General features: G+C 38.9%; 13 protein-coding genes and 5 long non-coding RNA genes across 32 annotated transcripts; 13 read left to right on the plus strand and 5 right to left on the minus strand.

Moving 5' to 3' along the window:
- The first annotated feature begins 3,655 nt into the window (after positions 1–3,655).
- Positions 3,656–6,764, plus strand: LOC121942902 (uncharacterized). The gene is made up of 3 exons (XR_006105833.2): positions 3,656–4,105; positions 4,213–4,262; positions 6,638–6,764. It is a non-coding gene; the product is annotated as an uncharacterized LOC121942902 (long non-coding RNA).
- Positions 6,765–16,241: 9,477 nt separating this feature from the next.
- On the plus strand, positions 16,242–20,608 carry LOC121943650 (uncharacterized). 4 transcript variants are annotated; one of them, XR_006105859.2, is made up of 5 exons: positions 16,242–16,556; positions 16,827–16,911; positions 17,197–17,298; positions 17,564–17,756; positions 19,465–20,608. It is a non-coding gene; the product is annotated as an uncharacterized LOC121943650 (long non-coding RNA). The 4 variants fall into 4 exon arrangements; XR_015776793.1 differs by having other exon boundaries at positions 16,242–16,551; XR_006105860.2 differs by lacking the exon at positions 16,827–16,911.
- Positions 20,609–21,773: 1,165 nt separating this feature from the next.
- Positions 21,774–25,671, plus strand: LOC121943538 (GTPase IMAP family member 9-like). Its single transcript, XM_042487078.2, has 2 exons — positions 21,774–21,933; positions 22,678–25,671. The coding sequence occupies exons 1-2, from the start codon at positions 21,855–21,857 to the stop codon at positions 23,646–23,648; spliced, it is 1,050 nt and encodes a 349-aa protein (XP_042343012.2). The 5' UTR covers positions 21,774–21,854; the 3' UTR covers positions 23,649–25,671.
- Positions 25,672–26,132: 461 nt separating this feature from the next.
- Positions 26,133–53,068, plus strand: LOC148189347 (uncharacterized protein C14orf132). Of its 2 annotated transcripts, XM_088078879.1 has the most exons (3): positions 26,133–26,281; positions 45,676–50,350; positions 51,816–53,068. In XM_088078879.1, the coding sequence occupies exons 1-2, from the start codon at positions 26,255–26,257 to the stop codon at positions 45,892–45,894; spliced, it is 246 nt and encodes an 81-aa protein (XP_087935005.1). In that variant the 5' UTR covers positions 26,133–26,254; the 3' UTR covers positions 45,895–50,350; positions 51,816–53,068. The 2 variants fall into 2 exon arrangements, 1 of the variants encoding a protein (XP_087935005.1); XR_015776794.1 differs by lacking the exon at positions 26,133–26,281 and having other exon boundaries at positions 45,897–50,343.
- A 6,097-nt stretch (positions 53,069–59,165) lies between these two features.
- LOC121943206 (HHIP-like protein 1) lies at positions 59,166–80,642 on the plus strand. Of its 2 annotated transcripts, XM_088078880.1 has the most exons (15): positions 59,166–59,581; positions 59,729–60,602; positions 67,235–67,499; positions 68,934–69,213; positions 69,324–69,449; positions 69,586–69,729; positions 72,135–72,247; positions 72,569–72,709; positions 73,127–73,201; positions 73,917–74,043; positions 74,443–74,588; positions 75,283–75,364; positions 75,670–75,752; positions 76,300–76,656; positions 78,931–80,642. In XM_088078880.1, exons 2-15 carry the CDS (start codon positions 60,309–60,311, stop codon positions 79,650–79,652), a joined length of 2,955 nt encoding a protein of 984 aa, XP_087935006.1. In that variant the 5' UTR covers positions 59,166–59,581; positions 59,729–60,308; the 3' UTR covers positions 79,653–80,642. The 2 variants fall into 2 exon arrangements, with proteins under 2 accessions (XP_087935006.1, XP_042342606.1); XM_042486672.2 differs by lacking the exon at positions 59,166–59,581 and having other exon boundaries at positions 59,591–60,602.
- Positions 80,643–88,613: 7,971 nt separating this feature from the next.
- LOC148189348 (uncharacterized) lies at positions 88,614–109,642 on the plus strand. Its single transcript, XR_015776795.1, has 3 exons — positions 88,614–88,752; positions 89,256–91,576; positions 102,134–109,642. It is a non-coding gene; the product is annotated as an uncharacterized LOC148189348 (long non-coding RNA).
- A 2,795-nt stretch (positions 109,643–112,437) lies between these two features.
- Positions 112,438–116,190, plus strand: LOC121943455 (uncharacterized). Of its 4 annotated transcripts, XR_015776797.1 has the most exons (4): positions 112,499–112,560; positions 112,639–112,702; positions 113,953–114,193; positions 115,297–116,190. It is a non-coding gene; the product is annotated as an uncharacterized LOC121943455 (long non-coding RNA). The 4 variants fall into 4 exon arrangements; XR_015776798.1 differs by lacking the exon at positions 112,639–112,702 and having other exon boundaries at positions 112,438–112,567; XR_006105852.2 differs by lacking the exon at positions 112,639–112,702 and having other exon boundaries at positions 112,438–112,560.
- Positions 116,007–118,787, minus strand: bloc1s3 (biogenesis of lysosomal organelles complex 1 subunit 3). Its single transcript, XM_042486974.2, has 5 exons — positions 118,690–118,787; positions 118,377–118,492; positions 118,080–118,263; positions 117,115–117,215; positions 116,007–116,706 (listed from the first exon to the last, which is right to left on the minus strand). Exons 2-5 carry the CDS (start codon positions 118,488–118,490, stop codon positions 116,521–116,523), a joined length of 585 nt encoding a protein of 194 aa, XP_042342908.2. The 5' UTR covers positions 118,491–118,492; positions 118,690–118,787; the 3' UTR covers positions 116,007–116,520.
- Positions 118,788–118,935: 148 nt separating this feature from the next.
- trappc6bl (trafficking protein particle complex subunit 6B, like) lies at positions 118,936–123,634 on the plus strand. The gene is made up of 7 exons (XM_042486597.2): positions 118,936–119,125; positions 119,431–119,528; positions 119,801–119,868; positions 119,968–120,085; positions 120,419–120,502; positions 120,649–120,742; positions 121,369–123,634. Exons 2-7 carry the CDS (start codon positions 119,433–119,435, stop codon positions 121,398–121,400), a joined length of 492 nt encoding a protein of 163 aa, XP_042342531.1. The 5' UTR covers positions 118,936–119,125; positions 119,431–119,432; the 3' UTR covers positions 121,401–123,634.
- Positions 123,635–131,373: 7,739 nt separating this feature from the next.
- LOC121943730 (mRNA decay activator protein ZFP36) lies at positions 131,374–136,855 on the minus strand. The gene is made up of 2 exons (XM_042487332.2): positions 136,668–136,855; positions 131,374–134,607 (listed from the first exon to the last, which is right to left on the minus strand). Exons 1-2 carry the CDS (start codon positions 136,719–136,721, stop codon positions 133,357–133,359), a joined length of 1,305 nt encoding a protein of 434 aa, XP_042343266.1. The 5' UTR covers positions 136,722–136,855; the 3' UTR covers positions 131,374–133,356.
- Positions 136,856–145,624: 8,769 nt separating this feature from the next.
- On the plus strand, positions 145,625–265,422 carry LOC148189349 (uncharacterized). Its single transcript, XR_015776718.1, has 3 exons — positions 145,625–145,910; positions 222,912–223,036; positions 265,102–265,422. It is a non-coding gene; the product is annotated as an uncharacterized LOC148189349 (long non-coding RNA).
- On the minus strand, positions 167,278–170,468 carry LOC121943152 (uncharacterized). Its single transcript, XM_088078881.1, has 2 exons — positions 170,315–170,468; positions 167,278–169,663 (listed from the first exon to the last, which is right to left on the minus strand). The coding sequence occupies exons 1-2, from the start codon at positions 170,345–170,347 to the stop codon at positions 168,434–168,436; spliced, it is 1,263 nt and encodes a 420-aa protein (XP_087935007.1). The 5' UTR covers positions 170,348–170,468; the 3' UTR covers positions 167,278–168,433.
- A 96,214-nt stretch (positions 265,423–361,636) lies between the features above and the next one.
- Positions 361,637–579,775, minus strand: LOC121943434 (leucine-rich repeat and fibronectin type III domain-containing protein 1-like protein). Of its 4 annotated transcripts, none has more exons than XM_088078885.1 (12): positions 578,490–579,775; positions 492,869–492,976; positions 461,510–461,726; positions 460,288–460,439; positions 459,791–460,044; positions 459,393–459,636; positions 459,113–459,270; positions 457,076–457,456; positions 388,416–389,065; positions 381,293–381,390; positions 377,762–378,866; positions 361,637–362,548 (listed from the first exon to the last, which is right to left on the minus strand). In XM_088078885.1, exons 3-10 carry the CDS (start codon positions 461,700–461,702, stop codon positions 381,341–381,343), a joined length of 2,082 nt encoding a protein of 693 aa, XP_087935011.1. In that variant the 5' UTR covers positions 461,703–461,726; positions 492,869–492,976; positions 578,490–579,775; the 3' UTR covers positions 361,637–362,548; positions 377,762–378,866; positions 381,293–381,340. The 4 variants fall into 4 exon arrangements, with proteins under 4 accessions (XP_087935011.1, XP_087935010.1, XP_042342890.1 ...); XM_088078884.1 differs by having other exon boundaries at positions 381,293–381,393; positions 578,490–579,774; XM_042486956.2 differs by lacking the exon at positions 381,293–381,390 and having other exon boundaries at positions 578,490–579,774.
- On the plus strand, positions 463,902–821,618 carry vps53 (VPS53 subunit of GARP complex). Of its 3 annotated transcripts, none has more exons than XM_088078882.1 (24): positions 463,902–463,917; positions 783,437–783,567; positions 789,207–789,380; positions 789,835–789,915; positions 790,892–790,941; positions 791,039–791,105; positions 798,344–798,430; positions 798,869–798,984; positions 799,619–799,738; positions 803,002–803,080; positions 803,190–803,333; positions 803,450–803,592; positions 804,163–804,304; positions 805,003–805,101; positions 806,745–806,839; positions 807,921–808,163; positions 811,151–811,298; positions 811,669–811,751; positions 811,863–811,941; positions 812,344–812,492; positions 812,579–812,648; positions 812,798–812,935; positions 818,814–818,918; positions 820,316–821,618. In XM_088078882.1, exons 3-24 carry the CDS (start codon positions 789,222–789,224, stop codon positions 820,481–820,483), a joined length of 2,565 nt encoding a protein of 854 aa, XP_087935008.1. In that variant the 5' UTR covers positions 463,902–463,917; positions 783,437–783,567; positions 789,207–789,221; the 3' UTR covers positions 820,484–821,618. The 3 variants fall into 3 exon arrangements, with proteins under 3 accessions (XP_087935008.1, XP_087935009.1, XP_042342593.2); XM_088078883.1 differs by lacking the exon at positions 463,902–463,917 and adding an exon at positions 627,155–627,706 and having other exon boundaries at positions 805,006–805,101; XM_042486659.2 differs by lacking the exon at positions 463,902–463,917 and adding an exon at positions 627,156–627,706.
- A 173-nt stretch (positions 821,619–821,791) lies between these two features.
- rflnb (refilin B) lies at positions 821,792–825,364 on the plus strand. Its single transcript, XM_042486660.2, has 3 exons — positions 821,792–822,432; positions 822,894–822,988; positions 823,975–825,364. Exons 1-3 carry the CDS (start codon positions 822,235–822,237, stop codon positions 824,291–824,293), a joined length of 612 nt encoding a protein of 203 aa, XP_042342594.1. The 5' UTR covers positions 821,792–822,234; the 3' UTR covers positions 824,294–825,364.
- Positions 825,365–825,712: 348 nt separating this feature from the next.
- dus4l (dihydrouridine synthase 4-like (S. cerevisiae)) lies at positions 825,713–830,448 on the plus strand. The gene is made up of 6 exons (XM_088078886.1): positions 825,713–827,689; positions 828,437–828,558; positions 828,779–828,896; positions 829,203–829,325; positions 829,747–829,973; positions 830,089–830,448. Exons 1-6 carry the CDS (start codon positions 827,598–827,600, stop codon positions 830,367–830,369), a joined length of 963 nt encoding a protein of 320 aa, XP_087935012.1. The 5' UTR covers positions 825,713–827,597; the 3' UTR covers positions 830,370–830,448.
- Positions 830,449–830,960: 512 nt separating this feature from the next.
- bcap29 (B cell receptor associated protein 29) lies at positions 830,961–837,484 on the plus strand. 2 transcript variants are annotated; one of them, XM_088078888.1, is made up of 8 exons: positions 830,961–831,102; positions 831,696–831,820; positions 833,010–833,110; positions 833,646–833,793; positions 833,876–834,011; positions 834,693–834,795; positions 835,850–835,950; positions 836,306–837,484. In XM_088078888.1, the coding sequence occupies exons 2-8, from the start codon at positions 831,729–831,731 to the stop codon at positions 836,339–836,341; spliced, it is 717 nt and encodes a 238-aa protein (XP_087935014.1). In that variant the 5' UTR covers positions 830,961–831,102; positions 831,696–831,728; the 3' UTR covers positions 836,342–837,484. The 2 variants fall into 2 exon arrangements, with proteins under 2 accessions (XP_087935014.1, XP_087935015.1); XM_088078889.1 differs by having other exon boundaries at positions 830,964–831,102; positions 831,703–831,820.
- Positions 837,485–837,524: 40 nt separating this feature from the next.
- LOC121943423 (solute carrier organic anion transporter family member 1C1-like) lies at positions 837,525–906,981 on the minus strand. Its single transcript, XM_088078887.1, has 15 exons — positions 906,534–906,981; positions 898,721–898,894; positions 889,595–889,736; positions 884,545–884,677; positions 883,724–883,845; positions 883,506–883,652; positions 882,138–882,236; positions 880,823–881,071; positions 879,806–879,970; positions 878,077–878,272; positions 876,445–876,610; positions 875,717–875,889; positions 873,361–873,425; positions 872,960–873,077; positions 837,525–839,680 (listed from the first exon to the last, which is right to left on the minus strand). The coding sequence occupies exons 2-15, from the start codon at positions 898,886–898,888 to the stop codon at positions 839,443–839,445; spliced, it is 2,181 nt and encodes a 726-aa protein (XP_087935013.1). The 5' UTR covers positions 898,889–898,894; positions 906,534–906,981; the 3' UTR covers positions 837,525–839,442.
- Positions 906,982–910,191: the final 3,210 nt, after the last annotated feature.

Below are 910,191 nucleotides of genomic sequence, written 5' to 3' on the forward strand. Positions count from 1 at the left end.
TTTCCTTTTAGCTGCCAGTCAGTCAATGAATAGACTGATCTATTACGTTTTTCCCTGATGGCATTTCTTATTGATACCTGTAATGCAAGACAAACATATGGCTGTAAACATTCCTTTTTTATAAAAATGAAAACATAAAAAATTCCTTGGTTGCACACCAGTTATATTTCCTTCTGAACAACTGGCCATGGCACCTGGAAAAAAAAATCATGCCATGCTTTGGCTGATATATTTCAGCACTCTTACCTGTTTTATCCACTTGTGTTTTAATGACTCTCATTGCTCTCCAACTATAGAGAGATATCTGCTTGCATAAAGTCCCCAGAGATCAGAATCACTATTCTTAAAAGCAGCACCTGGTTTCTCTATCTGTCTATATCTGCCATGCAGCCTCCAGCTAATTAGAATACAAAGATGCCAGCAACAGGAGTTTGGCCTCTGGCAGCTGGCGCTACATATCAAAGGGGGATGGCATGCCTCAGGGTACACAAGTGGATCCACTCTCGCTCTCACAATTACGGTGCTTTTTCAGAGGTTGGCTGATGTGTGAGGTGAAGCTGTCCTTGAGCACTGGCAAGGGAAATATACTCCTAATCTTCTGTTCATAAGCTGAAAGTGATATTTCCACTTGGCAGAACCTTGACTACCACTGTTCACAAGTTCATGAATGGCTAAACAAATGTATTGTTAAAATTAGACCTTTAGGATGAGATCCAAAGTTTGTCTGGAAACAAAAAATGTCACTACGAAGTTCAGCTTTTGATCATGTTGCATGGTCTTCATTAGCAGATGCATCAATAATCAGCTACTAAGTGACCTTTATGGTGAGATTGTTTTCTCAACTGCTGTTTCCAAGGTCAAAATTTTATGCTGAACCGCAGCTTCTAAGCCAGCCTGCATGGGAAGTCCTTAAAATGAAAAAAAAAAAAAAGAAATTTCAAAGCAACTTGCTCCATGTGCTAAAAAAGATCATGTGATATGTTTGAAAGCTCCAGAGCAGCTACTAAGTTGAGCTATGATTAGAAATCTACGAAATTTAAGACGACAGATTGACCCAGGGTCATGGACTAAAACAAAAGTGTCCCTGAGACAAAGACAAAAAAATAGGTTAAATGGAAGGAGAATTGATTCCTTCCTCTTAAATTAACCCATCTTTTCCCTGTTTTAGTATTATTGTTCACACCAGATAAAAATGTTTGTGTTGTGATTGAGCTTCATCTGTTGCTGGTACTGACCCTGATTAATTCCCAAACAAATATACTGATGCCTCTGAGTATAACCTAACCACTTATAAAAGAATAAAAAAGTCTATTTTTATTTTTTTATTTAACAGATTGCTCTGAAAAACAAGATGGAGCAGAGTGTTGTCATGATTTCAGAGGGGACAGCCATGGTCTCCTGTCTGACCAGCTGTTGTTTTGTAGACTAAACTGAGCGTGTTGTTAAGACAACGAAGGGTTCCCACTGGCCAACAGCTCAGCCTTGCACTGCAATTACTGAGATGGCTGCAGACAGGTGAGGGCCTCATTACACAATACGCTTGTGTAAAATCAAGCACACTGACGCACAAACATTTCATGCTCACACACAAAGACCACATCCAGTCCATGCATGCCGGAACATACATTCACATCCAAAGCGGCTTGTAGAGTCATTAAAGTGGCTGTAGAGGAATTCGTACACAGGATCTGAGCTAATTGGCTCTTATGAGGGAGGGTGCAGACAGAGCAGCAACACAGGGCAGAAAAAAGACAGAGTACAACACGTACAATTTAGCAACATGCCTGAATGTGATTGTATCGGATCAACATCTGCCCTGATGTGTAGAGTATGTTTTATTAAAAGGGGTGTGTAAGAAGTTAGCCAGTCAGCTCAGTGTGATAATACTCCTCAGTTCTTGGGTTAAACAACATTATCCTCACTTGCCAGAATTTGAGTGCAGTCTGATGATGGATGAATGAAATGGATGAACATGGAAACATGACAAACAGCCTCCTCAGGTCAGCCTGTATACTTAGATTTTTATCCCCTACAGTATCAAGTTAGCAGGGCCTATAGACTGATCCCTGGAGCATTTTTGTCTGTCTTTTGTTGGGCGATTAAGAAGGCATGCAGCATGGATTTGCCATTAGGGGTATAGGTCCTATATAATGGAGCCGCAGGGCAAAACAATGAATGTAACTGAGGCTTGAATGCCAAGTAAGAGATGGATAGCTGACAGGAGAAATGAGAGGGCCCACTTAGGCAAAAAGAGCAAGAGTAATCCTATCATTAGCTTGATACTAAAGATATATGCCACTACACTAACAAAATGTCGCTGCTGGGATGTTATACACCAGGAAAGAAATAGCAGTATAACCGATGGGGAGTACAAACACCTAACAGTATTTCAATCTCACTAGAGACATGTTCAGAGTATGCCAATGCCACTCTGTAAAGCTGTAAAGGCGGACTACTGGGTTTAATGAGTTTCGGTGTCCGGTGTGATACCGTCTAACGACAAACACCGTAGTCCCATTTAGCCACTTGTTAGCAACTGCCTTTTTAAATACGAGTAAAACCTTAAAAGTTCAAAAATTGGGTTAAAGCAGATGTATTTTATGTTGCAGAACAAAGCGTTTCAATATTTGTAGCCTGTGTTAACCACAGACCTTATTTAAGGCATTTTACCGAAAACCTATTCAAAAAACCCATAGACTCTAAGAGGAGGTAACCGGAAGTGCTAAAAGGCTAACGGACTTCCGTGTTTTAGGACTTCACCACTCTATGATCCGTCTGCATCATTCCTGTTCAGAAGTGTGACTCTGCAGAGTTAGATTATTTTCTCAAAGAAGTGGACTGGAGAAAGAGTTTATTACAGTGTGGAGTGGCGTTACAGTGACAAAGGTAAAGAAATTAACTGAGAACAATTGATTTCTTGCTAGTTAACTTTAGATATAAGCCACGAAACTTCACGTTAGCTACAGTGCTGCAGGTTAACTTTAGGTTATCTGACTGCACCCCCTTTCAGAAATCTGATAACTGCCGAGTTACATCTCCAGGAAAAGTGAAATTAATTAAAATAATGTTAAATACATCTATTGTGGTAGAAAGTACAATATTTCACACTGAAATGTAATGTAATGTAATGTAGTCCAATGGAATTACCCAAGTAAGGGTACATCAAATTGTAACTAACAAGCTACATTTCCTGAGTAAATATCTACCAGCATCATTCATTTCTGTGGGAGCGACACTCATCTTTGTGCTCTGAGTAACTCCTCATACATGCAGCACATTCAACTCTAAATATAATTTCTCTTCTAGCTGCAACTGAACATATTAAACAAATGTATGCTTGGTGACACGCTGATGTTGTAGCCTTTTTGAGCTGATTCAGAAAGAGGTCTCGAAATCCGGGCTGAAAATTTAAACATTTGATCTGGTCTGATCAAATTGGTTGGTGGGGGCGGGGCCTCGTTCATTTCTATGAGAGCTGCTCAGTGGCGCATGGTCTATGTAGTTACTATATGAATCTCGCAAGTTAACCTGAAGTCCTCCTTGTTAAAAAAAAAAAAGCTGCCAAAAACTACACGCTGCTATGATTGGTTGGCTCCGCTGTGAGAATTTGATGAAGTACAACGGAGATCCCGCCCACTTCCTTCCGGACGATCCATTATGGCGTCAACCGTGAACCCTGCAGCGGCCTCCTGCTCTCGTGCGCTGTCCGGGCGAGGCGCAGTTCAGCCCGAAAAAACCTAATATTTCAAATGCGCAACGACACAATCAAATTAAGTTTGCTTAACTATTGAATCATTTAATGTTCAACGCGCCCTGTACTCTAATGACCAAAATCAAACACATCTGCGACGTTGCGTGACGCAGGTGCATGTGTAACAGGCTAATGTCCACATGCGACCGTCAGAGCTTTGACTAGGGGGATTTTACTTTCAACGGAGTGTATACTGTTTTTGCCCAAAAAACCCGTAATGTGACCGCATTCAGCTCAACATTTCGGAAAACGTTGAGGAGCGCAGTGGCACGAAAAGGACGAGTGGACTGAAGACGAAGAGCAGACTAAACGAGGGACTTCGCTTGGACACAGCTCACAAAGTGACTCATACAGGTAAGTGCAACAACTTGAGACGATATTACCAACAGCTCCTACAGGCAGTATTGTTTACAGTCCCTTATTTTGCTAACATTTAAAGTAATGTTTTTTTCTCGCTGCAGTGAAAATGGAGGACTTCGCGTGGTCAAAGCTCACATTGTGACTCTTACAGGTGAGTGCAGCAATAACAGATGATATTGTCAACAACAAGAGGCATCATCATGCAGACTACAGTCCCTCCTTTTGCTCCTCTTTGCTGTAATGTGTTTGTGTTGCTGCAGTGCAGTTTAAAGTTTAAACAGCTCCGTGTTGTCTGTCTTGGTGATGATTATATTCTGCTGTAGATGCTACAACATGTGTCAGGTTGGCTTATTTAGCTCAATGTTAGGCTACTGTTTGCACCCACCACTGGTGTCCATAGAGTTTTTACTCTTAAGTATCTCAAGTAGGTAACTTTATGTCAAATAAAATTATTAGTATTATTATTATTAGCATATCTAATTCACAGCAGAAGTTCAAATCAGAGTCCTACAGTCAGCAGAGGTTTGCCTATTATCATCACAATGTACTTAAATTTATTTATTTAATTTGTTGAAAATAGAGCCTATAATTCTTATATAAAGCTGAATAGTTTGATAAATAATAACGCATCATATGTTTATTACAGTGCAGCATACTGCGGCCAAATGGAACTGTTGATGTCCTCCTTTTTTTATTTCTTAGATAATAACATTGGATAATTTAATGATATATATTTGAAATTTTACCGGTTTTCATTTCTGAAATCTGGTCACCTTATACTTAAATACAGTACTTGACTAAATATAGCCTTACTTGCATCCCACCACTGTTAAACAATACACATTTAACTGTTTAAAACTTCAACTTAATACTAATACTAATTACTGCCAACATTTTTCACGTCAGAAATATTCAATAAATAACCATAAGTAGTTCATCTATGTGTATTGCATTCAATTAAAGTAAAATCGCAAAGATAAGATATGCACTCTTTCATTAGAAAAAATATCCCAGCTTCAATGGTTGAGCATATTTACAGTTTAAACCACATCAGTGAACTATGAGGGCAAAAAGCAAACAAAATAAAACAAAACAAAAAAAAAACGTAAATTGAAATCAAGGTAAAACGTTTAGTTAATCGTGATATTGATTGGGGCACCTGGTGGCTCAGTGGATAGAGCGCTGCCCCATGTGCAGAAGCTGTGTCCTCACCGCAGCCGCCGCGGGTTTGAATCTAGCCTCAGCCCTTTGCTGCATCTCTTCCACTTAAACGCTCACACTGTCCTGTCAATTAAAGGCAATAAAAGCCCAGAAAATTATTTAAAAAAAAAAATAAATAAATAAATTGTGATATTGATTTGAGGTAATATAGCCCAGCAGTCAGAAATCATCTTTGGGAAAAGTTCATCTGGTGTGAACTTTGAGTTTTTAGTTTGGCCTATGTCCCATTCACTGAGATGGAGGGGTGGGTTTTATGATCTATATTGCGGCAGACACCAGGGGGCGATCTAGATTGAGAAGCTACACTTTGGAGGGAACTGTCATGTTGTCTATTTGTTTTCATTTTTTTAATGCCTTTTTAATTGATAGGATAGACAAAGTGTGAAAAGGGGAGAAAGAGAGGGGGGAGAGAAACATGCAGCAAAGGGCTGCGACTGCTGCAGCGAGGACACAGCCTCTGTGCATGGGACAGATGCTCTGTCCACTGAAACACTGGGCGCCATGTTGTCCATCTTTATATACAGTTTGTGTCAGATGATCACAACAGGACTGCCTCATAATACTGTACTGTAGATGTATTTTTCTCTGTCTTTATTGTCAGTGTAGCACAACATGGCACTGTTAATAAAGGAATGTATAAATTTAAGTCTGTTATGTTGTTGGGATATGTGCAATGCTTTTGTAATGACAGTGGAGTGATTTTATTTCGGCATTTCCTTGCCTCACATTAACCAGGCATAAATATGGCATATTTTTTTTATTATTCACACTAAATTATTGTAGTCAGTAACTGTCATGTGGCATAAGCCATTTGGCACCAGCAGGCATAATTTAGGAATGATAAATGTTGAGATATTTTCTCTGTATTATCTATTGGAAATGACTATGTATTGATTACACCTAAAATAGTTGTACTGTAAATTCCGCCTGGTTAATGTGCTGTGACTGGACGGTTTATCATTAAACATGCCATAGTAACACAATTATCATTATTATTTGGCTATAACTTTCTGTTATCGATTAGTCAGACTGGCTACAGGCTTAGTAGTCTCAGGGTAAATCATAGGGCTGTGCATCCTTATTAATCTCTAGATTTGATTTGATTACGATTATCATGTCAAGGACTGGATTCAAGTCTACCATGCATCAAGACACATTGCATCCTCAATTTTCTATATTAAGGCACATGGCTACTTTTTCATCAATAAATACAAGCAGTCAGATAAATATGAACTTGTCTGCAGGTTGATGATGGGGAACTTTTTACATCTAAGGTCTTCTCTTCTTTCTCCCTCTGCTTTGTAGAGTTCATTGATGCCTGACACAGTCCAGTGGTTAAGGACACCGACCGCCAACATAGAGAGGTAGCTTCAATGCAGGCTCAAACCCTGCCTGAGGTATGTCACACGGGACTGCTTGAGATGAGTGAATGTGGGAGTCAAATTTCAAGCTTTGCGTTGGTTTCACGCCGATTTTTACGAATTTCAACTTGTAATTTCAAGAATTTCAACTTTTGATTTTACGAATTTCAAGAATTTCAAGAATTTCAACTTGTGATTTTACGAATTTCAAGAATTTCAAGAATTTCAACTTGTGATTTTACGAATTTCAAGAATTTCAACTTGTGATTTTACGAATTTCAAGAATTTCAACTTGTGATTTTACGAATTTCATCTTGCGAATTTCAAGAATTTCAACTTGTGATTTTACGAATTTCATCTTGCGAATTTCAAGAATTTCAACTTGTGATTTTACGAATTTCATCTTGCGAATTTCAACTTGTGATTTTACGAATTTCACCTTGCGAATTTCCCAATTTCTACTTGAGAATTTCCCAATTTCAACGTGCGAATTTACCGATTTCAACGTCCAAATTTACCAATTTCAACATGCAAATTTACCAATTTCAACATGTGAATTTACCAATTTCCACTGTGGACCACAGAGGAAGGAATAGAGTGAACGTGAGTATATGAAAGCCCAGGGGGTTGAGCTGGCTTAATTAGCTAGCTCGACTGGTAAGTGTTTTTATTTTTAAGATAAACTTGTAAAATGGTCCAGATAACATTAGAAGCAACGTTTAATCTGTGCCTTAAAGGACCGACAGTTTTAGTTCAGATGAAGATTTGATTGAATCAAGGGCTTGTTGTATAGAGTTGAGTTCTTATTGGCTCATATCTACAGTTTTGTCCTCATCGAGCCTCATTGGATTAGTAGATTGTGCTGCTTGCCTTATCGTGTACAAGTAAAACTAGATCTCAGTGTCCTCCTGACCCAGATGGTTTGGTGGTCAGGAGTCCTGGTTTATACCTAGAGTGTTAACCAAGAGTCCATCTAAGACAACAGGGCATGTAGGACGCTGCAATGCTATTAGTTAAAGTAGGTATTGGTGCCTACAGCATGCTCGTACTAACTGCCACCCCTGCATAGGTCCGTGCCCCACTTGTGCCACCTCAGTAAAAAATAAAAATCTGGACAAGACCACCACAGAGGCAGGAACAAAATCAAAGAAGAAACGAGGAGGAGGTAGATGAGCAGATCACAACAGAGGAAGGAATGACAGTAAACAGGATGGAGGACAACGAGGAGGAGGAGAAGACTACAGAGTGATTGACGACAACAAATAGGAGGGTAAAGGAGGTGGAGGAGAAGAAATAAAACAAATTGAGAAAGGAACAACAGCAAAGAGGAGGGAGTTGGATTGGAAGGAGGAGAAGATGAAAACCACCATGTGGGAAGGTAGGACGATGAAGGGAGGAGATGGGGAAAAGGATGAGACAACCACCACAGGAGAAATGAACGACAAGAGGGAAATGGAGTATAGAACAAGACCACATCAGAGGAGGTATTGACACCAAAGAGGAGGGAAAAAGAGAAAGCAGGAGGAAGAGCATCACAGAGGAAGAACCAACAACAAAGAGGGGGGAGGAGGAGATGAAGACCACCACATAGGATGGAATGACATCAAAATATGAGGAGGTGGTTCAGAAGGAGAAGATAAAAAAAACACCAAGTTGGACAGAACAACAAAGAGGAGAAAGGAGGAAAGGGAGATGACCCCCACAAAAGAAATGAACGACAACCACTAGGAATATTGAGGAGTAGAGGGAGACCACATCAGAGGAGGTATTGACACCAATGAGGGTGGAAGACAAGAGGAAGACCATCACAGAGGAAGAACCAACAGCAAAGAGGAGGAAGGAGGAAATTAGGGCCACCACATAGGGTGGATCAACAACAATGAAGAGGGAAGATGAGGAAAAGAAAAAGACCACCACAATGAAGGAATGACAAAGGAGGAGCAGGAGAGGACTACCATAAAGGAAGGAATGACATCAAAATAGGAGGACGATTAGGAGAAGAACATGAAAACCACAACGTTGGAAAAATGACAGCGAATCATCGACCATCACAAAAGAAATTAAGGACAACCAAGAGGAAAATCGAGGAGTAGAAGAACACCACATCAGAGGAGGGATTGACACCAAAGAGGAGGGAGAAAGAGGGAGGAGGACAAGAGGAAGACCATCACAGAGGAAGAACCAACAACAAAGGGGAGGAAGGAGGAGATGAAGGCCACCACATGGAATGGAACAACAACAAATGAGAAAAAGAAAAATAGACCATCACAGAGGAAGCAATGACAAAGAGGACAGAGAGGTACGTGACTACCACAAAGGAGGGAATGACATCAAAGAGGAGGAGGAGGAGAAGATTAAAGTAATAGAATGAATCACAACACAGAGAGGGGGAAGTAGAAGATGACCACTACAGAGGATTTGATGACAACAAAGGAGGGAGGAGGAGGAGAAGACCATCACAAAGGAAAGAATGATGATAAAGGAGAGGAAGGAGGAGAATGAGAACAAGAAGACTACCACTGATGAAGGAATGTAAAAAAAGAGGAGGAGTAGGAGACCAAGGCATCATTGAAGGTGAATGTCAACAAAAAGGAAGGAGGAGAGGAAGACCACCATGGAGGAATAGACAATAACAAAGAGGAGAGAGGAGGAGGAGGAGGAAAACAAATACCACCACAGAGGAAGGAATGAAAAAGAGGACGAAGGATGAAAAAGGTGAAGAAGACCCTCAGAAAGGAAGCAACAACAACAAAAAGAAGGATAGAGGAGGTGGTGGAGGAGAGGAAAAGATCACCACGGACATGGAGCGTAAACAGAGGAGGGAGAATGAGGAGAAGATGCCCACTACAAAAGAAATGATCAATAACAGAGAAAGGCAGGACAACAAAAGGGAGGAACGAGGGAGATGAGGATGAGAAGAAGACAAACACCTAGAAAGGATTGACAAGAGGAGGAAAAGAAGATCACAATAGAGGAAGGAACGACAACAAAGGGGAAAGGGGGTAGAGAAGACCACCACAGAGGCAAGAATGAGAACAACTAAGAGGTAGAAGGAGAATAAAATGAAGACTACCACACCAGAAGGAATGACAGCAGACGGGAAGAAGGAGGAGGAGAACAAGATCACCACATAGGAATGACGACAAAGGGGGGGAAGAAGGAGAACGAGGAGAAGACCACCACAGTAGAGGGTAATGACAAAAAAACGAGGGAGGATGATGGGAAGCAGAACATCTCAGTTGGAAGGAATGAAATAAAGAGGAGGGAAGAGACACAGACTATAACAGAGAAAACATAAAGCCACAAAAACGAGGGACGAGGAGGAGGAGATGAAGACCACCATGGAGGAATGGAGGACAACAAAGAGGAGGGAGGAGGAATTGGAGCAGAAGGAGGCAAAAAAGACCACAACGGAGTAAGAAACGGCAACAAAGACTAGGGAGAAGGAGAGCAAGGACCATCACAGAAAAAATTAACAACAACCAAAAGGAGGATGAATTGAGGATAAGAAGACCACATCAGAGGACATATTAACACCATAGAGGAGAGAGAAAGAGGGAGGAGAGGAAGATTACCCTGATGTCAAAGAGGAGGAGAAGACTACAACAAAAGAATTAACAAGAAAGAGGAGAGCGAAAGAGCAGAAGGAGATGATGAAGACCATCAAAAGAAAAGTCAATAAGGAGGAAGATGGGGGAAGAGTAGAAGACCACCACATATGAAGGGACTACAACAAAGACAAGGGAGGAGAGGAAGAGAGGAAGGTGACCACCCACAGAGGAATGAATGATAACAAAGAAGATGGAGGAGGAAGAGAAGACCACCACATTGGAAGGAACGAGAAAGGAGAGGGAGGAGGAGGAGAAAATGAAGACCACCATAGAGGAAGGAACGACAAAGAGGAGGAGGAGAAGACTATCACAAAGGAAGGAATGATATCAAAGAGGATGAGGAGACCACGAGGAAAGAAGAAACAACAACAAACAGATGGGAGAAAGAGCAGAAGGAGATGGTGAAGACCACAAAATAGGAAGAAACAAAGAGACGATAAGGCAGAAGATTGGGGAGGAGTAGAAGACCACCACAGAGGAAGGACGACATCAAAGACAAGGGAGGAGGAGAGGAAGATGACCCCCACATAGGAATGAATGGTAACAAAAAGGATGGATGAGAAGACAACCAACACATCAGAAGGAACATCAAAAGAGAAGAGAGGAGGAGTAGGAGGCAGATGAGATAAAGATCACTACAGAGGAAGGAATGACAACAAACAAGATGAAGGAGGAGGAGGAGAAGACTGCAAGAGAGGAATTGACAGCAACAAGGGGGAGGGAGGAGGATTGGAAGGAAGGGAAGATAAAAACCACATGCAGGAAGGAAGCATGATAAAGAGGAGATGGAAGGAGAAGGAGGGAGGAGGAGACAGTCATCTCAGGAGAAATCAACAACAACCAGAGGAGGATGAAGGAGGATTAGAAGACCACATCAGAGGACATATTGACACCAAAGAGGAGAGAGAAAGAGGGAGGAGAATGAGAGGAAGACCATCACAGAGGAAGAACCAACAACAGAGGGAGGAAGGAGGAGATGAAGGCTACACACATAGGATAGATGAACAAGGAGGAGGGAAGATGACGAAAAGAAGACCAGATAGGATAGATTATAAAATAGGGAGCAGAAGGGGGAGATGAAGACCACAGTGGAGGAATGGACAACAATAAAGAGGAGTTAAGAGTCGGATCAGGAGAAGAGTAGGAAGACCAAAATGGATTAAGGAGCAATAAAAAAAGAGGAGGGAAGAGGGGACCAAAAAGACCACCACATAGGATGGAACGACAGCAAAGGGGAAGAGGAGGAAAAGATCACCAAAGAGGAAGAAAGTACAAGAAAGGAGATGGAGGAGAAAAAGACATTAATTGAGGAATGGAATGCAACAAAGAGGAGAGAAGAGGAGTTGACGCAGGAGGAAAAGAATAAAACCAAAATGAAGGAATGAACATCAACAAAGAGGAGGTAGGAGAAGGAGAAAAACATCACCACAGAGGAAGGGACTACAATTAAGTGGAAAGAGGAGGAGGAGGAGGTGGTGAAGAAAACCTTCAGAGAGAAAGCGACAACAACAAAGAGGAGGATAGAGGAGGTGTTGGAGGTGAAGAATTGATCACCACAGAGGAGGAGATGTACAACAAAGATGAGGAGGGAGGAGGAACTGGCAGCAACCACAAAAGAAATGAATGAGTAGGATGAAGGAGGAGAATAAGAAGAAAACGGGACAGAAGGACAACAGGAGGAAGGAGGGGGAGGATGAGGACAAGAAGGAGATGAGCATATTGGAAGGAATGAGAAAAAGAGAGGAAGAGGGGAAATGGAGGAAAAGAAGATGACCACAGAGAAAGGAATGACAATAAAGTGGAAGGAGGAGCTGAAGACAACCCCCAAAAGAAAGAAACAACATCAAAGAAGAGGATACATAGGTGTAGGAGGTGGAGAAAAGACCATCACAGAGGAAGGAAGGGCAACAAAGGGGAGGACAGTTAAGAAGGATGAGAAGAAAACCACCACAGTGGACAGGTGCGGGGCAATTAATGAAGATACAGCAAAGAGAAGGGAGGAGGAATTGGAGCAGAGGGAGACAAAAAAGACCACAACGGAGTAAGAAACGGCAACAAAGACTAGGGAGAAGGAGAGCAAGGACCATCACAGAAGAAATTAACAGCAACCAAGAGGAGGCTGAATTGAGGATAAGAAGAAGACCACATCAGAGGACATATTAACACCATAGAGGAGAGAGAAAGAGGGAGGAGAGGAAGATTACCCTGATGTCAAAGAGGAGGAGAAGACCACAACAAAAGAATTAACAAGAAAGAGGAGAGCGAAAGAGCAGAAGGAGATGATGAAGACCACCAAAAGAAAAGTCAATAAGGAGGAAGATGGGGGAGGAGTAGAAGACCACCACATATGAAGGGACTACAACATAGACAAGGGAGGAGAGGAAGAGAGGAAGGTGACCACCCACAGAGGAATGAATGATAACAAAGAAGATGGAGGAGGAAGAGAAGACCACCACATTGGAAGGAATGAGAAAGGAGAGGGAGGAGGAGGAGGAGGAGAAAATGAAGACCACCATAGAGGAAGGAACGACAAAGAGGAGGAGGAGAAGACTATCACAAAGGAAGGAATGATATCAAAGAGGATGAGGAGACCACGAGGAAAGAAGAAACAACAACAAACAGATGGGAGGAAGAGCAGAAGGAGATGGTGAAGACCACAAAATAGGAAGAAACAAAGAGACGATAAGGCAGAAGATTGGGGAGGAGTAGAAGACCACCACAGAGGAAGGACGACATCAAAGACAAGGGAGGAGGAGAGAAAGATGACCCCCACATAGGAATGAATGATAACAAAAAGGATGGACGAGAAGACAACCAACACATCAGAAGGAACATCAAAAGAGAAGAGAGGAGAAGTAGGAGGCAGATGAGATAAAGATCACTACAGAGGAAGGAATGACAACAAACAAGATGAAGGAGGAGAAGGAGAAGACTGCAAGAGAGGAATTGACAGCAACAAGGGGGAAGGAGGAGGATTGGAAGGAAGGGAAGATAAAAACCACATGCAGGAAGGAAGCATGATAAAGAGGAGATGGAAGGAGGAGGGAGGAGGAGACAGTCATCTCAGGAGAAATCAACAACAACCAGAGGAGGGTGAAGGAGGATTAGAAGACCACATCAGAGGACATATTAACACCATAGAGGAGAGAGAAAGAGGGAGGAGAATGAGAGGAAGACCATCACAGAGGAAGAACCAACAACAGAGGGAGGAAGGAGGAGATGAAGGCTACACACATAGGATAGATGAACAAGGAGGAGGGAAGATGACGAAAAGAAGACCAGATAGGATAGATCATAAAATAGGGAGCAGAAGGGGGAGATGAAGACCACAGCGGAGGAATGGACAACAAGAAAGAGGAGTTTAGAGTTGGATCAGGAGAAGAGTAGGAAGACCAAAATGGATTAAGGAGCAATAAAAAAAGAGGAGGGAAGAGGGGACCAAAAAGACCACCACATAGGATGGAACGACAGCAAAGGGGAAGAGGAGGAAAAGATCACCAAAGAGGAAGAAAGTACAAGAAAGGAGATGGAGGAGAAAAAGACATTCATTGAGGAATGGAATGCAACAAAGAGGAGAGAAGAGGAGTTGACGCAGGAGGAAAAGAATAAAACCAAAATGAAGGAATGAACATCAACAAAGAGGAGGTAGGAGAAGGAGAAAAACATCACCACAGAGGAAGGAACTACAATTAAGTGGAAAGAGGAGGAGGAGGAGGTGGTGAAGAAAACCTTCCGAGAGAAAGTGACAACAACAAAGAGGAGGATAGAGGAGGTGTTGGAGGTGAATAATTGATCACCACAGAGGAGGAGATGTACAACAAAGATGAGGAGGGAGGAGGAACTGGCAGCAACCACAAAAGAAATGAACGAGTAGGATGAAGGAGGAGAATAAGAAGAAAACAGGACAGAAGGACAACAGGAGGAAGGAGGGGGAGGATGAGGACAAGAAGGAGATGAGCATATTGGAAGGAATGAGAAAAAGAGAGGAAGAGGGGAAATGGAGGAAAAGAAGATGACCACAGAGAAAGGAATGACAATAAAGTGGAAGGAGGAGCTGAAGACAACCCCCAAAAGAAAGAAACAACATCAAAGAAGAGGATACATAGGTGTAGGAGGTGGAGAAAAGATCATCACAGAGGAAGGAAGGGCAACAAAGGGGAGGACAGTTAAGAAGGATGAGAAGAAAACCACCACAGTGGACGGAAGACAACAAATAGGAGGAAGGGGATGACCACCAGAGAGGAAAAAACAACAAAAAGTAGAGGGGAGGATGAGAGGAAAAGAAGATGACAGTCACAAAGGAAAGAAAAACAAAAAAGGGCAGGAAGGAGGAGGAGGACTAGAGGACTAAATGACAAAAAAAAGAGGAGGAGACAAAGACCAACAAAAAGGAGGGAGAAGAGGGAGACATCCATAGAGGAATGGACTAAAAACAAAGAGGGGAGAAGAGGAACAGAAGACCAAAATAGAGGAATGAACAATAGCGGAATAGAACAAAAGGTGAGAAGGTGGCAAAAAAACACCACAGAGCAAGGGAAGACAGCAAAGGGGGGAGGGAGGAGGAGGAAGAGGAGAAGACCACCACAGAGGAATGAAAAATAACAAAGCTGAAGCCAGAGTGGGACAAGAAGAAGACCTCCACAGTGGGTGGAATGACTATAAAGAGGAGGGAGGTGGAGGTGGAGATAAAGACCACCATGAGGGATTGGAAAACAACAAATTGGAGGAAGAAAGGAGTTAGAGGGAGGGAGGATGGAGGAATAGACCAAAAAGACCACCACAGAGGAAGGAATGGCAATAAAGAAGGGGGAAGAGGAGGTGCAGGGCAATTAATGAAGATACAGCAAAGAGAAGGGAGGAGGAATTGGAGCAGAGGGAGACAAAAAATGACCACAACGGAGTAAGAAACGGCAACAAAGACTAGGGAGAAGGAGAGCAAAAACACCACTACAGAAAAAAGGAACAACAGTAAAGAAGGACGGAGGAGAGGGAGGAAAGGATTTCCACAAAAAATGGACAAAAACAAAAGGGAGGAAGGAGATCACTAAAGAGAAAGCAACTACAACGAATGGGACGGAGGAGGACGACTAGAGCTTCATATAGGAGGGAAAGACAAAGAGGGGGGAAAGGACAGAAAGACCACCACAGAGGAAAGAACAACAAGGAGGAGGGGAGGAGCAGGAGGTGAAGATGAAGGCCACAACAAACAAGATAAAGGAGTAGGAGAAGACTGCAAGAGTGGAATCGACAACAAGGAGAAGGGTAGAGAAGGTAGAGCAGGAGGAGAAGAAATAAAACAAAATGGAGGGATGAACAACAACAAAGAGGAGGGGGGAGGATTAGAATTAGGGGAAAATGAAAACCACCATGCAGGAAGGAAGCATGATAAAGAGAAGATGGAAAGTGAAGGAGGGAGGAGGAGGACCATCACAAACAAAATGAACGACAACAAGATAAGGAGGAGTATAAAACCACATCAGAGGAAAGATTGAAACCGAAGAGGATGAGTGGAAGACCATCACCGAGAAAGAACCAACAACAAAGAGGAGGGAAGAATAGCAGGAGGAGGAGAAGATGACCCACCTCCGCAGAGGAATGGACGACAACAAATGGGAAAGGGGAGGAGAAAAAAAAAGTCCACCACAGTGGACGGAATGACAAAAAAGAGGATAAAGGAGGAGCAGAAGGACAATACCACCATAAAGGGAAAACACCACAAGATAGGAAGGAGACCATCACAGCAGAAGAGATTTTTAAAAAAAGAGGAGACGAAGAGAAAGGAAAGACAACAAAAAGAAGGGAGGAGAGGAAGACCATCATGATGGAATGGGGGGGTAAAGAAGATTTTGATTCTTTCTCTCTCTCTCTCTCTCATTTTTCTTTAAGTATTGTCTGCTAAGTAACTGACAGACAAAACATTTTTTCCCCTCCGAGAACCGCCACCTTAACGTGGTGGAGGGGTTTGCGTGTCCCTGTGATCCTGGGAGCTGTGTTGTCCGGGGCTTAATAGCCCCTGGTAGGGTCTCCCAAGGCAAGTGGTCCCAGGGGAGGGGCCAGACCAAGAGCGGTTCAGAAAAGACCATGACTGAATGCTATCTTAGGGACACGAGTACCTCGCCTGGTATGGTCAGTCTGCAGGTGCCGGTGAGCGTCTGGTGGCTGGGCCCTCTGCCCAAGAGCTCAGCCTGAAAAGACGACATGGAGCCGCCACCCTGAGGGCCCACCACCTGCAGGGACAGGAGTTAAGGTCAGGTGTGTTTTGTGCTTTGTTTGAAACTTGTCAATTTACTAAGCAGTACATCTTAATGCTATAGACAAAGTGTTTTCTTGCAAATGCCATTAGAAGCCCTAGGAGGAGCAACAGGAACAAGAGATTTTCCTCAGATTATCTGTCTCATGTACTGCTGGAAAGATGTAGTGATAAATTCAGCATATATGACAAAAAGTTACTAAACCTGAAATACAAGTATATCTCAAAGTTCATTAATCAATTATCTTTCAAATGTCTTTTTCTATCCAAAGTGGCATCCTGGTTCCTGTCGCCTGTGCTGTCCGATATCATGTCAGGAATTCTTGTCTATTTTGTTTGCAAATTCATTCTGAAAAGGTAAATCTGACCCTAACACAAAAGAGTACATGTTTGATATATAAGTGTAATTTCAAGTCATCAGTGGTGACAGCAATGTTAAGTTTCTTTTCTAAAGTTAAGTACAAAATATATAAGTACACTATTACCAGTCGAAGTCCAGCATTCAAAATTACCTTTACCAACCTAAGGGTTGAGCTCCTCCAAAAGGTTCACAAGATAAATCCATGGGGTCATTAGTCCTTATCTCAGACAGACTTCTCTCTGATGTTCCTGACTCGTGTGCATGGTGTTGGGTTTTGACAGTGTGCCGTGATGGGGTATGCTGTGGATTGCTGGGATGTGCCTTTGTCACAGCGTTGGTTGTTTGGTTCGCTGTCTGTCCATACCTCAAGAAGAAAATCAAGCGTGAGTAAATCCTACACTTTTGGACTTCCACTCACAAATGCATTTCAAATGAAAACAAATTTTAGGCCTGTTGCTCTTTATTAAAATATAATTATTTTGTCTGGATTTGTATAATCCTTGCATAGACAAGAAAAATAATGAAAAAATAGTGTTTTAAAAATAATTTTCTAAAGTGGAAAGAATGTTTTAGAGTAAATAAGCTTTTATAAGTCTTGCCTAAAATATGACACACTTGATCTCAGTTAAACACTTTAATGTACTTCAGGAGAAACAGCCCCGGCTCCCTGTGAACCTCCACCAATGGAGAAGAAGTCCAGCAAACCTGCTCCAGTAGAGCCGCCTTCAACCCCAGACTCCTCCAGCAGACAGTCAGAGGGTGGCTTTCAAACTTGGAGGTTCAGAGAAAGCTGACTTGGACAACAGCAACATGGAAACTTATGATTTGGATATCGTCAGTGGTGAGAAATGAATAGTTTTTTTTGTTTTTTTTATTATGTTATTATTATGTTTCTTTATTGTGCGGTGATAACAGAACAAGTGAAGGCAAGTGCAGGGACATAAACAGGAAAAAAAACAGATTTATAAAGTGACACAAAGGCATAAAATAAAAGTACTGATAGAGTAGAACATAAAGAAAACAGAATTAAACAAAGACAGTTAAAAAGGGGATAAAACCAGCGTTCAGTTTAATGGGAATGCAGGACAAGGCAGCAAAACAAGAAATTAAAAGCAGACTTAAAACACAATAAATCCCAAATAAAACTGGTAAAATAGAATATACCCCTCCTCCATGTTTCTGCTCCAACAGAGCCGTTTAGCAATCAAACAGAATCAACCACACAAAAAATACTAGTACATATAAACAAATTCAATGTTACAAAAATTGTAGGTGAGATTAAATAAAAAGTGCAATAGATGATAAAAAAACAACAAAGATATTAAGAATATTTTTAATAGCAATAATAATAATGTTTGTTTTTTTTAATTGAAAACTTGCTGTGCCCCCATCCCAAGTTAAATTTAATAGAATTCTGTCATTTATTTATTTAATTACTCCACCTACCTGCCCAGGGACTATGGATGGAAAATAGCAGTTTTGCTAGAAGCTGGTACAAAAAAAGGTTTAATACTGTTCTCATTTTTTCATCTGATATATCTATCTTTACACTTACACTAAAAACTGGTATAGGCTTGATATTTTTTAACTTACCCTTAAAGTTCAGTTGTAGTTCATTGTGAAACGGATTCTACACGTTTCATACTACAGTACAAAAACTGAGATCTTTTTCTAACAATAAATGCAGCGACCCCTGCTAATGTAGTACATTAAAATATCCACTAGATGGTAATGTTCCTGTAGCAGCCACCACAGTTAAGGATTAGTTTTACCCATAGACTGCACATAAAGGTTGGTTGTATGTGTTTGATATGTCTAAAATCTTACACATTACATTTGGAAAATAGTCTATCATTCTTTTCAGATGAGTAATGTAAAAATAAAGGTATTATCTGCTATTATCCTTATGAGCCTGTATTATATTACCTGCTCTGTGCCCAATATTATAACCACTCATCCTTTTTACCTCCTTTTACCTGTTGAAATACCTTTGAAGAGCCAATACAACACATAATAAATTGCCAAAAAGTGATCTATCTTGTCACTAAAAGGCTGTTTCTGCCTCAAAATGACTTGATTTCCTTTAAAGTGGCTGTATTTGACAGATTATAGCTCAGCGTCCCTTTTTATCAGTGTAAATACCTTTTAAAGGGCCAATGCAACAAATAAAATGCAATTTTCAACTTGACAAGAAGTGACTGCAGCTGCTATCTTGTTATTAAAATGTCCAGTCTATTTCTCCTAAACATAAGAGAGTTCAATATAACATCAACACAAAATTATCTCAATTCAGCCCCTGAAAAATAGCCTTCCGCTTGCCTCACCCTGTTCTTAATTCAAGAATTCAATACTAAATACTCTCCTCTTCTGTTGTTGTAGTGATCTACATTTATCTGAAATAATCAGCTCTTGAGATGACTGATTAGATGAAGATCCAAAAGAAAACTTGATTGGCCTGTAAAATTAGCCTGCGCAATTTAATTTAATTTCATATTTTGAGCAGCACAATTTCTAGCCTTTTTCCTTAAGGGATACCTTTTCTCTTGCAGGAAGGACTACAAACCATCATGGCATCCAGTAAAAGACTACAAGACCCACACTAAGCAAGTAGGGCAGTCAGGACACTGATTACTGCCCAGCTGAAACAAATCAGCTGATTGAATCGGTGCATGCAGACGAGAAGACAATGACTGAGACAACCAGAGAAGAGCAGAGCTTTTTAGTTATGTTACCTAGAAGACCGTAAACTACAATATTGATTTACTTTTTGTTTTCTTCAACTTCTGTCTACAAGAAATAAGTTTAAAATGCTGTTAAAGAAGACTAAATTCACCTGAATTTGAGTTGGAAAGCAACATTTGAATGCACTCATTTCCTGCACCCACACTTCTGAAGTTCCAAGAGAAAAGCTCCCAACCTCTCACGACATCACAACATTAAAACAAGTGAATGGATAACAAAGATCCAATAATATAATACCATAATAACAACATGGGCCATTCTCCGTAATAGGCATGTTTACTTTCAATACATTAGATTCATGTTGTTGTTTAGTCACAGGCCTATTTCATGGACGGCATTTTGACATGTCACAGTAGGAACAACACAGGTGAAAACAATACAGTCAATGACTGAATTACATTTAGCTGCTTTGATTTCAGGATCTTTTTATCCTGCATGCTTGCTTACCGTCAGTCTCACTGAAACACTTGAGTAAAACAGCCATCATTAGTGTTATCAGTAACACCTGTGCTTTTCCTACTCTGACAAGTCAAACTGCTGTGGGAAAGGCCTGTTGAGATGGCTCTGCCACCTGCATTTTACTTGCATGTGCTTGACTGTATCAGAGGAAGCAGTAGCCAGACAGATTTTGTGTCTGCATACTTTTGCTTTTGTTGACTTCTGTTTTGCTTTCACTTTACAACACCTTACATTTCATGTCCTCTCACCTTTTAACATCACTGATTTTACTGATTGACACCCTCCAAATTTGCAGTTTTTCAGTTATTTTCTTTGTTACAATAAATATATTTTATTTACTGCCAACCACTATGACCATTACAATATTTGTCATGGCCTGTGAGCCAGTACATGGTGTACATTCTTCTCCGTAACTATTAAAAGCACTACTTATCCTTGTAATTTACCATTTTCATTGTTACCTCTACTAAAATAAATCTGATCTAAAACTTCTTCACTGTGTTTCATCTTTCTTGCACGTGCTGTATGTTCAAGTTTTACTGATTTTGCCTCAGTTCTATTGAAAACATTTTCTGAATGATCTATGTTATCATTCTTTAATTCTCCTTTCGGACTTGGAAAATGTTATGAACCGCGACTGATAGACCATCTGTCACCACAGCAGATAATGATAGTGACGGTAACAATGGCAGATGTTTACAGTGGGGAATGACTGTGGGGATTTCCGCAAACAGAGATGTTAACATCCTTCTTTGAAACAGGAGCTGCTACATTCCTGTAGTAACTTTTACAGAAAATGTGTCTGTGCTGATGGGAAGTTGTTTCCGTATTAAATGTTCAATAGCCAGCAGACCATGTTTAATTTTTGGAGGGTAAAATCTGAATGATTTGAAACAGTGGCAGTCTGCAGTCACACCCAGTGGTTCTGTGAGGCTGTATTTAGGCGCGCTGGAGCTTCGAACTACACTAAATGCCAATGCAGCATTTTTAAATTGTGGTTCTTGTTAACACAAAGATGCAGGAATCCAGGTGACTTATCAACATGACACCACTGACAAACCAACAGAAAACTAAAAGATCAATAAAATCATCATAAAAAGCACTGTTTTGAAACAGTGTGATTTGAAGTGGTTGTGAAGCTGCTTAGTTGTACAGTTGTAGTAAAGAATTATGATGTACCTCATGAAATACAGAGAAAGCTGTTTCCAATAGGAAACAAGACAACAAAAAAGAGTTTAGAGTAATGCTGACTTTTAACTGCTGACTGTAGTAATTTTACACTGTAATGTTTTCCTAAAACACTTGACTCCAGCACAAAATTATTAGACTTAAATATAAGTATTGAATGTATTGCCATGGATATTTTGTTTACACATTCATGGTTCTCAGAGGATGAATCCCAATTAATCCCACCATCACTCTATAGAGGATGAAAACATTTTAATATCTGTTTTTTTTTTAATACTGAGTCCCCAGAAACATTGTCATACCAATCATTCTCTTCTAGGTGGTGCAAAAGCATTTCCTGTACCATGTATTTCCTGGTACGTTGTTTCTTTGCAATGTGATCAAACTGGAGTGCTGACTTTTAAAAAGGTTGATGGCAAGCTGCCAAAAACGGGGAGGAAAAGGTATAAATACACCGACATCCAAAAAAGCACCAGTTCTCAGTGAGTCGGAGAAGACAGAACTGTTTCAGTGATTCAAACATTTGTGTGAACTCCAAATCTGTCGAACCATGGCCTTCAGTGCTCTAAGGCTAAGTCAGAGGGATGGCAGAGGCAGACGAGGACAGACTGCAGGGACTCAGAACACAGGTAATCCTGCCCTTTTTTGCCTCTTTTAGACTAATGTTTATCAGCTGTACTTATATATATTTTAAAATCTGTGAAATACTTTCTTGATATTCTGCATTCTTGCTCACAGCTTAAAAGTGCTTGAGATTCATCACGGGTAATGTAGATGGTAGAAGTGCAATGCTAAATCAGTGGCATACTCTTTTAATGCAAGGACATCTGAGTGGTATCAATCTTTTCATCTAACTGTAAGAAAGAAAGCAAATAAACAGAGTATTTTCCAAAGAGTCAATCTACTGGCTGCCATGGCAAATATATACCAAAAATCTAACTGAAAATTGAATACTGTTTTTGAGTCGTTAAGATTAGAACATAAGATACAGATGACTGATTAGTTATTTTTGGGGGGTTCTTAAATGGCTTTCGATTGATAGGACAGTAGTAGAGATGACAGGAAATGGGGATGAGAGAGAATTGAGATGACATAGAGCAAAGGGCTGCTGGTCGTACTCGAGTCCATGGCCACAGTGATGAGGACACCTTTAATGATATTGTCGTATCTTCGTATCAGATTTTTCCCAAGAACAAAATGCACGGTAACTTATGACATTGGCTTCAACTTTTGCTTGTAAACAATAGCATATTATTGACAGTGATATGCAATACATTTTACAGCATTTCTATTGATTAATTTTCTTACAGTAGAAGCACACTAAAGAACCCATCGCACCTAGCCAGCCCCTAATCTCTCACACTGTTTTGTAGATTTTGATCCCGATGAAGAAATTCGAATCATACTGATTGGAAAGACAGGAAATGGGAAGAGTGCATCGGGAAACACCATCCTCAATAGAAAAGCCTTTACATCAGTCCTCTCTGCGGAGTCTGTCACATCAGAGTGTGAAAAGGCTAAAGGAACGGTGGATGGACGCAGGGTCGCGGTCATTGACACACCAGGAATTTACGATACAAAATACAAAGAAGCCGACGTAATCAGAAAACTGAAAGAGTGCATCTCTCTCTCCTCGCCTGGCCCTCACGCGTTCCTGGTTGTGGTCAAATTGGGCAGATTCACAGAAGAAGAACAGAAAACTATTGATCTTCTGCAGCAGGTGTTTGGTGACAAAGCTGCAGATTTCTCTATGGTTCTCTTCACTCATGGTGACCAGCTCGGAAGCACAAGAATTGAGGACTTTTTTAGAAAAAGTAAACAACTTAGCCATTTGATTGTAAGATGTCACTTTCGATATCATGTTTTCAATAACACAGATACCAATAACAGTCAGGGGCCTCAGCTGCTTGCTAAGATAGAAAGTATGATCAGTGATAATGGAGGAACATTTTACACAAATGAAATGTTCCAGGAGGCTGAGAGAGCGATCTGCGAACAGCAAGAGAAGATTCTGAGGGATAGTGCTGAGCAAAAACTCAGAGAAGAACAACAACTGATGGCAATGTTTGAGGGAGAACAACTGAAGAAACAATTAAAGTATCTCGATGAAGAGTATATAAGAAAATCAAGAGAAAAGGCAGAAAAGAAAAACAAATTCATTAAAAGTGGTGTGATTGTAGCAGCTGCTGAGGTGGGTGTTGCAATCGGTGCTGCGGCAGCAGCTGCTGGAGGCCCTCTTTGTATTGCCATTGGAGCAACAGCTGGTGGAGCTGTTGGGGCTGTAGTGGGATTATTAGCACCAGCAGCAATAATAGCTCTGAAAAATAAATGTGCTGTACAATAAAAGATACACAGCATTTACATGGCCAGAGTCCTAAAAAAATAGAAAGGCACTGACCAAAGAACCGTCTCACCTACCTCTGTCAACTCTGGGAAACGCTGAGGTCTGATATACAAAAGTGAAGCTTCAGTCAGTCTTTCAGTTAACTTTTTTTACAGTCCATAACATTACATTTTGGTTAACTGTTTTCAGTAACTTTGTTCAGGTAAATACCCTGTACCTGCACAAAATGAGATTTGAGCTGTGGAAGACCTAGGTTTTTCTTTCAGGAGTTGGTTGAGACCAAAACCAAAGCTAAATACAAAGTGAATATTGGACATACATTTGTTAGACAATGCCAAATAAATGTAAATAGGAAACCAATTAATAAACGTCTAACACATTAATTCAGCAATATATTACAGTCTGAATAATGTCATTGGTATCGTAATTTTAGGGCCTAAATACATTGTTTATGGACATTGTGCGATATGAATATGCCCTTGGTCACATAGCATGCACTGTGCGGCTTAATGCAATTTTTACACGGCTGATCTTGTGTGTAAAAATGAGAACAATCTGTTAAAAAATTATTAAAACAAATACCTAGTTGTACCAGAGGCAGTGTGAAGCAGCAGAGCAACCTTGTGTTTTTGCATTTCACATTAAATAAATCAATTTAAATCGATGCATTCTGTACTTAATGATCCAGTTAGTTAATTTTGTTATGTGTGTGTTCCCGTAACAGAAAACCACTTCTGTGCACATTGAAGGTAGAGAAAGAGCAGCTTTTGAAAGTCAGTAATCCATTTGTATGTGTATGCATCTGTCTGGTAAAGCCTTTGGGGGCAAGTGCTAGCTAGTATTTCTTAATTGTCTTTGGCCATGAAGTGGCTGCAATGACAAAGTGTTTCTCTGTATGTCAAAAAGCTGTCTCAGTCAGATGGAAAGTGGATGTGTAAAGAATTGTACAAAATGAGCCGAAACACTGCCGGCAAGCTAATGTCAGACTCCTGTGTAATACACACATAATACACACTAATGTATAAACACGAGTGGGCTGGTATGTGTAAAAAAATCAACTAAAACTCCAGCACTGTCAATTCAACCCATCTCTTCAATTTTTAGGTCAATTACCTCTTCATCTTTTCACATTTCTCCTCATTGTGTCTCTTTTGTTAAAAACATCCTCTGCTGACAGCTGGACACATCGACCCTCAGGGATAATGACCATCTCTCCACAAATGGACTATACTGTGCATAAAGGAGCTTCACATTGCTTTGAAGCAGCTTTGCCTCACATGCATATGCCTCCACACTCACACAGGGCACCTAAATGTACAGTCATTTTCTCGCTCTCACTTGTAACACACACAAAGGCCACAACAGCGACTATTTTAAGGGGTTTTCTCATGCGGTAGTAATTGTTCCAAAGGCCACAGAGTACAATAGAGGTCTACAGTTAACAGCTTGGTGTGCTGTGACATTAGAGACACGTAAGTGGCTTGGGGTGAATCTGTCTTTGGAAATTAAATTCAAAAACTCAGACAAGCTCATTTCAAGCACAGACAAGCAATAAAAAAGACTGCATGTGTGCTTGGCTTTACTACAGTGTATGAATGTAAGAATGTCATATCATTCTTTCAAATCCTCTGAAGCTATTTAAACCAACAAGAAAATGCACTTCATACACTGCACAGGGTCCCAGACACTGAACTGATATAGTCACAGTTTGGTTTTGTATATTTTGAGACTTGCAGTACCTTTTCATCAACACGTTTTAATCAGTTACTATTTGTGCATAATGTACTGTATCAAGCATTTAATTATTATTATTTAATGTTTATCTTTTTCTTTACTACTTTGTGACTAAGCATCCTTTACAAAATGTTCTTTATGGCTTATTAAAAGTCAATAAAGTTTTAACCAGTGCTTTGTATACTGTATCAGTTATAAGACATTAAAGAGAACAAATGTAACAACTTGCTAGAGTATGTGAAGTCTCTCTGTCTGGTGTTCATTAATAAAGGGTTGACTTTTCTCATGACTCTGCTACTGTTTCTCTGTGATAAGCTCTCAAGTCTGTAGTTATAAATAAAACATATAATACATTAGAAAATGATTTATTAATCATAATGAAGCCATTAGTTTCAACTTCTAAACCCTTAACAAGCCTGAGACGGATGGAACAATACACAAAGATAATTTTAATGTAAATTTTCAGATGTAGATGAATAATTCAGGCATTACAAAGTTCATCTAAAAGAAAGTGGATATGCACGGGGTAGCAGTCAAAAGAGCTCACATGCAAAAGCTGCACCAGCATCAATAATTCTGCAGGGTTTTCCTAGCATGCTTCGAGCACAAGTTTACCCCTGCCCCCCAACATACACAACCATACAGCAAGAGAGAGAGAAAGTGCTGGGTGAATAAACTCTTCCATGAAGCATGAAAAGCATTCATTGTGTCATTATGTAGCACATCCACAAGCACACTCATCTAGCGAAGCACAGCGGTGCAGTTGCAGAGACCGTCTTCATACTCTTTCTTCTTTCTTCTCCTTTTAATTTTTTTTCTGTCAACAGTTTTACTTTTACACATTCAAGCTGGCAACCATCGATCCAGGGATAATGGAGTTATCGCTGATGGCAGCACAGGTAAGAAAGAGGAAATATATTTATTTATTTATGTTCTTTCCCCAAGACTTCCTAAGAAGGATTATAGCACTATTTACAGTTTTTAGAGGGCAGTGTTACATTATTGCTTTATTGTAAGTTCACCTTTTACCCAAGCTCATCAAAGGAAAGTGGAGTTAATATGTTGCTGAGGTCTTAGCTTTATATATTTATTTGTATGTAATGCTCTGCATTATTTTAACAGTTGTGACAATATCGGATGTTTTTGTTGTCTGCTGTCAAAGTATTTATGACCCACAATCTCACATTAATCATGAAAGAAGTCATGTCAGATATTACACTTTGCAGTGGTTGAAGTTGAAGAGTAGCCACAATTCAGATGCTCTAGGGTCTATTTTTCACAGCCACAGAATGCAACGACTTGGGAGTTCAACGTAGCTGCACGCATTGAGTCACAGGAATGTGACAAAAGTTTTTGTGTATTCTTAAAGTACATATTAGTATGGGAGATTTACAGTTTTAGACAGTGCACACATACAGAGATGACAGACTGCAAACTTGCTTCTCTGAAACAAGACACGCAACAAGGACTCACACATTATTCGGACAACTGAGTCACTATGAAGCTGCTGTTCTGCAGTCCTGTCATTTTAAGAACTTTTTGACTGAGTGTAGTAAAGCATGAGCCATAAACACACAAAGTGCACCCTGAAAAACATTTTAAAGTTCAACAAATATATCAAGAGACTACCATTTGCCTGACTTTAACCGAACACTCTCGCCCCTTTATTTCCCACAGCATATATTTAGTATGATTTGTCTGCCAGTGTGAAAATAGTTTAAATTTAAAGAAGTGACCAATTAAAGGGGCTTTCAGTTTTTAAAAGCATGCATCGTACACATTTATCAATGTTGAGTGTAAGTGTTTACCTAGAATTCTTGATAACAATTAGGAAAATAATCTAAGAAATTGCAATTTCACCTATTGCATTTGCTGCAACACTCTTATCCTCTCTGTTGCTCTGTGTCGTAGCAAAACATTCGTGTCCCATTTTCTGCCTGTTTTTCTCTCTCTCTCTGTCTTCTCTGACCTATGATGAGCTTCAACAAGCCTGAGGGCTCAGCTTTATGTTATATCTGAGGTCCCTTTGTGGGTTATAGAGCTCTGCAGCCTATGGACAGGTTTAAAAGTAATTACTGTACTGTAGCTTTCAAGTGCACAAGCACAGTGGAAGTCCTACTTTTACTTCATTGAATCACTCTTACTTTAAGAATGTTTTTTCCTGTCAGAAGATAGTGATGGTTTGGTGAGGAGAATAGTTCATTACAGCTACGTTTTTAATTGAAAGTATTAAATGTCTAACATGAAGAAAATAACATGCTCCTTGCACTTTGCACCTTACAGGAGCAAAGAATTTGGATAATTTCGAGACTTTCAACTTCAGTCATAATTTTCAAGCCCATGTCAAATTCTTTAATCATATCATTTTAATAGCACACTTACCTTAAGAGTTGTCACAGAGACACCTAATGGAAATTAAATATTTCTTGTGAGTGTGTGTGTATCGTGATCCAAATCAATTGAGATGGATTTTGTGTTCCAGTCAAACACTAGATGGGGTTTTTGAGACTGAGCTTGTACTGAACCACTACTTCTGCACAATTTTATTTTAAAAATCCTTGTAATTCTAAACATGTGAGGTATGTTTATCATATGACGGTATTCTACTGTAGATTGTTAGATTGCTGATAACACAGCTCAGATTTACAACATCTGAATCTTTGACGTCAGTCAGTTAGCCAATGTCTGCTTACCCGTGAAATCACACCATCTGTTGGTTGCGTATGAGAAAATATTTTTTTATTCCCATTTTTTACAGCCTCAGCTTGAGCTTGATAATTCTATGATAGTAATATGCATACAGAGTGATGGTTAATAATAAATTGGAATCTTGAAGATGTCTTATAGCATGACACATGCTGCAGTCCTGGTGTGCAGGTGCAACCCATTCTCATCCCAGGTCATCAAACACGGATGAATTGTCACACACATTGGCTTCTCATAGCAATGCACACAGCACACATCGGAAACACATCGTAACACGTGATTAATGTTTTGGTCACGTTAGGATTTAGGCAACAAAACAACTTGGTTAGTGTTAGAAAAAAAGGATCATGCTTAGGGTTCAAGCATGTTTTTTACTTCACGTAATATGATCTAAATACGTAACGTGAATGATGTCATTGTGCAACAACCGTGTGTTAACTGCGTAACTTCATGGGGTTAGGTTTAGTAACAGTTATATTTATTCTCAACCAAACCAAAATGTTTTGTCTAAACCTAACCACATGCTCTTACTGCCTAAACTTAAGGAAGTAAACATATATTAAAGTGTTTTAGCTATGTTGTAAGTATATTTTGGGGCATGACAAAGTGTTTGACGCCCTGGGAATGAGAGCGGGAATGAGAACGGGCTGGCAGAAATGATGCCTATTGCAGTGCAGTGTTGAACACTGCAGTGTTCCCTGTCCAGCTGAGCAGATGTGTTGGGAAATCTCTTATGATAACCATCTGCTCAAAAGTACTAAATCAGGAAACCCTCTGTGCAATGACACCTTTAAGTTACGGCAAGAAGTCTTGCAGTTCTTAAAGCTTTTCTGCATTTGACAACTAAACTAAACTAAACTCTATTTCAGTATTCCTGCTCAAAAATCAGCTCCAGTTACACTTTTCATAGATTTAGAGGTATTCCCCTTTAATTCTCTGAATGATGTCACTGAGCCTGTCTTCTCCAGACGTGAACCCTGTCCAGCTGAATGAGTTTGATGGAAAGCCTCATCTGATAGCCATCTGTTCTCAGATAGTTAATCAGGTGTGCTCAATGTGTGGTCTTTAATCACCCAACGCTAACTGTCTCTGCACACTCTGCAGTCAACACCTCAATGCTTTTCCTAAAAAAAAAAAAACATGCGCCTCCAAAACTTTGTTTTCCAAGAAAATGAAAAAATGTGGCATTTTTTTTGCAGCTGAAAGCCTCAAGGGTCGCTGAAATGCATTGTGGAACCATATAATTACAATATGTTTTCATGCTGCAGCAGTACAAAGTCAGCATATTGGTAATAAACTGCATATTAAAGCCCACTACTTCTAAAAGCATATTTTTAAGACCTGGAGATGAATATCAATATACATCAGGGTGCTCTATGAAATAATTTTGTATTGTACTGATGAAATAAGCAAGAAACTAAGTTCATACAGGGACCAGTGTCTGACCTTGCCTCAGTGACTGGGTTCACTCTCTTTCTATTCCAAGCCTCCTTTTTTTCTAAGACTGAACGTTAGATTGGTCTTAATTAAGTCATGTCTATCAAAGTGTTCGTGATGGAGAGTTAGGTCAGATTACCATCTGATAAAGAGTTTATCAGGTAGTTCTGGAGGGCATCTCTGTGACACAGATGACAAACCTGATCCATCATTAGCAGCTCTTCCTTGCGGTGCTTCCAAAAGGGTGTTTGTATTAGAACATTGCACAAATTGTACTTATTTTTTAAGAATTAAAAGAAAAAAACACTTTAGCCATAACATGGAGCTGAAGTAAATGCACAGGCAGATTATGGGACAAAGGGCCCCTTGGAAAAATATGCAAAGGGTCGCACCACCTCTCCTACATAGACGCAAGACACACAGACTGTGTGGTGGTTTTGTGTCCCTTTGTTTATGCATCTTCTTCTGGTTTTGTGTTTCTTTCTTTTTGTAGTCGTTTATGTTGCTTCGTGGTAATTTTATGTCGCTACACAATTCCTTTGCATCTCTTTGTATATTTTTGCGTCTCTTACTGATCGATATAGTATGTTAATTTGAGTGACATCTTGCAGGTGAGTTCTGGGGGCCTCCTGACACTTTTGGCCCCTGGACCTGCGCACAGTAGACCAGTTCAGCAATCTATCCATGAGTACAGTATAGGGCATAACCATGTGCTTCATGTGAAACTTTTTTCTTCATTTTGTTAACAACTGTAATTTTTTTCTTACTTTCGTCTTATGTGCACAGTATATCTAAACATCTGTTACAATTGAAATCTGTTTCAACATTCATTGTTAAGTACATTTTGTGACAATATGGCATCATTTGAATAAGAAGATTCACTTCGCTTTACTTTCTGAAACACCTGAGAGCTCATTTTTGCTAATATATTGGTATCAAGAAGCAATACAATTGCTAAAGATAATCCCACAGAAATGGAGTATATGTACACTACAAAATCAGGCCATCTTGCTTGAATATGCTTTCTTGTAACACACAGTGCTAATATCAGCAAAATGATGCTGAAGTCAGGAAGTCTGAAGTTCAGGCCCATTAAAAACAACTGCAGTCCAGAAGCAGCTGGAAGATCTGGCTATGCAGACTTTTGATAAATCAGATCATGAGGCACTGATTTACAATGGGAATACCTGTGATCATACCATGTTTTATATCTGTTTACATCTCATGTTAGTCTGGATGTTTGCTTCACTCCCACTGAATGTTGTCCCACATTCTTGTCCCACAATGTTGTTCCCGTACTGCACTGTAATGTGTATAGACAGACAACCATCAAGTTTTCTTTTATATATATATATAACACAACATTTGATTTTAGTTTTCTGAACGTCTTTAACCGCTTATTGTCCCCCTGTGTCTGCTCCTCTTTCATTGCAGGGCTGCTAAATTGTTTTAATATTAATAATGCCGACACAGTACATTAAATAGATATTAATTTGCCTTGACAAAATGTCTTGTCCACCTTAAAGATGAACTGTTGGGTTTTTTTCTATACTATACTATACAGTATGAATAGAGGAGTCATCTGAGGTGGAAGGATGTTCAAATAGGGTTTAACTACGCATTAGGTGTTTTTATGGTGCATTTATTTGTTATTTTAACTTAGAGAGTTGAGATAACCTGCATGATAAGCAGAAGCTGTGACTGCTGAACACACTGAGCACTCAGGCAGATGAGTCACTCATGGCACGCATAGAATAATCTGTAATAATGCTTTATTCATTCAGCATGGATGGCATGATGGATTAGACGCAAACTCACACGTCAGACATGTATGTGTTTGGACACAAATGTAGTTTTGTTACATAAATGAGTCAGCTGTCCACCCACACTTCACCTCAGAGATTTTTATGTTCCTTTGATGAGATTATTCAGATGTTGTTCAGTGTTTTATTATAGCCAAATACATTCATATTTAGATGGGTCTTTGTTTGTTTTTTTAATTTACATTTCATTATAATAAATTATATTATATTTCAGTTTCAGGTATGATTTCATTAACTAATTTGTTCAGAAAGAAACTGAAAAATCTGACTTAAATTTAATTTTCTTGGCCAGCTTCAGTCAAAATGTCAGATGAGAAAGTTAAAAATTAAATTCCCTCACAGTAGGATCTCAGGACTGCTGTATTTTTCTGTCCCACAAGTCTATCCAACATGTAAACGCATTACACAAAAGTGTATTATATAAGTAAAAGTTTATTTCTATAGTACATTTAGTCACAATGCCTAAGCTTTAAATATCAAATGCAGCAGCCAGGCATTGTCAGATATTTTTATTTTGCTTTTTATTAGAGGATTCGCATAATCTCTCTCTTTCACACTACATTTATCACTTATATTGTATTAAAATACAATTCGGCATGACAAAAACCTGGAGACAGCCTTGATAAACCAGTCCATACACCTAAAATATTACATAATACAGAATGTGGGGATTTGCAGTAATCTCTAGTGCTTTATTTGAAATATCATACAAAACAACATGTAATGTGTAATGTGAAAATCAGTGACCTGCACTATACACCTCATGAATTAAGGTTTTGTTGTTGTTTATATCATGTTTTATTCTGAAAGTCAAGCTCCTAATGTATCATGTCTTGTTTTACCTCCTGCCTATTCAAGCTGTGTCTTGTTCTTGTTATTAGTTCCCTGCATGTATACATGCCTGTGTCTTTTCCTTTGTTCGTTGTCGTTGTCTATGTTCATGGTGTCTTTCACGGCTCTATTTTTCCTGTTGGTATTGCTCTCTTGTGTTTAGTTTTGGTTCTTCTTTCTTTTGTACTTTGAGTTACGTCTGCCTGCATCCTCAGTTTTGTTGCCTGCCTGTTTGGAGGATTTTTATCACATTAAAGCTCACCTCTTTTTACCACCTGCCTGCCTACTGCTCTGCATTTAAGTCCTCATTTGAACTGAAACATAACAGTCTTATTCAGATTCAGTTTATAGGAGCAACACTGACATGGGGACCAAAATAACCTCTTATATTAACTAATATTACCTCATAATATCACCCATATGTTAAATGAGAGCTATGTTAAATACATGGCTCCAATTACATGTAGACAGTAGCAGATGAACTTCTGCTCTTACAGAAGTTGTGTTATTAATCAGTCTTGACCAGCGACCCCTCCTGTGTCAAGATCTGTCAACCCTGTCTACCTCATGTAACAGCACAAAAGGCTTCTGCCCAGGCTTTAAAATATGAGTAAAGGTGAGATCACATTGTGCCTTCACAAGAAACAAACAAGGACACACACACACACACACACACACACACACACACACACACATATATATATGTATGTATTTAAGTTAAAAATAGCCATTTTGGGGCGCCTTGTGGCTCAGTGGAGAGAGCGGGCACCCCACGTATAGAGGCTGTGTCCTCACTGCAGTGGCCGCGGGTTCAATTCCAGCCTCAGCCCTTTGCTGCATGTCACCCCACCTCTCTCTCCCCCTTTGCACTTGTGCTATCAATTAAAGGCAAAAACGCCTAAAAAATATCTTTTAAAAAAAATAGCCATTTTTCTATGATTGGGGAATCTCCGTTACAAGGTTATGATAAAAAATAAATGAACACAGATTAAAGTTCAGGGACGATCATGGTCATGCTGACATTTTGCTTTTAAATACCTACATCTGACTTCCTCCTTTGCCTGTATTCTCATAGTCACCAGACGACTTTGTCACTTGGACGTAAACAGTGTCAGTAAAAGTTTTCAGCTAGAAATGAACATTGAACTTTTCTTAAGATATCCAAGAAAATGCATTCTCAACGGTTTATTTTAAATCCTATAAATTAGAGCCCCATGAATGATGTTATACGTCCTTATCGTACAGTTACATAATCAACGAAAATGTACTCAGATTAGGCTTAGGCAAGTAAAATTACTACAGTTAGGCTCAGAACACACATCTCCAGGGGAAAGTCTGGATTTTTGTGATCCATCCACCCCAAAACATACAGTTTGTAAGAACAGCCTGAAATGAACCAGGGACATTATAATTACAAGGCACTCCATTAGACGACTAGTGCACAAGCTGACACGAGTTTCAGGTCCTATTTTCCAAAACAATCATATGGGCATCTGTATGTGAACATCTGTGTGTGTACATTTGCACCTTCAATAAGTGCAACGTGTGCTTGTGTGTGTTTTTGTGTGTTTGAAGCGTGAAGGGTCTTATGAAAGCTGGATGTGGCCACTTAGTGATGTCAGTGAATGCTGTTCTCTGCTCGTCTGTCAGGCTCTGAAGCCTCCAGCAAAACTAAGCAAAGATTCATCCACCCATGAGAACAAGCCTCTCTCTCGCTCTTTCTCTCTCCAACTCTCTGTGTCTCTCTCTTTAGTGTACTCACCATAACCTACAGACCGGACACCTCTGCCTTCTCACGCTCATCTCCTTGCATGTTGTTCTCTCTGTCCTCCTTTCTTTATTATTCTTGCTCCCTCTATTCTTGTCATGAATTCAGTGAGCTCAGGCCCCCCCTGGACATATTCTAGCAGCAGTATTTTCTTTTCATCTCACGGCTCAATAACTTGGAAATGATGGAAATTATTTTCAGCTGCTTCTACTTTTGTGATTTGCTTGGTGTCCATTTTTTCAGGGCAAAATCAACGTCTCATGAGAGTCTTCTAAAATGAACTCAATCAAATGAGCTTTTATTCAAAACCAAGACCCACTGCCAGCAGGAGAGATTATCTGCAGGTCTTTCAAAAGTCTTAATAAAATAAAATAATTTAAATGTATTACCTTATTTAAATACTTTAAAATCCTTTTTCGGAGTTTCTTTCAGTGCACTGATGGATTCTTTTTAAACTTTCATTTTGATGCAAATCTTTGAGTAGAGGCACTGACTGAGATTTAAATTCAGTGATTAAAACTTAGTAAGTTATATGTTTGTTATACATGATGGTTCAGTTTATTCATCCAGTGTAGAAAAACAGATGCTGATCCCATCTAAACTCAACAGAAAATGGCTCATTTTGAATGTTAAATTGCATGCCTTTCTGTCACATTGGTATTTTTCCAAATGACCCAGCAGATTTGTCCAGAGCTGGGGGCTTTGTCCCTGTGTCATCAAAAATACTGAAAATCCCATGATCTGTTTGACAAGATCTTATTGTGGACTTGGGTGAGGTTTTAACCATACTAGCAGTGTTTGCCTGTCTAATCCTAAACCCAAATCCTCCAAACCTAACCCTAAACTCTCATTCTCAGTCTGATGAAGAGATAACAGATCTTTAACAATCACTGAGCACTTTGAGAGTTTCTTCCATTGTAATTAAATATTTTTAGTTATATAATTCATTAAAAAAAAAATTTCATTTAATATTATTTCTGTACTTTTCACTTAATGTAAAGATAAAACTCATTCATGAGTTTTGCTCATGATGAGAATTGCACTCAAAACCAATCCACCGGGTAAGAGAAAGAGAACACTTACAGGGGGAAGGACCGTGCACCTCCCAGGTCCCATTTAGTCTGGGGTCGGGTTCAGTTTCTGAATCCCAATCCCAGTCCCAATCCCAACCCCCAACCCCCAAACCCCAACCCTAACTCCCCACTGAATTCCCTCAGCAACTACTGGATGGATTGCAATATTTTACCCACCATGAGGTTCAAATATGTGGCTTTGAATGAAATGTTTTAATTTCTCCATTTCTACAACTATTGGATGGATTGCCTCAAATTTTGTAGGGACACTCACGTCTCCCTTTGGATGAAGTGTAATACCTTTGGCGATCCTTTAAGTCAAATTTAAATTTGTCCAACACCTTGGTTTATAACTAAATATCTGCAAAACTGATGGCATTCCCATCAATGTCAGCTGTGCTTTGTGTTTACAGCTAATATGTCTTTACATATTATTTGTCATACAGTGTCATACAGACTCATACAGTGTTATCTCTATCTTTACCCTTACTCGCCATTTTCTTTGTTTCTCTTCATCATTTCCCTTCACAACTCCACTGTCTCTCTGTCTCTTTCAGTGTTTTTCTTCTATGACAGATGTTTCAGAAAGAAAAGGAACATCTGGCTGCTGTAGAGCTGCTTATTCACCCTGTCATTTCTTTTCTTTTCTGTCCTTTCCCTCTTTCCTTTCATCCTTGTTTTTCTGTTAAAGCAGACACAGATGGAGACCCAAATTTCCCGCCTGGGAAATAATTTTTTTAATAAATATTTGAGACAATATGCACAAGGATGAAATGATACCCTCACCCAAGAGCAAAAGTCCACGTCACCGGCTACATTAATAGCTTTTGGGACAAAAGCCTCATAAATGATGAAGTAAGTTCTGGCCCCTTTTGCTCCGCCCACTCCTATCTTTAGCTAATTATGGGAGAGCTCTTTTTTCTTCGCCCAAAATCCCCTTATTCCGCTCAAACTCTCTTAATTTTAGATCCCCCCCAGCCTCCAGTGTGTGTGTGTGCGCTTGCTCTTCCAGTGATTGATGAAAGTGTGTTTCAGCTGCATATGTCTGAGCATTCCTTTTTGCCCATGTGTCTGCAAGTGCATGTGCGTGTGTGTGTGAGTGATCACCGGAGGCAGTATCTGGATCTCCTCTTAGGAGAATATTATATAACTTTGTAAACTGTCACTTTCTTGGACACACACTCACAGATATTCAAAGACTACACACATGCCCTTCCTCCATCTGAACCCCCACAGGACTCACTTACGGATATGCACAGGACGCAGGCTGTTATGCCCACTTATTATACACAGAAGTTATGTTGTGCACTGGATACGTCATGCACATCTCTTTTTCAGAGATTTGGAGGATTGAAGCTGTGTATGTTGTCTCTAATCCCACGGGCCCTGCAGCACTGCACACTATATCACGATGTCCTGTCTGTCTGTGCCCTGGATCAGGATGATTCCCAGGATGGATGCATGAGGGAACAGGGAGGGGTGGGAGAATCTGTGGAGGGAGAGGAGAAAATGGACGATGACTGTTAGCAGAGGTGAGAAAAGAAAGAGAATAAGTGCAATTGGAGAGGAGCAGGACATGGGAGAAGACATACAAGTTTGAGGTAATAGAGAGATGCAGAGGGAGGTAAACAGAAGTAAGTAGTAGGTTTTATGTCATGGACAAAGGACAGGTGGTAGAGTTTGAGTTAAAACAGTGTCAGGGTGGCAAATAGAAAGGTGAGAGACAGAACAGAAGGCTAGATTAACAATAAACAGCTACGAAGGAGAAAAATTAAGAATTTAGAGACAGGCAAGGAAAAGGAAAGATCATGATAAGAAAGAAAAAATAGTAAATGTGAGGAAAGATGATGAGGGCAAGAGAACACATCATGGAGTCACGTTTATCCACTGATTAACCTTATCTTTCTCTTTCTCTCTGTGTATTCTTTCCCTTCCCCTCTTTACTCCAACTGGATATTATGTTTTGTTTGGGAGTAGAAAGTGAAAAGCAAGTTGTGGCAGTAGACACCCTGATTTGATTTAGTGATTTAGAGTGTTGGTTACTTGATTATTTGTTTATAGTCCTTGTTGTAACAGAAAATAGTCATGAAACCAGCCTTTGGTACAAATCATATGTAAAGACAGATGTTTTCTGCACTGATTTACATAGAATATGGCACACAGAGTCAGTGAGACACATGTTCTCTAACCTGTGCATATGCATTCACCCATGCATACACATGCATGCTATTAATATTTGTACAATAAGCACATCCACATATGTGCGCGACCCACCCACGCGCACACACACACACACACACACACACACACACACACACACACACACACACACACACACAAACACATATGCACATGTATGCATACAGAAAAAAAAGCACACAGAAATCCTCCTTGATTGAGTTACTTGTCACACAGTCCCTGATGTAGATGCAGGAAAGCTGATCGTCCTGGTGACTCAGCAGGCTGAGTCGTTCGCCATGTGATTACAATGCTATTAGTACATATTTGATTTAGGATTTCTGCCATGTCATATACCCAGTTACCCCATTGTTCCAGTTGTTTGTCGTTGTATTGTTTCTAGTGAAGAAGAAGTGTAAGAAAAACATTGTTTTAAGTAGACAGTACAAGAGAGACCTTCACTGGGACATCAGCATGAAGGCTTTTGACAAACAACTGGACAAAAGCAGCAATTAATGGGCTGTAACTGAGCTTTTGACACAATTGATCTGGGAAAAACATACTTGATATTTATTATCAGATTTCTAAATTAGTCTGAGGTGTGGTTGTTAGCAGTCTTTGAGCATCAACTTTCAGTTTTTAAACACATCATCTTTGGATGTTTTTGGTTGTTTCCTCTCAAAATGGGCTCAAATGTGTAATGAAATACTCAGCTACTGAACTGTGTCTGTAGTCATGTGAACATCCAGCTCAGCTGTTTGAAAGATGAAAGTGTCACCTGGTTAAACTTTCTACTGTCACCCACGTGGACACATTTTACTTTTTCATACACCTACCCGTGTCTATGGTGTGATCTGTCTCTCTCTGTCTCTCTCTCTCTCACACACACACACACACACACACACACACACACACATACATACACAGCTACAGCAGGATGTCTAAATCTGTCCATCTCTGTCTAGAAATTATGTTTACGCTCTCAGTGTGCTCTAAACTCTCACTTTCACTGGGAGGGATCTCTCTCTCTCTCTCTCTCTCTCTCTCTCTCTATCCTACATGAAGTCCAGTCTCTCACTTTCACGAAGCCATGAAGCATCGCTTCCTCCCTCCCTTTTAGAAGCACTCAGCCTCATTCAGAGTGTAGGACAGGATAGACAGGAACACCAGAACTGATCTCTTTCTTCACAGACAGCCGGCAGTAGGTACAACTCTCTTTCTTGCTCTACTTTTCTTTTCTTGTTCCATATTTCTCTGTCTTATATATATGTATATATATGTTTCCAAAATAAGTAACTGAGTTTGAATAATGAAAGTACTTCACTGTTTGCAACTTTGAATCACTTGAATAACTGAAGTACTGTTTGGTGTTGCAAACGATTCATTCATCAAACGATTGATGTGATACCCTGCTGCTGCTGCTGCAAATGCAAGGCTAATTCTAACATTTGAGTACATATTTCAGCTGTTGTTCACACATTACAGTCCAAACTGGCTGCAGTGTATGAATTTTTGCTCTACCTGCAGAGACTCTACTGTATAATACATTAGGATGCAGTCTTGTATGGACTTGAAATGTTGATGTGATACCAGCCATCTAGCACTTACTCGTGTAATGTTGTGATGCCTGAGTTTGTTTCATAATGAACTACAGCAAAAATATCTTTAGTTTAGCCTTTTTTTTTATTTTTAATCTATTTTTTTCTTTTGTAATCATAATTTATATTTGGTCTTCTTTGTTTTCTTTCTCTTTTGTGTGGACTGTTTGTGTCTCACTAACTTTATAAAGTCACAGTTTCACCATCTGTGTCCTGAACTGACTGGCTGTATGTGGGCTATTACTGTTGTGGCTGGTGTCAGTTTTATGTTACATAGTAGGGTATGTTGTCAAAATAGCACCCATCCATTATGTGAGATGTCACCTTCGTATTTTGATCTTACCAATCGTGTCTTGATTTTCCTTTTCTTTTTAAAGTTTTTTTTTCCTTTGCCATGCATGTCTGAGTCTGTGTATATAGTTTACATTTAATATTAGTGACTATTGTAGTGTAAAACAAATGAAATTCTTTAAAAAAAAATCCATATTCCGATGTACACAATTTATTAGGGTTTTGGTGTGTGTGTCTGTGTGTGTGTGTGTGTGTGTGTGTGTGTGTGTGTGTGTGTGTGTTTGTGTGTCTTGTTCTGTTCTTGTTTTTGTGAATTGTTCTAAAACGATGACAATATTACTTCTCAAAAATATAATATAAAAAACTAACATGAATAATAGATGGGGTGAAAGTGTAAAGATAGAGAGGTCAGCTCCTTATGTAACTGTAACTTCAGTCTGAATGAACAGATTGCTGCCTTTCTACACAGCTAGTGTTAATGCTTAGTGCAGCGTGTGTGTGTGTGTGTGTGTGTGTGTGTCACTCACTAGTAGCTAATTAATTTCTTGCAGCTGGTTTTAGATCGTGAGTCTGGCTGGGTCCTTTACAATCCATTAATACCATGCAGGGCTCTTAAGCGTATATGTAAGAACAATATATGAAAAGCTTGTTTAAAACTTAGATAACAATAACAACAAAGTGGATACTGTGGTGGGCAATATGAGTTACCTTTAATACAGCAGTACCAAAGCTGCTAGTCTTGAAAATTGGTAACAATGTTATATTTTCTGACCTGAACTGAAAAGTTCAAGCTGTTTTTGCAGCTCATTTCCCACTGGACAAACCCCCACTAACACCCTCAAACATCTGGCATTTGTCTTTAGTGAAAAAGTTTACAATCTGCATTAATTCCTGGAACATGGGTATTTATTGGTTCCAGCTCTGAGATTGCCAGTGACATGCTAAGGTGCAATGCGTTATCTCTGTCAGTAAGTTTTGCAACTTTTTTTTGTTTCAGTCAAAATTTGCATCCCTCTCCGTCCAAGCAGTGCTCAAGTATTGTTCCAAATTAGTCAGCATTAAGTGTGAAAGAAAGACTAAATAATTAACAGATATAAGAAGTAACCACTTTAAGATTTTTACTGGCATCCATCCTGCTTTCTACCGTGAATGTACAACAATAACTGGACACAATGTTCAAGGGCCCCATTCCCTCCTATGAAAGTTGCTCAGTGACAAAGTTTGACTTCCTATTAATAAAATTAACCGTATCTTTCTCATGGAGCATGTGCAAAGCAGTGCTGCTAACTTCTGATTTAGCCCTCCGTCAATTTGTTCCAAGTTTCCAAATGTTTTCGCACCGAATAGATCAAACCCAGAAAGTTAAACAAGTCATGTTGTGAGTGTCTTGATACTAAAAAAAACATATCCACTTATTTACAGATGCACGCATTTTTAAATCTATGCGAAAAAGTCTATTTTGATCCCATGGCATCATATGACAGACCACATAGTTTGGCCACAATTTCAAAGTACACCTGCATGGGCCCTGCTTTTTACTGTTTACTAACCGTGTATTTCCGTGTGTTTAAAAACAGTAAGGCATACTCATCTGCTTGCAGAGGGGAAGGAGTCTATTGTCTATTTTTATCAGGTTTTGATACACTTGAAAAAAAACTGCGTACATGTGCTATTTTTGAGCAATTAAGTTAACCATCACATGTTTTGTTCTCATTGGAAAATACATTCCTGTTTTAGGATGAAATATTTTTACAGTTCCCACTAAGTTCATTAAATGTGTACTTGCAGCTTTTTAAGGAACACCAAAATTGGTACTGGAATAGCTTTCTAGAAAGCAGAAACATTTTAAATCTTTATGTCAGTTATTGGTTTTAATTTCTAAATAATAATGAATAATAATAACAATAATTTTAAATTCTAAATAATACAATTAATCTCTTCTTTGGATGGGAAGCCCACCATTTTCATTCAGTTTGTTGCAAGATCATCAATTCGGCGGAATGAGAAAAACAATATCTGATGGGTAAATACTTGAACACCTCCATTATTTAACAGTACAGTCTGCAAGATCACGATATTGACATGCTGTCTGTTCTCTGTTACTCTCTGTTGTCACCAGTGATTCACATAGACATGAATTGTTAGGCAACCCGTTGAATCATTTATTTTTTCACTCAGTTGTAACATTTGTTTCCCTTCCAAAAATCTCCTATTCAGAAGAAGTCCAATTTTCAATTCTCAGCTAATGTAAAAGTTGTGTAACATTAGACAAACAATTTTTAAAGGTTCTGCTTCCTTATGACAAATGTTATTTTCATGTCATTTGAGCAGAATAGACAGATTTAAAGCTGGAAAATGTGTCTTCAACTTCAAATGTGTATACAACCAATTATACCCAATTTTCACTTAAATGGAAAAGTTACATGTTCATGATCAAGCATCCACTTAAATTGCCTCTTTCAGTTGACCATGTAGAGTTGCAGCGTGCAGGAGGGACTACGTTTTTTGATTAAGGCTATGTGGTTCAAAAAACAAGCTCATTATGTATTTGGGTAGTTTGTCTTTGAGGTGTGTGGTGTAATAAGTCTTGCACATGCTTGTGCTCACTGCTGTTTTTGTTGATGACCTTTACGTGCTGTTTTACTCACACACTCAGACACTGCTTCAAGGCAGGGGGTGTTTTTTAATGAGGAGGTGAACCAGTTCAGTGCTCCCTTTACTATTTGTCCTGCGGTTGTGATTGTGTTTATATGACTGTATAGTCAGTTGCATGTTTTAAGTTCTTTCAAGCCAGCATGAGAACAGAGGAATTTACTCCCGTACCTTGCCTTCACTCATGAAAAACCCTGAGAGGCAGTTAATTAAATATACATATTAAGTGGCTGATCTGAGAGCTCTTAAAGTTTTCTCATAAATTATGCTGCCATATATTAACTGTTGCAGCATTTTAGACTTAAGACTTTTTTTTACACCTCTGAGAAGGACTGAACACACACGCACAGACACAAAGAAAGGTGGTCTGTTGAATGGGATGAGATAAGACAGTTGTGCATGCTTTAAGGAGCTTAAAGAGAAATCATTTGGGATTTAATACATACCATTGTAAGGCGTGGGATCCATACTAATGGTTGGGACATATAAGCAATTTATATCTATCTATATCTGCAAATTAATGTTTGATATTAATATTAATTGTTGGGATCAGTCAAGGGACTTTTGATCCTCATTCGTCTTTTTTTTATCTCAGTCTTTATTTATTAAATTGTGCACAAACTACAGTAAATCATGTGCACCTTAGTTGCCCGAAAAGACAAATTTAAGATTTTACCAAGATATTGCCAAAATCAGTCGACATTTGAATCATCAGAGGCCTGATCCCAGTAAATTCAGAGTATTTTTGTGTTTCACATGCAGCAGATATGTTGAACTTTACATTTCAATTTTCAGTGAATTTAGACCTCCTCTTTTCCCTTCAGATGAGAACTCATATCAGATAAATATAACTTGAACTACGTCATACATATGAAACTATAGCATATGATTTACAGAAATGCACAATGGTAGCATTTTATCCCGACGACTGGGCTGATGGCCCACATCTCCTCTCAGACACATGGTGTCGGATAACCTCATATCATGCCTCCAGTGACTCCTTATTGAACCCTCTTTCAAAACGGGCCTCAGCTTAAGTACTTTTATCCCTGTGAAGACATCAGAATCAAATGACATAGTACTACCTGAGCTTCACCACTGTGTGTTATAATGGGTTTCTCTTGTAATATCAAGTGATAACAAAAGTGAAACTCCTTTACTCCTCCTTGTATTAAGAGGTTTCCTCACTGAGAGTTTCTCCTGGAGTCATGTCTGTTGGGTGTCGAGATATGGTGGATGAGGACACAAGAGAAGCCTGAGAATAACTTAGGGTCAAACTGAACCTGATGCTTAAAGCATCCCAGAGCCACACCAGGAGAAAAAACAAGTCTATTTACAATCACAAGGGTTTGACCTTCGACTGCAGACACACTGACACAGAAAGTGAGCTCATCGGCTTAATTAACGTCCATATTCTTTAAAACATTTTCTGCATTTTCTTTGTATATTCAGGTGTCCTCTGCCATATGTTTGTAACTGTTTTTAGGAGTCAATCCTTTCTCTAAATCTATAAAAGAAGATATACACATGTATTTTTATTTATTTAATTTTGAATCTGTGCAGAGAAACTTCCCAGAAAACACACTAGGGGGGCAAAAGTAAAGCAGAATTTTAGCTATTTATTTATTCATTTTAAATATATTTTGGTGAACTGAGCCTTTAATGAACGACTTAAAACCAATAATTAAATCCACCTCTACAATAAATTAGCACTTTAAAAATGCCATATAGTTTGGTTGGAGTGCATCCTATTTCGCCCTTATGTTTTAATTATCAAACAAATTACCTTTTTAAAACTGTCTGCACGTCAGGTCATGTAAGGATGTTTCCAAGCAATATCACACTTTTCTTCTATTCTGTCTAAGTGATGCTCTTCAGCCACCACAGAATAATGCTTTTACATGCTAAAACACCCGCAAGTTAAAGGGTCAGACTCAATTGAACCTTTCAGCTGTCAGAGAAAAAGCTGGAATTATTAATGGTCACTGAGCTGTCTGTTTGTATCAGGCTGTTCAGTCTATGTTTTGTATGTAAGAGTATGAGAAAGCCTGTGTGATCTGCTTTTTTGCAGTGTGTCATTCACTTATGTAAAAAGTTACTGCACATAAAGTTCACACACCTGAGTTTACGAACTGCATGTCTGTGTGTCTGTGACGCAGGTTCACACCTCTAGAATAAAAAGCAAACAGCTTCATTAGCAACTAAAACTAGGTAGAAGGTAGCGAGGTAGCTTTTGTGAATAAATGTGCGCCCGCTAACACCCGCTAACATCTGGCTTTTTAATGCAATGGGAATGCAAAATCAGCATACACACCCGGGTCAAATGACTCTGCAGTAGACACTGGTTTTTATTGCCTCCAGCTCCAGTCTGCATTGACGGGAATACAACACACGGGTGAATGCAAGAATTTCAGCTCCTTAGCTGGCGAAATGCAATGACGCTCCGTCACTAATTATTATCTGTCTCCTTCTGAGCAGCACTAAAACATTGATTCAGATACATCTGCACCGAGTTTTAAGGGGGACTTGTAAGTAAGAGAAATACTGAGAAGAAACCATTAAAAAGTTTTCAGTTTGTTCCTGCTGCTGTTTACCTGTTCTCCTGCCTGTCCGTGACATCGCAGGGACACACCAACAAGACAACACGCACACGCACACGCACACGCACACGCACACGTGCACATACACGCACACACTCACACACACACACACGCACACAGAGGCCTGCTGACATAAAGGCCGACTTGCTCTTCAGTGGTAAGTTCAGTGGCAGTGGGAAGGCAGCCATTTAGCGGGTTTACCATTATTTTAAAAGAAAAAACTGCGTGCACCCACTAATTGCAGTGGGAATAAGTTATAAAAGAGAAAGATATTAGGACAAGAATTGTGCTTGTTTCTTTGTCATGGATATTTTAGGTTAATAATTACCAGAGATGTAATCTCATCAAGTCTCTTTGCTGTCTGGGTGACTGGGTGCTATGGAAGCCCTCCAGGGACAAACACATCCAGCTGAGATAAAATTGGGATTCATTATCTGCCTGGCTTGTTTTTTCCTTTCTTTTTTTACTCTCTCTTCTATCCTCTCTGTGTGTCTCTTTCAGTATATGTGAAGCATGTGTCAGACTCGGTTAATCCATCTGAGAATTAATCCCCTTGAGATGCTGATTCCCCTTCACTGTACAATACAGCTGTCCTGATACCAGGACAGCACAGCTGTGGGCTTAACCCCCTGAACAGAACATGTTATTGTTCAGCCATGCTGTCCTTCTCATTGTAAGATTCATTTAAGGTTTAATGCATCTTATTTTTAATCTTTGAGACAAATAATATCCTAAGTATTAATAAGCATTAAAGTATCAGTGCAGTCAGCATGAGGAGGAAATCAGAACTGATCATCCAATCAGATTGATCACTTCCCTATACTGAACAATTTTCTTCCAATCCCTAATGACAGAGTTGTATCACTCTACTCCCTGCACCAAAAGAACATTTAAAAATATGACTTTTAAAAGCTAGCCTATAATAATTATTTTTCTCCTATTTCTCTTGTGGAGTGGATTAGTGAAAACCTAAACACAGACACTAATTAATCCAGCAAATGACATAACAAAATGATCCCAGTTTTGTTTAAATCAGTAAGTAATTTGTAAAACATAATTTTCATAAAAAAAATAACGTGTTAAAGAAAATTTCAGCCAGTCGAGGTACTTGTGACGAAGTTCAGCCAGGACTAAAGGTTTCCAAGCAGGACACTGCATTGTGATCAATGTTATTCACTTCACCTGTCAGTGGTTTTATGTTGTGGCTGATCAGTGCATTTCAGTAACTTCACTTTTTTGTATGTTTCTGCTCTTTGAGTTGAATCTTCACACACTTTTATCTGAATTCCTTCCTTGGTCTCATCCTCGGTCTGTTCCTCCCCTCTCTCACTGACAGCATTTCCCGGCTGTGAGCGGGGCCTTCATGGATTCTCCATACAATGGCAACACGTCCTTGCAGACGTCCACCTCCAACCTTAACACCGCCTACTCTCGACCCTCAGAAGCAGAGGATGATGGGAAAGTGTCCAGTGACACCATTTGGCTTTGGATCGCTGTGCTGGCAACCATCGGCAACATCGTGGTGGTGGCCGTGGTTTGCGCCTGTGCCTTCTGACGAGATGGAAGAGTGGAGCAAAACACTGCTGCTGTTGTGTGATGGGGAATCTTGTATATCCTGGAAATATATTTTTCTTCAGAAATGATGTAAGATAGCCTTACTTTTAGATTAGATTTTTGAAGCGTTTTAACTGAAAATATTTATGTATTTATTTAAGGCTAATACCAGACTGAATAATAATCTGGCAGAGACACAATTAACTTTTTTTGTTCAAATCTGCAGTGAAACAAATGGGAAAAGCCCCAAATTTAAGGTTGATCATAGCATGGAGTCTTAATAAGGGAATTTGAGATGGCTGCTGAGGCAGATGTTTCTTAAAATACTGGATACCAACCAAACAAGACCACAAACAGACAAATATCTTGCATGTATATACTTATGCACATTTTAACTAACTAACTAACTAACTAACCAGCAAGATGGCTTCCCAGAACACATTTGGATAAACCAAGCCTACAGATCACTTATAAAACAAACTATGCTACTGTTCTATTACCCAGATAAAAGTTTAAAGAGTCATATACCAGCACTTGACCGTCCTGGTATATGACCTGCAAAAAGCAACAATCAAATACATAATAACATCCGACAACATGAGTGCTTTAATCACTGGCATAATAAATTGTTCCTTAAACAGACCAGAGAAGCTAAAATCAGATGGACCTGTCCTAAGGTTTGCCCTTTATGGTTTGAGGAGCTAAATGGGTCACAGAGATGTTTATTTTAGTCTCCACATGAACGCAAAATTAACATTTTTTTAATGAGGAGCTGCCCCGAAGCAAATATTAAATTCATTCATTCTGGATTCTAGGCTGAAAAAAGCAGTGGCCTTCAAATAATAGTACTATACTTGCCAATGGTCAGCTGGTTATGCAAGCCAAGCCAGTGTTACATAAACTTGTCGATCCTGGTTACACCACAAGCTCAGCAGAGGTCAGGAGGATTAGACAAGATCATAACTTGATCTCTTAGTGGGATCAGAAGCCAGAAAGATATCCACTGTTGAAGCTGGTCATTGACATTACGTCTGCGTGGTAGTGGGATTTAATAGAGTCCTGAGATTTTGGCCCTATAGCATCCTAATGATGCTCGAACAAAGCACTGAACTCCAACCTGTGTTGTCTATACTGTTCTTTTCTATTTTATTGTTTTTACTCTTACATTTTCAACAACCAGTTTATTTAGTTGACTAAATCTGAAAACTTAGAAATAGGCCGTTTATCAGCCATGCCCCCCATACTTATTGGTCCTTTCTATCAAGCTTTCTGATATAGCTCTCAATAGGTGTATTTCCATCCACCTTTATTTATTTAAAAAATAGTGAAAATGTCAGAAATTTGTAAAAAAAAAAAAATAATAAAATAAATAGATAAATAAATAAAAATAAAAAATTGAAATATTGAAAGAAAACATTTTTACACTTAAGAAATGGAAACAGATTCAGGCGAAAAACGATGACGTACCATCGTTACATCGGCCACTAAAATCTCTCTCGTCTCTGGATGGCTTTTAAGATGCTTATATAAGCACCTGGCTGTTACCTTACCAGAACTCTTTCAGAAGCACAATTTTCCAATTTAGTGTTTTTAAACTCTCTATCCCCACTATTTGTGCTACATTTACTTGGAATCCAGACTACTGATAACAATGGTAGATTTACCTCTGTGTTTTAAAACAAGTCCTTGATTTAAGCCTAATGTAGACACAAGCAAGCTACTCATTTCTAGCTGATGACCGACTGTTGATTTTGCAGGTTGAAATGACAACTGTCACCCACAAACATTTCTTGTTGCTAGTTGGCGAAATTTTTAAGCTCATTTCAAAAAGAGAAGTCTGCAAAAGGGGCTTCAGATATGAACTTGATGGCTATGATGTTGCACTAAAGGACATAGGCTAAAGCTGTACATCCCCAAAAGTCAGATACAGAACTTGAAAACAGAGAAAGTAAATAGTCAATTACAACAATGTCATGTCCACAAATGTCAACTCTAGCTAATTTAAAAACTTTAGTTCATCTGACACGCATGTCTTGCATTTGAAGAAACTGTAGCATCCTAAAAAAGCCCAAAGGAACAAGGCTCAGCTGTGATTGAGCAGTGATTTGTTGAATTTTAACAAGCAAGGAAGGTTACGCAGGGGCATCTCTTTCTGTCAGGACTACTCTTTCCCCATTATAGGGATAAATGCATCATTAAAGGGGGCATTCGCTTTCAACTCTCTTCAAATCAATCTGAGATTGTTAGTTGGGAGATGGAATCTCATAAAGCTGGTAGGGAGGAGGCAAGGGTTTGAGAAGAGAGGGAAGAGAGAGGAGAAGGAGTGCAGAATGAGAAGGATAAGGTGGATCAGGTCAGAAAAAGAAACTTGATGAAACTGGAATGTAGCAGAAGAATCAAACCAAACCTTTTGTTAATCGGCGTGGTGTGATCCTTGTCTGCAGTCTGGTGCTCAGCAGGTAAGCGCACAGTGGGTTTTTGCCTGAAAACAGCTGCCTGCTGTGAGCAAAAATGATGCTGATGAAAACGGAAAGAATGAAATCAAACAGTAAACTTGTAGTCCAGAAACCTGAGCAACAAGCTGAAAGTCACCACAAAACTGATGACTGGCGTACATATATGTATGTTATGCATATACAAAATAGCCAATATTGTCACTTTATTGAAGAAATAATTTAATAATATTTTCCTATCCCTATAACCAAGGCATTTTATTGCATTAACTGAACCAAAACTTGTGAGTAGGGACACGCCCCCACACATTCAGAGTATGTGCATTTTCTCCCCTCAATAAAAACATAGAAGTAGGAGAGGATTGTATTTTGACAAAGAAAATGATTACCTTTAATTAATGAAAAAAGGCACACATTGGTGCATAAAAAACACAAGAATGATGAAAATTAAGTGTTTAATGCTCAAAAATGTTAATTCAGAGGAGAAAATGCAATATTACACAATAAAACAAATATTTTTCTATGTGCAGGACATCATTAGGTCATCAAGTGCTTTTTGTAAAAATTGACAGACAGTAGTGGTACTTCCGTATGTGATATTTACTATGCTGTCTGAGATGAAAAAATATCAACACAATGTGCTTTTAACCCAGTCTAGTCAGAATAAATCATGCAGTCAGTGTGTTCCACTACATGCATGTTTACACACATACATGTGTTTGCACATGTATTTCACTATCTCAGCCTGTGTGAGCAGTCAGTGCTCTGCAAAGTAATGAGCTGGAATAAGCCTTTTGAGCTTCCTGCCCCCCATGGATCTCAACCCCCCCCCCCACGCTCGATATCCCAGAGGGAAGTGTCCTCAGCGGCGATTAGAGTAGTCAGAGCAGATCGTATCTCTGTAGTTGACTTTATTAGAAGATGATTTTACAGACCGAATAGAGTCCACTCCAGCCATCAGACGCGAGGATAGAGTTTAAAGGAGCGGAGGGACAAAGAGTTTGTAACATTAGTCATCTGAGATAAATAGTGGCAATGAGGGACACATGAAGTGAATAGGGAAGATGTGAGGAAAGATAATGAGGCAGGAAATGCCCGTTTTCATTTCCGCAAGTAGTACATTCACTTATGAGAACTGACAGGGAAATGGACATTTGAGTGGGAGTGAGGAAATGAGTGGAAAGGAGACATGATGTGTTTAAGGGGACAAAGCAAGAATGGAGAGGACAGGGGTGGTTTAAGGAGGGTGATGTTTGACAGAAAGAATGGCATTAATAGAAGAGAAGGGGAGTGCATTAATAATGTAGGCACGCATGAGTATTTGACAAAATGCAAGAAAAGTAAAGGGCACAGGTGTAAAGGAAAGTAAAGGAGTCTGAACAGAATTAATGACAAGTTTTTTCTTCCCAGTGAAGAGGTATTCAGTTGTTGTTTTTTGAGTGTATAGGGTACAGGTTACAGGGTACAGGTTAAAACTACCAAAACCTTAAGTTTCAACTTTAAATTACATTTTATATGGCTGTATTTCTAAACTGACAAACAACCACGAACCAACCACATAGTACATAGTCACAATATTTATGCTGCAGACAGTGTGTGTTTGTGGTCCTTGTATGGTGGGTCAAGGTTCAGGTGTCCACCAATCACCAACAAATATATATATTTTACCTCAATCAACTCCCTAACTGTCCAATCAGCAGCCAGTTTCTGATGAAGCACTGGACCTACAGTATCACCCAATTCAGTTCCATCAGTGTGATTTTATGTGGTGACACGAAGCTTTTTAACTCAGTGGATCTTACAGAGAAGAAAGCATGCAAACATGAGCATCTGCTATTGCGGACAAGAGGATCTACAACAACCTCCAACCATATAGCAAACGTTTTTTGATTCCATCTTACTGCTCACAAGACCTGCCTGTGCATTCAAGGATAAAATCTCCATCCTGCTGTTTAACTCCAGATGCCTGTGACCCCAAACCACCCAGGCACCCAGAGGTGAGAGGTAAATTACTGTAGTTATGAATGTTGTGCTGTGCTTTTATCTTCCAAGCAGTCTTACTGTAGCATCACTCATTGAAAGTGATAAGCCAGCCGGTCTGCAGCAAACATTAGTCACGAAGTGCCCAACTGCTTAAAATCAGAGTATCAACTCATCTAAGAGATCATCCTACCCTCAGGGAAGACTTTTTTGTTCTTGCATTGAATGCATGATTCATTCTGAATGTAAATAAAGGAGACAGTCACTCCCACGTGCATAGAAAGTATTTTGTGTAAACTGAGTGGTATGAATTGCACAATGATTTTTTTTAAACAACAAATAGTTTTTTGAAGTGAATCTTTTTACTTAATTTCTTATGAAAGATAAGGTATCTTGCTAAATAACAACACTGCACTGACAGGTCCCCATGCAATATGTTCAAGGAGTGTAAGCACAAAAAAAAATCCTTCCTTTTGGATATGAACCCAAGGTGGCAGTATAATAACCTGAATGAGCAAAGCAGCAAACTGAGCTGACAGATCTGATCAGCAGGGAGGGCTTCTCTCACAGTCTAACCCTCAATACGTCAATGCATCTAAATTTTTCTAACAGATACATCCTCCATCAGCGTGTTGGGTTAAGTTTTTCACTGTAAACCCAGTTTATCATTGCCACAGGTACACAACAGAGCAAATGTGAATTTAATACAGTTCACTTCTTTTGTTTCAACATGAGCTCCTTATCGGGTGTACAATTAAGCATATTATTAGCATGTTTAATAGTTTTATTATTCTCTGTTTTTAAAAGCAGTGTTCACTGTGGTCTCTCTTTTGTTACATTGTACGCTCTGTTGTCGTCTTTCACTGTTTCCTCTGTTGTCTCCCACATCTCTTCTTTCATGTATGCGAGGCACCAGACAATGAAGTGCACATTGTGAAAACCTTCCTTTGTATACACACACACACACACACGTTTTTCTCCTTTGAGGGGACTATTTAGTTTTTACCAAGTTGTGGGGTCTGCACAAGTACATGCACACACTCACATACACAGGCACTCACACACACACACACACACACACACACACACACACACTGCCCTCACCAGACCTCTGACTTGTCTTTCTATCTTGTGTCTTCCTTTTACCACTTTTTCCTCTTCCTTTTTTGAACATTTAGTTAACTCATTGTTTACTAATACTGAAATATTGTGGTGGGTCAGAACAGTAAGTGGGGTTGACTAATATCAAGATATGGTTGAAGTTGATTTTCAAATATGGTATATTGATATTTTTTAATAATTCTGATACAAAAGTGGATTTTGAGTTTTCAAGCCTTTTCAACAGAAAACAAAAAGCATAGACAATTTTCACAAGAAAGGCTTGATTAAAAAAAACATGATGGCAAATGTGCCTTTTTACTCTTAACTTTGTTTTCACTCTACAAGAAAATAATGAAACTTTTTTTCTGCACACTTTCTGCCTCTGTAGAAATCCCCATCACTGATCTTGGAAGAAGAGGTGGCAACTGGATAGGTCCATTTTCCACACTGCAAACTGAGAAATTGGAATATAAGCAACAAAACAAAATGCAGGTGTGTTACGATGACCATGTTCTATATCATCATTCAGAACTGGATTTGCATGAAGAAGAATCCTATCCCCTGGAGGATGTTTAAAAACTGTGGTGTGGAGACACAAGGATCTTTTCTGGATGAGAAGACATATAAATAAGAAAAAGTATCAACAGCCTATTATGGTAATTGTCTTATAAAGGTTATTTTGCTTATGGGTCTAAACTGTTCAACAGCCCCATTAATTAGCAACTGCTTAAAGATTCCTTCCCTCCAATGTAACCAATCCCAGGGTGGTAATGAGTTACATATTTGCTTAGATGTTCTGAACTCAGTTATGAGAATATTTGGGGAATGTAGTGGTAGAGGTAAAGATGTTTCACCATTCAAATTACACAATTCACTGTGGAGGAGACAATAAAAGTCAAGGGTTTAAATGGCTATATTGGTGATTGCAGTTTTCTTATGAAAACATTATGGGATTAAAATATTTCTGAGGACTTTCTGGATGATTTATTTGTACTTAAGGCAAGCTTTATTGTGACAAATAAAGCCAACATGTTCAAAGTGGAAAAGACATCAAATGCTGTAGGTGTTATATCTTACAGATATTTATAAGATTTTTTTTAAGTGTTATAAAGCGAATACAATCAACATCAGACTAACAGAGATGATATAACAGTGGCAGGCATGAAATAGATACCAGTGCAAATGTGAAGTGGGAACAGTATGACTGTATACATCTGCAGCAGCACTGTATGGTTAGCAGAAGAACTATAGAAACTGACTTAGTGTGAACATGCTACCATTGGAGCATATGGTGTATCACACTTAAGATGCATAATTATCGCCAGATTTCTCTCTTTTCCATTGCTATTCTTCTTGATGGAGTTAAGTGTTTGCCTCTTCACGAATACCTGACAATCATTTGCACACAAACATAGTTTATGATTATGCATACGAGTTTGGCTATACATTTGATTCTAGATATCCATTATATGATTTTTCTATATCTCAGTTTTAAGTTTTATTTGAGGATTTCCTCTCATTTTACATTTTCAATAATGCCATGAATCAAACTTCCTCATCTTCAAAGGATGTTTTGTAAAGATGGACCTTTCTACTGTATGACTTCTGTAATATAACTTCATTAAATTATTAAGAATGTGAGATGTTTGTCTGTCCCATCAGGTTTCTTTATGAATGCTTGTCACATCCAACTTATAGCTTTGATACTGTAGTTAGCCAATACTCGTATTACTTATGCTACATCTATATTAAAACAAGTTAATGCTCTCACAAGCACACAAAGTTATGATCTATGTGCGGACCAAATATTAGACATGTACATGCTATATGACATGTACTACAGATCACCAGCTTTCTTAATTTCATGCATTAAATTGATGCTGATATCAAGTGAATATCTAAAAACAGCACCTGCAGCTCCATAATTAAAGCAGCCAAAAGTCAAAAAGGTAACTGAAAGGCAACATCTATTTTAAGTGGACCCAGCATTGAAATGTACTGAACTGCACTGCTCTTCCTAATAAGCCATGAGGAATGCCATTACAATTTAGAAGCCAGAACGTTGAATAATTATTGCTAATAGTTGTCACGTGATTAGGGATAGTTTTTCCTCTCATTTCTATAAATGAAATGATTAATTCAGAGTGGTTAGTCTTGATATTGACCAGTGAATGTGAAATGACTGGACTTCATTCTGAGACTGTCTTAATGTGAAGTAATGATGTGGCTTAATCTTGATTCAACTTCTTCTAACACAATGATGATCACTGGCTTCCCTGGTTTGAAATAATAATGACTGCAGCTCCTTTATACAGACGTTAGGAGAATCCTAGACTATTATGACACCATCTTATTTAGACATGAAAAATACAGTTTAGACCTTATAATACTTAAACATTCCATCTTCTTTTGCAAGTAGAATTCATGCGGTGCAATTATCCGCCTTTTACATAGAAATTCTGTGACTCAAACTGTACAATAGAAATTTTGGTAAACATGTCTGGATGTTGTCAGTGATATTGGAAATTAAGTTATGATATACTTATATATACTGTGTGTATATATATCTATATAGATATATATACTTATAATAATGACATTTATATCATTTATAATATTCGAATTGCATTATTTCAGCATTGTTAAAAATGCTGGAAAGTGCCTTTAACTTATTACTGGAATGTTCATCACTGTAAATTTAATTTATGATTTCAGGCGAGTGACATTCAGTAAAATTACATTGAATATATGATATGGCGATATATGATGGAATAGTTTGATATTCACATGTGAATCATAACATTGTAATTTTATTTTGATGGACTTCTGCCTCTCCTTAAACTCTCTCGATATATTATTTTAATGGAGCTGTCACGTCACCACAGTTGCAGAAATGCTGATGCACTGATGGAATTCATTAGCTGTACTCTGATAGACTTTTGATATTGAGTATTAAAGACAGAATCTATAGCACAATAGCGGTCGGTCTTTGTTTGTTTCTTTCTTTCTTTTCAAAGCCCAAGCGTAAAGTGTATTACATTCTCTGTGTGTTTCGGATGTAACACAAACTTCATACTGTCCTGGGCACGCCATCTATAGAGCCGCCAGACACGGCTATCTTTGCGGAGATGAGGTCCTTAAACACACACAGATGAATGAACATATGCAAACACATGGAAACATGGAGTCAAAACTGTCCTGTACACACACACAAGGAATCTCCTGTATTATTTAAGGTAACAAAAAAATTCTTTTCTTTCTGTTTTTATTTAAAATCCAGGGAACAGTGCTTCCAAAACAAACACCTTTTGTTCTATTTTCATCTTTTAGTTTGTTTTTATTCGATCATCACATCAATTAAGGTATCAAAATTATAAGAATTTACAAAGACTTGTATTTATTTGTTTACTTTTCACTTTTTTCCTGAAATGCTACAGCTATTTTTCAGCAAGGTGGATGACATGGATGGATATGGCTGTTTGGAGATATGACGCAAATGAAAAGTGAGTTAAGCGGTTACTGTGTCACTGTTAACCTTGAGGAGAGAATCACATTTTGTTCAGAATCTAATCTTCCCCAGTGAACAAATATAGCAGGTCATCACTGGAAAACACTGAAGATATAGCTTGCCAATAAAGTAAAGAATGTGTTTGCCTATTTTCAAGGCTGCTAAAGTACAAATCTTGAAGACAAGCCAAGGCATTTCATCTGCTGGAATGCAAAAAAAAACAAAAACCTTTTGGCTGCACATTGACAAAATCAGTGATCACCCGCGTCTTTGGCAGTACATTTAATCTACCACTGTGCTATGCCAAGAAAGGAGGAAGGGATTAATGAATGATAAACAAAGACAATGATGGATAAAAAAACAGTTGAGCCAGACTTTTGTGATAAAATTATTTGATATGAATAACTTCTGACGCCTGAGAGCAGGGCTGCCTGACCGGACAGACTTCTTTGTGAGACAAACAAAAAGTTATCAAGAAATGCTTTGTGTACTTTGAATCCAAACGATAAGCAGATATTAATACTAATATAAAAGTAGACTATGTGGAATTGCTTAAGTAAAGAAGTCAATATATTTATAAAATGCACTTTTAAATAGTGCAATAAACTAAAGTATGATCATTTTTAGATGTTGAAACACCTGTTACAAGAGATTTGATATCTTTGTATTTCTTTCTGAGTGTTTCTTATACACACACACACACACACACTCGCACAGCAGTGTTTTTATTGAGTAGCTGTAGCATTCAGGCACAAAGATGTCTATATATGGTTTGAGAAGGGCAGAGGAAAATAATGATGTAAACTTGGCTTTCTTACTCAGTTTTTCTTGGCTACTTTAGTTTTAATATTGCAGGTCCCTGTCACCTTACCAGTCAGATTGGCTGAGAGTCAAGTAAAGTCTAAACACCACGGTGAACTGTCAGATCTACTGACCTCATATTATATTTACATTCACAATGTATTGTTATCTGTTTGTACTGCCAAATTCAACAGCACATTGCGGCAATAAAGCTTGTGTTGTCATCCTCTGACCATTGAAGGAATTCATTCGTATCGGACAATTCTGCAGCACACAATGTACATTGATGTGCAGTCGAAATGCAGAACGTAAATGTATATCTTTTAAGTACCAGGCTTAAAAAACAAGATGGAGGTAGGATGGTAAACAATTCCATCTATCTCCTGCATTACACCAATGGGCTAATCCGAAAGAAGGCAGATTGCACACAGTAGATTTGTCAGGTAATTATTGATTTTCCTGATCGTGGTAGAAAATTGCTGGACTTAAAGAAATGTATGATTTGTACATCTGATATTTTCAGAGACCTCTGAGTCCTTCACTCTCGGCATGCTTTATTTGTGGAGGCTGTGGATGTCTGGAGGTTAAGATAAAGATGAGGACCTTGTAAATATTCTAGACTCTCAAAGTAAATAGTCTATAAAAAATGGTTACCCAACAGTGTTTTGTCTTTGCTTTGGTGGCGTGATTACACGTGATTCTGTATGATTGGGGTCATAATGTATAAAGCTGAGTGAATGTAATGCTAGTTTAAGTTTTTGGTATATCTGTGTCCAGGTGTCCATGCAGTACCAAGATCTATCTTATCTAAAGTCTTATTTTTGTAATAATAAACTTGTAAATTCTCTCTCTATATATATATTCTAGAAAAGACAACTGAGGCATATTGTTTTATTGTTTTATTCATCTAAATGAAGACTGGCCTGAAGTACGTTTTCCACATTAGTGGGATATCCTATATTAATTGAGAGTTGTTATGACATAATACAACTAGATTATACAGTACGTACTATGACTATGAAAGCGTTTGTGTGTGTGTGTGTGCGTGTGTGTGTGTGTGTTTGTGTGTTTGTGTGTGTGTGTCTAACTGTCCTTGGATGAACTCGTTGCTAGAGAATGACCTCAAGTTTTACAGCAGCAACTGCTCACTTGCAGAGTGTGTGTGTGTGTGTGTAAGAGAATAAAACAAAGATAGAGACAGTCAGTGAGTCAGTGTGCGTGTTGCCTTGACAGTGCAGTTGTGTGTGTGTGTTTGTGCATGTGCGTGTGTGTGTGTGTGTGTGTGTGTGTGTATGAGAGTGTGTGTGTGGGGGGTTTCCTGTAAAGACTGACTCACTGTCGTTCTCAAGATTAGTATTTTTTACAAGCATAAACACTACAGAAAATGTTTGTTGGCTGCTACGGGGCACAATTCTGATCATGTCTTAACAGATCTGATCTTCACATTGCTACATAACTTTGTACACTTTCGGTTTTGGATGTAAACAGCTGAAAAAAGCGCCGAAAAGGTTTAGATACTTGTCTCACTACGTCACAACAAAGTTTGTGGCTAAGTATTGATATACATGTAAAGGAATTTTTGATCATAAATGCTTGATTCAAAATCTCATAAAAATGTTTAATTTGTGCATTGAAGTGCAGTTGACCTTCAAAGTATCAGTGCCCACACATACCTGTTTGCTTTGGTGTTTCTATTGGTGCTGCATTGACTTTAAAATTGCATATTGCAGTCGTTATTTGTGTATTGAACCATTAAAAGCTCTCTATTGAGGTTTGTTTAAAAAAGGGTAACTGTTGTGTGTAGAGGGATTCATTTATATTCCATATTAAAAAGTACAGATTTACCAACATTTTGTTGTGTAAATCTATTAGAGCTGTGATGTACCGTTAAGTTACATAACATAAAGTGCTCATCGGTCTGTTTTATCCAGGGAACGTCAGGCTGTAGATTATATTTGTATCTGTGAGTGCAGAGTGATTAAGTATCTGACAGGCAGCCAGATGGGAGACACTCTCTGATCTGAAAGGTGGCTGGGCAATAATGAGACACAGATGGTTGCGGTATGTCTATACACACAAACACAAGCGCTACACAAACCACACACACACACAGCTCATCTTTTAGTCTACAACATGATTGATAAACAGTAACATTTCAATCACATTTTGAGAAAAAGGTTACTGTTCTGTTAAGAATCTGTTTTTAAGATATTCTGAAAGAAATATTTGATTTCCATTCAGATTTGTGTATTTTCCAAGAACCTGCCTTTGCAGTCAAAATAAAACATAACATTGAATGAATTGGAGAAGTAAATAGCCATTTGATTACCTACACATGTTGAAGGTAGCAGAAGGTAGAAGGTAGATTTATTCGTAATTGTTTAAACAAAGTTTAAAAAACAAAATTACATTTATTCCCGATCCTGCTACATCTTAGGGGTTAAAGGATTTGCATCAGAGTCTTGTTTCCTTATGGCTCCCAACAAGGTCCACCCATCCGGTGCGACAGCCTGATCTGGGATGTTAGGGGTTAACCATATCTCTCTGAAGATGTCTCTGATCTCTGATTTTCCATTGCTAAGAGAGCCTCAATCGCATCTCATCCACTTTATTCTCCCGTGACTGGACATTGGACAGAAAAAGGTTTGGTAGAGGAACAGCTCTCCATCCAATGCGGGTCAGCCTCGCCCTGATGCAGGCTCTCCTACCTATTTTGATCCGGCGCTTTCGGTTTCGGTTTCGTTTCTTTCCTCTGGTCTGACAGGCTGGTTGAGTTATGCCATTGATGGGGACCCTCTCGAGGTCTGCTTGATTCCAATGTTGATAAGTGCTTCTCTATCATAGAAAATTCATGCTTCAGCAAAAGGGGGTGTGGTGTTGAAAAAAATTGAAAAACATAGCAAAAAAATAGCAAGGATTTTAGGAGCTACTGGCTGCTGCACCTTCATGCTCTGATGTTGTCACAGCACTATTTGTTACAGTAATAATACAGTAATATTGGCCTTTACTTTTTAATACCAGCAGCAAAAAGTTTTTTGACCAGTTGGCAAAAATGAGATGAAACACACAAGTGTCATGTGTCACACAATTTTTATTGCATATATTATTTTTGTACATTATTGGTAGTGTTGATTTAAAAAATAAAACATATTGACAAAAGTCAATTGTTAACCATATTTTAAGCCATTTGTTGGATTGTTTCTGTGGTTCAACTGGAAGATAATGCAGCTATAAAAACTTGAGCAATGTAATTAGATACAAATGTTGGTCGGCTGTGCACTTTAACATAAGATTTGGATCTATGCCTGGAGAATCCATTGGTCTCTACTTCCAGCGCACGTCCAGACTCATCTGACCACACAAGCACAGAGAAACAGACACACACACACACTAGTGTGAGTGGGTCTGTCTGGAAACGGTAGAGACAGAGAGGTGGTCTGGGAATGCTGACGGGGGGAGAGCCGCGAGGGAGGAGAGGTGGAAAGTTGCAACTCCTGGGCAATATAGACCACATGCTATGGGAAGGAATGCATGTGTCTTTGTAGAGGCATGAAAGAGCAAATGAAAAGAAGAGAGGAGGCAAGAGGAGGAGGAGGAAAGAAGCAAGGAGGGAGGGATCTGAGCTCTGCAGCGTGGCTCTGTCTGAATGAAAGGACCTCTCTCTCCCACTTTCTCCTGCTGTCTGTATGTATGGCACACGTCCGCTGCAGCAAGTGAGCACGTGTCCAGAAAAAAAACAGTGAAACTCTCCAAGTGACTTCAAGCTGGAAGTAAATATTTTGCAGAAACTTCGGCTGAGGGTGCACCTTTAAATTTCTGTCCCTGCTGGATTACTACTTTGCAAAGTGAGTGGTTTTTTTTTTGTTTTGGATTTCTGAGCATCCAGAAAATAATGTATTTTTGAGAAATTGTCATGTTATGGACATTCATTTTCAGTAACTGGAAGATTTGGACACTTTCTTTCATTCATGAGTTTGGGTTGTGATCCGCAGGTGTGTTTGAAGACTATAAATGTTTGAAGATACTGTACTACTGTAGTGACAAGGACTAAATCTCTCTGCATCAGCATAACTTTTGGACATTGGGTCTGCCAGCCTCGACACACCACCTACACAGCTGCACTGCAGATCTCCCCACCATCAAAAGAATTCACTGGACCGGAATCAACTTGACCTTACTCAACCATATTTACACACACCAAGAGGGCAGCTTGCCATATAAACATGATGTCTGTGTTTTGAGAGCATTTCAGGTCTCTGGCCAACTTGCAGGCAAGTGTGATGCCAAGTGTTTGATACACACTTTCAAACTACTACACATATGGTTGCTTGAAATTGCAGAGACCAGTACATCAAATGAGGACATCCAATACTCCAAACTCTGATAGAAAAGCTAACTTTGACTCTCAAACCTGTGCTCAACAGATGCTGGTGGAAATGTAACATGACTATTGTCTTACAACAAGGCTTCAATCTTTTCACACATTATAGTGAAACATCATATCCAAGCCACTCTGTTTTACACAAAATTGGGTCAAGAGCCAAACTATCCTGAACTAAAAGACTTGACACCATGACCTCACACACCGGTAATATACAGCATGGCCTCGTCCCTCATCTCCTTCCCCTCATCCTTCTGTTGCTCCTCCAGGCCTGGGGAGGGTGCTGTCACCCCCAGTGTTTGGACTACAAGCCTCCATTTGAGCCCAGGCAGCCACTGCTCTTCTGTAAGGAGTATACTAAGTTTGGATGCTGTGATCTGGAAAAAGATAAGGAGATATCAGTCAGGTTTTACTCCATCATGGACAATTTTGACCACTCAGGTTATGTGACATGTGCCAAGTACATACGCAGCATCCTCTGCCAGGTAAGCAAAACATTTAGTTATCCTTATAATTACTATGTTTGATTGTGTGTCCATGCGCTCCTTACACAGGCATCTGGATGCTATGATATTATCATTTCCATTTGATTATGTGACATTCTGGGATAATGTGAAATGATAGCATTGCAGTGGAAACATGCATCTGCCACTTGCTAAAGTAAAGATGTGAGAGAAATACAGTCATTTTTATAGTGTAATCCACATGCGTGTTTTCCCCACTATGTGTATGTGTAACTATAAAGTCCCAGATTTTGTAAACCTAAGTAGTAATAATGTCATTTATATTTCAGTGGTCACAAAAACACACAAAAACATCTCAAAATCCAAGTTTCTGTTTAGTTCCAAAGCTAACACCAGTTTGTTTCTTCAGACCTGATTCCAACAAAGTACAGTAACCAACAAAGCATGTGGTTTAACGGCTACATGAGGTTGACATCTGTTAGTCAGCACTTACTCATGCTTGGAGAGCCAAACCGCAGACTTAACTAGTGGTCATGTGTTTTGTATCAATCTAAACTAGTCAAACAATGCTGTGCATCAAACTTTTCAACTTTGTTTGAAATGTAGAACAAAAGCTAGCCTTTTGATTGGAAAAGTAAAACTAAATCCAGAGGAAATCCTTTAATGCAACTCACTTTCTTACTTTTTCTCATGTGTGCAACATATGTAGTAAATCCACAGTGATGCAGCTATGCTTCATTCCTTCCAGATTCCCCAAAAAACCTTGTTTAGTATTTTCTCTCACATGAGAGACAGACATAGGCATGAGTAAGCTGGACTCCAGACCCTGAGGCACAATGACTGTCCTGCAAATGATTGCAGCACAATTTAACAAACACATTTACAGTACCGTTCTTTCTAGTAACCCAACAAAATGCACTCAACTTAGAAGAGCTGGAATAATGTTTAGACCTTAGTTATGAATAATATTTGCTTCTCCCTGTTCCCCCCTATGTTGTGGATGGGAAAACGGAATTACCCTTAATTCTAGAGAAACCTTATTGATGTGTGTAAAACAAATCCTGTGCAAGGAATCCACTCTCAATTAGTTTAAAAAATAACTTTTTCTCATAAAAAAAAACACTGCATATGATCAAATGTCTTCACATTTCTCTTTCTTAAGTCAAATGTTACTAAGGTCATTATATCAACACTGTAGTAGAATCACAAATACTACAACTTCCTCGGAGCAGGACTGTTTGTTAAGGTTGGGGAATGTTATTTAATATAATGAGTATTTCTATTTTAGTTTCACGACATTTTTGTTTCTTTCCTCAGCTTGCTAATCTTAGATACCAGCTCTGAACTCCTTCTCTGGAAGAATGAGCCATGAAGCCAGTCCCACATAATGATTGCATAATTAGGTGCTGACTGTGCGCCTCAGACACTAACTTTGTGCAGATGGTGAGCACAAAATGAATGATAGATGCAGTGTAAATTTGCCCTTGCCCATATACCTTGGATAAAATCTTAATTTGGAGCTGTGGTCTGTCCTGTAATTTAGACTTCTTTGATATCAATGTCAAAACAATGGGAAAAACACATTGCACATCTTCCTGGCAGTTTATTACATCATATGCTATGTTAAGGCGGTGACAAATCGTCTGACTTCTAAAATATAGGTTTCTATCGTTATGGTAATTATAGCCCTCATGGTTCTATCCAGGCACTAAAGACTGTGCGTAATGTGTGCTGCAGTGCACGTACGATTTAAAGCAGTTAGTGCAGTTTGGGTAAAATATAGTCAAGTTTAGTATGTGGATATGCAAAGCCTAGAGAGGGGTTTCTTTGTTTAACATGTAGACCTACTTTTAGTAAAGAAGTTTCTAAAGTACCATTTCACAGGCAAACAATTTGTTCATTACTTAAATAAGTGCAATTAGGCTATCTTAAAAGTAAACAAAGTATTTTGGTTTCAGACTTTTTCCATTTTTTAAAAATTATTTCAGTCTTTTGACTAAAGAGGCTATGTGGCTGCTCTTTCTTTAAGTTATGAGTATTTATATATCTTATAAACTGTTTATGTAGATTTTCCAAAAAAATATTTTCTTAATCTTCTTTGGAGCCCCACTGAGACCCACTCTGTGGTTTTCAGCTCCCAGGTCGACGGTCTGGGTTAAAAGATGGCCTGGAAGTGGTCAAATTACCCCACTGCCAAGGTACTTATCCTGGGTAAAGCCAACACACTGAGGCCTCTGTTCCGACTGCACTGCAGGAGCTTCCTGGCACTGATATCAATGAGACAGTGAAGATGGACAGACAGATAGATGGAGAGCGAGACAGATGGGAGGGAAAATTAGTTAGTGTTTGTGTGTGTGTGTGTGTGTGTGTGTGTGTGTGTGTGTGTGTGTGTGTGTGTGTGTGTGTGTGTGTGTGTGTGTGTCTGGGAGACAAGAGGGAGATTGTCATCATCCTTGAGCTTGACTGACCAAACAAACAGTCATTTCCTCCACTGGCCAGGGGTCCAGGATACATCAAATTCCTGGAAGAGAGGGGCAGAGAAAGAGACAGATAAATGCAGTGAAAAGAGAAAAAGTGTTCGGCATAGATGAAACAGAGAAACAGGCAGAGACACCTAAAAATGAAGATCAATAAACCCCATAAAAACAGGTGGACAGAAGTTGAAAGGTTGTCTAGTGCGGCTGTTTTACAATAATTGATTATAGTTTTTCATAAGACCACATTCAATGATTAAAAACAACAAAACCCACCTGAGGCCACTTGAAAACATTCAGAGAGCAATTAACAACGCAGAATTAATTATTTGTTGCATTTTTAATTGATACCTAACAGTGTTTCTGCATGTTCTCGGTGCACGGTAGTTTTTTCTGCAGCAGTAGAAAGTTGCAGCTCATATTCAAGTTTCCAAACAGCACGTGATGGCAAAATACCACACCAAATCTCAAAGTCATTTGAAAGTCTATAGCTTGTTTTCCCTCTCTGACCACAGTCACAGCTAACTTAGCATCATGCAGCAAATGACATTTACTCTAGTTGGATCAGTCTATATAAAAAACTTGAAGCATGGTTATTTCCATTTTACTCTTCATCTCACTTTTTTCTCTCTCTCTCTCTCTCTCTGGGCATTGATTCCAGCTCCTGGTTTTCTGTTTGTAATGACTACTCTCTCTCTTAAATGTAATAAAATGTCGCTTTGTTGACTTTTCAGTGCAGTGTGGGGAGTCAGGAGGGTTATATCCTGCTCAAGTTTGAGCTTTAAGTTTATTCTCAACTGTAAACACCAAATTATAGTAGTTTGAAGTGGCTGTATTGTTAGGGAACAGCTGTTTGCACTTACATGAATTTATCCTACCCTATGATAGTATGAGCCAAAATAAGACTGTCTCAGAACAATGGCTGGTTTTTCAACAACAGGAGAAGTAAAGACACCGTGCACTGACGCAGCCATAGACCAGTAACTCAACACTCTGTAATGTACCTTTTACCGTTTATGTTTTCCATTTTCCTGACTAAAACACTTACAGAAAGCTTTATGTGAAGCATATGCATGACTCCTGCGTCTTCACTGCATGATAAAGAAATCAAACTGTCGGAAGCATTATGACTTCAGTCTATTGAGCTTTTGGCTGCTTCAAATCCCAGAAACTGTTTTGATGAGCAGAACCAGCAGCTCAGACTGAACACAGCTTTTGTTTTGCCCCGCAAAGCTGTTTCCGAGTGAGGCTTTGATCTCAGCCCAGCAATGTACTTTCATGTAATGTACCAAAGACTCTCTCTTAGTTTGCTTCTTCTCATTTTTTTTGCATTAACAATGATTTATTTATTATTTTTGGCTTTGGTTAATTTTAGGGGTTCAATTAAGCTGAAACGGCATGCTGAAGTTGCATGAGTACAAAAATCAAACAAAGCCAGAAACATAAATGCCTAACCTCAGGGATTAACCAGTGCCACAACAAAAATATATTAAATTGATTATTTCAAGGAACTCCACTACGATGGCTTAAAAAGCACAGTCTAATGGCTCCTGCAGGCTTGAGTGGACAGGAATTGGGTGTGGTATTCTTTCAAGTTTCTGTTCTTGTGTTTATGTCCACTTCCTGTTTTATTTTGAAATGTGTTCTTATTATGTGTAGTGCTACTTTTACTTTACGAGTTTTCCCGCCTTTTGTGATTGCCTCATGGGTTTCACCTGTGTCTTGTTTCACCCACATGTGTGCAGTTAGTTATAGGCCCTTGTGTATTTAAAGGCCAATGTTTCCTCCATTCAGTTGCCAGATTGTCATTGTTGCCTGAGTGTGCTCATGTTCTCATTTTGCTTGGATTAATGGACTTTGTTTGTTGTGTAATTTTCCCTGAATGGATCTTTCTTTCTAATGATTTAGATTTGATAAACTGTTCTGTTCAAAGTATGAAATATTTCTCTTTGGCAGTAAAAAAGGAAGGCTATAGCGCTTAAGTTTACCTTGGACTTAAAACTAACACCTATGTTAAATCTTTGGTGTAATCATTGATGAAGATTTCAATTTCAGTGGCCACATTAAAGCAGTAACACAACCATCATTCTAGCATCTCGAAAAAACTTAGCTAAATGAGACACTTTGTGTCCAAGCAAGACTAAGAAAAGCTCCTTCGTGTTTTTATTTCTTGAAAGATAGGTTTCTGCAATGGACTCTTTATTGCCGTCCCAATTAAGGCCAAGACAGTTACCCCTCATCCAAATTGCAGCTCCAAGAAAACTGGCAAACACCAGGAAGAAACCCTTTTGCCAATTCTTAGATCCTTGCACTAACTTGCAGTTAACTAGAAAACTTATTTCAAGGTCCTACTTATGGTCTATAATTCACTCAATGGTCTGGGCCCAAAATATATTGCAGACATGTTTGCAAAGTACAGGCTGGGTCAGTCTCTCAGTTCTGCGGGGACTGATCAGTTAGTGTTTCCCAAAGTTAAATCCAATTGTGATAAATAGCTTTAGCCATCATGCTGGCCACTGCTGGAATCAGCTCTCCTTGGACCTAAGATATGCCCCAACTGAAGCAATTTTTAAAACTAAGCTTAAGACTGCTCTCTTTTTCACGATGCTATTAAATCAGCTTTTTATTATTTTTATTTGATTAATTTGGTTTGAAAATTAATCTTCACTTTTATTAAACTTGCCTGTGCCTTTATTGATCCTGTTTTCTTCTCTTAATTCTTCTTTTTAAATTTTTTTATTTTAAATTATCTGTCAGTGAAGCACTTTGATTAACATTTGTGTATGATAAGGTGCTATTGAAATAAACTAGCCCTGCCTATCATCATGTGGAAATTATATAAAAATTCTATAAGCCAGTAGATTTTTATTAACTATTACCTGCGCAATGAATATTTAGGTAAAGTAGGCATGAAAACAGGCATATTTTGCAATTTGCAACTTAATCAGCACAGGTGATGAAATACACCACTTGTAAAACTAATGAAATGACTGAATGATATAAGTATTGAGAAATAACAGACATTTATCACAAACTTGGAGGCATATACACACTCAGGCACATGACTTTGTTCCTTTTCCGTCTCTCTATTATATTCATAATTAATAATGCGTCATAGTTAATGGGGAGTTTTGAGCTTGACGCATAGAGGTAAAAGTTGAAATTATTTATAAGCAGCAGATTCAGGTACAAACACACACACATGCAGTGTTATACACAAAGTTTATGTGTGTAGTTGCACAAATAAAGTTCTAGTTTCTTGTGTGTTTGTGCATGGTTGCACTTTCTGTTGTTTACTCTTTGTGTTTATGTTCACCAGATTGTTTAATCGAAATTAAAACTTTGTTATTGTTACAGCAGATTATTAACATGTGGTTGCAATTAGAAAAGTTCAAACAACAGTAGTAATCTTCATTTTTCAAAAGTAACAGTTAAGTGCAAAACTCTGAAACAAAACAATACAAACTTTACATATTTATCTGTCTGCCTGGGAAACAGACAACAACACATTTGCTTTCAAGGTGCACAAGTGCTCTGTAAATAAGAGCCAGCCAAAGTTCTTCTGATGTGTGCTAAATTATTTAAACTTTTTGGCTCCAGTTGTTTTTTTCTTAAATGCTAAAAGCATTTTTGGGGAAAAGTGAACTCATCTCTCAAATAAAATACATACTGCACTTAATCAGAAGCCTTGGATCTAGTTGGTAAGTTGTTTATATTTGTGTCCTGCCAAGCATTTCACAAGTGATGTTGTCTTTTTTGGGCTTTTGGGCTCAGTTTCCTGGTCATGATCGGTTAAGCTGATCCGGCACTGAGTTAAAGAGCACCAGTAGACCACATGACGGTTTGGGTGTCGTGACTCCCTGTGCCTGCAGCTCACCATTCTGGGTGTGGACAGTGTGGTTGTGACTTAATAACTGACTGGACTTTCCTGGGATCCATTTATACCAGGCTGCACTCAGACAGCCTGTGCATAACCCAGCTGGCCTGACCAGTCAATTTGAGGCGGTGAGGAGCTGCGGTGCACAAATCCTATATTTATGTGATCCATGCATGTCCTTAACTTTACATGTGAAATAAACACATTGGCTTAAAGTAGCTAATAAGTGTAAACACTGGTGAAAATCTATGTAGATGAAGTCAGAAATATCCATCTAAATCACATTTTCTTTCCTTTCACAGGAGTGTTCTCCATACTCCGCCCACCTGTATGATGCTGAAGATGCAAACACGCCAATGAGGATGCTGCCTGGACTGTGCGGTGATTATTGCTCTGAATACTGGCATCAGTGCCGCTACACGCTCAGCCTCCTCTTGGAGGACTTGGGAAGCCCGCAGCAGTTTGCAAACCTGACTGCAACATTAGAAGAAGATCGCAGAAGGTTCTGCGACTTTCTGGAGCTGAAGGACAAACAGTACTGCTATCCTAATGTATTGACAAATACAGGTATGGTGTATACATGTGAGACAGATGTTTGTTTTCAGCAGCAGGCACACACACACACACACACACACACACACACACACCAACTAAGCCAGCTAACTGTGAGGGGAAAAAAGCATTGGAGGATACATTTAATTCATTACCTTTACTTACGTAAATTTACTTATGCCAACAAGAACAAACAGGTTGTCATAGACTAAAAAAAATGCCTAAATTATTCTTGACAAGAGCCTGAACTAAGTGCCAACAAGACAGTATAATTATAATTTATGAAAAGACATGACCACTCCTTGCTAGTCTGCACAAAAGGTTGTCTGTTCGGAAAAAGCATGATTAAGACATAAATTATGTCACAGAACAGAAGCATGGTTAGAAAATTGTGGAGGAGCGATTGGACAACTGATTTGCAGCAGTTTGTGAATGTATAAGAGTCAGTGCCTCCAAGTCTGAGGGTATGGTTTTCTTCTCCCAAAAAAAAAGGAGACCTCCCCCACCTCTGGTTGACAATGAGTTGCTGCCCTAAGCAAGCGAGCTAAGTATCTTGGGGTCTTTCTCATAAGTGAGGGAAAAAATGGAAGTGGTTTGGTGCAGAATTACAGCAATGCAGCCATTGTGCCAGACTGTTGTGGTGAATAGGGAGCTGAGCTGAAAGGAAAAGCTCTTGATTTACTGGTCTATCTATGTTCTGATCCTAACCTATGGTCATGAGCTTTGTGACCGAAAGAATGAGAACCAAATTAAATTTCCTCCGTACGCTGGCTGGGCTCAGCCTTAGAACACAGCGGGCAGAGCTCAGACAACCAGACGAAGCTTCAGTAGAGCTGCTGCTCCTTTGCTTCGACAAGGGCCAGTAAACAGTTCAGGCATCTGATCAGGATGCCTCCTGGGCGTCTTCTGTTTTTTGGGCATGTCAAAGTGGTCAGAAGCCCTGGGGTAGACCCAGAACATGCTAAAAGGATTATATGCCTCTTCTGTCCTGGGAATGCCCCAGGATCCCCCAGGAAGACCTTGAAAACATTACTAGGGAGAGGGATGTCTGAATTACCTTGCTCAGCCTGCTGCCCTGGCCCCAAATAAGTAGATGAAAATGGATGACCTGGACAGATACCATTTTTCCTTACCGATACCTGAATTTTCATATGGTCCAATAGTGAGTACCAATTCAATACCATTGTGTTGTGAAAAAAAAATTAAAAGTTGTATACCACTAAACGCATATGTTTGTGAAATTATTGCTATAATTATTATAAGGCATGGCTCAAGTTAAACCCTTTGTAAAAAAAATAAACAAATACATGGAGAATGTATGCCCTAAAAATTCCCAAATTGCTAACAGTCAGTGGCTGTACACTTCTCTGTTTTTGTACACTGATACATTAATTGCATTTTTGTACTCCTTGGTTCCTGTCTCATCTCCTGCATTCTCTTTGTTCCCAGAACTGAATGCTAACCTGGGCTTGGTACGTGAGGATCCCAAAGGATGTCTGGAGCTGTGCTTACAGGAGGTTGCGAACGGGCTTCGCAACCCAGTGGCCATGATCCACGCAGATGATGGAACTCATCGATTCTTTGTGGCGGAGCAGCTGGGTTTTGTGTGGGTGTATCTGGCCAATGGCTCCAGGATCGACCGTCCTTTCCTCAACCTCACACGTGCTGTCCTCACATCGCGGTGGGCTGGAGATGAGAGAGGATTCCTCTGTATAGCCTTACATCCAAGGTTCATACTTTTAAAACAGTTTGTGAGAGTTATGTAGAAACATTAACAGCAATGGAAAGGTTAAATGTGCCCATTTGTGAAGTCTGACTTTAGTTTTTTGCTGGGCATAGGATCACCACAGTCAGGAAAGCCTATGTGTACTACTCTGTGTCTGTCAAGAAGGAGGAGAGGATCCGTATCAGTGAGTTCACACTGCTACCACATGATGACAACCAGCTAGACCACTCCTCTGAGAGGTAAGAACAGAAGTACAAAGTCAACAAAATGCAAATAGAGACATTATTGAGATGTTTATGTTGATAGACTTTTAGTCGTATATTGGCAGACTACTGGAATATGTGTAAGTTCTGGTACTTGTACTTCTTGGTTTAGAACCATTCTTGAGGTGGTGGAGCCGGCATCGAATCACAATGGAGGGCAGCTTCTATTTGGCCATGACGGATACCTGTACATCTTCATCGGTGATGGTGGCCGAGGTGGCGACCCATTTGGAAAGTTTGGCAATGCACAGAACAAGTAAGTACAATTTCAGACATGAAGGTGCATGCCATAGGATTGTGATTATACTCCCTTCAGATTGTCACAACTCTCAACAAAGTCCACAAGTTATATGCTGTTGTTATTTAAAAAAAACAGTTTACATGCTGCAACAGCAAACCTTAAAATGAGCTATACATGTATGACGTGAGCCCAGGAAAGGTTTCACCTGTAATTGTTTGGAAAATCATTTTCCCTGTAAAGCTTCAGCCTTCTATGTTATTTTGAATAAGATAAACACATCTTTTGATTGCTCTAGAAGGTTGTTAAAATTTTAAATGATAAAGGTTCTCATCATGTAAAATTTTGCCAGACACTGTGACGTTGTTGACTACATAATGATGCATTAAAAAATACCAAAGTCTGGTTAGAACCAGCAAGTTCTGCCAAATAAGACTTGCCGTAAATTAAATGCCAGTTAAATTAAGTCTAATGAAAAGGATCAAAATTATGAAGAAGATAAACTTCATAGCTCTGCAGACTGTGAAGTTGCTCAACCATAATGATAGCTTTTTGAAGACCGGTTATCTTCCACTTATGAAAATTCCCATAAAATGAGGATCTTTCTGGGCTGGGAATCTGCTCATATACTGCAAATTATTACTTTGGGATCGTTTGTGTACATAAATTATCATATTAATGCATCCTTGATACCTGCCAGGCTTAGAGGATTGCTTTCCTTTTAAAATTAGGATTGCAATAATTAACTTACTGTATATTTTCTAGGATTTGTGACGATCTTATGTCAACTTTGAAATTAGAAATGTTGAACACTTCTGGAAAAGACTATAATTGCATTAACAGGGATAAATGTAAGCACGTCACTTAAGATCATTGCAGACGCAGTGTGAATGAACTATCCACTGAGTAACAGAGACAGATATTTCTGTTAATACACTGCATATTTTTGGTAATGGTGGTGGACTTGTTCTCATTTTTTAGACTTTGCCAATGAAAAATAAAACAATGAACCACATTAGTATCTGGTGGCAGTCCACAGATCCCAACGGGAGACATAACATAGTTTAAAAGTCAAGGAGAGGCTGTGTTTATGCCAATAGGAAAGCACATAGAGTTTATAAAAGGAGCTTTTATTAAAGGGACTGTGGGGCATTATTTGTTTTTCGTTAACTACATGACCTTTACAGTGTGTTTACCATGATTCATTCAATAGATAGGTCAGCTGTATCTTCAGGCGATGTTTATATGTTTACATATGTGCTCAAGCATTCGTGGATGCTATTATGTGTGGATTTTCCCCACTGTAATAAAGGTTTGACCTTCATTCAGCTAGATGCTACAACTGTTCTTCATTAAATGTATTAGCTCTCAGTGGCTTCAATGTTAATCACAGCCAAAGGTCAAAAAGGTCAGGTGCATATGTTACTGCTCATTTTCAGTATTCATATTGCACAATACTCTAAGAATGTCATGCATATTAGCTGCGAATTGTGAGGATGACAAATACGTAATTTAAAATTAAAACAGTGAAATTAATTCCCCAGCTTCATGCCAAAAATAGAATATTTTAAGTTCATAGACAGGATAAACTTGAATATTAATGATGTTTGTCTTCAAAAACTATCTCAAAATCTGAGCTGTGGCTGGGGAAACCCTCTGATGAAAACATGAATCTGATCAGCGGCAGGTTGATAGCACAGTTTACAAAACATTTAGGCAGGTTTACATGAGATGCTGACACCTTCTCTCCAGACGGTTATAGTATAGCCATTTAGCTGTTTCTGAGGGGTTTTGTTGACAGGCCATATTAGCTGTTCTGGGAATGAGGGAGGCAACAGCCTGCCAAGTCTAATATTGACACTACACATTGCGGACTGCCACACACTGGTATGTGGAGAGTAGAGGGAGAGAGAGAGAGGAAAAGAGGGACAGGGAAGAGTGTGAAAGGGGTACATAGAGGGAGCAACCGAGGCAAAGGGAGGAGAGAGCTGCAGAGTGAATGAAAGTAGAGAGCAAGACGGAGGAACAGATCAGAAAAGGAAAGACGAAAAGGGCAAATTTAGACATTTAGCTCAGATGGACGGAGAGAGAAAAAGGTGAAGGACAGTAACCAAAGACAAGATGTTGGATGAAGACAAAGTAAAAGTTAGAGAAGAATGTAGACGAGAAAGCAAAACAAGAGAGCAGAATAGAAAGCAGGACAGGTCAATACAGGGGAAGATTCGATTTTTTGCAACAAGTAGAAAAGGTATGATGGGCATAAGGTCAAAAGTGAAACAAACCTTGGAAAGAAAAATTCATAAAAGATTCAGGTCAATAATTGTTTTGTGTCAGCCTAAAAAGAGCCCTCACTCTGCCACTCAGTCAGTTAGCACAGTCTTGATGCCTCTCTCACTCTCTTATCTTCTCTCCGCGTTGGGCAGGTCAACACTCCTCGGCAAGGTGCTGCGCGTTGACATCGAGAACAACGATGATGGTGCCCCATACAGCATCCCCTCGGACAACCCATTCTTGGGGGAAAGGCAAACACGACCCGGTAAATCCCTTAAAGTGTTCTACATCTGAATAATATCTGAATATGAATTTAAATGAATTATGTAATTGTATCTGGTCCCTTTCAAGATGAACTGAGTATTTACGTTGAATGTTACAATTGTAAATTGTCTCTTCGTGCTTAGCAAAACATGACTCAGTAAATGACAGTCTGACTAAACACTGCCATGTACAATACAAAACAATGTCTTGTAGCTAAGATGGATGCAAATCACTATTCAGTTTAGAAATATATGCCTTTAGTTTGAGAACACAGCTTCACATGATGTATGTATTTGTGTCTTTCTTTCTTCTTTCTTTGCAGAAATTTATGCCTATGGAGTTCGAAACATGTGGCGTTGCTCCATTGACCGCGGTGACCCGTTTACAGGTCGAGGTGCAGGCAGGATATTTTGTGGAGATGTAGGACAGAACAAATACGAAGAGGTGGACATTATTGTTAAAGGTACAGTGATTTTAGTTTGAAGCAATATTTCAATTTAGGGGGAGATTTTACTTTTTATTATTACGCTAAGAGCGTTCAAAATTCTTTTCAAAGCTCTAAGTGAGATGGTTCACTCTTACAGGAACTGTCATTATCTACTCATCATCATATAATGTAAAACTGTTCTCTGATAGACCACTTAGTCAGTGAGTCAGACAGTTTAATCGCAGTACTCTTTCCTTCAATTTAGGTGAATGGGATCTGGTTAAAGGGCATGAAATAAACATCTAATTACAGTCAAACAATAGATCTGTGAATCCAGAAGTTGTTTCACCGTATATTTACTGAATTTTGAAGCAATTCAGTTTAGAAAAAAAAAAAGGTACGATAGGTCTTTACCTGAGAAGTTTCAAAAACTTTGTTAATCCTTATTTTCAGGAGGAAACTATGGATGGAGAGCCAAAGAAGGCTTCAGCTGCTACGATCGCAAACTCTGTCAAAACTCCTCTCTAGGTGAGGCCTCTTTCTGGACTGTTGCCGTTCACTTCTTTTCACTTTTACTGTTAACAATTAAAACTACTGAGAAAGATTGCTTTTTTTTACTGTCCTTGTCATTGTACTGCATTTTTAGCTAACTATAAGCAATCTTATACTTAGCTAACTATTGTATAAGACATTTATTAAAAGGGTAAACTCTCATTTAATTTAAAACAGTCTAATCAGTATACCAGAGTATTGGTGTTGGGTGTCTGTGCCATGGATGTAAATCTGTGCTGACTTGCACATGCTTTCAGTGATGCATTTTATATTTAAACTGTATAAAATAATGCGGGTAGCTACTGTGACTAGTGGTTTGTGGACTCCCATTTTGAAGCCTCTAGCGTGGCATGTCTTGGTATTTTGGAGCCAGATGTGGCCATGTTTGGATGAGAGGAAGGATTTAAGTAAAAAGAAAATGTGTGCTCTGGGTGCACAAAAGGTGTGGCAAGCTCACCGACAGCCACGTGTTTAAGTAAAAATGTTTATCTAATTACTCTCACTGCCAGAGGGGGGAGACAAAAGTTCTGCAGCCCAGCTTTAAGTTTGTAGACTCAAATGACTCTCCGTGAGCCTCTAAATAAGATGAATCTTCCTCATTCTTCATCTTCCCTGTGCAGTATACAGCATTGTCCTCTTGTTACGATGATAAACAAAGTAAACTGATTTGCTTTTCTATGTCTGTGTTAAGATGACATCTTGCCTATCTTTGCATACCCTCACAAGTTGGGCAAATCAGTAACCGGAGGATACATCTACAGAGGCTGCCAAATGCCCAACCTTAATGGGCTCTACATCTTTGGGGATTTCATGAGTGGGTTAGTGTTTCCACATTTTTCCACAACTTGAGACATCTTCTACAGACATATCCTTGCCCATCACTGCAGAGATCCAGTGTCCAATTTGTGGTTGCAGTGATTGCAGCATCATCACAACACACAGCCTTATTACAAAATACACGGATCTGTCTTTGTCCTTTGATTGTGGACTTTGGCCAAACCTTTTCTACAGTTTCTTAATTTACCGCCTGCAACAAATATTGCAGTATGTGTGGCTGGAGAAACACAAACATTTTAAATAAGGAGTGTAAGACACTGCACTTATATTGAAGTATTGTTCACAGGCTGGGTTTATGTTTACGGTAAAATGTGTGCATGTCAAAGTATTTACTGTATGCATATAGATGATGTTGATTTGTGGTACTTGTTGCTGTTTAGGCGTCTGATGTCCCTGAAGGAGAACGTCACTTCAGGTGAATGGCACTACAATGAGATCTGCATGGGCAGAGACCAGACCTGCAAGTTCCCCAAACTCATCAACAGTTACTATAAACACATCATCTCTTTCGCTGAAGATGAAGCAGGTAACAACTATTGAACTTCTCATTTACCCACCAAGCATCACATTGCTTATTGTGCATATGATTCAGGGAAGATATGATCTCACAACATGCAAAGAAACAGCCATTGTAACTTACAATATTTTGCAAAATTACAAGGAAAAATTAATAAGGTCATTATAACGTGTGACAGTATATTTTTGCTTAATTTAGGATTATGTAAGTTTGAGTGATATGGTTAAAGGGTTTGTGTTCTTAAAGACTAAATTTTAACTTGTCAAATTGTTGATAATATTAAATTACTACCTAAAGGACCCAGTAGAGAGTTAGACTTTAACTCTGGCTTGCATTCAAGAGACTGCTGATTAACTGTGTAGTTCACATGCTGCTGGTTTTAAATAATCTCTTCCTCCCCTCTGAAAGTGCCTCAGAGGAGATTTAAGCTGAAAAGTTCAAGCAAAGTCCAAGTCCCCTTTTCTCTAAGACTTTCCCACATTTTTACCAGAACACATTTTGTTAACTGAACTTTCTCTTCCTTCCCTTGCTTTTCTCCATCCTGCATTTTTTTCTCCTTCTCTCCTTCACTTTCTGTCCCTTTCTTCTCTTTTCTCCCATCCATGCTCATTGTAAACATCCCCATCCCTTTTTCTTTCCTTCAACTCTCCACTCATCTCTGTCTGCCTCCCTCTCTCTCCCTTTCCTCTGTCCATCTTTCTAGGTGAACTGTATTTCTTAGCCACTGGAGCCCCGAGTGCCATGGCCAGAGCAGGACTCATCTATAAGATAGTGGACCCTTCCAGGTAGTTCACCATTACAACACATTATTTCAGTACACTTTCATCATACCTACAGGAGTGTGTGTTATAGAGTATTGTCTAGTGTTGTCAAGAGACCAATTGTGAGTGTGTAAACTTCACAAAAAAGAAAGCAATCAGATGAACTGTTTGGGGAAAGTGCTATGTGAATGATGCAGATCTGGACTAAGTGAAATATTACTTACTCATCACTCAAGTAGAAGTAGTCTTACTTGTGGTAAAAAAAGTCCCCTTCAAGCCGGTCTAATACTATTCCATCCATGATAATAACGAGTGAGCTTTCCACACAGGCGAGCGGCGCCGGGAAAATGCAGCGTTAAGCCTTTACCTGTCAAGATAAAGGGAAAACTGATTCACTTCTACCCCAAAGAAGGTAAGGAAATCTTCAAATAATGTGTTTTGTCATCTGCTTCCATGTAAGCTTTTGTTTCACTCCTGGTTTCTCAATGTGGTTTTTTTTCTTTTCTTGTTGTTCTTTAGATATAAATAATAGACTCTGAATTTAGATTGTGATGTTCGATTACCAAAATCCAATTACCAAAAGTCAGGACATCTGATGCAAACAACAGTTTGACGTAGAATACTGACAACAAATGACATTGAAAAGATGTAGCAGGATTTAGGGTCAACTTTAATTGCACTTTTTCTTAAACTACGTTTAAGAAAAATGAAAATAAACCACAATTTTATGTCTGCCTGATGTTAGAGTCCATTGTCTTTCTAGTTCTAGCTGCATACCATATGCACACTACCAAAACCTCATTGGATATTTATCTGTTGAAAGCTCAGAAAATAATATTGTCAGTTATTTTTATATTTTTTTGCAATGTGTTGGTTTGTGTTGGTGTTGTGTTGGTATCAAAGTTTGGATGTGTTTTTTTTTTTTGATGATGATGTACAAATATCTTTCTTGTTTGCAGAGTTTGTAATCAACAAGAAACCAACCACCACGCCTGTTCCTACGACAACTACAAGAAGAACTACAACAACAACAAAAACACCAACAGGAAGAAAACCACCCATAATAATAATAAAACCACCAATGCCAACAAGAAAAACAATAAGAAAACCTCCTCAACCACCGCCAACAACAGCAGCAACAACAACAGCAGCAAGGCCAACAGCATTACAGACCACAAGAAAATCAACAAGAAAAATTCCGACACCGACACCAACTGCGAAAGCAACAACAATAAAACCCACCACAGCAACAACAATAAAACCAACAACCATCCAGATGACCATGGCAACAACCCCCGCCCCAACCACACCTACTGGTAGGCCTACTGGTACACCTGTTTACCACGGCAGCTCCACTGCTTACCCAGCCACTAAATCCATTTTTTACACAACCACTGAGTCAACTGGCACAACTAACCTTAAACCCACCAGTAAACCAGTGCACACCATAGTGCAGGGAAAAGCCACCAGTGTCAGACCAGGTTGTTTCTTCCTCTGTGCTCTATTTTTGCATTACATTTCAATATGTTAACTGCTAAAAATAATTACACTATTTGCAATTTGCTTTCCTTTAAAGATAAAACAATCCCTCTTTGATAAAATCACATCATTTTTAAACTGGAAAACTATAAATTACAGTTGCAGAGTTGTTGCAGAGTTCTTAGTTGCTACAAATATCATGTTTAATAACTCAGCTTTATAAAAACAAAAATGATAATAATAATAAAAATAGTTGTGCAGATATGCTGAAGAAGATTTACTGTAAATATAGACAGTTTTTTTCTCACTTTTGATCAGTTTTTGGTTTCTGCATTAGCTAGCTCAAAATATTGCAGGGTAGAAATGGACTTAATTGTAGCTCACTTGTGGCAATTATAGCATAATTTATTCGAAGCTCAAAAATGATTTTTATTACATAAGCAAGAACATGAATATTGAAAACCTGAAAAAACTTGAGAACAATTGTTAATTATATAGTTAGCGCATTTTGTTATATGCTTCATATCAGTCTTTGCACTTTGCACTGAAAAAGTAGGGAAAAAAGAAATCACATGAAATGTTTTAGATTTAGATTTAGACTTTTAGATTTCCTAAAAGGGAAAAACCAATAAATCTGCGTTATTAAATGCCAGTATAATTGCAGTCATGTTATTAGAAACTTAGTATAAAGTACAGTAGTGTTTTAGTGTATCAGCTTTCGCTTACGTTCTGCTTACTGACCAATAACAAGTTTGCGTTTGCAGATGTAGACAGTCTCTCACACAAGCTTGTGTCAAACTCAGGTAGGCTAGGTGAGTTAGCTAAAGTTGCAACTTTACATCCTGCAAGCACTATATTCTTTGGCTGGTACAAGGGTCTTAAGCAGGAAAAATTGTGCTTATTTATGTGTTGGGTATTTGCACTACTTTAATTTAAATCAGGTACTTTGGCATTATTTATTTTTAAATAAATGATTCTGCATCAGCTCAGTTTGGACATTCATCTTTGTGTGTCTGTGTTTATGTCTTTTCTTTATCTTCAAGGATAACATTCCTTTAAATGGCTTTAGTGAAATCTGAAGTTTTCAAATAACCACTTTGGTGTAGGCTATGGGTTAAAGATGTGTTTGACATTTTTGGGAAATATGCTTATTTGCTTTGTTGTTGAGATGTAGACGAAAAGATTGTATCTGTGTGGTAAATTTGAATAAAGACTCAAAATGGCTAGCCTGGCTTAGTCCAAAGGCAACAAAATCCATCTACCAGGGCCTTTGAAGCTCACTCATTATCATGTTATATCTTGTTTGTACAAAAATTGTAAGTATAAAAAGTATTTCTTGGCCGAATGGAGTGACTTAATGGACGCTTTTGTACTTTGTTTCAAATCAAAGCAGATAATATCTTAATTAGCAAGCTGTTTAGTTAGATTGACTTTGCTTTGGACGGATCCAGGCTAGCTTTTTCCCAATTTCCAGTATTTAAGCTAACCAGCTGCAGAAAGCATCTTCATATTTACTATATAGATATAATAGTGGTGTCAATCTTCTCGCTTTCTTCAAATGGAACTTGTTGGTTCGTGAATGCAACATAGAAAGTCTTGTACACAATGCTGGCGTTTCAGTGTTTAAGTTGTAAGAATTTCACTGCCAGGCAATGGCATCTAGAAGTCACAGAGGCTAGCAATTTAGTAAGTTAGTGAGCGGGTCACGAAATGCAAAAGCTGTTTGGCTGTTGGCAATATGAACAGACATCTCAGACATTTTTAAATTACAAAGAAAAACTCTTCATGACTAAATTTACAACATATTAACTGACCATTTGCCAAAAAAAAAAAAAAACCTCTCATGGCCGCCGCCATTTCTGAAAACGTCAGCAAACACGTCATGAATCGTGACCTTGGAGCTTTCCAAAAATTTACTTGCAATATCATTTGCTACCAAATGGGGGCATCTTCTCTGTAAACTCAATCCTAAGTGAATGTAACAACTCCCTGCAGGAAAGTGAATAAGTATATTTCCCAAATTCTCAAATTGTTACTTCAAAAAAAAAACATTAACACTTTGTTAAACTTCATATATTCAAATAAAGAGGGTGATTCTGTCTCTCCATCAGGTTATCGCACAACCATCATGACTGCAGCCCTCTCTAGGATTGCTCAAACCCCAATCATCACCACACCTCCATCCAAGAGACATGGGAGACCTCTTCAGAATACCCCTCTTACCACCTCCCGACCTTTAACCTCACCACAACCTCCTTCTTCTCCATCCTCTGCACGATACCACCAGCATCTTGGAGTGTTGACAACGCCACGGTTGTCATTTTGGAGCCAGAAACCCACAACATCAAGCTACAAGCCCCAGAGACCATCAATCAATTCAACATTGCCTAAATCACAGGAAGAGAGGCTGTGGCTTGGAGAGAAGTTGGAACGAGCTGGGGAGGGTAACCAAGTATTTAAGAGGCCAAGAGGAAGAGGTTACAAGAGAGGAAGAGGAAGAAGGTTGAGAGTAGGGTCAGTACGACTGGTGAGCGCTGATGGTTTATCAGATCGAGGTAGGGTGGAGATATTTATCCGTGGTGAGTGGGGGACAGTGTGCGATGACCTTTTCACCAGCAAAGCAGGCACTGTGGTGTGTCGACAGCTCGGCTTCACGACAGTGTTGGCAGTGATGAAGAGGGCGGCGCTGGGGGAGGCAGCCCACAATGTAAGGATCTTTTTGGATGATGTAGAGTGTGAGGGCGGGGAGGGATCACTGCTGGAGTGCAAGAGATCAAGGGTTGGGAAACACAACTGCTCACATGGGGAAGATGTAGGGGTAATCTGCGGTTAGCACAGAAGAGTGAATATAAAAGAATAGGAAAGAAAGGTGGAGATAGTGGAGTGATATATGGATGTATGGTTTGTACAGGGTGAGACAGAAGAAAATAAGATAGGATTTGAAAAAGTTTTTATAGGTTATTACGGACTGCTCATTTGAACCCATTAGCCAAAATAAATGTTGGCACTGTACGCTTCTGCAAACCGTGGATATGTTTCATTTGTATGTTGTTATGCAGCAGATATGTTGAAACTTTAGGTTTTTCAACTCTGTTGTTAACATGTGGTTATGCTCAGGCACAAAAAAAGGTCATGTTTTGGCTGAAAATACACGCTTTCGGTGGGACAATCGCAGCTGGAAATGCTGCATTGTCTTGCTAAAAAGTGGTCTGCAGCTTGGCAGTTGCTCGCCGAGGTGTCACACCATCTACCATCCCAACCACCTCCAGACAAAGCCAGCTCATTTCTATCTCACTACATTTATCTATCACTCTGGAATATTGATATATGTATGACACATACAAACGTAAATTATCCATGATTTGTAGAAATGTCAATGCCAAGATTTTCTTCTGGGGACTGGGCTGCTTATTCATAACCATTAATGGTGGTGATGTCACTTTTTTAATGTTTTCCAGTTTTGCATATTGATGTTCAAAGTGGACTGAGTGAGTCTTGGATAAACTTTAATCATATTCTGGTCGTGTGCTCTGTTTACGTACTCTCTAGACATTCATGAGTCAGTCAGACAATATATCTTATTCCAAGAGGATATTTGTATTTTTGTACCATGTAACTTCAGCAGGTCTATTTTTAAAGTAGCTTTTTATAATTTGTATTTTGATACCATTTTGAATGTAGTTTTAAAATGAAAAGATTTTTTAACAAGGAAATGCTGGGCATTCTGTTTGATGAATGTAATAAAACAATTTCCACTTCTACATAGGAAGGTTTGAGGGCACAGAGTGCCTGGGATATCAATAAAGATTTACTGCAAAATAACTTTCTTGTTATTCTCTATAATTCTCTGACAATCTACTCTAAAGTGCTGACGAACAATGGAGCTCATTGATTCACATTGATTTTTCTCCAGCGCACACAATGTCACTGCAAAAAATATTCGTCCTATTATGTGGCTTTGTGAATGGTCTCCTCTTCCCACAATACAGTAGTATATATATATATATTCTAGTACAGTACAGTTTCTAATATGATCCACTGTGTTTCCAACAGATCTTTGGAAAACCTTTGGAGGACTACAGATAGATTAATGTCCCGATTTTTCTCACTTTGTTAGAGTACAATGAGAATGGCCGACAGCATTGACAAATTGCCAGTCATCAGTGACCATGTGGGAGCCAGACAAGTGACAAAGACTTTACCCTAACCCCCTCAAGTATTCAGGCATTTAAAGCATTCAACAACATCTTTCAATAGGAAACCAAATTGATCGCTAGTGTGTTACACTGTGAAAGACAGGTCAGGCAAAAGGCAGGATGCAGTTCCTTTTTTTCTCAATAGCTTTTATAGAATTTGAAAATAAAACTGTTCTTGAATGACTGTGGAGGTATCAGTTTGGCTAATTCCTGAATTTTTTTTCCCTCTAGCATTTTGTGTAATATTTACCCATGAAAGTCAGTTCCTTTATCATGAATTTTAAAACAGGCTACACAGTGTTAAAACATATTTGTTGTAGAATATAATCTGTGCAATGGCATGGAACAATATACTGTCAAAGCCATAAGGATTTCTGGAGCATAGAGGTAATTTAAACAAATTAAAACACCAAAGTATAAAAATAATGTATGAACAGATGGCTGAATAGACAGATCGAGGCTTGCTGCTTGGACAAATGAAAGACTTAATTATTCCAAAACATGGAAAAAAAGATGATGAAACCCCTCAGCATGCCCAAAAATCTGTTTCCCCAACTGTTAACATCTACATTATATGAAGACCAACATTGCAACATTGTCACACCCATCTTTAAAGAGTGAAAAGCAAAACAAATATGTACCGAGCTGTCATTGAGTATTGCTAATAGATAACACAGCTTAAGCCAAAAAGACTACAAATACTGTATGAGCAATAAATGCATAAATCAGACTAGCTGTCTGACAAACACGTGTCTGTTTATCCCGTGTACTGTAATGCTTTACAGTTCATTACACATCAGTAAACTATAAGGTACGGCTCATTGCTCAGTCAGAGAGGTTGGCATGAATGAATGAATGAATGAATGAATGAATGAGTGAATGAAGAGGCCCCATGTGTGTGTACCTCACATGTGTGTCAGTCTGTGTACAGTATGTTTCTATCAATGACTTTTTGTGTGTGTGTGCATGCTGTTATATACAGTAAGTGTGGAGTGCATGTCGACATGAAGTCCTGCTGTGAAGTCTAACTTGCAGCACATTTGACCTGAACTGACTGAAGTCTTATTTTAGTGCAGAAGAGTCTCCAGGCAGTCAGGCAGGTAAGGAGGCACTGGAGCAAATGAACAGGGACAGATGATAGCAGTCTACTTTAGCTCTCAAAGTTTCCAGTGACTAATCAAAATTACAAAGAGAGCAGCAGGTTTGGACTAATGTGAACCTTATCTGACAGTGGATGGGAAGAGATGTGCCTCTGTCTCAAATTCTGTACTTCAAGATTAGACAGTTTTATTTTTAAATTTTGCACAATTTCTACCCTTCTGATATAATGGTGTCAAGATTTAATGACTTGGCTGAAAAATGTACACTTATGCAATAATGAACCTGAAATGCTGACACATTTGTTTTACCATTGTTCATATTCTATTACATTGGCCAGATAAGGAAATATATATGTTTTAAGGAACACTGGTCACTCTATTAAAATGAGTCTCAAAGATATTATTGTTTATTCTAAAAGGGAATTTGGGGTTGGCCTTTACTTTCATTTTTGCTGTGGAGCTTTTTACAAATATTAACCAACAATCAAAAACCGACAATCTTTCAACCAAAACACAAGAATCAAAAAACAATATCTTCTTACAAAATAAACAAAATATCTACTGTAGAAAGCCCAATCAGCCCCATACAATATATTTTTATTGATTGTACCAATAACCTGTTTAAGCAGTCACTCTACATATTGTACTGTCAGCCAAATTCTCTCAAAGTCTGCTATAGGCACAGCTGTTCACAATGGTCGATACTGAGATATTTTAAGTCTCAGGGGAGACTTTGTTTCAGGATCCTTATTGTTAAACCCAATATGGTGACTAAAAAACAATTCAACAACAGCTATGGCCTAGGGAAGGGAGTTATAGATGCAAAGGCAAAAAGCTCTCTAGTTTTCAATTTCTCAATTTTCCATTTTTCTGTCGAACATCTCACAAATAGAAAATTACAAAAACATTTTCTTTTTTTCTTTTTTTCTGCATGCAAAATTGAACTGATAAGCATTACACAGACCAAAGAGAGTTGCATTTATATATGCACCTGAGCAGCTTCACTCAAGCAGAAGATCAGGCCTCAAGTGTGCACTGTTGGTAAAAGAGCAAGACAAACTGGTTAGCGTCTCAAATAAAAAATTGATAAATAAATAATTTTAAATTTCTGTCCAAAACGTGAAAAGGTTTGTTAAAGTTTCAGATATTAGCCAGTTATTATTATTATTATTATTATTATTATTATTATTATTATAAGGTCCTGGTTGTAGTTATTTTTGGTCAACTACAGATCAGTCTGTTTCGCACGGATAAACTAAGAGGCCAAAAAGTGCAAATATACCATTACACTGAGAATCAGAATCAATGAAATATATTTTATATATGCAAAATACACTGGATTACAGACAATCCTGCAGTCTCAAACAGCACCACAAGAGAGAGCCATAACCCTGTGCATTTTATTACAGCTGCATATTTACACAGTCTAGCGGTCTGCTGTTGACCAAGATCATTAGTGAAAAAAGAACATGTTAACAGTGAAGAACATGTGTACATGCATTTTTATATTTTTGGACATGTACACCATGTTTTTCTTGTAATGATGATTCTGCTTTTACATTTACAGATTACCTGCAAATTAGCTTAATACATTGTGAATGTGTGCATGTATATATGTGCATGGGATCCTCTCTTTACAGCTTTGGCTTAGGCTTGAGTTACAGCATTTCTGTCACAATTGCTATATTGTTTATTAAGAAGACAAATAAAGAAACTTATTGATAGGGGAGGGAGAGGGGGTCATTATTAAAACTAGGTATGAGAGTAACAATAATCTTTACTAGCAGGGGATCAAACTGACATTAATTACATCTAATAGATCTACCAGTAGTCTGATTAAGATGATGAATATCAAGATCTGAGTCGAAAGGAATGGACGGGATGTCCTACTGATGTACAGCAAAACACTTCTTTAACAAAGAACAAAGAGGATACTCTGAATATCGCTGCTGGTTAATAAAAATAAAAAATAAAAAAAAAGCTTATTGCTAAATTCTAGACTAGGAAAGGAAGTAAAGTGTTTCATTAATGTGCTTACCTGATCCGTAAATGTTTAATTTTACAATTATACTAAAACAAAACAAGATGGAAGTAAGATCGAGACAAGAGGGAGGGATTGAACCGGAAAAACTGAATTAAGTAGCCTGCGGTTTCACAAGGGTTTTGTTAAGATCCACACATACACACAAACATGCAAGCATGCACATGCATGAGCACACACACACATGCACAGATTCCTCCCCCCAGTGTCTTGTCTTTTGTTCCTAATTTAGCTCTCCCTCTCTCACACTGGCTCTTTATTTCTGTCTTAATTATTCTCCATCTCTCCTCTCCTCCTCAGCTCTGTTTTTTTTTTAAAGTTGTACATTTTACCAAAGCAGGTTTGGTTTGTGAAAAGAGGAAGGGCGGAGAGAAGGAAAATACAAAAGACAGATGAAGAAAAGGAGAGCAGCTAAGGTCTTATCAGGGTAATGACACAGCAAACTTTAGAATGAGCAAAAAGATGAAGGTCCCTGCTGCTTCCCTGCATCTGTGTGTGAATGTGTCTGCTGCCAGATATGCATGTGTCAGTATTTTCATCATTATGTATCTGCATGCTCAGTCTGTTTCTTCCAACTAAAGCATGAAATTCACATCACATAAAATAGACTCCAGAGTTGCCACATCTCTAAAGTATTTAGTAGGATTAACCACTGCATCAATTCTGCTTGCCTGTACCTTATCCAATATGTACAGTGCATTCATATATGCATGAGGTCTCCTATCACTGCCTGATGTGTAGGAACATTTATGCTAATAAACGTTGCCTAAAATCTGGGTGTAACATCCTCTTGACATCATGATATAATGTCATCTGCAGATTTTACAACTATTGCCTTCTCTGGAACATCTCCTCTTACAAAAATGGAAATGATATGTATAATTTTACCTTAGTCATTACATTACATTTTCTTTTTTATTTTATTTTCTGGCATGAAAGTCAGCACCATGAGGCCCTAATGCCAGACAAAAACATGGATACTGGATGTTTCTGCATAGTAGATTTAAAAAAAAAAAAAGGTGTATTCAATAACAGTAGTGTCATTCCACTTACTTACTGAGACACTTGATGGAATTAAGCCATTGTTAATGTTATCATTACATCTGTGCTTTTCCTACTATGATGAGTCAGTATGTCTCCTGTGAAAGGTCTGTTTTGGAGGCCATCCAGGACAACTTCTGCAGTCATTTGGTTGACAGCTGAGGGCTGTCAGCTGATGAGGATCACCTGGGCTCTTAGGCTATAAAAGCTGGGTCATGTGTTTGCTGTGTTTGTCCCTTCTCAGAGCTGACATTCACCCTACAGCTCTTGCACCAGTTATGGGAGTTTAGAAACTGCCATGTACCAATGAACTAGTTTTGCCATGAGATTAATGACTTGCCCATTCACATACTTTTCTTTTGCTCGCAGTTTTCTTACCCTTAAACTGCTCCTCAGAATCCAGTGTTGCTAGGATTGGAGCTGGTGTGATAGATGGTAACAAAGGCCTGGGTTTTGTTTCAATGGAGAAGACACATGCAACAGGGGTTTGGTGGTCCTGCATTCTGGTGAATTTTCATACACCAATTTGTGACAGGCTATAAGTTTAGAACTGATTTAACTGCTGATCTACCCTCTCATTGTTGGTTTGGTGTTAATCTTGGTTTAATAATTTATGTTAAGTAAATCCCTTGCAGGAATTCCCTTTCACATTACCTGAGCAAGCGATAACATTGTTTTCCTGTCCAGTGCAAGCATTATTAAAAAATCCTTAATTTCTATAATAACTGATAAATGAAAGAGGTCATGGCAAACAATTCAGTTTAGGGTAGGCAATTAGTGTTCTATTTGGAACATATTGTGGTTGTAGGGTCACTTATGATCAGACTGAAAAGGAGGTTTTCTCTGCCCTCTCTGTTTGAAAGTTTCAAACAGATGTATTCCTCTCTGGCATTAGGAAGAGCCTTTTAAATGAAAAGTACAGCCATGTTGACTTGATGTGACATATTCGGCACAAAAATTGCATTCAGCCTCTAAATGGATGAATATTGCAACAGAGACCAGAGAGACAGCGGTTTTACTGTAAGGGACCTGAGATGGAGATTGAGTGGACATTGCTATGACAGTTTATTTATCTGTGAAGAGTTATCTTCTTGACAGCCAACGTACATATACGGACTCAACAGTGGCCTATCAAAAAGTGTTAGCAGTGGTACAGTGCTGACACCTCTGTCACTCTTCTCTATTCAGAGGGTGTTTTTGTGTAAAAGATGTACTCTGTTGCTGCAGGCAACAATTCCAGTTGCAAAGCAAAATGAGGACTTGTCTAACTGCAGAGTTTGTTTGAATAACTGGAGAAAGCATTGCTGTGATATGGCCCACTTCCTGTTTATGTCTTCATTGCCAACTCTGTCACAGTCAAATGATCAGCAACCCATGAAATAAATGTTCCTGACAGGTCTGTAAGATTGTTGAATCAATATATAAAAGCATAAAATGCCTATTCAGCTGTGGAGTTTTATAGCTGTAACTTGTCTGATGATATTAAACAATGACATGTATTTCAGATATTTATTAGACTTATCAACCCAAAACTGAAACAGTATCATCTAACTGGAGTCAGTTTCACCTAGCTGAAACTAAAAACTGGACCATGAAAACCTCTGGGAGAGTTAAAGACATTTTTTTTGCACATGCACTAAAGACTTGATCAGTTGCAATAGAGACAGCTCAGTTCCAGTCGCTCTGTCTTAGTTGCCAAATTCACTTGCTTGTCAGGAGCAAACACTCAGGAGTTTCAATATCCTGCTGGCATCCAAAAGATGTTCGTATTGCATATGTTGGAGAGATTCACATTTATACCTTTTTGGTTTGTTAGAATGAAGTTTGTCGTTATTGCCAAGTGCCTTCTTATGGGCAAATTGTTGGGTCTCTGTAATGCGTGGTCAAGGTCTGCTCAGTGTGAAAAGTGTCCTGAGATTATGTTTGCTGTGATCTTTCATTACATAAATAACAAATGACTTGCTTTCAGGCAGTCGAAAGACCTAAAAAAAGACAAAGAAAAAAATGAAGAAATAAAGACTTTATAAACAGTGTCAGTGCTGATTGGCCATTGGCCTCCTAAATAAAATGAGCACATTTGTGCGCTTGCTCCTTTGCCGTAAATCTGTGTAGTTTAACATTAGCAGTTAGGTTAACAGACTAATGACATGTGAAAGCCAAAAGGCAAAATGGAAATGGAAAATAACATTTTTAAGAATTATGACTCACTAAACACTGAGGCCTACCCTGTAACCTGGATGGGTCATTATACAGTAGACATTCAAACATAAAAGACAAAAGAAATGCATCAGTATAATTTCTTCAAAATGATAACCATAACCAATGATGATCTTTATCAGTTCTTCTGAATAAATACTACTACAATCTGTCTCTCTCTCTCTTTCTCATGCACACTCAAACACACACCCCTCCCATCTGGCTAGAAGGACAGATGGTGGCACTGGGTGATGCTAGAGGCCAAAAGGACAGCTCTAACCAGCTACAAACACACACACACACACGCACACACACACACACACACACACACACACACACACACACACACACACACACAGACACAGCCGCACTTACATACTGTAGTATAACACATACTGACAAACACACACAGTGAAACACACTCTCTCTTCCTCTCCCTGGTCACACAGTAGGGCTGATGTTTCATTTATTTGTTCAATGGGTTGTTGTTTGTCAAACAGAATTTCCATTTCAAATGAAAGCATTCTTTACCCAGTGTGTGCACTGTGTTTGTGTACATGTGCACATGTACAACATATATTCTGTGGTCAATCTTTCATTGATTTACAGCTGTTATCTCACACTGCAGAAAAACAGCTTTTATCATCGATTTCTTCAGTGTGTGTGTGTGTGTGTGTGTGTGTGTGTGTGTGTGTGTGTGTGTGTGTTTGTGTGTGTGCTGTGAGTGTTGCTCAGGTATGCATGCATTATAAAAACCTGTCTGTATGTTTATTTTTCAACGAGAGATGTTGTTTTGTCAGCCAGATGGAGAGAAAGTCAGCGTATATGTGTGTGTGTGTGTGTGTGTGTGTATTTTCCACATGTTCATGCATTATGAGAAAATGTGAATGTATCGTGTGTGTATTATTCATGTGGCATGGTTATGAATGGTGTTCACATGTCCTGAGAGCTTTCCACTCCCGGAGCCCGGCCACTCTGTTCTCGAAGCTTCTCTCAGCGCGGGAGGGGAGTGAAAAAAGCAAGAGAGTGAGGTGGTGGAGTTGGTGATAGAATATGGGGGAGCAGAGACAGAGGGTGGGGTGAAGAAGAAGGAGGAGGAGGAGGAGAGGAGATGGAAGAAGAGAGTGGGAAACAAGAGGCAAAGGCGGAGAAGGACAAATATAGAGAGCAGAGGGGGGTTGAGGGAAAGAGGGAGGGAAATGAGGGAAACAGACAGAGAGAGGAGGAGGAGGGAAGAGGGATGCTGCATTTTAGTGATAGCACAGACTGAGACTGCAGGAGCAGACAGAGGCATGAAGAGAATCGATGAGAGAGGTAGAGGAGCATTGTCTGAGAGAGCACGGCAGGATTCCCATACAGGTAAAATATCAAATAGCTCCAACTAATTATATTTTGAATAGTTTTAACTTATTACAGACTGAGAGAGGCCCTTTTCTTCCATGACAGCTGCATCAAAGGTTTCCTGGATGTCATAGAAGAGCACTCAATCTGTCAAAGCATCCATCCATAAATCCATGTCCATCTTTCTCCCCCTCTATCCCCCCATTCATCCATGTGCTCCCATCCCTCCATCTTCCAAGCTCCTCCTCTCACTTCACTCCATATCCATCTTACAATCATCTCTCCATTCCACCCACACAAGCTTTCCTCCACACCAACCCCCCGTCTTCATCTCCCTCCTCCTTCCGTATCTCCTCTGCTGTCACTTCCACAGATCCTGAGGGCATCTCTTTTTTTCAATTCATCTCCACATATCCTTCTTCTCCCATCCCCTTCTGTCCCTCTCACAGGGTTTCTCTGCTGTGTGTGTTTTCAGGCAACATTTACCCCTGCTTTAGCTTTTATTTTTATTTTTCTTCCAGACTGTGACTGTGTAGAAGCAGCAAAAGGGGGTAAAGAGAAGAAGCAAGGAAGCAAACTTGCATCAGCAAGTGAAAAGACACTTTTCCTGTAAGAAGAGGCTAGAAGAACCCACCTGTAATCAAACTACGAGACAACTGGCAGGTTTAAGAACACAGGGAGAGAAATGGACAAAAGGCAGATCCTGCCTCTGTGGGGAAAAAGTCTGTCACTCTCTTGCAATTCCCTCTTTCTGCTTCACTGTCTGTCCACAGGCTGTCTTTCCATCTGTCTTAACAGGATGCAGAGGTGTCATTTTGGTGCCCAGGACAAAATGAAAAGCTGAACTGATCCTGACGTGGTGTAAGTGGGGGGCGAAAAACCGAGGAACATTTGCAAGCTTCTGGAAGGAAAAGGGAGGAGAGAGCAGTATGAGTCAGAGCACAGCAGCTAGAATACTGTGTATTCTGCATGCAAGAGGAGAGGTGCAGGGAGATGGAGGAACAATGAGAAAGATATAGGGGAAAAACTAAGAGGACTTGACCAGAATTGAGCAGTCATTAGACAGAAGAAGAACAAGATGAGACAGAATCATCCATACTGGCAAGCAGTGAGTGAGATCCAGGCCAAGTGAATCAGCTTGCTAGAGGGAGAGAAGAGGGTTCAGAAAGTGGATGGTTTGGTATGACTGTAGAGGGTTAAGGGAAGGTTGAGTGAAGGTTTGCTGCAGGGTGGACAGTGGAAAACAGCAAAGGACAGAAGGACAGGCTTAATGTAAAACTATGTGAGCAGCTCCAGGGGAGAAAGTCCCAAGTGACTGTGTCTTGCTACAGTTAGGGAACATTACTGAGGTCTGCATATGGCAGCGCAAGCTTCAAGAAGGTTGACCATAAAAAAAGAAAGAAAATGATAGATGCTAGAGGGTTAAAAAAGAGCGGACCAAAAACATAGAGGGACCAGATAAGAGAAAGATCTTCATCCAAGCAGAGAGTTAAAAAGGAGCACACTGCAGACCAGAGAACATGTCATCCAACGCACAACGAAGGGGACGTGGAAACTTTAACTGTGACAGCAACACAGCAAGAGGTTCCTGTTAAATATTGATGCTGACAGGCCACTCTGGAAGGAGCTCACTCCTTGCACCACAGAGGGAGAAACAGAAGGAAGCAACACAGCTGCTTTTTTATTCTAAGGGATTTTTACATCAGAAAAGACAAGCTGTTAAGTGTGTCACATGGCAGCCAAGCGGGGTTAAGTTCAAATGTTGCTTCAAATTAAGACAAGACGTTTGAATTAGGAGACAGTTGGCTTCCTGGAGGTTTTTTGTTTTTGGCCAGCTGTGCAAGTTCTTTAGGAGGAGAGTGGAGTTACTACAAAGACTAGGACTTTTGTGGGAACAACAAGGAAGAAGGAAACATTTGAGAGATCACAGAGACCACGTCTTGACTAGAGTTTCTTCTTTTCTGCAAGAACAAGAACCCCTTGATGAATACAGATTCATACTTTGGATTGGCATACTACACCTGCTTTGACAGGCACTCTGAGGATTCATCATTGCCAGATGAGGGAAGCCAAACACTGCTGATGCATTTATAAATGTCTCCTGTTTCTAATTTGTCCTGGACTGATAGGACCTGCTCCAGCTATCTTTGAAAATGGCCTCATCACAGAGATTGGGCAGTGGAGGATCGCTGTCATGGCTTGAGGAAATATAAGTGTGGAAATGCTTTGATGTGCGTAAACACGCAGGATCTTTTAATTTGAAGGAAAATGTATACTTGATTTTGTCTCCATAACCCACATAAAGTTGATTCACCAGCCAAAGCCTTCAAGAAACTGATATAGAGACATCTTTCAGTCCGACCTGAATCACCGATTCCTCAAAACATCACAACACTAATGCAGGAAGACACAATGCCACAGACTCCATTCAGCTGCGGATAGACCAGCTGCGTGTTTATGTGTGTGGCTGCGTAGGGGTATAAGGACTGTCGAGGAGCTCAGCTGTGTTTGTGCGTATGCTTGTGTGGGTGTGAGTGTAGAGGTGTGTGTGTGAGCCCAGCTGTGTCTGAGTACATTTTCAAAGCATCGCCTGGAGCTGTGTGAGCGCGTGTTTGTGTTTGTGTGTGTGTGTGTGTGTGTGTGTGTCGCCTGGATTCTCCCCACCAGCGACAGAGCTGGACCTGAACAGCAGTGGTGAGAGGGGGGACCGGGAGGGGGAGGAGGAGGAGAAGAGGGAGGTGAGAGAAACCAGCAGGACAGAGGAGAAGAAAAAACTGACAACATGCTCGGATAAAGAGAAGAAAGACGGGAGTTTTTGGCTGCCCCCCTGGTGCAATGTGTGGTGAGTACATAATCCTACATGTATGGTTCACCGCCATGGCTGCCATGTGTGTCAGAGTCTGTGCATGTGTGAGTGCGTGAACACTGTTTATCCACCAATGAGCATCACATTCCCTCAGGAGGTTGGCCAAGGTCAAAGGTGAAAGGTCAGTTAGAGGACTCAGAGTTCAGGACTGTTAAGATGGTTACATTTGATTAGATGCAGGCCATGTGATCTGAAAGTGTCCAAATTATATTTACACATTACTGACACAACACATAGGTTTATATGTTTCTATCCACTGATTCACTCAATGGAATGTAGGTCACATGATGCAGTACTCAGTGGGTCACATGACATCCAGCCTGGCACCTGCATGGAAACTAAGCAAATCCCATAATCAAAGGTGTGTTTAACTGTACAGGATAAGCATTATTGTCAGCAGATGTTTCATCAACATATCCACTCATTTTTTATAGTAAAATGCACCCTGTTCTCGTTCCCATTCCCAGGTCGTCAAAGACAGATGCTTTGTCACGACCCTTGGTGTCTTATGCCGAAGGCACCCTTTGGCGTCTCTATGAGAAGCACCAGACTTTCAACTTACTCCAACACATCCATGACAATATTTAACGCTCAGGGCAACTGTCATTGTGCAAAGAGCTGGAAAGTCTGCGTAGGGTGCTGTTTTAACAGATTTTAATGGACTCATAACTTGACCACATCTTAAATGTTTCACCAAGAGGACAGTTGTGGGTCACATACAGATGGTAATGAGTGCGTCTCGCAGAGATACCAAAGGGTGCCTATATATTAGAGCATATCTGGGGTTGGCTGAGCTCGTGGCTAGCAGCCTGAGGTGCTTATTCCATAAACAGCGCTAAAAACGGCATACAAAAGTCTGTCAAGTTGCAACAATTTACCCACTGACTCGTATCAAAATAATACAAGTTATGTATGTACATGATAAATAAAGTTATTGTTGTCATTAAAACACATTTAACTTGTCACCTAATACCCCTGCAGTTACTGTGAAATTTGTTTGGTCCAGTGACAACTGCAGAACGTTGGTGGTGGTAGAGTGGCTGTGGATAAGGGGCCTCTTTTGGAACATTTCATCTTTCCTAATGATGCCCTGTTCTCCAAACACCAAAAACTAGAAAATGATTCCATGATATGTGAAGTCCGAAGTGGAAATCAGAGATAATATATGGGTGCCCATGTCACTCATTACTACCTTTGTGCGATAGGGAGGAAGGCTTTTACTTGTTGTGAATTTAGTGTCAACCAAAATGTGCTCTGTGCTTGTGGTTGTGTGAAAAATGTAGTTGATACCATAGCAGTGAATGCATCACACGCACTCGGACAGGGCCCTGACTTTCTTGTTGTTTTGCAAGAGTTTTACAGCTCAGAACCCCTTAAAGCTTCATGGATTGATCTAGTTTATTGAGCGAGTATCAAAAAAAGCATTTAGTGTTACAAATATAATTTTATATTATGCTGATGATCTTATCAAAAACATGCATTTCTTCATTAGCAAGCAACAGCCAAGCAAACAGAACCACACATGCATACTTCCTTTCGCACTTTCTCCTTCACACTGACACATTATCACTCTTCCCGTGCTGTCATGAATACAGCACATATATGGAGTCACACGGTCTTACAGTAAGCCCACTCATCTCTTATTTCCCCCTCTAGTTCTTCCTTACACACAAGCACACACTATAACAATACACATGCACAAATGCGGAGAAAGCTGGGCCGTGGCTGAGGAGAAGTGACAGTCGCTTCATGGCCGCTGGCCTCGGATTCTGGCAGCGCTGGCCAGCCAAGCTCGTAATGAGGCTGTGGAACGCTCTAGTGTCATACGGATCTGGTTCCCACACCATCACTCTGTGCATCAGCTCAGTGTGCGTGCGTGTGTGTGTGTGTGTGTGTGTGTGTGTGTGTGTGTGAAAGATATATTTAGAGAGAGATTTTGATCATGTAAAGCATTTAATTTGTAACATGTAGGCTTTATAAAGGTTGTCGTATTGCTCCCCAATCAATATAATATATTTTGGCAACAAACAGCTGGTCTTTACAGCTCAGTTATGTACCAAACAAGCTGTGTGTCATTCATCTCTAAAAAAAACTAAACAGTGTCTTTATTGTAACAAAGAAAAAAACAACAAAAAAACAGCTGTAAGGTCATTGATTGAGACTTTGTGTGGAAATCAACAAGACTACCAATCAATGAGTTAAATCAATACCTGCAGTCCTTTCTTTGTCCAATCACTGCTGGATGTGAAACTGATAGATAAGGTAGGGTGCACCACAAAGAACTCAGTTTGTTTACATTTTATTTAACATTATTTTTATTTTTTGCTTGCCAAAAGTCAAATACTGAGAGGTTACAAAAGGTCAAATTTCTTCATCATGAGCTGTCAATGTCAAGATGATATGAAGTAAAAATCTCTTAAACATCCAAGTTACGCACAATGCTCCTGACAGCAGACTCTCAAAACATTCACACACTCACAAAGTCCAGGATTTAGCTACAGTGCATAGACATAGTCCTGAGTAATCTGAGTAAATTAGTGAACTGAAAGAAAATGAAGGGGAAGAAAGACAGGGTATGGCATCCAACACATATCTCAAGCTGAACTCGAAGCTGGAATATTGTGATTACTTGATCAGCACATTAAACTCCTAGTTCCCCCCCAGGACACCCAGAGACAGATTAACAAATGACAGATCATGAAGGTAAGAGCTTGGCAGAAAAGCTGCTGAGTTTGGAGGAAACTGTATGACAAAGGTTGAAGACGGAGGGGTCAGAACACAAGGTTGATGTTCTGAGAGACCATGACGACAAACAGGCTGTCCACACATTAAAGTGTCCTCGGTCAAAACACTAGGGACTATAAGCAGTGACACTGGATGGACAGCTGCAGCGTCCGCAAAACATTTCAATGGGTTGCTGTAGTAGACTGAATATCTCTTAGCAACATTATGGCTGCAGTGGTCCATGATCAATTTAATTTAGGATGAGAAATTTGCAGTACTCTACAAATTCAGATTTGCCATACAGACAATTAATTAGACCTTTTAATATGCTGACAGCTGTGAACAAACAGCAAAATTGGTCAGATTCATGAATTTCTTAAACAGATATACATAATCCATAAATCTACCTACAGATTATACAAACACTATGACTTGGTTAATTACATAAAACAAAGCAATCAAACAAACAAACATATAAAAATGTGCTAAGACGTTCACATATTGCTGGATATGGCTAACCAGTTGTTCTTTCAAAGGAGACAGATACAACCTCAGGAAGTGTCGAGGTACAGTCGCCCATACGATCAGTACAAAGTGGAACACTTTTTTCTCAAATGCTGTAGCTGTCATGAGTCTAGGTTTTGTTATACCATTGGTTTTCTTTTGGGGTTATTTATGTTTTGAAGTTATTCATGTGCTGTTTCCTGTTTTATTTTATATTATCAATCCTCATGTCTGGTTTTACTTCCTGTCTTTGTGTGTTTTCCCTCCCTAGAGTTTCCCTGATTAGTTCCACCTGTCTTTTTTCAGTCTGGTTTGTCCTTTCTTGTTAGTCCTTCCTGCATACCTACTCTGTTTTAGTCTCGTCTGCACCACCCTTGTGTTGCCTGCCACACCTTCATTTGTTCGCCTATCCCTCTGATTCCCTCTTTTTCCCTGTGTCCACCAACCTCAGCTGTGTGTCGTTGTCCTTATTAGTTCCCTGTGTATACCTGTGTGTTACTCCTTGGTTCCTTGTTAGTTGGTCTGTTATCCTCCTTGTGTTGTTTGCTCCTGGCTTCACCCAAATTCGTCCCTGTTATCCTGGTAGGTTTTCAGATTAGTTTTTTCATTCGTGCTTCATATATATTTTGTGTTTTGGATGCCTGCTAGTTTTTTGGACAATTTCTCAGCATTTAAGCTCACTTTTTGTTTGTACACATGGCTGCTCGTTTCTGTTCTGCATTTGGGTCCTCATCCAGCCTAACCTGTGACAGTAGCAATCCTTTCAACTGTCACTGTCAATATTTTCTGTGTTTTCAACTAAGATTAATCTGATGGGTGATCAGGGACAAAGTGGGAATGTTTGATAGTTGACTTCTCAAATAGGATATCCCGATGACAACAAATGAGTTCTGTTTTGTTTTGTTTTTGATAACAACCTATAACTGTATTTACATGAACACACAAGTGACGGAGTAAAATTAGTGTAATTAGTGCATAAGTTCAGATGCTGTAAATTTTGGGAGATTCTAGAATATCACATTTCTAAAAGGACATGTTAGTAAGAGGTTGAGCAATGAAACATTCATTCAGTCGTTCTCTTTTTGCTGGCTCAGTGGTGGCTAACAGCTGCCAGCCATGTGGCACAGGTGACTTGCTGGTGATTGTTGGAAACAAAATTCAATTTGTTGTTATCAAAACTACCATAAACCCTGCTATGATTATGACTATGACACATAAGCAGTGAGTTGATCCGAGGTGACTCAATCTTTTCACATGCAAAATCATTCCACAATAATTAAAGATTACATTCATCCAGCTATGGTTTTGATACCAAACTTGGAAACACACATTATCTATTACTACCCTAAAAACATTACAGGCCAATGTAAATAAATGACAGTGAAGTAGACAAAACTCTTAATGCATGGTCAGTTGCTCATTAATAGCATTGGAGTCAGTGCCAATCAGTTCTAGCAAAAACTTTAAGGACATTCAGTACTCAATCTACTCTGCTCACACAGTAGTGATGGATAAACTGGGTTCACACAAGTGTATATGTAAAGTTTTTATTGTGTGCAAAAGTGTGAGGATGTAGAGAAGAATGTGATCAGAGCAAGTGCATGATGACTGTAAATATGGTACAATGTAAGTATGTATGTGTGTGTGTTTTTTTGCGGGGTTAATACCGTTGAATTTGCCCACCCCAGTCCGAGTTGACTAATTCAGCATATGACTGAGAAAGAGAAGTTAATGTTTGAAAGAGAAGTTAATGTTTGAAAAGCCAGTTGATCCAGTCCGCACCACATGGGAACTAATGATCAGCCAATCAGCGCCACAGGCGAGACTAATGCTGTTTTGCAAGCAGTCTGCCAGAACCAATGAGAAGAAATTAAAACAATGGTGACCACTTCAGACAGGAAAGCAAATTGCTAAATGCTAACATAAGGATCAGGCAAAAATTGTGCAGATTTACCTTTAATTAGGTTTGCACATTTGTTTGACTGCCTATTTCTTGGTTGGTCTGATCTGTTTCTTTTGTAGCCAGTGTTTGTCAGCCTGCTCATCTTCTAACGTTCTTATTAGATATTTGAGCTCATCTATCTTTCTATTTATCTATCTACACACAGAGCTGGCTGCTGGGGTCATACGCAAAAATTTGGAGGCTCATGGAAACACGTTTCCAACTGAAGTGGCAATTAAGTGACATAAAATGTCTTATCATGGCTACAGTCAAAAATACAATCTATTATTAGCTCTTCCACAAATCTATAATCATTATCCTTATTTAACCACTTCCCTTATCATTTTTTAAAGATTGCATTTCCTCCTGGAATAGTGTAATTCAAACCCCTAGTGATGAGCCTCCGTCACATAATCAAACCTCATCCTCAACAGATATTCTTCACCCTGAGGTGGGCTTACTCCCAGAAGTTGCATGGCCCACCGAAAAGCTTCTTCGATTATTATCTTGCCAAGAAAATCTTCAAACTAAACATTTTGACTATGAAGCTTATTAAGCATCAGAGGAAACATTTTTACGAAGGGCAAAATAGTCCTTCAACAACATTAAACCTCATGCCTGCACTGATTAGTGGTTTCAGTTATTTCAGGAACAAACAACTGCCCATTTACCACAATTAAACTTTCAGAAACAACTTTTTTAAAGACAATATTTTACTTATAGTGACTTTTCCCAGTAAGTCTTTTCTTTTCCTCCAGTGTAATTTAAAATATGCATCTCACAGCCTCTTATTTCCGTTCTAGATATTTCCATGAGATTACCCTGGTAGTGAATGTGACCTCTCAGACTTGCAGAGTAATGCGCACTGCACTGCAGATGGACCATCCGTAGGGAATTCATATCGCACCCTATATAAATTAATTTGACAGCGAAATAAGCAGAGCAGCTATCTGCACCAATTATGATGAATATTATGCATGAGTTTCATGGGGTAGACTGCCTTGCATTGCTCATTCAGTGGGGAAGCCGTTGGTGAATTCCCCAGTGCGACTTTGTATTTCTACTGCATGGCACAGTATCCTCATGGTCTGGTTCAAAACAAATTTAGAAGAACATTTGGCATGTGCAGCTTTAATTACACATTTCCCTAAAACAATGCCTTGTTTGCATGGAAACAAACTCATTAGGGAAGTCAGAGTTAGGAGCACATCTTTATTTTTGTAGTTTGTTATTTATAGTCAGTCTGATTTCTGAATAAAAGCTTCTTGGTACTGCAGTGAGAACATTTTAACTAACCCCGCGGATTGAAATGAGCAAACTGAATACAATAAGAGTTCATTAAACAACAATGGAACTGGAATTCATGGAAAATAAACCTTTATAGTGAAGACATACTGAGATAAATTGAATGTTTCACATGATTAAAAATCATATAGGTTATTACAAGACAATCTCATCTGATTCCTCCTTCTCTTTTGTGACAGTAATGTGGTGGGATACTGGAGGTTTGAATGGCTGAAATAGAATAGATGTGTTCAAATATTAATTTGAATGACTAAATGCTTGAGCTGCTGCGGTTCATTAAGATATGTGTTCTTGAGGGGAGGAGGGGAAAGAAAGAGTTCTTGGAATAGCTGTACATTGGGAGTAACACAGACTGATGTGTGAGCTTGTGACTGGATGTTATGCTGCAGTTATGCACCATGATACTGTGCATTTGTAAATATAAAGTACATGTGTTAAGAATCATACTTGTTTTTTATCTGTAGAAGGAGCTGCAAACATAACACTGACTCACTCGTACTTTTTTTCAAGCCTATATATGTATTCACATTCATGCTCATGTTGGCTGATACAAGTTGGCTGTCTTCTGAGATTGATGTCTAATGTCAATGCCCTTAGAAATTCAGTGAAGAGATAAGATATTTGAAAACCAAATGTCAGTACAAGAGCACAACATATAGTCTGATATCTGACAAATACAAAATCTTATGGGTTGTAATTTGCTTATGGTTAATTTAAGGCCTTATAAAAAGAAAAGAAAACATACTTAAGCTCTTGACACACCAGGAATGTGACAAATAAATGACATAAAAATTTGAAATACAGCAAAATACAACTATGTAAATTTGCAACAATTGCAACAGGTCCACCATTATCGTGACATCGAGATGTGACATGCATTGTGCACAATGCAATCGTTTGGTTCCTTTATTTACAGTCCAAAAGCTAAAAAAAAAAAAGAATTCGCTTGTTCGCCCCAGAAAATTAAGTCACTTTTTGCCTCATGATCTTCACATTATGTGTGACAGTACTTATAATGATAACAACAGTTTAAAAAATTAATTGCACGAAAAACGCATCTGGTGTGAGAAGGCCTTTAGAGTAAAGCTTGTATAGACTTACCTGCAAAAACTGTTTCATGAGTTGGTAATCCCCTGAAAATAAGAATCAAGGTGTTTTTGTTACCTTAGAATATACTGTATAACTACATAATGAGCAGGTCTTCTACCCACCACCAAGTTTGCCATGTTGTTTCTACTGTTGCCTTTAACAGACAAACCAAACACTGGCGCTACATAGAACCATTTTGGTCTTTGCATCAGCCTCGATTGATCTCACCTGGCACAGGAGAGAAGTTTTAGTTGGTCGCACACTTCCTTTCAAGGTATATTATGCAGAAATTGTCAGTTTCTGTTGTAAACAATATCATCAGGGAAACTGAAAGTGAAAGTGAAGGCCAACTCCAGATTCATTCCCATGTGCTTTATTTGTGTTTTTGCAGTCCATGATTTTCTTTGCTCCATCTTAAGTATAAACTGCTTATGATATGACACCTGGTCGATCCTTTTTATAAAGTGCCTGTGCCCATAAATGTGTCAAACATGGCAAAATAAGAGGAACATTAGAAAAGAATCACTGCCACACACTTCTAGAGAGTCACAAGTAATGATTGAGAGGTATGAGTCTATACATTGTTTTTTTTTTTGTTTTGTTTTGTTTTTTAGGAAATCCTGCATAGTATACCTTTAATGCTGTAATAATTATACCTTCTTTACAACAACAGTGCCTTTATAGTCAACACTTGGGCAGGTAAATAATAAAATAAATATGTGTGGTTGCGTTCTCTTTTCTTTTATTTACTTCTCTTTTCTTTTCTTTCTTCTTGTTTTTTTCTTTTTTTTCCTCTCTTCTATGCTTTATTGCCCTGAGTTTTGAGGTGTGCCATGCATTCCCTCTAATTGGGTTGGAAATAATCACGTTACACTGTTGAATGGCTAAGCTGCATCAAAAGATAGTGTTATGTCCCTGTCCTTACACTACCCCCCATCCCCATCCACACATACACACAGACACACACACATACACACACACCCCTGAGCTGCAAGAACAGCTGCTGGATGTTGAAATGTTTGCCCAGTGCACCAACAAAATGAAAACTTTGAACAACAAGTGGAGAGCAGAGTAAAGCAAACATATAAGAAAGGGAGGCAGGAGAAGAAACACTTTTGAGAATTCATCTTTTTTGTGTGTTTACATCCCCACTACATGCATAACAAAAGGTTTTCCAAGAAGAGGTTGACATTGTAACCACATCAATATTATTTCAATGATCTCTATTTTTGTGTTTTTATTGAAAGGATGTGAAGTATAAACAAAATGAGCTGAGGTAACTGGTGGACCTAATTGTGACAAGTTCAGCGTATGGTCTCACATCCTGTGTAAAGCCCAGGAGTCATTCTCATTTTAGCACACACAGAGAGAGATATAAATACACACACTCACACTGTCCTCATCCTAACCGCTCTCTCTCCCTGCGCTCCGAAACTGTCTCAGAGGACTGCAGATAATGCTCTCGTCAGCATCAAACCTTATTCATATTTAACAGACACCATTGATTCCACATCAACACTTAGTGACAGAGGACCTTAATGAATTTTAACCAGGTGTCAACATTTAAATGTCAAAAACTGCAGTTCTTTGAATGTCCACTTGAGGCTGCTTCCAGAGGCTAGAGACCCTCATGTTTAAATGTCCAACTTTACAGCAGAAGTAAACATGATTACAGCATGGTACAATTGACGGTTTTGGTCTCTACAGCTAATTTCCCTGTTCATGACAACTGTAGGGGGTGAATTTTTTTTTTATAACTCACCTGTTTACATTTTATCAAGGCTGTCTGTGGATAGGGTGCTGAATTGAGTTTTATCAGAGTTCTTTAGTTAAGATGGTGGGGAAGAATTTAGAAGAGGAGAAGGTGATTGAAGACAGCCCTGACTCCTAGAAATTATGTTCTTATAAAACTAATTTGAAACAGCAAATACATTGACATGGAAATGTTGTCAATAAATATGACTGGCAAGTCACAAAAATGTTGATACTGAACACATTGGCAATATTGCAATACAGTATTCACTGGTAGTGACTACAGCATTATTTTTTTAAAGATATTATTACTTTTTTTATTTTAATTTAACTAAAATTACAATCTTTCCCTAACCTTGACCACAGTGCCTTTGTTGCCTAAACCCAAAACAAGAGTCTTACATTTTTCATTCAAATGTAACTAAAATCACGATCTGTCCCTAACCTTAAAAAAAGTACTTTTGTTGCCTCAATCTAAGATAGGAGACTGGATGCAAACCCAAAGTTCTGGTGTCAAGATGCTGCACTTTGTATTCAAACCATCCTTCCCAACCATCTTGTTCTTAAACCTACGCAGTACATGAATGTGGTGCTTCGTTATCGGAAAGACACATTTTCGCATTGTCTCTGAACATACTCCAGGAAGCGAATATGTCACCACATTAACAGAATTAAGATAGCAGTTAGTAACATACAAAAACAACTTCCAGAAGACAGGTTTGCTTAAGAAGGAGGGTAGAGTAAATGTCTTGCAGTCAATGGGAACCAAAAAGTTTAGAAAAAGATGAGGAAAGGAACAGGAACAGGTAGTGAGGAGAGGTGAGAACAATGGCAGCAGAAGTGAAAGTAGGAAAAGAAAACAAGATGTACGCCCAAGAACAAAAAGAACCAGAAGAAAGAGGAAAATGGAAGACACGCTTCTACTATTGGTGCAGATATGGGTCAGACAGCGAACAAAGTCAAAATCTCATTTCATTCTTCACTGACTTTTAACGTTTCATTTATTAATATTCAATGCCCAAATGCATGCAAAAGTTTGTGACTAAAGAGATGTGTGTGCCTGTGTTTGGGAAAGAGAGAGACCCTTTTCAGCTACTCTGTGTCAGAAATAATTAACTTGTTTCTTTCTCTTCTGCCTCCTATTTCCATTTGCCTCTCTCCTCCTTTAATTTCAACCTCCCGCTCACCTCTGCCCCCATCACTGTGTCCATATACAGGCGTCGTGCCCTGTGGGGGTGGGGTTCTGTGATGGTAACCATGGTCCCCGGCAGCCGCTATGTCTGCAGCGCTCATGCCAGAGAGGAAGACGCCGGGAACGACCGTGAGGAGAGAATTTTAGCCGTGCTGGGCATCATTGGAACCATCCTCAATCTCTTAGTGGTCATATTTGTCTACATCTACACCTCCGTCACCTAAGGTTCTCTGCAAGACAAGAGATGTTGGCATTGTCCCCAACTTTTCTCCATGCTACCACCCTCCTCTTTAAGTATTAAGAGGGTTCAGTTGTTTAGAGTGAGCAGCAGGCTGTGAGGATCGTTGGCAGTGTTCAGCTGGATATTTATCTACACCTGCGTCACTGCTTATCCCTTAAGACAGCTAAAGACTGCTGCCAGTCACAGAGAAGGAGCCGCAAGTGGAGTCATCACCACTGCCCTTCAATTCTTTAACTACATAAATGACTGTTGACAGTGTGTCCAATTTGCCAATGGTTATATGTCTCTGTACTCATATGACTGGGGCATAGCACCTCTGTGACTGCTTAAATGAGTCCCTTTGATCTGATGGTTGCCATATTTGACTGTGTTGCATCTTTGTGCTATAACATGTAAAAGTGTTTGAACGATCAAGCTCCTTTGTAAGTTTTATTATTGTTATTATCATTATATATTATCACTGCCAGTTAAATCTAAATGGTTTGACAAACAAGGCACCTTTGAGTGACCAAATTACAGAGAGAGACTATTCGAGAGGACCAAAATTCTACTCCTGAGCACCCTTAAATCTACTTGAATGGAACATTTTTACAAATATAAGGATAATCATTCACGCCTATTGCTAAACACCAGTTTCTGTAGTTTGTAGTGTGACTGAGAGAGTTTTCATGGACCTGACGTGTCCACACCTTAGCACACCAGAGGAGAGATTCCTGGCTGTGCTGGGAGTCATCGGCATTGTACTCAACCTCCTGCTACTTGTCTTCGTCTATATATACACCTCCGCCTGATATATGTGCCTGAACACAGTGTCAGCTATGAGATAATCTTGCCACACCTTACAGCACCTGTACCTTAGAGTCTGTTATTCAAACACCTGTATATATTGTACCTAAGCGCACCCTGAGTCATAGCCGATTTGTGGATTATATGGTATTCTAGGCAGGTTTCTGTGCTGAATAAGAAAATGATATTTGTTCACAGACTAATATAGATTTAATACACTTAGAGGATTACGTTTTTTGCATAATTTGTGTCTTACAATTGATGTTTTTGTAGATGGAGTGCTCTTTCACATACGTGCATGATAAGATGTTTACTTACTATAACCTTTATCACGCTTTGACCAAAATATTTGATGTAAAGACTGCCATTTCTTACAATAATTCTGTTCGTTTTACATGCCTATCGATGTTGAAAACACCCAAACATGAAACTGGATGGTGTTGATGTTTCAGCCAGTGCAACAGCTTTGTGCACCACCAAAGATCCCTTTCTGGACTGTTGGTACCGTGGGATAATGGTCTATTTTCTGGTGTCATGTTTTTCTGATTGGATCTGTAGTCCAGGCGTGGAGCAGCATCAGCGAGGGCAAAGCGTGGGACTAAGACAATGTAGCACAAATCAAGACAGCGGCCTGTTGCAGTGTGGATTGTCTGAAAAGAGAGGACATAAAACCTCTGTACAAGGCCTCGCCATCTGTCTTGAAACTCAAAAATGCACAAAAAACTCCCAGGGATTGGGCTACAGCATTTCCACTAGAGCTGCATGTCACTGTGGATATGATTTTAGGTTTCAGCACTGTGCCTCTAATGGAGGAGCAAACCTAAACGCAGCTGACGCACGTGCAGATCGGACTGGCCTGAATCTACACTTGATCCTCATCATTCTCTTCTCAACAAACAAGCTGACACCAGAGAAGACATAGTACTGAGAGGACCCACACAAGTCCCTGATGTCGTTTCACATAGCACAATACTTTTATATTTACGCACATGCTAAGGGATTACACGAGATGAAGACAAAACCAGGATGCCCCCACGACTATCAATGCTAACTGGTCACTTTAACATGTTGGCTTGTGAGAATTTTGATATTCATTGTATTTAAGATTCCTTCTTCCATAGTGAATTTATGTTTTTTTTGTGTTAGCAGTTAGTTTATCATTGAGTTTTGTTTGGACAGGTTTGCAAGCAAATCAAAAAGTCACAATCACTTCATTGGAAAATGTTTAAAACTCAAGTCAGTACCTAGGTTCTGATTGCCACAGTCTATTTTTATAAAGAGTAGAATAGTACAGATAAGCATTTCCATGGCCATGTCTACAGAGTGCTGGATGAACAAGTGACCGCAGTCTGCTTGCAGGTATTATTACGAATTATTAGTTGCTTTGTTAAATTCCAAAACAGCAAAAAGGCTGAATTAAAACAAAAAAATATTTCAGTTAGATCTAAATCATATTCAGACTCTCTCTTTCTCACACATCTGTACTTTTTTACTTGACAACATCATTTGACAAATTGGATTTGCCACTAACCAATCTAAACACTACAAAGAAAATTGGCACTGTATGTTTCATTTGCACATTATTGTGTAACGATTAGGTAAAAACTGTTCATTTTAACAACACTGTAGTTACCTATGTGGTTAGGTGTAGGCACAAAACCACTTATGGTTTGTAGGTTGTTGGTTTATGGTTAGGGAAAGCTCACTTAAGTCAAAGCTCAGCTTTTGACTTAACAAGGCCTGTTTAGGGATCACAATCCCGGCAGAAAAGGAAACGCTGCTCTGTAAAAAACAACCACGTTTTAAGCTTAAAAAGCCATTGGAGGAACTACTGGTTGCTAAAGAAATGCTGTAAAAACAATGACGAGTTGCCACATAACACCCACATCTGGTGCTTAAAATGCTACCGGAAACAGCAATGACTTGCTCACACAACCTATTTTTTTTTGTTTGTTGGTCTCGAACAGTAGTATTCAGTGTAGCACCCACCTCACCTCAGTGTCACTCCATCCACCATCTGCTCCAAATCCAGATGACAAATTCAGCTTATATATTATGTCACTTTTGAAACACTGAAATAATATGATGAAATGTACAAATATAACCTATCGGTGGTTTGCAGAAACATATAATGCCAATATTTTCTAAAAGCAAATGTGTTGCCCTAACACAATATGCTCAATCCCAAAACCTTAAATACCATTAACCTGATCCTATCTGTGGAAATCTTAAAGCAAAGCAAAGTTAGGTTTATTTTCCTCATCAATTCTCTTGATTATGTTAACGCTGTACTTACCAAAGTATTTTTTTAGGGGACACAATTGCAAAAATATATATTCAAAACAGCAAAATACACTAGGTATTTATTTTTTCTCCAAATTAAGTTAATCTGACAAAAGCATAGACTTGCTTACAGTCTGTATGATCACCTGGCTGCTAGTTTCCTTTTCCTTGGACTTATTTTTTTCATTGTCATATTTTGAGATCAGAGTGATTCAACTACAAAAATAAAATCCAAATTCTAAAAAAACATCATTTTTTACAACCCCAACACAAAGTTTTAAGTCTTAGTCTTTTAAAATGTGAAAACCATAGCCAAATTATCCCCAAAACCACTCTCACTCTAAATACCTAAAGCTCAAACTGGTCCACACAAAGATAGAGAGACAAGCCCCCCCCCACACACACACACACACGCATGACTTTAATTTTACACCATCTTTCAGCACACATCAGGAGATTCGACTGTAAGTGTGCTGAGATCGATGTGACTTGCACATTTACTTTCTGTCACATCTAATATCTGTACAGAGGAGTTTGTTGAGCTAAATTCATTTTAAGAGTGCACCAAAGCACAGTGTGAGCCACCTTTGGTTTGCCAGACATCTGCTGTCAGAGTGTGACAGTCGAAGCCACAGCTGTGCAGAAACGCATTCAAATAGACTTTGAAATAACTAAAAGTAGGCTACTGGAGATATTTTTGGTTCTCTTCGTGCTGCCTCTTAAGGGTCACTTGATGTTGGCAAACAAACAAAATGAACAAGCAACTGTTTATCTCAGGTTTATTCAGATACTGGTAAAGGTTTTAGAATACCACTCTCCAAATAAAGCCCCTTTATAAAGGGTTTATAGGCTGTAACCAATGGCTTTGTTAATGGTTAATAAATAATTCACTTATGCTTTATAGATGAATTTGACGCAACTAATAGGATCAGCTGTTGGGTTACTCTTTGGCTGGTGTTCATACACTTTGTGAAAAAGCATACTTTCGTAAATGACTAAATGAAATGCTGTAGGTTGAGTTTATATTAATGGTTAATAAATGATTCACAAATGCTTAACTGATTTGAAGCCATTGCAAATAATTTATTAACCATTGCTAACAAAATTGGTTTTTACTAATAAACCCCCTTTAAACAACCCAGTCTCACTACCAACCTCTCAATGTCATTTGTCGTTCTTTTGTTTCTTACTCACATTTGTTTATTTTGGAAAGAGACCTGTGAAAACAGAAGTTTAGTTTAAAAAGACATGGTTCATGTAAGAACAGACTCTGAGTGTCCAGAACTGATACTTGTGCGGTCGTATTTGCATCATATTTTGACGTACATTTCCTGTGAAAAGAGGCGATTATTTTGAAAAGACATAATGCATGTAACAACCATGCCTGAGAAATGAAAACTGCTGTTCAAACGGTACCTAGAATATCATATTTTGATGTGCATTCCTTTAAATGTTACAAAAGTTTATTTTTGAAAATACACATGTCCCTTAGCACCCAAAACTGATGCTCGGGGGATACCTAGAGCATCATAGTTTGACTAGTAGCACCACTGACCAAGCGTTAGTATTTGAGGAGTTTGGAGTGAGAATGTGTTTTTTTAAAGGGTGCCTCACCTGAAACCAGTACTAGTATTAGCAAAGCTGCTTTTCAAAGGGCAGTGTTAAAACTGTCTAAAGTAATTTTAAACTGAAACAAATAAAAGACATTTACCCTGTGCTAATATTTAATATTTTTAACTTGAAAATTTTCATGGCAATACATGAAAATGTTAATATATACTAAAAACCCTGTGACTGACCCATCTTATACAACTAATGGTATTATCGTATACCAGGCCTTTAGTACATTTAGTAAATAACAATTGCAAAAACATAAAATAAAAATTATTGCAGATTTATAGTGTTTATTATAGTTTCCTGTAGCCTTGGTCGGGAAGGACCCTGCATCATGTCAGTAGTCAACCCTACTGACTGATAGCAGATAAAAGTTTAGTTTTCATCGACAGCAGCTTATGATAAGCTGACTGTGCTCAATGGTGACAGTACCTCGGATACATGTTATTTGTGCTCTGCATGCAGTTCAAGCTTTTGGTTTAGACCTGTTTTAATATGACACACTCACTGCCAATAAGAGGAGAGAGCCTAGAGGGCGAGTTCTGACCATCTGCTCTCCCAATAGACATTCAGCCACCTCCTCAAAGTATACACACACACACACACACACACACACACACACACACACACACACACACACACACACACACACACACACAAATAAACAGAGCATGGACTTTTTTTTAACAATGCAACCCAAATGTCTCATTCACGCATCAAAATACAAACCTTTTAATATAGTTTAATGCATTATTTCATGCCAGTTTATGGTATTGTATCATTTTACAAGGTAAATAGGCAAACGTGTGCACACACGTCATGAAAGTCTTGAATGCCAGAGGAAAAACAGGTGCATCAAAGTACACCTGGGACTCCTAACCACTGCCCCAGGCACGAAGTGTTAACACAAAACATGGAAAACAAGAAAACAATGTTCAAAGACTGGCAAATGCTCATTCTGGAGTCTGTATTCAAAAATGTTCTTTCTCTGAGTCTGAGCCAGCCAGTGACTGTGTTATGTTCAGCCAAAGCAAAGACGGATTCTCATGTTTTTTCATGATGCATGAGCTGAATTGATTTTTAGCCTGAGAGGGCACATTGGATGCAGACTGTCTGAGTGTAGACAAGAGAAGATAATGCGAACAAGAGGATCCCTAAGATATGTTAATGTTATTTCAGAGCAACAAAGCCGAAGAAAATTTTGTTATCTCATATTCTGACCAAAAAAAGATGAGTCTCTAAAAAATAGTAGTGAAACACAGATTTGCCTGGGAAGACTGAATTGTTACTACCCTGTTTTGTACAAATCCAGGCATAACAGATTCCATTTTTACAGTGTTTTCTGCATTAGCTGCAGTACAAGGTTAAGGAAAGTACCTGGCATGCATTGAAAAAAAGTGTTTGTTTCACATTTCACTTTAGTTTTAAATGCAATTTAGTCCATGAGCAGACAGGAGCAGTGATTCGGGCACCAAAAGTCTGAGAAATGATCCTTCAACCCAAGTTTTGTGTGATGCGCCAAATTACTGATTAACATTCCAGGACAGTAGCTGCTACAGCACTAAACAAGCAAACATAGATCTGAAACGGGAGACAATGTTTGCTTCTACCAGCAAGTGACAATGTTATTTTTTAAAAAAAAAAACACATGCTGCATCCTCTAGAATTGTGAAACAAAATTATGACCCTGGTTTAAAGCTATTAACATGCATCTTGGGTGATCCAGTCACAAGTGCGAAGTGCTAAATAGTGCAACCAACCACTAAGATCGAGTGTGATCTAGTCACTTAAACCACTTACCAAGCTGGTCAGGGACGCATTTCACCTCATATCTTTTGTAGTGTACATAGTAATGCATCCCAAACAAGGACTACTTCATCAGTGCAAGACAAGGTGGTTGTTTTGGTGACAGCATACTTACCTGGCCATTTAACAACAAACTGGAGCAAGTGATGTATCTCAGCAGTCCACTTTTGTTTGGATGACCGAAAGACATGTTAACACCGGCTACAAACAGGCTCTACGACAATTTCTGATGACGTTGATAATGAAACAGTTTGTTACAATCCTTGAGGGTTCCCTTTGAACTTATGCTGTGAGATCTGGTGTACTTTCATGTAATGTTTATATATATAATGTATAGTTATAGTAATGCCAATAAAAGTGAAAAACACCACTTTCAAAGAGTTTCACTGTTCTTTAATTGAAATGGTGAAATTTTAAGCCTATAAAATCCCCTGTAGCCTGTATTATAATCACAAGCTCTTAAAAAGCCAAGAAAGTCATTTCAGTTATTTTATCTCTATAAAGATAACGGGTTGATGGTCTCATTGCCATGAGATAACAAAGCTTAAGATTTTTTTACTCAGTATAACAACATAATTAACTTATGATCTTGGTATGAAAATAAACAAAAAAGGTAATTTGAGGGACAGTTGTTCTCTGCTTCCATACTAGCTCCATGTAAGTCATTTATTACATGTGTTAACTTACTAAACATTTATTGTCATTCACAATTCATCAGGTTTTGAACTGGAAGGGGAAAAAAGGTTTTGACCGCTGTAGTGTGAAAGATTTGTTTGACACACTGAAGACTGTTTGTTGGGGTTTTGGATTAAAATATGGAAATGGACATTTATTCTACCTTATGCATGCTGGAATGAATAAATATGATGTCTGTTCTGCAACAGATCATTTTCTTAACTCAACACACATCATAACAAAGGGAAGCGTGTGTCCTTGAACCAAAGTAATGAATTTAGCTTCTACACTCATGTAGCCTTTTGATAGATATGGACCTCTGGCATTGGGAAATGTAGCTCAACTGTTGGGAAAGACTGCAACACATTTCCAATGCCCTGGAAATGCGAGATAGAAGTCAAACAAGCATGACTTGATCTTTTCTGTTGGTTGTAATCTGATCATACGGGGATGTGTTGCGGAAAATATGATTACGATCCCAACAAAATCTGACTTTGTATCTGTATCACTGGGGACTTTATCCTTCTGCTCCCATGATATTTGCCTTAAAATATATCCAGGAGCCTAAAAGTACAAAGTAAAACCTTTCAGCTGACAAGATAACCAAGCTGAGTGGCCTAACTTCTCCAAATTCTGTTTTCTTATTTAGCCTAGTTCACATTTTCCCTTTTTTTATCACCCAGATTCAACTTGAGTGCTTGTTGCTGTTGTTCACTTTAGCTCCTCTGAGGATTTTTACTCTTGTTTATTCTTCCGGCTTGTCAGTGGGATGCATCCTAATTTTGTGTTGTCTTGAATGCACTATGTGAAAACAAGGTCATTACCCACAGAGCAGAGTTCTTTTAAAGTAGTATAGCTGCTTTGGCAGACCTGTGCTATTGTGTGCAGCCATGTTCAGTCAGCCAGATAAACTAACAGTGTGTCCTCAGGCGCCCCATGAGACAGCCACTGACCTGGCTAATGTGGGTGGCTGCCCTCTGTGCACACACGCACACAAACACAAATGCATTTCTAAAAGACTCACCAGCCTATCTTCTGCAGCATGGATCTGACAACAGCTCAAAAGTATAATCTAGTGTGATTTAATAATCTAGCATCTCTTCCTGTTCTCCCTTACCCTCCGCACTGCCTGTACCACAAACATTTATGATCTCTTGCAGCGCCCTGGTCCATTGTTTGCCGTGTTCCTATTTTAGTCTTTAGTTAGTTTGCCAGCTCAAGCATGAACCCCATCCCTGGCTCTGAGCCTTAAGCCACTGTCAGTGGAACAAGGAAAGATGTTTTATGTAAACAGTAATATAATGTCCTATTTGCCTGTTGAGTGTGACAAGTCCCTCAGAAGTTCACCCAACCTTGAAGGAAAATACCCACTGAGTCACAGAGTTTTTTTGTTTCTAGCCTCCTTCAGATGCACCTGGTCTCTGTTTAAGACACAAGCTACAGTGTGTCTGGAAGGATCAAATTTTTTCAAATCATTTACATTTCACTTTCAAACTGAGTCACAATCCCACCAGGAGAATCCAGGAAACATATCAGTTCAGTTTACCAGCGTTGCCCCAAATTGTATCTCTAACCTTTAAAGACAAAAACTGAATACAAAAATAGAAGGCAAGTAAGTTACATTATTTTTGACAGATTTTTTTAAAATTATAAATATCAAACAAAATCTTGAAATTATATTTTGTATATATGTGCCTTTGCAAGAAAAAAACATATAATGAGCTGACAGCTCATTGCATGACATCAACATTTATACTGCTTTTTGACAGTCAATATGGTTTCCCTCAGCCAGTGGCAAATATAGAAGTACCATTGTTTCTCTGTAAGGAAAAATACATATATTTTAGAACTTTAACAACTTTAGTGCAATTTCTTTATCATAAGTAGTTATAGGTAGAATAGAAGGGTGTGACAAACATTATCACCATCATCATATTTATTGTTATTCTTTTTGGGATGATGTTGTCTTTCTTTTTCATTGATATGTAATATTGTCTCATCCAAATTACTTACCACTCACACATCCTTCAAAACCTGGAGCTCAATCAGGACAACCAGGACTGAGGAATATATTGACACACACACGTACATACTGGAAAGAGAGATAACAGATATTCTGAGGATGCAAAAAATGTTTTTTGGGTTGTTTTTTCTTAGATGGTTCCTGTAATGAAGATCTCAGATTCCAGTGTCCCCAGGGACTCATTATATTCATATTATCTGCATCCCATGAGAGTCCATGATCAATTGATTAATCATTTCTTTCACACCCACCGTGGTCTGCTGCCTCCGTTCTAGTGACGGAAGAAGCAGCAAGACCAGAGTGAGCCCTGAACATGCAGTTTTATCTCCACCTCGTTCTCTTCTCCAGTCAAATGCCAGTCAGGATGTGCCTTCGTATATAAGGTGTGTGACGCCATCAGCCATCCTTTTCTCATTTGCAATGGCGTTTGCCCTCTGACCCTTAGCTAGTCAGGATCAGTGTATCTGTGTTGATGTTATGGCGCAGCAGGGCAGTCATTCATTGGGCTCCACCTCCTGTACACTGACAGACGTGAAGAAGGCGGTACCTAGGTGAGTTGAACGAAGATTACGATATTGTAATCCTAGCAAGGGGCTTTATTGCTCCAATGCTGCTCGCTGAAAAGGGTATAGGTTAGGAGACAGCTTCAAATGCCTTCTTCTGGGCACAGCATGTATGCAGGTAGGCATGTCCTTATTGGCTGGCAACATTTATGCAGATTTGAGTGGGCAAGTAGAGGGTGGAGCCTGTGCTCATAGAAATGGGGTTACACTATTGTAACCTATATTTTTCCATGATTAACATTTTATCGAAACTGTGAAAACATTCGAAGGAGAGACCATAAGCTGACAAGCAAGAATCAATATTGTTACATATATGTAGCCGGTAGTTTGCATCTCTCTGAGCCACTTTAGGGAGAAAGTGAGTCCAGCCTTTCCTACTTCCTGGTTTTCAGCACAGGTGTTATAATCAGGCTGCATCACATCTGCTGTCTGTCTCTCATGCTGCTTAGGCCTGCATACTGGTGGGTGGTGAGTTTTTCTATCCCAGAGTCAAAAACTTGCTGCTGTGCTACCCGCTCCTGTTTTTTTTATGTTTTTAGGTTCCTGTTGGAGAGAGAGAGCCTGAGCTCACCAACCATGAGAGCAACAGAAAGCACATAGAAGGTTAAACTGAGGCAGTTTTGTTTTGGTTTTCTTACCACATTTTAGTTCGCATTTAGGCCCACTAACATGCTTCTTGTTTGTTTTACAGACACAGTTGCCACTGCTGTTTTGCCTGGTTTTTGGTTCGATTGAGTCATTTGTTTTGTTCCTTATTGCAGTTGGGCCATGTGCTTTTGTGTGACCTTTTTTTAGTTTTTGGGGTTAATTTGGACTTATTTGTGTAAACAGTGTTTATTTGGTTATTTGTCACCTCACTGTTTAAAAATTTCTTCCAATAGTTGTTTTTTAGCTTTGTAATTGTTTCTTATTGTATATTTTAACCAGTGGTCTCTGTGTGTGCTAAAGGGTTGGTGTTGAGCGTGGCCGCTGATGCTATTAATTTTTCTTATTTGGATCAGTTTTTCCTTAGACGATGCGAGGGTCTAAGGGCAGAGGGATGTCTTATGCTGTAAGGTCCTCTGAGGCAAACTGTTTTGTGATAATGGGCTTTATAAATAAAATTGAATTGAATTTAGCCAATTCTCTACAGTTTCTGCACAGAATTGTCATCATTTGGTAAACTCCCTTTACAGCACATGCAAAAGATATGAATCTAACATATGCACTTCCAAATATTGACCAATACATATGATTTAACTGTCTTTTTTCAATTTATGGCAGCAAAAATAAGACATCTAACAATTTTGAATGACTGTCATTTGAATGGACTAAATTTGTGTTGTTAAATGACAGGTAGCTCGAGGGAGCTTCAGCACAACCCTAACTAACAGCTCACCTCTGCTGTGCTCCCCAGCTTCTCCTGTAATGAAGCCTCAGTGGATTTCTATAAAGGTTCTCCAGTGGCAAACTCTCTGCTGTCTGTTTTAAGCATGATGGATGTGAATCAGCACCACACTGTATGTGTGTGTTTATCTTAATCATTTTAAACTGAACAATAAACTATGTAAAAGGGAAACTCCCTAAAGGAAAAATGGGCTAAAATTTCTATCTCATCCATCACACTTAAAGACACAGCAATAATTAGGATGCGCACACATACACACAAAAAAAGAGCACACTAGTGACGTCAAAAGAAAGTATTTGAGGCCTCCCCACTCCCTAAGTAATACACTGGAGACACAGAAACACACAGACAGGGGCAGCTACAAGCCAACTAACACAGAGCAGCTTCTTGGCCTTTTGTGACAGTCTGTGCTGTTAGCCACACAGCGCAACAAAACAGCATCCCTTTATTCTCTCTTTTCTTACAGAGCTATGGGTCTCTGGAGCCCTGGGAGAGGAGGATAAAGAAGACTTGAACTTAAAGAGCTGCTGGTGGTGCACAGTCGTCTAGTCATTATCCCTGTGAATATTTGGATCTATTTGTTTTGGGACCAAACAGGATTAAGGTGGAAATAGATTTGACTCTTCTGAGAGTTTGGAGGGTGAAAAATGGAGCCCACCTTGCCAACGGAGCTGAGGAATGACAGAAAAATGAGAAACAGCAGAGAGGTAGGACCAGAGTTTGAAATTACGTTTACTCAATTACTGGACTTAAGTACAATTTTGATGTACTTTTACATGAGTATTAACATTTTCAGCTACTTTATACCTCTACTTCACTACAATTCAAAGGGAAATATTTCACTCCACTACATGTATCTGATGTCAAGGGTTACTGCAGATTCAGGTTAACAATACTTACAATAAAAATAAACAAATAAATGATGATTTTAATTTTTAATTAATATTTTAAATTTGATTATCTTTATAAGCTGCAGTGTTATAGTGGTGTATACTGTATATTAATGCAATAGTAATAGTAATGCAGTAAAATGGGCTCTTCTGCATAATGAGGACTATTACTTTTGGTACTTTTAGCATATATAGATGTTAACACGTTTGCATTTTATAATTTTGAATGCATTGCTTAAAATTTGTAATAGTGTTTTTACTTTTCATAGTATTTTTTTTAGTATTTTTGATATTTTCTTCTTTTCAATATTAATATTTTATTTTTTCAATACTTGCTTTTAGGCAAGGCAAAGTTTATAGAACCCATTTCATACCCAAAAGCAATCCAAAGCGTGTTACAGATTAGTCAAGCCAAAGTTTATTTATTGTAGGCCAATCACAGAACATGCCCCAAAAGGCTGTGCAATTAGTAATTTCAATTCAATTTCACTTTCAATTTTTGAATGCATGGATTTTATTTTCAACAGTGTTTCGTTTTCTCTTAGTATGCACAAATACACCAAACCAAGTACCTCGTGCATGAAAACCTTATAGACAACAGACTGGACTTGCTTCTAATACACATTGGTATTATACTTACCTGTAAGTAAAAGATCTGAGTTCTCCTCCCAGCACTGCATTAGACATAATGTGGATATCCCTCCTATTCAGATGGCAGATATTATGGGATATTATGGACTTAAGAAGAGGGCCAACAAGTTTTGTATTGTTCTGAGTGATTTTGTGTCTGCATCAATGGCGCCATCAGCTGGTGGAAATATGTCAACACACTAAAAGAGAATTCAATAACTCCTGCCTTGAGTGTGTATGAATTGTACACAAAGAGCTACACACTGCTCATGTCTCTCTGTCTCTTTCAGGTGGACGGTCCTGTTAGTGTGCCTTCTGAGGCTACCAGGTGTAAAGTGGACCTTGAACATATGCTCGGCATTGCGGGCATTGTGGGTGCTGTTCTCAACCTGCTGGTCGTGGTGTTTGTGTACATCTACACACCTGTCTGACATGCCTTCACCCAGTTCATATGGGTCTATTTATTGTGAAACTGTTGGATGGGATGGGCAGGTGTATGAATGGGACATCACCTAATCGATGGATGGATGGATGGACTGAAGGACAACCAAAGGAAAAAGACAGGATGCTTGAACTCAGGAATGTGTTTTAGTACTAAGAAAAGGCCTATCATATCAATAGCATTCTTTAATATTGTTAGTGTTGAGTATATGAAAGACATTTGTGTTTGTAACTGTGATTAGATAACTTCAAAGTCCTTTTCTCTGACGGAAGATGTTTGACCAACACTGGGTAAATCATATTTTTTCACTACACATTTTTGTGAATTATGTTTTTGATACATACGTGGTTTGATTTATGTATTTTTCTGTTTGTTCAATGTTATTGTTTTTAAAATAAATTTATAACTTATACATCTGAAGCAAAGAGATGATTCCGAATTGTTTCCATCAGTGCAGCAGCTGTGGACACTTGCTACAAAGACCTACATCTCTGTAGACAATTTGTGTTTTCTTATGCCAGCCAACACATTTCAACAGCAATCACACTTTGGCAAAAATTAATTTACATCGAGTTATTTATTTTTAACACAAAACAGAGGAAATGAAATAATTATAGCATGATAAACTTGTACAAGTCTATAAAAGAGGACTCCCCCAAAAAGCAAAGATATTACAGGATATGCCTTAAAGAAAAACTCTTACAATGAGGGATTATGTTTAATTACACTGATATCTACAAAGTGGATACTGTTCATAAATTCATGTAAATTTGTAGACCAAAGTGTAAGAACAAAGCACACGAGATGACAGAACATGTTATTTCCTTAACTCCTACTATTTAAAGAAACATAACCACAGCCCCAGACACAGGGACAGAGAATCCTGAAAGATAAACAGTGTGTGACTTTAAAATACATATTTGTTCATATGCATAGGCGTTGCTTGTAAACACTGAAGTAAAGCTAATATGCTTTTTTCTCCCAGCTGAATCTGACTCTTTGATATTCAATGAAAATATACAAATAAATATAATGACACGTGCATTTCAAACATACATATTGCTTTGATTCTTTAAGGCACAGGGGCAGTACAAGTATTTTGATTATTGATGTTAATATCAGGCAGTATTTGACAGCTGGTGATGATGTCAATCTTCTCGGACACAGCCTTTAGGTCATCCAGGATTAATCGGATGCTGTGGGAGGCATTAATGATGGCGCTCTGCGACGCATTCAGCTGAGCTGTTGCACTTTGCACCTTTCAAAAGAACAATCAAGAGTCAAATGAAGGCATTCCAACCACAACCAATTAGCTGTGACAAGATGTTTATTATAGGAATTTTGATAATGATGAAAAGGTGACGGTGTTGCTACTTTACATGTACTTCTTTGTGACGGGCATATGATTCCTCTTACTTTGTCATAGCCACTAAATGCTCAAGTTACGACAAGATTGCATTGCGGTGTCTTTATCTGTACTATGCAGCGCTATTCTGATAACTTTTCTTGTGCATAGCAATATGTTTAGTGCTAAAATATTGTTATTCTGTTCCACAACACTGGAGAATAAGTGCAATGATGAGTATTGACTATAAAAGGTATTTAGAAGAACTTTGTATGCTTAATATGTGATAATAAATGTCCTGAGTTAAATACATCTATGTACCTCTCGACTGGCACTGCCATAAACCTGCCGTAGTGTCTGTCCCACGTCAGAATACAGCCGGCTGTTAGATTCCTGCAGCTTCTGTTGTAAAAGAGTTTCACCTGGAAACAGAATAACATACTGATATAACTGAGAACTAAATAACCAACCATTTCATTTGTCACTTATCCATCACTTAATAATGATGCAATGAAACAAAACCAAAAAAGGTGAACACTAAAAACCACTGTTAAAAAATTTTAATTTATCATTGCACTCTACAACAACCACATAACAATATATGATCTCAAAAAGAGATACCCATTTTGTTGATTACTTGCTATTTTTAAAAATTATATTTACAGTTTGAACAAGTAGCCTCTTTTTGTTCTTTTGGGGCAAGATACTCTAAACTAAGAGGTCCACTTACTTTTTTAAAATTTTTTTTAAGCTTTCAACCATATTTCAAATACATCAGTTTTAATGAGAAAATACAGCTGGATCCACTAATGCATACACTTATTCATACAGCCAAATGATCCACTCACTGATGAAGGTCATGAAAAATCAGTAAATGGCACGGCATCGTATTACAATATTTTTGCCTGGCAAAATCATATTGATAAACAGACTGCAAGTATTGTTTTTTTTTAAAGATATAATTTATTAGTGTTATGAATACAGACTAAGCTGTAGGTATCCAATTTCCTTTTTAATTACTAGATACAATTTGCCGCAAAAAAAAAAAATTGAGATAAATAGACTGAAAACTTTACATTATTAGTTAAAATCAATGGTGGCAACGTTTTCCTTTGACAACATAATTTGAAATTTAAAAATGGTAAAAAAAAAAAAATTGCAATATTACACAATTTTCAGCCTATTGCAACATGTTTAAAATCGCAATAATATTGTATTGTGGCTTTAGTATTGTGATAATATCGTATTGTGTATTTATCATAACATTGCTTTGTGGCACTTCTCACCTTGTGGCCTGTGTGTGGGACTTGGCCTGTCCTCCACAATCGACTGTATATCAGGATGGTCTCTAACTACGATAAGAGGAGGCAAGTCTCTCCTGAGTATCTGAGCGCTCTCCTGGCTCACTGAGGAGGCTCGGTCAGCCTCCTCCTCATCATCACTGTCCGTCTCAGACGCCTCCCCGGGAACCTGACAGCATCCAAGATCACAGACAAAGCGGACTGTGAATTAAGGAGATAGCGGTTGATGCTTTTGAACATCCATTTTTATCTCTCTCAAATACACACAGCATGCAACACAACCTTGGCTCCGACGGTGGCAGTTTGGGGAGCAGACATGGACGTGATGTAGACTTCATCATCAGAGTCTGTCTCAGAGGCCTCGCCCTGCACTACAATCGGGTACCTGCTGGACATGACTGCACACAAAACACGGAACTTTCTCAGCAACAAACTGTAATCACTGCAGCTAAACAGTAATAACGGTAATACAGTAGTCCCGAAATATCAGCCACACTTCGCTCAGTACAAATTAACTTAACGAGTATCTATAATACAATGTAAGAGATAGCTGTTCAAAAATAGGGAACGAAAAAGTACACATAAACTGTCGAACCTCTTTTGGGATCTCAAAATCACATGAGCAGTAGATGGTTTCCTTGGGAGCATTAAGGAAGTGACTTGTTTTCCAAGATTCAATCGGATCTGCAGTTTCGCCCCACGTGATAAGTGACGTTATAGACGTGCCAGATTCGTCATTAAGGGTCAGTTTGTAATGTAATCGGCGTACTCCGAAATGTCATTTTCTAGTCTCTAACGAATTTTGTAACGCCTCCCACCCGTGAACAGTGTGATTTATCGCTGGATGTGAGATACTGTTGGTTGTTGGGACATGTAATCCACTGCGAACGACTGCTTTTAATGTCGCTCTGGATATTAACTCCCACTAACTCCGCCTTCGTGAATCTCGAGGAGTACTCTGGTGATAATACCGAGCGCAACCCGGGAAGCAGGCTTGTATTTACTTCGTGTAGCCTACAGCCAGTTAGCAGGTATAGTACATTTCACCGTCTACTATGTTGAATTTATTAAAAATTAACTGCAAGCTATGTCATAAACACATGCCTTGCTTCGTTATCTTTCATATACCGAGATAGGAAAAAGTAGACTTTGATAATATTACCAGTAAATATCACTCGCTTGCCATCTGAAGCTAACCATCAAGCTAACGCTAACGTGAAGGGTTTTCACATTTAGCAGCAAAGTTGATTTTGTCTTTTAAGGTACAGTTAACCAGGTTAACTGTTTTCCCTTAAATGTTTATTTGGTTGTATAATCTCTTTTATGCGTTTTGCAGGAATGGCAGACGAGTCTTTGTTTGACTTTCTCCACATGGAGATTGTGTCACACATTTATAAGGAGCAGCAATCCAGTAAAGGAGAGATGGACAACAAGGTGAGTTCAGGAATGAATTAATGAACTGACAGAGAATATGAGGCATAACCTTAGCCTTGAGTAAGACTGTGGTCTGGAAGCACCTTGCACAACACTATCACGATCAAACAATAACATTATAATCTCTCTGACCATGTGTTTTCCTCTCTCGGGCTCTATGATACGCCTCACCTTCACATTATAATATTGTAGCCTCAAAAGCACACGCAACACTAAGACATGTATGTGCTTGTCCACTGAGCAAGTAAACAGCTTGCATGTCTTCTTTTCAGGACAGAGCTGTCTGTGTTTCTGTCCTTGAAGGCATGGGCTTCAGGGTGGGACAAGGACTCATTGAAAGGTAGACGAGCACACACATACTGAATGTGTAACAATAAATGCTGTGAGTCACGCATCATCATTTATGATAAGGGCTCGTGTTGATGTTTGCTCTATCTAGGTTGACCAGGGACTCTCCCAGCTTCAAGGATGAGTTGGATGTAATGAAATTCATCTGTAAAGACTTCTGGACGAAGGTCTTCAGGAGGCAGGTTGACAACCTCAGAACAAACCATCAGGTAAAAAAAAACTTTAGAGTAATCCTTTCACTGACAGGAATAAGGGTCTCTTTTGTGAAATTGTGACTTAGTTTGTGATAAATACCACAGATAATTATGGCTAGGAAGGTCTTGGAGTGTGTTAATCTTAACTAAGGTCATGTTTTACTTAATAGCATTTGAATTACATGAAGCCTTGCTGGTAAATAAATTAAGAAATGAATATATATATATATATATATATATATATATATATATATATATATATATACACACAAAAGCATTTTTTAGTGTTGGTTAATTTTTTTGTATGTTTCTTGGGGTGTTAATGCATGCATTTATTTTCTGCTATAGGGTACCTATGTCCTGCAGGACAACAAGTTTTCTCTGCTCACTCAGCTGTCCAGTGGAAAACAGTACCTGGATCAGGCTCCAAAGGTCAGTATTCTCCATACTGCTATTTCATGGGGATCCACTCAAAGTGGGCACTTGAGACTTCGTTTGTTGATGTACAGCCAAAGAAACCAGAATCCATCTCATAATGGCTAATGTTAATTTTTTTATTTATGTATGTCTTTTTTCAGTACCTCGCTTTTTCATGTGGTGTGGTGAGAGGAGCTCTGTCTAACCTTGGTCTGGACAGCGTTGTGACAGCTGAGGTCTCTGTTATGCCGTCCTGTAAGCACTTCAGAATACATATTCATGATTCTCTTTATTGTGGGAAAGAGCAAGATAACGTAACGTGCTGTTAAGAACTGTTGTAACCCATACAATGTGTCAGAATGGTTGTGTGGTCAGTCAGGTCAGGACATTTTGGTGAGATTCAAGAGGTATAATTAAGTAGCATACTGAATTTTGGACTCGTCTTATGAATATATATGATTCAGGATTTTCCATAAAAAAGTATAGACTTAAACAGAAGTTAACCCTCTTTATCATCACTTGACCCACAAGACGTATATGGCAGTGTATCTTTCTGCAGAGACTTTGTCATCAGCCTGCATTTTCCTTTTTACACCTTATTTTCTGTGTTTCAGGATGTTGTGTGTAAACCCAAAGTGCTCTGTTGAATTTAGGGATTTTTAGAAAGGGTAGTAACGAGGTTTCAGACAACAAGCTGCAGGCATCCAAGAGACACAGCGCCAAAAAAATAAAATAAAATAAAAATACAAATACAGAAAGGGGAAATGGCAAATGAGTGAATCCTGGGGTGCTTTTACTGTCTTTTTTTGCTGGCAAGCATGCATATTATACCTTTAAGGTCCAAACAAGTGGTTTACCTCTTCTTTATTTTGTCTTGCCAGGTAAGTTTCAAGTGGTGATCCAAAAGTTGTGACCTGATCCTATCTGCTACCCTGGGATTGATGAACAGCGCCCTGTGGGTTTCTGTTGATCCTGAGGAGAGGATGGCCGTTCCTGTCCAACCAAAGAGGGAACCAAGTGTCACCATGATTTTCACATCTGTGTCAAAGAGGACAAGCCATGTTCTGCTGACAACCAGGTACCCATGACAGAGCAAAAAGGGTTAACCAGGGCTTTCCATTTATTTGTGATACTCTGATACAGAAGGTTTGGTTTATCCCTTTTTGCATTTTATAGTTTATTATCAATTTAAGTGAAATAATGGATGTTTTCAACTTAGGTTTTCACTAAATAAGTTGAGCTTCGCCCTGACTGAGCCTTTTCGGTCGAGCTTTGAAAAGAAATATTGACTGTCAGTGATGTGAATACAATAATGTGAATGTGTAGTAAATCACAAGATAGTTTAATGTTCTTTGTAATGTGTTGCAATGTTTGATGCCCAAACTGAGAGAAGGGACAAAGAAATTCTAAGAAATAAATGAAAGTTAAAATTAATTTAGGATAAGAATTTACTGCCGTACCATCTCTTCGAGCATCCATCCTAATAATAGCTAGAACTCTTGAAAATCTTTGCACCTGGCCCATCCGATTCATTATTCAACATTTGTTTCTCTGCAGAATCTGTAACTAGCTCCTGGTGCTTTGCTCTGCCTTGTGGCGGATTGCCTTTAGGAGCTGGGTGTTTCATGCACACTGGTGGTCATTTAAATTTCAGTTAATTTTAAGGCAAAATGCAAATCTAGAATGAGTCATTGGTGCAGGACTCTTAGTTTAATTATGTTCTGTCATTAGATTTGGGGGCAGTCACTCTAATCTTTTGTAGGGATATCACATTATGGAGTTGACCGCTTACATATTATTTTTGGCACCAAAATGTACATTTGATGTTCCTTTTGCACAGCATTAATATGTGTAGTATGTAGTGTTGATATTTTCCTTGTATACAGTCAGTTGCAAATGGGTTTTGATCTTGTTGTATGGCTCCGAAGTAATTTCACATGAATTTCTGGGTTACATTTGTTAAATAACACATTGCTTTGTATAAAAATCTCATCAAACATGAATCCTAAAACAACTTACAACTTCACAAGTATGTGCTGTTTCTTAATTATTTTGTTTTCTCAACTTAACATTCCTCTTAATTGTATAATAATGTTGTGAAAAAATGCCACCAAACAAAGCCTGCTGAATAAGAAAAGACTATTCAATGATTTAGTGATAAATCACCTCTTGGGTAGATGCTGTTGCCTCTCTGAGCCACTAGATGGAGACAGAAAGCTTGCATTACTTCCATGTCGGTCGCTTTACCATTTTTTCAAATTCTGTCCAGGATCCTCTTCCCTTTTCTACCTTGTTCTCTCAAATTTCTAGTTTGTCTGTCTGATGCACTCTGAGCTGAGCAAACATGGCTGTACAGTGCCATGTAAAACAACCCATGTGAATTTACTTGTACAATATTTATTAGGACAAATTAATCTCTAACAATTATGTGATTTTAAAAAGTCTGTTAGAATAACCACAGTGTCTCCCATTAATTATTTCAATATTTGTTATTCATAATAATAATAATAATAATTGGTGATCAAATAAGGTGTGATACCTTTTGCATATCCTATTTTCCATGTATGGTATTTTAATTCATAGAAATTATCCAAAAAATGTTTTCACATTGACTTAAAAAATAACATACCAATTCAAAACTTGTTCTCACTTTTTATGGCACTGTAAAGAATAAAATACACATTGAATTGAACTGTTTAGTTATAATAATCTATGCATCACCTTTTCTCTTTTTTATTACTTCTCTGCATAACAACATGTTTCGCTGTGTGAACTAGCAACCACAGGTCCATTCCCCACCATCCCTGCTTAAGTTATTAATATTTCCTTGATGCTGTTGATCCATATCATGAGCTTGGTATTAAGACGTTCTACTGTATGTGAGTGAGACTTTTGAGATATTCCCAGCAGGCTACACTGTTACTCCCGTTATCAAGAACATAAGGGTCAACATGAGTTCTTAGTCAGTGTAAACAATAACCCTCATACTGCTGCTGTTAAATCCATCATCAGATATGGTACAATATTTAATGTTTGGATTTTCATTGTAGTTACATTTTAGTATGGCTCTAGTTGAAGGATTATGGTGCTCAATCTGTTTTTACTTTTGTCTCTGCTCTAATAAAGTATCCTGACTGTGTTCCAATATTCCACTGCTATCAGTGTTATAGTTTTACACAATAAAGGTCTTTATATGTAATGTTATCCTTTCAGTGTGTCTCTCGCTGAGGCTTGGGCTGGATAAACTACCATGTATGTTACTTTCCATATTTTCTCTTACTGCTTTGGCAACACTAATTGCTGGCTATAATAGGCACAACATGAAAATAGTAGGTACAAGGTAGATTTATTAGTCATTTTTTAATGTAAAATCTGTCCTTAAATCTTGCTCCATCTTCAGGATTCTCAGTCTGGGGAAAGAAGCTGCTCTGTAGTCTGGTGGTTCAGCAGCAGATATTTCTGTATCTTTTCCCAGATGTCAGCAGGGTGAACAGACTGTGGCTGGGGTGGCTTCTGTCTCTCAGTATCCTTTGGGCTCTGTGCAGACATCCCACTTCACTGAGGTCACTGATGCTCTGTAGATGGGAACCAGTGATGTTCTGGGCAGTTTTAATCACCTGCTGTAGAGCCTTCCTGTCCTGGGCCGTGCACGAACTATGTCAGTTTGTGATGTTTCCAGGCAGTGTGCTTTCAATTACTCCTCTGTGGCAGTTAGCCAGGATCTTGCTCTAGAATGTAGCCTTCCTAAGTTTCTGTAGGAAGTAGAGCCTTTTCTGTGCTTTTTTAAACTGGGTGGTGATGTGTGATGACCAAGATAGGTTCTCAGTGATGGTAAGTCCAAGGAACCTACAGCTGTTCAGTTTCCTCATAAAGGTAGAAACACCTCAATATTTCATTGACATAATGGCTAAAGATGGATCATGGTTTTTAGGCCAATGTGGAAGTTGGCGTCACCCTGGTTCCCTGGTTGAAATCAATAGGATTTTCCCACTGGATTTTTGATTACTGTAGAAAATAAGTTAAAAAAAAGTTTTCGATGCTTGCGCATTTTGTTCAGCAAGATAATCTTAAAATATTAACACAACTTCAAGGAGTTTTTAAGCCTAAATGCAATTGCTACTAGTAAAAAGCTGACTTTAAACAAACTACACCATGGTCGCTTGACTTTGTTCAGCATGATGACATTCTGTAGCCTCATTTAGCCACTTGTTAGCAACTGCCACCTAAAAGCGTCAAACTTCACTATTGGGGGATTTACTGTCATATTTTATGTAGTAGAATAAAAAACTGAAAGTCACTTGATCTTGTGTTTACCACAGACCTTATTTCAGACATCCAGCCAAAAACCCAATGACTTATAGACGAGGGAACCAGAACTGCGAAAATACCAACTAATTTCCATGTTTTAGGGCTCATTCCTGAACCTCTCTTTAATCATGAATGTCAACATCAGAGTGGAATTTGTATATAACAGGGCAGTTGATAGCAAATGGAAAAGTTGTTCTCATTATGTGGACAACCTCTGATGCATTTATATGGACATTAAAGTTGTGCACTAAATCTAGACGTCCTTCCTAGTTAGAACCCTCCAGGTGATATACTGGCAGATATCCTGGAATGCATTGCCAAAGTTTGACTGAAATAATAGCAATGCTCAATATTTGAAAAGTGGCATTTTATAATTTACTAGTTTTTCACTCCTGCAACATTACCACATCAGTTGCTTCTGCACTGAAACAATAGCCCCTCAGCTCAACTTGTGCACAAACCCCACCATTAAGCATAAATGGTTGCCATGAAAAAGTGGGAGGAGAATGAGAGAATGACTTGGACTGCATCTCAAAGAAGCACTCCACCAATTTCCAATCGGCCTTTGAAAACAGTTGTAAAATGGCTTCTGTGGCTCTCGAGGGAGCATTTTATGGTCTGAAGCCCCTTTCCCACTGCACAAAAACCCCACTAATGCCCGCCAACATCTGGCTTTTTTAATTAATGGGAAAGTACAATCGGCATTCACTCTCCGGGTCAAATGACTCTGCAGTAGTCATGGGTATTTATCGTCTCCAGCTCTGACTGGCTTTCATCATCAGTGATGGAAATTCAACACCCAGTTAGACACGCTAATTTTAGCTCCTTAATTTGCCAGTACGATGCAATATTGAGCCGGCTGAAAATACCAGATGTCTCCGCCCAAGCAGCACTTGAACAAAACTTTTGTTAGCATTGTGTTTGAAAGAGAGACCGAATAATTTAGAGTTATTAAAAATAACCACTATAACATTTTACTGGCTTTAATGCTGCTCTCTTCTATTTACCATGTGTTTTCCAGCCCATCCGTGACAAACCAGAAAAAAAAACAAAAAAACACACACACAGAAAGGTATACATGTCAGCTCTGTTCTAATGGTAATGGGAAAGGAGTGTATTGTCTATTGTTTTGTAGGTTTTCGTGTGTTTTATAAATCCTGGGTGCACGTGCTAATTTTGGGGGGAAAGGGTACAAGAAAAGAACCCTGACTATGATATCAGGGTTATTCGGACAAAGGGTCTGCATTATAAATAGGCAGTATAGACTTAGAGAGGAAGGAATAGTCTAATTTCAGATTTGCTGTATGTTGCGTAATGAGAAGTGAACGATCCAGTGTTTTCTGGAGCTTGATCAGTGCTAGTAGGGATTACTAGTCTAGACACCTCGGCTTCAGCTGCGTCGATTTTGATCCTTCTTTATTAAAAAATCTTATTGCTTGCAGGTCCCCCAACTTCATGGAAGTGCAATACTACATTCCCTTAATATAATCTTAACACCTTTGTCTAAAACGTAGCACTCAAACTAGATTGTGTCCTAACTTCAGTTTGTAAGCACTCAAGACAAGAGTTCTTGAATGAGCTTAAGAGTTCAAAAAAAGTTAAATAAGATCTGTGGTTATAAGTACAACCACTCTGCCCCTGCTGATCTGCATAGTGCATTGTAGGTGAAAGCAAGATGTGTGGTTTTGGAACTCCTATTCAACTGTAGGAATGTTGTGAAAGAAGAAAACAGTCAGGAAAATTGAGTTAGGCGTCTGCATAAATGTGCAGCAGCTGACTGTAGCACACTCTTTTTGCCCATTTGTTGCAATCCATTAAACACTTTGACCAAATCCTCTCTGGAGAGAAGAAAAAAAGTAACAGAAAGGGGGATTAGAGAGAAAGCCTGGGCGGGGGATGAATTGTAGAAAGTGGGTGGAGGAGGAGAGGGTGAGATTGAGAGAGTGGGCGAGAGGAAAATCAAATGGAGAGAATTAAGGGCCTCAACAGGAGGCTGGAGAGAGGGAAGGTAGAAAAGAGAAGTTTATTAGAGGTGGAGGTCAGAGAAAGATGAGGAGGGTGTGATAGGAGAGGAAAGAGCAAAGATGTGAGACATTTCTTGTACCTAAATGTCTCACAAACAGAATTGAGACCAGAGATTGGCTTGCTGGAATTGAGGAATGATGGTGAGATTTCAGCAACAGTTGTTTTGTGCTGGTCAACACGGCATCGCTCCCCTTCCTCCTGCTCTAGCCTGCATCACAATATCACCTCACAAAGGAGGGGCGGTGAATGGAGGGAGGAGAGCAAAGGAGGAGGAGGAGGCGGGGGGGTGTTCAGGGACTAAGAAAGAAAGGAGGAGTTGTGGGGTGGGGGGTGGGGGACAAGTAAAACCAGCATTCTCTTAAATTGATGACTTGCTAAAATTCAGCAACACTGTCCACATGGACTGACTGAAGTCTTTTGTTGTGTGAGAAGTTGGCAGAGACAATTGATCTGGGTTAGGTTTCCTGAAGGTTCACTTCAGTTTGTAGGCAGAAACTAACTAAAATCACCAAATGTGAGTCATCGTTGAACTCTGACAGTTTGGTATATATATAAATATATACTATATTTGCGGTCCAAAACAGTATTTGTTGTCGTAAACACATGCAGCTGTACAACATCAGCGTGTCCAAATAGAGCATATATAACATCAGTTAAGTGTGCTGTAGCTATTAAATTGTTTATTTCAAAGTTAAACATGTTTATTTTTGGTAGTATTATAGCTTACAGTTGGCTAGGTAAACTAGCAGCAGCGTAGTAATCATTAACCTGAGTTAGTATCATTCGTAAATTTTATTGTCTCTGTTGACTTTGACTAAAGGGTTTTTTACGCTGGTGAAATGAGTTTTTATTTCAGTGGAGTCTGGTAGCTTTGGCCATAGCACCTTGACACATCAACGCAACAGTTGGCTGTTGGTCATTGCAGGCTCACGGTGAACTCCTGTCGTCCCAGATTTTCGTCCCGCATCATTGGAAAGAGTTGGCCTTTGTTGCCTGTTTTTAGCCATGTTGAAATGGTGTTGGAGCCAGAAGGGCTTGTGGGTGATGAAATCCCACTGATTGACCGTTCAGCTTAGAGGACAAAAAGAGAAACTGAACTGAGGAAAGTAAACAAACAGCTTAAATCAAGAGAGTGTGAGATCAAAACAGCCATTTAGCTCTTAAGTCAAAATGTTTTTTACTTGTTTGAGTTATTGTTTGCAAGTGCACGGTAAATATGCTTAATTCTTTCAACATCGAGTTGATTTGTTAATGTTCCAGTTAGGCGAACATCCATTTCTAATTCTTCCTGTCAGTCTTCCAGTTTCCCTTGTTGGATGATGAATAGAGACTATCGCCATCTGGAGGTATGCAGAGTTTTATCCTCTTATACAGACGCAAAAGTAGTTGTTTCTGTTAGTCACTGAGACATAAAAACATGGGAAAATAGAGTCCATGTTAAAAATTACTAAAGAGGCTCTTAAAGTCTCGCTGAGCATTCTGAACAAATCTGCAGACAACCAAGTGTGCTTTATTTAACAACCTGTATGATCTCACAGGATGTTTCCCACTTTCATCCTCTCAAATTGTCCCATTACTTCTTTATCATGCAACTTCTTTTTCACAGTTTTTTTCCCTGCCTGCACTATTACCTTTCTCCCCCCTTCCTACTCATTCAACTTCCTCCACTCATGCATAGTAAGAGGGAGATCCTTGGTCTCTCAAACACAAACTTTGTCTCTCGGGGCCATATGTTGACCCGTGGTGGACTTGAATACAGCCATCTGCCTGCCTTTACTCTGTCCCACAGGGCAAGAGTGTGGGAGAATGTCCATCAGATACAATGCAGCACACACACACACACACACACACACACACACACACACACACACACACACATGCACACGCCTTTAACCCCTTCACAGCCACTAATCACTTCCAGACAGCCAGCCCATCTCATGTTAACAGTGGCAAGATAATAGCTCTTGTGTGTGTGTGCATGAAAGAGAGATTCCTAAAGGGTCAACCATGCATATGCAACTTTAACAATTTTTGTTGTTGTTGTTGTTGTTCATGGTGGGAATTTGAGGTTTTTTTTAAGTGAAGATAATGAAATCCTGTATTAATTCTTAAATTTAACCATACCCGTTTTATCATATTTTCACATAGTTTCATTCAATAAGTACCAGTTATATTGTGTAGTGTTGTCTATGAACAAAGATCCTGTCTCTCTAAAACACTGATAGTCGACTTTTGGCCAGCAAGCCTAGTCTAGCCCCCAATGGGGTGTCAATTTGCCCCCCAACCGTTTTCTAATTCAAAACAAAAATAAAGTGATTCACACTGGGAATTGATTTTGTACTTTTAGTCCAGGTAAGGCATAAAATAGCATCAAAATAGAGTTGTGTATTATTTAAAAAAGTGTCAGTGAAGGATTCCCTGCAACCCCTGACAGAGGTCCTACCTTAAAGGCCCCAAATCCTAGGAGCATCCTAAAATCCAAGAAATGTCCTAAAATCCTAGGAACTTTCTAAAATCCTATAAATGTCCTTAAATTCTAGAAATGTCCTGAAATCCTTGGAATGTGCTAAAATCCTTGAAATGTCCTTAAATCCTAGAAATGTCCTAAAATCCCAAAAATGCCCTAAAGTCCTAGAAACATGCATGGGGCTAGTGCGACCGGCTCCTGGCCTCCTGTCACTTTGCAAAAGTGGCCTCCAAGCAAAGCAAGTTGAGTGCTGCTGTTTTACAAACTTGTGTGGCTCACCATACTGTAGTTACAGAATTGAAACTAGTACGTTGATGCTGAGCTGAGTGTAATAAGTGGAGTGGTGAGGAGATGTAATTGAAGGAAACGAGAGGAACAAAGTGAGGGAGGAAAGATAGAATCAATGGAGGCAGTGAGGGAGAAGGTACATCGGAGCCCAGGATTTCCCAGATTAAACCCCAAACCAAAGACTTCTTAACTCCACATGAAATCTCAATGGCATGACTTCACACACACACACACGCACACACATGCACACACGCACAAGAGTGTCTTGCTAGTGGTTGAGGCAGAAATGATTTTTGAATAACAATGATACAATACTAAGTAATGACTAACCTTAACCCTTTAACACCTCGATCGACCTCTTTTCTTGTGCTGCATTCAGATGCATTACACAAGCATTTAAACCTCTGAAACATTAGAAATTTTGTTTGATTGGTCAAATTTAAACATGGACAAAAAAGGCACTGAGCAGCCTGGCAAGAAATGTATATTTGTAATTTTTCTAATTATATATTTAAATGTATTTTTTTTTCTAAGTTGCTTACTGCTTCTTTCCTGTTTTTGAAAGAATACAAACCAATTTACTCAGGTTCCACAGGGTTAAACAATTTTTTTGCTAACATAAAATGTGTATGTTGGTATTTTTTGCAGTTATGTCTTTTCCACCATATGAGGCCAAGCTGAACATCTTAGCCCTAATCTTAGCGACTTCAGAAGACAGTTTGCATCAATATATACATTTATGAGTAGCAGTGGGATTCACTAAGACTAAGGATTAATTTCTCACTTCGTTGCAAGATTTCACCTGTAAACACAGAAAACTATGACGTAACGTGATAAAAATCAAATTTTCTAGTCTCAGATTACCCATGCTGGTCATTTTGGTCAATATGTGCTGTTGTAGTTTTTTCTGAGCAAATTGGCTTGATTTCTTCTGAAAACATAGAAAAAAAATGTTCCACAAACTGCAAGAAAGTTTTAGGTTTGGAAAAATTATTTTTAAACATGCTTTGGAAAAAAGTCATCATTATATATGTAAAAGAGTTAATTGTTATTATTATTATAATTTTAAGCACTTTTTAGGGTCACTTGTTTTGTTTTTTTTAATCCTCCTGCTTTGTTTTTGTTTTTTCAACTTAAAGGTAATTTTCTTGTATTTTTGGCTGATTTTTGGGTCTCTTCCTCTAAAGCTGCCTATTGCCTTTTACTCATCTTTTTGAAAGACAGAGACAATTTGCTCAGGTTTCAAAGGGTTAACTTAATAATCTATTTTTTATGGATTAAGAAAGTTCACTTATGTTCTAGCCTAATAAGAAACAAACAACTAAAACCCTCTATAAAATATTTAGTGTTGTCCAGGTGTTGTGTTGCTGTCCAGGAAAACATCACTGTTTTATCCCTCAGTCTAATCTGAGATATTCAGAGTGAAGTGAATCTTTTCACGTTCCGCCTGTATAGAGTTAACCTCAACAGTGAAGGGCCTCTGGGGGAATGTGATCTACAATGAAAATCATAAATGTCTGTTCTCTGGTTTCCTGCTTCCTTCCTTCCTGCTCGTTGCATCTAAAACGTCACAAATGTGTGAACACTTGCTCATATGCTGAAACCAGTGTTAAACATACAGTTAGACAGGATGTTGAAGAAAACACGCATAAGTCTAAGTCCGAATTGTTGCATCAGCACCTCAACACAAAGTTTCTGAGCTGATGTGCCAAACATGGATGTAATATATTTTACTTGTAGATGATTAAGTGTAACCCCGAGACACTAAGAGATACAAACAAACCAGTTTAAAAAAAAATCAAAAACAAAAAAACCTTTATTTTCAGTACAAAAAGCAAAACAAAAAAGAAATATATTAAACTTGATACAAGCATTACCAACTCAAAGTCCTCTATAAATACGTTAAAATAAATTAAAGAAATTTACTAAAGATTATCACCTTTAACACTAAACAGGCCTCAAACATGTTGATGAAAAGGCAATTTTAAATAGACCGGTAACAGCACAGTGTCTGTTCTTCTAACCAACTACGTCATAAACACACAAAACAGCCAAGTAACATTTCTATAACAATTAGCAGACATACCCTAAACCCTACAGACTGCTGGATCTAGCTCAGTGAGGCAACAGACCTGGGCGCACAGTTCACATACATGTGACCAGGAACACTACACATTCATAACAGTACAAAGCCGAATCAAGAAGAATTAATACTGACGGAGAGATGAAATATGGTGGTGTGAGTCACAAACACATGAATATTTATTATCAAAAATGTGACACCAGTGCTGCCTGTGGACAAGGGAGAAGAAAAATACTACTCCTGGAAATGTTTGTGTTTAAGATTATCTGAAATACATATTGGCACCAGAAACTATTCAGAAAAACGCCAGAGGTAAAACAGGATTTGCATAAAACATTCAAATTACTTGATTAAACTTTAATTCTATGCCAAGTGCCTTTAACTCAGGCTATGTTCAGATCAGTTCACCTAAAATAAGATGCAGAAAGATGTTATGGTATCTCATTTGAGTTTTTTTTGGTCCATTCTGACTCTCAATATTGATGGATTTTCTCTAATACCTGCCATTTGTGCTGACTCACTTTGCATATCAAAGAATATTCAATTTCTATGACCTGCTTTTCGAGTTGGCAAGTCATCCAGTTGATATGTCATGAACATGTGATTTGATAAGGTGTTGATCAAATCCACTTGGCTTTTTTGCTAAACTCAAACTGATCCCCCTTTACTCCTCCCAGGTTAAATTTGGTCATTTGGCATTTTACTGGTGGCAGTTTGTCAATAACACCAGGACAGAGGAACACTTGTAGTCACCTTAACAATGGGAGACCTGAACTCACACAAGCTTAAGTTGACTAAATAAGAAGACTCACACCCGTCCATTCATCACTCCTAACAAACCAGCTAATCTTGTTTCAACATATGACCTGGCTGATAACGCGACAGGCACTTCAGTTTAAAAACATAACATTCACGTTCAAGGTCAGTGATCTACCTCAGACTGTAGAGTTATGAGGAAAAAACACTTTCACCAGCTTATAAACACAATACTGTGTACAGTTAGTGGAAAATCAACAGTTGTGTGTTTGCATCACCATAATCAAAACATTTGTGCTACAAAAGATGTCTTTGGCTTTGTTCTGTAGATCACTCAGATGTAATGGAAATGGTGTGGTTGGACTCAACAACAGGCCACACTGAGGCCAATCACACTGATTACACTATAGCTCTGACAATTTGACATCTCAATATACTATTCTGGTAAAGCCTTGATCGCTTCCAGCACTATTTTACTTCTGTCTTGATATGTACCGTTTTGGTGGCAACACGAATTTCAGTTTCAGCATCACTGTGGCTTCCCTTACGTATTTGATAGCGACATTTCAACCACATAAATATTACATGCAAATCTCTCTGTATGTTCGAATCAGTCTTTGTTTCCTTAGATGTCACTCAGGTGCAAGGAACATCCGAGGTGTCAGTACAGGGGCTGTGTGTGTGTGTGTGTGTGTGTGTGTGTGTGTGTGTGTGTGTGTGTGTGTGTGTGTGTGTGTGTGTGTGTGTGTGTGCGTGCGTGCGTGTATGTGTGTGTGAGGGCACGTGTGCATTTATAGGGTTCCAGTGTGTGAGCATTGCGTGAGCTTGAGGGTGGATATGCATGAATGTATATGTTTATGGTGTGTCAGAGTTTCGTAGGCCTGCATGTTTGAGTCTGAATGTATGCAAATGTGTATGTTTGTGTTCAAAGCACACTGCGGCCTAAAGGCAGAACCCAGTAGCATCCTCGGGAACAGAGAGTTGGCTGAATACCGCCAGACGTCTGCCATTGACTTCGGTAATGCCCCCACAAGATTCAGAGCCACTGAGTGAGCTAGCAGAGCTGCTTCCATCCTGGTCCTGGTCTGACAAAGAGGTATAGGACAGGGATCTGGCACCCAGTGGCCCTGAAAAGACCCCAGTGGCACTGGGACTCTGCCTCAGGGAAGGGGAGGTAGTAGGAGACAGCCCACATGGAGAACAGCCAGAGTCTGGGGAGGGCAAGAATGGAGATCTGGGATCTGCTGCAGTGGCCTGGCCCATGGTGGGCTGGTACTGGTGGGCAGGGGAGGCCTCAAAGGCAGAGTCCATCTCCAGGAAGGCATGAGAAAGGAGGTCAGTAATGTCAGCACAGGCAGGAGGGGAGGCTGATGGAGCTCGTGTGAAAGACGCAGTGGCAGGAGGAGGGTGAGCATTAAGGGCAGGCTGAAGGGTTTGCTGGGGAGCAGAGGGAAATCCAGCGAAGCTGAAGCTCTGTCTGATGAGGGGAGGTCTGTGCGAGCGGAGGGAGGAGGGTGGCTGCTGGGTAATGCTTGAAGAGGTGGAGGAGGATGAGGAGGAACGAGAGATGCCGTGTTTCATTTCCTCCTCGTTGTTGTGGACAAAGTGGCAGCGGATCCCATAGGGGCAGAAGCCGATGGTGTGAAACGTACGGCATGGCTCTGTTTTGTATTTTGGATGTCTGTTAAGATCCCGCAGCTCATCTGGCCCGTGGGCAAACTGGCACTTCCCGCCATACTTGCACAAGCCACTTTCTGTAAAAGATCGACACAGTTCAGTCTTATAGCGTGATGAGGAGGAGGAAACGGATGAGGTGGAAGAGGAAGAGCCAGTGTTCAGTGCGGTGGGGCTGATGTCACTTTGGGAGTGCAGTGCGTCAGTCCCGGGCCAGCCAAGACGTGCTGCTGTGTTGCTGCTGGTTTCTACCATGCTGATGGAGCGCTGAGCAAGGAAGCCTGATTTTCCCCACTGGGTAGAATGAGTGAGCTGGGAGGGCAGAGGGCTTTCTGATTGCTGCCCCCATTGGCTGGAGGTCAGAAATGCACTGTCTGGATCGGTCGGCAGGCAGGAGAGAGACGTGAGGGAAGACGACATGTTGCTTCGTGGCTGACCAATACAACCTGGTGTTCTCATTGCCAGACTGAGCGGTGGTAGTGGTCTGCTCTGCTCCCTCAAGTCGAGGTTTAGTAACTGCTGTAAAAAGAACAGAAAACAACACAACATTAGTTTATTTTATAATTAATACCGTGATTAGTTTAAAAGAATCACTGTTGTATGTTTCTTTGTCTGTCGATAACCGTAACTTCCTATACACTGATATTTCCCTTACAAATTACAGAACAAAAGGCACATTAATGCTGTTTATTAACTGTTACAAGGATGTAACTGTTTGAATTTTCCTAACTGAACATTACAGAAGTTACATTTGGCAAAACTTTTTTTTTTCACCCAAATTTACTTAATTATCCCACATATTTACAGATGCATTAAGTTCATGTATTTTCCGGCTGTCAACTGTACAGCAAGTACAACCAATCTAGTGGCAATTAGCTTTTTTAAAATTCTCTCCCGGTAGAAGTTTGTTAGCAGGATTTCCATGTTACGGGAAAAATAATTTTTGTGTGTCTGACTCTGGCAGAGTAAGCAAATGTATGATGAACTTCATTCATGGGTGATTGGTACTAAATACTAGCATACAAGTACACATAAAAGAAGTTTAACATTAACTTTTTCAATATGCACTTTAGTCAACCCTGACTTTTTTGTAATGCAATTCAGATACCACAAGTTATCTGCATGAACTTTAGTAAGAAATATGTCTAATGGACTCACACTCTAATATTTGTATTTTGGTCGGTCTATCTTAAGGGAATATTTCACCCTCAAAATGACCATTTGTACATCAGTTACTCAGGCAATGTTACGTTGAATTTGTAAATTTAACCTTTGTTTTTCTTGCATACCTCCATGGAAAATAGCAAATGTGTTTTATCAGGGACCATGTTTAATACAGCAAAATTGTATGAAAGCATTCATTTACAAACACGTAAGCTCAGTAATTTCCAAACACATGCATTTTCACTAAAAAACCTAAATACTGAAGTCTGGCTTTGAAGTAAGCATATATTAGTTTCATTTTCAGTTCAGTTTTAAATAGTAATGTTTCCTGTAAATGCATGTGTCTGGGAAGTATAGAGCATATAACTGAAAAAATAAGACTTGTGTTATAGTGCATGAGTTGTGGGAGAGTTTGTAAACAGATGTTTAGATATAGTTTTGCTCTTGTTAAACAATACGTTCACAGTTTTCTGTGGAGGCATGCAAAGAAACAGACATTTTTCTTCACAAGTTAATAAAGGTAAAACAGCATGACTAATACACAAATTATCACTTTGAGAGGTAAGTATTCCTTTAACTTTGATACAAATTAGTGTAGAGGACTACTTGCCCACAACAATGTGCCACATTGAAAAAATATTATTAAGCAGTGGATGGAGGTAGTTCTTTTCAAACATGCTAAATGAGTTTGCAAAGTAACAGCTGACCACGTTTCACACATAAACAGTATCGAAAACAGCAAGTATCTTTCTTGCCTTTTAAATCCTCAATTTAAGACCACAAAGGTTTAACCTGGCATCCTCCACAAACCTGCATCTCCCTCATAAATACAGCATATTGCCACGCAGCGGATGACATACACTAAAACCTTCGTATTTCTAAAAAGTTGTGTTAGTTTACTTTAAAATTTAAACACGTTTCCATGCTATCAACGCAGCTTGGCAACTTTAATTGTCATCTTTTTGTTGTTTTTACCATAAAAACTTCGGTTATTTTCGCTATAGCTTTTGTTTAGTCTTGTTGTCGTTGTTTATCATTTTTAAACCATCGAGTTTACATGCTGGTGCTAACGTTAGCTACCGTTAACTCAAACCGAATCGCTACGTTAGCTAACGTTAATTAATAAGATTGTTTAATGGGCCCATTTTTTACGATGAATCGTAACTTCAACAGCGTTCCTACTTTGTGACAAGTTAGAATTAAGTTCAAGAAAGCTTTCACATCCCACAAAACTACCGCAAGCTAGATAAAACTTAAACGACAGCACCACAGCATCTGCTAACAAAACTTTGAAAGGTTTAAAGAGCAAAGAGCGTAAAGTTAGCAGTGAAGCTAGCTAGCTAACGTTAACCCCCCCATGACCTAACGTTAGCCAACTTTTGCTCCGCTCAACTTTCTTTGCGCTTTTCGTTTACCTTGCACATCATCTCTTCCAGGTCAGCAAACTGGTAGAGAGGGAAAGATGGCATTTTGCTGAGCTATCGAAAGTTTCGTCCTATCCCGTCTGCCCCCGCAGTGATAGACGTGGGCCACTCGCTGGCATGAGTTGGTCAGAAGTTTCTAGCTGTGACTGCGATGCTAAACAAGCCCAAGACCCGGACCACGTGTGGATTTAAAACCTAACACTGCTGTTAGCCACTCCCACGCCTCTGTGAGTCAGCCCAGAGATGTTTTCACCACACACAGCAGTCCCTGAACTGCATGAGGGTACACAGGGTACCCAGCTCTATGAAAATGCTATCTAACCTTTTTTAATTCCTAAAAAAATATTTTTTAAAAAGACGCTGGTTTCATTGAATGAATCATATTTTGGTAGCTCTTTAGAGTGAAGTTATAGAATTAGCTTCATTAATCAAATGGGAGAGCAACACATATCAACTTATAATAGGCTACTTGTACAAACTTGAAATTTTGACTGTACATTCTCCAGTCAGTCAGTCCAGTCATCATCGTGTTTGAAATACTGTATTAATCAGTACAAATCAGTACAAGTCAACAGCTAAACACACAACTTTTGTCAAACATGTCAGTGAGGGTCAGCCGAGGTTGGTTTTTCAGGGCCAATGCCAATACTGATTATTAGTAATTAATGAGACTGATAACCGATATTTGGAACCAACATGCGTTTGCAACAAAAATGAAAATCTTTCTGTCAATATTCAGAATTTGGGATAATAACAATCTCTAACACAAAACTTTGTTTAAATGCCTTTAGCAAATGTTTAATCAAACCTCAACCCATCATATACAAGCAAGTTCGTAGCAACTTTTTTTTGTTTTTACAAAGTCGAGTGAAAACTTTAATAAAAAATAGCTGCCTGAGGTTTTACATATTAAAACTTCTTCCCATGCTGATGCTTTCCTTGCACTCTTTAATTAATTATTTTCATTGGGGATCATTAAAAAAACAAATTATAATATTATATAATATTAAAAAAATAAATAAAATAGGCTTATGAACATAAAGCCTGTGAAATTAATGAGTGCCTATAGATTAACATGAATTTTATACAGGCTACATGTCAACCAGTTTCTATTTTGCACTTTGCTGAGAAGTGCAGTTAGGCTACTCGCTCATTACACCACTAAAGGAAATTGCTACTAAAGGAATACTTCACCCAAAAAAGACCATTTTTAGGCCAATATCAATTAGTCTTTGTTACCTTGAATTTGTGAACAAAACTGTTTTTTTTTGTTGCATGCTTCCACAGATAATGCCCAACACATTCATTTATTAATTGATTGTGTGCCACATTTAACAGCAGGGAAACTGTTCCAAAATACCTGTTATTAATCTCTTAAACAAGTCATTCAGTAGTCTAGCCTATAATCCAAGCCAGATTTATCCAGTTGTATGCTCAGTGCTTCCAAAACACATACTATTTGAAACATAACCAAAAATTATCTATGCCGTCTTCAACATCAAACCTCAATACTAAGGGGTGTTTTTAGAAAAATAAAAAAACAAATGTTTGGGAAGTACTGATGAAACAACTGCATACATGAGATATGAACCATACAGCATGAGTTGTGTGAGAGTTTGTAAACTGATGTTTTGATACATTTCTACTGATGTAAAAACTCCCAGTCTTTAAAATGAATTAATATGTCGACCATTTTCCATGGAGGCATGCGAGAAAAGCAGTTTTTTCCACAAATTCACAATAACACAGCACGACTAAAAGATCTACACATGATCATTTTGTGGGCAAAGTATTCATCTAAAATAGTTGGCCCTAATGCAATGTGCACTTTTAGCCATAATCCTGATAATTTATGATAATGTCTGCTGGCTGTTGGCAGATGTTAATAAAACTCCTTTACGGGTTAAAGCATAAATTTGCTTTAAGCCAGATATTGACTTGTTAAGTTTATGTAAAGGTATGGTTTTTAAGGGGGGGGGGCATAGGACAAGAATAGAAAGCAGATGACACTAGCACAAAAGGCAACCACAAGGACAAAACAGAGAACAGGAGGACTGAACACATGGGTAGAAAAGACAGTACAGAGACAACCTAGCCCTATGAGACAGACAAGGAGGAGTCAGGTCTTTGATTTCAAAGGTAAATGTGTGAAAAATTCCAGAGCCATGATAATATCCAACCGTCCTACTCACACACACACACAAACACAGCCTTGTTCCTTTATCTTTGCAGCAAAGCTGTCAAAGCAACCTTTAATTTCCCTAAACTTCAACCTTAAACTAAACACAACCCAACTTAAAACCGTAAACTCTAGCCTGGAATAAAGCAAAAAAGTGGGCACTAAAATAAAAATAAAGCCTGATTTCCCTATCATAACTGTTAAGACATTTGGTCCTCACAAAGACAGAATTTCAAGAACACACACCCACACAGGTCTGCCAGGAGTGAAGTTGTCACACCTCTGGGATTGTAAAAAGGATTGCAACAGCATGCCTAGTAGCCTGACAAGTTGGCAAACAGTTGGCTGCAACAGGGGAGAGGAACAGTTTTCGGTTTGTTTTGCACAGTTCAGCGCTTCCAGTGGCCGGATATAAGAGTTTGATTCCCACTGGAGCCCTGCTTAAAGTGAGAGTGTGAGCATGTATGGCAAAAATAAAAATACCAAGTAGCTTAATATAAAAATGACTATGTTCACTTTTGAAAAGAGGAGGGAAACAGTCTCATATTAGTTGTTTTAAAAGGTGTATAGTCCTCACAAAAACTCTTTCAAAGAAAAAAACGTTGCACACGTAAAAGTTTTTGAAATGTTAGGCCCTCACTCTGAGAAAATAGTATGAGCGTTCTTTAAAGCAACACACACCTCTGAGCCCTTTAAGAAAGATGAGCTCAGCTGAGAACAAAGCCTGCCGAAAAGCTTTGTTTTGGTCCAGCCAAGTGGTCACCATTAAGTGTGTGTTTGTGTGTGTGTATACATGCTTGTGTGTGTTGGACCCCACCCCACCCTCATTCCTCCAGTATTGTGATGATGTAATGGTATATAGGTGTGCTCTTCTAGCCTGATGGTTGTCTTAGCCACATTGTTTTGACTTGTGTGTGATTTGGTGTCCTTCCTCACATATCTGTGGTAAAAGTGGACTAAGGTATCTTGGTGTCCAGCGGACATATGTAAACACAACATCCCAGATTTGAATCTTGCAGCAGATAATCACTGCTCAACAGTCCTCTTTTCCCTTCTGTCCTGTCACTCTCCGCCATGACTGTATTGCCACAAAGCAATCTTTGTATTCATTTCATGTGTCTGCCTATGAAAACCAGCACCTCAGTTATGTGGTGTAAGTTTTTATGCAGTATCGTCCAGATCAGCAGATTGTGGCGAGATCCAATTAAGATGGACTGCAGTTCTTATCTGGAATTCATCCCAAATGCCTCCTGAGTGTCATTTGAGTGACCTTTTGATTTCATATTTTGCTTCCCATTTCACCTTTCATTTTATCATTCGGAAACCACTTCTGAAGAGAAAAAATACACATTTTTATACATTATGGGCAATAAAAAGTGGGCTATGCTGTGTAGACCCAAGCTGCCTTTTAGATCAATTTTTAAAGTATTTTGCCTTAAAAAGTGGATGTGGGAGAGTTGCTGAGAAATTAGGGTAGACAGTGAAGGAATGCAATGTGATTTCATCCCTACTTGACATATGTTGCCACTCAGGCAGAAGCCCCAGTGTAACTAAAATGATGCTAGGGGCAGCCTTTTGCATTGTTTTTTGCAGAAGGGGGCAATCGTAAAAAGTGGTTGGAGTAAGGTTTAAGTGACAAAACATTTTAGATTTGGTTAAGAAAAGATTGTGGATGTCATTAAAAAAACACCCAGCTTTGGGGGGCATGAACACAGCAATAAGAAGGGGTCATCTGTTATGTTTGGGCAACAAAAACGACCTGGTTATGGTTCGGAAAAGATAACGGATGTCACCACAGAAACTCCCTGCTTTGAGTTGCACACAGTTGTAAAAAGGGTTTCGTGGTTTGTAGTCACATTTACCAGGCCTGGAAAAGGCATGGAATTAGTTTAAAAAAAAATGTTAAGGTTTTGGAAAATTCGTGGAATTTTGTTGTGTCAGATAAAATTCGGACAGTAATCATCTGTTGAAAACATTCCATGAAATGCACCATAAAAACAAATTTAATTTCTGTAGCTGTTGATGTAATGTAGCTCTAATGTAGTTTGTTAACCATCACATACATTCCTTTGGTCCCTCAGCCTGTCCCGTCTCTCCCTATATGTATGTCAGCAAGCTGAAATTATGTCTGAATAGAGATGATATGTTTATGAATATGATATGTTTTAAAAACACAGGGCAAGTGGGAAATGAAAAAAAAATAACTGTATTATGGGTCCTTGAGAAGTAATGGAAAAGTTTGGAAATTTTAAATATGAAAATGTGAACTCTGACTATGTGGACACATTTTCCAGATCCCACTGTGTATTTTGGCTGTTCCATCTTGTATTTAAAGCTGCTGGCGTTTATCCAAAGTGCTTTAAATGCCAAGTGTGAACAAATCCTAATTATATTGTGACTGACCTTTGGGTACTAACCCAGACATGAGACATTGTGCTAATTAGTTCATTGTCTTAAGAAGTTGGCTCTGTGTGTTTGTTTTTTACCCTAAATTAAAGACCACCACTGTGAACAACAAGCCATTAGCAAGATGTCAACAACAGCAGTGCCTTGAGGTGAGCGGGCCCTTCTGTCAATTTGGCTAAGTAAACAAGTGTTATCTATAAACAGGCTATTTGATTGGCTAGTGGAGGTTTTTTTTTTTCTATAAACAAATCCCTTTTGGGTGAGTTGGGGATTACTGGGGGCAGAGAGAGAAAGGGGGGAGTTTTCTGGGGGTAAGGGGGAGGGGAGAAGGGAGGAGAAAGGAGGAGAGGGATTTGAAAGAGAGTTCTTGCTACTTGTTGAGTCCAGCTGGGCTCGAGGGCCTACCGAGCACAATGAGCTCAATGAGCTGCAGAACCAACTAACAAACTAATGGCCCGCCCTCTGCGACTGCCACGGTACACACACACATACACACACACACACACACACACACACACACACACACAGTGGAAATAACAGGGGGCAGTGAATGGGTGGGACAGAAGGGCTTGTTAGGAGAAAAGAGATGGGGGGTGAGGAGATGGATGAAGGGGGCAAGATTGGGGGCTATTTAGAAGAAACGGGAAATGAGAGGAAGGCATTAGGAAGGTATTGGAGGAAGGAGATGGTTTTTAAGACTGGATCTGCAACATGGTTCATCTACAGGTTTGGGATTCGTCAACCTGATGCATAAAGATGTATCACGGGATATGTTTCCTTCCTGCAGTGAAATAATTAGCAGAGTCATTAGGAAAGCATTTGTTGATTTAACATCTGTATGATATTAGAGATTTACAGAGGTAGCATTGCACTGTGGGAGTGCCATAAGATCACTGACTGCAGGGTGCAGATGTTGTACATCTAAGATGTGATGAAATAATGAATTTTAATAGAAATATTTGGCAGAACCCTCAATGAACCTGCACTGCAGTATATATACATTAAAGTGGAAAGTGATAAGTTGTCAACTTTCAATTCTACCCTCCCGTAGCATGTCCAAGTGAAATTATTGTTGACACCACTGCCATGAAGACGAGCAGGATCACTCATCGTTTTCCTCAGAGCATAGCAATTATCCAAATATGAGTGATCAACACTAAACAACATTGTAAAATTACTCCTTTGCTGCAGATAGCTAGCACTGCACCTGGGAAAACAAACAGCACCGTTCTCATCCTGCTTTTATTGTGCAATGGTTTACTCTCCTCCTTTTGTGCCATAAATCAATGCTTCATTTTTCCCCGGGAGATTGTACATGCAGGCAGGCAGAATTGCATAAAGCTAGGCTAATAGCAAACTAATGTTAGCACAGGTTTTTTCATTGCTCTGTAGTCATTACATTGTGCTATTAACATTAAATTCAGAATTAAATGTTTAATCAAAAAACTTATCTCTGGATTCTTTGACAGGAAGGGTGGAATGTTGGAGAGTTAGTTTTGGGGTTTCAGAAAAAGATATAGGTATGTATAGCTATAGCTGTTTTTGTAAATCTGTAGATAATTTACAGAGTGAAACAATTAACTCCGTATTTGTGTGTGTGTTACAGAAAGACACACGAACACTTGCATTCTTGCACACTCAGCCTATTGAAACTCTTTTGATTAAGTGAAGTCATTCCTCTACATCTTCCTCAGATAAGAGACAACTGTTGCCATTGAAATATTAAGGAGGGGGGAGGAGGGGTCTGTGGACCTGATGAACATCTGCTCCTCCTTTTCTCCCCTTTCTTCAACACCCCCTCCTCACCACCTTCCTTCTTTCACAATGTACCCCCTGCCCCATTCGCTTGTGTGTGTGTGTGTGTGTGTGTGTGTGTGTGTGTGTGTGCATTTGTGTGTGTTTGTGCTTACAGAGAGCTATTAGGATTCACAGAGAGAGTTTGGGATTTGGGAAGAGATTTTCCCCAACAGAGAAATTTTACCGAATTCATGGTTGGTACCTTCAGTGTGAGTATTATATAACATAATCAACAGAAAACTAGCACCACTTTTTCATCTGATATTAGCATCTATTTTGTGATTCTTTTTGTTATTGACAAGAAAGAAGACAGTACCTTCCTTGAAATCTGTTACCATTTTTTAAACTTAAAACTTACCAACAAAGACAAGATAACATAGACCATATACACCTCTCAAGTGTAGTAAAGCGCATTATATAAAACTATTAGCATAAAGGCATAACAGCCACCTCATGAATAGACATGATAACCAGAGTGACTGTGCTGGAATGTTTAGTTATGCATAAATACATAACAACTATGACTGTGTTTAACGCACACACGCACACAAACATCCAAAAACAGCGCACAGTCGGCTTCTACGCACAGGCCAGAGGTCACAACCCAACCTTTGACCTCTGACATCACCTCCTCCCTCTCCTGCCCGCTGGAATTCACTCCTGTGGATTCAATTAGAAAGCCAGAGAGAAGGAGAGCGAGAGCGGTGGACGTAGGAGGTTTGAAAACAAGATAACAGTGACAAATGTCTGCAGAAAGTGTAGCCAGGAAAAAGGAGACAATGAGTTCAGAGTGTGAGAGAGTGGCTGGGGGAAAGTCAAGAAATCAGTTCTTTTAACTCATTTGTTTTGGAGGAATATGGCAAAAAAAGGATTCACTGCACTGTAGCTGCGCTATAATTTTTATTCTGCTGTTAAATTTCTCTTATTTTGCTTTAGTTTATCCCCATCTTCCTTCATTCTTTTTAAATCCCTTTTATGTGTCTTTTTATGTTGCCCCTTTTATATCTGTCATATGTCTTGATGCCTTTTGTGTCTCATGTGTTTGTATTGCTGTGTTGTTGAAAGGTGCTTCATCATATGAATATGCCTTACCTTAATATTTTAGACAATATTGAGGCAAGGGTTTGGGAAAAGCCCTTTCTGTTTCAACATGACAGTGTTCCCAAGCACAAAGCAAGGTGCATAAAGAGATTTTTTTCTGAGTTAACGTGTGGAGGAACTCCTGACCTCATGCCCATTTGACATCTTTGGGTTGAATTGGAAAACCGTCTTTAATCCAGAATTTATCATCTAACATTAGTCATAAATGCTGTAAAATCTGAATGTCCATTGTTTGAGAATGAGATACCTTTCAGTGTTCTGGGTGAGACGAAAGAGGAACACAATCTTTTCAGCCAGTGTGATCACTGTGGAGTCTGCTCCACTCTGCTGCCCTCTGCTGGATCAAAGTGTGATCACAAGTCAGCATTAAGCCCAGTAATTGACCATATTGACCCAGATGTGTCACAGGATTGTTTTTGATGGATTGTAATCATAAAATGCCTGCTGCTGTGCTCTAATGAGCCTGAATCTGAGGTAGTGTTGACTCTGTAGGCTCCAATAAGAATGGAAGTAATAATTGTATTTATTCACGTTACTGTATTAAAGGCATTTCTATGTATGCTACTTGTAGACTTACTTTTTGAAGTGAAAAAAAAATCAGTAATCTTATTTGTACTGTGTAAAAAACAAAGTCACATGAAATAGCCCTGTCAACACTAACAACACTAAAATTCATTTTAAATAATGTGAAAAAACATTGTAATAGCATAGTTTTATGAGGTATCAACAGTGTTCATAATTATGGCAATGAAGTATATAACACTTAATATTGTGGAAAAGAATTGCTGGACCAATGTAATTTTTACTTTTAATCAACTTAAAAATGTGTGTTCATAATTATGATAACAGTACATAACACTTTTCCCAAATAATGTGAAAAACACATTTTTTTTTTTTTGAGGAATCAACTTTAAAATTTGTGTTCATAAATATTCTAATTAAATACCTCATTACCATAATTATGAGCACATGTTTTTAAATTAATAACCATACAAGTTGATTTTTTCCCCACTAATTTTCTAAGTGTTATGCTAATATTAATAAACACACATTTGAAGTACATTACTCATAAAAATAAAGTTGTTCCAACATTTGTTTTCACATTAGTTAAAAGGTTTTTAACATTTTAAAATGTGAGAGAGGACCATGGATGTATTAGGACCAGTAGAGAAAAGGCAGAGTAGCTCCAGTTAGTGGCACTTTGGAAATCATGTTCAATATAAAGCCCATTTGTTTACTGGCTGACCACAGGAGGTGTTGGGGTTGCAGTCTGACCACCACAAAAATGCACAATCATGCATTAAACTTATGGATGGATATATTTATGGGTTATGGCGAGCACTAATATAGGCCTACCTCGGCACAGTTAAAAAATAAAAAAAAGTCGTGGCATCTTATTGGTAACTAATCACCGATGTAATGCACCAATTAGAAGCATCAAAAGTGGTAGCCTGATGGATCAAACTCACGTGACTAACAGGTGTTTGCTTCCGGTTCATTCTCCAGCTTGATTTCAATAATTGCTACCGTCTTTATGAGCACAAACCTTCAGTGAAGTGTGTGGCAGTAATCCCTGGTGTGACTGCAGAGCGTCTTTCAGCTCTAATTGTTTGGACACTTTGAGGTCGCAGTGGGACCGAGAGGCCGAGCGGACTGTTTATATCATTTTTGACAAAAGTCAAGCAAAGAAGTTGGACCTGTTTTTGGAGCAGGCAGAGGAGAAGTTCTCCAGGTCCTCCAGGTGCAGACAGGTGAGTGAGCTACAATAACACAGTGATTTATGGATGTGACACACTCTTCAGAGAGGGAGGTCAACAATTAGCCTACTGCTAGCTAGCAAGCTAACGGTGTGTTGCGCAATGTGCGATACAAACTGTGCGTCCCTCTCTTTGCTGTAAAAGCGTTATGAAGGCTAACCTTTGGTTGTGGCTGCAGTTGATGTGGACTTGATATTATTCATACAGCTCCTTTTGGTTTGCTATATTGATGCCCATAGCTCGTTTCATATATTGTTGGTCCTCTTGTTTAACCTAATTGTGAGTTTTGTCTCTGTTGTGGTTCATTTTAGCGAGGCTTAACTGACAGAGGCATGGTTTTAAGTTGTGTGCGGGCTGCAAAGTGCTGTCTATAGAAAAGTAAAAGTAATATTAGCCATTTGTGATTAGGACATAAGGGCTTGATGTTGTTTCATTCACTGGTGTTGTTGCATTGACCTGTGATACCATTGATTTTATAGCCTGTATTATATAGATATTATCGCACTTCTACTGTAATAACATTTTTTAAAGGTCTACTGTGTAGGATTTAGTGGCATCTAGTGGTGAGGTTGCAGAACTGAGACTTCTTTTGTGTGCCAAACATGCAGGAGAACTATGCTGGCCAAAACTATAATGTAAATTGTCCTATCTAGAGCCTGAGTTTGATTTGTCCCTCCTGGGCTACTGTATAACTATGGACTCTGTAGAAGAGTCCCCTCTCTGATTGTAGCGTATATAGAAACAACAAAGAAACCAACAAGAATTCATATTATCAGGAGATTATACAGTTATGAAAACATAGTTATATATATTATGTGCAATTTCTGTCCATAGATTCCCCTAAATCCTGCACACTGGACCTTTAAAGTAGGCTAATAGTAATGTAACACGAAAAGGCAGTACTCTAGTACTGCTCTTTTCATCTCTGTTGCACACACTACTATTTTTGATTTTTGTTGTGAAGTGCTGCATCTCCACTTTGAGATTCATTGCTGCTAATTCAAAGGACATAAATACATGTGCTTTACCATCAGATTGGGACAGGCTGTTATAAGGTATCCCAGCATGACATCCACCTTTTTAAAATCATAGATGATTTAACTGTCACACAAAAAAAAAAGTTGCTGTGTTGAACATTTCATACCAGGATAGTGAATTTGGATTATGCAAATCAGGATGGATTTCTTGATGAACATTTACAATTTACAATGCTGTGATTCACCAGTGAGGGGAGCTGTTGCACCATATTCATTGATTAATGTGGCCACTTCAGTTTTTGTAAAAAGAAATGAGAGACACCATATGCATCTGTTACTTTAGGCTCTATGTGAGTTTGTTATTTAATGTCTGTGCATATGACTATACACATAAAACAAGTGCATTTTATGAGACACAAACATATAGAGAATAAGGCCAAGGCAAGGAGCCAGAGCTGCTGAGTGAACACAGCCTGGAACGCAAGGGAACTTACACAACCCCCGTCCCTGGAATTGAGCCACAAAACTGTGTGTGTGTGTGTGTGTGTGTGTGTGTGTGTGTGTGTGTGTGTGTGTGTGTGTGTGTGTGTGTGTTAAGCAACAGTTCCTGGAGATCCTCCTGAACCCAAAACAAAACAAACAGCCAAGTCTTTGTTGCAATAACACAGATATGGTTTATCACTTTATGTTTGCCTCATGTGTGTTCAGAAGGAACAGCAGAGCCTTAAATATATATGCTTGTTTGCTCAAAAAACAGGAAAAAGAAACAAGGAATGTGCTCAGAGATTTCCCCTGAAATGTAATTCATCTCAAGCTGCAGATGTACTGTGATCAGATCTGAGCAGAAGCTGCGATTCATGAGAAATTTATTTTGATTAGAGGGAAAATAATGTCTTGATGTTTTAGACGGATAGCCAGACAGAGAGGATAAAGATAAGAGACGAAAGCAAGAAAACTAGGGAGAGCTGCAAAAAGTGTTTTGATAGATGATAATTAAAGAAGGCCAAACAAACAGTAAATGTGTCTGTGCCCAAAGGTACAGAGTGCAAGTGTGCGAGTGGGCTGTCTGCATTTCAAATAATCTACCTTAAAATAAATGTGAAAGAGCAAAAAATGGCATTTGGACAGTTTGTCCTGCATTCTAACACTGGATTTCAGAAAAATAAGTTCTGAGACGTAACTGAGATGTCAAAAATAATTGGAACTAATTAGGACAAATGTACTAAAGTCAATTCCCAGAAAGGGATTTTTTTGTGATTGCCTCAGACTCGGAGAGGAACAAGATCATTAATGTAAAAAGACAGAGTGCACTGTGATGTCAGGTGTTTGGATACTGAAGTGCAGCCAAATGCAGAACGCGCGTCATCAGGAGAGTGTTGCCACATATTTATTTATTTAAGCTGCTCAAAGGGGAACACAGACAGAAGACCATATCTCTCTGCACTGTCAGACTTTTTTTTTAAATGTAAAAGTCCCAAAGATATGTTGCCAACGGTTTATTGGTTTTGTGTCTGCGTTGCTGAAAATGAGGAAAACCTGTGACATCATTAAATGCTGTAGTTTCGTGACCGCTGAAAGAGAACAGGAATGTTTAATCCAGTTAGATCTCAGGCAAAGCCTTTGGTCATTTTGGTGAGGTGAAACTGTGATGATGGGTGCTTATGGTCAGATTACGTGTAATGACAGATGTGTTTATGAATGACTCACAGTCTTTAAACCTGTAGTTCAGGGATGTGTGCCGAATCCCAAAAGCCAACCATTTTTCAACTTACAAAAAAAAATAATAAAAAAAAATATATTAAAACTCAAAGTAAACAGAATCAAGTGTATAAAAGAAAAACAGGGGGGCAAATGTTTCCTTTTGGCAGTGTTGTGTGACACATACTGGATATTTCTGCTGCACAGAGATATTTGTGCACAGATAATGAGGTCCCCTGTGCAGTCCAAACAATGCTTCTTTAAACTGCTTTTCTGCTTCTGTAAAAGGCTCTTTGTAGTAAATGGACACATAACACGAAAAGATAATATTCAGTGTGAATTTGCTGTAATTGATGGGCGTTCATCTTACAGCCTTGTTGTGAAGCAAGGAACACATTTGCATCATAATTTGTAAGAGCGGTCTTACTGACTGTATATATGTTAGTTTCTGCTATCTAAAGGATAATATACTTAAAAACGGTTATATTTAAGCTTTTATATGGTGGAATGGCTCATGCAGTAAGGCTGCCATCAGGCTAACTAGCTTGTGTGTATGCTATCAGTGCATTTGTGTGTGCATAGTTGTATGCACGTGTACTGTAGTGTTTGACCCCAGTGTTGTACTTGAGATCGAGTTTTTAAAGGTCTGTCTCATCTCGGACTAAACCTTATTTTTACCAATTCTTGTCTTGGTCTCACACTAAGATGACATCAAATTAGCCTCTGTAATGTCTTTTGATTTTATTTTAGGGCTGTGCTATTAATCAAAAATATTATTTAAATGGAAATACCCAAATCTTAGGAACAGCAACTTTTTGATGAAGGTAAGATGTGTCACAAACTACCACTATAAATGAAGCATTATGGCACTGTAGTGAGGCCTCAGCCTAGGAAACGTATTCGAAATGTAAGAAAACATGCTTGTTTGGTACAGACCCCAGCAAAAATAAAATTCTCATATTTCCTAAATTATTTTTTAAGTGAAAATGAAATGCAAAAAATACCATTTCCACTAAAATCACAACTCATATTGAAATAATAATAATTAAAAAATAATCCAAATGATCTTTTTTTGCATAATGTGCAGCTCTTATTATAACATCAAGACATTTCTCATGGTGCACTTACACATACACATATATACAAGTATGATGATAAAAAGACGTGACTGAAGAGGCATCTTCATTTGTTTTCCGTGGGCGTTTTTATGGGAGTGTGGATGTTTCAGATCAATTTGAGGAGTGCATGTTCCACATTTAATCATAGTTGTGTCATACAGTGTGGGACTCACGCTGGTTTTGACTTTTTCTTAAGCCCCCAGAATCTTGTTCTTGTCTTTGATACACTCAGCAAGGTCATGACCTGGTCTGAGTTTTGGTGGTGGTGATTGTTTAAGCTCCTCCTTTAGTGGGGGAGCAGGTGGCAGTTCATTTTCTGTTGGAAAGTATGTCTACAATTCTTAAGAATGTTTGTTTTTTCTCTCCTATAACATTGCAGCCTCCAGATATGTCTTCTTTCAGCCTTCATGTTAAACTATGAGAGTGCTTTGTGTACACACTTTTTCGGACAAGATATTCTTAATACATAATGGCCATGCAGGGAACGTGTTTGTGTAAAAAAAAAAAAAAAAAAAAACCTAAAAAGAACCTTTTTATCCGTTAACCCCAAGTCGAACAGTAACGCTAGAATAGTAGCCAGCGTGTTAGCGCCAGGGTGTGCGTGTGTCTCCATACCACTGAATGTGTGCCAAAGGATGATTCCCGGTCTGTATATTCTCGCCCCGTGCTCATCCAACTGTATCCAGGCAACAGGTCATAATATTGATCAGTGTGTTTGATCAGAGGGATATTGATGATTCTGGAGCCTTATATCAAATAACCTCTTCCTCTTTATTTTATTTATGCATTCTGGTATCCAGGAAACTTGTTATAAAAACAGTTTGTTGTGTGCACATGCTCGTATGTGTGCGTTTTTGTGCATTTTTCCACCACTTCCTTTTCTTTCTGTTTGTTACTTACTGGTATAAGAGTTGTGTCTGCGTCTTTGTGTGTGTTGGTGTCATTATATTTTACGTGTTTCTGCATGTGATGGGAAGTGTCTGTGCCACACTGTTTCCTGTGACAACTTCCCCGAGTAGTTTCCATGTTTTGTACAAGCCTACATGTCTGTGAAGTGTCTGTTAATCATGGAAATGATGTTGACGATTGTTTCATGATGTTAGCGTCCTTATGAAAGCCCTTATGTTGTCCTGGAGTTCAATGTGTTGCCCAGATTTCCAGGTGCACGACTCACATGTGGTTGCTGTGAAGTTTAAAATTTGATGACCAAAGTTTGGCCCAGCAGGATGATGCAAATATTTATTATGATTATAGATCACATATTTTCATATAGTTTTAAGTTAGTGCTTATGATAACTTCATCATCTCAAAGACACTCATAATGGGTTACACCAGAGGGATGTTTTTCATTTCCTTCCATTAGCATTAGAGATCGCACACTCAATATAGTTTTCCCATTGACAACTGCTCCACAACAACTCCAGTCATTTTTTTGTAGAGGAGTTTACCTGCAGCCATTTCTATGTGACGCTATGCTATGCTTGGAAAAATAACACTTTAAGGTACATTTAGAGTAGATAAAAAATGTGCGATTAATTTGTGATTAATCCCGAGTTATATATATATATAAAACAGCACTCAGTTATCTCCAGGTCTATTCTCTCTCCCATTTTCTTTTGACACAGACTGTTGAATGGTTTTTTAAGTTTTACGTGCAGTTGTTTACTTGGTGATATCGGGGCTTTGTTGTCTTTTATATTGTAAAGACTTCAATTTAAGATTTTAATTGTGCGACAATGCTTCAATGTAATTTTACAGTAAAGACTTTAATAAGATGTTGCCCTGTGGAAATGAACAGATGTTCATGTCAACCATTGTTCCAGCCTCATAAAAACAAGACTATTGTAGATACACGTCCAGAATCAGCTGGATCGGCTGCACAGCGGTGAAGGTTGCTCATTAGACCTCTTTGTAACGATGGCAGACTTGGTTAAGACACATTTCTCACATTCTGAAGACTTTCACAACTAGAGGGTCAGTCGGAGAGGGTCGACCTCCGCCAAGGCCAATTGTCCCATCTTGCAATGTTCACAGAAGTTAAAAATAATTTGTGTATCCACCTTGTGAGTCAGCTTGCTCCAAAATTTAATGGGTTCTTCCTTGGCACCAGCTACACCCTTAAACCAAGTTTCATGAAAATGGTAAATATGCACTTCTTAAAAAACGTTTTATTTTTTCAACATATAACAAAAAATCTCAACAAAGAGATGTTCACAATAATACTCACATACCTGTCAATACTTTACATATTTTCTTTTCTGTATTAAACAATAATATATACATATTTAATGATGATAATACTCTCCAAAATACACCCAATACCACACCTAACCATTCATAATCCAGTGAAAAGACCACAAGAAATCTGCATATGTTTACAGTAATAACAACACCTGAATATGAACATACATTAACTTGTTTTAAAATGTCTGAAGATGATGACAGATATCACCACACATCCTTTTTCAGTTTATATTTCCTAATAGAAGCGTTTCCAGGTGATGTGACTCTGTCTCCTAAGGAGCGTTCTAATGTAAACATTATGTCATGGTGAATGGTATGTTTGAGTGTGTCTGTGTGTGTTTGTGTGTGTGTGTGTGTGTGTGTGTGTGTGTGTGTGTGTGTGTGTGTGTGTGTGTGTGTGCCTGTGTGACGCGGCTACATTATCTTGGGAAGAAATACAAGAGGAGCGCCTCAGGGAATAGTCATCATGAAAATCCCCAATCAGTTTTTTTCCCATTGTTAACCACTGTTCATTAGCACTTTGTCTGGCGTCTAGCCAAAAACTGCACCCAGCGTCATCAGAATCTCTGCTTCCTCTTTTTCACAGCCGTCAGTACCGCTAAACCCCCTCTCACAACAAGTCACTTCCCAAAAGCTCAGCCCGTCTGTATGTACGCATGCACAGATGTATGCTTGCAACTGTAACTTCCCAGTATGAGCTTGATCAGTTGTGGTTGACGGCTGGATGGTGTGTGTTGTGTCTGTGTTTCTGTGATAGTGTTTAAAAATACCAGTTAGATTCAGGGTGTTTATGGGAGGGGGGATACAGTCAGTACGGGCACATCTCCTCCATTTCAATACAAAACACCTAAAGGTGTATTAGTTACAAAGAAGTTCTCTCCCAGTCTAAAAGGTAAAGCCTATGTGGAGGTGCCTAAAACCTGCATGGTTTCTAACAGCTAGCGCAGGTTAATGTCACTGGTTGCAAAAAGAAGTCCGATTGCACACAAGTCTATGAGAAAATGACCCTATTTCTCACCATTTTTCTTAAGTTTATGGTCTCAGTCACTAGTTTTAGGTCTTTTTCAGACAATACAGCAGGCTATGCTCATAGGCAAGGCTTGCTTTTGATTGACAAGTCGTTACCATGCCGTTGACCTCCAGTTCTCAGTCATATCCCGTGCTTTCTCTTCAACAGCTCCATCCCGTCATTCAAATCAGCCTCCCAGGAAAGCAACTCAGCTTCGCTTCCAATTTTTCCATGTAGCCACTTGGTATTTCGTTGGAAAAAAAATCCCAGGCGGCCTAAAAAGACTACCAATATAAAAGTGACATATGTAAAACTGTTAACAGGACACCTTAAACTGCAAACAAGATCAGTTATTATTCTTTCTATTATAAATGTTTGATCCATGGAGGTTTTATTTTTGTGAAGTCGAGAAGAGTAATTTAAACATCTGTAATGCCATCAATCTGTAAAGTCCGTGAGTCGAGTGGGAACTTGCAGCCGGGGCCAGTGGCAGAAACACTGCTGCGCATAATCAGTGGGGCCCATTCTGTGGAAGTAAACCTGGAAGCCAGAAACCTTTTTGCCGTATGCTCCAGGTGAGCAATTCCGTTGGACTGAATAGGTGCCATCTTTGAGTCCCATGGTCTAAATGTGGTCACATCTGGCTCCAAAAAACAAGATGAAGAAAAAGGCCAAAATGCCAAAGCCAAGTCTTTAAAACAGTAGTCTACAAACCAATGGGTGACGTCATGGTGGCTACGTCCGCTTCTTTTATACAGTCTGTGGTTGAAACAGAGAGGCGTTGATTAAACTCTATATGGTCTATAAACCCATCGTTTATCTGTATCAGGATAGAATAAAAAGTTTTTTATTGTAGTAGAACATGGAAATTCATTCTTGACCATTAGATCAGTGTGTGTATATACAATAATCTTAATTCAAGGTGTACTTACCAGTTTTGTGTCTGAACTTTCAACCACATATCATGGTCTTTAGCAGCAGATCAGTGGTCGAAAAAGGAAGATCCCTACAAACCTCTCTCATAGACAGCCACTTGTTATCATGTGACTGATGTTAGAGACTTGGGTAACATGACCACACTTGAGGGAGTTCCATTTGCCAACGAACACCATGAAAAGTGGTCCTAAGCATAGCAAAAGCTGGTAAGAGGGCCTTGATTTGAGAGGTACACTATACTGCATAGGTGCTCATGGTATTGTAGCCATTTATGCCTTATTTTGTTCCTTCTCTCTTAGTCTTCATCCTCTCGTTTCCTTTCCTCCTCTCATTTCCTCTCCTCTCCTCTCCGTTTCCATGATGCTTATTTTCATAAGAAGGAATTTTGCTGCTCTCTGCACTGCCAGTGTCACTGTGGTATGTATTCCTGGGAGGGAAGCCAAGACTAAACACACGTACGGCATATCCATTCCTTTCCTTTCAATAACCAAACTCACCGCACACACACGCACACAAACACACACACCTCACAAACCACTTCATTTTCTGCCCACCTGTATAAACATAGCAGTGTGTGTGTATATGTGCAGATGTGTGTGAGCGCTTCCTCACAGAGAGGCCTATTGTCCTCCTGGCTAAGATGTTTGTGCTGTGTCATGAATTGGCTCGGTGGCCGCAAGCCCACTGCTGATTTTAGCTTAAAACTAAAACACTGGACCTAAAATAACACGTACACTGACAAGAAGCAGCTGAGCTTTAATACTGCTCCCTCAGCATCGAGGCTTTGGTGTTACTGAGAATAAGGATGCAAATCACAATCTCCTGAAAGGCAACAAGGCAACTCAACTAACTCAAGGCAACAAGTTCATTTTTAATGTTCTCTGAAGCTGTAAAATGCTCGTGTACATCACTAACGTTGGCGTAAATTGGGCGTAGTTTTTCGGTGATTTCATATATAAAACAAAGAAATTATTAGAGGATTTGTTCAATTATTCCAACTTAGCCAGTGTCAATCAAGCTCATAAATGCCTTTTTATCTATAACTATAACTATATATCTATAACTATTTAGCAAACATTTTATTTTTGGGTGCCTTTTAGGACACTTAAGGTCACCTGACAGATACAGCATTATTAAAGCAACAAGATATCAGAGCATAGTTAAAACAATGTGCAATAAAAATCTAAAACTAAATACAAGGTCAACAGCAGTGGTCACCCAGAATAGGCAAGTCTAAAAAGGTGAATTTTAAGGCGGGATTTGAAAGTGGGGAGAGAGTCAATATCATGGATGGTTTGTGGCAGAGAGTTCCCGAGATGAAGGTCTGCACAGCTAAAAGTTCTGGACCTTTTAGAAGTAAGACTGGCAGGAGGTGTCATGAGTGGACTCACGACTGTTGACTGTCATGATAGAAGAATTTCACACAAGACACAAACACGGGTCTTCTGGGACAAAGGCCTGTGCTTTTTGGACCCATCCACCTCCCTTCCAATGCAGCCTAAGCTGACTTTTTCCACTCTTAAATTTCCATCTGTTGCCCTAAACGACGTCTAATGATGCTGCTGATGGGTTTACATTAGAGGTGGTTTAAAGCCTGTTGCATCTCATGCAAATGCTAAAGGGTGAACTGTGCGTCCACATCTCTTTTTTTTTGATTCCCTGGGAGTTAGACCAGGCTGAATTTAGCACGGTGTGTTGGCTTTCACATTGACTAAGACTGTGTGAGCTAGGCCAGGCTGTTCAGCATAACGTCAAACCTGCAACATGGCAGTAATGATGATTCTTTGGGCATTTGAGAGCAGCAGGAACTGGATTTAAACAGTATATATATATATATATATATATATATATATATATATATATATATATATATATATATACATATTTTTTTTTTTTTTTTTTTTACATATTTTCACAGTATAAACTGACATGGTGAATATTTGTACACACTTATTGATGCATACAGCAGATACTTGGCAACATCGGTATGCTTTTGGCCACCTTATTAAGTTTTAGTCTCATATTTACCCTCCTTCTAGCTGTTCTTTTCTCTGCCAACTCCTGAGTAAAATATCTAGATGTGGAACTGAATTATGAGGCATAAGTAAGGATCAGTGATGTTCTACTTTACCTATGAGTAAATACAACTATTGGTTCCAGGTGAAAAATACTTTAGACTAAATATAGTCAATGATGCTAAATGCAGCCTTTTGAACACATTTGTATGTGACATAAATATGAATTGTGTAGTTTCAAACTGTTCAAATGGGCCTCTCATCAGCTATTTAATCTTTAACACAGAAAGCTGTTTTGCTCTCTCTCAGGTCAGACATCTGTTGTTAATAATCACACTGACGCAGTACTAATTTGTTTCTTACCATATTAAGAAATGGATATAAAAACAGGAAGTGTGAAGTCTAAAAGGAGAAGCATGTACTGAGTGTGAGCATGAACAGGAAGCGTGCATTGAACATGTATGGGCCAACCAGTTGTGAAAGATGTACTTTAATAACACAAACAGATGTGAAACTGTCTAAAGGGACTTTCTTCTCCTGCCCAACACCTTGATGCAACTGATCAGACTATACAAGGTTATTAAAGTCTTCTGGCAGTCACACACAAACCTGAATTAGATCTATTATACTTCCTCACATGTGTGTCATAATGCAGGCCTCCAAATAGTTCTCAGACCCGAGGGTTAATTTTTTTCAACCCTGGGACGGGAGGAGAAGCAATAGAGGGGTGACACGCAAGGCCGGGAGGGAAATGTGCTGGAGATCTAAAGTTGAATGAATCTTAATCATGTAGGAACAATAAACAGGCAAGAGCTCTTTCATTCCACAGAGTTTATCAAGATTTGGGTAAGCAAAAATGTATTCAAAGCACATGATGGACTTATGATCGACAGGAAAGAGAAGAAGAAAAAAAAACAAGTGATGCTCATAAAGCAAACACATCACTTAAATTCAGAGCCAAAGAATACAAACGAGAGTTAGCTTGCTCTCAGGTCAACGGTCTGTAGCAGTGAAGGCATTTTTGATTCAAATCTAAAGCAACTTTAGCAAAATTTAACTCACATTCACTCAAAAAACCTCATGTAAAGGTGAACAGAAACATGCTCATGTTCTTTGTGATGTTATTTATATAAAATACAATCAGTTTGGCTTGAATTCTTGCTGTTTTTTTATTCAGTATCATTAAACTGTTAATAAAAATAAACTGGTTTGCTGTGGGGCAGGATTACTTTCTGCTTCTAAAATGTAAGTACATGCCCTGGGGAATGTAACATCATCTAAAGAATGACTTGTATCATTGACTGTTGATAGATTTATGTAAATACTGTATATTGGTGCACCTTTTGTCTTGATAAAGCAGTTTAAACTCCTGTATGGTCGTAGCTTTACAGAAGGCTGCAGTCCAAGTTTTACATATTTTGTTTTTTTACTGGGCTATTGTCTGCGCAATAGCCCATGGGTTGTGTTTCTGCATTTCATATCAGTTTGTACAAACTCATCTAGATTCACTTCTTGTTTTAGTATAAAAAAGGAAGAACGCAGCAATTAGATTATAATATATGCAATAGCTGTCCTTGTGGAGGAGCACATATGATGGTCACGTTGGCAGTCATGTCCCCTCACTTTTATGTGTAATGTTTTGTCAACCTCAAGTCAACTATTTTGTATTAAAACGGGACAAGCTCCACCGAGGCTTCTCTGGCGGGGTTTTCAAGACACATTTTAATGAAAGGTGTTCCTGTTCATCAGAAATAGACCACTTTGTCAGGAATCCCTCCAGGTTTACCGCGTGTGCCAAATCGCACCAGCCAGTGAAAGTAAAAGTTGAGAGAGGAAGAGTCAGTGAAAGGAAATGAGAAGTGGTTAGGACGGTTAAGAGGGGGGAGTTTAGGGAATTTTTCTGCCTTCTCCCTCACAGAGTTTACCAACTCCCCTCCCCTACTTCCCTCTCCTCCCCCTGTTCCCTGTGTTTGCGTCACACCACTTGGGGCTGGCGCAGGAGTGAAGTCGGAGGAAAAGAGGGCAGGAGGAGGAGTTGATTGAGTTCTGTAGCTGAGGAATGTGGCAGAGAGAGAGAACATGGCTATAAAAGGATTGCACTTCCACTCCGTTGCTGTGATGTCACTACTCAAATATTTCCTCCTTCCTTCCCTGCCAAGACTGACTTACTGACGTTGCTATTTCTCCTTAATTTCTCGGGGTCTCTCCTCCTCCTGTTCTTGCTAAATACGTAGTTAAATAGGTTAGCAGTGGGAGTTAGGTTTGTTTTGGCGTACAGATGGTTGGCAATTAATCTACTGATATGCACAGCAGGCCATGGGCCATGTATTATGTCTACAGTGTTTTACATATCAACCTTTTATGAACTATAGGCCTACTAAATTGTGCTTAGTCCCTAAAGAGCACTTTAAACTGCCCATCTCACTTAAAATACATAGAAGCAGATAAGAAGCTTAGTCATCTCTCATATCCAACAAGATCATATTCAGCTTAGTCATGTCATACTTGTGTTACAGATTTGGTGGTCTGTATTGATAAAACATGGTTAGATGAATAGATTCTGTCAAGAGCTTTCAGGTCTTAAGTTAGAAATTCGATTAAAAAAAATGAATCATGAGTCATTTACAAACAAATCTTGTGCAATCAGTGTAAAAAATAACTCAATGTCATTTTTGCTGAGACTGTCACTATTTGTCATAATGTACCAAGGCACACCAAACGCAACCAACTACAGCTGAGGAGTCTTTATAGCAGATATTAATTAAATCAGTCACGGCTCATGAGCTGCGGTAAAACGGTCAAACTAAGCAGCACTGATCAAATATGAATCAAGATTCTGTTACTGCATTGCCTGTTTCACACTTCAAATGTTTTTGGAAACTTTAGTGTACTGTTTAGTCGAAGTGTAAGGGGCCATATCTTAGAAAACACAAGGTCGGGGGCTGGGTGCTACTATTATGTCCACTCTGTGCAAAGTCTCAGGCAGGGTGCATCTGAGGTTGCTAAGCAGCCATAACCAGCAGCAAATCAAAGCCTTTTTACCAGAAATCCCGAGTGCAGAGCTGATCTTCTTTCAGGTGTTTCTTTAAGTGTGTATTGGGCCTGAAATAGAGGCTGTGGGAGAGATGTGAAGCTCAGGTTATTCCTTTAACCAATATGACTGGAAGAAAGGAGAGATATCTGCAAGCTCTGCTGGGGGTTGTTTTTTGCCCATATACTTCACTGACACAGTTTCATTTGACCATGGCGTGTTGGAGTGTAATAAACATATAATGCATTATTTTTTTTATCAAACTATGCAGCATGATATAAAAATTAAAAGCTCCATCTTAAACAAACTTAAGGTAAATTTTAGCACATTGTGCTGATAATAGGCCAACCTCTCCTGACTGCAGTACTCTGATTTGAACTTCTGCTCTGTGCTACTAATTGTTTTACTTGGGGGCAAAAAGCTTTGAGTAGGCCTACTTCTTCTATAGTTGCCAAAAGCCTGCTAACATTTTCAGTAAGGAAAAGGTTGAAAATAAGGTAATAAAGTGCCTGTGGCCCCGGGCCCCCAAATCATTCCATCTGCCCCTGGTAATAATAATGAGAGCTCAGTGCCAGTGGCTGGATAAGACACGGAGCAATGCGTTCTGGTGTTGATAATCCCGTCCAAAGTCTGTCTAAACCTGAAGCTAAAACACAGTAGTGTGTAGAAGTCTAAAAAAGGCTCTTTCTCTTTGTTCATTCAGACACTTTGCTGCTGTGAGGAGAAGCTCTGCTCTGTCGGTCTGTCTCTCTCACTGAGCTGCTGTCGAACCATCAGCTGTTTGATTTGCGATAATGAAACTCTGCGTGGTTGTCAAATACTCAGCTGTATTCTACAATCAAAGTTGTTCATTGATGAAGTCGTTCATCAGTATGATTGTTCAACTCTTCTGCTGTCGCAATATTTTGGTGTGAGATTTTGCTTGGTGTCCTTTAAGACAGAGCCCGAAAGCGTTAGACTAACGTCAGATGCGTGAGAGTTGGCAATCCCAGTGGGGAAAGGATTAACTGAATTTTTAAATGACCAAAATAACCGACATGGGCAAAATAATGTTGGTTAGAGGTTCTGAATGTCGGTTGCGATTTATTTTCCGATTAATTGCCCAGCCCTATGTGACACCACTGTATCATATGGAAACGAACCATTCATTTTATGAGCCTTTATACCCCCACTGTTTACCTGTAAAATGAAAATGTTTGCGACGCGGCTGTCATGTGGGAAACATTCGACTAAGGTACCAAGTACCGCCCACTGGCCTGACCAGCTGTCTCATTTTAGAGCTAAACAATACACTGAGAAATGTTTCGGAAAACATTTGATGTGAAAAATTGATCGCTGTGTTAAAGACTCCTCGGCTGTGATTGGTTGTCTTCATTCATTTGTGGTAATACCGTTACAATACAAGGACGCAGATGAATAAAAAAAAAAGAGCTTTAATGCAGTAAGTGAAATAAATTTGTTTTTGCTTTCAAAATAATTAGAAAAAAAACTTAACCATTCTGTAAAAAAATATATACTTGAAAGTGACTCTCTCAAATTCTTACTTTTCTGTCGTTCAAAAGTAGTTTTATCCACAACTACAACACCACCGTTATGCACCGCCCGATTGCACGTGAATGTGAATCATAAGTGACTCAAGAAAACTTCATTCTGTGGATGTTAGTCATCAGTGCCGTGCTAAGCATTAAGAACAACATCTACAACAGTGGAGGGCAGTTATGCAACATTAAAGCGGACATGAACTGCCGTGAAAGGACACTAGCATAAAAATAAGAATGTCTGACCCTTCAGAGCTTGTTGCTTGTCTTTAGAGATTGTTTCAATGCTGCCATATTTCTGTCCATTCCTGACTTTGCATTGCATTTCGTAGAAAAGGTTACCACTCTTTTTTGAGGTCACTCTAAACTGCAGGAAACTGGATAATGAGAAGATATTGAGGGGGGTTCGGGGGGAGTATTGGGACAAAGCTCAAATGACCAGTTTCTAAGTATTTAAAGGTGCATTTACCTCTCAGCTTTTTATCCTTTCCAAGAAAAAAAGGTAGTGCTCTCCAGTGACCCAAATAGCAAAGAGAAGTTACATAATGTACTCCGTCACTCTATGAATGGTTGACGAAGGTTTGGTTTGAAGGTTTGAAAGATTACTCAACCGTAATGCTTAATCCGCAGGTTATGACAGAAAGGGAGGGAGAGGGAGTTTTTTGGGAGCTGCGAGAACGTAAGGCTGAAACCTGACTGTGCTTGAATGTACACATGGCAGAATGCACGCACACATATTTTGCAGATAGGAATGTGACTGTACATGCTGTTTCTGCATAATTTATCCGATCTTGTCTGCTGATTACTTCAGCTTGAAAAGTTCCAACTGAACTGGTCTGACCAGCAGCAACATTGATAAAAGATTGCAGACAGAAACTCCTGCTTTTACCTTGTTGATAGGAGCAAATTCTCATTCTTTTCTGTTTTTTACCTGCTCAGCCCACAGCCAATTGAAGTTAAAAAACGGTTAACTCATTTCCACAGCCACTTTGCTCAAATTTGTCCCTCCAGAACACACTCTCTGCTGCTCTGTATTAGTAATAATGGCCTGCATGAATGCCTGTTTTGTCCTTTTGCAACTGTTGCTTAAACTGTTAGGGATAAGAGTATCTCTCAGTCTCTTTCTCACCTTTAGACTACATAATATGTAATTGCTTTAATAGATCTCCACCCAGGTATGAACTTTACCTCTAAGGGGTGTGTGTGTGTGTGTGTGTGTGTGTGTGCGTGTGTGTGTTGTGTTGTGTTGTGTTGTGTGCACAGTGCACAGGATCGGTTGACTTGGGTAAAGAGAGTTTTGACAGCAGCAGCTTTGTGGTTGATTATTAACAGTTTCACAGAAGATGGTGGTAATGTTAGGCCTGTGTTAGCAGAATGACCTGTTGCAGTGGTTGGATCATAGGGTTGTTGAGGTGATGTGAAACAGAAATGAAAAACACATAGCTAGTAGTTAAATAATTACTTCAGAAAACTTTGCAGAAAATCAAAGCCTAAACTGCAATTTGAATTTCATTCAATGCTCTGAAAGAGTTTTTCATGTTTTCACAAAGTGTCATGAATCCAATCATAGCTTTGCAGTATTTTAGTCATCAAAGAGCTGTACAGTTTGGTGAACTTTAAGTTTATGTTTGTGAACACACAGACACACAGAGGTCCCTTCTTTTTGTCTTTGCTATTTACACTTTTGTTGGTCATTGTCCATCGCCATAGGAACACATCCTGCCATTGGCCCAAATGGGGACAAGATACAATGCGCAGTGGTTGCAATAGCTGACAACCATATCTTTACTGAGTATTTGATGACAATGTTGATTTTTGCAGTGGCTATTGTGTGTTTTTGCTTTTAATGTGCACTTTAGTATTGCCTACATCTCTTATGTTTTGTCTGTGTATACTGTAGGGTTCTATTGTTGTATTTATATTATTATATATATATATATATGTATTGCATTTATTGTTATTATTTATATCATTATAAAAATAAATGTTTTGGGTTAGGGATAGTTGGAATAAAACTGTCGTAAACAATGATGGACATGTGGAGAAAGAGGACAGAAACGCATATGCCGCAGTATGAAAAGAGATTGGGTGGGGACAGTAAGCTATGGGTGGGTGTAAAGGGTGCTCTTTCAGTTGACATGCACAATATGTATTCTAGTGCATGTGTGTCTGCATTTACTGCTTTTTCTTGCATTACCCTTACACAAGGTTTGAGTGTGCTATCGTATACATGTGTAGTATGTATTATGGTTATAAGTAATAGATAATTGAACATGACAGGGCTTCCCCCTGAAGGTAAAAGATTTGAATCGTGAGTTAGATATCCCTCAGTTGACTAAGATTCTTCAATCTGAAAGTTGTTTTTTTTTTTTTCTTTTTTCCTCTTTCTTTTAATGTTTTATTCTGGGGATGTTTTGGTCCCTAGAGTGAACACTCCTCGCTTTCATGCTGCTCTCCAGTACAGGCAGCTGAAGTCACTATTACCGTAAACATGCTGCCAAAACCTGTTCAAACTCTCCAATGCTAAAAAGGAACCAAAACTCTTTTGTAATAAAGCAGAAAAAGTTGCTGTGAAATGGAACAAAAACAATAAAAAACATGATCACACTTTTACTTTTACTCACTTTTTATTAAGTAACTACCAAAAAGTAAAATACCAGCATAACATATCTTTCATTGAATATATCATTTCCTGAATATTTTTGGAAAATCCCTGCACTCACATCATGACATGCTTGCATGTTACCATGGTTACCAAATAATCTTAGATAATTGCACAACGTTTGGGAATTTGACTGCATACAAATCGTGGACATTTGCTTATTTTAGCTTTTCAGTTTATACAAGTGTCAGATATCCACCATCATACAATCTTGTGGTTGGGCCACCATATGTTCTCACCACAAACGAACCACACCAGAGTTTGTGTGGACATGGATTGAGGCCAATGACAGGCCAGTGTTAAAACCAGCCCAAATGAACCAGACCTAACAGGCAAAAATGCAAGCGTTTTACTGAACTAAACCAAACAACTGAGACATAAAACTAGAATTTCATAATATATTTGTAGAATCAGAGTGTGATGGCGCTGTATAGAAACTTCCCATGTCCTTTTCTTGACTTTGAAGGTCTTTTAAAAAAAAAAGAAGAAAAGAAATCTGCCCCCAGATTGATCTGATTCAAAGGAACCACTAAAAAAACCCGGTATGTTTACATGCACAGTTTAATCGAGGTACGGTTGTATTTCGATGAGGCCATTAGATTGGACTACTGCTCTTGTCCCAGTATACATGAACTGGGGGAGAATCGATTTATTGATGGAAATATGCTTGACTCCGCCACGGCAGGTGGAGATATGCCCCCTTTAGCTAGTTGCAGTAAACCCATATTATTTATACAGTCTATGATATAGACCACATCACAATCACAACTCTTTATTTCCAGTAACTTTGGGATAGAAAACCGCCACGTCACGTACATATAATCAAACAACGCTAAGAAAACTCTTCTGCCTTCATTAATAAGTTTTAACCAACCTAAAAAAATCAATATCATTTTAAGTGTAGCCTATGCTATATTTAGTATATTTTCACTGCTTAACCTTACTGTAAAACAGCCCTTACTGACGAAGTTTTGAAGCCGTATACCAAAAACAGCAGACTCCATGAAGAAAAAGTCATTTTACTCCACTAAACGGCAGAGTTGTTGGTTTACCGCCACCTCCATCAGCTGTTGTGTAAGGTATAGAGGAGCAAATATTCAATTATAGTGTCCAAATCAATTGAAATTGATTAATTTAGGTAGCAAAAGTAGCCTATGTTTTGCTGTGGGCCCATCCACAGCTTTACATTGCTTAGCTTCCATGCTGGTGTTGTGGGGATGTACTTTATTTAACAGAGGATGGGGGTGGCTGGGGTGTGACTTTTTTATTGTTTAAAATAAATATAAAATACTACCTTTTCAATTTGTATTTCCCTTACCAAAGCCCAAATTAAAAACACAAGTCCCTCCTCAGTCATCACATTTTTTTAATGCCTGACCCTTTTTAAAATACCCCTTTCCCCCTCATAAGTAATGAAACAGTCCCTATTCCTAACCACAGAGAGAGGCCGGTGCAGCGACGAGGACCAAGTGCAGAGCGCCTAGTCCAGTCAAAGTTCGACTAAGGTGTTTACATGATGGAATAGCTCAACCTCCAATCGCATTACCTGGATGTGTTAATCCAACTTTTAGAAATTTTATTTAGTCTGATGTCATACAGACTAAATGTTTACATGTATTTTGGACTAACACAATAATTCGACTTTTTCTAACATATTGCAAACATACTGCAAACATACTGACAGACTTCCAGACTTCAACAAAATGCACCATCCAGACAAGGTCACTTTGAATGTCAGTTGCAAGTCTTCATCTGCCTAAAATCACAATCACACACCTCATTTTTTCTAAAGAATCTTTTGTTTGCGTCTGTTTCTTGGATAGTTTGAGCCAATGTTGTGTTTTCTTCTTTTTCCATTATTCTTGCCACACAGAGTCCAGTGCTTTGACAGTGTGTGTGGGGTGCTGGCTGTGGTGGCGCATTGCTCAAAACAAGATCGCACTGGTAGTGTAAACTGGAAATTGCAACAGTGGTGTTTCATGAAATTCTGCTTAACTTGTAAATATGCCTTACGCAATCCCACATCCAGCTGGGCTCTGAACAATTAGATTTGATTGAAGGCTGGGGATGACGGCAGCTGGAGATTTCCAGTGAAGAGAGAGCATTATTTGTAACCCCATAACTGGCTCTATGGGTTAGCTGCTGACTGGTTATATGTATTTGTACACAATGTCAGAAATAACAAAGAAACATGTTATAAGTAATTTATTTAAAATTGAAAACCTAAATGCAGCCAATGTTTTGTGGAAGCCTTTTTAGCACTGATCATCTGTAAGTCATTGATACATAAATGTAAAAAATCTTGAAATGGGTATTTTCCCTCACCCACTATTTGGGATGAGTTAGACAAGGAGAGGCTGTCCATGACTTAAGTCAGTTTGTGGCTAGGTTGGGTATTTTTAGCGGTGAACCACCTGTGAGTTGCATGTAGGTAGGGCTGTTTTTTTTTTTGTTGTTTTTTTTTGAATCGGGGATGCAGGGATGCTGTTACAACAGTGATGATGATCAGTGATGATGTTAGGCAATGGCCCAAAATAATTTCCCCCTGCTACCAGAGCTTCTGGTGTATATTTTATCCAGAACTGGCTTGCTTTTGGTCTCTCTGACTTTTCGTTAGGCCTGTACCTGACTCAGAATTATGTCAGTCAAATCCAATTTGGCTGTTAAATAATAATATTTGCTCCTTTGTTTGCTATAGAGTTTGAGAGTTTAAACAGGTTTTGGCAAGATGTTCAGAGTAGGGATGTAATGATGCATTGTGAGGCAGTGAAAAATCAATAAAAAAGTATGTGAGATTCAAATCGTTGAAATGAAAAATGAACCGCAATACACTTTTGATCATGTAATTTAGAAGGCAAACCAAGTTAGCCCCCAGAGCTAATGCATGCCAACTACACTAATTACTGATCAGATATTTGCAATTTTTGAAGTTTTTTGCAAACAGTAGACATCAAACAAAAGCCTGAGACCGTATCGTATTAAGTTGCTTTGAGCTGTAAATCGACCGCTTCTAAGCAGAAAGCAGAAGATAACGTTACCTTAGAGGCTGACTGGGCAAAGCCTCTTTCCTCTGTTCACCTGGCTCTGCCCGTCTTAAACTCCCCCATGGTGCTTGGTCTGCAGCTGCCTGTATACTGTAGAACAGCCTGAAAGCAAAGAGCGCTCATTCTAAAGCAAAAAAAAGGGAGATGGCTTAACTACAAGGAACCTTAGTCAAATGAGGGGTCTCTGACTGATAATTTTAAATCTTTGATTTTTCAGGGAGTCATCCTACATTTTGCTCAAAGTTGTTCTGCATTAGTGATTCTGCAATGAAGTGTTGTAATTCTGTCCTCTGGGTACTGGTTGCGTCCATGTCTTCAGTCCATCTTGCCAAACCACAGAGTGTGATCAGAAAGATCAAGATGGAAGATCTCTGGAATTCCCATAATAATCTGGATTTCTCAATCACAGACTTGCTTGTGAACGCCCTGCGCTGGTATTGACCCATCGTTGTTTTGGACCTGAAATTTATAATGTGAATTTTGGGACCTTATTCAAATATAATTATGTTTTGTTTTCAGTCCTGTACAGTGCCTTTTCTCAATATTTATAATTCTATTTGTAGAGATTTAGAGGTATATTGTGTTACCAGTTTCGAGTATCATGGTAAAGAGCACACTTACCTGTTTTCAAAGCATTGCAGCTTCTTGGACTAGAAAGCTGTGTGATAATGTGTATACGTGCCACAGTGAGGTGATCTAAATGCTGTCATCTGTACTGTATACACAACAAAGACACTGTATGCTACAAAACACAGAGAAACAGAGGCTCAGGGGTCCACATGCAAAAGGCTATTTTTTAATATTTCTCAGTGAATTTAACATGCAGTAGAACTAAAGAAGCATATAATATCCAGCCTTATATTTAAAATTGCAGAAATTTTGTGAAACTCAGCCTTATGGGTATACTCTGAGTATAAGGCTTAATAATAAGTGACCCTCCCTGATATATTTATCTATATTTATATATATTTATATATATCCATATATATATATATATTTTTTTTTTTTTCATAGGGGTGGCCAGATGTGGCCACTAAAAAACTTTGGGTGGCATGTGATTCTCACTGAAAGACACAATGGAGACAAAAAGACCATCATACATTCATTTCTTTATTCAGAAATTTATTTTGTCCCTTTCCAGACAATTAAAAATATAAGATTCTCTTTTACTGCTTTTTCTCACATTGGTATTTCACAGACGTTGAAATATTTCTCCATAAATAAAGTACAAAATACATTTTTTTCTTTAAACACAAATAAATATCATAATAAATATATTAGTTTAAGTTAGACACAAGGCAACCAATAACCAAAAGGAATACTGTGGTGTTAAAGTCCCTGAACCAGGTTGTCAAACAAACAGGGGACAATAAAAATGGGGTGCAATCCACAAACTAGCCAAGATAACAGAATGTTTTAAAGAAATAAATCTGTGTCTGCATAGAGATATTAATATCTAAACTCACGGACAGACATTTCTTATGTTATCACACTTTGATCTTTCAGTATTCTGCAACTTAAGATGCTTGCACCCCAGGTCTCAGGAGAATGACGGTTACACACATACACCCATACACGCACATGTACAGACACACACACACACACACACACACACACACACACACACACACACACACACACACACAGAGAGAGAGCAAGTGAAGTATGAAGCTTTGGTTGAATGCTACTGGGAGATGTGACAGTTTCTCCCATTTGGATTAGCTGTAAAGTGCATATCACAGATAAAATGGCATCAATGACACATGTCAGGTCTCACTGATTAAGGCTACTGAATCAAGCATACTGTTTATGGCACCAAGATTAAATAGCCTTATGAGGCAGGGATATTCTTTAAGGCGCAGGAATTTATGATTATCACTAAAGATAAGCCATTTTGATCACTACAAATTTATGGTAAGTACAAACCAGACTATTTGCTGGTACCATCAAGACCTGCAGAGGAGTTAATTTTTACGGAAGACCACATACAAAGGTCTTATAGGCTACACATTATTTTTAAGTATAAAAATAGAGTCTGATAACATTTGGGTACTAAAATCATCTCAGTATTTGTAGATTTTCCAAGACGAGTTCCACTTTACAAACATAAATTAAGAACTTTAAGTGTTATTGTGTCAAAAGGTGACTTGTCCTGATCAGTTCTGGTTCTGAGGAAAGTTCAGATAAATGCAGGTGCACTTAACAAGGTGTCAGTTCTTTTCCTTTTCCCTCTCTTTGGATCTGTTTAGTCGGACAGGGACAGGCGTTCAAACACAGTAAGCCTCTTGGTGGCTGCGTCGAATGTTGGAGACTCGGTTCCACTGGAACCTCCACTGCTGCTGCTGTAGCTGTCCTCCAGGGAGTCCTCAGAGGAGAAACGCTGGAGTCCAGCAGGCTTCATGAATCCTCCGTGGCCTCCAGGACCAGGAAACGGCATGCTGCCATCATGGTGGTGCCCGTCCTCCACGCTAGCGAAGACTCTGCTGTTGTTGCTGTTAAAGTTATTTCCATGGCCACACACACAGCGTGAGGCTTTTGGCTCCATGATGAGAGGAATGTTGTGGATGTCTCCAGCGCTGGCACGGGTCTGAAGGTTGCCAAACTGGAATGCTGCTGTCTCCCGCTGCAGGGAGTCACCAAACACTGGGGAGAGGAGATCAGCAGGAGGTGGGGAGACAGAAGGAGCACGGCTGAACCCCAGGTTAGGATCATTAAAGGATGAAGGGAATGATGGAGGAGGTGAGCTGCGTGTAGATCCCATGAACCCAGCAAAGCTGACACTTTGGCGCAGCTGGTGGCGTGGATTCTGACCACTGTGAGTTGGTTGCTGCTGATTCTGGAATTTGGCACTTGGTAACGGACCTCCGCTGATTTTGTCCTCATGGATGAAGTGGCAGCGTGAGCCATAAGGGCAGTAGCCAAAGTTGTAGAAGGTTCTGCAGGGCTCTGTCTTGTACTTGGGGTGGCGGAACAGTCCACGCAGCTCTGCCTCACCGTGGGCAAACTGGCACTTACTGCCATACTTGCAGCTGCCCGTCTCTTGGAAGCCACGGCACAGCTCTGTCTTGTAACGATTAGGGGCCACCACTTGTGGGATCTGGGCTGGGAGAGTAGACGAGGGAGGGAAGCCAGGCGGTGGAGCCACAGTTGCAGCAGAGGGATAAGCATCCAGGTTCTTCAGCTGTCCAAAGGAGGAGAGCAGATGACTGCTGGACTCGGTCAGGCTCATTGAGCGGTCAGGCCTGAACGGGAGCTGTTTGGGTTTGGAGACAGGGCCCTGGCTCCAGATGTTAGATGGCCAGAAAGGGCCGTCATTATTGTTAACATGCTCGGTGCTCAAGCTGTGGCTGGAGGAGGCAGGAGGAGAGGGGGGAGAGAAGAAGGAGCCTGACCGGTTCAGTCGACTTTCCCCCGGGGCTTTGAGTTGAGACTGTTTCGGAAGCAAGGCATCATCCAGGGCCAGGTTCATAAAGTTCTGTTACAGAGAGTTGACATAGTCACGATTTAGACCTTGAATTTCACATAGGCTCTCTCTCTCTCTCTCTCTCTCTCTATATATATATATATATATATATATACATAATCATTTCCTCTTTCAACATACTTTCTACAACAAATCTATTTCAACAGTCTTTTAATCAGCAAAAGTTATTCTGAAACAGGTTCATATATAAGATAATTTATTTCTTAAAGACAAAACTGAGACACAAATGCCAAAACAAAGTCACTAAGAAGGCAGTCGCAAACAAAAAAAAAACAACTTTTCACTACTAAACCTTTATCTGTCATTTACATGCAGTCACAAAATACAAATTAAATGCAAATAATTGCAGTTTATGACTCTTTCCTGTTTCTCATGAATATTCTGATAGCAGAAGATTGGAACTGAAAAAACAAACAACCCAGCGCTGACTGCCTCCCTTATCTCATTATCTCTTTAAACTGGAGAAATCCTCTGTGACCAAACTCAGTTCAGAAGGAATTCACTGTCAAATCCGTGTTTCACAGAGGAATAAAATGAGCAAAAATAAACAAATAAGCAAACACTTGGTAGAGGAGTTACAGGGCTGACCAACTTTTTGGAGCCCTTTTTTTCCCAAAACAAAATTCCTAAACTTCGACTCACCTTTGCGAAGATGTCGTCAAGCATTTCGGACATGCTGTACCCCTTTGGCCAAAAGAAGAAGTTTCAGCTCTGATCCACGGTTAACTGTTAGTTACCTGTGTCCAGACAAGTCAAGTTAGATCTGTGGTCTGTGTCCTCGGCTTTTTATAGGCCTTTACCCCTCCCTCAGGGTTTGGGAGGAGTTTCCACTTGCTATGTTCCCGGATGACCCCTCCCTCCCTCCGCCTCAAGTTTCATAGTGAGCTCAGAAGGGCGGGTAGTAAAACAACAACACACACACAAAAAAAAGAAAGAAAACTGTGTATTTTTAGCGAGCTGTGTGAAATGCTTCAGTTTTGTAGGCAAGAGAAAGCAAAGTGGCTTATTTACATAGCTCTCATGCATGCTCTCCATGTACACTTGTTGTGTTTATTCTTATTTTGTACATGTTTACTCAGGGGTTTCTGCACAGTGAGGAATCAGTCCAGCTCTGAAAATTCAGGATCTTAAGCAGCCAGATGTAAAGTGGCAAATACAGCTGTTTGTTTAGACCTGAACGCAGATCCCTTTATCCCACATTACAAAGCAGAGGTTTTTCTGTAGCAGACACTGAAACACGTAGATATACGTTTACAGTATATACATTCCTATGACTAATGTTAGGTTTTCAGGAAGTGTAATAAATCATCTTGTCCCTGATCACATACTGTTTTTACCCACAGAGAGGAAAGAATATATTACCGAATCTCTTTGTTTACCAGAATACATACAGCAACATTTCCCCTGGTTGACTTTAGTTTCTGTTGTGGGGATCCAATATTCCACCAAAGCAGTGAAAGAGTCCAAAGAGTTATCAGAGCAAGACCAATAGCAGTATTGATTAGCAGAAGGCAGAAACCACTGTGCTGAAAACAAGATAGAAGTGAGTTTAAGTAACACCAGGGTTAAATAATCTAAACAGAATTAAACTGGACACTGGACTTTCATCTGCTCTATGTAGATTAGAAAATACATACTTTTATTTTGTGTTCAGCACTGTGTTAGTTTAGCACTGTAGTGTCATTTTAATATTTAGATTTTTATTTAACCGCACCAAGCACATTTTTGGTGTTTTTTATTCCGGAAAGTTCACATTCTAACTGTAAGTTTCTCACCGGAAATCATTCTAAATCTTTTCAAATAAACTTCACAAAAACAACAGAAGACGTAATTGCCAGAAGATTATTGTTAGTGGCTTCTCCCCTTCTGGTTTGGTGAGCGTTGCAGCAGACTTTTTGTTTTCCTTCTCAAAGGGATTCAGGGGAGCGTGGCAGCTGTTTCCCCCCACAAGAACGTATTACAGTAATATGCTGTGTAAGTGTGTGTTATGTGATCTTGTGTTATTTTGTAGGCCGCTACTACAGTATACACACTTGCTCAGGGTTATTTCCTTGACTCATACACTACAAGGGCTATATTCACAGTGTCACCTGACTTTCAGGTCTATGATTATGTCACACACTCTTGTCTTGTCATCTATAACACATTTAATCAATTATACACCTTATAATAGCTTGATTATCCGAGTAGAGCTGTCTTACTAACTAATAGCTAATAAATATAGCTGTAAGATATGTGGAAAAATGTGGGCAAGAGTGAAGCAGCAAAACTAAAAGACACATTATTCTGACCTGGTGAAACTCCAGTAAATAAATACATTATCTGATACATCTTAGAATATCTATCAGCTTCCATTTTCTTTCTAGAAATATTTTATGCTGATATCAGCTAAAGGGTAGAGTACATTATTTTCTGCACTGCTACCGCTGCATGTGTCACCCACTCACATGAGTCATATTAACTCCTGGCAATGACAGTGCAAACGTCCTAATAAATGTTGTGCAAGTGTGAAAAAAAAAAAAAAAAAGTCACTGCAATATTATTTGCTAAGCGCTCACGTGTAATGGCGGTAAACAGAAGAAGGGTGCCACCAAAAAAAAAAAAAAAGCCAGACTCAGCCCAAGGCTAAAACGCAAAATACACAAGAATTCTTAAGCATGTGCACATGAGAGCTCATGAATACTATTATATGATGATTAAAAGTTAAACAGAATGTTATTTGTCTTGATGAAATAGGTTAAATAAATAGATATAGGTAAAAGGATATTACATTAGGTCCTGTTAATGCCATGCAGATATTGTGACCTGTACTATGATCTGTTTCTAAGGAAAGAATAATCTAGTGTACAATGCACTCTGAGAAACAAAAACAAAACACTTTGTGCCATATTGTTGGAGCCATGACACCAGAGGGAAGTGGCTACTAATTTTAAGCTGATAGAAGTTCAAAAAGTATTTGGATACATTCAGTAAAAGTAACAACTACTCTGCTTTTTCATACCTTCATACCTAAATTTCACTGGGGTATATAATGATATTTGTGTGCTGTAACAGCCCACCCCATATGAGGTTAATAGAAAGATGAATAACTTTATTTTTGACACTATTGACAATCACAGTCAGGAGCTCTAAATACCCTGGTTTACTGTGCCCAAGCTGACAACTCAACAAAAACTTAATCCTTCACTTGATTAAAGTAAATATTTGGAGTAAATTTTCTTAAATATCAGAGGTAGTTGTAGCCGTTCTCTTAGTGTTGGGACAGTCTACCTACGTCATATACTTCATTTATAAGTTACACTTTCATTGATTTTTTTTCTTTATTTTTAAAGGTAAATAACACATAGATATCGCACAATTCCAACAGACTAAAAGTAAGTCTCACAAAATGGAAGTAAACAAGTGAAGAAGGAGAATAAATTGTGTAAAACACCTAATTAAATATTGTACATGCACTAAGTAACTTCCCGCTTCAAGAAACAGTGACACAACCGTAGTTTCAGTATAATTTACCGCCAGAGCACTTCCATGTTCTCCCTGTTCTGTCCTCACTGCACTTTTCTTTTACCCACGTGTGTATCCGTGTCGGTTTTCATACATTTAAACACCCATTTCTTTCTGCATTAATGTTTGTCACAGTTGTGTTTGTTAATTAACTAATTGATTAATTAATTAATTCATTACCTATACTTTTTGAAGGGTTTTTAAATAACTTTGTTATAATGTAGCATTGTCTCTTTAAATGATGCCACTGAAGTATGATTGTGAAGATTCTCTTAAATGTCAGGAGCTTCCGGTGAGAATTACACCCCCCCATCATCACAACTCGCAGCTCCTCTTACGCAGACAGATGGACAGACTGACAGACCGACTGAGGCCAAACAGGCCTCTCATGTTCAGCTATTAATATCTGTAGCTAGATATAAATAACTTGCCCAACTATAAATCTAACAGCATACATACTTTGGAAAATGTATCATGAGGCTGGGTAAATAGTGTGGAAAAATTCTCCCCATCTTTTAAATTGGTTCTGTACTTTTTTCAGACTTTTTTTCTCGCCCAAATGCCAGTAAATTGGCAGAGAGGGAAGGGGATCGAATGGCTGCAGTGACATGCATGTTTATAGTGTGTGTTTCTGTATTTGTGAGCTTGTGTGTGTTGTGGTTACCTCACTCTACTTGTTTCTGTTCTGTCTCTTTCCTCAGTTGCATGGAAAGTCACTCTAACAGGGCGGGGCACACACACACACACACACACACACACACACACACACACACATGCTCACACAAACACAGGCTTAAAGCAGCATTCCTGCTGACGATAGCTTCCAGGTTGTTGTTTTTTTTTTTCCTTGGTGACTAAGTGCTCAATGCCAGGTTTTCCACTGGGGTTTTTCTTCAGTGACATGCCAGCGTACATGCAGCTTTCTAACATGTTAGGACTTGATCGCTCAACGCTGCGTCAGGCGTGTTGTAGAACAAAACGTAAGTAAGTGATTAGACTGTGGGAAAATGTTAAAGATGAGAAATGGAGCCAGGTCAGAAAGCTATGACTGATCCATAAAAAGAGGAGATCTAACCTAACAACTGCAGGTGTTTAAAATCTTAAACATTTCTCATTATGAAAATCTCCATTACAATTTGAATAGTGTGTCATGTAAATATTTGGGGACCACATAGTATAGAGGGACTATTCCTCAGGTGTAAAGCCCTGACCTCAGGGCCCTAAATAGCAACTATTCATTGTATATAATTTCATTTTCTTACGTTCATTCACCCGAAACACATGAGCCTTAATGTGACAATCTTGTTATTCCATAAAATAAATAGACATATTTGTTTTGCTTTGACGTCTTCTGGAAGAATGAAATGAATGCTTTCTGTAATTTTGGGTAATGAGGCCTGATAAAAACTTTTAGATTATAGATAAAAGCTGAAAGTTTTCTTGTTTTGCTACAAAGTAGCATGCATAAAAATGGATATGATATTCTGTCTTAACTATAAAACTTTAGATAAAGAGAAGAACGTCATACAGAGTATACCAACATCCACATTTTGCCTGCATGACGCCTGTGTACTGTGACTGTGTAATGTTACTAAGCTGTATAGATGGATCATTAACCAGCAATGGCCTGTGTTTACACTTATCTACCATGCAGCATCTGCTTTTACATGTAACTCAATCATCAGACTAGATCAGTGGCTGAAGATGTATAGAAAAACATTACTTCTCTATTTTTAGCAAGCGTTTGTATGTTACATTTTGAGTTAAAAAAAAATACACTGTAAACTTGGCTTACCAATGGTTTAAGAAAATCAAAATTGGCTAAAAGTAGTTAACAGTAATGCAAATAATACAAATGTGACCATACAGACCTTTATTTCCTTAAATCAAACATGACACAAAACCTGTTTCCTGGTAACTTTGCACGTTTATCTCATTTAGTTTCTGTTCTTTCCTGGTTTTTTTTCTTCTTTTTTTTTCTCAAGGTTTCCTCTTGTTGCACTGCAAAATCATTTATTTTACTTTAATTTTTTTTAGGAAACTGTTTGCCGTAAAAAATGTGAGTAAATATAGCCATAAGTCTTAATTTATGTTTATTTTATATGTAATTGTTACGTTTATTTAAAATGTAGGTATATTTACTTGTTTTTTTGTTTTTTTTTTTAGTTTAAAAAATACACTGTAAACTTGGCTTACCAATGGTTTAAGAAAATCAAAATTGGCTAAAAGTAGTAAACAGTAATGCAAATAATACAAATGTTACAAGCGGTATGTAGTCCAAATCTTAGTTAATACATATTATACATACATATTCACATACTTTATGTGGCAAATTGTATGTGTCATATTGTATAGAAAAAATAATATCAGCGTGAGTGTATGCTATATTTAGAATATTTTCAATGATTTACCTTGCCGTCAGACAGTTCTTTCTGACAGGGAACTGGAGTCGTTATCTCAGAACCAGACTACATCTAAACTGATATTGATTTTTTTTAGGCGGTTAAAATACATTTTAGAGCACCCTCTATTTTAACTTATGAAACCAAAGATTGGGTTTATCAAAGACACTAGAAAAACAAGACAATGCATAAAATACCACAGCAGAAATGTTAATTAGGTCGGGCCACCTTGTTCAACTATATATTTTTTAATGTTGCAGTTACAGCTGAAAATGACAATAGAAAAAACAAGCATGTTTACACATATCTGTGCAAGTCAAAATAATTGCCAGTTGTCTGCCAGGAAGTGTTAGTCATTGAGATTTTGTCTATACTCTAGCTGACTAATAAATGCAGTAGAGTAAAAAGTACAATATTTCTCTCTGTATTGTAGCAGAGTGGACTCTGGAGTAATGCGAAATGAAAATCTTTAAGTAAAGCAGCTCAAAATTGTACAGTGCTTCAGTAAGTGTAACACATTCACCACTGAATCTGATGATGTTGTATAAGTCGGCACTCATCTGCCTGCTGAATACTCAGAATAGATTTAAAATGTATGAAATTGAATGTAATGAATTGTAAAAGGCAGTTTTAACTGTGTTGCGGTGCTACTGTTCAGAACAGCTCATAGCTGAACTGCAGTTGCCATTATGAATATACAATTTCTACAATAACGCTGAGGAGGAATTACATTGACTGTGCTGTTATATTTATATTATATTTTCACCCCTCAAAGATTCCTTTCTAAAGACACATAGGAAGGAAACAGAAGGGGACTTTCTAGGAGTCTGACTCACTCTGGATGGCTTTAAACTGCCAACTCATGGTCATATGGCTCATGGTGACAGCCAGGTGGGGTCAGCTTATAAAGCAGATGCCCAGAGCGCTGCTGAGGTTTCCATTATGCTGAAATAAAATTGATGCCGATCACAATGCTGATGGTGATAAATAGTATATTGACGATATTGTGTTCTTAAATCTTTTTTTTTTTTTTTTTTTTAACCATCCTTGAATTGAATATATTGATTGTAACCTTCTGAGATTTTACTTTTGATTGTTTTATTTGCCGGCTTCAGGATATAGGACATTGCACCCCTCATCCCTCCCTCCTTTCTCCCTCTATCCCTGGCCCAGTTCCAACTAAAGCCCCTGTCAGATACAGTTTGACCAGCCTCTGCCTCTAATAAGTGATACTTCGCAAATATTTAACCCTGCCCTCCACAGCATTGCTATGGTGACATGCCAAACATTGCACACATAAGCAGGCATGGGTTCAACAGTCACTTAGCAACAGCCGTGGAGCAGGTTTGCGGTGTTAACATGGCTGACACAGAAATGTGATGAGGCTGAGCTGCTCATGCCGCTGAATTTATCAGGTGATTCATCAGGAGGAGAGAGCGAGAGAGAGACAGGGAGAGAAAGACGGGAGCACGAGGAGGGAGGAGAGAAAGTGAGTCAGTGGTTTAAGTTGGCCGTGAGCCTGTGTTGACATTATGGCCGGGGAAAGTACCTGCCTTTCCAAAGTCATCCAGTATATTTAGAGAGACAGGTACACAGTCTCCATCTTTATCTTATATATGTCATGTAGCAGATAAGGGTGTTTCTGTGTAGGATCAAAGGGACTGTGGACTTTGGAAATCATGCACTGAGCACACACTACACAATGCACTGCGGACGTGCAAACGTAACACGTTACTATGAGTGTCATTTGGTTTAATGGAACCAGTCTTCAATCAAAGGAGATCATTTTAAAGTCGCACTCTTGTTTCCCTTTGGCAGCTTATTATAGCAGGCTGTTGGATACTTCTAGAAATCCCCGCATGTTGTAACAGTTGCCTGTCTCGATGTGTCCATCAGTCGATACGCAAAATCAATTTCAGCGTCATTACCAGTAATCACGTGGGTCAAAATAGATAATGACTACTCCGAATTTTTTGTGTATGTGTCAGCATTATCAAACAACAAAGAAAACATGGAGCAGTCATTTGGCAATCCTAATGCGGTGTTTTCCTTTCTCAAGCTTCATACTGACCTTTATTTCCTTAAATCAAACATTACACAAAACCTGTTTCCTGGTAGCTTTGCACGTTTATCTCATTTAGTTTCTGTTCTTTCCTAGTTTTTTTTTTCTTTTTTTTTCTCAAGATTTCCTCTTGTTGCACCGCAAAATCATTTATTTTACTTTAATTTTTTTTAGGAAACTGTTTGCCGTAAAAAATGTGAGTAAATATAGCCATAAGTCTTAATTTATGTTTATTTTATATGTAATTGTTACGTTTATTTAAAATGTAGGTATATTTACTTGTTTTTTTGTCTTTTAAGTTGTTGCAACTTAAAAATGACAAGTGTTTCAAATCAGTCTTTTTGATTTATAGCAACTATGGTAAACTATGTTAAGTGTGCTATTTATCTGTATTCTGCTTGCATATTTTTATTTTCTTACGCATGTCAACAAAACAAAACTTGCAGCTCTCCCAATGTCATCACTGGCAATATCCTCTTTGTGACGATCAAGTTCAGTCAGACTTACTTGGTTTACCAAAGTTTCTAGCACTTATAAAAGAACAAGGTAATTTTTAAGTTGCAGCAACTTCACAAAATTAAGTAAATGCAGCTAAATTTTGTCTAAACTTCTAAATTAGGTATAAAGTAAATATAAATTAAGAATTACAGTTACATTTTCTAACCATTTTATATTTTTAGTTTCCAAATTTTTACTTGTCAGATTTTACAGGTTAATCATCACTAGTTGTGATATTATTTTAAAATTATGGTAATATATGAAACTACAAGTGGCATCATTATTGGACTAAATGACACAGAAGCCATTTGTAAACACATCAAACTGTAGGGCCGTTGCGACGTCCCTTCTGTGAGCCGCCTTGGCATTATTACACATCCAAAAAACGGTGGCATTAAGCCACCCACGTGTGTGATTTTAGACAGCATGCTGGCATCGCAGAGGCAAAAAAGGACATGACAAGTGCATGATGTTTAACACAACAGCGTCTGCCTCTAGTGATGCACATGCACGTTGTTATCACTTGATAAAGAATAACAATGGCGGGGCACCTGGTGGCTCAGTGGATAGAGCATGCACCCCATGTATAGAGGCTGTGTCCTCACTGCAGTGGCCGCAAGTTCAACTCCAGCCTCGGCCCTTTGCTGCATGTCATTCCCTCTCTCTCTCCCCATTTCACACTTGCGCTGTCCAAAACCGCCCAACAAAAATAAAAAACAATAACAATGGCATATTATGGTAATATAATCACTTACCGTCCCTGTTATATGGTGACTGATTTTACCCCCAACGTCATTGTTTCCCCGATTTTCTGACACTTTTCTTCTTCCTTGAGTTGGCAGGTTGCCCACATAACATGTCGTCACAACATCACTCCTGTCCTGTCTGTGGTGCCGTTCTGCTGGCAGCCCCCTTTACGCAAACGTTGATTTGACGTTGTTACTACCTCCGCTGTCGGCTTAAAGGTCAACTCTGTCCCCCCATTCCATGATTGTACCCTTTATACAGAGCAGCAAGGCAGGATAACAGTGTACTATTCCTGCCTTGAACAGGCGGCGTAAAAGGGGCTTAATTGTGATAAGAAGATTAGTGTATGACTTTTATTTTCTTAAATGAGTTGTATTCGTGCTGTGCGATATGGAGAAAATCAAATATCCCAACATTTTTTACAAAATACCTCAATATTGTTGTTTCAGCAATATTGTATGGTTGACGATTGGTGCTTTCACAAAATATTTACACAGAGATTTTTTACAATCATCAGAAGTGTGGATATAATGACTCAGTGGGTGAAGACAAATAATAGAACAGCTAGAACAGTCTGGTTAGAAAATGTCAGTGTATTGGACTGCAGCCTTTAAAACCAGGGAAAGACAACGTTTATGATCTTACAACATTAAAAATGTAAGATAATATCTAGTCTGGTATTATATTAATATAATATAGACATGTTGCGGGGCAATAGGTTGTGTTTTCTCCTATATTTCAGTGTATTCTTTCATCCTGTTTCTGTACCTTTTCCTCGTTTCACTGAGAAAAGTGAGTCAGTCCCTCGGGGGTCAGGGCTGTTATAACCTCTACATGAATAAAACATTGCAGAATGTTGAAGCATGAGCTCTTGTCGACCCATTGTCAGAGGTCACCTTTAGTTTCAGCCTAGATTTTTCCACACTGAGGACGACCATGTGAAGATGTCAGACTGTGAACTCAGAGGGTTAAAGATTTACACAGGACAAAGGTATAGCCTGTGGCACACATCAGCATGACTGGTTGGACTTGTTTCTTCAGGGTTTTGTCTCAAGGCGGGATCAGGCCTGATACGGCTAAACACTCAAAAGCAAAAGCAAAAAAAAAAAAAAGGGGCCAGTTTGCAAAACAAATACAGACACACAAACCCATTGTCCAGAAAGAGAGGGCTAGGCGTTCACAGATAAACCTCTTACAAAAACCAAGTTGGGCTTGAAATTTATATTTTTTTTACTGTAATGTATGTTTTGAGCAAAGTAATCAACAGTGTTGCAATTCCTTGGCCAGAAGGAATTGCAACACAAGGACAAAATGTACGAATGTAATGTATCAGACTAGTAAATTTTATGCTGTATATATTTTGTTTGCAAAGCTTATTGGTAATGAGGAAATAGCTGTCCTGCTTCCCCTGTCATTATGGAAGTGTGAGTAGTTTTGGAGGAATTTCTGCTGTGGGCCAAACGCTGTCAAAAGACAGATGTTCAAATAGAAACAGCAATAATTCAAATGATGTGCAGAATTTTTACCCATGACAGCTGCAACAGCAATTTAGAGGATAATGCCACAATTAATGCTTGTGTTTTCCAGAGTTGTTATTTTGCCTCAGGGGAGTGGTGGATTCTTGTAAGAGAGTGAAATCTTGACTGTGTATGTGTGTGTGTGCGTGTGTGTGTGTGTTTCTATTCCAAAGGGGTGTTTTCTCCACTGAGTTATACATTTCTCATTCACATCCCAAACAAATTTCTCGGTGTGAAGTTTTTCCCCCTCAGGAACAAACAGGCACTTTATTTAAAAAAAAAAAAAATCTCACATCAGTTTAATGGCATCATCCTTCACACTCATTGTGAAGGACTTTGGCACAAAACAAATCTAAATCTGTCATGAGATTGATTTTAACTTCTGATCTAGAGACAAATCCAAACTTTTTACTCCGTGGTCAGTCAGAAAAATACAACAGAAAGTAAAAAAAAATCTCTTCTTAGGCAGCTTAACAGGCCCCGTCTTGTGGATGCAGCAGCCATGTGGCAATAAATCCTGACTATAGTACTTTACTTGTTAAGTTGGACAGAGAGATCAAAACAGAAAGTAAGTGAGGACTGGCTGATTATATTCAACTTCTTGTGCAACTGAACATTATCCATCGTGTTGCAAGATGGAGCTAGTTTTGCGACAGCTACAAGTCATAATTAAAGCATTTAAAATGGTCTTTCTTTGCACAACATGTACTACTTTGTGTACTGTTCTGTTTGCTTTGTGTAATGTTCTAATATAGTCACCTGAGATTATTTGGCTTCAATTTAATGCCCCAAAGATAACATTTTTCTGTCGGCCAGCCCAGAAGTTAATGTTGCCCTGAATCCCTCGTCAAAAATCCTATGGGATTTTTTAATTGGATTTTGGATTAGTACAGAAAATATTGTCTGTCCTAAACGGACATTTATTACACTTACACATTTTGTTTAGCAAGATAATCTTCACAAATGAACACCACTTCCAGGATTTTTAAGCATTAATTCAATTGCCAGAAGTAAAAACAAAACTACACTCCAATAGTGTCGCCACCACTACGAGGCCGTAAAGCCGTGTTCGGCTCGGTTTTGGTTGATGATGTTCACACTTCGGCAACCGTACTTTTTTATGAAAGTCTCTTAAACTTGTGTTAATCACAGACCTTATTTCTACCGAAAAACCCATTAAAAAAAAAATTGAGACGAGGTAACTGGAGATGCTGAAACGCTAACAGATAAGGACCGGGTTTTATGCCGGGTTTTAGGACTCATTTATTGTGTTCTCTATTGTGGTTTAACATTTGTTCTAGGGAGAAGTCCTTACGAGAAGTTGGATACGTGTATATAAAGCTCATATAGTCATCATAATTCTGCACACAAATTATGAATTCTGTTCCTTACGTTTGTAAGGCGTTGCTTCCTGAAAGTCCTAATCCTAACCTCAACCTTTCCTGCAAATACAACAATAATCTAGTTAATCTGGTTGTTTCCATCCCTCCGAGTGCTTACATTCATAAAAAAAACATCAGCCAGCCTGACTTTCTCTGAGCAAGTATGTTTCAAATTCTGAGCTACTCTTTAAAAACCTCAGCATGTTGGCATAGTTAATGCTTCATCAGCGAGTTGGTGACCCACCCCTGTGTGTGTGTGTGTGTTTGTTGCAGGTTTAGTTCAAGGTCGCCACAGTGTGTTAGGAGATATCTGCGTCCGCCGCTGCTTTCTGACTCACTCGGTGTGGAGGTGTTTTCCCGCTGTGTTTGCCCCTGTGGCTGATCACTGTGATTCTCTACCACAAATAAAGCAGGCTGGCTCTGTGGCTGTTTTCCAGGTTTCATCCTGTGTCCACTGGGCACCACGTTAAGCTGCAAGAACTCAGCAGATGTTTTTGGGGGGGTTTTATGTTTGGGACTATTTAATCATGGTGTTCTTTTGCCAAAACTTGAAGGACATGGCTAGATTTCAGTGCTGTGCTGAGAAAAATAACAAATCTCAGCCACTGGGGCGGGGGTAAAAACAAAAAGTAGCAAAAGTGACATTGAGAGTTTCACATATAGTGCAGTAACAAGGATTTGAATTACAGTCCAATAAAAAGTCATTCATTACATTTTTTTGAGAGGGGCTCCTGGTGGCTCAGTGGATAGAGCGGACGCCCCATGAACAGAGGCTGTGACCTCAGGTTTGATTCTGGCCTCGGCCCTTTGCCGCATGTCATCCCCTCTCTCTCCCCCTTTCACGTTTACTCTGTCCTCTCAATTAAAGGCATAACAAGAACATAAAAAATAAAGAGAATAAAAACTAAACTGTGCTTGAGGCCATGTTGACAGAGTAAGCAGAACTGACTCCACAAAGAGCTACGAGAAACTAAAGCACCAGGAAGTATTGATTATAACTGATCGGAAAATTACTCTCTCTCTCACACATCGTCTGTTTTTGAGCCCAGAAACAGGAGAGCATATCGGATGTAGAAGTTGTAAGCTTTCCTTTTCTGTGTTGAGCCAGGAAAGACATTGTCCCGGTTATAGGAAATCACTGGCCTCATGTGTATTGCGAGAGTTTTCAAAACTCCAACCTTTCATCCCTCTTATCAGAAACCCTTTAGTATTGAGCAATGCTGCTGTTATAGAATATGAAGCAGTAAAACAGACTTTGCACGTTGGTTTATTTTACTTTTAACTTTCTGTATTCTACAACTGTTTATTTTGTTAGCCCTTCAGTATATGTGTCACCTCCCACTGAGACTCTTAATAAATTCTCTGAAATTCTTTTATTTCTCAAAACTTGGGACTTTTCCCCCTCCTCCAGAGCACCAGCAGCAGAGGGAAGAATGAGGGGGCAGGGATAGACGGGAAGCCACAGTCGGAAAATGAAACAAATGAAACAAAATGTTCTGAACTGCAGGCTGCTGTAATTGCCAGAAAATGAGCTCCGGCTCGGGGGCGAAACTGCCCTTACACTTTATAAACTGCCTTTAAATTAGATGATAGGTGAAAAACATCCCTTAAAAAGCAAAAGAATATTAAAATTATACATCAGCAGTGCTATAATTGTCACGTTGTAGAGGGAGATTGTTAAGTTTCAGAAACCTATTTTTATGAAATTTCCTTATAAATGCTTAAATTTGATACTCTGTGCAGCCTAAAAAAAAGACCCCTGGGATTAAGATTTTTTTGCCTGTGAGTTGGAGGAGACAAAGAGAGCTGAGGAAAAAGAGATTAATATTCTTAAATGTTTTCTGACAGCTTTCCAGTAAAACTTTGATTATCTTCCTGATATGCAGACTGTGGGAGGGCGATTTCAAAATGAATCATTTTAAGGCTGCAATAACAGGAATATGAGTTTATTCAAATCATTTGCCACCCCCCACCCCCGCCCAACTGACATTTAAATTAACGTCAGTAAGAAATGCTTCATATTTAAAACCATCTACAGTAGCATTTTAACATTTTTTCAAGGATCTAATTGTTTTTCCTCCAGACGAAAAAAACATTTTTTGTTTACTTGTAATAATTAAAAAAAAAACAGAAAACACGAGTCCATTTTCTTAGTGAATGTTAAAAACATATTTAAAAAATAAACAAATAATTTCCCCAGAAATTCCTGTCTTTCCTTTCCGCCCTAAAGACGTGTTCACTCAAACGCTCGTAAAATTGCTCTTGTGGTGCTGCCAGGAGAATGTATGACTTTCATACAAAAATGTTTCATTGCTTCATGTTTCTTCTTTATTTTTAAATTAATAATTAATGAAAAAAAATCTTACTATATTTAGTAATTGCTTGTTTGATCGTAAATATAATGTTAAGAAAGTGTCTTTGAATTGGATTGCTTAGTAAAATTTTAGTCCACTTAACTGGTTTCGGGGTATTTCACCTTCATTTATCATCCTTTGACCCTGTCAGAAGAGGACGCTTGCTGCTGCATAGCTGAAGAAAAATATTACCATGTTTTAGGTTTGCCCTGTTGCTCTGGTTTTAGAGTGGTGAATGGAAATAGCAAAGTCTTACAGATGACTTACAGGTTGAAGACTCACGGCACCTTTAAGAGCAAAGATAATACTTTGGGAAACCATCCAGGAGCCTTGAGTAAGATAAGACCTTTACTGAATTTCTTTTAAAAGGCACAATAAAAAAAGCTGAGTAAAGGTGGACTTTCCTGGTGTAATGTCCCTCTGTGTGTGAAGAGGAAACTCCATAAAAAGTGCAGTCGAGCACCTTAATGTGTAACAGGAGTCTTCACACCAAAGCACGACGCAGGAAAGTAGGACACAACATATTGTTTACTGTCATCTATGCATGGTGGTGACACAGCGCATATAATTACTGTAACCTACATAACTAGAAGGTTATGTAAGCAAAATGTTTGAGTGTGACCTCGGGATTCTTGTCATATTGTTTTATTAACAGCAGTGTGAATATTTGGAGTTCAATGATCATCACCGTGTACGTCATCATGCAAGACTGCCTCTTTGATGTTGTGCCACTATCTTCTCTTATCCTCCTGTTTGACTGCAGGCCAGACTAAGCTGATAACAACGCTGTGTCTCCAACCCGTATTCACTCGCATTGGCCCCTACCTTTACATCTGTATGCCATGGAAGTACTCTGCCTTGCGCTTTCTCTTAAACTCTGACTGTTTCTTTAAAAGGAAAAGTATGTTCCTGGCTGCACTGCAGGAACAACACACACACATATACACACAATGAGGGAGAGATCAGAATGAGGGAGTTTCACAGATGTGTCTTGGCTACAGTTGTAATCACACGCATTTAACTGACACAGAGAGTTTGCATTTTTGTCCATTTGGGCCCCTCAGAGTTTCTATTTCAGTGCTCACACATGCGCTACAGCTGGTTGACAGACCAGTGGTTGTATATCCATTTTGATTTTTTAAAAATTTTTTTTTCATTTTATTTGTCCCTTTTCCACCCTAAACTGTGTCGACTGAGCTCAACCTTGTCGTCTTGATAGTCAATTATTAACAGTATGTCTGGATTAGTTTTAAACTGATTATGATCAGTTTTAAAGTTTCTAAACTCTGAAAATCAGGAGCAGCCAGCAAGACAATAAGGATTAATAATTTAAGTTGTGAAATGTTTTTTATTATTATTATTCCAAGTCTTTACTGATTTTTTTCAGCGTCATTCAACAGTCAGTACATTGCAATCAGTATGAGAAGAAACAAAGCATATCCAAATCTTCATTCCCTTATTCCCTAATGTCACCCTGTTTATAGGTCATGAAGCATATAAAGACAAACTAGAAAAATTAAATGTAATAAATAATTAAATTAATAAAAAAAGAGTAAAATAGAAAAAAAAACAAAACAGAAAATAGATTATTGAAATAAAAAGGTATATAACAATAAAGATGTAGAATTAAATATAGATAATAATCTAATTCATGAATTAAATTGCTAAAATAGAATAAAATAAATTAAAAACTGCTAAGTAATTATAAAAAAAAATACTTATAATCAAATAATAATAAAAATATAAATTCAAAAACAACAGGAACAAGATGGGGCCTGGGTAGTGACACAGAGGGCAGCATCAGGTAGTGTGCCAAAGATGTTTTTTTTTAAGACCAGATAATTTGGCATCAACCATGACACTGGCTTATATTTTAAATTTATGACTTTAGAAATCCAGCTGGGTTTATAGCAAGAGGATGGGCTTGACTGTGACCTCAAATGCTGAACTGGCCGAGGACACCGGCGTTGATAGCGAGTGGAAGGAATGCTGGAAAAGTCTCTGATATTATAATCAAATCAAATCAAATCAAACTTTATTTATAAAGCGCTTTTCATACAAAAAAAGTAACACAAAGTGCTTTACAGATTAAAATCATTCCCATCCTTCCCCACTCCCCGCACAAAATCACATTATAGAGAAAATCTAAAGTATACATTAGGTATGTGACAGATATATTCTGATTGTTTTGGCTGTGACTGTGTTGGAAGACAGAGGATGAAGACATAAAGCAAACATGTACAGCTAATGTAAAAGATTACATAAATTATTATTGTTGTATTATACATACCATACATACAAACCAAACCAAATACAAATATTAATGTATTATTGGTTCCCTTTTGATATACACTTTACATATTTGTATCGGCACAAAATCAAATGTGAATAGGACATATAAATAAATGAATCACTAACATTAGGCTACATTGGAAAGAGAGTGCTGAAAGACATTGAAACTTCTCTGTCCAGTCCTTCAGCTGTCTTCTTCTCTCTCACTTACACTTTGTATTTCCCACTGCACCACTATTGACACGCACACACAGAGGTATACACACACTCAAACACAGAGCAGTAACTGACACACAATCTCTCTCACATACACATACTGGCTACTCTCTCCTCACATTTGAAAGGCTCTCTTGTAAAATGTGTGAAACAGTATGATGGTGTAAAGATGTAATGGGAAAGTGTGTGTGTGTGTGTGTGTGTGTGTGTGTGTGTGTGTGTGTGTGTGTGTGTGTGTGTGTGTGTGTGTGTGTGTGTTTTCACATAGATTTTAAAAACACAATATCATGTTCATATGTCACATTCCAGATCCTCTTTTCAAATCAAAATGGAAGGAAATACACATTTAGGGGTAGTTACTGTTCACTAAAGTCATTTATTTCTAAGAGCTCATGTTCAACAGAGTCCACGTGCAGAAAAACTTTGGCACACAGGATAATATATGAGCAGAGGTTGGCTTGAAATATGCAGATGCCTTAATGACATGGCAATGGCAAATGATGAATAAATATAGCCCACAGATAAATGACATTATGTGGTATTTGTGTGGTTTTACAGAGCTTAACTTTAATTACAAAACCCATTATAGTTCTTTGTAGCCCAACATAATTATCTATGCTGGTGTTATTCAACTGGCTCCTTCTTATTAAGATAATACCAGTCATCATGTGTCAACGCTGAGCTAATGCTAGTTTGTTTCTGTTACATCAGTATCAGGCAGGGTTAAAGTTTCAGGCAGGAAGTTATTTTAGGCTGTAATAGAAATCAAAATGTATAATGACTCAAAAGCAAACAGACTCTCTCCACATCTTTGTCATTTAATGCACCGCTGAATTCAAACAAAAGACGATTTGCATATTTCAAGAAAAGATGATCAGGTTTTTCAAGTTTTACCTCTCAGGTGACAGTGACAGTGCAGTTTAACTTCATCATTTCAAATTGATAAATGCACAGATGCTTTGTCATCTTTTCCTTGTTGTTTGATCATGTGGAAAGTTACAGATTTCAGACTTTCAGTGTGAACTTGTACTTTACTTGAGAAAATCCATTTTATGCATCTTTACACTATTATTCCACTACATCTCGAAGGGAGATATTTTACTTTTCACTTTGCTGCATTTTTTTTAAAATCTTCACTTACTTTTCAGATAATAATTTTTCATCCCCTTCCTGTTCAGTGAAAAACATTTATCTCAAGATGTTTCTCATGAACTCGAGGATGAAGTGTTCTTTATATGTTGAGAAAAATCTCCTACTGCTGAGGTTAAATAAACTTTGAAATCCACGTAGATCAGCTGGAAAATTCACCCGCTCAAAGATGAAAACTGGGCTGTATTTCCTGCCACCATGAGAAGTAGACTTTTTACAGATATGTGACTCTCACAGGACAGCCACACTACAAACATATGATGATCTTATAGATTATGATGTAGTGCTGTAAATTAAACAACCTAACAGCATATAAAGGATTTAAAATTAGCATAACCTTTAACATCTACAGTTACGAAATGCAACATAGGCATTAATATTAGTAATAACAGCAGTGATATTACTCAAGAAACATCAGATATAATAGTGAAACACTAACAGGGAATATTTTACTGCAAGAGCAGCTTTACTTTTATACTTTTAGTATATAAAACTAATAATATTTGCACGCTTTAAATAGTAAGGTTAATACATGAGTTAAGTAGTGTGTATTTTCACAGTGTGGTGTTTGTACTTTTATTTAAGTGAATGATCTGAATACTTCTTCCACCAATGGTTTCTAGTGTGCATACTGCAAATGCATTTTTTTTTTAGCATAAGAGCATGACTGTCAACTGCTGAATTCTCCATCTGGTCTTGTGGCTTTGTCATGGATCTCGAATAACTGTGCCACAAACTGCATTTGGGAGTAAAACTTGGCTGACAACCTAGCCCGGCAAAATTATTATTTTTTTTTTAAAGTCCGGGACCTTCCTTTTCTATGGGCTGTCTTCAGTCTGTCATCAAGGCATTAAAAGTGCCAACACCTTCTTTGTGGTGCTAACTGGGTCAAAATGCTGAGATTTCAACACCTACGTGCATGTTGTCATTTACACAAAAAGGTCTACTTACGCACACACACTGTAATACAAAAGACAACCTGAAATTCATCATTGTTGTTATGTGTTACAAGATAAGCTACCTAGGACAGTTGCATAATGAGCGACATGCAGAATTCAAACGAAATAACATAACACACGCACTGAAGTGCTTATAGTTGGCAGAGAAAATGTCAGTGATCAAAGCATCTCCTGACATTTAAAACCAACCTCTGACATTACATTAATATACATTTCTTAGCGCGCGTGTGTGTGTGTGTGTGTGTGTGTGTGTGTGTGTGTGTGTGTGTGTATGAGAAGCCTGGAGACATGTTCTTGGGTGTGGCCTGGCATTGCTTAAGTTTGAGAAAGGCGAGGTCTGATGACATCAGCAGGTGAAACCTGTTTTCAGTTTGTGGCAGGAAATGATGCATTGGTCTGTGTTTGTGTGTGTGTGTGTATGTGTGTGTGTGTGTGTGTTTGTGTGTGTGTGTGTGTGTGTGGACATATTGAGAAAACAAACCTTTTATCTCCATGGTGGCTTGTGTGTTAAAACAATGAAGCCAGCATGATTACATTTTGCGTTTAAAGGTATACACAACATGAAAAAGACACGTTTCTTGATTCAGTATGAACCTCAGCCATTGATGAGGGTCCTCTTGACAGAAACAGGGTGGACTGAATGTTTTGACTGACGGTTTAAAGTAGTGGTTGAGCAGACCGTATTATATAATGGACTCTGAGTCACTGACTTGTTTATATTACATACAACTCACACACAGGCCTCTGCTGTGTGAGTGAGTGAGGGAAGAGGTCTAGACTCAAAGAGGTAGAGAGATGAAAACACACACACACACAAGTTTGGTGAGTCAGTGAGGAATGTGTGCTATGCGGGTTTGAGCAGAGCTGAGTGCACAGCGGGAGGACAGCAGCTGGGACCCTTCATGCTGGTGCTTGACAGGCTTAAAGGAATGCACTATTTCTCAGAGCTGTCAGCGTAAGGTCAATCTGGAATTTATTTGATTCTGTGAAGCCCGAAAATCATTCAAATGCACCAGATACTGCTGAGAAATGGTGAAAAAAAGCACGTCTTAAACACCGTTGCACATCTGTGGCAAGATAAATACAAACTCTAGCACTAACAGATAAGTATTTATTAAGTGTACTTACTTATCTGTGAGCGCTAGTATTCTGTTTCCTTAACAGCTGAGAAATAGTCATTTGTCAAGTGATAAAGTGAAGGGGTAAGTTTTTGCAGTTCAGTTCAAAGGTGAATTGTCTGTAGTGGAACTAATTAACTGACTAAGATATGACAAAGATCCCTAACTAGTATACATTTTCTTTTTTTAATTTTCGAAACATAATGAGTTCTTGATAACATGCACTTTAGCATTCCATATACCACGATATCTGAGAGAATACTGGCCGTGTTTTATTTTGTAAAACTGAAAGTGAAGCTGATTGACCTGTTGAGTATTATATGAATGAATTTGTAAATTATATTTAAAGAAATAGACAAATAACACCTGCACACTTACCAACATAAGTTTAACGAAGGCAATGTCAAAATGCTGTAAAAGATTAAACCAGGTGGGTTTTTATCTTTTTTAACATTTTGATCTGATGAAGATCCAAATAGTATTGAGATGTTGTCTTCATTAAACTTTTGTGGCATGGATTAAGTGTGCAGGCCTTACTTTTTTCTGCAAGGGTCCCCAACTAGACATGGCTTTTTATACCAGGAGTCATAAGCCAAAATGTTTGGTTTAATCTCAAACAATGCATACTATTTATGAGCTGGTCGCAGGTATAATATTGTAAAATCTTATTCTGTAAATTACTACCAACTTCTGCTAGCTGTCAGATAAATGTTGTGGAGAGAGGTGTAATGTAACATAACATGGAAATCTAAATTGACTGAGAATTTTCAGTTTATTCCCTCTGAGAGGTTTTTATTATCACTGCCAGCTCTTGTGTCCTTGACAGTTTATTTCAGTGTTTGTTTCCGCTCTATTCTCCTTTTTCAGTTGGTCAGCTCTTACAGATCTTACAAATCACTACAACATTCAACAATCAACAGATGGATAGGTTGATTTTACTCTCCCCAAGAGGAAAATTTGTTTCTGTAGAGTGTGCATTATGCGTGCCTCCAGAAAAAAGATGGAATTAAAATGCAACATACAAAATAAATCTATCACAACAGTTTTGTTTTTGCCCATCGGGCTGCCAACTGTGTAACCAAGCAGATCAGTGTATTTTCATCATTATTTTCTTAATTGCAGCTGGCACTATTTCCACTCACTAAAAATATCATGATCATAGTGGATGGAGGCCAGTGTATTTGGCAATGTAAATAATCTAAAATATTTGCAGTCAAATGGAAAGATTCAATTGTCAAATGGAAAAGTTTTCATAATATGAGGATTAGGGAGGACACTTGGTACTCATACTAGTATTACGCTCATCTATGATGTGGAAAAAAAGAGGTATTGTGACCACAAGGTCGCTCCCAAAAGTGCAATGAAGGGAATAAAGGCTTTCTCATGATGTCATGAGCACACAAATCCTGGATGATTCACAGGAATAAAGTGGTGATGTGGGCGAGAAGGCCCGGATGACTGTTGACCTGCTTACCCAATATAACCCCATGTTCTTGTTGAGCAGAGAAAATGTTACAGTACGTGACTAAAATCACTCCTTGTGATTATTTGTGTTTCCATACTGTAAAGGTTGAATATGATGTGATGATAAATGTGCTAGAGAGTAAGTTCATGGATACTGTCGGACTCAGTTTACAGAAACAGAGCTGAAACATTTTTAATTAATAATCGATCATTTAATCATTATCCCTAACTGCTTATCCTCTTCAGGGTCACAGCTGGAGCCTTTCTGAGCTAACACCTGGACAGGGCTGACGCATAGATCCAGACAATCATTCACGTCTACATTCACACCTTCGGGCTATTTTACAGTCCCCAGTTAATCCAACCTGTATGTCTCTGCACTGTAGGAACCAGACAGAGAACCTGAAAACCCACGGTGCCAGGGGGAGAACACAACTCCACACAGAACCTATGAAGTGACAGTGTTAACCACTGCACCACCGTGCAGAACCAACTATCAAACATAGCCTTTATTTGTATTAAATTAACCTTAATACGCTTGTATTTAGGATTTAAATTAAGCTTTAGTGGTAAAAGTACTGCAAGTATTAACTGCCTAAACTGCACTGTACTGTACTGTTAAGTGCTACACTTCACTACACTTGACTGTAACGTTTTGTACTATAATATAAACAAAAATATATAATATATACTATATATAGTATATATATAAACATATAAACACACACACACACACACACACACACACACACACACATACATACACACACACACACATATATATATATATATATATATATATATATATATATATAAACATACTATATACTACTTCTCTAACCTATAGTTTTTTCTAGCAGTTTGTGTGTTAAAAATGGTCAAAAAATTCCATAGTGCAGCTTTATTTGCAACATGAAGACATACAAATTTCAATATGTGTGGATTTTTCCCTTCAAAGCCAGTGCAATATACTGTAAGAGCAAAAAGTACAGACTCCAAACAAGCAAGGGTAGGTTTGCCAAGGAGTGCTACTTCACATAATTACGTATCAAAAACAGGCTAAACAAGGCACACTTGTATGAAAAAAGTTAAAAAGCCTTTAATAAATGGGCAAGAGCACAGCAGAAACATCAGGTTGGACCACCATGTTTAACTGTATACGTTTAAAAATTACAGTTATGACTGAGCATGACGACAGAAATTTACAAATTTGCTGATTTCTCATATGTCACAGAATCAACTGCCAGTTGTAGCAGGAAGTGAGTGTTGTTGATAGCAAGATGTTGCAGTCTAAATGGTTTTTTTTTTCTTTCAGAACTGAGAATACTTTATAAAGCTCATTTGGGCTTAAAAAAGAAAAACAAAACAAAACAAAACATCCTGTGGATCCACAAATCAGGCTCCCATGTATTGTCTATTGAGCAGCTCCAAACTTTGTACTTGAAGACATCACAAGTTTGGTTGGTTTGGTTTCTGGCATTCAGAGGGAACAGCTCATGTTAAGAAATATTGATTTAACTTTCCTGGGCCTCAAAATATAAAACTGAATGCATGTACATGTCTGTCTATAGACCGGAAATGTGTGTGGCCTAGTAGATGTTTGATGACTTGTACATGTCAGCTGCTTGTGACTGCTTATGCGCTGTGATTATGACATCATGAGCTGAGATTTCAACTTTTTTTAAAAATCTGAACAGCAGTGTACCATCTTAGAATAGATGTATATTGTTAGCCACTTTATTTCAGTTTGAAGTCTGTACAAGAAACCAGGAAATTACAGAGAAGTTTCCAGCCCTGATAATACACTTTGTTTCCCACCACTTCACAGTTCATTTCCCCCCCTTGTTTGTGATGCTGCAGCGAGCCAGCGTGCATGTTCTTCAGTGTCAAACCACAGTAACACAGACTCACATGATGAGGAAAGGTACCATCAAAGAACTAACGACAGTGACTCACGACCACAATCTCTTGATTTGAGTCTGCATCACATGAGAGCGTATAGCTTCTCACGTAGTGTACTAGTTACTGTATATAACTTTCATGAAATTACAGTATGTTTGTCATAACCACTCAGTGTCATATTTCTACATTTACCATCCCCCCTAAATTAAACTAAAGGGAAAAAAACATTTAGAGATGCAATGAAACTTTATCTAACCTCATCTCTGTGAATGGAAATTTAAGTTACATTGTGTTTCAAGGGAACACAATCTAGATAGGTGGCTAAGTGGCTAAATAGCTATATATGTATATATATATATAGATATATATAGATATAGATATAGATAATTTAGAAACATTAAAATTCTATGTAGCATGTATAATATGTCCAATAGATTTCATTCATTATCATACAGGCAAAGTGGCCTCACAGTACAGATATGTAATTTTTGAAGCAGGAAGTAACTTTTTTTTTTACAAATGAAAACTGAATAATGACAAATAGAAGATGCTTTTGCTTAATTCAGTGCATCAGATGTTTTTCTCATCAGCCTATTTGGTCTTGTATGATCAGTAGTTTAGAATTACTACTGTAAGCAAACTTTAATTAGATATTAGTCAGTTTGCTGACGTATGACGCTCCTATACTTCTGCTACACTCACACTATGATTTTCCATTGATCATCATCGTCACTTCCCTGCTGGCATTGATGCGCATCAGCACCGACGTGATTGCAACATCAGAAAGACGTTTGACTCTCATATCAGACTGATGTAAAATTAGGGTTGGAATGAAAATTGTATTGATGATATTTTAAATGTCTAAGGATGTTAGAATTTCATGTTGTGCAGATTTCAACTTTATCTTTTGCAGATATTTTGTTGTCCATATCTTATGATTAACATTAGATTTTGGTTACTTAACACCTGTTAAACAAACAAAATATCAGCATCATCTGTGGTCAGTATTCCGCCTCAAACTGATGCCAGCATTTGACGTTGGAATATCAGAACCTAAATTCAACCAAATATCAACATCTAGCAACCTTAGTGGCCACCTTGGTTGTGGCCAAAGTTATTGAAGTCAGCAAAATAGTCTAGATTTATATTGTTATTAGTTAGTCATAAAACAGACATAAAGATGGGCTGAATGTGTTTCAGATAGCAGGTAATTGAGACTTTGGTCGATGTTTGTAGCATGTTGTGCCGTGGACAGTATTGCTACATGTCCTCAATTTGATCTTGACCTCATAAAGGAAACATTCAGGTACGTGGGACATAGAAATACAGAACTCCATGTGCCACGAGAGGAAGCTGACAGAGCAGCTGTTATATGGAGTGCATGCACACATATAAATGAAACACAAACTGCAGATACAAGCTTGTTGTATTTATTGGGTTAGATGAGATCTCAAACTTGGTTTAAAAGACACAAAATGTAGAAATATCACCTCTTGAGCAAAACACCCAACTTCAAAACTCTTAATTGGACCACACTTCTCCTGTATGTATGCAGCCCTCCACCAATCAGATTCATGTGAAAACTACTCACCTCAAACTTGTTTTAGTGAGCATTTTTAGCATTTCAAAGGCTGCTATTCAGCTTGGCCTGTAGCAAAGCAACAGCAGTAACTCAGGTGGTTCAAAATCTATCCCGTCCCTCTTCAAGAGGAGATAAACTGTATGATGCATGCTCTTCTTACTCAGACAAAATGAAATTTATGTTTGACAAGTGTTTGCTCAGAAGTATATATACTGAGTCTTTTCTTTTAGTTTTTTGAGGCAAAGACGCCTTCACCAGAAAGAGAGGAGAAGAAGGTAAGATCTTTTAAATGCTGTAAATTTACCCCTGAGGGTTCGCTCTGCACGTCATACATGTGTCCCACAATCAGACCAGCAGAGCTGATGCTCACCTGACAGGGCAGGCTTTGCTTTCGTTAATACACACCTTACTGGGGGTGTGTGTGTCAGCGAAGCCATCTGGCAGATGGGCAGAGAGGAAGAAAACTCACTTGGCCCAGAATCCAAACACCATAATGGGTCGCAAGCGGAAATAAAGTAGTCGGTGTGTTGTTTGTGTACATGCATGTAAGGTGAGTCACTGCTCTGAGATTTCTACAACACTGATGACATCACCTGTCTCACATGACTGGACAGAGATGGAAAAGCTGACGGGACAGCTTCATTACATGAAGCACAACAGATTGAGAGCAATGCCAAGTCATAATGATCCTGTGTGAGCTTGAATAATCTGGGCAAGATGACTGATTTTCCATGTTGGAAAAAGTAAATGGGCCATTCAACTCCTGACTCTTACATACTGACCTAGTTGTCTATTTGACATCATGACTGATGATATCTGATGATGTTATAGGTTTTTGGTAATATTCCGTCATATTTCTTTTCTGGAAGTGTATATTTAGAATAATTTGCTTATAAGAGTGATTATGTTCAGCACAGTTTGGTGATTCATAGTCACTGAGTATGCACTTTGTTCCCTTTATTCTAAGCTAGGTAAACATATCCCTGTTCAAATTTGCTTCTCTTTAGTGAGTGCGGTTACATGTGCATGAATAACCTCTTGATGAGGCTTATCCCAGTTATGATCATATTCTGGATGTGGTGTTTAAATAAGCACAGAGAAAATGGGTTATTCATGTTCCCAGTATAAATCCCAGTTTCTTGTAGATACTGCAGTCAGGTTTCTCAAACAATATATGATGTGTACATGCTCAGACACATGAACGTGCTACTCCAAAAACCCAACCATAATGGTTTATCCATGTCCTTTTAAACGCACTCAGTAAGTGAACGCATCACGTTCAGTGCTGATTCTGATTTAGTTCAGTGGTACGTTCAGTCTGTTGTTGGTCCAAACTGTTATGTTCAGTTCACTATAAAACTAACCTTTACAAGTACTGTTTGCAAGGTTCACAAGTCAGCAACCATATATTTGCGACGGTTATAACTGTATCTGATGCTTTTTTATAAGCTTTCATTGACAACAATCATTTGTCATAGTTAATTCACACTGAAGATTGAGTGTTAGAGATGTGTTTGCAGAAAAGACATTGTGTTGATGGTTTCAGTATGAGTGGTATATGGTCTAGAGCAGGCATGTCAAACTGGTCCACAGGGGGGCCGGTGTGGCTGCAGGTTTTTGTGCCAACCAACCAAGAGCACACAGTTTGACCAATCAACTGTCTGAAGACGGAGATCAGTTGATTAAATGAGTCAAGTCTGGTGTGCTGCTACTTGGTTGGAAACAAAACCTGCAGCCACACCGGCCCCCCTGTGGACCGGTTTGACATGCCTGGTCTAGAGTAATATATGGCATCACACTATAGAGCAGCGATAAAGTCCCTTTTTAACGCCGTCTTTGCATTCTCACACAGAACCAAACACTGGCAACATCACGCCACTCCAGTGTGTGATTTTAGGCAGCATGCCAGCATCATGGAAGCATAAGTACCATGAGGTTTAACACAACAGTGTTTGCATTTAGTGTGACATATAACAAACACATTGGTAGTGCTTTCAAAACAATAACAATGGCACAATATGTCAAATACTATCATTTATTGTCTTTGTTACATGGCAGCTGATCCGCCCTCTGCTTCAAAAGCTTCTGGAACTCAAATTTTAAATACTGTTCCTTTCCTTTGCGTTAGCTGCTAACTACTGCTGGCTAATTTCTCATCTCCCAGCAGTGGGTCGCACAAATAATATGCCATCAAAACGTCCCATCCATCCTACCCACAGTCCTTCTCGCTGTCCCTTTTACACAGACCTCTATCTAGCCGTTTTGCTACCTCTGATGCCCGCTTAAAGGCGAAACAACTTTGTCCCCCCCATTCCCTGATCATACCATTTCTATAGAATCACAAGGTGGCATAACAGTGCAACATTCCTGCCCTAAACAGGAAGTAAAAAAGTGTTGAGTTGTTTTTTTTAAGCATGATCATGATCATTACCAAACCGTAATCTCATATTTGTTATTATCACTATCACAAAGAGGCTTCTCTAACCCGAACAAAGTACTTATTTGAAACCAAATCACATTGTTTCCTTCAAACTAACCAAGTCATTTTTGTGCCTAAACTTAATGTTAAAGCAGTGCTGTCACATCATGAAGCGGGTTTAAAACAAAGGATGGTATTTTGCCGATAGTGGCGTCAAATAAGAAAATGCTTCATTGTCATTCCAGAGGGTATAGAAGAACAACTCAAAAACCTCTCATACTATATTCTGGACATGAGTATCACCACTGGTAATGTTAAGAAATATTTATTATGAAGTTCCAGAGATAATCTGTGGTGAAATGCAATGATGAAAGCTCTAACATTTGTACTGTATGGAGTTTGATGATACTTTATTCCCAGTCATGGTGATCTGTTGTACTGCATATCAAATTTTTATTTTATGTGACACACACACTCAGTGAGTTTAAGCCAATAATGAGGAACTCCTGGGTATTAAAGTTCTTTCACTGCCTCACAAGTTTAGCCACGTGCCTCCCAGGCGCCACAGATGGCGCGCAGACTTTGGCCTGTCAGAGCTGTGTTCAGGAAACAATAACTGCTTATGGAAAGTTTGTCAAGCAGGAGCTTCCTCGTGTCATTTATTTCATATGTAGATATAAACAACTCGGTTCAGGAAAAGTATGTGTAAGTTTGTGTACTGTTTCTACAAAGCCCCGTCTTCTAATCGAATTGAATAACTGTTGTATCGGAAGCTTTGTTAAAGGTTAACTTCCTCTTAGTTATGTCCATTTTTAGTGGCTGGTCAGGGTCACGCTGTGTGTGTGAGTGTGTGTGTTTGTGTGTTGTGTGTAGGGGGAAACTGTAGGAAAATGCACACAAAGACTCACATGGGATTACATGTATGGAGCAAACTGGGAGAAAGGGACAATGAGATTAACTCTTGCAGTCGTGTGTGTGTGTGTGTGTGTGTGTGTGTGTGTGTGTGTGTGTGTGTGTGTGTGTTTTGATTTAACAATAGTAAAGCAGGGTGTGTATCTGCTTTGTCACAGAGAGAACCTTATCTTGGAAACATTAAACATTATCCTGGCCAATCAGAGCCAGGGCCTGTTTGTTGATGTCACATTTGTTTTATATCTTTGTGTATTGATTTGTCCTTTTTCCAAAAGCCCGAGAAATATATCCTCCAGTCAACAAATAAAGCACTGAAGGCTATATCATATCCCTGTTACCATTCTGACACATTGAGGTTAATGATTTGTTTAAAAAACGGAGTCTGGCCAAAAACTGAATCACCGGAAACTGCTGCTGCACTTATCTGTAGAGGGGAAATTATCGAGCACGTAGCACTTTTGGCTACATCCCAGTGAGAGATAAAACAGTCCCGGTGCTGTGGGACAGGACTAACATCCATCATGACCTGTCAACAAGATGTGAAAATAATGAAGTAAGATTAAAGATAATGAGAAGGGATTTTTAGAAAAGTTGGATCAATTTGTAGACCAAAATGGAGTTAAAACAACAATGACTTCACAAACATTATTGCAGTTACAGGTACATAAATATTTTCTTAGAGGAAAGGGCGGCTTCCTAAAGTTAAGGGACACACTGGACAGGCTGAGTGAGTGGATTAGCTTGTTGACAACAGTGTATAGGAGAGAGAGTGTGTGTGTGTGTGTGTGTGTGTGTGTGTGTGTGTGCGTGCGCATGTGTTTATATAGTTTTTATTGTGCAAATCATGCTGATTATTTATCGCTTATATTATGACCTTTACTTTCCCATTTTTTCTGTTAAGATCTTAAGTCAGATGCAGCCATTTCAAGTATGATTATAATTCAATAAAAATGTAGCGATTTAGGTTAGATGGTGGTGCTCGGCCCCAGGTACTAAATATAAAGAGACAAATTAGCACTTTTAACATGTTTCCTCCTCATGACCCTGCTGACACAGTCACACTTTATTTTTAAGTCTGGCTGTTTATGCGGCCATGCGGTTACATGTGGTTGTGTGTTTTATTATGCCAGCTGATTCACCATACATGTCACTGAGTGTGCACACATTAGTGTGTTTGATTTGTTTAGCCACTTGACCAAATTTTAGTGCATTTTATTTCCCTGAATGATCCTGTTTATCTGTCGAGAAAACTACTTGGTTTTACGTGTGTATAATATGCCTGTTCTTGTGAGCGTATGTGTGTTTTATTACACAGGGTGAGTGTGTGCAGTAAATTTAAGATGACGTCGGAGTGTCTCTGCTGGCTCTGTGTGTGTGTGTGTGTGTGTGTGTGAGCATACTCAGGCTCTTGGGCGGGTGAAGTTCACAGATTTATTGTTTTATTCCATCCAATACAAAGTGCTTTATGTTCCCAAAAGTCAGACAGATGTCTGACAATGTCTGAATCACCTCAATTCATGATAATTAGTCTGGAGAGTCGACCGCAATGCTGTTTAGAGTTGTTTTTTTTACCGCTTGTGTAATTCTGTACACTATTCAGTCAAAAGAAATATAACAAAAATGTAAAATCAAAAGTGTACTTTATATCATTGGTTTTAAATAATCCCACTGTGTGTTGCAACAAATGTATTTATTCATTTAATGTTTGTTTAAAAGGGACCTAGTATAATAATGAACATCAGTATAAATACATATAAATATGCCAGAGTTAACAGGACTACTAATTTACATCCATAGTCCCTCAGCAGGTAACAGATAACAGAAATAAGGAAAGAAAGAAAGAGAAAAATAAAACGTAACGATACAACAAATGGGAAAAGAACAGTAGTATGAGGATGGGTGTACATTTTTTAAGTACCAGGTGATTGATAGTGTCTCTAAGGACATATTCATATTAGGTATTATTGTAACATGGCTGACTACAGTTGCCCCCAACCCCATTCCCCTGATGCATAGCTTTGGCATTAGTATTGTTGTTTCATACTCGAGTCCATCATCTGAGTCATCATCTAAATGTGTCATTTGTTGACGTTGTTGCTACATTGTAGAAAAGAGCACTAATCATAAGATTCCAAGTCCAGAAAACATTCACATTATGCCAGCATAATGTCAAGAATGACCCTCTCGCTTGCCTTCCTACTTTATCACCCTATGTGATTCAGAGGATAGGATCTGCATGTGCATTGCGCGTATGCAGATTTTGGAGGAGACCAGTGGCATTGAGAAATGCCTTTGCAATGCCGAAGGCTACTTGTGATAAATGGCAGTGCACTTTTGTGTTTTGGAACAGCTGGTTTTCACATCTGATGTGAATCGTACACGAGTATACATGAACCAAACTCAAGACCACGTTTTCAAGTGTTGATCTTTGCACAATCACATAAACTGGACTTTGAGGTCAAGTGTACTTTGATCCAGTCCTGGGTCCCTGATATGGAAACCTCTTAGAGCTTGTTGCACAGCAGGGAAAGGCCTTCATTAAGGGACAGTTTATACTTTAGCCTGGATGAATGACCAATAGGCCATTGGATAGAAAAACTGAGAGACTTATTTTAGACACAAAATAATTAATTGTAAAGTTCAAGTCTTGTCAAGACTTCATAGATGTCTGATAGCTCTTCGTACACGTGGCATAAGTTGTTACACTGAAAGCATACAGTCATATATGTAGTGCAAATTTTAACAGCGTGCAGGCACAGTGTGACTCTGTTGTTTCGCTTTGAATAATCTGTCTTATATTCACAACCATCTGTTGGCTGCACGTTTCATTGCATGTGTAATGACTGGCTGAAGCAGTGCCTGTACAGGAAATCATTGTGTGAATGACAGCAGTTGCTGTGTATTCTGTTCTTAACTGTTAAAAAGACATTTATTTCGCTTGTTTTAGCATATGATTTATGTTTTTTAACCTGCAGCAAACATACCACAGCAACATCTGTTTTTCATTTATTCAGTGGAGCTTCTTCCCACAAATCTCCAGCTGTTTAAAGAGAAGTGCAATATTGAGAAAGCTTGGATATTTTTTAGAGATTAATCAATAACTGGTGTTTTTTTTCTTTTTCGACCAAATATTATTTTCACCATGGTAATAGAGCAGATGATACATTACATCATGGCAATAAACTGTTCCAGAGAGAAAACATTGTGTAAAAACAGGTTCTCAATCTATTCAGTGGAACATCAGCAAACACATGATAGGTAAGAAAAAATGTTATAACTACAATTTGGGAAAATAAGAATTATAAGATCCCTGACACTTAACAAAACCTGAATTCAAACCTCATCTGTCTCTTGTCTCTCTTTTAGTTATATATATTGTACTAATACTGTGTAATTGACTGTTTGCTAAGCCCCATCCCTAAAACAGCCACTGTCTAAATCCTATCTTACTTTATCAGGACAGCTGATAGCTGATATATCTTCAAAGTTTTTTTGGGGGGGGGGGTTATCATATTTTTCACTTTTCCAATGCCAAATTTGCAAGAGATGTGAGATATGGATTTAAGAGTGTGAAAGACCTTACTCACCACTCAATCCATCAAATGTCAACAAAAACTCTCCCATCTATTCCATGGTAAGAGACTAACTAGCACATTAGCAAACAAAAAAGGTGTTATATTAATTGTAAATTAACCTACTTATGTTTCAACTTTAGTTCTAAATTTTTTGAAGCTGTTTGTGAACAAATAGCAATGTTTGGTAGTTTAGTTTTGTGTACAACAGAGTGTCCCATGTCGTTTTTCTGTAGGCCAACCTGGAAACATTGCCTCGGTTCCCCCGTCAAAAAGCACATGGGATTTTCCATTAGATTTTGTATCACTACAGAAAAAAGGCACTGTAGTGAACAAACTTTTATGATACACGTTTTGTTTAGCAAGATAATCTTCCCAAATGAACACCACTTTCAGGATTTTGAAGCCTAAATGGAATTGCCAAAAGTAAAAAGCTATTGCTAGGCTAAAACAAAGTACACAACCATCGCACCGCCACCACTGCACGACTATGAAGCAGTGATCGGCACGGTTTGGCATGATGACGTTCTGTGATCTCATTTAGTCATTTCTTAGTATCCATCTTTATTAAGAAACATAAAATCGTCAAAGTTCCTGAGTGGGGTATTTACTGATGTGATTTACGTCGAAGAACAAAATGCGAAAATCTCTTTAGCTTGTAATCACAGACCTTGAGGCTTCATACAAAAATCGATTAAAAAAACCCATTGGATTTGAAACGAGTCGAACTGGAGATGCTGAAATGCTAATTCATTTACGGGTTTTAGGACTCATTACTGGAGTTCTTCAAGGGATAAAATATATATTATACAGTGACAGTTATAGGGAGTCATAACTTACTTTAAGCTTAAAATAAAACAATATGATTTACCCTGCTGTGCAAGAACATTTTTGTTCCAGTATTTTTCGTGGGGTGCTTGACACTTTCATTAGGACCAGTCGGCTTTTCCCTCCTTTTTTAGCGTCCTCTATTCGCAGCACTCCCATCAACAAATTACATTGTGGATGTAGCTGTCATTGGCATATCACAGTTTTTTCTGTCTACTTTTCTTTGATATTTCAGAACTGTTATTTGAGACATTTACCATTATTTACGTTGGAATATCTCCCACTGATATTGTTGAAACCACTTCTGACATGCTTGGGTGTGAAAGCTTGACAGGCTTGGCAACAATAACCAAGGGGGGCACAACTTAGTGATGGGTCAGCGTTTTCTTAGTTTATGCTCATTTACTCAGGGTAAACCCCCTAAAAAAACATTAGTTAGAAAATATAACAGGCCATAATAAGAAACCCTGTGGCTTGACCACGTGTGACTGAAGAGTTGTGTCAGGGAGTTGTAGGTGGTTTTCCACGACTTCAACACATGCTAGACCAGAAACAAAAATAAAGACCCTGACCCTGCGGAAGAAGTGGGCCCTTACTTTCCATTACTTATTTCCACTCTGACTCTACATGTAAGCTGTATAACAAAAGAAGCTTAAAGTGTGATCTCACAGACAGAGGTGTGATAGCAGTGGGAGGGCGCATTTGAGCATTGCTGAAAGTGAAGAGCTGTTGGACCACAAGACACGGTATCAAAACGTTTGCACTCTGACCATAGCAGGAAACTGAGATGCAGTACCTCTCCTGTTCATGTTAAACAAATGAGGGTGAATGTTGTGAGAAAGCAGCATTGGACTGTTAAGGACTGGAAAGGTTAAAAAAGTAAAAAAGAAAAAGGGTTTAGAAAAAAGAAAAAAGTTTGTCTAGTCTGATGAATCCTGGTTGCATCAGTACAAATTTAAGATGTGACATAAACAGCATAAGGTGGTGAAACCCTCAGGCATGGTTACAACTGTAGACGCCCGTTCTTACCTGTAGACTGATTCCTTATTGCAAGAGCAGACCTTAAAGAAAAGGTTTGACATTTTGGGAAATATTAATATTTGCTCCTTGCCCAGAGTTTGATGAGAAAATCGATACCCCTCTCAAACGTGAGATTGACATACATATTCTTATCTAGCTTGCAACAAAAAAGAAAATAAGGAAACATACATTTTTTTGCTCATTAGATGCATACAGTGTTTTTTTTAATACATTTACAACATAGGTGAAACACTACATTTTAAGGCAATTTGATTGTGCAAGAATGAAGGACGATGTTAAGTTTAGCAAAAAAACATCATGGTCCACATGGAAGCGAATAACAGGCTCCTGGGTGAAAGTTTAGGGTTTGCAGGACCAATCCACCTCCCCTCTCACCCACCCTACAGGGTCTTTTTAGCTCTTTATATTATGGTAGTTGCAGAAAATACAACAAACTTGCCGCCTGGTGCATATCATACTGCTGGGACAGGAGCCTATTTGTGTTGGTGTGTAACGCTGAATTCACTGACAAAGCAGTGGTATTTGTATTTGTAGCATCCACCCTTTAACTGTGTAAAGCACAAATGTCTGTACGGTCTAAGACCTGGATTTGATCCATGTAGAGTCACTGTGACAGCATGCAGGAGCTAAATCAGGGCCAAAGGGGCAGCAGTAAGGTGTTCAACAGGAGGAGCTATTTCTTTGCTCATTGGTACAGAAAGAATGAGAGAAGAGGGCGTGTGAGCTGAAATGTGATTATGTACAGTACATTATGTACCATGCAGGCTTTTGATATGATTTGAATAGCATTCTTCCCCCCACTGGAACCTTCCTCTCCTACGTACCAAGGGGCCTCACTTCCGACGTACCAAGGGGCCTCACTTCCTCTTCTTAAAGCCTTTCCATTTCCTGTCTGTCTGAGGTGCAGCTCTGCTTCAAAAGCAAAACTACAGACTCTGCTCTACCCAGAATATTTTTTATGCAATGAAAACAGATTTCTGCTTGTGTTTTGAAGCCAGCAGACAGTCAGTTGTAACTAAACCCATAAGCTGTTTCTGGCATCCTTTATATACAGCATATTGTGACTGGCTGAAAACAGACAGTGCACTGAGGAATTGTTTTTGCCTGTGTTCAGTGAAGACAACAGCCAGGCTTCTTCTCACTGTCATAGCACCATGTGAACAAAGTATTCAAAAACATATCAGCATAGCTTAAAGCTGCCAACAGAAGTGGTTATTGACCTTTTGAGGCAGGCACGCCTTGTTATTAATAGACTGAAAATGTCACTGGGACTGTGAACTCTCAGTAAGGCCAACAGACACAATAAGCTCCCAGACTTCACACAAACTGAATTGAAGGAAAATAAAAAAGATGTTTTGCATTACATTTTTATCGATATAACCATTTAAAAAGGCTTAGCAGTTTATTTCATGTCACTGCTTGAACTATGGTGACCCCCCAGCCACACAGATTCGACTGTGCAGCGTTGGCGCTCTGTGTGAGAGGAAGGCCTGGTCATGTGAACAAAAGCAGAAAAATGGAACAAAAACAATCTCACTAAACATGGTAAAAATGGCAGGGAGAAATAACACATTGGTGGCTGAGTGGATCTCTAAAGCAGAAGTACAGAAACATTTTTTGCCATGCAATAATGTTTTCCTATGTGTCTGCTGCTTATCATGTCTGTCTGCTTTCCATCAGATCTGTAATCATTTAGAAAAAGAAAAAAAGTGTATGGTTGAATTTGCTGAACTGTTTAAACATATTGTTCCATTTTTATTTACTATTCATACATCACCTGTCCAGGACATATTTAGGTCAACTTTGTTTGTTTTTCATGTTGTTGGGAAATCCTATATACTGCAGAACAATACAAAATCTGCTCTCTTCGATCATAATTACCAATGTTGCTGCTTTGCACAATATGGAAAGAATAGAAATCAGTCTGGAAAATAAAAGCACTGCTGGAAAAAAATACACATTAATCAAAACCCACACATTTCCTGAGATACACTTGTTAGTTTCAACACCGTTTTTTTTCTCACTGTTGCCAGTAATTTAGTGCATTGTGAGCTTTCACACTTAACCCACATAAATAGCTTCTGAATTTTGGAAAGGTGTGTTTCAGTTTGTAGCTTCTATTCTTTCAATTAATGTCTGCTTTACTAATGTGGTGCTGCCACCTGCTGCTCAGCGTCAGAACAGACTCAAGAGTCATTATTAGAGGCAAATTTACTGGCAGATAGTACAGTTTGTACATTGAGTCACACTTGCTGTATTGCTCATGTAGGTCACATTGCACACATCACACTGACATAAAAGCCGTATTTAAAACAGAAATGAGTAGAAATTTCACAAATACTTACTTAAAAACTTTTAAAGTAATGCTTATTGTTTCTGTGAGGACCTTAACTGATCAAATTAAAATAAACTAAAATCAGAACACAGAAATGAACATAGCTGGAGAAAAGACTGCATGGTTTATGGAAATTTTTCAAGATTGTATTGTAAATTTTTAGGAATAAACTTTTTTTTCTGTTGAAGTGCACTTTAGATTGTAGTATGTGTTTTAGTTGCAGTTAAAGGTCACTCTGTCTGATCTTGTGTTTGTTTGGGTTCTGACTTTCCTGAACTTTAAATAAACATGTACAACCAGACTGTGAACGTCATGTTCCATACTCCATACGTAAATAAAAAACAAAATTGAGCTGGTATCACCGGCATTTAGATTAATTTGCATCTGTCCCGAGTTTATATGCAGGTGAAACAGATCTGAAAATGAAATGGGCCACGCTTTTCTCTATTTTGTTTTCTGCAGCTCAGACATATTTGATATCAGTATATACAGATGACTTGTACTGACACCTTGATATAAAATCATATAACAACTAGACTGGAAGGATTAGACCTCATGTGTAGCACTTCATGATTAGACACAAAACTGAGTAGTTATTTAATGTAATAAGCCTCAGTACTTTGTACTTTGCTCAGTGATCATCCCACAGTATGTCCTCATTACTTGACTCATATATGTCATTATGTCCTGCTCTATTCTCTGCTTAAGATTGCTTAATAAGTCAGTGGACAAAGGTATCAATATTACTCAGGGACATTTTGGGAAATCGAGCCCTGTTATTTCCTCTGTAACAGAGCCTTTTTCACCAGCAAGGTATCAGTTCACACACACACACACACACACACACACACACACACACACACACATGATCAAAGACTTTTACAAGATATGTTGTACAGTATGCTGACGCCCTCTGATATTTGCCAATATCCAGGAATACTTACGCACTGTGAAACCCACACCAATTTACTGTAAACTGATTGTAGTGTTCAGGTCAGTTGAATCAAAAACATGCATGCGTGTGCACGCACACACACACACACACACACACAAACAATAATCAGGTATGTATGAAAAACACAGTAAGGAAGCCACACGAGTGGTTCATTTCTGCAGGTCCTTCTATGTACCGGTGCCATACAAGTACAGAGGCAGAGTTTACTGTAATATATTTTTTAATTTGTTTGGCTGTAAGTCATGAGATCATTCACTCGCATATATTTTTAGAGATGTCAGGAAACACTTGTAATTCAGTTGGGAAAACCCATCACTGTAAACAAAAGCTGCCAGATGTGATTAACAAAGATTGAGTCCTGACACAGTACTGAAACAAGGGATCTTTTTCCCACACCCGCTTTTCTTTTTTCTTGTGATAACATAACATATCAACCAACAACTGACATTATCTGCTGTCATTAGAACCTGTTTGTCACAACATATTCAAACCAAAAGACAAAAAAATGAACGATTTACTCGTCAAATTGAGTCCATAAAACAAAATAAAAAAATTGTGCATAATAATAGCATTTCACTCCTAGGAAATTGGAAAGGTTGTTCTGTTAATGTGCGAAAGTGAAACAAAAGTATGTGAAGCTCAACAGTGTTTTGAGCTAAATATTAAATGGATACTTGGAAACAGTGTGGATAGTGTGTATCGATGAACTGTGATAAACTTTTCTCCATCTAACCAGTGCGTAGGTATCCTAAATGACATAGTTTAAATAATTTGGGCTGTTGTTCTGAATACTGGATGTACTTACGCATTTTCATATTGCCCGCCAACCGCCACCAAACCTGCTGCCGCCAACATACTCAAAGAATATACCGCTGATCAAGAGACACCCAAAATCCAGTCAAACGGTGAAACTAGGCAGTGCTGATCAAATACAAATCAAGATTATGTTACTGCACTGCCTATTTCTCACCTAAAATGTTTACAGAGATGTTTTTAGAAACACGTTTTAGTTTACCGTTTAGCTCTAATATGAAATCTGGACAACCACCATTGTTTCACAAGGAACAGTCCACATTATAACAGGCACATATCATCCTGGTAGTTTAGGTTTTCCACCTCTTGAGCAAAAGCAACCCTTTTTTCTCGTCATGTAGCACCAATTTCAAAAGTTTTTGTGTCTTTTTTCTGCAAAGATGGCCTAGTTTTTAACTGAAATGCCCACAATGACCATGCCAACATGCTGATGTTTAGCAGGTGTCATTTTGGCCGTCTTAGTTTAGTGTGTTAGAATTAGCTCATTAGCACCATCAAAAAGTATGTCACTGGCAGACCCAAACGAAATCCGCACCCACAGAATTTTACTACACCTCGCCTGATTTACCGCAGGTTTTTAAAAAAATGTTTTTCTTTCTTTAATCACATTACATTACTAGCAAAGTAATATTCCACTAAATTTCACTAACAATAAAAGACATACAACCTGATGATGGTGCCAGAGAAAAGGTCAAATGCCCACCAAAGTTCTGACAGTTCATCTCAGGGGCATGAAAGTCTGAACTAAATTTCAAGGCAATCCATCCAATACTTAAATAAGAATCAACTTGATTGATCAATTGACTGACTGACAGACATTTCCTAAGAGCCATTTTGCTAGTGTTGCTACAAAAATTTGCAATATTTTGTTACAAAGACCTTTTACCAGATTATGTAGAAAGATGGACGGGCCGGCTCGACTCACTTGATGCTGGGTCAGCCCATCTGATTAGCAATAACACGGCCCCAAAACTGCCAATAGCCTATTGATAGCTGCATAGCTTCATAGCTGCGTCATGCATTGTTAAACCTGTGTTGATGACATACAGCTGAATTTCCTCTACTTGTTGTAACTTCTAGTCGTATAAATCCTGTTGAGATGCAGGTGAATGTGTGTCTTGGTTGATATTGTAGCGACGCCCACATTCCCATCATGCCCAGTCGTAGACTGGTAACTCTGGAGTTTGCGGTTAAGTTTGCTGTTCTATGACAAAAATGTCACTTTTTATTTAAAGATTAGTTTTTCTGGCTTTTTTTTTTTTTTACCTTTATTAGATAGGTTAGACAATAGCTGTGAAAGGGGGAAAGAGAGAGGGGATGAGATGCGGCAAAGACGTAGCCTCTGTACGTAGGGTGACCGCTCTGCCAGGTGAGCTCATGGCCTTCCAAAAAAAAGGCCACCTCTTGCCAGTGTTTAGGATGTGTCTGGTCATTTTTAGGTAATTTTCCTTCTTTTATTTAGCTTTCTTTTTCCTTTTTTTCTCACTGATTATGACTTGGTAATTTTCTTGTTTGTTTGTTTTTTGTTGTTGTTGTTTTTTATTTTACTTTTCATTTTGCCACTAATTTACAGGTAATTTTCTTATACTTTTTTTATGAGTGTCTTGCTTTTTTGGGGTAATTTCTTCTTTTGTTGCTCGTTGTCTTCTTTCCATGTTTTAGAAATAAATTTTTGCCCAAGTTTTAAAGGGTTAAAGTGGCCCATTTTATAACAGGAGCGAAAACATTACCTCAATAGCAAAAGTACAGTGGGGGCTGAGGGAAAATAGTCATGCCCACAGACAATGAAATTAACAAAAGCTCTGAAACTCAAAAAAACTTTGGAATACCCCTTTCATCCAGCGAGGCAAATTGGTTACAGGAATCACAACGCTAATCACCACCCACAGAATAATCTCTTTTACTCTAATTTTCAGTTTAGTTCTCAATTAAGGTTAACGTGGGTAGTGATCTGACTCCTCTTCACTTTTATCCAGTCAAGAGAAGTAGGAGTTTAGATGTGTATTTAGAAAAGGAAAAACACGGAAGAACAAATAATTGCCTGAACTAACAGGACTGGGCATGAGGGCAGCCTGAGAGTTCATGTTTGGATTTGCAATTAGCTCCCTCCACATGCAGGTTTGAAAAGGCAAATGTGTTTCCTCACATTGGGGAACTGAATCATTGCCACAACACGCACGTCTGTGTTCTGACCTTCTTAGTGAAACTGAAATTGTTGAGGCAGTTCTGCAGGTGTTTATGTGCATGCGTCTCTGTGGGTGTGCAGTGTGCACTTTTCAATCTTATATTCTACCCACTCGCTTGGCCTTGCTAGTGTCTCTCCAAGACTTTGAATGTTGGTGGTGTGTGTTTATACGCTGTGGGGCAGAGAAAGGTGTCTCAACTCCAGCGTTTTCAGAGTACCACCCCTTCCCGAACAAACACACAAACACACTCTTACAGATCTGAGAATGCATGAATCAGACGTGAGAGATGCACTTACATAACCTTCTCACCACACATTCACATTTGAACCATTACACAATATCACAAGTGTCCTCTGTAAACATGCAGGAGCCTACTGGAAAAATCCCAGCTGTTTTTTATCGGACAGCCAGGCAGCAGAGGGCGAGTACGCACGAATGTAGGTGGGAACGCATGAAGGAATGACTGGTGTCAAGGGTTGTGAACTGGTTTCACCACACACACATGACCACATAGCATGGGTGTTAACCTGATGAATGACTGAGATGTACCAGATGGTCTCACAGCAGTGGGTGGATTCTGAAGTTCCCATTTGCCATAATGCCTTTCCGCACAATGAAATATGAAGCAACTTACTAAATATTACTATAAAAGAGAGCACTTAAATTTAAACATGAGCTGAATTGATCTTAATACTCATGTTTTAGGCGAAACCACTTCTAGCCTGAAGCGAATGATGTATTATTTAGAAGAAGAAGCTGTGGCAGCATAAAATCTGTCAGAGCTATTCTTCTATAACACATGAATGTGATCATTTTAAACTTCCTACAATGATACTTTTGAGCTAGACTGTGCTGTGAAAGTACAAACCCAGACTTTGATGTTACACAAACATCATCAACAAGTTCCACTTAATTGCAACCCAAATTTAACATTTGGTCCCAAAGAAAACGCTGAAAAATAATCACAAGTCCAATCAATGCAATGTGATCAAAGAGCTAGTATGCTCAAAGTATCACAGCTCTCTGATCGCAACTACCCAACATACTCTTGACAACAAATGAACACATTTGCTTTGCCAGCGATCACTTTGTTCGTCAAGGCATATTTATCGCGTTGTTTAGCAGACGCTTTGTTCCAGATGCATCCGCGACTAAATGAGTTACTCTATTCAACAAAAGAGATCCCAGGAGAATTTGGACTTTATGTAACATCCACCCAATCATAAATAAATAAATTCATCAGGAGAAGCCAGACTCTTTACTGGTTCGGCTGCACAGCAGGAAACCGTGGAATAGAGGGCAACGATTGAGTGTGGGGAGTAGTTCAGCTGATCACAAGACACACTTGTACTTAATTAGCCTCGGCCTCTACATCTGTATGTTAAAGTAGATACTGACAAAAGAGGCAGTGTACTGTACAACAAAAGAACAAGTGCTTACACTGAAAAAGGAGAGCAGACCTGATTTTTTACTGATGAGCAGTAAATGCCTTTTGAGTATACATTTCTATCTAAACAAGAGATTACTGAAGTCTTTCTCTCTCTTTCTTGCCATGTCATTTATGATATTTTCACTTTTACTGTCCATTGCACCAAAGGCAAATATTTAAAAGAGAGATGTGCAGTCTGTGCGTGCAGGTTGAACTTGTGTATTTTTGAAGGGAAGTTGCTGCCACCTTGGCAATTCCACCTCAGATTTCTTTTTTCATTATTGCTACTGAGCGCTAGTTTCTTCCTATTGGGGCAATAACAACAAAATTCAATTTGTGTATATATATGTGTGTGTGTGTGTGTGTGTGTGTGTGTGTGTGTGTGTGTGTGTGTGTGTGTGTATAAACAAGCCCCATAGTTTTTCTTCTTTTAAATATAGGCCTCAACCAAACGATCAAGATTTCTCTCCATGCTAGTGGTAAAATAAAAAGAAAAAAGAAAAATCACAAACCATGTACTGTTAAAATGCTTGTGTTATGTTAGTATGCCAACATATATCAGTTTGTTACCATGGTATTTGTTGTATTACCAGTACTAGTATTTTTTACACATATTTAGTCGTAATATTTATTATTATAGAACTTTAAAAACATCTCACAAATGGGGGAGAATCATATTGATATATTTTTTTATTAAATGTATAAAGGAAAACATTTAATAAATTGTATAAGTGAACATTCATCCTTTTTTATCACATAAAAACTGTAAATTTACTACCTTAGCATCACTACTTTTACCATAAAAATTAAAATCAAACATATGGTAGAGCTTTTTTTTTTAAAAAAAAAAAAAAAAAAAATAGGCCTGTATTTGATTTTAGATTTTTGTATAATGTTACATAAATCTTTTCAGCAAGACCTCTGAAATTGTAACATGTAAAAAAAAAAAAGTGTCTACATTTGAACCATATACACAAAGCCCTTACATCTGATTAGACCTTTTTTTTATTACTAACTTCCCTTTACGAGGCAAACTGAGAAGGCAGACTATGTAAAGGAATGGCGACATCTAGTGGATTTTTTGAGCATAACATACCCAAACAAAATGGGAGGTTAATAGTAAATAGCTTTACCACACTAAATTAAGTTTAACACATTTTTATTATGATATAGTGACAGACAATGTGCTCCACCAAACAGCTGAGCAGGATGTTAAGGAACGTTTCCTTTCTTAGAGGGAATTAAGGGTTCCCCAGTTGGTTCTGATACACTTGCATTTCAGTGGAGGTTTTTTTAAGCCAACTCTTTGTGGCCATTACAGGAAAATTATCTTTTGGCACCTCAGAACTAAAACCCACCGCACAGAGAGAAATTATGCAGGGATTTTTTTTTTTTTGGAGGGCAAGTTCATGCCAATCATTTGCATTTTGCATGGGTGTCAGTCTGCACAGCAGCAATCCCAACTCATGCCTCAGGAAACTGTCTAGGGCTTTGTTTACCGCTATCCACCCTCAACCTTAAAACTTTGCAGCAGCACCAGCCTCACATCTCCATCTGCTCTCCCTACTAAAATGATGCCAGCATAAACCCTGGAAATTATTCCTTCAGGCCTTTTCCTGATCTATGCTGGTTGTGTGGGAGGCCCGAGGGAAAATGGGCCATAAATGTACTTCCCCTACATGTTGAAAGAGTGCAACTGGTAGCTCACAATACAGCAGAATCAGCACAAAGCACCATCATCACACAACATCCACCAAGAATATTCTTTAAAGCCATATGAAAACTCACAATTGTAAATCTGTAGCCACACAGGTGGCCGTTAACTCCTACATTCCATTTTGCTTTCAGTTTTTCATGTTTATTTTCTGGTTCTAACACTTGATGCTGCATAACGGTTTGATGTTTACTGTCACAGACTGAGGACGTTTACAGAAATGGATACTGAGCCTCCTGGGTGTCACCTTTGAAGTGTGACTGATAAATTCAATCCATGTTTGTGGTCAACACACATTACCTGAATTTTTTCTGCGACCGTTCCCCCAGGGCTTACACGGCTTGACTTTAGAATGAACATGTGTCGTATGATAACTGTGAGATTAACGAACAGATAAAGGAATATTAGTTTTAGGCCTGTCAAACATAAATTCTCGTCTTCTCAGATTTAGAGACATTTGAACATTGTTGTAAGTTGTTGGTTTTAGAATCAACTTCTCGAAGGGAGACCAAACACAGAAAACTAAAATTAAACCAGTTCATCAGCACTGTTTGTCATCTTTTATCTTCAGGGTAAACATTGCAGCAATTACTTTTAATGAACTGAAAGTAGACACCTCTTATCAGCAAATATAATTATGTTAGGTCTTGTAAAGGGCTTTTGTTTGGAAATGGAGCATATGGACCTGGAGCTGCGCACTCTTGCTTAAAAAGCAACAATTAAGCATTAACCTGACAGTCGTCTCGTATAAATGGGTCAAATACAGGTTGTATGCGGCTTCATTATTCTGTGTTATGAAAGAAAGTGGTTAAAATGATCCATAGGCTCTGATAAAAGCTCAAAGGGAGGTTTCTAAACATTGGAATTTAAGAAGCAGAGCATGCTGGTCTATTGTCAGTGGAGTTGCTGTGCAGCAAGTAAGACAGTTTAAAAGTTTTACTTTAAGGATGCTCACACCAAACCTGTACCTTACATGTCATTATCCACTCTACTAACATATATTTATATGTTTAGGGAACTGGTGGATTTTCCAAAGTTATCTTCAGCTTCATCTGCCAGAATCTCAATGTATGTTTATCTTATCCAAGCTCCGGTCTTTGTGTTTGTGTTGTGTGTTTGCAGTTCTGCTCCCACCTGTGAGCAAATCAGACTGTACACAGTTCATCTCTATGTGTGCACAAATGTGCGTGTCCGCTCACCACTACTCTGAGAGGTGTGTGTTTTAAGGTTGTTTAGATCTGTGTTAGTGCAAGCATCCTTATGTTGCTGATGGTACATGTGTGGGCTGCTGTGTGTATCTCCATGGAAAGCAGGGTATCTCTATTTCAGGTTATCATGTTGACAAAAAAGTAGGGTGCTGAAAGAGTATGCTACCAGCTCAGTTGAGCTGGTTTATGTACATGCATGGCTGCAGATGTGTGTGGACGTGAAAAATTAAGTGCATGTTAGAGGAGACACTCTGAGATTTTAATAGAATAAAAATGGACATTAGCTCAAATGAGCGATGCTAATGCAGAGAAATAAAAAAGTGTTGGTGTGGAAAATAGCACACTACGGTGTAAAATGCTCACTTGTTCTATCAATCTAGCGAACAATCTACAGACAGAAATGCAATCAGTGCTCCGGATTGTCCCAGCAGTGCATCTCATACCTCAACTGCGAGATTGAGATTTGTATCCTTCCAGGACTTTGGTGATATGAGGAAGGAATTCTAAAGGCCATTATGTGATGTTAACTCTGTGTTGTTGCATGGTTGTGCAGAACATAACACCTATAAACCATAGAACTACTCATTTGAGAAAAGGGGAAATGCAATTCAATATTAAAGGATAAATCATTCTTTTTCTTATTGTCGAGAGTTCTTATGAAAAGAACAAATACAGTGAATTGATCCGTGTAACGAGCATTGTCTGTGTGCCCAAAGCCTCACATATCTTACTCCACTGAGCCTTTTTTGCTTCTGCATTGTTGCTCAAAAACACTTGGAACTAGGGCTGTAACAGGTCGTGTATTTGGATTGAACCGTTACGGTACAGGGTCACACTCCAGTGCAGGTGCAGAATACATGGTATGTAGAGTGATGCGCTTGTGAAGTTTGGTTACACATTATACAAGTTCCTTTTAGCCATTAATATATACTGAGTTTAGCAGAACAAACTGACTGGCTTGCAAGTGCAAATGAAACCCTGGAGCTGGAGAACCCGTCTGTGGGTTCCTTGTTATCTACATGTGCTGTTTTACGAAATTATTTATGTTTTTTTAATAACTATTTTTAAAGGCAATTTAAATGACGTATACATTTTTTAAAAAAATGAATTTGCTCGAGGCTGAGTGGCACAAACTGGGTAGGAATGTGGGAAATATTAAGAGACGTAAAAACACATTATTGGTTTTGGTCTTTTCATATATGTTGACAATGACAAAAATACAAATATTGCCTTCATTTAAGAGCAGATCCCCGTAATACCGACTGTAATGGATAAAATGGCTAGGTATTTCACACCTCATCGAGTTTCTGCACTGTAAGCCTAAATTAGTATACACGATGAGCCTGCACAAACTGACAAGGCCTCGCTCTCTGAAATGGCTTGATCCAACCAACATCAAACCAGACATCCAGAGGTGGGCACCATGTGCTCTGAATGCTTTTAGTTTTCTTGCTTTTATGCATGGTGGTGACCAGTTTAAAAAGACCACCTCTCTAAAATTATTCACCCCCCTTGTTGATTCGTTTTTGTGAAAAAGAATTGTATATATAATTTTAGAGCCAGCAGTGCTTCTACCTGTGGTGCAATGCAGCAACTGCATGGCTCAATACTATTATATGCTAATGAATTAGGTCAATTCAACAGCTGAGCCAGCACACTTGCAGATGGAGCACCGAATAAACCCAGTAAACTCATAATTTGTACTGTGTCTTTTGACCAATAACTGGCAATGACTGTACAATCAAAACAGCAAGTTCAACCCAAAAGACACATTGGTGAAGCAAACTACATTTAACAGGGAACCCATAAAGAAACTGTGCTCAACTGTGACTCTGCTGTGCCTGTTGTTATTCAGTGAAGACAGAATAGACAAATTGACAATGTGTGAATCATTTGTAGAGGCAAATGATTTCCAGCTAATTTGTTGGCTTTGGTAGATAACAGCTGTCTCTGTCCTGAAGGCTCATTTTGTGTTTATATACATGTTTTTCACCTCACTTTGGACTGTATGGAAATAATATAAAAGACTGATTGTCATGGTTATGGAGCAAACTACGTTTCTGCTGTGACTGACTAAAATTTAGTGTCATTCCTTATCTGACCTGATCAAGGTACCACCAGACCCCAGAAGTATACTTTTCTATCTTTCCAATATTCATGACTTTGTCGATCAAATTGTTTCTAACTTAATATCATTATCTCTGTCAGGTCAAGGCTAGAGAGGATGATGTGATTCATTTTGTAACTGTGTGTATCTGTTCGTCCGCCTCTAATCTCAAATACTACAATCTCAAATCGGCCTAATATTTAGTGTGTACATTTCTGACTGTCTGCTTAAGGACCACTTGTGGATGTGGCTGTTCACAAATGTTGAAACATTTGTTTCATTGACCGTTTTACTCCATCATTTTAACTTCTCACTCCTCTTAATTGGACGGTAGGGGACGCAGTTTTCCAGAAATAGTCTCAGCTTTAAACAACAACCATTACCATCTGTTGTAGGCCATATTTAGCCTCTGTCATGGCTCAAAAACATTCATAGAAAAGCTTAGTCTCATTATGAACCACATGAACTAAAGTGAGGCACAATATGAGATGAATATGTTTAGTAATTATAATATTTGCTGCCATTGTGACTGTAAGAGAAAAGCCAGCTGCAGCTGCTGCAGCTCCGTTTTGTTCCATCTTCTGCACGGCGTCATAGCACACCAAGAGTGTTTCGAAAGCGGAGCATTTTGTCTGCCCAATTTTGTAGACTTGCATGTTTTATTGATCTGGTCATTTTTCCTTCATATTTAGTGAAGCTAAGTAGTTAGATGGTTTCTTTTTGGGTCTTTTTAAATTGAGAAATAAAGCATCACTTTTAGTGATTAGAACAATTTTATTATAAGACCAACATGTTTCTGCTTGTGGCCTTCATCAGGCTCATCATGAAACACATTACAAACAGAATTTAAATAAGTTAAGTATAAAAAGAAAACGATAAATAAATTAATAAAATAACCAGCCATATACATTCTTACACATATCAGCCAATGCTGTATCTGCAATGGGGGCGCTGGTCATGTCCCAGTTATTGTCCCAGACTGGCACAGAGACAAAGGGAGTGTCCAATGAGAGACCAGAGTGACACAATTTTACTTCACAAACTGGAGAAAAACAGGTCAAAGGGTGGCATGACAGTGTCAAAAATGACTAATTCCTAAAAAAGAACACTTTAATTTCAAAACAGAAAACACTTTAATTAAAAAAAAACCCTGCTTCAATTAAAATAAAAAAACACTTTAATAGAGACATTAATGTCAGAAAGACTTTTTTATAAAATCATAAATGAGAAATTGTGTTTGTTGTTATTTTTTACTTCGTTGTGCTGTAGCCTACAGACAAAATTAATACCATTAAAGGTCCAGTTCTGAGCAACATGGATCAAAGATCTGTGGCCATATTTTAGCTATTTAAAAACATTTGCCCACGTATCTCTTTTCCACATACAGCGCCTGTTAGCAAGAGAACTCCATCTGCTCTGTGCAAAATGTCACACAGCTTAATTACATGAATCATAATGTTTTGAGAAGATGGGGGAATATTCCTGGGGGTCCCCAGTTGGTTGTCCTCGTATGTTAAATATGTTTGCAGGATGAGCGTTAGAAGTCATGCTGTTACATCCACCACCTGATCCTGCAGGTTTACACTTTCCAACATCTATCAGACTAGATGAATCCTCTGCAGGTACTCTGCAGGGCTCACAGTATCCCTACTTCAATTTCCTTGTAGTCTGGCTCATGAAAAACTTCCAACTCATCCCAAACTGCAGCCTGTTTTGTCCCCAAACCCTCCTTCATGTTAGCTCTGTCCTACACTCCCTCCTCTGGCTCCCTGTGGCTGCTCATACTTCTTAAAAATCCCTGGCGTTTGGCACGCATGGCTGTGAAGGGATCTACGGTCTGTACCTCCGGGCCATGGTTAGACACACGAGTCCGTGCTCTGCTTTCCATGCCGCTTGGCTCCAATTTCACTGCACCAGGCTGGTCATCACCACACCCTGCCCCAAATCCTGTGGTCGAATAATCTCACTGCTCAAGTCAGATTAACAGAGTCACTCCATATATTCTGTCACCCTCCAATGAATATACACTGATTTGTCAAGCAAAAAAAGTCCTTTTGTTTCATTAGCTACAACTATATTCCCTGTTCCTAATACACAGTCTTTGAAACTGACATTCCTAATTTTTGTTTTTTTTGTAATTTTAGTTATTTAGTCAGGAGGGAATTAGTGAACTGAAACTTGAGCTGATGCATAGTGTAATCGCTCACTTAAATGAATAGTTCACCCAACAAAAGTAGCATTAACCTTCACTTACCTGACAGAAAGACAGCTGGGCCTGCTGTTCACACAATGAGATCTGTCTTATAACTCACAGAAAGCCATTTCAGCCGACTGTTGCTAGGGCAGCCTGTGGAGTAGGCGTTCAGAGACGCAATGCCTTGTATTTGTATTCATTAAAATAATAACTGTAATCACTGGCATCATTGCTTTAAGACTATCAAAGTACAACATTTTCATAATAATCTTTACCTCATGGTGATCTCTTTTCATTGAGAGATGCCAAATCACTTTTAGTTGAAGAAAATCTCAGTGGTTATAGCTCTACGATTCAAACAAGACCAGGCAAGCAAAACATATCTGAACACACTTTGTCAAAACCTGAAACCTTTTACCCAGATTTTCTGTCCATGTTGTTTCCGCAAATTTGTCTTCCTGTCAGTAGGATATTGGGAAACCATTTCAGGATATTGGGCAATAACCTCCACCCAAAAAACTTTGATGTGTCACAAAATGTACAGCTGTTGGCCAGCATCCAATGTACACTTACATTCCTCATCAATGTCATCATGAGATGCCTGAGGCAGATAACAGAGGAGGATGATTCTGAGCTACGGCTGCAAAATGCATCATGTAGTTACACCCAGTTTCACCCATTTCAGACAAAGTGTTGATGAAGTGTTACTTAGATACATGGTAGACATCTAATATTCAAAGAAAATATCATGGTTATGGAAATTTTACAGGTTTCCGCCACTTAAACTCTGCATATGCACTTATGTATGCAGAATCTGTAGGCATCGGGACAAGATCTTGGTATCATAAGCATTCTTGTTTATGTTTGTAGTCTGTTGGACTACAAGTCATATCATGTTTTAGCGGGATTTGGTTGCCTGCAAGTAAACTATCCTTGTGAATAGGTAGAACACATCTGCCAGAATGCAATCTTTGAACTCATCAGCTTTCATCTGATAACAATTTAGCTTTTTATTCTTTTTTTCCCCTATTTTACCTGCAATCATATGTAACTATTTGTTATCATCTGCCTCAGGATGCTAATCAAAGTGCAAACAATGGTCAGTGCACGGAAGACGAAGTGTTGGCCAGGAGATCTGCTGGCTATACTGGAAACCCTAAAATATTTGCCACTGTCCTCAGAGGCTTTTTGTTGTTTGATGATAGCTGACAGGTTCCAAAGTTATTTATTTATTTATCTATTTATTTGACATCTTTTAAATGCCTGCGTATTCCTTTATATCATATCTCTCCAAACACATATTTAGGGGCGCGTATGCAGCACACAGCAGGCGGAGCTCTTTCTTTTTCCCTTGTAGCAGTTTGTCACTGGCGTGTGGATCATTGATCTGTCGATCTGTTCAAAGCTCATCAGATCATATCGATGGATGAGAGGAGCAGTTTGTAAGTGAAAGTAAACTTTAAGACCCAGCAGAATGAATGATTAAGTTTCACTTTCAGTGCATCTGACGTTCTGCTACGCTGTCTCTACCCCAACTGTGCGATAAATGACACAACAGTGTATGTATTTCCAAAAGTGCTCCAAATCACTAGTCCAGCCCCAAAAATCTATTTGTGGTGCTGAATGATTTAGTTGTGGCGGCCTATCACAAATAAATGATTGTGTATGAAACCCTGCAGGAATTTAATTGTACAGACTTGAACCTGTGAAGATCACTTTCTATCACACTGTGTAGCTATCCTCAATATAGTTATTAAATGGTTTTGATGGTTATCCAATGGGTCTACAGAAGGACATATAGGTTTGTTAATCTACAGTTTTAGAGTAAATGGCTGCAAATAGTGTAGTCGATCCTCACGGGTACAATTTGCAATAAAAAGTGAGAATTATCTTCAAGAACTTGTTTTGCTGCACAGCAGTATTTATGTGAGATTTAAAGCACAGGCGGTGTTCACATCATAACTATTGCTCAGGGAGTCACCATTTCTTTTTAAACTGAAGATAACTAGAGCGAGACTTGCATATTATGGAGGTTAGTTTGAGCAGGTAAATAAGTCATTAAGCTTTTTGGACATACAGTACTGAATGTTATCTTCATATGCAGCAGCGAAGAAAAAAACCTTGTAATGTCATAATAAAAGAATATTTACTCTTGTTGTTGATGTTAATTGTTTCAGGTTTTTTTCAAGAGAGGAGAGAAGAAGAGCAGGCTTGCCATTGATCAAAGACATCTTTGCTGTGGTTCATTTTTTAAACACTAGATGACAGTAATACATTTTCGAGAGGAAAGAAAAGGAAGGAGAAGCAGCAAGCAGGAAAGAGGGGTATGAGAGGGGGAGCAAGGAAGGAATGGAAGGGATAAAGGTACCAGAGGCAGAAGGGAAAAGGTACACGGGGGAACTAAAGATGGATGGGAGGGGGATGGGAGGAATGAGAGGACTGAGGAAGGACTGGAGAAGCTGAAAATAAAAGGAGACATAAAAGAGATGGATTCAAAGATGAGGAGAGGCGGGGAAGTGTGTTAAAAGCAAAGAAATGGAAGACAGAAAAAGTATGACAGAGATAGAAACAGGGTAAGAGACGACTATCTGTGTGGGTTGTAAGGAAAAGACGATGAAGTGTTTTGGGGAAAAAAGAGACTTTAGTAGACAAGGAAACAGATTGGGAGATAAATGGATGCCGACAGAGACAAGAGCGGATCTGTATTGTGAGGGCAGAGATAGAAGCGGTATCAGATTTGCTAATGTTTTAAGTCAGATTCTGGGTGTCCTGCTGTCATCAAAGAAACAAATTAACTTCAATTCTCCACTGTCTGTTTTATCTGATCTCTTACTCACTGTCTCTTCCTGCTCATCTCTCTACCACTCCCACCCTCTATCTCTCGCCATTTCTTTCCCCCTCTGCCGGCCCTTGTCTTCCCCTCCCACAACAAGGTTTTTAGGAATCCACGCTCATACTTTAAGAAGTTGATTATAAATCTAAGTTACATTTACAGGCTTTAAAAGGATAAAACAAGTACAAGTTTACAGTGTGTTGTAAAGTATAAACCCTCCGCAGGACATTACCAGCCTATAATGCCACGCTGTAACACCAACGCTCCGAAGTGGCAAAAACTGAAGCTGACACTTGGACACTTTGTCAGTTCTTTAACATAGTGTGACGTGTAATGCCATGCCGGGGGTTGTGTCCGGTTGCAGCTGGTTGAGCCTTGATGCAATAAAACTGGACAACAGCTAGAAGATGTGCAGGATGCAATGACATGAATCAAATTTGTATTGTTTGAAGAGTCTGCTGGCAATATGCACTCTGTTAAACTTTATTAAGGGGAATGGAGCCACTAAACAAATCTGACACACAATTGCTTTCCTCTCTGCTGATCACATTTTACAGAGGCAGATATTTTTTATGCGCTGAATCCACTGAAATGATAGGTTGACATTTTGGGAAATTAGAGATCGAGAGCACCTACCTGATTCTGACCCTCACTGGTTAACATGTATCATGTTTCTTTAATTTCTACGAAAAACATAAATAAATAAAAAGAAAATGAGGGCATAGTTCCACAACAGAGTCCCTACTGGTGAATTAAGATTAAAAAAAAAAAAAAAACAGTGTTTTACATGCCTTGAAAATTCTTGTTGCTCCATACCCATAAACATACCTTCATTCCTAAAACGGCAGCTGATCTGATTTCAGCATCATTTAATTAAGTCTTTCAGGTAATATACCAGTTAGTCATTAATGTGAAAGGTTTGAAGCGCTGCTTCTATATAACAATGTAATGTTGTTTAGTTCTCTCTGCTCTGGTTTCATTGGCAGGATTCATTTCATGGATAAAAACTTGGTTTCTGCCATTGGGCTGTGTGCGGTGCGAGCTCAAACAAAAAAGCAACCATCTCTCTTGCGATTAGCTTCAGATCTTGTCAGGAAGCTTCACTGCATGGAGGGTTTAAATACTGTGGGGGGTCTCCTGTTCGTGCCACATGTGACATGTGAGTCTCTCATGGCTCAGGATGAAACAGTCTGTTAAATGACAGAACAAAAATGCTCGACTGGAAATCACCACTGGATTCTGTGCAAATTGTCAGTTGTGGCATGGAACTCACACAGGGGCTGGGCGGCTCATTGTGGAGATATTCAAGCATCCACCCATGTAATAGTACAGGTAGGAAATGGATAATAACCTGTTAGGGGTTGTTTTCTTCGATATGTAGCAATTTAGGGTCAGAGTTTTCAATTTACAGCCGTGGAAAAGAGGTAGGGGCGCTGTAAGACACCTCTGTGTGTGTCTGTTTTCTGGAGATACATTATCAGGGTCATAAAGGTGGTATCACCCATCACATCTGTTTTGTAAAATCATGTTGATATGCTTCTACAGGCAGCTTCAAATGAAATCCCAGCATCATGATACCTACTGCAATCGACTCTGCTGTCAGTGCTCATCAGACCTGCGTCCAGTCAACGATGTGCTGCTCCTCTGCTTAACCTCCAGCATCAAAACAGGTAATTTTAAACCCTGCTGATCATTCACCTCAATAGCAAAGGGCTGATGGGATGATGGACCCTGCTGATAGTCGTCTGACACTTGGGTGGCACAAGTAAGGCACAGGCTTACGCAGGGGTGGCATGATGTATGTGCATGTGCATATACGTTAAAATAGCATCAATTTATCATTTCTTTTATCCATTACTCATACCTACTTTAATTACCAGCATTACAGCATTAAACAGTTACCTTCTTGTGCTTAAAATTGTACTACGTTCATTTCCTCATAAAGAGATATCAGCTGTTTTATTGTGCCCCTCCTGCCACTCCTCATAAAGTTGCTCCCAAGCATTAACCAAGCCCTCCATTACTTGCAATACTTCACAATATTTCCACGAAACATGGTCAGTGGTCCAATCAAAATAAAGCACAATTCACAAGAAAGAAATAGTTATGGTTAGCTTTAATTCATACAATATATAAAGTATTCAAATACAGATTTAAATGTCCCTTGAAACCTCCTAAACCCTTCTTCATAATCTTAGTTTTACCAAAAGTAGTTTAGTTTAGTTTTTTAATATAACATCAAAACTTGCTGCACATTGCTGGATACATTAAACTTGGTGGCAGTATCAGAAATGTACGACTACTATCAGCGTCTGTATGGGTAATGATATCTAGATACCAACGTATTACTTTAAGGTTGTCAAAAATATTGATATTTTGATAGTTTTCAATACAGCATGTTTAAAACAATAGATCTCCGTTAATTATACATTTGATAGTATCGAAAGTCCTGCCATGCTCAAGTTGGTGTGTGTGTGCTCAGGTGATGTAATGGTGGTCCGAGTTCAAAAACAATGGCAGCAGAGGTAGGGGGTCGTGATCAGAGGGCGGAATGATGGGATGGGCTCTACCAACAAGGCCCTCAATGGGTGGGGAAGGTGAACAGCATGAAAGTGAATGTAATATTGAGACAGGTCAGTCTGCTCCAGGGACCAGCTTGTTTTTTGTGTGTAACCTTTGAAGACACAGTAAACCTATTTCACTTTGAACTCTGGTAGACTCCATTGTCTTTATTGGAGTAACCATTGTGGGTAGAGATCTAATGCAACTTGCTTGCTTGAAGAAAGATTTGTATCACACAGTACCGAAGCTATTAAAAAAGAAAAAAAAGATCTACAATCACAGTTTCAATGCAAGGCTGCCCAGATGAAACAACGGGGAAGAAAATCACCTGTGGCTGTAACGGCATGCTCTCCAGCAATGACCCACCCCATATGACCGCAGGCGTGTGTTCACTGTCTTTTTCTCTACCAGCACTGTGTCCAGGTTGTTAATTTAAAAAAAAAATCCTGTCCATGTGCCTTCTTCACTTCTTACTACTTTTTTCCCCCTGGTATCAACGTTTAAAATTCTGGTATCTTGAAAAGGGAATGATTTCTCGACGCAAGTGTTTAGTATGCTTCAAACCAACTAGGATCCATCTGCTGGTATCTCTTTTTGGTTGTTTACCCCATTTTTGTAGTTGTTTTGTGTCTTTTTGAGTACATTTTGTAGTTTTTTTTATAGGCAATTTTGTATTTTTTGGTAGTTTTATGTCTCTGTAGTCATATTGTGTTTCTTTGAGTAAATGTTTGTAGGTAATTGTGTCTCTTTCGGTTGTTTTGTGTCTTTGTATTTATATTGTGTCTCTTTTTGTTTGTTTTGCCCATTTTAATGGTAACGTTATGCCTCTTTTAGGTCTTTTTTTCATTGTTTTGTGTCTCTTTGTATTTGTTTTGCCCCTTTTCTAGTTATTTTGTGACTCTTTGCAGTTCTTTGCATATATTTGTTGTCTTTTTGTGTCTTTTCCAAGTTAGTATTAATTTAAGCGACATTTTGCAGATGAAGGCCAAGGGTCCTTGACACTTTGGACCCCTGGACTTGAGCCCAAAAGACCTATTCAGTAATCCATCCATGATTCTGTGTGTCTTTGTCTTGACACAACATATTAAGTAATGGGGAAAACAGCCCACACTTTCAGGCAGACTTTCTTTAAAGGTATTTATGTTGTTGCACATGGTTGTGCGGGAGTAACAAAAACAAGCTTAGTTACCTAATAATCCAACCCACCTGGCCAATGGCCTCGTGAAGCTGGCATGTTGGATTGCATGTTTTGCAGAATTTTCAGGTAGTCTCTGCTGGATGATCTGACAAGCACTTTGTTTGAAGCATTAAACCTTAACTGTAGACTTGTGTATCATGACATGTGGAGTGTCAGACTGGAGCAACATTTTGACTAAGTGTGATAACACCTCCAACACAGTAATATAAAATAAGGTGCTGTATGCTCTGTCATGGTTAGTCTGCACTTCCCACGCAACAACATCAGTTTCCTCCCGGGAGAAACCTTTGTGGCAGATCCACTTCATGCAGCTATTTTTCATCAGAAGAGTGTGCTGCTTTTTAAAATGATTTTATTGGTCATGACTGAAACCGGTTTTCATCACTTCTGATAATGTATTCCTCCTAATCCCACCTGGTAACATACAGCTGTGCGATGTGCTGCTGGCTGCAGAATTACCAAAAGTCAGCCGAGGACATGGAGCTGCGTGCAAGTGCATTAATAATCTGTCCGTCTACAGTATGTCAGGCATATGGCTCTAAGTGTGTCTGTGTTGTCAGTGTGTGTGGGTGTGTGCTTGTGTGATTGTGAAAGTGAGAGAGAGACTTTCTTCAAATTATGAATTACTATGCATAATACATACATTTAAATTACAGCGGTAAAAGTATTTGTTAAAAGCTTTTTTTTTTCTATAATATAAATCTGGAAATACTTTTATGTATATTTATGCAGCCTCTGGTGGCTTTCTTTTAAAGCTGTGATTATGGAACTTACTCATCAAAAGAAAAAAAGAAAAGGTTAAAGTAAAGGTTAAATTATGGAGTTGCACGGTTTTTCCCACGACAGCAACAATTTATCCAACTCTGTGACTTTCAACCTCTCTGACAGCTTCCATCTATTTCCATTTCAATCATTCTGATGCACTGGCAGAGCCATTACGCCTATCAAGTCATCTAGTAATAGCTTGCACGCACACACGCACACACGCACGCACGCACACACACCAACTTCTGTATTAGATGCACATTTCTCCCCGAAATGAGGATGTATGCTGTGCCATGAAAGTTGTAGTAAACCTCCCCGACCATTTTCAGCTACAACATCCTGAATATCCTTCAGAGATGTTAATGTTTAAAACTGTTGCTTACCTTGATGATATGTTGGTGGTTTGAGTTCGCGCAGGTGCCTTTTACCTTCAGCTCTTATCTGTGGCTGCTGGTTTTTCCATTTCTTCTTTGCAACTTCAATGCTTGCAAAACTTAACCACAAAGTTTTGATCAAGTTTGACCGACCACCCAGATGTATGCTTATATACACTCACTAGAAAGAAAAAAGAAAATGCTGTTGGCGCAGCCTATTTTAATTTTGTAGTTAAAGTGTAAACTGTAGATTTCCTGTGAAAACAAAAGTTTATTTTGAAAAGACATAATTCATGTTATAAGCGCAAATGGACATGCCTTCCCTAAACATCCAAAATCAATTCTGGAGGGGTACCTAGAGCATCATAGTTTGACGTTAAGGCCCTCTGACCAAGCACCAGTATTAGATGAGTTTGGAGCGACAATGCTTTTGGCCCTTCAGGCTTAGCATTGTCTTGACTTGTGTGCACTGTTATTTTGGTTCATGTAGATTAAGCAGAGCAAAAGGGCTGGGTGAAGCGGACTATAGATCAGAGGGTGTGGTGATTATTGAATTTGCTTTCAGCCAGTAGCAAAGCAGTCTGTATGATTGCATCAATTTGTCATAACTCTACTGTATTTCATGTTGTAAATGGTTGCATCCTATTCTAAAATGTGATACAGCAGTGTTTGCCTCGAATGCATTTCAGGAGGAAAAAAATGCAAAAAAAAAGGCTGTGACGTACAGGATTAATGAGCCCAGTAATCCCCCGCCCCGCTGCAGGGATTTAATGAGTTGAAGGAAAAGCTTTTCACTCAGTATAAATAAAGCTGTGGACAACAGATACTGAAATAATCACTCATATTAATTTATTGATATGCTGTCTGATCTACAGACATTCCTGCTTTATCCACATTCAAAGTTGTTTTGCGATGCTCGATTTAAACAGCACTTTTGGGCCACCATGAAGTTAAAATTTGTGGTTTTGAATGAAATGTCTCAACTGTTATAGGATGGATTTGTTTAAACCCCCTCCAAAAGAATTATAATCACTCTGGTGGTCCATTAACATTTTTATCGTGCTCTATCATCTAGTCAAAGGTTAATATTTTGAGTTACGACCAAAGTAGAATTATATCCTACATGTATTCTGTGACTGGACAGGGATTTCTCTGAATGTGTGATGTGAATGTGTCTCTCACATAACCGTGTTTGTCGGAGGGCCATTAGTTGTTCATTGTATAGTCTTTTGGATGACTGCTGGAGGGCAACCTTACAGATGGGTTTTTTTTAATGTGTTTTTTTATTATCTTTTATGCTGTTCTGTCAGTTGTTGGGAGCTTGTGGATGCAAGACAAATTTCCATGGAAACGGACAAGAAAGTCTTGTCTTGTCTTGTCTTGTCTTGTCTTGTCTTGTCTTGTTGTTTATTTTTTGTTTGTTTTATTGTGTTTAGTGTTCATAATTAAGGGTTAGCATGCTAACATGCTGATCTAAGATCGTGAAAAAGCATTGTACCTGGGTATTATCAGCAAAAATGTCATTGTGAGCATTTTGTCCGTGTGGACATTATTGCTATTTTCCCTTTTTTTATTTTATTTTTTTTTAATTTTTGACATAGGTGTGGATGTTCCCAGTCACCTTTCTGTCAGCTTCACCAAATCTCGATTTTTTTGTTAGAGGTTTTTTGCCAGTCAGTGTGCTGTGAAGTGTGCTTCTGGGGATGTTTTGGTAAACAGACTTTGCTACAAAGTGAGTGCTCTTGACTGTCACACTACTTAGTAAAGTACAACTTAGTACGATGCAGTCTCTTACTTTTGTTTGCTATCTGGTGTCAGCAGAAGATGTTGTTGCGCATTTGTGATCTGTTAGCACCGCTAGCTTGTTGACTATACCACATGAATGCTACTGTCACACTGAATCTCCCTCTATTTAAACTTTAAAACTTTATATGGAAAAAAACAAACTAGAAATCGCTGAATAGTCATATTAAATGGTTGAATCTGATTTAACTGATAAATTCTGAGGTTGGAACAGCCCCAGTAAAAAGAAACAAAAAATGACTAACTTACAATGCACAAGCTGAAGGAGCTGATGAGATGGCATTGTACTGGCGTCCTACCTGGTATGATTCCATTGACAAAAAAATGATTGACTCATTGATTGACAGGTTTAGCATAAAGCACAGCTGTGTCTCACAACAGCCTCTAGCTGCTGGCACGGCTGTTGACTCCTGTTACTTTTTAACAAGTAGCACTACTGAGATTCTGTGAATGTGTAAATTAAAAGCTCCTCTCTCTGAGTCATGCATATCACTCTTTCTGCAACCACATGGACACTGCGGTGACATCTGTGGTTTAACATGGTTAAATAGTCTTTGCCAAGGTTTCTTTGAAAGTAGAAATTTTGCACTCGCTGGGTGAAAAAAATAAATAATGAACACATCTCCCAGTGTTTGAATTGTTTTCTCTCCATTTAGATGCTTGTCTGAATTTCATTGGTGGTAGTTATGCTTGTACCTCACCCTATCTGTGGGTGGTTGGCACTATAAGACACAGAGAAAAATAGCTATCCACAGAATGTGCTGTACATGAGTAATCTGCTTTGACGACTGTCCTGGTGTGGGCTTTTCATAGAAATAAAATGAATGGATCTGTGCAGCAGGACAAAAGCCACGTTGAGGGATAGAGGGACAGAGAGAGCCAAAGAAAAGCCCTTTTTAGAAGAGAAAGTGCTTGTTTCGGGAGAAAATCCAACAGAGAATAAAAGACGAGATAAAGCAGAGGGGAGAGCGAGGCAATCTGAGAGAGAAATGGAGAGGGTTGAGTTAATGAAAGCACAGGGGGAAAGACAAAAAAAGAAGAAAAGAAATGAATGACAAAGAAAGAAAGTACATGTGTTTGTGTGGGAGCTTCTCCAGCAACACGTGTCCGTTTATGTAATACAGGATGTGCCGTAAGAACTCCTCCACTTCTTTCACTGTGTTCACTCTGACTCTTTACCCTCAACTGCATTTCTTTCCTTTCACTCACCCAAACTTCAAAATGCAGGTAGAAAACACAGGAGCAAGACACAGTTTAAGATTTTACTGTGCATGTCTCTTCCTCTTTCTATCCTTTTCTTCTCACTTACACCCAACATAATGAATGCTTTGGTTCTGCTTTTCTCAACCTTTATCATCCTTTCCACTCCAGCTTCTTTTGCTTTTTTCCTCTGTTTAACCCTTTACAACTTGAGCAAATTAGCTTGACGTCAATTTCATTAAAAAAATGGAAAGAAGGAAATGAGCAATTTAACAGGAAATGGCCCAAAAACTAGCAAGAAATCAGTAAGAAGTAAAGTTAAGCAACAAAAAAAGCAAAGTGAAAAAAAACCACACACACAAAACAACTACCTCAAGAAATTGCTAAATATAAATAAATAAATTTTTCCCTGTTACATAAGTTTAAAGAAAATAAAAATACACTTTTCTAGTTTTCTAGATTTTTTTTCCTTTTTTTGGATAATATCAAAAAGTCATCAAGATCATTTTCTTGGCACCTTTTCTCAGCTCCCAGAGGTCTGAATGCTTGTGAAAAGGGACTGAACACAACAAAGCTGATCTGGATCCAGGCTCTAAAGGGTTATTATCATATTTATATTCACACCCTCCTCAATTCTCCAGAAAACTTCCTGCAGTTTTTTCCCTCCTTCCTTTATGTCCCTCTTCTCTTTATCCTTTGTTTCTTCCTTTTCCTCTGTCATCTCCTCCTCATTTCTACCCCGTGTCACTCCTCTCATATCCCCCTCAGAAGTCCTCCTGCCACCTTCTTTCTTTCCTGACTCCCTCTCTGCCCTGATCTGCTCCTTCTGCCAGCTCCCTTCAGGCACTTCTGTCTCCCCCTGACCTTGGACACGCTGCGCAGTCCGCTGACACACTACACTCCCTCTTGTCTCTCTAAGTGAGGCCTCTCCCATTCTGCGTGCAGTCTCTTCTCTCCCTCCTCCTTTTTCTTGAACATGTCTTTTAGGTCATTATTTAGAAATTACATGCATCACCAGCTACTATGAATTCTTTATAAGTGTACCCAAGTTGTTCAAGTGGACACCGGCACTGTGATTACAAGTAATTTCTCTCTTTTATCGTCTCTCTCTCCCTCCCACTTCTGCTCTCCAGAATCTCCTTTCCAGTAACACATGCATTAATAAATCTCATTTAAGCTAGTCATTATCCTCATCCTTGTCCATATTTCTACACCACAACAGAAATCTACATCACACACATACACACACAGCTTTGAATTATTGATGACTGCATCAATAAATTCAAAGACATACAATTAAACTGCATCAGCTCTATAATTTATGACCTCCCCATCGTAAGGTTTTCACCTGTCAACCCGATTTGCCAAAGAAAAACATCTTTCACCGCATCACATGTCACGCTGCCATGCATGAACAAAGACACACTGCAACAAAGACAGAGCGTTTCCTGCAGCCTGCCTCGTGAGCTGTTTGTGTGATGCCCCCAAACTGCTGCCAAGGAGCTTGTTTGTTTGCTTCAGTGATTGCGAGTGGAGCAGCCACACCCATTGTAGCAATCAAATGACAGTAACAAATGGCATTGGTTTGGAAATCAAGAGCAAGCTATATTAGTTGTTGCTGCGACCAAATACATTTAAAAAGGTTTAGGCTACAGCAGAAATAAGTCTTGATCATTATTACAGTATAGTCTGGAAATTGTGAGATTTAAGGACACAACAAAAACAGCAACACCCTCTAGAAGTCTATAATAATTTATTTTCGAGGAATATTCTGAAATTTGAATCGCATGAGTTACCATTTTTTTATGTCATTAATGGAGCCACAGAAGCCTGGTGTGATTGATAACATTATGTTTAATGAATGACCAGAAGTGAGACCAAGTTATTTGTTTTGCAAGTCCAATGTAAGTCTCAAGTATTTGCACTCGAGTCCCAAGTTAAAACAGGCAAGTCCTCAGTCAAGTCCCAAGTCCTGAACTCTGAGTCTCGATTCCTAATCAAGTCATAATCTGCAAATATATATAAATAAATAATATGCAAATTTTACAACAGATTTATACAAAAATATTAAGATGAAAACTGTACATATTTCATAAATCATATTTGTTGTAAGTTGTTGAGTCTCCATTTTTAATTTTTGCACGTTTTGCGTTTGGCAATTTGTTTTTTGTTGATCACCGCCTAGTTTTTAAACGTGAATGAAATTAAATTCAGATCTGTGTTTTGTTTTTTCCCAAACTGGTGCTCAATAATATTGGTTCTTCATGGTTTTCTCCTCATGGTTTAGACAAAATGGTTCGACTTGGGAATGAATAGTGCTAACATGAGATGATTCAGGAAATAACGGTAAATGAACTGATTTGTGGCGCGCTTTTAAAATGACATTCTTTTTCACCTTTGGGCTTGGGGGAAAGGTATTAAGTATTTTCAAGTTAAAAGGCTCTAGTCCAAGTGAAGTCATGAGTTGTTCGTGTTAAAATCAAACTTAGGTTGCAAGTCTTTTTTTGGATTTACTCAAATTGAGTAAAAAATAATCAAATTTGTAATTTAAGTCTGAGGCCCTGTTTACCTGACCTGGTATTAGCGTGCTTTTTGGTGATCTGAATGCACGTGATCAGCTAAGACACGTCGCGGTTCATACCTGTGCCTCTCATGCATCACCAGCTGGCAACTTGTGTTCAGAGTTTATTACTGCCCCACGCACAGTTATTACATCCACACTCTCGCTAGCTGCTCTGTAGCATGCTTGCAGTTGTGTCAGTACAGCAGGAGATATCAGCAGAGATCAACATGTCTCCTTCTGTAGGGCTAAACGAGGCATCGTCACGCAACACTTTGTCCAACTCAGCATAAAATGGGTAAGTTACAGAGCATTAGTGTCCTGTCACCAAACTAACCACCACGTACTGCACTGATGATGTTGTCAATGTCAGAGACGCATCAGGATGGTGTTAGCTTTTATACTACAAATCATATGGGGTCAAAATGTGTCCTAGAGCACCTCAGCAATTGGTTTGAGTGATGGGATTGGAAATGTTCCTTGGTGGCCATTCATACCAGTTTTTAGTGCTATCCAGTTGTGATCACATCACCCAAGGTGCACGTTGATGCCAGGTCTTGACAGGGTTCAAGTCATGTGGCTCAAGTCAATACCTCTGCTGATGGCAGAACTTTGTGCTTCTGCTTGAAAAGTGCTCAACAAACAAAGTTTATTATTATTATTTTGATGAATGACTACAGCTTTGATAGGACAGATAAAATATGACATGGGTGCACAGGGGATGTCTGGGCCAAAATTCTCACTCACGACCACACTCACTGCCTCTGGCTTGGTGGGTGTTCAGACAGAACACAGCCCTTAATGTCGGGGTTGCAGTGGTAGGTGCCTGTTGTCTAAGGTCCAGGTGAGACAATGAAATATGATCTGGAAAGTCCAGGTTGAGTATTAGATCCAGGAGGCTTGTCAGATGCAAACAGCACATTAAAACAAAACATGAGGCAGAATTGTATGACTCTGGTGAACGTTTAGTCCATTATTACAGATAAAAATAGTCAGGAACTGCTGTTATATCCCAAATACAGCAAATAAACTTTATGCCTAAAAAGAGTGGTGCGTGAGGGTGATGGTAATGAGTGTTACTGTCCTGACAGATTTACACAGTTTAAATATTTTTATAAAATAATAATGACAAACACTTCAGGGGACCCCCCCCCCTCTTTTCTGTTTTCTCAAAGCATGTTGGTTCATGTCAGAGCCATGCTACAGGGAAATATCAACCATTGAGGACCTCACAAGTCTTTGCAGTGTATCTCAGAACTGTTCTTGTTTATTCTTGACCGGAATTACATTTGGTCAATAGTACATTTTTCTTAAAAGTGAAGTGTCAGCTAGCTGGTCATGTTGGTTTTCATTTCAGATCCAGCCTGTGACCCAGGATTAATGGATATAAACAACTCCTTTTCAAAGAAACCACAGGACCAGGACTCTATTCTCTGATGTTATTAAAATGTGCAACCTGGGTCTCCTCTATTACCAAACTTATTACAAGACTGAAAAATGGATAAGAGCGTTCACACTCAAATGAGACTTTTTCCAAATTACTTCTCAGTGGAGTTGTACAGTGCATCAGTGTGGCCTGACAGGATAATGTTCTTTCTTATTTCTTGCTATAGGAGATATTATTCGTTATGACAAACTATTTTGCCCCGGGCCAGATGAATTCATTTTTGAACCGGATTTTGTGGTATTTGCCTTTAACTGAAGCTACTTAAGCTTCCGTTTGCTATTTATCTTCATTGGGCTCGTTCAGCCTCTCCCCTGGGCGCTCTGTGGCTGCTGTCAGGTTATACAGTAAATCGTGACTGTGGTTTTAAATCCTCGCAATTGTCCCTGCAGCAAACAGCGGAGTGAAACAAGCAGACCGCCGTCTTTTTAGAATCCATATCAGCTCCCCACAAAACACTGCTTGATGGAACCATAATACGGTCATAAAACAGCAACAGCTTTCAAATACTATTTAAGGCAATTCTATTTTTCGCATTTTGTTCTGACACTCCAAACAGTCTAAACAGCAGTGATCTTCTGCACAGCAGCAAAATCAACAAAAGCAATCCCCACTGGATCGAGCCAAATGTCTGTGCAAGTCAATGCAGAAATACATCTTTAAGGCTAGTTGTGTGTTGTGTCCACAAGCTAAAATTGAGTGTATTATCAGCTCATTTCAGCTTAACATTACCCTTTCTACAGACTGTATGGTTATTTATTTGCGCTGTTTCTGAATCTTAAGAATACCCAAACATTAACTGGTGCGTATTTATATTATATCATATATATTATATATATATATGAGGCATGTATGTATCATACTCAACCTCATCGTTGGCGTTGAATGCGTCAGAAAAACACTGATACATTGCATTTCGGGCATAAAACCATTCGGTTATTATTAGGAAAAGATCATGTTTTGGCTTAAACTATCCTGTTTTGGAACCGGGTCAGAAAAGCATATCTCAGTGAAAAAAAACTGCTTTTCGTACCAAAATAAACTGGAAAAACTGCAACTGATCGCTTAAAAACACCCAGGGTTAGTGCCTAAAAAAGCCTCTGGGAACGCATTAATGACTCACTAAATCAATACTTTTGGGGGTTTTTATGCCTTTTTCATGCTGGTGATAGCAGTGGCCAGAGGCATTATGTTTTCAGGTTGTCCGTCCGTCCATCTTTGCAGCGGGGGATGCAGAATTAATGACACTAAGCTTGGGTGCCCACTTTGAAAGTATGCTGATTGTATAGATCTTCTGTGCTGCCGGGGGAAGATGTGTGTGAAGTATCAATGTTTTCACAGCCAGGAATGGAAACTGCAAGTGTAACTTGACTGGTATGAAGAGGCATACAACTGCGAGGCAGTAATTATAGTTTTTTTGGTGGTCCTGAATAGTGGTTTGCTGCATGACACGCCTTCTACAGTGCCCTTCATCTCCCAAGTTAGTCTAATTGAGCAAATTCAGCTTATATATTACAGCACCATAGAAGCACTGGTATGATATATATGAAACATGGAAATTTAATGTATTTGTGGTTTGCAGAAGTATACAAAGCCAGTATTGTCTTCTGCTGACGGGTCTGTCATCCTTTCTACCGGTAAATGAAATAGTCCTCTGAATCAAAAGAGCACAAAAGGGCCCAGTGAATTATATGCTTTGGCTTCGTTTGTGGTTATGTTTGTTTTCTGAGTTAAATTCATCACATTCCACATCAACTTTATGACACCCCCCCTAAGTCATTAATATTTATAATGCTCCAAATATATTGAGACCCAACATAAAATCTGCCATATCTGGCAAACCCTCACAAATAATAGGCCAACAGCTGCCTCCCCGTTAAATCATCATTCTCTTCACGTCATTCTCTGCAGCACCTGAGGCTGCAAAGTACAACTTTGGTCTGACAAAGGCAAAATTTATTCTAAAAGTGTATGGTTTTAAACATTTTACTATCACCTCATGCTGAACACCTAACGCTGACAATAAGTTTTGAAACTGGGGGTATTATATTCCTTTCAGTCAGCCACTGATATCTGCTCTGCATGTGTTTTTTAAAGTGACATTATTGCTGCATTGTCATCAAACTGAGAGCAGGAAGTGTTTTGACAACTCCTCCCCGGTGCTTTGTTTAAGTTAGTGTAGAAAAGAAAACAGATTCTTTAATCTAAAAATCTCCCTTTACTTTACTCTATTATTATCTTCTCTTTTTTACTACTAATTTCAGATTCTCTGGACATAGTAGAAGGAACACATGTGACTTTTAAGTAGAGTTGCTCCAATACCATTTTTACCGACCTGAACTTGCATATAGGCTAATACCAAGTACCCATCCAATACTGTTGCATATAAAAATAAAAAAAAAAAATGAATAGCCGCATACTACTAACCCTGAAAGTCTGCATACTGTACATTTTACCAGTGGATATTGCTAACATTTTGTTAATGGTTACCTTAACACTATTTACCATTTAACTATTCACCAGTTCTTTTATTCGCTCTAATACAGTATTGCCAGTCGCTGCACAGGGCAACCTGTTTTGTAGTCTACATTTTTTACATAGAAGACTTGATTATCCATGTGTGATGCTACGTTTACATGTATTTATAAATGAAACTGCATCAGCTCATAGAGTAGTGTACTTGATAATATCCAGTCCAACATTTTAGGAATCATTAGACATTTCCAACACTGGTATCATTCTCAGAACAACTCTACTTTAAAGTTAGTCCATAATCGTAATTTAAATGGCTTCACTAATAACTATATTTAATGCACAAAACAACCTTAGTCATTGAACAAAACATGTTTGTACTTTCTTTACAAGATGTGACTACTTTTCAAATGACTAAATTTATCATTTCAGTGATGCTATATGGACCTCACCTTTTACAGTGCAAAGTTTTAATTATAGATAGAACTGGGTCAGCTCCGTAGTCACTCTCCTTTAGGACAACCAACACTCTCACCTTGCTGCTGACATTGGTATTGCTCAATTAAATATTACACTATGTTTATTTATTTTCAATACCACACATGGTCTTGTCCTTGGGCAACATATATAATCCTCTAGTCATTACTGTATAATGTGTGAGGGAGCTTTTAATGTTAGTGAAGACATCAGGACCATGGACAGCTTTTACCTGCACCCGTCAATAGCAAGTGCTCCAATCATTAATGCAGCCCAATATAATGAAATACAGGCACCTGAGGGCACCTTTTTGTTTGTTTCCTTCTAGATGCTAAGCATGACGTGTTGTGTGCCTCTCTTTCTCTCTCTTTTCTGCCCCTTGGCTTGCCCACCAGCTGTAAAACCTCAGTCTGCAGCCCAAACATACACTATTTTGTTTCTTTTGTTTACTTCTTCTTTGTCTGTTATAAACGCTTGAGCACTCATGTGACAAGGCGTTGGCCTTTTGCTGTCCTGCCCCATGCCACAACTTAACAGCCACATTAAACTGTTCATATTAATGGTATTGCGGTCCTAGTAACATGCACTATGACATGCATTATCATAATAAAATTATTGTTCACACAAGGTGATTCTGTTACTGTGCCAGGCAACCTCAGAGTCTATTTCTGCATCCTAATTCAAGAGGCTTAATTCTTTGAAGAATGAATACCTCATAAAGGCTTGACAACCCTGTCCCACTCCAAATGCTCTTTCAGTTGTAGCAGAAAAAAAATAACACCTTTTGGCTGAATTCAGGGGATGAAACGGGTGGATCCTTTCAGTATGCAACAAATGGTTTAGTGAAAAAATCCTTGTTGTTTTTTGTCTGGGGAATATCTGACCATGACATACCATATTTACCAGGTATTTACCCTTAAGTACTAAATACCTCGCATAAAACCTGATCAATGCCATAAACTTCACTGTTGTTTTCGTCAGCTGCCTGATTACACAAATACACAGATTGGTTGCCAGAGGAAAATGTTGTTGGCACCATATGTTTAGCAATGTATATTTCTGAAAACTACATAATTTTATTCAGTTTAAACGTGTCATATCATGGTTTCTAAAGTGACGAAGTTTTAATTACATGAGCTGACTTTCTCATCCAGAGGTGTTGGGGGTGGTGGATGGAGAGACACTGAAGTGAGATGGATGCCAAGCTGCAGACTACAGACCACTATTCAGTACCTTCAAACCACAAAGACATCACTGTGTTTCCAGCAGGGATTGTGCTGCCAAAATCGGGGGTCAGATGGTGGAAAGATGCGTATACACAAAAAACATGCATGTGTTTTTTTTCACTTAAAAAACTGTATTTGATGCAGCACCAATCACAGTTTGGTATAGTTTGCTTTGCTTTGACAAAGCTTTAAATATACTGGTCCATCTGCTCTGACCCTCACCTATGGTAATGAGCTTTGGGTAGTAACTGAAAGTATGAAGTAGCAGATGAGTTTTCTCTGTATGGTGGCTTGGCTCAACCTTAGTTATCAGACATCTGAAGAGAGCTCAGAGTAAAGCCACTGCTCCTTTGTGTCGAAAGGGACCAGTTGAGGTCTGATCAGGATGCCTCCTGGGCGCTTCCCATTAGAAATTTTCTGGGCACCTCTAACTGGTAGGAGGCTCTGTAGCAGACCCAGAATAAGCTAGAGGGATTACGTATCTCATTTGACTTGGGAACTTCATCGAGATCCCAAGTTTTGCGGGGGAGAGGGATGTCTGGATTACTTTGCTCAGCCTGCTGCCCCCAGGACCCGCCTCCAAATAAGTGAATGAAAATGTTTGGATAGTCAAACTTTCTATATAAAGACAGAGGGTGTGAGAATGTATAGACCTCATACATACAGTATGTCAAACCAGGCATACAGACAGTTATAGCTGAGATCACTGCGGGTCAAATGATAAGAACAAGATTTAATATAAGTTGAGAGACAGATAGCATTGTTTTTAGGTTGTTTGCCATTTTTTCTGATTGTGTTATTTATTTTGGCAGGCTTCATGGAGTTCTGGAAAATGTCAACCAGAGGGACATTTATAAAGTAAATCTCAAATTATTCACGAGTGATTAATTACCTCATTTTTAAAATTTACATTAATCTCCCTGTTAGCGATCATTAAATATTATCCTGTGAAGCACTTTATCAAGTCAGTTCAATGAATCATTGATTATCACTCTGACATTTAATAATAATGATGATAGAGTTTTTTGATGATGGTTTAGAAATGTGACAAATTAGTGATACAAATTGCCACAGCTATAAAGATGGCTGCTGTAGTCCTGATGGAGAACCTCACTGATGCAGTAAAGTTGGTGAAATTGCGCTTTTTTTGAGTATTTCACATTGACAGGTCCAATGAGTGTTCAAGAGGCACAAGTAATGATATGCAATCAATCCATTTACAGAATCACATACAGAATCATGCATACACACAGCTTTACAACTCTGACAAAAATAATGCATCTTTCTGCCTTTGTGCACACACATACACACAGTTTTATGCATCTGGCCCTGGATATTTTTCTTGTGATGATTGTGCCATCAAAATTGGGTATTTTAAGCCAAAACATGAGCTTTTCCTAACCATAACAAAGTGTTTTTTGAAAATGCATTAACCAAACCTTTGTTGGAACATCAAGTTTTAACATGTCGGCTACACAATAACATGTTACATCTCTAAGGTTACCAGAAACATATGATACAAAAATTTAATCTTGCAATTTGGTTAAAATAAACTATTCCTGTAATTAGGGGGCATTAAAGATTTAAGTAAATGACATGGTTGTATTTTGCATTAACTTACATGGTTTGTTAGTTGTCTTACGTGTGTCGTAAAACTCTTACTACGCTCTACAATAATTTTGAGCTCTTAGGTTTTGCACTAGAGTTTCTAACTTTGTCTGCAGTTTGAAGGTAACTCAGAAAGTTATGTTGGGTGTGTCCTTCAAAGAATGCATTCCCTGAATTGGGATGTAGCTTAAGTAAAGCTGTAAATGTACAGCAGTCCTATACTGTTCATTCCTAGGTTTCAATGTCAAGACTCCCACAAACATACAAAACAAAACATCCACATATTCCAGTGTGTGTGTGTGTATAATATTGATGTGTACAGCTTTTGAAAGTGGCTGTCCTTTAGAGAGCTGTGCAGCAGCCATCTAACACAGCACTGGACAGTACAACTGGCATTTGATAAACACTCATCCACACAGCATTCTTATTTAAACAGACATGTGGGCAAGAGGAGGCATCCTGCATTTCAATTTCCTCCCTAGAGGGACAAACTTGCAACCTCTGGAGTAATAACACAAACAGCCACACATGCAGCTTGGCACACATGGATGCAGGCAGAGAGACGTACGAATGCCCATACACTCAAACTCCCAAACACACATTGGCATATAATCTAGATAGCACATGCTGCTAAAGCAGAACATATGGAACATGGACCACAGACCTCCAGGGAAACCATAGCAACCACTGATTAAAGAATCGGAGTGCTTAATTGAGCAGCTGTTTTCCCACAATTTTATGCCCTGTCAAATACTGAATATGATAAACCAGCACAAATATAGTGACTAGCCAGCCCAAAAATATAATAAAGCAGTAAAACCATTTTTTTTGCTTGTTTTTTTTTTAAGTGCTCTGCTGTGTATAGGCAAGGGCAGATCTTCAAACTGTCTGCACAGCCAAGTTGTTGTGATGCTAGATTAGTTCTGCTGCAGTGTTAAATTTATGATCAGATGGGAAGTCAAGTTCCGTCCCCAGAAAACGCATACGTATAAATTACCTTTGACACAGAGCTTGGTTGATATAAATCATCGTCAATGCAGCAGCACAAACAAAACTAAGCACAGGTGGCAGGGCTATGGAAATGTGTCCTAATTGATTTAACCAGTGTGGCAGCCATCCAGCTAGGAGTACCCAATCATACAAACAGGATGCCCTCCACCTTTTTCATGCAGATGACTGCATGTGCAAGCTTAAAACCACAGGTCCAGCAGCATATTTCATGAATTGAACTTTTAAAAAGATGCTTTACAAAGGGCCAGAGCTTCTTCCCGGCAGTGGGTGCAGGGGCAACAGTCCCTGTCTGTACCTGCATAAGCTGCTGGAAGAATCGCATCATCACACAGTCCTCCACCTGGCAGTCGATGAGAGTGCTGCCCTTACGGCATAAAACGCAAGAGGTGCTGACCCGAGTCTTATCCTCTTTTACACTTGTGCTGTGTTGCCATCCTGAATACTGACACTGCTGTTCTGTAGCATTATCCTTCACACAGGTATCGACTTTTTGCTTGCTGTTCTCATGCACCATTGGTATGTTTACCTACGAAAAATAATGCACCACAATTTGTATATGAGCCACATAATCATGGCTTAGTGATTTGTGTATATCCCTCGTCAGCCGATCTCATTCTAAACATGTCAAAACCACTGCTTCATAAGTGAATTCAGCATCAAACTCGGACATCGAAACCCACCTTTTGCAGCAGAATGATGCGCCGGCAGATGGCCTCAGTGTAAAACCCCGGCCTGCAGGGGCAGTATGATACCCCGACAGTCAGCCAGACAGCAATTGTTGCTGCATTATGATACGCCGGCGGGCAGTTTCAATGTATAATGCAGCCAGACAGCACCTGTTGGGACAGTGATACATTGCTGGATGGCATCAGTTTGAAACACTGCCGATAATAACATAATATAAGCTGGATAGTCCTTCTAGGGTGATTGGAAGGGGTAGTGGATGGGTCCAATAAACCCCATACATTCATCTGGGAAACCTAACCACATGCTTCTTTTGCACAAGAAAATAAACATAAAAACGAGGTATTTTACTGACATACCTTTATTTTGTAAAAGACTGTGCATCGTATGAGCAGAAACTGTACATGTTCCTGTAAAAACAGAATTGTGTTTTAAAAAGACAGAATGCATTTAACAGGCATAAATTGTCATGCCATCCTGAAATTTCAACCAGCAAATGCAAGAGGCATCTGGTGTATCAAATGTAGATGTGAATGGCACTGACCAAGCTGCAGTCTTTAACACTTCGGTATAAGAATGTGTTGCCTGTGAATCGGTAAGACTACAATCTTACTTTAAAACAAAAGGTGATTGTACATTCGCTGGTTTGGCCCCTACCCTCTGGAACAATCTACCCCACTACATTAGATCTGCCAAATCCCTGGACTGCTTTAAACATCTACTAAAACCTTACCTTTATAGGCAAGTTTCCATAGCAACTCCATGTGTGATGTTTTTCTTTGTTTGTTTTGGTCTTGTCTGTCCCTCATTATACTGTTCTCCAAATTATAATTCACTGAAACTCAATTAATTAATTGTGAAACGCTTTGTAACTGTATTTTTTAAAAAGTGCTATTTGAAAAAGCTTTACTTACTTACTTACTTTTGTGCTTTCTGCTGTCTTTGTCTTTCTGTATTTTCCGATTGTCTTATTGACAATGGATTATGGCCTACTTTCTCATTCTTTGCATATTAATGGGTTTCTATGCTAGCTTGACAGAGATGTGCTGCTGGTCTTTTTAATTGTTTTGCAATGCATGTGAACTGAAAATCAGTGCAAACTATGTAAGAAAATAAAATGCAAGGTACTGTAGGTCCATAAAGGCAATATAAAATCTATAAGACTACTTTTAAAGAGTAATTTGTAAGATAATTCTGACTTAGCCTTGATGGCAAAGACCCATTGCCTGTAGATTTTAGATGGGGAACAGCCAATAGAAATCATGCCAAGAACTGCAGGCTATGATTTGGCACATCTGCAGGGTGGTGCATTTTTATATTTTTACACTTCCAAGACTCTACTTAGATATAAAAATGACATTCAGTATTACAGTACTATGCAGGGTCACTGGATAATTTATAGAGATTTGTGCTTGTGTTAGTGCAGTTTAATATGCTTTTAATTTGCTGAGAAAGCAAGAAAGTTTGGTTCCGCTTCTTGTCTAAATGGTTGGTGAAGGTTTTGTGGTGAAAACAGCTCTAAAGCACAGTGGCAAATCTTCCTATAGGCGACATAGTTTTGTTTGACAGGGGAAGCTTGCCTAGGGCACCAAGTGTGCTGGGTTCAGTACTGCTAAAACTCTCTCCTGGTTATTCTGACTGCAATAGCTTGAAGACAGAAACAATAAACAGTGTCCTTAAGATGCTTTATTCTGTGCTTTAAGATAAGTTTATGAGGACATGGCACCAAGTAACCGTTTGCAGGAAGCAAAAAAAAAAAAAAAAGAAAGTTTCTTTCTTGTCCTTTAAAGACCTCAAGAACTAATGTTGGTACATATATTTAAAAATTGCTGATTCATAATCATGAATATTCATTCATTCTTATTGCAGATGTTCATATGCATTGGTTAAAACTGTCTGTTCAGAATGTATAAGATGCATGCATTATAGGCCATGGCCATAGGCCATAAAGTTCCTGAACCAGTGACTTTCACCATCTATAATTCACTACAATAATCTATCATTTATTTATAACTCATAATTATAACTCATAATTATAATTAAGCCATCCGTCATACATTGCATACGTGTAGGTGATATTGTTAAAATCATCTGAAACCAACTTCTCTGCTAAATTTTGCTCTTGTTCCATTTTATTTTAAAGTATTTTATACTAAACTATTTTTATTTGTTAGTTGGTTTATTGAGATAGGCTGAAAATAATTTCACCAAATACTGGACTGTTTATGATGTCAAATAAATGTGATTTATTATAATTATTGTTTTTTTTTATATACAGTGTAAAAAATGTGAGTATTCATTACTAAAGAAAAGAAACTATAATTGATATAATGTTTTTGTATTAACAGATGCAGTAACAGTTTAAAAAAAGGCATATTGGAGCAGCAACTTACAGTGATGACAACAGTAAAATATTGTTACATTTTTAGGTGGCCAAAAGAAAAAAAAAGAAAAGAGAACATTGGAGAGATTACATGAGTCACAGTGACCAGACAATACTACTGTGACCTTTAATGTGGTAGCAGAAATACTATAAAATAGCCTCCACTACAAAATGGCTGAATAGTGAGGTAGAGGGGATATTTTTTGTTCAGATAAAATCATTGTAGGAGCAGGGTTACGATTCAGAGGGGAGTTGAGGTTTGCTGTAGCTCTGAGATGAGTTTTCAAGCTCCAACTAAAGACAGAGAGCTGCTGTCCTGACTACCGAGCGAAAACAATTGAATTCTTCAGTCAGAATTGCTGGGAAAAAAAATTGTTCTTGGCGAGACAGAAAGACCTTGCAGGGTGCTTTTATACCATGACATCTTGTAGTAAATTAAAAGAACATTCAAAAAATACAAAGGTTTTATTTAATTCTCCAAAAGCTATACCATACACTGGGATAAGATAAACACAAACCATTTACAAACACCAAATATTATGCAAATGTTGACATACACTTGTCGACCCTGTGTTTACACACGAGAATGTTGTTTCTGAAGCCTGGGACCAAATGCAACAATATTTCACACATCAGAATCTGAAATATGCTTTGAATCGACATGAAAGGTTTTTTTTCCAGCAAGAAAAAAAAAAAGGTAGAATAATTACACTTCGAATGGGTTGGCTACCTAATGTTAAGTCTGACAACTTGTTAGGGGGAACAATAGATGGAAAGTTTTTTGGGTTGGGTGCTAATTAGGTGTTCATTAGGCTATTACTATGTGTGTGGATGTGATGCTCTGGACACACAAAGGTTTTTTTGTGTGTGTGTTGCATCTAATTAGGTGAAGCAGGTAATTTATTTGTAAGACTGGTCGCACTGGGAACAAATGTGCAGTTGCAGAAGGCAACCTGTTGCCCTGATTCTGTCTCCCACCTCCGCAGTTGTACATTTAAATACATGTTGACAGAGCAACCACAGAATGACATGCTAACATATACACCGGGGGCTATGAGCTATACAAGCGTGCAGTTGTTAAACCAACCATGTTGTGAGGTTTGGGAAATAAGGTAGCGTGATGTTGTGATTCTCACTCAGTCCCATTGGTGAATTCAGATTAGTTCTGACATAGTGTAGTGTACTTCTTAATGTAAATTATCACTACATCTTGGCCATCTGTTGCCAGAGAAAGCTAGCTTTTCATTGGTTTATAATCACCTGAAAATAATGGATGGATGGATGGATGGATGGATGGATGGATGGATGGATGGATGGATGGATGGCTGGATAGATACTTCATTAATCCCAAAAGAGAAATTCATATTTCCAACAACAGCTCAGGTAAAAAGTCCTGATGAATCTGTTTTGTTTTCATTACCTTAGAATAAGCTGTTTATATCTACACAGGCAGCAGTTCCTCTTCAACTGAGTTTTGTGTTACAGTAGTCCAAAACAGACAAACCAAACACCGCCTTTAGACAGGGTTATTCACATTGTTGTCAAAGCACAATAACAGATTATTAAATTATTACATACATTACAGAAATATATTTTAGACACATATTATATACATTCTGTTTTAGTTGCATAGAAACATTTAGTGTAGAGCTTGTTTCTCTTCATTTATGACAATATTAAACATATCATGTAGCTAAAACTGCACACTGACTTCTCTCCCCTCACATATAAGGCAGTTTTTAAATATTTGGTAAATGGATAAACCCAGGGTATATGTCATTCATTTTTTCGAAGAAATGTTCCCTTAAATTGTTGTATTCGTCACAGTACAGCAGGAGGTGAGATTCAGTCTCGATTTCTCTTTAATGACAGAGTGAACACAGTCTGGCCTCCCTGAGTCTATTCTGTATGTGGTGGCATGTTTCTGTGGCCAGGCTGTGTCCACTCATTCTGTACATTGTCAACGTTTTTCTTTGTTTTATATCTGTCATGGTGGTCAGGTATTCTGCCAGCACGTATTCTCTGTTTAGGGTCAAATAAAATTGTAATTTACTTTGTGATTTAGTGATTTCATGCCAATATCTGATATAATTTTCTTTTTGTTTTGAGATGATTTTGTTGGGCGGGAGTGTTAAGTGTCTGTCTTGAAGCTTTGGTGTGTTTGGGCAGAGTTTCAGGATCAGCTGGTAGAGGGACTCTTGTCTTTGTTCAGCTCCTGGCACTGAAGGGCCTTGTGATGTTAAGAGTGGGGGTCACTAGATAGCAGATGATCGTAAAATTTGATTATTCGCTTTTGAATTTTAATTATAAGAGGGAACTGACCAAGTTCTGCTCTGCATGCATTATTGGTTGTGTGTCTGTGAACTCCGAATATGTTTTTACATAATTCTGCATGCAGGGCTTCTAGTGGGTGTTTTTCCATTTTGGGAGTTCGTGGCTGGTAAGTGGACCCCGCACTTCACTGCTGTATGATATTATTGGGTCTATTACTGTATTAAGGATTTTGAGACAGGTCTTAATGGGGATGTCAAAAGGAATTTTTGTTTTGATGGCGTAGAAAGCTCTTCTTCCCTTCTCTTTCAGCTTACTCATATCCACAATGACATGATTGGCTTACTAACGATAAATAGAGAGAGAGACAGAGACTAACATGAAAAAGACTGAAAAAGTAATCTTTGAAAACCGACCCAACTCTCTGAAAACAAATTCACATTAGGAAATAATGAAAATTAACATACAAAATAATATACATATTTAGGTTTGATTAGTGGATCAAACCTAAATTTATTGCTGCACCAGTACATACCCTAAAATTATCAAAACACTGCTTTACCTGACTAATGCTAATAAATAACCTCTCTAATTAATCTAGGTCACTGTACTTGGACAGCAGCTAGCAATTACAACTTAATACCATAAAACAAATTACAATGCAAGCAACAGGTCTCTGAATATTTTAGGCCAACTTGGCAACTCTTAAACCAAAAACGATTCAGAGACTTTCAGAGTTGTTGTTCCAACTCTGTAGGGTAAAATACGGTAAGGTATACTTTATTGTCTCACAGAGAAATTTGTTTTGAACTCAAAACTGCTGCATCATACAACATAGACACATAGATCAGGGAAGTTAAAACGAATAAAACCAAACATATTCCACATAGAATTGATCTGTTTCAAACAGTAAATTGTCAGTTTGCAGCGTTCTGGTGTCTGAGTTATTGTTAAAAAAAATCAGGGTTCAGGATGTGTGTTGAGTTGTTCAGTATCTTCTGTGCTGGAAGTGTTGCACTGATTGGAAAAATCGTGGGTTTGGAACTGTGATCTTTGCTTGGCTGTGTCAAGCGTGTGTACCAAAGTTTTTCAGAGTTTATATTGGTAAACTGTTGTTCAGTGATGTCCCTTTGTTGAGTCCTGACCTTGAGGATGTCTTCCCTTGTTGGGGGCTGAGCTACGTTGTTGGTAATGTCTCTGGTTATCTGTTTTGATACCTTTTTCCTGTTCATCGTGACTCTGACAAAGTTGTACTAGTTTGACGCTAAACTGGTGAACGGCTCTTTTAAACCTTTCCTTTTCATGTTGTGTTCAATTCTTTGGTGGCATTGCTATCTCTCATAACATGATGCAGAAAAGATGTCTTAAATAAACATAAGCATGCTGTTGTGAATCTTGGGTACACATTTGGAGCACACAGTAAAAACGTGGTTGAATTCATATTCTGTCACTGATTATTACTGAGATTATTAAAAAGAAGGTGTTTTGCTTCCACAGTGACAATATAGATGTTTGAATTTGGAGGATATCTGTGCATATTTCTATAAAAAAAAACCTCAAACAAACAGCAAGTTTCCTCATGTAACAAGGTCACAGGCAAAGCAGCAAAGGACACTAATGATATCTTAGAAAACAATGTCACTGCAACAATGTCACTGCAATGGAAAACTAGAATTTGAACAAAGAATCTCACAAAATATGCAGTGGATTTGCAACTAATATCAAACATTTCAGTAAACTAGGCCATGAGTAATTGTGAGGTTATGTAAACGTGGTGCTTGGACGTTCAACATGACTAAGAAACAAAATCTGTAACAATCTTTGATGATCAATATGCTGCACAGCACAAGAAAAAAATAAAATAGCAAAATAGCAACAGGAAAGTGTGCTTCTGTTACCAAGACTCAGACAATTCCCAAAAGAAAAGTGATGGTGGTGCAAAAAACTGCTGTCCCAATATTAGGACGTGGTAAGACACTTGTCATAGAAACTACAGTGTATCTCATCAGTGTGAGATAAAAAAACTATTTATGCAAACGAATCACCATCGTTTTCGAGGAGTAGTGTGCAATGCCATTTTTCCCCAGTTGACTGGTAAGATTAAGGAAGGCTTTTTTATGTACTGAAAGATGTTTATAACCAGTGCAGTTACCATGGTGATGTACCTCCTTAAAAAAGAGCTGGCATCAGAAGGCTGTCGATGCTGGGCTTAAGCCTAAAGTTAGCTCACTAACTCATTTATCTCGCTTCACGAGACTCCTGGTGGTTATTTTGTTTTACAAATCTTTCCTCTGAGGTCGTACGGTTAAAAGAAAAAGAAAGAAAACTTGAAATTATTCCATGCTATGTTAAAAAGGAATTTCTTTTTCTTTTAAGCAAGATTTGTTAATCAATATCTGGTCCAATCGAACTTAAAACTCAACCAGGACACTTTCATCCAGGACACTGCTGATTATGACCCATGTGACACCAAAAGTTAAGTTATGTAACAAACTTACCTTTTCTAATCCAAACCGCAGTGTTTTCTCTAAAGCTAACAATTAATTTTGTTGCCTAAACTTTTTTTTGTTAAATGTAACATCCTATAAACACAGAAGTTTTATTTTGAAAAGACATTGTAGCATGTTACATTAGAGGTCATCATGGGTCCAAAATTATGGACCTGAACCCAAATTAATTAAGAAATGTATTCCTGATTCTGACACAAACCGGATCCAATTTACCTTATTAAGACATGGACTCAAACCTGTGTGGGTCTGGAGATGGATTTTCGATGCTAGTCAAGCCAAGAAAGGAAAAACTCCCCCGAAAACCCTTTATCATGGGAAAAATGGTAGAAACCTCAGGAAAAGCAGCAAAGTAGGGATTCCTCTTCCAGGACAGTCAGACATGGAATACAATGTTGTAAATAACAAGAGAAGCTAAGGTCTGGATAGACCGGTGAGGACTAACTGACACATAAAAACTGATACTAGAAGGGTACCTAGAGCGCCATGGTCTATGGGTGGTTTAACAATAGGGACCTGGGCCTGGATCTGAGTACACTTGACACCAAAGTCCAGTTCATTTAATTAGTGCAAACACAAGTGTACCCCACTCAAACAGATCATGCTCGAGTCAGCTTGACATTGTGATCTTGGACACGATTCGTGTGTGCTCGCGTATGTTCCGCAGGAGGTGAGAAAGCAAACTTTCTCTTTTGTGTGTGTGCCGCTGTCACTGCCGTTTTAATAACATAACTTCTGTCACTAGTGTGCTTGTCCACCCTTTTTTTGTTTTTTAAATCCACTGTGGAAATCCAAAGAGATTATTCTAGTCAATAACTGGTCTGTTTCTCACAACCACAAGTTGTAGTCACCAAGTAGAGTTGTAAAGGCATCCTCAACACCTCCTGTTGCTTCCAAAACCTTCGTATCCGCGCAGCATGGGTTTATTTTATCCCCCGAGCTGCATGGTAGATTGTGAAGCAGGACTCCATTGTCTGTTTGCTACACTTGATCATACGCAAGTGTACTCACAGAATGATGTGAAAACTGACTGGTGGGGTAGAGGGGAGGGGAGAGCAATTGTGCTCAAGCACGGTACGAAACAATCATGACAAATGTAAATAACACCCTAAGTTTAGGGCCACTGACCAAGCTGCCATATCTGACGAGTTGGGAATGAGAACGTGTTTTCCCATTCATCATCCTAGTTTTATTTTAACACTGCATGAGACACCACACTTTAATTCAGAAGATTTTCCAGTTTTAGATGTAATTATTAGATGTAAATAATAAAAAAAAGACTGCTGTGTTTCCACTTTGCTTCATGTCTCAATATTTCTGCTGCAGTATTCATCAGAGACAGCAGTTCTTTATTCCTCATCACTGATGATGACAACAGCGATGCTCCATCAAAATCAACCTCCCAGTCAAACATTTTTTGTTTTGCTGATGAAGTCACTGGTCAGATAATTAGATGTTCCTGCTTGGGATTCATCACACTGAACACTTATTTTACACTCAGCTTCGAAGATAACAATGTTCCCTCAAGTGACAAACTAACAGATTTTTAATCTGATGAGGCTGACAACACATTTTACCTCAGTATGTTTTCCTCTCCTCTCTGGCTCTGAATAGTTCTGTCTCTGTAAGTTTTTGTCTCTGTCTTTGCAATGTGATTGGTAACAAACATACACGTGAGAGTGAATGCCACGCACATACGTATCCTCCAAATCCTCTCAGGGTTGGTAATGAACAATCTGTTTGTATATATTTTCTTGTTTAGGTGTTTGTTCGCCGGCTGTTCTTCTGTTTGTCTGCGAAGTGGTTGGTGTTCAGTGGAGAATACTGAGAGAGAAGTAAGATGTGCGTCAGTCTTGCTGCAGATCAGCACACTCATCTGTCACTGCTAATGTTTTGACGTGTCGCTGCAGATGTTCAGGGGAGCACAGGATATTAATGGAGTGTTGTCTCTCCACCTCATTTCATCTGATGAATATCAACAGAGATTATAGACAACATGGAGAGGAGAGTAGGTATATGAAAAGAGAGAGGAGCAAGGGGCACATGAGATAGCAAGGGTAAAGAAGAAGTAAGAAAGGAATTTTGTTGGTGTAATATGACTATTTTTCAAAAACAAGTAATTTGATCTCTAAAAGATGTGACCCCCCACCCCACCCCCCCCGTAAGAACAGAAAGAAATATTATACTCTCAGTAAAATGTCAGTGATAGTGATGTCGATAATTAGGAGTTTTAAGGAACTAGAATTACCACCTTGCGATTATATGTCCCTGCAAACAGTACAGTATAAGGTGATCACCCAGTATTTGTATCTATTAGTACTCCTCTGTTCCTGAGTTATGACATTAACTTATAGCCAGAAAAATAGGGTTTTTGCAGAACATTATGATTTCACAGTGAAGTTGCCCTTTGACCATTTAGATATAAAATGTCATCACCTCATTATTCTGTGCTATTATATATTCGTGTGAAATGTTGTCATAATTAGTGAATGGATTTTGGAGTTAAAGCCAAAAAACATGTTTTGTGAGGTCTGCCTTGACCATTCACCTATCACCACCAAAATCTAACCATTTCCATATCAAGTCCATGTGGACGTTTGTGCCAAATCTTAAGAAATTCCCTATAGGCATTCTGAGATACTGTGTTCATATGAATGGGGCATTTGGGTGGACAAATGGAGGGACAACCTGAAACATAATGCCTTCAGCCACGGCTATCTTTTTGTTTCCTCAATGGCAAAGGCTTTAAAGGTCTTGGAGAAACAGCTTCACTGAATCCTGAAATGTTAGAGTTGCGTGTTCCCTGAATCACGCTATGATCCATCAGTTATGAAGAATGCATGACAGAGTTTCAAATTAAACATTTTATTATTGCCTGACTACCTGAGGAAGGGAAGCTTTATTTAACCACAGTGTAGGCATGTATTGCTACACAGGGTATTTCCCTCAATGTCAATGTGCTGCTATTAAACTTGAGGCTCTGGCATGGATTCTTCATTATATTATAAAACTCCTGATGCATCAATATTTAAACTCTTTTTCCCACCCAGGAGCCAGTTAAGCAGACAAACAGACAAAAGAAGACAGCCATATAGGCTTAAACAAAACAGACAGACATGCAGCTTTGATGCACTGTTTGCTGCGAGGCCCATCGACAGAACACACTTTTATGTATTTCCGCCAAGCCGTGGCTCTCTGAAACAAGTGATGCTCTTGAAGGTGTGCACAGACTGTGTATTCTCATTCATCCTGCAGGAACCTTTATATACTGTCTTTGAATGAGCAGTTTGTGCGATTAGTTTTGCCTCCATGCAACAAGCTTGATAAGAAATCGATCTTGATAAATGATGAGTTGTGAGGTCATCAGTTTATGACATTAGTCTGCAGGGCTGCCGGGTATAATTGCAGCACCTGGGAAAAAATCCCTTTGAGCTCTGCCACAGTTAGATTAACCCTAACCACATATAAGTCCATATCTCTACTGGCAATTCACTTGACAGTCATAATGATCTAATTTATGCAGCACAAACATTTATCAGTTAGTGGATTGATTAGTGACTGTCTCTACGGCTTAGTCACAGTTACGGCACCGTCACATTTCTAGGCCAACATTCTCTCCTTTACTGCTAAAACACGAACTATATCACACTACATAATAATGTACAGAGAGCTGCACACCCTGAAAATAGTCATGAATTTCCAAAAGTGTTGTGCACCTCCAAATGCTGGACTTTTCTTGAGGCAAAGGGAGTATGACATGGGTTCAGTTTTGCAACTCCATCATCGCAGCGTTCCTGTCGTTGTCTCTGTAATACTGAGCTGTTACATCTTTTTTTCCTGTCAGTTTAGTTTCTCACATATACTTACTAAACTAGAGTTCCTCACTGCAAATTGACTGTTGGAGTAGCCAAACGCAGCAGGAAGAGTGTGTGCATTAATAGGCACACAAGGCTCCCAGCAAATGTTGACTTGGCTGTCAATGCTTGGTTTTCATACAACATGGTATATATCAAAAGTATTTGCATAATATGTGTTAGCATGTGATATCTACATAATTGAATGAAATACATTCCCTTTTAGCATAAATATTTTCAAATTGTTTTTTTATTTTCTCACTCATCTGAAACAGCTGGTGGGACGTATTGTGGTTTTTGAAAGCAAAAAAAAACTGCGATAATCAAACTTTTATAGTAGCAATAGAAATAAATGACTATTTCTGATATGGAAGGGGTCACTCATTTTAAGGATCCCACAGACTATAAGGCACTAAGAGAGTGCAAATCTTAGGCCAAATGCCTTATCTCACAATGTCAGAGGTGCCGTATATTTCCAAAACATCAATACATAAGCAAGTTTGCCATGTAAAGAAGTAGTGGAACAATGGCATCCAGAGTAAAACGAGTAACTCTCTCCCTGTGTGTGTTGTAATCATAGCCCTTAAATATTTAAGTGGGGCACTCTAACATGAGGGGTCTATGGGGATTGGGTCTGTTTTGGAGTCAGCCTCAAGAGGCCATTCAGTGAACTACAGCTTTTGACACTTTTGCACTGGTTTCATTTTTCAGCTTTGGAGTTTGCCGTGTGTTTGTAATCTGAGCTTCTTTGTTTTGGTAGACAGGCGTGGTGTAAATAGTAAAGTATTTAAACAAAAACAGCTAAATATTGCCCTCAAGAGTTGGTGGCAACCAAAACAGAGCTAAAATGAGAGTGAAATATTGTACTTATCTTTGTCATAGGGACAAGAATATGGCTCCAAGTAAATGCTAATGTTGTTCTTATCTTGCAAAATGCATCATAGCATTTTTTGTTTTACTTATTCCTTCACCACCATCTTACATATAAATTTTATTAAGATGTCTGAAAATGTCACTTTGTGTCCATGTTGTGCTCCTCTGTTTCCTCCTCTTTTCTTGCCCTTTTGCTGAACTTGGATAGTAGTTTTGCTTACGGTTATGTTCTGCCCGTCCTCTGGAAAGTGTGCCGCCCTGCCAACACATTCCCAACACACAGTCCCTCTGGTGTCTCACACATACACATCAATATGCCTCTGTCTGCTCGCTCTCTCTGTTGTCTCTCTTTCCTCCTCACCCAGCCACCCCTCTGGCGGCAGCTCGATTTTTGTTCAGCAGTAGTGCGCTTCTGGCCGTTGTTTTGTCAAAATGTTGCCAACTGTCTCCTCTCTCTCCCCCTGTCTCTGTGTCTCTGTGTCTCTCTCTCTCTACGCCCCTGGCTATCTATTCCCCATGTCCACCCCCAGTGTCCCTCTTGCTCTTGTTGTCTTTCTCTCTGTCTTTTGATCCTTTTCTGTCTTCACCACTCTTCTTTCTTCTTGCTTTCTCTACTTCTGTCATTTCATGTCCTCTACTGTACTTGGCTTTTTCAAGTACTCTTCTGTCCTTCATTCATTCATCTCATCTTCTCTTCTTTCCTCCTGTCTGCTTCCTTTTTCTTTTGTCTGCCTCATAGGACTAGATCTATAGCTTGAGCATAAATGCAGTGTAATATTCAAGGACTGCTGGCTATAAATTGTATGGCGTGCACATAGAGGTGTAGGTGTCAGTTGGTGTCTGTTTTAAGTTATTTATTGTTTTTATTTGTGGTAAAGACGTGTGGAAATAACACTTGACAGATGTAAAGATCACAGCCCATCACCATGAGAGAGACATTTAATAAGACATAAATAGACATTTAAGGAGGCAAAAAATAAACATGATTTATTCAATTGCATTGCTGCTATGTCACTGTGACACTGACAAGGACTGTTTGTTCAAAAGAAAAAGACCATTACCGTATAAGGATTAGGTGTGTTAGGTGCTCCCACTTAAAAAATAAATCTGAGGGCTGCCTCAGCCTATAGACCTTCACACCTGACGTCACCGATGCGAGCATATTGTGTCAGACTTGCTGCCGACTTATCACCCATCTATCTCAGTCTTAAAGATGGCAGATTTTAAGATTGTCAAGCTGTATAGGCTGTTTGGCAGTGAGGAAAGGTCAGTGCATGTGGAAAAATTCAGTAACGTCAAAAATGTTGATGCATATTGTCACACTTCACAATTCAGTGATCTGAAAGCTGATTCCCATAAAAAGATTATGGACTATAACCATAAAAGCATGTCAAATATAACTGGCACGTGTGGGCCTCTAGTTTTCCACATGACTCCACAAGTATATCAGTTTGGTGGACACAAAAAAAATATGTATTCAGTTGATCCCTGAGAAATGAAAAGATCAATAACAAATATAATTCACGTCATACAAAGACATGAACAAACAAAACTGGTTGTCTTATAGAACCTCAAAACCTCATTTTGCTCCATTCTTTGCAGTGTCATTCTTGGCACAGTATTACTGTCATCACACTTGTATCCTCCGCCTGTTAGTCAATAATCCCCTCCTTTCTTCCTTCACAGTCTTTTAGTTGTGAAAGTCTGAGTCAATTCAGCGGAAATCAACAATTCCATGAGCTGACATGAACCCTAAACTCTAAAATAGCTGTAATTTTGGGTGACAACCTCCACTGATTCAGGATTCCTGCCTTTCTGTGGCGCTCTCTCACTGTTTGCACCGACTGTTTCAGCCAGTGGGACTGATTGTATCGCCTGAGCTCCGCTGCACCCCACTGCACTGTTAAGACTCCATTTTAGCTGTAGGGCCTACTGTACTTGAATTGGGAGCCTTTGTCACATAAAATAATACTTGTATTGATCGCTGGGGGAGGGAATTCAAGTGTTACAGCAGCCCAGAGTCTTATCCATGGGTTGTGTGTGGATAAGACTCTCTTAGACGCTCTAGAGCTGGTCGTCCACTTATCAGAAGATCGGTGGCTCGATCCCTAGCTCTTTCATCAGCAAGATACTGAATCTCAAATGTGAGTACGTGTAAACCACTTAAACTGAGTAGCAAGTGACACATTGTATGGTAGCCACGGCCAGCAGTGTGTGTGTGTGTGTGTGTGTGTGCGCGTGTGTGTGTGTGTGTCTGTGTGTGTGTAAGTGAATGTGACATGTAATATAAACGGTCTAGTGTGTAGGATTTAATGGCATCTAGTGGTGAGGCTGCTGTATGCCAAGCACGCAGGAGAACTATGATGGCCAACGCAAAAATGCAAAACCATTCTGAAACCAAATCATGGCAGACTCCTGAGGACCTGCTCCATATGACGATATAATAGGCTCATTAAGGTAGTGAAAACACCATTATTATTCTTTTCAGGTAATTATAACCTAAAACAAAGGCCTAGTTATGAAAATCATATTCCATTTATGCCAATAGATGCCCCTGAATTCTTCACACTGGATCTTTTAAGTGGTTTCTGTGGTTGGAGGACTAGGGAGGAGCTACATTAAGTCAGGCTGGAACGAATGTGAGACCACCTTGAAGATCATGATTTATAGTTAGAGGATTTATTAGGAGTGTTGTTAATGCTAGTACAGTATGAAAAATAAGATAAAAATTGAACTATAAAGTATTAATATTTTATGAATTCTTAAAATCATGGATGACTATAATTTTCTCAATAATGCATTGTAATTAAATTACATCTGGCTGTTATGAAATGATAATTTATTATGTGGATAATTAACACTCATTTACCCATGCATGTCCACTTTATATAATTAAGTCACAGCCACAGGCAGAATTACAGTTAGAATATCCCTAAACCAAAACCTAAATCATAAAAACAAAATATATAAAACCTACAAAATTGATTTTCAGCCCCTTTTGCACAATCCTTAAATATTCATATTATTTGGGCCAAATTAATGTGTGATGAGGACTTTTAACTGGTCTAATCTGTAAAGATACTGGAGCTTTGATATTTTTGTACCTTTAGTATTACAGTGTGATATTATTACTCCATTCTAATAAAGAAGACATCACATAGATTTATCTTGATAAATTCTTCTTACATCATTTTAATAAAGGAAGTCATGAACACCTAAGTTGCCACAGTAATGCTTGCTGGAGGAAGGTTTAAGACTGCAAGTATTGAGTCTTTACTCTGTCATTACTGTGGTACCTTCACGGAAGAACTGCATGTTACTTAACAATAAAAAAAATCTCCTAACCTCTAAAGGTATACTGTGCTATAATATTGTTGGTTAGTGTTGTGTAGTGTAGTGAAAGTAAAAGCCAACCCCATCTCATTTGGTAGTGTGTTTGGATATTTGTATATTTAAGAGATCACACTATATGGCTGCTGCAACGTCCTTCTTGATGCTACTTTTACATTTTTACACAGAGCAGCATTTCTCCACTCCAGTGTGTGAATGTATATAGCATGCTGGCATTGCAAAGGCAAAAGAGGCATAGCATTTAACAGAATACCATCTTCTTTCAGTGTGACATAACATACGCATCGGCAGTGCTTTTTTAAACAATAACATTGGCATAACATGGGAAAAACAGTCATTTATCGTCTGTTATATGGCAGCTGATCTCACCATCTGCTCAGTGGGTAAGGAGCTCATTTTAGACATTTTAGGACACTGTTCTTCTTCTTTTAGTTAGCTGCTGACTGCCACTGGCTGCTTTTTAAAACTCCCGTGGTGGGCCGCACACATAACTCATGATCAGAACATCACATCTGTCCTGTGTTGTTCCCATCCTTTCTTTTTGCTGTCTTTTTTAGACAGACACAGTTTCAGTGCTGTTGCTTCCTCACTTGTCAGCTTAAAAGGATGCTTCACAGATTTTCAACCAGCTTTGTGTCAAAACAATGTGTGTAGTACGTGTAGATGAACTGCGGCAAACTTTTTTTGTTCAATTTACACAATTTATATCATTTGGCGGAGATTTGTTGGCTGTTGGGGCTGTTGCTCAAAATACAGGCTGTACTTTTGCGTTTTCGTATTGCCTATCGCCAACCCTGCCACTGCCACCACATACTCAAAGAGTATACAGCCAATCAAGAGACAGACCCACTTTTCTTGGTCTCTCAAACTCAGACTTAATCTGATCAAATGGTAAAAGTAGACTGCTGATCGAATAAAAAAACAAGATTGTGTTAGTGAGCTGCATATTTCTCACCTCAAATGTTTTCAGAAAAATGTTTTCACTTACAATTTAACTGTAATACGAGATCCGACAGGCTGCCATTGTTTCACAAGGACCATTCCACATTACATCAGGTGTGTGGCATTCTGGTAGTTGTAGGTTTTCTACCTCTTGAGCAAAAGCACCCTTTTTCTCTGTATTCTCTGGTCATGTAGAATCAATTTTAAAAGTACAAGGCTCTCCATTGCATCAGCAGCCTAGTTTTATATTAGGGCCCGCTTTATATTAGCAATATACTTCTTTAAAGACAAGACTTTGTCCCACCATGCAGCGATTGTACCTTTGATACAGAATGGCAAGGTGGCATAATAACATTCCCACCTTGAACAGGCAGTGTGAAAGGGGCTAAGGGGCTATAGACATCTGCTGCTTATAGTTGCTACCTTTTCATATAGCCCGAACTTCATTTGAGTGGTGTGGTGTGATACCCCCATAAATGTCCAAAACACACAAAAAAAAAAGAAAAGAAAAAATACAGGCGGAGAGCAGTCTGCAGAATAATATACCATTACACACTTCCAGAGGGTCATAAGTGATGACAGTGAGAGCTTACTTCTGATGAGTCTATACATTTTTTCTATACATTTTTTTTTTTAGGAAAATCCTGCATAGTTTATCTTAAAAAAAAAAACTGTTGCAAGCAGAATGCAGTGCAGACAAGAGTATCAATAGTTCAAACTGTGTTCTTTGTGGAGTTGCAACATATGTCATGATTAGCCTAATAATTTCATTATAAACATTTTTAAGAGTATGTGACATTGATATTGCTTAGTGTGAGAGAACTTTCAGCTCAAGCAAAACTGAATTGACTCAAGCTATTTAAACCTAATTTTGCAGTGTAACATTAATCTAATGTTAAATTAACTCCAAGGACAATAAAAAAATCTGCTTTGCTTCATTTAAATTCAAACCTGTGAACCTCCCAAAAATATCATCCAGAATTTGAACTTATACTGATGCCAGCACTCAAATAAATGAACACTTTTTTTTGTCAATCTAGGTTAGTTTCTATTTCTGAAAATATATTTATCTCTATATTATCAAGAACCTCTCCTGTTGTAAATAAAGTAAGCAAATATTTGCATTTGACACACTACACCTCCTATTCTGCAGCAAACATTTGACAACACTGGAAAGTTCACTGGAAGTTTATCTCAAAAGTAATTAGCTATACTTTCAGTTTCAGCAATTTATGCCAGAAGCTGAATTATTAAGGTCTCTCATCGCCTTTCCACTTCCTATCCCCTCCTCTCCTCTGCCTCTTGTTCTTGCCAACCATTATTCTCTGTTGAGCAACCTAACAAACCACTGCAGCCTTCAAACATATACTGTACACACTGATGGAGGAAAGTGGCTCACCCAGATTCTCTGTTTGAATGAACCACACTGGGAAATACAAATATCTGCAAGGCACATCAGAAGAAAGAGAGAAATGGGAAAGTGTGTGGTGATCAAACGCTCTGCATACATGCGTGTGTATGTACTGCATGTGTGCATTGCTGATTCTGTTTGGCATCTTCTCCTGTAATTAGGCTCTCTGTTAAATGAAGCGTTGGGTAAACCATAAAACCAAAGTTTCCGTGCTCCTGACACTCTATCACTCAAAATACAAATCTGAAAAACTAGGCATGAGCCATATGAAGATAAGAGAAAACCTTTTTTTGAAGCAAAGTAAAATCAATCAACAAAATTTATTTCTAACTGTGAGTTAAATAAACATGTCCATTCAGGCTGTTCTCATGCACTGTTTGTACCCATACCTACAAAAAGTAATGCACCACAAATTGTATATAATACGCGTGATCAGGAAGGTTGCGGTAATGTGAACAATGCACTGATGGAAGTAAATTAGGAAGTTGTAAAAGGAGCGAAAGTCCTCGCAACAAGGTGGGTTGGTGTGGCACATGTCAAACAAACAGGACTTTTCACCAGTAGACTCAAAGACTGTATATAAAGATGGACGACATGACAGCTCCCCCAAAGTGAGGCTGTTCACTCTCGATCGCCCCCTGGTGTCTGACTGCAGTGTAGGTCCTAAGGCCCGCCCCTCCATGTTAGTGAATGGACATAGGCCAAACTAAAAACTCAAAGTACACACCAAATAAATTTTTCCCAAAGACGTTTTCTGTCACTGAAGGTAGTTCTCATCATCCTGATTTTTGATCAACTGTTTGTTTTAATGTTAAGTTCGGTTTTAATGAGTTATCAAATTATGCAAAAGGGGGCTTTTCCACCATGATTGACAGCTGTGACAGCCAATCCATGTGCTCGCGTTCAATGGAGCTGCTCATGATTGGTCAGATGGGTGTTTGGCAGGATATCGCTACTGTGCAGATGCGGGCTCTCAATGACATCACCCTTGCAAGATGGCTGCAGACGTATCTCGGATACTTTAACCTCACTTCAGCATAGCGGGGGTAAGTGGGGGTGTGTCGTCCATCTTTATAATTAATGGGTAGACTGGTGTTCGAGACGTGTAAACCAAGTGATCTTTGAGTTATTTTACAGTGTGTCACAACCATGTTTGTTTTTCTTATCCTAACCTACTTTAACCATTTGTACTGATCTAAACCTACACTTCCTAATTGTTTTACCTTTTTCTCACTGCAAAAATGATTTGGATTTAACATATAATAATACGTTTTAATAACAAAGATAAACCATGGAGCAACCACAGTACTTGGCAAATAGTCCAACAGTTAATCAAAAAGTTAATGACTGTGCAAATTAAGGGTAAGACTCTTTTTCTACCCTTTTCCAACCCCATGACTCCTAATGGAGCACACCCTTCGCCTTTTTTGTTTTTCCTGTTCCGTTGCTCATCTAATTACCTCCCTCTTTCCTTCATCTCACTCTTTCTGCTCTTCATCTTCTTCTTTCTCTCTCTCATTATTGCTCGCTCCTGTTTTCTCTCTCTCCTCACCCCCTGTGGCTAAATCCAAGTGCCAGTATGCATTTGTATGGCCTAATTTGTGTGTGTATCTGTGTATTTGAGTGTGTACGTGTGTGGTTTGCATACTCACATGCAGGGTTTGACCTTGTGCAACCAACCGTTTCAGAGCTCCTCTTTATTTTCCCACAGGTGTATACTGTATGAGTGTTTGTGTATGTGTGTCTGTGTGTATGTCCATTGGTGGGCACGTGTGTGTGTCCTTTGTCCTTGTGCATTCATGCATATCAGCACTTGTCATAATTTGTGCGTATGTGTACGTCTGTATGTCCTTGTGCACGTTTATGTGTTTGTTTGTTTGCGCATATATGCATGCATGTGTGTGTGTGTGTGTGTGTGAGTGTCTGTGTATGAGTGTGTGCTCTTAAGCCAATGGGGCACCTGCAGGTGCAGTCTACTCAATTTAGCAGGTTTGGGAGAAGAGCAGGTCACCAGTCAGACATTGTTTAGTCAACACACACCAAGCTTATATATGTACACATACACACCACAATGCAGGCAGTAATTGGAGAACAATTACATCCACCTGTACATTCAGAATGTAAGAGATAAAAACCTGCCATGTTATTCAACAGCTGAACTGTTCGTGGTGGATTTCCTCCTCGTGTACAGTGCAGGAAAGGCCAAGTGGCACACTGTTAGTCCTCACAGGCCTTTTTCACTAAGGATATTTTGACATGTCACAGTGGGAAAAGCACAGGTGTGAAAAGATGAAATTAATGATGGCTGTATTATATTTAGCTGCTGTGATTTCAGGGTCCTGGTTTGTAAATACTGGCTCCGTGTCACTCTCACTGGGACACCAGAAGAAAAGGAAGCCATTGTGAAGGTTTTAGAAAACCTGTGTTTTTCCTGACAACTCAAAAATGTCTGCAGTGAAAAAGGCCAAAGGGATTAAGACAGGAGGAGAGGAGGTGAGGAAAGGCAGTGAGTATGTAAAAACTAGAAAACAAACCAAAAAAAGGCCTATGTTTGACGTGCCTGCCATTCCTGTAATGCCCCCTAGAGGCTGTTTTCATCAAAATTCAATAACTTTTCTCCTGAGAGTCAAAGTCAGTGTGTTATGGTCTCAATAGCATGTTCAACAGGTCATCAACTTTGTGGGTTTCATTGAAAATGTTTGAGTTCACAGGTTTGTTTTGGTAGTGTGTGTTTGTTGAGAAGGAGTGTCAGACCTCACTCAATCAGGATTTTTTCACCCAGTCTTTTATGGCTCCAGTAATGCCCAAAATCTAGGTTTGAGAATGTCCCCTCATTTTGTCCTAATACACTTAACTTTGATAATGTGTTTAGATTTTATAACCAGAAATGATTTTAGCTTTGGTTGATTCATTTTATTTAAGGGGTAGGGGTACTTTGCACTTCCATTAAGCTTTGTGACTCATAAGAGGCTTCTTTTTTTAAAAGAATAATTAACATTTATGGCTAATATGCAGCCTTTTACTCTTAAAGCAACATTATACAACTTTTATTTAATGTTGAGTCTCACTCCCAGGTCGTAAAATGCTAACACATTTGGTTGATGGTCAGACTACATCTGTATTTGATGACTTGGGAATGATACTAAACAATCAACTAAAAGTTGCATAGTGTTCCTTTAAGCCTTCTGGTCTGATTTATCTAATAATGCATCTAAATAGGATCTTTCTTTTGAGCCCCCCGCTTCATAAACGCTAACTTCTCTCAAATCCCACATTTCTGTTTGTAATGCCAGCTTTATATAAAAATGTATGTCCCAAACCAAATCAGACATTTTCTTCACCTGAGAAAGCTCCCTCTAGAGCTCCAGAGGACATTTTACAGCTGTTTCCACAGAATGAGAGGCACTTCTCATGAAAAGTTAAGTGAATTTCATGTGTAAAATTGGTGGAGTTCCCCTTTAACTAGCAAATGGCCTCACTAAAATAAAAAATCTTTTTTACGGGAGTGTCCTCGCAACAAAGCAGAAATGGCGTTGAAATACTGTTTTGAAGTCTCTAAGAGCAAGATCCGAATCCTTTCCAGCTGCAGCACTTACTGCAGTAAAAAGAGTTTTGCCCTTTGGGAATCAATGTGAAAAGGTAAAATATACCATCAGCTGATGCTTGCAGTGTAGCTGTTGAATCTATGTGTGTATACTGATGTGCTGTTAAATTTGATGAGTGATAAATGTGAAGCTGTCTGCCTGGTCATTCTTGTGAATAAGAATTTAAGGGACCCATGTGGTCCAGTAAAAAAAAAAGTGAGAGCTGAGCAAAATATGCTTGTGATTGAATTGTTGTGTGTGTGTGTGGGGGGGGGGGGGTGGGTGTGTACGCGCATGCGTGCGTACATGCGCGCATGCATATGTGCATGCATGTGTGCGTGCATGCTGTTTGTGTGTGTGCTTTCAGTGCACCAGAGGCTGATGTAATCTGAGGATGTTGTGGGTGTTTGTGTAGGCATCCGGCACTGAAGTGTGTTCACACTGTTTATGTTTGGAACAGTTTAGTCAATCTCTTGAGTGTTTTCCCTTTAAGTTTGGTTCAATTGGAGGGTGAGGAAAAAAACCCAAAGGAACACTGTACACCCACAGCAGAGGGCACATGAAAATGTGAGTCTTAGTCCTTGATAAAGTGAACTCAGCTCAATTCATGAGGAGTAGCGCTCACCTTGGGGCTTCAATTACTGTTTGTGTTCCCTTTTTCTTGGTTTTACCTTGTATTAACACCACTGAATAAAATATGCTTGAATATTTCATCTCAAACTGGCACCTAAGGTCGTCAACCTTGTCTTTGCTGGCAAAACCAAACAATTCCAGTATTACAAATGCAGCAGAGTTTGGTGCAAATAGAAGAGATGGTGTCTGATCGTACAGAAGTCTATGAGAAAATAAACCGTCTTTCATTCAGTTTACAGTCCAGTTGCCAGAAGAAATGTTTGTATTATGCATTTCTGCAAACCATAAATACATTACATTTGCAAATTTCATACATTTCATATCAAAGTCTCCAAAGTGACAAAATATATGTTACCGAGGTGAGAAGCCTGCCAAACTGCTGTTCAAAACCATTGACAAGATTATTTTTTTGGTGACCCTTCGTGGTGTTTCCATCAGTGTTTCTGGCACAAAACATAGGTGTTGTAAGCAAAACATGATCTTTTCCTAATCATAACTAACTGATTTGTGTGCCTAAACCTAATCACATATTCACCACAGCATTTTTGAGAAACGTACATAAGTTTAAACCTACCAGCAAAATAAACAAAATGATGATGACCAAAACACCAGACATGAGGCTGCAAAACTATAGTCCACAAACCAGTGGGTGACATCCTGGTGGCTAGTTCCACTTCTTCTGTAGTCTATGACATGAATTCACAAGTTGTCAAAACATTAATTACAACAATGTGATGTACAATGTAAAATATTAGTTTTTGCTATTTTACAGACGGAATTAAACAGTACCTCATAAGGAGTAGCTCCATAGACCTTAAACTGAACTTGAATAAACTATTCAAATCAATGTATTTTTTATGCACCCTATTTTCTGTCAAGTGTTCACTTACAGTGTTTCATTGCAGGGAGAAACAGTCTGAGAGAGGGAGAGAGAGAGAGAGGGACTGATGAAAAGCAAGAAATAAAGAAATGGGTAGAAAATGAGGGGAAAGAGGGGGGAGGAAAAAGTCAAGTGTAGCTGCTCTCTTCCCTGTGCTGTATTGTTTCCACCAGAAAATCCTCAGAGAGGGCATCTTGCTTTTAGATTAATGAATCTGCATCTAAATCTCCCAGGGAAAGCCCTATAAAAACAATTCAACAATTATTTCTCTCCTCCCTTCCATCTATTTCAGAGGAGCACGCGTGCGCGCACACACACACACACACACACACACACACACACACACACACACACACACACACAGGCACACTTATTGACCAGTTTCACCTTGTCTTTCTCTCTTGCTCTCTCACACTTGCTCACTCATGCATAAAACCAGCCGAACCCAAGAGGTGTACCGCTGAAAAGCCTTGCAGGAAGACACTTTTCTAAAAGATAGTTCTGTGCTGCTTCTGCCAGAGGAGGACATGCATCTTCTAAATTTATTTTGTCACAAAGTTTCAGGTCAACCTCTTTAATCTATCACTGTGTTTGAATGCACACAAGAAAACTAGGTTACTGGGAGAAATAAGGTTAACACAGGCCATGAGAGAATGGTTCGGGCATGCTCTGAAATAACCTGGTTGATACACTCCATTGGGGAGACGGCAGAACTCTTAGCAGCAAATGTAAATACCATTATGGGCACCGGGAAACATCTTTTTTGGGGGATTGTGTAAGCTGATTCTTTATGTGCATAGCCACACGTTTTTCTTTTGTTGTTTCTCTTGAGGAAAAAGTAGTCTCAAATCAATAAAATGTTTCAATGCAGAACTGGGACATAAGCCTCTATATAGGATAAACAACAGGATGAACTGATTCATCTACTTCCATCTCATCTCGTTGCTATTTCTTTTTTCTCCCTCACATACAAAGTTTATGTTTTGGTTTTGTAGTTTCGCCTCTCCTTCGCTCCGCTCTCTCTGCTCACAGCCCTTGGGGTGTGGAGCGCTAAAATGGTGACTGAGAAGTTGAAGCAGATAATCAAAGAGAAAGTGAAATGTATTTGGTTCTGTGAAGCTGCTGAGAGATGCCATTCACTGACTTTAAAAAGGACTGCGTCTTGATGTTGAGTTGCTTTTTGCAATCTGTCAGTCGTTGGAAACATTAAACATTCTTTCTCTTTTTTTTTGATGGATACACATAAAACCATAAAGGGTAATAGCTGTTACTTTGATCATTCTCATCAGTGTACATCATAAAAAAATAAAGAAACATGGGCCGGAGTTTGGTGTATTTGTTTGTAATTTACGGTGTGTGCCTTTTTTATTTATAACTGACTGAGTGTGTAATTTTCTGCAGATCCTATCGACCATATGGTGACTATGTTTCATGACATCTGGTCGTCATCTCGCTGCCTGCAACAGATCCAGTTGTTATAGCATTAATGTCATTATTTTTTCTTACTTTTTTCCATAGTTACCTACAGTGAAGTCTGTTCTCTGTGTCAGTGAGTCTGAGAAGCCGAAAGCCTACAAAATCAATCCAGAGCTGTTTGTTATGGTACATGTTCTCAGACTAAACTGCCCTTTATGTTTCTTTTATGTCTTTATTTTCCTTTAGATCCCATTTCTAGCCTGAAAGTGAAGTGAGAAGTTAACGTTATATCTTCAAGTGTGACCTGTGACTTGGAAACAAATCATCCCCTCCGCCCTGGTATTCCAGCTCTCCGCTGTTTCTCTGCGTTATTGGAAAATCCATTCAACACTCCAGTCCACAGCCAGTATATTCTTTTTTTCTGTTTTTTGTTTTGGTGCAATCATTTCTTTTGTTGTTTTTAAATCAATACAGGTCTTACAGCACACTGATATGAGTAATTTTGCAGATGAGTCGTGTTTGAATCAGATTCTGTCATTATAATGTAACAGGCCACAAGTGCATTGTCTTTACAGTATAGTTGTTATATTAAAGTAATATTATAATTCAAAATGTTCAGGATTTATTTGTAAAACACTATTTCCTGAGATTTTGAGCCATAAACAGGTTTAGTTTAGGTAGAGTAAGGCTTCACAGTTTGCAGAAAAGTTGTTTTTTTCCCTCTTGCACCAATGGGTGTCCTTAAAATGTATAAAATGGGATTTGGACATAATATTTACTTTTTTAAATATTTTAGATACGAACAAGCCCTCTGATCTTATCACATCCGTTGTTTAACAGAACACCTGCAGAGTCTTTTAACATATCCATTCAGCATTGATATCTGACTTTTGCTGTTCTTTGATATTTTTATGCCATCGTCTTCACGCTTGAGGTGAGTGTTCATACACCTACACTTGCGGGGTTGAGTATGTTCTCTCTTTTTCAGTACATTCAGTGCAGCCTTTGTGTCTCAGTCATCAGTGTGTACATTTTTGGAGATGGATATGGACAGCAATATGTGGTGAAATTCATTTTAGGGAGTGCTACCCATGCAGCAAGCTGAGGACATTTGGCAGCTGTCTCAGGTAATGGGATTGTCAACAGAGAAAAGATCACATTGGACAAAATGGGCTGGGGGAAAAACATTATGAAAGTACAAAGCTAGACATGATATCTGTCAGTTCCCCCTTTATCATATGCAGACCTGGAATGACACAGATGATTTCCTTTTTTTTTCATCAACAGAAAGTGGTGGCAGGGCACTGGGTAGTCCTTCATAAAAAGTGCTACCAGCCCTTTTTTTTAATGACATGCCACATATGAGTTTGACATTAACTTAGCTTATGTGATGCTACATTAACAAAGGCATTACTACACAGTTGATAACAGGTTTACAAAGGTCTGGAGATAAAAGCACAACACTTGCCAGGTAACGTCCAATGTCTGCCGACGGACCTGCTTCCATGAATGGGCTTTTTGTTGTCTTTGTTGCAACAGTTACCCAGCCAAAGGGGCAGCAGTGACATTACCAGCACCTTTATGAAAAGTTCAAATATTTTCAACAGTCAGAGTGGCCACACAAAAAAGGTGGAGCGAGTTTAAAAAAAAAAAAAAAGATGCCAGGTGTGGGGCTTTTTCTGCAGGCGGCCACATGCAGCATACTCTATCCATCCATCCATCCATCCATCCATTTTCTTCCGCTTATCCGGGGTCGGGTCGCAACATACTCTATCCTTATTGGGAATAAGTGGAAAAAGAAGCCAGCACTGAGAAAAAATGCTCTGTGGACACAGGCCCTTAGACTGTATCACTGTAGATTGAATCAGGTTAATTAAATAAGCTTAATGCATTTACAAAGAAGGAACAAATAATAAAAATAAATAGCATCTTGAGAGTACACAGTGAGAGTATACATAATTGTTGAGGTTTCAGGAAATTTAGATTTAAGATTTAAAGGTATAGGTATTGAATGTGAAAGCCAAGCCCAGATTCTTCACTTTTTTTCCCATCACTGTGTTTGCAATTTTTGTAGTTTCCTCTTAGGTATGTCCTGTTTATGGTCCTACCTCATTTGAGTGCTGTGCCCAGAAGTGCCCTGAACATAACAAAGAAGAAAATCCAGACAGTGGGCAAAGTCTCTGCAGATAAATACACTTTTAGTGGGTCATATGTGATGATTGACAGGCATTACTTTAAGCTACCTCTTTTTTGAAATAAACTTTTTTTTTTTTAGTATACCTGTTTGAAAACCTTACAAATAAAATAAAATTGGCAAAAATAACAACAACTTTGTACTAAGCTGTGTGTGCAGCAGAATCCATGAAAGCCCATATGCTGGTGAATATCTTACAGTAATTACTTATTGAAAGACCATTGCGAGAGGAAGCATCATGGGTCATTAAGAGATCGCACTGGTCTCATTGTGAGAAAATGAACACAAATAAATTAGTCACACCACACTCTGGGATGAAAGATATTGGAACAAATCTGGCATTTTTATTAGTGTTGCATACAGATTCTTGCTATTTTGGATCACTCCACACTGGTTAGATCCCTGAACAGCTCAGCTAACCGGCTATCAGTGGTATCAGTCTATTTTACGCCTGGGTGATGCAATTTAGATAGCAGCCAAAGCAAACAAAATAATCCACACAGCTAACTTCATGGCAGTCCAACAGTATCCAAAACAAACAAACAAGCATACACCATGCAACTGATCACTGCTAATGTGAATAAACCAATAAACTCAGTGCACCTGTGGTGTCCCACCCACACATAAAGGTCCACCAGCACAGAAGTATGAAAAGGTGCAGCTGACAGCCTCTTCTTCTCTGTGTAAACGGGCATTAACAGGTTGCTTCTAATATAGGAGGCAGAAATGATGATCCCAGTAGTAACATTAAGTACTGCTCACAGCTGTTTTTTTGTTGACATCAAAATGTACTCATGAGGCTGTGTGAGTCTTTGCATGGATGGCCAAAACAGCATTAAAATCAGTCTAACGCTTAGCTTACTGAATATATTCTAACAAACATCACACGCATTGACTCAAAGCCAGGTTAGTGAAGAATATGAATCCTTGCAGGCATATAAACACAGAAGCTGAGCTATAGAAATATGTTGTGTTACTGCTGGCGTCCAGTTAACACATTATTGAATTGGTGCATTCTGCCACTGCATTCTCTTTAGATGTGTATTTACTGTGATTATATTATTGTTTAAAGCAACTCCAGTCCAAACTGCTGATGAAGCTGCATGTGCGTTTGTTCGTGTGTAAAAGCTCCATAGTGTGCGTTCCAGCTCAACAAGCTCATGACGACTTCTTCCGTACACACAAAGCAACAATATCACCGGCTCGCTGGACCCCTTGGGGCTTACACAGAACATGCACCGATGCAGGGTGCGATTACTCTTCATGATAGCTCTAATGAAGCTCCTCTGCTGATTCGCCGATTTCAGGGTCAGGATGATGTGGGTGTTTGTGCATGTGTGAGTGCTTGGCTGTGGGTCTGTGGATGCTGTGAAATTTTAAAAGAGTGCCAATTAACAATGGACAGCCAATTAAAACAATCTGCAGCAGAAACCCCATAGAATAAATTTACTGTATGCATTTTAGAGACAATGTATTTTTTTTCTCTCTTCTTTTTTTTCTCTCTTCTTTTTTTTCAAGTATTCTTATTTTAACAAGAGGATTCCACTGAGGCTGGAGTTTCCTTTTTTTTGCAAGGCAGCCTTGTGTGAGAATAAATGAATAAAAAGTAGTCACAAGGATAAAAATAAATCACAAAAAGAGAACAATATTTTATAACAGAGTCGTTAAAATAATGTTCTCAGAGGAGCACCACTTTATTTTAAAATTCAGAGATGTTATTCTTAGGGCCTTGGGTAGTTGAGGCAGAGCAAATTGTGGCAAGTTAAAACTGAATCTGAAGAATGTCCAAAAGTTGCAGTTTTTTATATTCCCACCTCATATCTTTGCAAAGTTACAATGAGTTTAAATATATTTTCTAAGCAGTGTTAGAAGGACAACACATATGTCTGTATACCATAGGCTACTTGAAGGTATTACTGTGAACTATGTAGAAGTTTCAAACATTATTCAGGATTACCAAAGGACATTCTGGGATTCATTTGGGTCACAAAAATAAATGAATAAGTAAAAACAAATGTTCAAAACTATAATATCTTTGCAAAAAGAACTAAAAAAATCTCTACAGATAGAGTTTCTTAAAGACATTGTGACGTGTAAGCAAGAAAAGCAATGGTGTAAATAATAGACTTAAACACATACAATGCATAATTTTCATTAAAAAATATATGTTTTTAAACCCATACAGAAGTAATCCCTCACAATCATTTCTTATGATCCTCTGTGTGTGACTGAGTATTTTTCCGCATAGACTCAGCGCTCTGGCAGGATTTTCTGTTTTTCCTCTTTTTTTTTTACAGTGGCCAGGACATTCCTTGGCATAGCAAGCTGGTAAGGTTGGGAATTTATACAAAAGTAGGCACCAGGTGTCGGACTCTAAGCAGGGCATATCCAAGAAGAAGTTTCAAAATCGCCGGCACTGGGCCTAAAAACAGAACTGCATGGCAAAATGCCAGCCGGACAAAGCTCATTTCTAAAGGAGAGTTAATCTTGTGTTGGTTTTCACTGTCACTTTCCTTGGCAATACTGTTTACAAACAGTAACTGAGATTTTCTGCATGGTATACCTTTAATAATGGCTGGATCCTATTTAATTGCTTTGATTGCAGGGTCCTAGTATAATGAATTGTTGTATTTTTGATGGTTTGAAGCTGTGTGTCAAGTCAGATCTCTGCTGTGAAAGGCCAGATATCTACGACATCAACTTCATACAGAAGTTTACACAGTTTATTATAGCTTTGCAGTAATTCTGCATGACTAAAGCAGTAGATTCAGACAAATGTAATTTCAACAGATGTAACACACAATTTATTTCTCCAAAGAGACATCTTCTCTAAGATTTTATAGTTCAAAACCTTGACACTGTTCCACTGTTGTCTGATTATCTCTGTCTTTGTTACTGCACTCTTTTCTCCACCTCTCGCTCTCTTTCTCTGTGCCTCTCTCTCTCTCTGATGACCTAGATTTCCAGTCACCATGATCTTCTGTGGTCCCTCTCTCCTGACACACGCATTCATACAAAGAAACACACACGCCTACCTAGTATACATGTTTTATTAATTACCGGACGGAGTTAAGGTTGATACAAAACAACAAATGGACCCCACGAGCGTGCACACACACACCCTCAAAACAACCTTAGACACACTTCAATACACAAATAGTTTTAGCACACACTGCCACACACATAATCTATACTCAATGTGCATGCGCTTGTATAACAGTTACACCCACCTACATGCATACATGCATATGGCCACATTATTAACATAAGTATCTTAGAGCTGAACATCTCTCAGCAAATTTCAGCAGCTTTGCTGTTGTTTACTGGTGTAAACGATCATCATATTTATTTATTTTCTCCCTGTTGAGGCCAGAAAGACAAGGCCAGCACTAAGTGGTTCAAGAAGAGCTTCTAACCTGAATTGAGGCCCTGCCTGATGCTAAACCCCCATCCATATGTATTTATTTATTATTATGACACTGCTTTGAATAAACAAATTTATGGAACTGACAATTGCATCTAACTGTGAACATTTTTTTATGATTTCATGTGACAAATAAATTAACTGATTGTTTAAACTGTTGTAAAGCATTTCTGTATGTGTGTATGTGTGTGTATGCACGTTTTAATTACTCTTTGTAATGCTTTCATTAAGCCAAAATGAAAAATGAAAACTTCATTTAACTTTAATTCAAAACTCTAAAATTGACTGTTAGTATCTTTCAATTATATCTGTTTTCCCCTTTAATCTCACGTTAATCATGATATCACATTAAATTATAAACATGGCAAACAAAGGTGAATCTATAGCAGCAGTTAAGGTAAATATAGATCCAATTATATTATCTGGGTCTTTGAGGGGAACTATTTGAGGAAGCACATTAATTTACAGATCCATTGAGTGTTAAATATGGGAATTACGGTTATCCAGACAATTTTCAGAGTGTCACTTACAATTTATAATGACTACTGAATATTGGTCTTTCCTTATTTATTTTTTTATGGAAAAAAAAACATTGGGGTAGACCTGGACTTTTGTCACTACCAAAATATTTTTTAAAATATTTGATAATTTTCTTTGTCACAAAGGAGATACTTCTTACTTTTTTTTTTTTTTTTTTTAACTGTGTTTCCACGACACTTCCCCTGAGTTTTTTCTTTCTCTAAATGAGTGAAACAGCGCCCTCCTGTGGCTGAACCTTCTTATACACGTCTGTCGGTGTGGTCAAAGATGGCTTTGCACCCTGCAGACAGGTGGCAGGTGAGGGTGACGCCTAATTAAGAGGTAAACAATTCGGTACATGCGTTATGTGCCACTGCAGGAGGCTCCACAGATGTCTAGAAGAAGAAACTCTGACTTAAGTCAATTATGAAGCTCAGTTATAGACTGTTTAAATCAGCAATGGCACTGACAACATGGTTTGTTGAACGAAACTACCGCGCCAGTTAGCTTGTTTTGTGGCGTCGCTAATGTGCTTTGTGAAAACATGAGCTGGCAGCGATGGACAGACGAGATGAGGACTTCTGTCTACAAGCAACAGGACCAACACAGTAACAAAAGCGTTTGGATATTATAGCCATGGACTGCTTAGTCTCCGGGGGTGTGGGGAATGGACCTGAACATCAAACGAGGTAGGCCTGTTTAAGTTAACTTTATTGTGGAAATGGCAATTTCGACACCGAAAATCGAAATGTTTTGTCACTTCGGGGCTGCGAAATGTCAAGTGATCGGTACCAAATCCGGACCAGACAGACTAAGTCTCCCTTAATGAATCAGACCATTAAAATGTTGTACAAACTAACTGTAGCATAGCATACCACCAATGTCATTAGGTAACATGACGAATAATCATATGAAATAGTCACCATATCCTGCAAGAGCTAAATCAATAGCAATTTGATTTGATCTGCATGACAGCTATTGAGGGAGGCTTTTGGGCTGGGGAAAGGGGAGTTTGCAACAAAAACAATGATAAATGGGTGCAAAGCAAGCTTCTACCAGTAAATGCCAATGTAGAGCGAACGGGTTTTGAGCAATGGTATTGAAATTAAAAGTATTGAAACGTTTCAAAGTTTCGAATTTGCCATCTCCACTTTCTTGTTTCTGAGGCCTACATGTCTGTCTTTGCTTGCTGCTTTCTTTGCTGATGGTTTAATGTCCTGCCATGTTGTCAAACGCTTGTTTTGCAGCAAGCTGTCTGCATACACACACTGGTATGGGTATAAGTGTGCATGACTCTGAATATTGGAAATGTACTGGTTGTTCAGACACCTGTTGATGGTGTGTGTGAGTTGTGAATGAGCCTGTGCAGATAGTTGGTTGTACGGATTACTTGCTCCTGGTTCTGTTTTGAAGTCATGCTGTGGGCTATAATGAGTTGTTACTGTTGGCTGTTAAGGCTATGTTTTTTATGGTAAACTTATAGATACATCTTTTTTTAAAAGTCACATGATTAATATATGCACTTGCTACCTTTTGTTGTGAACATTTTTAGATCTGTGAGTGTTGTGATTCAATCTTTTAAGCATTCAATAGTGATTTGTTCCTTGACCAGAGATTTATTTTGTCTGTGTAAGCTATAGACACACGTGCAAGTCATGTATCGATGATTTATGCATTGTTTCTGGTTATATATTTGTTGTCTAGATGCCATAGGGCTAAAATAAAAAAAAAAGCTCTTGGTTTCAGAATAAATGTAGTTGGCCCCTGTTGTTTAAAGGGCCCAGAACTGCAACTGCTTCCACAAAAAGTGACTTGTGTATCTTTGCATGTTGTTTTTTGCATGTGCATATGTGCAAATGTGTTTATCAGTGCAATTGTGTCGGTGTGTTCATGTGCACTCCAGTGGATAATCCCATTGTGCAAATGAATCTTTACATAATCTTATAATTTTCCCTGCTTCGGGCTATGTTATGTGTGTGCACATGTTATTTATGTCTGTGTTTTATGCATGCAGCTGTTTATGCATCACTGTGCAGATGTGAATGTGTGAAACTTGGACAGATCAGCCAGCTTTTGTAGAGAGAAGTTGTGAACCAAACAGCGAGAGAATGGGCCTCTTGCAATAATTGGAAACAGTGCACAGATGTAACCTTGAGATATTCTTAACCATCTTGGTAAGAGTAACATGAAAAATGTGTTTGAGAGCATTTTATCTTGTTTTTTGGCTGCAGTCAATAGTTTTGCAACTATTTACATCCAATTAAGAATATAAATTATGACAGTTTGTATAGTGGGTCAGGCACTGAAGTCAAAGATAATTCTTAAAAAAATGTCCAAAAATATGAGGGAAAAAAAATCGTATTAATTTTAGAAAAAAACTGTTGTGGTGTATACAAGATCGTTGGATCTCTTTATACTAGCTTCTTTTAATTGTTCCAACAGTGCACTGTTTGACTCTGTAAGTCCTGTGGTGAGTCGTAGTTCACAACCATCAGTGTAACCTCTCCAATTATAGCTGCAACGCTCTCATCTGTGCCTCATTGTTTGATTCCTGTCCGGCCTCATTTGGCATTACAAGCATGATATTATGTTAAAAAGGTCAAGTATCAGAACTGCTTTTGATCATTTTACCCATTCTGCATGAAAGGTTGTAAAACCCTTTCAACATCATGGGTCTGTCAGTGACCATAATGGCTGGGGAGTGTGGTAATGCCATGGCCTAACACCTTATGACAGCTGCTTCAAGTTCAGTGTAATAATACCCAGAGAGAATGCAATTTTCCTTATTTTATCTTACATTTTCTGCACTAAGTAAACTAGATCAGCCTGTCAATCATTCTTATCCACAGTGTAACTTGTAAGAGACACGTCAAAATGTTATCATTAATTTCAGATTATGGCTCAGACTGTTTGTAAAACCAGGAATTCATTTATTATGACAGGAGAACTTTTACATCTCTCAGACAAAGGCCATCCATACAGTATGATACTATCGTATCTATTTTCATGTTGCCACAGGGTGCGTAATGCAGTGCAGCATCATTTGCACATCCCAGACAACAATAGATTTCCTTTGAGGAAAACTCCCCATATGATTCCCCGGTATGACGGGAGAGCTCCTTGTTTTAGAGGATGAAAGTAGTGAATGTGATTGGCTGTGATTTTCACAAGCTCTAACATGCCAGCTACAACATATGATAATCCATTCTTTCAGGTCCCACCCCGTACCCAAGTGTGCAACAAAAAAAAAAGTGAAATCCTGGCTAGAAAAAAAAACAGAAGTGAGTTTGGCACACCCATAATGCACAGGGCAGGGCACACTTGACTGCAAACTGCACCGCACCACAGGGTTCAATATGTGTCTGTCATGTCTGGCATATTAGACTTTAGCTGGTGTCCAAATTCCAGTGGATTTTTTTATGAATGATTCTGACATGCGTGATGAATATGAACCCTGAGTAATTTTAACGCAGTACTCTTCCTGCTTGGTTTTTCTTTTGATTAGTAGCTTGAATTGCGCTCAGTGATTCACTGTTGGGGATTGCTGCTTTTTACTTTATGTTGCACATAAGGGGATTTGAAAGACTGATGAACTAGATCCCCGGTAAAGCATTTCTGTAAAACATAGATAATAGGCCAGTACGTAGTTTCAGTAATGACATTGCATTTTCCAGAATATTTCCGGCCAAGCCTTCCCCTTTCAGACGGGTTACATGTGTATGTGACATAGTTTGGCAGTGCTTGTTATGAGAAGTTAAACTCTCTTGCGTGTGTGTAGACAAGTACTGTAACTGGGCCGATGGCACACCATAAAGTGCACGCTCTTTCGAAGATACAGCAGTCAGCAGAAAGTGTCAAGAATAGGTAACGACTGGACAGAAGGCCTTGATTTGTGTTTGCTGCAGGAGAAATAAGGCATCTGTTTAATGTAACGTTATCACAACGTACCGCAGCCATTTTTAATTGCAGAGTTGCCAGACTGAAAATGCTAGTTACCAGCTACGAGCCAGGCTAACGCTAACTGAGTCAGCCTAAAGAAACCAGAGGTTTTCACAATTGCAGTTCAGAGCCACAAAGCTTAAAAGGTATCGGTAATCTATAGGAGAATTTTGTCTGATATACAAAAAAAGCGAGGAACAGTGGCGAGCAACATAAGGGAGCCCCCTTTCTTTAAGGTGAGCAACGTGCATTGCTAATATAACATATAGGATTATTGACTTAAGCCTGAATTGATATATTGTATGAATACAATGGTGTCACGGTGAGTCATAGTGTGTTAACCCCCCCTTCAGAAAAGTCTTCAGTGTAAAGAGACTTTTATTAATGTAGTTTTTTTAGTTTCGATAAAAATGAACACCTGTGCAAAATAACACCAATCATTTCAGAATAATTAACTACTTACAAATAGATTTATGTATTGTAAATGTATTGTTTTCATATAATAATATGTTTCACAAAAAAACCCTATTGCAAAGTCCTTTTTTCCAGTATCTTGCAGCCTTAAAAAATAACCAGCAAAAATCTGATTTGCATGAAAATCAAAATAATAAGGAAATAACAAGCTTATCCTCTCATATACCAGCCCTCAAATAATAATGGTTGTTGTTTTTTTTTTTAGTTAGGAGCTCATATTTTACTCTTTTGTGTAATCTTATATAGCTTTCCAGCCAGAGCCACTGGCCCTCAGGAATAAGTTTCATTATTTTTCAAACCCGACACAATTTTATCTCTCTACCTGATGTAATAAGACTGTTGCCAAGTTACATGCTCACTTGTTTACGAGGACCCATTCTACACACTGTAAAGTTGGAGGAGTACTCCATATCCAGTCCCAATCTCCAGATATATAAAACACTTTTTACTGGCTGCAGAGAGTGTAGCCAGCAGATCTTCCACTGCACTGGCTAAAATATATATTTTTATATATATATATATATATATATATATATATATATATTACCTGTGGGTTATAAAAACACTTTTGCTCACAACAAATCTTTTGCCTTGAAATATTGCTTTCGATATTCTGTGGAGATGACATTTCTCTCGGATCTCGGTGACGGAAGTGATAAGTATTTTTTCGAGCTAAAGTTATGCTTTTTGAACCGTTGAAAAGCTTTGCAGAAAAAGCGGCAAGAAACAGGAAGCATGTTGCAAAGGGGTGCCTCTCTTGGACAGTGCAGCTGCTGTCCCCTTTGAGCCCTTTGACATCTGGGCTGCATCTGGAGAACACTTCGTCATCTCCACGGTGCCAAAATGGATGCCGAGATAAAATATCTACCAGAGATCAAAGCCCAGAGCCTGTCAGCTCTGCTCTCTTAAAGGTCACATCGCACATCAGAACATAATAGAATAAGAAGTCGGGGGTAGAAAAGGGAGTGAGATGAGGATAGGGACAAAGATAGTGGAAAGCGAGTAATAGTGAAATAAAAGAGGAAGGTGGGGGTTACAAAGGAGATTGGGTGAGATAAGAGGGAAGGAACAAGGTGTCTGACAGAAACTATGAGCAGATTCTCAGAGTTTTCATGCTTTAGGCAAACTAGGAAAGAAAGAAATGTCAGAACTGCTGCTTATCAAATGATCCGGCTGTTGTCGAAGAATCCGTTCTTCCTACAAGACCTGTTCTGACCAAATTCAGCCCTGATAACTACGCTGTGAAATCTGTTAAAAAAGTTGTTTTTAAACTGACAACTGATGGCCTTGAAGAATGTCAGTAAATATAACTGTTTGGCTAAATTTAGGTTTACCTTATATGTAATTGTTAAGTTTAATTAAAATGTACAGATATTCACTTAATTTTGTGAAGTTGGTGCCACTTAAAAACAATGAATGAATGAATCTTTCTGTGTTAGCAGTGTCATTTAACCAAGTTTACAGTGCTATACATCTGTATTCTGCTGGCTGCAAACTATTCACTTATTATTTGTTTATTTTCGTGTTAAGGAATTAGAACTTGCAGATCACCTCCCTCTATCATTGGCAAAAATCCTCTTTGTCATGATCGAGTTAAGTCAGACTATCTTGTTTACTAAATTTGCTAACACTTAGGAAGAACAAGGTAATTTTACTTGTCATTTTTAAGTTGCAAAAACTTCACAACATTCACCAAATACAGCTAAATTTTAAATGAACCTGACATTTATGTTCACTTTATATCTGACATTTATAGTTATATTTACTTTCCATTTTCATTTCGCCTCTAAGATTATTTTAAATAAGATCAACTTGTCAGATTTTACAGTGTATAAGAAACAAAATGGGACAAAAAAGCACACTCTTCCTGAATGACTTAATTGCATCATGAAAGATGGATCAAAACACCTTTAAATCAGAGCACAACAGGGCAGTTTTACACATACATTTCTGTCAGGCTGCTCTGTTGCAGCATAATCTGTAACCCATCATGTGATATCTCATCCAAGAATCAAAACGGTGCATTTTGCAGCTCACAGATGGTGGTGTGTCTGGCAATAAATAGACCACAGGCTTGAAAAGAAAGGACTTGCATCATGTCCAGCTGCCTCACCAAGCCTGTAGACACATCAGCACTGAATACAATCGCTTGCTTGTCAGCTCCGAAACACGCAAATCTAAATGCCAGGTCAGGCTGACATTGGCCTGTAATTTCCCTCGCTAACTGAGCTGAAGGCTCTCAGTTTCTTATCATTCTGTCTCGCAATAGAACACATGTGTAATGGATTACTGACTTATCTTGGTGAAAATGTAATATTCCTGTGAAAGAGAAAATACCCCAAGAAGTTTGTGCTCTCAGTGTATTGTGTGTGAGACAATGAGTGCCTCCTCAGTCAATCAGGGACAGGACAATGATGCAAGACATCAAGTAAAACAGTCAAAGTATTTGTTCATCAGCATCAGTAAGTTTCCACATCATTAGGTCTTGTGCAGCAGTTTCCAGCCTTTGTCCTTAAACGACTCATTTCTATCACTGAATACATTGTTGACCCCTGACTAGGTGACATATTCATGGTTATTTCATATTATATTCAGTGCATAACAATAACGGTACAAAACAACTGATAAAATGTACTGAGGTGTTCCTCAGACATTCACTCATATCCCACAAGACACTTTTAGGACTTTTATCTCACATTGTTTGACCTCTCTTAATCAATATTCATTGAAATACGAAGGACCATCTCTTTGGAACAGCCTACTTCCATCATTACAATCAGTATCGATTAAAACACACACACACACACACACCACACACACAAAACATCTGAAAAAAGCTCAAAGACTCATAGCACTTAATTGATTCATTTGTGATGAATTTCCATGAGTAACTATCAATTTTTGTCATTTGTACATTCGTATCTAATTTCTATTACTGCTAAGTCTCGTAATTTTGATACTGAATTTTGAATTTTGATTTTTTAAATAATTGATTATATTAATTGTTAGGGGAATTATCTCCATAAGCCTTTTTTGGCTTCTAACCTCTCCTGCACAGTGTTTAAGATTTTTAAGTTTATTATTCTAAAATTTCTTTACATGTGTATGTGCAAATAAAAACTGAAACTAAAAACTAAAACTTAAGCTAAGAGACAAGGTATGAGAGGTCTGATACACACACACACACACACACACACACACACACACACACACACACACACACATATAATATAATATCTTCAAAAGTCCTTCAGTACTGGAGAAGAGTACATGCTCCCACATTAAAAGCTGGCAGCTTAAAAGGCTGCATCATTATCACTGGTTCAGAGCACAAAATACTTACTCCCTGATTTTCTGTCACTATCTAAACTGGGGGAAAATCACTTGCCACAATCCTTTTACATGTGGATTCCTAGATGGGGAAAGAGAAAAGATAGATCAAACGAGCACTGTAAAGCTCTAAGAAGATGTTTATTTTAAGGAGGATGACACACAAAAGAGAGAAGTACAACTAGACACTGTACTGACAGTCAGTCACCTCTGATCTGTATGACAGTCTTCATCGTGTTCACAAGTCCTCTCAAGTTAACGTTTGCTCCTTCTATAGTTGTCCACTCTGGTGGTAAATTCAAAAGATAATGGATTCTTTTCACTGCTAATTTCACTAAGTTCCCGCTGTAAGATTTCTCAAAGCATAGAGAAAAATCCTTAAAGGCATGACAAGTTGAAAAAGGGTGTTAAAAGATTTTTTAAAAAGTGCTGTCGATACAGAGAAAATTCTCGCTGCAGCTTCTAAGCTGTCATCTTCTCAATTTGTCACATGCCTTGTTACTCCATAACTTTTCTGGGACACAGCTACGGCTGCATGTATCTTAAAAAAGTTTTAAGACTTGTCACTCATTTTTTAAATATATTTCATTTTGGTGTGGAAAAAGCTCCCTTGAGATGCTTTATGCTTGTCGCTTATAATCATTAAAAAGACATCATGTAGGCTTTCCTAAATAAAACTCTATGATGAACCTTGTGACAAAATCACTGTGGAAGAAATGTCTATAGGCAAATCTGATATTCCTGGCTCTTTGCAGTATGGAATTCATTTAAAAAAAGTAATTAAAAATGGTTAGAAAAAGATGGGAAAGGGCTTTTTATTGACAATGACCGGTGTTTTTTGGGCTATGTTAATGCTCTGTGTGAGATGTAAGTAGGATGTTCACAAAACGTTTTCTGGGATCAGTAATCAGAGACTTGATTCACACTAGAGTACAATCCTTAACCTTAAACGTTCTGTATACTCTCTACATTTCATGCTGAGGTAGCCACAGAGCAATCAGTTCACACAGGATTTAGAATATAAAATCTATGTTTCTGTGTCATGCCAGAGGGATGGATATAGTGCTAAAATACTGACAGAGCACTTCTTCCTCTGACGAGGGAAAGACAGAGGCAAAAAAAAAAGGAACATGAAAAAAGAACAGAAAAGGGTTTCTGCCTTGAGGCGAGAGCAGCAGAGGAATCTGGCATCCAAAAAGGAAGTGTCCAGTCAAATAAGCTGCGAGCCTGAAAGACTTTACTGACGGCCTGGATTGCTGGCTACTTCAGACTCTGGCTGCATGTGTCGATTCTCTGACTCCGTCTGTCATGAGGCTGCTGGTGCAGTGTGGAGCTTAACGAGTCTACCTGTCTGCGGGAGCTGAAAGCTGCTCAGACTGTGATGTGATACACTAGTTGGTCTGAGTCCAGGTTTGCCTTTTTTTCTCTCTTTACCTGTGTGGGCAGACACAGGTGGTGCTGAAGGCTTGCATTGCATGGCCACATGATTTTCTTTTTTTCGTAGGATAATTTTTATGGGCTTTTTGCCTTATTGGTAGGACAGATCAAGCGTGAAGGGGGAGAGAGAGGGGATGACATGCAAACGGCCGAGGCGGTGAGGACGTAGCCTCTGTGTATGGGGTGCCAGCTCTACCAGCTGAGCTATTGGGGACCTCTGGCCACATGGTTTTAGATGAGATTAAGATATATATATATATATATATATATATATATATATTTCACACTGAACGCTTCGTAGAGGTTGCGATATACTCCGTTTACATTTAGCATTGTTTTCTCCTGTATTGTGCTCACATGACTGACATGGCATCTTTACATATACCAGCTTTCTTTCTTATCCGCATTTCTCTATGATCTGAGTTATTTTTTCTCCCTCACTGGAAACGCTTAACAAGGGGAGAGCAGTTGTAACAATTTTTGGTTTTGATATCATTACTCATAAACCTCTTGATCTATTTCTATAGATTTTTAAGGAACTTGTGTTCTGCTTTACATGCATACCCCCACATGCAAAGTGGTTGTGACAGCATGTGGGCTATGGGAAGCATTTTACGAAAGGTAATTTATCTGTGTACAAATTAGTCTCTAAAGCTCTGCTCATGGATGCGCTAATTATCTTCTGGCGTCACAAAAAAACTCACGCACCTCAGCACCACTGCTGGAAAAAATCCTAGAGGAAAAACTGAAGTCGGTAAGAAGCGCTGTCAAGGAACCATGAACATCTGTGCAAAATTTTGTGCCAGGCCATCGAGTAAAAATGATTCGCAAAATTATCAAGCAATGCACCTTTACCTTTCAGGAGCTGGCAGTGGGTTTAGAGGAAGCACACGTGATTAGTGTAACATACCACGCCATTCAGATCTTACATGACTCATCTTGACATTTGAGTAGTTAATGACTCGTTTACTGGCTATCTGCCCTTACATCATAAATGAGTGCACTTTTTCCCCGGGGATGTTTGCTCACCAGGCCAATTCAGGCCCATGTTATAGGCTGCTGTCTGGCTGCCACCCAATGTCACTGTCACACCAGTAACAGGTGAGTGATAATAACTGCTTTAGATACAATTCATGATACAATATGCCTATATTATGTCAGTATATTAAAAGCATTTGTGTTTTAATCAAGAAATCCATGCATTTCTGTAGTGGCATGCGTTTTTTCCTCCTGTTTTCCATTATTGCTTTCTTTTTTTTAAATTGCCTCTTGTTGGTCTCTTGTTGGTCCGACATCACTAGATAAGTAAGCTGACAAATCCCTAGAATTGCACCCAAAAGAATTCTCACAATCATTTTTTTTCCAGAAATTAACTTGTTTTGTGATCATCATCATCACTCTACCTCTTATGCTTCTGTAATATTATTGTTCTTTACAACATCTATTGCATGTCTGTCCATCCTGGAGGAGGGATCCGTCCTCAGTCGCTCTTCCTGAGTTTCCTACCATTTTTTAATTCCCCAGTTAAAGTTTTTTTTTGGGGGGGGGGCATTCCTTAGTTGCTGTGAGGGTCGTAGTGAGATCTACTGCTTGTTGCATAAGATTTAATCCAGATAACGGGGCAATAGAAAAAAAATACATGGGAACTGAGCAGTGCTTTTTCAGGCATGGGTTATTATCAGGAGCTCATTTGCCAACTATTTAAACACAAACTATAAGTTAGAGTGATACTAATGCAGCACAGCAGCTCATTAGTACTCACGTATTTGATAGTCAGTTTCCACTGATCGGTCATTAGTAATTGGCATTTAGTGTAATAAAGGCATCCTTTGTAAATCCAATAAATACTCGTAGATATGCGTAGATATCAAATATTAACACTTTAAATGAAAAAAGCTAAAGTATGATTATTCTGTCCTCACCATCACTGTGTGTAATGAGCATTGCAATCTCTAGGGGCTTCTTGCTACACTTTACACTTTAGTCTTGTTTTTATTTTTAGTTATAGTTTTATTTATAGTTCTGAAAGCTATGACCGAGCCGTCACATCAACAGATTTCATGACAAGAGCATACAAGCATCTGCCCTGAGTTTGGCACAACCGGAAATTAGTCTAAAATTGCTTCAGATGTAATTAAGAATAAGATAAGCATTACCCTGACTCCGGCTCACCTCCGTTTTTGCTGTTGGTCCTTTCTTCATCTTTGGCGATGTGTCATAGTGTGTGATGTGACCTGGTGTGTTGCCTCATTATTGTGAGCTGCAGGAGCCTCCCACTCCCTAAAGCTTTAGTTGTCTGTGTCTGGTTACCCTGGGTAGCTGGGACACAAAGTCAGTGGAAGTGAAAAAGCTAATAGGCCGGTTCAGATAGAACAAAGGAAATGGTTCAGTACCAGGGGGTATGTAGTTGCGTACATGCTGTAGGTGTATGTCTTTCTGGTTATTGCTCTGTTCAGCTATGTGTGGTGGTGGTGGTCAGTACTTAAAAATAGCACCTGCCAAGTGGAGGAAAAACCTTCTATATACTAGTGATCTTTACAAATAAGGTTCTCTGATTTTGTTTCTGTACAAGTGTATTCTGCATTCCCACATATTATTTAATTGAACAACAATTCATTACAAAAGTCAAATTTACTTGTGAAAGCTCCAAATGGATCCAAGAGTACTTCAAAACACCCATACTGTTAAACAATAGATGAAAACAAATCAACACCCCCTCAGGAAAACAACAGAAGCCGTCTCATAAAATTCACAAAAACTCTTTTGATTAGAGAACGACTGAAAGAATTAATTGAGCATCTGCCTTTACAATGTGGCATCAGTGCACATTTGGTCCCTGTCATTGCTGTTATTATTATTCCCATGGCATAATAGGACATGCACATAATGGACAACTACAGTGCCATCAGATTCAAGGAAGGAGAAAGCGACACATTTTTGGACACATTTGATAAGTCGATCAGTTAAATCAATGACTAGGTTCAGCAGACTTGGACTTTTTGAGGCAAACACCCTTTTTAAAGTCAGACCTAGCTGCCGAATGTCAAAATAATACTGTACATTATATTCATTTAATGTTTATGTCCAAAGAAGCCAATAAGAAGTGCATTCAAGCGCCGTAAGAGTGAGATGTCGCTTGACTGCTAATTTTGTTTTAGTCAGCCTTTAGTTCTGATATGGGTTGTTGTGACATTGCAAAGAAATGGAATTTGCCAATATGTTGATGCAATTTGTTAAAAAAATAAAATAAAAATCAGTGCGTCAATTGTCTTTTCCCAAAGCACCGGAACCGAATAAACAGGAAAAAAAACGAAGCCGCTATGTTTTGGTGTCATTAACAGGCACATTGCTCTGACCTCTGTTTTCTGTGTTAGCGTTTTATCAAAGGCAAGGCTCAGCTCCTCCACAAACGGGAGTACCGAGCGGTTGTCTCTGAGACTTTGCTCTGTTGCGTGATCTCTAAATGTGACCACAGAGATGTGATTATGGGCTAACGTTTGCTTGATCTCAGTCAGCCAGTTTAGGCCAAATTCTGTGCCTCTGTGCTTCTCAGGTGCAGCATCTCTGTGGTCAAACCAGCTGCTGCCGAAGTCGAAGTGCTCTCGTATTCTAATCTAATGCAGTGAAAAAAAACAGGATTCACATATGGTCACATCTGCTTTCGAAAATAAGGTGCCAACACAGTGTAAATAAATAAAAGGAAATAAGATTAATTGGATTATGTATGCGTCTTGTGTGAATTAAGAAATGCCAAATTGTGAGAATATGTGGGAAATTACTTTATTCTTAGTGGTTGTGTTGCTGAAAGTTATTATTGGACCCTACAGTCATGTTGAAGAGGCCCTCTGAGACATGTTATCCAAAAAAAAAACTGTCACCAACAGCTAAATTTAGAGCAGCGCAATAAGAAGCTCAGATGTGAAGCACTGTGTTTTGCAAAAGGATGAAAATTTTATATTATGTATTGAGGCACTTTCTTTGATTTAAAAAAAAAAAAAAAATTTTAGTTCAAATTAGTTGATATTCATTACAATTTTAGTATTTTCTCGTTGAATTGTAATCGTGAGGTGAATTGATACAATTCACCTCACAATTGGACACTGACAAAATGACAAAATGTGCTTAAATAGTAAAACACAGAATTCAGTAAAGTTTGGACAGAAAACATGGGGCGGACTTATGATGGCAATTCGGCGAGTATAACAACTATGCCGGGAAGCAGCCATTTCAAATGATTAAATGTTATCAGGCCATATTCCATCTGAAATTTAAAACAAAGTCAGTTTCAGACAAGAGAACATATGAATAGGCCACTAAGAAAACTTCAACAACCATCAGACACCACAGCAAGTACAAAAAATACACATGAGTTGCTTCGACAGGTTACAAAGCGCAAATGAACCTCAAGCACAGCACCTGTTGTTAATGTTGTAAGTGAGGCCAGACTGCGGTATAAAGGCTCTGTCTTTTGTTGTGGAGCTGATTTATGAATTGATTCTACTCTATGGATTTTACGGTTTCATACGAGACTGATGACAGACTATGACTACTTTTTACTAGAACCTATTAATGTCAACACAGTGCTCCATAATCAGGTCATTAATCAGCATTGCTCTGGTTGAAAGTGTTCTATCGATCAGACCTGTGCGCTCCTCACTCTCAGATTTACTGGCTATATTTATAGCTGTATCGGTAGGTATAATTGCAATCAAGCTGCTATTATTAGTCACAGAGACAAACACATGCTGTTTTTTGCTAGTGAGCTCAGTGAAGCAGACACACTGCACTTGATTTTGAACTCACAGCATGCTGCTAACAGAAGTGTTATCAACTAAATTTTTAACAGTATTTTGGTGGGGGGTGGTAAACAATATTACCAGTGAGAGACTTTCAGTCTTTATCTAGAGTAACATTCAGAGTTCCATGTTTTAGGAGGATTTATTCTTAATAGGCTTTTTAGAAAAACCAACATCCTAATACACATTACATGACACACTTGTCATGCTGGACTTAAACTTCCTAGGTCTTCAATTATAGACGAAAACATTGTAACTAACCTCACTGAGTAAACCGGGGCCTCAGTCCATTTTCTTGGCAATACTTTTCAGCAAGTAATTAATACTTATCTTCTGCAAACATCGTTGCCCCTCTTGGCTAAGTGGGGAAGTGGCCATGAGGCTCAGAGAGAGAGAGACAGAGACTGTGTTGCAATCAGGTTTTTCTACAACTAATTTCTCTGCAGCACAACAGTGGCCAGCCTACTTGTAGCGGATGTATTTACCACTAGAGTGAGCATGACAAACATTAGGAAGAAGAGATCAGAAGTCCATATGGATATAAAAACTACACGTCCATAAAAGCTTCAGTTTGTGCACTTTGTTTCTGTAATGTCATGAGCGTGTCAGACGCAAGTTGTTTTACACTTTTTAGGTGCTTGGAGAGTAAGTATGATTAGACTGACACTACATGAACCTTAAATGTTCTACTCCTTAAGCGTTCATGTTGTTGTTATCAAGGATCACAGAACAAACGATTTAATTCATGGGTTGATATGACTACTGTAGAAAAAAAGTCACAAGGCTGCACGGCATCTGGTACCTTTTTGACTTCTACCATACTGCCTTGTGAACAAACATGCAGTGAATTTGACTTGTTGGGCTCTGCAAACCTGAACAATTTATACTTGAGATTAAAAAACGGGAGGTATGCAGATTTTACAGGAGGATAACAAACAGCTACACAGCTATGTTATATCAGATTGTTGATACATAAAACACACAGAAAGTACTGTAATGCAGAGATCATACTACACTATACTTCTGTCTTTTTTGACATGGTCACTGTGTCATATATCCCTGCCTTGACTTGGCAAAGAGACAAGAAGTTGGACTCTGGCCAGTCATACTTGCTTGACGGCTTTCATGACTTGATAAAGATGATTGGTAAGGAGCCAGGGACCGACTAACCGTTCCACCTGTAAGCACCATTACTGGATATTTGTTGGCATAATCATGCTTCGTGCTTGACACGACCTTCTACTGCCATTATTATGAGTCATGCCTCTACTATCAGTATACGCATGGGACTCTTATCAACACCTACAATATTTGCAAGTAACATCACATGCTGTCATAGAGTGCTTTTGGTAATTTTACGTCTGTCGCTATTGTTATATGACTATTGTTATGCTATCTTTACCATTATTGCTGTTGCATCTCTCCCCCTCTCTTTCCCTCTCTTTCTCTCTCTCTTTCTCCTTCCTTTTTGTCATTATTGTAATTTATTTGTTATTTACAACATATATTGCATGTCTGTCCATCCTGGAAGAGGGATCTCTCCTCAGTCATTCTTCCTGAGGTTTCTACCATTTTTTCCCCCCATTACAGGGTTTTTTTGGGGAGTTTTTGCTTAGACAATGTGAGGGTATAAGGGAAGAGGGATATCGTATGCTGTAAAGCCCTCTGAGGCAAACAGTGTTCTGTGATAATGGGCTTTATAAATAAAATTGACTTGACTTGACTTGACTTGACTTGACTTGACTTGACCTGACTTGAATGAAAGTGAACCCCGTCCTTACTCAGCGGTGTTGCATTTTTTTATTCCCAGTCAGTAGAAATAGGTGTCTGGATGTGCAGCATGCATGTGTGTGCAGAGGGTAAAGTAGAACCCACAGTTTTAATTAATTAAATTGGTGCAATTCTTCTTATGTGTGGTTGATAAGCAAGTCACACATTCACTGAAGTGAAATAGGATATTATTCTTTATTCACTTTTCCACATTTACTGTTGTGTGCCATGCACTATGGGCAAAAGTGATAGTACACAACACGTGCTATTTTTTATTCATGAGTGTCTTCTGTTTTAGCACTGGCTCATGTTACTTTCAATTCCTTTCTTGTATAAATAAAATGAAATGAATCGAGGATTAGTATTGGCAAGATCTAGCAATATGATTCATATCATGAGCGGTTATCGTTTATTATATTATGATATATTGTGATACTGTAAGCAAGATGTAATACTGATTTTTTTTAAATCTAATTTTAGGAAAACTGTCATAGTATAAAGAACATACCATCAGATTCATAAGAAATGTTGCTTTGTATGCAATCAGGACAGTTCATTCTGACATTCTTTAGGAAAACAAATTTAGAAAAAAAAATCAGTAGTGTTTTGGGGAATTGATGCAGTGTCACAAAACATAGTATTGTGATACATAAGTGTTAATATTTTTTGACACCCTGAGAATAGAAAGCAGGCTCTGTTTCTACCAGCGGGTACACCTGTGTCAGGGCATATTAATTGGCTCATGACAGAATAAAGCAATGCTACTCCTTCACACAGGGACACTGAGACATGCAGGGAAAGTGACACTGCCTCTGAAGTTGTTCAGTCCACATGTCAGTGAACAGGCCTGTGTTCTGTTAGACTGTCACAGACAAGATTTTTTTGGAATCAGCAAGTCAGCAGTGTCAGTGTTGAGCCTTGGCGCCCCATGCTGTGACATGGCTGGTGCCCCCGTTTAATTGCATCCTGTGCTCATGACCTTGTCTGGGATGTCCAGATTGTTATCAAACTGTTGGATATTTCTCAAAATGTGAGTTGTCAAATGAGCCAAACTGTCACTCAACGAAGAGGAATATTCTTACGTCACATTGCCTCCCCCTCCCCATATTCTGACAGGAAACATTTCAATGAAATGTGTGTCTGTGTTTTTTATTTTTTTTAAACTAATTATTCTCAGGAGGTGAGTAACATGGCAGCTGTAACAGACTCACTAATTTGCTCATTAGACTGCTCATCCATAATTCAACTCCGTATACCATATACAACTTTCTGGTAAAATACATCTCTGGATCTTTTGATGTGCAAAAAAAAAAAACAAAGCTTCAAAACACATTTTGTTTTCATGCTTTTTGCACAGACAAAATAAGCAGCCTGAAAAAGTTGCTTTTGGGGATAATTTGTCACTGACATTGTATAGTATAAAGTATGCAAGGATGTTTCATATAATTGCTGTGGCATTTTAGACGGGGATCTTATTATCTAGTGAATCGTGTTTAGTAAAAAACTGAAGCTCAAAGTTTTTTTTCTTTTCCTCTTTGACACATGCAGTACCATCCAGGGATGGATTTGAATTAAGATAGGGAAATCAGATTTTAAAGAGTCCTGGGGTGGCCCGTAGTCCACCTCAGGAATTAATATTTGATCTTAAATATTCACCATGTTGCATACTGAAACAACAAAAATAAACGTCATACAGTACTTATTGTCCCCCTCCTGTAAATCCTGTGAGATTTATGTCTTTTTTTTTGGTTTGCAATTGCTGGAAAACAAATGACAGGCAGCCAGTCGCGTGACCTGAGATGTTTTACTGATGTAAACCAGCACATAGGACTCGGTTGTCACTTGACTACCTTGACTTGGTTGTCTAGAGTCAAAGTTGTTCGCTGCATTACAGAATTGTTCCAGTGTCTGTCGCAGTGTTTTGGCGTGAGATTTGCCTCATTGTCATGAGAACGTGACACAGAGACCAGAGCGTGAGAGTCAGGCCAGATGTGTGGAAGCTGGCAACCTTGGTGGAGAAGGGATTAGCAAAATTAATAAAAACCTAAATAACCGACATGGGCAAAATTACACCGATTAGAGGAGCCGAATGTCGGTTTCGATTACTTTTCCATCAGTTGCCCAGCTTGAGTGCTTATGTAGCCCTCATCTGTCAGTCAGTTTGCATTGATATGATTAAAGCAAATTTGGGGAGGGCCCATCAACTGAGCCGTAGTCCAGCGATTTCTCAGGGTCATCTGATATTGACTCACACATACTGTAAGTGAACTCGTTTTAGCGATGTTCTCCACTTTCTTTTCTTCTTCTGTCAGTCTGTCTTTTTTTCACAATTTTATAAATTCAACTCTTGTCAAAACTGTCATTTTTTAGTCAGTTATGTAATTGCTCTGTCTCCTCTCGCTTACAGCCTTCACATCTGTCATTCAGTTTTTCTATCTGCTTGTTTACTTGTCTCTCCAAGCCATTTGTCCCCTTTCCTATTTAATCTGCCTTTCTGTCTGCCTGTTTGACAGTTTCCCACCTAAATGAATAAATCATCAGATGCCAGGTGAGATAGGTCAGAGGTCTCGGGGTTAAGTGTGGTAATAATATTACCTCATGGCAGATTCACTTCACACTTCCAGGAGTCAAGGGTCCATCAATATTAAAGACAGGCAGTGCGCTGTGTCCTGTGCACCGCCTTTACAGTAAAGCCATGACTTTATGCTTCCAGTCATCCTGTCATACAGTATCTGCCGCTACAGACAAAATGAATCGAGTTTGAATGTTGAGTCAAATTGCTTAAGCCGTGATTGTAAAATTGAATACACGTTTATGAGACTTTGCTTCTCATTTTCCGCTTTCTTTTCTTTTTAATGTTGATGGTTTTCCACAACCTCCAAAACTATAATTGCTTTTCCACTTTTCAAAGGTGTTTTTCATATTTAATATGTTGACACTCATCCAAATACTCTGAGGTATGCACAGCAGGGAAGGGAAACCAATTTTAAGCTATAATTGCTAAGAGTCCAGCTTTGTTTCATTTCATGATCTGTGGCTGCAGGAAGTATGTGATTTGTACGTGGGCTGTGATAGAGAGGAGGACCGGTTCTGTCTTAACGTAAAGAATACTGTAGTCCGTCTTTTAGGGTGCTTTTGCACCTACCCTGTTTGGTTTGGTGGTTAGGACCAAACAACCGGGACCGAGACTGCCTGAAAAGGTGGGTCTTGGCCCGCTTCCCAACAGAAATCCATCTACTGATTGTGAAATATGTCCACGATCTCATATTTGATCCTGATTAAGGCCAGCGCCACCGCTACGGGCACGCGAAGCAGCACGGGAGCACTACTACGTTATTATTAGTCAATAATATAGTCAGATGCCTATGCAGAATGAAGTTTTCCAAAACGTAGGCTTATTAAAAAACACCTGCGTTCAGCAATAGGACAGGTACATCTAACTGGTCTTTCTGTCATCAGTATCAATGCAGAGCTCTGAAACGGTCATACAACGACCTCATTCACGACGTTGCAGCAGAGGTAATAGAGAAGTGCGTCTCTGTTGAGTCTCCAGCAGCTGAAAAATGCCTGTTCTTCTGTAGTGGAACATATTTGCAGAGTTTATAAAGTTGTGTGATTTTTCTTCTGTAATGTGTGAGCATAACAACAAAGCAATTACAATAATGCATCCACAGCGGCCCTGATAACGTGATCGTTTTGCAGTCTTATAATAGCTGCCTAATAATGCTTACAATGAATTTCATCACGTCTCTATGAGCTCTTTGGGACACCATATAACATAAATATTAACACTCCTCTGTCAGTCACCTAATTTGATTTCCCCCCATGTGTGCTGGTGAGGCACTGATGATGCAGGATGACAAATACCAAAACTGTCCAATCAGCGAGTTACCTGTCAGTCAGTAGAACCTCATGTTTACTCCTCTTAGTTTGTTTGCCAAAAGTCTGTGTGAACAGAAACTGAACCAGAACTAAAATGCAGCAATGTGTCATTTTTTTCCCCTACAAACTACAAGTGTGAAAGCAACCTTAGTCTTAATAAATCCACACAAAGTCCCTGTTTTACCTTCATTATGTTAAACTTAAAAATAATGGAGAAACAAATGTGGTTTTTGTAATCATCAATCAGTTCATCACTTTCAATTTCCACAAGCGTGAAAAAGGACCACCCAAACAAAAGTAAAACATCGACAAAATGAAACCTAGAGCTCACTGTGATCGATTACCTTTCCAAAGAAGTTTCAAGTTTTCACTAAAGAATCTGAAACACTGTGGTCTGCTTTAAAGTGCCCTGAGTGCATCTAGACCTTCTTTTGCATTGAGTCCGATTTATTGTTATTCCAACCAAATGTGCATGGCTACAGTATATATGGGGGGGGGTATCTGCCTCTATACTATTTGTGTCAGCAGTGGCGGCGTGGGCGATAGACAATACAAAAATGCTGAAGTACAGCCTGTAGTTCGGGCATCAGCCCCAGAGCTAAGCAAAATTTCTTGGATATCAAAAGATTTTTGTCCGCACGCCTCAATGTTGATATTGCCATGATATTGATAGGTGGACTGTTGGTGCTTTCACAAAATATTTACACAGTGAGATTTTTCATTAATTCATTCATTCATCCTTTATTTAAACCTCGAGGAATCATTGAGGGCGAGCCCTCATTTCCAATGATGTCGAGAGCACAGAGAAAACACAAAGAAAGAACAAACAACAACAGATTGAACATCATTAAAAACAGTTACATTCAAAAGCGGAGTAATTGGTAATCATAGTATTTTTGATGAATAATCACTCATAATGTGGATTTAATGACTCGGTGGGTGACGGCAAATCATGGAACATATAAAACGGTTTGGGATGTTCAGAAAATTGCATCACTTTACTGTAATGCAGCAGGAAAAGACACTTAAGATAACGTGATATCCAAAATGTAAGACAATATCCTGTCTCTTATCGCGACATCAATATAATATTGCTATATTGCCCTGCCCTACTTTCTGTGAGAATTGCTGTCTCATACTTATTCACCAACCCACCAATATCTTTACTTTTGCTTTGAAGGACACGCTATAATATCCCCTGTACTGGCACTAAACATTGGCATTGGATATAAATCATGCGTTTCAGAATCATCCAGTTTGAAGCTAATTCCTGGGCAGACTGAGTTCCTCGCTTGGATGTGAGAACTGAGATGAAGAAAATATGCCACAGCAGGGCTGTATGATAAATAAATACATGCAGCATTGCTGACACTTTAAATTGGTATTTCCACCTTTTTTTCTGACTACTCCTTTCTTACACAGAAACCACAATCCCACTAAACAACCCATCTCAATATACTCCTCACAGCCTTTTATTTGCTGCCTTCTGTGTTTCTTCTGTGTGCTGAAATGACTGCCCTACATTTGGAAATGCCACATCAACTCTATTGTTGTTTGTCAAATCAATTTGAAATTCAGTGGAAGCCAGCCCACCCACAGCCTGCACCCGCCTCTTTGAGCTCAGAGCGCCGTCAGTGTGAGCGTTAAAACACAGGCTCTTTTGGAGTGGAGAATGGTGTGTTTCTGATTTTCTGTCTAGTTCAGTTCCCTCATAGTGAACTGGGTTGACAGCTTGAATGCTGTTACACTCTGCACACCTCAGTTAAACCCAGCTATAGCCCGCCACTACACAATCTGTGTTTTACTGTGCTCTGACAGAAAAAGAAGCCTTTATGCACACACCATTTTCTCCTCTGAACACACACTCAAAGAGCGAGTACACACAGGTACCCACGCAGGCACACAAACAGCACATAGATGTGCAAGCTTGAAACAAAGGCTCATAAAATTCATACAAACTTCTGTGTTTGTTAGTGTGCATGCAGGCTCACATGGCCACATGCACAATAGATGTTGGATGTTAGCTGCTGCTGCAGCTAACGTCCAACATTATATGTTGATGGCATCAGCTGACGGTCCCTGAATTTGTAGTTACATAGTTTGGCCACTACGAAAATTGGCTTCAAATCCTGGCACACTTTCAGCTCTGAAGACCTGAAGTCCTTCAGTGCTGCAACTAACCTATGTAACAGCAGCAACAGAAATTTTCAGATTTTTCTCATGTTTACTTTGAATACATGGATTAACAGGCTCATTTGAGTCCTAGTTGTTCTAGAAATGGATTTGTAATTGCACTCTCAGTCGTTAGCCAGTTCACATTCAAAACCTTATGTCACCTTATGTACTCTATAATCATTTATTGAAATATAATCAAATACAGAAGCTACTTAAAATGCCAGTCCCTAGCTGGTGGCAGATTTGTTACCTTGAAACCGAGACAGGCTAGCTGTTTCCAGTCTTTTGCTCAACATATTCTCATAAAGTGGTTCATATGATATGCTATGAAAGTGAAGACACAATGCAGCTGAAGGCCTCACTTCTTTTTAAAAGTGGTTTGATATCCTGTCAGCAGCTATGTAATAACTTGGCCAGCAGGGGGCAACAGTGCATAAATAACTAAATAAAAATACTAAATTTGCTCTAAAACCTGTTTTGTGACCAATCCACTTTCCCAACCTGCCTCCGCACTCAGGACCTCCTAACATCAGCACATTGGTCACGTTATTTTTAATAACTGTTCATTTTGTCCAGTACTTTTGTACAGCACTTTGGTCAACCTTGGTTGTTTTTAAATGTGCTATATAAGTAAATGCAATCTTGACCTTGACGTGATTGCAGCCTTCCAAAATGTGTGGGTTATGCACAAATTACTGGCTCATCATCAGGGTGGGATATGTACAAATGTTCATGCATTACTTTTTGTAGGAGAAAGCACTAATATAACACAAGCAATACACAGCCTGATGTGCTAAGCGTAAGTTATGGCAGTTGTGACTTTATATTTATTGTACAGACACGAAAGTGTTATCTATTATCTCATCTAATTCTTAGCAAAAAAGTTAAGATAAATTTCCCAAAATGTCAAAGCGCTCATTAAAATGTTAGATAGCCCATATACAAGTTTCAAATAAGTAAATGGACAAAAGAGGACTAAATCAGAGAGAGTGTTAAAGACAAGTGAGAGGTGGATTGTCTGTCTGACACTGTGTAGGCTACATTCAGTCTACAGTACACACACTCACCCTTACTATCTACATGCTTGCACACAGTCTTAGTAGCCTGTAAGTGCTAATGTTAAAAGGCTTTTCAAACCCTATTACACCCCTCTCTAAATTCTCTTTATCACTTTCTCCTGCTCTTCTCTCCTCCATACTTTCATTCTCAGCCTCGCTCTCTCCTGCTCCCCCCCCCCTCGCCCCTCCCGCTCCCCCTTCCTCCTCTCACTCTTCTCACAAGCTGTCTTTCACTCTCACTTATACACACAATCACACTCAGTGACATTCGGATTTCCAGCTTTATTCAAATGCTGAATTATTAAGAGAGCCAATTTTAAGGAGGTCTGCTCTGCATTGCTGCGAAAACACAATCTCCATTTCAACTGCAAGTGTGAGAAGAGACGCGAGCGAGTGAGCCAGAAAAGGAAAGAAGAGGGAAGAGAAATTAGGGCAGTGATTTGAAATTCCATTTATGAATAAAAAGAAAGTTTAGAAAGTTGTTCACAGGCATTAAACATTCTAAGTGTGTGGGTTTTTGGCTGCGTCACCGAGTGAGTATTACAGCAAGTTTGCATGTGTGTACTTTTGTGTGTGTTGGCTGTGGCTGTACACATGTGTGTGTATGTGTATGTGTGCGAGCATGTATAGTGTGTTTTCTAGTGTACAATAGGTGTCACTGCACACCACAGGTATCTGCTCCAGTCCCTGACCTTTACTGTTTCACAGCATTTTATTGACCTACTCCACTTTTTGTCTTCAGGCCAACATTTTCAGCTTTATTTATTTTATTTAGTAGTGACTGAAAATGGATTTTGCTATGCTTTTTTTTTTTTTTTTTTCAAGCAACAGTCCAAATGGTGCCAGCATCAGCCTGCGAGGAGGATGCTGCAGGGGCTTGGTGCCAGCGCCGCGATGTGCTCAAAGTACGCCGGATTTATTTTGCATATAGAGACATTTCTGCACTGCTTTTCACACCCGAACACACTCTTGTTCATTCTCTACAAATGTGTCACCACATGCAAACGTAGCTGTTTTTTTTGGGGGGTGGGGGACGGGGTGTAAATAAAGGCAAACGCATATTACCTAAGCTCTCAGGGTGTAATTTTTGACAGTTTTGGAGCACCCACACATGCACACGATGATTATGTGGTATAATGCAATCTAATCACTTACTTTTTCTGGTGTAAAACTCTGCACTCCACATCACAGCACTGACATTAGTACTTGATGACAGAAGTTTAAATCAGTCACTGAGGATGGATAAAGTTAATTGAGCTTGAATCAATATATTTGCATTTTAATGCATCTTTGTAATAATCTTGTAATAATGTAGCAAATCTGGGCTGCACTGCCTAATGACATTATAGAAGTTCCACCTATTTCTCACTTTTTAAAAACATAGTAACATACTTTATGTTTTCTATATGTTTGACGTATTTAGTCAGTGTTTACACCCCCCAACAATACAATACACATTATCTATTAAGCTCTTTATGTTTTTGTGCTATAGTTACGGTTGTTCTTTGTTTTTCTTTGCTCTGTCCTGGTGCTTCAGCTGCTGCATTGACCCAGTTTTCTCACAAATCAAGCTTGTGTTATGGCAGGCACTTAAGTTATGTGCACCACATAAGCTGACCGTGAGCTGATCTTACCAATCTGTAATCATGTTCGACACTTCAGCAGGGTGTTCTGTTGTAAGCTGCCAATATTTTATTCTCGTCATGAGTACTGCTCCACGCTGTTGTGCTGGTTTCTCCTTTCACCTTCATGATCTCTTCTTCTTCCAGTATGTATATTAATTATGACAGCTGTTGCTGCTGTTGTATGTACAAGCTGGTTAGATTCATTCAGAGAGCTATCTTGTCTCTACATACAACCGTGTAATGTTTAATTTAGTGATGTGTTGCTGACAGAAGAATCAATAATTAGTTTGAACCTTTTCTGATAGAAATGTATTCCCACTCAAAGCAACCGACATATAAACTGTAACATTTTATTCAGTTTGTCTTAAACTCATTGTTAAAAAGTCTCTCCTTTTTGACCTACAGCTGCACTAAATGTTCTGTTTTCGTATCAAAACTCCATCTGGAATAGTTACAAGATCCGAAGGTGGATCGACACGTGGCAAAGAAACTGGGAAGGAACACATCACACACACGCACACACAAAGCACAATGGATCTCTGAATCATGGGTAAAGCGAAAAAAAAAAAAAAGAGCTTAAAACGGTTATCAAACAGAACAGGCATGTCTATCCCATTATATTATCCCTTACAGCTCACCCTTAACCCGGTTCACTGCCTCCTCAAAAACCTTTTTAGAAACGCGTAGATGCTTAGAAATGGCAACGTTGCCGGTAGGATGGCTTTCATGTGGGGATGAAGGTGGGTTTAAGACACTGTGATCACACAGATCACCAAAGACACAAATAAGCTATTAGAGGATATTTTGGCACCTACAAGGAGCACTATAAATGATCTGGAAACTGCATTGCATAAGCAAAATATTAGGTACAGCCAGCTAACCGTAGTAATAATCATCAAGCTTCTAGCCAAAGGGATAAATGGTAAGAATGAAAGTCAGTTGCCAACTGCGTTCCTTGTTTTTTTCTCCACAGCATTTCACATTGTAATATATCCTGAACAATTTAAGACAAGAAAATAGTCCTCATCTTGTAGAACAAAAACATTGCCCCTGATCATTCATTTAAGACAAGTCTGTATAATTAATTTTATTAAATTAACTTTTATTTTTTATCTCTCTCATAACAGTCGTTAGATTTCAAGTGCTTTCTTTTAATGGGAATGTGCCCGGGAGCACTTGCATAGCACTGATAAAAACCTATTTGCATAGCATCATCATCAATGGCATTAATGTCTGCCGGGCAGAGGATGTTTTGAATTGTAAAAATTATAGTTATCTGACACATTAGACTTTGTAAATGTTGCGCTGAACATATATTATCATTAAATAATTTAATACTGTTGAAAAATGTATGCACTGGGTGATTGCCCCGAATTGTGTTTCTCATTCAATATGTGCATTGAACCAAAAAATGACAAATCACTTGAAGTTTACTAATCGTTAGAGCTCTACATTAATTTGTTAAGACAAAGGGATTCTGGAGCTTGAAGAGTTTCAATTTAGCCTGTTTATCTCCTTAAAGGAACAGATCACCCTCAAATCAAAATACACATTTCCCCTTTTACCTATAGTGATATTTATCCATCTAGATTGTCAGGCAAAAGGGAAATATTTCCAAGTGAAGAAACTTTGACGATAAAAAGGAATACTGATTTAAAATGCTGACTGATGATGTCTCATGAGAAACGGTTTACTACTTCAGTGATGTTGGAATACCAAACTCTACTACTAATATTTTTGTCACAGTTTTTAACAGTAAAAACTCTCAGTCAGTAAGTCAAAAGTTGAGTAATGAATATCAGGATTTTTGGTTTATCTCAGGCCTTTACAAATCAGTGCAGAGCAAGTAAAAAGAGCCAGCAGTTTGACTTTTTGTGTATGTTCTTATGTTTTTCAGATTGTGTAATATTTGCACTGCCTCCTGCTTAAAGATTTTTTTTTTCCCCTTAGTGGCAGAATACACACAGAAATACACAAGAGACTCGTTCTGTCTGTCGACTCTTAAGTGTTTCAAACTTAGATAAAATACACACACGGAAAGAGAACAAGCTGTTTTGCATCCACTGCCACTGACTTGGTCATGTGTTCTCTACATGTGTTTGCTTAGTTAACACACACACTCATCCTGTCGTTCAATTATCTGCATCGGGGGTATATGAGTATATTTCATTTGCTCCAGTTGTTATTGCTTCACACTGGTTTGCTCCTGGCTGAGTTACCTAATTAGGTTTCTGTTTTTCCTGATTAGTCACTTTAGAATTTATCTTAGTAGGACTGATTATTTCCGTCTGTTGATTGAGTAAATTAAACGAGGATGAAATGCAAAAAGTGCTTGCATTCCTAAATGTGCTATAAAGACTTTCACAGAATATGAACTCACACAAAATCACCTATAAACACTTTTACACATTTATTCACCCAAATGTCTAAATTTAAACATGTTAATACTTATAGATGACAGTGCATTGTCATGTTTGGGAATTCACTTTGGCAATTTTTTTTTGGTCAACGTGCTACCGTAGCTGCTGGAATTCCAAAATCTACCAGCAACTCACTAGATTACCACCGTTTTTTTTTTTTGGCTGGTAAGTGAAGCAAGTGTAGCTGTCATTTACATATTTTGCCAGCATTTGGCTGGTGCTAATCTTCCCCTTGCACACAAATTTGAACACACTTGCAGCAGCCCATTGTCATTCCCAGGTCATCAATACGCCCTGGGAGTGAGAACGGGTTTTTGCACACACACATACACACACACGCACTCACACACTAATTTAGTCCTCTATATTTCGGTCCATAAACATTTTATTGATGTGTAGAGAGACCAAACTAGTCTCATTAAATATTCATTCTCACATGACAGGACCACTCTGTTCCTGCCTTCACACATGCAAAAACACACCCATTTCCTCATAATCACAGTACAAAATTAGACTTCCCCAAAGCTGAGCTGCAACTGTGAGGAGAGGAGAGGAGGAGACTACTTGGATAACGCTCTCATTTGCTCATATGTAGGATGTGACAGTGCAAGACAACATTAATATTTAAACAAGGGTATACTGGGAAATCTGTAACCCCCTTGTTTTCTCCACACATACACACCACATATTCCGTGAATGTAAATATTGTGGCTGCATCTCAGACTGTCAGCCTCAAGGGAACATCTACATTGTGCTGCAGCCGTAGCATGTACGGACCAAACTCTACACGCAGTTGTAGCAGGATGCATTGATGCATTTCGTGTGTAGGAGTTTTATTTACCTTTACATCCGCTCTCCCGCCCTCTTAACAGTGTGTGTGTGTGTATGTGCAATTCTATGCATTGTTTTCAGTTATGTAACAAATGGTGACCAGAGTTCAGGCATCTTTTAAGAATTCGTTTTTTCTTTGTTGCAGTTTAGATGCAAAGCATGAGGATATCCTGTTTAGGATACTGCGGAAGAGGGGAGATTAAAGATAACAGGAAGTGAAGACAGGAGAGGAAGGGATAAGAGAGGAGGCAAAAACGTGAAGGAAAGAAGAAGGCACGGCAGGTCAGGAGAGGACGGGCAGAAGAGGGAGACAGGAGAAGGAAGAAGAATTTGGAGAGATGGGTTGAGAGGTGAAGAGACAGAAAGGAAGGGGAGTAAAGGGAGTAACACGAGTGTGTGCTTCATATCAACAGCGACTCTTATCTAACACTCTGCCAATACACAAACAACACTCACAGTTTCGGTCTTTAGTGTTAGATAATACAACCGAATAATCAGCAGGTATCTGCCTCCTCTCACTGGCCTCTGGATGAGAATAAAACAACGCATGACATACTGTTCCTCCTCCATCCTTCCCACTGTTGTTCCCCCCCTCCCTATTCCTTCTCTCTATACTCCCACCATCCTTCTATCATTCCTCTATCTCTCCCTGCATCTTCCCTGCAACCTCCCGCTACACTCCATCCCTCACCTCCGTCACGGCCTCCCTCATTTTATTCTTCTTTCATGCAACTCCCCTCTTTTCCTCCATATATTTTTCTACCGTCCAACTAAGCTTATTTATCTTCAGATTTCAAATATCACTGAACCATTTACACACACACAGACACACAGACACACACACACACACACACACTCAAAGTGCAACAGAGCAGAAGAGAAAACAAAACATCTTCCCACAGATGATTCTAGGTTATATAAATGTTTTGCTGGATTCCTTGACATTTGCTTTTTATTTTCATCTTTGTTTCACACTGATTCCACGATGTACAAAAGACCAGGAGGTTGACGTGAACCAAAGCAACCCATTTTTATTAACTGTGTGGCAGAATATTTTTTTATTATCAAGAAAATCTCACTTGAGAAAATTGAGAAAGATACTTGCTGATGTTCCGATTGATATTTCTGCACTTTTCCCATTATACAAATGCTTTGATATTGATTTCATTTAGACTAGGGTTATCACATCTATTCAGTGTGTTAAGACCATCGAAATTCACATAATGAACTTAACAGAGAACAAGTTCTAAGGCACAATTGTTTGACCTAAGAATTGCAGTATGCCAAGTCTTATCGATTAAAAATGAGAATCTAGGGTGCAATGAAAATAAGATATTTCTGAATTTCCTTAACGAGAGAATTCAAAACTAAAGATTAAAATCTTAAGCGTGCACAGACATACATGTGTTCTAACCATTACTTTATTTCACGTGAATATGAATTACGTGCACCATGTAATGCCATGTGGAATTGGAGGCTTCATGTAATTTTTAGCCTTTTTTGAAAAGATGACTAAGAATACACTCTTGGTGTACAGCAACACCCCCGGGGGGAGTTGTTGAAGCAAAATAGGTTGCACACAAACATACACACACATGCACACTTATTTGAATTTGTATTTTTACCGAGGGGGATTAAAAATCAGTGTGTTGTCCAGCACATTTCTTTCACAACATGATCGTGTGTCTTTGTGCTTGAAGGCAGGGGACTAAAGGTTTGATCCATCAAAGTGACTACAGGGACATGAGACACTGTTGTTCTTTATTTTGTTCCCCCACCAAAATGAAAAGAAGCTTTTGTTGACCAGGGACTTCTGCATTCAGGGCAAACTGAGAAAACTTGCTAAAAATCTGTCTCCGGAAAATTTCAATCTGCCACGGAGTCACAGATCCTAAATCCTTCAAACTAGTCCAACACAAAATCGCTGTTGCCTGTAATCTGGGAGAACATCTTGTCAAAAGATCCCCCCCCCCCCCAGGGCCCAGACAAAATCCCTTCAATACTGTAGCTGATGTAACCAAACTAAACACTGTAACAGTGATCTGGAACTGTTGGGGTTTACATACATGTGATATGTCTGTTAGAGCTGTTTCACAACATTAGCATTTTCTATTAAGCCAGAGGTCAAGAATATACCAGATTGGCAAACATGCAAAATAAGGCATTTCAAAAGCATAAAACCAGCAGGTAATGTAGCACTGATCTGCATGTTTCTTTATCTTCTCTAATGTCATTAGGAGCTTATGAAGTAGAGGCCTGCACATTAGTCAGGATTGCAATCTGTACTGTCATAAATGATGGACATATAAAGACTGGATTTAAACGGGGCCTCTTCTTCTTTATGCATATCTTTTCTAATCTCTGCACTCAAATGACAGGCATATGTGTCACCATGGTTACTAAATGATGCATAATTATATAAATTGCTTGTACAGGTCTTAACAGTCCTCTTGACAAGCAGAGGGATTTTGTTCTAGAGTAGGTTTTGAGTTCATGCTATCATATCTTCTGTTACAAAATCTTGTGGTTGGTCTGCATTGTTTTCATACAACAAAAGAACTGCAACAGAGTCAAGTCTTCTTGTTTAATTTGCAACATCGAAGCAAATCAAATTGAAAAAATACACCAGAGTTGGTTTGATCTAGGGTGTAGCAGTATACCAGAAACACAGTTTGGTTCATAGCTGTGGTTTAGGAGTCATATTTTAGTACAGCTTGGAGAAAAAAGAAAAAAATAATGTATAAGGATTTGTTTCTTTTAATTTATTTTGAACAGACAGTAGGTTATCGCAAGTGTCAAAGAAGAAACAAAATCCTCTTGCTAGGGACTGAGGTAACATTTTGCCCACAGGCAATCTTGGTAAACGATTTTCATTTTAAAAATAGTGAACATTTCAAACACTTATTATATGGACACTGAACAATCTCTTTCCCAAAAGGCAAAAGGTCAGAAATGGTATAAAACGGAAAAGCATCTCTTATGCTATGAATTTGAAATAACCAAAATACATAGAATAATTAAAAATAAAACTTGTGCATTAGGAATAGTGACATAATTAGTTCCACCTTGGCTTCATCTAAACATGTTCAGTGTGTTTCACTTCACAGACCCTACAAAGGTGGAGCAACAGCAACATGCTGCCCTTGGTTTGTACACAACTTTGCCGCCGCTGCCGTTTGTAGCTGACTGGGAAACTGCAGCTGGGTCTTAGTCTTTCAGCGTATTATTAGCGCTTGTCATAAAGTAACCGATTCGCATGCAAATCTGCTGGTTGTGATAATCTCAGCACAATGAAATGCAGCTAAAAATTCAAGGCTGAAGTCATGCTTGGGAACTTTGGTTCCAAATTATGTGCATCAGTCTATATATGGTGTATTTTGCATGCAGCTGCGTCATATGGACTGTGAAGTTTTGGTACAAATTAAGGAACTGTTACAGCCCTAGTTTGCACTGAACTGTTTAGCACTTTGGTGAACTGCAGTTGTTTTGAATGTGCTCTACAGATAAAGTTTGACTTGACTTAACATGAACCTAACAGGTTGGATGTGAGAGGACCTGACAAATAATAATCGACTTTTCTTTTCTTCATAAATGCCAAAGGTTAAAAGGTCCATGATAGTGTTAGGTTCCTGACCAATCCATGAACCCAAACTGAATTAAACCTCAAGCAAATAAGTAAAAACAGTTAAAAGCTGAATTCAAACGGACATTGACCTTTACTATGATTCCCAGCTGCTGCATTTGCTACATTTCGAAGTTGAAGCAGAGTTTTGTTTGAGGCGGTGATACAGACAGATAAGTATTGTAAGTGAGAAGACTTTAGAAACAGAGAAGGCTCGGTTCAGATTGCTTTAGGACAGAAACTGCTCAATTAAGGAGATATTCTTCGGTTAACAGAAAAGAGGCTGCAATACTTTTTTTTTTTTTTTAAACCCGTTAATCAAAGCTCAAAGAAGAATTGAAAGTAGCTGCTGGCTGCAGTCTGTGGCTGGCTCATGGAATCACTTATTCACATTATATCCATTTATTGGGACTGCTTGGCCCGGAAAGGAGCATTTTTGGTTTGGTTCCAGTGTCTTGTCAGGAATATTGTTACATTAAACACTCAACATCTTAGAGCTGCAATGATTAGTCAGTTCACTGAACAGTTTATTGATTTATTAATAGAGGTTGACTGATGCTAGATTTTTAAAGGCTGAATTCATAATAATAGTTTGGAACAGGAAAAATCTGATAGCCAATGAAATGGCGGCCTTCTCAAATCTACTGAAACTGTACATCAAACTAACTGCAAAAAATCTAAGTTGGAGTGATATTTTTTGATTATTTTTCCTCAAAGTTGATCTGAGATTCTCAGGTACACAATGAGCATTGTGTATGAACTTTGCATATGGAGTCTCCATGCAAAACTGTGATCAGATATGGGCAATATTTTAGGTGCTTGTATTTGAAATATGTGTTTCAATAACTTGAAGTATTATGTAATTGGGAAAAAAATCAAATGTAATTTGAAAGAAGATACTTTACAGTGAAGTAATTTTGTATTTTTTTTTTGGCTGGGCTGTGTATGGAACTGGGCATTTATTTTGAAACAATGGCTTTTTTAGTAACCAAAAGTTACAGCATTATTTTATTTATTTGATCAGACTCACAGACCTTTGCTCTACCTCTAGCTGTTGCAGTCCAAGATACATGCCATGTTCTTAAACCCCAAAATTGTTTGCATCTGTGTTCTTAAATGATGAATCCTGCTGTAAGTTGACAGCATGTGCCAGTAGTCACACCTCTGGGAGTTATTTCAGGTAGATACTACTTTTGTGATGTCAAAGTAAAAGTGGCTGAACCAGTGAGCCAAAGCGGCCACCAGCAAGTGATCCAGCTAAGCCCATAGTTGCTTAGCTGAGAGGTTTACAGTTGGGACACTGTTTCAGCCCCCTTATCCTCTGCCCCGCTATTGACTGGGTCATAACACACACACACACACATACACACACACTCACACACACACACACACACACACACACACACACACACACACACACACACTCACACACACACGTGCATGCACACCTCATTCATCATCAACTGTATGCTTGTCAGAGTACTCAGCTTCTCTGAGCCCTGACAGATTATTTCCTGTTGCTGATTGTGGTTTTTGTTTTTAAAGCTATCTTTCCGCCGGCTGCTCCGCTCTTTCATAACCAACAGGGCATGGAAGAAATGTGTTTTATATGTTTCCTTCCTGATGCCAAAGATCACATGAACAAATTGTTTATAAAATTGCACACCACACTGGACATGAAGCCAGTGTTGTTGATATTGCTCTGCTGTGTAATAGTGGGCACATGTGTCATTTTGATACAACATAAACTTCCTGTTGCCTCCACACTAACAGCACTGGCTTTATAGACATTAACTTTGTTTACATGTGTGAAATGATGCTTGTTTACTGTCTGCTACAAATTTCACCAACAGCCACTTCATTAAAGCAGGGTCCCAGTAATCTATGGCCCTGTATCGTCCCACTGCTCTTTGCTCATTGTTGTTGGTTCAGTTTAAAGCACTGCTGCTGAAAAACAGGGGCATAGCAGTAGCGGTATACACATGGATTTCATTGCAATAGTCAAAATAGGCCTGATAATTTAATATTTTTAAGTAAATGTTGAAATTACAAATTATCTGCCCATTGGCCCCTACTGTGTAGACCGTCTGCTGTATTCCCCTGCAATGATTGAGAATTTGTATTCAGATGAACACAAACACGGCTGCTGTTTACCTATGGTGCGATGATGACTCCTTAAAGCATTGCTGTAACACTTGTTGAAATAACTGCTGATAAAGTCCCTCAGAGTTAATTAAATTAAATTGTAAAAGGGTCTTTGCAGCTCAGTGTCTGCTGAAAAGCCTTCCCTGAATGCACTTAATATTAAATGTCTGTTTGCCCTTGAATGAAAATCCTATTCTGCTCCAGAGCCAGCTGCATACAGAACAGAGACGCGACGCTGCAGTGGGTGCATTTCATTGTGGCTCAAAATTTGATTTTATAACAACCAGCGGACTATAGAAATGTTACTGCTGAAAATCAATCAGTGGAGCTCAGCACTGCGTCGTCTGGCCACCCATGAGACCATTACATTGTCAGAAGCATTTGTTTTAGCTCCATACAAATAGGGACATTGTTCAATCATGTTTTAGTGTTTCTGTTTCCACTGCACCTAAAAATTAAATTTTACTGCAAGGGCTGAGGATGAGTGTGGGCTGCCGAAAATCTGAGACCATTAAATTTCAAATGTGTCTATTTACCCACGCTTTTTTCACTTCCTCTGTCTTAAAACTGTTTCGTCCTCCCTCACTACTCACTGAAAACCCAAATGCTGAAAGAAAGGACTTCCATTAACACAAAATAGGGAGGGAAGCATTTAAAGGGAAATGATGTTATCTAAGATGATTCTTGATGAGAGGGGATGTTCAGTGGCATTTTATCCAGTCCGAATCCAGTTCCAAATCCGCTTCTCATATCTGAATCTACTGTACCTTTAAGTAATTACCATCCCTGTCCAGTTGGTGGTATGCATATTGCATATTGTAATATGCATATTGATTGTCTAGTCTTGCCTTGTCTTTGATCTCACGTGTGTGATGTCATTGCCTTAACTTGCTTTAGCCATCAGCTCTATTGCTATTGCTTGTTTGCGCAGTTGGTGACTTTGTTTATCTTTTTTCTTTTTAATTGGGGTGTCCTTCTGTAGAGTTCACCAAAATGACAAAATGAGGTGTGTTGATTGATTCAAGATGTCAACTCATGCATTGAATATCATGCAAGAAACATTCAAACCTAGAAGTTGCCTGTAGCCTTTAAAGGGTACAGTGAAGCAAATTGGTTTTTTTTTCCGTCAGTCTGCAAACTAGTAAAGATGAAAAGGCAGCAAAACATATTTCATTTTCTAGTTATTGTTGACTTATATATGTTAACTTGCCACGGTACAAACAGTAATTTCATAACACAACATAACCATGTCAATGCATGCATGCGTGTGCCATAGGTGCGCTCCGATAATTAAACTAGTACCACTACACTCTTTTAAATGCATAATCTAGTTTTAGCTTGTTCTGTATAATTAGTGTTAAAAAATGAAAATAAATGCAAGAAAATTAATGCTATTAAATATGTCATCTCGTGATTAAAAAACAATTAAATTCAGGGTAATAATAGATTATGACAGAATTTTGACAACCCTGTCCATCAAATTGATGAACTACGATAAAGTCCAATACAACCTCTGATGCACAACATACTTTAATAATTAAATGACATTGGCTTGATTACAAAGATGTAATCAAGCCAAAGTGTATCAGAGGACATAATGAAATCATGAATGTCATCTAGTAGGCTAATTTAATCTCAGCACAGACACTGAGTTCCTGATCAGTTAATGTCCCTATCAAACCCACATATTGTCTTTTTGTGTAATGGAAAAACAAAACTACGGCAACTGTAACACCTCTATGATTGTTTAATGCATTAATTAAATTAATCAATTAAAGCATTGATTCATACAGGATATGTCAAGTAACTGTATGCATCTATATCCGTTTTTAAAACTAGAATTTTCTCTAATGGCTGTTGATTTTGAACATGTCAATATTCAGAAGAAAGTTGTCAACACTTTGTGAATAAATGCTGGTCTAGATAGCTGGAGCTGTCCAACAGTTTTTCACTCTTGTCAGTGGTTGAGGGGACAGTATGGTGGATCACGCAAATCTTTTTTCTCAAGATGCTGCTGCGTGTTGTAAACTCTCCTTCTCCTCACTGAAGCACAGCAGTCTGTCCCATGTGTTAGGTGGTTGCGAGTAATCATATACCAAAATGAAGTAAAAAGTATGTATGGAAAACCACCCATGCATATATAGTTTATCTAAATGATGGATTATGCATGCAACTTAGACGTTTTTGCATTGCTCCATGTTGTTTCCATATTCTTGTTTCGTGACAGAAAATCTGCTCTGTATGTACATTACATAGCAGTACTAATTTAAGTTCTCTTCAGCAGCCCTTTTGAATCGCCTTTGGACTTAAGAGTGCCAGGATTTATAGACCATAGATCGTACTGTCTTCCTCAGCTGTGTTTTTAAATTAAACTGTTTACCCCTTTTACTCAGTCCCAGTGTGGGAAATCCCTTAAGTCAGAGACTCTCCCCTAAACCATAACATTTACTAATTCTCAGTCTCTTTTATCACACATTTCCCCTAGAGCCTTGTTTCTTGTGTTTATGAAGTCATTGCACATTCACACTAATATTTCAAGCAGTACAGCATTGAACTAAATGTATTATAAAGGAGGTTGCTTTTCCAACTGAGTGTGCAACTGGACTGATTCTGACAAAATTATGTTATTACATGTTGATTAGGGCTGCAACAATGAAACAATAAAATCGATAATAATTGTTTATTACACGTGTCGGTAATGAATAAAATTATCGATTCACGTCACTCACTATTATGTCACTCACTGTGTTACAGGAAAGTTTTCGTCCCATGCCAACAGGAACGGAGGTGGAGAAGCCGGTGTTTTGAAGTGGCATGGCGGAGGTAGAGAGAGATACGTTTCATATGAAAACTTTAAAAGTTTGTGAGCACTTCAAGTTTATGAAAAACAAGGAAGTATGAGCTGCAAAATATGCAAAAGTGACACGGCATGGCACTGGAGCATGGTGGTTATGATGCAGCATCTAAAATGAAAGTGAAAGCGAGAAGGAGGAGAGCTTAACGGCAGGCTAAGTCTTGACAAAAAACAACATAAAGAATCGAACGGTATGTTGTAAAAGTTGGCAACATTTAGTTTTTGAATTGTTGCATATTTGATTTTGTAGTTAGTTATTATTTAATATTATTTTGACAGCTCAGGGATGTTCAAGCAACTGCCTGTTTATGCACTGCACTTTTTGCACTGCTGTCAATGATAATCTGTTTTTGGACAAAGTGATGGGGGAAAAAATGCTTATTTTATTATTATTTATATTTTTTTTTAAATATTCAATTAATCAAAAAAATAATCGACTGATTAATTGATTATCAAAATAATCGTTAGTTGCAGCCCTAATGCTGATTAAACTGAATGGTCTTTATAGGCTTTCTTTACATTTCCGTATAATTTGAGTTCACATTGGGTTTCCGCGTTCATTTGAAACACAAAACTCTTAAAACATTTCGCATGCTTTCAGTCTAAAACCTCAACAACACACACAAAATCAACTGCTATAAAAAGAAGAAAATACTCTTGTATCACCTTATTGTTTGCTCTGCAAGTTCCTTAATTGCAGCAGCTATTACTGTTTTAATGACACATGTTGCCTGCAAATCGCACAGGTTAGACTGAAACTGCCTCTCTGTAACCTCAAAGGATCATTCGAATTCATTAAAACTTGGATCTTATTTTTCATAATTAAGGGCATCATTTCTGTTGTCTATGATAAAAACATACTCACCAAAGTAATTGCATAGACCTGGAAACACGCTGATAGCATGACAACATCCAATGAGGCAGCCAGCTGTGATCAGACAGATTGTAAACAAGCAAATTTTCTTTCTATGATTTATGGTCCCCATACTGTCCAGCACATTTGGATGTGACCCCTATCCATAATAAGGGGGTTCAGCTTTTTAGCCTTCGCCTACTATCATTCTATTTGAGTTTGCATGGCTGATTAGGGCACGTGACACGCACTGCATGCGAAACATCCTCAATACTGCCTCTCCAGTGTGAAGGTAATAGAAAGATGAGGGTTCGTATTTTTTACTGTATTTACTGTTTAGGATTTTTGTAGTGGAGCTGTATGAGATACTTGTGTATATTTAGTTTATCACATACAGTAGCTGGCGGCCAGCGTGTTCCCGCAGAAACAGACAGGGCGTGCACCCCATAGCTCAGCATTACCATGCCGTATAGAGGGGTTGATATCAAAACATATTTTAGCCACTTTAAAAAATGGCTACCTAAAAAATAAAATATCAGTCTAAGTGGATGCCATATTGAGTGTGTTTTCAGCATGAAGTTTTGTTTCATTCGGATTGCAACAGCTGCTAACAGCACTTTCTGACCCAAACAGATGACTGGCATATAGTGCCAGAGGTTAAGTTGTGAAAATACTTGAAATATATCACTCAGACCGATGGTGTTTTTTTTTCTTTTTTCTTTTTTTAGGTAGGCCTTTTTTTTAAAAAGTGGTTGAAATACGTTTTGGTCCCTGTGAGGTGCACCCCCATCTGTTTCTGCAAACTGGGAGCATGTTGACCGCCAGCTATGGAATGAAATACAATGACTTTACATAAGTATCGCATACAGCCCCACTTCAAATCCAGAACCTTCCCTTTAATATCATAGCCCATGCCTATACTGTGTATTTACCAATACCATCTAAAGCTGATTAGATTACACCAGCAGTTACAGCACGTTTTTCTCAGACGGTGCTTTGAGTTGGCACGTTCATGGCTTGCATTCCCGCTTGCCACTTGTGGAGTCCTCCACCCATTTTGGTGCAATTGATGTCAAGGCAAGCCATGAAATTACAGAACTGGTGCAAGGGGAGTAAAAATCACTAGTCCCCAATGAAACTGCCACTTTGCCGGGGCACAGTCACTCTACTTGATCTGTGCTGCTCCTGAATTAGAACCCTCTCCATGAACAAGACTGCCCTTCAGCTCTAGCACTGTGGGGAGAGGTGGCGGCAGTCAGGCAGAGCTCACGTATTCAGCACTGCATCCTCTCTTGTCTACCACAGCACATATAGGGCATCATTGCTTCTGGCAATTCTCCATCAAATTGTCAGCTGTATCAACTCCTCAGCACCAGCACTCAGAGCCAAGAGACTCATCAGGAAGAGGAAGGGGGTTTAGTACCTCTATGAGAACTAGGCCTTATGGTTTGACCTTCTGTCAAAATGCTGTTGAATTCAGACATTTGAGATGAGGAAACCTGGACAAAATAAGAATATTGCAACTAGAAAGTGGGGTTACTGAAAGTGAAAAGTTTGAAATCGTTTAACTCAAGCTTCTGAACCTTTAGACAGAAGCATTAGTCTCAAAAATACACTTTGGTTTAGTTGTTTGATTGTGTAGGAACCCTTGAAATACACTGCAGGCTTGGTTTTGTGATTTCTACCAAGAATGTTTAGCATGTGGGAGGAAGTTGCAGATGTGCTTATGATAAATGCCTGATTTCACTGTAAAAATGTGAACGAAGCACTCTCAATTAGTTGATAATTTCTAGAAGAAGGCAAAGTCATGATACAACAAAAACGCAGTATAAAAACACTCTTTCAAGCTTTGCCAAGGTACTCCTGGCTAAGAGAGAGTGTGGCTATTCTGCAAATAAAAGGAGACAGATGTACACTCCTTCATGCTGCCATGTCCTCTGTCTGACTCTGTGCAGTGAATTAAAGTCGTCAGCGTCAGGCTAATCAACTAAATCAGCTGATCAGCTTCTCTCCGCTTCACTCCCTCTAATCACAGGATTTAGGTTGCAATTACATTCTGGAGTTGATTCTCATTTTTTCTTGTTGAGTGTGTGTATGTAAGTGCTATGCATATGAATGTGTGTGATTGCAAGGCATATTTTGTGTGTGTGTGAGTGTGCGTGCATGCTTGACAGAGGTTTATTTTTTTTTTACATGGTAAAGGATAAGGGAAGTAATTCATTCACAGCTAAAGCAAGACTAACTTTTTCTGATAGCAGTCACCGTGGCAACAGTTTAGCCATAATTATGGAATAATAATAAATGCTGAAATGGAGCGGACAAGTTGCACATGGAGAAGAGATAGAAAAAAGGTCAGCAAACTGACTAAGTACAAGGACTCGGGGATATTGTCAAAATGAGGAGAGGAAGACTTGTTATTTCTTTGTGTTACATAGTCTTGCTTTTAAGTTAGTTGGAGCTTACTTACAATTCTCAGTACAATTTTCAAATTACATTGATTATTTAATGAATGTTCTTCTGTATCCTGCATTCAAAACCTGCAGTTTTTCCACATTAAGTGGGATGAAAACAACTGAACCATGTTACCATTAAGGAAACAATTAGTTTCTCCATCAGCAGTAATCTCACCTGTATGACACCAAACAACAATAAACTCTGCCACAAGAAAAATATAATGCAACACTCGGATCAAGCTTGTTCAGACACATTACGCACATGAAAAAATAAATAAAGGCTAAAATAAAAGAAAATAACCTTGTGATAGTCAGATACTCTGCTAAACACCATTTATAGAGTACTACATTCATTAATGCTATGACTTAATTTTAGGCCATTGTAGTCACGTTAACTTGCTAACATACCATTAGCATTGGATGAGTAAACTTTGCAGCTACTGTAACTAACCTTCTAAAATTTAATCATGGTGTGACGTTATCCATGGTCAAAACAATCAGACTGAAATAACTCCTTATTTTATTTTTAAATTACTAGTACAGCAGCATAAAGGAAAAGTGAATTGTAAACTTGGGTTGACATTGTGAGTCATTTTAACTACCAGTACTTTTTCCAGGAGCGCCCTGCTCTACACTTACACAGTTTTCACACCTGGAAGCCGCCAGGTACAACCAGAGGCTTATCAGTTAGCCAGTGAGCAGCCCCACTGGAGCAACTGGGGGTTAAGTGCCTTGTTCAAGGGCATCTAAGCAAGCAGCAGCTTTTTCACTTCCCCCACCCAGATTTATCTCGCTGGTCCTGCCGGGAGCAAAATCAGCAACCTTCCACTCACGAGAGGCATTAGAGAAGCTAGTGAAGCGCTATAAAGGTGAGTTAGAGACGCCAAGAAGCACAGAAGAGATTTGTTTAGAGCATCAGCGGCCAAATATTAGCTGGTGCATCTCAGGTAGCAGTTCAAAACTGAATAGATGCAATTTTGGAATTAAATTTTTATGTTCAGTGTTTTCCAGGCAGTGTGAACTATAATTTAGGCAGCTGTAAATGGCTTAGTGGGTTCTGTGATTTTAAGTTCCCAGCAGCGGTGCCAGAGAAACTGAAACTTGATGTACTGCTGACTGATTGAAACAGCAGCCAGGTGGAGTTGAAAGACGCGACCCCAGCTCGACCCTCCATATCAAGGCCTCAGGGAGGCTTCAGAGACTGGCACGACTTCACTAATGACAGGTGGAATGTTTCATCTCTTCATCACACCCCACCCACTAAACTCTGTCTGTCTATCACACTGTTTCTTGTTGTCTCTCTCGCACTCCCCCGTAAACTCATCGTCTCTATCTCTGACTCAGTCCACTTTTCCTCTTGCATGCTGTCCTCCCTCTCCTTTAGTCTCCCCTTTTGTCTCACCTTGTCTTCCATGCATTCTCGTGTCACACTGGGTCTGTAGTAACTTAATGACCTAGTGCTGCAGGTAGAAAGCAAGGGGTTCTGGTCCTGCTTCTCTATTATCTGCCGCATGGCCACCAAGGAGTCTAACTTAGGTGTGTATGCACTGCCGTAAGAGAGAATGTGTGTGTGGGGGGACATAGAGCTGGTTGATCTACTATCTGTCACTCTGTGAGAGAGAAAACTTATCCTGCAACAATTTTGTGTGTGTGTCTGTGTGTGTGGATAGTGTTGACAGGGATACTGCAGGATATTTTGAAAGGGGAAGTAAATGAGAGAGGGAAAGGCAGGGTACAAAAAAGGAATTACTTTTACACAGAAGTGTCATATGTGTCAGTGTGTGTATTTGTTTATAATATGGATGTGCAAATTTTGTGATTGCAAGCACATTTGCAAGCACATCTGTACATGTGACTGCCTGGATGTTTTCCCAAGTGTTCGCCTTCTTCCTGACAGTCCTTGAGTCATGAGCCACTGGTTAGCATGCTGGCCCATAATTGGGTGATGAATTGGTCTGCTGGTCAGTGTTCTGCTGTGTGATTGGGTGATTTAATACCAGCTGGTCTACAGGCTACTGTTTTGCACATCGATCCCACATTATTCAAATAAGTTATGGCTCATTAGCTGGTGTGTGTGTTTGTGTGTGCGTTAAAGTTGTTACCTAAGGTAGTTACTTGTCTGTGTGCTAATACAAGGATGGTGGATGTAGTGCTTATTTAAAGTGTCACTTATTCATATTTTTGTGGCCAAAAGCATTACTCTAAATTAACAGTATGTATATGTGACAGTATGCTGATTGCAGATAGCGGGCATGAGCCTGACAATATAGAATGATTCTGATTAATAAACATACACACAGAGGTCAGAACAAAATCAGCCAGTATGTATGTGTCATGAATCCAATGGTATGTATCAGTCACACTTATTTTATGTGCAGGGTGAGAACATTTCTACGCACATATAAGCATTGAAACCATTGAAACTGTGCTGACTGTATAGATCTTCTGTGTTGCTGGATGTAACATGTGTTAAGAATTCAGATTTTAGAATTTGAGGCTTCTTTGCAGCAACATCATATTTGAAGCATTGTCAACTGCCATGACTACATATGAGTCTGGCAGACATGGATTTAAACTGTATCTGCAACTTGACTGGTTGCCGGAGGCATACAACTGCAAAGCAGTAATTCTAGTTTTGATAATATAGCATTACTGCTGAATGTCAGGTTTTTGTTTCAGCCCCTTTACAAATCAAACGGCAATACCCCACTGCAATGCACAAACCACTGCACCGGGAGAATTTATATTTGAGATGAAGTGCAGCCACCAATTTCTCCAGAGACAGTAGCCTCAATAGATCATAATGCAATGCATCCTAAAGAAGAAGAAGAAGAAGAAGAAGAAGAAGAAGAAGAAGGAAGAAGGTAGTTTTATTTGTCATTTTTTAAACAAAAAAAAAAAAAAGAAGAAATTACATTTGTCCTTGTTCCTGCTACATCTTTAGAGTCGAAGGATGAGTTGATCAAAAACAAGCAGCCACTATGAAGATTCCAGCCAGTTGCTAGGGGCATGTTGCTGCTTGTGGCATCATTCAATTCCTGCACTGCATTTTTTGAATTTGCATCAGCGTCTTATGTCCTTATGGCCCCCAAAAAGCTCTGCCCATCCAGTGCAACAGCTTCAGTAATCAGGGATGTTAGTGGTTAACCATGTCTCTGTGAAGATGTGCACAGAGCAGTCTCGGATTTCTTGTCGCTGAGTGAGCCTCAATCACATCTCATCCACTCCACTCCCCTGCGAGCGGACATTACCCAGAGGAAGGCTTGTTAGAGGAACAGCTCTCAGTCCAAGTCAGGCCAGCCTCGCCCTGATGCCGGCTCTCCTCCCTCTTTTCGCCCGGCGATTTTGGTTTCATTTCTTCCCTCTGGTCTGACTGGCTGCATTCAGTCCAAATCCCAAACAACTTGCAACTTGATAAGTGCTTCTCTATTATAGAAAAGTTGTGCGTCAGCAGAAGGGGCCATTCAAAAAAAATTGAAAAATATAGCAAAAAAGTAGCAAGGATTTGAGGAGCTACAGGCTGCTGCATCTACATGCGCTGCCGAAAACATGCTGTGTTTTGAGTAAAGGGCGATGCTCTCATTTTTACCAGACAGGAAATGTTTTGTTCCCTGAGACAGAGGGAGAAAACAAAGAAAGGAAGTAGAGCATTATTTTATGCAATACCTTGTGATAAAACTCCTGAATTGCAATGAATACCATAGACTGGTGATGCCAGTGTAAGAGTGTACAAGAGTGATGCTTTTTTCCATTGTGTATTATTCTAATCAGAGTAAACGATTCAAAGAGAGGGAAAAGAGCATTTTTATTAAATGGAGGACATGTTACTTTGTAGATACCTGACCACAAACAAAGCACACATTTTATTTTTTTTCTGAATTATTTCTTTTATCTGCAGCTGGAAGCATTTATTTACCAATTATTTGTGAGCATATCCATTCCCAAAGCTGCACATAAATCCATCTTTAGGCCACAGAGAAAATTAGACCAAAGCTCTTCAGGCCTACATTGAAAAAAAGGCAGCCAGCAACACACTGTTATTACTGTGTGTGTTACTCATAATCTCCAAACCCCTGTTGGGAGTGGTGAAAGATCTCCTACAGGTCTATGTGTCATTCTCATCCTTAGGCTAAAGAACACTTTCCTCGAAGGATGTCTTCTTACATCCTCGCTTGCCTTCTATTACAGAAGCTGTTGACAGTGCAGAGAAGTCTGCATGTGCTGTAGCACTTCAAGTGCAGATGCTGAAAGCTAAAAACTTTCCAGTTAAATATGGAGACTATAGTGGCCTCCCAAAGCAGCAGTTGGGTACTTCTAGCTAAAAATAATGGTGATTGGTGGACGCAGGTCCATAGAGTTTATATCCCAGCCAGCCAGTGGCTTGTTGCCCGTTGGGGAGTGCATTAGTCATATCTGCTTTGTCATACCTCTGCATAAGTCACATATCCTTTGGTGCTATTATATAATCCTCTACAGACTGCCTGGCTGTCCCCATGGTAATGCAGCCTCCTAGCCTGTAGTTAATAATGTTGCCAGAAGCATGCACTGTTAGCATTGCTACATTACTCATCATCTCTTTAACACTATTCCATGCATTATTCAATACTCAGTGGCAGTCTTTTACTTTTGCAGTGTAGTGCTGACCTAGCTGACTATAGAAACTAAGCCACAGATACATAAACTGTAAATACTGCAATTAATATAAAGCTTTAGATGGTGGGAATTTTTAAACTCCCCCAGCCCAGAGCCCAATTAAGTACAAAAAGCATCTCATTGTAAGCCAGACAAAAGGTAACAGCACAGCTTTTATTCATTAAAAGTGTATTATCTACAAAAAGCTCCAATATTGAAGTTACATCAATATACTGAAAATATGAAATCATGTACACTATTAAAACATGCCTATTTCTTTTTACTTAACTCTCTTGCCGTGTCCGCAAAAGCCGTGGCCAGAGGCATCATGTGTTTGGATTGTCTGTACATCCTTCCATCCTATTCTCATGACAGCAATGTCTCAAGAACGCCTTGGGGAAATTTCCTCAAATTTGGCATAAATGTCCAGTCAGACTCATTTATAAACTGATTAGATTTTGGTTGTCAAAGGTAAAGGTCAGTGTGACCTAGTGACCTTGTCTGTCTCGTTTTTGTAAACGCGATGTTTCAAGAACACCTTCAGGTCTTTTTAAATTTATAACATATGCCCACTTGTATTCAAGGATGAACTGATTAGACTTTGGCCACAAATGTAATAGGATAAAATTAAGTTACACATTTTGTATCCAAAAGGTCAAAGGTCAACTTCACTGACACATCATAATGATACTGACTTTGTGACGCTAATCAAACTGTACTATTTGTGTAGATCTTCTGTGCAGCAGAGGGGAAAATATGACAACCGCTTACATGACTTGCAGTAACCTGTGTACTTTACAGCCTGCTAATATCGTCTTCCCTACTTAAACTGTAACATATTTAGATACAAGACTGGCATATTTTGTGTGAAACATCATAGTAGTAAGTTAGATGTTTCTCTTACTGTTTGAATCTGTCTGGATGTAGCGTAAAATTCAGCTTTAGAAGATCACTATGATTAAAAAAAAGAAAAAAATTAGTTCAGTGTAAGCAAACTCTATATTTAATTTAAAGTGGTATATGCACAGTGTTCTGTGCTTTATCATGGAGATGTGCTTTTGTGAATGTGTTAAGTGTGTACATTGCCACAAAACCATCTTTCTTCGAGTCTAGTTGCTAACTGTGCCTGTTTTTATCCATTGTTTTGATAAAATAGCCTGTATTTTATCTTATTTGTATCACAGAATCCTGTGCTCATGGATGGCTCAGGTCACAAATCAGTGTTTTTATTTGCCTTTTGCTTTTGTAATATCAGAGCACTGTTAATTCTACAGTTAATTTCTTTATTCTTCATCAGTAGTTACACAGAAAACATAAGCTTCTGAGACTGACATTGAGAATCAAAACAAGAGAAAAGACAAAAAAAAAAAAAGCCACCTTAAAAGCATACACAGGAGATCTCGCCATCAAATCATCTTTAGGTCTGTGTTTGAGAAATGGAGACAGTGAAAAGCCCCAAAGGCATTTGCTAGTGATGCTGCTTTGGCTTTTTCCCCCGTCATTTCCAAGTAGGTGAACTATATTTTTATCAAAGACTAGCCTCTCTCTGATTTGCTGTCTGGAGAATACTCGTGTTGTTTCAGCACTCGACATTACTGTGACAGTGCATGAAATTCGTGAAAGAATCAATGCAATATGCACATTTTGTTACCTCCAAGGAGGCATGTTGGCGACCGCTGCGGATTTCGGCCTGCTGTTAAAATCGTAGTGCTTCACTGCTACTTTGTAACATGAAGGTTACAGTTGTATGGGGACAACTTAGATTAACATAGAAATACATTAGTAACAGCACATGGACAAATGTGCCACATGCTGTTTGTCATCAGTTGTTCGCATTTGCTGTAACCTGCTGAGAACCATTTCACCCATGGGTGCCAGGCTGTACCTGCTTGAAGCAGGTTCCCCATAAAAAAAAATTCCTAATACGTTTCATTCCAGGGCTTCCTACCTGTGGTGCTTTTACACATGACAAGAGTACAGATGTGCTTATTATATTTACCAGAGCTTTTTAGCCTCAGTCTCTGGATGATAGCAAAGAAGGTTCACGGGTCTTGCTTTGAAATGTTTTAAGAACCTCCAAATTAGAGCCAACATGTTCCAAGTACATTTATCAAAAATTATCACAACCTGACAACCCATGAAAGAAACCTGGCAAGTATCCATGGTGAAGCTTCAAGGATTAGACATTTTTTTATGACTGTTTTTCTTTCCTCTGTTATTGTAGGGATTTCCAAATACACAGAGATTAATCAGACAAAAATAATTTGGAATATTTCCAGTTTCAACATGTGCTTATCTCCAAATGGTGACATAGATAGGTATCCATAGCAGCAGGCCTCAGCACCGTGCAATTTACTGAATATTTCTGAATTTTGCAATAATTACAGTCATTTGCAAACTCTCTAAAGGCTATATTTATAAGACTCATCAGCAATGGCTTCTTTCATTTCAAGTGGTAGAGATTTTCACATGAGGACCAACCCGTGCGCAATTATATTTAAAGAGTCTATTTACCTGCCTTACAGCGCCTTCATTAAGCAGTGTCATTAGTTCTGTTATTTACTTTAAAAAGATTATAGTTCTCCTGCCTTATTCATCTTACACCACATGATTTTAAATATATTCAGAACTTGCATGTATAGATTTATTGTATTTGCCAGGATCAGACAGTATGTTCTGTTAAGGGGAACACTGATGGGAATACCTCGTAATATCAAAACCTTGTCTATGTCAAAACAAACTGTAGGTGTTTTTGGATTCTGAGAGTTTAAAAAGACGCTGCTGGCACACAGTGGCAGCTACTGCAAACATTTATTGGAGATCACACAGATAATCTCTCTAGGAGCTAGAAACCCTGGAAAGAAAGTTGTTACATTAAGACTATGTTGTTAAGCAGAACATTTATCTATCTCACGCTGGGATCCTGGACTTTTACAAATAGCTCATCAGTGCAAACACATTTTTTGAAGTATGTTTCATTTGCCATTAAGACATATGGGGCATGACTTGATAAATAAGCAAGATTAAAGCAATTTGTGCCAGTTTGTACTTTAACTGTAGTTGCAGTCTCACTCTTAGACCATGACTTACATCCTGTGATTTTTGTTTTTTAAACAGTGACATTGGGAACTCTGATGCTGAAAACATCTTACTGGCATTAAGTTGGCTACATCAAAGCAGCTCTTCACACTTTTGTAGCTGAAAGAGTCTTTTTAGTATCATCATTGATTTTCCAAAAGCCAGATATTGTTGTAGCTGCTTCTAAATTGACCCACTACTTGGATCTAAAAGAAGTCTCTTCTCAGCTCTTTTCTGACCTACATGCATTTGCACAACTAACAGGAATAGCATAAACACAGACATCTCATGGGGTCCTTACTCTTACTTTGACCTTGTCTGTCTTTCTTCCCTCTTTGACACTTGTCATGTTTTTTCTTTTGTTTAGTTTAAGACTGACTGAAGAGAAGTGGTTACGCACTACTGTGGAACTTAAGCATTGTTGAAAGCAAAAAGAGCATGAGCGCTATAACAAAATCTACATTATTTATACTGTGCCATCACAGACAACACAAGCTGGGTGGTGCTGTCAGGGAAATAATATCAAGCATGTCCCCACGGCCATTTGTATAATTAGATGTGTTTTGGATGTACGCACTGAAATGCTTGCTGTAATATTTTGCATCCCGCCCTAAATTCTATTTCAGCACGTGAAACAGCAAGTGACCTAAACTTTTGAGAACTACCTCTGGAGTTCTTAATGCTATGTCTAAAAATAAGACACTTTTCTTCCCCAAAATACACAGCTATTATTGTGAAAAAACACAGGGGCCCAGAATATTTTATTAAACACAGCAGACAGTGGGAAATAATGGTGTTCCAATAGTCTGTAGAAATGAAGCTGCTTCTGATGGAGGTAAGCTTGAGCATAAAATGACTGTTACATAAATTTATGGACTAGGAAAAAAAATTAAACAAAGTACTTATTTGTCACAGATACCAACATGTTTAATTGAGCACGTGTCCCAGGATGAGACTGAGCTACTAAATCTCAGAATTAAAGAAGTTTAATTTAGCAACTGAGCCAAGCTAAGAGCGTTGTTAGGCACAACATGAAGTGTGAAGTCGTCACATCCTTTTGTCTGATGTACCTCCATAGCACTCTATCAAAATCACCCATTATATTTCTAATATGCTCATTTTAATTGAATTTAAACTGTATATTTTCTTTTAATTATATCCTAGTTGATAACTTTTGCTTTAATACAAATTATTTGCAAGTGTTTTTTTTTATTAGTGTTTTTAAGTTTGCAATCACACATGCATCTACTACAAAGAGTAGCATAAGCTGGACTTTTTAACCATTTATCCCTTGCCTTTAGCAATATTTTAACTATTCATCCATCACTTTGAACTATTTAAATTTTTTATCCAACACTTTTGTATAGTTGACCTGTTCCAAAATCTCTCTCTCTTCCCTCTGGCAACTGCAGAAGTATACACTGATTAGCCACAACGTTAAACCCACAGACAGGAGAAGTGAAAAACATTGATCATCTCATCACAATTCAGTGTTCTACTTGGAAACCTTTGGCTTAGCATTCATGTGGAAGCCACTTGAAATGCACCACCAACCCAAACATTGCTACAGGCCAAGTACACGCCCTTATGAGCCGAGAAGCCTAGCTGCTGTCTTGGCCTGCCTTGACGATGTCAACTGTTGGATGGCTCAAAGTACAACTCAACAACTCAAAATCAAAAGTCATACTGTTCAAACCCTTCAGACCACATTGTGAATGCCCTTGATGTAAAAAAAAATAAAAGTTGTTCAGTCCTGCTTCCCCTCCTGTTCATTTTAGAATTGATTTTAAGATTTTACTGATTTTTAAAGCTCGCTTGCAGCTGGCCCAAAGTTACATATCAGAAATGCTGACCCCTTATGAGCCAGTCCACAGCCCTAGATCCTCAGGTGGGGCCCTTCTGGCCGTCCCAAGGACGAAGCTTAAAAGTAAAGGTGACTGCTTTTGCCATCAGGGCCCCTCAGCTTTGGAACGACTTGCCCGAAGAGACAAGGCTGGCAGAATCAGTGACTTCTTTTAAATCAATTCGTAAAACGCATTTTATAGACTGGCTTTTATGTGATGTCGTCTATTTTAATTTGTCTAATTTAATTTGTTTATTTTATTAATCTATTTTACTTTGTATTTTATCTTATCTTTTAATTTATTCTTTTATTCTACCCCCACCATGTTTAATTCTATTATTAGTACCATTATTTCTGTGTTTACTGCCAATATTCTTCGAACAGCATTTACTATTATTGGTATGGGTTGCTGTTGTTATTTTTGTTTTGTAATCCTTTTTCTCTTTTGTCTGGCCTTAGTTTGGTATTATTGTTTGGCTCTTATTGTTATGTTACCTCTGCAAGAATCTCCTCTCACTTCTGCTTTGCCTTGTTTGTCAAAGCCCTTTGTAAACTATGTTTTTAAAGGTCTTTAGATAAAGTTATTATTAAAGTTATTATGGCAGCAGCACTCCTGATAGTAGTGCGCCCAGATGGACAATGCACCATGCCACACTGCAAAAACTGCTCAGCAATGGTCTGAGGAACATGACAAAAGACCCCACAGTACTCAAAGGATCCACCACTAATGCCCTTTTGCCACACACCGTAGGACATTCTCATAGTTCCTGTGTTCATGCTGTGACAGGTCAGAGGTCCCGCTGTAGATTGGACTTGGCTTTGATCGGTTAAGTCATGGACACAGGACTTCAAAGGTACCGGCATGTCCCACAGATTCTCAACTGCATTTGGATCTGGGGAAATTCAGCCTGGGTGACATCTTGAGCTTTTTGTCATATTCTTGGGGCCATTTCTAAGCAATTTATGTGGTGTGGCATGGTACATTGTCCTATTGGCTGGAGCGTCTACCTTGGGTAGTGCCATTGCCATGAGGGGTGTGTGGTGTATGTCAAGTGGCAGTCACATGAATGTCAGGACCCAAAGTTTCCCACACTGCAAAATCAGACAAGTTGATTTTACTGAATAATAATTTTTAAAAAATCGAATTACGTTTACTTAAAATGTAGTGATTTTTACTTAAACTTACCTACTTAAACTTAACTATGATAAGTGAATCAGTCTTTCAAAGTTTTTGCAACTTCAATAAACCAATTTTACTATGCTATATATCCGTATTTTGCCATTTGCAAACTAGTCAGTCATATTTGTGTTTTCTTAGGCATGTTAACAAAATAAACCTCACAGACCTCCTAACTTTATCATTGACAAAATCCTCTTTGTGATGATCAAGTTAAGACTGACTAACTTGGTTTAGTGTTGTCGCCTACACGACAGAGTAATTATACTTATCATTTTTAAGTCGCAGCAACTTGACAAAATTAAGTAAACTTAATAATTAGATATGAAGAAAACATAAAGTAAGATTAATATTTATATTTACCTTCCTTTTTCAAGGCAATCCATTTCCAAGATTATTTTAGCTAATATCAACTTTAAAGTTCAACTTGAAATTTTAAAGTGCAACATTGTAATGAGATGATCACTGGTTTTTCCTTTATCTGACTGTGGTTTTAATGTTGTGGTGGATCGGTGTTAGTACCCTTGGTTGTGAATTTCCTCTCTAAGCTAACTTTTAATGTGGATATGTTGCTAAATTACATGCATAAAACAGCAGTAAGAGATGATGTATCACATAGGGACTGACTCAATTGAAGTTTTTAATTTTAAAAGTCTGTAATTTCTTGTGCTAATAAAACATAAGCCCTAAACAAAAGGGCTGAGGCCAACTTACTTTAAATTATTTAGCCAATTTGCCTTGAGGGATAATTTGCCTGCTGTTTCGCTTTATCTCATCTGGTCTATCTTTCTAATTCTCACTGCTGTCTTTCTTTACTTTTGTCTCATCTGTTATTTTTGACATCATCCCATCTCTCTGTCCGCTGTATCTGCCTCCGTTTTCATCAGTCATTTTCTCACAACACCTGAATCATTTTGGTCATTTTCTTCAGGCCCCTGCCTGGCTGTATTTTATGATGTCGACAAAAGAAATCCATCTTTCCTTCCATTCCTTCCTTTTATTCCTCTTCCTTCCTTCCTCTCCAAATCTACCCCTGTTTTACTGTCTAAGAGGTCTTCCATTTATTTATTTACATCCCCTTTGTCCAGCTGCTCTCTGCTGTTAGACACATGCACACAGACACACACTCACACACATGAATATACGCCGAGCTGAGTCTGTCTCTCATCCCGCTCCCATGGGCTTATTTTAGTAAAGGCAGTAGCAGCAGTGCAGCGAGTTGTATTTTGGTGAACTCCACCGAGGATAGAAGTCACATCTCAATTACTATATGAATAGCCTTAAGATGAACTACATCAAGACAAAAACAAGTACACTGACGCTGAGAAAGAAATGGGACTAAAAAAAAAGTGAAGGAGAATTGTGAGGAAATAGAAACAGAAGGAAAGGGAGCAGTAACTGAGAGGCGTAGAGGAGAAGGGACAGATGGAGAGAGACAGAGGCGAGGGAGAGCAAATGCTTTGTTATACTAAATGGGTGCCAACTGGAGGACTGACAGGACCATTTGAACCATCAGGGCAAGTCTGAGTTTGTTGGGCAAATCTGAGGCTCCGAAAGTGAAAGGCTTTGAGGTGGAAGACATTGTCCCTTCACTTTGAGTCCACTCAAAATCCAAGCAGAGCTGACTGCATCGAGCCAGAGCTTGAGTGGCAGAAATGACCATGACTGAAATTTGATAGACACCATTACGAGTTTAGATTTGGTTTTAGCATAAAAGGAATACACGTTATATTTTGACTCTGAAGGCTTATTTATGCTTGGGTGTGCGACTGAAAAGTGTTGCTTGACAGAAATCAAACAGTCATGAGACATTTTCAATTTATGCTTTTGTGAGAGGTTTCAGTCGCCTCTATGGTAACCAGAGACCCCCTGCGCTTGTTCATGGTCCCACTCTGTTTCTGTTACTGTTAAGCAAAGAGTAATCTGCACAGACAGCTGTTTTAATCACTCAAATTTTCGGCCGTATATGTGCGTTTAATTTTAGGGTTCTGTTTGTCATGAAATTCCTGGAAAAGTTATGGAATTTGACATACTAGCCTAGAAATGGCCAGGAAATATTTTGAGATTAACAGAAAGTTTTGGAAAAGTTTTGAATATACGTTGATTAGGCTATCGTTTTAACTATGTCCATTAAATTCCCAAAACATTTTGAACATCACAAAAAAATGCATTGTATTTAAAATCTAGTGTTGCACTACATTACAATGGATTGGATCGTTGTTGTTTTTTTTTTTTTTTATTTCCAAAAAGGCATGCAGCCTTGACATTTTGTGAAGTACCTGTGTGTGCAGGTCTGGTCTAATTGCATGCGCAGCTAGTTGGCGGCAGGAATTTATAATTTGCAAGTAAAAATAGCGAGCACTAGCAGTTTGGTGAAAATGCTTGGGAATTGCTAATTTATAGGCCTAGCCATTTTCAACTACATAAATAATGACATAGAAATGGGGGGATATTTTATTAGTTCCTCAAAGTGCTCCTTCCACCTTTCAATATCCCCAGTTTGGGTAGGACAAGCCCTGATTTCCCTTCCCTTGCTGGTATTTCCTTGAAGCTGACCGAAAGTTCTTCTCCATAGCTGCTGTTGAGTGATACTCTTTAAAAATGTTTTGCACGCAAACATAAATTTGGCTCTAGGTAGCCTTGTGCATTGTATGTTGATGCAGAAGGTGTTGTATCAATCTATCTGTTGGGGTCAGGAAAAGATTGTGATTGACGTTTGACTCACAAAATCGGTATCCTAAACATTTACTGTTCACAAGGGACACAAACACCAGTCTCCTGGGTCAAAGTCCTGTGCTTGTTGGACCCATCCACCTCTCCTCCTGCCCCCCATATGTTGCCTTTTGCACTACTTTGAGTTGGTTAAAAACCTGGTGTGTCTCATACAGATGTCAAGGGGTGTTGCTGGCATCTTTATAGTGACACCCGGGACACTCCCCAAACAGTATTTTGATGCCTTGCGAGTGAGACCAGACTGTTTAACAACAACAAAAGAGGATCAAAGTTCTTTTTCTACACTGCCTGTGGTTGTTTTCAAATTATGGATGGGAAGGAACGTGGTGGGTAGTAGTAGTAGTAGGAAGAATTTAATTCACTTTTTTTTCATCGATTAAAAGCATAAAAAATGAATTGAACATGAGCCTTTTGATGCATTATAATTTGTAACCTTTGTTACATAAAAAGCAATAATCCACTTGAGGCTATACTAAAGTGATTTTAGAAAAACCAAGCGTTTCTCACTGCAGAGCCTACAAACAGCTCTTAGCTGTTGTAAAATCACTGTAAAAAATACCCTCTTGTGGTTAATTGTTTAAAAAAAGGAGAATTCTGCCTGCACTTGGGAATACAAACACTTCAATTTTGTGCCACTCTGATTCTAGGAACGCCAATTTACAAATGCATGCGTGATGTGTGAAGAAGTATGCCGTTGTCAAATTATTATACTTGCTGATTTAAGTAAATCTGTCGCTGTTCCATTTATTCTCAGCACAACTGCTTCCTCTCAGAGACAGCTGGTACAGTGACAAAAATCGGTCATTCTCCTTATTTATTGGAAAAGAAGTGAAACCCAAGAGAGGAAGTTCTGGCAGGGTGCGATCCTTAAGCAGCAGGGGCACTAATGTAGTTCCAGAGGCAGCAAAGTTTTGAACTCTCAGCCCAGATCGTTTTTCAGCCACATTTTGTAACCACAGTTACGACAAGTACAGCAGAGGAAAGCACAAGAGCAAGATACTTAAGAACGGTGTTTGAGTGACAGCACTTAGTTTCTTCCCTGAAAAAGATACAAGCAAAGGAGAGTTACAGAAAAGAAAGGAAAGAGAGAGGCAACAAATCTCAGCAAACAAACATGGAAAATGACAATGAAATAAAAAAGCTGAACGCTGTTTTCACTGTTTTCACAAGTGTTTGAAATCACTTCAGTTTAAACACTTGTATTTCTATGAGCGTGACAGGGATCCTTCATCAAACTCTTGCAGCCTCACAGCACTGTGTGTTCCTGCAGATACATTTCAGCCTTCAAAAGTACTAAACTTAAATTGTTTAGCGCTTATATGCAGTGCAGTAAAATCTTTTTGATAAAGTAAAACCGCTGTACAAGATATAAGCACGAAAAAGTCATTGAAACTGTGTTTTTTTTTCTCAAAATGTGTGTTTGTGTGCGGGGTTGTTTGACAGAGTGAGGCAGATTCCTCTACTCCTTTCAATTATCTGGAACTCAAACTGTTCTGATGCTGATAACGCTTTCTGCAGCCCGCACGACGGCACAGACTGCACTTTCAACACACTTTCCTTGAGGTGCGTGTTTACGCTACATGTCTGTTGTGTTATGGCATGAGATTTTTTTATACTTGTATGCGTGTGTTGGAACATTGTGCTTGTTTATGAGTAGAATGAATATGTTCTTGAGATTTGCATATGTCATTTGCAAACTTGTTTGTGTGTGTACATGCATGTGTTTGTGTATCTTGGGGGAATTCGAGCTGCACATGTTTTCATGTACAAAAGTACATACGTGAAAGGCAAACAGACATCCTTGGCTTATACTTCAGGAAAAAATATGTCGGCATGAACAAAAAAGAAAACCTGTGTATGACACACAACACAAGCAACGTAACTGAAGGGATGAGTGAATGCTAGAGAGTTGACTTTGACCATAACAATGAAGCTGTTACTGCTATCATCACAAATAATTATATCTTATCGCAATGGTTTGTAAACATGTAGAGGCTTCAGCAGGGCTGGATAAGCAGTCAAAGCAGCTGAAAGGAGTGTCAGGGCCCATGTTGGAGACTCCACATCAGGGGTGTGGATCTTCAAGGACAGCATACAGTTGGCAATCAACTTTAGCACAGACCCCGCAGTCCTCCCAACTTCCCTTGGGCTCTCCAGCATGCTCTGCAGGCCCCGACTCTTCTCACATCCGCCATGACTGACTTTCCAGACCCTACTCTCCAAAAGTGTCTTGGTTATAATTTTGCAATCAACGATTCACAGTCACAGTGTGCTCCAGTAGCACATCCTTCCCTGTCCCTCTGGACCATCCATTCTAGCATCAACCAGGGGCTGATGACCCCAACTTTACACCCCTGACACAAAAAGGAAACTAGTTTTAAGACTGTCATAATTAGTACCGAATTATTTATGATGATAACAGAAAATTTTGTGATTATTTTTAAAATCTGTTTCTGTGTCAAAATATGCACAGATGATTGTGGAACTTTATTGAAAAAATTGTGAAAATGCCCCATCCTACAATTATTCTCCAGTTTCTATCCTTCATGATCTAAAGAGTGAAACGTCTATGGATGGGAGGTGAAAGCCTGTTAGTGTTGGTTGTGTGTGTGTGTGTGTGTGTATCTGTGTTAGGTCGGGGCAAGTCAGAGGCTCAGTGTACCATGTGAATCAACCTGGTGTGCAGCGACTACCTGCTTGCCTTTGCTGTTAACCGCATGACCGGTCACACAGAGGCAGACGGAAGGAAATACAGAGAGTGGGGGACAGACAGGGAAAGGGAAGATAGAGGGTAAAAATAAAGAAGTGGGTTGATGAAAACAGGTAAAGTAGAAAAGCAACATAGAGGGAGGAAGAAAGGATCAGAGATGAGGACAGGTTTGTTGTCAGCCGCATGACTGGATACAGATACAAGACAGAAAGAGAGGTCGGAGTAGGAAGAGAGGAAGAGTTCATGAAATGGAGCAAACACAGAGAGTGGGAAGAAAGGAAGCACTTTGGCAAACTTGATTACGGCACACTGAAAGAAAGGACAGGATGGAACGATGAGAGAGGGGAAAGAAAAAGAGAGCAGACTCAGGTGTGCTCCAGTCCCTCAACCTATTTTCACTGACTGTGACTGGCGAAGGTACAGTCATGCATGATTTAAGATGAGATGTTTTTAGAAAATGGTTAGAAGTTTGAAAGGGACAGGACACTGGGCAGCAGCTGAATATTGAGCATTTATGCTCCTTGCATCTCATAAAATGGAGAGTACATATTTGTTGCAGTGAAAGTTGAATTTTGAGGAAGAGAGTGGGTCAAGAAAAAGAGGTCAGACAGATGCGAACAAAAGGCCATATATAAGTTGGTCACCCCAAGTTTGAAAGTAAAGCCAAAAGAGGTGAAGAAAGTTGTCTCTTCGATATGTGCTGTGCGGGTGCTTTCAGGACCCTGTGAGAGTTTATTTGTGCTTTGGGCTGGCTGGGTTTAGCAGCCCAGTTATTGATAATAGTGTTCTCTAGAAATGCTGTAATGTAATAAAGAAGCAATATATTACAGAAATACTTTTTTTCCCCACATTTAGGTTTATTTTATTGTATTTTATTTCAACCCTTGTTTATTGATTTTTTTCCTTATAATTACAAAAACTCCAGCCATTCATTCAATAAATCCCTCCCCGCTACATAGTGCACAAAAGAAAAGTACAAAATTAAAACTGAAAAGTACAGGAACAAAAATAAATAAATACATTTAAAAAAACAACAACAACAGTATATCAAACAAAGCAAGAGCGTAACATGATTATATTCAGTCCAAAATAATGCGACAGGCTGTGCTATTGACATATAGCAGAAAGGGATTCCAGGTATTACTATAATACTTAATGTGTACATTCATTATTTAGTGCACAAGCATAGGACACAACTGTACTATTTCTATTACAGTATTTCTATAAAGTTCATCTGAGTTCACAGAAATGAATCGGGTGTATCATTACTTTTAGATAACTTTCTTCATCGTATGAAAACAGTATATGCTGCACAAATATTTAATCTTGAATATTGCTTACTATATAGGAATAATGGCAATCCCCAAAGCAAATTACTGAGACCCTGAGATACTGAAAATGGCCTCAGGGAAAAACTGTCATCTAGAAAAAAAAACTTATTCATTTTTTAGTGGCTTATTTGACTAAATTCATTCTTTTGTGCCAAAGAAATGGCAATTAAATATGAATTTTATTATATAATTGTCTGTTGTGTATGCATGCCCCCAAAGGGATTTAAGTTAAGATCAAGGATGGTTTCCTTGTCAAAGGGAAATCTGCAAATGCACTTTTAATCCGAAGCAACATGTCATTTGCCATGAATCTCTGAGAAATAATTGCATAGCCACAGCAGCTGGCTGTATGCATTGAATTTGAGTGAGCATGGTTAAAATAAATATGTGTGAAAAAGATTTACTTTCTTTTTTGAATTCTGCCATGGTTTTCATGTAATAACCATCTACTTTAAGGTCTAAAGATTGCTTACATTCATTAGACATTAAACCACAGAAACCCTTTACTGTTTTAAATAAAATAAACTCAGTGTGATGAGTGGATCTTACCTTGTGTGGCCCACAGACAGGAATAAACTGGTATTTGTAAGGGAGTGATAATAGTTTATTCAATATGAATGAATGCAAAATGGTAAAAATCAGTAGATTGTTTGACAAAAAAAAAAAAAAATTAACACTAGTTATTGGAACTCATCATATGTAGCCTACAGTGGTTTAATGTTGCTCATTGTAACTCCCAAATATTTTGCCAAGCTAAATGTGAATTAACTTATGTGTATGGTTATAAATCAATCAACTTTGTTGTAAAAATATGTCAAAATGAGCTGTATTTAACAAAATTTAAAATATAACTTTTACTTCCAATAGACGTGTTTTTAATTTTAAATATTTTCCCCATAGGTGTTTGACAAATATTCATAGAATTAACCAAATATCAAGGGAAATGAAGCCAAAGTGTGAAGATATTTAATTATGTATTCATTTATTTATTTATCTATAATAAGTGAAAAAAAATCATCCTCTTGTGATTATGGGTATAACAGTGAGATAATTACCTGTTTTTATGAGAGAATGACAAAATAATCTCAAAATCAACACAAAATATTGGAATAAAAGGATAAAAAGAAATACAATTGCAACCACAGCCACGTTCATCCTCTTATTTCGTTCCACCTCACTAAAATGCAGCATGCACTGTCTGCCAGTGTGTGTTTTTGATGCTACCACTGGAGGGCTCCAATATTGAATTTTCACAAATTAGCGCATATTGGCTTCTAAGTATTAAACCTATGCAGGCAGAGGTTGAGAACCAACCCCGGAAGAGTAAAGTTCACTTTTTCTTTGTGACAGTAATCATGTCCTCACAAAAATATTTTCTTGTGGGAAATGTCATTTTTGTCACTTTTTGTGTGCACACAGTGAATTGTTTAGTTAAACATTATGCAAAGTTAAAGAAATGCTGCAAGATAAGGCTCATGCTAAAAGACTGTCTGCTGCAAAGCACAGCTATGTCTGCAAGCTGATCAGTGCTCTACTAATGGATTCCTACACACACACACACACACACAAACATACACGTAGATAGATAACACTGGATGGAAATAGAGGGAGGGAAAAACAGATAGTCAGAGAGCTGATCGGTGCCTCACTAATGGAGTTCTGCAGAGTCATAGCTCTCTGGTCTCTTAATTGACTTCCTGTCATCTGCATATCATTTACATACTGTTACCCTGGGCGACAAGGTGCAAGAGAGGCTGACGTGTGTGAGTGTGTATGTGTGTGTTTTTGAGAGCCTACGTGTGTGCTCCTGTGTGTAGTTAAGTGGAGATGAGTGCAGTGTAAACGCTGTTAGATAGACCCATTAATCATGTGCTTAACTTCATCAGGAACTCCATGCACTAACGTGCGCATGCGCACACACACACACACACACACACACACACACACACACACACACACACACACACACACACACACACACACACAGACACACACACACAAGTGGTAGTTGTAGAAATCAGACAGAAAGAGAGAGAGAGCAGGAAAAAGACATTGAATGAAGAAAAAGACAAAGAAACCTTAGTGACAGCTGAGAGTAGAGGGTGAGTGTAGCTCAGGTGGTGAAGTAAGTCCCTAGCTCCTACTGGCCATACAGAAAAGTCTCCTTCAATTTAGGGTTCAGTGTCTTGCTAATCACAGGGTAGCTTTCACCCAAAATGACCTCAAGGGAAAATGAAGGTTCAATTTACAGCACTAAGGTAGTGCGTCATTCATCATGCAACAGAAAGAGAAAAGGGTTATTATTTTCCCCATTAGCTATCCCCAGTTACCAAAGAGTACCAATATAAGTTCTTTGAAGTTACTGTCCCCATGTAGTGGAAATGGTGGAGAGGGACAACCAAGTCACTATGGAAACTGTGGTATTTGCTTGTCCCTTAGGAGAACAGAAAGCGATCGCATTGTCCACTTGGAAATGTAATTTTCACTTCCGCTAGATAGATCATCAAAACAGCAGTGACTGAGTCCACTCTCTTTTCTGTCCCATTTACAAAGCACATTTTAATTAGTAAGAGCAGAGATGGGATTTGAACACAGAGAGAAGGGCAGGGAGTAATGGGAGGACAACAAAGGGGGGGGTTATGATTCTCGAGAAAGCTAGAAAGACAATCCTCATCAGAGAGCAACAACGAGAGATGAAGATAGAAAAGTAGGGTAAAGTGAGGTAAATGACGCAAAATTACAAATTGAGTGAGGAACCCGTTCTCCGTATCCTAAAAAGGAAACTTAAATCCAGCCTGATCCCATTTCTGTGTTAAGCTGCTGACAAAACCAAGATGATGGAGAGAATAATGAGATTAACAAACAGAAAGCAGTGTGAGCAATGGGACACACACCTGGAAATCCAGACACGCTAAACCCGCTTTCTCAGCTGTCGGGCCAAAGTCAATAACTTGGTATTGAGACATCTGCAGTCAGTAATTACTGGACAGCGCAGAACCAGACCTATCTCCACACTTCGGTTTAGTTCTGTGCCAGCTCTGGCTGAACCCATCATAATTCTGCTCTCAGGGGAAAAGTGCTGTGTTTTGTTTGTATTTCTTTAAACCAGTCACAATTGTCTTTGGTAGTACTAAGCCCAGGATGCAGCCACCGTGCCTAAGCAACATAGCATCAGGAGATAGTAGAAAAGGAGGAGAATCCCATGTGAAATAGGAAATAAGAGTCTAATTCTGGCAACAAATGTCACATGTAAAAATAAAATTAAAAAAAAAACAAAAACGTGTGTATCCCTTTTTACCATTCTGTGTCCCCTCATAATCAGGATGATTTTGCGGGTCTGTAAATGCAACATAGGCGTAACTTGTCACTACTCTCTTTTTTTTTCTCAGCAGCAGTTTTAGGAGTCTGAGTTCCAGGATGGATAATTGATCTGTCGATCTGATCAAAACTCACCAGATCAGTTGGATGGACAATATGAGCAGCTGCTGCACGAGGAGTGAAAGTAAACTTTTAGACTGAGCGTAATGAATAATTAAGTCATAATTTCACTGCAGGTGATGTAAATAACCTAACACTCCAATAAATGAATGTGTAGGAAACCCTGGAGTCTACATCCTGTAAGTCAGACTCCTGGGCACATTACTCCACACAGTGTCATTCAGTTCCCAATGCTTAAAAAAATACTCTGAACAGAAATTGTAACTGTACCGATGTCCTGCAATACTATGTTCCACATGTCAGATACTCTCTTCCTTTTGACTATCTCTGCTGTCAATCATTGCTACACTACACTGACACACACTTGGAGACACACGGACAGCACAATGACAAACGGTAGTGAGCTGGGAAAGCATCCTTTTAGCTGCAGGATCTGTGTTCAATCCTGTGTGACAGTGATCATCCATCCTGCTCAAGTGTCCTTCAGCAAAACACTGAATTCCTCCCAAGTCAGCTCTTCCTGCATCGATTGGAAACATCACACGCACTAGAAATACAGGAATGGGACACACTTAATTTTCTGCATGTGTGTGTGTCTGTGTGGGTGCATGTGTGTATCTAACCAGCACATTGGTCCAAACACTATATTGACCGCGTGTGTCAGTAAGTGTTTTTGTTTTGTGGCATGTGGCATGTGTCTTATGTGGATGTTGTTAATATGTGAACATGCACGGCATGAGGCGATGTGTTATTTTGAAATCTCATCTGATAAAAGGTGTTTTTCACTGTGTAATGACAAGATTGCTGAGCAGGGGCACAGCAGGAGGTTGAGAGTGAGAAAGAGGGAAGCTTAAGAGAGAGAGTGAGAGAGAGCGTGTGCGCTGATCTAGTGGGAGATGAGTGGGGCGGCTAACAGAGAAGAGATGAAAGACAAAGTGATGGAAAGCTGGAAGTGGTACTGGGAGATGGAGAGAGAACAAGAGGCTTGAACAGAGAGAGGAGGAAAGGCAGTGCAAGAGGGAGGGAGAGGCGGTCGTTTGCGAGGTCTAACCTAAAGTGCTCTAATAAAAGAAACACTAATTGGGAGATAAAGAGAGAAGGAGTTCAGAGACCATAAGAGAGGGCTAGAAGAACAGATGTTGTTGCTGGATAGATCTGATTCAGGTGGGATGAGCCTCGGCGATGTGGTGTACACAAATATTACAAAGTTAACAGATAGAGGGAAGAACTGAGATTTGGTATAATACATGCAAGACAGCCCACACTCTGTTTATCAAACACAGTATGCTGTGCATATTTAAAAATCCAGAACTTAAATGCATGCATTTATGGTGTAGAGTTGGGATGATTTCCGCTTTTGCCAGTCCAATCTAGTTTTTGAGCTGTATTGTATTGCATTAGTTATAACCAAAGTAACAACATGATTAACACATTATGTTTGTCTATAAGCAGACTAACAGAGCCAGTAGTGTCTGACATGAAGGAAATTTCAGTAGAGGTGGGAGGGAGATAGATGCACATGGCATGTGTTTGTTTACTAGAAAGTTAATGTGTTTTTTTGGGTGACGAGAATTGGCAGAGTTACTAAAAGTGTGCCGAGCAGAATGGCCCCAAATCGTGGCCAGTTGTTGTGCTGTCAGTACTGGGATTGACCGCTGTCAGTTGTGTCTCCACCCCAATCTATGCAAAGGTTAGCATGTGTGTTCTCTGGTAATTGTGTGCACTTATTTTGCTGCTGCTTTACACTTTGATTTCTCTTCTTTTTTAGTTTTTATTGGCTGTTAGCAAAACAGATTAGAAGTGCATTACCGCCAGCAAGAGGACCAGAGTCAGTGCACTCTCATTGATGGCTCTCTCAGTCATATTAAGTTCCACTTGGGAGCAGCTGCTGAGCCAAATGTGCCAACTAGTGGTGAAATTTGGTAGCCGAGTCAGGTGATCTGCTTAATATCAAACCATTTTGAGTATTTTTACATAGGTCCAACCCTAGCATGGTGCAATGCAAGGCACAGTAAGTTTAATTATAGAGAACATTTTATACACAAGAAAAGTGCTTTTCATGTGTGGAGATAATTGAAAATTAGGAAGAGTTGGCTGTGAATGAGAATAAAAACAGCGTTTGGGAGCGGGTTTATAAAAACATAGCAACCAGGTGCCACAACGTAAACAGCAGAGAGAGGAAGCTAAAGTATGGGGTTTTAAATTACAACAAATGTAGCATTCCTACAATCGCAGCTTGCAGTGTAGTGTGAGGAGGGGCAGTTTGAATTTTGTATTTGCAAACAATAACCAACAATTCCTGCAAAGAAACAAGTAAAAAAGCATGTATATCAAGAATAAAGTAAAAAAAAACAACACTTCCTTTTTTCTTGGACAAGCAAGACTGAAGAAGAGGTTTGTTTGAACATCAGCTGAAAAGATAAAAACAAGGAGGAAACCTGTTTCTGTAAACTGTATTACAGCGTTCTGCCTGTTAAGTAGTGGGGTCTCTCTGCCCGTCTCTCTTTCTGCATATGCGGCCATTTGTAGTGCTTTCTTTCTCCCTCACTGCTGGTTTAAATACGTTTTCTTCAAAAAAAATAAACAGTGCAAGGTTGGCTTGATGTTAGTGTTTCTACTGTATTTATCTGTTTTTTTCATGGAGCGCATGCAAGCATGTTATGATGTGACGACTCAACCCATGACAGTATGTAGTGCAAGTCAGGGTTAATTGAATGTCTTCAAATTAACATATATATACACACACACACACACACATACATAGGTCATTGCACATTGAGAGGGCAAGGCAGATTGGATTTCTTGGTACTAAACACTCATGCACACATACACACACAAACACATACTCAGAGAGAGAGTGAGGCTTATTAAATGCCTTCATATCAAAAGCACACAGCTCTCACACTTCAAAGAGAAGCAGAGACCTGCGGCAGAAAACACAACACAACGTAGAACTCACTATCCCAGTCTTACACACACACACACACACACACACACACACACACACACACAGACACACACAGACACACGCACACACTCACACATATACATGTCTGAGGACAATCTAAGAAAAGTCATTCCTTACCCTAAACTCGACCCCTCTCAATTTCACACACCAGAATGAGAGATACGTGTGCAAAGTCACATGCAATGATTAACTATATTTGAACATGCATGGATATTATGCAGTAAATATTTACTTAGCACTTATACAGCAAAACACAAACACACACACACACACACACACACACACACACTTGTCAAACTACAGTAGGCCTATTTAATATATTGAACACAGTATTGCAAAAACCTACAGAAGCACTCAGCTCTCTTTATAACTCTTGTGTAAGTTAATAGCTTCCGACACAGAGAAGAAAGGAGGACAGAGTATGTCATTCACCTCAGTGATTCTCTCTAGCCGCTAAGGGAACATTGCACATTACTGACAGGTCACATCACACAGCACTTTGGTCATGAGAGAGTAGAGACGAGTGATGCTAGACTGACCATATGGTGTGCTGTGGAGCTTTGATTTTACTACAGTGTATTGCATCACCTCTGTGGGCTGTCAAGTCAAGGTTATTACAGTCAGTGCTAAAAGAAACATGGAAAATAGTCAGAAAATGAATGCAGCTAATTGCATTGACTGCACTAAAATTGTGGACAAAGGAAATTAGTTCAGTATATGCTTCACTTGCTTTAAACTTTCCGTGTTTCCACCAAAAATATATTTGGTGACCCTTTGTAGCTTCTTTTATTGATATTTTTTATCCATTTAAAAAAACAACACTATCTGCGATTGATTAACTCCTGAAATGAGCTACTTGCACGACATTGATTGCTCTCCTCTCTCTCTCTGTTTCTCTCTCTCAGGCTTGGGTTCTGAACTCAGTAGATTTAACGGTGTTGACAGACTTACATCGGTACTACCAACAACCGATTTTCGTTAATCAAGCCGTGCAAAACGTATGTACGTGAGAGCACAACTGAGGGGGAATACTGGGATCAGACAGGTGGCGGAAGTTTCTCAAGGCGCCGCAAAGCGCTGCAAAGCGCTGCAAAGCGCTACAAAGCGTCGCAAAGTGCCCCAAGATTACCTGCTGAGCTCCGTGGCCAGTTTCAAGCTTTGGGGCAATTCATTGCAGACACAACATAGTCCTGCCAAGCCGCAGGTTCAGTTATGAGGAGGAAGTTCGCAAAGTGCCCCTTCTAACACTCTGAAGTTTAAGTTGAAAGTGCAAAGTTTGTCTATTTAACACTGTAAATGTAGCCTGCTGCACCTAGCTGCTAGCACATCCTCCCACCACCCATCCTGCCAAAAAAAATTGTTTTAGAACTGAATCCTTTATATGACTGTTTGTCATATGGTTGCTCACATGGTAAAATACTGAGATATGCAGCTGCACAAATATTCAAAGGATCCAAAAGATAAGGCCTTACCATAACCCTAACCTTTACCACCGTAAAGCCCTACTGTTGGCAACAAACAGTTTTATTCTCTCATGTGTAGACAGTGACGGAAGATATGAACTATTTATTTGTTTATTTTTTTATGCAACACGTACTTATGTGAAATCTTAAACATGAACATCAATTTTACTTACTTAAAAAAAAAAAACCTGATAAAGAATCGATTATGCTCCACCCTCCCTCTGGAGACCTGCTCTGTTTGTCTGTCAATGTGCCAATCTGACTCTTGCACTGAGCTGTCAGTGCAACATACACCAATTAAAGGCGAGAGGACAAGAACTGCTGAAGGAATTGTAAACACACTCATACATACACTCAGGGACAGACACGTTGCCTCACACACCTATACTAATGTATGTATCGACAAAGCTACACACACACACACAAACACACACGCATGCATGTAAACAGTAAGCGGTGGTAAACACTCTCTAATTGGAGTGCTAACAAGCTGCCTGTCAATCAAAACCCTCCTCAGTTCACTTCAGTATTCTGTTCATTCTGGTCCAACTCTGCAGCACTTTAATCAGCCACAACTGGGACTAGAATTTCCTTCCTGGGCCATCTTTGGTGCATTGATCTGAGTGCATGTTTCAAAGTGAAGAGTGACAGTAAAAATGGAAGTGGAGACTTTGGATTTGCCCACTTGATTTAGAAAGGTCATGGCATGTTGTCTAAATCACCGAACCGCAGCAGGGATGCATTTTAGCGCCACTAAAGTAGCTGCCTGACTCCTTATCATCAAAGGCACATCAGTCACAAACACTTCCCTAAATGATTACAATTCACATAGAAGTGACCATTTGGGATAAATGGAGGTTGTATTGGATGCTGCAGAAAAACACAGCAGGCCGGTGTTCCCGGGTCAGTCAGCTTGACGGGGAACATGTACTTGAAAGCTGATTACCAATTCGAGTGCTTGACATCAGACTGGCCTCGGTGCAGTTTCACTCTAGGCCAGCGGTCCCTAACTGGTCCAGTCATGGGGTCCAGATTTCTCCTCAGTCATTAGTTCAACGTCCACACATTGCAAATGACCAAATATTCAATTATATTTCACAAAATGTAAACAATCCGTTGATTTAAAACACAAAGTAATAAAACATATTGGAAGAATAAGCAGAAATGGCACTTCAAAAGAAAAACTCTGCCAGAGATTTACTGTACCTTTTGTTTGTTTGTTTGTTTTTTACAAACTCGACATGTTCGACCCACTTTTGGACTGTGGCCCACCAATTGGGAGCCACTCCTCTAGTCAGGGTCAGAAATTAATAGACACAAGCCCTGCACTTATTATGCTCTCAACTTTACAAGAACATGTTTATTTAAAGACATTAAAAAGACAATAATGGAGTTGCTCTCCCAGGCAATCTTGTGGCTCCATGTTTGTTGTAGTTTTTAAGTTTTATCAGGTTTGTCAGGCTGCCTTCTATTTTAAGTTCTATCTCATTGTTCAAATCAAAAGTTGGGTCTGAAGAAGGGGTGACAGTTTAGACATGTTTAATAATAAAATGTTTATTACTTACAGTGTTTCCTGCAAAAGGGGGATGGGTCTGCAAACCTCTTGCTTTTTGTTTTTGTTTTGTTTTTTATCTTACATGTGAGGGTGTCCCTTTTTATCATTATGTGTCCCCTCTCTAAATGTGGACATTTTCACAGGTCTGTGAACGCAGCATAGGCAAAACTCTTCATCACTTTGAAATCAGTTTGAGCTTTTTTGGTCCATTTCTAATGTAGTTTTTTAAAGCCTGTGCACTCTGTCATAATAGCATTATTTCAACATTTTTTAAATAAGTGTTCTAAATGTATAAAGTTGTCCTTTTAATTTCTCCATGTTTCCACGATGTTTTTGGTTGGACAAAAACGATGTATCTTAAGTCCATGTATTTCCTTTGTTTTGGAAACAGACTACAGGCCAGGCTGCCAGACTGATATTAAATTGGCTTTGCTGACACGTGCAATTCCAACGAATATAACATGCCACCATGTATTAAGTTGATAAATATAGTTTGTTGTGAAATGCAAATTTTAGTCCTATTACCTTTCAGTGCTCATTTACTTCCATAAGATAAATGGATCAGCTCTGTTTTTCACAGCCAAAGTGGTTACCTCTGTATTGATATCAATGAATTCAGGAGGCAAAATATGATAATAGATATACAGTAATCAATAAAAATGAAGTTATTTCTTCAAAGTAGAATGAGTGTGCTACACTTAATCAGAGGTCTAACACAGGTTGGTGTTTCTATTTTACCTTTCTTGCTGCAGAAGTGATCTCTTCATACCTTTCTCCTGGCATTTAAAAATCACAAAAACAGTATCCCTGTTTAGTCGATAGTCATGGGTAGATCAGCTTGGCATATGTGCCCTAATGAAGGAGGAACAAAATCACTGTGCCTATTAAAATCATGACTTAAGAGCCTTTTCATAGTGGCTGGCTGCCAGCAACTATTACGCTGCATCTGAAATTAAGAGGCTTTGCTAATGTAAGCCTTTGTTATATTCCAAGTGAGTCAATGATGTGACGATAATATGAAAAAGCTGAGTCTTATTGAAGTGGCAAACCGCCAGCTAACTGCCCAGCTGTATTAAGAAACTAAGTCTTAGCTAATCTGCAATTTTTGTGATATTGCTGTCCCCGAATTCCTAATGAGTGTGATGATAGGATGATCCTATCTGTATCACAAGCATCCAGTGAAGGCAGAATGCCAGAGAACTGCCCAGCTGGAGAGCTGGAGAGACACAATAGCTGCATCTCTGGCTCTTCATTTTCATTCAGTCCCGATCTCTCCCTCCACCTCTTTTCGAGTTCCAACTTTAAAAAGTCTTTGAAACAGTTTGACCTCAAACTAAACAAGTGTTTCATGAAAAATGACTGGTTTTGTCAAAAACATCACAAAAGACCTAATTTTTTTAAACTTCAACATATACCATTTTTAACAAAGCTTAATTTATACAGCATATTAAAAAAACAACACATGGTAGCAACACAGATAGAAAGACAAAAAAATCAGTTACTTCTCATATTGTTTTTGTTTGTTTGGTTTTTTTTTTACACATTTTTCATGTATTTTGTAACTTCAAATGTGAAACAAGCATATTGTAATATCAAACAATGTGAGATTGGTGACTTGCATGTGGCTAAATGTGCGTGAGTGCATATGTATGTGTGATTTGCCATGCTTAAGTTGTTACACATCTATCAGGCAACTGAACTGCATCGCCATATGCCTTATTACTCACTGAATCTCTCACTACATCACTGACCGTCTGTGGTCACACGCACTATATTTACCTGATATGAACACACATACGTAATATGTTGTAACACGTGAATTTTTCACGTGAATTTTTCCTTTAATACAATATTGGTGTACATGTAAACAAAATTTTTCCTCTTCTTTCTTCATTACTGTTTTGTCTCACTACCAGTTATTGTTTGTTCCCCTTTTCTGCCTGTCTTCAGCTAATCTTTCTTTTCACCAATCTTTCTTTCTTTCTTTTGTTCGTTCATTCATTCGTTCGTTCTTTCATTCTTTCTCTCTCTGGTGATAGCCAGAATATTGTTAAGATTTGAATTAGCGTGAAGAAATGGAGGATGTAGATCAGATCAGCATGATATACTGTAGGCTTATGGTGATGTGCTGAGCTCTGTAAAGAAAATCAACTTATTTTGTTCAGTCAGGTTGATTTCTGGAGTATATATTTATCTAGTTGTCCATGTTTTGAAGATGTTTTTGTTTGTGTAAATGGCTGACAAAAAAAAAAAAGAATGATGGAATAAACTAACTTTAAAAAAGCCTTTTTTGAGGTGCGTATAGCTCACCTGGTAGAGGAAGCATCCCATGAATAAACACATTGACCTTGCTGCAGTGGCCGCAGTTTTGATTCCAATCCTGGCCCTTTGTCATCCCCCCCCTCTCTCTCTCTCTCTCTCTCTCTCTCTATATATATATATATATATATATATATATATATATATATATATATATATATGCCCCTTACACTCTGATGCTTTGCTGTTGAAAAAAGGTGAGAAGACAAGAAAAAACTTTCTTTCTCTCTTAGTCTCTTTCTCTCCCTCTCTCTCTCTCTATCTCTCTCTCTTTCCTTCCTCCCTTATTTCCTCCCTTTCTTCTTTGCCACCTGCAGATGTCAAAGAAGAGGGAAGGAGAAACAAGACGAACATGATAGTGAGCCAGAGCAGAGAAAAGGAAGAACTTTTTTTTCTTAATGTCTGTGTGCTCAGCCATGTGAGGGCAGAACTGGGATGCAGGCCAGCCAAAAGACTATCAAAGAAAACACACCGCACTGTGAAAGTGTAACACTTATATACTCACACACACACACACACACAAACAACTGGCTTGTTGGTAAAAGAAAAAAACAGGAAATGAGGCACGTTAGTAATGAGAGAGGGCAGAGGAGTAGGAGGAGAGAGGGGGAGGGGGTAATGAAACTGGCACTGAGGCGGAGGGATTGAGGAAAGTGGGGAGGAGAGGAAGTAGAATAAGAGAGAGTATAAGGGGAGAAGAAGTGAAAGAGATAGGATGGGAAGTAAAGCTAATATGAAGGCCAAAGAAGGAGAGATGGAAGGAGAAGAAATGAATTTCCTCCTCCTGCAGCTTGTCCTTAACTCACAGTTCAATAGGACAAACCCTTTGTAACAGCAGGACAGACACAGAGATGGAGGGTAAAGCAGAGAGATACACAGAGACAGATACAGAGGAGGCTAACTCATGGAATGGGAGGATGTACATAGAAACATGGACACAAGTAGGTAAGAGATATGAGAGAGGGAAAACAAGAACAAAAGGGCACAGATCCTGAGCCATGTGCTCCATCACTACAGCCCAGCTGTATGTGCACGTAGCTGTGCAGGCACATACGGCAGCGCTGACATCTGATTACCATCCTCCCTGCCCTCCTCCTTTGCCTTTACTCCTCCTCTCCTTTCTCCCACCCCTCCTCCTTCATTTCTTTCCCTCTTTCATCTCTGATGCGTTTCATCTGTTGTGTAAAAAAAAAAAGAAAAAAGATTGTGTTACGCTTTGAAACAACAGCAGCTGCATAATGAACTGACACGGCAATACTTACACAGCATGGTTCGATCGTGAACTCACAGCCCAATCTGTCGTGTTCTCAAGTGTAGGTGGAAGAGCAAAGTGATCAGAGAGTTCATGTATCTATTTACAGTACCTGTCGTGCTATAGGGTTTAAAATAACTTGTTAAATAAATAATGATAGGAAATCTTGTTTTTAAAGTGCTTTTCCAGACTCGAAGCACCAGGTATGTTTACATTCCGATTAAATGAACCTTTTAATAAAAGTCACACCTCAAAACTGAACTTAAACCAAAGCTGAAATAGTTACTTTTGAGGAAATGTAGTCATTATTATGAGAGAAACACTGCAACTGCTGGATTGTGGATGTCACCTGTCGGGTTGTGGGTGGTCATCACCGATGTTAACATCAACACCATCATCTGGATATCAGCATCAAGGTTCTTCCTCAGCACATTGTGTCAATATTTATGGAGATGATGTAAAGTGTTCAAAAATATTTTATATTGTGGCTGCTGTTCCATTCTGATTGGTTGGACAGTTGGATGTTAACTTCAGGCGACTGGGCCGTATAACCAGACACGTATCTTGCATTTGTACTAAATAAATGTGTGAGTATTGGATTTCGGAGTGTACATAAGGACAGGGACAGTGAATTTTAACCAAAGAGCTTGGGCTGGACAGTGTGGCCAAGTATGATATTGTTTTGGGGAGTGTGTGTGACATTTCATGTTTTGAGTCTTATTTTTTCACTTTTTGTGTCTGTGTGTCTGTGTGTGTGTGTGTGTGTGTGTGTGTGTGTGTGTGTGTGTGTGTGTGTGTGAGAGAGAGAGAGAGAGAGAGAGAGAGAGCTACACCCCAACATAGAGCTCGTTTTGTATCTAACTGCCAACAACAAGGACTCTCACACACAAGGCAGCCTATGTGTGAGAGTCATATCCATCAGAAAGACGGGTTTTAAGTAGAAGGCAGAACTATCATTAATTACTAAGATTGAGAACAATCAGCAAAGTGTATATTTCTCTGCAGATTTCAAATTAATCTTGCTCTATGTTTGTGCAAAAATGGGGGCCACCTGTGACATTGCAAAGCAGAGCAGTTGTTGCTTGACAGATACAGTAGGTGGTCTAATTGAAATGCATGACATGCTGATCAATGTCTCAAAAGCACAGTATGAACATCAAAAAGAGAAATTCTTCAGTGATATATGAATACAGTACAATGCTCAAAAGGTTTGAGATGAAAATTTTTCATTTTCTCTTTTCCTCTAAATGGAATTTGTCGGCATGTTTAGTATCTCTGTCACATACTGTACAATAATGTACTGTCCAACCAAAGAAATTGACTTGTCATAAACCACTTAAGTAGGCTATTCCTTTGCTTTGCTTCCAGGATTCAGATCCCTTTGTGCTGTATGTGGAGAGACAAGGTTATTTTTAAATGCAGGAAGAGGAGGGTGGGAGGTGCAAGTTTGCAGCTAAGGTGGGATGATGCATAATTAATGCAAGTTTTTCTTAGAATAAAAAATCCCTTTCAGTTGTGAAAATATTCAAATCCCATCACATGATTTGAATGATTCTTAAGGGTAGAGGAATTAAAGCTTTCAGTGCTAACTGACCTGAACTTACCTTTGTGATTGACACAGCTTTACCTCATGGTAGACATTACATAACATGCTTTAAGATGCAATTACTGTTTGCTATGATCAGGGATTTAACACACCTCTTGCCTTGTAAAGCCTTTACCTTTGCACTTGCACGAATTCTTATAATAAAGACCATTATGGAAATTAATTTTACAGACAATTTAATGTGAACTTCAGTGTACTTAAAACAATGTAAATACGTGCATATACTATACAAAAGGGCTTTACACAGTTCTTGAGTTTGAGTATATGTGATTCAGTCAGTTGATGTGAGATTTATTTTGTTATTCTCTTCTGCCATGTTTGCATACCAGAAAAAAGTGTTGCCATGCCAACCAGTAAGGCCAATGGATAGGTGTATCTTGACCAAACCTTGAACAACAGTATTTGTGCTCTTACATTTTCATGTCTTTTTTTATTTTATTCAGTTCTTTTCATCGCAAAGTGACGAGGAATGTTTTCTTCTCACACACAGCTTCAACAGAACCTGAAGCCACATTTTACTGGATTTAATTAAGTTTGAAATAAAAGTTTAGAAAATAGCAAAGCACTGTACTATGAAGATAGCAATGCAATGTATTTTAAAAACAGCCTGTGTCTTGTTATGACTGACTGTTTTCTTTATCCTGAAATTAACTTTGCAGTTGGAGGGGTTGCAGGGGGGCAATAAAAAAGTGTCAGGCACATACAAAGGATTAATTCTATTTGTGCATTGCGGTTCATGTGAAACAAGTACTATCAGTAATCTATCTACATTGGTATAAACGGGGTGAACAAAATGATAAAAACACAACACAGTTCAACAGCACCAGAAACTGCAGCCTCCAAAATGATCATTATGACCTTCATGAGGCGGGTAACATTTTCTGCAGGACTAACTGATCACTTTTCCATCCACTAAAGTAAACAAATCCGTTTATTAGAAAGTCTTTTTAGAGATTAGAAAGAAAGCAATAATGTAAAGTTAACTTTAATAATAAAAAGTATGGTCTAGACATGTTTTATATAAAAAGTGTGTAGGTATAACTCTGGTATGATTTAGTGATGTTGTAATAAAATCAATAAAACTTTGACCTAACCTTCTGAAGTTAACCTAAAGTCAGCCAGTCCCTGTGAATTCTGCATGACCTTGTCATTTTGTCCCATAACCTCGACTTTACTGGAAATTTCACAATTAAAAGAACTAAAAACCTCATTTAATTGTAGAGCTGCACTCAGCGTAGTGATTCGCTCAGCCTCTCCTTGCACTGCCCTCCCTCTCTCTCTCTCTCTGTGTTTCTAATGAGGCTGCTGCTGTGGGAGTGTAAGCTTTGCGTTTGAACAGACAGTAATGGGGTTATCTTTTTGCGTCGCATAGCTAACATTACCCAACGGTTTTTAACGGGTTAAATGACAGTCATTTTGGTGTGTGTGCGAGTTGTTGGGATTTAGCAGCTTGGTGGATGTTACCTGCTGCTAATGGTCCTTCAGCGCTGCTTTGAACAACAGCAGTAACTGATCTGCGACAATCATCCCCCAACCCTCCCTATCATCACAAATAGATTTTAATAGATTGTAATTCTGCGGGGAACACTGAATTCTTATAATAACCTAGGAATCTGGGACAGCATTGCAACTATTTTTGCAATTTTTACTTGCCCCTGAAACTTTATTCCAACATAATGCCTAAAATGTTGCAACATGTATCAGAATTTTTGAAAGAAGCTGCCATAAAAAGGGCATTCAGAGGGGACTGTTGTGAAATAGACAATACTGAACATGTTGCTGAGATTCTAAACAGAAAAAACAGAGTGCTACCAGTATGTGTGCACCTAGTGATTATTTGTCACTAGTTGATATTTGCATACCATAAGAAATGCCTTCATTTTCATAATTGTCTCCCACACCTTTTGGAGGCTTTGTTTTTGTTTATATATTTAAAGTTATGAGACACATGGAATCACCATTGCCATGCTGATGTGATGGCAGCTGAGCAATGCTGATATCTTATTATTCAGCACTCCTTTTGTCAGGTTGTGACATGAATTCATTAATGTAAGGCTTTCTTTTATATTCAGAAGCGTGGTAGCAGCTCCACGGATTATGCAGCAATGATTACATGTTTCATTCCGTTTTAATTTAGTTTTTATGACCCAAGTCCTATTTCAGTTGGAACAGCAGAATCACCCCCTGGAACCTCAAAAAGTACTTATACCCATCCTTGAACCATTTGCAAATGGCAGTTCTCTCCCTTATGCCTTCGTTGTCAAAACAGAGAAATATTTCACATTATTCTCAATACTCTTTTATTCCTTTTACCTTCACATTTTTCACAGACCTCTGTGGTCACAGGCATATTTTAATGTGTTTGTTTTCAGAGCAGTTATGCTCTTGTCCTCGCACTCACTTTCTCAGGTTTGTGGTTTTGGAATTTGAGCATATTATATTGTTTCATGGTGTCTTAGTTGGTCAGTTAATTTCCTAACTTACTTTCACACATCTTTCACTTGTTTGTAAAGCCTTGGTTCTCAGTATGAGAAGAGTTGTTCAATCCACAATGCAACTATTCTTCACCTTCTTCTATTCTGTTCAGTCTGGGTAAGAAACAGGGTTGGCTGAGTGGACAAATATATCAGCTATCGGCAAATGGCTGAGTATATCAGTGGTTGTTTCTATGCTTTGATGCTGGCAATAGTATTGTCCAAGAAGATGGAGACATAGATAGATTTGAGTATGAAAAGTCAGACACAGAACTAGGAGAGGGTGAAAACATGAATAAACCTGCGATGTATAAAATGACTTTATCATGAACATCAAGTATAACTTGTCCTGCTGTTTTTTTAGCAACCGACATGAGACTCGCAGCATTTTCCCTCTCTCTGCAACGACTCTCTGCCTCTCTCTCTCTCTCTCTCTCTCTCTCTCTCTCTCTCTCTCTCTCCCTACACACATACACACACAAAAATGTGCCGCTAAACATCAACACTTCTTGGTCGAGACAGGCCGTGTCATTCAAAATAAAAGCACCATGGGTTCCAATTTGATTTATTTAACAATATTTTTTTAACTTTACTATAACAGCACTTTATTTAACTTTATACTTTATGTTATTGTGCATTATAACAGTATTTTATTCAACTTTATTAAAACAGTCGATTATTCAACTTTATTTCATGGCAGTAGCTACTTTGTACCCGGAGTTTATTTAATGATTTTTTAGTTAAGTAGTTTACAGTAGTTTAGAAGAGATTTCAAAAATATCGAGATGTACATCGTGCATCGCGATATAGCCTAGAAGTATTGTGATATTATTCTGAAGTCAAATTAACCCGCCCTAACATCCATTCAGACTCAGCGATGAAGTCATTTGATTTTCATCTGAGGTCACTGTGACCTATTTTGTTTCTCTTAAGTACGACAGTAATGTGTTTTAAGATGAGTTAGCAAGACAGTTGAAGCCAGTTACCAGTGGCAGCACTGGCTCTTACCTGTGTTACGGCACCAACAGAGTCGGGGAGTTGGAGCAGTCCAGTCCCACAAGTGCTGGCTGGTGGTCTGTGTGCAAGCCTGTTTCCCATTGTCCTTCAGCACAGTGGTCTGTAGTAGCAGGGAGTGAGGCAGAGGACACACTGTAATTTGAGGCTTGTTTGCTAGCGACATAAGCATAAATCTGAATTGGCCGCTCCGGTCAGCAGAAGGCTAAACTATTAGCAATATTGTCTCTCTATCTCTGAAATGCCTTGACAGTACTGATGCTTTGTTCTGTTTATTTTCAGACTCTCTTTTACACTTTCCTATTATGTTGCTCAACCCCAGTAAGTACTCTTAAAGTCAAGTTAGACTCAATGATTTATGTTTCTTTCTCCAATTTCCTGGACCCTATATTCTTCTCCTTTGTCTCCCTTTTCAAGCTCTCAACTCCTATCTCTCTGATAACCACCTAACCCTCCACTTAATCATGTCCCCACCTTTCTCTAATAGAATATGTTGTCTCTCAATTCCTTTCTCGCTATTTTTACTTTCGGCCTTTTTAGGTCTTCTTTGTTCTTGGCATCGTCCATATATCTGATTGTGTGTCCAACACATTACCTTTGGTTCAAAATAAAACAAATGGTACACAGAGTTTTGCTTTTGACTGATAACAGAAGCCAAACAAACATTACCACTTGATGTGTTGTAAATTCATGAGCATATCTGATTTATAGTCTTATGATTCATGATTGCCTTTACATCAGACATGCAGGTCTTGTTGGGCAGGCTTGCACCTCTCTTACTCTTACTGTAATTACTGCACAGTCAACATTGTTCTTGGTCAAACACAGCAGACTTAGCAAACAAAATATGTTAATGCTCCCCTTTTGATCATTCTGCTGCAGAGACAGATTATTTAGGGCAAGCTAAACACTGTTTTTACTAACTTTGCTCTTGACATTAAAGGTTTACTTGATATAAGGAAATAGATGCTGCAAAACCATCTCTGATACAAAGAACCTGATCACAGACAAAACTTAACACCAAAACAAATGCAAGCCATAGCAGTATCATACGTAGTCCCAGATAACAGAAAACAGGAGGCTGCGTTGGTGGTGGTGAGCTGTAACGGATTAGTGCGTTTATAGACTTATTGGATTCTGAAAGACAGCATTTAATAACAGGACACACAATTTTACAACTTATTAAAATTATCACAGCAGCAACTGCAAATATGCCCCTCACATTATCCATCATGTACACTGCATGAATGTCAATGCAAGCAAGTTGATGCAGGTTTAACTGATTTGCCAAACAACCCTGCGTTGTTTTGTTTGGGACCACCTCTCTGCCATAGGTTGGTTGAATTTTCATGCAGAACGTGAATGTGGCTTAAGTATTGCTAAATAAGCTCCCTCTGCCAAAACCTCTCATGCATCTCATTCAGTTGTGTCAGAGTGTAGAGGTGGAGTTGGATCGTGTTTTACTATAAAGCCTATAAAAAATGTAAACAAGCGGTCGCTTTCCACAAACTTATGCTAATCTGTGACTGTTCCACTTTGAATGAACTCTAAAGAAATGAAAAAGAAGCCAAATGGCATATAAAACACACAGAAGAAAAACAAAAAAAGATGAGGCAGCTGACCCATACAGCATCAGTCCTCAGACTGGAGCAGGTGGAAAATGTCACTGATACGGCTGATGTGTCTCTAGAATTCTGAAGTAACTGCAGCCAAATGCACACTTTAAATGCCTTAGAGAGGGCAATAGCCACAGGACAGTAGCAGCTCGGTCAACATAAAGTTTATTGAACACAAAGCTACCGCTTTCTCTTTCCCTTTTATGATGGCAGAAACAGGTCAAACAGTATGTTCATTTCTGATTAGTTTGTTTCAGAACAAATTAAGCATAGCTCCACTGCGCTCTTCTTTTTACATTACTTTATTGTGTTACTAACGATGGACAGTGGATTTTCAATCAGTCAGATATTTGTCACATGGGAGGCTACAAGGTAAAACTCTGTGCTCCTGTAACTGTGATTTACTTATTTTGCATCTCCTGAAAAACTGTAAAATCTGACAAGTGTATTTTGCTTAAAATAATCTTGGAAACCAATTGTCTTGAAAAAGTAAAGTAAATATAACTACTAATCTTAATGTTTACTTTATATCTGATTGTTAAGTTGACTAGTGATTGACTAGTTTGCATTACATTAATGTTATGTTAAATCACTTTTTATGTGTTACATTAGTGCACACTGGACTGAATTTTTTTTCATGCACACTATAGGTCAACTTAATTATTTAAACTTAAGATATTTGCACTGTAACTATATATATATATTACAAAAACATTTAAAATCCCTCCATTAAACCTTTTGTACATACTTTTTTGTGTCCCTTATATTCTATTTTGTCATTTTATATATTTAAATTGCTTCTATATTTTTTATCTGATGTTCTATTCAATTTATATTCACTATTTCATTCTTACTTTATGTTAATTGTTTTGCACCAAAACACCAAGTCGCATTCCTTGTATATGTACAAGTACTTGTCAATAAAACTAGATTCTGATTCTGATTCTGCATCCAGCAGAATACAGATATATAGCACAGTAAACTTGGTTTACTTGGTAAGCCCAATATAAAGAACTGAACTAAAATGTGACCGAAATGAAGAATTAACGTCAAAAGCAAGAAAAAGCATGAAATCAGCCATGAAAAGGAAGTAGCAATCTGTTGTGAAAATACAAATCCTACTGTAATTTTACTATATTAGGCTCACTGGTGAAATGCTTAGTTGTCATGTAGCTTTTTTTTCATGAGTTCAAACGTCTCCTACAGAGTGCTGCAGGTTAAGTATAAGGATGACAGATTGTACATGAAAAGATGAGGAGATGAAAAGAAGAATAGAAAACAATGCAGCAGATGACCTCATTTGTATTGGGAGCAATAAAAGAATTCAACAGATGTGTCAAAAAGACGTATGTGAGTCAGCTATATTGGGATTTAACCTGAACTTTAAAAAAGTCAAACTCACAGTACACTGCAGGATCATAGATGGATTTTTTGAAGGTCTTAGTGGTAAAGGTTGCTTCAACATCACAGGTAAATGCTTTAATAGGCAAAGCAATGCCACTATAAATAGATCAAAGACGTCTCTGCTGCGGCTTTGAATCCTTAAAGACAAGTTCTTCGAGTGTATATCATTTTATTGAATTTGGTAGTAGGTGCTTCCAGACAATATTTATCTTTTATACCCTTCAGCAAACTCACATACTGAAGAATGCTCTCACCTCAGGAGCCAGTCAGCTGCAGGGGAGGACTTGACTAGTGCAGAGAGCAACAACCCAGAAAATCAAAGCCGAGACCAATTGGTGAAAATCCACAATTGGTAAATGACATTGTTAATGGAAATAATGGGGGAAGGTGCTGCTTGTCAAAGGAATTATTCATGCAGCTCAGTAAATGCAGTTGTCCGTAACACACAGCACTCAAATTAAATAGTTCATATTACTGTACAGTGCACACTAAACGGGGGGCCGTGCAATTTGCAAATTTTCAACAGCTGTATGCCACTGAGAATGGGACAGAAATATTGAAAGGGTTCATTGGTCCAAGGAAATCATTCCCATTTCGTGTGGGCTCTCTCGGCCTTAGTAAATGATCACTAAACTCTCTCTGCAGTATCAGGCTTTAGGACTTAGGCACGCTCATTCAGTTTAAACGGAAAGGCAGCAGTTATCTGGGGATGGATGATATTTTGCTTTGATTTGCACAGTAAATCTCACTGTAGAGAACTACCAGGACTACTACAATAAGATATAACAATAAGGTATAACAAGAAAGAGATGTTAGTCAGAAGAATAAACAGGTAAAACAAATGATTTCTAAAATGAACGTGGACTAGCTGGGGTGCTTCTAAAGCTGAATACTTAATTCAGAAATATACATTTTGAAAAGAAAAACACTTGAGTTAAACGAGAGAAGAGGGAGGGCAGGACTCTGTTTTTGCTCATCTTTGAGTATCTATATGTATTGCAACACTCAGTGAGAGATCAACAGATTCAGGAACTTTTGGTTTGCTTTGGGAATAGTCCGATTTTTTTGATTATTAATTTAGCATGAGTAAATTCAGTTCTAAAAATCAGTTCCCGGCGGGTCGGCTCCTCTGGTGTGCTGACACGTAACAGCTCATTTGAGTGGAAGTGGAGAATAACCCCCGTGTGCTGAACGTCTGTTCAGTACACATCTCACAAAATGCAACTTTGAGAGATTTTTAAAAGGGGCTTTGTAGCAAAATATGCATCCTCACAGGAGGCTAATTCATATTTACAGAAGATAGCAGTTCAAAATGGTAAACATTAAACCAAGAAAAACTAATATGAAACACTTAGAAAATCTTTTAACCAATATGTATGCCATTTCTTTGGAAGGCCTATTGGAAGAAAGGAATTAGCTGTTGGCAAAAATATTTGGGGAAACTTAATATATGATGCAATCCAATACCGTGACAATAAAACTATCAAAAGGCATTGCATTCATTTATCTAAATATCAGGCCTGAATTGGTGTTAAAATATCTGAAATCAATCTTTCAAAAGTCTTAAAATGCCAAGACATAGGATTTTATGAATCACTTTTTTTCTGAAGTTGCATTGTAAAATCTGTTCATTTATTTATTTGTTCATTTTATTTATTTTTACAAAGCATAACTTTTTGCTTTCGGTTTCAACTTTTAGCTTTTCATTTTCAGTATTGTCTTTTAAATTTGGACTATTTGGCCCTTGTTTATGTCAATACAGCACCACCTTTCCCAGACTCCTCAAAGTTTTGTACACATTATGACAGTGCCAACAAAACTGTTGGAGTTGATGCTTTTTCCAAGGTTGGAAGACAAGTAACTTTGGCTGGTTGAACAAATGAAGAAAAAAATACAAAGAGCAGCATCTCAGCCTATCTCAAAATCAACAGAAACCATTTATTCCAGAATCTACATTCAAGTTTTCCTCTTTGTAAACTTTTAAACTTACCCTCCAGCAACAGTTCAGCCCATTTTGCACTCCATGCTTTTTGAAAATAAGCGTGCGCTGAATGAACATGAATCAGACCTTCAAAGGCAAAAAGTTCAAACACAATTTAACAACTTACTTAAACAAATTTTATGAAATAAAATACATTTTTATACATAAATTTAAGGACTCCTCCCAAAAGACTGTGGGATTTAAACTGCCTCTTCATGCTCTGAAATTGAGTGAAGCGTTGGGATTGATATATGGATGGCAGACCGCAGATATAGTCCCTTTATTTAAAGATAGAAAGATAAGAGTGGTGATAGCAGATAAGAAATGATGGCCTGCATTTGGTGCGCACACACACATACACACACACACACACACACACACACACACACACACACACACACACACACACACACACACACTGGCCTGAGATTACTTCAGCCACTGGCAGTAACATCTCAATCAAGTCCCTCAACTGAGTGTAATCTCTGCTCCGATTGGCTGACAGCATTGTTTATCTTCGATGAGATCATTTCGATGAAGCTGTTCTCTAACTAGACTCTGATGACTTGTGAAACTTTCACTGTCTCCTCTCTGTTTTTCATTTTCTTGTGGCTTTTCATACCAGTACTGTTGGCACAGCACACTGCCAGGTGGAAGCTGTAGCACACAGCAATCTGAGAAACAAATTAATTAACCGATTCAGCTTTCAACCTAATGCATATTCAATAGCTATTGAAATAACACTCACATTTTAAATACCCCAAAGGTACGAAAGAGCTGTCATTGTTGCAGCATTTTCATTCTCCCCTGAAAAACTTGGAGGAGGACTGCACTGGACAACAAATCATTTTCAAAGCTGTGGCCTCTTTCTGCCCCTCTGTGCTGCTCTCCATTAACAATAAATGGATGCTGGCCTCTTACTGTCAAAAACCACTATGGCCAAATCCAAACATCAGTATCTCTTTGTGTCTAGATTCCAGTCTTTCTCCTCTCAACATTAAGTTAAAAACACTTGGCTGTCTCTTGACAGAAGTAAAAAAAAAAAGAAAAAGAAAAAGAAAATATTTGTGCGCATTAAAGACCACAGAAACAATGGCAGCAATGCAGTGATGTGGTGTTTCTCTACTTTCTGCAAAGTTGCTTCCATTAAGGATGCGAGAAGGAAGGCTTGAATGCATTATTTAAATACACTTGGTTTCAATGGCAATTTCCTTATTTACTACCACCTTTACTAGTTGTTAAAACACATTTCTCTGGTCAGACAAACCTCATAAAATTCTGCATTTGACTTGTCTTCGATATCAGAAAGAGCTTGAGCATGCAACCTAAATCAAACCTGTCTGTATAATGTAAATCTGTGCGTGCAAATAGATTCTACACAGTGGCGACACTGACATCTGCCTTACTGTGGCTGCTGCTGCAGAGCTCCGCACAGATAGCTTTCAGCAGCAAGTTTTCACTTTTAAAGACTTACGAAATTGATTTAGAAAATGTGCTGTGGAAGCAAAGTAAATATTTTAACATGGGCAAAGTAGGCATGTCATGATGTGAGGAATCTCTATTTTCACTTCTTGATATGGGGTAAGTGAACAGATGGGGATTTCAAACCTGTGCCAGCATGAACTGAGCTAAAGCACGGGCGGATTATGAGACAATTGGCTTGTGGGCACAGATGTAAAGGGACTCACTACCTCTCCTTCACAGAAGCATGAAACACACATACACACACACACAGCAAACTCTCAAGCTGCTCTTAATTTTAATAATCCAGAAAATATATTGCCTTGATAAAGGCTAGTAAATATAACTATTAGTTTCATTTACTTATTTTTGTGAAACTGTTGCAACTTAAACATGACAAGTGAATTAACTTGTTCTTACTAAGAGATAGCAACTTAGGTTTTTTAGTAAACCAAGTTAGTTGGACTTAACTGGACAGTTTTGTGTATTTTGGCTAAAGCTTTATTGAGTATTGATATTCAGATTTTACAGTGCAGAACTGTTGGTCTCTTTGTAGTCTTTTTGCATCTTTTGATGGGTTGATTCCTTCCTGGATTTGTGCAATTTGAATCCTTTTGTTTACGCAATCTATGTTAGACGGTGAGGAGAAACTGAAAACCCCCCACAAAACCTCCATAACTCTGTAAAGCATATCAACAATGCACCAGAAGAAATCACAAACAGCTGCTAACAATAAATAAATCAAATAACTGCCTTTTTTTCCCTGCTCACACACAATCCAGAGATGCACACTCCATGTTAATGATGTGGGTTGTTTTATGCCGTATCCTGTTGTGCAGGTGTGATATCAGATGTAATATGTAAAGTCCCAGCACAATGAGGGAGCTGCACACAATAATGTGATACTGATCAGAATGTTCCACTGGTTGGACAGGTTTCCATGCTGTTCCTTTAGATACAGATGCAGATCACTGCTGCCCCCCTGCTACTTGCTGCCAAATGTGGACAAACGCTACATGCTTTTGACAAGATTTAGCCCCAATTAAGCAGTTTCACACATACAAATTTAGATATTTTTTTTCTAAATCCAGCCATCATGTTTTTCCTTTGTGGCTGTCTCACAGCAGTTCCCTCATCTGGAAAAATTGGGCTGGGAGAGGACAGTAACTTTGGGTTTAATTAGTTGAACTAAACTTGATGAGATCTTGTGGTGTGCATCCAACCTAAGATAAAACCAGGGGAGAGAAGAGTTTTCCAGTTATCTCTCACTGTGAGCTGTCCTCATTAAAACACATCTGATGGTTGTCTGCAGAAGATTAAACGAAATTCACCATGAGGTGCTGTTATTATAAATACTGAGCTCTGCTGATTGCAAACAATTGCCTCCATCACCCCAGCTCCCTCTGCCTAGCAAGTAGGCTGTCTCTTAAAAGTCCATTCAGTTGCCTTGCTAGAGTGATTTGGGATGTCATAAATAATGCTGGTTGTGGATGGAGAATTAAAGTAGCGGCGGTGCAGCAGGCTTTTTTTTTTTTGGTGCTTTAACTGTAGCTTTTGTCCAATTTAGTAGTCAAAAAACGAAGACAATCAAGTGGCCATTCATTTAATTCATCATTCACAAGTTAACCATAGTGTTAATTCCTTCTGTTGATCAACCACCAGCCAGGTAAAACTGAAGACAGGTAGTTCGAAATACATTATTTCATTCAGTGCGTCATTCCTTCCCTTTGTGAATTGGAGTTGAGGACACCCGGTGGCTCAGTTGGCTCAAACATATGCAGCAAATGACATTAGCTGCATCTCCTTTTAGTTTACAGGCAACCTATATGTGATGTGTCATATGCGTCATGTGAAGAGGTAAAGAGGGGGGAGTGAAGTAATATAAAAACAGAAATGGAGCAATGTCAGCCACTTACCCTTTCATCTCACAAAAGGGACACTATGAAGGGTTGTTGTCATAGTCGTTAAAAAATATAGTCCACATACGCACTCTCCACTTATTAACTGAGGTGTGAAAAGCTTAAAGATTCTTCAAGAACATCCTCCCTAACACCGACTGCCCTGAGCCTCTTAAAAAGGGACAATAGTTTTTTGTTGTATTTTTTTTTTTTTTCAGAATGATTTTTGTGCATGTGTGGGGAAAAACCTGAATGTATAATATTTTAAGAGATGACTTGCTGAGGCAGGGTTCCTAGTTACTTAAAAACAGTCAAATTAGTTTTAGTCTGAGCCCATTTACATTGTGTCACTTTGTGCATCTTGCTCACTAAAAAGCTACTGGAATGCCCTTTTTCTTAGCACATGTCGTTAAAAAAAACAAACATGCTAAAAATATGAAAATAGGCAATAGGCTCCTTTCACATTGCCAGAGGACTAGTGCACGGCTCTGCAGCAGACAAGTATGCCTTTCTTTTTTTTTTTTACTGGCGCCTCATGTTCAATGTCACGGTCAAACCTGAAATTAAGTTAGTAAAGCAGCATGGAGGCCAGTGAAAATGTTACAGTGGTTACTCATTTTTTCTCTCATTTATTCAGTCTCTCTTTCAAACTTGGTGCAGACTAATTTGGAATGATGTGGGCACATCCTTGTATCTCCCTGGTAAAAGGGCTAAAATTAGCTTGTTCACTTGGGTGTTATATTTCCATTACTGCCAATCAGAGCGGGAGCTGATGAATACCTGTGACTACTGCAGAGTCACTTCATCCACGCCCTGTTTGTAACCTTTTCATTACATACAAAAAGCTGGATTTTTGCAGGTTCTGCAGGAGGAAAGGGCTTAAGTGTGGCTGGTGGTGGTTGAAGTCAATGTGAGACGTGTGTCAATCACTATATATTATACACTATTAATACATCCACATATATTCACAGTTGTTAGCCATGCTGTCATTATTACTAACTGCAATTTCCTTATAGCTAAACTGATTAATAGCCCAAGTTATTCTTTTTTTGGTGTTTCAGGTTTATTACCACTAGAGATGGGGTTTAAACCCGGTTCTATTGAGGACTCGGTTTCACTATTTTCAAAACTGAGAATCAATAGTGTTGAATTTAACGATACTGCTATCAAGTCCCGTGGGTCCTGTAGTGTGACATTACATCTCGAGGTGAGTCACGTCATTGACATCCCATCCAATCACTGGTCCGCATTCACTGATTGTCCAACTAAGTTTTTGAATGCAATTGAACTGCTAGCCAACAGATATTAAATCAAGCAAGGAAGAAATCTGATGGTCATTTGTTTGCAAGGATGGCTGAACTTGCAAAGAGGTCTAAAGTTTGGCTATATTTTACCAAAGCAAAAGATGAAGAAGAAGTGAAATGCATTTTAGGTTGCAAAATAATTTCTTGCAAGGGGGGAACTCCATGGCCAAGCACATCAACATTGTGTATCATATTAAACCTAAATGCAGTTCAACTCCGTCAGCTGCTGTTGCTGTGCTAGAGCCGGCACAGTCATCATCATCATCCACTCAAAACAGCAATGGTAAGCACATCCAAACTTTGTAGCAAGTCCCGTCACTTAAAAATAGTAATCCAGTGTTGAAATCCGAGTTGAAATTGGCAGGATAAAAGCTAGTTAGCTAAATAAACAATGTTGCATAAAGTGTCATTGTTATGTGTTCAAGGTCAGATCTGTAAAATGTAAATAAATCATTGTGATGTGTTCAAATGTAACATGAGGAAAAAAGAAAATTTTGTTTTTGGCAAGAAACACTAAAGTTGTTTAGGTGAGAGATTTGTAATGCATAATTAAAACTACTGATGCCAAAAAATTTTAAAGTAAAAATTAAAAATAAAATACAATAATTTATTTACTAATCACTAAAAAAGTGACTGAAAGTGACAGTAGACATTAACCAACACTTAAGTGTGAAAATGAAATAATTTCAGTTCTTTTTAAAATGTATTGTCACCTCGTCTTTCCGCCATAAAATAGAGAAGTATAAAAAGTGGTATCGATAGAGACTCAGATCGGTTGGCGATCTGGCCATTGGAAAATCATTTATGTGGCTAAGTGTAAACAAAAGTTTGTTTAATCATTTCATATAAATGGGGCCTTAACATCTTTCCATTTTGGACTGGACCTGCAGTTCTGGTGCTTGCTGCCTGCATTGTGTATATCTATAATTTAGGGTGAAACCAGGCTAAAATAGCTCACATTTGTAGATAGTTTTACAGTTTTCAAACCACTTCACACCTTAAAACTGCAAGGAATTCCAAGAAATTCAAATCAAGTTGGCCAGTCTCCACCTGAGTCGATGGCATCAGAGAGAAGGCAGTCCTCAAAGGCTTAACACATCTGGGTGTAGCAGTGGACTCCCCCAAGTGTGAATGAGGAGGGAACGTTGAGCACTTGCAAATGAGATTCAGCCAGACATCCTGAGTTTAAACCTGTCTGAGGATGTTGGCCGCATGTATTCCAGCATTCTCTTTTACCATTTTTCTCGACCCTGTAACATTTCACTGAGACTATACCAAGAGGGAAGAAACTCCACAACCAGGCACTGGTTGTTTGTATGGCAGAGACAGGAAATTAAAGTCTGGGAGAAGAAAAAAAGGGATTTCACTTAGACACAGTTTAGAAATAAATCATTCAGTCACCCAAGAAGCTGTCAGACAAGTAGTAATGGCACACAGAGCAAATATACTGAAGAAGTCACTCAAGTATGGAAGAAGTCAGTTAAAATTAGCCTCTGAAGAGAAACTTTGATAACTGAATTTCTCTTGCAAACCTTTGTTTTCACCTGCAAATGTGTGTCTGTGGGCATCTTTTCTGCGTGAATGTGTTTACAGATGTGCTTCACTGTTTGCGTTTGCGTGTAGCAAGCAATAGGTTAATTTTTAACAGAGGTGGCCCCCTCTCTCCCCCAGTGCTGTATTGTTTAGGGTGTATTATAGATCCACAACGAAACTGACAGAAGGGTGGGTCTAGCAAAACAAATCCACCTGCTACTTCAGCACCCCAGAAAAGCTAAAAGCCCTGTTTTTGCTGTCTATTTTTCTCAACCATGTGAAATTACTTTTCTCTGACTCGCCTACTCCAATTGTTGCTTGTTATCTGACTCACCAGCCCTTTTTACACAGAGATCGTGCAATAGGTCCTCTATGAAGACCTCTTTATTATGCCACCTTAGATTTCTTTTTGCTGGCTTTCCATGAGCAAAAGAAGTGTGACCCTCTCTGAACAATAAGAATGGGGTAACATGGCAATAGTGACCATGTACCTCTCTGTTATGTGGCAGGTGATATTGTCCTCTGCTCAGAGGATAAGGAGCTTCTGGATCTCATTGTCTGACCAATATGCGGATATTTTTCAGCTTCTGTTTTTCTAAGGTGATTTAGCTGCTAACTGCTGCTGGCTGCTTTTAAATGTCCTGGCAGTTGGTTGCACACTTAAAACATCCATGGTCTCTTCCTGCCGGCTGTCCCTTTTACCCAGATGTCAATTTGGTGTGGTGACTACTCCAACTTCCCAAACCAATCCCGTAAAGGCTTGAAATTAGGGTTCTGTCAATGGAAAAAGCTATTGTCCATCGCTGATAGCAGTCACTTAATGACCACTGAGCCCACAATCGTGATTTTCAGTGTCACAATGTCATTGTCCATTGGGATGTTTTACTTTGGACATCATCACATGGCAGTTATGTAGACATCGCCAAGCACTATTAGAAATGGTGCACATATTAACATAGAAATGCTTCTTTAAAATGTAATATGCCCATTCTTAATAATTTATTGGATATAGCTCTGGGTAGGACGCTAATCAGGGTTTTGTACCCCCTCCCCTGCTTAAATCGTCTACATCTGAGTGTATAAGGGAGCATATATCTAACTGTGTGAGTTTCCAAGGCTTGCCACTCAAGGCTACAAGTTTTTTATAATAAGAGTTTCCTCTCTTATCTGTCCAATCAGGCTTGAGTTCTGTGGCCTTGTGGTTAATCTCATAACTAGTTAAATTGAATAGTTTTTTTTCTGCCTTTGAAGGCTTTGATTTAACAAGCAGTAGAACGAAAAATTCATTCCATAATTCACACTAAGAACAGTCAAGGACACCGTGACAAAACTTCTTGTTCTCCTTGTATTTCTTTTTAATACCATCATGCTGACATCTACCTGTCTGTATCTGTGTGCGATGAGGGTTTTGTGTGTGTGTGTGTGTGTGTGTGTGTGTGTGTGTGTGTGTGTGTGTCTGAGTCTTTACTATACTGAATTAAATCATCTTTGGAGTAGAACCATTATGTGAATGCACTTATGTATCTGTGCTTTCAGATGTCTGTGTGTGTGTGTGTGTGTGTGTGTGTGTGTGTGTGTGTGTGTGTGTGTGTGTGTGTGTGTGTGTGTGAACTGTGTCTGACTTGTGAATAGTACATGACAGGAATCCAATATGTACATGAAGAATTGTCCCTGTAGAGAGGGTGGTCTGATTAAGTTTGGAGCATAAATTTACATATTAATGAGCTTAACATATTTTCCTGGAACTACTATAACTTTTTAATGCTGCATATTGATACCATGCAAAGTATGTTGACATAAATATTTCACTAAATTAATGAATTCAGTAACATAACTGATTATTTTTGATACAGTATCACAATGACTATGATGGGACTCTTGTTTTATTCATGCCCTAGGAAGACACATTTTGAACCAAGGTGACTGTTTAATAATTAATTTATAATGATAATAACTCATCAGGCTGTTTTCAAGCTTTGTTTTCTACTCTGCTGTGTTGATTTCCTGCTATAATCATATTCACCGCCTGGTATAGAGCTCAAATAGTGAAACATGAATCAAATTTTAATATTAGGATCCTTTTCAAAATGAGACCCCAGGTGCAACATTTTCTACAACTGCTGATAGCTTATGGGATGACTGTGTTCATCCTTTTTCCATTTCTTTTCCTGTCTTTGATGGTGCTGCGGTAAAATTAGATCAGTCATTCCCTTTTTTTCACTTCTGCAAGTAAAGATATATATATTACTTCTCCTTTCATTATACCCCATCTATTCTAATTCTTTCTGCTTCATGTGGAAAGACAAAAAGAAATAGGAAGGGAGAGGAAATGGAGTCAACAGGTGGTGATGTGAGTAAAAGGAGAAAGAGGAGACATAAATGGCGAGGAGCTGATCTGCAGCTGGCCGCCCGCCAGGAACTAAGGAGCAGAGAACTGAGGGACGGAGTAGATGGGGGGAGCAGAATGGAGCTGTGTAGAGCAGATTGGGTATTACAGTTGAGAGGAAAAACAGAGGAAGAGAGAGAGATTGAGAGATGAGGGGATTGGAGTTATAGGAGGAGAGAGAATGAGGGTGAGAAGCAAAGGGGGCTGAGGGGAATAGATGAGGGGGAGGAGTGAGGTGATAGGAGGAGATAATGGGAGACAAGGGAGGGGAGGGAGCAGACGTATTTAGGTTATTTTCACAGGAAACATTAAGTAATAGTAGCTGGGAAGAGAAAACAAGGGAAATGTACATTTTGCAAGCTAACACCTTTTTAAGTGTCAATGTAAACAGGGCTTTATGCAAAGCTCACACATGTGATAATGTTAGCAAGTACGACATTAATGCATTCATGCACAGTATATGATAGCGTCCCAAACCAAACCCATTTTAGTGAATAATTAAGACAATATTGACAGTTTTTCCAGGGCAGCTGGACTGAGTTTCAAGTTTTGAAATTCACAATCAAAAGCACAGTAAGCAATACATTCATCGGTCATGTGCAGGAAGACTTTAATGTCTCTGCAAAGTAAAGCAAAACATGTGTCATCAATACATCATTTTGGTCTGTGATCACTGATTTAACCCTTGAAACCCAAGCCATGCAAATTCCAAGAACATAGTAAAAGCTTACAAAAAATGACTGGAATTTGTTTTAAAAAAGACTCTAGGGTAAAATGTCCAGAAACTATACCCAGAAAACTATATTTACAATTATCAAATCATATATTTATGCTTTATGCTTATTTTGGGGCCAAGTCTTGTTACATTACATTAACCTAAAATGAAACATCAGTAATAACTGAGCTAAACATTAACATTCATTTCAAAATTATTTTCAGGCCACCTTTTTGGTAAAGGTCTAGTAAGAACTTTCTTTTTGTAACTGGTCAGGTCTTCACCAACTCCTGAGGGAAATATCTGGCTCTTTAGCTGCTAATTGCTCCACTGTGTACACCAGCTAGTAGCTAACTAAGGTGTGTAGTTAGGTGCTGCAGGTAGTGTACAGTGGGTTTATCAGAGCTGAAAACGGCTGCCTGCTGTAGCCAAAAATGACCCCAATTAGAGCTGTGAGAGTGAACAAAATAGCAAAAGTGACGATATAAGAGTGTATCAATTTCTGTAGTGTTGAGGGGGAACTGCAGAAGTGCAGAATCAGTTCTGTTCATTTGAACCATTTTTATTTATATATATATGTATATATATATATATATATGTCTATGCATCATTTTGATCTTGATATTTGAATGTAATATAGCCATCACTCTGAATTAAAAAGTAAGATCCGTATAAGGCCCTTTCTTATGGTGAAAAAAAAAATTAATCATACGACATAAAATGAATGATGCATGTGCATTGAAGAGAAACAGTAAATTATCTGTGCTATTCTTTAAGTATACAGATGATGTACTTGCAGTCATTATTATTTCTTCATATATCCATGTGTTTATGTATTCATTTCCAACCACATAACATACCTCAACAACAATAATTTTAAGAGTTGAAATTAATTAGTATTCAAGCTATGTGGTAGAAACACGTTAATTAACTGTGTTCAGTGTTTGCCTTCACCTCAACTGAAAACTGTCAACTGTGATTACATCTTGAAAATTATACCACAGTATTGTTTCAACACCAAAGATTAAAACCTACATCACAAAAAAGACGGAAAACGAACAAATAAAGAAGATAGAAACAATGCAGCCAGTCTCGGAAAAAAAACTTCCATTTTTGTTTTATTTTATTAAAAAAAATCCACACACCATAAAAATTACATGTACAAAACTATAAGATTTGAAATTGCTTTATGTACACATACAAAAGATAAAGCCCAAAGAAAAAGTGAAGGGAGCACAGAGGGGGAAAAAGTGAAGACAAAGCTCTCGTTTTTTTGTTTGTTTTTTGAGGTGGGGGTTTGAGATGGGTCAAAAGGTTTGAGGTTCTCCGTCGATTTCCTCTTTTACCAACTTACATCCTGGCAGGGAACTGTAACAATCATGACTATAGTGGTGACACTCAGAAATGGCAGTGAGCGCAATTACGTGCACACGTGTATGGACAGTACATATCTGATGGCACCCGTGTATCACATATCCCATTTACAATAATCGGTATGAAGTCATGGAGTCAAAAGGATGGGAGTGATGAGAGATGCTAGCATGGAGCACCTGTGTCAGTCTGATGATTAATATAAAGGGATATCTGCCAGACACATATGAGAATGTAACTCTTTAGAACGAGATCATTAAGTGAGACGTGACCTGTCACTCATCCTGCCGTGTGCATGTAAATGCACTCCAGGTTGGTAACGAGGATGTGATAATGACGATGTGCAGAGGGCCTGGATGACTACAGCCATGACGTTAATAATGCATGTGCAGTCATATAGAGTCATACAGCATTTTTTCTTCACATTAAAGTATTTAGAGGTTCAATGAAGAACTCTGGACATGTAAACTTATTTAGAGATGATAGTGACATGATTTTGATGAGGATGATGGCTGAAATTGATGTGATTTGGCTAACTGATACCCCGCTACTTTATTTTTTTTTAATCCCTTATCTGTTCATCTCTTTCCTTCTCGATGTCAGACGTGGCTTTCCTCCCGATCACTGGGTCTGAAAGACAGAAAGGAAGAAATTAGCTTGCATTTTCTTGCATTTTTCTTCACATTCAAAAATTTTAAATACTGTGTTTTGTTTGATATGCTCTTTCCAATAAAATTAACACACCAGTGCAAGTTTTGCATGAAAGAAAATCTGTTAAAAAAAGGTGATCCCCTGCTTTCACATTGCCAGTAGACATGTATGCTTTTCTGTTTTTCTATGTCTTTCTTTCTTTCTTTCTTTCTTTTGTTTCCTGGTGTGTCACATTTAACGTCTTGGACAGGCCTGAAACAGTATAAAGCAGCATGTAGGCCAGGGAAAATGTAACACTGGTCAATTTTTTAATCACTTACTTATTCAGTCTCAGTTTCATCTTGGTGAAGATTAAATTTTAAACAGTTTTCAAGTGCCACTTGGACAGAGACTGATGGTTTGGCAGCCTGTCATTGCATTACATTACATTACATTGTGCCGGCCTAAAATTAGTGCGTCTACTCGGGTGCTGTATTTTCGCCACTGCCGATAGACGCCACTCGGAGCTGAAACCGATAATAATAAGAAGAACAATAACAATAACAATAACAATAACAATAACAATAATAACAACAATAATAATAATAATCTTTATTTCTATAGCACCTTTTATTGATAAAATGCAGCTCAAAGTGCTTTACATGCAAGAGTGTCAAAATCGATAAATACTTGTGATCACTGCAGCGTCATTTGACTTAAAAGTGAGTGCAGATTGTAACCTTTCTCAGTCTCAGAAGAAAATATTTGCCAACAAAACTTTTGTAAATCATAGTTAATGCGTTAATGATTTTGGAAGGTTCAGACATGAAATAATAATGATGATGTAAGTTTTTTTGGTGTAAAAAATCAATATCTGAAGATATTCAAGTGCAGACTTTGTCAGCACCTGTTAGCTACAGCTACAGCTGTTCCGTATTTTCAGCCTGGGGCACAAAGATGTGTTTAGCTGGAAGAAATGTGCTGTTTGTCTGGATAACATTTGTGCTTTTTTTGTCATGGGCAAAATGTTACAAGTGTGTCTTGGAGTGTGTGTGTGTGTATTTCATTTTCTAAACATGGCCACAAAGTAGTATCTCGGTTGATCAGGCAAGGCCAAATCAGCAGCCCATTACACTTAAAATTACTCGAAGCATTTCATCCACATTAACTCAGTGTCAGAGTCATGGCTATGAAAGGTAGCTACTTTCTGGACAGCTCTGATGACAAAACATCTACAGCTCACATTATTTACTCACATTTATCTTTCTCCCTATTTGATCAAATGAAGGCTAACACAATGATGGATAGTCAACCCCAAGGCAGACAAATTGTAGATGTCTTCATTCTCAGTGCTTTACTGTGTATGCTGGAACTAACAAGGGAGTGTAATATCTACAGTATATATATATAAGAAAATGCAGAAGTTCAACCATTGTTGATTCATGTCATCTCTGCATAGTGCTTATCAGGCAAACTCTAAAGTAACAGGATTTCTAAAGACATAACATCCATTTCATAAAGGCCCTGAATACAGAAATACCTCTAAAACCACATGATAATTGGCAGCCTATTGCCCTGTTAAAACAAATTAATAAATGCATTCTGCTAAGTGACTATAGATTTATGGGATAACTGTGATGGAAAGCAATTGGTCGGCCCACCAACCTCCTTGTTAAACCCGAACAAATCTCCCACTGCTGGCCTCATTAGTAGTGTAATGTGAGCATGCTAAAGTGATTAGCTGTCACATTGCAAGTAGTCCTCTTGGGGGAAACCTGGTACTATTCTCAAATCGCTCATTGAGTGGTTGGAAGAAACAGAGTATAGTTCAATGTTATTGGTCAAGAAAATAATAACAAATACACAAAACAAATGCCTCCAGCAATTCTCCAACCCAGTGGCGAACAAAATATTGATTCATAAGCAACTTTGTACATAATGGGAACAAGTTGGCAGAAAGCAATAGTGTGTGACACTAATGGAAAAGAGAATGACAGGCAATAAATGGTCAGTAATTTATTGACAAGTCATGGGGATTTACCAATAATGCTCAATCAAATCAGCTTCACTCCGTCCTGTTAAAGCTCTAAGTGATAACTTAGCACAGCAGCAACACTCTGGACAAAAGGTCAAAATTTGGATCTGTAGCCTGTTACATTTTTGATTACATTTCATGCTAAATACATGCAAATTACTCTTATCAAAAAACAAGAAAAAATAAAAATAAACACATTGCTTTGTTTCCAATATTAGCAACAGTGTACCATATTTCAAAGGCAGTTCTGAAGGGTCTTAATTTACATGAACTGCAACACTGTTCAAATTATAAGTTAATATTTTACAGTGTAAGCCATCACAGAGAGCTTTTACTCATCACACAGTTTCCTAACAAGCCTGGAGTCCAAGTGGGTCTTCCCAAGAGAAAATATTGAAATTAAAATGCAGCAACTGCATGTGACAAAAATGCAATGCATAAACGGATAGCTTCCTATAATCACAGTGTTCCCACGACAAGAAATATTACTTTGATTATAGAGGAAATGGCACCTGCACTGTTATTGCTGCCTCTCTCTTGCTACAGGTATGCATAATTTATCTTCAGAAAGGGATGAAGCCCATACTATATGTATGTTTGCATTCAAATTTGGTCTTAACACCTAAGTGTGACATTCTAGAAGATGTAGGAAATTTTTAGGCTGTGGCTCCATGAAAATGAGCGATATGCTTCACCTTGAAAAATTAAGGTTCTCTCTGAAGGATCGAGTCTGATTTCAATAAGATCTGGTTGCCCCTCGTGTTACCTGAGAAACAATGTGGTTGGCTGTGTATTACATTTTACATTTTGTTTCAGCCTGTTCTCAATTCCAATTTGTCAAAAACCTCGCTTGGTCAGTGATTTTGGTGTCAGACAGCAAAGCAAACAAGCACCTTTCGTAGCGGTATGATATGTTAACAGTTGGGTTGGTGTCAGTTTATACCCTTCGTGGTGGTATGATATGCCGTCGGGCACCATCAGTTTATAGCCCTGCTAGCCAGCACTTTTCACTCCAGTATGATATGCCGAAAGTGATAATGTAATATACGGAGATAGAAAGTCCCTATAGTTTGGGTGAGAGGGGAGGTGGATGGGTCCACAAACCCTGGACTTTCACCTGAGAGCCCACTGTTTACTTTCTGTATGAATGTTAAGCTTTGATGTTTTTTTGCAAACCAAGCCACATGCTTTTATTGCCTAAACCTAACCATGCTTTTGTTGCACAAGGAAATACATATAAATACAAAGTGTTCTAAGTTGTACGTTTTTTTTTTTTTGACTGTATGCATCTAATGAGCAGAAATAACTAGCGTGTCCACTGACCAAACAACAGTATTTTACAAGTTGGGATGAGATTGGGTTTTTATTGATTTCCATTGCAAGCTTTAAAGTCATATACTGTGTATTGAGTAGAAGGAAGGAAAGAGGGGGGGTGGGGTTAAGAGTACATGCATGTGCTTTTTGTCTGCGTTCTCATGTTGTGCATCTTGTATCTCATCTTAAATGAATCACACTTGACAAAAAAAAACAGCTAGAAGTGTAAGCATTCATAATTACACCCCAAAACTAGCAAAAAATTGCACTGTAAATACAACTTCATTAGCACCTATCTGCCAAAAAATGGAGTTGATGTGTGACAGAAATTAACAAGCACACATTCTTTGTAGATAAGGATATAATGTGAGCAGTGTAATTCTACTGGAAGTGTCTTAGAGTTACATGACACAGGTTATCAACAATGGTCCCATTTAATAACGGATTATTATATAACTGACGTAAAAATAAACTGTTGTTCCGAATGATTAGACCACTGTCAACCCTTCCTATTACACTGCAGCATGTGCATGAATTGAACCGACAGAGACATGAAAGTATATTCTCTGATTAATGTGAACCACAACTTCATCTGACGTGTTTTAATCACACTTGAACTTCTGCTGATGATGATTTAAGAAGATGTCTAATCCTATCTGGACAAGGATAAAATGACGTTACTGTGGTTTCAAAGCAAATGTCTTTGTCTCAGTCTGCACTCCCCAGGGTATATGGCAAAAAAGCAGTATTTAGCATTATATGGAAGGCAGCATTTTTTGAAATTCTTTATTCTTTATCACATCCTCATCACCTCTCTATTCTGTATTTCTTTATTTAAAGCAACTGACACATTATTTAACATATAAAGTAGCAATAAATCTTCAGTCCAAACTGCACCATACAAAGACAAAATAAGCCTCGTTGTATGTCAAATGAATCACATTGCAATAGAGTAATTACCTAAAAACCTGTTTTTAGTCATATTTAACATACAATGCAAAAAAATACATCTTAAACACAGCACTCTCTCATACATAAACAACAGAACAGGTTGATTTCCACTGACCTCCAAAAAGACATATGACTGGCCCCAAAATGACATAATGCTTTGAGTTTAAACACTTCCTAAATGTCATGAAAAGTTGCTCACGCTGTTGACCTATGTAATTTTTTTGCTAAGAGTGGCCAGATTAAAGGATAAGCAGCAATAAAATAACACTATCATCAGAGCTTTGTTAACCCTGACATTTTTAAAGAAACGCTTGCCCCTCAATACAAAACTTCACCCTGTCACCCCTGACACCATTATTTGCGTAAAACGTAAAACCCCCACCAATAGGGCACTGACGAACACTGCTCCTAAAAGATCCCAATCTCCAAATTCAACACTCTCAAATCTCACCGTCGTCTCATTCTCCCTCCAATACAAATAAACTGCATCAGCGTTTTGGTGTAAAGCTGCTGCTGTAACAGCCAAAGAGCCTGTGTGAAGCTAAAACCTTAAACCTGAACAAGATTTTAATCCAAAAACAGTCCCATTTTCTCTCCTGCCTGCAGAGGGAAATGGCTTTCTGCTGAGAGAGATAAATGGAAAGGTGCTAACTCAAAGTCCCTGTGGTAAGTAGATGTGTGAGTGCTTGCACTGTTGTTGGTTTAGCCTTGTGGGTATTTCATTATCACTTTACATTATGTGTCACTTGTAAGGCAATATAAAACACGGAAAGCACATTAAGACTAGGATGTAATTGTGAGATAAAAAGTGACATGTACAAACTGTTACACACTGCATACATTGTCCTTTTTTAATGGTATGAGGGGTGACAGTTGAGTTAATTAATCATGCAGTGCTGCTTTTAAATGCATTTAATCTGTAGTGAATATACTTAAAGGTGATGCAATGTTAGAGTTGGGTATCATTTAGGTGTTGTTTTCCAATAGCGGTGCCAAAACGATACTTTTAACATGTTTCCAATGCCCAAACTGTGCCTGAACTGATACTTTTTTTTTTAAATAAAGCACAAAACATTAGTTAATGACTGGAAATAATGTCTCTTTTTATTGCAAAGCCCAATTTGAAGTTGAAATTGAGAATATTATCTCTTAATAGTTAATAGTAAAAGTACACTTAGAGATATAAATGAATTAATTCAAAACACTATTTACAAATTCACATAACTCTTTCACATAATAATAACAGCAAAATGCAGTTTTAGTTGTCTCACGAGAGACACGGCCAGACATTTCTATATGATTTGTTAAGGAGTGACTACAGTGAGAATAGCTGGTTCATCAGTCTACCTTAAGGGAGCTTGGTCAGTTTCTAATGTGGGGCTAACTTAGCTTGCTAAGAGCAGGGCTAACTGGCTTCACCGTAATCAGCAGATGGCAAGAACGACACGGGAGCTTTGCTTGGGTCTTGAGGAGTTTTCGCATTTATGTACTGACAAACTGCCCAAACTTTTCACACACTGCACTGTTGTTTAGCTTAATTCTCTCTGCTCTGGTAGCTGCAGCCTCACTGTACCCGTCACTGGCACACACTGGCTGACATACGATCTCTCTCTTTCTCTCTCAACTGCACACTCGCTGTGCACGTAACATGGCACCGAAATTAGGCACCAAAATCAGCTTCATGATTTGATCCATTAAGTCAAGGTGGTATAGGAACCAGTGACATATTGGCAGTGCTTCGATACCCAACCCTATGCAACATGTCTAATCAGGTGTTCAGAAAACCTACATAATGCATTCCAGTGTTACAGGCAACTGTACTAAACTTTCTGTTGCTACGCCATACTGAATATTGGGCTCCTGCTGTAAAGTACACCACACACTGCGGTAACAATCTAGGAAATCTTCCTCCCTGGTATGGAGTTTACAGTTAGCATTTGGAAAACACAGCTGCCGCCATTTATATGTAAATGTTTGAAGGTATTTTCTGTTTTGCCGTATCGTTTTGTAACCTGCTGAAATAATGCTACTCCATTTGTTTTGTCATTTGTTTGCATCTGCATCCTGAAGGTGCACCATGCATCAAACCGCTCCTGTTTTGTGCTGATGATGAGATGCAGGTAAAGCTGGCGTATGGCAGAAATCAGAGAGGGAAGGAGGCAGGGAGAGAGAGGTTTATATATGAATTTTGTACATCGACTATTGCTGAGTGGTAAATCTGCAGCATCCAGTTATAGCTTTGCTTCCTGCAGCCCCTGCTGTTGTACTCACTGCCTCTCTCTCTCACACATGCACACGCACGCTCCTCTGAGTTGCAACACAATTGACTTTTACAAGTCCGTGTATCACTAAATGTCAGCCAGTTTCGGTCGCTATTGTGTTTAATTTTTAAAATGGTTATAAATATCACTGCCGCTCCCTCACTTGCAACACGGTTTCTCAGTGCCAATTAACGATTATTCTGCTGTCCTGAGCCAGAAGTTTTAATCACGTTCAGTGCTGTGGTATGGATGTTTCTGACTGATGTGCTCACATGACCAAAAAAAATTAATGTTCGCAACTAAAGAAAACCATCCAATAGATTCAGCACTGATTTTTTAAGCAATGTTTTCATTGTTAAAAATGGTCCAAATATGCTGAGATCAGTGTAAAAGCATTGCTACAGTGAAATAATATCCCAAACAGGGATTCAAAATCATCACTGTTCATATTTTTCCGCTTTAAAATTCATATTCTGAAATCTATTTGATGATATAAAGGTGGCGGGCTGACTTTTATTGAATACACAAATCGACAGCAGCGCTTTTAAACAGCTGAATATGCTGCGCGGCTGACCTTCACAAACTGACGCTGGAACACTGAGAGCAAGATCTTTTGCAGAACAAATCCCAGCGGTGCTCACATTTTAGTACTGAACACTGCCCAGAAAGCATTTTTTTTCCTGAAGCTACTTCAGGGTAGTTTAATATTCACAGCTCTCCAGATGCTTTTCCTGGGTGGGCGACGGGCAGAAATGTCAACTTTTTAGCGTGACTGACACACGCATCCATCCACTGAGTAACTCCAGGGACACGCTCATCCATGCTGAAGCACCAACACGTGCTCCGTAAGTTCATATTGTCTTCACAAACACACATATTGATGAGAGGGCACAGGATCTTTCCGCAGAAATCTCTCCTGACTTGCTGAATGTGCCTGCATGTATTTGTTCAGCTGTGTGCATCATCTGCCCCGCTGTCAAGATCTTTTTGTTTTCAACCATTTAAAAGGGGAAAAGGAGTCACAAACAATACAGCACTCACAAACATAAACATGTATTGTGTATATGCATGTGTCATCTATTATTCATTCTACGATGATTTCTTTCTGAGGGACCAAAGACACCTCGCTGCACAATCCAGCTGGAGCTCAATACTCCACACATCCCACTCACTGCTCTCCCTCTTTTTTCCCCGCTGTTCCTTTTCTTCCCCTCCTCCTCAACTCTTGCCCATCATCTTCTCATCTCACATCCTCGTCCTCCTCCTCTTTTTTAATCCTTGTCTTTTCCCATTCTCCTTTGCCTCCTCTTATTCATAAAGCTGCTTATCTTGCACAGCCTCTCTCCCCTATTTTTGCTCTCCCCCTAACAGTGCAATTCAAGAAGCCACACTGACACGATAACATCACTGCTGGAGCATCTGTACCCGAAGTCCATGTCAGCGTACGCTGAACAAGTGCGTGTATGCAAATTCTGAATTATCTTTGCGAGCTGTGCTCCTCCCATGTTTCTCTCCCTTGTATAATCTATTTTTAACATTTCTTCCCCATGTTCTCACTCTATCCCTTTTCCTCATTCCCAGTGCATCTGAACCTGTCCCTGTTCCATCTTTCTCTCCTCCTCTGTTTTCTCTTACTCTCCCCGCTTCCTGTACTCCCTCTGCGCTTCCTCTCACTTTTATCTTTTCTCCCCTCCCTTTCCTTTTTTACCTCTCTATCCTCCTTACCACAGGCATTGTTCACCTTGTAATGCTCTTGTAGGACACAGCTGACATTACCACAGGTCACTCAACACTGGGGTGCGCACACACACACACACACACACACACACACACACACACACACACACACACCTTTATACAGTGGAGAGACACTCACTTCCTGCATATAGGCTCCACATGTGTTCTATCCTTTTCTTCTTTTGAGTCTGTCTCACTCACACAGCAGGAGAGCGATGTGTAAGGATCCTGCAGCGATGTGTCGGAGAACCCAGGGTCATTTTTAGATATGGAAGTGTAAGAGTGTGTTTGAGAGAGATGTCAGACAGTTTTACACAAACGCAGTAATGTATGCATGGCCACATCTAGATACATCACCGTCACATCAGCAGCCAGATGTGACATGCAGCTTAAATTGAAGTCATAGCAGAGCCCCATCAGCCCTCACGGAGCGAGCACACGTTGCATCTCCTCTACATTAAGTTTGTAATAACAGCGACAGTCTGTGTTAATTGCTGAGCCGTTGTAGCCTCCGCAAATGAAATAAACCCAGTGGTTGCTGGGAGGGACTTGTAAACGCTGCTGCAAAATGGCTACAGATGGAAGCTGTCACATCAAGTGAAAAAAAGAGAGCCATGTAACTGTTCACATGCAATGTATCAACTGGAGAGACACAGCACAACATAAATCACGTGTCTGGCTCACATCATCAGTTAAGTGATCACCAGATCATTCCTTCTGCTTCTAACGGGCTGAAAGACATCGAAATGCTGCTGTTCTGTAACAGAGCAATAAAACACACATTCACTGTCTCTCTTAAATGTGCAGAAAGTATCCAATGTTATGTCAATTAAGTGTAAAATACTGCAGCCAGCAGCTGGTGAGCTTAGCTCTGCATAAAAACTAAACATGGGGAAACTGCTTTGCAGTGAATTCCTGTACCCCGCTAAGATAAAACACCCACAAATTATAGATTTCAGATGGTCATATGTCAGTCAGGATAATAAACGCTTAATGTGCCTCAGTGACCACTATGCTTGAGTGCGCATGGGGAGAATGAAAATGTTGAATAGGAGGATACAGCAATGAACAGTGTCAAGGAGGAGGGGAAGACATGCATCGGTCATTCATCATTGTCGCGATCAAGGTGTCTTTGGCGCATCTAGCAAGCTTCACTGACTCAAATGACCAAAAGACAGAAAGATAAAGACTGCTTCCGCCGTCAAGAGAGTTGATGTTAACTCACTTTGCCACACATGATTCAAACAGGATGCCAACATCTTAAAACCTAGAAGTGCACTCAGAGGGCGCAGACCTCCGCCTAGGCCAATAGTTTAGTCCTCTATGATATGCAAATCTTCAAGCGCAACCACTATACATGTCTGGATATCTTTCCGTAATATATCTGGTGGAGTTTATTGCAGACAAGTCACATTTGGATATGAGTAAAGGCCCAAACATACCTGACATCAAAGAACTAGTAATACGAAGGCTGTCTAATACATCGCCTCGAATCATCTGTGTCCCAGCAAAAAAAATGGCACTTGAACACACCACCAAGACTACAGTAAACAACCAACTAGCACATATGTTCTGCATCTGTGTGAAAGGGAAATAGCAAGCAGGCAGTGGTAGTGTGACTGAAGACCTAAGTGATGGATTCAAGGTACTAGTTAGCCAGTTAGCACATTAACAAAAGGTCTTTAACCTGCACTTACAAACCGTTTCTGCTGAAGAGCTCTGTGGATAAAATCTTAGCTAATCTAACAAGTTTGTCTTGATTTCACACCTTCTTGACTTTAGTTTTTTGTTTGCTCTCCTCACTTCTGTTTCTCTATTTACGTGCACTGAGTTTAACTGCCAATTAAAGTTATTTTGTTCACAGTCAGGCTCCACCGATTCACAGTGCTAAATTGTCCAAAAAACAGCCAACAAGGCCAATTAGTGCCAAGGGTATAGGGACACACTGGAAAACTAGGGCAACAGACGCTGTGTTTTGCATTTTCACCTTAATTTGAGGGGGAAAAAGCAAGGTTACTATTGTTACATAATGACTGCTTTTTGTAAGAACTTACAACATATGTAGGCTACCCCAGAGGATTACTGGTACTCGCTGTTGCAGATTATGACATTTAGTCATTGTATTTCTACAGTTGCCTATGTTTGTCACAGTTTAATCTTCCTAGCATCTACTGAATTTTAAGATGTGTGGCATTTATTCTGCCAAGGCCAAATGCCCTATCCCGCAGTATTAACAAAAGTGAGAAATAATTGGAGAATACTCCCTGTGAGTGGAATCTGCCTCAAAATTTAATGGGTTCTTCCTTGGTCGATTATGCACCATTCTACCAACTTTAATAAAAATCAGGCCAGTGCTTTTTCTGTAATCCTGCTGACAAACAGACTAACATACTGAGCTGAAAATCTTACCTCCTTGCAGGAGGTAACAATGGGATATTTGAGTGACAAGCATTTGTAAGTCAGCGTCAGAAAACTTGTTGAAGTTACAGTTTATTCTCAATCTGTTTCTATCACATGAAGGTAACAAACGACAAATACCATGCAGTCTGGAGAGGCCACTGCAAAATCGTCATTGCTATCGCACACAAGAAACAGGGGGATGCCAAGGACAGAGTTATACAGTGCCAGATTGATTCAACATTTAAAACTTTCTAAAGGGTTGCAATGAAATGAATACATTCATCCTTGGTGCAACGACATATTGATCGTAATAAAGAAGATTTAGAGAAAAAAAAAAATCAAATGTCCTTTATACCTGTTCCCCTATTGCCATCTCATCCCTCCAGTGTAACAAAATATATCATTATTTTGTAATGATGAATTAGATCGCTACAGGCTAAAATCTATTTATTCCATCACTTTACCTACCCACCAGCCAATAAGCATGTCGCTCAGGCAAAAAAAAAACTGAAAAATGCAGTCTATGATCTATCCAGACTTGTTTACTTGAATGAAAACAACAACTACAGATTCTAAAAATAAGATATGGCAGGGTGGTATTCTCCTTAACTTTAGAGTAACTGAGGACACTTTATGACGTGCACTTAATAGAGCTATTTTTATTTTTCTCTGGGATTTATTTTTATAACATGCTTTTAGTTTGTGTATTTGTCTTATGTTGCATTTCTCTGGTGTGTGTGTGTGTGTGTGTGTGTGTGTGTGTGTGTGTGTGTGTGTGTGTGTGTGTGTGTGTGTGTGTGTGTGTGTGCATGTAAGAAATGGACAAGATGGCTCAAACAATCACCAGCAACCACGGAGAGACGAAATGTTTGTGTAAACAGCGTCTGGTGTCTGACATCTGCAATCATACTCATACTGTTCATGCTGGGCTGAGAGGACACAAACACACGCACACACACATGCAAACACATACAAGGTTACACAGTCAAAAGTGTATACAAAGAGATAACTATGAAAGAAGTGCCCTTGACAGCCCCTCTGGTGTTTGTGTTCCGGGACCAGAAAGACTGACTGACTGAGTGATTCACTTCTGTTGTTACAAAACGAGCATTGAAAGTGTTTGTGTCACTTTGTCATTGAAATGTAAATTTCAACTGGAGACAGTTGTCAATAATGGTGGTCCCTGCAACATCACGTAACTATCACTTTCAGGAGAAAATAATGTATTTAGTTTGCTGTCTAATCAAAACACAGAAACAGCTGAAATCAGTGTGCTATCACAGTATTTTATCTGTCCTTTTGAATATTACATATTTTATATTAGCATACCAGGATGTTGTGAATGAGTCCGCTGATGATAGATATCAAAATGCAATTACCAAACAAACCAAAAGGATTAAACAGTATCTCATGAATGGACTCTTGTTTCTTATTTTGTGTGGTTGTAGGCTATATTTGCTTTATCCCTCTCAGTATTTTCTCATTCAAAACAACACCCACCTACAGTTTGTTGATGTGGGTATGTTTTAAGCAGTGTCAGGCTGAATAAATTATCTTAGGCCAAACTGAAATTTACTTGCAATTGCAAAGTAATAATGGGAATGGAAAACCAATTAAATGTACTTAGTTAGTCAACACCACTGCACAAACAATGAATCAGTTAAACAGAACTGCTACTAGAGTAAATGACAATGTGTTGACAATTAAAGGAAACACATCTGAGCATGATGAGTGTACTTCATGATAATTATAGTCAGTGGTGATTACTATATGTGTAGTCTAAAATGCTTTTGTAAATAAGATACTTCCATTACTTGAAATGAGTCTGAATTGATACAGTGCTGTTTGCAGACTCATGAATATTTCATTAGCAATGATTGGACCAATCTTTCCGCCATTAGAGAGTGCTTTAAACTGCAGTTAAATTCTCACACCCAACTCACCAAATACTGACTAATGGTCAGTGGCCTGTCAAGTCTAAAAATAATGCTATAGAAACCCTTCTGTGTCAGTTTTATACATTCAGGGACAGCATGTAGATTTACATGCTTCTTCTCTTTTCAAAATTACATTTTAGTTTTTATAAGAAATGACACTTTCTGCCCATTAAATGCATACAATGGTTTTAAAAATAAACTTAGAAGATAGGTAAAAAACATCTTTGTGTTTAGTGTCTTAGGTTTAGGCAACAAAAGAACCTGGTATGGTTTGAAAAAAAGGGGTTAGGGTTCTGTGGCATACATCACTAGCATGGTATCCTAAACTTACTAGTACACTATGTCGACATTAAACAACTCAACTAAAGTTTGGTTTTACACTGGACACGAGCAGCGAGCTCCCAGAATGGAAGTCCAGAATTTGTTTGACTGATCCTCTTTGGGGCGGCTTTGGCTCAGGTTGTAGAGCGGATCGTCCTTTAGTTGGAAGGTTGAAGTTCGATCCTCGGCTCCTCCTGTCAACATGTCAAGTAACCTTGGGCAAGATACTGAACCTCATATTACTCCCTATGGCTGTTCCATTGGTGTGTGATTGTGAGTGTATGGTTAAAAGCTGAGTAGCAGGTGGCACCTTGTATGGTAGCCTTGGCCAGCAGTGTATGATTATGTGTGTGAATGAATGAATGTTACTTGTAGTCTGGAAGCACTTTGAATTGTCTATTGACTAGAAAAGCACTATAAAAGTGCAGGTCAATTTACCATTTACCTCCACTCCCAACGACCCGATGCTGGCTTTCTTCGTCTAAGGTAATTGTCCAGAGTGTCATCAAATGCCCCGATGCAGATCATATCATATTCTCACTTAAGGGTGCTTCTGTGCATCGCTGTCTGATGCCGGCAGGCTACTGACCAAACGCCGGTAAGTGATGACTGGGGAGTAAGACCAGGGGCCAGATGCATAAAGGATGTGAATGCACTAAAACCATGCATATGCCTTTTTCCAAACATAAACTGGAATTTATAAAGGAGGAATGTCCGTATATGTGCACTTCACACATTCTGCAGAGCAGGCGCACACAGTTGTAGCTGAGAGAGCTGCGAATGATAAGATAGGAAGGAGAGTAAATATAAGTTGAGCGATGGAAAACAATATGTTTTAAGGTTGTTTGCTAACTTCACTGATATTTGCAGCTCATACTGCATTCTGTAAAATTTCAATCAAAGGCGCATTCATAAAGTTAATCTTAAATTATTTATGAGTGAAACATTTTGGCACTTTTTTTTATTTATATTAATTTCCCTGTTAGTAATCATTTTATCTTATCATGTGGAGCATTTTGTAAATATAGTTTTTCCACACGAGTGCTATGAATGAATCATTGATCCTTCTGATGTTTAAAAATAATGACGAACAAGATTTCACTACACCAATTGTTTGTAGAAATTAGATGAATTAATGATATGCAAATACCACGTGTCAATATGCAAACAGATTATGTTTCTATGTCCTTTTATGGTGAACTGTGGGTATGGAAATGAGGCTCTTGCCTATGCGCCCAGTGTCATTATGATTTAGACTTCTAAAACACAATCAGGCATACACACGGCTTAATAAATCTGATGAAAAGAATGGGTGCGCATATTTCTGCCACTGTGCGTACACACAGTTTTAGTCGTGAATCTACAGAGTTTTATGCATCTGGTCCCAGGTTGGCCAGGAACATAACATGGCAAGGGATGATTTAAAAGTGAGCTGTTTTTGATTACATCCACTTTCAGGTATACTGGAATGTATTATACTTTTTCAGGAGATTAAATATGTTTATAACCCCAGCAGTTCTCCATTCAGCAGGGAGTTGTGTGAAATGTGACTACTTAACAGAATATGCTATTGATTACTGCTAAGAAATGTGTAAATTATTTTGGCGGAGAAAATCTCTCCAGTCTGGGGACTGGATGAGTTCAATTCTGCAGCATCAGACATCAGCCTTCTGTCCGTGACTAAAGAGATATTGCTGACCCCCCTTGTAGAAGCAAAGTCCATCCCTGAGGCTGCGGTGTTAGCTTATAACCATATCCTCCCAGCATATTATATTCTCCACCGGTATTCGATCACTGCCTCAGGCAGGCAGCAGGCAAAACAAGAGACATCTGATTGAGAAGGGAAGAGAGGAACACGAGATAAGGAGTGACTCGGGCACTAAAAGGGCGAGAAACAAACAGGAGGAGGGGATGCATTTCCTGTCGCCTGTTGTGATATTGTCAGTGGAGAGTAGTAACAAAGCAGATCGTTTAGCCAGGGTGTCTCTCTAATTGTCTTGCTGACAGCAATTAGAAGGCACTCGTTAAAGCATTGCCCTCATTAGGTTACAGAGCACGCGCGGCTGGAGAGACACTGCAAAGTGTAAAGTGTGTCTTAAACTATAGGGCAGATCCCAAAATTGGTGCACAGCCAAGGTGACTGCTGGTGGGTCACCATATGTCACACTAATTAATGAGACCAGGTCTTTGGGTGCGAGAACTCCACATTTGGCTGATTGTTTGGTTAGGTTAATGGGCTAATCAGCAGATTACTCACCTGTATTAAGTAGGCCTGGGGAGATGTGAGAGAGGCTGGTGAAGGTCCATGAGGTCCTCACCAGTCTCATCCAGTGGAAAGTGGATATCAGACCAGAGCAGTAGAATACACAGATGAGACCAATAGATAACGGGCCAGGCCAGTCCAGTTTAGTCTGCATCAGGCTGAGTCTTTTAGCAGTGCGCAATTCCAGTTCAGGCTCCACTGGGTCCTGGTTTGGGTCCACTTCAGTTTTTTCGTTATATACTGTATGAGAGTTCTGAATGGTTACAGGGTCTAGTCAAGGTTAGCTCCCGTTCGGCCCAACTTGGATCAGCTCAGTTCAGTTTAGCAGTCCTGCATTATTCCACATGGATCAATAGAGTAGAGCTATTTGGAGCCAGCTATGTTGAAAGTCCCTCATGTTTAGTTGCAGAAACAGTGAACCATTATTGAGTGTGTTAACATACAGTATGTTTATATCCAAAACCAGACCCGTCCAGACGTTTTTATGTGGGATATTATTCGATTTCTTTCTGTGCAGTCTTACATATTGTATATCCAGGTTGAGTGTGATCTGTGCATCCAATTTTTACTGTTCAGCCATTAATTTTCTGTCTGTCTCTTTTTACTATCCGCTTGGTATCTGTCCGTGCATGTTGATGCTACGCCAGATAGTGAGAAGTTCATTCATATTTTCAGTCAGTTTTTAGGAGACACATCCTCATGTCTCTACACTTCCCCTTCAAACTATCTTTGCCCATTGTATCCACCGCCACACCGATACAGATGTGGAAAATTCAGCATTCAGTGAATCGTTCCGCTAAAAGTGATTTTTGATGATCACACAGACGGCTTGATCCTGCAGCAACTGGCCAATCAACAGCCTAATCGACACTATGCCACGAGGAGGTCGTCCAATCCAGACATGAGAACCAAGATTGAAAGTAAACCAGACAGTACAAGTCTATCACCCCGTGATACTCATGGAAATAAAGTAATGGGTACAGTAAACAGGAGATACAGGAGAGGAGCTATAGGGCGTTGTTTTTCTTTAGTTATCACCAGCTGCTCCCTGGTGGTGACGTTTTCCACATCTGCCACTCAGAACAACAGCATCAGGGTTCTAGGAAACAGGAGAGCAAAAAAAAGAGAAAAGGTTTGAAAGGAGAGCATTAAAATACTGTATTAGGCAAGAAGAAAAGGACATTACTGGGAGGACTTTACTGTTCTAAAAGGGGATATTTAGAACAAGGAGGTTAAAGGACAGTTAAAACATCAGGGATGTGTAGTAAGAGAGGTTCTTAGAACAAAATATTTAAAACAGCAGAGGTCTATAAGACACAATTTAGCACCTGTGAGATCTGGAATACACCAGTTAGAAGACTAATTGACACAGACCATAAAGATTACAACTGCCCTCAACATATGTCAGTAAAGCACAATTTAATTTAAAGTAGCTTAAACTTCTGGGGTTCGGTGTCCCGAGACTACACTTCCTACCCACAGGCCCGATTTATTGCATTGCCTGAATGGATTGTTTCATTTGTTTTCATAACTTCTGCCACGAGTTAAAAGTTTAAAAAAGCCAATATTCACAGAGAAAACTTTTGTATTTTTGTGTGAGTATATTACCTCCTGAGGGAAAACAGAAGGAAATGAAATAATATGAAACTGGAGGAAGTAAAGGTTCAAATGTCATGTTTTTTTTTTCCTTGACTTTGCAGTTACATCAAATTTGTCATAGAGCCAGACAAATGAAAAGGACACGGCAAAGAATTTGGTCTTTTTGTTCAGTTTAAATGAAGTGTCTGACATATTATCCATTGACTTTTTACAAAGCAAACTTTTTATTCGTATGTGCCTCAATCAGACTCTTTTTTAACATCTGTTTGTTTTCTTCTGTGTGTGAGAGTGCTGTGTAGTCGGGAGATACGACAAATGCCTGCATAAACGACGTCTGCTGACAAGGGAAAGCAAAGACGTGCGATAGTTTGGTGATCGATGAAGCCATGCTCGCTGTGGCAGTATATTGCCGCAGCTGTTATTTGTAATGTGTATGTTTGTCAAGAGAACATTTTTTAACTGTACTTGTCAGGAGGAATATTTCTTAACTGCATTTATGTACAGCCAGTGCTTATTGTGTCAGTTTAAGAATGAAGCAGAGTCTTCTTAATGCCTCTGTCTGTACTCATCCATCGCAACCACAGCACATCACCACTGTCTTCTCCTCCATCATCCTCCACTTCTCTTCCCTCCTCTCCTCCATCACCCTTTGCACCATGCAGATGGATGAAGGAGATGGGGTGATGCAGAGAGGAAAGAGGAGGGGGAGGCGGTGCGTGGAGACGATAACCCAGTGCGAGTGTTGAGGAGATGGATAGAGAAGACATAAGGAATAAAAAATAACTACACAGACAAAGGTGTTATAAATTGACAGCAGACGGGGGAAGGAGAAGTAATGCAGGATTAAAGAGAAACAATATGTGCAAACAGAGCATTAGAAAAAGAATGTGCCAGCAGAAAAGAGACTGTGGGAGAGCAGGGAAGAGAGAATGAGTATTGAAAATAAATACAATTAGGAGAATCAAGGAAAAAAAGAGAGGATAAAAAAACAAGTGTGATGTATCATTAAGAAGAAAAAAATCAAAACAAGGGAAGAATACTGAGAGGGATTAAAGAAACCTAGGACGAATTAAACAAAGAAGCTGGTATCTACCGAGATAATCAATAGAGACAGAAAGAGGGAGACCTGGAAAGAGGAAGAGGCAAAGTTTAAATGGCAATAAAAAAAATTAAAATAAGGATCAGTTCACCCACATGACAAAAATCAGATGGGTTCAACTTGCTCAGATTTTGAGATACTCGTCCCTGAGATTCCTGCCTCAAGCTCAATAAAATAAAGGTGAATGTTATTGTTTGTGTTACTCATAACATAGAGAAGATAACAATTTCAATGACAAAAATCTACATTTTTTTCATAACCAGTGTTGGTACACTGTAAAATCTGACAAGCTGATTTTACTTTACATTTTTTTTAAGAAACAATCTAGGAGAAAATCAATAACTGAAGATAAGGTTATCCAAAAAAATACTCTTATTCTTATTTTCATTATTTGCTGTGTTTTATACAAAGAAGAATTATATGATTTCAACACCACATTTATTTTGTGAGGGTCGGACAAAATTTGACTGGAATTGTCTTTAAGTGTTAAAATCTGTGTTGCAATGCAATTTTTCTATGTTGTGAGCACCTTAGATGGAATTTCCTTTTGCTTCATTGTATTCGGATGGGGGCAGAAATATCAAGCATTGATATCTCAAAATGTCAGCACACGTAACCACAAGAAGAAAGTCACAAAAATGTGATTTTTGTCATTTGTGTGAACTGACGTGACCACGAAACAAGAAAATCCAAAAAGAGAGGTCAGATGGCAACATGTAACACAGGAGTGAGGCAGTAGTAGGCACATGGGGATGGGGGGGGTGAACTGTAGGAAGGCTGAAGGAAAAAATCCAGGGAGTGCTCAAGTTTTAAGTGGCAGTCATTACTCTTTGTTTGTAGTGTTGGCGCGCTCTCTTTGTGAGGCTAAGAGGCCTTCAGATCTTAAAGTCTCTCCATTCGACACTATGAGGCCGCCTGTCGTCTGCTGCTGGAGGCGTCCAAGAGAGTAAGAGAGAGAGAGAGAGTGGAGATGGAGAAGGAAACAGAGCCAGAAACAGCAAAGAAGTGAGAGAGAGAGAGAGAGAGAGCGAGAGAGAGAGATGGAGAGAAACAGTGAGAACCACAGAAAAACACTGACACAGATGCAGCAAAACAGCCCACAGAGGGGAGGGGGAGGGGGGCAAAAATGTCAGGAGAGTCAGAAAGCTGGTGAAGAAGAAAGATGAGAGAAAGTGACAGAGAGAGCTTGAGAAACACAGCAGGAGGGGGGGAGAGAGAGAGAGAGAGAGAGAGGGAGAATCTGGGAGATGAATTCAGAGAGACAGACGGCAGTGAAGAATGAGGCCGGGCATACGGGATGACACTGAAAGGAGTGATGATAGATTAAAATACGTGGAGGACAGACAGGCTACAGGGTCATGGATCGGCCATGGGGAGAACACACACTTGCACTTCACACACACACAGTTGCACACACATCCTTGTGCTATGCCTGACTATTTTCTATCTGTCCTAACCTTGTGGGAGCATTTGCACCGGCTCAAGGCAGTTAAACCTTGTACGCAAATGAATGCACAGACCTGCAGGGATTTGGTAGCTGAGCTCAGACACACACAAACACTTGTTTTCGTCACTATGAGGACGTTGTATTGACTTACATCCATTACCCGAAGGCTTGCCCTAAAATGAATATAAATGCAAGTCTTAACACCTTAAAATTAATGGTTTACCTTATGGGGATTTTTTTTTTTCTCCACAATATTGTTAATACATCACACACACACACACACACAGTGTTTGGTTGCCTGTTCTTGAACTTGTAGCACTTTGCTCGGCATAATCATAAAATATTTGTGTCAAGCATATAATTACTGATAATCTTAATAGAAAATTCCTCACTTTGGGTTCAAGAGCTACTTCTGATGCGGAATCCACGTGCAGCATCCTTTCACAAGCTAGATCTCAATTTCTGAGGTGAAACTCTGAGTGCTTACAATGCACTTTACTATGTATTTGTTCACTGATTTATCTCTCAAGCTATCTGAACTAGGGTCAGACTTTTTTAAGTCTATGTTAATAAGATAAAAAATACACACATACATACCCACATATGCCTTATCTGTGTTTGTATACACGCCTGATTCCATTCTGGTATGACTGTATTGTGAATGATGAATAGGTTTGGTACCATTCACGTTTAAACGGATACTGGTATTAGATCCTGGACTTGTAATTTGATGCTAGTACCTAATATCACATAACTGTAGTACTTTTTTGTACAAGCTGCAGGGATGATGCAGTAGACTACAATGGATTTCTGCCCTTTTTCTAATCACACATAGAGCCAATCTTCTGTCTCTGTCTGCTTGTGTGTGTGTGCGTGCATGCATGTGTGTCTGTTTGTCTGGCAGTGATACTATTAATAAAATAGGTAACAACATGTATCAATGAATTTAATGTGAATCGGTATTCTGTAGTACCAAAGTAATTTGGCCGGCGCCCTTAAAAGTACCGATTTTGGAACCTAACCCTAATGTTTGGGGACAAAATCCACAGTTCTTTCCCTGTGCAAAAAAAGGCAATAACAGGTTCAGCAGAGGCAATGATGAGCTGAACCAGATATTATGAGTACGTCCTTAAGCTGTCTCTTTCGAAGGATATTCCTGGTGTCTGCATGCTGAGCCAAGGCAGAGGAATACAGTAGAAACACAAAGTCAGAATTTCATACTTAAATGAAGATAGATTCACAATTCTGGAAGATGCACACTTGATCTGTCTAACTCAGGCTGCTGAAAACTGATATTAACTTCGGTTAAACTTTGGAATGCATTTTTGCTGAGTAAGGAATTACTCAACTTTGTCTCCTACTGCATTTCCTACAATTTGTTTATAAAGGGATGCCTTTAGCACTAATGGGAATACTTACAAAAAAACAACATATTTTTTTGATACAAGTCTATTGTGTTAAAATGCTTTAAAATATATGAACTTATCTGAGGTGAAATGCCAATTTCTTATTATGTAACTCGTGGCAGTAAAAAAAAAATCTAAGCACTTTAAAAAGCATTATTTAACAAATGTGAAAACAAATTCAAAATTATGTATCCAGTTCATGCATAGTATGAATGTGAACAAAACAGTCTATGAAAAGCAAACAAACAAAAGGAGAACTATCACCCACAATGTGCCTATTTTTTCATGTTGGGTTACATATTTGACAACCGCAGGCCTTTAATGGGGCCTCTCTGTGTATCTGTCAGTTGCTCTGTTCCTCAGGCGCTCTGACTCACTGCGGCTCTCTCTCTGATCAGATCAATGTTGCCTTTCTCTGCAATGCAGCAACCAGTGAAACACATCACAGACACAGCTACACCCTGAGAAACCCCAACAGCCTCCGTACAGACACATGAGTATTATCCCTCATCGTAGGTTGCCCTCAAAGTGCCAACAATCCTGGAATCAAAGAGCAGGAAACAAAGAACACAAAGACCAGCGGTAACTTTTTCCTCCTGGGTGAAGTGTCAAAATGAAAACTCTAATAATTGCTTTGTTTGTCTGTCTTGTCGCAGTGTGGATTACTCTTTGGAAGCTCCTTTGAGTGACACACTTCAGTCAGTGAAGGTTGAGGTGAGGTTAACGTTGGTAATTGGGCCTTAAGGGGGAATGTTTGAGTTTGTGCATATGGTTGCACCTCAAGGGTACAAAAAAGTAAAATTCTAGTTAGAGCCCTAATGAGCACTTCTCACCTCCTCTGTTTTGTAACTCCATTTTGGCCATCAACCTCTCCGAACAACAAACCTCCCCTCATATAACTTTAGAAGTGAGAAAAACAGCAAGAAAACAACTTGTTTTAATATGATGTCTGAAACCAGTCAACCCTTTGAAAGCTGGATCGACATGACTTTTCTTGCGCTGCATCCAGAACCCTTTCACAAGTATGAAGTAAAAGCAAGTCTTAAGTAAAGTAAATATATACAAATATGTGAAATATATATATATATATATATATATATATATATATATATATATATATATATATATATATATATATATATATATATATATATATATATATATATATGTATATCAACCTTTGAATGCTCAGAAACGTGGCAACTTGGCACACAAATTGCATGAAATTATTAGATTTAAATTTCATTTCATTTACATTTTCAATTACATTTACTTCCTCTTTTTTTTTAAAAAAAAAAAAATACTTTTTTACTTTACCTTTTTTGTTTCGGGCGGGGTGTTTTTGTTTGTTTTGTTTTTATTCTCACTTGTTGCATGTTTTATTTTTTTAGATATTTTTTGTGCTTTTTCTTTCTAAGTTGCTCATTTCCTTCTTTCCATGTTTTTGAAAGAAGTCAATCCAGTATCCAAGGTTTCAAAGGGTTAATATCCAGAATAGCATATTAATTAGTATGGCACTTGACACAATCAAAATCTTTCTCTTTTTTTCTTACAAAAATAATTACAGACTGTAATGTGAGCCTATTTAATTTGTTCTAAACGTCTGACTGTCTACCGATCCATCAGAGTTCACAAAGGTGAAAACTTTCCCTGAACTTGCTGGCTAAGCTGCTGCGCTCTGCACAGATCTCTCGTCTCCTCCCCGCTATCAACGTGAGACTCAATGACACCTCATTTCAACCCATTCAGAGAGGCCAATTGAATGACATATCAGCCGCTGATAAAGTATTTCGACTCAGCTGTTTAAGCCACTCATGTGAAATGGTGTCTCCATTTATTCGTTCTAATGAAACCCCCATTTCCTGAGTGGATTAGTGTTAAAGGGGAAGTGCACTGGAGTGGGCTTAGTAAAGGGAAAATCTACCCGAAAAGAAAATTCACATGCTCTTGTGGATTTCCATTATTATAGCACTATTGAGCATTTCAGGCAATCTTTGTGAGCGTGTGCAAGTCACTTTAGAAGTTTAAATCGAGAGAAGCGGGCCTGATTACATAAAATGTAGGTTTTATCTAATAGACTCTGCTGTTAATGACTCAGTTACATAATTTTCCATCAGTGTCTTGCATGTTGAGGAAGAAGTATATCATCATATCATATTTGCAAAGCACAGTGCTTTTACTGCCATGCTTAATGTTGTAGATGCACAATGACAAATCTAAATAAATGATGATATTTTGATTCTATAAAAACTCTCTGTACCTCTCTCTGTCTTACCAACTGTGTACCAGCTTTCTGACGGATATTTTCTGTCAGTAGTCCCGGTATAAAAACTAAAAATACTTAATTCAACTGGGTACAGGAGGGTGATCCCGCAGGCAAGAGAGGCGAGAGATCAAGAGACAGTGATTGAAAGCCTAAAGCTCAACTAGTACTAGTAGTACTGGAGCTGGAAATTAACCAACTTTAGTGTAGCCAATTGGGTTGTAACTGTGCTCAATTTTAGCCTGTCACTCACACTGATTGGAACATCTTCAGAAAAAAGTTTTTGGTATGAGCACAGGCTTGGGATTTCTACTTTTCAGGTGTCAGAGAGGTTTCATCCCAAATATTTGGTATGAAGTTCAAGGTCATCTAGCCTTCTTTTGATGTGGAAGTCTCTTAATAACAAATCATACAAACATTTTATTCATTTTTGTTTGTTTGTTTTCCCTTTTCTTCCTTTTTTTTGCATTTCTAATCACTGTAAAGCCAAGTTAGGCAATGTTGAATGAAGTGGCATATGGCAGTGTCTACTATGAAACATTGTGATAGACAAAGTCATCGTTTTGGGGAGGGTTGTTGATCAACCACCTGAGCCCAAGCCTCAAAATGCCAGTTTTATGCATTACAGTAGAACAGTTGTCAGGACTGCGGACAGACACAAGGACTGAGTGCTGTGGGGTGTGAGTGAGTGTGTGTGTTTTGAGAGTGTGAGTGACAGAGAGAGGGGAGGACGAGGTGGATTATTGCACGCAATGTTTTGTGAGTTATTAATAACTTAAGCTACTTGGGACACTGCTTTGTCACTTCTTGTGAATGTAACAGTGAATTTAAAAAGAAGAGGAAGAAAAGGAAAAATGGCAGTCAGATATGAGCAGATATTGATCAGTGACAGTGGCATATCTCCACAATGGCGGTGACAGATTTAGTCACTAATAAAGGTATCACTTTGCTTGCAGCCTACAGTTTATCTGTTAGATATATTAGAATTATCACTTTTTAAGCATGTGATTAATGCCATTAGCATCACTGTAAACACGCGCCCTGTTGCTGGTGAGTATGGGCGGATGACTGGGAGCTTTTGAATCACAATGGTGGGCTTAATAGTTGATGACTGACTGCCATTGGTAATGGACCACAACGTCCATGACCCAAACCGGGTGACGACCTTTGTATATACTTTGTATAAGTGAACTTAATAGCACTTGCTGAGTGCATTTACCATTTACGTGCTACTGGTATGCCCCTTACCCCCAACACTCTGCTTTTACTGGTTGTGCTGATAACTCTCTCCACTATCACAACCCTCTTTTCTTACAGCTTATAAAATAATAATAGTTGCCTTGTGCATTATGTACACTATATCCCCTCAGAGTTCTATGTGTCTGCCGGATTATGCCATGTTACCCCTGGAGGGGTTTGACTATGCTTCTGTTGAATCTAAAGTAAGTTCCTTGGATTTATGCTGAGAACACCCCGGGGGGCAAAATCTGAACTGTGAGTGTATACAGCTATCTAAACAGTCATACATACATTGTAGTAAAGGTTTAACTTCATAAAGAAAGTCCGATAACAGCTTACAATGATGCTAAAATCTACTTCTGTGACCCTGAATCCTATTTTGTTTTTTTGTTTTCACAAAAACATTAAATCATTTAATCTGATGTGTGATGGTTGTAGCTTTTTTAGTATTGTCCAGAGACTTAACAGTATTTTTTTACATCCTGTAACATTTTTTGTTTGACCAAGGCCAACTCTTTTTAAAGAGAGTAAAAAATTACACATTGTAACTTCTTATGACGGCATTATTTATAAAAGTGAAAGCCAGTGCTTTGGATTTCTTCCAGTCTGGTATTGAACTTTAGCCAACCTTCAATGGCTTTTCTCTTGTGCTGAAGTAACTTTACTTTTTCACTCTTTAGTGCCAGGGTTGTGTCGTTCCTAATGGCAAACAAGCCTTATCGGGGTGCTTGAAGTCTAATAGTTTGTAGCACCCTAATGGAGGACACACAAGGAACGCCAACCGGAATAATGTTAGCTGAGGTACGATGGGTGATCCCATCTGCATTACCAAATCCCTCTTTCCTCTAACTCCATCTCACAAAGAGTTCTTTAGCCATGGACACAGTGTCACTATGCACGAGGAAAAAGGCCCAAAAATTGTCATTGCTTGCAGCAAAGTCGTAGTATCTTGTACAATGCAAAATGAACACAATTTCCTCATCTTCCTACCTACAGTGTGTCTGCCATTATTCAGAAATGACGCTTGAAAATTGGCAAGAGCAGAAAACAAAAATGAATGAGCTTCAAAGTGATATCATATGTTATTTTAACTACACTTTATGGAGGTAAATTCAAGATTTTTTGTTTCATGTGAAAAGAATAAAACTTTGTTATACAGAGCAAGAGACGCTGTGACCTGATGTGTCAACAACTGTAGCGAGTTAACTAAGACTTCAGATGCGATCTTAGCTCCACAGACAGAACACGGTGTTTCCCTCTTTGTCTCTCTTACTAGTATCTTCCAACTGCACAAGGATGGCATCTCGGTTATTCATTCTTTCGTTCACACTCACTCAGTTTCTCACTGTTCCACTCTCCATTATTATCTTGCTCAATTTCACACCCTCAATTGCACATTGTCTATGTCTCATCCTCCATCTCTTGCTGTTGGACTGTTTTTTGAGTGTGTGTGTGTGCGTGTGTACTCTTTGGTAATTCCCTGCTCTTCCTCCGTCAACTTCTTTTTGTCATTGTTTCCATCTCTCTGAAATGCTTCCTCCTTGCTCTGCTGCTTGCCTTCTCTATGTCTATCTCCCTATCTGTCTCTTCACTACCTGCCAGTTCCTTGGGGGAGGTGGGCTCTTTGGCGACAGATGGTGGTCTGCTTTTCATCTCAATGGCGACCCTGGAAGAGAAGCGGGCCTTGGTGGGTGAGAGCAACTCTTCATTGGCCAAGGAGTCAGTCCTTGCCATTATACTCCGTCCACTGCTCTCCTCCTCAACCAATGCCACAGTGTCTCTCAGAGTGTTGCTAGGCGACATGGCCCTGGACGGCGCCAGCGCTTGGTCGTCCTGACTGTCAGGCATTTTTGAGGCAGAGCGAGGGAGAACTTGGACTTGTCCTCCTCCTCCTTGTCCGTTGCTCTGGGGTCTTGGCGCAGTCGCAGCAATGGCTGCTTTCCCGTGGCCTGCCCCTTGGTGGCTGTAAACCTTGTATCGTATCATTAAGATGATAATGAAAACCAGCACAGAGGCAACAATAATCCCTCCAATGATGATGATCATTGTGCCACCCAGGAAGTGGCTGTGCAATGCTTGGCACTGGCTGAACTCTGTGTCTGTGGTAAAAGAAAGACAGCCCAGAGGACGGGTTGCAGTCAGAGATGTGATGACATCATCAAACACGGCCAGGACACAAAGATCGTAGTTGCGTCCAGCGGCGAGGTCCCGCACCAGGAAGTCATTACTGCTGGATGGAATCATCCTGCCAAAGTAAAGATAAAAGAAACAAAGATAGTAGGTCACGTTATTAACAACTTTAAACTAATTAATACATTTAAATCAAACAAACATTGAATGGATCCATGAGTTTTGACAAAGTTTCTATTACCAAGAGTTTTTTTTTAATACTATTTGGTATTAATTATAGGAAAAATAACAACATCATTCAATAAATACACTACTAATTAATCAATTCACATTAACTGCTACCTCCATTAAGAGTCTTTTACTGTAGTCAGTGTACAGTAAATCAGGTGATCATGCAAAAATGGCTAATTTGTTGACAGTTGAGCATACCATTCAATTGTTGAGAAAAAGTAAAGTGAAAAAAAAAAGTAAGTAAAAGTTTGTCGGGTTAAAATTGAGCTCTTTTTTCCCACCAAGATGCCAATTGTCCATGAAATTTGCCCCATATACATACATACATATTTTTTTTATTACTTATCGAAAGGAACAAAGGTTTGTAACACAAGTTACCCAAATTAAGATACACAAACGTAAATGCATAAACACCTACGCGAATGAATCTTGGCAGACAAGTTTCACATAGAAACATTAATACCTTGAATAGATGGTTAAATCAAATGCCTGAATGAATAAAAAGTGATGTCAGACTCGAGGCTCATTTATACTCCCTTTATGTACAAAGACATATTTGTTAATTTCAAACAGATGCAGCAGCATTGTAGATGGCAGTGGTCTGTGAATCCATTAAATACAATTCAACATGTGGATGCAAAAATTCATTTCTATATATTACCGATTCGTCTGTTCCACCAATGTTTTTATCCTGTTCTAAGACTGTCTCACTTAAACAGCGCTGTACTGCCCCCACGATTTCTAGTAGTACAACTCCTTTTTGTCAGTATCCATAAGGTTTCAGAAAATGTGCTCAAATAGGGACAAAATGAGCGCAGAGTCCAGATAGAAGGTTCTGTCCGTGTCTATATCTAATGTTGAGCACAAACGAACCCTTAGAGAGAAACTTTGGCACCAGGCTAAGCAGCAGCACTGCCCTCGCTGTTTGAGAGTCTCACCTCTGGCTACAGCTAACAGTGATGTCACCAGGGTCCTTGAGTCCATCTGTACTTTTACTACGGCAGGGTCAGAGGTCAAACCCCCGGAAATCAGCGTAGGTACAATTTCGTTAACTTACTTTGTAAAGACGTTCAAATTGTGTGACAGTGAAAGGGAAGCAGTATGGTCATCATGTTGCCGAATTATGTCACACTATCTTGCAACAATGCTCTCTATGACATTGCACTGTTCAGCTGCTCTCATAGGAGCCACACTGACAAACACAACTGGCACCAGAGAGCCAAAATACCTGCCAACGCAAACCTGCTCTGTCCAACTGTGTCCATTCACCACCACACTGTAGCAACAAAACAAGTGCTGCAGAGTCATACAACAAAGAAAAAAAATCCTTTACCAACATGACTTATGATGCTTGTATTGCTTCCCTGTATTCTGTTGTGTGGTATTATATGAAAGCTGCAGCGGTGACACATGCACCATCATCATACATTTCCATGTGGTGTTGCCTGTGGCACAACAGCCACCTCATCGTTCTTATTTCCCCACAGAGTTAGAATTCATAAGCTTGCAATGTGACAAACGGCTCGTACAGATCCATCCCCCACAGCTGCAGAAATCACTATCCTCTGATTAAACGCATTCGTGATTTTTACCATTGTCAACCTCTATCTCAGTCTTTCCCAAGGTAAATACCATAGTTCTAGTTTTAACTTGGCATTCAGCTTTCCTGAGGGAAATCCAGGGGAGAAAAAAATCACCCAGGTAAACAGGAGCAATGCCTTTTCTCTACTTATCTTAGTTTTGCTCACTCCTTGTCCCTCTGCCTTCTCTAAGGGTCTTCAGTGTAACTGGTAGGACTGTCACCAATATTTCATTGCTACATGTTATCGAAATCGTATTTACCTTCTGCTTCATTCACATTTCCCCCTATGTACTGTAAGTCTTTCAGCCTATGCCCATCCCTCCCCCATAAATGTATTTCCACGTCTGCACAGAGACAGACAGGCTTTGCAGTATAGCCGGAGTGAAATAGAACTGATGGGAGGCCAGTGTGTTTGTGTGTGTTTGTGTGTGTTTGTGAAAGCCAGTGGGCAGTAGGGTATTGGCTGGCCTAGTCTCAGTGCCAAGCTCATCGATGGCATTGAACCATCACCAGGAAGTATATCTTGGCAGATAGCTCTGTTTGTATGTGTGTGCGCGCATGCGTGCGTGCGTGCGTGTGTGTGTGTGACCTTGTGTGGCTGTGAAGTCTGGTGCGAAAGGATCCCAGGACTGAGCTCTTAATAGGAATCGAACTAGGAAACTCTAACTGCCCTGATGTCTTGCCAAAGGGTACAGCATGATTTGAGAGTAGAGTACTGGGGTTTCTGTAAGAAATTTAAAAAGGGGTACTGAAAGATAAAATATCCACTATTAGATTTTAAAAAAATACAAACTGGGAGGTCTCCTAACTGTGTTTGAATAAAATAAAGCCATGTCTGTTTGTCTTTCTCCTCATCTTGCGCTGACACAAACTGAATTTTTAGTTTATTAAGGGAGAAACTTTAAGGAAATCACAGGTAGACTAGGCCTGTCCTTCAGTAAAATCCACAAAAGACATGTGAGCCTTTAACCTATCTCCAGTCTGACACACTGTTTTCCATTTTAAGAAGTAGCTCACTGCTTAAATGTGCATGGTATTTCTGCTGTTTGTGAAAATATGAGCAATGGATGTCAGGATGCAAAGTGAGGTGTGCAAAAGTCTCCTTCAGAGCAGCTTCGACTGACTCAAAACACCTTATGTAAAAGTCGTGACTGATTCTAATTAAATTGTCATGGAGACAGAGAGGGAGCAGTTTTCAGTGTGACTGTATTGTCTCCGATACTAAGTGTGCATCAGTTTTCACAATACCTTTACAGTTGTTAGTAATTTAAATGAGTTTAAAGTGACAACTATATAAGTACAGTTGAATGTTCAGGATATTACAGTAAAACTTTAGTGTTCAAGGTGCAATGTCATTAAAATTAACTAGCAAGACATGTTGTGATTTCACTGCCATCACTTTGTAACATAAGAACCTGCCAGACAGGGTTGTGTGAGATTTTATTTTGGCAATATATGACAACAGAGAAGAACTAATGAAGGAGTTCCTGTGTGTAATGTACTATATTCATAGCCAGTCCTTGACATTTTCCACTCTGTTGTCATTTGCTGTCAACTGGCTTCGTTTCAGTGAGCTCTTTGTCATATGATTTGATTTGTTTTATTCTATTTCATACTACGCCACACTCAAAAAAATATGACAGGTTGTTTTGTGGGCACAAAATCATAAACAAAAGGGAACTTAGAATGTGGCTTTATTAGGGGAAACTGCTTCACATTATTCTCCTCTCCTGTGTAACCTATAAATAAATGGAGCACGGACGCATTGCATCATGTAGGTGAAATACAGCAGGGTTTTTTACCTGCTAGACAGACTCTGCCTTTGAAGAGTATGGTTGTGTGCCAGCTGCACTGAGTTCATATTCAGTTCTGCCAAGTGATAATGCAGTTGTTTATGGAGGGTATAGACTATATTAACTGGTACTCAAGTAATTAACTGATTTATTTTAACTACAGGATGCATTTATTTGATTGATTTATTTTGATGTGAAATGTGAAAACACCGACTAGGTTGCTCCGCTGCATCACATTGCCTCTGGTACAATGTAATAATTCTGTTTTTAAACAGATTATACTAGTTTTTTTTACATAGTTCTATGTAGTTTTGCCAGTTGGAGGGTCATGGAGCGGCAATAAATATAGCCCAGATACATTAAAAAAAGTTAGGCCATGCAAACCTGCATGGTATGGCTTCCATGGTCACTGTAGCAGCTTCAGTTGATTATAATGGAAGGGCTCTGCCATGGACATGCTGCGGCAAACATGTTGCGCTGCATCAGTGCCCCGTGTATTTTGGCAGTAAGGAATCATAACTACATTTGCATTTATGATCAGTCAATCTGCAAATTAATCTGAAATGCAATAACAAACAAAATGAAATACAATCAAAAAACTAGGGTCAGGGTAAAGCCGTTCTGCTTATCTTTCATTTAATATGCCACAGGGCTTCCAAAAAGATGGTACTCTCAGTGAGTATTCATCGTTTGTAATAGGTATGCACCTCACCTCTTCACCTTGCTCACATTGGCTACGAGTCTCTACTCTTGGCATAAATCTGTAAACCCCACACACCACTGGACTCGATCAGATGTCAGGTCATAAATACCAATTATGTTATCACTGAGGCAGCTCAGATCAATCTAATCCAACCAGATTGGGTGAGACTGAATCAGTGAACCCCTTCACATTACCCAGATAATCTTTGCCAATCATCAGCATCGCCTCTTAACACAATCTCTCCTGTGGGTGTCAAGAGGGGCAAATCTGATGGAAATCAGCGTGGAAAATCCCTCGGTGTGTCCCCAGCCTGCAGGTGCTCTGTTCTTAATAGGAATCAAACCAGGAAACTTCCACTGCCCTGAGGCTTTGCTAAAAGGCAGCTGCACATGAACCGAGAAGTGAGAGAGTGGGTGCGATGAGGTGAACGAAATATTTGAGGTAAATTCTGTCTTATACCGCCACCACCTGCCATGTTTAACTTGAAAGAGTAAATGTTCTGAGCAGAACTGAAGGGCTTTTTCCTTCTCTAGACTAAAGGCAATATGACACAGTGTTACCCAGGCTCATGTAAGGGTCAGTTGCAAACCTAAAAGTACTGTAGAAGGTCGGGACCTGTCTGTTTCAAGGCAAACGTTCAGCTCTGTCTGCTGGAGATGACTGGTCGGTGCAGTTTGATAAAGCTGGGCTGGCTCTGTCTGCAAGGTAACTAAGTTCGTGTGAGATAGGCTGATCTTTGTTTAAAAACCCAGCAGGTTGGTAGTTTGAGAATGCATTGTATGCAGCCTGAGAGACACAGTGTCCACAGGTCCACTTAGGTAAGTATAATTTTTTGTTTAGGATCCAATACCAAATAGAATTTTAATACTGTTCGTAGTTCTAGCAAAGAGTTAATACTCCCAGCCAGGAAAAACCTTCAAAATAAGGATGGCATACACAGCAATTCACTGTACTACTTGTCTCTAGTACTCCTTGATCAAACTTCATTAAATGCTTCTGTTAGGCATCTAGGTACCCCTAAACTTCTTTTAGGGTTTTCCACATACTCATTTATTTGTGATGGCCTGCCATGATTAAAACATCTGCCGCCACATATTGATTATATATCTTTGCCGTTGGAATAAACTGTATATACACTGTTTGGTTAGTCTGAACCACACTGTTGGAGCACAGGGCGTACTGTGGGCACAGACCAAGCAGAGGAACATCAAGCACTGTAAGTGAAACATAACTTAAGCTTTGAATTGCTTTTGCAGCAGCTACTTCTCTAATCCATCTATCTGATTTGATCAACTCTCACTGAATCAACAGATTCATTGTCTGGCCTGTGACTCAAAGTCATCAAAGTGTTGCTGAGGGAAAAGAAAGAAGTCATGACAAGATGCGCCTGTGCTGTGTTCACAGACCCTCAAAAACGTCCAAATTTACGAAGGGAAACAGACCGATAATAAAGGTACACAAACACGAAATATGCCCCTTTTCAGCTGCCATCACACATAGATTGTACTTCTGTGTGAAACACTGTCTTATATGACAAGTTAGCAGCTCTCAAGATGTCCTTTATAAATGGAAACATCTGTGTACATGCATTTTTACAATCTTTCTACAGATTTTTTCTTCCTTATTTTATCCAGAATAACTTCCAAAAGGGTCAGTTAAAGATCAACCTTGGAGAGATGAAGGATTTAGTGTCTTGCTCAAGGACAAATTAAGCGGCTGAGTGTTGACACAGGAGAATGAACATGGGCCTTCTGCTTAAAAGATAGTTTTCTTATTCACCCCCCTACGTAGCTGCCAGATGTACAAAAATGATCACAGCAACTTCACTTATATTTAATGAAATCAGCATATGGCATTTAATTTACTCACTGGCCGGCATCTGTTTGTGATCTGTACATCCACAGTTATACAGATGTGTGAGGATTGATGCGACATTTCCGACTGATCAATAATTAACTGTAGCTGGGAGTTTCGGGTCCTGTGCAAGTGTGTCATGACTTTTAAAAAAAGGGACAAGGACTGCTGGGCAAAGCAGAAATGGTTCAGCAAGCCCATTTGACACCGCAATCATACTGGATGATTTATTCAGTTAATGGGTTCAACCACGGACACACGCACACTAACACACACTCAGAGAGAGTTAAACAGCTTAATGGATTCCTTTCCTCCACGATTCAGATTCGAAGACACACACACACAGCTGCCGAGCAAAACTAATGGCTTGTACATTTCTGCACACACACCACACAAACAGATCAACAGTCAGTTATGTTTTGTCACTCCTCGGTTTATCCTAACACCCACAGGCACACAAACGCACCCACACACAGCTAAAAGACAGCAAGACTCATTCAAATACACAAACAGATCTACTATCTCACTGTTTGAATTGAACAGATTAGTACACGCCATGTGATCTTGCTCTATGTACACATGCACCAAAATACTGCAAGCATGACAGTAGCCTGATTAATGTGTATAATGATTGCATAAGCTGACAACTGCTCAAAATAATCCCCTTTTTCTCAATTTATTTATTTCTTTAACAAGGCTGGTAACACACGATCACGAGTAAAAGCTGTGCATTAGTACAAGCCATTGTTTTCCAACAGAGAGGGAGCTCACGCCAAACTTTGGGGTGCCACTACTACAGGCATGGCACACTGCTCAGATTTTACACCCTGCTACTGCAGTGAAAGTGCAAATTATTTACCTTTAACCACATCTGCGGCTGACCTTTTAAAGTATGTCTAATAGGATAATGCTGATTAAGATGTTGAAACACATTTTTTTTTCTTGTTTCTGGGTTTTTTTGTCACTAATGTTACAAACCTGGCTCATATCAGAGGACAAAGCTATTTTTTTACTAAACACAAGTCATATTAACCTGAGAGGGGGAGAGAGAGGGGAGGTCATGCAGCATTTGCCACAGGCCGGAGTCTAACCTGCAGCCACTGCAGCGAGGTCATAGCCTCTGCTCTACCAGGTGAGCTAGTGGGCACCCCAACTGTTGTGTAAACTTAGATAATATAAAAACCTATTCAATATGCCCTGTGCCAACACAAACATTTTTACCAAGCATAAATATGTGAATAAGTGGCTCTTGCATTAAGTAATCACATCTATTGCACATTTTTGCCTGTCTCTTCAAAAATGGCCGCATAGAATTGCCTTACGGACATGACAGTATCAGCTATCCTTATCACATAACAATTACTTTTCAAAATTTTAAAACTTGCAATTCTGGGCACACGTTTGCATTATTCTTAATATCAACCCAACTTTCAATTTAATGACTTCCACTAACTTACAATAAAGGCTGTCCCAAATAGTTCAAAGCTCAGAAGCTTCATTCATGACATTGATATTCAAATCATAAAAATCAGCATTTGTATTCTGTGCAGCATTTTATTATTTCGTTTTTGCATGTCTATTCATGCTGTATTAACTGGGTATTTCTGCACAGCTGCAGATAGGGCAAGACTTAACCCACGAGGGCTCCACAACAGCTGCCCAGAGCAGAAGGTAGACTTGTAGAATTACACACAGGAGGTCCTTCTGGGAAACAGACTTACCAACACAGGCCCAAAGACTTAGCTTGCTGTGATGGATCAAACTCCAGTAAGCAGGTTTCCTCTCGGTTGGCGATGTTAGTGATAATAAGACAAAACAGTTGTCATATTGCTGTCCCAGCTGACTAGTTAGCTCTCTTGCTAAAAACTATCTGATCCATTTGTGGCACGTTACCCTGTTTAGGACAGCCTGATGGAGCAGTTTATAAGCATTCTAATAGCACCATAAATTATAATTGCTCATTAAGGAGGACTGATTTAAATTACAAAAAAAAAAAAAAGACTATCTCATCTAATGTGATTCAAATTGAGGATTTTGTTAGAGGAGTTGTTTTTTAAAAGGGGAATATGAAAGGGTAAATAGGGTTATTATATTGTGAAATATGACAGCAAATATTTGAAACTTAACTCAGAAACCTCAGTAGAAGCTATAATTGTTTAAAAAAAGGTATGATTTGGTACAGCCATACTTACGATTACTTCAAAACATTCATCTAAGTTCTCCTATCTTTCTACACAGTACACTCTTTGAACTCTGGAGTTAATAATGTCTATTAATACAAACCCAAACCAAATTTCAACTATGTCCATTTTTGACCTCCGCTGAGAGCCCAATGACATTTCACAGTGACCAGTTGGGAGCGGGGAGCAAAGCATCGTCGCCCTGTGCTGTGACTGAGAACAGTCTGTCACAGCACATGTATCATCCTGAATACTGAACAACTATGCTAATGTTGCCTTTTCTGCTTATTTTTCGAGAGATCAAGTTCAGAGAAAATCGTTTGCTCCTGTCGGTATGTTTGGAAACCAGCAGGTGTGTTTTCTCATGTATATCTACATTTTAATAGAGAATCAGGACATATTGACACGCAGCCCACCCCACCCCCCCACCCACCCATCATCAGCTCTCCTTTCTTGGCCTTTCATCTCTAACTGCTTTCAACACAACGGCAATCGAAGGGTAGTAATTACTGTCTAGATTGCTGTCATTTCCCCAGGTTAATTCTTGCTGCAAAAGCGCAACTTAAGTGCACTTTTTACTGTCTAACTGCTTGATAACAAAAATGGAAATTCCAAGGGAAAAGAGCAGAATTTACATACTTTATTCTACAGCTAGACCTGACAAACCTCATCATAGGATATATGTTCTGTAGGAAGGTAGATGGGTAGATGGGCGGCTTAGACCGTCAATCTGTGGTCTCACTCTAACATCCAACGTTTGTCATCCTTCTTTTTATCTCCTTTGCGGCTGAATGTCACTCCTGAGGTGGATAATTGATCTGTTGAATCTTTCACAGCTGATCAGATTGATAGATGGCAGGAGGCAGCCCGCCATAGTCTTGCTTATTAATGGGAAACACTGAGGTAGGTAGATATATCTTCCCCTTAACTATTACAGTTGTTAAGACTGTTAAATGTTGTATGATGATGATGTGTGTATTTCGAAAATTAGGGTTCCGGTCAGGTTCAGCCTTAAAATGAGGGAACTATTTTCTGTGTGGGGCTACTTCTTGTTCAGTGCCAAGGTTTGTTATTTATGTGAAAACACTTCAACTCAGCACCTAGTAATGTAATTTAACATTAACTCGCTGATGTAGGAGGTTGTCAAACGAAATTTGTCATCACCTGACAATACCATTAGCTCGGTGCACTTGCTCAAGACATCCCAGATTCATTCAGATTCCCAGTTGCTTTGATTGAACTTTTGCAGTGTTTCCCAGTGCCATTTAAGCGACCAATCCTGGGTATTTTTGCAGACCCTTAATGGCATGTCCCGGTGGTGTCTGAGCCACCAAACCCAGGTGTTTTTCTCTGACCCATCCCTGCATTTCTAACAACTTTTGTGCCACCAAACATGGGTGTTGTAAGCCCAAACATAATGTTTTTCTAACCTGAATCCAAGTGTTTTTTATGCCTAAACTTGACCATATATTCAACACAGCATTGTTGACAAATGTAACATCCATGGTTTTCAGAAACAAACAATGCAAACTTTTTTCCTGGCAATTATATTGTGTAACTGCAGGGAGTGTGGTTTTTGGAGAAACAGGGCTTGGGCGTAATTTTTAGGAGAATTGCTTTCGGTCAAATGGAACTTTTTTTTTCCTTTGACTAACGAGGCTTTCGGAACAATGGGCACCCTGGGCTTGTTGCTACTCTTGGGCTCTTGTTGCGTTCAGATGAGAATATGCAGCCCGAGCCGCACTCGACACTGCATATATAACTGTGTGTGAGAGTTTGTACACATTTTGCTTGTTTTTCACACAGTGTGTTGAAATGCTAGAGTGTTTTCTGACCATCAAAAAAAACATGCATATGTATATACAGACCTGTTCAAAGCCACACTTTGATGATCCAGTGCAGACATGCACAAGAGGTTCAAAAGTTACAGTTACGTTTCTTTGTGAATGTGTATTTTAAAATGATACATGTGCAAAATGGAGATGTTCCTCATTGAACTGCAGACTGGAAACTATACATTTCTACTCCTATTAAGTAATTCATAGTAACATAGTAACTCGAGGGACTACTTTGCTGGTGAACTACATTGTTTTAAATCAAGTCAGCATTACCACCTAGTGTCATTTCTTGTAACATACAAAAGTTTTAATGGTAAAACAATAAATACTGTGCTGTTGAGAAAATAGTAAGGCTTAATATGGTGTAGGATCACAGCTGTCAAAGATGGAGGCGAGTGGTATACAGCTACAAAATCTTCCTTCAGAAACCATAAAGCCTATATTCTGCTTACTATTTTTCTTTCTATTATTCTACAACCTGTGCTGTATTCACAAAAACAAACTTTGGCAGGCAGATAAAACATCCAAAAAAATGCTGTGTTGATAAGAAAACAGTTGGCGGTGTCAAAATATTTTGTCTAAAACCAGTTAGATGATGCAAATAAAATGCAGTTTAACCTCTCACTCTAGTTTATTATAGGTATAAAATGAAATTGTGCAAACGAAGTAACTCACATACACATATACACAGATGTGCACGCACATACTGCATTTAATATTCAATGCATAATGACACAAGAGCTTTCATTGTGTCTGTACAGCAGGTGTAGTCAGTCCGAGGCTGATGTAGACCTTTGCGTCTGTGGCCAAATGGCATTAATAGATGCTAACAGCCCTTCAGTGGCTCTACTGTGTTATCATGTCATTAATGTCTTGTTTCAGGCGAGAACAGTGATGGCTTTGTTAGAGGCACTTGTTATAACAGCAGACTGACGAGGGGAGCTGCACTGCTGCGTCCTGTGTGTGGATGCATGTTCCACACTGAGAGTGCCCAGTCTAAGTATGGCTGACATTTCCGTGCCCGACGCTGATATGCATACTCACGTGCACGTCTGTCTCTGTGCATGAGCCTGACATTTTCATGCTGTCTGCATTCAGTTACGTTGACTGACGGGAGGACGCTTTGTTTGTAAATACTGTCCATCAATCAGCCCTTGGGCTCTCAAAATGCATACACACATTTCCATGCACTCACACAGACACACATCTGAGATGTCATGGAGTCACATCCGGAGCCCAGGGTTCTGACTGTTGATCTAAGCAAAACGTCAAGTGAATATTTATGATAATGTGCCCTGGCTGTTATAAATAATTTAATGTGCCAATTATTCCTCCAGTGCAGGCAGTACAGAACAGAGGAGGGCAAAGGGTTGACAGCAGAGTCCCTGCAGCACACACGCCCTGTCCGTCCTGCTCGACGCACTGCAAAAAATGACACAAATGTGTCACTGAACTGGACACAGATGGATAGATGGATGAGTTCACCAGCAATAAACTTCAAGTCGCAAAGTGCATTTTTCTCTGCCACTGTGGGAACATTATTTGTTGTAATTTATTATTGAAAACATGAACATTAAATAAAACTTTGTCATTTTTTGCAGAACAGAGTAGCCACTGGGTATTCACAGGACCCAGGGGACAAAATCTGATGTTTCAAACTCTAATTATGAAAATGAGTGCCACATAATTAACCATCCTGTGTTGACTTCCCTTTTGGGATCTTATGAGCTCAGGGCCTGGTATTGTTGCCCCCTCTTAGGAGGTGAGCCGTCGCCATTTCCCTTCCCTTGGGGAACTGAGTCAGTTTTTTTTAAGGTTCCACTGAGTGGCTGGATCTGTTTAATTTCCACTCTAGCAGTGTTTTGACACAGTTCCCCTCAGTCTCATTTTTAAATCATAGTCTCTTTCATTGTCTCCTTTCAACCTGCGTATAATTTTCCTCCCTCTGTCATTCCACTTTTCTGTTTTTCAATTTGTAAGCCTTCCTGTCCTGATATCTTTGTGTCTCAGCCCTTTTCTGCTTAATATCTCCCAACATCTCTCATTTCTCGCTCTCTGTCTGTATAATCTCTATTCATTTCATTTTTCTGACACGCACGTTCAGACAGATCACATTTTAGAGTTGTAAGACAACCCATCTAACTATTTTTTAAGCACCCTCCTTGATGGCATAAAAACTTATATAACAGTCACAGTGTCATGTGCTGCTGTCCCAAGTGCTTTTTAAAAAACTTCCATTCCATTGGCTTTTTCTTAAGATATTAAGACCTGAAAGCTTGTTAAACAAAAATTGCAGTTGTATGCCTCATTGCAACAGTCAAGCTGCACTTACAGTGTACATCCATGTCTGTGAAAAAACATACAACACAGAACAACACAGAAAATCAATACAATCACCACAGTTTCAAGGTGGGGACCCAAGATCAGTGTCACTAATTCAGTATCCAATCAAATGTTTTTCCCTCTGTTTCTGAGACATGATGCTGAGTAACGGTCAGGGAAGTGTTTTTGCAGTACATCTTAATGTCACAGTAAAGCTTACCTTCAACCTTTTGAATATAAATTGCCATCAGCTAATCATTTTATCCTATTAGACATTTTTGTGTGAAATGTCATAATTAGCATATGAATTCTTGAGTTAGTGGCATAAACATGTTGTGTGAGGTCACAATATCCTTGAACTTTGACTTTTGACTGCCAAATCTAATTCTAGTTCATCCTTGAGTCTAAGTGAAAATTTGTGGCAAATTTGAGGAAATTCCCTCAAGACAGTCTTGAGACATCTCATTCACGAGTTGTTTGTACATGCATGCATACAGACATATATATGGACAACCTAAAAACATAATCCCGATGACCACGGCATTAAAACATCTCCTTACTGCTGTTGTCAGATACATTGAAATATAGTATTTCAAAAGTAAAAGCTCCTTCTACATTTGAGACTGATAATTTATATCTATCAAAGCTGCAACATTTTTCTTCCTACTAGAATAAAGTGTTCTTTTTAAAACTTTTTAAAAAACCTATCAAATAAACAAAATTTATACTACCTCTGTCTCTCTCTCTCTCTCTCTACATATATATATATATATATATATATATATATATATATATATATATATATATAGGCATTGCACTACACTATTTCTGTTTCGTAAGGGCCCTGTCCTTTTCCAGTCCAAGCATTCAACCTCATAGATGGCCAATTTTACTAAATACACCAAAGTGCACTGTAAGTAGGTGATCAGCGAGGGGTCATTAAGCAATCTGTTAAGTTGGCAGCTTGACTACTTTTGAGATGGGCGTAATTTGATTTACATAAATACGAGAATCCAATTCCTTTCATTTAGCCAGAGAGTACCACACAGGCTATAAAACAAAACTAAAATTTTCCATTCCTTAACACCATAAAAAGCTAACACCTATCCCATGGGAAAGAATGATTTCTTGTTAAAGAATTCAGACAGGTTATACACGTATTTCTGGTTCTCTGGGGAAAGGGAAGCATACTACTACTGCTTAATTTGGGTAATAAACATGAATCAGTATATATTAAATGAAGATGAGATTACATCTATATTTATGTAAACTGTCATATAATGGCTGCAACCTGCATGTGTCAGCTAGAGCCTTGAGGTAAGTTGTCATAGGAAGTGAGACTTTTTTTATGTTTTGATCTGCAAAAAAACCCACAGAAATCTAAATGATTGTTCTGGTGAGTTCGAAGGTAGCACTGAAGAATAAAATAATGATATGTTTAAAGCAGTGTTTTTAAAGTGGTTCATCTTAATCGGGTCTCATCTTCTTTGACAGAAGTAGAAAAAAGTAAGCTTCGGAAAAGACATCAAACAACAGCATTGCTCCCCCGTCAACATCGGTTAATTTGTGTGCAGCCCTTTAGTCACTTGGGTGGCCTGATGTGTGCTAATATCTCTGTCTGAGTCATTTTTAAAATCTAATTTGTAGAAGTGACCTCTGCCTATGTAGATGTGTCTTGTTTTGTGGCCAGCTTGAGTGAGTGACAATAAGTGACACTGCCAAGAGGCAAGGCAGGCATACAGTCTCTTTCAAAGTTGTGAGTGGGTAGTTCATACTGCACAAGGTTACCCAAATTAACTGTCATCACTGTATTTAACTTCCTTGTCCTTATTCACACACTCCACCCCTTCGATTTCCCATCATTTAACTAGTCTCCCTTACCTCCTACTGCTTCTGCGTTGCCTCCTTCATCCTCTGTCCTACATGGACAAAACAGCAAGTTGATACTTAAACATTTTTCACAAGGTCACCAGTCTCTTAAATAAATGTTCTGCCCCAGATTACTCTTGAAGTAACAAAACTTTTAAAAGTACTTGCAAACAAAGCGAGTGAGAGTGTATTTGTGCTTTCTCTTTTTAAATTCAGTGAGTGAGTTTGAATATCTGACTAGAGTCAAAATCAGACACATCAGATAATGTGATTCTGTTCTTAGGCACTGAATTCATTTGTATCCAATTATCTGGACCTGTAAACAACATATTATAGGGGTCACTGTTTATTAAAAATATATTTTGCTGATTTTTCAACCAGCTTTGTATCATAACTGTTAGTGGTATGTGAAAATAAACCATTGTAAACTTACCTCCATATTAGTGCCCAGATTCCCCTGCTCATGTTTGACTCAAATCCACCACATGAAGTGTTGTACAATTTTCTCTGGCTCTTGGGCTGTTGTTCAACCTACACTCACATTTTCATCTGCCCGTCACCAATGATGCAAAGAGTATAGAAGCTGATCAAGCGAGAGAGCCACCGCTCTCTCATTGCATTTTTTTAAGTGAAATGTCTTTAGGAAAATATTTCAGTGCACTGTTTGGCTGTAATATGAGAATTTGTGAACAGATAGTGGGCGCCATATTGTTTCCTGTATTGTAAAAAGTGAGGCTGAAAACACTGCAATCACACAGTAGAACTAAGCAGCACTGATCAGTATGAACAAAGATATATTTTACTGCGTTGCTTATTTCTTGCCCCAAATGTTTTCAGAAACATACTTTAGCTTACTTTTTACCTGTAAATTGAACTTGTAAAATTTGCTACCAGCCTGCTGTCATATTGTTTCCTGTGTCATTCTACTTGTTGTAGGTTTTCTACCTCTTAAGCAAAAGCAAATGCTATATCCCTTTTCCTCTGTTGTATCTGATCATATAGCATCAACTTCAAAAGTGTTTGTCTTTCTCTTTCAAAGACAGCACAGATTTATGCACAAACCATCTATCCAGCAGTAAAATACTTCTAAGTGTAATTCGTGTTACAATTTAAGATAAGTGGAACATAGGAAAACAGAAAGTATAGTGCAGTTAATTCTTCTCACAAGAGATTATTTTTAATTGGAACCAACACAGAGCACATGATGCTTTTCAGGGGCACAGGCCAACCTCCTAACAGAAAAAAAATCCTAGAATTGCCTCCATAATTGAAGCAGCTGCATTGATGAGTGTGAACTCCTGCTGTCCCCTGGACTGAACCTATAGAGAGCAAGCCAGTATAGAGCTGGATCAATTATGAATAGCAGAGAATGATGAACAAAAATCCAAATTATAGATCCATACAATGGAAGATGCTTGCCTATTTGTTTTGCACCCCACATGCCCTTTTTAAATCAATTTGGTATTTTCTTTATGTTTTCAGGAGAGTAGTATTATCGATTAAGTCCAGGTTGATGGAAAATAACACAACATTATTCACAGAGTCCTTCTCTCGCAAATGACTTTGTGTCCAGTGTGAATTTCACATTACAGAGTGTGTTACAGATTATGATTTCATAATAGAAACTGAGTTTTAAAGACTCTTTCAACATATGAATCTGGTTAAAGTGGCAATAGTTCCATGCATGTAAATTAGGACTTTGCTGGGCTTTACCCGACTCAGAATTTTGCAAGTCGAATCAGATTTGGCTCTTCAATAAGAATGTTTGATGATTCAGGCTTTTTTTTTCTATATAAAGTTTTTTGAACAGACTTAGGGGAACATTCAGTGTGACAGTGGCATTCACTTACTATATTAAACAAGCAAACAGCTCTAACGATGGGTCATAAGTGCTCAACACTAGATATCAACCAAAAGCCAGAGACTGTGTCTTATAAAGTTGCCGTGACTGATTTCCCATTTGAAAGACAAGCAAAACCCAGACAGCTGATCACTTGTCTCAAGAGCAAGTGCTGAGAGCAAATCAGTCTTGTGCTGACTTCAGCACTACAGTTGTAAGGGAGAGAAAGCTGTTACACAAACTCAATAATGAGGATGATAAGAGGACAGCAGCATACAGCGTACGATCATACAACCTACAGTGGTTAACCAGAGGCAGGCTAAAGGCACCAACTCAGGAGAAAAACATGTTGTCTTGACTAACATTTCCTTATTCTTCATTTCATATTTTCTATTCTATAGTCTTTTTTCTCCTCCTCCTCCTCCTCCTCCTCCTCCTCCTCCCGCTGAACAGACTTTTACTCCACCTGTTCCAATCCATCTGACCCAAAGGGAATCACCTAACCAACCTTTCTCTGTCTTAAACTTAAAACTTAAATAAAGTTTTCAATTCTTGAGTTATTAAACCACAGAATCACAATTTCCACATACAATAAGAAGTAAAAAATCTCAACGAATTGTGATGTTCAGGTAGACCATTAAATCAAACTTCATTTTTCCAATTTTTCTTCATAGTGTATGCAGAGAATTTTCAATTAAATTTGGATTTTTGAAGGTAGACCCCTGGGATGTTCCCACAACAAAGAATTCAGAAAACTAGTATCCCCAATTCACCTTCTTCTGAAAACCTGCGGCAGCAGTAATGAGGATGACGCCAACCCCTTACAGTGTAATCACTACAATTTTTACAGCAGTAATAGTTAAGGTCAACACAGATTTTGACACCTCAGCAGTCCCTGTTGTAGTCCATGATTAATAATATTGTGGGTTGCGAATTTAATACTGATCACACTCACATTCTTGGTACTTGTGCAGATGTAGCTGTGCTCTTGCCCCAGAGTAATCCCCATCTTTATCAAACTCAATGTTCACTGATTCTGATTAAGAAGCTTAGATGCTTTGTCCACTATACCCAAGCCAATGTTGTCATACATAACTACTGTAAGGGTCTCATGGGAAGCAACACAAGAGATCACATCCGTGATTGCATAATGTCTAACAATAGCTACAAAATGCATGGCTCATGATGAATGATGTTAATTTGTTCCTCCCTCTTCATTTTTTAAAACCCATTAGAATTGGGTTCAGTTCAGAATGGTCACTTTCCTTTGAGACTTACTACAAACATGGAAAACCAATTTACATTTTCTATTGTGGACACTCTAATGGGATGATTTTTTATCTTGCCAGCTGCCAAAAGGGTTGAATCGGTTTAGCATGCTAGAGGATTCTGAGATGTGTTGGGAGTATGCGGTGTTGCTGACTTTGTGTTAAGATTGGTGTTTTGCACAACGTGTGTCAGACATGGATAGGAAATCAAATTCGAGCTAAAGTCTGAGAGTGTCCAGTTCTTTGACATTATGATGGCATTTCTGTTCACAAATGATGTCCTCCCTTTGCTTAACAGACTGTGATTTCCTGTGTGCAGTGGAGCATTTGGCTGCTGAATTTTAGACGGTATCAGAGTCGAGCTCTGGTTCCCTCTCAAAAAAGGGTCATCTGTGCTTTAGATAAAGCAGCTGCATAAATTCAACTGCGGTATCGGACTGTGGCAGCAGAGAGTGCAGCCACAATGCATAAATCTTTATTTACCGATGAGTTTTCATGTTGACCTTCACCTATGGGCGAGAGTTTTGGGATGTGACCAAAGGAATACGATTATGGATTCAAGCAGCCAAAATGAGGTTTATCCACACGCTGACTGGGCTCGTTGTGCGTGACACAGTGAGGAGCCGAGCAGCCCAGAGGGCATTTGAGTTAAGCTTCCACTCCTCTGTGTTCAGAGGTGCCAGCTGAGGTTGTTTAGCACCTCTTAGGGTTGCCAACCCCCCATGTGAGTCCCTCTGAATGTATAGTCTACGAACCACAGTTGACTGAGAGGACAACCCTGGGCTGGCCCGACGTATTGGAGAGGCAGGCTTCTAGCTGACATGAGATCTCACTGAGATCCCCTTTCCCCCCAAAAAAGGAGCAGTTGCTGTTGAAAAAGATTTGTACACTGTCACTTGTACTGTCAGCACCTCAGACATGAAATGAAGAAAGAAAAGAAAGGTGTTAATACTGCCTGCCTGGTTGCAGTGCCTGATCAGATATAATCATATTTTCCTGTTAGAATAAAATCTTTTATGGTACATATGAATAAATTCTGACCTACTGGAGAGGGATTTATTTTTATCTGATCAGTTTTATCCAGTATTACCAGTTTCCTCTGCTCTCCAGCCATTGAACTTGAATGAAATTGATGCAGGACAAAAAATCTGCTGAAGTCAGGCATTAAACATGTTTTATACTCATATAATATAAATCTAACATGATGGGCTTGGTCCGAAACATATTGCCTAGAAAAGCAGATTTTTCCATTTTATTTTTCATTGTGTTCACTAGTTGAATAATTAATAGATTGTGACTGATGCTTCTAGGTAACTCTCTTACCAAAACTAAGACAGTTGCCATACATTTTTAACAACAGTGTCACAGCAATAAGCAAAGATCTTTGTTCATCGAGCATGAACAGTTTCGCCCAAAGAAGCCTTTGCTTCAGTTCAAGCTACAGTTGGTAACTTTTATGAAAATTACTTTGTGTCACATTTGCTGAAACTCTCACTATATTCTGAAAGGAGCACATGAGACAGATAGTCTGCTCCTTGTCCTACTGCCTCTAATGGCATTGCTAGAATCGGCCGTGGTGCAAAACAACCAATCAGAGCTGAGGAGTCTCTAACATAGCTGTACAATCATTACTCTGTGAACTGTGGTCAAACTGTCAACTTGGCAATATTGATCAAATATTAATCAATATTCTGTTATTGAATTGCCTATTTTTTCCCTCTAATTCCATTTCAGAAAAATGATTTTAATGTATCATTAAGCTTCAAAATTTGAAAGTTGGTCTTACTGGTTGGCTGTGCTTGACAGCTGAACAGTACACTAAAACATGTCTCTGAAAACATCTGAGGTCAGAAATGGACAATGCAGTTATGGAATCTTGATTCAGATTTGATCAGCGCTGCCTAGTTTTTACCGTTTGAACACAGTTCACGAGCAGTAATTGAGATGATCAACAGATTCTCTAGAGACTCCCAGTCTCTGATCGGTTTGTTTACATTCACATATGATGGGGCCATTACAAGTGTTACAAGGCAATAGAGTAGGCAGAAAAATGATGGAAGTTACTTTTTATAAAAATTCAATGTGTTTTTTCTGACTTTAATACAGTAATGACTATGTGTATGTGACTTGCGGGATGGATAATTGTTCTGTCTATCTGTTCAAAGTAAGGTTGTCAAACAATTAATTTTTTCGCCGTGAATTTCAATAGTTAATCCTAATTAATCACATTTTTTAATCACAAAGCAATCCTTGCCAGATTTTCTTGATTTTGGAAATCAAATGACAGCAAAAAACTGCATGGGACCAGCATAAAGTGGATATATCAGTAGAGGGAAGATTCATAGGACCCAGCGAACTCATTTTTATTCAGATATCTTGAGGTTAGAGGTCAAAGGACCCCCGTGAAATGACCATGTCAGAGCTATGGATGAGAGGAGTGGCTGCTGCGAGTGAATGCAGACTGTTATACCAAGCAGAATGAACAATAAAGTTTCACTGCGCCAGAATTATTTTTGACACCACACATCCTTTTTGTAAGGACAACCATAGAAAGGAAATGGCATGGAACACCACATTGGGGGTTATGGGAGTGGATGGTGAGTTATTACTACTTAGCTTCTGAACTGATATAATGCGCGTAATTCTGTAATTACCATGGGAACTCATCGGTCTCGCCACTCTAGCTGAACCGGCAGTGCTGCGCCATGCTGCACTCAAACTGCAACCGGGGGTTGAGGGAGCACGCAGCAAAACCGCATCTGAGATGTTCTGCAACGCACATGCAAGCTGTGAAATCTAGGGTTAAGCTGTTTCACCTATATCCAGACTACACTCTGCACTCCGCGTGTGGTGCAAGCACTCCTAATGCACAGTCTGGCTCCAAAAATAGAAAATCAAAAACAGAAAATCAAATGTGGCCGCACATGTTTTTATTGTGGTGGGCTGCCACTAAAAATGGATGTGTGGAAAACAGTGGACAATATACCACATAAAAATACACCATTAAGAACAGAGATACAGCCATGTATTTTCCCCTTCACTTCAGAAGGTGAATATGACTATAAGGGGCAGATTTTAACTTTTTACAAGATTGTAAAAATGCAGGCCCAAAAACTTCCAGACAAACGAGCCACGCACTAGTGAGAAAGGAGCACCCGACAAGCTTGCTGTACCATAAGGAAACAATTGTTTTGCTGGTGGCACTTCTCTAGCAACGCATCTTGGTGGGATCGGCCCCTTAGTATGTCTTTAATAAGGTATGTATGCAGCAGGAAATACCATCCCTCTGTGGTAGACAGAGGTGGAACATGACATCTTGTTGCTCAATATGGAACATACCTTAAGGGGCAGGTTGTTAGTGGGATGCACAATGCAATGTGAATGAGGGATGGATGGTAAGTGGTTTCGTAATTGTAACTGTCTTTCTGGTGGCAATCGGAGCTGGCTGGAGTAGATTTCACAAGCCCAGTAGAAGCACAGGGACAGGGACGGGCTACAAATGGCACTTGCGAGCGCTGCTTTTAAGTAGGTCAGTTGATTTAATGGTGCTCTACACCTGAAGTTACATTAAATCTCCAAAAGCTGCCTGTGAAGTGCTCTAATATACGGCTGCAGTGTGCGCAGGTGCTGTTACCATGTTTTCTGGTTGAACAAAGCTAATCTTCACTATTAACACTTTGCCCTTAAAGAGAAAATAAATCAATATTAAACTCTGGCAGACAGATGATTCAATACTAAGAGAGACACGACCTTCACTTTCATTGAGTCATAGGGCAGAGGATAACCTATATTAGATAAAGTCAGCAGTAATCCCCAGTGTCACCATTGTCTATGACAACAAGCCAAGCCTTAATGCTCAGCTTAAACACTTTATAAATTGCAGTGCGCTAACCACTGCCCTTTGTTAGCAGACATCCTATACAAGATAAATATAGAAGTAATCTGTTCTAATAATACAGATATATAGGATTCACCTACAGCTTAACCCCGTGATTGAAAAGAAAGAAAGTCCTTTATGAGAAAACAGAAAAGTAATTTACTGAGTTAATACACAGGATTGACCTTTGGAATAATATTATGGGACTTTAAATGGAGATAAATGCACATAGGGGTCAAATGTGATAAAATGTTGCTTTGCTTCATCAATCTTCATGGAAATTTGCACTTTGCTTACATCTGATAAACGCCTACATGCACTTTGAGAACTACATTATTTTTATGTTCACTGTGTTTTCAGTTTAATCAAATTTTTTACTGCTGTGCGTCCATGTGTCGTACTTCCGACATTCAGAATGACCACTTCCACACATTCTGTACAATACATTACAATTATGTACTATAGTTTCACCTTTGCTATTTGTACAGGCTCTACACTAAGCCTACGCTCTTCTATGGCTGATAATAGTGAGACACTGTATTGATTTCTGTAGGGAAATTGCCTCTCTGCATGTCTTCCCAGCATACAGAGATCAGAGTTCATGGTCAACTAGAAGCGTGGTAGGAAGTGTCTCGATAAAAGACCTCAGCAGGGATGTAAACACAAAGATCCTGTGGTGCTTTTTTTAATCCATGCTGCTTGCAGAATAAAAGGCCATTTAAACTGAAGTCATATTCACATAAGGACTGTGGGGAAGAAGAAAAACTAAATTAAAAAAAAAAAAAATTGTATAGAGTGTTTTTTTTTTTTTTTACCTTTTTTTTCATATAGATGATAATATCCCTTGCGATGAGTACCACAATAATCTGCTCTGCTGCTCTACAGTAATAATCTTGTATACTGTGACCTTACTACCACATTTGAGGACAATGGAGACCTTTATTGGATAAATACATGGCGTCATGTCATCTTTTATATTAATTCTGTACTGGCCTGTTGAGGCCATTACTTAAGTACAGTATGACTGTTGAGCCTCAGCATGTTTTAATCCTGACCTCTGAGAACACGGCAGGAGAACAGTGGTATTATGTGTTAAAAAAAAAATGCATGGCTTGACAGATGCTGAGCATGTTTCATTTACCTAGATACATAACCCAACCAAATACCAATGCAACATCTATAGAGTAACAAACATGATTTATGATTAAAATAATCAGTAAATTAAATAATACATGAATATCTTAAGCACAATAACATATTTTAGATGAAAGAATATTTGTTTTAAAAATGGACAACAAAACTGAAACAGAAATGCATGGTATAAATCAGTGGATTCAAGATGGCTTTTTCTTCAGGTGAGACTAAGGTTATTTTACTCTCAATATGCAAATTGAGATTGATTGTATATTGGTAGAAGAACTAGCTCATCCAATCACAAATCTGGAAAGATCCATAAGTGTTTTAATTACGTCCCCGTGGTTTGCATACTGAAGGTAAAACAAATGAGGCCACAGACCCCAGGAACAGCCTGACAGGGGGAACGTAATTACTTTTGAATTAATTGCACTTCATAAATGGCTTTCTATGTACCCTATATTGTGTCAATGTGCTTTTAATAATTTATTTATCAATTTATTTGAACAAGGGATGTCAATAGTTATCCACAGCAAGTATTTCTGACTGGTTATGCATGCCGCTCTATAGGTTAATTTGCTGCCCCTCAATTTACTGAAATGAGCACCAACTGGATCTGGTCAGAGACAGACAGCCGCCCAGCTGCCCTAACATGTTTCCACATGTTAATGTGGTTAGCCAGCTGTCTGTCAGCAGAGCTAACATAAATTAAAATAAATTAAAAAAAAGGCACAACATTCACATCACAAAACATTACTGTCAGGCCCTTTAAGTGGAAAGAGACGCAGCGCTAAAGCTCACACTGGGTCATGTAGTTCCAGAACAAAACAAATGGCCTCAAGTATTTCACATCATTCTGCTTTTTTTCTTTCTTTTTTTCCTTTTCTGAAAAATATTAGCAGTTAGTTTTCTAATGAGTGCCGGGCTATCAAAAGCAAAATTAATCAAAACTGATATCCCTAATTAAAAATTTAACAGAATTATTCCCTTTTTTTTGTTTGTTTGTGTGTTTGTTTTCATTCAGTTGTAAACACGCTAACTTTGAGTTCTGGAAATGTCCTGGTAATATCAAAGTTCAGAATTAAAATGACTAAGTATATGTAATTTTTCATAAATGATTCTGAAATGTTTGGTGAAAACACTGAGGTACGACCTTAACACCACCAACCACCTCTGCGTGACAGCAGGGACTCAGCTTTAATAAAGTAGTTGTAGGAGCAATGGCTCTAGATAAACTCTGTTCCAATACACTCAAATACAATGACTCAGTAAATGCAGCGTAGCAATGATAACGCTTTCTCTAATAACAAGCAGTACCACTCTCTTCTAAAATTGTCTCTCTGACGCAGCACAAAGAGCCAATCTGAGGATGTCTTTATCAAAGTTAAATACCCGTAAAACTCTTGAAGCTGCCGTTGTTTTATAAGACGTGTCTTTATGAGCTGGAGAAGTTATTGACCCCATAACTCTAATCTCTCTCTCTCGCTCTCTCTTTCTCTCTCTCTTTCTCTCGTTTCCTCTCTCCCTCCATGCTGCCTCCCATTCCAACAGGAAGCGATAATCTGGGTAGAGATTATTGTGAGATTAGTTGTGTCTACTGTACTGTATGTTGTGTGTGTGCACTCTGTTGGGGTGGCTCGATTCATGGTCGACACATAGGCAGATGATGAGTGGAGGGAGGGAGGGTTGAACAAGGATGCAGGGATGGACTAACGGAGAATAAAGAGACAGGTGGGCAGATTCACAGTCAAATACAGAGAGATAGTCAGCCTGACAGAAACAGAGAAAATAAACAGACAGGAAGGCACAAGACAGACAGTGACATGTGGCTCTGCCTGAATAAGGCTGAGAGGTTGTCAAGTTGCCTGACTACCATTTAAACATAAATGGTTGCCTGCCAAGCAACCTGGTTGTTTCTTTTTTGACGTATGCTATGACCTATAGGCTACTGTTCATGTGTCATGCTTTAAAAGTTACTTATAAACCTTTAAGTGGCAATGCATGATGCTCACTGACCCCATATTATGCTATTTCCACTATGTTCACATACAGGAAGCACAAACCATACAGTAAATATATTGAATATTTAATAAAGTTTGTGTTTTTACTGTACCATGCAGTCAATGCTATGCCAGAGTCAGCTGTCTTGAACACACACCGCCCACACAAGAATCACATCAAAAAGCACCTTCTTAAATAGTGAATGTCAAACAGCTGAAACAGGAGTGGTGCTTTAAAATGCTATCCGAGCCAATATTGACCTTATTAAGTGGAATGGGTATTGGCCATTATGGGACCGATCGACATTAAGTACAGCTTCTTTTTCAATGTCATTATAAAAGTTCACTGTTTCTGCTATCAGTTATATTAATTCAGTCACGGCAAGTTGTCAGTTCAGTTTGGGATTTTTTAGCGCTGCTGCAATTTCTGGCCCTATGTTATCTATCATAGAAAAATGACTTGAGTAAGTTTCACAGTAAGGTTGAAAGACTTTGTACTCGGCCGAACGGGAGCGCTGGTCTTAGAACAGTACACAGCATCAGCAGATACCCTGAGTTTTGGTGTTAGAGTCAGTACTGAGGTGAAAAAAAGTTGGATCCATGCAAGAGAAGTGAGTTCTCCCTTCTTTATATACCAAATCAGCAAGACCTAAATAATCTCAGTCCTTGGTTGAAGAGAATTTGATTTTCGAAAACTCGTGAATGGGACAGTAATATTGAATTTCTGTGTTTCTCTGTGACAGATATGAAGAATGACTTTTGTCTTGCAAGAAAAAAATTGCAAGAATACTTTAACCCACCAACTGTCAGACTGACGTTTCCAGGTTGCATTTCGGTCAAAACATTGTCTTTGCTCTGTGTGTGTGTGTGTGTGTGTGTGTGTGTGTGTGTGTGTGTGTGTGTGTGTGTGTGTGTGTGTGTGTGTGTGTGTGTGTGTGTGTTTATGCACGCAGGAAAATGTGTTTTCTCCGCTGCCAATCTCGCATCGTTTGAAAGGGCAGCAAAGAGGGCCTGGAGTGTCTGGACTGAAGTGAATGCAATACATCACCTGCTGACGTGTAATGAAATAAAAATGATGTAGAAGCTGTTGACACCTTGGTAAAATGCTCCCCTGGCCATAATGATAGACAGCCAGACAAAGTTAGACAAGGAGGAAAAAAAACAACCCCCTTTTTAGAACCTGAATAGAATCTGAAATAACTTTTCCCATTTCAGAAAACTTGGTGGTGGAAACTAAAGCGCGAACATCCAGTCTATTGTACTTTAAATATTTTCACCAAGACTAACTAGATTAACACTTAATACATTTTTAGACAATGCATAAATGTTCGCCATGTCTTCATAATTATGAATAACCAATTCTAAGCACTACCCCTCCACCTGAATGCACCGATAACAGCTAAGCATGAAATTTAACTCTTGTATTCTAATCATGCACATTTTTGGGGAGAAACTTCATAGATATTACTGTTTTGATGAGCAAAAGGGATCTAACCGAGTAGCAACAATAACTAAGGTGAAAGTGGTGCTTAGGGCAGTTGGAAAGTTTGAGCTGCCTTTTTTCAATTAAGATTTTATGACGTTTTGTGATGTGTTTATATTTGTGCTGTCATTTATGTTACAAAGCCACATACGTCTTTTTTGTAATTTAAAAAAAACATTAAAAAAAAGATAATATATACTTGCCCTAGACAGAATCATCAACTTGTTGCACTTCGTTTCTATCTTCAGTCTGACATTGTTTTCTCTCTAACTGGTTCTCATATTTAGAGGACATGTTGATTTGTCCCCGATAGCAGCATATTAGTTATCTATAGCACTCGCCATTGTTATTATTAGTCACTGTAGCACCAGAGTTAGGCTCATTCCTTAAAGTAAGTGACACACACCATCTTACAAAAGCCGACAATATAGCCCCATGGAGCTGACCACCTTCCTCATAAACTTGACGGTGCTTTGCTTAATTTTGTAGCCAGCTAGTTTAGCTGACTGGCCAAATCTCATGATATAAAGACTGAGATTATTATCAAAATTATCAATAACATTATATATACACACAAATTATAAATACTGTTAAGAATAAGTACAAAGGTAACTGTGAATATGGAAGTATCGTTAAGAGTAAAACAAAAGTGGTTGTGGATCATAGCTTAACAACACTTGCCAAAACTTGAGAAAAGCTTGACAAGCATGTCTGTTATGCCAATAGTGCTGAATATTTTATTTTATTTTATTTTACCGAGAAACTGCTGTCTTGTGTCATGGTGCCAGACGAATCAGTTAGCTCAAAGTTAATGGAGTGGACAGATTCAAAGGTCCGGGGCAAAATCCATCTGAGCATGATTACATATAGCAACAACCCATACAAATACACACACGCTTGGCCATCTGGACTGTCCTGTCCTCCTACATTAGTAATGTGCTTAAAACACATTGATAGACACTCACACAGGTTCCCATGGCTCTAAGTAAATAATGTGCATGGACAAACACACACATACACATAGTCACTCACACTGTGACAGTCATAACCAAGCAGGGGGGAATGTCAGTCTCTTTGTCAAGCAGAAGAGCCTGACAGAATCAATTAGCAGGCAGGGAGAATGGAGAACACTAGATTCAATTAAACTGACAGCTTTCCCCATAGGCACACCACTCATTGGGCCATTATTCAACTAAACAGTGTGTGTGTATGTGTGTGTGTGTGTGTGTGTGTGTGTGTGTGTGTGTGTGTGTGTGTTTGTGTGCATGTGAAAGAGACAGAGAGTGGGAAAGAGAAAGATAGATTGAGGAAAAGTGTGTCCTTGTGTTTGTGTGTATTGCAGAGACTGTCTGCGGTGTGTGTGTCTGTGTGTTTATCTTGAGGATGAACTCATTTCTCTCCATCCGCCCCGAGGTCAGCTAGCTCTGTTCGGGATTTAGACCCACACAAACACAGTCAAAACCTAATCCCTCCTTCAGCCGTCCCCAGCAAGCCACACATACAAGAGTCCAAAGTTCAAAGAGCAGTTTTGGTATCAATACAGTGGATTCATAGGCCATATTAGCATGAGTAGGAAAATGGCTTTCCGACACTGGCTTTGAAGAGAGCTCCAGTAAAAGGAGATGTTTCTATCCGTGTTGATTGTGGCCAGACGTATAGTCACTGGCAGGGATGTTGTTAGAGTTTCAGAGTCATAGTGAGAGAGTCCAGGGGCATTCAGCCTAGGCAAAAAAAAATGTGACATTTTAAAATGAATAAGGTGAATGCTGCTGCATATATGCATAATGTATGTGAAAAAGGAAACAGCACAGCAGCTGAGTCTGGGTGGGTGTGTGAAGGTTGCACTTGATTGTTGGTGTTATTATTGTACTCTGAGCACCTTGTTATATCCATCTATGATGTGAAGTGCTGAAGCAAGCGTTGTTATCGGTTATTTACAGTAATTTAACTGCAATGTAAGGATGTCTTGGTTGCTGTCTTTTTGTCCGTCGATTTTTATAAGCTCTGAGTGAATTTCTGAAAAGACACTGAAGTAAAATACCAGCAGTTCTATACAGACCTTTAGTGGATTATAGTGAAAGTCTGGCTTATCTGTCACTCTGCCTGCACTGAATTATGAACAGAACATCAAGTCTTATCTCTCTTCATCTCTGTTTTCTTCATCTTCATCTGTCATTCGGTTCAGCATGTGCCACAGATAAACACAGAGAAAGAATTTATAGAACGACATGTTCAGCAGGCCAAACTATCAAAACTGAATGGGACACTGAACCTGACTAGATCCATGTTTGGGCAACCATTAGTAAGTGACTGAGGTCACGAGGCATTTTGTTTACAATGATCCAATGTTATGTTGACTGCAATAAAACAGACCAAATCGTTTCAAATATTTGATATGCGTACATAGAACATAAAAAGTTTAGCTTGAATAAAGAACATGATTTGAAAGCAAATAACAAACTCTGCTGTAGACACATGATATCCCAACAGGATCAGCAATATGCAGAGAGCTGTTGAAAAGTTTGAAGATAACGGCAGTTATAAAACTTCTGAAATAAACTACAAGTTTACCCTTTTTTATCGTATATCTCTACACTGGAAGTGAGCCATATGTCAGATAGTCACACGTAGCTATCACTGTTTGTCTATCGTGTTATTTATCTTTTCTGACTAAATGTAATAATCCTCCAAGTAAATGGTGTTTTTTTGTGCTGTCGTGGAGGGACAGTTTTCCTACTGAAACACACTTTCCAACTCTCAAAGGGCTTATGAGGCTAACAAATGCTGACAGAGACAAAGAAAGTTGGCCTACTTTTAGCTACTTTTAGTATTTTATTCTGATAAACACATCTTAGACATATAAACTTTAAGGAAATCTGGGATGATGGAGCAGAAGGCAGTACAGAGGAAGAGAAAAGATCTGCGAACTGTAGGTGGTTCCCTCTGATTAAAGATGAATAAGTCCAGCTCTTACAACTGTTGCCTGCTTTGCTTCTACTGTAAAAATAATTTAGAGAAATGTTCTTTTTTGATGGAGGCAACCGACTGTATACAGTCCTTACCAGAGATACAATATTGCACTGACTGATGCATCAGTAAAAAATGCGAGAAAAGGTCACAGCACTTACAAACTCCTAAGGGCTCAATTTCCTAAGAGCAATTAAAGTTTAAAGAGTTTTCTTGTTTTCTTTGTACAAATGCTATTAAAGTTGAACTCGTGATTCCCAAAACTAAGTGAATGCACTCACGGGGAGCTTTTTAGCAGCGCTGTCCATGGTGCTGACAAGGATGATGACTTTGTTTTAGATAGCCATCTTATTTAAATGTTTGAAAGCAATGCAAGTACTTTGAATATACAAAAATCAGACTGGTACAAAGAATGTCTACCAAGGACATATTATGAAAACAAATCAATCACTGTTATTTGTCTGCCACAACAAGCCAATTTTCTAAACAACAATGTTGGCTACTGTAATCATTTTTCTTCCTGCAAGATAGTGCTTAAAGGGGACCTATAATGTTTGTTTTTTTTAGTTTATACTTGTATTTTGTGCATCTGCTATAACATGTTTTATAACACTATTTTCTCATTCTGTCTGTACTGGAACATCTGTATTCACCCTCACTCTGTTTAGCGCTTGTCTCTTTAAGCCGCCTTCCCCATAAAAGCCTAGTCTACTCTGATTGGTCAGCATTTTAAGGTGTTCTGTATCTCGATGGCTCTGCTCTCAGGGAATGACTGTAGCACAATAAAGCAGCACCTTCTGACTTAAAAAAAAATCACAGATAAAAACTTAAAAAAACAAAATCTTCACAACCAAACGTTTTCCAGCAGGTATTTGATCCGAAAAGGAGGGAAAGCGAGAACATCAGCAACTCATATTACATGTTTCCCTGACAATGGCATGTAGCTACATGTAGCAATATAGGAAATGGAAAGTAAACGCAGTTACATGACTGAAGCAGAAGGCCATGTAAAGAAATCTGTCACACGCTGATGTCTTCAGTATTTAGAAGCCTGAAGTTTTCTGCTCAAAGTGCTATAACATACATTTACCATTTACACATTTTTGAACTGTGGCCATGTTTAATATAACCATCTGCCATTGTAACATATGCAGGACAGTCAAAGCGAATAGTTCCCCTTTAAATTTATAAGCCCTTAGTTCTGTTGCATCTGAACAGAAATCTTTTCTGATGCTTGTAAAAATATACTTTATAGCCTTTTTTTCTTGACCACTGAATCAAACTTTTTTCTGTTCAAATTATATATGCAACAAACTGGTCAGTATCACAGATTGATCGGGAGCCTGACTTTAAAAGCTGTCCCGCTGCACTCCCCTTTGGACCTCCAATGAGTCACCACTTTCAGTTCAAAAGCTTTTGAACCCACCAGTCAACTATGGTGGGTTTTTTAGATCAGAAAGCAGATGTAGTCACAATCCTTTTTTTTGTGCAGCGATTATAGCCATTTATACTTTGAAAATGTGGTTACCATCACAGTCTAAAATCTACTTTGCAGTCATGCTGTTTTTGATATATCACACAGATTTATGAATAAGGTGTTTAATATAGGTTTGGATGGAATAACTCAATCACCAACAGTTTTATCAGAAATTACGAAACATAAAGGCTGTGACGAAATTGTTTTTTTTTTTTTGGAAGGGAGATAAATGCTGCTAAACACAGCGCTGATATCCAGAGATGTATAAGCATACTTGTGAAACCGGTGCTGCCTTATGGCAGGACATGTTCTCACCAAATTTCCACACAGCTCAAGCCAGACAAAGTCAACATGCTTGTCTATTTGGCCAGAAGCCTGGAACTATAACTCTGGTCATTTTATGTGTTTTAATTGGTTCTAAGTAATAAAACTACTAGGCCAGAAGCTCATTATTTGTCTTGAATCATCCTCTATAATTACATCTCAAATCTACAGAGAGCAAACTCTCCCATTTCTATCACCATGTGATGTTGGCTGTCTTGCTCCACACAGACTTGATTTGGCTGTTGCAACCGCCTTTAATGCCACGATCTGTAACTAACATTGAGGCAATGTTCTGTGTTTTTCTCTGTCTCACTTTCCCTACCTGTCTCTGTCTCCCTCTGCATGTCCAATTCACTTTGCAGGCTCTTTTTTCACACCGTTACAAGCAGCACTACGAGATGTTGCTATTTTTGTGACCTTGAAATGCACAAGATTGAAGAACAAAATGGGAGATGCATGCAAATCAGGTAGCACACGGAGAGGTGCTGGTATATTTCATTTATTTATCTACTTTTTTTGTGAAGCAATTGCAAAGACCAGGTCTCTCGTCTTTTATAATTTGGTGATTTTACCTGCTGGCGTAAAAGGGATGCATGCAAGAAATGTCCAACAGTGACACGATAATGCAAAATAATGCATATAAACAAGAGTGATAGCAGTAATTTGAAAACATAATAATAAAATAGCCTCTTCATCCTGGTGGACAGTTACCACCATCATTGTTGCACCCTGCCAATTTAGATTATTTCTTTCAACCAGCTCACAGCTAAACGACTAAGTAATACTGCAGGTCTGTTTCTTTTCCTGTCTATGTTCTTGTCTGCAAGTCATATTGGCATGAGCATGCACACACACACACACACACACACACACACACACACACACACACACAAAGCAGATACTTAAACAGTTAGCTCCTAAACCAGCTGTAATAGGTTAGATTTTCAAGAACCACAGCCAGATTTCCTCCCATTTATCAAAACTATCGATCCACAAACCACCCATGGCTCATCAACCGCAGAGAAAGAGTGAGGGACACAGAGAGAGAGGGAGAGAGAGAAAGGGGGCAAAAGAGAGGAACAGATACAAAGGCAGCGAGAAAGAGAGAAAGGAGATTAAATTAATTTAAAGTGCAGTGTTGACAGTGGGGGCCATGAACTAAATTTAGCGCATCTATCATAGATGAAATATGGAGGGGAATGGAGGAATGAGAAAAATAAAGCTTTAAAGGGGGTAACAAGGAAACAAATGTAGAAGAGAGTGAAATGAAATATTATGGAATGAGCGGTGTTGACACTGGGGAGCATGTATTTAGTTCAGCTGGCGGATTAAAGCCTAATTTTACATCCATCTAAGTGGGCCATAGGGGGAGAGAGTGGGGCTGAGGCTGATGCTTGTTAATGGCTTAAGAGTCTTGTAAAGGCTGGGTTAGACTTTGAGTTCAATGACAAGTTGTACTTGATACACGCTGGAGGTTTTAGGGGCTCAAGAAAAACATGTTTCCAGTTCAATACAGTCAGGCAGAAGATCCCGGCCTGCTAAACCCCTTCACTTTTAATGTAGTGCTGATGCTAAACGAAAATTGCACCACACCCAATTCTGTTCATGCTTTGCTGTCTCGCTTTAATTGAATGCACCGTCCCTCATGTGCTGAGTAAGGTCCCTGAGCTGAGGCCCTGCAAGCCTTCTCAAATTACAATACACAATCTATTTGGATACCCACATACTGTGATAAACTGTGGCACTAAACATTTTGGAAGTTTTTGGGACAGTGAGTTGAATTAGCTGCTTTGCTCTTGCTCTATATAGAAAATGATCACTTTCAAAGCTCTCCATAGAACCCCATTCTGCGAAAATATGAAGTTCTTATTTGGATTATCCATCCCTGCCCTGGTTTGTGATGCATGCATTAAAACATAATGAATTCCAAGGCATGAACTTCCTGTAAGTATGCATGAGAGGAAAAAAACATGCATTAAGTAGCACAGAGATACAGTGGAAATATGTGCAGAGAAAGAAAGAACAGAGGGGCAGTCAAAGAGGAGAAACAAAAAGATATGATGTAGAAACAAAGCAGAAAGGGAGACTCTGTTTAACAGCTGGCTGAATACTTTAGACAGCAAAAAATAAAAAATATTAATTCTGATGCTCTGTAGTGACGGGAGCTGGCTCGATTACATGTTTACACCCTCACACATGCAGTCCTTGCAAATGATCTACTTGGCTTATGCAAATGCACTGTCAGCAAACGCAATAACACTATTAAACCGAAATGTATCTGCACAGACAACACCAAAGCCCTCCATACAAACACACACTTATACTTGAAACTACTAATATTCTCATGTTAACACCAACCTTTGCATAATTAATCAAAAAAATCGCCCGTCATTATATGCACATCCATTAACATAAACAGGTAGCCATGTGTGTGTGTAAACACACTATGAGCTAGATCAGCAGTTATTTGGTTGCATGCTGGCATGTACACACACACACACACACACACACACACACACACATTCACAATTGTAAATTATGAGCACAGGCAGTGCAGCAAGGAGTTAATAGGTCGTGATTGTTCTTTTCTGCAGACTAATGCCTCTCTTCTCCATCTATCCGACTCTCACCTCTTCTCTGTCCTTGCTTCCATCCTCTTGTTTATGAACCTCATAATAAGCACTCACACCTATCCACGCTGTGTGTGTGTGTGTGTGTGTGTGTGTGTGTGTGTGTGTGTGTGTGTGTGTGGTGATTATTTAAGAGCTGGTCATTACTGTAGCTTCCTGCTGTGTAAAAGCAAAGAGGCGAACATGAGACAAAGATGAGAGAGGAGGTAGAGAGAATTACAGACAAAGTAGGAAAGTGAGTGTGACAAAGGAAGAGGGAGGAAGAACAAACAGGCACAGACATGAAGGACAGTGAGAAAGGAATACTTATAACAAGCCTCAGAAATTAATGACACGTGCGTGCGTGACATCATGTGCACACCCCAGCAGAGTGTAACAAACTCAAATGGGCCAATTAAAAGAGACCACTACTGAGACATCGGCCTATTAGCAGTGACGGGACGCTGTTTTCAACAATTAACAGTGATTGCTCAGTGCCCATGTGAGGCCATTAGCTCAGGACACGAGAGACGCATAAAATGCTTAGCTTTGGAACAACACAATCAAATCAACTTGCCTATGACGTGAAGAGTGCCTGACCTTTTAACACTTCCTGCACACTGGCAATTTTTTCAGCTATACTTTTCAGCTTTTACCAAATAATAGTGGCTTTTATTTATTAACAGCCAATGATGTGGTAAGCTAAAGCCTTTGAAAGAAACACTTAGGCAGTCATCATGCAAACTGTAGCTTGCATGAGTATATCAGCATCAGTATACTTTTTTCTTTTTCTTAATCTAAAGAGCCACAGGGTGTGCAAAACGCACCAGTGTCAGTTGTCATATGCTTGAGTATTTTTAGAGGTGCTGAAGAAATTCCTGAGGAAACTGATGACACCTTGTAACAAAGTGTGTTAATGCACTTAGCATAATTTTTAATAATTTAATTTTTAAAATAATTTTAACTTTCATAATTTGTCAGTTTCCAAAATAGAGGGTAAGGTTTTGAGTGGTATTACATAAGCAGTTTTTTGTCCTTTTGCACAGTCAGATAGAAGTCCTCACATGACAGGTCACAGTTCACAGATATTTGAAGTTCATTTTTGATCAGCTCAGTGCTGCATCTGTGTCTGGAGTCTGACCATTTTATGGTCCTCAGTGAGAAGATCCTCTTAGCGAAGGCATTCGAGCCTGGCACACTGAGGACAAAAGAGACAATCCTGAACATGTTGATCAAGTTGGCTTTCCTGTGTTTTGGAAAACTGCCATCCACTTCTCACTGGTGGCTTTTGGTGTCTTCTGACCGGCTTTCTGTATTTCCTTCCAGCTTGCACAAAACTCCTCACAGAGTTGATCCATACTGACAGTCTCTATCATTTTCAGGGCAGCCACCACCTGCTCTAGGTCAGTGAAGGAGAGCTCCTCATAGAGTCCAATAGGTTTCAGTTTCACTATGACATTTTCTGGTGAGAAATCAAATCACTTGTCAATGTGAGCAATGACATAGTCACAGAAATTCATAAACTCCTGTTGCTGCTTGGACCCTTGTGCTGGCACTTGTTTGTCCATCAGCTGCTTGGTCTGATATCCAAAAAAAGCTGTCTTGTTTCCGCTGCAGAATCCTCATTTTGAACTTTTGGACTTCCACATAAACATCTGTGATGCAAAGCTTTGTTTCCTCCAGCTTTTTTAGGAGTTGGTCAAAAACACACCCCACATTGTGGAGGAAGCAAAGATTAATCTCAGTTGCTTCAGTTTTTTCCTCATCCTCAAAAATCCTCTTCAGTGCCACAGGGCAGGTCTCCCCAAGGGACCTGAGGTATGCCGTAAGAGCTGGCCAGTTCAGCAGGAGTCGGTCAACAGCTGGATGAAGAGAGAGCAATCGTGCAAACGTGACGCAGAATTTCACACCACTCAATGTCAACAAAGCCAAAACATGTCCACAGTCTCTTCATGAAGCAGATACTGAGAAGCAGCTGCAGAGCTATGTGAGCTTTCAGAATACGATTGTTGGCACTGTTGAATAACTGGTAAACGGAGTGATGTTTTCCAAAGATGACATTTGTTCATAGTTTTTCAGACACCTCATCAGTGCTTGATGTTTGCCATTAGTACGCCATCAGACACAGACAAACTATCTCAAGCACCCTGGAAACAGGTTTACCTTCAGTCGGGGACAGATCATTCAAAATGTCCCGCACGGTCTTTGGTCCTAAAACATTCACTGCAATCATCTCAGCCATTGTATCTCCCAAGTGCATCTTTTTCACAACATTTGAATCAGTAAATAATGCACCGTTCAGTGCTGTTGTAGCTGAATCCGCGTTTTATTGTATGATGCACATACAAGGCTTCACTTGCAGCATTTTTGTCATTTTCCACTGTGGATGTCATGAATAATGTATCAATATTGCTAGGACCTTTACGTAGTGTGGCCTTCTTGTGCATTTCTGTGGAGGCATGCTGGGTCAGGTCATTCTCACTCCCATGGCCAATAGAGAATTCCCTGTGGCATAATGTACAGAAAGCTTTCGTTGTGTCGCCGCTGGCTGGCTTAACCCACGTCTTTTTTGGCTCCCATTGCTTGTGGTAGCTGCACAGCTGGTATTTTCTTTTCAAAGGTTTATCTATTCTCAAATCCCCAAAACGACCAACTGCACTGCACATCTGCACCAGACATCACCAAAATTTCATTTACAAGAATTAGCCCATTTACAACTGATGTACATGAGGGGTCATGTGATAGAATGAGAGGTGTCACCTGAGGTGAAATCAGCACATGATTTGTTACTGCTGTTGTGTCAGATGTGGAATCTGTAGAGTCAGAGTACCACCTAGTGATCAGAGTTCAGTAGCAGTCAATATACGGAAGAACTGGCATCCCTTTTGGGACAAACCAATTTAGACCTAGTTACAGGATGTCCCAGCTAATACGGGACAGTTGACAACCCTACCTGCAGGATCGTCTTGGAGCCAGCCACCGAACAGCTGATGCAGCACTTGGTTTGCTTTACTGGAGAATTTCTGCCCAAAACATCACAAATCATCTCAGGAATTCTAATCTGCCTGCTTGTCCAGGGTCTTGACCTGACAGTCAACTTGAGTGGGCAACTGCTCACATCGCTGGCATCTGGTACTTTGGCAAGGTGTTCTCTTCACAGACGAATCCCAGTTTTCACTGTACTGTGCAAATGGCATGTTTGGTGTTGTGTGGGCAGGTGGGTTGCTATGTTAGTGTAATGAACAGAGGGTCCCATGGTGGCTGTGGGCTTATGGTTCTTGGAAAGTGAAAGCATCCCAGTTCTTACCTGCATACTCACCATCCATGTCACCCTTGAGCATGTTTGCGATGCTCTGGATCAGCATGTTTGACAGCCTGTTCTAATTGTTCGCAACTTCTCACAGGAGAGGGCCTCTCTGTTCAGGAGATGTGTCGCACTGCATGAGGAAAATGGTGGTCACACCAGATACTGACTGATTTTTTTAGTTATCTGTGCCCAAAAAATGCATTGCGGTAATAATGTGGATTCGCAATAAATGTCTCTTTTCCAGATAAAAGACTGCACATTTTAGAGTGGCCCTTATTTGTGACTAACCAAAGGCACTTATCTTGAAAAAGGAGAAGGCTCATTAAAATGTCTTTAAACAAATTTGCAACCATAATTGGAGAGAAACAAGTCTTTTGTGTGCATAGAAAATATCTTCGATCTTTAACATAAACCTGTAAAAAATGGGAGCAAAGTGGATTTAATATTTTTGTTCAGTGTGCATAATGCTCAGCTGGCTGACAGCCTCTCTCTCATATTTGGGACAGTTCTAACCCTGACTTGGTTTAACCCTCTCTTGTGTCATTTATTCTAATAAAAAAAGTGTTTTCATGTTGTGGTAGTCTTCTCCAAAAGAACACATAACAAACCCGACATATTTCCAGGCACAAAAGAGTTGTTAAAGCCCCAGACAACCCATCGTCTGGGCATCTTTCCAAACTCAGTGAGCCAGTTCTGTGATAGTGCTGGTCACCCAGAAGTGCAGCTTACCCCCTTTTGTTTACAAACATTTCAACTTCTTCGTCATTCATTTTCGCCAAGAGAAAACACGAAATTGATTTTTTTGTTTTATTTTACTGACACTAATCCTGGACAAAGCCTCATATCACCACATATACACAGCACAAAAACACCAGACAACCATAATAGATACCACTGAGATTCAAGTACTGCGGAAAAAGTGAACTCTCGGCAACAGTTTCACTTTTATTTCACATTGGCAGCACTATGTCCAGGTGTGTGTCTCCTTAAGTGTGTGTGTGTGTCACCTGCATCTGTCACTGTGAATGATTAAGAGATGGTGGCTGTGTGTTTCAGGAGGTTGGTGATTCAGTTGAGTTAAAGTCTGTTCAGTAGGACCCCTGATAGCACGTCCTCTGTGTGGAGCCGAGGCAGGGTCCTCCCTCCTAATGAGGCACTGTTACCTCCTCCCATCCTCCCACCTTTTTCTCCTTTGCTCCTCTATTCCATCTTTCTTTCATCATCCACTCTCCTTCCACCTTTTGTCTTACCCTTCTCCCCATCTTTTCATCTTGCTCCTTGCCCTTCCACACTCCTTCACTGTTTTCTTTTTGTTTTCCCTGACTCACTCTCCTTCTCTTCTTTCCACCTCCTCCCCACCTTCACCCCCTTCTCTTTTCTCTTTCTTTAACGCTAACCTGTAACTCCTTCTCTTGTTTTCCTGCATCTCACTCTTCATGGTTTTCCTCCTTGCTTCTCACTTTTCCCTCTGCCCTATTTTCCACTCTCTGCCTTGCTCTCAATAACATGAAAATTAATGAATAAAAGTGAAATGAAAATGAATGTATGCACCTCTTTGAAGTTATTGTAAGTCAGTCCAGATAAGAGCATCAAGCGAATGCTTAAAAAGTGTTTATGTAAACGAGGATCAAAGAACACTACACTGAAAGCTATATTTTCTCTGCCGGGTGTCATTTGGAGAGAAGAGAGAGGACATTCTTGGGAATACTGCTCAAATATTACATCTAAATGTCAGAAAGGTGTTGATATTAGAGGCAGGACTATAAATATTGTTCATTATCAGCATTGAAGAAATGGAAAAGTTAGACAAAACTATTGGAAAAAACTATTGGTCCCATGTGGGTTACTAAGCTGTTTTAATGAGTGGGTTTTATGGGAGGATTATTAAACTACATTTTGAAAGTAATGACGGATGTCTGTGAAGGGCGGAATAAATCTTAGAATCATCAAAGCACATTTAACAAATTAACAAGGTCATGATTCAAGTTTATGGCAGAGGGAGAGTAAAAAACTGGACATTTTATGATCAGAAGGTGTCGATAATTAAACCCAAAGCACCACAGTTTCCTGATGAAGTTGTTTTAATTATGCTTTATCACACTGGCATATGAGAAAATGACTAACTACTAACTGAGAATGTGTAGGTTTGTACTGAAGACGGACTCCTGAAGGCTCCTGAAACAATTAACTGCCTATGGCAACCTTAATCTCCATGTACTCATGGCTTAGGCAGTTGTTATGAATACCTGATTAGTGCTCTGTAATACTTTACGGTAATTATTCAGTAATGCTGATGAAATATTCATATCAAGGTCGGTAGGTGTTGCCTTGTTAAGAAGCTTCTAAAGCAGGTTGAATGCCTGACTGTAATTGACCACTTTTAGGAATCAATAATTCCTAATTACATTAGGATTTAAATGTTTAAAGGACAAAGCACTTTTTGTGAATAGGATCAGCTATCCTGCCTTTTGGTTTTGATGATTGAAGCACATTTCAAACAATTCTTGATTTAGAATTTAAATAGTAACACCCTTACTTCAACCTTGTGGCTCTTGTGTCAGGGTAAAGGTGTTAAGACAGATTTTCTTAATGACTTCTCCTTGATCTACTGTGGCTTGTATTGTTCCCACATCTGTGCAATGCTTTGGACAAAATCACCTGCCAAATGAAGATGAGTAAATATAATCATATTAATGTAATATATGTCATTTTTAGTGGGGCTAAAAATGTATCTGATCACAGAGAATGGCATTTGATTCAGAAATTGAAAAATGACTGTGTGGTGTCGGGGTCAGCTTTTCAGAGAATGTCTGTATTTTTTTGCAGACTCAAATTGATTTTGAAAGAAATACATGAGATAATTTCTTTATTAAGTGGGTTTCCATCTACCAACTTGAAATTTCTTTTGCAAATTTTTCTGGAGACTAGGTTCAGATTTGCATTACATCAATTCAGACTCATTTCCAACTTGACACATACAGAAGCTTGGTCATTGGCTTGTGGTGTCAGATACTGACGCACAGAAGCACCCATTAGCGGTGCCATGAGTTGAATCGAGTGGCATCGAGTATTTTTTGATGCTCCAAGCAACAGCTATACAGAGCATGACAGTCAGAATTGGGTGAACATGAGGGGAAGTGAATCAAACAAACTCCAAACTTTCACCTGCAAGACTGCTGTTTGTTTACCCTGTAAAACCAAGAGTCTATAGAGCTACTTTATGACAACCTAGAGCGCTAGTATGTGCAGCATACTACATTACTGACATATGTCATGTAATGTTACATTACATTAGAAACAAACATGCTGATTTTAAGCCAAACCATTGTTATTTTTCTAACCACATACTTTTGTTACCTAAACGAAAGGCAGTAAACCAAAAAAGGAAGGTTTTTTTACCTACATTGTAAGTTCATTTTGAAACAGACCACATGCTTACCAAGTGGAAACTGTTCAATTCCTGTGAAAATAGAAGTTTATTTTGGAAAGATGCAATGCTTGTAAGGATCATAAATTTGCATGTCATCCCTGATCATCCAAAACTGATGCTTGAGGGGTACCTAGAGCGTCATAGTTTGACTTGTATAACCGCAATAACGCATTGACGTTTGGTGGGTTATGAGTGAGTATGTGTTGGTTACATTTGGATAGCAGCCTGGATACTAGCCTCTTAAAATATAATGCAATAGAGCTGCAAGACACGGTTTATTTAAATACATACAGAATAATTATGTTTTGCCTACAAACAAATAAAGTAGCGTTTTTGCTTGTCAATTTATAATTTCAATTAGATCCACTCATGGTTTTTGAATGCCTGGCTAAGGAATTCAAAAACCATTATCAATACTGTTTCTCCATTTGAGCTTAAACACCCATAATCTCTAAAATATGAAATAAATGGGTTAATGCTGACATTTTTAGGGGTCAGATGTATTTCAAATTCATAGTGAGATCCATAAAAAACCCTCCAGTATCTCCAGGTCAGATTACTTAATATCCACAGCTAATTACATTGTGCTCTGATATGGTGAGGTAAAATACACAGCAATTATACAAATTAAACTCTTTAGTATACATGTATAATGTAGCTTAACCTCCAGGGGCTTCAGCCTTACAACCATGGAATCTTAATGGGGTCAAAGTGATTAAAAAAGCAATAGATAGAGATAGGTAGTGACTGAACGATGTACAGAGGAAAGGGGCTTGATGCAGCTGCTAGCAGTCAATACTGCAGATCAATGTAACAGCGTGCACAGTTTGAACAATAGAAAAGCATGACCCAATATAGGAAAATACAGAATCATTGTATATGTGTGAAGGGATGTGTTTGTTTATTTATAGAGGGGATTTTGGATTAGAAGATTGAAGGAAATAAAAGACACTGGAGAAAGCAGTAAGATGACAAGGGTATGAATAATAGAGTGATCAAGCAAGAGAATGACAGGAAGAGAGAAAAAAAGAGAGAGCGAGAGGCAATCGGAGTGTCATGTTTCAAGTCTATACCAACAGGAAAAGAATGGATTTTACCGTGATATCCAACACATATATAGAGCATAACATCAATACTTCTGATGTAATCATGTTTCACATGACTCGCAAACAGACATGTTATCATTAGAGGTTCAAATGTCGTGTTCTTGATCTATATCAAACACACACACACACACACACACACACACACACACACACATTTGCATGCACTTGAACTTATTTATAGTAGGCTTGTTTCTACTCTGAATAAATTAATGCATTTTAACAACAGAGACCAGGGCCATTTTATTCCTTTATTTAGCATGATGAAGGTAGATTTATTAGACAGAAGGCACAGGGAGGGAACTACTCAAGGTTGGATTGATCACGTACTGCACATGATGAGGAAGAGAATAAAATACACACATTTTCAGAAAATTAAATATAATGGGAGTGAATTTTGATATAAGAAATTAACGATTTTTTGATTATATTAATAAATAGCTGTTATGGCATGCAAAGTTGGCAAACAAGATTTTCAAGCTGTGTACTTTTCCATTTTCTTCAGTATTTAAAGAGTTATTTTTTTGTTTTTTTGTTGTTTTGTTATTTTTCAGGCAGAATTGCCAAATGTATAAAGTATTTGCCACTTGAAACGCTTGATCCTTTCCCTGTCTTAATCTCTATCTTTGAAGACACTAAACTGATTTGCCACTAACTATTTGGATCCTTTCCCTAATCCTAAACATAACCACTAATAACCCTTAACCCTTGCTCCCACCCCAGTGGATGGCAGATTACAGGATAAAGCTTTAATCAGGATGGGGGTTAAATAGTAATCAGTGTCAATAACAACACCCCAAGAGAAAAAGAAAAGTAACCAAATAATAATAATAATAACAACAGAACATGCTGTGTATATGTACTGTACATTTCATATGCACAAGCATTACCCAGAGTCAGTTGCAAAGCAGCTGCAAATAGGACAACGACAGAAATGCCTAATACTTGGTTTTAATCTCGTCCTGGCTTATTGCCAAACTAAATTAGACTGCAATACACTCAATATATTGGATTTGGTTTCACTGTTGGGATTGGAATTGGTTATACTTGTCTTGTTTTTTATTGATCCTGATCTTGATGTTCTCAGGTGTTTTTTTTTTTTCATTTGAATTTAAAAAGGCAAACTAAATGTAAGAAAACTGAGAGATTGACATGTATTATAATGGAGTACCGTCTGTAAATGCACTCAGATTTGTATCGCTTTTTATCCCATTCATTCATTTGTATCAATTCTTTCCTGTGTAGCATCAAAGGGTGGCTATGGCTTAGCCACTCATGCTTAGGGCAAAACGGTGTGTCTGCAGATTTACCAGTTAAACTTTTTTTTAGATGTTTATTTACCACATAGAATGCAGAAAATAAAGAGAAACAATACAGTCCCTGCAAAAAAAAAAGTTCTACATGCCATAATCTGGTTCGAAGGCAGCACTCCATCTGACCCTCCCTGGCCTTGGTCCTCTTAAACTTGAGGAACTTAATATTTTTCACAAAGGTTGTTCACAAGTTGAATCTGTGTTTATGAGAACTTATTACTGTTTACTCTCCTGTACATACATATAGCACCAGGACAAAACACCTGGTAACAGGTAAGAAGCACATGCTAAAATGCACAAGCTTTAGTGTCGTGTGTAGAGGACATCAAATATGGAATGATCTTATTCGGGGTGTCCCTTTCGCCTATTGTATTGAATTTTATTCTGTACCATTATTTTATTTTCCTTAACATATGAAAAATAGATGATGATTATGATGATGATGATGATGATGATGATGATGATGATGATGATGATGATACGCCCTTGAATTACTTACACTTAAATCAGATTTTTTCAGTACCTCCCAGCAGTGTGTGACAATATTTTCAAATGAAACAATTAATCAAACAAATGCAACTTGAACCTAACCTAAGTGTCAGAAAACAGATAGATGGACAAGACAGTTAAAAATATTTCCTTCGTTTCTAGCTTGCTTCAAGAATAAGATCGTATAATCCACAATCCCATTGTGAGGAGATAAATTGGAGCTGATGGAGTGGTGCAGAATGTGGCAGGTAGGCACAAGTGGCTGAATGAGTCTGGGAAGTCTGAAAGAGCATCATCAGGCTGCTTTACAGTCTGACTGTGGTGGTAATGAGGTCATTGGGACCATACTGTAGTTTGTTTGTATCCTAACACTATTTTCATTTCTGCACATTGCATTCACATTTCAAAAATCATAATAGTTATGTTTATGTGTTAAGATTATCTTGCTGAACAAAATGTTTGAGTATCATAAACATTTGTTCGCCACAGAACTTTTGTTTGCAACTTCCACAATTTCAGATGGGAAAATCCCATCTGGCGAGTGAACTAGGGTGATGCTGACTTCTGCGTCAGCCTACAACAAAAATGTTATTCTATAGTGCTGACTGAAACTCAACAAAAAAGACTGAACAGCGCATAATACACTAACAGCAATCCCACAGTTTTTTAGGTGTGTAATGTTGCTTGCCAACAATCCATTACAAATACATTTTACATACATAAAGCTAACATAATAATTCATATTTGTTGTTTTTTTTTCTTTTCTTTTTTTATTAAGCTGATCTGCATGTGCTTGCTTGAACTGTGCGATGAAACTCAAGTGAAAAAGTCTGGAGCTCCACAGTTGTAAAGTGAGAATTAAATATATTATTCAGCTGTTTGTGTAGTCACAAAACAAAGTGCACTTTGTAGGTTAGCAGCATGAGTTTTTAAATGTCAACATAGTTTTGCTCACTTCAATCATGCACAGCCATCGCCTTGCATCTCCGTCAGAACACAAAACACACAAGTGACTTTTCATGCATGAGTGAAGACCAGAACTTGTGTTGTGGTTTTCTATTGAACCCAATAATCGTCAGAAATGGCCCAAAAATATGGAGTAATATCATAATATGAATGAATGAATGATTTTATTTTGGTGTCATGTCACTTTAGTGGCCCATCCCCCATGGGATTATATGACACCTTTACAATGAGATGAACAGTGGTCAGTCGTGCATAATTCATTGCATGAAAATAGTTTCTGGTATTGAAAGTATTTTCTAAACAGGGAAATTTGACATTATGAACTAGTGTTTGTGTTATGTTGTTTCCGCCTCTCTCAGCTTCTTTCACATAAGGAGGCCTCAGTTCAGCCCTGCTAGGCAGCTTTAAACATAGATAAACCTTGATTGAATATTAATCTTGTGCAAGCACATGATGGAAACTCAATCATTAATGAAGAGTTTATTTACTCATATTTCATTGAGTGGTGCGGGATGCAATCTATCCACCATCTCTCGACCCTTATCCCTACTTAGCATCCAAATCCCCTCTTTTCCTCTCTCCTCATCCTCTCATGTTCCTCTTTGCTCTGCTCCTCCCCCTCCTGCCCTAGTCCCCCTCTCTAACCCACTGCCTCTTTCTTAGCTCCATCTTCTCTCATTCACCACTCAACTCCCCCTCCCCTCACCCTCCTTCTCTCCCAGTGTGTCATGTGTCTTTTTTAATTACTCTTCCCTCCGTCCATGAAGATCAAAAGGCTGGGTGTGGCGGTGCACGGATGGAAGTAGTGGACAGATGACATGGGAGAGAGAAGGGAACCTGCAAAGATGGGGAGGGGGTGAATCGGGGTAGAGGCGTGTCGCAGGATAATTAAACATTGATTTGGGCCGATGATGAGAACGGCAACAAGACGCCAAACAAGAGGATTATGGGTCGGGTAGCCGACAGTGTTCTGCTGAGCTGTGCAAATATCCAAGAGAGGAGAGAAAAGGAAGGCAGAGCAAGGGAAAAATGGATGGAGGGAGAAACTGAAAGGTTAAGACGGCAAGTTAAAGAATAGAAAGAGGAGGGAGCATGGGGACAAGGAAAGATAAGGATTAAAAAGAACAGAAAAGCAAAAGGGACACGTAAAAAGAGAGTGTGCATGATAACGAGAGTTGTAATGAGGTAGCAAAAAACTAAGAGAGAAAATGTGGATTCTGTAAAGTCAAACAAACTGACAGGGAGAACAAAATGTAAAGCAAAACAAAAAAAAGGCTGAAAGGGAGTATAATAATAAACAAATATAAAATAAGGGACAGAGTAGTAGACTTAGGAGAAGGTTACACGAAGAAAGAAGAAAGAAAAGTCTGCAGACATGAAAGAAAGAAATAAGAGTTAACAAAATAGACCATGTCTTCAGTGTCTTTGAACTTAACCTCTCTGATCTGACTCATTAGTTCTGCATTTAATTGGCACAACCAGCATGTACCAGCAATGTTTCTGTATATAATGTGGGTGTGTGTTTGTGTGTGTCTGTGTGCGTGTGGACAGTCATTCGTCATTAGGCCCTTAAGCTCATTAGTACGTACGGAGTGAATCATTCAATTAAACGACAATGACCTACAGCAAACTGACTGCTCATTGCCACCAGTGGGTGTGGAGATGTGTGCACGAGCGCGCATGTATGTGTGTGTGCGATATTATCGGGCAGATATATCAGTTTGGTGATTTCATATGTTATGCTCATATGAGCCTGATTATCTTCTCTTTGGTGTTACACTCTTTAATTATGAAGAATATGATATAGAGCTTGTTTCATAATATACCATATTTAATGTGAGCTAAATGAATGTTAGACTGGTTGTTCATGGCAAGACCTTCCACTGTTAGTTTATAGATGATAGTGGCAATGGTATTTTTTAATATTTGTATGTGCAAAAGTCTGAAATGTAGTTGTAACAATAGCAGCACCTGGGGATGTATTTATTTATTTATTTTCATTGGAGGGACTAGATACATGTAAATCTCTGACTTCAAAACAGTGACATTATCAGCACAAAATCATCTTTATCACCAGCATCAATCTAAAGATGCTGCTGTCAGCAGTGGCCTTTAAAATGCCACACATCCGTCCTCTGTATGTGTGTATGAGCATGTAAGCAGCCATTATAACAGCCTGTAAAAAGCATTACATTTGTTATTAAGAATTTCCAGCTGAAAGATCAGAAGCTTAAACCCACTAATTTCCTACATCTGTCACTGTGTCAAAGATGAATGTTATCAAAGGAAGCTACTACCACACACTACAGCAAAACGCAACGTTCATCAGCCCCTGCATCTTTATGAGCCATATGATATATTATCTCCTGTTTCAAGGTCAGATGCATGTGACCAGGGCTCATTCATTAAATTGTAATTTAGTGTGTAACGGGGCTAACCAACACTAACTCCATATTTATATCACTCAATTTACCACAGGAGATTCCCATCTTTTTTCTTCCTACTTTTCCACTGAACTCTTACTACTGCCGTAGTTTTAAATATAGTGCCATTTTAGAGCCAATAATGGCAGAGTGGGGTACATACTGTATAGTGCAAACATTAACAAAGCACAATTTTGCCCATTACGCTTTGGTATTATCCTGTTTTTTTCTTGTCTGCATCCATAGTACATTTACCAAAATATGATGGTACAAAAAAATGAACTGAACAAAGGACTCTGGTTACCAGGTAACCAGCTATCTCTAAAGAAGCTAAAAATAAGTGAAGCTGAATCATAAGTAATACAAAGAGATGTCCTTGACATTTTCTGCTATGGTTAAAGACTCTTCCTTTCTCTACTATTATAGTTGTGTGTCACATACACACTGTAGCAGTTTTTAAAGCATGTAATCTTGGTACTGCCATTGCTTACACATGCACAAATGCTTATGATCTCCGCTGTTTATAGCTCATCCAAGTGTTCAAATTGGGAAAAAACAAGTTATACTTAAGCACATTTGCTACTGGCCAGAAACAAGATAGCAGTCATTGCAGTCACAGACCCAGTGAAGTTCATTAGACTCTTTCATCAGCTAATTATGTAACATTAGATGAGCCAATTTGTTAATACGATTAACCAGGTCACTTGGTTAAGTTGTGGGAAAAATCTCTTTTATTTGTTTTGTTTGTAATGCCAACATGAGTTTTAGTTTTCTGACGATACCCAATGCCCTCATCCAACCCTTTTGTGTAGATTTGTTCCTATATGTCCAATTTACACAGTATGTGGATTTACCACTTCCTCCTCTCCATCTGTATTTTGCACATTATAGTAGTCTAGTGATTTCAAACAACCTAGTGGTTTACTCCCTACCCACTGCTTGAACAGCTACAAATTTGCTTACGTTTTGAGTACTGAAGGAAATTCATATTTGATAAATATGCAACACTAACTGTAAAAACTGTATAACTAATCAACTAACCCTCTCCCTGAATCTCATGGTCGAATTGTGTAACTGCTTATTAAAAGCAGGTCAAATGTAAGATATACAGAACTAATTAAAACTGACTTTAGATAGTTAGCATATGGACCGCTTGGCCTAAGCTCATTTTATTTGATGATTTTTATTTTTATTTTTTATTTTTGCAATACCATAGGTTTTCTTTATAACCTGTAAACTTAACCACTCAGCGTAAAAATGGGCAGATGCACATCACACATGGACACCCTTTGTTTCTTCTTCATTTACTGTACTGTCAAACAAACATATGTAGGCTCCATACATGCACCTGCTCAGACTCACAAACACAAACACATACATGTATTCTCTTTTCCTATGCTGCTCGACACACATTCACCCACATGCAGATGTTCCAATCACCTGCTCCAATGCTATTAACCCCCAACACCCTTTAACAACCCACACACACATACATACACATACACACTTTCATTAAAACTACTCAAGCACTGATTCAGTTCATATATATTTCAGTTTAATGATGCTTGACAATTTACTATTAATATCATACCACACACTCAAATGGGGTTTAGCGTTCTATAATGCATGCATAATGTCTGACACATGCATTCAGAAGAGATGAGAAGGTATTCTAGAGGATTAAAATGTAGACTATACTTATCCTTTAACCCATTTCTCACTGGTTGTGGGAGAAAAACATCCCTGACTGTCAGAGCTATGACTGGTCTAATGATTGAGTCTGACAAATAATAAGTCATCAGTGTCAAAGCTCATTATCATCCATGTAATGACAAGGTATAAAAAGTATATTTTCATTTGTCACAGAATGTGCACAGCATCTCAGAAAGCACCATAAGTACATAACTGCTACAGAGGCACAAGAGCAGCTACTCGCTGCTAGAGATCTAACCGTTATTAATGCATGTTTCCAGTCACTATATCCTGACTCTGCGGGTTTTCACAGACTTTATGTGCCTGTGAGTCCATTATCCCAAAAACCACAAACCATGGACAATGCAGAAAAGGTAGAGAGACAAGAGAGAGAGAAAGTTAGGTCACAGGCCATGATCTGCAGTCTGTGTATGTGTGTTTGTGGGTGTATATGTGTTTCCTTGCGATTGAAAAAAGGTTCACATTGACCTCTGTCTGCCCTTGCGTGGTAAAGAAAATGCGAGACAAATAAAATCCTTCAGATCAACCCGGGCACACTCAGATGCAAACATGCACACACTCAAAAATCCCACGTACACTCGATGATGTACTCACTCATATGTGATCTAGACAGACAGTGTTGTGACTTTTAGAAAAAAAATGAATGTGTGTGCTTAAAAGTAGATTTTTGAAGAGGCATTCATTTACAGGAAGTGAGGTGTGTGTGTGTGTGTGTGTGTGTGTGTGTGTGTGTGTGTGTGTGTGTGTGTGTGTGTGAGCGTGTGCTTATGCATGTGCAATGGTGCTTTGCGTTGATGGTGGAAAGTTAATGTACTGTGAATGCACCTTTAAAACCCTGCCATAATCCCACACCAGAATTAAAGCGTGTGCTTTATGAAGTGCGCACATCCAGTGTGTGTTGAGGCTGACACAACACACTGCAAGAAAACAAAGGGAAACAAAAAAAGGATAATTTGTTTTCGTTAAATCAAAACACCTGCAAATATGAGTTATCTATTTCAAAACAAACTTGTTTCAGTGCTTTAGTTGGAAGTTTGATTTTCTTGTCGTTGATACACTACTCTGCCTTCATCTCTCTTGTTACATGTGCAGATGCACATTTCAATGGCATCTTCTTAAACGACACAAGAAAGCAGCCACACCACTGGCAGCTTATGTCTTAGAAAAAAATTTCCTTGAAAGATGAAATGACGTGACTTAGGCAGATTTTTGCACCACAGGGTTCTGCTCTGTTCTCCAGCTGACTCTGCGTGTAATACAAATTGTTGACAGAATGCAGGATACATACTGAAAATGGAAGAAATACAGCATTGCATGCTACAGGTGAGGTACAGTTAAAGCTCCCACTTAAATTTTAATCCTAAAGCATGATTATTTAGTTATTTGATTGGTTAGTCAGTTACCAAGTTTAGCCTTGCAGAGCCACGAGGAATGTTTTCTCTCACACACACACTGCACACAGCAGCAGGTGAGTATAACACAAATACTGTTGTGTCGCACCTCACTATTCATGACAGTAAAATGCAAAACAACTGACCACAAGGTGGCGCTATTAGTACCATGTTAACCATTTCCTGAGGGAGCACCTCTCAATAAAGTATGAATACTTAAACACTTGTCGCTGTTGAGATTTCAGCTTTCAGTCATTTCGACCATATTGTTGTAAATGCTAAAAGATTAATCACATTAAAATCAGCAATACAATGTAGTAGAATCCAATTTTAAAATTGCAAAAGCTGTGATGAAAAAACAAACAAAGAAAACAAAACAACGGGGTCTGAACCACCTGGCACTGGGGGCTTCACATGCTGCTCTCCGCTCCATACAACATATGTGAATGAGAGTAGACGAAGAAAAAAACGTATGCGCGTGCTTTGAAGCACACAGTTGAAAATTACAATAACCAGGATGTGCAATTCATATGTTTACATGTTATATTGTTTGCCATAGAAGTTGTGTGGTTGAGAAAGAGTGATTTACAAGAGTGTGGTCGAGAGCGAGAATTGCGGTGCCGTTTAGAGCAGACAGGTTTTGGCGATTGGAGCTGAGTGCTCCTCGACCACGGTCTGAAAGCTGAAGCAGGAACGGTCAACAACATATTTACAACAAGGCTTGAAGTTCTATTAATATTTTTAGAGTGGTAGTGTGTGTAGTCAGTGTGCACTTCAGTTTGTGAGATTTGTTACTCTAACAGATTTGAGATCCGCAGGATTCCTTTTTTTTGTTGCACATATTAATGTTAATGTCAGGCCTGTTGTTATGCAGTGTTTTGTTGTTTTTTATTTCCAGGTTTGATTTTATTTAAGTCACGATGACAATTGTGCATGTTTGTAAGGCTGGAGATTGCAAGTTATAGGTATTCTATCGTAACTGAAGGTTTTTGAAATTTAGTAGCTGAACAAAGATATTTCAGTTGTATCAATTATGCCAGAGGGTAGCTACGGATCACCATACCATCACACACAAACACGCCTCCAATATACAGTATAATTACTGTCTTTAAACCATGCATCATTTCATCATACCGCGTATGCCTGGCCCACATGAAAGAGCAGTTCATATGTTGCATTTGTCACATCATGTGTACAGCGTGTTGTGTTGGTTATGCTATAAAATAATTTAATGCTTGTGTATAGCGAATGATACAGACAATGAAGAACAAAAAAAAGTACTTCAGTACAACTGCAATATGAGCCATATCATTTAGCCTTTGATGTCACTCACATCAATGGGGAGACTGGTGACACAGCTTGACTTCATTTGCTGTGGTTATTTCATTCTGTCTTGTGTAATATGTACAACACATATAGAGAATTACTCTCAGTAGAGATGCAGCTGTCATCTCCAAACACTGACAGAATGAGTGTTGCCAAAGATAGAGGCAGGAGCGGAAAAGCAATGCAGAGCACATAATGGACAAATGTGAACACCCAGCGATACATCACCTCGGATCCTTCTGACAGGAACGTATAAATCATATTGAAATGAGACGTGTAGTTTTAGGCAAATCTAGCTGTGGATGGGGCTGTTCGGCTGCAGAGTGCAAGCCAAGCTAATACCAGTCTCGTTTGGTTGGATAATGTGCTATCCCTGGTGAGGCCTGTGGTGAATCTAAGCTATTGATCCTTCTTGACCTCTGACTGATCACAGCTCACGGTGTTTAATACCAATTTGTCGCTTGTCCCAAAAGCTTTACCAGCAGCATGATTCAGCACACGCACATACACACACACACACACACACACACACACTCATGCACACCCTTTAAATGACACTAGGTTAAACAGCAACCTACTGAATATAACAAGTCAAACACCACAGGAAAAACAGCCTCTCTGTCTGCTTCACATGGAAGGCAAAACATTTACCAAATATATGGGTCTTTGTATTTGTTTCTCTCTTAGCTCCCAGTTCGACAGCTCTCCTTTACACAATCACCATTATATGGGGTAGCTTTATGGGAAAATAAGAAAGAAGGGGGAAAAAATCCATCCCAATCAGGTAATTATTATGTTCCTCCTATAAAGCTGTCAGCACGGTGAGATTATAAACACAGGTGCTGTCTATCCCAAAGAGGCCCACTCACTATGAAACAAATAATTAACAGTGACGCATCTTTAAAATCCAGAAATACACCAATCACCCCACAAAGAAATAGGAAATGCAATGGGAGATTAGCTGTAGAGAAATACAAGTTAACAGGGGAGGGGAAGGGAAAACAATCAAAGCAGGAAATGTGAATTTGGCATTGACAGAAAAATAAAAAAAGAGATTGGAAAGAACACGCCACTGACATGCAGTTCTTTTATGTCCCCTAATTTACACTGGAGTATTATCCTTGAAAGAGTCTTTGGTGGTGCATGTATGTCAATAAATAAAGGAAAGCATTAAAGAAATGGTATTTGTGACTGAGGTTGATGGAATTAAATCCCTAGATTTGACTTTATAATGACCCTCTAACTTTTTACAGTCTAAAACAAATACAAAATATATTGTACCCTATGTAGTACATGTGTTTTTACTTACAGAATAGGCATGAGGGTCACCATGAGCTTATGTAGTCTCACTTTAAATAAAACATACACACACACACACACACACACACACACGCAAACACACACACACACACACATACATGCGAACATGAATAATAGGGGACTATCTAAGTGTACTATCCAAGAGGGAACCTTTATTAGCAGTCATTTTAAAAATACAAAACTAGAATTGAAAATTTACTTTTGAGGTCTTCTTTCACAATATTACTGCAAATGTGATTTTTACAATTTTTTAAAGAAATTGCCAAGAGGGGACCTGAAGCCTTGAGCGACGTCTGCCTATCAAAGGGGGGACATCCATATACTGCAGTCAAACTGGTTTATCCTGGTTCTCTCACCTATAGAGTGCTTCTTTTTCACTAAAACTTCATTTGTATCTTTAAAAATGGGTATGTAAACTTTATTGCTTGCAATATATCAACATTTTTTGTGATAATAAATATTACAGAAATAATACTTGCCAAAGCAAAGTATATCTTTTAAAGAAGGCTCCCATAATCCTGTGAATTCAGTTTTATCTTACTATTTACTGTTAATAACTTTATTGTTGTCTTTGTTTTATATATGTATATATATATATATATATATATATATATATATATATATATATGTATATTTAGACCAGACCAATTGTAACTACCAATGTATCACCAAAATTCAGAAAAATAAATCTATAAATGAGTAACATTATACATAAAATGATCAGCAATATAATTACTTATTTTAATAAATAATATATTTATTTTAATTAGTTAATCACTATAAAATGATTTAACACAAGTCTGTGACTAATCCTTAAAAGCTGTTTGCTTCCAAAAGAAAGAAATCAAACTGTGACATGACAGATGAGCTCAGGTCCGGCGGAAGTTGGCAGTGTTTCTGGATTTTGCTGATATCTGGCTTTCACTTTGCATAGTTAAGTCTTAATTTGCATTTATAGATACAGTGATAAACTGTGTCCACTGTCAGTGGTTTTTAGTGTCCCCAAGCTCATTTTGTGATATCCTTCAGTCATGTTGGTATTTAATGCAGTGCAGCTTTATGGGTCAAAGGTCATGGCCATTCATTTTTGGTTTTTAGCCTTGTCCCTTTTATGCAGAGATTTCTCAAGGTTCTCTAAATCTTTTCATGCTATTATGGCAGATAGTTAATGGATTTGAACAGCAAATATCTTGTTTTGTAATGTATTCCTTTGTGTTCACAATAGATTTTCAGTGATGGATGAAACACCTGTGTTTGTTAGTGTATTTTAGCATTATCTAATCTAGACCCCATTCAAAGATGTTTGTTTTTTTAATGACTACAGTCTGTAACACATACTACACACACTGGCATGCAGCATTGTCACAGTGCACAGAGAGTGTGCGTGAAGTGAAAGGCACATAATAAATGTTACGATAAGTTCACAATGACACTCAGCTTTACAGGACTTTACATTCCAGTATTGTAAACTGAAACTTTTCTTTAGCACTTAAAGTTTAACTGGTATGTTAGTGTTTTTGATGGGCATTGAAATGGTGATGAGCCACCAACAACTCATCTCAAAACCATCACAACAGGATACACATCTATGAATGGGCCTTCATAAGTCGACTTCTGTTTGTAGTCTTTGAACTTTGCACTCTAAAAAGAAAAAAAAATGTCCACACTCCATTTCCTTTTGTAAGAAAACTAAAAAAGGAGTTTTAAATTAAAATTATGTAACATCAAACTTTGACTTGACCTTTAAAATTGTTCAAATACTTACCTGACCAGTTTTCACAAGTAGTGAATGTCAATCAAGTTTTCAATATACTTGTGTTCTCAGTCTGTACTTAAAGAAATGCAACTTGTTTGTTGGTGCACATTACAGAAGAAGGTCCACCCTTGAGTAGGATATAATGACATGAGTCCACTGTTGGCTGGTACATAATGTCACAAGTTCCTTCTTAGATAGCATGGAGTGACATTCACACTCAACCATGTAAAGCACATACAAACATATTTAATAATACTTGTGAAAAAAAATCTCATCTGAATAATGTTACATTTCTTCTTCAAATATGATTTGTTAGTATGTTTGTGTAACAGAATATAAAGGCTCAACTTTAGTGGCTGGCTTAACCTTTTATGGCTTGATACTGTATTAATGGGAAATTATGCCCATTTCTAAAATACATACATATTATTTCTATGATCTAAGGCAGTCTAAAAACATTAGTAAACATGGGCAACTCGCTCCCATATCCAAAAACTGGAGTGCTTGTGATGTCATGTGATATAAAGTGTAGAGTTGCTCCATTGATATGAAATTGTGAAAGATTTTCTAGATGACACTGAGAACAGCCAGAACAATGTTATAAGTATATGGGAACATTTTCTGTTACAGAACTGACAACACCAATATAATAAAGTTCATTTGGGTTTAAGGGATAACAAACATTCTGTTGGTCCCCAAAATTAGGCTCTCGATGAGCAGAAGGAGCAGCTCCAGACTTTATACTTCATGACATTACAAGTCTGAGACTTCTTTCTCTAGTGTCTAGATCAGAGATATCACACATACTGGCTGATCCCTTGGCCATGGAAAAAACATACTGGAATTCCTACTTTAGATGTTCACCTTTACAATGAAGGGTTTCCCAGAAAGGACCAAAACGATATAAAGGTCAGCAACAGTATTTGCTGATTAATCATAAAAATAGATTTATTATCAGACTTTTACTGGAAATTCCCATTAAGAGTTATTACAAGCACAGGATCTCTTTTACAATGTATGTGTGTGCTTTCAATTTATATGCATAAGAATGCATTTTCTTTGTTGATCAACATTACAGAAAAAAGGGCCACACATATAGAATAAAGCGACGGTGATCCCAAGTTGGCTGGTACATAATGACACAAGTTCCCTTTTGGATAGGACAGAGTGATATTCACACTCCACCATAGATTAATGAAAAGAAATAGAAAGGTGCATTTTGTAAAGAGAAAAATATCTAATACAAAAATGTATCTATTCAGTAAAGCTTCTCATTGTTTAGTAAATTGGCACCAGAAATGTTGCCATTGTAGCTTTTAAAATAAAGGCTATAATGTGAACACAATTATAACTTGTCTTAATATTCACTGTGACGTGACAGATGAGCTCAGGTCCATGGAAGTTGGCAGTGTTTCTGGATTTTGCTGATATCTGGCTTTCACTTTGCATAGTTAAGTCTTAATTTGCATTTATAGATACAGTGATAAACTGTGTCCACTGTCAGTGGTTTTAGTGTCCCCGAGCTCATTTTGTGATATCCTTCAGTCATGTTGGTATTTAATGCAGTGCAGCTTTATGGGTCAAAGGTCATGGCCATTCATTTTTGGTTTTTAGCCTTGTCTCTTTTATGTATTTCTCAAGGCTCCTTTTCATGCTATTATGATAGGTAATGGATTTGAACACCAAATATCTTGTTTTGTAATGTGTTCCATTGTGTTCAAAATGAATAGTTTTTTAGTGATGGATGAAACACCTGTGTTTGTAAGTGTATTTTAGCATTATCTAATCTAGACCCCATTCAAAGATGTTTGTTTTTTAATGACTACAGTCTATAACATATACTACACACACTGGCATGCAGCATTGTCACAGTGCACAAAGAGTGTGCATGAAGTGAAAGGCACATAATAAATAATATATAATAATACGATAAGTTCACAATGACACTCAGCTTTACAGGACTTTAAATTCCAGTATTGTGAACTAAAACCTTTCTTTAGCACTTAAAGTTTAACTGGTATGTTAGTGTTTTTGATGGGCATTGAAATGGTGATGAGCCACCAACACCTCATCTCAAAACCATCACAGCAGGATACACATCTATGAATGGGCCTTCACTAGTTATCTTCTGTTGACCCCATTCAAAGAGGTTTGTGCAACCCAGAACTAAGTTTTATTATTGTTATATCTATTTTTTGGTTGTTTTTGATAACTATAGTTGGTAACACATAGAGTTGTAAATTAGTTGGCAAATACAGGGCTGGTATACAGCATTGTCACTGCGGCACAGAGAGTGTGCATGAAGGCATGTGAGATTGCTAAAATAAGTTTACATTGACACTCAGCTTTACAGGTCTTTACATTCCAGTGTTGTCAACTGAAACAACTCTTTAGCACTTAAAGTTTAACTAATGTTAATGTGTTTCTGATGGCCATTGCGTTAAAATTCAGACAAACAGAGCCACTGAGAGCCAAGATGCCCTACTGCTTTAGAGGGCCACTTAATAAATAATTACCTTTCAATTATTTCCAGTGATATTACATACATGTGGTTATTATGTCACTCTCAGCAGATGTTTCTTCATGTGAAAACATGTTTAACTCCTTTTTTGAATAGCTTGTAGTCAATTGTGCAATTGACGACAAATGTGGAATTCTGCTTGTATTTCTACTCTTTACGTTTAACATTATCTTTACCCAACATCCACTTGTTTAACACAGGAAAGAGGAAAAAGCCATGTTTCAGTCAGATACAACATCTAGGATATGAGAAGTAAGCAACCCTGAAGCCCAATGTGTAATGTCCTCACGCCCATAACGACCATCGCCAGCTAGAAGAAACCATCCCCCGCACTGCAGGGAATCAAGGCCTGACAGATTTTCACAGACTGACTTGCACAGAGTCAAACCCCTCACTCACTGCAGGTCACTCACTTCTTAGTGGCAGCAGTCTCCACTGTTCAACACTCAAAGTTAGGATCTGAGAATCATATGGGTGCTGGTCACTCCACCTCTTCAGTGTAGAAGAAATTACATATTTTGTCCACTTCATCAACTGGAAGGCCAAGTAAATATAAAAATATATCTATAAAACTGTGTGTGAATGTAATAAAGACAGATTGCTTTCTAAAGAATGCACAAAGCCATTGAATCAAATGTACATAGATCATACAGAGATGAATAACATTTTTTTCACACATATGAATATTTCAGCCTCTTTTTAGGGATGCATCTTACTCCATAAATGTGGTAATTTTACGTGTCGGTATCATCTTTCTGAAGCTGGCATTACTGTATTATAGGCATCATTAATAATTTGTTAACTGACTGTTAATTATACTTTTGTCAATACTCCTTGATAACCAATGAAGAAATGATAACTAATTAACTTTACCCATTATAAGTAATGTTATAGATTATTTTATTAGTCAAATACCAAGAATTATACAGTCTTGTATAAATACATAAACTAAGTATTAATGGTTTCCAACTAATTTGTAAACCTTTGTAAAACAAAAAAGTAAATTATACAATATAAATATCTCTTGGATAGATAGACCAAATATTTATAACACTTTGTTAACTATTAATAGTTGGTTTGAAAACTGTTTATAAACATTGTTTGGATGGTTTCTATAAAGTTGCAACTGCTAATGGTAATAAACTGTTAAACTGTTAACAAATACCATGTAGCAGATCTTGAAATACTATTTGGAAGACCATTATAAAGTTGCAGTTGCTATTTAAATCTTTTGAGTCACTTAATAAATAATGTCTTTCTAAGCACTTTTGTAAGGTATACATACATGTTTGCCTCTTCATTAAATTTTTAATAGGTTACAAAGTTGCAAACAACAATAACCCACTACATTTATCTTTGGCTCAAAGTTGCATGTCAACATTGACTTTCTGTTCATATATGTGTTTAAAATGATAATCACACAATCAGGACACAAACATGTACTCTTTATGTAGCTCACCTATAAAACATTTAAAAGGGCCAAATTAGTTTTACTCCATACAATCAATAACCATTGACAACAACAACTATCTAAATAATGTTTGTAGATGCTTTTACAGAGTATCTAATTGTAGTATTGTTTTACCTCTTTAGTTAAAACAGAACCTTTTATTATAATTAGAATAATGAAATGTAAACTTGAGGCAATAACCTGTGCAACATCAAATGGTATGTCATGAAATAACAGATGTAATCATTAGGTAACTGAATATGTTCAACTACTTAAATATCCATAATAGTACAAGTTTTGAAAAAAAACAGTATTTAAATGGGAATTAAAGTGGAGAATTTGTATGCCCATTCAGCATTAATTTCAGGGTGTTCTTCCCAATAATCCAGGGATGTTGTACTAACCAAGATAAGCAGTGTGTGCTACTTGTTAAACCCAGGATGGGGAATAAGCCACGTTTCAGTCAGTCTAAATCAGATACAGCATCTTGATATGAGAAGAAGTTAACCCCTTAGCTCAATGTGTCATGTGCCAACTAATCGCAGCTAGAAGAAACCATCCCCGCACTGCAGGGAATCAAGGCCTGACAGATTTTCACAGACTGACTTGCACAGAGTCAAACCCCTCACTCACTGCAGGTCACTCACTTCAGTGGCAGCAGTCTCCACTGTTCAACATTCAAAGTTAGGATCTGAGAATCATATGGGTGCTGGTCACTCCAATTCCTTCAGTGTAGAGGAAATTACATATTTTTGTCAGCTTCATCAACTGAAGGCTCATAAATCTAACAATATATCTATAACACCATGTGATTGCTTACTTAATAATGCAGAGCACCACTGAATCAAATGTTTAACATCTTAGAGAGATGAACAACAATTTTTCACAAACAAATGAATATTTAACCTCCTTTAGGGATGCATTTCGGCTCCATAAATGTGCTGGTAATTTTACATGTCAGTGTCATCTTTCCTAAGCTGGCTGTTAACAGACTGTTAATTTCACTTTTGTCAATACTACTTGATAACTAATAAATAAATTGCAACTACTGATGGTACACTGATACACTACTGATGGTATATTGTTAAACTGTTAATAAATACCATGTAGTGGATCTTGAAATATTATTTGGGAGGCCATTTTAAAGTTGCATTTGTTGTTTTAAATCTTACAGTCACTTAAAAATGCTTTGTTTCTCAGCGCTGTGTTAAGCATGCATACATCGCTTTCCCCATTAAATGTTTTATAGGTTAGAAAACTATTTATTTTCATATATAAGTTCAAACTGATTTATGACCAAACCTTTTAAATTTATATCACTGCAGCTCAAATGAAAAGGGTTCAGGAGGTGAAAATGGACTACATAAATTCAACATTACAGATCAATAACAAAACCTATGTTACAAAACTACAATAATCCACCATGTTTTTTTTCTTTTGGCTCAATGTTGCATTCTGACATTTTATTTCTGTTTCCTGAATATGTTTAACATGATGATCAGATTTATCACTCTTACTCTTTAGTTTTGTTTTTACTCCTATAGTTGAAACCAAACCTTTTATTATGATTAGAACAATTAAATGTTAACTTGGCACAATAAACTATGTAACATCACAATGGTTTGCCATGAAATTCATGTAATTATTAGGTGATTAAATATGTTCAAATATTTAACTATCCAGTAAAAAAAGTACTACTTTTGTATCAGTATTCAAGCTAGTGGGGAATTTGAGGAGAATTATATGCCCAATCTGTAAACTTTTAGGATGTTCTTCCCAATAATCCAGAGATGTTGTACCAGCTAAAATAAGCACTGTGTGCCACTTGCTTAACTCCAGGACAGGGGACAGACCCATGTCTCAGGCAGTCAGAGTTGGATGTAACATTCTAGCTAATATAAATTAGCATCTCTGAAGCTTAATGGAATGGCCATTGACCATCGTCAACAACAAAGAAACCAACCCCCACACTGCAGAGAATCAAGGCTCTGCACAGAGCTGCACACGCTGACCCCTCACCCTCTCCAAGTCACTCATTTCTCAGAGGCAACCTTAAAGGCACATGGGTGCTGGACACTCCACTCAGTCAATGTGGAGGATTGTTTAATGCTTACATCATAAACTAAAAACCCTTTAAGGAATTTGAAATTCTTCATATAAACCAAAAACTGTGTTGAATAATAATAAGTCCCTCTGGTCACTGCAGCATGCACACAGAGAGATGGCAAATCATTTAATCCAATACAAAATGAGTAGTCAGCCTCTGTTAAAGACACAATCCATAAATGTGTTGGTACCTTGCATGCCAGTACACCCATTTAAAACTCTCAGTTCCCTCTCCTACAACAGAAGACTTCAAAGGTCACACAGCAGACAATCCAATCCAAATCTCTCTCAGCGTTATTTTTTTATTTTACTTGAAAGTGAATCCTATTTTGATCCTAGTTCTGTAAAGTTTTGTATTGTTGGCTGTTTTATATTTCTTTAGTTGTTTTAGTAGTTGTAGTTGTTTGCCTTTTCTTGGAGATCTAGTAATGTATATACAATTTTATCTGTCTAATGCAGATTTAAGATTAATTTAAAACATTGGAGAAAATATAAAACAAAACAAAACAAAACAAAACAAGAAGTGTCATTTTGTACAGGCCAAGAGGGGACAAAGTGAGGACTGACTTTCCTTTTTAGAATTTAAAGTTAAAGTACAGCCAAAAGTACAGCCAAAAACCTATAGAATTTGAAATAGTTCATCTCAGCAGTTGAACAGAGGGTTTCAGAGGTTAATCATTCCTCTAACTGACTTATCCCTGTAACTGAGACAAACTGATTGCTCACAAAACCTCCCATATTATAAATACCATTAAAGATTGCTCTAGTCATTTATATCATGATGGGTTGTCAATGTGTTTTCAACACAAGGTAAAAGGAGCACACTCTTAAACAGCAACTCAAAACCTTATTCAGGTGCACGATCTAAAAAGCAATGTACTAAAAACTAAAATGATATTTCTATCTCCAATTTCCTAAAAATAAATAATTTTATTATTACATTTTTGTAAGATTATTTTCTTTGAAAATAATGCATCTAACTTCTTTTTTTCCTATTCTTTGTCATTTATCCATGTTGAAATGGGAATGTCACTCTATACTATATATCTAAGATGGAACTTGTGTCAATATATACTAGCCAACAGTGGACTCATGTCACTTTATACAACTCAAGGTGGACCTCTTTTCTGTAATGTGGAGCGACAAATAAAATGGATTCTATAGATGGGCACACATACATTGGATTTCAACCATAACAATAAATGCCAAATTCAGCTGATTCCTGTGAATTCTGGGAGACCCTGCAATTTTGTCAAATCACTGCAACTATACAGAATTCTTAACTATTTAAACCGGTTAAAATCTGATTTTCACTGTATGTCTGCCCACAACTAATCCACTCAGTTCCTCAGTTGCCCTCTAAGTATTTCTTGAGTGGCTCTGATGTTTTACAAAGAAGACTTTGACCAGCAAAGCTATTTTTAAATTATTTGCTTCATTTTATGCAAATATTGGTTTGAAAAAGGCATCATTCAATGATGATGAAACTTTATTCCTTTTTTAAAAAAAAACATTTTTGTTTTAATATTCTTTCCCAATAGAAAAAAACTTTAAATCCTCAAAATAAAACCTAAAAACTTGCATGGCATTTTTTTGCTTGTAAAACTGTTAAATGGAAGTTTTGAGTACGCCCATCCATATTCTCAAGTGATGCTAGCCACGCAAGATGTATGCAGATGTGCCTCGTGTTGTCTGGCTGTCTACTGACGATAATAACAATGCCGCTGGCTCTGTCCGGCTATGTTCTCATCTCACATCATCCTGCCATGATCCAGATTGATGCAGGTATGCCAAAAGCACTGACAGAGGGAATGTATTTGAAAAGTTAACAATGAGAATGGACTGGGGTAGCTCCTTTTAAACACAGTGTCAAGCTATAAAATGGTAAAGACATCCACAACGGCTGAGCCTTTATATTCAGTTACAAAAATACATACTTACAGATCCTTTTAGAAGCAAAAAAAATTACATGATTTAGTTTAGATATATTTACAAGTAATCTTGTGTCATTATGTACCAGCCAACTGTGGACCCCTGTTGCTTTATACTACACAAGTGTGGACTCTTTTGCCTGTAGAGTAGATCAGCAAATAAAATGCATTCCTGTGATTATAGAGAAAAAAAACATATGTACATTGTAAGATTGACAGAAATCTAGTGCTTTAGTGCATCTAAAAACTCAAAGGGAGTTTTGGAGGATTGAGCAATCTCAAGGTTAAGTTAAATTCTGATAATAAACTAATTTAAGCAATTCATTAAAATTAGTAAAGATCTTGCTGGTATTTTCTCTCCACATTTTCTTCCTACCCTTATTATTATTATTATTATTATTGTTGTTATTGTTATTTCTCCTTTCTTTAGATTTAAAAATATTTCCTTGCCCTCTGGGGAAGCCGTATTGTAAAACAGTGTCAAGCTAGATGGTTAAGCCATCCACTAAAACTGAGCCTTTATAGTTTGTTATAAAATATTAGTTATAATTATAATAATCACAGTCATTGTAATCATAGTTGAGGAATAATTTTTGAATTATTTAGGTGAGATTCTTTTTGTGTAAGTCTTATCTATCTCATTTTATTTATTCTTTACATGGTGGAGTGTGAACGCTCACTATGCTATCCAAGAGGGAACTAATTGTCATTATGTACCAGCCAACAGTGGACTCATGTTGCATTATCCTATGTTTGACATGTTTTCTATAATGTGCACCCACAAACAAATTACATTTCTATGCTGTACAGACTGAGAGTGTATTTTTGAAGTATATTGAAAAAACTGATTGACATTCAGTGCTCGTGAAAACTGGTCAGGTCAGTATCGCTAGGACTGGAACAACTTTAAAGGCCTAGTTAAGGTCTAATGTTACATAATTTTACATAATTAAACCTAAAAAGAAAAAATCTTACTGCTGATCATTTTATGTAAAGGTTTATTCTGCTTGGATTATAGTTTTCTTGCTTTTTTTAAGGCTCTAAAATACTGATTTCTCTCCTGCCTTCTGGGTAGCCCTTTATTTTAATACAGTATAGAGCTTAAAACTTATGAAATCACCTAAAGCCAAGCCTTGAATTTTAATGCAAAGACTAATAACAAATCACTTTTCAGGAGACTGGTGTCTTTATTATCATCATCTCTATCATGCTATTTGTATCATATTTGATACATTACATTCTGTGGTCTTCATGTCACCCACATTAACATTACTAAAGCCTGTTTAACGGCCCATCTGCAGTCTGAAAGGCTGCTGGGGAGAGGAGTGTTAAAAGCGACGTGTGTGAATGGGTCGTTCAAATACCAGCTCCAACCAGGAGGGAGAGCTCTGAATATGGATATAAACACTCACACACACTTTGGTCCCCTCTTGGCAAAATCTGAAAAATTTCACCAGAGGCCATAACACATGATTTTATGATGATTTAGAGCATGTCCAAGTGGGGACTTAAAAAATGTCCCCTGTTAGTTTTGCCGTTCCCTGTTGGTGACTGTGTAACGATGAGTATGTTCCCTGTTATATATATGCGCGAGTGCACACACACACACACACACACACACACACACGGACACTGGAGACACTCATAGAAGCCTCCTGCAGAGATCTGTTACCACTGATGGCACTTCAACTGACATTAGGTTTTTGGCTAATACACAGCTGCCATCTGGTCCAGTGTGCACACACATGAACACACATTACACATGCACACATGCACACAAACACACACTTGAATAGGCATTGATTATATTAGTCAGGGGGTTTTAAGGAGCATGTCTCAGACTCAGGGTTAACAAACGCACTACCAACCAATGGTTGTACAAATGTGCACACAAATGCAGATACACACACACTGACACACACTGAGTGCTATAATGGCATTGATCGTAAGTAGTCAAGGGGTTTTGAGACCGCGTCAGAGAGTCCTCTTTATGCCCCAAGCTCTTCAGAAAATCTCTGGACCATTGGAGGTCTTTTTAAAGTGGAAATGGTTGTAAATTGAGCTGACTGCTTAAATAAAAGTTAAATAAAAAGGACACCGAGGGCAGTGTATAGATCACAAGATGCTGTGATCTGTATGCTCTGGCTGGAGTAATTTACTCAGTGGGGGGAAAAATTGTAGCATTTAAGCAGCAAATTTAAAACAGACTCTATGTGAATGAAACACCAGAGAGTTCATTTAGATGTTTTCTGATCTGATTAAAATACCGTGTGACAAAGATAAATAAATACAGATAAAAAACAAATTTAAAAAAATAAAAAAGTATTTTAATTATCTGATGTGCATGTGTTAATTTCACTGATCATGCCACAAAGCAATTTTTCCACTATGAGGATAAAGAAGAAACAAACTTTGATTTTTCTTCCTATCAGCTCTTATCGTTAGCTTTAACGTGGATCCATTTTCCAGATATGCTGTTAGTATGTAACAAAGGTAACAAAAAGAAAGAGCTAAACTGTTTCAAGTTTGAATATCCTTTCTTTGCAACACGAAATACTGTTTTGTCTTCTGCTATATTCTGCCTTCTCCCTCACCTCTTCTCTCTTCATGGCATTGTGCCTCACCCCTCCTAATGGATATTGACCAAAGAAAGACAGAGGAGAAGAACTGTACACACATGCACACACACTCAGGGCTGTTTTATTTCATTTTTCTGTTTTTTTCTTTTACTCAGAACAGCTCCGATGCAATAATGGTGCCTTCTAATGGATGTTAATCTCAAGGTGCCATGCGACTCCATGTATGGTATCAGGAGTCATGAATTAGTCATGATATTTTGTGATGAAGTAAGATTACAACAAATTTTTCTTATGTAACATGGCATATTTTTAAACTGCAACATGAGCACATGTGGATTAGATCGCATTATGGATCACACAGTGACATGGTGATGTAGGAAAGGCATTTAAGCTACCGTGTATCTCACACAGCCGTGTTTTTTTCATGTTCTGTGCCACATTCCACATTTATCCAATTTCTAAGGCCCTGTTTTATTTGACAGTGGGTATATTTATGGGTATTTATTGTTGTTTTATTTTTTATGTTTTTTTGGTTTTTTTGTCTTTTTTTAAATTCGTTAATTCCAAGTTGTAATCCTTAAGATTTCAGTCCTGGTTGATTTGGAGGCACTTGCGGTTACCATGACAGCAGCAAGTGTGGTTTAATGCTACAGTAAACTCTTCTTAAATCGCTACTTTGTCAGAAGTACAACAGCAGACCAACTGGTTTATTTGTTTACGGTGCAGCCAAACAAACTTGTGTTGTTTTTAAATAGACAGTAAAAAAAAATTGCAATGATGATTTTATGCTTCACAACGTGCAATCAGTTTTCCAAACAGCAGAAGGACACAGTAAAATTTGTAACCGTGCGAGAGGTGTGCAGTCTGCCACCTGCAGCTCCTTATCTAAAAACTCAAATTGGTTGCTGTTTTTATACAACTATTCCCTTGCAAAAATTAAAGATGACCCATTGCCAAAAAGCTTTATATGACTGTTGTCGTGTTTTGTAAATGTATATTCGATAAACAGTTGCAGTTCTAGCAAACTGCAGTATTGAAATTTTGCTTTCTGTGGCTGCTTGATAATTAAAGCCACCTCATGTTTCACCAGACTTCTAATGTGAAGCAGCATCAGTAGGAAATAATGTTTGCATTAACTTTAAATTGATGCAACTCTTACACGTTGTAAAAGGAGAAAAGCGTGATGCTGATATCATTCAGATAAATTGCAATAGATGACATGCATGCACCTTTTTCCTTATACTGAATTCAGCAAAGGAATGGCAGATGTAGCCACTGCCAATAAAAACTACTATGATTACTGAATGTAATGCACTGAATGACTATTGTAGAAAAGGCATACTGACCACAATTATGACAAAAAATGGGTTTGACTTTCAGCTAAGGCCAGTTTTTTTAAGCAGGGTTTTAAAAGGGGTTATTGAAATATCATTTTTCACTTTATTGAAAATTAGGAAGGATACTCAGATGTTGGTAAAGTAAAAACTTCTGTATTCATGTGTCGATAAAACATTTTTTTATCGCCACATCACCTTAGTATCTCTTAATATGTGTGTTAGTGTATGTATGCCTGCAAATGTAAATAGTTACTGATTGCTGGCATGTTGGGGCCTCGAGTAGGAGTCCATCTATGGTCCAGACAACATGCTTGACAATGTGATGCTCCTAAGATTGACAGCTACCCACACAAACCTCTACACACACCTACACCTGACCAGTAAGGAGTGTATTTTGTACCTACAGGGCTGCTGTGCCCACGAAATGCATCCAACCTTGAACAGGCAGGTGAAGATGGGAGGTTGCTATGCAGGAGAACAGTTGCCATGCTTAGAATTGTAAGAAGCTGCTTGTCTCTCACAGTTAGCTGAACTGTCTGAACAAACAAGTGTCCTCTCTGGCTTAGAAATTACATCATAATCACTTTTTAGTAGAGACCCTCCATTTACATATCACACAAGTGTTGACTTTTCACAAATTAAGAGGCGCTGTGTGATTGTCCTGTCAGTGTGGATGCATTTGACATATTCTATCACAGGTCCTTCTTTCAAGAATTGGTTTTTCCCAAGAGACAATTTCAGCTGTTGATCAAGAGTAAAAAGGCCAAGAAGAGCTAAATTGGTTATCAGATATTTCTGTAGTGCAGTGAAGACATTTTTGATTTACTTCTGTAATCACAGATGACAGAGTGATATATTTGGCCATTTCATTTGCACCTCTGAAAAAAATGGAAGAAAATGAAAATAATTAATAGTTCACAGCACTCGTCTCTAATAGTATTAAAGCCACCTGTCACTCATAAAGAGATCTGGGAGATTTTCCCAACCTGTTGCCATGACAACTCTACAACATATGAAAACAACCCTCAGAACTGAAAATAAACAGGGGATGTGGATGATTCTGCATATCCACCAAGAGTTAAAAGAGGGCCTAACTGCTCAGTGGTAGTTACAACATGTTTCTTTTCTCCAGCTGGATAGTGACAACAGTCCAGCATTAAATAGTTTGCTGCTGTTGTTATGTCTACAGTTGTTAACCATATAAATTCATAAAAGCCCTTGTTGCATAGGCAGTCAAGTGATATCTCCTTAGCTGCGGTCTTGAGAAAAAATCCCGAGTCCTCTCTGTCTGAGTCCGAGAAAAGACGGAGTAAAATGAGGTCTAGTCCAAAAAGAGATCAAGAACTTCAAATAGTATTGAGACTGGCCTCAAGACCAAGACCAATTGTGACTACAACACAGAGTTATATAATTAACATGATTTGCAACACAATGACCTCTCTATCTATTCAAATGATGTCCATTAAATGAAGCTTGTTTCAGTGATAACATTAATATTGTTTTATGCTTACAGTCACACCACATGAAGAATTATCATACTACCTTGAACTGCTCTATCAGTTAATTTCTGTGGGTCTTCTATGGGTGAGTTTATATATTATTTAGACTTGGGTTGACATTACAGTGTATGTGCAGTAGCATGCTGTGCATACAAAGCAGAAAATGTTTGTTTCAGAGATTTGGGTTTTTTCTTTCTCTCTCTTCCCACAGATATTTTTACATTTTACAAAATGTCATAGCGGTCTGTTTGTCAGCAGTTTAAGTGGTACCAGTCAGTTAATTCTGGCAATGTAATGACAAAGAGTCGACAAATGTCTAGTTAAACCTAACAAAACATGGACAAAAAAATCACATTCATAGAGCCATAATGTAAATACAAGCAGTGAAACAATGCGGCAATAAAATCAGCATATCAACGCAGCACTGAAGCAAACTGCCAGAGAAGCATTAACACAGGCACACTCCTCACATTTGGCCCAGGCCCAGCGAACCCGGCAATGGCCCTGTCCCACTGCAGACAACTTTATCATTTCAGTTGATTAGACTTTTACGATTGGATGACTGGCTAATCTCCACTTCTACCATCTATCATCTGCTCTCATCCTCATAGTAGCGGCTGATGCCTCCTGATTAACTTACACACAACTGCCCTCACACACACATGCTCACAGTGACAAACACATACACGCCCAGAAATGGTTTTCCCTAATAGTCCTTAAGGAATTCACAATACACCATGGATATTGTACTACAGGCAGAATATGGAAACACACAGACAGACAGATCAGAAATTGAAAGTGTAGATTAACAGACCTGTAAACCAGCGTGTCATCCCCGGAGCTGTTGTACTGGACCTGGAACATCCTCACTCCAGTTGTAGGAGTCTGACTGCTCCATCTAATGAGGGCAGAGTTTCCTGTCAGTTCCACCAATGAGACCCTCCGGTCTGCCCCTCTTGTCTCGTTGTTAGGCACCGCAACCTTAGAGGAGGTCAGGATGTCAGAGGGGGCAGGTTCAGAGGACGGATCTCGGCTGCGGCTTGTGCTGTTCGCCAGGTGGGGCATTGCTGTCACAACTAGTTCCACTCTTCCTGTGGATTCACCTGCCGCATTGGAGGCAATGCAGGTGAAGTTACCTGAATCCTTCAGGGATGTTACATTGATCTCCAGACTTCCATTAGGGAAAACCAAAGTTCTGAAACAAATTGAGATGTATTACAAAGTTATTTAATTCAATAAATCAATCAATGCATTAACTCAAATGTAAATGTTAAACATGTTGAGTACCCTAGTAATGAGTCCTAAAACCTGGAAAGAAATAAGCATTTCAGCACCTCTGGTTCCCTCCTCTCACAGTCAGTGGGTTTTTTGTATGAGTTAAGAGACTTCTATGTTTTGTTCAATGACATAATATACGTTAGTAAATACTACAGTTGTTAACTTTGAGGCTTTTTACAGAATATCATCCAGCCTAACCATGACGGACACAGCTTTACAGCCTTGTATTGATCGCGACCCATTGTAGTGTAGTGTGTTTAAAACCTAACATTAGCCTTTTACTTCTGCCAATAACATTTAGGCTTCAAAAGTCATAAAAGTGGTGTTCATTTGTGAGGATTATTTTACTTGACAAAATGTGTCAGTATCATAAACATTTTTTTTTTCCCACAGATCTCTGCAATAATCCAAAATCCAATGGAAAAATCCCACAGGCTTTTTGACGAGGGAACCGGAGCAATGCTAACTTCCATGTCGGCCTACAGAAAATGTCATTCCAGGGGCACTCTTGACTGTAAAATGTTAATGAAGAAGAGGCTGTTGCCTCACAGTTGCCATCGCAAGATTAAAAAGACAGGTTGTCTTGTATTAACATGGCCCAGGCTTTATAGCTCCCCATTTATTTAAATGAAAAAGGAGCAAGACACATTCACCTTTGGCTGCAAAGTGATCCACCATTATTCTGTCAGTTTCAATTACGAGGCAACTCCCTTCTGGTCCACACCTCCCAATCACATAAGCCCTTCTTCTCTGTCACCCATAAAGGAGCCAATTGCTAATCACAGTCCTCCTTATCAACCAGCTAAGTCACACCCGTACTTTGCTGCCTCCAGCACTTGGCGTTGCTGCCAACTTCCGCCACCACAATCTATCTAGACTGCAGTGCAGTTACTACCAGGCTCAGGAGCTATGTTGCTGGAAGTCGGTGGGTTTCATCCCCATAAGTATAGGTGTTAACCCGAATGGAATTTGCCAGAAATCCAGCTTTTCTTCATAACTAGGCACTTCCAATAAAATTTCTAAAGACCCAAACAGAAATGTCAGATGAAAAAGTGCCTCAGAAAGGGCTGTAACATATTTCAAAATAGTATCAATCATCTTATAACTTGTGTTGCATATGCAAAGCTATAACTAGAAACCCACATATTTGACATGTGTGCCAACTATTTTACCAGATGGGAATGTGAGAAAGGTGTGACCTCAACAACTGCCTTGTAATCCTTACTCAGAGTTGGCTGACACAAGTCATGTGCCCACGCCCTACTACTACAGCCAAGACAAAAATTATATGAGACACACTGTCTGACTTTCTGACTCGGTTTCACATTGGCACATGGCACTGAGCTGGAGCAGTACAGGGAGGAATATTTAAACAGCCCCTCTCCCACACCTGCCAACTGTGTTGCCAGGTTTCTGACATCACTGAATATGGAGCGGTGTTCTCAGAAGACGAGTCACATGCCCTTAATTAACACCTTGTCTTTAATTTTACAGAACTCTACAATCTATAGGCCTATGGAGAGAAGTAATTTGTTGTAGATTAAACAGGACTGAGTAGCAAGAATGTTTGTACCTTGAGCCATTGGATATAAGTCGCCCTTCAGGGCTGATCCAGTGGACTTCTGGCTCTGGATCGCCATTCGCTTTGCACTTCAGGCTGGCAGGCTGGCCCTCCATTGCCACTGTATGAGGTGACTTACGGGTCAGAACTGGTGGGTCACAAATAAACTCCTAAAAGACAAGAAAGAATAGGATCATAATTTATATTAGTTTCGATGTCTGCCTTGGTTTCAAGGTTATGTGACCACTTTTTATGAGTTTCCTAATAAGTAGTGAAAAGCTCAAAATGTCACCTCTTCAGGTATCGTCCAGAAGTATTTGGCACTAAGGTCAGGGGGGGAGGCGCATGTCTCAAGGTCATCTTCTCTGGTCAGTCTTCTCAACCACAGAAGTTCACAGTTACAGTGAAGGGGGTTTCCACCAAAACTCAACACCAGGGAGGAGAGAGGGGAGCCTCTTGACTTGGCATAAACTGGGATTCTTAGGAATAGTGGGTCTGGGGGAATTTTCTTTAATTTGTTGGACGTCATGTCTAGCCTGTGAAAAGATGGGGTAGGGAAAAGAAGAGAGAGGAGCAAGACAGAGACTTGTATATTATCATTGGATCACCTGTATTTTATTCAGTTGATTAGTAAACCAGCTTGTGCCTGCACATTATCTATCTGCATTATCCGCTCATCTATTCATTTACCTGGCTAGCTTGTGTAGGTTGGTGAATACCCCTTGGGGAACATTTTCTATGAGGTTATGATCCATATTTAGGGTATTGACATTGGTTAGGCGCCCAATCGTGTCCCAGGGTGCCTGGGCAAGGTTGTTGTAGCTGAGGTCGAGATCCTCCAGTGTGGACAGGAAGTCATCAAAGGCATGTGGGGAGATGGAGTGGAGCTGGTTGTTGGCAAGGATCAGGTGACGAAGGTTGGTCAGACCCTTAAAATGGTCATCCTGGTTGGTGATAAAGCAAAAATTCTGTGAGAGGCATGACAGGAATATCCTAATAAAGATATTGTATCTATCTACTGTGTTATATGTATGTTTCTGTCACTGTTGCCCTGTTGCTGAATCAAGTGTATCTGTTAATCACCCACCCAAGCTTAAAGACCTCTAAGTCTGTTTATCAGTCCAGTGATCCCTCTCACTATTCAATACCATCATTAATCCATCGAGCCATCCATCCATTAGTCTCACCTTGATCACAGTTAATCTATTAGAGTCTAGGTGGAGTGCTCTTAGTCGCCGCAGGTCACTGAAGGCTGAAGGGAGAATCTGACTGATGGTGTTTCTGGACAGGGTCAGATGTAGCAGGCTGGTCATGTTGGCAAAGTCCTTTCTTCGGACGGCTGGGAGTGAGCAGAAGGAAGATGGATAGGGAGAAGAAATATAACAGAAGCACTGGAAAAGTAAATGGTGAGGTATATTTACTGAAAGGATGTCTGCTTTTCTGCTGAACTTGCTTCTATGATCACATTTGGTCTTTTGCACATCATCGTGTTTTATATTTAGAGTGACAAGCCCATGCCTAATTAGCCTGTGTAGTTCAGAGCTTTAACCCCATGACACCAAGTGTGTTTTATTAATTCCTGTAAAATTAACTTTTTGGCAAACTGTTATAAGAACCTCAGCTGACAGCTGAGAGAATGTGATGTCCCCTAAAATGAGATACAGAATCTGCAGTTTTGCACAGGGTATTGCTAAACTGAAATTGATTTGGACAGGAACAATGTGACTTAAATAACTGCGACTGTGTGATGTTGTTAATGGCGCATCGAATTATCTTTCTGGACTCTGTGAAGGCAGTCTTTTTTTAGCTTGTGTGTCTTTTGTTTTGGAGAAGTATAGAATGGTATTTCTTTTAAGTCAAGCCTGGAAAGATTAGGTGGCTGCCTTGGTGGGAGCTAATGGGAATCCAGATTAAAATAAAGGGATAAAGCAACACTTCAGTTCTTAAAAATAAGTACGTTTCAAAGTATCCGAGAGAGCTCTTTGATATAAGGAGGAGATGAATCATGAATGAGATTTGCTCGACTGAACGACAAAACAAAAAAAGTTTCAAAGTATGAAAGTTAAAAGAAATACCCAGTGTCATAAGAAATATTACTTATTGTCATGTCCAACAAAAAGAAATTGTGACTTGAGCCAACATTTTTTTCAGGGCTGTATTCCAATGTGACTCACTCTACTCACTGCATCCAATGCTTCCTGGTAATTTTGTGACACATTTTTCACTGGTGGATACATTGCTCACTCTTTTCGACTCTTTCTACAGCTGCTAGTGCTTAATATTAAGTTCCCCCTTGACAAAATTATTTAAGGTGTTGATGGATGAGGATGAACAGACCAGACCATGCAAAAGGTCTTAATGCCCTGCCTTGACTGAATGGAATACAGGACAGTATGGCAGACACATTACCTGTAATGAAGTTTTCTTGGAGCCGTAGCTCCACGGTGCGTCGGTCAATGGCAGCAGGAACAAACAGCAAGCCTGTCTTGGAGCAGAGGATAGCGAGCGATGGGGAAAGGCTCTGGCACATACAGCGTTTCGGACACGGCTGTCCCCTGCATGCTGCTGCCAGCAACAGCAAAGAGAACCACAGCCGTTCCATTATCCTCCACTGGGAACTGGGCAACTGGAAGACAGAAGGAAATGAGGGATGAACTGAAGTGGATAAAAAGATAGCCTCCCTCAAGACAATGCAACTGGCAGGAAGTCAATGGCCTGCAGAGAAACTTGGTCAAGAAGAAGAGATAATGTTTAAACACAGAAGCATATGCGAGTATGTAAAGTTCTCTGTACACTTAACAAAATCAGAGATGATTTTGTTAAGTTAATGCTTTATGGGTGCTTTAACACATAACCTGTTTGGTTTGTGCAAAGCAAAGTCAGGTCAGCTTGCCTGGCTGGTACGGTTCATTTGAGCTGGTATAAAAGCTGTCAATTAAACACCGGTGGGACCAAACAAATGAACCGAGACTGCTTAAAAAGATGAGTTGTGGTCCGCTTCCAAGCAAACTCTGGTGCCACTGGTTTGTGGTGTCAAAGCCAAAAAAACCACAACCACAGGATTTATGATAACAGATATGTTATTTTGGCACGATTTCAAAAGCTGAAATGCCAATAAATCCATCTACTGATCCTGAAACCTGTTGACAATCTTATAATTGATTTTTCTAAGCCCATGTATATAACCTAATTTTGGGATTTGGTAATTTGGTAACCATGGTAACATGTATGTATGTCAGCACAGATTTTTCCTGAATTAATAGTTCGAAAGCTGCTGTGTTGTATTTGACTCCATATTTTGTCAGTTAATTAAGTCTATTAAAAAGTGCATGACAGTGATTCAACAATAATAAGCCCATAATCATTACTATACAAGACATCTTCTTTTCGTCCTGTTTCTACCTCTTCGTCATTATTCATAACATGTGGTGCGGCCTAATTATACTAATAATGCTTATAATAAGTTTTTTCTTCATGATGTCTTTGTGACACTATACTATACTACAATGATAAGCACCAAAACAAGATGTCTGTCAGTCTGTGTTACTTCATGTTTACTCCTCTTGGTTTGTCTGTTTAAAAAGTCAGTGTGACCAGGAACTGGGCTAGAACTAAAATGCAATACTGTATTTTCTTTTTTCCCTTGGTCTGGACCAAATGAATTGAACTACAGGTGAGAAAACACCCTACAACATCTTAACTTTAGCTTTGATACAAGGACACTGAAATTGTCTTGAATACACAGTTTCAAAAGCTCTATAATGCACCACAACAAGTGACTGCAAATCAAAAAAATGATGAGTAATAAATGCTTCATGTTGGTGGTCATGTAGTTATTTTCACATTTTCCCTGTTTTCATGCTGAGCCACATTGAAAAAGTCCCTGTCAACTTGAAAAAACTAAAGGATCTTTTTTTTTTTTTTTAACTTAAACGTTAATTCCCGTATTGTATTCAAGAGGTAACTTTTTTCAAAGAAAGAACAAAATAGACCCAACATCACTACCAGGATAGTACTACAATCATGTAGGCTCCACAGCCAAACTGCTATTGAGCATGGGGCCAGGAGGTTTCTGGATGTTGGACATGTTTCGGGAGAGGCTTTACAACAACTGTTTAGAGACATTTTAGGCTCTCTCAATCAGCCGAGAAGTGGTTCAGATAAATTAGAGAGGGAGCAGGATAGGAATGGTTATTGAGATTACTATTATTATTATTATTATTATTAGGCCTATTGGTATTGTTGTTTATCCTTAGTTAGTGGAAACTTAAGATTGAATCCAGTAGGTGGCGGTAATGCGACTTTATGGACGCCAACCGCCGTTAAATCCAACTAAAGAAGAAGAAGTTAAGGGCAGGCTAGATCAGTCCCGCCCATTTGACGTCTGTGCACGCACCGCTAACGTTCAAGTTTTCAAACAGGTAGAAACTGGAGCAGCTAGGTAAACTTTGAAAAAGTACATGCAGTGGCAGTAATTTGTTTTAAATTCAAAATGGATGTACCAGAAAGTTTTCAAACCCAGGACTCATCAGGTGAGAGCCGCAGCCTGACCCCGCACCTGTACCTGCACCAGCTTGCCGGGAAGTTTGGGAAGCTCATTTTCAGCTTTGAAAAACGTTTTCAGTGATCATCGAAGGAGTATGCTTTAACCACGCAAAGCTCGCCTTGATCAACTGGAAAGGGACTATAAAAGGAAAAGGACCTAGAAATGCATGGATGAGTATAAGAAATATATATTGAGGAACTTCCACTCGACAGCAAAACGGCGTGTCCAGCTTATTAGCATCACGGAGGAGCCCGGCAGCACTGACTGGAGGGTAAGTAAACTGTTTGCATGTTTATCTCGTTTCTGCTGTTCATTGCTGTACATTGCAGTGTTGTTTCTCTGTATTGTGCCTGCATTTGTTTGCCCGTGGTCAGCTGGTTGACCTAAACAAAGCTATTGTTGTGGTGGTTTGTTTGAATTCACGTGCCTTTACGCAATGTTTTCGTCAATGCCGCTGTTTAATTGTGCCACTTTACGTAGTGCTACTGGTCATGCTGTTCAGTTGTTGTTTATTTGTGTATATTTAAGCGCATTTACGCGGCGCTGCTGGTCATGCTGCTGTGTTGGTTTGTGCTTATTTACGCGCAGCGTGCGTATTTACTCAGTGCTGTAATGTTGTTGATTGTTGGTCATGATCAGCCGTTTTTTTAATGCGCAGTTGTACACCATCTTCCAGCCACGAAAGCACCTGTTGTTGCTGTTGAGTTTAAATTCTGTCTTGATACTTAATCACATGTCTACACATATGCCCTGGCGTCTTGGCTGCTTAACAATAACCCCTTGTTAAATCAGGGTACAGAGAGGAGAGTGAGAAGTAGATCATGGCACTGCTCAGGAGCTGAAATGCTGAGAGCCCATAATGGGCTCTTTCATTGTGCGACTGCGCTGTATGGCATGGCATTTTCCTGATGCACACTGGAGATTTTCCCTCCCTGGTACCTGTTTCCTTGTCTCATCTACAGCAGCTTTTATGTTGAATCAAGGCTTCTGATAAGCATCTACCCACTCACTCAAACTGATTTGTTATATCTCAGTATTCTGGTCTTTAAAAGACAATAAAATTAAACTTTATCCAGTGCAATTAACAGCGTTGGTCACAATGACACTCTTGGACCTCAAGGGACACATACTCAGTTAAAACACTTCCAACCAAACTTCAGTCAGACAGTTTTTTTTCCTCTCAGTTTACAGGATTTAAACCCCCTCAGGGAAATCTCTTCACTTAGTATCTGTTTTCAAAAACCTCTCAGTCTTTCCAACAGGTGTGACAAAAACAGCACCTGATGCATCACATTACAGTGGTGCTATATGTTGATCTCCATCTGCAACAGAACAGAATCATGTCTGCTTGTAAGTAAAACGATGGAATTGCAAAGCTGTGAGTAAATTCTCAGCTATTTGAGGATCATACATTGCATAAATATGGTTAATATAAATCATTCATGCTGCCCTAATAAGGCTTAAATCGACCACTGCTGTACTCTCAGTTTGGCAATAGAATGCATTTTTGTTCCATTTAGACGCAGCCTCATCTAACTGAATGCAACCTTAACAATAAGTGGATTCATTAGTTTAAATCTTTGTCACATTCTTTATGCTAGACCACATTATAATGTGTACTTTAATTTTATTGATTGATTTACAATGTCATTTAGAACTGCAGATGGTTGTTGAGTGCCTCATTTTAAATGTGACTAAAATAAATATATTTTTGACCTGAGTTTGTGCATAGCCAAGTCATGGTTAGCATGAGAAAGCATCACTCACTTTTTGTTCAAATCCTGCATTTTGAGACTGTCACAAAATCTTTTTCTGTTTCTTACCATGCACAAGAAATGGTAGTGGCTAGGAGTGCTATGATCCATTGATCTGCACTCGACCTGTCCGTGATTAGCAATCCAATATCATTGATGCAAAGTAAAAACATTAATACATATCTTCATCTTACACTTTCATTTTGAAATTTGCATGACACATTTGTCACCATTTCCATCCAAGCACACCTCATTCCCAAGCCCTCAAACAATGCTGCAAGCTGCATCCTTTTAGGCAGACAGTGGCGAGAAAACAAAATTGAGGATATTTACAGATGTTATCTCATAAAGCAGGCCCCTGAGTTGGATCAAATCAAACTCGTATCGTGGCAGACTTTGTGATATCAGCAAATATAGTATCATTGACCAAAGAACTGACATAATATTGTTTTTCAGTTTCATCAAAAATATGACGGGTTAACTTGTCTCTGCAATTTAAGTTTTTGCTGTGAAACAGTACAGCACTCACAGGGTGCATTCAGAAATACTCCGAGTGTCCGAGCGCACTCTGGCACAAACTGGACAGTTCCTAAATTCAGAGCGCTGTTAGAATGTGCCGCTTCTGTTATCCAGAGCACCGTGCTCTCGGAGCAGCAGAGCGCACTCTGGAAAGATTATCTGGAAAGACACAGCTGCAGAGCACCGGATGGATTGAATGTGTGATTAATACACAGTTTGTTAAATCATGTAGAAATAGATCGCTTGTTTTTTTGTTTTCGTTTGAAGAACAGCTCTCTTGTTTTAGTGAAGAGCATCACAGAGCATCACATAAGTTTTTACAAATGTCGCTGACTTTATTTAAGATCAAATTCCACCTGTCAGAGTTTACCCAGGCAGCTAAATATGGAACCATTTCCACTTTCCACAGCGACTCAAAGCTCATGGTGTGATATGTGTGTGTGCCAGTGGGCAACTGTATATTAGCCTTTCCAGTCTGACCACCAGGCTGATCAATAGTATTGAACATGTATTCAGCAGGAGGCCTGCGTAAAGTACTACTCCTCCATTGTGCTCCTCCCTTGATACTCCTAAACCCTCGGCAGAACATTTTTTATCGAGGGATGACAATGTACTGCCACAGAAAAGATAGAATATGTTGCTATATACTTCTTTTCCCTTTATCTTACAAGTCTGTATTTATTATCCAATGAGGTGAATCTAGCAAACTATACAAACAAACAAATGAGAGTGCATACAATCTTACAATCCTGCTAAAAATAGATGCGCTGTAATTTCATACTTCCTGTTCTCCATGCTCCCGCAATATGAAACATAGAGCTAAAAGGATTACCTGTACACACTTCAGCTCCTCTATCAGCCTTTCCATTTTCTCCCTCTCAATGCTTTTTCTCTGTCATTCAATGTATTTTTCTCCGTCATTCAATGTATTTTTCTCCATTACTCTTGATTATTCCCCCAGCCATCCTCATTCCCCTCATACGGCACATTATTCACCTATTGTTCCTTCAGTCATATTCCATGCATTCTCTCCTCACTCTTTACTCACTCCATCATCCCTTTTTTGTACTCATGTGAATACAAAGAGCAACAATGACATGCAATATGTACTCCACCACAATCCTGTTTTTTTTGTGCTTCTGGTGACTTGGCACCATAGTAGGGTAGGCTTCGAGTAAGTCTGCGTCGTTGCAGGTCGACTTTTCTCAGCTTCAATCTGGGACTTTAAGAGAAACGCAACACTTTTCAGACACAAATAATTGTGTTAACTTGTGTTAAGACTGCCGATTAACGTTACAGATGGGCAAGACTGATAACATTGGCTGCCTGGCTCGTGCATGAATGTTGGTTGTTGTATTATTAGCTTGAGGGTAGTATAAGAGACACTAATAGCTGTCGGCGAATGGCTAATAATAAAACAGCTAACGTTAATGTGAGCTGCCGTTCAGGTTAACGTTTAGCATAAATGTGTAATACTTCAATGAAGTTGAAACAGGAGCTTAACTAACTTTTCTAAATTACTAATAAAGACCTGGCGTCAGCTGGCGAAACAGCGGAGCGTATGATATAACATATATAATAATAATACATAATGTATTCAGCTGCTAATGAGGGGAGAAGCAGTGTGTGTAGATGTGTGTTAATGAAGAGGGAATGGAGGCACTGCTGGTATCGATAGCCTACAGTTGCAAATGAGTATTGCATCCAGTATTAATCTTTAGTATTGAGTATTGATTTTTTGACAACCCTACTGGCTGTCTATCATTCTCTGAAATCAATGCATTTTCTTTCACCACCAATTACTGTTCCCTCACCACATCTATCATACACCCCTCTTCTTGTCATCATCTTGGCCTTCCTGCCTCCCTATCAGCTCCTCTTCCTTCCCTCCCTCTCTTAAGCCTTTATTTATAAAGCATAGTTCCTACAGCTATAATTCCTCTCATTCCTAATCATGTCCTCCGCAACTCTGGCTTTCATTTTTACTCTCTTTTCTTTTCTCATGATCATCTTTCTTCCAGAATTTCCTCACCAGTCTTAACCTTTTCGTAGCCACTCCATACTCTGTTTCACTCACTTTTATGATAGTTTTATTGTGATATATATTTAATGTGTTTATTTAAAAATTGCAAAAATTGGTACCAATGGTGATTTTAAATGCACACGTCCCTCACTTGGTTCACCCCCTCATACTGTTTGCATGTGCACAGCTTAACTCTACAGTAAGTGTTTTATTTGAAACATTTAGACACACCTCACTTGGCTCTCCCACGCACCCAGTCTATGTGTGTTTTTGAGGCTATTCAATTATGAACGTATGGGTTTTCTGTGTAATTCAGTGAGGATGATAGCAATCAGTCACCCGCCATTAGTCAGTGCCGTGCTCGCTCAGCTATGGAGAGTTAATAACACAAGAGAAAACAGATCCAAGCTGTCTGCCCTTGTTACCAGTTAGATCAGATTATTACAGTTGTTGGCAATGATTTGAATGGCAATCTAATGTTCTGCAAATGCTAACTGTTGAGACATCTTTAGCGCAGGGAAGTGCTTGACAGTTCTGTTTAAATCACTGAATCTCCACCTGGTTCGAATCAGCTTTGATAGTGACTGGCTTTTTTATGCACACTCATACTTATGCTGATAAGTATGATATATGATGATAAGTACTCATACTCATCTCATGGTGCATGGTATTTGGAAAACTGCTGAAAAAAGATGATGAAATCACAGTTTAAGCTCAGTCTTAGAAGAAGACTTGGATGTTTTTGGACTTGTTTTTGACAACAGTGGTTTTGATTGCAGCCTTTATGCGGATTTGCTATGTGGATAATAGGTCAGTTCAATGTTACAAATGGCAGAGAATGACTATTTTACCCAAGGCCCTTTTCTGCTGCACCTTTAAGTGACATACACAATGGATCAAATATGACATGATTAGAACTCAAACAGTGGTTAACATGGAGCTTACTGCTATGTTAAATTGGTCAGCATAAAACCCAAACTATGTCCATGTTAGACAAATCATGGGTCAATTACTCTGGCTCACAGGTTTGAGACTGTGGGTATACAGTCTTTCATTGGCCACCTATCTCAGATGGTAACACACTGCCCGGTTGTTGACAAAATCCTTGTCATTATGTGACACTAGTTCTGCGTAGCCGTTTTGGATCTGTTTGTGAAAGAACCACAGTTGGCAACATACACACTAAACTTTTGCTACCTTTTTTACACTAAAAGATCCTCAAATGTTCCATGTGCAGTTTTCTTTTGCAGGGATTTAGCCATTTTAACCATTTGCCAACCTTGAGAACTCAAAAATAGGGAAAATTTTGAAACTAAAGTGGAGTCCTCTTCCTGAAATACTTGTCTTTCAGGGACTTTGTTTCCTGCATTCTGTGAACAATTTAAGAATGAAAGTATCAAAATACTAAGTCCACTGCGTCAACATTTTCATCTTAAATACTTTTAATTTCGGTTTGGTAGCATAGTAGTCTGCTGGAGGAGGGAGGGGCCCACAGCTGGCTGCCCTACTTGGCCCACACACCCCTGGGTCCCGGATGCCTAAGTGAGGTGGAACGGGAGGCTTACTGTCTCTGGAACACAGCTGGGTACCCAGCGACGGCAGAGGAGGGCAAGCCGGGTCATCCTTTAACCCCTAGCTACCCTTTCACCCCCTGTCAAGGAGGTCCCATTGGACCTAGGCACAGAGATGAGGTGTCCACTGGCAGCTGTACCCAAACAAGACCCCATAAGGGCTCCCTTATGCATGCCCAAAGAGTCAGGGAAGAAGGGAGGGAGTAGACTTTTAGAGTCGCAGAGCTTACGAATGCTGCACAGTGTCAGAAACAGGTTGTGATAACAAGAAAAAATAAAAGAAAAGAATTGTCATTTGGTCAGAATTATGATGGTTTCAGCCCAACCTCTCCAGTGCTAGCACAGCATAAAATCCTGTAGATCTGCTTATGCAAGACTATTTGCCATATATGCAATCATTATGGCCTCACATTGAGCCAAAACTCAACCCACTATGAAGCCGTTTGGGCAAATGCAACTGGAACCCTCTGACAAACTCTGTTATATCTCATAAATCAGCAACACAATAAGTCCTTTTTGGACCCAGTTAGTTGGTGCTGAGAAGAGCGGCAACAGAAAACAGGACTGAGAGTAAGCAGCAGGCTGTGCTACTTCAGCACTTTTAGCTGCATCAACATAGAGTCGCAGTTCATTAAACTATATTAAACCATGCTGACAGACCATGTCATTCCAATCATATGCAAAAGAGTAACTCCAGGGGTTGGAATCTGAGAAAATTTCTATTAAGCATGCTGTATTCATGCACTTCTTGATTTCAATTAGGAAAACTATTCATCACGGAGAGTGACAAGTGAGTCAGTTTTGACAAAGCTCTTAAGTTTTGCGGGATAGATGAGCAGAACCTTCAAATTCAGCTGATAAATCAGACTGCACGTTGCATTCGCCCACCAAAATGCCAGACCACCACCATAATTGTTTGAAATGTCAGGTCACTAAAATTTGGTATATGATGTTTCTTTATGTCTGAAATTTGGAGGTAACAGACAAAATGCATCCAGCATCATTTTGCTGTAATTACACCGGAGAGCTCTACATTGGTATTCATTTTCTACAAATGACTGTAAAAGCTGCCAGAACATTGGGGATGTCTCCAGCAGTGACAAATGTTTATGTTTTTATGTTTTCGCAAAGTAAGGCGCAAACACATACTGACAGTCTCTTTGTTTTGCTTGACAGTATGATCTCCGCTTTGCATTTGTGAATCAATCAGCTTCTCCCAGGCAGAGTGTTTTTCAATGTGTTCAGGGCAGATATTGTAGCAGTCTGGAATGCGACATAGCTATGCGTGTTGAAAACGCTGGAATTTGAATATACTCTTTTCAAGAGAATGGTCATTAGTCAAGGGAAGAAAATGCAAGAGATACATAAAGTGCTTCAAACACAACCATAGGTACAGTTGTTCTTGAGAAAATGAAAACAGTATAGGGTGTTTTCGCTTCAGTTTGACTGGAAGGTTCTGAATAAAACATCAATTAGTAACACATACTTTGAAAAACCACCTCACACACCCATTTTCTGAGAGAAATCTCAAACAACCTGCAATGATTCAAGACAGCCTCTTGTGCTTCTTTCTCACAGTGTAATTTTCTTTAGTGTTTCACACCCAATCAATGGAAACAAGGTGATGTCTTAACTAATGTATTTATAGTAAATATAGCAGACTGCAGTGCTGCAGTGTTTAAGAGTGTGCGTCTGAAGAGGCAGCAAGTCTCCTTTCGATTACAGTGGACTTTTCTTGTGATTAAGTCTGCGCTCTTCAGTCAGAAGTAACATGATGTGATTAAAGCACCCTAAAGCCAGCTAAAGCTCCTTTATTTCATTGCATACATAATGCATTTACAGGATAATGGAAAACAAGAGACAACAACCATGTTTACAGCGGTCACATTAAAGGAGATCAAAAAGCTGAATTTAGCAGTGGTCAGACACACAGATTAGCAGTTGTAAGAACTAAAACTAAGATAACTTAAAAGAAGCGGTGTTATTGCAGCCCTGTCTGAAGCAATTAGCAACACAAATCACCACAAACACACACACACACACACACACACACACACACACACACACACACACACACACACACACACATATGCATAAATAAGCTTATAAGAGGGATGGAGAAAGAGGCTGAAATAAATACATAAGAGAAATAATCACAGAAACCTAGTGGGTCAATGGAAAGGGAAAAAGAAGTAAAGGAAGCAGCACAATGATTGGCGAGTGAGAAGATAATGTCGGGCAAATGACTGGAGTTTTGGATTGTTTAAAGAGACGATGAAACACTAGATCCAAAAACGAGCTCAGATCCTGCCCCCAGAGCTGGCTGTCTTTGTCCTAACAAGGTGAGGCATGAGTGTAACCTCTGAGCAAGCAAATACAGTCTCATATTCTTCTTTAATTGTCCAATGAAAGACACCTAAGTTGCAGCCTGTATTGCCTGCACCCAAGTCCTCACTAATTCATCATATGGCTTCATGAATTTCAAAAGAATCTAATTTACTGCGAGGGCCTTTGGTGATGAATTTTACTCCAACTAGCAACCTTTGATCTCCCAATCAGGAAGCTTCACTCCCACTGAAGTAGATCTCTACTCCTAGAAAAATGATGTACTGTTTGTAGTAACAATATACTGGTGTATATCATGTAAACCTAGAATGCAACTGCAGAATGTGAACACAACACAGCTTGTTTGATGTAACATGACATTTTCCCAAGATGATATTAGACTTTGCTCACCCAGCAAAGAATGCTACAGCTGACAACAATGAGTGCCTCCACATGCAACCTTTTACCAACTCTGTTCACATAAACATGCGTTTAAGTGCATTTTAAAGTATCGCATTAAAGAAGCTGTACCGAAATGAAAAAAAAAAAAAATCATTAACTTCCTCGCTTGTGCAATAAGGTTTCCATGCTCACTTGTGGTTGGTTTTGCCTTTTATTGAAAATGATGCTCTAAATGAGAGAGAGACAGGTCCAAATAAGTTCAGATATAGCAAACATTTAACTGGCATAACTAATCAGCTGTTTCCACTGTCTATTCTTGCAATAATTTGTCTTTGTCTCAGGACAGCATGCAATATGGTTAAAACTTGCACTATTAAAACAAATTCCTCAAGAACTCTTAATTTTTCTCTCATAGATGGGTTAGATGGCAAAGGTGACTTGTTTTCTTTGCAGTTTGCAACCTCCACTTATTTCATTCTGTTAACCAGGAGTTTACAGCCATGCGTAAATGGAAGCCTACCGCCAAATTCTGGCAAAACTACACTTTGCCTTGAGCCTTTATTGTTTGCTCTCAAACCATTTATTAGAAATACATCAAAATCGGGTTTCTTTTTTGCATCAGTTTGGAAGTTTGCTTAAAATTTGCTTGACAATTGAATGGACACAACTAGAGACAATATTGGGATTTGCACCTGAAAGACTATGAAGTTGTGAGCAATAATTACTTTTGCAGTGATTAGATTTTTAGATCCAAGTTTTTTTCCCGTCAAACACTGCAGGAATACTAATGTCTTAAAACCTGAATTTGATAAACCTTTTCTATAAAAACAGATGATTTGCTTTTAAAATCCACATTCATTACATAATAAATCAGATGTAGTGGCCATTAACATAGATGCAGTGCTCTTCTGGCTCAGTAGTTGTTGATGGAATACCTATATTATATATTACCTGCTATACCAGCAGCCGCCTGACTCTGTGCACCATCATTCATTAAATTATTATTGGAAATAGCCCACAATGTGATCTTTGCACTCAGTACCAACAATTTATCCATGTCTGGGTGTGTGAGTGTCTGTGGTGTGTGTGCGTTGCTGTGTTTATGTTGTAGCACATTATGTGTGCCCATGTGTGTGTGCATGTGTGCGTGTGCTTGTTTCTGGACCCTCAGTTATGCAGTGTCCAGCCTGCTTTCCCAGAGTACACTGCACCTCACAATGGAGATGGATCACCCTGTCAGCTTTCTTGCAGAACCACTGCAGAGTGTCTTTTGTGTATAATTTACTGTTTCTGCGCAAGAGCATGAACATCCTTATATGTGCATATGTCCATATGTGCATGTGTTTATGCGCTACTAATTCTCACATTTGGGTCTTGGAATATGCACATGCAGCTGCGTTTATGTATATATACCCCGAATCTTGTGTGTGTGTGTGTTACATACATTTTTGTGTGTATGCATAAATCTACGTGTAGATGTATGGAACATGTGGTCCTGTCTTTACTGTATGCAAGTGTGTCTTTAAGGGCTTGCTTGCTGCTATACATAAGTGCTCGCTTATGTGTCTGTTGTTGTTGTGTGCACATGAAAATAGCTGTATGGACTGCATGCATACGTGCGTGTGTGCGCGTGTGTGTGTGTGTGTGTGTGTGTGTGTGTGTGTGTGTGTGTGTGTGTGTGTGTGTGTGTGTGTGTGTGTGTGTGTGTGTGTGTGTGTGTACAGTATGTGTGCCCCATCTATTTCTGCAGAGTCTACTCTTGCGAGAACACTGGGTTATTAACGACCTCGAAAGCAGCACCATCCATCTGCTGCATACACACACATACTGTATAGCCACTTGCACGCACGCACGCACGCACGCACACACACACACACACAGTTCATGTGTGTTGGTTTATGTTAGTGCGTGCTTGTGTGTCTGTGTGCATATGTAACCATAAGTGTACAAAGCTGTGCTGCAGCTTAATCTTTGTATAATGCTGTAGTGATTAATGGTGACACAGATCTGTACACTTTCCACTTTCACATCAACAATATGTCAGCTGTCACTAAAGCAAACCTACACTAGATCTACTCTCTGTGTCTCTTACTTCCTCAGTAATTATAGCTCATTATATTCTATTCCCTGAATGGAGGCTGGGGAGAAGAAGCTAAAGAGGGAGCGAGACTGGGAGCCAAATAAATAAATGAATAAATAAATAAAGGCATGAAAATGCATGGAAGCAAGTGAATGGACAGGTGACCATAGCAAGGCAAAGCAATGAACAGAGATAAAGCTAAAGCAAGAACAAAGTGCTCCTACAGAATAGGGTATCTGTCAAAACCAGTGGTGAAGGCAAAGCTTTTATTGGCCACAAAAAAAAAACTTGGTGGGGGCCTGTAACTTAGCAACAGCCAATGACACATGATGGTAACAGTGAGGAGGTGGGAAGAGAGTGTGTGTGTTATGGTTGTGGGGGTGTAGTGAGATTGTGTGTATGGGGGCTGTGAGAAAGTGCAAGATTGGTCTGGAGATCTCGCAAGTAATGAATCTGGAGTGTTGCCGTCAGAGAGGGTGAATGTGGGAGAGAGAGCGAGCGAGAGCTAGAGAGAGAGAGATAGAGAGATGGATTTGGAGACAGAGAGAGAAAGAGAGTGACTTTGCTTGTGTTGCATAAAGATTGCAGTAACAGTGTAATGGCCCACAGTTTATTCTTGTCCATGATACACATTGCATCCAAGTATCCCTGAATTATCGTAAAAACAAACCTATTGAGATAATTTTACATTCAGAAAGAGTGAGATGTTTTACCATGGATCCATTAAACAGAAAATAATTATTAAATACAACCATCTGTATAGTTTTTACATTCCTCATAATTGGGCAAACCCCAAAGTGCATCTAGACTCTCTCCAGAGTCCCACATCACACATAATGCATCTTTTTTTTTTTCTTTTCGTTTTATTTCACCAAAATCCAAATCTGTGGGAATTAAGCAGCAGTCCATTTACAGCTTTCATGAAAAGTATTAAACCAAAAATAAAAATGATGTGATGAAGTACAGTAAAATATGGGGAGGAGGCAACCACCAGACCACAACAAAACTGAATCAGCGCAATTTACTGACAGTATAGCAATTGCCAACCCTCAATTTGATTCTGCACACTCTCTTCATGGTAAATCAGCCTGTTGTAGCACAGCTTAAAATATCATCAATATCAGCAGACTCCTGAGAAATATAGTTCTCCAGTACTACACTGTTAGTCTTTCAACTCAAGATAATTACTTAACATAAAAGTTCATTCTTGACATAGAAAAATAACAGTTTGACAAAAAAAAGGCTAAATCAAGGTCAACTCATCCACAATATGCCATCTAAAAGTGATGTAACAGCCACATGTCAATAAAACCTTCTCCATGACAACTGATGACAAGACCGTGTAATATGGCTGAAATGTAGGTTACATAAAAAAATAAGGCACTAGCAGTGTTTTTCTCAAGTGCATACAATGTCCCCTGGGTGAAAATAGTAGCCAGACGGGGACGGGAGGTGTGGGGAGGTATGTAGAGTAAAGAGTGGATATTTTTGGCTAATTAGTTGGATGATGAAGAAACATAAAATCAACATAAAAAGCAACATAAAATCACTTAAAAGTAATGCCAGACAGTTTCTGCAATCAAAGTAAAGAGTGGAAAAGTAGTTAAAGACTAGTGTGGTCTATTTGAGAGAAACATGGCATTTATAATGGCAGGAGCCAATTAACAGAATGGATTTTTTTTCTGATAAAAGATAATCTTTTTTTTTTTATATAAGTGTTTCATGTTATGATGAGCTGCAACAATGGATTAAGAGTGAAAAAAATCAGTCACGCTGTCAGCCATCACTGAGGGGATAAAATAAACTTGCACAATTAAAATGCAGCTAAAATAATTGTTTTGTGTCATAGCAATCTATTGTTTGTTAGAAGTTCTGTTTTAAAATCAGTGCAAATAGAAGCCTGTCAAAATTAAATGATTCGACTAGCGTATGAAAATATAATCTCTTTTTTTCCCTAATATGTTACTGTATAAGTTACTACATCATGTACAACCTTATGTTTTTTGGGTTAGGGTTAGACAGGGTGTATTCATATTCTGAAAAGTAATACATAAAACGGCCTTGGTTGTTTTTTCCAAATATAATTTGTCAGCTGTTATGTACTTATGGATTGTGACTCTTTACCCTGTTTGGATTTGGTCTGATGCGCATCAACATTGTGTCAGTCACAAAATGCTCACCTTTGGCTTGCACCAAATGCTTGTAATGAACCACTAAAATTGTGTTTTAAATAAGCTACCTGTCGTTCTTGATCTATTTAAGCAGACAGTTACGCAGGCAATTCAGACAAAGCTTGATGAATAATTTTTATCCATGAAATTAAGAGACTTCTGTTTGCCTTTGAAGTGCACTGAGTGCTTTTGTGTGATTCTGTAGTGGGAGGAGTCTAGACGTTGAGGCAAATCAAACTAAATTTCACCGTGCTCCTGGAGAAACCCACCATAAATCTTTGGTAAGCCCCTATTTGATCTTTCCGATGGACAGTCTGTTCCACAATCAGACGCACACACAAGGGCAGGGCTACAAGCCCCTGTGCCAGCAAGGATCTGCCCTGCCAAAGTGTCCTAAAACAAGAAACTGAATCCCTCTTGGCTCCAGTGATGCTATTCTGTAGCTGACCCTGACCTTCCCGTGGAGGACGGAGAGAGAGCAGACACTATCTCTGTGGGGATCAGTATTTTTATAGCCTATGAGGTGTACTGTTCACCTTTGGAAATCAATGGGAAAGGTATGTGCTTGTTCTTGTTCTTGCCAGGGCAGCAGCTGCCTTAGCTATAACCTCAGAAACAGTGTTGTATAATCTCTCCTCACCTCTTCAGTCCAATTTTTAGTCTTTCCATATTGATAACTTGAAAAATAAATCTTAAATGTGTTACACAAGTTGAGCATTATGGCAGTTAAACGGATTCCAATATCTTGCAAAGGCTGTATGTAAATGTGAGGTTTTATTTTGAAAGTGAGGATAAGCAACTAATTGGCCCCCTCTCCTTTGAACTACTTTCTATGATCTGAACCTGCCCTTTGTGTTTAACCTCCACACTCTGCCATAACCTCATTGACTTTGTTTCATTGTGTACACCTGTGAATAGACATATCTCCCATGTAGGCAGACACAGTGACCCATAAAGAAATCCATGTTTCACATTAATATGAATGGGTGCACAGGCTTTATCCAACCTAGAAATGCAACATTGCTTTCAGCATGGATTTAACACTGCTCTGTCACTGCTCTGCATTGGTATGAAAGGTTGAATATAAATTTCCATGTTTTTTTTTTTTTTTTTGGGAGAGTTTGAATTGGCACTGGGCCCTAGCCCATTAAACCAAACCTTCTGCTCTCCTCAATTGCAGGGATGCTTTAACACAACTGCACAATGCAAGAAGTTGCATTAGCTTTTCAAAGCGCACCCAAATAAATAAATTCTATAAAGTTAAACATTTCTGGGCACATGGCGCACATGTCAGAGCAAGCCAATTATTATGAGCCTTGAGGAGAACGTGATGAAGGAGCTCAAGAGGAGCTCCTGAAGAACTGAACATGTAAAGTGATGCAGACATAAGAAAACTGGCTTAGAAAAGTTGATCATTTCTCAGCCATATGCAGCCCTTGTTGGCAGTCTCTTCCAGTCAAATTTGAGGGAAGAGTGTGTTATACTGTCAGCCCAAAATACCAGGCTTTGCTGGCAAGCAATGTAAGTAAACAGAATAGATTATGTAGTTTTTCATAACAAGGACTTAGCTTTCAAAAAATTGAAATGGCCAGTGATTTACACTGAAAAATGGAAATTCAAGGCAACCCTTGGGACAGCTGTACAGTCAGAAAATAAAATCAGACTGTTAGGTTCCTCCAGCCCGTTGTCATTCTGAAGTCATCATATAACGCTACTTTGTCAGTGATTTCAATGTAAGATACATGCCAAAAGCCAACTTTCACGGCAAAATGATTTGCCGCTGGTCTGCTGGACACCATCTGGCACAACCACATTATACATAGACTGGCGGTGTAAGGTAATGATGCAGTCAAACAGAGCCTGTTGCGACTGTATGAAATGCTTCTGGACAGCATCAGGTAGAAACGCTGCCAGTAACAATGTAATATAAGGAGTGCGGGGATCCTTACAGGGCGGCAACAGAGGTGCTGGATGGGTCCAACAAACCCTGGACTTTGACCCAGGAGCCTGATGTTCGCTTTACATATAAATGTCAAGCCAAACCATGATGTTTTTTCCTAAACCTAACTACATGTTTTTGTTGCCTAATCATAGCCACATGTGGATGTTACCTAAACATAAGCATGTGCTTTTGTTTACATAGATGGTTTTTTTTTGCTGCAGGATACCTACAGCATAATATGTAGACATAGAAGTCCACTGAGAAAGTGGCAAAATGTGACAACTTGGGATGAGATTGTGTTTTGTCAAAAATATTAGTGGTATTGCATTTGTATTTGCCACTGTGTGATGCTGTTGGTGGTTGTGTTGGCAATTTTAAGGGGCGCATAGTCATGTCAAAGTCAATGTTATTATGTTGTCGATTAGAAGGTCACAGTTTTAGTCCATCTCTCCGCATACACGGTCATCAAAATCTCTTTCCAGCTCAGCGACCAAAGTTGGCTCTGCTGCAAATACGCACAAAGCGGCACGACAAATACACATGTCCACATAGGTACACAGGTGCTGATACACACAGTTGCCCAGACAAACCCTCATCTGCAATGTGGAACTGATACACCACTGGGATCTGAGCCACACACACACACACACACACACACACACACACACACACACACACACACGCACAGAGAGAGACACGCTGCCTTTCAGAGATCTGAGCAGAGGAGCGAAAAAGACATTTGCTAATGGCTCTTTTGTTACATGACTCCTTCGCTCTCCTCTCCTATCTCTATTTTCTTCTCTTTCTTGCTGTTTCACACTCTGTCTCCAATTCTGTTTCTTTCGTTCTATTAATCTCGCTCTCCTTTTCTGTCATTGTCATCCTCTCTTTTTCTGTTTGTGTTCTGTCGCTCTGTCCCTCTCTGTATCTTCTTTCAAACACTCTGCCCTCTCCCTGTCAGTACAGTAGATAATGAGGTGATTGCGGCTGCAGGCACAGTGCATCAATGCTTGTCGCGCTGCACTCCATTGTAATACTAACCACGGCCTCTGGTTGACTGTATTGCTAACCACACACATTGACATACGTGTCCCTGCTGCCTTGTCTCTTCTCTTACATGCTGCATTCACAAACTGTGCATCTCTCTCATCATTCCTCTGTCTAATTGGGGCCATTGCTGTTACATCTTCTCAGTTTTTCTGCTCTGATGAAGGGATACAGTAGCTTCATGTCACCCGTCTTCAGTCCCTCAAACAGAACTAACAACTGACAGCCTCCATCTCATTCTCTACAGTTCTGTATGATATAATTGTCAGCTCCAAACATCAATAATTCTATTTTTATAGCTGTGTAGCATACAGCTCTGCCTGTTGTTGTGTCTAGTTCCAACACTCTGTCTGTTTTTGTCTACCTATTTTTTTTTCTCTTTTACTTTTAGCTTACTTTTCTAATTCTGCTTTGATATTCTAAAATTAGCTTATTATAGGTAATGAAATGTTGGTAAAGTTAGCATTTATTTGCTGCCAATTTGCTACCCAAGATGATATGCATTTTTAGCTGTGACAAGGTGGTTGGTCCCAAAAAAGAGTTTCCATCTGTTGGTGGCCATAATGTTTGCCTTAGAAGGCTGGAATTTGGCATGGAGGTCCCTTGAGTGTGCGTGCGTGTGTGTGTGAAGGCGTGCATTTGTGTTTATGCCAATAAGCTAAGGGAGGGGTAGAGTCAGCTAGGGCTCAAACGCTAATCGTTTACACCTATATTGTGATGAGGTACTAACATGGAAATGACTTTATCATTGTCATCACTTTTTTTCCCAAACCAATATAATAAATTCTTTGAAAAATGTTACTTTGGCTCTGATATAACCTGTCTGCAGTCACCACTTTAAAGCCTCCCTCAATGTCCCACCCACAGCACGATGTCCCGCCCACAGCACTATCTGAATGGTTACACATGACGAGTAATAGCCTATCATCGCTACAGGCTGCTGTTTCGTACATAGCAAAGAAGGAAACTGGAGCTGCTGCACCAGTAAGTGAGCTGACTTGGTGCTGTGTGTCGAATGTAAGACAGAAGATATTACTGAAGTTGTAATAAAATTCAGAATCTCCAGCCTGTTCTCACTCCGGACTCATCAAATACATCCACTCTGTCAGTGCTTTTGGCGTACGAGTGTGATGCCAAAAGCCACCTTCCACGCCCAAACAAAACAGGGCTGGACGGCGTCAGATGAGAACGCATTCGAATGAGTAATAGGCTATCAATGCCTTCAGTGTTCAAATTTCCAGCAGTTCTAGCAGCTTTCCCTCTAAGGTCTCTCTCTCTGTGCTATTGCACTGTCAAGATTCTGTTTCCAGAATTTAATGTTAGGACAAGTACCAGAGAAGTAATCATAGCATGCAGAAACAACAGCAAACTATATGGAGAAGGACAGCAAGAGTATCGACATGACTGCACTGTAAGATCAACCAAGGCAGTCAAGGGAATATGAAGACCTAAGAGCTGTTTGATCATCAGCTGTTTGATATGCTGGAAGAAGCACAGCCAAGTTGACCTTGATAAATGATAAACTTTGAAGAGCTGACGTTAGCATGTTGATTATAATAAAGGCATGGAAAATGAAAAAGACAGCAAATGCAGCAGTCTTCCAAGCTGTGTGAAAATGTGTTTTCACCTTTATATGTGAGCTTTCGTCAGGTCTGAACCGGCCATAAGCAGGTTTCCGATGCTGTGGCCTTGAGGCTCACAAGGCAAAGAAGCATGAAGCATGCGATACATGGATTTCTCTCCTGCTCCCCTCCATCTATCTCTGTCTCGCTTACACACACACACACACACACACACACACACACACACACACACACACACACACACACACATTTTGTCTATACAGCAACATCTCTCCAAATACTCACTACTGTAGCTAATGGGGCTCTGACATCAAACGCTTCCCAATCTGAAATACTACTAAATATAGAGCCTTTCTTTTCATCAGGTTTCCCTACATCCTTACTTCCTTTCCTTCTCCTTAATTGTTTCTTCATTAATCCCCTTTCATTCTTCCTTCCATCTTTCACTTCTCTTTTTTTATGTTTTTTACCCTTCCTTGATTGCTTTCAGGCTTTTTCCATCCTTTCCTCCTTCTTTCTTTCCCTCCTTCTCCCCTTTCTTATGCCCTCATTCAAGGTTTTCTACAGGATTTAGTAATGACAGAAGCATTTCATTTTGCAGAGAGCAGAAACAAGTAGTTCTGATTTGGTGATTATGGTGATTGGGGAGTAATAATATTACAGAAAAACAGAAAAGTAGATGGGAGAAGAAAGCCTGAGAAGGTGCAGATAAGGTGAGAGAGGGTAGGAGAGGAGAGGCCAACAGGAATAAGGGGAAATAAGAAGCTGATCACAAGAGGGAAATAAAGGACAGGGAGGTAAAAGAAGGAGAAATGAGAGGAGAAAAGAGATTGCAGAGACGTGTGCGCCACTTGGTAGTCATCACAGAGAAGCTTTCTCCATTCAGGAACTCGGCGTGCAGCTGTCGCTTCAGGGAACTGATCACACACACTCAGTCAACACACATACACACACACACACGCATATAGACACATGCACACAATATCTTTCTCGCTCACACACACACATGCACTCGTGCTTTGGGCTGTGCTTTGAACTGATCCCTGCCACTGGAGAGGCACACACAGTGAGCTGGCTGATAATAATATTATCCTATGGCCTTCATATGGTAATACGGTTTTATTGCTATGAAGGAATATGAATATTATGGCTTTCAGAGGCAGCTTAGGGAATTACATGGCTGTCATGGTTCTCTGCTTCAATAGAATATTTAGATTCTCTATTTATCTAGGATCCTCGGGTGGGAAATCTATTAAGTTATTTACCTTTGCCATGATATGTACTGGCATGTTGTTTATTCACACCTATGGGAATGTACAAGGGTGGAAGGCAGGACATGCCTGAAGATGGCATTGAGTGAAGGTCACAGCTCAGTGGGGTAGACTGGCACACATCTGGATAGATGGGTTTGTGTTAGACAGACTGTGGCTGGATAGAGCAGAATAAACGCACAGCAGGATGAGAGAAGAACAGAAACTCAGACACTCTTGTTGGCGTGCAGGATAGGTCGGTGTATATATAGTAAAACTGCAACGCAGACCCAGGTTTCCAAAATTAAAGCTTTACAACTTATAACCAAACATGGTCAATCCATTTTCTGCTCAGACCTTTTCAGATGGGTCTCATCCCTTTATCTGCTATTTGTGGCATGTTCTATCAAAGTCAGTTAACTGTGCATTGTGAGATAAACATGGATTTTTATCGACATTGCGATCATTGATCATTTTGTGGTTTTGTTTGATTTAGAAAAAGATGTCTTGGCTTTTAGAATATGAAACTCCTATTGCCAAATTCAGGCGGTGAATACAGTTTTGGAGCTTTATAAAAGCATGATAACAAGCTAGCAACAAAAACTTGTTAACCTCACTCTGGTCCTACTTAGCGCTTCTCTCCCTATGTCTCCTGAAATTGTGAGTGTAACGTTTGATAACAAGGAAGGGTCAGGATAAGGTTTTTGTGTCAGCTCAAATAAACAAAATCTTGGCTTTCAGAACAGTAAAACCGCTTAAAATCCACCGGGTGACACTGATGACCTGCTTGAGCAGCTTAGCATCGGGCATCAAAATATGTCATTCGATTTTTATATCTTTTGTAATTATGGACATGCTACTAGTTTGGTTAGATTCTCTACAATTCAGTTTTGAGGCCCAAGGTGTAATTCATTCAGATTGGTCAGCATGGTAATCAAGAGAGATGAAAAAAAAGAAGCCTACTCTCTTCTTTTGAAGCACTTATAAAATCCAAATATGTGTCGATATCTTGAGTATTTATAATAGTTTAGTTCAAAAGGGTCCAATTATCAAAATTATGAAAGGGATTTTCTATAAAAATTAATCCAGTTGTGAATGTTGTCATGTGAAGTCCATTGGTAATTGTGTACGTTAACTTTATTTGTCAAATGCAATGCAGTACTTTCAATATAAACAATAGTTTCTCATCTTCCTTCACAGTGTTTTAGGGATTGTTTTTTTTGTTACCTTGCTGACTACAAAGTAAAAGTGTCCAAAATATTTTTTGATGGTTTTCACCTCAGGACAGCCCCTGAAGTACAGCATGCACTCCCAATTTAAAAGGGCCCTGTCATGTATTTTTGTGGCCACCATACTGCAGACTTTTTTCTGAAAACCATGGCTTGGTAACAGTCATTTTACAAATTGAAGTATTTCAATTAATATTTGGCGTACAAATACAACGTGGATATCATTAGAAAGCTAAGACTGTCCTGTTCTTTCTCACAGTCAAAAATGGGTTTTATATTCAATGTGACTGATAATGTTAGAGCAAATTATCTAACCATAAGGTTGAGTATATTCTCATATAATTGCAAGCATCTTTACCAAGCCTAGTCACTCATCAGTTTTTAAAAAAAAATCAAACTGATTTTAGTTTTGGCGGCCTCTAGCTCAGTGAGTAGAGCGTGCACCCCATGTAGGCTGAGTCCTTTGCAGCCGCTCGGATTTGAATCCGGCTTGCGGTCCTTTGCTGCATGTCATCCCCATTCTCTCTTCCCCTTTCCTGTCATTCTGTAACTGCACTATAATAAAGGCCCAAAAAGCCCAAAAACTAACCTTAAAAAAATAAAAAAAGATCTCAGTTGGCATAGTTTTGTCCACTAGTTTCCATATCCTCCATTCTAGAGCTCCACTTGTCACGAACGCTGTCCAGGGTGCTGAATCTTGGGCTGCCCTGGGCGTTCAACAACATTTGTGCTGGTGCGCAGAAATACCTCTTTTGTGGACTATCAATAGTTTACTTTGACTGATAAACATTATAATGTGGCTCACCTGCTCAGCCAACGCCAAGCTCCCTCTACTACAGTTTATACTGCACATTGACAGAGTTATCTAGTCATTTAGTCTGTGGCTATTTCAGTTAATGTTAATCTGCCTACTCTGGGAGAGGGCTTTGGATCAACCCAAACAAAGACAGGAAATGTAATGTGTTTTGAATTCAGAAATTATGCATGTGGTGTTCACTGCACTTGGGTCTGCTTAAGTGATATTACACCAGTGCAACTTCTCCTTCAATTTAATGAAGGATGAAAAATGCTTCACAAATGTCCCAAGGATGATATCCCTTCCTCAAGATGTTTCCCCTTGAACCAGCTGAGATCAAGAGCATCCAGCTGCAGATGCAATCTGCCCAAGGGAAATGTGTGGTCTAATAAAATCACTGTCAAACATAGAGACAACAGTACAATTGGAATCAGAGAATATTAGGACATTCGTGTTCACTGAACATGCTCGTTTTTTCTGTGCTATCTAATTATGTCCCACCTTTTTGTTCTTGCCATTTTGGAACTTTCACATATGCCATTTCCTATCTTTCATTTTTAATTACAATCATGATTTTTTAAATGTTTTTTTCTCCCATTACTAGCATCTTTTTTTTCAACCTTGAATTATGTTCCATTAAAACTTTTTTTAAAACTCTCACTTTTATGACATCTGCGTTTGGCAACTAGATTACGGTCAGTGTTGAAAAATATGTATGACAACAACAACAACAACAAAAAAAAAAGGTTAAGCTTATCATGTACAGCTAATTCTTATGTATCCCTTTATGGCTTTAGTGATTAGCGTGAATAAAGTAACAGTTATTACTATAAACTTCTTTTGGCAAATGCTCTGTATTGTCTAGCGAATGGCAACAACAGTTTTCATGTATAGGTGATATAATGCAGCCACTGTATACCTCATGCCTGAAACTCTAATGACAAGTCTAATGACAGTAGAACCCAATATTATTAAAAGAGGAGGTAAACAAATATTTATAGCATACACAGACACTCACTCAAGATCGATATGGTTTGACAGCTCTGTTCTGAGCTGTTTTTTTCTAGAACTGTCTAAATTACAAGTTTGCAACTTGGGTTTTCAGACCAGCAGAATTTTTTGAAAGAATTTTACTTTATATAATATAACAAAACATTTCCCATTTATGAATGTACAAATTGCAATGAAAAACATACCCACAGTTGCAAATATATTACTATGTGCACCCCCTGAAACCTACAAGTGAACACCTTTGTATTTACCAAGAGATCATTAAGATTCAATCGTATGATATAGGTTGAGACAGCAAAGGGAAGATGCATTTAGGAACTACAGTCAGTTTGTTGTGCTTTCTGCGTCGCAGAGTAAAACAACTTAAGTTGCTAGAATGTTTATGTCTTTGACAACTTCTAGATCAAGAGTTTAGATAACATACTTAGACAGTTTTTGAGCTTCGTGAATAACAAAGTGAGACAGGCAATGTCCTCAAAATGCCATAAGCAGTAAGTAGAGATGCATGTGTTTCTTCCTACACAAACTAATTTTTCACTGACAAGCATGGTTTTCAATTATAGTGGGGCAAACAGCATAATTATATCATGATTATGTTGTGAAAACTATTTTTACAAGGAATTCTATAGTGTGGTCATTAATCTTGACTTATTCTGACATTTGCAAATATTGAAAATTGCTTTTAAATAAAACAAAATTATAAAAAATAAACTGCACCCCCTTAATGCATCATAATATTAATTAAGCAATGCTGACAGACTAAACATTTTAAAATAGTTTGCTCTAAAAGTAACTGTAACAATGATAAATGAGCAATATCTACTGATGCATACAGTGTCTCAGTGTGTTAGAAGCCAGAGCTGGAAGACTCTCCTTATTTTTGGTTTATGTCTAAGGCTGGACAGGCAGGGAATTGAACAGAAATTATGCTGACATTTCAACCCTATCTTTATTTTTATCCTTTTTAAAACAAGGCCCCACATACTTGGTGCATCGAAAATAGAGCAGAAAGGTCATCATTAAACTTCGACGTAACTATCTTGTACTCATTAAGATGTGCAGAGATACAAGAGGCTTCACCAGTTCTAATGATTGATGCAGTGTTTTTAACATTTGACCTGTTTGGGTAATTGACGTCACACACTGATAGTGTAAGAGACACGTGAATGAACAGCACTGTAAGACCAGCTGCGTGCTCTAAACAAAATTGAATCCGGCATGTTTTCACAAACACAATTACAGTTTTGTGAATGGCAAAAAAAAGGCACCACATTTGGCCCGTTACCAAAGCGCACAGGCAGAAGCAGACTTGCAGAAATGCTCAAATGCCTTGTTCGCTGCTCCTCCATACACCTACAACTGGTCAAACTCTAAGTTTTCTTCTTCTGAAATGTAGGGGGACATTACATAAACAGACCTAAGCTGCAATTATTGTGGTCAGTTGCAATTTGGACGTGTTATGCATTATATTGTGCTCCTTTATGTTTGGGTTTGAAATGTTAGTGGTCAACCATTAATTGGTTAACTGCCAAGAATATTTTAACGAGTTAGGCACATAGGTCTATAGGTTTATTTTGCTTCTCATGGTTCACTGCACTGCGCACCAACCACGTCCGCTGGAAGTTAGCTAGCAGCACCGCTCATTTGGCAATTAAAGCTAGTAATGCTGTTCTGACCCAAAAGTGTTGCTGTGGAAATATTGTACCCACCCTCCGGTGTCCCCCTGGTTGTCCCAGTGAGTAAACATCTTAATTATGAGCCGCAAACCTCTTGTAGGATAATTAACTGTGTTATCACTGTTAGCTGGAGACCAGATGATGGGCAGTGAGCACCATGTTAGCTGTCTGTCTGTCAGCAATAGCAACAAAAAAAAACGAAAAAGTCCAGACATTTTCATCACAGAAACAACAACAACAACATTTTACCACCTCTAAATGGATAGTGCTTTGAAATGTGTTGCTAAAGCTTATGCAATGACATTAAAGGAAGAGGCCTCGAGTAATTCACATAATTCTCCATTTTCCTGTTACCACTTTTTTATATTTAGTTAACAATTAATGTGTTCCAATGCATCACATGTAAATTTAACTGGCATTTGCTGTGACAGGTGGGTTTGACAAAAAGTGTCATATTGGTTGAAAATCTGAAAAAATCTCAATACATTTGATAATTCATGCATGAAAGGGTTAAGTTGACCACGTTATGCTAGCAATTACCTGGATGACTGAGAATTGTCAGATAAATACAGAGTGTGCGTGTCTGTGTATGTGTGAACAAAAGCTAGAAAAAAAAAACACAACAGACTGCAGCACCCACACACCTCCTTGTTAATTAGAGGCAGGTGTGCAGGATCCCAAATTAGATGGCAGTGAATCAGAACAAGTGAATATGTTTCTCACAGGGAAATGTCAACTTATTACGTTAAATCAGCAACACTTGACTTAATATGTTGACTTGAGCACTTCACTTTTCTAACCCTTAATTAGGCGATGGTGCAATACTGATGGTAAAGATATAGGAATGAGGATCTTCTGACACATACAAATCCAATCATTGCAGCTGGACAACAGATAATTGAGGAACCACAAACCAATAGGTAATACTGTACGTATTCACTAATGGGACAACACCTAAACTGCACATAGAATCACAATGCAATTACAGAAATAATCTCACACACACACATATTCAAAGGAATCATTGTGACCTACTCCAGTCTTTCTAGGCTTTGTGAACCTGTGCATCTTTAGTTCTAGAGATGTAGACTTCAAATATCCGATTCTCTCACATCTGTCCCCTTCAATTACTGAGATAACTAATCTTAGATAAGCTGAAATGTCTCCGATACCACGCTGCATACTTTATTCAATTCAGATGTGTAATCTATGAAGATTTCACAAGGGGATAAAGGAATAGAAATAGACGGCATTGTGACAGATACCAGATAGTTCAAAGGAGAAATATCTAGTAATCTTGAAAATTATTTGGCAGATAAGAAGTTAGTTGTCTGACTCTGTGTCTCATTGTAAACTCTTTAAAAAGTTATTTGAATGTCAGAAATGCCTCATCTGAAGTTGCGTCTGTCAGAGTTGGATGAGTTGCTATTTTGGTTTCTCAGCCAGGGAAAAACAAACGTACTGAAATATAAAATATCTTGAATGTTTTTTCCATTTAGTTCCCTTTAATAAACTGCTCATGGCATATGTTTCTCCTGGGTGCTGGCAGAAAATAAAGCAGTGTGAGGAAGGCAGGGAAGGCTGCGAGGAAGAGGAAAACAGGATAGTGGTACAAATTGCTCTGTAACCTCTGAAATGAAATCATTTTTCAAACCATTTCTAAAACGGTGTGTAAGCCAGTTAATATGCTGTAATAGGCTGGCTGGAGAAAGCTTCTGTAGCAGAATTACTCTGCATAGGACGTCTTCTGACTCTACTGTTGTTCAGCATGCGTGCGGCTCGACCTCAGCATAGCTACAAACAGCCAAATACATTCACATTTGAAAAGATAGTTTGTGGTATTTTTTTGTACAGTCACACAAATTTGGAGTAATATTGTAAGAAACTTTAATCTTTACATTGTTGGTCTTTACTGGCTTTCATGTTAAACAATGTAAGAGTTATAACCCAAAGGACCCTTATGAGAGTGCTGCATTCACATAAAATTCTATTAACAAGGAAATTGCTGACGCTTCTAGTGAATAAATAACTGTTATTCATGGTACAAAATCCCAGTTAGCTGACCATGTAAAACTGAAAATAATGTAAAGTGCAATTTGTTAAAGTAAAGGCTCAGATAAGAGATGGTCTTGGAATAGCTTTATCCTTTTTCTTTAAGGTTTGAAGTGATTTGTTACAGCGGTGTTCTGCTGCTACACAAGACAGGAACTAGAATTACTGCCTTGCTGTTGTAAGCCTCTGTTAACCAGTCAAGTTGCACATTTTATATCCATGTCAGTTCAAACATGGATGCTTCACACACATCTCCCTACTGGCATCACAAGAGATCTATACAATCTGCACAGTTTAAAGGTGGTATCCCAGGATTAAGTCAACAAATCAGTATCTGACTAAAGGTCTCCTCTGATTCTGACATTGAGCAATGACCAGAACATTATGATATCACAGTGAAGTGAAGTTGACCTTTTGGATACAAAATATCAACACTTCATAATTTTATTCTATCAGAAATTTGTTTTAAATCTAGTTATAATTAGTGCATGGCCTTCTGAGTTATGGCCAAAAACATGTTTTGTGGCAGTGACCTTGACCACCAAAATTCTAATGTGTTCCTTCTTGAGTCCACATGGAAGTTTGTGCCAAATTTAAAGGAAATTCCCTCATGGTGTTCTTTAGATATTGCTCTCATGAGAATGGGACAAACGCAGGGTCACATTGACCTTTTACCACCAAAATCTAATCAGTTCATCGTGGGGTCCAATTGGACGTTTGTGCCAAATTTGAAGAAATTCCCTCATGGTGGACTTCAGGAACCAAAATTCACTAGAATGAGACAGACGAGTTTACAGTGACCATGATGTATTACCACTTCAAGGTAATTAGTTTATCATTGAGTCCAAGTGGATGTATTTGCCAAATATGAGGAAATTCCCCCGAAGTGTTCTTGAGATATAACTTTCACGAGAATGGAATAGATAGACAGACTGAAAAACCCCAAAACATAATCTCTCCAGTAATGGCTATCTCCAGCACATAGGCATAAAAACAGATCAGTATCACATAATACTGTGAAAAGTTTATTGTTATAACAAGATTATGTTTTTTCATGTTTTAGAAGATCATTTCATGTTTTAACAAGATAGTTTCCCATTATAACATGAAACATTTGTTGTTATAACAGCATACTATTTATCTTGGTATTATGTGAAAATATTTATAGTTATAATAAAACTTTTCATGTTATAACGTAATTACTTATATTTTAAAAACACTGTATTCAACACATACAGCGGATGCACAAATGTGTTTTTGAGGACCAAGATAGAGAAAACGTGACCACAAATTGTCCAAATGCAATGCATGCGGCCATTAAAAAAGGGCGATATAACAGGAAATACTGTTGGTTAGAAATGCTCACCTACACTGCCCGAGAATATCTGGAGAAGTGTTATGGCTTTAACTGATTGCCTGACTTGTGCTCAGGACTGCTTTTTGGGTTACTGCCAGTAGTCACAAATTGATGACACCTCTAAAAGAGAAAAAAAGTTCTGAGCTCTTTTGTGCTCCTGGAAAAGATCAAAAGCGGAAACCAAAGAGGTAACAGAGCATCTGGGGTGGATGATTTCCATTTTTTTTTAGGAACAAACATACACATTTACCATGCAGCACTAACAAAGCACTAACTGGACAGTTGTGGAAGTCCTCTTGATTTATATCTTGATGAATAAATCTACAATGTACCGCTCCAGGTCTATAGTTTTCCTTAACACATTTTCCTGCTGATTGATAGCTCACGCTGGTCTCAGTATCTGGAATGTTTTGTTGTTTTTGACCTTTGTTCCCACTGGTCTTCGAGGTTAAGCCACACTGTGCTCAGACAGGCTCACTGCCAAAATCTCTACTGTCCACAGTCTGTTCAGTTACAAACCCAGCGGGTTTATAGAGGTTTAAATTCGGCCTGACCTGGTCAAATACTTCTGACATCAAATTTCACTCCAAAATAGCTTATAACAGTTTTGTACCAGGTGACAGCTGGGGAGCCAAATCTCAGCCTTGAACATCACTATACACATAGAGATGTCTAGAATTGTAAGACAGTAAAAATGTTCTGTCCTCTTTGGTATAATTTCAAATGGCAAATCGCAGTGTGGTGGATCAAACTGAATTACAAGTGAGAGGATTTTCTGAGTTTGTTTCTTTGCATCCCGATATCCACCCTACTAAAGGAAGGCTTGATGGAGTAATAGTGCTATAGGTAATGCTGAGGTCTCATTTTTACAGCAAGAATGAATACCCTACCAAGAGGCTCTATTATAAAGTTTTAGACAACAGCAGGCAAGTGTGGCAAGTGATAATCACCGTTTTTCCTACTGAGAAATAACAATTCAACAATTGTGATTGCAATTGTGGCATTGCGTCCATGTGGTTGCGCTGTATCGTAATTAGCACAGTGCACCAGGAAAGGCACTGCCAAACAGTGTTTCAATTGGTAACGTCTTTGCCACCATAACAAAAAATCACTAAAGAAATCAGAACAAAAACATTTTTCCTGCCATTTAATGGTAATTGGATATTGCCAGTTAGAGTTCAAAAATTGAGTCGCAAGCGGCAGCAGCACCTCTGTTTGTGTGTCTGAACAATGTCTCGTACTTTACCCATCTTACCAGTACAAGAGTTCAAACAAACGCCTGTAAGACATGGTAACTGTTCATTACAATAAATGAGTACAAGACTGCTGCATATACTGATAGAAGCAAACAATTTAGAATATGATGTAAAATAATCAAAATAAAATTAAAAAAGGATAGGTTGTCTTTCAGAAGTGTTTGCTGTAAATTATTTTTGAAATTGTCAGATCATTTAATCTGCTACTCTTCAACACTTTAAGAACAAATAGTACTGGGATCACTAATAACATAATAGATACGATGGACTATCCCTTCAGCAATATGGCCACAACATGTTAATAATTGTATTTTTTTCCAAATCATATAGTTCCTAGTAATTAGACACTTGAGGGCACAGTGCACATCCACACATCTGCACATGATCAGGATGGCACAAACTCCACCTCATTCTGAGCCAGGAAAACCCTGATGATTTGTGAGTGCTCTCACTGTGTATCCCTTTTTGATTTACATCCATCTACCCTCCATCTATCCAGCATCAATAGCACTATCTCTGCCCTGCCGCGCTGCCTGCAAACCCGCCTGGCCTCTGTGCTCTCACAGCCCTGCTAATACGTCTGTAACAGAGGCAGAGCACATTGGACTGCAGCAATTTTGCTCAACAGACATACACACACAGCCACGGTGAGACAGCACACACACACGCACTCAGCAAGGACACATTTACCTCCACATGTGAATAAGTCATACAGGTATGGGGCTGGCACATGAATTCATTTTACCCTCTGACACATACACAGGTGCAGGCATACACAGTGTGTTTTACCTGCACCTTTTAAATTACTAAAACTTAATGCCATTTATGTAACACACATGCACAACTAAATGCTAAGAAAAACATTATCCCCTGTAATTTAACACATACTTATAGTTGGTTAGTATAAGGAAAGCATAGTTTGAGTGTACTTTAATGACATAAATCTGAACATTATGTAATACCCTATACTTTCCTAAAGGGGGTCATTAAAATGTTATTAAACTAGATTCGCAATAACTGTTATGTATGTTTCAGGTGTCATTAAAAGGAAACTAAGCAGGCTCACTGTCACAGTTCCCAGCAGTGTCCATTTTGCATCCTTCAATGAGCACTTCAATTCCTATGGAATCAAAAATAACAGTGTAAAAGCTGTGCGTGTCTAGGAATCCTTGCCTTACCTCTATGTGGTGTGCTGTGATTTGTTAAGACTCAACTTGAAGATACATTGTGGTGACTGGAGATGGGCTGGAAAAGAAAAGATGGCCTGGAGAGATGGATCCAAAGGCCTAAGGAAAGAGAAGCAAGACCGGGGTTAGTGCGTGATTGTCTAAATGGATATCTCTGAAAATACTGACTATTTAAAGCCTGCACATCTTATTCTTACATTGCCTGTAACCCACTACACTCAGGCGCTGTCGTCATGAATAAATAGCTGTCAACAGTACTAGTTATGCTATCTTTACTGACTGTGCAAAAGGGAACACTCTGAGTTAACAAGAGTACAGCCACTCTGGCTGCTCTGCAAGGTTGTACTTTTGCTAATAAATGCTAACATCAGCTAGGTAAAGGCATACTATGCAGGATTGTTGGTTACTGTATGAAACCGCGCTCACCAGAGAAAGTGAAAATAAAAGCTGACCCTAGATTCACTCTCATTTGGTGTTTCACCCTCGCTATATTTGCTTTTTTTCCCCCCACACTGTGTATCTTTGACACCTGCTGGTTATGGTCTGGTACCTAGTCACCGCCTTTTTATGAAGCCCCGACCTCACCTGAACACTGTGGGGGTACATGCCCATAATGTCCCATGCACAGAGAATAAGGACAAAAACAGAAAATACAGGCAGAGGGAAGAGTCTCTGCAGATAAATATACCTTCATAAACTTCTAGAGGGTCATCAGTGATGATAGGGAAGGACTGCTACTTCAGTCTATATATTGTTTTTTAGGAAAAGGTTTATTTACCTTGTCAACCATCTTACTTTAGCAGCAATACAAAATTTGGTAGATTACTTACAGATTGTAATTCAGCTTGACAATAGTTATAGAGTTATTTAAGTGGCAAACCACCCATAAACGACTAACTGATAATACCATTGGAATCGACCAAAAGTACATGATATGTTTCTTTCTCAGGAACATTTGTTTGGTGCACTACAGCTCAAACTGCAGTTGACTTTTAGCATTTGTAGTTTTATGGCTTTGTAATAAAAAAAAGGAGGCTGCCCTATTAATGCCCAAGCCTTCCTGCCCCCTTAGAAGAATATATACTATGCAGGATTTACAAACAAAAGTAATCCCTCTCAGTCATCTCTTATGATGTGTGGCAATGAATTTATCTGCAGAGACCCTGTCCTCTGCCTTTATTTTCTTAATTTTTTGCTGCGTTTGAAATGCCCTGGGCACAGAATGCTGGTGTGGTCAGGACTTTATGAAAAAGAACAACCAGTTGCCAGATCATAAGCAGCCCACATCCAAGAGGAAGCGATGAAAGTCGCAGACACAACGCTGTGAAAAAAAGCAAATATAGCAGAGGGTTGCTAAACACGACAAAACTGGGATTGGCTCTCACTTTCACTGGTGATACTGATTACAGACAGTGATCAAAGGTTCCTGCATAGTATACCTTTAAGTAAGACTCTACTCTCTCAAGGTGTACAAAATACAAAAAGAAGGTTAAGTCACTTATCTGTACTAATGTGGAATAGCCTGATGCGCAACAGCTAAACCTACTTTCCTCCAATTGGGGGCCTCCAGTACTTCCACAATTCTCCACACAGTGTCTTAACACAATATGATATCTCTTCTAAGATACTGTAAAGGAAATCTATATCTGAGTTATTTAAAATAAGACATCAAGACCCTAGTTATATTCATGGCAGGCAGAAACCTAGAAGTAAAAATTCTAATTTTAAATTCCTAAATTGAAAACACTTTCGGCACCTTTACATTTGGGCGCTGATGCAAAAGTTATGTCAGTTTTTTGGGTTGTTGTTTTTTACATTTCATCTCAATATGGATCAAAGGGCTATCAAATTGAAGCTGGCAGTCTGTACTTTAGTGTTTTAGTAAAGAGCTCTCTCTCTTTCTCCCCCTCACAACACACACACACACACACACACACACACCAAACAGGATGCAGACACTTTAGCAGTCAGTGTTTCAGCCAGCTGAGCTAACAAGCTGCAGGTTATTAGAAAATCATTACTCACATCAGAGGCCCAAAGACGTTTCATTCATCACTAAGACATGAAAGAGCAATGTGACACAATAGTGGGACAGCTGATCGTTGTGTAGACGCTCTACATGGCATTCTAAGCAAATGCACACAGATTACCAAAATCTATTAATGACAACACTAGAGACAATACTACATGTTTTTCCTCACACATGTCCTGACAGCTCCTCTTAATGAGAAGTGACAGTAGCACTCGTAACTTAGATCTTTGTGCAAGCCTGTTCAGGTTGGCGATTGTTAGTGCTTTAGTTCTCCTGGCACACACACAGGCTGGTTTTGACACCAAAAGTCTTAATTATCTTCACCAGAGGCATCCCCATTCTCCCTTCAAGAGTCAAAAACATGTAAAACACACACATGCACACACACACACAAATCCTTTCCTGCAGTGACAGCGCCATGTTAATGATATTTTTACTTTAATTGTTTGCCTTCACTTTATGAGAGCTTTTTAGCTCCATGCTTTATTCTGTAGCCTGCTATCAAAACAATAATACACAAGAGGATACTCTGTGGTATGATACGCTGATGCTGCAGCTATGTTTAAGTCCCTTGTGGCAGGTGCTGCTGGCTTCAATGAGATACTTAAAATCATGGCAAACCTCTGTAGAGTGGCCTTTATAAACCACCAGGGTTCCATTTTAAAATATATGCTAATTTAATTTTTAATAGGCAAAAAGAGAAAAATCCGATCTATTTGAACAGTCAATCAGTCCTCAGGGAGGAAAAGTAATTTGTAATAATTTGTTACTTTATATTTAAAATGTTGAACCTGGAATTACTTAATTTACCTCCTTAACTTAATTAATGACAGGATTTTTTTTTGTGCTCAGTGAATTGCTAAATTACTGTTTGCTCTTCAGTTATTTAACTTGACTCCTTCTTTCTCTTTTGATCAGGGGCCTATCTCACATCTCATATTCATTTTCAAAATCTCAAAGGTGAATTTGAAATTACTGGATCACATCTGTAGTATCTTAAAAGCTGTCTTGATATTGTTGTTGTTTTTACTGTGAAACACCTGCAGTGTATCCCACAGAAGGAGAGTGTGGCAGTAGCTGACGATGGAAGGTTTTTATGGGTCTGCAAACGCAGTGCAGGAGGAGCTCTCTAGCTTCTCTTTTTCCTCAGCAGCAGTTTGACTCTTGTAGATAACTGATCTGTTGATCCGTTCACAGCTGATCAGATCACACTTAGTGTGGTTTGCGCAGGACGTTGAAGTATGTAGTCCAAAACAGGAAAATTGCATATTTATATCTCCGTCATTGTTCTATTTGGAGTGTCCTTGTGTTGTTGTTTATCTGTATGATTATTTTGTTCACGTACACAATTTCTATCCCTATTGTTAGTATCTATATGACTCGTCATCAGTCACTTGAATGCGCTGTCATCTGTCATTGTGGCTTCTGTCAACAAGCTGTCAATGAACCATCTGTTTGCGGGTCAGTCGATGTGACATATCTTCCCCTGCGCAGAGGATTGTGGGTCAGAATAGCCAGAAAAGCATGCTGGCTTGCCTACTACAAAATGCAACAGGGTGCATACTGGAATCTACATATTTGGACTTTCTAATCTTTTTTTCTTGCATACTTAATGGTATGTTAGTCTGGGTATTTGAACATATACACTGTTAACCCTAGCACAGCCAACTCTGCTTATTATACAACTATCTTAACGCTAGATTACAATTTATTCACTTTGCACACAAAACTCATTAGCAGTACTGATATCTGCCATCAGGAGATGCCTTATGGTGGACTTGTTGAATGCTTTTTTAAATCTTTGTTCACATGAAGAGGTCCTCATATTTTATTTAATTATAGATTTAATCTAGTTGTAACATCCATTAACATCATTTCACATCTATTAAATTGCAAAACTTTCCCAGGACTTCGCTAAAGCGAAAGCCCAATTAAATGAAGCTTCTTCAAAGAGCTATTCTTCGAGACCTATTTTAAGCGTCCCATTAACCACCTTCAGGTCTTGAACTTGTATTTTTAAAGCACTGCCTTATCGCCTTGTGTGAACCATCACACTGCTTGTCTGTATCATATGATCTTGAAAGTCGTTGGTATTCCGCTCAGTTGGCCTCTATATTTAGCATCTGTTCTTTCCACTCAGCTATTTTAGATTGCGGTGAAATGACCTGTCAGTGAGCTTTGTGTGCACGTATATGTGCTTGTGCATAAATAAGAGAGACAGAGTGTGAAAAGAGAAAGTGTGTGTATGAGTATAAAGCAAAAAAAAAAAAAAAAGTCCGTCTGTGAGGTGTGTATGTGATGGCTTTTACCGACAATCCCCTTGACACTTTAGCTTTGAACATTAAAGTAAAAGAAGAAACAAAAAGTAATGTGGAAAAAAAACAACACCAGCGGTCTGAAGGATTGAAATAAAAGGGGCAGAAACACCCACAGGAAAGCACACACCCTACCCCAAGCACCTGCCACTGCGGTTGCTTTTTTGACCTGTTGTTCTTAGTTTTTTGTGAAGAAGGTAGGGAATTCCTCCCTTTCTTTCCCCTATTTTTTCCATCCTTTCTTACTTTCCTCAGTCACCCTTCTTGGCATCATCTTTTCATTCATTAGCTGCACAGTGGGTGAACTGCAAAGGTATGACGGTGCTCTCCTGGACTCACCAGAGTGGGCAAAGTGTTTGTTTATTTGTTTGTTTATTTTTGCACAATAAAACCACAACAAAAGTACAACACATTAGAACAGATTTTAAGTGAGTAAGTCAGTAAAACTTATTTATACAGCACTTTTCAAAATTAAGGCTACAAAGTGCTGTACTAAAAGAAATTTTTTGTTACTGCCTATTGGTAAAAAGATTATGTAGGTGAGATAAAAAAACAAACAAACAAACAAAAAAAAAAACATAAAGATGTCTCACCAAAACAGACAATGTAAACAGTAATGAAGACAACACAAAAGAAAAAATGAAGCCAAAAAGGTTTTCTTTTTTGAAAAAGGAAATTAACATCAGAAAAATAAAATAAAATATTACATAAAAAACAAAATACCATGTGTTACCTACAGTTTTGCATTCTCTCCTTGGGTCTGGTGATTGAAAATTATTTAATACATAAAGTATGTCCATATGCTGTCCTAACTATATTTTACAACATGAAAAATAAATAGGTTTGCAATATATTTGTTATTTTCTGTCTCCACTGGTTTCTATGCTGTCTATCTCTCTCCTTAATGCGTATGGCACAGTTCATGTACCCGCTAACGTTTCATTGTGCCTGCAGGTTTCTGAAGGTGTCGGCAGAAATTGTTAGACTTTCCAACACCTGTATAAAATCTCACCCACAGGCTAAACCAAGCATGTCACATCAGCAGCATATCAGTGGGGACAGATTCGCAATGAAAAAATAGTGTTGAATTTTTCATTTACATTGACTCAAACCATCTGCTGAACGATGCACCGGCGCCCATATACTCTCAATCAAGCTTGAAGTAAATGCCACCATAAAGTATTGCAAGAGAGGCTATTTCATAACAACACAAGCCAGTACAAATTTTACCTAAACATATATTACTCAATACAGAGACTGAGGTCCATTAAATCAGTTATTTTTTTAGAATGTGTATAGTCCTGACCAACTCAGTCCACTATGTTCTACAGTGTCAATATTGTAGATGCAATATGTGATAGAAAATCACACAAAACATATTGAGCATAGAAATATATATTCAGATATTACACGAAAAGCTTGCTGATTAGGAGCAGCATCAGGTTAGACTATAGAGAATTCCAAGTGTATTTAAAAATGAACTTAAAAATAATAACAACTAAAAAAAAGCAATCACTGGTATGTTGAGTTACCGATAATAAAAAAATCTGTTCTTTGGACAAAAAAAGTTAATCTTCTGAACAATCTGTTTTTGTTTTTTGTACATCACAAACATGCTCATGTATGTTTTTTTTAATTGCCAGATTAGCCTTTTCCTGCATGAGAATGATAGTAAGTAGGAAATATAAAGATATATTAAGGAGTCTATAAACATAATTTTTCTCTCTTTGATAATATTAAGCCCCAAAAATTAGTTGAGACGGAGTGTCACCTTATTATGGTTGAAATGAGCTCTGTGGGACGAGGGTTATCAGTTTTCTGTGTTATTTCACATTAGTGCTATCTTCCTGCTGTGAGGCTCTGGCCATTACTGAATTTTCTCAAATTGTATTTAACCTCAGCTTCACTATCACATAATGTACCTTCTTGGTTGTGGTGCTTCTTGGTCAGTGCCTTTAAACCTTTTGTATTCCAACTCTGTTTTATGATATTGTAATTTTTGAAGTGAAATATACATCTACCAGTAGGCTGAAGACTTAGACCTGACTTAACTGTTGCTCAGGTATGCCAAGACATTAGGGGAATTTCACGTCAGGGACCCCACCCGAGTGCATATATGAAGTAGGACAGTCATTGGTCTGTGTGAACTCTGTGTAGACAACAGCATAAAGAAAAGAGACATCAAAAACCAAAACATGCCCAGTGTAGGTGCTCTTTAAGTCAATTACCAGAACAGAACAGGTCAACATGAAAATGAGAGGTGCTTTAATGGTTAGTTAGCTTCAAGTAAGATCGTTTCAGGCCTTCACCCTACAGTTTAGATATTTCAATAAAAGATATCTAAAGATTTTTTTAAAGGCCTTTGGGTAACCCACTCTTTTCTCATCCCATCTTCTTTGCTCCTCGTCCTCCTCTGGTTTCTCATGACACACTGAATCCAGCTCTTCCCAACCCCTCTTTGTGAACATGCACTCTGTTTCCTCTCATACATTTCCATCATTTCTCTTTGAATCCACCACACCACTCCTGCTCTCCCTGCACCATCCTCCCTCCTTCAGATGCATTATAATTATCTGGTCATCATTATCAGAATCATTCTGTTTCCTCATTATAAACCCATCTGCTCGGCTCTGCTTTGCAATTCAACCAACATGACATAAACACACAGCCATACAGATACTGAAGCGCACACACACACACACACACACACACACACACTCTCTATTTCTTTCTCTCTGTGTCTCCGTACTGTCTCAGCGCTGGAACCACTTGAGAGACTGAACACATCAGGGTAACTGGTGTGAGGTAATTATGTTGAGAGTGAGGTAAAGATGTTGGACTAATCTACTGAGATCCATCGAGGAATGAAAAACTGTCGAGCACCCTCTTTTCCTTGGGTCTTGATGCCACCGAGGCAAAATTACATGTTTTCAATGATGTTTTGAATGCAGTTACATTTTATACAGTTGTTCTATCCATTGGCATTCAGTTTTAGCAATGTGCCAATGTGCATCTCATTTAAGCATTTGAGAAACGCTTGTAGATGATAGTAGGAGGAGACGTAATTAGCAGGACAATAGTTGTAGATTTGTCCCTGGACACTCGAGGACAATTAGAATGAGAAAACAACAACCATGAAATAAAACCAAGACATCCTAAAGACCCATCTGTTCCTGTTTTGCTACTGACACATCATAAAATGAAGGCAGTGATATTATAGAGGGGCATCTAGGAGGTAAAGTGTGTGTGCGTGTAAGCTACATTTCCTGGTGTTTGGTCAAATTTGTGCTCTTGTCCTTCTTGTCTGGCTGAGTAAAGGTCATTTTTAGTGATGACTGCAGTTCTCATAGAGAGGGAGGTAAGTTAATGGCAGAGGATTCATGTGAGACCTCCACTTAAGGGACAGATGCAGGACACAATGAAGAGAAACTGTTACCATGGCTACCACTAGTTTGCTAATCATAGAGTCCATTTAATCAACAAATCATCAAAGCTTCTTTTTTTCTCTGGAGAAATGAATGTCAACATTCAAAATGACCTTATTACACCTACCGTAGTGTTTATCAAGGCAAGATTTGATTAGAAATTTTAATCCCCTTGATGAGATCATTTAAGTTTTAGGAGGGTACACAGGCTTATTAAGTTCTTTTTTAAGCAAAAAAAAGAGAGCAGGTAGAGTGAGGAAAACACAGGATATAGGACAGCACCATATGAATTTAAATACAAGCAGCCACACATGAATATAAAAGGTGCAATGCAATATGCAGCAGAGGGATGACAGTCACATAACACATTCCTTGAGCGTTAAAGCAGCAGAAATAATGCATGAATCTCAGTCCATTTGTCAAACACATAGCAGAGTGTGAGCAAGGTATCTGCCAAATGCAAAAAAACATTAATGAATCTAATAAACTGGAAATTACAGCCTATATTAGAGAAATGCAAAAATGTCTATCAAAAAGCATTTCCCGTGGTTAAATGTTGATGTAATGACCTCTAAAAGCTCCCGGCTGACAGCCAAGCCTTTTAGCACTAAACACACAAACTCACAGTGGCAGAGCGTAAGTGCCTACAGTATGTTTGTGGTAGCATATATGTGTATGTGTGTATAAGTGTGGTCACACATCAAGCCGTGATGTGGACACAGTGTCGTATTTGATATCCAGCTCAGATGTAGTGTCATTGGCCATGCTCACACATATGTGCCCTGTGCCCTGTGCACTTTAGAACACTAACGCTTTTAAGTACAGGAACACACATGCACAGACTGTACACACAGTGTCCTACATATGGAAGCTGTCTCTGGCACTCTCATGCATACAGATACGCTCAATTAAAGGAGGATCACAGCTATAGCTGCAGTATTATGAGGCCAAGCATTTATCAGCATGTTGAAAATCTCCACTAAGTATTTAAAAGTACTTTAAGTTAAGTCAAGTCAAATCAGTTTTATTTATAAAGCCCATTAACATGAAACACAGTTTGCCTCAGAGGGCTTTACAGCATACGACATCCCTATGTCCTTAGACGCTCACATCATCTAAGGATAAACTCCCCCCAAAAAACCCTGTAATGATGGAAAAAAATGGTGAAAACCTCAGGAAGAGCGACTGAGGAGGGATCCCTTTTCCAGGATGGACGGATGTGCAATAGATGTCGTAAATAAGAATAAAATCACAATAATAACAAAAAGGAAAGAGAACGGTCTTATTGATAACATTTTTTGAAAACAGGTGATTTAAAAAATAATAAACAAATAAATCTGCTGAGTTTTAGAAAGGTGAGGAATAATATGATGAAGCATTAAAGCAAGAAGGGTGAAACTTTTTTGCCATTACACACAAGCTATCTAGCCATATGCTAAGATTACCATAACATTAGATTACGTTGCATGATTCTCCAAACACCACTGCACAAAGTAACGCAGCATTAAATCTAAAGCTAATGTTCAGCTACGTGTTGCAAAAATGAACTCATCACTCACCAGGAAAGATTCATCATTTGAAATGACTGAGTCTGTCTGAGTCTCACTCCACTTAACACACAATTTATTACTGTGTTCTCCAACTGCTGCCATAATATAACACATGTGCACCATGGTCACCATAATAACACTGTAGGAGAGATTTTGCTTTGGAGACCCACATCAGCATGCTAACCATCCAGTTATTTATCCATCTTTACAGAATCCCTGCTATCACAACAAATACACAATGCATGGCATCAAAAGAGAATGTTTGTTGTGTTCATTATCTATTTTCTAAACAAACAAACAGTTTGGCAACTGTATCATAAATAGGAGCGGCTCTTTCAAGCTCTGTGTGAACTCCTCTCGCAGACAAAAACAGTGTGTTTGTGTTATGTTTCCGTATTTTGTTCTCACATGCTAAACTGCTAATTAAGGCCAGTATGTCCGTGAAAACGTGCATCGCCAAAATGTTCCTCTCTGTGGTGTACAGAGGCCTGGAGGACTGACAAACCTCATATGATGGAGTTGCCTTGGCAAGCTGTGGTCATTGTTCTGAATTAGATTTAGCCAAAGTGGAATACATTAATAAAAAATAGGATATGGGACAGTGATGTAGTGCAGTCATTTAATAAAATATCACCCCCGTTGTGTTTGAAATAATGTTATCTTTACACTGAATAACACAACACATTTTACAAAATACTTTTCAAAAGTCACAGTTGGCTGCATAAACCCATTTGAATACACTTTCCTGGTTGCACACGCAGCACACAGACGTACAAAGGGTCACAGACAGACATGCGAATGCAGCTCTCTCTCTCACACACACGCACACACACACACACACACACACAGTGTCCCAGCTGTGCAAGGGATTAGAGATTAGAAGAGAGGAAGAGGATGAATCTATCTAAACACAACAGTCCGTAACATTACCACACAGATACATATCCAAACATTTATCCTACATATCAGCAGAGATAAGTTAGACAATGTACATTTTTTTCTTTGTTCACACTCATGCTCCCGCTATGAATCTGCCTCACACTGGCAAATAAGCCCCTCACATCTTCTATAAACAACTGCAAGTCCAAACATTGCGTCTGCTGATAATGTCACCTCTGTTTTGCAGATACAGTACCTCCAATCAGACCTCTTTGTTGCCGCCCTCTATTATTTATCAGACATTTCATTTGTTCTCCTGCTTTCCTTTTTGTGCCATAGTCTAAGTAGAGCCACTATGCAAAGCGGTTGGATTTAGTGATCTGTTTGTTTTTAAACAACTCCATTTTTTCATCTGAGATAGCAGCATGGATATCCTGTAGATTTAAGTCCAGTAAAGCAAATGAAATGTTGAATTAAATTAAATGTTGAATATTTCTGGTGGACAGTACAAGTTTTGGTCATCATGTTTGTTAGGAAATCTGAATAAAAACCATTGATAAGAGTAATATTTGTGTTTTTATTGCAGGATGATTTTGCATTAGGGTGGGAAGCTGTACTAAAACCTTTTTATTTTAATAATGAATAAAAGGGAATGACTCATTCATGTAATGAAACCTGGCCGTCAGCCATCGTGCAGTGTCTGCTGCAAAAACAGGTTGAACTGTGCAATACAGAGAACAGAAATTTTAATTTAGTTCAAAGAGATGACTGGTAGAGAGGAAGACAAAAAAGAAATAGAGCGAAAGTGATAAATGGAGGGTAGAGAGAAGGACGGAGGGAGCTGAACACAAGAGAGAGTTTACTGCATATAAGCTGTATCTCACCATTTGTGTCAGTCTATAGGGTCTTCTGGGGGTTCGGTGTCAATCAGTATGACTGCCTGTGAGTCAGTCTGTTGGAGAGAAGCCAAACTTATACTCTTAATCCAAATGAAGCGATCCCTAAAACTACTTTTGACATGAACTTATTACAAGTAAACACTGGGCACTTGAGCAGCACAGCGCACAAGACATTTAAGTTATCCAGGGTACATCTTTAACACCACTTACCCTCAATCTGCAAGCAATTGTCAAACATAGGTTTGGTTAAAGTGCCCAGTGGTGACACTGTGTGTGTGTGTGCAGGTGACTGGTGATGTCTGGAGTATAATCGCTCTGTCTCTCCTCCAGGCCAGCTTTGTCACATGGCTGATGATGACCGACAGCTGCCTGTGGTGTCCTCTCTCCTCTATTGCTTTTTCCCCTTTATCTTCCTCTATCGTCCTTGTCTGCCTCCCTTTCCTCCTCTTAAAGTCATATTTTAGTCGATTTCCTAATGAATCTGGAAACATATGTAGCGAGAAGAGAAAATACTAAAATATACTTTACAAATCATCTGATAGTCATAAAAAATATTACTCTGTGACAATTGAAGCTTATATTACCTACATGGCTGGATGCCAGATGTAACAAAAAAAAAGCCCTGTTGAAATCATCATGGGTTTGCTTTACATTTTCAGTTTCAACATTATTAGTATTACTGGTAATTGTGTGATTGTCCTTGTGGTGTGCCATACCACTGCAGAAGCTGTTGCTCAATTGCTGTGGGTAGGTACAGTGTTGACTCCATGGTCCACAGCTTTGTTAACAGATTATATTAACTAGGGAGTGCTTGAGTTGCATTATGGGAACTGTAGGATCAAAGGATTTTGGAGCTAACCCATGTGAAGAACTTAAAAGGTCAGGATATTTTCCACGCTGCTGCATCAGTGTTGACAATCCCAACATTATTGGAATGCAATATCAAATCAAAGGAGCACCTTTAGCCCAGCTTATGAAGTCATGCACATTGAAGTGTCCAGTTCATGCATTCACAGGACACCAAAAATACAGCTGTAGTGGTGAAACATTTGCCAGACATAAACATAACTTCCTTAACACTGAGAAAAAGACCTTTATCTTGGATCCCAGGTTGAAAAAGTAAAATCAGTTCACTTTCTAAAAAGTTATGTGATGGCTAAACCTAGCTGTTACTATAACTAATGGTGATGAAGGTGAGCTTAACTGTGCACACAGAGATCTTTAAAGATTAGTTCAATTATATTTGTCAGAATGGCTTATTGGTAGCCGGTCCATGACCTTGACCAACCAGCAACACAAGCTAATCACAGACAGTTTGTACATTATACACCAAATAGTATGCATTGACAATGGCAGCCCATTTAGATACAGCAGCCAGTACCTCCTCAAATCCTTGCTTCCTTTTTGCTATATTTTTCTATTTTTTTGACTCCATGGCCCCCCTTTGCGACTTTTCTTTTCTGTGATATGAATCTTGATTTTTTTTTTAAACTTTGTATAAAAAATGACTTACAATCTACCTTCTACCTTCTACCCTTTTTCTTGTTGGTCAAATGGATTCCATCTCCCCTCCAACTCACACAAAAGCACCGATGTGCAAAATTATACACACACTCACACACAAGTATGATCTCTTGCACCAGCTTCTCTCATCTGAAACAATTTCTTCACCCCCCCCCCCATCTCCCAACCACTTACGGCACCACTATTTCTCTCTATTTAGCCTGTCCACATCACAGAGACAGAAAGAGAGAGAGAGAGAGCGTTCCACCAGAGTGAGTTGATAGGTTGTGATAGGTCTCAGGGAGAAAGCCAGACCACAGCAGTTAACACTGACCTCTCCTTTGCTTTCTTCCCACCTCCCACACAACACCACTACCTGTCTTTCGCTCACTGTGTCTCTCTCTCTCTCTGTCTAACTATGCCTCTCTCTTACTGTGTCCCTTACTTCAAACTCGTCAAATAGTGCCGCTCTGTCAATGTTTTCAACGTAGGAGCATATTGCTAAAAGCCACCCTCTGCATCCAACCGGAACGGGGTTGGACAGCGTCAGATGAGAATGCGGTCGGACAGAACCGTTGGCGTTGTTATGATATGCTGGCAGACAGCTGGAGGGCGGGCGGTTTGGGAGCTGAATGGGTCCCACAAACAACCGACTTTTGTGCAGGATTCTGGAGTTCACTTCCCGTGTGAATGTTTGTGTTATTTTTTTTTTTGCTACACCTTCCCATGTGCCTCTTTTGCCTAAACCTAACCATCCGTGACTACGTTGCCTAATTCTAACCACTGTGACAGTCCGCGCTGTTGTGTAAACATTTAGATCATGCTGCTTCATCCCACCACATGTGCATTTGTTGACATCACTGTAACGGCATCCCGGAGTGTTAACAGCTGATGCAGAAAGATACCTAAAACGTCGTGAGTAGACACATAAGGTCACTGTCAGATCGTCCCCATGTGACAAGCTGGAATGAGAACATGTTGCAGCCCCTCTCTCACTGTGTCTCTGTATATGCCTCCTTCACTGTCTATCATCTACCAATGTGATGTATCAAACTCTTTCTTTTTGTCCCCTGCACCCCCCCCGTCCACCATCCACCGTCCCTGGTCCTTCTTTTTCTTTCCCAATTTTCCGGAGTGTTCTCCAGATAAGCAAGTTGTTATTATACCCCCAGCCCCACACTCTCTCCTAACCTCTTTTGCTCCGTCTCCATTGTCCCTTTCGTCCCTCCCTCCATCTCCTTTTTCTCACCTAAAGCCCCCAACACACAGTGCGATAACAGCGATCTTGCAGGTTCACTGCGTGTTGCCCTGTGCGAGATGGGTCTAATAAAATCTTGGTCACGATCTGTGTCTCTGTAACTGTGCAGTATCAATTTGGAGGCATGTCAGATTGTGCCATGAATACCTGGTGAATTGTAGCACAACTGTGTAAATAGAACTTTCTAGTTGAAAGTTTCCAGTCTGTTGAGGCCTGTGTATTCTACATCCTTTTAGTTTGTATTTCAATTGGTTTGTGTGAAGAAACACATCATTGCATTGTGCAAATTCGGCCCCGTGTTTTTGAACACATTCAAATTCTGACTAGTTGATTTTTAGAAAAAATGCAAACTAAAGTAAAATACTTTTGTTTTACTCCAGTGCTCTCTTGGTGAGCTTTAATGCTGCATCCAGTTAGAGGTGGCAACATTTTAATGTTAATGTCATGCTTTTTATTGTATTTTTGGTTGGCTTTGGATAGCCATGTTAATGTGTGGAAATGTAGTCACCACTGCTCACCCTCCGGACTCCAGTGGTTAGCTTTGGTTTGCACTGCATTGCGCACTGCCTAGGTTAGGAGGGAGCTAGCTTGTGGCACAACTCATTCAGGGATAACTGCTGGCAAAGCTGTCCCGGTGGCATGAAGGCACTGCCGTGGAAACCCTCCTGTTTTCCTCCAGGAAGCCCCTCTTGAGTAAACGGCTTCATTCTGAGCCATAAAACTCTTTTAGCATTGTTAACTATGTTAGCACCACTAACCATGCTGACACTGCTAACATTGCTAACAGGCTAACAGTGATGACAGTTAGTTAACAATGCTAAAGGGGGCTTGTGGTTCAAATTTGAGCCACTTACAATCCAGGGCAACTTGGAGGGAGACCTAAGGGTGGACACAATGTTTCCTCAGCAACGTTGTCAAGTCAGGATGAAGTTACCTGTGGTAGTTACCAAATAAGCAGTGCTGCAGCTAGCTTGCACCAGATGTAGGTGGTGCACAGAGCAGTAAACTGAAGAGTAGAAAAATTAACATCTGGGCCAATAAACAGCTAATTGTTGATATTCTTACTGTCAACTAAACATTTCACCACATTTCTTACCATTTTATATCCAGGACAGCACATAGCCTAATTGCACATGGCAGAGTGCTTTTATTCCTCAGTTTAAAAAAACAGCTGTTTGACCTTGAGATATTAAGTCTGCATTCTCCGTTCTATGCCTCCCATCGCTCTGTCACTCGCCCCTCCTTCCATCCTGTCAACCCCTCTTTTTAATATCCTAGCACTCTCTCCATTTGGTCATCTCTCCCTCCATCTGTTTCCCCTCCTCTACATTTGTCACCCTCTCATTCTGTTCCTCTCGTTTGATCGCTGCCCCCTTAAATTGCCTGCCCTCCATTCCTCCGCTTTCTTCTCTACCCATTAGCCTACCTCCTCATTTGTGCATTCAAACTTACTTATCCATCTGAATTCATTTCAAAATTTCAGCTGAAACTTGAAACTCGCCCCCCTCCCCCATGTCTCCATTTCTTCATTGCCTTCTCTTTTTATTTTTAGTTTTTCAGTCCTTCCTCCATCCATGTCACAACTGTAACTTCCTCCCACCCCTGCTTGCCTCCCCTTAGTCCCCCTCCCACCTGCTCCTCATTGCCTTCCTTCACTGTGCAGTGATCATTCATTTATCTGTTTATCCATCCCTTGCACGCCGGTGTGTGTGTGTGTGTGTGTGTGTGTGTGTGTGTGTGTGTGTGTGTGTGTGTGTGTGTGTGTGTGTGTGTGTGTGTGTGTGTGTGTGTGTCAGTGCAGTGATAATGAGGGGGCTGGCTGATCTAAACTTTGCAATATGACCCAATCAACCCTCACTAATAAGAAAACTTCCATCTACACACACACACACACGCACACACACATTGCTGCAGCGAGCCATGGTCACTATGACACATCATATATCCTGTGGTCCATTCCTTAACACTTGGCTTCCCCTGGACCTCATTACTGTGCAATTTAACAGGCGAATTTGGTCTTTCGGTGTTTCATCTCGCATCCGGTCGCTTTTTCAGCCTCCCTCTCTTTACACCCTTTCTTTTTTATCCTTGTCAACTTTTTTGTCTCTCTCCCTTTTCTGTCTCTGCCGTCTGTATTTTTTTCATTTAAAGACACCGACTAGAACTGTTGTCAAAGCCTATTAGAACTAATAAAAATACTGCAATAGGTGACAATAAAATCTGAGTTTTTTTAGAGAAATTGTTCTTAGGTTTGTTGACTGCTGACAAGTTATTGTGAAAAAGTGATTAGTAATAAAATGTGATTAATGTAAACCTGCAACATTTCATTCTATTGGACACAAACAATATGTCTGGCATATGCTACCTGCTTGCAAACCTTTTTCATCAGACAAATGTAATCCTCTGTCAAACCCTCTTCTATATCTACTTTTATAACAGCCTGTCTCTATCTCTATTTCTCTGTCACTCTCTTTCTCTATGGCCCTTTCAACTTTTAATTAATTTACTGAATGCTTTCTGGCATGACATGTAGATCCCTGTATTTTTGCCAAAGTAGAAAATGAAGTGTATTCACTAAGGCTCACATTCAGGGTAGCGATAAGCCCACATAATGGGGATTTATCTGCAAAATTGTGGGCGTTAGCATTCAGACATAAGCGCTTGTGAGACATCTCGGAAGCCGCTACATGTGCTGGGTGGAGTTTCTCAAAAGAGACATTTACTGAAAAATATCCAGTATTTACTACATCATGTCTGCTTCAGAGACAGAAATGGCTTCAGGACGGTGGCCACTGTGCATTTTTGATTAGACTCCTATTGAATACCCACTATAAAGACAACAAATTGATTCAATTTATCCCTACTGATATTGCATTCAGCACAGGCAGCGTCTTAAGCCCCAAGCCATTTTCAAATTAGAGCAGTTGATAATGTCATCCACTTAAAAAAAAAAAAAAATGTACCAGTGTATTGTTAGGCTAATGAAGAACACACTGATGATGAAGCCATTCCATACTGCACTGCTTTCAGGTCTATTTGAAGCATCTCTTTATATCTCAGTTTCTTCATAAAAAACAACGTCTGAGACTGCCAGTAAACATAAAGTTAGTAAAATCAGACGCTTGGCAACTAGACATATATAAGGATGGCCTGATTTAAATATTCTCAGATGCAACGCCATGACTCAAAGCTTTAAGGCGCATAGGGAAAACATCCTCTCATGAAGTTTTCATCCTGGCTAAAAACCACAGGCTCTCCACTTCTGTGGATGAACTCTGAATTGAAGCCAAACAATATGCTTCATTCATTTAAGTCACAGTATGCTTTCTTTGTGTGGATATTATGGCACACAGGGACTGTACAGAAATTGGTAGTAGGAAGGGGTGGTTGGGAAAGGAAAGGGGTTATGTATTTTTTTCCCTTTGGCTCAAGGGAAGGTGGTCTCAAATTGTTAGGAAAACATTGAAGGCTAAAGCACATAAGGCTTTTAGCATCATAAGATCAAATTCATCTATTTTTAGTATTTGGCAGGAGAGAAAATAATATGGTGCCCAAGTCCCTCAGCATCCACAGCGCTGCCGCTTATGCCCAGTTTACTCATTGGGTTGCTGTTCTTATCGCTTGTTTTTTGTTTGTTTTTTAGCAGCACTTTAATGAAAGCTAGAGAGTGGCCGGGATATTATTTTAGATATTGGGGGAATAAGTCAAAGAGAAAATCCAAAAACTTTATAACACTGGGGAGGTATTTTATTTTTAATAATTTTCATATTGTCTCAAAGCAATTAATTTTAATTTGGATCCCAATATTAGTTGAGAATATGTTTACTGTTTACAGTCATGTTGTAGTCAGTAATTTCTTTACAGTCGTCACAACCTACATTTAGGATCTGATGTATGTATTATGAAACTAAACATTTACTTGATATAAGCCTGCAATCAGACTAATGTTGTGTTCCAGGTTGTTCACACACACTGTCTGTACATTGGAAAAGTAAATGAAAAGTAATGCACCCAAATTCATTCATCCCAACTGTGTTGAACTGTGTAAACTTTGAGTCATTTTAAGGTACATCTTCAACATTTTTCGTTAATCCTAACCACTGTAACTTAAACCTAAACCTAATCTCTTTAACTCTGTTTATTACTTAACTGTATGGAGAGGATGTAACATCATTTGTGGGGCCCTAATTTGTAGGATATTATACAAACTATTGTGTGTGCATTTTTGAGGAATATTACACAAACAGTTCTGTGAGGATGCATTATGCTTTTCCATGGAATTGGGCAAACGGTAGATGGAAAACACCTTTTGGACAGCCGTACAAACAAACAACCACAAATGTTGCCTAAATGGCAGGACAGTAAAACAAAACTTGCATGACAATATATTACAATGGTGATACTGTATTGTTTACAAAGAATGGAATGAAATACATTACATACAATTATTATGTTTTTATTTTTTCATATAATTGTTCTAGTAAGGTCCAGGCTCGTGTTTTTCTCCTTGTGTAAAGGAGCTATGTAATTCTGTCAAGGGGGATGGCAAAGAGTTAAAATATATAACTCTGAACAGCAATGCCATTTACCGTTTTGCCAACCTCTTCTAATTTAATCATCCTCCTCTTTTCCATTACAATAATATCAGGTCTACGGTCTCCCTGATTCTATGTGAATGCAGCATAACCCTAATTATTTTCCTGAAATCACCTTCAGAGTCAAATTGTTCACTTAGTTAAAAAGCTGACATTTCAGGGAGAATGAAAAATGGGAAGTGATTTAATTACAGTGTTTATATGTTGATATGGTCTATTGGCATCCTATAACAATGTAAAGTGTACAATATATCACTATGTACCTGCTGTACACTAGTGGATGAATGCACACACAGTTGGTCGGTTGCACAAACTCCTTGCGAACCTTTCATAACAAGCAACTTTTACTTTAACTGGATAGCTGTGTAAAATTGGAAGAGCGGATCCTGATTTAAAAAGCTGTCATATTTGGATCTTTTTTGGAAGTGAAATTTTTTTTTAAATGAAATAATGAAAGAGTTGCTGCGAGTGTTGCAGGGCCACTTAATTGCCTAAAAGTTTCCTCAAGTTCACCCCGGCTCATACATACCATAGTATAGCATCAATCGCTCACAGCACTTCAGCCTCACCCCTTATTTTACTTTTTTTTCCTCTTTTAAAATTTTCACAATTTAAATGAAAGCATGTGAAGTGACTGTATAAAAGCTCTTCCTGGTCGATGTTGCACTGCCACCCACTGCGCTGTGTTCGCGGCCCCTGGAGGCTCAGTCGAGAATCCAGGAAGAGAAGTTTGAATTGCTTTAACATCTATCCACAGTCCGCCTTTGAGACACAGACTGCGCAGACAGAAATCCCCCTGTAGCGAGCATAAGTGGGAACTGATTTATGGAGACGAGGGTGAAAAAAGTATGAGAAGTGTCTCTTTAATGTGTGGCAGTCTGAGGCTATTATCATATCTATATATTCGTGTATCCCCCTCACCAAAATGAGTTTGCAGCTCAGTGTCCTATCTCACAGAGTGAACACAAACTGGATTTCCTAGTAGCCACCGCTGCGTGTGAAGATTTGTTTCTGTGTCCAGATTTAGACCACAGATGTCTTCTTGTTTTGTGAGTGACTGCTCTGACAACAATGTGAGGGTGTTCTTTTGTATTTTTAACAGCAAGTGATAAGTGGTTGCCCTTCATGAATTATTGGCTGTCTTTCTTGCTCTTCTCATATTTTGTGTACTGCAGCTTTCAGCAGCTCTTTTATTTCATTTTTACCAGCAGGTCAGTCTGTTTTCAATTAGAACTGCGGTTTCTTTTTCCAGTATTGATTTCAATTTAGTCTGGGGTGGTTATGATGTATGTTGCTGTGGTTCTACTTTTTCAAGTAAAGTTTCATATCTTTTTTTTATTTAGTAAGGGTGGTTTGGAGATTGGCATTTTTATCAACAGGAACAAGGGCAGTGCATCTAATAGAGCAGTTTTGCATTATTTGTATTTCATGTCAATCCTGCCAGCTTCAGCGGTGTTGCACTTTTGCTGACCTTGGGCCAAGTTATAGTGGATGTAATTCACTTCTGCCATAATGTCTTCGGTGTGCAGAGAATCTGGCAGTATACCTCACAGTAAAATGATCCATAATATATTTATAGATTCCTTCTCAGATTTCTGGCTTACAGCAGCATGCTAAACTAATCACATTTCACTCTGTATGTCGTGGTATGTGTCTCTGCTGCTGTTTTTTTTTTTTTTTACTCTGCGTCTCACGCTGCTTCTTTCTGAGCTCTGGTGTCTCAAAGAAAAGGTTAATCACAAGGACATGGAGACAAAATTACATATTAAAGATCACTGAGAAAAGGGATTTTCTCCAGATTTGGCTTCACTCGCGCAAGAAACACCTGTGATTATTTGTGCTTCTGCATATGTGTATGAGCTACCTGCGCACATTTTTGTGAGGCACAGCTGTTATCTTCAGATTGAGAGTCCTACCGTTTTTATTTGTATGGTTGCTGCTATATTAGTTAACTGCATGACTGATAATGTGAATAAGAAGAATACAAAGTCTGTTTGAACAAGAGCTGTTTCACCTAAATTGTAATCACACTATTATTAATTAGTGTGAGATAGCTTAAATATTAAAAGTTTACGTTTTTCCATGCTACACTATTTGTGTGTCATATCTTCAGTTTAGCAAATATTTTCTCAAATCAAGGACATTTTTAAAACTCATTTAATTTTTATTTTTGGACTCTTGATGCCCTGCTCTCTTTGTTATGTAGTATATAATGTACAAATGCATTTCCATCATAACTAGGGCACCTATAAATGCAGCTTTTTTGCACCCTCAAATTTGTTGTCAATGTAGAGGCACAGAAGATGCACGCAAAAGTTAGAACAATGCTGTCAAAGGGAGCCAGTGCCGATTTTTCAGGGCGCTGCTGTCGCACCTGAGATAAATGAAGTGAAACTTTTGGAATGCAGCTGTGCGCTGTATAGTATGTGATGAGGAACAACTAATTACCATTGGCAGACATCTTTAATTTCTCCTGTAAGAATCAGTCTGAGGTAAAAATGAAGGAGAAGCTGATCATTTTTAGTGCAGGACTACCCACTGCTTTACATCCATCCAACAGACAACATTTTAAGTCTGATACACGCTTCAAAAACAATGCCTAAAAAAGAATTAGCCCCTGTATGGGAAATTCTGGTAAGTCGGCTATGATACACTGCTATTTTGGGTTAGTTAGGAACATCAGTGACAACCTGTATTTGCGCCCTTGCCCAGCCAACACTTGTTTGTAGGGCCCACGTAGTAAATGGGCTTAAAACTGGGCCCTATATGGGATTATTTACAGCTTCAATAATGGGCCCATGCCAACTGCCCACATGGATGGGTTTGCCAAAGTGGGCCCCACATGGGTTATGCCAAGGCTACCTGGGTACCACGTGAGTATGGGCTAGAGCTGGGCAATTAATCACAAAAGTAATTGAAAGCGTCATTCAGAATTATTCTTTTTTTTTTCTTACTTAAAAAAAATTCAGTTAATCCTTTCCCCACCCTTGAACCGACGTAATCTTGCTGGTTATTTCGTTTTTTGGGTTGTTTTTTTTTTTTTTTTATAACTCCCATGCATCTGGCGTGAGTCTTGCACTTGTGGCCTCTGTCTTGCGCTCTCACGACACAGAGGAAAATCTAATGCCAGAACACTGTGACAGCAGAAGTGTTGAACATTCGTGTAATTAAATGAATGACTTTGAGTCTAGAATACAGCTGAGTATTTGACAACCGAGTTGTATGTGCCTCCATGGCGTTTCATTATCGCGGAGACAGACAAACAGAGCAGAACTTAACCTCACAGCACCAAAGTGTCGGAATTAACAAACAGCCAAACATTCAGTGGAAAGTTAGTTCTTTAGACTTCCACAGACTACTTTTTTTTAGTTTCAGGTTTAGTCAGACTTTGGCTGGAATTATTTAGAAACACCAGGACGCATCGCTCCATGTCTCATCTAGCTGCTCGCACTGAGCTCTCGTTATTATTACCAGGGCAGATGTAATGACTTGGCCTGTGGGGCCACAGGAACATTGCCTTATTATCAACCTCCCGCTCACTGGAAATGTTAGCAGGCTGTTGGCAGCTATAGAAGATGTAGGCCTACTCAAAACTTTTTTTTCCAAACTATTAATAGCACACAGCAAAGGTTCAAGTCAGAGTACTGCAGTCAGGAGAGGTTGGCCTGTAATCAACACAACATACTTAAATTTACCTGAAGTTTGTTTAAGATGGAGCTTTTGATTCTTATATAAAGCTGGATAATTTAATAAATGATAATGCGTCATGTGTTTATAACACTCCAACACACCATGGTTAAATGAAACTGTGTCAGTGAACTATGAGGGCAAAAACCAAACCAAAAAATAAAAAATAAAAAGACAAAATAATTTTTCATTAATCATAATCGAGGTAAAATGTTCAATTAATCATGATATTGATTTGAGCTAGCCCTAGTGCGGGCCCAAAATGGGCATCTTATCTGGGGCCCACTAGGGTAAAAACCACCCATGTGAGCAATTGGCATGTGCCCCTTATGGAACTGTCCAATAAAGGTCCCATTTTTAAGCCCATTTACTACCCACATGGACCCTACATACAAATGTTGTCTTGGTGAAAGTAGAAACAAGAGCACCTGCCCTGCCCGCCCTCAAGGTCTCCAGGTATGTGTCCCTGCACTCACCTATTATTACCTCAAATGAGACAAATAAGGTCTGCAAAAGATCTGACTATATTGGTTGTTTGGTTTTATTGCTTTTTGGTCAAGTAGTATCTCATTGTTCAGTTTGAGGTTAGTTTAGGTACATGACTCACTTTTAATTACATTAAGAGAAAGGATCAATTAAAAAAAAAGCACTTCATTTGAAAAGCAACCGCTTCCTGCACCTCTTATACTCCACATTGTATTGTTGAGATGTTAAACCACTGCCTTTTAATTCCACTGGGCTCCGCCTCCTGTTTCACATGTGTGAAATTAAATTATCATAGATAAATCAAACTGTTTTACTTTCCATGACTGTAATTACAAATTCTGTAATTCTATGCTGAGTACCCATCATGGCTCTCCTTTACCACTGTTTTTGTCTATTAACAGTCATGAGTGTGAGTGTGCACTGAGTCAACTCTACAAGCAGCCAGCCACAGACAGTCGAGTGACCACTTTCAGCAGGAACAGTTCAAGTATGAGTGATTGCAAGTGGAGTGGTTGGTGGATGGATGGATATTTAACTAGTCCGTTAAGCTGCAGCACTGGGTAACAGGCTTTCTGTAGCACTGCTGGTCACCTTTTAACTTTGGTGCTAAGTGGTGCCAGGGCCAACTTCACAAGGTAGAAACACAAAGCAGCATTCCCTGACAGGTTTCTAAGGCAAAGAGGAAAACCAAAACTGTTGGTTTAGAAAGAAAGGACAGGGAGTGATGACAAAATAGAGTCTGTATTAAGGTATTGTAGAATAGAGGGAGGGAAAGACAGACATACAAATAAGGACAGATAAAAGAAAAACAAGAGACAGGGCTGCTGAGGCACTCTGGTGTCATCCTCAGGCCTCCCCGAGGGGAAACACACACAGAAGTACACAGAACAACTGTGCCCTTTCTGTATTTCATCATCTTCCCCTTTTAACACTTTGCTGTCAACTTCCCAGCTTCTTCCTCATTAACCTTATTCCCTCTCACTGTTACCACTTCCTGTTTCCTCTATCCTTGCCATTCATCTTGCTTTTTTTTTTTTTTTAACAAACTGTCATTTTCTCTTTCATCTTATTTTTCCTCCACTTTCCACTCTGTCATTGTGACAATTTAATCCTGCAGCCAGTGGCTATACAGTATTGGCAGCCTTAAAAGTATGTATGATAGAGATAGAAACTGTTTGTGTGTTTGCGTGCGAGTGTGTGTGCGTGCATGCGTGTGTTGAATAGATGCCAGTTGGCCTGTGGTGCAGCAAGCTGTCCTAATGAAGTGATCCTATGCACCCCTCCAACCAGTCTGAAAGCTGTTTTAAAACAGCAAGTACACAGGGACCAACAAAACATATAAATCCATTATAGAAAATATCATGAGAATGATTTAAAAAAGAAATTAAGATGGTACCAACAAAACAAAAGCCCAGGCGAATGCCACAGACTTCTCTGGGGGTTCATTCAACAAAGACTGCCTTGTTTTCATACTTATAAAAGACGATATCAGCCGATACACGGTGAGAAACTGGCAAGGCTTTAAAATATGTAACAACTGGTTGCATTCAAAGCCACCAAGTTCTCCAGGGTATTTTGGGGGAACATTAAGATCTTTGAAACCTGACCTAGACTTTAAAAAAGAAAAAAAAAAGTTCTGTGCTGTCAAAATTGGCCCATAGAGGCCGTTTGTAATAAAGCCACATTGGAACAGTGGGTTATACTAGCACACCAAAGTTCAAACATGTTTGTAACATCTATTTAAATGTTCTGATAATCACATTTCTGTGTAATTCACTGATGTGTGACAGTAATTAAATAATCAAACCCCTGATTAGCACTCTCACTGCTAATGTCCTTTATATCCATCCTCACTTGATTTTACTTTAAGTCTCATCACCCTGAGAGACATCTGTGCGTCGAGAAAGTGTCACAACACAATGACTCATGACCCCCTATGACAACTTTGACTACAGGATTTTTTTTTTTTGGAAACAGCAGGTTATCTTACATTAAAACGTAATTATATTAACAACACTAACAAGATCTCTGCAACATCAATGCACTAATGAGATCAGCAAATAGTTAATCCGACCCTAAATCTAATCCCCCACTCAGATCAGTTTTGTCAATTGCATTATTGGAAACAGATTCCAATTATGCCAAATTATATGTTTTTTTCCTCTCCCCAACAGTTTTTAGCCATGTTAGTGTTGCAATGTTGGCCAGTCAATCCACCACTTGGCTTGAATACTGTGTCTCACCAACTATTGGATATATTTCCATTAAATTTGGTACATATATCTGTCTTAGTTTATGAATTCTAAAGACCTAAGCAATCCCTTCCTCCCTCTAGTGCCACCAGACGGAAGGTTACCACTGTGTTGACAGTGTGTAAATGGACTGCCAAGACAGTTGGTACAGTAGAAACAAATAGATTCACACCTAGAAGCTCCCATTAAAGGGATTAAGTGCTGTATAGCATTTTGAGACAGCAGCTGTTCCTCAGACTTATGATAAATAACAAAAAGTTGCCATCTTAAACACCCATGATGCCTAGTCATGTGACATACTACATCTGTTGCAAAAAATGCATTGTTAAATAATACTAAAGAATACATTGTTTATCACTTGTTTATACCAGTACCATATCAAGACTAGATGTAACTTTCCACTTCCCCAAAAATAGCCAGAACCTTAATGGAGTGCTTAACTTCTAGGAGAGAGGAAATATTAATACTTGCTGAACATTAGCTTGTGAGCATGTTGCCATGCAAGGCTCAGCATTTAGCGTAAAGCACCTCTGCTTTACAGGTGATTGGACTTCTTTAGACTTATCATAACAGGTCGCTATAATTGGGGGTTACATGATGTTGCTCCGCGAGGGTGCTGTTAGCACAGAAAATTGAGTCAGCCATGCTCTGGCTCATAGATGGCTTTCTTGCCACATAAAAGGCAGCTAAGTTAAACATCCACAGAAAATGAATCTCTCTCAAATATTGTGAGTTAGGTCCTTTGACATAAGCCTTGTGAGACCTGCCAACTGGTGCGTACATATTTTTTGTGACAGACAACTTAAATGTCTTTCTTCTCTTTGCTTTTGACAGTGTGCCATTACATTGTCACATCAGGTTCCACTATAGAGTGCAGAGTACATTTACAACACGACAGGCACATATGAGGGATTTAGCTGACAGTGGCTTTTTCGCATTGCTACAATGTGACTGCTATGGCAGTATCAGCTTCAATTTCAAGAATCCCCATAATCACAAGAAACCCATGATTCAGGAAGGCTAACGCCAAGAGGCTTATGAGTGAGTAATATATATGTGAGTGTCCCTATGGGTACATTACACATAACTGAACATGCGATTACATGGCAACAGCCAGCATTAGTGGTACTTCAGCTGCCAGCAGGCCTATTATGCATACTTAACATAACGTTGAAAAAGTCTAGGGAATGCTTGAAAAAAAAGAAAAAGAAATAATGAAAACAGTTCATAGTCTTTCTCCCTTCTGGTAAATATAAGCAACCGCACAACAGCTCATAATTTAATATACAACATATTTTGTAACTCTCAAATCACATTTCATAAAGAATGAATTTTAAACTTAATGGCTGTTTTGTTGATGTTGTATCAGGGGCCTAGTTTCTGTACTAAGGTACTTCCTATTGATATCACTGTGTGGATAACAATTAATTTTCCTTGTATTATAGCTTAAGTCATTTAAACGGTTACAGTATTATTTCATTCCAGTGGACTGTAGATGGCTCACCACAGGTGCACAGATATTCACAGATGTTCACAGGCTTAGTCGCCACAATGCCCAGTTGTCAGGTTTTAAAGGTGCATGTAAACAGCTTAACAGGATCAGCTTTAACCTGAGAATGGCAAACAGCTGATTTACCCTGAGCAGCATTATTGTCAGTGCAGGCCACACCTGGCTGAGAGAAACACAGAGGAGGTTTGAGTAGGAAGAGGGAGAAAAATCATTAATCAGACAGTTGGGCTGACAGCACTCCTGCTGAGTCTCCCCAGCTACGTCTGTGTGTGTGTGCATATGTGTGTTTTTAGAAAGTGAGCACAGCTGCATGTGTGAGATGAAGCAGCCCTACTAGAGTAGCTTCATCTTCCACTCTGCTCGGAAAACACACACTGTCTCTACCCTGCTTAAATAATAGATGAGCATTGCATGATATATTCAAAAAACAGCCTCCACACACACATCTTGACAAGGTGATGCACACAGCCTGTCATGCATGTAATATGTCTAATATGTACTGTATATACAGTTCATACGCTCTCTGTGTATCCAACTGCTTTGCAGGAGAAAGAAGAAAAAAAGTCTCGCTATCTCCTAATGGCACTCATTTGAATCCTAACATACACATATTTTCATCTTTGGCTCATCTCCGCCTCCATAAAACAGGCTCCGCTGGTCAGGAGCTATAAGCGTTCCTTTCCACGAATTGCACTATTTAAATATTATTCACCAAGCAATTGATTTGCTGCCAAAAAGAATCTAGCAAAAGGTTCGCCATTGTGCTTTGACATATCCTGTGGGATTATGCTAACACACTAAGTATCTCTAGTTTAAAGTGACTCACAGAGTAAACAGTGTGTGAATACTAAGATGTCTCCCTCCCTTGTTTTCTGCCCCCTCGCATCCTCGTTGTTCTCTTTCGTCCATCCTCTGCCTGCCTCTCTCTCTCTCTCTCTCTCTCGTACTCAGGCCATCCCATCTATTCAGTGTGAAGAACATCAAGTAATATGAGTTTAATCTTCATAGATTGAAAAGTAAATTGCTTATTGACAAACACTTCTTCTCTTGTTACAATAAGATTATTTCAATCTTGAGTCATGGCCACTCCTGCTGCTCTGTCAGGCTGGAGTTATCCTTCATGACTTCCACTGCAATATTGCCAATGTGCCACCTGAGTCTAAGCTCCTTTTCCCTGCCACTACACCTACTGTGGATGAAGTAAAAATATGCAAGCAAAGCTATCTGAGCGCTGAACACACATATGCTATAAACAGGAGAATAGGTAAACACTTTTTGACAACATATCCCATCAAAGAATCTGCTGCTGGAAGTGTTTGCTGCAAGCAATATTGTCAGTGCCCCCCCAAACTCAACAGATTCCAGTGTGGCAAATATTGCAACTGCAGAGACAGCAGAAACAAAGGTGGTGTTGCTGATGTGCTGACTGGTGCTAATGAGCCAAGGCAAGAAAATATTGGAAATAATTCCAATAATGCTAAAAGTTAAAAGAATAACGGCCAAAAAAAAGACGGCAGTGAGTGACATCCCATGAGTATTGCAGATGGGTGATATAAATGACATCTTTTATCATATCAATGTGTGCATTGTATAGAGAGTTGTGGTTGGAAAATCAAATGAGAACTTCTTAATGGACAAAATAACCAGCAAAAGTAGGACATCATCATGCAAAAATCATACAAAACTCTTAATTTGTCTCGAATATTTCCTAAAAGCAGTCCTTCTCATTAATTTGTAACATTAACCTAAGTGGTCTAAAATAATAGGTATTAAAGGAAAGAAACACAAATTTCAAGGCTGTCTTAAAGGAGCAGTGTGTGGGATTTAGTGGCATCTAGTGTTGACGCAAAAACGAGAATGACCCCAGTTAGAGCCAGTGTTTGGTTTGTCATTTCTGGGCAACTGTAGAAACATGGCAATGCAACACGGTGATCTCTGTAGACGAAGACCTGCTCCCTATGCAGATATACTGAGTGGCTCTTTCTAGGGTGACAGAAACACAACGATTCATACGTTACCAAAGTGCACCGTTATTAATCAAAAAGCTGAAGTCTAATTAAAAATAAAAGACCAAAAATCAATAGATTCTCACAAGAACCACACAAAAAAACAATATAGCTCTCTCACTCTGTGGTATATCAGGGCTAAGTTAAACCTCATGTGAATTTAAAATGAATATTGATAAATTAAAAATTAAGCCATTTATTTCCAATCGGTCATTAAAAACTAGCATACCTATTAGGCACAATTAAGGTTCCTTTTGGCAGTTTTTGAAAGACTTTAATGTATAAACATTTGCTAATTAGCAGTGTACTCTGAGGCAGAAGCTGTGATATTGTAATGAATGAGTGTTAAATAGGTTATTAGAAACACTGCTGTAATCTTGGTTTTTACCAAGCCACGGGAACAAAGAGACAAGAGGCAATGGCATGAATGAAAATGGCTTCAAAATGATTATTTGATAATTTTTTTTTGTATTCAGATGTTCACACAGTTCTTTTCATCCGGGACTGTGCAAGAAGCAAAGTCATCTTTTGGTTGTAAGACCCAGAAATACCTCATGACATGCTGCCTTTGGCCATCGTGCTGCTAAGTGCATGCACACACACACACACGCACACGCACACGCACACGCACGCACACACACACACACACACACACACACACACACACACACACACACACACACACACACAGAGAGAGAGAGAGAGAGAGAGAGAGAGAGAGAGAGAGAGCCCATAACCAGCACCTCTCACACATTTCTCACACTTGCACTCAAACTCTTTCATGACCCTACTCAGCATGCAACATGAGTAACTTCCTTGGTTGACGAAAGGACACGGCTTTAATTATAAATCCTGTGTGTGTGTGTGCTTGTGTGTGTGTGTGTGTGTGTGTGTGTGTGTTTGTGTTTATTTCTCCATGATGTAAGCGTTTCTTTGTCCCTACTAAATCATGTACAACATAATGTTTTTAATGCAACCGTAGCTTGATCTTGTGATTTATGATTATTATCTTATAATCTAAATGACACATCATGCTACAAAGGGTTTGCTATGGGGTTAATGTTGGACCATCAGAATGAGAGAGATTAGAATTTTCATATTGAGTGTTTTAACAGATTGCCCAATATTCAATGCTGTGTTTGCACCCAGCTCTCTCAGACAGTGTGCTTTCAATGCCTCATTATAATGATATAGCCTTTGAAAGATAAAAGGTTGTGCTCCAATTTTCTCTTTTGAGTTTGGTCTGTAATATTTGGAGAAGAAGAAGCTGCTTTGCCAGTGCAGTACTAATGGAGGGTAGCTGAAAGAGGTGGACTGGGGACTTAATGGCTACTACTGCACGTACACTTTGACACAAGCTGTTTAAAAGCATCCATTAAGGACACAGGGATACTTTTTTTTATGAGAAAAACTGTGCAAAGTGTCTCTCAAAGCTCAAAATGCCACATTATCACGACAGGTACCTTTTTAAATAACTTTATAAACACATTTTTGCATCTCCCCAATATTTTTGCAAGGGTTTATGATGCATTGCATGTTTGTGCTCAGTTCTGTGTCTGCTTGTGTGTTTCACTGCAGTATCTATATGCCTCTCAGTTTTAGTGGCAGTAGTTAGAGCAGTGTGTGAGAGCAGCCTCGGGACAAAATCACACTGAGCTTCAACGTCTACCATTTGCAACCTCTTTGTTGTACAACTCGGTGCTGGAGGGCGCCCATTCACCCACCAATGCAATATAGCTCCTCATTGTTAGCAAAATGAATGCTATCACACCACTCAGTGAATGGAGGGAGGGAGGAAATCACAGGCTTTAGGAAGGATCTGGCAAAATGGAGGGTAGAAAAAGGATAAAATAAAGTGAGCTAGAACTAAATTAAGTGGAATAACAATGACAAAGAGAAGGAAAAATCTACACTGAAGCATCCAGCTCTGCATCACTTCCTCCTCCCGCCCTCTGTCCTTCCACCTCCTCATTTATATTCCTCATCTCTTGGTCCTGCTGATCAGTTTCCGCTGGATATCGATTACTGCTATAACTGCACAACACTCATCACATGCTCTCTGGAATCACTCTGTGTTTCTAGCTCCTCTCAGTGCCATCCGTTTTCTGTGTTTATTTCCCTCTCAGCTGGTTTAGATTTCTGAGCAGACTTCTTTATGTTGCTCATGAAAAAATAACCAGGGGCTATAATCCCTCCATACTTTGCATTAGACAGGAAGTGATCTCCAATCTCTCTCCTCTGTCCAGTAAGGGCCTTGTGTTGTATATATTTTATTACCTACTAATCAGTATTATCATTATTAGGTGCTCAGGAGGAGCACTAAGAGCCGATCTCTGTTTTCTCATTTATTTGCGCACTCATGTTTATTGCTTTTTGCAGTGTGACTGTTAAAGCTACAGCACAGGAATTTTATATATAAATAAAGATCCATTACATTCAAGCCTTTGCCAAACGAGTTCACACAATGCTGATAAAGTGCGTCACTGCCAGGGAAAGCACTTTGTTTTTATGCCTCCACGCCAGCAAAAGCCGTGGCCTAGGCATTGCCATTTCGGGTTGTCCATACACAAATGCATCCATCCGCAAGTCTGTCTCATTCTTATGTAAGTGATATCACATGAACACCATGAAGGAATTTCCACAAATTTGGCACAAACATCCACTTGGACTCAAGGATGAACTTTTGATTTTGGTGATCAAAGGTCTCTGTGACCCTGTCTGTCACATTCCCATGAATGTGATATCTCAAGAGCACCTTGAGGTTTTTCTTTTTCTCAGTAACACAAACATCAGCTTGGACTAAATTAGATAATGTTGGTAAAAGATCAAGGTCACTGTGACTCTATAAACTAATAGATAAAAGTTAAGATCACAACTGAATAGTCAACTCGGGAATAAAAAACATGGAGGTAACCTGACAAAACATGTTTTGGGCCATAACTCAATGAAACATGCTTATTGTGACAACATTTCACACAAATGTCTAATGTGATAAAATTATGATTTGAGGACATTTTATATTCTTGGAGTCAAAGGTCACCTTCATGGTCACGTCATAATGTTCTGTAAAAACATTTTTTTGGCAATTCATTGCCGTCATAAATCAAGAAGCAGAAGGGGCGACATTTGGTCAGATACTGAATTGGTGACACTAAGGTTGTATAGATCCTCTGTGCTGCTGAGCGGAAGGTGTGTATGAAGCATCTATGTTTTCACAGACATTGACATAAACCGTAAGTGCAACTTGACTGGTGCGTGGAGGCATACAAACGTAAGGCGGTAATTCTAGCTCTCAGTATGCCAGAATTTTGAAGTTAGGTTACTGTGGTAACTTTCCAACGCAGGCAAAGTGAGTGATTCGTTTTTGTTAACTAACCAGAGCAAGTCTGATGTTAGATTTGTGTCGTTTTTGTTCTTCTTTTCCTTTTTGCACTGCTTTTTGTTTGTTTTCTCAATGCCCAATGTGTGATTTTGATGTTTTCTTCTGATACTATTGACAGTTTGAAATACAGATTTAAAAAAGGGATGAAACCATAGCGATGAAGTAGCAGCTAAGAGTTATGGTGGAAGCTTGGGAGAAAATCCTGAGAAGCGTCCAAGAAAAGTTTTTGGAGTGGATGCTCCAGATAAAAAAGAAACTCAGCATTCAGAGGAAGGATTACAGTCCAACAAAGACTTGAAGAGAGCGCTCCTGGGGGCGGGAGAGATGCGGCAAGCTCACCTGCAGGCATACGTTCTAAGCACACATCAACAGTGTTTATGTAATTACTCTCACAGTAAAAGTCCCACTCTCAAGCTTTAAGGGATTTATGGCATGCACTGCTAAGGCGAAGCAGAGTTCACGAGGCCTGTGTAAGGAAGTTCTGTTACAACAGAAGTCACATAAGAAACTGGAGTGCTGCTGCACTATTAGGTGTTCACAGACAGAGTTTTTAATCTGTAGCACTATTCACTCCAAATGTGAAGTGTCTCATACATGACTATGCATATTTTTTTTCTCTACCTTCATTTCCCTTCTCGCTCCGAGTTTCCTTTTTTCTCAAAGGGGAACCTCCCTTTTGTTGGTCTAATTTCCATTTCTACCCGTCGTTCTGTTTTCCATTTCTCAGTTGAGCACGTTGACTTTCCCGTCCATCACAGGGAGCTTCATCCCCAGAGTGCTGCTTTTATCCGTCCGTCCCATCTATGTTCCCCTTCGCTGCTTCTGTCTCTCTCTTTGCCTTCACATGTCTCTGCTTGTCTCCAAGAGTTCTGACGATGTTTCTTAACTCAACTGAACTTTGTTTCAGTGTTTTAGATTGCTCTACCTACACACGTGAATCCATGCACAGGGATAATGACTCAATTTACAGCCATAAACAGCATTCTTAAACATACATGTTCACCTGTTGCACTGCTATTAAAATATGACAGAAAGTGCATTGACCACTAACTTGATCGGGCTATCAGCTAGCAGTTTATTACATTGGCAGACACTGTAGTGTAAAAACCACCATGGTTGAGAAAGTAATTTCTGGCAAATATAGGTATGGAGAAGAGAGGGAAGGAAGGAGGTGTGGGGAACGTATGAGCAGCAGAAAATCAGTTGGTGGGAGAAGAGAGGGGAGGAAGATGAAAAGAAGAGAACTTGTGAGGATAGAGGAGATAGAGAGGGGGAAAAATGAAGATGAAAAAGCAGGAACGAAGACGCTGAGAGGAGAGAGTAAAAGATGGAGGGGAGGACAAGGACCCCTGCTGGTCAGACAGGATCAGTCGTTGTCAGTCTGATGAAACTCGTGTTCTCCCAGGTGTGTGTTTGTGTGGATGTGAGGATGAACACCTGTCAGTGTTAAGTGAATGAAACCTGGTTTTGTGTGTGTGTGTGTGTGTGTGTGTGTGTGTGTGTGTATGTGTGCATGTGTGTGTGTGTGTGTGCGTGCATGTGTGCGTACGTCTCTCTGTGTGTGCATGTATGACAGTTTAACAGTATCTGTCATTCTGGCGATCCAGAAAATAATTCAGGTCTTATAAGACAAGCTGTTGCCACCTCTGTATGTGGGCGTGCACACATGTGGAGCTCTTTGATCTCCGTCAGCACCTTGCTCACATACAGAGCACAAGCACCTTTTAAATGACACTTGACACAGATGCACCATGATACAGCATATTGGAATAAAATGACTTTGTGAACTTATGTTTAAACGTTTATGCAGATCTTCTCCCTACATACTGCAAGAAAAGGAAGAAGCAGTTTGTGTTTGAAGGGAGATGGTAGGAGGGAAGTGTTTTCAAGCTGATCCAAGTGACTGTGTGATGGGGGAGGAGATACCGATGAAAGAGCATGAACGAGGCAGCTTGAGAGAGCAAAGAGAGAGTGAGGCACCCGGGTGTAAGTCGTTTCTTTTGGTCTGTTAACTGCAAACAGGAGTGCAGAGTACAAGACTCCAGTGCAGGACAGGTACAATTCACAGACTATAAAATTAATGGATTTAGCTTCGGTGATGTCACCCACTGGTTTATGAACTCCTGTTTTGAAGTCCACAGTTTGGCATTTTTTACCTAGTTGTTTTCCCCTAGCTTTTTTAAAAATGATTTTCTAAATGTATTAATTTCTTTCAGTTTGTAGAATATTTCTTACTGAGCTCATTGCCACATTTTAGCATATTTAAAAAAAAAAACTCACCAATTTGCTCAGGGTTCAAGGGTTTACTTGTGAAAGGCATCTGAAGGCAGCACAATGTTTGTTGTTGCTCCAGGTTTCAGAGGGTTAATTATGTGTAACTTTTAAGCCTTAAACAATGTAAACCTGTACAGTTGTCATGAATGGGAGAAATTAGTTACAGAGCCCAAACAGAGACCACACCCCCTTTTTTTTTATAACAGGCTGTAAACGTGTCTATTTCTGGCGTAAAGTTGGGAATTTTACAATGGAAATCTTTGGTGTGCCTGTGGAGCCAACCTCAAGTAGGCATTTAAATAAATGCAGTTTTTGGCACTTGGCCGCATTTTTCAGCCCCAGAGGTTGCCGGTACAATTGTACAGCCTCTACAGTTTAAGGCTTTTTACATCAAGGCCCACAACAGGAATGAGCTACTCAATGCAGTCACTCAGCAGGCTGATTGGTGCAACCTCCTCAACATGATTTTCCTGGCTGGTCTGGGGATTTGAAGCAGTCACCTTGCAGTTCACAAGTCTGGCCCTCTAATCTCTGAATTACCTTTGCCTTACTATCTGTGTGATTTGCACCTTATTTTCTCTCACCTTCCACCAGCGATTGAGATATCATGGAAATGCGGCAGGGCAGTTCAACTGTTTCTGTTCACATGGTCCTGTGAGATCCCTGGGGGAAGTTCATCTAAAAGAAAAGGCAGTCTGCCTCCCTGTGCGAAGTGGGCAGGGGAATGGGGTGGGGGAGGTGGCGGGGTGGGCACACGAAACATCCTTGCACCTGGGTCCACTGCTGCCTAGCTATGCCTGAAGCTGGCACTAAGCCTCGCAGGCTGCTGAAAAAGGATCAGTTTGTACTCTGAATGATGAAAGAGATCAGCTAGACGGAGTGCTCTAAACACTGATCCAAGATCAGGCCTGATGTTACAATAGCAGAGCTTCATAAATTGCTCTGAGACCTACATAAGCCATAGTGAGGCTTCAGTAGGCTTCGGTTCTCAGCTAGGAAACACATACCCGACTGGTGAGACTTGCACTGCTTGCTTTAAGTGAAAAAAAATAGCCATAAAAGAGGCACTATCTTTTGTTACTTTGGAGATTGGTTTGTCCATTTGCGCCCGTGACTCGGGGGAAAAAAATAGTTGGTGCATGTAAATCATTCTATCTCAGGACTTGAAGGTGTTTCAGTGATGCATTACATGTAACATCAGCAGAGGGATACACAGTCAGATATCATTAAATCTAACTATTCATTCATATATTTTTGCTTCCTGCTCAGTTGACCAAGAAACAGAGTCTGGAAATCCTCCAGCCACATCTTCCATCTTTATTGCAAAGTGTCCCCAGGCTAGTTAGAATGTTTAGTCTTTCAATCAGTTTTTTCCCCTCTGCCCAGATGTGCAGGGAATACCCCTGATGGGAAGAGACAAAGGGTTGGATACAAGACCATCACTTTGTCTCCAAGATACCAGAGAAAGCAAGGTTATTTCAGCCACTTCACTTGTGATTTCATCCTTCCAGTCACCACTCAAAGCTCATCACTGTGAGAGTGGATTGGATTGTATGGATTGATTGGGAACTTGAGAGTCTCACCCACAACCTCAGCTCCATCTTCATCATGGCAGTATAGTACAGCTCCCACATAAGAGCAGCTGATGCACTGATCCAGCTTCTGTCCCACTGTACATGCCATCCTCTCTCAGAGAAGCAACTCATTTCTTACCAAGAAGCTAGAGATACCAGCTAGAGATAGAGATACCAGAGCTAGAGACATTACCCTTATCCTATCTGCTTCGCTACTGATTTTAAAACACATAATTGCAGGTCACAGCCTGATGAAATTCTGTTCACACTGTGGATATGGAAATCAAAACTTGAAACTGAGTCCTGGGATGGCAAATTTCGAGAGCTTCAAATACCTAAAAGGTGGAGGACGGAAAGATCTGTATAAGTGTTGGCTTTCTATGTTCAATCAAACAGTCCATCTCATGTCTGAAAGGGATACTTAGCAGATATTCAGCCAGCTTTGTGTCATCACAATGTGGGTAGTATGTGTGAATGAACTGTGGCAAACTTTCCTTCATCCAACCAATGCCTCAGTTTCCCCGCTCCCCTTTCAGAAAAACCCATAATGTGTCGTGTGAATTTTGCTGGCTCTCAGAGCTGTTGTTTGAACTACAGGCTAGTATAGGTATTTCTGAATTTTTCTGTTGCATGCCACCTATGCTGCCACCACAGGATCAAATATAAACCAAGATTCTGCCACTGTATTGCCTTTTTTTCCAGTTCTCAGAAATATATTTTAGTTCCCTGTTTAGCTGTAATAGCGAGAGTTTGTGAACAGGAAGAGGGCGCCGTACTGTTTCCTGCACTGTGTAAACAGAGGCTGAGAAAAAGCTAAGATTAAACAGTAAAACTAAGCAGTGCTGATCAAATAAAAACTTAAGAAGGATTCTTCTAAAAGGAGTGTTACTGCAATGCATATTTCTCACCTCAAATGTTTTCAGACACATGATTTAGCGTACAGTTTAACTGTAATAGGGCCAGCCAGTGGCCATTGTGTCCAATAGCAAGATTGCATTTCATCACCCACCAGCAGGAGCAACTATTGGTCCGGTTTTGTGCAATGCATTCTTGTAGTTGTAGGTCTTCCACCTCTTGAGCAAAATCGGATACCACAGCCCCTTTTCTGTGTTTTCTCTTGTCATGTAGCACCAGTTTTTAAAGTACTTGCACCTCTCTACTACATAGATAGCCTAGTTTTATGAAAATACTATTTTCAAATGGGGAAATACTTCTTTAAGCACAGTGTGATTTTTTTGCATATGTGTTAAGCTGTCGATGTCATTAGTAGGGTACAATCCTAACTGGTATTAGTGGCAACAGAATCAATAGTCTGCACACATCCATTAGTCACATTTGTGACTGCATATGAACTTAAATGTAATTAACATAATACATGATCCATGCCATAAAAGCAATATTCTCATTACCATTTAAGTTATATGTGGAGCTGTGTGTGTTGATGTGTGTGCGTGTGTGTCTAAAATACAGTCAGTGTATGAGGGATAATTGGAAATAACAGTCTATGCCACATGCATATTAAACACATTTGGAGATATCGCTGGAGACATGAGCAGCTTTTTATTATAGAATCCATTAAATCATTAAAATGTAATTCACCACGTCCATGTTTTTGAAAGACAGAGAGCTAAGAAAGAAAATAGTTTCTTTAGTTGAGATGGCATGGGAGTTCAAATTAATGTTTTTTTTTTTTTTTTTTTCATTTAATAAATGACAGCAAGTGTTGCCAAGAGAAATTGAGGATGTCCTTTGCAGTACTGAATCATATCAATTAAAATCATGCAGCTAATTTAGATGAGATCCCAGAAAGTTTCATGAAAAAAAAATCAAATTAGGAAGAAAGAGCTGCAATACACTAGCCTGATTGTTTTAAAGGACAAAAATACATATGTGCACTATTATTTTCCTGCTCTTCACATAAGAAAAAGTGAATTGCTAAACTCGCTATAAACACATTGACTCTGGGGAATATTGGAAATAATTATTCCTCACCACAGACCTCCTACATTCCCACCCCCAGCACACTTCCTCCTAACGGCAACCCTTAGCATTGGCGCTTCCTTGTTAAATAAAGCCCTGTGCAGCAACAGATGCATTTCTAGGTCACTTAAATAAAGGCACAGATCAAAATAACACAAACATAGACACACAGTTTGTATCACACATATGCAAAATTGCACAGTATCTGCCAGTCACAAATGTATGCAGTAGGTAAGCACTAATGCAGCAGTCAACGGTGTAATTCAGTGCATATTAAGTCCTCCAAATGTGCCTGTCCATACAGGGGTCTATAGGGAACTCACAACAGATCGACTCATTTAAATAGGTTTCTTCATTTTGCTGCATCATGCTTAAGCTGGCCTTTAGATACAGTATTGTAAACACAATAACTCCTGTATTTTCTTATCAGTAGCTCAGTCTCCAATTTTGCTGTTGCTGCAGGTCTTGTGTCCTTGACGTTGGAATACTTTTTTTTTTTTTATTTGCATTGCTAAACAGATTAGGATGATATGGCCCCCTATTTTCCAATGAAAAGTCCAAAAATGAACTTGCTACAGTCACAAGCAACTACCCTCTACATTCGTCTCACTTTCTTTCACTGAGGTCATACACATTATTGGGCAGATTTGTGTTTGACTCTACTTGGGTAAAAATGGGAATAAACTAAATAAAATCCCATCCTGTCCTCTATGATATCCTGCCCTAACTAGGCATTTGTGCCTGATACCTCTGTGTTTGATCAAAACTCTATTGAAGATCCTGTCTCTCTAACATATTGTGACAGTCGTATCTTTCTGGCCACTTGGATGTTACCTGTTTGATGTTTGATCATCTCCATCAGAAATGATCAAACACTGCATAAATCTCAGGTAAGTACATGTAAAATACAGGCTTAGCGTAATACCGCTGATGGGATAGAGCGATCCTTTGAGAAGGAATGAGAGTGAACCATATTTCTTTGCACAACTGCAATTGGAAATATAGACAGAAGTAATTCCAACTGGTGTTTTCTTACATTCTTAAGTGATTATATGCTTTTTCTTTTCATCCTACACACGCCATGTGATGAGGCTTTTGTTTGCTGCTGAGCGCCTATAGAACAAGATATGTATAACAACAGTGGATAATTTTATATACTTTATGCAGTATATACTACACACACACACACACACACACACACACACACACACACACATATATGTATACTTTCATTTGACTGATGTCCACCAAATATGCAAAAGCAAAAATTATGTAATGGTATCATTTAATGATTGCCCAGTAATCAGAAAATCTCTGTGTCTGCATGTGTGTTTGAATTCAAATGGAGATCTCCAAGATTCCCTGCAGCCATAATAATTTACACCAGAGCTATTGGTTTTATTTTCCTTTACAGACTAAAACTATCAAAGTTTGAATTGTTAAGTTATGTTTATATACCACTACAATGCCGATTCCAAAAAAAGTTTGAATGCTGTATAAACCATAAAGAAAAACAGAATGCAATGATTTGTATTTGCATCTATGTGTTAAGGTCATTCTATCGCACGTCTTTGAATTCTGATGTTTTTGTGGGCATGTAAACGCAGGGTAGGCCAATCTCTTTGAGTTCCTATTCTTTAGCAGCAGTTGGTGAAGGGTGGATAATTGATCCATCAATGCAGACAGTGGGCCCAGCGCATGAATGAATAGTTGTGTTTCTCTTTCATTGCACCTAATGCTCTGCTGCTCCATCTGTGTCCAGAATTCACTCTGCGCTCCGGTATTTTGGTGCTATGGTAACCAAAAGGTATATATTCTAGAAGCAATCCTAATAGATGGTCCAACTCCAAAATTATAACAGACCGGCCACCACATACAGATGAATGTGTGGGAAACCCTACACACATTATGGCTTTAATGCCAGCAAAATATTCCAAAAAAGTTCTGAAAGGGGCATGTTTACTAATGTGTGCCATCACACTTCTTTTAATTTGTTTTCAACAGATTTAAGGGGGAGCTGCACTATACTGGCATAAAATGTATTAAAAATTAAAAAATGTTAAATACTTATTTTCCCAACTGCATGTCGAAAAGGATTTGCAAATCATTGCATTCTTTTAAATGTACTATTTACAAAGCATTCAACTGTTTTAGAATCAGGGTTGTATTTTGAAACAGGAAATACATTTTTCAAGGAAACGCAATGCCCAGCTGATTACTTTGCCTATTAACAAGATTTGGAAATGATGCTAAATAACATACCTGGCAAGTCGCAAAATGTTACCAGTGAACATATCAGCAAAATGTTAACTAACAACTTATGTTATTTGTTTTCTGCCAAATTAGGCAATCTTGCAACACACTGTTCACTTGTAGTGGCAACAGCATTATTATTTTTAATTATTACCTGTATTGTTAACCATTAACCACCTTCCCCTTATGTTTATCAAAGTGCTTTTATTGGTTAAGCCACAGACAAGAATCTGGATGGAAAACCGATGCACCAGACCATCTCCCTTGTGAATCCAGAGCAGTGCAAAAATGTAGCGTTTTATTAACTCAAAGAAGCATAATCTATGAACATAATCCAGGAGGTGATTAACACCACAGCCTAATTATGAATACATTTTAGTAACATTAATGCGTGATGTCAAGGAGACAGGGGTTGACATCACTCTGCAGCCAAAATCCATTCGAGACCCCAAAATCAGCAGGGACACATAGATGAAAAAAACGTTGGTGTATGGAACAGATTTCATAACCACAAATAAATCACACTGGATGTCTGATCTCTCTCCACCCACTGTCACCCTCCTTCTATCTGTCTTTTTCTCTCCCCCTCCCTCCCTTAACATCTTTTTCCGTCTTTTGATGTCTGCGGGCATCTCTGAGACACATGTATCTCTGGCAAAGCTATTAATGAACCACGCAAACACACACGTACCTTTCTTGTCTCTTTTTCCTACACACACAAAATTACTCACACAAACCTACGCAGTTAAACAACTCACTATTTTACTGTCACACACACAAAACACAGGCAGACAGGCACCCACACACACAGACGGGGCTACAGGCTTATCTATCAGAGGGGACCAGACCATGCCAGTCCAGTTAGTATTGGAGCAAAGTTAGACTGTGACACCACTTACATAAGCTGAGAGCTCCATCTCCCTCACTGCTTGACTAAGCTCCCACTGCACAAGGTCACACTGGAACTAATGGGCCGTTCAATCAAGCAGCCTGTTTTACCCTTCATCTGTCCAAAATCTGTTAAGTACATACTTATACCTAACTGTACATGAAGTAGGCAAAATTTCCTCAGCAGGGAGAAGCTGGAAATGCCAAGGTGAAGCCACATCAGTCAGCTGCTTAAACTGGCCATTAGGGCTGGGCGATATTGTCCAAAAATAATATCAGAATATCTCTGGGTATTTTTGCGACAACAATATTCCTGATGATATGACAGAATACTGAAAAAAATGTTTTGATATATATATTTTTTAAAACAACAGCATCAAAACAAGTGATGAAGATTGATATGTCTACACAATGTAATAGTTTGCCTACAAACATTCAGAGAAAACTAAACAAAAACAATATTACATTTCTGCATAAAATACAAATAGTGCAACAAAATAAAATCAACCACAAATTACACATCTAAACACTTGTTCGGTACCTTCAGATTTACCTAAAATGCACCTTTTGAAGAAGCAATTTTGCCATCAGCCATGCTTGTTGTTACTGTGCATATTTGGTGGGAAGTCATTATTTCAACAAGCTAAAATATTGCATTATCAAGATATTTTTTTTCCTAAACATGTTAAAATTTATATCAGTATTGTCATGAAAGTTATGATATGGCACACCCCTGCTGGCCATGCAGTCTGTTATACCATTTTTAAAGTTAGATACAGAAAGGGTTTCTTTATAAGTCTACCTACATACAAACTGGTCAATAAATGAATAAATAATTAAATTGAATGCTCACTTATTACTGTGAAAAACTAAATATTTATGTTTTTGAGGCGCTCTGCACAGTAACTCAGTACTCCTGGCCGGGCAATACTCCTGTGCATAACCCTCATTATAACTCATCCCAGTCATCATATACCACCACCTTGTCAGCAATTTTGGCACAAGATACCAACACTAAAAGCCATGATCCAGTCAGTGTGATACACCACCGAAAGCTTTAGTTTGTATCGTGGCCAGACCGAACCTTTTGCGGTGTTATGATCTCACACCAGTTGGTCATTTGGCATCTGGCGTGGCAGTATGATGTGCGGATTGGTGGCAACAGTTGATAACATGGCTGGAGATGACCGTATTACATGCTGCTGGGTAGCATCGGGTTGAAACACTGCCAATAACAATGTAATATAAGGAGCATGAGGTTGCCTATAGAGTGGGCAGGAGGGGTGCTGGATGGGTCCAACAAACCCCGGACTGTCACCTGGGAGGCCAGTGTTAGCTTTCCATATGAATGTAGAGTAAACAAAAAGTTCACAAATATTGGACATCCAGAAGATAAGAGGCTGGGTGCTGGGCAAAAGATAATTCAAGAGAAGAAAAAAACAGAGTCCGCACACTGAATTATGCTCCCGTGAATATTAAATGTAATTACCACTGAGGTGAATTTCAAGCCACATGCTCTTCATCAGCTCTTCTATTGCCTAAGCCCATGCCTTATCAGCCTTATCCTAAACACCCACTTTTGTTGATGTCCCGTTGATGGTTCCTGTGTGCTTTTTTTACCTATGCATAACCATGTACTTTGTGACATTGACAGTAGCCATCCAGAATGTAAACATCAGATGCAGAAAGATATTTAGATTGTAAAATGTACACAAAGAAGTCCACTGACAAAGCGGTGAGACTTGGCAACTTGGGATGAGAACAAGTTGGATAACAACATGCTGCCGTCTAACAACATTGGTTTAGTTAAAAAGATAACTCATTACAACAACTATTTGTGTATGTTCTCAAAAGTTTGAAATGTCTCTAAGAGACACATACAAATTTTACTTTTGAAAGATATTTTTAAAATAGAGAGACTGTCAAAACAGAAATATTTCTGGTGTTTTAAAATTTAATATTTTCACAACTCCTTCCAAACTTTGGTCAGGATGTTTCTTTTTTTTTTTTTGTGCAATACAACGCTTTCTACAACTTACACCTTATGGCTTTTTAAGATCCAAGTTTTATAATAATTATTGTAATTAATTTGGATGATGCTCCAAAAAGCAGGGGTGAAAATTCATTGCAGTATAACAAATAAAGCAGCTGTGTTTATCAAATGCAATAAACTGCATTCTCTCTCTGTCTCTCTCTCTCTCTGTGTGTGTGTGTGTGTGTGTGTGTGTGTGTGTGTGTGTGTGTGCGTGCGTGCGTGTGTGTGTGTGTCTTGTACGATAGTGCCTTAGTGCTACATACCACGATTGCTACATTATGACAATTATTGTGTCACATTTGATTATTTTGTTTTTAAACATTCAACAGCATTATACTAATGGAAGGGAGAAGGAGAGAGAGGGAGAGATCATCAGTGCCCATGTTTTGTGCATGTTTTCAACTGTCTTCATCACTTATGAAAACCACTTTACACATATTTACACAGCAGCATAAGACTGGATGTTAAAAACGCGAGTGCATTTGTGTGTGTTTGTGTAAGCGTGTATTTGTGTGCACATACGTGTGTGTGTGTGTGTGTGTGTGTGTGTGTGTAATAGGCTATCCACTAAGTCTTGCTAAGCCTGAGAGTATTGAGAGCTGACACTTTTGGATAAATCACTCTGTGTCACGATATAAATGCTTAGAGAGAAAGAGATGGGCAGAGAGCAGGGGGGAGCACACACTGGATGAAATCTCAGTGTATAGGCCATTGCGGTAAAACGTGTGATATTTAAGATAAAGAGAGTTATTAACTGTTATACCGCTGAAAGGTATGCTGGGTACAGCTGGCTCTGTCACTCGCTACACTACATTCAACAGCAGATGAGCAAAGACAGGACAGATCTGAGATGTTATAGCAAACTTAACATTCAAGGCATTAGCAATGTAACTTTTGGAATGAATGTTTTTATTCCTGGAAACAACCTGTCCCCAGATAGCTTGCTGTTTTTACACATGATGGATATACTCAACAAAAAGGTGTTCTGCTGAGGACCTAATGAAGTGCAGTGTCAAGAGTGAAGTTTTTTGGATGAGCAGTTCTCAAGGGGGCAGTAAGTTGGAAGCCAAGCATTCAACCGGTTTTAAAACAGGCAGTGAGATGAGGACAGAGCTCACAGCCTGCAAGAAACTCCTATAGTTAATGTGATGAACCCACTGTCTTAAAGCCTTTGAAAAGAATCACAACTCCATGGCTTGACTTAGTAAGTCAAACAGGTTGGAGAACTGATCTCAGAGGCCATCAGTTCGATCACATAAAGAAATAGGTGCGTAATCAGGGTGGCAAGCCCTCAAACCAGCAAGTCCCCTCATAAAGAAGCTAAATGTGAAAACTCAACAAGTAATGAACCTTAACCAATCGAGTGTCTGCAAAAAAGTAACAAACTTTTTTATTTTGATTCCTGTCTGGTACAGTGGTACATTCTGCCTCCTGGAAATAGCCACATCCTCACACTCTTAAGTCAGACACTAATCAAAGGCTCCCACCTTCTCCTGCCCCCTCATCTTTTACATGGTACTAAATTAACAGTCAACAATCAACATGGAAACATTACAGCAGTAAACAGTTAAAAACTCATTTAAGCACTGTGTGACAAAGTGTGTTTTGCCATAAGCATTGCAGATGGAAGAGTGCAACAAAAAATTCACTGATGGATTTAAATATATCTTCAGAGGAGAACATCAACAACCACAACATTGCCAAGCAGTGCAGCACTTTGTGTATTTATGCACCACACTGTGTGTGGAAACTGCACAGCTTTTTGCTTTAATGTGAGTGTCTGTGGCCTGCAAACGCTGTAGAATTTGTATTGTTTATACATCTCTGTATTGCCTGCTATTTCATTTATGTAACTTAATAATGGCACTTTCTTAATGGCCCTTTTTTAAAATTTATTTTCATTATTTGTTGTTTGAATTAGTTTTTCCTTCTTTTCTGGTTAATTCTATTAAGGCCACACTGAGGAAGGCACTGTATTTTATGAATGATATTTGTAGGGCATCGACTTGATTGTCTGTCTAAAGAGAAGGATTTTTGCAGTTTTTTTCTTGAATTTAATAGTTCTGTCATTTCACATTATCATAATCATTTATCCCCCTTTTAAAAATGTACCATAGTAACATTTACTTATACTAAAGCACTCAGAGTAAGAGTTATTAAAGTAAGTCTGACAAATTACTCTGATGGAGATTGTTTGCTTTCATTCATTGATATGAATTGTTGGGTGTTAAATGGGTTGAATCATTGCAGCTCTGAGCCTTTCAGCTGTAGAACAGCCAGGGTATAATACACACTATGTCTGTTTTCATATTAATGTGGCACAATCTCAGAAAGAACTTTACCCAAATTGATGTGTATTGCTGCTCATCTAAGGGGACTATGGCAGGCTCCCTGTGGGGCATAGTGTGTGTTTTAACTTAACACTGAACAGTGACAGAGACTGCCAAACCACACATTTCTCTGGTGCAGAACATCTCTTGATTCTCAAAACAACATGCAGACAAGCAGCTTCAGGCTCATTCATAATGACTACAAGTCTAGGCAGACTTGCTGTCTCACTCTTTCTCTGCCTACTTAGGTCTGTGATAGAAATGAGAAGGCTCTACAAGGGCTTTTACAGTACAGCTGTTAACACAGCCAGGGCTGGTAAAAATGACCCGTTTCCCTGCAGACATAAAGACATATTCATAACAGGCTCATTGCAACAACTGTCGTTCCAGAACCTTTCAAAAGCATGATAATGCTACAGGAGAGGCTTTCAGAGGGAAAGGACGGGACAGGATGGAGGGGATGAGAGAAGTCAGCCACTCACTGCTGCAGGAAGAAAGAAACCTATAGGAGGGGGAGAAGTGGAAAGGAAAAGTAGAGAGAGAGAGGGGGCTGGAAGTGAAAAGGGAGAGAGAGAGAGACAGAGAGCAGGGGACGGTGTGAGGAGAGAATGAGGGGTAGTGAGTGAGAAACAGAGTTGCAGTGGGACGTGCTGACAGTTGCAGCCTGTCATCACACACCAGGGGATTTTGGTGTGGTGTGATATTTGAATAAGTACTGCCAGCCGTCACATTGAGTAAAGACACGTGACAACTCTCTCTCTTTCTCTCTCTCTCTCTCTCTTTCTCTCTCTCTATCTGTCTATCTCTCTATCTCTAAAACAGACTGCTCAGAGGAGCCGGAAATGTCACCCCTTCCTAACAACCACGTGGTAGCCCGTGGGGCTGTGGCAACATGACTTTTTTTTTTTTTATTTGCCAAATTTCACACTTCCCCTTGAATCAAATGCATGGCCAAACCAATGTGATGAGCTGGACACAAGCCTGTGAATGCTCCTCTAACAGATTCGTGTGTGTGTGTGTGTGTGTGTATATGTGTGTTTGCGTGTACATGTGTGTGTGCTTGTACATGCGCACAGCCAGCCAACTTTTTTCATCAACTACAATCATGCCAGGACAAATATTGGTGATAGCTACTGCATGGTATGGCTTTGTAATGGAATGGTGTGTGTGTGTGTGTGTGTGTGTGTGTGTGTGCATGTGTGCATATGTGTGTCAGTGTGAATGTATGAAACTAATAATGTATTCAGCCTTTGTACCACATTGTGCCTGGCTGTGCCAAAATTGCAAAAACTCGTCACATACAGTACATGTGTGCCAAGTTTCAGCTTCTGTTTGTGCATACACCCACTTTTATGAAAATAAATGCCCCTTGTGTAACGCATGGACTCAGTTTGTGTAAAATACCCTGATGTTAAGCTGTAAAAAAGCATGTCTAAAATGCTTTGTACATTCAAATAGATTCACAACCAAATATTTTCTGAAACTGGCAACTGAGCCTAACAAAATCTGTCAAAACTGTGACAAATTTGAGTCTTTGGGTAAGAAGGACACTGGAGATTTACCTCTGCCTGTCTCCAGTAGTCTATTCAGTACCAAACATTGACTAAAATAACCATAAATTATGCAGCACCAGTGGTGAAGTTCCTGCTCCCTACTCAGAGTTGACTCCACAGTGTTTAAATAAATCCTGCCCTTAAGGAGTTTATTCTTACAGTTTATATTGTCACAGTCTTTTTTTAGGCAAGGTGTAAGGTGATGATTTTCAGTCCAAACGCTTCTTCAGCTGCACTTCCTCAAACACACACACATACTCACACAGATACTCAGTCCTGTATATACTTTATCAAGTACAACTCTCCATTTATGCAAGTGCCTGGCTTCTCCAGACAATGACTCGCATATACATAAATAAAACATAAGTATAAAGCATGCGGACAGGGTCACAAAGTTCAGTCGCTGTTCAGCTGAATAGTACAGTGGGTATGTGTGGTTGTTGGTGCCAGACCAATGCTGCCCCTCTGGGATTTGCATGCACTGCAGTGTGTAGAGTTCCATAAAAATGGCATATTCATGTTTAAGTAAGCAAGTTCAACTGCAGTTCAAGAAAGCACTCTGACCAGCAGCGTGGGGATGAAAGCTCAATACATAACAGCCATCGCAAAAAGCACAACTCGTCAATGCTCCAAGCTGATGACATACGGCAGCAGAAACAATGTCTGAGGATTCCCAATTTCTGTTGCAACATCTGACTTTAGGGTTTGGATTACTGTGAACACTACTGATTCATGGATCCACCCTTTGATTTGCAGCTCAAGCTGGAGGGAAATATTTTCCCACAATAGTTGTTTGATTGCAGCAGTATGCCCTTGAATCGTTTTGACCTTGATTATCCCGCACATGTCTTAGGATGATTCTAGGGAATGACCCACAGAAACACAGGAGGTGTAACAATGAGCTATCGTCAAACTCTTTTATTCAGTGCATGTTGATGGTAAATCGGCAACATGCCAATCAAACAAAAAACAGGATGTTTCAGAATGGGTTTATGTGTGTATGTAAAATAAATTTTTTTCTAAATGTTGAATGATGTTGAGAGTTCAGAACAATAATTGTAGCCTCAAATGCAATGTTGACAAATTAAAGGTAAAATAAGTCATCTTGAAGTGTTTTGGTAAAGGCCCTGACACACCAAGCCAGTGGTCAGCTGTTGGTCAATGTGGGACCGTCAGTGAGTGTCTGTCGCCTCCATTTCTGTGGTATGTCCTGCGCTGTTGGCACGTCAGCTCTCGCTTTCTGTTTTTTGGCCGATTCACTGTGTTGAATTGGCATTGGATCAGGCTTAGTCTGTTGGTGAATGAAATTACTCTGATTGGCGCGTTTAGCTCAGTGCACAAGATGACAAACAGAAGTGAGGAATGCAAGTTTGTAATTTTCTGTGTCATTGTTCGCAAGGGCACGGTGTATCATTTATCCTTTTGACATTGGGTGCCGTTGTCGGGGCAGCTGTGGCTCACGAGGTGGAGCACGTCAAATACTAATTGGAGGTCCATTTATTAATGTGCTAACTGTCTGACTAGTATGTTGAATCTGTCCTGTTGGTCTTCCATTTTTCCTTTTTGAATGACAAATACAGACTTGTGACGCCTGCTGGTATGGACAAATATTTTCTCTCACATAGGGACAGAATGTATGTGCAAACAGGCCATTGGATATAGTCTTTATGGTGTGTTCATTTGCAACTTTTTGGCCAAGACACAGGAAACATGAGGCTACACAACAGTCAGCCTTCTTTGCCACTAGATCTTTGATACTGGTCCCAATTTTGTGTTTTGTGTGATGGCGCTGTCCCTTTAAAATCTTCCATAGGTGCAAAGGCCATAGAATATGATTCATATTGCCATCATCACACTCATCAAAACATTCAGCTAGCTCTCACGCCCTTTGTGGAAGCCCTTTTATTCCTTTTTTCCCCCAATCATTTAATTACATTTTTTCATTATAATTTCACCATAGAACACAAAACCGGTGGTGACACAAATAAAAAATTTGAGCACCCACCGCATTATATTGCTCAATGGGTTTTAACATGCGGTTTGCTATTCAATTCACCACATGCATGAATTCAGAGAACACTGAGAATTTGTGTTGGAGGATATGATTTGCAGCGATGTATTGTGACATTCCTATTCACCAGATCTCAGGGCAATGGAACACCACTGGGATGAAGTGAAGTAGCATATCCACAGCATCATTGTGCTGTCAAAAATCCTTAAAGAACAGCCTGACACTATTGAGTCTGAGGGTAAAAAAGATACTTTTGAAATATCTCTGGCACCTTGTTGAATCCACGGCTCAGGTTGTTTAGTAGGTACAAAGGGGTCGTACTTGGTACTATGTACCTGGAGCTACAGAAATGGGTACTGAATAGATAAAACACACACACACTACTCTCTAAACAACTCTCAGCCTGCTGCCATGGATGATTTTGAATTTTTGTGGAACCTCCTCTGACAACATATTAGGAACTGAAAAGCTCCTGTTTCTCTCAGATTTCCTTGCTTTGCAGAGCTGAATTAATTGTGTTTTGGACAATTTCTTCCCCACTAAGGCATCCAAGAAGTTTTTCAGCAAAGAATCCAATTAGGAAGTTTCGTTGCTTACCTTGAAAACAAGGTTTATTAAGGCATATTGCCTCTCTTGTCATGTGGTGAACAACAAGGGACAGATCCGTGGCCTAATTTGGGTCTCGACCTAAAGTGGTAAAAATCCACTGTCTGTGTGTGCGGTGGAAATTCAGGTTGTTACTGTTCTCTCGTTCCTGCAGGGCTCTCAGGACAACATAAAGCACCACAGAGATACTGAGAAATAGAGCAGAACCAGTAAAATTAGATCTTTCTCCAGGCTCCCCCATAACTGGCTCCTTCCTTGAGAGCACACATCTAGCGGAGTATAGAGAGCAATACAAAGCAAATGAGAGGGTGACAGACAGACAGAAAGACACAAAGCGACACATGCAGGGAGAGTGAAAAGCAGCGAAGACTCGCACAGACAGTTGTATCCCATAACAAGGGAGTTTCTGTGTTTTTCTATTTCACACAGGGTGTAAAAATGTCATCTTGACTGGCATTTTCTGGTCAGCTAAATGATATCTGTGCAACTTTCCTCACAGGTATATTGCAACTTGACATGTAATCCAGCAGCAGTTAATGCTGTTTGTGAGTATCTGTGACAGTATGGCGAGACAGGAGATCATCACGGAGTAACAGCTGGCTACCAACCACCTTTTTTTCTCGTCTCGTCTCCCTCCCTGCCGCCCTCTCTCTCCGTCTCCCTGCCTTCCTTTTCTTTCTCTCAGGCTGTCTTGCTGTCTGCCTCTCTCCATGTCCTCCTGCCCACAGCCTCTCTGTGTCTCTTTCAGTTTCTTTAACACAGTTGGTGGTGTGAAGGAGGGCCAGCAAGAGAAATCTATAACCCTACTTTGTGCTTTTCATCTTGTATTTGCCATTTTAAATGCATACTTATGATGCAGATCATTTCTGTACGACCGCAATCAAAAGAAAAAAAGGAATAGGAATTGAGCGTTAAAAATGACTATTCATGAATTCTCAGCGAGTTTCATTGACTCTAGTGTCATGGAAATTGCACGGCACACCTGACCAGCATGTAAAAAAAAATGTTAGGGGAATGGCAGCATGGTTGGATGAGCTGCTGAATTAATGGATGGATGGTTGAATAGATGGATCAATGGAGAGCGAAAAGGTCCAGACTGTGCCTGCTTTAATCCCAAACGCACAGTCTCTCCTTCTACCCCCATGCCCAGTTCATCCCTCCATCCGGTCCACCTGTCGTGGCTGCTTTGTGTGTGTGTGTGTGTGTGTGTGTGTGTGTGTGTGTGTGTGTGTGTGTGTGTGTGTGTGTGTGTGTGTGTGTGTGTGTGTGTGTGTGTGTGTGTGTGTGTGTGTGTGCGCATGCATTAATCCTGTGTTCATCACATTCTCTGACACACTAACCTTAGTTCTCGTGTAGCGAGGCCTAATCCAAATGAAGCCTCTCTGTGATTCTACTACAGATCATATCGCTTTTGCACATAAATGTAGTGTTTGGATAAAGGTTTGCCCAATTTTACTTCCTCATATGTTATTTTTGGAACACAGGGAAGCATGGGACTTATTACAACTCACTTTTTCAGTTGCTGATTTGCATGAGAAGAATACATTGGGGTTTATTGAGACAGTTGGCTGTACTTCATGGTAATAATATAATAGCTCGTTTTCCATTTTCCATTCCCAAAGGTGTTTTCCAGACACTATATTTACAGCTGCAGACATCACTAATGTCAAAACCAGAGACTGAACATAAAAATGGACGATGTGTCTCCACTTCTCTCCACTGTAAAAAATTGAAGCAAATTTATCATGGATACGGCCACTCCATCTTTCATTTGGAGTCCACAAGGTAGCAATCTCCAAGGTATCGAGTTCCCGCCTATACACCTGTCTGACCAATCGTGAGCACAGCATTGATTGTGAGCACACCAATTGGCACACAGCTGTCAGTCATGACATCAAACCCCTTAAATTAAAAAATCTCGCAACCACAGTGTAGTTCACTTATAGCCTAATGTTAACTTTTTACTTCTGGTGATTGCATTTAGGTTAAAAAAATTATAAAATAAAATTATATAAGTGGTGTTAAACTGTGAAGATTATCTTGCCAAACCAAACATGTAAGTACTGTACATGTAAGTAAATGTTTGTTTGCCACAGAGCATATTTTCAGCAGAAATCCAAATTCAATGGGAAAATCCCATAGACTTTTGGAGAGGGAACAAGGGCAACATTAATTGCGTTGGTCAACAGAAAAACATCATCCCTGGGGCACTCTATAGTCAAAGCCTGTAGCTTCAGGCTCCAGCTCTGGTAAAAGCAACTTCATTGTACAGCACCTGTTTTCCGTGTTATAAAAATGGACAATGAACAATTCAAGGTTCATGCAGGGCACCAAGGCAACATTCAGACAAAAGAGCTGTGGTGGAGTTTTTTTAGTACTGCTAGCAGTGCAGTGGAGGCAGGTTATCCTGAATCTAATATTGGTGCCACCAGCCAACTGGCTTAACACTATTGCTACTTTACAGAGGCCACAGTAATACTGTGTCTGAGCCAATAGGCTGACATAGTTCACAGCAGTCACACTGACTAACACAAACAGAGGTGAGCATTCTTTGTGGATCCAGATGGTGACACAGAGCAGCTATTTATAGCTGTCTCTAAGAAAGAAAGAAGTGTAAAGAAAAAACGGTGAAAGACAGGAGAAAGGAGCAATAAGAGCAGTGTCTCACAGCCAGTGGCATTGATGTCAGTGACTATGACGTGTGTCCAATATTGACGCTCTGGTTGAAAGTGCTCAGTTTGAAACCTCTGGACTGACTGGCTTTACAGCAAATGGATTTTTGTCACAGTCACACATGTATTACCTGTTCTGTGATGAAGCCAAATTTCTGAAAATGTAATATGTACAAATAAAAGTTATGTTCCCTTAATGAGCACAATATTGTGTGTCGTGTTCATTCAGATGTTACATGGAGTTTGAACCACGCATTGTCAGATTATGAATTTAAATTAAATGGGCTATTTTGTTCATAGCCCCCATTTCAGGGTGCAAAAAGTGCTTAGAAGAATTAAGGTAATATTCAATAAAGCAGCCTTTTTTATTTTGTGTTAAAAGATTCTAGCCATGCAATGACTCATTTGAAATCCATTAACAAAACACATTAAGGCCAATAATACTTTGTTGTATTGCCTGTTTCACTCCCTCCTGTTTGCATTTCTATGCATTATTAAAGCTTAGATATGTTTTTAATGAATGAAATTAGGTTAAATCTTTTTTTTTAAATGCTCCTGAAGCTGACCCAAGTGTGCACTGCTCAATCCAATGTGTTGCACTTTTAGCTACACCATTACAAGACTACACAAACTCTAACATTATTTCTTTTGGACTATTGATTCATCTTACAGATAGTGCCCAATGAAAAAAGCAAAATATTTCCACACAAGAGAATATTATTTCTCAGGGAAACTATTCCTTTTCACAGAGATTGGCAGATGGTAAAGGATGCCCTGTGTGAAAGATATTTATTTTCCAAACTTCCCCCTTCAAACACAAGTTCTTGGAAACAGTAATCCATTGCCTATAAAACTTGGTGAGAGGCAATGGGCAGACTTTGCTTGTGGATGCCAGCTATCACTTCCATAATGCTGCATTTTGTTATTTCAAAAATTAAATGCTCCATCTAAACATATCAATGAATAAATGAAAGCCATGTCATCATGCAACCCGTGGGTGCATGCCTAAGTTCCCATTTTATTCCAAAATGGCTTTCTCAGTGATGTTCAGGGGTATTTGGGTGTGCAAATGCTGCTTCAGGAACAGCCAGCGGTGAGCCGTGTCTGCGTCACAGGGACCAAAACAATGGTGAAAAGTGGAAGACAGTGAGGCAAAATGTGTGACTGATAAGCCCTGCTGTGAAACATGTCAGCATCACCAACACCTTTTCTTTTGAGAATTATACCAATTATTAACTCCATGTGCATTTTGTTTAAATTATGCAGCACACAGTCTAACTATAGTTAAGTTATGAGCATTAGGGCAGTACCCTAAGGCTTAGAATAGACATAAACATCCTGCTCTGATATGAAAATTTGAATGCAGCTTTGCTTTTAATTGGTTTTTACTGTCTCTTCCAGACAATGTGCCGTGTGCTTTTAATGTGAGATACCTTAGGATGTTGCCCCAGGCAATTCAAGTTAACTATGCCTTATCTGTAACTGCACTTAATGCATAAAAGCCCTTTTAATGCACTACATAGTCGATCCCCTATAATGTTTTGCCATGTGCAATATCTTCAGGCATTGTGGTTTCCATTGTGTGGGCAAAGCAAAGTCCCTCAATTGGTATTATTCTGGTCTGCTAACAAGCATAAACCGATTCAAGGCTGCTGCACTGCACATCCATGTAACAGGATTTACCCTGGTGATTTTCTAACAGTAGTTAGCATGAATCACTTCGTTAAACACTTCAGCTAAAGTCAAAATACTGATTTCTAACAACACATGAAAATAAAGTCCTGATTTGTAACTCATTTTGACTTTTTTAAATGAATTGACTTTTATATGAAAAATGGACTTTAGTTGCTATGGAGATGACTTTTTTTATCCTCATGATCCCAACATAATTTAATACAGGGTAAAATGATTTACCAATTCTTGCTAATCCCTAGGGATGGGTGTGGTTAAATAATGAACACTGCTGCAATATGTTATACACGTTAAACTGCAGCACACCCTGTGTGTTTGAAGGGTTTTTCTAATTAAAATCCCAGAAGACACAGTAATACCTGCAGAAAATGTAAAAAGCCAGCCTTGCTTGATCCCACCCACTCCAAGCACTATCATTTATTCCATCAGGATTCATTCTTGTTCCCCCCAAAAGAAGCCAAAACTATCTCTGGGAAAACGTTGGTGTTTTTAACATCAGTAGAAACATATTAATGTACTCACTTTGGCTTGTGTCAATATGGAAGAAGATGTGTGAGCAGTATCTGGGTCGCAAACCCCCAACAGCAAGAGAGTCATACTTCAGTCTTGAAGTTTAAAATACAATATTCAATACTCTCACTGGCAATACTACGTAATGTATTTTGATGACGTGAGTGCTACATGCAGAGATATGCATATTTAATACCTCTAAGGACATGCTGCTTGCAAACACATAAAATCATGAATGTTCATTTCCAACGAGAAAAGATACGTGGCTAACAGATGATCAGAATCATGAAAATACGACTTTAAGTATGACTAGCTTCGAGTTTTTGAATGCAGGCCATCAATGTCTTATCATCTAATATAATGCACTCCAATTCACCAGTGTATTTTTTTCTCCACAATGACATTACATTAAAATGTATCTATTATTAATCTGAAATATGAACTGGCATATAAATTGCAGTACACATGCTGTGCATTTTTTTCAGGTTTCCCATATTTCTCTTTGCCCATGCAAAGGAACCAGTCAATAGATTAAGCTTTTACTAAAGTCCATTGGCAAGACACCAGATGCATCCTTTCCTCAACTGAAAGCTTTAAAAGAGATATACAATAAATTCTTCAGCTTTGAGAGCAGGATTATTGAGCATTTTAATACTGGCTTTAGAATCCATCCATGACCAAGCTTTTAAAAATGTCTATCACTCGGATTTCCAAGCAGATATATTCAGCTTTTTAATGGGAATTTTTTTGTGTTATACCCACTGCTTCTGGGGGTTCTTTCACTGTGTGTTATTTGATTATGTAATTATCAACAAGGTGCATGATGAGTGCTAAAAAAACAGACTACAGAGACATGCTGAGCCGATGTCTATATCAGAACTAACTGATCCAGTCATTAATAGCCCAGTGGAGGTAAATAAGAAGCTGGTGAGAGACTTCTTTCTTGTCTGTCAGACTTTCGCTCAGTCACTCAGTCACATATTAAGCCACCCACCAGGTATTCAAAGTAGAAAGTGGTGATAAGACACAACACTGGGGTCCACTGTGTGGTCACTTACTGACTTACCACAATTTGTAGCAGTTACTGGTTTCATTTGACCAACTTGCAGACATGTGTTTTTTTACTTAAGGCGATCACAAAAACAGACAAGGTCATTTTTCAGATCTGTGTTAAAATTAAGACATACAGTTTCTATTCCATCAGTAAGATAATTCCTGTGAGAGCTTGTCGAACACATGATTTGTCATTGTGGTGATTATTTTTCATATGTTATAGTCCCTCTCAGGTGTGTTACTGTTCTAGTGAGCTGCTCTTGTCGTTGATAGTGTAATTATAAGGAGGGCATTGGGGGGATGATATATCCTATCATCGCCTGACCAACTCGCAAATTTGTATTAGTCTGGAACCTCTTATTTCATTTCAATCTCCAAGTGTGTTTCATCAACAATAGACTAATATGCCTCATTACATAATTGGTTTGACCTACAACGAATCAGAGCAGCCAAATGTGAGAAAGCACTGAGCACAGACATGGAAATAGACGACAGCATGCAGAGAGGAACTTTGATGGTGTAGCATCAATATGTCTGTGAACAAGTGTTGCTGTTTTTGCCATCAAAGTTTGAAAATAGTACTTCGACAGAAAGTTCCACATCAGCTGCAGCCATCTTGGTTGTCTTCAAAAATTCCTCAGTGACACTTTTTACTATGCTAGGTTTTGCTCACTGAAGTGTCTGTGGCATAAGGTGCACTGGCCAAAAACAATGTCATTAAATATTCTTCATAAAGTGCAAAGGCTCCACAAGTTCTCAGTCATTGATTGAAACACGCCATATTAGATCAGTTGTGATTGGCCCAACACAGGCCAGGATGGCTAGAAACCAGTTTGAACTGGAGGGGTACCAGACACTCCTGCCAGAGCCAAAAAAAACATGAGCCTGGAGATTTATGTAGTTCTCAGGCTTAGGGCTGGCAGACCCTGATCTTGAAGTTCTCAAAGAATACTTACCCACAAAAGACCATTTGTATATCAATTACTCACTGTTTGTTTGTGGAAAATGCTTTTCTTGCCTTGCCTTGCCTTAGCAGTGAAAGAGTAAACAGGGACTGCTTATAAAAACAGAAATACTATATCAAACCTCACATACACAACTTGTGCAGTATAATCCAAGTCTCACTTATATAGTCATATCCTCAGTGCTTCCCAAACACTTGCATTTCCCTAAAATGTTACAAAATAAAACACTTGTACCTATGGGTAGCTTGCATGGGCATCCATATGAGCTGCACTTACTCACCAGTTGTACCATGCCATGCATGAGACTTGTTTTAAATGCTTCAGCGTAAATGCATATGTTTGAAAAGCAGCATACTTAGCATATGACTGAGCCTTTGTTTTAAACTGCACGAGTTGTGTGAGAGTTTGTAAACTGATGTTTTACTATAGTTTTGCCATTTGTCGTTTAAGCCCTTTTGGGCTCTCCAGTCACCTTGAAAAAATGCGAGAAAAGCAATTCTTCACAAATTCAAGGTAACACATGGTGAGTAACTGATATACAAATGGTTCATTTGTGGGTGATGTAATCAATAAAAGCATTTTCTCAAATAGTTGCTTAATCCACATTTTGAATCACAAATCTAGCTTGTTGGACAATGAGGAGAGCAAAAGCACTGACAACTCAGTGCCATATTGGGTTTGTGTGGGGCAAACAATGTGCATCATTTGATCTGAAGTATGAAAAAGACTGACAAGCAGAAATCTTATTTACTGTGTGAGAGCAATGTGTGTCCGTACATTTTGTGACTTAATTACGGTCATGTCGCTGCATATTTAAAAATTCTTGTTTGATGCTTTTGAGTGTACTCAACAGTCTGTAACTGGGACATGGACTTTGGTGTGTGGGTTCATCGCTGACTTGCTGGCTGCCATGTTAACGGCTGTTAGTTTGACGATGTGGTTTTTATTTATTCACTCACACACCAGGCAGTGAGTCTTGTAATAAGAAATAAATGAAAGAGTATTCAAATGTCAGTGGAATCAATTAACATGAACTTTGAAATGCTAATTTATTTTTATTATTAATTATTCTAAGTTTGTTTGTCTTAGTCTAAATGAACCTTAGACCAAGAGGTGCCACATCACACTCAGCCTGCCAATATTATACCAGCCATTCATCACTGCAGCAGGAGATCACAGGCTGCTGTCCGGTCTGTTGCATTATTAGCAGTGTTTCACCATATGAGGTTACGGCTGTGCCCCTGGTATTCTAACTGAAAACCGATTGTTACAGACCCAATTTGCATAAGTGGACTTAATGAATCAGATGTTAAACTCCTGATAGCTGCACTTGGTGGGTTGGTGCTCTTGATAGTAATTAGTGCACCTTTGCATAAAAAGTGTGTAATTTACTGGTTTAGATGTCCTAGAAAAAACGTACCAATGCATCAGCACAGACAGTTTGACTATGGTGCAAATTTTTCGTGCCACTGCAGCGTACAAAGACCCCACCGTTTTCCAATGTAGCATAATCTTTCACTATCTGGCAGCCAGGGCAAAGCATCTGCTAGCCATTTTTTATCTTAAGTGCCTCATAGCATCGTAAGAGTGTAGATGGTTAGCCTAAGGTGGGCTAGACTCAGACCAATAAAATATCACTTCTAGCAGCACCACTCAAAACTATTGCACAGACCCAATTACTACCGACTAGGGAGGGCAAAAAAATGATGACAAGGGAAGAAAAAGGAAGATAAAGAAGACAAAGAATGAGACAAAAGCTCAGGATAAGAAAGACAGAGAGGAGAAGACAGAAGGAGGAGAGAGATGAGTTGTTTATGAGCTGCCCAAGGAGAGGTCAGCTGTAGCCGATAGACACTCGTTAATCTGTCATTACTCTCATCAGGCCTCTGGCACCGCCACGATGGCGCTGTGCGTGCATGTGTGTGTGTGCTTGTGAGGGCAGCGAGTCTGATTGGGATTCTGGTCGCTGGCTGGGGAAAAGCTGAGTCACCATGGCGACCTGAAACCAAGGAGGAGAGCAGAGGGGAGAGGAGCTTAGGAAGAAGAAGAGATGGCAGGATGAGAGGAAGGGAAAAGGAGGGCAGAGACAAATAAAGGCAAGACAGGAGAGGAGTGTGCAGAGAAATGAAATAAGAACTCCCTCAGTGTGTAGGCTATTGTGTTCTGTTCAGCTGTTCTGTGAGCAAGTTACAAAAGGCAAAGTGCCTTCTTAAAAGAGAAAGGAAACTATGTTTTTCACGTCTTCTTTTTGACTGTTTCTGCATCCTTTAACTTGAGTCATCACTCATCTCTTGGATAATAACACTAAATATTTTCACTCATTTCTATTCCTTTAATTTTTCAGTCCCTTTTCTTGTCACCCTGATTGAAAGTCCAGGTAGAGAAGGTCTGCGAATTTTTTGAATGGGCCTGAAATCATGACTCACTGATGCTCTGCCACTTAACATTACCCCTCCCAGTATACAAAAACTAACATTAGATTGCAGAGCATCACTGTCGTTTTGTTCACCATCCTGTGTTTAAGTGGCAGTTTGCTTTGTCCCACAAGCTCCCTTAGCTCTTTCAGTATAATAAATACATGTTTAGAAAAGTATATTAAATGCCACAATCATATAAACACAAGCAAGTAAGCCATCACAAATTTACTTTTCAGTCTCTCAATCCGAATCATCTTCCTGTCCTGGCAGCTGCTGCTAGGAGCTATGGAAGTGCAACATGTTCTCATTCCAAGTCATCACGTATCGCAGCTTTGTCAGCGAATTTTCGCATCTACGTATTACGCTCTAGGTATCTTCCTGTGTCCTCTGTTGACATTCCAGGATGCCGCAACTACCAAGTCAACAAAAGCACATGGTTAGAAGCAGCCAACACAAGCACGTGGTTAGGTTTCAGCAACAAAAGCACGTATTTAGGTTGGGCAAACGTCATGGTTTGGTGAGACATTCATATGTAAAGCCTACAAGGGGCTTGTTGGTGAAAGTCCAGGGTTTGTTGGACGCATGCATCACAAAAGGCCAAATGGGCTTGTAAACAAGATTGTTTTTTCTTCCTATTCAATCTGTCCAAGAAATAGTCACAGCATTACTTACTCAGTCTAGCATTTCACATGATTAAAATTTTATTATGGGCAAATTTTTATTAACATACCTTGCATGTGTCCTGAATTTTTACAAAGTGTTCCATTTTCTTTTATTATGGCGAGCTGTTTTCTGTCTGCATTTATCATTATGTCCTGTTAGTGTATACAGCTCTAATGACTCACTTTTCAGGTGTAAATAGTCTGAGAGGCAGCACAGAGATGTTATAAATGCTTGCATTGATGGAGGCACAGTGTGTTATGGGCATTCAGTACATTTACTACCAGCAAGATGGGTTGTAGTTTTAGTTTAGCATAAGCATAATGTTCTTGTATTTTTGTATCTGACTGCATGCGAATATGTAGTTTCACTCACTTACAAGCCTATTGGTCAAAGAACTCCAGACACTTAATCAATTCTTTAGCCACTATGATTAGCTGCCAACAAATGAAGTAACTAATTAAATAAATGAACATTTTTTGATTATGGTTCAGTGTTCTGCTCTTCCATCAATAATAATTTAATTAACACCTTTCAATATGATACAGCTCATGTGTTAAAGAGTGACACTTCATAAAAGCATTATATTGAACAGGTCGTCCTACTCCTCTAATAGTTGTAATTTGAGACATGTTTATAGTATACCTCCGGCAATTCAAAATAAACTAAAACTTAGTGTGACAGGGAAAAATTTGCTCTGAGTAATTTGTTCCTTTTAAGCAAATTAGCTTGGGGGTTTGGTGCCAGCACAAAAGCTTCTGTTGAGTAAGGACATTCAAAACAATTTCGAGCAACACTAAAAATAATGCAGGATTTGAGTCTTATTGGCAACAGTCAGAGATAAGAGCCCTTCTAGCATCATGATGCCAAAATTAAGAACAATAGCCATTATCGTTTCACAGCAGAACACAAAGGCTCTCTGAGGTGACTTCCTGAATTTTCTTTGAGCAAATTATTATACCTCTTAAGCCTGTGCTGAAATGGCCACAATATAACAGTAATGAGATGTTTGGGTGACGGTATAGATGTAACATCAAAATTCCCCCACTACCCTGTCCAATCTGAGGTTTGGTTTTCTCATGCCAACCTGATCCTGACAACACAGTGTAGGACAGTTTGCTGCCATCCTGCTAGAATCCCTGAGATTCAATGGGATGTCAGCCTCTCAGGGGTGCAAAGCCACTCTGATACCAGCAGTACAAAAATAGAACAATGTTGTATTGCTTACTTTTACATTGTATTTAACTGGCTCATGTAGCTTGTTTTGGGTTTTTTTTCTGTTTTTTAAGCCATTTAAGGGGTATGCTCTCTGTCAGCCCACCACTTTGGTGCAGACTGAAACTGAAACATTTCAACTATTGGATAGATTGCTGTGAAATTGTGTACAGACTAAGACTGGGCAATATATCCATGTTATATTGATATTGTGATTATTTGACAAGATACATATATTTTGGATATCATAAGAAGGACCCTCTTGGAATGCAAGGAATTATTATTTTTTCTCTCCAATGAATCAGATTTTTGAAGGTCTAAACATGCTCAAAAACTCATGAAAATTGGTATGCACATCCAGCCTGGCAAAAAATTTCATATTTTGTTGGTTTCAGAAACAGTCGTGGCAAAATGGCTCCACAGCACCCCCTAACGTGTGGCCCCAATGGCCACTTTCACCTACAATTATGAAATTTGGTACACTTATGTACCATGCCCAGACGCACAAAAAAGCCTCTTGGACCCGCCCCCAAATCCAACAGGATGTTGGCTATTTTGAATTTTGTAATCATTTTTGGCGATTTTGGGCCTCATACTTTTGCGAACTTGTCCTACAGGATTAATCCAATCAACTTCAAATTTGGTGTGTTTCTGTCATCAGTTATCCATGCTTGCTCGAGGTAATGCAAGAGTGTTGATGCTGACCACAGTTACAAAGCTTTTTCTGCCATCATCTGAGTAGTAGCACAAAACATTATATTTTTTAAACTCTTCATATATGTTTTGTTTGTAAAAACCTTGAGGGTTTAACGGGGTTGCAGAGGCAGTCAGACCAGGTTGAAGAAGAGTCATTGCCTGCAGAGCATGTTAGAGGCTCCACATTCAGGGGTCTGTGGACACGAGAGGACAGCCAACATAGGGCCCCCAGCCGTGGGCATGGACGAAGCAGACCTCCTGCCCTCCCTCTTGTTCTTTAATATACTCTGTAGGCCCTGGTTTGACTCTCACACTGGGTTCACACCAGACGCAGAAAAGCCTTGATTTGCCATGGACCGCCAGCCGCTTGCTTTTTGGCGCCTGTATTGAGCAGTAAGAGCATTCACACTGGATGTGCCATGGCCCCGAGCTTCATGCCAGGCTGACGATCTTCAGTGATAGTTTCAGCGTCTGTAGTATTTTTTCTGTGAGCCACGAGCGAATCTGCCAGGAAAACACTCTAAATACTCTATTATGATTGATAGAAATAGTTTATTAGATATATGAATGATATGATCATTTGATCAAGTATGCATACAGTGCATCCACAATGCTTGTCAGTTGTGTCAAAAGAGGGGGAGAGAGACAGGCAGACACACACAGACAGGCAGGCAAGGAGCCACGCCCACACACACTCACAGTCACACATACACACAGCCAGAGACACACAGGCAAGCAGGGACAGAGGTCTTCGTGTGTTTAGAAGGGAGCGGAGAAGAATTGTTGCTGACCAGCGTGGAAAAACGCGCTCCTGGTGTGAACAGTCAGGTGACTGCTGATGTGTGGCTGCATGACAATTAATATATCAGGGAGCTTCCGTTTATAGTGTGAACCCAGTGTCAGCCTCCTGGCTCTATTTCACAGCCCTTGTGCAGCCTCCAGCAAGCCCCACTGACCTGGAGCTGTGGAGTTTTTCAGTTTTTGCAGTGATGTTATACCCCTGCTCTCCGCATGTTTCATTGCCATGATTGGACAAGTAACGTTTCATGCTCTTGCCAATCACAGTGGGAGCCATAATAACGTGTCCTCTCTCCCTTCAGACCATCCATTCTAGCATCAAAAATGCCTCCAGAGCATTAATTGCATTGCCTTTAGCTCAAAGCGAAGCTAAACATAGCCTCATAGGCAAGTATGGCTGTAGACCCTCTTTTATATTAGTTATTTAATTTGTTAGCGACAGAAGTTCTGCAGGCAATTTCTTCTTGGAAGTGGTCAAACTCATATCAAAGATTTCAGTCATTTATAATGTGATCACACAGTCGCAGGTGTTTGACTGGTATCATATCAAATAGCCACTGACCTGAACTTGAAAGAGGATTTTTTTTCCTCATATCAGGCAGACATTTAAGACACCCGAGCAGACAAGGAGACGGACACACTCACACAGCTTTAGACAACTGAAAAACGTCTCACAGCCGCAGACATTGACATGCCAGTCACTGGCTGTAATTGATTTTCCTTTAAGGTGTAAAAAAGGTTTAAAACCCCAGTATTGATGTAACCTCTGTTTCACAAGAAGAGCGAGTGTGAATGTCCATGTGTTCAAGAGACAAATACAGAGAGAGAGACTCAGACAGCGAGTGGAGCTGAGCATCTGTGAGTGAAAGAGAGGGAGAGACTGACAGACAGTGTGAATACATATAGAGAAGCAGACAGTGTAGGCTGTTCCAGTAGAATAATGAGAGTTGATGGGGATCAATTGGTAAATTACATGCTGCACTGATTATCAATCTATAAAGTGGCTGCTCTTTCACACAGCTGAAAAGAAGGAGGCCACACCAATTGTATGTGTGCACACTGGAGATCTGATGTAGTACACACACACACACACACACACACACACACACACACACACACACACACACGTATGGGAATCTAGATGCACAGTCCTTTATAGTAACTTGCATGAGCGTGCACACACACACACAAATTTTAGTGACAAATTAGTCTCTGTATTGCACTGTCAGCAACACTAAATTAGAAGGCAACCAGACCTTTTCGTGCTGAAATGCAATACCTGAATTGGAAATAGGTTTTCTACATTTCCCCTGTTATTCATCAACACACTCATTTAGCTTGGGCTTGATTTAATTTATGAAAGGGTTCCTGTGGCATTTCTCATCCATTTCAGGGCTGTTCTGTGTACTCAACTTTCTGTGCTTTTCTTAATTTGGTACATTTTATGACAATGACTAATGAGTGATGTGTGAAGCCAGATAGATGGATAGACTAGGAAATGACTAATTGCACCAGTTTATTTGAAAGAGGAAGAGAATACCCCTGTTATTAAAAGTCCAGTTTGTAAGATCTAGCAGTGAGGACAGATTGAAACCAACCGAAACTTCACCCAAATAGAACTGGGGTTAACCGGGGGAGCCAGATTTCCTGCATCAGTCTTTTCCTCTCAAAACTAATCAGACCCAGTAATTTCAGCTGGTAAAAACACTGAATACAGCAGTTTAATGTTTAAAAAAGTCTGTGTTTTACAATGCTCTTTACCTTGGCAGTGCTTCTAACTACAATGGCCACCACAAAAATGCAAATGGCCCTACCTAGAGACGAAGTTTGGTTTTGTCTGTTCTGGGCCACTGTAGAAACACTATGTAGATCTACACATCTCATTCTAATGTAACAAAAACAAAATTGTTCTTATTTCTAGGTTTTTATGCACTAAAGAAAACATACTTTTTTAATATAATATTCTATTTCTGCTAACATTTTAAGTTATGTATGAGTACCAATAGGCTATGGACATATAGCATGTGGACAGAAATGTAAGTGAGTATTAGTCGTATTAGAGTTGTGATCAGTGGTGTCTTGAAAAGAGAGCAAGGTACAGAGCGAAAAAATTAAACAATCCAATAACAATTTATTTATTGTTCTTTTTACTAGTGAGTGGTGTCTGTTGACGCTTTAGCAGGTTAAACATTTAATTATCTTCTCCCGATAAACACTGATTAGCTAATGCATGACAGATTACTACTCCTTTCATAAATAATGAACAATTAAACAAAGCATTATCTTAACTGTCTAGACTCCAGGTCACTATTAAATTATCATTGTAAAACAACTATCAACGTACTTAGAAGATTACAAGTTGTCTAATTAATAATACAGTATATGTGATGATAACGATAGGGAATAGAAATCATTTGCTCTGTGCCAGCAGTTGCAGCAGTAGACCCATCCACCATTTGTGTGTGTTGTGCCTGTGCACAAAAACACACATACCTCATTGACAGTCTACTGAATATCACTTCATCACTCTCCCGCAATAGAATAATCATCACCTGGCGTTGAAGATAAACCGCTTGCCTTCCCTCAATTCAACATTGGGTCTGTTTATCCTCCCTGTGTCTTACCTGAAGCAGAGCTTTAGAGCTTACTTCGATTTGAAAACAAAAACACACAGAGACAAGAAAGAGATAGTGAGAGGTCCGAAACTCTATCCCAAACAATTGTACTTGCATGTTAAATTGAGGCAAATTTGAGAGAAAAATATTACATTAGACGAATAACATGCAAAAATCATAAAACCATGCTACGGTAAGATATTAGTCTAAAGATCAGTAAGTAAAAAAACAACTTTGGTCGCATGAAAATGTTGGTCCCAAGAGTTTACAGTAAGGTTTAAAAAATACTGCTTTACTTATACTGACAAATGATCCAACTTGTGAATAGTTTGATATTAATATGTAAGGAACCTTTGCACAAAACCCACCAGTTCAAAAAGATTGTGAATTCCTGTGAAAGCAAAAACTGCCTCAGAACGTCCTGCTTTAGAGAACAGATGGGAGATACAAAATTTATCTCCCTTCCCTAAAAAGAAAATCACACTCCTATAAAAGAAAAAAAAAAACTTTGACACTCACTTTCAGCTGGGAGAACATTGTATTTTACTCAATCCATTATGTATCTCCAGTTGAATTAAATGTTAACTAAAAGAGGCATGAAGTAAGGGGGGAAAAGAGATTCTGATGCGTACCAGTGCCTCTTTGCCCAGTTTCCATGTATATGAAAAGGAATTAAAGAGGAGAAGAATGAAAGATGCAAACTTTGGTTCAAAGTTACAATGCGTCCCTGTGATAATTTCAAACCCTGGGGACTGGCATCAGAGAAAAGCCACCGTAAAGCAGATTTTCGTACACACCATTTCTATGATCTTGAGGAGCGCAGTTTATGTCCGTGAACACTATTCCTTAAAGCTCCAACACACACCAGCTAGTGCAGACTGTCAGGGACATTTCCTTTATTATGAAAATGTAAATCTGAACTAAGACATGGCAGTATTAAGAACAAATCCATTAAGTCTTTACAGCTGTCCAGTGCTCAGCAAAACTCACTCTAGAGTCAAACTTCCCATTTGACAAAACTGTTTGCTTTGTCACTGGTCCCCTCATCAAACTTCTCAGCAGTTATTAAATTATTGTTCACTGTATGTTTGAAGATTAAGCTACATAAAGTTATAATCCTTTTGATTTTAAGCACATCAAACCCCATTTTTGTTACCATTCATCACTGCCATTGTCAGCATTAGCCCTCCAATAGATTTGCATTCTAATTACCTCTCCAACTGCATGATGTGAAAACAAATGCGATCGCATGTGTGCACTTCATTATTACCGTATCGGACAACTTTGTGGATTGTCTTCTTTCGTCTTCCAGTAAAGTAACTTAATGGGATTAATCCACTCTGCCCATGGTTTGTCTGGCTGACCTTTGTCATGGTCACAAGTTATCATTTGTCAATTCTGATTGGTTGCCATTCTCAAGAGGGTCGGTGTGTCTTAATATAATCCTGCCAAAGGGCAGATGCCAGACAGAGGCAGTAGCTATAGCTAAAAATGTAATGTCAGGGCAGCTATGGATAGGGCTCTCTTGGTAATGGAATAACCCCTGCAGTGATTAAGGGTGACTCAACAGCGCAATATGTGGTATTTCTGTCATTTTTTTGTTGCTTTTGCAAATTTCTTCACTTGTCCTTTAAGTGCTTTGTAAATAAGCTTTACTGTTAGACTGTTATAAAGGTATATTGTTGCTTTTTAAATATATATAATAATAATATATAATATGATTTATAAATAAAAATAAATGATTGGATATTGTTAAATGCAAAACACAAGAGGGCAACAAGGGGCAATGAAGGGCACAGTATTTTTCAGCTAAGATATATACGGTATAAATGGTTGCTATACAGAATATCCACAAAGGTAAAAATGTTGGTACAAGGTAGAATAACATAACCATACTTGATCTGGATGAAGAGAAGGCTGACCCCTTCCAAACATTGTTTGCTTGCCATCCGCAATGTTGGCTTGTCTACACCACGTTACCACGTTACTGCAATAGTGCGCATTTGTGGTGCCAGCCCCAACTACAGGGATACTGGGCTGTTTCAGTTTTCGCCTACATGTTGTGGATACCAGTTTTGAGAACATTAAGGGAGTTAAAGAATGCTTCAGTTATCTTCTTGTCAGTGACACATCTAAAAAAAACATCTTAACTGCAAACCGTCTGCTCACTGCTCTCTCTTCGGCCAGGCAACCATTTACCCCTTTTGCCATGTATACATTTTTTATTGCATAATTAAGGTACTAGCTGCTCAAGACAGCTCCCAGTGGCCAATGTGTGTGGGATTTCTCACAGGAATCAGGGACCTGTATTATTAAAACTCAGCTTGCAAAAATCGACCAGGACTGAAATCTGAAGGATTAAAACTTGAAGGCAAAAGGAGGGTGTATTTACATAACAAAAGCCCCTTTTACATAAAAGGACAAGTATTACCGGGGGATATCATGCAATTTGTATTCATAGAAGAAATCTAAATCCCATGTGAATCTGACAAACCTGTAATGTAAATCTAAAGCTCGCTGCCCACATAACAGTCTCTCAATGTCCTACATGACTTGTATGTCTATTCATTACTGTAGCTTCTCTCAGTACCGTTTACTGAAAAAACATGCAGAAAAACGAATACGTTTCTCTGCAATAGACCAGACATTTTTTCAAATGTTTTGGACTGTTTATCACCGGGGTCGATATAGTTTTATTATCAAAGGCTGACAGTGATTTGAATTACTTCAGTCTTTGATGTTTTGATGTGGCCACAGCACCAAAGGCAAACCTTTGATTGCTGTAGACTGTAAATGACTGGCTCAATAAATAATAAAACTCTATATGACATCATAGAGGTGCTTATTCAAGGCCAACACACTAAAATCATCCTCAACAGGTTGTGCACAGATAGCAGCATTTTACAAATAGCAACCGTTGCTTGACAGCTCTTTGGCAGCTAAAGTTAAGTTCAGACACCTGGCAGAATGTGCCCAAAGCTGTGTTGCGTGCAATTTCCACATTATGCTGTCAGAAGATCAGCTTTTATATGCAAAAAGTCAACTTTTCATGTTTTGCTTGAAATTTACACTGGAGGTTGAATAGATAAGTGATGCAGGATTTGGGAATTTGCATTGCACACTACAAACAGTAAACTATTGCTATGCCAACACCTGTACAGTGACTATTGAGGGGCCAATTATTTCTGGATAAACATTCTTTAGAAAAAAAATGTAAATTGGTCAGAATTTGTATCCTGTCCACCTAGCTGTTACTTACTGATTCAGATCACACTGTCCAAATCTCTACACAGGGAAATGTCAAATGGAATTTTAGCTCTTCAAAGGACAGAGGCTGATGAAACTGGATGTAAAATACCAGAGAATAATGTCACACCTAAGTCCTCATATATCTTCACATTAGCTTGTTTGATACATAGATCAGGTCTCAATATGATATGAGGGCCATATGTGGTAGAAATGTAGATGTTTATCAGCACTTGGTAAAAAAAAGCCTATTATTGAAGACATCATGCTGCAAAACCACCTTAGAGAAATCCTGCCGAACTGTTTGTTTTCTGGACGATCCTGCAAGTTTGTGCGTTCCACAAAACTGAATTTCAAGAGGGAATAGTAAAAAAACAAATATAAGAGAAAGTGACATAATTTTGCAGGTAAAAGCTCATCTTTATTTCTCACACTTTTGGCATCTCACGTATCTCTCAGTGTCTATGCCTTTGTGCATACAACTCTTATTTTATGTTTGTCCAAATTAGCAAATGTAACTCAGTGAGTAACATGAGTCTAGCTGCGAAGCCTGATGTGACTTCTCCAAACAGCACTTCGTTTCTAACATTGTGACCTATTTATTTGTTATATAATGGGCTCAGTTCATTACTCATTCTCCTTGGGGGTGAAAGCCAATTAAATCATTATTTGTGAGACAACAATTATCATTACAAAGACTCATCATCACTGCAGTCCCCACGACAACCACCGAAAAGGACTGTCAAGGTGTACACCCAGCAGCAATAATAAATGTCAGCAATGAATCTGGAGTATGAGTGATCCAAACGGCTTCAAATTTTCACAGGATTATTATAGGATGGCATGGAGATGACACACTACAACTTTATCGTAACAGCTGCCAGCTCAATGAGTTGGCAGCAAAGTACAACAGCTGGACCTCTACAGCTGCCACACACACACACACACACACACACACACACACACACACACACACACACATAGATACACACACACACACACACACACACACACACACACACACACACAGTGTCAGCCAGTAAATGCTGGACGCCATCAAACTGCAGCCATAAATGTCCTGTGGGCGCCGATAATACTGAGAACACCTTTAAACCCCCACTGAACCTGAACACTAAAGTGAGGAAATCTACACAAATCAGACCAATCAGGGTTTGTTTGGACACTGAAGCTTTTAATGGCAGCCATCTTGGCTTTCAGAATCCTTCCCTATGGCTGTTGCTGAGTAATTTGCGCTTCACTATAACCTGATTTATTGAGTGCTTGGCACATCAGCGGCAAATGGCTCCCAGTTCCAGAGGTGGGGGGGCATCTTCATGGCTCTATCTAAAAAAGAGCAGTCTGAGTGGGAGGCCCGGGCCAGATGCCTGACCTCATCTGGCCTCAACTGGTCCAGTGAATCAGTTGATGATCCTGGAAGTCATTTATCAGAGCCAGGATCAATTTCATGCAGACAGTTGCGCTGACTTTTTTACTCTGATGGCCAGTTTGGGCTAAACAGTATAAACATTTGAAACAGTAGTGCGGAATGAAAATACATATTTCCCTTATCTGTTAGTCTGATCTAAACCAACAAGCTTCAAGGAGTATATAACATCAGAAAGTACAATAAAATCACCTTTATGTCTCCATGTCAGTGATAGCTGTGGCTGGAGGCATTTTGTTTTTGTTTGTCCTTCCGTCTGTCCCATTCTCGTGAACCAGATATCCGAGGAATGAAATTTTGTCAAATCTGGCACAAATTACATTATTGGCCATAACTCAAAAATTAATTTGCTAATTATAACAATATTACACACAAATGTCTGAAAAAAAACCTAAATGATGAAGTGTTAACATTTTACATCCAAAAGGTCAAAGGTCATCTTCACTGTTACATCATAATATTCAGCGAAAACACTTTTCCGGCCATTATTAAAATCATAAATTAGGAATAGAGGCATACATGGAGGCATACAGCTGCGTGGCAGTATTTCTTGTTAACACTGCTTGTGTTTTTGAACCTCCTGCAACTGAATTTGCCCTGCCATTCAATATTTGCTTTGGGCTTTTTCTTTTATGTGAAATGGCGTTATAGTATCATAAGATATAAGTATAGTGTAGTGAATTATATAAAATATTTTGTACAATATTTGTACAATATCACCATATATATTCTACTTGCTTGTAAAATAAAAGGGTGAGTCACACAAATTGCACAACTGGCTGTGAGTTTTGTTTTTTTTTTTTTAATAGCAATTTACAGAGAAACCATAGGATAATTTGGAGTTGTGTTTGTGTCCACCTGGCGAATGTAACACCAATATTCATTCTCTTTTAGCTCTGTTTTTGGTCTCTACCAACTTCTGAGGGAAATATCTGTCTCTTTAGCTGCTAAATACTATTTTCCCCAGGTAGTGGCTAACTGTGTTTGTCTGCTTTCTGGTGCTAAGCAAGTAGTGCACAGTGGGTATTTAGACCTTTTTTTCTGAAAACAACGGCCTGCTCCAGCAGTAAATGATATTAAAAACAGCAATGAGAGTGAATCACAACAGCAGGCTGGAAGCTAAACAATGAGCTGAAACTCACTATGAAGCTCTGTAAAGCTGAGGGGAGCTGCAGGGAGCTTCATTTTACTACACACAGCATAACAGGCTATATTATAAAAAATGCATTATTTTATGTTGCACAGCTGATACTATATACTGTAAGAACTTTGTGTACATAAATGATAAAATTCCACTTCACTTCTGCTGTTATTGTGGGTTTATTCAAGCTAAAGCCAAATTTATAACATACCCCATTAGTTTTAGCTTTTTTCAAATGGCAGGAATGGAAATCAAGTCCCCTCTACCAGTCAGCAACTAACCAGTAAATCAAGACCCACATATCAGTAAATATACCCCAGCCTTAATATGGAAACATGAAATGGGTGTGAGATCATAATGGCAAGTGCAGAATGTTTTATTTTTTTAGGGGGAGAACTGAGTCTTTTTTTCTAATGGAGCCATAGGTTGTCAGAATCTAGCTGCCCTCAGTGGTACTTCACCTTAAGATACACTGCTCCATATGAGTTGCTGCTTTGTCTTACTCACATACAGACACAACTCTCTCCACTGTCAATCAAATCATTATGAAATATGCATCAGAAGCCTCACAGGCGCCTGTAAAGTAGAAAAAAATTAGTGTGTATGTGTGACAGAGAGCTTGCACATTGAGTATGGGTTCAAACGTGCATGTGTGCTGGAACTGCTCAGGAGAGAATAACAGTACGTACCTTTGTGTGTGTGTGTGTGTGTGTGTGTGATGTATATCTTCATGCACATCCTATGATCTTTGTGCTGAACAGCATCTGCAGAGTGAGCCTCCACCATTTCCACATCTATATTCAAAGCAAATCTAACCCATATTCTACTTTTGTAAAAGCCCCCCACCCCTCCCCAGACTGACTGAAGGATGACTGTACCATAGCATTTTTCTTCTTTCTTCAAAAACTGAAGTAAAAGTTGTTTGGGAAGACATTACAAATTTTCCTCCCAGATTTCCTCACAAAATTGTTCTAACACTGGAACTCCGTAACTATCGTCCAAGTGTTGATTTTAAACTGTAGTTTATCCCAAAACACCATCATATGCACACAGGAAATCTGTAATAAAACAGGTTGTTTTCTCTTTTACTTATTTCAGAAATTCTTGAGACTGTTAGTTAAAGCATAATTGGATGAAAAAATAAAAGATAATGGTCACATATTACAATTCCACTGAACACTTACAGAGTGCTATGCCATGGAAAGCAAGCCAAAAGTGCAATTTCTGATGTTAAACTCTGATATTAAACCACTGACAAGCTTTCCAGAAATCTGCAGTGAGGTAATTTCCCCAGTGTCTCATGTGGGAATTGTAACTAGCTAAGCACAAGATACAATGACAGCAAAGTCAATGCCACAATGTCCAGTTACAGAGCTTCTGTGTTGTGTACACAATTCAAAACTAAAAACAAAGCTGTATGAATCATATAAGTAGATTAAAGCCATGTAATATGGTGGTCCAGATTAGAGTCAAAGCTGAGCTACAAACACTGATAAACAACTTTTTTTTATTATTTTCTTGGTTGCCCACCATCTGCTGCACAAACTACAACTATTGCTGAGTTTAAAGAACCTACCTACTAGGTCCTGAAGAGCGCCATTATCTACAGTAGATTGCCCTCTCAAGTCTAATTATTTCTACAGACTATCTTGCAGACTATCAGGCTCATAGTGTGTCAAGTGGACCATTTCAACCCAGCAGGGTCTGTCCTTTTAGCCTGAGTTAATAAACATTCATTTGCGAACTGCTGAGGGGGCTGCATCAAGTCTGAGGGGTTGGCTGTCCCTTCAGCAGCTGTTTTCAAAACCGATGACAAGGTTGGAATTTATTGCTTGTAATTCTGTGAAGTAGGTGTAGCTACAAATTAGTTCAGGGAGAAATATCCTCACCTATTGTCCTCTGACAGTGTTTTAAGGAGCGTGCATCACAAGCTATGTATGGTAAATGTTTCGTGACATTAGGATCAAGGGGCATGGGGAGGTTTTTAAGTGCTTAGGAAGTCTTGTATAAGAGCTTGTCTCTGTGCATTCTTTAATTTGTGTGCTCACTTGTAATACTGTTTGCAGTGTGCACTGATTAGGGGAATCAAGTCTACACTGTTAAAGCAATTTAGAGCCCCAAGAGCCCTGTGTACATTTGTATATCAAGCAGTAGGATAGAAGGGCTATGTATTCACACACCAGGACATTGGACGGTATATGCCGCAGTGCATAAATATATAACATCTGTATCACTTTATTTGGATATTCCACTGACATATAGCTTATTAGCACAGCTTATTACAGCTTATTAGTTGAAAGTCAAATATTCAACTTTTTTCTTTGAGTGAAAAGTTCAAGTTCGACATAATCACTCTGAAAATATGAAGATATGTTTATGGATTGTTATATAATATAATCTGTATTGAACTGTTGAATTTAAACTAATAAGCTGTTTAAATGTTGCAAATACTTTATAATCTATCTGTTGGAAGGCAATCCAAATAAAGTGTTACCCAAACGTTTCCCTCAGCTGTTGGCTGACAGTAACTGAGTGTATTAAATTGTTGAGTTTTACAAGACAACTTCATTTTACTTAGTTTACATATTGGCCAGCTGGGGTCCTTCTGTGTGGAGTTTGCATGTTCTCCATGTCTCAGTGTATTTTTTCTCCAGGTTCCTCCAGCAGTCCAAAGACGTGCAGGTCTAATTGTAGACCATAAATTGCTTGTAGATGTGAATGTGTGAACGGCTGTATATTTGGAGTAGGCCTCAGTCCCCGGTGACTCTGAGTAAGATACACAGTTACAGAGTTTTGATGGATGGAATGAATGGACATATTATAGAAATCTAGAAAACATCAAAATTCATCCTTGACCCTAAAAACACAAACAAAGATATTCTAAAAAAAAAAGGGGGGGGGGCTAAACCAAAGCACTCTTCTTCTGGCCCTCATCAGGCCCTGAAGGTCAAAACATGTTGGCTTCATTGTATCTGTTCCACCATGAATTAGCCTTTATAATAAAGCTTTTTATCATCATTTTTTAACCAAAGAGCACCCTCTTACTGCTTTGTTGCTTCACCTGCCTAAAGAATGCCGAAGCCCTTCTTCTTTCTTCTCCGTTGCCTTGCAAAAATATTCTTAACTCAAGGTCCACTTACTGTAGCTTTCTAACATATCTCCATATCTTTTTTCAGCAGCAGGATTGGTACAGACTATAATAAAGACTGTGAGGAGTTGCTGAAAGCTCTGGAAAAAAGCTTGTTGAGTTAAAATTACTTTGTCAAATTATAATTTACTAGTGTAGTTTATAGAAAGCACATGAAATAGAGAGAGGACGAATGCAGTAAAATCAAAATCAGTGACTCTGTGTAGCTGGTTGTATGTAATGTAAAACAAAAAAATATTCAACATATGACAAATTGTCAACTGTATTGCTTCAAAATATTGTGTACTTTAGCCTTTGTCACTGATTTGCAACAACAAAGACGAGCACATTTCTATTAGTAGCAATCGCAATGTCTAGCTCATGCTCCACATAATTGTTTTATTTATGTTGTATAAAATGGACTCATCATGTTTTGCTCGGTCCTAATGTGATCATAACAGTGTAGTGTCTCTGAGAATTCAGTAATTAGGTCTCACATTTCTTGACATCCTGCAAAACAATGTGTGCCATGCTACATAAAAGGCCTGGTCAGCCCTGGGCAAAGAGCCTGCCAGTTTTGGTTTCTGTCACAATGAAAATTAATTTTTAAATTTGACATTTACAGTGGACTAAATTGCCTGATGAAACCTTCACACACAGCTGTAAATATCAGTGCACTTATGGACAACAGAACATGAAGAGCATGTTACAGAGATAATGGACTTGAGATAGACACACAGAAACACGTACAAGCACATCATATAACTGGTGAATAATTGGTATGTGATCAAGCTTCAGAATCAAAGGTTAATGAATTTCCCTTCAGACTCTTTTCTTTTGATGAGCAGATTAAGAAGTCAAGTTACAATGAAATGTGCCAATTTTGACCATTGGTACATTTTCTTTTCCTTTTTTTTTGCTTCATTCAGCAACATTTATTTTTTTTCCACCTAACACAGGAATGTCAGTGATTCTGGGGGCTTTATCTTGTACTTATCTTGTAAACATCAACCATTAAAAAGGTTTCAAGGCCATGTGTCTATGTTAGCGTTGCAATGTGTGCAACAACTATGGATGTCCAGGGTCAATCTGCAGAGTTGGCACTGAGGCCGATGACGGGAATTGTTTGTGGATCAGTATCAACAGGTTTTACATCCCGACCCATTTTCAGTCATTGTTAAAAAATAGTGTACTGGACAATGAAATCTTTGATGGTCAGTGAGATTAAACAACTACTTTTTTATTGCATGGGCAAATTTGAATGTGAAATTAAACAAAGTATTTACCCATAACAGTTTAAAGTATATTTGAATAAACCCAGCTCGGCCTTGAAAATTCTTATTTTTTTCCATATAAAGTTTTAAAGTTTGAACAGGATTCAGCAGGATGTTCAGTGTGACAGTGGCATTCATGTGATGTAGAACAAGCTAACGGCGCAAACAACAGACCATCAATAAGCAACATCATGAACATTGACTTGCAAAACAAAAAAAACAAAGCAAAAATGACTGCTCGATTTGAAGCAATCTCAGTCGACTGAGGGGTCTCCGACTAGTGATTCAAATCTCCAACTTTCTGGGGGCATACCCAATAAATGTCACTTAAAGAAAAAAATCACTTAAAGAAAACCACATAATAAATAAAACCTAACTTAAGACAGCCAAAAAAAAAAAACCCCAAACAGAGTCAGGATTGATAATAGTTGCCCTAACTCCAGAGAGACTCAGCAGCCAGACATTTCTCCATTATCTGTTTCGGAACAGCTGAGATTATCACCACAATGAGAATAGCTGGTCCATTTTAACAGTCCACCTTAAGTATTTGTAGCATTTATTCATTCACAAAAAACCTGAACTGTACTTAAATTGCACTGCTAGGTTTGAATTGGATTTGAATTCATTCTCCAGTCACCAGTCACTAAAGCCTCACAGTCATGTGTCACCATTACACACACTCTCTCTCTCTCTCTCTCTCTCTCTCTCTCTCTCTCTCTCTCTCTTGCGGGCGAGCACGTGCTACGTACACAATCTGGAACCAAAAAAAGGCAAAAAAACTTTCTTGTGATTCTGTCTGGTAGATACTGGTCATATAGGTACTGGTCTTGGTACCCAACCCTAGCAGAATTGAGATAAAAATGTCTTGGGTAACATTTCAGAGACTTTCACAAGTATAAGGTACTGTTATTAGGTGGAGACAGCATGAATGTCTGTATTTTACTAAAGCTGGGAATAAAGACAGGCTGTCCAAATCCCATCCAAGCTCTGTTGGCTCCTGCCATAACAATTACAGACTGGCACTCCACTGTCCTCGGATATTATGCGTATTAACATCTGGCTGGGGACACTACATGAAAATGATCCCTTTGGTTTGCTCTGGCCTATTTTACATTTTGTTCTCTTTTGATTAATGTGTATTGTCTATTTGACTCATTAACCACAATATAGGACACAAAACTAAATATTTAAAGAAACCATTGTGGAAAGCTTTATTGCTTTGCTGGCTGTATTTTAGCCCCAAACTACTCTGACATATCTTCCAAATTGCATCAGTTTTACTATTTTTGATTTAGGTTTCTTTGGGGCCAAGTGCACTTTTTTGTGTTCATTTACAACTGAAAAGTCAAACTACTGTGCCCGCAGCACTAAGTGTAGATAATTGAATGAGAGCACAGATAGCAGACACTCCACACCTGTAAGACACAGCAGACTGATAAATGGCAACATACATAGAGTGATAGATGACTCCCAGTTATTTGAAACTTTGGATTTGTGCAGATCTCTACAACATCATTTAAACACACTTAACCATGCATGCTTTTAAAGGAAGTAAAGAGAGTACCTTATAGAGGACGAGAGAAAAAAATGAAAAAATGAGAAAGAATGAAAGATAGTCACAGAGAGAACGTAGAGACAAATTACAAAAATATGGAGGAAGCAAATGACAGGAAGATGAACAGAAACGGCGTGGAGAAAAATGAGCGAGTGAGATGGAAAGTGAGTGAGCGGAGTGAGAAGTTGATAGAGATAGAGAGAGGCATCCATCCATCATGCAGCGCTGCTTCTGTCAGACACGAGTAATAGATGAGGAGAGATAGAGGAGAGAGCAGACACTCCTCTTCAATCTATCTCCACTCACTATCTGGGTTCGCTTGTCAGGCCTGCTCTGTCACCCCAGACCAAGACAATTACAGAGGAGAGAGGTACAGTTAGACACGAACACAGGGATACAAACAGAGACAGACACACTCCAACAAAGACCAGCTGTTTCACTGAAGAGGAAAAGCACCAGTAAAGTTCAAATCATATACTGAGTATCACTCTACTCAGAGGTGCACAGAAAGAGTACCTAATAATTAAGCAATAAGTACTGAATGAGTGGTTAATAGTTCGTGAATTGGAATAATAATAACTTTCTGCATGAGTGGTTCCTGATTAACTATGAACCAGCCGCTGAGCTGCAAGGACATATGGCCCTACGTTTGCTCTTGCAAACAGAAAACAGAAAACAAAGACGGGATTCGATCATAAAAATTTAATCAACTGTAAAACACAGGATATCCTCAACTGGAATGACTGAGAAAAATTAGTATTTTTCACAGCGCCTAAGCTGAATCAACAGAAAAATCACGGTGTTCTCATCCCTAAATCGCGATATAGCGCTGCCCTGACAGATTTTGTGGGACCTTTTTGTTGCCTTTATTTGACAGGACAGCCGTAGTGTGAAAGAGGGGAGAGAGGGGGGATGACATGCAGCAAAGGGCCAAAGCCAGAGTCTACCAACTGCCACCAGGCGACCCCCTAACAGTGCTTTTGGCATAAGTGCGCAATGCTAAAAGGCATCTTTTGTTTGCACATGACACGTGACTGAACGATGTGACCAGAGAACGCAGCCGGGCAGAGACTGTCGCGGTGGTATTATATGTCAGCAGATGACCAGAAGGTCACGTTTTATTCACATGATACATGTAATGGCGGCGTCACTTGAGAACGCAGCCAGACAAAATCTGATAACTGCGCATGAAACCCAGCAGGACAGCGCCAAGTCGAAACACTGCTGGTAACAATGTAACATAAGGAGCAAGAGGATGCCTATAGGGTGGGTGGGAAGGGTGGTGGATGCAGGCTCATTCATTCCAATTGAAAAATACACTATTTCTGTGGTATGAAAGTATACAGATCTTCTGCATTATAGGGCCAAAAGAGCTTGCGTACTGCAGACTTCCGCCAGTCGAGTGACTGACTTCCATTTGAGGGCTTCGCTTGCTTGAATGACCAAATAATTTAATTTTGTGTCTCTTTTAGACTGAGTGGATTCAATCTTGATAGTAGATAAATTAGTCATTTTGTCGAGGTTTTGGTTGCTCACAAAAATTTATTCATTGATTTTCAAATGTCTCTTTCTCAATGTAAGTCAATGGGAAAAAGACCCCATTGCATTATGCGACAGACCCAGACGGTGTAATTCCACGTATGGCCACTATGTAAAATTTCACGATATGATTTTCTCACGATTTTTTTTTAATGCAAAATGAGATTACAGAAAAAAATATGGATGAAAAATATTCTATTAATTATTTTAAACAAAAATTATACAATCTGCATTCACACACAGGTCAAATGACTTTGTAGTAGACATGTAATTTCGGCTCATTAATCGGCGAGATGCAATGAAGCGCCGTCGCGTATTACCGTCCGCTTTCTCCAAAAGCAGCACTAAAACACCGATCCAAAATAGTCTGCAGTTCGAAATAGAGACTGAATAATAACTGAGAATAAAAGAAACCTCTGTCTACTTTTTAGCTGTTCTCCTGCCTGTCTGTGACATCGCACAGACACACCAACAAACTACCCCCACACAAACAACAGCTGACAGAAAGGCAGACTCGTGGTGTTTACAACATTTGTCTGAAAAACCTGGGTGCACGCACTAATTTTGCTGGGAAAGCGGTATCTGTTCAGTACAATCTGTTTTGGGCTGTGAAAAAACAAATAAAGACATCCTTGTTAAAGAAGCATAGTCTAAAATTAGCAAAACTTGTTACTGGTTAAAGAAGATAATGGAAAAAAATAAGATAATAAAACTGTCATTCCCAGAGACAAAGTTTGGAAACTTAAAGGATACTGTGATTTAGCTGAGCACTGTTATATCCCTCTGCCTGTCTGCTCAACACAGCACTATTCTAATACCATGCTGCTTGGCATTCAGCTCACTGCTCGCCCCTCTCTTTCTCCTGGCACCATCCCTCCCTCCCTCCTTCTCTTCACCTCTCTCTCTCTCTCTCTCTCTGTCTCTCTTTCAGCAGCATCTCTCACCCGCTCTTCCCTGGTGAGGTGGGATTGCGCCACTGAACCAGCATCTGTTGCCAAGCACATGCACACACACAAGTACACATACACTAGCCGTGTAGACATTTAAACCCCTACTGTAGTGGACAGCATGTCGCAGTGTTGAGAACATCATGATGACATATTTTGGACATTAAAACTATAAAACAGTGTGTCGCCATATCACACTCTTCACACCTTGAGCTTTGCGCTGAAATATTTTCACCTTATGCTCTTCTTTTTTCTCTCAAATCTAAATCTGTCTTCCTCTTATCCTCATCATCTCCCTCATAAAGTGTCCCTTCCTTTTATTTCCCCCCTCCTTCTCCTACTCTCTCCCCTCTCTTCATTGCCCTTTATATTTCCTTTTCTTTTCCTTCTCTTCTCTCTGCTTTACCTAAATGCAGAATTTGTTCTTAATTGACCCGTCTTGTTGAATAAAGGTCAATCCCCCCTCAAAAGCCTCCAGTGTTCTATTTTTCTTCCTACAACCTCCAGCCTTTCTCGTTTCAAACCTCCACCTCTTTCATCTGTCCATTTCTTCAGCCAGTCCTTTCTTGCATGTATTTTATCAGTGCAACATCACTCCATTTTTTTTTACTTTTGCAATGAATAGCACCTACTGCAGCTGATCATGCCATCCCTGAGCATCTTAAATTTTGTTAAAATAAAAAGACATGTTAAAATATCACAACACATTCTCATCCCAAGTTGTTATATATTGACGCTTTGTCAGTGGACTTCATGTCTTCATATTACGATCAATGTATATATCTTGCATCTGCTGTTGAAGTTCCACGGTGCCAGGATGTCAAAAGCACATGGCAACCAACCCTGGGATGTCAACAAAAGCACATGGTTAGGTTCAGGGAACACAAGCATGTGATTAGGTTTATATAAAAAAAAAAAACATCATGGTTTTGCTCTATACTGCAATACCAGGCTCCCATGAGAGTCTGGGGTTTGTTGGATGCATCCACCACCCCAACCACCAACCCTCCGGCTCCATATATTACAACAACATTTTAACCTGATGCCATCCAATGGCGTATAATATGGTGGCGACAGGTTCTGTCTGGCCGCGTTATTTACTGATGCTGCCTGTTCATGTATCATACTGTCTTGCAAGGTGCGACACAGCGTATCATAACACCATGAAAGGTTCTGTCAGGTGTTGCAAACTGGCGCCGCCCGGCGGTATATACCATTGCGAAAAGTGGCTTTTTGCTCGATAGCGGAAATCACCAACAAAATGGCAGTATTTGACAACTTTGGTATGAGAACAGGCTGAATATCCATATGCCAGTCTGTGCAAATATACATGCAGACTAAGTCAGAAATAGGAACTGTGTGAGCCTCTTGTACCTGCAGACCTCTTAACATCATCTTCCCACAGAGATGAAACTGTATTTTCCGTCTCTCTCTGAAACTCATTGAGCTTCTCCGTGTGAGTTCCCTTTCTTTTCTGCTCCGTCTCTCTCGCTCATACAGACACATCAATCAATTAGACTTACACTCCTTCAGAATTTACACTTCTCTTGAGCTTCATTATTCAATCTGATGTTGACAGACTGAAAGGTATTTTACATCGCGCCAAAAAAAAAAAGGTTTCATTGTCCAAAGTTCGTTCAAAGGGTGCTTGGATGTCTTCTCTAGCTAGTCAGACATTACAAGGAATTGTGGCCATTCATGGGTCAGAACCACAATATTAGCACAGACTTATGACACTCAGGACTTATAATTGCATAATCCTTCATGCCATTGTAGTAATAGAGACAGTCCAAGATTATGTTGGAATAATAATCAAAGTAAAATGGGTATGATGTTATTCCATGAATCAAGCCCTTCTCTGACTCAACATGATTAATACAAAAACTGAAAACATGAAGTACCATCCATACTCTTGCAGAAGTGGGGAAAGTGTTAAGGGACTATCATTTTTCAATTGTCAAATGCCATCTTCCATCAGTCTCCTATCACTGCTGCAGTCAATTATAAGTGAGTGAAGAAACCAGCCATTTGCTCATCAGAGTTATAGGCATCTGAGTGATAGTACAGCAGTATATGTATGACAAAATGATCAGAAGGTCTGACAGCAGTTTTCTCACACTCGTTGGCCCCATTTATTACACTGGTAGGTTTTTGGTAACCTCAAGCCTAAACCCCAGTAAGCCAGAGGGATCATGAAGCGCCACTTTCACGGCCTGTTTTCATACTGGAAATCGGGGTCAAATGAGTCTCTGGCCTTCCACGCTGCAGGAAATTTCCGCCTTTCCTGCACTCACCTTTGAACTGGTTGTGCAGTGTTATGTGAGTCTGCCAATCCTGTCTGTCCTAACTTAATCCATTTTGACATCTGAGGCTTAAAGGAATACTTACACGTTTTAAAAAAATATGCTTTTTGGCTTTTATTGTCAAGAGTTAGATTAAATGAAAGATACAAGTCTCTCACTGGTAAATATGTAACTGGGCCAGCAGCCACTTAGCTTAGCTTGTTTTAGTGGAATGGAGATAGGGAAACAAATATAACAAAGTCTAGTGTAATGCGTGTTATGCAAGTTCATATTTCACAACAGCTATCTCAAGTTAACAGTCCAAAAAAAAGTTTACATCAATGTCTTTTTTTTTATGAGATGCTAGGAGCTATTCTTTTGAAGGCATTCTCCTGCATATCAATGTCACTGTCACTGCCCACTTCCCAAATTAAATAAATTACTGTATAGTACGATAGATGCAGAGACAACCATTACTCTTAAAAGCTAAGAAAAACCAATGTGAGTGTATGCAGAGTGAAAAAAGAGGTGCAGTAAAGGTATACTGTATATGCAATGGAAATGTAATTTAGCCTGCATGAAGCAAATTATGCAGCAGTTAAAAAACAAAATACATGGTTGCAAGCAAGCTGGTAGGGGCTCCACCAGTGACTTCACTACAGCTGTTATAGCTAAAAGTTGTGTTATGATTTCAGCTCTGCAGAGCACACAAGAAAGCAATTCTTAAGAATACCAGTGCTAAGTGATGCTCAAGACAAGACAATTTCCTCCATAATCAGGCCAGTGTGCTGCAGTTGTCTCTGGATATGGATGGCCAGGGAGCTGCGTGGTTTAGTGGTGGATTTACAGAGTGGAGGATTAAGTTGTTTGAGGGTAAAACTACAAACGATAGACTTTTTGGCTTGTTGCCAGGTATTGGCAAATAAACTATCAGGACTGTGTATCTTCCACTCCAAAATCGAATGCCAGTGGTAAGCTGCGCTGTGTTGTCTTTTAAGTGTTGTGTTTTTGTGTTTGTGTGTGCGCGTTTTTGTTGTTTTTTAATTGCGCAAGTAGGGGTGGAAAGAAATCAAAAAGGGTGAATTGCTGCACCCAATGTTTGTGGTCAGTCTATTCTGCCGTAAATCCTCAAGTGCTTTGAAATGAGCAGCATTAATGGTTGCAAGAGTGACAGTGCAAATCTGATGTGTTCACTTCAGTGTCCACCCAAAATATGAGCATGTTAAATGAACAGTGCTCTTATAGCATGCACAACACTGACAGTCCACATACCGCCTCTAAACTCAGCAAAATAAGAATTAATTCATGCAAAAATTGAAGTGCAAAATTAACACATTGTAATTTTACAAGAGGTTTTTGGTGTCTGACTTTTCTTCCTTGGCGCAGTAACTTCATGCAGTCTTGTCATCACTGTGAGGTTTGCAGGCAACCAGCTGAGATGCCAGGAAGGTACTGTGCCCGGCCAAAAAATTATCCTGCACATAGCCCGAATCACAACGTGTCACTTTTATACTTTTTGGTTTTTGTATGTATGAAACACACAAGATATAAGCTGTTGATGCGTGAACATTAGACGTGTTAGTAGGTGAAATTTTATTATCTCTGGACTCGAGCTGAGCAATATGGGGAAAATCAAATATCAAAATATTTTTGACCAAATGCCTCAATAACAATATTGCAAAGATATTATAGAGCTGACTGTTTGTGCTTTCACAAAATATTAACACTATGCCGTATTTAAGACAACACCCATAATATTACGATATCCAAAGTCAAAAACGATATTTCATCTCTTATCATGATATCACTATAATATAGATACATTGTCCTTAACTACTTCGGACAAAGCTGGCTGTTTCCAACTGTCCCCAGTCTTTATGCTAAGCTAAGATAACCTGCAGCTGACAATAACTTCATATTTAGTCTGCAGAAAAGAAAGCGCAAAGTAGTGTTGCTAAGCGCATTCTCAGCAAGAACATAAATGTGTATTCCTTCCTTTAACTGCTTGCCCACTATGAGACTGATATGCTTATCAAGTGGAAGCACTGCAATGCAACGCAATAACGACCAACAACTTTGAATACATTTACTTTAGCAAAATGTTTTCAGCCTGTGTGCTATAATGTCCTCTGAGTTACCAAATGAGGGTGTTAACATACACTCATTGAAAAGGACTCGCATGAGTAGAGGCGTTTTCAAGAAACAAAACAATTAATGTGATTTTCCAAAAAGAGAACGCAAACAGCTTTTCTCACATGAATAAATATAACATGTAAAATGTTGTCATGGATTGTGTGAATTCACAAACAAAAAAACAAAACGAAAAATGCTTTTGAAAACATAACTATTGTTCATTAGTGTTTTTGCATGCACATACGTATATTTACAGTCATTTGTAGGATTCTCAAGTGTTGTGTTTTTGAGTTGCTTTGTGTAAATGTCTCATATGCACATAAAAAAATAAAATAAAACATGTTATGGCATGAGAAATTTAAAATAGCGGGACCTCAAACTGTCTCCCTGAGGCACTTTATACATTTTATTTCTATTTTTTGACCGCCTGGGCAAACTTTGTTTCCATGGCAGTGTGAGAATATTCCGTTTATTCACGTATAGTGGTATTCATGAGAGGGATATGAAGATGCATGAGCAGTGCATCTCGCATAAGAGCTTGACCAGAATATGAGCCATAACCCAGAATCCTGTGTGCATGTTGGCACGCACACTGTGACAGAAATGTCAGTTACCATGATGATTTAGAGAATCGAGGCCCAGCTCATTACAGCCCACTCTAGGACTACATCAACTACTAATTACACACAAGCACGATTGAAATTTATTTTCGTGTTGGTTTGGAGGGAAAGTCAGCCTGCAATCTTCTTTGGGCATATTTGCCAAGTTTGAGGCTCTAAGCTGAATCTTAATAAAAATCTGTCAGTATTTGAGTTTTACTGTGAATGTCGTGGTGCAGATGGGGTCATGATCAAAGATACGTGCTGAAAGAAAGTGCTCTTTATGATTCCATTTACCTCCAGCATTTCCCATAGCAGTGCAGCATATTGAGATAATTAACTGTACAAGATGATTTGATGCATTAAGATTGGGATCTGAAATGCATTAAAAACTCTTTCTGCCAGCGTTCCAAGCCACTTTCAAACAAGATGTGTCAACACAAGCAGAAGAGACTGACAAAATGCACTGTAGGCAAAACAGATTGAAATTGAGGCTACAGCTAAGCCACAGGTATACACATTTGGAAACAGAGGCAGGGAAAACCAGTGAGCGACCCCCCTCTCCCCCCCAACCTCATTTAATCTTGCATGTGTGTTTACATGTGTTTTACGGTGGCTTAGAGCCATTGCAAAAGCCCATCAAAATGCAAATGGGGCAGTTAGGGACCAGAAAATTTACCAGGTAAAGAGGAGCTGATGAGCTGACACGGCAAACTAAATTGTTGGCTGTGTGCAGCTTTTTGTGGCATCCCCTCCTCTCTCTCTCTCTCTCTCTCGGTGTCTCTCCTTCTGTCTCCATGGTGCAGGAGGATAATACCACACAGTAGCTACAGCATAGTACTGTTAGAGTATTCTCCACTTGGCCTCTAGCATGCTGCTGTTAGAGCTTTCTTATGGGATCATTTTAATGCCAGCTGCAACACCTGCTCTTTCTATCTTTTCTCATCCCTCTCCTATATCTTCTTAGTCGTTTTCCACCTGACTGCTCCACTATCTATTTCATTCCATTACCTTCCCCTGTCCTCTCCTATTTTCTCTATTCACCTCTCCAGCAGTCCTCCTTCTCACCTGCCATTATGTCCTCTCCTCTCCCTTTCCCCCCTGAACACCTCTCTCCTATCAGCCAGCCCATCTCCTCTCTGCTCCTTCTCTGTATTCCATCACAGCACCCTCTCCTCTGCTCTCTTTCCCCTAACAACTCCCTTTAAGTCCCTCCTGTCTCACTTCTCCCCCTGTCTGTGCTCCCCCAGCTCTGGCGCCCCCCGAATTTAATCAACTGCGACCTTCTCCTCCCTTCAGTTTTTCTTCCATATCCATCCATCCTTCCCTCGTCGCCCTTTCTCCTCTAAACTCTCAGACTCCCCTCATCTTCCCATGCTACCTCTGCTCATACTGTATCTCCTCATCTACTCCAGACCTATTTCTTTGCACTCCTCATGCCTTACAAGCCTCTCAGCAACCCCCCTCGCTCCCGTCTTTAATCTACAGAGAGGATATCACCATCTCTAAATCGTATGAGAGAGAAAACACCAGCGCCATTATCTCCCCATCTGCCTCTTGTCCTCTTTATCCATCACTGTGTGTACTCTATTCAGTTCTCCTAAAATTACAAATCAACCTCTTAAAAACGTTGTAGCACACATAAGTGTGAAGACGCAGAAAGCAGCGGGTTGATGGAGACGGCAGAGGAGAGAGGAAACAGTGAGATTATCGGACAGACGAGAAAAGTAGATAAAGAGGCAGTCATACCTGCGCGCCTCCCTCGCTTCCTCTCCGGTTGGGCTGTTTCTCCTCCGGTTATCTCCCCCTCTCTTTGTCAAACCAGGTGAAGAACTCCACTTAGCAAATATTGGTTAAATATTCCTCCTCTTGGTTAGATAAATCTTCGAACCACATAAGAAATCATATCCACTTCTTTTTGGTAGGGGGGTTCTTGCACCGCGCAACGCTGGTCGCGCTGCGGGGCTCTTGTTGGAGAGGTGGCGGGGCAAGAGAGGCGTTTCAATTTAGCTCCCGTTGAGTTTGCATTAAAAGCGTGGTGCTGGTACACTACCGGTGGCAGCCGATAACCTACAGCAATCCGGTGTCCGCCGTTGATCCACTAGGACAGAGCTGTGAGCGTGGACAAAGCGCCGTTAAACCGGCGCACCGCCGCGTTGCGCACTCATTTGGTCTCCACATGAGCTCCCCGCGTTTCCGTTAAGACTCCGTTAATCGGTTATTTAAAGGAAAACACCCAACCGGTAAGGGTTAATATCGCTTGGATCCGGTGTCCAGAGAGTAGAGGGAGGGTGAGGAAGCGTGTCTGTGCTCGTTGAAACCAGGCACGGTCGTCGTTTTTGGGCTACTCAGCCGGTCTAATCTCCCCTGTAGATGCTCTTTGCTCCTCCATTCAGCAGCTGTCACTCCTGCACCAACACATCTCACTCATTCACAGCACTTTGCATCTGATCTTCTCTTGGTTATAGAATAATAATCCTCTAGGTGATTATCCGCCTCGATGTAAGAAAATGAAGAGTGTATATGTGAAGAACAGAAACTGCAGGATCAGAGGAGCTTGGTAAATGGTCGTCTGCCCCTTTTTTCAGCCACAGAAGTGACTTTGTCTTGACCTCTCTCTTCTCTCGGCGTCGGTCTCTAAAAACAGAGAGCACAGGACAACGCGTGCTGTCCGGAGGTTGGCAGCCTATAGATAAAGGCGTTTTAGGTCAGAAAAAACATAAACTCCGGTAGAAAAACAGCCTAAAATCATGTATTTTTCCCTCCTGCCGTTAAAAAGCGCTCTGATCCGCCACGGTGAGTCTCTCCGTCCCCTCCTGCAGTTCGGCTACTTTCTCACTGTGCGGCGGTTTGTCCCGGGAGGCGATCCGCCTACCCGCTCCTCTCCTGTCTGTCTCCTTCCCTCCGTATCCGTGTCCTGATCTGTCTATTGACAAGTCGCTGCTCCGGGATTACAAGCTGGCAATAACGGACGGAAACGTTATGATGACTGTGCGTGATGCCATAGCCTGGGAGAAGTAGCCGGTAGAGTTTAGGTCCATCAATAGACGCAATACACATCGACACGGCCAGGGGTTCTCAAAGTGAGGGACGGGGACCTAAAGGGGTCAGTTGGAATGAATGCGTGTTCTTAGGTAAAAGTACACAAATTCCTTTTTTATGATTTTAGGGATCACTTATTATTCTTCAGGTAACACAAAAGTGCTCATTTCTTTTTTATATACGCCGTCTCTGCATGTCCTGGGATCTGGGGCTGGAAAATATATTGATATTATATCACTACTGTGATATGAAACTAGATATCATCTTAGATTTTGGATACTGTCTTTGTGTTGTCTTTTCCTGGTTTTAGAGGCTGCATTACAGTAAAGTGATATAATTTTCGGAACAGACTTACAGCTGTTCTATTACCCGCAGTACCCCTTATTATTTGCCTTTATCCACTTAGTAATTACATCCACATGATGATTATTTATGAAAAAACTCATCCTGCAAACATTTTGTAAAAGCACCTATGGTCATCTCTGTAACATCGCCATATCAATATTGAGGTATTTGATTTAAAAAAAAAAAAATAGGCTAATGCTATTTGGTTTTATCCCCCAGCCCTATTGGGATAAAACACACAGAAAGTTTTTACTGGTAAAAGTATAAAAATATCCATGAAAATCCTCGTAATATCCCAAACACACACTGTTTATTGTTCAAAATTTGATATTAAACCAGCCCATTAACATTCCCAGCCCATTCAAATACCGCCACTTGGCCAGTGATTTGGATATCAAACACCAAAAAGGCAATTTTTCATAATGATATGCCACTTGGCAGTGTCAGTTTCTAACATCAACTGACAGCATCTTTTGCAGCGGTTTGATACGCAGTGGGGCAGGGTGGGACGGAATGGAAGTGGATGGGTCCAACAAACCCCAGATTTGTGTTGCACAAGGAAGTATATGTATGTACAAGATGTCTTACCAGTTTTGTATGTGCATTTGAAAAAGACTGTATGCATCTAAAAAACAGAAACTGTACATTTCCCGTAAAAACAGAAATGTGTAGTTGACAAACACAATGCATATAACAAGCATAAATGGACACAGCATCCCTGAATGTCAACAACAGATGCAGGAGGATAGGCTACCCAGTGCATCAAATGTAAAGGTGAAAGTGACAATATTTGACAAGTTGGGATGATAATGTATAGATTGAACTGCAACTTATCTTAGGTGGACTCCTGTTTGCCAATAGGGGCAAAATGGGCAGCAATATTCTAATTTTAAACCAATAATTTGATTTTTTGCAAAATACGCTTATTTGCTTTCTTACAGAGAGGCAGAGAAGATTGATACCACTCTCATGTCTGTATGGTAGATATACTGTAAAGCTACAGACAGACATTTTCAGAGGTGTAGGTGGATTTTGTTACCTTTGGAAAGATTAAGGCTGGCTGTTTCTCCCTTTATTCCTGTCTTAATGCTAAGTGAAGCTAACCGGCTCCTGGCAGTAGATAGACAATTGTTTGCTCTCTAACAGCCAAGGTGTGTGTATTAGGTAACTGTATTTGTGGCATATGCTGCAGATGATTTTCACTTTTTTATTATGGACTGGTTGCATATTATCAGTTTGCAACTATGTGTTCCTGTTTTGACACGTTTAATTTGTGATGCGGTGTTATTTGTCCCTGGAAAGAAATTCATACTTACCCTTGTAATAACCACTATATGAGGCTGTAGATGAGAGGAGGATTTCTCCCAATGGACAGCTAAACAGTAAGCAGAATGAAATGAGTAATACATGTGACATAGACCTCTCTGTTTAGGGGTCATTGCCTTTGATGCAGAGGTATGTGGTTTCCTCTTTGACACAGATAACCGGAGCATCCGATACCGCAGTTCAGGGGAAGCAGATTAATATGCTCACTTTACAGATTCTGCAGGATTTCATGGATTATAAAGTGTGAGTGTTCTACAATTATCTGATTAGCAAGAGATGGGACAAATTATATGGTGCACAGCTGGCAGAACACAATATAGTTCAGGGTTGGGCTTGTTGGTGGTGGTTGGGCTGGAAGGGCAGGGGGTAATAAAGAGATAAAGAGAATGACAGAGGAAGGCAGAAATAACCACACAAACAGATTAAGAGAATGGCCCGAGATCAGGGGCCAGGGAAATAAAAACTCTGATATTTTTTCTTTGTGTTCTATAACCTCAATCTAAGTAGAAACACCTCTGGGCGATATGGGCTAAAGGTCAGTCTAATAAAAGAAAATAAATGTGTGCATGAGTGTGTTGGGTGGGGGTGAACAAATGTGAGGTGTGGAGGGTTTAGAGATTTATTTTGGGAAACAACATGCATTAAAGTCACTTCTGGTGGTATTTGAAGGCAAATTGTGATGAGATTTAAATAAGCCTGCAGCAGCATATCTTTAACTATTGGCCAGAACAAGAAAATGGGTCTTGTTTCTGATGGTTCTGATAGAGTAGCAATGTTTTAATTAGACTGGGTGTCCCCAGGGAGAAACAAAATTCGCTCATTTTGGGAACCTCAAATAAAAAATCATTGCTGAATTTAAGAATCCCACTGAGATGTCTTATCAGAGCAGCATGAATATTGGTCCATATAAATACAAATACATACAAATTAAGCCATTTGAGTTTATAAGAGAAAAAAAGTAGTGGGTGAAGGAGATACAAAGAGAGAAGTGTTGCTTGTAAAAATTTGCAAATCTTTACTGCCCTCAAGACTCTGCAGCAGGGCATAATTTGGTCAACGTCCTCTAATAAAATTCAAACATGATTTATCTCATTTCACCATCATTTAGCAAACAGCACCTTTGCTTCTCGACGCTGTACAGGGCCAAAGCAAAGGCTTCATCAGCCAGCTGGTCCTACAGCTTCATTCAGCCAAGCCTGCCCTTTACAGCATCTGTCCAAAAGCAAATTTTAACAAAGAAAAAGACAAACATTAAGAGAATAACACCATCCTGATGCAAACTGGAGACACATTCATCCCAAAATAGACAGTAGGCCTGCTTCTCATGGCTGACTACCAGACCAGTGTGACTAATAAACCCTGAAGGGACATACAGTCAGTGAATACAGAACTGGAAGACAGGCTGTGATCACACTGCTCAGAGGAAAAGGTGAGGGGGCTTCCTTTTGAAGGAGTCAAAGATGTTAACGTTTCCTGATTCAAGCAAACATGTACTTTTTCCCCCCAAAACCCATAGAAATATATGTTCCAGTCAAGTCTTTAGCACATAATTAGTTGATTAGGCAATTAGTATGAGCGATTAGTTGAGGAATCTAAAGACATTTGTCAAACAAAAAAATCAAACACCATGTTTTAAATGAGAGGATGTGCTTGTTTGTTTCTGTTTGGTATCATTGTAAATTAAGCATATTTAGGTGTTGGACTGTTGGGTGGACAAAACCAGCAATTTTGAGACCACCTGGGGCTTATTTGGGAAATGCTGATGGGCATTTTTTTCTGATTATCTGATATATTTTTTTAGACAACACTGTTATTATAAAATGTAGTTTTCTGTCTCTTTCAAGTTGAACAACATAACAGTTTTTTTGCCCCTGCCTGTCAGAACAATCCATGTGAACCATTTCTAGTTAGTCACTGTGACTGTTGATAAAGTTAAGGTAGAACAGATACTTACTTAAGATTAGGGAGTATTCTTGGATATGGTTAAGAAAAGTTAAGTTAAAATTCCTATATTTATATAGTGTCTTTCTTCCTAGTCTACTGACTTTAGTCGGAAAAAGATAAACACTGGTCTCCCATGTCATAGTGATGTGTGACCCAACCATCCACCCTGGGGCCTCTTTAAGAGGGTATGTGGTGGTGTAATAGCTACTTCAGCCTTTGCTTCCTTGAAACAACTGAAGAGTTCACAAGAGGTCCTTGTAAGTAAAAACAAAAGCCTTGTGAGGTAAATGTAAATATATTGTGGCTTAGACATTTGAATAAATTACCAGTGCTGTCATTTTTCTGCTGAGGGCAGTTTTTGTCTTTAGACTTCTTTAGCTAAAGCCCTACAGAAGAATACAATTTCAATGGATACCATGCATAAAAACAAACAAAAAAAAGTATTTTTTAAAAAACAATTGCCTATTTATAGCTGTTTTGTATTTTTTATCTCATTTTTGTATTTCATTGTGTATTAGTTGCTGCTCTATGGTGTTTGACTACTGCCATTTCAATCCTGAATGAGTTGACACTGCCGTGGCAACACGCTGTGTTTCATAACAATAAAGCGTCTGTGAAGTTGAAGGGGAGAGATAGAGAAGACAATCAGAGGACACAAAAGATAAAGACAAGAGGAGGAGAGAAAGTGTTAGAGAGGAAGAGAGGGAGGGAGATAAAGAGAGGCGGAAGACCCTCCAGCCGATTCAGCACCATGGACAGAGCTTCAGCGGGACTCAGCAGCACAAGGCCGGAACAAGCTTTATCCTCTGAGAGAAAAGCCAAAAGCTCTTCTCAACATGCCCTGATCTCTCTCACTCTAACTCTCTTGCTCTCTTACACACACACACACACACGCACACACACACGTAAACACACTTATCTCACATCCATGTTATTCCCTCTCTTTTTCTGACACACACACACACACACACACACACACACACACACACACACACACACACACACTCATCACCATCTCCCTCATCACTGTCTCTCCCCTCCTGAACCTTCAACAGTTTGTTTCTTATCATTTCTCTGCGTGACTGCGCTCTTTGTGGATCAACATCACAAAATAGTTGACAATAAGTCGAGCATGCATCTGTGTGCAGGCCTGTCACTCTGCTTTTTAAGCTGTTTTTGTTGTTGAGTTTGTCTTTCTCTTTTCTTTTTTTCTCCACAAGTTACCAATTTTGGAGAGGAGGCATGAGTAAAGGAAGAGTTCAAAAGGACACTGTTCACTAAACTGGTTGAGTGATTTCTAAACTGGACAAGTGTTTTTGGTCCTTGGAGAGAGGAGTACTAGGGATGGATAGTGATTAGAGGAAAACAGGAAAAATGAGTTGTAAAAATCAAGATCATGAGATTAACAAAGAAAAGAAGCGTATTCAGAAGATGACAAGAGAAAGACAGGAAGATGGGCCACACATTATTACTGCTAGAGGAATTGTCTTAAAAACTGAGTATACAAATGAACAGAAATATCATCAACACATATGACTTAACCAGTATATTCGAAGCACTATGCAGCAGTAACATAGGTAATTTTAATCAACAAATCTAAAATTCATGTACAATTGCCATGTTTGACAAATTGAGTCCCACAGCCTTTCTTGACATGTTGTTGGTGGGTCCCTGCTGGAGAAGTCTTTTACAGTCGATCCCTGCTGTTCTAATGGACCTAATCTGTAACAACATATAGGTATTTTTGATTAGAAACTGTAGGCAGCAGGATAACATTTTGGTATCAGAAACCTGCTGGTTTCCATTTGAGTCTGAGTAGTATTTATCAAACACATTTAAGCTGCATGCAAGCAGTCCGTGTAGAGAACACGTCATGGAATTTCACAGTCAATTTTTCCAGGCCTGGAAAAGTCAAGGAAATAGTAAAAGTTATTTAAAGCTTTGGAAAAGTCATGGAAATGCATTGTGTGACAACTTGTTTTTTATTATCATGTAAGCTTCCTCATTTCCCCCCCTATTTTTTGTCTCTCACCGTCATGTATGATCAGTGCTGTGAATCTTGCTGTACATTATTAATGGTATCAAAAGCAATATTTGATAAGTTGGGCACTGCACGCTTTTGTTTTTATAGTTGTTATTGCTATCTCAGGGAGTTTCCATGTAGTACCTGTTGTTGTCATATTCAGCTTTTGGAAACAGTTGATGTGAGGATTGGCAGATTTTTTTCTCTAATAATCATATTATAAACATCCTATATAATTTTAGTGCATGTGTGTATGTCTGCTAAGCACACACACATTTTCTTCATGTGACAATCACACATCAACACCCTATGTACTCCCTACAGCCTCTCTGCCCTTGTCAGTTTAAAATTAACCAACCAGTCAATGAACCAATCAATCAATAGGCCGATCATGAGATCAGTGTCTCGGGGTGACATTTGATCCATCGCCCAATCAAGTCATTGATTGGCATTGATTAGTTAATGCCCCAGGTAAGTGTTTCATCAAGATGCCTACAAGCTTGTTTCACAGAGAGGATTAGAGGTGAATATCAGGAGAGAAGCCAGTTCATCGACTTTACTGGTGAAGCGCACACTCATCTTTATTATCTTCTATGGAGATATATTAAGCCTATTCATGTCACAACACACTCTCATTTGCAAATGCAGACTGGAGTTGAAACAGAGGGGACTCGTGTTAATACAGACAAATCATCCAGTGGATATAGAATATAGGACTAGACGAGGCCTTCAGACCATTGCATTTCAAAGCACAAAAGGTCAACATTTTAAATCTTAGTGCCCATAAAACAGTTTATTTCCTTAAAATTGTTAGACTACCACCATCAATCAGTCAGCCTTGGCAACACTCAACCTAGTCTGGGAGAGAAATTATGTATGACAAGAATTCAGTTTTTTTTTTTTTTTTTTTTCATATTTCTTACATAGCAGAATAAAACTTGAACCAATGCAATGATCAAAACCAGTATCTTTTCACTTCAATCTGTTTCAAAGAATATTTCACTGGTACTTTCTATTTTGAAAGAGTGCTGCTGGATGGTACAGTCTGATTGTTTTTTTTGACAGCTCCTCACTCCCTCCATATTGCCCAACACACTTGCCTGTGTCCCATACAAGTGAAATAGAAAACACACGCAGCTAACCAATGATCTAGACAAGAGCCATCAGCTTCCACGTTTGAAGCACCATGTTGGTTTATGAAGAAATAAAAAGACATCGCACTGACCCACCACTTCACCCAAACATCTTTCCAGCAGTGTCACAGCACTAAATTAAAGTGAGATTAAATTGGGAAAAAAAACCAATACAGTGGCCCAATGACAGCACCACAAGCACAGCCACCATACCGTCTCAGTTTTTTTTTTGGAGGATCTACATGTTGTGTCTGCTTTGCTGGATTAGCCAGCTGCTTCACTATGTGTAAGCTAGATGATTAGTTTACTATTGATGGTGATCAGTGGTGGCAACTTTGGGTTCAAATGGATGGTGCCATTGACCAAATTGGAGTGAGTGAAGGAGAAAAGTAGTGTATCAAGTACTGTAACACATTACTTCTACTATAGTTATTAGTAAAGTAATTTATGGTAGACTGGTCATGATTGGGACATTTTTGTGTGTATCTTAGAGCTCTTTCATGCCAGTGCGTTCAAACTGTGATACATAGTTACATGTGTTTGCTTTTAAACGGTGTAGCTGTTAACTCTGTCTTGACAAATTGACAAAAACTTCAGACATTGAAAATGTTTTATTCAACACTTTTTAACACGTTAATTGTGTGTGTTTGCGCTTGCTCTTGTATGTGTGTGTTTGTGTGTGTTTGTGGGTGTGGGTGAGACAAGCCTGTATTTAAATATTGCTTGGGTTAGGTTTTGACATTTTACATCTAACTTCGAACTAGCCTACCTAATAGCTACCAGCTACAAAGCAGGGTATGCTATTACAAAATGAATTTAACAAAAATGTTCTTATGTTATTTTTTTTTTTAATAAACTTTGCTGAGTCTACCATAGGATGCCAATTCCTCACAAAAAGAATAAGGACTAAGAAAAGCATGTGCAGAGTGAATCAGTTGATTCAAAGCTTTCTCTGTTTGGAGAAATTGAAAGTGATACAACTATCCCATGTTACAACCATCCCTGCTTTCCCCTAATTTCTTATAAATTAGTGTTTACATTTTTATAGTCGAAAGACAAGTTTTTAGGAAATCTATGATGTAACAACAAAGTGAAACAAGCTCCCAGGCTACCTGTTTATTTCTGTGAGAGAATCTGAGTGAGGGACAGAGATGTTATAGCATCGTCCTTCAAAGTATCAAGGTTACAGTTTAATGGAGCCAACACGAATGCCTCTCCTGACACATCCGTCCCACCATGGCCATCTATTAGTGGTGGGACAGACAGAGAGAGAGAGAGAAGGACAGAGCAAGACGGAGCAACATAGACTGACAGAGAAAAAGAGAGAGAAAGGCTGCTAAATCATGGCTCTCTATCACCACGTTGATGTAGACAGGGAGACGGACGGGGGAGTGCGGTGGCGGAGAGAGCAGTAGAGACCCTGACAATACCACAACATGATCATTCATTACTCCTGAAAGTAGAGAGAGGGGTGGAGCAGAGACAGGCAGAGAAAGAGAGAGTGAGATTTATATAACATATGGAAGTCTACAGTAATATCTTCTGAATTATTATACTTACAGCTTTAAATCTTGTGCATAACACTTTGGCATTGCTGTTCTTAAGCAGCATTGATTTTGAATCTGATGAAGGGGAGGGGGAGAGATGTTGTGAGGGTGACGTGTGGGAGTTAGATATAGAGATAGACTGAGAGATCAGTAAATTGAGGACAGGAGAGTTGGAGAGAGGAGATGGAGTTTGTGAATGTCTATTTCTCCTGGGGCTCAGGCGGGGAAAGAGTGATGGGAAGAAGACAAAGAGGAGAGGAAAAGTCAATAGAGAGAGCATGACTGAGTGACAGCTGGAGAAAGACCATCAGAGAGAGGAGGAGGAGGAGGAGAGAGAGAGAGAGAGAGAATACTTCTTTCTTCTTTTTATTCTGAATTCTGGACGTTGTCCAGCATATGACAGTGTGCTCACAATCCAGTGTAGGTTACCGGTAACATGTTATTGTATTTGGAAAGAAAAAGTCATTAAGCTTGAGTAAGTTTCTCTGTATTCATTGTCAGTGAGTGACTCTAGTCAGTTTGTGGCTCAAATTATTTTTCTCAGAACAAAGTAAACTGATCATGTGTGCCTATATGCATGAATTGAGATATGTGTGACGTTCTAAATTACAAACACATTTTCTTTGAACACACATTTAGTATAAGATTAACAGCAGTGTTTTTAGTGACCTTTATTTTAACTTTAAGATCCAGTGTGTAGGTTTCGCTCTCAGAGAGCTCCTAATGTAGCCTAAAAATTTCTAGCAAGGAGTCCTCAGAGCTACTCCGAGCAAGGAGGGGATCCTGTTTTGAGTTATGAAACATTATTTTAACAGATGTGATTGTTTGTCACAAACATGCCTTTTTGTGAATCTGAAAGTGTTGAAACCCAGTGCAAATAAAATGAATTGTGTAACAATATGGGGCTGCAAGAGCGCTTTTTGTGTGATCACAATGCTGGCAAATATGTTAGCATTGTGATCAGTTTATTTTTGGCATTACATCGTTGCTTTGGGAGATGTGAGCACATCTTTATTGAGATCAACCACAAACATTATGCCTCCACAATGTAATTTGTAGCATTGCATTAACTCATTGTCATCTAGTGGGAATATTTCTCCAACCTCTTTGACATTCTGTCATTTTCTCCTTCACTCTCTTTACTCTCTTAAAGGGAAAGATGCTTTGAAGAAATTCTTAGAAGACTACACAATTCCACAAATGTACTTAGATTTTTGTCACTAGGAGCCAGTCTTTATGTTAGTTTTATGAATACAGCCCCAGGAGGATATACTGGTGGAAATGGACTATAATGTAATAAGTTTTCTTTGGTCCACAATCACCTGAAAATAAGACTAATTTCAAGAATTAGTTTAGTTTAGAATGTGCTATTTACATATATCTACATAGGGAGCATGTCCTCATCCACAGAGTCAGCCATGTTGCACAGCATGTTTCTACAGTAGCCCAGAATGGACAAATCAGTTCCTGTTAAAAACCTCCTGAGCAATGAACACTTAAGGAATCCTAACCTGGAGTTCACATGGCACATAGGAGAAGTTTCAGCTGGTTGCAACCATCATAGCTAGATGCCACAAAATCCTACACACTCCGCATTTAACAAATGTGTTTTGTTTTTTTTTACCAGTTTTTAGAAATAGAAAAAAAGGAGATATTTTTACTTTTTTTTACTTTTGACATGATGCTAATCTTGAAATAAAATGCACTTTTGTTGTATGCCCAAAAGTAGTTTTGCCAAGAAGGTATTCTATATAAATCAGTTGGCAGATAGTAAACATGCAGGAGAATGCTTTAACCTTGCATATTCACACAGTAAATAGATGTCATGAAAATTTCATTAAATATGTGACACCAAAACTGTGGAGAGATAAGATTCAAATTAAACATGAAAAACAGTAAATGTGTCAGGTCACAGTGTGCTCAATAACAAACCGAATCACATACAGTTTACTTTAATTAAAGTTTGACATTTTACCCCAAAGCTTCCACTCAAAGTTCAATCAAACATGGGGTTTGAAAAGTGCTTAACAGATATGGGACTGGTTTACTTTGATTGATTTTTTTAAGATATTTTTTTTTATTCTGTCATCATTACTGCTTGTTTGCTGTGTTGGGGAATTAGATATGCACAACACATGTAGAGCTACTGAGGATACAATAATGAAAATACGAGGAGGAAAACAAAAGACAAAACAAGGAGAGAAGAGTGAGCGCCCTGGAAAAAAAAGTAAAGAGTAAATATGAAGAACAAAAATTTGAGAGACAGAAAACTGGAAACTGTGAAATAAACACTTTTAGCTTGTGGAGCTACCCTGATAGAATAATACCAAATGTATGTATGTTTCTTGAAAATGTTCCTTGTATATTGGTGTAGTCATCAGATAACCTGTGTGTGTGTGCATTTAGGTAATAGTTATATATTTGCAATGTGAGAGACATTGTGCATCAGGTAAAGCTTTTAAAGCACTCAGTCTGATAACAAGGTGTGTATAAAGATGTTTTCCCAGAGTGTTTGTGTATGTGTCAAGAAAACAATCTGTATGTGAGTGTGAATGTGTGCCAGATAAGAAAATAATCAAAATGGACATGAGCAAACACCAGACAGAGGTAAGACAGCAATAAAACCGAGTCCATATGCATGAGATGGCAAGTTTGTGTTAATTACCAGCTGGTATCGTTTGTGTGTGTGTGTGTGTGTGTGTGTGTGTGTGTGTGTGTGTGTGTGTGTGTGTGTGTGTGTGTGTGTGTGTGTGTGTGTGTGTGTGTCTGTCTGTCTGTTATCATGGCAAAAAGTGGTCCTAGAGACATCTATTGTAGGGAGATCACCACAGAAGCTGTTTTGATATTTTGACACGTGATTATATGTCTGTCTGGACAGATTCTTGTCGATGCGATAGAGTCACAGACGTATTAGATGAAATCACAATGAAGGCTGAGTTTAAAGATGGGTGTGGTTCAGAGCAAGGAAACCAAAAGGAGTGTAGGAAGTAAGGAAGGGGCCACTGGCCCTCTGCTTTACGGCCCTGGCTGACACTTGCTTTAAGTGGCTGTATTGGCAATTGTTGACCTTTTTGCCCTTACCAACTCAAGCAGCCAAAGGAGCTGTTTTTGTGTGAAAGAATAAGGCCATGTCACAAAAACATGTCACTGAGAGCCAGTGGGTTCCAGCCTTCAACTCTCGGTTCGCACTGAACATGGACAGTACACACAGATAGTCCAGACAAAGGTCCGGAGGAACAGACCAATTACTGCTTGTTTATGAAAAGATATCTCCTAAGAGTAAAAACTGAGGGGGAGAATTAAGGATGATGCATGACTGCCTGTACAAGTATTGGTAACTAAACTTCTTTTCTCTATCTATTTTCTGACCACCTTGAAAATCCATATTCAAATGTCAACCTGAGTCTTGCTATAAAACTTTAAACTGCCACCAGAGTCGCTGATCACTGTATTGAGGCTGGATTGATCCAATTGCAAGATGGTCTCCTGTAAAACACACTTAATGATGTCAGTAGTGAGTTCAAGGGGGTAAGGGGACAAATATCAAAACCACAGTGAATCAGAGAAAAAGTATTATCAATATTTTCACTTGAAACAAGTTAATCTAGTCAAAATGTAGCAAAAATAATCCAGCTGTCTGAGTAAAATATGTGAAGGTCATCCATAATTGATGATTAATCCAATAACTTCTCTCTGTTATGCCACTAAGACTTCTGATTCCCTGTAAAGCAGTTTAGCTTTGCAAGATATTGGCTTTTAGAAGATTTTGAGGTCATGGAAATGAGCAATACTGCTAATAATTAGGTTCAGACATCTAATAAATACATAATAAAACCTTCTCATTCCCAATCTTGATTGTTATTGCAGCATACATTATTGTCCTTCCATGCTGACCATACGCTGTCGTGTTAAAGGTGCAGTTTGTATGAAATATGATGCTAATATTATGTTTTCATAGTTTATAATCTCCCGAAACTAAGAAGTGTTATGTTTTTGTTACCTTAGAATAAGCAGATCCTCCTCTGTGGAGTCTGCCATGTTGTTTCTATAGTAGCCCAAAAAGAACAAACCAAACACTGGCTCTAGAAAGGGCCATTCAGCCAGCGATGGGAGTAAAAACACACCGCATCCATGTCACTGATACATTCACCATCAAAGGCACAGACACTGGAAGAAAAACAATCAAAAAAACCCAAACAAACTCGAGGGGCTTCTTGCTCTCTGAAATTATCCCATGTGAGTGTGTTTGAATTTGTGCGTCTGTCTCTGCACCCATGTGTGTGCCCGTGAAAGCCTTGATCCAATCAGTCTCGTTAATTAGTAGCAGATGTGTTGCTTCCCAAATTAGAAAGTGATGATTCAGTGAAAGCATACCAGCACTCTACTGTCCTCCTCAAATCCATTAGGAGGACAAAGAAAGACAAAAGAAATCGTTTGATTTATTGAAACATGCCCTGACTAAATAATGCAGATGTGCTCAAATGCATCCTTTACGTTTAAACAATTATATAAAGATAGATGAATGGTATGTAGGAGATGGACAAATTAGAGGAACACTTTAGCCATGCCGGTTTCTCAGTAAACAATGTCAAGCCAGCAGCTGTCACTCAAAGCTTCGATGCTCAATTAGTTGCACTGCTGTGAAACAAACAGCCAAACAGCATTAGTATAACAATACTTTCCTTGTACACACAATTAAAAAAATATATTCTCAACACTTTGCCACTGCCTGTGTATTTCCAATGCTGTGGATGGTTCACTGAGTCAGAGTTGCTGTTAAACAGTTTCCAGGACTCTCAAATGGTGATGGCGTGGCTCCAAACTGCTCATCAAAGAAGTTTATAGTTGCGATCACCGAAGCGTGTGGAACTGAGCACTGCTGCAATGCCTGCGTCCTCAGTTTTCGAGTAGCGAACGGCATGGGACAGCACAGCAAAGATATGGCGCAGCGCTATGGAAAATCACTTTCCAGCTCAGCATGATATGATGGTACTGTACAGCACAGCATGACAGACCATACCACAGTAAAGCACAACAAGGCACAGCATAGGACGGAGGCCTGCTTGACTTTAGATTAACTCAGAACGCGATTTAGCACAGATCAATGGGCCATTCTGTTTTGCTGATACGATTGCAGCTGGGCACAACATGGCAAGGCATCGAACTGCTTATATCAGATTCACATGGGTCAGACTAATGAGAGATGGAGGTAAGAAAAAATTTCTCACTTGCCTGGTATGTAAATGTGAGTGTAATGGTGTCATGTATGTGACAGTCTGGCACATCCAGACTGTTCAGGATATATCACGCCTCTCGCCCAGTTCATGTTGGGATAGTCTCCAGTCTCCCCATTACCCTAGAGTAGAGATAAATTCTGCTCATCTTGTTAGAAGATGAGCAGAAAATGCATGAATTATTAACGCCCATTTAAATAGTCATTGTCGAGGCCAATGAGCAGTAAAAACAGACTAAGAGTCTACAGACACTTTAACTGCTGTGTAAGGGTGCACTGCTTTGAACTTAATGCTCTTTCTGTATGCTAACAATCCTCACAAGCTCTTGTTTAGCAGGTATAATTTTTAACCCTAAACCTATGCTCACCATCTTAGGCCCTATCTAAATTTATACAAATAATTTTGAAAATGAATGCGTTGTTTATGTAATAAATAAAATAAATAAATATGTAATATTTCATTAGATGTTTCCGTTTTAGAATGAATTTGTCCCTTTGTTGAACAAAATAACTCCATCCACGCTAGAATGCAAATACGAGCCCAAACAATCACCAGTGTAGATAAAGTGTCCAGACTATCATAACCTTTTTTTGAAAAAAACAAAACAAAACAACAACAACAAAAAAACCTCATGAAAATCTCATCACAGTTGATTCCCCTCAATAGAAGGACAAAGGAGCTCAGTCAAAGATGCGAGTGTTGCTGGAGACATGCAAATATCTTCCTTCAGTTCCTCATTGGCAACAATCCCACTCTGGAAAGTGTCCCACCATCTGCTGATTTGATCTGGTCTGATGATCTAAATGTTTCTGGAGGACTTTAAACCATAAAAGAAGCTGTATGCATGTAGACAGGGCCTCAGTTTAGCATGTTAGCGTACTATGACTGGCTAATTAACACTAAAGTCAAAGTGCAGCGCTATGGAAAGTAATACATATCATCACAAGAGCAGTGAATATACAGACCAAATTTCATGTAAATCCATCCAATATTTATTGAGACATTGTACTGGCAGTAAAATGTAAACCTTATGGTGGCACTAGAGGACCAAAGTGATAAAAAGTCATTGTCTGGTGACCATACATGTCTTCCAAAACTTTGTGCCTAACCATAAATTAGGTATATGTTGAAATATTTCACTCGATAATTGAAAACTGTCAATGCTGGTGGCACTATGGGAGAAGTCAGAGTAACACCAAAAAATTTTGGCGTCTTTTTAGGACCATGAATGTGGCAATCTACCCAGTGGTTGTTGAGATATTTATCAGTAACCTTAGTAGATGTTGTTGGTGTTTCTTTATATACTTTCCGTCATTGCTGTTTAGGATAGCTCTCAGACTGAAAACAAAACTGGTTTGTGTGTGTGTGTGTGTGTGTGTGTGTGTGTGTGTGTGTGTGTGTGTGCGAGAGAGAGAGAGAGAGAGACAGACAGAGAGAGAATATGGGGTAACAATGTGCAGCAACAGGTGAGACTCTGGACTTAAACTTTCGTGACAAGTATGTGAGATGCCCCTGCTGCTCGGCAGAGCTCTCAGTCCTGCGGTGCTCTGTTCTGTTCCGTGCTGAGGTGTTCTGTTTCATGCCAAGCAGACTAACTACACTGTTATGCTTCGCTGGTGCAGAACGTCAACTGCATCTGCTTCACTGCCCTGTGTGTGTATGCGTGTGTGTATGTGTGTGTATCCGTGTGTGTATGTTTGTGCGTGCGTGTGCATGTGTGTTTTTGGGAGAGAGAGAGAGATAGGTAGAGGGGGAATATGAAGTATCAAGATAAAATGATGAAATGAGAGACTCAGAGAAGGCTGATAAGTGAGAGGAAGAAGAAGGAAACAAGACAGAGAGAAAAGAAAGTAAAGAAGCCTATAGTTTAAAGACACAAAATGTTTTTTTGAAGAAATGAGAAAGAAAAAAAATCAGATGGAGAGAGAATTTAGAGAACAGTTCACTGCTCAGAGCATCCACTCCAATCTGCTGTGGTTTTTTGCTTGATGAAACTGTAACTATGTGTTTTGGAGAAATGAGACTGGGGACAATTTCCACATTTCACATCTCTGACATCTGACTGTCAACCATCTGTTGCTGTTTAAATTTCAGAACACTGATTTTTCCAGCAACTTTAGTTCAGCTATAGATCCTCTCTTTCCCTCTGGCTCCTTTTGCGCTCACACACAGTCATCTGATCCACTGATGCTCTCGTGTCTCCTGTCTCTCACATGAGCTCCATGACATGCTGTAATGTTGTTCCCGAGGGGTTTTACTCCTACTTTAGACCAGTAAATAACCGCTATCCAAGAGGAGAGAAACAGAGTAAGAGTCTTATGGGTGGCTGTTGAAACCTCATAACAGTCACACTTAAGTCTTAAGCTGAAAAATTTCCACTTTTGAGAAAAGGATATTGATCGGAACTGTTGGCTGTTCAAATGTAAAATTAAAGAAAAATCGTTTTTTGTTATCTTAATTTATTGATGTTCTACCTCGAGAAGGCCGAGTAGCAGTGCAGTCACCGCCATATGAGGGTCCGTTGACTCCTGCCCCTGGGTCTCTTTTTATGGGCTTTCCAAATAGCTATCTGAGCCTGCCTGACAGGATATTTATAAAGCCCTGTGCAAGTTTCTCCCTGACATATTTGAGAACAACACAGCAACTGAAAGACAAATAGAGATGAAACGACAAAGACAGAGAGGGAGAAAGGGAGAGACAGGACAACACATAGGCAGACATAAAGAATTCTGGCACAAATAAGACCTTAGAAATTACAGCAGTTGCTCAAAATGAAAATTTCCAACATGTGTTCTTTGCTAGTAATGTGACACATGATATTCATATGAAGGTCCCATGTTGTAAAAAGTCAGATTACCATATATATATATATATATATATATATATATATATATATATATATATATATATATTTTTTTTTTTTTTTCCAAAGCAAGTAAGGGTGCTATATAAGTATTGTGAAAGTATCAAAATGCTCAATCCACAGAGAAATGCTCACAGTCCCTTTTCAGAAACAATGCTTTTAAAGAGCTGTCAGGACCTGCATATACTAGAAGGTGCTGCTACATCGCCATTAGAGTCATTACCCCGGCTGCAAAGACAAGTCAGAGACCATGGATGTATTAAAGAAGTCTGGATACAGCAATGGAGGCAGGATCCCACTCATTCCTATGAAAACTCTTTTTCCAGGTATAGAGTACCCAGATCTGCGGACTCGTGAGGCAAGCGTGCTAGAGACTTACAGCAGCCGAGCGGGCCAAGTCAGGTTGAGTGTGCCTGATCGGTAACTTCTGCCAGTGAAGCGACTGACTTCCTGTTTAGTGCTTTGCTAGCTTGAATGGCAGTCTAAAATTTTAATCTTGCAACTCTTTAATACTTTCAAAATGTTATCACACTGGATGGCTTAAATCTAGATAGTGAAATGAGTCATTTCATGGGGGTTTTGCCGCTCACAAAAAATTATCCACTGATTTACAGATGTCTCTTTACCGATGTAAGTCAATAGGGAAAAGTCTTTCTGGGCCTGTGGGCATCACATGACTGACCCAGGCAGGAGGTAATTCCACTTTTGGCCACTATGTAAAATGTGCATTAGAGCCTGGTGCACTTCCAAGGGGGCTTGGGCTTGGCAGGGACGCCAAGAGCGCAAATGTGGAAACAATGACCAATCAGAGCAGACTGGGCTTTTCTAGGAGGAGTGCTTAAAGAGACAGCCACTAAAACTAAGCATTTCAGACAGAGGATGAATACAGGTTTACTCAGGCAGACAATATAAGAAAAATAATGTGTTTTTTCAACCAGCAATCCAATAGGGGCAGATTTTTTGTGAGCCTGCTAAGCATTAACTTCACAATAACAATGGGTCATTTCATCTGATTTTGCAGCTCCCTTCAGCTCTACACAGCATTTTAGCATCTTCAAGCTGATGGTTTTGGTTTTCCGGCCTGCTGCCATGTTCGAAACTAAATCAGGCAGGTGAGTCCAGTAAAAAGGAAAAACTCTCATAAACCAGCTGAATGCTACAAACAGAGAGACAGACAGAGACTAGCTGGAGAACACAGAGGGGCATTTGGCAACTTAAGAGCCACATATGTCTCTCAGGAGTTGGTGGAGACCAGCTAAGTGCCAGAAGGAGAGTGAATGCTGGACTTAGATTTGTCTAGTGCCCAGAAAGACAACTCCAAATGAATGTTAATACTGCTTCTTTTCTCCTCGCTGTAAATAGGAAACTGTTTCCTAACACATTTGCAAAAACAACTGTTGTGTGCGTATAAGTTGTGAAACCATAGTTGTTCTACAAATATTGCTCTAAGGTGGGTGAATCATCATAGTTGTGGCGAATAGATAAATTGAATATTGTGTGATTAGTTCTGAATTGTGAGAAAACCCAATCAATCAGTTAGCATTTCCTGCGTATAAGTTGTGAAACCATAGTCATTCTACAATAGCTTAGCTTGAACACCTTGCTGCACACCTGCAATGCATTCTGAGAGACAACCCAACAAACATTACATATCAAACAGGCCACTGGTTATCTGGTGCATATCTACACATGCACAACTAGCCATGTTTTCATTCAATGCTGCAAATGTTTTAAGTCAATTTACAAAAAGGCATTTCATGGATATGCTCAGTAGCTCAGACTATATATGCTCAGACTTATCGCATAACTAGGAGTGACAGGAACTGTGCTGTAACTCATGAAGTCATATCTTCATCCATAAACACAGCATGTTTGTGTCAGTTTCCAACTTTATTATTTATATGCACACTGTGAACTGCCTGTGTGGTACAGCTAACTGTAAAAAAAAAAAAAAAGATAAAGAATAGAGAAAGTGATGACGTGTAAAAATCATCCCCTATCAGAATCAAACTATGATGTAACTATGGTGACAGGGTACAGCTGCATGTACAGTTTCAGCCATTATCCCCAAGAGATTTATTTTTTGCTTGATTCCTGTATGGTAAAAGAAAGTCTGTTTGGAAAATGATAGGTTTGATCCCTTCAACAGAAAAAAAAACAATTTTTTGGTACTTTTGTCCATCAGCTTCAGTAAAGCCATATATGTGACAATTTTGTCAAGTGAAGAAAGCTACTTCTAACAATTATGTGACATTTTGAATAATTCATCCAAGTGCTTACATTCCTACTTATTCATCAGTCGCTCAAGTTCCCATGCATTTATTATTCAAAACTCTAGCCCAAACAGTTGCATTTTGTACTTTTATCTCATAAAAAGATGGCATGTTTCATCTGCGAATAAAAGAGCTGCATGATTTTGGCTCTACAAAGTAATTTATCATGTTTTCTACTCATGCTGAAACAAATGAAACACATGCACTGACATTAATATCACATCTCACCATTATAAAAGTTCCTCTGTGCCCTCAACTCCACTCCCAGCTTCAAAAAGTGACTCTAATTTCTGCATCAATTTCCCAAACTGTTCACCTTTAAACTGAGCATTTATATATAAGGTACTTTGCTGGTAGAGAATCATTTTTACATAAATACCTTGTGCACCCTCACCCATCCATAACAGATACAGCTGGCCTCTCCCCACCTGCAACAGCTTTCCACAGGGAAGAGGTGGAAAGGTGAACCACGACACACACACAGGTGCAGACACTGCCCAAAACACACAGGCTTACAATGTCTGAAATCAAATATGTAAGTTTATATTTAGTTTACTCTCAGATTTTAAACACTCAAGGGTCTCTATTTTTCAGGGTTCAGATTTCTTCACACGGAGGAGAGAATCCTCAGTCCTCCTCCATCAATAAATAGTTGCTTTTAATGTCTGCCTTGTAAACAGTGAATAGCAGCTCCCCAGCTACCAGAGCCCTGCTTCAAGGACAGCGAGCATAACTACACTGCAGCCGAAGCACATACAGACAGGCCTAAACACACATACATTTAGGTACACACACACACACACACACACACACACACACACACACACACATACAGACACACACAAGTCACCAAGGCATTCACAGACCTCTTTTGCATGCTCAGACATCCATCCGCTCACACACACCTTCGCACTGCCCACACACTCTTAAAATAACATCCCCACCCGAGCACAAACATACATGATGAATAGATGGGTTAATCACACTAATCGTGTTATTATCATGAAGTAAATAATTAACTTTTCTTAGACAAGCCTTGCTGTAATCCAGATCAAATTAGAAATAATGAAAATGATAAGGTAGTTCTGCAGAGGTGTGTGTGTGTTACACACTCTGCATGTGCTGTCTCTGTGCTGCGTGTGTGCATACATGCGCGCGTGTCTGTGTGCATACCATGCAGTATGTGTGGGCTTTCCAATGTGTCTGTATGTGTTTGTTTATGAACGTGGACTCCGATAATAGGAGGCTGTTATCCTTGTTAGAAAAACTAAATGAAAGAGGTGAAAACAAACAGGCAATATGCTAATCAGCAGTAACACCCAGTAGCTGCAGCAAAGCAGCTGCTGGCAAAACAAACATGTTATCTGGGTTAATCAAAGTATGACATGTAAGTGGACAATTTAATCTAATATAAAGGGAAAATTCACACTATTAAGGCTGGTATGTATGCAATTCCTCTGCTTTGCATCACTTTAATCCAGATGTGTGTGTTAACAAGTGCTTCCCAATACTAAATTATTGGCTTAATGTCATTAGGTATTACATTTAAAGTGGATTTTGCCTGCACTCATACACAAATACAGGTTATTTCTTAAGATTTGGACCCATATTCCAATCCAAAGCTTCTGGGCTAAAAACCATTTCATCATTAAAACGTAGCACCATGCATAAGCAAACCAGTTTTGCTTTTGGGTAGTTTGCAACTTTCAAGATGGAGGTAGGTAGTTTGTTTTGTTTCCCACAAGATTTCCCCCAAAATCTATTGACAAGATTGTGATTTAAACAAAGAAACTGAAAAACACTTCACCACCCTTTGACAGGCAATTTTAAGATAAAATTCAAGTAGCAGGCGCAGGCACCTTATGCCACTGGGTTGATTTGTTCAGATTCAATAATGGGGCACAAATAGTTTCTTCAGGGGATGGTGCAGCCATTACATAACTAACCTAATAAAAGGGATGTCATTCTCCTTCACACACTTCCCCTTTTTCTGCATTTAGCTCTCTACCTCCTTTACTTTTTATCCTTTCCACAGCTTTTGATTCTGTAATTAATAGTTCTGTCTTTGAATTGTATGCCCTTTTATTTTGATGCCGAATGAGGCAAACATGCCAGGAGGCTGATCTCAGGTCAGATTCATAATTCCCTAAGTAATTATAAAGGGTAGAAAAGGCATTTTCCAAGCACGCAGAAGCCTCTTTCCAGTGCTTGTTAGTTGCTTGCTGTCTTTATTTTTCTGCCTTTATATGAGAGAGTGAAATAATCAAGGTATGTGCTCGTCTGCTAGAGCCCTCATGCTTATGTATCCATTTTTGAATTGCTAATGGGCATTTAAGTATCTTTGAGTGATGCTAATGTGTGCTCATGTTCATCTTGCAGGGGTAGCTTTATTTGTCTCGCCTATCTTATAGCAACAACAATGTATCCACACAGCCCATCACCTTTTAATATATTAAGCGTGTTGCTGGGGTGAAACATGCAAATGCAGAGCCTCAGACACAACAATGTATGAATAGTGTGATGACAAGCACAGAGTTAGTTGAGGCTGACAAGCCCTTGTAGCAAAGGAATATGCAACACCCTCTCAAACCACGCAGTATCCTAATTTGAATGAAGGCATTTTGAACTTTGCCTGACCTCGCACATAAATAACATTAATTTAGATATCAGAATAAACAGACTAGTTCATTGAATTGTGCAGTACTGCTCAATAAATCTTGAAATATAAGACACATAAAACCTCATCCCACGGTTTTAATAACATTCTGGCTTCGGTGGATGAAAGGCTTTAACATCTGAGCTTGAACAAGTCATGCAGATGCCAGATTTAGTTGAGGTCATTCCAACAGGTGAAATAGCGATATGACATTTCTGACAATATTATAAGAGACAATAACATAAAAGCTCTGGGTCAACGTATTCTCATAGTTCAGATGATATCCTATGAAAATGCATGCACAACAGTGATATCATTAATGTACAGTTATGCATTTAACATACAGTTATGGAGGTTAGGTTTAGTCAGTAAACGTTATTATGGTTCAGTTTGGAAAAAGACACATGGTTGGGTGTGTTTAGGTTTAGGCAAGTGACATCACTGTGGTTAGGTTGAGGAAAAGAAACAAGGTGAGGATGTGACCTAACACATCCACCTCCCCAACCTGCCTTCTTACTTTACCTTGCTGCCACGTCCATCCATTACGCGCACGGGCAGCATCAGTTAAGAACCCAGATGGACAGAAGCTGTCACATGCACTTGGAAGGCAGCAGGACAGCATCAGGTTGAAACACGGCTGGTAACAACATAATATAAAGTACACAAGGGCACCTATAGGGCAGGTGGGAGGTGGATGGGACGAACAATACCGGACTTTGCGGAAGTCCCGTGTTCGCCCCCTGTCTGATTGTGATGTTTTTTTTCTACACTTAATCTCGTGCTTCCTTCTTCTTAACTTTAACCATCTGTGACTTTGTTGCCTGAACCTAACCATCAATCCCACCATGTGCATTTGTTGACATCACAGTAGCAGCATCCTGGAACGTAAATAGGATACTTAGAGCCTAAAATGTAGATGTGTAAGTCCACTGACAGGTGGCAATTGCGACAACTTGGGATGAGAACGTGTTGAAATGACACAGTTCACAAGGTTCCTAACACGCACCCTCAGGGGAAAGCCCTGGGGGAAAGTCTGGATTTTTGTGATACATCCATTGCCCTAACCTGCCTCCTTACAGGACCACTCAGGTCTACCTCCTTGTTTGCTCCCATCAATGCATTAGTCATATAATTGGATATATGTATGATATTCAAAATATGTGGCATATTTAGGGTTCATTACTTTCCGTGGTAAAACTTAGGAACAGTTTGTGAGAACAGCCTGTTTGGCTAGTTATCATTTTTCACCAGCAGCTGTATCCTCACTCGTCTCATATTACATAATGTAATAACACTGCTGTTACAAATTGCAAATAGTTATTTCCCATTTCCAAAGATAGCTTTTGCTTTGCGTGGCATAATCCTGTTTTGATTTGCCCAGTAATGTCTCTACTGCAGCGCCTGTCTGTGTGAGGCTCTCTGGTAGGGAGCACTAAATCAAATCTCAGCTAACAAGACAGAGGGCATTCAGGGACACATCAACTTCTTATCCCAAACCAATGTAGTGAAGAGAAGATCAAAGTAATGAATTTTCCCTTGGTGGCCAAAGCCCTCCCGTCTAACCCTGTGCTCTTATGCTCTCTCAGGAAACTGATTGCATCTCGAGAGATCTGTCATTTGGGTCGCTGAGGCAGTGTCTAGGCTAAACTCAATATTAGCTTAAACTAAATGACACATGCTGATGTTCTTAAATTGTATTAACTGCAGCTGTGAAAGGGAAATTGGAAATCATTATCAAGTTTCGCTTCATTTTGTGTTGTATTTTCTCATTTGTATTATTGGTTCTTGATAGGGCTTTTTCATTATTATTAGACCATAAGGCCATTCTTTTGTAACATTTGATTAAAAAACTAATCTTTCCTCCTTTACAACCACCCTCAGGAACTGTGGTCCATTTACTTTCTAATATTTATTTTTTTTATAATGGTCACTGAGCATTTGAGGTTTTTGTCAAAGGTAGTTTTACACTTGTTGCTCAGAGCAAGAGAGATACTTTCTCCTTCTCTTTCACACCTGAGTATCTCCAATTAGTCCAGGGAGCTGAGCCAGCACACTCCCATTTGCAAGTTTGCTACTCTTACTATTAGAATTTAGCCACCATTGCACGCTGACATTTACTGAACACCAACACTTAAACCTTTGCTCTGGTGCACTTACCTTGACAGATGTCTGACTGACTGGGTCTGTTTTCACCTTTCAAAACCACATGTTGGTTCTGTTTTTTTTATTTTGTGTAGTTTAACTCTTCAAAGAAACAAAACAAGACAGGCAGATAGTAGTGAGAAGTCAAAAAAATTATGCTTATACAGTGTAACATGAGATGTCAAAAATTCTAAAACCGCAATCCACCTTTGATGGCATCAAAAAACTAATTAAAACTTATCAGAAAAATTTACAAGCATCAGTGTGATAAGTACTATCTTAAAGGCAGAAACCATCTTTGAAAACAAAAAAAAAAAAACGTTTTCTTTGAGTTTTAGTTTGGCCCATGACCGATCCATTCGCGTGGAGGGGGTGGGATTTATGCAGCCAGCCACCAAGGGGCAATCAAGATGTTTTGGCTTCATTTGTCAGAGAGACCTAACTTACATAAAGTATACTAGCTAGTGCTACCAGTAATATTTACATGTTGCTAGGTAACAGTTCAGTCCCATCAGTTGAGTAAATTTTTGTGTTGGCTGAGCCGAATAAATGATTAAATAAGAAAAACAAACAAATCATAATCTATTGACGATTATTACTGTTAACTAATAAATGGTGCTTGTAGAGCTTGTCACGCTGTTGTACTGAATATCATTACGGCTGTGATTCAGTCAGAGGCATGCGGCCGCAGGCTGAGTGCCAAAGATAATCACAGCCGTCCATCTCATGGGATATTGCTTAAATATATTAGCATCTATTAAAAACAGCATGATTACAGTGCATTATTTTCTTCAAAAAGAATTGTAATTAAAGCTTTTTTTCCTTTCTTTTTGTTCATTTTTTAAATTAAATTTTAACTGAATACTTAATATTGTATGTGGAAACATGAAGGATGATGAATCATGACAAGTGGTATTAAGTATATTATGCTGTATACTGCAGATGTATGTTTATATAGAGATGATATGTTAAATGTATATATATATATATATATATATATATATGCATATAACATTTGTTGATATGTTAGATCTCATATCTATGACATAACAGTAGCTAACCCTCACGCTCTCTGACAAACACTGAGCCTCCTAAGCAAATCGACGGTGGCTCAATGTTTAACCCCCTTGCCACAGCTGCTAGCCTTTTAACCATGCAGCAAAAGGCTGCTGCTGGAAAGCTATGCTATAGCCGTTAGCTGTTGACAATAAGTGCTAAAGCCGCTGGTCTTTTAAATACCCTACACTGTAGAGGTTTTTGTTACTTGAGCTTGGGGCTAGGTGTTAGCTGTTTAACATGCAGGCTGGTGGCATTAAGGGGTACGGCTGCCGGCACTATTATTAATATAGAGCATAAGGCTGGTGATGCAGAGTGCTAAAGCTGCTAGCTGTGATGCCCAGGGAAATCCCTGCTGCTGACCTTTCACTGACAGGATTAAACCTGACACAGACGCAGACACACACATGGTAATGAGTGCTGGGAGGGAGAAGGGAGGATGGGAGGGAGGAAAGGAGGGAGTTAGAGAGGAAAATGATGATGGGAAACGCAAGAGAGAGACAGTGATAGGGGAATTAGGGAAATAAAGGGGATGGACTTTGGGAAAGAAAAGACGAAAGCAGCTACAGAGCATGTGCTAGCTTTAGGGGGAAAAAAGACAGAAAGTGGAAGGGGAAATGAGACGAGCTGGTGTGAACTGCAGGGGATGGCAACGCTGTTTATAAGATTAACAAAATAAGATGCCAGCGAGGGGGACCAGAAGAGGGAAAGACAAAATAATTATGCAAGGAGACAAAAATGATAATAGGTGGGATGAGCCAAGTGACCCAAGAGGATCAGATGAGCAGATCAGATGAGGGACAACAGGTGAAAGTAGAGGAGACAAGACATGCAATGATAAAGGTGGAACAACAGGTGAGAGAGGAACAGGACTCAGAGAGCAGAGGAAGATCTGGGAAGATAGAAGAGAAGAAGGGAGGAAGAGCAGGGAGGGTGAGAAGAGGAGAGGATAAGAGACAGCAAGCAGAGCACACAGCAATTCCCTCACAACAGTGTTGGTGAGGCTGTAATTTAACGCTCCGTCAGGTCGCAATCAGAGCCTGTGTGTGCATGCATGTGTGTGTGTAAGTGTGTGAGCAAGCAGGGAGAGGGGGGGCAGTTAGACACACACCAGAGTCGGAGGGAGGGATGGAGGGAGGGATGGGGGAACACAAACAAATGAATAGATGAGCAGATGGAAGGGACTGGCAGGGCAGATCCTTGGGCTTTGTCAAGATTTTGTTTCTGCACTTCTTTGCTTGGAGACATGTCTCTTTGGGACAGGAGACTAAGTCAGATGAGAGAAGTTGATAAGTAAAAGGTCGAGAGGGGAGATGAGGTGCAAGGAGAGGAGAGGAAAAATGGAAAATATTAACAGCCATGCAGGAGTAGCGGATGGAACAGGAGAGGAGGTACAAGGAGAGTGAAGGATGAGTTAGGGAGATGAGTGAGAGAAGACTGGAGAGGAAATAAAAGTGCAAAAGGATCAAAGCAAAGATGGGAGAGGACGAGATGAGGGAGGAGGACATTGGGAGAGGGGGAGGGGTGTCAAGGACAAAAGGGGATGAGGAGGGAGGTGAGGATTGAAGAAAATAGAGGATGAGATGGAACTGTAATGGAGAAGAGAAGAAAGGGGAAAGAGGAAAATTCAGAGGAGAGGAGAGGGAGAGACGATGGGATTAGAGAAGGGTTGGAAACGGAGGAGGGAAAAGAGAGCCATAAGGGAGGGGAGAGAGGACAAAAATGAGTTTCTTTTTCATCCAGAGTAGAATAATCCTCAAAAACTGCAGAGATAAAGGGAGTTCAAAGGACTAGTTAGAATGTGAAAAAAGGGAAAAGAAGTATTTCCTTACATCTATGCTCAGAACAGTAAAGAAAAGCAAAATGCCCATTTCTCACATCTGAGCATGGTGTTAGATGGCTGTTTTTTTACAGATAACAACAACAGACAGATAAAAGCTAGCCATGTTATCAAGCTTGTTAATAAATGAATTATCAATGGATTTTCCACATAATTTCTTGCAAATAGGTTAAACGCAGACATAATCATATCAAAGTAAGTTTAAGGTTGCTGATGAGGATTTTGTTGCAAGCTCAAGAACAACTATGAAAAAGCACCTTAAAGTAAAGAGAGTTTGGTTTGTCAAATGCTGTTTCCATGTTTATAATGACCTTTGAAGACTGCATGTGCCATAACTGATTTTTGGCTACCTGAGTGCAGCAAAAACAAGATGTAAACCTTTCAATTAATCATCTTTTATGTTGATACGGTGGACTTTCTAGCAAACATTGCCCATACATACATCCAGCATCCACAGAGAAACATTCACACATTTCGTCTTGTTTTTGCTCCCCAGGTACATCCAAACCCACAGTCCGTTCTCATCCTGAAGTTGTAAAACAGCTTTGCTTTGTCGATGCTTTCGGACATAAGTGAGCTACTGCAAAAAGCTCCTTTCGTTTGCACATGAAACGTTGTTGGATTGCATCAGCTGAGAACGAGGCAGGACAGAACTGGTTGCGGTGTTTTTGTATGCCGGCGGACAGCTAGACTTCTAGACTTCTATACTTCAGGTGGACACAAGGAGAAGGAGGTGGATGGTTCCCAAAAACCTAGATGTAGGTGCAGTAATCTGGTGTTTGCTTCCCATGAGAATGTGATGTTTTTTTTTCTACCCCTAGCTATGTGCCCCCTTGTCCTACACCTAACCATCCATGACTTTGTCACCTAATCTTAACCATCTGTGCTGCTGTTGCATGTGCTGTTGTTGCCTAAATGTAACCAGGTGCCACATCAACCCACCATGTGCATTTGTTGATATCACAGAAAGATACCTAACTTATAATATATAGACGTAGATGTCCATTGACAAAGCTGCAACATGTGATTCTCCAGCTAGTTTATAACTTTATCTGTCTCCTGTGTTGTTTTTTCCTTGTTTTTCAAACATAGACTTTATTGCAGTGAAAGTAAAGCAAAGCAGTAAAGCTGCAAGTTGGAAAACTAAAAGAATGAGCGAAAAGCAGCTATAAACCTCTGTAGAACTGAGAGGAACTGCAGCAATGAGTGGAAATACTTGTTGTCATTAGAAGCAACCCTTCACAAATACAAGTAGTCATGATCCATTGTTTGTATACAAATATCGATCCCAGCTTTTCGTAATTCTAATTGCCTGATTAATTGTTCACAGAGCTGCAAGTGTCGCGCAAATAAGATTGAAGAGGCAGAAATTAAAGAATGTTAGGGGGAGGGTAAAGGTGCAATGCTTTTTGACTAACATTGTGGTCATGACCACGTAGACAGACAGACAGACAGACAGACAGATAGACAGACAGGCAGATAGACAGATAGCAAGGACAGCCCTGTACCTTGTATTCATTACTGAACTCCCATACACAAAGACATTCACTGTATGAACTGAACTTTTCATTTGTTAAACATTACAGTTTTGAGCACACACACATTTTAATCCAAATGATTTATTTATATTCATATCATATCATGACCAGAATTGGAAAACACATTTTAGAGATGGCATCAGAAGTCTTGTAACCCTGCAGTTAAAAATGTGTTCACAAAAACAGACAAAAAGAGCACATTGCGTTGTTGCCAATTAATGCTAACTTTGAAATGTATCTTACCATTTTTTTTCTAACCCATAATGTGATTCGTAATCGGATAGACTGATAAATCTGAAATAAATTGTAGACAGTGAACATATGGCCAGATGTACAGACAGATGGAAGGACAGGTATAACGGCAGACAGACAGACTTTGTGGTACTGAGTCCATTTGTCTTGGCCTCGTTTCTCATGTCTAAATTTAAGCTGAGGGCTGTTCGCTAGCCTGCAAAAGCCATACTTAATTCCTCACTGCATTTAGGCAAAGACATAAAGCTGCAAAGCACACATCGATTGCTGGGAAATGTCACATAAAGCGATATTATGCATAAGGGAAGCAAACACTTTGTGCTGCAGGGTTCGTCCTAAATTGCTTTCAGTTTGAGGAAAACACTTAGGACCTCATTCCGTTCAATTTGCTTGATACACTCTACAGCATATAAACTACATCAAAGTAAAGCAAATTCAACTATTTGTCTGAGGTAATAGTTATTAAAGATTATGTTGCTGAATAACTCAAATATTTTTGCCATTTCGTCATTCTACAATATTTCTTCTCTTGCTCTTCTTCTAATTTCTTTTGACAAAATTCATTTAAATATTGCATGTCGGGTATGCCCGCGTGTGTCTTTCAAACCGTTTTCTCGCCAGCACTGGGGGTGTTCTGCTATTATTTCCAGCCGGAGGCAGACTTAGTGGTGTTTTGAGAAGTTATCAGTGTTGTATTAATAAATTAAAAACCTAAGGACACAGGGTTTCCCACTGTGAATAAACATGTCATGCAGACACATTTGCAGAAATGCAGGCATCAGACTTCACAAATAACAATCTTGTGTGTACACAGTATGTGTTAATATTTGCATGTGAAAATATTAATATTTATGCAAATAGCACGATAAATGACAAAAGTGTCCTTGTGTTCAGAAAGCTTCAGGGTCTGATTAGAACAGTTACATGTGGCTTTTGATGCCAAGGAGAGCTTTTAAGACAAGCTATAAATGTGTAGTGTTGTTTCATGCATAATAGATTTGACACATGACATTGAATGACACATGAAGTTTTCTGCCTCAAGCATTAAACCGTGTGTGTCTCAGGAAGCGAGAGAGAGCATGAGATAAAGACGCAGTAAAGGGAGCAAGAAGAGAAACACTTCTACGGCATTGTCATCTATTACAATTTTCTCTCTCATGGGAGGTGCTATATCAGGTGCTATATTGCCATGTGCTATGCTGACTTCCTCTTTTTCATTACCATACACAGAGAAAATTGATTAATCTCTACCAACTTGCCATGTCACATACTTTATCATATATATGTACTCTATGATACACAATATGCACAGTCTGGTATATTTCCCATACACAAAGAATAAGGTCGTTAAAAGCCTTTTGTACATATTTAAACAGGTAAACTTACTGTAACTTGCTGCCACACACACACACACACACACACACACACACACACACACACACACACACACACACACACACACACACACACACACACTCAAATGGCCACAACAAAAACAAATGTATACAAGAGCCCCACAGCAAATTAATCATCATGGCATATAGCTGGGGTGTACACAGACTGCCCTGTCCCAGCCTCAAAAACACAGTGAATAATCACATACTGGCTTTTCATACAGCTCATTTGTCATGCAAAAGAGACTCAGCAGTATGATACTGAAGTCCAAATAAACAGCACGTTCACAGAACAGAGGAAGAATGCACTGAGATATCCTCCAACAAACAGTCAACAACAACAACAATGATGTGATTTATTCTCTGGGATTTAACAGACAGAGCTTCCATTGAGTTTTGCTGGGCGTTTAAATGTTTTATGCTTCTTTCTCATTTGTTATGTGCTGTTTCTTTTTGGATTGTCCTCAAGATAAAAGACGCATGGTTAACATTTTGCATCACTACTGTGTGGACATCAAATATGTGTGGTGTGGTCAGTAATCTGATTTTTTCCTCCACCATTGACTTTATTTTTGAGGAATAGCTTACTTATTTGAACTGTGTCAGTGATAAAACATGCTGCCACCTGACTTCCTAAAAAGTTCAGCTCTGCAAACCATCTTATTTAGAATTCTAGAGGACACTCAGTGTTACCTTCAGTCATATGCTGACCTCATATTGAATTATTTTGTGCTACTGAGCTAACCTAGCATGGAGCCTCACCCAATTATCGCAGTATTGCAGTAGAGCTGTTTGCATGACTGTCACGATGCGATTAATGTCCGTACATGACACTTTATTGTTTTTTTTTGGGGGGGGGGTTCAGTGCATTTAACAAAAATGCCAACTTTATGTTTGTCCCATTCAGTTTTTTGCTGTTATTTTATTCCTAATAAAGACAATCTGGTAAGAATTGCTCAACCCAATCAACCTAGACCTCATAACTGCTTTGCAATGTAAAATAATGGAATTAAGAATATATGGTTTCAATTTGTCATTAAATGCGATTGATTATTGATCAGTCAGGATTTTAAAAATTCATTGTTCGACAGGTAGTTTGCAGTTATTTCAGGGTGGAGTAGGCAGTGTAAAAAAATCATTTTTTTTAGCTTCGAATTAAAAGTGGTCACCATGTTTTGTTCTAACCCTGAGGACAGTCAGGAGGCCAGCCCCAGATTTCCTGAGTTTCCTAGAAGGTTCATGTCACAATTGTGTCAAATATATTTGGGCGCTGAGCCACAGAGTGATTTATACACAAGCAGCAACATTTTGAAATTGATTCTCTAAGTGCCAGGCAGCCAGTGTAAGGATTTTAGAGCTGAACTAATGTGGTCATATTTCCTAGTTTTTGTTGGGACCCTAGCAGCAGCATTCTGAATAAGCTGAAGTTGCTGAGCAGCTTGTTTTGAAAGGCCTACAAACAGGCTGTAGCAGTAATCAAATCTACTTTGTCGACAACAAAGTCATCTTTGCCACCCCCTTTTTGATGCAGATGGAGGTATTTGAGATGTCAGTGGGAAGACACAAGGTCAATCAAACAGGAGCAGGGGAAGCACAGTTTCAGGTAAAGGAGCTCTTACCTGGCCAACTCTACTGCAGCACATGAGTAATGAGAGAAGGGATATCCAGCAGAGCAAGGGAGGAGGAATCATGGAGAGGAGAGGCCCTGTTTATTGATGTCTTTCCAACAAACTATGTCATAAGCTGACCCATAACTATAAAAACTTCGGAGGAAAACAGTGAAGTGGAACTACAGCCAAAGCTCTACTGGACTCTGGCCCGTCTTTCTACCCTGCCCTCCAGGTTGTACTGCAAGATACTCATGATGTGCCACCCATTCCCTTTCACCACCACTTTGCTCTGCTGAGGCTGTGTGGGCTCCACAGACAGACAGGGCATAGTGCAGACCCCCAGGGGGTTTTAAGAAAAATGTCTGACTCACTGCACAAGCACACATACACACACACAAGGCACACAAGAGGAAAAAGTAGAGTGGCAGAACGAGCGAGCAATCGCAGCAGGTGACAGTAGTCGTGGCAGAAGGTATTAATCAATAAAAGAATACATTAGTCGAGTGCAAACCTGCGCACCAAAATAATAGTCCCAAGTCAACTGTTAATCACTGGTTAATAAGAGTCTATTAAAGTGCAGAGATAAATTAGTCAAAATGGACATCCGCGAAGTAGGAATGTGTCTTTTTTGAGTAGGCATCACTGTACAACCGAGCTAGAGCTTCAGGGAATACACAAATCAATAACAGAGGGCCAGCATAAAAGCTAAGTGCTGCATGTGATACACTAAAACTAAGAAAACAAGCTGACAAAGTGGAATAGCGTGTATAAACCTGCAGTACATTTAGAATTTAACAGAGTAGACCTTTGTAATGCTAAACTAATCGCACTACAAAGACAGCAGTGACAGTGTCATTCTGATACTAGAGCTTTGAGGATGTTACCTGTTACAGAGGTGCTGGCCTCTGAAAATGAAAAATGGATCAGCTGTTGACAACCTCCTAAACAATGGCCAGAGGAAAATCCCAGCGTGCATTAGAATATAATAATATAGAGAATCTGGATGCAATACCACATTCTGTAGACTAAAATTAAACTGTGCAACCCAACTTTTGTTGATTCTACCCTCTAGTGTTCTCCACTGTTTCCATTGCTATCAATGTAAAAGCCATTGAAATTACAGTACAAGCACAGGCAGGACAAAATCTGCTTTCCCCCTTGAAAAATGACCTCTTTACCAGCTCAGTGACACTCGGCTTGATCTGCACAGGGGACAAAATCTTTCAAAACTTTCAATCAAAAATTTAACTCTAGGTGTGAAACGAGCAAGCACGCACATTGAGCAAAAAAACTGGCTACACAATGTTTTTGGTGTTGTACTTAGCACACATTAAGGCATGATAACATGAAATGTAGAAAATTAATTGAAACTGATTGGCCACAACTCAATGGTATTGCTGATAACTTTCTTATGTTAGACACAGTGTGAGACTTCAGGCCTAAGAAAAAGGGGATGACATTAAAATCATGACTTCACAAACAACATTGTTGCATTGGCTTGATACTTGGTCAAAGTGTGTAGCATCCCAATCACAGGATACTTTTTTTTCTTACGACTTTTATCAGAGTTCAAAGAAATGCACAAGGGCTCCCACCTCAGATTTTTCAAGGGGGACTGGAGGTTGGGCATGGGTATGCTTTAGCAACAATGTTGTCCTGCCCCTGTGGGTTGGGAAGCTGTTATCAGCTGCAACCATCATTTAAGCACTGCCGGCATTTAGTCTTGGCAGAAGTCTGCACTCTCTGAGTGTCTTTCTAGTTAGAATTGAGGGAAGGATCCCATTTAAAGCGACATGGCAGAGCTGTGAAATGTGTCTCATTGTCTCCCACAATTACACTTCACTAATTCCAACAAATGTAGCACTGTCATGGCTCTGCATCAACAGTTACAGCACAGCTCACCAAAGCTACTCATGGTGAAGTAAGACCTGATTATGACCGACTGAAATTTGAGTTCACAGCTTTGGTTTTCTCATGGCAGGAAGTTATCATTGGATACTGGGGTGAGTCTTTGACCAATCAAGCATTCTGTTATACAGTTTATTGACTCTTGCTGCATATCAGCATGATGTGTGTGCATAAAACACTCTTTTCTTAATAAATATGCATAGATTTGTGGATACCAGGCAGATAAATGTGCACTGCAGTGATCTATCTTCACTAGTTCATCCATCAGGAATACATTAATTCCTGCATAGATATCACAAATATTAGAATACTGTTTCTTCTGCAATGTTTTATCAATAATTATGTGTTTAATGTTGGGCTCCAGCACTGTATGTTATTGTCACAGTAAATTATAATTTGATCACAGTTCCTTAATACTTCACATTTTCAAAAGCCATCTCTTCTGCAGTTTTGATTTATTTTACCCTGAGGATAGAAAAGTGCAAAAGAATTGAGGTCTTTACCCATAACTTAAAGACTGAGTTTTGGTTACAGTGGAGCACATGAGTCTGGTAGCTGCTGGGTGAAGAGCAAATTAGTACACAGATCCAAATCTGACATACAACAGAAAAATAGCAATGCGGTTTAATTAGAGAAACAGTTCTGGGTGCAAGATACACAAAGGTCATGTGTTCACAGAGACGTACATACAGATTAGTTGGAGTGAATGATCAATATCAGGACAAGTGTTCATTATTGGGAAGTGCTCAAAATTAACTCATGGCTGTATGGGTTGATTTAGAATGGAAATCATTGCATACATATACCTTTATGCACCGCTGTTGGCAGCCTGAGTGCAATGTGGGCGGTCCAACACTCACTCTCAGTCTCCCACTGAGACTCGCTGCAGGGTGAGGAATGTAAAAATATTACTTATTTGCATCCACATTGGCAAGTGCTATTAATAAATGCTGTGGTATTCTTATCTAAACCCAGAATTGTGCCCACACTCAAGTATATAAAAGCCTCAATGCTTTTGTCCATTCAACTATGGATAAAGCAACATGTACATGTGAATGCAGAACAAGAATACTGAGAATATATTCATTCTTCCAGTGACAGAGGCATAATTTTAGCCTGTGATACACAGCTGTCTGTCCTTTACAAAATACATTAAGAATGCGATCCTAAATTTCATGGAGGGCTTTCATGGCCTCAATATGAAATTAACATGACAGAGGGAAAGGTGACAGGAAATTAGAGGAAGACAGAAAGGGATGGGAGCAAAGCAAAAAGTGATAGCAATTAAAAGAGAAGTTGGTAGACATGTTTATTCTCATTAGGCACAGCTAATCAATCTTCCTCCACCTGATAGATATTACCCTCATAAACATCTGAATACTCAGCAGCACTTTGTGAAAGCCATCCATCTTTCTTTAAGACCCATTTATCTCCATCTTCACCAGCCTGCTGCACATCAGCCATAACTATATAGTTATAGGCAAAGAATGTGAATGGGTTGAAGGGGCATTCCTATTAAAATCCTCTTGCATGAATAGTCCTGTGGCAGGTACACTGAATAAAAGCTGCCACAGAAATGTTTCATTGCCTTTGCAGAAATCCGTGAGCTTCATGGATGAAGTAGTTACTGCTTTATATGGCACCATTCGCACCATGATACACACCTGAGCACTGTGTGCACTGTTCATGTGGGTGGACCAAATTTTATTCCAGTGACCTCCACTTCTGTTAAGAGTGGCCTCTCTTGAGTCTTTTTAGTCAAAATTTGAAACTGACATCATTTTAGAAGTCTCTGTTGAGTTATTTTTACCTTACCTACTTTGATGTTTTACATGGCGTCCTTACATTATGTACTAAATGGAACCAATTATTTACTCTATCTAAGCTTAACCAAGCTGCTATTACTTCACTACCTTAACCAGGTGCCTCTTTACAGTGCCTCTGTGGTACCGGCACATATTTTCAACACATTATCATGGTCATTGTCATTTCACATATTTCTGTGATATCCATTTGGCTTGTTTATACCATTAAACTGTATGTGCAGCTCTGTAATATTGAAGGAGAAACCCCAAATTGCTGGAATCATTGAATGCCTGTATCAAATTTTGTGCCAATCCACCTAGTAGATACTGAGATATGTCAGGACAGGTGGACATGTTGTTCAGCTTGTGATGCTTGATAAAAAATTTAAAGATCAACACAGTTATTTCCCTTGGAAAAAAATATGGGAGTCAGTTTTGATCATGGTGGACCCCACTGGACTGGACTTGGCTTGACCTACATGGGAACTGACCACGGCATATTCTAACAATATGAATGGGGTCAATAACCATACCAATGTGGTGGTATTTGTGTTTTATTTTTGTTGTTGTTCTTGTTTCTTTGTTTTGTTGGTGTTTTTTTTAATCTACTTTGTTTGTTTTGTTTTTGTCGTGTGTGTGAGATATAACTCCTGCTGTCTTTTGTCCGTGTTCAGTTAAGGTCATCTAAAGTTATGAGAAAAATGGTTCTGTACACACATGTGAACATGTGTGTACAGAATTTATATAATTTTACCACATTATGTGCTACCACCACATAATGTGTTGTTAAGAGTTTGTGGTCATGTCACTTATTTTTGTGAGACCAGGTTGAAACAAGCAAATGAAGATAGACAGAAGGAGTACCCAAATTCATGGTGGCCATATGATGAATCCATGTGATTTAGGTGATCAAATGTCTTCTCATTGAGATCCAAGAGGTTGACATTTGTAGTTTTGTGTGACATGTTTCAACTACTATTGGATGTATTTCAAACATATTTGTTTTTCACTTTCATGTCCCCCTGAGTATGAATTGTGACAACTTTGGTGATTTCTTAAGTTTTAATTTAGGGCCAAAATCAGGGATGTATTCATAAAGCTTCCCTGTACAAAGAGTTTCTCCTAGTGACAGGATTCTCAGAAATATGACATTTTTCAAAAATTTCCCTGTACAGCTAAGACTAGATCCCAGTAAAGACAAAAGCTATTCACAAAGCGTCTTAGCCCTTTAGAGAGCTTCTAAGGTGAAAAACTGTTAGGAGTAGGGAGGAGGACTTTTAAAAGGGTCAAGTATTTTTTTAAACAGAGGAGAAAATGGCAGAAAGAAAAAGAGGTCGGAGAAATAACACTGAACGACAGTGAGTTAATGGAACGCTACAGATAAGATGGTGCTGCGATAATGTTTGTGGTCGATCTCATTAGAGATGCGCTCACATCTACCGCCCAATGCAATAATGCTATAATGCCAGAAATGAAAGTGATCACAACATGAAGATATTTGTAGACAGTGCAGCAGTGATGACTTGGGTCTGTATCAACCTTTTATCAGCATAGTGATCACACAAACAATTCCAGTGCTTTCACAGTCTCATATTGTGACAAAGGCCATTTCATTTTCACTTGGTGTCCACGTTACAAACCAACAAAAATGCGTGTCTGTGAGAAAAAATATTTGATGTGTATTTTGAGTGTTTAGTTTGGCCCATGTCCCATTCACTAATATGTAGATGACCTGTACTGCAGCCAGCCATCAGGGGGGTATTGAGATGTTTGGCTTCACTGTTGGGGAGCTGACATACCATCCATTTTCATAAACAGTCTATGGTGACAACCAATCATATCTGTTCAAAGAATGTGTCTTACCAAGCAATCGGATCAACCACACCCCCTCACTAAGGTAAAAGTTTATGTCCTTTCCTTGCTCAGAGTTGCTTTGAGGACTCCTTGTTAGGGATTCTCTGGGACTCCTCTCAAAATTTTGGCCCATTAATTTTAATTTGTCCAATACTTTTATTTAAGACCAAAAACCTGGAAAATAAATTCCAATCATTCTGCCTTGTAGTTTGTGTTCAATTCAAAATATAACATGAAAAAGTTCAATGAGATGCCAAAATATTCCTACGCTCTGTGAAAACACACTAAAATGATTGGGGCCTTAAATAAATCATTAAGACGGGCCTTGTGATATTAATATTCAGTGTTTTAAAAATGAGAAAAACAGCATGTTCCAACTTACTGAACAGTAAGTAGTCCCTGATTTGAACCACATCACAGCTATCGACTTCCATCCCTCCCAGCTTCTTTCACTCAAGTGATACTTATCACAGAACTCAAGTTACCAGAGCTATCCACTGAAAAGAATAAGGAACATGTGTAAAATGAACGGCCTCAATTACTAATGATGGATTATGGTTCCTTATGTGCAGGGATAGCTGTCAGTGTGATATTAAATAAAGTTGCAAATAGACTGCTCTGCTTTGGGCGGAGAAGTACAAATCCAAAAATGACTGTGCTGATCAGTCTTTGGATGGAAGAAGTAGCAGGAGGTCTCAGTTGTTTCTATCCACTCAATACAGTTGAGTACCAGGCCTCGTAATGTAAAAGAAAACTAGGACTTTAGAAGAGTCTGATATAAGCACTTTGTTGAGTGAAAGAAATGGAAATGAGTGAGGGAGCAAGACTGATGCTGTCAGAATTAAATGGCCTGTGGATGAGGTTGTCATGAGGTTGACAGCACATTGCAACTTTCAAAATATACATTTTTTTGCCACAGAACAGAGGTCTCTCAGAACAGCTTTGTACTTTTTGATATTTCCTGTGCCCTCTACGTGTAGCAGAGAGAGAACCATAGAACCTTCCATGTGTACAGTAATGTACAGTTTCCCCTCTTATCATCTGCTTTAAAAGAAGGATATCTGCAGTGGAGTAAGATAACCCAAACCACAGATGGGCACATTAAAGTGATAGAATTCAGGAGGACTGTATGTTCAGTGATGCAGGAGGAGATAATTATATTAGTAACATGGGTGCTGTTAGTTCTAAAAGGGTATATTGGTGTAAGGTCTTTCCTGCAGATGACATTGTACTGGCATTACACAGACAGTGGTCATATTGCCGTTTTTCAGAAAACAGTCATACATAAGTCTGGGAGGTCCTTGGTACTTCTGTACCAAGGACCTCCCAGAGAGGCTGTACTATGAAAATCAGTATTTCATTGCATTGATTTGTTTTTCAATTCAGCACAAGGCAATTTATATCGGGAGCCAAGGCTGCATGTGCAATGTTAAATACAGAGACATACATGCACACACATGTGTACAGCACACAAACATGCCCTTGCTCTTTTTATACATTGAGTTATAATGTTCTCTATTTTCTGTTGGCAAAGTATTAATGCTTAATGAATTGCTATTTATGTCCATATCATTTTATTACTCTCATTTAAACAACCATAATTGATTATTTAAGCCATGCAACATTTTTGTACAGGAGGTGGACATGATGTCATGGACACCTGTCTAAATCTAATGTAATGCAATCCAATACAACAGCCTTGAAGGCAGACTTGGAGCTTATAATGTGATATTGCTATTGACACTTTGCCAGAGAGATGCTAGCTCAGCTCTTTGGTATTTTCTGAAGCTGCTGTCTGTAAAGTTGTACTAGATTACATTACACTGTGAGGCATCATAAGGTGTGGCTTCATGTGTTTGGTCTGCAGCAGACCAAGGTTTCCTATCAAGCAGGAACAGTGGAGGAACTTTGTCAGCTGCCCAAAGGATAAAGACAATACGTTTCCTCTTTGGTACCACTTTGAAGTGCTGAATCATCCAAAATCCATCCCAAGGGGAAGGGAGACTTTTAAGCAATGGCAGGACTGTCAAGGACCAGGAGAAAGGGGGTAGGCAAAAGAGTCGCACAGCTCTGTCTCTGGAGAGTACTGGAGGCACTTCCATCACTGCAGCTGTCCTGACAAAGCTGGCAGTCAGTGAAGTACATTGGGTCTGCAGTCTCAATGTCAGTGCTGCACTGACTTGTTGTTTCAGAGTTCAAGAAAGGTGGTTGAGGAGCAAAGATGCTGGCATTTATATTCTTTATAAACCACAACAACTGATGTTCGATTGAATCCAGCATCAGATTTGTCAAGGTCACAGTTGTGTTGTAAGTCTTCCCTAATTTTTATATATTGTTTGTGACAGAATGGTGGTTTCATAGAAATATCTTGGTAATCTCTGATTAATCAGTGTGACAACTCTGTTTTCATTAAACCAAAATTTACCATATATTTATAAAGTCCAAAAGTAGTGATGAGACCAAGCCAGAATGCCTATCAGGAGCTCTTTTTCCCAGAAGGAGAAGCTCTTCAGCTCTGATCAACATGCTAATAAACCAATCAGGTTCTCATTTGGTTTCTAATCAGCCAATCAAACTATTTGTTCCTGTCTCCTATTTCATGCTGAGATCATGCCTGGCAGAAGGCAGGAGGAGGGCTTGTGTGTTTGTGAGTGTGTGTTCATCATGAGAACATAAATAGGCGGGTGATACTGAGATATAACCAACAATTTAATATGTGTGGGAAGAAGGAGTTGAGCAAAAGCAAAAGAAAGTGAAGATGAGAGTGGATATATCATAAAAATAACAAGGAGTACAGCAACCGCACACCGCTATCTGTCTCTCTAGTTATCAAACCATAGGTAATTACAATGGCAGAGAGAGAGGTTCAGTTTCAGGATTCAATACACATTTATTGCAATATTATATTTTCTATAATTAGATTATAGTAGCACTTGTAGTATTGAATCTCTTTGTAGTCATTTTGTGTCCTTGTGTAAGTCTTGCTTCATTTTATGGTTACTTTTGGTCTCTTGTCACTAGGCGTGGCCAATAGATTTCAGGGATGGGCCTGTGCCACATTTGGCCCCACCCCTGAACCTGTGCACATCTCTTTCACACATGCCTTGAACAGCTCGTTTTCTTAACGGAGATCAACATTATTGCCTTTCTCACCAAACTTCCCCCAAAAGTCATTAGAGCTCCAGTAGAGTCAGCGAACACTGGGAATCTATTTGTAGGATATAACCCCTGATGCTTCCTCAGTAGCCACCAATCATCCCCCGTTGGAAACTCAGAGTGTTCCTGAAACTGTACCTAACATCTTATTCTGTGTAAACTCTGGCACTGAATTATATCCTGTAATTTTGGTGAACCAGTTTCCCAAGCTGTCCTGCAGTGATGATGCTGGCCCCAGCTGTAATATCCAGCTGCAGCCCCTGAAGCAGTGGTTCTCCTAGCAGCCTACGGAGAGGTGCTGAATAAAGTGTACATCAAATCCCAGAGAGTCTCCCAGAAAAAACAGACTACTTTAGAATTGTGGCTAGGAGTGCAACTAGTAATTGATATTGTTGACAAAAATCAGTGACAAAATGAGTTGCCAACAAATGTAATTGTTGCACCCTTATTGCTTGCCAGAGGACTCTGGCAGGAAATAAGGGTGTGTTATGGTGAATAAGTTGCTGTGACATCGGAAGACTGGAACGCTCTGGATCACTGCTATATGCCGTTAAAAGTCAGCTACATAGTGGAATTGTTGCCTGTGTTCAGAAGGCGTGACCGTGGAGCCACCTTTCTGAGGTCAAAATACATAAATAAACTATGACACATGGCCTCCGTGACATGTTTATATGGATGGATGGATGGATGCTATAGCAACCTGTTAGGTCCATGACAGGACTAGATTTTAGTTGAATATTCTGTTGTATCAGCAGGAAAGTTCATCAAAATACTTTTGAATGAAATATTCATGTTAACTGTCTTTGTTGTTACTAGTCAGCACATGCATAAAATAACTTCAATTTGCATTTAGAAGATAATGGCTAAATAAGAGCCACCGATTCAAAAAAGTCAAATATTTGTGTTAATAATCAATAGATTATTCAGTTATGAATATATTATTAGTTGCAACCCCAATGGTGACACATTATTAACAGTAGTCATGTCAATATTTGGTACACGATCCCTTGGTGTTGATTCGCTCAAGGTTTTGACTCAGTAGGTAAACATGTCTGACCTCATGAAGACAGAGATCACCCCTGCCTTGATAGCATTTAGCCTTTAAATGACCTTCTTCCAACTTTTAGTTCCCTCTATAGAGCTCCTGAATCTATGTGGGGAAACATGGACTAAAGCCAAAAGTCTTAAAAGTCTCCCATAAATGCTGATGTTAAAACCCAGTCCAAACTCTTTCCTGTAATGAAGCAAAACAACCGTGAAGGCCAAGCAATGAAGACACCCAGCAAATTACAAAAGAGCAATGTATTTTGCCCAGCAGGTCTCTTAGGCTGCCTGCTTTGGAAAGGATTCTGTAATTGGTGCACAATACGGTCACAGATCTGGACTTCCTCATAAAGGGAAGGGACGTAGAGCTGAGCAATGTATTAATTAGAAATGTTTATTAAACACGTTAGCAATGTCTACAAGACTAGGTAATGAAATGTTTAGTAAGATTATGTATTAAACTGTACGTCAAGAAATTGAACGTTTATTGTAATGGCTGTGAAATATCCTCCTGCACACACACACACACACACACAAATTTCTATCTTTTGGGATTATTATTTTCTGCTAAAAGTCTGCGTAAACTACATTTATAATAATTATTACCTTGGAGATCAAATGATTTGGCTGTGGCAAGACATACTGTATTTCACCCTTAGAGATAACAACCTCTCTTGGTAGGACTGACTCATTGAAACACTGAGATGTGTGGACCCATCATTAGAGTCCTTCACTTCACCAATGTCTTCACTTAAAGTGTCCATTCCAAAAAAAGCACAATTGTGCTGTCTATTTTAGAGGCACAGTTATCAGGATTGCAACCTTCAACTTTCCTGTCAGTCAACTCGCACTCATTTACTGAGCAAGTCCCAGCAGTCACTAAGTCAGACACTGCTATCATGCAGCCAAAATAGAAAGTGTGTGTGAGAGAAGGCGAGTCAGAAACTAGATGAAGGAGAGAAGAGTGAAAGGGAAGGAAAGAGGGTGCTGAGAGTGAGTGTTATGCTTGCACGCAGCTGAGCTGAATGCCTCTTGCCATCCATCTCTGTCCCACCATTTCCGGCCCACTGACAGAAGACATTCTGATGGCAAGGATGCATTTTTGTCTGTTATTCTGCTCCATTACGTAAAAACCCCTTGATCTGTAGGACTGACTGAGTGACTGGACAGAAAAGTAAAAGACTGGATGGAGCAAAATTCTAAAAACAAAACAGAATAGAGCAGGATGGAACAGCACTGAAAAAGAACGAGTACATGAGTGTTATATAGTCGAGTTTGCAGCCGACTATGTCACCAGTAATGCCTGTTGCTATGGACCATAATGGATAAAAGTCGTCTCTCTCTTTTCAGTATGTCATTACTTTGAATGGCAGCTACAGTGAAATGTAAACAGCATCAGCCAAAAGAAAAAGCCATGTCTCAAGGCTAGTAGCTGCAGGTGTCATCAAATGCATTTTGGTCCTTTGGGTTTCATTACATATCTTTTTGTGTTACTTCCTGTCAAATGTAGTGTATTTCAATATTTTCACAGAATAACTAAGGATCCCATTTTCCCATTTTTTTGTGTCTAAGAGCGTGTTAAGACCTGGCACTAACATATATATTTATATATATTATATATATTTTGGTGATCCGAACACAAGTGGACAACCAAGACATATTGCTGGTCACACCTGTGCCTATCAAGCTGATCACCTGTGGTCAGATTTTGTTGCTTTTTTATTGTATTTTTTTTAAATGATTTATTTATTATTTATATGTTTTAATTTAATTTTTATTTAACCAAAACAAACCTCTTAAGATTAAAAATGTATTTTTCAAGAGAGTCCTCACTAAGAAAGGCAGCAACAGCCAGACAACAAAAATACAAAATGAAAACATGCAACTCCAAAACAAGCAATATAAAATGGAAAAGAACACAAAATTAAGTTACTACATGGGAGGACTACAAAGTATGTTAATGTATGCTATAAGTGAAATATAAAAATAAGAAAAATAATGTTATTGCCTCACTCACAGTTATTATGTCCACACCTTCCTTCCATAGTGCAAAATGAGGGATAGCCATGCAACACTTCGTCCAACTCCACATAAATTGGGTGCTTCCACTACAAAAGGCTTGTGGTCAAATGCCTCCCAGACCACCTCAGCACATGGTTTGAGTGAACGGATCAAAATCCATCTTGGTGGTTGCTTAAATATGTATTTAGTGCTGTCCATTTGTGATCAGATTACCCAAAATTCTATTTAATACCAGGTCTAAACAGCCTCTGAGTGATTGATAGTATCAGTAATTTTTTGAATTAGTTCATTATTAACCGAGAGATGGGATCAGCATTTTTTTTTTTTTAAATGGTCTGTTATTGAGTGAGAGTGCTGCAGCTGGCAGTAGCAAAACAGGCTGCAATGTAACCACACAGGGCATATCCACACCATCTTACATCTACTAAAAGTGCTTGTTTTTGCCACTGACAGGCTCAAATTATTATTGTAAGGATCTGAAAACATTATTAAAAGGAACCCTATAGAGATAGAGCTTTATGTTAAAGAGTAAGATCCTTTTTATTTCACCAAAAACAGCCACTAAATCATTATCTTCAAACCAACCAGGCTACTTTTAAATAAGAAATCATTTTAGCGTGTATGCAGTCAGTGTATTTTAACATCTAGTGTGAAATTAGGGTTAAATTTCAACCAAACCACAGTTGGTAATTGTTCAATGTTGAACAATTAAAAGATGAACCAGGTTTTGAACCCTGTTTTTTCATTTTTATTTTGTTGCTTTTGAATTTAATTACAGTGCTTTTTGTAATTATAAAATCACTGTTTATTAAAATGATGGTTTTGGAGATGCTGATTTTGGGGCCATTTCTGGATAAACAAAAAGGATCTTCAACAAAACAGTCTATCCTATAGAGATTTGTTTTATAATGCTGTCAGATACTTAGAATACAAAATGCTAATCTAAACATATCAGTAATAAAAATAAGCACTTTGAGTGGCTGAAAATTGTCTGTGCACATATGCCCTGAGTGGCTTTATTGCAGCCTGTTGTTGCTGCTGTAGTCCTCTTGCTCAATGCTGGACCAATTTCAAAAATTACTGTTCCCATTAGTCACAGAGACACTGGAACAAAGCAGAAAAAAATGAAAAAAAAGTGTAAAAAATCAGTGGACATAAATATGGCATTACATTTTTTTACATTACATTATGTAATTGATGGTTTTACCAAAAGCAACTCACAATTAGTGCTATAAACCATTTGTCTACAACCCCAAAAGTGCAAGAATCATGCAAGCACACCAATAATCAAATATGCTGATCTATTTCAAGAGCTACATCTAGATACAGCTGGAAAAAAAGAGGTTTTTGTTATGATTTATTTTTTGTTTTATTTTATGACCCAAGAGGTAGGACAAATTAGTTTTCAGTCTGTGAGGGACGATTTGTAGATTTTCTGCTGTCCTGATGTCAATGGGGAGTTTGTTTCACCATCGTGGATACAGGACAGCAAGCAGTCGAGAATTTGTAGAGCAGTAGCTGCCTCCCCTTTGTATATTGAGGGAGTACCACGCCGGTTGTTAGCAGAGCTGGGGTGTACGGTTTGACCATGTAGTGGCCTGAGCCATTCACAGTATGATAGACAAATACCAGTGTCTTGAATGGGATTCGAACAGCCACCAGGAGCCAGTGCATGGTGCAGAGAAACAGAGTCGTGTGGCAGAATGTGGTCACTTAAGGCTTCAAGCTAGATCCTCACCTTTCTTCCTGAGAAAAAAAGCACACGGTAATGACAAAGAAACATGTTCTTAAACTTTTAACCGTGTCAATATCAGCAGATAGAGATTTGCCTTGAACCTTTTATGCCAACATAACAATGCCATCTTGACAAGTCAAATGGAAATCTTAACATCTACCCAAATCCATGACAGCTGATGATGAGGGTCATGTCTGATGACTGAAAGCTTTATAAATGGACATGAAAGTTATTGTTTTAGGCTAATTGGTCTTTCTGAGGCCAAGAATGAACTTTGAACCTCAGTCTTCTATCCTGATCAGCAGAAAACTCCTGGGGCTGGAGTTAGGTGTGACTCCATGTTGTGATGGTGATTTCTGGACAAAACATGACACTGTATTAAGTTAGACAAGGACATTATTTGTCAGTAGTCACCCGTGCTTTCTGTATCAATCTGCAGAACATGTATTCACCTTCAAACAGTGGCATGTCTGTCTAAGATAAAGATAGTGAAGGGGTTTGAGTTGGTGTTTAGCTTAGCTGTACCAATACCATGAGAAGGAAAGGCATCCTCATCCATTTTCATTTCTCATTTGTGTAGATACACACTTGTGGATTAAGCCGTTCTACACACCAGAACCAGTTTAGAAAACAAATCCTACTGAGACACTCGGTCAAAACTGATGAACATGAGATGTCCAAGGACTGTCTTTTATGGAGTTTACAGCTCAAATTCCAACCATCCTGACAAACTCAGATTGATCCGTGCTCCCTTAATTACATCAACTATATGTAAAATTTATGACACAACACCTACATGGTCCTAAGGAAGCAGTGTCTATGGAGATTACAGGTTTAAAACAGATACAGCTAATAGCCACTGGCTACTGAATTTAGAGTGAGGTGTGTGTGGCTATCCGCCTCAGCTGTTGTTTTGATTAGTGTCATGTTGGATAGCACTGGTTCCTGTGAGACTGCAGGTCTTGCATCAGTGAATCTATTGTTTAAGCTGAGTGTATATACCAAGACTTTAGGGCCCTTTTAACCTCTTTGAGAGAAAGAAACAACTCAATGAAGAGCCCGTTTTTTTCAGGTCAGGCTTTAACCTGACTCTGTATTTTTATCCTTTAATACATCCTGGCATTTCCGGCTATTAATTAGAGCTAACACTATATTTTTTCTTAAATCAAGGGATATCGATTAGAAGTTTAGAAAACAATGAATTGAATATTAACTTCTCTGTATAGCTGGGAAAAGAAGTGAAAACTCTGAACAAAGGGAGCCCTGCAGTCACAGATTTTTAATTCTACTCAAAAACAAGTGAAACTTTTTTGGAGTGAGTTTATCTATTGAACGTGTGTGTATTTATTGTGGTGGTTGTGGTTGTTGAAAATTGGATTTTGTACCAGTTACATTAATAAATGTGCCCACAAAAGGAAATAGAGTTTTTTTGGTTATATATCCATCTACTTTTTGAAATGTTTTGATAATTATGTGCAAAGATCAAATTGGTTGTAAATCTGTCAACCAATATTAGTTATTATCCACTTGACTGATGAAAACCGCCCAAAAAGCTGTGACCATTAATCTTCAGCAATACACTCAGGCTGTAGTATTATTTGGACCAGCTTGCACAAAGAAAATATTCTCATATTGTATCACACTGATCCTGTTTCACATTAATTTGCAATTTATTTACCATACATTATAAATCACATAGAGCACATGGGCATCAATAATGCAACCCAAACTTTAACAACAGAAGTAGGTCTGATTTGATAAAAGTCTGCTAACTTAAGAAATAAAGATTTAAAAAGTTTCTCCTCAACCTGAGGGAATTTACAGAAACCTTAACAAAGTCTCGTCAGGGTAAGAAAGTCAGATTTTAGATTTAATCATATAAACATCTTCTTTCTTTACTCCCTACATCTGATTATTTAAGAGTTATAATATTAAGAAAAAAAAATATTTCGATTTTTTTAATTGATTATTTATGTAGGCCTATTTGATATTCATAACACATCTTCAACATGTTACTAGTACCGAAAGGAAAATTACTAATTACTAATTACTTTTTTTGTAATTGTTAGCTAGGTTGTTTATTTTGATTAAGAAAAAAAGTGCTGTATTTTGACTGTAGAGTTGCAACAAGTTACTTTTTGGGCGGGTGGGGGCTCTTGGGGCTTGTTAAGGGCACTTAATGTGCTAGAACCGCCACTGTGTAAATGTTCAGGGCTGGCTCTGGCCATTAGGTGCCCCAGTCGAAAAAAGAAACGTAAACATAAATAACTTATAACTTGCCTGTTGACATGTGTCAGTCAGGCTTCTCTCCCTCTCTGAGCTGAGGTGCGCATCTGTAATTCATCCCCGACTTTCACTTTCAGTGCGCAGCGCCGTCAGTGCTCACGGTGCAGGCTGGTCAGGGACAAGTCAAATGATGAGAAACAACAGGGGCGTTGAGATTATGATTATCTCTTTCTTTGTGTGTTCATTTGTCATTCCCGAGGCAGAACGTGAGGAAAGGGCAGCAAATTACTGTCGGTTTTTTTTTTCCTTGAGCACGACCAGCATGTGGCGCTCTAGGCGACCGCCTATATCGCCTTTATCAAGAGCCGCCCCAGGGTCAGCCTACATTTACCGGCCCAATGAAAGGGAGTGGGAGGGGGTGCAGAATGGCAGTACTTGGGTCCGAAACACCGAGCCAAGTATCTGGTGAATATTACAAATGCACAAAAGTGCAATGAAATTAGTTAACATAGTTGTTATGGCAAGCATTCCTGTACCTGGATATAGCTAAATGAGTCATCGATTAAGGTAGATGCACCTTTTTTAAAGTTTCACCCGCTGAGCACGCCAGCAAACTAAATCAAACACACCTAGGACACTGCGTGATGCAGGTGCGCACTGTGTTAGTCTGACTTGGGCTAACATGCTAGAGTGCCCACATAGATCCACCGGAGTTTTTGCTTTTACTGTCACTGTGGATTTTTTACCTTCCATGAGCTGTGTGAGGACTTTCTGCAGTTTTTGACATTGATTTAAGGGCTTTCAGCTGTTGGAAAACTTCGAAGAGTGCAGTGGGACAGAGAGGCCCAGTGGACTGGTTACAGTGGCACAGAGAGGACGACTGGACTGGTTATATTAACGTTTTGCATCGAAAATGAAAAAGCGCAGAGGATGAACGTGGAGCCGATTAAAAGAAGGGCTACGCGGTGCACAAATCTCACAGACTAACCTTCACAGGGGTGAGTACAACATCTCCAGATCATAATGTCATCCACTGCTCGCTATGCAGCACTGAGTGTGGACGCGTCGGTGTAATGCGTGCAGTGTCCCCGTTGCTGTCGGTGATGTTCGTGGCTGCAGCCGCTGTGCTGATTTCATTCTGCTGTTGGTTATATAGTTGAAAGGTTATTACGTTTGTGTACTTTTTTATTTAGTGTAGGTAATTTTTGTCTGAGTTTTGTCTCTGCTCTGTGTAACTGGTGAGACTACTGATGGATTATCAGATGTAAAGGCTGAAAAGTGCTGTCTGTAAAATTTAAATTTGCTGTTGGTTTGGACATAAGTGGACACCTTGCTTTTGTTATTCTACTAGTGTAAGGATTGCAGCATTGGATATTTAATGAGATTTTAAAACCTCCGTTTAAAATTGTAGAACAGTAAGGAGAAGGCCTAAGTGGAGTGCTTTTAAACTTTACTTTTTACTCTTATTGTTTTACTTCTTACACATGTATTTTTCTTTTACCAAAGTACTTTTACCCGTGGGCGACTTGAGTAAAATTTCTTAAACTTGAGCACAATATTCCAGCAGCCTTCTTTTTCCACCTCTGCCTCCACTCAACTTCCTAGCAAAATTTCTCCTCTACATGACTGTAGTTTTACAATAAGTAATTGTGAATTTATGACATTTTAGGCTAAAACTTTCAGTTCAATGTATTTGTTTGTGCACACTGAACTGCAACATGCAGCACTGAATAAGACTACCTTAACTAATTCCAGGTGAAGGGAAATACGCTTTCATATAATAGACAGAAGTTATTCATCAGAGCGGGTTTAAATGATAAATTATCTTACTTTCCTTTTTGTTAAATTGGGCCTTACATCAATTGGCATAGATGCAGATCTTCCCTTGACTACCTGACTATACACTTATTCAGGTACAGTGCTTTCATTTTTTTCCACCCTTTAAGACTTTGGAAACACCATTTGTCATTGTTTTATACTAATACACCACACAAAAACATGCACACACACACGGACACATACATATATAGACACAACTGCTAACAATTGCTTCTCAGTGAATATGCATTTATAATGAAATGTGTAAATCACACTTTTTGAGTTATTATCTTTAAGTGAGCAAGTTTTCAGCATCTGAATCACTCAGTGCATTAACTTCATTTGAATTAGACGTGTGGGAGTTGTCAACCAGTCAAGTTGTGTCTGTTCTGTCTGTCAGGACTCATTGCTCTATTTTTGTAACTTAAGGCACGACTCAAAGCACAGTCTGTAGAACAGGTCAAGGGAGCTAAGACTTTAACTATTTTTCTGATCATGTTCAAATTTGGAATGCAAATGAATTGAAAACTATCTTTGAAATCATGGTGGTGAGCAAAAAAAGCGTGGCCTCTTACTCAGACAAAGCTCAGCAGCTTCTAAAACACTCATTTAATCTTTGTAGAGCTTGTCAGCTATGTGCAGAAAGCAGGCTGTAATTATTTTAATTCGTTTAAAAATCATGCAATTTTCCCCCCATTGAACTACTCTAGTCATCTCTAAACTACATATCCAGCAACAGTCTTATTGCTTACTTACAGCAACTCAAGAACAGCATAGATAATTCTTTACACCTTGACCTCCTTGTCTCACTAGATGTAAAATAATTTCCTGGATCCTTTGTCATTAATGTTATTTACTACCATATTGATTTTCTCTCTTCCTGCTCTCTTAAATTCTTGAATGATAAAAAAAGATTACTTTTTAGAAAATCTTCACAGATATTTAATCCTTTTATTGGCAAAATTGAATTGCAAGGCTTAAAAAAAACTGCATATCTACATCTAGGTCCCTGTTCTTTTAATGTCTCTTTCTTTGCTCTTCAGTTTCTTTCATTTGTTTACCTGATTGTTTCTCTATTTTTTGACACTTGATGATTATTACAGGCTGGGCAAAAAATGGATATATTGATATTGATATCAGTTGTCAGATAAATGACTTGTTATATATCCGCATACCGGATATTGGCAAAAAAAAATCCAATATCGTACATCCCTAAAGTTTTAGTATTTTATTTACACTACAGAAGACACTTGATTATCACTAAAATTAGGACTGCACTGGCGAACTTTTCAGTAGACACGGTGCTTCCTGGCTGACTAAAAAGCATGATGATCATAATGCTTTTTATGAGCCTGTTAACACCTGGTATTAACATGCGTCTTGGGTGATCCCATCACAAGTGGACAGTTTTAAACTGTAAGTTCACACCTGGCATTACAATGTATAATGTGACCACTTGTTATTGATGTTGTTTTGAAGCCGTGGGAGTTTTGTCGTGCTATATATACCCTCGCAGCCTTTACTGTTTCAAAGGAATAAAATCTTGTTTAATTGTGTGGCTGCATTCATTTGCAGCCCCTCCTTGCCCTGCTCCGAGCTGCCCTGCTCTCTCAGTTTTTCATGAAACAAGCGCCACCAGGAGACTACTGCTGCAGGAGTGTGAGCTTCATGTAGGGGACAGTTGTGAGAGTCTTCTTTACCACACAGACAGCTACAGGGCTAATTGTTACAGTCTAGCTGGAGAAATGGGTTCGCATTATCTGTATGTCAATTTTTTTGTTTAAGGACCCTGATGGTTTCTAGCAAAGAATTTGCCTTGTTGCCAAGGTCAGCTCATGGACCATGGGGTTTGTTTGGCGACCATCTTGAATTGATGTCCAAGCGAATGGCGAAAATCACCAGTTTTCATAACTTCTGATCAAAGTCTGTTGTCCTGTGGTGTGTCCTGTTTTTAAATATAATTTAAAACCATGGGATTTAAGAGAACAGCTTAACTTCTACAGCTGCCAGCAGCTCACCATCATTCCCAGTTAAAGAATGGGTGAAATCAAAGCAAGGCAGTTAGGCCCCCAAATCATTACAGTGGCCCCTGATAACACTGAAAGCAGCAGAGAGCAGCTGGATGAGAGACAGAGCAATGCATCGTTTTATTTAGATTTCTGTCTAAAGACTGACTAAAAGTGAAAGTCTGTGGAGCACACCTTCATATAATAGTAGGGGAAACACTGACCAGGTGTACACAGGGCTTATATCCACCTGGCATCAACATTGGCCTCTCCTTCTAAAACAGATACAGATTACTTTTTTATGCCAGGTACGAATGGGGCCCAAGAGAACAGTGTGCTCTTCTATATTCTTCTCCTCTGTTTCTGTTCACTATCAGTTAAGTAAAGTTGAAAGGTGATGATTGTTTATTTAACACCTCAAGGCAAGGACACAAGACAAGAAAGCAAACGAAAATCTGAAAGGGTTTTGTGCAAACCATCTATTATCCACTGTCTGTGCATCTCTGCGAGTGGGTGCCTCATCTCAGATGTGTTTGTGTGTGTGGAATGATGTTGTCCAGCCCACCGAGTCCATTAAAAGGATTATGAAGATGTGTGTAGCCCTGTTGACAGCCATTTAGTGCTGGAGTTCAGAATATTATAGCCGCCATTATCAGATCGCCCAGCCAACGGGACACGTCACACACAAGCCCATACAGACAGTATATAGTAAACAACATTTGATTCTATATCTCTCAACACACCGCTGTTAATTAGGAGGAAAATGGGCAACTGCTAATGGGCTGTCACTCATCATAAAAGTACTAAGCCAAATGTCGAGAAAATATTACACATACAGAATCTGCCAAACACTAAGAAAACATCACACATTAGAAAGTATAGGCCAAATACAAATGTCATATTACTCATGAAGAGTAGTGCCAAGAACTAACAAAACACCACACGAAGTGAACAGGGCTGATATGAGCAGTGCATAAGAGAGTAGAAAGAAAAGGACAAACAGTAACGGGCATTACGCATACAAAATCAAGCCACACGCTATTGCAACATCACAGAATTGAATAGAGCTAATGGAAGTATGGGATCACATCTTAGATACAATAGGCCCAGTGCTATAAAAGCACATTACGACTATGCCTCAGACGGAGAATTTAAATGGAAAAGTTGGACTAATACATCACACATGAAAAACACATGAAAGTCAAAGTTTAAAACTCACTTGGGAAATTACATATCTAACAGTAATAATAATGTCTATCACACAAGACTTATTGTACTGTATTAGCACAGCCTGATGTAGGCACATGCATAACAGAGCCTCAGGGAAAAAAACATGTCAAAACACATTATAAAGCCTACTTATAATGCACTTTTCAGTGGGCAGTGGTCAAACCAAGGAGCCGAACTTTCTTCATGTTCCTCTTCATCCTGGATTATAACAGGACATTGAACATGAACACCAGAATAGCCTAATGCTAAGTAGCTGTCACGCATTATGCTAAGTTACAGCTGGAATAAAATGCATCATCTGACCAGAGACAATTTTCCCACCCTGGCAGCTACAGCTGCAGCGTGTTGGCTCATTTCACTGAGAACAGAACATTGGGTGGCGAAAGGAGCTGCATCAGAACGTCAGACACTAATGTCACGATATCAGAACAACTAGAAAGCATCCTTGTCAAATGTGTTTGGGTAACAAGACAGAGCAGAGCCTGCTAATGAGAATGTGCCACAGTCGAAAACCTAACTATTGTGATCCCATATACAATGCTGAACATCATTAAGACAAAGTGGATGAAAAGTAACATGAAAGAGGTAAATGGCTCCTATTAAAAGGGCCCTATACAAGAAGGAGTTACATAAAAATCTAAATGGATGTGCTCAGAGCTCAGCCACACTGGAGAGACTTCTTTGTCCCTATTCTGCCTCTGTGGCCTTCAGCTGATGTGAGAAAAACAGATGACAGAGAGGAGGGGAAGACAGGAGGAAGAGGAGGGAAGTGTGAACTGATTGTGGAGGTGCGGGCAGAGTAGACAAAGAGAGAAAAAGATGGAGAAGGAGAGGAGCATGTGGAAAGAGAACAAGAGGCGCAGGGTTGGAGTGGTTTAATTGGTTTCCAAGTTATTGTTTGTCTGCTTAACATTTTAATCCATGATGTAATTATTTGATTACACCTACTAGAAATGTTATCAGGCTATTGTTAGTTGCTATTGGCCCCCGCACAATTGCAAATTGAGTTAGAATGGACTTGGCTTTCAGCTCTAATCAGTTTCTGTAAGAGCAGATCAGGGGAAAATAGACGAATAGGGAAAAAAAAAGATAAACAAAATCAGTGATGGGGCGTTTGTGTGGAAATTTGTATGATTTCATGCTGCATGCCTCTGTTCCATTTCCAGCACTACCCCCCCCCCCCCTTTCCCTAGAAGACAAGCTGTTTATAATTTGCGTTTAACATGATTCATATTCTATCTAAATGAATTTATCTTGAACACATTGTCAGACAAGTTGCACCCAGTAGGATTCCAACCCTGGCAGCGGAACTGAAGGCATGTTCTGTTCTGTACAGCGACGTAGCTAGAGAAATGTGTGTTAAAAATATTCCTTGACATATTAGCATATTATAATAACTTGAGTTAAATCATTAATTCCCATGAAAAATATAATTTGCACTCACTGATAATTCCACTGATCTACAAATTAAAACAACATATAATTCTATGAATTATTGATAAGCTGCAGTGCAATTGTACTTGTGATGGTTATTTCTAAGCTTCAGTCATGTATGATCTTATACTGCATGTTCATTCATTAAGTCTGCGATTTTTCACTTAGGTCACTCACAAACTAGCAGACTTGTAGGGGATGTGCTGAAACTTAAGATTTCTCAACAACACCGTGGGACGGCTGTGGTCAGATTAACGCACAAAAAACATTTTTTAGTCATTGTCATGGCCAGATCCAAACCCCTTTCCTCATGCTAACACTTCCTAGACGTTCTGTATGCAAAGTAAGATATGTGGTCCATTGCACCTTATGGACCCCACCTCCCAAAGTGTCGGCATTCCTTGGGGTGGAGATTTTGATTGGAGCGGCATCCTATCTGGCTCTTCCAATCCAGTGGGTGCAGCTGTGACTCAAAACTCAAGGAAAAGATCATGTTTTGGCAAAAAACACAGACATTTGGTAGCTCAAACACAACTGGGAAACATAACGATGTGTCGGTGAAAAGCAGATTTCGTGTCACAAACATTGTTAGGAATTCCGTGAAGGGTTACTGTAAGCAACCCTGTCGAAAAATAATGTTTGTATGTTAACATTTTTGCAAACTAAGGATGCCATACATTTGTACATTTTTTGGTAGTGGAATATGATGAAACTTCTCAACAATTCTGTGGTGAAAGTGTGGTCCGGTTTATCACAAAAAATCACTTTGTTACACTTACGCGAAGATCATGTTTTGGCTTAAAGAACCAAGGTTCAGTGGCTCAGACACTACTGGGAAATATTGAAATGTTTCACTGAAAAACAACAAGTTTAGTGACTGAAATCCCACAACTTGTTGCTAAAAAATATTCCGGGTTTGGTTTGCCAAACACAGGTGGAAACACCGCAGAAGCTCAACCAAAAACAGCTGGTGCTGCCGTTTTTTGAACAGTGATCTGCAGGGGTCTCCACCTTCCAGTGATAAATGTCAGCTTATATATTTTGTCACTTTAGAAATGTCAATATGATACACATAAAATGTGCAAATGTATCGTGTTTGTGGTTTGCAGAAATGTATCATGTGAACATTTTGTTCTAACAACTGGGCTGCATTTAAATTGCTAATTAGAAGCTACCAGTAACCTGCTCTGTATGCGATCTAATTACTAATGAGCTAATTGCCTCTAAATTATGTGCACTTCTTGCTGCTGTGAACAATGGTAGCTGTTCAGAAAAAAGTTTCAATCTGACTGACTGAGAATACCCTTAAATCACTATCAACCTTTTAATGCTGATGGAGAAATGTGCTCAATTCTATTGTAGCCTTTGACACTATTCAATTCATTTAGACAGACTTGAGCATTGAGTAAGTATTAAGTGATTTTCTACTCATTTCTGTCAAAGGGGAAAATTAGCAATTACAGTTGTGTCTCATGGCTAGTATGGCGTGTCTCAGGGGTCAGTCTGAGTGCCAGTTTTATTCTCCTGTTTCATGGGTCTTTTTTTTGCTGATGTCAGAACTGTCTGGAGGATAAAAACAGGGAAAAAATAAATGGCAACAAAATCTGTCATCTTAGAAATTCTGGTCATGCATATCATAAGACAAATTCAGTCGTCTACTGGTTTCCTGTCAACATATCAGTGTCATTGCAAGGAAATTTTGTATGTTTAATAGCAATGTCACAAAGCTTATCTAATATGTTTTATACTCTTTGAAAATTGCAAAAAAAACACACACATGCTTTTATGTATTTTATATTTTTAATGTCATTTCACTTGTCTCATTAAAATTGCACTAGCAGACTAAATAGTGAGGCTTTTTACCCAAACTTGGAGGCATTGCATCTACTTTAGCCTCTTTACATTGGCTCCCAGTGCTTGAGGATTTATTTTTACATGGTTTTGATTGCCTTTAAGGCCCTTCGTGGCTTGGGTCTTTGCTATATTTGACCTTTCTGCTCCATATAAGCTTCAGGTCCTCAGGCAAAGGTCTTTTTTGTCTGTTCAAGAGTCCAAGCTTAAAGCGGAGCCTTTGCCATTAGGGTCCCTGAGGCTCTGGGATGACCTTCCCGGGGAAATAAAATTGGCTGAGTCAGTGACACTTTTTCTTCTTTTTTCTGGACAGCACTGGACAGCTGTCCTTAATTTATTTAATTTTAATAGCTGTTGTGAATGTTGCAGTGGAAACCAGCTGAGACTGCGGACCCTAGCTGAGAAATTTTATATATATATATATATATATATATGAGTTGGAGGTCACATAGGGGTATAGGGGTTACTTCACCAAATATATATATATATTTGGTGAAGTAACCCCTATGCCCCTATGTGACCTCCAACTCACCCTGCATCCACCTACACATACGTACACACACACACACACACACACACACACACACACACACACACACACACACACACACAAACACATATACAAACATAACTGCATCTTTTCACCCATATATCGAGATCACAATAGCCCACACAAACACACACTCGTCTGTTATTCTGCCCACAGCTCACTGTCCTTTAATTACTAATTAGTTCCACTAGATTTAGGCAGAACACTACTGCAGAAATACACTGCATGTACATCAGCGTCAGTGTTGTTCTATTTGGCATGCATCTTTCTCTGCATTCTGAGCATGTTTGTGTGTGTGCATGTGTGTGTCCGCGTCTGTTTTTGTGTGAAAGAGACAGACAGGTCTAGTGCCGAAGGCGATCACAGTCCTGAAACATTTATATCTCATTACCCATAGAGGGGTTGGGGGGGGGAGAGAAAGACAGAGAGAGAGAAGAAGGGAGGTAGAGACAAAAAAAGAAGCAGGGGTAGAGAGACAGAGGCGCTGGACAGATCAAAAGGACAAAGAAAGAGAGGGGTAGAGACAAAAGAAAGTAAAGACAAAAGAAAGAAAAAAGGATAGAGGTTTTTGAGAGTTGATGAAGGGTGCAGAATGCAGGGTGTGAGACATTTGATGGCATCTAGCTCTTGTTCCCTTTGAGGTTGAAGGTAGTTATTTTGAGTCACTTTGGACAAGTGTTTGCCAGAAGAATTAAATCTAATATAATGCAATGACATTAATAGATGGTGTGTGTGACATTAATGATGACTTTGTTCTATTTGTGTGCCCGTAAGCCATGACAGTGTGACAGTGAGCCAGCATGCACAGTACCAGGAAAGTAAAGCAGCTAAATGAAATTATGAATCCATCATTAGTTGTCTTATTTGCACCTGTGCATTTCCAGCAATGGCGGATCAAATTGATTTCTATGACAAAGATCTATTGTGTCGGATGACTTTCTCCAGTTTTTCTCCTAAAAATGACATTTATATGCAACTAATTTAGAACAGTAAATACCTTTTTGACGGAAACAGAATGCCGAATGAGTGCTTTTTATTAACATAATGAAGAAATGCTGCTATTTAAAGTTGTCAGTTACCGATGCCTGGTTAGTGACACTTGGAGTTGGATACCAACGTGCCAAAGCACCGTTTATGTAGTGCGCTGGTATGTATGGCATACTATGCTAGTACGGTATATCATGTGCTTTACATGATGTGTGTATTTTAAGCCAAACCATGATATATTTTTCTAAACCAAACTATTTTGTAGCCTAAAACTAAGAAGGTAAACCTAAAATCATGTATGGATTGAAAGTGTAAACTGTAATTCCAGAGAAAACAGAACTTTATTTTAAAATGACACATGACACTCACGTGTAATGAGCCAAAATTGATACGCCTTCCTATACCATCCAAAACTGCAGTTGTAGGGGTACCTATAGGGTCATAGTGATGTGTTACAATGTGTTGTATTAAACATGTCAGCAAAATGTTCATTGACAACATATTTCATTTGTTGAAATGGCACGCTTGCGATACATTATCTGGTGTCCTGCACTGTGTACATCGACAGTCATAAATAACGATACAGCCAGTCCACTGTGATCTGACAGACACATTCAACAGTGTGCATGTTTGGTGGTTTCTGACTCACACATCAAATATCCAAAGAGAAAATGTGAACATGAACACAAGATCAGAGTGTGTGAGTGCAAGACTCCTGCAGGTCCTGCAAATCCTAGTTTGTAGTTTTGTCTCTGTCTTTTTAAACTCTGCGGGAAGATGCATGCAGATGGATTTAGAGTGCTGCAGGCAAAATGAAAAATATCTGTTGCTAAAAAATGATTTAGCTTGTATTTTCGTGTGCTTTGTAATTAAGAAGTACACACATATAACCTTTCTAATGAGGGCACACACACACACACAGAGAGAGAGAGAGAGAGAGAGAGAGAGAGAGAGATAGTATTTAATGTGGAAGAGGCACATTGTACATTTTCTCATCATCAGTGGACAATTTTTAACAAAATGGCATAACTTTTATGCCTTCAAGCCATATAAGTTAAATGTTAGAGTGAGGCTACAGAGTGTATTATTTTAGCTTTATTTTCCCCAACTATCCTCTCTGATGTATTTACCCCCTCCTGTGCAATATATCTGTTGTTATTGGTGTTAAGTGTCTCCACTGGTGGTGGTGAAACAGTATTTTCACCATCCTTAAGGTGATACATGAAATATATATTTTTTCACAAAAATACAAGGCAGTAGGTTTAATTTCAACATTGGCTGGGACACATATTAAGTGGGGGACCTGTGGGTCCTTCCCCAGGAAATGTTGAGGGTCAAACACTTAACTTTCTGCATTCAAAAGTTTATTCACTAATTTATGGTTTTTGTGTAAAGGAAAACACAAAATTCAGGCAGCTAGTGACAATTCAAAATATAATTGAATATAATGCAGTAAGATTCTCAGGCATCTTGTATTACTTCAAGTATTTATTTCCTCTAGATCAACTTTTCTCATTAAATGCTATCTCTTAGTCAACACACGTGTAGGCATGATTTACTCATCCACACAATTTTTGTGTTTTGTTTGGGGAAAGTAACCTCTTTATATGTGAATGTGGCATCTATTCATGTCAATAATACATAAATGAATTTAAAATAATTTACATATCCCAGGACTTTAATAGTTCACCTTCAGTTTCAGGAAGATTTCTGCTGGTCTTCAAAACTTAAAATATATAATCTACACATCTGCATTCAGTGAGAAGTGGAGAATTAAGTTATAATTCTTTAAAGAAAAAAAGAAGAATTAAATCATAATTTAATGAGAATGAAGTAATAACGTTTGCACAATGTCTCAAGAAAAAAAATCTACCAGTTCTACAGTATGCTGTGTATTATTTTTTGGCTGGTAGGGTAATATCCCCTTCAGACCGCCTGACAAACCCAGAACCCTGTTTGGGAATCTCTCAGGAGGAGGCAAAGTTTAAGTGGCTGTGCACTGCTCTTAGTTGTGGGTGGAATACTAAAATTGACTGAAAACACTTCTGATCAAATATATTTGTTTGTGTGATATTAAAAAACAAAATGCACTATCCCTTGCCAAATCAACTCTAGACACAATTTGTCTCATATTTTCATGTACAGAAGTCTTGAGGATGATGTGAACAAGTTTGCTCAAATATTAGTAGGGACAATTCCATCCTTACAAATCAGTGGTAGTGACATGTCCCTACCGTCCATATGCAAACCTATGCCCTTGATCAATGACACATTGAAATGAGGCCTTTTAAAGCTGATGGCTGTGGAGCTGCTTACTGTCCACTTGTGGACAAGCATACATATTCCTCAGTGGCAAATGAAGCTAATATGGTCAGCTATTGTAGCACTGCAAGTAACAAAAACTGCATTAATAGTTTGGTTATATCTAAATGAAAACATGACAAGAACATAGTGAAGTGGATAAATTATCTAAGAAAGCCATTGAAGAGTGGCACAGCACAATTCATCTGTTTGTCTTTGAGAGGCTTGTGGTTCAAAAAACTGTTAGGTACCAAGCAAATTAGCTTAGTTTATTGAAAAGATGTATTTGCACCATTGCCTCTAGCTCAACTGTCTGCAAACTCTTCTTTTTGTGGAGCAGTTAATACTCCAACAGAGGAGGGCTAAATAAAAGGGGCTGGTGCAGCACAGTAAATAAGCTATGACAGTTTCCTTCATTCTGGACTCTCTAGCTCTGTGTTCTCTCGATTAAACAGTCTGTACTGCCCACACAGTACTGAGGAGAGGTTGAATCAGCCACTGTAAGTGAAATCACCTGTGTGGGTTTGTCATGTGTGTGCAGAGCCTTCAACTATTGAACAGAGGCAACATAGGTTGGTAAAGTACATACTGTATTTCTTCCTTGTGAAACAAATGTGCAGGTGGATGTTATTGTGTGTCTGTTCAGTCTGAGGCTTTGAAGGTGAATGAAGGTTTTGTTGAGCCCTTACGCCCACATTGTCTTAATATGCCCATGTGTTAAAGTGAACATTTGAAACTTCCACTTGCCTCTGTTTGCAAGATGTCCCTACAACATTTACATGTCATTTTGCCACAACATGAATGCACTGTTGTACCAGGAAGCCATGACTGTGAAGGTCTGATCACAACAGCATTCAAAACAGCAACATTTAGCACCAAGTCAATCCTTTCAGTTTTACTTTCAAAAAATGTAAACTCATTACTAATTGAGCTTATTTTTCCGAGGTTTTTATTTCTTTCATCTCAACGAAAATGCAGAGAGTAATGTGAAGCAACAGGTTGCCATACTGACATGACAAATGGTCTGTTTTTCCTCATATAACGTGTGTGGTTTGGCTCAACTTAACTCACTTTTGGTACCAGTACTTTTGTCTATTTCATTTACCAAGGAAGCTAGTACTCTCTCAGTGTAGGCCGAATTCCCTAGGTGACTATTGCAATGCTGCTTGAAACTGCCGCTGCATAATTTTTGATGTAACACACACTCATTGGCAGCTAAACAGAGGCATATCTGCACTGTGTTTCCAGGTGTTTCCAAAGAAGCATCAGGTACAAGAACCACAACTTCTGCTAATGGAAAACCAAAAAAACAGTGATTCAAGCTGAGTAATGTCATGAATTTTCATACCATGCAGTTTAAATGCAGCATTCGTTGTTTCCCCTCAAGACAATGGTGAAATAAAGCAAAGCTCATGGTCATAAATAGGGCTATAACTGACCAAACTATGTCAGCTGAATCAGTTTCTGCTGTTCAATACAAATATCTGTCCATATAGAGCAAGAATTTGACTGTTCAGTATGACATTGACATATACATACTGCATAAATAAAGTTTTCTGTACTTACTTACTTATGTAGTAAATAAACTAACTATGCTAAAGTCATATTGGAAATGTTTTTTGCCAACACTAGATGTAAAATAAAAGCCAGGGACTGTATTGTATTTAGTTGCTTTGCGTGTATATTCATCACTGTAACACCTGTTCCTGTAAATTTCCAGTAGACCACTGGTGTCAATACTGCAAATAACATCACTATTATATTACCTTTAAGTTTATTACAGTATTTTATAGTAGAATATGATGTTTACAGTAATAGTCCCCAAAGCATCAAAAGTTTTACTGAATTTTGAAAAAAAAACCCACAACTGTACATTATTGTGAGAATTTGGCTGCATTTGCTACTGTGTAGATTTCTGCTGAATGACCTGTAGTTGCCAGCGCCCAACCATTATTTTACAGTTTCAATACCGTAAATAATTTACATTACAGTATTTTAGCATAGACTGGGAGGTTTTACAGGGTATTATTAAGATTTAGAGTTTTGCAGTATTTAAAAAAAAAACCCTCTACATTACTGCTAGAATTTGGCAGACTTTGAAAGTGATAATATTTGCTCTAAAAAGCAAAAAGATTTACTGTGTGTTACTGTATATTAACAATAACTGTACATTAGTGTTTAGGTGTATTTTACAGCAGTTAGTTATAGTGTATTTCTACTAAGAAGGCAGAGGATGACGTTATCTCGTAGCCTGACCGGGTCCAGGCAAATTGAATATTCAAAAAAAAAAAACAAGCTGATCCATTGAAGGGACCACAGTCGAATGGTCTCCGACTGATTAATCAAATTTTGGGCTTTCAGGGGACAGCCCTAGTGAAAAAGGAAACCAGTGTGGACTGTTTATAGAAGCAGGATGCAAACCTGTTGTCTCGAGTATATAAAACACTGTCTCTATACTGCGTCCACCTTTACTTTTTAGTAAAAACAGTCAGTATTTGCATGACTGCCCCAGGTTGTATGCCAGGGCTGTTATATGCATTTCATTTTTTTCTGCTAAGGACAGTAGCGCATCAAGTGTCTTACGGCCTGCACACCAACAAATTTCTATTCACTCACTGTAAATAGGATGAGATGATTCCAGGCTTTACTCGTGCACTGATGTCAGCAATCGACTGCCAGGCTGCAGACCTGGCTTTGATGATTAAGCTACAAAATCATTGCATTTGTCGGTTGTTATATGATTATAATTTTCATCAATCGGCTCTCATTCTGTGACTGTCAAGCTAGTTGTGCATTTCTTTCCAGTGCCTTCAATAAATCTTAATTGTGCATCCCTCCAATACAGCAAAGGGTACTTTCTCAATTCATTCTCAATGGATAACTCTCAAGTTTAGTGAAACTGAAAGACTTTTACTGATACATTTTTCTTTCCTGAGCCTCCTTTGTCACACATTTCCCCGGCTGGAGGGGAGTTTAGTGAGATTGAGTGTGATTGTATCCTGATGCCAAGCTCTATATACACTTTATCTTGTTCAGAATCGCTCGCTGCTGCTGTGTGTGTGTGTGTGTGCGTGCGTGTGTGCGTGCGTGTGTGCGTGCGTGTGTGCAGAGTATTTCATACCTCAGATTGATCCACCTGCTTAACAGTATGACCACATGTTATTTTGGCAGAAAGAAAACTGGAAAACAGCAAGGAAACATGAACATCATAAAAAGATAATACATATTTGGTAGATTCTTCAATTAAAAAAGCCTTTTGATGTCAGATTCGGGTTGAGCTTATTAAATCACACAAACACAACACCACATTTTAAAACTCAGTAAAAAGGATAAGGCAAACAAAAACACTTCTTCTTGATTCTTCTTGATCTTTGTTAAAGGTGTGCAGAATCAAACAAGCAAAGTATGTTGCGGCACCAGAGTGAAAACACGGAGCCCAGGACACACACTGAGGACACCTCCTGTTCTCTAATCATATGTACTGAAATCTGTCAGAAATAGTTTACCACTGTGGTGTGAAGAAAAGGCAGAGGATTGTGTACTTATTTTGCCTGAGCCTTGTGCCCTGCTGGAAGATTTAATTAAGGCACCCACACTGAAGCGTGCATAATTGCACGGTGCTTTGGAAATGCGCAGCACATTCCTCAAATTAGACAGACAGATGCATACTGATGCAGGACACTATTGCAATACAGCATCCAGCCGAAAATGGTGCCACTGAGCAATACTCTGATCTTTAAGCGAAATAGAAATAATCTTAGGTTTTGCATGGCTCCATAATGTTTTGCTTTTTGTTACTTTGCACGAGCCTGACAGTATTAATTCTTCTTCTTTTTTCTTTTTTTTAATATAACTTTATTTGTCATGTTTTTGATTTAGTGTATATAAGAGACATGACAATTGTATATATGACACACAAATGTCTAAGACAAACAATATTGTCTCTGGCAACTCTAACAGGTTATTGTTAATGATGATGATGATGATGATGATGATGATGATGATGATAATAAGAATAAATAAATCAATATTAATAACAACTAAAGAATGAAACAAAAGAGAAAAAAAGGGAGGGGGGTAGTATGAATTATTTTGACAGGTCAGTGAAAGATTCATCTTTCCCTGTGGTGTGTTGGAATTTCAGTGCGTTCATCTGATAAGGGACTTAATCGACATTAAATGCCAGAATTGGTGCTTTACCTGTAAGCCACCAAGGAGCCGTGATATAATGCCACTGCATCACGGCCATTCCATTCTCACCCCTCTTCTTCTTCTCTGCCACAGAATCTCTCGTTCCTGACAGTAACCTTCTGGCAGTATTTTATGGCTATATTAGAAAGTTGATCTCACCTACACCTCTCTCCGTCTGGCTCACTGTCTGTCTCACTCTGTCTCCTTTCCCATCAGTATTTTATAGCTGATATGTCTCTTTCTCTCTCATGCACCGTCCTTCTCTCGCGCTCAGTCTTTCTCTCTCTCTCCCCCCTCCTGTCTTTCTCGGTCTCTTCAGTATTTTATAGCTGTTGTAACAGCCACCTGACCTTTCTTCTTGGTGATTACTTTATAATGAGACCACAACTCCATCCATCTCTCTCTCCTTCCTGCCCACCACCTTTCCCGTCCCCTCTAATTGCTATACATGTGTCATTTCTCTCTTTCAAAATTACTTTTATAACTTCTGTTGTAAGAGAGAGCACAGTGGAGAGTGGCATGAAATACTGTAGAGGGCTGAGAAAGGAGGAAAGGAAGATTGTAATGTACTTTATATGATAACCCAGCAGGGTTAACATTTTTAAATATTTTTCTCAAGTGGACTAAAAGCAACTGCAGATTCCCTGCAGGTTTTTTAACACCATTTGAAGCTTTTTAAAAATGTCTTGTTCCTATGAAAAAAAAAGTTGCATCTTTCAACTTCTCTTAGTTTTCAAATGATTATACATTAAATCATTTTTTTAAAAAAAGCCAACGAAGCTTATTAAAAATGTACTTATTCAAAGGACAGGAGCCTTTAAAGAGCAGAGCCTGTGTGAAATACAGCTGCTATTTATTTCCAGTGTCAGTGTTTTTTAGCAATTAACAAGCACATGTTACATACTAAAAATTAATCAAGGACATGACAGTCTTGAGGTAGGATACCGGATCCATGGCAACAGAAAACAAAAGCTATCAGTGTATAGCATGTACCAATGAATGTACACATAAAAAACAGATAAGGCTGTTATACTAAATTAGCATGATGGTATTGACTTCTGTTGTGTGCACATGCTTGCTTGCACAAAGTGTGTTGTTTAGGTTGGTCCAGCTCAATAATTGTTTTGATAATGATGAATAGTTAGCTCTATATTTTGTCATGGCAACCACTGTGTGACTTCCTCAGCTACAAAGTTGTACACTTTGGTATATGTTTCACATCAGAAGCTTATGTTCAACTCTGATGTATTATACTGACATGCCTGTGTAATATGGAAAGTGGAGCTACAATACAGTATATAACTGTTGCTGCTATGGAAATAGTTTCTGTTTGTATAAAGATCTCTATGTCAGTTTTGCAGTGATGGTCACATAATAATATTTTCCTTGGCTTGTCAGTTGAATAGGTTTATCTTTGTTTGCAAAGGCAGAGGGGGAAATGCTGGTTACACTGGTAAGTGGCAGGTCTCAAAGGGAAACGTTGCCGACGCGTTCAACCAGCTTTGTGTTGTGTATGCATTCTGGGCACATGAATGGTATTTGGCCTACCCCAGTGCCGCCGGCGGATGGATTCAATCTCCAAATGTCTGCCACGTAAAGTCCTGCTGTGGGGCAGGTGACCCACACAAAAAGATGATTTGTAGGTGGTATTTTGTCTTTGTTTTATTTCCGGGTTTGGTTCTGGATGAAACAAAGTACATGCTGGTCAGATGTGCATGCTGGATGTAGTTGCTGTATATCAAAATAAAATAAGAAATATATAAATTACATCGAAATACTTTTGACTTCTGACTTTGTGTATCGGCTCTGTCTTCTGTGCCAAATGGAATATGAGAACCACTTGAAAAAGTTATAGGCATGTTAACTGGTAGATGCGCTACTAAATAATATGAGAATAAAATTATAATAATATTATATTCTATTATTATTTTATTATATTATAATATAATAATATAATATTAACATATAAGTCTAATAAAAGTGATATGTAATTTGGCGTGTGCATTCCAAATATTAGAGGGGTCTGGTGGGGTAGCTGGGCATGGCAGGCTGTTGCTCTGAAAGGCGCACATCATAATAAAGTGCACCAACAAGTAGGAAACTTAAGACTCAAAAACATGTTGAAACAGCATGTGAAACTCTTCAGGCAAGCACAAACACAAACACAATCAGCAGACTTGTGAGGTGTCAAAATCATTGAAAGACAGAGTTTTGCTTGTTTTGACTCCCACTCTCAGCGCCCCCATCCCTGACAAACACCACCCAAGGAGAAGAAATCAGAAGAGAGCAATCAAGCAGAGAGGATCTCTCTCCACAGGAGGGGCAGAAAGGGAAGGAAGGAGACAGGAGACAGGGGAAAGAGAAAGAGAGAGAGAGAGAGAGAAAGAAGAGACAAAGACAAACAAAATGAGAGTGTGGAGGAATAGATTAAAAAAACTGAGGCAGAAAGAGAAACAGAATCAGACAGACAAATATCTGGCAGAGGAAAAGCTGTCTGAAGTCGTGATTATATTTGTGAGATTATTGATCATGGTCTGCTTAAAAAAGAAAACAGCTTTCCTTTCTTATAGCACTGTAAGAAAAGAGAAATTCCGATTCGGATCCAGACCTATTTAGATAATATTTTTTAAAGGTTTCATTTTTTTTAACTATCACATTTTGCATATTCATGCATTGTTTTTTTATTACTTACTAAAGTCAGACTTAGGAAAATAAAAGCAGAATTTTCCAGCAAGCTGATGACAGTTTTGTCTTTGTATTCTCTCCCACCTTTGTTCTGTTATTGTGTTTCCTTTCAACACAATAACTACTACATCAGTAGTCAGTCGCAAAAAAGCTGCACCTCTGAGATGCAAGTTGGTGGCAGGAAATCCCTGCAGGGCAGCTAATGTTGAACGCTGAATGCTCATACTGATTTAGACACGTCTGCTGTAACACTAAAATATTGCACCTTAGTGGAATATCACTTCAATGTGTTTCCATTTAGCTCGCAGCCTCTGCCTCGATCAGCTGAGTTGTATTGGCAGGGGACGGAAACAATGATGTAGCTACAAGTACACTGAGTTGGGCAGCAGCAAATTAATGCATTCAACTGCAGAGCTTATTCTCTTGATTTGAAATCTCTCTCTCTTTACATCCTCCACCTCCAACCCAAGGCATTTGCTGTAAATTTCAATAGCTAAATGTTTTAATCAATGGTGCTGGCAATAAAGAATAAGTGCTTCTTCAACTTTTTGATCTGGAATCTAATTGAGAAATTTAGCCCGTTGCCTTGGGACATATTATTAAGTTACACAGTACGTACAAAGAAAGGCAGAATCAGACACTGATGGAAGTTGAAAGAGACCATCTTGGTGAACTGTTCGTCATTTTGTCTGTTTAGTAAAGAGTACTGTAGAATCCTTAATATGTATTTCATGACATGGTTATCAAGCTATACCTGCCAGCAGTGGCTACACTGCTCAGAGGTCAGTGATTGCGGCATCAGACACCAATGCCAAAAGGCACCTTTAGTGGTGGTATGATACGCCGGCAAGTGGCATCAGTTTACAATGCGGCCAGACGCAACCTGTTGCAGCAGTATGATATGCCACTGGACAACATCAGTTTGAAATGCTTCCGTTTACTATAAAAGAAGCTGGAAAATTCCCATAGGGTGTATGCGAGGGACAGTGGATGAGTCCAACAGCTCTGGACTTTCACCCACAAGCCCACTGTTTGCTTCCATGAATGTTGAGCCAAACCATGATGTGTTTTTCTAAACCTAACCATGTGCTTGTGTTGCACGAGAAAATAAATGTAAATACCAGTTTTACTGATGTAGTTTATTTTAAAAAAGGCCTGTATGCATCTAACGAGCAGAAACTGTACATTTCCTGTGAATAAATGTATTATGAAAAGACATACTGCATTTAACATGCGTAAATTGACACAATGTCGAGGAATGTCAACCACATGCGCAAGGGGATACCTTGTGCATAATATGTAGACATGAATGGCACTGACGAAGTGGCAATATGTGATGAGTCGAGATGAGTATGTGTTGCATCACTATGTTTCTTTTCCTAAATCTAACCTACATAACTGGCTGACACCTAACCTTTGTTACTTTAGTAGAGATGCATGTTAATATTGGCACTTCATTGTTATCAGTAGATACTGGCTTTGAAATGAAATATCAGAATCGGCCAACATGCTGATTTCTGCCGATATCACAAACCGCTATGTTTTGTTTTGTTTTGGGTTTTTTTGTTTTGTTTTGTTTTGTTTTAATTGGCAAAGTGAAAAAATCAAAAACCCTGATTTCAAGTTTTGTTCTTATTTGCACAATGAATGAATATTTACATACCTTGAACAGAATTTTATTTTATGTAAGATCAAGAGTATGCATAATTTGATGTAAATTCCACGACAGAAGAGACTTGATGATTATTACAGGGTGGGGAAAAATGGATATATTTATATTGATATCAGTTGTTGGATAAATGAGTTGTTATATAGCCACATACCTGAAATGATAAAATTTTGTAAAATATTATACAAACCGTTATATGAGGAAACGTTGACTTAATGACATCCAGCCTGCAACATGCGGTAGCAAACATGACATAACAACATTGTAAAATGCAACATAACATATATTGTAAAACAGTGGTATGACGTCTAATTACTTCTGAAAACCCTGAACTGTGCCATTTTATTAATGTTTGCTGACACCACTCATAAAACATCTCCATTACAAGCACAAATAATGAGCATGCATCTGTCAACTTAATACATTACGGCCTGTAATTATCCTAATTAACAAGTACTCGCAATATAATGACAAGGGTGCACCAGAGAAGAAGAGGGAGGGAACGGGGGGTGAAAAGTTTAAAATGGAACTGAGAGAGAGGGATAGAGGAAAGAGAGAAGTGGTGCATAGCGCATATGGAGACAGAATGATGAAGGGATTGAGGGCAAGATGGGATGAAATAGTAAAGGAAGAAATAAAATGTATAGGGGCAATGCAAAGCAAAAATGTGTTCGCTGCATTTTAAAAAGTCAATGCCGTCTCACAGTGGGGGGTGTATTCAGCAGTCATCGGTTGGAAAATGAAACGATTTCCTCTTTGATGACTTTGTAGCAATGCTATGTTGTCTTTGTTGCATCTTTCACAAACAAAGGGACCTTGGGAATTACAGTATACTTTAATGATATGATGGTTAGTTTAACAGGATGCCATGCATGTCTCCACTGATGCCTGGTGTTTCCTTAATAGGTGTGAATTTCCTTTGCATATTCGAAACAGAATGAAAGAGAAAATGACAGAGAGAGAGAGGAAGAAAGAGAGTAATTCAGGTGGAGAGATCAAAGAAAGAAAGCAGTTTTGCAGAGTAACACATACAGTATAATGGAGCACAGCACTTTTGCCCTATCAAGCTTTCAGGGAGGATTTCACTATTCATTCCAACTGTAAAGGCTTCTTACAGGCGGGTTGTGAGTGCTTGCTCACATTGAGTTTCATAAATGTCTGTGAAATTCGTAGCGCTTTAAAAATTTAAATGCCCCCGGGTACAACATCACAAGCAGTTAAATAGTTAAGAGGTGGACAGGATTTTAAGTGTACTCATGTTTAATCACAACAATTTGGGTTGACGTTGAAAATGTGTAAGGAATGTGTAAGACAACTCAAAACCAGGGAGTGTCGTTGGTGCTGAGTGATCTAAAATACATGTCCTGTGATGAAAGGAAGACAGGTGGTGGGATGGGTGTGGTGCGATGGAGACGGAGACGAATGTATGGGTAAATTGACAATCAAGTATGCAACAAGGGATAAAAAAAACTGAGAAAAGAGGGAGGAAAAACATTCTGGGATGGCAACAGAGATAGAGAAAGAGGGATGGGCTGTCCAGATAAGAGAGATACAGAAAATGAAAAAGAAAGATGTCAAGATGTGCTCTGGGAGTAACGATCGGCTCATGTTGAATTCTGCCTTTGTGTGGCATAGCACAGTCACGACTGCCACTGCACACAGTGCAATAATCACACACACACACACACACACACACACACACACACACACACACACACACACACACACACACACACACACACAGAAGAGAGACCTGTCTGCCCACTGGAGACCTTGAGGACCACAACAACCTGGCAGAAAATGTATCCTAGATGTCTCCTAGCAACAGAGAGGTAATTGTACAAGATAATATAAATGAGGATGGGTCATTGCAACACAAGGACGGCAGAGAGAAGCAAAAAAAAAAAAAAAAAAAACTAAATATGCGACTCCTCTTTTGGCAGTGAATCACTTATTTAGTGAGATAGTTTCTCCATCAGTCAGTCACCTTGTATGTAAGCCAGGGAGTTCACTTTACAGTGAGTCAGTCAACCAACAGGATAGTTGTTATGTACAGTTAACAATTGGACTCTGCAGTCCTAAGTTAAAAAGTTACAGCCAATTAATAAATCAGTCGGCCAGCCAGATAATTATTGAAACAATCAGTGAGTCCGGATGACAAATACTGTGATGTGACGCTAACGTTCATTACAAACAACATCATTCAGGCACTAATTAAATTGCATTCTCATCCTCAGTGAAAATATATTTCTATTAGAAATTTTGCTTCTTTGTCCAGCTGACAGCATATTATGAGAGAATAATAATGCAATTAAATATAGATGTGCAGCTAAACATTGATATTGAAGGGAGAGATTCATTTGAAGGCTCATTGCACGAATATTTTATTCAAGGAGAGGAATACTGAAAAGCACCAATTCACTTTGTTTTCTTTGTCAGAACCGCTAAAGTGCTTATTATTAATAATCAGAGAGCACAATGTCAGACTATTGTAATTCACTGTCAGTAAAGCAGCTTAACTGTGTTTTTTTGTGATTTATTTGCAAACAAGGATTAATATTAATGAAAGCATGTGAAGACATAGAATATGCAGAGTTGGTCTGTAGCTTGTTTTCCACATAGTTAAGTAGGTGCGGTGTGCCAGTGACTTTACATGGCCTCCTTTTCCTGATATTTTTCAGTGATCATTTGTAAAGTTTGGGGCATATTGGTCACGCAGCTGTCAAAAAATGCCAACTCGCTGGTGGTTTGGAAATTAGAAGCCTAGATAAACAAAACCATCATCAAAGAATTTGTGGCAACGAAGGCCAACTGTTACATTACTGCATGTCCCCTGAGTCTCGGTCGGAAAATTGCTCTTGAACACAACACAAAGCTACAGCTGATCGCCCACTAGTATATATGTATGTATGACAATAACAGTACATGAACAATACAGAAATGTCATAGAAATTAGCATTTTATGCTATCAAATTACCATGAGTAATTTTATGATTGTGTGATTCATCCATGGTCATGTTTAGGTACTTTCAGAGCCCTCAGAGTTCTTCACTGTCTGCATGTGAGGAGGCTCCTGGGTGTCTGAATGTTAAGATGCTGCAAGACTTTGTAGATGTTTTGATTACAATGATAGACACATCTGTATGATGTGTGAAATGTGCTGTAAAGGCTGAATAATGCTTCTGTTACTTTAAGTTTTTGGTATGTCTCTGTCCATGCACGTGTTGTGCTAAAAACTTTTACTGATCAGATTTGTGTATGAATATATATCCAAGTAAGGACAAGTGAGGCTCACTGAGTTTATTTAATGATTCATTGAGTTTGTGTTATTATTCATCGAGTTACCCTAACCTTAATCAAAGTGTGGACTGACCAAAAGTATAAGATTTTCTACAACAAGAACAATAACATGAACAATTAATAACCGTTTCTGTAAAGGACTCAATGGCTAAATAAATAAATAAAATTAAGGTCATCAAAAAAATTGGAATTGCAATTAATTGCAAAATTTCTTTAGTTCATTGTGATTAATCACATTTTTAATACTGCATGAGGACTAGCATAAAGTAGGCATGCCTGCAAAGGGGAGACTCTGGGAACCCACAGAACCCATTTTCAATTCTTTATCTTGAGGTCTGAAATCAAGGGACCTCTGTTAATTGGCCATGCTGGTTTTTCATTGCCAAAATTTTGCCTAAATTTACTAACAAGCTAGCATGACATGGTTGCTACCACTGGGTCCCATAGGTCTTCTAGTTCAGAATCAGAATCAGAATCAGAATCAGAATCTAGTTTTATTGCCAAGTACATTTACATATACAAGGAATATGACTTGGTGTTTTGGTGCAAAACAATTAACATAAAGGAAGAATAAAATAGTGAATTTATATAGAATAGAGCATATGATAAAAAATATAGAAGCAATTTAGATATATAAAATGACAAAATAGAATATAAAGGACACCAAAAAATGATGTACACAAGGTGCAGTGGTTCACATGTTTCAATATTTCACATGATACCAGTGTCATCAACAGTATATGCAGCTTTAAAACTCAGCCCCATACAGCCTCTTAAAGGCGGGAATGTTGGCTGGTGATTAATGTGATTAAAAAAAAACAAAAAATCACAATCATACAATCAACATGATCACATCGCAGTTAACGCAATAATGTTGACAGATGTAAATAACATCTTACATGATATAACACATTTGTTTCGATCTGACACCTCTTATGTAATTTTCTTCACTGACTGGCTCCACTGTCTCCGACAAGGATTCAACATGTAGGATTGACCAGCAAACAGGCAACAAGAGTCACATAGAGTCAATGATGAGGGACAAACCGTAATATCTAAAGCCACAGACACTCGCTGACAACTGCCATTCATGAATTCCAGACCGTTGGCCTTAACATCAGGGTCTTAACAGTTAAACAAAGGGAATTGCCATCAACAACAAGGCAAATAGATGAATGAATGAACAAAAGGGCAGCACCTCTGAACCAAGACCTTCAGTCCACCTGTCCTTTGCTCCAACTCTGGTGGGTGAAACTTGAGCGGCAGATGGTGAAACAATTCCGTAGAGATGACTGATGAGAACTAAAGCGATGGTCCAAAGACAATACGCATAAAAAACAAAAATGAGAATTAAAAATCAACTGTAATATAATTTTCAATGAAAAAAACAAACAAACACAAATTGAGCAAATTAGTTAGTATGGACATATGGACAAAATCCCATCACACTGATTTTGTAGCTTTAGTTTGTACGGTATAACTGCTCCGGTTGATAGCAAACAGTACAGGAGCCTGAGCATCTAGCTTCAACTGCTTTGCTTCAGCTCAAATAATTATTACAAGTTTTTCTACAACTAGCAGTATTGAGGGTAATGGATATTGATTTGACCAGAGTGACAGTTCAGACTTTTGTTTACTGCTTCTCATTTACAAAACCATGTACTCTATCTTGCCACAAAACAGTCCGACTGGAGACATGAGCTCTTATTAAAAGGCAAATGTTGCACAGTGGAAATATCAGTAAAAACAAAGTGCTGTTTATTTTGCACAACTGCTGCAGTTAATCTAAGAGAAGAAAAGCTGAGTAAAACTACCACAAAATATCTGAACCATGGTGCATACATCTTGCCAAATCCATATTGTGAGGTCTGTATGGTTGCAAATAAAGGTGCAGTCCAGTAACATAATAACACTGGAAACAGGGAAAGAAAATCTTTAAGCCCGACAGCCCTTCCCTGTTATTTGCTTGCTAAAATTAATTCAGTGAAATCTGCTTATTAATACTCTGTCTTGTTTGCATTAAAAAAATATAGCGCCCATTCTTTCTTTGTCCTGCTGTAAATTCATCAGAACTAATCCCAAATGATTCTTTTAATATTTTGATCAATTTTCATCTAACTTAACAAAGACTACATTAAAACTTTGATGCATTATTTAAAGACAAGAAGCAAGAAAAAAAGCTTCAGCGATGTACTCATAATCCCTGGACATGTGTATAACACAGCATACACAAAAGGTTTTTCACATTGCAAGATGCATACTAAAAGCTGATTGTTTATTCATTAGCAAATTAGAATCAGGTAGTTTCAGGGATAAGGACTGAAAAAAACCTTATCCACCTGGAGCAAAGAGGTCCATGTCCTATGATAGACATGGCGCTGGGGGCAGAAGGTCCAGGGTTAATGGGGGGACTAAGAAAAAGGGCATAAACATTACAAATCTGTCTCAAGGGTGCTCTGTCTTTTTAGGCTAAAGTGGTACCATTTAGGTCACTCTGTCTTTAGCAGAGAGATAAAAACAGGCATCATGAGAGGGGAAAAATGCTTTGATTTACATTTGAAAAGGGCACTTTTGCACCCAAGACAGAAAGGTCAGGGCTGACATGCTTTGGGCTGTGATGCCTGTGAAGCTGGATTAAAATTGCAGCATGATGTTGCTTTATGTTCTACAGAAGATGGAGAGAAACTAAAAATGGACTCAGAATGACTGTGTAGTCAATAATTAACTCTGTATTTACATATCTCAAAGCTTTGTTGACTGAACTGTAATATGTGAGGCTTTTGTTAGTTGTTTTTTTCCAAAGGCACTTGTCCCTGTTGTTCAGCTGTGAGCACCTCCTGCAGACATGCAGGCACACCAGATCACATTCGCTCCCCTGCCACACTCAGATGGCTCTAAATTGGAGTAAACAATGTTAGTTCCCCCTTGTTCTGTGTTTGGTAATTTGCCATACCCACACCTGTGTGCCACAAGCCTTGAGGGTCAGCTTAGAATAATAAGGACCTAACAATGTTGACTACAACTTAGAAAATTGTGTTACATGAAGACCACAGGTAACTAAGCCCAGCTGTCAATCGTCGTGTAGATTATCACTACTCACTAGAGACTCCTTTTAGCACATGATCCCAGAATCACAACCATCTTTACTCCTTCCTCTGATATCCTCAGCTTTACAGAGCTGTGCTCATTCTTCTGTTAGGCAGCCTTACTGTTTTGGTTCACTCTCATCACTCTCAGAGGGTTGTGTTTGGCCACAGCAGGCAGCTGTTTTGGGCAAAAAAAAATCCACCAAATCCATTAAAAAATCCACTGTACTCTACCTGTTTAGTATCAAACAGCTTACAGACAGTCAGTGATTTCAGCCAGATATTTCCCTTACAAGTCGGTTGAGACCAAAACTAGAGCTAAAAGGAGCGTGTATATTGAACTTATGTTTACCAAGTAGCCAGAAACATGACTCCAAATGAATGATAATGTTGCTTAATATCTGCTGGATGTGTAAATAAGCAACTGTTTGCAAAAAAAAAATCATTTGAACTTAAAAGATGCTGATATATAAGTGTTGTGTTCACCGCTTGTTTCTGCTGCCTTGAAGTAGCCATGATTGAGGGCAGCTATTCTTAATTTGAAACCCCCACCTTTCCTTTGATGCTTCTCACCAGAAAAAATGCCAGTTGTTCCCTCAAATACTTATGACAACGTTTGTTTACAATTGCCTGACAAGGACCACTTGTAACGGTGTAATTAGTGACAAGGCTTTCTCAGAAGCACAGGTGTAAAGACTGGAATACCTCTCGGGGCAGGTAGAAGAGACTGCAGTTTTCATTCTGTCTGGTACCAACAGTTTCTTTTATTCATGTCAGTGATCTATTGCAAACCTCAATCAAGTAGTTTTAGATGTCTAAACATATCAAACCTGAACAATACCAGGCCGTATGGGTCGTTGTGAAGGCACAAAAAATAATTTAGTTACTGAGGTGTGAGGATTTGTTGGCAAAGGCTCACCACCCACTGCTCTTTTCCGCTGAAACAACTTAATCTTTAACTTGGAGCTTCCCAGAACTTGAACTCATAACCTGTAAGGTTGAGGTTCTGCATTGTTTTCAAATGTGTTTTATCAACCAGAATGTTTCAGATATTCATCAGTGAAGAGCCAAAAACATGAGGAGACACAAGAACAAAGGTCAGGACTGCGAGGTGACTGTGAAGAATCTGGTAGAGATTGTTATTCACATTATTTTATACAGTACCAAAATATTTTATACAGTACCAAAATGTAGGTTCAGAAACTATACCAAGCAACAATTATATTCCTTTGACCCAAAGAGTAAAAAGAAGGTAACATTTCATTGACGACTCTTGAGATTGTTGTTCAACTATTCTTTACTGTGCAACATATGCCTTCAACATCAATGTTTAATCACGACTTATTATTCTGTTCAGACCAGGCCTTGACCAATAAAGTAATGTAATTAAATTTTCCTGCAAATTAATAATAGATTAAATTCAATATGCCTGTGAAATATGGGGATTTTAATAGAAAGTTACAGGTCGTCACAGTGTACTGGAGTTGGATTAGAGCAGTGTTATTATTCTCAGGGTGGCCAGGCAGTCTGGTGGTTATAGGGACCATCCAAGTGTAAAACAGGGGACATTATTCCATTGTTTTACGATTAAACAAAATCTCCTTAATTTTCAATACCTGGGCTCATCCTGTTGGATCCAGAGAACAGGGCGCATATTTCTGTTTGACTCCCTTTTGACTCATATTATAATGTCTCTCTAGTTCTCATCCAAAGTCCTGCAACGATGGGATGGTGTTTCTACATTTGGGTTTAAGAAATGCTGTTCCCCTTAATTTAAGTTTTTGGTCATGACTCAAACTAACTCAGTCTGATGAAATAATTTCATAACATTAACTAATGGCCTCACCCTTTCAACTTGTCTGCTTATGTTGTGCTTTTGCTCAGAAAGGCTAGTTTCAGGCTTGGGTGTTAAATTAGACTGAACTCGCTGAAAGTTGCTGATGGATGTCTTTTTTTGTTGCATTTGAGAATTTCCTCATTCAGGAAATAAAATGCCATAAATAAATAAAACACAAGCAAATTGAGAAACACAATCACCCATTACACCATATATATGTGCCATAATATACCGTAATGCACTGGAAGAAATGCATTTGTTTATTTAAATAATTCACAACACTAAAATAGAGAGCTTTTTACTTATCACCAGCGTGTTTTTCAGTTAATCAGATAAAGACCTGGAATTTGGCTTTATACCATACTGAATTAAAATGCTGTGCATACACATAGACACAAAGAGCTATATACCACATTTAGAGTCTGGGTTGGGCTTGTCTGCACATGCCTCTCATCTCTGACAGTGTCAGGCTAGCATGGCTCTGGCAGCAAATTTAGATTTAGTTTTAGTTGTAGTTTTTAGACGAAAATACTTATTAGTTTTACTCACATTCTAGTGTTTTTTTTATAATTTATAATTTTATTGTAGCTTTACTTAGAAAAGACTTTAAAATGTTTTAGTCCAGTTTTAGTTAATGTTTCAAAAATTGTGAAACCACAAATAACTTATTTTATACAACTTGGATTTGTACCCAGGTTCACTGTAAACCCTGGCTTATCGATCACACTGCTGCAAAGCAAAAAAGTAACTTTATAAGTAGCTGCCATATGAGCACAGTGCAGAGCAGGACATGAGGGGTGAGACTCACATGCACACGCATGTACTAATATGCACGCGTAGCTGGCCCAGCTACCAAAACAAAAAGCAGAGAAGCTCATATTACAACACACACAGAGAGAGCATGATTTAATCATCTGCTCAGGACACCAAAGCTCCATTATATCTTCATATATAGATGTTAGCTGCAGTATTAATGATCAAAATCTCATATATGAAACCTTTAAATTAATTTGGCTTCTATTTCCTCGATGGCACTTAGCACTGACCACACAGATCAATAAGCGTACACAGCTGGGTCCAAAAACACTGTAATACTGTATACCCAGGAACAGATACAACAGAAAGGTAATCAGACTCCAGAAGGTGGAAAATCAACTGTCTTAAACAGTTGTCTGAAGGCTTGAATTACTTCCAGGTAACTACTTTTTTGTCAACGAAACATTAATAAATACATGGAATGTATACAAGCACAGATGCTGCATCAACTTGTCAAGTACCGTCTGTGTGTGGTGTGTTTTTGTGAGTGTGAGAGAGGACAGAGAGAAAAGAGGTCAGGGTAGAGAGAGAGAGACAATGTGTGTGTGTGTGTGTGTGTGTGTGTGTGTGTGTGTGTGTGTGTGTGTGTGTGTGTGTGTGTGTGTGTGTGTGTGCATGCATGCATGTCTTTGATCAAAGCATCATTGCAGTACAAAGTTATGTAACAATTCAACTAGAACACAGCAGAACTAAAAAGGATGGACACATGCACATTCATCTTCATATATAACATCCTTGCTTACACATTGAAACACAGAGGGACCTCATACAAAATGCAGCGACACTCTCACTCCCGCAGCCTGCCTCATCATATTGACCAGATGCCTCTTTAGGTCGTGTGGTCATTAACAACAGACATTATATACTATCAACATCAAAAACACCAACAACATAAAAATTTGATATACATCTATATTGCCCTAATCTGAGACGCTAAGGGTAATAAATATCCTGACTTAGCCAAAGGGGCACTGTTTTGAGTCATTTGTGTTCATGAAAAACTTTCACAGTGAGAGCTGCTGAGATCACGCTTCCTGTGACTCTGCTAACCCTGTCTTGATGCCCATAAGTGACACCTGCCATATGCTACTATGTCTTTTTTTAGGACACATATCATGCCTCTCTTCTCATACTTCCCAACTGAGCTAAAGACTGTGATGCAGTTGAGCCTCTCTGAGTCATTTAAAAGGATCCAATTTTTTTTTCCTGTCTCTTTTTATTTTCACATGATTTTTTTGAATACTCAAGTGTGAGAGAGTGCTGAATCCTAATGTTTGTTTTTTGTTTTTTTTTAATGAAAAACTGATAAAAAGCAAAGGTTCTCTGGCTGAGAAAAGAGGGTTAGTGTTTGGGGAAATGAACCTAACTTGTCCCTTGAGAGAGTATTTAACTGAAGCTCAAAATCTAAGGCCACCCATGACTGAGATGCAAAACGATTTTATTGAGAAGATTTGGCACAGACTTCAGAGCTGAAGCAGGAGCAGATATTCTTCAGGGGAGAGTGTGAACCTGTCTCAGTGGGGAGGCTTGAGTCATCTGGTGGAAGGTGCAGGAGCTTGGAAGGTGATGAGTGTCTGAGAGATGAGCAGCACATGAGAATGAGGAAAAGGGCCAGTTTATGAATGTGTCCAGAAACTCTGGTAGTTATTGGAGGAATTGGGTGAATTGAGAGTTTACATTAATTTGAACTTCATCAAAATACAAAGTCAATATTGTGATATATTTTCTCTCTCCTGTATTAGTTAGCCAACGATTATATCAAATTGCGGTTGTAGCTACACTGACAATCTAAAGTTATGTTTGGACTGTCAAGCTAAAGTTATGTTTGGCTCTTCAGTAATATTTTGTCCATGTTTCTTAAAATGGACAGTGGTTCACAGCAACACATTAACCACAACAACACATTAACCAAATGTGTTACCATCTCCCGAGGCAATTTTAGGTTCATGTGAAATGCAAGGAGACAGAGAGGGGGGGGTGTCTTGGTACAATATAATATTGGCTTTTAGCTATTGTAATGAACATTAATACTGGATATTGGCTGGGCAGTGCTTGGGCTGGTTTTGCCTTGGGACAAATTTTAAGGCTCCTGCCACTGACTCCGGGCTGTAATCACCTATTCAGCCTTTGGGGGGACCACTATCATTTTCATTTTAAATTAACACCTTCTAAGACCCAAACTTTGAAGTGGGTCTATGGGGAATTTCCCTCCAGAGGAATTATTAGAATCTCAACAGCTCAACTGACCATTTTAGATCATTTTGAAATAAAAATCAGGGCTCTCAAAGTTTTGATGACTAAGTGCCATTGTAGCAAGCCAGAATATAATCAGGGCACACACTGTACCTTTTTGTATTACCTACTACTATATATTATTTATATTATATTTATTTTAAATGACGTGTTTATGTCATAGTAACACTACAAACTACTCATAATCTATTTTTTGTGTATGTGTGTGGACTGCACTTCCTAGCACTGTTTTATTGTGCCTCAAACCGTCCACCTGCTTATTCAACACTGCAGCTTTTAAAGTATGTATTTTTATCAAGATATTTTTTTTCCAAATGTACCAAAAACTGCAGTTTTTGGTACATTTGGAAAAAAAAAGTAGGCAAATTCAGTCCATTATAATGTGGATCTTCCTTTCTATTGATCATGATAAAACTGCACCCACTTGAGTTGATTTGTGAAATCAGGAAAGAAAATATTTCAGAAGGCAAGAAACACAAGCAGTCAGCCTCATAATGTACTGCATTCCTTACTATTTTTTCCCTTAGACCATCAGGAGGCTGAACTCGTTCTTTGAGCGAAATTTGATTGAATAGTTCACCTTTTTTGGCGGGGGTGTTACATTTTTTTAATGAACATTTGCACAGCCTACCTATACATCTAATAAATACTAAGCATTGTAATGCTTGTAGTACAGATTTGTTTTATATTTACTTATTTTTTCTGCATAGTTTTTCTGCGGCTTCTTTTTATAAATTTTAATTTTATTCTATTATCCTGTATATGCACATTAGTCTCCTTAGCATAGCCCCAGAGTATGCATTTCACAGCAAATATTGTATGATCATGTGACAAATTAAACTGTTAAATCTTGAATTTCCATAGAAATTAGATAAAGAATAAAAGTTGTAATACATTCAACTCAACTCATTAAATGAATAAACAAATTTTTACTTCAATGTCTTGTGATGAATTATAAATCTTATGCATAGCACTTTTTTAAATCTTATTAATAAATTATGCAAGTGATCATTAGACTAAAAATACTCACATTTTTCCCCTTCATGCAGTTTTTATTTTTTAATGTGTTTCTCATTTTCAACTTTTCATATGGTATGCCTTCTGTGAAACAGTGAAAATGAAATATAAATACACTTCCCCCTTTGTCTTTACATTATTGAGCCTCACTCATTTAATAATTTCAAGTATGGGTATAGGTGTGGGAATCAAGTACCTTGAGGCAAATTTGTGATTCGTGATATTGGGCTATAAATAAAACTGACTCAACTTGAGTACCAGTCTTGGAAAAAAGGGGATGATGAATAAGGAGGCAGAAATGTGAGGCAAAAGAGATGAGATGAGAGAAGATGGTCCTTTTAAATGTCAGAATTCTATGAAATCGATTTTACAATGCCACATGCTGTCTCATACATATACACAACCACCGTATCCCGTTTTTCTCTTTCTATTTTTTGTAATCGTCTCCCTCCTGCTACCTTATTCTGACTAACCCCTTCTTTTTAACTTTTCCCTGTCCACCCTTCTTTAATTGTCCTGTCTCTTCGCTCTTATCTTCCTCTCAAACCAAATACCTTTTCTTCCTCTGCCTCTGTCATCCCACCATGCTACTCTCCATTCTTAACCTGCATCCATAAGTCATCCACCTTCTCTCTCCACCTTGCTGTCTTCTCATGTTCCTCTCACACTTCCGCCACATCTATCGGTTTCTTAACCACATGTTCTTTTCTTTTCCCCTCCGTCCCACCCTCCCTCCATCTATCCCACCACTCTGCATTGATATGAACTGATGTGTCAGCTGAGTTGATCATTCCCTCCAGCTGCTGTCTGCCAACTGCAACTCTCTTTCCCTCATGTGTCGCTGCGCCTCTTTCTCCATTCCTCTCTGCCTCCCCTTGTCACTCTGACTGCCTCTCTCCTTTCCGCCATCTTTCGCTCCATCATGTCTACTCCCCCACTCCTTCCTTCCCTCCCATCTCTGCTCCCACCCTCTCTTTTATTCCCCTCTGAGACAGGCCTGTCAGGAACATTCAGCTGCTTGTCCACAAGCAGTCTGATGCTGTTCTGTCTGCATGCGTATGTGTGCATGTGCTGCACGCTATGTTGAGTACACATTTGTGTTTGTGTGTGTGGGTGACAAAGGAAGGGTGAGGGAGGGTGTGTGTGTGTGTGTGTCACATAAACCAGGTATGACCACAGCTGGGCCTTTTATTTTGTTTTGGGAGCCAATATGAAAGGTATAAGATCAAGAAAAGGAAAGACATTAGGTATGTTTCCAACAGAGGAATGTTAACAAATGTGAAGCCCAGAACAGATTGGATGGGTGAAGGAGGGATGGAGACAGAGGGAGAGGGAAGGCTGGACAAAAACGGGTGGATGTAAACAGATTAAGATCTCCATGCACAGATGGGAGAGGGACAGAGAGCGAGGGAAGACATGGATGGATATTGCCAGATTTAGATTCTCTGCAGGGTAAGGGAGGAAAATCAATTGAAACGCCCCTCAGATGTGCTGTATGTCTCAACAGGTGTTCAATATACCTTAGATGCTACCGCTAACAAACTACTGTAGAGAGACGGACTGAGGAATTAAATCAGGAATCAATGGATGGAATGCAATCTGAAACACATGCTTGTTACGAACGATCAAGAGAGGTCACACATTTAAAATGATGCTTGTTAAAAATGGATTTGGTGTAGACTTCATCCTGCTCTGTCAGCACTATAACTGCACACTGATTCTACATGGTGATATGATACTGGTGTGCTCTGTTAGGGAGGGTTATGGCCAGATGTTGGTATCAGCATCAGGAGCTGGAAGCGGCAGGTCCAGTGAATTATCTTGATAAAGTGCAAACTGACTAGTGATTGGCTCCAGTTTAGGTTACAGAGGAGTAAAGGCAAGAATACTCAAAATGGCAGGAGGCCAGGGCTCAGTCGCAGCCCCATACATGCTTCAAGGGTTATAGGAAATTTCTAGGGTTTTAGGGATGTCTCTAGGATTTTAGGATGCTCCTAAGATTTTGGGACATTTCTAGGATTTTAGGACATTTCTAGGATTGTTTGGACATTTCTTAGATATTAGGATGTTCATGGGATAAGGGAATCCTCCACTGGCACTTTTTTTTGATAAGCAAGCTCTATTTTGATGCTTTTTTTATTCATGTGGCATCTTATGTAGCCTCTACTAAAAGTGCAATAAGGTGGGCATTACTCAATAAGGTGGGCATTATTAGTGGTTATTATATGAGTAAGAAGGGTCCTGCAGTGTGATCAGAATGTTATCATCAGTGTATAAAATGGTAGTGTTTACTGTTATGTAACGACAGAAGAAACTAGCTGATGTAATGTTAGTATTAAGAGTGAGAAGGTCCACGTAGACACTGTGGTCACTGTGGTGGATGGGTCAAATACAGGACTTTCCCTTGCGAAACCTAAAGGCAATGTTGAGTTTTTTACCGTGGATGAAATAAATATCATAAAGAGTGGGTGGGCAATAATTGAATATACTCAGATGTATTGTGGCTTGTTTCATGTGTGATATAAAAAATGACAATATTGCAAATATTGAGTATAAATTGTCAGGCTGTTTTTATAAGCCACTGGCGCATGGATTGTCTCACTCTCTTCTACGGCCTTCCACCTTTCACAGACACACACACACATTCACACACACACAAAGCAGGGCTTTTGCAGGACTTCAGTCTGTGGCTATTTAGTCATATTTTGCAACCACAGAACTCCAGTGCAACTTGAAAATCTTTGAAATATATGAGCGGGAGAGCTGTTTGTTTGCAACCTGCTCACAGTGAATGAGTCCTCACGGTTAAAGGCACCGCAGTATCTGTTTAACTTACTCTTAATGCTAACATCCAACTGTTGCATGGGCACTTCAGGTCTACAGCAAAAACATTGAAACTTTGTGATGTAGGCCTATGTTACTTATGTTACATGACATTGTTTTGAACCTAATCGCAGATTCTTTGTGCCAAACCTAACGACAGAAAAAGTGAAACCTAACCACACTGCTCTCGATGCCAACATACATCTATTGCTATGATAGTGGCATTTTGAACATACTAGTCAGTGTACCAGGACCCTTCTAACACATATCTATGATGCTTATAACCACCAAATGTTTTGCTTTTTCTAACAACTTGCTGTAGCATAGTGGTTGTATTCAGTATAAATTTAATTTCTGAGAGACAGTTAATATTGAAGTATTATAGAATTGAATAGCATTTAAAAGTTGGGAACCATTCAATTCTGTGACAGGAGTACAGCATAAGTAAAGAAAGTGGGAAACAGTTTGAGTGGATAGTAGCAGAGAGGCGTGGCTTACATGGAGTAATTAATGATGGAGTAGAGGGGAAACTTTCACGAATCACTATTAATAAGCCGCATTCCACCCGGCATTACGACGCCATGAGGTGACAGCTGAGACAGGAGGCTAAGTTGACATGACACATTGCTCCTTCTCAACACTTGGAGCTTGACATCGACACTGCCTAGGTTAAGGTGTGAGGCTCTGCTGACAAAATATTTCTCTCTTAGGTGTCACATAACAGTATAAGTGGTTACGTCTGCTGCCTGTGTGCCTTAATTGGCTTAAGATTGAATCCCACCACAACTTTCTCTTCAGGGCTGTCTACTCTGTTGCGTTCCAACTGTCTTAATTAGAAAATAAGTGGAGTGCTTACCTTGCCTTTTTAATTGAATTAAACTTTTTATGCATCATGGGTATAATATAGCATGTGCAATAATATTGCAGGGTGTGCTGAACATCAACACACACACACACACTCATGGCAGTAGCCTACTTCCCCTCACAGCAGCATGCTATATATTATTAATGCCATACTTGCCACTAAACATTTGTCACATTTGCTGGTAACCTGTATCCTCAATCCATATGGTATTGATCCACATGCACAACCTTCTGTTTATAGCAGCTATATCCTAAAGATCAATAGCTTGCTAACATGGTACCATATTATTGTTTTAGACATTTTCCATAAAGTATTTTTACATAAAATCTGAACCAAGACAGTCTACGTTTGATGTCTAATATTTTTGTCTCTGTTTTGCTTCCTTAAACATAATGTCGCGGACACGATGGAGCCCAGAGAAATTAGTCCACCCAAAAACCTCCTCTCCTAAATTAATGATGGATAATATTACTGAATCAAAAGTAAAGCAGCCCCGGCATGTAAAAATTGTGACTACACAGCCACAACGTCTCCATAAATGATGCTGGTTGTCTTTATTTTGAGGAAAAAAAAGATAAATGGGTAACCTTAAGAGGCAATAAAGTTGGACAATGATGCTTTTAGCAGAGAGCGAGATTTGAAAATGACATAGGGTAGAACAAAATACATCCAGTCAAACTCAATAATACGAATCTGGTGTTAAATTAACATTTTTTTCACTATGTATATTTTTGAAGACATTTCTTAGTGGATAAAAGTTACCCTTTATATTGGGTATTATGGCCCTAGCAAATGAACATCATAACCAGCCACTATGTGCGTGTGTGTTGGTGCACGAATGCTAGTCAACACTGGTCTTATGTGGGCAATGGTCACATCACCAAGCTGTGAAGTGACCAATGATGCAGTCACAGTGGTGTTAAATGTCAATCATCATTGGTGAATTGGCTGAGGGATGAGAGAAGCCAGCTGGCAAATTAGTCATCTGAATTGCACATTAGTGATCCCACATATGCGAATACACATAGAAATGCTTTCACAAAGGCCACACAAACATGCACGCACACACACACACACACACACACACACACACACACACACACACACACACACACACACACACGTATATATCTGTTGTTTGTTTTTTCTGTTCTTTCTTTTATCTTTTTATTTATTTGCACAGTGGGCATGGAGAAACGCGATTTAAATCCCTATATGTCTAACATACATGTCAGAATTGACAGTAAAGCTTTGACTTTAATTAGGAAAGTTGGGTTTTTGACAACTTCTACACTAAGACTCACTATTTAGAAAAATGTGGTCAGTGAAAGCTAAGAGCTGATACAGAGCCAAAGCCATGATGTCAAGTCCAGACTATCCTCCTTCCATAAGGGGGAATTGTGCTTTTTGTTTAAGTACTGGAGCGCATTGATGATGCACGCTCTCCTCGAAGGTTGTGTAAAAACTGTTCCTACAATGGTAAGTTTACATTAGTCAACACTTAATTGTAAAATAAAAGGTTAATTTGCTGCCTTTTCATCTTTACTCGTTAACATTGAGCAGCTATAGACTGAATCAATAAACTCACCTTAAATGTCAATGTGATGACTATGTCCATTGCAGTTGTTTATGGTCTTTCTTGCTTGATATACACTTTGTGATGATTTGCTCTTCAATGGCTAAAAATAATGTACATTAATTTTAACTGGATTATGCAAACTGAGAATACTCTATTTTCCTCTCTTGGAGAAAAAAAAGGACAGAGCATCTTTCTGGTGCACTCTTGCAGCACTCCCTCTTTCCTGAGGTTTACTTACCATATGCTTAGGCAAATCAGCACCCACTGCTATATTTTCACTACAGGTAGAAGGCTAATCTCTATGGCGACAGGACAAAATTTCAGTATTGGAAGTGTTCTGGATTCTGTTTGTAGTGTAGTATTGACCAATAATGTCTGACTGGCAGTTAAACTGTCTGTGAGGAGAGGAGGAGAGGTGCAACACATTGGCTGAAATGCAGTCTTGGAACCAATCAGCTATCGTCTGACAACAAATTCGTTTTATACATGCTTTTCGAAAATGATTCTTCATTCATATGCAGATATCTTCTTATAGAGATTAGCTAAATTGACCTGCACAAGGACGGGGAAATCTTGGCTCGGATATCAGCTGATAATGGCCCTTGTCCCTAGAGTCTCTATTGTTGTCAGACCAAAAGTCGATGGGTTCTGTCGTAGGTCAGGCTTTCTAACATTTGCCTATAAATATGTCACTAATTACACTTCTTACAATTCGCTGTTGTGTTTTTGGTTTTTGGTTACGCTCTTGGAAACCACCTATGAGTGGTGGGGAAATACTTTTTGGATGGAGATGGGTTTATAGGTTTTGTTTGATGTATGCATACCATCAATCATTCTAAGTCTACAGGTATGTCGATGCTGAAGTAGCAGTTGCTTTGAGCAGATAATTTAGTATTTTTTATAACAAGAATGTAAGAGTTGTTATTTCTGTAAGTTAACTTAAAACAAACTGTAAATCTGGTTTAGTATTATTCACTCTTATTGCCATTTTTCTTGCCATTTTCATGGATGTAGCTACGTTCAGTACCCAGCAAATTGTGCAGGACAAAGGCATCAACATTCTTAATCCTACCGACTGTTTCTCCATTTGGCAGCACCAGCCTTCAAAAAGCACAATGCCAGACCTGTTTGAATCAGGGGACAAATGTAAAGTATCAGCAGTAATTCAGAGCTCTAGAACCAGTCTAAAGAATGTTTTTTGGTTTGTTAAAGAATTCTCTGAGCATTGTGATGGACAGTGGTGACTTGCAGATTATGCAGCAGGCATATTTTGAAAAGTTTCTCTGAACATTTTAATACTTTTAATACAATCTCTCCAGACTTTTCAAGCAGGAGAGGTTTAATACTGACAAAATAGACAAGAAGTTTGAGTGTGGTATGACTTTAATCCATTTTGCTGTCACAAAAATGACATTCTGATACAGGATTTTGACATTAAGCTGAATTAATGTAGATCTTTATAAGCACCAAGTAATGCGCATGTGACTGCAAAAAGATTACTTTATTTGTTGTGCATTTCAATCTGCACCCTTTTAAAAGGCCACGAAACATGTGAAACAATGAGGGATTGAACTTTTGTCTGTAATTCTGTCATAGTTGTAAATAGTTGTACTGCAAAACCTAATACCACATTTTTGAGATATGATTAATATAATCAGCACAATATAAAAATACTGTGTCACTAGTGATCACTCAAAATGTGAAGGAAGACTTTATTTGGTGAAAGCATGAATGACATTTATGAATTAAGGGATATCTCATTTTAGAATGACATTTTTCTTTCTTTTTGTTTGTTTTTAATAATATTGTTCTAAATAGGTCACCTTCAATGCTGTTGTTTATGCTTTGTGCTTCCTTAATCAATGTCTCTTTCATTGCATGCAGCTTTTCCCATATCATTTTGCCTCAAAATTATTTTTATTAGTAATGACTCTTAGAAGGAACACCTGGGGAAATAAAGGATATAGAGAGAAGGGCTCTGGCAGCTTTATTATTGTGTGTGGTGCAAAATCCCCATATGGGGTCCCATCAGTTTCAAGACAAAGTAAACAACATGCCATGCTGTAGGCTGCTGCGGCCTTGAGTTGATATATTCTTGTTTGAGCCCCCAAGTTGTCCTTACACTGTAATTCTCTTGCTGATGCAATACCCAGGTTAGCTTATTGGCATGTATTTGTCAGACAAGCAAGCCGGAATCAAAGGTAAAGTAACTTTTAATCATACAGGAATTTTCAGACACTTATTATTGTTATTACCACTGCGACAGAAATTCTATATTTCTTTTGTACTCCATCTCTTTTCTTTATTGTTTGTATCCACACATTTACGTGACATAAAAGTTGTCTATTATAAGTTATCTGAGATTTCACATTAATAAAAAAGATAAGAAAAACATGGGATATGGTCAAGCCAGCTAGAATATTGTGCAAATTGTTGCTGTAATTTACTGTAGTCTGAGAGGAGATGTGTGATGTGGCACCAGCAAAGTGTCATTTATTTAAGAGATTAGATTAGATTTTTATTTATTTATTTATTTTTTACCACAGCTGAAGTTTCTGTTATAGTAATAGTAAATGGATTTGCACTTGCATATCGCCTGTCTAGGCCTCTGATCACTGAAAACGCTTTTCCACAATAGAGTCACATTGACACACTAAGAGCCGAGGCTACCATATAGGGTGCCAACTTCTACTCAGTTAATCATTCATACACACACAATGATTGGACAGAGGGAGCAATTTTGGGTGCAGTATATTTCCCAAGGATACTTTGACATGCAAACTGGAGTAGCTGGGGTGAACAGACCTCTACCCTCTGAGCCACGGCCGCCTACTATTACAAAAAAATTCCAAAACTTCACCTGCTGAACTTTCCTATCAATTTACAAACTGACTGAACTGAATCAAGAAAGCACCACTGTGTGAAAATAAAACAACACAATCAATCAACACAATGTTTGTCTTGACTGGTGAGCAGAAGATTAAAGATTTGTGTCTAAGTACAAAGCTGTACAAAGTTGTGCCCCAATTCTAACTGCTTCCAAATTTCAACAGAAAATGCAAAAAGTCTCCAAGTGCAATTAAGAGATTCACCTAATGCGTCCTTTTCAGCCCTTGGTACCTCAGGTCTTTGTCAACTTGTAAAGTCAAGATATATAGTTATATTAACTAGTTTTGTGTTCAGGTAAACATCACCTATTAGGTGCAAGTTATAACCCAAACTGATTGTTGTTTATATATTGTATGTAGTTTATGTAAATTTTTATACACTTTTCTGTTTTCAGTTTCCCTTTTTTCTCCATTCTGAACATATTTTATAGCCTTTCTTTCCTTTTTTTCCTTCTTTCATCCTCACCTTTCTTCCTCAGTTCCACACTGCGTTCTGTGCAGCTGCCAGAAATAGTGACTAATTTAGGAAGTGGCTTTAGGTTTCTCGTTGTGAGCAATAGTCTCTGTTGTAGACAGCCTTTTGAACTGACACATTCACCAACATAAACAGATTGTTCAACTTTTAGTGGGTTGGTGCGTGTGTATGTGATGTGACTGTATTTGCATCAAGGATCAGTGATGCAACTTTATTCATATGTCAGAACTGCCAACAGTGGCAAAAGTACAAACAAAGCATAGCTGACATTTCTCTGACAAGCCGACAAAGTTTGAAAAACTCCTCAGTAGAAAGGTAGGCAGGGAAGCCATGTGCGAACAAAGTGAAATCACCCCCAAGATGTGGTTTTTGTGAGAATGCGGTTCTCTTTTGAGTCTATTTGAGAACTCACTTTAATAGGACAGCGCTGTCTAATGCCGGGCCCTGATTTGGAAAAAGCGTCTGAAATGCTGCTTTGACGGAGCCGTCAGCTCGCAGGTGGTGTCTTTTTCTACTCGGAGTATTCCTTAAAAGAGCTGATGATACTGACCGAGCTTGTTCAGCTGAGCACGTCACCCCGCTGAGAAGGTTGGAAACCTGTAATCACTCTTTCTGTACAAAATTATTTACCTGTCTATTAATCATAATTCTGGAATTAAACTACATATATCTGTACTTCTATCAATGCTTCACATTGCAGCTTTTGATAATCACCATGATCTCCGAACATATGATGAGACATGCTGGTTTTGAAAAATGAACATGCAAGAGACTGCCCATCCTTGATTTGTTGTCATTGTCTAGTTTTCTCTCTTTAGAGTACACCATGTGAAATTACTTTTCTCTGACTCTCTTCTTTCTCCATCTGTTTTCTCTCGTCTCGTCTCTCTCCCCTGTGTGTGAATCTCACTCACTCGAGTCACAAAGCTCATCAGAATACCCTGATTTGATTAGCTGAGTAGCATCACGTGAGATGATTGAACGCATGCAACTGGCCAGTGAGTTTATTGGTTGCTAAACCAGTGCTACAAATGCTGTGCCGGTTAAATTAGAAGCACTCTGTCAAAATTTAATGATCCTCAATAATTTATCGGTCATAGGTTTGGGTCCAGATTGCACGGCATCTGGGTTTGTACCTGGGGGATGGAGAGAAATGGCTGTTAATGAGGGGGAAGCATTTTGGTCATTTTCCTAACAAGGGAGGTGTTTTCCCCTCTCGGCCCCCCTCAGTTACTTGCTGGGCGGGGATGTGGAAGAGGAAGGTTAGCCTTCATAGTGTTGTATTGCTCAACTTGAATCCTTCTGCTTGTTTCCCATTTACAGAGCCAGGGGATTTGCATGGACTGGCTGTTTTCAGAAACTGAATGTTTTCCTCCAAAAATTCATGCACCCAAATTCATACATATCCCATGTCTTTTAACAGGCTGTGATCATGTGACCAATGCGCTGATGGAAGTAAATAAGGATGCAGTCTCGAACAGTTTCGTAAGATACATCCTCACCATGTAACTTTTACTAAAACCAACCTCCATTTCTATATTTTAATGACAGTTGATCAAGCTCATTACTTTTATTGACACTTTTAGATAACTTTCATTGATACTTTTACTGACTTTTTTTCAGCACACACAGAATGTGGCAAAAAGGTTACAGAATTCGAATAACTGACTGCACCTTTAACCACACGAGCTGACTAATAAGACATGGAGTGACCAGAATTTGAGAGGTCATGTCAAGAAACCTTTTCTGATGAATGAATTGGGTTTATATTCCACATTCCAAGTAATTAAGACAATTTCTAAATAAAGGAGTAGGCACATGAATCAGATTTGGAGCCAAAGTTTTTTTTTTTAAAGTCATATTTGTAAATAATTGTGTTGGCTTTTTTCAGTTCATTTTGTTTTAGCAGCATGTTATAGTGTCCTTGAAGAAAAAACTGAGACATTAAAATACAATCTTGCACTGCATGTGGTCAGTTTTACCCATGCACTGTACTGCATCTGTAAATGTGAGTACTGAAGCATACTATGTGTGTGTGCTTGTCTGGTTGCAAAAGGCAAGTAGGTGATATTTAAAGCTGGAAGATTTACCAGAGAAAGTACTTCTTCTGTGGTCTGGACAAAAGGGGTAAAGAGAAAAGAAACGACATAATGACAGATTGACAGAAGTGATGTAGCAAAAAAGGTGAAGGATGAGCAGAGGAGAGAGGAGGCAGAGAGTGAGGCTCTATGGGGAACTGAAAGATGGGGTGAGCTTGGGTGAGTGACTCGCACAGGCATCACCCAACACCTCTCTCACTTTTTCTCGCTCTCACTATTTATCGCCCTCTGTGTCTCAGAGCTTTTTAGCCTCATATTTATCTTATGATGTCAAATACAAATTAGATGAGCATGCAGGAAAATCAGCAACTTCAAACTACAAAGTAGATGAGGTTGCATTTAAAAACCCATAAGCTCTCACTCACTGTGCCAAAGAGTAAGACAGTGAATATGCTCATACAAAAAATTCAGACACATTGTTTGATGTTGAACAACTTTGTCTCAGTTTATATAAATGATCATGACTGGACAACAAGTGAAAAAAAAACATATTTTTGATTAAAAAAAACAGCAGAAGTCTGTATGTACACAAGTTTCATTTTGTGCATGGAGGCTGGCCAAGGCTGCAATGTATAGGGAATTCTGCAGGGGCAGTAAGTGCTTTCTGTCAGGGATCAGTATATGAGAATTTGGTCTTGCCATTGGGTCCAAAAAAGACATTTTAAAAATATATAAACAAAACTAATTGGCTCCATATTGCTGTGGGGTGAATGCAACACAGCTGCCAATTTGTTAGTCTCCTCAGAGGCAACTGTTAGTAAAAAGACAGTTGGAAATGTTAAAGATTAACTTTCTTTTTTACTCATACAGTAGCTCATCATTCTATTATTATTAACTAAAGTTTTTCTCCTGGTTATTTCAGAGGAGCGTCTGTTATGTTTGTTGTGCCATAAACCTGCTGTCATCTCTTTCTTACCCATCTGAAAATCAGGCTGACTTTCAAGGCCAGTGTTGCAAATGTGACATGAGTAATAATAATGACTGATGGCCGATTAAGCAAATTTAAGCATTATTTTCTGTGTACTTTGTTGAAAGACAATTACATAGATTGCATCTGTGTGCATGTCTGTTAACATGGTCCTCACAAATTACCAAAAAAAAACGGTAAAACAAGAATTTGTGTGTGGGCATATATCTATCTATACATATTTGTACCTATATCTATAACTCTTTATATCTTTCTCTCTCTTTCTCAATGTGTGCATGTGTGTGTGTGTGTTTGTGTGTGTTCTGAGATCAGTGCAACACTGAATTAACTGTGACCTTGATGTCTCCAAGCGGTATTTTGCACACACACACACAAACACACACACACACTGCACTGTGTATAATGCATAATATGTGAGCAGGGATGGGTGTCTGGGGAGTCCCTGTATAATCTGAACGAAGTAGCAAACTCCTCTCCATGCTGACCAAGAAGAACAGAGCCGCTTAGGCAGTGTTGACCTAAACATGGAAGATTTTCTAACAAATTTGTCATGCGTAGGGGTTTTATGGAAAAAAAGTACTAATAATACACTGTAGGAAGTTGTGGGGTATTTTATGAAGTTCCCAATGACTGAACCAAGGAATTCCTTAGCAATTTGGGCAATGCAAAAACCTTTCTCAGGCTGTAAATTTTAATCCAACTGTAATCTTTACGAGCCTCCAGAAGACTAAATATATGTAACCATGGGCTAAAATAGACAGGGATGATCCAGTTTATGGCTGTCTTTATATGTGAGCAGCATGACGGTGCATGACATCGACTTTTGCATTGTTGTTGTGTGTATAGTTTTGCATGTCATTGCCATGATGTTATAAGGTAGCTTGCAAAAATTCACTGTTATACTGTACATTGACACTTTAAAATATTTGATTTGCACAATTTCAAACACTTTAACAGCTCATCAAGTATGTATTTAATATTCTGTAGAATGCACCTGATTGAAAAAAAAGAGTTGGTGATAGTTTGGCCTCGAAGCAGGAGCAGAACAATTTCAGAGTTAAAAGTTTGGCGGTCTCACTCTTAGCATTCTGTGTAGTGTCAACCCATTGCTGAAATTCTCTTTTGCCCTCCAGCGAGAGTGAAGGGTCAGTAGCTGAATTTTGCACCCGGTACAGCAGCTAATATATATGTATATGTACGTATATAACCAGTCCAACATTGTTGGGGCTGGCCTTACAAACTACAAAACCATCCTGTCGGCCGGGTTACTTTCTCATATAAGGCCTGTAAAAGCATATAACGTGAATTACTAATATACTGACATGCTTATGGCTGAACATCCTGGCAGTCAGTGTGTACAGATGCCTTCCCACTCTGAGTTTCATGTTTGCCTATTGACATTTTTGAAGAAGTCGATGGGGATAACTGACCTCATGTAAGGCGTGTGATAGTAGCCTCGGGCTGTGAGGCTTGCTCAACTCTCCATGATGTCTTGGTCTGTAGGTTCATTGACCTCACACTAACCCTCACATGCACACACATTTGCACAAACACACATACCTACCACACAACACACAATCTAAACATATATATGTATCTATATATATAACTCTTTGTTGTGAAGTTGTTTGTGCAATATAAATTTCAGAAGTACACCTCAGACTTATACTGTGGTCTGTAGTTGCCATAGTTACCTACTTTTAACTTATCTTGTGCTCTTATACATGGCGGTTAAACTGTTGATTGGAGGTGTGTTGAGAGTATCTTGTTTAAAACCAATACAGCTATTTTCTATGACCATGGCATAGCCTATTCCGCTTTATTTTAAAGTAATAAGTCAAGTCTTCACCATGTGTATATCTTAAAACAGACTTGTGGCCAAGCTTTACATTAAGGTATATGATGGAGAGGAAAGAAATTTCCTGGAGGTGACTGGCATCAACACTTGTCATTCACCCTACAGGTGTTATACTGAGATTCACACCTGCATGCACACATAAGATGTGTAAACACTCAGTGCTACTGCTGTTTGTCCTCTTTAAATAGCAAAGGAGCCAAGGGCATGTACTGGAAGGGAACATGTTTGAAGTAAATTATTTGAGTGTTTACTTGTTAGTTTGGACAGGTGAGAACAGTGTAATTTAAAATGAAAACACAGCGTTATATCATCTTCTAAACCAACTGCGGTGTCAGTTGTTAGGTGTTGTTTTGGTTGGAAGAAAATAGACTGAAATAAAGCTGAAATACAAAAAAAAAAAATGAAATACTAGATATCTGTTTCAAGATCACATATATTACCAAGAACCATGAGTTCTACAGAAAACAGCTTTTAAGCTCCTTATGAATCAAATTCAGGCGCAACATGCACACCACTTTGTTTCCATAATGATAGATGCTGTACTTGAATCATGGGTTTAGGGGACATTGTAAAAATTGTGTGTGTTTTGCAAACAAATGAGGACCTGAGGTTTGTGTTTATTTTTCTTTCTACCTACTTAATTTTTTGTCAGGCTCACAGTGGCCTTCCCCAGCATGCCCAACATGGAATGGGTCGAAACCGATAGATAATTGTATTCATAATGCATCTGTGGGTAGCAAACACAGCAAACCCATTTAAACACAATAGGAAGAAACCCCAGATAGAATAGTGCACACTGACTTTGGTTTCAGTCAACATATTGACATTTATTTAAGAAAAATCACATTATTTCCAAATGCTTTTGCAGTAAATTTCTTTTAAAGTCATGCAAACTTGAATCCTGGTTTCCTGAAGTGAGTTAAGGGATTAAGAGGAAAAAGGCTCTAAAGGATTAAAATTAGAGCTGTCAAATGATACATTTGCAAGGTGAAGTGATTCTTGACCATGACCATGTTTTTTTTTCATTGCCAAAATGTAGCCTAACTCTGGAGTGTTTTCCACCTCTTACAGAGAAGCTAGCATGATATGGTTGGAGTCCTCGGGTCTTCTAGTTTCATTTGATACCAGTATCATCACCGTAGCTTTAAAACTCCTCGTACAGAGAACCAGAGGATGGGAGGGCCACAGGGTCGGCGCCCAGGGCCACGAGCCCTCTGTTGTCCTTCAGTGTTCACCTAGAAGTGGAGCTGCACGTTTGACACATATTGCTGGGATGCAATGATGGACAGAAAAAGTTTTGTCAATGTGGTCAAAATCAACACTTGTTGCCTCACAGCGAAACAACCAATCAAAGCAGCATCGAATATTTGACAATCCCTCGCCCATCCCTCCGCACATCCAGTGTAGCATCACGTCTCTTCCACAGAGTCTGCCATGTTGTTTCTACAGTCAAAAAAACAAACGCTTTCTCTAGATCAGGCCATCTAGATGGGTGGTGAGGTTGCAATCTGCAACCTCACCACCCAATGATACTGAATCCCACACACTAGACTAAAAGCATATTGGAGACTAACACCCCAACAATCAATCACATCCTTGGATTAATTTGTCGTATATGCGCATGCACACCACAAAGATGCAAGCTAGCATAGAGGGTAGAAAAGGTTGTATTCAGCAGCTTCAAATATTCCCTTTAGTTAGATTTTGTCAGGAGGACAGATGAAAAGAGTTGTAAACAAGTTGCCAAGCTATTCAAGGAATTGCAGTTTTCTGCACTTGCATTGGCTTCATTTTTAAGCCCCGAAGGCTGCAGCATGATAAATCATCAAGAAACATATACATTCAATGTATGTGCCACTCTTGGTTTAAACATATGGTCCAGCACTGGGGGAGAACACAGACTACTGACAACCTCCATGTAAACAAGTTTTACAGTAACCATGTTATAAAAGTTATATGTAAACAGATTCTCCTGCCTTAGGCTGAAGTCTCATAATGACTGAAGCCAACATTTTCCCTAAGCAGCTGCTTATTTGTCAGCCTTGCAGATACTCCTCTCATAATAAGGACGTGGAGAAGGCAGTGACACTTTGGACACATCAGAATGTTGTGAACGTACCACATGTGTAATGAGACTTGTGGCCATCACATCATTTTAAAATCGGTTTAATTTGAAAGGAATTTTAAAGCTTCTCTACAAACACTGAAAAGCTGAAAGAAATATATCTCAGTGCATTCCAGATGCTGAAATCGTAGACTTTATGGCATATGCTCTGTCGCTCTCTGCGACATTATAGTTTCATCACTGAGCTTTATGATATGCGTGCAAATCAACTATGAAAAAAACGATGGAAATATAACATGATGTAGAAGCAGCAAAATAGAACATCTTCATAGGAAAATGAACATCAAACCACCTGATGGTGGACCCCTACTGAGATATGAGAGGTCCTTACATGCAGTGGGGAACATAAAGGACACTGAGAAAAAAAGAGGACAGAAAGAAAAACTAGACAACATATCGACAGCAATCAGATTTTTGTCCTACTTCACAGTCTGTAGCATGCAAGCTCAGTGAGAAGGAGAGAGAGGGCTGCAATAAAAAGAAATTTTCTGGTAGCAGAGACAGGAAAACGCATGGAGATATGAAGAGAGCAAAAGTAATTAGTTTGATTCCCCTATCATGAGATTAGTATTCCGTCTTAATCTACAGTTGTTTTGCTACGATTTAAGGCATGAGAACCTGACTTGTGGACGTATCTCAAGCTGTTCAGGTCACTTGTAGGTCAGATGAATAATAGAAATTACATTAAAGCAGTACAAAATGTATTGCTCAGCAAGCAATAATACATATCATAAACTAGAGATTACGAGCAATAACAGTAACTCATGCAGGGATAGGTGGGGGAAAAAAGGGATATGCAGTTTATTATAAAATTAGTTTGGTTGTTAATAAAATGGTATAAACAGATAATTGGACCCTATGTTTTATGTTTTCTATTCAGAAATATAATAGAATAACTTTATCATTATAATGTCATGCATTTCTGACAATGACAAGCAATAGTTTATTTCATTTATTTATTTTATTCCATGTCTGGATCTAAAACATTTGTGTATTTTGGGAAAAAAATATACAGGAATAACAGCTTTCACATTGATTCTGGCCAAATGAATCAAGTCTCTGCATACATCTGGATATACTGTAATTAATGGAATACAGCCTGCAGCCTACAACATACAACATGAGGGATGATTTGCATTTATTTACAACAAAATGCAACAAAGTGGCTGTGTTATTTCATGTAAATTGAGTCATGTGCTCATAGAATAATCACTATACAGCATAATTGTATTCATGTGCTGAAGAGTATAATTGAATATGATTGAAGTTTGTGGTATATTACACACAGGGGAACATGATGCATTTTCACCCCCGCCTATTTTCTGAAATCACTCCCTGATGTGTAATTTATATATTCATTCTCCATCCATATAATTGTCTCCTCATATTATCACCCCAGATGTTATCAGCTGTGTGGGCCAAGCACATATTATGTAAGAGGTGCCGTGTGTTTGTTTATTCACGGATTTGTTTATATGTTACAGTATGCACTGTTTTGACGGTGTAGAGTCCCAAGTAAAACTGCAATGTGCGTTCACAGCTGGTCGTATCTTGGGACTCAAGATGCTCTGCATTAAGCTCAAGTGATATTTCTGGCATAACCAGGATGGGGACTTCTTATCATTTCTCCACTTTTATGACTCACTTCCATGTTGAAATTGGTCCTTATAATTTCATAACATTTTCTTGTATGGGTCAATAGGGATTACATTAGTATTCTTTTTTTTTTTTTTTTTTTTTTTAATTAATAAACTCCTGAAGAATAATCCTATGAATCCAGTTCACAGCAACTGCAGAAGGAATCTTTTTTCGACAAATAAAGCTCTGATAACAATTCCTGCTCAGCACCATATGGCAGATGAACGAAGGCAGCAAGTCGAGTTGAGTCATACATTTAGCAAGCTTACAGCCCAGATACTAGAATCACAGTCAGCTATACTGGTCAAGTTTGTGCATTTTTTTGTTATTCTCAATGTACTTACATAAAAATAGACATACAGCTATAAAGATGGAAAACATAGCTAGCATTTCATGTGCACATGACAGGTTCTGTCCGGCTGCATTCTCAAGTGACGCCACCCATACACATATCGTGTGGATGCGGCAGGTGCCGTCCACCAGCGTAAAATAACGCTGGTGGACGGCAGTTATTTCTGGCCACAGTCTCAATTGGCGCCATCCAGCAGCATTTCATGCGCATGTGGAAGGTAGCTTTTGGCGTTGGTTACTTACACCAAAAGCGCTGACAAAGTTTGGAATGAAATGGGCTGGACGAGAACATAACAGATAATCATCATGCAGGAGGTGGTGGCGGTTTTTGTAAGAGTGCACTAAGATTCTATAACTTGCCTGTTTATCAATGAGTTGTACCTAGTGTTGCATGATTGTCCACGATTTTTTTGGAAAAGAGATGTGATGCATTCTGCTGACAGCGATATCCCCAGCTGGACTGATGCAGCCCTTAACATCAGTGTGGACAGAATAACTGTGCGTGGGGCTGCTTTGACTTGTGTGAAAAAGTGTCAACACAGTGGTTAGTTGAGACCCATGACAGACAAAGGTGTTAACACTGAACTGTCGCCACTCACCATTTGTGTTCTGATTACACATTGTAAAACCAAGTGTAAACAGAGTCAGTGTCACACCACATACCTCAATCAATCACGAATGCTATGTCTAGACGTCTGCTGGCAATATGCTTTACCAAGCACGCTTAACTTTAATATCATCAATTTTTTCAGAATAGGTGTCATTTTATAAAAAGGTAGAAATGTCACCTTGGAGCAAGTGAGTTAAGCTGACGCTGAAGTGATCAGTGTCAAGATTTCTGACAAACCTTTTAGAGCTAAGCACTCTATAATGAGGGAAAACAGATTTGGACTGACAGAAGGAAGTAAGTGAGCAGTGTTGTGGGAAGGGAGAGAGATGAAAGAAGAGAAAATACCACGGTGGGGAAAACGATAGAGACGAGAGTTGTCTCAGTGTATGATCTTTAAATAAAGCAGCCATGATGACTGAACACTGGCATGCCTTAAAACATGCTTACATGCAGCGCTGACACCTGAGCATACTGTAGTGTAATCAAAGATGTCAGTGTGAACGTGAAACGTTGTGCAGCTATGTGACTGATGGTGGAAACAAATCAACCACTTTCCTTTTTCCTCAGATTGAGCAATGGGGATCTTTTTCTTTTGCCAGAAGGAGTTTTCACAAGGGATAGGGATCGTTCATTTTTATGGATGTTGATACCATTATCAAGACTCCTTAACATTCTGAGTCCTTTTCGATATCACTATGAATACTTTTCTATTATTTTGTGGAAAGAACAGGCAACAATATGTTTTGAACAAAACTGGTTTTACTGTCACTTTCAGTCATGTTTTTAGTGATTAAGAAATAAATTGTTAATAAATTGTATTTTAATTTGAATATTTACTTAGAAAAATCTAGGAATCAGTAGTTTTAATTATGTATTACAAGTTGATAAACAGGTCGTAATTCCAACTCTACAATCTGTTTTATTTTGCTGAGAAACACATTTTACACCCAAGCAAGTGAATTATTCAAGTTTCTCACCAAAAACTAAATTTTCTTTGTCTTGTTGGTACAGTTGAACACAACATGATGACGTTTTATTTACCTTTGCCTAACATTCATTTTACTGAGCCGACTGTGAACACATCATAATGAAACCGTTTGGAACTTTGTTTATTTAGCTTTTATTCTGCCAATTTTAACTCGGATATCAAACTTGGATTACTATTTTTAACTGACAGGACTTGCTATGAAGTTTGGGTGTGTTTACCCCTGCTGCTGTCAGTGGATGATGATGATGAAGACTGTGCCAGCTGTGCAGCAAGTGCTGACAGATTTTTTTTTAACCTGTCCTGAAGACAGACGAAGGTGCTGCATTTAGGTTTAAGATGACGTACAATTGATGTATGCGGACCAGTGATTGGATTTAAATGACGTGACTCCACTCAAGTAATGTTAAGTTACGTTATAGGACCCACGGGACTCAATAGCAGTATTGATAAGCTCAAACATCATTGATTTTTGGGTTTTGAAAAAATCGGAACTGGGTCCTCAATAGAAACGTATTTCAATCTCCATCTCCAGTTTCCACTGTTACTTTTTTTTCAGTCTGCCAGCTGCGATATTGGGTATAGTAACTGCAAAGAACTTACATTGGTACTACTTTGTAACTGGAGATAGCAACCCATAGCTTCTGGGGGGAAAAAGGCACTGTTTTGCTGTAAAATGAAGTCTTCATTTTCTTTGGGCATTGCATCCAGGTGGTGGATAGAACTGCATGGGGAAAGTGATGCTTAAAGGAAACCAATGTAAAAACTAATGTCATTATTCTATACATTTCCACCACTGACATTTACTCCATAATAATGAGTGAAAGAAGGATTTTTTTTCTCCAATCAGCAAAAAGAGGGGTGGTGATAGAGGAAATGACGGACAAAAAAAGGGAAAGACAGACAGGCAGGCACAGCAAGATATAGAGGGGTCTCTATTCTTCAGCCAAATCCCCTCGCTTTTGAAGACCAGCCAAACATTCTGTTTACATGACAGCCTTCTCTGGCTGTAGCACACACACGTAAAATCAAAGACACGTGATGGTGCACACACAGACTTCATAAGGTTCAGTATCCTGTGTGATTATTCAAGAGTAGTGACACCTCATTAGTGGATACAGTAGAGCATAAGATTCCTCTTGGCTTGTGGAGCAAAACACGGAGAAATTGTCTCATCATTCTAAAAGTGACTGTCACATCCAAGGCCCAGCAAAATATACAAACTACAATATGACAAAGTGCTTTAAGTACACATTGGAGCATTTTTTCTGGCCACATTTGTGTTTTTTTCAGCGCTGTGTCCGTGATTGTTGTAGCTTCCTTATAGATGTGTGATTTTTAAAGTCTGGCACCTGGTTGCTACCTTTTTTTTAAGTCCCAACCTCAACAGCGGCTTTGCACAGGAACATCCCAAAAATAGCAAAAAAATAAGAAAATGCAGGCACAGGGCAGGATCTCTGTGTGTAATTACACCACCATACACATAGGAGATGATTGAGAGGGATTACTTTTGTATGAATCTAACCTTTTTTTATTTTTATTTTTTTCTTTAGAAAATCCTTTATAGCATACCTTTAAGAAAGAGAGACATCAAAGAAGGCCAGTAATGTAGTTTATGTGGTACACTGGTACATGCCGTATACCCACTATGAAAGCATCAGGATATCCACTTAAAAATATGCAAGGATTTGGAACAATATAGTTACTTCAGCTATATGTTTTTGCAAATGCAGGGTTGACAGATACGACAGTTAACTGAACAAACCTCTCCCGCTTTCCTCGCCCTCACCCCCCTGAGCGCAGTGTGAGTGTGGACAAGCGAGTGACAGGGGATGTGCTGAGAGCAGACTGTTGGCAATCAGAGCAGAGAGGAAAGTAGCAGTAAAATTATCAAGTAGTAGATAATTTACAATGTATGTTTCAACACTGCAGCCCTCAAGACCCAATCAAAGTCCTCATGTTTTACTTCTCAACTGCTGAGTAAAATGGAGCTGTTTTGCAGGAACCTTGGCCCTGAATTAAACAAGCAGCGGAGCCCCCAGGAATTTTCTATAGGAGTGGCCAACTTTGGTCCACCAAAACTAAAGCTATAGCTTAATTTCATGGATTCTATTAAGCTGTTGATCTATATAGGCTGATTGACAACTTTGTAAATGAGAGTTAAGAAATTGCATACTGAAATAGTTTGATTTCTTATTTTAATGTTAATTTCACTTATTATCTAATGTGCATAGACTAATACCATTTCTGTTAACATTTTGAGTTCCACAACAATCTTATTTTAATTTGTTATGTTTTTGTAACGTGTTAGGTGATTTATAATATGTCGCATAGGCAGGCTGTCCTTTTACTTTACCTGGGCAATCACAGTTCACAATAAATGACATCACTGAAAATGGCTGTTTTTTACTATATATTGTAAAGGTCTGATCAGCCATTAAAGAAGAGTAGAAAAAAAGATACGCATTTGACAAAATTCAAAATCGCTTCTGAATGAACTGGCTGAAAGGGCTCCAGTTTATTTGTTTGACTCCTCTAAAATCACCACAGCAGAACACTGTTAAATTTTAATGGGATGTTCTGGACTGTAAAGTGTAAAGTTGATTTCCACCCCCTTTGTCTTCAAAGAAGGGCAGGCTTTCCTTCTTCCAGGGAGACTGATTATTCCATTACACAGATGAGGCCTTGTATGACAGCAGTCCAAGGATAACTGAGGCTTAACCGAAGCCATGAGTGTGACCTCTGATCCTAATTATAAAATTATATTTTCATTACCTTTCTTATCCCATTCTTCTGTTCTGTATGCTGGTAGGAAATTAATGTATGTAACAGGGTCAGTCCTAAACTCTGGGGAGTTCTGTGCTGGATTTGTTAAGCAGTTCTCTGATGATGTGTTTACATTATAACCAGAGTCACAGTAATTTATAGTATTGTGGGCAGCACTGAACATAAACAGTGAGTATGTTTACATGCCCAAAATACATTTAGTTTTTTTCCCCTTATGCCGAAAAAGACAATATTCCTACTAAGCTGGTTACATGTATAATGAAAATGAATATTTCACTAGCACTTCTGTTTACATGCAGCTGTGCATACTCTGATTAACATGGCCTGTAATGCCTCTTATCACATTGAAATATGAAGACGCAAAAAAGCTGGAGCCACTTGTCATTTTGCTTCTTTGCATCAACAGAGGATTTTTTTTTTACAGTTTCCTATTGGTGACGGTCTTTTGGGACTCCCCATTCCTCCTCTTGAAAAGGTCGGTGCTGCAATATTTGCATATATCCAAAAACCTGTTGAGTCTTTCATAAAGTTTAAAAGCAGGAGTGTTTCTCCTTCTGACCAGAAATGTGAGATTTTCTTTTTCATCTGCAGCTTTGCAAACTTTTGGTGAGTTTGTTTGTGTATAACATAGCCATGACAACGCCAGACAGCCGCCTGAAAACAGACGAGAGGCCATGTGTCACAAACTGCAGTAAAAAACCAAACTGAGACGAATATTCCAAATTTGTTTGCATACCCAAATAATCCTCCTAAAACCAGAATAATGCCAACATATCCTACATTTCCTATTCAGAAAATGCAAAATTCGGAGTATGCTGTTTATATGACCCACATCAAATTCAGATTTTTTTCATATTTGGAATAATAGGGGAATACTAGTATGTATGTAACCATAACCACTGAGTGTACAGTAACCATGATCCAATAGAGGAGTGAAAATGGACATCTGGAAGGGTTTGCCCCGTAGATGTAGACACGCTGACTCAGACATGCAGGCGATTCTGCAAGAGTGGACATGTGTGCCATTGCTCAGAAAGCCTTTCCTTAGAGCTCCATCTCATCCACACCATCTTCATCCGAATTATCATCTTGGCTTTAGTCTTCCTCCTTCTCTAGGGTATCACCTTCTGCTGCACAGACGTTGTGGAGGATGCAGCGCGCTCACATCAACTCAGTGACAAATAGAGGTGGGGTCTCCACCGCCCTCAGAAAGACGATGGCCAGCAGGCATGCCAAAGATAAATGATGCTCTTTGCCACACATGCTGTTCTTTGTAACATGCTTCAGCGTGGCCTGCTTATTAACATGCAAAGAGTAAAGAATTAATTTACTGTATGCACAATTCACTGTGTCTCCTGAGGCTGTGTGTGTAGGCCTGTGTGTGTTTTGACAGGGATAGCTGTCACCCCCTACAGGCTAAGGTCATGATTGAAACAAGATGCTGCAGGCATCATCCAACTCCTTACAAAAAGACAGCATCTGGTTGATATAGATCCTGTTTTTACAAAGGGAACCTGCAGAGGACAAATGAATCCTGCACAGATGCAACATTGAAAATGTAAACACCCAGAACTGCACCTCTGGCGTGACAGACACCCTGCAATCGCACCAAGGGTTCACATGGCATTTCTTCTCTTGTTCAGCCAGAGGGAGAATCTTGATATGGCACCAGACTGTGGACCAGAATGCCCCACGGCCAGCAAGACCAGCAAAGCTACTCCCCCATCCCCTCTGGCTTGGGAAAGTGAAATTCTCCTTTGAGGATAGTTGTTATTCCCTTCATAGTGCTGCCAACTGTGGCTCTTGGCATATCTAAGATGTCAGCTGCTGCCTTACACAAAGCGTCACATGCAAGCCAGGGAACAGTGACCACCACCTTAGTTTTGGGCTCCATCCACAAGGCTTTTTACGGGTTAAAACCTGGACCAGGATGTGGAGGCACTTCCAGGACAGCCTGAAGGCAGGGTTTCAGGAAGATCACAGAGAGGACAGACAGGTTTATCTGAAAAAGTGCTTTGGTCAGATCAGATAAGCAGTGTGGGAACACACACATTTTTTTTACAGTCAAGTGATTTTATAATAAATCCACTTTTGCGAGACATGTGATTATTTGTAGTAACAAATTTCTAGGGATGTCAACAGTAACATGTTAATCGCAATGCAGTTAAAGTCTGTCCAGCCAACCACATCATGCTAGTTTCTCACGAAATGGACTGGATAATGCTCCAAAGTTAGGCTAAATTTTGGCGATGGTAAATTGGCATGGTCATTTTACAGTGGTCCCTTAACCTTGCTGTACCTTCTCATTATTAACTTCTTTTGTTATGCAAAATAAGAGTTGTAAATTTGTGATTTAAAAATGTGATTAATTGCGATTAACTGTTCAAATTACGTGATTAATCATGATTAAAAAAAATATTGTTAGACAGTCCTACTTCCTGGCCCCAGTCTATAATATTCATTACTACAAAAGTTATTTTCCTTTTCTAATGGAAATACAGTAATTCTGTCCATTAGATCAACCCAAATCTCTGATGCTCTTGATCTACAAGGAAACAATACATTCACTTTCCCTCTTTCTACTTGCTATCAGTAGATTACCAGAAGCAGTAGGCTAAGCTAATGTATTTTTCAGAGTGTCATGCACCAAAAGGTGCCCAGTCCATGTGGACTTACAAGACACAGCAAACACAAACAGGAATATGAGTATAATGACAGCCAAAGACCAAATGTAATACACCTCCATGCATGTAAACCAAGTCAGACAATGTTGAAGCAGATATGAACACAGTTCTGCTGCTGAGATATTACAGCTATGAAACATAACTGAAGCACATGAGGCTCAAAAATTAGTACACACAGATTGGTTGCTAAGTTATTTGAGGGTAAAACTACAAACGACCGACTTTTTGGGTCGTTGCGGGAGTTGGCAAGTTAACAACTATCAGGACTGCATGTCTTCCACTTAGAAAGGTACACTGTGTCACAGTAGACAATTGGGTCACAGTAGTGAACAATGAGCTGTTACCGACCTGTTGTTAATGTTAAAGCAAGAGTTTGCGTGTAAATGTGTACCAGTGGCTCTATCTCGACCATCAGATGTATTAGGCAGTAAAACAACATATTGGTGTAGACAAGGGAAAGAGGGGTGCTAAAGCAATGATCTGCCTGAGACAACTCTTTTGTCATAGACATGAACTATTCCATTTCTATTTAAGTCCATCCTAGTGGCTAATGGTGCCTTGTTTCAAAGAGGAAATTACACTTTTCATCTAAAATAAGCTGTATTTTTAAGGAATTACTATGTGGAATATGTTGCTTAAATTGAAAGCTTGCTTTTAACTACTCTTCGCATTCTGTCACATATTCGTGCTCAGCTATTTTTGGCCATCATTAGAAAAATTCCAGCTATGGACATTGTGTCGAAGACTTCAATTTACTATATAGAAACAAGAACAGCTCAACAGCAGGTGGTTGCTAATAGCCCTTAATGGGCTTTCTGCATGTTTTTTTAAAATGGAAAGGCGAAATACTGGTGGACAAACTGTTCCCTGCAGCTCCACTGATAGCATGCCACTTCTCAATGCCAGCCATTCTTTCTCCATCTCCCTTTAATTTTCATTGTTTCTTATTTCCGCAGTTTGTTCCTGCTGCTCTATTTCCTTCTCCATCTGTCCTCCGTCTTTCTCTCAGTGCCAGCTTGCCAAGGCCCTGAAAGTAGCATGTTAAACTACCTGACTCAAATCAAGACACAACAGAAATATCCTTTCCTGTCTCCTCCTAAATGCCAGATGCATTTTTCTTTGTTTTTGGCCTTGCACTACCACCCCCTCTCTCCATTTCTTCCTCTCTCTGTGTCTCTGCTGCCACTGCCAGGTCTGCAGTGGGCCAGGTGCCATTTACAGAACACCAAGGTCCCTCTGTGGAGGCTGATAGGCAACCCCATCATGAAAAAAAAACAAAAAACATGGAATTAAATCACACTGACATAGCTGCTAAAAACTCATACACACACACACACAGGATTAGTGTGGTAACAACTTTTTTTTTTTTTTTTTTTATCAGGAAACAGTAGGCCTATAGTAAAAAAAATAATCACTCATATACTCAGTTGAAAACTGCAAGTGATTCCATCCTAAATGTGCCTTTTTAACAGCAGACATACTTGTCAGAGTATGAAAAGCACAGTACAGGTGTTACTGATAAGATTAACAATGGCTCTGTTCTATTCAAGAGTCCCAGTAAACCACGACAGTGTGACAGTGAGCCAGCATGCACAATACTGGGACCCTGAAACTGAAGCAGCTACATGAAATTTATTCAAAATCAGTGTTATTATTTACACCTCTGCTTTTGTGGCATGTCAAAATGGCAACATAGCTGCCCAGATTAAATGGTGGCATTGTAATTTTCTGCCATCTATGGATATGGATACTTGAACGTGTCATATATGCAGTGAATACATTGGAACCTTGTTTATTTACTTGTCAGTTTTTTATTTATAAATTGGGACAGAACTATGTTGCTAGGTTTAAGCACAAACACTTTCCTATGGGCGGAAAAGAGCATGTTTTGGCTTAAAATACCCACTTTTGGTGCCACAGTCACCACTGTAAAAGTGTTCACCTTGCTTGAATATCAAGCACTGGAAATTTACTGGTGTCACCTACTGATGTCACAGCTGGAAATGTCCCAAGGTGTTGATAAAACAGCTGTTGATGTACCGTGGTCTGCTGCTGCCTGCTGTTTGGCAATCTTCTTGCCTCTGTCTCATGCCATCTGCCAACCCCTCCTCTTTCTGATGAGAAACTCAGCTCATACAGGCTACAAGTAATATAAACTACGTCACTTAAGAAGAGTTTATATGATACATAGAAAATCTTAATCAATGGTTGGCAGAAACCTGCAATACCACCATTTTATTCTGGTAAATGGGCTTCAAAATATCTTTCAAGGGAAAAAAAAAAAGGTCTAAAGGTGTAGATAATATATGCGCAGTTATTATATGTTTGACAAATTTTACAAGGCAGTAAAGCTCTGTTTTTACAATGCTTCTGCCAACTATTTGAACTGGTCTGCCAGTGCCTACATTGGTATTTTTGCTTCATGTTATGTCATTTCTGGTTATCTTTAAATGCTTCAAATTCTGTACAACCTACGCTTAAAGGTTATGTAAGTCAATGGACCATAATTATAGATAAAATTATTGAAATTGTGTCATTAAAAAGAATACAAAAGTTGTTTTTTTTTTTTTTTTTATCAGATTTTACAAAATAAAACAAAATCAAAACATTTTATAAAGTATAAACAAAATATCTTACATTAAAGTGCAAAGGCGATGTGGTGGATTTATCATTCATTCCTCTGGCTCCACTGTGCATTTTTGTATCATAGGTACCGTTGCACAGCAACATCATCACTTGTGTAGCACATGACAAAAAAGAAGCCAGAAACCTCAGCTTTCTACAGAAAAAAAGAATGTATGTTCTAGCCATAGCCATCATGGTTTATATTTTAGACCAATATTTACAGGATTATGCAAATAACAAACTCCCGTAGCTGTCCTTGAGAAATTTTGGAGGAAATTCCACCGTAATTACGGTGAAATACATGTTTGCATGGCCCGCAAGGTCAGGTAACATTAGGTGATTATATGAAAGGCAGAAGCTTCAGCTCTTTGTCGTAAAAAGAATAAATGCTCTAGCTATTATGGTTTTTATCTTAGTTTGATATATATACCTGTTTCTGGAAACGGCGATTTCCTGCAACCATTACGAGGACATTTTTGCAAAAAAACACACTTTATTTTAAAGTACAGAGAATTTTCGGCACAAAGCTTTTATTTTGGAGGGCCGGATCCATTTGCAAAATGTTTTATTTCTTTGTGTTCCAAGCCAATGTGTTGCTGCATTTGTAAAATGAACTTGGGTATGTGGTCATCTATAATGTGTGGAACTTTAACTAATGACTAAAAAGAAATTTGGTCCCCGTGATGGCACCAGTTGGGAATCACTGGCCTACAGTAGATTAAAGTCATTGTCATTCATTGTTTTTGTTGTTGCATGGCAATTTTACATGTATTGTCCTTTCTCCAGTGTTGAAATGGCTTGGTTAAAAGTGACAGTAGTAATTGCAGCATTTAACCCAATGTTGGACATTTTTTAACTCTTAGCACTTAGAAAAAAAACACCAAATGGGCAGATGGTAGACATTAAATGCCTCGTCACGCTGCTGACATTTTTAGCAGAGTATTTATACACGGCGCACCCATTGCAAAGAATTTTAAAATACGCTAGCCTCAGGAAAAAACACTTCGCTGGACACAGCCTTTAGGCATGTTTCCTCATTTATAAGGGCAAATGGAACAGAGCCGAGGACAACCTTTACTTTTCCTGCTATGACGAGTCAAAATGTCTGCTGTGAAAAAGGTTTATTCTTTAACAACACATCTCTTATCCCTTCAAAAATGGGATATGCTGTTTGGAGGAACAGCAACTCTTTAAATAGAGATATAAAAGACTGCACTGGAGATACACGGTTTCATGAGCGTGCAAACAAAATGAATGACAAAGTGTCTTTGGCAGCAGCCCAGTCATTCAAAAGGACAATAAGCTATGCTGTATTAACTTTCCATAGCAGAGCATTTTTATTTTTGGAGTGTGTGTCTGTGTGCATGAGTGTGTGTGCCTATCTGTGTAACTACCGGTATCTCTGTCATCGTCTGGATGTGTGTTTGTGTTGCTTGTTTTTGAGACTTTGAAGAGTTTCTATAATCTCCTGAAAAGTTTTTCTTTGAAAGTAGTATAACAGCCCAAGGATCTGTTTAGTCGTCAACACAAAAATGTACATTCACACACAGACAGACACACAAAGGCTCCCACACAAAAATGGTAGTACACAGTCACAAGACAAAAGTGTTCACTTACTCAGGAAGACATGACTTCAGAGTTCGGTGTGCGCCGCATCTGGGCGTGATTGTTGTTTTTGCCTACAGATTGTGTTGAGGACAGAATTGTCGCAGAGAGGTTATTAATATCGACATCCTCCTCAGTGTCTCATTGTTGAATTAGCCCAGCCTACATGTGCGTAAATTTAGAGTCTCACTGCACTCACCAATCATTCCCAACAATATCCTGCTCATGATAGCCTGACAACGTTTGATGATCATGTACAACTTGGCAGACGGTGACGTGACACGTTGGTGAATAAGAGTTTCGTTCACTCTGACTAATTCCCATTTCTTGTGCAAAAATCGCCCACATGCTTTGGGGTAAATGACTCTTTTAGTGAGTGTGGTTTCTCTTGAGAAGCTTCTGCGCTCCAGAGAGGATTTTATCTTTCTTGTCTCAGCAGGTTGTTTGGAGACTCCCTGAGCATAATCCAAGGCTCTTACAATAAATTCACCATGCTGTGGGTCTAATTCAAACTGTTTCTGTGTAATATGTAGAGAGCTGTAAAAGCTAAACAAACAAAAAAGATCCTGCCCTCGTAGTTTTCTACAATGCTCTCTGTGTGCGTTCTTTTCATTTATTTTGACATCCTTTCTCGTTCTCTACGTGTCTGATCTTTATTCTTTAATACCTCTCTCCTTGTTGTCTTTATGAGTGTATTGCTTTATCATCTCCTTGACTTTTCCACTAACTCTCTCCCCTGACTTTCTCTTTTATGATTTTATGTTGATGGCTCGCCGCTATTCTCAGCGTTATCACCTTCTCAGTGCTTTCTCTCTTCTTTATTCCCTCTATTATATCTGTCCTCTTCTGTTATTTTCCCAGTTTATCTTCTGTCCAATTTTCACCTACTTGCCACCGAATATTGTTTCTCGTTTTAATGGCCAGGGCCTATTGTCCTGTTACCTGCAACAACAGCCCTGTTTTTATAATGCAGAGACCAAAGGTGGGAGCTAGACATTGATTGTTCTGGTGGTGAGAGCAAAATGTTATGGATTTTCACTTGCATTCATAGATTTGATTACAGCGGTGTGTTCGTGTTTTCATTAGGCGAGGACAGGAGGTCATCCATCACGGTAAAACCTGGGAGCACTTAACAATACTGTGGCTACAAACACCTTGTATTGTAGCTAGGATTCACTCATGCTTGGCAAAACACAGTGATGGGTTAATGAACAGGCCCACTGGGCACAGGCACGGGCCCAAGGGCCAAAGTTTCTGGGGCTCCTGCCAGGTGTTCACCTGCAAAATGTCACTTAAATTAACACGTGCTGACCAGGAAGAGATTTAAATGACCACAAAGAAAATAAAAACAATTACAAAGAGATGCACAACACCTGCAAAGAGGCACAAAAAGATTTACATGACAATGAAAAGGGGCAAAAGAACCACAAAGAGATGTGAAGCAACTACAAGACATTAAATGACTGAAAAGAGACACAAAATTACCACAAAGATACACAAAAATTCAGAGAAAGACAAAAACAAAGACAAAAGGGCAAAACAATCACAGAAACAAAAAACTACAAAGAGACACATAATTCCCACAAAGAGATAAAACAAAATGCGGAGATATGCATAAAAACCACAAAGGCAAAACCACAACAACAAAAAGAGGCTGAACAACTGTAAAGTTAGTTTTTCTTGCTCCTGTGTAGGAGAGGTGGTGGGGTCCTCTGCATGTCTGTGTCCAGGGGCCTGTTGTCTCATGGTCTGCCCATGGCGAGGCACAAGACAATAAGACACTACCTACATGTGCTAGTTCTGTTAATAACACTGTCAGGTTTTTAGACCATCATTAAGACACATGAATAAAAAGACTGAGTGTTACACGGTTTGTCATTTGGACAAAGTTCAGTGTCACTTTTGAAGAACTGGTTACTCAGAGTAATCAGTTTTCAGCTGTGTAACAATGCAGGCTAATGTGTTTTTGTGTTAGTTAGTGTAACATTTTCACCTACACAGTGGGGCAATATTTAGATTTTGTTCCCTCATTTCTTGCATTTACGAAACAATAATCCATTGCCTTTTTCACTCTTTAAGCCAATGAAGAACCACTACAATGATTTATTTCTCAATCCTCGTGTAAATCACAATTATGTGTATTTATTTTTTCCTTCATCCTTTTTAAACCCATATTCATTCCTTTGTTTGACTGAATGTTTTTTTTTAGTACTTTCCCCTCATCTCGCTCTTTGCTTTGTACTCTGCATTCAGTCTTTTGTCAATGTAGATTTGAAAATAAGAAATGTGAGCAAGTTATATGAAAAAAATTGCTATCTTTTCACACCACAAGGACATATGACATTGTTTTTTATTAGCAATTTTTTTTTCATTAAATGCTCTGTGTACGAGCTTGTCTCATTTTTTATTTTAACTGCAGATCAATGCAACACATTTAAACTGTGGATCAGCCTTCCCTCCACCAAGGATTTCTAGTTTTTCCGCTTTCTCACTTGTTATGGTGCCTTCTCTCAATCTTTCACTTTTATTCACTAACCCTTTTTTATATCCTGATATGTGTCCATGTATCACAGTATTTCAGTTTATGAAGTGCCCCCAAAGCATTAAATACCACAGTGACCATGATCAGTATAATAAATGGGTAGATTAAAAGAGACAGTCTACACCATCTTTTGTGGTGAGGATAGTACAGGTGTGTGCGTGTGTGTGTGTGTGTGTGTGTGTGTGTGTGTGTGTGTGTGTGTGTGTGTGTGTGTGTGTGTGTGTGTGTGTGTGTGTGTGTGTGTGTTGAAGTAAAACCTTCCTCTTGTCCTCCTCCTCTTTGCTTTTCTTGCCTCTGCATCCTCTCATACTCGTGTAACTTTTGAATGTGTGCCTGAAAACAGCTTTTCACCGACCTTCCCCCAGGCTAACCTATCACCTTACAAACACACACACACACACACACATACACACACACAGAGCTAAAAATCATGAATACACAAAGAGACAAAAACTGTTTAGACCTTTATTAATTAAGCATGCTAACAAATCATAAAAAATTATTACTACAAGGACATAAAAAGTAGATTTGCTTCAAGCATTGTTATCGTGACGAGACTATATTCCAGAATTTCAGTTTATGAAAGGACCAACCGTGAGCTGAAAGGTTTAGCTTTTGTTTAGAATTGCTTGCTTACTCATATGATCCAATTCATCCCCATATCTTAATCTTGTTATCATTTATCTCAAAGTTATGGTAAATATTGCCTCAAATAACATTTTTACAGTAAATACAAATGTTAGCCGGTTACAGGCTTAGATCAACGTTTATCACAAACAAGTCAAGGACACAGAGGCAACTTTCTGCCCACTGTCGAGCATCCTTGTACAGTCAACAGAAAGCATTAGAGAGCTTTGTTAACAGTTGTCACTCTGTGACATTTCCAGGTCTAAACACATTCCATGGATGTATTTTTTTCTGTTTGTACAGGAAGAAGATAATGCCCCAGATCCTTTTATTCAACTGGCTGCTTCTTTCTGCACAATACATACTGTACTCAAGGAGGCTGTTCTCATGTACTGTTCGTACTTTTACCGAAGAAAAGTAGGGCACCACAATTCTGCTATAACCCACATCACCATGAGACAGAAATTTGTTTGAAATCATGTGAACAATGTGTTGACAGAAGTAGAGAAAGAAGACCAGAAAAGTTCACATAAGGAGGCACATTGGACCATTGTTTGAAACCATGCGAGAACAAGTGTTTTTTTATGTTATAATAGCGATGTGCTATAGTAGCCATGTTTCTTTTCCTAAAACCAACCAAAGTAACTTACCTTGCCTAAAACTAACCAGCATAGCTTTGTATTACATACATAACTAAATGTTAAGTACATAATGTCATTTATGGGGCGCTATGTTTTAATTTATTTAAGATATCCTTAAAGCTATTAGTTAGGTAATATTTGGATTGACTTTGCAAGTATATGACCATAGCCAAAAATGAATGATTTTCACATTTTCCCATCAGCCACTGTAGTTCTCATTTTGGAGACATTTCAGTTCACCATTAGATGCAGGCAAATTTTGACTTGTGATAATGGGCTTCATAAGTACAACTGACTTGACTTGACTCCTCCAGTCATTATACTACTGTTTTTACAGGCTGAGCAGCGCTAATCATAACCTGTTAACTGAACCAAATGTGTAAAATTGGTGGCATGCCCTTTAATGCACTCTCACCTAACTGTAACTGGTCTTTGGAAAAAATATTAAAAAGTACATGTAATTTTATCAAGGAAAGATAAATTCAAAATCTATGATGTTAAATGCCAGACATGTTACCAATGGCTTATCTTGTTGTCAGTCTGTTTAATTAATCTGAGCTGTTTACTGGCTGTTTTGTTAGAAATGTTGTAAAGATCATAATTAAATGAAAGTAAAGATGTTCTTTTTACCACATCCAAACAATTTTGAAATCACAAATTAGGTAACCGTCAGACAGCCAGTGCTACTATGCATCTATGTCTATTAGTATTTGTTTATCACAGTGGGAATGTGTCTGTGTCTGTGTCTGTGTGTGTTTGTGTGCATGTGCGTGTGTGCATGCTCTTGTGCTCAAAATTTACAACAGCAGTGTGATAAACATCTTAATCCCCTATAATGATATTGGCTCACACACTCATACACACACATGCACTGAGCCTCTCAGGTGGGATCCTTATACACTTCCTGGTAATTACCTCGTCTATCAAACAAACAAACTCGGGGAGAACGAGCGAGGCAAAGATGAGGGCGAAAGAGAGAAGGGGGGTGGGTGGGGGAGCTGGATAGCGAGATGGGGAGACCATGGGGGAGTCTAAGGTTGAATTGGGGGGAGGGTAGAGCTGAGAGCGGCAGCAAGAGAGAGTTTTAATGAATGGAGTAGGAGGAGAGGAAATGGAGAAAGCAGGTGTTCTGTTTCAGTGCAAACTGTCACTTCTTTTCTCCTCTGTGCTCACTCTCATTCCTGCTTTGTTTCCTACTGTTCCAGCCTCCATCACTGTTTCTTATACTCTCTGTTTCACTCCTCCATGCTGCTGTCACTATTCCTTTTGGCTTGCTTTGCACCTGTGGTTGTCAAACATAATTCTACACCTTGCCTCTCTCTCAGCACCGCATCATCTGAATAGCTACCATTACAACCAACACCCCAACTGTCCTCACTCTCCTGCACACACGATCTCTTCCAAACAACCCCCCCCCCGAACACTCACACACACAAACACACACACACACACACACACACCACCTCCTCCTCCTCTGTCCCCCTTCTCTCTTTCCTCACTTGCTTACTTTATCAGTCACTTATCCCTTCACTTCCCTCTTCACCTTCTCCTCCATATTTCACAGTAGCCTTGTTTTTTTTGATAAACAAGACTGTTGCCTCAGACTTCTAAGTAAAGTTTTCCTGGAAAAAAATGATCCAGTTCTTGTTCTTTTCTGATTTAATGAGATATAAATCTCTTAAATAGTCCTTAATAATAATCTCATCCTAACTCAGAAAAACAAGAGCATTTTTCTTCTATGAAAAAAATGTTGTTAATTAACAAAAAAAAAGCAAAAACAAAATTTTTTGCTTAAGTCAATACATTACGCTTCTGTAAGATATAAATCCCATGTTACCTTCCTTTCTCTTTCACCTCACATTCTTTCTTATAAAAGCTTTGTCAAATTAATTAATTTGTAAAACCCTTTATCACAGGGATGTCTTAAAGGACATCATCTGCACGGAACAAAAGACTTAAATGAACATCGATTTGATGTTATGATATATGTAGTTTGAAACAGGCAGAATGAGTTTGCAGCATACCATCAGTGTATTAACTTTATAAATGCAATAAATATTGTTAATGGAACTTTAATTTTACTGATAAGAACTCACACACATACAGGGTAAATCACACCTACATATCTGAAAATAATCAATAAGTCTTTGGTCATCTAGCCTTTGTGAGTCCTCCGTTAGCAAAAAATATCACAACAATTGAGGTTGACCCTTTTTTTCTCTATCTCCTCTATCATTTTTGTTGTTGTTTAAAGCTGCATTCATTGATTTTAAGCCACTTGGGGGCAGAACCACTCCAATGCAAGTTGACAAACCGGACACATCATTGCCTTATAAAAGGTAAATGGCTGCAATTATAAAGCACTTTTATCCAACCTGCTACCTCCTGAGCCACAGCCAACCCTGACATTGTTGTTTTGGTTGTGTAAGCAATCAATTTCCTATTTACGAATCTAGCAGACCATCATTAACATTCACATGGAGATCTTTTTTCTGGCAACTTGACAAAAATAAATCCAATATTCACTGTCCTTGTTGCTTCAGCGACCTCTTAGAAAAATAAATAACTTGCTCTATCATAGGTGTTCAACTTCTTTGCCTGTATTACTGGCTAGTCACTCCATTTGTCCATCTGCCAGTCACAGTGCTTAAAACCAAAACATTGGAGGCGTAGAGCATGTCGTCTATTTATTGGAAGATCGACGGTTTGATTCCGGATTCCTCCAGTCTGCATGTCCAAGTATTCTTGGGCAAAATACTGAACCCGATTGCTCCTGATGGTTGTACCATTGGTGTGTTTTGGTGTATGAATGTTAAACTGAGTAGCAGGTGGCACCTTCTATGATAGCCTTGGCCACCAGTGTGTGTATGTGTGTGAATGGATGAAAGTGACTCTGTAGTGTTAAAGTGCTTTGAGCGGGCAAACAATGAAGAAGGCACTACACAAGCGCAATCTCACTTTCCAAATCCATTTAATAATTGGGTATATTTTTCACTGTAAGCCCCTTTTACATTACCAGTACTTATTTCATTTAGTGTCAAAATAAACAAGACACACCAAACGGACATTGAGGAAACTAGTTGCGGTGAAGCCTATGTTGCCCATGTTTAGCCAAAAAGTTGCACCTGAACATACCACCACGACTATAACCAACAGCCAGTCAGCACACAAAAGGAAATAACTCTGCATAGCAGCGCACAGCAGTAGTCTGTATTCATCATTCACAAAGGGAAACTGAAAAACCAACAGGACGTATTCAAGATGCTAGTTAGTCAGTTAGCACATTGATGATGCAATCCAATGTTGAAAGGACAAAGCATACTGTGCAATATAGTGAACATTAGCATAAGCAATTACAAAACCATTTCTGTGAAAGAGCTCAATGGCAAAAAATAAATCTTACCTAACATAACAAGTTTGTTTTGATCTCATGCCCTCTTGACTTTAGTCATTTACTTGCTTTCTTCACTTCCATTTCTCCTCTTGTGCACTCAGTTAAACTGCCAGTCAGACTGATTTAATTCATCAACAGTCTCTACCATCCAACGCCAAGTCTAAATGCTGAACCAGCCAAAAAAGAGCAGACAAAGGCAGACTAGCGCCAACAGTGCCCACCATAAGGTAAAGATGTGAATTTACAGCTCACAGCAAATAAACAGCATGCAGCCTCTGGTTTTGTTGATGTCTAGGGCCGGCAAAAAATGTTGCACAGTTGTCTGTGGTTAGCGCTGTTACCTTGTTTACTATATGCTGAGAATGTCCCAGGAGCCCATTCAGACTTTAAAACTTTCTATGGAAAACAAAACAAATCAGCAAGTTTCTATATTGAACTGCCAAATCTGATTAGACGGGCATAATTGTGAGTCAGGTACAGCCCTTGAAACTTGCTGATAGCACTGTAGGAAATCTAGAAGCCCCGCATAATCATTGGGCTTCATCCTCTGGGAAACTCTGGGGACTGTACAAAATGTGACGGTAATGTATCCAACAGTGACATTACCAACCCTTTAACCATGTTGCTAGTATGGCTGAAAAGGGACGCAGGACCATGGACCATAATAGCCAGACACCATAGAACAAAAATGCTTATTAAATTAAAACATTGTCTTGAAAGTTTTATTACAATCAATTACCACGGCTTCACCAACAGGATGTCAGTTTTCCTCTTCATGTCAGTTATGTGCAATTCCTGATTGGCGCATATACTTTTAGTGGAGCCAAAGTAATTTTGAATTTTGCAGCATACCATCATCTCTCCTTGATTAAGCATTGTGTCGGAGTGACACCTTATTTGTTGCGTCTGCTCATTACGGTTACAATCCATGCCAGGCTTTGGAAAACAGAGAGCTTAGAAGTCCCTATTACACCAGCTGACACAGCACCTGTCGCCAAGAAGAAAAGCGTGAATGTTACCTGGAGTAACATTGGACAGATGTCAGTTGTGCAAGCCAGCTTTGGAAATGAGCCCAGTGATTGAGGCCCTATCTATGTCAAAACAATCAGTGCACAGTGAGAAAGTCAGCACATTTACATCATTTGTTGGCACTCTCACTTTGTTGGGTTGTGCATTACGTTTTTTTTAATGATAATCCCTTTGAAGCTGAAGCACATGCGGTACATAACATGATGCATTTTGAGCCAAATATGTTTTTTGTTTTTTTTTTGTTTTTTACATCTTTTTTGCTCTGTGTTTGTATGCATGTGCCTTATTTGACAACAGGAAATCATTAACAAGATTGACAGCTGAGCATTTCCCTGTCAGTGGGGGTAAAGATGGAAGCAGCCACGTTGAAGCTGCAACAATGGCTAACAACATCACCTCACTGAGTCAATAGCTTTTGATTATAGTTCTTGCTCTCCTGACAAATATGTTTGAAAAACTTCAAAACTGTTACCCATGGCTACAGCACATGGTCTAAGTACATTTTGAATTCAATGCAAAAAAAAGTGTTCATGGGAGCATTTACTAGTGTGTAGACTTTATCTATTCTTTGATATATGTTTTTCTTTTGTCCAGCACCTAGTCTTTACTTTTGGATGTGCGCACTGCTTGAACTTTCCTCATTGACTCACTTGGAAAATTATTGATTTGTCTTTTGTGACATAAAAATCATACATAGGCCTATAATACATATCAGGAGTTTTATGTGGTACCTTCCTTATCTTCTGCTGCTCTATACTTGCTTTTTATGTGTGATTTTTTTTTTTTACCTTCAGCTCCAATATGGACATAGTCAATGATAATAAAAAATGTTGCTTTGGGGCTACGCCACATTGACAGATATTATATTTAAATGCAAAAGAGATAGAAAATAGTACTTGCAGTGACATTAGTATATTGCCTCTGATATGAAGCAAAGTGATATAGGGTATAAGAGCATTTGGTCGACTCAGTCTTGATATTAAAATTGTCTCTTTGGGCAGGGAATATGTGAGCAGAAGGAACTGCAAGGTAGTGGGCATTAAATGCTCTTACCCCTTGCAGTGGCTCTCTGCTTTCAATATCATTCTGTTTAGTGTGTGTCTCACTCTGTTTCTCTGCTTTCTCCAGTGCTCTGTCAAACATTTCTCCTTATTTTGTATTTTTTAAAAGACTGTCTTCATATTTCTCCACTTAACTTAATCCACTTGTATTATTCCTTTTTCCTTTACCCTGGTGTATATTTCCCCTGTCATTGCCTGTATACTTAGTAAGGCCATGTTCAGACTGACAGTAGCACAGAGTGGAAAAAAAATACAGTGCCTTTATTGATGTTAGCATTGGATACATACATACCCGGCCTTATTGGTTTATTGCCCGACAACTGCAGACCAGATTTTACTGTGCGTGTGCTGTGCCCCAATTATTTGACATCATTTGAGACCCTGACTTCTTTTCCTTCACCCTCCTTGGTATCCCGAGATTTTCGGCATCTCACAATTTATGGTCAGTGCCAACGTTTAGTGCTAATGCAGGAAGTAGCAAAGTTTTGTAGAGTAAAACAGAGCTTTGCAGCTCCAGCAGCAGTACAGCTAGTGATAGGCCAATTTACATTATGTTTGAAGGCAAAATGAGAAGGTTTTTCCTTCAAAAAAAAACACACACAACACAAGGAGGCACCCTTTAATGGTGGTATGAGATGCACCATGTCATGGCATTTTTGGACGCGTCATTACATTAAATGAGTAACAAATATACTTGCCAAACCATGATGTCCTTTTCTAAACCTATCCACATGCTTTTGTTACCTAAACCAAAGGAAGTAGACCATAAAAATGTTTTTTAAATACGTAAATAATTTATTTTGAAACGAGACTGTATGCATTCAACCAGCAGAAACACTACATTTCCAGTGAAAACTAAAATGTATGTTGAAAAGACAGAGTGTATACAACAAGCGGAAATTGAGACACTGTCCCTGAGCATCCAAAACTGACTTTAGTATTTGGCAAGTTGGGAGTGAGAGTGTGTTAGTGTGGCGGTGTCCCTATCTGCAGAGTGATCTACAGTGATGTGTACCCTATGTCAACAGTGTGCAGGATGTTAGGGGGAGCAACCAAATGCCAGATCATAACCATGAATCTAAAGCAGCTTCTGAGCTAGGGAGAAAGGGCTAACTTCAAATGTTGTGTTAACAAACCACAACCAACAGATCCTACTCATTCTGCCTTTAAATAGCTAGAATTAAAAACTTCATATATCTTTACCTTGTTTTAGGTTCTTGCCTTGTGATAGGTTTGGGTGGTGACTTCAAACTGTGAAATCTTAACTCATAGTATTATAAACTATTGCACAATGTTATGGTTTCAGATAAGCAGTCTGACTTATTGATCTGTTACCAAAAACCAGTCTGCCTGGATCACGTTTCATCATCTCAGTGGTACCTGAAGCAACACTCCCTCACCCTGCAGCCCCTCACTTTTTTTCTTACACAGTGCTATTTTCTGTCTGAACGCCCCCTAACACTGTAGCTGCCGTCAGCCTGCATCAGCCAGATCCCCCAACACCCACCACCCCATCCCCACACACAGATAAAAACACACACAAATGCAAACAAAAAATGAGAAAATTAGTACCAAAGTTTCTTTCAGACAAACACAAAGACGCATCCACACACAAACTCACACATGCAACTGTTTTCACATAAACTTGTTGACCTGTCATAGCAGAGCAGCTTAAATTTTTTTTGTTCGCCTTTGTTCAAGACTTTGGCCTTGAAGCGCACACACATATCACATCACCACACACTCATCTTTCTCTCTTGCTCTCTGTTTCACAGCCACACTGATTTTGACACACAGAGAAAACTTTACTTGTCGCTTCTTTTATTCTGTTCAAGCTTGAGACATGCTAATTCAAAATGCATTTTTTTTTGTCTTTTTTCAAACTTAGTTCCTTGTGAATGTTTTATTAATTTCTTCTGTTGGCTTGTTTTATATCTGAGCAGCATATTGTTTGTGGGCACGGACAGAGAACTCAGCTTGCGTCGTCATGACAAATATCCCGGACTCATAGGAATCATTTTGAGTTCTGATGAAACTTTTGTGTTGTATCAAAAAATTTAAAGAATTTTAGAACTGTTTTTTTCATGAATAGAATGACATTGCATCATTTTTGACTGCTACTTTATCTTTGAAACATGAGGAATCCAATCACAAATGAATCAAATTTAAAGTCAGTATCTCTTGGCTCTTTCTGCTTTGAGTAGTGATAAATGTACAATAATAATAAATCCAACATTAAAGGTTTTGAATGCTTGTTGTCATCAAAAGATACATATTTATCTCAAGATTTAAAAGTGGATATCAAAATATGTCTTGTACTTGCACAAAATGGTGCACCTGCCTATATTTGTTTTTTTTTAGTGCTCTTTACTTGCATTTGCTGATTGGGATAAGCGCACAAGTCCTCTTGATGTTGCTATTTTTCTCTTGATGAAAGTGCTTTTCTCTTTGAGGTTTTTTTTACTCTATGGTAGCTATTTTATTTCAAGTTAATATTTATTTTACTAAATCAAAAGCAGTTCATCTGTACAAAGACCACTTGTAAAGCCATTTTGTCAATACTGTTGAATATTATACTGTATTAGATATGATATGTGGCTCACTTGATCTTACTCTAGATTGGGCCAACATCCAACCCTTGCAATATGATAATTGCATTAGGATGCATGAAGCTTAGACCTGTGGTTTCCAACTGGTGGGTTGCTGTCCAAAAGGGGGTCTCAGGGCCATTCTGAATGGACCGCAAGTAACTCACAAACACGTCAATTTTTTTTTTTCAAAAACTCACTTTTTTTTAAGGCAAAGTGAATTTCCAGCACAGAGCTTTTATTTTGAAGCTCTGTCTCCTGCTGTTTAGCAACTATTTTTTTCCCTGCATTGACTTTGCAGCATTTTTATTCAGTGATCTTGAACCAATAATATGCATTTCTTTGGTTGCAGTGCTAACTTTTAAGTAACTGCACTTAATTCTTTCAGTATGTTTGTATTTTATTATGTTCTAAGCCCATGTGCCATATACATTTTGTGAAGTAAAATTGAATATGTGGTAATTTATCTTATGTGTGGACCTTGAACTAATGACAAAGGACAAAATTTGGACCCCATAGCTGGACTAGTTGGGAACCACTGGCTAAGTCAATTGACAGTGTTAAAACTGACACAGAGGATCATATTTTGGTGCAAGCTCAATGCACAAGGTAAAACTTTTTGCTGGTGAAGTGACATTATCCTGAAGAAACAGTCAGGTTTCTCCCCTCACTGCACCTGCACAGTAGGAAGGGAGGCGTAGTGGGAATCTGTCACTGGCAATCCAGCAGCACACAGCAATTTGGTGTGAAGATTGATTGCCTTTTGCTCTGCCAGACAGGGTCGTCACATAGTGAGGTGCATTGTCAAAGCACAATTAGGCACACCAAATTCACTGAGATCTAATGACCAGTTGATCCACTGAGGATTAAATGTCATGCAATGAGCATACGGCACAGAAACTACAGTGCTCTTGGTTAAGACTCGGCATTCTTCCCAGTTTATGCAGTGCTGATTATCAGGAGAGTTGAAACCAGGGAATTATTGGGAACTCACACACACACACACACACACACACACACACACACACCCACAGTTCCATGAAAAATACCAAGGCAATTAAAAGTTCTCTTTCCTCTCTACATCACTGAACGTCCTCAGGACTGCCAAATCTCACCAGTCCTCTCTCAGTGTCCTAGCACATCTTAAAACGGCGGGTTACCGGACTGCAACAGCTGTGTGCATCATCTCCCTCTTTCCATCAGGTCTGGCAAGTAGCGCATGAAGCGTTGCATTTTAATTGCAACAGAGATTGTTGGCAGCAATTAACAATATGACTCGTAAGGGCAAATCCATGACTTCAGAGAAGCAATTGTTACTGTGTTGGATACATTTAATTGCACTGGGGCAGAAAACAACTTTAATTGTTGGAGGAAAAATGCACAATCATTTGTGTATAAGGAGATTATGGGCATTGTCAGCTTATTCAATAACACATGGTGATAAATGTGGGTGTTGCTTCATATCCAGAGAGGTTTGTGCAGCTTAAAGTCATCTGCCCTTGGTGACATAATTGTGCTGCCATAAAACATGGATGCTGCTCTTTTGGGATCTGAAATTAACACCCGCAAAGCACCAAATGTGGGCGGATTTTCTGTTCTGAAAATCTTTGAGGGCTATCCGCCATACTGGCGGGTGAATGTTTATACCAAAATAGTCATGGGAGAGTTTCTATGCTGAGAGTCACTGGCATGTTTAGGTGTAATTTTGGGACGCACGACTCTGCTGCTCCTCTGCTGTTTGTGTCCCAGACATACACACACACACACACACACCTGTGTGAGCGCTCCTCGTTTATAATGTACAGAACAACAGCTGTTCTGCTAAACTGTCACCTGCCGCTGTCTGCTGCTAGCTAGTGATGTGAGCAGACTTGTCCCGTAATTTGAACCAAGATGGCAGAGTCTCTCTGGTAGTCAATGGCAGCACATTAGCTCCACTTGTTCTGTTTTTGCCTTTCACAATAAAGGCCCTTATATACATATACACTGTATCACTGCTTAGCAGAGGGGACTTATTTACATGCTGAGGCTGTGGAGATGAGTTGTCAATATATTTAAATAATTTTGCTTCAGATTTTGCTCTATGTTTTCAGTCAACATAATATATTATTGTCTCAATGAAATGTACTGAAACAATGCACATGTGAAACAAAAAGGCAATTTAGCATTTTGGCCAGTTAAGTTTTTAATGGACACTGCGTCCTATATCTTGACTCTCCATTACATTACTAAACAACAGTGTGTCATGGGTTTTAAATGGAAGGAGAGCAGCTGATTTGCCAGTTATTGATATTTTGCCCTGTCATACTCACTTTGAGGGACCAGTCTATTGGATTTAGAGGGATGTATTTGCAAAAACAGAATATATTATCAGTATGTTTCCTTTAGTATACAATCACCTGAAAAAAAAAGAAAAAAAAAGGTATTTTTGTTACCTTAGATTTAGCCGTTTACATGGGGAGCGGATCATCGTCCGCAGAGATCACCATGTTGCATCACCATGTTTCTACAGTAGCCCAGAAGGGACATCTACATCAACACTGGCTCCAGATTGTGGCATTCATGCTTTCATGTCGTAAGCAGCAGCTCAGCAACAAGCTGATCAAACGTCTGATTTTTTTACGTGAAACTGTTTGTCTGCTGGTCGGATGGCTGATTAATGCATATTACAAAACAGCTTGTTTGGTGTTCACTTCCTGCAGAAATATCTTCATTTTTCTAGTATCTCTCTCTTTTTATGTTTGGAACATAGACTGTATGAGGACGTAGCTACAGTGACATCACCCATTGGTGAGCAAGGGTTGTCGCTTGGTTTGGAGTCTGGGGCTCCTACCTCTTCAGACTTTTGTTTGGACATTCTGGACTTTAATTCTCTTAACTTATTAAGTTTTTGTGTGTACACACGGCCCTGCAGTTTAATGCCTTTTTATAGGGATTCACAGGGCATTTATTTATGTCCATTAGGATCAACAAGCAGTGGCATTCATCTTACCAGGACACAGGATTAATCATTATACAGGATTCACACAGTCATGGAAAACTTGGTGAAGTCATGGAATTTCTCATTTCATGGATAACCTTCCACGAAAAGTAACATAATGGCAACATAGCTCTAATATGCATTGATGTTTGACGTTTTGTTTATCATCATTTACATTTCTTCATTTTCTTCCCAAGTTCCGTCTCTTCCTTCATGTGTGCCAGTTAGCTGACGTTATGTTTAAATAAGAGACAATTAATGTTGTGTCAGAGTGATCTAACATGTAGGGTTATGAATCCTAAAGTTACCACACCTATGCTATGCCCCATTACTACTTTGTTACTGCAATGCATTTTGGAGATGAAGCAAAACATTGAGAATGGTCATGGATATTTTATCATGAGTCCTTGAAAAGCCATAGAATTTTTTTTAAAAATTCTCTGTGAAAATGATGAACCCTGATTATAAGAGCACAGGTGCAAAGAATACTGACATTTAGGAGCATTTCATGGACTTGGATTTCAGACTTTTCTTAGGACCTGTCTTAAGAACAAATGACAGAAAAACTAGGGAAGATATTGGTGAATGATGCCCAATACCCCTAATTTGAACAACATGCATCAATGCAATGCAGCCTGGTCAATCAGGCTCGAGTGATGCATTTCAACTCTCAAAGAAAATTTTAAGGAGCTCTAGTAGAACACGTGTGTGTGTTTGTGTGTGTGTGTGTGTGTGTGTGTGTTCATAATTAAGAATGTGCTTGAGTTTATTTGCACAAGCAGTATTATATTACACCATCCCTTGAAAATTGCATGTCATTAAAGCATTAAAACACCATCTACACGTTAACATTCAGGGTCATTATAATACAATGAATAGGACAGCCATTGCACATTTAAGTCATCAATTTAATTAAGCCAAAGTGGCAATGGCTCATTCTGGTTAGAATGTGTAAGCATTTAACTGACATAGAGGCTGAGAATAGTTCATAAAGGATCTCTTGTCAAACGCCAGATTTTTTGCAGTTTGGGGCAAATATCAATAACTGGAAGGCCTGCCCCTTTCACTTATGAAGGGCTTCCCAATAAGCTAACTTAGAAACATAAAAGTGATACACTGTAAACTTATTATCTGATCTTGAAAAAAAGATGTAAGGAGAGACAAGTCTATCAGCCAAACCACAAAGATAATATATATGTGTCATTCATTTTTTAACCAATATTCTCCACCTGGCACATCTCTAATTACTGAGACGTTGTGGCTGATGTTTAAAATGCCAAAATGTTTCATGGGTAGCTGAATTTGATTAACCTCCTGAATAATTAAAAAAAATTACAAAGTGAATTACATGTCTATGAGCCTTACTGCCCCATAGGCACGTACGTTGCAGCTCAGGGAGTTGAGAGGCTTTTCCTGCGAGGGTGATGATGATGATGACACTGTAAATGTGCTATTCTAAATGTGTGTTCTAAGGTCTGTTTCATGGCATTGTCATGGTTACCTACCTACAAACAGCGAGATAGGGAGAGAGCATGGGTGAGAGGATGTGCGAAAGAGAAAGAGAACAAGACAGAGCACGACACCAGTACCTGTCTCAATTTACCCCCTGAAAGCTCTTCATATAACACGCACACGGACACATAGGCTCGTGTTCTTCCCTTTTTCTCATTCACACACACACACACACACACACACACACACACACACACACACTCGATAATAGATACACATAGAGAAAGTGACATCCATCAATTCATGGTCACCATGTTGCCATGGTGCCCCAGGTAATAAGAAACAGGAAGCAAGTCAGTTTAAGGGGATGAAGCATGACAGGAGAGAGACACGTACCATAACGCTCAAGCACAATTTTACACACCATATTTGTATGGGCAATGCACACACACCTTTTTTTCTCCTCTTTGCTGCTTACTACGTTTCCTTTTTGCTGTTCTGTGCGTACCGCACCATCCAATGCTCTCACAAGGCTTTGCTGTTCTCCACTGAACACTAAGATTTACATACAACACTACCATGATTTCTTTTTGCTGAGACTACACTTTATTAGGCCATCAAACTGCATTTCTGCGTCTACTTTTTTAGGGCCTGTAGACCCATCATCATTTGTGGATTACAGGGGCCCAAAGTGTCAGGGGGTCCGCTGGCCTTCACCTGCAAAATGTCACTCAAATTAACATATACACAATAAACACAAAGAGATGCAACATGAGTACAGAGACACAAAAAGACCGAAACAATACCTAAAAAAAACCCTCAAAATTTCATCAGAGACATAAAATGACTACAGATACAAAATAATTCAAAAATTGGCAAAACAGCCAAAAAGAGATACAACAGTACTACAAAGATACACACCATGACAAAAAAGACAGATTACCTAAAAAAGACACAAATTTACTATAAAAAGGGGAAAAACAAACAAAAAGAGACATAAAATGACTGTGTAGAGAAACAAAACAACCCAAAAGACACAACCTCATATTAAAAGAAAAACCCACAAAATGACCTCAAAAACACTAAATTACAACAAATGCACATAGAATACCTACAAATTGGAAAAACAGCCAAAAAGAGACACACCACAAAGAAGACACACATTACTGGAGAAAAAAAACCCAAATCATCTTGAATACAGATAAAATAACTACAAAAAGGGGTAAAACAGCCAAAAAGAGACACAACACAAAGAAGACACACATTACTGGAGAAAAAAACCCCAAAACATCTTGAATACAGTTAAAATAACTACAAAAAGGGGTAAAACAGCCAAAAAGAGTTACAAGTTACCCTTTAACATACACACAAAATTATCTCAGAGAGGCAAATTAACTACAAAAAGAGGTAAAACAGCCTAAAGGAAACAAAATTATCTCAATGAGACACAAAATGACTACAATGGGACAATAATAACTACAAAATGGGACAAACTGACACAAGAGACAAATTCACTACAATAAAAATGTCTGTATGAGTGTTTCCAGTCCTGTGCAGGAGAGGTGGCGGGGGCCTTTTACATGTGTGTGCCCAAGAGCCCATTGTCTTATAATCTGCTCATGCCAATCATGCATGACAATTTACCGCAACAAGTTAGTGCCCCTCCTGCCTCCAGGCCTTTATCGCAGCAGGTGTCTTCTCACTGGCTGATAAATCTGTAAATCCAACACCAGCAGCAGATTTGTCTGCTGACCCCCAGGAGCAGAGTGACAGCATTAATGGTGGCAATGATACCTCCATCAGGTATCATCACCTTCATCATGGCAGGGGTTACGTGTGTCATCCATAAAATGTTGAATCCTCGTTTCCTCATCTGATTGTTGTACAGATATGTTTCAATTTATCTTCAACGCAAATGTGTATTCTTACTAGTTTGTTTGTATCTATGTGTGTGTTGTTAGCGTGGGAGGTGTGTATTAAGGTTTTCATTTTGGTGTGCACCTCGGAGAATAATCTGATGGAGATAAATAGACAGATAGATGTTTGTGAGTGTGTGTTATTAGTATGGGATGTATGTGTTGTATTAAGGTGTGTATATACCGTGGGGGATAATCTGCAGCAAGAAAGTGAACCAGATGACAGAGTGGGAGAGGGAGAGAGAGGGATGAAGAGGAAGTTTGTATGAGAAGACTGATGATAAGTCATTAGAAGAAAATTCAACAGAGAAAATTACCTTCAGAACACATGCTGATAAACCTGATTTTTACTTGCTTTACTTGGCTACAGTGTAGAGAATTGAGATGAAAGAAAATATTACATTTCAGTTAGAACACAGTACATTATTTACAGGAAATGATTCCTCCAAAACAGACATTTTTGCATTCCTCCCTAGACAGCAATCGTCCAATCGCATTTTAGCAACTATAATAGGCACAGCAGGCCTATCAAGCTTTGGATTGATTTTTATGTAAAAGTGATGTGAGTGGGGCTGAAGTAAAAACAGTATGTTTTATGTAAAGACATTTTTGTTTTTAGCCTCACCCAAACCAAAAAACGCATTAGCAAAATAGTCACTGTGAAAGATATCATTTGAAGATACAAACATTTTTGTGTCATACACACAATGTGCCCAACCTTCATGGGTTTTTAAGACACCAAAATTACAGTCGCAGCAGTCAACAATAAGCAGTAGGTACAGCATCAATCTAAACTCTGCATTGCTTGTCTAAGAATATATATATATATAAGAATATAGTTCCAAAAAGAAAATAGAAATGAAATATGGTTGCAGCCTGTCATAAAAAATGGTTTTGGTCTCTATAACTAATTCCAACATTCATGATAACTGTATGGGAGGTGACTTTTTAAATAACTCACCTGTTTACATTTGATTAAGGATTAAAATTAGGCATTATCAAGGACATGGATGCTTTAAGTGACAGGCTGTCTGCCATCCCCCATCCCCCACTCCTCCAGTGCTCCATTCTCTCATCCAAATATGGTCACTTCTGGCACCAAAACTCCAAAATTGTGATGGACAAATTGCAAAACTCGAGGTTTCAAAACGGGAGTCCACAAACCAGTGGGTGCTGTCATTATGACTGTGTCCATTTTTTTTTAATCATGTCTATGCTTAAGCGTCAGTCTTTGAGTATAATGTTATGTTTCCATTATGTGCATATTTAGGATTCTTTTACGAGGGTCTCATTTTGAAACAAGTGAGCTGGAAACAAACAAAAAAAATAATAATAATCTAGAGGGGTTTCCAGTTATCTCACAGATTCCACCATCAGGTTTGCAGTGATTAAATCTGTTAGCAGCAGTTATCATTTCAGCTGACAGCTACTGTTACCTTCCTTTGTTTACCTCTGTCAAAATCAAAACCATATGAAAGATTACAAAAAAAATTACACTGTAAATCTGCCACCGTTATTACTTTAGATTGTATTGTCATACTAGAATAGTAGGCTAAACCTAGGCTACGGGTAAACCTGTTAAAGAGACAGTTCAACCCTAAATCAAATCATTAATGTTTATATCTAACACTGTCACAAACTCAAGCCTTTTGTCCTTGACTAGATTCATGCCTCCTTTTGTGCGGTGATACAGTTGGTGAGTGCAGTTCAAAAGAAAGGAAATAGTTTCTAGACTTTACGGCTGATATATCTGACACTGGAACTCACCAATACAAGTAAGAAGGAAAGATTTTTTAAAATAATTTATTTATTTATGTTAATTTGGGGTTGAGCTGTCCCTCTACATAGCGCCAGTCCCTAAAGGAGATTGGGTTTAGTTTAACTGTTCAGCAGTAGTGGAAGATGTATTCAGATCTATACAGTATGAATAGGTAAGGAACAAAACACTAGTTATGAGCCAGTTGGGTTTTTTCAGCAAGAAGCTCCTTAAATTAGAGCTTAAAGTTAATTAGAGTCATCTCAAGTTAAATTGCAATGACAGAAAAAAATACACTCACTAAAAAATACTTTACTCTTCTCATTATTTCTTCACATTATTCCCTTGTGTACCACATACGTACACACACAAAAACTGCAGTAAGCTGATGCTTGGTTACTTTGGTCCTCCGTTTTTAGTGTTCTGATTCAAGTTCTCAATACCTTTATATTGAATAACACTGATTATACAAAAAGAGAAAAAAAGAACGAGATGTGAAATGAGGAGTGTGAGAGAGTGAGGTTAGCAGAGTGAGAAGGCAGGGACAGAGAAAGACAAGACCTTGATAAGGATAATTCTGCTTAAGTCTGAAAATAGGTGTACAGCCTTCAGTGTACTGCTGTACACTCCTCGCTGTCCATTGACTTTGCATTGCCTCAAGGTGCCTCCTTGTCTTTCTCGTCTAGCAAACAAACAAAAACAGAAGTTTTTTTTTAAGCTGTTGAATGAAAAAAAAAAAGTTTTTAAGGGGACAAAAGTGGATATGGAAGTGAAAGATCAACCAAGAGAATGAGAGATACTGACACTTACTATACTGTGAGCAACAAGTATTTTGCTAATTTGGCAAGACAAACTGTAGAGGTGGAAGCTAACTATACTTTCCCTCTCTGCAAGACAGCGGCAACCAATATAGTTTTTTTATTATATAGTTATACAATATAGTTATACAGGCCCTTTGTTAGTGCAGCATGATACAGATGCTTTGTCTACACGAGAATAGAAGCCAAAGCAGGTATTGCAATGTCATTGCATATTCCAAAAAGGCTTGTCTCCAGCAGCCTTTTACGAAATCATTTCTTTTTTGATACCTCAAGTTTTCCATCTCAGCCAGCTGTTAAAACTGTTTTTCCCCCCCTTCATTTCACGTTATCATCATTCTCACAAAAGCACAAACACTTTCTGTACCCAAAGAGTTGTTCAAAACCTGCATTCATCCATAACCATTACACTGTTTAAATATTTAATCTATACCCTCCAAAAGTGCACTGCTGTAGCCATTGTTGAAGCTTCACTGACAATAGTTCTACATGCTGCTCCAACACTGTTGCTTCAGCCTGGTGAGAAACTGTGTTTGAAAAACTGTTTAGGGGAGCTACAATGGGTACACTGTGTGAAGGGGTAGTGCAGAACCAATACTGGATACCCAAAATATAACAAGTGTAAGACACATGAAGCTTGCCAATTTCGTGCTTTAATGTAATTTTAAAAACACCAACATTAGAGACATTTATCTTTATCCTTGTGTCAGAAAACACTAGTCTTCTTATATTCATAACTATCTCTTTAATAACCTGGATAACTTTACTGCTGTTTGTCACTGCTTTAGAGCTTGTGTGAAACAGTTCATCATCATCATTATGATGAATATTTCCTGTAAGTACAGTATAATCATAAAATAAGTTTAAAAAAATGGTTTATTTGTATGGTGACTCCTCTAGAAGGCATACAGTAATAGAGTCACAATGTGCATAGATGGAATACAATAACGGGCTGTTTAAGCAATACTGCATGAACACACACACACACACACACACACACACACACACACACACACACAGGCCATCCATCTAAACCATCTAGTTCTTTGGAGTACAGTTTGAATTGAAACAGTCATTGGTAATGTCGCCATCTGGTAGAACACAAAACCCAGTCCAACACTCGACACTGCAGCAAATCAACAAACCACCTCAACACTTAAGGTGAATATGATGGTCCTCGAAAATACTGTAACGTACAGTTTCCGAGTTTATGGAATCATGCCGTTTCTCCGCCAGTGTTCTCTCTCCTCCTCTCTCTAGTCCATTTCTTTTCTCCCTCAGCTTTCTCTCAATCTTTTTTCTCTTGTGTGGTCAGCTGAAGCATTGTTCTTATTAGAAGTGAGGTTATTTGTTTGCTCCAATTATTTTTTTCCCCTCCTTACACAGTTTGTTTTCGATGTGGAAGGCTCTATAAAACAAGGTCTGATCGATATCAGTCTGCTGCCACTGCTGAATCTCACTCTCGTTCCCTCTGGAACCTTGAATTCATCCCTGACCCTCAGCCAAAACCCCTGCAATAAACACACACACACACACACACACACACAGAGAGGCCTCTCTTACACACAGTAAATGCAATCTCTCATAGTTTCCAATACCCACACACACACACACACACACACACACACACACACACACACACACACACAAACACAAACACACACGGGCCTGCTCCAGTTGACACACAGTGATGATACGCCAACTGGCTGATTACCGGCAGGCCTCTCTGTGCAAATATTTACCAGATCTCTGAATAACTGACAAAATAAAACATAAGCAGGGAATAAATTAAGGAGAGGGAAAACACTGATCCCAACCTGAGAGAGAAAGATATCTACCCATAGTAAATATCTGATAAGAGGAGGGAATTGAGGAGGAGAGTCACAAAGTAAAGAGAGGAGGTGAAATAACAAGTGAGAGAAAAGTGCAGAAGATTAAGAAAAAGAGGTGAAGACGAAACCACAGAGAAAGACTAAGACAAGAGAAAAGAAGATGGAGATGGAAAGCCTCCTTCTTGATTGGTTAGGCCTTTCTCCATTTGGGGAAGAAAAACATCACAAGGTTTTGCACAATTTAGGTCAACTAAACTTTCTTATTGAGGGCATTTTTTAACTGAACACACCAGTAAATAACAAAAAAGAAGAATTTAGGAGAAAGATATCTAAAGCCAAAGACAATTTCAATGTGGGACATGGAGCGAACAAACAGAAACAGAGGTTGCTGTGACATCACAGAGGTTGACATGTGACATCTGACAGACTATCACTGCAGCAGAGACACTGACATGAAGAGACAGTTTGACATTTGAACAGGGGGGCATGACAAGAGGGTGGTTTACCTGAAATGATCTGATCGTAAAGACAATTGCATGGTGCCGTAACTCACACCATGTCAGACAGAGTTCAGTGTCAAACAAAATCAATCAGCTGTTGTTGATATCATGAACAATCGTGATGAAAACAAGCAGTAAGGCTTCTGTGTCCACCAAGGCGTTTTCTTCCCATCTAAAAATGCCAAGCACTCCTCATGAAACACCAGCTAGGAGTAAACTTGAGAGTGATTTGGGGTCATAGTTTTTTTTGTTTTGTTTTTACTTTTCCAGTTGAGACACTTTGGTTGCATCTGGTTGCAGTGATACAGTGATACATACAATGGCAGAAGTAAAAATGTCGACACCATTAAACATTGCTTTAGAAAGGAAAGGCTGAAGCACATATGAGAGAGGATGGAGCCTTCGGTCTAAATGGGTTCTTGAAAGGAGTGCATATACAATATATTAACATATTTTGACTCCATTGTTCAATTTAACAGCAATTGTACATGTAAGATGTGATGACTGGTCATCATGGTGTTTGAACAGTTGGATAAAAAGTTACAGTGATGATTCAGATTCAGATTCAGACAACTTTATTTATCACAAAGGGCAATTCAGTTTTGCTGTCTACCATGAGCGTTTTACCAAAAACTGAAAATCCTTAAACTCTAGGGACTCTTTAAAAACCTCTTTAAAGAATAACAGTCAAACAGGCAGCGCTCAGCACAGAACAGGCGCTCATCGCCTCATCATGCTGCTGGCTTTTGTAGCGAACCGTAAATAATTTTTCAAAACATAAGCTGGCCTCGGGAAAAAAAAAATGCTTAAGTGAACACAGCCCCTAAGGGTCATGATAGATTAAAGATGCCAAAACTTTGAATTTAGCCTGGGAAGGTGAACCACTGGAGGTAAGATCATTTGATCATTCATCCATACTGCTGTTCCTCCACTCCACTCTGCTGCTGCTTTGAGAGCAAGCAAGAGCAGGTCTTTGCATGTCAGAATGATTACTCCAGATAGGTAACATTTCACCTTGCTTTAGTTTGGATGGGAATAAGCAGTCACTGAGGTGTTGAACTGGCTGGATGCACTAATAACTCAGCTGCGGTGCAATGCACATCCATATAGCACCAAGCAGCCAAGCAGAGAGCAATGGACTGACTGCTTTTGTCTTGAACCAAGACATTTGTGCTATCTTGCTGTTTCACTGGTCAGCTCTGCGCCTTGAAACTGAGCTCATGCAGCTATTTGGAGTTAAATTTTGCTTAATTATGTGATTATGATGCACTTTAATTGACAACTCAAATGCAATAAATGCCTTTTATTACCATTCCTAAATAGACCCAAACTTGGCTCTTTACAAGTGCAGCTGCACTTTGTGCAGATTAAGTGCCATTTTCCTCAAACACAGTGAGGGGTTTTCATTTGCCTGCTGCTGTTTGATATTATGATCACTCTCTAGAGAAGAGGAGAAGAAGAAACACCACTGAGGGAGTATCACTTGTATCTTCCGATGCAGTTGGGAGATATGTTGTTACGAGGCAGTTCGTTTCAAGCATGCCCCTGCCTTTAGACGTGTCTAAAAGAACATAGAAATCAATTTTTGTAGATGTTTTGCCTCTTTTTTTGTAATTGCATATTGTTCAACCAGAATCCATATCTAACTGAACAGATATATATAGTTTTATTCTGATATTTGAAAGTGATGCCAGACCAGCAGATTAAAGGATAATTCTTATCGGCAACACTATTTAATAACATTTCCAAATACAGCCTCAAATAAAAGAATTGCACCTTTCTGACACAGTTTTGACTGTACTTGTCACACAGATGATATTTCAAACATATTTTCTTTATTTGATTGCAGTATTGTAGACAAGCTTATGCTATAATGTCCATGCTTCCAAGTATAAGCTCAGGGAAGATATTGTCACTTAAACAATTTTTTTAGAGTAAAGGCTGAGCCTCTTATGCAGTTTCCTTTCTTAAGCTCAAGGCCAAATGTGTCCACTGTGAATAGACAATAGGACATTGACGGGTAGTGTCTCTTGTTTTGACCTGATTTCAGGCCATATGTCACTACAAATACAAGGCATGGGGAGTCTGGAGGCGAAGGAGTGATGTAATTCAAGGCTTTAGCCCCAGCCTTACATTGTCACTGGAAAAACAACCAAGTAAAGTTTCTCTGAAAACTGCTGTGTTAAAGCACGCTTTTAGACCAAACTATGGGGAAAATAATGATGAAAAAGAGTGCGAAAAAGAGTAAGAGAATAAGACCAAAACATAGTCAGTTGTATGTTTAATTTTCTGTATTTAGTAACTGAACTTTAAGGTTTCTTTGGTAGAAACCCTGCCAGTGAGCTGCTTTTGTCAGTTTGTATGTGTTAGTCACAAAAAAGTGCTGTATTTGGATGAAATGTGGTGTATTTATTGATTTTGGTAACCCCATGCCCTTTTTCTCAGCATCACAACCTTTCAGTTTTCAACAGATCATGTCACTTGACACATTAGTAATAAAGCACAATACCTGTGGTGTGTATCTGTGCTCTTAATAGAAAGAAATATATTAATATCAGTGACACTTTGGCATTTCATTTACCATTTAGCCACTTACCACCACCACTGAGTCACACTGTACTCAACTTTATGTAACCATTTAGTCATGTGCTCAAGTGCTCAATACAGTGAGATTAAGTCTTTACAGAGATCTTTATTATTACTGGCATGTGTAAGAGTTTGCATGGCCATGAGGGTTCATGTGACGTGATTTTCAGCACAGTCTAAAATCTGTGACTTTAGGGACTTTACTCACTATAAGTGCGCTAACTGCATGTGATAGAAAAGCAAAAGGGATGTTGTTTCATGTGAGAAGAGAGGCTGAAAAAGCCCAGATCAAACAGTAAAACTAGGCAAATATCAAATATGAAACACGATTTTGCTTCTACATTGCATTTCTTGCCTCAAATGTTTCAGTAATAATTCAGATATAGTTTTATCTTGCCATTAACAGTGATTCAAGATCGTTTGTTACCAGCTGGCCGCCACTGTGTCAAACAGACGAGTTTGCGTTGCATCACTGACCAGCGGGGGTGTTTATTGGTCTGGTGCAGTGAAGTGCATTGTGATAGTTGTAGGTTTTCTATCTCTTGAGCAAAAGCAAAGACCTTTTTCTATGTTTTCTCTGGTCATGTTGTACCAATTTCAAAAGTATTTGTGTCTTTCTACAGCAGAGACAGCCTATATTTATTAAAATACCATCTTTCCAGCAGTAAAAACACTTCTTTAATGATCTACATGAATAAAACAATCTTCAACTATATCTTTCTGTTGCTCACAGATTTCTCTACCTCACTGGCTATTAAACACTCTAAAATGTCTAGAGGGAGATTGGTTAAATATTATCAGATATCATATGATTGGTTGGCCTCTCCACTATTAAAATTCTGTCAGAAGTATGCATTTGCTTGCACATTCTCAATGATGGGGTGTGGTGTATTGCGCAGCATTGCTGTGCCCTTGCTGACCTACAGGCTTCTGCAGTTCAGGATCTGTGCTGCTGCCAATTCATATTCTGTCAGCATGAGAGAGCAGAGAGAGCTGTAATACCTACCACTGTGTACGGTGCACAAGGGACAAATACCCTGATCCCTAAGGTCCACAGAGCATTAGATTGCTTTCACATAGATAAGCAAGTATAGCTACAAGCCTCCTTTTTCATGCCCTTAACAGTTATACTGTTCTCTGTGTGGCTTTACATTTACAACATTCTTTATACTGTATTGACTTTTTTAAGAGCTCTGATACAGAGTGTTGTTACAGAAAGTAGGCACTGCTCACTATCACCTGCGCCTGCAGGCAGATGTACTCTAATAGGCATATCAATCTCTTTGTTGAATCAAGGTTGCATGCATTTGTAGGTCCTGCATGCACTGTAAACTCTGCTTACCATGCCCCTTTAGCCTACATTCTGTACCTTTTTAACCATGTAATTATCTGTGCAGAAACAACACTACCTTCCCACATATTCCAAAAAATAACACATCAAAAATATGCTGTTAAGATTGATAAGTTAAAAAGGAAAAGGGCTTGGAACATGATCTCATTGTTTTCCAACTTGTCAGAAAGGAGTGAATTTGACATTATGCAAATAAATAAATAAATAAATAAAAGATAGCATATTTCAGGCAAATGTTTTAAGATTGGAGAATTATTCTATCACTGTCTGACCCATGAACAAAAACATGATCCATTCAGTCAGTGGCTGACCGGTCTCCACACCATTGCTGGTTGATAAACTGTTGGGACTGGTGTAATGACGGACCTTTTTGCTAAATTTGTTGTCGTTGGCACAGTTCTGGTTTCCATGCTGTCCTTCCCTTGTGGTTGTACAAAACACCCTCCTCTATCTATTTCAAACTCTTTTTGCACTGAGATCACAGAATATGGCTGTGACAAAGTCCCGTCATTGAGCTGCCTTTGTTGTTTATACAGAACCAAACCATGCAGGCATCATGCCACCCCAGTGTGTGAATTTAGATAACACGGCAACATTTCTGAAGCAGAAGAGGCGTTGTGAGTGTGACATTTAACACAACAGTGTTGGCCTCCAGTGTAACATATAACATAAGTTCCAGCAGTGCTTTCCACACAATGATAATGGCATAATATGGCACAATCATTTAACCATCCCTATTGCGTGGCAGCTGATCTTGTCCTCTGCTCGAAGGGTAAGGAGCTCCTTGTCTCCCTAGTTTTCAAACATTTGTGGTTGGTGTTTTTCCTGTTTGAGTTAGCTGCCAACTGCTGCTTGCTGGTTTTGAAATCTCCTAGTGGTGGGTTAACACATTTGTCAAAATGTCACACCTGTCCTGTCCATAGTCCTGTCATGCTGGCTGTTGCTTTTACATAGACACTGATTCAAAGCTTTTACAACCTCCGCTGCCAGCTTAAAGTCAAGACAACTTTGTCCCTCCATTCCACAGTCTTACATTTTATACAGAACTGCAAATAAGAATAATAAGCGACATCCCAACCTCGAACAGACACTGTAAAAGGGGCTTAAGTGGTTGTCAAAGTTTTTCTTAGCTAGTTATATTTGCAAAATGCTGGTTCCAGGCACGGGGAGTTAAGTAAACAGTAACAGAAATACACTTTAAGTGAGACTGCACTGACAGAAAAAAAATACCAATTTAAGTAATATACTTGAGCAAATTGCTGCATGCAAAGCTTTAGGCTTCATGGAGTGACGTTTATTATCACTGAGCTTAACCAACCCTTTTTCTGCAAAGACAGTGTAGAGGTCTAATCATCCAAGAAGCTATGGCAACAACAACCAGGTCATCCCAATACAGTACTTAACTAGCATCTTCTCAAAAGACAGAAATGCCAGCAGCCAGACCATCCACCCCCATGTAGCAGTGGGTAGCAGTGTGTGGTCCATATTTGGTTCACAGATGTCTGTACACAACTGTAGTCCACCTGTTTTCTGTCATGTCACCACTGTAGAGGAAACCTGGAAACACACAATTTTTCTCTTTGAAACACCTTCAGCAAACGGTCCAATTCAGCCGAGACAGCAGCACTGCTGACAACGAGCTGGCAGCAAAGTTTGACTGTAGGGTCAGCTTTCATTGTGCAAAAGAAGTTGCATACATGGACAATTTTAATAGTAATACTGCCAGTCTTAATACTTGAGCATACTGAATTACTAATAATACATGTGCAGAAGTATTGTATGTTTTTTTTTTCCAGGAAACATTTAACCCTTTCTGTTACATCACATTTTGTTACAACTGTTTCACCCTGCCATCTTGATCATTTTTACCTGTGTTTAAGATTACAAACCCTGTCTTAAAAGCCTGTGGTCCTTTATTTCTTTACATGGACTGATGGACAATGGATTCAGATTTGAACTGAACCCTGTCTTTTGTCACTATCAGGTAAGTTAATCAGCCCGCGAGATCAGAAATCTATCTGATCACTCAGCAAAATCACAAGTTAATTTAGTCAGTTAGTACAATTGGTTGTACCTGCAGCCCATTTCAAGCCCCATTACCACCAGTGGTACAGACATTTATACCTCAGTGCTGGTCAATAAAAGGACAGAAATGGGCTTTTAGCAGAGGTTACCACACATTTTCTGATTTCTTCCACCAATGTATCCTTTCTTTTATGATTTGTGGATAGTTTTTTTCTCCAAAATTACACCGAAATGTTGGTGGAATATTCTCTTTAATGCACAGTACCTTAAATTGTTTCTAGTGTGATGAGTTATGGTATCAAGATTCTGCATATAGAGTTAATTTTAGTTGGAGTTAACATTATGATTTAAGATTTTGTTTTTTTCCTTTCCAAATAAGTATAATCACCCCTTACCTTGTTAAAACGTATTTGTAAGCATTTGCATTTACATTTGCTTGTGTTTATAGTACATAGTGAACCTTTTAATGATTCAACATGCGCCAGCTAATGCACAAAAGCCCAAATGTCCATTGGGTCAAGACTGAAGGAAGTGGCTGAACTGAACTAGAAGGATTTAAAAAGGATCAATAAATGTGATCAACAGAGTGAATGGCCAGTTGAGTGGACAATTTCCGGATCTATTAACTTCACTGATGCTGTAAGAGAGGTCAAGATGAGGTTCATCAACAAACAAATCTCCAGTATATCAGATTTTCCAAACAATTAGGCACTCCGTTAATCTGATTATGAAGGCAACCCTTTTATCTACAAAATCTTTCACAAGCCACTTGAACTTGTAACTTGAACTTGTTTGTAACATTGTTAAATAGGGTTAAATTGGAAATCAAGAATTACTTTTATTTTATGTAGAATTAGTTACCCTAAGTCACATATAAATAAAACTGAGGATGCGCTGTAATCATTTAGAATAAATGAAGCTTAGAGGCCTCTGACCTAATAGTGGTCAGAGTAAGTTCAGTGGGACAGTCATGTATAATAAGAAATCATCTGCACAGAAGGATATCTTGTGTTTATTGGACATACATTTGATTCCTGTAATATTAGGGTAGGATCTGATGATAAGAGCCATTGGTTCATAGGCTTAGCTAAAAAGCTAAGGTGGCCAAACACAAAAACTAACTTAAGGTCAGGTTATTTGATATGCTATTTAATACGTTCAGAAAGACATAAATAGAGGACAATAGTGTTGATTTCAATTTAAATATAGACATGTTTGATTTACAGAAAGATTAATCCTAACCCTGGATATTATTAATGTAGGATTAGAAAGCATTAATCACAAACACTAGACCATCAGTTTTTGGTGGTATTTTTAAACAAGTAATTTCTTTGTTGTCAATGGTAAAGCACACTTAATTGGAGAAAGACTGAATGACCCTTGAAGTTTTAGTGAGTGTATGCAAAAAATCAGTGCTTGAGCTTATTTGCATGTTGAAATTACATTATGTATATTTATTTTATGATATTAATAGAAGCATTTATGTGGATGTCAACCCTGAATGTTGGGAATAAACTATACATCTTTACCTACTGATCCTCCAGCTAGAGGAATACAGCTCTTTCCACTAGGTCTAACTAGAAGCTTAGAGGCCTAACGAAAAGAGGTCCATAGTAAATAATTTAGAACCCAGACAACATCAGAAACTGTTTTCATTCATAAAATGAGCAAGTGCATGTGCATATGTCCTTTTTGACATGTCAACCACAGACTTTGCTCCAGTGTGCTTACTAATGTAGCCACTTCTCTTGTATCTTGTAATGTCCCCTTCCTGACCCGTATGTATAACCCACAGCTGTTGAACTCGTGGCTTCCTTTTCTCTTTAGCCGTCTCTCTTTTCCTCATCTGTAGGCAGGTGCTTGTCTGCTGGCACCGACAAGGTAATGGAGAGATGTGATGTGTTCTGACTACTGAACAACAACAGAGATGAAAAAGAATTAAAGAAAAAGAAAACAAAAAGGAAAGAGAGGTGTGAATCAAGAAGAAAAGGTAAAAGTGTCTAAGAGGAGGTTTTTTGAGAAAAGTGTCAGACAGGGAACAGCAACTCAGGCAGGAAGAGAAATGGAGACTCTCTGGGGATGACAGACAGGGAACACCACCAAGGACAATTGCAGCATCAATAGCGAGAATCCCTTAGAGTGAACAGAGTTATTGAGAGAGTGAGGTTGATGCTGCTAATTGCTTATTTTCAGGTTTACTGCTTAAGCATCTGCACATCCATACAAAGCGACAGACAAGACTCAAAGCAAACAGGAAGAAAACAAGCGATTTTTCCTCGGGGCATTCTGTTGTGTGGAAACTATGATCAAGTTGCAACTGTGAATTATTTATGAGAGTTGATCGATGCGCCTGTCCAGTGTGTCTTCCAGGGTGGTCCCAAACCTCAACCCCCAGGCTCTACAGCCGGCAGGTGTTAGACATTGCAATCACCCAATGAAAGAATGATTCCTTTGAAATCAATAAAAGCTGCTCTACTGTCAGTGTTACATACATTGTGGTGCCACCGCAATCATAAAGCTATCACTGTTTCTTCAGTAGCTGGTTACAATCTTCCAACAGTGATTTTACAGTGGCTTTGATTCTGCTATCCTTTATTGAATTTTTATCAAATTCTGTGCTATTAGGCAACTGCAGTCTTCACAAGAGCAATGAATTACATCTGTTCTTCCTCTGAAGTCCATGAATGAGCATTTTCCTTCCTCATCTTCTCATTTCATAGAAACTAGTGTTGTGCTTAATGCTGCTGCTCAGGATTTTAGTCCAGAGCTTCTATGATATTTTCCATTGCTTAATCTCACATCAAGTCTATCTGTGAAGCCCAGTGTGACACATAATCTGTCAATGAGTTTTACGGGCCCACTGAAACATGGGACTAAATGCCAGGTTTCTTTCACTCACAGTTGTTTCCTAACCTTTATGAGGGGTTATTGATTTAACAATTACCACAAAGTACCTTAATAAAGTCGTATTTTTGACCCAAACCATGATTTTTCCCCAAAACCTAATCAAAGCTTTCCATTGTCCAAATCTATGACAGATGGTTTGTGACAGTTTTGGAAGACAGTTGATCCCTGCATCATATCAGGAATAAAGATGAGGAAAATACTTTTTTTTCCTCTTAATCCCAAACAATATCCTCTAAAACTGAATATCTCCCAATACTCAGTCTGATGTGATATTTATGTCAGTTATATATGTATTATGTTTTTCCTATGTAGTAGAGCTGTACAGCGCACAAATAACATACAGTCTGCCAACTATAATATTATTAAGCCACCTACAATAATTATAACATTGAGCAGATAAACATGAAGAAGATATAAAGCTGTAGTTTGTTGGTGTCATATAATATTTTTACAGTATTTATAGTTTAGTAGCCCTGAAGACAGGAGTATTATAGAGGTTGTGGTGTGGTTTTAAAAGGATTTGGATCTTCATCTCTAGCATTAGCAAGATTTCAAATGGAGTTTTTCAACAGCAGCACCTGTGGCAAGCATCATTCACCTGCAATAGACTGTGATGCTTCAACCTTTTTTTTTAGGTTTTCACTTATTTATGCATTTTACCAAAAGTAGTTCTGCGTATGTGCATATTGTCATATCATTGGGTTAATTGAAACTGCTGACTGCTGTTTTATTCACTTTGTGCAGTCCACAGTTCAGTTGTGGGTCACTCGCTCCTGTTGTTGTGCAGTGGAAAATTGGGGCAGTTTTGACACCTGGAGTGCCCAAAGCAGACTCTCTGAAACAACCTCGGTGGAGTCACTGATAGTGGTACAGTATAAAGGTCCATGAGTTTTACACTGAAAGCATCCTGTCGCCACAGTGCAGAAGTGTGTTATGTGATGCACTTTGCACCGGCAGACATTGCCGCAACATGGCACATCAGCATAGCATATAAAGTAAATACAGAGGGCTGCCATGGATTCAGGAGTCGTGTTTGTGTTATGTAACTTGATTTTTCACCTGGAGAGCCTCTCCAGCTATGGCTCACCAGGCAATGTCTTCTTTAATATTCGATAGTGTCGGTTGCAGAGACTTGGTTGTTTTCCACCTCAACAATGAATTTCTCTTCCTCCTAATCGTGACAGCTAGCAGAGCTCTAGAGAGGACATGCTATCACCTGACAAGAGCAAAAGTCATGGTCCAATAACTAGGATGTGCCATGCGAGGAAGTAAGTCTCTAAAAGCGCTGCTATTATAGTGTAAATGTCTCGGTGCATATCTGAGGGCACCCGTGTGTTTTGGACCATAGTTTGCCTCAAGCTGTGTTTCTGTTCTAGAAATTTGTTGCCAGTTTGCAAAAGTTAACAGGATATTTGAACAGTTGAAAGTGAGTTCCAGTGTGTAGTTGAATACCTGCATATGTGGTCTAGTTACATCTTAAGTATAGGCAAAAGAATAAATTATGGTAATTAGTTTTGAACTCAATTTGGTGCTTCAATTTGGGATCTGAGTAGCGCTGGCCTTCAGTCCCTGTTGGGCACTCTAGTAAATCACATTAACCTTGTGTCTCAGGTGTAACTCACTTCACGATTTGATGACTGGAGTGAAAAATTGGAGTGCTCTAGTCCCCTTGAGTGCCAGAATTAAGTACCGCTGAACTAGAACTTTTTTGGGCTTATTGCCTAGAACTCCTGAAAGAAATAGCTGCAGCCTTCATAGCTGTGTTACATTAAAAGACTATTGTCTTGTGTCAAAACAATGAAAGTGCTGTATTCCTAACAAGACTAACTCTTGAAACCCATCCAAGAACTGGCCCAACAAGATGAGTGTGCTATAGGTAAAGGATCAGGAACTTTAAAATGAAAAGCTGAAGGTAGAGCAAGATGATTAGCCACTTATATGGATTTTACTGAAACATTGGCATGCAGTGCGCTCCAATTAAAATATTCCAAAAAATGCCAATGATTGCATTGTATAAAAATAATTATTGTAGCCATCGTGACATCAATCACTGGTTTGTGACTCATATTTTAAAGTCTCAAGTTTGGCAATCTGGCCATCACCATTTTGACTTATTGGAGCCAGAAGGGACTATATTTGGATCAGGGGAGTGAGTTGTGGAGAAGCAAGTAAATGGATTTTGCCTTGCAGACAGCATGTCAATAATAATTAATAAATAATTATAAAATAAATAATTTTAAACCGTTTTGGGCGCCCAGTGGCTTAGTTGGTAGAGCGGGTGCCCCATTTATAGAGTCCTTGCTGTAGGTTCAAGTACGGCCTCGGCCATTTGCTGCATCTCATCCCCTCTCTCTCCCCCTTTCATGCTATCATTGTCCTGTCCAATAAAGGCAAAAAAAAATTTTAATAATTTTTTAAAAAAAGAAGAAAAATGAAAGGGTGGCTTATGTAAAAATCCACCAACTGTACAGTTGTCATGCATTTTGAAATGATCCATGGGGACCAAAACTATTTTTTGAACCAGGCTTTAAACATGTCGGGACTGACTCACTTCTTGAGCCAGCCTCATGTGGCCATTCAATGAACTGTAGTGTTTGGCACCTCCATGCTGGCTTCATTTTTCTGTCCCGGATGTTGCCGCTTGGTTTAAACACAATGCAAACCTCAGGGACAACTTATTCATACACATCATATAATACCCATTCAGAAACAAACCACCATCAATTCTCTGCCACCATCACTGGGACATCAGCCTTGTGGACATAGCTGCATTTGCCCTTGTACGAGCTGAAAATCCCAAGGCGAGCAGTTCTACAACACAGAAATACAATGTCCTTGTCCTAAACTGTGCATTGGCAAATCCAACATGGATAACGGAGCACAAAAGCATCATCAACAAACAAAACCCCTCTTTGTCAAACCCAAAACACCAGATTTATTTTTTACAGAGAGTATTAAACCTCCTGTTTGTGGTAGTAATCACTATAAGAACATATGTAAGAGCTGAGGCTCTTTGATTTTTTTCTGTGAATAGGTTTCCCCAATGGTCTTTTTGTTGTTTATATTTCCATGCAATTGTTGTGCATGTTTTGCATTACATGTGTTCTATTGTATACATACAGTTCATGACTTGCACAACAACATTAAGCATTTGGGGTAGACTCATTCATTTGCATGTTGCCTTTCTATAAATAGCATTATATTTGGTGCTGCAGCCTCAGGCCGCAGCCTTAAAAGTCACCTGTTCAGACCCCGTTTTCTGCCATATTTGTACTACCTGAGCAGTAAAAATGTTTTATTTGACACTGTTTGTTGTGGACGTTTTACCTTTTACAGGACGTTAATTGTTGAGGATGTTATCCACACTCCTGCTCTTAATCTCTGTGCCACCAAGATTAATTGACCCTTCTCCAAGTGGTTGTCTGTCTATTTTATAGTTTACATCTCCTCTATTACATCTCGATGTGGTCTACAGTATTGTGAATGCAATATGGGTCTTTAATTAAAAACTTAATCCTAAAAAAAAAAAAAAAACTCTTGAAATTTATAGTTGTTTACACTGTACTGTAACTCCTTGTATCTACAATATCATAGCATTTCTTAGCACTAGCATAGCCTGTGTGCAGTCTCCTAATCACAAAATGTGCAGTTTAAGATTATACACGGTATTCAGTGCTCAGCACAGCCAAGTCACCATGCATGACAAAGCTGAGCTCACCTTTTTCTCATAATTTGTATCCTTTTCTACTTTGATTCACATTAAAGCTGACTGAATTGCAGTAATTAGCTCTCACCTGTCATCACCTTACATGGGTTGTACCAGGACCTGGAGAGAAATGGACTCTGTGGCTGTGTTTTAAGGTTACCTTTTGACAACATTTCTTCACATGCATGCATCATGTATATTTCAGACGTATCAAAGACGGAAAGAAAAAACTCTCCTCCAGGGCTGTGCTCTCTCTTTGACATTAAAGAGAGCTATTAGTAGGAATTGCATTGAGGGAGTCATTTTAGCACAGTAACCTGGGTATACGAAGATAAACGGTTTAGCAGTGACTGTCATTAATGAAGACAAGCTCATTTCAACTCAAATTATCAACGCCTCTCAAACCATGAAAGCTGCCTTTTTTTCTGTGTGTGTGTGTGTGTTCTAATACCAAATGTCCTGACAAGGATGGAGAGGAGAATGATTTTCTCAAATGTTTTGAAATTCTGTTGGTATTTACTATAAGAGCTGGGTATTTCAGAGTTTGTCTCGATTTATGCTTTTTTTATGCTTAAGGTATACATCCAGAGTTCAGGTTGAAGGAAAAATTTGCCAGCTTTAATTTGAATGTTCATTCATTGTTTTGAATGTAAATGTAGTCAGTTGAAGCAGTGTCTTTCTCACAGTCGTCATCAGTGAAACCATTCAACAAAAATGTCAATGCTGAAATTTGTTGCAGCAAAATGATTCAGTTTCTGTTTGTATCATAGGGCAATTTAAGCAAAGGCACCATCATTCAGTGTGTGTCATCAGCAGCTCAGGTTCTTGAGGGTCCCTGCCGACCTATCTCTCTCTGCTGCATTTCTTTTACCATATCACCTTGCTTGAATAATTATGGCTGATTATCCAAGGCTGCCATACGTGTGAAATGTATTATAAAAATACCTTTTCTCAGTAGAATCTGGTGTTTTTGATATAAAGGCTTCAAATTTCTGTGGGTAGGGTCTGTTTTATTCAGTAAGGTAAAGCTGTGAAAATATTCAGAATATGGCATAGACTACACCATTGATTTTTTTAGGTGGCTTAAAACTAAGCAGTGAAGGCAGAGTTTGCTCAGCACCGTTTCATTATATGTATGTGGCAGTTTCCTACCCTGAAGTTATTGTAAATGGACAGTTGTGATTGTGATGTGGTCTATAGACTGTATAAATAATATAGGTTTATTGTAACTAGCCAAAAGCGGGCATCTACACCTGCCATGGCAGAGTTAGACATACTTAGGTCAATAAATTGATTCTCCCCTGGTGCATGTCTGCTGGGACAAGGACAGTTGTCCAATTAATTTGCCTAATCGAGTTATAACTGTAGCTCGACTAAACTGTGCATGCAAACATACTGAGTTTAAAACTCAACACATACAGTGGATGAGTCACAAATGTATTTCCCCTCCCCTGTAGACAAGTTCATTCATTAGTTATTTGTCATATTGGCTAAATAAACTCTAAATCAACACAAATCAAATAGTCTTTTGTAGAATCCATTGAACAGATGATGCAATAAAAGAGGCCATGGTCTTGACAGGTCTGTCTTCTTCCAGACGGACAGAACAACAAATATGAAATCGCTGACAGAGGTCAAACAAGACCTCCAGACGTTGATAGCATTTTCCATCACCACTCTCAAACAAAAGTGCATCAACACTGCCTGAATGGTTTTCAGTGATCGCGCCAAGCTCTCTGTGGCGCCACAGTCATTTTGTGCATGCATTCATTCTTTCAGCCCTCCTACTGTGCATACATTACATTCACCTCTCTATTCTGACCTATGATAGACCCCACCTTGGAATTGACGCTGTAGATATTTTACCATCCGCTGAATCGACTTTTTTCATCCCAGGTGCAAATTTATGGAATAATGTAATGGAATCCACTCTGAAGGAGTCTTGTTCAACAATGCTGAATGAAGCATGGTAAAATGTAATGCAAGTCATCACAGATAGTATATTACATATTAACCTTGTCTGCAACCTTGTGTATTCACTCTCTACTGATGAGCTACAATTATCTACCACTGACATTTAGTGATTTTAATTCACATCTCATGCATTCTGTATTATACAACACTGATTTTATGGCAAGCAACACTTTTTCAGCATTTTTTATTGTTTTTTATTATGAACAGTGGATCTAAACTCCATTCCAATAATCATGAACTGCGATCAGGCTACTGCATTATCAACATTGTCATACAAAATTGTATTTATTGCTTTTCAGATAATTTGGGGATCTCTATCTTGCAGTGTATGTCTGCACTTGCATTGATATTCTGGAATAAATTAGAATAAACTCTGCTGTACAGCTGTTACAACAGCTGCTAAATGGTTCTTAAAATCTTCCGTTTTTAACTTCACATCAGAACTATGTTCCAAAATGTACTGCCACTTTCTTTGCACTCTCTACTTATTTAAATGCTTTTTTCAAACTCTAACGTTAGACTGCTTGAGAGCACTGTGTGAGGTAAAAAAAAGTGCTTTGTAAGTGCAGTCCATATGCTGCATTTTATCTAAAAGAAAGCTATTTCTTTACTAGCACCAGTATAGCCCATGAAATTCCACCAGTTTCATTTTAACCAATTTCATTGATTCAGATTATAGACTACTAGCTTTTAAAACTACCTCGCAGAGAAGAGGCCACCTTGCACACATACAAGTGAATCACTGTCCCCACCAGACAGGACCCCTGAAAATTGACTTTGATTTCTGAGAATGACACATATGCTGCCATAGACCCACTGCCAATCTTTCTGCCTCACCTGTAATTCAGGTTATCTGTCCCCTATTCCGGAACTGTCTGCCTTTAGAGCTTTGTGTTCCTCTGTTCAAGCCCCACATTTTAGATTGTCATAGTGGCCAAAATTTGGCCATGCCCTCAGTCACAGTATTTCGTAAGCTGAAATTGTCACTGTGAACCACTTGAATAAAAAGTGACACCTTCAAAACTATTATTTTCATAATTTTACTGACAAGACTGCAAAGAAGAGACATGCAAACTGATGTGGTTATGAAATTTTCTATCAGTTTTGAAAGAACCATGACGTATTATCAGAAAGTATTAGTTTTGACTGGACTCCAGCTCAAAAGAAGACCTACGATTAATGAAATGCCCCTGTATCTATCGTAATTTTAAGGTTTGAGCATACTGCAGACGCTTAGTCTATACCAGCCTATTAAACATTTCAGGACTTTGCACTAAAGCTTCAACAAGCCTCAAGCACAAAACTAGCTGTTCAAGCAAATTTGGAAGATAAAAAAGCATATTGCTGGTTATTTCAATGAGTTTTCAACTCACTCTTAAAATTTGTTTAAGTTACACTAATTGGAGCTAAATAAGGTCAAATCATTCAATATGCATCTAATTCCAAAGGGAATGTACTGTAGCTCAGATAGCCGTGGCAGAACATTTGTCATTCCTGAAACCCAATTGATTATTTCAGGGTATTCTCAGGAAACTGTTCATTAAAACAAATAACAATAACATTGTAATCAGCCAGGCACTGATTAGAAACTCTACTGTGACCCAGTCCTTATAGTTGATTACGAAAAAGCTTGACTTCACTGAGAGGGGTAAGACTCAGAATAATAAAATGAATGCTATGGGATAATACTGAAATTTCATTGCTCCACCAACTTGGAACAGGTTCTGCTCTGGTTCCCACACCTAATTTTGAACTGTTCAGAGTGAAATAAATTGGTTTAGGACCTAAAAAGTTGCTTCCCAGCTGGAACAGAAAAATAGCAGGTGCGAACCATGACAACATCAGTAGGCATGTAATATTCTGTATTGTATATTTATATTCTATAAAGAGGATGGGGCGTTCAACAATTGAGACAATAAGTGTGAAATCATAAAAATATTTAGTTAATTGTTTGTCCATGTTTGTTTTTGAATAAAAACAAATATCTATAATATTAGAACTAAGGCTTGCAGATTATCCATGTGATCTATTACAGTTTACTTGTGTTGTGCAGTGAGCACCACCCTAATTTGGTAGAAAAGGGCTATATATCAGAATGGCTAGTGCACATCTACAACTTGTAGTTCAAGTCTATGTGGGCACTCATTTTAGCCATCTTGTCTCCACTAAATCTTTATGTTGTTGGATTGGGCCTTTTTGGCAGGTTTTTCCACTACACTGTGCACACTGCAAGACCACTGTTGGATTTAAACCTGCCGGTAACAAAGGCGTATCTTAATCTGGCTACCAACAGCTTGGCTCCAATGGATGATGGCAGATTCTCCAAGCAGCTGTCTGTACAGCAACTCTTCACCGCCACGACTTAAAAGTCACCTCACGCTCTCTGGTCCATGATGCGCTGCTGAAGGGCATAGATAGCAGACCAAGGGCTACAATTTGTGACCCAGGGGTAGGATCTGCCACTCGTAGTTGCTGATGTTGGCTGCTGATTTCCAAGTGAGACTGAAATTGAGAGTTTTTCTGCAGGTTAGAGGCAGAACTGATGAAATACAGTATGCTCGTCACTGAAATAGCATGCTCATGGATACCAGGAGTTGATCATACCTATCAATGTCATAGGATAACCTAGTGGTGATGGAAGACACATTCGCTTTCTCAAGCCACCACTCATGCAGTCTCTGCCCTCATCTGTGATGTGATCTGTGTCTTGCAATGTACGCTGAGCCTCACCAGACCGTGGAAATTACTGCTTTCCCTGCTGTGTGAATTTCATTTGTCACCGCCAAGACATGCCAATAAAGGCAATAAACTGTAGTTTCATGAGTAAAACAAGGGATTTTTCGTCAGCACCAGAGTGGATGTGATTTGATAATAGCCTCTGAATTTAGCCCCGTAAGAGAGGCTAGTAATTACTGTCTGATATTTTGCAGCATATTGCAACATATAGAATATGAGAATATGGCCCCAAACGGTGCAGCAGCATTTTTAAAATGCAGAAAATGTGAGTGAGGGGCAAGGAATTAACACTTTATTGAAATGAGTTAACCTGCTCTGCTGCACCAGTCAGGAATCTTAGATGAGTGACTGCAGGTATATGCTTCAGAAAGGGCAGCAGCTGTAGCGCTGTTCTCTGATTGTATCCGTGTGTCAGTGAGAGCAAGTTAATGCAGAGAAAAAAACGATTGAACCGCTGACTAACAGCTTCAAAGCTCTCTCTCCCTCCACATTGACCTGGGAACCTGACTAAAAAGCTAAAGAGCTGAGAGATTGTGTTGGTGGAGCAGAGTCCATCGCCCAGAGAGATGTCAGAATGAGGAGATAGCACAGACATAAATGAAACACATTATTAAGACAATTACTGTGACACAAAGTGGAAAGGAAAGAGGATAAAAGCATGCAGGAGGAGTGTCTCTTGTTTTCCTCAGCGGCGGCTGTTGATAGGCTTCTTTAAGGAGGTGAAATTAGTGCGTTCTCCCAGGCGTTCCCATCAAAGCTGATCGGAGCTGGAGGCGATAAAAACCTGTGTCTACTGCAGAGTCATTTGACGCGGGTGTGAATGGTGATCGTATGCATTCCCATTGCATTTAAAATCCAGATGTTAGCGGGTGTTGGCGAGTTTTTGTGTAGTGGGAATGAGGCTTGTGTCACCAGGTCAGATCTACACATCTGTTGTGCTTTCAAGTTGCATGTCATGTTGAGTCTAACGGAACACAGATAGCTCTCACTTTAGCTTGGTCACATTATCTATACAGCATATAGAAAATAGGATTGTGACATTAGCAGAAGTGAGCAGCACAAAGCATTGTGGGACTTTAAAAAACAGAGGCTGTAGTAGAGATTGGTGCCAGGAGGTGATGCGGTTGAGTTTATCCAGTTTGAAAACAGTGGAATGGTGAATGTTTGCTGCATCATTAACCACCATAACTGTTCTCACGACCAGCATAAGAAACAGATCACTAATAGTGTTTATTTTATTAGCTTTTCAGCAAAACAATGGATCTCAGGTCACCATGTTAACATCGCATTGCATGGGTAGTAGCTGTAAGTGATCATTAGACTCTTTAAATTAAATAGGTATATTTTATTTGAACTTGACACAATTTTCACAATTGTGACACAATGGTAAACCATTTCACCACAAATGGTGAAATGTGATATATAAAAGAGACATGAAAAAATAGAAAATTACATCCAGTTAATAATTTTATTAATTTATTACGATTTTATGTTTTATCATTATTTCATTCACCATCCAGAACCGCTTATCCTGGTCCAGGGTCACCTTGAACAGGTTACCAGACTCTCACAGAGCTGGCACAGACAACCATTCACACTCACAGTCATACAAACGGGCAATTTAGAGTCTCCAATTAACCTAATGTGCATGTCTTTGGACTGTGGGAGGAAACCAGAGCACCTGGAGAAAACCCACGCTGACACGAGGAGAACATGCAGACTCCACTCAGGAGGATTCAAATCCAGAACCCTGTTGCTGTGAGGCTGCAGTGCTAATCACTGCACCACCGTGCAGCCCAAATACATATATAAAAACAAACAAATACAAACATACAAACAAAATATATACACACGTCAAGAGTAACGCCTGAACAATTTGGCTTCTATCCTGTTCTATCTCAACATTGAGTCTGAGCTGATACTATGTGGTAACAGGTGGGATTAAGTGTCACTAAATACAGAGAATGGAAACTAAAAAGTAATAAATACAATTTAAAGAAGTTATGCCCAAGTGATAGCGACACCGCCCTTAAGCAAGGAGAAAAGTGGGAAAGTACTTACCAATATGTCCTTGTCTCCTTTTGGATAATAGTTCTAGGTGCTATATCGCAGGTAGCCTGACTTGCTTGAGTCAAATCTGAGCTCTAAGTTTCTTGGGTCGTTTGTTTGTGGAATGGTTGATTAACTTCCCCAATGTACAGATCTGTCCATTCCTGGCTGCACTGAACAGCACACATTTCAAACCCAGTATCACACTGAGGACAACCTGGTCCACCCTAAGGACAGAACTCCCAGGCAAAGGCAGAACAGTGCAGTGTGTGCAGTTCAGTGCAGCCAAGAATGGACAGATTTGTACATTGGGAAAGCTAATCAATCACTTCACAAATGCATGGCACAGCACAGGAGAGGCGAGAAAGAGGCCGTCCTTGCCAAACTGGAACAACCACCATCAAACAGAGGTGGTGGCCTACGATCTCACTTACCACCCACTTATAATGCAGTCCTGAGCTCTCCCTAAGACTGCTTCACACCTATTCACACCTGGATCCATCTAACCCTAACGACCCACCTGATGGCCGTGTGGGTCAACAACTCACATGTGACCCTAACGACTCTGAAAATCAGAGCTCACATGTGACCTCAACAACTCCGTAAGGATTCACATCCAAACAGGGTTCAAAACCTGTGACTCCCAACAAGTCTGTTGGAACTGAGGGAGGCACACGGATGAGAGGCCAAATGCTTCAAGAAACTCAAACAAGTTCAGCTGTCTACGATACAGCACCTAGAATTACCATGACATGGAAGACAGAACCTTCATCACCATTTTGGGTAAAAGCTAAAAAATCATACTCATATTGTAATTCCTGTTCCACCTAACAGGCGTTACTAATGACCTACAAACCTGATGACCTCATGTCATTTTGGGCCGTCGATCTGGCCGTTGCCCTCTGTTGTTGTCATGGTCCTCCGTGGTCCTCTGTGGTCCTCTGCGGTCCTCCGTGGTCCTCCGTGGTCCTCTGCGGTCCTCCGTGGTCCTCCGTGGTCGTCGCTGTCTGTTGCCCTCCGGTGTTGTCGTGGTCCTCCGTGGTCCTCTGTGGTCCTCTGCGGTCCTCTGCGGTCCTCCGTGGTCCTCCGTGGTCCTCTGCGGTCCTCCGTGGTCCTCCGTGGTCCTCTGTGGTCCTCCGTGGTCCTCCGTGGTCCTCTGTGGTCGTCCCTGTCTGTTGCCCTCCGGTGTTGTCGTGGTCCTCTGTGGTCCTCCGTGGTCCTCTGCGGTCCTCCGTGGTCCTCCGTGGTCCTCCATGGTCCTCCGTGGTCCTCCCGCGTTGTCCATCACTGTCCGTTGCTCTCCATTGTCGTCATGGTTCTCCGTGGTCCTCCATGGTCCTCTGTGGTCCTCCATGGTCCTCAGTGGTCCTCCGTGGTCCTCTGTAGTTCTTTTCTTTAGAGATCTGGCGTGGGCCACCTTTACCAGAGAGGATTTTTTTCTTCTTGTTGACTCTTTTCTCTTTTTTTTTTTTGTAGATGAACCATCTGGATTTCTGAAAATCGTATTGATCGTATCCTCCTCTGACTCATCGATTGGGCTCATCTTTCTCTTCTTTAACTCAGGTGAGCTGTAATTTACCCCAGGGTGTGAAGCTACAAAAGTGGCCCACGATCTTTTCCGCTGAGGTTTTACTTTGGCAGTGCACAGAGCCACAGTTGGAGCCTCTTTTGACTCATTCAGAGGGTTCAACTTCCTCCTCTTTCTGTCTGGTGAGCCGTAACCTATTGCAGGGTTTGAGGCTGCAAAAGTGGCCCACTTCCTTTTTCTTTGAGGCTTAGTTTTGGCCGCAGTGGACTGAGCTACAGTTGGAGCCTCTTTTGACTCATCCAGAGGGTTCAACTTCCTCCTCTTTCTGTCTGGTGAGCCATAACCTATTGCAGGGTTTGAGGCTGCAAAAGTGGCCCACTTCCTTTTTCTTTGAGGCTTAGTTTTGGCCGCAGTGGATGGAGCTACAGTTGGAGCCTCTTTTGATTCAGCCAGTGGGCTCATCTTCATTATCTTCCTCTCTGGTGAGTCATTTAGTGGTTTTCTGCATGGATGAAACATGTTTAAATCTCTTGAATCTTACTTAAAAAATTGAAATGTAATCATCACAGACTAGTTATATAACACTTACCTTAACCCACTATGTAAGGCAACAAAAGTGTCACAAGTCCTTTTTCTCTGAGGTTTTATTGTGACCTCAGTGGATGGAGCGACAGTCGGCGCCTCTTCTGACTCTTTCAGTGGGCTCATCTTCCTCATCTTCTTTACTGGTGAGTCATTGCTTGGTTTTCTGCATTGATGAAATGTGTTTAGATCTCTTGATTCTTAAAATAAAAAAATTAAATGTAATTACTACCAAGTAGTTAAATATCACTTACCTTAACCCACTATGTGTGGCTACAAAAGCGGCCCACGTCCTTTTCCTCTGACGTCTTTTTTTGGCCTCAGTAGACAAAACTACAGATGGAGCCTCTTCTGAGTCTTCCAGTGGGCTCATCTTCAATATCTTCTTTTTTGAAGAGTCATCATGTGGTTCCAAAGTGGCCCACTTCCTTTTCCTCTGAGGCTTAGCTGTGGCCTTACTTGACGAAGCCTCAGCTGGCACCTCTTTAGGCCTGTCACCACTCAGTGATGCTTCAGAAAAGGTCCTCTTCATTTTCCTCACAGGTCTAATTGTACCTGTGTAGGACAGACCCTGAGCCGTGCTGGCCAACTGCTGCTCTACCGACATGTTCTGGTCACGAACAGGCGAGCTGAGTTGCTTTGGTGGACTCTGGTTCACTTGGATCAAGAGGCTTCTGGAGACAGCCGATGAGATCTCCAGTACCAGGGGATGCTCCTTTTGACTTTGCCAAACAGGAGTGCCAGGGATGCTGTGCTGGTCTGAGCTCATGGTGCCTGCTGTGCTGGTGGAAGGCTGTGGCTCCTGGTTCATGTCATTGGAGCTTGGGCTCGGATCCAGACAGATTTCCATCATCTCATAGGCTGATTTTGTACTGAAAAAAAAGACATTAATTGTTAGATCAAGATTCACCTATGGTAGCAGCACAGATTTGCAACATTTTACTTTTTTAAAAAAATTATTTGTTTGGCCTTTTCCCTGTATTCGACAGGATAGCTTTAGAATGAAATGGAGGTAGAGAGAGGCGATGACATGCAATAAAGGGCCGAGGCTGGAATCGAATCCACGGCAACTGTACAAGGACAAAGCCTATAGTCCATACAGGGTGCCTGCTCCACCAGATGAGCCACTGAGCGCCCCAACACTCAGCATTTTAATGTAGACTTACTAGAAGCTGTCGGGATAGTTTTCAGTGAGGTCACTCATGGTGATGAAAGGATCCTCCAGAAGAAGACTGGGCGTCAGCCGTTTACTGGCGTCCAGATGGAGCATCTTCTTGAGAAGCTCCACGAAGTTCTCAATGTCCTCTTCCTCTGCCTTGGTGTCCTCATCTGACAGATGGCAGATTTGTCTTATCTGAATCAGGATAAATCACAAAGGTCAGAAAAATCTGTTCATCTTATGGGTCATGCTTATTATTTGTGGCAAATGTCATGTTGAAGGACTAAAACTCTGATTTTTCAAACTGGACATCCTACCTTCTTCAAATCATCGAGGGAGCGGAAATAGCTCTTGCTCTTGTGAACTACTCCGTATTCCAGAGGCGTCTAAAGAGAGATAATATTGGATTAGTTGATTTGTCCCAAACACAGTGAGCATCATAGAATGGAAAGACAAAGAGACTGATGGAAACACAAAGGTAAAAAGATCAAGATGTTCATACCTTCAGTCTCCACCGACGTCTACGACCCTTCTTTCTGCAGAAAAACATCCTGGTTTTGCTGCCCTTGTCCAGAATTCGTTGTGGCAGCTGACCCTGGGTCTGCATTATATGTTGCAGCTGTATGAACAACAAAAAGTCACAAAGTCAGTTATACATTTCCAACAAGAATTTTGCTTCAGAAAAGCTCACTTGCTAAGAAAATAAAGATTTGTGCTTTTCTTGCACAAATTAAACAAATTCTTTAGTGTATTTGACTTTAGTCAAATACACTGTTTGTAATATACATGTTAAGAATTAAGAAAAAAACGCTTCTGAGCAACAGAGGTTTTGACCTTCACCCCTCAGACACAATAGATAAAACCTTTCTGTTGAATTTTAGGGAAAAAACTTACCATCTCGTACTCACAACTGCCAGGATAGAGTATATATCCCAGGAACAGCTCTGCAGCAACGCAGCCCAAAGACCACATGTCAATAGCTGGTGTATATGGATGTCCTAGGATGATCTCTGGAGACCTAATAAACGAAATATAAACACACTGTTTAGTTTTTTTAGTTTATGGTTACTTTTTTTGAGATCTAAAAACAAAGAGACTAGCAGACTTCTGTCAGGCATACTGATGAATGCCGTTGTTTTTTTCTACTCAATAAATATGTCAGCAGTAAGTGGGGCAGTGTGCAGAAGATTCTCTCATTGTTTTTATATTCATTCTTCTGACGACACACCAGTCACACAGTCAGGTGTGCAGAGATTTTCTTTAGCAACTGCTTTATTAGAGATAAAAATGTCCATCTGTTACTTACCTGTAAGGGCGCGGCTGCATATACAGTCCGCTCTCTGTCTGAGAGACATGGCAGGCCAAGCCAAAGTCTATCATCTTGACCTTCAGGGGTTGGTTCGCATTGTCCACCAGCATGATGTTGTCCGGCTTGAGATCTGAATGAACCACTCCAATGCTCCCCAGAAATTGTAGAGTCTTGGCCATCTGAGAGTCATAAATATATCATGTAAGAAGGTTGATCATTGTACTTTAGTTTAGTATTTATTTCTGAATACAAGCTTTACCATGCTGAGCTGAGGGTTATTTCAGGGCAAAGCACTTACTGACAATTGGTGGAACACAAAAAAAGAAACACCTTACAATTGAATACAGTGGAATTTAGACAGGTAGAAATAATAAGGATTTCAGTGGACCCTGTTGACGAAATAACAGGAACTCCCTACATTAAAGTTCACTGCAGTACGACAGTACCACAGAAGGCCTCAAATATCACTATTGACAAATTCTCAAGAACTGATCGTTTACTAGACCCCTCCGCTCAACAAAGTGCCTGTCACACGTTATCAGCCTAAGACCCAAACCCAGTTCTTCCCCTTGGACAGCTAGCTACGGCTGCAGACCAGAGTTCAGTAAAACAGATTCATTCTCATGGAAACAGAACCAAGCCTACAGACCCCTGTGAGTGCTCTGAGCCCATGTTAGCTTTATTAAAAACTGATAAAATCTACCCGGGGACATCATTTTAACCATCAAAATTGATGGTCTCCTGCTAAAAATAAGACGCCTGTCTTCCTGAAATCAAAGGCACATTAATTAAAAAATTACTTAGAATTGTTAGTAATTGTGTCACTTTTGTGTCTGTAAACTGCATCATGCGGAAATGGAAAACTCTACTGGTACAGTAACAATAACATGGCTTGGGGGAACATCCAATTTTAAAGGTGTTCCTGCATGTGTCCACCTCGTGAATGCCTTTTAAATAAACCTCTGGAAGTACTTACTTGGTGTAGAATCGGGCGGATTTCTTTTACAGAGAAACATTGCTGAGATTTCCTGTCTAATAAATCCCACAAGCTCATGTCCAGCATCTCAAACTCAATGCAGAAGTCCTCTCTGTGCTTAAATGAGTCCTTGTATTGCACAAAGTTAAATTTATCTGCATCATAGAGGCTCAGTTTTTTAAGGACGGCCACCTGGAGAACATATGAGATGTTAGATTTAAGGCAACTGGGTTCAAGCACATTTGAAGTATTGCAAAATACAAGTGAAACCTTTGAATAACATCACTGCTGTTTTACCTCGTTCTGGGCCTCAGCTGTGAAATATTTGGTTATCATCTTCACAGCCACCGTTTCCTGAGTGGCCGACTTGATGCACTTGGCCACTTTTCCAAAAACCCCCTGCCCCAAAAAAGACTGAATCAAGTAGTCTGAGGAGGGAGAGGAGATGACGCCTATGATGGCCTGGAAATCATCACCTGAAGAGGAGGAGGAGGATGTCTTCTCCTCTTCAGCTGAGTTATACTGAGCTTGGACTCTGTATTCTGTAGACTAGGAGAAAAGGACAAAGAAGTGTTAACACAACATGTCTGTTTTTTTGTTCCATAAAACAGAAAATAAGCATGCTGAGTTTACATGCAAGGATTATTTTTGTCAGTTTTGAAGTATTTTTTATTATTGCTGACTAATGATTTCATGAAAATCAATGAAGGAGCCATTGAGTCAACATCAGAGGGAACCAAATCAATTTACTACTGCAAATATTATGCATCACAACTAAGTACAGCTATACAATGTGCTATACAGAACTGCAGTACAGAAAACTGCAGTACACTGTTATATAAGATATAAGATATAAGAAGATAAGTAGTAATAGTAACGCTAATGTGTTGTGCTTATTTAAAATTATAAATACATTTGCTAGTGATCATTTTGGACCGCAATGCATGGTTGCCTGTAGTAAAATAGCAAATTCTTTGAATTAGTTTTTAAAAAAATAGATTGGGGGAGGGGTAGGATATTTCAATATTGAGGGGGCTGTCTCCCTTTCCATATATATTTTAATTACTGCCTTGATGTAAACTCATTTTGAAAACTTAACTGAGAAGCTTTGTCCCAACTAACTTCAAATTAAGATGTTTGATCACATCTCTGTTTGTAAAGCAGGCATTTAAACGCCATTTTACCTCTTTTGTGATCACACAGAATACAAACTTCATTAAATTATAAACTTAAAATAAGTTGCCAGAAGGGACGAACTATCTAAGCTTATTCCACTTATAAAGTCACATGAATATGTTCATCACAGAGTATAATATCAGCACAAAGAACAGTGCATCTGCTTATCATAAGGCAATAGTGTAGTTGGATGAAATAAAGTGCAAATGTTTGAGTTTTGCAGCCAACGGTTTGAGCTCACTTGTCTAAGGAGAGACACTGATCTACACAGGACCAAATTATATCTACTTACCATAATGCACTTGAGTTTTTTCTAAGATTGAATAATCTTGAAGTTGAAAAGTTGAAGTCGATCCTTTTGTTGTGCTTCTTAGAAGGAAGTCACAGTTGAACTGATGTGCAGAGTATAGGTAACCTCTCCCCAGATGTCACTTCCATAGTCCATTCTACAGGAATGTTGGATGATGCATCAAAGGCCATTCTAATGCATCATCCAACATTCCATGATGATGCCATTCGATTATTTGCTCAGATTCAGAAATGAAAATAAACAAAAATATGTTGTTGTTAACAAAATGCATGCACCTGTAGCTTTTATTCTTTTTTAATATTTAGAATATTAAAATCCACATATATTGTACACACAGGATGGTTCTCCTGTTTGTCTTTATTGAAAATATGTGTTTAAACCTCATTCCTTCATCAAAGTCAAGTCTTTTATATTCAGAAATACATATTATATTGCACAAAAATACACATTTCAGTCAGATCCATGACTTATCTGTTTATTGCAAGGTAAGCTTAACTGTATAGCATGAATATTAGTGTTGATAGAAGGGAAGTCATTCAAATTGTTTATTTTTAACACACCACTGCTATACAAAACAATCATAAATATTTGCTTATATATATATATATATATATATATATATATATATATATATATATATATATATATATATATAAATAAAACAAACAACATGTTGAAGCCTACATGATACAATATAAGTGAATAATGGAAAAGCACAACACTTTCACTGCGTTATATTCTGAATGTAATTTCATACAGAGGACTTGTTGGGATCAGGGGGGAACCATTGAATAGATGGAAGATATGAGGCCTCTGTGCCTGATGCTGGCCATCTGCTGTGACGGGAGGATATTTCCAACTAATGCTCAGCATCTGCTCTGATCCTGGTGCAGCTAAGGATGAGGAGAGGCAAGGAAGATAGCAAAGGGGATGCACAATATTCTGTATATAATATAAAGACTTTGAAGTTGTTGTTGATTTGCACCAGGTCAGCACTTGGGGCACTGAAGTGATATAGAACAAAATGTGATTGTATCCTTCGAGATTATCCACCATAATACAACTACATAGATTGTTTGTTTCAAGCAGCTGATTACGACCCATATTCACATTTACTGTGATCATAGTACTGTTTACTTTTAGTACTGTTTTACTGTTTACATTTATTGTTACCATCCTAGTGGCTGTAAAAAAATATATGACAGGAGCAAATGTGTAAGTCTGGTGCCATCGTTTATAAAAGAGAAAGGGAGGAGGTGGGGTTCATCCAACAAACATGGAACTTTTACCCAGGAGACTGCTGTTGATATCCTTCGTAAAACCAAAAGTCAAAATTGAGTCTATCTTTGTGTTTTCATCACGCAGAAATGTTCCGGACAGTGCTCACTGCATTCTCGGGACCTCTTTACACTCTTGGTCCCAAATGCTTGCACACAAATTGGGAAAAGGGCTTTTGGGTGTTCTGCACTCTCACCCTGGAATTTGTTGCAAAATGACTTGAAACTCAAGGAGCTGGTGTCGCTAAATGTCTTTAAATCTAAAATGAAAGAGTTGCAGATTAATGTTGTTGTCTTTAGCCTGGCTTGTTTTACAAATGACCCCCAGAGAATTCCCTTTTGGCTGATAGATAGTTCTCTTTTAATGCTTGTTTTAGTGCTTGTGAATTGTATTTTGTCTCCTTTTGTGTCTCTGTCTGCAACTTTATGTTTTCACTGCTGACTGTCTTGGCCAGGTCTCCATTGAAAAAGAGACTATTAATCTCAATGGGACCAACCTGGTTAAATAAACGTTAAATACATTTGTGTTGTATGTCACATGACATATGTCGGGTTACATAACAGGTGAGTTCGGAGTGCCGGAGCACACTTTGGCACAAACTTGTCCATAACCTTGGGGTGCTGGAAGAGTGTACTCTAGGCACTCCATCTGGAGAGAAGCAGCAGCAGAGAGCGGAACAGAGTCAGTGTGCGATTAACTATGCCATTTGTTAATTCATGGAGAAATAGAACGCTCTGTTACTTCAGCTCTCTCAGTTTTGTGTTGAGTGTCAGATTAGATTTGCGCATGCACCCTACATTATTAACACAAGTCAAATTTTTTTCTAAACCTAACCAACAAGTTTTGTTGCCTAACTCTGAAGAAGGAGTTTTGGTGAAGTTGCAACTGTTTCACAGTGTAAACCATGTGTTTTAAAACTTTTAAAGAAAAGTTAACGGTCATATAGGATCATAGAAATAGAGCGACAGAAGAACTGACATTTCCATTCAAATTAATGTAGCAGGATGGTCAGAGTGGTGGACAGTGTTAGTGTAGGCTACAGTAGCCATTGCAACTGTTGTGGTGAGCTAACTTCCCTGCAGACCTCCACATAATTGTGTTTGTTTGTTTCTGTTGAGTTTGAAAGACCTTTTTTTTTTTTTACAGTGAGTTAACAATGCAATTAAGTTATCATGAGATTTTGCTTTTTCCTGCTGTGGCTTCCAGATCGTGGTAAAAAAAAAAAAACACAGGGGAGATTTTGATTTCTCTTGGGCTGTAGTCTCTACTTACTCAAATCCTTATCACTTCACTCAGCAGTCAGTAAACAAGAAACAGGGCATTTGTACAGGTCTTTAGGAGCTGCAGCATATTTGTGCGCACACTCTAAACTCTAACATTACTGTACATCCACTTTTATATCTCCGTCTATATCCATTTTCTATCTCTCCTGTTTGCTCTATCAATCACACCTTACCTGTGATTTCAGGAAATTCTCCTGTGGGTCATACTAGAGGGTACGAGCAAACAACTTATATGGTCGTATGGGTTGGAGGACTTGTATCGTTTATGATGCTTAATTTGCATTTGCCAGTTTTGTGTCATAGAAATCTAAAAACCAGAAAATATGCAAGACCCTCTGACATTAAAGAAACTGACCAACATGACAAATGAAACTGTGTCAGCAGTATTTCAAGTTACAAAAGACAGCAGTATTAGCTTGCTTTCCCATCTGTCTCAAAGGTTATGAGGGTCTATTTCAACAAGCTGACACCCAGAAAAAACAGGAAAGTTTTCTCAGAGGATCCAAAGCAAAAAGGTAGACAGTTAGAGTTGAACTGTCTGAAAGCCAAAAGCCAAGGTGATTCTCTTTGTGTATGAGCTCCGATAAAAACTTTTTTTTAAAGCTTTCTATTTCCTTATCACCCCCTTCAGGCTCATAGAGGTGAGAACACAAGAATCTGAATCTGGGTCACTAGAGGTTGTCTCTGCAGTAAACTTGAATGTATCATCCTCATCCATTTCCTTTTTCTCTTAGGTTCCCGAGTTTGTTGTCCTGACAACATGCTTTCTCACTTACCTAGCTCTTGTGTTTCATTGCCAGTGTTTTCAGTAAGTTCTTTCTCTGGAGAGCCTTACAAAGCAGATGATTCTCATGAGTTCAAACACATTGTGAGAAACATATAGTCTGGAAGGTAATAAAGCTTTTTTTGCAGGGTGAGAGCTTGCATTCATTCTTTTCTCCTGATTAATATACCGCAGTTCTAGTGCTTTAACTCTTCATGTATGCATGCAGAACCCTCATGGTTTACGGGTCACGCTCCAGTGCATACAGCCGGACGTTATGTAGATTGATGCATGCACGAGATCCGCCTGGAAACTTTTAGCTGTTAGCATCAAGCAATACGTTAGCACAACAAGGTGATTAGCATGTGAGTTGATCACACTAAGTAAAAGTGCACATTCATAGCAGAAGAGATGTTTAGTTTAAAGCCTGCCGTGACCTTTTGCTTTTTGGCAAAGTGTTTGTTCCATGTTGATGTGTGGTCTTTATGCATTTGTTTTTTCCACAATTTACCAAATGTTTACCAAAAACGTGCTCATGTATTCAGTGTTTGCTCTGGGAGTATTAAACGGGGCATTCACATTCACACTGAGCCAGGTGACATGAGAGCATAAGGAGCAACACATCATTAGGATGTCAGAGGCATTAAAATACATCCTATACTCAGAAAAAGAAATGTGGAAAAAAACTCTCCGGATTATGCTTTTAAAAGTCTTCAAGCTGTATCATTTCCTCTTTGCACTTGCCAAATCAGCCTACACACTATGACACATGAATTATCTCATTTGCTGTGTTGTATGTAATGTACACTTTTACCCTGCAGCCACAGAATCAGTGAAGGCTGCAATATTTCACAACTGAAACAACTTGAGTACAATTTAACAGACACTGACAGTGTTGTAGAGCAGTGTTGTAATTAAGAGATTGGTTCAACTACATCTTTATTTGACCTTTGACTCCCTGTTGCTACCAACAAGTCCTTCAGCTCACTCGAGTACATGAGATGTTTGATCCTACCCCCTAATGGGACCTACATAAACAATTTCTGAAATTGCACTTCTACTGGTGTCATACCTAAACATTCCTAAACTCCTGCTTCTCCATGCACATTGCTTCAACATGCAAAGAAATCCAAAGCTCAACATGCCTGCTGTGCATAGTCATGGGTGCTTGGCTTTTATTGGACAATTACTGCTCACCGGAGGGATTTAGTGAGCAGTCAGTTCCTATGTTAGCAATTAAAGTTACAAAATGAATGACTTGTTGGCATGTGAGTGTCCAGGATTCAAGTTTCCAACTTGCTTGTGTTTAAGTTCATGCTTTAGATGTCTGGAAGGCAAGGAATACTTCCTCTGTTTTTGAGAAGAAGGGCCATCTTTAGGGTGTAACAATGATAGATGACAGCCTGAGGGACAGATATTTATATTTCTGAGATTCAATCGTAGCTATATTTAGAAGCCTATAAATGTTTTCCTAGATGCAGCTTGAATGACTAAGACGCATTGTGTGTGCATTGGCTTGAAGTAAACAAAGGCGTCATACAGTCCTGTTTTAAAGTTGAGCATATAAAGAATCATAATTTATTTATGATTTATCTGTTTATTATTTCATCCAGGAAATGTGAAAAACAAGTCATTTTTGTAAGCAGTCACATGGAGAAATAAAGTGTGAAGTATGTACATACCACTACCCATACATTTTTAAAAAACCGCTCACCAGTGGGTACACAGATTAAGCTCATTTTTTTTCTGTGTAACAAATGAGACAGTAAGCTCAATGGCTTTTTGGCACCTTAGGCATTCACACATAATGATGCTAAGCTATTGTGTCTGATTAGGAGAGAAAATGGATGGTATCCACACACTGGATTAAAGCTCCCAAAACTTTATTGAAAGTTTTTTTAAAAAGTTTCTCATGCCATCATCCAAGAAAATAGGTTAGGATTATTTATAGCATGTTTACAGATCATTTGAGGAAATCTACATGAGGGTGTGTGCCAGGATCACACCCATAATAGTGCTTTCGGTGTCCACCTGGAACGAGACTGGACGGCATCACATGAGAACGCATCCCAACAGAACAGGTGTCGTTGCTATTATATGTTGGCAGATGGCCCAATGGTACAAGGCATGCCACATTCTCTGGCACGGGTGGCGTCACTTGAGGACGCGGTCAGACGGAACTGGGTGCCTGTGCACGCAGCGCAGAAGGATGTTGTCAAGTAATAATGTTGCCCGTTACAACACAAAATAAGGAGTGTGAGTGTGGTTATAAGGAGGGAGGGGAGGTTGATGGGTCCTACAAACAACAGACTCTCATGCAGGAGTCCAGAGTTTGCTTCTCATGTGGATGTTAGGCTTATTTTTCTACACCTTACCATGTGCCTCTCTTGCCTAAACCTGACCATCTGTGACTTTGTTGCCTAATCCATAAGTAGATGCAGGAGGACGCTGACAGAGCGGCACCATGTGACAAGTTGGGATGAGAACATGTTGTTCTGTGATATGTTTTTGCTACAAAAGAAATGGGTATCAAGTTTTTGATAGGGGGGATGAAGGTAAACCCTTATTGAAAACTATTTTAATTTATCCATTTTTTATTAAATCTTACTAAATTTATCTAAAAAAAAGTTGAGCCGTGCCCACAAAGCTCTCTAACATTAATAATGATCCAAAAAGTCAAATTCTCTCAAGATGCCATTTCACATATGACTTAGGCTCAGTCAGAACCGGTTCGCTGATATGGGCGGGAGAGGTGGAACAGTGCAGGGAATTCAAGACTTTAATTTTGAATCCGGAAGTTGCGAAAATGGAAGATATCTTAATTTCAGATGAAAGAAGAGTGACTATCAAGATAACCAAACTCAGACTTAGACACTGTGGGCTGAGTAAAGTACATATCATGAGGAAACATCCACACAGAGTAAGTGAGGGAGGGAGACCTGAGACAGGAAAATAAGAAATGATTTAAAGAGCTCTCTGAGTATACTTTCTCTCTCAGCCTTACTGGGCTTGCACAGAGATCATCAGTTGGTGGAAAAAAGGGTCATCTAGTTTTGATTGCTGCAGAGTATTCTTCTGTTCAATCTTAAGTCAAGATTCACTAGCTTTTCCCAGAGCTTTCAATCACATATCCACATAATGATGGCCTCAGCAGGTGAAATTTGTTCAGTTGTCATAGAGACAGCTGAGTTCCTTGCTCACAAGAAACTTTTTTTAAAAAATCTGTTTAAAGACAGGTTATCGACACTAATAAATGCATATAATATATACATAGGTTTAGCATTATGGTATTACAAGAATGTGGTGTGGATAATAATGCTTACTGTATTTCTTGTGTATGCCTCTGTGAGACAGGAATGTGATGCAGACAATATAAATGACCTTGTCCTCATCTTAACTGAAATATCCGAGTTTTGTGCAATTCATCGCAACTCTTTTCTATCATAGTTTTGGTGTTATTGATAGAAAGATGCATTTTTCACACTCCTGTGATGGCTTGGCTTGACTTCATTAGGCTTCACTTAGCACGTCAGCACAGCATTGATTTGCTTTTCCATCCTAACAGGGTTACCCACTTGAAAGTGTGTCGTTACCTGATGACAGCTTGTATTAACAAGGGCTGCCTCTTGAAAGTTGGAGATTCGAATCATCAATCAGAGACCTCCAAGTCATCTGATATTGCCTCAAGTCAAGCAGTTTTTGGTTTTTTTTGCTAGTCAGTGTGTTGTGCAATGCTTCAGGGGACATTTTGGTCTCTTGCACAGACAGGTGAGCAACAAGCATGCTTGTTTCAGGGGGAAAAGGGGTTAGCTGCAGTTGGCAAGACATCAAGTCTTCCCGCTCGGATGCGATTGGGCTCGCTTTTGGACCTTTTCCAGAAATGGCCCATCTCTGGCGCAGCTCTGCGCATCTTATCTGTAGCAATGGAAAAAGGTCCTGGTCTTTAATGCATGGGAGAAATTAGTTTTTTACAGCCTAGACATGTTCCACACACAACATAAACACAAACTCCTGCCATTGCAGCCCCTTCATGTGATTATCATATCAAACATGAATTTACATTGACACCTGTCCAAGCAGCATACATTAGCACTAATTTACCAGCCAATGAAACAGGGTTTAATGCAATTTTCTGGTGCAATGCAGTTATTTCAGCATTTTCTCTATCAGAGGAAGAAAGACTTTTATTTGCATGTATAAAGATCAGGCAAATTTACTACCTATATTAAACTCAGATGTAAAATTCAAAGAACTTTAAACACATATGAAGCACTCTGCTTTTATTATTTCTTCACCCCCTCCTTATAGAGAGTTTAATTTACCAGTTATGTTAAAATCTTAACACACAATTCCCATATGTGCAAGAGTCGTAATGACATGGGTATCGGCTCGTGATTCCATTTCAAATGAGGGCAGGGCTGAACTCACCAATGCTTTGGGGGTTCACATTTCCTTTTAATTTTCCTCCCTTTCTCTCCTATCTTTTAACCCCTATTCCCCGCACTGAGTCAATTGATGGTGTCCTTTCCTCTACCTAATCAGTCTTTTCCCCCAGTCTTTTTCTACCTCTTTCACCCTTTCTCTCTCTTCTACTCCTTGTGTTTGCTCTTGCTCTTGCTCATTTAAATGTCACACTTTCATTTTAAGTTGGATCATTTTCTCTGCCAGAGGGGGTAAGAGAAGAGAAGAGGAGGAAGAGGCAGAAGCGCATAAAGGAAAAGGCGAGGCAGAACATAGCGGCTGCAAATGTAGGAGTTCACACCTAAATTACAGAGAGGGGAACGAGAGAGGGAGAGATTTGATGCTGTAAGTGAGCAATATTACAGAAGAAGGCATGACTCGAGTGAGAAACCTTGCAGTCTTCCCTTATCGCAGCGTTAAAGCTGAACCTGACAAGCACAGCAGAGTGGGATAGCGGTTCAGGCACGGTGTTGAATAGTCCAGCATATTAATGACAAAGTTTGACAGCTTTTTTAAAAACACGTATATGATATGTGTTGGAGCATGGAGCACAGTGACGGCTGCAGTTTAACCAGGTGTTATTTTTCTTTTCTAAACATACACCAGTATTCCTACGTTTAGTACAGCTCAGTTCTGGCACTGTGGAGATGTCTTTGAGCAAGGCTCTGACCCTGTGGCATCTCTCTACCACCATTGTTTTCCTATATGTGTTTAATACAAAAAAAAAAAACAATAGGGTGAAAAAAACTGAATTTCCCCAAGAGGGATTTGTAAAGTATTTCTTCTTAACATAAAGCTTTAATGATCCCTGGGGAGGGCATTGGGTCATTCTAGCAGCAACAAAACAAGATATACAATACTGTCTATAAGAGTACTAGAAATATGACCTACCAAGTACATTCTCAGGATAAAGTCGAAATTAAATTCAGGGCAGGGCACAGAAAAGCACTCTCAAAGCACCAAAATGAGAAATTCATGAGACCTTGGATATCATTAGTATGACACATTCTGGCAAGGACCTACATTTATATTTGAGTATACTTAAAACTAACAGAGCTTATTGTTTAAAGGAACAGTTCAACATTTTTTCAATACAGTCATCTCTTCTTCCCACCAAAATATGCTGTATGTACCAGGTTCTTACAAAAGTACTTAGAGTATAAGTGATGTCTTCTTTCCTCTTGAATATGCTATAGGGACCCAGTCCCTTTCAGTTATTTCTGAAAGTAATGTTTTCTTCTCTGTCAAAACTGCCAATTGTTACTCCCTTGTTTTGCTGTACCTTAATTAATTAATTAATTTGTTGTGGGGCTAAGGCAATCTTCTGAGCCATCCTTAAAATAAAGTTGTTCTTTATACTATAAGTGTTGCTAGAATTTTGAAATCTTCTGTCATTGTTTTCTAGGTGTTTTCTAGATTTTTTACAGTTGCTTTATCTTCAGTGTGATATTATGTCAACTCCAGCAAATTTCCTTGGGAGAGGGGATCTGATTTCCCCTTAGGAATCATTAGAGACCCGCATATCCACCCGAATATGACACTATTCTACGTCCACACTGTTGCCTAGCCATAGAAACATACCTTCTTTCTTGGGTTTTAAGATGGAACAGATGTTGGGCAGTATTGAGACGACATGTCGATTAAGAAGAGTGTCAGTAGAACCATTTGTCTTCTTTAAGGGTTAGCACTCACAATTGCTGTTGTAACTCCTCATTGCTTGACAACACCTTGACAATGGTGTTAGTCCTGCCCTTGGTGCCAGTTGGCTCATTCAGTCCTCTTACACTGCTCATTGATTGTTTTTAATTTAACTGAAACCTACTGCAACACGAATCAGTCACCTTGAACCCAGTGGAGTGGGCAGATTCAAAGGTCTAGACCCAGTTAATTCATAGTTGCATGTCTTACTTCTTCTTACTTAAAATGGCTACTCTTTGGCTGAAAACAAAATAAATGAACAGTAAAATCAACAATACTTGAACACTGTGTAGAGCTCAGGGGAACTGCAGTCAGGTAATAATTCTCCGTGGGTTTGTCACTAGGAATGGTACTTTTCACATTACATATAGTCATTTCATCCACTGTCGGTATGCACGTGTATGAGTGCAGATTTAAGCCTTTAGCTTAGCTTAGCACAAAGACTAGAGGCAGGGAGAAAAAGCAAGACCAGCAGTCTTCCCTAAGTTAAAAAACTATATCTACTAACACTTAAATTCTAGAGGTGATTACCACTGTATCTCAATTGTTTAATTGAGACATAAACAGAAATGTAAAAACCAACATTTTGTGGTTTTAGGGAGACTGATGTGCTGTTACCATTTCTTGGTAAACAACAGCTAGGTGCAATGACGAGTTTATCTCAGAGAGAATGGCAGATTTGATACATTCTTACCTGTACAAAGACCAAAACCTGAGCTCACTAATCTTATCTGGCAGCCCACGCTGCAGAGATGCTGCCCAGAAGTGAGAAATAGCTCCAAACCAAATAGTTGTCTTAACATTTCTGTTTGTGTTCATCTGAGCCTTTGAATAGGCATTTGCTCTGTGGTTTCTGGGTGAGGAAGATTGAAATACTGGATGAACAGTCACATCATAGGAATAACATATGTGAATTCTGGTCTAGCGTGGCATAAGTAGATTTGGCTGAACAAGAGCCAGTAACAGATGTCAATGCTCTCTCACTTTTTCTTTCGGTGTGTGTGCGTGTCTGTGTGTAAGCACTCAAAAGCTGCATGCTGCTTCTCCCTGGCTCTTGATGGCACTCAGCCCGGCATGCCTGGGTAAGCACTGGATTGCTTGGCTGTATGTCTGTGTCTGTAAGCATGTGTGTGCGTGCGTGAAAGAGTGTGCCTGATGACAGAGAAGTAAAGTAGAGCAATGCCGTCATAAGATGCTGAGTGAATATTCCTCCCATCTCCATTCCTCTTCCTCTCTGCCTGTGTGTCTTTCATTGTGCCTGTTTGCTTACTTGTCTGTGTATCTGCCTTTCCATTTCAAAGTTTGCTCGCCATTCTGTTTGTTTGTGTCTGCCCACCCAGAGGCCTGCATATTTGCAAACCTCCGAGCCTGTCTGCCAAACCGATCTGCCCGTCTGACTGTTCACACGTTATGCGTTTCTGTCTCTCTCACTGTGAACAATATCCCGTCTATCTTGTAAAGCATCTGCTTATTTGACAGTCAGAATGAAATATGGCAGCTTGCCTGTCTACCTGCCTAACGTGGACCAACGGTGTTCCATACAGATGACCTCTTTTTTTGCTCATAGCAAATACTTCCAGGCCATGAATAAAATTTATATATGTGTCATCTTCACTTCCCCCTCTTCTGTCACAGGCCAAGTATGAGACCTCCACAACATTTGTTCCTGTGAGATTTCAGTAAGTTTGCCAGGTGCGCCCACAGTACTTGAGAATAGAGGAAGGGAAGGCTCCAGTCCAGACAACAGCTTGAGAGGGGAGATGATTACAGCAGCAAAAATGTAACTTTCATTTAAGCTTCTCACAGTTTTGCAGTCTATGTGATATTCTTATTATGTTATAAAATGTTGTTAGATATTTTACCTTTTGATAAATGCATGGTTCTAAATGGGCAATTTTAACATCAATGTTAGGAGATGCCAACTTGGTGGCTTTTTTTTGTTGTTGTTGTTTTTTTTTAAAACAAAAGATTTGCAAGTTTGTATGTTTTTAAATCAGCTTTATTGCATATAGTTTACAACAGGTTTACAATTGTAAACTGCAGCTGTAAGTCTGTCAGAACCATAGACTGTAAAGATGGACAACATGACAGCTCCCCCAAAGTGAGGCTTTTCAGTCTCGTTCACCCCCTGGTGTCTGACTGCAGTATAGGTCCTAAGGCCCGCCCCTCCATGTTAGTGAATGGACACAGACCAAACTAAAAACTCAAAGTACACACCAAATACATTTTTCCCAAAGATGGATTCTGTCACTGAAGGTAGTTCTCATCACCCTGATGTTTGTTCAACTGTTTGTTTTCATGATAAGTTCAGTTTTAATGAGTTATGAAATTCTTCAAAATGGGGCTTTTCCACTATGATTGACAGCTGTGACAGCCAATCCATGTGCTCACATTCAATGGTGCTACTCACAATTGGTCAGACGGGTGTTGGCAGTATCACCGGAGAGTTGGAGGGCAGTGTAGTGTTGTTCAAGCGAGATATGACCATAGGAAACAACAAAGACATTTAAAAAAATGTAATGGAACAAATCTATAATATTGTGAAGAGAATTTTTCTGCCAAAAAGTTGTGATGTATTTAATGTTCTCAAAGATTACAACCGTCTACACCACTGCCTTCGTTAAAAGGCACATTATTACAACCCCCTCCATCGTTGCCTTGTTTGTTGTGCAATAACGCAGTGCCATCTGTTGGCTGTATCTATGCTATCATAACGGACACAGGAAGTGTGCGGGCAATGATGTTTACAATGTTTGGACCCATCTGTTGTATATCCATACAGAAAGGGAGTATAAATAAGCCAATACTTTTCCCCACTTCGTCCACGTTACTTGTCTTTGACCTTCACATCAGTCTATACATTTGTTACATTTTACATGTTTAGTTAGTGCTTTTTCAACTACTGCAGTCATTCTAACTTCCTAACACCTCAGCAATGTAAAACAGTACGTTTAAAAAATCTTTCTGCCACTGTCTGTTCGAGCCTTTGTCTCTTATGGTCTATAATTGTGCATATCGGTTATGTTTCTGTATTTGCTTGTAACTGTCTCCCTCTCATTTTTTGTGTCGGTCTGACTACTCGTCTGCATTTGACTTTGTTGATCCTGGTTTCCTGTCAGTTTCCTTGTCGGTGTCGGCACAGCTTGATTTCTGTGTCTTCCTTCTGCCCATTCATCAGTAACTACTTTCTTCTGTTCTCTCCCTTTTCTGTCTTTTCTCTGTCTCTCTCACTCATACTCTCCGCTCAGCTGTTATTTGAAATATCATGCTTTCCTTCTGAGTCAGGATTTTCTCAGCACGGCGGCGGAGGGGTGAGGGAAGGACAAAGGTGGAGAAGAGCAGCTGCTAATCAGCTAGCATGGGAGGGAAGGATGATAGGAAGACAGCAGCGGAGAAGAGCGGCTTCTTAACTTGGGAAGTTTCACCTGAATTTTACAGGGAGGAAAGGATTGGGGAGAGACAGGGAGGGCCAAGGAGGAAAGAGAGACACAGAAAGGAGAGACTAAGTGGATTAGAATAAAGGACAGAAGGGAAGGGTGGAAGAGAGAAACATCAAAGCTGGTGAGGGAAAATGGTGTCTGGCATCGGAGCCAGAGAGGAAAAGAGACGCAGAATGAGGCTAAAAAAGAACTCAGCGTATTATTACTTATCAAAAAGCTGACAGCAGGCTTAAGTTAGCTGTCTGACAGCCCTACCTAGAGATCTGAACCTACCATCAGTCATTGTGGACGATCTTGAGACTCAAGTCAGAGTAGGTACGGCATTAATTTGGGCCCTTAATAATAAGAAAGTGCTTGAGTTTCGTCATTATATTTTAAGAAACTGTGCTTGGCCAAAGCTCGGTACCTCGGGTTCATGTGCTAGCATGAATCACATTATCAATCTTTATTTTCAGCACGATGGAACAATTTCATATTATGCTAAGAGTGCCCTCTATTACTCATTGCCAAGGACTGGAGTTAAGGATGATGTGGGTTTGGCATAACAATCACTTAGCAAAAAGAAAAGAAACAAATAGTCCACAAGGGTGTATTGGCTAGTGTGGGCACAATTTCTCCTAAAAGCCAGTAATGCTCTGGCACTGCCACCAAAAAGTTTCTTTAAAGCAGACAACTTGGCCCACGTTTAGAAGATGAAATTTCCTAGCTTCTCAGAAAACATTCACTCTCAGAAATGCAGATGCTGTCAAGCTTTTCAGCAAAAAGGAAAAAAGTATTTGCACCTGCTGTACTTTACAGTAAAGAAAAGAAGAAAAGAAGTTGTGACAGCGTACACAAAGCGTACATGTACTGCTCTTCACCAGAGTGGTGGCTTGGGGTAAAACATGAGAAATATGTGTGGTTTAATGACCTGCAGCAAATCCTGGCAAATAGAACCACTCCTTTCCTCGACACTATACCTGTACGACCTCCTCTGATGGATTTTTCTACCCTAAAGCTGGCAGACTACATGTAGCGCATGTGCCAAGGTGGAGGATATAGTGAATTTTCTTTATGTCACCCTGCAGCTTCAACTGTATTTACAGCATTATGTCACCTCTGTGCCTAAAGCTTTATGATTAGTCTTTAATCCCCAATGCAGAATTTTGTCAAGTCTGTATGTTAGAAACTATTCCAGATGCACTCAGTTTCATTTTACCCGTCACATGGACTGTGTTGAGTCACTTCATTATGCTGAACACTTCTGCTCATCGGTAAATGTTGTTAACATGAAGACAACAATTCCATTAAACCTCTCTTTGTGAGTACTTTAAGTCTCTGGTTGTGGTACAGCATTTCTGAAGAACTAAACGTTTCTTATTAGCTGGTTTTTGCATTTGCTCAGATGGTATAATGGTTCATGTATCATATGTCTTTTAATGAACAGAAATATGTTTTTTTAGACGTGCATAGTCATGTGAAACCTACTAGAATGGTTGACTGGTTTCAATACTTATCACGGGTGCACATGCCCCTCTGTTTTTCTCTGCTATTCTTGAGACACATGCACACATTTGTGACAAAATGGTTTGTATCTCTTCATATTTAGGGCTAAGAACAAACAGCTCCCCAATCAACTTTAATGGCATTTGTGTGCCCAAGTGACCCATTTTGTTTATTCAGCTCATTCAGAATGAGAGCGCGGTACACTTTTGGAACCACAGGTTGCCATTTGGTTTGATCCTTCCTGTGCACGCTCCCATCTGTGCTTATCACTCTGTGCTTCTCTAACTTCTCTGACTGCAGCTTCATGATTTGCGCTTATCAGTTTGTGTGCAGCAGGTCTCTCATGTCTCATTCACTAATCAAATACTTTGCCAGTCACAGAATCTTGTTGTTCTGCCTGCCTCATCATTCGAAAATGGTGCAACGGTGGTGAGCATATCCTCTGTTTATAACACATTCTCACTCCTAAGTCATCAAATACAGCATCTTGATCAGTGGCCCTATGCTTCAAACTATGATGCTGTGGAGACCCCTTTCTCAATTTCAGCGCATTACTCGCTACTGTGTCCTTTGGAAATAAACTTCCATGTTCATAGGAAACATAGTTACTACTTTAGGTTTAGGCGACAAGCTACTTGGTTAGGTTTTGTAAAAAGATCATCGTTAAACAAAATCAGTTTGTCATGTAACTTCCCTTACGAATGTAAGTTAACAATTATGTCATGTGACGTATAGAACGTATGTCACATGTGAATTGCCCATGATTCCAACAGCCCTTAATGTCGAAGCCCCAACAATCCAAAAAATGTTCAGTTGGACCGAAAAGCCCTTTTGTACAGTGGGCCATTATTTCTAAAACAAACATCCATTGTTCTGAAGGGCAGGCAGCACTCTCCCAAACATAAGCATATTGCTAGTTATCATGTGGAATGATGTCGTTGGACCTTTTAACTATGACAAAGACATGATTCGTACCTTTTTGCCTTTGATTAGCTAGTAGTCATTGCCTTTTTTGCTTGGATTGGTTAGGTTTAGGCATGAGGAGTGAAACTGGTCAAGGTTAGGGTGAGAATTTCAGGGTAAGCCAATCAGAAGGAGAGTAGGATGGATCATACGTTCCCCAAAGCAAGAAGGTCTAATGACATCATTCTGCATAATAATTAGCCAAGTGTTTCTCTTTGTGAGAGTGTACAGCAATTATTGAAGCAATGTGTGTTTTGTCTTTTTTTTTTTTGGTTTTGTTTTGTTTTTGGAATAAAGGTCTGTCGTACGAATGGGCTTTCAATTCCAACAAGACATTTTTGGTGACAAAGAAGCTGTGATGCTTGTCAGTCCTAAAGATAAGGTTTCACCAGGTTTTTCTCTTTAATGTTTTCTTTAAGGCTCTGTCAGCATCAAATCAGTTTTATTTCATGCACGACACACCCTTATCAAAGCCCTGATGGCTTCTGACTCTCACCTTTTCATTTCCACTCCATATCTGTTGCATGAGCTGGGTGTATGACAGCTTGTCACACTACCTACATTCAACTATATGAGCATGACGTCAAACTTCCTCAGACCAGCCACTTTAGGCATCTTGGCTGGTAAAAGGTTCTGGGTAGGATTTACCATTGCAATATCAGATTCATCTAGTTTGTTGCCGAAAGCTTTTATCTCCCGCTCTAAAGCTTTGTGGGACTGCTGCAGCCCTGCAGAATTCTTTCATCTCTTTTAGGTGTAGACATTCCTGTCTTGCTCCCTAACGGCTCCCCACTGCCTCGCCTTCCATGACGGACAGCTCATCTCAAACTATTTGAGTTGCTTCCTCTACTTAGGCATTTTTGTTGATTCTCATCCAACTTCTTTTCTGCCAGTTTTCTACTTTATCTGTGTACCAGATACTGAGTGATCTTCACTATCTGATCCCAGTGCAGCTGCAGCATGTGGTTGTTATCCAAAAGATCCATCACGAAATGCAATTATGAGTTTGGAGTAAATTTCACTGCCATCAATTCTGACTTTTTCAAGTTGTTTCAAGTTTTTTCCCAGTGTGATTTTCACCAAGAAGTCAGCTCTCAAAAACAAGGAAAATAAATAAAACTGGGGAAATACTATTTAAGATAAGCAAAATGATGTGCCTATAGTCGCTAGTCGGTCATTGTGATGTATGATGACAAACCTACTTGTAGCTGTGCTGGTTTTAAAATATATACAGTATATGTATTTTATTTTATTTTTTTACATATAGCCACATTTTAAGACAATATCACTAGAATTTGCTAGATTTAAGCCTATTTTCCTTCATATTGAGAAAATAATTCATGATTCTTTCCTATATATCCAGACAAATGTACTTGTTAGTAAGGCCGCACTAGTTTTAAGGTATCTGTGGGTTCTTTGGGAGAAAGCTATTTTCACTTCTTTTAAAAAGTATAGAACTGTACAATAGTTCAACTGACTCATAGTGTGTTCCCCAGGTGTGAGAAGTGTTTCTGTTTTGTACTGAATTTTGGTTATAGGAATATATGATTGCTGTGCTGTGGTGTAGGACTCACAAAACAACAGTGGGCTTCAGTTCATCATAATCTGTCGTTAATATGTGAAGAGATGAAAAGGACAAGATGCTTCAAATAAATTCTGACTTCAACAAAGTTGTTTTGTACTTGTCAGTGTTGATCAAGCAGCTTTATAATTCTGATGACTCTAGTTTCAAACATTAAGTAACTCACAAATAAAATATCATTAACTATTTTTATTGTCTTATTAAGATAATTAAGGACAAAAAAAGCTTGGAATAAATTACATTTTTTACTTAAAAATTGCCCCATATCTTGTAAAAAAAAAAACCAAACAAACAAAAAAAAAATTAAAGAAAGAAGAAGCATATATTGCTTTAATTTTAGAAATGTAATCTTATTTAGATATCCTTATTTCTGCTGAGTGTACAGTGGCTTTGCCTACAAGAACTTATTACATGTAGTTCATTAGTATTTGCATAAAGAATCTGTAGCTTTATTTGTTTACAAACAGCAAAATCATTGTAGTTTAACTTCAGGAGTGTAACAACGGCATTGATTTAATGCCAGTGTTTAAAATGGTCTGACCCAGTTTTCAACACCCACTTTAAAAACCATATCTGATGAATATTTGGATAAACTCCAGTTAACATTTGTCAAGTCAACCAACACTTAATTAACATTAAGAAGTCATGATAAAGTTGCTTTTTATGGGTTTGATTAAGAGTCCATCAGAGATAAACTAACCAGAGCACAGACGAGAGAGTGGAGAGAAGAGAAAGATGGAAGAGAAGGGCAGCTGGGAGGGATAAGGGAGAGAAAGGCAGATAATCATGTGTTTGACATTTCAGTGTCTGGTGAAAGAGAGAGGATGGGAGAAAAGAAGATGAATAGACAAGGGATTAGGGGTCTGAAAAGGAAGACAGCTTCTCTTAAGATGCTTTCCCTCTTAAATGCAAGTGGGAGGAAGTGAGAGGAGGGCCTGTGGTCAGAAAGAAAGACACAGAAAGTAAGAAAGAAAAAGATGTGAGAGGGGAAAAGAAAGGAAAAGTGAGAGAACCCTCCTACACTCACCAGTCTGTTATTTCTAAAAACGACCCTCCAGGCTCTCAGGATGGAGTGACGCATATCTGGCTACCTTGGATTTACTTGTTTTCTGACAGACACACCACACAGAGAGACACACACATGTAAGTACACAGAAAACAAAACACATCCATCTTCTGTCACTTCAGAAAACTAACTTGAACTCCCACCAGGCTGTCTATTTAAATACATATTATAGTGTTGACGTACATGTACTGTATCCACAGCGTTTGCATTTGCAGGCAAAAGTTTAGTGTCATGTTTCTTTGTATTTTGAGGGCCATGTTTTACCTTTTATCATAATTTATTTAGAAAATATTTTGTTTGTTTCCATTTTCGTTCCCATTTGCCAAACAGCAAACAAGCATAACATATCCACTTATCAGATTTCATTAGAACTGTCAAAAATGTTGCTTAATCTTTCTCATAATCTGGTTTGTTGGGACATGGCCATGAAGGGTTGTGTGAAAGCCAAGATATGACACAATGAGGCTGAACGAAGAGACAAGAATCCAGATCATCATGTTCCCAAAAACTAAGGGCCTCTTTTAGAGTCTGTGAACTAGATGTGGAATTATAAACTGAGAGTTTGTTGTTTGTTCTGTCTTTCTGCCATACAATCACTCCCTGGCTGTCTTTTTCTCTCACTTTTAACTCAGCAAGATTACCTTACAGACAAGACAGGCAACATAACATGGCAGTTCAAAGAGTTTTGAATTCTTCAAAGAGGAGATTGGGAAAAGCCAAACTCATGTCAAGGTAAATAAACAGAATATATGAAGGTGTATCTATTGTAGGAGTTGAAATGATATTCTTAACTATAGTTCAAATTTAAAGGTTCAGTGTGTAGGATTTACTTACTAAGCTTCTTGCATGTCTCTTGCATGCCTCTGGCATGTGAAAAAAATCCAAAGCTTGATAGGCTTATTGTGCCTAGTTACGGTTGCTAAGCTATGATTGGACAATTGCTGCTCAGGTACAGCTTTAGTAAATAGTCAGTTAAGACTAAGTTATTTTCATATTTATGACAATTACGCGTCTGCAATATTTTATGCATTGCTATTATAGCCATTTTTTTTATCACTTTTTATTTTTTCAGGCAGCCCTACCTTAACCAATAAAAGAGATTGCAGTGATGGCCTGTTTTCAGACGCAATGCTGGCCCAGACTGGCTATCTGGAGCACCGCAAGAATTCAGTGGCCTGGCCAGCTGATTGACCCAGAGAGTCAGGGCAGTGCTAAAAATGCAAAATACATAAATCCAAGCAAAAACAACTTGAGGCAGATACAGTTATTACTGCTGCACACTTTGATCCTGGTGAGTGAAGCCCCACCACATCAAAAGCACATGAATTCAGCAGTAATAAGTGGCAACATTGGAGATATTAGCTGTGTTCTGTCTTTTTATTAGTTTGAACAGTTGATAAGCAGATATATTTGATTTTGTCTGAACATAAATAGCTCAGATTGAATGGCTTCCTCCATGGTCCTCTTCAAGCTTTTCCCCTGCAGCCTCAGGACCAATATGCAGATAGCAGAGGGACGTGAATGTGTTTTTTTTTTAAAAAACAAAACCACACCTCGACAATTTGAAATGAGCCGTATCTTCTGTCAGGCTTGGCCAACAGGGTGTCAATTACAACTGTGAACAGTTCACACTCTAAATCCAGACAGTCCCTTTTTGTCTTGTCACTTGCTTTGTTTTTCTCTTATTTAATTCACAAATGATTGGAGGGATCCTCCTTGCACCTGCTCAAAAAATGTCCAATTGTCCACAAAGAACTGACATATATTCTCTCTGAACAGAAAAGGTCTACAAGGTTATGTGGGTCGATTTCAATAGCTTGTAGTGCAGCACTCTCTCAGATTTTGACAGAGAATATTTCACAGTTTACCCAGAAATTCAGCTTCAAGCTTGCATAATGTCATGTTTAAACTCCATGCTTCAATATGTTTAAATTCTGGTTATTATATAAATTATTGCCAGATATTGACAAAGTTTTGTATGTGCTGACCATAGACTGTATAAAACAATGGACACAGTTACAGTGATATCACCTATTAGTTTGTGGACCCATCTTGTTTTTTTGGAGCCAGCAAGTGTCTATATTTGGACAAGAGGGTGCAGCTGACTTACAGACTGTAGCCACGCCTCACAGACAGCCTGTCACTCAAGCAGCCCCTCCCTTGTATATGCATAATTTTAAACCTTAATAAAATGTAAATGGATGAATTATATAAATGAATGTTAAAATAAGCTATAGAGACCAAAACCATTTTTGAACCAGGCTGTAAGCATGTTGATTTCTTCTGTAAAACTGGGCATTTTACCATGGGGGTTTATGTGGATTGAATCACTTCTGGAGGCAGCGTAAAGTGGCCATTTAAGGAGTTGCACTTTTTGGCACTTCCACGTTGGCTTGATTTTTCAGCCTCAGAGGATTCTGCTTGGTGCTGACCATCTTATATCAAACAGAGCCATTTCTGTCTGGGTTCTGTCCTGAAGCTTGGGGTGGCAGTCTGCCAGCATGAAGTAGGATCAGACAAAGCATAAAAAGTGACTGGGTAAAACTGAAAATACTCAGTTATGTTGGAATTTGAATTCATATTGTAGTATTATAAAAGTGGGATATGGAATATTAAAATTCATGATGTAAATTTAAAATATTATGTCCAGCATTTTAATTCTTGTATCATAATAATTTAATGAAACACTCACTGTTTATTTAAAAAAAAAAAGCACCAGTAGGTTGATGGGTTTGCCATTATCCAGCATATTCTTTGTATATTACACAAGATAATTTTGTTGTCCACATGTGCATCATATTTATATAAACTAAATGAAAACTGATTAAAAAAAATGCCACTTTTTTAACATGAAAAAGTTTTAAAGGACAAGTGTGTAGGATTTATGGTAATATACGTAAATTGAATACAATATAATAAATACCATTTCTTTAGTGCATAATTACCTGGAAGTAAGTATCTCCATTTTTTCAATACCATAGAATGAGCTGTTTATATCTACATAGAGAGCAGGTCCTCATCCACAGAATATGCCATTATCTATTGCCATATTTCTACAGTAGCCCAGAATGGGCAAACCCTTTTTGCACCAACCACCATAGTAAGCAGCCGCTCCCTGATGAGCATTGTTGGAGAAACACTTATTTTTTAAAGTAAAACTAATTTATTTGCTGTTTATACCAGTGTAAATCACAGGTCTGCTTGTTTTGGAAATAAAAAGACTCCTGTGAATAATCTGTGTCCCTGAAAAAACCTGAACAATGAAGGAATTCTAACCGCGAGTCTGTGCTTGGTGCATGCGAGAAGTTTAAGCTGGTTGCAATCTGCAATCCTCACTGCTGGATGCCACTAAATCCTCACTGCTCCTTTAAGTTCAACATTTTTTATGAACAAAAAGTGTTAAAAAGTGCAAGTAGGTACAAAGTACATTAAGTTCTGAATATTAATGTATTCATGAAATTCAGGACATTTGGTCAATTTATACACTTTTTTGCAAGGTAGTTTGACTCTGGAGGCACTGAGCCACAATAATGAGGGTGATAACATCATTAGCCTCACAAAAGTCGTATTTGTTGCACGCCTTTTGAACTGGGTTGCACTATATTGTATAGATGTTCTGACTGGTTTCCAGCCCCACTGCCTCGGCGGCTATAAGTCTCAGCAACTGAGGTTATCACAGTGAGATTTAGAGAGAGGCAGAGAGAGGGAATCAGAGGAGGAGCAATTCATGTCACTACAGTTGCAGTAATAAGTCTCTGCAGTGTGTGCTAGCGTGCGTGTGCTACTTGTGCACACGCTTTACAGTAATAAGCTTGTTGGTGTCTCCAGTTCATTTATCTACCTCCATTCAGAGTGACCTTCAGCTGCATGGCCTGCACTCAGATATTATCCACACACATACTCTCTCTCTCTTATTCACACACACACACGCACACACACACACACACACACACACACACGCACACACACAAAGGGCATAGACATACACATGGACAAGAATACACAAAAACACTCAAAATTGCTACTAATCTCACCCGTAATAAACAAGATAAAAGGCATTTTCATTAGGTTTCTGAATAAAGGTAAATCTCATTACACAGCACTTATTCAATACCCTCTCTCTGCTGGGAATATATGGATGATCGATGTTCAGTTGATAGATGAAAAACTGTCATCGTGGAGTTCTTTTAGTCTTCTGCTCTCTTTCCTTTCCTTCGTAACTGAGATAATAATATCTGTTGTATTAGTCCTGCAACTTTGCACTGATGAATAGCCTGCTTTCAAGATAAAACACGATTACAGTTATGAGATTTGTGATTTATGAGCTTTGCTTGGGTTAGTGAAAACATTGTTTAGCAAATTTACATTATGAGATACAGAGCTTGAGCACAGAACTATGACACTTGTAGTCCTTTACTAACTTTAAGACAATAAATCCTTAAAGCCTTAAAGGTCTAGCCTTCAGGATTTAAGGATTATCAGAAATTGAATAAAATATAAATAATTATGTTTTCATTTATTTATAATCACCTGAGAATAAGAATCTTGTTTTGTTTTCTTTTTTAGTTTTGTTTTGTTGTCTGTCATTTATAAGCCATTAGCCGTAAGCCATTTATATCTACATAGGGAGTCCAACATAGGGTCCTCGGAGTCTGCCATGTTGTTCCTGCCCAAAATTTACAAACCAAAGACAAGCTTCAGATAGGGACTTTTGCGTTTTCAAGTTTTTTATGTCAGCAGCCCTTCCCCAATGAGCAGAGTCAAAAGGTGTGAAATGGCTTTATTCAGTGTTTTAACCAGTTTAAATCACCTTGTCTGTCTGTTTTGGAGGGGAGGTCTGGCATCTGATCACTGTCTTTTTATAAAATCTTGACCTCACCTTCTCCCAAGCACAGCAAAATAAGAAAATACAGTCCATACATTTTTTAGAAAATCCTGCTTAGTATACTTTAAAGAAGTGATGTGGAGTTACTGCATTATGTTGTTGTTCATACAGATCGCTTTATTGATTTGATTTAGATTATCACTGGTATGGCATTTGCACACAGTATTTGTCCAGTTTAGTTTTCAGATTCAGTATCAGTTATAAATCATGAAATCGGTCCTGCAGATAGTAATTATTCCCCTATTATGTTTTTCAGTCATGTACTCACACTCTCCTATGGAGCTCTTGGACGTGGGTCATTTTGAGGCCACGGAAATATTTCCTCTGACTGTAACCATGTTTAATACTGTCTCGCCATCAACAAGACAGCCCATGACACCATATTTCTTGGCTGCTTGACAGATAGTTCTGGCCCATTTCTGCAATAAAGATGCTTTCCACTCCTCTGAAATTTATTTAGCTACTCTGGCACATAAGCCAGCAGAAAACTCGGAAAGGTTAAACTGGGTGAATGTTTTGGGCTCATGGCAGAAGCACTACAGACAGACAGGTAGAAACCATCCATTACACAAGGCTCGCTTCGAGCCTGTTGTTGCGTTTCTTTGGAATGAAATCACACAAAGTGCAGCATGATAACAGATAAATAGGGCCACGGGTAGACACAGTAGATGAATAATGCCATTTTTTTGAGACATTTGTTTTTGCATGAACTGACCAAAGTCATAAAACATTGTGGAAAATACAACTACAACACAACTAGTACAGACATGCTAGTTAGGTGGACAGTGTTAGTCTATACACGAATACATTTCCAAAGAAGAAGAAACAGAGGAGCTTTATTTTTCCTATTTATTACAGAGAGTAATGTTTAATTTAGTTATGTCCGTATTGGTAGCCTCTACTGACTGTCATATTTGAATTTGTGTATTTATTTGTTTAGTTCATGGTTTCAACTTAAAAACTGTTTCTAAAGTAAACAAGTGAAGAAGGTTAAAAAGCGTGGAAAATGTTTCCCAGTGGCTCATACAAAAAAGGAACACGTATATAATAACTGATAGCAGTGACTTGCCAAATATTTGGAGTTATCAGCCAATAAGCCAGTGTAGTTTAGATAAGTGAGGCTTTAAATTCTAAAACACACATTATTTGAATTAGCAATTATGCTGATGAAACATTTGCTGTAAACTACAGTATACAATAAAGCACTGCACGTCTTTTAAATCCTACCTTATCTAATTGTTTTTTTCTTAAAGATCTAATTCATGGTAATCATGAATAAGAGCATAAAAACAAATCAAACATTTCTAAAGATTATCAATTGACTCCTGAATAATCACTCACAATTGTCATCTATATTGCTCATTCTAATGAGAATTAATGTACACCGCGGAGAAAAGGCAAATTTTTGTGATAACACACTTCCCCTTGTCTCAGTGTGAACTTTGTTCACCTCAATTTTGGGATAAATCTAATTCAAACCTCCTACTACTGAACCCCTTCCATATGTCAGGTTCTAAATATCAAATGTGTTTGATTTAATCAGAACAGCTCAGACCAGTTGAGAGGTCTGTCATGGAATCTGTAAAATCTAGACCCTATCATGGCACTTTATTTATATTTTATAAACTTAGTTATGAAGATGGATGTAAAATACTCCATTAAGCACTGTCTTAACAGGAATATTTATTAGCATCTTAGTGTTGGTTACCAATTAGCCTGTGCTTTGACTGGTGGTTTATTTCCTCTCCTTCTTTCTTTTTTAGTCCCAGGATGATCTCTCTTTCTCTCTCCCCCATTCTCTCTCTTGGCCTCTAGCCTGATTCCACGGCTTCATTGTCTGTAGTCTGAAATTGTTTCTCGAGAAACCAAGTGTGCCTCCAGGGAAAGGACCAACTGACAGCCAGGGAGGAAGACAGGACAAAGTGAAGGGGATGACTGACAGGAGAAAAAGATTGAGTAATCACCATTGACAGAAAGGAGGATGAGGAGAGAGAAAATGGAGTGAGAAGGAAAACATTGAAAAGTAAAAAAGAAAGGAAGGCCAGAGGGAAAATAATACTTTCTCATCTTAAATATGGATGTCCAATAGGTGTTGATGGTGAATGTAGTTAATTGAAGCGATAAATTCCTCAGTGATTAGTATATGACAGGGAAAGCGGAGTTCTCCTGTTGGTTAGCAGTGCCTACATGTACCAGGATGCATTGTGTGTGAGCTTTTGTGCCCACAGCCATTACCAGCATTCTTGCCCGTAGCTATTAACTTTGTGGGCCAAAACAGTGTTATGTGACAGAGAAAAAAACAAAAAAACACACTCAGTTATCATCTGTCCTCTCATCCCTGCTGCTCTTGGTTGTCTTTTCCAGTTTATCTTCTGAATCTTGAGGAGGGTATCCAGCACACCTCTGCCCAAGTGAGGAATAAAACTTCCATATATTATAGTGGGCTATGCATGAGTTCTGTTGAGTTCTTTTGCCATCAGCGACAACATTTAAAAATAAATAAATAAATAAAAAATACAAGCAAAAAGAATAAGGAACTTCATCAGCACGCACCCCCTGGCTACTACGTCACATCAAATGACAGCGCTGGATGCTGGCAGAACGACAGATTATGCAACTGCAAACTAGCTTTCTCTGTCAATATAGCAAACACTGAGGACATTATTGCTTTGATCAACTACATTTAACATCAACAATGTCTGGACATCCACATAAAAGGTGGCAATTTTTCCCTTTTAAGCCCATTGGTACTGACATCCACAGGGGTGTATTTAGGTATGAAAGGTTTGGAACATTTAAATAATGCATGCCAATAATTGATGATTCCAGCACCCCTTTTCCCAGAATAACTGCTGCAGCCAGCAGAACTTCAGTGTGTGTCAAAATGCTGATCAGGGATTTGAGAATAGCTCAAAAATGTGCCCTGTGGAGATGTTATAGCAACAGCTTGTGTGGATGGTGTGTGATCAGTTATAACACCAAACAAAGTACACATCTGTTCAGCTGTATCATTGTTATATAAACACATTGCATTTTCTGTTAAAGGAGTGTTCCTGCAATTTAGTCTTACATTTCCGAAAATCCTACATCTTGGGGTGCTCTTGTAGCTCTCCGTGTAGAGTGCATACGAAGGGCTGAGTTCCTACTGCAACTGACCATATTTTAGGGCCCTTTGCTGCATTCATCTCTATTCACATCCATATCTGCCTATGCCCTATCAATAAAGCATGAAAAATGCTTGAAAATGTAGGGCTAAAGACTGAATGCAGCCTCAGTCTTTCTTTTCCCCTTATACTTGAAACCCTAGTTACCATGTCTTCATTGACGTTGTGTTGCCCCACCTGGCAGCTAATGAAGGCTATTCTAAGTTTAAGAACACTGGCAGATGAGCTGTAGATTGAACTTTGTGTACTAATGTTTGTTTCCAGGAGATGATTATCTATATTGGGTGTTTAATTAAATGCCTATTGTGTGGAAGGGGCTCATAAGATTCCCATTAAATGTCTTACCAAGGTTTTCCTTGTAACAGAAACCAGTCCCTTAATTTTGGACTCTTGAGTGGTTAAAGAGCTTCTTATTACAGACCCGCTGGTGCATTCTATTTGAAGGGCCTCCTTTACCATATCTACTGAAAGCACTGCTGCACGTCTTAGTTATTTGTTTGAAGCCTCATTGGCAAAAGTATCAAATGCAAACATAAGAGGGTTTTGTCTGACCATACATGAAGGAAAATATCTTTAGAAACCTGTTACTCATTCTTACTTTTACTAGACAAAACAAACAGCTCTGCATGAAGGATTCTTTAAAAACACTACAAAAAGCAGCCATTTGATTGGCGTAATTTTATATTAACAATTTTCTTAAAATTACTACACTTCGAAGTACCATCTGATTTTTGTCTGTAATGAATGCATAGATTTGGGATGCCAGTTATTTTGTTTTCGATAGCCAACCACCCATAAACCACAAACTAACCTGTTAATTTTCAGTTCAGTCAAGTTCATTAAAGGAAAAATGCAAAATGGCAAAGAATACAAGAGGCCTTCTCTTTTATTCTGGCACTCCATTGACTCAGTAAGCTTTAGTGAAGCATTTCAGTGCTTTATACAATTAGGCGATAACACATAGAAATATAATGCCCACAGCCTAACCTCCAGTCTCCACTGGTTGAGGGACAAAAAACCCTTTAGCATGGTTAACTTTGTTAGCGCCATTAACTATGCTTACAATGGTGCTAGCAGAGGTCAAATCAATGCTAAAAAGGAGTTTGTGGTTCAAAATTGATGCGCTTATTTAACTGCCCAACCTGAGGTGGTTCTGGGGGGGGCAAGATGTTTCAACAGCAATGCTGTTGGGTCGGGATGGTGTTACTTGTGCAATAAACTGAAGGGTAGCAACAAGAACCTATCAACCAACATGCCTAACTTAAAATACGCTCAGTGGTTAATCGTTGCCAACCCAGATTAAGTTTGGTTTTTGTGCTGTTTTGTCTTACAATCTATAAAAGGTGCAAAAGGAGTTAATATTGGTCACTATTTGTTAAAATTGTTTTACGTCAGAAATGCATTTAAAATGCCTAAAAGGGCTTTATGACGCATGTTTCTCAAGTGGAAATGCTTGTGATCTTAAGGCACACATCTTTTTGAACATTCTTTCTCTGGTAGTGAATAATTCTCAAAGTAACTCTATGCAATATCATTATCCAAAACCAGCTATTTGTTCTGCTGTTTGAAGATAGGAACAAAGGATATAGAAGCAGAACAGCCAGACACAAAAAAGAGAGCAGAGCACACCAAAACAATAAATAACAAAAGATCCACAATGAAACACTGAAAACATCAGAACTAACCAAAACAGAGAGCCGAACAGAGGACAGAGGGACGACCAAACTGGACCAGAATAAAGCATGAAAGGACAGGACAGAGGAGAGAGAAGGGCACCGTGTTTTATCTGGTGCAGAGCTGGAGGGTAAATCACACCAGGGAACTCTTGTCAATAACAACTCTAAGTGTGTGTGTGTGTGTGTGTGTGTGTGTGTGTGTGTGTGTGTGTGTGTGTCTGAGTCTTTACTTAACTGAATTAAATCATCTTTGGAGTAGAACCATTATGTGAATGCACTTATGTATCTGTGCTTTCAGATGTCTCTGTGTGTGTGTGTGTGTGTGTGTGTGTGTGTGTGTGTGTGTGTGTGTGAGAGAGAGAGAGAGAGAGAGAGAGAGAGAGAGAGAGAGAAAGAAAGAGACTACGAACTCTAAAAATGCTGCATTACTGAGATCAGTTGGTGCATCTTTGGCCTAGAAAGTGCCAGAGAACTACTTTCTCAGCACACTCAGCACAGGAAATATGAGACAGGCGTTGCACACACACACACACACACACACACACACACACACACACACACTCTGCCTGGGTCATAAAAGTGCCAACATTACTCTTTTTTGTCACCTTTATGGATCAGATAAACAACATTGTTGTTCAAATTAAACATCAGCCTATAAGAACAGTGTTCTGTTTCTGTCTGCACTGAGATCTTATCATTATATTACTAGACTCATTTCTGGCTCGTAAAGTATACCCCCATATACCCCAGTGCCCAGGAGATGGGGAGCAAAGCAGTCCCAATGGTCCCTGCTCCGCTTGTCAACAGCTACCATTTTTATTTATTTAAAAAAATGTATATAGGATGCACAATGTGATATGATGAATTTTCAGAGTCAATACTGGCATAAAATAAAGCAAAATTATGTTATTAATCCTTGCTGTTTTACAGTTATCTTTGAGCCAGTCAGTTAGCTTTAGAAGTAACACCCCAGTAGTGTTAGCTTCAGATGAAAGAAAGACACTGTGCACCCTGCAGCTTCAGCTGCAGCCTCAGCTTCAGGTGAGAGACAGCCCGGTGTGTTCCCGGCAGCGGTTGTTTGTAACGTTAAAAACTCAGAGTTACTCACAGTCTGTCCAGTCTTCTAAAGTGGGTCGCTTAAATTTGATGTGCGTTTGAAGTTACTGGTATACTCACTATGAAAGATGTTAAAATTTGCCTGTTCTGTGCTGCAGGAAAGGAGCCACTCAGGGTTAGCCTTACATATTTGTGTCAAGATGCTGGCTCATTTGAATGTGTAATACCAACTCAGAATTATATCCCTTGAATCTGATTTAGCTGTTTAATACATATATTTGACCAGATATAGCAGTTCCATATAGAGTTTGAGAGTTTGAACAGGGTTCAGCAGGATGTTCAGGGTGACCGTGACATTTATGTGATATAGGAAATCAGCTAACTGCGCGAACAAGGGATCCGTATTGTGCAACAACATTTTTTGGCAACACTAGATATCAAAAACAATCCAGAAACTGTATAGTGAGCTCTAAATTCACCACTTCTACGCAGAGGACAGAACATAATGTTATCTCGGAGCCTGACCAGGCAAAGTCTCTCCTTCCCCCGGCACTTTTTGGTACATGCAGCCTCAGTGTCTACAGCTGCCTGTCCCAAAAAGCAGTACGAAAGTGAGGAATGCTTACTCTGCAACCAAGTATGTGGCACACTGATTGATAAACCAAACATTTGAATCTGATTTGAATTTCTGACTTTTAGGGGGCAACCCTACCAGATTGTGCCATTAGGGGAATCATGGCCTTTTTGAAATTAAGTTTATGTCTCTGATGTTTCCAATTAGCTTTCCAAAATGTTACAGTGCAAGTTTGTTTCAATTTTGGTGTGTAGTTGTAGACTTAAACCTATTTGTGCTTATACTTTTGAAAGGTGTCTCCCTGGTAATTTTCATTAGGTGTCCATAAACACGACCTTCCCTGATATCTCATGTAATTTTTCTATCAACCGATATCTGCTCTGGGAATCTCCGTCAGTAATTGTATGGTGTTAAGAGCTGGGAGCAAAATTATTGTTAATAGTCAGTGAATTTTCAGTTTTTAAGAGAATGTACAATTAGCACCATTTGAGTAGGCTTACTTCATAATCCTGCATCTTTGATTTCAAGAAGATATATCATTTATCAGTTTAAGAATATTTACAATTAATTATTATGGTGATTTCATGCTGTTAAAATATATTTCACTTAAATTCATGCTCACAAAAATTGTGGTAAAAGGAATAACTTGATGTCATCCATAGACTCGAGGTACTGGTGTTGCTAAAGAGACCGCAGACAGTGTTAAACTCCTTATTGGTCGACACTCATGGGATAATACAAAGATGTAATCAGGAATAAGGTGGCTTGTGCAGCACTCGGCCTGAAAGACAGAGTGACAGATTCAGTAGTGACATTTAAAGTTCAGCATTCAACAGGCCATTTGATTTGTTGAATGCAAGAAGAAAGATGATTTGTCAGATATGGTGACACCTGAAATTTGTGGATGTGACGCTGCACGCTTTGATTGTATGGGGAGTGAGGGTGACACTGTAAATGGAGTTTGATAGCAAGGAAATGTGAAAACTATATACTAGAAAGACACAGCTAGATAAATAGTAAAAATTAAAATGTGAGATGACTTTGCTCATTGAAAACAAATATGTTTGAAATAGGCTTGCATTCAATTCAAAGTTATTCAAAGTCCTTCATTCTGTCTGCTATCAGGCTGTTAAACCTAGTCTCAGAGAATGAACATTTTATTTTACAATCCTGGGTTTTCGCCGCTTGTGTATCCTTTGCCTTGTAACCATATTTATTTACATATTTATTTTGCCATTGTTTTTTAAACTTTAAATTGTATGCTCCTTGCTCGGCCCTCATGTGTTTTCACTACAAAGGGTGCTGCGTGAGGTTGCCAGCGTGCCAGTTAACATACTGATTTAGTATATTATTGTTTCTGGCATACTCCTTACTCCTGTCTGCTGTTCATTTGTAAATGTTTGTATGGTCTATAGACTGTTGAAAATGTATTGTCCTTTTGGGGTTAAGAAAGTTGTTTGAATTGAAACTAGCTGAACTGAACTGAACTAAATTGAATTGAACTTAAATCAAGGAGAGGTTCAAAGCTTTCAAGATAAACTGTTTTGAAAGTACAGGCGCTGGTTCCTACTATCGACACATGTATCCACCTTGAAATGCTACACTTTATAATGACAAAAAAGTTTCAATGCCATCCATAGCCCGAATTCCAAATATAGATTCTGAAGGGGGAATTTGGCTTCTTAAAAGTGGTCAACGGAGGACCTGAAGAAAAGTACCTGCAGTCAGTTTCAATAGGCTCCTCCATAGTCTGTGTCTGCAGGGCAATTGCTTTTGATAACTACACATGTGCTCCCCGGCATTTTCCTCAAACCACTGCAGAGACTCAGACCCTCTTCTTTTTCTCTCTCTCACCATCTCCTCGCTAGCAAAAGGTCTTTCTAACAACTCTAAAAGTGATATTGGACTAACAGCAGCATTCACTGCTTTCTTCCAAAGGCACATTAGAAACAACCAACATGCCTGCATGAAAAGCAACTTGATTAAAATGACTGATTTCAACAAATAAAATAAATTGAATTTGCATGGTATGCATACGATTATTACCAATCAGGCATACCTGACCACTAGATACCCAAAGTGAGTCTAAATTCCCTGTTGTTCTTTAGATCAGCCATCTGCCTGCACAGCTGTGCATCAACTCGCTGGTTACTCTGTATATATAGAAGCCATTTTCCAGTGGCTGCACTCCATATTGCTTTGCCACTGTGCTGCATATTTCAAGGGCAGGGAAAGCCTTTTACATAGACTGTAGACGTGTTGTCACATTGAGCAGCCCGGGCTGTTCTCATGCCCTCTTCCTATGTATACTTATAAAAGGTAATACACCAGAATTCATATATAACCCATGCAATCATTAACCAGTAATTCATATACAACTTAAAAAAAACATGTTTGATGTGATCACTTGAAGAATGCACTGGTGCATAAGGACGTAGGTTGGGATGGAGGATGGGCCAAACAAACGCACATCTTTACTGCAGGAGACTGGTGTTTGTGTCCCATCTAAATTCAATTAAACTTTGCTTTATTTAAAAATACGCTATACACTGTCACATTTTCACTCTATGTCAAATAAGAAACTTTACATTGCGTATAATGTAAGTGTATATATGTGTGTGTGTGTGTGTGTATGCATAACCTTTGATAAAAAGGTAATTAGAAATAATTCTATAGTCTGTAGTGTATGGTGTATTTCATGATTGCCGATTTTGGCAGAAAACAAATGTAAAATATTATGGGTGAACATTTTGTTGATTCGTTCAGTATCAACATTTTTGTGATTTGCCATGTACATTATCAACATTTACTCAATAATTCATTATGCACAAAATGTATTTGCTGTTTCAAATTAGTATATAAACCATTGTATTCTCATAGTACAGTTCGTGTGATATCCTATGAAAATGGACATACAACAGTTTGTATGATATCCTATGAATTAGTGCCCCATGAATGACATTATGTCCTTAACATAAAGTTACGTGATTAACTTATAGTTAAGTTACAGAGATTAGGTATAGGGTCATGAAACGCAGGGATGACGTACCTTAAAATGACTCAAAGTTCACAAGGTTCCAAACACACATATTTGTATTAAAGTCTCAGGGTAAAGTTTGTGGTTTTGTGACCTGTCCACCACCCCAATACCGCCTCCTTACAAGACTGCTTCCTTACTTACTCCCACCAGTCTTTTAATCACGTTTGCAGCCTTCCAAAATGTGTGGATTATGCATTAATTACTGGTTCATGATTACATTGGATATGTATAAATTTGGGCCTGATATAAACATAATATGACTGATATAAGCATAATATATAGGAAAAGAGGCTGCACATCTGGTTTTGGGATTGTACATCCCAAATACTGTGCCACTGGCATGTGCCGTCACACTATGTGAGACAGCAAGTGTGTTGAAATCATCATAAATAATAGTAAGGGTTATTCAAAAAAAGCTGAACCAGCAGAGGCACCACCTGCAGAGGTCACTCTTTTATCTGTGATGCCTCTACAAACACTTAACAATGGGAGAAGCGATCTAAAGTCTAACACAAGTTTTAAAAAAAAAATGAAGGAGAGAAAGGCGTGAAGGATGTAAAGGAATAAGGCGAGAGGGCAGAGAAGTATTGGGAAGTATTGGCACAGGTCGAGCATTTGGGGCAGGGTTGAGTGGGGGGAAAAAAGTAAGATGATGAGATAGAGAGAAGACAGAAGACCAGAGGTGAGGGGTGGAAAGGTGTCATAAGAGGAGGTGAAAAAACGGGCTGAAAACAAAAGTCAGGTTCAGAGGAAGGAGGAGAGAGATCAAGGGGGGCTTAAAATTAAAGGTGGAATGGAGAGGAAATGAAGGCGACCCTATTATCTAGCAGGATGACTCAATTAACACTGAGGTCTAATAACCTGACTTAATGAGACACGATGATTATCATTGTGCATGTTGGTGCGAATCTATAACAATTGTTGCGTGATGTGCTACACAAGCAGGAGTTTTTGTAGTGCGTATCCAGTTGTTCAGTGTTTAATCATTTTGTGTCGTTGCTTCTCATTTCATGCATTTTTCTTGGTGTTGTTGCCAGGTTGACAGAACAATGAACGAAGCACTTATAGCGAAGACTGCTGTGTGAGTTAGGGATAGCAGAGCGCAAGTCTGGCTTTTATGGAGCATTCAAATTCCACCACCCTGCAGACAGGAACCACAACAAACACAACAGGGATTATACACCCCTTTAAAACTCTCCCTCGGCCTTCATGTTTCTCTGTTTCACTCTCCCTCTGTCTTTCTTTTTTGGTCTCTCTTTTTGTCTGGCTTGGTATCCCTCTTCCTTTCACGCTCTCTTTCTTCCTCTGTCGCCATTTCCTTCTGTCTCCCTCTGATTTAATAAAAGTGGCAGAATAAAGGGTTTACACTCAAAAGGAAATCATTCAGGGAGCCAGGAAAATAGAAATAGCCTGTCTTAATCACCGCATGTACACTCGCAATCACATACAAACACATACACATACAGGGTTTCAGAAGCACCCACACAGAAACGCATTCTCTATATATCATTATCACGAGGTTCCAGGCAGCAGATAATCCGGTAACAGTTGACATTTAGCAGCCTGTTGTTCGCACAGACACATTCAGCAGAAGCTCTGATTAACACTGGGCATTAACACATTTTATAAGGCAAGATTAACACCAACTAGCAAAAGATACATGCCCTCGAAAGCTGCAACAACACAGCACTACACAACAAAACAATAGCGTCTTCCTTTGTTTGCTTTACATTAGTTTGAAGGTATTTATACTTAGAGACCAAGGAAGAGTTGGAAAAGGGGGAAGAGGTTGAAAAGAAGAGGCAAATAAAGTGTTGATTACAGAATTACAGAAATCATGAGTTGAATAATGTCATGTCTGCATGCAGGGTAAATTATAGCATCTACAGGTGGGTTGCAAGGAATTGAAATGCATACAGTGACAGAACATTATAATTGGCCAAAGGTTATCAATAATAGGCTCTAAAATCATAAAGGGTAATCATAAAGATTAAAATGCACCTACAGACTGCACTGCATAAAACTATATCATGTTCTTCAATATTAAATGCAGAGTAGAAAAGAGCAGATGGAGTATTAAAAGGATGCAAAAAAATGTCTATGTGGTTTAGAACAGAATAGTAAAGAAACTTTCATTTGGTACACTGGTGAAAAGTTTGCAGTTCACGTCCGGGGACTTTTGTTAAATGTCATTTCAAATCTCTCTCCACAAGTCCTGTCCCTTTTCTAGGAAAAAAAGAAACAAACAAAAAAAAAATCCACAAATATTTGGGAGAAAGAGTGCTAAGACCTCTTCAAAATTGTACAACAAAATGTTAAAGTATGTGAAGTTTTACCTCTTTTATTTTGGTGTACATTTTTAATCCTGTGCAACACCTGCAGAAAGATGACTTTTAATGCCTTTCAGGCTGTCTGTAGTGGGTTCAAGAGTAACTAAACCTCCAAACCACTTTTTTTCAGTTGAAAAGCAATATATGTGGGTATTTAGAAGTGATGGTGATTCATGTCCAACTCTTGACATTTGAGTGCAAAGTATTGAAATTCTACATATTCTGTTAAAAATATGCATAGTGACTGCCTTCTAATGGTTGCAACCTGGCTACTACAATTGAATTTTGCTATTGGCAGGTCCTTGTAGCAGGAGCCTGATGTCATCAACAACCAAGCCCCTTTGTCACCGCCCTCTCACCAACCGACTGTGTGTGGAGGGCAGGGAGGTGCTGTGGAGTGAGAGGCAGTGCAATTGGTTGACTGAGTGTGTCTTGAGTTGACACAGAATAACCCTCAAGCATCTATAATTTCCCTTTAATTAATTGTAATTTCACTATAGCCATTAGTTATAATCTCTCCTCACCTGTGAAGCCTCTTTCTTACTGTCAGTGCTGCAGCTTGGTCTCTGTCCTGACTGCTGCATGCTGTCGTCTCCCTGCCCTGTCTATTGCAATAATACAGATTTTTAAAAAATTAAGAATAGTACTTGTAAAATAGCTTTGGAAATTAATCTCAAAGTCACTTTTATGCTATAGATCTATTTTCAAAGTCTGCACAGAAATTGAGGAGTGGGTCTATTTCTAGTATGAAGCAAGTTAGCCAGCCATAGGTAACAATAACGTTAGTATTCGTGTTCACCAAGCTTTATTGGCATCTAATTAATTAACAGGCAACAGCATTATTTAACTTACACAGTTTGTTTTAAAGAAGGAATGCAAGTTTTTTTGCCTCTTGCTGGTTGGTTTGCCGCTCATTATTTGTGTAACTTTGGTTAAAGTGACAGTTCAGAGCAGTGCTGCCAGCAAATGTGTCAACATAGTCATGTGATCACTACAAGAGAGTGCGTGTGTGCCACTGCCTGTTTATGGTACATTTCAAGACCGCTTGGAAAAACGAGGTACGACATGTTACAAATTAATTTTAGAAAAAAAAAAGTGTAGGGTACACAGAGCACAGATTCAGGAAGTGCAGGGGATATGTGCCATGTGTACCCCGCATCCACTACGTGCCTGCATAAATTAACGGTTGTGTCTCTTTAAATCAGGAGAGACTCATTCTGAGTCAACATTTTAGTATAAGAGTGTGAAAAGTATGAGAAATGTGACATCTTTGGCAATTAGACCCCATTGTGATGCCATATATTTTAAGCGAGTGGTGAAGCCATAGTATAACAGGGAACCCCCCTTCAGAGTTTAGATAAAGCAGCAACCTCCCAGGCTGACAAATGAAGCCAATGCAAAAGTGCCAAAGACTGTAGTTCATCGAATGATGAGCTCAACCATGGCACTGGATATGATGACTGGAGATGGGTGGGGTGGAGTTGGGTTTAAAGTTTGAAAGCAGCAACAGAGATCATGACAAAATTTGATTGGTTTTGCTGAAAGAGTGGACACTCATTATTGACTGATTGGAAGAAGCAGTAGGAGTGAGATAGAGAGAGAATGGTAAATGAATGAAGCATTCCTTGATTAAGCTTACACTGAGTGTCATTATGAATAATATTCATTCACAACTGTTTACAGAATGTGTAAATAATATTTCCTTTTATGTTAGATGGAATCTGTAATCCTCATACAGCAACAGGTGTGTATGTTGCATTTGCAGTCTCTAATTTTGAGCCTACACTGTAATTTACTCAAGGCAGGCACAGCAGTGGGTACCCACACTGATTATTTATACCTTTCAACTTGCCACCAAGGAAGCACAGAGAAGATTAAATGGCAAGTGTAGCAGCCAACCTTTTCACGTAAGTGGAAAGACTGGTTGTGAGGATTGCTGACATTATGCTGGCAAAGATGGGACTGATTTGTTTTAGCTTTTTGTTTTCCTAGTACCTGTTTTTTTTTTCACCTTCAGCCTGCATGCATCTACCCTTGCCCGTCAATAATGTAGATATTTATAACCCATTACAAGCACTTTTTGTTGATTGCCCATCAGGTAACTCTGTGAACGCAGGACTCTGGAACAACTCCGCAATCTGGTTCATGGCCAGTTACATGACTAGTTACAGATGATTGGAATTGACTCCAGGGGTTATCCTTTCAGCTGGCCAATCAATGGTCTTTGGCTCCAACCTTTGTTTCTTAGAAAATGTTTATAACTATAGTTCATTAATATCACTGGATGATATTGGAAGACTTTCAGGAACTGATTGTATTAAGAGCTGTTTTACCTAAGGTGCTCATTATGTGCAGATAGCAAACTGAGTGTAAGGCACACCACAACATTGCCTTGTGGAGGTTTTTAATTATAGTCCTAGTTAAGGAGTTTCTATACAATTAATTACTACATATTATAGCTTTTGTCTTTCAGAAATTTGACAGCGTAAAGCAGCACAATTTAGTGGAATCTGATTATGGTACAGAGTAAGTAGCAATGGACTGACCAGGACAAGGTACAGTGTACAGGGCACAGTTCAATAGTTAAATGGTGGTAATACTTGAAACACATACATTAGAAGTGATTTAAACTCGCCAGAAGTCTCATTCAGCTCATTGGCCGGTAATTCCAGTAGTGGATTTATTCAGGATCCCACAAATCCGGTCCTATGACAAGTGTGTTTGCCTGTTCGTCTGTGTCAATGCAACAGCTGGAGGGCACCTTTATCTGACTGAGGAAATGGATGAGTCCAGTAAACTAATTACAAAGTTGTAATGTACTCATCAATATTTAGAGGTAATCACAGTCTTAACAGGTACTGATTACGCCCCAGAAGAGAAGAGAAGAGAAGAGAAGAGAAGAGAAGAGAAGAGAAGAGAAGAGAAGAGAAGAGAAGAGAAGAGAAGAGAAGAGAAGAGAAGAGAAGAGAAGTATGACTCTGGACCATCCCTAGTATTACTAACAGTGCTTATAAAATGTTGGCACGAACATTATAATAATATAATAAGTTTTAATGTGGCTACTCAAGGACTCGAGAAGTATTAAAAAAGCATTTTTCGTAAGGGTCAAGAAAGGGTCACGGACAAATGCTTCTCAAAGCAAGGAATCCAAGTGCCAAATCTTGAATGCAAAGTTTTTGCATTTGTATTCTCAGTTCACTCGATAAGTAGAATGTGCACACAGAGCCTGTGTAGACCTGGTATTAACATGTGTTTTTGATGATCAGAGCCCAAGTGGAAAGCAGAAACAAATCTCAATTCACACCTGTGTCTATTGTGTGTCTCTAGTTGACCACTCATGTTCAGATTTCCATTACTGCCTCCATCAGTTGTGCTAGAAGGTCAAAGGGTCCCACGCACAATTCCCAGCTGGCTCCAGATGTTAATGTGAGGTCAGAAAGACGTTAAACTCTAATACTGGACACATGTTCTGTATTAGTTGAAAATGAAAGTGTCAAAACCCAACGCTGGCTTGACATCAATCACCAATGTTTGATAGATGTTGCATTGGGGTTTTACTTCAAAATTGGATATCTGAAAGGGCTAGCTGCTTGTTAGCATGCTTGTTAGTCATGTAAAGAGTTGTCAGTGAGGATGGAGATGTCACTGTCAGCAGAATTCAACATTTGTCTTTCCATAGAGCAAAACGACAGACAGTCACACAACACTTCATCCAACTCACCGTAAAATAGGCAAGTTATACAAGTTATGGAGTGTTAGTGTACTGTCACCAAAGCAGCCACCACCTCCTGCATTAATGACATTTTTTTTGTTACATCCTTGTTAGAGATGCATCAGGAAACATTAGTGTTTACATGATAAAAGGTATGATGTCAGTGCATCCCAGACCACCAAGGCAAGTGGTTTGAGTGATCAGATCACAATGTGTCTTAGTGGTCATTTACACTTGTATTTATTGGTGTCCACTTTTTATCAGAAAGTCCAAGACACATGTTAATACCAGGTTTAAACATGCTCATAGACTAGGTTGGATTTGGAAAGGTAGAGCTCTGAGCAGCATTCAAGTGCAATGTGCCAATGACATCAGCCGAAGTCAGTCTCTCGATGTAAATAACTTTGAAAGTTCATATGACTGTTCATGACACCCTGTTTTCTTTTAATCTCCCTCTTAGATTTCCATTTTGTCTCCTCCTTTTTTGGCCTCTCTTCTTCCACATGTGATTTATTGTCGCTCCACCGCATCGTCTCCTTATTTTCTAAGTTCTCCGTCACGATGCCATGAAAAGAACATCAGCACAAAGCCATCGCTCGCACTCAAAAATACCCCGAAAGAGGCACACAGGGAAAAACAGTTGGAGCATAGAAAAAAATAGAACAGAAAGAAACACCCAGGGAGAAAGAGTGAAAGAGAGCAACAAGGCCATGCATGTAATTACCCTGTTGATTTCCCTGACAGACATTGAAATGAAGATTGAGGGAGGAAGAGAGAGATGGAAAGAGTTATTACTGTACTCTTATGCCACATCTTCTGCTACTTTTATTGCCACTACAGGGTCCATGTGTTCTGATTCTGGCAGAAAAGCTACACAGATACTTGCATGGACACTCTCCTGCAAACATGCTCCCAGAAACACGCAAGCATGCAACTCACACTCGATCGTACTCTCACCTCTTCACGGTCTTTGCACACATACCTGCATGCATGCACGCAAACACTCCCACACACTCAGTAATTTTCTGGTTGGTCACAGCACTTCTCAGAAACAGAAAAAAAGGACAATTAAGGCGAAGGACACAAATAAAGAGGGTAAATGAAACAAAAGAGGGAGAAATGTAAATTTGCCAACAAATACAGACAGATGGAAAAGTAAGATTGGGGAGAGAGAAAATTCTGAAAGAATTTATTTTAATGACATAGACATATTTTTGTCTTATGTTAGAAGAAGGGGGATTTGACATGTCTATCCTGAATGTGGTATATGGTCATGATTGATCTGTTTCACCTGAATTCTGATGCTCTGTCTCATTTTGCCCCCCGTTTTATGACAAGAAATGGATTTCAGTAGCCTTCAACTGTATGTCACACCGGGTTGTGGAAAGGCACTCTGTCGATGTGAAAACAGCACTGTCCAGCTGACATGTCACATGTGAAATGACATGTCCCCCCAAGTGCTGATTTAGATTCCTACATTATTTGTTACCTAGCTTGTCCTTATTGTCCCTTGTATTCAAGGCAGTGTTACTGAAGTTCTACATTTGTTTTTCTTTTTTCTAACAGCTTTCTGATGGTTTCATAAAGGTAACTCTTTATTTAATTTTAATGTCTTCTTCTAATTTTACAATTTTTTCAGGTAATTTTTCAGAGAAACAATAAGAGGAGTTCCGAACTGTTGTTTTGTTTGTGTCATAAAAATGATACATCTTAAAGGAAGAATTTAAAATTTTGTGAAGTAGCTTAGGCTTACTTGGATGCTGAGAAAAGTGATACCACTTTCATCTTATCTTCAAGAAGATACATGATGGTTAGCTTTTAGCATAAAGACCGGAAACAGGGGCATTGGCTCCTGGCTCTTTATCAGTGTCTCTGCATGGAAGTCATATATTAGCTGACTTTATCATCAGGAATTGGAGGCGACGGTGGATGGTGTGTCACCATAGGCGAGATGCCTCCTAAGCTGCAGACTCCTGTTTGACACCAACAGAGAAACAAATGGGTTGTGTCTTAACAATTATGACTGGGTTTCCAGCAGATTTTTAGGCTCCAATTGTGGGTAGTTTTGCAATTGGCTTTTTGAGGCTCAAACCAAAAAATTTTTTTCAGTGGGGGTGGTGCCAAGAAAAGCATTTTTTTTTTTTTTTTTCCTGATCGTGATTAGTGTTTTTTGTGCCTAAACCTAACCACACATTAACCACAGTTTTTTGAAAGGTAAAGTGTTAATGTATCTACTACATAATAACATGCAAATGAAATGTATCCATGGTTTGCACAAACATACAATGCCAACATTTTTTCTTCTGATTGGATTGGAAAAGCTTTTACCCACCTATTTCCAGTCTTTATGCAAAGCTAAGATAACTGGCTGCTGTTGCCTAAGTGGTCATACATGAGAGTGGTATTGATCTTCACAAGAAAGTGAAGAAGTATATCTCCCAAAAAAACGCAAATTGTATAATTAGCCTTACCCCTGTTTCAAGGACATAGTCTGAAATAACTACTCCTTTTGCGATTTCTTTTGCTGTCTCCACAGTGCTGACAGGTCTGGCTAAGTAAGACTACTCTTGTAATAATACTGTTATTGTAGGTTTGCTTTCTATTTTCACCTTTGTAAAAGTATCCCAATGGGAAGCTTCTTGAAAACAAGCAGGTGGAGGAGAAGGTGAGGAGAGGTTTTGAACTTTGACCTTCAATCGATTAAAAAAAGAAAAGAAAAAAAAAACAAGGTCACTTCCAACATCTTGGGCATGCCAACTCCACAGGCGGCCATGCAAGCAAGGTTATTAAATTAACCATCTGTCACTACACACATATACACTCACACGCACAAACCCGAGCACACTCACTCCCATATGCATACACAAGCATGTGTGTGAAGACATGAGCATGTGCGTAAAAGAAGTGTTCACACAAACAAATAAATTCAGCGCACATAGATCCACAAGAGGAAAGAGCTCTTTGGGGTCTTAAGGGTTTAGTAGTTTTTCTGTTTCATCTCTTTCTGCCTCCTGCATTGCAGAGACATGTGGACTCTTATGTGACACATATGTTATGCACATGCATACAGTTGTAAGGCTATAGGTCAAGTTTGATATTGCCCTCCAGTCAGCACACACACAAATGTTGGATTGCCGTGCCATAGAAGGCCACGAGATGTCAAGGCAGTTACACTTTGCAACACTTGAATTGAACAGGATGCACAGACTGCTGTGAAAATACCATATGAATGATACGTGAGGGTATAGGTCTTAAACACTAACACACACAAATGCAGGATTAAGGGATGTTGTCAGCCAATGTGCCTTAGCAAACTAGCTATGCTAACTAGAGCAGAGTACTTGGATGAAATGAGCATCTGTCAGAGAATTTTGTACTTTTTACAAGTATTGGCGCTGATTAGAATGTGTTAATATCTGTACTGATGATGGAAGAAAAATTCTCATTTGGATAACTGTGTTCAGAACAGAGAATAGAATAAGTCGGTATCAGCTGAGAATGCAGCCAACCAGAACCGAGTGTGGTGTTATTGTATGGTGGTGGATAAACGGACGTCACCTGCTGCGTCCACCCGCTATGCGCACAACTGGCATCACTTGAGAATGCGGCTGGATGGAACCTATCATGTACGCATGAAATGCGTCAGGATGATGTCAGGTTCTAATGCTGCTGGTAACGATGTAGTATAAGTAGGTGAGGTCAGTGTTTGGATCCCGTTTGAATGTGATGTTTTGTTCCACACCTTACCACATTCCTCCTTGTACTAAACCTAACCATCTGTGATTTTGCCGCCTTAAACTAACCATCAGTGCTGTTGTTGCATGTGCTGCTTTGGCCTGAACACAACATTTGTTGCATTTGTTGACATCATGGTCATGGCATCACGGAGCATAAACAACAGACGCAGAAAGATATGTAACTCGTAAAATGTATAAGCAGAGCTGATATGAGAATGTGTTGCTGTTTTACACCATATCAAGGAAACATATTGTTCAATCTTGAAATTGCAGAGAAGTGGGGCGCTCGGTGGATAGAGTGGCATCCCATGTACAGAGGCTGTGTCCTTGCCGCAGTAGCCATTGGTTCAATTCTGGCCTCGGCCCTTTGCTGCATGTTGTCCCCTCTCTCTCTCTCCCCCTTTCATGCTTGACCTTTCCTGTCCAATAAAAGGCATAAAAAGCCCAGAAAAATAATCTTTAAAAAAAAGCACACCATTTTTTTTAAAAGATTTTTTTGGGGCTTTTATTGACCTTTAATTGATAGGACAGTGTGAGTGTGAAAGGGGTAGAGAGAGAGGGGGAGACATGCAGCAAAGGGCCAGGGCTGGACTCGAACCAGCGGCCGCTGTGGCGAGGACACAGCCTCTGCACATGGGATGCCACTCTATCCACTGAGCCACCAGGCGCCCCAAAAGCACTCCATTTTGTCACTGAACATGCCCCAGGTTTAAGATGATAACTTCTGGCTAGGCCCCACCTACCTCTGATTTAAGCCCCACCCACTCCCACTTCAGATTTCACCCATTCCGAGCTCAGACACTGATATGCATAATTTAGTTGGTTTAATAGATAGAGATGGTGTACTCATTCATCCCTAATGCTAACCTTTCCCTAAGCAAGGCAAATGGCTTACTACTTCCATTCATTTACATGAGGTTGTTAGCATGGTGCTAACAGAGGGCTAAATAACTGTCAGTGTAACTTGGTAGGAAAAAAACTGCTAAATGTATCTGTAGTTGTGAGCCAAAACACTGACATCCCCATGTTCCTGTTAAACCTACAATTTACATGAGTGATTAAATCATTTGTATCACACAGGGATTCATCCTCCTGCACTTCATATCTGTAAATAAATGAATCAGATCATTCTGAATTTCTAGTGACAATTACAACACTGAAATGCCTGTGGCTGGATTCATTTAAGAGTTAAAATTAAACATCATTCTGTTTCTCGTTCCTCATCAGCTTCAAGACAAATACGGCTCAAAATCCACCGTGACAGATAATCTTGGCAAAATAAGATGATTGCGGTGCTCTTTAAATCTTCATATTAAATTTAATCTTGACATTTAAATCTGCATGTTAATTTTCACTGATTAAGGGAGGGTTGATACCGTGTGTTCCTATTATGCTTAGTGTCACAAAGAGCATGTACTGTACCACAAAGGACCAATGGTGGGATGTTCTATTTCAAGATGACTTTAAGCTTAGCTTAATCTTACCTAAGCAGGATGCTCACCAGGGCTGTCATGATATGTTCGCCACTCGATTATCATAACAAGTGAAAAAATAACAGAAAATGTATCTTTAATTTTCTTTTACAGCCTTTGTGCCTCATGACAACGCAGACAAGACAGAATGTCATCTTTACTCAAACAATTTTGATTTTCCCCTAACTTCACCTCACCTAACCTTTTATTAAATAAACTGTTTCTTTAATGATTGCATGAATAGCTTTTCTGGATGAGTGGTAGAAACCATGCAGGAAAAGACAGCGCTTATATGCCAAGATCTGCATGTTCAGTTGATCGGTTTTCAAGCTTGATCAGAATACTGTCTGGACGCTGCTTGAAGGCTGGCCGGAGTGCAAAGCGTCTAGGTTTGCCAGCCTTGAATCTCTGCCTTAAGAATTTTTCCCCTTCGGCAGCATCTCTTCACTTATAGTCGTGGATTGCTTGCAGATTGTTTGTTTCATGCTGTTTTTCCACTTTTCATTCATTGTGATTTATGAATTGTGATCACCCTGAAGAGGCTCAACATGCTGTTTTGATACTGAGAGCTGGAAGCGTCTAATTTGACTTTCAATAGAAGCTCCCCATGAATCCAAATCCAAAAATATCCATTTGGATAAAGTGTACAAACACCTTTGCAGATAAAAAAAGAATGCATGCTTAGTACTCTATGCTTGCATCTTGATGCCGCTCTCACAGAGGCTGAGTTTCGTGTCCCTCACCAGGTTGTTCCAAGTGAGAGCGGACACATCATGTGAAGATGCAATAAGGGCTTTTTATTCATGCAATGTCACCTCAACGTCACATGATTACAAATCCTGAGCCAGTCACAGATCTTATCCAAATGGTTCTCAAGCTTTTTGGAGAAGTTGTCTAATTAACTGAACTTTAATTAACTGAACTTTGTTTGAATTACCCAAACTTTGGCATATGCCACTGATCCAGTTTGCTTCTTCAAGACATTACTGTGATTCCACATTCCTTGCAAATGTCAATTTTGGCTTGGAGCAGCAAAGCAAGGAAGGCTTGTGGGATTTAAACCACTGAAAATAATCTGGAGGTCAAGGTTTGGACAGATTGCAGAAACACAACATGGCCGAGGTTCACTTCAACCAGGTCAACACACAAGTTTGATTAGGGTGTGATAATGTAGCTAAAAACTTTTTTGTACTTGCCAGTATACAGTAACTCAATCTGAGGAAGACATTTGGGTCCTCTTCAGTTAGGATGACTCAGTAAGACGCTGAGGGACTCGCCCAAGGGCACAGATTGTGTAGCTGGTTTCTGCTGCCAGAGAATCAGGGAAAGCTCTTTGAGACTTTAGCGCATTACGTGTGCTCAAGAGTTGAGATCTGTTTTGTTGCTCCAAGTACTACATTATGAGTGTTTTCCCCCCACATTATTGCATATGGTCTCAGTATGATTTTACAGTATTTTTTTAATGGACAAAACATTCAAGACACTGATGTTTGACTGATGCAACAATATTTGGAAATCTTGTCAAGCAGAACCTCTTATGGTCTTAATGCTGAGGAAAATTTGGTTCTGCTTACACCGCTCTCTCCTTTTCTTTCAGAAGTAGTTAAACCTCTGGACCACACTCCATGACTGTTGCATCCACTTTGCAAATCTTCAGTGCTGTCCCAATTGCAAAATATGCCAAAAGCAGCTGGCTTTGGGAGAAGGGCTTTCAACGCAGCCTCTGAGGTAAGTGGAGTTTAATATACTGATATGTTGAAATAACAGTGTGATCTCATACATAGTTGTCATAGTTAACCGCCTGGGCCAAAGCCCCAGGGTTACTAAAATGACACGCAGAGGGGGTCAGCAATAAGAAGGGGTTGGCGGTTATAGGACTGGGTAACAAAATTTCTTTGTTATGGTTGGAGAATGATTGCAGATGTCACCAAAGAAATACCCATCTTTGAGAGGCACAAAACTTGCAGTAAACAGGGCTTTGGCAGTTAGGTTTAGGCAACAAAACTACTTGGTTTTGGATCATGGCATGAATGTAGAGGTAAAAAGGCTTCGGCAGTCAGGTTTTGGCAATAAAACAACTTGGTTATGGATAGTAAAAGATTGTAAATTGCACAAAAAAACACCTTGCCTCAAGTGGCATAAGTATAGCCGTAAGAAGGGATCGGCAGGTAGGTTTATGCAACAAAACTCTATGGTTATGGACAGTAATAGATTGTGGATGTTGTAAAAAACAGGGTCAAAGTCATTGCTCTCCTTGGTCAAACATGTTGTTTGTTGGACCTATTCACCTCAACCCCCCCGCCCACCCTAAGTAGACTTTCATGCTCTTTAAACTACATCACAATGAAAAGGTGGAAATTGTCTCATCTTATAAATACTTGGGCATTTTCTTTGACAGACATCTGAAATTTGACGTAAATGCTGAGGCTGTTGTGAAGCAGGGGCAGCAAAGAATTCATCTTCTCCGCAAACTAAGCTCTTTCTCTGTCAGGCCAGTCATCCTGTGTCGTTTTTATCAATCTTTTACTGAGAGGCTTTTAAGTTTTTCTTTTATTTGCTGGTTTCAGAGCCTGTCAGTTAGAGACAGGTACAGCCTGAACAGTATTGTCAAAATCTATTCTAAAATTATTGGAGTAAAACAGAGGGACCTTACTGCCTACTGTAATCAACAAATCTTACAGAGGGCACAGGGCGTCCTGGCCCTCCTGGGGCATGTTCCTTGCAGGTGAATTTTCTCTGTTGCCATCAGGGCGTTGTTATGCATTATCTGCTTGCAAAACAAATCGCCATTCAAAATGGTTATCCCTTCACCAGTAAGACTTCTAAATTCCCTGTGACTGCTATACACCTGTATACAGTGTGGTTTATATTTTACTGTATACGCTGTTTTCTTATCCTGCTTCCTCAGCTCATGGTGCACTTGCCTGATTATATATTGTGAAAGCTGCTATGTGTGTTTTTTCTGCGGGCTTATTTTGTAGTTTGTTAATATGCTGCTCTAAACTAAATGCTCCTAGTGGGATTCATGAAGTTTTTTGAAATTGAATCTGTTGCTCTAATAATGAAGCAGAGGGGCTTACATTGGAGTTGGTGGACAGCCCGGGCATCTCACACAGACAATAATGGCGCTCCTGGTGTCACTATAATGAAGCCAGAGACACTACTCAGGTGCCGTATTTTGACGCCCTGGGAGTGAGAACAGGCTGTGAAATAAAATGTGTGGATGTAGAGAGATGCTAAAGTAGTCCAAAACACATGTTGAGATTTGTAGCTCAAACATGGCATGTAGGAACATATTAAGGATCTCCTTCTCAGGACTTTGAAACATCTGCTCTCATGAATGCTCTAAATCATGACCTCCTAACGACCCTGAAAGACATCATATCTATCCTTTCTTCTCCAAACACACAAAAATGTTTCGCCTTGCTGAACCATTTGCTGATGCTTGACCTCAAGTCTCTTGTTTCTTGAACGCTGCCTGTCCGGAGAGGGGGAAAAAACGCTGTTAGTGACAACAGTTCAGCATAGTCAGCCTGGGCATTAGCAGTAAATGGCTTTCCACAAGCTATCAGAAACCGTCTGGCTAATTAAGTGCTATCATGACTGTGGTTATCTACTCATTCAGTCTATCCAGCCGTTTTCAATCTAGCTCTGAATGTGTTATACCACTGTTGAAAAGTCATTTCTCATTTTTTTTCCTCTTTATACTTTTACTACACTTCAATTCTGTGAGACTTTTTACTCCACAACATTTATCTGACAGCTATTGTTACTTGTTACTTTAGATTCAGATTCTACATAAAAACAAACACATAATAAGCTTATAAAATATGCATTATAAAGATTAAACCAATGGACTGTCTCTAAACTACTGGCTTCTCGCCCCTTACAAAGAAGCAGCGTGGGGCACTTGTCACCTGCTTTATTTATTAGCATTTTCACCAAAATGATTTCTACTCTGAATTTCTCAGATGGCTCATTTAAATAACTGTTTGAGGCTGAGAGAGGTGAAATTATAATTATTATTAAAATAATGATTAAAGAAAATCCCAGAAATACAGGAATACAAATTTTTGTAGAGCTTTGTTTTTCCATCTTTTATCCCCTTAATCACCAACCACCAACGCTGAATACTGCTTATGATGCACTAAGAATCAAATAATATAGGACATAAAAATTTCCATCACTGCAAGGGTCATTCTGCAGAATGAGTACTTGTACTTCAGAGGAATAGCTCAACATTTTGGGTGATTCACTTATTTGCTTTCTTGACAAGAATTAAATGAGCCGATTGTCTAAAGATGGAAAGAAAAAGAAAAAGCTCGCCTTGCTCTTCTCCTCATGCTAAACTAAGCTAATTGAACCGGCCACTGGCACCAGCTTCATATTGAGCGTAAAAGTGTGTGAGTGGTACTAATCTTCTCACTCTTGGCAAAAGAGCAATTGAGCATAGGTGCGGAATTTGGGTGAGTGGGGGGGGGGGCACAGAGGACATGTCCTCCTCAAAATGTAAAACATTTGTCTCCTCGCTAATAATAACATGACAGTAGAAGTGTTCTGTTATTTTTTATCAAAATTAAAGACATTTACACCATAAGTTGGTGCATTAAAAACTCACCAAAAGGCTAGAAATGAAATGTTTTTCACCTCCCAAACCCGTCCTTTCATACGTGTCACTCCACCAATGCTGCCTTGCTAATGAGCGTGTGTTTTCCAGAATGTTTAACTACTACTACAACTACTTTGATACTGTTGCTTCTAATGGAGTATTTTTAGTTGGTTGTATTTGGGATTTTACTTCAGTGAAGGATCTTACAATTTTATATCATTACAGCTGGATATGCTAGGTGAATAAGGTGTCTACATGTGAAAAGTTTCAGTTATGCTTTTCAATCATATCTAACAAATTTGTTTCCATCATAACCTCTGCAGATGTCTGCACAGATCCTATTAGGCTCATGGTATCATCTAAACCTGACTTTACTCAGTATTACCTCTTATTTTCATGAAGTTTCTATAAATTGTATTGCAGTATCCCTACAGTTATTATGTACACACATACACACAGAGCCACACAGCTTGTGTTGCAGCTGTCGCACACTTACACAATGCACAACAGCCCACCCTCCAATCTGTCTACCCTGTTTTTGTTGTTGTTTTTCTGTCACCTTTAACTTGATCCAACTTCATCCTCCTTTCCCTTTCAGTGCTTCCCTACATCCTTTAAAAAAAGTCAGACAACACTTACTTGCTAAAGAATTATAGCAATTTTTTAAAAGCCTTTGAAACTGTTTCCAAGGAGTCATAAATGTAATCCACTCCATGCTTCATCAATTCTGTCTTTGCTCATTGGGTATGATGAGAACCTGTTACACCTGATCACCTCATGTCTTTTCCTGCGTCTCCTTTTTCTCCTTCTTTCCACGCTATTGATTTTCATCCCTATAAATAACATCCGGTTAAACCTGATACGGCAATTTCTGTCTTCTTCTCTCTTTTCTGACCATTTTTTTCCTTTCAACCCTATCTTGTTCTTTGATACTATGTCCTCTAGTCTCTTCAGTTTTCTATCATTTTCTGTTTTTTTCACCACATTGCAGCTTTCCTCCTCCTTCTTTTCCCTTCCTTCTTCTTTTCTTCTTTCTAGTCCTTTAAATAGCTGTACTAAAAGCTCTCGTATGGGTTTACATGTCTCTCTTTGGAATAAAACAGAGCAGTGTGAAAGCTTATGGGAACATGTGCGCTTGTGTGTTGCTTCTTGTAACAGCAGGGGGCACTGCTGCTCCTTAAATAGCAATGTGAGCACAGATGACAGCAATATGTTTCTGTGGTAGGAGGCTGATTTCTTGACACAGTGGGTGTGGAAGAGACAATTTTAGTATGTAAAATTGTCACAGCAGGACACATCATTAATGGAGTCATGTAACAGGTCAGGACACCCCGTGATGTGTTAAAATCAGAGCAGAGCAATGAGGAGATTTGTGGGCAGACGATGTGGGGAGAGGGTGTAAGGCTGTTTAAAATGTAATTGAAATATTCTGAGAAGGGATTTTCATCACCTCAGTTCACTTAGGATTTTAATAGATGGATCTGGAATAAAGACACGCACTTTGTCTGTCTATATTGGATGTAATTTACCTGTAGTTATTACAAACGTTTGAACACACATAATGCAGTCAGGAGAAGTGACGTTTTTGTGTGAGGCATTCTTATGTCTCCACATGCGACTAATGAGTTCTTACTGCTGACTGCTTTTGTGCACACTGGAGATCATGATCCTGTGAGGCCAGAGGGAAGGCATCATCCACCGATGACAAAAAAAGAGATACAAGCCTTATGTTAGCCTTTCAGTTAAGCTGAAAAAATAAAAGTGTAATGAAGCCGAAGCATGTTTCTTTTTTTAAATTATCATTTAATAAGAAAAAAAAATCAGAATAATCAAATAAATTAACTTAATTTAAATGTCATTCATTTCAATTGTAGCTTTTGTTTTTATAGTTGTATAGCCTACGTTTTTATGGCATGTTTTTATTGTCCTCTTTTGTGAATCACTTTTTGAAATTATTTCTGTGAGAGGTGCAATACCAAATAAATGTATTATTATATTATTATTATTATTATTAGTAGTAGTAGTAGTAGTAGTAGTAGTAGTAGTAGTTATATTGTTGATTATGTTGTTGTTTTTGTTATGTGTACAAATTGTCCCTACCCTGTATACAGTTTCTTTTGATCCCTATATGTGGATGGATAAAATTTGACTACTCTGACAAGTTATTTTTGTTGTAATTACATCTATTGGCCACTTTTTTGTTCATTTATTTTCAAAACACCAATCTTTGCTGTTGTGGCAGACTTTAAAACTTCTAAATCCTACTGACATATTAATCTGGTTAAACATGTAAAACTTACACACAGTTAACAGCTGTTTTCTTGTGTGCACTTTGAATGTCAGGCAACAACATACTACATACATATACATATTGTATCAGTAGGCTATAATTATTAATAATAGCGTACCCATCACTTGTTGACTTTCTACATCTCATTGTCACATCATAAACAAATTATTCATCATAGGCCTACGTAGATAGTTAGCCTACTATTTTGTTGGCTTATTCAAAGTCAACTTTATTGTCAGTTCTGCGATGTGTGTTAGACCTACAGGAATCGAAAACACGTTTGTCTCTATACCCACGGTACACAGAAAAAGTACAAAGAGAAAATAAAAGTTCAACGATAAACCGATTATAGCTGTGTTTTGAGTCAGACCATTTCCATTTATAGAGATGGAATATACCAAAAATGAGCAGAGGCTGAATAAAATAAGTAATGCGGTACTGATATCCAAAGTGTCTTATTTCCGACAGCCCTGAAAGCACCATATGTTCAACGTCATCGGCTATCCCAGAATCCCTCACCAGGAAGTGGTATGCCGGAGAGGTTTTGTTTTGACAATGATGGAGGAAGAAGAATTTGAATTTGCTGAGGATTTGGAGGCTATTTTGCATCTAACCCCAGAGGTGCAACTAGCTATTGAACAGGTAGGAGTTTGACTTCGTTGCTGTTGCGACTTTTTAAATATTGTCGCGGGTCTTGCTAACAAACCAGCTGTTAGCCGGTTAGCTAACTGGATGCGACACTGCTGTGTTACGAGAGCTAACCTGGCTACGAAACATTGATTTTTGCGCTTTATTAACAGTGTTTAACTCCGAGAAAAGTTTGTCAGAGTGTTTCAGTAATTGTAAATAGTGTGTGACGTTAGTCTACGAAGCTGTCTTTTACTCTTTAGTCGTCGTGAATGTTATGATACTATTCATTTGCAATAGCAAACATTTGTGTAGGTTGTCAGTAATGATTAGCTACAAACATGTAAACCACTGAGTATCGTCACAAGTTTGCATGTTGAAACCACCTCAGTGCATTATTAAACATCCAGGGTAAAGCTGTGAGCATTGACTTTCTAACTTAACGTGTTTTGTTGTGTGTGTGTGCAAGGTTTTCCCCAGCCAAGACCCGCTGGACAGAGCAGACTTTAATGCTGTGGAGTACATCAACACACTGTTCCCCACCGAGCAGGTATTGTAACACAGACTGCACTCACACTGATATGCATAGTGCATACTAAGATCTATTGTTGTATGGGCCAGCCTAGAGCTATCTATAAAACACAAGTGGATTGTAGTTATCTAAGTATTATTTACAGTTCATATAGAAAAAACAGGCCTTTTTATCTGTAGACATGTTGAATTGAAAAACAAGATCTTAATCACAACTTAAAGGATTTCAAGAACAAAATCATTTTTTTCTTTCTTAGCTATCCCTATCCCTATCAGCCATCAATAATTTTATTATTTACACCTGTGTTTTTCCTACTGTGACAGGGTTAGGCTACAACATCTTACATGCAAAAGGCTTGTTGATCTTTGGCTCAAATACTTTATAAACCAAAAAAAGTTATATAGACTGGGGTTCATTATCTGCGGATGGAGGAAAATTAATTTTGTTTCATTTAAGAGGAACATTGCAAATAACCACTATAACCAATGGAAGATGAATGTAACACATATAATGTATGTAGATTCGAGCGGAAGTTAATTTTCAGTCCCTAACCCTGATTAGATTATTAAGATAAATCAAGGTAAAACATGAAAAAAGTATATACTTATATGCATGCGTCTATGAGTGCATGTACTTCGCATTGCAAGTGCATGCGTATTTTGTGGATGTATATGATTTGGGTATTTGATCATTCATTTAATATTGTGAATCCTAAATTACTGTGTTGCACTTTATTTTGAAAGATTGTACAGTATGCTTCATGTATATACATGTCTAGGTGTACACTCTATTTCCATGAGGGGTCACTATAGACCTACCTTTGATATAATTTTGATGATGTGAAATGTGATGGCCAGTCAATCAAAAATTCAGTTTGTTTGTTGCCGATTTCTGTGGAGGGACACAAGAAAAACGACATTTTCTTGTCATATTCAAGGTAGCACGGCAGTTACTTCATGTGTCCCTGATTTCCTGTTTTTCTATTTCCCCTCAGTCTTTGGCAAATATCGATGATGTGGTAAACAAGATTCGTCTGAAGATCCGGTGAGTTCATGTCATTGACTTGAAAACACATTTCTTATTTTGTGTTTGTATTTTACCGTCAACCTGACAAAGTGTCACTTTGTATCACAACTGTTAGGCGCCTGGATGACAACATCAGGACAGTGGTCAGAGGCCAGACCAATGTGGGCCAGGATGGCAGACAGGTAAGATGAGCTGCATGTCATATATGCAGGATTCTCACAGTCATGAAAGACCTGGAAAAGTCATAGAATTTCACAATCACATTTTTAGGCCAGGACAATATAAAAATCATTGAGAGTTTTATAAAAAGTCATGGAATTTCATTGTGCCCAATGATTGTTACAATAGCCTTCTGTGGATAACCTTCTATGTAACATAACGGCAAATTCATTTTTTGTAGCTGTCGACGTGACGAAGCTCTAACATGCGGCCATGTGTGACGTTTTATTTACATCATGTGCGTTTTTCATTTTCTCCCTGCATTATATCTCTCTCTTCATATATGCCAGCTCGCTGAAAATATGTCTGAAAAGAGTTTAAATCTGTTACGTAAACCACCCCCCCCAAAAAAAATTGCAGGCAAGTTTGACAAGAAAAATGTGTCCTTGAAAAGTCATGGAAAGTTTTGAAATTGTGTCCATAAAAATGTATGGGAACACTGTATAAGGACATACTACCGTGGTTAGACAAGCTTGATCTACTTTGCATTTGTTTTTCTGCCATCAATTTGATCCCCCATCTGGCAATATGACTGGAGAAGAAAATCACATTTCTTTTATTTTAGTTACGTTTTTCATTAGTTGTCAGATTTTTTGAAAGATATATTTGTGTTATGGTGAAGGTGGAAGAGCCTCAGTTGTTTGCAAAGGCTGATTGGTATGTATGTTGGTCCTAAATAGAAGGAACATCAAGTATTGAGCATTTTCCTCACTCATCATCGTAGAAACGCAGCATTTTGACCTTACATGCCCTAATGGGGGATATGGGAGAGAACAACAGCCACTTTTGCATATTGTACAAACACACCACCACAACTTTTTATCACTTGTGGTGTTTAAAACAGCATCCTTAAGTTAGAAAAGTGGCAGTAGTTTCTCCCAACCCAGAAAAACATGTTCTTCCCCCTCGCCTGCTCTTTCCTCTCTCCACATTACTTCCATGGAAAAGGACAAGATGACTCAGAGCTATTCCCACTGCTCAAACTCCTCTTTACAGAAAACACGTCTGGGAAATAGATTCCCGTATGTAAATACTAAGGTTTCTTTTAAACCCAAGCTCTTAAGTCTTTGCCTTTTCTTGTGGTAGCTTAATGGAAAAGAGCAGACCCTGCTGATTTAGTCCAGGTTCTCGCTCTGTCAAAGAGTTGTGGCTTAAAGGGAACGTGACACCTGATGGGTGAGCTGTGTGTGTTCTGAACAGTTGACATGATTAGGTGTGTGTTGTCGTCAGGGTGTCTGGCCTGGTGGCCCTGTCTTTCCCCAGTCAGCTACCGTTTGGTAGCGGAAACGCTCTAAATCCCCTCCAGACCAATAACATTATACAGTCACACACAATAATTTTAGTTTGTTTTTCCAACCCCACTGTGCCATTCCAACATTTCCAGAGGGAAAATCCTTTCTGCAGACGGAAAGATGGAGAGGTGTTCATTTCAAGATGGCGTTTGAAACATAAAGACAGCCGTAGAATAAAACCAACAACATCAGCAATTTAGTCATTTCTGCTGTCGATTGAACTCTCCCTGTGAGCTAAATGAAATCCCCAGGTCGAAACCCAAGATGGTAACATTTATGGAGAAGGATGGAGAGAGTAAAATGGGAGGAGAGAGAAAGTGGAGGACGTCTGGGGAATGATTTCTCTGGTGTTTTTTTCCTGTAGGGAGTCAGACAGTTACAGGCCGCAGCACTGAGTGTGGAAATGTGATTCTCTTCGTGGTCTGACCCTGCTCTCTGATAGAACATATTTCTAGTCTGTCGATAGCTGTGCTAGTTTGCGATGAAACATCTTTATATTTATTTAATTTGTGAAAGGAAAAAAACACTGATGTGTATTGCAACCCATTAAGACAGATGCAACACACATCGCACCACAAGCCAAATTAGTGACAGTATGATTGACTGTTATACATAGTATCTGGTAGCAGAGGTACAGACTCAATTATCATGACATGAACTGTGTCATTAACCAGCATGAGTTCATGTGGTTGAAACATCATGTTATGTTTGATCTCATTTTCTGAATGAGAAGTGTTGAGGACGAGGGCAGATAGTTGAAATCTCCTGACCTGAGCCAGATGCACTATTTTTCAAGCCATCTGAGATAACAGAATTCCTCAAAAATCTGTACATCATTTGGGAATTACATGATAGTTGCCCTGGAAGAAACTCACCTCCTATAGAGCCTATCCTATTTTGTATCTAATCATTCTCCCATTGTCTTCTTAATGCTGAAACTATAACACAACAAATGTTAAGAATTACTTATTTTCAATCCGGACACCTGAAAAGAAGCAATATTGTCCAATGTTTCTTTTTTTAAGTTGCATAAGATAGGTAGGGTGAGAATTGGCGTGAACAGCATTACTAATACAAAAGTAATAAAACTTCTGCTGCATTTATTGTGCAGAAAGAAAGACAGACGAGAAATGACACAAAAATTGACACAAAATGACAAAAAAAAGGGATGTGCACAATTAGCCGTCGTCCTGCCTTCGTTAGTCGGCACCAGGATAGTCGGTTAAACGTATTATTGAAATTTGTACAACTTTATTCAATTGCGTTCACCCAGTGAAAATGCCATTGTTATCATTGGGCAAGATTCCTAACCATTTATTTTCATAAATAACATTGTTTCTCAATAAATTTAATTTTTTAACTTTTATTTAGTGAGTTGTCGTCAGGTTTTGTAGGATAATGTACTGTAATTGTAATGCTCAATGCAAATTGCTACACGTGTATCGGAGTCGAAAACACAATTAACGGATTAACAAATGTGATTAATGATTTCAAATGGCTCTTTTAATTTACACTTTAACTATACACTAACTATAGTTTTAATTGACACAACTATAGATATAATTGTGCTCAATTTTGACTGCTTTCTAAATACTTTCTTACATCTAGAAAAGTAGACTAGTCTAAGTTTAAGGGAAATTAGTCGCTATGAATATCCTGATTGAAAAACCTAAAAAATTAGGACTTTGGAGAAAACATGTGGGGCTGGCGCCCCAGAAGCCATCTCCCACGCTGCCAATGGTATTGGAAAACTTACACAACCTATCGCACAAACACAAAAAATGTCTGTTTTTTGGTTGTTATTTGCCAGCTGAGAGTTTCCTACCACACACGATGCTGTAGATGTTCCCGACTGCCTGTTGTGAGGGTGATGTCAGTACTGCATGCACACCTGCTCCACAGTCAGCTCAATATCATAGCACTAATGAAGGGTTGTTTTGCATTTATTCTGTTTCTTTTGGTTGTTTTATTAAAAACACACATGCACAAAACACACACTAATGCTGTACTTAATTGCAGCTTGCATGGTCTGCAGTTTGGCATACGTGTTTTTCTTTCTGTGTGTGTGGTATACAGAGGTGTACTTTGGTATAGAATCGGCTGCATTAGAAAATACAGGTCAGGTGGTCTTCCTATAGAAACGGCATTAATGTAAATATTTAACGTTAACTCAGAAAAGGCTGTTCACAGCTTGTTTTAGCTTTCATCTTCTCAGAGCTTGTCCTATACGCTTTTAGCTGTCTCTTTCTTTTGTCTCCTAATTTATAGAGTTTTAACTTTCTTTTTTCTGTGTCTCTATTTAAAAAAAAGAAAGAAGAATCTAGGTCGCTTTCTACAGACTTGGTCTGCGCCTCATGTTAAGTGACTTTTTAAGTATAGCCTATTAAATCTGACTATAACATCATCTGCAATAACCAAATGTGCCAAAATGTTGTATTGCTTTTGGAAAGTAAAATGAGACAATCGATGAGATGTGCAGCAGAGCAAAGTAGCATATTGCTATTTATAAATTTCATGAGAAAGTTGTGTTTTGATATTATTTACTGTCAGGTTTAACTGTGACCAACATTTGGACTGATTCTGTGCAAAGCATTTCACCAGCTATTATTTTCTCTTTTAAGTGAATCACTTCTCTCTCTTAGCTGTCTCCCTAAAATATTTACATGAAGCAGGCAATGATCCAACTGTTAAAATAATCCTGTTTGGTTGATCAGATTTATTGTATTTGGCCCTAAACTTTAAAGTACCATTTAATATTCCCTCTGCTTTAGAAAGCTACACTGATGTCTGTCAGAGGGTGCATGAAGTGCATCCAAAATCTGTTGAAGCTCCTTTTTTAAACTCTATATGTGTGCCCTGGCACCAGTGCTGCTTATTGCATGTTAGGGATACACTGGTGTGCATGTTTGCATGTGTGTTTTTGTGTGAGAGCAGATAACATCTCGGGCATGGAGGCGCCTGCTGGGCAGTGTTCTCTCTCTGCTTTCCTCAAGGCTAAATACAGGAAATGAGCGCTAGGAAGCCAGCCAGATAGACTCAGCTGATTTGTAGCCTTGAAGGTTTTGGCCTCTTCTGCATGCACTTTGTTTGCTCAAGAAGTCCTCCAGGGAACCTCTTTAAAGATTCAGTGGCACTCCCTTCCTCCTCACTCTCAGATCAAAGAGTAATCACATAACCTGCATGCAGTTTTCCAATTCATTTATCCAATCACCCAGCAACCAAGTGGATGTTTGAGACAGAAGGATGCATGAAAGCCTGTTGGCTTTTTTCTCGCTGTTATTGAGGAAGAGTTCTCCTCAGTCTGGCGTCAGCAAACTGTTTTAACTTAAAATCATATCACACAGTCGATAAAGTTTCAGATTGAAACTTCCCTTGCAGGGTTCATGAAGTCTGTCACAATAATTATGTTATCAACTTATCAATTTTGTGTCCACATATTGTTAAATATTGCTCTTGTGTTTACGTGCATGTTTGTTTACATAGCCAATATGATGATGATTTTTTCACAATACCTAAGCCAAATTAACAGAAAAAAAACTACGCCTAGGCATGGTTTTTGTCATTTCTTTTTTTTAAAGATATTTTTTGGGATATATTGGGATGGACCCCATTTACTTCTATTCATGAAGAATGTTTGCCTTTTTTGGGTTTTCCATTCACCCTGGGGGCATGCGAGAAAAAACACTTTTCTTAACGAATTCAATGTAAGAGGGGGTTGAGTAATTGATGTAAAAATCCTTATTTTGCCATCGATGTATTCCTTTAAAATGACGATAATATTGTTTATCACAATTATTTCTGGGACTTTTGGCTACACTTAGGAAGGAAATGAATCCTCTGCTGTCAGTGCAAGCTGTGTTTATGTTTGTGTATGTTTGCATGTGCAAAGTTTTTGTGAGTTTGCTCTTAGTTTGTTAGAGGTGCTTGTAAAAGTGATAAATTCCTTGCACAGCTGGTGCCGGCTGTTAGCATTCCTTGTGTGCATGTGTCTGTGTGAATCTAAGGAGAGTCAATGTAGTGTCACAGCATTGGGCCAAGTGAAGCCAATTACCTTGGCATCAGATGTCGCAGCACACTTTCCGTTTAGGACCATCAAAGAGCAGCTGCCATGTCAGATGATGGGGAAATATTAGAATAGCACGTTAACTATCTTACATTTGTAACTGTCTAATGTTATCTAATCCGGTCTGGCTTTATAGGCTGTTCAGACTGCTAATAATCTCTTTAGCATTTATAGTGACAGCCTTTATGCAGAGATTAGCCTTATGGCTCATGTGTCAAACTAAGCCCTATCAATGTCAGATATCTAGATAGCTTGCCAATTAGATGGCCAATTAGTCTGTTTTCCAGAGCTGGGAACAGGCTGAGCTGGATATTTTTTTGCATGGACCAAAGCCAGTGGTGAGGGTGGATAAGAAAATGTCCCTTGAAATTTGACCTAGACTGGCATACCACAACTGAGGCACAGTTATTCCACACAGCGCCCTGCTTCTTGCAACAAGAACACACAAGTATTAATAGTGTAGTATACTTTTTTCTAGGGGCATTAAAAGGGAAGTTGATTTTTTTTTTATGTATGGGATGATACATTTTGATTAAAAGCAGAATAAGAAATATATCAATTTTACCATTAGCTGCTGGCAAGTTGTCCATGTTCTCTGCCAATGAATTTATGGATCAAATAACATCCAGATGTCCCTTTTGTTTAATCTTTGCTGTTTAAAACAGACACCAAAAGGCAGTTGAATTTGCATTTGTTAGGTTGACTCATTTGCATTTAGCGCACGGTGCAGTGAAGTACAATCTGCAAGCCTAGTGTTTTATAAAATGGTGAGAAAGTGTATTTGTAAGGGATGAAAATGGAAGAGGAATGTATGAATTTCAGAAACAGCTGTATTAGAACTTCAAAGATTAATCAGTTAATTGTGAACTCATTTGATAATCTGAAATGGTTTTGTGGAATTTTGAAGAAAGAAAAGTCAAAGTTCTTAAATTCCAGCTCCTTAAATGCAATTTTTTTCTGGTTTCTTTACTCCACTATGACAGTAAATTGGATATTTTTCAGTTATCGACAAAACAAGGCATTTGAGGAGAAACACATAGTCTTGGGAAACACTGGTTGATATTTTTCATCATTGTCTGACTTTTTGTAGACCAAACAACTAATTGATTAATTGAGAATTTAGTCAACAGATTAAATTACAATGAAATTACTTGTAAGTTGCAGCCAGTGTTGGAAATTAGCACCAACCACCAGCCAAATGCCTGTAAAATTTGCAAGTGGCTACTAGATTTGCATCGCTCACGAGCCAAAAACCCCCCAAAGGTAATCAATTGTGCGGTTGATAGATTTTGGAATTTGTGAGCCACAATGGTAGCTGGACAAAAAAGTTTTTTTCCAACCCTAGTTGCAACCCTAAACCGTATTGCATCTCACGTGGAAGCACCAAACAGCAAAAGACTTTTTTAATCTTCTCATGTCTGTACTGCTTGACTTGCCATTGTTCTACTGATTTACTGGCCAACAGGTTGAAAACTCTGTAGCTGTCCACTCAGTCACACTCAGTATGTGAGTTTTCATTTTCACTTCATGAATAAACTAAGTAAGAAGTTTCTCATCCCCTTGTTCCTTCTAAGGTTATGGTCAAACAGTTCTGTCTGGTTTCCGTTTTTTACCTCTTGTTTCTGCTTCAGGTGTTATTCTGACAGGATTAGTGATGTCTCAGATGGATGTTGGCATTCCTTGAACCAAAATCTGAGTCCGTTGAGACCACTTTTGTCACACACATTTGAAGTTTTGCCCACTGCCAGGAAAACAGCCACACACTGATATTGTCAGTTGTTTTTACACAGCAGTCTAAAATGTGTTCTCTCTGTGTGTTTCATATTTCTCTGTCTGTTTTGGGCAGGCTTTGGAAGAGGCCCAGATAGCCATCCAGCAGCTCTTTGGCAAAATCAAAGACATCAAGGACAAGGCAGAGAAGTCTGAACAAATGGTATGCACAAATACAAAAGTGGTTTGTTGTAGCTTATCTGGGGCATGACCCTAGAATAGGGTAGATACACCCTGTATCCTCCTGTTACAATAGAGGACAGTGCAGAGAGTTATTTAAAGTCGAGGTAATGCACCTTCCATGTGTCTGTCTGTTACAAGTGTGTTTGTTAGAGGAAGGCCAGTAGGCTGGGTGTGTGGAGAAATGATGAGGGGGGAGATTGGCAAGCAGACCCTCCCTCATGAGGCATGTAGAAACAATTACTCCTCTAACCAGTGGGTGTGTTGTTCATCTTGCTCTGTTTGTCTTTGTCCTTTTGACCCATCCAGTGAACCACTTAGATTTGTTCAACTTCTTCCTTTCCCATATCTGTACTTTTACTTCTTCCTGTCATCCATGCTATATGACCAACCTCTCTGACTTGTTCCTCTTCCTGCACAGGTCAAGGAGATTACCAGGGACATTAAGCAGCTGGATCATGCCAAGCGCCATCTAACTACATCAATCACTACCCTCAACCACCTGCATATGTTGGCAGGGGGTGTCGACTCTTTAGAGTGGGTACAGTTACATTCAACAGACCAGACCAAAAGATGCAGACAATTTACCCTAAAGCTTATTTAACCAATATTAAACATTTAGGATTGTTCTGTGGTTCAGTAGTTGTAATATGCACACTTTTTTGAAAAAAGGATCCGATGTTGCCGGTACATGGCAGGTCTTGTGTCAAACCTTACATGATTTACAAACTATCAACCTAATAATACATTTATTGCAGTCCAATCTGTTTTCGGTAATACTGACAAAATCAAAAACTTCCCATATCCCATAGAAAATCCCATAGAATTTCACCCAGGTTGAGATACATACAAAAACATACTGTGCTGGTTTTACACAGAATGCAGAACGGCCGCAAAGCGCCAATTTTCCACTTGCTTTTGGTGCCCATGTTGAGCAGTCAGAGAGTTCACACAGGATGCACTTTTAAGAAGAGTGGGTTGCTTTCTCCCAAATAGCATGTTAGAAATAAATTTACACCTTTGAGAGATATACAGCTACATTGATGCTCAATATGGATAAACATGTTTACAGAGGTGCATGGTGTAATTGTGTGACAAGTGTAGCATTGAGATAGATATTTTCGTTACATAATAATAGAAATAACTAACAGCAGAATGTGTTGTGTTCCAGAGCCATGACCAGAAAAAGGCAGTATGGTGAGGTTGCCAACCTATTGCAGGGAGTGGTCAATGTGCTTGAGCATTTCCACAAGTACATGGGTATTCCCCAGATAAGACAACTTTCAGAAAGGTAAATAATATGCACACACTAACACACACAAGTAATGTATGAGGTTATTTCTTTACTGCTGTATTGCTGCAACTCTTGAATACTGAGTGGTTTGGTGTCTTGCTCAGGATCGCTTGGGCTGTTGGGTGAGCAGCATAACTGTAACAGTTCATATCTAGTAGCCAGTTCATAGCTTGATCTCTGCTTACGTCTGAAATGTTCCACAGCTCATCAGCTGAACTGTTTAAAAGTGGTTACAGTTTTGGCTGAGAGATTTTGCGTATCACATCCTGTTTATGCAGATATTCACACACATACACACACATACAGGAACACACAGGAAGGAAACAAGCTGAATAGGGTCCGATTATGCCAGAATTTCTTCCATTGTGAGAGATAAGGGGCTTCATTTTCTGAGAGTGTGTTTGTGTCTCCATGTATGTGCTTCCACTTGTGTGGAAAATGTATTTATGCATTATGCATTTCAGATTGTTGTTCATGCTTGCAATATTTATATCAGTCTTATAGTGTCATTTTTAATTCATGGTACATGTAGGAATGTTTGTTTGCTCTGAAAAGAGTCATGCTAATATCTGAATGTAGTATTTTGTTTTAACACACAGGCAACACAAGCACTCTCACAGAGATTTACACACACAAACACACACAGAACAAAGTACATTGTTATGCTTTTGTTTCCCACAGTCCTGACTCATTACATTTCCATTTTTACCATAATTTTCCATGAACATTTGAATCAATTTGGGACACATTTATTGCCAAGTTGATGTTCGAGTTCAAAGTAGTGCTGATCCCCACAAAACAAAAAGGATGACCTTCTGTTCTGTTTTGACTGAGGTGTGGCAGACCATGTTCATGCCAAATAACAGCTGCGTGGAAGAAGTGACTGTCGGAGAAACAGATGATAGGAGAGACACAGGGAAGGGGGAGACAAGAAGACAAGGAAGACAGCTGGACGCAAACTGTTAATAGAAAGTATATGGACAGTAAGCAATTGAAAGACCTTTCTGTGAAAAAAACATTGGCAGACTAACATCAGCCACAAAGATACTCCAGATAGCAGAAGACAAACAGGGGACCGTGTATGTAGAGGCAGGATGAAGGATCAGATTGGGAGTTGGCAGAATTAGAGCCAAGGAGGAAAAAATAGCTACGGGATGTTTAGAGCAGCAAGGCAAGATTTTCACTTCTCATTCTAACCTATAAAGTCAGACCATTTTTGTGGAGTTAAAGGCACTATAGGTAACTCAGGAGAGAGATAGATGATTGTTGATTCTCATTCCCAAGTTGTCAAATACCAACGGTTTGGGTTGGTAGTCAAACTAAAACACCAACTCAAACTGTCAGTATTTATTGACCTGGGAATGAGACTCAATAATCAGCTATGTTTCTTCAAAGTTACACGCAGCCCCTTTAAAAATAGCAAGACAATAAATCTTTTGAATTCTGAATTCAAACAAAACCAGCGAAAATCGGTTAAATCGGTGTAAACAATGTAAACAATTTCATAAAAAAAAAAAAGTTAGTGAGCAGGAGTAAGGTGAAGTATTTGTCACTTACAAAATTTAGAAAATATATTTTAAATGAAACAAGCATAAATGTTAAATAATTGTATTGATTTATATTTACGTGATAATACCATAATTGTGAAAACATCAAATGAATCATATTGTGAATAATTTATTTGAAGCGTGTTTTTGTTTATTTAGACAATGCATTTTATAACAATATAATTAAGTATGCTGAAAACAGTTAATAAAGCAAATAATTATAAAGCTAACTGCACATTTTAGTAGTAAAAACTACATATATTTTTTACCTCTTAAAAAAAAGACATAAAGTTCAGTTTTAAACAAATGTAAAAATTATACAGGGCTACAGGCTAAATGCATACCAGGGTCTCTTTTTGACATTTCTGTATTCCTGCCTTTATGTCTGTAGTTCAGTGAAAGTAATTGGCTCTTTGTCCTGACAGAAGTGTGAACAGTTACTTAGTGGATTCAGTGCAGCTGTCACCTTTGAACAGGATAAACTTTGATTATGTTTTAATAGGTCTTTTTATTGTCATCGTTAATGCTTTTCTCAATGTTTCAACTACACTGTGACTGTTACGGACCGGTTGAAAGGTAGTGATCTATGTATATTCACATATGTGATTGGACAAAATGCAGAGAAAGACTGGACACAGTCTGACCTGCTGCTGACAGCTTTGTCTCAGTGGCATCAGCTTGTAAGACACAGCCGAAACAGGAGCTGTAGAGCAGTGTGTGTGATTAGAGTCTCATATTCAGTAGCTGACCATACAGAGGTGGGCAATGCGATATTAAGCCAACAGCAGGAGCTTAAGAAGAAGGCTACCAGTTCAGTTGGCACCCATCTGTGATACCCTCTCTCCACTAGCTCCTGTTTATTCTGGACAATTGTCATGGGTTTTGGTGCTGTCCTCAGTTAACCCGGCCTGAATGCATTCAGCCAGAGACAGGCCCTCCGAGGACTGGACACACTTGAATTGTCTTAAAGGGGAACTACATCAATTTACTAAATTTAAGACGGTTCTAAAAAATTAGTTAATGTGAACAGCTTTTATGAAGAAGAACCAAAGTGCTGAAACTCAAATTTGTTATATCATAGAGTGTGAAGTTTAGAACTGCTCCATAGACAATGAATTGGGAAAGATAGATGACACTTAGAGCAGCCAGGGGAATACTCTGAGTATATGAGTACATTTTCTGTTGCAGGACTGAGAACATTACAATAAAATAAAGCTCTTGCAAGCATTTCTGTATAAAAAAAGAAAGAAAACAAACATTCTGTGGGTCCACAAAAACAGTCTCCCATTCATTGTCTATGGACTAGCTCCAAACTGGCTTTGAGAGAGTAGCTCTTATTCACGAATATTTATTGAAATTTCCTACACCCTGGAAATAGCATATTGGAGTCCTTCATTTAAGTAGTGTTCCCCCTTTAACAGACCTCATAATGCAAACGTTTCTCTGCTAGTTTTGGAGTTTTGGGAATATTTTACAGAAGAGATATTGTGTCGTGTGTGCTGTGACACTTTAAAAACATCACTGGTCTTGAGGTTTGCCAGCTAGTAACTTCTAAATAACATGCTTCCCTGTGGTTCTTGGACAATAATTAAACAACTTGTCTTTTGCCAGAGTGGCTAGGGGGGGGGGTATTCCAGCCTGAAATTTACAATATGACAGTTGACTGATTGAGAAAACAATTAATAATTTAGTGCCTTTTTTTGTTCTATCTAGGGTAAAGGCAGCACAGAGTGAGTTGGGGACTCAAATCCTGGCAGATTTTGAAGAAGCCTTCCCCTCTCAAGGCTCCAAGGTAAATATGTTATAGGATTTTCTGCAATTATCCCTACTTGAACTATGTTCTTGTTTTGTTCTCACCAGTACACATCTTTATGTCAAATTTTACTTCACAATCCATCCAGAGACCAGGTGGTCCCAGTAACGTGCTGAGAGATGCCTGCCTAGTGGCCAATGTGCTGGATCCACGCATCAAACAGGAGATCATCAAAAAGTTCATCAGGCAGCACCTCTCAGAGTACTTGGTCTTATTCCAGGAAAACCAAGATGTGAGTAAGAATTTCAAATCCATGATGTTTGAAATCACATCTAATTATAGTGGATACTTGATTTGAAAAGATGATACATAGGTATAAATGAAAAAGAATCATCCCCTCTTGCTCAGGTTGCATGGCTAGACAAGATAGACCGCCGCTACGCCTGGATCAAACGGCAGCTGGTGGACTATGAGGAGAAGTACGGACGCATGTTTCCTGAGGAGTGGTGCATGACAGAGCGTATTGCTGTGGAGTTCTGCCACATCACCAGGTAAACACACTACAACATACAATATAAAAACCCATCCTCGAACAAGCATTACCAGTGATCATGCATTGTGACTTTTTGATTTGTGGCTTTGGCCCATGCAATGAATATTTTATGCTGTGTCTATGTCCCCAAGAAAAGAAAAGAAACTGAATGTAATTAAATTAAAAAAGGCAGAATTGGTTGTGGGACATTTCTTCATCATGAAATGAACCACACTGGTATGGCGTGCCTGAAGTACGTCTGTAATTTGGCTTTCAGTGCAGTTGACGTAGGTGGCCTACATGAGCAGTGACCTAGTGTCCGCATTTCTCATTCTTTTCCTCTCAGCTACATGAGGGAAGAAAAAGTAGGCACTCCCGGCTGCCGCTGATAATAAAAAAATATCTGGAAAAAAGTGCACAAGTTGCATTTAGAAAAAGCCTGACAAGACATGTTTTTGCTAACAGGACAGTTACATAATTATTTACAAAGAAGGATCATCGGAAACATTTGGGGATGTTTAAGCATAGAAATTAGAGGTAATATACTCTAACTGATGCTATGTCCATTTTTTTCATGTGCGTCTGAAAGGGTGGAGCTTGCCAAAGTAATGCGAACACGGGCTAAGGAGATTGAGGTCAAGCTGCTTCTGTTTGCTATTCAGAGGACAACAAACTTCGAGGGTCTTCTGGCCAAACGCTTTACAGGATGCACCTTGACTGACACACCCGGAGTAAGAAAAGCACACACAAACAAAACAACTGGGTCTCTTGACTCTTAACTCCAGCTTCTTTAAATGATTCAAGCTTGGGCTCTAATTTTGAAAATCCAGTCTTGTCCAGCCCCCCTGGTAAATGTCTGGTTCTATCTAGGGTCTTTAGTTTTGAAAATCCAGCCTTATCAATGGCCTGTGGCTATCCTGTTTTCATCTTTTGCTTGTACTATAATTACGATCATATTTTGTTACATTTTAAACACACTCACACACACACCCACACATAGCCTTCCTGGTGTCACAGCCTGAAGTAACCCTTTAATCCAGGTCATGTTAGCATGTGAAGATGGAATTGAAACACAGAGAATGGACAGATTATGATTATTATTTTGTTGGGGGCACAACTAGGCCAAGCTTGTTCGGAACTGATAATATTTAGGCTTGTCAGAGCCAGAGGCCCTTTTGTCCTCAGCTCAGTTTACACCCATGCCTGTTTGGGTTCTGTAATTCGATCAGGGATTTGGTTGAGTGGAATTTCATAATTGGAGGTGCAGTTTTTACTAAAGTCTCTTATGAAATGGTCTACATAAACACTCAGAAAAGTGATGAAGAAGCAGTTACTTTGCATGATATACCTTAATGGCATTCAGACTCCTAATGATTCTGGAACAGCTGAGCAAGAGAAAAATACTTAAGTTTTATTCGTGTTTATACAGCAGAAAAGGCCAGAGAGCCCTCTAGATCCCACTAACCCTTTCCTGGAGGATGAGGCAGGTGAGGATATGGGCACAGAGAAGGACGATGATCTGGCAAAGGTGAGTTGACCTGGAATGACCCCAAATGACCTGTTCTGCAACATGAAATGTCAGACAGATGTTGTCTCCTCTGATGCAGGTGGAGCAGCTGTGTAGTTATAATCCCCCATGTGTATGCAGCAGTAGTTTGAATACAAGAATCGTATCTGATAGACTTGTTGTCATAGCTGAAGGATGTTATATACACCATGGTAAAACTATTCCACTCTGATATAACAGCCCTACAATGTTATTGGAAATACAGTGGAAACCGCTTTTAGTGATCACACCTGTCTTGGTCAAATTGATCAATATAAACAGACGATTATTACTACAGAATTTTTTCTTTACTTCTCATTCAGATTACCATCTAGTTGATATTTGTATATTTATTACATGAATATAAAATAATGAAAATGACAGCTGTGGTGTTTAATGAATTTTATTAAGTGTTTCGAAACGCAGTGCAGCTGTTTCATTACAGGGGCAATACATGACCGGGCATTGTCAATCCACATGACGAGGGAGGCTCACCTGGTGCTTCTCCTGTCTGCATTCATTTTCTGTCTCCATCACTAGAACTAATGACTAGGAGCTATAAGCTTCAAGGAGACTTTTTCCTGTCTTGATTTCAATGTGCACACAACACCTGCCTCAGGTAACAGGTGACAGGTCACTGCGAGGCAAATGATCATGGCAGTAAAGTAAAAGAAAAATAGAATTATTTAGTTTTAAATAGTTTATCCATTATTGTTCATTCACGAAAAACCCCAAAAATAGCACTGTAAGCAGACTACTTGATTACTATAAGCAAGGCAAGTTTGTTTATACAGCACATTTCTGCAAAAAGGCAAGTCAAAGGGCTTTACATAATAAGGAAAAGAAACAAAATATAAAAGGACATTTAAATACAATTAAAACATAATTAAAAAGTTAGAGAAGAGAAAATAAAAATGAGCTAAAATATAGATGGGATAAAATACAAGAAGAAAAGCTAAACTGCAGTGAAAGAAATGAATATATTTTTTTATTTACTTTAAGGCAACAACAAACAGAAAGGTCGTCAGCCTTGATTTAAGATAACTGACAGTTGCAGCAGACCTGTAGGCTTCTGGGAGTTTTCTCCAGAAATATGGTGCATAAAAACTTAACATGGCTTAAGCATGTTCAGTGCTGTGTATAAGCACATTATTTAAACAAACACAGCACTTGTATTCCAGTTATTCTTTCCAAAGCTTTTTGGTCCATATGAGTGCTTGATCACTGTAAACATCATCACTAGAAGCAGTTTAAAGTGTACTTTTTCTTCTAAATCAAGCTAAACAGCACCACAAATTGCAGCCTCCAAAATAGTCATAAAGTCGAATAGACACCTGAAAAAAATAGTTAGAACCTCTGTGAAAGAACGATTTTATTGCAAGACTTGTGTATTGGACTGCATCAGTTGTAGTTTGGGAGAGCTGGTTGAATAGTCCTGTGTGAATTTTATTTTTTGGAAGTAAATTACCATCTCCAACATGTTACACTGCCTTATCTTTGAAAACTGTGTTCAGTGTTCTGACATTAAGCTGGAGGCAAAACATAAGCTCACTGATTGGTACTCAGAGGAGCTGCAACCAAAACCTGTTATTTCACTAATTCCTCATTTTCCTACATTCTTTCAGCCCAGGAAGCCAAAAGCTCCGGACAACCCTTTCCATGGCATTGTCTCCAAGTGCTTTGAACCTCATCTATATGTCTACATAGAATCCCAAGACAAGTGAGCAAAACACACACTCTGACACAAGCAGACAAGACTAAAGTGGGTCGTGGTACGCAGACACAGGATCAGGAGCAGGTTGTGTTTAAAGCTGGCACATGCATCCTTTTTCCACTGCCCACTCATCAATCAGATCCCCCACCTCCCATACTACTTTGTTGCCTCTTCTGTCTTTCCATCTCTTGTTCCTGTACATGCCTCTGTCTCTGCTGTGGCAGAAATGTTTCCCATTAGCTACACAACCACAGACGCTGGGAGAAACAGAGAGGGAGGTTGAATAAGTGCTGCCACAGCAGATCTGCCTGCTTTCATTCCCACCTCTTTATTTTTTTCTTTTTCGTACTCCTTCTCCAGTCTCTTTCATTGCATGTATTTTTTGTGATATCTTTACTTTCTTCATCTCAATCCATTGTGTTTTACGTTGTTATTTTTCCTTTCCTTACTCTTTCTGTTTTTGTCCTGCCTCCCCTTCTTTCTTCTTCTACCACCAACCTTTACTTCTCCTCCATCAGTCCGCTCCCTTCCCCCAGTCATGGTAATTGCTCCTGAAACTGAACACAGTTCTGGGACTGCTGTGTTTGCATGCAGCCCCTGGCTCTTGGCTCTCTGGACCGTTAAATGCTGTTTGTCTGTCCAAGGGAACGAGATTGACCTATTCTGCAGCTACAACCTCATTTCAGCTAAATCCAAAGGCCTTTAAACAGGCAACAGCCAGATCAGCCCGTCCCCAGTGGGACATAGCAGGAGAGAACAGTGGCCTGCTTGTTTTGTCTTTGGCTTCAGTTCCAAGATTCAGTAAGATTGGGCCACACCAACTGACTGTGGACCTGTTGACTGTAGTGCTGAGGATTTTGATATGCTTGTAATATTTTCTCTTATTTATCCATGTGGCTTTCGTTCAGCCTGTTATTTCATCCTTTTATTTATTTATTGGATTTAAGACCCAAGCATTTGTATTTAATGTTTATGTCTTATTTAGTTCATTTAATTCCTTTCATGTGTCATTAATCCAACCACCCGTGTCTGCATGTGTGTGTGTGTGTGTGAACCTGTGTGGCTGCACACTTTTGGGCATCTGCAGGAACCTGGGCGAACTGATTGACCGGTTTGTGGCTGACTTCCGAGCACAAGGCCCACCCAAGGCGGGCACTGAGGAGGGTGGAGCGGTGTTGCCCAGCTGTGCTGACCTCTTTGTCTATTACAAGAAGTGCATGGTGCAGTGCTCCCAACTGAGTACTGGCGAACCAATGATTGCCCTCACGACCATCTTCCAGAAATTCCTGAGAGAGTATGCTTGGAAGATCCTCTCTGGCAACCTGCCTAAGTAAGACTGCTTTACGTTTGGTCATTTAAAAAAAATCACAAATTAGAATTGTCCTTTCTCATATAAAAAAAGTAATACTCTTAACATTGAGCCAATGGCATCTGTGGTTTTCTGTGAGTAAAATTTGGTTCATAGTAGTTTAACAAAGAGAGACTGAATGTAGGTATAACAGGTAAGCAATAGCATGATATCGTTACAAGGTGTTGAGTCAGCTAACAGTACTTTTTACTGACAATCTTAAATCAGTCAGCTTCAATTTAGACTCTTCCATGTTGGCGTCAACATTGCTGTAGCCAATATGAAGTGGCTTATATTCACTAATGGCCAGTAAATGCTGGCTCTAAAGCCATTTTCTTGTATGAATTTAGGACAATGTGTGGAGAATCCAGATCGGACATTGTGTTGAATTTCCCTTTCACTGATGTAGCATACAACAGCAGACTGTCTGTGTCAAAAGCATTTTTACTTCTTGGGAATACTCCATTTGGTCTAGGTTTAGATCGGCCTCTGGGTTGCAGGTGATAGGACATGACGCACATTACACAGTGGTCATGTAGCCGGTGCGTTATTTGGTCATAAACAACAGGGTCTCTTGCCATTCCTTTACTTTTTCTGCCAATATCTGTTTTGGCCCTTACCAACAGAAGTTCCCGGATCTCATTATCTCCTTAGTTGCACATTTTCATTGCTGTGTTTGTGTAAGTAATCCTACTTCTTCACCCTCTGATGTTTGTTTTCTTTCGGTTTGCATGAGCGTCATGATAGAAACATCATCAACACGCTCACGTACTTGCTGTGAATTACATGCTCTGTTCATACATGGGCTCAATTGGACATTACACGGATTTTGTACCAGGGAACTGGCAGGATAAAGTCTCTTGAATGTCTGATGCCGTTGATTTGGACCTTTGCATTTTGACATATAGCTCCCTTGGGCAATGTCTAGTTAATTTCAGGTTTGCAGTGCATTTGTGAAAGAGGCTTAAGACAGCCTTACTGATTTAAAATGACAGGGACAACCCCAAAGTCTCTCTTGCTCAAAAAAAAAGTCATTTCATAATAATATTATATGTCTGGCGACATTCAATTTTTTCTTATTATTTTAAGGAATTACCATTTAAAGGCAAAAGCCAATAATGCTGCCAACAATTGATCACACTAACAAGTATTGTCTGTGTTTTCCACTGCGCCGTAGACCTCCATTGCCTTCCAAACACTATTAAAAACACATCATTCAACCACATCGTTGCACTGGGTGACATGTTCCTTTTATTAACAGCAAACAGGCTCTGTAGTTTATTTTGAGCTAATCCCACATACACCGTCCTGCTGACAAAAACACTCACTCGTATTCACTCACTAGTATTTAAACCGTTTCCATCCATGAGAGTCATTACATTTTCTGGGCAACATCACAAACACAGATTTATTTGGGATTAACTTTTCACAAACAAGCATGTCACGCCCATATTTGTTCATTCTTTTGGTATGGCGATGGGGCTGTTCAGGAGTTTGGTTTTAGTCTTCAGTCCTTCCCTTGTTTGATGGATTGGGACGGCATGCTGTGATCGATCTGGAGTTGGTTATGTTGTGGCAAAGCCTATTATGCTACCAGCAAAAATATCTCTGGCTCATTGGCCACATTAGAACTCATCTCTGGTTGTTTCTACATGCACACACACACACACACGCACGCACGCACGCACGCACGCACGCGCGCGCACACACACACACACACACACACACACACACAGGCATACTCTGTTCCTGTCTCAGATATGCATGCATGCTAATTACACACTTGCACCCTCTGAGTAATGTAAACCATATTCTGAGTTGTATACAAACATGATATCAAGATGCTCTCAGAGACTGTGTAAGTGAGTACACTAGACACATGCAGACACATGCAAACATGGTAGTCGACTGTGGTGTGCTGTCAGTTGGTTTTGCGAGTTTTGGAAGGGGGCCTTCGAATGAGCTTGAGCTATGTTGGGGTTTTACCCACGTCTCAGTTATGACCTTTATTAATGACTGGGTTGACGTTGGAAGTCTCGTTGGAGCAGCATCCCAACACTTGCGTCTGCTTGTAGTTATGCCTGTTCTGTCTGTGTTACTAAGCTTACTGTGCTTTACTTAACCTGTGGTTCCACAAAGAGTTTTTCTTCAAAGTCCTGTATCGTACTCATTTTCATACAGGTTCATACTATCCATTTTGCAATTCTACTAAAACATGTTTACATGCTTCACATCTTGGGATTTTTCTAAACCCCTGATGCCTCTAATTCACCCTGTAACCTCACGGCATACAGTAATCTATGATCTAAATGTAAATAAAGTCACCAGCAGCCACTTCAAAAAATTGATTGATGATGTAATAAATGTACTGATATTATACAACAGCTTAATCTTAGTTGCTAAAGGACTCAATATTTCTTTTTCAGTAATGATCAGTTGGGAAACACAAAATGCTAATTTTCTATTAGTAAAGGCAGGATACAGACTACAGAAGTTTTAAAATCCTAACTAATTTTGAAATCGGGTTGTATTACGCTCATAAGAGTAACCACACAGATGTTTATAGATATATATATATATAGATATATTGTTAACAATGCAGTGCAGTGAGAAAAACACAAGAGCAGAAGGCTTTACAAGTCTGGATGAGAAAATGCTTAGGAAGGCATGATCCACATGGGCTGTCTATTCTTCAGCAAAAAAAATGACTGATGAAAACTGATGAACATCAGTAATGACCAAGATAAGAGTTCGGATTCCTCATTCAATTGTTTAAAGCAGTAAATTGGTCTAAAACTTAGCCTGAGCTAAGTCAAACTTTTTATACATATTCATTTACATATAAAATATATGGGCAGAAACTACTTAATTGAGCATGAATCATTTCCCCTCTTTGTGTTAACCCCTCTTTTGCCTCTCTTCTGCTGCTGTTTTCCCATCTCTCTTGTTATGTCTATCTTTCTATCTAGATCCAGCAGTAACAGTGGGGGCCTTACCATCAGCAGTTTGTTAAAGGAGAAAGAAGGCTCAGAAGCTGCTAAGTTCACCATGGATGAGCTCTGCCTGATCTGTAGCATCCTTAGCACGGCAGAGTACTGCCTGGCTACCACACAACAGGCACGCACCTACAAACAATCACACAGATGCACAGGCCATAAGTATCTATGAGTTCAAGTCTTTAATTGAGCTGCAGTGACAGTATATACCAGGAAGATAAGAGATGCCTGTAGTAGTTGCAGAATGTTTGACCAGTGTTTCATCAGTGTTTTAAGGAACTCACAGTGGCCGTTATGATTACAGTACATCCTGAGAGGTTTCATCCATACTGTTTTTTTTTTTTTTTGTTTTTTTTTAGTTTTTTTGCAACACAAAGATTTTTTTTAGCCAGCAGTTTAAAAAGTAGGCTAAAATGCATTTTGGGGTATGCGCTCAAAGTAACGTAACTTTTAATGTATTTAATTTGTGTTTCTTGTTTTATATGATCCAGTTGGAAGAGAAACTTAAGGAAAAGGTGGATAAAGTCCTGGTGGAGAGAATTAATTTGACTGGTGAGATGGATACGTTCAGCACGTAAGTGAAGGCTACATACCAGCAATGCTTTTCTTATGAAAAAAGGCTACGTTCTCTCATGTGCAGAGTACATTTGTATTGTGTCAGTTATTTTCTTTCGTGTTTTCTCAGTGTGATTTCGAACAGTATCCAGCTACTTGTCCAAGATCTTGATGCTGCCTGTGACCCTGCCCTCACTGCTATGAGCAAGGTTGGACACACGCCCGCAAACACACACACACACATACACACACACACACACACACAGCTCATATACCTTGATTGCCTTGATTTTTAAAAATTTTTTTACCTCAAACTTTGATGGATTTTAAGGACCGTGGAATCCTGGCATACAGTGTGTATGATATTTTACCCTTAAGAGTTTATGCAAGAAGATGCCAAAACACAAGGTTGTCTAATGTTTTTGCAAGTTATTCTTTGCCACCAAACATCTTTCAGAAACTTGAAAATGTCCATATTAAAAATGCCTTTGTTTTAATGCGTAATGCATTTAAAGGTACAGTCACATAATCCTACTGATAAACAATATTTAAACATTCTTTGTGTGTAGCCTCTGATACTAAAACTAACTCTCTCTCTGTCTCTCTCTCAGATGCCGTGGCAGAGCGTTGAGCATGTGGGTGACCAGAGTCCTTATGTGACATCAATCATCATGCACATTAAGCAAAATGTGCCTATCATTAGAGACAATCTGGCTTCCACGCGCAAATACTTCACACAATTCTGCATCAAGTTCACAAAGTACAATACACAAACAAATTTATACGCATCTATAACCCATAATTAAAGTTTTTCAAAGCTGACTTGTTACTATTTTCCTCCCTTAGTTCTTTCATTCCCAAATTTATCAACCACCTGTTCAGATGTAAGCCTATCAGCATGGTGGGAGCTGAACAAGTAAGTTCAATATATGCTGATCTGTTTTAAAGCTGCATTGTGAGTCATTATCTTAATACATTTTAAACTGTATGTGAAGTTATGCTGTTACATGATTATTACACTGTGTGCACTGGTATAACTGTTCTTATCCTATCCTACCCCACCAGCTCCTCCTTGACACTCACTCCCTGAAGACAGTCTTGCTGGATCTGCCCTCCATAGGCTCCCAGGTGCTCCGCAAGGCACCTGCAAGCTACACCAAGATTGTGGTGAAAGGCATGACCCGTGCAGAGATGATTCTAAAGGTGAGTGGCTTTGTCTGTGCAGCTTTGGGTACAAATTTGTGTGAAGGGAAGGACCTTCCTGAGATAAAGATGTTGGAAAAACACTCAACCTCGCTTTCAGACCCAGTAGAGATTAATTTAAACAGTTTACTTTTCATGTACGAACTCAGAATGAGCTTGCATCTCTAACTGAAAGATTTTAACGAGAACTCTAGTTCTTCTCTAAATACAAAATAATTCAACTTAAACACATTATCAGGGCTGCTTGATCTTTATGGGACACTTTAGATTTTATGATATTTAACTTGGGTAGCTTAATTCGTGTCGACCATTTTTACAACCAAAGCTTCACTTTCTGACCTTTAAAGGATTGGAACTTTAGATAGACCCTTCTGCGTGAGTGCTGTCTGAATAATTTTCTTTATCTCTTGTTTGCCATTGTACAGATTTAATGTTGAAACTCTGACATATGCAATTAAACACAAGCTTTTAGTGTTTATGCTAGCTTGAGACCAAGTATAGTCTGGCACAACCTGCAGCTAACTGCTTTTTCCACTGATTGAGGTTCCGTCATTAGAAGCAACAAAAGAGAACATTTCTCCATTGAGTGTTTGTGGTTTGACTGGCGAGCCAGTATTTAAGTGTTTGTTTTGAGTCACTCACGCAGATTATCTATTTAGAGTTTATTTTGGGCAGAATAACCCTTTAATTGTGTCTTTAACCCCACTCACAATAGCACTTTATGAGAATGTTTCCATAAAATAACCCACCTCACATGAGGTGGGGAGGGAAGAGGAATAGAGCTCATGCACTACTGGTTTAACAAATGTGAGACGAGCCAACACAGACACGCACACAAACATTCTTTGACACAGTATGTGGTTGACCTTCAGCCAGTGGAAAGGTGTGATCGAGTATATGAGTAGAGACATGCGTCTACTCACAAAAATAGGCACTGCATAACAGGGTGAATATCGGATGTTGTTTAGTCTGGCTTCAGAATTACCTGAAGAGACCCTAAGAGGACAATAGTATGTGACTGCTGTAAATGAACCCCTCCCTAATTAACTGTCTCTTGAGTGTCTAGAAATGCACTTAGCACACGCACAAACAAACACACAAACACACACGCACACACACACACACACACACACACACACAAAGTACATGCCTGTCCCTTTGATTTCCTTTGAATTCCAAGAAGGCTTTTCTTATTTCCTGAAGTAATCGTGGTTAGACAGTCTTGATGTTTACAGCTGTTAGTGTGACCTGCTCTAATCGTGCTATAGGGCTGTCACTTTTTATTTGAAATTTGATTGTTTGTTCAAAAGTAGTAGTAGTTTTCGAACTTTAATGACATGTTCAAATTCAAAATTTACAGTCTAGAAGGACAACAGTTTGGGTTTTTTTCCAGCAGGGATTGGCAGCTTTTTTGATAAGAAGTGCCATTTCTTAAATTTCTTGTTAATGAGTGTGCCTTATCAAATGGTCAATATCTTGGCCCTCAGAATGCTCCATAAAAACATTGGCACTGTTCTCACCATTTGTTGTTTGAGGCATTATTTTTAAGCAGAAGAGCTCCTCTCGTACGGTCAAACTAGAGTATCTTTCCATTGCTGCCAAACGTGATATACATCTACACTATCATCAAGTGTGAAATACCATGGCTGCTTTCAAATCAGCTGTCTTAATGCACACTCTTTTCACTAATTATCACACTTAATGCTCGTGTGCCTGCTATTGTGGCATTTGTTAAGCTACCGCATGCATGCATGGCCAAGGTTGCTGACCCCTGATTATGGTCTATATGCACATCAGACCATTTGCTGTGTAATCCAGCATAGTACGCTCTAAAATGTCACTGTCAGCTTGACCTGCTGCGTGTCCTGTTGCCCTCCATCAAACTAAGCACAAGAAAAGATGCCAATGTTTGCTGTGAACATGAAGGACACTGGCGAGCAAAGCTGTCCTGAGCAGACAGTCACAACTCAAAAGCATCTGAGAAGTAGTGTCCAGAAGTATTTTGGGTTCTACACCGTGAATGGGATAATATCCAGAGACAAGGCTGTTTTGCACCTTTTTACAAAGCTGCTGTCTTACTCAAGAACCACAACAAATGTGCAGACTTACCTGCTAACATTAGCTTGCCACCCAATTTAGGCAGCGGATGTGCCGCAGACAAGCGAAGTGTAAAACCTTATCTGACTGGCTACTATTCGGCAAACTCAGCTTCAGCAGGCCTCTTGTCAGGACCTTGTAAAAATGCTTTTTCCTCCAAGATTGCAAGATTTATATGCAAGGATATGTAGCCCACAGGAGCCACTATATAAAATTTGAAGTTCCACCACAATCTCAAAACCCATAGTGCAATTGTATGAAAAAATTAAAAAAAACTAAAGAATAAGACACTTGCTCTAACCCCAGACAGATGGACATGGCTGGCCACACATGCTTGTGAGACAGTCAGGGGGGACGCAGCGGTCAGATTCATTTGATCGAATTGCTTGTCATTTCACAGTTGTTCAGTTTGGATTTTTGGACAAAGTGACAGCCGATCGTGCTAAGCTGTGCTATAATATTATGTTATAATACTGTAACGGCTCCTACACTGTGTCTTAGACTTGGGCCTCCAGGCACACTAACTTTGTTTTGTCTCAGACATCGACTGTCCAAACCTCTTTCAGCATTTCAGATCTGACAGCCTCTCCGGACTATTTTCTGCTGAGATGTGCGCTGTTCCATATGGCCCGTTTATAGCTTGTCTTTGTTCCCTGGAAAAATGCCCTGAATATATATACAGTACATGAATTTCCACTCATCTGCCATACATTAAAGGGGCTTTCACGTTATAGAATTATAGAATGCATTCACATCAGCATTCACTGTCTGCTTTTTTGACTGCCAGCGGGCCCCTTCATCTGGAATGTGATCTGTGTAGCTCCTGAGGAACTTAGAGACGTAGCTGACACTGCATGAAAGCCTCCGAGTGATTCACATTGATAACTGATAGAAGACAAAAAATCACTGAGGAGAGTAAAAATCTGATTCTATAAAAAGTATAAAAGGAAAAACCAGGAGCTAACACCCCACAGAAGCACATCAGAACATTTACATGGACATGAATAACCTGTTTATGATCAGGTTGTTTTTTTTAGCTTTCCGATTATGTTTTTGAGCATGTAAACACCTAATTCTGTTTATGAGAAACCTGAATATGCTATGCTTACACAGAATGTGACCAACCTAATTTCTCTGAGCTCGTGTAAACACTGTATCCCGAAATATGATCATAACCAAGATAAGCCTCATTAACGGGTTAATCGTGTCCATGTAACTGCAGTCAATGAAAATCTTAGTAATGATTTCGACGATAAGCAAATGATACAGTCCTAATAAATAAGATCCAGTAAAGTGTTGTATTTTGTCCCCAGTAGCAAGAAGGCATGCGTCTTTCTTCAAAAACAAAACAAAAAAACAACTTTAATAGCCTTTCAATGATTTCTTTTATTAACATTTTTGGCCTTGGAGAGAGACAGCCTGAATGATTAAAGAGAAGGTTTTGCCTTATTGGCAGCATTTTAGCCATCAACTTGGTGCAGCATCAAGGTTCCTCACAGGTAATTGCTTCCACCCTGGGCTAAGTCTGAAGCCTCTGAAAGACAACTCCACCAAAAGAGGGTCAGTACAAGAATTCCTCTGTCTAGCCTCAACAATAGTTTTAAATTACAGTCTGCAATGCTGTGACTTGTAATTAAATCTGTCATACCCCAACCAAGAAAGTGCAAGTCATTGGGGACAATCGAAAGAGCACTTTAAGTTTTTAAAGATCACTTTTAGATTTCAGCAGAAAGTCCACTTCAGGATTCCCTGTACATTTCAAATAAGCAGAATTTAAAGTCTTTGAATTTGAACAGTATTGTTTTTGCCAGTTTCAATTTATAACCTGGAGAAATTGCAGAGGTAATCCAGAGGGTTAAATCGTGAGTGTGAGGAAAGCTTGTGTTTCTACACACTTAGTCTTTCAATCAGCTCTTTTTATGGTATATCTAATATTGGACCTGGTCATCCTGTTAACTCATAAGTCATCTATTGTCTGTTTGGGCAAAACCATAATTATTCACCAAATTTGGTTGTTGTACATGGCTGCATGTTTTTGATTGTATGTTATGGTTCCAAAGTCATTTTAAAAGTCCAGTGTTCAGTGTTTATGGTGATATTTGCAGCAGAAGTGAAAAATAATATAATAAGTGTGTTATCTTTAGTGTGTAATCACCTGAAAATCAGAATTGTGTTTTTGTTACATTAGAATTTGTTAAATTAGCAGGTGCTGGGTTAGTGGCTGGTAACAGCCAAGCCAAACAGGAGGGAAATATTTGGCTCTTTGTGCCAAATGCTTCACAGGTTTCACCAGCTAGCTGCTAACTTTGCCCCTCTGCTGTTTGGTAACGGGCAGGTAGTGTAAAGTGGTTTATCTGAGCTTGTTTGCTAAAAACTGCTGCCTTCAGCTGAATAGAGCAGTAAGACTGAACCAAAATAATGACATTTTGTGTCCTAAAACCAAAACAAGAAGCCTAAAGTTGACAAAATAGTCACTAAAGCTGTGGGGAATTGAGATCAGTTTCATGGGTACATTACACAGTACTCATTGATCCAATGGTAGTGTAAGATATTGATTAGCATAGCTATAAATGGATGCAATATTGTCATGTGCTTCAATTCACAGGAGTTATCACTGTTTTTCTTTTCTTTCAATTTCTTCCAAAAATCTTTATGTATCTGTCAAAGTGTCTACTTTGGGTGTTAAAGATGAATATAGGTACTGTGCTTTGTGAGCCAGTGCTCTGTTATGTTCAGAATACACAGGATTCTTTCTGTCTGAGCCGGCCTCTCCTGGCCGGTATGATGCCTGTGATACGTGGCTGTTTTCCACGCTCTTCCAGCCCAGCCCACCATAGCTCCAGCTCTCTCTCCCACCTCTCAAGTTCTCTTCTGGGGAGCATTTAAAAGCCCCCCCTTGTACCACCCCCACCACCCCTCTCACATTGGTGCTCTCTTTCTCCCTTTTCGTGCCCGTTTTCATTCTTAAACTCCCTCTCTCCCTGTCTTTCCCTTTTTTACAAGGCCCCTAAAGGCCTTTCCCTTGGCCTGGCTCCAGGACAGTTGCTAAGTAAATCACTCAGTCAGTAAGAAAGCAAAGAATTCCATACGATCCTGAGTCTTTCATGCCTGCTCCTCTCTCTCTTTCCCTCCTGCCTCTGATTCCTAAACTCTCCCTCCTTGTGCAGCTCACCTTCTCATATAGTTTGCCTTGAGTAAAAAGAGTAAATTCTGAATTGGATCATTTTTTTAAATGAAGGAATGGAGAAACTTTTTGTGAGATGATCCCTGCGTGCATGCATGAGATGGGAGGTGGGGGTCTGTCAGCCATGTGTTCGTCTGCCTGCTTTGTAGCGGCTGCTTGAAATACTACCCGATCCACGTTTTCTACCCAGTCTCTATTGTTGGAAAAAACAACAACAAATAGAATCTAATCCAGGAAGACGTGTGCCCCATTAAACCTTTTCTGCCTGCTCTTGACTAATGCTGATATTTGCCCAGACTCATTATACCCCCAAAATAATTACCAGTGAAACCAATTCTTGCCCACCGATGCATGGAGTAATTGGCGTGTAAAAGGAAAAAAGAGAGTGAGAAGAGGGCTTCTAAATAAAGAACCATAGTCCCAATTCTGTTTGCAGCTATAACAACTACTTGGTTTTGTCAGTTTAAGCCCCCCTTTCCCTGATTTAGGCCATAGCTGCCCATGTGGGATCATTTAAAGATCTCTTGGGTCGTCCCATGATGGCTCACAGGAAAGGAGGGAGGAGAGAAACCAGCATTAAACTCTACTTTCCCGCAGGTGGTGATGGCCCCACATGAACCACCAGTGGTGTTTGTTGACAACTACATCAAGCTCTTGGCTGATGGAAATCCTGAAACCTTCCAGAAGATTCTGGACATGAAGGTCTGTTTGTTTTTACCAGTAATTTATAGGGAAAATTTGACATTTTGGGAACTAAGGTAATGAATTCAATGAGAAGACTCTCTTTAGTGTCCTAAATATGGAGCTGGGCCTGGTGAGCTTAGCTTATCAGGTGGAAATAGCTAGCCTGGATTTGTTTGAAAGTAACAAAATCTGCCTCCCCTCACCTATAAAGCTCACTAATTTACATCTGCTCATAACCCCTCGTAAAACCACAAGCTGAAGTTTCTTTCACTTTATTTTTTCGCATAGATTAAACAAAAGATTTAACATGATCTGGTAACCTTCAAGGACCATACACACCAAACTGACATCAGAGCACTTGTATCGATAAAAGCCCCCTGCTACATCGCCCCACCTCTCCATGTGTTGGCCAAAATGTTGCACATGAACACACCAAACTGATGGCCAACCAGCATGAACATTCTGTGGCTGCGTGAGAGGAAATACCACTCCATAACAGCAGATGGCAGTCATCTGTAATCACTATTCAACAAGAAACTAGAAGACTGTCATGGCGCTGGTTAGCCAGTTAGCACATTAATAACACAACCCAATATTGAAAGAACAAAGCATATTTACTGTGCACCAGTGAACAATAACACAAACCACCAGGAAACATTTCAGCTAAAGCGCTCAATGGCTAAAGGAAAACAACCTTACCTTATATAACCAGTTTCTTTCGACCTCACTTCCTCTTGACTTTAGCTCTTTGTTTACTTTCCTCACTTGTGTTTCTTTTCTTTTGCGCTGAACTGAACTGCCAATCAGAGGGATTTAATTCACTGACAGGGTCTGCCAGTACAGATACAGATTCAACATGCTGAATCTGTGTAAAAAAAAAAGCTGACTTGCATCAACTAGCGTCAGTGAGAACTATCAATGCAGGAAACACCACAGCGACGAGGGCCACAGATGCTCACCTACAGCCATACCTTTACAGATGGCCAAACATCAGTTTGGTGTGTCAGGGTCTTTCAAGGTTCCAGGTAGGTGGATTTTGTTACCTTTGACTGAGCGATACAAGCTATTTCTCTCTGCTAGCAGTCTTTATGCTAAGATAAGCTGACCAGTTACATAAAGGACTGGGGCTGGGATCTTCTCATCTAGCTTTAAGCAAAAAAAAGGAAATTACCACATCACACAAAATGGCAGGCTATTGCTTTAACATTGTAACTTTGTATTTTCTCTTACTTTGCCCATGATCTCTTCTTTTTCATTCTCCCGAAATTTGTTTTTGTATATTTTTCTAACCTGTTACTGTGAACAAACACACATTTGCATTTTCCTCTTGTTATGCATAATAACAGTTTTCTTTATCCATTCTTTGTGATTTTCCTCTTGGTTTGCGTGTACTTGTGCATGGATGTTTGTAAAAGGGCCTGAAGCGCAGTGAACAGAGCAGCATGCTGGAGCTCTTCAGACAGAGGCTACCCACTCCACCCTCGGGAGCAGATGGCGGCCCTTCTCTCTTCAGCACCCCAACCCCTGAGCAGGAGTCCTCCCGCATCCGCAAACTAGAAAAACTCATCAAGAAAAGACTTTAAAAAAGAAAAACACTAAAATCTTGAAAATTTAAATGGCTGCCAGCCAGGATGGTCATATCTATCTCTCGCAGTAATTCATCTCAAAGACTTTGTTATGCTCCATTCCATTATCATGGAGAAAGAGCAAAAAAGTGACTGAATTTTCCAACTGACAGTGATATGAACCCAAGGTGATGCTGGAATATGAAGAAACTTCCTCAGATGCTACTTGCTCTTGTTACATATGTTCTTTCCTTCTGTAATTTCCCACCTTGCTTTTCATGTAACCAATGTCTGCGCTTTGTAACATAAGTACATTATTGCAGAGCGTGTATGCACTCAGAGGAACGTTTGTGGTGCTGTCCGGGACACGTCTAATACAAATTAATTACAGGCAGCCTGATCTTAATCTATTTTATTGAAGGGGGGGGCACTGGGTCAAAACTGGTTTGCATCTCCGCTGTCCATCAGAGTGGATATGCACGCAAGTGTCTGGACTCTATGTGTGAATTGTGGCCTAAAATGTATTACTGTCTCTTGGTTTAAAGTCCCCAAGTCTGGGACAAAGAGAATCTGGATTTCCTGCATCTCCAGTCAGACATGAGACCATCTTTGTCTTGGCATTTAAAATCCCTCTAGGTTGACTTGGAAATTAGAACCAGCTCGCTGAAGTCTTAACTTGGGCCATTGCCTGGGATGTATACTGTATATGTCTACATACCAGGAAGTGGGCATTTGTGCGTGTGGTCAGTCGTATTTAACAGTCCCAAAATATTATTTGATAATTTAATCCTCTTTCTTCTTTGCATTGACATGGAAATAAGGTTTTGTTAGCATATCCATGTATTCATGCCTTCATTTCCCAAGAGACAACAAAATGGGTCTCTTTATATACAGTCCCAGTGATCTCTGGCTCACTGAAGCTGCATGTGTCCTCAGCAATGTTTATGGAAGAAAACAAAAATGGTTCATTTAAAATCAGTGCTCACGATAATTGATTTTGATGGCAATGCCTCTCTGTGGTAGTAAATCAAGTAAACGTAACTGCATTGGTGTACACATTCCTGCCTTCATGTATAAAATGTTGTTGATTTGTGTTGTCTGAATTGTGTGCTACAAATACAGTTGTTGAACACTATTAAAACATTTGCCACCATTTCCCCCCTGCGCTCTATCAAATGGGTGTATTGTGCTTCATTTCATGCACAATACCAGGAAAAAATATCAACCTGGTTTTACCAGGATCTAATTTGAATGGGACTGGAAAAATTCCCATGACCAGCCCTGTCTCTGGTTGCCACTTATCCCCCATCCAATCAGGAGGCTGTAAAGTGCTTGAAAAGGCGTTTCCTTTGGTGTGTTTGTGGATGTGAAGGCCCCTTTGAGGGAGAAGTTTGAAGACGAGCCGCGGGCAGCGCTATTCCCTTACATCCCCTCTGCTCCGTTAAAAAGCAAGTTAATTTTTCATCTCTTTATGCACATTCACCACGGAACTGGGCTAAGTGTTAATACATTTTCAATTCTAAAGTAAAGGAAAGTTTTTGATTTTCGTGTTTTGAAGGTTTCTAGGTCGGAGCAGTGAGTTACCGCCTAGCTGATGATATTTCCAGCGGGCAGCTGTGCATCCTGTCCTGGAGGAGGTTTGCAGTAACACCGTAGGACTTTGCAACAAACCAGAAGACGGAAAAACTCATACGGAACTGCAACCTGGACACATTTCTCTTTCGCAATCTGCGTTTTAGTCGCTGGACTTTTGCAACTTTTAACCAGAAATGGTTGGCAGGTTGAACTTGCCAAATGTATGTGAAGGAGATCCACTGGATATGAGCTGCAGGGCTGATAGAGGACTTGACAGCCCGGACTCCGGGTTACCCCCGAGCCCGAGCCCCAGCGCCTGGCTGCTGCCTGTGTGTGCGGAGAAAGCCGGCGGCGTGAGCCCGGTGTCCGAGGACGAGGGAAGGGGCTCCTTGGTAGGTAACAATACTACTTAACTATATGCTGTGATTTAAACTTTTCGGAGACTTCCTTTGAAGCTAGGCAAACGACCACAAATTGCAACTGAACACTAATTCAAAATGCCTGTAGATCTGTTAAGGACGTCTACTAGAAATGTGTTATTGCAAGCCTGCTAGTTTCCACAAGTGCATGAAAATGTAATGGGGTAGTTGAAATTCTACAAATTGCAGATTCTTTGCATTGGAATAGACTGCACACAGGAAGTTCACACCATACCCAGTGTTTTTCTGATTCTCAAAGAGCTATTTTTTTGTTAAATAAACCAAATTTGTGGAATTTCTTTGGAAATAACACTGATGCATCCCTTCGAGAACTCCCTGCATGTTCTGGCCAGCTGCAGAAACTGGGTCAGTTCTGAGAACTTACTGTATTGGCTTTTGGTGTTTTAACTGTGAGGCTGATTTTTGTATTGCAGGTTCCAGTTTTACCCACCGGATCTTTCCAGCAGCTACACCCATTGTCCTTTGGGGAAGGCATAGCACTTGATCCATTACCGGCAAAGGAAATAAGGTGGGTTGGCTGTGATATGACCTCTCCTGTGCAGCATTAGACCTGCTGGGTGATATGTGCAAAAATGGCACATTGGGAGGGCATGTAGGTTGTAGTATTTTTACTTTAATGTGTATTAAGATGGCCAACAACTGTGAAGTGTGTACATGAGAAAGACAAGAGAACAGTGGACTTGGACAGATATTGCATTGAACTGTAATGGATAGCTAGTGCATCCAGCTATGATATGATGACTAGGGCTGCAGCTAATGGTTATTTTCATCGTTGATTTTATCTGCAGATAATTTTCTTGATTAACTGATTAGTTATTTGGTCTGTCAAATGTTGGTAAATGGTGGTAAATGGCAATCAGTGTTTCCCAAAGCCCAAGAATACATCCTCAAATGTCTTGTTTTGTCTGCAACTCAAAGAGCTTGCTGTCAAAGAGGAGAAAAGAAACTAGGAAATATTCATATATTTAAGAAGTGAAAATCAGGGAATTTTGACAGCTTTTGTTCTTAAAAAATTGCTCATACTGATTAATCTGTCATCAAACTAAATGACAATTTGAACTGCACTTGTATGTAATTTTTTTCTAGTCCGCTGACCACACAAAGCACTTTTACACTACCTCACATTCACCTATTCACACACACAAACACACACACACACACATTCACACACAAATGGCTGAGTGTACCACTTGCTACTCAGTAGCCTGTCAAACGCACTCACACACTTACAAAAACAGCTATTGGGAGCAATTTGGGGTGCAGTATCTTGCCCAGGGATACTTCGATTTGCGGGGTGGAGGAACCAGGGAACGAACCACAGATCTTCGGATTAGTGGATGACCAGCTCTACCTCTGAGCCATATCTGCCTGACGTCAGTTGGTGATTCATTTGATAGTTAACAATCATTCAGTTATTGTTGCAGCTCCAATAAAGACTAATTTCACTCCATTGTTTTGCAATAAATAAATCCTTACACTTTTCCTCCTCCATAGATACACCTCATCTGTGCACTATGACTCGGATCGCCACTTCATCCAGGGCGTGGCCTTACAGCCCACGGGTCAGGGCCTTGAACACTGCAGTCAGACCATCATGGCTGTGCCCCACAGTACCTGGCGCCACTACAAGACACAGCTGGAGTTCCAGCCTCGCCATCGGCCACAGCACTTCAATAGCACCACCATCGTCTACCCCAAGAAAACCAGCGCCCTCTACACTACAGAGCTGAGCTACGACTGCCACCGACTATCCAAACGTTTCCTCTCCAGTGTGGAGCTGGAGATGGCTGGACGCAGAGAGCTACCTCAGTGAGGGAGGGAACAGATGGCTGGGGGGGCACAAGGGTGGTTATTCCCATGGTCCCTATACTGTAGCTCCCCTAAGGCTGGCTGCCATTGACCTGCTGTGCTTTCTTTTAACAGTTGTGTAGCCTGTTATCTTTTTATGCACCCCTCCTAAGCTGTGGACAGGAAGCACCTGTGCTACGGCGTAACAGATATCAGAGATTACAAGACATTGACAAAGTGGATTGAATATCCAATCAGTACATGTCTTCATGTTCATGGATATTTCATTAAATGCTTCACTTTGTAGCTTGTTGGTTTCCAGAGGCATATTTGATTTGTTTTTACTGGCTGTAGAATTGACTCAGACTAAGATGAGGAGACTTTGCACTCAGCAGTCTCTCTCCTAATGTCATACATTTGGTCAGGTGTGCAGAGTGATTGGTTTTAAATTTAAATGGTGAGGCCTGCCTCAGTTCAAATAATTTGTTTGCAATGAAGAGTTCTTTTTAAAACTGCTAACATGGCTCAAAGAGACTCACATGCAAGGCATAGGAAAGGTAAATGAAATGTGGAGCTGGAGTAGATGTGCATGCTAAGAAATCACAAATGTATCTACACTGTGTTTTGTTTGTTCACAGGGTATTGTGTGTTTCTGCACAACATAGACACAAGCTAAGCTCTTCCCATGCCTTCTCTCTGGTCACTTTGGCTGCAATTCATAATGTATTATGTAAATGTTGGTAGATTAAGCAAACTTTTTTTGTTTTCGTTGGAAGTACAGATGTATGAGTGTGGAGTTTACTGAAAAGTGGATATTATTTTTGATATGACTCACTGGCTTACTAGTGAAAATAACAAGCTGCATTCCTCTGCCATCCCTTTCTTTGGCTTGACTTGGATTGAAATCGTATTTATTCTGTTAGTTTTAGGTTCTGAGTTTTTATCAGATGTTTAACGGGTCTCTCCACAGTCATGACAGGGGATATTTTTTGTGATTCCCTTTTGTGCGTTATAGATGTATCTGTTGATGCTTATTTTTTGATATTAGTCACTTATTCAGTGCAAGTTTGAAATAAAGTGTTTATCAGTTTAACAATTGTGTATTTTATAAAGAGGTAATCCTGTTTGTTCTAAAAGATAACAGCAGACATAGGTATTTGTTCATCATTTTGGTCTACAGACACACTAACAAACTGACTACAGGAATGTCATGTATAAATAAGCTGTTGACTTTTTTTTATTGTTTTGATGCTTTGAGTGCAACCAGCTAATATATTGAAATCACACTCAAAAAAACCTGGATAGTTGGATTTGCTATCAATCTTTTGTGTGTGTGTGTGTGTTGATTTTTGTGGAAATGTCCCCTTTAAAGAATAACTCCCCTGCAGAATGACCTTTTTAGTTTATCAAGTCATGCCATGTTACCTCTGGATACATGATGAAAACTTTACTTTTTCTTGCTTACTCCCCAAAAACGGGCATTTTCACTCAAACCTAAGCAATGGAGTCTGACACTGAGGAGAGAATCGATAAGTTTTATTTTCAGTTCAGTTCTATATAGTAAGACTTTAGTGAAAATACATGTTTGGGAAGTATAGAGCATGCAACTGGATAAATGAGACGTGTATTATACTGCATGAGTTGTATGAAAGTTTGAAAACTGATGTTTTGGGATATAGCTTTGTTGTCATTAAAAGTGGTCCACATCAATCAAAAATCAACATGCTTGCCGTTTTCCAAAGAGGCATGCAAGAAAAAAAAAAAGGTTTTCTTCATTATTTCAAGGTAACACAGCATGACTAACCGATTTACAAATGGTCACTTTGTGGGTGTAGCATTTCTTTAAATCTCCTCATGAGGAGGAATATTTTTCGAACTGTGCTGCTTCAATGCCCTCCTGTGGCCAGAGAGGGAAAGTACCATAGAGCGACGTTGATTGTGTGCTCCTAATCACATTTTCATTATTGTAGATCTTAATTTGAATTTACAATGATTTCAGAGATTACACCACACATAATCAGTGCATAGTGCACTTACAGAAGGTCCTATAACAAATGTATCCCTTTTCTTAAGAAAAAGTGTTACCTGGGAAAACTGTTTTACTAGTCATTGTAAATTACTATGGGGACAAACTGGTTACAGTAAACATATCAGAGAGACCCTTCCTTTAAAAGACAGAGGTTTTTAACTTCAGCCTTTACACTTATTTCACAAAGAAAAAATAACTTTTCTCCATTTTATGAGCACTGATTCTGTTTTACTTTTTGGCTTTGGGGTGCGTAAAAAAAATTCTGTAGCATGAGTGCTCATTTCTTTGTTTTGTTTTGTTTTCTGTGCCAGGTGGGTTTCTCCAGATGATGCCTCCACCATTGGCAGTCCTGACCTGATGAGAGCTAAGGAACAATAAGTCTGTGGGTAACTTCTTGCATCATTTCCTCACGGTGTTTCACTTACCTACAGTAAGATAAGGTACACCTCTACAGAAGTATTGAGTTAACTGTTTCGAAACAAAGTTAAAAATTAAAGATAGACTCACTTTGCATTGGCATTTATTTTATTTTCCATCTCTTGTCTTTTATTTATATGTTAAAATTTCAAATTTGATATTGTCTGTAGGATGAATATGGGGGAAAATGTAATTTGGTGCTTTGAATATAAAAATAGTTTGATATGTTTACTATTTCTATCAAACCAGCAATGACCTATAGAACATTAGGATTGTTTGTACATCTCTTCATGTGTGTAATAGGCCCATTTTCTAAGGAAGTTAATTCCATAAACTCAATCCAGCGTTATGTGCTTTTGTTATTTAAAAGATTAAGAAGTACTATTTCCGCACAGAACATTAGAGCATCATTAAATGGACTGGTATGAAGCAGTATGTATGGTAGGAAGTCGCAGTGCGAGGTTGATAATTTTTTTTTAATGTAAAATGACATAGTCTTGCGCAACCCAGAAACATTTACATCGGTAAATGGATGTTTAGGGTGCAAAAGGAAATAAAATAATGGAGAAAACCAGAGCCCTTGAAGAATCTCTTCTACTGCACGAGAGAAAACATTGCGTTGTGTGACGTAAGGGTTCAGAGGTCGGACACGCCCACATCTTCTTCCCTCATGGTGGACTGAGCGTCGGTGTTTGTTGTTGCGAGGATATACTAAAATATACTCGTGTATTTATGCTGGACTGTTGTGTGTATTCACTGTATTCTCCTCTTTGAGGGTGTCTGATGTCGGACGGTAGCAGCAATCCCTACACGAAGCTCCACTCTTGAATATTTTGCTCGTTAGCTCGTAATGCTAGCTAGCTAACAGCGCAACTTGAGAAAGATGAAGACCTCAAACGGAAACAGCAGCATCATGGACATGTTTGAAAAGGGAAAGGTCCTTAAAATATGTGCTCCGATGGTGCGATATTCTAAGTAAGTGAAATCTGTGTTTTTTCTGTAATGTTAGCCATCCGTTTCCTTATGACGTTAAGCATTTTTGCTCATTTTCATCAAGTGCTCACGAGACTTCTTCAGAGTTTATTTAAACTGTTAAATACAAAACACATAAATGATATAAATTAAACACCATTTAAACAAGCTCGCAGAAACAGAAATTGTGCTTGAGGACAGTGTACATACACAAAGCTAGAAACACATACAAATACTGTAAGTAGATGCTTAAATTCATTGTCTTAATAGACGTCCTGTTTTTTGATTTGGAAATGTTTTCATTTATCGCTTGGTTACATTTAAAAAGTAATAAGGGTTTAGAGTTATTATACCTAGATTTGTGGGCATGAGATGTTGCCAAAATAATTAGAATTAATGCCATAAAATCAAATGATGAAAAATGATTTTACTGCCATGACTTATATTGAAACCAAACAAAACATACTGTGGGCATTAAGTGAAATCAAGGTCCATATTATCAATATCAAATCTCCTCCTTCCATAGCCTTCACTTTGGTTCATTTACATTAATGTCTTTTTCAATTTGACAAGATAATGGTCAGCTGGGTAATATTTGTGTATAATTTAAAAGGACACCTTAAAACTTATTTTATAAGTTAACAAATACATGTTGGATATCCTGCTTGAGACATACTGTATGTGCAGCTACCCTTTAATGATGTCTGTTGCATAATATACTAAACTTTTTTTCGTTTTTCTCTTCCACAGGCTTGCATTCAGGTCACTGGTGAGGAAATACAACTGTGATATCTGCTTCACCCCAATGATAGTTGCTGCAGACTTCATGCGATCTGTCAAAGCCAGAGATAGTGAATTTACTACCAATGAGGGTAAGTTGCAACATTGTAATATGAGCTGCATGTAATCATGCACTATCATAACATCTTGCTGCTCCTCCGCTTCCGATGCATTGCGTCTTCACACAAAGATATCTGTCTTACCGCATGATGAATGTGTTGTTAACTGTGGATTGGCCCATACTGCCATACATTTAAGAAATTATAAGATTTGTTTGTACTTCCATTGTTTGTTATTCCTCTTCCTCTTCAGGTGACCGGCCCCTGATTGTGCAGTTTGCTGCCCATGATGCCCAGACTCTGGCTGATGCAGCCTGTGTGGTAGCACCTTTCTCAGATGGAGTTGACCTCAACTGTGGCTGTCCCCAAAGGTATAATTACTGACACCCTGACACATATTAGCTACTGGTCTCTTTTTTATTGCTCTCTTATTTAAGCATGTTGATTTCTATTGAGGATCAAAAGCTCAACTTTTTTTGACATACTCATTTCAAGTAGAATGATACAAATAATATATTTCTGTTTGTATGTCTTTTATTTCAAATGCTAATGAAGTGTGAATGGGGTGGATAATTGCACAAAAATGTATGAAATCCTGTACCCCATGAACATCCTTTCAAATTTTTCAGAGTTTAATATTCATGTAGGCTGTTCAACTAACTTTGTTCTGTTTTCAGATGGGCTATGTCAGCCGGGTATGGTGCATGCCTCATCAACAAGCCTGAACTTGTGAAAGACATGGTCACACATGTCAGAAACCAAGTGGACAATCCAAACTACACAACATCCATCAAAATAAGGTGAGAGAAAAAACGGAACACGTTTTACATAATATTTGATTGTACATGACATAGTTTGCCTACCAGTGAGCACTGACAAGGTTATTTTTTAACTGTAAAATGTCCTGCACAGTATCACTGGTTACAGATGTTTTCTGTCTAAGGGATCTGGATCAAGATTGTTTGTCAATGTTAAAGAAATTACAAACAGACTATATATTGTAATCAAATTTTTTAAACTCCCAAATATTGATATAAGCATTGCCCTCAATAATCCAGTATCAACGAGCTACATATTATATTGTATTTGGTAAAAATGCATTTTGTATGTGTCAGAGTAAATGGAATTAAATGTTTAATGTGTAACTCTAGTGTCCTGCATTAAAATTACATGAATAACTGTAATAATACAAGAATAAAGACAAGTTCACCTCACTCACAGAATTCACAAGGACCTGAGGCGGACAGTGGATCTTTGCCAGAAGGCTGAATCAGCGGGTGTGTCGTGGATAACAGTTCACGGCCGTACAGCAGAAGAACGCCACCAGCCTGTCCATTATGATGCCATAAAGACAATTAAAGACAGCGTGTCAGTCCCTGTCATTGCCAATGGGGACATAAAGTACCTCCGTGATGTGGAGTCCACTCACCAGCTCACTGGTGTCGATGGTAGGTTTGATTTCAACAATTACACTTCAGTACCAATCAACTTAGGATAAATGCATAAATGACAAAAGTCCTTTCTAATTTGTTCATTCCGGATTTGTTTGGATTTGATCATTAGGTGTGATGGCTGCGCGGGGATTGCTTGCAAACCCTGCCATGTTCACTGGCTATGAGGATACTCCTTTGGAGTGTATATGGGACTGGGTGGACATTGCTATAGAGCAGGGCACTCCATTCACCTGTTTCCACCACCATCTTATCTACATGTTGGAGAGAGTTAGCTCCCAGCCTGAGAGAAAAGTGTTCAATTCTCTCTCCAGTACCTCAGCTGTAATAGATTACCTCCAGAACACATACGGACCAGTGCACGATCAGGAAAATGAGTGTATTGAATTGTGATATTTTTGATTTTACCTTTTTTTTAAATTGTATTTTATTTCATTTTTATGTCAAATTAAACTGCAATGCTGAAGGTGTATCACTGATGGCTTTTCTATTGCTATATTAACTCCAGTATATATATATATATATATATATATATATATATATAAAATGTATATATAATATTCTCACAGGCAGCAACTATGAATGATATTGCCACTAGCATGTTTCATTGAGCTTTAATAGTTGATACAATAATTCATACAATAATTCATTTCCTGAACCCTAGCATTTTGGAAAGAAGTATAATTTGTACTATTTTTACAGACACTGATAACGTAGATATGTGTCACTATTTTAGCTGCAGAGTTGATGTAAATACTAAATCAGAGGAAACAACATAGCTGTGCGATTTGTGCCTTCAAATTAAAGACAAAATGTACCCTGAATCCGTGGAGAGGGCTATAGACAAAGTCAGAACATGATTCATAAGTTAATGCTGAATTGAATATATATATATATATATATATATATATATATATATATATATATATATATATATATATATATATACAGTCAAATAATGAAATAATGACGAAATGGTTTTGAATTAGCTTTACTCTGAAAATACAACCGGAAACTTGGTCTTTCGCGCGAGCTGGGCAGGAAGAGGAAGCAAGCATACTATATCTGTCGGGTGGGTTTATAGTGGGTTAACTCTATTTTAGTCGGTACTTTTGGTGATTTACTGGTAAGTTGTGTATCCATATACCTTGCATTAAATCAAAAAGCTACTTGACCGCCCTATTTTCATTTCAAAATGCTTAGCTAGTTAGCTAATTTAACGCTAACGCTTTCTCTGACTTACCCTGTGTGGAAAAGTTAGACGTTAGCTTAACATAACACAACATAACACAAGGTTAGATCGGCTTATATTCGCGGAGCATTGGATTTCTGATTTTGAACATCAGCAGACCATGACAGGAGTGAAGTCATTACTGTAAGTGTTAGCATATGTGGAGGATATTTGCATCACATAAGCATACGTCACATACTGCTGGTAGTGGCGCTGTTACTAAAGTAGTCTACAGTGGTGTGGGTTTGACTGAGTTAATGCAGCTTTTGTGAGTTTATGTTGAGGTATGTGAACTGTGAACAGGGTGGGTAAGGAGCTTAACATGTTTCTCAAGTGAGATCGCATTGTTGTCAGAGTGGGGTAAACGCGCTAGCTATCTGAAACCTCTCAACTGACTAAGTTTTATATTCTCTGTCATTTTTGTTTGTTTGAGACAGAACCCGCCCTGTACATCTAATTCTGTGAGGTTTTGTGTCTGTTTTTGTCAGGAAACAGTTAAACCTGAGAGACGCTCACCAGAGATGACGCTGCAATGGACTGCTGTGGCCCTCTTTCTCTACGTGGAGATAGGCATACTCGTCATCCTCTGCCTCCCCTTCATCTCAGCCAGGAGGTAAGTGAGAATCATACAACAACAATAATAATAATAGTTGTAATAAAAAAGTGCTTTGACAAAAAAAGGCAAGGGAAGCTCATGAATGATTTGTTGCTTAGACAATGTAACTATAAGAGCCAAACAATAATGCTAGACAAAAATTAAAGGAAGAAATAAACAAGAGGACTGAGGTTAAAACATATTAGAAGGAAGACAGATAATAATGAAAAATAGAAACAGTTTAAACAGAAATAATAACAGCCCATACCAATAAGTAACTACCATTCAAAGAATATAAGCAGTAGACATGAAAATGAAAGTAATAATGATAGAATTAAACATGATTGAGACAGAATATACAAATAAATAATCAACTTTGGAACGGCTAGAAGGGCACTACCTGAAGGTCTGAGGCTGCAAACTTGTTCATTTGGGGTCAACATTTCTATTACGTAGTTTGGGGCCAGACCTAGACGCACTTTAAAAATGATCTGTAAAATCTTAAAATCAATTCTTAAACAAACAGGGAGCTAGTAGAGAGAGGCTAGGATTTGAGTGTTGCAATGTTGTCTGTTAAAACCAGTGTGATGTGTGTCAGGTTTGTGTTACCACAACATTTTGTAATCAACACAACAAAGACAGAACAAGGGATGCACATTGTTGTGACAAATATACTGTCAATGTTGGTCATCTTGGAGAAGGTTGTTACTGTATGTTGAGTGAGTCAGTGACACAATGTAACATGCTGCCAGTTTTATTTCCAAGTATATTTACACATACAAGGAATTGGTGTTTTGGTGCAAAACAGTTAACATTGAGGAAGAATAAAAATAGTAACTTTAAGATATAAGATAAAAATATAAAAGCAATATAAAATTTAAAATGAAAAATAGAATATAAAGAAGACAAGATATATGTACAAAAGGTACAATGGAGGAATTGTACAGTTGTGCAGAAGTGGAAGTTGCAGTGCAAATATCTTCAGTTAGTCAAGTTAAGTGTGTGTTAATGTAATGCATAAAAACTGATTTGGCCTCACAAATAATATAAGGTTCTTATACTCCGGGGCTGCATGAGAGCCTGTGTAATGAGGGGGGGAGGGGGAGGCCTGAATATTGTTGTTATGATGCTGACAGCAGAGGGGAATAAACTGTTCTTGAGGCGTGAAGTTTTGATTGTGATTGTGTGTGTGTGTGTGTGGTTGCAGATGGCAGAAAATTTTCAATCTGAGGATCTGGAGCTGGATGGCGAGGTTCTGGAACAAAGTTTTTCTCACGATGATCATAATTCTCATTGTTCTCTTCCTCGGTAAGTCATACTTAAAGTGCATCTGTTTTTTTTCATACAACTTTGTACATACTGTAGGTCGGTAATAACTAACAGTTGGACTACTTGAGATGTTGTGAAGTGTTGAGTCTCAAATCATTGAAACAGTGAGTTAGAGGGCATTTTTATTATGCACTATTGAGTCCTGTAATAAAAACTGAAAACTGCACGAGGTCTGAACATATTAGGGGAAAGAAATAAATTACAAACAGTTAGACCTACCTAGAAGTCCAAGTGCTAAACTCATAACTGCCACAACATGGGAGATATAGAGAATTGTCTACATATTCAAAATTTAAAATCATGTATGCTGTTTTTTATTTTTTTGAAAATCAAGGTTAAATTTAAAAAATCACCTCATTTGCATACTTTTTTATCGCGAAGATTGCGGATAACCTTTTTAGCTCTCCGATGATCAGAGAACCATACTCTTTTCTAAAGTGATGCTCCAGTAGAAATGAAGTTACTTTTTGGTTATTGCTCATTATTTACAACTTTTTTTCTTTTTTCTTTTAAGATGCAGTGCGTGAAGTGAGGAAATACTCAGCCAAAGAACTTGGTACAGATACCAAGCTGCAACCCAACATGTTTGATCACCTGCACATGAAGCTTTTCAGAGCCCAGAGGAACCTCTACATCTCTGGCTTTGCCGTCTTCCTCTGGCTGTGAGTCTTTGCTCTCTCATACTTAAACATGACAAATCAGAGATGTTCCTCAGACCTCTATTATTTAATTGTTATGTTGCAGGGTCATGAAGCGAGTGGTCACCTTGATCAACCAATTGGCATCAGCGTCTAGCACTACGGCTGCTCTTCAGGCGCAGGCTGACGGTGCTAACCAGGCTGCCAAGAAATACATGGAGGACAATGAGCTGCTGAAGCAGGTGGGCTTCACAGTGGTTGACTTATAAATCTGACTGTACTATTGATTAATGAGATGGATTTATCTGTAGCTGACAAATTAAGTTACATTTGTTTGTGTCAGATTTTACATTTCATGCTTTTAATTTAAACTTTGTTGGTTTGTCAGGATTCCTTTGAGAAAAAGTTAGGCAGTGGAACACATCCTCAGTTATTTTTCGGTGGGATAACTGGGGAAGTTTTGTATCTTAACATCAAATCCCTATATCCAGTTGAGTGGCCAGACTTTTCTCCATGTGACTTTGCAGTCCGCAACCGTGTTATTATCACTATTTCGGTTTGGTGGTTCTTATGGCTGAATTTTTAAATGTCTAGGGATTCCTGGGGTGCACTGGAGTGTTTTCCCAGCATAAGGTGGACAGCAAAATAAACAACCCCCCACCCCCCATATTATAATAAAAAACTAAAACTGATATTGAAACTAATAAAAACACGCAAACCCACTCTGCCAACTAACTGAAACTAAACTGAATTAAAAACAAAACTTCAAAGTACAAACTAGTTAAAAAATATAAAACGATATTAATTCTGCTGTATATATGAAATCACACTCTGAACCTTTTATATTAGAGTTTGCTTTTTAGCTGACAAAGAGCTGTATTTCATGTCCTTGAGTTTAATGTTGTATTTTTGATGTATTTCAGACTCTAATGGAGGGGAAGGGTGACAAGGCTACCGCAGAGGGCATGGAGCTGTTGAGGAAAGAAGTTGAGAAACTGAAAGACGAAGTTAAGACCTCAGGAGATGGTGAATATTCATGCACATGCACACTGGAACATTAAACCTGCTTTTACACAGTAGGGTTATTTTTATGTCTCTGTGCAACCGGTTGACTGGAGACAGTATTCAAGAATTTGTTTGCTAAATGTGACATAATTTCACAAAAATGTCTAATAGAACAAAATTATGTGAAGATATTTGTATTTAAGTACAAGTTTTCATGACATAGGATGACTGTTTTTTTATGGTATGCTATACTATGATACTTTTGTGGAATACTATAGTTAATTTTTTAAACTCTTTATGACATACAAGACTATAACATTTTTATGACATGTATTACAACATGCTATAGTATGGCTGTCTAATGATTCCTATGAATTTTTAGAGCTTTTTTTATGAAATACTATACTGTAACATTTATATGACATTTTTGTGTCATATCACACTACGACATATGTTATGTTTTTTATGACACACTGACATTTCTTTGTGATGCTGTTTGTCATACTATACTATGACTTTTAATGACAGTTTTTCTACAATACTATAGTATTTTTATGACATGGTATACCATGGCTTTTTAAAACCAGCTTTTTCATTTACATTTAGATTACATTTTATGACATTATTTTTTATCAAACTATACTGTAAAGTTTTCTGACACTTTTTGTGTCATACTTAGACATGTTTGTGACACTTTTTATGATGTACTATACTATGACCTCTTTATGACACTTTTTGCAACTAACTGTACTTCAACCTTTTTTATTACACTTTTTAACGCATACTATAAACTGTGATGTTGTCATGACATAGTATACAATGTCTTTTCTGATGTTTTTTCCTGACACACTCTACCATGGCTTTTTTACAACACTTTTTTCATGGCATATAAATTATTCATTTATGACATTTTTTATATCCAAAAGGTTAACTTCACTGTGACATCATAATAATTTCTGGCCATTATTAGATGTCACAACTCAAGAAAAAGAAAGGGAGACATTTGTTTGGACACTGGATTTTTGGACACTAATCAGGGTCGCCCCTTCCTGATGTGTGCTTGTTTCCTCTTCAGCTTTGAAGAACTCCCAGTTAGAGGCAGATGTGTTGAAGAAGCAGATGGAGGGTCTCGCCAGGGAGTACGACAGACTGCTGAAAGAACATCAGGAGCTACAGGTGATGCTAATTTCCAAACACAGCAGGACAGTTATTTGTTGGGTCATTCACTACTCAGAAATAACAATCTCAGAGAGCCGTTGAAACTAATCAGCATCAGGCAGGTTAGACACATGGCTCCTCAATGATTAACAGTGAAGAAGCCTGTCCATTTCATCATCAACTCAAAGTCTATTGACTTAATAGCTAGGGCCTATTTTTTGTTGTTGAAAACAAACATTTTTAACAACAAATCCTGTAAATTTCCAAGCTCTCAACTGAAGAAACACAAAATATATAGATTAACAGTAGATGAATTGTCACACATTTACTGACATTTTCCTCTCTTCTTTTTTTTGTTGTTGTGTCTTTTCAGAATCTTCAAGATAGCGGAAACAAAAAGGACAATTAGTTATTGTAAAATCCTGAGAGGTTGATGTGTTTACACAGCAAATTAGCCCAATCACGAGTGAGCCACTGCACATGTACCTTCATTTAACGTCTTGTGTCACAGTGCATCACAAATCCAGGATTAGCTGATGCTGATTTTTGCTGATACATTAAGGGTTTAAAGCATGAGGGTGATTTTTTTTTCAACTGTCAGCAATTCGCATTTGTTGTTGTTAAAGAAATATGCAAAATGGATGGATGTTGTTTTATGCTTTCCGCCATTGGTTTTGGCCAGGTGCTCACTTAAGAGTGTAAGATTTTTTGAAAGCTAGAGCAGTGACCGTTATGAATGTATTTTGATACCGAGGGTTTGTTTAATTTCCTCTGTATGTAGCGTGAGACATCTGCCGCACCCGCTTTAAGCTTAACAACAGTTTGTAAATTCAGTTTGTGCTCACATGTGCTAATACAGTTTGTACGTACAGTTGCACTTAGACAAATCTCCACGTTTTTCTTGTGTTCGAGATACGTTTTATTTAATCTAAGTAGTGGTGGTGAAAGATAATGAAAGGAGTATTCCAACTTCCAGCGCCTTTTTTCCCTTTTTTAAATTTCCTCTTTGGTTAGAACTCATACATTTTGAGCAAAATCTGATGTAATGGATCTGTGAGTATAAGTAAAATTGAATAAATGTAGGGATAAAAATTGGATTAAACCACTTGTGATATTTTTCAAGCTTTACAATATGATAGATTCATCATAGTCAAAGGTAGGTGTTAAAATAGGTCTCATGCATGTTTCCGAAACACAAAAGGTTCAAATTGTTGTATATTTATTGCACTGGGTGTTAAAACATTTTTTGGGTTAGTTTGATAGTTACACCAGGACATGTACTGTATGTGTTGTGAAAAAAAGAGGTTGTGCGCTTTTGGTAATATTTCCCCTTAGAGCATTGTCACTGTGGACGAGGAGCTTACATTATTGTTGCCAGATGCATCTATGTTGCCCAATTCTTTCATGATAAATAGATAGGTTTTTGGGTTTACCACTGTCACTTTTCAGCCTCTTTAAGATGTGTTCTGACAATTTTGTAAAAGACAGAAATTCGATGGAAGTGCCTTTTTGGTGGATGTAGTACATTTAAATAAAGATACAGTTATTTTTACTGTGACTTGTTTTCAATCAGCAACAACAATACAATTAAATTGGATATTAAAGGTTTTATTTTAGTATAACATTTAAGATATTCTTTAAAATTTTACAAAAATAATCCAAGAAAATTATTTACATTCTGATTTCTTTAATGCAAGTAAATGCCTTACATTATTGAGATAATGACTTGGTTCCTCTTAACCTCTCGCTGCTTCTCTGAGTCTGAACTTGTGGCCGCCTGCCCCTGAAACTAACCCTGAATTGAAAAGACGATTAAGTTACCACAAAGTGTAAGTTAATAAAATGGTACACATCAATATTGGAAATCAAGTCTTACAAAATGATCATTTTCTATACATTTACAAACACAAAAGTATTACTCTTTTAAAAACAATTGTTTTGAGATACAGTAGCTAGATGATAAATTTTATTCTAGAAATCAGTTTGACAGATTTCAAGGAAATAGGTTCTGATTATGGGATGAAGCTGTTTGAGAGTAGGAAAAACCTGAGTTTAGACCATGATATTATGTTTTTGGGTTTTGGCACAGGAGGTCTTGCACACGCAAAAATACATACAAAAAACAACGTAACCTAAAAATGGACTGACCAGTGAAACAATATCAATCAATAGCAATTACTGCTAATCCTGTGGAGACACTTTACAGATACAGTGGGGCCATTTGCCCAAAGGCAGGAACAACATACATTTTCTTTTATCAGTGTTAAAACAGTGCAAATTATGCCTTTAGCAAGGCACAACAAATGGCAAACACCATCTGTTCCAACCAAAATGGCTGTTAAATTCTACCCACTGCAGTCAGTTGAGATACTTTGAACAAGTCCAGTCATATCAGTGTCATGAAAAAGTTTAGTGCTGTGTCCTGTTGTTTTTCTGCAATACCACACTGAGATGAGATAAATTGGGCTGGTGCTAGTTGAAAGTCTAAAAAGATGGAGCAGCCTCCATTGGACACACAGTAAGCAAATCTTACTAAAATACAATTTCCTTTTTTAGTATCAAAGAGTACCAAAGGAACAAGTTCACATCCAGAAAGAGCACAACGCAAACTGCCATCAAACCTGATTTTGGGCTGAGAGTAAAAAAACAGAAGTGTTTGTGTGTGTCAGTCAGAAATTTAACTTTCTAAAGTGAGTGTAAAGACTTCCATTCATTTAAAAGTCAAGTAAAAAAGTATTCAGATATCTGTTCAAAATGTGAAACACGTTATTAAGAGGTAACTGTTGAGTAGATGAGGCACATAGATCAAATCAGCAGCTGTCAACCCCTTTAAAAGTGAAAACTGAAATACATGTTTAAACACATATTTCTACAACAACCAGTTATCTATTGAAAGTTCTGAAGAAGAAAACAATCCTATTTTCCTGTCTCTCTGAAGGCCTTACATTTGAAACAGTTTTTGTTAAACTTTCATGTAATGTCTCTGGGTTATAAGGCCACTTCCTCAGTTCAGCAACAGTGATGTCAAGGAGAGAAAGAATAATCCAAAGAGGCAACATTATAAGTGCTGGTTTTGAGAATTATACTGCTTTTGTAGTAGTCTACACAAGCCACGTGTCCCATCTAATCTCTTATGCCACCATTAACACCAAAAAATTTTCTTTGTAAGAAAAAGAATACATTCAAAAAATATGTATTTCAGTAATATCAAATTTTCTGTCATATTCATAAAGCCTTCACAGGCCCAGTAGTACAAATACAGAATGTATGCTTTGTACGAGATAAGCAGGTACACGTGATTCCCTGCAAATTTTATTTGAGTTTGTGTGCATGTGTACAACATGTACACAACATCACTGTGTACATACTGTAAGTATATTTATATATATATATATATATATATATATATATATATTTATATATATATATATATATATATACACATATATATGTATACCTGTATTTGATCACCTGTGGTGTGTGTGAGTGGGGTCAGTTCTGCTGGATCCATCACAGCCTTGTCTCCCTGTCTGTGTTGTTGTCTGGTATTTGTTGTGACTGGTCAGAATTAGAAATCACTAACTCTTCCTTTCTGAGTGCCTCAAGCTCTGCTCCCCCGTTGGCCAAGGCTCCATGGATGGCATTTCTTTCCTCCTTCTTCAGCTGTCGACTGAGCAGGATAAAGCCCGGGATGCAAATAACAAACGAGATAGTCCGAAGGCTCAGGGTAAGACCCAGATATGCTATCCTATGAAGATGAGATGAAACAAGATTTAATTCCATTGAGTTATTGTAATGACAGCCTATTAGCATTTTTATGGCACACTGTGAAATATGTAGCTGTACTGTATACGTAACTGACATTTTTGTGGCTGCCCAAAACACCATAATATAGCATGTATAACATATCCCAAAAACAGCCGAAAAAACCTCAAAACAGCATAAAATAGCATGCATAGGCATGGCAAAGCATAGAACGGTTCAAAAATGGCCAAAAACACCACAATAATACATGTTGAAAAATGACCGAAAAGGCAAGGCTATAGTAAGGCAAAAATGTCAAAATATGGCATGTCCCAAAAACAGCTGAAAACACCTCAAAACAGTATAAAATAGCATGCATATACATGTCAAAGCATAGAACGGTTCAAAAATGGCCAAAAACACCATAATAATGCATGTTGAAAAAATGACCAAAAAGGCAAGGCTATAGTAAGGCAAAAATGTCAAAATATGGCATGTCCCAAAAACAGCTGAAAACACCTCAAAACTGCATTAAATGGCGTGCATAAACACACCATAGCATAGAACGGTTCAAAAATGGCCAAAAACACCATAAAAATGCATGTTGAAAAAATGATTGAAAAGGCAAGGCTATAGTAAGGCAAAAATGTCAAAATATGGCATGTCCCAAAAACAGCTGAAAACACCTCAAAACTGCATTAAATGGCGTGCATAAACACACCATAGCATAGAACGGTTAAAAATGGCCAAAAACACCATAATAATGCATGTTGAAAAAATGACCGAAAAGGCAAGGCTATAGTAAGGCAAAAATGTCAAAATATGGCATGTCCCAAAAACAGCTGAAAACACCTCAAAACTGCATTAAATAGCGTGCATAAACACACCATAGCATAGAACGGTTCAAAAATGGCCAAAAACACCATAATAATGCATGTTGAAAAAATGACCGAAAAGGCAAGGCTATAGTAAGGCAAAAATGTCAAAATATGGCATGTCCCAAAAACAGCTGAAAACACCTCAAAACTGCATTAAATAGCGTGCATAAACACGCCATAGCATAGAACGGTTCAAAAATGGCCAAAAACACCATAATAATGCATGTTGAAAAAATGACCGAAAAGGCAAGGCTATAGTAAGGCAAAAATGTCAAAATATGGCATGTCCCAAAAACAGCTGAAAACACCTCAAAACTGCATTAAATAACGTGCATAAACACACCATAGCATAGAACGGTGCAAAAATGGCCAAAAACACCATAAAAATGCATGTTGAAAAAATGGCCGAAAAGGCAAGGCTATAGTAAGGCAAAAATGTCAAAATATGGCATGTCCCAAAAACAGCTGAAAACACCTCAAAACTGCATTAAATAGCGTGCATAAACACGCCATAGCATAGAACGGTTCAAAAATGGCCAAAAACACCAAAAAAAGGCATGTTGAAAAAAGGGCGGAAAGGCAAGGCTATAGTAAGGCAAAATGTCAAAATATGGCATGTCCGATAAACAGCTGAAAACACCTCAAAACTGCATTAAATAGCGTGCATAAACACACCATAGCATAGAACGGTTCAAAATGGCCAAAAACACCATAATAATGCATGTTGAAAAATGACCAAAAAGGCAAGGCTATAGTAAGGCAAAAATGTCAAAATATGGCATGTCCCAAAAACAGCTGAAAACACCTCAAAACTGCATTAAATAGCGTGCATAAACACACCATAGCATAGAACGGTGCAAAACTGGCCAAAAACACCATAATAATGCATGTTGAAAAAATGACCGAAAAGGCAAGGCTATAGTAAGGCAAAAATGTCAAAATATGGCATGTCCCAAAAACAGCTGAAAACACCTCAAAACTGCATTAAATAGCGTGCATAAACACACCATAGCATAGAACGGTTCAAAAATGGCCAAAAACACCATAATAATGCATGTTGAAAAAATGGCCGAAAAGGCAAGGCTATAGTAAGGCAAAATGTCAAAATATGGCATGTCCCAAAAACAGCTGAAAACACCTCAAAACTGCATTAAATAAGCGTGCATAAACACACCATAGCATAGAACGGTTCAAAAATGGCCAAAAACACCATAATAATGCATGTTGAAAAATGACCAAAAGGCAAGGCTATAGTAAGGCAAAAATGTCAAAATATGGCATGTCCCAAAAACAGCTGAAAACACCTCAAAACTGCATTAAATAAGCGTGCATAAACACGCCATAGCATAGAACGGTGCAAAAATGGCCAAAAACACCATAAAAATGCATGTTGAAAAAATGACCAAAAAGGCAAGGCTATAGTAAGGCAAAAATGTCAAAATATGGCATGTCCCAAAAACAGCTGAAAACACCTCAAAACTGCATTGAATAGCGTGCATAAACAAACCATAGCATAGAACGGTGCAAAAATGGCCAAAAACACCATAATAATGCATGTTGAAAAAATGACCAAAAAGGCAAGGCTATAGTAAGGCAAAAATGTCAAAATATGGCATGTCCCAAAAACAGCTGAAAACACCTCAAAACTGCATTAAATAGCGTGCATAAACACGCCATAGCATAGAACGGTGCAAAAATGGCCAAAAACACCATAAAAATGCATGTTGAAAAATGACCAAAAAGGCAAGGCTATAGTAAGGCAAAATGTCAAAATATGGCATGTCCCAAAAACAGCTGAAAACACCTCAAAACTGCATTAAATAGCGTGCATAAACACACCATAGCATAGAACGGTTCAAAAATGGCCAAAAACACCATAATAATGCATGTTGAAAAAATGACCGAAAAGGCAAGGCTATAGTAAGGCAAAATGTCAAAATATGGTATGTCCCAAAAACAGCTGAAAACACCTCAAAACTGCATTAAATAGCGTGCATAAACACACCATAGCATAGAACGGTTCAAAAATGGCCAAAAACACCATAATAATGCATGTTGAAAAAATGACCAAAAAGGCAAGGCTATAGTAAGGCAAAATGTCAAAATATGGCATGTCCCAAAAACAGCTGAAAACACCTCAAAACTGCATTAAATAGCGTGCATAAACACACCATAGCATAGAACGGTTCATGTTGAAAAAATGACCAAAAAGGCAAGGCTATAGTAAGGCAAAAATGTCAAAATATGGCATGTCCCAAAAACAGCTGAAAACACCTCAAAACTGCATTAAATAGCGTGCATAAACACACCATAGCATAGAACGGTTCAAAAATGGCCAAAAACACCATAATAATGCATGTTGAAAAATGACCAAAAAGGCAAGGCTATAGTAAGGCAAAAATGTCAAAATATGGCATGTCCCAAAAACAGCTGAAAACACCTCAAAACTGCATTGAATAGCGTGCATAAACACACCATAGCATAGAACGGTTCAAAAATGGCCAAAAACACCACAAAAATGCATGTTGAAAAATGACCAAAAAGGCAAGGCTATAGTAAGGCAAAATGTCAAAATATGGCATGTCCCAAAAACAGCTGAAAACACCTCAAAACTGCATTAAATAGCGTGCATAAACACACCATAGCATAGAACGGTTCAAAAATGGCCAAAAACACCATAATAATGCATGTTGAAAAAATGACCAAAAAGGCAAGGCTATAGTAAGGCAAAAATGTCAAAATATGGCATGTCCCAAAAACAGCTGAAAACACCTCAAAACTGCATTAAATAGCGTGCATAAACACACCATAGCATAGAACGGTTCAAAATTGCCAAAAACCACATAAAAATGCATGGTGAAAAAATGACCGAAAAGGCAAGGCTATAGTAAGGCAAAAATGTCAAAATATGGCATGTCCCAAAAACAGCTGAAAACACCTCAAAACTGCATTAAATAGCGTGCATAAACACACCATAGCATAGAACGGTTCAAAATGGCCAAAAACACCATAATAATGCATGTTGAAAAATGACCGAAAAGGCAAGGCTATAGTAAGGCAAAATGTCAAAATATGGCATGTCCCAAAAACAGCTGAAAACACCTCAAAACTGCATTAAATAAGCGTGCATAAACACACCATAGCATAGAACGGTTCAAAATGGCCAAAAACACCATAATAATGCATGTTGAAAAAATGACCAAAAAAAGGCAAGGCTATAGTAAGGCAAAATGTCAAAATATGGCATGTCCCAAAAACAGCTGAAAACACCTCAAAACTGCATTAAATAGCGTGCATAAACACGCCATAGCATAGAACGGTGCAAAAATGGCCAAAAACACCATAAAAATGCATGTTGAAAAAATGACCAAAAAGGCAAGGCTATAGTAAGGCAAAAATGTCAAAATATGGCATGTCCCAAAAACAGCTGAAAACACCTCAAAACTGCATTAAATAGCGTGCATAAACACACCATAGCATAGAACGGTTCAAAATGGCCAAAAACACCATAATAATGCATGTTGAAAAAATGACCGAAAAGGCAAGGCTATAGTAAGGCAAAATGTCAAAATATGGCATGTCCCAAAAACAGCTGAAAACACCTCAAAACTGCATTAAATAGCGTGCATAAACACACCATAGCATAGAACGGTTCAAAAATGGCCAAAAACATCATAATAATGCATGTTGAAAAAATGACCGAAAAGGCAAGGCTATAGTAAGGCAAAATGTCAAAATATGGCATGTCCCAAAAACAGCTGAAAACACCTCAAAACTGCATTAAATAGCGTGCATAAACACACCATAGCATAGAACGGTTCAAAATGGCCAAAAACACCATAATAATGCATGTTGAAAAATGACCAAAAAGGCAAGGCTATAGTAAAGGCAAAAATGTCAAAATATGGCATGTCCCAAAAACAGCTGAAAACACCTCAAAACTGCATTAAATAAGCGTGCATAAACACACCATAGCATAGAACGGTTCAAAAATGGCCAAAAACACCATAATAATGCATGTTGAAAAAATGACCAAAAAGGCAAGGCTATAGTAAGGCAAAAATGTCAAAATATGGCATGTCCCAAAAACAGCTGAAAACACCTCAAAACTGCATTAAATAGCGTGCATAAACACACCATAGCATAGAACGGTTCAAAAATGGCCAAAAACACCATAATAATGCATGTTGAAAAAATGACCAAAAAGGCAAGGCTATAGTAAGGCAAAAATGTCAAAATATGGCATGTCCCAAAAACAGCTGAAAACACCTCAAAACTGCATTAAATAGCGTGCATAAACACACCATAGCATAGAACGGTTCAAAATGGCCAAAAACACCATAATAATGCATGTTGAAAAAATGACCAAAAAGGCAAGGCTATAGTAAGGCAAAAATGTCAAAATATGGCATGTCCAAAAACAGCTGAAAACACCTCAAAACTGCATTAAATAGCGTGCATAAACACACCATAGCATAGAACGGTGCAAAAATGGCCAAAAACACCATAAAAATGCATGTTGAAAAAATTGCCCAAAAAGGAAAGGCAAAAGTAAGGAAAAATGTCAAAATATGGCATGTCCCAAAAACAGCTGAAAACACCTCAAAACTGCATTAAATAGCGTGCATAAACACACCATAGCATAGAACGGTTCAAAAATGGCCAAAAACACCACAATAATGCATGTTGAAAAAATGACCGAAAAGGCAAGGCTATAGTAAGGCAAAAATGTCAAAATATGGCATGTCCCAAAAACAGCTGAAAACACCTCAAAACTGCATTAAATAGCGTGCATAAACACGCCATAGCATAGAACGGTGCAAAAATGGCCAAAAACACCATAAAAATGCATGTTGAAAAAATGACCGAAAAGGCAAGGCTATAGTAAGGCAAAAATGTCAAAATATGGCATGTCCCAAAAACAGCTGAAAACACCTCAAAACTGCATTAAATAGCGTGCATAAACACGCCATAGCATAGAACGGTTCAAAAATGGCCAAAAACACCATAATAATGCATGTTGAAAAATGACCAAAAAGGCAAGGCTATAGTAAGGCAAAAATGTCAAAATATGGCATGTCCCAAAAACAGCTGAAAACACCTCAAAACTGCATTAAATAGCGTGCATAAACACACCATAGCATAGAACGGTTCAAAATGGCCAAAAACACCATAAAAATGCATGTTGAAAAAATGACCAAAAAGGCAAGGCTATAGTAAGGCAAAAATGTCAAAATATGGCATGTCCCAAAAACAGCTGAAAACACCTCAAAACTGCATTAAATAGCGTGCATAAACACACCATAGCATAGAACGGTTCAAAAATGGCCAAAAACACCATAATAATGCATGTTGAAAAAATGACCAAAAAGGCAAGGCTATAGTAAGGCAAAAATGTCAAAATATGGCATGTCCCAAAAACAGCTGAAAACACCTCAAAACTGCATTAAATAGCGTGCATAAACACGCCATAGCATAGAACGGTTCAAAAATGGCCAAAAACACCATAAAAATGCATGTTGAAAAAATGGCCGAAAAGGCAAGGCTATAGTAAGGCAAAAATGTCAAAATATGGCATGTCCCAAAAACAGCTGAAAACACCTCAAAACTGCATTAAATAGCGTGCATAAACACACCATAGCATAGAACGGTTCAAAATGGCCAAAAACACCATAATAATGCATGTTGAAAAAATGACCAAAAAGGCAAGGCTATAGTAAGGCAAAAATGTCAAAATATGGCATGTCCCAAAAACAGCTGAAAACACCTCAAAACTGCATTAAATAGCGTGCATAAACACACCATAGCATAGAACGGTTCAAAAATGGCCAAAAACACCATAAAAATGCATGTTGAAAAAATGACCGAAAAGGCAAGGCTATAGTAAGGCAAAAATGTCAAAATATGGCATGTCCCAAAAACAGCTGAAAACACCTCAAAACTGCATTAAATAGCGTGCATAAACACACCATAGCATAGAACGGTTCAAAATGGCCAAAAACACCATAATAATGCATGTTGAAAAATGACCAAAAAGGCAAGGCTATAGTAAGGCAAAAATGTCAAAATATGGCATGTCCCAAAAACAGCTGAAAACACCTCAAAACTGCATTAAATAGCGTGCATAAACACACCATAGCATAGAACGGTGCAAAAATGGCCAAAAACACCATAAAAATGCATGTTGAAAAAATGACCAAAAAGGCAAGGCTATAGTAAGGCAAAAATGTCAAAATATGGCATGTCCCAAAAACAGCTGAAAACACCTCAAAACTGCATTAAATAAGCGTGCATAAACACGCCATAGCATAGAACGGTGCAAAAATGGCCAAAAACACCATAAAAATGCATGTTGAAAAAAATGACCAAAAAGGCAAGGCTATAGTAAGGCAAAAATGTCAAAATATGGCATGTCCCAAAAACAGCTGAAAACACCTCAAAACTGCATTAAATAGCGTGCATAAACACACCATAGCATAGAACGGTGCAAAAATGGCCAAAAACACCATAAAAATGCATGTTGAAAAAATGACCAAAAAGGCAAGGCTATAGTAAGGCAAAATGTCAAAATATGGCATGTCCCAAAAACAGCTGAAAACACCTCACAACTGCATTAAATAGCGTGCATAAACACACCATAGCATAGAACGGTTCAAAAATGGCCAAAAACACCATAATAATGCATGTTGAAAAAATGACCAAAAAGGCAAGGCTATAGTAAGGCAAAATGTCAAAATATGGCATGTCCCAAAAACAGCTGAAAACACCTCAAAACTGCATTAAATAGCGTGCATAAACACACCATAGCATAGAACGGTTCAAAAATGGCCAAAAACACCATAATAATGCATGTTGAAAAAATGACCAAAAAGGCAAGGCTATAGTAAGGCAAAAATGTCAAAATATGGCATGTCCCAAAAACAGCTGAAAACACCTCAAAACTGCATTAAATAGCGTGCATAAACACGCCATAGCATAGAACGGTGCAAAAATGGCCAAAAACACCATAAAAATGCATGTTGAAAAAAATGACCAAAAAGGCAAGGCTATAGTAAGGCAAAAATGTCAAAATATGGCATGTCCCAAAAACAGCTGAAAACACCTCAAAACTGCATTAAATAGCGTGCATAAACACACCATAGCATAGAACGGTTCAAAAATGGCCAAAAACACCATAATAATGCATGTTGAAAAAATGACTGAAAAGGCAAGGCTATAGTAAGGCAAAATGTCAAAATATGGCATGTCCCAAAAACAGCTGAAAACACCTCAAAACTGCATTAAATAAGCGTGCATAAACACACCATAGCATAGAACGGTTCAAAAATGGCCAAAAACACCATAATAATGCATGTTGAAAAAATGACCAAAAAGGCAAGGCTATAGGAAGGCAAAATGTCAAAATATGGCATGTCCCAAAACAGCTGAAAACACCTCAAAACTGCATTAAATAGCGTGCATAAACACACCATAGCATAGAACGGTTCAAAATGGCCAAAAACACCATAATAATGCATGTTGAAAAATGACCAAAAAGGCAAGGCTATAGTAAGGCAAAAATGTCAAAATATGGCATGTCCCAAAACAGCTGAAAACACCTCAAAACTGCATTAAATAAGCGTGCATAAACACACCATAGCATAGAACGGTTCAAAATGGCCAAAAACACCATAATAATGCATGTTGAAAAATGACCAAAAAGGCAAGGCTATAGTAAGGCAAAATGTCAAAATATGGCATGTCCCAAAAACAGCTGAAAACACCTCAAAACTGCATTAAATAGCGTGCATAAACACACCATAGCATAGAACGGTTCAAAATGGCCAAAAACACCATAATAATGCATGTTGAAAAAATGACCAAAAAGGCAAGGCTATAGTAAGGCAAAAATGTCAAAATATGGCATGTCCCAAAAACAGCTGAAAACACCTCAAAACTGCATTAAATAGCGTGCATAAACACACCATAGCATAGAACGGTTCAAAAATGGCCAAAAACACCATAATAATGCATGTTGAAAAAATGACCAAAAAGGCAAGGCTATAGTAAGGCAAAAATGTCAAAATATGGCATGTCCCAAAAACAGCTGAAAACACCTCAAAACTGCATTAAATAGCGTGCATAAACACACCATAGCATAGAACGGTTCAAAAATGGCCAAAAACACCATAATAATGCATGTTGAAAAATGACCAAAAAGGCAAGGCTATAGTAAGGCAAAAATGTCAAAATATGGCATGTCCCAAAAACAGCTGAAAACACCTCAAAACTGCATTAAATAGCGTGCATAAACACACCATAGCATAGAACGGTTCAAAATGGCCAAAAACACCATAAAAATGCATGTTGAAAAAATGACCAAAAAGGCAAGGCTATAGTAAGGCAAAAATGTCAAAATATGGCATGTCCCAAAAACAGCTGAAAACACCTCAAAACTGCATTAAATAGCGTGCATAAACACACCATAGCATAGAACGGTTCAAAAATGGCCAAAAACACCATAATAATGCATGTTGAAAAAATGACCAAAAAGGCAAGGCTATAGTAAGGCAAAAATGTCAAAATATGGCATGTCCCAAAAACAGCTGAAAACACCTCAAAACTGCATTAAATAGCGTGCATAAACACACCATAGCATAGAACGGTTCAAAAATGGCCAAAAACACCATAATAATGCATGTTGAAAAAATGACCAAAAAGGCAAGGCTATAGTAAGGCAAAAATGTCAAAATATGGCATGTCCCAAAAACAGCTGAAAACACCTCAAAACTGCATTAAATAGCGTGCATAAACACACCATAGCATAGAACGGTTCAAAAATGGCCAAAAACACCATAATAATGCATGTTGAAAAAATGACCAAAAAGGCAAGGCTATAGTAAGGCAAAAATGTCAAAATATGGCATGTCCCAAAAACAGCTGAAAACACCTCAAAACTGCATTAAATAGCGTGCATAAACACACCATAGCATAGAACGGTTCAAAAATGGCCAAAAACACCATAATAATGCATGTTGAAAAAATGACCAAAAAGGCAAGGCTATAGTAAGGCAAAAATGTCAAAATATGGCATGTCCCAAAAACAGCTGAAAACACCTCAAAACTGCATTAAATAAGCGTGCATAAACACACCATAGCATAGAACGGTTCAAAAATGGCCAAAAACACCATAATAATGCATGTTGAAAAATGGCCAAAAAGGCAAGGCTATAGTAAGGCAAAAATGTCAAAATATGGCATGTCCCAAAAACAGCTGAAAACACCTCAAAACTGCATTAAATAGCGTGCATAAACACACCATAGCATAGAACGGTGCAAAAATGGCCAAAAACACCGTAAAAATGCATGTTGAAAAAATGACCAAAAAAGCAAGGCTATAGTAAGGCAAAAATGTCAAAATATGGCATGTCCCAAAAACAGCTGAAAACACCTCAAAACTGCATTAAATAGCGTGCATAAACACACCATAGCATAGAACGGTTCAAAAATGGCCAAAAACACCATAATAATGCATGTTGAAAAATGACCAAAAAGGCAAAGGCTATAGTAAGGCAAAATGTCAGAATATGGCATGTCCCAAAAACAGCTGAAAACACCTCAAAACTGCATTAAATAGCGTGCATAAACACACCATAGCATAGAACGGTTCAAAATGGCCAAAAACACCACAATAATGCATGTTGAAAAAATGACCAAAAAGGCAAGGCTATAGTAAGGCAAAATGTCAAAATATGGCATGTCCCAAAAACAGCTGAAAACACCTCAAAACTGCATTAAATAAGCGTGCATAAACACACCATAGCATAGAACGGTTCAAAAATGGCCAAAAACACCATAATAATGCATGTTGAAAAATGACCAAAAGGCAAGGCTATAGTAAAGGCAAAATGTCAAAATATGGCATGTCCCAAAAACAGCTGAAAACACCTCAAAACTGCATTAAATAGCGTGCATAAACACGCCATAGCATAGAACGGTGCAAAAATGGCCAAAAACACCATAAAAATGCATGTTGAAAAAATGACCGAAAAGGCAAGGCTATAGTAAGGCAAAATGTCAAAATATGGCATGTCCCAAAAACAGCTGAAAACACCTCAAAACTGCATTAAATAGCGTGCATAAACACACCATAGCATAGAACGGTTCAAAAATGGCCAAAAACACCATAATAATGCATGTTGAAAAAATGACCAAAAAGGCAAGGCTATAGTAAGGCAAAATGTCAAAATATGGCATGTCCCAAAAACAGCTGAAAACACCTCAAAACTGCATTAAATAGCGTGCATAAACACACCATAGCATAGAACGGTTCAAAAATGGCCAAAAACACCATAATAATGCATGTTGAAAAAATGACCAAAAAGGCAAGGCTATAGTAAGGCAAAATGTCAAAATATGGCATGTCCCAAAAACAGCTGAAAACACCTCAAAACTGCATTAAATAGCGTGCATAAACACACCATAGCATAGAACGGTTCAAAAATGGCCAAAACACCATAATAATACATGGTGAAAAAATGACGAAAAAGGTAAGGCTACAGTAAGGCTAAAAATGTCAAAATATGACCTGTCCCAAAAACAGCTGAAAACACCTCAAAACTGCATTAAATAGCGTGCATAAACACACCATAGCATAGAACGGTTCAAAAATGGCCAAAAACACCATAATAATGCATGTTGAAAAAATGACCAAAAAGGCAAGGCTATAGTAAGGCAAAAATGTCAAAATATGGCATGTCCCAAAAACAGCTGAAAACACCTCAAAACTGCATTAAATAGCGTGCATAAACACACCATAGCATAGAACGGTTCAAAAATGGCCAAAAACACCATAATAATGCATGTTGAAAAAATGACCAAAAAGGCAAGGCTATAGTAAGGCAAAAATGTCAAAATATGGCATGTCCCAAAAACAGCTGAAAACACCTCAAAACTGCATTAAATAAGCGTGCATAAACACACCATAGCATAGAACGGTTCAAAATGGCCAAAAACACCATAATAATGCATGTTGAAAAATGACCAAAAAGGCAAGGCTATAGAAAGGCAAAATGTCAAAATATGGCATGTCCCAAAAACAGCTGAAAACACCTCAAAACTGCATTAAATAAGCGTGCATAAACACACCATAGCATAGAACGGTTCAAAAATGGCCAAAAACACCATAATAATGCATGCTGAAAAAATGACCGAAAAGGCAAGGCTATAGTAAGGCAAAATGTCAAAATATGGCATGTCCCAAAAACAGCTGAAAACACCTCAAAACTGCATTAAATAGCGTGCATAAACACACCATAGCATAGAACGGTTCAAAAATGGCCAAAAACACCATAATAATGCATGTTGAAAAAATGACCAAAAGGCAAGGCTATAGTAAGGCAAAAATGTCAAAATATGGCATGTCCCAAAAACAGCTGAAAACACCTCAAAACTGCATTAAATAGCGTGCATAAACACACCATAGCATAGAACGGTTCAAAAATGGCCAAAAACACCATAATAATGCATGTTGAAAAAATGACCAAAAAGGCAAGGCTATAGTAAGGCAAAAATGTCAAAATATGGCATGTCCCAAAAACAGCTGAAAACACCTCAAAACTGCATTAAATAACGGGCATAAACACACCAAAGCAAAGAACGGTTCAAAAATGGCCAAAAACACCATAATAATGCATGTTGAAAAAATGACCAAAAAGGCAAGGCTATAGTAAGGCAAAAATGTCAAAATATGGCATGTCCCAAAAACAGCTGAAAACACCTCAAAAATGCATTAAATAAGCGTGCATAAACACACCATAGCATAGAACGGTTCAAAAATGGCCAAAAACACCATAATAATGCATGTTGAAAAAATGACCAAAAAGGCAAGGCTATAGTAAGGCAAAAATGTCAAAATATGGCATGTCCCAAAAACAGCTGAAAACACCTCAAAACTGCATTAAATAGCGTGCATAAACACACCATAGCATAGAACGGTTCAAAAATGGCCAAAAACACCATAATAATGCATGTTGAAAAATGACCAAAAAGGCAAGGCTATAGTAAGGCAAAAATGTCAAAATATGGCATGTCCCAAAAACAGCTGAAAACACCTCAAAACTGCATTAAATAGCGTGCATAAACACGCCATAGCATAGAACGGTTCAAAAATGGCCAAAAACACCATAATAATGCATGTTGAAAAAATGACCAAAAAGGCAAGGCTATAGTAAGGCAAAAATGTCAAAATATGGCATGTCCCAAAAACAGCTGAAAACACCTCAAAACTGCATTAAATAAGCGTGCATAAACACACCATAGCATAGAACGGTTCAAAAATGGCCAAAAACACCATAATAATGCATGTTGAAAAAATGACCAAAAAGGCAAGGCTATAGTAAGGCAAAAATGTCAAAATATGGCATGTCCCAAAAACAGCTGAAAACACCTCAAAACTGCATTAAATAGCGTGCATAAACACACCATAGCATAGAACGGTTCAAAAATGGCCAAAAACACCATAATAATGCATGTTGAAAAATGACCAAAAAGGAAAGGCTATAAAAAGGAAAAAATGTAAAAATATGGCATGCCCAAAAAACAGCTAAAAACACCCCAAAACTGCATTAAATAAGCGTGCATAAACACACCATAGCATAGAACGGTTCAAAATGGCCAAAAACACCATAATAATGCATGTTGAAAAATGACCAAAAGGCAAGGCTATAGTAAGGCAAAAATGTCAAAATATGGCATGTCCCAAAAACAGCTGAAAACACCTCAAAACTGCATTAAATAGCGTGCATAAACACACCATAGCATAGAACGGTTCAAAAATGGCCAAAAACACCATAATAATGCATGTTGAAAAAATGACCAAAAAGGCAAGGCTATAGTAAGGCAAAATGTCAAAATATGGCATGTCCCAAAAACAGCTGAAAACACCTCAAAACTGCATTAAATAGCGTGCATAAACACACCATAGCATAGAACGGTTCAAAAATGGCCAAAAACACCATAATAATGCATGTTGAAAAAATGACCAAAAAGGCAAGGCTATAGTAAGGCAAAAATGTCAAAATATGGCATGTCCCAAAAACAGCTGAAAACACCTCAAAACTGCATTAAATAGCGTGCATAAACACACCATAGCATAGAACGGTTCAAAATGGCCAAAAACACCATAATAATGCATGTTGAAAAATGACCAAAAAGGCAAGGCTATAGTAAGGCAAAAATGTCAAAATATGGCATGTCCCAAAAACAGCTGAAAACACCTCAAAACTGCCTTAAATAGCGTACATAAACACACCATAGCATAGAACGGTTCAAAATGGCCAAAAACACCAAAAAAAACAATGTTGAAAAAATCGACGAAAAGCCAAGGCTATAGTAAGGCAAAAATGTCAAAATATGGCATGTCCCAAAAACAGCTGAAAACACCTCAAAACTGCATTAAATAAGCGTGCATAAACACACCATAGCATAGAACGGTTCAAAAATGGCCAAAAACACCATAATAATGCATGTTGAAAAAATGACCAAAAAGGCAAGGCTATAGTAAGGCAAAATGTCAAAATATGGCATGTCCCAAAAACAGCTGAAAACACCTCAAAACTGCATTAAATAGCGTGCATAAACACACCATAGCATAGAACGGTTCAAAATGGCCAAAAACACCATAATAATGCATGTTGAAAAATGACCAAAAGGCAAGGCTATAGTAAGGCAAAAATGTCAAAATATGGCATGTCCCAAAAACAGCTGAAAACACCTCAAAACTGCATTAAATAAGCGTGCATAAACACACCATAGCATAGAACGGTTCAAAAATGGCCAAAAACACCATAATAATGCATGTTGAAAAAATGACCAAAAAGGCAAGGCTATAGTAAGGCAAAATGTCAAAATATGGCATGTCCCAAAAACAGCTGAAAACACCTCAAAACTGCATTAAATAGCGTGCATAAACACACCATAGCATAGAACGGTTCAAAAATGGCCAAAAACACCATAATAATGCATGTTGAAAAAATGACCAAAAAGGCAAGGCTATAGTAAGGCAAAAATGTCAAAATATGGTATGTCCCAAAAACAGCTGAAAACACCTCAAAACTGCATTAAATAAGCGTGCATAAACACACCATAGCATAGAACGGTTCAAAAATGGCCAAAAACACCATAATAATGCATGTTGAAAAATGACCAAAAAGGCAAGGCTATAGTAAAGGCAAAATGTCAAAATATGGCATGTCCCAAAAACAGCTGAAAACACCTCAAAACTGCATTAAATAGCGTGCATAAACACACCATAGCATAGAACGGTTCAAAATGGCCAAAAACACCATAATAATGCATGTTGAAAAAATGACCAAAAAGGCAAGGCTATAGTAAGGCAAAATGTCAAAATATGGCATGTCCCAAAAACAGCTGAAAACACCTCAAAACTGCATTAAATAAGCGTGCATAAACACACCATAGCATAGAACGGTTCAAAATGGCCAAAAACACCATAATAATGCATGTTGAAAAAATGACCGAAAAGGCAAGGCTATAGTAAAGGCAAAATGTCAAAATATGGCATGTCCCAAAAACAGCTGAAAACACCTCAAAACTGCATTAAATAGCGTGCATAAACACACCATAGCATAGAACGGTTCAAAAATGGCCAAAAACACCATAATAATGCATGTTGAAAAATGACCAAAAAGGCAAGGCTATAGTAAAGGCAAAAATGTCAAAATATGGCATGTCCCAAAAACAGCTGAAAACACCTCAAAACTGCATTAAATAGCGTGCATAAACACACCATAGCATAGAACGGTTCAAAAATGGCCAAAACACCATAATAATGCATGTTGAAAAATGACCAAAAGGCAAGGCTATAGTAAGGCAAAAATGTCAAAATATGGCATGTCCCAAAAACAGCTGAAAACACCTCAAAACTGCATTAAATAGCGTGCATAAACACGCCATAGCATAGAACGGTGCAAAAATGGCCAAAAACACCATAAAAATGCATGTTGAAAAAATGACCGAAAAGGCAAGGCTATAGTATGGCCGAATCGTTAAAATATGGCATGTCCCAAAAACAGCTGAAAACACCTCAAAACTGCATTAAATAGCGTGCATAAACACACCATAGCATAGAACGGTTCAAAATGGCCAAAAACACCACAATAATGCATGTTGAAAAAATGGCCAAAAAGGCAAGGCTATAGTAAGGCAAAAATGTCAAAATATGGCATGTCCCAAAAACAGCTGAAAACACCTCAAAACTGCATTAAATAAGCGTGCATAAACACACCATAGCATAGAACGGTTCAAAAATGGCCAAAAACACCATAATAATGCATGTTGAAAAATGACCAAAAAGGCAAGGCTATAGTAAGGCAAAAATGTCAAAATATGGCATGTCCCAAAAACAGCTGAAAACACCTCAAAACTGCATTAAATAAGCGTGCATAAACACACCATAGCATAGAACGGTTCAAAAATGGCCAAAAACACCATAATAATGCATGTTGAAAAAATGACCAAAAAGGCAAGGCTATAGTAAGGCAAAAATGTCAAAATATGGCATGTCCCAAAAACAGCTGAAAACACCTCAAAACTGCATTAAATAGCGTGCATAAACACACCATAGCATAGAACGGTTCAAAAATGGCCAAAAACACCATAATAATGCATGTTGAAAAATGACCAAAAAGGCAAGGCTATAGTAAGGCAAAATGTCAAAATATGGCATGTCCCAAAAACAGCTGAAAACACCTCAAAACTGCATTAAATAGCGTGCATAAACACACCATAGCATAGAACGGTTCAAAAATGGCCAAAAACACCATAAAAATGCATGTTGAAAAAATGGCCGAAAAGGCAAGGCTATAGTAAGGCAAAAATGTCAAAATATGGCATGTCCCAAAAACAGCTGAAAACACCTCAAAACTGCATTAAATAGCGTGCATAAACACACCATAGCATAGAACGGTTCAAAAATGGCCAAAAACACCATAATAATGCATGTTGAAAAAATGACCAAAAAGGCAAGGCTATAGTAAGGCAAAAATGTCAAAATATGGCATGTCCCAAAAACAGCTGAAAACACCTCAAAACTGCATTAAATAGCGTGCATAAACACACCATAGCATAGAACGGTTCAAAAATGGCCAAAAACACCATAATAATGCATGTTGAAAAAATGACCAAAAAGGCAAGGCTATAGTAAGGCAAAAATGTCAAAATATGGCATGTCCCAAAAACAGCTGAAAACACCTCAAAACTGCATTAAATAAGCGTGCATAAACACACCATAGCATAGAACGGTTCAAAAATGGCCAAAAACACCATAATAATGCATGTTGAAAAAATGACCAAAAGGCAAGGCTATAGTAAGGCAAAAATGTCAAAATATGGCATGTCCCAAAAACAGCTGAAAACACCTCAAAACTGCATTAAATAGCGTGCATAAACACACCATAGCATAGAACGGTTCAAAAATGGCCAAAAACACCATAATAATGCATGTTGAAAAAATGACCAAAAAGGCAAGGCTATAGTAAGGCAAAAATGTCAAAATATGGCATGTCCCAAAAACAGCTGAAAACACCTCAAAACTGCATTAAATAGCGTGCATAAACACACCATAGCATAGAACGGTTCAAAAATGGCCAAAAACACCATAATAATGCATGTTGAAAAAATGACCAAAAAGGCAAGGCTATAGTAAGGCAAAAATGTCAAAATATGGCATGTCCCAAAAACAGCTGAAAACACCTCAAAACTGCATTAAATAGCGTGCATAAACACGCCATAGCATAGAACGGTGCAAAAATGGCCAAAAACACCATAAAAATGCATGTTGAAAAAAATGACCAAAAAGGCAAGGCTATAGTAAGGCAAAAATGTCAAAATATGGCATGTCCCAAAAACAGCTGAAAACACCTCAAAACTGCATTAAATAAGCGTGCATAAACACACCATAGCATAGAACGGTTAAAAATCGGCAAAAAACACCATAAAAATGCATGTTGAAAAAATGACCGAAAAGGCAAGGCTATAGTAAGGCAAAAATGTCAAAATATGGCATGTCCCAAAAACAGCTGAAAACACCTCAAAACTGCATTAAATAGCGTGCATAAACACACCATAGCATAGAACGGTTCAAAAATGGCCAAAAACACCATAATAATGCATGTTGAAAAAATGACCAAAAAGGCAAGGCTATAGTAAGGCAAAAATGTCAAAATATGGCATGTCCCAAAAACAGCTGAAAACACCTCAAAACTGCATTAAATAGCGTGCATAAACACACCATAGCATAGAACGGTTCAAAAATGGCCAAAAACACCATAATAATGCATGTTGAAAAAATGACCAAAAAGGCAAGGCTATAGTAAGGCAAAAATGTCAAAATATGGCATGTCCCAAAAACAGCTGAAAACACCTCAAAACTGCATTAAATAGCGTGCATAAACACACCATAGCATAGAACGGTTCAAAAATGGCCAAAAACACCATAATAATGCATGTTGAAAAAATGACCAAAAAGGCAAGGCTATAGTAAGGCAAAATGTCAAAATATGGCATGTCCCAAAACAGCTGAAAACACCTCAAAACTGCATTAAATAGCGTGCATAAACACACCATAGCATAGAACGGTTCAAAAATGGCCAAAAACACCATAATAATGCATGTTGAAAAATGACCAAAAAAGGCAAGGCTATAGTAAAGGCAAAAATGTCAAAATATGGCATGTCCCAAAAACAGCTGAAAACACCTCAAAACTGCATTAAATAGCGTGCATAAACACGCCATAGCATAGAACGGTGCAAAAATGGCCAAAAACACCATAAAAATGCATGTTGAAAAAAATGACCAAAAAGGCAAGGCTATAGTAAGGCAAAAATGTCAAAATATGGCATGTCCCAAAAACAGCTGAAAACACCTCAAAACTGCATTAAATAGCGTGCATAAACACACCATAGCATAGAACGGTTCAAAAATGGCCAAAAACACCATAATAATGCATGTTGAAAAATGACCAAAAAGGCAAGGCTATAGTAAGGCAAAATGTCAAAATATGGCATGTCCCAAAAACAGCTGAAAACACCTCAAAACTGCATTAAATAGCGTGCATAAACACACCATAGCATAGAACGGTTCAAAATGGCCAAAAACACCATAATAATGCATGTTGAAAAATGACCAAAAAGGCAAGGCTATAGTAAGGCAAAATGTCAAAATATGGCATGTCCCAAAAACAGCTGAAAACACCTCAAAACTGCATTAAATAAGCGTGCATAAACACACCATAGCATAGAACGGTTCAAAAATGGCCAAAAACACCATAATAATGCATGTTGAAAAAATGACCAAAAAGGCAAGGCTATAGTAAGGCAAAAATGTCAAAATATGGCATGTCCCAAAAACAGCTGAAAACACCTCAAAACTGCATTAAATAGCGTGCATAAACACACCATAGCATAGAACGGTTCAAAAATGGCCAAAAACACCACAAAAATGCATGTTGAAAAAATGGCCGAAAAGGCAAGGCTATAGTAAAGCAAAAATGTCAAAATATGGCATGTCCCAAAAACAGCTGAAAACACCTCAAAACTGCATTAAATAAGCGTGCATAAACACACCATAGCATAGAACGGTGCAAAAATGGCCAAAAACACCATAAAAATGCATGTTGAAAAAATGACCAAAAAGGCAAGGCTATAGTAAGGCAAAAATGTCAAAATATGGCATGTCCCAAAAACAGCTGAAAACACCTCAAAACTGCATTAAATAGCGTGCATAAACACACCATAGCATAGAACGGTTCAAAATGGCCAAAAACACCATAATAATGCATGTTGAAAAAATGACCGAAAAGGCAAGGCTATAGTAAGGCAAAATGTCAAAATATGGCATGTCCCGAAAACAGCTGAAAACACCTCAAAACTGCATTAAATAGCGTGCATAAACACACCATAGCATAGAACGGTTCAAAAATGGCCAAAAACACCATAATAATGCATGTTGAAAAAATGACCAAAAAGGCAAGGCTATAGTAAGGCAAAAATGTCAAAATATGGCATGTCCCAAAAACAGCTGAAAACACCTCAAAACTGCATTAAATAGCGTGCATAAACACACCATAGCATAGAACGGTTCAAAAATGGCCAAAAACACCATAATAATGCATGTTGAAAAAATGACCGAAAAGGCAAGGCTATAGTAAGGCAAAAATGTCAAAATATGGCATGTCCCAAAAACAGCTGAAAACACCTCAAAACTGCATTAAATAAGCGTGCATAAACACGCCATAGCATAGAACGGTTCAAAAATGGCCAAAAACACCATAATAATGCATGTTGAAAAAATGACCGAAAAGGCAAGGCTATAGTAAGGCAAAAATGTCAAAATATGGCATGTCCCAAAAACAGCTGAAAACACCTCAAAACTGCATTAAATAGCGTGCATAAACACACCATAGCATAGAACGGTTCAAAAATGGCCAAAAACACCATAATAATGCATGTTGAAAAAATGACCAAAAAGGCAAGGCTATAGTAAGGCAAAAATGTCAAAATATGGCATGTCCCAAAAACAGCTGAAAACACCTCAAAACTGCATTAAATAAGCGTTATAAACACACCATAGCATAGAACGGTTCAAAAATGGCCAAAAACACCATAATAATGCATGTTGAAAAAATGACCAAAAAAGGCAAGGCTATAGTAAGGCAAAATGTCAAAATATGGCATGTCCCAAAAACAGCTGAAAACACCTCAAAACTGCATTAAATAGCGTGCATAAACACACCATAGCATAGAACGGTTCAAAATGGCCAAAAACACCATAATAATGCATGTTGAAAAATGGCCAAAAAGGCAAGGCTATAGTAAGGCAAAAATGTCAAAATATGGCATGTCCCAAAAACAGCTGAAAACACCTCAAAACTGCATTAAATAGCGTGCATAAACACACCATAGCATAGAACGGTTCAAAAATGGCCAAAAACACCATAATAATGCATGTTGAAAAAATGACCAAAAAGGCAAGGCTATAGTAAGGCAAAAATGTCAAAATATGGCATGTCCCAAAAACAGCTGAAAACACCTCAAAACTGCATTAAATAGCGTGCATAAACACACCATAGCATAGAACGGTTCAAAAATGGCCAAAAACACCATAATAATGCATGTTGAAAAATGACCAAAAGGCAAGGCTATAGTAAGGCAAAATGTCAAAATATGGCATGTCCCAAAAACAGCTGAAAACACCTCAAAACTGCATTAAATAAGCGTGCATAAACACGCCATAGCATAGAACGGTTCAAAATGGCCAAAAACACCATAATAATGCATGTTGAAAAAATGACCAAAAGGCAAGGCTATAGTAAGGCAAAAATGTCAAAATATGGCATGTCCCAAAAACAGCTGAAAACACCTCAAAACTGCATTAAATAGCGTGCATAAACACACCATAGCATAGAACGGTTCAAAATGGCCAAAAACACCATAATAATGCATGTTGAAAAAATGACCAAAAAGGCAAGGCTATAGTAAGGCAAAAATGTCAAAATATGGCATGTCCCAAAAACAGCTGAAAACACCTCAAAACTGCATTAAATAGCGTGCATAAACACGCCATAGCATAGAACGGTGCAAAAATGGCCAAAAACACCATAAAAATGCATGTTGAAAAAATGACCAAAAAGGCAAGGCTATAGTAAGGCAAAAATGTCAAAATATGGCATGTCCCAAAAACAGCTGAAAACACCTCAAAACTGCATTAAATAAGCGTGCATAAACACACCATAGCATAGAACGGTTCAAAAATGGCCAAAAACACCATAATAATGCATGTTGAAAAATGACCAAAAAGGCAAGGCTATAGTAAGGCAAAAATGTCAAAATATGGCATGTCCCAAAAACAGCTGAAAACACCTCAAAACTGCATTAAATAGCGTGCATAAACACACCATAGCATAGAACGGTTCAAAAATGGCCAAAAACACCATAATAATGCATGATGAAAAATGACCAAAAAGGCAAGGCTATAGTAAGGCAAAATGTCAAAATATGGCATGTCCCAAAAACAGCTGAAAACACCTCAAAACTGCATTAAATAGCGTGCATAAACACACCATAGCATAGAACGGTTCAAAAATGGCCAAAAACACCATAATAATGCATGTTGAAAAAATGACCAAAAAGGCAAGGCTATAGTAAGGCAAAAATGTCAAAATATGGCATGTCCCAAAAACAGCTGAAAACACCTCAAAACTGCATTAAATAGCGTGCATAAACACGCCATAGCATAGAACGGTGCAAAAATGGCCAAAAACACCATAAAAATGCATGTTGAAAAAAATGACCAAAAAGGCAAGGCTATAGTAAGGCAAAAATGTCAAAATATGGCATGTCCCAAAAACAGCTGAAAACACCTCAAAACTGCATTAAATAAGCGTGCATAAACACACCATAGCATAGAACGGTTCAAAAATGGCCAAAAACACCATAATAATGCATGTTGAAAAATGACCAAAAAGGCAAGGCTATAGTAAGGCAAAAATGTCAAAATATGGCATGTCCCAAAAACAGCTGAAAACACCTCAAAACTGCATTAAATAGCGTGCATAAACACACCATAGCATAGAACGGTTCAAAAATGGCCAAAAACACCATAATAATGCATGTTGAAAAATGACCAAAAAGGCAAGGCTATAGTAAGGCAAAAATGTCAAAATATGGCATGTCCCAAAAACAGCTGAAAACACCTCAAAACTGCATTAAATAGCGTGCATAAACACGCCATAGCATAGAACGGTGCAAAAATGGCCAAAAACACCATAATAATGCATGTTGAAAAATGACCAAAAGGCAAGGCTATAGTAAGGCAAAAATGTCAAAATATGGCATGTCCCAAAAACAGCTGAAAACACCTCAAAACTGCATTAAATAGCGTGCATAAACACACCATAGCATAGAACGGTTCAAAAATGGCCAAAAACACCATAATAATGCATGCTGAAAAAATGACCAAAAAGGCAAGGCTATAGTAAGGCAAAAATGTCAAAATATGGCATGTCCCAAAAACAGCTGAAAACACCTCAAAACTGCATTAAATAGCGTGCATAAACACGCCATAGCATAGAACGGTGCAAAAATGGCCAAAAACACCATAAAAATGCATGTTGAAAAAATGACCAAAAAGGCAAGGCTATAGTAAGGCAAAAATGTCAAAATATGGCATGTCCCAAAAACAGCTGAAAACACCTCAAAACTGCATTAAATAGCGTGCATAAACACACCATAGCATAGAACGGTGCAAAAATGGCCAAAAACACCGTAAAAATGCATGTTGAAAAAATGACCAAAAAAGCAAGGCTATAGTAAGGCAAAAATGTCAAAATATGGCATGTCCCAAAAACAGCTGAAAACACCTCAAAACTGCATTGAATAGCGTGCATAAACACGCCGTAGCATAGAACGGTGCAAAATGGCCAAAAACACCATAATAATGCATGTTGAAAAATGACTGAAAAGGCAAGGCTATAGTAAGGCAAAATGTCAAAATATGGCATGTCCCAAAAACAGCTGAAAACACCTCAAAACTGCATTAAATAAGCGTGCATAAACACACCATAGCATAGAACGGTTCAAAAATGGCCAAAAACACCATAGTAATGCATGTTGAAAAAATGCACGAAAAGGCAAGGCTATAGTAAGGCAAAAATGTCAAAATATGGCATGTCCCAAAAACAGCTGAAAACACCTCAAAACTGCATTAAATAGCGTGCATAAACACACCATAGCATAGAACGGTTCAAAAATGGCCAAAAACACCATAATAATGCATGTTGAAAAAATGACCAAAAAGGCAAGGCTATAGTAAGGCAAAAATGTCAAAATATGGCATGTCCAAAAAACAGCTGAAAACACCTCAAAACTGCATTGAATAGCGTGCATAAACACACCATAGCATAGAACGGTGCAAAAATGGCCAAAAACACCATAAAAATGCATGTTGAAAAAATGACCGAAAAGGCAAGGCTATAGTAAGGCAAAAATGTCAAAATATGGCATGTCCCAAAAACAGCTGAAAACACCTCAAAACTGCATTAAATAGCGTGCATAAACACACCATAGAATAGAACGGTTCAAAATGGCCAAAAACACCATAATAATGCATGTTGAAAAATGACCAAAAAGGCAAGGCTATAGTAAGGCAAAATGTCAAAATATGGCATGTCCCAAAAACAGCTGAAAACACCTCAAAACTGCATTAAATAAGCGTGCATAAACACGCCATAGCATAGAACGGTGCAAAATGGCCAAAAACACCAAAAAAATGCATGTTGAAAAAATGGCCGAAAAGGCAAGGCTATAGTAAGGCAAAAATGTCAAAATATGGCATGTCCCAAAAACAGCTGAAAACACCTCAAAACTGCATTAAATAGCGTGCATAAACACACCATAGCATAGAACGGTTCAAAAATGGCCAAAAACACCATAATAATGCATGTTGAAAAAATGACCGAAAAGGCAAGGCTATAGTAAGGCAAAATGTCAAAATATGGCATGTCCCAAAAACAGCTGAAAACACCTCAAAACTGCATTAAATAGCGTGCATAAACACACCATAGCATAGAACGGTTCAAAAATGGCCAAAAACACCATAATAATGCATGTTGAAAAAATGACCAAAAAGGCAAGGCTATAGTAAGGCAAAAATGTCAAAATATGGCATGTCCCAAAAACAGCTGAAAACACCTCAAAACTGCATTAAATAGCGTGCATAAACACACCATAGCATAGAACGGTTCAAAAATGGCCAAAAACACCATAAAAATGCATGTTGAAAAAATGACCGAAAAGGCAAGGCTATAGTAAGGCAAAAATGTCAAAATATGGCATGTCCCAAAAACAGCTGAAAACACCTCAAAACTGCATTAAATAGCGTGCATAAACACACCATAGCATAGAACGGTTCAAAAATGGCCAAAAACACCATAATAATGCATGTTGAAAAATGACCAAAAAGGCAAGGCTATAGTAAGGCAAAATGTCAAAATATGGCATGTCCCAAAAACAGCTGAAAACACCTCAAAACTGCATTAAATAGCGTGCATAAACACACCATAGCATAGAACGGTTCAAAAATGGCCAAAAACACCATAATAATGCATGTTGAAAAAATGACCGAAAAGGCAAGGCTATAGTAAGGCAAAAATGTCAAAATATGGCATGTCCCAAAAACAGCTGAAAACACCTCAAAACTGCATTAAATAGCGTGCATAAACACACCATAGCATAGAACGGTTCAAAAATGGCCAAAAACACCACAATAATGCATGTTGAAAAAATGGCCGAAAAGGCAAGGCTATAGTAAAGCAAAAATGTCAAAATATGGCATGTCCCAAAAACAGCTGAAAACACCTCAAAACTGCATTAAATAGCGTGCATAAACACACCATAGCATAGAACGGTTCAAAAATGGCCAAAAACACCATAATAATGCATGTTGAAAAAATGACCGAAAAGGCAAGGCTATAGTAAGGCAAAAATGTCAAAATATGGCATGTCCCAAAAACAGCTGAAAACACCTCAAAACTGCATTAAATAGCGTGCATAAACACGCCATAGCATAGAACGGTGCAAAATGGCCAAAAACACCACAAAAATGCATGTTGAAAAAATGGCCGAAAAGGCAAGGCTATAGTAAGGCAAAAATGTCAAAATATGGCATGTCCCAAAAACAGCTGAAAACACCTCAAAACTGCATTAAATAGCGTGCATAAACACACCATAGCATAGAACGGTTCAAAAATGGCCAAAAACACCACAATAATGCATGTTGAAAAAAATGACCAAAAAGGCAAGGCTATAGTAAGGCAAAAATGTCAAAATATGGCATGTCCCAAAAACAGCTGAAAACACCTCAAAACTGCATTAAATAGCGTGCATAAACACACCATAGCATAGAACGGTTCAAAATGGCCAAAAACACCATAATAATGCATGTTGAAAAATGACCAAAAAGGCAAGGCTATAGTAAGGCAAAAATGTCAAAATATGGCATGTCCCAAAAACAGCTGAAAACACCTCAAAACTGCATTAAATAGCGTGCATAAACACGCCATAGCATAGAACGGTGCAAAAATGGCCAAAAACACCATAAAAATGCATGTTGAAAAAATGGCCGAAAAGGCAAGGCTATAGTAAGGCAAAAATGTCAAAATATGGCATGTCCCAAAAACAGCTGAAAACACCTCAAAACTGCATTAAATAGCGTGCATAAACACACCATAGCATAGAACGGTTCAAAAATGGCCAAAAACACCATAATAATGCATGTTGAAAAAATGACCGAAAAGGCAAGGCTATAGTAAGGCAAAAATGTCAAAATATGGCATGTCCCAAAAACAGCTGAAAACACCTCAAAACTGCATTAAATAAGCGTGCATAAACACACCATAGCATAGAACGGTTCAAAAATGGCCAAAAACACCATAATAATGCATGTTGAAAAAATGACCAAAAAGGCAAGGCTATAGTAAAGGCAAAAATGTCAAAATATGGCATGTCCCAAAAACAGCTGAAAACACCTCAAAACTGCATTAAATAGCGTGCATAAACACACCATAGCATAGAACGGTTCAAAAATGGCCAAAAACACCATAATAATGCATGTTGAAAAAATGACCAAAAAGGCAAGGCTATAGTAAGGCAAAAATGTCAAAATATGGCATGTCCCAAAAACAGCTGAAAACACCTCAAAACTGCATTAAATAGCGTGCATAAACACGCCATAGCATAGAACGGTGCAAAAATGGCCAAAAACACCATAAAAATGCATGTTGAAAAAATGACTGAAAAGGCAAGGCTATAGTAAGGCAAAAATGTCAAAATATGGCATGTCCCAAAAACAGCTGAAAACACCTCAAAACTGCATTAAATAGCGTGCATAAACACACCATAGCATAGAACGGTTCAAAAATGGCCAAAAACACCATAATAATGCATGTTGAAAAAATGACCGAAAAGGCAAGGCTATAGTAAGGCAAAAATGTCAAAATATGGCATGTCCCAAAAACAGCTGAAAACACCTCAAAACTGCATTAAATAGCGTGCATAAACACACCATAGCATAGAACGGTTCAAAAATGGCAAAAAACAGCATAATAATGCATGTTGAAAAATGACTGAAAAGGCAAGGCTATAGTAAGGCAAAAATGTCAAAATATGGCATGTCCCAAAAACAGCTGAAAACACCTCAAAACAGTATAAAATAGCATGCATATACATGTCAAAGCATAGAACGGTGCAAAAATGGCCAAAAACACCATAATAATGCATGTTGAAAAAATGACCGAAAAGGCAAAAATGTCAAAATATGGTATGTCCCAAAAACAGCTGAAAACACCTCAAAACTGCATTAAATAGCGTGCATAAACACACCATAGCATAGAACGGTTCAAAAATGGCCAAAAACACCACAAAAATGCATGTTGAAAAAATGACCGAAAAGGCAAGGCTATAGTAAGGCAAAAATGTCAAAATATGGCATGTCCCAAAAACAGCTGAAAACACCTCAAAACTGCATTAAATAGCGTGCATAAACACACCATAGCATAGAACGGTTCAAAAATGGCCAAAAACACCATAATAATGCATGTTGAAAAATGACCAAAAAGGCAAGGCTATAGTAAGGCAAAAATGTCAAAATATGGCATGTCCCAAAAACAGCTGAAAACACCTCAAAACTGCATTAAATAGCGTGCATAAACACACCATAGCATAGAACGGTTCAAAAATGGCCAAAAACATCATAATAATGCATGTTGAAAAAATGACTGAAAAGGCAAGGCTATAGTAAGGCAAAAATGTCAAAATATGGCATGTCCCAAAAACAGCTGAAAACACCTCAAAACAGTATAAAATAGCATGCATATACATGTCAAAGCATAGAACGGTGCAAAAATGGCCAAAAACACCATAATAATGCATGTTGAAAAAATGACCGAAAAGGCAAAAATGTCAAAATATGGTATGTCCCAAAAACAGCTGAAAACACCTCAAAACTGCATTAAATAGCGTGCATAAACACACCATAGCATAGAACGGTTCAAAAATGGCCAAAAACACCATAAAAATGCATGTTGAAAAAATGACCGAAAAGGCAAGGCTATAGTAAGGCAAAAATGTCAAAATATGGCATGTCCCAAAAACAGCTGAAAACACCTCAAAACTGCATTAAATAGCGTGCATAAACACACCATAGCATAGAACGGTTCAAAAATGGCCAAAAACACCACAAAAATGCATGTTGAAAAAATGACCAAAAAGGCAAGGCTATAGTAAGGCAAAAATGTCAAAATATGGCATGTCCCAAAAACAGCTGAAAACACCTCAAAACTGCATTAAATAGCGTGCATAAACACACCATAGCATAGAACGGTTCAAAAATGGCCAAAAACACCATAATAATGCATGTTGAAAAAATGACCGAAAAGGCAAGGCTATAGTAAGGCAAAAATGTCAAAATATGGCATGTCCCAAAAACAGCTGAAAACACCTCAAAACTGCATTAAATAGCGTGCATAAACACACCATAGCATAGAACGGTTCAAAAATGGCCAAAAACACCATAATAATGCATGTTGAAAAAATGACTGAAAAGGCAAGGCTATAGTAAGGCAAAAATGTCAAAATATGGCATGTCCCAAAAACAGCTGAAAACACCTCAAAACTGCATTAAATAGCGTGCATAAACACACCATAGCATAGAACGGTTCAAAATGGCCAAAAACACCATAATAATGCATGTTGAAAAAATGACCAAAAAGGCAAGGCTATAGTAAGGCAAAAATGTCAAAATATGGCATGTCCCAAAAACAGCTGAAAACACCTCAAAACTGCATTAAATAGCGTGCATAAACACGCCATAGCATAGAACGGTGCAAAAATGGCCAAAAACACCATAAAAATGCATGTTGAAAAAATGACCGAAAAGGCAAGGCTATAGTAAGGCAAAAATGTCAAAATATGGCATGTCCCAAAAACAGCTGAAAACACCTCAAAACTGCATTAAATAGCGTGCATAAACACACCATAGCATAGAACGGTGCAAAAATGGCCAAAAACACCATAAAAATGCATGTTGAAAAAATGACCGAAAAGGCAAGGCTATAGTAAGGCAAAAATGTCAAAATATGGCATGTCCCAAAAACAGCTGAAAACACCTCAAAACTGCATTAAATAGCGTGCATAAACACACCATAGCATAGAACGGTTCAAAAATGGCCAAAAACACCATAATAATGCATGTTGAAAAAATGACCAAAAAGGCAAGGCAAAAATGTCAAAATATGGCATGTCCCAAAAACAGCTGAAAACACCTCAAAACTGCATTAAATAGCGTGCATAAACACACCATAGCATAGAACGGTGCAAAAATGGCCAAAAACACCATAAAAATGCATGTTGAAAAAATGACCGAAAAGGCAAGGCTATAGTAAGGCAAAAATGTCAAAATATGGCATGTCCCAAAAACAGCTGAAAACACCTCAAAACTGCATTAAATAGCGTGCATAAACACGCCATAGCATAGAACGGTTCAAAAATGGCCAAAAACACCACATTCATGCATGATGAAAAAATGACCGAAAAGGCAAGGCTATAGTAAGGCAAAAATGTCAAAATATGGCATGTCCCAAAAACAGCTGAAAACACCTCAAAACTGCATTAAATAGCGTGCATAAACACACCATAGCATAGAACGGTGCAAAAATGGCCAAAAACACCATAAAAATGCATGTTGAAAAAATGACCGAAAAGGCAAAAATGTCAAAATATGGCATGTCCCAAAAACAGCTGAAAACACCTCAAAACAGCATTGAAGACCGTGCATAGACAGGCCATAGAATAGAATGTTGTAAAAATAGCAAAATAAAACAACATAACAATGAATGTTGACAAAATGACTGAAAAGGCAAGTCTATAGTATGGCTAAAAATTCCAAAATATGACATTTCCCAAAAACAGCTTAAAACACATACCACATAAAATAGCCTGTTGAGACATGCCGTAGAGTAATATGTTGCAAAAACGGTTCAAAAAAACCCCACTCTCTCAGCTGGTCTGCATACAAGGGGAGGCCAGCAAGGTTGTGCAGACCTACTAATACCTGTGTGTGGTCTCGGACAACAAGCTGGACTTATCCACAAACATGGATGCTTTGTACAAGAGGGGGCGGAGTCGTCTGTTTTTTCTCAGTATGCTCAGATCTTTTAAGGTCTGCAGTGACTTGCTGAACATGTTTTATCAGACTGTGGTGGCAAGCTCCTTGTTCTGTATTGCAATCTATTGGGGAGACAGCATGACAGACAGAAACGGCAGACGCCTGGACAAGCTGGTTAAAAAGGCGAGCTCAGTGCTCGGCAGGAGGCTGGACGGACTGATAACTGTGGTGAAGTGGTGCACTTTAAAGAAATTGAAAGCTCCATAACATCCTGGCTGGACAGAGGAGTAGGCACAGTGAGTGGCTCACCTCACTGTGCTGCAGGACGGAGAGGCTAAGGAGGTCCTCTGTCCCATCAGCCATTAGGCTTTCTAACACCCCTTAAACCCCCCACCCCCATCAGGACTGGGTTGAGTGCAATAATTGTGCTCCTTTTTTATTATGTATGTTGCTCTAAACTTGTTCTTGTGATTTTTTGATAATCTCTGATTTTATTTATTTATTAACTGTTATGTGTTTTTTGTGGTGCTGGATTAATGAATTTCTCTGCAGGGATCAATAAAGTATCTTCTTTCTTTCTATCTATCTATCTATCTATCTATCTATCTATCTATCTATCTATCTATCTATCTATCTATCTAAAAACACATGATAAAGCAAGCCAAAAAAAAGGCAACACTATGGTAAGGCTAAACAAGTCAAAATCTGAAATGTCCCAAAAACAGCTGAAAAAACACCTCAAAACAGCATAAAATAGCGTGAATAGATACACCATAGCATAGAATGGTGCAAAAACGGCCAAAAACACCATAAGGCAAAAATATCAAAATATGACATGTCCAAAACAACAAACAGCTGAAAACACCATAAAACAGCATAAAATAGCGTGCCAAAACACGCCATAGGATAGAAAGCGAAAGATAGAAATCGGCCAAAACACCATAATACTACATGTAGAAAAAATGACACACATGTATCCATCATGAAGAGGACAGTCACTCTTATAGTATATGTTAGCGTTCAGATGAGCTGAACATGGAGCTGAACATGGAAAAAAAATAAAGCGCTGGAAATTTTTGTTGGAGTTAAAAAAAATGAAAAAAAGGGGCCCATTTGCACATTTTAAAAGATTAAATTTTAAAGACACTAGGAAACCATTTATTGTCAAAGACTTTCTTGAGAAATTCTTTTTTATCATTTCTATTTAAAATGACAGCAGGTTCTCTTTAAACGTTCAGCATGGCTAAAATTGTCAAAATATGACATGTCCCAAAAACAGCTTAAAACACATCAAAACAGCATAAAATAGCCTGCCGAGATAGGCCATAGCACAGTATGTTGCAAAAACTGCCCAAAACTATAATACAGCATGTCGAAAAAATTATGGAAAATGCAATACTATCAATGGCATAAAATGTCAAAATATGACATGTCCCCAAAATATCTGAAAACCCCTTTAAATAGCGCGAGTCTCACAACCTGGGGAAAGAAGCTGCTCTGTAGTGTCGTGGTTTTGCAGCGAATAGTTCTGTATCTTTTTTGAGATGGCGGCAGGGTGAACAGACTGTGGCTGGGGTGGCTTCTGTCTTTCAGTATTCTTTGAGCAGACACCTCACTCCACTGAGGTCACTGATGCTCTGTAGATGGGAACCAGTGATGTTCTGGGCAGTTTTAATAACCTGCTGCAGAGCCTTCCTGTCCTGGGCCGTGCATGAACCATGCCAGTTTGTGATGTTTCCAGGCAGTGTGCTTTCTTTTGCTCCTCTGTGGAAGTTAACCAGGATCTTGCTCTGGAATTTAGTCTTCTTAAGTTTATGTAGGAAGTAGAGCCTTTTCTTTGCTCTTTTAACCTGGGTGGTGATGTGTGATGACCAAGATAGGTTCTCAGTGATGTTAATTCAAAAGAACCTACAGCTGTTCGCCTGCTCCACCTCAGCTCCACTGATGTAGACATGGGTGTGTGTCTTTGACTACTTCTTTCTAAAATCAACAATCAACTCCTTGCTTTTACTTACGTTGAGCAGTAGGTTCTTCTCTGTGCACCACACTGCAAAATTGTTGATTTCCTCCCTATATGAACTCTCATCACTGTTTATAATATGGCCGATGATCGTGGTGTTGTCCGCATATTTCACAATAGAGTTCTCCTGATGTCTGGGAGTGCAGTCATGGGTGTACAGTGTGAACAGAAAGGGGCTGAGCACACAACCATTTTGGACCACATACCTATGACGTTTTCGTGCCACCTTGGACCTCATACATACATTTCTGCAATGAAGTTTTTTCATGATATACTATGCATTTGCTTTTAATGACATTTTTTGTATGACATTTTTGGGACTTTTTTGTGGCATACTAGACTATGACTTTTTGACTTAACATTTTTATGTCATTCTGAACTGTGACATTTCTAGGACACCGTTTCTGAGATGATGTAATATTACTGTTTTATGGCACACTATTCTATGACTTTTAATGATTTTATATTACATGGCTACTATAGTGTGCCATTTTAAATGTTTATCATGAAATTTGACACTATGAATCTTTTTCTGATTTTAAACATACTAAACTATAATATTATTTCTTGAAATTTTATATTCTATTTTTTCTGATATAAAACACCATAAAATATCATAAGAAATGACACAGAATAGAATTATACAAAAATGTAATAAAAAAGTTTTAGTATAGTATGTCATAAAAATTGTGAAAACAAATGTCACAGGTTAGTATGCCTTAAAAGAAATCTGAAAATGTCATTGTAAGACACAAAAAATGTCAAATAATCATAGTACAGCATATCATAAAAATGTCAGTAGTCAAGTATGTCATAAAAAATGTTTGAAAAATATGTCACTGTATAATACGTCATAAAAAAATTAAAATTTTGATTTTAATTAAATAAAAAAATGTCATAGTGTATTATGTCATAACATATGCCAGTGTATAAGTCTTTAAAAGTCATGAAAAATGTCATAGCAAATTATGCCATAAAAATCTAAAATAAAAAGTCTCGTTACATAAAATCTAAATAAAAATGTCATAAAATATGCCACATTATAGTTTGTCATGAAAGTGTTACTAACATGTCACTCTAAGACCACTGTGATTCTCGCTAAATGTTACCAATACAGAAAATGACAGATCTACAAAACTCTGAATGCCACATGCTAGAGTGTGAGTACCTGTATGCAGTGGTGTTGTAGATTCTACAGGCTCCTAAGCCTCCACACCTCCTCTGACCCCATTTTAGACATGTGGTGTCAATGATTGCCCCAAAGTAGATGGGTGCTGGGATCCCTGCTGTGAGACCAAAAACATATTTTTACAATCAAATACCCAAAAACTGAAAAACAACTGATTTTACTGTTTGGAGCAGTCAAACAAAACATTCAAATGAGTCCGAAACACTGAAATTCTTGCAAACACTTGTACTTTGGAGTAAATCTGGTTGTTCAGGTGACAGGTAAGTTTGGAGGTAAGATTGAGAAGGGATATTAACCCAGAGTAACATATTTAAACAGTTTTCATCTGAGCCTTGAGTCACCCAAACATGTTCCATAGTGAATGTTTTGAAAACACTTACCAAGGGTACGCGTTGCCAGAGCATGGAAACCCAATGCCAGAGATTTCAGCTGAGGTCTGATGCACCTTCATGAGGAGAAATTGCAGACACGTTTGAAGAAATATTATCAGAACCTGACTAGAACATGACATGTCAACAGCAAAAAACACATCCCATTCAAGATTAACTCAAGTTCCTTTCTAATTTGCAAATAAAAATGACGTAAACTAAAGTGGTAATCTCATTTACAGTAAAAACAAATGTACATTGAGAATGTCAACAACATACATTTTATAATGCATCATCACATATCTTCATGTGAGAGAAGGAAAGGAGGCATGTGCTTTATGGTGAATGAGGATTGGTGTGACAGTGGGAATGTAAGGCGCTGTCCTGTTCCTGCTGAGGATCACGGTGGGATGTGTTGACAGTAAATCATTCCACAACCAGAAACCCTGTATTACCAGAACCCTCCAGGAACACAGACAAATACTGAACAGCAGCCAACGATGTGAGACGACTCAAAAAGGGACTAAATTATAGTGCACAAGTTAAAGAAGTTGATAACGTTTCACTGGAGTTGCACCTAGAATTATTCCATGTGAAATTTAAATGATTGATTTCTTGACTAATTGATTGACATAAAAATGGCTCTCTAACAATTTCAGAAGAAAAGAATATGTTCATTGCATTGTACTCACAGTACAATATGTTACAGAAAAACATTTCTGAAACCTTTTTGTTTAAAAATAAAATCCACTGTAGGGAGAAGAACACAAGGATGATAAAACTAGTGGGATGTTTTACATTGTATTTTTGTATTGATGTTCTATGGAACATTTGAATAGAGAGGATGCCTCTGTGTCGGTGAACTGTTAGCCAGCAGAGGATGCTGTGGTGCAGAAGAATCTATCCTTTTACGGAGAGGCTCTCAAAGTTTAGATGACTGAGTGCCAAATGCAGAAAGCCAGCATATGATTGATGGCTACGAACGAAAGGCAGAGTGTCAACAGATATCAGACAAATAAATTCATTGCTTTTTAAAGTCTTTTTCAAGACAATTTTCAACCAAATTAAGACTGATTTTTGGACAAATTTATCATTTTCTTAATCAAGCATTGTAATTTAGTATAAAAGTAAACAAATGGTCCCACACAGAGGAATGTTTATGATTATTAGAGTGAGTTAGGCTAATCTGTATTTTGTCAACAGATAAGTGCAAGTATAAAGTAAAAAGACATTATTAGCTTAAGTGGTAGGATTTGTAACATCAGAGATATGGACTTTGATAAAGAGGAGCTTGACTGATGGATAAATGAAACTAAATTAAATATTTGCTGCAATTAGGACCTCAGAGATTAAAATTTAAGACAACGTCAAGACTTTTAAGGCCTAATATGTATAAAGTTAAATTAGAGACTTTTGAAGGACCCACAGATACCCTGAAAAAGTGCACACATAAAACAAAATTAAATGATATAGCATATTATACTAGGATTTTTTTTTCAAATCGTTTATGATGTACTATGAAATGACTTTTTACATGACTTTTTTATTGACATTTTTGACATACTATCGTTTCGCTTTCAAATTATTTCTTATGACATACTGTACTATTACTTTTGTATGATTCTCAAAGTTTTGATGACTGAGTGCCAATTTAGGAAGCCAGCATGTGATTGAGTGCTGCACAGGAAAAGCACAAACACAAAACAAAGCAAATCTTTTGCTGGTTGTCATGACCCATTTCTTTTGTATCAGAAGGGCCAGTCATTATAGTAAATTCATGAGGCATGACTTCATTGTTTCAATCATGCTTGTCATTTATTGTCATTCACAGCATATGATTGGAAAAAGACTATTTTTAAACAGTTTGCCAAAAACACTGTTAATATGTGTGTCACAAAGATACAAACACAAATATGTAGCCTTTGCCAATAACAATAAGTCAGATATAAATGGCCCAAATCATTGTCTCTGGATGCTTTGATCACTTCAATTCACTTCCCATGATTCCTTGACATAAACACATCAGTCAGACGTAAGGTCTGCAAAAATATAGTAAGTAAATGGAGATTTTTTTCATTCAAAGTAGCTAAATCAAAGTAGTAAATGTCATTGACTTTGAACATCTAACTAAAGGACTCTTATTCAACAACCTGCTACAAATGTGGGTTATATCAAGTGGAATGTGAAGTAGGATCATTTGTTAGATTTAAAAGTGCCTCTGAAATCAGCATCGACTAACACAGGTCCAAAGGGTCCAAATGCAAATTATGAAACATGTTGGGGGGGGGGGGTTGCATTAAAGCTAATATGGTCATATTTGTAGCAGTGTGAGCATTTTTTCATTACATGTTTGAAATTAAAATCTAACCTGATGAGAAGCATGTAGCCAGGTGTTCCCCCCAGGGAGATGATAAAGGAAGTGATGACTGAGAGAGCCAGGAAGTACGGAAACATCCTGTCACAGTCATCTGTGTGATGGCACTGACCTGTACTGGCCGTAAAGTTACCAGCCACACCGACACAGCTACAGTTAGAGAAGACCTGCAGAGACATGCATAGTTGCACACACTTGACCATGTATAGCAGGACAGAGACACATAAATACAACAATACATATACTGCATGTACACATGCATTCATATATGTGGCTGAAGATCACCAAAATCACTGCAACCACCTTTAATCAATTTAAGAGGCCAACTAGGTACAGCAGATGACATGGTTCATTGCAATCACATAATTTAAATATAGATTATGAGATCTAAATAATAGGAACATTAAATTATTCAATAAGAAAATATCATGACTCCATCTAGTAAAAAATAAATAAATGCACAAGCACAAACAAAAGACTGATATGTATTTAACTTTTACATTTACACTTAAAAAAAAAAAAAAAAAAAAAAGGCTAATGTTTAATTTAATCTTTAAACACAGAATACAGACTAATTTTCAATTCTTTTTTTTCGGTTTTAGGCATGCTGTGAACCAGCCAAAGCTATGCTATACTGTCTGCAGAATACAATGGTATTCTATGCAAGAATTTTATTTTCCATGCGTAATATTTCTTATAGTCTGAGTACCTTGTCAACTTACTGTGTTTTTCCCTGAGCCAGCAGAGCCTGTGCAGCCAGCGAGACAGGGAGAAACATATGTGATGCCATTCTCTCCACAGACTGGATCCCAGTCACTTGCTGAACAAAAACAGTCTGAGTTGCAGGCTGCAAACACTGAGTGTGCATCGTAAGATATCGTGCCCATGCTGGAGGGAGGAGAGTGAGAGAAAAATACACATTAGAGGAAATTATATATCATGCAATTACAGGCCAGTATATAATAAAATGCATTATACAGGCCAAGCAACATTTATAAAACAAAGTGTTTCACATTTTAATGCATGTGGTGAAAAAAAATAATGTAACTTTTAAGAGAAAATAATGTGTTATTTTAATCTCATAGTTGCTTTCTCTTCTAAGAGGAGAGGGCATGATATATGAGTGAATATCCATTTGGCAGCTTTTAGCCTGCTGTTTTGTGTCACATCAGTTGTGTGAGCTGTTGAATCTCAGTTGAGAATCAGCAGTGCATTGGGCGCGCGCACACACACACACACACACACACACACACACACACACACACACACACACACACACAAACACGCACAAACACACACACACACAGGATGTTTTTTGTTGGTCTGTTATTTTTTTCCTGGCTGGGTTTAAGCTTGTGATCACCTACTGGTTACCTCAGTGTTAAAACACCAGTGTGCCTGTTCCTGCTTGTTCTGTTTGCGGTTCTCATGCTGTTCTTTCATGTGTGGCCCAAATGGAAACCTTTGCCTATCTGATGCCAGTCCTGCCTAGATACTTGAACTTGTCCACAATATTAATTTAACATTTACAAACCTTACTTGAACCATGTTTATCTTTAGAGGGTATGATTCATGATACAAAACATTCATGATCAAAAAGTTGCATTTTGTTGTCCTACTTCACACAGACTCCACCCCCACCCGGAATCTATGGGTAATACTGTTCTCCAATTACAAGCTGGTGAAAAGGGTTGGGCATCAGTCAGCTCCGTTGCACATGACGTCCCTTTGGGCATTATACACCTTTATGTTTCCATACTGTTTGATTAACTGGGAAATGTGGTGTGCAGAGTGTCTGCTGCTTGTCTGATCTACCTGTGTGTCTACTGCTTGTCTTTCAGCCCCTGCAGGGTCAGGCCTTGCAAGGGCTGAAAGATATCCCTTTAGAGTCCAGTAGTGAACCTTGTGAGAGCAATGGCTAAAATGTTGTAACTATTAGTGCAGGCAAAGTCTTCTACCTAGAGGACTTGTCATTCCCTCGCCCCTTGTTTAAGAGGGTGTAGGATAAGTGAGAGTGTCATATGCCTCCTTATATACTGTAGGCTTCACACATATTTGGGCAGGCATGTCCTGGCTGGCTGGCTACATTTATGCAAATTTCAGTGAGCGTATGTATGCTTGTTATGGGAGTCCATGGAGTCCAGTGCAGGACTCTACTGTGCTGTGCTATTTCCAATCAGATGTTCTTGAATTTCCCACTCCCAGGAGTAAAAAATCATGAGGTTTATTTAAGTTATAGTAAGTAATGACCAGTAAGGTTGATGAATACTTGTACTGTGCTGTACTGCATATATTATTAAAACACATTTTGATAAAAGCAACCCCAACACACCATGTGATTTTCTATGACTCACCTATTGTACGAAAGTGTCACACCAGCTACCTTGGCATTCTCGCAGCTCATTGCAAAGAAGAACAGCGACAGGATGTAACCGATCAGAGATGTTCCGAAGGCAAACCTTGCTGCGCCCATGATGTTCAGCTTCAGCCTCTTCATCAGCAGGCCTCCAGAAAACATACCCAGTGCCACAGCTGGGATATTGATCACACCTACCAGCAAAACACAAGATAAATATTAGCTGAAATAAAATGCTTTGAAGGCTAATTTAGGATTTGAACAAAGACAGACAATATGATTTAATATGTATCCATGCTCAACTGTCATTTTTCAGACTTGCTAATACACAGAGGGGAGAAATAAAGCTACACAAATTCTAAGTCGCCTTGATCTAAAAAGCCCTGCTTTTAATGTTAGTCTCCTCTCTCATACCTTCATTTGACATCAATGTGAAGACTTTCTGGTCTTTTATCTACATCCATGTCATTTGCTCTGGTCACTAATATTGCATTCTCTTTCATATGCAGCCAATCCAGTCAGCGCTGGCATCTCTTTTGATGAGACCACATGTACGTAGAGACTTTCATCTTATGTTATCAACTTCATTCAATATTTCATTTCATATCCAGAGCCTTTTTCATAACCACAAAGCTCCAGTCTCTGCAGCTGTGGTGGTTTGTAGGCTCGGCTGAATTTGAGCCCCGACCCATTTCTCCTCTCTTCAACAAAGGTCATTTTCTGCTTCATTCAGCAAATGCAAAATACCACAAAGTAACTGGGAAAATAATGCTGACTTGTAGATACACTTTTAGAAAAAAAAAACATAATGAAGCTGGAATGACAAACATGTTACATGTGTAAGCTTTCCACTGTATTTTGACAAAAGATGTATTTTGAGCCAACTAGGCAAATGTTAATGCACATTTTTTTAATTAAATGGTCCAGTGCTTAGGTTTTCTGTAGAATTTGTGTGAGGGTGTGTAGGATTAAGATACCACTGGAAAAGATGGTATATAATATCCATAACTAGGTTATCATGAGTTTATTATTATCTGAAAACTGGAGTGTATAGAATGTCATAATGTCATATTGTGTCATATCCTGTCATATCCTTGGTGTATGACCTATGCACAGTGATATATGTTTTTGCACTTTCCAAAAGGCTCAATAGCTGGTGCGCAATCGTAGAAATATGGGGATGATTAATTCATGTCACTAAAATAAAGATATGGATGAGAATTACAATTGTGTAATTATTGAAAAGATCCCTAATAACATACCATAAAAAAATGCTTTCTTTATGAAAATATGCTCTGTTGTATATCTGCCACCATCCAGTTGATTGTGCACAAAAAGTTCTGTCTAGCCATGCACACCCACAGAGGGTGAAAAGAGCGCTCCAAAAGAGCACCTAAGCAAACACCCTCCCTTTATTTCTGGCATCGTCTGCTGTAACCCTCCAACATCACAGCTCCAGTTACATTGTGCATATTTCATACCAAATAGCTCCAATGTGATCAAAGATCAAAGTGTCCCAGCCTTCATTAATTAGCCTTGGTGGGTCCTCTACCACAGAGGAGCCCAGAACAGATAAACCAAACACTGGCTCTCCGTAGGTCCATTCATGTTTTCGTGTCTGCCACCATAGCTCTACACGATTGGCACACAGGAGAAGTTTCAGCTCCTCAACCTGAATGCCAGATACCACTAAATCCTGCTGTAAGACATTTAATAATTTTATTTACCCATGAGAAAATTGGCCTTTGAGGCAGACTGCCTGAAGTGCTGCTCGATGTACTTGGGCTTGTAGGTGACCATGCCGATGAGAGAGTTCAGCTGGATGATTGTCACACACAGGTAGATCAAATACACAGGGTGTCCCAGCAGAGTCCGCAGGGTTGGAATGAAGTCTGTAGAGAGAAACAAAAATCTGAGTACAAGCACACCTGTTAAAATAGGTTAATTATTTAATATCATAATGGTAACTACTCACTGTAACAATCTGATTGCCTTACGTTTGTTAACTTTGCTCCAAAATAATGGAATACCCTTCCAGAAGATATTTGAGAAGCAGGCTTGGTGAATATGTTTAAACAGCTGATTATCCTTTTCTTTAGTCTGGCTTGTAATTAATGTAATTCTTGTAATTATAATTCATATAAATTCTCTCATTTTTACTTTGATCTGCATTACTTGTATGAAAAGTGCTCTATAAATAAGGTTTATTATTATGTTTATTATTATGATACTGATTTCTGTCTACAGAACATACTGGGAAGTGAAGGAATATTGTCTTCTGACAGTAGGATGAAATTAAAGCCACTATATGTAGTATTTGAAAATATCTGCCATCTCCACATTTAACACAATAAGCATTCATTCATTCATTTTCATTTTCATACAGGTCGCCAGACCATCGCAGGGCCGACACATATAGACATACAACCTTACACGCTCACAGTCACACCTAAGGACAATTTAGAGTCACCAATCAACCTGACCTGCATGTCTTTGGACTGTGGGAGGGTTTCGAACCAGGGACCCTCTTGCAGTGCTAACCACGACACCACCGTGCCGCCACACAATAAGCAATCCATCAATATTTATGATCACAGAAACCATAAACAGAATCTAAATATTTTCTATGATTCCAGTGGTTTTTCAATATAGCTGTCTAGATGACATTGTTTTCCAGCTCTGAGAGGTACTGACATTTCATGTTTTATTTTCAAAGGACAATAAACTTCTGAATTAATATTTACCTTTGGCCATCTCTATGAAAGTAGTGTTTTCATCTGTAGGATACTTGTGCTTCAGAAGAGGAGGCTCTTTTATGAAACTTGTCTGTTCCGGTGTGCCATTTTCTGGGCCTTGGGACCCGGATATGGGCAGGGAGCGGGGCAGAAACCAGAATGGGATGGCAGAGAGCAGGGTGATGACCCCAGCTATAAGGTAGCCCAACCACCAGGCCCCAACCCAGCGGGCATCTGCTGGGGTGATGGTGATAGTTTCTGTGTTGGGGGAACAGATGATGACATGTAATAGATGCTCAATGGTACATGTATGGTTAAAACAGACCCTGTATGTAATATGCAGAGTTTTTTTTAACTTTCTTTTTAAGGCTTTGTAAAGGCTACTGAGCTCCCTCTACTTATATCTTTGACTCATTCTTCCTCTGATGCCCTTTTTTGTTGCCGGTTACATTTCCTTTTCTTTGTGTCTGTTGTTTCTTTTTTCTCTCTGGTTCTTTTCTTCTGCTACTTTTCTATTTTTCGGTCTTGGTTCTGCTTCTTCCTCTGCTGCACTCTTTTTGATTGCAGTCTTTCACAGGGCTTTGTCCCTCCTGTCCCCCAGCATGCTATGTTCATTAGCTAATTGATGCTGATCCTGTTCACCTGTTCTGAGTCTGTGAGCCATACATATACTGCTTGTCATATCTGATAATATCCTGCCTCAGTCTTATGAATGAAAAGGCCTTTTTTTCTGAGCAGATCTTCTGATCTGTAATTGCAGGAAATGTGCAGGTTCACTAATAGCATTACCGATGACCCTGATCTATTCAGGTTTCCCAGTAAGAATACACAATACCAAGAATTTGAAACCGTATTCAGCCATCAATAATTGTCTTCATACATGTGCTTTTATTCTTGTGACAAAAACCTCCTGTGAAAAAGACCTACTTTATATTTTTGGCCTTGAATGAATTATATGCTCCCTTGAATTATAATGATTTTCTTTTATTTCAATGTCTGATAGGTCAATAGAGAATTAAGATGGCCACTAATAAATACATGTCTATTAACCAAATATTGTCAGCTGCCATGCATAGGTTGCTGGCCTGGTATGGCAAAGGTAAGGTATATATGATACAATGACAGAAAAACAAAACAAACGTGCAACAAGTTATTACAGGATCTCTAAGGTAGGCAAGCTTCAACATGATGTGTGGTGTAAGAAAAAAAAATCCAAATCCTTACATGTGAGGTTGTTGTGAGTCTAGGGTGACTGGACAGTAAGCTTATTTGCATAATGTTCTGGCCTAAAAAGACTTAAATACATACTCGTGTTTAAACTCACCCATTTTTACAAATCCAATGTCCACATATATTTTGGCACAAAGAGAGCCCAACAGGTAGCCAAACACAGGTCCAACTACTGAAATGGTCTGCACACAGCCTAGGATATGAAAAACACACATGAGGAGATACAACATACAAACTGGTTAGGACTGTCTAAAGCATAGATAAACAATTTACCACCAATTTGACATACTTAGAATTCATATTAATTTACATGACAAATTTATACTGTTTTAACTATGATGCTCAGATTACCAAAAGCTACAATGGTTGTTTAAGTCGATGTTTTTAAGTTTGCCAATTTTGTCGCAAAAGCCTTTAAAAGAAGGCAAGATAAATTAGTTGACTGAAATTGTCTTTGAGTGATCCATGACCTCTGTCTTACACTAGGATGATTTAATTATGTAGGATACTTCTGTTGCTTTGCTCCATTTTCCATTTACTTTCTTCTTAATGTTGTCAGAAAATATATATATGTTTGACTCTGGTCCTGGATTGTTTTGATTTTATGGTTTCTTATAAGCCCATGCGAGGTGCGCATAACTGCATGACCCAATAATAAAATATTTCATTTATTCATATATTTATGTCCATGTTTTGAAGCCACATTTGTATGGAAAAGACTTGCTAATTAAGCATGTTCTTGTTCAGTATTAGTCATATGCTATTGTAGAACACTACAGAGAATTACTGCCTTGTTCATATCTGAGCAAAACACCACTGCACATGGTGGAGCTTTCATCAAGCATGGCATTATTAGGAGATATTGTAATGTGCTCTGAAGAAGGCTGTGTTTTCTGCTTCAAATAATGCAATAGTCATGAAACATGCATTTTTTCTTAACAAGCTTTTACCCCCAAATTACCTTTGACTGTTTTGATTGCAGAATGCATTTAATGTTTGGCTGTTTACTACCAAGCACTTTGGTTGGACTATCAAGCACCCCAAACATTATTCAACCTTTCTTTTTTATTTAGTTGTTTATTCTTAGAGTAGCAGCAATAACCTTGCAGTCTTGCAGAGTATTATTTAACCTTTGTCTTGGACTGATAAAACAGTTACGTGACACCAATATAATATAACATATCTGATCATATCAAGGGAGGTGTATATATCTTGGTCCTTTTACAGATTGCTTAATGGATTATATATTGGCAGTATTATAAAGTCCAGAGTAAAGAAAGTTGCATGGAAATTCAATAATCATAATAACAGAACACCTGCGTACTGCTTATTTTGGGTGGAGGTATAAACATCAGCACATTTTCAAAATTACATTTTGCAGATCATACGTAAGGAATTACATCACTAATGAAGTGCCTTTACTTTTAAGTATAGCTCTACAACTGGGTGATGGTTTTCTTACCAACATAGAGCGCAGCGTTCTCCTCAGTAGCAAAATCATCTATATAAGAGATCCCAAGTGGCTGAACAGGCGTCTCTCCGATCCCTCGCAAGACATTTCCCAGGAGCACATAGATCCACATCGACAGGTTGGAGTCACCTTCACATCCTGGAGGAAAAGATAAGTTTAATCATACATCTTTACTGTCTACACTAGTGCATGTATGTGTAAGTTCTCACCTGTAGCTGGCACTTGTGGTGGTTTACCATATTGGGACAGGTCTGCTGGTGAGCCCACCGGACAAGGAGAAGGGTTGAGTGTTGAGTTAACCACCCACCTCACTGATGTTTCATATTCATAGCTATACACAAAACATGGAACAATGGAACGAAAAATGGAACAATGAGTTAAAATACAGGGGACGGGGAAGAAATAGTCATTTTACTTGGTTACAAAATACAGTCTGTGAATCTGATTGGAAGCAGATTTCATTCGAAACATGTCAGTAAGAAAAAAGTAATGCCATGCTGATCCATCTACACCCTTATGTCTGACCTGGTATATGCTGACCCAGTTACAGTGCTATACAAGGTTGTGTAATATATCATGGAAAAAGAATGGTGGCATTTGGGTTGACGATATATATAAGGAGTAAAAATGGAAAATAGCACAAAACTGAGTTCTCCTGTTGTATTAATGAAAATCTCCTTGATGTAGTGTGCCGTTATTATATTCATTGGGTGTTTTTTCAACAAGACTGATTAGTTAATGATACAACGTACAAGACACACATGGAAACAGCATTTTCACCACACAATTTTTGTCTAAGCCCAGACCATTGTTTTTGCAATAATATATCACATCAACAACAAATCCAAATTTCCACAGATTAAAAAATGTAGCTTCTGTGCAGCTGTTGTCGATGTGTTGTAAACTCAAATATTGCATATACGTGATGAGTCAAAACAAATTCAAATGTATTTTTAATGCATTTAAATATAAATTGGGTCTATAGTTGAAGTCAAACAACACCCAGGCCTATTGGCTCCTTTTAACTCACCGTCCGATGATGAAGTGCGGCAGAGCGATGATGAAGGTACCAATGGACATCAGTACACAACCCACGGCGATAATTTTTGGCCGATGGAGCTTGGCCCCAAAATAACTGACGAAAGCTATCACCAACAGATTACCTGGGAGGACAAAAATATATTGGATAAATATAAATATCAGGAATTGGACTGCTTCTGTCTCCACAGACAAATGGCAGGAGGGAATAGTTTATCCAATTCTACACTGCAATAATCCTGTTGGCTCTCTGCATGTCTATCACTGTGTGGCATCAATCAGCCACCAAACAGGACAGGAACAGACAACAACAAACAGTCAGAACTGCAGAAAGAATCTTTGGTGCCAGCCTGCCCTCCATTCAGGACTTATACACCTCCAAGGTCAAGAAACATCACTGCAGACCCTTGAACCCTGAACACAACCTGTTCCAATGTCTTCCCTCTGGTAGAGGCAACAGAACACTGTTGAGCTGATGAGCTGAACTGATGAGCAATTCCTTGTATGTGTACATATAGTTGGCCAATAAAAGTGATTCTGATTCTAAAATAGTCAGTTTGAGGAGGAACAGAATTATTGCTTCATTGTATATGGTTAATACAGATTTTGGCGACACTGTGGGTATTTCAGATGTGGCTCCATACACTCTTGAGTTATAATGTGATGTTTCTTTTTAGTGTCGTCACAATACTGGAATGTCTGTCTTTAAAACAATACCCTGAAAAACACTTCTAATCAAAATAATTTTTAATATTCTTCAAATACTGACATTGAGGGCATGAACTTTTAAAAACTGTATCAAAGATAACTATAGCAAGACTTAAAGATGATAACAACTTTTCTTGAATATAAACAAAGAAAAGTAGAATGACTGTATTAAACTTTAAGAGAGAGAGAAAGCGCAGCTGGTATGGGTGTATTGGTACTGCTGAAACTTAGCATTGAAACCATTTCAAATGTTCATTATCAATAAATCGATGTTTTTGACAACACTATTAATCAATTAAAAATGAATGTGTAAATATATAAGGGTATGTGTCTTCTTTTTACTTGCTTTCTGTAGCAAAATAAGAAACAAAAAATGCAATAGCAAAGCTAAAAAAAAAATTTAAAAAAACATCTGGAAAATAAGCATCCAAGACAGTTTTTTTGCCTATATGCCTGAGTCAGTATAATATCCCTTACATACTGGAGAGACATATAATATAATTATAACAATACATCCCAACCTTTTTGATGTGCCATGTAAGATGCATTAAATTTTCATGCATGGTATCAGATGAAAAGTTACAGCAAAACTGTTGTGTGAATCCATATTTCAAAAGACAGATGAAGTTGTGTTCTTTATGTTTTGATTTTTATTATCCACAGCATATAGCAGCAAACATGTTCTGCCTCGTCTGTTATAGGTGATGAGCTTAAACCATGCTGCTGCCTGACCTTTCTCTATTGTAAAGGCTTAATCGACGAGATGACGTCAAACCATCCGACAGTCTTTCAGCTGCTGTTGTGTGTGTTTGTATGTAAGAGAGAGAGGACAGCACTGAGAAATCTCAGGTCATTATGAGTAAATGTGCATATGTAACCTCAGTGTATGGCCACAAGAAATTTGCATTGCATTCATTCATTTACCATAAAAAAAATGATAAATCAATACTATCTCACAATATTCTACATTATAGCAGTGTTACTAAGAACAAGGAAGTGGAACAGGAGATATTTTTTTTATCTCTAATAATTTTGTAAGATTCTTTATTTATCTTTTCCAAAATTTTGATGTGCAGTATGTGCCCATGTAAGTTCATGCTAAGAAGGATTCATACAGCATATGTGCAAGAACATGTGCCTATATATCAGCTGTGGCCAATCAGCTGTGCTCATTATCTATCATTGGCATTCTCTATTCTTTTTTTTCTTTCCCACTATACTTTATTTCCCTCTTCTGACCCTTTGTCCTCCATGTGCTCTGCTCCCCTCTCATTTCTTGCACTTTCCTCTCCTTTCCTCTTCACGTTGCCCTGCTCTGGCTCTATGTTACCATGACAACAGTCCTATAGAAAAAGCTTGTTGCCTAGGCCACGAATGAGGAACAGCTTTCACAGGAGATGGAGAGATATGGGGGAAGTGAGAAATCCGGGGTATCCAGCTCTTCCTGCACTGGAGGTGTTGACCTCACCCTTTTTGGTCCAGCAGGTACATGCAACCACTATAAGCACAGCAGGTTGCACTCTATGCCATAAAATTATTTAAAAGAAAATTAATTACGCTTTACCTCTACTATGTCACGATTAAGATTCAGAGGGCTGCGATTAGATGACAAAATGATGCATCTTGATAATCTTGATGCATCTTTTTTTTTTGTGATCAATTGTTTTATTCAATTATTTTTTACGCATAATTTTTTCTATACAGGATTTCTTTTTTTCTCACTGTGTGACTACTACAAACAGTGTATTTGTCATGATCAATAATTAAATTAAACACTTAACCGATTAATTTGCTTCCACTATTTTCTATTAATAAACAAATGGAAGAGATGCGTCAAGTCAAGCTTTGTTATCATTTGCAAGATGGTTCTCTGGTTGGCAGCAACAAGTAGAGCTAACCAGCATTAGGCCTATCTAAAAATGAAAAGCTCCATCTTAAACAAACTTCAGGTAAATTTAAGCACATTGTGCTGATTATAGGCAAACCTCTCCTGACTGCAGGACTCGGATTTGAACTTCTGCTCTGTGCTATTAATCATTTTACTAAGGGAAAACATTTTTTGAGTAGGCCTACTACTATATCTGCCTACTGGCTGCTAACACTCCCAGTTAGAGAAAGGGTGAAAATAAGGCAATGTGCCTGTGGCCCCAGGACCCCAAATCACTACATCTGCCCCTGGTAATAATAATGAGAGCTTAGCACAACAGCTGGATGAGACACTGAGCAATGCCTCCAGGTGTTTCTAAATAATTCCATCCAAAGTCTGACAAACCTGAAACTAAAACAAAGTAGTCTGTAGAAGTCTAAAGAAGTCACTTTCCACCACAGAAAATTTTGCTGTTTCAGACACTTTGGTGCTGTGAGGAGAAGCTCAGCTCTGTTTGTCTAGGAACAAGCTATAACGCGGCCGAGAGCCAAATTATGTGATTTCGGAGTTAAGGGATGGAATATAGGGTTGAAGCATCTGTTTTTCAAAGCTTTATAGATAAAAACAAAACAATGCTGGCCCCGCCTCACAGCAAAAACTGACCAGCTGACTTTTTAATAGCATGGTGGGTGCTGGAAGGACCACTGGTTATTAACCTTAAGGCTGAGTGGTTGACAGCATCTGGAGCAAATGCAAACCAAAATCTCAGTTCAGTTCAGTTCAGTACAGTTTATTGTCATTCAGAACGTGTTAAAAACATGAAGGAACAAAATTTGTTCCCCAGGTCCAACAATATACAGAATAAATTATATTTGCTAAAATAGACCTTATAAATATATAGTAATAAATAACCTAAAAACCTATTTTAAATAAAATAGTTAAAAACGAACCAGCGTGTTAAAGAATAATACATAGCAGTAGTGAAATAAAATGCATAGGAAATCTAGTAGCTCTTTACGTATTGTACGTTCACTTTTTCTCTTCGTTTCACACTTGCTTTGGCAATGTAGATGTATGTTTCTCATGTGGATAACACCACTTTGAATTGAACTGAATTAAATTCTGCCATATTAAAACATTTTGTAACATGACCTTAACACAACAGTATGTTCAATGCACCACTGTTTCAGTTTAAACATATTGTTGTGGTTGAACACAGCCCTGGTAACTGCAGAACTGATATGAAAAAAAGGCAACAGGTATGTAGATGGGAAGGGATGTCAGGTGAGCAGGACTGGCAGTAGAGTCTGAGAGCATCTAGAGGATTGTTTGAGGACAGCAGGTCTGGAGCGTGGGAGGAGGCTACATGGCCCCGAGCATGGGCTGAAGACAGGGACAGAGGGTCAGGCCAGGAAAAACAACAAAGAGTCCTCATGACATGTATAATTTATAACCTACGAGAGACATTTAAGATGAATTAACTAGCCTTATATAAGTGGCCTAGAAACTGGTCAGGGGACAGTCCAGGACCAGGATTCTTCAGTGATCAGAGGAACCACAGGTCACATACAGTATGTAGGCTACAGTAGCTGTGGTGTGTATATACAGTAGTGCTGTAAAACCAGCCTCACTAGCTGTACTTCATAGATTAAACCTTTGGTTTGGTCAGATAGATTAAACATTTTATTCTATGTGATAGCACACTGCCGGTGATATGAATTGCAGTACAACCTACAGTGGAAGGTGGAAGGTTATTTAGGACACAGTCTTTTCTCTACAAACGAAGGAATGGTTATGCAAAAAAAAATGAAGAAAAATTATGAAAAGCAATTTCCCTCATCAGAGCTTACCAACAGATATGCTGGCCTAGCCTCCCAGTGAGATACTATATCTATGTCCATGTATATGTTGGTTCATAAGTAACAAGAAATTGCTGCTCAAAAATGCCAGATAGTGTAGAATAAGAGTTCACACAGGACAAAAAAAGATGGGTTAATGACACATTTTATACCAAAGAACTGAGATGGACAGTTTGTGTTCCTCTCACACAACAGGTTATTTTGATACAGCGTAGAGGGTCCTGCTTTGCATGTCTGATAAACGCTGATAAATGCAACTATTTTTAATGAAAATTACTGGGGGTGAGCAGTGAATAAATAGTATAGTATAGAGAAGTTATTACATAACAACCTTACAAATTCCAGATTTTGTCTGTCCACAGCAAAAAGAGAGTTTAGAGCCTGTTATGTCCCTGCTCGACACCATGACTCACTACTCACAAGTACACACACACCCCTCTGTCCTCTTCTTGGAAGCCTGATGAATCCTTTATCTGCAGCTTGAATACCTCTGTGACCCATTCATATTTCCGTCCCAAAGACAGGAAAAGACAAGGGAGGGGAGCCCATGAAACAGAGGCTGCGAACAGAACAACAAAATAACAGCAGTGATTGTCAGGCCTACTCACCTATCTCGAAGCTCCCGTCAATGACACCTATTAGGTAACTGGGGATGTCAAAGCGCCTCTCCAGCTGAGTAATTGTGCTCTTCATGTAGCTCCCCGACAGAGCCTTTGCAAAATAGGCAAAGGACAAAGCCACCAGAAACATCTGGGAGAAGAGAGTGAGATGAGAGAAGGGGATAGAAAGAAACAAAGAAAGAGGTTTTACATTAATATGCACAGGGTTATAAAAAGACATACAAAGAAAAGCCCAATTTTACCCCTATTATCACCACTAGTGATCTACTTCATTGTGTGAGTTTCACACTTGTGTTTATCCACTGGGAATGAACTACAAATGAAGCACTGTGGCATCACTACAGTTGCTATGATGCATGAACTCTGCTCATTAGCCTACTTTTACCAGTCCAACGTTCCCTAATTAACAAGAGTGCCAGCATCACAGGGACAATGGGGTTTAGATGAGTTGCAGCATGTCTGAGTGGGAGGAGAAGAATGAAGATCAACAAAAAGTGTAGGTCAGATAGCATGAACCCCCAATATTAATGAGAGAATAAGTGGCTTACATTTAAGTGGAGAAAGATAAACAAATGGATGAAATTATTGATAAAAGAGAAAGGGTAATCAATGCACAGATGCAGTGACCTAGAATTTTCCATTCCTCAGCAATGGGGCCCAGGCAGATCCATGGCAGATCATTGCTTGAACCTTGCCTGCTCCTTGGTTGGAATAAGACTGAGCATGTTTAGAGTGGAAATTAGACATGTCGTGTCAGTAACCAGTGGCTAGAAGCCGACCGGCAGCCAAAAGGCCTTTGGTTGGGAGGAAAAATCTGTAGGATGGACTTTGTACAGGGCTAGATGAAAATTACCCCTAATAAAATAAGACAAAACCAAACATGGCACACACAAGGCCAACCACAGCTCCCCTGCTTCCTCGAGATTCGGAAGTTACAATCTTGCCTTGAGGTAGTGATGGCAAAGACATAAAGCCTTTTGGACTAGCACAGGGCAACACATTACTTCCTCATTATAAAACTAGAATTACCACCTTGTGATTGCGTGTCTCCACACACCAGTCAAGTTCCAATTACAGTTCACATCCATGTATGAAAACATGAATGCTTCACACACATCTTCCTCTGACAGCACAGGAGATCTATTGAATCAGCACAGTTCTATGATGGACCCCCAAAATTAGTGTCACCAAGTCAGTATTTGGCCAAATGTCTCCCCTCTGTTCCTGAGATGTTAAATGATGACCATAAAAGTGTTTTTCCAGAACTCTAGGATGTCACAGTGACCTTTGGCCCTTTGTTCTGTTAGACGTTTGTGTTAAATTTTGTCATATTGGCACATGTATTCTTGAGCTATGGCCAGAAGCATGCTTTGTAAGGTCACAGTGACCTTTGACCCTCAACCTCCAAATTCTAATCAGTTCATTGTTAAGTCCAAGAGGACAGTTGTGCCAAATTTGAAGAATTTCCCTCTAGGAATATAATGGAATAGATGGATAGACAGATGCGCAGACGGGCAGACATCCCAAAAACATTATGCCTCTGGCCATGGCTGTCAAAAAATAATTCAATAACACACATGACAACAAAAAATTTAGAAAGTTAATGGCGATTAAATTCTGTCTCTAAACCCAGCTGAGACAGAAAAGGAATCTCCATGCATATATATTTTCATCTGGACTGTTTTAATTTGTGCTATAATAAGACTTAAGAGTGGTAAGCCACCTCCCAGTGACTGGGCCCAGATGAACAATTTTCACAGTTATGACCAAAGGCAGTCTAATAAACTCATGCATCCACTGATGGTAGAGGTCGCAAAAACCACACAAATTCAGTTTCCTTATTAGCATGAAAGCAGCCCCAAAACCTGGTTAGAGAACTCACTAAGTAGGGAATAAAATGAGACAACAATGAATAAAATACTTTTTTTACATTAAAAGATGAACATCGCAGTCTCAATAATTTCAGTAATCATGTCTCGACACATATTATAAAAGAAATTGTTGTTGTTGTTCCTCCCGCAAAATCTTTAAAATCTTTCAAACTTAACTCAATCATTCTTTTAGGGATTATTAGCTTTTTGTGACCAAACTTTGCCTGCTGTGATATACTTGAAGAAACATAATGCAGTCTTTGTCAGCCAAGTCTTTAACAATGATATATGCCACTAAATTCCTAAAACTACAAATTAAGGAGTTTCAGGACGCAACAATAACAGACTGTACGACGGCTGGGCTCCATGCCAAGCCAACCACAGTTAGCCTGCATCCTTGAGATTTTCTGTGGAAAGTTTATCTTGCCTTGAGGTGGTGATTTGAAAGATGTGAAGCATTTTAGATTCAAGAATAAAACACAGTGGAGTGGGTTAAACAAAGAACTACATCCTTATTATCAGCAGTTTTCCTATCATATCTTTTGTCTACATGTTGCATTTGTATGCTTTGGGATATTTATGATTGGGTATGCAGTAGGCCTATTCATTAAGTCATTTAACAATTAATCTTCATTCCATAATAAAATGAAGAGATAACAAAATAAACTGTTAAACCTAGCTTCCTGTGAAAAAAGTCAGAAAATGACTAGTTTAAACCAATCCATGTTTGTCCCTATTTGCCTAAAGGGGCAAATAGAAAAGATAATGTAAGGTAAAAAGCATACATCATTTTCCATTATACTGATGACACAGGGAGCTCAAATTATCCAATTGTCTATTCAGGTATTTATTTTAAAATATGTCAAAAAAAGTGCAAAGCAAAACATACATACAGACACTTTAGATTACAGATGTATAAATGTTCAAACTCAGGTCTTAACGCTTTTGTTAGCATGCTTCTACTAGCATGCAACAAGTGTTTTAACAACACACACACAGAAGCCATAATAACAACCCTGGCATAGTATTATAAGAATTGGGGCATACCAGTTCCAATTATTCAGTTATATTTATCAGTGCACTATATTTTTTTGCCCTAATGGACCTAGTAAAGCTAACAAACTGTAGCTTGACATCAATTAGACACAAAGAGAAAAAAATTAGACAATAGCCAGATGAATGTTAGCTAATATTAAAGAAGAAACTACTTTTTCATCATGTAGTAAGAATAAACACAGTCAGAACATACTGTGAGAAAGTCTCCATTTTTTAAAGAAATGCTTATGGGGAACATACAGTACAAGATGTGACACTGAAAAAGGACTCCTTTTTCTCTTTTACTGATACTTCTCTATTTCTCTTCTCCTCATTTGACTCTTTTTATCCACTTCAAATAACTGCTTGCTCTTTTCGTGACAAAATGACAGTGGTTTCACACAGAGTTTTAACAGAAGGTGAATACAACCTTTGTGTTGTCTATAGACTACATGTAATCTCTCTCAGGCTCCCTGAATGCTTGTAAATAAGCAATGGTTTCATCATGGTTCTTGTACTGCATCCTGTGCCCTTACTGGGTATCCAGTCCTGACGTGAAAAAAGCAGCACACATGAGAGTCATGTTACACACATGATCAGGCAAAAGCATACCATGGACAGAACCATGGGTGGAGGTATTATTCAACTATAAGATGTTCCAACAAAATTGCTCAGAAAGTACAAATAATCAGCGCTGAGGCTGGTGTTTGACCTTTTCACCATTTAGCGGTGGCTGAATTGGAAGCAGCTGACTATACTATCAGTGCTGGTAAAACCACATTAGCAAAGTTAGAGAGAGAAAGTAAAGTTTTAAGTCTTCAACATGTATGACAACAGTTGTGAGATAATCAGCCACTATCACTGTAATAACTTGTTTTATACCTGCGCTACCTCTCTTTGTAAAACCTGTTTATTTACACAAATGATGGGATCAACGCAAACAGGCGTCTGCTGAAAGCCTGCTGACCAGTAGTCCTGGCTGTGGGGGGTTGACAACAGAAGCACATCACATGTTCACTTCCTGGGGGGATTAACTTCCAAGAAAGCCTGCCTACATTCATATTCCCCTCAAAGCATGAAAAGTGGCTTTTCTTATTTACTGTTTCCAGTCTGCTCCTCACTTGTTTTGTGGTTTAAAATGAGTTTTCTGAGCAAGTATTTATATTCAACTAGAACACAGTCTAACTCAGGAATTATCAGAAAATCAAGTGGTAGATTTAAAACAAATATTTTTTATCAGTGGTTTTTTATCTTATTTATTCCATTTTATATTTAAAGCTGTAGAGGCAGTACAATATGCCTTTGTTGATTCAAGCTTCTCACAAACAAAGTGTCACTTTTACTGAAAAATGTATGCGGGTTTCTATGGGCGCCTGTTAGTATTACCACGATACTGGATTTCTAACTTAGAAAAACGTAACAGGGAAGGGAGTCCTTTTGCTGATTTTGTTATTTCCAACAATGGCATTGTAATTCCCAAAGTTTCCAAAAGTAGGATAGGAATCAGAGCCTACAGCTACCACGCTCCTCTCTTATGGAACCATCTTCCAGTTTCGGTCAGGGAGGCAGACACCGTTTCAGCTTTTAAGGGTAGACTTAAGACCTTCCTCTTTGATAAAGCTTATAATTAGGGCTTGTCCAGGTAGCCTGGACCAGCCCATAGTTAGGCTGACATCAGAAAATCATGCATGACTGTTGAATTGCACTACGCTAATCCTGTTGCCTCTCGGGAGCATTCTTGCTCCCTTGTTTCCTAGTTTCCCTGGATCCTGGCCGTAACCTTGACTGTGCCTGAATGTGGTCATAGCTGTGCTGATGCTGCGACCCTGCCTTTGGTTGTGCTCGTGCTGTGGCTGTACTGATACTGTGCCCCCCGCTCACCCTGATCATGGTCTGATCCTGGTTGCACCGATGTTGTGATCTTGCCTTTGGACACCTCCCTATCAACATATGCATGAGACTGTTATCATCACCCTCAACATCATCATAGAGTGCAATTAATAATTTCACAACTACCGTTATTGTAATATGACATGCATCTGTTTCTATTATTGCCGTGCCTCTCTCCCCCTCTCTCTTTCTCTTTCCCTTTTTGCCATGATAGTATTTCATTTGTTATTTACGACATCTATTGCTTGTCTGTCCATCCTGGAAGAGGGATCCCTCATCATCCTCTACCGCTCTTCCTGAGGAGTTTTTCCTTGGGTGATGTGAGGGTCTAAGGGCAGAGGTATGTCGTACACTGTAAAGCCCTCTGAGGCAAACCATGTTTTGTGATAATGGGCTCTATAAATAAAACTGACTTGACTTGACTAATATTTTCTTTGTTATTTTAATTTTCAGCACGTCACACTGTGATTAATTATCAATAGAAAGGGATTCACATTAAGAGTGTTTGAAATTTAAGCTCAGCTCATTGATGTCACCCAACTAATACGCTTAGACTAACACCAGGAGTTTGCCACACACAGAGACACACACACACACACACACACACACACACACAGTCTCTATTATTTGTGAGAGAGATCTCCAAAAATAGAAGAAAAATATAATACAATACATAACATGATTAGAAAGTGTTAAGAGAGTTCTGAGAAAGTGTTTGAAGCAAGAAACAATTGAGAAACTTAACAAAACACTGGAGCACTATTGCACCAAAGTTCGAGTCTCATCGCTGGAATTAGCAGAGCAGAGAAAACCATTGAGCACAGAATTAGAGTTGAAACGGGCTGTGCCACGTCCCACCCAGCCGGTCAGGGAACCAAACAATTCTGAGAAGAAATGCAAGTCTGTCCTGCCACTGCCATCTGTATTATGATAAGCTGCTTGAACACCATTGTCTAACATCACTTTCATGTGGGGGAAAAAGCAACAAGGGTGTGTGATCTCATTTAGGGCTTTACTAACTTTCATGTTTTTGGCAGAAAACACGCTTTCACACAATCTGAAGGTTTTGTTTAGTTGTTTTTGTTTTGTTTTATGCTTTTTTGTTGTTGTTTTGAGGGATGTTTGAGGTGGTCTGTTTACAATATGAGATTTACATCATGTTCTGCCTTATTTTCTCATAAAGAAACATTAATAGTCATTTGCATTTTCACTATTGCAATAAGGACACAAAAGAGTAACATTATTGTTAAAAAGCATGCAGTTGCTAAAGTAGAGAGTAATCAGCTTACATTTTCTTGATTTAAGGGTTTTTATATCAACATGACTTTTATTCACACAAATAAATCAGCCTTGTTTTTTTAGTCTTAGCTTGTTGAGATAAATTAGCTGTGGTGTGGTGTTGCGTGTTAAATAAATGAAGTTAGGATGACAGATGGCATTTTTTCTATATTAACTCAGAGATTATTATTATTATTTATCTTAAAATGTAACATTTCTAATGCAGAGGCCATTGCAGAATATTTGCCTCCCTAAATGCTATGGACATATCATGAGTTATTTTTAAAAGGGGGGCTGTTATCCTCATTTTCAGGTTCATACTTAAATTTGGGGTTTCTACTAGAAATATGTATGTTTGCATACTCTAATGTTCAAAAACACTTTCTTTTCCTGTTTCCAGAATGCCCTAAAACATCACAAGTTTTTTTTAAAAAAGAAAGAAAAGAAAAGAAAACTTATGAGGTCAACAAACTGACCCAGTTATGTCCGTCCTATACTAATGTCACATGGTAACATTAGCTGACATTAGTCACACGGTACCACTGGTCATACTACACCAATAAAGGCTGTGGGAGCAAATTTACTGTTGAGTGTATTGAGTTACACAGTAGTGTATTTTATTGCTTATGAATGTTCATTTTCATTATAAGAGTAAGATTGCATCATCTGTCAAGCACTGATAGCGAAAACTCTGAAGGGGGGTTTCCACTAGTTCATTCAATCAAGGAATCAGGTCATACATCATCCTTTAAAGCTTGCTCGGATGTGCTGTCATGCATTTTTTTTCTTCTGAGCTGTAAAACCCCAAAATATTGTATGCTAGGAAGTCACCTTGTGTTGTACTTTGGCAACTCTGAAGATGCAAGTGATGTATTCTCTTACTCACTAACAGTGTAGCAGAAATATGGTTTAGGGTTGTGTGAATCTTGGCAAAAAAAAGCCAGTGACCTTTTGTTTTGGGATAGTGTAGACTTTTCACAGAGATTGTAAAATGTGGATAAGTTAGCATCTACATACTATAATTTGCTCTGTAAAGGATAAAGTTGCTAAGCAACTGCCAGCTCGTACAGGAAAACTAAATGCAGACAAGGTGATGAAGACCGTAAAGTGTAAGCCCTGTTTGATACAAAGTTGCTGACATACAGTTCAGCTAAGTTACTCATCAAAGATCATTCTAAATTGACAGGAAATACTGATTTAAATTGCTTTATTTCATTAACATGTTGGCGTTATGGAAACTAGCAAACAAACTGCCAATATCAACTCATTCAGATGTAACTGGAATTCCAGATAACATTAGATTATTATTCATTCATACTTCCTTCAGGTGAAGCAGGTTTAGAAAAACCCTCTACCTCATAACACTTTCACGATCCATGCTAACATCCATGTTAATGTTCATGCTATTACTCTAACCCCTACAATAGAACAGCAATCTACGTCAAACTATTAACTACACCTCCATTCTTTGTTTGAAAAAGAACGATAACTGAAAAACAGGACGTAACCCTCATCGGAGTGGGACTTTAAGATCCTGTGACATGATGGAAAGATCGAGAACAACAACTTCCTCTCACCTTGAAGTGAAATTGTTTTGTCACCTGCTCTCCCAAGGTCAAAAATTAGCTTAAAGACTCTTTGATAAAACAACAAAGGAGAGTGGATCTGTTGAGTTTTGTTTTGTGAGCAAAAGGAAGGAAGCATCAGCACAGTACAGCCCTCTGCCAAATTAATTCTGGGAGAAGGAAAGGCTATATATGAAAGTGCCAACAAAATAAGTGCCAATAGATGGGTTTCCTGTTAACAATCACACAGCAGGGAAAGTTGGAAAACATACAGTATATGGATATTTTCACTTTTTAGAAATAAAGCAACTTTCTGGAAACCAATAACAATACTGTTTAAAGGGGAAAAGGTGGTTTTCATCCTGGCATTTACATTCACATTTTTTGTTTTACCATCACTACACTTTGATAGTGTGTATTGATAGGCAATTGGCAGATTTGATTAGCTAAAATTACAAATACTCAGTGGTGGATGAAGTATTCAGATCCTTTACTTATGAAACAGTACTAATACTACTACTTAAATGTTTATCAAGCAATTGATTTTTGGTCAGTGTACTGATTAATCAACTAATTGTTGCAGCTGTACTTGTATAAACTATTAGTTTAATTTATTACAAAACAACATATTATTTAAAATCTTGTTTTTATGCAAAAATCTCAATTTGTAAAGTAACTTAAGTGTCCAGTTAAACAGAGAGAAGTAAAAGTACAATATTTCCCTCTAAAATGTAGTGGGGTAAAAGTAGAAAGTGTCATGAAAAGAAAATACTCAAAAAAGTACAAGTACCTAAAATTTGAACTTAAGTACAATACTTGAGTAAATGTACTTGGTTACATTTCACCACTGCATGTATTGAAGCAAAAAAAAACAGGTATTGTATTAGTTATAATGCTCACCCAGACTACACAAAGGTAGCTGTTGGAAGGTAGAAAGAAATTACCTTTGTGTGCCTTGAACTATTAACTGGCAACATTGCTTTAGTACAGAAGCCCCACTTACACAACTAACATCAGCATTTGTTAAACTAAGTAACAATAGCATATTTGTAAAGAGCACAGAGGGCCCTTCACTCTGCATCTTACATCAGTAACATCAGTAAAACCTATGAAATCCCACACCAAATGCCTGGTATATTTGCCAGATGCATACATGCCAGATGTGCTACATTAGTGCAAAACCTTGTATCAGACGACTACAGTGTATTGATGAATAGAAGAACAATTAATTTCCTCTGCATCCTTTGAATGTACGCATTAAGAAAGAAAGGTCTAAAAAACTGCAGGATACCTCATGGACACATGTCAACCTTGTAGAAGTGACATGACTGTGATTTAATTATTTAGTTAGTACTGGTCTCTAAACACACTCATGCATGCAAGCATCATGCTATAGCATGTGACTTCCCCCAAGCACAAAAATAGCTAAATAGCTGTGTGGAGCTCCTTCATCTCAGACATGCTAGTTTGTGTACCTTGAGGCTGGTGCAGGGTGAGGGGCGTAGTTCTCTGGCCACGGCGTCACTGCGTCCGTTCCTCTGCGCGCGTCCTTGCTTGGTTCCCACCTCCATCCTCCAGCAACGTCTCTGTGTCTCCTTAGCAGTAAGTCTCCCACGTAATGCAGTTTCTTGGCACTGATGCATGCAACCCTGCAAATGGATAATTCAAGCATGTGACCCACTTCTCATCCTCAGCACAAAAACAGAAACATGTCTGCAGCAGCACGCAGAGGGGAGACTAACACACAAACACACAGACAGTAGTCCCTGTATGTGTTATACGTATACGTGTCACAACTAAACACTATAATGACACTAGCACACTTTTAAAAGAAAGGTTTCGATTTCCAGTGAACTGTTTTAAGCCAGAGTATCAAAAACTCTGAGCTAAACATTCCTATGTATCACAACTACATACTTTCTTGTATTATTTAGCCAATAACTGAGAGCATGTGACTAAAAGCTGTGAAGCATAAACCCAAGTTGTGAAGTGTGGTAAGATCAAAATCTTTAAAAGGATTAAAATCATAAAGATACCACTTGAGAAGAAATCTGATCTGCTATAAGATTGAAATGGTAAACTTCCATTGCTTTAAAGGCAGAACTTCTCATCATCAGCGTGGAAAGGCTTTGTAAACAAGGTGAAAAAAGTATTAGGCTCTCACCAATACTAACAGCACTGCTGCTTTGACATACGCCCTCATGTTCACTCTGTTGTCAGTGATTTCCCCATCAATTGCCCATGCCATGCATTCACCCCAACATCTGCTAATAAGGCTAGAGGAATGCAAAACAGAGGATCACTGCTCAGGTTCACCTACAGCAGTTGTGACACAAAGACAACATTGTTTTATTTTATTTAACTGGGCCAGTGTGATGGCCACAGCCACCAGGGTCATATTGTCCGGATTCACACTAATTTAATTTACAGTCAACAATACCTAAACAATTAACCGCATACATTTGTTTGTTTTAGAACCTATATATTTAGTGTTGCTAAATATAGTCAGGGATACCCAACTTGCTTTGCTTGGGGGCCACTTTTGCAAAATGACAGGAGGCCAGAGGCCAGTCGCAGCAGCCCAATGCATGCGGGACATTTGTAGGATTTTGGGACATTTTAGTACATTAGGGGCTTAGCGAGGACCTCTGTCTTGGGTTGCAGGGGATCTTCCGCTGACACTTAGTTTGATAAACAAGCTCTATTTTGATGCTGTTTTTATGCACACTGGCACCTTATGTATACCAAAAATACAAAACAATTCCCAGTGGTAATAACTATTTTTATTTTGAATTGCAAAATGGCTGGGGGGGGGGGGCATCTGGCACCCTATCGGGGTTCAGATTTGGCATGTGATTACACAGGCAAATTGTTTGACGTTAATCAATTGTTTCTTTGTCCATAAAATTACCCTGCTCATTTGGGGATGTCCCCTTTGTGGAGCAAAAGGCATGACTGAGGGCTGAGCCAACTCATTTGATCAAACCATGTGCTGCCATGTCATTGAGGGGATTTGGGTTCAATTAGTATTGTTTTGCATTAAATTGTGATTGGGGTCTTGATTACCCCTTGTGTGGTATTTGGTTTGGGCAAACCACTATATATGCTCCCTCATGAGTCATTGCGATAGGTCAGTTTGTTCAGTTAACACCTATTTAGTGGTCATATTGAGTAAAGTTATGTTACATTGACCTCTTTTGTAGGCCTAGCTGTTCAATTCTTGGTTTTTAATGTTTCTTGGATTTTTTTGGGAGGGTTCCTAGCTGCCTTACTGCTTGGCCCTTACAACTTGTCTTGCACACATTTTTTTGCAACCTCCACTACCTCCCTGCATTTATTTTTGGCAGGTCAACATGTGCGAATGACATGTGGAATAGACTTTTTGGATTAGTCACATATAAACATTAAGGTGTACCATGAAGAAATTTAAACATAGGGGAAAGATTTCCATTGTTTGCCACACGGTTAAACTGGAGACAGTATTTAGGAAAACTGCAGAAACAGCTCGGTGATGCACATGCACCTTTAGTTTGGGGGAAAGGATCCTTTTCCTACACTTTGATTTATTTCCCACTTTAGGTGTTTAGGTGTGCCAATCCGTTCCAACATGCATTCTCAGCAGGAAATTCCTGAGCCAATCTATGCGGTATCCATGCAGTGCTTGTGAACAGGGCCAAAGCATGATTGTTTCACCCTTAGCAGAGCTATATTGACATCACGGTCAACAAAGTAGCTCAAACAAAGAAAAAAGGCATCACGGAAAACACTCACATATGCTAACCATTCAGTATAGCTCCTGTGTAAAGGAGGCGCTGCTGTTGTTTGAACTGAGTTCAGTTTTTAGGTTCACATTCTTATAATCCATGTATATTCAAATCTGTAAAGGATCCCCAGTGTTTTCTGATCTGATCCTCTATTGCTACTGTGTTTGCTTAAATGATAATAAATCTTCAATAGTCCCTTGCAAAGCATATATTGTACATGAAATATAAACACTTCCTGGTAGTAGCCAAGGCTTTTCAAACAACACTGTATAGTAAAGTAATCACAAAATTGCCTCAACTTGTCTTCTCTAATTCAACTTAAATGAACATGATTTTTTTTAAGCTTAAACAAATAGTTTGTTTTTATAGTGTAGGAGATGCTCTTTGACCCCATGGGAGCTGCGGGGTATGAAACATGCACAATGTAATTGGACCTGCAGTGTTTGAGGGTTACAACAGACAGCCCTAGAAATAAAGAGATAGTGTCCTCTAAAGTGCTCTTTTGATGCGCTTTCCTCAGCCTGCCTGGGTGCACGAGATCTGACACTTTTTGGTATAGTCAAATGGATGGTGGTCCATATACAATAGCACATTTGAATATACTTGTTTATTGTATTTTTATATAGCCTTTCTCAAAAATTGTAATTCTTAAAAAATGTTTTTTGGCTTTTGCTTTTATTCAGATAGGACAGTTCAAGTATGAAAGGGGCAGAGAGAAAGGGGATGACATGCAGCAAAGGGCCAAGGCTGGAATTGAACCTGCGGCCGCTGCAGCAAGGACTCAGCCTCTGTACATGAGGTCTACCATGTACCATGCTCTACCAACCGAGCTACTGGGCACCCCAAAGATTGTAATTCTCACCCATATTTCAATTTTTCGCACAAAAATAAAGGTTGACTGCAGACGCCTCAGTGAAACAAATCAATCAACTCCTTTAATGATAGTGTGAGGCTGTTGTACCTTTGGCACCTGCACATTAGATTTCACGTGTTGTACCCTTACGATTTGACGTAGTATGACTTCCCTCTTTAACCTTTTTGGCAGCAGCTGTTTCACTGTCAAAGCATTCCAGTGGTGCTTTTTTATTTCATACCTTTTGTCAGATGTGCTTAGATCAAATTTTATTTTATTAGATTAAGGGCTGTACTCGACTTAGAATTATGTCAGTCGAATCAGATGCAACCATCAAATATGACTATTTGATGATTTATTTTCTTTTTCCAATTAAAAATGTTAAAGTTTTAACAGGTTCAGCAGGTGATGGTGGCATTTATGCAATATTGTAAACAAGCTAATGGTGCTAACTATGGATTGAAAGTGAGCAACAACATTTCTTGTCAACACTGGATATCAAACAAAAGCCAGAGACTGTATTGTAGTAAGCTGATGTGAGCTGTAAATTCGCCGCTTCTAATCAGAAGACAGGTGCTATCACAGAGCTTTACAGTGCAGTCTCACTTCATCTGTGTCATTATCTGTATGGCTGCAACTATCTGTATCAAAGAGTAGCATGAATGTGAAGAGCACCCACTCCACAGCAAAATCTGGAGACCAGAATGTCCCCAGAGGTGCACGGCGCAGCACACTGAGGGGCAAACAACAAAAAAACTGACTGCTCGACTTGAAGCACTCTCAGCTAAATGAGGATCTCTGACTGATGGTTTGATTACTGACTTTCAAGACGCAGCTCTACTTAGATTCACAAAAATGTTTTTGTTCCACTCATAAGGAGTTTGGTGGAAAGCCGCAAATTATGTTGAGTAACAAAAAGGGCTTTGTCAACAGAACTGATTATAACTCAAGATGAAATTTGGGAGAGCATTTGACTGTATAGCATTTTTGGAATATAATAGCTAAAGTTGCTTAACTAGTGCTTGTACATATGTAAATTCCATGTTTGTGTAAGCATACTTGGCCAATAAAGCTGATTCTGATTCTGATTTTGATCTCAACAAGTGGTTCAGAAAAGCGGATCAATTTAAGGGGATTCAAATGAACTGATATTAATAATAATAAGGTAACCCTAAAGCCCAAATAAATCCCAGTTATGCAAACTAAGTATTCATGTCTTTAATTACATTCTATTGTGTATATATGTAAACAAGTGGAATAAATAAAATCAGGTTTTTCCTCATTTTCATCTCCTTTCACCTCTTCCTTACTGACCTCTTTGTCTCTCTAGGTACACGTTTTTTCTAACTCCTCACATACATCTTGCTCATTTCACATGTTGCCTTCTCCTTCCTTCTCATTCAATTACCAGCAGTCATGTGAATCATTGAGTGGAATAGCTCAAGGGGACTGAGTTAGCAATTGCCATGCAGCGAGGAACACAAACCCACTACCATTACCATGTCTGTCGATGATACTGCCACTAGTGCCAAATGTAACACGTTTGCATTTCTCCCTGAATGATTTTTCTGTCTTGAACACCAGAGCAGACCAAAAGAGCTGGCTAATCGCAACAGGCTGACCTACTTTCAAGGAATTAGACCAACAGCCGCTTTAAGTAGGCCAATATAAAGCAGTAGTCCACTGCTTTTTCTTGAGAACCACCAATGTTTATATTCAACTGAACAGCTTTACCTAATTCCCACTGTGGTGTCAGTAAAGTAACTCAAATGATATTTAATCTGTCACTGTTATGTAATGTCTTGTAAAAAGACTTCTTTATTCAGTCTCAAACTTAGTCAATGCAGCAAAGACTGATATGGGCATTTTCAGCCACTAGACCATCAGATTAATAGGGTGACTTGTTCTAGCATCACTTACTTCATATTAATGAAATGCTCAAATTATGCAGTACATGAAAAATGAGTACAAGTCTACGTAGCTTCAAAGTGTGAGTGTTTTTACTCAAGCTCTAAAACTAGCAAGAGGACACTGATGCTTAGTGTAACTTTACCATATACCAAAGGTGGGGGACTCAAGTCATATGACTTTACTTGAGTGGCAAATCTGAGGATTTGAGACTTGCACAACAAATACTGATAAAAGAGTTGACTTTGACTAGATTTTCGTGTCTTAAGGCTTGACTTAGACTTGAAACAGATTATTTTTTTCTAGATATTGAGAAGTTGTGTTTTGTTTTTGAAACCTGAGAAGAAAAACAAAAATAGACCAGCGTTTGGCTCTTAGTTCATGTTTCATTAGTTAATTTTCTCTCTTCTTATTTGTGTTCTGCTTTTGTTGTAATGTACTTTGAAACTGTGTTTTGAAATGTTTTTATTTTAAATAGTATTACTGTCAAACAAGAAACACTATATGGGCAAAAGTACTGGGCCACATCTTTTGATCATTGAATTCAGGTGTTTCATTCAGTCTCATTGCCACAGGTGTATATGGATGAATGGGCAAAAATTCCCACAGACACATTAACGCTCATGGATATAGAATGGGATGTCATAAAAGCTCCTGTCGGTGTAATGTGTATGTTGACAGTAATAGTGAGGGCTGTTAACTTAAGTCAGAGAAAAGCAGTGTTATTAGTCAGCTCATCCCTAACATTAGCTTTGAGCGTTGTTTTTCAAGGCAGTGGAATGATAGAAAGGTCAAACCAACAGTGAAATAGAGCAAGTATTATGTATGAATATTTACTGTTGTTCACTGATCAGTATGCTATATATATATATAAAGGGCATGTGACTTGTCTTTTATATACTGTACTGTAATATCTGTCATATCTCCATACATTGTGTCAGTGTTCTGTATATCTCCGGTGGTGTTGATTGAGCATCCCCCAGAATCCTTAGCAGGCTGTTAAAAGACAGCGTTCCATAGCTAAACCTTCATGATGTCACTATTACCAGCAAAATTTACTAAAAATTATCAGGTGCAAAGCCGGACTCTAGAGATAAAGTCTACCGTAGCAGCCACTGGCTTAACCCATTCAACAGCTATCCATGTTCTTTTACACGACATTCCATTTTATAAAAAACAACATTTTCATTTTCCATTACATTTTTCATTTTCTTGATGAAATAATGAAAATGTTGTGCATGTCCAAAGTTTCACATGCTTAACTGCCCAAAGGTCAAGACACTCAATTAACACATGGGCCAGGAAATCGCCTCATTATGGAGTAATGAGTATTAGTGGAAACTGAAAAGCGTTTAACCAGTGAAACTATTCAAAGCCCATGTCCTCTTGAACCACAGCGCACTGACCACAGAACAGAAACTATTCAATTTAAACTGCAGACAACAGATTACCTTTTATTTAAATTAGGGCTTATTCCTGGGGTTAGGCAAAGGTTCAGTTCCAGTTTGTGTAACTGATTGAAATAAGATGCAACCTTAATTTTAATCATCTGTCAACACTTAAAATGGTCAACATGAAGGTGTTACTGATGCCAGCTTGAAAGATTTCCACACATTTGCAAGGATGACTGATGGTACTGTGGTCTGGTGTCAGTGAGAGCTAAATGACCTCAATAACCACTTTTTATGATTTTATACTAACTGTTTGTGTACATGAGACTTGGGTCACTAAGAATTGAGGTAGCAGCATTTTTAAGGGGAGGGGCAAATTTGACTTAATATATAGAAACAGAGATGGAGGTAAAGTGATGTTTAACATTAAGAGAACAAAAGAAAAGGTTGTTCTTTAGAGATTTTTAGATTTTTAAGGGCCAGAATTCACCAAGTAAGGCTTGCGGTAGATATCTCTGTAAAGCAGGTAACTTTTTAGGAGTCCGACATGCACAAAACTCCCCTGGTAGATTTGAACTGAAGAGGCTGCTGTTTGTCTCATGAGCCAGTAGCCCTACGGGTACAGTAGGTGCGGTGAGGAGAATATTTCCCTGCACATCTTGGTCAGTTTACTGTTTAACCACTACAGTTCACTTTGTAGATTTATTTCAGTTCATAAAATAGTGTATATGTATAGTTAAACTAGTTTTTCATTCAAAATCTAGTCTGATAAAAGAAAAGAGAGCAATCATTGTTCTTAACCCTTTAAACCTGAAACAACATCAGTTTTCTTGTGCTGTGTTTGGACGTCTATCACATGCATTTAAACCTTTGATATCTGAGCAAATTGATAGGGATTCTTTACAAAAGGCAATGACCAACTTGGCAAGAGATATCCCACAAATTGCATGAAATTGGGAAAAGGTAACAAGAAAATGACCTTAAAATTCATTTTTTAAAGAGAGGGAGAGATATTATTAGAAGTTAATAATAATGAAAAAATATGGGGAAAATATATATAATAATATTAATCATCATCATCATCAACATTTCTGAATAATTGCTTGTAATTCCTTAACTTGTAACTTCAAGCCAAATTTGCTCAGGTTTCAATGGGTTAAATAAGATATTTAGGATATTAGTTGAATATAATCACGCCTGGCACAAAGAAAGTTGCCTTACAGTCAGGTAAGATTGTGAGAAGTCATACCAGACACACACAGAAAAAACGATTTTTCATTGGTCACATTAAAACAGACGTACTCTGACATCTAACCATGCAACTGCAATATCCAACAAAGAGTATTAGGATGGGAGAAAACGCACCACTAACCTCAGTGTCCTGTGAAACAGTCGTCCAGTTGCTTGAGCCACAAAGAGTAAACAGCCAGTCGGAAACACAGGTAGCCTCCCTTCAGCCAGCTCCGGTCAAACTTCTCATGTGGATGGGGAAGGAGGAGAAGCGCCGACTCTTATCACGAATACTCTGAGACCGGCATGCACCTTCAGAGTTCATTTCCAGCAGACTCTGGCGCAGATTAATCCAAATCAATTAGGGATTTTTATCTCCTGAGAGATATCATCACCGGCTGGTTGGTGTGCATCGCTGCAAACGCAGCTTGGAGATACGGTGCGTTAGACGCGCTCAAAAACTGTCCGCGCCGCCGCCTCTTGTTCTCGGGCTGACTCTGTGGAGAGATAGGCTTCAATAGATCAGGTTTACACAGACAAAAAAAAAACGTTTTAATCTGCAGTTCTCTCTGTTCCTTTCTCCCTCCTCCTCTCTGCCTCCCGCCCCTGTGTCTCCCTGTCCCTCTCTCCCTTTCTCCCCTCTCCTCCCTTTATCCCTCCCTCTCTAATGTCTGTGCAGTTCAGCTGAGCTTTATTAGCATCACACAGCATTTACAGCGTCGTGCATTTGTCAATATTATTCAGCCTAGGAGACTTATACAGTCATTTGAAACAGAACAGACTAACAAACTCAGACGGGAGTTTTATATACATTATTTTTGTAATATTTATCCTTTTGGTAACTAAAAGCACTTTCTTGCATTTTTCTCTGCTTCTGACTTTTGAGCTGCTGTGAAGTATAAATTTCCCATTTGTAGGATTAATAAAGTTGTGTTTTATTTTAGCTTATCTGATATGATGGAGTTGAAAATGTATTTGCTAGTAGTAGTAGAAGTTACATTTAATTTCAGATTCAAAAGGAACTAGCCAAGTTTGACTCACGTTATCCCCACAGCCTTTAGGGACTAATGGGATCTCAAAAAAGTCACAAAATATGACTCCTCCTCCCTCAAACTCATATAATATATATATATATATATATATATATATATATATATATATATATATATATATATATATATACACACACACACACATATATGTATATATAACTCATATTTTAAGCATATTTTAGTGCCCTGTTTAGCAATTTGTGAACAAAAAGCAAAAAGGCTACTATTGTCTGTATTGTAAAAACAGAGGCTGTAAATACTCAGATTAAAGTGTAAATTAAGCAGTGCTGAGCAAATACGTAAAATATGTTACTGCATGTCCCATTTCTCGCTTAAAATGTTTGTAAATGTTTAAGCTTACCGTTTTACTGTGATTCCAGGTCGTTTGTTACCAGCGTGGCTACCTGCTGGTTGCCATGTTGTTGTTTTTTAAATAAACTTTATTGAAAAAGTCAAAATACCCTGCCAAACTAGTGCATTAGAATAAACACTTATAGTGCACTTAAATGGCTCTGCCAGAAACCACATATTGTCAAAAAAAAGCGAAAAGTGACAGATTAAAATTTAACTGTTAGGGGGAAACACACAAAAACAAAGAAACAGCATTTAAAAATCATCTAGTGGCTCTAGACAAATAGCAGATTACAATGATGCAGGTGGCAGGGCCGGCTCATGGCACAGGCGAAAGAGGCGGTCGCCTAGAGCAGGGGTTTCCAAACTTTGCCATGCCAACGACCCCCAAATTGCATAAGCATATAGGCCAATTTTATTCAGGCTACATTGTAATGGCAACTAACAAAAATCAAACAAAAACTTCTTAATATATTTTCCTTATCTATTTATAATAATCAGTCTTTCCTCGGTTATAAACATCTCGTCATTTTCAACGGTAGTATTAACAGTGAACATTTTTTCTTGTAGATTTTTTCTCTTTTGTTAGGCCTTTTTATTCATTACATTCAGTGTCCTCTTTTTAAAATTATTACTGTTAATATAAGGCCTACTGTTAAATATTGTTATGATAGAAATGGCAGAATGTTTATAAAAGTATTTTCCTCTTTTATTATTAATTCATTACATTCAGTGTGTCTTCCGTTATAAACCGTCCTTGTCATTTCTGCCTTAACAATATTCTATTAAACTGTTATTTTTGTAATAAAAATTAAAAGATTGGTATCAAAGGACACCGATTTTGATTTGCAGTGATTAGAGATTAAAAAATTCTGCTGCATTCAGGTACCCGCAAAAAACGTCGGATATTATAGTGACCCCAAATGGCAAAGTTTGGGAACTCCTGGCCTAGAGTGCCACACGCAGGAGGGGCGCTGCTGGTCACGCTCAAAAAACAACAAAAAAAAGATAATAATTTGCTGCTTCCGTTAGCGCTCTTTGCTCATGTTCTTGAAAATGAACTCTTTATGTGTTCATTTTATGTGTGTTTATGTGTTCATTTGTTGTTGTTTCTAATTATTTGACTTGTCCCCGACCAGCCTGCACCGTGAGCACTGACGGCGCTGCGCACTGAAAGTGAAAGTCGGGGATGAGTTACAGATGCGCACCTCAGCTCAGAGCGGGAGAGAAGCCTGACTGACACATGTCAACAGGCAAGTTATAAAGTCATAAGTTATCCACGTCTAAATTTTTATTTATTTTTTTTAATAAAAGGTGCTCAATTTATGAAACTAAGAATAGAAGAGGAAAAGAGAGAAATAGCTACAGAGGTACGTCTTCTTTTATAACATAAAAAAAGGCCGTTTTGTGTGAAGACGTTTCATCAATACTAGCTATCTGAGCTCAAATCAAGCAGAGCTAGATAATGATGGGAGATAATGATGCGATAATAGATGCTGAGAATAAGCAGCAGCAGCAGCCAGCAGCAATTATTGCTCATATTGTTGGGCATGTGTTACTGTTTAATTGTGGTGCATCCTTTTTTATTCTTATTAATGAATAATCACAACTAAGAAATAATTGATGCACTGCAGCAGGTGTTTGTCCTGCATGTCTGCTGCAGGTACATGTTTTTGCTTGTGCAGTAATCGGCTAATGTACTCTATAACTGTCTAGATGCACTCTGGTGACTTTTGCAAAAGCTCCCAACAGCTGCTTCTAATCTGCCATCTACCCATCTCTCTGCAGTTTTGCCAATTATATGTGGTCTCTGAGAAACCGCTGTTGTCAATGTTGTTGTTGTCGTTATTACTGAATATAATTGTTAAATCTTGTTACAAACTAAATGCAGGTCGTAGCCAAATTAAATAAAGTTAGTTTGTACAGTGCCAGCTTTTCATGAAGTAGAATGAAACACACAACTTAATGCATACTTAAGACTTAATGTGGTGTAACAGTATTGATTAGCAGACACCACCAGCATCACCAGTACCAGCAATTTTATAGTGTAAATCCTGGTGTCTCTGATACACTGCAATGTTGTCATAATAAGTGTTATAACTCAATATTCCAGTTAAACCTTGTTACTTGTGACCAGCGCGGGCAGGGGAGGGTGTGTGGGGACCTCGACTAGGGCAACAAAATGGCTAGAGCCGGTCCTGGCAAGTGGGTACACTTTCTTTATTCACATGTTCCAGTGACTGCATTTGACTGAAAAAAAAGGAAAATTCTATCAAAAAACTTTTAAATGAGGGCCTGATTTGGCAAATATTGATTTTTTTTCTATGCAATTTACTCAGCATGGTGATGCAGTTTATCATAAAATTCAATGAATTAAAACTGCTTTAAAAAATAAAT

Source organism: Plectropomus leopardus, chromosome 6, assembly GCF_026936395.1.
Source record: "Plectropomus leopardus strain MGB_pleo_1.0 chromosome 6, ASM2693639v1, whole genome shotgun sequence".
Taxonomy (NCBI): Eukaryota; Metazoa; Chordata; class Actinopteri; order Perciformes; family Serranidae; genus Plectropomus; species Plectropomus leopardus.

Excerpts from the sequence above, each read along its gene's own strand:
- LOC121943538 (XM_042487078.2), top strand. The coding sequence starts at position 21,855 with ATGGCCTTCAGTGCTCTAAGGCTAAGTCAGAGGGATGGCAGAGGCAGA. Across the intron at positions 21,934-22,677 it reads TGCAGGGACTCAGAACACAG|ATTTTGATCCCGATGAAGAA; the intron begins GTAATCCTGCCC and ends ACTGTTTTGTAG.
- LOC148189347 (XM_088078879.1), top strand. The coding sequence starts at position 26,255 with ATGGAGTTATCGCTGATGGCAGCACAG. Across the intron at positions 26,282-45,675 it reads TATCGCTGATGGCAGCACAG|CATTTCCCGGCTGTGAGCGG; the intron begins GTAAGAAAGAGG and ends TCTCACTGACAG.
- LOC121943206 (XM_088078880.1), top strand. The coding sequence starts at position 60,309 with ATGACCTCACACACCGGTAATATACAGCATGGCCTCGTCCCTCATCTC. Across the intron at positions 69,730-72,134 it reads TTTGGCAATGCACAGAACAA|GTCAACACTCCTCGGCAAGG; the intron begins GTAAGTACAATT and ends CGCGTTGGGCAG. Across the intron at positions 72,248-72,568 it reads GGAAAGGCAAACACGACCCG|AAATTTATGCCTATGGAGTT; the intron begins GTAAATCCCTTA and ends CTTTCTTTGCAG.
- bloc1s3 (XM_042486974.2), bottom strand. The coding sequence starts at position 118,490 with ATGTCCAGCAGGTACCCGATTGTAGTGCAGGGCGAGGCCTCTGAGACA. Across the intron at positions 117,216-118,079 it reads TCCCACACACAGGCCACAAG|GTGAAACTCTTTTACAACAG; the intron begins GTGAGAAGTGCC and ends TTCTGTTTCCAG. Across the intron at positions 116,707-117,114 it reads ATGGCAGTGCCAGTCGAGAG|GTGCAAAGTGCAACAGCTCA; the intron begins GTACATAGATGT and ends TTCTTTTGAAAG.
- trappc6bl (XM_042486597.2), top strand. The coding sequence starts at position 119,433 with ATGGCAGACGAGTCTTTGTTTGACTTTCTCCACATGGAGATTGTGTCA. Across the intron at positions 119,869-119,967 it reads GGACAAGGACTCATTGAAAG|GTTGACCAGGGACTCTCCCA; the intron begins GTAGACGAGCAC and ends TGCTCTATCTAG. Across the intron at positions 120,503-120,648 it reads ACCTGGATCAGGCTCCAAAG|TACCTCGCTTTTTCATGTGG; the intron begins GTCAGTATTCTC and ends GTCTTTTTTCAG.
- LOC121943730 (XM_042487332.2), bottom strand. The coding sequence starts at position 136,721 with ATGCCATCTTTCCCTCTCTACCAGTTTGCTGACCTGGAAGAGATGATG. Across the intron at positions 134,608-136,667 it reads TGGAAGAGATGATGTGCAAG|CAGTTACTAAACCTCGACTT; the intron begins GTAAACGAAAAG and ends TTCTTTTTACAG.
- LOC121943152 (XM_088078881.1), bottom strand. The coding sequence starts at position 170,347 with ATGTCCGAAATGCTTGACGACATCTTCGCAAAG. Across the intron at positions 169,664-170,314 it reads TTGACGACATCTTCGCAAAG|AACTTTATGAACCTGGCCCT; the intron begins GTGAGTCGAAGT and ends TCTCTGTAACAG.
- LOC121943434 (XM_042486957.2), bottom strand. The coding sequence starts at position 461,702 with ATGGAACGGCTGTGGTTCTCTTTGCTGTTGCTGGCAGCAGCATGCAGG. Across the intron at positions 460,045-460,287 it reads ATAGATTAACTGTGATCAAG|GATGACCATTTTAAGGGTCT; the intron begins GTGAGACTAATG and ends ATCACCAACCAG. Across the intron at positions 459,271-459,392 it reads TCTGGACGATACCTGAAGAG|GAGTTTATTTGTGACCCACC; the intron begins GTGACATTTTGA and ends CTTGTCTTTTAG.
- vps53 (XM_088078882.1), top strand. The coding sequence starts at position 789,222 with ATGTTCAACGTCATCGGCTATCCCAGAATCCCTCACCAGGAAGTGGTA. Across the intron at positions 808,164-811,150 it reads CTCTCTGGCAACCTGCCTAA|ATCCAGCAGTAACAGTGGGG; the intron begins GTAAGACTGCTT and ends CTTTCTATCTAG. Across the intron at positions 811,299-811,668 it reads GCCTGGCTACCACACAACAG|TTGGAAGAGAAACTTAAGGA; the intron begins GCACGCACCTAC and ends TATATGATCCAG.
- rflnb (XM_042486660.2), top strand. The coding sequence starts at position 822,235 with ATGGTTGGCAGGTTGAACTTGCCAAATGTATGTGAAGGAGATCCACTG. Across the intron at positions 822,433-822,893 it reads ACGAGGGAAGGGGCTCCTTG|GTTCCAGTTTTACCCACCGG; the intron begins GTAGGTAACAAT and ends TTTGTATTGCAG. Across the intron at positions 822,989-823,974 it reads TTACCGGCAAAGGAAATAAG|ATACACCTCATCTGTGCACT; the intron begins GTGGGTTGGCTG and ends CCTCCTCCATAG.
- dus4l (XM_088078886.1), top strand. The coding sequence starts at position 827,598 with ATGAAGACCTCAAACGGAAACAGCAGCATCATGGACATGTTTGAAAAG. Across the intron at positions 828,897-829,202 it reads AACTGTGGCTGTCCCCAAAG|ATGGGCTATGTCAGCCGGGT; the intron begins GTATAATTACTG and ends TTCTGTTTTCAG. Across the intron at positions 829,326-829,746 it reads ACAACATCCATCAAAATAAG|AATTCACAAGGACCTGAGGC; the intron begins GTGAGAGAAAAA and ends CCTCACTCACAG.
- bcap29 (XM_088078888.1), top strand. The coding sequence starts at position 831,729 with ATGACGCTGCAATGGACTGCTGTGGCCCTCTTTCTCTACGTGGAGATA. Across the intron at positions 833,111-833,645 it reads TCTCATTGTTCTCTTCCTCG|ATGCAGTGCGTGAAGTGAGG; the intron begins GTAAGTCATACT and ends TTTTCTTTTAAG. Across the intron at positions 834,796-835,849 it reads AGTTAAGACCTCAGGAGATG|CTTTGAAGAACTCCCAGTTA; the intron begins GTGAATATTCAT and ends TTTCCTCTTCAG.
- LOC121943423 (XM_088078887.1), bottom strand. The coding sequence starts at position 898,888 with ATGCATCAGTGCCAAGAAACTGCATTACGTGGGAGACTTACTGCTAAG. Across the intron at positions 883,846-884,544 it reads CCGCACTTCATCATCGGACG|CTATGAATATGAAACATCAG; the intron begins GTGAGTTAAAAG and ends TTTTGTGTATAG. Across the intron at positions 873,426-875,716 it reads GGCTACATGCTTCTCATCAG|GTGCATCAGACCTCAGCTGA; the intron begins GTTAGATTTTAA and ends CTCCTCATGAAG.